The following is a 1,153,433-nucleotide window of genomic DNA, read 5'->3' as shown; positions in this document are numbered from 1 at the left end:
GTCCGGTGAGCCCAGCAGCTTGTCCAGTCCAGTGTGCCCAGCAGAATTTCTGAGCAGAAATCTTGACGGACCAGAATTCCTGACAGTTCTGTTCAAAACATATATAGTGAGTATCCATAGTATAGGACTGTGTCACTAGCATATGTACTATCCATAGTCTATCCCTATCTAAATCGATCCGCTCTTATATTCAGAACCTGCATTGTTAGAAATCTCTTTGAATTGCCTGAACTCTCTATCTTATCCCTACTATCTTCCTTCTGTACTAGTATTGTTAAAAATATCTTTGCGCTGATATATTTCATCTGAAGAAGACAAGTTCCTCGGCAGGCAGTCGCCCTGATCCAGCGGTGCCCTGGTTTAGTGGTTGTGCTTCCGTGTGGTATTTGCTTCTTCATAGTCATTCCCGAGTGTAAAGAAATCCTGTTTGTCTTTTGAAAGCACATCCTGGTTTTCTCATTCATGCGAATATCTGAAAAAAACGACCTCCACGAAAACGTACACAACCTCTTCAATTTTCATGCTAGAAACAAATTTTAAATGTCTGCTTGTAGCTATCATTTTCAGCTTTCTATAGGACCAAAAACATATCAAATCCATATATTTTTCCTGCAATCGCGATTACCGTGCACGGAAAAGTTTGCTGCAAATGTTTGTTTAGGTAAGATTCTATCACGTGTAAAACAGCTTTCAATTGCACCCGATCTCAGTTTTCAGTTTTCACATTGCTTCTTACTATCAAATCCTTGTTAGAGTTTGCCTGCAACTATATAAGGCGGCTCCCATTAGAATCTAAACAATTTCAGCAATTTGGCCCATATTTAGTGTTTTACCCATTCCATTCAAAGTCAACTTTAAATTTGGACAGTTTGCTAATCAATTTGGTTTCTCTCTTGTGTTTGCTGGGGAAAATTGGGATTGGCATTTGTTTGAATTCTGCATTCCTGAAACCTGTTCTCTCTCCTCCTATCTCTCTACATTGCATCTTGGGGAGTTGAGGGGTGTCCAGGGAGAAAGAACACACACCCACAAAAGTATTATTGCTGTGCTGCATTGTTTTTGCTCATTATTAATCCTTGTGATTAAAGAGATTCCTTAGTGTTACCTCACCCCATTGGTGATTATTGTATAACCATTAAACATAGTGTGATTATATTGTGAACTACATAAATAAATATTTTAACTTTGCAAACCAGCCTGGTTCCTGTTTCAGTGTGACCCGGTGGGTTCCAAGAGAGGGGAGTGTTATAAGTGGTACATTGTTCAGAATAAAATAACTTTTAAACACAAATAAATAAGGGTTTCAGTTGTGCATTACACGCTAGGCATTGACTTAGGTGAAGTGCCGGATTGAAATCACTTACATGACATCATCAGTGATGTCATCAATGGCATTTGTGATATCATCTTTGATGTTATGGGTGTTAGTCTTAGCAGTGCAAGGTGGTGGCGTGAGTTATGGCGGCTTAGCTTACCTTAAGTGTCGAATTTCGGGGGTTATCGGTTTTAACCGTAACCATAACGTCCCTGTAACAACGTTTTTCCATAGAATTTCATAGGTTTTTGCTAGTGCATTAATATACATATTCAGTAAAAAAAACTTTGTTAACGGGACGTTATGGCTCCAAGTAAAACCGAAAATCCTTGAAATTCGCCAGTGAAGGTAAGTTAAGCAACCATAACTCGCGCCACCACTGTGCATGGCTAAGACTAACAGCCAAGACATCAAAGATGACATCACTGCTAAGACTAACACCCAGGACATCAAATATGACATCACAAATGTCATTGGTGACATCACCGATGACATCACATGTCTGGCTCCCCCTTTTTTCCTTTACTGACATATCTAGGCCACATGGTTTTCTTCAGTAACAGTCAGGAATTAAAAATTGAAAAGGTACTATATTTGTAGACTTATCCTTCAAGTATGTTCTTACAGTAATTCCCTTAGGGTCCAGTCAAATCATGTGATATGTGATACATATGCATATGGTAATAAGCAGCTTTGAAACCGAGCAATCATTTCTCTGCAGAAAGGTAATCAGTTAGGTTATGAACACTTTCTGCTACTACTGCTGCTTTTTTTTCTTACTTCAATTTCCTTGTATCTACTCATATTTGTATGTGTTGTTGTCTCTGACTGATCACTGATGACATCACATGTGCATTTACCTTTCATGAAAAGTCTGTACAAGGGATTCTTATTGTAATGTTAATAAAAAAAGTGTCAAGGATCATTGGAATAAATATCATGTAGTACGTAGTGCATTAAGCAATGTATTAAACCAAATAGCATTGTATTATGAAGTTTTTTCCAATACACTAAAGTACATATGTAGTAACATAGGCATAGTGTGCAGCAGACAAGATGGAGATGCAATATTAATAATCTTGCCATGTTAAATACTAAAATTATAAAATGCTTTCTTATTAGAGTTTTGAATACTGTGAAACATTTAATAACTACCTAATAAAACCAACTTACTACATTATTGCATTACTGCACACAAAAGACAGACATCAACACATACAAATATGAGCATATACAGGGAAAGTAAAGTAACCCTTACTGATTATCTTCATGCACAGAAATGATTGCTCTGCTTCAAAGCTGCTACTTCCCTATGTATAACTATCACACATTGTGACCTGGCCCTAAGGAAAGTAGTGTAAGTGCAATGTGTACAAATATGAGCATATCCAGGGAAAGTACAGTAATAAAAAAACAACAGAACTATACAACAGTGTTAATAACCGTACTAATCATGTTCATACATAGAAAGCATTGCTGTCTTCCAAGTCTCTGTTTTCCCCTTTGTATATGTTTCATGTGCTGTGAGTGGACCCTAAGTGAATTACTGCAAGAACATATTTGAAGTATAAATCTACAAATATAGTACTTTTTGAATTTTTAGTTCCTGACTGTTTCTGGCCTAGATATATCAGTAAAGGAAAAAAAGAGAGAGCCAGACATGTGATGTCATCAACATGTGATGTCATCAATGATATTTGTGATGTCATCTTTGATGTCCTGTGTGTTAGTCTTAGCAGTGCACGGTGGTGGCACGAGTTATGGTTGCTTAACTTACCATAACTGGCGAATTTCAGGGGGTTTCGGTTTTACTTGGAACCATAACGTCCCTTTAACAAAGTTTTTTTACTGAATTTCATAGGTTTTTAGTAGCGCAACTTAACCATAACGTCCGTGACCTTATATACATGTAACATAGAACAAACTGAACCCCTACCTAGTGATTTTGATGTCCGCGGAGTGATGCGTATGTCCGCAGGCGGAAGCGGACAACAACACTACCCAAAAACTCAGGGGGTATCTTAAATTGTTCTATTAAGTCATATAAACACTGCACAAGTTCAAAAAGCAGCATATAAAAACATTATATGTAATAATAAATAATAAGTAGAACCTATATATATGTAACACATCAACCATCCATTTAAATACCATATGCACTAAAATGGAATATACCAAAACAGAAAAGATATGCCTCCAACATAATTACCCCACAGAAACTACACAGCTAGTAGCAACAGCAGACCTACACAACAGTAAGAAAACAACTTACCAGAAGCTATTAAGTAAACATCATTGTTCTTATATATTTCTAAAGTTCTGTATTAGGTACACTAAAAGTAATATATATTTTTTTTTACACAGAAATGGCCAATACATGAGGAAATTACTGAAGATAATGATACTAATGGTAGACACGTCTCTATATAAGCAAATTAATAATCATCACTTTATGTGTACTTAACATTTTTTTTTCACAGACCATACAAACATTGAGAATAATACACCTAAAGACACCTTAGAACATACTCTGCACCGCATGGAAGAAGAAAATGGACATGCTAATGGAAAATTGCAATCTTTTGAAACATTTTGTGGAGGACCACATAAAAGAAAAAATTAAATATCATTGTCCCACATGTACCTGTTCCCCCTCTCCATGTACCATTCATCTATCCCCAAACCTTCCCCACCAAGAAAAACGTTACAATGAGACTTCCATCCCTTCATCTACTCCCATCCATCCTCTCCAAACCCCTAACTCCCCTGTGTTTATGTCAGTTTCTGCTTACCCCTCTCTTTCATAAATGTTATATCTATATAGAATTAAAAAAAATTACATGTGTTTTAATTCAGTCCTTTGTGTCATATTTTTTTTAAAAAGCAGTTAAGATGTCCGCAGACAGCACGGGTGTCTGGGATGTCCATAATCAACCAAAATGGGGGTTTCCTAAGGACACTATGATTGTTTGTTATGTCCGTAGTCAAGTTGAAACTGTTCTAAGAACATGCGTGGTGTCCGTGTTGTCTGTAATTAACCAAAATGGAGGTGTCCTAAGGACACTATATCCGTCCGTACTGTCCGCAGTCAAGTTGAAACTGTTCTAAGAACATGCTTGGTGTCCGGAATGTGCATAATTAACCAAAAAGGGGGTGTCTTTAGGACACTATCCCTGTCTGTAATGTCCGCAGTCAAGTTGAAACTGTTCTAAGAACATGCGCGGTGTCCGGGTTGTCTGTAATTTACCAAAATGGAGGTGTCCTAAGGACACTATACCCATCCGTACTTTCCGCAGTCAAGTTGAAACTGTTCTAAGAAGACGCTCGGTTTCCAAAAAGTCCGTAATTAACCAAAATGGGGGTGTCCTAAGGACACTATGCCTGTCCGTAATGTCCACAGTCAAGTTGAAACTGTTTTGAGAACACACTCAGTGTCCGGAATGTCCATAATTAACCAAAATGCGGGTGTCCTAAGGACACTATGCATGTCCGTAATGTCCGCAGTCAAGTTGAAACTGTTCTAAGAACATGCGCGGTGTCCAGGTTGTCTGTAATTAACCAAAATGGAGGTGTCCTAAGGACACTATTCCTGTCCGTACTGCCTGTAGAACATCTACGCACATGCGCACCACACCCATAAGTCCTACGAACATCGCGCCAGTCCGTAACAGTTCATCTCACTTGTATCGCACATTTAATTAGTTTCAGGACCCGAACACTGTCCGTAGAACACCCACGCGCATGCGCACAGCCGTTCCCGTACATTTGGTGTCCTGCAGACACCCGTTCCCTTCGCAGATGTGTTTGTGATGTCATCATGTGACCGCACCCACGCTGATTGTGTGTCCTGAATTGCGGACACTGTCCAGGTCCCCTAACATTTTAAAAGTACCTTTTCAAGCAATCCACAGTATTCTATAGTAAATAAACACCATAGCACATGTCCCAGACAATGACCCTGACTTTCTCCATACTTTTTGGAACTTTTTTGAGCCTTTTTGGGGTGTTTGATCTGTCCGCAGACAGCGGGGGTGTCCGCGAAGCACGCACCCGCACCCCTATAAAATGCCATACCCCAGAGCTCATCCTCATTGGGCTTCTGGCTATCTGACAGAACACTGTCTACTTTGCATTGCAATCTTCTAGATTTTGCTGCCTTTGCTGAAACCTGATGGCATCCATGGCTGCTGTTCTACCACCTGGTGCTACATCTGGATCAGCACCACCGCCACCCCCTCCACCACCACCACCTTCCCAAGGGCATGCCAACATCTCTTAGAAAGGCACAAACAGCCTTATTAACATTCCGCCTTGCTGTCTCCATTTGAAGAAGAACGCAGCCACATTTGTCTCTGCGCAATACGAGAAAAAATTATTTTGGAATTTGGAGACATGTCCATGACCTTCCCAAGTCCTTCTTTCATCGCAAATTGCAAAGAAATTCCTGACACATGTCCTAAACTGTTCCCTCCACAATAAATTATAATTATGTCTGGATGAAAATCTGTTTCCGAAGTAGCACAGAGAGGTACCAAGTCCAAGCACTTCATTCCACGCACTCCGTGCCAGTGCACTTCCACTTAAGGGAATCGAAGATCTGCAGCTACTCCACAGCGTTCTTCATGCACCTCCAACCAATGTATCCATGAGTCTTCCAAAATCCAGATAAACTGTTTTCTGAAACACACAGCCATAGCTAACTGTTCTTCTCTCAGGCCCACCCACTTGGTTTGTTACATTAAGTTGTGCAGAATATGCATGGGAAGATTTACATGTTTTCCTACGCATATCAAACAAAAAGGAAACAAACATAGATATACTAACACCTGGAGAACTTTGCTCTCTAGATCCTGTTAATGTTTCAAGATATTTCCATCATTGCTTCATTGCTATGCTACACTTTATTTGTAATAAAACTGTTCCTCCCCTCAGAGAAGTGCAACACTTCTTTTGGAGAAAAGAATACCAAGCCAGAGGAGCACCACATATCCACATGCTTTTATGGATTAAAGATGCTCCTAAGTTTGGTCAAGACACTGATGCCACTGTGTTACAGTTTATAAAAAAATATGTCACTTCTGAAATTCCATCAGAAGCAAAAAATAGTGATCTTCATGCACAGATTTTACAATTTCAAAGACACAAATGTGGCAAATATTGTCATTGCAAATACAAAAACAAAGGGAAATACTACACCAAATGCTGGTTTGGTTTCCATAGACCGGTTACAGAAACAGGTAAGATGAACAACTTCACGTCTTAAGTTAGACATAGTGTTAAAGGTAAATCACCTAAAAATACATATCACATAAAAAGAACAGAAGAAGCAAAAGATATCAAGGATTACAATGCAATCATTGCTCTATTATGGAATGCAAACATAGATGTGCAGTACATTGCAGACAATTCCACTGCGGTTGCACGATATGTTACAGCCTACTTAACCAAAGCAGAAAAAACAGAGCTTCAAGACCTCTGGAATGATCTGTCATCAGACAAAACACTGTCTCAGAAATTGTACAGTTTGGGCATTAAAATGCTCTCTATCGAGAATGTGGCTGCTATGAAGCTGCAGAACGTTTAACCCGTACTGCTTTGTATGGAAAATCTGAAAATCTAGTATGGCTAAGTCTTGGTCCTGCCAAATCTAGAAAAAGAGTTCTCAAATCATCTGACGACATAGAAACAATAGCCAAAAATGATCCCAACAGCCAAGACATTTTGAAAAACAATTTACTAGACACATACTACCCAAACAGAAGTACCACTTTGGAAACCATGTGTCTATTCCACAGAGCCCAAAACTTCACATACAAAAATAATATAAAACCCGATGAAAAAAAGGTAGATACGGAGTGACAAATTGTGAAGGCAGCTTTACACAGTACAAAACAATTTTGCACAATGAACAGCAACACGAAGAAGAACTCCAGGCCCAACTAGATAAGGACACTCCCGACAGTAGTCAACCTTCTGTAACAGGAAGCCAAGAACCACTGGGACAGCCGCTAATAGCAAATGAGGCAGAATTAGCTATGACAGAAGAAGAAAACACCATGGGCCTCATTACGGCTTTGGCGGTAGCATGGCTGCCTCCAAAACCGGGTTCGGGTTCCCTGAATGGGGAATTACCGGGCCATTCCGAGTTAGGAGAGCCTGGTAATTCCTCCCTCAGGGAACCCAGGCCCAGACCTTACCCATTCCCATTCAAGCCCCCATAGAGCTCAATGGGAATGGGTGCAGGGAGCTAAGAACTGGCCAATTACGACCAGCCCGTTGTTAGCTCCCTGGTCCCCTTGCAGGAACCGGTAATGACGCCTGGTTTTACCAGGCATCCTTACCGGGTCCCGCGAGGGGACCACGTAATCAGGCGGAATGGGAATAACGATTCTGCATACAATAGCGGACCCTGTTAACCCATTCCGACTGACTCGTAATGAGGCCCCATGTGTCAGTATGAAGATACAGAAGACTTAACTGTAATACACTCAAAACTAAACAACGAGCAGCGTAGCATTTTTCAAGAAGTAACAAAAGAAATGTACCTGTCAAAATTACAAACTTATACTACTATACGTCAGTGGTGAACGTGGTTCAGGCAAAACATTATTAATCAAAATCATCAGCAAGTTCCTTCAACAATGAACAAACAACAAACTGTCAGCTGTTGTACTGCCCCCACTGGTTTAGCTGCCTACAACATAGGCGGTCTCACTTTACGCTGATTACTACTCCTGCCAGTAGAACACCAAAACAAATTAGAATATTACAAACTTTCTACAGAAGCAGCAATGGAACTATGCAGAGTGTTAAAACAAATGAAAATGCTACTAATAGTTGAAGTAAGCATGGTCTCAAACCTAATGTTGGCTTTGATTCACCTCACATTACAAGAAGTACTTAAAACAAACTACGAAGAGCTCTTTGGAGGAAAACACATTATTGTTTTTGGAGATCTTCTTCAGTTGACACCAGTGAAAGGTGAACCTATTTTTAAAACCTTAGGACACAAACTCTGCCGTAAAACTGTTGGCAGCATAGGAAATGTTAACCTTTGGCAACATTTCCAATACAGAGAATTAACAGTGAAAATGTGACAGTCTGCAGACCTCACCTATGCCAACATTTTTAAAAGTATTAGAGTTGCTGTACTATCTCAAGAAGCACAAGCAATATTAAAAACCCGGCACATCCATGCACTTTATGGCCATAGCTCATGTGCTACTGATGTTATGGAACAATTAGCGCACAAAAATGTCAATTGCATGTCCTTGATACCAACTCTTGCAAGCTGTTGCAAATTCAATGAAACAATATTTAAAAAAAGAAATGCAACCAATAATTGAAATTTCCGCAACAGACAAACTGGACGTACATGGTATGACACTACCCATGTGTCAACAAACCATAACAAGACTAAATACCTTGGAAAATTCAATCTCCAACACAGCTGGTTTGGAGAAAATATTAAAATTATCTTTAAACTGTAGAGTAATGCTTAAACATAATCTTGACATGGAGCAAGGACTAGTTAATGGAGCACTGGGTACAGTTGTTGGCTTTCAAACATACCCACGTGTCAACAACATTCAGTTTGTCAATATTCTCTTTGACAAACTTTCAGAAGTAAAAAGGATCGGGTGCTCAACAGCTCGATTCCATCTGATCAAAGACTGGTATGCACGGAGAGAACAATTTTCTCTAACTCTGGCATACGCAGTCACCATTCACAAATCACAAGGTTTAACCGTAGATAAAGCATTGATAGATATTGGGAACACCAGCTTCAAAGAAGGCATGAGCTTTGTAGCACTATTATGCTTACGTACACTTCATGGTCGATTTCTAATCAACTTTGATGCAAGTAAAGTAAATGCTGATATTCCTTGCATTTAAGAATACAATAGACTACGTTCACTATACACCCCCATCTAAAAACATATCCTGTTCCACAAAAAGCAAAACATTGTAAAAGAAAACTACTTCAAACAGAAATGCAACAGGATGTCACTACAAATCCTCCAAAGAGAGTAAAAGAAACTAATACTTCATTAATTAGTACAACCAAAGAATATTCTATTACTCAAAGTAATTCAGGTATTTCTTCAAAGAAGCAACACACACTCCCAAAAAATGACTTGGACACAGAACTATATGGTCCATTCAAATGTTCAAATGTAACCGGTGTAAGTTGCTACGCAAATGTAGCAATCAATATTCTATTTCAATTGCCATCAAATATTGACAACATGTACTTACACAGTACAGACCAATTGTGTTTGCAAATGTTAGCCCTTCATAGAAATGCAACCAACAATCCTGACAACACCTACAGTGTTCATGGAAAAAGACAAGAATTGGACTACTGTGCTGGAATGGTGAAATTCACTATAAAATCACAAGAAGATCCACAAGAAGTTCTAATGTACTTGCTACAAGTACTGGAAAACAGAAACATACCTATAGATGAAATCGTCCAGATTTCATACATGTGGAAACATACATGATATGATAGTTTATTTACATAGCGCCTATACACAATGTGTTTCAAAGCGCTTCAAGGCAAGGGAGGGAACAAGGGAAAATACAATTACATTCTTACAGGCCATGAACAGTAAGGATGTGAAATTAACTATCGTACTCGGCCTGACGACATTTCAGATAGTGCAAGAGCCAAGACATAGATAAGGAAAGGAGGGGGAAAGTGGGAAGGAAATGGAAACAGACAGGTGACTACCGTACTAGGCCTGATGACATTTCTGGTAGAGCCGGAGAAAAACAAAAGGCGAGAGAGAGGGGTGCAGAAAGGGAGGGGAGAAAAAAAACAAGTGACTATCATACTAGGCCTGACAACATTTCAGATAGTGCTGGAGGAGTGTAGGGAGAAAATAAACAGTAATGGGAGAGTGGAGGGAACAGACGAGGTTGCTATCATATTAGGTCCTGGGACAATTCTGATGGAATAAGTGCATAGAAGAAATTAAGGGGAGGAGATAGGAAAAGGGAGAAGAGAAAAGAGGAGAGAACACAGAGTAAGCAGTCAAAAAGAGTGAAGAAGCAACAGTGGAAAGCGAAAACAATTGCAGAAGTCAGTAGTAACACATAATGTTGCAAGCCAGGATACAAGATGAAGAGTGGAACAGCATGATTCTTTGTTTGCTCCCTGATTAGACAAGGACCCGGTCTGGGACGGTGTAATTGTTTTGTCCCCAGAGGGATTGCCCAGGTTCCCGCCGCTAGTTTTGGTTTCTTTCACTCTGGATTCAACCACCACCCGCTGGGGTACTTGAAAGGACGCTACCATTCCAAGTGTTGTTGTACTCCTTGAACATTGGGTCACCCCCCCCCGGTACACCGAGTGGCAGTTCTTGATCCAACACCCCTTCCAATCTATGGGGGAGGGTGAATTAGCTGGACTTCTGGTCGCCTCTTCTCCCCTCCATGCCTGGTTCTCTCTGGATGCCTTGATAGCTGTGATAAAACCTTCAATGAAAATCATTTTCGAATGAAGCATCACTATTAATGTTGTTTGATCTTTTACATTATCTTTGATGCTTTCATATAGCTTCATGAAGGGAGCCATCGCAATGGTTATCTCTGACAGTTGACTCAGAGGGTCCGTGCTACAATATACAATATGAGCAAATCCCTAATGAAAGTTTTGTGTATGTATCCATACCTAACTGTGAATCCGTTCCATTTCAGCAACTTGTACAAAATGCAAACCAGGTCAGATTATGTACTACCTGCAATTCAGATAATCACTCCACCTTACTAATACAAACATATAGTAAATATGTAATATTAATGCTTCTACATTACAATGCAGATGGTACCAAAAACAACTGCAATCTGACTGGATTCACACTTGGTCAAGTATCGCTTGGTAAGAAAACATACACAACAATAGGTATAATCTACAACGCAGGAGCCACAACCAACGCAGGTCACTACACTGCATATATGAAAAATAAATATGGATGGTTCGAATGTAATGATAATGCCATTACTCTAATGCAGAGATTACCAGCAAATCTTATAAACGCTTATTTAATCTTCTTAAAACCAAAATTTAATAACTAATCTGTACTTAAACATTAACAAAACTTCCATTACAAAACTATAAACAGTTATAATATGCCAATAGGTATCTAAATGCTCCAAGATTTTTCAACAACCAAACAAATAAATCAATACCACTAATAACTAATCTGTGCATAAACATTAATAAAACTTCAATTAAAAAACTATAAACAGTGGACTACGCCAACAGGTATCTAACTGCCCTAAGATTCTATAACAACCAAACAGATAAATCAATACCGCTAAATTATAACAAGAAACAAACAGTTAGAATACACCAAAAGGTATCTAACTGCCCTAAGATTCTATAACAACCAAACTGATAAATCAATACCACTAAATTATAACAAGAAATAAACAGTTAAAATACGCCAACAGGTATCTAACTGCCCCAAGATTTTGCAACAACCCAACAGATAGATTAACAATTTGAGAATATAAATAACAATTATAATATGTTACAATTCAACAAGTATCTAACTATCTGCAACAAGCCAACATTAGCCAGAAACAACAAGTAAACACTGAAAACACAAAAATAAATGTACTATACCAAAAGGGAAAAAAAAGTTTTTTTTTAATCCAACATGGATTTCTTTTTTCCCCATAGACCCAATGATTTAACAACAAACACAGGAACTGAGCAAATTGCACAGTACACCGATTTGTAATCTACTAAATATGAGGGTCGAAATGAATAAAAAATATTTATTATTCAATGTTATAAGTCCTTACAAACTACCAACACTAAAATTATCTTTTCTTTTATCACAGAAATTGACAATGAATATATGTACTCCAGTTATCAAACCAAACATTAAGTATATTATAGTAAGTATACTCATAAATACTGCTCCATAACACAACCATTGAAGCAAACATGTAACCATACACCACAATGCAAAATGTTTACTTCCATGGATATGTTATACTGCAGTGCTAGTTACCAATCTCTACAATCTTAATGGCATGATGTAGCCAAAACTTCACATACAAACTATACAAATCAAACAGTGCATAAACTGTAGATTTGCAAATATTTCATACATATTTGATTCAACCACCGCAGCATATCACACCCATAGATCACACCCATAGAATCAAACTGTTTAACCATGCAGCATGGGCATTTTTTTATGTCCACAGACACCCAGAGTGTTCTAAGAACAGTTTTATTTTGCATGCGGACAGTACGGACAGGAATACTGTCCTTAGGATACGCCCATTTTGGCATGTGCGGACATCCTGGACACCATGCCCGTTCTTAAAACAGTTTAATCTTGCCTGCAAACAGTAGGGACAGGAATAGTGTCCTTAGGATACCCTTTTCACCCAATTACGGACATCCCGGACAGCACAGCTGTCTGTGGACATGACGAACACAACAGGGGTGTCTGCCACTTAAATAAAAACAGCATTTGACCAATCTCTTACTCCCCTACCCTCCCCAAATGCTCTTACACACCAACACATTTTCCAAAGTTGTATTTCTCCACCATTTGTCACCGCGCTGTCCGTATATGTCCGCGGATCCAAGATGGCGGGCACTTCCAAAAATCTGACGAACTTCACGCTCTTCACCATCCAATCAGCGAACACATCACATGCCCACGGACATGACGCAAGTCAATAAGCCAATCAGGACACTGTCTGTGGAGCAAACAGGGAAGTGTGTCCACGGAGCGGACATAGATATCAGACATTTTTTGTGACCTACTTTTTGGTCATTTTAAAAAAAACTACTGTGCGGATTTTCACCAAATGTACAAAAGCACGCATTTGGAACCAAGCCGCTGCTCCTGCTGCAAATTTGGTGAAAATCCGTCCAGCGATTTGGGCTGTAGGCGTGAGCACATTTTTTTCCCCATTCACTCTATGGGAAAAAAATAAGATTTGGGACCCCCCCTATAACTTTGCCCCCCCTGGACCAAACCTCACCAAACTGCAAAATAAATCAGAGTGGACCATATACGTTTCTTGCAAAGTTTGGTGTGGATTCGCCAGAGGAAGCAAAGTTATAAGCCACCCAAAAAGTGCTCTTCCTATGGGAATAGCAACTTAACCATAACTACACAGCCACTAATGTGGCTGTGTAATATATATACATAGCCACACTATAGTTAAGGTGAGTCAGTCTCCCATAGGAACCCCTCAAAATTCTATTGTTAATAACATTCCAAACGAGTGATGGCTTTGAGCAAAAAGTCAAAAGACGTTCAAATCCTGTGGGCCCCCCTAACAGACTGTACAATTTTGTGAGGATTGGTTAAAAAATAAAGAAGTTATTAAGTGCCAATAAAAATCTTCTTTTTTCAAAAAGTGCTGTCTACTTCCCATTAATTTCCCCATTGACAGAAAAGGTCATTTTTTGCCAAAGAGCACAGCCCAAACTGCTGTATGCATTTGGACCAGGTCTGAAACAACTTGTGCACAAAGCATTGACTCGCGATCCACAAGTGGTTTGGGGTTATTCCATGCAGTAGTTATTAAGGAGTGCCACATTCTCAAAAATAGAGATATCTCAAGGATTTACCCAAAACCGGGTGTTTTTAGACATGAAATAGCCTCCATCTTGATATTCTGTCGATGCAAGCGATAACCGCGGTTATAGCCGAGGATAACGGGAAAAAAAAGTAGTTAAAAAAGCTATTTGCAGGTTAAAATAATTCCAAATGACTTTAGTATAGAGGTGGGGAGGTTGGTTTAGGACTGCAAGTAAAATTTGTAAATTATAGTAGATCAGGGGCCGAGTGTGCAAGACAAGGTTTTCTGTAGCCTCGGTTATAGCCACGAATGGCCAACATCTGAAAGCAAACTGCGTCACAGAAACAGTGTGTGTGGTGGGGTCAATGAAGAGGGTAGGGGAGGTGAAGAGGCTATCCGGGGAGTGGGGAGGCAGATGAGTGGGGGGCAGATGAGCAAGACGATTGGATAGGGCTTGGGGGACCAAGAAAGATTTTTTTCATGGCCGTTCTTTCATTATTCGCTGCTATATCCAAGGATACGATAAGACTACAGTTAACCATGAGTATGAGTAGTTCCGTGCCTGTGGCTATATATTTTAGGGTGTCTGTGTTTTACTTATTTTTGAAAGTTATTGTATAGGTATAGTGATGTTTGGGGTGTAAAATCACTGGCCATGGCCAAAGGCCACACAGTAGTTATTTGGGGGTCTTTTTTTATTTTGGCTGTGTATTTTCAGACTTTCGTACTTGTGAGACTTTGGAGAAAAACAGAAGAAAATAGTTCAACAAAATTATTATGAAAAGGAGCAATCGTACTTTAGATGTTTGCCTACCCAGTTTACGCTTATGTATTATTCTCTGCTTTCTTTATCTTCAGCTACTTTAGGTAAGTACATGAGTAGTGTTCTACTGTATTGATCTTTTAAGTTCTATTGTAGTATAAACCTGAAGCGAGCCCCCCCTTTTAATAAGAATGTTTAACTGCAGTTATAATGAAAGTCAATGAACTGTACCCATGGGTATAATAAAGAAAATGTTTGGGTTATTTGATTGTATTTTTGTATTTATATGTGATAAGTAGTCCTTAAAAGGAATATTTTGTGGTACACTGAGTGTAGTATTTTGGAATACTGTTTTGATGTTATGAAGAGACACTGAATGTCCTTCATCAGTTAGGTGTACTCCATCATGTTTATAGAAATTGGCCAAGTAGAACTGTATGTTTTTGTCTGAAATCCATAATTGGTTGTGGTCTCTCGTGAATGCTGAAACTACGTTATTAACATTTCTCAGTGATTTCTCTATTTGACCATTACATCTGGTGGTCCTTCTCCATTTTTGTCTCTGAGTAAAATTGCAAAAGATAAAAGACACACCTTGCACATTCCACAAATCATTGCCAAATCCCACATAAAAGAATTAGCAATGGAGGAAGAGTACATGAGGAGAGAAGGTGGAATGTTTGTATTTATTTTTTGATTGGTTGCTCATTGTCTGTGTGGTGGGTGGCTGCCAATAAGATGTCAAGTACCTCACATGCTGCTGAATTGTTGAACCTATGAGAGAATGTATTTTTTTGAGTGATGTTTTTATATATGCCAATGAAACTGTAGATTAAATTGTATCATTGTATTAGGATTTTTTCTACATAGTACATTTCTATTGCTTGAGACTGAGGGGCACTTTTAGGAGATTGTGATATTATTGGGGTATAGGATATTTTAAACATGCCACCAATTTCAGAACTAGTGGATTTCCATTGTTCAGAAGACTGTGGAGAATTTGAGAATTTTGAGAATGAGTTCATAGTGATCTTGAGGACATAGGTGATGTGTTGTCAAAGCATTGGTTTACACATATTTTTTTAGTTTGAAATGAGAGGTTTATGCTGCAATTGTGGAGACATATTTTTGAAAGGAAGCACAAGTTTATTTCTCTTTGGGAAAAGAAAATGAATTAATCATCTAAGGAAAGAGCACTGAGAAATGTTCCAAGATTGTTTGAATTGTAATAGTGATTGAGTCACAGTGCGTCACCCTTTCTTAACTCTCATGCCGGACTTCCTTTGCATCTTGAACTCATGGTGGCCCTGAATCATGCTGTTCCCATCTTCTTCTTCTATCCTGGCTTGCAAAATTATGTGTTACTACTGCCTTCTCCAATTGTATTCACTCTTCCTTCTCCACTCTTTTTACTGCTAACTCTCAGTTCTCTCCTCCTTTCCCGTCTCCCTTTTCCTATCTCCTCGCCTCCTCCCCTTACTTTCTTCTATGCACTTACTCTATCAGAATTGTCCCTGGACCCATTATGATAGCAACCTCGTCTGTCTCCTCCCCCCTCCCCTTACTGTTTTTTTCCTCCCCACACCCCTCCAGCACTATCTGAAATGTTGCCAGGCCTAGTATGATAGTCGCTTGTTTTGTTCCTCCCTTACCTTTCTGCACCCCTCTCCATAACCTTTTGTTTTTCGCTGGCTTTACCAGAAATGTCGTCAGGCTGAGTGCGATAGTTAATTTCACATCCTTTCTGTTCATGGCCTGTAAGAATGTCACTGTATTTTCCCTTGTTCCCTCCCTTGTCTTGGAGCGCTTTGAAACACATTGTATATAGGCAATATATAAATAAACTATGATATCATAGAGGCGAAGATTATTCCTCTGATTGAAAATATATTTTTGATTATATATTGGTTTTAAGAGCCTCCGAGTGAACTATTTAAGCATATTGGAAAAGGAAATTTAAAAACAGGGATAAAGCTTTGTAGACACATCAATGTAGCTTTTGAAGTGATTGGACCTTCCATAAATACTGCCAAGTGCATGCGCGAATCCTGATAGGGCGATGTGATTGGTCATTCATTTAGGCACAAACATCATTGTGCCTGGGTGTAACCGCATGTACGGAAAACACATTACGCTTGGCTATATCTTCTTATCACGGTTACTCCCATCTACCAAAACTTTTTTCATGTGTTCTGCCATTGCTTTTGGTCTCTTGGTGGGTGAACTTCGTTGTGAGCCTTCAGGAACTTTTAAAAGCAGTACCTTGATTTATCCACTCCTTTTTTACCTTTCTTGTTCCTATGCCTTTGTCCTTTGTCCTATGCTTTGTAGTTTGTCAGTTTTTGTTATTTTAGCTTCTTATATTATTATTATATAATTATATATAATTATAGCCACGGTTATCCGATGTGGGAGCTGCAAGTAGACCCCCCAGTTGTTGCTGCTTTTAGCCGTGCAAGTATTTTGACAGCCCCAGCAGCAACACCAATTAATAATTTTTTAAAAAAAACATATCTACATATATATATATGGGCACTAGTCTTATAAAGATTTATTTTAATATATATTAAATGTAGTCTTTGTACACAGTTACTGTAACACTTTAAAAACTTTCAATTTATCAACTGTACATATAAATGTAAATATTTTAAGAAGTTAAGTACATAAGCAAACAAAGTTTTTAACAACAGGTTTATTTGGGAGGGAATGTGGTTGTACAATTACTTTTTATTTTACTTTCTACACATTATATATTGTTTTCATCAGCCCAATTGTCTGCATTATTAACGTCAATTATGTGTGGCATAACACAGCTTTTGAAATTCAAGGGAAACACTTCAGTTGCAGGGAGGTTACGGTAAGATATACATTGTGAGAAAAAAAAATGGCATTCAAGGAAAAATCTTTAGTTGCAGGGATGTTAAGGTGAGCAATACATTGTAACAAAACCTATGAAATTCCAAGAAAACACTTTAGTGGCAGGGACGTTAAGGTGAGAACTTAACGCAACAAGACCCCGGAAATTCAGCTAAAGCCACCTTAACTTTGCGCCACCCATTGCTCAGCCTATGACCACAATGAGGACATCACAGATCACATCACTGATGACATCAACAATTACATTACTACAGTAACTGGCATTAAGCATGGCCTTCAGCCATTGTCATTGTGCATGGCCAAATATATTTTAACACATGAATGGGTACTAGTTATGGCCTTCAATTACAGACAGTGGTCAGAACCTTCGCCCTTGTGCACTGAATATTTTAAAACACTAACGGGCTACCAACCAAAGATGTTAGCCTTTACCAGTGGAAACAGCTTTCAACCATGTTCACAGTATATTATATACTCTGGTCAGGCATTAGCCATGGGCTTTAGCATAATACTGGCCAGTGGCCATAATCTTTGGATGTGCTCACTTTATATTCTAACATATAAATGGGCCACTAGCCATGGCTTTTGACCTTGAGCAGTTTGTACATCTTTTGGCCACGTCCACTGTATATTTTAAAATAATAAAATGTGATAAGCGATGTTCTTCCGTGTTCCCACTGTGTATTATACAACACTAACCATTCACTCGCTATGGACTTCGGCTGTGCCCACTGTGTGTACACTAACCAGCCACTAGTGATGGTCTTCAACACAATACTAGCCAGTGGCCACAGCCTTTGACTGTGCCGACTGTATATTATAACATATTAGCTATGGCCTTTAACCATGGAGTCTGACTACAGCTTTCAACGTTGCTCACTGTATATTTTAAAAGGATGTATGTAAAAATAGCAAAAGAGAAAAGTACGCGCCGCAAAAAAAGAAATTCATTTGTTGGTAAAGTCCTTTATTTGTGTGCCTGCTCAAAAGCGGGGAACACCCCAGCCACCACTGATCCTATTAAAGCGAACAAGGCAGCAGGAGACACCTCTGCATCCCTGCTCCCCCTGTTTTCTATAACAGCATTGTACGGTGTAATTGTTCGACATTTTTGGCTGTACGAAGTTTAAGTGCATCTGAAATACAAACAATTATACCATACGTTCTTTTTTTGTTACTTTTGTACAGAAACCTTGTACAACAGTGATGGGCTACTAGCCATGGCTTTTAATCATGGCCATTGGTATTTTTGAGCACTAACTGACCACTTGTTAAGGCCTTTGGTGCTGGCCTGTGACCCCAACCTTTGTCATGGCCAAGTCCACGGCCTAAATTGTTATTAAGGTAATTAAAGATTTCATGAGCTAACTTATAAATTATGTTATGTCTAACTCCATTATTGATGTAATCAGTTATATACAATGTAATTATTGTTGTCACCAGTGATGGCATCAGTGTTGTCATACAACATGTATTTAGTGATGTAATCACTGATGTGATCTGTGATGTCAACATTATGGTCATGGGCTGTGCAAAAGGGAATGCAAAGTTAAGGTGGTTTAGCTAAATTTCAGGGATTGTATTGTGCCATGTTCTCACCTTAACGTCTCTGCAGCTAAAGTTGTTTTCCTTGTATGTATATACTTTGATCAAGCACACCAATGTACAAATAACTATGAAAATTATTTTAAAGAAAAACTGTAAGCGAGTATGAAAGAGATAGAAAGAGGCAGCACTCTGGGTAATTAAACAGGAGTAGAAAGTCAATAGGCAACCACAAAGAATTTTAAAGGATATCTCTTTCAATGAAGATGGTGCAGTCTCTAGAGCCCAAAGATGGCCCAGGGCAGTTATAGGTCAATAGTACCTGTCTGCTGTTCTTAGGTGGTTCAACAGCATTGACAGGTTTTGAGATGTGCTGTGGTGCAGGTTCACGTGTGATGAGTCATGGTTGGTTAAGCAGCAAGATAGAGCTTTTTCAGTTCGAATTGGGAGCTTGTTGTGGTTTGATTACGGTATTCGGGCCATGAAGTTCAGATGGTCCAACAGGGTTGTTTCAGGAGTCGAGGCAGATTGAGTCTTTGATAGCTACTGGTTCAGGTTTGGCAACAGACACAATGCACCAGTGGTTCAAGATGAAGTCTGATGCAGTGTCCTTGGAGCTCTGGTGCAGGGTTCTAGGACAGGATGCAACCGATCAGATTCTGCTCTCCCTGTCTAGGGAGGTTTGCTGCATAGTGGCAGGTTCTGGTCCTCAGCAAGAGTCATAACCTTTGGTGCCCTTGGAGGGGGTAGGGAGAAGGGATTGCTTCTGCCTTGGACTTATTCTTCTTCACCTCAATGGATGAGGGATTTCAAAAGGTTAACTTTTCCAAAATAGGTAAAAAAATAATTATTGCTTAACAAAAGTGAATCTTAGAAGGAGTGGAGGACCACCTCTTCAATAAGCAACAGCCCATAGATGATTCGACTAAAACATGCCAGTTTTATTGGGTCCAATCCCAGTCCTTGAGAGTAGTGACTTTTGCCTTCTGACATCATACCCAATGTGCTTTGTGCTAGAGCTCCACTATGCTGAGCTCCCTCTGTCTTCACTAACTCCAACCCCTTAAATTGACAATAGCATCAAAGGCCCTGGTATGAGACTAGTCCTTTTGTAATGGGTGTGCCCTTTGAGGCCTGTTTCATAGGACACCTCCTGGCGAGAGGCTGTCCTGCTAGTGAGAGAAGTTACCAGAATAAAACAATTATCACAAAAGAGTCTAGCCATTTTGTATTATGACCTGCAAGTTTGTAGAGCCAGGCTGCTTAACTAGAATTTACATAACCCTTCCACAGCCGAGTTGGACTCACAGTGCTGACACATGTATAATATCAATTTGATGTGGCTTAAATACGTATGAAATATACTACCCATGATACCCTGAAGTCAGGTATGGCTCTTATTTAAAGTGTACAAATACCCATAGTACCTCTCATAGTTATGTGGTTTGGAAACAGGGGTACAGGTCCTAAATGCAGCCGCTGCGCTGAGGTAACTTGGCTGTCACTGAAGCTGTCAAGAGGGTACCTGTGACCACTGAACCTGATCTGTGTCACTGGAGAGCAGGCACTGCAGATCAGGATACTGATTCAGCAGGGCGCAAGTATACACTATGCTATTGATATGGTGTTGGCTGGAAAGGGGGCCTGGTTAGTAAGCCTCCCTTTCCGAGATAGAATTACCCACATTCTTCTACATCCTTGTCAGATGGCAGGCCTCACAGTATGCTCTCCACTAGATTCACCCTCTGCAAGTACAAAGTATGGAATTATCCCATACTGCACAATGCCCTGAATGCAGTCGTCCACCTGTAACTACTTGACACAAAGGATATCTCGATATTATTGGAGGATGCCTTAGATCACCCACAAACCATCTTTACCAGTGCTTGCTGGATTATGACTTGCATCTTAAATACAAGCATAAAGGAGATTGGTAGAGAAAATCAGCAGTACATATCCCAGAAGAATGCTTGTGTAAAAGCATGGCAGCAACCAGCTATGCTAGCCTATGCCTCCAAGTTGGGTACATCCAACAGAGAATTCTGACGAGAACCTAATGGACACCCAACAAGTTACTGAAGCCCCATCTTGCAAAGAACTCAGTGCTAGAAATGTTGAAAGATAAAGGTGAGGAATGTACACATGCCGGTTGAATGCACTATAGTGGAACACCTGAGCACAAAATCTCTGAATGGATGCAGTTGGTGATTGGCCAAGCAATCACTCTCAAAAGAAAAGCTATGAGTGCAATGGAAAGTAGATGGTTTATTGGTGGATACAGCGCTGATCCTGTGCAGTTGGAAAACATTTCTTCCCTTAGATCCAAATGCAGAATTGAAAAGATGTCTGAATTGGCAACGATGGAAAGAATAATTGACAGCCTACAGAACCAAAGAGAGACATTATCCGTGATTTGAAGGCCTTTCTTGACCTATTCAATGGAGGCCCAGCTTAAAAAGTGGTCCACTGAACTACTGAACTCTGCATCTGTATCCTGGTGTGTGCTAGTTTTCAATACATTGATAGACTCATCTTCTTTGTCCTTCATAATCTCTGTGATCCCCTCTATTTCCATTGCTTTATGTGTTGATGTTGGCAGAGTCGGTGACAAGAATTGTATTACTATTCAAACACGTGAAAACTATTCTTGACCATGGTGCCTGAGAGACAAATATGATAGATATGTAACATAACGCATGTATGGGAGGTAGAATGGTAGCAGGGGGGAAACAATGCATGGGAGGTGGAGTGGTAGCAGGGGGAAACAATGCATGGGAGGTGGAATGGTAGCAGAGGGGAAACAATGCATGGAAGGTGGAATGGTGGCAGGGGGAAACAATGCATGGGTAGTGGAATGGTAGCCGGGGGAAACAATGAATGGGAGGTGGAATGGTAGCAGGGGGGAAACAATGCATGGGAGGTGGAATGGTGGCAGGGGGAAACAATGCATGGGAGGTGGAATGGTAGCAGGGGGAAACAATGCATGGGAGGTGGAATGGTAGCAGGGGGGAAACAATGCATGGGAGGTGGAATGGTAGCAGGGGGGAAACAATGTATGGGTGGCGGGATGGTAGCAGGGGGGGAAACAATGTATGGGAGGTGGAATGGTAGCAGGCGGGAAACAAGGGTGTTTTATTTGTGCCCAGATGTGGAATGTTAGTTACTGTGACGACTATTGGTTTTGTTTGGATTGGCCAAACCATGTTATGGTCAGTGCAATGCTAAAGATGATTTCTGTACACCTGTGAAAGAGTGGAAATAATTATTTTTTTTAAAAGAGACTGTTCCGGATAAACGTGCATAGCCACTGAAATGCTTGATGAGGATCTGGTGGCTAGCGTTTTTAAACTGAAGTCATAATTGCAGGAGAGTTGAGAGCGAGAGATGTTTTTACTTAGGACAATCAGCCAGTGCTCTCGTATCTCTGTCTGGCAGGTCTCAGACCCACTCTCATGTATGACAACAAGCCCAGCACATGTGAACATTCCCTTACCAAAATCATCAACATCCACGTTTAACTGCAATAAGTATTCGCAACGTCAGCAATTTCTTGTATGTGATCTTTGCTCCTTTTATAGTATTCGTATTAAATCCTTCTTCATGCCAGAAGTTGCTTCTTATGCACGTTTGTGGTGTGTTAGGGTGTGGGATCTCCCAATGCAGCAGTGCATTCTGCTCTCTGGCGAAAGAAAGGATAAATAGAATTTGCATTATTGTTCGGTTTGTTTATTCATTGATGACGCCCCGAATTTACCAAGAGCCCAAGGCTCCATGATGATAAGTGGGGGATGGGAGGATTGTGTTTCAGAAAATGCAGTTGACGTGTGCTGGTGTTGAAAAGAGATGTCACAAAGGGAATCCAAAAAGATAAACAATCGTCTTCGCAGGGCATTGTGCCACTCTAGCTATTAAATCATGGTGCATAAATAGTATTTTGCAGAAAAGCAATCAGTTAATAGCCTCGCGTCAGCACGCCACGGCATTACTGCAGGAGTCTCACGCATTCCTAATTGCATGCTTATCTCGACTGTTTGCATCAGTGAGAGGGAGACATGTAATTAGCAAAATGGTCTTGTACTGAAACTGATTATGTATATACTCCTTTTCCTTTTCTTTGTAGCCATTATTTTGACTGCTGAATATATTAATTACCCCTATTTAATAGAAAAGTGTTCCGCCTCAGGCTAAATTAGTTATTACTGAATATCTCCTGGTTTTAATTTCGTTTTCATTTTCGTAGCCTCAATGGCAACAATGGGCTTAATAACTTATTATTTTCTGTTTTTGAGAATACATGGGTAATAACATAATATTTAGATTTCTTCCACCATACGTGGAAATCACAGCCAGTAAAATGCCACATTGTTTACTTAGTGCTAAATCTTACATAACACAGTAAACACTGTCGTTATTCACGTAATCGTTTTGTCGCGTAGCACTATGCCCCCTCCAATCTCCACAGGTTACTCCCCCGGTGACCCAGTGGGTGACTACAGTATCAACTCAAAGGAGACAAATGACTCGAAAGTCTGCGAAATCCGTTCTCATGGGATGTAGCTGCTGTTGGTGCCTGTGTGCAAATCTCTTGCTTAAATTCGGTTTAGAGAGGGATTGTAAAACATGGGGTGAGCAGGGGCACGGGTTCGGAGTGTGAGAGGACCCCCAACCCACTGAAAGGATATTACTTTTTGCCTCTACATCCTCCTTAAATGAGCAAACAATATACACCGCCCTTTTGCCATAATGTGTGTGCCCAATGTTAGCAAAAGAATCGCCTTGCTCAACGTTGGAATGTGGTTAACCCCAAATGGAAAAATGGTACTTTCTCTCTTCTTTCATAGCTTTTCTTATCTAAATGTGATTTAGTGAAGATGAGCGGGGGAGCTGTGCTGATCTGGAAGGGCAATAACGATAAGAACTATTTCAGAAGGATTTAGTGAGCCTAAATGCAATTGTCATCCATCTTGCCACCTTAAGTTTAAATATTCTGAAATTCCAAAACCAATCAGATCAATTACTGACAGATAAAGAAGTAACCGTATCCACATTGGAGCTGTCACAAGATCTATTATTTGTTAGTAAGTGGCATTGGGGATTAACATTACAATCGCCCAAGCTACTAAACATGCACATTTCATGTGGCAGCATTCTTTCTCGCCAGCTAAAATGCCCTCCAGCTGACCAACGTCATGTCTTTTTACTTCCTGTCTTGTACGCATTTTTCGGTGCTGCTATTAAACAACCATCCAAGCGTCTGGCATGTTGCTGAATGGGTTCAACACACGTAGATGTCACAAAGGTGCTTGTGAACGTTATTCTATTTGAGGAAACAAAGTGGATGCATTTATGTGTGAGGGGACTTTTCAATAATGAGATCTCCCGCCCCTCTCCCCTCCCCCTTCCTTTCTGACCAGGGAAGAATGTAGGTGAATACCAGGGGCAGATGATGAGTGTGGTGAATTGACTTATGCTCTGCAGGAGTATAAGGATGAGCAAAGGCTAACGCGCCTACTCAACCCTCACACTTCTACAAAACAAGAGCCAACACCATCATAAAGGTAACACAGGCAAAGTTAAGTCAGATACCTTCTTTGCCTTTTGTGGTAACGTGGGCCGAGGACAGGCTATGCTCTTAAGACGCAGGGGTGGACGGGAAAGGGGGTAAAGGGGCAATTGACCCCCAGGCTTGCAGGGCTGTTGCCCAATGAGCCAGAGCTCCAAAATGTAAAAAGAAAACATCCACAAGTCAAAGTCCTTCAGAATGTAGCCTGCCATGAAGGACCAGAGGGCTGCAAAGCCTGCTCAGGTTCTGTCGAAATGGGACGAAGCACCTGTCTTGATTCAAGCAATGTGGTGGATGTGCCTAGGTGGCCCACACACATGGTCCTTCACAGGGACTGAGAGAGAGAGACAAGTCTAGGCTGCAGGGGCCCGTTCATATCTTCAAGTGGCAATGCATGCATTTAAATAACAGATTCTGTGACCCAGGACGGCAATGTTGGCAGCACTGCTGCCCATACACCATTTGTCTGTTACAATCCACAGCAGCTTATCATGACTCCTACTTGCCAATGAAGTAAGGGTCCTTATCTTACCTCGGTTTAATTCTGTACATATGCTGCCCTTATGTTCGGGTGAATTTCCAGATCACCAGTGTGTTCATGCAAAAAAGAGTTTAACAGTACCCGTGGACGTTACTTATATAGTGGTGGTAGATTACGCTGTTGGACTCTTTGTGGTACCTACTTTTGGACACAGTTGAAAAGCACACATGTAATATTCAGGATTGAATTATTAGAAGACTGCAAACTAAGTGGGTCATTCATAGTTGGATACATTTTTTAATACTGAAGAAAGATACAAGCTTTGACTGTGGTATTTCTGGAAATCTGTCCTACTCAAACTTTACCACCAACAGAAGTGGTAGTTCTGGAATACCTCTAGTGCAATTTCAGAAATGCCATCTCAGATGGCAGCAATGTGAAGGGAGAAATTGATTATGTAGACTAGTGGCTTTTACCATTGCTGTTGATTTTCTTTTTGCACAAAAGCATCAATTCTGGCAATTTGATGCATTATATGGGTAAGGTGGTGAGAGGAGGCCATCAGAGATGCCCACCTTTTTACCCTCTCAACATGGCCATTTGTAAACATTTGTCTCACTTTATTGAACAGAAGCAAATGTAAAATAAATATTTAAAAAATGTGGGTTGAGTTTAGATATGTTCCTCCACCTACAAGGTGGAGGTAAAAGTAGGTGGATTTTCTGCAAAAAGTCTGCCTAAAATACCACTGCCAGTATTCCCATGGAATTGTAGGAATGGCATTTGATCAAACCTTGAATTGGGTGGATGGTAAAATCAATGGTATTCATAAAATACTGATGATTTTATTGTTAGCATCCATCACATTAATGACCCCTAAGTCTGTGATCGTTTTCCAACAAAAGACACACATGCCAATCAACACCAGATTCAGATATATAGATACAAAGTCACATGAACACAGATACATCCTTCCACCTATAATTTACACTGTCACAAATGCACTCAAACACATTTCCCCAGCCACAGAAACTGAAACACACAAACACTCCACCTTATTTGAAAACACACATATTAGGTCACTCTTGTTCACCCTCTATCACACGGCCAGGGTGCATTCCCCTTGCAGTTCTCTCTGTTTCCATGAGTTGACATAGGCAGCCTACTTTCCATGAAAGAACAACTTGGGAGAACAAAAAAGCCACGTCTCCTCAAAGTCTTCTGCTGTGCGTTATCCAAGTGCAGACCCCATAGTCACAATTACCAGCAAAACTCCGACCATGACTTCTTGATGTGTCTGACAGAGGCTGACTGGCAAATCAAGGTTGTCGAACAGTCAAACCGTAAGCCAGGGTAACAGAAAGTGGTCAGGGGCAAGAAATAGCGTTGGTGTGATGGGCAATTAAAGGGAAGGATGAGCGTGAAAGTGAAGGGAAGGGGATGGAATTAATAGTTAAAGGATGGAGCAAAAGGGTAGTAGAGGTCTGAATGTTAATTGTAAGAAACAAGGGGGAATTGAGAATATGGTGCAAGAGAAGGATACCAGAGGATAATGGGTCCTCTGACCTGCATGCCACCGCACCCAGTTGTTGGAGTGGCTTGCCCCCCTTTCAGTTTTGACTAAGTGATGCAAACCTGCTTTATTAACATATATTTCAATTACAACTTCTCTTATATTTTTTCAGGTTGCTTTATCATGTGACTTGGTGCATTGAAAGTCGACATTTTACAGACTAAGATTGACATTATAATACATATTGCATTATAATTATAATCTTAGCCTTTTATCCCAGATGTAGGAATGCAGCTGTGGGTCTTTTGCTCATGTTTGACTCTGAGAGCAAACCCAGACCTCCTGGTTCAGCAATGACTCTAATCTACTAATGAATTCTCTAGCTTTGTCACCTCTTTACATTGGTCTAAAATGAAATGAGATGGGGGAAGCTGTAGCCTGCTGTTAAATTACAATCTGTAACACATTGAAAACTGGGCTCGAATCCCATTTCACCAATTATATTATCCTGGCGGAAATAGTTTTACTATGTTTGCTAAGTGGGATAATTTCCAGGGATCCAGGTCTCTAAGAAACCACACACATAACTGAAACATATGTTGAATGAAACGGAAAGTAATGTCAATAATGATTACTATATTTACTTGAGAATGTATCGGAGGGAGAACAGGTTGGCATTGGGATTACTTGTTCTTTAAATTGGGACCTCTGCACTGTGGGCTTGGGCCATTGTACCATGGGCCAGAAAGGTAAGCCTGCCACCAGGCCAAATGTGGCCAGTGCTAGCCTTTCAAGAGGGGTGAGAATGTGGTTCAGTAGCAACCCAAACAGTGAAGTATTTTGTCCAAAATAAAGGAAGGTCCAATCAAAGTTCTATACAAATATATAATTAAATCAAGCACACCATGTACAATATTAACTAACTAGAAAACACTGAACCCCCCCGTAGAAAGAACACAGAAGATACAAATATAGATTAGATGCAGCACTATGGGTAATCAGACAGGGAGAGAACAGGCAATTAGGACCACACTGGTCAACGGATATGTTTTTGAGTTTGCCAAATCAAAATGACCTAGCCAGTCCCTAGGGCCCAAAGATTAATCAGGTGGGCAGATAGTAGTCAATAACACTTCTGCAAAGGTCTTGGTGGTTCAACTGCATTGAACTAGGCTTTTCAGCGTTGATCGTGGGTTCTTTGCATTTTGAAGATGTGACAGGTGTGGTGGTCCAGCGGCATGCTGCCATTGAGTTGGGGGCAAAGGGAAGGTGGCTGCAGACTCAAATTGTCCACTCACACTTTGCAGAAAGTTTTGGCTCGGTTGATGGCTGATGTTTGACGGCTAGCACCAGGATGTGCAAAGGGAGTCGATTCTATGCACTGCCTTGAAGGTTGCTGTTTTGGAAACACCTAGGTTCGATAGATATACTTACAGGAATGGTGATGACAAGGCTGGTGTTTTGCATGGGGACTTGAGCAATGAAAGGCAGCAGTACTTTGTTGGTTCAAGCTGAAGAAAAAACGCGCTTCGAGAACAATGAACACCAAAGGCAATGTAGAAGGGTCCTGATGGTTCATTTGGTGTTGAACACGGTCGAGGCATGGCTTGCAGCTGGTCAATATTGAATACAGAAGTGTGAGCTGTTCTAGCTTTCATATGCTGTGAGTACCACTCCCGGGTCTCAAGGGCCAAGGTTAGTAATTTCTCAAACATGGGGGAGGCTGGCACACAATTTCAGGGCTTCTGCTAAATGGTGAGGTCTCAGGCAATAGGGTGGCTGACAGAGATGAAGTCTTAGTCCAGCAGCAGAGACCCGCCCCCCAGGGCTCTCTAAGGATGTTTATGGGACAAAGTTTGCCTCTGCCTTGGAACACCTGCCTTCACCTCACAATGGGAGGACTTTGGAAAGGACTGCTCTCCCAGCAGGGTCCAACGAATTTGTTGAGCTACAGGGTGTGGATTGGACATGAAAGAGAAAGAGAGGAAGAGAGAATCAAGTTGTCAGAAGACTCCTGATACTGTATGGTTCTCTCTCTGGTTACACTAACCCTGCCACCTTCCATTCTCAATGGAAACAAAGGTCTTTAAATAGGCAGTACTCTGGTGTGAGACCTAGCCCTTGATGAATGGGTGTGTCCTTTGATTCCTGTTCTCAGGCCAGCTTCTTGTGGAGTGACTGCCTCTGGGGAAAGTGTTACCTGCTCTTACCAAGGAAAAAAGAGAGGCAATCCGCCAAGTGTATAGTCCTGCCGGTGTGAAAGGTTAGCCTTGTCTGGAAAGTCCAAAGCTGAACTGTATCTAAGATGCCTAACTCAGGTATGGCTTATAGTTACAGTTTACCATGCCACCAGGCCAGTATCCCCAGAGTTATGCAGTTTTTAGAACAGGGGTGCATAGCTTAAAAGTAGCCTTAAAAGTGGCTAGCAATTCAGCTGGTAAGAGGGCACCTGTGTCCTTTGAACCTGCTATGGGCCACTGGGAGAGCAGGTGGTGTGAATCAGGATACGGATGCAGCAGGGCACATGGACATTGTATGCTTTTGGCATGGGGACAGAGGAATGTGATCAGCAGATTTCCCTTTCAGAGATGGAATTACCCACATCCTTGTATTATTTAATACTGATAAAAAAGCCAGGGCTCCTATACTTGTATCAGTTGGCTATTCCTCACAACTGGGTCTTCTTAATGGGCTTTGGTGATACCACATGAAACAAGTGGTGTGGTGTCTGGGCATGAACTCCTTCTTATTCTTCTTCCCCAAAATCAAAACATGTTCAAGCACCTAACAGGATGGCTTCTAGTTGGGTTGCTACAAAAGAAAACCGAAAAAAAAGTTATTTATTTAGGTTCCAACAAAACAGAGCAATGAAATATGTCTGGGCTTGCAACGGCATGAAGAACCTGATCACTGACCTACCTATTTTTGGTTGGTTTTCATGCACTCACATCCTGTTGTGCTTAATTGTTCCCTGCACTTATCTCTATGTATCTGATATTAGTTATCCTTCTTCAGCTTCTCTGTAGGGTTCTGTTGCAGGGGTATCCTTTTGATGTCATCCAGATGTGGGCAAGCATGTTTAACAGGCTGGAGTTAGTCCATCATTATTCCTGCTGTTCTTTGTGGATTAACTGGGATGGGGAAAGGTGTTTATAGTTCTGAACTAGTGGGAATTGTGCCAAACATTCTCTTCTGGCCACCCTCCTTATGCCTGTTCAACAATATTGATACTTGTGAACCCTTCTCTGCTCCCCTGTCATGACAACTGTGAGGGGGCACAAGTTGTGCCACAATCAGGCTCCCACCAGGCCTTAAAACCACTGCAAAAGGGCTCCTGGAGCCAGCCCCGGCGCCTTTGGCACCAGGCTCATATGTAGGAAGGAAATGCTGTTCATACTAGGTCCCATTTATGTACATGTGCCTTTAAATCCAACATGGAAGCACCCACACAGTCTAGTTCTAAGAACCAAGCCATGCGGTCTAGTGTTTTGGGTGTGGCAGGCCTGGAACTACTTTCCCTGGTACTACTTTACCTGGCCTATATAAACCACACCCTGACTGCAGAACACACTTTGTGTTATTCTGCAACCAGCAGCGTGACGCTCACCGTGTCCAGCTCCTGGACTTCAGCATCTTCCTGTAATCCTGCAAGAACAAGAACAAGATTATTCTGTTTTACCTGAGAAAACACCATCCAGCACTCATCATCGCAAATGGGCTGCAATCTGTGGAAACTGAGAGAATAAGAAACATCACTCACCTGTGAGTACTAGCTTAAGGACTTCCGGCAAACCGCTAACACAGCTGCTGTTCAAACATTGCGACCTGCAATAATGAGAAAGGGAAAAACAATATTAGAACGCGCGCTCCCAAAACATCGAATTCCAGCAGTCTTACCTGAATTCCATTATGCTACGCCATACTTGCATCCGGAGCACCAGAGCAACATCTGCAAAGGAAAAGAGACATATTCAGGTTCACTTTCAATATTAAACAACTGCACAGTGCTGTACTTACCTTAACAGATTCCGGGGGCCTGTTTTTCATTGCGCTCTCACCCACTCGCAGCACCACAGTGGCCTGTGAGTAGAATAAGAAGAAAACACAGGTTAGCCTTAAAAGAAAATAAAGGCACTGCGCTTCGCGCTTTCTCTTTCCTAGAAAACGTGCCTCTCCATCCGGCACGCCAGCATCAAGACCTTTCCACCTGAAAAGAAGGAGATAAAGACATTAACGAATTCCTACCACAAATAGAACAAAGACTTACAATTAACAAACCTACCTGCCTACCAGCAGATTCAGGGTCACAGCAGGCCTGGGCCCAAGGAAGGTGTGCTATACCAGTGAAGCAACTCGGTCAGCTCGCCAACAAACGTCAAGCGCCCCTGCACAAGAAACACAGGACAGATAGCTCACCCTACAAATAACTAAGATTCATTATTCAGCACTGGGCAACTATGCATCCAGGGTTCCAGATCTCAGCGCCTTTCAGACGCCCCCAGGGATATCAGGTGATCAAACCTCCTCCCATCCTCTACACTGGGCCACCAGTAATATAACATATGTGTGGTACATTCCCTCTCTATCTGAGCCTTTCTAGGATATTGCTCCTCTACCCTGGTTGGAGCAATATTGCCACTACCTCTTCCTTCTGGCCTGTCATCCCTTTTCCCTGATGATGTTACTGTACTTCTGATACCTCCCTATCTTTCACCACCTACTCCTGCTAATAAACCACGTACACCTGACTCCCTACCACCTCCTTCTGTTGTCTAACCACCACCAACCTTTTCAATACCACCTCCTCAAAATCTGCTGTCTCAAAATCTCTACCTATTCATGCTTCCTCCTCTGGACTGACTATCACTTATTCCAATTGTCTCATTAACTCCTCTCCTCTCCTTTGTCTCTAAGTCATTCTTTCCTGTTTTTTTCCACCTCTTCTGCATTCTCTCCAAGTCACATCCTCTCTTCTATGCCAAGGCACTGTCTCTCGTACATTCCATGAAAAAGAAATACGTGCAAAGAATGTGTGAACATGGCTGATTTCATCCCCCAAACCACAGAAGCAGGAAATGCAATCAGAAGTTTGAAAAGCAAGCAAGGTGCCATGTTTTAGCCCCATTGTAAAGGGGGTTCCACTGCACCCCCAGCTTTGACATCTGCAGATTCTGGCACTGGAGACAGGATAAGGATGGAGACGGACGCCGGGATCTTTCGCAGTCATCTTTAATAAAGCTCTGAAGACAGGCAGGAAGGTACAGTGAGCTCCTACAATGATCTCCTTTTATACATTTTTGAGGCTGATGCAACATTTCTTATGATTTCACAATACATAGTGATTGGTCCGGTCAGCCAAGATCCAACCCCTACTTGTATGTGATTGGTTGGCTTAACTGTCACTCACCAAGCCCATATGACTTCATTTTGGCAAGCATAGTGTGACTGACACATAGGCTAATACACTTGTGTGAGATCAGCCAGACCTCATTATAAATACTTAGATGCCAGCCCAAAGCAACCCATATCTGATCGTCGAGACCTGCCAAATGTACTTGGCAGCTCATACTGTGAAAACCCCTCATGCGCTCATCATATTTGTTGCTAGATAAGCAGCTGCTTGCAGTAATTGGAATCTTTCCCAGGCCTTTAGCTGGTCTGCTATTCATCACTGTCTCCTTTTTCTGCCAAGAAATTCTAAATGTATAAAACCCAGCCGTCTGCCAACAAATATTCTACATCAGAATGATTCAGCTATTTTAACATCTGCTTGCAGGACACCATTTTACATTCGGCTGCCTGCTTTTTCTTTCCCAGGCTACCCAGCTCTGTGGTTCATCTCTGCCTTCCACCTCTGTCCTGCATGGAATCTGCTCACCAGAAACTCTGGAAATCTGTGTCTTAGCTCTGTTGCTTAGTTTGCATTATAGTCTTAAGCCAACTTTATCTAAGCCAGATACACTTCTTTGTCAGTCAATCCTGGCTTGTGGATCAGTGTATTAATCTCTAGTTTTAATCTGTAATTCTGACAGGGTTTTTGGCCTTCACAGAGTTTGCATTGGCTTGCAAAAATAAGATTCCAAATGCCAATCATGATCTTTAAACACCTCCAAACATTTACCTATCCCACAGCAAAGCTTGGACTGTCCATTATCAAAACCTAAAACTAAAACCTCACAGGATTTTTGTTTCCCATAGATTATCCATTGATTTCATTTAAAAATGATTGGTCACTTTTCACTCATTTTGGTGTCAGAGACAAATCTAATGGGCCTTCATTATATTACATCTAATGGTTGCAAAATATAGCCACACTTCATTCATGAAAACTAACCCAAAATAAAAGGTGCATTTAGCAATAAAGTGCATGTTGATATTTATTGAAGCATGTACTGATGTGTAGAGCACGTTGGCATGTGTTGCCATGGCGTGATACCTTAGACTTCATGACTGGCCTGTGTGTCTAAATCCCATGCCTTCAGCCTCCTCTCTCGTTATGTCCTTTCCATCTCTTCATATCTATATCTTTTCCCCCCTCTATGGGGCTCCTTATATATTGTTTTATTAGCGGGTATTAAGCCTGAAGCATCTACAGACCTTTGGCAAGTGCCTGTATGTGCAAAAAAGATTGAAGGTGATTTCTAGTCATATGCCTGGCACTTTCATCACAAACCTGCTTATGTAAACAACAGTTAAAGGTGTCCATTACATTCCTGGCAGTGAGGCAGATGCCTTTATTAATGTTCTAGTGTCAGAATATCTGATGGAATGCAGATACAGTGGTCATCACTTTATCTACATTTAAAGCACCCCCACCGAATGTGTAGGGCTAATAAATAAACATGATTCAGCTTTCGTGGTTTATAAATCCATATTAAATGTTTGAAGAATACCAATTACCAGCTAAAGTTGCTCTCTGTGCAGAAGCTGTACTTTGACCTCTTGCAGGTTCCATTTGGGAAAAGGACATGTTTGGGATCCCCCGGATAATAAATGGAGGCACTAAAGACAGGCCTAACTCAGTTAAGCCTGTCTTAATGCTTCCATTCATGCTCAGAGTTTTGTTCATTCTTTCAGAAGGCCGAGGGCAGGAGCGGAACAGGAGTTACGTTCCCACCTGCCTATGTCCTCCACTTTCTAAAACAACTTGGTTTTACACCAGCATGAGATTTTCATCCTGGCATAAAACCAATGATTTCCTATGGAATACGCCTGCTTTTTGCACCAGTAAATAGCAGGCTGATTCCACAGGAAATCATTGTAAACACCACCTGCCACACCTAAGGTGTTTACTCTATTTGCACTGTGGATTGCAAAACAGTGTAAAGAGGCCTCCACCGTCTCTTTACACTTCTCATTTGCACTCCGCAGAGCAAATGATGGAAATTGCCTGGAGGGCACGGGTTTGCACGTGAGTGCAAAGGTAAGCGGTTCACTCTTGGCATTTAAAGAAGAAGTGCTACTTATATTATTCTGTCTTGGCATCTGAGACTTTGCACAGTTTCTGAAACAAAATCTTTCTTTTCATGAAACAACACAAATAACACAGAAGCTCATCCAATTTCAAGTGGTGGTTTAAAAACAGGTACTATGCTCTTCTCTATGTGCTCGACCTCTTATTAACCCCAAAGCCATAAGTGTTCTAAGCATGTTTTTAAAAAGAAAAATCTATCAACTTTAAAGATCCATTAACACTATATTTAAATTAAACAAACATATATAACAAGCCTCTTTTGAAGACGCTTTATGGATACATGTATGTTGTTGAAATTCCATATTCAACAATTCAAAGAATAGTTAGTGCTGACTTCACATGATGTGTGTGTAGATGTCTTATAAAAATATTTTCTAAATTACACCATTCAGTAAAAACTGTATGCATTTAAATCATTTCTGATTCAGTATATGTTCAAATTTAGGTTGTCTGGGGTGTGCATTGATTTTTACTATTCTGCAAAACAAATGTTAGAGTTTGCAAATAACATATTCTTGCAATTGTTCTTGGCCCATAGATACATGGTGCAGATTCAAGCAGTTCACGTGTTTGATCGGTGTCCCCTGCAGCAGGGGTCTTAGGCAAATCACAATTACAATACATTATATCACTGCCTAATGTGGCACAGGGATTTTGACTTAAAATATGTGTAGATAATCCAACAGTCAGGGGCTGTTGTAGGGACTAACGGAACACCACGCCCCTGTGCACCTTTAAGGGTATAAGACTCACTTTGAGGCCACTGCAAAAGTCTCTTTTTTAGATGATCTCGACAATTGTCAGTTGCTTACCTCTAGGATATGATATGATATGGCATTCATAACACGCCTATACACAAGTCTTTCAAGGCGTGATGAGGCAAGGGAGGGGGAACAGAGGAAAGACAGAGACAACGATCCTAGCAGGCCAGGTGACATTGAGATTGCGCAAGTGCAGGGAGGGAGGAAGGGAAAAGTGCGGGCATAAAGGGGGAAGGGGCAGTGCAGTACATAGGATAACAGTAAATTAATTAAAGACAATAAATAAATGTGCGGCCAGCTGGTGGCAAGTGCAAGGGTAAGTGCAAACATCAGGTGTCAAGTGATGGTAGGGGGCTGTAGGGATAAAGAAACAGTCCCTTAGTGGAAGGGTTGCCAGGGGGGCAGTGCAGGAGTGCCCCTGGCAGGGAGAGGACCAGGGCCCGTGATCAGAGGATAGCCAGGTAACCAGTGCAGGATATTTTTAAGCCGGGAGATCAGCACTGGAGAGGAGGAGAGAAAATAGAAGCAAAGAGGAAGGTCTTGAGGTGCTTCCGTAACCGGAGATGGTTCTCCTCAAGTTTCAGAGAGGCAGAGAGGCTGTTCCAGAGGGAGGCCCCAGCAGAAGAAAGAGATCTACCACCAACTTGTTGCTTGGAGAAGCGACTGACACTGAGGGAGTTGGAGACGGATGAGCGACAAGCTCGAGAAGGAAGATAATTATGAAGAGAGAGTTGAAGGTAGGATAGTTAAAATGCTGCACATTGTATCTATAATGAAGTTGTTTGTATAATGCCAGGCTGTACATGGTATTCTGAGGCTGTGTAATGCTTTTATTGTCGCAGCCTTTATGATGACGGATTTTCGCTCAAAATTACTGTCACTGGAAGGTTTTTCACAGCTTTACACATTTTCTGTTGTTGTTTTAATTCTTTTTCTTTTTCAGCTGTATTGGGCTGTGGGTTACAACTTTATGCAGCTTTTGATTGTGCTTCATATAATACAAATTATCCTATAAGTCACTAAGCACCAAAAGTCTTAAGGGGTCTCCCAACACACTGGAGAGTGTTGCTAACAGAACATACATCTCAAAGCCCATACAGAACAAGCCCTCAGAGTCACTGAGCTATCCATGTTAAAGGCAAAGCTAGCAGGAAGGTTTCTTCAATGATGTGTGTAGGCTGTACAGGTAATGTAAGGCTGTGGGCTGTTTTCTTTTTCACAGCCTTCATTCTGCAGCCTTTGCCCCAGCAATAGCTGTCAATGGAACGTTTTTCACAGCTTTTATTATTTAATTATTTTTCTAAAATACCTTTTTCTTGTTAAGTGTGTGCTAGACTGTGAGCTACAGCTTTCTGAAGCTTTTTAGAACCAGTCCCTTGAGAACTGAACAGTGTCTGAATAGATGCACTGCTCACTGAAGAGTGTTGCTAAAAGAACTTAAAAGCGTACAAAAAGCTACAGGATGAAAGTCTATGTGTCGGACCCCACTTCTCTCTGTGACATATCTCATAGCCCACATGGGCCAATCCTTCATAGCCTCTGACCCAGCCATCACCACCTCATGCTTTGGTTGTCCATGGTGTGATGGACACAAAGAGTTGTCCACCTTATGTGTGGTCATCCCTATTCTCTGTGTCAATTTTGTCTGTGGGATGTAACAAGGACATCCTAGACAGGTAAACTGTGTTCACAGTCGCAATACCTGGCCATCGTCAATTAAGTTCATGATGCATAAAATATAGTATGTTCATGAACATTAGTAATGAATCCTTGTTTTTGATGTTTCATTCAATCAAAAAACAATCTAAAGTTTAATTTTTAAATATTAATTTTTGGGAGCTCTATTTTTATGTTTGTTAACCACACAATTCAAGTTAATGTTAAACCAAACTCAAAAGATATGAGCCCTTCTCAAATGCAAATCAAATGCCAAAGGAAAGTTTAAAGAAAGAAATCAAAATGTATGAAATACCATTTCAAGTGAAAGTTGCTCTATTTAAGTAGATTTACTGCATTATCACAACTGAAGGGCAGACATAATGTAATCAATTTTAGGCACCGAATGTTTTAATGAATCAAAATGACTCTCTTTGCTTTTTAATATATGTTTATTTGGACCTATCTAGTACATCATTACCTAGTTGCATTCTGCCAAGTTAACACGTAATTGCCGGTATCCAGCAGCAAGGCCGACATCAAATTGATTGTGATGTCTCCTTATCGCACCACGGTTATTTGCTAAATAAACTCTAACCTACATTAATCCATTCTCTTCCCTCTCAACTATTCCTGGAAACATTTTAGTTCTTTCATAGGTTTTTATTATTAACTAGAACATTTAGTTTTGTTTATTATCATGAACTTGGACTTTTGGAACACTTGCCAGACTTTTGGAACTCTTCTCAGACAGTCAGGGGTTTTGTGTACAATAACTACACAAGGGGCCTCATTACAAGGCAGGCGCTCCCGTAATGAAGGGTGCCGCTACGGGACCGGCACCCTTAATTACGGGACGCCCTATTACGAGGTTCCCTTTGCCGGACCTGCTAAGGATGCCTGGTAAAACCAGGCGTCCTTAGCGGGTCCCGCGAGTGTCCAGGGAGCTAATAACAGGCCCGTTATTAACAGGCCCATTATTAGCTCCCTCCCCATTCCCATTGAGCCCTATGGGTGCTCAAATGGGAATGGGGATGGGTTTTTCCAATGAGGACGTATCGGGTCCTCATAGGTTGGAATAACCCAGTAAATCCTCATTGGAGGAACCCGGTACTGGAACTCGGTATGGAGGCAACCTCCAAACTCGTAATGAGACCCAAGGTGTTCCCAAACAAAGATTAAATTGGCACACAGCCCAGAAAACCAAAGTGAATATAATTCTCTGTTAATTGTGAATTCCGCCCATTGCCTGAATGCATTTTTTTATGCAAATGCACTATGCGCTATCACACATGTCTTGGGATGTGCTGAACCATAGCATTCTGATAAATTACATGTACCAGAAGCTTTACCCTCCAGTTTTTGTGTTTGTTCTGCCCGTTTCATTCGTACTCTCTGGGTGTTTGTGTTCCCTTTACCCACAAGACTGTGTCTCTCACTTATTATGTGTATAGGGTAAGCAGCCATGTGCCAAGCGGCTGAGTGAACATTTCATGTTCGCACAAACATGGGCATGACCCCACTGCAGTTTTCTCACTGCTCTGCTTGCTGATGTTATCACTGATTCCCTTATTCCTACAAGCAAGTCTTACTCATTCTCTTTGGTGTGCTTGCCAGCCTTCAACTTGTGGCTCTAGGCTAGCTTGCATATGTCTTCTCAGTCTTTAATCATCAGCAAGTTTTATTTATTATCCTTGGTGGGCTTGACGGTCCCACCTGATATCATGTCTCTTATTTGTAACCATGTGTTTTCTCTCTTTCTGGCTGCAGGCCAAATATGTTGTTAGTTGTCCTAGCCTGGGTACCTTGTCTGAAATCCAGCTCCGGCCCACTGTTCGTGTCTATTAGCTCAGCACCCTTCTTAACTATTGGCCTTCTTTTCTTGGCTAATTCTCACTTATTGCTCTGGATAGATATTTCGACAACCAGAAACTTCCTTGTCTGTTTTTGCTCCTTCAGCTCAAATAACCTGATCCTTCCTCTGCCTCTTTCTTTCGTCCAACTTCCCCTTCCATGCACTCCTCTGTTCCTTCTCCAACATGTTACTGTCATCCTTTCTCTCCTTTTTTTGATACGTTCTGATCTAAGTCCCTCTTCCTTTACTTCTCCATCTCTCCCTTTACTCTCCCTTTCTCTCTCTTCCTCACTTGATGATCAATGTTCTTTTTCTCCAACCTCATTCTTTTGACTCCACTCTCTCCTGCTTTGAAAACGTTCCTTCCCCTGAACCTTATTCGTTGATGCTCTTTTTCTCTCCGCAACCTCCCGTGCAATGCCAACCTGTCTCCAAACATCCTCTCCCCCCGATTGTTTTCTATCTCCATTTTGAATGGAGACCCTAGAGCCAATTGGGAATATGAGAGTGTGAGGGGGCCACCTTTGTGATTTGCTTGAACTTGTACACAGCTTGACTGTTTGTCTAAAGCCCTGGCTCCCACTTGTGTGTTTGCTGTTCTCACCTAACCATAGCTATATTATTGGAATAGAGTTGGGAAATAAGTGCTACAATGAATCAGTGACCCCCATTCCATCAGTACCTGTCATAATTGGTCTCTTAGGATGCAGTCAAACACGGTTTGAAGATCGACAAAAAACACGTATATGTGAATTCTCTTCAAGACCATGTATTTTTGTAAAACAAGGTACAGGCAAAAACATTGATCGAGAGTGCTTGTCCTGTGTTGGAATCCAGCATAGATGTGAAAAATAAGACTGTTGGAGGTTACCTAACCCTGCAGTTACTTTAGTACCACCTTTGCAAATATTTTCCCAGTGGCTATAATTAATGAAATAGTCCTGTATTACCAGGCTTATCTCTACCGGTATCAATCAGTATCTTATCAGCCCCTGGGGCTGTTTGGGCCTTAAAATTCTAAATTGCATTTTTTGTCTCTACTAAGGTGATAATCATCATAGGTCTATTGCGATCACTCTGCTCTAAACCGTTTACTGGAAGGCCCTTCGTGTTGAGGTCCCTCTGTGTTTTACTGGAGGTCCCTCAGTGGTTAATGCAATATTTAGGGGGATAGGGCAATAGAGCCCATTATCACTTATTCCCTTTTGATCTGCAAACAGGATCCAAAATGCCTTAGCATCCCTCTTAGTTGCTTCCTCGAGGAGATCATTCCATTTCTCTTTATGATATCCCTCTTGTTTCTCCTTTATTCTTTTGTATAGTTGGTTTTCCTTGAGCATAGCTCCTCTTTATTCACCTTCCCTTCAGTGACTGGATCATTAGATCTTTCTTTGCCAGCCTGCAATCATTGTCAAACCAATCAAGCTTCCCTGCCACTATTTGCTTTATCTCATTCACTGGTCTTGTAAAAAAAGGATAAAGGCCAGCTACTAAATAATCAATTTCAGCCAGGTCCTCGTTGTCACTAAGATCCCAATCACATATATTCTCAATATTAGGCAAAGCCATTTGGTAGATGGCATGTTTTAGCCCAGTGTATTTCCCTGGTCTTGTATTATTGGAATTAACTGTGAAATAGCTCAAGCTATGTTTTAAAGAAAATTTATTATGAAATAAAGTTGACAGCAAACATTCAATTGTTCACCATCTTCAGATTTTGCTTCAATAAAATGGCAGACATCGATCTGATCGAGGATGATGTATAGTTCCCTTGCTACTTTATCAAACATGTGAAAAGACACTACTCCTCCAGATCTTGCTGTACAATTAACAAGTGATTCTAAGAAAACAACTCATAAATGAATATCTAAATTATTAATTCATTTAAAAAATATTTTCTCTGCCAAAGTAAATATATATGACAATGTTGATTCGTTTTTATTAAAAAAAAATAATCTTGTATGATGGTAAAATGTATTTACATTTCCTAAGTAAATTGATATATATCAGGATTAGTTTTCATCATGAAAATGATGTTTGTATGATGGCCAACATGTGTTTCACAATTTTCGTTTGCTTTGTCAAGGCCAGTAGATTAATTTTCAGTTTTGCACACAATAATATTGATTTAGCAGATCAACATTGCACACTTTCTATGTTTTTGATATGTATCATAATCATAACGTGATGTTTTTTACAAGTGATTCTCCTAAATGTAATATTAGTTTGACCTTGTGGTTCATTAACTTGATATGATATGATAGTTTATTTATATAGCGCCTATACACAATGTGTTTCAAAGCGATTCGAGGCAAGGGAAGGAACAAGGAAAAATACAATGACAATCTTACAGGCCATGAACAGTAAGGATGTGAAATTAACTATCATACTCGGCCTGACGACATTTCAGATAGTGCAAGAGCTAAGACATAGAGAAGGAAGGGAGGGGGAGAGTGGGAAGGAAATGGAAATAGACAGGTGACTACCGTACTAGGCCTGATGACATATCTGGTAGAGCCGGAGGAAAACAAGAGGTCAGGGAGAGGGGTGCAGAAAGACAGGGGAGGAACAAAACAAGCGACTATCATGCTAGGCCTCATGACATTTCAGATAGTGCTGGAGGCGGGGTTGGGTGGAGACAGACAAAGTTGCTATCATACTAGGTCCAGGGACAATTCTGATAGAGTTAATGCATAGAAGAAAGTAAGGGGAGGAGATAGGAAAAGGGAGAAGGGAAAGGAGGAGATAACAGAGAGTTAGCAGTCAAAAGTGTGGAAAAGCAAGAGGGGAGAGTGAATACAATTGCAGAAGTCCGTAGTAACACATAATGTTGCAAGCCAGGATACAAGATGAAGATGGGAACAGCATGATTCAGGGCCACCATGAGTACAAGATGCAAAGGAAGACCAGCATGAGAGTTGAGAAAGGGTCATGCACCATGAATGAATGAAGTACATAAAAGTCAAATTCAGCATTGGCCACAAGACGGTGATGGTGAAACCAGAATTTATCAGGACAGACTCCTGCAGAAATAGGCTGGAGGGTGGAGGGGGAGCAGGGTAGAAGAATCAAGCAAAACAGGCAACACCTGTGTGTGAGAATGGTGGGTGCACAAGGGACACAAGGGAACATAACGGGGGACCGGGAGGGTGGGGATGGCCTGTGGGGACAGAGGGAGTAACACATGTTTGTGCATGCTTACCTTCTGTCTGAGCAGGGGGTCTGGCCCTGGGTCTTCCTGGTATGAACAGGTCCAAACAGGAATTGCCCTTTTCTTTGACTGCCCTTCACTTTGGACGCCCGGGCGAGAGACACCCTTGATCTAAGAGTTAAGAGCAGGAAGGAAGAGGCAGGGCTAAGAAGGTGGGTGGTGCTTAGGCCAGGTGACCTAGATCCACTTGCACCTGCTCCCCATCTGCAAAGGAAAAGAGGCTGGAGGACTCCTTAAGTAGTGAAAAAGAGCAGCAGGTCAGGAAGGAACCAGGTGAGCGGGACTTGCTAAGTGGTGAAAAAGAGCGGCAAGCAGGAAGGCACCAGGCGGGCGAGGCTTGCTAAGTGGTGAAAAAGAGCAGCAAGCAGGAAGGTACCAGGTAGGCGGGGCTTGCTAAGTGGTGAAAAAGAGCGGCAGGCAGGAAGGCACCAGGTGTGCAGGGCTTAGGCCAGGTGACCTAGATCCACTTGCACTTGCTCCCCATCTGCAAAGGAAAAGAAGCTGCAGGGCTCCTTAAGTAGGGAAAAAGAGTGGCAGGCAGGAAGGTACCAGGTGGGCTGGGCTTGCTAAGTGGTGAAAATGAGCGGCAAGCAGGACGGCACCAGGTGGGCGGGGCTTACTAAGTGGTGAAAAAGATCGGCAGGCAGGAAGGCACCAGGTGGGCGGGGTTTAGGCCAGGTGATCTAGATCAACTTGCACTTGCTCCCCATCTGCCTTCAATTATAATGGTGCACTTTTCTTCCTATCAAATTAAAAACAGTACTTACTTACTTTCAGTAACTTTAAGAGGCCCTCTGCCGATCATTCCTCTCCGCTTAACTATTGCCCGATCTCCATCACTGCTTTCCTGGACAAACTCCTGGAACAGCTGGCCATCTCCCAGCTTAATCTGCACACTGAATCTGTTGGTTGTCTCCATGACCACCAGTCTGGCTTCAGAGCAGCCAGAAGCACAGAAACTGCTCTTCTGAACTTCCGTGAAGACCGGCTCTCTAACCTTGACTCTAACCTTCCTTCTGTCCTCATTCTCCTCAATCTTTCTCTGCTTTTGATATGGTGACCATGCCATCCTGCTCAATCGCCTCTGTGATTACCTTTGTATCACTTATCAGGCCCTGGCCTGGCTGACCTCCTTTCTCACTGATTAACCCTCTCAGGTTCAACTGGGGCCCTTCCGCTCTTATATCTCTCTCTCTATGTGTGTTTTTTTTCTCCCTGGCTGTTCAACCAATACCTGGCACCTATTGCCCACTGCATTGCTGCTCTCTGCTCCAACTTTCATTGTTATGTGGATGATACCCAGCTCTCTTCCATGCTCCTCTCTACCCCTATTCTCCTTCTCTCATTCTAGACTGTCTGTCCTCATTTCAGGAATGGAGTGCCGCCAATGATCTCTGACGTAATGCCAGTAAGACAGAGATCCTCCTCATTGGAACACCAGCTTCCTCCTTGTCTCTCTGACCGCCCACTCCTGGCCCTCTTCCTGCTCCTTCCTGTGAGGCCAAGAATCTTGGGGTAATCTTCGGCTCCACCCTCTAATTTTCTCTTCACATCTCCAACATCTCTAAGAAGTCAAACTATCAGCTGCACCTCCTCAAAGGTATTTTTCCTTTTCTCACTTTCCCCCAGAAGCTCACTCTCTCCAGAGCTCTGGTCATCTCTAGGCTGGACTACTGCAACATCCTCTTTCTAAATCTTCCTGCGTCTACTTTCCGTCCTCTCCAACTTATCCAGAACAGGACTGCAAGATTGTCCTTGACCTCAAGCCCAGTGAATGTATCTCTCCAGCCCTGAAATCTCTTCATTGGCTCCCAGTGGGGGCATGGATCATGTTCAAGACCCTCTGCATTATACACAAGGCTTTCTGGGACCTAGGACCACATTACTTAACTCTTTCTTCCTAAACATCTCCCTTCTTGAGCTCTCCACTCATCCACCTCCAACTCTCCGTGGGTCAGTTGTTTTTCCATGCAGAGAGTTGGGGGCCTCCCTCTGAAACAGCCTCCATGCCTCTCTCAAACTTGAGCAGAACCACCTCCGGTTCTGGAAGTAACTCAAGACCTTCCTCTTCGCTTCTGCTTTCTCTCTTCCTCTCCCCTACTGATGTCCCAACTGCTCCACGCACTGGTCACCTGGCCACCCTTTGAAATTGGTCTCAGGTCCCTGCATGTCCAGTTGCACCTCACACTGCCTCTTGGCTCCCCCAGCATTTGGGGTCTGTATTTGTAACTCTACAGTCCATTCACTCTGAACTTCTGAGCCAACTGGTGGCTGCACTTTCATATTTACCTGCACTGAGCCACCTGCTGGCTGCACTTTTCAGTTACCCGCACTTCTACCTCCCCACCACCCCTTTCCCCCTCGGCACTTCTCCCCTTACACTTCCCTTCACTTGCGTGATCTGAATGACACAAGACCAAGTAAAATCATTGTTTTGTCCTCCCTTTGTTTCCCCCTACATGCCTTGTTGCGCATAGAAACACTTGTGTACATGCGTGTTATAAATGCCATCTCATATCAGTGTAAGACCATGAGCATTTATGAATATATAATTCATTTAACAGGCACTCCCAGTATGCATGTATGTGTCTTTCCACACGTGGAACCTCAAATATGAATTATTTTGATGTACTTTGGAAGCAAATATGTTTTTGGTCATCATACAAACATAATTCCTGTCCCTAAAATTAATCCGCATTCTTATGTGACAGTTATTTTTGTGGTAAGTTGTGAGTACTTAGCAGAAGCGCTGAATTTGGAGACATTCATGGGAGCAGTTTCTGTTTAGTGACAGGAGCAGAAACCGGCTTATCTCGAAGGTTTTGGATGTCCAAGAAATTGGTAAAACGGTTGAACACAACCCTTTTGAGCACTTCAGAGTATTGTGGAAGGAGAGACACAGGGCTAAAGTTAGCCGGTAGGTTTGGGTCACCCCCTTATTCGTTTAGGAGGGGAAGGACCGTAGCTGTTTTGACAAGAGAGGGAAAGCAAGCAGAGTCGAGGGCAGGTTGAAGAGTTCATCGAGGTCAGAGGCCACAACAGGGGCAATAGGCTTGACTAGCTGTGGATGAAGAGGGTCTGATAAGGCAGAAGAGGGGTTAGCCGTCATCAATAGAGATAGCACTTCATCATTACTCGTGTGAATAAAGTAGGAGATGGAGGTAGAGAATTATGGTAGAATAGACAGAGTGTAAAATGTAGGAGGAGGGAGTGTGAGGAAGGTCAGCAAAGAGACTCTAATTTTGGAAATGTTTGCAGCAAAGTATTCAGCTAGGTCATTATCTGTGAGAGTGGAGTTGATAGTCATAGACCTAGGTGTGAGGAGTGAGGTTAGGGTGCCCTGCAGCCAGTGAGGAAGGTTGAAGTGAGTGTCAATGAGGGTTAAGAAGAATTCCCTTTTTGCTCTATCAAGAGTGGACTTGAGAGAGTTCAGGGCACAGAAGAGAGTTGCAGGTCCTTAAGTGAGTGGGTACGCCTCAGTTTGAGCAGCAGCAGATGCATGGCTCTGTGGAGAGGCCATCTGAATGGGGTGGCCCATAGGTGAGGATTCTGAGACTTGGGGGTGAAAGTAAGCAGTGGGAAGTGAGAGGAGAATGAGTCTCAAAGTAGGCATTGGAAGCTGGAGAAGGTAGTGTTGCTGGACGAGGTATTAGGTGTGAAGGAGGAGAGTTAGAGCTGTAGGTCAGAGAGAAAGGGGGAATGGCAGATGTTTTAAATTTCCTTTTAGTAATAGGTGAAGAAAGTGGTGAGGATAGGCCAGAGGGTGGAAAGTAGATGGTGCTGGAAACAATTGAGTGATCAGATAAGGATGGTGTGACAGTAGCATTAGTGGCCGAGAGAGAGGTGGAGATGGATAAGAGATCCAAAGACTCACACACTGTTTTGGTGGGTAGGTTATTGACAAAGTGGGGAACGTGGTCACTAAGAAAAAACTGAAGTTCAGATTTCTGAGAAGTGATTGGAGAGGGAAGGTAAAAGTCACCTAAGAGAATGAGGTGATGTTTAGTGGAAAGAGAATGAAGGAGTTGCCCAAGATTATCAATGGGACGAGGAGGGCGATAGATGGAGATAAAGTGAACTGAGTGACGCAGAGAAATAGTAGACATGGTGGGTTCAAACTAGGTAGGAGAGGATGTGGCATTGGAGATTTATGAGGCATTGAGGCAGGAAGAGAGTAGGTATCCGACGCCTCCACCCTGTAAGTCAGTCGAAAGGGAGTGAATGAAGGATAGTTTGGTGTTGTGTAGTGCTGCCAGAGTGTCAGTGTCAGATGGAGAAATCCCGGTTTCAGTGATAACAAGAAGGTCTAGACGAGGAGCGCTGGAGTCAAAGTAGTGAGTGATTAAGGAAGTTTTGTTGCATACATACTGGCCATTCCAGAGTTCAATGTTCAGTTGATGAGGCAAGGAGGAGTAGAGAAGTTGAGTCCCAGGAAAAGAGGTGAGTTGGATAGGTGTTAGAGAAAGTATGCTCATCAGCTTTGTTTGTTGGAAGGACGTGGAAGAAAAATTGAGTAATTGTAATTGTGAATTTTATAATAGGGATAGGAAACTAGTAAGTTGTAGCGTGACTAGAGAAAGCATAGGGAGAGGTGTGTAGGAAGAGAAGCAGGTGGAGCAGGACTGATTGCATTATAGGTTAGTAGCACAAAGTGGAGAATCAGAACAGTAATTAGGAATCTTCACCCTTCGCTGTTCCACCCCTGGATGGACTCCCCTAGGAAGTTCAGAAGGGATGACACACAATCTTGTAACCTGATTGCCTAGTCTACTTGTGGTTGGTCTCTCTGATATTTTCTCTGCTGTTTTTAGAATGAGGTGATATCTTCCAGATTGGTGTTGCCAGAGGAGCCTCTTGTGTCTTTTGGCTGGAGATCGGGATGGTTCAAGATTGCCACAGGAAATGTTGTCATGGATCCAAGAGGGCCACTGGAAGTGATATCAGTGGCAAATGCAATATGGCCACTAGCAGTCAAGTTCCAGACAGAAAGTGAAGCCAAAAACCAGAACCATTGACACACGCCCTTCCAATGAAATCGCATATGCGTGCTGACGTGCATACGCGCTAAGGGCCTTTCCTCGATTTACACGCAGACGTGCAGGATTTTCACGTGCCAATTCACTCCGTATCAAGCTGGCCACGCGTAAGCACACGGAAGACCACGCTCCTGCCCAGAAGGCCGAATCACTGCCCCCGAGAGCCCCAAGCACACTCCCACCTGCCATCTGCTGCTGCCTGACTGCCTGCTGCCCACGTGCCCTGCCATTTGCTGCCTGCACATCAGCCAGGGGTGCTGTTGCTGTGACCACCCCTGCTGGAACCGAAGACTCCCGACTGGGATTCCATCGCTCCACAGCCCAGCCCCTGGACCCAGTTACCCACCCACTCCTGCCTCTGGGGTTGTCATGTCGGGCACTGCAACATCTGGCACCACTGACAACCCCCGGCCAGAGAGGCAGAGGGGCACCAGCTTCAGTACCAGGGAAGTTGGTGTCCTGGTGGAGCAAGTCCTGGGGCAGTATGATGCCCTCTTCAGAAGTTCCGGCGCCGACAAGGAAGGATGGACTCGGATCTGGACGGACATCGTGACTGCCATCAACGCGGAGGGGGTGGCAGTCCGCGACTTAGAACATGTCAAAAAGCGCTGGGAGGACTTCAGGTCCAGGACCCTCAAGGGGGCCCGGCGCCTCTGGAAGGCAGCGGATGCTAAGGGGCGCCGGGGCCACTTGTCGGAAGATCAGATGAGGGTCCTGGAACGCATATACCCAGCGCTCCATGTCCAAGTCCTTGAGAGGCAGACCCGTCTGGAGTCGAGCGGTAAGTGTACATGCATCGTGATTGTGAGCTGTGCGTGTGGTGATGTTTCAGTAGTGTGCAGGTTGCACATCTGTTTGTATGGGGTCGGGTATGGGTTGGGATGTACAGGGCCGTGAGGCTAACACATGCGAGGGCTGTAATGTGTGAGACATGGATGGTGCTTGTGTGTGTAGGCTTGCATGCCAAATGCAGTTGTGTGGGCACACATGTTTGGATGAATGTGTATGTAAGTAGACATGTTTGTGATGTCACGCATGTATGTTGATTTCAGCTGCATGTATCAGCACTGTGTACATGTGCATTTGTGTGTATTTGACAAGGGTGCAACAGTGATGCATCATGGATGCATGTGACAGCGGGATGTGGAAGCCTGATTGGCAGATGTGACATGGATGCCCATCTGAACACTGCAACACTTGGCAGAGGTGTACACATGCATGCAAGTGTGGTGGTGTGTGTACATGTGCAGTGCACTTCCTGTGGTGCATGTGATGTCTGGCTCAGCTTTGCCTGCTCATGCTGTTGTATGTGTATGGATGGTGCTGGCAGTTGTGATATGGCTGTGGTATGGCTCATGTGTGCGAGTTGAAATGACATGTGTGTTGGGGATTGTGATGGCATGTCTGAGGTTTGCCAATGCAACTCATGTACAACTGTCATGTGTGTATGTGTCCATTGTACAGTGCCCTGATGCCTGTGTTTTATTTCTCCCTGTCTGCAGCGTCAACTGATGAAGAGGGGGGAGAAGGTGCTGTGGAGCACAGCGGCGGGGATCCCACCGCCAGCCGGAGACGCAAGGCCCGGGTCCCCTCCCATGTTGTCATCTCGTCGGGGAGTGAGGAGTCCGGTGCCGCGTCCCAGGCCGCAGCTGCCGGGGGGAGGTCCAAGAGGCGGAGGTTGGAGTTGGACTCCTCGGCAGCAGAAGGGGCCGCTGGGACCCCACAGGGCCCAACGGGGGAGATGGCACGGAGTCATCCAGGTTGGTGGGGGGTTTGGTGGAGGAGGAGGCCGTGCAAGCAACAGAGACGGGGTCTGGAGGTGGGGATCCCACTGGTGCTAGTGGTGCATTGCAGGACCAGGGACAGGAGGCAGCACAGGCCGCCGCGGAGGTGCCTGTGTGCAATCCTGTCCCTGATCCTGTCCCTGCATCATCTTGCACCAGCAGGGATGCCTAAGTCCAGACCCGTTTTCAGGCAGGGGAGGAGCTAACGACAACTGGCCTTCCTCTGCCTGCGGACGTGGCTGTCCGGGTCCGGGTTGAGCCTGTCCTGACTGGTGTGGCGTTGCGTCAATGGGCCATGCGAGGTGACCTGCAGTCTTTTCATGAGGAGACTGCACGTCATCTCGAATGGCTTGTTGACCGCGTCAGCCTGCTGGGACAGGTCACCCAGGCCGGATTCCTCCGTTTGATGGGGCTTGCTCCGACCCCCTCCTCAACTGAACCCCCTACGCGCCAGTCGTCCTCCGTGCCATCTTCCCACCATCAGTCACCTGGGTGCCCTGTGGAGCTGCCTCTGACGGTGCGGCCAGGCTGGTGGAGGAGGCATCCCTGCCACAGTCGGGAGTCGGACGTCCAGCAGGGGTGGCCACATGAACGACTGCACCCCAGCCGGCTGAGGATGTGCAGGCAGCTGGAGGCAGTGCACGGGCAGAGGCACAGCAGCAGCAGCAACGTGGTGGGAGCCATGAAGGCTCGGGGCCTTCAACATCGGAGGGGCAGGCATCGGCCGGTGGGCAGAGGGACCCAGGACAGGGAGTGTCTTCCGTGTGGCAGCGGTTGGGCCACGCCATAGATGCGGAGCGGCAGTGGGCGGAAGAGGCACGGCTCACAATGCTCAGGGCGGAGAACTCCATGCGGAGGGCCCTGAGGCGGGACGAGTGCCTCTTGGCAATCCGCAGGTGGTTGGAGGTGGACACGTCGACGGCCCTGCGGACCCTCGGGGCCATGGAGGAGGACCGCCTCCGGGACATTGAGCAGGAGTTCGATGATGCCCTGGCCCGGGACATCCAAAAGTGAGCCATCAGACTAGCCCGCTGCCCTTGTACATAGTTATGTAGGTAGTGTTAGGTTTCCTTTGTTTTTTGTTTTTTTTTGGACCTTTTGGACATTGGCCACATTTTTGTATATAGTTTATTTTATTAGTTAGTGTTGTTAGATAGGTTTCATTTCTTTTGTTGGGATAATGGACCCTGGCTTGTTCGTCTGTACATAGTTCACTGTTGGATTTTATTTTACTTTCACAATTTACCCATGGAGCAATGGCTTTCAATTATTATTTCCCATTGGATTTTCTTTTGTGGACAGTGACTTTGGACACCATTACTTTGGATTATGATTTTTGGTTTTGCTTTTTTTCACGGACATGCTTCTTTTCATTTCTGTACATTCCCATTTCTGTTTCTTTATTTTTTAATCTATTTATGTTTCCTTTAATACATATTTTTTTATCGAACTTCAATGTGTAGTATCATCTCATTGGTTTCATGCATATCATGATATGGGTTTTGAGATTCACTGACACCCATTGGGTGTATCTGAGGAACATGTGTTTGTTTCGAAACTTGCAATTGGTGTTCTGTCATGTAATTGCCATTTCTGAGTGGGTGGATGCAATACTCAGGTGGGTGTTTTGCATTTGGAGGCTGACCATAGGGACCAGGGATCTAGATTGTGATGACATGTTGGCTGGGGACCATGAGTTGGGGCCTGCTGGCAGGTGCCCCACAGTGCTGGGGGGTGGGGTTGGTGGGGAACATGAGTTGGACATGGGTGGGGGCCTGGTGGAGGGTGCCCCACAGTGCTGGGGGGTGGGGGTGGTGGGGAACATGAGTTGTACATGGGTGGGGGCCTGGTGGAGGGTGCCTCACAGTGCTGGGGGGTGGGAGTGGTGGGGAACATGAGTTGGACATGGGTGGGGGCCTGCTGGCAGGTGCCCCACAGTGCTGGGGGGTGGGGGTGGTGGGAGACATGGGTGGGGGCCTGGTGGAGGGTGCCCCACAGTGCTGGGGGGCGGGGGTGGTGGGGAACATGAGGGCCTGCTGGGGGGTGGGGGTGGTGGGAGAAATTAGTTGGACATGGGTGGGGGCCTGGTGGAGGGTGCACCTGCACTGCTGGGGGGTGGGGGTGGTGGGGACATGAGTTGGACATGGGTGGGGGCCTGCTGGCAGGTGCCCCACAGTGCTGGGGGGTGGGGGTGGTGGGAGACATGGGTGGGGGCCTGGTGGAGGGTGCCCCACAGTGTTGGGGGGTGGGGGTGGTGGGGAACATGAGTTGGACATGGGTGGGGGCCTGCTGGCAGGTGCACCACAGTGCTGGGGGGTGGGGGTGGTGGGGAACATGAGTTGGACATGGGTGGGGGCCTGGTGGAGGGTGCCCCACAGTGCTGGGGGGTGTGGGTGGTGGGGAACATGAGTTGGACATGGGTGGGGGCCTGGTGGAGGGTGCCCCACAGTGCTGGGGGGTGGGGGTGGTGGGCAACATGAGTTGGACATGGGTGGGGGCCTGCTGGCAGGTGCCCCACAGTGCTGGGGGGTGGGGGTGGTGGGAGACATGGGTGAGGGCCTGGTGGAGGGTGCCCCTGCACTGCTGGGGGGTGGGGGTGGTGGGAGACATGGGTGGGGCCTGGTGGAGGGTGCCCCACAGTGCTGGGGGGTGGGGGTGGTGGGGACATGAGTGGGGGCCTGCTGGCAGGTGCCCCACAGTGCTGGGGTGTGGGGGTGGTGGGGGAAATGAGTTGGACATGGGTGGGGGCCTGCTGGCAGGTGCCCCACAGTGCTGGGGGGTGGGGGTGGTGGGGAACATGAGTTGGACATGGGTGGGGGCCTGGTGGAGGGTGCCCCACAGTGCTGGGGGTGGGGGTTGTGGGGAACATGAGTTGGACATGGGTGGGGGCCTGCTGGCAGGTGCCCCACAGTGCTGGGGGGTGGGGGTGGTGGGGAACATGAGTTGGACATGGGTGGGGGCCTGCTGGCAGGTGCCCCACAGTGCTGGGGGGGTGGGGGTGGTGGGGAACATGAGTTGGACATGGGTGGGGGCCTGGTGGAGGGTGCCCCACAGTGCTGGGGGGTGGGGGTGGTGGGGAACATGAGTTGTACATGGGTGGGGGCCTGCTGGCAGGTGCCCCACAGTGCTGGGGGGTGGGGGTGGTGGGAGACATGGGTGGGGGCCTGGTGGAGGGTGCCCCACAGTGCTGGGGGTTGGGGGTGGTGGGGAACATGAGTTGGACATGGGTGGGGGCCTGCTGGCAGGTGCCCCACAGTGCTGGGGGGTGGGGGTGGTGGGAGACATGGGTGGGGCCTGGTGGAGGGTGCCCCTGCACTGCTGGGGGTGGGGGTGGTGGGAGACATGGGTGGGGGCCTGGTGGAGGGTGCCCCACAGTGCTGGGGGGTGGGGGTGGTGGGGAACATGAAATGGACATGGGTGGGGGCCTGCTGGCAGGTGCCCCACAGTGCTGGGGGGTGGGGGTGGTGGGAGACATGGGTGGGGCCTGGTGGAGGGTGCCCCTGCACTGCTGGGGGTGGGGGTGGTGGGAGACATGGGTGGGGGCCTGGTGGAGGGTGCCCCACAGTGCTGGGGGGTGTGGGGGGTGGGGAACATGAGTTGAACATGGGTGGGGGCCTGGTGGAGGGTGCCCACAGTGCTGGGGGGTGGGGGTGGTGGGGAACATGAAATGGACATGGGTGGGGGCCTGCTGGCAGGTGCCCCACAGTGCTGGGGGGGGGGGTGGTGGGAGACATGGGTGGGGCCTGGTGGAGGGTGCCCCTGCACTGCTGGGGGTGGGGGTGGTGGGAGACATGGGTGGGGGCCTGGTGGAGGGTGCCCCACAGTGCTGGGGGGTGTGGGTGGTGGGGAACATGAGTTGGACATGGGTGGGGGCCTGCTGGCAGGTGCCCCACAGTGCTGGGGGGTGGGGTGGTGGGAGACATGGGTGGGGGCCTGGTGTAGGGTGCCCCACAGTGCTGGGAGGTGGGGGTGGTGGGGAACATGAGTTGGACATGGGTGGGGGACTGCTGGCAGGTGCCCCACAGTGCTGGGGGGTGGGTGTGGTGGGGACATGAGTTGGACATGGGTAGGGGGCTGGTGGAGGGTGCCCCTGCACTGCTGGGGGGTGGGGGTGGTGGGGACATGAGTTGGACATGGGTGGGGGCCTGGTGGAGGGTGCCCCTGCACTGCTGGGGGGTGGGGGTGGTGGGAGACATGGGTGGGGGCCTGGTGGAGGGTGCCCCTGCACTGCTAGGGGGTGGGGTGGTGGGAGACATGAGTTGGACACGGGTGGGGGCTTGGTGGAGGGTGACCCTGCACTGCTGGGGGGTGGGGGTGGTGGGAGACATGGGTGGGGGCCTGGTGGAGGGTGCCCCTGCACTGCTGGGGGGTGGGGATGGTGGGGACATGAGTTGGACATGGGTGGGGGCCTGGTGGAGGGTGCCCCTGCACTGCTGGGGGTTGGGGGTGGTGGGAGACATGGGTGGGGGCCTGGTGGAGGGTGCCCCTGCACTGCTGGGGGGTGGGGGTGGTGGGAGACATGGGTGGGGGCCTGGTGGAGGGTGCCCCTGCACTGCTGGGGGGTGGGGGTGGTGGGAGACATGGGTGGGGGCCTGGTGGAGGGTGCCCCTGCACTGCTGGGGGGTGGGGGTGGTGGGGACATGAGTTGGACATGGGTGGGGGCCTGGTGGAGGGTGCCCCTGCACTGCTGGGGGGTGGGGGTGGTGGGGAACATGAGTTGGACATGGGTGGGGGACTGCTGGCAGGTGCCCCACAGTGCTGGGGGGTGGGTGTGGTGGGGACATGAGTTGGACATGGGTAGGGGGCTGGTGGAGGGTGCCCCTGCACTGCTGGGGGGTGGGGGTGGTGGGAGACATGAGTTGGACATGGGTGGGGGCCTGGTGGAGGGTGCCCCTGCACTGCTGGGGTGTGGGGGTGGTGGGAGACATGGGTGGGGGCCTGGTGGAGGGTGCCCCTGCACTGCTGGGGGGTGGGGGTGGTGGGGACATGAGTTGGACATGGGTGGGGGCCTGGTGGAGGGTGCCCCTGCACTGCTGGGGGGTGGGGGTGGTGGGAGACATGGGTGGGGGCCTGGTGGAGGGTGCCCCTGCACTGCTAGGGGGTGGGGTGGTGGGAGACATGAGTTGGACACGGGTGGGGGCTTGGTGGAGGGTGACCCTGCACTGCTGGGGGGTGGGGGTGGTGGGAGACATGGGTGGGGGCCTGGTGGAGGGTGCCCCTGCACTGCTGGGGGGTGGGGATGGTGGGGACATGAGTTGGACATGGGTGGGGGCCTGGTGGAGGGTGCCCCTGCACTGCTGGGGGTTGGGGGTGGTGGGAGACATGGGTGGGGGCCTGGTGGAGGGTGCCCCTGCACTGCTGGGGGGTGGGGGTGGTGGGAGACATGGGTGGGGGCCTGGTGGAGGGTGCCCCTGCACTGCTGGGGGGTGGGGGTGGTGGGGACATGAGTTGGTCATGGGTGGGGGCCTGGTGGAGGGTGCCCCTGCACTGCTGGGGGGTGGGGGTGGTGGGAGACATGGGTGGGGGCCCGGTGGAGGGTGCCCCTGCACTGCTGGGGGGTGGGGGTGGTGGGAGACATGGGTGGGGGCCTGGTGGAGGGTGCCCCTGCACTGCTGGGGGTTGGGGGTGGTGGGGACATGAGTTGGACATGGGTGGGGGCCTGCTGGCAGGTGCCCCACAGTGCTGGGGGGTGGGGGTGGTGGGAGACATGAGTTGGACATGGGTGGGGGCCTGCTGGCAGGTGCCCCACTGTGCTGGGGGGTGGGGGTGGTGGGGAACATGAGTTGTACATGGGTGGGGGCCTGCTGGCAGGTGCCCCACTGTGCTGGGGGGTGGGGGTGGTGGGGAACATGAGTTGGACATGGGTGGGGGCCTGCTGGCAGGTTCCCCACAGTGCTGGGGGGGTGGGGAACATGAGTTGGACATGGGTGGGGCCTGCTGGCAGGTGCCCCACAGTGCTGTGGGGTGGGGGTGGTGGGGAACATGAGTTGGACATGGGTGGGGGCCTGGTGGAGGGTGCCCCACAGTGCTGGGGGGTGGGGGTGGTGGGAGACATGGGTGGGGGCCTGGTGGAGGGTGCCCCTGGTGGCTGGGGTGCATGGGGACATGCGTTGGTGGGCAGTAGTGCAAGTTGACATGTTGGTTGGCTGGGGGGCATGGGCATGGTGGATGGGGTGCCTGCAGGACATGTGCAGGGTAGGCCCCTGTGGTGTGAGCCACCTGCAGGGGCCGTGGAGGGTGTAGAGGGAACACCTGGGAGGACCCACACGTGCAATTCATGTGTGGTGCTCCCCGCGCACCCCTGTAATACACGTACCCTGCTGAAATCGTGTGTGGGACTTCCCGCGCCCCCCTGGAATACACGTACCCTGCTGAATTCACGTGTGAAAATTCCCGCGCACCCCTGATGTACACGTGCCCTGATGGAATCACGTGTGGTGCTCCCCGCGCACCCCGAAATACACGTAGCCAGGACATTCGCGTGTGGAACTTCACACGCACCCCTGATATACACGTACCCTGCTGAATTCACGTGTGAAAATTCCTGTGCACCCCTGATGTACACGTACCGTGATGGAATCGCGTGTGGAACTTCCCGCGCACCCCGAAATACACGTAGCCTGGACATTCGCGTGTGGAAATTCCCGCGCACCACTGGAATACACGTACCCTGCTGATATCGCGTGTGAAACTTCCCGCGCACCCCGAAATACACGTAGCCTGGACATTCGCGTGTGGAACTTCCCGCGCACCCCTGGAATACACGTACCCTGCTGATATCGCCTGTGAAACTTCCCGCGCACCCCGAAATACACGTAGCCAGGACACTCGCGTGTGGAACTTCCCGCGCACCCCTGATATACATGTACCCTGCTGAATTCACGTGTGAAAATTCCCGCGCACCCCTGATGTACACGTACCCTGATGGAATCGCGTGTGGAACTTCGTGCTCACCCCGAAATACACATAGCTTGGACATTCGCGTGTGGAAATTCCCGCGCACCCCTGGAATACACGTACCCTGCTGATATCGCGTGTGAAACTTCCCGCGCACCCCGAAATACACGTAGCCTGGACATTTGCGTGTGAAAATTCCAGCGCACCCCTGATGTACACGTACCCTGATGGAATCGCGTGTGGAACTTCAAGCGCACCCCTGTAATACACGTACCCTGCTGAAGTCGCGTGTGGAACTTCCCGCGCACCCCTGAAATACATGTACACTGCTGAAATCACATGTGGAACTTCCCGCGCACCCCTGAAATACACGTACCCTGATGGAATTGCGTGTGAAACTTCCCGCGCACACCTGAAATGCACGTACCCAGCTGAAATGACGTGAGGTACCCCAGTGATACACGTAGACCGCTTGCCGTGCTGGTACAGGGTTAGCGCAGCCCTTTGCGCTGGATTGGGGATTTTGATGGCTTTTCCCTGCACAAGAGGCGTTCTTGGGGGCGTAATTGGCGCTGCTGCAGGGTCGCTGCGCCACTGTGCGCCACGGCTGGTTTTGGTAGCTGCAATCCATGAATACGCTGTGCGCGGAAATGGGTTTTGGCGCACGCGGCTGGCGCAGGGATTCGCACGCGCACACTGTGCGCCAGCCGCGTGTGCCACTTGTGCACTGAATTCTATGAATTAATATCACAGTGTCAGGAATAGGGAATGTCTGGTTGAAGTGTGAAGGTATCCCGAGTATAGGGATGAGAATTGGTGCTAGGAGCAGTCAAGTAGCAGAATTGGCAGCCATTTATAAAGCAATTGCTACTGCAGTTGATAATAAATTCAGTGAAATTGTCCTGGTGACTGATTCTGATTACGCACGAAATAGCTTTGTGGAATATTTACCTGACTGGAAAGCGAGAGGCATGATTACATACAATAAAAAGCCACTTAAACATGGAAAAATGATACAAGCCATAGACAAATTGGTGTCTATGATGATTTAACAATATACTGGAGGAAAATTCGTGGGCATTTGAAAACTCCAGGAGAGGATAAGGAGGGAAATGATAAGGCAGATCACCTGGCTAAAATTGGGGCTGTGATGGGAGAATTGCTACCTATTGAACATTTACTGGGTGAAATACAAATTGATGCAGTAACACGTTCTAAAGCACCAAAGGAGACAGATCAACCAGTGGTACAGTGGAGTTATGATACACCAGACCAAGATCTGATTGAGGAACAAAAGAATGATCGAATTTTGGGAATCTATCATAATCATTTGATAGATCATGAACAAAATCCTTTAACAGAAAATGATTGCATGGGAAAAGAAGAGTTGAGGGTGCTATTAAAGAATAAAAAACGAATAAGACTACAAGATGGACTCATGATTAGCGAGTCCATAACAGGACAAATACAGTGGATGGTACCCCTTTCATTCAGAGAGTTAATGCTACACCATGCGCATGATGCTATAACTGCAGGCCACAGAGGCTCACAGAAAACAATGGAAATACTAAAAGATTATGCTTATTGGCCACATATGTCCCAAGATGTAGAATTATATACTAGAGGATGTCTAGTATGTGCCCAATTTCAACCTGCTTCACCAATGCATAGAGCTCCATTAATGGAAAGAGGCTTAACCCTTCCATGGACAGATTTGCAAATAGACTATGTAGGGCCTGTGAAGAGGTCAAGCAGGGGGAACCGTTATATTTTAAGTGTGGTGTGTTTGATGTCGAAGTGGATTGAGTGTATTCCTGCACCAGATTGTAGTGCGCAAACAGCAACCACATTGGTAGTGAACCATGTGTTTTCAAGGTTTGGGTTGCCACAAAGAATAGAATCAGACAGAGGAAGTCATTTTACAAGTGCTTTAATGAGTAAGGTATGGCAAATACTGGGTGTGAAGAGAAAGCTACATATCGCATATCGGGCGGCGTCTTCGGGTGGAATTGAACGCAGCAATAGGTCTGTTGTGGACATTTTAAAGAAATGCATGGCAGAAGCAGGTTCCTTCTGGGATTTACGCTTACCTTTGGTTCTGATGGCAATCAGATCAACTCCTGCCAAAGCAACAGGTATTAGCCCTCATGTTTTAACAGGTAGGAAAATGGTGTTACCACAACACCTGCTGTACAGGACACATGAGCAAACACTTGCGAGCGCATCCACAGTTCATGAATACATTGATGAACTGACAAAGCATTTACAACATGCATTTGCTTTTGTACAGAAAAATTTAGAAAGAGCTGCTGACAGTGCAAAGTCATATTATGATGAAAAGACGTCAGTAAAGGAATATTGTGTGGGCGATCAGGTGTATACATTTCATTTTGGAAAAGGTAAACAGAAAAATTCCAAATTTCTAGCAGCCCGGCAGGGGTGATTTCGAATTATAGATAAGGTCTCTCCTGTGGTCTATAAAATTTTGAAGACTGAAGGTGAAACAGCAACCGAACAGTTTGTTCACGTGAATCAAATTAAACCATGTCACCCCGAACATGAGATTAAACAACTTGAGCGTGTAGAATCAGATAAAGTACCTTGAACATAAAAAGGTAAAGTGAATGGGTCTAGTCAATAGTAGTGGCAGAGAAGTTAAATAAAGATGGTTTATTATGATAATGGCACATAAACACTGTAATATATGTAAATATATATATATATAAAAAAAATGGAAGCAAACATTTATGGAATTGGTGTGCAAAATGAAAATGTATTAAATATTGAATGCTGTTTTATGTATGTTTGTTTTCTCTTTAACCTATGTTTAATTTCAGAAAGCAAGAGGAAAAAGGGCGAAATATTTTACAAAGCATGTTTTATTTTTGGCAAAAGGGTGAAGTTAGTATTGTGCTATGTACTTAATTTATTTCTTATCTATTTGATTTAGAATATTAACATATTTGTACTTGGAGGACACGGGACCAGAGGACACGGGAGGTGATGGAGTCTTGGAGTCCCCTGGAATAAGATCAAATGATGCCTGACTCCGGGAGGAGGTGAAGACAAAATAACCGGAATGCCAAAGAAAAGAGGACTTCTATGGAAAAAGTCCAAGAGTGCCAAGGTGGAAGAGCACCCGAATTAACCAAATGATGTGACATCGCCGGTCGGGACATATAAGAGGCAGACAAGTGTCCCGGAGTATGGAGTTCCACGTATTTATTATTTTAATTAATTATTTCAATCTGTTATGTTAATTATTTATTTTAACTATTTGTTTTATTTTATTGTTTTGTGATTAACTTCAAGTATAAAGTTAAAGCACTGGAATATGGACACTTCCATTGGGAAGCGAAATGTACAAAGACGAATTTTGATATTATGATGATTGAACAGTGACTTTTCAGTTTCATTACTTCACATATGAGTATTGATTTTGTTGGATTGCTACATGTTAAAAGAAGAAAGGGGGCAATTTGGATTTCTTCCAATTGTGGCTTGGACCATGGCCAAAATTCTCAGAAAAAGAAGGGGATATGTAGGATTATTTAGCGTGTTTTTGGAGCGCAGCGCCACTACATGGGATCAATATATAGCGTGTTTTTGGAGTGCAGCACCACTGCATGGGATCAATGTATTGCTATAACGTGGTACAGAAAGCTATGTGTTGCCGGTGTAACATATGGATATGTAAATGAAGACAGGCTACTCAGTCAAAAACACAGCATTTTTTCACATTTAAAAACGCACCATATTTTTTTTTCTCACCTGAAATGCCTCTGTTGCAGGAGACACATTAGAGGATTAATGAACTAATATAATTAACAGTACTAACATGATCTTAACTTATTAATATCATAATGTGTTCTCCAAGTGCAAAATGAGGCAGGCTGAAAGTCATTTTAAACGTGCACTTGGATTCATATTTTTCTCTGTTCACTGTATTAGCTGGATGCGAAATCTGCATGCCAGGAAATGAGTAGATACAGTTTCTAAACCGTATAAGCCAAGCCATTGTTGAAAGAGGAGGATAGATTGTTGTGTATTTTGATTGGTGACACGTCACCTTTGGGGCTGTAACGGAGGTTTCCTGAAGAATCTCGGGGAGAGAGAAAGGCAGTGGACATTTTTACACAGCTTCGGTGAGGACTTGGCGGGGGTTGCTGTGGGGCTGCCTGATTGAGGGGCGTCGTTCCAGTGTACTGCTGACCTTCACAGGCTGGAGATTACAGTCAAATGGCACCGGCTTGAGGACCAAAGAGTGCAGATTGGAACTTCATGTCCTCGCCGGGTGCTCTAAAAGAAAGCCCCGAGCCATTTAAAGAAAGCGACCTGTCCAGAGAGTTTGCGTGCTGATCTGCTACAATTTTGCTGGTAATTATCTTACACAAAGCGAGAATGCGGTGTGTGAATGAAAGCTATTTCAGTCAGGCAACGTAGCGATAGCTGCATTCTAATGTTGCTATTCAGAAATGCAGGACAACTGATGCACTGTTCTTTTTATTGTTGCAAAGAATCTAATGAAATGGCATGTATTTTGCAATCGCTTCTCTTATGTTTATTCTAGAAAAGACTGACTCGCAAAACTGGTAATGTATGATTTTTTAAATGAAACTGATGTAAATCACAATCCGTGTAAAGGCTTCTATTTGCTTCTGTTTTTCTCTGGTACAGTTAGCCCATATCACGTGATAAAAGGGGAGGTTATTAGGTAATATATGTCAAGCATCCCATGTGCAAAAAGTTATGTTATGAGTAATTATAAATAGCTGTGTTTGTGGTTCCACTCAGTGTATGTGTATGTGACTTCTGAGTGGGACACGATCTGTTGGACGTACATGAGTCAGCAGAGAAAGAGGCCTCTGGAAATAGTTTCACTAATGTAAATAAATTAGTGATTATACCACATGTTATTGTGAATACTTTATGGAAGCATAGCTCACTGGTGTAGATAAATCAGTGATAACAGCCATATGTGTCACGACCGCTGGGCACTGGCGGCTGTGGGAGAGGTGGAAGCGAGGCCGCCATTGATTGTGCCGCCACGTTTTCTCCTTGACAGTATTATCGGTCTAGTCTTTTTCAACATGGCCGCTGCCTATGCGTATTTACTGCCACACGCTAGGCAGCTCGGCGCGTTGCAACTTCGGATTTCCCTCTGTTGCTCTCGCTCCCTTATTGTTTTCTCCTTGGCGGTGCTGCGCCCTTGCTGTGTTGGGGCTCCCTGGCCCTAGTTGCTCTTTCCCTTGTGCTCTTCCTCTTCCAGCCTTCCCAGTGTTTCTCTTCCCAGTTGGTATCCAGAATTCTCTCCCTTTCCTGGCTGTCTCTTTCTCGGCTCCTTTCTCTTACTCAGCTGGTCCCTCACTCTATCTTGGATATATTTTGGATTGTGCTCCCCGAGTTTCCCTGTTATCTGGTTCCTGTCTGCTCAAGTACTCCAGAGGGGTTTTTATGCCATTCGGGCTTTTCCCCTCTCTCCGTTGTTAGTCCGTCGCGGAGGGGGGTCACCGTGCCTCCTGTTATCGGAGCCGCGGTGGCTTCCTTTCGTGGCCGACCTTACCTGCTACAGAAGAAGAGTCTTCCCACTCTCCACGCCAGAAGAAAAAGGTTTAATTCAAGCTCAGGTGAGGAGGAAAGGGAACGGGAGTACGACCAGTGTCTTACTGATGAGGAAGACTTTATTGAACAATCTGATAATTTGGTTAGTCCACCAGCCCATATTGACAGATTGCAACGCCAAAATATTGAGATGGCAACCCCACAACAACTCCAGGAACTTATCGCTGCCGTACAAGGTTTGAGTCAGGAGGTTCAGACTTTAAAGGCAGACAATGCCGCCCTTCAACAAAGGGTTGCTGCTCGAGAACAGCTTACGGCCGATCTTCCACCCCTACCCTTGGTATCAGGCTAATTTGATGGCACCGAGAGAAAAGTAAAGGAATTCCTTGATGCTTGTGATATTCACTTTACTTTCCGAAGAGGCACCTTTTCCACAGACCATACCAAGGTAGGGTTCATGATAACCCACATGACGGGTAATGCCTTAGCATGGGCCACTCCGTTGGTATCTCGATCTGACCCAGTGCTACAAGATTATTCGGCTTTCAAAGACCTTCTCAAACAGACTTTCCTTCATACGGAAACAGCCTTTTTAGCCAGTGAAGACCTCCTTGACGTGCGTCAAGGAAATTCAGACTTGCTTTCCTATCTGTCCGCTTTCAAACGAATAGCAGCGGAGGCTGGTTGGCAAGAAGAAGCACAGTATACCATATTCCGGAGGGGTTTGCGGGAGGACTTAAAGGACGAACTAGCCAGAATTCCCCGCCCAGACTCTTTCTCCGATCTCATCAAGGCGATAATTAGGATCGATTATCGCATGACCGAAAGAAAGAACGAGAAGAAGAAGACTCGTCCTCCTGGATTTTCCCTTGAAGCTCACACGTCGACCTCCTCACCTGTTACGCGTCCTCGTTCCAGAGATGAACCAATGCAGATTGGTACCACCCGAGCCCCTTTGACAGCGGAAGAAAAGAAGAGAAGGCGAGAAGGCAATCTGTGTCTTTATTGTGGTTCGACAAGACACCTTTTGAGGGACTGCCCTGACGTACCCCCGAGGAGGCCGGGAAACGAACGCCCTCGGTAGTCGGTGGAACAGATTATCGAGGGGCGTCAGCTGGTTCCTATGCTACCCTTTCTGTGACCTCTGCCAAAACCTCCGAAGACCATCGATTGATGGTAGTTGCCGTTCAGCTCCAGTTCAGAGGACAACAGATAGAGACACAAGCCCTGCTTGACTGTGGAGCTGCCGGAAATTTTCTAGACACTGTGTGGGCTGACAAGGTGGGCCTTCTCCGATTACCAAAGAAGGAAGACCAGAAGGTAGAAGGAGTTGATGGTACTCCTTTATGCTCCGGGCCCATAACCCACACCACTGAGGAAGTCCAGGTATCTATTCAACTACATTCCGAGTTCCTTAAGTTCGATATCATTAGGGCCGCCCATTTTCCTGTGATATTGGGAATCGGTTGGCTCCGCAGACACAACCCAACAATAAATTGGACAGACAACCTGCTGAGCTTTCACTCTTCTTTTTGTAAAGAAAGGTGTCTGCCGGAACCTATGTTTGAAAAGGTAAAGACTATATGTGCTACTGAGAATAACTCCATCCACAATTTACCCAGGATATTCGAGGAATTTGCTGACATCTTTAAGGAACAACAACCTTCGGTACTCCCCCCTCATCGGCCGGAGGATTGTAATATAGACCTCATACCTCAGGCCTTGGTTCCTTTTGGAAGAATGTACCCCCTATCCTTGGCTGAAAAGGCAGTTCTCCGGCGCTACCTGGATGACAATCTTGCTAACGGATTGATCCGACCATCAAGATCCCCAGCTGGTGCTTCATTATTCTTTATACCTAAGAGAGACACAAAGGAGTTGAGACCTTGTATTGATTACAGAGGTCTAAATCAAGTCACGATCAAGGACAGATATCCCATGCCCATAATCTCGGAGATACTTGAAGCCGTGCAGGGATCGGTATTGTTTACGAAGCTCGATCTTCGGAATGCATACCACTTGCTTCGGGTTAGATCCGGTGATGAATGGAAGACTGCTTTCACCACCCCATACGGGCTTTTCGAGTACCGAGTTATGCCATTTGGACTGGTAAATGCTCCCTCTATTTTCCAGAGGTTTATGGATCGCATATTTTCCGATCTATTAGGGATCAACACAGTAGTATACCTTGATGACATATTGATATTTTCCCGGAAGAAAGCAGAGCATTTTTCCCAGGTATTGGAGGTGTTACACCGACTCCGTATACATCATCTATTGGTCAAACCAGAGAAATGTGCTTTCGCTAAATCATCCATACCCTATTTAGGATTTATTCTCTCTGAAAAAGGTATAACCATGGATCCCGAGAAGGTGGAAGCCATTCTCTCATGGCCATCTCATTCCTCTGTAAAGGACATCCAGAGGTTTTTAGGTCTGGCAAACTTTTATCGGAAATTTGTTCCTGGGTTTTCAAGACTTATCTTGCCCATCACTTCTCTGCTTAAGAAATCCTCTAAACCTTTTCTTTGGAATGAAGCAGCTGAAGACAGCTTTACCAGTCTCAAGGGAAAATTCTGCACGGCACCCATTCTTCGGCAACCAGATCAATTGAAACCTTTCATTATGGAAACCGACGCTTCTGCTGCTGCAGTAGGTGCCGTACTTCTCCAAATCAACCACGGAATGGAACATCCGATAGCCTATTTTTCCAAGACCTTAACAACCAGCCAACAAAACTACTCAGTCATCGAGAAAGAGCTACTGGCTATGAAATTGGCTTGTCTGGAATGGAGACACTTACTTCAAGGAAGTATGCACCCGTTTCAGATACGTACTGATCATAAAAACCTGCAGATTTTGAGGCAACAGGAATGCTATAACACCCGACAAGCCAGATGGGCACACTTCTTTGCTCAGTTTCATTTCACCATCACGTATATTCCAGGCTCTCAAAACCAAGTGGCTGACGCCTTGTCTCGAAGAAACAAAGTACACCAGTCTGATCACAAAGAACTCATGTTTCCCCGTACTAAGATCGTTCTGGTGGTATTGTCTTTTCTGGAAGAGGTTAAGGGGGCTTATACTCCTTTAGAAGGTCCCACTCCCACTCTAAGAAATTTACCTGTCGAGGAAAAGGATGGACTGTATTTCAACCAAGGAAGACTAATCCTACCCACACATGACCTTCAAGTACGAGCTCTTAAGTGGTGTCATGACTCAAAGGTTGCAGGTCATCGCGGCCTGCGCGGTACTCTTGAACTGCTCCAAAGAACCTTCTTTTGGCCCAAGATGCGAGCAGACACTCAGGCTTATATTCAAAGATGTTTGACTTGTTTACGTACCAAGTATTCCACCCAGAAATCGTTGGGGTTACTTCAATCCAGCCCGATCCCTCCAGGTCCTTGGACTAACATTTCTACGGACTTCATCGTCGACTTACCTAAATCCCAAGGGTGTACATGCATTATGGTAACAGTCGATACCTATTCCAAACTGGCGCATTTCTCCCCACTGTCTGGCATACCTTCTGCTTCACTCACAGCTGAAGTCTTTCTTAAAGACATATTCAGATTGCATGGTCTCCCGCAAAAGATTGTATCCGATCGTGGCAGTCAGTACACCTCTAAGTTTTGGTCAGCTTTATGCAAACTTTTGGGTATTGAGAGGGCTCTTTCTTCTGGATTCCATCCTCAGACTAATGGCCAAACTGAGAGGTTAAACGGAACCCTTGAACAATATCTGAGATGTTTCGTAAACCAGTCTCAAGACAATTGGGTTTCTCTTCTCCCTACTGCCGAGTTCTCGTACAACAATGCTATGCATGCTTCTTTAGGTATGAGCCCTTTTTATTGTACTTATGGATATAACCCCAGATCTATTATACCCACTTTCTGGAAGGAAACTCCTATCCCGTCGATTGAGTCAAGTTTGGCACAGCTGAGAGAAGCTCACTTATCTGCCAAACAGAGTCTTAAAGAGGCAAGCATTCAATACAAAGACCAAGCAGATCGCCACCGGAGACAAGTACCGATGTGGGAGAAAGGTACGAAGGTCATGCTGTCTACTAAGTTTCTACCCCGATGGGTCAGACCTTCCAAGTTATCTCCCCGGTATATTGGTCCTTTTCCCATCCTGACCAAGATCAACCCAGTGGCTTACCGCCTCAAGTTACCTAAGTCACTCAGCCGTGTTCATCCGACTTTTCATTCTTCACAGCTCCGCTCTTATGTGGCTGATGAGAGAAGGCAGAGAGTTCCCAGACTTCACATTCCGCCCGACCCTAACTCTGAAGTATACGAAGTCTCCCACATCAGGGATTCCCGTTACCATAAGGGACGCCTGGAATATCTTATACACTGGAAGGGCTTCCCTTCGTCCGAGGATTCCTGGGAACCCCGATCTTATGTTAACGCACCCCGTTTGCTACACCGGTTCCACAACCTACATCCCGGGAAACCCGGGGGGAATCGCCCTAGAGGGGGGCATACTGTCACGACCGCTGGGCACTGGCGGCTGTGGGAGAGGTGGAAGCGAGGCCGCCATTGATTGTGCCGCCATGTTTTCTCCTTGACAGTATTATCGGTCTAGTCTTTTTCAACATGGCCGCTGCCTATGCGTATTTACTGCCACACGCTAGGCAGCTCGGCGCGTTGCAACTTCGGATTTCCCTCTGTTGCTCTCGCTCCCTTATTGTTTTCTCCTTGGCGGTGCTCCACCCTTGCTGTGTTGGGGCTCCCTGGCCCTAGTTGCTCTTTCCCTTGTGCTCTTCCTCTTCCAGCCTTCCCAGTGTTTCTCTTCCCAGTTGGTATCCAGAATTCTCTCCCTTTCCTGGCTGTCTCTTTCTCGGCTCCTTTCTCTTACTCAGCTGGTCCCTCACTCTATCTTGGATATATTTCGGATTGTGCTCCCCGAGTTTCCCTGTTATCTGGTTCCTGTCTGCTCAAGTACTCCAGAGGGGTTTTTATGCCATTCGGGCTTTTCCCCTCTCTCCGTTGTTAGTCCGTCGCGGAGGGGGGTCACCGTGCCTCCTGTTATCGGAGCCGCGGTGGCTTCCTTTCGAGGCCGACCTTACCTGCTACAGAAGAAGAGTCTTCCCACTCTCCACGCCAGAAGAAAGAGGTTTAATTCAAGCTCAGGTGAGGAGGAAAGGGAACAGGAGTACGACCGGTGTCTTACTGATGAGGAAGACTTTATTGAACAATCTGATAATTTGGTTAGTCCACCAGCCCATATTGACAATATGTGGCACTCCATATGAAAATGTGGTGTTCTTGAATAATGTAGACGCCTGAGGCCTCTAGAGATCACAAGAACAGTCTAAACAAAAGAAAGGGGTTTTGTATGTTGGGGCCACAAATAAAATAAAGAAATTATGCTCATCACTATACCACAGCGAAATGCATACCAAATAAATATATCTGTGTACTGAAATAATGCATAGCCACGATACCACTACAATACCAAACCCAATCTGAATGCAAGGAGTGATTGTTGCTAAATTACTTTTATTCCTGGTGGTAAAAAAATACCGCTAGGCCCCAAATCTACACAAAATACCCTACACTGTGCATATGAGGCTGTTTCCATTAGCCGCCAGTTTTTGTGTCCCTGGCTCCAGGGACACGGAGCAGCAAGACGGGTTGAAGGATGCTCTGGGGCAGCAATTGACAGAAAATCCAAATCCTGGACAGAGCTGAATGTATAGTAATCCTTCCTTTACTCCCTTTGCAAGCCTGCTCCCAGTGGCCTAGTAGCCTCTCCTCTTCCTCCCTCATCCCCATGCCCAGTCCTTCCTCTTCCTCCTTTAAGGATGATCTCTGTTTATGGCAGACCTTCTCTAATCACTTCACAACAGACACCAGGAGACAATCATGTCGCTTAACCATTGCCCCGTACATGGTTAAGGCATTTATTGCATTTCCTTAAGGAGGGGACCTCCCAGAGACAATGATGGGTGACAAAATAGTGGTTTTCCCCAAGAAGGTGAAAGACCCTGCATTGTGTTCTTCATACCGCCTGATTTCTTTATTAAACACAAACGTTAAGATTTTAGCAAAAGTTCTGGGGTCAAGACTTGAGGGAATTAGACCAGGTGGGATTGGTCAGAGGACGGCAGGGGTTGGATAATATCGCAAAATGTATTGATCTAATGCATTTCACACAGGAGTCTGATCTCGATGCATGCCTGGTCTCCCTGTACTTAGAGAAGTCCTTTGACAGGGTTGATGGCAGCATTTGGCCAAACTGCTGGAAAGGATGGGGCTGGGGGCGAACTTCTGAAAATTGGTGGCAGCACTTTACAAAGCACCGATTGTGTGAGTCCAGGATAACAGTAGTTTTACCGATCCATTTCACTTGACTAGAGGAATGAGGCATTGATGCCCTCTATCCCATCTGCTATATGCTCTCACAAAAGAGCCCCTGACAATAGCGATACAGGAACACCAGGGGATTAAGAAGATAAAATGAGGGGAAATGGAATTCAAGAAGTTCCTATTTAGGGATGACATTTTGGGGTATCTGAGAGAGGTCCCCAATTTCCTTCCCACACTATTATCTCTCGTTGAGATATTCGGGTCCTTCTCAGGGTTGAGGATTAACATAACCAAGTCATCCATGAACACGATCCACTCCCTAGGTTCCAGCTAAGATAATAGGAGGCAGGTACTGGGTATGAAGATAGAGAAGACATCGATCAAATTACTTGGGCATTCTCCAACCAGGAGACCTATTGACTATATCAGCTTTAAAATGTGACCCTCACTTAGATGCCATTAGGCTAGACTTAGGAACACAGGGCAGGTTCATATTGTCTTGCTAAGGCAGGGTGATGGCCGTGAAAATGAATATTCTCACTCAACTCTTATTACTATTCACGGTAATACCTACAAGACTAACAGATAGTTATTTCAATTATCTCCATGCGGCAGTGGACAGGTTTGTGTGGCAAAATAATTGTCAGAGGCTTAAGGGCTCCAATCTAACTCTTCCGGGGGACTATAGAGGATTTGGATTGCCCGATTTCTCACAGTATTACAGAGCAGCCCAATTGAGAGTTCTTCTTGAAAACACGGGGGATGACCTGGGAACGTAATGGACGTACCTGGAGGACATGGATGCCACACCCATCCAAAGTAAGAGATCTGCTATGGGCTCCAATCAAAGACATACCTGGCTGAATTAGAGATCAGCCAACCTTGGGGTGTTGTGGTCCTTGTGGATGAAGTGAAAGCTTAATGATAATCTCTCTTAATGACCCTCACCCATGACATCAGTGTGGTGTCCCCCCATAGACCTAGCACGACGGGGCTTCCGGTGCACACAACAGTGATCAGGCAGGGGTCTGAAAATGGTGGGACAATTGTTTAAAGAGGAGGTGTTTCTGGATTATGACTCGATTAGTGAGGTCCTGGGTCAAGAAAAGATTACTGTTTCTGAATATCTACACCTCAAAGGTATATTCACAGCACAGAAATGGGGTAATATGTTGAAATGTCCACTAACCCCCTTTGAGCCAGCTACAGATGCCTCTGCAGATAGAAGGGTGGCCGTTTCTAGGCTCTACAGGGTATTGATCATAGCAGACTTGATGGGCAGACAACATTTTAAAAAGTATTGGGAGGCGATGGGGCAGACGAGAGGTGAGAGAAAATATTTAAAATCATGTTTCACAGGAGCCTGTTCACCGCATCAATGGAGCATAACTTTAAGATGCTGAAGAGTACAAATTGAGGGTAAATCCAACGCGCAAATGCTGGGTAATATCATTGACGTTTGTTCATGTCAGTCTCAAACCAGCCGGTTCTTCACAATATCTGAAACAAATATAAAGACTATACTTGTAATAGTACAAGATCTGATGTGAAAGAATATTTTTTTCGAGACTGACTTGGAGAAACGTCACTTATACTACCCAGGATTTGCGTGTTGGACTTACCTTCAATTTGTACTCTTCAGTTTATGTGCCCTGGTACCTTCTAGGGGGCCCCAGTGGAAGTGTACTGACGCAGAAGATCCTATCTGTATTCATTATTTCTCTTTAACAGCCTTTGACGGTATTAACAAGCGCACTGTCTCTCAACGACCCCTAGGTTTTCCTTCACAGTAACTTTAAGATGCCACATGGTTTGCACCCAGACCCGTTAAAACTCTCCAAAATGTTTGCTAAAGTTCAACGCTCTGCCCAAGGGGATGTTGGCAGGTCGGCGCACTCTCCCACAAGTGGTGGTATTGCCCAAAAATACAGATTTACTGCAGTGAACTCTTGACTTGGATAGAAGTGACAGATAAACGCCTCCCACTCAATCCACTCCAAATGCTTTTAGAAGTACCGCTGGCACACAAGGACTTGTATAGATATCCTAGAATGTGGGAGGCCATGTTCAGGGCTAGAAGGGTGGCGTTGGCCCAGAGATGGAAGGGACTTTGGCTTCCAGATAATTCAGAATGGTTAACCAAACTCAGAGAAATGCTTACAATGGAGAAACTCATGGCTATTGTCAACGACTATATGGGTTCCTTTCTAGATGAATGGGGAATTGCGATGGCGAAATTGGGTTGGGATGTTCATTAGAAGTACATCGGGAATAATTACGCAGGGGACTGGAACTATTTTTCTTCGAAGAAGAAGAACAAAGGCTGAGCATATGGAGGGGTTGAGATCTCCTGGTCCTGGCAAACAAATTTTGCTCTCATATTACTAAAAGAAACTGAGGAGGTGAGACAGAGAAATATTTCTGCATAGCACTGATTGCTGAAATAATTTCCTGCAAACCATTTATTTCCAGGTCAAAACTAAGATAAAGACTAACAAGCCTTGCAGTGAAGGAAGCAAGCTGGCAACATTGTATACCACTTCCACTGTAATTGGTAGCCATTATGTTGGTGCAGCCTTTTTTAATGTGCTTGTGAGTTAGCCACTGCTAGGCCCTTTGGTTTACATTTGAGGAGGATAGAGAGGTCTGAGGCATTCATAATTAAAACTGTGTATTATTTGAAAATCATTAGACGAGGGCGTGGCCAAGATGCAAGAGTTTTCAGATGATCATGGGTGTGATCTAACTCCCCATTCCTTGGTTCACACATGATAACACTTTCTTGAGACCTAAAACTCCCTGAAAGTGTGAGAGATGATATCTGAGGATAAGCAGATAGCACCATTTTAGTATTCAGTGCAGGGGAAAATGTGAGCTGCCCATAGCTGAACTAAAGATGACTGTCTCCTGGGGCTTTTAGATAGTGGTCCCATCCCAATGCACAGGTCCACTCTCCCATGTGTGCACTAGAGAGAGTCCATGCGCGAGTGTGGCTATTGCACATAGGTGCTCCAAGTTTGCAGGATTGCTGACTTAATCTGAGGCAAGGCTCTACGCCCCACAGTGATTGGGGAGTGGATGATGCTGAAGAGATTAGTGAGTTGCTGTGAACAGAGAGCAGGTTTACACCCAAACACAGGTCCAGAATAGTAGCCAATCCTGAATGTGCACGCATGCCTGACCCCACCCACCACACGGTAAGGAGGCATGATCATATGAAATATGATAACCTTCACACAGTTCCAGAAACTGTGAAATACAGACTACAGTGATATGTTAGATGTGGGCCACTGCTAGACCTCATAAGCAGTAGGGGTGGGGCAGTCCTGAGTCTGGTATGTGGTATGCAAAACCTGAACCTACCATGTCCTCTCACCAATGGCGTAATCAGTCCTACCACTCTGAATTGAGGCACATGGTGCAAAACAAAGGAGGTGTTCCAGCATAAAGATGCTGCATATTTTCAATATAACTAGTCTTCTTCAACAGACATGGACTACCAAAAGAGGGACACAATTATGTGCACATAAGTATTCCATGGTCAGGGAGTTTCACACTAACAGGTGCCCTTTTTCCTGAGCACATGGTGGGATTGAAGAGGAAAGTCACCACCAAACAAATGACAGCAAGAAGCTGTACTATGCATTCCTAGAAACAAGGAATTGATTTCTCCAACCAATCAGCACAATATAAATCAAATGGTGGTGCAGGGTACTGCAGCAACACCAGGTGCCTGATGGGCATCCCGCATTAAAGAAAAAACGACTACTACAAACCATACAGAGCTTCAAGGATGACTTGAAAGATGCATTTAAAATTAATGGTCCAGCTTACTAGTCTATCTCATCTCAGCAATCGCAGAGAATAATTGAAACGTACCATTAGTGGGGGAAAAGGGAGACCAAACCGAAACTGCATTAACTATGTTCAAGAGCAAGGCCCCAAGAGTGGTGGTCTGCTTTGCTCCGCAAGAAGTGTAGGGGACAGGAAGGAAAGAGAATCTCACAGAAATCCAAGATGGAGGAACCCTTCTTCCAACCCCTTTGCTCTGTCTGACCCTACATCCTTCCTAAGTCTGCAGCTTTAATGCCCTTTGGTCTACAACACCCTTGGTGTGAGGCTAGTACTTTTGTCTGGGTGTGCCTCTTTGAAGCTTGGTTCCCAGAGGTTCTCCTTCTGGGGGTTTGCTGGGTGGGAGCGGTGGTGACCAATGTCCAAGGGAATCAAAGCAGACACAGCATTCCTTCCTTTTGTCTTACTGGCTGAGCAGAGAGAGGCAGTCTATGTAGAAGTTACATAAGCTTTCCATGGTTCACCTGGCCTCATAGGGTTGACATGTGTATGATACAAATCCGATGTGGCTATAATAATTGTGTGAACTGTCAGCCACCATACCAAAGCTCATGTATGGATGTTTAAATGTTATTGCCCTGCTGTAAGAGAGATGTTTCTCATCATTATTATGGTTTTGGATCAGCAGCGAAGATTTAAATGCAACCTCTGTCTGCAGTGACTTTGCTGTCACAGTAGCTGTCAAACAGTACAAATGCAACCTTTGAACCTGCTCTGTGTCACTGAAGAGCAGGAGCTGCATACCAGGAAACTGATGCAGCAGGGAATAGGTGCACATGATGCTTTTTCCATGGAGCATTCTGAGAGGGGGTTTGCTTAGCAGACCACACAGTCTGAGATGTACTGCACAAAACATTGTATTATTAATAAAAATCTAAACGAGCCAGAGCTTCTACATCCTTGCCTGATGGCAATCCTTCACAATGAGATATTGTCGATCGTTGCACTCTTGTTAGGTTTGAACTATTAGTTTCTGCTAGCTAAAACACTATACAAGTGTTTGGAAAAGAGAACTGTGAATGATTTGATCGTCCCAGGGAATCTATTTCTGATGAAAACCTCAGAAGAGCTGGTCGGGCAAAACCTCAATATATTTGAGTTGTTTACTCCGAATGTTTGAAGGAATGAGACTAGTATTTCTTCTTTAAAAGGGGGGAGGATTGTCATAGAAAAATGTAAGTTGAAATAAGGAGTCACAAGTATGTCCTGGCTGTGGACTGATTTACCCCCTTCCTTTCTGACCGAACTTCCCAGGTTCAACTGGGCCCTTTTCTCTCCTCCATCTCACTCTCCACCTGTGGTGTCCCTCAGAGATTGGCTTTTCAACATCTACCATGCCCCTTCCGCCCATTGGATATCTGCCTTCTCTCCTAACTTACAGTGTTATGCAGATGAAATGCAGCTCTCCTTCAAGCTTCCCTCCTCAGCCACCTCCTCTTCCTCTCTCATTTCTGACTGTCTGTCTGCTATTCAGGCATGGTGCACTGCTAACGATTTAAGACTTAGTGCCGGTAAGAATGAGATCCCTCTCATTCGGACCCCAGCTCCTTCCTTCCCTCCTACACTCTGTCTCCCCTCCATGGGCCCCATCCCATCACCCTCCTGTAAGGCACAAAGCCGTGGTGTCATCTTAGATTCTTCGCTCACCTTCTCTCCACACATCCCAGGCCTTGCCAAGGAGGCCCTCCTTCAGCTGCACCGCCTCAGAGTCATTCTCTCTTTTCTCACCTTCCCCAGAAATGTAATGTCTCCAGAGCCCTAGTCCTCTCCATGCTGGACTATTGCAACAGCCTGTTCCTTAATCTTCCTTACTCCTTCCTGTGCCCCCTTCAACTAATCCAGAATAGGACTGTGAGATTTATCCTTGGCTGCAAGCTCAGGGACCACATCTCTCCAGCCCTAGAATCTCTCCACTGGGTCCCGGTTGCTGCGAGGATCAAGTTCAATACCCTCTGCATCATCCACAAAGCTTTCTGGGGCCTAGGACCCCGCCACATCCAACTCTCTCTCCCTAAATAACTCCCTGCTAGAACCCTTTGGTTTTTAACTCCAACTCTCTGCAGATCAGACGCTTTTCCAAGCAGAGAGTTGTGGGTAGATCTCGCTCCTCCGCAGGTACCTCCCTCTGGAGTGGACTCCCTGCCCCTCTCAGACTTGAGCTGAATCTCCTTAAGTTCCAGTAGCTTCTCAAGACCGTCCTTTTCTCTTACCACTCCCCCTCCCCAGCTAATGACCTCCACTGCATCTTGACTGGCTAACTGGTTCCTTCAGAATCTTACAGGGCACCAGGCCCTCCTCGATCAGCCTTGTCCAGCACTTGGTCTTCCCTGACTCCCCTCAACCCCCAACCGGCACTTGCCCTTCTGGGCTCCCCCCCTGCACTTGCCAAGCTGGGCCTACAACCCTTGAGCCCCTCCAGCCTGCTCCTCGCACTTAGCACGTGGACCTTCTTTCGCCTGCAATCTCTGAATTTCCTGGCTCTGTCCACCTGGCCTTCCCTGGCACTGGCTTAACCCACGGGCCCTTCCACGTGGACTGGCACTTCCCCCTCTCCCTTCTCCCTCAAACTTCTTGTTACAGCACTTGCAGGATCCAAATGTCAGAAGGCCTAGTTGGACCGTTTTTGTTTGTCATCTCTACCCCCCTCTTGTCTTGTTGAAAAACATTGTGTATAGGCGTATTATAAATATCCAATACATGAAATAAATAAATAAATGTTAAGATGCAATGTTTAAAGAACTGTAAACCAAGGAGAAAAAGCAAAAGGTGAATTACCGTACTACTTCCAAACTAAGCCATATAATCTCTTTGTTGGTTTGGTTTAGTTAACAAAATCCATGTTCAAACTATATGCTAGCTAGTAAGATAGATGGACATTTAGGCAGGCACATTTAAACGTGAATGTGCTTTCCAGGTTGTTAACAGTCGCACAAAGCCTGGTTTATGTAATCTTGCTCACACTGTTAATGCTCAGTTCAGTGCAAGCTGACTCTGCTTCAAGCACAGCTCTGATAGAACATGTGCATTAAATTATAATGAAAGCACACAGCTGCACTGATAACATTCAGGATGTTTGGGAGTGTATCCAGGATCCTTGACGGATGACTTACTTGTGAAGACCCCACAGGGATAATTAGAACATCAGAGAAACCCCCTTAAATTAAGACATACATTCTTTAGTATACAAATGGTTTTCAATGTATTATGAAACATGTATAAATGGAGATACATGGTGCAAAAAGCCCATGTTTGGGGCTCTGTCCGGTGCTGTCTCATTCGATGTACGTTCCTGTATCATGCTCTGCTCTGCTGCCTATTAAATATTTATTAAACTACATCATTAAAATCCAAATCTGAGTCTGGTTCTTTTCCTTTCCTTTTCACAGTTCTTCTCATGCGACACTCCGGTCTTCCGCAATTCCATCGCAGTGGCAATCCAGACTGTTCCAAGTCCCCTTCAGTTTAGGAAATGACTGCCTACCAGGCTCTTCCAACAACACGTTGGTGTAAACTAGATTCTAGCTATTTTGCACGCTCCATCATCTGTATATTGTACTGTGATAACCTTTACTGATGTTTACTTGATGACTTAAATTTGCACTACCAATGTTTTTCTTTATTACATGCGCAGTGCTCCATTGCTCCGAGTTAGATGTGTGCTATAAAAATACATAATAATAATAATAATAATAATAATAATAATAATAATAATAATAATAATAACTATTATTCAAAGCTCCGAACTGAACGACATTCGGAAATGTGACCACATCCTCTTCTGGCCTCACATTGACTGCTGCTCCAGCAAAAAAGATAACAATTGAGGGGGCACAGTTGTGGAGTCTTGTGGCACGAAGGGGCAACCTTCAAAAGATATTGTTGATAAGCTATACACTCTGAAGGTATGCATAAAGCGTGCAACACATTTCTTAAGAATAGCACAATTCAAATATACTAGGATCATGCCCCAGCGACTTTTTCAAGATGGTGATTAATTAAGCCTATATTTGAGGAACTGGTATGGAGACAGGTAACATGTTTGAGTTGGATGACAAACTGCACACAGGTCTCATGCCAAAAGTATATATCAGACTTTTGAATTTTCAGTTACCTTCCACTGAAGGCACTAGCAAATCACAGCAGACAAGAAAAGTGGGGAAATATGGAGTGGACTATTTTGGCAAGTTAAGAAACATAGGAAAGAGAGAGCAGCATTGATGGAGGTAACTGCAACTCCATAGTGAAACTACCTTAATGAAGAAGACTTATATATCACAATGGAGCTATGGTAAATTACCAATATAATACAGGTAGTAAACACTCCAGGGAAGACCCAAGAAAAGGGGTTACTTTTTGCTACTGTCTGGGATTGACAGAATATATATGCAAAAAGAAGAGATGGGAAAGAGAACACTGAAACAAAATACTCGAGTTGACTATATTCTATTCATTCTCACAGCTTAGTCCTTAAAAAATTGAGCCAAAAGCATGAACATAAAAACCTAATTCCAATTTTATTACAAAATCATATGAGACTCAAGCATGATACAAATCTAAAACAATTATATATAAAAAAGCTATATGTATATAAACTCACAGAGAAACAAATCAATAAGAAAATCACAAGATATAAAATACGTGACCTTGCTACACACAAGATCCTAGAAACATTTTATGTAACACAATAGGACAAAAATCACATTTTATAATGGTCCAATTTGTGTACCAAATAATCATCAGCCCAACATGTTTCTGTCCCTAACACCAATTTGGTAGGACATTCATCACGGGCTGAGGATCTCTTGTAGAACTTGGGATTCTTGTTTCCTGGGTATAATGCTCTCCACAGTTTTGGAAACAAGAAGCTGGGTTTTTAATACTGCTCTTTATTCATGGTAACATCCGTATATTGGAAAATGTATTTCACAGTCATACTTTAATTCAGCCTTGAGGCTGTAAAAATCTGTCTTCTTAGGAAACCCAAAGGTGTGGGAAGGAACCCAGAACTTGTCCCTCTCCTTAGTGTTCCATTAGCTGCTGCGGGACATGGAAGATTTTGCACTTCCCCAGACAGATCATTCTTTGAGAGGGACCAGTTCTAGGTTCTTCCCCACACCCTTGGGCTTCCTAAGAGGATGGATTTCACAGCCTCAAGGCTGAATTGAAGTGTCTTTGGGGATGTCCCCTTGTGCTAGTGATTGGCAGTGGCCAATGGATGCCGTTATACATCCAATAAATCCTATATAGTAGAACTGTGAAATTAATGTTCCAATGTACAGACACTACCATGCATAAAGAGCAGTGTTAAAAAGCCTGCTCCTTGTTTCCAACACTGTGAAGAGCATTATACCGACGTACCAAGAATCAAAAGTTCTACAAAAGATCCTCAGTCCAAACTCACTCAGTAACACAGTGTTATTCCATGGATCTATTATAACTGGAAATACTCCTTAAGAATCCCACTTGCCCTTAGAAGGTCAAAGCAATGAGGAGCCCAGATGCATTCAATATTTGGAAAAGTAGGCCAAAGTACTGGGAAACCCTAGTGCCTTTTAGAAGCTGAAGGACAGAACAAAGCACTGAGAAACTCGCATGATGGTTGAAGGGAGGGGAGAAGGATTATTTCGTGTGTTTTTGGAGTGCAGCGCCACTACATGGAATCAATGTATAGCGTGTTTTTGGAGTGCAGTGCCACTACATGGGATCACTACATAGCGTGTTTTTGGAGTGCAGCGCCACTGCATGGGATCAATGTATTGCTATAATGCGGTACAGCAAGCCATGTGTTGCCAGTGTAACATGATATGTAAATGAAGACAGGCTACTCAGTCAAAAACATATCGTTTTTTTCACAATTAAAAACACACCATTTTTTTTTCTTTTCTCACCTGAAATGCCTCTGTTGCAGGAGACACATTAAAGGATTAATGAACTAATATAATTAACAGTACTAACTTGATTCTAACTTCTTAATATTATAATGTGTTCTCCATGTGCAAAATGAGGCAGGCTGAAACTCATTTTAAACGGACATTCAGAATTTTTTTCTTTCTCTTTCTCTGTGCTTTTCACGGTCCTTGCTCAGGAAACAAAACTCAAATAAGCAGGAAATTAGTGGATACAGTTTCTTACTGAAAAGTGAGCTATGGTTTGAAGAAGGAGGGTATGACATAGTGGATTCTTATTGGGCAGGCATCACGTTAGGGGCTGTAACAGAGGTCTCTTGAAGCAGCCCGGGGAGAAAGAAAGGGAGTGGACATTTTGCAGAGCTTCGTGAGGACTTGGCGGGAGTTGCTGTGGGTTTGCCTGATTGAGGGGCGTCGTTCGAGTGCACTGCTGACCTTCACAGGCTGGAGATTCCAGTCAATTAGCACCGGCTTGAGGACAAAAGAGTGCAGATTGGAACTGCATGTCCTCGCCGGGTGCTCTAAAAGGAAGCCCTGAGCCATTTAAAGAAAGCGACCAGCCCAGAGAGTTTGCATGCTGAACAGCTACAATTTGCTGGTAATTATCTTATACAAAGTGAGAGTGCGGTGTGTGAATGAAATCTATTTCAGTCAGGCAGCGTAGCGATAGCTGCATTCTAATGTTGCCATTCAGAAATGCAGGTCAACTGATGCACTGTTCTTTTTATTGTTGCAAAGAATCTAATGAAATGCCATGTATTTTGTATTTTGCAATTGTTTCTCTTATGTTTATTCTAGAAAAGACTGCCTCGCAAAACTGGTAATGTATGATTTTTTAAAAGAAACTGATGTAAATCACAATCTGTGTAAAGGCTTCTATTTGCTTCTGTTTTTATCTGGTGCAGTTACCCCATATCACGTGATAAAAGGGGAGGTTATTAGGTAATATAAGCCAAGCATCCCATGTGGAAAAAGTTATGTTATGAGTAATTATAAATAGCTGTGTGCGTGGTTTCACTCAGTGTATATGTGTGTGACTTCTGAGTGGAACACAATCTGATAGTCTGCTGGACGTACATGAGTCAGCAGAGAGAGAGGCCTCTGGAAATAGTTTCACTAATGTAAATAAATTAGTGTTATTGTGAATACTTTATGGAAGCATAGCTCACTGGTGTTGCTAAATCAGTGATAACAGCCATAAGTGGCACTCCATGTGAAAATGTGGTGTTCTTGAATAATGTAGAAGCCTGAGGCCTCTAGAGATCACAAGAACAGTCTAAACAAAAGAAAGGGGTTTTGTATGTTGGGGCCACAAATAAAACAAAGAAATTATGCTCATCACTATACCACAACAAAATGCATACCAACTAAATTTATCTGTGTACTGAAATAATGCATAGCCACGATACCACTATAATACCAAACCCAAACTGAATGCAAGGAGTGATTATTGGTAAATTACTTTTATTTTTGGTGGTAAGAAAATACCGCTAGGCCCCAAATCTACACAAAATACCCTACATATTTATGGTGCGTTGCAGGCCGGGAAAGTGATCATAGAGCACCTACTGGGCGTGGCAAGTGTGTCTCACACCGCCATCTGTACATTAAAGGGAACCCATTTCATAATAGCAGTGTGTCACTAAAAACAAATTTCAGAATGTCTCAAAGGGAAACCACATTCTCAGACCTAGTATAATATTTAGAGGCAGAGTTATTCGCACATGGGACGTGGTCATCAAACAGTACCTCAGAATGGCATGGCAAGAGGAAATGTTCAGAGCAGAATTGGATGTATGCCAAAAAGACATGCAGTTAAAATGCAGAGATTTTGATGTTCAATTGTCCAACAGCAAGAAACAGTTTGAGGACAGTGAACAAGAATTGGCACACTTAAAAGCATTGGTGGACCACATTAGACAAGATAAAGATGAGGTTGTGTCAGAAATGCAGATTTTACAAATATAACATTATGAGAAAAAAAGTGACCTCGAAAATGCGGAACAAGAAATGGTTAAAATGCTTCAAGAAAGAGACAAGAGGAATAAAGAATTTAATGAGTGCCTAATGCAAATGTGCGACATGCAGGAGGTAATTAATAAAATGAGTGATGAAAACGACTATTTGCAAAACGAAGCAAACAGGCTCCTTAAAAAGTGTAAGGACTTAGAACAGCAAATGTGCATTCCCATGTCGCAGGAGAGGTGGCAGGGTACCATATTCAATGGAGTTGAGGTGAATTCTATTTCTACCCAAAGGGCTAGTGCCCCAGTGACTGGGCCGGTGACTGAAATTGGTTGCAGCGCCCTTGGGGGATGTGATACTCCCATTGGGGGCAGCCACCAATCCCATACACCTGAAACCAGGGTTGAGTTACGAAGTAGTGCAATTCCATGCATTGCAGCAAGTAGCCCCATAAAGATAATGAAGTCTATTAAAGCCCTGATCAAACCATTTAAAAAGGGAGGGGAATGCTGCATCAAGGATCACTTAGAAGCGGTTCATGGCATTTTTAAAGCCCTCCAAATACCTAAGGAACAGTACAGGCAATATTCTCATTTAACTTTAGATGCCCCGACGGCCAGTATTATAAGAGGATTGAATGAACAGCAGAATATGACATGGGCGGAGTTCGAAAAAGAGATTAGGCGTCATTTTTCTCCTTTCCAGTCATTGCAGGAGGCAAAGAAAGTCGCTTACACAATCACTGCTGGGCCTAATACATCCCCTCGCCAGTTTCTACAAGACTTAAAAAGAGCATTTTCTCACTTTGATGTATCTTTTGACCCCAATTCCAATGAGTTTAAAACTGCCTACTTCTATGTGCTACAGAAAGACATCATATCCCAAGTGGGCCATGAATTTGACCGTGACAAGTCCCTGGAATGGATTGTACACCAAAGCACAAAACTACATGAGGTACTCTATTGTCAGGGTAGAGAAAGTGATAAAATGAAAGATATTAGCCCTAAATCTAAAGAACCCTCAGCAACAGAAGTGGAAATCAGGTCAGCCAAAATGTCCCTTGAGTCTGTTCAAAGTCCAAGTAAAAATAATTTGGCACCTGAACAGAGGGGTAATCAACAAAGGTCATCACACACTGCACCAAAGTTCCAATCACATGATCCTAGTAATAGGGAGAGCTACATCAGCCCCAGGTACTTAGGAGATAGGCCCCGGGCAGGCTATCGACCTGATATGTCAGGTATGAAAAATAACCAGAGACAAAATCAGGATCAAAGAAATGATGGTCCTTATCAGACATTGGGGACACAAAGCAGATTTGATCCCAATACCATGATATATGGTAATCAGGATAGACCCTGATATGTGGATCGATTTGCTGATAATGGGAATCAACATAGGGGCCAGTACCCACAACCTGAGAGACAAGACATGAGGCAGAACATGAACTACACTTCACATCAGTACAATGATTCCCCACCAGGGGACTACAACCAAAGGATGGGTGCACCCTGCTCCCCTCCGCAAATGAATCAAGAGTTCAGGAACCATCCCAATAGAAATCATTCTCCTGAGAGGTATCAGAATAGATCCAATCAGGGAGAAAACAACCAATATCGATCTAGGCCACAGAGAGAGGATTGTAGAGAGATGGAAAGATTCCAGTGCCTCGTGGCCCAAGTGAAAATGTTGGCTCAGCAAATAGGAAACCTCTGTACAACACAAAAACAGTCATCAAAGGAGGGGGCAGAAGGCCATAGCAATGATCGGGGGGCTTCTGAAAAGTGACTAAGTACTTATGATACCTGCAGCGCCAAAAAGACAGTTTGCTCTGATGTAATTTTGCATAATGACTCTGAGATGCCTAATGATTTAAAAGTGAAAATACCAGTACATGAACATGTAACAGAAAATGCAAATACTTCTAAAAGAGAGTTACGGTTTAACCTAGAACTAAATCAAACATTGGCGATATGTACAAATGAAAGTAAGTGGCGATGCTATACCTCCTTCCCTGGGCAATCAACACAATGACCAAACACAGGCAGGAAAAAGAAATGCTCAAAAGGAGAGTACAGGTCAATCACCTGAAGAATTCTTTAAACCACATATTTTTGAAGAGGTTAAAAGGGCTGGTATCATACTGAATAATCACAAATGCACAGAAGTAGACAATGACAAATTGCCAAGTGATATTGTTACACATGTTCAGTTGGAGGGTTGTAGTGTGACCTCTGATGATACCTGGATGGATGGGCGAACGGTGGCCACACTCCAAAAAACCTCTGAACATGGGGAAATGAATAAAGTCTCTCACACAGGAATGAGCAAAAAGGAGGGAAAAATGTCTTTCCATTTACCAATGTGCTTAGCCAAAAGTGAAAAAGGTCTGAGAAAGGTGAGCCCCGAAATCAGTAAGAATTCACACTTCTTATGTGTGTTAGAGTAAGTTGAAGATAGGTATTATGCTCCCATCACTGTAGAAGAAATATGCCATACATTTACAATGATTGACACTGGCGCACAGGCCACAATTATGTCTAAGGAGCTGGTAAAGAGTATCAATGAAGGGAGATCCCCGCAGAATCAGATCACAGTAAAGGAGAATCAAGGTCCAGTGCATAATTTTAACCAGGAGGAGGTGCCTATTATAGGCACCACCGAGGTTGACATAAAGATAGCTAAACACAGAATGAAACAGGAGGTATTGGTGACATCCATTTGTGATATTCCATTTCTGATGGGAACAGATTGCCTGAAAAGATTATCTCCGCTCATAGATGGGGTGAATGGAGTACTGTGGTCCTTAACCAAAAAACCATTGAGACCTAAGAAACTAAAATCACAAAACAGCAATATAAATGAATGTCACACCGTTGCAAAAACAAATGATGCAGTGGAGGTGTATCTCCAGAATAGTTGCATACCTAGCGTCACTGTTATATTAATGTGTCAAGACAAAATGCAGAGTGAAAATGAAAAATTACCTGTACAACTATACTTAGACCCAAGGAAAGAATGGCAAACTGCCATAGATGAGCACACCTTACGTTTTTATTTAAAAGAGAAGACATGCAAACAGAATACTGCTCCTACAACAGGTTCAGAAAAACACACATTACCACTCTTGCTGAAATACAGATGGAAGATGAACAACCATGGGTTCATGTTGGGATAAATGACTATTCTAAAACAATAAAAGCCACTTTAGCGCTTGAACAGGAAAGGAGCTTCATTAATAAGAAATTGTTGCAAAAAATAATGGAAAGGGAGGAGATCCTCAAATTTAGGATTAAAAACCAGTATGTCTCTGGCTTGGACGGTCCAGACTTTGAAAACCGAATTGCATGTAGATGCATGCTGAAAATTAGCATTGGACAAAAAACAATTTACCATAATGTTTGGATAGTGTGTGGAACACAAAATGACTTTTACATGGGCAATGACATCATGCATAGAATGTGTATGGTGTTAGATTTCCTTAATCAAAAGATATGGTCATGCATAGGTGGGCCGGCACCTGAATTTGAAGACAAAAGAAGGGCTTATCATTGCGCACAGCTGGTCCCTTATGCAATTGAATTACAAATGAGGAAAGATACTGTTATCCCTGAATTCACAAAACAGTTTGCAATAACACTGAAATGCAAAAATGGACAGCAGATGAAAGATTATGATGCATTTGTGTGTCTGAATGAATCCACAAAACAGCAAGGCCTGGATTATGAATACATTCCATTGGTAGATGTGGGTGAAGTGTCTGTAAAAATTATGGTGAATAATAAAGGTTGTCAGGATATTCATTTAGAGGAAAACTCTCTATTAGGAATGGCTATACAAAAATCACATTACACAGCAGATCTAAATAATACAGTGATTTGAAATATCCCTGAAAAGTATGTAGATGCTAAGGGTGAATTGCCAGAATACCTGGACTCGCAGCCCAAAGGAATGTTTAAAATTCATTCTGTATACCCTTATGATTCAAGCGAGACAGTGTGCTGTCATCAAGAGGATTGCATAACATTTAACTTAAATGAAAATGAAATAGAAAATCAGCCCATTGAAGTCGAAGCTGATATGCCGAAACGTTTAAAAGTGGCAGCTTTACAAAGAGACACAGCCACACAATTAGAGGAAAGCGCCGAGATTCCCATGCCAAAACATTTTCCAGAATTCTCCAAAATGGTAGAGGAGCAGATTTTATTAGCGGATGCATGTGACAACGAGGAGGATAGAAATGAATTGAGGAAGATATTTATGGAGTTTAAAGATGTATTTGCAAAAGATGCTTATGATTGCGGTCTAATTGATTTACATGTGGCCACGCTACCGGAAGGGTGTAACAGAAGTCCAATATTTACGCGCCAGTATAGACTACCATTGGCGTGTTTAGAGTCATTGGCAGAGAAGATTAAAAATTTGGAGTTGCGGGGAATCATCAGGCCCATTCATAGCACATCTATTACACCTATTTTAGGTGTGTTAAAGCCAAATGGCCAATGGCGACTGTGTGCAGATTTGAGGGAGTTAAATAAAAGACTGCCAGTATCTAGATGGTCACTGCCATTCATTGATCAGCGATTAGCTCAGATACATGGTTCAAAAGTATTTACCACATTAGATCTCACCTCTGGGTATTGGTGTGTGCCATTGGCAGAGGAGATACATAATTTATTTTCCTTTTCATTTGATAAGACTCAATACGCATCGGTTAGAACTCCATTCGGGTACGTCAATAGTGGGAGTGAATTTGGCATATTTTTGAGAAAAGCTATGCCTGATGCAGCAGAAAGAGGAACCATAGTTTATGTGGATGATGTGCTGATAAAAAATTAAAGCTTGAAAAGCCATTTTGATGAAATAAAACATGTGCTTGGCCAATTGCAGAAAGCAGGCGCCAAAGTGTCTTAACAAAAAGCACAATGGTGCAAGAAAAAAGTGAACTTTCTAGGCCATGAAGTGACTGAACATGGACTAAATCCACACAAAAAAAAAATAGAGGATATACAAAAACTAAAAGACCCTAAAAATGTGAAAGGGGTAAAAAGTTTATTAGGAATGACAGGCTATAACAGAAAGTTCATTGAAAATTATGCGGAAATCACTCAACCATTGACTAAACTGCTTAAACTGAATACACCGTGGAAATGGGAAAAAGAGCAGTCTGAGGCAGTGGCTAAATTAAAGGAATGTCTTGTAAAGGCACCATGTTTAGCATATCCCATAAAGGACAGGGATTTCTTTATAGAAATAGGTTTCTCTGAACATTGTATGTCAGCAGTGTTATCACAAAAACATGATTTGAATCACAAAACCATTGCCTATGCAAGTAAGGCATTTTCCCAAGTTGAAATGAAATTCAATGAATGTGAAAAGGCCCTATTAACCACTGTGTGGGTGCTACAACATTTCTGCCCCATTGTTCAGGGAGAAAAGGTGATTATTGAGACAAATCATCAACCTTTGCAATTTTTAGAGAGTAAAAGAATTAGGTCAGGCAATTTAGCGGAGTCCAGAATCACTTCATGGACGCTAGCATTACAGGGTTTTCCTGTAGAAGTGAGATATGGCCAAAATAAAAAAAGCCCAATTGCTCAAGGTTTAGCAGATTTACATGACTGTGCAGCTGATCCAGTATAAAACGAAATAGAAGTGGAACCTAATTTGCAGGAATTTTAACAATCACCACACAAAGCTTTTGATGAAAAAACATGCAAGGACTTCCAACTGTATATGTTGACGGTTGTGCATTTCACATTGAAAATGACAGTGATAAACAATTAGTGTCAGGAATAGGAAATGTCTGGTTGAAGTGTGAAGGTATCCCGAGTATAGGGATGAGATTTGGTGCTAGGAGCAGTCAGGTAGTGGAATTGGCAGCCATTTATAAAGCAATTGCTACTGCAGTTGATAATAAATTCAGTGATATTGTCCTGGTGACTGATTCTGATTACGCACGAAATAGCTTTGTGGAATATTTACCTGGCTGGAAAACGAGAGGCATGATTACATACAACAAAAAGCCACTTAAACATGGAAAAATGATACAAGCCATAGACAAATTGGTGTCAGAAAATGATTTAACAATATACTGGAGGAAAATTCATGGGCATTTGAAAACTCCAGAAGAGGATAAGGAGGGAAATGATAAGGCAGATCACCTGGCTAAAATTGGGGCTGTGATGGGAGAATTGCTACCTATTGAACATTTACTGGGTGAAATACAAATTGATGCAGTAACATGTTCTAACGCACCAAAGGAGACAGATTAACCAGTGGTACAGTGGAGTTATAATACACCAGACCAAGATCTGATTGAGGGACAAAAGAATGATCGAATTTTGGGAATCTATTATAATCATTTGATAGATCCTGAACAAAACCCTTTAACAGAAAATGAGTGTATGGGAAAAGAAGAATTGAGGGTGCTATTAAAGAATAAAAAACGAATAAGACTACAAGATGGACTCATGATTAGAGAGTCCATAACAGGACAGATACAGTGGGTGGTACCCCTTTCATTCAGAGGGTTAATGCTACACTATGCACATGATGCTGTAACTGCAGGCCACAGAGGTTCACAGAAAACAATGGAAATACTAAAAGATTATGCTTATTGGCCACATATGTCCCAAGATGTAGAATTATATACTAGAGGATGTCTAGTATGTGCCCAATTTAAACCTGCTTCACCAATGCATAGAGCTCCATTAATGAAAAGAGGCCTAACTCTTCCATGGTCAGATTTGCAAATAGACTATGTAGGGCCTGTAAAGAGGTCGAGCAGGGGGAACCGTTATATTTTAAGTGTGGTGTGTTTGATGTCGAAGTGGATTGAGTGTATTCCTGCACCAGATTGTAGTGCGCAAACAGCAGCCACATTGCTGGTGAACCATGTGTTTTCAAGGTTTGGGTTGCCACAAAGAATAGAATCAGACAGAGGAAGTCATTTTACAAGTGCTCTAATGAGTAAGGTATGGCAAATACTGAGTGTGAAGAGAAAGCTACATATTGCATATCGGGCGGCTTCTTCGGGTGGAGTTGAACGCAGCAATAGATCTGTTGTCGACATTTTAAAGAAATTCGTGGCAGTAGCAGGTTCCAGCTGGGATTTACGTTTACCTTTTGTTTTGATGACAATCAGATCAACTCCTGCCAAAGTAACAGGTATTAGCCCTCATGTTTTAACAGGTAGGAAAATGGTGTTACCACAACTCCTGCTATACAGGACACATGAGCAAGCACTTGTGAGGGCATCCACACTTCATGAATACGTTGATGAACTGAGGAAGCATTTATAACATGCATTTGCTTTTGTACAGAAAAATTTAGAAAGAGCTGCTGACAGTGCAAAGTCATATTATGATAAAAAGACGTCAGTAAAGGAATATTGTGTGGGCAATCAGGTGTATAAATTTCATTTTGGAAAAGGTAAACAGAAAAATTCCAAATTTCTAACAGCCTGACAGTGGTCATTTCGAATTATAGATAAGGTCTCTCCTGTGGTCTATAAAACTTTGAAGACTGAAGGTGAAACAGCAACAGAACAGTTTGTTCACGTGAATCAAATTAAACCATGTCACCCCAGACATGAGATTAAACAACTTGAGCGTGTAGAATCAGATAAAGTACCTTGAACATAAAAAAGTAAAGTAAATGGGTCTAGTCGGAAGGTAGTGGTAGAGAAGTTAAATAAAGATGGCTGATTATAATAATGGCACATAAACACTGTAATATATATATATATATATATATATATATATATAATATATATATATATATATATATATATATATATATATATATAAAAATGGAAGCTGAAATTTATGAAGTTGGTGTGCAAAATGAAAATGTATTATATATTGAATCTTGTTTTATGTATGTTTGTTTTCTCTAACCTGTTCTTAATTTCAGAAGGCGAGAGAAAAGGGGCGAAATGTTTTACAAAGCATGTTTTATTTTTGGCAAAAGGGTGAAGTTAGTATTGTGCTATATACTTAATGTGTTTCTTTTCTATTTGATTTAGAATATTAACATATTTGTACTTGGAGGACACGGGAGACGATCGAGTCTTGGAGTCCCCTTGAAGAAGATCAAATGATGCCTGCCTCCGGGTGGAGGTGAAGACAAAATAACCGGAATGCCAATGAAAAGATGACTTCTATGGAAAGAAGAGTGCCAAGATGGAAGAGCACCTGAATGAACCAAATGATGTGACATCGCCGGTCGGGACATATCAGAGGCAGACAAGTGTCCTGGAGTATGGAGTTCCACGTATTTATTATTTTAATTAATTATTTTAATCTGTTATGTTAATTATTTATTTTAGCTATTTGTTTTATTTTATTGTTTTGTGATTAACTTCAAGTATAAAATAAAAAGACTGGACTATGGACACTTCCATTGGGAAGAAAAATGTAAAATATTTTATAAGAACTGATGGACTCAAAGATGAATTTTGATATTATGATGATTGAACAGTGACTTTTCAATTTTCATTTCTTCACATATGAATATTGATTTTTTTGGATTGCTATATGTCAAAAGAAGAAAGGGGGCAAGTTGGATTTCTTCCAATTGTGGCTTGGACCATGGCCAAAATTCTCAGAAAAAGGAGGGGAAACCCTAGTGCCTTTTAGAAGCTGAAGGACAGAACAAAGAACTGAGAAACTCGCATGATGTTTGAAGGGAGGGGAGAAGAGCAAAGCTCTGAGAAACCCATGAACATTAAATAGTCAGAGGAGAAGGCCAACGCACTGAGAACACTAATTGCATTTAGTTGGAGAAGGCCAAATCACTGAGAACCCAATTTACAATTAGTAAGCATAGGAGAAGGCAAAATGCACTGAGATACCCACATGCATTTTATAGGCAAAGAAGAAGGGCAACACATGGAGAACACAACTTGCATTTAGTAGGTTGAGGAGAAAGCCAATACAAAGTTATGCACATCTGCTTTTGTAGGGGGAGGCAAATTCATAAGCACTAAGGTCAAATTGCTGATTGCCTCATGTGCATTTAGAATTAGGAAGAGTTGGCCAAGGCACTAAAAACCCCACATACATTTTTTGTTTTAGGAGAAAGCCAAAGCACTGAAAGCTCCATGTGCATTTAGTAGGCATAGGAACAGGCCAACACACACACATTTCCATGCTGGTGGGGGAGAAAGCCAAACATGCCTTATGTAGGTAGAGGCGAAGGCCATGGCGATAAGAAACCAATGTGCATTTAGTATGCGAAGGCAAAGGCCAACGTTTAGAGAACCCCATGTGTTTTAACTAGTCATAGGAGAAGTTCAAAGCACTGAGATGCCTGTGTGTATCCAGTAGAATGCTATTGCAGTGAGAACACAATATACAATTAGTAGGCATAGGAGAAGACCAAAGCACTGAGAATCCCACGTGCATTTAGAAGACATAGGAGAAGGCCATGGCGATAAGAAACCAATGTGCATTTAGTATGCGAAGGCAAAGGCCAACGTTTAGAGAACCCCATGTGTTTTAACTAGTCATAGGAGAAGTTCAAAGCACTGAGATGCCTGTGTGTATCCAGTAGAATGCTATTGCAGTGAGAACACAATATACAATTAGTAGGCATAGGAGAAGACCAAAGCACTGAGAATCCCACGTGCATTTAGAAGACATAGGAGAAGGGCAAAGTACTAAGAGCATCACATGTATTTTGTAGGCAAAGAAGAAGTCCAACACGCTGAAAAACCTAATGTGCATTAAGTAGTTAAGGGAAGGCCACACCCGTGTTACACATACTTGAATTTGTAGTGGCAGGAGAAATATACAGCATCACTGAAAGTACCAAATGCATTATGTAGGAAGAGGAGAAGGAAAAGATTCTGAGAACCCCAGGTACAATGTGTGGTTAGAGAAGGAGGCCAAAGCACTGGACATCTCATGTTTATTTAATAGGCCTAGGAACAGGCCAAAGCACTGAAAATGATATGTACAACTGTAGGTGGGGGAGAAGGCCAAAGCATTAACAACCCCACATGCCTTTAGCAGGCAGAGGAGAAGGCCAAAGCAATGAGACATCCATGTGCGTTTAGTTTGTCGAGTAGAAGGCCAAAGCTCTCAGAACACTGTGTGCATTTAGAAGGCATATTACAAGACGCAAGCACTGAGAACCCACATGCATTTGGTACGTGTTTGGAGAAGCCAAAGCAATGAGTCCTTACTTGCATTCAGCTTTAGAAGGCAAAAGCATTGAGAACCCAATATATATTTAGTAGACATATGAGAAGTCCAACCACTGCGAGCTGCAAACAGACTTAAACGGCATAGGGTAATGCCATAGCACTGAGAATCCTACAGGCATGTTTTAGGCAGAAAAGAAGGCCAATGCATGGAGAAACTTATTTAGTCGGTGGAGGAGAAGAACCCAATAACTGTGACCTCCATATGCATTTAGTAGGGGGAGGAGAATGCCAAGACACTGAGAACCCACATGCATTTAGCATATGTAGTAGAAGGCCAAAGCACTGATAATCCCATGTGAATGTTATAGGCGTAGGAGAATGTAAAGGCAGTGTAAAGTAGACTTGCATTTTGGAGATGGGGGAAAAAGGCCAAGGAACTGAGAACCCCAAATGTATTTTGTAGGTGTACAAGGAGGCCAAAGTAGTTGAAGGCGATCTTCTAATTGTATGGTGGAAGTTAATACAGTTAACATGTCTGAATCTTCTGCAGGAACTAGAATTGATAGGGGTTTGGGAAAGCACCAGACTTATCTGATTGGCATTTTCACTTTCTGCTGCAGACAATGTATGCATTGGAGAATTCCAGATAGTATGTGGGTCTGTTAGCCGGCCAGAGTGTTTGCAAGCAGTTTATGCACATGCTAAACAGCAGCCGGTGGCCATCAGAATTAATAGAAGTACATGTGGTAGCATTACAAGTAGCAGTAGCACACGTTAGTCGTGGTGTTGTCTCTGGTTTTCTCTCATTTGTAGCAGAAGTTAGCAGCACTTGGAATGCATTTGTTACTGTTATGATGCCTCTCTAACATCCGATAACTTACATTTTTCACTTGTGGGACGGTGCAGTAGCGGGCAACCACTTTCAGACTCCATAGATATATGCATGACTGGCAAAAGAGATATCCAATTCAATACAAATGTCTGTGATTTATTAATCCTTATCATGCTGAACGCTCAACAACACCCCATCATTATGTTCAACATTTCACTCCATCCTGTGTGTTCCAATCCATCTGTCAGCAATGTTTTCTCATTTATTTGCTGTCCTTCATAGAACTGGAACCAAAAATGTGTAATTATTAGCGCACATGTTGGAGTGCAGAGACGACTTTCATCTAGAGAGGATTGAATTAATAATATCCGTCCCGCCAATGGAGTGAATTTGATGCTGGTGTAAACATTCCCAGAAGCCGGAACAATTTTTTTAATGACTAATTGGGCTTGTTGTGAGCTCAGCGGAACATCTTTATTCAATTATTGGCCTTGTTGAAAAACCTCTGCCCTGGAGTGTCTAGACATGCATCTGAAATGCACCACTCAGGAGAAGTAGCTTTCACGATGTGGATTGCAAGTGCTTCACATTCTCTTGAAATAATGTCCATTCCTGTAAGGAACAAATCTGAAAAGAAGAATACAAAGCAGAAATGATTGGAAGGCATGAACTATACATAGAAAGAATGAATAACAATACGTTTTTCACTTGTTCTCATCACAATCATCTCTTATGCATTTCATGTGCTGCCAGTTGGCTTCGTGATGCTGATACTCACACATATATTATCAGGTATAGCTGATCTGCATTGGAAAGTAATCCGATAAGGTAATTTTGGGGGACTTTGACGTGTGTTCGGTGAACTCCATAAAACTTTCTAAAAATAATGTACCGCCAGCTCTGGATATCTTTGAAACACTTACAGGCCGATTCATGGAATAATTAGCGCGGCGCAAGTGGGCAAAAACGTGCGAATCGCAGTGGAATAGCGAAAATCGCAGTGCAAGTGCGAAAATCGCACGAAAAGCAGCGCACGTCGATTCATGGAAGTCCGTGCGCGAGAAAACCAGCGGATGTGCGATAAAAAAGTGCGCCGCACACGTTGGCGCACAGGCCATCTAACAACGTGCGCCAGGTCACAGCGAAAATCGCACAGGCCACAGCGAAATTCGCACATACCGCGGCGCACGCAACAAAAGTAGGCGGAACACGGTGTAACACTTGGAATGGGGAACAACTTGCAAAAACGTGGGCGTCACGGGGGAAGTACAGGGCACAAGTGCGCGAACGCCCACACGCTCACCTACAACACGTATTCATGGAATAGAATAGGGCAAAAAAGCGCACGCTCAAACCAGCGCACAGGCACAAACACGACCGCCACAAGAAAGCAGGCGGTAGCGTCTCTGCGGCTGTAAGAAATGTGCGCCAAAAGGTGCGCCAACAAATAGCACCTATATACTGCCATGATGAATGTCCTATACTGTGGCCCTCCAGGACAAATGACGTGCAAAGGGCTACCCACAAACACGGACACCCGCTGACAAAAAATACGTGTGCGTGTATACCGGGGTGCGCGGGAAGTCTCACACGCGATTTCAGCAGGGTACATGTATTACAGGGGTTCGCGTGAAGTTTTTCACGCGATCGGGCTTGGGGGAGCGGGCTACGTGTATTACAGGGGTTCGCGTGAAGTTTCTCACGCGATCGGGCCTGGGGGAGCGGGCTACGTGTATTACAGGGGTTCGCGTGAAGTTTTTCACGCGATCGGGCCTGGGGGAGCGGGCTACGTGTATTTCAGGGGTTCGCGTGAAGTTTTTCACGCGATCGGGCCTGGGGGAGCGGGCTACGTGTATTACAGGGGTTCGCGTGAAGTTTTTCACACGATCGGGCCTGGGGGAGCGGGCTACGTGTATTTCAGGGGTTCGCGTGAAGTTTTTCACGCGATCGGGCCTGGGGGAGCGGGCTACGTGTATTACAGGGGTTTGCGTGAAGTGTTCACGCGATCGGGACTGGGGGAGCGGGCTACGTGTATTTCAGGGGTTCGCGTGAAGTTTTTCACGCGATCGGGCTTGGGGGAGCGGGCTACGTGTATTACAGGGGTTCGCGTGAAGTTTTTCACGCGATCGGGCCTGGGGGAGCGGGCTACGTGTATTTCAGGGGTTCGCGTGAAGTTTTTCACGCGATTAGCCAGGGTACGTGTATTTCAGGGGTGCGCGGGAAGTTCCACCCGCGAATAGCCTGGGCGCGTGTATTTCAGGGGTGCGCGGGAAGTTCCACACGCGATTAGGCTGGGTGGGTCACAGGTGTTCCCTGTACACCCTCGACGGCCCCTGCAGGCAGCCCACAAAACAGGGGACTACCCTGCACACCTGCTCATGTCCCCCTGCACCCTCACCCTCCAGCAGTGCAGGGGCAGCCTCCACCAGGCCCCCACCCATGTCTCCCACCACCTCCACCCCCCAGCAGTGCAGGGGCACCCTCCACCGGGCCCCCACTCATGTCTCCCACCACCCCCACCCCCCAGCAGTGCAGGGGCTCCCTCCACCAGGTCCCCACCCATGTCTCCCACCACCCCCACCCCCCAGCCACCAGGGGCAGCCTCCACCAGGCCCCCACTCATGTCTCCCACCACCCCCACCCCCCACCATCCAGGGGCACCCTCCACCAGGCCCCCACTCATGTCTCCCACCACCCCCACCCCCCACCATCCAGGGGCACCCTCCACCAGGCCCCCACTCATGTCTCCCACCACCCCCACCCCCCACCATCCAGGGGCACCCTCCACCAGGCCCCCACTCATGTCTCCCACCACCCCCACCCCCCACCATCCAGGGGCACCCTCCACCAGGCCCCCACTCATGTCTCCCAGCGTGCTACGTGTATTTAAGGGGTGCGCGGGAAGTTCCACACGTGAATAGCCTGGGCGTGTGTATTTCAGGGGTGCGCGGGAAGTTCCACACGCGAATAGCCTGGGCGCGTGTATTTCAGGGGTGCGTGGGAAGTTCCACACGCGAATAGCCTGGGCGCGTGTATTTCAGGGGTTCGCGTGAAGTTATTCACGCGATCGGGCCTGGGGGAGCGGGGTACCACTCACCGTCTGCCTTGCGTGTAGAAGAACGCGTAGCCAACACCCGCTGTGAAGTAATAGCGTGTGAACCCCAACGGATGGAAAACACACGCACCGCACGAAAAGCACGTACAGAACATAAAGGCACGCGGGATCACCAAGCCCTGCCAGGGCAACGCCCGTGCGCAAAACGTCACGGACGCGCTTACGCTGTAAGGGCCTTTGGTCCAATGAAATCGCGTACGGGCAACGCCCGTGCGCAAAACGTCACAGACGTGCTTACACTGTAAGGGCCTTTGGTCCAATGAAATTGTGTACGCGTGCTGACGCGCTTATGCGCTAAGGGCCTTTCCTCGATTTTCACGCTGACGTGCAGGATTTTCACGTGCCAAATCACTCCGTATCAGGCTGGCCACACGAAAACACACGGAAGACCACGCTCCTGCCCAGAAGGCCGAATTACTGCCCCCCAGTGCCCCGAGCAGCCTCCCACGTGCCATCTGCTGCTGCCTGCCTGCCTGCTGCCACCGTGCCCTGCCATTTGGTGCCTGCACATCAGCCATCTGCAGGTGGCCAGTTGCTGTGTCCACCCCTGCTGGAACAGAAGACTCCCGACTCGGATAACATCGCTCCACAGCCCAGCCCCAGGACCCAGTTGCCCACCCACTCCTGCCCCTGGGGTTGCCATGTCGGGCACATCAACATCTGGCACCAGTGGCAACCCCCAGCCAGAGGGGCAGAGGGGCACCAGCTTCACTGCCACCGAAGTTGGTGTCCTGGTGGAGCAAGTCCTGGGGCAGTATGATGCCCTCTTCGGATCGTCCCGCGCCAACAAGGAAGGACGGGACAGGATCTGGGCCGACTGTGTGGTTGCCATCAACGCGGAGGGGGTGGCAACCCGCACCATCCAGAAGGTCAAGAAGCGCTGGGAAGACTTGAGGTCCAGGACCCTCATGAAGGCCCGGCTCCTCGTGGAGGGGGGCTGGGGCCGCATGAGTTCCATCCAGTTGAGGGTCCTGGAACGCGCACACCCAGCGCTCCACGCCCAGGTCCTTGAGAGGGAGACCCGTCTGGAGTTGAGCAGTAAGTGGCCAAGCATTGCTGTGTGAGACAGGGCATGTTGCAGTGTGCTGGTTGTCTGATACTTGCCTGCATGTGTGACATAGGCCATGTACGCATGTATGTGTGCAGGGACATCATGGGAATGCATGTGCAACCTGTAATGTGTGAACCGCACGGTTGTTGCATGTGTTTGAATGCGACATGGGGAGCCCTGTGCAGATTGCACACATGAGAGCATGGCAGTCTCTGTTCCTGGACATGGGTGGGGGCGAGGAATGGGTGCTGATGCCAGATACATATGTGGTATCCATGTCTGTGTGCCTGACCTGCGTGTCTGTGACTTGTGAGTGCCATGGATGCATGACACATGTCTGTGACAATGTACAGATTCATTGATGCAGCCTAGTCATCCTTGTATGCACTGTGATTGGGGTGTACGGGGCCAGATGGATGTGACTGAGGTGAAGTGTGTGCATGTGATAGGCATGACCCATGATGCATGTGAGTCCCATTACATTGTATGATTCGAGAGCCCATTGCACATGCATTGAAATGTCCATGGCACGCACCATGACTGTTACTGTGTGTGTTTTGCCTGGACTGACACATGTGTTGTGGTGTGACATGATGGAAGTGTACTTTGACAGTGGCACTCATCTGCTATTGCTTTCTGTCTAGGGGACCATTGTACAGTACCCTGATGCTTGTGTTCTATGTCTCCCTCTACGCAGCGGCTAGTGAAGGAGAGGGCGGAGACGGCGCTGTGGAGCAAGGCGGCGGGGATGCCCCCACGGCTGCAGCGGAAGGGGTGGGTGAGCCCCCACAGGGGCCTGCTACGGCGGTAGACGGCGAGGAGCCATCCAGGTTGGTGGTTTCCACAGAGGAGGAGGAGGCCGCCACTGAGGCGCACATGGGGCCTGGTGGGGGCATCCCTGCTGGTGCAAGTGGTGCAGTCCAGGGGCAGGGGCAGGAGGCAGCACAGGTCACCGTGGAGGGGCCTGTGCATGTCGCTGTCCCTGAACCTGTGGGTGCACCACCTTGCACCAGCAGGGATGCCCTGTCCCAGGCCCGTCCGCAGGTAGAGGGGATGTCCATGTCATCTGACTCCCCTCCACCTGCGGACGAGGGGACACCTGGCCGTGTGGAGAATTTCCTGATTGGGGTCGCGATGCGCACGGCTGTGATTCGTGATGCCGTGCGTGCTTCCCAGGAGGAGCACGCACGTCATCACGAAGAGCACCGTGCCGACGTGGCCCAATTGGGATCGGCCATGTTCGGGGGTTTCCTGCATGTGTCGGTCAATCTGGCGGCCCTCTCCTCCTCTGTGGAGACTATACGCCAGTCGTTCTCCTTGCCGTCTTCCGGCCCAGATGCCACCAGGGCCCCCTGTGGACCTGCCCTGACCAATGCAGCCAGCTCGGTGAGGATCCCATCCCTGCCACAGTCGGGAGTCAGAGGTCCAGCAGGGGTGGACAACACAGCAACTGGACCCCAGCAGATGGAGGATGTGACGGCATCATCGGGCAGGGCACGGGCACAACGGCGTTGGTGGTTTCCATCATCCTGGATGCCGTCGTGCTGGCAGAGGCAGTGGCGTCGGAGGCAGCAGCAGGCTCGACGTGGGAGGCATCATGGCTCGGGGCCATCAAGATCAGAGGGACAGGCATCGGCCGGAGGGCAGGAGAACCCTGGGATGGTAGTGTCTTTCGTGTGGGAGCAGTTGGTCCAGCGGATAGGTGCGGAGCGGCAGCGGACGGAAGAGGAGCGGCTCACCATGGTCAGGGCGGAGTTCTCCATGCGTCGGGCGTTGAGGCGGGCTGAGTGCCTCGAGGAAGCTCGCAGGGAGTTTGAGGTGAACATGGGGTTATCCCTGTGAGACCTCAGGGCCAGGACAGAGTCCCGTCTCCAGGACATCGACATGGAGTTCGATGATGCCCTGGCCGGCAACATCACAGAGTGAGCCGCAGGACTTGCCCGCTGCCATTCAATATAGTTATATAGTTAGTGGTAGGTTTCCTTTAATTTTTTTTTTTTTATTTGGTTGCGATTGGACAATGCGCCACTTTTTTGTATATAGTTCAGTTTTTAGTTAGTTGACATAGTTAGGTTTCATTTGGTTGGGCTCATGGACCCGGGATTGTCTTGTAAATAGTTATTCTATGGATTTTTTGATTTCTTGGATTTTTTTCATGGACATTAATCTTCTTTTTGTTGTTTTGCTTTGTGGTTTTTCTAATTTCATTTCCATTCAAGTTGATTTTCAATACATTTTTATTTTCATCCTTCAATGTGTCGTATCATCTCATTGCTTTCATGCATGTCATGTTGGGTGTTTTAACATTCACTTGCAGCCATTGTGTGTGACAGACATGTGTTCATTTGCATTATTTACATTGGGTGTGTAACATGTAATTGCCTTTGATATGTGGGTGGATGTGATAGTTGGTTGGGCCTTTTGGCAGGGGAGGATGGCCATTACGGACATGATTGGGGATTGTTGGGACCCAGGTGCAGGGGGGCATGGATGGGACATGGGCGAGGGCCTGCTGGCAGGTGCCCCACAGTGCTGGGGTGTGGGGGTGGTGGGGACATGAGTTGGACATGGGCTGGGGCCTGCTGGCAGGTGCCCCACAGTGCTGGGGGGTGGGGGTGGTGGGGGACATGAGTTGGGCATGGGCGGGGGCCTGCTGGCAGGTGCCCCACAGTGCTGGGGGGTGGGGGTGGTGGGGGACATGAGTTGGACATGGGTGGGGGCCTGCTGGCAGGTGCCCCACAGTGCTGGGGGGTGGGGGTGGTGGGAGACATGAGTTGGACATGGGTGGGGGCCTGCTGGCAGGTGCCCCACAGTGCTGGGGGGTGGGGGTGGTGGGGGACATGAGTTGGACATGGGCGAGGGCCTGCTGGCAGGTGCCCCACAGTGCTGGGGGGTGGGGGTGGTGGGGGACATGAGTTGGACATGGGCGGGGGCCTGCTGGCAGGTGCCCCACAGTGCTGGGGGGTGGGTGTGGTGGGGGACATGAGTTGGACATGGGTGGGGGCCTGCTGGCAGGTGCCCCACAGTGCTGGGGGGTGGGGGTGGTGGGAGACATGAGTGGGGGCCTGGTGGAGAGTGCCCCTGGATGCTGGGGGGTGGGGGTGGTGGGAGACATGAGTGGGGGCCTGGTGGAGGGTGCCCCTGCACTGCTGGGGGGTGGGGGTGGTGGGAGACATGGGTGGGGGCCTGGTGGAGGCTGCCCCTGCACTGCTGGGGGGTGCGGGTGCAGGGGGACATGAGCAGGTGTGCAGGGTAGTCCCCTGTTTTGTGGGCTGCCTGCAGGGGCCGTCGAGGGTGTACAGGGAACACCTGTGAGGACCCACCCAGCCTAATCGCGTGTGGAACTTCCCGCGCACCCCTGAAATACACGTACCCTGCTGAAATCGCATGTAAAACTTCCCGCGCACCCCTGAAATACACGCGCCCAGGCTATTCGCGTGTGGAACTTCCCGTGCACCCCTGAAATACACGTACCCTGCTGAAATCGCGTGTAAAACTTCCCGCGCACCCCTGAAATACACGCGCCCAGGCTATTCGTGTGTGGAACTTCCCGCGCACCCCTGAAATACACGTACCCTGGCTAATCGCGTGTATAACTTCACGCGTACCCCTGATATGCACGTTACCCGCTTTGCGTTCCTTGTTTGGCAGCCCTGTAAACTGGTCCAGGGTTAGCGCAGCCCTTTGCGATGATTTAGCGATTTTGATGGCTTTTCCTTGCGCGAGGGCGTTCTTGGGGGCGTTACTGGCGCTGCTGCAGGGTCGCTGCGATACTCTGCGCCACGGCTGGTTTGGGAGCCTAAAATCCATGAATACGCTGTGCGCGGAAATCGGTTTTAGCGCACGTGCCTGGCGCAGACAATCACACGCGGACACTCTGCGCCAGCCGCTTGCGACACTTTTCTGCGAAATTTACCTGTTAATTGCGTCCTTTCCAGAGAATGTCAAAGTTGTAGCGGTTGTCCTAAAAATACACAATGACATTTAGATTTCATGGGGAATGTTGATTCCTTGAACTGATTGACACAATTTAACAAGTTTGGTGAAAATCGGCCCTGTTTAAAAAGAAAACTAAATCAAGTGTGCAATATAATAATGATATAAGATTAATACAGATTATAATCATATCAGATTTAAACAGCTTTCAAGCATTGTGAAAATAGATGTCATCATTACCCAATTTAAGGGAACACAATGCATTGTTCTCAGAAGTAGGGACATAGAAAAACTGACAAAGACGCCGGTGTGAGAAAGACTGAGACTGAGGAGAGAGACCAAAAGAAAAAAAATCAGGGGCCCACGGCCTGATTGACGGGTTGGGAGACTGCAGCAGATGTCAGGTGGGGAAGGAGGGGTTCTGCTCCAGCGGGCAGTGGCTGCCTCAGGCTGGATGGAGAGAGGGACTGCTGGTGTCTTCGAAGGCACGTGCAATGAAAACTGAGTTTCTTGACTGAATTAGGTGAGCATGTGTTTCAAAGTGATTATAATGAAAAAAAGCCATTGAACAGGGTGTTCACTGGCTTGGTTTGGGAGATGTGATTTTGGGTTCAAACTAAACAAGGTGACGTGAGCACATATATTTTCAATGTGTCTTTCCCTTCTATGTGAAAGGGGCAGATTTTCTAAATGCAAACTGGGAGCAATGTAAGCCTGCCAAGATTGCTAATACAGTTCAAGTTTACAGATTGCTATGTGCTTCCAGACAAACTGTGAAGTCTACATAGAACTACTAAGAGAGAAACTAACGTTATCACGGGGAGAGGGGTGGCTTTGAAGCATGTTCTCTTCACTGTCCTGGTCTGAAGAATGGGGGATGAAGCTCAATGTGAAATGTGAGATTAAAACGTATGGTTTTTATTTGTACATATGTCACATTCCGTTTAATACATTGTATTTACTATTTTCATTGAGAACATTATGTGCTGAGATGAGACTTTCAAACTGCATATAAAGTAAATAATGAAGAATTAGCACAGTGCTGGCCTGTTTCTTGTGTGCTCTGTTTATTCTTTGTGATGTATAGAGTAGAACGTTTGGGGGGCATTTGATACGGTTTATGGTAAAATTGGTGTGCACCTCCCTGCATAGATTCAGGCAACTATATACATAGAGGACCCAAAAAAAATCTGTATTACAGCAAGCCATTCCCCAGGTTTTAGATGCATGCTTTAACAAACAAAGGCTAGGCACGTTATTGCATGGTGGTAGCAGCCTGCCACAGGTAATCCTACAGGACATGAGGATAGCAAGGCAATGCAGAGCAATCTGGGTCCTGTACTTAGAAACTGCTCTCTGGTATTAAAAGCCTTATACAAGATTAATTAATTAATTAATTAATTAATTAATTAATTAAGAGAAAGGGAATTATATAAGGCCACCTCTTTGGAGACTGTATATTCTTTCTCCTACAGGCTCTGAAGGATGTGGTGGCATCAGGCCTGGCAGGCTGTTGACAATGCCATTCGAGTATGATATGATATGATATAATATGGCTTTTGTAACGTGCCTATACTCAAGTGGTTCAAGGAAGGGGGGAACAGAGGGAGGACAGAGACAATGATCTTACTGGGCCAAGTGACATTGAGATCGTGCAAGTGCATGGGGGGGACAAAAGTGCCATGGGAAAGGGGAGTGGGCAATGCTGTAAATAGGATCAAAACAATAACCAGAAGTGTGGCCAATAGTTGGCAGGTGCAAAGGTAAGTGCAGACAGCAGGTGTCAAAAAGTGCACGTAGGACGACTGTAGGGTTACAGATATAGATACGGACACAACTGCAAGGGTTGCCGGGAGGCAGTGTGGGTGTGCAACTGGGCGGGCAGGGACCTGGGCCCAAAATCAGAGGATAGCCAGTGCATTATCAGACAGGAAATCAGCAGGGGAGAGGAAGAGAGATGGCAGAAGCAAATAGGATGGTCTTGAGGTGCTTCCGGAAACCGGAGATGGTTCTCCTCAAGTTTCAGAGAAGCAGGGAGGCTGCTCCAGAGGGAGGTCCCAACCGAAGAAAGAGATCTACCACCAACTTGTTGCTTGGAGAAGCGACTGACCCTGAGGGAGTTGGAGGGGAGGAGGGAAGAGCTCGAGAAGGATGGTATTTAGGAAGAGAGAGTTGGAGGTATTGAGGACCCAGGCTCCAGAAGGTCTTATGGACAATGCAGAGGGTCTTGAACCTAATCCTTGCAGCCACTGGGAGCAAATGCAGAGATTTCAGTGCTGGAGAGATACGGTCCCTGGGCTTGAAGCCAAGGACAAGTCTCATAGTCCTCTTCTGGATGAGTTGCAGAGGGCGGAGAATAGAAGCAGGCAGATTTAGAAAGTGGCAGTAGTCCAGCCTAGAGAGAAACAGAGCTCTAGAGCCAGTGAGGTTCTGGTGGAAGGAGAGGAAAGGAAGAATACCTCTGAGGAGGCACAGTTGATAGTTTGACTACTGAGAGACCTCAGATATGTGAGGAGAAAAGGAGAGTGTGGAGTCGTAGATGACTCTGAGGATCTTAGCCTCACAGGTGGGAGCAGGAACAGGGCAAAAGGAGGCCAGCTAGAAAGTGATAGGAAAGGAGGATGCAGGTGTGCTGATGAGGAGAATCTCCATCTTACTGGCATTAAGGCAGATATTGTTGGCGGCACACCACTCCTGGATAGCAGACAGACAATCAGAGATGAGAGAAGGAGAAGAGGTGGCAGAGGGGAGCCTGACAACAAGCTGCGTGTCATCTGCATAGCACTGAAAGTTGGAGCAGAGAGCGGCTATGCTGTGAACGAGAGGTGCCAGGTATTGGCTGAACAGGTATTGGGTGGGGGTCACCGCAGGCGTCTGTCTCTTCTTGAGGTAGAACTCACAACAGTTAACTAACATGTACAGCTAGTTTATTGTTTACAGATATTTTGTGTAGGAATTAGAAGTTAAGAAGGTTAAATAGTTTAGAGTTTTGAATTTGGAGTTTAGCATTTAAAAGTAAGTTAAACGTTAACTGAAAAACAGATTGCTCAACTTACTGCTGCCTTTCGATGCTGTTGCTGGCCTTGCTTTCACAGCCTCCCATAATGGCATGCCTAGGTTTACATGGCACCGGAGGGAGAGAAGTCCAACTGTAAACTGGGAACTGGACAGTCAACGTATACACAAACAGAACGTTTGTTCCCATACAGACCTATTAAACTGAATAAATCACCAGCATATAGGCATTCTGGTCATGCAGCAATGTCAATAAATCACATTATTTCAAGTGTTCGGGCAATCCAAGGCAAATTAGTACTGATACGATTACATCTAGAAATAGATGATTTATTTTATGCAAAGAACAATCAATAAAGTCAAAAAGAACATACAGGACAAAGGTAAATCATACATGATTACATGCATATACAAAAACAACATTGAAGCCAACAGTTAGTTATGAAAACAACTGCATGTTAGTTACCCACTAAGCAAAGGTAGGTACTATAAAACATACCAAGCAATAACCTGGCTTATATTTTTTACCTTTGGAATCTAAGTTGGTGCATAGTAAGACTGAGATGCTTTTTTTTCCATGCTTCACAGGGTCGAATATTGGCTTTTGGTTCTGTAGAAGGCGGTTCTAAGCACCCAACTCTGCGGAAACGCCACCTTGACATACATGTGTCCTACGACTCTACCTCCCTTCACCTCTGGCGTAGCCCCTAGCCACTGTTTACTTAAACTACTTTCCATGTCTATGTATGTTGTTGCCACATTGACATATGTTTTCTAGTACCTACTTTTGATTAATAGGCAACCAACATACAGTTATTTTCATAACTAACTGTTGTTTTCAATGTTGTTTTTGAATATGCATGTAATCATGTAAACATTTTTTGATTTGGGTGTATATGGAAAAAAAAACATCAAGCTTTGTAATGTTTGCATTGGTGTGAAGTTGAGAACATTACAAAATCACGCTGCTGGAAATCTTTGCACATCCCTGGTGATTATCATGTGATTAGGAATAGCACAGCTCCAAACTATATAGCGGCATCCTTGCAATTAGAGGGCAAAACGGTTTGCTCTTGGGGTCAATCCATGTAAATCAATTTGCATTGTGTATTTACAAATAGGACGTACATTACAATTCATGTGAAATTAATGCATTCCCATGGGCTTATTTGGAACAAGTTCGGGGGAAACTCACGTACTTTTCGATTTTCCTATTTATAGAACTATTTTGAACCTCTGCTCTGTCAGTTCAATTGCGATATATATTTCTCAGTGGTGGAGACGCTTTTTTCTCATTTTTACTTACTGAATTTGTTAGGTTTTAAATTCTTTTTATGGAGTCCAAATGCCCTGTGAGTAGCAATGTTATTTCTGCATGCTTCAATAAAATGGTAATACGTTTCATGTTTTTGTTGCTACCCTTGTGAAGGGAAACATTTGATGGGGCATGCTACATTTACCACATGTGGTATTAGAATGATCACATATGCACAATGCATTTGATTTTTTTATAGCAATAGTCACAATGAGACTCTATGTTATTGCGAAGGTGTGATTGAGCGTATTGTCTAGGAAGACACAATGGGCCTCAGTACCCAGTTTGGCGGTAGCCTTGTTGGTAAGACCGGCAGGCTGCCACCAAACGTACACATTTTTCTGGCCTCTGGCAATGGGGAAATACAGGGCCATTACAACTCTGGCAGACCCTGTATTTCCCCATTGCCAGGGGCCGGAAACTTTTACTCCTCATTCCCGGGCTCAATGGGAATGGGGAGGTCGGATGCACCGGCACCATTCAGAATGGTGCTGGTGCATCTGACATGCTCTGCTTGTGGGTGCCGGTACCCGCACCAGATCCGACCTGGCGGGTGAAAAGGCACCCACGAGCAGAACTTGTAGTTTGCCGGTCCTGTGATTATGGTACCGGCAAGCTTACCAGTACTGTAGTTACCGGACTGGCAAATTTGTAATGAGGCCCAATATCCTGGGGCTAATGGCAGATATCATGCTGATAGCCGGTTACCAGACATTTGGTCGAAAAGAATTGGTCGACCAGACAAATGGTCGAACCAATTTGGTCGAAAACCAAATGGTCGAATTTTTTTTTTTTTTTATTTTCACCCCTTTTTTTAATTTTTTTGGGGGGGTCCCCCCCAACCCCCTTTTTTTCTCTAAAAACCCCTTTTTTTAAAAAACGAAAACCCGAAAAATAAATATATAAATAAAAAAAAAATCGACCATTTGGTTTTCAACCAAATTGCGTCGACCAAATGTCATTCGACCAGTTTTCAGTCGACCAAATGACTGGACACCTGATAGCCTATGCTACAGTCATGTTGCCCCATCAGAACTTCACGTTTTACATGGACTGTGTGTTCCGCTATGTTTGTATGGCAGCACTGTTGGCAATATTTGCTCCTAGGGAAGGGTGCACAACCAATCATGTGGCTGGAACAGCTGACGAAAATACACATTCCCTGCCCACTGTTTCCAGACACCTGAGGCCCTTCTCTGGGTGGCGCCATTTTTTTTTCTATGTGGAGCCTCTCCCTGTTGCCTCTGCATCCTGTCAAAACAAACCATACCCCTTGCCCATCCTGTTCCTCCCTCCGCACTTACCTGCTGGACCAGAGCTTTGTGCTCTGGTCTCGGCGTCATTGAAATGGAAAAGGCACGTCCATCTTTTTGTTCTCCTTGGCAGAGTGGCGTATCTTACACAGCCAATCTACAGGTGAAATAAATTAAAAGATTTGCACTTCAGATAAACCCCAGGGTGTGAATGGCTTTCACCCCTGCTTTGGGGCACAGACATAGCCTGTAATGGCCCCCTGCCCTCGCTGGGGGCATCGCAGAGGGCCTACCTAAGCTGGGGCTGATGGGTCAGTACTGGCCATGTCCGCCACCCCACATCAGGGGTGAAAGCCATAATCATACACTGGCAGATGCGGTTGAGGTATTAGTTTTCTCAGCATCCAACACACAATGGCTGCTGGTGAGGTTTTGAATTGAAATGGCGTAAACATTTCCCCTGAATGCAAGTCAGATTCAGGTAGGTTTGTCCCCAAGAAACATTTTTAAATAAGAGGTTCAATGGTGCATGTTACAGCATGCTTTCTGTGAAAAATTGGGTAAAGTACTACACAGTTCAGAATCGATTTTGAAGAGTACCACATGAAAGAATCAAGATTTTGAATAATTATGGACCACTGGTACTGCTCTGGACAACCTTCCACACAACTGTTTTTTAGCCCTTATTCTGCCCCTTCGCAAAAGGGGTCCAGCCGTATGCAAATCAGTCAGGTACTGCCGCCAATGGGAGCAGCCCAGCCCAAACCTCTAGACCAGGTCCCCTCTGCATGGAAACACATGCAACCACAGACATGTTTCGGCCTTGTATGGCCTTGTCAGTGAGGTGCAGCTTGGTTCCCTATGACACAGTGAACAAGGGACCCATGTCCGGGCTTACCCTCTCGCACAAAGGGAGACAAACTATAAAAGTGATGGGTGGAAGGTTTTAAATAAATCTGGACCACTGGCACTACTCTGGGGAACCTTCCATACCACTGTTTTTTACCCCGTCTGACCAAGCAATTTTGGCTGGACTGCCCCTTTTGGGCTGGGACCAAGACTGTTTTGCATATGGCCTTTAACCTTTTGTAATGGCTTGGCAGGTGAAGAACAATGGTCTGGAGGGTTGCCCAGAGCAATGCCAGAGGTTATGATTTATTCTAAACCTTCCACTCATCACCTCTTCTGTTTTGCTACAGTTAACCCGAGTGGGACGGGTATGCTCAGACATGGGTCCCGCACCTTGTGGGCCTTGAGACGCAAGCTACTACTCACCGATGATGCCCAATGAGTCTGAAACATGTCTGGGTGTGATTGTGGTCTCATGCAGAAGGGATCTGACCAGGCAGTTTGGGCTGGACTACCACTTGTGGGGTGGGACCAAACTTGATGTACTTTTGTAATGATTTGGCAGGTGAATAATGATGGTCTAGAGGGTTGCTCAGAGCAATACAAGAGCTTAAGATTAATTCTAAACCTTCCAACCATAACCTCTTTTGTTTTGCTATAATCAAATCGATGTCAGATGACCAACATTCCACAGCAGCTTTTTCCATGCATTTTCATTATGCTTTTTTCTTTTGCCCCCAATATAGGCCTGTATTATGCCAGTATGAAATAAACATTTTCATTCTAGCTGTGCCAAAACATGTCCATGCTAGCTTCACCAATATATGCCTATATCCCCATGTAAGAACATATTCATGCTTGCTTTGCCCATAATGCCATTAACACCAGCTATAAAAAATCATGCTCATTTTGATTGCCAGTCTCTCTAGATAAAAACACTCATCATGTTGTTTGGCCTGCAATGTCATGCCATTGTTGGAAAACATGTCTTTACTGCGTACACTTATGTAGGCAACTATCCACAAGGAAGAACTCTTATCATGTTGGCATTGCCCATATTTCCAATAGAAATCCTATGACGACCGTAAGAAAACATGACCATAATGGCTGCATAAATGTCCCACATGTCCTCTGCCATGAAAACACTCATTATGTTTACTTGGCCATTAAGCCAAAACATAAGCTATGCACACTCTAAGAAAACATGTCCATATATATTTGCTGCTTACATGCCAACATGTCTTGTACCTTTTGTGAAGTGCTAATCAAGTCCTGGTTTGCATTTTATGGGCTTTCAGTCCTCAGTTTAAAATGCAGGCTGCAACTCCCAGAATGCACGGTTAAAATCAGACTAGCATTTCTTAAATATATCGGGCATATTGGCATGTACATGGCTGTACCAGTGCACCTCCACGCCTGTAATAATACTCATCACATTTGTTTGGCTCCTAATGCCAGTACAAATGCTATGCCTGCTGTAAGATAATATGTCTATGCTTTTCACCAGTGTAGGCCAGTGATGACAACATTTCCTTTACTGGTTGCCGCAATGCAGTTGCCTAGTTGTCTTTCTCCACTTCCCCTTAACGTTAATCAGAAATGCCATGTCTCTGGACAAAATATATTGGCTGTACCAATATACCCCCTACCCTCTGGGTAAGAAAACTTACTTTGTCTCAACATATTATGGCAGGAATATATAGCCTCCCTCAGCGCCTCACTCTTAACTTGTCAGTCATCGCTCAAACAAATCCCTACCTCTTGCATAGTCATCTGATTCAACTCGAGCATGTATACACACACACGGTCACACATATATACATGTGCAAATACACACAAATACGCTCACATCATACACATCACACTTTCCAACACCAGGCACCAATGAAAAAATGGCCCACAGTTGCAAATGTCAATTCATTCCTTTTGGGACAGACTATTTCAATAATACCCAAGAGGGAGGTTGTTGATCAAATGTGATGCACACTGTGCATTTTAAAGAATATTTATTATTAACTCTGGTCAAAACTACTAGATGCATGGTGAAGTAACATCAAACTGGCCCACATGGGCCAAAAAAGTGGTCCACTTTAACCATAAAACGTGCCCACACAGGCATTTTGTCTTTTTGGTTCGGGCATTGCTCTATTGCCATATAGGCCAGTCCGAGCCTGTCCAACACTTGGACATAAACAGTCTTTCACATGACACACACACACACACACAAGCCACTGAAATGGACTATTTGTTCTTCAATCTTCTCTCCACTTGCACAAGCTGACCAACAGCAGATGAGGAGTCAGCAGCTTCCCTTCACCTCTTCTTCTCTCTGCTTTGAACCGGGCTCGGGGCGTGGTGAGCATTCTGAGATTGTCCCCAGCAGCGGAAAGTCAGGGAGAGGGAGGGAGGAGAGCCATTTGTTTCCCTGCATGGCCTGGATTTTCAGTGACAAATCATGGAAATAAATGCCACAAGATCAAATAACATCTCTGTCATATCTTTTAGAGGCGTGTTCATAAGACAGTGCAGGATGCAGATAGACTCTTACCCCGGTCCTTGTACAAGGCACTGGAAACACATCAGTCTGATCACGGGCTAAGAATCTTACTATGTTTAGATTCTTTTCAGATGCAAACACTATGTTTGCATTATGAACATATAGCTAACAAAACATATGTTTTGGGTTAGTTTGGTCGAATGGAGTGAAAATGTCCCTTTCGTTTGCACGAAAATAAAAAAAAGAATGATTTAGAAAGACCGCTCTGAGAACACTCTCTATATTGTAAGTGCCATGCCCCTGCCACACACAAGTGCGCGCAGAGGCTGACAGGCAGGAGGGAAGGGAAGGGGAAGACGGTTATGAGGCGTTTGTGTGCCTGTGTGTATGCTAGGAGTTTTTAATAGGGAGGGGGCTAGGGAGAAAGTGTGTGTCTGCGTGTGTTTTGGTGTATTTGTTTGTGAGTTTGATTGCTGGTCAGGGAAGAGTGTTTCATGGGTGGGAGTCAGGGGATGGGTGATCTAGTGTATGTGTGTGTTTGTGTCCCGTGGTGTCCTGGACGAAAAGGGGGTGTAGGAGGAGACACCTCCCTAAATAGCGATTACTCTGTGTTTTAAAGGCTGCACAAAATCTGGAAAAAAATCTCTTTTTTTGTTGTGCAGCATCATGGTTCTAACACGACCTACAACATCTGAAGGCTAAAAAAGTACGTTTTTATGTCTGGAGATTCTCTCAGCAGTTTCCTGATATAAGACTGCAGCTAAAGAGTTTAAGCTAGCAGTATTTTGGAGCTAAAAGTAGCGCATATGATTCCAAGATCAGTAAGGCTAAGTCGAACTCCAAGGACATTTTTAAAATATTAAAGGAGATGGAAGATCCTTGGAAGACTGAAACGGATATCATAGTAAAGGACGCTGCCTGGTGCACCGTGATCCAGGACGCTATGCTTGGAAAACTGTACAAGATAAAAAAAAGTCCATAGAGAATAACCAGAAAAATCGTTCTACGATAGTCAGCCCCCAGGAAGAACATAATCAGTCCACTAACAATCACGACCTTCAATTTAATGTTAGTCCTAAGATCAAAACACTGCTATTTAAATAGGTTGCAGTCGCCTCACGTTTTTTTTTCTGGTTTTAGCTTATCTAGCCATGCTTATGGTCACTGCGCCATGGCCTTATGTTCTATATGTCTTGTCTAGTTTTTTGTTCTATGTAGATCGCATAATCCTCCGGGTCCTTGGTGTGGTACACAAATTAATAAAAGTAAAGTAAAAGCCTTTAAAATGCAGGATAATGACACAAAACCAATTTAGTTCATTGGGACCACAGGCTTCCAGAAATGAGGAGGAAGTGCCCTAGCACACTCTAAGGATGAGTCACTAATGCCCTTACATCTGACTGTTGACATTATTACTTCACAATCATGATCTGTTAACAGTGGATGATGTCATGTTTAACTACACATGGAAGCACAATCACATTCACAAGTAAAGACTTCATGGCTGAAGTCAAGTGTATAAAGTGTAACTTCAGTGGTGTGTTTTTAGTTGTGTGCAACATTTGAACACATGTATAAAGCTTAGTGAGAAGATACATTGAGTGGCTTTTGTAACTTAAATGAAATAGGCCAAATACAATAATTGTTAGAGATAGTGTATTCATTGATATGCTCATGCGTACAACTATGCCTGAGAGTAATCAGTGCTTTGCTTTTTAAGTATATGCAATTCCTGTTTTTTTTTCCTTAAATTACTACACTTACTAACCCCACAACAACAGTACTTAATATTTATTAAAGTAAATGTACAATGAAAATCCAGTATTTGTAAAGAAGATACTACATTTGTTATCTTTTATCACAATATGGCTTGATTTACAGTATATTTTCAAATTAGCAATAGGCTGACTATATCCTGTCAAAATGATTTGACTAAATATTGCTTGTGTCTTCTGGTTTAATATAGAGACCAAAAGTAATGCATGCCTAATTAAGATGCATTGTTCAGATGGTTTGTGTTTCCCAGGCAGTTAGGACTGTATACCAGGTATGGGACATTTTACTTTGTTTACTTTTGGGTTGTGACCAACGTCACCCCGGAAAATTGCCTGGTAAAACTCTGGCCTGCTGACACAATTTAAGCTATGAAATCGAATTTGCCCAACAGTTCCTTTTTGCTAAGAGCAAACTGATGTGATGATTGAAAGCCTATTCCTTGTCTACTGGGCATCTACACATCCTCTCTAAAGTGTCCAGTCCAATAGCTAAGACGATTAGAACTTCTGAGGGGCAATGGTTCCTGTTATGGGTTTGGGGATCAAAGGAGTTTGGCCAATTGCAATTAAAGCTTCAATGGCAACAGACAGCTCTTGGTTGTTCCTTCTCCTGACAAAACTATATGGAAGTAGTGGATCTTTCTTCTGATTCATTCACCTATCCTGCACTATCCACTCCAAGATGGAGCTAAACATTTCAAAGAGCAGGTGACAGACCAGTCCATGGATCTTCATCTGTTGAAGTATATAATATCCTCAAGTTCAAAGAGCAGCAGTTCATTATAAGCTGGAAAAGATATGACTTTATGTAGTGTTTGGCCACAAAGGTGTATTTTCCTGACCTGTGCGCCAATCCAATGGATTTGCCAAAGAAGGTAGACTATGCAAAGCAGTCTTGCATATCTAGCCATCATTCACTGATGATTTGGTTTGTGAATGAAACATAATCTGCATGTACCATCCCACTTCTTTCTTGGGCCTGACTCCCAAAAGTGAGATCATGCATGTTTGCAATGTTTGTCAATTACATATTATATTTCATCAATTCTTGGCCATGTCGGTCCGGTCTAACAAGGGGACATGTTAATTCAACTTCAGTATTTCAGTTTGATGTGTTGTCAAAAAGACAATTATTTTCTTTCTAAGGTTGCGTCTCAATGGGTTTGTGGTTGAGCCAAGAAAAGACCACATATAAGGAAAAACCCAGTATGAGACTGCGCCCAGTTTTACAAAAATGGTTTAATGTATAGAAATGCCCCTTAAAATGACACGTGTTTCGGTCCCTTTATAGACCATTCTCAAATCAGGGCTGGTTAAAGTATATATTCAACAAGTAAGTGCCAACAGTAACATAAAACATTATGTTAAATCACATATTATACATTATAAGAAGTGCACATAAGACAAAGTAACATGTTTGATTCATAGAAATCATAAATCGAAAAAATCATGAATCAAAAAAGCCAAAAAGTAAAAAACAGACAAAAATAGGTTGGGGAGTGGGAGGGACAGAGAGGGTCAAGAACTAGATTAAAAAAACTCGATTAGTTTGTACTTCATAAATGATCTCATTGTTTAGTTTAGGAATGTAAGGTAAATATTACTGTTTTACCTCAGTTTCTCTAATACCCCTTTATTTAGGTTTAGCAGAGATAATCCACTCTTCCAATGACGGGTTAGATCCCTTCAAGAAAATAAATGTATCATTTAGCAATGATGCTGCTTTACATTGCATACCTATTACTCATGTTGCGGTAAGCAGATTCCACCCTCCACCTGAAATAACATTGGTAAAGTTGCATTATACTACCTGTGCATGTTAACACATTCTTAACACCTCCAGTGCACTACAGTGTTTCCAAACGTTATATGAAAAGATCTATATTAGCATTACATTGCTTGCGTGCTCATTCTATATATTCTCCTTCTAGTTTAGTTCAAAGAGTTCGTTCTCGCAAAACAGCCGTCTTAATTCGAGCGTGCAATGTTTAATACAACGCACTCAGGCTTGCGGCATTAAGTTGTAATAGAAGAAAAACCGCCGCACTTCTGAGACGGTCTCTCACCTTAGTCTGCCTGTCTCACGTTCAATCGCGTGCAGCCGAATGTCCGGAGGGGGCTTCTGATGGCGTGCCCTTCGTTGTTAATCTGAAACTAGGTCGCCATGACAACGGACTCCAGAGTAAGTCCGTTTTCTATGGCGAGGGCCAGTGTTTACCTTGTGCAATACGGCGGCCATTTCAGAACGATGTATTGTACAATACTTTTTACTTCCACATGTCCAAATTTCATACTGTTTCGTTTTGATACTTTTAAGGTTTACTGATTACATATAATTATTATTATTATTACTTCCCCACATGTCCAAATTGCAATACTTTTTCATTTTAATACTATTTGGGTTTACCGATTAGGTATTTATTACGAATATAAGGGAAGCACAAATATGAAACCAAATACAGTTAGAGTTCTTCTGAAACGAATTAGAGTTACATTCTTAGGGGTGAGATCTGCCTACTGCAAGAAAAGTATATTAACATATTCATCCGAGTGACATCGTCCCATGGAAGATGCACTAATAGTGATATTATTATGTAATTATATGGTCCCTGATGCCAAGTCAAGATCCCAACAGCTGTCGAGTGTATTTACGCTGCAGGTGGACACCTAAGTGAGGTGGTGTACCATCTTTGCTCCAGGCTCATCATAAATCATAATATTTACTGGAGTGTTAGATTAAGTGGAGCCCAAGAAATTTGGTCCTGTATCCTAGCCAGTCTATGAGTGATTACAGACATAAGTACATTTTGTTCCAGGCTGATGGCCCTGATCATAATATTTACTGAATGTTTAGAATAAGTGGAACCCAAATAATTTGATCCTGTATCCTAGCTAGTCTATGAGTGATTACAGACATAAGAACATTTTGTCATAGTGATTCACTGGGTAATCAGATCACTGAGTGCACCATAGTCCAAAGAGGTCCCTTTTAAAGGAAAGAGACCATTTCATTGTCCGTATTTAAGCCGAGAACTGTAGAATTGAGTTTACAAATTTTTCTCGCTTCTGCTTGTCTCAATTTCTTTTCCTTGTTGCCACCTCTTTTACCCAAAGAAACTTTTTGGATACCAATACATTTTATGTCTGCCTTATTATCCATTTGATGTCTCTCTTACCAGTGGCATGCCAGTGGTAACCTTAGGTATTGACTGCCAATTTTGGCTAAATGTTCTCTGATTCGAAATCTTAATTCCTTAATGGTGCTGCCGATATAGACCAAGTTACATACACATATGATCCCATTTACCACATGTTTTGACCTACAGTTAATGGATTGCAAGATCTTTAACGTTCTATTGTTGGTGCCAGTGAACAAGTCTGTTTTATTGTGTGCATATTTGCACATTGTACATGATCCACATTTCCTTATTCCATTAGTTGGTGCTTTTAACCAGGTCAATGATTCCTCCCTGGGTAGGTCTGGTAAATTTGAGGGACTTAGTTTGTTCTTCAAAGTTTGTGCCTTTCTATAGATAATCCTTAGTTTCTCATCCACATTCTTCACAATGTTTTCGTCAAGCTTCAGAAGATACCAGTGTTTGGCTAAGATTTTCTATAAAGTTCTATGGTTACTACTGTATTTAGTAATGAAGCCAATCATAGGTTGTTGGACATGGTTTACTCCCCAGCTTAGAGTGTATGCAAAGAGAACCGCTCAGCAGAGTCACGCTGGAGAAGTCACCACTCCGACGCCCACAAGGACAGTCTTCTGATAGCCACCCTTAACTATAAAGAAGCTGTGCTTCAGGCAAAAAAAGATTCTTATAATAACCGCATTATGTCAGCCCAGTCCAATACTAAGGAACTCTTTAATATCCTTAAGGAACTCGAGACACCTGCAGCCCGCACTGACTCTTGCTCCAAAGACAACACTTGGTGCACCAATATTCAGTCAGCACTCCTGGGTAAAATTGCTACCCCCAATCTAAAATCAGGGACAAACAGAAATCCCTACAGCTTGACCAACCACCAACCACACCTACACTTAATACACATTTAAACTATCTGCATAAACGTTTCTCCTTCTCCCCACTCACTACTTTCGAAGTAGAAAACATCATAAACAATTTAAAACCTTCCAATTGCCAAGGCGACCCCTGCCCAGCACCTATTATCAAGGAAGCATCTCATGAGCTAGCCCCGTTCATTACAGCATTCATAAATGCTTCTTTCAAGACGGGTATTGTCCCCGACAACCTAAAGGATGCATGGGTTATCCCACTCCTCAAAAAACCCTCCCTTGACCCTAATATCCCAACTAACTTCGGACCTATCACTACAGTCCCATTCCTGCTAAAGATCCTGGACCGCGCAGCCTACCTGCAGATTCAGGATTACCTCGAACTAAACAATCTCCTGGGTTTAAGACAATCAGGGTTCTGCCCTAAACATGGCACGGAGTCAGCTCTGATCGACTTGAAAACTCAGATGGAGTCACTGAAGGACAATGGGAAGCTAGCTCTTCTCCTTCTCCTCGATCTCTCCGCGGCTTTTGATCTGGTAAACCACCAAATACTCTGCCAGCATCTCAAATCCGCAGCCCACTTCTCCGACTCTACCAATGCCTGGATCCACTCATTCCTGAGCAATAGATCCATGAGGGTCTTCTCACCGCTCGCATCAGCGGATCCCTCCCCCATTCACTGTGGCATTCCTCAAGGCTTGTGTGTATCCCCTACGTTGTATAACGTATTCACCAAGCCCCTCTTCGATGTGCTTGACTATCTGGGTGTCTCCTACACTAACTATGCGGACGACACCCAGATACTCATCCCTATCACAGGAGACTACACAGCTGACACCAAAGCCCTTAACAATGTTTACTCGGTCATCCAGGCCTGGATGGCACAGCACAAACTTTGCCTTAACGATGATAAGACTGAGCTCTTACTTTTAGGATCAAATCATCGGCTCAACAAACTAGACCAAACCTACAAGTCCTTCATTATTGACAGCAATTACATTAAAGTCTCCAAAGATACTAAGACGCTAGGGGTCTATCTTGACTCCTCGCTTTCTCTGAACAGACAAATGAATGCAGTTAGGTCAGCTTTGGCCTATACCTGCAAACTTATCACTGCCTGTAGACCCTTCCTAAACTCCACCAACTGTATCACACTCGCCAGAACTCTTGTTATGGCCAAAATCGACTACTGTAGTGCTCTCTACCTAGGGACCAGTCAGTCTAACCTTAATAAATTGCAAACTGTACAAAATAATGCCTTAAGGGCAGCCTTAAACATCCCGAGATGCTCTCATATCTCCTCCGTCAGATTGGACTTACGCTGGCTCCCGGTAAAACAGAGAATTGCCTTGAAAACCCTAGCTTTGACTCACAAATGTCTGAACAACAATGCCCCACCTTACCTGTCCACTCGCTTCTCACGCCACACCTCCACTCGACCTACCAGAGCAGCCCAAACTCACAGCCTCATCGTGCCTAGATGCAAACTCCAAAAAGCTGGTGGGGTGAGCTTCCCCGTCCTGGCCTCCAAACTCTGGAACACCTTTACCACACCTATCAGAAATGAACCATCATTCCACTCCTTCAAGAACAATGCTAAAACATGGCTGCTCTCCCAAGACTCATGAGACCTTGACACAGTCCAGACTCCATGTGGGGTACAGAACTGAATATACATTTTCTCTCTGCTCTGTCCCTGTATTATACGCTGTTAATGGTACCCTTCGGTACATGTATATATGCTGTATATTTTTGTAACTCACTGTAACTACTGCTTTTTGTAACATGTTTAAGAGTATGTACATGTATATATGCTGTATATTTTTGTAACTTCTGTAACTACTGCTTTATGTAATATGTTTAAGAGTATGCGCCCAGTTGCCCCTGGGCCTGGTTTTTTGCGCTTTATAAATAAAATAAAATTAAAAAAAATCAAATTAAAATCAAATGTGGGGAAGCAATAATAATAATAATTACATGTAATCAGTAAACCTTAAAAGTATCAAAACAAACAGTATTGAAATTTGGACATGTGGAAGTAAAAAGTATTGTACAATACATCGTTCTGAAATGGCCGCCGTATTGCACAAGGTAAACACTGGCCCTTGCCATAGAAAATGGACTTACTCTGGAGTCCGTTGTCATGGCGACCTAGATTCAGATTAACAACGAAGGGGACGCCATCAAAAGCCCCCTCCGGACATTCGGCTGCACGCGATTGAACGTGAGACAGACAGACTAAGGTGAGAGACCGTCTCAGAAGTGCAGGGGTTTTTCTTCTATTACAACTTAATGCCGCGAGTCCGAGTGCGTTGTATTAAACATTGCATGCTCGAATTAAGGCGGCGGTTTTGCGAGAACGAACTCTCTAAACTAAACTAGAAGGAGAATATATAGAATGCGCATGCAACCATTGTAATGCTAATATAGATCTTTTCACATAACTTTTGGAAACACTGTAGTGCACTGGAGGTGTTAAGAATGTATTAACATGCACAGTTAGTATAATGCAACTTTACCAATATTATTTTGGGTGGAGGGTGGAACCCCTTACTGCAACATGAGTAATAGGTTTGCAAAGGTAGCGGACGCCCCTCTCTTGATAGAACAAGGCTTGATAACCTCTTTAGTGGTTATTAACCACTTGAGAGTAATAGGTATGCAACGTAAAGCAGCATCATTGCTAAATGATACATTTATTTTCTTGAAGGGATCTAACCCGTCACTGGAAGTGCGGATTATCTCTGCTAAACCTAAATAAAGGGGCATTAGAGAAACTGAGGTAAAACAGTAATATTTACTATACATTCCTAAACTAAACAATGAGATCATTTATGAAGTACAAACTAATCAAGTTTTTTTTTCTATCTATCTCTTGACCCTCTCTGTCCCTCCCACTCCTCAACCTTTTTTTGTCTGGTTTTTAACTTTTTGTTTTTTTTAATTTTTTTATTTTTTTATGATTTCTATGAATCAAACATGTTACTTTGTTTTACGTGGACTTCTTATAACGTATAATCTGTGATTTAAGATAATGTTTTATGTTACTGTTGGCACTTACTTGTTGAATATATACTTTAACCAGCCCTGATTTGAGAAAGGTCTATAAAGGGACCGAAACATTTTAAGGGGCATTTCTATAAATTAAACCATTTTTGTAAAACTGGGCGCAGTCTCATCCTGGGTTTTTCCTTTTTTACATATTATATTTGACTGGGTGGTTTGATTATTCCTGCTTAGAACGTTTGGTGCTCGCGCATTGAAGGAGACAGCCCTGTAGTGTGGAACCCAAGACACTGTGAATACCATGTTACATTCTGCCTTTTCTTTAGATAACGATTTAGCCATTTGGTCATGGTAGCCATGTTCATTGTGGACAGTCCCTTTGGAAAAAGCTGGTTGTTTGCTTCTCTTGAACTTTGATTTGATTGTTTCTTGTACTGTTGGTTTCCGAGTGACCGGCCCCATAGACTTATGTGCACCATGTGCAGTTGTGACCCAATAAGCAAGTCCCTACCATCAAAAGGGCATGGTTGTTCCTTCTGGAACCATTGAGACCATTCTGTTCCACAAAGGATACTTTCTGAAAATCCCACTGATACTTGCAAGCATTATTTTTTTATCATCCATGAGGCTTTGTTTGTTGTGCATGTCATTGAACTTTCACAGCGATTCAAGGCCCATAACATCCCTAGATATATGGAGGTTACAAGTTCAATTCTTGTAAACACCCTATTAAACATTTCCTTAGATTGTGGCTTCGGGAAGCCATGTTCTGGGTACTTGTACGAGAAAATGAGTTATGGATGTATGATGCTTGACTGTACAACAAATCATTTCAATCAATTGGCTGGTTTTTCACTCAACTGTTTTCATTATTTCGATTCTTCAACCTCTGCAGACATTATTTTGATGTCTGTTGTCTGCCTGGCCCATAAATGTCCGCTTTCATACTCGTATTAGCTACTAGCAGCACATGGTATGCAAGGGAATTGGCAAGCAGTGGACTGGGAAGTGATGGAACCTTGTACCATTTGTGCCTTGTGTGCCTGTCTTTGCTGGTTTTGATGGTAAACCCTTTAGGCATGCCATCTGAATATCTTGGTTCTCATTGTTTATCTGCCATTTTCCCTCCCACAGTTGGGACACATGCATATTAGTTTTCTCTACTGCTGTGCAAGACATCATACAGCTCCTAATCTCACTAGACCATAATGTCTGATATTTCCATTTCAGTGATGGTTGCTTGAGCATTCACATTGTCCAGGACTTGCTGGAAAATTGTGGTGGAGATGTTGGTGGAATAACCCTACTAGGTTGGGACCCATTGAGATTTCAGTGGTACAAATGGAACCAGAAGGTCTTGTGAATGTGGTGGGAAATGTCCATAGTAGCTGGACATGCTGCCTCGTTGTTGTCCTTCAACATCATATTACTTACACCTTTGCAAACTGTTTTGTGTGACCTATTGCAGCAGGGTAGTACATTGGAGTCATACTTTTGAAGGCCTTTCCTTACCACTGGCTTGAGCTAATGACAAGTTCAGCCCAGAACTAGTTTGGGGGTTACAGCAGCTTTACCATCCCAGTCTTGTCTGACCACAGGCAGTTGCAACCAGTTTGTCATTCCCTTTGTGAACAATGGCATTGGGAAAGGAAGGCACCATCCAAACTTTAGACTTAGACAAAGGCCTTTTCACTGCATGCCTTCTGTAAGCTATGCTGATGGCAGACACTATGGGCCTCATTACGACCCAGGCGGTAAGTTACCGCCTGGGCCGTGACTTTACCACCATGGCGTAAACTACGTTTATGCCATGGTGGTTGGCGGACTTACCGCCCCATTCCGACCTTGGCGGGGCGGTAAGTCCCCAATCCCCATTTACCCTTCCCCATTCCCATTTTTGCCCCATAGGGCATAATGGGAGTGGGGAAGGCGTTAATTACGCCACCGTAAATTACGGTGGCGTAATTAACTCCATGGTCCCTTAGCGCCATGGATTTTAGCACCTGCTAAAAGCAGGTGTTAAATCCGCCATGGCGCTAAGGGACCTCGTACTCAGGCGGTAAGGGTCGGCGCTGTTTACGCCGTCGTAAAACCCTTACCGCCTGAGTCGTAATGAGGCCCTATGTGTCTCCTTCCAGAAGAGATAACATGACTGTCTAAACTCTTGCCTATCATTTATAAAGGAAACATAAACATAAACAGCATGCAGAAGGTCAGAAGATATTTTATTATGCCATTTGACAATGTAAATAAGGAGTTTACACGTTCTAATGTGACTGAACACCACCTAGTAAGGTAAACATTCTGGTGTATGGTGTGTAGATAGCGGGATGACATTGTGGAATCATAAAAGGCTAGCAGTTGTCCTTAGGCTGCCTGGTCCTTAGGGACAACTGATGCTTTAGAATTACCATTAATGGTGAGGTCTAGTGCTACCATAGGTTGTTGTCAATAGAATGCACTTTAGCCTCACTGTAAGTTCTGTCACCTGGCGCACTTTAGCACCAGCCGTAGATTTGGCTGGTAGGTGGCATTTTAGCTCCACCATTTACTTTGGCTAACGTGGCATATCTGGCATATTAACACAGCCTATTAAGGCAAGTGTGGTTTAGCTTCCAGGTGCAGATTTACCCCACTATTAGTTTGGGATGATATACAATTACATTGTTCCAGTCTTTTAGTCTCCATTCAGTATTGAAAACTACATTACCACTATTGAGAACTACTGAGAAGACAAAATAAAGATGAAAAGAATATCTTCCATTTTGGTGAGGGTATTTAGTAACACCACATAGTTTTCATTCATAGGCAGTGTTATAGAGCTTTAGAGACACCATTTGTTCTGGCTCATAGGTGGTTCAACACCACTAGTTTAAGATTCTGGATGCTGCGTTAGCATCACATAGAGGAAATAAAGGACATTGTCATAGTTTCACAGAATGACTGTTAGTTTTGGGGCTCTTTTAAGGAACTGCTGGATTCTCAACCACCACTAGCTATATTACCCACTCCAAAATCTTCACCAACAAGCAGCTACATCAACATTTCCAATTGATTAGATGTCAATGACCATGGTAGCGACAATGACGGCACAGGGAGCAGGGAAGGCAGATGAGGTTGAGATGTACAGAGATTCTGTACTCATCTTGTGTGGCATCTACCTGCTTTCTCTGTCTGGTAGTTGGGAGATGACCCGTTCCACTGAATTAGTTGCCTTCAGCAACTACCAGTCTGTTGGCTTTGCCAATGCATGTTTATCGTTGTTGCAAATATTTTAGTATGAGCGGGACGGTTGATGAAACCTCAACTCCTATATTTGCAAAGAGTTCAACTGGAAAATATATTTCAGGTTCTTTGTGAGGTTTGACATATAAGGTTTTACTTAGTTTGACCTAGTCTCTATGTTAAGGTAGGTTAGTAGTAAATCGGAAGCATCACTGCTAGATGTGCAAAGAGGAAGACGAGACTCTGGTTAGTTAATGTAAATCTCACCAGGATACTGTAGATTAGAGCAGAATGCAATCAATAATATGGCCTTGGTAGAGTTAGGGAATTAGGTTTGAATTTTGGGGAATGTTGGGGGGCACATGATTTAAGGAAGGTTGGGAATTTCAGCAAATAAGTGAGTACAGCAATGTTAGGTCCACATTTTATTTATTGTACAAGAATGCCAAAGTTATGAGAGCTCAATGACCATTTTGTAGGCACCAAGGCAGTGTTAGGCACATGGGCATTTTGTAGGCAGTGAGAATGCCAATGTAGTGAGAATTACACTGGAATTTTATAGGGTTAGAAGAAGGTAACCCTCCTGTACTTAGTAGGCAGGGAAAAATGCCAGAACACTGAGAACCCCAAATGTCTTTTGTAGACAGAGAAGTCCAAGACACGTTGAACACCAAGGGGATTTAGTAGGTAGTGGAGAAGGCCAAATCACTGAAAACGCCATGTACACATAGAAGGTGGAGTAGAAGGCAAAACAAGAGAACCCGCTTGCGTTTTGGAGGTAGAGGAGAGTGGCAAAACAGTGTTAGGCACACTTAACTTTGTAGGGGAGGCTAAGACAAAAACCACTGAGAAACCCAAATGCATTTAGTAGGCAGAGAGAAGGTCAAATCTCTGAGAACCCCCTGGTGCATCTGGTAGGCATAAAAGCAGAGCAGAGCTTTAGAAAGCATAAGAGAAGGCCAAAGCACTGAGAACTCCACTAGCTTTTATAAGCCAATGCAAAGAGAACCCACTGTGAATTTAGTAGCTGGAGGTGAACGACAAAGCACTGAGACCCCATGTGCATTTAGTAGGTGTGATGCTGGAAATGCATCAGAGGGACAGGGCCTCTGAATCCTTGTCCTTTACTGCTTTTTATCGTGTGTTCTGTCATGTTTTCTGCCCAGGAGTCCATGTGGGACTCCTGGCAGTGCAGCTCTCTCTTTTGGTTTGGTGAACAGACCCATGGGATACCCTTATGGCACCCATGGGTAGGGGTACAACCCTGTGCCCCTAGTGTATGTTTTTGGGCACCTGTGGGTGGCCCACAGAGCAGGGTATGGGCTAGTGGCAGCTCCATGCTGAATTTGACAGGTGCTCTGGGTGTCCTCCATTTTGGGATACCCAGGCCCTGCCATTGGGATCAGATAGGAAACAAGATGGCCCCTGTGGCCTCTTGCTTTCTATTGCCTGTTACCTTGTTTCCCAAAGTCCTGGGAAGCCCTGACTCTGTCCCTTCCCCCTGACTGGCTGTTGGGTGGAAGTTCCATATATGGTGTTGGTGTGAAGGCCCAGCTAGACTGCCTTGAGCCTTCCCAGTGTCTGTATGTTGTGGGTACCTCCTGTGGGTGGGACCTGGGTGAATGGAGTGTGTGACCAATATACACTCCTTGTTGTGGTTGTCTGGTTTCTGGCATGAGAGACAAAGGCTGAGACAGCCCTGCCCGAAACTGGCCTGAATGCAGTGTGTAGTGTTGAATGGCTGGGTACTTGTCCCAATCCACATTCCTTGTTGTGAGTGTCTGAAAGGGAGGAGTGTGGCCTGAATGCACTGTGTGCCTGATTGGCTGACTGACTGCATGAATGCCCTTCTGTATGATTGGCTGCTGAGTGTGTGCCAGCAGTGTGGATGAGAGACAGAATAGTATATCTGGGGACCTCTCACCACTGGTAGGAGGTTCAGGGAACGTTCAGAAGCGTTCAGAAGCGTTGTGGAGCTGAGTCTCCACTCTAAGAGTAACTGGAACTGCTGATACTCGACGTCCAGCTGGAAGAAGAAGACTTGCTGTTGCATTTGCTTCGACCGATCCGAAGGCTGCCGAAATCGTCGAAGACTGACCCGAGAGAGGACCTGGTAAGGCGCCCTCTTCCCGTGCTCTGAGGGACCATCGAGCACCGCTCCATCTTGGCCGAAGCGCCCATGAAGACAGACTCTCGAAAGGCTGCCGACCCGAGACGGGACCGCCGAGGAGATCGAAGTGAAGCACCCGGACATCGCCGCCGTCGAAGTCCATTGCCGTCGACCAGGGTTCGCAGGTTTGTGTAACCGCTGGAGGCCCGTCGAAGTTGTGTTGCCCAGCCGTGGGAACCACTTGACGCCGTGCCGCCGACGACCGGAGCCGTCCGCTCCTTTGCCTAAGAACATTCAAATCGAAGGATTCCCTCGTCCGCACCGTCGACCGCTTTATCCTGCCGGAGAAAGTCGAGAACGACCAACGCGATGAAGAGAAACCTGCCGGTGGGTTTCCCGCCACCCGAAGACCATAAAGACTCGAACGACTCGACGCCCTTGCTGGGCCTCCGTCTCCACAATCTTTGCGGTCCAGAACTATTGTCACCGAGGTGCCCCGCACGCCTCTGCCTTGCAGGACGCCGACGCTCCGACGCCGACGAGCACCGCTCGGACGAAGCTGCCGCCTCATCGACGTCGTTCTACCCTGTTTGTCGACGGACGTTCGACGCCCCGTGTCTCCCGCTTGAAAGGGAAGGCATTCAAGAAGGGCCATCGATTCCCCGTCGCCGAACACCGAGTTCCTCGACGCTTCTCGACGCCTCTCGACGATCCGTGACTCCCACTTGAAAGGGGATCGCTCAAGAAGGATCTGTCGACGCCTCTTCGAAGAACTCGACTCCACCAGGTACATTGGGGGGGTAAAAACATTATAGGAGGGAATAAGACTTGCAGAACAATATATGGACTGGGCTTGTGATATATCTTTATTTTACAGGTTGCCCAGGTGGGGGGATCTCCACACAGAACTGTGTCTAGTGGTAGGGGCCATTATTCTGCCTATTGCTCAACCATCTTATTTTCTCTCCTCTCTCTATTGTTGGTTTCACTCTATTGATCTGTGTGACATTGTTACAGTATTGTTGATGCACTTTAATGAGATCTAATACAAAGGGTGGTACCACTTTAGAATTGTATATATTTGCCATTGTTGATTTTCCTAAGTACAAAGTGAGTTATTATGATAAGTGTACATAACCTTGAATATTGATTATATAAAGACTGTGTTCTAACCAATACAGTGTGTGGACATTCCTTTGTGGGGGCTTGGGGACTACACTGTACTTAAGAACCAGCCTGCATCACCTCCTGAGAAGCTAGGCCTTGATTGCTCGTCCATTGCTACCGTAATAGAGAATCTTGGCTGGGGTCTTCTGTGCCTCTCTTCTACCATATAGAGAGCAGAAGTACAGACACCCCCCACCGGTCTTCTTTACATCTGGTGGCAGCGGTGGGATGCTTATGGTTTTAAGAATCAGTGTATAACCGTGCCACTTACAAAGGATATCCGCACTTTATTAAATTAAGGTTTAGTTGTGTACAAGATAACTGCATTACAAACAATGGAGTCTATTGCAAATGGCAAATTGACTCGGATGAGCTTGGAGGCTCTCCAGAGTGCTTGTGAAGCCAGGGAGTTAGACTTTGTGGATAAGTCTAGGGCTGAGCTGATAGCTGCCCTGGTGGACTACCAGACTGATGGTGAAACTCTTGACGAGGGGGGGAATGCAACCAATGAGGACTCTGCCCCTGGGGTTTCTGCTGAATCTTTTTCTGGGAATGCCGCCATTCCTGCTGCCTCTGTTCCAAACCCCAGCAATTCCTTGGAGCTTGAGTTATTAAGGATGAAATTGGCCTTTGAATACCCCAAGTTGGAAATAGATGCTGAATTTAAGAAAGAGGAGTTGGCTCAACAAGTGGAGCTCAAGAATAGGGATCTTCAACTCAGAAATAAGGACCTTGAACTCAAGAGCCAGGACACTGAATGTCAGAGAATCCAGCTAGAGAAAGCTAGAGTGGAGGCTTCAGTTAAAACCAGTGAGAGTGTCAGGTCCCCAGCCACCAAGTTTATGAAAGATTTGGTTGGTGTATTTGTGGAGGGTTCAGATATCCTCCAATGGATTGAAGCATTTGAAATGGCTTGTGCGATTCATGATGTTGATAAAAGAGATTGGGCTAAGTGTGTGTTAAGCAGAGTAACTCAAACTGGATATGACTGTATTCTGAAGCTGAGTGTGGAAGAAAGGGGTCAGTATGAGTGTATGAAGTCTGCTTTGATTGCCAAGTTTGGCAAGACACCTACCCAATACCTTAGAAGGTTCAGGGATTTTAAGAAAAGAGAGAATGTGTCTTGGGTTGACTGGGTGAGTGCTGCGCACATGAACATGATGGGGTGGATCGATGGATACAAGGTTAAGATTTTTGTTGAATGGTCCCACCTCTTGTTTTTTGAGCATTTTTCTGAAGCCTGTTCACCAGAGCTGCGTCAGTATGTGGCTGACCAGAACATTTTGGACCCCTTTAAGCTGGCTAGGTTGGCTGACAAGTGGGTCTCCCACCGGGAGTCCACTAAGGACTCCAGTGGGAAGGACAAGGACAAAGAAAAGGGGGCCTCTCAGAAAGCTGGGGAGTCCCACAAGCAGTCACAGTCGGGTAAACCTAAACCTTTCTCTCCCAAGATCCAAACATCTAGTGGGGATAAGTCATCTGTGGGTGGGAATAAGAGTAGTGGTCCACCTGCTGCAAAGCAGGCTCCCAGTGGTTCCAGTACCGTACCCCGCACTCCTGGCGCTTGTTGGGACTGTGGGGCTCTTGATCACAAAAGGGGTGACTCCAAGTGTAAAGGTAAGGCACTTGGAGTACAGGCTGTCAGCCTGACCTACCCTTACCCCGTGTCTGAGGTGGAGGCCACTGTCCTCCCCTCCTCTACCGGGATCACATTTGGTGCTCCGGTAGAGATTTCCTTAGTGTCCCTTGGGGCCTGGGACCAGTATGCAGAAGTACTGGCGACTATCCTACAGAACACCCGTAGGTTTTTGAGAAGTGTCCTCTTGAATGGCCAGCCTTCTACTGGTTTGAGAGACACTGGGGCAAGCATGACAGTGGTGGACAGGACCCTGCTCAAGCCAGAGGACTATGTAGGTGCTCCTCTGCAAATCACCAGGTTAGCTGGTGGGCCTCCCAAATTATCACCTGTAGCCTTAGTCACACTCATGATTGGAGACAAGACAGCAAAGCTTCCTGTCCTGGTTCAGGACAATGTCCCTGCTAACATTCTGTTAGGAAATGATCTAGTAGAGTTGGGGTTGATCTCGGATGGTCTTCCCATGACTGCTGCTGCAGTCACTAGGTCACAGGTGACACCGGGTCTGGCTGTGGGTCAGGTTCCCGAGCCAAAGGCGAGGCCGAAGTCAAGAAGAAGGAAGACCAAGAAGGCCACCTCTGTGGAGGGAACACCTTCTCTTCCTGCTGTTCCAACAGCACCCATTGGGATCCATGCTCTGGACGGGCTGGGTCCAATGGAAAACCCAAACTCAACTCCTGTGGGAGAAGAGACAGAAGACTCTCCTGTGGGAGAGGTTCTCAACCCGGAGGATCATCCCAACCTTCAATGCTTGTTAGCTAAAGGGGGACCCTCCCGGGCAGACTTCTGTAAGGGACAGAGAGAGTGCCACTCTCTCGGGGGACTGAGGAAACAGGCCCTGTCCTAGGCACAAGGACAAGTGCCTAGGACATTCCGGATTTATTGGGAGGGTGAGCTCCTTGTTAGTGAGCCCACTAAGCCTGAACCTGGTGCCCTCAAGAGGTTGGTGGTACCCCAGGTTTACAGGCCCTTCCTACTGCAGTTGGCGCATGAGGTGCCCTTGGCTGGTCATCTTGGGACCAAGAAGACTAAGCAGAGGCTCTCTGCTCATTTCTACTGGCCACGGATGGGAGTAGAGGTGGAGTCCCACTGCAGGACCTGCCCAACTTGTCAGTTGTCTGGCAAGACTGGAGGTAGTGTCATTGCCCCACTGCAGCCATTGCCAGTGGTTGGCACACCATTTGAGAGGGTGGGCATCCACATCGTCGGTCCCCTTGACCCTCCCACTTCAGGTGGACATCGGTTCATCCTGGTCTTGGTAGATCATGCCACCAGGTACCCTGAGGCAATACCCCTTCGGACTGTTACTGCCAAGGTGGTTGCCAGGGCTCTCCTGGGCATTTTCACCCATGTTGTATTCCCCAAGGAGGTTGTCTCTGACAGAGGATCCAACTTCATGTCTAGTTACATGAAAACCATGTGGAAAGAGTGCGGGGTAACCTACAAGTTCTCCACCTCTTACCACCCCCAGACCAATGGTCTGGTTGAGAGATTTAATAAAACTCTCAAGGGCATGCTAGGGGCTTTGGAAGAACCCCTAAGGAGGAAATGGGATCTCCTCCTGCCATGCCTGCTGTTTGCTTACAGAGAGGTACCTCAAGAGGGTGTTGGTTTCAGCCCCTTTGAGTTACTCTTTGGACATCCCGTGAGGGGGCCCCTCGCCTTGATCAGAGAAGGCTTGGAAGCCACCCCTCCAGGTCCCGCCAAGCAAGTGGGGGACTATGTGTTAGGCCTCAGACAGAGGATGACACAGATGATGGGTCAGGCAACAGCAAATCTCAAGGCCAGACAGGAATTGAATAAGTACTGGCATGTCCTTAAAGCCTCGCAAGTGGTTTGGACTCCGGGACAGGAAATCCTTGTGATGGAGCCTACCAAGCCTAGAGCTCTGGCAGACAAGTGGACTGGACCCTTCAGGATCATCTCCAAGATGGGCGAAGTTAATTATCTGGTTGACATGGGAGCCTCTGGGGTAGCCCCTCAGATATTCCATGTCAACAGGCTCAAGCCTTTCCACCGGCGAGCAGAAGTCTCATGTCTCTTGCTAGTTTCAGGGCAAGAAGAGGATGAGAGTGAGCCCCTTCCTGATTTGCTGCATAGCAACCCTCAGGATGGCTCAGTGGAGGGAGTACATCTCTCTCCGGATTTGACAACAGAGCAACAGAGGGCCTGCAGGGCTTTACTCCAACAGTATGCCTCTCTGTTTTCACTGACGCCAGGCCTTACACCGTGGTGTAGGCATGAAATTGACACTGGTGACAGTGTTCCTGTCAAAAGCAGGTGCTACCGTATGTCAGATACCGTCAAGAACCACATCCAGGCTGAGGTCGCCAAGATGTTGGATCTGGGTGTTATTGAACCCTCAACCAGACCCTGGTCCAGTCCAGTGGTCCGTGTCCCCAAGGCAAGTTCTCAGGCGGGTACCAAGGATTGGAGATTCTGTGTGGACTACCGAGGAGTCAATGCCGCCACCAAAACTGACGCGCACCCATTGCCCAGGGCTGATGAGCTCATGGACACCATAGGTGCTGCCAAATTTGTGAGCACCTTTGACCTTACCTCAGGCTATTGGCAAATAGCTCTGACGGACCATGCCAATGAAAAGACGGCCTTCTCAACACCTGAGGGACTCTACCAGTTTAGGGTCATGCCTTTTGGGTTGAAGAATGCCCCTGCCACCTTCCAGAGATTGGTCAACCATGCGCTCAGTGGGCTGGAAGCCTTTTGTGTGGCTTACTTAGACGACATTGCCGTCTACAGTTCCACCTGGGAAGAGCATTTGACACATCTGGATAAGGTGTTGCAGGCCTTGAAAAGGGCTAACCTCACTATCAAGGCCACCAAGTGCCAGATAGCTCAGGGGAAAGTTACCTATCTTGGTCGTGAGGTAGGAGGGGGTCAAATCCAACCTCTCTCCAGTAAAGTACAGGATGTACAGAACTGGGAGACTCCCACTACTCAAACCCAGGTGAGAGCCTTTTTGGGCCTCACTGGGTACTATCGCAATTTCATGGCAGACTATGGAACCATAGCTGCACCCCTGACAGCTCTAACTTCACCCAAATAGCCTAGGAAGGTTAATTGGACCGAAGACTGTCAGAGGGCCTTTGATGGCTTGAAAGAAAGTCTGTGTAGGGCACCTGTGTTGTGTGCGCCTGGCTACAGCCGTCCCTTTATCGTCCAGACGGATGCCTGCGACACCGGAATTGGAGCTGTCTTGTCCCAGTTAGATGACAAAGGGAGAGAACATCCTATCATATTCATCAGTAGACAACTCAAGGGTAGAGAAATTAGGTGGGCTACTGTTGAAAAGGAGTGTTTTAGCGTAGTTTGGAGCCTTAGGCGTTTTAGGCCCTACCTTACGGGGTCTACCTTCAAGGTCCAAACAGATCATAAGCCCCTGAAGTGGCTTATGCAAATGAAGGGTGAGAATCCGAAATTGCTCAGGTGGTCCATTAGCCTGCAAGGGCTAGACTTCACCATAGAGCACAGACCAGGGAAGAGTCACGATAATGCAGATGGCCTTTCCAGAAGGTATGTTGACCGTCTGGATGAGGGTGTCTATCCCGTGGGAGATTAGACACCCTCCACCTCAGTCTGGGGGGGGGCGACTGTGATGCTGGAAATGCATCAGAGGGACAGGGCCTCTGAATCCTTGTCCTTTACTGCTTTTTATCGTGTGTTCTGTCATGTTTTCTGCCCAGGAGTCCATGTGGGACTCCTGGCAGTGCAGCTCTCTCTTTTGGTTTGGTGAACAGACCCATGGGATACCCTTATGGCACCCATGGGTAGGGGTACAACCCTGTGCCCCTAGTGTATGTTTTTGGGCACCTGTGGGTGGCCCACAGAGCAGGGTATGGGCTGGTGGCAGCTCCATGCTGAATTTGACAGGTGCTCCGGGTGTCCTCCATTTTGGGATACCCAGGCCCTGCCATTGGGATCAGTTGATTTCTGATAGGAAACAAGATGGCCCCTGTGGCCTCTTGCTTTCTATTGCCTGTTACCTTGTTTCCCAAAGTCCTGGGAAGCCCTGACTCTGTCCCTTCCCCCTGACTGGCTGTTGGGTGGAAGTTCCATATATGGTGTTGTTGTGAAGGCCCAGCTAGACTGACTGGAGCCTTCCCAGTGACTGTATGTTGTGGGTACCTTCTGTGGGTGGGACCTGGGCGAATGGAGTGTGTGACCAATATACACTCCTTGTTGTGGTTGTCTGGTTTCTGGCATGAGAGACAAAGACTGAGACAGCCCTGCCCGAAACTGGCCTGAATGCAGTGTGTAGTGTTGAATGGCTGGGTACTTGTCCCAATCCACATTCCTTGTTGTGAGTGTCTGAAAGGGAGGAGTGTGGCCTGAATGCACTGTGTGCCTGATTGGCTGACTGACTGCATGAATGCCCTTCTGTATGATTGGCTGCTGAGGGTGTGCCAGCAGTGTGGATGAGAGACAGAATAGTATATCTGGGGACCTCTCACCACTGGTAAGAGGTTCAGGGAACGTTCAGAAGCGTTCAGAAGCGTTCTGGAGCTGAGTCTCCACTCTAAGAGTAACTGGAACTGCTGATCCTCGACGTCCAGCTGGAAGAAGAAGACTTGCTGTTGCATTTGCTTCGACCGATCCGAAGGCTGCCGAAATCGTCGAAGACTGACCCGAGAGAGGACCTGGTAAGTCGCCCTCTTCCCTTGCTCTGAGGGACCATCGAGCACTGCTCCATCTTCGCCGAAGCGCCCATGAAGACGGACCCTCGAAAGGCTGCCGACCCGAGACGGGACCGCCGAGGAGATCGAAGTGAAGCACCCGGACATCGCCGCTGTCGAAATCCATTGCCGTCGACCAGGGTTCGCAGGTTTGTGTAACCGCTGTAGGCCCGTCAAAGTTGTGTTGCCCAGCCGTGGGAACCACTTGACTCCGTGCCGCCGACGACCGGAGCCGTCCGCTCCTTTGCCTAAGAACATTCGAATCGAAGGACTCCCTCGTCCGCACCGTCGACCGCTTTATCCTGCCGGAGAAAGTCGAGAACGACCAACGCGCTGAGGAGAAACCTGCCGGTGGGTTTCCCGCCACCCGAAGACCACAAAGACTCGAACGACTCGATGCCCTTGCGGTGCCTCCGTCTCCACAATCTTTGCAGTCCAGAACTATTGTCACCGAGGTGCCCCGCAAGCCTCTGGCTTGCAGGACGCCGACGCTCCGACGCCGACGAGCACCGCTCGGACGAAGCTGCCGCCTCATCGACGCCGTTCTACCCTGTTTGTCGACGGACGTTCAACGCCCCGTGTCTACCGCTTGAAAGGGAAGGCATTCAAGAAGGGCCGTCGATTCCCCGTCGCCGAACACCGAGTTCCTCGACGCTTCTCGACGCCTCTCGACGATCCGTGACTCCCGCTTGAAAGGGGGTCGCTCAAGAAGGATCTGTCGACGCCTCTTCGAAGAACTCGACTCCACCAGGTACATTGGGGGGGTAAAAACATTATAGGAGGGAATAAGACTTGCAGAACAATATATGGACTGGGCTTGTGCTATATCTTTATTTTACAGGTTGCCCAGGTGGGGGGATCTCCACACAGAACTGTGTCTAGTGGTAGGGGCCAGTATTCTGCCTATTGCTCAACCATCTTATTTTCTCTCCTCTCTCTATTGTTGGTTTCACTCTATTGATCTGTGTGACATTGTTACAGTATTGTTGATGCACTTTAATGAGATCTAATACAAAGGGTGGTACCACTTTAGAATTGTATATATTTGCCATTGTTGATTTTCCTAAGTACAAAGTGAGTTATTATGATAAGTGTACATAACCTTGAATATTGATTATATAAAGACTGTGTTCTAACCAATACAGTGTGTGGACATTCCTTTGTGGGGGCTTGGGGACTACACTGTACTTAAGAACCAGCCTGCATCACCTCCTGAGAAGCTAGGCCTTGATTGCTCGTCCATTGCTACCGTAATAGTGAATCTTGGCTGGGGTCTTCTGTGCCTCTCTTCTACCATATAGAGAGCAGAAGTACAGACACCCCCCACCGGTCTTCTTCACAGTAGGCAGTAGAGAAGGCCAAAACGTTGCGAACCCATGTGCACTTAGGCTTAGGAGTTACCCTAATCACTAAGAATCCCATGTGAATTATGAGGTCATCGGCAAGTGTAAAGGTAGTATAAAGGACACTTGCATTTTATAGATGGGTGAAAAGGCCAAATAACTGAAGAACTCAAATACATGTTGTAGGTGAGTGAGAAACCCAAAGCAGTCTTAGGCAGCCTGCCTATTGTAGGATGGAGGTGACTAAAATTAACATTAACAATCTTCTGCACTGTCTAAACCTAAACGGGTTTAGGTGTAATATTGGAGGTTACTGGAAGTCACCAGGAAACATGGATGACACTGGAGGCATATGAGTACAAAAGTAAGTTGGTTTATTATAAGTTACAGGGCAGGTTTGTGAAGGGAGGCAGGAGCTAAACAGTAGACATCCTCTCAGATCAGTTCTCCCATCCTAAATCCCCAAATGACTTTATTGGAGCTCTCATGACCCATGGAGTTCTAACTGACATCACAACATTCCAATTCCTGCAATGGTGTACACTTTGCAGGCAGATGCTACACATCCCCTTTCCTTTCAATGGAAACACACAAGCAGGATACACATAACAGGCCCACCAAAATTCAACACTCATTACAATCCAACCAAAACCATGCCACAAACACAAACCCTCAAAATGTATTCCACAAACCCGTAACTAACATTCAGCACAACCATAATTCACTAATCACCTGTAAGCACATACAGTCATGACCACACTCGACAACCATCAGACCAGGAAACATTACTCCTTCTTCCATCATTGAACGATGCAACACGTTCCCCTCGCTGCCTCTGGTTGGAATGTGGAAAGATACCCCCCAGCCTTCTCTTGGGTCTTTCTTTTCTGGTGTGGAGCGACACCCCGGTTTTCCTTGGGTTTCTCCTTCCGGGTCCTCTGAGATGGTCCTCCTTGGCAATGACGGTGCAATCAATACAAATCTAGAAATGAAGCACCAACGGGTTACTACAATGTTCCCACTAACTGCCCACCAATTGGATTGACAGCAGTGGGATACATAGGCATTCAGTTACAATTAAAATATTCCTATGTTTCAGATGTATACCCCACTGGGCTTACTAGGGACTCCTCTATTTGTTGCAAAGTGTGCCTGGGGTGGCAACGCTTTAGCTGATTGATGTGAACCCACTTCTCATCTGTCAAGTCACCTTTGGGGATGCAGATTCTCTAGGGGAGGCCTGAGATGGTGACCTTTTCTGCATTTTTGAACTTCAATTTCCTACCGTAGCACTGGGGCTGACCGGAAGGCTTTCTTTAGGACTGCCAGGGCCCTGAGATTTACTCTCCAGTTGGGACCGAGCTTGGCAATAACTGGGATCCAAATTAATCTCGAGTCGGTTGAGGATGTGACTGCCCATATAAAAAGTGGAACAAACACCTTGCATGACCCAACAATTGTGTTCTATGCGTTTGTCACCTCTAGACATTTTGATCATACAACTGCTAAGCAGTGGATGTTTGGAATGGGGGATTTCCAGGCCCCATGCCCATTGATAAACTGACTCTACAGCGGGTAGGGTATGGTCTTTTGGGAGTTTCTTGAATAATACTTTGCTGATGAAACCTTCTTCGCTATTTAAGTCAACTCGGGCGAGGACAGACTCCTTCCCGTCATTTAACTGAATCGGGAAGAAGAGATGTTCGTCTTTCTTCTGAATGCCAGCTACACTTGGTGCTGGTTTGTCATCAATTTTGACTATGGAATTGGGATTTTCAGATTGTGGATTGGCATAAAATTTCAAAGTATTTCCTTCCAGTGTGGAATGCCACTTGAGACTGGAAGGAAGGTTGATTTTCAGAAATGGAGAGGAGTTCCCATCACCAGTTTGTTTTCCCAGAGCAATTATTGTAACATCGGGTATTTCATTATTCTGATGATTAAACTTAATTTGATCTGCTTTTTGTTCAACCATGTGGCATGTGCCATTTAGACTAACATGTTTGACACTCTGTTTTAATTTGATTGGCCTGTGAGTCTGGGTCCAGAGTACCTCACACAGTCTATTAGTGGAGACAACCTACGGAGGATGTCATTGCCTAATAGACAGGGGGTTCCCTCTGGAGCCACGACTATGACCGGGTGCTTCATCTTGTGTCAACCTATTTTAATTTCGAGCTCTGCAGACCCCTCGACAGGAATTTCCTTCCTGTCAAAGTTCTGAAGTTGCCCAGGAAGAGGGGTGAGAGGCATCTGGTTTCTCTCCCCGCTTCCTGAATTCAGCTGATCAAAGGCCCTCTTTGACAGAAGAGTGGCTTGGGATCCAGTGTACACCAGTGCTGGAATTGCACATTGCCATTGCACTTGGACGGAGGCATAGAATCTACCTTTTTTCTCCTCCAATGGGCAAAGGTAATGGGCATTCTAGGCAAGTTGTGTAGTCAATTTCCTTATTTTTGACTCGGACACAGGGGTAGTTTGGTCATGATTTGGTGTTGGAGTTTGGGAATCTGACAGAACATTTGGACACACTGCTATTTGGGGATTTTCGGGCTCCCCATTTTCTGATTCTGGACTGCCTCCCCCCCTTTTGGAGGCAGTCAACAGAAGTGGTTGGTGAGGTTTGGTTCCTCTTGTGCTGGTTCTGGGCTGCCCCCCCTTCCAGGAGGCGGTCCCCAAAATGGAATGAGGTAGTTTGGGAATCCTCTTGTTCTGGTTCTGGGCTGCACCCCCTTCTAGAAGGTGGTTCTCAGAATGGAGTTGGGTAGTTGGGAATCCTCTTGTGCTGGTTCAGGGCTGCCCCCCCTTCTAGGAGGCAGTCCCCAGAACCGAGTTGGGTAGTTTGGGATACTGAAAGGAAATTTTCCTACTAAGGGATTCGAGGAGTCTTGGGCTCCTACTTTTCTGATTCTGGGCTACCCCCCTTTTTGGGGAAAGTCACCAGACTGGATTTGGGGAGCTGGGGAATCCCCTTTTTCTGAATCTAGGCCACCCTCCCCCCCTTTTTGGAGGCAGTCACCAGACTTGGTTTGAACAGTGTGGTTTCTTTGATGCTCATTCTGGGGTTCCATGATGGGTGATTCTGACTCAGTCCCCACATTCACCCAGTCTTCATTTGGATCTATTGGGGCCCATTTTCCTTTGGGAGGAGTTCCCTGTCCCTGAAGAAGATTTGTTTTCCCAGAATCCTCTGAGGATTCCTCTCCTTCAACTTGGAGGAAACTAACCTCCTCCGCAAAATGGGTCTTTTTGGGTTCTTTATTTCTCCTACCCACCCTCTGTTCCCTGGGTTGCAGACTTTTGGGGGCAGGAGATTTTTTTCTGGTTCCTGGTTGTTCAGGGGCTTTTCACGGGTGATAAAGGAAGCTTCCTCTAGGGCTTTACACCACCCTTACCCCGTGCCTCCTCCTCCGGAACCAGTGAATTGTCAGGGTGTTCCCCTGTCATCATTCTGGAGCACCTGACCCTTGGTTTGTGGAGTTCTGAGTCGACATTTTCATCTGAGGGTTCTGTTGAGCCCTCAACTTGCAACCCAGCTCCTGGGATAGGTTCTGGACCTGGCACTCCAGTTGTGACACCCGTTCCAGCTGCTACTGGGGTCTCTGGTCAACCCTAGGTGAATCACGGGAAGGGTAACTAGCCTTTCTCCCATACTACCCTGGTATTGAGAATTTTGGTAACCCTCCACCCTGAGCCTCCCCTCTCCCGGATTGGGCTGTCTGGGCTTCTGAAAGCATGGAAAGAAGGGAGGGTTGTCCTGCAGGTTGGGGATTTGTGGGTACCAGGGAAAGAAACTGAACCCGGCATTTGGAGGATTACTGCCCTCCTGGGGAAAGTTAGTAGGGAAGTCTCCTGGGGCACCACTTATCGGGTTGGACCCCCCTGCCCTCCTTGGGCAGGGAAGTCCGTACATACCCCTGAATTGGTCTGTTACCCTTGTATCGGGGGCTGATGTAATCAGGGGAGTTAGGGGTCCCATTTGTGGGATTACCTCCCTGACTGCCACCTGTCTGGGATTGGCCCGAGGGCCTTCTGGGTCTTTGATTGGGTTGATTTGGTACAGGTATATTTTTAGGCCCCCCCATCTCCAGATCTAAAAAGGGGGCAACCTTCACCTCTGCCACATTAGCAGCTGCAGCAGGGGTGTTGGCTGGTTTGGAGCTTTTGTTTGGATTTTTGTTATCTGCAGGTTTCTGTACCTCATAAATGTGGGTCGCCTGCTCTATGACCCAGTCCAGCGATCTTTTCTCATGAAAGTCCCTCACCAGCTGGGTCATTATATATTTTGGGAGTGCATGAAAAAAGGTGCTGATGAACTCCCGACTATCTTTGCGCACCCTCTTGGTGGTCAGTGAAAGGCGCGTTTGAGCTCCTGCACAAATTCTTGGGGGGCTGATCTTCCCCTCACTGCATATTGTAGGCTGCTTTGCGGGCCTCTTGGGGGTTTCTGAGAGGAGAAAAATGTTTTAAGATGGTCGCCCTATAGGTGGACCATCTGGAGTGGTTCTGGTCCTCCAATCCCGCAAAGAAAGTGGAGTATTCAGGGGAGAAGGTCCATTTTACAGACTCTATGCAATTCTGTCTGTCCTTCATATGAAAAGTGTCCATCATTTGCTCATATAGTTCTAAGTGTTTCCAAACAGAATACTTCGCATTTTTATGATATGGAGTTATGACACTCCTAATGGCCTTAATCTACTAAATGGGATCTTTGTTCATAGCTCTCTTAAGTTTGTTTGCCTTCTTTGTTTTAGTCACCCGAGTCCACTCGCCATCAGACTCTGAGGCGCTGCTACTGGAGGTCCCTTCTTGGTCCTCTAGACACTCCCGGATTCTGCAAGCTTGAGAAGGGCTCACACAGTGTTGGGGCCTAGTTTCTCTACTCCTTTGGTACTCAGAAGAGTCTTCTGACTCTCCCCTGCTCCCAGGGTTGGTAGAGTATCCCCCACTGCCCTGACTGGGTAGAGGTCTTCAGGATGCTCTTTTTGGGCCTTATTTCATTTAGTTCCCCATCAAATTTAACCAACTGGTCCCTTGGAAGGTGGTATTTCAGTGGATCTGATTCCCTGACCCTCCCCTCATGGCAGTCTTCCTTGTCAGAGATATCAGCCCTAACACTTGGGTATCTGTACAGGAACGCCTGTCCATCAGTTTCTGGGGGGCACTGATCTGTCAGTCCCATTTTACCAAATCTATTGAATTCTGCCAGCCCCATGGCTCCTGGCTCAAGTTAGCCAGTAGACATGAAGTTGTCAGTGTTCATGGTATTGAAGGGGTTTGAGTCCCTGAGTACAGAGGTCCTGATGCTATGATCAGGGGTTGCCCTGTCCCTCTCTACCTGTTCAGGGTACCTCCAGTTAGGATTTAGTCTAGCACCCTCTTTCTCCAACCTCGCTAGCTTTTCTTTTTCAGCCCTTATTTCTTGGTAATAAGCAAAGATCTGAGCCTTTTGTTCATCTATCAAGGGCTGGTCTCAATGATCCGCTCTTGCGCTGCCACTTGTTGGTGGAGCCCATCACATTTTTTACGGAGGGCCTCATTGTCTCTCTGCACTTCCTGCATGTTTTGGGAATACTGAGACATTTTTTAATGCAGGAGATATATCTGCATTTGTGTATCTTTGGCTTGGGTGTTCTCTTTCAGAGCACCTTCTACCCATTTAGCGTACTCCAGTAGCATCCCATGCTCTGTTCTTAGTTCATTCAGCTCCTGGAGGAGCAACTTACTTTCCTGTAACTCGGTTTTTAACTCGCTTATTTCCTGGCCTAGGACGTCTTTTTCTTGATTTAGGGTGCCCCTCTGCTCCGCCAGGTCATCCCTTTGTTTTTTGATAGTATTGGATTTCTGGCACTCCTGATCAAATTCCTCTTGAGCGTGGAGGCCTCTCATAATTAACTGGTTACTGTCCTCTTGTAGAGTAACTATCTGCTCTGCGCAGACCCTATTATATTTTATCTGTTGATTAAACTTCTGGCTTCTCTCTTGCAGAGAGTCAACCTTTTCACTAAACTCCTCTTTCAATGCCTCTACTTGGGTCTCTTGATCTGCAGTATCCTGCTACTGGCGAGCCAAATCCCCTTTTAATTTGGTGACATAATATCTAGATTCTGCATCCAATTCTTGGCTCCTCTGTAGCCTTTGTTCTGCTGAGTCTAGATCATTCTGGATTTTCTCTAATAATTCAATCTGATTCTGTGCCAGAACTGTGTCTTCAACATGCTTTTCCTGTATCACTCCTATGTGGAGGTATAGGTAGGCTGCAATCCTGGCAATTCTGCTTTGCTCCTCTTTAATTTTTGGGGCCATGCATAATTCACACAGAGCTTGGTGTAATAGGCCATTGTCCTGCCATGTATCTAGGTTCATGGCGGTGACCTTTTGTGTGATTTCCTGTAGCCAGACATTTTCATCCTGTTCTGGCCACTCACCTCTGACAAAAAGCTTGTGCAGGTGGTGCTCCCTAGCCATACTGATTTCTACTGGAACAGCCATCTTGGCAATGTTCTTTCTTTATTAAGTATTTCAGGGTTGATTTAATTTTACTTTACAGACAGGCCTCGTCTTGGAGTATTTGTTTTAGGAGGCGCGTGTACAGTGTAGCACAGTATTCCCACCACACAAAGTATTACTACTCTGTAGGTTAGTCTGCTGTGTTAGACTGTAACGGGCGATAACCAAACTCAAAATCCCAGACGAGCCCCCAAATTTGTTAAGGATTTCAATAAGCCGATGCACAACTTAGTCTCAGCCCATTTTGCAGTGCACAATTCAAATGCTTATGTTAGATTAGATTCAATATTGAGATGATATACCACTCATATCACTACCCCTTTTCAAATGCCCCGGGTCACAATGAACCATGAACAAGGCTGGTTGATAAAATATATTTACTTATTTATTTGAAATTTAAAAGAAATCATACCATTTTTAATATGGGGCAGCAATCACCAATAGGGTGATGAGAACAATAGGAATATAAACAACGCATTAAATGAACCCTTTAGCAACCTCAGATAGAAAACACCCGAGAATAGAAACACTTTTGATTTTGGGAAAGATAGCACTCAAGTTAGGATTTCCTCCTGCAAGGTTCCCTCAACCCAAAAATAATCAAATCTGAATGGATATATAGAAGCAGTAGGTAATCAGGAATAAGGAATAAGAAACAAAATTCAAATCCAACCTTCCCTCCCCAAACAAGAGACAAAAATGGATTTGAAACCTTTGCAATGTTAAAATGGTACTCGGAAAATGGCTGAATAAAACAATGAATGTGTGCAAAAATCCTTAAATAAGTACAATTCTTTACTGGAGCAACATTGGAAAGATTCTAGCATTCATAAGCAATAGATTGAGCAAAAGCATACAATTTGAAATTGAATGGAAGGTTTAAAATAATTTATAATCGAAGTAAAGCTTTTCAAAAATATCAATTCCCGCCTGAAATTAACCAGACAGTTTTTGATAAAAACAGGTGAAATTCAGATTAGAATGTTTTTTGGTAGGGGAATAGCTATGGATCTTAGGTATGATCTGGAAGTGAAATTAAGTCTCTAGCTATTAAACTGAGGGAGATATGCAAGGTAGTATGAGGTGCGTTTTTGAAAAAATTGGGCCGTGAAAAAGGAAAGAAACTCAGTGTGGACAAGAGCAGTTTTAATCTATACTAAAGCATTCAGGCTAGAATACCAAAGAGGGACACAGTAAGCTGTAGAGTTGATTCATGAATTCAACCCTAGTCCCAAAGCGCCGGCCCTGGTGGAACCAGTCCGATCACTCAAAATAGGATTGATAGCTTAGGATTTACACAATGTAGAATTATTACAGAGGTAGCACTAGCAATATAAATCAATGATAGGGTTGCAATAATGATTCTGACAATATTATAAGTTATTAAGGTAAGGATAGGATGGTTTAGAGATTGGTACATGAAAAGGCAAGGCAAGGTATGCTATGGTTTTCTGTGGTTCCTATTGACACTCACAGTCCACTTTAGTTTAGGATATTGGACAGTCAAGGGTTCTGGTCACGACAAGACAAAGCTCCTGGTGAGACAGCTGGGCAGTTCCGTCACCAGAGGGCACTGGACTGGCAATGGACTGACACTTCTGGTTACTGGATACTAGAGATCAGTTGTACGGCAGGGTTGCAGCAGGCATGCATTTAGTGAGCAGCAAGCCAGGTTAAATTCAGGATGCTTTCCCAAAACACCACAGCTTCCCTTTGGTTATTGAGATAATTAAAAATTGAGGCATAGCTGAAGCAGTATCAGTGAGGTTTGGCCTTGTGGTTGGGATCTGGATTCTAGATGGATAATTGCAAGACTACAGGAACAGATAGGACGCCGGGCAGGAAATCAGGAATCAGTCAGGAATCAGTGTGTTCCTGTGTGCTGTCAGGGGCTCTCATTTATAGTGCCAGGTGCATTGTCACAGTATATGACAGGGGCAGGCTTTACTACACACGCCCCTAACAATAGGATTGGGCAAGGGTAGTAATCTCCGCCTTGCTCTCTGCTGGTTGGATTTCTAAAGGGATGATGTCAGGTTTATGAGGTGAAGTTTACAATGTCCCAACAACACTCCCACATTTACTTTACTTAAAATCCGATTTTGCCAAAAATCTACATTTCTTTACTTGCAATCTCTTGGCAAATTATACACACAGGTTACATATGATGTTCAGCAAAGATTAGTCCAAACCTTCAGTCTGTCCAACCTTGTTTCGCCTTTCTGATACATTTTGGTAATTTTATACATAAAAGATTTGGCCTAAAATTCCCCAACTTTGTACACAGATGCGACTTATCCCCAGGGATGTATCTACAAAATGTTATGTTTGCAACACGGATGCTTTTCTTGTAATACAACATATAACACCATTTATGTCCAGAGTGCTTCAAGACATTCTAACAAGTTTTAAAATACAGGCCAAAATTCCACTTTTATGCTGTGAAAATTCCACATTTTTACCAATTTTGGCAGCTGAGAGTCTTTTAAAGTTCTTAATAAAATAGTCTTGAGAACAAATTTGTGTCATTGTCAATCATTTTTTTCTTCCAAGCTGACATCAACTGGCATTTTCTTTCAAGCAGGATAGGTGGTTGCTTCAGCCTGAGTGAAGTTTTATGGTCTTTGACACCTCCGTCTTCCTTTCCTGGGGAGCTGCATTGTCCTGGATTCCAACAGAGACGAAAGTCTGTCCCACCCTATAATTATCAGAGGGTTGGCAGGGTCTGTTGAGAGAGATAGCCCTCCCCCTTGGCAGAACCTGTTTGTCAACTTTGTAACTCAAGCCACCATGGGTTTAACATCTTTCACTTTTGATCCCAAACCCAGAATTAAATAAGCCTGTTACATCAAATAAGATATGTGATATATTCTCCCCAGTAACAAATCCCTTTATATTTCTAAAGACAAGTAAAACTTGTATTTACCAGTGTACTGTTTTAAAACACAGGCATTCATTTTTCCTTATTTTGTAAGCAGCCTATTTTCACACGTGGTGCAAACTGACATTTCTTTCTTTAATTCGGTTTTGGGCAGCTCACTCAGATTTCCACAATGTCCTTGCAGCTAAAGTCATTTTTCTTTGAATGCATGAGTTTTATCTGAACACTGGTATATGAAACTGACCCGGCTCAGATATTTAAAGTTCTTTTGAAGACAGCTGGTGTTTGATGCATTGTGGAGAAATAAAAAATGCACTTTTCCATGAGAGTAAAAGCAGAGTTATTGGTTACCTTTTCAAAGTTACTCCTGACAGAGGCAGTCATCCAGGAATTAGGCCCGGTTTTGCTGAGACACAATGGATGATCCTGGGCATGGCATGGCCTTTTTAATCACAGTGGTTTCCAAGTGAATGGATGGAATTAGCGTCAAAGCAGCTTTTACAAGAGTGAAAAAGTTTCATTTTAAAAGGGAATTTTGGGGTTTTTCAGCAAGGCAATGCTGCCTATTTACTTAATTCCATGTTAAATGTTACAGAGCACACTTCCTGCAGTGTGTACTCTGTTCCCCCCTGCCTGAAATGTTTGTGGCCGGGTGGTGCAGCCATTTTTCTGTTGGTTGCAAAAACGCAATTTTGAGATCCTGGCGTGCACAGGAGTCAGCGCCGCCATTTTGCTGTTTCTTGCACCAATGCAGCAAAGCGATGTGGTGAAGCACAGCTGAGTCGGTCAATATATCCCACAGGTTTCACTGCTCATGTACACTATCACCATGCCCATCACAATATGTAACTGAATATCACTATTTCCCCAAAGAATATTTCACTTATAATATATATCATAACCATGTATCCTTGCTCTATGACCAGTTTCATAAAAGAACAGCCAATAAGAAAATCAGAGCAAAATATTATTTAATACAAAAGAAAAACAGAATAATGGCATAAAATGTCCACAAATGCAGTCCAAAATTGAGAACCTGCTAAACTTGAAAAATGGCTAGACACTAGTAAAAAATGTTTTATTTTGGTGTTGTTTGTTTTGGTATATTATATACATACACATCAACCATGCAACACACTCAACATCATCATATCCACCATGCGCCTTCCCAGCCAGGCACACCAAACATGAATATCATCCTGTCTCATTAATATACCGGCATATACAATGTTATATCATTGCAGTAACCATACTGCTTAAACCAGAACCAAATATAAATACATTACACCCGAAATGCAATCTAACAATTTAAAATATCACTAAAACATATATTGCAAAGTCCATGTATGTAGTAGCCTAAAAGTCTTCCAAAACATCATTCCGTAATGAGAGTGAGACTACATACACAAATATAATTTTGTGGCACTGTCCTTTCATTAGCACCGGAGGAGAAACCAAAGGAATATCTCCTTACAGGTTGCCCTCATCGCGGCACACTGCTGCAATAAATAAAGTTTGTAGACCTCCGCGCCATGGATCACTGGAGTAATATCTTCGGTGGACCCTCATCACAAACCAGATGCAAATCCGACGTTCTGTATTTATCGTAAACTGCATGCACTTACTAATATGGAGGGGAGGTCCTCATTTCCTCATACGTCATTGTGTGAGACCACGCTTTTACAGCCTGTCCTCAAATGTTCTTCCGTCGCGCAGTAGGGCTTGAAAGAAAAAAAACATAACACAGCTTGCCAACGATTCGGAACGCTCGTCCAAAACGTTTGCAGCTTCGCAGTACTGTGACAACATTCCAAACGTCATCATTTGATTTAGATCTGCTGCGCCATGCGGATAAAGGGAAGCTCAATAATAGCAACAGTGAGGCCGTCATCGCACACCGTAAAACTGTCACACAATGGCCCCAATTGCACTCACTTTGGGCGGCGCGCAGAATATAAACAACTTGCCCATAAACCAACGCCGCAATGGGTGCTCAGATAGAGCCCTGATTTACATCCAATGCTGCACACTTGCATCACAGTACCTTGGTGTGGGCAGTCAGCACCACTTTCAGCTGCCTGCTCTCTACTGGCTGCCTGCACAGGGGTTATGCAGGGCTTATACCATATGTAGCTCCCTTGCCTATTCATCTCATGGAGCTTGTGGAACATCTTTATGGGCAGCAGGCTGGCTCACTATTGGTGAATTCATTTCTCATGGACGATTCATAATATCATCTACATCTCTGAGATCAGCAGACCTTCTCCAGTACAACGGTGTCAGCAGGCCTTCTCCAATATATATTCTGGGACCAGCAGGCATTCTCCAGTAAGTTCATCTCATATAAGGGATCAGCAGGCACCTTCTGATCTCATCCTCGTCGCCACTTGTAATATTGGAGGTTACTGGAAGTCACCAGGAAACATGGATGACGCTGGAGGCAAATGAGTACAAAAGTAAGTTGCTTTATTATAAGTTACAGGGCAAGTTGGGTGAAGGGAGTCAGGAGCTAAACAGTAGACATCCTCTCAGATCAGTTCTCCCGTCCTGAATCCCCAACTGACATTATTGGAACTCTGATGACCAATAGAGTTCTAGCTAACATCACAACATTCCACTGCCTGCAATGGCACACACATTGCAGGCAGATACTACATTAGGTTCAGGGCTAGAAGCAGAATAAAGCTGTTTGTCATTTTTCACCTGTTGCCATTTTTCACCTGGGTCTGTGGGCCCACCATACGGAGCAGTCAGTCGCTTCAGATCCCTATTTCTGAAATGAACAGCAGCATTCGTCACAAGGGAGTCTGGTGAATTGGGAATAAATATAACTGTGCATGTACCTCTGTTGCACTTGCATCAGCAAGAGAGTTTGGGGTTCAGATGGAGGAGAAGGTGAAAGAGGAGGCTGTCCTTGATATAACTAGATAAGAAACTGTGAAAAAAATGAATACTGAAGTTGGAGTTTAGAAATGACTTTCCTCTAGACATGGTTTAATTAATAATGTCCAAACGTAGTACCGTCAGTACAGTGGATTTGATGTTGGTGCAAACATTCCCAGAGGCCAGTAGAATCGTTTTTAATGACTAATTGGGCTTGTTCTGAGCTCAGAGGAACATCTTTATTCAATTATTGACCCTGTTGAAACCTCTGCCCCTCAGTGTCTAGACATGCATCTCAAATGCACCTCGCAGTATGAGCAGCTTTCACGATGCATATTACAAGTGCTTCAAATTCTCTTAATCCTGTAATGAACAAATCCGGAAAGGAAACTACAAAGCAGAAATGTTTGAAAGGCACATCATGCATTTATAAAGAATGAATTACAATACGTTTTGCACTTGTTCAAATCACAATAATGTCCTATGCATTCCCAATGCTGCCAGGCAACGTCGTGATAATGATTCACACACATATTATTGGGTATTGCTGGTCTGCAATTATGGTTAAATTGGAATGTAATGGGAAAATGTTATTTTGCGGCTTTTAACTTTTGCTTGTGTTCAACAAACTACCCAAACCTTCCAAAAATAATGTATACCCCGCTTTGAATATCTCTGAAACATGTAATTATGTCCTTTGCAGAGAATGTTCAAGTTGTAGTGGTCATCCTAAAAATACACAATGACATTTCTCATGTGGAATTTTGATCCCTTGAACTGTTCGTTTCCAAATTTAGATGAGAAGTTAAAATTTGGCCCAACACATTATATTTTCTTAGTTTGTTGACAATCTGTTCAGTTTTTTTTTAAATCAAGTGTGCAACATAATATCTATAATATTAATAATAATGATAGTCATTATACAGCACTTCCTGTCGGATTTCTGCAGCTTCCAAGCACTGTAAAAATAGCTGTCATCATTACCCAATTTAATGATACACCCATTATCGACCTCAGAAGAATGAAAGGCTGAGTCAGCACAATAAGAATTTCGAACTTTCGAAGTGCAGGCTTGACCAATCATAGAAAAAAGAGCTTAACCTTTGAACTGCCGACAGGCAAAAAAATAGAAATATCACTAGATGTACTGTTCTGTTTACAAATACTTTGTGGGACCTAATTCAAATCCAAATCACGGAGTGTGATTGTTTTATGCAATGGTAACAAGCATTGGCGATGCCAACCGTTGTGGCTTTTTTGAAGTGTGATGAATCCCAAGAATGTGTTCCTTCTCCCCAAAGTGGAGCTCCTCCCCCCCTCGTGAGGCTAGGGAGGTGAGCCGCTCAGCCATACCTTCCCCTGGGGGAGAGGCAAGTGGGACCTCACCATGAGAGATTCCGCCTTTGAGAACAAGAACTCCCATTCTGCTGAGGAATTCCCAAAAAGCCATCTCAACAATACCTCTGTGAACAATGGAAACATGTATCAAGAAGAAAACTGTATCTGCTACTGTCACTCAGAAACTGTAAATATTTCCGTACATGAAATATCCCGTTCAACTCGGATGAGGAGGTTGATATATGGAGGAAGAGAGAAGCCATGCGATACAGGAAGACTCTGACGTATGTCGGGAAAGTCCCAAGCATACATCACGCATGAGGAAGGAGGAGACTGGCGGAGAGAAAAGCCTGCGAGTTACAAAACAGCACTGCAGCCTGCTGCAAAGAGAGAGTTGGCTGCACAGCGTCCTGCAACCAGAAAGGAACGTGAAGCCACCACAAATATGCAGCATCTTATCTGGAGGAGAGCAAGAGAAGTTGTCAGATGTGGAGTATCCTGGAGTCCAGAGAGAGATATAGAGACACTGAAGGTGGTGGTGCGACCACAAAAGACACATGGTGGACCAGGGGTCCCCCAAACAATACCAAAACCACTCTACAGATGGACACGTGGGACCCAGCGGTATGGGAAGTACCATTCAACCATAAGTAAGAATTACCAAAGCAAGGGGGAAAACACTGATGGCACAGCGAACGGACCGGAGCAGCTAGAAGCCCTGGTGAAATTATCCCTAGGAAGCCCAGGTAACAGTGAGAATGGGGAACCAGGGAAGGGAACAGAGAATCATTGTGGGACCAATCATACTCGTCCTAGTCTAATTAAAGAGACTGTAACACTTAACCTCTGAGGAGTGAATGAGAATTGTTATGGTACCAACCATACTCATTGGAGTCAAAGTAAAGAGACTGTGATACTTAAACCCAGGGGAGTGAATGAGAATCAGTATGGGGCCAATCTTATTCATTTCAGTCCAGATATAACAATCGAAATAGTGAAACCAAATAAGTGAATGAGCATCAATACTGGAATATTCAATCTTGTATCAGTAATGTCCAAGGGAGAAAATAGAAGAAGATATGTGGGATAACTTCACCATGGGAGGTTAGAAAAACAAATCTCTCTAGAGATAATCAAGTGCAGAGCAATAGAACCCAAAAGGGAAATCATCAAATAAAGGCAGAACCAAGTCAAGTCCTGAACACATTGTAGAAACAATTGCCAGATACTCCATGAAAATTAATATTTAAATAGAAGTTTGCAAGAAGCAAATAAACCACAGGAGAAGGGAGTTATTCTCCTGTCTTTAGCTGTTATTATAGTGGTAGTGTCAATTAGGCTTAGTTTGGAAAGTGGACAGATTTTATGAATGCATTTTCTGACGACTGACTAGCAGTTTAGCTGGTTATGTTAGGTAGGTATGCCATTAAGCACAGGGAAAGTTAGGCTTTTTTCCTTTTCTTTAATAAATCTCTTAGTGAAATGGCATAGTCTGTATCCTTTTTCTGACCCGCCACAGTAGGCAAGGGAAAATAATTTTCCAGGCACTGTCATACGGGTATTAAATGGCCATTGATGGTAATAGCTCGGCCTATACTAGCATTGCCTGGAACATTCGTAATATGTTTATGCAAGCTAAAACTGTTGGCTTTGCCAATGCATGTTTTTAACAGGAAGTCAGTGAAGGATAAGCATGCTGCTTATAAATTGAGTGGCCCAAAGTAGGCCATATTAAGTAATTTTCATTACGCTAGTAGCATCTTTACAGCTCCAATTAAGTCACATATTTTTAGAAGACTGCTTTAAAAAAACTTTGTCAGGCACTTCAAGCTCAAATTTTTTTTGGCAGGGAGGGCTAGGGGTTGGTAGGTATGTCCATAGTAATGAACATGGCCATGGACAGTCAATGGGTAGGAACAAATAACCAAACAAGCCTACAAGCTTTGTATCCCTCCTCATGTGCTCTTTTCTCTAGTTGCACTCCAATGCAATCGTTTTGGCTTGTAGGTGCTGCTAAAGCACCACATAATAACCAAAACTGAAAATGATTTATGCAGCCATTTGGAATTCCGGAAAATGAACCTAGGATTTCAAACACTGTGCTGCAAAACAATTTGAAAAGTGGTATATCATGACTGTATAGTGGGAGTGGGAGAGACATTTACCAAAGTGGTGGAATAAGACCAATATCAACAATACTGCTACCTTTGGGTTAGGTGTGCATTACAAATAATAAAAACGAACAAACAAATAAACAATACATGTAGAAACCTAGACATGAGAAACACAAACCTAAGATGCACATCTGCAGATCCAAGGAACAGGGCTATGTGAAATTGTGCGTCGCACCTCACATTTTGAGTGACCTTTGAAGCCCAAGTATCTGTGGAGTAGAAATCGCTTGCACAGACTGATGGGGCAACATTTAAATCCATTGGTTCCTATGGAGCCCAAGACATAGCAATAACAACTACTGGTGACCAGTTGGCAAGCAATATATACTTTAGAGACTGATGAAAGAGACACGGTGCCCAAGGCATAGCTGCAGGTCGCTAAGCAGGCACCACAGGCTAGTTACTTTTGCCCTGAACATCATACCAAGGTTACACAGATGACTGGGCAGGACTACATGAACTGGAGAAAATACAATTAGGGTAACTGAGCTGGTGGATTGACTGCAGGCCATCTAGCAGAGGCAATGGAAGTCAAATTATTTCATTAAACATTCACCAAAAACAAAATTTGTTATGGAAACCTAAGGTTTTGTGGTATGATTATTTTGTCATTTAATCATTTATTTTTTAAAAACCCTCAGAAATTCCCAGGATTCATTTACTTAACGAGGCATTTTGGCTCCAAAGCAAAACAATCTGTGAGAAACCTGAAGGTGTCTCACCCGCTAGTCCCTGGGAATCTGTCATCCAGGTGGTCCGGACATGGCCATCGCTTTTGGATCCAGTTCCTGGGGGTGGACCCGTGTAGATGGATCACTTGGATTAGGGGTCTTTGGGGAGCGGAAGTGGGACATTGGATGGTGAGACGCAGTATCCCCTTCCCTGTAACACCTTTTCCCCATATTTCCCGGTCGGATACCATACTTGTGCTTTGAAACACTTGTGTGTAAGTGCACAATAAATAAACAATCAATCAATCAACCTAGGATTCCAATCCCACCATCCCCTTTTCCGACAGAAACACGTTCTCATGGACAGCTCACCATGTGCAAAAACGGACTAACACCAGAGCCGAATACCTGACATGTCCCAATAGAATGGTCAGGCAACATCAGGTAATTGCTGAACCTTACACACACCTGACTGCCATCAACCTTCCCCACATGGATAAAAGGCAGAGCACGAAAGCGCACTCAGAGTAAGGCAAAGCACACAAGGAAACAGCAGTTCCAAGATGGCAGTTTAATACAAGGAGAAAGAAGGCGAGACCAGAGAAGGTTGCAAGGAGGGAAGTGCCCTGGACCTTTTCAGACCGTTACTTTTGTGAACGTTGGAAAGTAAGAAGCCTAAGACCGGGAACTAAACCTGAACAAAACTGCATTGAGTATCGGAGGTACCCAGGGCTCTATTTTGTTGATAATCAAGGCGAGGAGGCACGTTTGCAGCTGTGGTATTGTCCTTGGCTCCTACAGCAAATCAGCACCAGTAAAGACATCACAGCCGGTGAGTCGGAGAGATTGATACCACACCAGCCTGTGGTAGAACCAAGATTGCAAGCAACAACATTGTATGAAGAAATCTAAAGAGTAAAACGTATGTGATGAGTGACGTTAATATAATTAAAAACCAGAGGAGTGATTGAACTTTGGGAGGCCATGCAAGACACCATAAAAAGAGTGGTCCAGCGCCAGGTGGGTGCTCATCCGAAGGTCTCTTTTAAGTATCCCACTGATTGGCAACTGTGGAAAAGGACATTTTGAGATCGAAGTGGTCCTGCAACAGTTCAAGCTAAATCCTGTGCACATTCGAAAGTCTTTGATAGTTTAATGTGAACTGCAATTGGTCTGAGCCCGGATGAGGGAGAGTAATTGTATAGAAGGAAGGATCTTAGCCCAGCTAAGGGGGATGCGGGGTGAACTGTGAGTCATCCGAGGACGAATTTTCTCTAAGCATTGTAAAAAGGGGAATCTGAGCCCAGAAGAGGGGGACCCACAGTAACAACCATGATAAGGAAAGGGGTCTGAGTCCGGGTGAGTCACCAGAATTTAATATTTATAAGGGGAAGGGAACTCTGTGTTTTGTTTTGTACATCAGAACCAAGAGACTTTTGAGAAGTAAAGAGACTTACACCACAGAAGGCCCTGATGCTGGTAATGGAGCAGTATCCTAAAGCTGAAGAAGTCAGAGTGTGTGCTTTGCTCGAGTGAACCGTCTTGTCCCGTGCTGAAAACATGGACATGGGAGGTGAACGACCTGAATATCTTGACATATCATTTTGTGAACACTTCTTTCTTTTTCATGAACACTACCCCACACAATGTATATTTAGCGGTAAGGATTGGCAATAATTTATTTTTAGTATAGACTCTTTTATTTTGACAAAACTCTACTAGGACTGTATTGTTATGGTCGTAGCTTGCTCCCATCTGTAGATCTAGGATCAGATAGGCATTTATCACACCCTTGTAAACACCTTCGAACTGCGGTCAATCCAAAACCCACAAAAATATGTAATTCTGTTATCAAAGAAACCAAAACGCATTTGCTTGCCATTCACTGATCATTGCATCTTTTATCAAAGGTGGCATCAGAAATATGTAGAAGACCATGCCCCGGACACAGTACCTAAAAGGAATGGCAGAGGGCATGCCTTGAATGTAGTCTGTGATGCAGAGTTTCCATATAGTGTATCCACAGGCATTGTGGCAAATTACGTATGCAAAGTCATGGAATCAGTCCGTTCACAGATGTTGCTGTGTAGAATCTGAGGTATGACCACAGCCAACGACCTGGGAGGACTACCCAAAATATTGCATATGACCATGGTCATTGGGAACAGTGAAGATGGGCATAATACATGACTTGTGAGAAGTATTATAATGACCCAGAAGCAGTAAATAATATAATGCTAAATAATTTGGGATGTACTATAACGACCCAGGAAGAGTACCCAAAGTAATTCCCAAGTCTACTCAAACATGACCTTAAACCCTGGATTTGTTTTATGAAATACCACCATTGGCCGCTACCACTGTTCTGGTAGTATTTCTCAAAATCCACCCAATGCATAGTTTTGCACTAGCAGAGGTGGGTTTTCTGCATGCCTCTAGGACGTCATGTCCAGTGAATCTATGGGTTTTGGTATTGGGCATGTTTGTTGGGCAAGTCCTTTTTATTGTTACAGATGGGCTTGGCAATACTGAGATCTATGAAGATGAGAATGCTTATATTATCATTTATCTATAATTAGTGATGTTATCAATTACATCATTTGTAATGTCATGTACAACTTTATGAGCAAGATAGAAAGGTAAAAAGATAGAGATATATCTATTAGTTGCCAAAACAAAAAATAGTTAGTTATGTTATGTTATGTTATGTTATGTTATGTTATGTTATGTTTTGTTATGTTATGTTATGTTATGTTATGTTATGTTATGTTAAGTTGATTTATACTGTGCACGGCTGCCATTTTCATGGTCTCCAGGCGCTCATGTGGCTCTGCAAGGAAAGGTGGGTAGTGTTGGTTGGTCAGGGAGAGAGGGCTAGGATAGATGTTGTGCTCATCGGTTGATGCATACAGAACTAGGAGCAATTGGCGTGTGTTCATGTGAACTTTCTGCAGAAACACCGTGTGGCACTTTTCCTAAGGCAAGACCTTGGCAATGCCCCAAGCTGAGTGACCCAGGCAGTTGTGGCTACTGGGAATGATATGTAGGCAAGCCCTTTGGGCATTGTACCTGGGGCCCAATTAGCCTGGTGGGTTTGGACAAGACCCAGCCACAATGACTTTGTCTGCAGGGATGTCTGGTCAAGGCCTTTAGCCATGTCCTGCTGTGCAGACACTGAACTGGGGGCCCAGCATTTGGTTACACCAAAGCAAAGGAGCTAACTTACCGTGCGCCCAGGGCAAGTCCGAAACCCTACTACAAAAAATATGATACAGACAGCAGTATCCACCGGACTGTTGGAACTGTGCCCAAACCATTTTCATCTTGGCTTGCATTTGGCCTTTCTACAACAGAATTAGTCCTGTTGCAGTGCTCAATGGGCATCGCCTGCAGCATGTGGAAACTAAGACTGCTGCAGAGTTACCAACAATGTCCCTTGCATAGTTCCAACAGGGCATGAATAGCAACCATGCTGCTGGCACAATGACCTCGGCTACAGTACCTGCTGGCAATGGCCTCTGGATAGGCAGTAAGAAGGCAGTTCTTGTAGGTCCATGCCCCTTGTACAGTGGCCCTATCTACACACAATGCATCAAGTTGATGTGCGTGGGGCTTGACTGAAGGCAGGTCTAAGAGCAAAATGCAACACCTTAAAATATAATGATGCCTGAAAGTGTTCATGGGTCGCACACATGTTATTGAAGAGACAAATATTCAATGTAAAAATGTGAATAGTCATGTGTCAGGATTTCATTGCATGCCTCAGGTTCCTTGTAATGAATTCATAGAGCCTCTGACCTGTGCTATATCTTTGAAGGGATTGAAGGCTGTATCAGTGCAGCCAGGAATAATCAGTGGCTGTCACCACAGTACCCATTATGCCCAACACATGATGTCTGTACTTGGCAGCATACAACCTCTGCATTTCGGAACAAGCCACTCTTCAATGCCGCTTATTTAAAGCACACAAGAAACGCTCTTGTACTCTCGATTTCACCATTTTCTTCCTTGAATCTCCTAACATTGACAACATTGCTTAGCATAATGAACTTCCTCTTGCTCAAACCCTCAGGCATCCCTTGCCTGCATTACAGGGACCACCTTGTTTCTTAACGGTATTTCTCAAACGTCACACTTGAATAGTGATTTGTCCACAGAATCATAACCTCTTTCCTGCCTATTGTTTCTTCTTTGAGTGACAAGTACTGGCTGATCATGTTCTGAGTTCCTGCCTTAAAAACCCTGGGCTCCAGAAAACAATAATACTGTCATTGTTTCTTATCCTGTAGGCTTCTGATCCCCTTTGGACTCTGATTGGCTCTTGTGTTGACCACCCTCATATCCATGATTCTCCTGTGATTAGACTTCCAGACTCCTCCTCTACCTTTCAATGTCCAACTAGTTTCTGGGCTTGAAACTACTGTGTAACTGTTCCATGTAGCAGACCTTGGGAGTACCCTCTGTTAAAGGTGGAGGAGTATTAGTATGACAAACCAGTGCTAGAAACATTGGATGTTGTAGCTGGCGTGGAGTAGGATGCCAAAGCAATCTTAGACGCACATGATTTCTTTAAGAAGATTAGTGTGCCAAACAGTTTTTGGCACACCTGAGTTTTGTAGCTGGAGGAGTATTCGAAATTAGTTGTAAACATTCCTATTTTATGTAGGCAGGCGAGTATACCAAAGTAGTCTTAGGTTCACATGCATTTTCTGGACTTCACAGTGTGCCAATACATTGTTAGGTACAGGTGAATTTTGTAGACATGGGACATTTTAGCAAGGAGCTTAAATCCCTCTCCTTCAAGGATTGCCCCCCATACCATCTAGGAGCACACAGCCTGCACATGTGAATTTTGTAGGTTGGGGAATATACCAAAGCACGCTGAGGCATACATGAATTTTGTAGGGGCTTTTGACATATGCTCAACCCCAGGCTTTCCCCAGGTTGCTTGTAGATCCCATGCTGCTAAATTACCCGCCCCCTCCCCTTTGCTAGCCTCCTCCACTTGTGTATTACTGCTTTGCAATCTGTTTTCCTTACCGTGTAATTTGCACTATTAACTTGTAAAGCTATCAGTTGCTTCCCGAAACTTGCTTCACACTCAATAAATACCCTAATAATATTATTATTAGTATTATGACAATTATGCGTAACAATAATAATAATATGAACATAATAATAATAACACATGGATTTTGCAGGCAGAGGGGTTTGCCAAAGCATTCTTAGGCACACATGGATTTTTTATGAGGGCGGAGGGGAGAGGAGGGAATAAACCAAAGCAGATTTGGGCACAGATTTATTTTCTGCATTTATTTCAGAGCACAAAACCCAGAGGCATCTAGGCGCTAGTTACAGAAAGTGCATGGTACAGGGTACATTTCAAAAAGTGCAACAATACGCATACGGTAACAATATGCCATAATACTTATTGGCTCATCCTCACCTCATGGTGCGGGGGGCTGCTTCATTCGTAGGTGGAGGATGTGTGGATTTTGGAGATGGGCGAGAATGCTGAAGCAGGTTTAGCAACTAATTAATTTTGCAGGCTGGAGAGAATAACAAATTAGACCTAGGCAAATCTGAATTTTAAGGATGGAGTGCACCTAGCAGTCCTACACACTCATGGATTTTGTAGGTAGAGGAGTGTGTAAAAGCGGTCCTACGCATGTGTGAGTTTTGCAGCCGGAAGAGTACTTTAAAGCAATAGAAGGCACATGTGAATTTTGTAGGTTGGGGAATATACCAAAGCACGCTGAGGTATACATGAATTTTGTAGGGGAGCAGTAAACCCAAGTACTCTTAAGCATACCTGGGCTTCAAAGGCAGGGCAGTATGCCAAAGCAGACATATGCACACATGGATGTTATAGGTAGAGGAAAATGCCAAAGACGTCTCAGGCACACAGTTATTTGGTAGGTATGGGAGTATGCCAAAACAGTCCTTTACACACCTGGATTTTATATACCAAACAGGTTTTAGAAACACATGGATTTTGAAGGTGCGGCAGTACAGTGAAGCAGATTGTGTAGGTGGAGGAGTATTCCAGAGATTGTAAAGGGATGTGCACATTTTATTCAGGAGAATATACCAAAGCTGACTTAGTCAAGAAGGGATTTTGAAGGTGAAGGACTACAACAAGACAGCCGTAGGCACATGTGAGGTTTGTAGGTAGGGAAAGTACACCACATCAGTCTTAGGCTTATGTGAATATTTTAAGTGGGTGAGTATGCCAAAGCAGTCATAGACAAACATCAATTTTGTGGACTTCAGAGTGTGACAAAGCATTTTTTCAGCACACATGAATTTATTGGGAGGAGGAATATGCCAAAACAGTATTTGGTCCATGTGTATTTTGTGGGCTGAATAGTACTCTGATTCAGTGTTGCACAGTCTGCTTTCGTTGGGAGGATTTGAAAATAAAGTATCTGACCCTGCAGAAATACCCCAATGTGGTAGGGGATGTTTGGTGTTTTTTTACCTGCTTCAGCTGCGGCTTTAGACAATGAAGCATTCCAGTAATAAAGTGGGTCTATACACTGGCCCTTCCTTTTTTGATCCTCAAAATGCCAAGCCTTCATCAACAACCACCCAGTTAAAACAACCGGTGGATTTTTTCAAATGTAGTAATTGTAATTACTGCCATTATGCTTATCAGAACTGTAATGAATTCTTTGATAATATTGGTACTAAAATTATAATTAAGGGTTTTATAAACTGCAAGACTAGATTTGTGGTCTATGCCCTGATATGTGTCTGTAAACAACTTTATATTAGGAGCACCATTAGACAGTTACATGTTTGTATCAGGAAACATCTCTCCAGTTTGAACAAAGCAAACTCAAATCTACCTCTGGCGATCCATTGGCAGAACATCAACTTGCCCATAAGACTGATATTCGATTTATAGGCCTCATTAAAGCTAAGAGTGGCAAAAGTGGTGGCAATCTCCTGTTGAAACTGAGGCAACTAGAATCCAAGCTCATTTGCCATGTACGATGTACTAGCATTGGTCTTAATACAGACCATGAAATGCATGTGTTTTTATAATTTAATTTGGATTTTGTCCATTTGCTATATGGTTCAAATGGTGGTAACAACAATTACCAAGTGTGCTTGTTCTGATCTTTGTCAAAATGTTGTCACCTATCCATGTGGAGTTTTCGAAACTGTGATTTTTTACTAGTGACAGTGAGGTGTTTCTCATTAGCATTGTGCTACCTACTTCCACAAGGTTATATGCTAAATATGAAATGTGACTAGTTGGAGCACCTCATCAGCCTTTACACTTATGAATTGTGACTATTGCTTTAGATCTTCTCTATAATTGACATTTATCCTGGAGGTATTTCACCTCCATTTTAGAATTTTGGTAATTTATTGATCATACACCACCAACATGTCCAGCAGTACACCATTGGTAATGTATTGACCTTTTGATTCTCAATTAGGCTCAGGTACACCGTACTTTTGTAGCAAACTTTTGTTCAGATATCTCTAAACATACCTCAATTAATTAAAATAGGTTTTGCAAGCTAAAGCATTGTTATTACGTATTATGGCTCATTATAGTCTGGCGAATGATCAATTTTATTCTTGAATATGTCTAGCCACTACATTAGGTCTGTACTAGCTTATTCTCTTTTAACAATTAATTCCAAAAATAATATATGAGTTCTTCATTTCGAGCAGTTGCCTTTCCGATTGAGCCGAAAGGCTTGTTTACATGTATACGTCATGGCCATCTTTTGATGCGTCACGTCATACGCATAACCAATGTGTGACGTCACAATGCCATGACGGTGCAGTTTATCTTAGCACGACCCACATATCTAATACGTTAGCTACGGCGTTCCTCTCGTCTGCAGATGGGGATTGGGCCCCTATACTATTGTTTATGGGAATCAGCCATTTTATGTTAAATTATTATAAATATGACACTGACGCTAGTATAACAATATCCTCAGGCTAATCACATTAGCGACCATTCTGACTCACTTTTGTTGGCCCCGTTTCTAGGCTAATTACTGACCAGCTGATTGTTGACTTCACTTATATGCACGCGCACGTCTTTCTGGATAAGCTTTTAGAGTGAGTTTTCATCATGTTGGTCAACAGCAATTTCTTAAAGCGCCATGACTGTGTGGTGGTATGATTACTTATTGTGCTTATGCTTTACATGTAAGGTGTATGCTCAGCGTGCGCTAATGAGAATTGCCATACTAGATTCTAACGAGCTAACCCTATCCGTCCACACCTACATCTTATTTAAGATTACTTCAGAATTGGAATCCACCTAATTTCCTAGACGGTAGGCCTTACTTTTGCATTACTGTTTTTAGTGCTACAAATCCTGGTTTGATGATCTGGTTCACATGTCTTCAATTCTCTACCACAGTTTATTATTCGCTACACCTTTTGGTGCGTACATATCCATCACCATAAGGGTTGAGAATCTCTCCTTTCTGTACTGCATATCTCTCTCAGTTAGATTTAATTAAACTTTGTTCCCTATTTTCTCTTATTCATCTTTTGCTTGGCTATTTCTTTGCTCATGAGGTGCTCTTACCTGGACAATTCGGTCTGTGTGACACAAATTGATTCCTCACTATCAATTATTTGAAGAATGTTTCGTACTATTTGGCATTTATTTATTTTTGTCTTTTTTCTCCTTATTCTTGATAGTAAATGCCTCCAAACCACCCCCGGAATCATGGTATGATGTTCACTTCATTATTTCTTTTCCAATACTACCTCAAATTTTGTTTTGTCTTATTTTAATATTATGACTTACCTGTTTGTGATTTTTTTAAATAGTATCTACTCAATTTTGGTGACATGTGTATTCTGGTAACTATGCAATTGATATATTTGTTTTCCTGATATGGTTTTTGGAATGTCTTGGTTGGTTTACATTAACCTGCGGATCTTTGTTTCATTATTGTACAGCCTTGATAACGACCTGGGTGGTCGGAACACGTATCGGCTGTTTCTGTGTTTCATCTTCTTTTGGACTGGTCGAATTAAAGACTATATTTGCTATACAATAAAAAAAAGGCTGTTTCTGTTTTTCATCTTCTTTTGGACTGGTCGAATTAAAGGCTATATTTGCTATACAATACTACTCGATGTGGTACTTTTCTAAAAATCACCAACCTACTACAATAACAATCTTCAGGATTTGCGTGTTGGACCTACCTTCCATTTTCAGTGTTCAGTTTATCTTTTCTAGTACTACTAGCAGGTCCCAGTGGAAGTGAACCGACACAGCAGACCCACCTAATCGTATTACATTTTTTATAAATCTTATGATCATCTTTACCTTTTGGCGGTATTAAATAGTGCACTGTCCTTACAACGACCCCTACGCAGTATTTCTTCTCTGATATTCACTGGTGAAGGCATGCTTTTGTAGAAAATGCAATGGTGCATACACTTTTTTTGCACTGCATTTGTGCATCAGAGGATGAAATTTGGGATGAATAATAGGAAGTTGAGCGCACCCCATCTGAGGCAAAAGGGAGAGAAGTGATGACATCACTTCAATATCTACTCAATCAATCCTTCAATCTACAAATGTCTTACCTTATGTCAAAGTAGTCTCATGCCCATGGCCGGGTGAGTAGTGATGTCATGATTGGAGATACATTCTGACCTGCCTTCACTATGACGTGGAAAGCATGAGCATGATTGATGACTGAATGGCAGAATGAATGCACTGTTTACCCGATCTGCATAAGAAAAGCTCTTAATTTATTCAGTAAGCAATTGATGTTATGCCAAGGATACCGTTAAGGGAATGAGCCTCTGACACTCAAAACAAACATGCAGTGCACCAGCTTGTTTTTTCCAGTTTTAACCCTGGGGCCCTGAGATGCTTTGAAGGTTTCTACAAGACTGGCAAGTCCTGCAGATAAAAAATGCCAGCAAAGTTAGTCTTTTCTATTGGCTTGTGCCAGAGAACGGCAAAGATAAGACACAAACACATTGTATTAACAGATGACACATTCACACCGTGAGGCCAATTGATCAGAAAACACCATGCTTCATCTCTGGCAGTGCACTCAGACAGAACACAGAGCCCTCACGTCGAAATAGCAATGCCTCCAAAAGTGCTCTGCATTCACCATTAGTGCGAAGTCCAGGATACCATGACCTGGGGCTCCAGAAAACAATAATACGGGTAAGTTTTAGGGGGTAGTCCTGTGACACACAAGACCTGGAAGTAACATTCAAAATGGTGTTTTAGCCTTATAAGGCTTAGTCTTGAATGCAAATCCCAAAAATAGGACTGCAACACCATTTACAAACAGTCAATCACAGGTCCTCACACATTCAGCGTCACAGGCACAGACCCTCACAAGAAGCCCAACTTGGGGAATAGATTTTGGGGTTATATAAAACCATAACCTCAGAATAGCTATGTGAGTACTTGGAGTAGGAGCTGGAGGCAGGAATTTGGAGGAGGTTGTAGTGTGAGGAAAGGGTTTGGAGTAGGTTGAAGAGAGTTGAAGGAATTTGCAGCAGGTTTTTGAAAGGTGAAGGAGCATGGAGGTGGAGATTAGAGAGCACTAGGAGGATACATCAGGAGGGGGACGTTGAGGAACATCAGGTGGAGGTTGAGAGGGAATTGAAGGATGTGGCAAAAGAACATCAGGAAATAAAGAGTCGAAAGTATCAGGAGGTGGAAGGAGGGGAATATTAGCACCTAAAGTTGAACACCATCAGGAAATGGTAGTGTAACATCAGGGGAATAGTACATAGCCAGTTAGAATAGAAGGTTTGAGAGGGCAAGCTTGGCTCTAGTCCAGGATTAGGGATGAGACCCCTATCTAAAGGTGTTAAGCCTATGGTACAACAAGGTATAAGCATGCATTGTGACACTGAGTAGGAGAAGGACGAGCACAGGAGGAATGAGGTAGTGAAGAGTGTAGAAGTCACAATGTAAACATCACCTTTGCAAAAAAGCAAGGGAGGTAAATCTGAATTAACACAATAGCTAAGTCATAGATGGGAGGATGAGACCTGAGAGGAGCTGAGGGGAAGGAGCCATGAGAAGATCAAAGCCGAACGGTGCAAGAACCCTGTTAAACTCGAGATTGAGACCAAAGCCAAACAGACTGTATACAGACCAGAAAAGAAGGGTATTGGAGCCACTTAAATGCAACACTGAGAAGCCAGGCAATAGAAGATCCCAAAATAACACATGGAAAAAAGGCGTGGAAGTCCTTATTCCCAAAATAAGACTACAGCAAGACCTAATTTAGTAGAAGGGAATCGAACGGTGCACGAACCCCTTTAAGCCTCGATGTGTGTTGTCCTACATGACCGAAAGACTCATTTAGTTTTCCTGAATTGCAAGATAGAGTCCTGCGTGTTGTTTTGGCCACTGTGATATATTCCCAAAATAAGTAATCCTAGTTTTACTTACATTTCTGCCTTGGTTTGGCTTTTTATTCCTGCCACCATCGGGTCAGTTTAAAAGAGAAGATTACAGAGTGGGCCTACAAACAAACATCAACACCACAAACAATTACAGAAAAAAAGGGTTTGAAAGGTGATGCAAAAACACCACAGACAACTAACAAAATCTTCCCCAAATATCAAAATCTCTCCTAAACTCAAAACATGCCTTCCAAAACTCATCTGAGTTTGTGGGCCTCTGCAATCCACTCCTAACTCAACAGTTAAGAAAAAAACACAAAGTAAGCAGGATTCAAGCAGGGCTTTGTAAAGGCTCACAAACATATTTCCAGTGGATCAAGATCTCTCACTGGATTGTCAAAAACTCCCTTATCATTTCACATGCCTCCATTTTGGATGGCAGGACTCAAACCCACCCTTGCGTCCTGAGGCAGTGTTTGACCCTTTGGAATCTCTGCAGTCTGTGGGATGGTTGCCATCCTACATAGCACATTTTGTGAAGTATGATAACCTCTAATTATAATTAGGAACATTTTGTATTGTACTCTTTGAGGTTCATTAAAGTATCATGAGATTTAGAACAACCAGTTTCATTCATGATGCATACATGAAGTATTAGCGCTTATATGGTAAATTATGCCTACAGTGGTAAAATGTTTTCCCGCCAAGAGGATATATACGTATTTGAGATGTTGATAATTTTACAAAATGGCAAACATACCTTTTTTTAGTTGTTTTGGAGCTGATGAAGTATCTCATGCAAAATGAGCACACTATATTCTGATCTTCTTTAAATAAACATTGATGAAATAGTACATTTTGGTATAGAACTATGAACAAAGCATTCACTGAGCATAAGACCTTGCAAGCCATGGTTGCAGAGGCTGAATGTACATTTCCCAGTATACAAAGTCTCCAGAACATAATTAACAGAAGTGTTTTTTGTCATAATGAGCCCTTCAAATGTTCAAGGTGAATTTATTAATTCCTGCATATGTATCCACTAATTATCTCTTGACAGTTAGACTCTGATATACGTTCAGATTTCCAGTTGCATTTCAAGTGAATTGAAGCAAGTGGACAACGTAGCACTGCTGGGTATGCATGTAAATCCTGTCTGCAAGTGATAAAGGTTGAAATAGCAGATTTACAACAACACTGTGATGTTTTCACATTTTGAAAAAACACTTTTTTGTTGATTATATTAGACTGAACAAAGACTTCTTTTATGACTTCTGTACTGACAGTGAGTTTTTGGGAAGGGACATCTTCTTTGTGTGATGAATCAGTATTGGTTCTTCTCAGAAACCTGACCTGGCACCCTCCTAATGTGGCCAGGAAAGGCCAGATACTTCCTGATCCAGACCCTGGGGGTGGTGTACTGCAGGAGGAACACATGAGGGGAACCAGGGCAAAAGACGGGGAAAACACCCTTTTAAACGTCTCCCATAATCCAACAGTTTTGATGGCTGTTTGCCAAACAGCAAAAGTTAAGAGAACTAATTTTGTTGTTGAGGACTACAGATCCCATAATCCCATAATTACTGGGAAGAGAAAGAGGGCTGAAAAATAGGCATGTTTTAGTAGTAGTCTAGCAATTAAGCCTAACAGCCCATACCTGAAGGAAGCAGGAAGCATAAAAGGCTCCCTCAGGAGCAGGGAATTAGAAGCAGCTTGAACTGTGAGTGGAGTGTGTGCAGTAGCAGCAGAGGCAGAGGGAAGAAAGCACAGAGCTAGCAAACCACGCAGAAGTGGAAGAACCAGAGGGACGCCAGAATGAGGATGCAGCATATTTTACCTGCTTGTTCTGAGTGTTCGCCCAAACTCTGAAGTGAAGAAGCTGATTGCTGTGCAGGAACCGTGTCGGAAACCAAAGCGAGAAGCTGTGGGTGAGTCGCTGGTCTCAGGAGCAAGATGGGCTCCTTAATCAAGTAGCTGGACTGGAGACCCCTTCACAGAGGAAGGATGTGGTCCCTGTGAAGCTTAGAAGCAGTAGAATGTGTTCCCAAAATGTGTGGAAGTTGAACAACCCCCAGAACAAGAATCACAGAAGCCGGTGAGTCGAATTTGACATTTTGATTCCTCGCGCGAGCCCTGCCGGCAACAGTATCCAGTCTAATATTCACTTGTGTAGAAGAAGAAGTGAGCTGAAATTGCTTGTTACATTTCTAACAAGGGAACAATGAAGTAGCACTCGCATGTAATTGGAAATGTATTTTACTTGTGTGAAAGCAAAGGTACTGAAAGCCATTGTTGAGCCCTTAAACACTGTGAAGAAGTGGCCGGGTGTCTCTCTTTAAGCAGAACGAAGGTTGGGGAAACCCATGGCTAAAGCCTGTAAAACCTATGAAGTAGTGGTCCTGTGTGCCTAATTTTGGTTTGAGTGTACTTTACCTCTTTATTGAAACAAACAATTATTGTTCCTAAAAGATGTCAAGTGTTTAAAAAATGTATCTGCAGTAGGAGACAGCGCAAGCATTGCCCAAGCCACGATTATTGCCTTATTGAGATTGAAATCAGCCTTCTAAAAGCCAGAAAACGTGTGCCCAGTAGAAGATCAACCTTACCCAAGATATACGTGTGCAAGCATTACCTGTAGCCAAAGGAGTGGCACAATGGCTCCTCAGTAATATATTGGCTAACAGTTGGCAAAGAGGTGAAGGCAAAGCAGGGGAAGAGGAATGTTGCGGCTTATGAATATTATTGAAAGGTGACTAAACCTATATTGCCAGAGGCTGGTGTAGAAGGAACAAGGTTGCTCCAAAAAGGCAATATTGTGCTGTGGCTATGGTGGCAGATAGACAAGAGAGGCAAAGTGACTGCCCCTTTTCAAGAGCTATTCAGAGTTAGAGAGCCTTGCCTACTTGAAAGTGTTGAATCTTGTCAAAACCTGCCTTTAAAATACAAATGACTGAAGCTGTGGTGGTGTATCTCATTGTCAGTAGACTCAAGACTTCAGTAGTCTGAATGAATTGGAATGCTATGGGGCCAAGGAGAATGACTCCTGGTAAACTGTGGTAGAAGTGATGTTGATGAAGAAGCAACAGAACTGAGAAGTCATCCTGACAAATATAACTATTTAAATTCTAATAGGAATGGACACACAATTACTGTTAACCAAGACTTTTGTTCCATTAACATTCTAAAACTTGTATTTCTTTTTGAACTGTGTTCAGTCTTCTTGGATAAATGGAAGTGATATAAAGGGCATTGTGGCTAAGAATATCATTAATGGTCTTCTGAGGAAGTGGAAAGTCTGTATTTCATCAGAAGAACTATTTGGAACTGTGGTTGACAGATCTTTACCTTAGTATTGACTCTTCAAGATCTGAACTGAGACTTTGCTACCTATGTGTAAACAATTATTTACTTTTGAAAAACCTTGACGCTGAAGATACCTTGGATCACGGGGAAGGGAGTTTACCCAGGTTGCTAGAAAGTTGGCAAGACAATGTGAATATTATTATTGATGTTACTTTTACAATGCCATCTATTTTCCTTTGTATTTGATGTTTTGTGTGAGAGACAGAACTTCTGTATTAGAGTCTTTCCCTTTAGTTTTTATTAGGTAGGGAAACACACAGTAGAGTAGGAAAAATTAGGCATTTTGATATCATTTCTATCCTAATAAATATGGCATATTTTGAGCAATTATTAAACTGAGGTCCACCTCACATTGCTGACCCCTCACATGTGTTACTGGATACAGGTCTAAATATGGAGTGTAGAAATAATAAAGCATGTTGTATTCCAGAATGGAAAGTATGTCAGCATTAACCTTCTGTGCATTTAAGTCTAGTCGATAGATATCTGTGAGCATACAAAAATGTTATTGTGCCACATGACATATACCTTTTTAAAAACCTTTTGACTTACACAAGAGCACATTCAAGAATAGGGTAGTGTGACTTATGTATGGTAACTGCACATGTAATAAAAAAAAGAATGGCTCTCTGCTCACACACATATTTTTGAAGAGGAAGAATCATGCAGCTTATCAGTCCATCTTTTTGGTTTCATTGCATTAGTCAAACGTGGCAATGACAAACTACATTTAATTCTGATTGGGATATGGTTGTAAACCAACCACAGAACTCCTTTACCCATTCCCAAAGACTTAGTCTGGTCTAATTTACATCATGGATTTCACTGGACACTGATATTTGCAGTTGATTTAGACATTTTGACTTCTGAAAACAGAACTCTGAAGAAGCTAGACAAAATGATTGACAGTTAAATTAGCGCCATGACTACCTCCAATCTCGTAATGACCCCCTAAGTCTGTGATTAAGCTCTACAACTTGAGTAATTGAAGGTTTCATTTTGGTCAGGATGAGAATGAACACGGTTTTCCTTTATTTGAAATGTCTTATTCTTCAATGCAACTTGGATATTTTCTACATTTGTGTGTATTGCTGGAGCTGTGCTTGTCAGAAGGCTCTTGTTTAGTTTTAAAAGATTGAGAGCTGTTAGCACTGCATATTTTACACATACAATTGTTCCTGTAGAGTGATGTGCAGAAAACATCTTTATGGGATGAACATTCCATATTCAAACATCTTTGATGGACTGAGAAATGGCATTGGCCCTCATTCCGAGTAGGGCAGTAAGGGATACCGGGCACCGGTAAGGAGACCGGTGCCGGTAATCCCTTACCACCCTACAACGAGGTCCCTGATTACATTTGTGCACTGGAAAGTGATGTAATTTGATGGGAAGCATTTGGATCAATGGGGGTCATTAGGAGTGTGACAGAAAGGGGTTAACTAAGGTTATATTTGCCAACATATCCGGACCTGGGGCTCTTGAGTCATTTAAAGCTTTGATGATAGTCACAATGTCATCTGTATCAAAATCCTTTCAGAACTTTCCATTGTGAGTATAAGGAATAGAGATATTGTATGATTCAATCTTGTTATATAAAGCCAAAATAGCTTTGGTTCACAATGCAACGTTGATGGAATGTTTCTCATTTCCACTGGTACCGTGACCAGAACTTCCTGTCATCATTACTATGAAGTAGTTGAAAAAGGCCCTTCCAATTCGCATTATTCCTTGAAAATGTATAATATCTACGCCAGTTCTTGGATTGGGTTGATAAAAGGGCAAGCATCCTATGTTTCTCCCTTGCTCTATGATGTTCAGATTTCCTAATATAATTGCAATGTTAATGGTACAGTTCTTTCGTGTGATAAACCACTATATCAAAATTATTAGAATATAAAGTGGGCTGGGCAATCAACTTCTGAGACAAATGCAACTGGCGGTTTAACAGGTCCATAACATTGGAGACATCCCAACCTTGCTAACAAAAAAAAGCCAACCAGCCAAGGCATGATGATTACCTTTAATAACATTGTTAATAGTCACAACATTGATATCATTCAATATTATGTGGTTACCCTGGGGATTAACAGAGAACGAAATCGGCAAATACTTTGGACGTAGAGCAGATGTAATACTATAAGTCCATCCCAAGGTTGCATGATGGCTAGCAGTATTAAATATAGCGGCAAGTTCCCCAGAATACTCATTTTACCTGTCCCCAAACACACAATCTAAACATCAGTAGCTCGTACCATTAGTCCAGGTATTTTCGAACTCCCATAATTCGGCTTATTAACATTTAGGCAGACAAGATCCTGCATCAAAGCCAAATTTAACCCTGTATGATCCCTGCTCGTACCAGGATACGATACGCTAAATTGCTCCCACCAATACCATAATGGTCACAATGTAGTTCCTGCAACAAGATCAGGGCATTCAAGTCACCAGCGATGATAATCCCTCCTTTAGGGCACAAATCTGACCAAAGTAATAAAGTATCTCCAATATTAGCTATGGTGGCACTTGTCTCAGCCCCCCATGGGGGATCATAAAAATTCATAATAAGCAATTGACGTCCAGTGTTTAACAAAGTAGCGGCCATAACATATGATGAAGGTCTAGCCATAGGGTATTCCCTTCATGTATACTTAACAAGAGCACCAATAGCGAGTCCTCCGCTAGGTGTGTCCTTATTACCACATTTTGCAACCGTGTTTCTTGTAAAAAAATAAATCACAATTTTCTATGCATGTCATACCTACTGGGTGCTCAAGAAAAGATAGAAACCCATGGGTGTTCCAGCTAAGCCATTTCATTTGATTATCCTGCAACTTGAGTCAATTCATGTACTGCACCCCAGCAACATTTTCTTTATGTCTCAATGTCCTTCATTTCGTAGACTGCTGGCACATATCTTGTTTAATGGTATTAATCAATACATTATCAACAGGTGTCATCCCATCTCACAGGAGCATACTGGCCCTAACGGCCTGCAAGGGCCATTGATCTTTTTTTCCATCTGACATATTACAGAGGGTAAGTTTAAGATCCCTTGCATTCAAGTCTTGCGCATAGGACCATAATAGATAACAGCTGGGGAGCAAAATTCAAATATACCCAGTTAAGCAGACTTTTCCATTTGGTTAATTCAAGTCTGAGGATATCATGATTAGTCATGCTGGCTAAACAAGAGATTGAATGAATAAAATAAGCACATTTGTACGATTCATAAATTGCCTCCCCCTTGTCGGAGTAATTTCATCTAATTTAATCATGTAGCCCATATAGCCAAAAAACTTTGCATCCACTTGTTTTTGTACAGAAACCTCCACTTGTGAAAGGAGGACCGGCAAATGAGCTGATCCCACTGTGCGTATGTCGCTAGAGTCCCTGATGGTGTGTTTAATATTAATAGACGAGGTACTAGGAAAAGTCAAAGTTCTGTTGGAATAGAGAGCACCCTTGTTGGTCCTGGAGCCAACCCATGTATCCATAGGTCCATGCGGGATAAGCTGTCATCTAGTGCCATCTCCCTGGATATTAGTAATCTGCCTGGATCCAGCCATGGGTGATGTCAATATCACAGAATCCGCAAGTTAACATGGGGAGCTAGGAGATGAGTTTGAAAAAACTACTTTTTTCTTGTTGCTCTTACCTTCAGTAATGCTACTCATCTGCACTTGGCTATCATCCCCATAAATCTCAGGGCTATCAATCATAGATAGCTCATTACAAAGCACATCAATGGCATCACTCTCAGTAGCAGCCGCGGTATTGATAGTCTCAGCTGGATTCAGTACATTTATATTAAGATTTTCCAATACCACTGGCCTCTTTTTCCTCAAACCAACTAAGGAACCATAGGTTTGGGGAGGAGCCTTAGTTTACAAAGAGGCCCACCACTTTATACAAGACCAATTCCATGTCCATCTGTTCATAAGCAATGCTGGCCCAGAACACCAATATGGCTCCTATTTTGGCTTCAAGTACCTTGTCGGCTCAATGTGAGGAGTTAATCTCTTCAGTGGTCTTTTGTGCAATAGCCAGGGAAAGTTCTTCATCTTTACAACATTCAAAAGCAGCCTGCGTAGGAGACACAAGCGCCTCCGAATCCGGAGTGAAATATATATTTTGATCAGGAACACAAGGTAACAGATCACGAGTTAGAGCTGAGGCTGTACGTTTCAACTCATGGCACAGTTTAAGCACAGAACCCTTGTAATCTAGTGTTGCCAAACAATGTGAAGGACTGATGCTGCCGTCAGCCATAGATACCGCTGTTGAAGGTAGTAAATATAATGGCGGGATAGATGATGAAATTATTGTCATTTGGCCAAGGGATTTAGCTGCTGATAACATAGTGCTAGCAGCAAGCAGTGTGCGATCCCATAGGCCAGTCATTTTCTACTGTAGAGAGGCAACAATGTCAAGATTATTATCCAGTTTGCCTTTCTTGGCCCATGGTGCCCAACTCCGAGCTTTAGGGGCACACATGGGTCTGTGCGGTTGCTTGCCAGATTTGAGAATTTCGCTGCGCAATATATACTTTCTTTTTGGTGGCATGATGAAAAGGGTACCAACACCCAAAGTCATTATTGCTCGCTGTTACACATTCCCAGCAGGGAGACACAGCAATAATGTTGCAATGACACAATGCACAGGTGGTAATCCTCAGGATAAGCAATGCGATGATTCTAGTAAAACGGTAACACAAGGGAGGATGGGCCCGCACTTTCTCCCAGCCGCAGGCCCGTACACACAAACACTGAAACACTCCTCGCACTCCGCCCGCTCTGCTGTCCGAAGGGTTTTTAAAGCTGGCCTCTGGTATGAAACAATGAGCAGCGTACAAAGACTCAGAAATAAAAAAAAACGTGCAGGATGTGTTGCAAAAACCGAAACACTCCTCGTACTCCCACACATTTAAACATTGACTTGTGCATGCCATCTTGAAATTTGAAGAAGTTACTTTTCCTTTTATCGATAGAGATGTTGTTTCGTTCAAATAATACATATTAAATACATTAATGGGACCAGTCTTTCCAAAATGCAGTTTTCACTATTATTATAATTCTGCACAGTTTGAAAGTGTACATGTTTTGTCCTGTAAAGTTAAAAGTATCATTGACATACTTTGGAATGAATTGTGCAAGGTAATTGTATGCTCAGCATTTACAAGGTTGTAAATGGTGAAATCATATATGAAAGTATGGTTCTGTGCATTATCACATACCTTGCACGATGTTATGCAGCTGCTGATTCATTGAGTTGCTGGATCACTGATGATTTGAAACATATTTTATTAAAGCGTGTGGAGGTAGTGCCTCAGCATCACAGTATCAATATTCTCTCAAGGTGAGAGAGGCATATGCACTAATGATCTCAAATGGAGAGGTCAGGTCAAGCAGTTCTTTACATGATTGTTAAATAATATTGTTACTGTTTGAAATCAACCAATGCTAGGGAAGTGGAAAGATTGCATTGAAACAAACAACGAGAAAGTGTTTGTGCTTTGAACATTCCTCCATCCTACTGTGCACTCGGCGTACCTGCAGTACCTGCAAAATCTCTCTCCACTTAGTAATGCCACTAAACATTATCTATTACCTAATGTGCCCTTCCTGGCACTCAGTTAATGTGTGCAAATTTAGTCCAATAGTATTATTTTTGTTAAAATTATAAAATAATTGTTATACTTCATTAAATCAGTTCTTTATGCTGAATGCATTATGGTATTCCTTACTTTGCCCATTTGTACAACATGATTTAAGAGATAAGCTGTCTTTCTTATGTGCTACATTTCAAACAAAATGTACAATAACACATTTTAACATAGCTAGACTGCTACGAAATATATCAAGTAGAAGAAACTAAATGTGTGTGTGGCGTGCAATGTACAATTAAAATACCATTTTAGCATAGCTAGACTGCTACAAAATATCTGAGCGTGTAAACCAGCACTCGGTACCAATACATTGGAAAGCTAAAAGAGGTCACCTAGAACTTCAATTTGTTCATTACTGAAACTCAGTGCCATAATATGAACATCAAAGAAATTCAGGAGCACGGTACATGTACAGCTAAAATGATAAACCCATATACGTGATGTCAGTGTGGACATAAAATCACACGTCACATTTCAAAACCTTTGCCTCCACTTGAACTTCTTTTGCCCAGGATAAGTCACCCCACACATACATTGAAGAAGGAAGGGAGGAATGCAAAACGCTGATTGCTAATGTTTGAACTATATTTGTACTCAAAACACACAAGGAGACTCGAGGGAATGTATCATGCCCAGTTAAACAACCCCTCTGCAGGTTATTAACCTTAAACCTTCAACTACAATGTCATTGGGTCAGGTCATTTCGGAAGCTTATGTGGGGGTCATGCCTTCTTTGTTTCTATTATATTCAGGCATTTCTAAAGAAACACTCAAAACCTTGCTTTACAAAATTATTGTCTTTAATTTATAAGATTCTGTCTTAAAACAAATGCCAAAAAGGGGTAAATATACATAACAATATTGCACAAAGGAAAGCTAAAGTGCTACTTGCTTGACAGTGTGTCAAATGACTTGATGCATAAAGTACATTATACAATTTCGTACAAGAAATTCTAAAAATCAATACACTCATTCATACTCTTCATACCTCATTCACCCAACATGTTTCATTCCTTCTTATATGTTAAAAAACATTGTATAGGAAATTCTTCAGGGGTTTTGTGTCTGTTATTTCTCTCATTTCTACTCTCTTGGTCAAGTTAATATATCCCGGTACAGTTATGTATGTACCTCCCATGTAACCAAGACACCTTCATATGTATCCTCCATGTAACTAAGACACATTCATGTAACAGTGCCTCATTGCCTCTGGGCTGCTAGTGCGCTTTAAAAATTTTAAAAAAACAAAAAATAAAAAACAGTTCATCAATCACTTTTCTTAGTATGATCCGGGTATATTCTGTGGTAGTCCTCCCAACAAAAGTTTCTGAAAAGACATTAATGCATGTATAACTAAATACATCTCTTGCATTATCATTATGCTTTCAAGTTTTCAGTACTTATTGTTTACATACCATTTTAGTTGCAAATCCTTATTCTACTATATTTACTGCTGACAAACAATGTCAACGGCTAGTGCTTTGTACACAAATTTGGTGTTCTCACACTCTACCTCCAGCTCTCACTCTTACCATTGAATGAGTGATATGCTGCCAGTCTCAACAGTAATTTTAGTCATGCAAGTCATATTGTTTTTTTTACTTGGCTATATTCGGCTGCATACCAACTGCTGAACAAATTTGTTTCCTATGTTCTGCTAACACCAGTAAAAAAGACAGTGAAGAAAAGCAGCTCATACCTATGACACTTATGTTGTGGATGGATGCTTAAGTCTTGCAGCTACATCAATTGCACAAAGATATGTGTCAATGTTTTCACATCGTTTGCCTTCCAAGATGATTGGACAAACTTAATGATAAATAAACATTAGAATGGCCATTATAACTCGTTCTGTGTTTAGTGTCACATATCCTCTTTTAAAGGTGAAGTGAAGCAGACAGGCATTTTAGGACAACATATTAGCCTTACCCTATTGGGTATATGGTCGTAGGGTTCCTAGTAGTTGTGGGTGTGCACTGCAATGTCAAGATTATCTCCGGTAGCCCATGTCTCCTAAAACATCTAATCCCAAGGTCTCAGTTTCTGTAAAGAGTGGAACATCACGCTAGGCCTTAGAAACGGTTAAATCAGTACTGGCAAGTTTTGCTCAATGTTTGAGGTCGAGTAACCTCTTGTAAGTGTAAGCCAACGTCTAAGTACAGACTTTGGAAAGCGACTAGCCTTATCCTGTTGTTCTTCTCTGGTTGTGTAATTCTTGGAGGTGCCAATGAGCTCCGCTGTGTCAGAATTCCACCTGTGACACCAGTTCCGTGATGCAGTTCTCCCGGTCTCAATGTGTCGGTTTCTATAGAGCGTAACGCAACGACTGGTCAGCCAAATGCGTTCACAATCTAATTAAGGTGCTTTTGTGGATATTCACTCAAGGTATTCTTAATAACTTATACTATTTATTTATTTATTCAGATTTGTAGAGCGCACGTCAGCCCGGGGGCATTGTGGCGCTTGTTACAGACATATCTTAGTTACAATAATACAATATTAACAAGGAATACCATATTTACAATGGCAATATGATATTTGTACAAATAGCAATGCAGTGTATTTACATGGCATGGCGGGGGTCACAAATTATTGAGCAAGGAAAGAGGTCTTCAGTTTCCTACGAAAAATCGGGAGCGACTGTTCCGCTCTAATGTCTGCAGGAAGAGCGTTCCAGGTCTTGCCAGCAATGTAGGGGAAGCTTAGGCTTTTTTGATGCGTGGGGTGCAGAGTAAGTTGGTGTATTGCGTCCTGGTGGGTCGGGCGGAGGAGGGTTTGGAGATGGTCTCTGATAGATAGGATGGGGGGGGAGAGGCATTTGTGAGTGAGGGTGAGGATTTTGAGTGTAATCCGTTCTTTGACCAGGAGCCATTGGGCTGAAAGTTTGGCATGGGAGATATGCTCTCTTCTTGGGATGCTAAGGGTGGCCCGGAGAGCATTATTCTGAATGACTTGGAGTCTGTTCAGGTTTTTTGCTGAAGTGCCCGCTAGGAGGGCATTGCAGTAGTCCAGTTTGGCTCCAATGGTAGCTCTGGCTATGGAGAGGTAGTTGGCTTTGGACAGGTATGGCTTGATCGCGTTTATGAGTTTAGTGGTATGCGCAGATGAGGAGGTGATTGCGCCGACTTGTCTGTTCATGGATAGAGAGGAGTCTATGTATACTCCCAGTGTCTTTACCGCTGTGGAGATGGGGATGATAGAGTTGTCAATGGAGAAGTTAGCATACAGTGTGTCCAGTTTGTCTAGGGTGCTCTGTTGACCTAATATCATTATTTCAGTCTTGCCTCCGTTAAGGCAGAGGCCATTTGTTGTCATCCAGACCTGGATGATGGCATAGATTGAGTGGAATGCCTTTGCGTCATCGTGGTATGAACCTGATAGGGGTAGAAGTACTTGTGTGTCGTCCGCGTAGTTAGTGTATGTAATGCCGTATGAGTCGAGTTTGTCAAAAAGGGGTTTAGTGAACAGGTTGTAGAGTGTGGTTGCAGTGCAGGATCCTTGAGGGACCCCGCAGTGGATTGTCGTGGGAGTGGCATTAGCTATGTCCTAGAAGACTTTCATGGCTCTACCTTCTACGAAGGAGGAGACCCATCGCGCTGATTCTTTGGAAAAGTTGGCAGAGTGTGTGAGGTGTGAGGTGAGGGTCTTGTGGTCAACTAAATCAAACGCGGCTGAGAGATCTAGAAGGAGCAGGAGAGCTGGCTTGCCCTTGTCCATGATTTGGGTGATCTGATTCTTCAGATCCACCAGAGCTGTTTCTGTGCCGTGTCCTTTCCAGAAGCCTGATTGCCTCGACAAAAGGATGGAGTGGGTTTCCAGAAAGTGCTGGATTTGGCAATGTGCGGCTTTGTCCGGTAGTTTCACGAGGAATGGCACTGTGGTTATTGGGCTGTAGTTGTTAGGTTGTAGGGGGTCGAGGGTGTTTTTTTTAGGAGGGGCCAGACCCAGGCCTCTTTGAGGCTAGCAGTGATAATGCCTGTTTTGAAAAACGCGTTAATGAAAGCCGTAAAGAGCGGCGCAAAGTAGTCTGCACAGTCCTTGACGAGTTTAGGTGGGCAAATATCGCCTTTACAAGGGGAGGGTTTGAAATTTTTTAGTAGATTTACAACTTCTGTCTCAGTGACGTCCCTGAAGGAGAAGTCAGGTATGGTGGGCTTGGAGGTGGACGGTGGGGCGTGAGCAGGCTTGGTACCTGTCTGTTGAGGTAGTGCTTTGCATTGGTCTTTGATTTTCTTTTGGATGAGGTCAATTTTGTGTAGCATGGCAGTTTGAATGCTAGCGCACCACGCTTCATCTTTAATTAATTCATCCAGTGTATTGGGGGGAGATGAGCTTGTTGAAGATGGTAAAGATCTCTTTAGAATGTGATTTGGCATTAGAGTTTCGTGTGTTGAAAGCGTTGGCTTTGGCAGCAGTGATAGCTGTTTTGTATTGCTTGGAGATTAAATTGAAATCATTTTTGGTGCTGCTGCCTGGGTTAGATTGCCAGTTTTTTAAAGCTGCTCTTTTGAGGGATCGCATTGAGTGCAGTTCTTCAGTGAACCAGGAGTTGGTGTGTAGTGATTTCTTTTCTTTTTTCCATTCGAGTGGTGCTATTTCATTGATGGCTTTAGTGACAACATCTTTGTAGATATCTGCCAGAATATTGGGGTCATTAGCGAAAGGTAGTGCACGTTTGGGGGTGTTAAGGAAGGGGCGCAGGTTGTCTTCTTTGAGTTATTTGGAACTTCTGACTTGTGCAGCGACAGCAGGGGTCAGAGTTTTTTTATTTTTGGTGATAGGAATTGAGAATTCGATGCAGTTGTGGTCGGTCCATGGCAGTGATGAGATCGAGGTGATTGTGGAGAGTTAATTATGGTCTGCGATCCAGTCTAGCATACGGCCTTTAGCGTGAGTGGGACTTTCTACTTTTTGGGTGAAGCCTAGGTCACTAAGATCCTTGGAGAGGGCGACTGCAGGTTTGTCTTTGGCATCATTAAATCGCAAGTTGAGGTCTCCTAGAAGAAGGGTTTTGGTGGAGCTTTTGATATTATTGCTCAGGATGTGGATGATGTTTTCCTGAGAGTCAGGGGTGGAGCCTGGGGGGGCCATATAGTAGGTGAATGTTGATAGTGCTGTTGGGTGACAGTGTGAGTTTGGTCGATAAGAGGTCAGAGTTGTTGGTTGAGGAGTGGCTAACAGGTCGGAGCTGGAGGTTCTCCTTGTAGATGCAGGCTACTCCGCCTCCTGTTCATTCAGGTCTGTCTTGTCTGAGTATGGTGAAGCCAGGTGGTAGTGCAAGTGTGACAGCTGGGCCTGATGCTTCGTGTAACCATGTTTCTGTGACGGCTAGTAGGTCAATGTTATTATTGGTTATGAGGTCATGAATGTCAGATGCATGGGCTGGGAAGAAGCGTACATTGAGGAGGGCACATTTGATGTGAGGTGCGTGGGGTTTGTTTGTGGAGGTGAGGGTGGTGGACGTGACTGTTGTATTGTGTGTGGTGATGTTGTGGGGTGTGGTTTGGTTAGTGGGTGGTTGTTTGTGGGTGAATGGGTGTCCAGGGTGGGGGATGTGTTTGGACAGGGTGCAGGAGCTAAGTCTGTAGTTTCTAAATTCAATGGGGGGGTTTGTGTGCTGTGTTTAGTGGTCTGTGTGCGAGCTCTGAGTCTATCCAGTCTGTACATTCTAGCGATACAGGGTGCAAGGGGTGCATCTGTGCGATGTGAGTGGGTTTGTGAGGTATCCGGGGCAGCAGGTTGTGTGGGATAGGGGGTTGGGCTGTGAGGCGTGAGTGTGAGGGGGCGGATTGAAGTGTAGGGTTGGATAGCAGTGAGTGTTGCAATGAGGGTAAGCAGTGTGGTGGTGGTGGTGGAGAGCTTGCAGGTGACTATAGGCATGATTGTGTGCTGTGGATGGCACAGTCAGGTTTTTTTGTAGTTCTATTTTTATGTTCACTGCTCTTAAGTGGGAACAGTTGGTTAGAACTTTGTTGTTATTGTTAGTCCTCTTTCTATGCGCGTCAACAGTCCAATTTTGAGCTCTGTTTAGTCGGCAAACATATTGTGTAGCTAATGCCTCCTATTTCTGAAATTACATATCTGGCCTCTTTATCGATGGTTAGAATTTCCAAATGAAAACCGTGCATAAAGAAACGTGTCGACCTATTTGCATTTGCAATCTCATTCTGCTTAACTCCCTTTCCGAGATGACAAAAAGCAACACGTAAGGATTTCTTATGGCCTTTAATTAGTAAATGCATCTACAGTCCCGCAAGGTGAGTAATGTCTTAAACTAAAGTGTTGGGGTTCCTTTCGTGTCTGTTCTAAGAATTATTCATCCAGGGCAAGCCCAACTCACACTTGAGCTCATCTATAGTGCTAACCAATCGATTTGCTTATTCAAGACTCTATCTACACTTTTGGTTAAAAAGTACATCAGCTTTGCACCATCAATGAATCGTCCGAGAGGCATTTGGGGTGGTTTTTGACAATACCTGATGAATCAGAGTATGGGGGTAGAAAACTAGGTACATGACTGTTAACGTTGATAGAATATCTTTGGTCTATCAATGCTGCCATTGCCTCATTCAGCTGCTACCCTGTGCAAGGTAAATAAAGTGTTAAAAAGAGATCAGTGGCTGTTCTTTCAGTATCAATTTCTTCTTATCATTATGTTTGTCATTACTTGCTTTAAGTTGATATAGTACTGTCCATTTAATTTCCTCTACTGTATATATTGCCTCTATCCAATGTGCCACTAATGGTGGATTTAGCACCCGGTTCTTAATGCAGCTTGTGTGTTCTATAATTCTGGTTTGATTTCTCTTTCTGTTTTTTCTATATATAGTTTCTGGCAGGGACACCAAATGGCATAAATCACCATTTGTGAGTAGCAATTTGTAAACCCAGTTTTTCTGATTCCAATAACAACTTCTGTGGTTTTGATCATTAGATTCTGTCCGATAGCACAGTGAGTAGAGCGCTTGCTTTGACATCCGTGCAGAGCCTGCTGATGCAGGTTTGAATCCAGGCAGGGCCAAACTCAGCCTTTCATCCTTCCAAGTTCGATAAATGAGCACCACACACCATGGGTAATAATAAACAGCGCTCAGATACCCGAGGTTTTTAAAGCTATATAAATGCTAAATTATTATTATTATTGTATTACTAGAACACAACAAACACAATTACCACATGTCAAGTGCCCTTTTACAGGAGGGAGCTCCATGTTTCTGTTATTGTTCTGCATTCTTGTGTTCTTATACATCACATAGTTACGGGTGACCTGGTCTTTAAGGTTCTTGCTTCTCTTTAAAGCTATTAGCGGTTTGTTGACTGCAACTTGTCCTTTCTACATAACTTTACAGTTTGTATTGACAATCTTCTTAATGAAATTAGACAAATGACCAGTTTTTTATCTTCCTTTTTGGTAAAAACATTGTTCTTTTTACTCTAGTAGAGTTTCCCTATTGTTGTTGGATGCTCTTTTCAATGCTTCGGCAGTTAAATTGTTTGGATATCCTCTCTTGTGCAGCTTGGTTCTTAGTGCATTGTCTTCTGTCTTAAAATCAATTTTTTTTTCTGGTGCTATTTCATCTTAAGCGAAGAAATTGTCCCAATGGTAAATTATCACGTACATGCTGAGCATGGAATCTGTCATAATGTAATAGGGAGTTCTGATCAGTTGGTTTATGAAATGGTTTCACAAAGCATTTGTTTGAGGCTTCATCAACTATGATGGTAATGTCGAGGAAGTTCAATTCTTTGCTGTTATAGTTATGAGTAAATTGAAGAAACCTATCTTGATTGTTGATCCATTTACAGAATTCCTCTGCTTTGACCTCACTCCCGATCCAAAGCACTATGACTTCATCTATATATGGTCTCAATACTTGTATGGTCTTCTGGTCTGAGTTATCGATAGTTACAATTTTGTTAATCTAAAATGCTTCCATGTAGAGGTTAGCTACACACGGAGCCAATGTTGCACCCATGGCCGTACCATGTACTTGCCGAAGAAATGATCCATTGAAATGGAAATAATACTCGGTGAATGCCATTTCGGCACACAAGAGCACAAATGAGGTAGGCATTGGGGTTGTATTTTGCTCCAATAGTAACCGTTCTTCGAATATATCATGTGAGGCTCTTTGGGGGATGTTTGTATAAAGAGCAACTACATCTAAGGAGCTTGTTAGTAGAATCAAAACGATATTCTTTCTAGCTGTGTGGTATCCTGTATGTATGATGCCATTTTGCGTACCAATGGTTGAAGAAATGTGTCAGCAAATTGCGATAAGGGTACCAGGACCGAGTTCACTCTGGAGACTATTGGGCAACCTGGTGGATTTCTCAGGGTTTTATGAATCTTAGGGAGTGTGTAAAACTGTGGTGTTCTGGGTTTACTCATTATGAGGAAGTCTGCTTCTTTTTGAGTGAACCACCCTCTTTCTCTAGCCTTTTCAACTTTATGTGCGATCGCTAGTTGTAGTCTATTGATGCAATCACTTGTCAGTATTTCATAGCTGGCAGCATCTGCCAATTGTCTATCACATTCTTGTACATAGCCTGTTCTATCTTGTACAACAATGGCTACACCTTCATCAGCCTTGTGAATTACAATTTTTGCTGTTGGCTAGCAGATTTTTCACTGCCTGTTTTCTTTCTTATTCATATTGTGAAAGTGGATGTTTTAGTGTTTCTTTGTTCTGCCAGTACTCTTTTTTTCAAAGACTTTGGCCTCTGACTATGTACCTGAGAGGGGACACAAAAGGTGGATTTTCTATGTAGATTAGTGTTTGGCACTACCCTTCAACAACTCTTTATCTTGGAAAAATTGTTTAAGGTGGACTTTCCTCATGACCCAAAGAATTCTTGTCAAAATAGGAACCAGTTATGGAGATCAGTTGTCACAAAACCCATCCCTTTTTCGAGGGCATTATTTTCTTCAACAGTGGGCATGTCAGCAGAAAGATTCACCACCTATATTTGTATACACGACTTTAGATTGGTTTTATGATATTTACTTTAGTAGCTATGGGCTTTTCATTGGATTTAGCCTTTCATCTTATCATTTTAACAGTTTTGCAGTGGCTGATGCAGGAAGAACATATCACTAAATTCTCGCTTTTCCTGACAACCCTTCACTCAGTATATCCTCAGTTTTACCATTTCATATTTTAGATGGCTTTGCACATTGCTCATTGGCTGTAGCCTTTAGATTCCTCCCAGGAAAATAGGAGAAAAGTAGAATGATAGGTTTTTATTTAAGCACAGTTTTGCTTATATAGAGTATTGTTTATTTTCTGAATGTGTAATGCTCATGTATCATCTCTGCAAGATAATAAATATACATTCATGATAAATAAAAAGCGCCTGGCCCTGACATCTATGAATCTTAAACCTGGATAATGTACTATTACTTAAGAACTGGTAATCGTTATTTTATATTTCATATTATATTTACAGCACATAAGGAAATCTCACTGAGATGTTTATTATTGACCTGGTGTGTTGCTGAATGAAAGTTCACCGTGCTCACATACTCATTTAATCCAGTCAGCAACTCAGTCCAAAATATGTTTTTAGTAGCTGTATTTCACAATCCTATCTTATCACATGTTGATATTCCAGTTCTAGTATTTGCCCTCAAAGTTATTCGACTGAATGGTGTACTTTAAAAAACATGTACAATGCATTGCATAATGGTTTGATTGGGTATACCACTCTTGTGTTATATTATTGTGTTTTAAAAGGTTCTCTTTGTCTTATATTTAAACCATGCCACAAAAGTATTTCAGATCATACACACCATTGCAACCTGCTGGATCATTTTGAAATCGAATATCCTGTTCTGTTAGGAATTATATAGTGTGTCATTGGATTGTAAGTGTACAAGTCATTCATAAGTGGAAATGTTTCTTTCTTCTCTGTAGTAAATTAACTCTAGGTATCCTACATTGTAACTGCTCATATCATATTGCTTGATAAATTACTCATTTGTTTATACCAGAACCTTGGTAATTATATGAAAAATGCTTGGCAATTGATGTCTGTTTAAAAAAAAAGTCTAATGTTTTTTAAATATATTTGGACTTGAACATTGTGAGCGAGATGCAAAACGCAATTAACATCTGTCTATTAGTTAGTTTTTTCTTCAATTATTCTTTTTTAAAGTGCCTCAAAGTAAACCTACTGTAAAGAAGGCTGTATCATTTTGTTTACTATGCTTCAAATGATGTGGGGTCACGTATGATACATTTTATCTGTAGTAGTTGAGAGTATGGTACATATTCAATTACAATGAATGGACGATGCATTGATCAAGAAAGATAAAGTAAGTTTCTGCCTGCATGCTTTTATGTTGACCTGTTTGTTACAATGTCAATCACTCTGTCCAAATAACTCACTTCACTGGGTACACTGTTAAAAGTGAGCTTTAGTGATGCATGTGCTTCATTTAGATACTGAAAACATCCTGTTTGTTAATCAAACTAAATTCCCATTTAAAATATTGTCTATAAAGTGTGTCCACAGACTACTCCCTGTTGTTGCCTCTGAAGTGAGTTCACAATTATTGTATCTTTCTGATATTTCATAAATAGTTTTAAAGATTTCAGTTCAAATTCTGTTTACGTTGCTGTTCCCTTATTTTATTTATAGTTGTTATAAAAGCTAAAATAATCATTGTGTACTGTAAATTTAAATGTGCAAATAAAAATGCATGGTGCACAACTTGAACATTTTTCTTTGTGAATGCTGCTTTGGGTACCACAATGCTTTTATTATATATGATGTTGGAATATAATTGTGTGACCTCTATCAGTTTGTTTCTGGTTTGAGGTGTCCAATTGTATAATGCATCAACTTTTCTTTTCTTTAATATGATGATCTCCTGGTCTCACAGCTTGTTTTAAGAAAATTTCAATTTAGCTAATTTATGATTCCGAAAATTCCACAACATGGGTAAGCTGTATGTCTTCCCTGGGATTTTTATAATTCTTTTTTGGTTTATATATGTATCATTTAATTGGCTGAGTATTTTAGTGTTTCATTGACTCGTTTTCATTACAACGAATGCACCTCCATTTCCAGTTAGCTTAATAGTTATTTGAGCCATCTGTGCATTTTGAGATGAGTGCATTCCATACACCTTTTGTCAAATGAGTTTAACTTCTGCTGTGGCAAACCTTTTTTTGTTTAACGTCATGTTTTACTGTTTGAATTAAACTAAATAATGTGGCATTCTGTGCTGACGGTGTAAAAACGCTCTCTGGTGATTTTAATTATTATTCATTTGAAGGTTACATAGTTTCTCTGTTCAGTGAGAGATGCATTCGTACTTTCATCAATGTTATAAAAATGCTGTGATCCTACTTGTTTTCAAACTCTATATTCCATTTGGTGGGAACAAGCCCAATATTTTAATTTCATATGGGCATTTACTCTTCTTTAGAGATATTAACTTGTATTTTTGAATTGTATTCCTGCATTTATATTGGGGAAATTCAGGACTACAACTCCCAGATTGCAAAATTAAAACCAAGACTGGATTAGCATCTCCCAAATGGAATGGATGATGTTGGCATGTATTCAAATGACGTTTCCTCTTCCCAGCCAGGATGGATGGGCTTAGTATGTTCTACAAAGGTTACCTGTGAGTGGATGTATGACCTGAGTCTCTTTGCCAGGTGTTGCTAGACAATGCTTCTAAAGTACCACCTTCTAGTTGTGCTGGAAGTAAACAAAACACACCCACTGGCAGGTCAGCGTATGGGTCTCTAGACCCTGAAGTGACTGTTAATAGTCTAGTTGGTTTCAGCAACCCTAAATTGAAGGTGTATGTTAAGTTTCTTAACATTTCAGAGAAAAGCCAGGTCAGCGACCCCTTGAGGTGAATTGTGGGTGATGGGGCATGTCAGTAAGGTAAAACAAATGGCATCATCCATGTCATCACTATTATCAGCTGTATGTGCATAAGTCTGATACTTATGGTAACAATATATATGGTGTCATGGCTAGGTATAGTTGGCTTCCAGCAATGGCCAATCTGATGGCCATGATCATGGCCCCAAATGATGGCCAGTTCCCACTTTGAGTGAATGTGAGAGCATGAGGCAAAGTGTCATCTGCCCATAGCAGCGCTATTTGGAAATATCGCAAGGTAAGATGGTCGAGATCCTCGATCTTGTCTATAAGTGATATCAATTCCACTATTTGAGTTCGTAGCTAGCTGGACCATATGCTTTTCATGACTGAAAGTCTATAGCATAGATTTCAAAGCACGTTTAATTGCCTGGATAGACGCAGAACCTGCAATTCAGTCTAGTCGTCCATTTATGGAAAAGGGAAATTATCCTTCCCGTTGTTCCCAACTCGGTATGATTCTCCAGGAAACGGAAGGCTTGGACATATTTTACCATCATTGTGCCGTGATTAAGTACCTTAAGGTTTTCCCAGCACATAAATGTGCGTGAAATATATGTTGCCATAATCCCCAGCAAATCAAACTCTTAAGTGTGGGAATTCAATTGATAGGGATGATGGCATACAAAACTATTTTCACAATATTTTAGCCTCAAACCTAACAAGCTCAGGACCATAAACCTGGCCCCATATTTGGATCCCATACATCAACATCGGTAATATTTTAGCGGTTTATAGCAATAACACTGTTTGAACTGAGACTCCCCCATTCTTACCTATAAATGCACTTATTATGTTATCCATTGCCATAAATTTGTTTTTTAGTTTCTTGCCAATGTATATTCAATTTAAGGAAGTTGTTAATATAAAGGCCGAGATACTTGGAGCTATAGACAATCTCTAGGTCTGCTCCATCTAGTGACCAGGCGGGATACGAACTCAAACATTTTTTAGCAGGGAAAATCACAATCTTACTTTTTGCTAAGCTAACCAATGATGCATAGTCACCAAGAGCCTCAATCATCGACTGAAGCCCCCGTCGGCATAAGCTAACCACCCAATAAACCCTGTTGACTTTAACAGGACAGTGAGCATTTACATTATATTACAAATGAGAAAGAAACTCTCATAGGACGAGCCCGCGAGTCTAAAGTCACTCCTAATAAACACATAATGTTCCCGTGGGGAACTGCAAGGGAATGATCAGATGTATGTTTTTGTAAATTCAGTCCTGCGATAAGGAAGTCATTTTGGAGCAAAATGTTTATGAGCACTTAGTAGAAAAGATGTTGCACCATATGGTGTTTATCATGGAACGTGACTGCCAGCATCTATGTGTCTGGCCATCTCATTAGAAAACTGGACCTCCGCCGAGGCGGGCACAGCATTACATTGGAATGTTTTACATGGACGCTCGCCGTGTAGCTCTAACATCCAGCAAACCGCTAGCTTTGCAAGCATGGCTTAACCCCTTAAGTGCCAGGCTATTATGCAAGTCTATGCAAAACTTTGGATTTGGTCAGCTCGACTGTTCAACAGATGTCGAACATGCATCTATATGCTCTTAAATCTTGACCATGATGCTTTGACGTGAACGATCCGGTTGACGTGCATGATTGCGCACTGGGCAGCACGGGAAGCCTGCTTGCACATAGAGACTCTCGTTAGATTTTGTGTTGAGAAGCGCATGGCATTTATTTCAACTTTGGCTGCAAACCTTGGTGAATCACAAATAATTTGCGTTCAGCAAATCATCATGTAGCCCTATCGCTTATCAGAGTGGGTCCATAGTATGTAAAAAAAAAAAAATAGAGCAAATGAATTTACCGCCAAAGTTGCTGGTCAGATAATACGGATTGGCGCAAACAGGTTTAGCCCAACTCATTTTTATCTAAAAATGTTTTCACTATGGCAAAACAAATCTGTTTGTCTGCTATGCTTACTAACATGAAAATCGTAATAAACATATTTATTTTTATAGCACACAGCAAACGTATGAAAAACACTGATTACATTTTGCAACTAGTGCACTTGTTTTTAGATAATACGGACAGTGACAACACATGATTTCTCAATCTTTTGCACTGGCGAAAATGTTGGAAAATTTGCCAATGCTAAATGAATTCTCGAAATTTTCAGCAACAGTGAAACGTTAGATAATGTTGATTGTCAACTAAAAAAACTCAAAAACCGTTTTCAGCAACTACTTCTGACTGGAGAGACGAAACATTTGAATACACAATGAATCCAATTTTAAAAAGAAAAAAAGGTATTTGCTTCAGAGATCAGGGGCCTAATTGATGGCATACGTGCTTTGCCATAGTATGACTAGCAATACATATGTTTTAATGCTGTTGCTTTTCAGACTAAGGTGAATATGGAGATATTTTGGAAGGAGTGCTTAAGTGGTCTGGTAATGTGAGAATTGCAAATTGTGTGATTATGTAATTGCCAACAGAATTCAGCGCACAAGTGGCGGACGTGGCTGGAACACAGTGTGCGCGTGCGACTTTCTGCGCCAGCCGCGTGCTCTGAAATCCATTTCCGCGCACAGCTTATTCATGGATTTTAACATCCAAAACCAGCCGTGGCGCAGAGTGGTGTAGCGACCCTGCAGCAGCGCCAGATATGCCCCCAACCCCTTCCCGTGCGCCATGTACAGCGCACAAATCCCATACATGGTGCACAGGCCCACAACCACAAAAACACCAGTATAACTCCCCGCGCACCCATCCGAATACACGTACCCCGCTGCGCGGGTAGTCTCACACGCGATTGGGCCTGTGTGAGCGGGTAAGTGGATTACTGGGGTGCGCGTGAAGTTTAACAAGCGATTGGCCCAGTGCGAGCGGGGTACGTGTATTACTGGGGTGCACGGGAAGTTTCACACGCGATTGGCCCTGTGCGTGCGGGGTACGTGGATTTGGGGGGTGGGCGTGAAGTTTCACACGCGGCAGGCCCTATGCGTGCGGGCTATGTGGATTACTGGGGAGTGTGGGAAGTTTCACACGCGATTGGGCCTGTGCGAGCGGGGTATGTGGATTACTGGGGTGCGCAGGAAGTTTCACACGTGATTGGCCCAGTGCGTGCGGGGTACGTGGATTTGGGGGGTGCGCATGAAGTTTCACACGCGGCAGGCCCTGTGCGTGCAGGTTATTTGGATTACTGGGGTGCGCGGGAAGTTTCTCACGTGATTGGGCCTGTGTGAGCAGGGTACGTGGATTACTGGGGTGCACTGGAAGTTTCATATGCGATTGGCCCTCTGCGTGCGGGGTGCGTGGATTTGGGGGGTGCACGGGAAGTTCCACATGCGGCAGTCCCTGTGCGTGCGTGCTACGTAGATTACTGGGGTGCGTGGGAAGTTTCACACGCGATTGGGCCTGTGCGAGTGGGGTACATGGATTACTGGGGTGCGCGGGAAGTTTCACACGCGAGTGGGCCTGTGCGAGCGGGGTACGTCGATAACGCGGTACGGGGGAAGTTCCACACGTGCTTTCGCTGTCAGAGCGGGGTACGTGTATCCAGGGGGGTGCGCGGGGATTCCCAGCAGTGAGGGGCACCTGCCAGCAGGCCCCCACTCATGCCCCCCAGCACCCCCACCCCCCATCAGTGAGGGGCACCTGCCAGCAGGCCCCCACTCATGTCCCCCAGCATCCCCACCCCCCCAGCAGTGAGGGGCACCTGCCAGCAGGTCCCCACTGTAAGCGACTTCAATTCAACACTACAGCTAAGTCAATGCCTAGTCTGGGGTGCTGATGGAAGCCCTTATTGATGTATTTTTATGTCCAGTTCATTTACTCTGGATGACAACCCTTATATAACACCCCTCTCTCAGAATACCCCTGACCCCGCTGAGCCAAGAAGTAGGTTTGTTTTGCAAATTTAAAAGGTTTATTTGAAAATTAAACAATATATATCTATCACACTTTTATAGTAAATTAATATTTGATAGCGCACTTGTGAAGGTGATAGTGATCAACAATGGATAATGTGACAGTGGTACACTCTTTTTGATGGCTTAGAAGTGATATAGAGAGGATAAAGTAGCTGAGAATGCTTTTATGGCTTCAAAGACAATGCAATGATGAATGAAATGCAGTACAGAAAATAAACTTGATATGATTTCAACCAAAACAATGTAATCACTTTTCTTTGACAATTCACCCCCCCACCCCCTTTATGCAAGGTAAATAGATGGAAGGAAAGCACACAGTTCTCAGGAATGCAATCAAATATAATTCAGTCCCCCCCTAGCAAGCTTAGAGGAAAACAGGTAGGAGTTTTAAACCCAGGCAAAATCCTTTTAAATGTGGTGGCAATGAAGTGAAAAATATACTCAAATTGCTTTTAATTCCCCATAGGAGGTTCAGGGTAGGTGATAGATACTTTGAATCAGTTCAGGCCAGCCCTATCAATGATTCAGGGATGGTTATTAGGTTGAAAACAGATTTCAGGGATGGAGGCAAAGACAAATATTTTTACACATGGCTGAAATTAAGCAAAATGTCAAATCGTGGCAATTTAGTCACCTGCGTCAAGCACAATTATGGAGGCAGTATGAGGAGTAACTTGGTGGGAAGCTTAGAATCTCAGCTTCAAAATAAAAGTTAAATCTCGCTTCTATCACAAACGGTTCCGGCGATATGGCCGATTTAGTAAAGGTAGTTTTTCGGATTTGAAATTTTAAAGCTCAGATTGACAGATGACAGTTTTCAGGTTTAAAGATGACAGAATTACACGATTCTAGGAGGCAGTTCTAATAGGCCAAAATAGTTTGGATTAGATTATTTTAAACTAAGAGATTGGTTTTGGCACAGTGAGTACTCACACTATATTTTTGAAATAAGCCGTCACGGTCTGGTCAGGTTGGACGGGACTATCGGCGGGTGGTTCTGAAGTCCCGGCTATCTGGGTCAGCTCTGCTCTCTGGGTCTGTCAGGCACCGGTTCTGCTCACAACGGTCTGGTCTGTGGTTCTCTCTGGTTCCGGATACAGCACTGCTTTCTGGATACTGCTACAGGTTCTTTCAAAAGTTCTTGGCAAAGATTTCAAATAGCTCGCCCGGCTGTTCAATAGTTTGGTTGGTTTTGAGGCCTGCTGAAGAGAACTCAGCTTGTGGTTTAGGCCTTTGCTCTAAATTGTGGAGTCAGAGTTCTAAGTTCTGGTCTCTGTCATGCTGGAGTCAGTCTAGGTTTCTGGAGTTCTGGATGTGAATTCGTCGGTCAACGTGCTCCGCAGAAAATGGGAATTGAGTGTCTCTACCTGTCCCAGCAGTCTCTTTTTATGCGTTTTGAAAGAGGGTGGGTCGGCTAATTCTGCATGCCCAACCCTCTCAACTTATCATTGGCCAGTTCCTCCTCTCTTCCTTGATTGGGGAGCTGGGTTGTGTGTCATCTTTATGGCGTACAGAAAGACACTCCCCTTGTCAATGTGCACACAAATCTATTTCTGATCCAAATACATATTTCCCAGATACACAATTTGTTGAAATTACATGTACATATTACAGATTCCTTATGGTCCATGCTTGTCCGACTCTGATCTTCCATGGGGCTTGCATCAAAAAATGACAACTTAATTTCATGTTTAATTGGTTTACCAATGTTAAATCTGTATAAAGAATTACACCAATGTACACCCTCCTTCTACACACATTCCAGTAATTTACTAGGTTTCTAGCATAAACCCGGTGTCTGTAATATCAATAAATAGCGGGGTTTTGCCTCAGAACATGGTAAAAAGTTGAATCAAGTCTTGAATTGTGGGTACATTTCTTAGATTGAGGTTCTCCAAATTGCACATTTTTGTAAGCTTAATACAATATTTTAGAAGCATCTAACTTAAACATATATTTGCTGCAATATGATTCCACAAAAGTGTCTGGGTCCCTTCCCCCAGAAACTTGGGAGTGCCACATGTCTCTCCTCTCCCAGGCAGGGCTCTGTTTACAGTCCACACTGAAAATCAACATACCCCATTCAAGTGCAAGGGTCTATTGTGTCGGCTGAGGTCAGCAGGCCAGGGGGCCACTCTGCATTTGGCTAGCATGTCCATGTGTTCTCCTGGGCTGTTGTGTGGGTCTCTGAGGTGAGAAGGTTTCCCAGCCTCTTGGCTTTTTAATGCAATCAGATTGTCTCTGGGAACAGCAGGTGGTTAAGAGTTTTAATTAACCAGCGGGCCTTTGAAGGTTTCCAGTTGTCTCAGGATGCTGATTAGCTTCTGAAGTAGCAGTTCTCCTGTCAGAGTTTAGACCGCTAGCGCAAGTTTGTGGACAAAGCTGGTACTGCACCCATTTTTGGGATCTGTCTTGAATTAATGCATTTCAATAGACTGGTCTTTTGCTTGATATTATAGGATCCTTGCTTAACATTGTTTTGATGGCATCCTTACAGTAGAGTGGTGATGTGGAACCCCCCACAAGAAGGTTGTATCTTTGGAGTGGTCTTGTGCCCATGATTTTAGCAAATTTCCACATTAATAAAACGGATTTTGAACACAACCATCTTTCTTTGCACTGGTGGGTGGCAGATCAGGGGACCATTTTGGTGTGCGCACTGCACGGTTCTCCTGGATTCTGGCGTGAATGTGGGTGGCGACAGATCATCCCCACGTCTACCCTGTCTATTTATTTAGTTTTATTCCGGGATAGAATAATGGGTGGCGACAGCTCATCCCCACATCTACCCCGACTAATAATTCAACATGGGTCAAAACCCTTGACAAGCCCCCCTGCACAACTGCGCTTTGATTTCGAGTCGAGGGGGAGTCGGGTGCAAAGAATGTTTTGATCCACTCGCTGGTATGTCCGCAACATCTTCTTCCAATTCTGTAGATGGCACAGTTCAGCATCTTTTCCTCCATCCAGTTGGATCGATCGGTTCTCCTCGCCGGTCCTGAAGGGAATATTGGCGGTACCCCGGGCCCCTCGGATCTTTGCTCCCGGGCCCCGGTCGTCCTCCTTGGTCAGTCTCCATGGTTTCATCTCTCCTAGGATGATAAAGCAAAAGCGGCAATACCTATTTGTGGACATTTCTCCCCCACTATTGATATAGTGGGGCGGCATGTACATTTTATAAATCAAGAGACATAGCATTCTTATTTTGAAAAACAAGATATAATTAAAAGACTGTTGCCTACAAGGATCATAAGATTTTAGAGACCATATGGGGGATATTTTAGGGTTGGAAACAAACTAATCTGGAGCGGTCCCCTTTGGTATTGCACAGGACTCCTCCAGTTGTTGCAGAGTGTGCCTGGGATGGCAACACTTTAGCTGATTAATATGGACCCACTTGTCTTCCCCTTCCGCCGAACTACCTTTGGGGATGCGGATCTTGTAGGCTACTGGGGAGACCTTGTCTATAATTTCAAAGGGTCCCTTCCATGTAGGCAAACATTTTCGCTGTTTGGCCTGGTTCCTTTGGAAATTGTATAGATAGACCCGGTCTCCCACAGTATATTCCTTCCTGGTGGTCTTCAGGTCTTAGTGGGTTTTCATGATATCAGCTGATCTTTCTAGATTCCGCTGAGCATAGGCAAAAGCATGCTGAAGGTGTTTCCTTAAATTCTCCACATACTCGTGAGTTGTGGAGGCATTTATCAGTGTCTGCTCTTGGGTCCTGTAGAGCAGATGCTGGGGAAGCACCATCTTGCATCCGGTCATCAACTCAAATGGTGACATTTTAGTTGCAGATGAAGCGGTAGATCTGATGGCCATTAGAACCAGAGGTAATCGGATATCCCAACTTGGCCCAGAATCTGCCACAAACCTTTTTAAGATGCTCACAATGGTTCGGTTGTACCTCTATGCTGCTCCAGAAGAAGCTGGCCTGTAAGCATTATGTAGCTTCCTTTTGACCCCCAGTATCTCCCACATCTTTGTCATTACTTCACTGGTGAAGTGGCTACCCCTGTCTGACTCAATCCTTTGAGGTAGACCAAAACATGAAAAGATGTGGTTAATCATCAGGGCAGCTGCTGTTTCTGCCTTGCAGTTTGGGGCCGGGAGACATTACACCCACTTGGTAAACAAGCATGTGACGGTCAACATGTACTTGTTTCCTATAGACGAGAGAATTACAGGGCCTACGAAGTCGATTTGCTATCCTGACCATGGCAGTGTGATCCCCCTCTTTTGGAGAGGCGCACGGTGTGTGAGGGATGATGGCTGAAATTGTGCACACACAGGACACCCCTTCAAGTATTGGTCGAGGTCCTGACCCATGTGTGGCCAGTAAGCAACCTCTCTTAAGATCTCAAGTGTTGTATGAAACCCCCTATGACCGGCGGTGGCCGCATCATGGGCGTGACTTAACATCTGGCTTCGGAATGAGGTAGGGACCACCCACTGATCATGGCCAGCTTGGGATTTCCTTACCAACAAACCGTCTTGGATCCGGAACATCTTTGGACATTTCATCAACACGCTTAGGTCCTCTTTCCCAATGTAATCGGTATCCGTCAGGGGAAAGTTCTCAGGGTCCTCAATGTGTTGGTAAAACTTACCAATTATTGGGTCCCCCTTCTGAGCTGTAATCAAATCAGCATCAGGGGTCTCCTTACTCCATTGTGCAGTTGAAAGATCATTGTGAGCATTTGTCTGGGACCTAGTGATAGCAGTGACCTGGATTTCCCCCAAAAGGGACTCTATTTCTATTAGATCCCCTTGGATGGCCCCGGTTTTGGCCAGCTGATCAGCTAAGTCATTTCCAGTTTTGTCTGGTCCCTCTACTTTGGAATGACCCTTGATCTTTTTCCAGTAGATAGTTATCCCATTCGATGTGACCAGATCATCAATATTTTGGATTAACTTCCCATGTTTCAGGGGTTTGTTATTAGCACATAACATGCCTCTGGTTTTCCAATTGACCAGGTGCTCCACGAACCCGTTCCGTACATAATCCGAATCTGTGATTATGACCAGTTCGTGGAGTTGATGTTGGACAGCAGTGAGGATGGCCTGATGCACAGCCATCAATTCTGCCACCTGACTAATTCGGGGACCAATTTTGTATCCAGCGGAGGGTTCTGGTGACTCACCCATTCACCAGTTCTTTCTCCCCGTGGTTGTCAACATGGTAAGAGCATCCATGCACATAGACGGTGGGCATTCCCTCACACTTGTCTTCTTCAAAGACTTTGTGTGGGGAATTAAGGTATGCCTTCATGTTGTCCTTGATTTTTAGACTTTCGTCCTCGAGACAGTTTTCTCTGCCACAATCATGCAAGTCAGCCAGACCTTGCGCGAGGGGACTCTTCTTGTTTTGGCCATATCTGACCTCCAGAGGAAAGCCTTGCATTGACAGAATCCAGGAAGTAATTCGGGAATTACTCACATTTCCGGCCCGGATTCTGTCACTTTGGAGATATTGCAGAGGCTGGTGTGGAGTCTCCACTATGATGTGTTTCCTCTGGATGAACGGGCGGTAATTCTTCAATGCCCACACCGTTGCCAGGAGTGCCTTCTCACAATCGTTGAATTTTTCCTCCACAGAGGATAAAGTTTGCTCGCATAGGAGATTACTTTATTGACCTTGTCATGCTTTTGGTATAATACTGCCGTCAAGCACGTATTAGAGAACCCTGTCTCCAGGAAGAACTCCTTGTTTCTGACAGGGTAAGCTAGGCAAGGCGCTTGTGAGAGGCTTCTTTTGAGTTGTCTTACTGCCTCGGATTGTTCTGGACCCCATTCCCACTTGACCCCCCCTTCAATAGATGAATCAGGGGTCTGGTGATCTCTGCGTAGCCCTCAATGAACTTTCTGCTGTAATTAGTCAGTCCAAGGAGGCTCCTTAGTTCCCGCAGAGTTGTGGGATCCTTCAGTTTCTGGAGTGCTTCCACTTTCTTTTCTTGGGGACAGAGACCCTGAGGAGTAATCTCATGCCCCAAGAAATTAACACGGGTTCTACACCACTGTGCTTTCTGAAAGGAAAGTTTTGCTCCGGCGGCCCTCAACTGCGTCAGAACATAACGGATCTCCGCTATGTGTTCCTCCACAGATGAACTTTTGATGAGGACATCATCTACATAAGCCAGGTTACCCCTCGCACCCAGGTCGGGCATGGCCTTATGATGGAAAATGTTGAATTCATTGCCGGAGTTGAGGTTTCCGAAGGGAGTCCGGGTCCATGTGTACTGCTGGCCCCCAAAGGTAAAATCCAGTTTGTATTGGTCCTCCCTACTGACAGGCACGGTCCAGTATCCATTGGTCAGGTCTATTGCGGTGAATACCTGTGACCCCTGAATCTGGGCCAGCTCTTGGTCAATGTAGGGCAGAGGCCATCGGGAAGTATGGACCCATTTGTTGAGCTCCCTAAGGTCGGCACAGAGTCTCCACTGGCCGTTTGGCTTCAATATTCCCAGCACCAGATTATTGAAGGTGCTGTGTACTGGACGGATTATTTCCCGGGACTCAAGGTTCTTAATTATTTCAGTAAGGGACTCCATAGATGCGAGAGGCAAACGATATTGCTTCACAAACACTAGAGTCATTCCAGGGTCCGTGGAAATTGTTGTTGTGTGGATGCCGGTGCAACCACAGTCATATGAGTCTATATATATAGGAGTGGGAGTGTCTGATTGTGGATTGGTAAAGAATTTCAGAGTATTTCCTTCAATCAATCTGAAAGAAAAGGTTTGCAACTGGATATTGATGCGGTTTTTGGTCCCCCTGTTTCCGGTTCTGGGCCGCCTCCCCTTTTTGGAGGCAGTCACCTGGATGGGTTTGAACCAGGGGTTTTTGGTATTGTTGGTTCTGGGATAGAATGATGGGCGGTGGCAGTTCAATCCCCACATCTACCCAGTCTATTGATTCGGTTTTAGGTTCCCCTGGTTCCGGTTCTGGGCCGCCCCTGCCTTTTGGGAGGCAGTCACCAGGACGGGTTTGAACCAGGGGTTTTTGTTTTTGTTGGTTCTGGGATAGGATGATGGGCGGCGACAGCTCAATCCCCACATCCACCCAGTTTAGATTGGAATCTCTTGGGACCCATTTTTCCTTGGGAGGAGTTCCCCCATCTCTGAAGGAGAAGATCCTTTCCCCAGGATCCTCTTGGGATCCTTCTCCCTCAAATTGGAAGACCTTTACCTCCTCCACAAAGTGGGTCTGTTTGGGTACTTTGTTTCTCCTACCCCCTCTCTGCTCCTTGGGTGGCAGACTTTCAGGGGTAGGAGATTTTGTTTCCGGTTCCTGGTTTTCCAGGGGCTGTTTATACGTTGGGAAGGAAGCTTCCTCCAAGGCTTTACACCCCTCTTCCCCTCGTGCCTCCTCCCTGGGAACCGGTGGGTTATCGGGGTGCTGCCCCGCCATTGTTCTGGAGCACCAGGTCCAGAGTTTGGGGCATTCTGTGCCGGCATGCCCATCTGAGGGTTCTGTTGGGCCCTCAGCATGCGGCCCAAATCCTGTGCCATGTTCTGAACCTGGCGCTCTAACTGGGAAACTCGCTCAGGCTGATACGGGGTCCGGTTTTCTCCCCTGGTCTGATCCCGGGAAGGGTAGCTATCCCTTCTCTGGTAATACCCTGGGTTGGGAAGATTTGGGTACCCCTCCACCCTTGGCCTCCCCTCTCCCGGATTGGGTTGTCTGGGCTCAGGGAATTGGGGAAAGAAGGATGGATGGTTTTGGGGTTGGAAATTGGGTGGATACCTGGGGAAAAAGTTCTGCCCCGGATTTGGTGAATTTCTGCCCTCCTGGGGGAAGTTTGGAGGGAAGTTCTCTGGGTTAGGTGCTTGACTGGATCCCTCCCTTTGGGCTGGAGGAATCCACACATAACCCAGGATGGGTCGGTTTCCCTTGTAGGGGGGACTTACATAATCAGGGGAGCGAGGGACCCCATTTGTGGGACTACCTCCTCGACTCCCTGTCTGTGACTGGCCTGAGTGCCTTCTGGGCTGTGAATTATTTGGCGCATGCAGGTTTTTAGGCCCCCCCATCTCCAATTCTAAAACGGGGGCAACCTTTACCTCTGCCACCTTGGCAGCAGTAGGGGTGCTGTTGGTTTTGGGGTTTTTCTGCGCATGACTTTTATTTTCTATGGGCTTCTGCCCTCATAGATCCGGGTGGCTTGCTCAATGACCCAGTCTAAAGATCTTTTCTCGTGAAAATCTCTCACGAGCTGGGTCATTATGTACTTGGGAAGAGCATGGAAAAATGTGTTGATGAATTCTCTGCTGTCCGTGCGCACCCTTCTGGTGGTCTGCGCAAAGGCACGCTTCAATTCTTGCACAAATTCTTGTGGGGCCTGATCCTCCCCACATTGCAAATTGTAGGCTGCCTTGCGGGCCTCTTGGGGATTTCTATGTACAGAAAAATGTTTCAAGTTGGCCGCCCTATATGTGGACCAACATGAATGGTTGTGGTCCGCAAGCCCCGAAAAAAAACTGGAGTATTCAGGGGAGAATGTCCATTTGACGTACTGGATGCAGCTACTGCTGTCCTTCAAATGGAAAGTCTCCATCATTTGCTCATAGAGCTCCAAGTGTTCCCAAACAGAATACTTGGCGTTCTTATGATAAGGCGTGATTACACTCCTGATTGCCTTAATCTGTTTTAAGGGGTCCTTAAGCAAGGCCCTTTTCACCATATTGGCCTTTTTGGTTCAGGTAACCCTGGTCCATTCATCCTCTGATTCAGAAGCACTGCTCCCAGAGGTGCCCGTCTGATCTTCCAGGTTTTCCCGGATTCTGCGAGCCTGGGAATAGCTGGCAGAATATGGGGACCTGGCCTCCTGTGTCCTGTGACGCTCAGAGGAGTCTTCAGATCCCTCCTTGCTACCAGGATTTGATGGGTACCCCCACACAGACCTAACTGGGCAGAGGTTTTCAGGATGCCCTTAGTGGGCCTACTCTCCTGGGGTTCCCCACTAAATTGCACTGTACTTAGGTGCCCATACCCAGATGCCCACCCATCCATTCCTGGGTGGTACTGGCCTATGAGCCCCATACTTTTGGCTGGATAGTAATCTGCCATCCCTGTGGCCCTGTGCTCATGTGCGCCAGGGGACATGGGGATTGCAGAGTCCAGGACTGGGAGAGATGAAGGCCTCTGGTACTAGGGCTCCTGAGGTTATGCTCAGGCGTTTCCCTTTCCCAGCGAACCTCATCTCTATCAGCCCCTGCTCCCTGTTGCAACGCAAGAGTCTGCGCTTTCAGTTCCTCAGTTAAGGCCTTACTAGACTCTATCAGTCTCTCCTGCATGGCTACCTGTTGCTGGAGCCTATTATTGTGCTGGCAGAGAGCCTCATTCTCTCTCTGTGCCTCCTGATTGGTCCTGGAGTACTGGGCTAGTCTTTGCTGCAGGAGGGTTACCTCCTGAGTCCCATCCCTACTGGCCTGCTCCTTTCTTGCCAGAGCCTCTTCCACCCTCCTGGTGTGCTCTAACAAGTTTTTATGCTCTCTTTGGAGGTCACCCAGCCGCTGGAGGGCCAAGTGATTTTCTTCAGTTTTTCTTTTTAAATGGCAGACTTCCTGGCCTAAGGTGTCCCTTTCCTGACTAAGAGCCTGCATCTGTGCCGCCAGGTCATCCCTTTCCCTTTGAAATGTACCAGCTTTCTGGCGCTCCTGATCAAATTCTGCCTGGATATCCAGGTCTTTCAGGATCAGTTTATTGCTCTCTGCCTTTTCCCTATCTAGGTGGCTTTGCAGGGTAACTACCTGCTCAGCACATCCCCTATTGAAATCTAATTGTTGCTCCAGCTTTTTCTGGCTCTGCAGTAGGGAGTCCAAACCTTCTTGGTACTCCTTCTGCAAGGCCTGAAATCAAGTATCCTGGTCAGACTTTTCCTGTTGCAGGATACACATGTCCTCTTTGATTTTAATGAGATACTGTCTGCTCTCATTTTCTGACTCCTGGCTTCTGTGCATCCTCTGCTCAGAAGATCCCAAGTCAGATTGGGCCTTCTCTAACGCGATCTGTTGCCTATTTGTCAGATATTGGCCTTCAGCACATTTGTCCTGCATGGCTCCCATATATAGATACAAATATGCCGCTATCCTAACCATCTTGTCGTGTTCATCTTTAGCTTTAGGAGCCATGTATAGTTCACTCAGGGCCACATGTAAGGGACCCTGATCTCTCCAGATATCTAACCCAGTTGCAGTGAGCTGTTGTGTGATTGCCTGCAACCACGCATCCTGGCCCTGCTCAGTCCATTCACCTCTCACAAATAGCTTATGTAAGAAGTGCTCTCTGGCTATTTTGATGTCTACCAGTGTCGTCATTCTGGAATTTGAGTTCCTTCCTGATTTACAGAAGTTTGTATTTTATTTTGCAAAACAGACCGTTTCCTTAGTGCGTTCCTTTGAGGGGTGCTTTCACAGTGTAAAACAGCGTGGTGATCTAACCGGATATGTGTATCCAGTCAGTTGGCACACTGTATTAAGCTGCACAAGTGGTAAACTAACCCAGAATGTCCCGGCTCCGAGCCACCACTTTGTAAGCGACTTCAATTCAACACTACAGCTAAGTCAATGCCTAGTCTGGGATGCTGATGGAAGCCCTTATTGATGTATTTTTATGTCCAGTTCCTTTACTCTGGATGACAACCCTTAAATAACACCCCTCTCTCAGAATCCCCCCGACCCCGCTGAGCCAAGAAGTAGGTTTGTTTTGCAAATTTAAAAGGTTTATTTGAAAATTAAACAATATATATCTATCACACTTTTATAGTAAATTAATATTTGATAGCACACTTGTGAAGATGATAGTGATCAACAATGGATAATGTGACAGTGGTACACTCTTTTTGATGGCTTAGAAGTGATATAGAGAGGATAAAGTAGCTGAGAATGCTTTTATTGTTTCAAAGACAATGCAATGATGAATGAAATGCAGTACAGAAAATAAACTTGATATGATTTCAACCAAAAAAATGTAATCACTTTTCTTTGACAATTCACCCCCCCCCCGCCCTTTATGCAAGGTAAAGAGATGGAAGAAAAGCACATAGTTCTCAGGAATGCAATCAAATATAATTCAGTCCCCCCCAGCAAGCTTAGAGGAAAACAGGTAGGAGTTTTAAACACAGGCAAAATCCTTTTAAATGTGGTGGCAATGAAGTGAAAAATATACTCAAATTGCTTTTAATTCCCTATAGGAGGTTCAGGGTAGGTGATAGATACTTTGAATCAGTTCAGGCCAGCCCTATCAATGATTCAGGGATGGTTATTAGGTTGAAAACAGATTTCAGTGATGGAGGCAAAGACAAATATTTTTACACGTGTCTGAAATTAAGCAAAATGTCAAATCGCGGCAATTTAGTCGCGTGCGTCGAGTGAAATTACGGAGGCAGTATGAGGAGTAGCAAGTCGGTTTAGAGCTTGTTGGAAAGCTTAGAATCTCAGCTTCAAAATAAAATTCTATCACAAACGGTTCCGGAGATACGGCCAATTTAGTAAAGGTAGTTTTTCGGATTTGAAATTTTAAAGCTCAGAATGACAGATGACAGTTTTCAGGTTTAAAGATGACAGAATGACACGATTCCAGGAGGCAGTTCTAATAGGCTAAAATAGTTTGGATTATATTATTTTAAACTAAGAGATTGGTTTTGGCACAGTGAGTACTCACACTATATTTTTGAAATAAGCCGTCACGGTCTGGTCAGGTTGGACGGGACTTCCGGCGGGTGGTTCTGAAGTCCCGGCTATTTGGGTCAGCTCTGCTCTCTGGGTCTGTCAGGCACCGCTTCTGCTCACAACGGTCTGGTCTGTGGTTCTCTCTGGTTCCGGATACAACACTGCTTTCTGGATACTGCTACAGGTTCTTTCAAAAGTTCTTGGCAAAGATTTCAAATAGCTCGCCCGGCTGTTGAATAGTTTGGTTGGTTTTGAGGCCTGCTGAAGAGAACTCAGCTTGTGGTTTAGGCCTTTGCTTTAAATTGTGGAGTCAGAGTTCTAAGTTCTGGTCTCTGTCTAGCTGGAGTCAGTCTAGGTCTCTGGAGTTCTGGATGTGAATTCGTCCGTCAGCGTGCTCCGCAGAAAATGGGAATTGAGTGTCTCTACCTGTCCCAGCATTCTCTTTTTATGTGTTTAGAAAGTGAGTGGGTCGGCTAATTCTGCATGCCCAACCCTCACAACTTATCATTGGCCAGTTCCTCCCCTCTTCCTTGATTGGGGAGCTGGGTTGTGTGTCATCTTTATGGCTTACAGAAAGACACTCCCCTTGTCAACGTGCACACAAATCTATTTCTGATCCAAATACATATTTCCCAGATACACAATTTGTTGAAATTACATGTACATATAACAGATTCCTTATGGTCCATGCTTGTCCGACTCTCATCTTCGTGGGGGCTTGCATTAAAAAATGACAACTTAATTTCATTTTTAATTGGTTTACCAATGTTAAATCTGTATCAAAAATTACACCAATGTACACCCTCCTTCTACACACATTCCAGTAATTTACTAGGTTTCTAGCATAAACCCGGTATCTGTAATATCAATAAACAGCGGGGTTTTGCCTCAGAACATGGTACAAAGTTGAATCAAGTCTTGAATTGTGGGTACATTTCTTAGATTGAGGTTCTCCAAATTGCACATTTTTGTAAGCTTAATACAATATTTTCGAAGCATGTAACTTAAACATATATTTGCTGCAATATGATTCCACAAAGGTGTCTGGGTCCCTTCCCCCAGAAACTTGGGAGTGCCACATGTCTCTCCTCTCCCAGGCAGGGCTCTGTTTACAGTCCACACTGAAAATCAAAATACCCCATTCAAGTGCAAGGGTCTATTGTGTCAGCTGAGGTCAGCAGGCCAGGGGGCCACTCTGCATTTGGTTAGCATGTCCATGTGATCTCCTGGGCTGTTGTGTGGGTCTCTGAGGTGAGAAGGTTTCCCAGCCTCTTGGCCTGTTAATGCAATCAGATTGTCTCTGGGAACAGAAGGTGGTTAAGAGTTTTAATTAACCAGCGGGCCTTTGAAGGTTTCCAGCTGTCTCAGGAGGCTGATTAGCTTCTGAAGTAGCAGTTCTCCTGTCAGAGTTTAGACCACTAGCACCGGTTTGTGGACAAAGCTGATACTGCACCCATTTTTGGGATCTCTCTTGAATTAATACATTTCAATAGAGTGGTCTTTTGCTTGATATTATAGGATCCTTGCTTAACATTGTTTTGATGGCATCCTTACAGTAGAGTGGTGATGTGGAACCCCCCACAAGAAGGTTGTATCTTTAGAGTGGTCTTGTGGCCATGATTTTAGCAAATTTTCACATTAATAAAACGGATTTTGAACAGAACCATCTTTCTTTGCACTGGTGGGTGGCAGATCAGGGGACCATTTTGGTGTGCGCACTGCACGGTTCTCCTGGATTCTGGCGCGAATGTGGGCAGCGACAGCTCATCCCCACGTCTACCCTGTCTATTGATTTAGTTTTATTCTGGGATAGAATGATGGGCGGCGACAGCTCATCCCCACATCTACCCCGTCTAATAATTCAACATGGGTCAAAACCCTTTAAGCCCCCACTCATGTCCCACTCATGTCCCACTCATGTCCCCCAGTACCCCCACCCCCCAGCAGTGAGGGGCACCTGCCAGCAGGCCCCCACTCATGTCCCCCAGCACCCCCACCCCCCAGCAGTGAGGGGTACCTGCCAGCAGGCCCTCACCCATGTCCCACTCTTGTCCCCCAGCACCCCCACCCTCCAGCAGTGAGGGGCACCTGCCAGAAGGCCCCCACTCATGTCCCCCAGCACCCCCACCCCCCAGCAGTGAGGGGCACCTGCCAGCAGGCCCGCACTCATGTCCCCCAGTACCCCCACCCCCCAGCAGTGAGGGGCACCTGCCAGCAGGCCCGCACCATTGTCCCACTCATGTCCCCCAGCACCCCCACCCCCCAGCAGTGAGGGGCACCTGCCAGAAGGCTCCCACTCATGTCCCCCAGCACCCCCACCCCCCAGCAGTGAGGGGCACCTGCCAGCTGGCCCGCACTCATGTCCCCCAGCACACCCACCCCCCAGCAGTGAGCGGCACCTGCCAGCAGGCCCCACTCATGTCCCCCAGCACCCCCACCCCCCAGCAGTGAAAGGCACCTGCCAGCAGGCCCCCACTCATGTCCCCCAGCAACCCCACCCCCCAGCAGTGAGCGGGACCTGCCAGCAGGCCCCCACTCATGTCCCCCAGCACCCCCACCCCCCAGCAGTGAAGAGCACCTGCCAGCAGGCCCCCACTCATGTCCCACTCATGTCCCCCAGCACCCCCACCCCCGAGCAATGAGGGGCACCTGCCAGCAGGCCCCACTCATGTCCCCCAGCACCCCCACCCCCAGGCAGTGAAAGGCACCTGCCAGCAGGCCCCCATTCATGTCCCCCAGCACCCCCACCCCCCAGCAGTGAGTGGCACCTGCCATCAGGCCCCCACTCATGTCCCCCAGCACCCCCACCCCCCAGCAGTGAGGGGCACCTGCCAGCAGGCCCCCACTCATGTTCCACTCATGTCCCCCAGCACCCCCACCCCCAGCAGTGAGGGACACCTGCCAGCAGGCCCCCACTCATGTCCCACCCATGTCCCCCCAGCACCTCCACCCCCCAGCAGTGAGGCGCACCTTCCAGCAGGCCCCCACCATGTCTCCCAGCACCCCCACCCCCCAGCAGTGAGGGGCACCTGCCAGCAGGCCCTCACCCACCTCCCACTCATGTCCCCCAGCACCCCCACCCCCCAGCAGTGAGGGGCACCTGCCAGAAGGCCCCACTCATGTCCCCCAGCACCCCCACCCCCCAGCAGTGAGGGGCACCTGCCAGCAGGCCCGCACTCATGTCCCACTCATGTCCCCCCAGCACCTCCACCCCCCAGCAGTGAGGCGCACCTTCCAGCAGGCCCCCACCATGTCTCCCAGCACCCCCACCCCCCAGCAGTGAGGGGCACCTTCCAGCAGGCCCCCACCATGTCTCCCAGCACCCCCCAGCAGTGAGGGGCACCTGCCAGCAGGCACTCACCCACCTCCCACTCATGTCCCCCAGCACCCCCACCCCCCAGCAGTGAGGGGCACCTGCCAGAAGGCCCCACTCATGTCCCCCAGCACCCCCACCCCCCAGCAGTGAGGGGCACCTGCCAGCAGGCCCCCACTCATGTCCCACTCATGTCCCCCCAGCACCTCCACCCCCCAGCAGTGAGGCGCACCTTCCAGCAGGCCCCCACCATGTCTCCCAGCACCCCCACCCCCCAGCAGTGAGGGGCACCTGCCAGCAGGCCCTCACCCACCTCCAACTCATGTCCCCCAGCACCCCCACCCCCCAGCAGTGAGGGGCACCTGCCAGAAGGCCCCATTCATGTCCCCCAGGACCCCCACCCCGCAGCAGTGAGGGGCACCTGCCAGCAGGCCCGCACTCATGTCCCCCAGCACCCCCACCCCCCAGCAGTGAGCGGCACCTGCCAGCAGGCCCCCACTGATGTCCCCCAGCACACCCACCCCCCAGCAGTGAAGGGCACCTGCCAGCAGGCCCCCACTCATGTCCCACTCATGTCCCCCAGCACCCCCACCCCACAGCAGTGAGGGGCACCTTCCAGCTGGCCCCCACTCATGTCCCACTCATGTCCCCCAGCACCCCCACCCCCCAGCAGTGAGGGGCACCTTCCAACAGGCCCCCACTCATGTCCCCAAGCTCCCCCACCCCCCAGCAGTGAGGGGCACCTTCCAGCAGGCCCCCACTCATGTCCCCCAGCACCCCCACCCCCCAGCAGTGAGGGGCGCCTGCCAGCAGGCCCCCACTCATGTTCCACTCATGTCCCCCAGCACCCCCACTCCCAGCAGTGAGGGACACCTGCCAGCAGGCCCCCACTCATGTCCCACCCATGTCCCCCAGGACCCCCACCCCCCAGCAGTGAGGGGCACCTTCCAGCAGGCCCCCACTCATGTCCCACTCATGTCCCCCCAGCACCTCCACTCCCCAGCAGTGAGGCGCACCTTCCAGCAGGCCCCCACCATGTCCCCCAGCACCCCCACGCCCAGCAGTGAGGGGCACCTGCCAGCAGGCCCTCACCCACCTCCCACTCATGTCCCCCAGCACCCCCACCCCCCAGCAGTGAGTGGCACCTGCCAGAAGGCCCCACTCATGTCCCCCAGCACCCCCACCCCCCAGCAGTGAGGGGCACCTGCCAGCAGGCCCGCACTCATGTCCCCCAGCACCCCCACCCCCCAGCAGTGAGCGGCACCTGGCAGCAGGCCCCCACTGATGTCCCCCAGCACACCCACCCCCCAGCAGTGAAGGGAACCTGCCAGCAGGCCCCCACTCATGTCCCCCAGCACCCCCACCCGCCAGCAGTGAGGGGCACCTGCCAGCAGGCCCCCACTCATGTCCCACTCATGTCCCCCAGCACCCCCACCCCCCAGCAGTGAGGGGCACCTTCCAGCTGCCCCCCACTCATGTCCCACTCATGTCCCCCAGCACCCCCCACCCCCCAGCAGTGAGGGGCACCTTCCAGCAGGCCCCCACTCATGTCCCCCAGCTCCCCCACCCCCCAGCAGTGAGGGGCACCTGCCAGCAGGTCCCCTCTCATGTCCCACTCATGTCCCCCAGCACCCCCACCCCCAGCAGTGAGGGACACCTGCCAGCAGGCCCCCACTCATGTCCCACTCATGTCCCCCAGCACCCCCACCCCCAGCAGTGAGGGGCACCTTCCAGCAGGCCCCCACTCATGTCCCACTCATGTCCCCCAGCACCCCCACCCCCAGCAGTGAGGGGCACCTTCCAGCAGGCCCCCACTCATGTCCCACTCATGTCCCCCAGCACCCCCACCCCCCAGCAGTGAGGGGCACCTGCCAGCAGGCCCCCACTCATGCCCCACTCATGTCCCACAGCACCCCCACCCCCCAGCAGTGAGGGGCACCTGCCAGCAGGCCCCCACTCATGTCCCACTCATGTCCCCCAGCACCCCCACACCCCAGCAGTGAGGGGCACCTACCAGCAGGCCCCCACCCATGTCCCCCAGCACCCCCACCCCCCAGAAGTGAGGGGCACCTGCCAGCAGGCCCCCACTCATGTCCCACTCATGTCCCCCAGCACCCCCAACCCCCAGCAGTGAGGGGCACCTGCCAGCAGGCCCCCACTCATGTCCCCCAGCACCCCCACCCCCCAGCAGTGAGGGGCACCTGCCAGCAGGCCCCCACTCATGTCCCCCAGCACCCCCACACCCAGCAGTGAGGGGCACCTGCCAGCAGGCCCCCACACATGTCCCACTCATGTCCCCCCACCCACTCACCCACCCAGCAGTGACATGCCCATCTCATGACACCAACCAAAAGTCAACTATGTACATCAACACATGTCCGTCACAAACACACACACACACTGGTTGCCATTGATTGAGTAAACCCACATGTCGACATGCATGAACCCAATGAGCGAATCCCACACATTGAATTAAAACATCAAAATGTATTAAAATGAAAATCAATTTAAAGTAATTAAAGCATCAAATAATGGCAAACATGAAATGAAATGCATGTCCAAATAAAAATAAAAATATTCCTCAAAAACTCCCAAGTAATCCAAAAGGAAAATGGCCAAAACTCTCTGTCCACCAAACCAAATCCAAATGAAACGCAAAAAGGTAAATCCATTGATCCATGGTGACATTAAATTAAAATGTCCAAATAAATCCAACATCCAACTATGTACAATCCAATTTTCAAGGGTCCATGAGCCCAACGAAATAAATGAAACCTATCTAATAACCTACCTAATAAAAAAACTATATACAAAAGTGTGGGGCATAGTCCAAAAGCCTCAACAAAAAAAAAATGAAAATGAAACCTAACACTATAAACTATTTACAATGGCAGCGGGCAAGTCCTGTGGCTCACTCAGTGATGTTTTCGGCCAGGGCATCATCGAACTCCATGTCTATTTGCTGGAGGTGGGCCTCTGTCCTGGCCCCGAGTTCTCGCAAGGAGGCACTCATGGCCTGTTCCAACTCCCTGCAAGTCGCCTGGAGGCACTCTGCCCACCTCAACGCCCAACACATGGAGAACTCCACTCTGACCATGGTGAGCCGCGCCACTTCCGCCCACCGCCGTTCCGCACCTATACGCTGGCCCAACCGCAGCCACGCGGAAGACACACCTATTCCAGGGTCCTCCTGCCCTCTGGCTGATGCCTGCCCCCCTGATGTCGATGGCCCGAGCCATCATTGCTCCCACCTACAGCCTGCTCCTGCTGCTTCTGTCCATGTGCCCTGTCCGATGATGCCTGCACATCCTCCATCAGCCGGTCTCCAGTTGTGGTGTCCACCCCTGCTGGACCGCCGACTCCCGACTGTGGCAGGGATGCGATCTCCACCAAGCTGGCTGTGTTGGTCAGGCCAGGTCCACAGGGGGCCCTGGTGGAATCTGGGCCGGAAGACGGCATGGAGAACGACTGGCGCATAGTCTCCACAGAGGAGGAGAGGTCCGCCAGAGTGCGCGTCACATGTAGGAACCCACCGACCAGGGCTCCTCCCAACAGTGCCACGTCGCGACGCTGCTGTTCGTGATGGCGTGCGTTCTCCGCCCAGGAAGAATGCACGTCATCACGAATGTCATGGATTTGTGAGGTGCACAGCTGATGATTGCTACAAGCGGTGGAATTACCTGAAACGCAGAGCAAAGAACAAGCTGGCCTCAAATCATGCATCTACTCTGGTCACTGGCGGTGGGTCTCCACCAGAGGACAACCAACTCACTGAACATGAGTCTGTTGCTGGAACCTTCGTCACAGAGGAACAGATCCAAGGCGTGGGAGACCTACCAGATTACGACGCATTGTCCGGTGAGTGCCCATGCATGTGTGTGTAATCCATGTGTATGTTGTTTGGGTGACGGGTTCTGATTGAGTGCCAGGTGAGGGTGTGTACTCCAGAGTGGTATGGGTCACCTATATGCTTACTCCAATACATTCACGTGCCTTGGATTTGGGTATGACAGTATCCCTTCTGCCCACAGTAGCCAATTAGCGCCACATTACTGCAGTTGCCCTTGACCTGTCATCTTGCAACAACATTGTTCAGATTTTTTCAGTGTTCATTCTGGCTGATTGTTTCAATTCTCCCATTTTTGCTATGCATTTTTCAGCCCTAATGCCACATATGTGACATGCTTCTGTCATTGATTACACCCCACATTGGCCCACATTTGTTGCCTTGTTATGTGAATGACTAGACTATTCAGGCTGATTGAGTATTGGTCTGCTCACATTAATTTTTGGGGCCTGTTTGAATGTGGAACATGATAGTTGTTTGCTGTCATGTTAAAGTGACCAACCATTTATGTGTACATCTGCCTACAATCACTGTATTATTGTACACTGGATGTGTTTCAGTGTGTGGCACATGCATCTTTTGCCACTATTTAGCATTTTTATCTCATCATGTCCATCTCACATGGATGGGTGACAGTACTCATTCACTGACATATCGCTGTAGTTGTCTAATGTACCATGGCTATGCTACATGCCATCTGTGTGCTGGCATGTGTCATGTATGTGTATTGGACATGCCACTCACAGGCTAATGTGTGATGCCAGTTCTACCCACCATGCAGCAAGTGTGTTGCTTTTCCCTCTTGGTGTCCTCAGTGTCTGCTTTTTCCCTGCCCTTCCAACTCATTGACAGTGCATGCATGCCAGGGTTATAGTCATGTGGGACATGTGTAAATCATGTACAGGTTCTCTGTCTTGTCAGGCCTATGTGTGTGCTATGGTGCTCATGCCTGTTTGTATTTGTTGTATTTCATGTTTTTGCAGGTGATGACGCACTTGATGCTGGTGAGGTTGAGGAGATGGTGCAGACCCAGGAGGGATCTCAGCCACGACCGAGCACCAGTGGAGGACGTGGTGTGGTGGTGGGTGAAAACCCTTTGTTACTGCAGACCATACTGTCCAGGGGTGCCTCTGGGTGCACCTCCCCAGACCTCTATTCAGGTGCTGAATCGGATGATGAGACTTATGTGCTGTCGCAGGTGAGTGCTTCTGGCAGGGATTCTGTTCTGTCCAACCCACCTGCACCAGGGGTAGAACCCTCTTTGGGGATGTCAGTGTTAGTAGGTCCGCCTTTGGCAGTTACGGATGCAGGGTCACACTCCACAACATCTGATCATGTTCCTGGGCCAGCAGATCAGAGGGGGAATGCAGTCCTGCAGCCTCAGGCAGTGCCAGCACAGCAAGGTGCAGATCGCTTTGCCCCAAACAGGTGTGGTGCCCGCCGACGCGGTGGCCACGTGCCACCAGGCAATACTGTATGGGAAAACTCCATGTACGGTATGGCAACCCAACAGGCAGCATCAGTTGAAATGATGGCTCAGGCAATGGAGAGGGTGGCCACTTCCATTATCCCCCCTGAAAGGCAGATGGAGCAACAGACTCCATTTGCCAATCACACAGGGAAGACATGTTGGCGTCCAACAGGGACCGACGGGCGGCAGAGGAGACTCTGCGTGAAGCCATATCAATAGAGTCACAGGGCCACAGGGAAGCCCTGAGGGTAGAACTCCATAACATCAGGGAGACTCTGCTTGAACTTGAGGCTTCCCGACATTTTAGGGCAGAACAGCAGCTGGAGCAGCTCACACGTTCGCTCTCAGCTGAGCTGCAGGCAACCCGTGAGGAGATCCGGGCATCCCGTGAGGTGCTGTATGGGGATCTCCGCACTATCATCCTCCAGAATCAGACCTTCCAGGCCTGCATGCTTGCTGCCATGGAGGACCATAGCAGGGCTTTGCGTGGGCTGCCTCCCATTGCACCACCACCTCCTGATGCAGCAGCAGAGGGTGAAGAGACCGACAGCATTTCTCCCACAATGGCATAGCCGTGCAGGCCATGAGCCCCTGGAGGTATTTTTTTTCCCAACATCCACGCAGGTGAGTGTTGGTGTGCACCCTGTCCATGTACCTCCTGGGTGGCCTCCTCCCCCTCCCCCTCACATGGCCATTTTTTTTTTACAGTGTGTTGCCTTGTGTGGCTCCCGTGGGCATCCACTGTGTATTCTGGCTGGGCACATGCAGGCTTGTCCTGAGTTTGGGTTAGATGCTTGGGTTTGTGACACACAAACCCCTCCTGGTTCCCGTTTCCATGGGCTTGCAAAGGGTGTGACCAAGTGACAGTGACTTACACAGTGACATTGGGCTACCATGAGCTGTGTGGGCAGTCTGTAGTCAATACTGTGTGAACATCCCTAGTGGGTATTGTTGTTGTATTGAACACTGCATGGTGTATTGATATGTGCTTGTGCATCCATGTCTTCCTCAAAATTTGCAGGTACCTTCTTCATGTCTTCACAAGGCCATCTCCTTTGCAGATGGAGTTCATGTTGTATGCAGTACACTGACACATTTGTGTGGCTGCAAAACTCTGCAGTTGGAAGGGGTCGATGTGCTGGCTTATTCAGGTTGTAAGACTACCACTACTTTGACTTTGTACTGTCATGTTTTTGCAATGTTTCATGCTGTGTTGATGTATTGTGTTGGTGGTATTTGGTCATGTGTGCTGTTTGTTATTGATTACTGGGAGCATATTGTCTGTGGGCTGTTTCCATTTGGGACAGTGCACTTTGTGACACTTGTGTCAGGTCTTGTGCATTGCTTTGTTTGCTTTCACATTGCATGACATGCCATGGTGTGTTGGGTGTCAGAGATGGGGAGGGGTTGGGTGACATGGCCCTATTTTCATGTTGTATTTTGCTAGGGGGTAGTCACACATGCAGCATGATTGTATGTCTTTTAATGACACAGCATTGGTTGTCTTTGGGTAGGTAGGGATGCACACAATGTAACACTTGCAGGTGACCAATCTCAGGCTGGTATGGTTGTGACAGTTGACTGTCCCTTATGTCATCATCATTGATTGTCAGCTGGTATGTGCCAGGGCTGTGTGCACTCCACAGGGGTGTGATTTTATGTGAAGTAATTTGCCACCAGCTGCGTACAGGCTGCCTCACCACGTGCCCTTTACCCTCCCATGCGCAGCGGCCGTGCATGTGGTTGGGGATGTGGGGGCACCACCATGTCCACCGGCAGGCCCTGGCGTGTTGCAACGTTGTGCAGGACACATGCTGCCACTATGATCCTGCACACTACTGGGGGAGCGTATAGCAGCTGCCCACCAGAACGGTCAAGGGAGCGAAAGCGTGACTTGAGCACTCCAAATGTGCGCTCCACTATGCCACGGGTTGCAATGTGGGCTGTGTTGTATCTTACCTCAGGTGGTGTGGTGGTTCCGAATTGGCGTCATCATGTGGGTGCTCAGAGGGTAGGCACTGTCCCCTGGGGAGGTGATGATGGGTATCATTAGTGGGGTTGTGACATGCATGCATGTGCAGTGACATTTATACTCACCAAGCAGCCATGTATCGCCATGCCACCCAGCTTCTAGGTCCCGGTTTAGGGTTGACATTCTGTATATGAAACTGTCATGGGTGGACCCTGGATAGTTGGCATATACTGAGGTGATGATTCCCTTGGCATCACATACTACCTGCACGTGGTGGAATGCCAGTGCTTGCGGTTTCTATAGATGTGCTCTGATGCCCTGGGAGGACGTAGAGCCACATGGGTGCAATCAATGGCACCTAGCACTTTGGGGAAGTGTGCGACCCCGTAAAAATCCTGGACAACAGCCTGCCTTTCTGCAGGTGTTCTGGGCAGGTATATGTGCCTGTGGACTGAGGGGCATGCAGTCATGATGGCCAAGACCTGGTGTAGGCAGCGTGACTGCGTGGCCTGTGACACCCCCCCACTATGACACTTGTCCGCTGAAATGAACCAGTAGCCAAGAAGTGCAGTACATTGAGCACCTTTTCCAAGGGGCTCAGTGCTTGGGAGCACAGGGTGGGTGATGTGAGGTCATCCTCCCACTCACTCACCAGGTCGAGTATTATGTGAGGTGGAAACCTGTACCTCCCATACACCTGGTCATCAGGCATCCCAAAAAGGCTGGTTCTGGGAGTAAAAATTCTAGCCCTGACCATCCTCCTCCTGCGGTATCCCACGACCACTGCTGCGAGGAACGGTATATTCATCGTTGCGTCTGAGCTTGTTTGTTGTTTGCGCGCACTTTTATGCTGCGCAGGTCCACGTATGCCTGCTTCCTGCTGCCGTACGTGTTTCCGGATTAGCGCATCTTTTTTGGGGCACATGTTAGCCCCGTTCGATTCATGAATATGTGTTGAAGGCGTACGTGTGTCCGTTCCGCGCATTTGCCTCCTGTACTTCCCCCGTAACGCCCACATTTTCACGCGCTGTTCCCCATTCCGCGTGTTGCGCCCTGTGTTCCGCCTACTTTCGTTGTGTGCGCTGCGCTAAGTGCGCTTTCGCTGTGCGCGTAGCGCATGCTGCTTGATGACGTGTGCGCCCGCATGCGCCACGCAGGATTTTAGCGCACATCCATGGATTTACACGTGCACAGACTTCCATGAATCACTGTGCGTGGGTTTTGCTGCAATTTTCGCACTTGCGCTGTGATTCGCATGCTTTCGCACACTTGCGCAGACATTTTCAGCGCACATTATTTCCATGTATCGGCCTGAAAGACTACATGGTCCACCAGATTCTGTAACACTTGAAAAATGCATTTAGCACCAGTTTTGATACATGAGTAACATGGAATGGAACAAGAAGGTTTCAACCCAATGGGCCTGATTTACAAAAACACATTTGAATAGGAAAATCCCATTGGAAAAGGCTTTGTAAATCATGCCAAATCTAAAACAAAATTCAACAGGGCAAAAATGACTGTTTTTGTGCTGTGAACTATGCCTGAAAAAGGCTTTTTAAATCATGCCCAATCTAAAACAAAATTCACCATGGCAAAACTGACTGTTTTTGTGCTGTGTACTATGCCTGATGCCTAACATGAAAAGAAATGTATTCAGTTGATAAATCACACTGTTTCTCTGCATACTAGTCGTACATAGAAGGCAACATCCACTCCTCTCTGCCCCTGCATGTCATAAAGTATGGATCGCTTCTAAATTCAAGTAAGCCAGGTGTTTGTGAGCTAAACCCTTCCCAGTAAATTCCGTTGGTTACCACTTAATAGACAATGCCCCTTGGTCTTGGAAAAACACTTGACCGTCTATATTTCAAAGAATAAAACATGCATGTTATCACCCCTCGCATCTTACTCTCCTCTTTCTCTCCCATAACACCTCATGAGGTTTCTAGTCAAGTCTCCTCTATGAAAGTCCCTTCCAAACAGGTGCTCTCCTGCTCCTCCAGAATTTTTAAGGACAACATTGTCTCCATCGCTCCAGTCTTGGCTGATTTCTGCAATCACTCCTGTGCCACTGGATCCTTCCCCTCACTCCTCAAGCACTCCCTTGTGCACCCTCTCCTCAAAAAGCCTTCTGCCAACCCATCCTGTCCGGCTAACTACTGTCCTATCCCCTTTGCTGGCCAAACTCTTGGAGAAGCTGGCCATCTCCCAGCTTAACCACCACACTGAATCCGTTGGTTGTCTCCACAACCAGAATTCTGGCTTCAGAGCTGCCAGAGGCAATGCAACTGCTCTTCAGAACACCCGTGAAGACTTGCTCTTTAATCTCGACACCAGCTTTCCTTCCATTCTCCTCCTTCCTGAACTTTCCTCTGTCTTTGATACAGTCAATTATGCCACCCTTATAAATCATCTCTGTGATACCCCTTGGCATCACAGACCTGGCTCTGCACTGGTCAACCTCCTTCCTCTTGGACCAACCTTCCCAGTTTCAACTGGGCCCTTTTCTCTACTCCATCTCACTTTCCACCTCCGGTGTACTTCAGGGCTCTATAATCTTGTCTGGGGTTTTTGACATCTACCTGGCCCCTCTAGCCCATTTAATCTCCACCTTCTTTCACAATTTACAGTGTTATGCGGATGACATGCAGCTCTCATTCAAGCTTCCCTCCTCGGACTCCTCCTCTTCCTCTCTCATTACTGACTGTCTGTCTGCTATTCTGGCATGGTGAACTGCTAACGACCGCTGCCTTAATGCCATTGAGACAGAGATCCTTCTCATTGGGACCCCTGCTCCCTCTTTCCTTCCCAAACTCTGGCCCCCCTTCAAACTCTGGCCACCCTCAATGGGCCACCTTCTCACACCCTCTTGTGAGGCAAAAAACCTTGGCATCATCTTTGACTCCTCTCCCTCCTTCTCTCCTTACATCACAGACCTCTCCACCTCCTCAAAGGTATTCCCCCTTTCCTCACCTTTCCCCAGAAACTCAATGTCCTCCCTTTGTCCCCTTCAGCTAATCCAGAACAGGACTGCGAGATCCTTGGCATCAAGCCCAGGGAACGCATCTATCCAGCCCTAACATCTCTTCACTGACTCCCAGCTGCTGTGAGGATCAAGTTCAAGATCCTCTGCATCATCCACAAGGCTTTCTGGGGATTGGAATCCAACTACATCCAACTCTCTCTCCCTAACTACCTTCCTGCTCTCACTCTTTGCAGATCGGATGCTTTTCCAAGGAGAGAGTGGGGGTAGATCTCTCTGCTCTGCAGATGTCTCCCTCTGGAATGGCCTCCCTGACCCTCTCAGACTTGAGTCGGATCTCCTTAAGTTCTGGATGCTACACAAGACCTTCCTTTTCTCTTCCTCCTTCCCTCCCCCCCTCCCCTGCTAATGTCCCCATCTGCCACTTAACTGGCTGCCTGGTTGCTTCAGAGACTTACAGAACACCAGGCCCCCCTTCGTCCAGTCCTCCCCTGCACTTGGTCACCCCTGAACCCACCTCCTTATTCTGCTATTACCCTTCTGGGCTGCTTCCCCTGCACTATCTGGGACAGGCCTGCTCCCTTGAGCCCTTCTAGCCCCTACCCCACACGTAGCGTGTGGACCTTCCTTCCCCTCAGTGCTTAAAGTGGGCCGGGGCCTGCCGGGGCTGGGCCCCGGCAGTCTCCAAAAAGTGGGACTGAGCCGGGGCCCTGCCGGGGCCCCCGCCCAACCGCAACATTGGCGGAATGCATTATCCCGTCGCGGCCGCAGCCGCGACGGGAGATGCGCCTGCCATGAAGTCAGGCGAGCCGACAGAAGTGGCAGCCATCCACAGCGACGCTGTGACTGGCTGCCACTTCTGTCAGTCATAGTAACTGCCTTTGGTGACCCCTCACGCGAGAGGTCACCAGAGGCAGTTACTGTCCCTTTGTTTCCCCAGGTCGCCGAGGCGTCTTAAACCCTCGGCGAACCTGGGGATTCCTCGACGTTTATAAAAGATGGCTTTGAAAGTACACATTTCAAGCCATCTTTTATAAAGCTTTGTCGACGGACAATTTTGTCCGTAGTCAAAGCTTTATAAAAGATGGCTTGAATTGTGTACTTTCAAAGCCATCTTTTATAAACCCGAAATCTTTAAAAAAAAAAAAGATGGCCTGAAAACTAGGCAAACCGTAGGGTATGCACACATATATATTTTAATGTTATATATTTGTGTGCGTACCTTACTATGTCTGTGTACTTTGCAAGCCATCTTTTATAAACGTAGAAATATGTTACATATCTCTATGTTTAGAAAAGATGGCTTGCATAGTACACAAACCATAGTAAGGTGCGCACACAAATATATAACATTTATATATATTTGTGTGCATACCCTACGATTTGCCTACTTTTTAGGCCACGCCCCTCCCACAAGCCACGCCCCCAAATGAGGGCCCCCCCTCGATTTCTTACCCCACTTAAAGCCCTGCTTCCCCTGATCTCTCTGCATCCCCCTGGATCTGTCCAGGCACTCGACTTTTTTTGCTTGCTGTGATGAGTTTTATTTTGTCTGTATTGTTTGATATAGCATTTGCACTTTTATTGGCCTCAGCCCAAAATGAAGTGCTTTTTGACATTGATATTTCTTGTCTAATTAACACAAGTGTGCCTGCACTTTTCCACCCACTTGTCACAAGCATCTCCGCTGTTTTTCACCCACTTGAACCCCACTAATAATTAATACCCTGATATTTCAGGAGCTGGGACAGCTAGACTGTAAGACCCTGTGGTGTCGCTTACCATAATATGGAACACCCCCATGTGACTGAAAACGCAGAACATAATGCTTTGTTAATGCACGGTTGCTGTTTTTGAATGTCCCAAAGAGGCTCTGATCAAGGGTTTCGACAAAATGTTAAGGCGATGTTCCGGCTGGGATTCACAGACAGTGTGACTGAAATGAGTCTATTGGGTGAGGAACGGGTGCAGGGTTTTTCTCTGCATTGCTTGCTTTGGTGGGCTTTAGAACTTTGTTGAAAGTCGAATGGAAAGACTCGTTTTGCACCTTTTACTATTCCCCTGGAATACCTTATGCCAACAGCGCATAGTGCGGAGACAGAGAGCAGGCCAGGAAGGGCCGACACAATCTTTAGTTTCCACTGACAGGAATAAGCATATGTTTCCTTTCTGCGATGCCAAAAATCGAACTTTTGTCAAGAAAAGAAAAAGAATATTGGAGACTACGTGGTGACAGCCTGCATTCTCAAGCCTGTGTGTAGTGTAATGGATTTGTCCAACTCCTTGGTTTCGGATATAAGAGGGGTTAAAATGAATCTCAAAAAAGGAAACAGAGTGCTTTTAAAAAATGAGGATGAGCTTGGGTACTACTTTAGAGGGCCCCCCTTGGCTTAAGGCCACAGTACTAAGCTCTGCTTCAGGTTTGCCTATGCTGGCCCTGTGGTGCTAGGTTTGGGAATCCCATTTTCTAGCGCAGGGCCCCTCCCTACATGAGACCATTTATTCAGGGCCTCACACTATTAGGCTGTCCCCTCAATTTGCTCAAGTGACTCTACCGTCCCAGACACTCAATGACATGACGGAAGTCTCTGAACGATTGTGGCCTACATAAGGGGCATCATGATTGAAGCTCCTCTGATATCTTGCTGTGGGCAATAGCAAATACACGTGCCTACCTGCTCCAGCCCTAAGCCCCAATTTTCCCAGGCCACAATACACAGATGCCTGGCCTGCCTTTTGCCTCTCATTTCTGGTTGGAGAAAAAGTTACAATCATACACAGTTTCAAACAATGATTTATATTTTGGCACATTCATTTATTATGTGATTTGCATAGGTTTTAAAGTCATCTTTGAAACGAAAAATATTATGTTAGCCCTGGGAAGCCAAACCTTCACAGCTATCAGTACCAACCAGAAATGGTTATGCAAATTATCAAGTGACTAAAGTGCAGACTCAGATCAAATCCTGCTTTCATCACTTATCGAAAACTGTATGATGCTGGCCACTCATTTAATCACGCTGTGCTTATCTTACACAATTAGGCAGTTGAAATTAAAGTGTACGTTATTAAAAACAATTCTCTCATTTACTTAACTTTAGTGTAGCACTGGCAAAGCCTAAAACGATGGCTTGTGAAGTGTGAAAATAGAATGCGGTTACCACTAACAATAGAGCATTATGGTTGTTAGCAACCCATGACAAACACACATCTAAGGGAAGGGAAAAACGCAGGCTGCAGCAAGTTCAGGACTCGTGGATTCGGTTCATGTGAAGAACAAAAAGAAGGCTCCGATGCAAATGGAAGCCAGTGTCTCAAAAGTAATCATATCTTCTATTACCATAGCATCGGCATCAATGTTATGGCGAGATGCAGAAGGCTGGACACTGAAAACGTGACCTCAGGAGTGAGGCGTTGTGAATGCATAAAAAATGCAGAGGGAAAAGGCGGGAGCATGGAAAGGGTGGTGGGGTCCTAGGGCAGGCCGATAGATATGGCAGTGGCAGTGGGAGTTAAGCTACCGCTCAGCATCTTCAAACATGGACTTGCACCTGTGAATAAAGCCTGCGTTCAGGCTCAGTTGCTTAATTGGCTTGTGTGGATTACAATGGTTTGTGAGGTTTCAAACAAGGGAAGTGTCTCTATGGTCTGCACCAGCACAGGCAACGGACCCGGAAAATCCACATTGACTGTTTTGCATACCAAAATAAAAGTAGTTTGGACGGTCCGTGCCTGCATGGTCAACAGACCCATTAAACATACCTCTTTTGACACAACTTGAGCCGGTCATGCCAGCAGAATCCTGACCAGGGACGTCATTTGGGGGTCGCCAGGGGTCGCAACTGCGACCTCTGTGGTGTCCCTTGCGACCTCTGTGGTGTCCCTTGCGACCTCTACTAAAAAAAAAAAATATATATATTTTTTTTTTTTTTTAAGTTATGCAAGCTCCTGGGCTGTGGCTCTTTACTTCTGGGGTGGCTGGCTTTCTTGTTCAGGCCCCTTAAAAAAAAAGACTTGAGGCACTTGTTCTTATTTTTCTTCTAACACTTTCAGCACTGACCCTAAATAAGAAAGAATAGGTATACCAAATAATGTGTCTTTCTGGAATTCTATACAGTAATTGCTGGCCTCATTAAATGTTTATTTCAGACACACTTCAGGGGGTGAGTCACTGATTTAGTCTGTTCTTAAACGCCTCACTAAGCCTAAGCCGTTCATCCTTCTGAGGTCGATAAATGAGTACCAACACAGGTTGGGTGATATTGGGTGTATATTTTTTCTATATAAAGCGCTTAATGATGTGTTATTATATAGCACTTACGCTTATCATTTGGTCATGGACGTCTGCTTGCATACACAGTCATTTGGTAATACGGGCCAATAAACACTGAACTTAATGATACATATGGCGATCCATTCTTGTATGAATGTACATCATATAGTGATATCATAACTATATTTTTCATAGTTTACAATGCTATGTGATGCCACTTCCTGTTTTTTCAACGGGTGAAATGTCGTGTACCATCGCTACCCGCTATATCACTTTGGGGCGGGGTCTAATGACATCACTTCCTGTGATGTCATCAGAGGGTCAAGGGTCGGGTGATGTCACTTCCGCTACCCCTGGCATTTTGGTGAAATGACGTCCCTGATCCTGACGTGTCGAATAATAGAGCAGAGTGCTCAGAAGAGGGTAAAGAGCACCCGGCTCCTTGCCAAGGCAACGTAGAAGGCCAGGCTAATTCCCGGTTGAATGTAACAAACAAAGATTACATGAGAAGGAAGGCCGCAGGGGTTTTCTACACCGGGGAATGGACAACATTAACAAGAGCGAGAAGGCATCAGCATTTTCAAAATAGAACAGATAAGTTGATGAACGGGATGTGCAAATGCAACGTGCACAAAGGCAACAACCCGCGACCCACCAATTCAAAAGGGGGGCCCCGGGGAGCGTGCGGTACGCGTTGCTCCCCGGGGAGGTTTTGGTCACTGCACCTGACCAGCGAGTCCAATGAGGATAGATTGGCCCCCTTAGGTGATATATACGGGTGCCGGTGAAGGTTCAGGATCTTTTGACGGTTAACATCCTTCGTGTTCATGGACCTTCGCTGGCACCACTGCTAAGGTAGCCTTCGGCCTGGGGGGCACACAGTGCCAGTGGGGGACATGGTGGGGAGCAGCGGATAGGAGATTGGTGGTGCGGAGAGGCCCGAAAATATATATGTATTAAATAAGAAGGGGCTAAGGGAGTTGTGTTGTTTTTGCACCAACTTTACCTGCTCGTTTTTCCAGGTATGCAGGGTGCTCCGTGCCACGGCCGCACTGGGTTTTAAAGTCCCTTGGCAGGGGGAGCGGGCGGGGAGTGCTCTCCCCTTGGTCTTCTTGGCCTGTTAAGATCACAGCCAGGAGGTGTGGGAGGGAGCTTGGTGGGGCTGTGGCCGTGTTTCTCCGATCCTTGTCTGGAACTGGAGCAGTGAACTGGGACAATGAGCCTGCCTGTGGTTCCGTAGAAGAGGCCAGACTGTGGTGCGCTTCGCACACCACCAGGGGGAAGTGCGGTGCGTGACTTTCTGGGCCCCTGCGGCAGCTATGCGTTTGAAGTCAAGGTGGTTTTGGGAGCTTTAGGGATGGGGTGGGTTTTTCAACAACCAAAAAAAATGGATTACAATATAAACAGATATTGGTAAATGGGGAGAGATAAATGCAGTGCAGGGGAGCTATATTGCGGGGCGCTACTTTGTCCTGCATTTCAGTTCCAGGGCCCCCAGTGTGGAACAGGGCTTTTAGGTGGCGTGTGCTCCCCGGTGGATGTATCAGGGTGGGCACGGGGGAAATAGCTGTGCTGCATGTGTACTCAATATGCAAACAGGGGCACTACCCATCATTATATGGATGGATGCACCGTTGGGGCTGGTTGCAGGGGGTACAGGTGGGGGTCAGCCAGCGGGGAATCAAAGGGGGGATGGGCCAGAGTTGGTAGGGTGAGAGGGGTTAGGTAGTGCGGTGCTGGGGGAGGCGCCTCCTAAGAGGGTCCCCAGAGAAATAGTGGTTGCCACGGTTTGCCCACCAAGGGTCAGGGAATGCCTGGTACCTGCCCTGGCTTTTGTTGGGGGCGCAATGGGTGCCAGGATGCATGGTTCAAAAGGAGGGGCGGATAACGGGAGTTAAAGGGGAAGGTGGGCTTTTCAGGATCAGGAAGGGGTGCAGGGAGTGTAAGTGATTTCAGTTCGGCACTTCACCTAAGTCAACGCCTAGAATGTAATGCACAACTGAAACCCTTATTTATTTGTGTCTAAAAGCTCTTTTATTCTGAACGATGTACCACTTATATCACACCCCCTCTCTTGGACCCTCCCCCCGCCCCGCCCGGTCACACTGAACCAGGAATCAGGAATCAGGCTGGTTTGCAAAGTTATAATATTTATTTATGTAGTTCACAATATAATCACACTATGTTTAATGGTTATACAACAATCACCAATGGGGTGATGTAACACTAATCAATCTCTTTAATTACAAGGAGTAATAATGAGCAAAAACATTCAGCACAGAAATAATACTTTGTGTGTTCAGACCAAATAGCAGTGTGGTTGCTAGTTCCCCCTGCACACCCCTCAACCCCCCAACAAGCAATGTAAAGAGATAGGAGGAGAGAGAACATGTTTCAGGAATGCAGAATTCAAACAAAAAGTCAATCCCAATTTCCCCCCAGCAAACACAAGAGAGAAACCGAACTGATTGGCAAACTGTCAAAATGGTTTTAAAGTTATCTGAGAATGGATTGGGTAAAACACTAAATATGGTTTAAATGACTGATATTGTTTAAATTCTAATGGGAGCCACTTTAGATAGTTGCAGACAAATACTAGCAATGATTTGACACTAATAAGCAATGTGAAAACTTAAAATTGAGGTCGGTGCAATGAAAAGCTGTTTTACACGTTATAGAAATTTCCTAAAACTTTTTCGTGCACAGTAATCGCAATCGCAGAGAACTATATGGATTTGGAAAGCTGTGGATGTTAGCCACAAGCAGAAGTTGATTTTGTGTTTCTAGCATAACAATTGAGAAAGTTATGGACGTTTTAGTGGAGGTCGTTTTTCTGAGATAGGCGCAAGAATGAGAAAACAGGGATCCGCTTTCAAAAGACAAACAGGATTTCTTTACACTAGGGGATGACTATGAAGAAGCAAATACCACACTGAAGCACAGCCACTGGACCAGGGCGCCACTGGATATAGGCGACTGCCTGCCGAGGAGCTTGCCTTCTTCAGATGAAATGCATGAGCGCAAAGATATTTAACAATACTAGTACCAAAGGAAGATAGTAGGGATAAGAAAGAGGGTTCAGGCAATTCAAAAAGATTTCTAACAATGCAGGTTCTGAAGACAATATAGGATGGATTTGGATAGGGATAGACTATGGATAGTACATATGCTAGTGACACAGTCCTATTCTATGGATACTCACTGTATATGTTTGAACAGAACCATCAGGAATTCTGGTCCGTCAAGATTTATGGACAGGAATTCTGCTGGGCACACCGTACTGGACAGGCTGCTGGGCACACGGGACTGGAATGGGTCTGCAATGTCTCTGGTCACAGCTATCTGGTCACAGCACAGCACAACTGGATTGGGTCTTTTGATTCTGGTAATAATTCTTTAGCAGGAAAGCAGTTACAGCACAGCCCGGCTGTTTCTTTTGTTTCCCTTTAGTTTTGGGGAATTCTTTCTGGTTCTGGAAACTCAAGGCCTAGTTGAAAATGGTTCAACTAATGGAATGAGCCTTTCTGCTTGCCAAGTTTCTGGAATCTGGAGCAAGGGATATGGATGGATCTGCTTCAGGGTTCTTCGCCAGGATCAGGATAGTGGGTGGATCTGTGTGTCTTTCAAAGTCCTCAGCAGTCTCTTTCTATGAATATGATAAGGGGGTGTGTATGCTGGATTATCCTAAGCGCACCCCCTTTCCAGGCTATTGGCTAGAGTCTCCTCTCTCCCTTGATTGGGGGAGAAAACAGGGTGTCACCATGATGATGTGGGTTTATGGGTCAGAGAATCCTCCCCTTGGCTTTTGAACATAAAATCTACTTTTAGTACAATACATATTTACAAATGTGCAACCTTTCCAACAATAACATATATAGATTGCATATTTTGTGGTGCAGATACTCTTCCAAGCCCCATCGCTGTAGGATTGTGGGTCTGCTTTAGACAGAAATCCACCCTTTTTGTCTGGAACACATGGTCCAATTTCGGAGCAAATTTCCACAAATGTGTGCATTGTATATGGGCATAAGCGTGTGAAGTTTCATGGTGTTAACATAAATACATTTGGTATAAAAACATAATTTCCACTGTTACTTCCCAGGACATATCACCGAGTTCTGGCGCCTCTTAAAATGTGCAGCCAAAAATTAAATTCACAATTCTGGGATTTACATATTTTTTCACAATTTTACAAAGTAAATTATCAGTCTTTTTAAAATGTGCTTTTTATCCTTGTGAATCAACAAATGGTTGTCTGTCCCCACCTCCTTCTCCTTCTGGCAGCTCAGAAGCAATCTCCGCCACCTTCCTTCTGGGAGAGGCCGTTTATAACTGTTCACACTCTGCATATCCTTTCAACCAGAGGAAGTCCATTGTCCTCTTCCCCTGCAGCCCGAGATCTCCTCCCCTGATCTAATCCTCACAGAAGTGTGATTTCCTGGCCTTCATGGGGGAAGCTATCATACTGGTTGGGTGGCTTTTAGGCAGTTTAAATTGAATGTCATTTTGTTACATTTTTTTTTCTTGGTTCAAAACAAACTTGCAATTTTCAAAACAAGCAGCTAGAACACTTATTTCAGCTTCTAAACCATGGAATTTGAATAGTTACAACCTAGGTCACTCTTACAGGTCACTTAGTTTTCAGACATTTGATTTCAGTTGCACAAGTTTAAATCTTCTGATGCAAGCTACTGACAGCTGTCCACATGCGGCCATTGGTACTGCGCCCAGATTTTGACAGATTTCACAAGCAGGCACATTTGCTGTGAATGTTTTGATGATAAATTCTGCTTTTCATGACATTGGGCCTCATTACGAGTAGGGCGATAAGGGATACCGGGCACTGGTAAGGAGACCGGTGCCGGTAATCCCTTACCGCCCTACTACGAGTTCCCTTAGTGGGTCCCTCCTTTAACGCCTGGTTTGACCAGGCATTATGGACGGGAGCCGTTAAGGGAAATCACAGCAAATAATGGTACCGCATTTTGCGGTACGGTTATTAGTGCCTTCCCCATTCCCATTGAGCCCTATAGGGGCTCACTTGGGAATGGGAATGGTTTGGTGAATGGGGACTTACCGGTCCCGCTAAGGTCGGACTGGACCGGTAATTCCCCATCTCACAAAACCGGACACGGTACCGTTATTTGTGGTAGTCATGGCGCAAATAGCACCATGACTACCACCAACCTCGTAATGAGGCCCATTGTATGTTCATAATGATTTCTTGAATGAAGTGACTAGTAACACCCAGCAAGAATATTGGATGTTTGATGGTGTTTTGGACTGGCATTCTGTATTTTCAGCAACCAAGGAAAAGATTTTAAAACAAGAATCTGGATTCCTTTCAGCAAAACACGGCCTTTCATGCAGTCTCTATTTTTACTTGTTGGGCAGCCCAGTGACATGTTTTAGGAGTGTGCTCTCTGTTCCACCACTGACAACATGCATGGTAGATTTGGCAGCCATCTTTTCGTGTTTCAAAGCACGATTTCCATAGGTTTTGGCTCGCATAGGGGTTTTGCAGCCATTTTGATAATTCTGGCACCATCAGTACACCGTGATGCCACATGGCAGAGCATAAGTGGGTTAATACATCCCACAGGAGCCATGGGGGCAATATGCCAGGGTGGGGTCACCACCCAAGGAGGACCACAGTGTCACCTTAGGGGGCAGTGTTAGGAGGGGTCAGTACGGCCCCAGTTTTGTCCACAAGTGTGAAGGGAGTTGGGGAACACCATCATCCCTGGGTGCAGCAGTTGGGGCAGGGGCTAGGGTGCCCCCTTACAACAGGAGCAGAAGGGAATAGGTTGTCCCTGGGATAGATATCTTGGTGTAGAGAGATGGCCAGAATGCCATCGCCTGCACTGAGAGTGTGGAGAGATTTGAATGCCTCCCCGCCCAGCGGCTGTGCAGTGGTGATGAGGTGTACGCTCCACACTACAATGGTTTGGACCAAGAGATGAGCAGGATTTGAACTGAATGTGCGTTGGTGTTTGGGAAGGGTAAGGTTGGTGGTGTGAAGGTGATGTTGGAGGTGTATTTTGTGGGTAAAGGATGTGATTAAATAAATGTAATGCATGTTAAAAGAATAAAGGAAAATAAAGAATAATTATGAAGAAAGAGTGGATATCCCAGGTTGGAACAGGATTGGGCGGGTAATATTAATAAAAAGAAATGGCATTGGAGAACTGGAGGGCCTGGAAGGGTGGTTTGTATGGGATGATGAGGATGATGAGAGTAACTGGTGGTATGAGCCGGGGGCGCGGGAATAGGATAGGATATGATAAGTCATTTATAACGCGCCTGTACACAAGTGTTTCCAAGAGGGACAAGATGACGGAGGGAACTCAGGTTTGGTCTGGTTCAAGTTTGAGAGGGAGAGGCAGGTCATTCAGAGGAAGGTACCTGCAGGTGGGAGAGATCTACACCCCACTCTCGACTGGCAAAGAGTCTAAACATCAGAGATTTGGAGGTGTCTAAGGAAAGGGCTTGAGAAGGAAGGAGCGAGAGAATGGAAGGTGAAGATAGTTTGATTCTATTTTAAAGTGAGGACAGGGATTGGGCGATAAGGTAACGGGTGATCGGTTAAGTGAGAGAAGGGGCAGTAGTTAAGGTGAAATAGGGGTGGTCTACTCTAGGGTTAGGGGGCATGAAGTATTGGGCCCAGGCCCAGCATAGAGCAAGAATGGGGATGTTGTGGTTGTAGTACCCCTCTGGGCCTCATGGTTTAAGAGCTTGTTGAAACCGCATCCCAACCCGGGGTCTTTGTGCGGCCTGTTATTGGTTACCCCCACCCAGAACAGGGCTTGGAGGGGACAGGAGGCAGAAGGCAGCCAGCAATCTCTGGGAGAGGGGTTGCAGCGGGAGGGGTAGTGGTGACAATGTGGAAATGTTTCCTACAAGAAGGAATAGTGGGGATAAGCATATCGGGTCAACAAGTTGTTGGGGTTGCGTGAATGGTAACAAAGACATAATTTTATCATGCATCTGCTAGTTTTGTTGGCTTAAAGGGATGTTGGTTGGGTGACAGTTCATTTTGGTGACAGTTAAGATGGGTGAGTACAGGTCACCAAAGCAGTTTAGGCTAATCGGCAAGTTGGATGATCAAAGAAGGGGAGAATGTCAATTTACTGGGAGAATGGGGATGGGGAGAGGTCAGGTTTTAAGGGGAGGGGATGAGCATTGTAGCAGTGTGGAGTTAGACTATAGGTCAACAAAGCAGTTTAGATTCATGGGGAACTCGGAGGATCAAGGAGGGAGAGAATGTTAATTTACTGGAAATTTTGGATAGGGAGAAGGAGAGTTTAATGGGAGAGGACAAACAGCGCAGCAGTGTGGAGATATACATTCTTCGCACAGGAATGGAAAGGATGGCTTAAAAAAGAGGAGAAAATGTAAACTGATAACAAAGGACAAGTTTCAAGAATTTATGAAAGAAATAAAAATGGTGGGGTGCAAAGAGTGGGCTATATCAGAAGATGGGCACTCTGGTGAAGGAGCGAAGCAGAGCGGCATACCAGGTGATAAAATGGCAGTGTTGCTACATGAAGTAGCAGGCGGTGTTGATTGAACTGCATGGACGAGGGTGCACAGACGCCCCCTGGTGCAGTGGAGGAAAAAATTATGATATGGAACATTTGCAAGGATGAGCATGGAGGCACAGTGGCCTAGATGGAGGGATGTGGTGTCACGGCATGCAGTGCACATAGGGAATTGAGCTACATGGACAGAAGACGGGTGGCAAATTGGCAAAGGGGGAAGCATCTGAGGTGAATAGCAGAGTGCAGGGGAGCAAGTATTGACAAAGTTGAACACAGGGGTACATTGACAAATGAGGAAGGGGGAGTTACTGCGTGTGGGGGTAATTGAACTGTATGGACGGAGGGAGCAGGTATGGCCCCCGGTGTAGACGGGGAGCAATAAGAAAGGGTGCTGGGTAAGGACCAGTAAGCAAATGGGTATGGTCGGGGTGAGTACAGATGAGCACCCATCCAAAGGTGCATTGGTTGGTAGATGGCTATGAGGTGCTGTTCAATATACTGGCCCTAACAAAATGAGGTTGGGTTTGGCCTCGGGTTGCAAGATATTACATGGATTGGCAGAGGAGAGGAGAGGAGACAGTGCAGTGAACGTGATGAAAATGGGAAAGAAAAAGGTTAGTTGAGGCAATAGTTGGGGATACTTGAATGGAGAGCATATGCTGGTTAGAGGGGAACGGGGCGATGTCCGCATTAATACCTAATGCATTGCCACCACACAGGCCAGGGCTCTTAGTTGGTAGGGAAGTAAATAAATAAATAAAGCGAAATAATAACAAAAAGGGGATCATCGGAGGAGGTTCAGGTTTTCAGAACAAAATTATTGGTGGCAGCAGTGGGCCTCATCTATAAGTAGCATTTTCATTTGTTTAAAAACTCTGCATAGTTCCATTGCAGCTTCTGTAGAAAGTTGGTAATAGTCTAATTTGTTTTGGTGTTCTACTGGAAGGAGTTGTAATCAGTGTAAAGTGACACCGCCTATGTTGTAGGCAGCTAAACCTGTGGGGGCAGTTACAACAGCTGACAGTTTGTTGTTTGTCAATTGTTGGAGGAACTAGCTGATGATTTTGATTAAGAATGTTTTGCCTGAACCAGCTTGACCACTGACGTATAGCAGTATAGGTTTGTAGTTTTGGCAGGTACAGTTTTTATTTTCATGTTACACACCACGTTCAATTTGTTTTGTTACTTCTTGGAAAATGTGATTTCAGTACAGCAAAGTCTTCTGTTCATACTGACACATGGTTTTTTCTACTTCTGTCATGGCTAATTCTACCTCATTTGCTATTAGTTGCTGTCCAAGTGGTTCTTGGCTTCCTGTTACAGAAGGTTGACTACTGTCGGGAGTGTCAACAAATGAAACGAAATGAAGATCGTCTAAGTGCAGTCCCTGAAGAAGCCAAGAAGGTCTTAATGGAAGACGAATGGTGACGTCACGAGAACCCGGACTGACTCACATATAGAAGAGATGACGATCAGAGAATGATGTAAAGAAATGAAACGCCATGAACAAGGGGCATCGTGAACCTAAAGTGAAAGGACAATATCAAATATAAGATGATGAAGATATTCAACCAGTTTACGCATGTACATATACTTGGAACAGCAGAAAGGTAAGAAAATCGTGCGGCTTGCTATGCTTAGTAGAAAGATAGTGCGGCATGTGTAACCTATACATATCTACCTCAAACGAAGCACGTTATATATGTATACTTCCACTTTGCACAAGAAGCAGAATTAACCAAAGGTTACTAAAGGCCACACAAGGAAAGCTTCATATTTAGCAAAATCGAGAATAAGCGAAAAAAACGAAACTCAGCAGATGCAAATTGTGCCAGAAAAGCCAAGGTCGTATCAGTAGAAGAGACAAACAGTAGCTACAATTAATTGAAAAGAACAGAATATCCTGCTTCAGGAAGGCCAAGATAAGAAATTGGAGGCAGGTGGTGGGTGAAACGAAAATCAAATACACGAATGACATGAAGAAGAGGCAAATTCACGGTGTCTGAATCATGTGACCAGCTGAGCAAGAGGAAGTGAGACTTTCACACCTGCGCATGGCAGCAGGCCAGACAAAGATATCAGAACTTTTCCAGACAGGAGATGCAGTATCGAGGCCAACCTCAGTGAAATAATTGACACATGGCCACTAAAGTGATGATTGATTGTAACAATAATTGGAGGAAGGACGAGGGAGCTAAGGGGCACCCTGCACCTGGCCGACCATTCTGCGTGCTGCTACACATAGTGGAAACGTATGAGTGAGGTTGGTGCCAACCCAATCACAATGGACCAAGTAATCTAGGGTCCTACAGTTAGTGGAACCAATGGGACGTCGTACTTTTAGTGACGTCTACAGTAGCCATTTTGAAGGTAGGGCTTAGACTTCCCACCTGACAGTGTTTATCCAATCCCCTTACTCTGTTACCATATACAGATATAGTACCTATATTAAAGTTACCTTTCCTGAACTAATAGAATTGTACGCCAACGTTTAAGCGTTAAACGTCAATGATGACGAGGCTTCAGTATAAATGTTATGTTTTTTATGAAGTTCGTTGGAGTTGTGAAGAGAGAGAGAAGATCACACATCCGCTGATATTCATGAAACTCCCCGTTTTTTGTACTTGTCATTAAACGGACTCCCTTTGCCAAACCTTTGAGTTGTTATTATTGATTTGGTGTTGGAGTATTAATGTGCACCCCCCATCCATCTCAAAGGTTCTGCTATTTTGTCTTAACGTACTTCTGAGCAAACCCCGACTCTCTGGGCCGGTTGGGGGTCCCAGAGTACACTTGGTAGCAGAGGATGGTTATCGATTATCAGTTAGATAAGATACCCATTGACCATCGACATAAAGTAACTCTGGGTCCTTGGCAATATCATCTGACTGAGTTGACCGTGAAGCTCTCCATAGACAGTGGTTAGAGTAAAAAGTAGAATCTGCAGACAGAGGTCTGAAGCAACCTGTGTTTCCCCACATAACCCCTTCCCACTCCTACGGGCAGCAGAGCGGGCGAACGGCAGGAGAGGCAGTGACGAAGGCGGTGATCCCGAGCATCCAGAGAGGAAACATGCGAACAGTGAGTGAAAAAGACTAAATGCTTTGGCAAAAAGTGCATGCCTTAGAACAAGTAAGGGAAAAGTAACAAAGGGAGGTGGGAAAACAAAGTATAGTCAGAAATAGAGTAGGATGTATATATATATATATGGGGAAGGAAATAGTGACTCAAAGGGTGACTAAAGTAATAAAAGAGCATACCGGGAAGGAGACCCGAGAAGGGAAGGGATACTGGGCAGGACACCCGGGAAGAGAGTATGCCGGGGGGACAACCGAGAAGAGAGAGGATTCACCTAATTCCTACGCTTTACTATAGCGGCTAGAAGAAACGTGCATCCATAGTCCTGAATGAAAAAGGAACAAATAGGTCACCACGGCGGTTAAAGACGCTCGTGAAAGGGATAAGTTTAAACTCCATGTCGGGGTAATTTTAGAGGCAGAGGTCTATGTAACCAGCTGGAGTTTGTCTAGTCTGTGAACGTCTGTCTTATGTGTTATTTGTTATGATGTCATAGGACGAAATGTTTTCCATCGAGAAACTAGCATAAAAATTACAAAATTGGATATTTGAAACATTGTAGAATACAACCTGATGTTTATTGATTAAAATAGAAGATATACAATTTTGTGGAAAAACAGGATTGGAGCTTGCGACGATTGGTGCTCGCTCATATTGTCGGAATTGTTTAAGTAACAAAAGAGAATTAACAAGTGTTATAAAGAGAAAGTGAACAGATTTAAATATGGAAGACATGACTCCATTAGTGCACCTGTGCAAACAGTTGCCAAAACATGCACCTAGACTAAAAAAGTACAGTGCAGAATGGGTTAAAGGAACTACAAACAAAATGTTTATGCTGTGGCCCCAAGGTGGAGCGGTATCTAAAATGGTCCTACAGCACATGACGACATATTTGCATGCCACATACATGGGCAAAAAGTTAGACAACGGCTAGCTAGTCTAGAGTTATGGAAAATATACCAACAGGATAAGGAGAAGGAGACACCAGTAGATTGGATACTTAATGTATGCACAGAGGGGGGTGAGAGGCCCTCAGCGCCACCCGCCCCATCTGAAACAAAAATTGAAGACAGTAAGGATGAAGGGTTATATCCGCAAAGAGAACTTAAAGCAGTCACAGGGTACAGCAACCCGGCATATGAGTCACCTATGCAAAGTACTGATGAAAGCCCAGACAAAGACAGAGATAGAGATATCACAAAGACGCGAGAATGAGAGAAAAGACCAGGCACAAGCAAGTACATCTCTCGACACAGAGAGAGAAGGCAAAAGATGGAAAGGAAATGAGGATAGAACGGATGAGATAGCATTCACACAAAACGAATGGATGGGATGCAGATTTTATTGAAACTCGATGGTAAACACATAGATGATGTGAAACAAAAAGAGAAGTTATATGACTTACAGCCAAAAGAGAAGGACAAAGAAAAAGGATTGAGAGACGAAAGATAAAGGAAAAAAGATAGGCAGAGACGAGCACAATTATATCGCGAAGAGCAAGAAAGGCAACACGATCGCAAACAGAGAGCAGCCAATGATCAAGACAGACAAGAGCAACGAAGGATAGAAGAAGAACAAACAATACGGGAGAAAAGAATAACGAGATGAAGGGATGAGGAAATCCAAAGGGCAAATGAACATGGAGACGCAAAGAAAGAGGAGGAAGATACAGTCAGAGAAGAAGCGAGGAAGCACAGAGAATTCGATGACGATGTAGAACGTAAGCGAAGGCAAAGAGCATGCAATCTTGAATATCTGGAAAGGGAGGTTAAAAAACCTGAGCCAGTAGTAGACTGGGAAGATATCGAAGAATTCTTTCTTGAGTAAGATTCAGTACCAGGCACGTCTAGGGCGAATATCAAGGATGACTTCAACACCAGAAGCATCGGAGAGACGATCGATAGAATATATGATGAAATGGGGCTAGAACAAGTACCCCAAGGAGATGGGGAAGATGAGCGCCTGGAAAGCATGCAGCTTTACGAAACTTAGGATGTCTCCCGAGGTAGTCGAAATAGAGACGAGTTGGGTGCAGACAATGTCTGACACTGAAAGAGAAGAGCATGAAGAAAAGGAGGAAGAGAGGAGATGCGAAAAATTATTCTCAGGAGGGAAAGGGATAAAATGGTTAGATTCTAGTGGGTCTGCACTGAGGGCATCAGCCCTACAATCAGACCGACACAAAGAAGTATCTCATGGTCAGAGGGGGGGTCTCCACCACCCTATGTGAGCAGATAAGGACATTGCCAGGTAGGCGGCGATGCAGGAAAATTACACCTGCAATAATAATAATAATAATAATAATAATAATAATAATAATAATAATTTGGCATTTATATAATAATAATAATAATAATAATAATAATAATAATAATAATAATTTGGCGTTTGTATAGCGCTACGAACCCTCAGGTATCTGAGCGCTGCTTATTATTACCAACGGTGTGTGGTGTGGTGCCCATTTATCGCGCTCGGAAGGATGAAAGGCTGAGTTTGGCATTGCCGGGATTCGAACCTGCGTTAGCAAGCTCTGCATGGGTGTCAAAGCGAGCGCTCTACTGCTGTGCCACTTGACCACTTGCAATAGATAGAAGAACAATGAGAGAAGAGAAAGAGGGCTATGTATCCCAATTTCTGTTGCTCAAGAAAGGGGGAATGAGACCACAGTATATTCCATGGCCACAAGTGGATCGGGAAAACCTGAAAAATAAGCTTCCAGTGTTGACATCGGGAGCCGGAAAATTGATACACGAGCTAGAAAAAATGGGGGGATGGAACACGTTAGCTATAGGGGATATCAAAGGTCTCTTAATCACCATACTTGGTGATATAGCAGAGGATGTGTGGACACGGGCAGGTTACCCTGGTGTGACCACATGTAATGCCGCGCATGACGGAGCTTCATTTAACAATTGCAGAGCCGCGTTACGGAAAGTATTACTATATCCGGATACTTCCAACAGGGGAGCTATAATGACACATAAAATGAAGGAGTCAGAGGACCCGTTAATTTACATCCAGAATTTCCAAGACACGTGGGTACTCGAGACTCATGAATCTTGGGGGAAATCTACACCTGTGTTTTACCATATATTATGCCAAGGGCTGCCAGATCCGGTATAGAAACAACTCAAGAAATTGGTTGGAATCGAGGCCAAACCGTGGTCTGAGATACAGTTGACCATCGCACACTATTGCAGGCAGCTGCAAGAAAAGAATCACAAAAAAGAAGCTGCACAAAAGGGTGAAGAGGCAAAATTAGTGCAGAAGAAATTGTCAAAATATTCCCTTGAAGGGGCAATGATAACTAGCACAGATGGGTCGAGCGTGCAGCAGGCCAATAATCCACAGCAGAATAATAAGGGCAATACTGGGTTTTATCCCAGGGGAAGAGGATTTAGAGGAAGAGGATGGCAGATTAATCAGGGAGGTTTTCAGAGTAATCAAGGAGGCTTTCAAAACATGCAAAATGGGAATCAAAATATGTCAAATGGTCAAATAATCAGACCACCACCAATTTGTTGGTTGTGTGGGATGACAGGGCATCTAGCACGCACATGCAGAAGTCAAGGCATGATGCAAAATGACCAAGGAACAAGAGCAGGTATGGTGAATCCACCTGTGTTTTTACAGCAGGGAGGAAATGGAGTTGCACAGAATCACACGTTGCAACAACAAACACCAGGAGCGCAGCAAAGCTCGCAACCTCAGAATTTGATGAGTTTCCAACAAGGGCAGTCTCAACAGTCACCAATGCAACTGTCACAGACAGTAAGTGCAGGAAAGGCTACGAACCCTGGAATGAGGAGTAACACTGGTGATGGGGGAAGTCCATTTGCACAAGGTGGGACAAAACTATATATGGACTTGGACAGCTCACTGGGAACCCTGATGTGTTCTATCCTATCAGTGACACCAGACCCTCACCAGGAATTTAGGGTTGATGTTGATATAGGGGATAAAGAATATCCCTTCTTAGTTGACACAGGTGCAACACGCTTGTGCATATGTGAAGGCAAGTTTTCCTTGTCCGGCGATGCTATAAATACTGAGAGTTTCACAGGAGGTACAAGTTGTGATCCTTTTACAGACACACTTCCAGTCTCTATAGGAGAATGTAATATGAATGTACCTCTACTATATTCGTGACAAACCCCAGTAAACATCTTGGGACGAGATCTAATGACGAAGTTAAACATGACAATCTCATTCACGGAGGAGGGCATAGTATGTGGAACTCCAGGAATGCACTATTTGAACGTATGCAAAATGATTAGAGCATACGCGGGACACACAGCTATGAGGGCTGTACCATTGGAGCCCGAAATATTCGCGTATGGAATATGTGTGCTAAAGGCAGGGCTGCCAGACCTTGCTGAGAAAACCATGAGAACCCCAGATGAATTTCTATTTAGGCCAAGAATGCTTATGCACGAGGAAAAGGGACAAGTATTTACCTTGGTGATACACACAGCTGCAATATGAGAGAAAATGGCTTTGATTGATGGTTGTGATGATGAAGGCTGGCAATGGTGCACAGTAATCGCCATTAAAGAAGGGTACAGATTGACTGATGTCACTGATGACAATCTTTTTGACGAGCAGGCAGATGGGGGAGAAACAGCAGTTGAGGTGAACCTCACTTTTTGGGTTAAAATGATCAAAAGAGAAGTGCATCAGAGAATAATGTTGGCACTGGACCGTCCTGAATATTTCGAGGACGACATGGCCCAGGTGCCTGTTTCAGTAAGGACCACAGGCACCTATAATGTAGGTTTATTAAAAGGAGTCGTAGAAGTGAAAATTAAACTGAAGCCAGGAGCAACTTTTCCAAAAGCACGACAATATCCCATGTCCAGGGAGGCAGATGAAGGAATTTTTAAGACAATTTCGGCTATGATGGAGCAGGGCATCTAAGTGACGTCAGAGTCGTCATGCAATACTACAGTTTACCCTATCAAAAAATCAAAGGGAGGGTCTTGGCATTTAATTCAGGATGATTTACACCCACTAAATGATATTGTTGAGACTGAGTTCCCATTAGTCCCTAACCTGGCTACAATTCTATGTAATATACTCGTTGAGGCAAAATATTTTACAGTGATTGACTTGAAAAATGCCTTTTTATCAATCCCATTGCACCGAGACTCGCAAGATCTGACGTCATTTACGTTCAGACAAATGCATCTGAAAATCACGAGGCTACCCCAGGGAGTCTCTTCCTATTTTCAACAGTCCTGCAGATTAACCTAAGCAATATTGCATTAGAAAGTGTTGTCTTACAATTTGTGGATGACATCTTCATTTCAGCAGGACAGAAGAAAGATGCAGACACAATTCTGTTCAGCTATTAACTATATTGGCTGAATCAGGATATAAGGTTGACAAAGAGAAGTTACAAGAGTGTCAACAAGAAGTGCTATACAAAGGTCAGCTGATCTCACATGAGGGGAAAAGGGTTACCCCAGAAAGGGCTGAAGCCATACTGAACATGGCTAAGCCACACACGATAAAACAGATGCAGATCTTTTTAGGTCTTTGCAATTATGTCAGGGCATGGGTCTTTGACTACAGCTCCTATACCAAGCCCTTGTTACAGGCCCTAAAGAAGGCACAAGTGATGAAAGAAAAGATTGAATGGTCTGAGACCATGGAGAAAGGCTTTGCTGAACTCAGAAGAGCCATTAGCACAACACCAGTATTAGGGATTCCCAATTATGCAGAGGAATTTTACCTGTTTTCACACACAAATGGCAGCGTTATGACAGCATTGCTTACACAGAGAACCACATTGGGGTACAAGCCCCTGGCATATTATAGTCGAAATTTGGACCCAGTGATGAGAGGTCATTTCCCTTGCGGACAAAGTTTAGCTGCCGCAGCGGTCGCCATCGAGAAGGCAACAACCATTGTAATGGGATGCTCAAAGACGTTGTACATTGAGCAGTCACTATTTGCTATTTTAGAGAAACCGAAGGGCACATTGACATCTCAGAGAGCTTCTGCTTATGAAGTGATCATATTGAATCCTTTGATTAAAATAGTCTGATGCAAAATAGTGAACCCAGCTATGTTCATATTTCAAAAAAGGTAGCAGGCGCTCCTCTCCAGAAAGAACATGGCATGATAACCTGTTCTGAGATGAGAGTTTGCAGCACATGCTTTTTGCTCACTGTGCCTTTCACGGATGGGAAATATCCATTTGCATATCAGTCTTTGTCCCACCCACATCGGCAGTCCAGCACCAAAATGCATTGGCAATTACTCTCTGAACAAGAGTACCAACAGCAACCCCATACACGTGTTTCAGCCTTGTTGGGCTTCATCAGTGAGGTGAAGCAGTGCCTCTCTGAGCACAGTGAGCAGGGAGTCCACATCTTGTTGCCCCCAGGTAACTCAGGGTGACCAACCCCAAGTTCCTTGCAATTATTTCAAAAAAGGTAGCAGGTACTCCTCTCCAGAAAGAACATGGAAAGATAACCTGTTCTGAGAGGAGAGTTTGTAGCACATGCTTTTTGCTCACTGTGCCTTTCACAGATGGGAAATATCCATTTGCATATCAGTCTTTGTCCCGCCCACAGCAGAACCAGTCACTGAATGAGAGCCAATACATGACTGTACAAATTATGAAGAATTCTATGATGAAATTCCCACAGTAAAAGAAAATGCATTGGCAGAAGGAGAAATTGTCTTCGTTGACGGTTCCTCGAGAATCGATCAAAGTGATGGGCAAAGATATACAGGCGCTGATGTAATGAAACACCCAGCAAATGGAGAATTTTGAGTGCTTCTTAGTGCACGATTACCATCTCATTATTCAGCAAAGGCTACAGAATTATTAGCGTTGATACTCGCGATTGAGAATCACGCAAACCAGGTAGTAACGGTGTACAGTGACTCTGCCTATGTGACATCAAAAGTACACTCAGGCTTAGCACGCTGGAAAAGGAGGGGCTACCTCTGAGCGGATGGCATGCCAGAACAGCAAGCAGCCCTATTGGATAGGGTGATTAAAGCACTACAGCTCACGATGGGCATAGTGGTCGTGAAATGCGGCGCCCACACAAAGGGGACAGATTTTATCTCACGTGGACATCAAGCAGAAGACACAGAAGCCCAGCATATGGCATCCAAGAGTGAGACGATCATGAATGTGGAAGTCACAAATGTAAATGAAAAATTATTGACATACAGAGTGAACCTGAGAGCTACAATAATATGGGACAAACACAGTTAAAGGAACTCCAAGGGGAGGCACCACAGGAGGAGAAAAACCTTTGGAAACGGTGAGGGTGTTCTTTAATTCCTTCTGAAAGCTTGTGGCAACAAGACAGCACTGGTAAATCAGTAATGCCTATAGCCCTGTTAAAAATAGCACTGGAACAGTTACACTATCCAGTACATATGACAAAAGAGAATCTAGCGGCAACACTCGCTGAAGACTGGTTCATGCCGGACTTAACAGAACACGTTGCATTTTTTATGGTGAACTGTATATTTTGCCAACAGTTCACGGCTGGGCATACACTAAGAGTAATTAGAGGAGTCACCCCAAGTCCCAATGGACCTTTTCAGCACTTGCATGTCGATTATTTCAATATGATTCAAGTATGTAACGGGTACAAGTATTTAATTGTTGTGGTGTGTCCATTCTCTAGATGGATAGAAGAAGGTCCATGTATACACCCAGACTCTACCTGTGCGGCCAAATTTCTAGTAAGAGAAATATTTCCCAGGTAGGGAGTATGTGAAGTCATGAGATCAGATAATGGGACTCACGTTGTAAATGACGTTTTTGAACAGATTAGCCTGTTGCTTGGTATCAAGCACAATTTCTCATCGACTCATCACCCGCAAGGTAACTGGATATGTGAGAAGCTCAACGGCTTATTAAAGGAAAGGATAGCCAAGTTGAAGCTTACTCTAAGAAAGGGATGGTTACACTAACTTCCTTTGGCACTGTCGCACTCAGAAAACAACCAGGTTCTGACCATCATTTTATCCCGCATGAGATAGCCACAGGAAGAAGAATGCACACTCCCCTGACACCCTGAGACAGAGTTAGATGTGATGCCCAGCCGACAAGAGAAAACTTAGGGTCTGAAATGTTAAATTACTTGAATTACATGACATCTTGCCTTACTGTAATTTCAGGCCAGCTGCAGCGATGGCGAAAAGGGTGCAGGGCAGCATTGAACACAGAATGAGATACTACTGCAGCCCCAGCTCAAGGATTACGTATACCATCAATATTCCCTGGAGACACCATCGTGGTGAAGAACCACACAAGGAAAAAGTGGGACGAGCCAAAGTTTAACGGTCCCTTTACAGTGGAAGACTGCACTCCCTCTGTAGTGAAGCTGCAAGGAAGAAGAGCTTGGATCTTTTTGGGTGACATCAAGCCATATATCGGAGAAGGCCCCCTGCCCCACCGTGAAGAGACTACGGACAACAGGGAAGAACCACAGCATGTGCAGACGAGATCCATGACAAGGAAGAAGGACGCATGACCAGCAGCAAAGAAAAGACAAAGAACTTTTGTGCAAAAGTTGTGGCTTCATTTTGGGCATTCCTATGAGCAAAAAAGGGAATAAGGACATAAAAAACAGACACTCTGTGCATCATAGTTACAGGGTGAAGAAGAAAATTGCACGTGTAAGCCCTGGGCGCCATGGAGACATCAGAAATGGACCAATTGGCCCAATTACTAGGAGAGCTTTGTTCTGAGGTTCATTCTGCCCGAAAAGAGACTAATGCCCTCCGGAGAGACCTAATAGTAACCAAAGAACGCACTGAAGAATGAAAGACAACGTGCCCCTGCAAAGAAGGCAGGACGGAGAGCACGTCTAATTCTAGCACAAGGCAGAGCCTTCCCCGCAGACCACATCAGGGCAAAACTGAGAAGCATAGATTAGCAGTCAATACTTGCAATCACAGACAGGACAGACGCCTCTACCTGGAAGCAATCCAATAATGCAAAACCCTGCCATACCACCCACTCCGGTACAGACCACGTTACCTGGAACAGTGCCCCTGGCACCACCAGAAAGGTTCTCAGGGGACCCACGAAAGTATGTAGCATTCATCAATCAGTGCTGCCTTCATTTTCTTCGTAGGCCTGGAGCATTTCCAAACGACCAAGCTCGGGTAGCTTTTGTCTTATCATACCTGAGTGGTAGTGCAGCAGATTGGTAGGTGCCATTGGTAACCCATGACGATCCTCTATTACATGACTTTGGGGGGTTCCAGAGAGAAATGGAAAAACGTTTTGCCCGCCATACCCAGGAACAAGCAGTAGACAATGAACTCTTGTCCCTCCGACAGGGGAATCAGGACCTGTTAACGTACATTGCTACCTTCAACAGACTGGTTGCCGAAGCTAGGTGGCCAGAAAACAAAAGAACCACGTTATTCCATCAAGGCTTACGAGGCAAATTAAAGGACGTCTTAGCCCAGGTGGTTGATCCACCCAGAGACTGTGCAGAATTCATAAATCTGGTCGTGCAGCTAGACCACCAGTTGCAGGACCGAAAGGCAGACCGGTCTAAAACGGACCCTCGGACCGTGTATGTTCGACCAAGGGAAAACACACCCCGTGTACCTGAAAATGCTGTAGAACCCATGTAGATTGGAGGGATATGGCCTCCATTAACAAAACAAGAGCGGGACAAAAGAAGACAACAACAGCTTTGTTTGTATTGTGGGAAACAAGGACATTTCCTGAAGGACTGTCCAGTAAAACCCCCAAGAAGAACAGTCGGGCCACAGAGAAGAATGAAGCTAAGGAATCGGAAAACTACCAAGCTCGACAAACGTAGAGGTCAGTTTGTCAAGTGGTAAGACAGAGTTGTTGACCTCGCACTTTGCAATACCAGTGATCTTAATTAACCACCAACAGTCATCAAGAATGCATGCCATTGAAGCATACATTGATAGCGGAGCAGTTGGAAATTATATTGATCAAGAACTGGCAGCAGAGATGGGGCTTCCTTTGTGTTCTAAGCCAACTATGGACAAAGTAACCACTGTGGATGGGACAGAAATCACTTCTGGACCAGTAACCCAGTGCACAGCCAGGGTAACCTTGTTGTGCCAGGACGGACATCGGGAGTCTATTTCATTCGATCTCATCAAGGCACCTCAGTTCAGGCTAATACTAGGGATGCCATGGTTGGTTGCTCACAACCATTTGATAGACTGGCAGGCACGAAAATTAACCTTCCCCAGTGACTGCTCCCCTTCGTGCTATTACCAAGAGGAGAAACCGGACGTCTGTATCCCCATGACTCCCGGAGCGACAGTATCAACCCTGGGAGCAACTAATACCTTGCCAAGAGAATACCATGATTTCCAGGATGTTTTCCGAAAGGACCAAGCCAATACATTGCTGCCGCACAGGCCCTATGACTGTCAGATCGACCTTGTTCCTGGTGCACAAATCCCTTGCGACAGGAACTAAGCTCTCACAGAACCAGATAACCTTCATTTGAAATCCTATTTAGACCAATACCTTGCAAACGGATTTATCCGTCCGTCGAAGTCCCCCGCAGCCAGTCCTTTGTTCTTCGTGCCGAAAAAGGAAGGAGACTTGAGAACCTATATTGACTACCGTGCATTGAACCAGATCACCGTGAAGAACTGCTACCCCTGGCCACTTATCCCTGAGATGCTAGACCAAGTTAAAGATGCCCAGATTTATACCAAATTGGACCTTCGAGGAGCATACCACCTGGTCCGAGTCAGAAAAGGAGATGAATGGAAAACCGCCTTCCGTACGGCTTGTTTGAATATCAAGTCATGCCCTTTGGGTTATGCAACGCTGCTGCGGCATTCCAATATTTCGTGAATGACGTCTTAAGGGATTAATTGATGTGTGGGCCTTAGTGTACATAGATGACATCTTAGTATGCTCTGCCTCGGAACAAGATCATGTCAGGTACGTTCGTTCAGTCCTCACCAAGCTCCGTCAACATCGCTTGTTTGCAAAGCTTGAAAAATGCTTTTTTCACATCACCGAAGTAGGATTTCTTGGTTTTATCCTTACTCCAGGAGGCATCAGAATGGACGTGCACAAGGTAGATGCCATTCTGAAATGGCCTTCACCAATGTCTCTGAAAGGGGTACAAAGCATGCTGGACTTTGCAAACTTCTACCGCCTATTCATCCCAGATTTCTCTCAGGTTGTGCACCCAATCACAGTACTATTACGAATAAACAATACAAAGTTTGCTTGGACCGAAGAAGCAGAAGAAGCCTTTCAGGAACTTAAACAAAGGTTTACCTCCGCTCCAATCCTGCGACATCCTCGTCCAGACCTCCCTTATGTCGTTGAAACTGATGCGTCCAGTCTCCCAATAGGGGCTGTCCTTTCACAGAGAGACCCGGAAACTGGCCAGCTACATCCTGTGGCCTTCTGGTCGAAAAGGTTCTCACCTCGAGAGATTAATTATGCCATCACGGACAAGGAACTCCTGGCTATCAAATCTGCCTTTAAAGCCTGGAGGCACTACCTTCTGGGGGCCAGACACACCATTACAGTCATCACAGACCACTGAAACCTGCAATATCTCAAAACAGCCAAGGCCCAGTCCTTGCACCAATTACAGTGGGCCCATTTCTTCACCGAATATGATTATGTAATCACATTTTGACCAGGAGTCAGAAACGGAAAGGCGGATGACTTATCTTGCATGGGCATAGATGAAATAGTATATACAACTCCAGACCCAGTACCTATAATACCTGAAGACAAACTCTTGGGTATTACGACAGCCTTAACACAAGCAGAACTACGAAAAGAAATCCAACGGACAACGAATCCTGATGCCTACCTCGCATGGCAAACTCAAGGAGAACAATATACCATCAAGGACCATCTACCCTTTTTTAGGGATCGCCTATATGTACCCAAGAAGGAATTACAACAGCATATTATTTCAAACTATCACAATTCACTGATCGAAGGGCATCCTGGGATTGCCAAAACCCTAGCTAAGGTGAACGAGAACTTTTGGTGGCCTACCTGGCGTAAGGACATCATTCAGTATATTCAGTCCGCGGTGTCTGCGCACAAAATAAATCACAGAAACAAAAAACATCTGGTCTCCTACAACCATTGGACATTCCTCCAGTTCCATGGCACACTCTTTCCCTTGACTTCATCACTGATCTACCTCCAAGCCAAGGGTTCAACACCATCCTTGTAGTTGTGGACTTATTCTCGAAGATGGCCCTTTTTATTCCTCTCAAAGGCCTCCCAGAGGCAGCCACTTTAGCAAAAGTGTTCCTGGAGGGCGTGGTTAAGCTACATGGCTTCCCTTCAGTTCTGGTCTCTGATCGAGGCAGTCAGTCTGTTTCAAACTTCTGGAAAAAATGTTGTGCAATGGTGCAGATCGACGTTCGGCTATCTACAAGTCACCACCCGCAAACGGACAGCCAAACTGAGAGAACCAATCTGACACTCGAGCAATATTTACGGTGCATGCTGCACCACGGACAAAGGAATTGGAAATACCTACTATGGATAGCCGAATATGCATATAACAATTCTTTGCATTCAAGCACGCGACAAACACTCTTCTATACCCTTTATGGCAGACATCACGTACCTCTGAACTAGACCTTCCAGCCAGCTTGGAAATGCCAGCGGTAAAGACTCTAAACACAACCATTACTCAGGCTTTCAAAAGAGCAAAGGAACACCTTATTCATGCCAAAGAAAAACAAAAGAGATTTGCCGACCAACACCAGAAAAAGGCCCCTGATTATCAAGTAGGAGACAAAGTTTGGTTAGCCGCTAAATTCGTACCCATCAAGGGAACCCAGACCTTTCATCCCAGATTCTTAGGACCCTATACAATTAAGGCAATTATCAACCCAGCAGCCGTGAAACTGGATTTACCACCTAATCTACACATCCACCCGGTATTCCATGTGTCCCTCCTGAAACCAATACAACCCGGCACATGGATTGGGACACCACCTAAGCCCATACTTGTTGACGGAGAACCAGAATTCGAAGTCAAAGATATCTTGGACTCTAAACACTCTAGGACCAAGCTATATTATCTCATCGATTGGAAAGGATTTGGACCACAAGATAGATCCTGGGAGCGCAGTGAGAATATCCACGCACCACGTATAATCAGGAAATTCCATCGGAACTTCCCAACCAAACCTGGGCCAGACAGAAGGAACACCATGGGAGGGGCCTTAGGGGGAAGTGCTGTCACGACCCTCGCCCAAAACCACCTCTGGCAAACCCATTGGCCAGGTGGAGTCAGGACTTGGGCCTCTAGAGCATGGCATCCTCTTCAAAAGCCCTCATGGGGCCAGTCCTGGAGCCTATGGCGCCAGGCTCATACACCATGAAAAACAATGTGCTTGGGAACTACTTTATTGTATTGTCAGCCAACATGGAGGCATACACATAGCTTGGTTCCTAAGAACCAAGCTATGCAGCCTAGTGTTTTGGGAGTGGTAGCCTAGGGACTACTTTACCTGGACTATTTTGTTGGGGCTATTTAAACCACACCCGAGCAAGACAACACGCTTTGCATTACTCTGCAGCTTGCAACGTGACGCTCACCGTGTCCAGCTATTCCCTCGAACCTCGGAGAAGCAGAACCTGCAAGGAGACAAAAGGAACATCATTAGCAGCAGCATCTTACCTGCAGTCTTCATCTTTAAACACTTGCAGCTACTGAGAACAGCTTCCTCGAACCTGCACGCCTCCTGGACAGAACGACCTGAAAGAGGAAGATAGAGGCAACATTAAAGAAAGCAGTAGAGACATTTACAAATTACGAACTGCTCAAAAGGCTTACCTGGCTAGTCGCCACTCGGCTGGCACCACTCCGGACGTTCCACTCATGCTGAAGAACACTGCGACCTACAAGGAAGGAAAACACAGGTTAGCAAAGGCAAGACTTTGCAGTCCTGTGCATAGCGCTTACTTACCGCATCATAGCGCTCTTAATGTGCCATCATTTACCAGCGGGGCTCAACCAAGCTAGTTTGCCGCGCTGAAGCTCTGCATACCTAAGGGAGAAAAAAGAGACATTTTAAACAAAGAAAGGCATGCAGGATAGCAACAAAATTAAAGAACAGCAATAAGACCTACCTGAACAATATCAAACAGGCCGACGTCAGTGAAGGAACTGTACCGCACTCGCCCATGAAAGACAACGCGCCCCTGCAAAGAAGGCAGGACGTAGAGCACGCCTAATTCTACCACAAGGCAGAACCTTCCCCGCAGACCACATCAGGGCAAAGCTGAGAAGCATACCAGCGAGTAACCCGGCTGGGTGGCGTCCCTGTGGATACCAGGTGAGCGTAACACCAATATAAATCAGTTGCCTGAAGATGTAGAAGGGTCTAAGGGACCAACAATGTCGATTCCTACCCTCGTAAAAGGAACTCACATCACTGGGAGGGGCACCAAATGTGCCATTTTGTTGGCTACACTCTTGCCAGAATCCTGACAAGTGTGATAGCTCCTACAGAATTTATCTACATCAGACCCCAATTTAGGCCAGTAGAAATATAGAGAAATACTTTCCTTCGTCTTCTTAAAACTTAAGTGACCGTGTAAAGGAAGCTCATGAGCTAACTGTAGGAACTGAGTCTCACCCCCTGGGGCACTACAAGTCTCCTGTAGTCTCTGGGGGTAGACTCAGTAGGTTCACTGTAGAGGCGGCCATCCTCCCAGTATAACCTGTGCTTCCCTGGCTCTTGAGCTTCCAGCTGGGAAGCTGCCTGTTGGCGAAGTCCTTCAAGAGTAGGACACTCTCTTTGACCTCTGCTGAAGTCTGCCCTACAGGGCCCACATTCTGCCAGTAAAGACTGCAGCTCAGGATGGTCTTTAGGATCAAGATCTCCAACAGAGGGAAGGTTTTCTTCCAGCTTTGAATCTTAAGCCGCTGACTCAACCTCTCCTGGTTGGTTTTCACACTGAGCCTCGGCTGGTCGAGTAGTCACAGGTGTGGTTTTGGTATGTCCTTTCGGGGATGTCCTTATTAGATGCACAGGAGTGCTATCTTTCTTGTTTCCTGAGACCTTGGGTTTCCCCTTTGTCTCCTTCTTCTTGGAAATAGAAGATGGCTTTTCCTGCGGATTGGGTGTGATAGGTTCTTCTGTAACAACCCACTGAGAGTCATTTAAAGTGAGCTCTCTGGCCTTCCTTGTCTGCTCCTGCTTCCTTTTACTGGGAGGCCCGGGAGTGCTTAATACAACTCCAAGAGTGTTTAAGTCATTCCCCAGCAGGACTCTCCCAGGCACCTCACTTGGTACACTAACAGGTATTCTTACAGTCATGTTGTTGCACTGGATGAGAGCTGGTAGTATTGGACCCATCTGGATAGGGCCTCCAGCAAGCTTAGTGGGACCTTTGGGTGCCTTAGGAACATCCACAGGTTTGAAGAAGTTTTCATCCACTACTGTGATTCTGGTTCCAGTGTATCTAATGGCAGGGGTCTCCTGACCATTTACAAGTACACTGTCCGTGAAGTATTCTTTGGAATTGTCAGGTATAGAGTTATACACATCTATATTCTGCTGTTCCCACAGACCAAGGGACACTAAAGAAACACTGGCAGAGACTCTAATGGGGTCTTCAGCCAACAGTTGAAAGTTGTCACTTGCCACATGTACTTCTCCCTCAGGGATGAAGTCTAAGGAGCCAGTGTGGACCCTTGAAGGTTTACCCTTGCATCTGGGATCCCCTTTCACACGGTTGACCCACAAGCATAACATTTTCCAAATGTTTTGACAAATGGGGCTTCTACTGAGCTCCCTCTGGTTTGGCACCAGAGGTCTCACTAGACTGACCTGGTTTCCCATGTGGCTTACCCTTCTTCTGTTTGTGGCTCTCTTTTGGATGGAAGGTTTTATAATTCTCTTTGTCGTCTTTCTTGTGCTGCTTCCCCTCATCCTTTTTATGAGTGGCCCCAGAATCCTTGTGAGTAGCCCTGTGTCATGACCACTGTGAGAGGGCACAAGTTGTGCCACAAGCAGGCTCCCACCAGAACCCTGAGGGTCTTAAAACCACTGCAAAAGGGCTCCTGGAGCCAGTCCTGGTGCCTTTGGCACCAGGCTCATATGTAGGAAGGGAGGGCTGTTCAAACTAGGTCCCATTTGTGTACATGGGCCTTTAAATCCAACATGGAAGCACCCACACAGTCTAGTTCTAAGAACCAAGCCATGCGGTCTAGTGTTTTGGATGTGGCAGGCCTGGAACTACTTTCCCTGGTACTACTTTATCTGGGCTATATAAACCACACCCTGACTGCAGAACACGCTTTGTGTTATTCTGCAACCCGCAGTGTGACGCTCACTGTGTCCAGCTCCTGGTCTTTAGCATCTTCCTGTAATCCTGCAAGAACAAGAACAAGATTATTCTGTTTTACCTGAGAAAACACCATCCAGCACTCAGCATCTCAACTGGGCTGCAATCTGTGGAAACCGAGAGAAGAAGAAACATCACTCACCTGTGAGTACTAGCTTAAGGACTTCCGGCGAACCGCTACCACAGCTGCTGTTCAAACATTGCAACCTGCAATAACGAGAAAGGGAAAAACAATATTAGAAGGCGCTCTTCCAAAACATCGAATTCATCAGTCTTACCTGAATTCCATCGCGATACGCCACGCTTCCATCCAGAGCACCACAGCAACATCTGCAAAGGAAAAGAGACATATTCAGGTTCGCTTTCAATATTAAACAACCACACAGCGCTGTACTTAACTTAACGGATTCCGGGGGCCTGTTTTTCCTCGCGCTCTCATCCACTCGCAGCACCACAGCGGCCTGTGAGGAGAAGAAGAAGAAAACACAGGTTAGCTTTCAAAGACAATAAAGGCGCTGCGCTTCGCGCTTTCTCTTTCCTAGAAAACGTGCCTCTCCATCCGGCACGCCAGCATCAAGACCTTTCCACCTGAAAAGAAGGAGATAAAGACATTAACGAATCCCACCATAAACAGAACAAAGACTTACAATTAACAAACCTACCTGCCTACCAGCAGATTATGGGTCACAGCAGGGCTGGGCCCAAGGACGGCGTACTGCACCAGTGAAGCAACTCGGGCAGCTTCCCAACAAACGTCAAGCGCCCCTGCACAAGAAACGCCGGTCAGAGGTACGTGGGAGATTCACCCATTAGAGACAGTTATCACAAATCCTCCCTTCTGTAATTGCAGATTCATTATTCAGCACTGGGCAACTACGCATCCAGTGTTCCAGATCTCAGAGCCTTCCAGATGCCCCCGGGGATATCAGGTGAGCATAACAACCTGTTGGCAACCAACAAGTCATCAGCCTTTGCTAGCTTCTTGGGATCAATCTCTTTAGAGTCAGACAAGTGCTGTCTCAGCTCAGGAGAGCAGGCATCAAAAATAGATTCCAACAAAAACAGATTTCTCATTCCTTCAAAGGATTTCACTCTGTAACCCTTAACCCAATCATCTAGGTTTTTCAAACATTCACACACCCAGGTAGCCCAAGGGGTACCATCAGTCTTTTTGAGGGTCCTAACCTCTGAAGGTACTGGGAAGGACTTTTCCCAAATCTAGCTATCAAAGCTAGCTTCACATTTTCATATTCCACTCTTTCAAGTTCCCCCTCCTCCATTACAGCATCAGTTTCAGTCTGGGGGAGCCTAGACACAAGCCAACGAATCAACTGATTCCCTGTGAAATCCTGAATCCCATAGTTATATTCAAAAGCAGCCAACCAATCCAGAATATCAAGTTTCATCTCATACACACTCACAGCTTCCTTAGACATGCAAGGTCTCTTAGGACTGGAAGACCTAGAAGACTCTGGGCTAGAAACATTTTCAAGAGCCAATTTCTTAATTTCAAGAGCATGTTGTAATTCCATTTCCCTTAGTTTGAGATCCTGATGTTTGGCTTCAGCTAATACTTGTAACTTTTTCAACTCTAACTCAAATCTCATTTTTTCAAGAGAGACGAATTCTGGACTCAGTGCTGGACCTGGTAGGGTCCCTATGGCTAATGGTTGAGGCAGAAGGACCTTTTGAGGTAAAGAAGGGCTATCTTCATGAGACTCCTCTAACTCTTCTAACTCTTCAACAATATTAGAGTTAGACTCTGAAATATCATCATCCTCATCATTTTCTACATTTTCTGGTATAGTGGGTGTGACAGGCCTACTACCCAGACTTTGATTACTTAACAATCTTGCAATTAGTTCATTTTTCTTTCCTTTAACAGGGAGAGACCTGACTTTACACATTTCTTTCAGTTGCTGTACTGTCAAAATGATCAGGGCTTCCTGTCTGAAGTTATCCATATCTGGCATGTTACAACTGCTTTTTTAGTGGAGCTTACCCTTGTGAAGGTTTTTAGTTGAACAAAAGTAAAGCAAACTCTCAATGTAACAACTCTACAATATATCTTCACCGCCTTCCACCAGTGTTAGGCAAAGTTTGAATGCAGTACCCTCAGGTAACACTACAAAAAACTATGACTACAGGTAAAGGCAACCCAACCTTTGGTATAAGCTTGTACTAAACAGTTTTGGTAGCGTGTTGAGCAGCCAGGCCTATCTCAAGAGGGGAAATGCGAGCTGTAGTGGAGTTACACAAAGATTCACAATTACAGATATTCAAATAAACTCTTACGCTCAAGGTTTCTTGCATAAACAACTAATAATGTATTTATCGGTCAGTTATAAAGCCTTCTTCAGAAGGAAGCAATAGAATACTAACACACAAATATACTTCAGTACTGTACACTTTGAGTTTCTGAATCAGACAAGGCCCTTTTGGGATGGCCCACAGACACAACCTACACCCACAGGTGACTTCAGTAACAAGGGTGCTGGGGACATTAATACCTTACTGTTGGAGTTCAGAACACTCTTAAAAAGTTGGTAAAAGGCAAAGGTTATTAGAACACAAGAAATTAGAAATATTCATAAGCAGGGTAAATACTTTCAGATAGAACTTAGAACAGTCATTCAGTTCAAATAGGCTAAGCCAAAGTCAATGGGCAAAAGTCTTTGTATAAAATGCAGCACTTCAGGCAAGTAAATGGAAAAGTCTTTGCACAAGTTCTTTGGAGTCTTTGATAAAAAAGAAGAATCAAACGTAGGGCCACAAGCTGAATAGACTTGTGAGCTGCAGAAGTTACAAGCACTTCCACATTAAGAGGTAAGTTCTCTTAGACTTGTTTTACAGTACCTTGGTAAAGAAGAAAAGATGCAGTTGATGACTCGTGTTCCTTTAAAGCTCTGCAGATCTCACTGTTCCTGGGCCTCAGTCATGGGGACAAGAGGGAGGACGTCGGGGGACTCCCCCTACTGCACTGGTACTGTCAAAACTGGCAACCGTCAAAATTTACTTTCAGTGACTGTTTCGCGTTTCAGCTTCTTGCGAAACAGCAAATAGCAATAAACGCGGTTCCTGGCTGTCATGGTGGACTTTCCTTGTTTCTGGGGTCCTGCACTCTGCTGAGGGGGCTTAGGCTTGGTCAGTCCTGTTTTGTGGGAGTCCGGAGGATCTTCCAAAAGTTGTATGCCAGCTTTAATGTAATGCACACAATCTAGTGTCCTTCTCCCTGGCTATACGGTTCCTGCAGAAACTCTGAGGAAATTCAACCAGCTCCGAGATGGGTGTCCAGGTGGCTTCCTTTGGAGTTGATTGGTCACACCAACTCAAAGGGAGAAGTCATCCTTGCAGGGGCTTCTCTGTCGATGCGAACTTGGCGATTCGGACATGCAGCAGGGGTTCACCGGGCAAACCAACAGTCCAGTAGTTGCAGTAGCCGTCCTCTTCAAACTCTTCTTCGGTCCCTTCGTCCAGTGGTCGACTCTGCCTTCCAAGCCAAAAGACTTGCCTTTTAATCAGTTCTCTCCCATTCATTCCAGCCTAGCTGTCACTCACCCAGCAGGATGGCTGTCCTTGCTGGAGAGTCAACCAGCCAATCATCACAGAGTGCATTTGGGTCTTCTAGGAGACTAAGCACAGAGAGTTTTGGGCACCTCCCTCACTTCCTGCCTACCACAGACACTCGGGCGCCAGAGGCAGGTTTCTCTCAGAAACCCTGCCAAAGGCAAAATGAACAAAGAGACCAAACCTGGTTTGGCATGCAGAGAAACTCTCTAGAAGGACCTTTCCACAAAGACTTGGTGAAAAAAGAAGACCAGGAACCATTTTAGCAAAGATGGCTGGATGCCATTTTGAAAAAGATGGCTCCCCGGTTACTTTACCGGAGCCGCGAACGGTCGCGGTAAATAAAAACCAAGGTAGTTCAAAACGAAACAACTGCCACCAGCCAGTCAATTGAGGAAAGGGTAACATAACTAATGTTACATGAGCATTTAGACACAGGGGATACTAAGTAACCCTTCCAGCACTCTATGTAAGATAGGCTGTGCTGGGTCTAGCAAGTACAGTGCTAAGTAAAGTCAATTTCACTTTACTACTCTTGGAAACAGTAGTTGATCCCAGAGAAGGTATTTAATCCTTGGGAAATCTGGAAGATTTCCCTGTGTCACTGCACTGAAGGTGCTTTGTGACACAACTGTAAATGGTATGGAGTTGGTTAGACTCCACAACCAAAAAGAAACACAGTGTATAAAATCGCATTTAAATACATGAGAGAGTGGGAAAAAAAGGTCTCACTCTCTCCAGGAAAAAAATCAAGTCCTCAAGATCCAGCAAAGTTGCTGGCGGTCGCTAAGGTGGATGGAATTAACAGATTTTTTAGACTTCTCCCTAACAGCCTCTGAGTGGTGATTCTGGTTACTACTTTTCTTGAGTCTAAGTCTAAGTATAAGTTGGTGCCTTATGGGTCTCACTTTTCCTCAGCTTATGAGCGCACCCTGAACCAGTGCTGAATGTTGGCACCCACGTGCACAGTGCCTTCCGAAGCTCCACCCGTAGCCCACGGTGCTCAGGCTCCACAGTCACATGAATATGTGTCTGCCACCCACCTCAAGCCATACTCCCTGGTGTCTTCCTCTAAATGAAATCCTTCTTGTGTTTCCATCCTGTCATTAGTTCTCATTCCCCTTCTGGTGCATAAATCGTCCCTGGTGAACTATGAACTGAGCGAGTCTGATGGCATAGCTCTCAACTCACACGCTTTTGGCGGGTGTCACCCGCCTTCTAAACAGCTGACTCACCCGCCAAGCCTCCTGCATGCCCATTCATTTATTTCAATGGGCCTCTCACCTGCCAAAAATAAAATCGGGTGTTTTCACCCGCCTTTGTGACACAAATGGTTGAGAGCTATGTGATGGAGTGCGTTGACAGGGTGCCATTTCAGGGGGCGGTAATTAACAGGGTCCGGGGAGAGAGAATTCTGCTCCAGTGCTTTAAATTGAAATAAATGTATCGGGAGCTGTCACCTCTTTGGAGGGCTGTTGGAAGGAGGAGGCGTCTCCAAGGGGTTGTGCAACAAAGTATCTCTTCATAGAACCCAATCCTACCGATTTGCATAAAAGCAAAGAGCATTATGGGAGCATTATAATGTCAAGAATGTTAAATGTTTCACCCCGTTTCGCACCTGTTAATCCGGGTACAGTAGCCCTTTCCTGTGGGACTCCCGTGCGGTGCCTTTAACTGAATCGCAATCCGCGGACGGACATAAGCCTTTCGTTTCCCTCTAGTTTGTTGTGGTCCCTATTGCTTTGATCGGCTGCAGAATGGTAAACGCAGCCCTTATCCCTCACATAAACATCCTCCCTTCTCCCCTCCTCCTGACAGGTTACAGCTGATTTCGACCCAATGACGGGCGTTTGGGAGCGCTGTCAGCGCCGTCTGCTGAGATGTGATCTGGGGGACCTCAGCTGGAGGCAGGAGTTCACTGCCTGCCTATTGAGGTAACACGCAGGCTCTGTCTGCCACGATAAGGGCGTCCCAGCTCTTCGCTCCTCTCCCGCCGCGTTTGGCGCTTCTTGCAAGCTGTGTTTATCGCTGCAATTAAACACAGACCCGACCGCTCCACGAGTGCGGTGGATGGCTAGAATGCATATTGAAATATGACCTACAAGTGTCTAAAGTGCACTTATCGATATTAAATTAAAATTGGCAAGTGTATAGAGTACGTGAAGGTGCAGCAATCGATCGGGGAAGCAAAACACGATTTTTATGGTATCATTTGCATTAGACACTGTATACCACCATGCCATTAGACTGTATCACACACATGGGGATTGGGTGTCCCTTTTACCTTTTCTTATTAGTAATTGGCCTGATGCCATGCGGGGGTGCATGCCAGAGGCTGGAGCGGGGGACAGAGCGCGCAGCACATCCAGCTGTTCACAGGGTTTCGGAGGCATGATCGGAATAGAGATGTATGTGTGTGTCTAGCAGGGAACTATTGCATTTTATAATCTGGAGGGCTCTAGGACCCAGCGACCGCCACGGGAGACGGCTGTGTGTGTGGATATGACTAGGAGCCTAAAGAGGGTCCCGCTGGATGCTGTCTCCAGTCTCCGGCACTGCAGCAGCGACTTCCCGCCGGAACTCCAGCTCTCTCCCGCTTCCCGGAGCCCCGCACCGGCCGCCCGTCCGCACACAATGGAGGGAGCGAGGGGCAGGGAGCGGCCAGCGGCTTGAGTCTGAGGAGCCCACAGAGAGGGCACACAATGAAGAAGCCCCCGGTGGTGAGTGAGGGATTAGCGACTCTTAGGACAGGGATAGACACCCGGGGGTTTATATGGAGCTCTTAAAAGTCATTTCAGGGTAGCATTGGTGATATACCATGGGCGGACAAGACACTCCTAGAATAAATTCGGCCAGCGCAAACCCCACCACAGACAATGTGAAGCCAGCGCGAACCACAGCACCGATCCTATCCTGGGTCTGAGTTGTGCAAATTCTATACGACCAGGGAACACCCCACTACAGACTATATGCAACCTGAATAAATCCTCACTCCAGACCATGCGAAGCCAGAACAAACCTCCCCAGTGACTATGTGCACCCACAGAAAACCTCTATGCACACCCTGGGCGGCCAGGGCAAACTTCACTACAGGCCCTGTGCAGCCAGAGTCAACCTCACGTAAGGCCATGTGCAGCCAGAGCCAAACACGCCACAGATTATCTGCAACAACAGGAAAATGCAGTGACAACCCGGTGTAGCCAGGGCAAACCACACTACAGACTATGCACCCACAGAAAGCCTCTGTCCAGACCCAAACGGCCAGGGCAAACTTCACTACAGACCCTGTGCAGCCAGAGCAAACCACCCCACAGATCATATGCAGCAACAGGAACATACATTGACGAGCCTGTGTAGCCAGTGCAGACCACACTATAGACCATGTGCAGACAGAACAAACCGCACCACAGATCATATGCAGCAACAGGAACATACAGTGAAGACACTTTGTAGACTAGGCCAACCACACTACAAATTATGCATCCAGAACTAACCTCACTCCGGGCCCAATGCACTGAGTCAAAGCCGAGCGCAGACCCTGTCCAGGCAGAGCAAACCACTCTACCGATCCGATGCAGCCACCGTGCAATCCTCCGTGCAGCCAGAACCGACCCCACTACAGAACATTTGCAGCCAGAGCAAACTTTACTACATGCTCGGCTCTCCGCGAAACTAACTGTGCATTCAGCCCGTTCTTCATCGGAATGCACGTGGGTCCCGAAGACAGGCACGCTCGAGCTCGCGCGCAGCCAGAGCGGAGCTTACCTTCAAGCGTGGGCAGGCACAGGTCAGCACTGCAGACCATGGACAGCGGCTGGGGTTCTGCCAGCCCCAGCATCGGCGCTAGAGATCCCGTAGAGACAGGCGCTCGCCACATGCCACGCAAACAAGCAGACACAGGTCAGCACTGCAAACCATGGACAGCGCCTGGGGTTCTGCCAGCCCCAGTCTCGGTGCTAGAGATCCCGTAGAGACAGGCGCTCGCCACATGCCACGCAAACAAGCAGACACAGGTCAGCACTGCAAACCATGGACAGCGGCTGGGGTTCTGCCAGCCCCAGCCTCGGCGCTAGAGATCCCGTAGAGACAGGCGCTCGCCACATGCCACGCAAACAAGCAGACACAGGTCAGCACTGCAAACCATGGACAGCGGCTGGGGTTCTTCCAGCCCCAGCCTCGGCGCTAGATATCCCGTAGAGACAGGCGCTCGCCACAAGACCCGCAAGCAAACAGATCCCGCAGGTGGGGAGTTGTTTCATAGCAACACACGACTGGTTAAGGGGGTTATCCAAATAGTAGCGGAAGCCTTTGCGCGAGTTGTCTGAGTTGCATGCTGCACTAGTCTACACAGAGTGTTGCCTATTGTTTGGAAGTACTCGCTGTGTACTGGGCACTGGGTACTGGTTGGGATACGTTATTTCCAGTGAGATGAAAGTGCAGTAGATAGGGTAATGTTTGGGGGTGTTGTGTTGCTTGGTAGGAAGTCCGCTCCGATGGGTTCCATTGTTGGGGTTGGTGTCACAACTTAAATCACAGGAACAACAGAGGACATCTTGAACATCTACGTATGCGTTGTGTAAGTTGTGTGGTGTGTGCATAGCATTGATTTCCGCTTGTGTTAGCAGGTGGGTTTGGGGATTCGGGCGCTTCTCTTGTCAGTGCGAGCTGTGGCTACATCGGCTGGTATGTGCCAGAGCGAGGGTCGGGTGTGCATTGCCCTCTTTCTAGAATGGTCTCAAAACATGCTGCCGCTGAATACCTGTGGTTTAGAGAGAGCAGAGCACCCCGAAGCTCGGTCACTGCCGGGGGATTCTGGGGGAGTGACGAACAACAGACAGCTCCTAGAGTAGGGCACTCCTGAGGGCTGAACAATAGACAGCTCCTAGAGTAGAGCACTCGTGAGGGCTGAACAATAGGCAGCTCCTAGAGTAGGGCACTCGTGAGGGCTGTACAATAGATAACTCCTAGAGTAGGGCACTCGTGAGGGCTGAACAATAGATAACTCCTAGAGTTGGGCACTCGTGAGGGCTGAACAATAGACAGCTCCTAGAGCAGAGCACTCGTGAGGACTGAACAATAGACAGCTCCGAGAGTAGAGCAGCCGTGAGGGCTGAACAACAGACAGCTCCTGGAGCAGAGCACTCGTGAGGACTGAACAATAGACAGCTCCTAGAGCAGAGCAGCCGTGAGGGCTGAACAATAGACAGCTCCCAGAGTAGAGCACTCCTGAGGGCTGAACAATAGACAGCTCCGAGAGTAGAACACTCATGAGGACTGAACAATAGACAGCTCCGAGAGTAGAGCACTCGTGAGGACTGAACAATAGATAGCTCCTAGAGCAGAGCAGCCGTGAGGGCTGAACAATAGACAGCTCCTAGAGTAGGGCACTCGTGAGGGCTGAACAATAGACAGCTCCGAGAGTAGAGCACTCGTGAGGACTGAACAATAGACAGCTCCGAGAGTAGAGCAGCCGTGAGGGCTGAACAATAGACAGCTCCTAGAGTAGAGCACTCTTGAGGGCTGAACAACAGACAGATCCTGGAGCAGAGCACTCTTGAGGGCTGAACAATAGACAGCAGGGCACTCGTGAGGGCTGAACAATAGACAGCTCCGAGAGTAGAGCACTCGTGAGGACTGAACAATAGACAGCTCCGAGAGTAGAGCACTCCTGAGGGCTGAACAATAGACAGCTCCGAGAGTAGAGCACTCGTGAGGACTGAACAATAGATAGCTCCTAGAGCAGAGCAGCCGTGAGGGCTGAACAATAGATAGCTCCTAGAGTAGGGCACTCGTGAGGGCTGAACAATAGACAGCTCCGAGAGTAGAGCACTCGTGAGGGCTGAACAAAAGACAGCTCCGAGAGTAGAGCACTCGTGAGGACTGAACAATAGACAGCTCCGAGAGTAGAGCAGCCGTGAGGGCTGAACAATAGACAGCTCCTAGAGTAGAGCACTCTTGAGGGCTGAACAACAGACAGATCCTGGAGCAGAGCACTCTTGGGGGCTGAACAATAGACAGCAGGGCACTCGTGAGGGCTTAACAATAGACAGCTCCTAGAGTAGGGCACACTCGTGAGGGCTTAACAATAGACAGCTCCTAGAGTAGGGCATTCGCGAGGCTGAACAATAGACAGTTCCTAGAGTAGGGCACTCGTGAGGGCTGAACAATAGCTCCTAGAGTAGGGCACTCGTGAGGGCTGTACAATAGACAGCTCCTATAGTAGGGCAGTCGTGGTCTGAACAACAGACAGCTCCTAGAGTAGGGCACTCGTGAGGGCTGAACAATAGACAGCTCCTAGAGTAGGGCACTCGTGAGGACTGAACAATAGATAGCTCCTAGAGCAGAGCAGCCGTGAGGGCTGAACAATAGATAGCTCCTAGAGTAGGGCAATTGTGAGGGCTGAACAATAGACAGCTCCTATAGTAGGGCAGTCGTGGTCTGAACAACAGACAGTTCCTGGAGCAGAGCACTCGTGAGGGCTGAACAATAGACAGCATGATTGAGCACTGTATAGGTTGAAGGAATGTACTGCCCTAGGGGGCTCTAAAGAAAACATTGCATTTTGGAATACACTTCACATGGTGGCCCTGGGACTTGCTTATGAAGACACTGCGCTGAAGAAGCCAGTCTGGGATTAGCCCGCTCTAGGCACTATCAGCTCTGGTTAATGAACAGGTCAGATAGCAAGGCCTTGAAGAGCACGGCAGTGGCAACCCTGCCCTGGTGATTAGACAGCTCAGAGGTAGACCAGCCTGGTGCACGGACCGCTCTGGGCAATAAAGCGCTTTTAAGATATTGGCCACATATAGCGCTGTAGGGGACGTTGCGCGCACTGCCTCGCCCGCATGGAGGGGCAGCGCCTCAGCAAGCAGCGCTCTCCCGCCGGGACCGGTGTGCCTCACCGCCTGCCTCTCTCTCCACAGCGCCAGGGGCTGGCCGTCTTCCTGGCTCTCAGCACGGTGGGCGCCAGCCTGTTGCTCATGTACGGCGGAGTCGGCGTGCGGTTGCAGAAGGGGCTGAGGCAGCAGCGGGCAGAGGCGGCGGACGGCGAAGACAGCGGTGGCGAGGCCCTACCCCGGCCCCCGGGCGGCAGCCAGGCTCCGGCCGCACGGGTCCTGCAGGGCTACGTGAGCGTCAACGACCACCGCAAGGTAGGCACCGGGGCCCACGCCCCGCGAGGGGGCTGGGTGGCGGCACAGAGTGCGTGCGTGGCACTGTGCCGCCGGGTGATGCAGACGACCACCACATCGCTGCCTTTTCCATGTTCGCTTCCCACTGATTATGTGCAATTCAGAGACATAAGTGCATGTCACCAGCAGAACAACGTGTAAAATATTGAGATCGTACTGGGGACCCCGTCCGCGCAGTCCCGTCCTCAGTCTGTTATGAAGTCCCGAGCCGCCCGCGCCTGCGTCCTCATCCGTTCAGAGTGCTGTGTTACTGCGAACCCCACAACCCTGCCCGCCACCCCCATACCTGAGCATGCATCTCCCACTTTTGCGAGTGTTGCTTAACTGTAAGCCGGACCCCCTCTTGCACCGCCCCCAGCCGCACCTGACACTCTTAGACGGTGACGTGTCTTTAATCCTGACCCCCACCCTGTGCCAGTGCCACACCACCATCACGGACGCCTTCCCCTCGCTTCACTTCTGTTCCCACCCATCACCTGTCCCCCTACATCACACTTTCATGTTTTTCTGACGCTAATCTCTCCCTCACCCTGCACTGCCCTCTTCCCTCGCCCCTGCCCTTCACCCTTACAATAATATGTGTGCGTGGCGAGGCTTGGCATCACCCACAGCTACCACCTCCACAAACATCTTCCATATTTAAAGTTGGCAGTAACCCTTGCTCTGCCTCCCTCCGACACTCCACTTAAACCTGTCACCTCCCCCACCCCCGTCAGCTGCCCATCATCTCGACTGTTCACACTCACACACCTGTGACTGATGTGCAGTCACCATGCACTGCCTGATGCCGTCATCTCTGCATGTTGTGGCGCCACGGCCTGCACTCCTCGTGCCCACTCTGTGTGAGGAATGGGGCTGTTGGTGTTGGGGGACAGGGGTGCTCGTTATTGCTTAGCCCCTGCATGCATTTTTGCACCGTGTTTGGGGGACTTCCGTGTTGTGACACATGCTTCCGGGATGTTACACACATCACTGTCCGGTTTGTCTGTGATTCCCAACAGGGACCAGTGAGCGAGTGCAGCTACCTGGCGTGTGGGCTGATAGCAGCGCGCAGAGGACCCGCCACCTCATGCTTTACTATCCTAACGGTTCATGAGGCGTCAGGCAGTTGTTGGCCTCCCTGCTGCCCATCCCTCTCCCCTCCGCTCTATCTACAACTACGCTATAAGTCTTCTTTTTTCTTCATCCTCCCGTGACTCTTGCCTCACTTCCCATTTAATCACGTACACTCCTTAACACCCTCTGTCTTTAAATGTCTTCCTAATCTTGCCCCTCCTTATCTTTCTGCTCTTATTTCTTTCTACATCCCATCGTGCTCTCTCCGCTGTGACACTCTCTTTCTTCTTCCTGTCACCGCCCCCCCCCCTTGTGCTAACTCCTGCTTCCCTTCCTCCTCTCCCCCAAACACCGGAACGCGCACTTCCCCCCTGCCCCCTCGTCCACCTCTCTCTTCTTTACCTGTTTTCCGATCACGTCTAAAAACTCAATTGCTTTCCAGTGAAATTGTGTTTCTCGGTTTTCTTCCCTTGAATTAATTGTACCATTTATTTTGTATTCCTGTAAAGCGCTTTGGCGTTAAGCGCTATGTAAATGAAAATAAATTCAAATATATAAATCAAGTGTCTGAAGGCCCACTTGGATAACACATTTTCATTAAACAAGTAGCCCATTTACAGCTGTCATTAAGCCATTCACACTCAGCAGCTGGCTCAAAGATATCCCAGGAGAATGTGTTTTGGACAGGGATGGGCAGACAGTGGGTGGGAATGGCCATACGTTTTAACATGGGCAGGGGAAGTGAATGGGCGTTAAATAACCAAACATCACCCTGAAGCTGTTTGTCCCTTCTCAGGTGCCATCTCCCTCCTAATGGTACTCCAGTGCAATGGCCTTGGTTTAATTGTCACCTGGTATCCAACATTGACAAGCACTGGCAAAGCCAATCGTTTTGGTGTTTTATGCTGTTCTTTGCATTTTGCAATTATAGGCACCAGAGTGCAAAGAGTATAGTGCAAAGTTTAAAAGGAGGATGTGATAAGAGTCTTGGGTGTGCAAGAGAATGAGAAGGAAGGAGAATAGAGCAAGAAAGGACATTATTGAGACAGGGTGCCATTGATGAAGAGCAAGAGGAAATATGAGCGAGAAATATAGATTGTGAGGGGAAGGAGGAGAGAGGGTATAGAGTGGGGGTGGGGTTAGTGTATTCTAGAGAGAGTTGGGTGGGTGGGGGTAGAGAGAGTAGGAGTTGGTGGGTTGGTTGGTTAGAGAGTAGGGTTTGGGTGGGTTGGTTGGTGTAGAGAGTGGGAGTAGGGTGTGTGGGAAGGGGTAGAGAGAGTGGTGATAGGGTGGGTGGATTTGTTTGAGAGATGGGGTAGGTTCAGTGGATGTGTAAAAGAGGAGTGAGCATAGGTAGTGAGAGTGGAGGTATGTAGTTGGGTGAGTGGGAGTAGAGAAAGTGTGGGTACGGTGGGAAGATGGAGAGAGCGTGGGGTGAGAGGTTGTGCTAGGGTGGGTGGGGTAGAGAGGGTGGGGTAGGGTGGGTGCATGGAGGTAGAGAGGGTGGGTTTAGGATGGCTGGGGTTAGAGAGAGTATGGCTAGGCTAGGGTGAGGGAGAGAAAGTGGCTTTAAGGTGGGTGGCGTTAGAGAGAGTGGGGGTAGGGTGGGGTAGTAGAGATAGTGGGGAAGGGTGGGTTAGAGAGGGTGGGGGTAGGGTGGGTGGGTTAAGGTGAGAGAGTGGCTGTAGGGTGGGTGGCGTTCGAGAGAGTGGGGGTAGGGTGGGAGAGTAGAGATAGTGGGGTAGGGTGGGTAAAGTTAGGGAGATTGGGGTAGGGTGGGAGTAGAGAGAGTGGAGGTATTGTAGAGAGACTGGGGTAGAGAGCATGGGGTTAGGGTGCATGGGGCTCGAGAGAGTGGGGGTTTGGTTGGGGTAGAGAGAGTGGGGATAGGATGGGTGGGGGTAGTGTGGGTGGTGGTAGACAGGATGGGCATATGGGTAGGGAAAGTGGGGATTGGGTGGCGGCAGGTAGAGAGAGTGGGAGTGGGTGGGAGGATGAAACCATGAAGAACAAAGTATCCTCAGGAGGAAAGTAGCCCACAATAGCTCAAACAAAACCCAGCCAGCACACGTGACAGGGTGGAGTGGGTGGGTGGAGATAGACAGAGTGGTAGTGGGGTGACCAGGTGAATGTAGAAAGGCAGCCATCAAAACAAATCTGCCATCAAAAGATTCCTGAAAATACCAAATTGGCCATGGAAAATAGACCAAAATAGCCCAATATGAAATCATTGCGCAGCTGGGCAATGGAATGCCCTGCACCCGACTTGCTTCTTACAAAGCTGCTGATTGGAGCAAATATTGTTAGGGAACCTCGTATTGGGTAGTACGGCAGAGGAGTTTCTGAAAGAGATTTTAGTGATTTGGCAGTTTTGCCATGGCATTGCCAGTTGCTATGCCAACCAGATATTCGCAGTCCAGAACCCCCTTCCCTCTCTCTCTTCTGTAACAATGGTTTCTAAAATGTTGTGAGTCAGCAGCGAAACCAAACGTAAGGTGTTGCTTTCTAAAGTGCACTTTGTAAGCCCAAAAGTCCCATGCTTACATGCTGTGTCCATGCAACCAAATTTGGCAGTGATTGGCGAAAGATATAGGACCTGTGAGCAATTGCCATCTGGTAAGGGTGCAAAGCTCTGGCTTTTTTTTGATTTTTTATTAACAAATAGAATGATGAGGGTAATTCTGTCTTAAATTTCCTGTCAACTCTACACCAAAAGCATAGTGCACTCCTGCCCTGCCCCATCAGTAGTCTGATCCGTGGCACCAGCTCTACTCGTGGCACAGAGCAGGTTTGAGGGTCCTGAGATGTCCACTTGATAGCCGCAGAGACAGACAAGTCCCTGCTGCACAGAGGCAGCATTTAAGATGATCATCATGCTTCGCCCATGCTGGTAGCAGGTTAAACTCTAAATAAAAGCTAGGCTTATGTTTTGGAAACAAAGGGCCTCATTACACGGAAGGCGGTGAGCCCTGACGCTATTAGCGTCATGGCTCATGCCGGTAAAATACCGGCACCGCCTTGGCGGAAAGGGGATTTACCGCCACATTCCAAGGTTGGTGGGGCGGTAAATACCCCTTCCGCCATTGCCCTTCCCCATTCCCATTTCTGCCCCATAGGGCTCTATGGGAATGCGGGAGGCGCTAATTACGGCACCGCAATTTTGCGGTGCCGTAATTAGCTCCGAGGTCCCTTAGCGGGTTGGTTTTTAACGCCTGCAAAAAGCATGCGTTAAAGCACCAACCCGCTAAGGGACCTCGTAGTAAGGCGGTACTGGTTAACGGTCACCGTTACCATTAACGCTGGCCGTTAACCATTACCGCCTTCCGTGTAATGAGGCCCAAAGATTTACATGCTTAAATGTGGGTGATTAGTGGGTAGCACAACATGTGGTGTTTATTGAGGATTATACCCTTTGTTTGTTCATTACTATACTTATATGTTGATTGATAGGATGTTCCATATTTCAAGAAAAACCAAAGTTGAACACAATCAACATGCCATGTACAATGCTTGATTCATGGGAATACATGTCTAAAGGTAAATGAGTGCCTGCATTAAATAATTGGTGAAAATTAAAAAAATATGAAACTATTAAATAAGAAAAGAAGAATACCAATAAAATAGATACATTGGTTGACAATATTTAGTTCCAAGAAATGTATTTACATTTATTGTGGTTAAAAGTGATAGAAATTGATATTGACTGCGCAAAATGTTGGGCACATCTTGGTGAAAAAATGTCAGATTGAACCCATTTTACACAACTGAAGGGGTTTCCTTTATGTATTGATATATTTTGGCACAGTGCATGGTGCGACTTATGATCACAACCGCCACATTCTAGTTGATATCGCACATATGCCAGCTCCACTATGAAGATGATGTGTATTCTGGTCAGCCAGGTGTAGCCCGCCAAATGGCTGGGTCTCCTCTTTGTTCTCTTTGTGAGGCAAGGTAACACCCTCCACCTGAGACAGCCACACAGCAGGTAGCTGTCCTGGCCACATGGAAGACAAGCCTTACACCAGAGTGTTGCATCTCTAAAGGTCTTTGTTCCCAAGAATGGAAGGGGGCAGGATTATGATAGGCAAGAGGGTTCTGGTCAATGGGAGATGTTTTCCACCATTTTTATTCTCGCTGTCCCTCTCTCTCTTTCCTGTCCCCTCCATTTCCTCTGTAGTAAAGCACTTTGGGTGTGACATCAACATGGCAAAGTCCACTCCCTCTTTAAGCAGGGATCGGACCACTAAGGCAGGCTAACATTTGTCCAATAACCTGAGGATCTTTGCCCTTAAAAAAAGGAATCTTCCACCCCTTCAGCAGATTTGCTGAGGTTGTCTTGCACCATTTAAGGCCACAGATTAATTCTGAAAATCTCACTAGACTTCCTTTGAGAGAGTTGTACTCTCCAAAGCCCTCTGCCTGAGGTGAAGAAGGAATTCTCCAAGAAAGAAGGAAGATTTGTCCCCTACTGCTCCCAGGGCACATTGGGAGTAACCTCTGCAGTGGGTCAGGACCTACCACTCTGCACCAGAAATCGCCTGATATGGGAGAGCAGACCCTGAACAGAATCAACCTATCCTTAAGTTCCCCTTAAAGGGCCTAACAGCAACTAGTGGATCAGACCAGCCATAGCTCCCTGTTCACCGCACTGACCGGTTGCTCCATGTTACCCGCTCCTGGAACAAGAGGGATGTCGGTGGTGCTGATTGCTGTGCTCCTTTATGCATCAAACACTTGCTTGCACCTTCGACCAGCTCAACACAGTATCCTGCCAAAGCTCGCTACCTGGTAGGCCCGAAGCAACTGGTTAATACCGGGACCTGAACTGAATCACTGGAGAGTCACGCGCCTTCTCTAACCAGCGGTTACAACCGTTACTCAGCCCAACTAGCCCATGAACCTCTGCCTCATTGTTCGCACATCATTGCACCCAAGATCAACACTTCTAAGACCGTCGCACACTGACTCAAACTGCTGGAGCATCACTTATTGACCCTTCCCAGTGGCTAAAGCCTGGCTCGGCCTGGCCAACTGCAAAGCATTCCTGTCACCGTCCCCATCTGCTTCCTTGAGGAGACGCCATTCTACCACACAGAGCACCTGCATTCACCCCTACTCAATGCCTGCCTGCTGCCGAAGCCTCCATAATCCTCTGTGCTCGAACTGAGACTGATCAGCTCGCATCTACGTTCAACCCCGGGTCCGACTGTGTCCGTCCACCAAGAAATGAATGCCGCTACTGTTGACTCTGAACTGCCCCCTCGGTCCACTTGGACCCTAGAGACTGGTTAGGTCATGACCACTCTTGTTTTCTACCAAGATATCCCGTTTATGGTAGTACCTTACCTACCACCCCTGGAACTATGCTCAGAATGCTACTTTCTCCAGTTTTGCTGTATATTCTCTGCTTTTGGGGTGCATTTTTGTACAGTATTGTTTTATTTATTCTATGTGCAGATGGTGTTGATTACAGTGGTCAAAGTGAGCGGGAGCGGCTGGGAGCGGTGCTCCTCCACTTTTTAAAATTACGTTTTACAGCTCCTATACTTTTATTTTAAAAAGAAACCATTCCGGAACAGTTTCGTTTTAAAATATCAGTGTAGGAAGAAGTTGAGACTTGCACTTTCAGTGCACTACACTGAACGTTCCCTTAAACAACAGGTGCATGTGTTTGGGGGTTTGTATTGTGTGTGGGAGGCGGTGTGATGATGGGGTTTCTGGGGAGTGGGTGCAGGCTGGCAGGGAACATAGCTCCACTACTTCTTTTCGTGCACTTCGACCACTGGTTGATTAAAGTTTTTTCATTTGTATAGAACCTTGACAGGATATTCCCTTAATTTTGGACTGTCTTACTGTGTTGTTGGGTCATTACTGGTTAATCTTCACACCCCTCTTAAGAGCATAGCCTTCCCTCACCTCACGTTACCACAAAAGGAAGTACATCTCTTAACTGTTGTTGTTTTATCTTTATGACTGCATTGTGTTTTGGTTTGTAGAAGTGTGAGGTCTAAGTGGGCCGTTTTACGCCTACTCACCCTTGTACTCCTGCAAAGCAGAATCCTCTTCATCACAGTAACAATAAGGACTTCAAAATCATCCTACCTCCCACCTTCACAGACAGTATTACAGTGTGACACAAAATCTGTCCACCGAAACCCCGATTAAACAATGGAACACACACCATCTTTATTTCCTTAAATACCAAACTAACCCACCACAGATACACCAACTCCTTAAGCGCTTCTCTGACAACCTACAGACAAACAAACAGACAATACCTTAGCAACCTGGAGAACACAATAACCACTGCTCCGGACGCTTTCAAAATATCTAAAACTTGCGCCACAAAGAGATCCCTATCTTTTCTGATCTGGAAATTTCAGCATTGCAAAAAATAAAATAAACAGTGCCACATTGACCTTCCCCTCCTCCTATGCATTAGTTCCCTACCCTACCTCTAGCAGATCCTGCAGCTTTGAAATTGTGAAAACGGCAGAAGGCGTGCTACAGAAGACAAAATAACATAGACAACCAAAGCATAACATGGTGTTTGACACATTTTCCTGTAGGGCAGTACTCTGGATGGCCCCAGCAACCTCTGTGAATAGCATCAACAAGGAAGGAAACTAATGTTGGTTCTGCCGCAGTTAGCCTGTTAGATTAGAATCTATGGTGCATTGACTGGATGATGAGACTATACACATCTGCTTTTCAAATCAAGTGTTATTGGACTGTCTCAGGGCCAGTGCAACAATATCACACTTCTAGGTGATGGCCTTGGGGACCACTAATAGAGGAGTAGGAAGGTACAACATGTTGTCCCTAAGGCCATTAAATGTGCCCCTTTGTAAGGGTGTGTTTTTAGTTTGTGCTATTAGGCGTCACTTTCGACACCTATAATCAAAATTATTACATTAAAGTACAGATAGAGAGAAATGGCATATGAGGAGGCACACACAGCTTGTAGGTGTTTTTTGGTCATTTGCCCACCCATTGACTGCCCATGGCAATTCTTATCGCTACACCCAGTTCCTGCCCCTCCCTGCCCAAAATACCTCCTATGGGAACTCTTTGAGCTTGCTTTAACCAAGCCTTACTATCAAACTTTGCTCTCAAAGTGCCTGCCAGTGCTTTTCATAGCAGTCTTCAGAGAGTTAATGACATAATTGGAGTTATAAACGTGCTGCAGATGTAATAAAAATGTCTTAACTAGGTCTGCCTTCAGTCACTCAATTTATAAGCACTCTGCATGTTCTTCACTGAAGGCCTGTTAAAAACATGCATTGGCAAAGCCAACACTTTTCGCTTGGGGACAAGTATTAGGCATTTGCCAGTCACTGCTAATAGATGCTCAGGTACTCGCACCATTTTGCATCGTCTACCATCAATGGCCAGATAATACCACTGTGGCTGTGCCTGGCAAGTGTCTTTGACATGCCTACTCAAAAGCCCAAACTGTTGGCATTGCCAATGCTTGTTTCCAATAGTGTGAACTTAATCCCTTATAAGGACTCCCATTTTCACTTACAAATCATAGTGAGACTAAATTATTTGCCCAGTTTCACACACTTTGGCTAACCAGTGAAGCTGGGATTTTAACACATTTTGCAATTTAGGCCCGTGACCACATACATTCCGTACTTCACTCTGTACAAATATTTACATTTTGGATTGCAAAGCCTATGATAAAACAGTCTTAGAGAGTTCACTTGCCAAATACACAAGTTGTTATGTTGCATTGTAAAGCAACATAACAACATGTAAGTCCTCACAGAAAAATGTTTAGCCCAAAGCATAGCATTGTAGCTTTAGTTCGACATTCTCATTGGCAAACTACAAGTCTCAGAATGCAAAATAATACAAGCCTGAAAAATCTTTTTAACCCCACTCTATATGTTTAGTACTTCAAGAAACACACTAAACAACGCTGTATAATAAACACAGTTAGGTGTGGTGATTCTTTGTCACAAATGACAAGCTCATTGTTATGCATGATGGTAAAACCATTTGTCTATGGACATAAAAAACCTGTAATTTTGTGCATGGCAAGTAGACATGTATATGAACCAAAAGGGGTCTTTATGTGTTTCTGTCACAGATTTGCAAAGTAACTGGTGCTAAGTTGGATATTTCAGTTGGAAATGTCCCATCGCGCATAACAACGGCTCTGCTGCTGATAGCAAAAGACATGTGAGCAGGATGTTAAGTTGCTGTCTGCAGAGTCATGGAGTGTGTGTGCCAGTGTCACTGCCAGGTGTAACTTGGGAAATGGAAAGTCATCGACCCAAGCAGAGTTGATTCCATACTTGGCTCGTGAGAAAGAAAATGCGCCCAGGATGCTTTTTGTGACTGTTTGAACTATAGGTACTCACTCTAAAATAAAATGCAGTAGTGGTACGCCTTACATATTTTCATATTGCACTTCCTGCTCTGTATATACCAATGAATTGAATTGAATTGATGTTTTATTTCTATCGCGCTCATACACAAGTGTTTCAGAGCGTGGATGTGGACAGTTTGAGCACAGGATGTGAGGCTGGGTCTACTTCTGCACACAGTCTTGCTCGTGGGAGTCTTCCGAAGCCTGCTTCTGGGTGCCAGCTCCTGAGACCCAGAGCAGATCATGGAGACTGCCCCGGGGATTTGGGCCTCTTGGCGGAGCTGCAACCTGAACCCCCAGGTGGAGGGGTGCTTGGGCAAGACAGACATTGCAGGGGAGCGCAGCTCTCTCTTACATAACCCTCAGAGAGCGCAGGTCCCTTGTGTTCCCTCCCTATTTCCGACCCCGGCAAACGATTCTCTGCATAGCCCCGTGTCTTTAGGAAGGCACCCAAAATCGGGGCGGTGTTGTATCGAATGCACGCCCGCCAGTGCCCAGGGTTTTTGACGAACTTTTATGATTGTGCTCTTCATGTAGGTATTTCCAATTGGGTTTAGGGAGAGTGGATCCTTTTGAAAGAGAAGGTGCTGAATGTGGAGCTCCTTACCAAACTCTGATAGATAAATACATGATTACAATGATAACAGATTATAGTGGATCCAAGGGCACGTGCACATGTACATGGAATACAGTGATGCCCTTAGCGGCCCTCCACCCTGTACCCATACCTGCTTTACCACCATGTCGAACAATCTGACACTGCTCTTACCTAGCAGTCTGCAGAGTTTAATGTGATGCCCTATATTCCCCTAAACTTGATCACATAGGAAATTGGGTATATGCAAAAAGTGAATTTCAGTGACTAGTGATACCTCTACGAACATACTTCACGATTTGTGGAAACTAATGGAAACATTAATGAATGTCGTATGTGCATCGACAGCACAACGCATTGCTAACACCCACATAATGGTAACGAATTAGACAAAAGGGTACATGTCAAGTTGAAACCGAGTTTGGCTTTTAAATGAAGACATTTCTTATATTTTCACATGAACTTTTATAGCGTGTAAATCAACTGTAACATATCCGAAATGTTCGTATTTGTTTAAGTCCTATTATTGCGCAATATATCAATCTTTGAGTGGTCATCATTTTGAATTATAACCCATGTGAAACTATGCCGCATAAATTACCAAGCCCTACCACCTCCCCCTGCCTTCAAACATGGACTACAACATGAAGGTCATTTAGGAATAATGCACGAACAATAAAGATGTACATATATTTTTGTGTATCTTATTGTGACATATATGTACTTGTAGCATCGACAAAAGTAACATCACAGAAATGAAAATTACACATAGCTTCTCCAAGGATAATTACCACTTCCTTAGTTCCACAACTTCCTTAATTCCACTACGTACATCCTTTGTTATAAGTCAATAGCTCATTAGTGTTCATAGCAATCTGTCACTTAATGATACCACAAATTAATCTCAGACTACACGTGTTTCACCACATAGAATATGAAAGTTAACTATCCTATGGCGAGCTCCTTCAGGGCTATTTCCTTATTTACAATATCTGTCTGTACTACATGATAATCCTGTGTCTATTGTATATTTCATGCAGTCTCCCAATATCTCTCATATTTGTGTGTCTTGAATCTATAGTCAAACTATTCTTTGGATTCATGATCCATTTCTTGCACTCTGAGTAACGTGTTAGGTCTTAGCTTGCTCAAATTCTTTCAAAGTATAAACATCTAGTTCGAGGCTGGGGATCTCATCTCTCCAAGATAACGGCGTGTGTCCCCGCTGCTTGGTGTTCTATGCGCGAAATCAACTGTGGAATGTTTTTAATGGTAGACAACACAATGAAATGAAATAAGTAATTTATGTTATGATGCAAGTGGTCGGGATAAAGTGAAGATACGCCTATGCGCATGCATCACACACCGTCCCGTTTATGGCAGGCTCAGCAGGTAGGCGATATCCGGAATTGCAATGGATTCTGAATAACCTGCGATGCAGGGAGGTCAGTGTGAGGAACACTGCACATGCACTGCCTTAGAGGGCTTCATTGCAAGTGATCGCTGTCTAGTGCCTTACAGAGAAAGTGAATCCACGCAAGGCCTTAGTGGTAACGTAGTGCTTCCAATGGGAAAGAATACGTGTATGTGACCACTGTCATGTAGGGTGTGATAAGAGCCCAGATAGTTTGGAGTCTTTGTATTGTTCATTCTCTGAGCAACTCAATACAAATACTCTACAAAGGATTTATGAAGCAAACATAAATCCTCTTTGCAGTGCGCAGCAGCCAATCAGAAAGCTGGGAATGCAGGCTGCACCTGCAGCTAGATGGACACATTCTGTTAACACAACCCCATACATCACCCTCTCCCCATGCTGTTCAATGCCTAAACCTATTGTGTGGCAGTTTTTGGTCCAGTGTGTTGCTGCTGGGCTGCAGCTTGCTCCTCAACGTATTGGCCTCCATGGTAAAAGGTAGCAGTTGGTGTACTCGCTTTCCCCTTTCCATGGCGACTATCTTTTGTTGTAGTTTTTGTTTTTCATTTTCGATAAGTGGCTCTGCATGCCTATCAAGCACCAATGAAGTTCCCTAATGAAACATTTAACAATAACTAAACTATTTTGTAAACAACTAAAACGCAACATGTGTAGAATACACAGTTATTCAAAGTACTAGGACAGAGACAACATAATACATGTAAACCTATTGAAGCAAAGAGATATTCCAAATTGGTGGTTCTGGTATCAACAAGGAAAACCATTTTTACATTTTAAAACATATATATTCGCACTTAAAACACCAAATGTGTCCCATACAAGCAAATGACAGAGATGATCTTTAAAAAGACATAGGGCCTCATTACATGCTAGGCGGTAAGGGTTTACTGGTACCGGTAAGGGCAACGGTACCGGTAAACCCTTACCACCTTACTACGAGTTCCCTTTGCGGGACCCGACCTTAACAGCTGGTTTTACCAGCTGTTAAAGTAGGGTGCCGCAAAGGGACCTCAGTGCTAATTACGGTACCGCAATTTGCGGTACCGTAATTAGCTCCTTCCCCATTCCCATTATGCCCTATGGGGGCAAAAATGGGAATGGGGAAGTGTCTTGGTGAATGGGGAATTACCGCCCCCGCTCACCTTGGAGTAGGGCGGTAATTTCGCCATCCACCAAGGCGGACACGGTAAAATACCGACGGCAACCATGGCGCTAATAGCACCATGGTTACCGCCTACCGTGTAATGAGGCCCATATAGATACAAAAAGAACATTTCAAACGTAAATAATATTGTTCAGATTTATTTTTAGAACATATACAATTATGCAAATGATATGGCAAATGCTTTGCACTATTTGTACATGAAAACGATCCTTAATCAGCATATATTTGATTATTCAAGCACCAATTTCTTGTATTTTACAAATCCACACAATCAATTTTGGGTTCATGGGGTTGATTTAAGTTTGGCTATCTGGCCTATGGCTTATGGTCCAGCCTTCTTCAGCAGCAATTGAGATATCTGGCACATCCACAATTAAATAGTTTCTGAATTTACGTTCAAGTTAATCATTTTGATGAAAAATGTTTAAAAAAAGTTAGTATCCAATATTGCAGGTAAGCTGGAGTCCAGTTAATAGAGACATATTCGTAATGAGCAACAGGCTCCACATTCAGAGTAATTTAGTTTGGTAACGAAACAGAAATAGGTAAATATATGCAAAAACATTGCTTTAAGGGAGTAACTATAATGTTAACTTACAAAGTGAGGCACACCTTGAATGGGTGAGCAAATCAGCCTACACTTCAAGAACTATTATGATACAGTAGGCATTATTTTGCAGCTCAGATATAAAATGTCTTCCCTGACCTTGGACAATAAGTGCATGTGTAAATTAATAAATAACTGTATAAGATAATAGACTAATGTCAGCACTTTGTGAAGTAGGGTCATAGCTTAGGACAGGGCGCAGGAATGACCACATCCATTACCTGAGTGAACCATTGCATCAGCGCTGCTATGAACTCAATGTGATTTGGTGTGAAGAGCGGGAGACCACTCATTTAGTCCCTGACCGGTGCCCGGCTCGTACACCTGGTGGCAATGCCGAGGTGCAGCGTCCAGGAATCAACACTGCTGTCAGCATGTTCTCTCCCCTCTCCAAAACCTCAAGGCCCACTTTTGGTTGTGCTAGTAATCCTACTCCACAATGTGACGTATAGCATAGGCTAGGCTACACCCAGCTGTGCAGTCTGTATCCTGCAGAACATTGCACCATGTCCTTGTGTGTATGGTAGTTACTTCGGCACTTCCAAGGGCGTCACCTGCTCTCTTGCGTGCTGGAGGAAGTGCTGGTGGGCGGTGGTTAACACATGTATAGCAAATTCAGGGAGATGTAGATTCCATGCTGAACTGTTAAACCATGAAACTGCCCCACGCCGGTGTGTAATGCCTACATCCTACAGTTTAGCTCAAGCTTGGAGGGTTAGTTGAATGCACTCAATTGCTTGGGTATATCTATGTGCGTCCTTCCTCAGTCATCACTTCTCCAACCCATCTGAAGCAGCTGAGATAATAGGGAAGACATCACACAGCGCGTAGAAAGCTTCGGCCTCTTTAACATGGAAATCCGTGTTGTCTGATGCTGCCGGGAATTGAAGCATTGACGAGCGTTAGGTTTCCAATTCCGCACATGACAGCTGATTTAATAGGGAAACTGTTGCGGAAATTCTGTAAGTAATAAGAAACCTAGAGGAACAGAACTCCACGGCTTAAGGTCAAGGTTTGCGAAATGATCACTCCTTCAGGCTAGTTATTAAGCAAAGCTGCGATGGCATTGGTTCTAGTACATACCAACACGCATTGTAAAGTGTAAATAAATTTAAGGCCTTTGCGAGGGAGGACTTTGTTGCCAATGCTATTTAATGCTGCTACTCAGTAAGTGACAAACATGTGCACTGCTGCAAGTGTGGGGAAAAATGGGAAATACTCGGAAAAAATGTACAGGCTTTCTGTTGAAAACGATATGTCTCTTGTTCCCCAAAACATATTTGCCTTTCAAAATCATTGAAAATTAACATTTAATTTTGAATATGCCAGTAAGACAGAAAAGCTGTCTTTTTTTCTTGGCCATAGGCTGTCCTGACCTAAAATCCATTCATATGTCAGTGAAGTAATACATCTACTGTAGAGATGAGCGTGTAACCTGAAGGTGACATGATTCATTCCAGGCAAGCCCACATGACCATATATCCATGTATCCTCTCCATTGATATCTCAGTGGAGTAATGCATCTACTGTAGAGATGAGTGTGTTACCCGAAGGTAACCGGATTCATTTCTGGCAAGCCCACATGACCATAAATCCATGTATCCTCTACATTGATATCTCAGTGGAGTAATGCATCTACTGTAGAGATGAGCGTGTAACCTGAAGGTACCATGATTCATTTCAGGCAAGCTCACATGACCATGAATCCATGAATCCTCTCCATCGATATCTCAGTGGAGTAATGCATCTACTGTAGAGATGAGCGTGTAACCTGAAGGTAACATGATTCATTTCAGGCAAGCCCACATGACCATATATCCATGTATCCTCTCCATCGATATCTCAGTGGAGTAATGCATCTACTGTAGAGATGAGTGTGTTACCCGAAGGTAACCGGATTCATTTCTGGCAAGCCCACATGACCATAAATCCATGTATCCTCTCCATTGATATCTCAGTGGAGTAATGCACCTACTGTAGAGATGAGTGTGTTACCCGAAGGTAACCGGATTCATTTCTGGCAAGCCCACATGACCATAAATCCATGTATCCTCTCCATTGATATCTCAGTGGAGTAATGCATCTACTGTAGAGATGAGCGTGTAACCTGAAGGTAACATGATTCATTTCAGGCAAGCCCACATGACCATATATCCATGTATCCTCTCCATTGATATCTCAGTGGAGTAATGCCTCTACTGTAGAGATGATCGTGTAACCTGAAGGTAACATGATTCATTTCTGGCAAGCCCACATGACCATACATCCATGTATCCTCTCCATTCATATGTCAGTGGAGTAATACATCTACTGTAGAGATGAGTGTGTAACCTGAAGGTAACATGATTAATTTCAGGCAATCCCACATGACCATGAATCCATGAATCCTCTCCATCGATATCTCAGTGGAGTAATGCATCTACTGTAGAGATGAGTGTGTTACCCGAAGGTAACCGGATTCATTTCTGGCAAACACATATGACCATGAATCCATTTATCCTCTCCATCGATATCTCAGTGGAGTAATGCATCTACTGTAGAGATGAGTGTGTAACCTGAATTTAACGGGATTCATTTCAAGCAAGCCCACATGAGCACGTCTCCTTCTGAGGACTTAAAACACACTGGAGGGCCAACTAAGTTCCCGTACCTGGGCCCTCAACCACTACCACGGGAGAAAGTTAGAATTTAAACTGGAAAAAGGTACTCGTCTTGGAGGAAACCTAAACAGTAGCTTTGGGGGATTATGCACATATTCCCAATAAGAGCTGGTAGTTATTAACAGAACATATATTGGGATCTAAACTGAGAGAAGACGAGGGTTTAGAGAATACCTTTAGACATATTATTTTAGATACTATATCAAGAACAGGTTTCAGCTGCAAAACAGAAATCTGATACTGATGGAGAGCAAATATACTCGGAGTGTCGTTTATTAGTAGCTGATATGGGCCTGTACCGCCAAATTGCATTGTGAAACTTAGGCCTTTCTCCCACTTACAGGACTCTCAGGCCTAGGTGTATTATTATTTAATTGCATTGTGAAAATATTTAAATTGCATTGTGAAACCTAGGCCGTTCTCCCACTTACATGGCTCTCAGACCTAGGTGTGTTTTTATGTAATTGCATTGTGAATGCATTTAACTTGCATTGTGAAACCTAGGCCTTTCTCCCACTTTACATGACTCTGAGATCTTGGTGTGATTTTATTTAATTGCATTGTGAAAGTATTTAAATTGCATTGTGAAACCTAGGCCTTTCTCCCACTTACAGGACTCTCAGACCTAGGTGTTATGTCTCAGTTTAAACTACATTGTCAAAGTAGTGCTGTCATAGGTTCTTAGCAAAGTGTTCACCTAGCAAACTGTTCTACTAACGTCTGAGCCCTTGTTGTTTTGTTCAATTGTCTACTATTGTCTCGTCTCTCCTCGTCTCGTCTGCTTGCACCCCTCCCTGCGTCCTTCCCTAGTGTTCTTCCTGCCCCTACCACCCCCTCCCTACCCCCTCCTCTTCTCTCCTCTCCCTACCTTATCTATGGTGCTCTCTGTCCCTCCTATCTTTTCTAACTGCTTCTCTATCGACTATCCTGCTCTCCTCACTAAATCTGGTAGGAAGAAGTCAAAAAGGACATCCTGACCTCCAACCCAGGCCTCCCTATTGCTGACACCTATACCAGTGCTTCCTCTAGGCAAACCCTCACCAATATCCTCTTTGTCATTCCCTCGCCAGACCTACGGACTCTTCATATGGTCTCTGTGCTTTCTCCTTTCTCTTCTTCTCCCATTAATGGTGGGACCCGGCGGGAGGCCCTCCTTGCCTTCTACGACCCCTCTAAGGTCATCATTAATGTTTACCTGAATGGTACCTTCTTGGTCCAAGGCCATCAGGCCAATCTTCTCCTCTTTGATAGACGCTTCCCGCGCCTCATCAATTTCCTTCCGTCCCCTGCTTTCCCCTTTCTTCCCTCCACAGCTTCCTTGCCTTCCCCTGTTGTCTCCTCCTTGGCTACTGTGCCCTCTCGTCCCTCTTCTTCTGCCCCCCCCTCGGGCTTCTTCTACACCTCTGCAGGGCGTACCTCTGATTTGTACCCCTCCCCAGAAGTCTTTCAAGAACGGCAACCTTCTCCATATTGCCATTCTAAACTCTTGCTCAGCTGTCAAACACTCCTCTGACATCTGCCGCCTCCTTGAAGAACTTGACCTCAATGTCCTCGGTCTCTCTGAGACATGGATCAAGGCCAGGTTTATCACAAGCTTTGACACTCTCCTACCTGACGGCTACAAGATCCTCTCCATTCCCAGGTCCAACAGTTCCAGAGGGAGTGTAGCCCTGATCTTCCCTGAGTGGGTTCCTGCCTCTGTCATTCCTACACAGGCCTACTCTTCTTTTGAATGTCTCCTCTGCAGGATCTCTCTCTCTCCTAGCAGCCATTCCCTTACTGTGGCTACCACATATCGGCCACCTGGTCAGATAACCTCCTTCCTCTCTGAGTGGGCAGACCTCTCCTCTTCCCTCCTGGTCTCAACTACTCAACTCCTCCTTCTTGGAGACTTTAACATTCACCTGGATGCTTCCTGTCCTTCCTCTGGACTCCTTTGTGACCTTTGCGACTCTCTCTCACTCTCTATCCTCCCTTTTGCCTAACTCACTCTGCGGGGCACACTCTGGATGTTTTGATCTCTACTGACCTTCCCCCTCTATCCTGCTTACCTCTCCTCTCTCCTAGAGTGATCACTTTCTCCTTTCCTCCCAGCTGACTCTCTCCACCCCCCAGGCCAAGCCAACTCCAAAACTGCCATGTACCTTCTCGATTATCCGACCAATGAAGTGTGTGGCCCTCATTACAACCCAGGCGTTAAGGGGTTAAGGGCGCCGTAAAAGGTGGCGGCGCCGTTAAACACTTAACGCCTGATTACGAGGTCCCTTTGCGGGTTGGAGACTTTAAGGCCTGCTTTTTGCAGGCGTTAAAAACCAACCCGCAAAGGGACCTTGGTGCTAAGTACGGTGCCGCAATTTGCGGCACCGTACTTAGTGCCTTCCCCATTCCCATTGAGCCCTATGGGGCAAAAATGGGAATGGGGAAGGGCCATGGCGGCATGGGGAATTACCGCCCCGCCAACCTCGGAATGGGCCGGTAATTCCCCATTCCGCCATGGTGGAGTCGGTAAGTTACTGGCATGGACCATGGTGCTATTAGCACCATGGTCCAACGCCAGGGTCTTAATGAGGGCTAGTGTCAGTTGAGGCTTTTGCCGCCACTTTCTCACCCCCTCCTCGGGCTGACTCACACCCTGATAAAGCCCTCTCCATGCTCCAGTCTGCTATCTCTGATACTCTTGATGTTCTTGACCCTGTCATGAGGATCCACTTGAAGGCCAAATCCAAGGTAAGACTTAGACCTCGCCACCCTTAAACGCAAGTGCAGGGTGGCTGAGAGGAAATGGCGTGCTTCTGGTACATCCTCTGACAAACTGGTCTGCCGTGTGCTCCAAAGGCAATACCGGCTCTCTGTCTGCGCCAAGAAGAAAGCCCACATCCAAGTCTGTGTCTCTGCGGCATCTAACAACTCGGCCAAACTCTCTGAAAACTGCAAGGGGCTGGCCAATCCTGCTGCAGTCTCTACCTCTGCTGTCCCCTCCCAGGTCCTACTCACGGCCCTGGCTTCTCATTTCATCTCTAAAACTCAGAACATCCTGTCCTCCCTCTCTTCCTCTCCCCATGCCCCCTCTACTCCCTGCTCTTTCTCAACCCCTTCGGCCACCTCTCCTCCTTCCTTCTCTTCCTTTTCCCTGTTCTCCCCAGACAAGGTTATTAGACAAGTCCAATCTATGAAAATCTTGTCAAAACAGGTTCACCCCTGTTCCTCCAAAACCCATCAAGGACCACATTGACACCTTGTCCACTGCTCTTGCTGACTTCCGCAACCACTCCTTCACCACCGGGGTCTTCCCCTCCCTCTGACGCACTTCCTTGTGCACCCTCTTCTTAAGCAACCCTTTGCCGACCCGTCCTGCCCGGCTAACTATCGCCCAATCTCCATCACTCCTTTCCTGGGCAAACTCAAGTAGAAGCTGGCCATCTTCCAGCTTAATCTTCACACTGAATCTGTTGGTTGTCTCCATGACCGTCAGTCTGTCTTCAGAGCTGCCAGAAGCACGGAAACTGCTCTCCTGAACATCTGTGAAGACCTGCTCTCCAACCTTGATTCGAACACCCGCTGTGCCCTCATCTTACTTGATCTCTCTTCTGCCTTTGACACGGTCAACCATGCCATCCTGCTCAAGCGTCTCCGTTATAATCTCGGTATCACTGATCAGGCCCTGGCTTGGCTGACCTCTTTCCTCTCGGATCGACCCTCCCAGGTCCAACTTGGTTCCTTCCTCTCCTCTCTCTCTATCTCTACCTATGATGTTCCGGGGCTGTGGCTCAGTGGACTAATGCGTCCACTACAGGGACCTGTGTTTGACCTCATGGTCACAGGTTTCGAATCCTGGCAGGTCTACTCAGCTCTTCATCCTTGCGAGGCCGATAAAATAAGTACCATTAAGTTGGGTAACAATAAACATCTGTTATTAGCGCCAAAGATGCCCCATCGGGGAGGAACCTGCGCTTTACAAATACGCCTGTTCTGTTATGTTATGTTCCCCAGGGGTCTAACCTCTCTCCCTGGCTGTTCAACAATACCCGGAACTTCTTGCCCACCGCATTGCTGCTCATTGCTCCAACATTCAGTGTTACGCGGATGACATTCAACTCATTTTCAGGCTCTCTTCTGTCACTTCTTCTCCTTCTCTCATCTCTGACTTCTGCTATCCAGGAGTGGTGTGTCGCCAATTATCTCTGCCTTAATGCCAGCAAGACTGAGATTCTCCTCATCGGCACACCTGCTCCCTCCTTTCCTGTCGCTCTCTGGCCCGGCCTCTCTTGGCCGTCTTACTGCTCCCACCTGTGAGGCTAAAAACCATGGGGTCATCTTCAACTCCACATTCCCCTTCTCTCCTCACATCTCTGATGTCTCTAAGAAGACACACTACCAGCTGCACCTCCTCAGAGGTATTCTTCCTTTCCTCTCCTTCCCCCAGAAGCTCACTGTCTCCAGAGCTCTGATTCTCTCTATGCTGGACTACTGCAACAGCCTCTTTCTAAATCTGGCTGCTTCTACTCTCCGCCCTCTGCAACTCATCCAGAACCGGACTGCTAGACTTTTCCTTGGCCTCAAGCACAGGGATCGCATCTTTCCAGGACTGAAATCTCTTCACTGGCTCTCAGTGGCTGCGAGGATTAAGTTCAAAACCCTCTGCATTGTTCACAAGGCCTTCTGGGGCCTGGGGACTCAATACCTTCAACTCCCTCTTGCTTAATATCTTGCTTCTCAAGATCTTCGCTCATCTGCCTCCACCTCCTTCAGGGTCAGCCGCTTCTCAAGCAACGAGTTGGTGGTAGATCTCTTTCCCTGGCTGGGGCCTCCCTCTGGAACAGCCTCCCTGCCTCCCTGAAACTTGAGGAGAACCATTGCTTCTGCCTTCTCTCTTCCTCTCCCCTGCTGAACTCATGGCTGAAACTGAAACTGCACTGGTTACCTGGCTACCCTCTGATCTTAGGGCCAGGTCCCCTCCCCCACCAGTTGCACTACTGCACTGCCTCCCTGGCAATGCCCGCACTTGGGGACCGTTTACTGTATCCCTACAGTCCCCTTCCAGCACTTTACACCTGGTGTCTGCACTTACCCTTACACTTGCCACCATTTGGCTGCACCTTTTACTCATTGCTTTTATTTATTCTATTTTTTTTTACTGTTGATCCCATGTATTGCACTGCCCCTCACACACTTTTCCCCTTCCCCCTTTCCCTGCCTTTGTGCGATCGCAATGTCAACTGGCTTAGCAAGATTGTTGTCTCCGTCTTCCCTCTGTTCCCCCTCCCTTGCCTTGTCACGCCTTGAAACACTTGTGTATAGGCGCTTTATAAATGCAATATCATATCATATCAAATACCGGGTCCACACTATAATCCCATACAAAGTTGCACATGATGCTATGAACACAAGAGCTAGGCCGACTCTCGGCAGTTACACCATTGTTATCTTCTTAATACCCAGGTAAAAGTCACAGCAGTAAGAAAACCTTTGAGTGGCAGAATTATGGTTCGGGCATAATGAGGGAAACCAATTACATTTTGTCCACAATAGTTAAAGTCCCGCCAATACATAACCACATAACTAATAGTTACTTCTCCCTCTTTGCCACAGATTATAAAACCACATCTAAAGGAATGCACAAAAGTTAATGTTTTGATATTTGATATGAACCAACATGTACCATGTATATATATATATATATATATATATATATATATATATATATATATATATATATATATATATATATATATATATGCTTTAAATGTCAGGGAAATAAATGAGCAAACATTAAGAGAAGAAACTGATACGCTTTTCAAGCATTAGAACCTGTGAGCATTTCGACCATGTAGAGAAGCTAAAGTCGAATCACATGTGCATTAAAATTCAGAAGGATCAACAGATTCCATTGATAAAGGAAGCTATTTGGTGTGTACAGTACATGTGACTGCCAACCCCAACAAACTGCTAGCAAGAGATATCTAGCGCTCATCCTCGCAGGTCTCTCAGAATTTAGCATAGACATTGTTAAGGAACTGTGAATTAACCTGCTCATTTGTATTGCATACAACAATTAATAAAACGGTACATGATTTTTAGAACCTTAATGGGCATTCATACACCTAATATTAACCATTTGACTGGAGATGTGTTTGTTGCATGCTAGTGAGTCATGTGGCTGCACCTATCGTAAGATAATGATTAAATTGATTAAATGCCTGGAAGGTATGTGGATGTATTGGATTGCATGCAATGGAGGGGGGGGGGGGGAGTGTGTGTGTGTGTGTGTGTGTGTGTGTGTTGTAATTGATCACAGCCAAAGTTAATGAAACTGAATGACCGTTAAAGATAATTTACCACATTTGATCTACAGTCAGAACTCTTTGATCCATAAAATATCTGTACAAAAATTGCCCTTTTGCATTAGTAGGTTAGGATAAATCACTATAATATGTTTTATGGTCTCTAATTCATTCGAATCTTCACAAACTCTACATGAACTATGTTCATTTGTCCAATTTGAGTAAGTTCCAAAGACTACTCAAGTCAAGCATACATTAAAACATAATCTTAAAAATAGATGTGCATGTGCAGAGTTAGGGAATTTTTGCAAGTACATTGGGATTAGATCAAGAGCTTTTATTGTAAACATTCCAATACTAAATAATGTATAATTATTACTTTCTTCCCTAGGTCTTTCTCCAAACATATTAGAACAGTTTTTATTTTGCCCAATCCGGATCATATAATAAAAGATCAAGGTCAATATCTGCCCTTAGCATTGTCTCCAGACACTCCCTTTTCCAGGTTTCTAGTGAGCAATCCATCTTTATAGTTAGTATTTCTGCTAGTGTGGATATTGTGATGCTGGAAATGCATCGGAGGGACAGGGCCTCCGTATCCTTGTCCTTTACTGCTTTTTATCATGTGTTCTGTCATGTTTTCCACGCAGGAGTTCATGTGGGACTCCTGGCGGTGCAGCTCTCTCTCTTTTGGTTTGGTGAACGGACCTGTGGGATACCCTTATGGCACCCATGGGTGGGGGTACAACCCTGTGCCCCTAGTGTATGTTTTTGGGCACCTGTTGATGGCCCGCAGAGCAGGGTATGGGCTGGTGGCAGCTCCATGCTGAATTGGACAGGTGCACGGAGTATCCTCCATTTTGGGGATACCCCGGCCCTGCCATTGGGATCAGTTGATTCCTGATGGAAAACAAGATCGCCCCTGTGGCCTCTTACTTTCTATTACCCATTACCTTGTTTTCCTAAAGTCCTGGGAAGCCCTGACTCTGTCCCTTCCCCCTGACTTGCTGTTGGGTGGAAATGCCATATATGGTGTTGTTGTGAAGGCCCGGCCAGACTAGCTGGAGCCTTCCCGGTGATGTATGTTGTGGGTACCTCCTGTGGGTGGGACCTGGGTGAATAGAGTGTGTGACGAATATGCATTCTGTGTTGTGGATGTCTAGTATCTGGTGGTTGACACAATGACGGAGACAGCCCTGCCCGAAATCGGTATGAATGCAGTTTGGAGTGTTGAATGGCTCGGTACTTGTCCCAATACACATAACTTGTTGTGAGTGTCTGGAGAGAAGTGAATGGCCTGAATACCTTGTGTGCTTGATTGGCTGCCTGCCTGCATGAATGCCCTTAGTCGTGATTGGATGCTTGAGTGTGACCCAGCGGAATGAATGGGAGATCAACAGTATATCTGGGGACCTCTCACTGCTAGGAATCGTGTTCAGAAGCTGAAGTCCACTACGACGAGTAACTGGAGTAACTGAAGCTTGACCTTGAAGCCCTGCAGGACGAGAAGAATTGCTGTTGCTCTCCTTCACAATCTGAAAGCTGCTGTGCCTCCAAGGACTGACCCAGAGAGGACCTGGTAAGGCGCCCTCTTACCGAGCTACGAGGGACCATCGTGCACAGTTGATCTTTGTCAAAGCTCCCTGGTAGACAGACCTTTGACAGGCTGCCGACCCGAGACGGGGACTGCCATGGAATCTCAAAGAGAAGCACTCAGACTGTTGTCTGCTGCTGTCGACGACTGCCATCGCCGACCGGAGCCGCTGTGCTCCCGTTTGCCTAAGAACTTCATTTTGATCCTCGGACGCTCTCGTCTGCATCGTCGCCCGCTTTATCCTGTTGGGGAAGGCCCGACCGTCGATGCGCTGAGGAGCAGCCGCCGGTGGGTTTACCGCCACCTAAGGACCACAGAGACACTGACAACTCGACGCCCTTGCTGGGCCACAGTTCTTCATCATCGCTTTGCCGTCCAGAACTATCATCACTGAGGTGCCCTGCACGCCTCTTCCTTGCAGGTCGCCAACGCTCTGTCGTCGATGAGCACCGCTAGGAACGAAGCTGCCACTTCTCTGCCGTAGTTCAACCTGTTTGCCGTCGGACGTTCGACGACCCGTGACTCCTGCCTTAAAGGGAGGGCACTCAAGAAGGGCCGTCAATTCCCCAACACCGAACGCCGAGTCCCTCGACACCTCTCGACGATCCGTGGCTCCTGCTTTAAAGGGAGTCACTCAAGAAGGATCGGTCGACGCATCTTTGGAGAACTCTACTCCACCAGGTACATTGGGGGGGTAAAACCTTAATAGGAGGAAGTAAGACTATTGAACAATATATGGACTGGGCTTGTGCTATATATCTTTATGTACAGGTTGCCCAGGTGGGGGGATCTCCACACAGAACTGTGCCTAGTGGTAGGGGTCAGAATTCTGCCTATTGTTCCAACCATCTTGCGTTCCTTCCTATCTCTATTGCTGGTTTCCTCGTTATTGATCTGTGTGACATTTTAACCATACAGTTGATGCACTTTAATGAGATTTGATAACATTGGTGGTACCACTTTAGAATTGTATATATTTATCATTGTTGACTCCCGAGTACAAAGTGCGTTATTGTGATCGTGTACATACCTTTGAATATTAATTATATAAAAACTGTGTTTTCAGTAATACAGTGTGTGGACATTCCTTTGTGGGGGTTTGGGGACTACACTGTACTTAAGAACCAGCCTGCATCACCTCCTGAGAAGCTAGGCCTTGATTGCTCGACTACGTTACAAATAATAGAGAATCTTTGCTGGGGTCCTCTGTGCCTCTCCTCTACCATATAGAGAGCGGAAGTACAGACACCCCCTACCAGTCTTTACACTGGTGGCAGCGGTGGGATGCTTATGGTTTTAAGAATCAGTGTATAACCGTGCCACTTACAAAATATCTGCACTTTATTAAATTAAGGTTTGGTTGTGTACAAAATAACTGCATTACAAGCAATGGAGTCTATTGCAAATGGTAAATTGACTCGGATGAGCTTGGAGGCTCTCCAGAGTGCTTGCGAAGCCAGGGAGTTAGACTTTGTGGATAAGTCTAGGGCTGAGCTGATAGCTGTCCTGGTGGACTACCAGACCGATGGTGAAACTCTTGATGAGGGGGGAATGCAACCAATGAGGAATCTGCCCCTGGGGTTTCTACTGAATCTGTTTCTGGGAATGCCGACATTCCTGCTGCCTCTATTCTGAACCCCAGCAATTCCTTGGAGCTTGAGTTATTAAGGATGAAATTGGCCTTTGAATATCGCAAGTTGGAAATAGATGCTGAGCTTAAGAAGGAGGAGCTGGCTCAACAAGTTGAACTCAAGAATAGGGATCTTGAACTCAAAGACAAGGACACTGAATGTCTGAGAATCCAGCTAGAGAAAGCTAGAGTGGAGACTTCAGGGAAACCCAGTGAGAGTGTCAGGTCCCCAGCAACTAAATTCATGAAAGAATTTAGATGCTGGGGACCTGTTTGTGGAGGGTTCAGATATCCTCCAATGGATTGAAACGTTTGAAATGGCTTGTGCAATTCATGATGTTGACAAAAGAGATTGGGCTAAGTGTTTGCTAAGCAGAGTGCCTCAGACTGGGTATGACTGCATTCTGAAGCTGAGTGTGGAAGAAAGGGGTCAGTATGAGTGTATGAAATCTGCTTTGATTGCCAAGTTTGGCAAGACACCTACCCAATACCTCAAAAGGTTCAGGGATTTTAAGAAAAGAGAGAATGTGTCTTGGGTTGACTGGGTGAGTGCTGCGCACATGAATATGATGCGGTGGATTGATGGTTACAAGGTGAAAACTTTTGTTGAATTGTCCCACCTGTTGTTTTTTGAGCATTTTTCTGAAGCCTGTTCACCGGAGCTGCGTCAGTATATTGCTGACCAGAACATTTTGGATCCCTTTAAGCTGGCTAGGTTGGCTGACAAGTGGGTCTCCCACCGGGTGTCCCCTAAGGACTCCAGTGGGAAGGACAAGGACAAAGAAAAGGGGGCCTCTCAGAAAGCTGAGGAGTACCAAAAGCAGTCACAGTCGCATAAACCTAAACCCTCCTCTCCGAAGACCCACAAATCTAGTGGGGATAAGTCATCTGTGGGTGGGAAAAAGAGTAGTAGTCCCCTGCTGCAAAGCAGGCTCCTGGTGGTTCCAGTACCGTACCCCGCAATCCCGGCACTTGTTGGGACTGTGGGGCTCTGTATCACAAAAGGGATGACTCCAAGTGTAAAGGTAAGGCACTTGGAGTACAGGCTGTCAGTCTGACCTACCCTTACCCCATGTCTGAGGTGGAGGCCACTGCCCTCCCCTCCTCTACAGGGATCACATTTGGTGCTCCCGTAGAGATTTCCTTAGTGTCCCTTGGGGCCTGGGACCAGTACGCGGAAGTACTGGCGACTATTCCACAGAACACCCGTAGATTTTTGAGAAGTTTCCTCCTGAATGGCCAGCCCTCTGCTGGTTTGAGAGACACTGGGGCAAGCATGACAGTGGTGGACAGGACCCTGCTCAAGCCAGAGGACTATGTAGGTGCTCCTCTGAGAACCACCAGGTTAGCTGGTGGGCCTCCCAAATTATCGCCTGTAGCCTTAGTCACACTCATAATTGGAGACAAGACAGCAAAGCTTCCTGTCCTGGATGAGGACAATGCCCCTGCTAGCATTCTGTTAGGTAATGATCTAGTGGAGTTGGGATTGATCGCGGATGGTCTTCCCATGACTGCTGCTGCGGTCACTAGGTCACAGGTGAAACCGGGTCTGGCTGTGAGTCAGGTACCCGAGCCGAAGGTGCGGCCTAAGGCAAGACGAAGGAAGAACAAGAAGGCCACCTCTGTGGAGGGAGCTCCTTCTCTGCCTGCTGTTCCTACAGCACCCATTGGGATCCATGCTCCGGACGGGCTGGGTCCAGTGGTAAATCCTGTCGCAACTCCTGTGGGAGAAGAGCCAGAAGACTCTCCTGTGGGAGAGGTTCTCAACCCAGAGGATCATCCCGATCTTCAATGCTTGTTAGCTGAAGGGGGACCCTCCAGGGCAGACTTCTGTAAAGGACAGAGAGAGTGTCACTCTCTCGAGGAAACAGGCCCTCTCCCAGGCACAAGGAGAAGTGCCTAGGACATTCCTGATTTATTGGGAGGGTGAGCTCCTTGTTAGTGAGCCCACTAAGCCTGAACCTGGTGCCCTCAAGAGGTTGGTGGTACCCCAGGTTTACCGGCCCTTCCTACTGCAGTTGGCGCATGAGGTGCCCTTAGCTGGTCATCTTGGTACCAAGAAGACTAAGCAGAGGCTCTCTGCCTATTTCTACTGGCCCCGGATGGGAGTAGAAGTGGAGTCCCACTGCAGGACCTGCCCAACTTGTCAGTTGTCTGGCAAGACTGGAGGCAGTGTCATTGCCCCACTGCAGCCATTGCCAGTGGAGGGCACACCATTTGAGAGGGTGGGCATTGACATTGTCGGTCCCCTTGACCCTCCCACGTCCGGTGGACATCGGTTCATCCTGGTTTTGGTAGATCATGCCACCAGGTACCCTGAGGCTATACCCCTTCGGACTGTTACTGCCAAGGTGGTTGCCAGGGCTCTCATGAGCATTTTCACCAGTGTTGGATTCCCCAAGGAGGTTGTCTCTGACAGAGGATCCAACTTCATGTCTAGTTACATGAAAACCATGTGGAAAGAGTGCGGGGTAACCTACAAGTTCTCAAACTCTTACCACCCCAGACCAATGGTATGGTCGAGAGATTTAACAAAACTCTCAAGGGCATGCTAGGTGCTTTGGAAGAGCCCCTAAGGAGGAAATGGGATCTCCTCCTGCCATGCCTGCTGTTTGCTTACAGAGAAGTACCAGCCCCTTGGTTGGTTTCAGCCCCTTTGAGTTACTCTTTGGACATCCCGTGAGGGGGCCCCTTGCCTTGATCAGAGAAGGTTTGGAAGCCACCCCTCCCGGTCCCGCCAAGCAAGTCGGGGACTATGTGTTAGGCCTCAGACAGAGGATGACACAGATGATTGGTCAGGCAACAGCGAATCTCAAGGCCAGCCAGGAATTGAACAAATACTGTCATGACCTTAAAGCATCGCAAGTGGATTGGACTCCGGGACAGGAGGTCCTCGTGATGGAGCCTATCAAGCCTCGGGCATTGGCAGATAAATGGACTGGACCCTTCAGGATAATCTCCAAGATGGGCGAGGTCAATTATCTGGTTGACATGGGAATCCCAGGGGTAGCCCCTCAGGTATTCCATGTTAATAGGCTCAAGCCTTTCCACAGGCGAGCCAAAGTCTCATGTCTCTTGCTGGCTTCAGAGCAAGAAGAGGATGAGAGTGAGCCCCTTCCTGATTTGCTGCATAGCAACCATCAGGATGGCTCAGTGGAGGGAGTGCATCTCTCTCCAGATTTGACAACCGAGCAGCAGAGGGCCTGCAGGACTTTGCTCCAACAGTATGCCTCTCTGTTTTCGCTGACGCCCGGCCTTACACTGTGGTGTAAGCACGAGATTGACACTGGTGACAGCGTGCCTGTCAAGAGCAGGAGCTACCGAATGTCAGATATGGTTAAGAACCACATCTAGGCTGAGGTCGCTAAGATGTTGGATCTGGGTGTTATTGAACCCTCAACCAGTCCCTGGTCCAGTCCCGTGGTCCTTGTCCCCAAGGCAAGTTCCCAGGCAGGTACCAAGGATTGGAGGTTCTGTGTGGACTACCGAGGAGTCAATGCCGTCACCAAAACTGACTCGCACCCATTGCCCCGAGCTGATGAGCTTGTGGACACCATAGGTGCTGCCAAATTTGTGAGCACCTTTGACCTCACTTCAGGCTATTGGCAAATAGCTCTGACGGACCATGCCAAGGAAAAGACGGCTTTCTCAACACCAGAGGGATTCTACCAGTTTAGGGTCATGCCTTTTGGGTTGAAGAATGCCCCTGCCACCTTTCAGAGATTGGTCAATGATGCTCTCAGTGGGCTGGAAGCCTTTTGTGCGGCTTATTTAGATGACATTGCCGTCTACAGTTCCACTTGGGAAGAGAACTTGACACATCTGGGTAGAGTGATGCGGGCCTTGAAAAGGGCTAACCTCACTATCAAGGCCACCAAGTGCCAGATAGCTCAGGGGAAAGTCACATATCTTGGTCATGAGATAGGAGGGGGTCAAATCCAACCTCTCCCCAGTAAGGTACAGGATGTACAGGACTGGGAGACTCCCACTACTCAAACCCAGGTGAGAGCCTTTTTGGGCCTCACCGGGTATTATCGCAATTTCATGGCAGACTATGGAACCATAGCTGCACCCCTGACAGCTCTGACTTCACCCAAACAGACTAGGAAGGTTAATTGGTCTGAAGACGGTCAGAGGGCCTTTGATGGCTTGAAAGAAAGTCTGTGTAGGGCACCCGTGTTGTGTGCTCCTGACTACAGCTGACCCTTTATCGTCCAGACGGATGCCTGTAACACCGGAATTGGAGCTGTCTTGTCCCAGTTAGATGACAAAGGTAGAGAACATCCTATCATATTCATCAGTAGACAACTCAAGGGTAGAGAATTTAGGTGGGCTACAGTTGAAAAGGTGTGTTTTAGTATAGTTTGGAGCCTTAGGCGTTTTAGCCCCTACCTTACAGGGTCTACCTTCGAGGTCCAAACAGATCATAAGCCCCTGAAGTGGCTTATGCAGATGAAGGGTGAGACCCGAAACTGCTCAGGTGGTCCATTAGCCTGCAAGGGCTAGACTTCACCATAGAGCACAGACCAGGGAAGAGTCACGATAATGAAGATGGCATTTCCAGAAGGTATATTGACAGTCTGGGTGAGGGTGTCTATCCCGTGGGAGATTAGGCACCCTCCACCTCAGTCTGGGGGGGGGCGACTGTGATGCTGGAAATGCATCGGAGGGACAGGGCCTCCGTATCCTTGTCCTTTACTGCTTTTTATCGTGTGTTCTGTCGTGTTTTCCGTGCAGGAGTTCATGTGGGACTCCTGGTGGTGCAGCTCTCTCTCTTTTGGTTTGGTGAACAGACCCGTGGGATACCCTTATGGCACCCATGGGTGGGGGTACAATCCTGTGCCCCTTGTGTATGTTTTTGGGCACCTGTGGGTGGCCCGCAGAGCAGGGTATGGGCTGGTGGCAGCTCCATGCTAAATTTGACAAATGCGCGGAGTATCCTCCATTTTGGGGATACCCCGGCCCTGCCATTGGGATCAGTTGATTCCTGATGGAAAACAAAATGGCCCCAGTGGCCTCTTCCTTTTTATTACCCATTACCTTGTTTTCTCACAGTCCTGGGAAGCCCTGACTCTGTCCCTTCCCCCTGACTGGCTGTTGGGTGGAAATGCCATATATGGTGTTGGTGTGAAGGCCCGCCCAGACTAGCTGGAGCCTTCCCGGTGATGTATATTGTGGGTACCTCCTGTGGGTGGGACCTGGGTGAATAGAGTGTGTGACGAATATGCATTCTGTGTTGTGGATGTCTAGTATCTGGTGGCTGACACAATGACTGAGACAGCCCTGCCCGAAACTGGTATGAATGCAGTTTGGAGTGTTGAATGGCTCGGTTCTTGTCCCAATACACATAACTTGTTGTGAGTGTCTGAGAGAAGTGAAGGGCCTGAATACCTTGTGTGCCTGATTGGCTGCCTGCCTGCCTGAATGCCCTTAGTCGTGATTGGATGTTTGAGTGTGACCCAGCGGAATGAATGGGAGACCAACAGTATATCTGGGGACCTCTCACTGCTAGGAATCGTGTTCAGAAGCCGAAGTCCACTACGACGAGTAACTGGAGTAACTGAAGCTTGACCTTGAAGCCCTGCTGGACGAGAAGAATTGCTGTTGCTCTCCTTCACAATCTGAAAGTTGCTGTGCCTCCAAGGACTGACCCAGAGAGGACCTGGTAAGGCACCCTCTTCCCGAGCTACGAGGGACCATCGTGCACAGCTGATCTTTGCCAAAGCTCCCTGGTAGACAGACCTTCGACAGGCTGCCGACCCAAGACAGGGACTGCCATGGAATCTCAAAGAGAAGCACTCAGACTGTTGTCCGCCACTGTCGACGACCTCCGTCGCCGACCGGAGCCACCGTGCTCCCGTTTGCCTAAGAACTTCATTTTGATCATCGGACACTCTCGTTTGCATCGTCGCCCGCTTTGGAGAAGGCCCGACCGTCGACGCGCCGAGGAGCATCCGCCGGTGGGTTTCCCACCACCTAAGAACCACAGAGACGCTGACGTCGATGCCCTTGCTGGGCCACAGTTCTTCATCATCTCTTTGCAGTCCAGAACTATCGTCACCGAGGTACCCCGCATGCCTCTTCCTTGCAGGACGGCAACGCTCTGTCGTCGATGAGCACCGCTAGGAACGAAGCTGCCACTTCTCTGCCGTAGTTCAACCTGTTCGCCGTTGGACGTTCAACGACACGTGACTCCTGCCTTAAAGGGAGGGCACTCAAGAAAGCCCGTCGATTCCGCAACACCAAACGCCGAGTCTCTCGACGCCTCTCGTCGATCCGTGGCTCCTGCTTTAAAGGGAGTCACTCAATAAGGATCGGCCGACACATCTTCGGAGAACTCTACTCCACCAGGTACATTGGGGGATAAAACCTTAATAGGAGGAAGTAAGACTATTGAACATTATATGGACTGGGCTTGTGCTATATATCTTTATTTACAGGTTGCCCAGGTGAGGGGATCTCCACACAGAACTGTGCCTAGTGGTAGGGGTCAGAATTCTGCCTATTGTTCCAACCATCTTGCGTTCCTTCCTATCTCTATTGCTGGTTTCCTCGTTATTGATCTTTGTGACATTTTAACCGTAGAGTTGATGCACTTTAATGAGATTCGATAACATTGGTGGTACCACTTTAGAATTGTATATATTTATCATTTTTGACTTCCGAGTACAAAGTGCGTTATTGTGATCGTGTACATACCTTTGAATATTAATTATATAAAGACTGTGTTTTCAGTAATACAGTGTGTGGACTATCCTTTGTGGGGGTTCAGGGACTACACTATACTTAAGAACCAGCCTGCATCACCTCCTGAGAAGCTAGGCCTTGATTGCCCGACTACGTTACCAATAATAGAGAATCTTGGTTGGGGTCCTCTGTGACTCTCCTCTACCATATAGAGAGCGGAAGAACAGACACCCCCTACCAGTCTTTACAGATAGCAAGGAGGTATTGGAGAGACGATTTATAAAACATTTCCTATATAGTACCAGTATATGCCATTCCACCATCCCTCTCAATGACGGTAGTCCTAACTCAAATCAAAGTATTTGTATGGGAAAGCATTTAGGAAATAGCAATAATCTTTTCCAATAAAAGCCTTCTAGTCGCTCCCAGTTTGGTCTGTGTTCTGCTAGCTTTGTCTCCGCCCCATATATTACTCTGGGCACAACTTTTTGTTTATAAAAGGCGATCACTGGGATAGTTGGAAACTTAACATATTTGATTATGGACAATGGTTGCTTGTACAGCCATTGTCTCTATTTTATGCCTTGCCACCAATTTTAGGTATTTTCATTAGGGTTAGTATTGATATTTAATCCCATGTATGTATATTCTTGAACTATCTGCAAAGACTGCTTGCACATGTGCCAGTGAAATTAGTGCTTCTTATGATTTTTTGGTGGTGCAAACATTATATTTTAGATTTCACTACATTAATATTTAGAGAAATTTCCACAGCATATTGTTCTAAAGCCTGCAGCTTTCTTTGAAGCCCCATCAGGGTTTATGCAACAGGACTAGTACGCGTAGGATTACCATGATGTTCTTACTGTCCCTAATTTGGGTGGGAAGGAATTTGTTCGTTCAAATAGTTCCCTATATGTCTAATAAAGTGCTGATGCTAAAATACAGCCTTGTTTTAAGCCTCAAGAGGTTGGCATCAGCACCGTTAGTAAGCCTTGTCTATTTAGTTTAATTTGCATATAGGATTCAGAGTACAGTGTATAATCAGTTTCAAGATGTAATTTGGGCAACCTGCCCCCTTCATTTTAGTTCACAATAGCTCTCTTGGAATTGAGTCAAACATCATCTTAAAATCTATGAATGCTGCATACACTGGCTGTCCTGTTTGCATTGCTGTCTTTTTTATAGATGTCAATATTATCAGATGTTGGGCTGTTCCAATACCTACTACAAAGCCTGATTGACAGATATCAAAATTGGAGTTCGAAGTACTTTTAATTTCATATATATTTTATTGCATGATGGGGAAGCATGTTGTGATGAAATGACTATGGCTAGGCAGGAGGAGAAAGATCAGAAGTGGCTAAATCACATACTTAACCACATACTACTATTATTCCAGAAGTGATCCCATTCAAAAAGGCAAAACCTGCACTGCTGAACATGTTTACTGTTTTAACCTCTTAGCGAAGGCCAAGGGCAGGCTATACCTTCAAGAGGTGTATGAGCTGATAATAGTAGCAGCCAAAACAATGTAATTACATTGGTTCCAAAATAAAAGAATTTCAGATCAATGTTCTATAAAAATATAGAATGTTATAAAACAATCAGTGCAACAAATTAACTAAAACACTACAACCACAACCTTGTAAAAGAAGCACAGAGAATGCAAATCTTGGTGTGAATGGCACTCAGGGTTGATCGACAGAAGGGTTCAGGCAATGGACCTGGCTACAATTTCAATAGTTCAAGGATTTCTTTGTAGAAAAAAGGTAGAAAAGGGAGGCTTAAAAGTTTCAATTGCGCCAAAAAGTGGACCGAGGGGAAGGGCATCTACAGAGTACATTTTTGGTTTCTTCTCTTTATTGGCTCAACATAGTTGAGCCAGGCTTCTAGGAGCTTCATGTGGCAGTGATGCAGCATCAGTTTGATGAGCAGGTCAACTGTGTCCAATTCGCAGTGCTGTCCAAGCAGCAACGGCACATGCTACGAAGAAGCTTGGGTGAGGCAGGCGATGTCTGAGTTGGCGTAACACAAAAGTGGTTCAATGCAGGAATCAGGACCCAGAGCTTTTCCTTGACTTCTGGGTTGCTGAAAGGTCCATACCAGAGACTCTAGCGACAAGCTGAGTCCTTAGTTCTGCACTTCAAATTCAGGACTTTTTCTGCTAAAAACAGGGGCTCCTCGTTCCCTTGCAGTTAACAGGATACAGGTTCCAGTGCACAGCCAACAGAGAAGTGTAGGAAGAAATAGCCTGACACTTCTTTTCTATCACTTTTGTTATACCTCAGGGCCTTAACTAGGCATCTTCAGGCTTCGTACTGTGCCTTTCATTTATAATGCTAATTTACCTCTAGATTCAAGAAAAAGGACAAGCTCTAGACGCAAGGAAAACCACGACACACTTCTAAAGTAAGACACTAAATATTCAACTTCATCAGTAAGAAACAAGCACTGTCATTATATCATTTGCATGCATGAGTATAATCACAAATAAAGAACACCTTTAACATAGGGTACATGCGCAAAGCACACCTTAGATTATTATGACAACTTAACGTATGTTTTTCTTAGTTTGAAGAACCCCAAATATTCAGCTGCTAAAGCCCTGTAAAATCATTATGCACTAAAGAGACAGACTTCCCTTCAAAGTTTTGAAAACGGCTACTCTGTTAATCTTTCGATACCTTAAAAAATTAAGAAAGTTATGCCCTTCCCTGGAGAAGGGGCACAGCTCTCCCCTGTCTTGGAAGTAACTCTCTTCACCTCTGTGGCAGAAGACATAGGAACCGACTGGACCCCCCAACAAAGTTCCAGATGATCCTTCTTCTTTCAGAGTCCAGAGATGGATAAAATAATAGGAGGCTGCCCCTCTCCTTATAAATTCAAAGTTTCACAGGGGATTTGTTCAAAGCAGGCCTCTTGTAAGGGGTTCAATCCAGATTGTTGTAAGAAGTGTTCTTTGCCTCATGACATCATTCCCAGAGTAACCTGCCATCAGGAAATGAAGGGGACAGGAAAAGGAAGAGAGCCCTAACAGAAACCAAGATGGTGTGACCCTTCTCTCACCCCATTCTGGATAATCTAACTATGTCCCTTTCTCATGGCTGTTGACATCTAGTGGTCAGCACACTGATGTAAAAGTAGTGGCTTTGTTATGTCAGTGCTGCTTTTGAGCCACTTGTTTCCAGAATGTCTCCTGGGGAGTGTTTCCATGCCCTGTAGCACTCATTGGCAGGAGGTCTCCCGTTCAGTGTTTCTGTGCTCTGTGGGAAGATGTTAGCCTTTATGAAGGAGAATTAAAGATGCAGCTTTCTAGCCATTGTTCCACATGGCTGTAGTTGAGACAGTCACATGGACACTAATCCTCATCAATGCTGTTATAGCTGGGCCCTTCCCACAGAGCTGACACTAGTGTAATTCCAAATTGCTATGCCTATATAATTGTGTGCTCTTAGTAGTCACCATGCCACTACCAGGCCTCGATTATATTTATCAATATACATGCCTCCGGACTGACTAAAGCATGCAATTTCTATAATTTAGATCAGAGGTGTAGACAATTATAAAGTCACTTCCGACAGCAGGAACATTGTGTTCCAGCAGCAGTCAGGAATCCATATGTGACCTTTAAACCTTCCCGGTGCCACTGCAGCGCTGATGCTGAGTGCACCAGGATGCTGTCCCAGCAAAGGCACATGTGTGTACTATAATTTTGCCATGGAACATTTATGAAAGTGGAATCTGATTTTCAGACCTCCCTTTCAGGAACTGAATTCATTGCATCATATTATATATCTTTATATATTTGAATGACTGTATGCCGAATAGGAATGTGGATTCAATTCTAATTGCTCTTTTGTGGAAACAAAAACATTATGTTGGCCATCGCATCATGGTTTATGATTTGGTTGTTTTAGTGATCACTGAGTGGTACTTGTTAGGACAGTTTTTCTGAAGTTAAGGGCCTAGTAAAACCATTCAACTGAGGCAGTACAAGACTCCACTCTTAGTATAAGACTGTACCACCTGAGTACATGGTAGCGTAAGGCAGAGCAGCCAGGCTTATCTTAGGAGGGAGAGAGGGCAATAGATACAGTACAAGTGAAAATTTTAATACAAATGATCCAAAGAAACACTGAAACACTATGTATTATAAAAATAAAGGATGTATTTAAATACAAGTAGGCCCAGATTAATCTAGGGGTTAAGTAAATACTGAAACATTATATGAAATCAGAATATAAAACACAACACTAAACTTGAAAGTACACAGACCCAAGTATAGACCTTATTTGGAACACCTAACAGTAGTTCTAGGGAAGTCAAAACCTTGTTATACATACACATTTAGTATACGCCAAGCCTATTCTTTGGGAGTAAAAGACCAATGGTTACTTTTAGATTACTTTTGGTAATACAAGGACAGTAGGCCCTTCCAGTTGTATAGTGACTCTTGGAACAAATCACATAAACAGTCAACTGGACAATATACTTTTGGTGAATAGTGAAACACTTATTCTAGGTGCAGTAAAAACCTATAACTACTTTTGTCATAACACACAGTTATACCAGGTGAGTAAAACCTAATGGATGTAATATACAATTACAGATGCTTTGGAAATCAGGGAACCCCAGATTGAGGTAAGCAATAACTCTTGTAACTTGTTTTGGATGGCACACAGCTAACACAAGGTAAGTAAAACCCACTTACTTTAACTTCACAATGAAGGGGAAAGTAAAACCCAATGTCACACTTTACTGAATAGATATTCTAGGTAGGCAACAACCTAATGTAGACTTATTAAAGACAGGCTAGCAGCAAGTCAGGGGAAGCAAGACCCAGTTGGGGGACACTCATACAGTTATCCTTACAGGACTAACCTGGTGATACCAACAGTTGGAGGACACTCATACAATTACCCTTTAGGAATAATCTGGTGAAACCAACACATTACTTTTGTAAAGAGGCACAACCTAATCACAGGAGAGTAAAATACCTTCACATCTACTTTCTTTTAGACTGGCAAAACAGTGGCTAAGGAAGGAAAGATGTTAACCATACTTTTAAGAATATTGCATCACACATCCAAGATCAGTAAGAACTTTTGTAACTGTTCACTCTTAGGATTACAGTTACCAACCAACTCTTTACAAGTAAGTAAAAACACTTGATTTCTTTTCTAGGCAGAAGTCCCAATCCCTTCAAAGTCTTTTCCCTTAGAGCATGAGTGTTCTCAGTGGCAGAAGGGGGGTCACTAGGACTAGTGACCAACAGGCAGTGTTAGAATAAGTTCTTTAGTAGCAAAAGTCAGAGTTTCCTGAGGAAAACTGGCAAACAAGTGAGTACTTTTACTTCTAGGGTTAGAAGAGGGTCCAGGGGCTTCACAGAAGACACCCCAGCAGGATTCTAGCAGTGGGACTGGGTGTACTGGACGAGGGACCTTCCAATCACAGAAAACACCACAGGACTATACAGAAATCTCAACAGGCTTAAGGTAAGTATATACCCAAGCCAACACAGTACCTCAGCAATGAAGAAGAGATTGCAGCAGGAGAACTTCAGGGACTGCAGCCAAATACCCGGTCACTGGATTCCGTGTCCTGGAGACTGAACACAAGACCTCAGAAGGGACTTTGCAGCAGGAATCGATGAAGAAGGCTCTAGGAAAGATTTCTCTCACAGCTGAATGCGGTTCTGCGGGTTTGGCGCCTTTTCAAGGAGCACAGAAGAAGACAGAAAATTGCGGTTGAATTCTCATCATTTAAAAGGTCCAGCAATCTTGTGAGGGGACTTTTTGGACTTGATTCGTGTCTCTGGAGATAGACCAGGATGCTCACGAAGTTTCAGCGAGATTCGGAATTCGGAAGACCATGCACCGCACAGTGGCTGGAGGTCCCAGGGTATTGGGGTATTGCAAGAACGCAAGGTCGCAGCAACCCGTGGGATAGCTCAAAATGCAGGTGGTCTTGAGTCTAGTGGGTCTCACTAGGCTCTGGGTTTGGGTCCTCGTTTTCGGAGACCCCAGTTCAATCGGAAGGAAGGGCTGCAGCAGGCTCTGGTTACATAGCAGGCTCTCCGGCTGCTGGAAATCATTCCCGCTGCTTTTCCTTCATCATCCTCTTCGGTTTTTGGTTCCAGTGGTCGACATGACTTCAGCTTCCAGGTTTCCAGTATTTATCAGGAACTGCAACACAATCTCTGCATACTCTCCCCGCATTTTACAAGAAAGGGGCGTTTGGCTGTCCAATCAGGACTGCCAACCCCCCACTGGGATTTGGCCCAGTTGAAGGAAGACCTAAGACAAAGGAGGGGGAAGTTTGGGACCCCTCCCCCACTTCCTGTGCTTACAGACTGACTGAAGCCTGGGCGGGGTGTCCAGGGGACCTTCGCCAAAGACAAAACTCAAACAAAGGATTTTCCCACCCTGGATGTCAGGGGAAGGAACAAGAAACGACAAGAAACACTAAAATGGCAGACAAAGAAGACAGGGGCCATTTTGGTAAAAATGAGCACCCTTAGGTGCCTTTACTGCAGCTGTGATTACAGCACGCGGTAAAGGTGCACCAAATTAGTAAAAGGTATCACTGCCACCAGCCATTAAAGGTAAGCTTGTCACTGTAACAGAATTGTTACAGTTTAAATGTGAAAGGGGATACATTGTATCTCCCCAGCACTCCACATAAGGTGGGGTGTGCTGGTTTCACAGAATAAAATGTAAAAGGGATCCAAAGATCCTTTCTACCCTTGGGAACTGTAGTTCACTCAAGGTTAGCACAAGAAAGTTAAAGGGGGAGCCCCTAGGGCAACCCAGCAACAACAGGCACTTATTGCCAATAAGTTGTTAGACATGATAACTTTAAAAAGACACTATGGAGAGTCTTAAAAATGACACCCATAAAAAGAGTTAAAGACAGGTGAGTGTGGAAAAAGGTTCCCACTCACTGAGGTATTAATGGAAAATATCTCACTAGAAAAGCAAAAAGTTCTGGAGTTGAACCAGGCAAGGAAGATTTACCAGCCCTGTGGAAATTTTACCTAGCAGTACTTAAAGGTGTGTATCAGTGCTATTGTCAGAAGGCCTCTAGAGTAGGAATGTGAGGATATAGGACATTTTATCTTGTGGCAATTCTTCTGTTATTTATGGATCTATATTTCTCTAGTTGGGTCCTTAAGGGTGGTGATGTGACTCAGTGTTTATATGATTGCTCTAGGGAGTGGGTTTAAGAGTAGAACATGTCATGCTTGAAGATACTGGGCCTCATTAAGGGTCTGGCGTTAACCCTGCCTGTGCTACCTTATATTTTGCAAGGTTGGGGGATGTCCCATCTGAAGCAAATGAAGTATGGGTTTAATCTGAAAGTCATCAATAATATTCTTCAAATTGAGTCATGCAACAAAGAATTCAGGGTACTTTTTGGCAATACAATAATTTCTTCAGTAATGAATTCTCATTAGTTCCCAATTTTGAGGCCTTATAACCCCGAATCTCCACGCCATACCTTGTTGCAGCCTTGGCTTGTAGTTTGCTTATTTACAAAGAAGATGCCAGGGCCCTGTTACGATGCTTATAAGCTAATCTAACTAGTATAGAAGTATAAGTATTGGTCCTTTCTAATATCAGGCTACACTTTTCTAGCTGCTCTGCCGATTCACAATTAATTGAACATCGCAGGACCAGATAATCATAATTGCTCTCCTGTTCCTGTCTCCTGAAAGTATAGTACATGATGCATCCTCAACAGGCTGCATCAACAGTCAATGTGCACGTTTTTCAACAGCCTAGTGATATGCTAGGATAGACATTTTAAAACAATGACATACCCTACTCTCAGCACATTCAACTAGGGAGCATGGTGAATGAGCTTCCCCTAGTCATCCACTTCCTTACATTCCCTCGCCACTTATCTGCTGCTCATTGTCCGTGGCATCATCCGATCTTCCTATCCTATAGACATGTTCAATTTACCAGGGCTACCTGGAACAGGTACACTATTCAGACTATTATCTAGAGTCGTTTTTGTTTATAATTTGCCCATTTTAGTATTAATATAGTGAAGAGGAAATTCTCTGAGTGAAATGTTCGAACCCAATGGTGGATATGATCTATACTCCATATATAACAAATCTTGGGCCACCCAATGATCTCTCACTTCTAAGCAGACTTAATATCCCTTAACACGATAAGGTGTGGGCATTCTAGTACACCTCAGCAAATCATCCCTGATCACAGAGCATCATCCCCTGGTAATATTAATAATATTAATAATAACGCAATTGGCAATTGTATAGTACCTTTCACCATTGGAATGGTCCCAATGCACTGTACATTGAACACCTTTGGGGGAGAGAGGTCTAGGTATGGAAAAGTTGTCAAAGAAGTTTAGAATGTGTGTGTGCATTTTAGCCAATACTAAGGTAGGCGGGGTCGCCATGTCACTGCTAGTCACCCATGTCGAGCTGGCATGTGGCTGGGTGTTGAGAGCTAGTTTGGGGAGTATCTGAGACATGAGAGACATTATGTGTGCAGCTAGTCCAGATCTTCATCATAGGGTGCAGTTACATTCCTATGGCAGATATGTTGTACAATGTGTCTTAGAGTAGTGCATGTAGTAAATGGGTGCTGAGAGGTAGTCTGGAGAGTGTGTGATCATTCCATCCTGGCGGACAGGTTCATGTCGGTAGCTAATTGCTCAATGGCTTCTCTCCTTCTTATCTAACAGATCTAGTAGGGTGTGTGCCAACGAGGCGGTTGTAGGTCATTTGGTCGAAAACCAAATGATCGAATGCCATTTGATCGAGTCAAATGGTCGAAAAAATTGTCAATTTTTTTTTTTTTATTTTTTTATGGGGGGTTCCCCCAACCCCCCTTTTTCTATATTAATTTTTTTTTTTACCAAACAAAACTAAAAAAATATGTAAATAAATAAATACAAAAATTCGACCATTTTTTTCGACCATTAGACTTTCGATCAAATGGTCATTCGATCTTTTATTTTCGACCATTTGACCGGACACCCAACGAGGCGAAGGCACCGGCTATTCAGGTACTCTTTGGAGTCCCGCAAGGAGCCAGTCTTTCACCTTGCATCTACAATATCTTCATGGCTCCCTTCTTCTCTCATCTCGCTCAAGAGGGTATACTCTTCTCTAACTACGCGGATGACACACAATGTGTCATCCCCCTCACAGGTCAGCACAACCGGGATGAGAGTGAACTCAATCGCGCATTCTCCATTATTGAAAAATGGATGAGGCTAAATAATTTAGCACTTAATCGTAGTAAGACTGAACTCATGGTGGTGGGATCAGAGGGCACCCTAGCCAAACTTGATTCAGTTTATAAGCACTTCCAGCTGGGGGAAGTTCAAATCCCCACCCTCCCCAAAGTAAAGATCTTGGGAGTGGTCCTGGATCAGTCGCTTAATATGAATCCCTACGTAGCTAGTACAGTGGCATCCACCACCTACTATATTAAACTACTGGCCCACCTGAGACCATTAATCTCTAAACAGAATGCCGAGTCTATTGCCAGAGCTATTGTAGGAGCCAATCTTGATTATTGCTGCAGTTTGCTGGCAGGCTCTAGCATAGCTACCATTAATCATCTTCAGGTGGTTCAGAATGGTGCGGTTAGAGTCGCAGTTGGCCTCTCTAATAGGGCCCATGTTTCGGAAGCACGTTGAGCCCTGCACTGGCTCCCTGTGGAGGCTTGGATGTCCTTCAGACCTTCGGTTATTATCTTCAAATGCCTCATGGGCACTATGCCACCTTACTTACAAAGGTACATAGTAAAAAAACATGCCTTAGAAATCTTCTCTCTAACAATCAAAATCTTCTTTGTCAGCCAAGATTTAAAACCAAAAAAGCGCAACTGGGTGCCTTTGCGTTCATGGCCCTGGCATTTTGGAATGCTCTGCCCAGCCACTTGAGAAGCTCTGCAGTTTTGAGTATTTTCAAAAAGGGTCTCAAAACCTTTCTCTTTAATTAGCTCTCCATCTGATAGCCTCCCTCAGGCCATCTTCTTGTCCCAGGACAGCTTTTGCTTGTTCTTTGTTATAATCGTCTTTTTGTCCACGCCCTCACACCCATGGGTCTATGAATGCACACTATAAATGCAATAAAGTAAAGTAAAGTGAGAGCAGGGGAATCTTATGTTTCGCGCCTTGAAACACTTGTGTATAGGCGCGTTACAAATGCCATATCATATCATGTGTGCAGCTAGACAGAATTGTTAAATACATTCTAATGTCAGAGGTGTTGTGCAATGTGTCTCATTGTGTAATACAATTGATTGAATGTCCTCGCTGCTTTTCTGAACTGGCAACACAATGTATGTCCTCAGGTTTTTGAATATCCATCACCTCATTGTTACATGCTCTATCAGAAATTGTCAGCCTGTGAAAGAATGTGTTGCTTTGCTGAAGATGATTTGCTCCCATTTCAGCCGTGCTTTGCTTTCCATTCCAAAAATCCACTGGACCAATCACAGGTGTGCTACAAGTTGCCACTGTACAACCTGAAGACCTCATTGGCCACCCGTTGGATGTCTACCTTTTGCATGGACAGGCTACATGAGGAGTGCACAGCCATCACATATTATTTAAACACACACAACTCTAGATTGGGCATTCTTTACAGCACGCCAGTGACACCTGCTGTATAATGTCTGGTCTGTACCTTTGAGTAGGCCCTTACGTTGGGTAGTTAACCCAATGTGTTCTTCTGTAAGGGTCTCCTTCTGGTGTGCTTGCTTGAGGTGAACCTTTCAAACATAGTGAGGGATCATGCTTTGGCAGGTCACGTGAACACAATACAGATGGTGAGGGACCTGATTTCAAACCTGCTTGGTTATATGCAGGTTATTGAATTGAAAAGTAACATTGAGTACCTGGTGGCTTCCTTTAGTGACTCATTTTTCAGGGTAGAAAGGGCTACTTCTCATCTGCATGTTTTGGGGGAGGAAGTACATCAAACATCTCATAGATGTGGAACAGTCAGTGGCGCAGCTCAAAATTTGGGGGGCCCTCTGCAAGCCATGGCCCCTCCCCCAGCTCGGGAACAAATCACAGGTTGCGCCACACTCTGGGCCGCCTAGATAATCACGCTTGCTTGATAGGCATGAACGTGCTGCTGCAGGGGTACGCCGCACACTGCTGTAGGAGAAAGATATATATATATATATATATATATATATATATATATATATATATATATATATATATATATATGTGTGTTCTAAAGCATTATAGAGCACACTTTCTGAGAAAAACGGACTAAAATGCCACAGAAATTTACGTTGTTTTGTTGGGTAACACCAATACAAAAAGTCCAATAGATGCAAGTCACCAACAGTCCACAGGAAGATGAGGGCTTTAATTATTTGAATGCCTGACTGACCTACAGAGCCGTTTCCGGACAGTACAAGACACAGATGTTAAACGGCACCTGGGTTTCGCTGTTAAAAAAGGCCTGGTAATTACTAAAGTAAAGCATTTCACTGTTAGTACTTGCATTCAAATGCAGACTTTTTTAGGCAATTGAAATCTTGATGTGGATTCAGAACTTACATGCCAAGGGAGTGACTGAAAGGGTAGGGAGGGGAAAGGAGACTGCTCATTCTCACAGCCGTCCATAAATGGGTGCTTTCAAACTTAAAGTGAAGAGTTAACTACTTGTAACATTAAAGCTGCACTAGAATAGTCTCATTAGAATGCGTAAAGAAGTTAGATGCCCCCACACAAATACGTGTGTCCCTTCCCCACCACCCGTGAAGTTAGCTCCTCTCACAACATTTGAAAGGTTAGCCCCCCTAAAATGCAGGTTTCGTTGCGACCCTGACCACAAGCACACACACCATTCACCACACACACACACGCACACCCAGCCACCCGTACATTTAAGTGTGGGCCATTTCACCATACAGGCACACCCAGGCAGCCACCCATATATCATGCACTCACTCATTCATGCAGATTTCATTATATAGATATATAGATATATGCACACACTTGTATGCACACACACACAATTAAAGAAAATACATGTTCTAACCTTTAATCCATTGGTCCAGGGAACAAGGCCTTCAGCTCCCAGCAGCAGCCAGGAACGCTTATTCCCATCATCTGCAGAGGATCTAGAGGCCTCCATGTGATGAGGTCAGGGGGGGGCTATTACTTCAAAACTACATTTTTTTCTTTTTGGAGTCACTCTGTCTTCATAAAGAAATTATTTCTGTTGCACAGTGACTTCAAAAAGAAACAATTTCTTTTTTTTTTTAAAGTGTACTTATTTTTTCTATGAGGGAGAGCTCTCCCTGGACATGGGGTGCCCCCATTACGCCAGTGGACACGGCGTAAACATTCAAGGATGCATTGCTGCAGAAGTTTTTAAAATCAATTGGAGAAGGGGCACAGAGAGTAGGAAGAACATCAACTAGCCCAAATCTGGCCAATTATCTTGGGAATCTCAAGCACAAGATTGGCCAAATCAATAGACAGTACATCACTGATGCTTGTTCAAAGTTTTCTGGGCAGTGCAGGCCCAGCCTACAGGGAGGAAATACTGTGGGGCACCCGCCTCAATGGCTCAGACTCGATGCCTGTCTACTGGACACTTCACCTGTGGGAGCAATCATGACCCGGCAGAATGTGTGTGCAGCAAGGAATCCATCTGGCCAGCAGCACTTGTGTGAGTTGATATTGAATCAATAAGCTGGAGCCCAAGTGCATTTGGCAAGAAATTTAGTGAAGCTGGGGCTATAGACTGTAACCCCAATAGAAACCTCTCAGTAATGCATACAGAACAATTGACATTTATAAAAAAAAGGAACAACCTCTTAATTGCCTCACACTGTAACATGACTTCAGCAACAGCCAACACATCAGCTCAGTTGATGATGAGAATCTGGTATAACTAACTGTGGTTGCCATTTCATCACATTTATATGGCACCTTGTAATTTGGAAAACATCCCATGGCCTCCTTCTATGGCACCCACCATGCCCTCACCCATCCACTACCATATATTCTTATATTCTAATTAAAAATATACCTTTATCCAATAATCCCTAAACAATACAGTGACAAATTGAGGTAAAGGGGACATTCACCAAATGTGGTACATTGACGGCAGTGTGTGGGCTGGTACCAATGATGATGACTTATTACCCTGTACATTTGAGACACTGGAGTGAGATTGTTTCATGTAGTGCTGTTTGGCAAACATATAGCTATAGTAGTGAGTGACAGGCTCTGACCAGTTGCTGACATGATGATGACAACATGCCATTGTCGTTTGTGCTAATACTATTTTGGGTCCCAATATTGCCATGACCAGCTACACAAGTTCTTGGTCCAACCCCTAAAGATTTCTGACTTTCTCATGCACTACAGCCAGCCCATACATGTCTCTTAATCTCCCCCAAGGGGAATAGCCACCCCTAACGTTCACTGGTTACCCCACAAAGTCCAGTCACCCCTTAAAGATCAGAGGCTCTCCCCTGATTGCATTCACCCCTAAGGTTTGCAGGCTCTCCCACAGAAAACTACGACTCTCTCTGTGTGGAGTCTCCCTAGAAGGACAGTTGCTCACCCATATTTGCCTTTTTCCCTGCCCAGCACATCTACTTTCAGGAAGGAAGGAAGGGGCTGCAGCACACGCCTCTCCACAGCAGGGTCAATAATATATTGTCCAACCACCCCTGGCTGATAGGCGCCAGACAATGCAAGCAGTATATACCTGCATGTGTCATCAGCCAGTCCTGTGGACTCTTCCTAAATGCAGGTGCCACCAGTAGCATGCTGTCTCCAGCCAGTTGTTGTAGCTGCATTTGCAACATGAGCCTGCTAGTGCCCACAGCTGGTGCCACTGGCACTAATTGGGTAGGCTTTATGAGTGTCCGCTGCTTGTCAAAGCATGCCCAAAGATATGCACAGACAGAAGTGTGGTGCTTAACCAGGCCCAGGGTGGTGCTAGTTCCCTTATACTCACCAAACATTTAGGTAGGTTGGGTGGCAGCTCTGTCACTGGTGGGATTAGTGGTGTCAGGGGACACATTTAGCATGTAAATCTCTTGGTGTCACTGGAAAATGTGAGTCACCATGTCTACCATCCCCATGGTGTGGCCCTTGCTTGCCTGTCTCCATATCACCACCTTGCTGCAGCCTTCTACCGTGCATAAGACTTTGCATTACTAATCCTTGATGATCTTCTGTGGTGGGAGGTCAAAGTGCTGTCAAACCTTGGACCATGACGGCTGTGGGAAGGGAGACAGTTTGCTGCTCCCTGCTCCGATCCCACCAGGGATTCATGTGCACGCCTTTCCCACTCTGCAGTTGCAGGTGAAGGGTGATGCTCCTTGACATCCTCATCCTCCACCCCCCTCCCCCACCTCACGTAGATCCACCAACTACTGAGACACCACCACAGGCTGGTCTTCCTCCTCACACCCCTCACTGACACAAGGCTCTTCAAGGACCTTCCCCTCATTTTCCCCCTAATTCTGCTGGGTTAAGAACACGTTCTTCTTTTTCCTTCAGTGACCCCTTCCAAGGCAGCAATCATCTCTAAACCCCCCTCTCCAGGTTGCTTGCAACAACATCCTACTCCAGCCACATGAGCCGCATGGCTGTCTCCTCCACGTACATTGCAACCTGTATCATGCCCTCCTCCTCCACCACAAGGCCTGCCTCCCCTGCGTTCATGCTCAAGGGTGGTCCCCAGATATGCTCTGCCCCCCAGCTCAGTGCTAAAGGGGGCTTTCACTACATACTCTTCCTCCCATGCCTCTGATGTTTGTCTCCACCACATGCCCTGTCTCCGCTGCATCCATTGTTATGGCCTTCGCTGATGACCTTGCCTCCACTTCTCCTCCTTTTCATGTGGCCAATCCCAATGCCTCATCCCCCCACTGACTCCGAAAGACGGGCAATGTTGTGAGCTAGCACCAACAAATGACACATGGTTGCCACCCTCCTCAATCAATTGGATATGCTCCTCCTGCAGTGAGGAGAAACAACACTCCTCTTCCTCCCTTTTCAGATTCTTCTCTTCCCCAGGTCTGCAATCGTGTCATTCCCCTCCTTATTCCTACCTTAGATTAGAACTAAAAACTTGAAGAGAACTGGAAAGCTAGAGAACTAGAGCATGCAAACTACAAAACACCCACAGAATGATTGAAACACTGGAAGAACCACACGAAAAAAAAAACACAACACAAAACAGCACTACAGTACTACCATGCTCACACTACAAGAAATACAAACCAACACAGCAACTACACGGGGCAACAACAACAACAAAGGTGCTGGGAGAATCTGGGAGAGGGCAGACAACTTTTAGAGGGTTGTGGTTCTTTTTGCAAAAGAAAAAGGAACTTTTCCTAGTCTTTTGAAATTTGTTCAAGGTAAACTAAAAGAAAAAAATAAGACACTAAACACTGTGAAGAAACAAAGGGGTTCAAAATTGACCATACATACAGCGACAAAACAACACATAAACAAACATTGAAGATACCAAAAATTTAGAAAATGCTAGCCAAATCATCTAATTGTGTATCCCCTCTGTCATTCCCTCTCCCACTTCTTAACAAAACCCAAAATGGACCAGGAAGGTGAGCTGGGCCTTTTATAGAGACTTGAACATCCTTCTGGAGAATCAAGGCCTCTGATGGGCTGAACAAACCCAATTCAACTCGTAACTTCACCTGAGATTTGAGGCTCTTTATAGGTGCCCTGAATCAGTGCAGGATTCTGGAATTGGCAGAGGAATTTGACCCGGGATACGACCTTCATGAAAAACCTGCTGGTATATTTACAAAATAGGATGAATCTCCCTTAAGGAAGTTGATGGTCTCGTGAGGCCTATTTTAGAAAGATTTTCCAGCACTATTTATTTGGGCAACCCAACCTCGATTCCTTGTTCCACTTAAAGCACTGGTAGATCACATATCCTTCCTTATATAATTAATATCGACATTCAGTTGTTGCTGGCATATTTGTAACCTTCTGAGAAACATAGAAAGAGGAGAATGGTTTGCAGAATATCGAGACAGTGGCGCTTCAAATCTGCTCATCACAGCCCACTTTTTATTTTCGCAGGGGAACATTGAAAACTGCCTGTGTGCCCTGTTTGTCGGTTAATGTTTGGCAGGACATTTTGACCGTACCTCTATTTGCTGCTGTCCCCATTTCTGTTGTCGCCCCTCAGTCTAGCTTGTTCTGCTGGAGGCAGTGAAAATGCCATGCATTATGCAAATCAACATCCTCTGAATCAAGCTAGCCAGCAGAATGATCAGATGTACAGTAGAGAAATTCCAGGAAGGTTCCCGGTGGAGCCTTTTTAAAACTCTGATTAGCTCTTATTTCCTCCTTCTCGCCCTGCTTCCTCAAGATGATCTCAGTAGCCACCCACTCACCTTAATCAGCTTCAGCTGGCAGCTTCTGTAAGAAAGGGTGGTGAAAGCTCGAATTGATTACACATTCTAGTGGGATTCTCATTTAAGAGGAAACATATAGTCTGTTCAAGCTTCGGAGTCAGAAACTCTTTCTTAATAGGTGAAGTTACAGGATGACTTCAGATTGAAATGCTGCCTGTTTTGTTAAGTGTACATCACTTGTGCATACATGCCAACATCCCTCATTCCAGCCTGGAAATGCTTGTCCAGTCAATATTTTTTAATTTTGAATTCTGGGACTTGTACTGCTGTGTTTGTAATAGGAGAAATCTAAAACCTGGACTGGACTAGAATCTTTCGGCTGGATGGGGTATGTTGGCAAACATGTTTGTGAAATGCAGCTCAATGACCGATTTCTTGCCATTGGATGTCAATTAAGAGGAAGGACAGTGCTGTTGCATGTTAGCTGATTTCCTGTGGAAAATGCCTAATCTTAAAATGCTTTCTGAAGTTAAATCTAAATTGAATGTCACTAGTGAACAGAGGTGGTATGGACCATGGCTTTGGGACAGTGGCTTGTTTCCTATAATGAATGATATTCTGAAACCAATGGTTTCTAACACCTAGATACACACTCCATCCGCTCCGCACCTAACCTGTGACTGGGGATCTTCTCCCCGCTATTTCCTCCTGTGGTTGCTTGTAGATACCTGGTTGCCAAATTACCTGCCCTCCCTGTTCCCCGTTGTTAGCTTCCCCATCCCTTGTATCTCTGCTTCCCTCACTGTGTGCTGACCCCTGTCGCCTGTAAAGCACTACTTCCCGCAGCTAGGCCCACGCTCAATAAATAATAATAATGTTGGTTTGTGCAACATCATGGGGGATGAAGCATTTGCCTCTGAATTTTCATAGCAATTATTGAGATGCAGTGTTGCAAAATAGAATGATGACACTGGATGTGGAATGACACTGGATTTGCAAGAATATTTTAGCAAGGTTTTTTTAATGTATTTGTCATTTGTGCACAGGAATTTCTCTATTTCTTCTGCCACAGCGGAAGTGACATTTGGCCACTCACACCAGGGCAATATTAGGGAGCCTAGATGTAGAAATTGATCTGTTGTTCATTCCATGTAAGATTTTGCATTATACATAAGAAGTGTTACCCGTTATTAAACCAGGGTGAATACATTCAGCCGAACCCTCAATCAACAAATGTTCACTGTATTCAGGTGAATCGGGTTCAGCCAACTTTTAGATTAGGGTGACAGATTCAGGTTAAGTTCATGACAGTTCATGCTTGAAATGCTGCTGTAAACATTGGGTTTAAAAGACCAAACCTTTAACTGCCAGCATATGTTTAAACCACACCAAGAATACAGTTAATAGGTAAAGTTCAAAACCTTGCCTGTCAGGAATGCTCAAAGAAAACAAAGTGTCTAAATGACTAATGGCTTTAATATAGAAAGCAAAATTAATGCTTTGGTTGCAGCTGACAAACATTACAATCTTTTTTAAAAAGCATACACCCAAATTCTCAAAAAGGTATGGAAATAAACAATGCAGAGAGGACGCATTTTTTTATGTGCATTACTTTGAGAAATGTGCAGGTCACTTTATTGACAATTTTGGATGTCACGCTTCTGAGGGGCTGTGCTGCAGCGCAAATGATGCGCTGGTCTGCAACCTGCATACATTAGTGTGGGTCCAGGGAATGTATGGCACTGGGAAGCAGGGCATACGTATCATCATGACTGGCCCTTGAAGGGCATGCCATTGGGATATGTGCGACAAAAAAAAGCATTTCTATCCCTGTTTGATGGATAGCAATGTGATTGGGACCACATCGGTTAATGTCGCTGCTGGATCCATGCTTAAAGGAAATGCATGAACAGGTCAAAAAATACCCCACATGCATTGCTCTTCCCCTGTGCCTGTTCAATAGAGACACATGGAAATGTATTTGTGTTCTCCCATTTTAATGTCCATCCATTTCCTGAATTCAGGATGCAAATTAAAATATTCAGCTATGCCCCCTTTTTTGTTCCAAGGAATATGAATGTGCACTTGGATAATGCACACATTCAAAGGCACTTTGAGAATAGGGCACATCTTTGTTGATGCACAAGCTGAGACTGTGCATCTCATTACTTGCACCACAACATTTATTAGAACAGGCCTCTTACTGCAGATATATTGTATGCAGTTCCTTCAAGAAACATCAGAATCTACATCATGAATGCTTCACGTGTGACTCAATCTGGCTCATCCCTACTGGCCTTTCTCAGGCCATTGACCTGCAGTCATGGACTCTCCTTTTTATTAAATAAATAACCTCAGTAGTCCTCATGGAACCACAATCGACAATATGAAAGTGCGTTCGCCCCTAATGCATGGCTGTCTCTTCCTCAGCCGTAATGGCTTTTCAGAGTTCCATGTCTGTTATACTTTAATATTATAAACCTTAATAATATTCAATGGGCCTCATTACGAGTTTTGCGTAATGGGTTAACGGGCTCCGGTAAAGGAGGCAGACCCGTTAATCCCAATACGCAAAATTATGAGGTCCCCTCGCGGGACCCGGTAAGGACGCCTGGTAAAACCAGGCGTCCTTACCGGGTCCCGTGAGGGGAAGAGGGAGCAAACAACGGGCCGCTCGTAATCGGCCCGCTTTTTGCTCCCTCTCCCATTCCCATTGAGCCCTATGGGGGCTCAGATGGGAATGGGGAAGGTCCGGGCCAGGTTCCCAGAGGGAGGAATTACCGGGCCCTCCGTACTCGGAATGGCCCGGTAATTCCCCATTCTGGGAACCCGGTAAAGGAGCCCGGTTTGGCGGCAGCCATGGAGCTAGTAGCTCCGTGGCTGCCGCCAAACTCGTAATGAGGCCCAATGTGTTGACCTTTGGGTGATGAAAAGCAGATCCATGCATGTTTGACGTATGACTAGCCCTGCAAGTCTGTTGTCCAATCTTACAATTCCACACCGCAACTTTACTAATTTGATCAACTTTAAAAGGATGAAAGGCTGAGATTCAAATCTAGGACCTGCAGATTACACATACATTTCCGCAGAAGATTAATTCTTCTACGATAGCTTACTGCAGAGTTCTGTGTGCTGTCCTACTTGGATTACATGAACAGATGCACAGGACTTAATTACCTCTTGCTAACTCCCCAACCTAGACTCACCCAACCCCCTCCCTTTCCCCTAACATTTCATTCCTTACCTGAAGCCTTCAAAGTTATTTTATGTGTGCTTTTTTCTAAGAATCAGACAGAACCTGCCTGAACTTCACCTGAGCTTCCCTTAAGATACATGGCTCTTAAAGGAGATTCAGACTGGAAGAAAAATCTGCTGGAACCTATAAACTTAACTGAATCACACTAGGAAATTAGCAGGAACTCGTGTATCACTTTTGAGGAAGTTTGCCCAGTCTTATTTGTTATGCCAAATAGAGGGGTTGAAGTCTGGATGGATGGAATGTCATAGCCCTGAGCTACAACAGTGTGGCCTATGTGTGGATTTCTAGTGGTAACATAGTCAACAGACATGGTGCAGTTAATGAAAAAAAGATTTTCCCTGCCTACCCCCCTATCTCTTGCATTTCATTGTTGGAACCTCCAGTAGTTTGGCCGAGCAAAGTACAAGGAAAAATTTGACAGGCAGCACATTTTCTTTATTTATAGGCTCATCCTCTGCTCGTGCTAAGCTACCCTCATCCTACACATTCTTTCACATTAAAGATACCCCCATTCCGGTCATAAGCAAGGTTAAAAGCATCGTTGGGTGCGGCCGCCCAAGTACAGTTCATCAAAAAAAACTGTGCCTACCACCTCCGTCTAATAAAAGCCATCAGACCTTTCATATCCGAGGAAAATTGTGCGACCATAGCAAGAGCCACCATCTTATCGCGCCTTGACTATGGCAACGCTCTAGTCCTGGGTGCCTCCAAGCAATGCCTACAAAGCTACCAAATTGTACAGAACAACGCGGTAAGAATTGTCAAGCTCAAAACTAAAACAGAACATATCAGCAACTCCAGAAGGGAGCTTCATTGGCTGAAAATCGAAGATAGGGTGCATTTCAAAACCTTAATCATCGTTCACAGATGCATCTACGGAAAGGCACCAACCTACTTAAAAACTAGGATCAAACCATACGTTCCTAATAGAACACTGAGATCATCCCAACTTGTTAAAATTGCTACGTCACCTCACAAACTCAAAAGTGGCTTAGGTAGAGCCTTTCCAACCCTTGCAGCCAACCTTTGGAACAACCTACCAGACCACCTTAGACTGGAAACCAACTACTTGCGTTTTCGCAAACAGGTAAAAACCCATATCTTCAAATAAACGGCCATCACGGCATATACCTCAGTTAGCTTAATTCTATGTGACTGTCCCGTCTGCTCTGTCTAATCACTATCTGTTCCGTCCGTTCTCGTATCCTTGTTTCTGCGCCCCGAGGCTCGCGAGCTACCGGCGCAATATAAATATTAAAAAAAAAAATAAAAATGATATGATAGGTTATTTATAACACACTTAATACCAAGAGCGGACCCGGGGATCGAACTTGTGTTGCTTTGTGTCATCTTGTTTCCAAGGCAAGCACGTTGCCACTGAGCTATCCTCCCCAGACAAGAACAATGCATTTCAAATGTGTATGTGGGGCAATGCCATCTATCCATCGGTAGGTCAAGTGTTATACTTTATATGTGATTCTAATTGTGCTTTATGCTGGTGTGTTGAACATTCCAAGACACAGGCACTCCCATCTGTTGGGCCTCTGGCTGTCGGGTGTCAACCATAGTAACAGCTCTACATCGTCCCAGCAACCCAGGCAAACAAGTTGGCTCACATTGGAGGAGCAGGCATCCATTGAAGCCGGTGAGGAACAAAAGTTGTTCCCATCTCCTCTTTTGTCCCATGTCCACTGGCCAGTGGAGGGCCTGGCCTCTCCATCCGCCATCTCATCTGCCTCTCTGCTCCATCTAATTATAATTATAATCTGCCAGGCACCCCACCCAACCCCTCTTGACCATCGAGCACTAGATGGACCTTGCCATAACAACCCCTGCAAGGAAGTCCATTATCTTAATGGGGGCGGTAACTCAAGTGACCAGCGCTTACTGGGATGTTGACTGTTGATGCGTCGGCTAATTCTGTCAAATGGCAATGGCAAAGAATGCCACCTATTTATCTTTTGCCGTCTCTCTCACACCTACACTTCATCCAGAATTTCAATTGGAGTAACAAAATGATGGTGGCAGCCACATACTGGTAAGCCCTTATTGCAGACGGCTGAAGCTATTTGGCTCAATGTATCACACGTCTACCCACCAGCAAGACTTCTGGCTGACCCACAGTCAGCATACACCTTAGGCAGTCATTAGGTTAACAAGAGATGGGGGAACATGGAACAGCCCATGTTTTAATCTAAGTTAACATTCCCCTTCTACCTAACAAATAGCCTCCCAAAGCATTTAATGCTTTGTGCGTCCATATTACATGGCCTGTGGTAGTGGCTGTGCAGTTATGGTTAAGTTGCTCAACTCATAGGAAGAGCACTGTCAGGAATTCAACCATCCACAGGGTGGCTGCACGGTCGCCTGGCTTTTTAAAAATGTAATATGAAATTGAATGATGGTAGATCTGCCTCTGGAAAATGTGTGGGTCTAATCCAAACACATGTTCCTATGCTCACCACATGACATACACATAGACCCGTGTACTCTGGGTGGACACAGTCTACAGGCGCCCCCCCCATCATATTTATTTGGGAAATGACAGCCAAGAGTACACCATGTCCTCTCAGAAGGGGAGAGCAACACCGTCCTCCTGCAATGGCCAACTTAACTAACTATCAAAGGCTCCATGGATCCGCCCTGTCTTTTTGTTGAGCCCTGCAGAATGGTGGCAGCGGTTAATATAATTAGCATAATAATAGGGCATACTTCAAACAGGCCTGAATGGGGCCTGGCTGCAGAGGTTAACAAAGGAAGCAGGAAAGTCCTCAACAACCTTGTATATGCATCTGTGGCAACCCAAAGCCAGCTCCCACTTCTTAGTATCAAGGGCAGTGAACTGTCATTTCTGGAACAGCTGTTTACTGTAGTCATTCCCGCAGGGGGACCCCATTCAGGAGGTACGAGAATGTGGTTAGCAGAAGCCGGGAAGTCTAGTCACACCGCAGCTTCAAGGGAGACCTGCCGCTTTAATCAGGAACAACAGAGAGCTCAATTAACCAGAGAAACCCTTTAATCCACAACTAACAGTAAGATGGTTGGGACTTAGTATTACATGTTTTCACTCCTTTACATTTTCTGTTGCAAAGCACTCTGGTTATGACCTCATGCATACTGGCGATTGTTGGTGGGCACCCAGGATTGGTTCATTAAGGTAGGCTTAGAATACACCAATCACTGTGGCCCATTTGGCTTTAAAAGAGGGCTGAACCCCTATGTTGGGCAGATCATCTAAAGGCTTTGCAAGGAGTAACAAGAAGAACTCAGCATTGGCCCTGAAGGTCCCATCTGCAATACATCTTCTTGCCAGTGAAGGAAGGCCAGGACATCCAAGAGGGAAGCAAGAACCCTCCCCTAAACATCTCCCAGGGAAAAGAGGGAGAGGCTGAATCTAGAGGACCCTCCAAGCAGCCCCAGAATTGGTAACCAGCCAGCACACAGCGTGCCCTGCTAAGCTCTGCAGCAAGCTTCCCAGGTGGGAAGTGCCAGAGAGTTTCTGAACAAAACAAGGATAAGGCAACTGTCTGAAACACTCTCCTCAGCTTTGGGCCATCTGCCTTAAAGGACAACACAAGCCCAGTGAAGAAGCTTGAAGGAGTGCATCGACAAGCATCTACCGATGTCTGCCAGAAAATAAATCTTTTAGCCAGTCGAGCCCCTCGAGATGCAACCAACTGCATTGCTGACTGTTATTCCGCAGTCACTAAAGCTTTCTGAGACACCTCGACCAGTGCTTCTGAACTGCTGACCAGCACTGAGACAACAATTCCTGACCTGGAGCAGCCGTGTAGGCTAGCTTGTAGCTATCCATCCAGCCTTACTCGTCGAACTGCCTGCTGCCTGATACCCACAGCTTTCTCCCGTATTGACCCTGTTGAGTACCAAGAACATCTACAAGCACAAGGTTCTGTCCCCATGCTCCTTCTTCGAAGGCCCCCAGTGACATGTTACGACCCATTGCTCCCTTTGTGTTGAAACCAAGTATCCTTGAACTATTGTGATTAATTATATACTGACTACCCTCCTGTCAGTAACCAGAGTGCATCCCTTTTGCTTCTTTGAAACTTTCTGTCCTCTGCATTCCTTTACAGGCTGGGTTGTATTTCGTAGTGTGCTAGAACTCTCTGTTGTGATAATAATAAATTAGATATGTTTTTTAAAACCTTTACTGGACAGTCCCTTTTATCATTGGGTAATAATTGTATTTTTGCTGTGTTGTGACTAACCAATGATCCCTGACCTTGCAGAGATAAGCCAGCCATTCCGTCCACATTACCAAAATTGGACAATGAGGTATATAATTTACATGTGTTTCCAATCTGTTTGGATCCCTTCTGGTGTGGGGCTGCTTAATGGCTTAGAAACTGATATTCAACCCTGGACCACTGGTGCTCTGGAAGTTGATTCACAAGCACTTTTTGGGTGGCTTATAACTTTGGCACCATTTGACAAATCCTCACCAAGCTTTGCAAAAAAGTATACATCCAATGCTGAATAATTATGCAAAGTTTTTTGCAGTTTCGTCAAGGGGGGGAAAGTTATAAGGGGGTCCCAAAACCTTAGAAATCCTCAGAAACATAATGGTAAAAAGTTTTTGCTCATGACTACAACCCAAACCGCCGGACGGATTTTGCGCCATACTTGTGCGAGGAGTGGCGGCTTGGTCCCAAGTGCAAATTTGGTGTAAATCCATCAGGGATTCATTTTTAAATGGCCAAAAAGTTGGTAAAGAAAAATGTGTGATATATGCACCCAGTCCCCGGACTTAGTTCCTGAATTGGTGTCCGCAGACACTTTTGGACCAATCGGAGAGCTGCATGACATTTGTGAACATTGTACATGCCTGCTGATTGGTAAATTAAAAACGTGAGGTGTGTCAAAACGTTTTAAACGGACGCCATGTTGGATTTGTGAACTGCACCCGTATTCCCTGAACAACACGGCAAAAACATGTAAAAAACAAAACATTACACTTGTCAAACTAATTAAACAATGTCTGCCGAGGTCAGAGGTGATGACATAAAAAGCCAAAAATCAGATGTTTGGGGACATTGCTATGATGTTCGCAAACTTGCCAAATGTTTGAGGACATCCATGTATATTTTTGCATTATAGAGTCAGTGAAAACCGTCTTTGGATGGCTTATAACCTTGGTGCCACTCAATGAAACCTCCTGAAAATGTGCAATATCGTTTTAGACCCAACCCTGCATGGCTCTGCAACGTTTGGTACAGTTTTGCCAAAAGGGTGCAACATTTGAGAGGGGTCTCAAAATGTTTGAATGGCTTATAAATGTAGTGCTGTTTGACAGATCTGCGTACAGGTTTGCAAAAGATTTTAGACACAACTTTGAATGTTTTTTGCAAAGTTTGGTGGGATTTTGTCAAGAGGAGCAAAATTAGATTTTTAGATTGCTTATAAATTTGGTTTGACAAATCTGCACAAACATTTCCAAAAGGATGATGTACTGAACCTTGAATGTTTGCGCAAAGATTGAACGGATTTTGCCATGCAGGGGCTAATTTATATTACTATTTTTTGCATGTATATTTTGATACTATTGCAAAAATAAAACATGGACGGATTTGCAGCAAACATGTGCAAGGAACATTGGCAAGGACACAAAAGCATGGTTTTGCAAATGTATCTGTGTTTTATTTTTTGAAAAGTGTCATAATGTAGGTACAATAAATAGTGATATATCTTTGGTGACTGAGGTATATAGTCATGAAATCTGGCCACTGGCCATGACCACGAGGGACCAGCAATGCGATTAAAATGGCCATGGCCACCAGGTACCGACTATGTGGTAAAGTATTTCTAAATCGGAATAGGTTTAAATGGGAAAACAATTCGCTCATGGATATTGCCCAAAGTGCTGGATAGGACTGAAACAAACCTGCGTAAGGAGCATCAGCAAGGGCCTGAAAGCATTGTTTTACAAATCTGTCCTGTGTTTTATTTTTTCTAAAGTGTCAAAATGTAAGTACAAAAACTAGTCATATAACTTTGCTACCTGTGCAGTGGGTCTAGCTCTCGGCAAGGAGAAATGTCTACTCTGATTTGGTTATTGGGGAATGCGGCATGGCCGAAGTCCTAGATTTGAATGGGAAAAATAATTCTGCTTGTGGCTGCAGCTTAAAGAGCTGGATGGGATTCCAGAAAACATGCACGGGAGCATCAGTAAGGACCTAAAAGCATGCTTTTGCAAATCTGTCCTAGGTTTTACTTTTTCAAAAGTGTCAAAATGTAAGTACACAACATAGTGAAATAACTTTGGTGGCTGGGCAGTGGGCCTGGCCCTCGCCAAGGACACATTTTTTCTGAAGTGTCAAAATGTTAGTACACAAACTAGTGACATAACTTTAGTTTCTGGGCTGTGGGCCTGGCCCTCGGCAAGGAGAAATGTCTATTCTGATTTGCGTATTGGGGCATGCTGCATGGCTGAAGCCCTAGCTTTGAATGGGAAATAAATGTCTGCTCACGTTTAAAGCCTGAAGTGCTGGGTGGGATTGCAGCAAACGTGCCCGCGGAGCATCAACAAGGACCTGAAAGAATGCATTTGCAAATGTGTCCTGTGTTTTTTTTTTCTAAAGTGTCAAAATGTAAGTATACAAAATAGTGATATAACTTTGGTGCATGCACAGTGGGCCTGGACCGTGGCAAGGACAAATGTCTACTCTGATTTACTTATTGTGGCATGCGGCATGGCCGAAGCCCTAGGTTTGAATGGGAAAAAAACAAATATGCTTGCGGATGCAGCCCAAAGTGCTAGACAGGATGGTAAACTTACACGAAGAGCATCAGCAAGGACCTGAAAGCAGGCTTTTGCAAATCTGTCCTGTGTTTGACTTTTTCAAAAGTTTAAAAATGTAAGTTAAAGAAATAGTGATATAACTTTGGTGCCTGGGCAGTGGTCCTGGCCCTCGGCAAGGAAAAATGTCTACTCTGATTTGCTTATTTTGACATGCAGTATGCCACGTGGTTTTCGGAGACTGGACCATGGCTGCAAGCCATGAGCACTGGCCTTTGGTCACATTATTACGGTAGAGTGGACACTGTACTAGGATGCAGGGAAGGTGCAATGGATAACAGGGGTGATTTGGTGGGGTTGGGGTCATGTCCTAGGCAATTCACCCATGAGTTTCATCCTCAGCATGTACTGCTTATAACGACACACAACAGTATGTGTTGCAAAACATACATTTGTTAAAGGAGGTTTATAGTTCTTTCATAAATGTTAAAAGAGGAATTGTTAGTAATCTATATTCAGTGATGTAACATCATGAAACATTTTCACTAATTAAAACCTATAACGTTCACTGAGAAAACATTGTTAAAGGGATGTTATGGTTAAGCTGCACTAATAAAAACATGAAATTCAGTGAAAAAACTTTGTTAAAAGGAAGTTATGGTTAAGTTGCACTAAGAAAACTGATCAGATTTAGTGAAGCAACTTTGTTAAAGAGACATTATGCTTACGTTGAACTAATAAAAACCTAATAAAGTCAGTGACAAAACATTGTTTAAGGGACATTATGTTTAAGTTGTACTAATGAAAACATATCAAATGACTTGAAACATTTTTATAAACGGGGCGGGGGTTATGGTTACTAGTAAAATCGATAAACCCAAGACATTCATCAGTTACAGTAAGCTATGCAACCATAACTTGTGCCACTGCCATGCACTGCCAGCACTAACATCCATGACATCAAAGATGACATCACAAATGACATCATCGATGACATCACTGATTAGATATCACTATTTTGTAATAAGGGGTACCACTTGGTGTCATATACAACATATCAAAGTTGTCTTGTAATAAACTACTGCATGTCACATAAATGGTGCTTATTAAAAAAGAAACTTTGTACTGAAGTTTTTTATGAATAAAGCAATCAAATTATGCATAAAGAGAAACAATGAATGCGGTATCAATCCCAGAACTAAAGTATTCTTAAGACGGTATGTTTAGGTAGTACAATGATAAGTCCAAGCATATCACATTCTTGAGAAATGTATTATCTGTGTGAGATCTGTGTCTTGTGTTATGTTGTGCATTATGAGATCAGGGCAAACCTGAGGGAAAAGAACTTCACATGGTCAAGCCCTACATGCACAGTACATTTATAGTATGTGTTATATGGTTTCAATGCAGTATAACCACATATAGTCCATAGTTTAAAATAAATACTGTCTGAACAAAAACAACCACCAGAGATATGTAATGATGTCATTTGTGATCTTAATTGATATGCTGGGTCTTAGTGTTAGCACTGCATGGCAGTGGTCTCAGTTATGGTTGCATAGCTTACCATAACCAGAGAATTTCTTGTTTTTTTCAGATTTGACTAGTAACCTTAACGTCCCTTTAACAACGTTTTTTCAATGAATTTGATAAATGTTTACTAGCACAACTTAACCATAATGTCCCTTTAACAAAATAGTTTTAACTGTAAATATATCACAAGGCCTGCGTTAGCGGCCCTGTAGTTATGGTTAAGTTGGTCATCTCACAGAAAGAGCACTTTTTGGGCAGCTTATAACTTTGCCCCCCTGGACGAATCCTCACCAAACTTTGCAAAAAAAGTATATGGCCCCTCTGAATGTTATTGTGAAGTTTGGCATGGTTTTGTCCAAGGGGGCAAAGTTATAGGGGGGGGGGTCCCAACATTTTTTAAATCCTCCTGGACACAATAGAAAAAAATATGTTGCTTGCGCCTACAGCCCAAACCGCTGGTTGGATTTTCACCAAACTTACGCAAGGAGTTGCGGCTTGGTCCCGAGAGCATGCTTTTGCAAATTTGGTGTAAATCTGCTCAGTAGTTTTTTTTTTAAAATTTACAATAAGTAGGTACAAAAATATGTGTGTTATCTTGGTCTGTCCCGTGGACTCATTTCCTTATTCATAGTCCGTGAACACCTCTGGATCATTCAGAGAAACGTGTGATGTTCGCGGACATCATATGAGCTCACTGATTGGTCAATTTAAGACATGAGGTGCGTCAGATTTTTTTAAACAGTTGCATACTGAGGCATACTGAGGCATACTGAGGAAAATGCCTGGAAAAAACATTTGAGGTTAGTTGGTGGCTGAAAGAGGGCCTAGAAAGGGAGGGTGAGTGGAAAAAGTTGATAGGGAGCTGGACGGATTTTCACCAAACTTGCACAAGGTGCAGCAGCTTGGTCCCGAAAGTGTTTTTTTTTTTAAATTTGGTCTAAATCCAGCCAGCAGTTTTTTGAAAAATGGCCAAAAATACATTTGTGATGTCTGGATCCGGTGTGCTGACTCATTTGCTTATTCACAGTTCGTGGACACCTCTGGACAAATCAGAGAACTGAGTAATGTTCACGGACATTATACATGCTCACTGATTGCTCAATTAAAGACGTGAGGTGCGTCAGATTTTTTTGAAATGGTCACCATGTTGATTCCGCAGGCCACCGCTGTTCTCCACAAACAGCATGTGAAGAAAAAGTCTGGAAAAAACATTTGGGGTTATTTGGTGGCCGAAAGAAGGTCTGGAAAGGGTGGGGGAGTGGAAAAATGTTGATAGGGAGCTATTTTTATAGGTGTATAAAATGTTGCAGGTGATGCGTGGGTCCGCGGGTGCCTCGGTAGCCTGCAGACCAGCACGTGCCATCCGGGTCTTTTAAGGATGTCTGGCATGGAAAGAGTATATTTGAGTACTACCCAATCAGGTTTTGTCGGTCTGGAGGAGGAGTTGAAGTGTACAGGATTACACGGTAGGAAGTGTTTTCTTTGTTGTGTGTAGAGAAGATGGTTATGGTAATGGCATTGAAGAAACAGAGTGTGTGTATGGTGGGATATTCTTGAATTTGTTCAGTAAAGTTTATTCTGCATCTCGTGGCATCTCTGCTACTATTGGATTGGGCGAAGTAGAGGTTTCGTGGCATGCAGATTGTGGTTTAAACCTGGTAACTTTATCACCATTCTGTGAGAGTATGGCTCAATTTAAACATCCAGATATTATTATTGTGCATTGTGGAGGCAACAGTGTGGGCTATGTGACTGCAGGACCTTTGCAGTTTTCCATGAAGGATATGCTCAGAAGCCTAATGGAACTGTTTCCATCTGTGAAGATATTTGTTTCTCAAATCAAAGACAAATATGGAGACGCCCAAACTTTTTTCTCCTCAAATGGAAGAAGCTAGACAGCATGTCAATAAACATGTATGTGCTTTTTTATATGCTTTAAGAATTACATCTTTTGACAATGAAAACATCAAGTTGGATGATGTAAATATTTTTCAGGGCGATGGAGTGCATTGGACTGATGTCGGAAATCAGATTTTCTTTTGAATATCCAAAATGCACTGAAACAGTTTTTGTGAACTCTTGAAATATGTTTTGAAGTATTTTTTAGTAGTTGTAGTAGATAAAAAACAAAAACAGAAAACATTAGAAGCAGTGTTAGTGAAAGTTAGAAAAAATGATTAAGTTCTGTACAACATTTGTTAGTTCAGTATATAAAAAACCCAATTTATTTTTATAAAAAAAGGTTCTTTTAAGAGCCACCATTTTTGAACAAAAAACAAGATTTTAATTCCCCCACCCCACGCCTGGAATTTTCCAGGTGTCCACAGGCTTTCGTAAAGTCCGTGGATTATGCAGAATGCAAAAGTTCCTGTGATTTTTATTCTTAGTTCTAATTTTTAACTGTTAAAGGTGGGTCCTAAAGGAACCTTATTTTTGTCTTTCTGGCTTTTATATATTGTTGAGATTTTGTTTTTCTGTAGGAGAGGTGAGTAGGTAAGGTGGGAGAGGGAAGCGAGAGAAGGGGCAGCATCCACAGGATAGGTGGACAGGGGAAGATGTTGGATGCGCCTTAAATCTAAGGTCAGTGGCAGTGTTTCTCATGCTCCTTGACCGCAGACTTGAAAGGACTCTGAAACTGCTCGCCCTGCAGAGCACTTTGTCACAAGACAAACAGTGTTGTGACCCTCGAAAAGGCGACGGTCAACAGAATTCTGTATGGCCTACGAGGCAGCAGGTGAGATGCTCTGACCCACCAGAGTAGCCTGTGTGGTGGCAGGAGCGATTGGGGAAGATGGGGTAGAGGAAGATAACCTACTTCTCCCCGAGGAAGGAACAGCCTTTCTCAGAGCACCCGGGTGTTTGCAATGAGTGTGGCGTTGCATGGAGGTGGTCCCAAAAGAGTACTGCCTAGGTTGTCTGTGACTGAGTACGACCCCACGCTCAATGCATTGAACCTTGGTAGCCCAAGCTTTTGGTACACCCCCAGTGGTTTCAACGAGCCACACCCATGACTCTGTCTGGGTACTGGAGGTCGGAACTTCCTCTACTTCATCTTTCTGTTCCTCATCATCCTCCCCATATCTACGTCTGTTCCCCTGTCCATGCGATCCATGTGGTGATGGTGGTTGTGGCCACTGGGAAGGTGGAATGACCATGACAGATGCCATTTGTAAACTACCGGAAATCTCCTGGATTTAGCTGTGAAAAAACGCTCTCTCCTGGTGTGCCAGATTGAAAATGATTAAATATAATGGGTGGGTCCCTTCAGAGAAACTGTCTGCGGCTACCGTCCCAAAAATAGGCCTTGTAAACACACTAGATTGGCTGAAAATTAATTTTCAAACTTTCTGCAGTGATGGACACCGTCTGCGGACACGCTGTCCTTCCGCATGGGTGTGGTCACATGATGATATATGGGAGCATCCACGGCAGGGGCTGGTTTCCGCAGACCTCATTGAGTGGGAGACGCAGGGCGCACGTGCCTGGTTGTCCTCAAACTGGTGCGTTGTCTGCAGAGTAATTAAAAGTGCGTCCCACCGACCCTCCAAACACTTATGATGCCCACAGACTATTCAATAAAAATATGAATTTATTACACAATAATGTACAAGGTATTTATAGTAGAAAAATAGTAAAGGGATAGGGTATTAGAATGAGCCAATAAATGGGAGAGTTTAGAATTTCAATAAAGTCATCATCTTGGTAGGGAGGGAGAGAATTGTTATCAAAGCGTCTTTGATTTATGCTTTGTGAATTTGATTGGGTGAATTACTGGGGTAAGGGGTACATGCAGATAGGAGAGTGATAATCAACTTTTCTAATAACAGACTAAGGACTTTGCAGAGAGGTCCATGCTGATTGGATGTTTGAAAACGTGAGGTTCGTCATAATTTTAGAAACGCTCATCATATTGGATGGGCAGATAATAACCTTTGCCGCAGACAGCGCAATGAGGAAAAGAAGTCTGGAAAATAGCTTTGGGGTTATTTTGTGAATGAAAGAGGGCTTGGAAAGGGTGGGGGACTGGAAATAATTTGATGTAGAGCTATTTTTATAGGTGATAAAAAGCTGTACAGGGGCTGCCGTGTGTGTCGTACATCTTTCTGCCCGTGCATGTAATTGTATTGCGGTGGTTGTGGCCACTGGCCACATACACTATAGTAAATAGTAATATGTGTATAGTTATTATAGGTACCATAGGGGGAGTATACCATATTTGTAACATGGTGGAATTATATAATTGAAGTGTATATGGTATTTATGATTGTAGGACAATTGAGGATAGTGCTCCCCAATCTCTCCTCCGCCTTTGACATGGTCAACCATTCAATCCTTATTAAATGGCTACATAATACCTTCGGCAACATGGACCGGGCACTGGACTGGCTGACCTGTATCCTCACTAAACACCCTTTTCAGCTGCAACTGGGCCGTTTCTTCTCCACCACCTCACTCTCTACCTATAGTGACCCCCAGGATTATCCTATTGCTGTGGCTCTTCAATATCTATTTTGTTCTGCAGGCTCATCTGATCTCCTCCTTCTCTCCTCATTTCCAGTGTTATGCCGATGACACACAGCATTCCTTGAAAGTTCCCAGTACTACCTTTTGCTCCCTGTCATTTATCCCTGATTGTCTGACCTCTATCTAGGCATTGTGTGCGTCAAATGATCTGTGTTTCAATGCCAGTAAGTTGGAGATAATTCTTATTGGGACACCTGTGCTCTGTTTCCCTCCTACCCTCTGGCCGCCCTCCTTGGGCCCTCTACCCTCACCATCCTGTGATGCCAAAAACCTTGGGGCCATCTTTGACTCCTCTCTATCCTTCACTCCTAACATCTTGGACTTTGCCAAGGAGGCCCACTTTCAGCTTCATGAAAACTCTTCCTCTTTCCCTCTGTCCCTTCCCTGTAAACACATACCACTGCCACTGAGAGTGATGGCCTGGGCCCTCATGAACCTCACAGGTTCCACGCCCTATACCTAGTGGAAACCAGTCTTCCCGCCCCCTACAGCACTGTCCTTGCGGGTGTACCGCCTGGCGACTGTGCACTCCACCCTTGGGACTCCTCTGCCCCAGCACTTAGCCAGTGGCCTCACACTTTGGCATCCCTTGCCACTTCCCTCCTCGGCTCCCATCAGCACTTGTGTATCCCTACTCCCCCTTCCGCTCATGCACTTGTTTCGCTGCACAATGCATATGTGCATTTATAGCAGCACTGTGCTCCATTTTGTTGTATAAGTAAGGGAAATGCAGATACAAAAGATTTCTAGAATATTGTTAAGTGGCCGTGGTGTGTGGAAGTTGAATATGTTGATAGGGTTACATGTAGAGATTTTGGAAGTGATAGGTAGATGGACGTGTTACAAACAAAAAGTAAAACGGTAAAGGGGCTGCGCTGTGTGATGGTGTGCATGTGCCATCTGAGTATTTTCATGATGCCTGGCCTGGAAAGGGGACTGCCGAGAAAGTGGATATCCATGAAGGTACATGGATTATGGTGCTTATTGTATGGTAGAGAAAAGTATTTGTGACTGAAAATTGTTTCTGTACTTTTTCTCTAGTATACAATTATCCATTACTTCCACTAGTCCATTAGCATAGTACAAAATGCTAATGGATTTGTTGAAGAATCTCATTGAGTCTAAATATTTGAGAAATGCAAAGTAGATGGAATCTATAAGACAATTTTGTTTTATTTCTATTTTTAACTGTGAAGGGTGGCTCCAAAAGGAACCTTTTTTTGTGTTTTTTGATTTTGTATTTTTTGTAAAATAAAATGTGCAGAAGAAGCCAGGTAGTAAGGTGCGGGAGGGAAATCAGGGGCACCAATCACAGATACAGAGCGGCAGGTGGTCAGGGGAATATGTTGGGCGTGCTTTAAATTTAAGGTAGACGCTTGTGTTTCTCATGCTCTTGGATTACAGCCTCAAAAGCACTTCAAAACTGCTCCCCCTGCAGAATGGTGTATTGCAATAAATACAGATTACTGTTTTCTTGGAAAGATATGGACCAACAGCCTCCTTTATGGCCCACAAGGTAGCTGTTGGGAACGTCTGCCTCACAGGAGTAGCCTGTGTGGTGGCATTAGCGGTTGAGGACGATGAGGAAGAGGAAGTCACCCTTTTACTTCTTGAGAAAGGAACAGCCTTTGGTATGAGCATGTTTGGCGGTGCATGGACGTGGATCCAAAAGAGTACTGCCTGTGTTTTCTGCGACTGAGTGTGATTCCACACTCAATCCATTCAACATGGGTAGCCCAATACTTTGGTATCCCATGTACGGTCTTAAAGAACCGCCACACCCATGATTCTCTCTGGGTGCTGGAGGTAGCCTTTTCCTCTATCCCATCTTCCTGGTCCTCTTGATCCTCCTCTGCATCATTGCTCCTTTTCCCTTGTCCCAGCCCCCCAGATGGTGGTGGTGTTGGTGGTGGTGGTTCCTGGGCAGAAGGTATGGCCATGGCTGGTGCCTTTTTTGAAGTTAAATTGCAGATGTGCTAATGCTCCTCCAAGCAGGTGCTTTCTCCTGGATTCTAGATGATAAATGAGTAAGAATGGGTCTAGGAGCTGTGCAAGGGTGAGCTTTCAGCTGGAAACTTCCTAGACTGGCTGAAATTCAGTTTTGAAATGTCCACAAAGCATGGACCTGTTCGCAAAGTGCAGACGCGTTCACAAAACACGTCATCACAGCACTCGCACGTGCATGGTCACATGCACTGTCCAGAAAGTCTGCGGTGTGGTCAGACATTCATAGATGTTACTGATCAAAAAACTGTGTAAAAAGTTGTAGAAAGTTGATAGAAGTGTTAAGAATGTTGGTAGAAGCTGGGAAATGGCACAGTTTACACTTGAAACGTCCTAGACTGGCTAAAAATGCTGTTGTATTGGGATGAGTATAATATTAGAAGTTATCAATCTTCAGCCAGTGTGATGACACAGGTAGACTCCAGTCCCACTCCAGGTTCGATCAAATTCCAAAAGTTATCGCAGTCACTAGAGTCCAAAGAAGTATCAAAATATCTTTATTATTCAAATGTTATAAAATCCATAATCCCAAAAAATCCAAAAGGTGTGGCGGCATGATGACGCATTTCACAATGATCCTGCAGCTTGTTCACATAACTTGCCCACTGAATAAGATGCATTATATAGAGAAAAGGCATGCTGGTCACTAAACTTGTATCATTTGTGTCTACTATTTTCACAACCAATGTGTAATCTTGTAGACTTCCACGGGCTTTGTCCTGGTATAACTCGCAATGGGGGCCGTATTCGCACATCTTTTTTAATACATAGATATAATTAATATAAACATTTTTATATGCAGCTTTTTCTTAAGTAAATACAGAGGGGCTGATAATATGGCAACACCTAAATCTTTGCCACTGTAATATAAATTCATAGTTTTTTAATATTATTTGAAATTGTGTTAATAAAATAAACAATAGTGTGCCTTGTAGACTGCCATGTGGTTCCGGATATGCAACAACATAATGACAAAAATTGACCTGATCTTTTTAAGTCTTTGAAACACTTTCTGCCACGTACTTTCAACCAACATGGAGCATGATATATATATTCGCCTTAGTTAAGGCACAGTTAAGTCGCGCATATTTAACGCAATGAACCACTTGAAATTCAGTAGATGTGGGAAATCATGGTCAGCTTAACTCGGCACACTGCTGTTGAAATCTCCCATAATGCCATGTCCCCATAATGCCATTTTGTATGTTATTATGAATCTCTTCTCTTATAATATGTATGTGGCCATTGGGTTTGCAACGAGAACGCACTGAGTTAAACTGGTCATGACTTCCCACATCCGCATAATTTGAAGGGTTTTGTTGCAGTAAATCTGTATAACATAACTGCACCTTAACTACAGGTTTGTCAGTGAATTTCAAGGGTTTTGTTATACCATTGTTTTTTAATGTGCCAGTAGCCATGGTCTTTGGCCATGTCCACTGTACATGGTCCCCCAATATATTATTTTTAGACCCAATAGCTGGCCGCAGCCTTTGGCCGTGTCTGCTATAAATGTCTTTTGGGCCCACTAGCCAAGGCCGAAGGCCTTCAGCCATGCCACTGTATATTTTAAACCACTACCGGCCATGGTCAGTGGCCAGCGCCTTTGACCGTGACCACTGTACACGTTCCACCAATCTGTTTCTTTTGGATCCATTAGGCTGCGATGGCCAATGTCTTTCGGGCCCACTAGCCAAGTTTAGAATGATGCACTAGTTTAAAATTAGAGAAAAGGTAACTGTAAAATATCTGAATGTGATCAGATTTTTTACTTGTTTTGTCTTGCTCTCAGTCAGTACTTCTGTACTTTGCAGTGAAAAGACCTCAACATTTTTGTAATATTCATGTGAACAGATTATATGCACACAAAGAATTGTCTCCCTTCTTAACACTTGGGAATCGCATTAAACGATGATCATACATCTGGAAAGGGCTGCACGAGGTACACTGAAAGTGACCAGTGGATATTTGCCTGTCCCTCTCTAAAAATTGAGTGAGTCGTAAATATGTGCACTTTATATGTGAGGCAGCAACACCTGCAATCAACTTCACCACTCATCTGGGGAGCTCCGACCTGCCCCCAAATGTTTTCTTCTTTGAGGACCCTCTTTGAGGTTGGCCATCATATGCACACTACTAATCAACTTTGGTAGAATGATGAGACATATTTCTTTCACATGTGGGTTGACTTCGCTATAAACTCAAAAGTACATTTCTATGTGTGGTGTGAGCAACACACTTGCCTGAAATATATTTTCAGGCCAGGGTGAAAAGTGTTTCTTTAAATTTCTAGGGCAAGTACCCACCCTGATGGACGTTTTTTTTAATTATTTTTTTTTATTTCTAGTATAGACAGCATCTCTGTAAACAAGTATGAAATTGAACCAATTGGCGGTCATTGAGCTCTTGAAGGGAATGTCAAGTTTTGCTTAATCATCGAAACACTAATATTAAAATTGGATAGACATATCTGGTATTGTTTGTGTTCGACCTAACCATACATCAGAGTAATAATCTATGTTTTTTGCAGATGGGAAAGTATACGTGGATGTTGATATTGTATTGGAGTACCTTGGTCTGGAGTGTGGCAAGGGCAAACACACTGAGATTGTGTTGGCGAAGAACAGGAAGGCTAGGCTTCTCACTTCATTGATTAAAAGGTTCAAGTCCAATACGGTAAGCTATAGATATGAGGGGCTAGTTATGTTGTACAAACATAGCTTTTGTCAGGCAATAGTTTACGGTCTAGTTTACGGTCTAGTTTACAGTCAGTCCAAATTTGCTGCCTAGACTGTAAGCACATGTGGTATTGTAAACACATAAACTATTGCCCTTTGAGGTTTCCTAATGTACTTTGAAGAGTGTACACTGCTTTGACAGTGAGAGTAGAGTATAATGTAAAGTGAGGAATCTGAGTCCTAACCCATAGTTGGGGGATGATTTACAACGTATTACATAGAGAGTGCAGTATTGTAACTGGCTCAGGGAGATGCTGGATGAATGTCAGGCAGCCTAACATGGTAGCTACTTGCTCTACTGATATTGGTTGGGTAAAAAGACATTTGAAGTAACCATACCCCTTAATGTTGGCACAGATTTGAGATCTGAGTATGGATTGAACAAGTCATCCGGTAGTAGATCCATTGCATGCTGACCCTCCAATGTTGCCAGTTAATCAACTACTATAGAGAAGAGCCAGAGCGGAAGCCCTTTAGATTCATATAAATATGTCTAGCTGCGGCTGATCTTTGCCACTGCTGCCCTAACCCACAGATGATATACTACTCCTGAGCACAAGCCTACATGTCAGCTCGTGGCAGCTGTATGTGTTCAAATCATTACCTGGTAACCACCTTTCTGGTGTCCTTCATTTCTCCTAGATGGATTAGTGGGCATTAGCTTCTGTTCTCAGAAGAATAATTCATTTAATTTCAACAAGATAACATCATGTTTTGCACACACCCACATTTTCACCAAAATATGTTCACAGAATTGCATATCACTCAGACGGTAAACTTCCCTGTGGTGTCTTAACCAGACACCTGGCAGTGTCTAGAGAGGATCACACAGAACCTTGATGTGGCGAATGCCCTGAAATTCGGCCTTGATCAAGCTAAACAGTCCTCCTACTCCACCAGAGCCTTCATGACCCATGGTGTCACTTCCTCTGGCAAACACACTTCCATAGTTTTAGTCACTATGTTCCTTTTCTCCTGCTTTTTGGAGTTAAGAAAACATCCTTCTCCCAAAACCTATGCACGCACACTTTGTCAGAGACATGCCCCATGTTGTGGTCTTCCACCACCCTGTTCCTCTGGAAGACATCTGCAAAGTGCCTATCTTGTCCACTCTGTTTGCCTTCTACAGACACTACTTTCTCAACTCTGTTTCTAGAGCAGATGCTTCATGCTTGTTAGTCTCCATTAGGTATGGAGCCATGGTGATGAGATGTAGAAGTAAGTTAAGGTTACTCACGTTTGTGACTTGTGTACTTTTCGTTCATAGTTGCTGTTACTCCATAAGGCTTTCCTCAACCCATGTTAATAAGTCAACTTCCTTTGTTAACACTCATTGAAAAAGGTACTGGTTGTTCTGAGCTAGGAGTGTGCGAGTGGGATATGCCAGATCACTAGTGTAGTCTGCACATACATTCCAACTCTTCCTAAATTGCTGCTCTGCTATCCACTCAGGTCTCATCCCTGTAGGGAGGACATCCTACAAGTATGGCATGGAGGAAAGCAAACTTGGAAACCTGTATTTTGAAACATCATGGAAACACGTAAATTGAAGTGGCTTTAACAAAGAAGGTGTTAATATTCTTAATACGCACATAGTTTGAAGGGAAAGAAGACACAGCTCCTCCAACACGTTAATGCTGGTGCAAAGCTCTACTGTATAATGCATCAGACCTTAGAACAAATGTGCTTTTTTAGTGAGTGGTCTCAACTAATGTGCTGACTTTACCCGGACTTTGCACGGCGGAAATACACTTTGCACAGTTCCATGGATCAGGGGTTGTGTCTGCCGCAGGAAGTCACTTTTCAGCAGTGCAAATTCATTTTGAACCGGGCAAATATTCCATGAATTGGGCCCTATATGCCTGCTCTGGGGGCTGGAAGTAAAGACAATAAGATTGTGGAGTTTGGGGGGGAGCTATGCCCCTCCACCCACAGTGGGGAAGGGTCTAAAACAAAATGGGAGAAAGCACAAGCTACTGTCTGAAGGGCAGGTCCACTCAGAGTTGACTAAAGGAAAAAGAAGAGTGACGTGGGGGTCTCTAGTAAGGAAAGCAGGAGCTATTTCCTACTACTAGCAAGAGGGCATAAGCTGTACCCCCGCAGTCCGTAAAGATCTGTTAGGGCACCCTGAAAGTAAGGCATATCAAAACTATTGTGCTTCTCCAATAACAGCGTTTTTTGTAGCACTCAATTAGCATGCGACTTGGATAGCAGTGAGGAAGCTAAGGGTATGCCAGGCTGTTTCAAAATGTCTCTGAGTGTGTCACTGTTTACATTCATTAATCATGTTCTTTTGAAAGTATGGGTTGAAATCATCTGCAAGGAGATGGTTGAAAGAGAGGGGTCGGCTGCTTCACGCAGGGATGTGTGTAATTAGAGATACCACGCTTCCCGCTGTGGATGTCAATTTGTCAGACATACCCATCCCTACGGCACGTGAAATGATGGTCTAGTGAGAGTTTGGGAAGCCTGCGGTGTTTGTTGTGCCACAGTCTGCCAGATTAAACTGTTTGCCTGCAGTCTTGACTTTAACAGGCATAAACAAACCACCTCTGAGCATTGCAAATTCGTGCAGCAGGGCTGCACGCGGAAGACCGGCGGCAAGGCGGCGTGCGCACCTGCCAGTCGAGCACACAGGTAATTGGTTTCATTTGCATGAAGGATTCCTAGCTCATGCACAATAAGAGGAATTGCAAGCTAAGAAGCTGACCCCCGCGTTACATTTGGTGAAGAGTGAATTCACTGGAATCAGCGAAAAAAATAAGTTAATTACAAAAAAAAGGAGAATTCCTCCTTTACAAACTTCTGCTTGTGTAGTTGTATATTTTAAAATAATAAAGAATGTACACATGCAAAAGAAGGCAAAGGGAAAAATCATGTGAATGATGAGAGGTTTATTATTTTTCAAATAGTATTTTAACATTTAATACATGAAGCTAATCTTTCATTAGAAGTTGACTGGAGTGAGTAATTGTCCTACTTTTACAATGCCCCTGCCAGTATCGCATGTTCATCTTTTTGTATTCTTTCATGTATTTGAGGGATGTCTCATTATCTGCAGCGCCATGAACACTTCATAATCGAGGACTCGGATGTCCACTTTAGGCTAATGTTTGGAAGAGAAGCTGTTTGGCAGGAAATTGGTGTACACCGAGGGCCTTATTACAAGTTAGGTGGTATCCAGCGGTAAATCCACCAGAATACTGCCCAGCTGAATTACCGTTACCGCCAAATGGTCTAGCAGAATTACTGCCGGATTACACGTGGCAGTGCCAGTGTAATTCCCCTTTTTTTATGTCCATTGGACTCAATTGGGGCTTTTTTGGGAGAATTACCACAGCAGAATTTCCGACCCAGTAATTCCACCGAATCTGCCGATTTTTCCCTGGTGAACGGCAGCATTACCGTCCAGGATTTTCCACGTCATGGCCACACCTCATAATTTGGCGTTACGGTAAAATTGGCGGTAACTCTTTTACTGCCAATGTTATTGCTTTCTGTTATACTCGTAATGAGGACAGTGTTGCAAATCCTCCCAAAAACAGGACTATGAATATTTGCCATTCAGATTCAAAAGTTCAGTCACCGTCAAATATTTTGACGTTGATTTGGGCCGACAAATCTCTACTTCCCCTTTTCACCATTCCCCCAACACCACCCCTGGATATGTAAAAATAAAATACTCTTTCCAGAGCAAGAGGGCTGAAACTAAATAAAGGCAGGCCCCAGTAGGGTGGTGGGACATGTCGGGGCCCCACAGGAAATGGCAGCAGCTCTCCCCCCTTTGCAGGGTCGCTGTATCTGTTGATACAAGCAGTGAACCTAAATCATAGAAGTTTTAAAGTTTGCCGGGCCTCGGACTGCCTGAAAATAGTGTGTCTAACGGTATCGATGAACTAGTTAACCCAAGACTGTTGCACACCAACGTACCTCTAAATTAAATTTTTCTTTGTTTATCTAAATTTCTCTTGCACATTTGACATTGGGGCACCTGTGCTGTTTAGTCTCATAAATTGTCTGATCAACTCCACATTTTAAAATGATAATGACAATGTGTATATTGTGTGCGCAACGTGCCACACTTGAGTCGCTGGTGCTCTTCTGCATACAAAGTTGCATGCTACATGGCTGGTGTCTCTAACACTGCTAGTAGTGAACACTTCAAATACATCTGGGCGTGATTCACAGAGCGTTTTTTAATGGGATTGTGCAGTGGTCAAGGTGGGCAGGAGCGTTTGGGAGCGGTGGTCCTCTACTTTTTGAAATTAGGTTTTACTGTTCCTATACTTTAAAAAAAAAAAAAGAAAAAAAGAAAAGCGTTCTTGAATGGTTTTGTTTTAAAATAAAAGTGAAGAAGCAATTGAAACTTTCACGTCGGTGCACTGCAGTGAATGTTCTCTTAAACAGCAGGTGCATTAGATTAGGGGTATTGTATGGTGCGTGGGAGGTGGTGTGGTGATGGGGTGTTGGCAATGGGGCTTTTGGGCGTGAGGACAGACCAGCAGGGAACATAGTTCCACTACTTCTTTTTGTACACTTTGACTACTGGGATTGCACCATTATAAAAGGCTTCTGTGAATTAGGCCCATTGTGTTTCAGGGTTTAACCAGGGGTCAAGTCCTAAAAATTCAAGTTGTGGGACTCATCAACCAACGCAATGGGAAGTGGCATCGCCAGAAATTAGCATACCAAGGTGAAATGTGCAAATTTCATTATATTGGCTTTGCATAACCACCCAAATTCGAATGGCATTTGCCTTTCATAAAATCAACACACACAAACCCAAGTGAGGGTAAGTTCTTGTCATAGTTTTTTTGAAAATGCTAAACGGTGTGCATGTTTTAAATTCCAAGAACCAACACCAATGTTTTCCCTGGAACTTGCAGTACTGAAATGGGGCATTCCACCTTTAGTTGTCTCTTATTTTGCATCAGGTTATATAGTGCAGTGGTGAAGTGTCAGGCCTCCAAACCTGACAGCAGTGGTTCAATCTGCAAGATCGGCTTGAATTCGAAGAGGAAATTCATTGTTTCTCGTTTTTGCTGGGGGCGGGGGTGAACTGAGTCCGCCCTCTAAAAAATTGTTTTTAAAACTAGATGTACCCACGTCTGCCCTCGACTTGAGCCCTGGGTTTAACTGTGGCTCTTGGCCCCAGACCCGCAGTGAGGCCATTAGCCAGGTGGCGCGGGATAACACATAATTTACGATATGGTTGCGGTTCCGCCTTACGCTGTCCTACGTTCACGTGTTCTCACTATACACGCAGCACATTTATTGCTCCAACTAACGATACATTTGTTTTGCTCACACGTTATTGATGACCCCTTATGCAGGGGGAAATGAAGCTACAAGTGAGTTGTGAGAGGTCATCAATAATGGCTGCGCTGAATAATGGATCCTGAGTCATCAGCCCATTAGATTTCTTTGATGATTTATTTCGGGTGTTTGTGTGTGTGTTGGGTTTCTGCTGGAGCAGGGCTTTCTATTTTTAAATGAACCTTTTCTCTCTACAATGGAGGGCTTGGCATGGATCGGGCGCTTCTGTCGATACTCCACGCGTGTGTAATAAAAGCTGCTTTGCCTTCATTAATGTGCGCGCGCATTCCGCGTGATGATGACGTGCGAAGAACTGCCGTCTCTTTCTGCAGTGCTCGGGTACATGGCGTGGGGGCAGGCTTTGGCTGTCTACACGTTACTAATGGTTCCCACTGCCGAATCAGCAATGCTGACTGACACGCATAGAAGGAATGCCAGTGTTTTTGTGTTTTAGTTGATGTGTTGAAAGTACCTCCATTGCACTATTTCCTGGTTTTGCCTCAAACCTGCGTGTAAACCCACCGTTTGCCACGCACCTACTGTTGTCATGTGCCTTCCTGCTCTTCTTGCAAAGTGTGCTCCAATTGGTCCCTTGAAATAGGCCTCCTCCTCCTTCATCCACAGATTGTGTGCAGTAAGTTAAAAGATTGGCTGTGTGGGTACGTTATTTAACAGCTCCCTTTAAAATGCAGGTACCACTGAGTGGATTAGAGATTTTTGGAACACTTGGGTGCCGCTTGAGGTCAGTGGTTGCCAGACGTCTGTGCATCCTCTTATCTCCTCAATACTCTGCACTGGATTGAGCCTCCGGGCTTGCACTATTTGCAGTACTAATGCAGTACTGATGTCGCTCCATTACCCAGCAGCAAGTCAGCTAGCAGTGGGTGTCATGGAAAGGTGCACATGACACCAGAGGCCACTGCACAGATGTAGTCAACACAGAGTTGGATTGTGTGCATGCCCCTGGCCCAGGCACCCAATCTTTCAGCTTGACTCATCGAGCCATGCCAGACATATACTATATAATATTATAAATAGTATATGTGTTTCTCTTTGCAGACCACGTTTTAATGCTTGATTAGAATATTAACTCCATTAATTCACAGTTACTCTGGAAACTTTAAACAATAGTGTCCCTGGGAATAGCACTAACTATTGTTTAAATAGACTGAGCAATGACCCAATCTCTTCAGCTGTCAATGTACTATCGACAAATATATACAGTAGTGTGAAGACAATGACCAGGGCAGCATGTACGAGACTCCTGTTGCTCTCTGCTGGACACCACTCAATTAAACCTTATGGAAGAGAGAAGGGTTCAGGTGTATTCCCATACTGAGATAGTGAAGCATGAGTAGTCCCTCAAGACAGTCGGATATCAATCAGGGACAAGAACCCTGTACTTAGGAGACACCGGGCGATTCACAGCAGTATGAATCAATAAGCAGTGATAGAGGCATTGAGCTCCCCTCTGACAAGGGTGTGAGAGAGCCGCAAAGGGCAGTGTGCAAGCTAACTCGACTCAGATGAATACAATGGCACAAGTGTAAAGACTCCTTTATGAGACAGAGTGAGCCTGATGTTTTCTTCTGCTTTCCATCCTATCACCGCGTTTCTGTCCTATTTGGTGAAGCATTCTGAAGTCATGTCGTCTGCCTCAACAGATGCTTCAGGGACTAAAGAAAAATACTGCAATGTTTCCTTTGCAACTAGATGCACTGGTACTTACAATGAGTAAACACACTAACGGTTTCGACATGATTTACAAAACTCTTCAGCCCACATAAAACAAACCAGCAAGAATCAAATAATTAATCTGGCAGTTTTACACTGCAGTTTGAACCTTCTTCCTCGATGATATCACCTCCCTAGAATATGCCAATTGAAGGTGGCGTAAAGTTTCCTCCTACTATACTGAGTAACCCAACCCAAGTGTAAATGCCCCAGCACTAAAAGAGTTAAAATAGCTAAATGCTTAGATAACATTTCTTTTGGAACAAAGGAAAGAGGTCTGGACTGAAGTGTGTCTTCAATTAACCATCTTTTCTGGTATGAAATCCCAGTTGTAAACAGGCCTCCCTATGGCTGTGGAAACAACAGTAGAAAGCATGGATATTTCTAGTTTGTTCTTTCAGATTTCCACACAGATTGCTTCTGGGCAACATACAATTCTGAGTGAAAGAGAAAACAGAAAAGAACATTGCATCTTTCCAGTTCAAAGTAGAGGGCCTTTGGGCAAAGAGATCCTCCATGAGTGTCGCGAGATAGCTTTAGAAATCGCACCAAGTCAGGTCTACGACTTTACTACTCAAAGTCAAGTGGAGGTTAATCAGCTGAAATAGACAGGACCATGCACATAGGGACACAGTGACTGACCTGAAGGTCTGTGGCATAGCCAGAAGATCATATTGGATCGCCACCTGTCATTTATGACTAACCTATCAGGCAAAGCCCTCTCAGAACTCAATACATGAGACTTACAGTATGAGATTCAGTGGGTACTCAGGATCTCTTTCAACCAAAATGTCAAAACAGCCAAATTCATGCTGTATTATTCTTCATGTAGCATATATCTCTTCCAAAAAGTGGAGTAATGGGTGCAAGGTTGCTCTGGCAAACCCTCAATGTGTAGTCTTCAGCCTGCCATGCCATTAGAAACAGGAAAATCCATATGCAAATGAAGCTTGGTCCCACCCCAAAAGGGGCAGTTCAGCCTAAACTGCTAGGTCACAACAGTGGGGTGAAAAGGCCTATTTTGTTTTTGTAGAAGTGAACACTGGTTTCCTATGTTAAGTGTGGCCTATATGTGTGCTTAAGTTTAATAATGAATCTACCTCTGTTCTTATATAGTAGTATAGTATATAGTGTATTTTAAACCGCATGCCCATATATAATGCTAAAATGTTACATGTAAGCACATTTTGTCGATTTAAAGATGTACTTCCTGAAGCATGGATGCAGCTGGTGTTTTCCCCACTGAACTGAAATGTCTGTGCCTTTGAAAATCTGAACTCAAGACCTTAGGCTGAGGTTCTACAGGAGAAGAAGGTCTGGTTTTCAGTTATAAATACAAAGCATATACAGAGAGTTAGATAAATATTTTGGGATTTGCAGATACCACAGCCAGTAGAAATTTCCTTTATTGTCAGGTCTCCCCATTAACTGTGCATTAGTTGCCAACAGAAATGATCTTTTCAGGGCTAACTCGTCCTCAAGAAATGGCTTCAGAGCCACTAATGGATGATCACACATTGTGTATGAAACAGATTGCTGATAAACAGATGTTCTTGTCAAGTCATAAAAACAGGCATTTATCTTAAAATTGGGGGTGCCTATGCGAACTTGAGGGACACATGGGATGCCTTGCCATTGACTAACATTGAATACATTTTCTTGAATAAAAAGTGCATTGTACTGTGTTGTTAAAGACTCCAATCAAGCAGTCCGACTAAGTCAGTGCCTTGTCTGGGATTGCTCAAGGGAAGCCCTTATGTATATATTTTTATGTCCAGTTCGTGTACTCTGGATGACAACTCTTATATAACACCCCTCTATTAGAATCCCCCTGACCCCACTGAGCCAAGAAGTAAGTTTGTCTTGCAAATTTAAAAGGTTTACTTGGGAATTAAACAATATATATATATATATATATATGTATCACACTTTTATAATAAATTAATAATTGATATCACACTTAGACATATGACAGTGAGTGATCAACAATGGATGATGTGATACTAGCACACTGGGTAATTACTTAGGACTAGTATAGAGGATAAGGTAGCTGAGAATGCTTTATATGGTACAAGGAAATGTAAGGTGGAAAAGAAGCAACACAGGAATAAACTTGATATGATTTCAGCAAAACATAATATAATCACTTTTCCCCTTTTGGCAATTCACCCCCCTCTATGCAATGTAAGGAGGTGGAAGTGGCACACACAGTCTTCAGGAATATAATCACAGTACAATCCCAATTGAGCTCCCCCCTAACAAGCTTAGATCAACAGGGATGATTTTAAACACAGGCAAAGTACTTTAAAGGTGGTATGCAAAGAAGTGAAAAATATGCTAAAATGATTTTAATTCCCTCCAGAGGTTCAGGGTGGGTGACAGCTACCTTGTATTAGTTCAGGATCACTTTAGCAATGCTCTACGAATGATTGTCAGGTGGCAAACGAATTACAGCAAAGGAAAGCAAGGAGCTGCTATTTTGACAAGTGAAGAAATTGAGCCAAATCGCAATTCGCGGAAATGTTTCCGAGTGCGTTGAGAGCGATTACGGAAAGAGTATAATGAATAGAAAGTCGTTGGAAAGCCCAGAATCTTAGCTTTAAGATAAAATTTCGTTCCTAGGACAAACGGTTCCGGAGATACGGACGATTTCGTGAAGGTAGATTCTCAAAAGAAAAGTCAAGCTCAGAATGACAGATGACAGTTTTCAGGTTTGAGATCACAGAAGGAACACACGATTTCTAGGATGCAGTTCTCAATAGGTTAAAATAGTTTGAATTAGATTATTTTAAACTAAGAGATTGGGTTTTGCACAGTTCTGGCGGTACTCACACTATATTTTGGACAGGAATGCGACTTCGCCACAGATCGGGTCAGGATTGGACTGCGGTTCCCCTGCCACGGACGGTCTCTGCCTGGTTCTGCTCACAGCGATCTGGGTCAGCTCTGCTAGCGGCACTGCTCAGCGGTCTGGATCTCTGGTTCTGGCAAAAGTTCTTGGCACTGCACAGCGGTCTGGTCTCTGGTTCCAGGTGCAGCTCTGCTTTCTGGGTGTTTCTGGCACAGGGTTTTAGGCCAGAATCAAACAGCTCAGCCCGGCTGTTTTACTCTGATGTGCCCCTTGGAAGTCTGGGGTGATTCAGTTTGCAAAAGATTTTTAGGCCTGCTGACAAATTCTGAAGTCTGAATTCAAAGTTCTGGTCTCTGTCTGGATTTGAAGTCTAAGTACTGGATCTGGTGTCTTCTGGCAAAACGCTCCGCAAGAAATCAGCTTGAAGTGGGAAGTGAATGTCCCTGTCTGGCTTCCAGTGGCTCTTTTTATGTCTTTAGAAAGTGGGTGTGTGCGTAGCATTACTGAGCCGGCCCCTCTCAACTTATCATTGGCCAGTTCCTCCTCTCTCCCTTGATTGGGGGAACGGGGTTGTGAGTCAGAGTGATGAGGTAGGTTTATGGTCAGAAGATCCTCCCCTTGTCAAATTGCACACAAATCTATTTCAAATACATATTTATCTATGTACCATTTTTCTAATATTATACGTCCAGTTCACATATTTTCTGTAGCACCAAACCATCCGATCCCTGTCTTTGTAACATGTTGTGTCCACTTATGACAGAATTCTGCCATTTTCACCCAGATAACGACCTCTAAACCTTTCCAGATTTTACACAAATGTGCACCAGGGATATGGGGTTCAGGTGATAAAGTGTCAGATTTTTAACATGCATACATTTGGACTAACAACCTTTTTTCCGCTACTATCCCCAAGAACATACCACAGGGTCCTAACACCTCTTAAAATGTGCACAGAAAAATCACAAGAATGATGATCCGCAATATGAATTATCCATCTTTTTTAAAATTATGCTCTGGCCCCAAAGGGGTGTGGTTTTCCAAAGCACATGGTGGAACTTCTGGTTTATCCACTTCCCCCAAGCTCAGCTTGCTCACATGCAGTGCCCCTCCCCGTTTCCTTCCAAGAAGAAGCCATTTACGAGCCCCCTAATTTAACATTTGCCTGGGCCAAGGACAGTGCTTTGTTTAGTTTCCTGCAGTCCCCAGGTGCTCCTCCCCTGATTCAATCAGGGAGGTGTCATCTCCTTTTGGTGGGGACAGCAGAATGCAGCCAGGCCTGGGAAGAGTGGCTGAGCAAGTTTCACTCCTGTCGGGGGTAGTTGCCAGGCAGAATTCACTCTCTTCAAGCCAGGCTTCAGCTAAATGTCACTTTAGTTCCCAGTCTTCTACATTCAAACCAAACTGACAATTTTTACATATGCAGCTAGAACACTGATTCTAAGTTCAAAACTATGAAATTTCAACAGTTGCAAACTATGTGACACTCAACACTAGGTCATTCATTTATTTTAAACATTTAGATTTTAGTGTCTTTCAGTCCAATTTCACTTCAGCTGCTGACATCCACAGCTCAGCCAGTTTTGTTGTAAACATTGTTTTGGGCTCTTTCTCTTTCCAGATTTTGTATGCACACAAGACTACATTCTGCCAAATGTCTGCTGGTGTTCATTGAGATTTTTGAATATCTTGCAATGTTTAAAATAGGCATTTTTAGCTTGCATTTCAGAGAAACAAAGGTGATTTTAACGCGCTTTTTTATTTTAGCCATCGGCACTGCTGTTTTTCCTTTGGCACACATTTCACTCATGGCACTCCTGGCCCCTCACGCTCGCACTGGTGGGTGGCAGGTCAGGGGACCATTTTGCTGTGCACAAAACTGTGCGGTTCTCCAAGATTCTGGCGCAAATGTGGGCTTTTCCGCCCTCTTGGATTTCCTAAGCCCACAGCACCAAGTGTTGCAGCATAATAACTTGAATGTGGGCCAAGACACCCAACAAGCCATCCTGCCCGAATGCGCTTTCATTTCGAGTCGTGGATGAGTCGGGTGCAAAGGATGTTTTGATCCACGCGTTGGTATATCCGCATCCTCTTCTTCCAATTCCGCAGATGGCACAGTTCAGCATCTTTTCCTCCCTCCAGTGGGATCGATCGGTTCTCCTCGACGGTCCTGATGGGAATATTGGGCGGTACCCTGGGCCCCTCGGATCTTTGCTCCCGGTCCCTGGGTCATTCTCCTTGGTCAGTCTCCGGGTTTCATCTCTCCTAGGATGATAAAGCAAAGCGGCAATACACATTCCTAGACATTTCTCCCCCACTATTGATATAGTGGGGCGGCAAATACATTTTATACTCAAAAACATGAGCTATATACATTTTATTTAACTCAGGAGGCAAGAACATATTTAAGAATCATACAATTTTATAGGCTATATCTGGAATATTTTAGGGTGGAACTGAATTAATCTGGAGCGGTCCCCTCTGGTATTGCAGAGGACTCCTCCAGTTGCTGCAGAGTGTGCCTGGGATGGCAACACTTTAGCTGATTTATATGGACCTACTTGTCTTCCCCTTCCGCCAGACTACCTTTGGGGATGCGGATCTTATTAGCTACTGGGGAGATCTTGTCTATAATTTCAAACGGTCCCTTCCATGTAGGCAAAAACTTTCGCTGTTTGGCCTGGTTCCTTTGGAAATTGTATAGATAGACCCGGTCTTCCACATTATATACTTCCTGGAAGTTTTCAAATCGTAATGGGTCTTCATGCTATCAGCTGATCTTTCTAGATTCCGCTGAGCATAGGCAAAAGCATGTTGAAGGTGTTTCCTTAAATTCTCCACATACTCATGAGTTGTGGAGGCATTTATCAATGTCTGCTCCTGGGTCCTGTACAGCAAATGCTGGGGAAGCACCATCTTGCGTCCAGTCATCAGCTCAAACGGTGACATGTTGGTTGCAGATGACGGGGTAGATCTGATGGCCATTAGGACCAGAGGTAATCGGATATCCCAACTTGACCCAGAATCTGCCACAAACTTTAAGATGCTCACAATGGTCCGGTTGTAGCGTTCTACTGCCCCAGAAGAAGCTGGCCGGTAAGCAATATGTAACTTCCTTTTGACCCCCAGTATCTCCCACATCTGAAAAGAGGTGAAAAGGCTACCTCTATCTGACTCAATCCTTTGAGGTAGACCAAAACGGGAAAAGATGTGGTTAATCATCAGGGCAGCTGCTGTTTCTGCCTTGCAGTTTGGGGCCGGGAGACATTCCACCCACTTGGTAAACAAGCATGTGACGGTCAACATGTACTTGTTTCCTCTAGATGAGCAAATTACAGGGCCTACGAAGTCGATTTGCAAATCTGACCATGGCAGTGTCATCCCCCTCTTTTGGAGAGGTGCACGGTGTGTGAGGGATGATGGCTGAAATTGTGCACACACCAGACACCCCTTAAAGTATTGGTCGAGGTCCTGCCCCATGTGTGGCCAGTATGCAACCTCTCTTAAGATCTCAAGTGTTGTGTGAAACCCCCTATGACTGGCTGTGGCTGCATCATGGGCGTGACTTAACATCAGGCTTCGGAATGAGGTAGGGACCACCCACTGATCATGGCCAGCTTGGGATTTCCTTACCAACAAACCGTCTTGGATTCGGAACATCTTTGGACATTTCATCAACACTCTAAGGTCCTCCTTCCCAATGTAATCGGTATCCGTCAGGGGAAAGTTCTCAGGGTCCTCAATGTGTTGGTAAAACTTACCAATTATTGGATCCCCCTTTTGAGCCGTAATTAAATCAGCATCAGGGGTCTCCTTACTCCGTTGTGCAGTTGAAAGATCATTGTGAGCATTTGTCTGGGACCTAGTGATAGCAGTGACCTGGATTTCCCCCAACAGGGACTCTATTTCTATTAGATCCCCTTGGATGGCCGCGGTTTTGGCCAGCTGATCAGCTAAATCATTTCCAGTTTTGTCTGGTCCCTCTATTTTGGAATGACCCTTGATCTTCTTCCAGTAGATGGTCATCCCATTCGATGTGACCAGATCATCGATATATTGGATTAACTTCCCATGTTTCAGGGGTTTGTTATTAGCACATAACATACCTCTGGTTTTCCAATTGACCAGGTGCTCCACGAACCCGTTCCGTACATAATCCGAATCTGTGATTATGACGAGTTTGTGGAGTTGATGTTGGACAGCAGTTAGGATGGCCTGATGCACAGCCATCAACTCTGCCACCTGACTACTTCGGGGACCAATTTTGTACCCAGCGGAGGGTTCTGGAAACTCCTTCACCCATGCATTCCCTACGCCGGCCACCAGTTCTTTCTCCCCGTTGTTGTCATCATGGTAAGAGCATCCATCCACATAGACAGTGGGCATTCCCTCACACTTGTCTTCTTCAAAGACTTTGTGTGGGGAATTAAGGTATGCCTCCATGTTGTCCTTGATTTTAGACTTTCGTCCTCAAGACAGTTTTCTCTGGCACAATCATGCAAGTCAGCCATACCTTGCGCGAGGGGACTCTTCTTGTTTTGGCCATATCTGACCTCAACAGGAAAACCTTGCATTGACAGAATCCAGGAAGTAATTAGGGAATTACTCACATTTCCAGCCCGGATCCTGTCACTTTGGAAATATTGCAGAGGCTGGTGTGGAGTCTCCACTATGATGTGTTCCCCCTGGATGAACGGGCGGTAATTCTTCAATGCCTACACCGTTTCCAGGAGTGCCTTCTCACAATCGTTGAATTTTTCCTCCACAGAGGATAAAGTTTTGCTCGCATAGGAGATTACTTTATTGACCTTGTCATGCTTTTGGTATAATACTGCCGTCAAGCACGTATTAGAGAACGCTGTCTCCAGGAAGAACTCCTTGTTTCTGACAGGGTAAGCTAGGCAAGGTGCTTGTGAGAGGCTTCTTTTGAGTTGTCTTACTGCTTTGGATTGTTCTGGACCCCATTCCCACTTGACCCCATCTTCAAAAGATGAATCAGGGGTCTAGTGATCTCTGCGTAGCCCTCAATGAACTTTCTGCTGTAATTAGTCAGTCCAAGGAGGCTCCTTAGTTCCCGCAGAGTTGTGGGGTCTTTTAGTTTCTGAAGTGCTTCCACTTTCTTTTCCTGGTGACAGAGACCCTGAGGAGTAATCTCATGCCCCAAGAAATTAACACGGGTTCTACACCACTGTGCTTTCTGAAAGGAAAGTTTTGCTCCGTCGGCCCTCAACTGTGTCAGAACATAAAGGATCTCCGCTATGTGTTCCTCCACAGATGAACTTTTGATGAGGACATCATCTACATAAGCCAGGTTACCCCTCGCACCCAGGTCGGGCATGGCCTTGTGTAGGAAAATGTTGAATTCATTGCCGGAGTTGAGGTGTCCGAAGGGAGTCCGGGTCCATGTGTACTGCTGGCCCCCAAAGGTAAAAGCCAGTTTGTATTGGTCCTCCCTACTGATAGGCACGGTCCAGTATCCATTGGTCAGGTCTATTGCAGTGAATACCTGTGACCCCTGAATCTGGGCCAGCCCTTGGTCAATGTAGGGCAGAGGCCATCGGGAAGTATGGACCCGTTTGTTGAGCTCCCTAAGGTCGGCACAGAGTCTCCACTGGCCGTTTGGATTCAATATTCCCAGCACCGGATTATTGAAGGTGCTGTGTACTGGACGGATTATTCCCCGGGACTCAAGGTTCTTAATTATTTCAGTAAGGGACTCCCTGGATGCGAGAGGCAAGCGATATTGCTTCACAAACACTGGAGTCATGCCAGGGTCCGTAGGAATTGTTGTTGTGTGGATGTCGGTGCGGCCACAGTCATATGAGTCTACCGCAAAGAGATCTTGGAAATCCAAGAAAACTTGTTTCAACTTTTGCTTCTCTTCCAGAGTCACACAGGCATCAGCTAGGTTGAATCTTTCTTCCACCATCTGCCTGAAGCCTGGAAAGACTTCTGGTTTTGCTATCTCAGCGGCCTCCTCCAGCTGGGCGGAGAAGTCCCTGGTCAGAGTGCTGATATGGACTGGAGGCTTCAGGTGGGAAAGGCAGCCCTCATGGACCTGGAAAATCAACTCATCCCTTCTAAAGTCACAAGTCACGTCTTCCTTACCATAAGGGCAAGAGGTGTACACCAGGAAGTTCCCCCCATGCCGGCTAAAGATCCTGTCTGGTGTTGTATTGTCATCACTGTCACTGTCAAAACAGTCCTTGGGGATTGGTCCAGCAGTTCATTTCCTAAATCAATGGAAAAATGTCGGTCATCAACCGCCATTCCAATAATGGTGTCTGTGGCTAGAGTAATGCTCTTTAAGTCACTGTTATCCACCTCTATTGGAATGGTGTCATGTTCTATGTTGACTAATGGTGTTGGGTTAACCCCTAACCCTTGCTGTTGGAGAGAAGCATTTAGATGAATATAAGCATCAGGGTTTTTCAATTTTTGTCCTCTTTTAACTTTCACTTCCAGGGAGAATTGTCGGGTCCTTTCTGGGATGGTGACTTCCTCTTTAATCTGAATTTCAACTGCATAAGGAAGCAATTGAGCTGACCTAAATGCTTTCTCTGGATCATCAAAGCCCATGGGATTATCCGCTAATCGGGACCAAGCTTTGAAGTTTATTAGGTCCAAACTAATGGCAAAGCGATTGAGAATGTCACTGCCTAAGTAAAAGGCGGCAGTTACATCTTGCTCGACCCAACAATTATGGACTATGCTCTTGTTGCCAATGGAGATTTTGAGCATACACCTGCTTGGCAGTAGATTTTTCGAATTGGGTGTTTCTAGATCCATTTCCCATTTGTCTGTCAGTTTGAATGTGGGAATGGCTGGATCTTTTGGGAGTTGGCGGAACATGGCTTCGCTGATGAAGCTCTTACCGTTGTTCACACACACTCGAGCGAGAACAGAGTCCTTCCCATCATTTAACTGAACAGGGATGAACAACTGCTCTCCAATTTGCTGAATATCAGCCAGGCTCTGAGCTGATTTCACATCTTTCTGGACTATAGAAGTGGGAGTGTCTGATTGTGGATTGGTAAAGAATTTCAGAGTGTTTCCTTCCAGTGTGGAATACCACCTTAAACTGGAAGGAAGGTTGATTTTCAGAAATAGAGAGGACCCCCCATCACCAGTCTGTTGCCCTACTGCTATTACTGTCACGTCTGGAATTTGGTTGTTCTGGAAGTGAAATTCTACTTGGTGAGATTTTTGTTCAACCATGTGGCAGGTGCCGTTTAAACTAACATGGTTGACACTCTGTTTTAATTTTATTGGTCGGCTAGTCTTGGTCCAGAGGACCTTGTTTATGCAATCTATTAGGGGTGACAGCCTTCTCAGGAGGTCATTCCCTAGTAAACAAGGGGTGCCCTCTGGAGTCACTACTATGACAGGGTGTTTCACCTTGTGTCGCCCAATTTGTATGTCCAAATCTGCATTCCCCTCGTTGGGAATTTCCTTCCCGTCAAAGTTCTGCAGTTGTCCAGGAAGAGAGGTGAGAGGAATACGGTAATTCTCCCCCCTTACTACATTTAGTTCATCAAAGGCCCTTTTGGACAGAAGGGTAGCTTGGGATCCAGTGTTCACCAGTGCCAGAATTGTACCCTGCCCCTGTACTAGTACCGGGGCATAGTATCTTCCCTCCTTCTCCTCAAGGGGGCACAGATAATGCACATTTTTGGACAACTGGTGGGCTAACTTTCTGGTTTTGGACATGGCGAGAGAAGAGATTTGGGCAGAATTCTGTGGAGAGCCTGGGGAATCTGAAAGAAAAAGTTGGCAACTGGAAATGGTATCGGGTCCTGGGCCACCCCCCCTTTTTGGAGGCAGTCATCAGGATGGGTTTGACCCATGGGATTTTGGTATTGTTGGTTCTGGGATAGAATGATGGGCGGCGACAGCTCAATCCCCACATTTACCCAGTCTAGATTGGAATCCCTTGGGACCCATTTTTCCTTGGAAGGAGTTCCCCCATCTCCGAAGGAGAAGATCCTTTTCCCAGGATCCTCTGAGGATCCCTCTCCCTCAAATTGGAAGACCTGTACCTCCTCCACAAAATTGGTCTGTGTGGGTACTTTGTTTCTCCTACCTCCTCTCTTCTCCTTGGGCGGCAGACTTCCAGGGGTAGGAGATTTTGTTTCCGGTTCCTGGTTTTCCAGGGGCTGTTTACAAGTTGGGAAGGAAGCTTCCTCCAAGGCTTTACACCCCCCTTCCCCTTGTGCCTCCTCCCTGGGAACTGGTGGGTTATCGGGGTGCTGCCCCCGTCATTGTTCTGGAGCACCAGGCCCAGAGTTTGGGGCATTCTGTGGTGGCATGCTCATCTGAGGGTTCTGTTGAGCCCTCAATATGTGACCCAGATCCCGTGCCATGTTTTGGACCTGGCGCTCAAGTTGTGAAACCCGCTCAGGCTGATACGGGGTCCTGTTTTCTCCCCTGGGCTGATCCCGGGAAGGGTAGCTATCCCTTCTCTGGTAATACCCTGGGTTGGGAAGATTTGGGTACCCCTCCACCTATGGCCTCCGCTCTCCCGGATTAGGTGGTCTGGGCTCAGGGCAGTGGGGAAAGAAGGATGGATGATTTTGGGGCTGGACGTTGGGTGGATACCTGGGGAAAAAGTTCTGCCCCGGGTTTGGTGAATTTCTGCCCTCCTGGGGGAAGTTAGGAGGGAAGTTCCCTGCGTTAGGTGCTTGGCTGGACCCCCCCGCTTGGGCTGGGGGAGTCCACACATAACCCAGAATGGGTTTGTTTCCTTTGTAGCGGGGAAGTACATAGTCAGGGGAGCGAGGGACCCCATTGGTGGGACTACCTCCTCGACTCCCTGTCTGTGACTGGCCCGAGGGCCATCTGGGCTTAGAATTATTTTGTGCAGGCAGGTTTTTAGGCCCCCCCATCTCCAAATCTAAAACGGGGGCAACCTTTACCTCTGCCACCTTGGCAGCAGCAGGGGTGCTGTTGGTATTGTTTTTATTTTGGCTGATTCTTGTTTTCCACTGGTTTCTGCACCTCATAGATGTGGGTGGCTTGCTCAATGACCCAGTCTAAAGATCTTTTCTCGTGAACATCTCTCACGAGCTTGGTCATTATGTATTTGGGGAGAGCATGGAAAAATGTGTTGACAAATTCTCTGCTGTCCGTGCGCACCCTTCTGGTGGCCTGCGCAAAGGCACGCTTCAATTCTTGGACAAATTCTTGTGGGGCCTGATCCTCCCCACATTACAAATTGTAGGCTGCCTTGCGAGCCTCTTGGGGATTTCTATGCACAGAAAAGTGTTTCAAGATGGCCGCCCTATAGGTGGACCATCTTGAATGATTTTGGTCCTCCAGCCCCGCAAAGAAACTGGAGTATTCTGGGGAGAATGTCCATTTGACGTACTGGATGCAGCTACTGCTGTCCTTCAAATGGAAGTTCTCCATCATTTGCTCAAAGAGCTCCAAGTGTTCCCACACAGAATACTTGGAGTTCTTGTGATAAGGCGTGATGACACTCCTGATTGCCTTAATCTGTTTTAAGGGGTCCTTAAGCAAGGCCCTTTTTGCCTTATTGGCCTTTTTGGTTCGGGTCACCCTGGTCCATTCATCCTCCGACTCAGAAGCACTGCTCACAGAGGTGCCCATCTGATCTTCCAGGTTTTTCCGGATTCTGCGAGCCTGGGAATAGCTGGCAGAATGTGGGGACCTGGTCTCCTGTGTCCTGTGATGCTCAGAGGAGTCTTCAGATCCCTCCTTGCTACCAGGATTTGCTGGGTACCCCCCCACTGACCAAACTGGGCAGAGGTTTTCAGGATGCCCTTAGTGGGCCTACTCTCTTGGGGTTCCCCACTAAATTGCACTGTGCTTGGGTGCCCATACCCGGATGCCCGCCCATCCATTCCTGGGTGGTACTGGCCTATGAGCCCCATCCTTTTGGCTGGATAGTAATCTGCCATCCCTGTGGCCCTGTGCTCATGTGTGCCAGGGGACATGAGGGTGGCAGAGTCCAGGGACTGGGAGAGATGAAGGCCTCTGGTACTAGGGCTCCTGAAGTTATGCTTAGGTGTTTCCCTTTCCCAGCGAACTTCATCCCTATCAGCTCCTGCTCCTGGTTGCAATGCAAGAGCCTGGGCTTTCAGTTCCTCAACCAAGGCCTTACTAGACTCTATCAGTCTCTCCTGCATGGCTACCTGTTGTTGGAGCCTATCATTGTGCTGACAGAGAGCCTCCTTCTCTCTCTGTTGCTCCTGATTGGTCCTGGAGTACTGGGCCAGTCTTTGCTGCAGGAGGGCTACCTCCTGAGTCCCATCCCTACTGGCCTGCTCCTTTCTTGCCAGAGCATCTTCCACCCTCCTGTTGTGCTCTAGCAAGTCGTGATGCTCTTTTTGGAGGTCACCCAGCCCCTGGAGGGCCAGGTGATTTTCTTCAATTTTTTCTTTTAATTGGCAGACTTCCTGGCCTAAGGTGTCCTTTTCCTGACTAAGAGACTGCCTCTGTGCCGCCAGGTCGTCCCTCTGACGTTGAAGGGCACCAGCTTTCTGGCGCTCTTCATCAAATTCTGCCTGGGTATCCAGGTCTTTCAAAATCATTTTATTGTTTTCCTCTTTCTCTCTGTCTAGTTGGATTTGCAGGGTGGCTACCTGCTCTGTGCATGCCCTGTTGAAATTGATCTGTTGCTCCAGATTTTTCTGGCACTGCAGTAAGGAGTCCAAACTGTCTTGGTACTCCTTCTCAAAGCCAGGAATCTGGTATCCTGGTCAGCCTTTTCCTGTTGCAGGATATCCATATCCTCCTTCATTTTAATGATGTATTGTCTACTCTCGTTTTCTGACTCCTGGCTTCTGTGCAGCCTCTGCTCAGAAGAGACCAGGTCAGATTGGGCCTTTTCTAATGCCATCTGTTGCCTATTTGCCAGATCTTGGCCTTCAGCACATTTGTCCTGCATGGCTCCCATAGATAGATACAAATATGCCGCTATCCTGGCAATCTTATTGTGTTCATCTTTGGCTTTAGGAGCCATATATAGTTCACTCAGGGCCACATTTAAGGGACCCTGATCTCTCCACATATCTGACCCAGTTGTAGTGACCTGTTGTGTGATCGCCTGCAACCATACATTTTGGTCCTGTTCAGACCATTCACCTCTCACGAACAGTTTATGTAAGAGGTGCTCCCTAGCTATCTTCATATGTACCAAGGTCGTCATTCTGGAACTTGATTTCCTTCCTGACTTACAGAAGTTTGTATTTTATTTTGCAAAACAGACCGTTTCCTTAGATCGTTCCTTAGAGGAGTGCTTTACAGCGTAACACAGCGTGGTGATCTAACCGGATATGTATCCTGTCAGTTGGCATACTGTATTAATCCGCACAACTGATAGACCTAATCCAGAATCCCCGGCTACGAGCCCCCACTTTGTTAAAGACTCCAATCAAGCAGTCCCACTAAGTCTGTGCCTTGTCTGGGATTGCTCAAGGGAAGCCCTTATTTATATATGTTTATGTCCAGTTCGTGTACTCTGGATGACAACCCTTATATAACACCCCTCTCTTAGAATCCCCCTGGCCCCACTGAGCCAAGAAGTAAGTTTGTCTTGCAAATTTAAAAGGTTTATTTGAGAATTAAACAATATATATATATCGCACTTTTATAATAAATTAATAATTGATATCACACTTAGACATATGACAGTGAGTGATCAACAATGGATGATGTGATACTAGCACACTGGGTAATTACTTAGGAGTAGTATAGAGGATAAGGTAGCTGAGAATGCTTTATATGGTACAAGGAAATGCAAGGTGGAAAAGAAGCAACACAGGAATAAACTTGATATGATTTCAGCAAAACATAATATAATCATTTTTCCCCTTTTGGCAATTCACCCCCACTCTATGCAATGAAAGGAGGTGGAAGTGACACACACAGTCTTCAGGAATATAATCACAGTACAATCCCAATTCAGTTCCCCCCTAGCAAGCTTAGATCAACAGGGATGATTTTAAACACAGGCTAAGTACTTTAAAGGTGGTATGCAAAGAAGTGAAAAATATGCTAAAATGATTTTAATTCCCTCTAGAGTTTCAGGGTGGGTGACAGCTACTTTGTATTAGTTCAGGATCACTTTAGCAATGCTCAGTGAATGATTGTCAGGTGTCAAACGAATTACAGCAAAGGAAAGCAAGGAGCTGCTATTTTGCCAAGTGAAGAATTTGCGGCAATTGTTCCGAGTGCGTCGAGTGAGATTAGGAAAAAGTATAAAGAATAGAAAGTCGGTTCTGGGTTTGTTGGAAAGCCCAGAATCTTAGCTTTAAGATGAAATTTAGTTCCTAGGACAAACGGTTCCAGAGATACAGACTATTTCGTGAAGGTAGATTCTCAAAAGAAAAGTCAAGCTCAGAATGACAGATGACAGTTTTCAGGTTTGAGATCATAGAAGGAACACAAGATTTCTAGGATGCAGTTCTCAATAGGTCAAAATAGTTTGAATTAGATTATTTTAAACTAAGAGATTGGGTTTTGCACAGTTCTGGCGGTACTCACACTATATATTGGACAGGAATGCAACTTCGCCACGGATCGGGTCAGGATTGGACTGCGGTTCCCTCGCCATGGACGGTCTCTGCCAGGTTCTGCTCACATCGATCTGGGTCAGCTCTGCTAGCGGCACTGCACAGCGGTCTGGATCTCTGGTTCTGGCAAAAGTTCTTGGCACTGCACGGCGGTCTGGTCTCTAGTTCCGGGTACAGCTCTGCTTTCTGGGTGTTTCTGGCACAGAGTTTTAGGCCAGAATCAAACAGCTCAGCCCGGCTGTTTTACTCTGATGTGCCCCTTGGAAGTCTGGGGTGAATCAGTTTGCAAAAGATTTTTAGGCCTGATGACAAATTCTGAAGTCTGAATTCAAAGTTCTGGTCTCTGGATTTGAAGTCTAAGTACTGGATCTGCTGTCTTCTGGCAAAACGCTCTGCAAGAAATCAGCTTGAAGTGGGAAGTGAATGTCCCTGTCTGGCTTCCAGTGGCTATTTTTATGTCTTTAGAAAGTGGGTGTGTGCGTAGCATAACTGAGCCGGCCCCTCTCAATTTATCATTGGCCAGTTCCTCCTGTCTCCCTTGATTGGGGGAACTGGGTTGTGAGTCAGAGTGATGAGGTAGGTCTATGGTCAGAGGATCCTCCCCTTGTCAAATTGCACACAAATCTATTTCTGATCCAAATACATATTTATCTATGTACCATTTTTCTAATATTATACGTCCAGTTAACATATTTTCTGTTGCACCAAACCATCCGATCCATGTCTTTGTAAGATGTCATGTCCACTTATGACAGAATTCTGCCCTTTTCATCCAGATAACGACCTCTAAACCTTTCCAGATTTTACACAAATGTGCACCAGGGATATGGGTTTCAGATGATAAAGTGTCAGATTTTTAACATGCATACATTTGGAGTAACAACCTTTTTCCGCTACTATCCCCAAGAACATACCACAGGGTCCTAACTCCTCTTAAAATGTGCACAGAAAAATCACAAGAATGATGATGTTATTTATATAATTTTTACAAGTACGCACTATGAATTATCCATCTTTTTAAAATTATGCTCTGGCCCCAAAGGGGTGTGGTTTTCCAAAGCACATGGTGGAATTTCTGGTTTATTCACTTCCCCCAAGTTCAGCTTGCTCACATGCAGTGCCCCTCCCCATTTCTTTCCAAGAGGAAGCCATTTACAACCCCCCTAATTTAACATTTGCCTGGCCCAAGGACAGTGCTTTGTTTAGTTTCCTGCAGTCCCCAGGTGCTCCTCCCCTGATTCAATCAGGGAGGTGTCATCTCCTTTTGGTGGGGGCAGCAGGATGCAGCCAGGCCTGGGAAGAGTGGCTGAGTAAGTTTCATTCCTGTCGGGTGTAGTTGCCGGGCAGAATTCACTCTCTTCAAGCCAGGCTTCAGCTAAATGTCACTTTAGTTCCCAGTTTTCTACATTCAAACCAAACTGACAATTTTTACACATGCAGCTAGAACGCTGATTCTAAGTTCAAAACTATGACATTTCAACAGTTGCAAACTATGTGACACTCAACAGTAGGTCACTCATTTATTTTAAACATTTAGATTTTAGTGTCTTTCAGTCCAATTTCACTTCAGCCGCTGACATCCACAGCTCAGCCAGTTTTGTTATAAACATTGTTTTGGGCTCTTTCTCTTTCCAGATTTTGTATGCACACAAGACTACATTCTGCCAAATGTCTGCTGGTGTTCATTGGGATTTTCAAATATCTTGCAATGTTTAAAATAGGCATTTTTAGCTTGCATTTCAGAGAAACAAAGGTGATTTCAACGCGCTTTTTTATTTTAGCCACCGGCACTGCTGTTTTTCCTTTGGCACACATTTCACTCATGGCACTCCTGGCCCCTCACGCTCGCGCTGGTGGGTGGCAGGTCAGGGGACCATTTTGCTGTGCACAAAACTGCGCGGTTCTCCAGGATTCTGGCGCAAATGTGGGCTTTTCCGCCCTCTTGGATTTCCTAAGCCCACAGCACCAAGTGTTGCAGCATAATAACTTGAACGTGGGCCAAGACACCCAACAGTGTGATTGATACAACTGGAGTTATGAAAAAAATTATGATTGCAGCCTGTTCATAATTCTGAGGGAATATAAAGTTATGTTGATAGGTTATGGAAGTAAGGTTTGAATCAGGAAGGGGTAAATGTGTGGCTATTTCGGCTCAGGAGTAAATCAATAAAAAAACTGTAGCTCCTAGGAAGGGCGTGCCAAGATATGATTAGTATTTTACGAGTCGCCATAAAATATAGAAAATAAAAATATGCCTGTAGTTATTTGAATGATTAGGGTAGCTGCCATATTATTAGATTTTAGGACAATGAAAAAGTTAAACCCACTTGTCATTTTGGGATGAAGAATCATTCTCCTACCTCAGCCTTCATCATTCACATCCCCAGACTCTGTGTCCTATCAGCACCCAGTGGGCGTCTTGGTGGGAGGTGAAGGGAGAGAGCTGGCCAATCTGTGTTGTGGGATTTATGATAATATGTAGGTGTCATCACCCTTATATCTTGGCATTTTCCAATCTAAGAGGTGACTTGCAAGAAAACCACTAGAGGGAGAGACCAGTAGAGCTGCCTAATGCATCGGGGCACCACCTTGCCAGGGGAACAAAGCTAAACCAAGGACTACCTAGAAGGTGGGAAAAAAGTAGACCCAGGGACTTTGCATGGAAATCTGGGAGCCCTATCTGAGAGAGGCCTGTGGTTGAAGAGACCTGGCTGGTGGATGGAGGCTTGAGGTGTGAGCTGCCTGCCTGAAAGAGGGTCCTAGGATCTGGCAGGCCTCCTGAGCTAAGAACAGAGATTTCCCATATACGTAGATATATCCAAAAGCTATGAATTGTGTGGAGAGATACCTGCCTTAATACCTGTCCCTTAGTGGGGGAGCGGGTGGATGCAAAACTGGGTAAACCCTGTCCATATTGAACTAACAATTTAACTCAATCAATTCTCTATAGAAGAACACTCTATCCAGTTTCATTGGATCGTATTGCATTCTGTCTGTTTAACCCTTACCTTTGCATTGGTGGGTGCTCTCCATAAGTTGGATGGGGGGTGAAAGCATGTATACCCTTAGCACAATTAACTAACAATATAATTGAATTAATTCCCATAGGGTAATTTATCATGGGGTGATTTTTTCATCAAAATTCGAAATTGACAAAGGATTATCACAGTGCACTGTAAATGACCCTAGTCTGTAATTCAATTGGGTAACCCTGCTGTTCAATTGAATGTGCTATTGTCCCCAAAACGAAAATTATGATACCTCGCATTTCCTTTGAAAACAAATTGTGCAAAAGAAATGTTCCCTTTCAGTCCAAACCAGAATCCCAAAGCCTTGCATTTTCATTGTAGCAGTGGCACAAAACAAAATTCCCCATTTATTCCCTTGTATCCCAAATCAGAATTTCAAAACATTGAATTTTAACTAAATAAAAAGCCGAAAATGATTTCCCATTGTGTTCCCACTTCCTATACCTTGCCTTCAGATCATAGGGGTCATACCTAATTGATGCCTGGGAGAAAGCAGTATTGTGCCAAACTACGGAATCACTGTCTGTTTTGCTTTTTTCCTATTGGTTAATTTGCAAGAAATCTGATGTAAATTGTGACTTCAAGCTTTACCTTTTTACCTGTGTCTTTTAGCAACTGAAGGTCCTTTAAACCTATGTTAGCCAATTGGTGCAAAAAATCTGAATTTGTGATATTGTGTAGTTCCACAGCATTGGTGGTTGATGTTTTGGTTGCTATTCTTCTTTGTCAAACCTTAAATTCTTACAATACACCAGCCTGGTTCCTAGCTAATTGCTGGTACAGAGGGGCATTTGTTGGGGGTGGTGCGCAATGGGTTGAAGGCCTCATTAAAGTTGAATCTGTATAAGCGCTTTGGGGTTTGTGAAAGGAACTCCCTGCGTTGAGAGTGACTACCTAGTATATTGTAGGACATCCCTCCTGCAATGACACAATCAATTGCTTCCAAAGCTGCTGAACAGGTCTTGTTCACCCTTGTGTGTGGCTCCAGGCTGAATTACTTGCTTTCCCAGTGATGTAGCATGCTGGTAGTAGAAAATAATTAAAATATGTAGTAAAGCTAGTCCACATGTGTGCAAGAGCTGTGGTGCTTGCACTGGCTATGCAACGGGAGCCTCTACACCTGACTTTACTTGAGACTGTTTAGGGAGGTCCCTTTCTGGCAGATAGGCAGAAATCTATGCTGCAAGCAACTGTGCAGTTGTGGTGAGACCTGCCATAGATAGTGTTTGAATGTGCGTGTGGATGGAGCCGAGAGGTTATCCAAACTCACAGCTTGTTTCTGATGTTGAGTTGACACTGACACAGTTATATTTTGTCTCGTTTTTGGGACGTTAGTCAGGAAGGATTATTGCAACTTCCTCTCAGTGGAGGGATTGTTTTAGATGAAAGCTGAGGATTGATGCATGCCTTACAAATACAAACTGCTAATTTTGAGGGTGTCTTTCTGCCTCTATTTGTGACTTGAGGTACTTCATGTTTGATGTGCTCCTGCTGGTCTCTCTATTTGTAGATTGTGTGATGCACAGGAATAGTGATCGTGGCATTAGCATCTATCGTATGTTTCTTGTGTGTGAGGTTTTTCATTTTTCTGTTGACAGGTACAGATTAATGATGGACGTGTTATTTCACATTATTTTCCACTAAGAGATAACAAGGTCTCCTAATTTATTATGTCGATCATTGTATTGTGGTAGTCTGTTGTTAGCTACATTTTAGTTATCTCTAAATGCATAATGCAAATGTCTCTTAAAAAAAAAGGAGTCACTTTAAATGATTGTTTAATTTGTCCATATCAACTTTGATGTCTGCGGTTTCCAGTCCAGTTGTCCTGCTTTTTGGGCCGATCTGTGATTCACACAGGGAAACAACAGATGCTCAGGTCAGTCATCTTGAATTCAGATTGATCGAATATCTTACATAGTATATGGTGTTTCACAGGGGCAATTTTTCAGCACCACCATATGGATGGTAGAAGTGGCATCATATGACCAATTACTCCCCCTAGTCATATCACAAGAATTAACAGCAAATGTTTTTTGATCCCAATGGCCACCCACAGCATATTTAAATCTGAAATATGTTCGTAAAAAATGTTTTAAAAAAATATTGATTCATACTGGGTACTGGCAACCTACAATTAAAATTTATGAAGGGTGATGGCAATGTAATTTTTAACATACCAACAATCAGATTTATTAAATAACAGGGGTTACAAAACAGCCATCACAGATCGCATTAAGTAACTTGGGGGTAATGATTGCCAAGTCACTCTACCCAAAAACATTGCAATGGAAATTTATTGAAGTGGAATATTGGCAGTTCTATGCTAACAGTCCTCTTTGGTGTCCTGGTGTTGAGGTTTTAACCTGATAACTCGTTAGCAAAAGGAGAAATAAGTGTATGTGTGAATATGTCTTTTTAAAAATTAAAATAATGACGCTGTTGCCTCCAGTGTTTATCTCATTGTTAAGTTGAATGAATATATCAAATAGTCTGCAAATAGTCTGCTAGTTTTGAAGCTTTATAATAAAACGCTTGTACATTGTGCCCTGTTGGTTATCCACATTACCAGCAGAGGTGTCAAGGCATTGGTAAGTGCATTTCAATTGAATGAAGATTGATTTCAAAGAGGGGTGTGGATTTTGGTTTTGGCCTTTGATTGTGAACTACAGATAGGTAAAAATGGTATGTAACAGTTTAGTGAGAGGCCACCCTCAACACAGGGAGTTCCTTCCCTCCCCAAGCTAAGTGTCACACAATAAACGGCTAATGTCAGTTCTTGTATTCAGCCCTATCGCCAAATCATCTAATACCCCTTCAATTCTTCCTCCTGAGCTACCAATGAGCCAAGAACGATACATAAAATATATTTATGTTTATTTGAATTAGATGTTAAGAAAATCACACTAAAATGTCAAACACCACTTTATCTATGGCACAAACCCATAAACATTTCTCAACATGAAAAAATCACACAAGTGGTTTGAAAAGAACACAAATCACAATTCTTTACTTTCTACAAATTTCACTTAAAAAATAATGACACTGATCACTAAACACAAACAATTACATATCTAATGCTGTGCAATTTTGATTTTCCTGCTCAGTTTACCGATTGGTACAATGCATATGGCAATTATGAGTTCATCTATGCCCTTTTCTTTAAACTAACACATGGTGATTTAGCTCTTGGTTTTTTAGACTTCCCTACTTTCGTTTGTGTTGGGGATGTCTGACAGAAAGATTGGGATTGGGATGATCGAAGAATTCTCGATGTCAGACCCCCCTCCACTTAAAGGCCTGGGTTGGCGAAGCTGCATACCAAAAATTCGGATGATTTGAGAATTTGGGATTTCAGACCCTCTTCCACTTAAAGGCCCAGGTTGAGGAAGCTGGACTCATAGGATTACCCAATTAAGTTACAGTATATAGTTTTCAGCGCACACCAGGATGGAACTTTGTTAATTTCAAATTTTAACAAAAATCACCCATGGTGTTCTGCCAAGGGGGATTAATAACATTATTTATTTTTGTTAAATAGGCAAAGGATCTACACAGTTCCACCCTCCCACTCACTATAAAGGGAAATGATATAAGGCCAGCATATCCCCCCATCTTTTGGAAGGACAGCACAGGCGTCTGGTCACTCCACTCCCAAGCTCTTCACCATAGAGAACAGCCAGCTTTTCTTAGTCCTCCCTAGCAATAGACTGCTCAACCCAGATGCAATCTCCTTTGGAGAATTATTGCAACAGTCAAATGCTAAGTTTCAGCAGCTCTCCCCTTCCTCATAGTGCATCCACTTTAAATGGCAGTGATGACACCATCAAGTCTACTATCTTGGGGAGTACCCTGCAAGAGTTCTCACAAATAAGATTGGACAGTTAGCCTTCTCTCTCCTCCCAATTCCAGCCTGTCTCTAAGGATTGACTTAGGAGCCTGGAGCACACATATGGAGCTTCCATTTGCAATCTCCATTTTTTGTCATGTCAAATTTTGGGAAACAACTAATCATGTGGCCAAACCTCTGAATTTTACTAGTAACTGTCATAATATATACATATATTATCCGATTCAGCTATTCAGGTGGAATTCACTAAAACAGCCAGGTCTGCATGATGTTGCTTGGCCGATTGGCAATTTCCCACAATTTTTACAAAAAGCATAATCGTTAGGAACATGCAATGTATTCCCCACATTCCTAATTTTACACTCCACCAGTTCGCCAAACTCTCCAATTTGGAACATTTTCAGATCAGACTGAAACCCATTTTTTGATGGCCATTACAGCTCCCAGAGTGGCAGTTGGATACATGTTATATTACCAAAATTGTCTGTAAATTACCTACAAAATGACACACCATTCAAGAAAGTATGACTTTTGTTTTTTGAGAAAAAGGACTAAGTTATAATAGTCCTTTTAAATTAATAGTACATCATCATGTTGGGCAAATGGGAGCCATGCTTCCTTCAGGCCGTTTGTCTCTTTGTTATTTGAAGTTGGGCTTTTGCAGATAGTAGATACCTGGGATGCACCAGCTAGAGCCATTTGCTCTGCATAGAACTGCCTTCAGAGACTGCAAGTCTTGTGGACAGTTGCTTTTCGACACCCTTAGCAGGACACAATATTTGGCATTTGTAAATAGCTGTGGGGATTAAAAGCCAGGCTTGCAGTGGTTTTTGTGTTGTTTTCCCACCAACAAGCCAACAGGGTCTACCTTGGGCCCAAATTAAATCTTCATGTGACCCATGGAACAAATTTCTTTTCCCTTGTTGCTGGTATTTTGCATGTGAAGCATAATGTACATTACATCTTGTTTACACACACCATGGCCCTCATTACGACCCAGGCGTTGGACCATGGTGCTAATAGCACCATGGTCCATGCCGGTAACTTACCGACTCCGCCATGGCAGAATGGGGAATTACCGTCCCATTCCGAGGTTGGCGGGGCGGTAATTCCCCATGCTGCCATGGCCCTTCCCCATTCCCATTTTTGCCCCATAGGGCTCAATGGGAATGGGGAAGGCGCTAAGTACGGTGCCGCAAATTGCAGCACCGTACTTAGCACCAAGGTCCCTTTGCAGGTTGGTTTTTTAACGCCTGCTAAAAGCAGGCATTAAAGTGCCACCCGCAAAGGGACCTCGTAATCAGGCGTTAAGGGTTTAACGGCGCCGCCACCTTTTACGGCGTCATTAACCCCTTAACGCCTGGGTTGTAATGAGGGCCCGTGGCCCCCATTACAAGTCAGGCATTAAGGGGCCGTCGGCGCCGTTAACCCTTAACGCCCGATTCACACTTTAACGCCTGCTTTTTGCAGGCGTTAAAGTCCAAGGCGCTAAGCGACCTTGGTGCTAATTATGGCACCGTAATTTACGGTGCCATAATTAGCACCTTCCCCATCCCCATTATGCCCTATGGGGCAAAAATGGGAATGGGGAAGGGCAAATGGTGAATGGGGAATTACCGCCCCACTCACCTTGGAATGGGGCGGTAATTCCGCCATCCACCATGGCGGAATCAGGCATGGACCATGGTGCTAATAGCACCATGGTCCACCGCCTGACTTGTAATGAGGGCCCATGTCTTTTCCCTGACTTCTTTATGTTGGCTGGTGAACATTTTCCTCTAGCTTTAAACTGCAAACACACATGCAAATCCATTTTGTTGTCAGTGTTTAAAAATCCTGTTTTTCATGTGAAAGGGACCTTTGAATTTCATCTGCCTTTGTGAATTAAAATACTGTTTTTCCTTTGTAAATGCCAGGTAGGCAGGCCTTTTTCACATGGCCCTTCAGTTCTGTAGGTTTGGGATCTTTGATTACACTTCACAGATAGGACTTGGGGAAGGAGCTGCATTGTTGGGTCAAATCTGATTGCCTATAGACTGGGTAACAGTTCTCTTGTCATTAGTTCTGGACAGAGTGCAAATCTCATGATTTACATACTCGTTGGTGTTGATGTGTCAATATTGTCCGAGATTTATACTCTAGCATTTGAGTGGTGAGATGGCATTGGCCACTGTACAATTGATTGAGGTCTGTTCAATCATATTTTGTGTATGGCATTGTGTTGTGATTATTAATGATCAGTTAGGATTAAATGATCTCTAAATTGTAAGTTATGTGGGCCAAGGTAGCATGTGTACTGCTTTAATCATAGAGAAGATAATCATAAGTGGGGACAACAGTGGCTAGGGGGCTATTTTACAATGGATGAAAGTGTATAGGGCACGCAATTCAACTTTAAACACTATACAATTCTAATCACATAGAACAAAAGCAAATAGCTGAACAATGTGATCACACTTCTCTGGCATAAAAAGCAAACATATTATATCTCCAGTATTAGTATGCCTCTTAAAATGCTCGCTAACATGGTCGTGGAGGTTTCAATTCATTGACATGGGCACAATTCAAGCAACAGGGTTTTCAGCATGGTGTTCGTATGCACGCAGAGCTACAGCTCAAGGCAGAGTTAATTTAATGAGAGCCATTTTTCAATATGTAGCTTTTTGTTAAAGCAGTATGATCACCAGAACAGACACAGACAGAAAAGTGGGGACTGGGCCGAGGGAATGAGAGAAGGAGGGGCGAAATAGAGCTAGAGGGAGAAAGAGAGATAGAGGGAGGGAGAGAGAGATAGCCGAGAGAGACAGAGAGAGATAGAGAGAGAGAGAGAGAGAGAGAGAGAGAGAGAGAGAGAGATAGGGAGTGAAAGAGACAGAGAGAGATATAGGGAGAGGCAGAGAGAGAGATTGGGAGAAAGAGAGAGGGAGAGAGAGAGAAAGGCGTTAGCAAAGGCAGACACTGATGGGTGATGCAATTTGCACTTGCTTAAGGAGTCCTGCCAGGATGCCATGAAAGATGGTGTGAAGGAAGGCCGGGGGCTCTAACCTTTCTAACTGAAGCTATAAACCAATCTGCAGGAATTTAATTCCAGCTAAACATTGTTACCAGAGATTGGGGACAACCCCCTGCGGCTCAGGAATAAAGAACAAGATATTTAGTCCATATACTCAGGGAGGATAAGGACCACTAAATAAATGTCTTAATAAACAGTACCTGAAATATGTGATGATATCACGTTGCTATTGAAAAACGTTACCAGTTTTATTTTTTTTTTATAGCATACAGCAATCACGTTATGTCGCACTACTGAACTTTTCAATGGCTTTAGTATTTATGCAAAAGAATGGTATTTACCAGATGAAAATAGGTGCGAGAAAGTATCTCACTTTTTTGCGATGCCACAAATACGATGCAAACAAAGATGAAAGTAGGTAAAGCCTGGGAGTCAAGGGTACCAACACCTTGCTGCCATTGGGTCGTGGCATGATGATTCATTCTGATCAATTTGATGTTTATTTGAAATTATAGTTTTATGTAATGAGCTACCATGATGATTTAAATAAAGAAGTACAAATGAATAACAATTACAAATTATACCTGCTCACATAAAAGACAAAACATTCAAATATCCTCCATTCCCATTACAGTTTATTACTCAGTTTGTCTGTGTGTAAGTACTGATTTTTGTAATAGTGTTCTTCATTTCCGTCCGGGGAACAAATAACCATGTGTTAACATTGAGGCTATCAAAGTGCGAGTTTCCAAACATCTGACTTTTCTAATGCCAATGGCAAGTCTCTCGGCCAGCATCAGCAATCATCTCCCTGGCCTTCTTCAAAGTTGCTCCTCTTGTCCAATCCAAGAACACCACAAAGACACCAAATAATTAAGCAGTTCCTTCAACATACCCCCTTTCATATGCCAACAGAATGATTTGTCACATATAGAGTTTTGAAAAATCAAAACATACACAAGTGACATGATGAAACAGACAGCCCCAAACATTTGACAACTATACTAAAACACTCCCTCTCTAAAAAAAAAAAACTAAGTCTATCAGTAAAATAATTTTTAAGTATAAAAACACTTTTTTTAAAACGTATTTAAAATGTATTCTGTTACTGTGCTAAAGCACCTCTCGCATTTCAAACACTGAGTATTAAAATCAATGCCTGTAAGAGTACTTTTATGTTCCAAGAAAAGTACATTGGGGCAATGGAAAACTGTGAAAGATGGATTGCGATGATTAGAAACCAATTAGGCCAATAGCTCATCTAGTCATAGAGAGCACGCACCAACAATGGAGGCCTGACCAAATATGCTGATAAATAAACATTCCCCGCTTGATATAATGTCTTCCCAAAATTCAAAAACCGTTTCCTGCAGTCCATTGTTACTTTAAAATTCTTCTATGACTTACATCTGAAATGTACATTTTTTATGCTGAAAACCTGAGGGGCCTTATTCACGAAGTGTGTTTCAAAGGGAATGTTGCATAAAAAAATGCTTTCTGAGTCAGGACCAATTTGTTAATCAAGTCATTTTCTCTACGGTTCAAAGCAGAGCTGTTTTGAGACATCTCACAATTTCTTTCACTACTCCATTTCTCTTGTTAAGGTGGGCAAGCGTTCTGGTTTACATTTCGCCTGCTCCAAATAATGTGCGATTTTCATCGTAGGAAACATACATATTTGTTGATTTCAGGCAGATATGAACTTCCATGAGTCTGTAGTCGCATAAGAATGCACTTTAACCTCGCCCAAAGGGAGAACTACATCAACAGAAACTTGTGTCTCCTGCCCTAAGCATATCTGGGCAAACGTTTTAATGATTTGAGTGGTGGGTGGACCCTCCGACACCTGACATCATAAACACTTAAAACACATTCACAATAATGTTGACTCTATTAAACAGTACTTTCTAATCAATGACAGGGGGTGCATTTAGCCACTGGCTATGAACAAGAAGACTAGAAGAAAGGTGAGCATGATAGAAATGCCTGCACATGTGGCACAGATATGTGGCCCTCATTATTAGTTGGCTGATGTGGAATAAACGTGCTGGTATTACCGTATACCGGCATGTTTTTGCAGTGGCCAATTACAAGTTTGCCGGTAATGTGCCAGGAATGACCTTTAGCTAACAGCTGGAGGTAATTCCGACACCTTACCGTCAAGAATCGCTGGTATTATCTGTGCCGGTAATACTGACAAATCCCCCCACGGAGTGCAATGGGGACTCCATGGAATGGGAATTTACCACCATCACCTGCACTCATAATCCTGTAATCCGGTAATACTGCCAGAATGAGTGCCAGTGTTGTATTACTATTTGCCAGACAGAATTACGTCCAGGATGCCAGCACACTCGTAATGAGGGCCAATGGCATAGATCTCTACAGCACATGTGGTAAGGTGCAGCAGTGCTTTAACCTGTGTTTTAAAAAAGGGGAACAGGAAAGAAACGAGGTTGTTCATTAATGAGATAAAAGGTAAAAGTCTACCTCAGGGCATCTCAATGTTTTTATGACCTGCCCAGGGTTTGGGGTGCACTTGTAACTTATGATTATGGAACCAACTGTCTGTGCCAAATGAAGATTTTTTTGGTAAATAAATGGGACCCGATATTTACCATCATAACAATGTTAAATTAATCTTAGAAGTACATAAAAAGATTGTCAATATAAAACACCGTTTGCAAGATGGAGATCTGTTTCCATTGAACTCAGACTTGTTAGATAGAAGACTGAATGGGCACCTAGATATTCGTGCAAGGCATGCATAATTCCAAGGAGAATGTTGATTTAAATGGTGTTTAGAAGCACAGCCAATGTACTGCACTTTATGTGTTCACTGTGCAGAATGGTCTGGCAGTAACTAAACGTAATGAAGCAAGGTTATTTTTATAAATGGCTATAATGATCCTGTCACTTGGAACACCCGGCCCACTCTTTCCAAACAGGTAAGCTTGCATGTGAAAGCGTTATGGTATAAAGGAAGAGATCACTAGACCTTATCAAACTGCAAGCTGCACAATACATTGATGAGTGTATTGATCGATGTACTCCGGATCTCCACATGCATTTTAATCTGGTTGTTGTCCCTCTATCAAAGCGAATAATTCCTACTGTGACGGTGCTGTGGATGTCCGCCTGTTATTCCCTTAAGAGTAACAATTGCAGCTCACATTTATAGAAATGTGGGTACTAAAATGCATCTAATTTCTGATAGAAGTCCCTTGTGAGTAGAACTCTTTCATTTACAAAGTCATACCTTCCTTCACAATTATATGTGTGTCTATGATTTACACTCTCCAACACTGGTAAAAAATATGTATTTGCTTAAGTACCATGAGCCTGAAATGCCATATTCAATCTTTTTGAAAAACGGTAATCATAGATGGTTGTGAAAAACAGCTGTGACATCTTGAAGCTCATAAACATTCTTACTTTCTTCAGGTGCTTGTCCAACTAGTAACTTTGCTGTGTATAAGCATCTAAACCTATAGTGCCTTTCCTAAAATCAAGCAGGAGTTAGGGTGGCAAACGATGATTGCTGTCAGCAATCACTTTATTCCATTGTGTACCTATTTGCATATTTATTTAATGACTAATGAGGTTTGTACTGCACTAGCATGTCTTCTTGCAGCCACTTCAAATCACTTGGATGCCACATGGTTCGGGTGGCAAAGACAGTCTGTTATTCAAAGTGTACTTTTCAGTGTTTTATGCTGGTTGTTTTCATTATGCCCGAGTTAACGAAAGATCCGGAGATGGCGCCCCATCTGACATTTGGATTCGGTTACAAGTCTGGGGATTAGACATGTGGTTGAATCATCTAAATAAGGGGCTCAGTCACATGTGGATGGAGAAGACCACTTCATGGATAGTTATGATTCTAAGGATCTGTTTGTGGAGTACCTGTTCTTTTGGCTTGCGGGAAAAGTGAGATATTTGGGACTTTCTCACCCAGCAAAGTGTTGTAGAGCTTTCAGCAAAGATTTGGTGAGATCTGTAGATGGGCCTTTGAAATTCCAGGCGCTGACCCATGCATTTCACTCAAAAGAATGTGTGTTCTTTGGTGAACCGGGAATGGCTTTCTTTACAATGCCAATGTATTTAAACTGTGGCAGCAGTGGATTACCTTCACCAGGGATAGAAGTGAATGTTAAAAAAAAGGTAGAATGGATAAGGATGAACTTTGGGACACAATCTAGGATATCCTCCTCATTGGTGAGAGAAATGAGCCTATATTGGTTAGCTACAGCTGGTGTAAAAAGGGTAAATCAACTCTATTGTGCAGTCTGGGTCACTAACAGAGGTCATTTAGAGTTCTGAGTGGTCTAGCCTATCATGAGCTGCTGACATATAAGGATTCAATGTTAACTCCCTATGTGACCATGCCCAGTAGAGCCTCCACGACCAGCCTACGGGAACTCTCTCGACATTACCTTTCTCTCTAATGCTTTCTCCTTCTCTGACCTCTCCATTTAACTTGCTCCCCCTGATTACTAAATTGATCACTTTGACATCTCGGTTCCTCCACTTTCCACTCTTCATTGCCCCTCTTCAGTGACTAAGAGAAAAGTCAGACAGGACTTTCTTGCCCCTTACCTTGAAGATGTGAAGTCCTCTATTCATGGCTCTTCCACTGACTGTTCTTCCTCTGACTTTCAATATGCACTTATGACTTTGACCATCACTTTCGTGCTCGCACATTCACATCCTCCCGTCCCTGTCCTCATCCTTGGATCACCTCTAAAATTCAGACCCTCAAAACAAACATGCGCTGATAGCTACGCCACTGGTGCAAATTACACCTACCCTACTCCTATCCTACAAAATATCCTCATGCTGCCCTAATCTTTGAATAGTTCTCTTAATCCTGTTTCGGTGGTAGCTTTCTTTTCTTGTGTCCTGTTTTTTGTATTTTGTCTTGAGTGTTTATGTGTGCCCTAATGCCTGCGGGCTACGGGGCAAATAAACAAATAAATACATCTCTGCAATGGACCCTAACATATTCCCCTACTTCAAAAACCTAATCTTCTCCCTTTGAATTCACCCTTGCAAACTTTTATCTACCGTCTAATCTTTGCTCACACCTCGCAAGCCAATATCCATCGCCTCCTTCTGTTAATGCGCACTACTTTTCTTCAGAAATCCTTAAAATTCATGATATTCTCACAGCCTTCCCACCATAGTGATACCCCCTATTCTAGCTGTCAATAACTGTCCTGTGTTTACATTCTGCTGTATCTGCATAGGGGCGTGCTGCAACTGCCCTTGTGGAGGATTCATTTGTACTTGCTGTAATTTCTGTGGTTGCTGTGTCTGTTGTATTTGCGGCATTTGTGGCTGCTACAATGTCTGATCTTAGGCAAACCCTTCCCAAGAATGTGAGCTATATGCTGGAGGATAAACTGTCCCCAGTCTCAAGAATTGTCCATTTTATACATACCCTTGGCTTCTGCATATGCATGGAATGTGCCCTATCATCCCACAGGTCCAACATACGGGGCAGCCATTTTAACTGGTCCCCCTTGGTTGAACCCTCCTTGCATATTCTGTTTCTCATTCTGCGCATTCTGAAACCCACCATGATTATTTTGGAATCCACCCCTTCCTCTGTATTCCATGCCTCTACCTCGTGGTACAAACCCATTTTATACATGGTCCATCATGTGCTGATTATTCACCTGTGTTGTACCTGCTGCTTGCTGTACTCCCAGTCCATCTCCGCTTGTCAATACCGCCCTTCTATGGCATATTTTGACAATTTCTTCTGGACTAACTTGGCTTCCTCAAGTTTTCTAACCTCTTCTCTCTTCTTATTTTTCTGCTGTAACAGCCGACAGAGATGCACTATTGTCAACTGTATTTCTGCCCATGGTCTTGCTTCCATTCCCACTTGCTTTTTCATTTGCCTCTGCAATTGCTTGGGCAACCTTTGACATAGAATGTGGTAAAATAATGCCACTGTTTTTCCCACGGCTCTCTCGTTTCACGAGTCCAGCGCTCTTGAATGTCCTGAATGTAAGGCGTCATGATTGTACCCATATCTGATGTGTCAGGAAACTGTAGCCTCAGAGTCGTCCAGACATATGCTCTGCAATTATTAAACAGTGCTCCATAATGCCCAGTGTTCTGTGCTTTCACACTCATAAAACCTGCTCTCTTCCATATGTCATCAGCTCTTTCCCCAAGAATAGCTGCCAAGAGACCCTTAATATCCCCTATGGCTAGCATATTTCCTCCTGTCATGTTTCCGATTCATAAATCAATTTTCCCACACTGATGTCAAACTCTGACGTTTTCATCTTAAATTGTCCTTGTCCATCTGTGGCCATGGAATATACTGTGGTCTTGATCCTCCTTTTTCCAATAAGGGAAACTGCGTAAACCCTGACCCGCAATTGGCTCCCATCGTCTGTCTATCTGTAGTAGGGACAATGGTTCCTGACTGTCTTCTCCCTGGCAACAACCTTAACCGGCTCACATATGGCAGCCATTCTCCCTTCTCGCTATACAATCGTCCATTGGGACGCTATGGGTATGCTATGGTATCTGGTGTTCTATCCATTGGTTGTTCTAGGTCAGACCATCTTACTTTCTTGTCCACCTGCAGGCTTCCCTCGGGGGCACCTGCACCTCCTCCCTCCTCCCCAGGGAAAGATTCACTTTCTTCTTCTGACACTTCTAGGCCCCAATTAGTGTGACGTCCATCCCCTTCACCCTTATCTAAGGTCAGTCTGCTTAAAGACAAGGCTCTATGCTCAACACTGAATGGACTTTCCTCTTTGCATCATGATTGCAAGACCAACGTGTGATCTCTCTTCCCTCAGCTTCCCGATTTACTACCTTCCCTTAACTCTTGATAGGCTTTATCAAGCCTATCTCTAATGCTTCCTATATTAAATTCTTCTTCTAAGGCTACTATAGATGGCCCTGATGTTGCTTCTTGTAACGGGGGGCACTCCTCTGTACACATTGTATCACTGGGATTGGCTGCATTAGCTCCTTTTCAATGAGGTTAATGTCACACTCCCGCTGTCTTCTCTTTCGTTATAATTCTTTATCTAATTCTCTTTGCTTCCTTGCTTTCTATCTAACTCTTTCCTGATCCTGTCTTTTCTCCTCTCTCCTGGCCCCTGCTCTCCTTTCTTCCTCTTCTTTTCATCTTTGTAATCTTCTAACCTTTAATTCTTGTGCTTCCTCCTCTTCTCTTTTTCTTGTCTATCCCATTCTTCTATTGCTCTCTCCCTGTTGTCATGCTCCCTTTGCTCCTGTCCTTTCTTCTTTCTTTTGTTGTTCCTTCTGATACATCTGTTCTCGCTGCTGTCTGTTCTTTCTTTAATGATCTTCTTCCTTTAATCTCTTTTCTTGTTCCAAGTCTTTTTTATCCTGTTCGTCCTGATCTTCTCTTTGCCTTACTTCATCGATGCTCTTTCCATCTAGCTTGGCAATATCTGTCCTCCCATCCACTCATTCTGTATGAGCGTTACCTTGTCAGATTTATCCTTCTCTCCTTTACATCTCTTTATCTCTTGTTCTATCTTTGTCGATATATTCAATTGATTGCTTTTCCCGTCTTCGTCCTGTAAGGTCTTAAATATCTCTTCTTTTCTCTTACCCTCCTCTGGACTGTCGTGACTGTTATAAACAGGCGGCTGGTATATCAGATTACTATACCCTGTTGCAGCTTTCAGTTATTTTAATGGATACAATCCTACATCTTCTGTATTATCACCATTTACTTCCGGCGAGGTAAGAGGAGCTGAGGGCTCAACACCTTACTCCGATTGAGCATCCACTCTTTAAGTGGTGGATCCTCCCCCTGTTCCTAGTACATTTTACCAAGCTCTAAAATAGCTAACCTTTTTTCTAACTTTTTTCCCATGTACGCAGCGTGCAGGTATATTGTCATGTATAGCAATACTGCTTTCGACAGTGATCCCCCTTGTGTGCATGGCATGAACATCTTATCTGCCGTGCCTTTCACACATTCCGCACTATACTGTATGAGCTTGGGTATGTGCTTTGGCAATGTCTTACATAAATGCATCAGAGTAGTAATGTCTCCCATTGTGACAAGTCTCAATTGAATGTCAATACTTACCAGTGTTTACAAGATACCTTTATAAAAACCACAAATATGAGCATGCTCCAACAATCGCTGCTCAAATCCTTCATCTCACCAATTTGTTCTCTGTCTACCTCTGAATTGGCACTGATTGCTTCCCTAGATATACAATATAGCTTTTTTTTAACCTTGTCTCAATTCTCATACAACAGTTTGTGTCGCTCCTCGACACATTAATTTATCACAAATACATAAAGAGACAGACAAGTCAACTCTTTACATAAAAACCTTAGTGATCACTCTTAATCTCTGTCTCTAATAATACCTTGATCGCAGAGTTTAGTGTGTCATCTTATGCAGACCTGTCCTGCATGTAGCCTACATTACTCTGACTGGAGTGTAAGACAATCTCTTCTAAAACCCCTTGGGTTAGGACTCTTGGGCCTTCTCTTCCATATCTCTCTTCAAACACCAAAAAATCTTCTGTTCCCCTGTGACTTTTTCTTGTTACTTTCAGTACTTTTTAAATTACCACAACCCCATACCCTCAATTTGCCAGTCCCCTTAGTCTACTCCCATTCACTCAATCGGCTCGGGGCCTATGGTATCGTCTCCTCCTCCAATCAACCACTTTTGCCTTCTGTCTGCAAAGTGCTTGTGGAAAGCAGGTAGGGATTTTGTCAAACAGGGACCTTGCCCACGCCTCGATTCTACTTGCCAGCTTTTTAATCAGCCGCTGTCCACAAGATCCCCTGTAATCTTACGGCTAGATGACAAAGGATGTACAATCATCCAAAGCTCGGGAATCAACAGGTCGATCTGTCTTCCGTGCAACCATCCAACAATGCTACCACGTGAACCCACGTATGGGCCCTTTTAAATCAGTAACACGTCATACAAAGGTGGGGATGCAGATTAACTCATACACAAGGACCTACTCAGGATGTTGGCAAAATGTCTCCTTCGACTGTTTTATTTTCAATTGTCTAAAACAGGGAGTTACAACAGACTTTAACGGACGTTCAATCATGCTCTCAATCATTGTGCATAAAAACAAATTTGTATAGCAAAAAATTGTCATTCATGATGTCATACTGCATGGCAAACTAAGAAAAACCTACGGGTGATTGTGATAGTCTCAAGGGGAACATCTAAATATACTTTCTTTAAGGGATCAGGTTGTGATTGGGTCTCTACAGTCAGGTGGACAACCTATGCCCATCCCTAGTGCAAGTCATCCTCATCAGCTACTAGATACACAGTACACCATTGGCTATCAAACTATAGGCCCTTTGTTATCTGGCCTTCTACAATTGGTTGGCATGCTTTTACCCTTCTGGAACATTCAATTCACTAGTAGTACGTAAGCTGGTACCCTAGGTTCCAGTGGGTGGACTTGACCGTGTCTCCCAACTCAATTAGCCCAACATCTCTCATCGTTCATGCCTTCTGCCATTCAGATTGTCTTTGAACTTGTCCTTGCAAAGTAGCACTGCTCCCTTCAATAAAAGGGAGTATAGGCACACTCTTATCGCAGTTTTGGTCAGTACGCCCAAATCCTATTTTCATCCTTAACTCACTGTTTTGAAGCATTTAATTGTCTTGAATTAATAAACTTGCCACTCACAATTTTCTTTCTTGCACCTTAACAAGCGTTGATTCAACTTCTCACATTCACTGTTCTTCAAGGATAGATAACCAGTTCTTGGCTGCTCAATCCTTTGGCACCAGGCCAGACAGCTATTCCAGGCCCTTTCTCGATCTTCAGCTACTTTTTTTACTGTGACACAGCCCTACGATCCTTCTTTTTTCACGGGTTTTAGCTTACTAAATATGTGACACTGATGTCCAGAATTCTATATTATGGCGGCACCACCTGCAGTCTACTCACTACGTATAGCCAGCCTTTATGATCATTTAGTCTACTTGCGTTGCTGCAGCTGTACAGTTATAAAACGGCTTGTATTTTCTGCAGTGCTCTTCACACATGTAATCTTCTTTCCGCATATGAAAGTTTATTTGATTCTTTACTTCGTCATCAGATTCTATAAGGTCCATGCAGCTTCTTCTTTGACTATCCTTCTCAGTGCATCACACTCATTTCTTGTGACATCACCAGCCTCTTTTCCTCTCATCTTCATATTCCTTCGGGGATCTCCTCCAAGATATTATCATCTCTGTGAGGGTACATCATAGGGTTTTCGTAATGGATACCTTTTCTCAAAGACTCTCCCTGGAATAGGCACCATAACTGACGTTGCGCATGTCGCAATTTCTAGTTTCCAGCATATAGGCAAGATGGGGGCGGGCCTTCCTGTAGAAGCATTCAGCTGCTCCTCTACACTAATATTTCTATAATTATTCATTCACAAACGGGGCACAATTCATACAAAAAGTGAGGGGGAGTATATGTTATGGCAAAGGACGTTAACAGATGTTAAAGTGAAATATGCACAGTTCATTCGATTGCTCTTTCTCAGTTGAAGCAAGTGAATTACGATGAATAAATAGTTGCCCCCCTGACAGCGCTGGTCATTGGGCTGGATTTTCATAGATCCAAGACAAAATGTCTTGGATCCAGGAAATGTACTTGCAGCCATTAATGTAAATGATCTGATTTTGTTGCCTGGCCTGGGATTCCACCTTAGGTCTAGTGAAGCAAAGTCAATTGACTTAGCCGCTGGACTATTGGAAGATCTGGTCAAAAGTCTGGTGAATATTCCTGTCTGGATAATATACTCTGCAGAACATATTTAAGTACAGCTTGTAAAGATGTTCACCTTTTCTCATTTGCTTGCAGCATTATAGGAAACACTACTCCTTTAATAATGTATTAATTCATCTCCTGAAGTGTAAATGTATATTTATGGGGGTTGGGGGTGCTGAGAACATTCTCCTGAGTTTCCCCTCGCCCTAATTTACTACCCCTGACCATCCAATTGACTCCACCAGTAGTACCCCGCCCCCCACCCATTGCTAGTGGGATTCCACAGTTAATTATTTCCATTTCCAGCTCTGCTCCCAGAAGATTAATCATGACTAGCTAAAAATTACCCCAAGAGATTAGCATTCCCTATAATGTTGCTGTTAAGGTATACAATGTGTGCACCTAACTTTTAGACTTAACATTCTTAACATTCTGTAGTTAAATATTCCATGTATAATTAAATCCTAATCAGATATTTCACAGGTATTGTGAGCAAATCTTCATCATGTTTCTTTGTGGGTGTCTCTCCCCTAATCCTGATGGTCTTGGCTTGAATCCACGTTTCGGCACCAGTGTGTAGTAGGATAAAGGCACTAATCCAATTAGGGGGAAAAGTATTGTTTTAATTGTTCTGACAGTGGGGTATTGATGCAGGTAACGTCGTCTGCTCTCAGATAAAAGTGGGCGGATGCCGACCACTCGGTGTCCCTCGATTTGAGCCCTGTTTCCGATCTACTCATAACAACAGCCGCCCAATTTTAAGAATATCTTGACCTACTTACATCTGTGCTCCAGTTCATTACTGAGCGTTACAGTACCATCCATGGGAATACATATATATATATATATATATATATATATATATATATATATATATATATATATATATATATGCATGTTTGTCTTTAAAAGGGCAAATGATTTCTGTTTCCATTTCACACAGATGTCCTCTTTCTGGCTGTGTTTAAACACCACTTAGAAAATGTGTCAAACAGTCCCTGAACCAGTACAGGCTTTTCTTACTTGATATTTTTTAAATCCACAAGTACATGCTCATTTTACTTGATATTTTAAAAATCCAGTCTGCAAATTGTTGTTTAGTGAATAAACACAGGCTAGTCCTCAATAGGCTAGTTACCTTTTCCACCATTTCGCGGCATCAGGAAAAGTGGCGCGTTGAATCAGAACAGACTACACAGTCAAAATGCTGTGTAATGCTGCACTGTCAGTAATTCAATGGGCCCCTTTCAGAAAATATTGTAGCTAGCATTTTTTTAAATACAATGTATTGTACATTGTTTTTTACAAACCTTACACATAAAAAAGTAACATCATTAAACACAGATACAATCAACTCAGCCATGTTACAATGTTCACTTTCTTCAAATATTGCACAATACCTATTAAAAGCAAGGTAAGTCTCCCTTGCAACATGTATAACCACACATTTTCACTATTCAGATGTTTAATATCATACATAAATTGACTAAAATATTGGTCCCTTAATTCCTAAAGCACTGGGCATAGAATCATTATATGTTTCAGGGATTTCAAAGGATTGTGACAAAATCTGCATATTGCACTTTCCCATTTTTCCCTTAAAAACAAGACTTCCCCCCTATGTAACAAGTTAAAATGAATTCTCATAAATGTATCACTAAAACGTCTGTCTGTTCATTGCTTCAAGTAGTGTGGTAGGTGTCCTCTCTTTTTACACTCACGACTAATGTCATGGTACATCTGCCCCCCATCAATGCATACAAAGAGTCTCGGCGATTCACTACCAATTTCCTAAATAATCGCAGCATCTTCAGTTGAACCAACGATAAAAATGAATTTAACCCCAGTTCAAAATGAAGGATGTTTACTAATAAGAAGGAGGGCTGACCTCCAAATCATTCCTTGCAGTTTCGCTAATTCCAGGTTTTCATACAAGCTAAGGAGTTCTAGGCCATAGAATAGAGAAGGAACTATTTTTCCCATATAGAATAGTATCAAGGGCTGTAAGGTAAAACGACAGAACTTTGTTTTGTTATATACTTCATCTGGCCTATGTACCGATTGCCTCTGACCCATAAAGCCGACTTTCTAGCTCGCATTCATATTCAGTGCGTTTTTTGTATCCTTAGGCATTCTTATGATGTTAATTTTAATGAACAGCAAATTATTTGTTTCGTAAACAGTCTTTATAAAATTAGTTTATTTTGCCTTTGGCTACGGGTGGCCAGGAGGTAACCTGGGTTGCGTTAATTCTGGGCGGAAGTTGGCAAAGTGTAGCATTGTAAGCAATGGCGCATGCCAGTTTATTGTGCTCTCATAACTGCGACCTATCACGGTGTCCTGTTTGGACCCCAGCATTTGCCATGCGCTCCGCTGTGAATCATCGTTTCCCCATGCATCAGCCACACAGCAGCATTGTGTGTCTTCATTCCTGCTGATCTCGCTTACTATCCACCGGGCAGATGCAAAGCTTGAAAAAGGCACCTTTTAAAGAACCTTCCAGCGATTTCTTGGCACGTGTCGACACCTTACAGACTGCTCTGATCGTTATAAAGTGCCTGTGATCTTCTTTCGTAATAGCTGCCACCCTACAAAGGTAATTGCCACATTCAGCTCACCACCCTTTTGAACTGCCAAGATGTATTATCATATACATCTGTCATTATATTTTTATAATTTGCATTTTTTTTACAGTGATTGGACAGATGGCAAAAAAAATAAAGAGAAACTGCATAATGTAATACCAATTCAAGGGCATCCTTCTGCGAGCCTGGAAGTGTAAAATCACATTTACATCTTCTAACAGAATGAATATCTAAGATGGCTTCAGGCGGATGGCAATTTGCACATGCTTCCCGTCAGCTCAGACACACCGGCAGGCATGTACATGCCTACACAAGAACTACTTATGTATGCCACCGCACACGCATCGTCTGACTGCAATCCCACACAGTCTAACACACATTAACCTGCCAACCTGTGTAGCTTGAAGTGCCAGTTGCTTATCCGGAAGGTACGACGTGTACATTTCTTGTCTAGTAGTAGAGTTGTGTTTTCAAGGCAATGGTTACAGCATTGGAAGACCAGAGAGTGAAGAATGGATACATAAATACACAAAATTGTGGAGCGATCAGCTGTGGTAGGCTATTTTCACTTAAACAACTGTGTTTTAATAGCAATACTGATATCATGATTCCCTATCGCACTTCAAACCAGATTCCTATCTAAGCAGCGTAATAATGAGGTAATATGCCCTTAGGTGGTGGGGCCACCCTGTAAGTAACAGCCCGTGGTGGGCCGTTACCTACAGGTTGGGCCCAGCCACTGAGGGCACCCATGTAGATCACTACACAGGTGCTAATGTTTTTGTTTTTTATTTTGAAAAAAATAAGAAAAATGTACCTTTATCGCAGCACAGTACCTTCAGCCAGGAAGTTGGTCTTCAATGGGACTGCCTGTCTGAATAACTGGGATGAATGAGAAGGACTAGGATGACGGCGAAGGGCTAATATGAAAGAGAAGGCGAAGGACTGGAACAAAGGAGAAGTACAGTGCTGATGGAGAAGAAGATACATGTTGGCAGGAGAGAGAATTTTGAGCGGTAGGACTCAAACAAGCTGATTGGATGCTTACACGTGCCAAAGCAAATGGCAAGTGAGGATGCAGCCACTAAACCTGGATACAGCAGAAGGAAGAAGAGAGACCGAATTACAACGTATCCATAATCCAATCTGAAATCCCACATACACAGGAACACTTGGGCAAAGATGTTTTCACCATCTTTCATCCAAAACTGAAAATGACAATTATCAGAATCAGATTTGTTATCTAAAGCACTTGCTATCAAAAAGATGTGATGTCATAACAATGTTTCTGTTACCCAACACAACAGTACTCAATTTATCAACCTATGAAGAAAGAAAGTCTTATGCTCGCAAGGTCAGGGATCAAACCTTTGAGCTTCAATCTACGCATAGATCTCAACAGCCATTACTTTTAGTGTATTAATTTAGCTTTAAACATGTGTAATAAGCTACAACGCAGCAAAGTGGCTACACAGCATAAGGGTGGGGATTTCAGTTGTGGGATTGCATTGATAGACAGTTATGCGGCAATATCGGCGATCCAAAACAGACGTGATTTCAGTTACTTCCGGAATCTCCGGACATCTGACATAATCATTTTACCAGCAAGTCTATCAACTATAAAGCATTCTATCACCTGTTGTACATAAATAAAACAACACAGGTCCATTAAAATATAATGTTGCCCTTCTTTTACCAAAGGACTTCAACAATATACATTCGTGCACGCATTCTTAAATAACTATGATTACATATGAAAGTATCTTTTCTTAGTTTCTAAACCTTTGAAGGACTGCAAAAAGTGAGGCTATGAAAGTGTGGATTTCTTAATCCATTAGTAAACAATGCCTCCCTGCAAACATGTTTTGTTAGAAGTTTTTTGTAAAGCACAATTATCGCCTTGCATAGGTTTTGGTTTGCCCATGTGCATTTTCCCCAATGGCTACTTCCCTGAAATGTCCCCGGCCATGTCATCTTTCTTAACACCCACTGCATATTAGTTACATAATGTTTTTCTAGTTCAGCCACCTCCATTGATACCAGAGTGTGATTCGTTCTTTTTTGTTTTATTGTGGTTTTGTTTCTGGGAAATGTTACCAACATAAATTTGACTGTATTCGGCGCATTATGGGAACCAGACACTTTCCTTGCAGGTGTTAAAACCTACACTTCCTCGCAATGAAGTCATTCTGCTTTACACCTAATTAAGGGAAAGCGTAATGCTACATTGACCCTCATTACAATCAAAATCTGGTTCACCAAGTTAGCTGGTATTTCTTCCCAACTCGCCTTCATAAAAAAATGTCTAAAACTTAGGAGGAGAATACATGCAATATTAATACCTCCTAAAATAATCCATTATAAATACAAGAGTATTTGAGCAAGTCTGAGGAATTGCTATCTGACAAGGGTGTAGAAGCCCTGGCTATTTCGATTTGGATTTATGCAAGTCATTCCATCTCTGGAAGGGAAACCTGCTGATCAGGACCCCCTTTCTTAAGCTCCATGCCTAAAGCATAGTGTGTACCTGTGCCCTACTGCGCCACTTTCCTGATTTGCAGCACCTGGTCTACCAGTGGCACAAAGCAGGTTCATAGGTTACAGGTGGCCTCTTGACAGCTGCAGTGACAGCCAAGTATTTGCAGCGCATAGGCAACATTTACTATATGTACCTCTTTTCCAAAAATGATCTAACCCTGAAGATCCTGTCCTGGTAGCCCAGTAATCTGTAAACTTAAGCCATACTTGGGTTGAAGTATGGTGTCCAGCATCTGCCATAGTTATCCCAGCCACATTAAATTAATATCACACGTGTCAGCCATGTGAGCCCAGTTAGCTGTGGAAGGGTTATGTGTATTCATTCCAGACAAGGCACCCCCTGAATTGGGAGATTGCTTCTCAGTGTTGCTTTCTAAGGGCAGTCAACCCCCTTTCCCCAGAGACAGCCATTCAACCGGAAGCCGGCCTGGGAACAGGAATCAAAGGGCACATGCACTCATAAAGGGCTAGGACTCACACCAGGGTGCTGCATTTCTAAATGCCTTTGATTCTATTGAGAAGGGAAGGGGGTGGGTTAGTGTAGCCAGGGATAGATCTGTACTGTCTGGGAAAGCTTTTCAATCGTGTTTCTCTCTGCCTCTCTTTCTCTTTCCTGTCCCCTCCATTCCAGTAGCACAAAGCACATTGGGTGTGATGTCAGAAGTCCACTCATTCCAGAGCAGGGATAGGACCCCTAAAGTAGGCTTGCTTTAGTCTCATCCCCAGTGGACAGTTACCTTTAAAATAAGGGCTGCCCACCACTTCTTTGAATCATCCTTTGGACTCCAATCCTGAAAGAACATTTTGTTGGACCCTGCTGGGAGAGCTGTCCTTTCCAGAGTTCGCCAGTTGTGAGATGACGGCAGTTGATATGAGGCAGAGGGAGCTCTGTCCCCTATCCATCCCCAGGGACCATTAGGGGTGAACTCTGCTGCTGGACCAAGACCACATTTCCACCAGCCACCTGGTTGCAAGGGACCGCACCATGTTGAAGTATCTCTGAAGGCGTGTGCCAGTCTCCCCCATGTTTGGGAGCCAGAGGAATTACAAACGTTGGCCCTTGAGACACTGGAGTGGAACCTGGTATCCAGGACAGCTGAGATCGCAGTGTTCAACATTGACACACTGTGAGCAATGATTCGAGTGTGTTCAACACCAAGCAAGCTATCAGGGCCCTTTGAAGCTGCCTTTTGCATTAATTATTCTTCAAAGCGCAGTTTGCTTGTTCGAAGTTTGCTGCCGCACCTCGCCATGTAAAGTGTTTCGTAAACCGAAAGAAAGAAGTACTGCTGTCTTGCATTCCTCCAGTCCTTGCCCGAAGCACCAGCCTCTTCATCGCCGCTCCTGTAAGTCGATTGACCCAACCCTGGAGTATCACAAACTGCAACCTCCAAGCCCCTGCATAGAATCGACTCGCCTGCTCATCCTGGTGCCAGGTCAACCGCCGTGGATCCTCCACTGCCAAACCGAATGTGGTGACCGCCCAATCTGCAAAGCTCGAGTAGACGACTGGAGACGGCAGTCACCTTCCATTACACCCCAGCTTGCTGCTGGACCACCCCGACTGCTGGATCTTCAAACTGAAGAGAACCTGTGATCGATACAGAGAATCCTGGTTTGACTCCAAAGATATTATTGACTAATATCTGCCCTCTTGGTCCATCTTTGGGCCCTAGAGACGTAATAGGTAATCCCTTTGCAACCCCAAGATTGAACATTTGAACATTGTGGTCTTTTTTGTCAACCTGTTGCTTTAACCAGAGTGCTCGTCTATTCCGTCTTTTAATATTCTGTGTTCCTTCTACAGGTGTGGGTTTTTACAGTGTTTTCTAGTTAGTTATTATTGTACATGTTCTATTTCATTAAAGTAAATATTTTTATAGAATCTTGATAAAACATTCCTTTATTTTGGACTGTTAAACTACGGTGTTTGGGTTGCTACTAAAGCATGTTCATATTGCTCCTGAGAGTACATCCGTCCCTCGGCTCACTTTAACACAAACGGCGAAGGAGGAATAGCTCTTAACTGTGCCAGTTTTACCTTTATGATTGTGCTGGCTCTTAGTTTGTAGAAGTGCTAGGGCTGAGTGGTTGCTTTAGCCTCTTCTCATCTTTGTACTCCTGCAGGGCAGAAGTCAATTAGTCACAGCAAGTGTGCTAATCGGCTCTGCCAATGGAATGACCCCATGCAAATGTAGTTCGCACCTCCTGACAGATCCAAGCATAGGGCTCCTGCACTGCATTTGGACTACCTATTGTATTGAATATTCATTTGTAATGCATATGTATTACCTGCTGTATTCGTACCAATCTGCATTTTTGCCTTTGTAACCTATGTAACTATAAGCAACTTGTAAGCCTAAAGTATTCTTGTTCCCACGCCCTGATACCTTCGGGTCTGGTGCATGCTACAAATAAATAAACAAACAAACAAACACACACACATCCGAGAGTTCCAGTCAATGCAGACCTCTCAATGGCAGAGTCCAATATTTTGAAACTGATGAAGTTTTCTGCTTTGAAGCAACAATGGTTACAGTGAGGGTCAGATTCACAGGAAAGCTTTTTTTTCTATGATCTTTGCCTTGCACATGCTCACATTCTCAAGTGGACAAAACCTCTGCATTCTGCATGTGGCCTGATTCACAAAAGTTAATGTACCTCACAACATGCTTTCTGCATGTGTGGGCTCACTTTAATGAATCAGCCCACATGCATGTGGGCCAGGGCAGGTCTGCCACAGACCAACATGCATTGTGATTAACACTGGGATGCATTTTGAGCTGCTCCTGGTCTCCCCTGTCATAGGTAAGGTGCAGGGGAAACTCCAATGGAGCCAGGTACCTAATAACATGTTTGGCAGTATTGAGCTGGCAAATTACCATTTCTATATATACTGTTTTACTCACCGACCTCCCAAGTAGAGGTGGACATGTAAAAGATGCATTTTCGCAGTGACCTGCCCTTTAATGCCTCAACACTGCAAATGAACTTTGTTAAACAAATGCATGTTCATTTTTCAGCAACATTCTTAACATACAAATATGCATGGAAGTCCTGCACCCCACCTCTTATTCACCCAGTGAGTCACCTACACAATTGAGGAGCAAGCAAGGTGAGATCTGTTTGCAGAGATGTGAGGGTGAAGTACCCTTGTATCTCTTTTGCTCATGGTTTTTTGAGAATCTGTACTCCCCCACCCCCAAGGAAGTAACTAAGGTAACACTTTGCAGTAATCTACCCACTTCTGCTCAATCATGTAATATGAGCTGACAGCTATGGACATGCAACAGCCTTTGACCAGGCAGGCCAAAATGGGAAGAGCATTGGCTTGGAATATCGTTAACATGGCAGCGTGCCAATCTGTTCTGTCACATATTCTCCCAGGGGAAAAGAACCAGAAGAGACATTTAGAAGGAAGTGTGTTCTGTGCACTCCATAGATCCATAAAGATCTAGGAATCTGAGTTCATGACCACAGTGGCTGAATTTTAAGCCAAAACACATAATCATGTTTTTTTTACTAGCAGCAGTACAAGGGCAACTAATAAATGATGCTTTAAATACACTATTGCAGCCAGGCCTGGCTTTTTGTACTGTCAAACGCAGACAGAACAGAGAAAATGTAAAAAAAAAACAAAGCTGTGTATATCTATTTCTTAATATGTGCCCACAGAATAGGACAGAAACATAAGACGGGTATTGGCTAGACATTAATTCCGTCAGAAGAATTCCCAGAGATCACATATTTATCAGCCTTGAAATGCCTTCTACTTTGCTGCTTTGAAAATGGCAATGAAGCGAAAAAGAAAAAATAAAGTTTCACATTTTCAAGTCCATTAAAATTAGAATGTGCATTTGGAGACATCTTATTCAGAAGAGGACAGAAGGCGGAAATACAGCAGCATTGCTAATTAAAATTCCACACAGTTGTGTCTGATGCGTTCACATTTCATTACAGCAGTAATTATTCTGACTTCTTTCATGTGAATAACAACTTACAAATAACAGAAATAATGTTCGGCATTTCCAGAGCATGTTGACAAGGAAATGAAAGAAAGAAGCACACATATCGAGATCTTATATCTTATGTTAAAAGCATGTTTAGGCAAATGATTAATGGACTTACTGGTGTGATGGTGGAGATAAAGATGATGATGAGCAAGGGCCCACCCCCACCTGTGCCCAAACAAGAGTGAACATACAGAATAAGGATATTGGAATAAAGTGACATTTTATGTATGCTACCGCCATGTAGAATGCAACACAAGTAAGATAGAGTTAGTTGATCAGACTCTAGGGAACTAGATTGTTATAATTAAGGGAGGGGTAGGTTGCTGAATACACAGAGAAGAAATTTGCGGTACCGTAATTAGCACCTTCATCATTCCCATTATGCCCTATGGGGGCAAAAATGGGAATGGGGAAGTGCCTTGGTGAATGGGGAATTACCGCCCCCGCTCACCTTGGAGTAGGGCGGTAATTCCGCCATCCACCAAGGTGGACACGGTAAAATACCGGCGGAAACCATAGTGCTAATAGCGCCATGGTTACCGCCTACCATGTAATGAGGCTCAATATATTTTAATAGGTAACAACAATCACCAATGGGGTGATAGAACACTGAATAATATATTTAATGCACTAGGAATCAAGTTATAAGCATACAAACAAATGCAGCACAGAAAAGGAAACTTTTGGGTTGGTTTAGAACAGATAGCACTATGGTTAGGGTTTCCCCATGCAACACCCCTCAACCCACCAATAGGTAAATAAAATAGATGTGAGTAGAGAGCAGGTACTCATGAATAACACAGATCAAACCGAATATCACTCCCACCTTACCCCTTTAAACACAAGAGAGAAACATAACTTTTCAAATGTCAGAATGGCTTTGAAATTGGCTGAGCAAAAACACCAAATGTGGTCAAATTATTATACATTTCTATGGGAGCTGCTTTGAACAGATGCAAGCAAACAAAAGCAATGATTTAATCAAAAGAAAACAATTGGAATCTCAAAGTCAAAGCAGGAAATAATTTAAAGCTAATTCACACTTGTAAAACCTTTCAAAATGTCATTCTTGGCAAACTTTTCCTTATGCAGTTTTTGATATAATGGGTCAATCGCACTGTGTTTCGGGTTCTAGAGATAGCTAAGGATATTAGGTACAAGTGGGAGTTGAAATGTCACTTCTATCTTAAAAATTGAGGGAGTTATTGAGGTTTTAGTGTGAGGTGTTTTTCAAAAATAAAGACACAAATTTGGACAAAGACTTCAGTTTAGAATCGGAAAATATGGCTTCTGCTTTTACTCAAGGCTAGAACGTTTAGGCTCGGCAACCAAGTCAGGGCCAAGTAAGCTCTGAGACTGATTCATGACTTCAGTAACAGATCCCCATCTCTTTCCCCGGCAGCACCAATCCAAAGACTCAAAGTGGGATTTATGGATCAGAGTTACACAATAAAGATGACTATGAAAATGGCGCTTTAGCAATTAGACAGAAGAAGGTAGCATTACCGATTTTGACACTGTTACAGGTTATGAAAGAAAGGATAGTTTAGAGATTAGAGTGGAACAAGATAATGGAAGGCATAAGATAGTTCTGTAGCGTCCTATTAATACTCACAATCCACTGGGATTTAAGGTTTTGGACAGTCATGGTTCTGGTCAATGGATTGGGTCTATCAAGGAAAGACAGCACATCAGGTGTGGGACTGGATCAGCTTGGCTCTTCACTGGGCTACACAGGATCTGTCCTTATTGTTTCTGGGTATTTCAAATCAGCGGGATAGCGAGTTCATCCCGCAAGCCTTAGGGTAGCAAGCCAGATAGTTTCAGGGTGCTAGTTTCAGGATGCTTTCCCACACCATAGCGCTCCACCGTGTTGTGAGAATAAGTTTGAGGATTGAGGCCTTGCTGAAAATGGTTCAGCTACTGCTTGGCAAGATTCTGGGCATCTGGATCTGGAAGAATGTTAAAGGCTGGATGTTGAATGCAGGAACAATTTGCTTTGCTGGAATCAGAAGAGTCAGTCAGACAGTCAGTCAGTCCCTATGTGTTGTCAGCTATATCTATTTATCCTTTCAAATGACATCACAAAAATGGGTGTATGGGCCGTCTTAACTAAACTTACCCCGTGAACTGGGATTGAATCAGGACCTTATCTCAGCCTTGCAACTGAGTGATTGCATCAAGGACGGATGATGTCACAATTATGGTTTGGCTTTTACAGTCCTTAGAAACCTCCCCTAGCCACTAGTATCAAAATCAAATTTTGTCCTAAATACATACTTATACATAGGTAACCTCCACAAAAATCACACACAAAGATTCCATATTTTATGTAGTATCTGTTCATCGAAATCCTGCAGCTGTGAGACCTTGTTTCACCTTTCTGCAGAATGTTATCCATTTTGCCATGAACACATTTTTCAAACTTTCTGCGAATTTCCACAAATGTGTGTGTTTACCATAGGGATGCGTGTGTAAAGTTGAACAATTCTAGCATTAATACAGTTCACATAAAACCACATATATCACCATTCCTGTACAGAATATGTTACACAGTTCCACTGCCTCTTGAAACGTAAAGCCAAAAATCAGACTAAGAAATCTGTCCTTTTTATATTTTTTACCACCTTGGATAACAAGTTATGAGTCTCTCAAAATTTTTCATTATTTATTCTTAGCAGCAAATGGCCCACCTTTTGTCTCTCCCTGGAGCTGAAGGAGTAGCCCCCTCCTTTGGGGAATTCCTTCAAGGGGCAGTTTACGACCCTTTCACATGTCCATTTCCTGGCCTGGGGAATCTGCCATTGTTCATTCCTTGGTTGTAGACAAAAGTCTAGCCTAACCCACAATTATCATATGTCAGTCAGTTTCTGCTGAGAGGATTTCCCTCCCCCAGGGAGAAACCTGTTTTTCCACTCCTTGCAGGCCCAGCCAGGCTAATTTATTCTTAATTTCTTGACTCAAATCCAGCAGAAATCAAACTTGTTCCATCAAATGACATAGATCAATTACTTTCTTAGCTTTGAATCTGTTGGATGAAAAACACAACTGAGATCTGTATTCCGTTTAGCAACAATCCTTTTATGTTTGCTAATCCGGCAGACTTTTAGTTTAGAAAACTTTGAAGTTTCATCAGGAGAGCCCATCTGACAGGGCTGTCATTCACAAGTAGCCCAGTGTGCTGCACACAGATTTTGACAGGGACTGTCACCCGCAGGTAATTCAGTTTTTCTGAGAAAATGTTTTACTCTTTACATTTTAGGACTTTGTATATTTACAATGATTCCTTGGATTAAATGAATTTTAGCGCCTAGCAAGATTTTGAGTGTTGAGAAGTGTTGTGTACAGGCATTTTGGAGTTTTTGGCAACAAAGTAAATGTCATTTACAGGCAAATCTTTGAGTTTCACTTGCAAAGTGCTGCTTTTCCCTCTGCACTCCATGTTTGCTTGTCATGGAGCCCAAAGGCACATTTTCTGCATTGTGTGCTCTATTCCACCACACATGCACCATGGGTGGCAGGTTGTGCATCCATCTTTTTGTGTGTTGAAGAACACGGTTTTGGAGGTTTTGGCACGCACACGAGTTTTGCCGCCATTGTTGCTGTTTCTTGCACCATAATTGCAGAGTGATGCTGCATAGTACAGCATAGTGGGTCAATACATCCCACAAATGACTGACATCACACTATAATGAATAGGCTATGCACGGCATGTCCCAATTAGATTGAGCACCTGCAGGCAGTAGGATGTATCAAAAAAAAGTTTTGATACATCCTTTCCTATCAGACGTTAGTTGGGCTATTGTTGATAAGTGCAACATCCAAGGCCACAGCAGAAACAGACACCAGAATTGTAATACTGTCAGCAGGTTGTAGTGCGAGACAATCGGAACACGGTCTGATGATGCTAGGTATATGAGGTCTTGAACAAAGGGACGGACCCTCAGTATTGTTAAGGATAAGGATTGTCCAATTAAGAGTTGAAATGTATAGGGTAATATATGTAATTTAGTGTATCAGCCAATGGTAGCTTGTGAATTTTGCTTTTTATGATTATGATGATGCGATTTGTTTTTGTTCATAAACTTTCAGCTAACAAAAAATAAATTGAGAACATCTGTTGATCGTCTTCTGGCCGAATATATCAATAAGGCTGGTTTCTTCGTGCACCGTGGTTTGCTCTCTTATTTTGGTAAGTGTGGATTATTGGGAGCAAGTTTACACTGTGATGGAGAATCTGAGTAATACCCCCACAAATGGTTAGAGGTGCCTTGTGTAGGTGTTCTTAGGTGACTGAATAGAGCACCACCCCCAAGGGCACCAAGCAGAGCTTACCGTTGGAGATCTTTTTTCTCGGGTTCCCATTATTCCAAAAGCCCTCATGCCCAACACACTCTCTTACATCTCTTACAACCATGTATTACAATCTTTAGTGCGTTGGAGGGATCCCAACCCTACCTCCTCCTTTATGCTTCCCTCCCTCACCCTACCCATGCCTGACTTTCTCTCACCCGCCCTCTCACCCACTTTGTGACTCCATTTACTGTGCTGCAAACCCAGGGAATGTTGACCTTCTCACTTCTCCCACACATTTCAGGAATCATTTGGGTCTATATATGACATAAACTGAAGTTCCGAAGAGGGCAGAGTACTCACAAAAACGACACTGAAAATAAGGAAAATGATGGCTACTGCTAGACTAAATATGGAGATATTCTACGACTAGGTGGGTAGACGCAGCTAGAAATTCTTACTGTCCTGCAGAAAACAGCCAGTCTTCAGTGCAGTTCAACTGCTACCCCAGCTGCACTGTACTTTCTGCTTGTGCTTCTCTTCCACCTTCACACCTGGTTGGATTTCTATTTTCAGCCCATACAACTGGTTTTATACAATGGTCATTTGTGTTTCTGATATGGACAGCCACAAATTTACAAACAAAATAAATGTCTGCACTCAACATAATGAATGAGTATACAGTTGTTAATTGATATGTGTTTATACATAACATGAGTGCACAATATAGGAGAGGTCAAGGAAACAACTAATCCTTCTGCTAGTATTAAAAACATCAATTGGCAAAACAAATATGTCTGGCTTTGTAAACAGCACTACTTCAGCCATTCAAGCCTCCTCCCAGATCATACAATACAAATCAGGCATCCTACATCACAGAAAGAACACAGAAGAAGAGTGACGCACCAACCTTAAGCCAGACCTACAAATGTAAAGAAACAAAAGAGTAAAATACAAGGACAGAGAGGAGGTGTGGCCTACCCTTCACACAAATCTGTGATCTGTTGTTGCTGTTCTACTGGTCAGCCCCTTCTTCTTCTGGGACACCCATTGACTCCCTGAGGTTAGCATTCAACAGGCTAGGCTTGGGGGTTCTCCTTGCTGCCAGTGCCACTATTTGTATTCCATGGAGGTAAGTAAATATGATGGTGCCTAAGACCCCTGATATAATGATGATGGCCGGCTCTCCGTCCGCACAAAGAAGAGAGCCCTCATCCAAGCCCGCATCTCTGCGGCATCTAACAACTCAGCCAAACTCTTTAAAATCTGAAAGGAGCTGGCCAATCCTGCTGCACTCTTTACCTCTCCTGTCCCTTCCCAGGCCCTCTGCATGGCCCTGGCTTCTCATTTCATCTCTAAAACTCAGGACATCCTGACCTCTCTCTCTTCCTCTCCCCCTCCTCCCTCTTTTCCCTGCTCTTCCTATGGCTCTTCTTTGGCCACCTCTCCTCCCTCCTTCTCTGCCTTTCCCCTGTTCTCCTCTGATGAGGTTTCTAGACAAGTCTGATCTATGAAAGTCTTGTCAAAAAAGGTTCACCCCAATTCCTCCAAAACCATCAAGGACCACATTGACACCTTGGCTCCTGCTCTAGCTGATATCTGCAACCACTCATTCACCACTGGAGTCTTCCCCTACGCCCTGAAACACTCCCTTGTGCACCCTCTTCTTAAGAAACCCTCTGCTGACCCTTCCTGCCTGTCTATCATCCAATCTCCATCACTAATTTCCTGGGAAAACTCCTGGAAAAGCTGGCCATCTGCCAGCTTAATCTTCACTCTGAATTTGTTGGTTGTCTCCATGATCATCAGTCTGGCTTCAGAGCTGCTGCCAGAAGCATGGAAACTGTTCTCTTGAACATCTGTGAATACCTGCTCTCCAACCTCGATTCCAACACTCCCTGTATCCTCATTTTACTTGATCTGTCTTCTGCCTTTGACATGGTCAACCATGCCATCCCGCTCAACCGACTCCATGATAACCTGGGTATCACTGATCAGGTCCTGGCTTGGCTGACCTCCTTCTTCTCTGATCGTGGCACTTCCTACCAACTGCATTGCCGCTCTCTGCCCCAACTTTCAGTGCAATGCAGATGACACTCAACTCATTTTCAGGCTCCCTTCTGCCACCTTTCTCCTTCTCTCATCTCTCACTTTCTGACCACCATCAGGAGTGGAGTGCCACCAATGATCTCTGCCTTAATGCCAGTAAGACCGAGATTATCCTCATTGGCACACCTGCTCCCTCCTTTCCTGTCACTCTCTGGCCCGCATCTCTTGGCCCTCTTCCTGCTCCCACCTGTGAGGCTAAAAACATCAGGGTCATCTTTGACTCCACACTTTCCTTCCTTCCTCAAATCTCTGATGTCTCTAAGAAGTCATACTACCAGCTGCACCCCCTCAGAGGTATTCTTCCCTTCGTCTCCCTCCCCCAGAAGCTCACCTTCTCCAGAGCTCTGATTCTCTCTAGGCTGGACTAATGCAACAGCCTCTTTCTAAATATGCCTGCCTCTGCACTCCACCCTCTGTAACTTATCCGAAACAGGACTGTGGGACTTGTCCGTGGCCTCAAGCCCAGGGATCATATCTCTCCAGGACTGACATCTCTGCACTAGCTCCCAGTGGCAACGAGGATTAAGTTCAAACCCCTCTGCATTGACCACAAGGCCTTCTGGGGCCTAAGACCTCAATACCTTCAACTCTACTTCCTAAATATGTTCCTCCTCAAGCTCTTCACTCATCCGCCTCCAACTCCCTCAGGGTTAGTCGCTTCTCCAAGCAGTGAGTTGGTGGCAGATCTCTTTCTTCTGATGGGGCCTCCCTCTGGAACAGCCTCCCTGCCTCTCTGAAACATGAGGAGAACCATCTCCGGTTCTGAAAGCACTTCAAGACTTTCCTCTTTGCTTCTGATTTCTCTCCTCCTCTCCCCTGCTGATCTCTTTGCTGAATCTGAAATTGCACTGGTTACCTGGCTACCCTCTGATCTCGGGCCCAGAGCCCCTCCCTGTTGGGGGTCGGTCGGGGCCCCCATGCGGTCCCGTAAGCCCCCGCACTGCACAGACACACACACACACGTCTTAGCAGTTCGGGCTTCCCGGTCGCTCTGTCGCGGCCGGGAACGCCCCGTTTATTTATGCAGCACGCGGTGGTGTGCAACGTCACGCCGCCGCATGCGTGTTACATCACGGGGCAGAGCCACACTCCTCCTTTTTCGGGAGAACACAGAAACACTTTTAATACACACTGCAAGCCACACAAACACATGAACTGTTTTACTTAACAACACAATTTGCCCAAACCCCTTTATTGTCAACCACCCGGACCCCTTACTCAGGTTGATTAACCAACTGTCCCAAAACATAATCGCTGAGGTAAGCAGGTTTCCCTCGCCCCGCCCTCTGGGTGTACCTCCCGCTCACCTCCGGCACATGAAGTCTTTCAGCAGACTTCTCCCGGGCAGGGGATGCAGGTGTGCTGGAGGGACCTCCTCCGTCCTCCGGTATCTCCATCAAGTCCGGTTCCAGCGGCGGTTCAGTTCTTGAATCACCCAGTTTCTGGAAGAAGCTGACATTCTGGGTGACAGCAGACCTTCCGTCGGATGCCGTTACCATGGATCCCTTTACGGCCACCAGATCCAACAGCTCCGGCTCGTAGGAGAGCGACAGCTTTCCGTGGGGGTGTCGATTAGGGATGAGGACTTCGTCCCCCGGTTCCAGCCGCTGGGGCCAGAGCCCTCTTCGCAGGTTTTCTTGCTCAATCCTTACTCGCCGGTCTGCCTCGACCTGTTGACTGTCAATCACCCCGGGTTCCTTCTCCCCGACCTCGGGTAGTAGACCCCGGGGGCATCGCTTGAACAGGGCCTCTGCTGGAGCGACCCCGTGGATGCATGAGGGGTGTTGCGGTACACCCTTAGAAACTGAAACAAGGCTCGCTGGAGTGGCTGTCCTTATCCCTGTGCGATCCTGAAAGTCTTGTTAAGTGTCCGTATCAGTCTCTCAGCATCTCCGTTTGCCCTGGGCCACAATGGGGATATCTTTCGGTGCTGGACCCCGCAGCTCTCCATGAGTTCCGCAGCTGCCGCCTCCAGCTCTGAGATAGGCATGGCGTTTGGAGTGGCTGCCTCCACCACCATTCGGACGTGATCGTTGGCCTCCTCCTCGCAGGTGTCATACTCCTCTCCCCCACGCACTCCCGGATGTCGGGAGAGATAGTCCGCTGCGTTGTTGGCCCCTGGCCGATACAACAGTGTCACTCCGTATGCGAGAAGGGCGAGCATCCACCTCTCAATTCTGGCCCGTGGCTTGGAGGATGACCCTGCCAGAATGGGCAGCAGGGGCTTGTGGTCCATCACCACCGTCACTGGACGCCCCAAGACATAGAGCCGAAAGTGTCTGCAGCCCCAGAGGACTGCCAGAGCCTCACGCTCAATCTGCGAGTATCTTTGTCCAGTTTCAGAGAGCGCTTTGCTGGCATAGGCCACTGGCAGGATGCTCCCGTCCTGGTCCAGCTGTGTTAAGACAGCCCCTAGACCAAATGGACTGGCGTCCACAACGATCTCCAATGTTAGCGCCGGATCGAAGAACGCCATGGTGTCCTCCGCTGCCAGGGCGCTTTTGATCTCTTCAAAGGCCGCCTGCTCAAGCGGGCCCCAGTGACAGACTGACTCCTTCTTCGTCAGAGCCCTGAGTGGTTCCGACCTTGAGGCAAGGTTCTGGATGAAACGCCCACAGTATGTCACCATGCCAAGGAAACTCCTAATGTCAGATGCCGACTCTATAGGCTGTGCCTTCTTAAGGTCCTGGACTTTCCTTGGGTCTGGTGACACATCCCCTTCTTTAAAAACAAATCCGAAGAATTCGATGGAAGGGTGCATGAATTCACACTTGTCCCTGTGGAGGGTGAGACCTAGCGATTGCAGTCTCTCAAAGGTCTTCCCCAGCTTTCTCAGATGGTCCACCTCGGTCTTCGCGAACACCAGAATATCATTGCTGATGTTTAAGACACCCTCCAGATCCGCAAGGGCACCCCGAATAATGTTCCGAAAAACCTCTGCAGCCGATGATACTCCGAAGCTGAGTCTCGTGTATCGGTAGAGCCCCCGGTGAGTGGTGAAAGTGGTGATATACCGAGACTCTGGATGGAGAACGACCTGGTGATATCCTGCTCTGAGATCTAATTTGGAAAAGAACCGAGCCCCTTGCACCTCCGCAATAATGTCATCGATGGTGGGGGTGAGATGCAGCTCCCTCTTAATGGCCCTGTTGGGGAGTCTCATATCTACACAGATGCGGACAGAGTCAGGTTGCTTGGGCTTCCTAGCCACAACAATTGGGGACACCCAGGGAGTGGGTCCCTCCACCTTTTCAATAATGTCCAAATTCACCAGGTTGTCCAGCTCCTTCTCCACCTGCTCCCTGAGATGGAACGGTACCCTCCGGTGTTTCAGGGCAACAGGCTGCACAGACTCATCGATGTGTAACCGCACCGGGTCACCAGTCATTATTCCAATGCCATTGAAGAGGGCGGCATATTTATCGAGCAAGTCATTGATGTCTTCGAGATACACAGAGTACGCGAAGCTGACAATCCGAGGGCCTCAGCAGCAGCACAGCTTATCAGAGTGTTATTGCTCACGGGCGTCACATAGAAGCGGGCTTTGATCTGCGAGCCCTCATGCTCCACCTTCGATACGAAGGCACGTCCAGTGGTGTTGGTTCCAGTCCTCCAAATGCAAATATGCGGGCCCTCTGTGTGATCAGCTTCGGGAGGAACTCAAGGGCATCATAGTGCCCCCTAGCCATCACATTGACCGAGGCTCCCGTGTCCACCAGCACCGGGACAGGCGAATGATTGATCTCAACCACACACCTCGGCTGCCTTCTGTTCTTTCCTTTTAGGACCTCCACACTGAAGACAAAGAAAATGTTCTCTTCATCCTCCTCTGCCTCTTCCTCCTGGGCATCCCCCCGCCCTGGTCCACCTGGGCCACATTCGGTGGGCGGTTCTGGCGCAGGACCCAAACTCGAGCCTGTCCTCTCGGTACCAACACAGGCAGGGCCGCCCTGCATACTCTTGAAAAATGGTCAGGCAGGCCACACCTACCACATGTCTTTCCAGCTGCCGGACTATCTGTCGGGTGAGGGAGGTCGTATCCACACTTCTGGCACAATTCTCCCGCTCTCCCTGCTCTGTCCCGGGGTCCCACCCCAGGTCTTCTCACTCCTCTACCCCCACGCCACATAGCACACACCTCCTCAGACTTTACTGAGCAGGACCCCGCCTCCATCTTGGTTGCTCGAGCTTCCGCCACCTCATGGCAGCGGCCCAGTTCCAGGATGCGGGGCAGAGTGATACCCGGCTCTCTAAGGATCTGCCTCCTGAGTTTGCCTGAAGAGCACGCCTGAATTAGCATTGTGCGAATCATGTCCTCCTCGTCTCCCCACGCACAGCCCTGGGAGAGGCGACGCAGGCATCTATAAAAAGTGTCCAATGTTTCATCGTCCTTTTGCTTGGCCGACAGCATGACAAACCTCTCATAGTCCACGTTGGCAAGGGGTAGGAAGTGGGCCAGGAGTGCCGCCTTGGCTGCATCATAGCTGATATCCCCGCAGGAAGCGACTCAAAAATGTCCTGGACTGACAGCCCAGCGGAGTACAGCATCGTAGCCACCCTGCTGTTGTCATCCGTCACCTGGGCGGCCCGGAAGTACATGTCGAGACGACCAACCCACCTCCTCCACCTAGGCCCCATGCTGGACGGCGGGCCCGATGCGTCAAATTCTGGGATGGGCTGCAGGGCTGCATGGGCTTGCGCTTGGGCCATGATAGGATGTCCTGGCTGGGCAACTGGTTGCACCACCGGTGGCCCCTGAGGCACAGGAGCTTGACCGCCTACTTGGGGTTGAAGGGGTAGCTGTGGAGCGGCCACTGGCTGTAGAACTGGAATCACTGGAGCCTGAGGAGCTTGCTGTTGACCTCCCGCTTGGCCGCCGTCCTGTGGAAGAGGTGCGGCCGCAGGGCGCCCACCGTCCTGCCCACCAGCGCCACTCATGGGCCTGAGCGCACAGGCACCCCCACACTAGGACCTGGGGGCCGCAACTCAGTCACCCAACACCACCACACACCTGGATACCCCTTCCACAGGCACAGCAACAGTCCAACCTGGGGAGGGGATGGTGGAATCTTGCCTCCAGCTTTGAAGAAGTAGAAAGAAGATGTCTGCCAACTTGAGGATTCGCCACTGCAGTACTCCGCCCTGATGATGAAGAGGACGAAGAAGAGGCCACAGCAGCCTGATGATGAAGAGGATGAAGAAGCACAGTGCCCCTCCACTGTAGCAACACCAGGGGGTGTAAAAGTTCCAAAAATTGGCTGAAGAAGAGAAGAAGAAAGAAGAAAAAAAATTCTGGGCTAGGCAGGCCCTGCCATTTTAGCCCTTCTCCTTGCTCTCACTCGATGTAGGAGGCCCAAATGTGAAGTAAAAATCAAAAGTTGGTCATGTGTATGCAGGTTAGACTGCCTGCAAGCAGTGTGTCCAAAAATTAGACCTGGATCACCTTCCCCATCCAAACCAGAGCTTGTAGAAGTTCCACGGCCTTGTTTACAAAATGGCCGCCAGCCGCGTGTGCGATCCGCAGCCACGGCGTTAAACGAAATGTCGTCCGTTTCGTTTCCATATAAAAAAATTATGACATTCATCACCGCCGGGCCCGGGCATCCGCATCCACTCGTCGCCACTGTTGGGGGTCGGTCGGGGCTTCCATGCGGTCCCGTAAGCCCCCGCACTGCACAGACACACACGCACACGTCTTAGCAGTTCCGGCTTCCCGGTCGCTCTGTCGCGGCCGGGAACGCCCCGTTTATTTATGCAGCACGCAGCGGCGTGCAACGGCACGCCGCCGCGTGCGTGTTACATCACGGGGCAGCGCCACACTCCCCACCAGTTGCACACCTGCACTGCCCTCCTGGCAACCTTTGCACTCAGGGACTTTTTCTGTATACCTACAGCCCCGACTAGCACTTGACACCTGATGTCTACACTTACCCTTGCACTGGCCACCATCTGGCCGCACTTTTATTTATTGTATTTATTTAATTACTGTTAACCTATGTACTGCACTTCCCCCTCCCTCCTTTCCCCCTCCCCTGCACTTGCGCGATCTCAATATCACCTGGCCTAGTAGAATCATTGTCTCTGTCTTCCCTCTGTTTCCCCTGCCTTGCCTCGTCGCTCCTTGAAACATTTGTCTGTAGGCGTGTTATAAATGCCATATCATATCATATCATGAACTGCTATGTGCCTAGGACAAAGAATAGAGATCTGAACCATCCACAGTAGGATTGAGCTCTCTTCCTTTCCCAATTTTCCCCCACCCTTGTGTACATTAAGATTATTTCTTTCTCATAAAGTGTGGTCTGTGTTTGTGACTTAATTTAGTCCCAGAATGCATGAGCATCAGCCTAAGTTTGCTCTGGGTCCTGGGGGCGTATAACAAATTAAATAAATCAATAAATAAAAATAGTACGATGAGACTGTCTTGCACTCCACTTGCAAACTGTCATTGGCATGAGCCCTAGGACACCCAACAGTTACTCAACCCTTTCCCCTCCTTATTGATCCCAGGAAGCTCTATTCCTCTGCACACTCCTCCACTCTAAGACGTCACCCTACTTCCTACATGTAGCACTGACCATATGCATTCCCTTTCATTAGGCCCTTCACCTCGTTTTCCACTGATCCACTGGACATAGTCAGCCCAATGCCAAGCACTTACCACAATGATCCCAGGTGGGCTGTCGCTGGTCGGAAGAAGCAGCTGCAAATTAATCATAGCACTGAACTTCCCTTCCGTCTTCTTGATGGCATCATTAGTGATCCCCTTCTTCCACAGTCTCAACATTGACCCACTTAATTATTTCCCCTCTATATCCACATACTACCCTCCAGATCCCAGAACTGAGACATTGCCCCCACCTTCTGTGTAAGCACCAGCTACTCTCTTCATCCAAACATTACGCCTGGACTGACACTCTTACTGCTTGAACCCTTGCTGTCCACCTAACGTAGCTCTGAGCCCACTTCTTACCCTTGATTTTAAGACAGAACCCCTGCCGGCAGACATTCCCATCCACACTCTGGCTGTGAACCTGCAGATACCAGCCCCCCCGCCCCCATCTGTTTCCCCTTTCCACTGATGACCTTTTATCTCCTCCAATACCCAGGCTTCTTAGCCCATGCCTCACCTTTGCAGAAATGACCCTTGCTTTTAATGTTTTCAGCGCTCCCACCCACATTCCCCAATGAATGAAAACATTGATCCCACTGCTCCTCTGGCCAATTCTGGCTTTATTGTACAACTGTACCCAGCCCCTTCGCCATTCCTTTAATGGGTCCTACACTCACATCCACGTGCCTCTTCATGCATTAATTGATACACTGGGCCTCCTTACCATCCTCACGCATGGATCCTGATGTTTACATGATTAGCTTGCTGCCTGAAAACTATAATGACCTCTTGCCCATCCCGTTCTACAGCTTTCCCATCCTTTAACCCCCTCCTATCACGGACTTGATTTATTTAATTTTCAGAAGCTCTAGGAAAATGGATTCTGCGTGAAGCAGACACACTTTCCTGATACAATCTGTGCCTAGAAAGTGGTGTCAGCAGGTCCATCTGGGCTATGTATAACACGAAAGTCCATGTCGCAGACACACATGTACATGTTCTGCTCTGCACAGTCTAATTACAAACCAGCAGCTCTTAGGCAAGATGCCCTCCTTAAAGAAATAACATTACATGCAGCAGTAAAAAACATTACTTGATCACAGCTTTATTGTACTTTCATCTAAGAGTCAATTGGCATTAGGAAAGTATTTCTTATTATACACTTTTCAATTGACACCTTTGACCTTATCAACACACATTGTATTAAAGAACGTACTATGACAGCTAATACCACCACTTCATAGTTTGGATAGCTAGTACTCATAGATATAAAGCAATATAATGCCTAAAGTTATACAAATGTAGAATTGTTAAAAAGCATGCCTGTGATGGTCTTCATGGCAGTGTGCAGTTAGGATGTTATAATACTAGGATGGGAATCATTTATTCTGCAGCCCGCCTTTACAAGAAACTGAAACCAACTGCATTCAGGTGAACCCACAAAGGCCTTTTGTTATGCAGAATTATTTTCACACCAAGGTGCGTAGGTGGCAATTCAAAAGGATGGGGCTGGAGTGCAGCAGACAGTGAGACGTTGTGCACCAGTGGCGATAAAGGCCTGGAATTTAGAAACTGCCACCAGGGGCATTGTTTTGGAGGTGGCAGGAGATGGGTGGAGGTAGGGCTGACAAGAGACACTGCAGCGACGACCATGACTTTTACCATTCTGGATAACCCTGCCTAGTGGATGCCCGCCGCTCAGAATATTTGCTAAGAGCAAAGTCTTCTTCGGATGAGCAGAATATGCGACACAAAAATAACAGACAGCATGGGCTTTACAACCCAAGTAGACACATTAGGGATTTGTGTACTGCAATAGCAGGAAGGCATTTCATGTGGGAGGTATCCCAATTGGATCCTAAGGGGAGGCTTAGAATGAAACCCCCCCATCCACAGGCATTTCTGGATAAATGAGGTAAGCAAGGGTAACTCTGGTTATTCACTTGATGGATAATGAAAGGCTCAAAGCCTTCTTGCAAATAACCGAAGGCAGGGGAAACCAAGAAGTGAAACATACCCTTACCTTACAACCCTTTGGAATACTAGGGCTACTCGCTGGAGCTTGAATGGGTATGAGGACCAGAACACCTGGAAAGCAGAGGTCTGAAAAGTAAATTGTTGTGGAGTAGGCACAGCCAGAAATTCAGAAGAGAGTTTCAGCTTCCAAGGTTGTTAAGAAAAATCCCAGTATTGTACCTGAACAACGAGGCACACATCTGTTTGTTGCTGAGCCCCAGGAGACCCTAGAAATTGGAATATCCATTCAAACATTGGTGGAGAGGTGGCGTATATATGTGCAATGTGTCCTGAAGGAAGGACACAATCTATCATGAGTACACATAAGTGAAAGAATGGTTCATCATCTGATGGGTGTTGATTTTCTGAAGACAGGAGTTACTTAGATCTTAATGAATTAATTACTCTTTTAAAACACATGTAATACCGGTAACCAGTGGGATCAGGATTCCAACCTGTGTAACTCTGCGTTGTCTTGTTGCACCTTAGCTATCCTTCTGGCCCTACACATTTTGTTCTGGCGCAAGTTCTCCATTCTCTGTGAAAGTATAGCATAGCTTTCTTCTGAGGTGAACATAGCACCTTGGAAACTTGTTTTATTTCAAATTGTCTGGAGACAAGTGCAGGGCTCATATGTATCATTCTTCTGAATGGAACAAATCTTCATATTTGGACTATGTAAAAATGTAAATGTCTTTGCTTAGAAATTTCTTTGGTGATTCACTGTATGTTTGTCCCGCTAGTTGTTCATGAAAACTGAGTGCACCAATATATGCTATATATATATATATATATATATATATATTTTTTTTTTAGCATTTTGGCTTATTACAAACATTTTACCATTGTATTACTACAATCCATTACATATTAATTCCTCTCCATTTGACAAAATCCAAAAGACAAAGTGTGCAAATATAATTAATGGTCATCCAACAATATAAACTTTCCCACATTAAAAACTGTCTTAAGATTTCATATCAAATACAATTCCTAAAAATGTTATTTCTGCTAAAACCATTGATGTCATTTTTTCCACTGAGTTAGAAGGTTAACCAGTGACTGGGCGATACACTGCTTAGGTTTTTCAAAAATGACTCAAAGTGTTTAGTTCCTACCATTGTTAGTGACGTGCAAAATAACAATATATGGTACAAATGTTCAACCATTCCTTCTTGGTTACAAAATCTACATTGCACGTATCTAGGTCCTGTATGGATTCTGACAGACAACACTTATAGGTTTAAGCGAATCCTCATGAACTGAGATTTGTAAAAACTATTAGGGAATTTGTTCAAGTATTTTCAAATAGTACCCAATGACCTATATTCATGGCTTAAATGATAAAATAGTTTATATGTATTTGCCTCTTTTGATGTCAGTATCCAATCTGATCGCCAAAGGTTCAGCTTTACCCTATTTGGGTTTGCTCTTAAGTCATCTTCAGAGGCAAACACTCTCTGCAATAGGATTGCCATTTCCACAAAGTTCAGTCCATGCCCGTTTTTTTAAATGGCAAAAAGCAGCATGGGTGTTTCCAAAACACATTTTCTGTACAGGGCCAACAACTTCCATTCAACCATTGCTAGGTCAGCCCCAGCTCATGCCTAATCACCTGAACTGGGGTAGATCTCGGCAGCCCCAGCACCCTCTTCCATAGCAGTCCTTCAGCTACAGACCACAGAGAGTGTGGAATAAAAAACAAGGATCCAGTGCCGGATGTCAGAACCGCCGTAGTTTTTAACTTGCAGAAATCTAACACCGGTAAAATTGAAAAGCCACAGAATTTTTTTATTAAGAAGCCTTGCCTGATTTGCTAACATTTTCCCCTAGTTTTGAACTATTTACTCTGTTTTAGCATCTACCATGCTCGTATTTATGCACACTCTCAGGTATTTAAAAGACCCCACCTGCTCAATCTGCGTTGACCCAAAAAGCCAAGAGAACTGCTGTCTTGATCTTTTTTTGTTTTTTCCAAGACTATGATCTTTGTTTTAGCTGTATTTATTGCTAACTTGTTTTCTTAACGTATTCTTCCAATTCATTTAACTGCCACTGGAGGCAAATCACTGTTTGGTTCATCAGAACGAACCAAGTTGTCTGCATATCGCAGCCAACTGATTGGACGCCTCCAGATCTCAGCAGAAAACATTTTGCATGGGTTAACTTCTCACCTATATCTGAGATGTAGAGGTTGATACATGTTGCTGTTTGGGGGTAACCCTGTGTAGGAACCCTGAATGTGTTTATCTAGTCTGATAAAAACCCAGCAGCATTCCATTCACCCTCACCCTCAGACTAGTCCCTGTGTGCAAGGCCTTCCACTGCTTCAGGAGATCATCTAAACAATTCCACTTTGCCAGGTTGTCCCACAACCTGGAACTATTAACACTATCAAAAGCCTGTACCAAAACTACAAAAGCAACGTAGTTCCAAGTTCTTCCTTCCAAGGCTATTCCCTTTAACAGGGTGATCAATTTAATATTTGGACTGGTTCCCAGGCCTTGGGCAAATCATGTTTTGAAAATATCAAGGTGATTTTCCCTTGCAGACCACTCATTCAATCTTACCAACAGAAGGGACTGTGAGGTTGGCATCATGGAAGGAGACACAGACAACAGATTCAAAGTTGAACAATCCTTTATTAAAAAAAATGTCAGGATGGAGTAAGGACTAACTTGCCCTATTCTAAGATGGGATTTCCCTATCTAAATAAACTAAGGAATGTCAGTGTCCGTAAGTTCAACGTACACGTCTGTCTGTGTCTAAATCCTATTATTCCCCTTACAACTAATACAAAACAATGTGTAGGGACATTAACCATACCTCAAATAGTGTTCCAAACATAAAGTCTGAGCTACTTCCATCTCCAGCTTATTTGCTAGCTTTCTTTTCCAAATGTTAATAAGTTCACCACAAAGTTCGGCCTCTCCTCTTTTGAGCATTACATGAAATGCAGTTCTACAAAGGTCAGGATGCCCTTCCCCAAGTTCTAAACAGTTCCAAGATAACACAGTTCCAGGACACCAATGCTTAGGGTCTCTTCGTTTAGCTTGATATTAATATTAAAAGAAAGCATCTTGAAGCTTTAGTCTTTAAACTGAACTTGTATAACTCAGGGTTCCCTTCCCCAAGTCTGAGGTTTATCAATAGTTGGATTCCTGCTTTCACTTCAGCAAGCTTCCTTCTTAACATAAAGAAGTTCTCTGGTAAAGGCGCAGTTTCAGACTACACGGTCCACCCATTACAGGTCACGCAACCAGGATATTGACATTCGCTTTTCCATTAATCTTTGTTTCACCTTTAGTAGTTCTCTGGTCTTGGAGTAGTTTTAGACCACATGGTCCACCTGTTACAGGTCACGCAACCAGCGACTGACAGGTTTCTTTCAAAGTTCAAGATTGGATTTCTTAAAGTGTAGCTTCACAACTTTATCACCTTTATTTCTTTCCTTCAGTTTACCATATGTGCTGCTTTCATAAAATTCTATACCTCTTTGCTTCTGTATTCCAATAAAGACCAGCTTACCTATTTCAATCAAGGCAGTATTCAAATAGTTGCTTTTGTTCAGTCCATTCAGTCTGGTGTTCACCGTAAGTTTCTTTCACTTATTTCATTCAATTAGATATTCATTAGAAGTAATGTAGTTAGTTTAATTCCATACATTGTTACTTTCACTTGATTCATTCAGTTCGGTATTCATTGTTCATTTCATTTAATGCACTAAGTTACTTTCTTTCCTTTCATTAAGTTCAGCATTCAATATAAGTAATGTAGCTTGCTTCATTCAATTGACTTTACAGCTTGTTTTGTATCCTTCGAGTGTCCCAGGTATTTAAGTGTCTCAGACACCCAGTATCAGTGGATCCTTCTTTGTTCTTTTTTCTTCGAAGGTACAGCCAGATAGCTGGGTGCTCCACTTTGCACTCGCCGGCTGTTATGCGGAGCTGCACCTTTGCCTGCGGGCAGAGCCTTCTGCTCGCCTACCTCATTTTCGGTCTTGCGATCAGTGTTCACCATACAACGGGCTTCCCAGAGATTCTTGTGGCATACTGGCATCTCGGCTTCGCTTCCCGCACAGCTTCCAATCTGGTCCTTCTGCTCTCCAGGTTTCCCCGGTCTCACTGACTGCTGCTGATGACTCCACCTTTTATACACCGGTGCCTGTCTAACAGGCTGCAGGTGGGAATTAAGGGTTTGCCTTGGCTGACTTTCCCGACCATAATTAAGCAAATCAACCGGACATGCCTGACCTTCAGGTCTCTTCTTCGTCCAGTTCATGAATAGGCAATGGAGGTAATCTTCACAGCTCATAGTGGTTTCTTCCTCGCCTCGGTATTGTTCTGCATCTTAAAGGGAAAGTGAAGTGGAACACTTTTATAATAGCCCATACAGGTTGGGGGAAGATCAGGTTGATTATCCTGATGATAAGGGGGATACCTTGTCTTGCCAAAGGTACCTCACTCCCAATCTCCAAGGATTCTCCACCCAGGTGATCCTCCCTCGCTTGTCAACCACCAGGGGCATGATCCAATAGTGATGGCCTTTCCCTGGCCACCTGCATGGAGGGTCCAAGGGGAGTAGGAGTGAGAATACCCTCAGGTTTTTCACAGGACCCAAACATCTTTCTGATAACATCCAAGAGGTCAATAGGGTGATAGTTTTAGGGTCGCCCCTATTGCCCCTTTTGAAAATCGAATCAAAAATTGCTCATCTCCAAAAATTGGGTATATTATAGGAACCTGCTTGAATAAAGTATTTAAGATGTGGGCCTATGCCTCTGGTTCTTGCTTTAGTAGGGTGTTAGGAAGGCTATCGGGGCTTGGAGCATGAGCAGCACTTGCTTTCGTAATAAGTGCCAATGTATGCTCAATTTAAGAAAAGTGTGTCGCAAGCTAAAGTCATATTTCTTCTAATCAAAAAATCAGCTGCTAGAAGATCTATCATACAAAGCAGAGAGGGTTATTGGACTGACAGACGACTCAGGGATATAGAAAGATCCATCAGCATCATGGAACGAAGGACTACTGGAGGTAAAGAAACTGATCCCGGATCCCCTAAACTGTCATCTATAAACAGAATCTAAGGAAGACAATCTACGACATACCCACTTATCAACTGAGAGACAGATATGATAGGTTGAAACACAGCTAGATTGGGACGGAAGGACAAGGACGATTTATCAATAGCACCCTGCCCTCCAAATTACACAAAAGCGCAGATAGACCACCAACGGAAATAGATAGCAAGGGAGTAGGTGACTACTAACTTACAACACCAATACTAGAGGGGGGGACTAGACACACCCCACCCCATTACACCAAGTTCAAATACAATCAGATTATGGCTTTGTAACCCAGTCTGTCAAGGCAACAAATGTGGGTTATGGGTACAATTGATCAGAAATAAAAGAATCAAGTCTATGTCGCGTCTAATCTGAGTTGTGGTTAAAAAAGCCACTTAAACCACAGGTAAAAGTTATATGTTTCAAAGGACTCAGATGAAAGACAGCACCAAATCCAGTTTGCAATGAAAAAGGTTTTAATTAATCATGCCCTTGTATGACACGTGTTTCGGCTATATCCACTAGCCTTTTTCAAATCAGGGCTTTATTACAGTATAATCTCAAGTTTTTGTATCAAATCAAGTTCTCAAATACATGGGTTCAATCCCCGCTCTGTTCTTTCCATGCGCTTTCGGTCTAATCTCTGAGATTATACAGTAATAAGGCCCTAATTTGAAAAAGGCTAGTGGATATAGTCGAAACACGTGTCATCAATGTTCCCTCTAAGGTGCGCGGCTGTGCGGCCACGCACCTTTGATTCTGATGCCGTGCATATTGTTTTATTTACCGCGCACATGCACATCACTTTGCACATCCATTTGCCTGCCCTGCCCTCCCTTCATCATTAGTATAATATATTATGCGCGTGGTTATCCAATCGGGACAGAGAAGTGACAGACCATGCTTTATTATGATTGGCTGCAGCAACAGTTGGCTTGCTACTACAGCCAATCAAACACGGCTGTTTTCTTCGCTCCGACCCCATGCGTAAGGCGTGTTAGTGGCATCTTGCTAGCTCTCCACTTCAGTGTGGCTGTTATCGTTCGTGCTCCAGGCCCCAGATTGTGTTTCAGGACCATGTGCTGCCTGCCAGTGCCACTGCCTACATTTACTGGACTGGAGTGGGACAAGCCCTGTGATTGTTGGCAGCGTGAGGGTGACCCTCTCCTCGATGATTGACGGACAGATTAAAAAGGTATGCAGCATAGTAGCAATTGAGCGCCTGGGAGCAGCTGCGGCGCTCGTTTGCAAAACAAAATGTTCTACCATTCCTGTAATTTTATATTAAAATTAATCCGTTCCGGAACGGTTTCATTTCAATATAAAATTGTAGGAATGGTAAAACATTTGATTTTGTTTTACAAAGTAAAGGCGCGTTTACTTTGTAAAACAAAACAAAGGTTTTACCATTCCTGCAGTTTTATATTGAAATGAAACCGTTCCAGAACGGATTCCTTTTAATTTAAAAGTGAGGAATGGTACTGGGAGGAGCTGTCATGCACGAGCCTGCCACTCCTGTTGTGTTGCTCTTGGTGGCAAGTTGGCAACTAGTCGACCACACCAGTCCTTTTGCAATCTGGTGGTCGGACTCATTGTCACCGAAGAGTCTCGTACGTGACAAGAGCTCCCAGTTCCATTCCTTGAAAGGGCCCATGCTTTTTTTGAGCATGTCCCTGGAATTGCTACAAACACTCACAGGCTCACAGGTGAGCCATGTAACAAGTTGGCACTCTAATTATTAAACCCTATATAAAGCATGGCATTCATAATAACCTCCAAACATTCATTTTAAACAGCCCTACCTGCTATCACCCATATGTATGTGTGGGGGCGCACAATGCTTTGTATGCTTGAACAAGAACGCTTTTATTAAACTGATTGAATTTGTCAGAGATCTCAAACTGAAGACTGAGCAATAACTAGACGGCTACCCAGACTAGAGCAAGAGTGAACCACAGAGAACGTGGGATCAAAACCACAGAGAGCGGGGAACAAAACCACAGACAGCAGGGGAACAAAACCACAGAGCGTGGGGGAACAAAACCACAGAGTGCAGGGAAGAACGAGAGGGAGAGAGAGAGTTAAGCGGTGGGGAGAGTGAGAGAGGACCACACAGGAAAAGATCCAGAAAGAGAGAAAAGGCGACCATGTGCTTCAATCAAGCACTCCACTCACAGCCAACATCTTCCCCAGTGTGCACTGCAGTCTTCAGGCTTCTCTTTGGTGCAGTGTCTCTCCATGATGCAGTGTCAAGGGACACCTTCGTAGACGAATCAGGGAAGCTTAGAGCAGCTGATACCTGGTTGTCATGGTGTGTGTGCACGAGATCTGGTGTTCCTTTGCACAGCAGGAGCGATTGATTATGGTCAAGTAAAGCAGGGCTTCACTTCTAGGAAGATGCTCAGATGAGCTCCAGTCTATTTTTAACCTGTGGCTTACACATTTGAGCACCCAAAGAATATGAAGCTGTGAGACTCGGAGGCCCAAAGGTCTTTTAGTAGGTCCCTTGTTAACATACTTTCAGGCTGCTAAACCCACAGCTTGGAAGATTGAAATGCACCTAGGTCCGAGAAATTCCAGGTCTATTTCAAACCGAGAAACACTAGTGTGGTTAACCAATGAAATAAGCTTTGAAAATTGGTGTCGATTCAATTTGCAAGTTTAACTTTTATGCTGTCAGGTTAAAATTATCAAACAAGTGGCTTGGGTGTGTGTGTATAGCATGTTCCCATGTCAATCTGACCCCAGGCTCCCCCAACCCCCTTAGGCAGCGATGACGGGACATGTTTGCCAGCACAGGTTTACTAAAATCGGCGATGGATGGCCCAGCTAATGACGGGCTGCATAAACAGCCCACTTTATCATGTCAGCTATGCAGTCTGTGCACAACATTCTTGACAGCACAGCAGCACCCAAGGAAAAGCATTACATTTGCAGAACCAATCTATTCTACATCTTTTTTGAGCTCTCATTTCACACTTACCTTTGTGCGAGTGTACATGCATTGACAGCCAGATGACATACTTTTGGTGCACTACTTCCATGGAAGTGGGATTGATGTACATTGTGGAGTTTGGAAAGAAGCAGCTGTAGTATTGGGTGGCTCATAAGGGTAATAACAGCCGGACTCTTCTTGGCTGCAAAATCCTGCAACTTTGGATGGCCTGTCAGGATTGCAGGATGCTGCTGTGCCAGGCCAGGCTTGCAGTATTTAGTGGCTTATTGGAGATGCAGAGCACTGCTGGCCTGCAGTTGAAGCTTTGATATTGTGGTTGCAGGCTGCAGAATTGTTGGTGGGCCATCTTTTTAGGGATGTCTAACAATGATAATGTTGGGTTATTTAAAAATAGCACCTATACCTGAACACTTCACACAGAACATATATAAATGATGATGAATCAAACAATATCACCCGCTGGCAGTTGGTACTCATTTATTGACCTCATAAGTATGAAAGGCTGACTGTTGTCGGGATTCGAACCTGCTACCTGCAGATCACACAAAGATCACAGCAGCAAGTGAGAGCTCATTCCACTGAGCTATTTTAATAATGCTTGACTACCTCCATGGCTGCAGGCTTGCAGCACATTGTAGGGTTGCAGTGCAGGCAGTATTGGACTGCTTACCTGGGTTGTTGAACACTCCTGGTCTTGAGGACTGCAGTCATCATTGTTGTCCTATCAGGATTGCAGGGACCTGGGGCTGCAGTATTGACTGACTGACTGTCTACCAACTCCCTCTGCTTGGGCCCACACATGTCAGGGTGGTTAACAGCATTAGAAATTAAACACAGCAAACCTTCAGCCCTTTATGGCCATACTAATGTCAGCAGGCGTTATGCAAATGCCACATAGCATAACATTTGCAGAAATCTATAACTGCCTTTCATTAACAGGGGTGATGCTCTACCAACCCATCCATTGCTGTGAACTTACCATTTTTTTCAATGTAATATATTGTGTTTTTGCACACTTTAAATGCCCTTTCAGCAAACGTGCACCACCTGAGTTACTTGGAAATTTGGATAAATGCTTGTGAGCTTGTATGCTGCATAGAATCTATTGTTAACACTAACAATACTCCTTTGCTGTATCCAAGAGTGTTAGTGGAGGGTTTATATTCATAGATGCGTTGAGTATGCTGCTGGAAGGTATCTTTCCAATTGTTGCTTGCCACATGCTGTCTATGTCCATCCTTTATGGGAGATTTCACCTTGCTGATTTACTTTTCTGTCCCTAGAGGAGACACTTCTGAGGCTGTCGGTTTGACTTCCAGTACAAACTGATATAACATGATTTACTTGAATTTATTTAACCGTCCATCCATACCCCCTCTCTTTAGTCATCTTTGTCATTAATCATGTTCATGTATTGCTTATTTCGTTCAACCAATACAAAGCATTTCCTTTATATTCCATAGGTTTACTGAAATGAGAATGCAGGAGCTACTGTTGCTAGTACGATTCTAAATATTAATTTGTGAGGCAGAATCTGTGTTCCATCAGAAGAACCAGACTCCCTTCTTGTACCAATCCATCATAAAACAAAAGATCTTGCTAATGTTTTGAGATTTAAAAAGACACAACTTCAGATGAGTTTTAGTCTTAGGAGGAGAATAGAACACCCAAATACCCTTTGGAGTAGAGCATGCTGTGCCGCAAATTTGCATTCCTCGCTTCCACAGTAGATCACTAAACACTTGCTGTGACGGCCCAGCACGCCGGCGCCGACTGCCACCGGCACTGCATCACTCAGTTGCGCACAGGGCAAAAAATCTACCCGCACACAAAATTTCTTTGGCACACACAGCCAAAAATAATTAGAGGGAACATTGCGTGTCATACAAGGGCATGATTAATTAAAACTTTTTTCATTGCAAAACTGGATTTGACGCTGCCTTTCATCTGAGTCCTTTGAATCAAGTTCAAATACAACATAGTCTGAGAGAATGTGCCACCCCATCACTCATAACAATTAGATGGACAAGAAAGAAAAGTGGAAATCAAGCCTACCGACAAGACAACTGAATACATAGAACAAGATATATAAAAACTAGGATATATAACCCTTTAACCCTAAGCTTACATCTCTGCATACCTAACACACCCGAAAATCCACACAACCATCTTCTCGCTCAGCAAACCGCACGCACTTCACCACACCGAAATAACAAACAAACACATAAACAGCACACAAGTTCTTGCATCTTTCGGATACTCACACCAAAGCTCAGCGCACGGTGAAAAGTGAACTGAGGTTGCCAACAGCACACCACTTCTGTCACTTTCCTACTCCCTCTTTACCCAACTAACCTAACGCACCTTCTTGTTTACAGATCCACCTGAGCGCCTGGGGACCAATTCCATTAGTGACAGTGCGCGGTATAAATACTTTTAACATTTAACATTTAACTATTCTGTTCTGTAATTGCAATTTAGTGCTCCAAATTTTACTTTTTTTTCTCATTTCCCATGTAATGTTATGTTATAGCTAGATAAAGCAATACAGTTTTTCTATACACATTTTACTTTTTTTTCATTTACCATGTAATTTGATGTTATAGCTAGATAAAGCAATACAGTTTTTCTAATTAAATATTCATTTTTTCTTCAAGGTACCTGTTTATTTACTGAAATGGTCACTTGTGTTACTTAAATAAACTCCACTGTTCTGTTTCACTCTCGCCTCCAATTGTGAATATCATAAACAATTATTTCATGAATGTGATAACACATTGCACACAACACCGTTTATAACTTACTTTAATTATAACTGTAAATGTATGTACATTCAGTATACCAAATGTTAAAAAACCTAAAAAAAAGAACGTGCCACAGTTCATACATACTTAGTCATGTTGTCGCAGCACAGTGCATGTACATACATACATTCAGTGTGCCAAATGAAAAAAGAAAAAAAAAACTTGTCAGCAAGGCAAACATACTTTGCCATGCTGTCACATTACAGTGCATGTACATACATTCAGTGTGCCAAATGAAAAGAAAAAAAAAACTTGTCAGCAAGGCAAACATACTTTGCCATGCTGTCACATTACAGTGCATGTACATACATTCAGTGTGCCAAATGAAAAGAAAAAAAACGTGACAGCAAAGCAAACATACTTTGCCATGCTGTCACATTACAGTGCACCACCATGTTTTACCTCAATATGGCTGCTATTCTTCCTGGTCTACGAGAACGTACAGTGCATTCCATTCATTGGAAGCACCTTATACGCCTCGCAAACGTCACCATACTGTTAACAGCGATCCGCGGAAGACGACACACGGAGACAACACGAAAAGGTAAGAAACGACAAAAATAAATTATTATATTGCTATTAATATTCCAGGTCTGTAGCCCAGAATACTAATAGCAATATGCCCCTCACGTCGGGGGCATTACGACTCAGGTAATACCAGGGCCTTACCTATGGGCCCTGGGGCCGACGCTCGGGGCATATTGCTTAAGTAGACCACTTCATCGTATCTGAATACATATTGCTATTGGGTAGTCTGTGTTTGGCAACGTTGCAGTGATAGAATGTAGGGTGTTAGCCAAGATAGGTTCAGAATTAGTGCTAAGCTGCCCTAAAATGTTAAAAGGTCACAGGGCAGGGGTGCCACTCGTACCTCTGTAATTTAGGAGCACATTTCTTAAAGGGAAAATAACATTTGCTACACCGCGTTGTGGGAGAGACTTTTACTGTGAACATTTTTCAGCATTAAAGGAATGAATGAGGGAGATGGGAGGAGACAGATGGAAAGGCCTGCAATCTACAGTAAACGCTGTGCATAGATTGCTGGTAAGATAGCTCGACACAGGTCGATCCATGATCTGTGTTCTGCCACAGGATCCAACTTCAACTCCTGGCAGGACTGTCTGAACCCGTCCTCCTTCTGGGGTGCATCAATTGAGTGCCATTAAATGGTGTCAAAATAGAACCTTATATACTACAGGACTTAGAACCCCGAGAAATATGACATAAAACACTATATAATATTCTCATTACATTGAAACTACGGTTAGATGTGTGAATTATGTTTTACAGTGTTTCCGGACAATCTGTGAGCTCCTACAAATAAATGCTCAAGGAATATGACCTGTTGATAAAAACTACTGAAAAGTGTACAAACATCAGCCATAGATGCTTTTAGCAGGGCAGCTGGGTACAGAGGCATTTTACAGAAGTGGATTGCAATGCTTGAACAAATCTGGTAGCCCCATCAGTATGGATAGTACGGACGTTAGTGAGACGACTGCGCTCAAAGGCTCAGTGGACTGTAAACGTTCTAACGAACAGCGGGCAGACATATTAGAGGCTCTGATTATAGATATTTTTAGAAGGAAATCATCAAAAATGTATGAAATCTTCTTACACAACCCAATGATCCTCCCTTTAAGCAGCATAGATTAGAGAGATTTGGAATGACAGCTCATAAGCCATGGCAAGGAGTAGCTGAATGCTTCACATTAGATGAAAAATGTAAAGCTTCTGCATGGGCTTTTATATTGAATTATTTTGTTGTACAGAAAAGAAAATGTGACTATGAGTGTTGTACCTCTTTGACCTTTGCAGTTCTGGGCCTACGGATCTTCTGGTTTTTACTCTACCATAGCCAGTAAAATTGGTGTTGGCAAAGAATGTTTACAGTCGGACAAAAAAGTCCATATCAGTTGGCATTACTTGCATATTTCTTGAGCGTTTTCTTATTGATCACTCCATTTTGTCAACATATTCATCCTTGCACTGAGCACTGAGTTCAGACAAGCATGTATGCGCTAATGTACTATTGATGCTAATGCCACAGTGCATTGGGACTCCAGGTCTGTGGAATGGCCCTACTAGTATTGTTAAAAGGGCCAAATTGAGCCTGTGCACAAGGCTTTCTAACTGGCAAGTAAATCAATGCGACGTCTATGGAAAACTGGGAAAAATCCTCAGACATGCTGCCCAATGTAGGCAGTCCCACAATAATGGAGACGGTAATATGTAGTACAAGCTCCAGATAAGCAGTTTACTTGACTTATATGATTAGCATATCATCGTTTTTATGTTTCCTGAGCATGCAATGTGCCTCTCATAATGCTCCTAACGTGTCTACCTTTGACCTTTTTTGTTGCGTTTATATACAAACAGAGAATGGATGTGGCGCGTTAGGATGCATTTTATATTATTCTTGCTAGGTAGATACCATATGTTCTTCGTTTTGTTTCATTGGCAAACAATGTACACAGGGGGAGGCAAAATGTTTACCAATGTTAAAATGTATATGTTTTGAACTTTTCTTCTCTGACCCGAAATAAAAACAAAAAAAAATAGTTTGCAAGGTGAAAGGAAGTGTATTTATTTATTTATTTAATATTTATATGCGACAAAAACAAGCCCAGAGGCATCAGGGTGCTCGCAAAACGAGAAACACAAACAAATCAAAAACAAAAATAGGATAATTTAGAGAAGTATCAGTTGATTGTTTCAACGAATGATCACCTGTTCCCACTGATCATCTACAGCCGGGATCTACAACTACGGGCATTCACGGCTGCAAACATGTCATGTTTTCGGGCTATTCAACATGAATGTTCATGAGATAAATGTACATGCAATGGCTACAATTGGGAAATGATTTACCTATTTAGCAGTTACCCCGAAACCCCATTAGGCTTGTGGGGTGCAGGGCCAGAGTTCTGCGCTACTGATCTAGAACAACCAATGTAAATCATAAATATGAGGATATTACTTTAAAGTTGTATTTAAAAGAGCCTGCTGTGTCTGTATACTATAGTGTAATAATGTCCTCTATGGCACAGTATTAGTTGACATATGTTCCCTGCCGAAAAACCTATCAAAAGAAAGTGTATGATATTTTATTAGGAACTTAAATGGAATTAACTGTGAATGTAGTCACTTTGTAGTGCCCCAAGGGGAAAAGAGAAAATCTGGGTAAGAGATGGGCAGAGAAAGAATAGATCCAATAATTCATAGTGTTGGAGCAATGCAGATAAGATAGGTGTTGAAAGTAAGGGGTAACAATTAAGTACTAGCGGTATAAAGTAGTAAATAAAGCAAAAATAAGTTTGGTAGAGTTGAACGCATCAGGAAGGTATGTCAAATGCATCAACGAGGGTGCAACTGTGTGCAGCATCCATGGTATGAGTAACTGTGACAGTCGATATAACAACGGTCAAGCTTTATGAAGAAATGTGATTAACAAGTCAGAGTAGCTGGCTTAGGATTCAAATGTCTTTTATAAAAGGGGGGTCTTAAAGCTTTTCCAAAACAGCCAGCTGTTTTCTTCTGCAGTGAGGATAATCGGGAGGTCATTCTTTAGAGCAGATTTTACAGTGCACAGAGATTGCCACCAATCATATTTTTCTTTAAGGTGTCAATGGTGAGTGTCTTAGTGCTTAAGATCTTAACATTTGGTTTGGGTAATACATTTTGATTTTTCTGTTCCGAGTAGCCTGCACCAGAGTCTCAATTGCACAGTGGATGATGCAAAGAGATGTTCACACAATGCAAGTTGTAACTAGTAGCCAGTCTATGGCTTTCCAGGCCGTTGTGATCCCTAGGCCTGAGCCCTAAGAGCAACATTGAAGCCGTGTTTTGGATTAGTCGCATATAGTGGATAATGCATTTATTAAGTAATGGAGCCTTGACAAAACCGTTGCTTCTGTCACTTCCTCTTTGTGGAACAATATGGCATGGAAGTGTACACACATGAGGATATTTAAATGCTAGTTTGTTTATTTTGCAAGATCCCAAATTTGAGGGGAGCAAGTGATGTAATTAAATACATATTTAAGGACTGTGTATTTACTTTTATAACGGATTCTTTGCTTTTGGAGAACGATTCCAATAACCCCACTGCAACAATACTACACTAGAATCTGAGACAAGAAACAGGCCTTTTTAATCATAATATTCTTGTTTTATTCAAAGTAATACATTGAGAATATGCAGGTGACCTTTGCACACACATCCATACACAGAAAAACAAAATATGAATGACTTTTCTAGACATTGTGCTGAGATGCTTTATTATATGTAAATACACAGATTTACATGGATCTTTTCACAACATTAAATCAAGTAATCTACAGAGAACTATGTCTACTTTAAACCCACCTATCTATGAAATCATAAGTAGAAGCAGTCCTCAGAATGAAGTTTAAACAAAAAAGTGTGCTTATGTTTTTCTCAAACCATTAACAAATATTGGCATCATAGAAATGTGCTTACTTTACAATATAGTTCTCAAATTCAAGGGATGCATTGCATCTAAAATGTTGGATACGATCTACGAAAAGCTATTGATTCCTGGCTCATCTTCTATAATGCTGTTTTTGGTAAATCGTGGTAAAGGCTTGGTTTTCTCAGTATTCGTGTTGCTTTTGAAATACTGGGACATAAGAGCCTAACTCCCTATTTTTAAGGAATCAATTTCACCCTCACAAACCCGAGTTCCATGTGTTCATTAAGTAACAATTACTTTATTGACTATGGCGGATACCAATTAAAGGACTTGGAATTCTACATTTCAGTTTCTGATGTATCCAACATCGGTAGATCCCAAATTGTAGGCAAAAGGATCTACTCCAATGATGCTACCTAGGGTTTCAGTTGTAATCATAAATCACAAAACACAAACACCTTGTAATATAGTCCCTTTTTTGGTAACACAACTTTTAAACTAGGTTACCAAATAATGCTTATTGCGTTCTGGGATTTCATTACTTTTTAGGAAAATTATCTACCTAATCTGGGGTTTTAGGTACACATGTTCTTTCAAAAGCCAAGGACAAGTGGGGGCACTGACAGGTCTCAGGCTGCTTTGTCAGATAAACTTCAACTTCTGTCTGTGCACTTTGCCAAATCCCTCTGAGGTAATCTCTTCCTACTTTTGGAAACAACCCCTGCATTCAGTCCAGTCTCCCAGAGGAACATTTAAACAGATTTTCACACCAGCTACATCCAGTTGGAATCCAAACCTGCTTCTCTTTCGCTTCTTAGTTTTCCCAAAACTCTCTCTTCTTCCTCTGTGTTTGAGCTAAAAATGCAACAAATGCCACCTGCATAGCATCATTTGACAGCAGTGCTTTGGATTGGACAGACCTTCAGTAGGTTCCCTTAACTTCCTCAAAACTTCCACCTTGCTTCTACTGGCCGATTGCATTTTGATATGTCATAAGGGATATACCAGTTACAAACTACCACACTGTGGAGCAAAAACTGATAATGCAGTGGAATAATAGTTTTCTAATTAATTCTCTAAATCGGCATGTGTTATTGCTGAATATTACATATTCAGATTTGTATGGCTATTATGACTCCATATAGACTTTATGATTCTGCCACTTCCTGCTTGCTGGCATTATTACAATAGACAAATCAGCTGAGAATCATCTTTGTGGACCAGCTCATTTTCCAATGAAATCATGTGATGTTTTAAAATGGCGAAGGCCTAATTTTCTCGATGTGCATTAATTATTGAACCTAACGTATTGCACGGTAATAGGTGCATGGACCTCTTAAGCAATCAGTTTCTGGAAACACATTAAATGGTCGACCCTGGCACCCATTAATCACTGGAATGGTTGTTTTCCTGATTAGCTTACAAACATGATTTGGGCTATTTATACAATATGTTTCTTGCATTTAATGTTATTTTTGAAGTTTAAGACCATGACCTATTGTTTTAGGTAAGCACATCTGCTCTGCTCATATTGATGCTTTGTTTAACTGTTTTGCTAAAGGGTTCTGGAGATTCATATGTACAAAGAGCTTAACTAATGGTTGTTTTGCATGACATTTTAGGTCGAGTTCACAGAATTTCAAGGCTACATGTAAACACAAAGAAGGTCTAAAATTAACCATGGTTACTTCCAATAGCAATCGAATAACAGGTTGTTCTATCAACATGTATTGTGTGATTTATAATAGTTATTCTAAACTTGTAAATAAATTTGCAATGTGTTATTTCCTTGTGTAATGACTCCTGAACAGTGAAGGCCTTGCCTTCCATGTCAAAACATATGACTCAAATTGTTTTTATGTTGTTTAAACACTGAAGCGAGATGCCCCTTAAAGATGACTCTGAGGTTTTTAGCTCAGGAGATGGGAATAGGCATGAGGTCCATAACTGCAGGCCAAGAGACTGGGAGGGTAGTGGGACATGAAGAGCCCATGTAGTTGCTTCTGAGACTGACTGATGACTTTAAACTGCCAGATCTGTATTTTCTGTAGGACTTTGCCTAATTTAGAGGTACTCATGATTTGCCAATTGTTACCAACAATGGCTGGTTATCGCAGGGTTTCTTTAGATGAGGGAAGATTGGAGTCTTTTTTCCATGTATGAAGGAAGTAACCATGTCAAAGCGCATTGTGGACCAGAACCACAAAAAATGGTGGTGGGTGGGGTCAATGTTGTCAAATATGGTGGATGTTGGGCATGGTAGGGCTTGATCAGATGAGGTCCTCATTTTGGAAACTGTTTTTCTATTCCTGATGGAGCAACTTCCCTGAAAGAAAAGAGAAAGGTTGTAGGCTTTTGTTCTTGAAGTTGTGAGGGCCAGCAGAAGGTCACAAGTGGCCTGCAATGATGGATTCTATGGACTTTGCTTGGTTTTCAAAGAAGCTGGCATAGTTGTTTGCTTATTTATGTGAGTTCATTGGGGCAGAAGTGCTTTCAAATGGGGTTCACAGTTTCTTACAGCTCCAGAAGAGTTCAGCTGCAGTATTAGTAGCTTGAACAATTTGATCATAAAAGAAGGATTTTTCTTACACTTTATTGCAGCATAGTAGCCTCTTTGATATTTTAGGCAGTTCAGTTTATCTTCAGGGATTGAGGATTGGCAACATCAATACTCCATAGCTCTGTCATTTTTTATCAAAAGGGTGAGTTCAGTAGGATTTTTTAAAGTGTTTTTTTTCAATGGTGTGAGGCAGGGCATCAACTGCTCTTATTTAGATTTTCAAGTAAAACAACTGTGGGCCTATTGAGAGGGTGGGGGCCTGAAGATTTCAATAAAGTGGCCAACCATGACTTCTCATAGGTTGAACCTGACTGCACCACCAATTTGAGCTCATGAGAGAGAGAATGCAGTTTGTGTGTTTATGCCAAACTGAATATGCGACGGTGGTGACCAGATAAGAGGTATGACCTGGGTGTTGGCATCCAGGTTTATATTATGCCCAGAAAGTCAATATACAGGTTTTAGAAGATCATGTTTTTGGCAGCCTTCATGTTTAACGTTCTTATGTTTATGGTACCAATGATTTCTTTTAAACTCAGTTTTTCTGGTCTTTTCTGATGTTAGAATAGTTGTGAGGGTAGAAGAGGGTGCCTTTTCAGAAGACAGGTGCTCGTAACTAAGAGACATTGTGTTGATGGTGAGGAGAAGTATGTCCAAGTGGACTACAGATACACATATCCTTACTGATAAGAGGGCCACCAAGGGGTTGGATGGAGAGGATGGGAAGAAAGGGGTTGAATGCAAAAGGATTTTAATTGCCCCTTTGGCCCATACTAGTTACATTAGAAAAGATGAGTAGGACCAATTTAATTTTGGGTGGCATGTAATTTCATATTTATGGGGGCTTTAGAAGTACTTCTTAGTGGGTATACAAGCGAGAAGCAATTGGAAATATGGGTAAACTTATTGTAGTCATGGTGGGGATGTAGTTTGTGTGTTTGTTTTATTTTCTTATATAGCGCGCTGAACCCTGAGGAAGCTACAAACAAACAAACAATCCCTAGCAACACATATTGAGATACATGGTGCATGAGTGGCAACTAGCAATACCCCATTGTGAAAACTCAGCATTAATGGTACTATTATGAAGTAAGAAAATATATTCACAGTCGTGTAGCTCAGTTACATAGATGGAAAGTAGTCAACAAATGTTGAGTCAAGTTAAGTACCAGGCCATTATGGAAGTCTATGCAAAAAGGGCGAGCGTGCTCGTCCTTGGCACTTAAGGGGTTAAGTCACCGAACAGCATATTGCATTGGGCACTTATTAAGAACTGAAAGTAGACCCACGCTGTAAAATCTTAGGCACCGGGTCATGTAGGGTGAGCATACAAGCAGATTGAGAAAGGTTTCATTGTGGAATACAATTACATAGGAATTGAAACACCACTCTTTCTTTAAAATGTTGGTGGTTGGTGGCATGAAGGTATGACTGGTGGGCAATATGAAATATTCATACTAGAAACTGGAATTGGTCATAAGCAATCCATCCAGTTATGTGTTCATTGCTATGTGTACAAAGACAATCTAAATATTTAGCTTACATACTCACCTACTCTGAGTAGCTCCAGCACAGATGCACAAAAGCAATACTGTGCATTGGTGCATCCAAAGTGTGAAACTCTGTGCCAGCCATCAAGTACACCTTTAGGTTTCCGACTTTTAGGGATGCTATGCAACACAAGCACAAGCAGTAGCAGTCTCATAGACTATAGATACAAAATATCATGTAAAGCTTTCAAGCCTCAACATGTGCCTTCTTTAGTCCTAATCAGGTTCTCTCTCCATCAAGCCATATTAGTTTAACAAAAGTGGGTATTCTCTGTTGTACGTAGCTTGGTATCTCATTTAATTTCATGGCCAACGCTGAAAATAATTGTATTACTTCGGTTTCGTTTTTAACAATTCCACGCCTGTACTATGATCATATACATTGTCCATTGAATACAGATTATTTAATTAGTGTAGTCTCTTAACGCAGGATATTCTTCTGTATCCTAAGCAGTGATGTGCCTCTTAAATTTAGGCTGTAGTTACTTGCTTTGTATCTCGTGCGGTGAGGACCTGAAAACCTCACAAAAAACGGAATATTTAAAGTGGCTTTGTTTAACAATGTATCAATATGCATACATCTGCATGTTTAGTCTAAAACACTTTTGTAATTGTTTGTTGAAAGACCACCCACAATAGAGGGAGTTCCTTCCCTCCCCAAACAAGGAATCACCCAAAAAACGATTTAATGACCTTTCTTTATTCAGCTCGATTTCCAATTTATCACATGCCCCTTGGATCCCTCCCCCTGAGCTACTAAGGAGCCAAGACCAGGCCGGTGTAGAGGAAGTATATTTGTTTTATTTGAATTATCGATAATGCAGATCACACTAAAATGACACACTCCACCTTCATTGTGGCTCACTATTAAACTTATTGTTACATAAATAAATCACATATGCTGGTTGGGAAAAACACAAATCACAATTCTTTACTTTCTACAGATTTCACTTCAAGAAATAATCAACACTGAACATTGACCAAAATCAATGTACATATGCCGTGCAGTGCAATTGATTTTCCTGCGTGCTTAAAAGGCGAGCAGTTTGGTTTACAGATTTGTATAAATGAATATGGCAATTATTATTTCACCCACACTTTTGCTTTTTAAAGTAAACACAGGGTGATTTGGAAATAAAGTAATCGATAGGTGCACACCAAATTGAAGAATCAAAGTTAGTAGTTAAACCAAAAACTTAAATTGGTCCGGGTGCTGGGGAGGAATACAAGCCCTGACACAGGGTTTGTGAAGAACATTAAACAGAAAAAAGTGTCTAAATCTAAAGACACTCCCGTCCCCTGCACACCATTAAAGCTGATACAAAAAGACAAATATTTCTCTTTTTTCAACAGTATTCTTGTTTCATTAATGGCCTTATTCAGTTACTTGGATGTTTATATATCCATTTGTTAACCAGAAGTGTTTTGGTAATGACATTGTTAATACTGTTTGCTTTGACTAAGTTTCATTTTCACTAGTAAAAACTATAATTACATTTGACTGATTTTGTATCAGCTTTAATGGTGTGCAGGGGACGGGAGTGTCTTTAGATTTAGACACTTTTTTCGGTTTAACACAGGGTGATTTAGCAGTTGGTTTTTCAGACCAACCCCAATGTATATCTTGGGGAAGTCGGTCAACGGTCAAAAAAAATTGAATGATTTGGGAATTTAGGATTTCAGACCGCCCTGGCCCCCCGTGTTGGGGAAGCTGAACAGAAATATTGGGAGGATTTATAGGATTTTTGGATTGCAGACCCCCCCTCCAATTAAAGGCCTGTTTTGGGAAAGCTGGACTAATAGGATAATGCAATTAAATGACAGGCTATAGTTTTCAGCGTACACTGGGAATGAGCTTTGTTAATTTCATATTTTAATAAAATCACCATCTGGTGTTCTGCCAAGGAGTATTAATTAAATTCATATTTTTAGTTAATTAGGCTAAGGATCTATTTCCCCCCCCGCCAGACTATAAAGTTAAAAGATTTGAGGCAAGCAGACTCCCCCACCTTCAGTTTTAAATGGCCCAATTCCACTTACATTTAAAACCTCTGTTTAAAGTTCAGGAAAGCCAGTTGCATTTCAGGAAGCTCTTTGAGGACAGGGCAGGAGTCTGATGACACCACTCACAAGGATGGTCCCCAGCTCTTCACCAGAGGGCCCAGCTACCTTTTAGGCCTTCCCAGCAATAGACAGCACCACCCAGATGCCATTTCACAATTTACTTTGGTGTTTCCTTGCAGCTGTCAGGTGGTAATTTTGAGCAGTTCTCCCCCTCTCTCATAGTGCATCCACATTACATACCAGTGAGGACACCATCAAAATTTCAATATTGGGCAGTGCCCTGAAAGAATTCTTGCAAACAGGATTGGACAGTTAGCCTTCTCTCTCCCCCAAAGTCCAGCCTATCTCTAAGGATTGGTTTCTGAATATAGATTATAAATATGGCAACTCCCATTTGAAATCCCTTTGTTTGTATCTCATCTTTTTGGCAAAAAGTAGTTATGTGGCAAAACGTCCTACCTTACTAGCAACTGCCATTATATATATATATATATATATATATATATATATATATATATATATATATATATATATATATATATATATATATTTGATAGGAAATTTAATAAAACGACACCCAGGTCAGCATCATGTTGCACAGGCGTGTGGCAATTTCCTGCTGTTTATACAGAAATTATAATAGTTAGGAACATGCAATGTACACTCCACATACCTAATTTTACCCTCCACCAGTCCACCAAGAGTCACATTTGGGACATGTTCAAAGCAGCCAGGAACACATTTTAGCTTGCTATTACAGTTCCTTAAGTCACAGGTGGATGAATTGTATTTCAACACAATCACCTGGAAGTTATATTAAATATGACATATAAATGAATGCAGTATGATTTGTGGCGGTTGAGAAAAATGCATATGTTCTAATTGTCCTTTTAAACTGATGGGAAATATTCATGTTATGCAAATGTGAGCTCCCCTTTCTCCAGGCCATTTTTCACTCCTGGCCAGCACGTGACCAGAGATTTCTGGACTGTGTTTTTAGTATCCTCTCCCTTGTTTGAAGTTGGCAGGCACAGAGATCTCGCACTGCAGATAATGAGTTAGGCCAGCCCTGTGATGTCATGGGGCCCTGTTGCCATCTGGCATCCTGTCGTGTTATCTGAGGTGGACCACCGTTTCAATCTGAAAAACCCTCCTATTTTCTTGTATTTTTTCTAGAGTACAGATTCTCTTGATTACAGATCCTCCCACATTCCAGTCATGCACTGCCTAGGCCCTTTGCTATTCACAGAAATGAGCCTTTAGAGACCACAGGTCTGGAGAAAGTTTGTTTTCAACACCCTTAGCAGGCCATACTTTATTGCAGTTGTAAATAGCTAGGCGGATGCAAGTGCCAGGCTTGCAGTGGGGGAATCCTTTGTAAAATCTGCCCAACAGCAAGCAAAAGGGTCTAAATTACATTTTCTTGTGACCCTTAGAAACAAAGTGGCCTTTTCTTTTCCATTGCCAGTGTTTTGCATGTGAAGCATAATAGACATTACATCTTGTCAACACACACTACGTTTTCTCTCTGATAGCATATGTTAGCAGGGGGACATTGTCATGCCTTGCTTTCAAACTGCAAATGCACAAGCAAAGCCATTTTGGTGTCAGTGTTTGCAAATCCTGCTTTTCATGTGAAAGAGGCCTTTGAATATCTTCTTCCAATGTGAAATAAAATGCTGCTTTTCTTTTCATAATGACAGATAGACCTTTTTCCCATAGCACTTTCATATGTTTCTTGCAGAAACCCCCAAAGTCTGCCTTAATAAGCCTGTTTTCAGTGTGAAGGGATTTTTATGAATGCTGGCTGGTCATTGTTCCAGTGGGCCCTTCAGTTCTGTTTGTCGGCGCCTTGGACTAAACCCCACACTTTGCATTAAGCAGCTATTAAACAGTATAAGCAAAATGCATGCATAGGAAGACAACAGAAAGGCATCACATGTCAGTAACAAAAAGATTGTGACAGTGACATGGAATAAAAGGGATAAGTGCTGATGACACCTCTTTGTAGATGATGATAGGCACATGTACCTGTTTACTCGCATTGCGTGGATGACTCTGTGAACTGTTTGCAAAACATTGATGTTAGTAGAAGTGCAAGTATCTTATTCACCAGAACATCTATAGCTGAATTTATGGATCTGTTTGCATGTGAGGTCTGTTGACTCAGAACCAGAGTCATAAACAGGGTAGGGCCTGAGCAACGCTCACCCAAAATCTGTAAATGCCCCACTCAGCAGTGCTGTGTGGGCATTTGCAAATATTAATGCCACTGCGTGGATCCAATTACATTAGCTTCAGGCCCCACTTGCTAGACAATCCCGGCTACACCTCTGCATCATCAGTTCACTCCAGGAATCCGAATCTCTTTCTGTGACTGCCAACCTTTCTCTTCAGTGGATGAGTCTTCTCACAAATTAGAGGGTGCTATGGCATTGCTTGGTATATAATGTATATGTGTTTACACCACCAAAATGCATCCATGGTGTTTTTTGAAGCACCTCGTTTGAGTAACCTTCCTGCACTGTTGTTACCTGGAGCCCATGTTCTAAACTGTCTGGCTTTCATAGCTGCTTTTGTGCCTTCCCAGAATGGCTGATGAGGCGTCTGTGTGACAGCATTGCTGTGGTCCATGCCACAATGTTAAACTTGCTGGAGCTAGGTTCCTGCACCTGCCTCATAAGTAATTTCTTGGGTATAACTGTCAGTGTATGCCGGTTTACTAATGGGCATCACCACAGCTCTTAGCGTGTGTCTTCAGGATTTAACTCACTAGCATGGTGCCTCGTATAGTTGCATATATTCATGTCTAACTGTGGATGCAGTGTTTTGTGGTGCGTTGTGGTGATGTCTACACTCTGTTAAGGTTTTCTTCCTGCTTGGCCGTATGTCGCTAGAGCTACCATCATTGTCCAAGTTGGACAAGTAAGTGGGTCTGGTTTCAGATTCTCTATGTTTGCTATGCTTGTTACCAGAATCTGTGGAATATGGCATGTGTTCTTGTAGAGTGTCAATGTTGGTACTGTTCGAGTAGTTTGTGGGTAGTTGTGGCCCAATATGGTAATGGTGAACCTTTATTGACAGGGTCACCTTTGTGGAGCCTGCATGCATTTGTGGCTGGATAAACAATCCATACTCAAAATAGTGCAGGAGTCGCATGGGCTTAATTTGTGGTAGTTTATGATGCGTCTGATGCAATTCAATGATGACGTTCCTTTCGGATGCATTACAGGTAACTAGTGTCTGCCACCATGTGTTTCCCATGCCAGCTTGTTAGTGCTGATTTCGCAGGGAGTCTGTGATTATTATTGTGTCCAAGTAGGTTAGTGCAGCAATGATAACTGCCTGCAGTAAATCAGCCTTCCTTGCACCAGGGGGAGTTAGGAATAGAGATTTTGAATCACCATTAAATGTTATTGCTCTGTTGTCTGCGGTGGAGGCGTCCATCGAATGCGAGAACCCGTAGTGCTGGCAATCTCCCTTGAGAGCCGTCAGGGAGCCTTCATGCAAGCCAGCATCAGTGACTCTAAAATAAAGGGCCCGCCATTGTGCGGGAGTGGGGGGGAAAAAAGGGGTGCAAACTAATACTGTCTCCCTTTTTCAACGTCTGTTAATCTCCCGGTGGGATGCCCGGAAATCTGCTGTATATGGACAGGTCCTGGAACGCCAACTGTGCTCTGTCTAACGGATGGCCGCCTTCCTTTGTTCTTTTTCTTTGGTTGTCATTCAGTGTGTAAATGTCTCTTTTTTCAGATCTCTTCGGCATGCCTACAATTGTGTACAGACTCCATCGACTTGCCTCTCTGTCGCATATGTGCATTTAACTCATATGTTCTATTTGTGAAATTGATCAACATATTTGTGTATATTATTGTTTGCAATGTTTCCAATGTGCATGAGCGATGTTATTTGGGAAGTGCCAGGCGCAAGTATTGGTGGGATTTTGTATCCGGTTACCTATTTAGTTCTGTTTATTGTGGTGGGAGCCAGTGTGGTGTGTTGATGTTGGTGTACGCACTGTGCTGTGTCTGCATACTTGTGCATTGTATGTCCATGGTGCGCTGTGCTTGTGTGCAAGAGAGAAAACGGCTTGATGGTGCACTTGTGCCAACATTTGGTTGTCTCTTTAGGTGGGTCAACTTCATAAAGTATCCATGGAGGTGTGATGGGTGGGCAATAGCGCCTCTCATAATCCGCGCTGTGTGGGTAGTTCTGAGACGGTCAGTTCTGCGACTCAAGTGCAGTATAACAGCTTGCACTTCCTCTGCACTCTTCATGCTGACCATGCTCCCCATTCTTTGGTGTTCATCAGGTTGTTAAATCCATCGTTTCCCTCCATTTTGTTGTCTTCTTGCAAGGATTTTACTTATTTGATCAGTTGATTCTGTATAGTACGAAAATCCTTTTTCACAACTTTCATTAAAAAGGCATGGTATACTTTTTGGCATGTTTATGGGACAGGTCAACGGAAAACTACAAACATCGCATGTGATTATTAGCCCAGCAGCATAAAATTGGTCTGGGCATCTTCCAAATGAAAACATAAATGGGGCTTTATTTTTTTTATTTTATTTTTTGCTTGAAGATATAAGGACTCAAGCGCTTGGGATTGGTGGTTGAGAAGGGAAAACACTTAGCGACTGATTCACTGGGTGTTTTCGTACGGGATTGTGACATTATAAAACCCTTCTGTGAATCAGACCCAGAGTACCTTAAATTCGCTTATGAAAACCGTACTGCATGTTCTGTACTGCCCTCTCCCCTCCCCTGCACTTGCGCAATCTCAATTTCACATGGCCCAGTAGGATTGTTGTCTGTCTTCCCTTTGTTCCCCCCCCTCCCTTGCCTCATCACACCTTGAAACACTTGTGTATAGACATGCTATAAATGCCATATCATATCAAAACTACTGAATAGAATAATGTTTCAAACTGAAAGATGCTCCAAACTGTAAAGATAAGAGTCGTTTAGCATGTACTGTACCGGGAAATATACACATTGTACAGGGTTAATACCACTCAGTGCATCCTGTTCCCTGTCAGCCATATTGACTGATATACAACAATGTAGGAGCACATTATCGATTTCTCGGGCATACACCTACTCCAGTACACACAGCCTGATATAGATGGGCACCAGGGCATACACCTACTGCAGTACACACAGCCTGCTCTAGATGGGCACCAGGGCATACACCTACTGCAGTACACACAGCCTGATCGAGATGGGCACCAGGGCATACACCTACTGCAGTACACACAGCCTGATCGAGATGGGCACCAGGGCATACACCTACTGCAGTACACACAGCCTGATCGAGATGGGCACCAGGGCATACACCTACTGCAGTACACACAGCCTGATCGAGATGGGCACCAGGGCATACACCTACTGCAGTACACACAGACTGCTCTAGATGGGCACCAGGGCATACACCTACTGCAGTACACACACACTGCTCTAGACGGGCACCAGGGCATACAGCTACTGCAGTACACACAGCCGCATGCTCTAGATGGGCACCAGGGCATACACCTACTGCAGTACACACAGCCTGATCGAGATGGGCACCAGGGCATACACCTACTGCAGTACACACAGACTGCTCTAGATGGGCACCAGGGCATACACCTACTGCAGTACACACAGACTGCTCTAGATGGGCACCAGGGCATACACCTACTGCAGTACACACACACTGCTCTAGACGGGCACCAGGGCATACAGCTACTGCAGTACACACAGCCACATGCTCTAGATGGGCACCAGGGCATACACCTACTGCAGTACACACAGTCTGATCGAGATGGGCACCAGGGCATACACCTACTGCAGTACACACAGACTGCTCTAGATGGGCACCAGGGCATACACCTACTGCAGTACACACAGCCGCATGCTCTAGATGGGCACCAGGGCATACACCTACTGCAGTACACACAGACTGCTCTAGACGGGCACCAGGGCATACAGCTACTGCAGTACACACAGCCGCATGCTCTAGATGGGCACCAGGGCATACACCTACTGCAGTACACACAGCCGCATGCTCTAGATGGACACCAGGGCATACACCTACTGCAGTACACACAGACTGCTTTAGATGGGCACCAGGGCATACAGCTACTGCAGTACACACAGCCGCATGCTCTAGATGGGCACCAGGGCATACACCTACTGCAGTACACACAGCCTGATCGAGATGGGCACCAGGGCATACACCTACTGCAGTACACACAGCCGCATGCTCTAGATGGGCACCAGGGCATACACCTACTGCAGTACACACAGACTGCTCTAGACGGGCACCAGGGCATACAGCTACTGCAGTACACACAGACTGCTCTAGACGGGCACCAGGGCATACACCTACTGCAGTACACACAGCCGGCTCTAGATGGGCACCAGGGCATACACCTACTGCAGTACAAACAGACTGCACTAGATGGGCACCAGGGCATACACCTACTGCAGTACACACAGACTGCTCTAGATGGGCACCAGGGCATACACCTACGGCAGTAAACACAGCCTGCTCTAGATGGGCACCAGGGCATACACCTACTGCAGTAAACACAGCCTGCTCTAGATGGGCACCAGGGCATACACCTACTGCAGTACACACAGCTGCATGCTCTAGATGGGCACCAGGGCATACACCTACTGCAGTACACACAGCCTGCTCTAAATGGGCACCAGGGCATACACCTACTGCAGGACACACACACTGCTCTAGATGGGCACCAGGGCATACACCTACTGCAGTACACACACACTGCTCTAGACGGGCACCAGGGCATACACCTACTGCAGTACACACAGACTGCTCTAGATGGGCACCAGGGCATACACCTACTGCAGTACACACAGACTGCTCTAGATGGGCACCAGGGCATACACCTACTGCAGTACACACAGCCGCATGCTCTAGATGGGCACCAGGGCATACACCTACGGCAGTACAAACAGCCTGCTCTAGATGTGCACCAGGGCATACACCTACTCCAGTACACAGAGCCTGCTCTAGATGGGCACCAGGGCATACACCTACTGCAGTACACACAGCCTGATCGAGATGGGCACCAGGGCATACACCTACTGCAGTACACACAGACTGCTCTAGATGGGCACCAGGGCATACACCTACTGCAGTACACACAGCCGGCTCTAGATGGGCACCAGGGCATACACCTACTGCAGTACACACAGCCGCATGCTCTAGATGGGCACCAGGGCATACACCTACTGCAGTACACACAGACTGCTCTAGATGGGCACCAGGGCATACACCTACTGCAGTACACACAGACTGCTCTAGATGGGCACGAGGGAATACACCTACTGCAGTACACACACACTGCTCTAGATGGGCACCAGGGCAGACACCTACTGCAGTACACAAAGCCGCATGCTCTAGATGGGCACCAGGGCATACACCTACTGCAGTACACACACACTGCTCTAGATGGGCACCAGGGCAGACACCTACTGCAGTACACACAGCCGCATGCTCTAGATGGGCACCAGGGCATACACCTACTGCAGTACACACAGACTGCTCTAGACGGGCACCAGGGCATACACCTACTGCAGTACACACAGCCGCATGCTCTAGATGGGCACCAGGGCATACACCTACTGCAGTACACACAGACTGCTCTAGATGGGCACCAGGGCATACACCTACTGCAGTACACACAGACTGCTCTAGATGGGCACGAGGGAATACACCTACTGCAGTACACACACACTGCTCTAGATGGGCACCAGGGCAGACACCTACTGCAGTACACACAGCCGCATGCTCTAGATGGGCACCAGGGCATACACCTACTGCAGTACACACACACTGCTCTAGATGGGCACCAGGGCAGACACCTACTGCAGTACACACAGCCGCATGCTCTAGATGGGCACCAGGGCATACACCTACTGCAGTACACACACACTGCTCTAGACGGGCACCAGGGCATACACCTACTGCAGTACACACACACTGCTCTAGACGGGCACCAGGGCATACAGCTACTGCAGTACACACAGCCGCATGCTCTAGATGGGCACCAGGGCATACACCTACTGCAGTACACACAGCCTGATCGAGATGGGCACCAGGGCATACACCTAATGCAGTACACACAGACTGCTCTAGATGGGCACCAGGGCATACACCTACTGCAGTACACACAGCCGCATGCTCTAGATGGGCACCAGGGCATACACCTACTGCAGTACACACAGCCGCATGCTCTAGATGGGCACCAGGGCATACACCTACTGCAGTACACACACACTGCTCTAGACGGGCACCAGGGCATACACCTACTGCAGTACACACAGCCGCATGCTCTAGATGGGCACCAGGGCATACACCTACTGCAGTACACACAGCCGCATGCTCTAGATGGGCACCAGGGCATACACCTACTGCAGTACACACAGCCGCATGCTCTAGATGGGCACCAGGGCATACACCTACTGCAGTACACACAGCCTGCTCTAGACGGGCACCAGGGCATACACATACTGCAGTACACACAGACTGCTCTAGACGGGCACCAGGGCAAAACGCACCGTTACAGAGATGGAACGCTGTCTAAAGTATGCAATACCATGCCCATGCTAAAACTTAAAGTGCAACGCCTGCAAATGAAAGAACACCCACTTTCCAGTGTGTGCGCCCGCTGGGCGTATGTTCGATATCAAAACACGGCCTTGCGGTACTAACGATAATGCCAATATGCATCCTGTACAGGGCAATGGTCACGATGTGTGTTTGCACCTAAGCCACCCTGCGACGTCCTTTTTTAATACTGTTTAGAAACATACGGTAGCCATGGGGCTATGGGGAGTCTGGCATTGACACTGCACGACCCAATGAGACTAATACTGAACAAGAATGGCATACGCTAAGTACATGTGTATGCAACTTTGCACGTGTCATGGTTAGAGCGCCCTTGTTCTCCAATGTTGCACTGGGTATTTGATACAGTATTGTTCTACTCTGCTTTGGCTTTTTGCAACTGCAGACAGAGACGCGCCTTCTCTCGGTAGCTGACGCGCAGCCATTTACCATTGCTGTCTGACATTCTGTCTCAGCTCTGCTTTAGTTATTTCTCTGTGGGAATGCCAGCGCTTGACAAGTCATCCATCGAGCGAAGCCTGGCCCATATCAGGGGCTTTGCTGTCAGGCCACAGTGTGTTCTCGGTAATCAATCATTGTATCATTATGAGGGCTGTGACACTGTTATATCTGTAAAGCACAGATTCCCAACACCGTCGGTTTGTCTTCTTGTCTGCCATCGTCCAACCTCCTCCTATTTTCCTCTATCTTATACTCACATTTTCCCTCCTTCTGCCCCTTTTTCGTGTTGACATGCCTGCTGATCTGACTTTCGGGTTTATCTGACTTGCCTCCCACACTTTCATCTCGGTTCTCCCCTCTTGCAGGCGCGGCTGAATGGAGAAGCCAGATTGTCATGAACTCCTCATTGCTGAAAATAGAATAAAACATAAAACTGGATAAAGGCATGGAACCATTTACTACAATATTGAAGCAATATGACCAGAAGCGGGCGGCCGACCCTTTCTGTAATAGCCCGTCACACAAGTTATGGGCCCAAGCCATGCCGTTGCTTCCAGTTAAACCCAGTGATAGTCTGTTCCTCATGATGTCATTCCTGTGTAAGATATGTTATCTCCCCCTATACTTGAAACCCATCCCCGTTTCTGCTTGGTCGTAAAAAAATTGATTCCTCACCACATGAATTATTAACCTAAACCCACCCCCACATATATATGCAGCAGAAATCGTTTAAGAAAATGTGATTAACTCCCCCTCGACCAGTTCTGCTGCGGCAAAGCCTCTCACCCTCCTGCTCATATTACGGTAACACACTCTACCCAGATGTTCCAAATTCCTTAAATGCGCCCTTTCAATGGAGACAGAATTGATCTGCACTGCACTTTGCTCGCCACCCACACCTCTCTGTATTTGGGCACACCTTATTGACTACTGGTCAAATGCAGATTTCCATCACTGCTGCTGTGCATGAAAGGCAGAGTCTTCGGCACCTTGTTCTTGTTAAGCAAACCTTGGCACTATGTTCACACACAGATCCTGCAATCTTGGAACTAGATTCAATTGGTAGTACCATGATTTTCGTTTCAACACAAGAACAGTGGGCAATGTCCTCCCTTGCTCCAAAATTGTAGACACCGCTCTTCTCGTGTTTCCACCTGCTCGGGATACCCTTGCATTCAGTTGCTCCCTGTAAACCACCCCGTTATGCCACGGTATGCCTTTCTGGTGCTGTCACCAGCTTGCTACTTCAATTCAGCACAATAAGAGAGGTGAACATGCACTTTGGAAATGGGTACTCATAGTTATACTTGGCAAGACACAGCCAATTCTACCTCCCATTTGGAAGTGCAAAATTGGGAGATCAAGATAGATTGTGCACTCAAAGATAGACTGGTCCTCCTTCTCCCAAGTGATATATCAATGGACAGACTGGGATACTAGCCTCCAGGTACCCACCTGTAAGCCTTGATGCCATGAAGAACACCAATCACCATACGCATGGAGGAGAAATTGGCCAGAAGCTATGATTTCTGATTCCCATTGCATTGACAGCAATCTAACAACATGTCATAAAGTAAGATTGGGCTGGGAAGACTAGCATGCTTCCATGTTAGCTGTGCTGAACAGGATGTTTTTTTAGTTTTTCAAAAAATGATGAACTCTCCCCAAGGTGATCTCTTTTTAGCCTAATATACATTGTGTGTTTTTTTTGACCTGAGAAGTAATGAGGGTTGTGAATCTCAAAACCTGCTACGTATATCCTTTATCTATTGCATTATTTGCAGTACCACTCTCTCTTTCCATCTAGGTTTCTTTTGGCTATGTGTTCTACTTTGTTTCTGTTTCATTACTCCCTAACTTTCTTATCTCTTTCTGTGCCTGTAAGTGATTTCAATCCGGCACACACCCAAGCCAAGTCCGGCATGTAGTGCACAATTGGAACCCTTATTTATTTTTGTCTATAAGGTCAATATTCATAACGATATACCACTCATATAACACCCTTCTTCTGAGACCCCCCCCCCCCCCGGTCACACTAAACCAGGAATCAGGCTAGTTTGCAAAGGTAAATATGTATGTATTTAAAATGTAATCACAATATGTTTTAATAGATAAACAACAATCACAAATGGAGTGACAGAACACAGAACAATATATTTTAATACACTAGGAATCAAGTAATGACAACCAAAAACATATGCAGCACAGAAAAGAATACCTTTGTGTTGCTTTGGACAGATGGCACTATGGTTAGAGGTTCCCCCTGCAACCCTCTCAACACCCCAATAGGCAATTAAATAGATGTGAGGAGAGAGCAGGTATTCAGGAATAGCACAAGTCAAACAGAATATCAGTCCTACCTTCCCCTTTCAAACACAAGAGAAAAGCGGAATTCACTTTTCAGCTGTCAGCATGGCTTTAAAATTGTCTTTAGAATTGACTGGGCAAAAACACCAAGAGGTCGATTCATGGAATAATTAGCGCGACGCAAGTGGCCAAAAATGTGCGAATCGCAGTGGAATAGCGAAAATCGCAGTGCAAGTGCGAAAATCGCACGAAAAGCAGCGCACATCGATTCATGGAAGTCCGTGCGCGAGAAAACCAGCGGATGTGCGATAAAAAAGTGCGCGGCGCACGTTGGCGCACAGGCCATCTAACAGCGTGCGCCAGGTCACAGCGAAAATCGCACAGGCCACAGCGAAAATCGCACATAGCGCGGCGCACGCAACAAAAGTAGGCGGAACATGGGCGTAACACTCGGAATGGGGAACAACTTGCCAAAACGTGGGCGTCACGGGGGAAGTACAGGGCACAACTGCGCGGAACGCCCACACGCTAGCCTACAACAGGTATTCATGGAATAGAATAGGGCAAAAAAGCGCACGCTCAAACCAGCGCACAGGCACAAACACGACCGCCACAAGAAAGCAGGCGGTAGCGTCTCTGCGGCTGTAAGAAATGTGCGCCAAAAGGTGCGCCAACAAATAGCACCTATATACTGCCATGATGAATGTCCCATACTGTGGCCCTCCAGGACAAATGACGTGCAAAGGGGTACCCACAAACACGGACCCGCTGACAAAAATACGTGTGCGTGTATACCGGGGTGCGCGGGAATTTCCACACACGATTTGGCCGGGTACGTGGATTTCAGGGGTGCGCGGGAAGTTCCACACGCGAATGGGCCAGTGCGAGCAGGGTACGTGTATTTCAGGGGTGCGCGGGAAGTACCACACGCGATTGGCCCAGTGCGAGCAGGGTACATGTATTTCAGGGGTGCGCGGGAAGTTCCACACGCGATTCCATCAGGGTACGTGTATTTCAGGGGTGCGCGAGAAGTTACACACGCGATAGTCCCAGTGCGAGCAGGGTACGTGTATTTCAGGGGTGCGCGGGAAGTTCCACACGCGATAGTCCCAGTGCGAGCAGGGTACGTGTATTTCAGGGGTGCGCGGGAAGTTCCACACGCGAATTCTGCAGGGTACGTGCATTTCAGGGGTGCGCGGGAAGTTCCACACGCGATTCCATCAGGGTACGTGTATTTCAGGGGTGCGCGGGAAGTTACACACGCGATAGTCCCAGTGCGAGCAGGGTACGTGTATTTCAGGGGTGCGCGGGAAGTTCCACACGCGATTGGCCCAGTGCGAGCAGGGTACGTGTATTTCAGGGGTGCGCGGGAAGTTCCACACGCGAATTCTGCAGGGTACGTGCATTTCAGGGGTGCGCGGGAAGTTCCACACGCGAATTCTGCAGGGTACGTGCATTTCAGGGGTGCGCGGGAAGTTCCACACGCGAATGGGCCAGTGCGAGCAGGGTACGTGTATTTCAGGGGTGCGCGGGAAGTTCCACACGCGATTGGCCCAGTGCGAGCAGGGTACGTGTATTCAGGGGTGCGCGGGAAGTTCCACACGCAAATTCTGCAGGATACGTGCATTTAAGGGGTGCGCGGGAAGTTCCACACGCGAATGGGCCAGTGCGAGCAGGGTACGTGCATTTCAGGGGTGCGCGGGAAGTTCCACACGCGAATGGGCCAGTGCGAGCAGGGTACGTGTATTTCAGGGGTGCGCGGGAAGTTCCACATGCGATTGGCCCAGTGCGAGCAGGGTACGTGTATTTCAGGGGTGCACGGGAAGTTCCACACGCGAATTCTGCAGGGTACGTGCATTTCAGGGGTGCGCGGGAAGTTCCACACGCGAATGGGCCAGTGCGAGCAGGGTACGTGTATTACATGGGTGCGCGGGAAGTTGCACACGCTATTCCATCAGGGTACGTGTATTTCAGGGGTTCTGGGGAGTACTACACGTGAATTGGCCTTGTGGGTCCTCCCAGGTGTCCGCTCCACAACCTCCACGGCCCCTGCAGGCAGACCACACCACGGGGGACTACCCTGCACCCCTGCTCATGTCCCGCAGGCAGCCCATCCACCATGGGCATGCCCCCAGCCAACCCACATGTCACCTTGCACTACTGATCAACAATGCATGTCTCCCACCACCCCCAGCCCCCAGCACTGCAGGGGCAGCCTCCAGCAGGCCCCCATTCATGTCTACCACCCCCCCCACCCCCCAGCCACCAGGGGCAGCCTCCACCAGGCCCCCACTCATGTGTCCCACCACCCCCACCCCCCAGCCACGAGGGGAAGCCTCCAGCAGGCCCCCACTCATGTCTCCCACCACCCCCACCCCCCAGCAGTGCAGGGGCAGCCTCCACCAGGCCCCCACTCATGTGTACCACCACCCCCACCCCTCAGCCACCAGGGGCAGCCTCCAGCAGGCCCCCACTCATGTCTCCCACCACCCCCACCCACCAGCAGTGCAGGGGCAGCCTCCACCAGGCCCCCACTCATGTCTCCCACCCCCCCACCCCCCAGCAGTGCAGGGGCAGCCTCCAGCAGGCCCCCACTCATGTCTCCCACCACCCCCACCCCCCAGCAGTGCAGGGGCAGCCTCCACCAGGCCCTCACTCATGTCTCCCACAACCCCCACCCCCCAGCAGTGCAGGGGCAGCCTCCACCAGGCCCCCACTCATGTCTCCCACCACCCCCACCCCCCAGCAGTGCAGGGGCAGCCTCCACCAGGCCCCCACTCATGTCTCCCACCACCCCCACCCCCCAGCAGTGCAGGGGCAGCCTCCACCAGGCCCCCACTCATGTCTCCCACCACCCCCACCCCCCAGCCACCAGGGGCAGCCTCCAGCAGGCCCCCACTCATGTCTCCCACCACCCCCACCCCCCAGCAGTGCAGGGGCAGCCTCCAGCAGGCCCCCACTCATGTGTCGCACCACCCCACCCCCGGCAGTGCAGGGGCAGCCTCCACCGGGCCCCCACTCATGTCTCCCACCACCCGCACCCCCCGGCAGTGCAGGGGCAGCCTCCACCAGGCCCCCACTCATGTCTCCCACCACCCCCACACCCCATCCACCATGGCCAGCCCCCACCAGGCCTCCACTCATGTCTCCCACCACCCCCACCCCCCAGCAGTGCAGGGGCAGCCTCCAGCAGGCCCCCACTCATGTCTCCCACCACCCCCACCCCCCAGCAGTGAAGGGGCAGCCTCCACCAGGCCCCCACACATGTGTCCCACCACCCCCACCCCCCAGCCACCAGGGGCAGCCTCCACCAGGCCCCCACTCATGTGTCCCACCACCCCCACCCCCCAGCCACCAGGTGCAGCCTCCACCAGGCCCCCACTCATGTCTCCCACCACCCCCACGCCCCAGCAGTGCAGGGGCAGCCTCCACCAGGCCCCCACTCATGTGTACCACCACCCCCAACCCCCAGCCACCAAGAGCAGCCTCCAGCAGGCCCCCACTCATGTCTCCCACCACCCCCACCCCCCAGCAGTGCAGGGGCAGCCTCCACCAGGCCCCCACTCATGTCTCCCACCACCCCCACCCCCCAGCAGTGCAGGGGCAGCCTCAACCAGGCCCCCACTCATTTATTTTCAAATTTCTTTATTGGCATTTATATACGAGACAGTTGCATCGTAACATTGTGCGATCACATTGGTATAAGTCAGGATTAAACAAGATAGGCCAAATAGAAATTAACAATTAAACAGAAACAACAAAACGTGAACAACATTAACAAGTCTCCGTATGGTCAGTGGCGTAAGCAACGTGGGGAGATCAGGCAACAAATAAGTTCAGGTTAGGGACTGCGCAAATATTCCGTGTCAGATAGCATGTATCAATAGGGGCAAGTTACTCAAGGGGGTTTATCGTCATTGGGGGGGTTAAGTAAGGCCCAGGTGAGAGTTTTCCAGGCAGAAAGTGCCAAGCTCGTGTCTTCGGGGGATGTGGTAACACCATCCTCCCAAGCAGAGGTTTCTGCCCCTATCCAGCGCTCCATTTCGTTACGCCATACCTGGTATCGTGGGCCTCCGGGTCGCTTCCAGGCCATAGCAATGGTCCTTTTGACCAGAATGCATACTAGGTCCATGAGCTTAACTGAGTGTTTGAACTTGGCCAGTCTGGGATACGTTCCGAGAAGGCACTCCTTTGGGGTCCACTCATATCTGGTCATGCCTGCCTCGCTACAGAGGAGTTCCACTCTCGCCCAGAGTTGCCGGACCTGGACGCATCCCCAGAACATGTGTAAAAGATTTGCTTCATCTCTGCCGCACCAAGGGCAGTTATGTTGGGGTAGCTCATATATTTTGGCTATTCTAAGTGGTGTCAGGTACGAGCGATATAACATATTAAGCTGAATCAATTTAAATCTAGAGTTTCTAGATACCACGTTGGGAAACGCTAGTGCTCTGCCCCATTCTGCTTCAGACAATTCATGCCCCAAGTCTCCTTCCCATTTGAGTTTGAGATCCTGACTGCGGGGATTGGGCCTATCGATTAGGTGGCTGTATATACGGGACACAGGCCTCCATCCATCTCCCAAACTATATAGGAGTGTTATGAAGGGGTCAGTTTCAGGTTCTTCTGGCCACGCGTCCCATTTGGTCCGAGCAAATTTACGGATCTTTAAGTACCAAAGGAATTGGCCAGCCGGGACGCCATCGACTGACTGCAAGGAGGAGAAATCCCGGAAGGAGCCCTCGTTATATAGATCCCCCCAAGTGTACACTCCCAGCCTTTCCCAGTATCTAATGGAAGCAAGGTCTACAGAGTTCTGACACAGGTCGGCAAGGAGCGGTGTGTCCGGAGTATATCTATGTTTCAAGTGGAGAAGAATTTTAACCCTTTGCCATATCTGACGACCCAGGGTAGCTAAATATGGGATCCCATTCACAAGACATTGAGGGGCCCAGATGAGTTCGTTTAGCCGGATCGGAGCAATTGAGCGTTGTAAAAGCATTGTTTCGGGGGTGTCATCATCGGCTAGCCATTTAGCCACGAAGTTAGTTGGGCAGCCAGGTAGTATCGTTCCAGATCAGGGAGCCGAATGCCTCCCTGCTCATAGGGTAGGGTCAGCGTGGATAATGCAAATTTGTGCCTACTAATTCCCCACAGGAAGTCTTTAAGTATCTTCCCCAAAAGGCGAAAGAAGGGTGTCCTAATATAATAAAAAATGTTTTGGAAACCATAAAGAAATCTGGGGAGAACAATCATCTTGATGATGGAAGCCCTGCCCATCATGGATAGGGGGAGGCGAGCCCAAAACCTAATCGACTTGCGCAAGGGAGGCAGCGCCGCTGCCGTGTTATTGACGTGCATAAGTTCGGGCGTGTGATAGATATTAATGCCCAGATAGCGGAACGTGATGGGGCGCCAACTTATACCCAGCAAGGGGAGGTCATCGACGTGTGTGTTTTGGAGGGCACCCAACGGAAACAGACAAGACTTATGTCTGCTGAAGTGTATGCCTGATACCTTGGTAAAGTTGCCGAGGACCTCCAGCATGGTCGGGACATTCAACTGCGGGTCCCTCACATAAAGGAGGACATCATCTGCATACAGGGAAATTATGTGGTCCACCCCGTCTAGCCTTATACCAGCATCGAAGAACTGTTTCCTAAAAAAAATGGCGATGGGTTCGAGCCCAAGTATATATAACATAGGGGATAGCGGGCAGCCCTGCCTCGTGCCCCTTTGTATGTCCCATGCCGTGGAGATGAGCCGGCCAGATTTTACTCGTGCTCGTGGTTTAGTGTAGAGAACTGTGATCCATCTAACGAATCGTTCTCCAAAGCCAAACTCCCGAAGCACCGCAATTAGCCATTCCCAGAAAATAGAATCGAACGCCTTGATGGCGTCCAAAGAGAGCAGAGCATAAGATTCCCCTACATGAGTGGAATGTGATAATACATGTTGTAGCCTACGAAGATTGGCGGTGGTGTTGCGGCCCGGCACAAAGCCGCTCTGGTCGGGGTGCACCACTCCTCCGATCACCCTGGACAGCCGCTTAGCCAGAATGGTTGTAAGAATTATGACATCATAATTGAGCATCGCGAGAGGGCGATAGGAGTCACAGTCATCTGCAGGTTTACCTGGCTTGAGGAGCGGAACCACCAAAGTCTCACGCATGCTCCCAGGCAGGATACCCGACTCATAGGCTTCTAGGAACACCTCGTGCAGCAGCGGAGTCAATTCCGGCTCGTAGGTTTTGTAAAATTCGGCAGGTAGCCCATCACTGCCCGGGGCCTTACAAGTGGCCAGAGACTTGATGGCATCGGTTATATCATCTATGGTGATATCAGCATCCAAAGCCTCCTTATGTGACAGCGGGAGTAGGGGCAGGCCAATTTCATCCAAGGTGTTTGAAATTTCCTCAGGGGGCACCACGTCATTATGGGAGTATAGTTGGGCATAAAACTGCCCAAAAGTGTCGTTAATCCCATGTTGGGTCCGATGTAGCGAGCCATCAGCATCTCTTAAGGCTGTAGTCGAATGTTTAGAGTGTTCTTTCCTACACAGCCAGGCGAGCAGTCTACCAGGTTAATCAGCGTGGGCGTGTGCTTTATTGGTTCTGGTGATGTAATCAAATTTGGCCAGTCTGTCCCAAGCTTCCTTGCAGGTGGCCCTAGTACTGGCAAGCCTGTCTTCCTGCGGTTGGGGGTCCAGGGTGTTGGATTCTAGCTGTTCTATTTCAGTTTCTAGTAATTCAAGTTCAGTTCTTAGGCGTTTCCTCATTCCTCCAGCCTTTGCTATGACCTCTCCCCTTACAACCACTTTGAGAGCATCCCAGACTGTGCTTAGGTGGTCAACACTGTCTTTATTCTCACGAATGTAGTTCTCTAGGGATTCCCTGAGATCTTCCCTGAACTCCGAATCTTTAAGTGCCTCGGTGGGCATCCTCCATGTAGGTATAGGAGGTCTGGGGCCAGTGATGTTCCATTCAATTACCAGGGGCGAGTGATCAGAGATGGTGCGGCCCAAATAATTGGAAGAAGCAATCTGGGGAAAGCTTTCTCTGCCGGTAAAGAGGTAGTCAATTCTGGTGTGAAGATTATGTGGCGAGGAGTAGAAGGAATAGCCTCGATCCCCTGGGTGTTGCTCCCGCCAGATGTCTACCAGGTCTAGGCGGTTCAGCATGACATTCATAGCGGTGGTAGCGGTCGACGGGCCCCCCAAGGGAGGAGCAGATCTGTCAAGCACTGAGTCACTGACGCAATTAAAATCGCCTCCCCAGATAAAGAATGTGTCTCTATACAGTGTAATCTTTGTGTACAACATAGCGAGGTGCGCAGGGATATTGTTGTTGGGGAGGTATGAATTGACAATGCATATCTCTGTTTGTTCGATGTGGCCCCAGAGTATCACGTACCTTCCTTCCGGGTCCTGTTCGGCTTTTTTAAGCTGGAAGGGGATGTGAGGGCTGATCCAAGTGAACACCCCTCTTGCGAATTTAGAATAGGCGGACCCGAACCCCTGTCCACCCCAGTATGATTGGAGCATCGCGGTGGATTCCTTGGTTAAGTGGGTTTCTTGTAATAGGGCCAGCCCTATCTTCTTCCTGTGTAGATAGGATTTAACTCTGTTGCGGCGTAAGTAGGTACCCAAACCCCTCACATTCCAAGTGGCGATCTTAAGGCGTGTAGACATGATGGTGGCAGAGGAGTTGGAGCGCTGAACTCATGGCACTCTCGTCCGTCTTCAAGCCGGCTTCGTGTGCTGAACAAATGCCCCCTGGGTCGGCCGTCAGCAATGCGCATTGTAATCTTCCTGTTGCCCATGATTGTTGTGTTGATATATTAAACGGAGACTTATGAACAAATTTAACTTCCACTCGAACAGGTGGATCGAATATGAAAGATAACTGTGTGTTGCCCCCAGCAGCCGTTCTGGGAGGACAACGCTCGGGGGCTTCCGCTACCCATTGGCCGATCAGGGTCATGAGGTGCGGATGTGGTGTTGGCCATAGGCCAGCCATGCTTGGGGTGGGGTGGGTTGTGACAATGTCCGTGGGTAGTCCATATAGCTCCCGTCCTTGAAAGAACTAATTGATCATTACAGCAAAGCGATCTGTTTGTGATCAGCCGTTGGGCGTCAGGGCGTGATCTTCTCCCTCAGCCAAATTATTGTGCTCCATCCACATAGTGGCTGCTGCCGGAGTCTCCATGAAGACAGCTTTGCCTTTGTATAGTATCTTAAGGCGCGAGGGGTACAGGAGCATGTATTTAAGATCCAGATAGGTATAAATGAGTTCCTGGCGCGCTGCACTTGCGGGGTATAATCTGGGTAGATAACGATCTTGGAGCCATTGCGTCTGATCTCGCCTCCGTCCCTCGAGAATTTGAGGATCGTCTCTCTATCGCGAAAGTTTAAGATCTTGGCTATCATCGGGCGTGGGTGTGATCCCGGTGGGGGTCGTTTCTGTAGGGAGCGGTGGGCTCTCTCGACGGAGAATCCCTGTGTAAGCTTGCCAGCTCCAACCTCTTGCATTAATAGGGACTCAATAAATTCCGTGGGGTCAGTACCTTCCATCCCTTCCGGAACGCCAAGGACTCGGATGTTACTGCGGCGGGCCCTTCCCTCTGCTTCCTCAGACCTCGCCTCGAGATGAGCCACTTGTTTCTCAAGTGCGATAACTTTGTGCTTTAAGTCCTTGGCAGTGTCTGTGGTGTCCTGCAGTTTTATTTCCACCGTGTTTATTCTTTCCGCTAGGTTGCGGGCATCTTGGCGGATGAGCTGCATGTCCACCTTAAGTTCATCTATCCTGGTCTCCATGCACGTTTGGAGTGTAGCAATGGCCTGCAGCACTTGGGCGTTGCTGGGGTCATCAACTGTTGCAGGGGGTTCCGTCTGTGTGGGGATCTCATATTGGCTGGGCTGTTTAGGTTTAGCCCCTGAGAACGAGTCCATGATTGTTGCACCCCTGTTTTTGTTTCGTAAAGTAGACATTAGTCCCTCCTAGTGTTGTGGAGGCAGATATGAGCCCCTAGACAGTGAGTAACAAGGCGAGCGTTATGCAGTGATGCACAGTGATAGTCAGTGATGGCACCGGAGAACACAGGGGGGTGCAATTAAGTATACGCTCCTGCGCAGGGTATTCTCCCGGTTGGGCAATGGAGTGCTCTGCGATCTCTCAGCACGCTGGGCCACTGTCCTGTAACCCTGCTAGGCCCTGCTGTCTGCGGCACGGGCGAGTTCCTGCTACCCGGTGTTGGGTTAGGGTCTACAAGTCTTCCGGTTCGTCTGAGCGTGGACCGTTCCCTCTTCAACCGCGCGGTTGCCTGTTCAGGGAGGGAGGAGGGCCCCGTGCAGTACGCTGTAACGACAGCGGCAAGGGTCTGCTAACTCTGCTGCCTCTCTGGCCCACGGAGCACCACCGCACTTGCGGCTGGCAGTTCACCGACGGGTCTCCCTCGAAATGGCAGCGGTCCGCTCACCCCCTGTGTCTCCTCTGGTAATGCGGAGGCTCTCCTGTGCGCTCGGGGGCTTCTGGGGGGGAGGGAGATCCAAGGGCGGCCGGTCCTGCGCTTGGTTTCCACTGGGGTCTTTCCGCTCTACTCACAGGGACTCCTTCGACGCGACGAAGGAGGCAGCGCCCGTTGGACCTTCTCCCCGCTGCCTCGCTGCCGGCTTAAACTGCTCTTCCGTCAGGCCTCGGCGCCGTCCGCCATCTTGTTTCTCCCGGGGGTATCAGTTCGGATGCTGCGTTTTCAGGGACGCCGGCTCCGTTTCTCTTCGTTCCTGCGCCGAGCAGGGCCAGAATCGCTTCCCCCACCGGAGTATGGGCTTGGATCTTGTTCAGGTCAAAAATATCGATCGAATTAAGGATCTAGGCCAGGATCGAGACGGGAGCTCCTCACAGACACGTCTTTACACCATCGGCGCTGGCCACGCCCAAGACCACCAGGCCCCCACTCATGTCTCCCACCACCCCCACCCCCCAGCCACCAGGGGCAGCCTCCAGCAGGCCCCCACTCATGTCTCCCACCACCCCCACCCCCCAGCAGTGCAGGGGCAGCCTCCAGCAGGCCCCCACTCATGTGTCCCACCACCCCCACCCCCCGGCAGTGCAGGGGCAGCCTCCACCAGGCCCCCACTCATGTCTCCCACCACCCCCACCCCCCAGCAGTGCAGGGGCAGCCTCCACCAGGCCCCCACTCATGTCTCCCACCACCCCCACCCCCCAGCAGTGCAGGGACAGCCTCCACCAGGCCCCCACTCATGTCTCCCACCAACCCCAACCCCCAGCAGTGCAGGGGCAGCCTCCACCAGGCCCCCACTCATGTCTCCCACCACCCCCACCCCCCAGCAGTACAGGGGCAGCCTCCACCAGGTGCTCACAATCCCCAATCATGTGCGTAATGGACAGCCTCCACATCCAAAAAGCCCTACCAAGTAACCCATTCACCCACATGGAAATGGAAATCACATGTTACACCCCCAATGTTCATGAAGCTAATGAACCCATGTCCGTCACACACAATGGTTGCAATATAATGGGAAAACACACAACATGACATGCATGAAACCAATGAGATGATACCACACAGTGAAGTATGCTAACAAAATTGTATTAAAAAAAATTAAGAATGCAAAAGAAAGAAAACTAACTACAATGTGAATGAGAACAAAAAACATGCATGTCCGTATAAAAAACTACCAAGTGTCCATGAGCCCAACTGAACAAAGGAAACCTACTAAAAAAACCTACCTAAAAATCAACTATATACAAAAAGTGGAGCAGTGTCCGTCGACTCCAAATCATAATTTGAAAGAAAGGAAACCTAAAACTAAATAACTATATACAAAGGCGGCGGGCTAGTCCAGCGGCTCACTCCGTGGTGTCCCAGGCCAGGGCATCATCGAACTCCTGTTCGATGTCCCGGAGGCGGTCCAGTTCCATGGCCCCGAGGGTCCGCAGGGACGACGCTGTGTCCTCCTCCAACCCCCTGCGGATTGCCTCGAGGCACTCTGCCCGCCTCAGGGCCCTCCGCATGGAGTTCTCCGCCCTGACCATTGTGAGCCGCGCCTCTTCCGCCCGCCGCCGCTCCGCACCTATGGCGTGGCCCAACCGCTGCCACACGGAAGACACTCTCTGTCCTGGGTCCCCCTGCCCTCCGGCCGATGGCCGCCCCTCCGATGGCGAAAGCCCCGAGCCTTCATGGCTCCCAACATGTTGCTGCTGCTGCTGCTCTGCCTCTGCCCGTGCACTGCCTCCTGCTGCCTGCACATCCTCAGCCGGCTGGGGTGCACTTGTTGATGTGGCCACCCCTGCTGGACCTCCGACTCCCGACTGTGGCAGGGATGCCTCCTCCACCAGCCTGGCCGCACCGTCAGAGGCAGCTCCACAGGGCACCCAGGTGACTGATGGGTGGGAAGATGGCACAGAAGACGACTGGCGGTAGGGGGTCCAGTTGAGGAGGGGGTCGGAGCAAGCCCCATCAGACGGAGGAATCCGGCCTGGGTGACCTGTCCCAGCAGGCTGACTTGGTCAACGAGCTATTCGAGATGACGTGCAGTCTCTCCATGAAAAGACTGCAGGTCACCTCGCATGGCCCGTTGACGCAACGCCACACCAGCCAGGACAGGCTCAACCCGGACCTGGATGGCCACGTCCGCAGGCAGAGGAAGGCCAGTTGACGTCAGCTCATCCCCTGCCTGAAAACGGGTCTGGACGTAGGCATCCCTGCTGGTGCAAGTTGATGCAGGGACAGGATCGGGGACAGGATTGCACACAGGCACCTCCGCGGCCGCCTGTGCTGCCTCCTGTCCCTGGTCCTGCACTGCACCACTAGCACCAGTGGGATCCCCACCTCCAGACCCCGTCTCTGTTGCTTGCGCGGCCCCCTCCTCCACCAAACCCCCCACCAACCTGGATGACTCTGTGCCATCTTCCCCTGTTGGGCCCTGTGGGGTCCCAGCTGCCCCTTCTGCTGCCGAGGAGTCCAACTGCAACCTCCGCCTCTTGGACCTCCCCCCGGCAGCTGCGGCCTGGGATGCGGCACCGGACTCCTCACTGCCCGACGAGATGACAACACGGGAGGGGAGCCGGGCCTTGCGTCTCCGGCTGGCTGTCGGATCCCCGCCGCTGTGCTCCACAGCACCTTCTCCGCCCTCTTCATCAGTTGACGCTGCAGACAGGGAGAAACAAAACACAGGCATCAGGGCACTGTACAATGGACACATACACGCATGACAGTTGCACATGAGTGGCATTGGCAAACCTCAGACATGTCATCACAATCCCCAACACACATGTCATTGCAACTGGCACACATGAGCCATACCACAGCCATTTTTCAACTGCCACCCCTATCCCTACACATACAACAGCATCAGCAGCCAAAGGGGAGCCAGACATCACATGCAACACAGGAAGTGCACCACACATGTACACACACCACCACACTTGCATGCATGTCTACACCTCTGCCAAGTGTGGCACTGTTCAGACGGGCATCCATGTCACATCTGCCAATCAGGCTTCCACATACCGCTGTCACATGCATCCATGTAGCATCACTGTTGCACCCTTGACAAATACACACACATGCACATGTACACAGTGCTCATACATGCAGCCGAAAACAACATACATGCCTGACATCACGGACATGTCTACTTACATACACATTCATCCAAACATGTGTGCACGCACAACTGCATTTGCCATGCAAGCCCACACACACAAGCACCATCCATGTCTCACACATTACAGCCCTCGCATGTGTCAGCCCCACGCCCCTATACACCCCCACCCATACTCCACCCAATACAAACAGATCTGCAACCGGCACAATGGCGAATGATCACCACACGCCCTGCTCACAACCAGGATGCATGTACACTCACCGCTCGACTCCAGACGGCTCTGCTTCTCTAGGACCTCGACGTGGAGCGCTGGGGATATGCGTTCCAGGACCCCCATCTGTTCTTCCGACAAGTGGCCCCGGCGCCCCTTGGCATCCGCTGCCTTCAAGAGGCGCCGGGCCTTGTTCAGGGTCCTGGACCTGAAGTCCTCCCAGCGCTTCCTGACATGTTGTAAGTCCCGGACTGCCACCCCCTCCGCGTTGATGGCAGTCACAATGTCAGTCCAGATCCGAGTCCGTCCTTCCTTGTCGGCGCGGGAACTTCCAAAGAGGGCATCATACTGCCCCAGGACTTGCTCCACCAGGACACCAACTTCGGTGGCACTGAAGCTGGTGCCCCTCTGCCTCTCTGGCCGGGGGTTGTCAGTGGTCCCAGATGTTGTATGCCCCGACATGACAACCCCAGAGGCAGGAGTGGGTGGGCAACTGGGTCCTGGGGCTGGGCTGTGGAGCGATGGAATTCCAGTCGGGAGTCTTCGGTTCCAGCAGGGGTGGTCACAGCAACAGCACCCCTGGCTGATGTGCAGGCAGCAAATGGCAGTGCACGTGGGCAGCAGGCAGTCAGGCAGCAGCAGATGGCAGGTGGGAGCGTGCTCGGGGCTCTGGGAGGCAGTAGTTCGGCCTTCTGGGCAGGAGCGTGGTCTTCCGTGTGCTTACGCGTGGCCAGCTTGGTACGGAGTGATTTGGCACGTGAAAATCCTGCACGTCAGCGTGAAAACCGAGGAAAGGCCCTTAGCGCGTAAGCGCGTCAGCACGCATACGCGAATCCATTGGACCAAAGGCCCTCAGCGCGTAAGCGCGTCTGTGACGTCACCCGCACGGGTGTTTCCCACAGACCACGTGATGACAGAGCACACGTCGAAAGACTGCACGTCAGAGTCACATCGCGTGTAATTGGACAGCACGTCAGAGTCTCATCGCGTGTAATTGGACAGCACGTCAGAGTCTCATCGCGTGTAATTGGACAAAAGTGCGTGTACACGCGATTGGCCTATGTACGTGTATATCAGGTGTGCGCGGACACTTACCCACGCAAGTACGTCAGCGCACCTGTATCCCGGTGTGCGCGCCAATTTCCACACGCTATTGTACTGGGCACTGAATTGGAGGGGTGCGCGGGTCACACGCTCGCCTACAACAAGCGCAACGCATTAATTTGCGCACTAACAAAATAACTAGCTCAGACCCAGGATGAAAATACCGTTCCTAGCAGCAGTGGGTGTGGCCTACCAAAGAAGGAGGAGGAGGATAGTCAGGGCCAGAATATTCACACCCAGAACCAGCCTTTTCGGGATGCCTGATGACCAGGTGCATGGGAGGTACAGGTTTCCACCACACATCATACTGGACCTGGTGAGTGAGTGGGAGGACGACCTCACATCACCCACCCTGTGCTCCCAAGCACTCAGCCCCCTGGAGAAGGTCCTCAATGTACTGCACTTCTTAGCCACTGGATCATTTCAGCGGACAAGTGCCATTGTGGGTGGTGTATCACAGGCCACCCAGTCACGGTGCCTACACCAGGTCTTGAACATCATCACTGCACGCACATCAGTCTGCAGGCACATTTACCTGCCCAGAACACCTGCAGAAAGGCATGCTGCCGCCCTGGATTTCTACGCTGTGGCACGATTCCCCAAAGTGCTAGGTGCCATTGACTGCACCCATGTGGCTCTACGTCCCCCCAGGGCATCTGAGCACATCTATAGGAACCGCAAGCACTGGCATTCCATCAACGTGCAGGTAGTATGTAATGCCAAGGGAATCATCACCACACTATATGCCAACTATCCTGGGTCAACTCACGACAGCTTCATTTACCGAATGTCCACCCTAAGCCGGGACCTAGAAGCTGGCCGGCATGGGGATACATGGCTGCTTGGTGAGTATGAATGCCACTGCACATGCATGCATGTCAGATACTGAGCAAGGTCACAACCCCACCAATGATACCAATCACCACCTCCACAGGGGACAGTGCCTACCCTCTCAGCCCCCACATGATGACGCCAATTCGGAACCCCACCACGCCACCCCAGGTAAGATATAACGCGGCCCACATTACAACCCGGGGCATAGTGGAGCGCACATTTGGAGTGCTGAAGTCACGCTTTCGCTCCCTTGACCGTTCTGGCGGGCAGCTGTTGTACGCTCCCCCAGTAGTGTGCAGGATCATAGTGGCAGCATGTGTCCTGCACAACGTTGCAACACGCCGGGGCCTGGCCGTGGACATGGTGGTGCCCCCCCCATCCCCAACCACATGCACAGCCGCTGCGCATGGGAGGGGAAAGGGCACGGCGGGAGGCAGCCCATACACAGCTAGTGGCTAATTACTTCACATAGAAATCACACCCCTGTGGAGTGCACACTGCCCTGGCACATTCCATCTGACAATCAATGATGACTCAACCTGACACTGATCCTGAATGTCTGGAGAAAGAACCGTGAAAACCATATCAGCCTGAGATTGTTCACCTGGAAGTGTCACAATGTGTGCATCCCTACCCACACTGACACCACCAATGCAGTTTTGTGAAGTTACAAATTCAAGCAGCTGAAATGAATACCCACTTGCAAAATGCAACAAGAGGACAGTGCCATGTCAGCCAACCCAACCCCTGCACCGCCACACGACACACCGTGCCATGTCATGCTATTTGCACGTAAACAAAGTAATCCCCACAACATGACACTAGTGTCACAATGTACGGTGTCCCTATTAGAAACTTGCAACACCTGAAATGCTCACAGTAATGCCGGACCAACAACAAACTTGAGCACGTACTACCATTAACATGACATCACTAATGTATAATATTAGGAGTCTCACCACCTGGAAATGCCTGCACTCCCACCACTACCAACTGTGCAGTGTTGGCGCCTGTAGAGTTGTAGGTGCACTGCTGCCAACATGGACCACATCTCCAGACTAGAGGTCCTTGTGTAGACATGAGGAAGGGACCTGCAAATTTGGAGGTAGACACAGAAGATGAGTTACACATCAATGCAACATGCAGTGTACAACACAACAGCAGTATGCACTAGGAATGTATACACAGTATTGACTACAGACTGCCCACACAGCTCATGGGAGTCCAACGTCACTGTGTAATTCACTGTCACTCAGGCACACCCTTTGCAAGCCCATGGAAACGGGAAGCAGGAGGGGTGTGTGTGACTCAAACCCAAGCATCTGAACCAAATACATTACAAGCCTGCATGTGCCCAGCCACAATGCAGCGTATGCCCACAGGAACCACGGAAGCCAACAAATTGTCCCAAAAAATAGGGAATAAAATAAATAAAAATAAAAAAAAAATAATAAAAATAAAAATCAAAAATGGCCATTGAAGGGCCCGGGGGGGTTGGGGAGGCCACCCAGGAGGTCCGAGGACAGGATGCACACCAGAACCCACCTGCGTGGATCCTGGGAAAATAAAACACCTCCATGGGCTCATGGCCCACACGGCTACCCTATTGTGGGAGTATCACTGCTGTCGCTATTATCACCCTGTGCAGCTGCATCCGGAGGTGGTTGCACTATGGGAGGCAGCCCACGCAAGGCCCTAGTCTGCTCCTCCATGGCTGCAAGCATGCGGGTGTGGTAGGTCTGGTTCTGGAGGATGAGTGTGCGGAGGTCCCCATGCAACAACTCACGGGATGCCCGGACCTCCGCCCTCGTTGCCTGCATCTCAGCTGAGAGCGTACGGGTGAGACGATCCAGCTGCTGTTCTGTCCTTTGGTTGTAGAAGCCTCAAGCTCAACAAGAGTCGTCCTGAGGTGAAGGAGCTCCTGCCTCAGGGCTTCCCTGTGGCCCTGGGACTCAATGGAGATGGCCTCCTGCAGAGTCGCCAGTGCCGCCCGCCTGTCCCTGTTGGACCCCAACATGTCCTCCCTGTGTGACTGGCAGATGGTGTCGGTTGCCTGCTCTAGTCGCTCCATCAGCCTTTCAGGGGGGACAATGGAAGTGGCCACCCTATCCATGGCCTGAGCCATCATCTCGGATGATGCTGCCTGTTGGGTTGCCATACCGTAAATGGATTGCTCCCATGCAGTATTGCCAGGTGCCGTACGGCCACCACGTCGGCGGGCACCACACCTGTCTGGGGCAAGGCGAACTGCGCCTTGCTGTGCCGACACTGCCTCAGGCTGCAGGACTGCATTCCCCCTCTGATCTGCTGGCCCAGGAACAGGATCAGATGTCGCGGAGTGTGACCCTGCATCCGTAACCACCAAAGGGGTAGCTGCCAACACTGACATCCCCATTGAGGGTTCTGACCCTGGTGCAGGTGGGTGAGACAGAACAGAATCCCTCCCTGGAACACTCACCTGCGACGGCACGTAGGTCTCATCCGAATCAACACCTGAGTACAGCTCGGGGGAGGTGCAGCCAGAGACACCCCTTGAGAGCAGGACCTGCAGCACTTGTGGGTTCTCACCCACCACCACACCACGTCCCTCACTGGTGATTGGTCGGCCCTCGGGCCCCTCCTGGGTCAGCACCATCTCCACAACCCCAGCAGTATCAGGTGCGTCTTCCCCTGCAAAGACATAAAAACAAAGAAATGGAAACAGGCATTAGCACCATGGCACACAATGAGGGCTGAGAAGCAAGAGAAACAGTACTTGTTTGACACATGTCCCACATGACTTAAACCCTCCCATGCATGCAGCCTCACTGCGTATGAAGGGCAGGCAAATGGCACACACTGATGACACCAAGATTGAAGATGAACACATTTTCTGCATGCTGCCTGGCAGTGGCATCACACATTGGCCTGTGATTGGCAGGTGAAACACACATGCCATCACACAGATGGCATGTACCATTGCTATTGAGTGAAGATGGAGAGGAGGGCAGCACCTATGCATACTGTCCAGTTCCCGCATGTAATAGCTTTTCTAATTCTAACAGGTCAGATTCTTCACCTGGAGCTGCCAGTCCGAAATGGTGCAATTGCACAGGGACATGTTTGAACAAATGATATCCAGGTAACTAAGTCACTCAACTTTACCATAGCCATGTCAGACATGTGACTAGAGGACTGCGACATGCCTAGTAAAAGTGGTGGAATGGTAAATATCTGACTAAATGAACAGTGCTAAATTTTGCTACAATGTTGTGGCAAGGTGACACTTCAAGGGCAACTGGCGTGCAGTCGGACTACATGTCTACTGTTGGCAGAAGGGATACAGCTATGGCCAAATGCAGCTGCGCAGGATGTATTGCATGAAGCACATGGCTGACCCATACGACTCAGGCGCACACACTCTCACCTGGCACACAAACAGAAGCCCTCACACACACCATGCACATGGATGACACACACATGCATGTGCACTCACCGGACAATGCCTCGTAATCAGGGAGATCTCCCACGCCTTGGATCTGTTCCTCCGTGACGTAGGTCCCAGCGACTGACTCATGTGGAGTGAGTTCCATGTCTACTACTGGAGACCCACCTCCAGTCACTAGAGTTGCGGCATGACTTGAGGCCAGCTTACTCTTTGCCCTGCGCTTTAGGTCATTCCAGCGCTTATAGCAATCATTGGCTGTGCGCCTCACGATTCCAAGGGCACTTACGATGATCGCAGCGGTCTGCCAGTGTGCCTGGCGTTGTGCGGGTGTGGTCTTGGATCCTGCAACAATGACCATCTCGTTGTCATGTGTGGACACATACTGGACAAGTGCATTCAGTTCGTCATCCGTGAAGCTGGGCTTCCTGGACAGGCCGGACTGTGTAGCCGTGTCTGGGGCATCAGCCTGTGCCGGACGAGCACTCTTCCTCTTCCGCTTGGAAGGTGGTGGTGATCCTGAGTGTCCTGCGCCGCTCTGGACACTAGGGGCAGGAGCCCTGGTGGACTCTGTATCAGGAGTGTGGGATTGCACACTCAGCATGGGAGTTGGTGCAGGCATTGGCTCTAGTGTGATGGTGTCAGGGGGAATATCAGCAGCATGGACTAGGACCGACACTGTCCTGGCTGGGTGTGTGAGGGCTGGGGTGGATGGAGCCGCAGCTGCCCCTGCAGCCTCTCCGCCCTGCCTACTTGGTGCAGCAGATGACCTTGCTGCCCCAGATGCACGTGGCATGGTGACATCAACGTGCACCAGCGCACGTGTCATAGGCCTGCTGACCTGGAAGTCAGCCAAGGAGTCAGTCAGGTCTGGTGCCACAATGGGCTGGTCCAACAAGGGCTGAGCATGGATGGTGTCAGCCACATCAGCCTCAACGGGAGGGGGGGGGATTATGGGTGCCCTTGACTGGTCCTCCACACATGGGGGGACAGGCTCACCCTGCAAGTAACAACCACGTCCCCTACCGGATCCACCACGGCCACCACTTGTGGCTCTTCCACCTTTGCCATCCTCACGGAATCCTCGCCTCCCAACCATGGCACTGATGTTGATGTGCGTATGGGAGTGGCTGTCTAATATTGTCCTGGGCAATTGGGGGTCAAAGGGGTTGGGTACCAGATGGTAATTGTACCCTAGTGCTCTTGCAAGGCTGATTGTAACCCCTGGGGAAAGATGACGGGTCACGCTACGCACAGGAGCCCCAAAAAAGGGAGATGACGTGCACGCAACCCCTCCTAGACCACGTGTGCAGAAAGAAAAACCTGCACTACGCTGTGGCACCCAGTAACACAAGAATGAACGTATACGTGTCACACGCAGCCTAGAATGACCTCTGAAGGGGTAGGCTACACACGGGGCAAGCACAGATGTTAGATACGTGCGTGACTCACCGTCTGCCAGGTAAAAGAGCGTGAAAAAGGAGCGTGTTTGGTTGGCAACACCCCCGCCAAAAGAAGATTTGTACGCTGTCTGAGGAGACAGGACAACAGTAGAAGGGAACACTGTTTGAGGGAACAGGCCCAGGTAAACCAGTAAAAGAGAAAAAAGAGAAAAATCTGTCAGAGGTAACAGGGAATACGAACTTGAAACGCCGTGAAGTAAATCGCGTGTGAACCGACAAGAAGTACAGAATTCACCCACTCGCTCTCCACGAAAAGCACGTACAAGGAAATGGTGTTCTACGCATACCTTTTATACAGGCCCACACTTTCAACGTCACTTACGCGGCGTGTACGCGCTAGGGCCATTTCCACCAATTACACGCTTTGTGACTTATGCGTGTACGGCCATTTCCACCAATTACACGCTTTGTGACTTATGCGTGTACGGCCATTTCCACCAATTACACGCTTTGTGACTTATGCGTGTATGGCCATTTCCACCAATCACACGCGATGAGACTCTGACGTGCAGTCTTTCCACGTGTGCTCTGTCATCACGTGCTGTGTGGGAAACACCCGTGCCGGTCACGCCACAGACGCGCTTACGCGCTGAGGGCCTTTGGTCCAATAGAATCGCGTATGCGTGCTGACGCGCTTACGCGCTAAGGGCCTTTCCTCGGTTTTCACGCTGACGTGCAGGATTTTCACGTGCAAAATCACTCCGTACCAAGCTGGCCACGCGTAAGCACACGGAAGACCACGCTCCTGCCCAGAAGGCCGAACTACTGCCCCCCAGAGCCCCGAGCACGCTCCCACCTGCCATCTGCTGCTGCCTGACTGCCTGCTGCCCACGTGCACTGCCATTTGCTGCCTGCACATCAGCCAGGGGTGCTGTTGCTGTGACCACCCCTGCTGGAACAGAAGACTCCCGACTGGAATTCCATCACTCCACAGCCCAGCCCCAGGACCCAGTTGCCCACCCACTCCTGCCTCTGGGGTTGTCATGTCGGGGCAAACACCATCTGTGACCACTGACAACCCTGGCCAGAGAGGCAGAGGGGCACCAGCTTTAGTGCCACCGAAGTTGGTGTCCTGGTGGAGCAAGTCCTGGGGCAGTATGATGCCCTCTTTGGAAGTTCCCGCGCCGACAAGGAAGGACGGACTCGGATCTGCACTGACATCGTGACTGCCATCAACGCGGAGGGAGTGGCAGTCCGGGACTTACAACATGTCAGGAAGCGCTGGGAGGACTTCAGGTCCAGGACCCTGAACAAGGCCCGGCGCCTCTTGAAGGCAGCGGATGCCAAGGGGCGCCGGGGCCACTTGTCGGAAGAACAGATGGGGGTCCTGGAACGCATATCCCCAGCGCTCCACGTCCAGGTCCTAGAGAAGCAGAGCCGTCTGGAGTCGAGCGGTGAGTGTACATGCATCCTGGTTGTGAGCAGGGCGTGTGGTGATCATTCGCCATTGTGCCGGTTGCAGATCTGTTTGTATTGGGTGGAGTATGGGTGGGGGTGTACAGGGCCGTGGGGCTGACACATGCGAGGGCTGTAATGTGTGAGACATGGATGGTGCTTGTGTGTGTGGGCTTGCATGGCAAATGCAGTTGTGCGTGCACACATGTTTGGATGATTGTGTATGTAAGTAGACATGTCCGTGATGTCAGACATGTATGTTGTTTTCTACTGCATGTATGAGCACTGTGTACATGTGCATGTGTGTGTATTTGACAAGGGTGCAACAGTGATGCAACATGGATGCATGTGACAGCGGTATGTGGAAGCCTGATTGGCAGATGTGACATGGATGCCTGTCTGAACAGTGCGACACTTGGCAGAGGTGTAGACATGCATGCAAGTGTGGTGGTGTGTGTACATGTGTGGTGCACTTCCTGTGTTGCATGTGATGTCTGGCTCCCCTTTGGCTGCTGATGCTGTTGTATCTGTAGGGATGGTGCTGGCAGTTGCGATATGGCTGTGGTATGGCTCATGTGTGCCATTTGCAATGACATGTGTGCTGGGGATTGTGATGACATGTCTGAGGTTTGCCAATGCCACTCATGTGCAACTGTCATGCGTGTATGTGTCCATTGTACAGTGCCCTGATGCCTGTGTTTTGTTTCTCCCTGTCTGCAGCGTCAACTGATGAAGAGGGCGGAGACGGTGCTGTGGAGCACAGCGGCGGGGATCCGACCGCCAGCCGGAGACGCAAGGCCCGGCTCCCCTCCCGTGTTGTCATCTCGTCGGGGAGTGAGGAGTCCGGTGCCGCGTCCCAGGCCGCAGCTGCCGGAGGGAGGTCCAAGAGGCGGAGGTTGCAGTTGGACTCCTCGGCAGCAGAAGGGGCAGCTGGGACCCCACAGGGCCCAACAGCGGAAGATGGCACGGAGTCATCCAGGTTGGTGGGGGGTTTGGTGGAGGAGGGGGCCGCACAAGCACCAGAGACGGGGTCTGGAGGTGGAGATCCCACTGGTGCTAGTGGTGCAGTGCAGGACCAGGGACAGGAGGCAGCACAGGCGGCCGCGGAGGTGCCTGTGTGCAATCCTGTCCCCGATCCTGTCCCTGCATCATCTTGCACCAGCAGGGATGCCTACGTCCAGACCCGTTTTCAGGCAGGGGATGAGCTGACGTCAACTGGCCTTCCTCTGCCTGCGGACGTGGCCATCCAGGTCCGGGTTGAGCCTGTCCTGGCTGTTGTGGCGTTGCGTCAACGGGCCATGCGAGGTGACCTGCAGTCTTTTCATGGAGAGACTGCACGTCATCTCGAATGGCTCGTTGACCACGTCAGCCTGCTGGGACAGGTCACCCAGGCCGGATTCCGCTGTCTGATGGGGCTTGCTCCGACCCCCTCCTCAACTGGACCCCCTACGCGCCAGTTGTCCTCTGTGCCATCTTCCCACCCATCAGTCACCTGGATGCCCTGTGGAGCTGCCTCTGATGGTGCGGCCAGGCTGGTGAAGGAGGCATCCCTGCCACAGTCGGGAGTCGGAGGTCCAGCAGGGGGGGCCACATCAACAAGTGCACCCCAGCCGGCGGAGGATGTGCAGGCAGCAGGAGGCAGTGCACGGGCAGAGGCAGAGCAGCAGCAGCAGCAACATGGTGGGAGACATGAAGGCTCGGGGCTTTCGACATTGGAGGGGCAGGCATCGGCCGGAGGGCAGGGGGACCCAGGACAGAGAGTGTCTTCCGTGTGGCAGCGGTTGGGCCACGCCATAGGTGCGGAGCGGCGGCGGGCGGAAGAGGCGCGGCTCACAATGGTCAGGGCGGAGAACTCCATGCGGAGGGCCCTGAGGCGGGCCGAGTGCCTCGAGGCAATCCGCAGGGGGTTGGAGGAGGACACAGCGTCGTCCCTGCGGACCCTCGGGGCCATGGAACTGGACCGCCTCCGGGACATCGAACAGGATTTCGATGATGCCCTGGTCCGGGACACCACAGAGTGAGCCGCTGGACTTGCCCGCCGCCTTTGTATATAGTTATTTAGTTTTAGGTTTCCTTTCGTTCTTTTTATGATTTGGAGTCGACGGACACTGCTCCACTTTTTGTATATAGTTGATATTTAGGTAGGTTTTTTAGGAGGTTTCCTTAGTTCAGTTGGGATCATGGACCCTTGTTATTTTTGTACATAGTTCTTTGTTGCATGGAGAATTTTTTACATTTCACTTTGGACAAAATTTTTTAGGATTTGGATTTCCAGTTTTGTGTTTTTTTGCGGACATGCAGCTTATTTTTTCACATTTACATTGTAGTTAGTTTTCTTTCTTTAGCATTCTTAATTTTTTTCAATACATTTTTGTTGCCATTGTTCACTGTGTGGTTTCATCTCATTGGTTTCATGCATGTCATGTTGTGTGTTTTCCCATTCAATTGCAAAAAATGTGTGTGACGGACATGGGTTCATTAGCTTCATGAACATTGGGGGTGTAACATGTGATTTCCATTTCCATGTGGGTGAATGGGTTACTTGGTAGGGCTTTTTGGCTGTGGAGGCTGACCATTACGCACATGATTGGGGATTGTGAGGACCTGGTGGGGGCTGCACATGGTGGCAGGGGGGTGGGGGTGGTGGGAGACATGAGTGGGGCCTGGTGGAGGGTGACCCTGCACTGCCGGGGGGTGGGGGTGCAGGGGGACATGAGTGGGGGCCTGGTGGAGGGTGACCCTGCACTGCCGGGGGGTGGGGGTGGTGGGAGACATGAGTGGGGGCCTGGTGGAGGGTGACCCTGCACTGCCGGGGGGTGGGGGTGCAGGGGGACATGAGTGGGGGCCTGGTGGAGGGTGACCCTGCACTGCCGGGTGGTGGGGGTGCAGGGGGACATGAGTGGGGGCCTGGTGGAGGGTGACCCTGCACTGCCGGGGGGTGGGGGTGGTGGGAGACATGAGTGGGGGCCTGGTGGAGGGTGACCCTGCACTGCCGGGGGTGGGGGTGCAGGGGGACATGAGTGGGGGCCTGGTGGAGGGTGACCCTGCACTGCCGGGGGTGGGGGTGGTGGGAGACATGAGTGGGGGCCTGGTGGGGGCTGGCCATGGTGGCAGGGGGGTGGGGGTGGTGGGAGACATGAGTGGGGGCCTGGTGGAGGGTGACCCTGGATGCTGGGGCTGGGGGAGCAGGGGAACATGAGTGGGGGCCTGCTGGAGGCTGCCCCTTCACTGCTGGGGGGTGGGGGTGCAGGGGGACATGAGTGGGGGCCTGGTGGAGGGTGACCCTGCACTGCCAGGGGGTGGGGGTGGTGGGAGACATGAGTGGGGGCCTGGTGGAGGGTGACCCTGGATGCTGGGGGGTGGGGGTGCAGGGGGACATGAGTGGGGGCCTGCTGGAGGCTGCCCCTGCACTGCGGGGGGTGGGGGTGCAGGGGGACATGAGTGGGGGCCTGGTGGAGGGTGACCCTGCACTGCCAGGTGGTGGGGGTGGTGGGAGACATGAGTGGGGGCCTGGTGGAGGGTGACCCTGCACTGCCGGGGGGTGGGGGTGCAGGGGGACATGAGTGGGGGCCTGGTGGAGGCTGCCCCTGCACTGCTGGGGGGTGGTGGGAGACATGAGTGGGGGCCTGGTGGAGGCTGCCCCTGCACTGCTGGGGGGTGGGGGTGGTGGGAGACATGAGTGGGGGCCTGGTGGGGGCTGGCCATGGTGGCAGGGGGGTGGGGGTGGTGGGAGACATGAGTGGGGGCCTGGTGGAGGGTGGCCCTGCACTGTCATGGGGTGGGGGTGGTGGGAGACATGAGTGGGGACCTGGTGGGGGCTGGCCATGGTGGCAGGGGGGTGGGGGAGGTGGGAGACATGAGTGGGGGCCTGGTGGAGGGTGACCCTGGATGCTGGGGGGTGGGGGTGCAGGGGGACATGAGTGGGGGCCTGGTGGAGGGTGACCCTGCACTGCCAAGGGGTGGGGGTGGTGGGAGACATGAGTGGGGGCCTGGTGGAGGATGACCCTGCACTGCCGGGGGGTGGGGGTGGTGGGAGACATGAGTGGGGGCCTGGTGGAGGGTGACCCTGCACTGCCGGGGGTGGGGGTGGTGGGAGACATGAGTGGGGGCCTGGTGGAGGGTGACCCTGGATGCTGGGGGGTGGGGGTGCAGGGGGGACATGAGTGGGGGCCTGCTGGAGGCTGCCCCTGCACTGCTGGGGGGTGGGGGTAGTGGGAGACATGCATTGTTGATCAGTAGTGCAAGGTGACATGTGGGTTGGCTGGGGGGCATGCCCATGGTGAATGGGCTGCCTGCGGGACATGAGCAGGGGTGCAGGGTAGTCCCCCGTGGTGTGGGCTGCCTGCAGGGGCCGTGGAGGTTGTGGAGCGTACACCTGGGAGGACCCACACGGCCAATTCACGTGTAGTACTCCCCAGAACCCCTGAAATACACATTCCCTGCTGGTATCGCTTGTGGAACTTCCCGCGCACCCCTGAAATACACGTACCCTGCTCGCACTGGGACTATCGCGTGTGGAACTTCCCGCGCACCCCTGAAATACACGTACCCTGCTCGCACTGGGACTATCGCGTGTGGAACTTCCCGCGCACCCCTGAAATACACGTACCCTGCTCGCACTGGGACAATCGCGTGTGCAACTTCACGCGAACCCCTGTAATACACGTAGCACGCTCCCCCAGGCCCGATCGCGTGAGAAAGTTCACGCGAACCCCTGAAATACACGTAGCCCGCTCCCCCAGGCTCGATCGCATGAGGAAGTTCACGCAAACCCCTGTAATACACATAGCCCGCTCCCCCAGGCCTGATCGCGTGAATAAATTCACGCGAACCCCTGAAATACACGTAGCCCGCTCCCCCAGGCCCGATCGCGTGAGTAAGTTCACGCGAACCCCTGTAATACACATAGCCCGCTCCCCCAGGCCCGATCGCGTGAATAAATTCACGCGAACCCCTGAAATACACGTAGCCCGCTCCCCCAGGCCCGATCGCGTGAGTAAGTTCACGCGAACCCCTGTAATACACGTAGCACGCTCCCCCAGGCCCGATCGCGTGAGAAACTTCACGCGAACCCCTGAAATACACGTTCCCCGCTTGGCGTTTGCTGTTTGCCAGCCCGGTGAACTGGTCCAGGGTTAGCGCAGCCCTTTGCGATGATTTAGCGATTTTGATGGCTTTTCCTTGCGCGAGGGCGTTCTTCGGGGCGTTACTGGCGCTGCTGCAGGGTCGCTGCGATTCTCTGCGCCACGGCTGAGCCTAAAATCCATGAATACGCTGTGCGCGGAAATCGGTTTTAGCGCACGTGCCTGGCGCAGACAATCGCACGCGAACACTCTGCGCCAGCCGCTTGCGACACTTTTCTGCGAAATTCTATGAATTACCCTCCAAATATGGTCAAAAATACTTAAATTGTTGTAAATTCCTATGGAAGCCAATTTGAACGGTTGCACACAGTCACAAACAATGATTTAATCCAAAGAAAGCATTTGAAATCTCAAAGTTCAAGTAAGAAACAATTTAAAGCTATTTCACACGTGTAGAATTCTTTCAGAATTGTAATTTGCGGCAAACTTTTCCTTGCGTGATATTCGTGATAATGGCAGAATTGCACTGTTTTGGGTTATATGGATAGCTATGGATGTTAGGTACAAGTAGGAATTGAAATTTTGTTTCTATCATAAAAACTGTGGGAGTTATAAAGGTTTTAGTAAAGGTTGTTTATGTAATTTAGGTGCAAGAATGGAAAACGGAAATGCACTTTGAAAATGAAAGATGGTTTTGATTCCACTAGATTATGACTATGAAAAAGAAAATGTCACCCATGAATTTCCACAGTAACGTGGTCAGGGTAACCCTTCACGTGTGAAACTCTAGTTTCCGTTCTAGGATTTACTTGTCTTACTCAAAATCACTAATGACTTATGATTTTATAAAACAAATGAGAAAAATCAGCGCAAGAAAGGTACTGACAATACTTTGATTCTGAATTTACAGATAGGATGAATTGAGATTGGGATAAGTCTATGTAGAGATATTAGGGTCACTTTTCTTCCTATTAATACTTACAAAATAAGTTATTACATGGACCGTCAGTTCTGGTCAGGGATTGGATCTGGTCTAGGAAGATCAGCACATCAGGCACAGCACTGGATCAGCTAGGCCGATCATCGGTTTTGCACAGGATCTATCCTTCTTGTTGATGGATATTTCAATCAGCTGGATAGAGAGTTCCTCAGGCAAGCCTAGTGGTGGCAAGCCAGATAATTTCAGGATACTGGTTCAAAAGGTCTTCTCACACCACACAGCGCTTCACTGGGTGGAGAGAATAAATTGGAGAATTTGGGCCTTGCTGAAATCAATAGTTCTCTATTGCTGGCAAGAGTTTTGGCATCTGGATCTGGAAGAATATGAAATCTGGATGTGGAATGCTGGATCAGAGTGCTTTGCCGGAATCAGGAAGGTGACTGGATTGTAAGAGGATTCAATTCAACACTACAGCTAAGTCAACGCCTAGTCTATAATACTGAATGAAAACCCTTATTGATATATCTTTAGGTCCAGTTCATGCGTTCTGGATGACTACCCCTATATAACACCCCTCTCTTGGAATCCCCCTGACCCCACTGAGCCAAGAAGTAGTTCTGTTTTGCAAGTTTAAAGGTTTAATTGATAATTTAAACAATATATATATATCACGCTTTATAATAAATTAATAGTTGAATATCACACTTAATCTAATATGATAAATATTAACAACGGAGAATCTGGCACTAACACGCTTCTTGATAATCACTAAGGAGTTGACATGAAATGGATAAGGTAGCACACTGGTAAATAGGAACAAAAGTATAAGGTGGTAGAGGATGCTTTATGTAAGCTCAGGTGGATGCAATATTCAATGAATGCCGTACAGAAAATACTCAATATGATTTCAACCAAACAATGTAATCACTTTTCTCTGGCAATCCCCTCCCCCCCTTGATGCAATGCAAGGAAATGGAAGGAAGCACACAGTTCTCAGAAATGCAATCAAATGTGATTCAGTTCAATCCCAGCAAGCTTACAGAAAACAGATAGGAGTTTTGAAAACACAGGCCCAAATGCTTTGATATGTGCTAGCAATGGAGAAAAAAATATGCTAAAATGCTTTTAATTCCCTTTAGAGGTTCAGGGTGAGTGAAATCAAGTTAATATTAGTCCAGGCTCACACTAGCAATGATGCAGGGATAGTTAGCAGGTTAAACGAATTTCTGGCAAATGGAAGGCAAGCAGCAGCAGTTTTTACATGTGAAGAAATTTGCAAATCGCGGTAAAATTCGCGGATGCGCCGAGCGCTATTACAGAGGAACCACAAGGACTATCTCTATCGGAAAGCCTAGGATCTCAGCTTCAAAATGAAAGTTACTGCAAGTCTCTAGCACAAACGGTTGCGGAGATATGAACGATTGAATAAAGGTCGTTTTTCAGATTTGAAATTTTAAACGCACACTTTTTCAGCTTTAAAAATGATGGCAGGATAACACAATTGCTAAGCTGCAGTTCTACTTAGGTTAAAATGGATTGAATTATATTATTTTAACTAAGAGATGGGTTCTACACAGTTTTACTATGTACTCACACTATATTCTTGAGGGAAATGGGCCTCATGACGGATCTGGTCAGGGTTTTAAACTCGCCTCTGGTCTCTGCACTTCACAGTGATCTGGGTCAGCTCTCTCTGGTTCTCTGGTCTGGGTCTCTAGTTCTGGATAGATTGAAGTCTCTAGTTTGGCTCTCTGGAGGTTTGATGGAGGTAAAGTATGGATTTTTCCGGCAGAGCGTCCCGCTGCAGATGGATTTGGAAGGTCCCTATCTGTCCTGTCTGTCTGCTTTTATGTGTTTAGAATGTGGGTGTGTTCTAGCATCACTGACCCTACCTCTCTCTCAGCTTCTAATTGGTCAAACTTCCATTTATCATTTGATTGGGGAATGAACTGTGAGTCAGAGGGATGTCATTTTATGGCTTGCAGATAGGACACTCCTCTGTCAGATTGCACATATTCTATATTTGATAATAAAAGACATATTTCACAGTTACACAGTTGCTTGAAATTAAATATACATGGTGTGGCTGAATTTAGCCATGTCTCTGTCCAAATCTGCTGTTTCTAAGAGCTTGCATTCAGAAATGGCACATATTTCACTTTTTAACTGTTTTTTTTTTTGTTTTTTTTTTTTTTTTGATGCTGCAGTTTATTTGAAAACTTTTTCATCATTTACTTGATTTAGAATCGCTTTTTAACTTTTGTTTGTTTAGTTCGAGTATAGAAGATAGGAAGAGAGCAATTGTGTAAGTGTACTTGTTGTTGTGGCCGCTTAGGAGAGCGGTCCATCTTTCTTGCGTACACATTTGTGTCGATGAGAGTTGAAAGAATGCACCGAATTCTTTGCGTTGTGTGGCGAGTTCATTGCATTCCATTACGAGGTGAAATATGGTTTCCTCGATTTTTTGGTCTTTGCAGAACCTGCAGTAGTTGTCTTCGGGCTTGATCTGTCTTTTTGTGTATAGGTATGCTTTTGTAGGAAGAATGTTTAGGCGAATTTTTAGGAATATTGCTCGAATGGTTTGGTCTGGGAAGGTTTGCAGGTACGCCGGTGGTTCGTGGATTCTCCTATTATCTTTTGTGCATTGTAGGTTCTGTTTGTAGGTATTTTTTTGTTGGATGGTCTTTATCCAGTCGTTGTGCAGCAGTTTTGTTTTTGCGTGTTGTGGACGAAATGTGAGCAGTTCTTCTGTGATATTTTCACTATCCATTTCTTTTCTCATTGTATCTTTCCATTTTTCCAATATTGTCGTGTTGAAGGTGTTTTCTTTGTGTCGAAGTATTTGAATTGCTGGAGTTTTCCCATCTGTCAATATTTTCTGAAAAATGTCTAGTCTTTTCCATTGTACGACTGATTCGATTGATTGAGTTGCCAGTTCGTAGCGTATTCTTGGCATTGGAAATGTTTGCGGGAGTCGAAGGACTTTGCGCCAGAAAGTCGCTTCATATTTTGTCCAGTTGACTCTCTGAGCGTTCAACATTGCTTCGGTACCGTAGGTGAGAATCGGAATGTACTTGTGTCTGTAGTAGGAGATAATTGGCTTAAAGGAGAACTTGCCGTATTTTCTGTGAAGGAGGCAGCCTTGTCTTGATAGAGTTTGAGATGTTTGTTCGATTTTGTCTATCCACTGCTCTTCTGATTTTGACTGGTTTATTGTGATCCCTAGGTATTTGAACGATGTAACATTTTCTATTTCTGAGTTGTCGATCGTAAAGATATATTGGTTTGTTCTTTTTTTTTGATGGTTTGGTGAGGGTCATTGTCTTTGTTTTTTCCGTGTTGATCGTTAGTTCGTTTTTTTTCATGTAATGGCTTAGATCTGCTAGTGTCGTTTGTAGCCCAGTCGGTGTTTTGTCTAGTAGCACAATGGCATCAGCGTATGCCATGATTGGGACTGGGATCGAGTTGATTTTGGGGGGATTGGTTTTATGTGATTTTAGATGTTCTTCGATATCGGCAGTGAACAAGTTGTAGAGTGTCGCTGCAAGAGGACAGCCTTGTTTAAGTCCGTTTTCTGTTGGTATGGCAGATGTTGTAGCTCCTTGTCTCGATAGTCTGACTTTTATCGTGGTTTTTGAATACAGCAGGATAATTGGTTCTAGGATATCAGATGGACAGTTCCATGTTCTAAGTTTCGACCATAGTTTTTCGCGTGAGATTGCGTCAAAAGCCATTTTTAGGTCAATAAATGCTGCGTAGATTGTCGAGTTGGAGTTGATGGCTTCATGTTTGATTGCTTGTAGTAATATCAGGTTGAGGTTTGTTCCAACATTGGCCGTGAATCCTGTTTGTCTGGTCGAGAATGTATTGTTTTTTATGGCCCACGCGGTGAGTTGGTTTAGAAGTACTGCTGCAAATAGTTTTCCTAGCGGATCGAGCAAAGCGATCGGTCGGAAGTTTTGGGGGTCTTCTCTAGGGCCTTGTTTGTGGATTGGTACGATTACTGCTGTTCTCCAGGAGTTTGGTATTCTGTGCAGTTTATTGATCAGTTTTGTGATGTGGCACAGGAGGGTTGCCCAAGCGTTAGGATCTTCTTTGATTATGGCATTGGATAGTCCATCAGGGCCTGGGGCTCTGGAAGTGTTGAGTTTGTTAATCAGGAGGATGTAATCTTCAAATTCTGCGTGTACTTTCCATGTTGGGTCTGTTATGGGTTGTGTGTTCTGTTGAACCGTTTCTCGTGATGCATAGATGGTAGTGAAGTGCGTTATCCATTTTTCTTGGGTTACATTAGCTGTAAGCTTCTGCTGTTTTTGTTGATTGTCATTGAGTAAGTTCCAGAGTTCTTTTGTATTGTGGGATTTGTGGATTTTCAATATGTTCTCTGCATCTGCCTGCTGGATGAGGCTTTTTTGTGATTTAGTCCAGTTTCGATGGTTGTTTTTCAGAGTTTTGATCTGGTTTGGGATATCGAGAGCTGGGGTTTTCTTTATCTGTCTTATTGTTCGATTTAAGGCTTTTTTCCTTTCGGCAATTTCTTGGTTGTAGAAATGTCGATGGTCTTTCTGCGGGCGATTTTTACTGGTTTGTCGGAATGGAATTAGGATCCATTCGTAGTCAATTTTTAGAGCATTTGTCAGACTTGTCTGTAGGAATTTTTCCGGTAATGAAGCTAAGGATGCTTGTGGGATTCTCAGTCTTGTTGTTGTTCCGTTTAATTCTAATAGAGGAGATGGTAGCCCCGGCTCTATTTTTTCCAGTGCCGCTTCAGAGTGGGCGGTAAGTTGATTATGGTCGCTCCTATCTGTTAGTATCGTCTGCACGTTTGTGACTGATCGGTGAAGTTTTTCAGATAGGAATATATAATCGATGATCGCATGGGATGAACCTCTGCTCCATGTTGGTGTATAGGGTTTCGAAGTGTTCCCTTGACTCAGAAGGAGTAGGTTGCGTATCGTGGTTTCTTTCATCCATCTCTTTGCGTTTGCCGATAGGTCTGAGTGCTTTAAGAGGCCACTGTTCTTATCGTATAGTTTGATGTTCAGATCGCCACATATTATTACTTCCGATGACGGATGTTTAGTTGTGGCCTCATCGACTGAGATGAAAACTCCATCTAGGAACGTATCTGTTGATATTGCTAATGGGTTCCAATAGAGATTTAGGATTAGGATTGTTGAGTTGTCTTTCTCTTCTCGTTTTTGCTGGTTTTTTGTATATATTATTGTGGTCAGTTGAATCCAAGGGTTTATGTTTTCGGAGAGTATTACTGTGCTGTGAGGGTTTATCTTGATTAGGGTGAGTAAGCCTGAAGCGGGTCTTCCTTGTTTTTGTACGATAGCTGGGTTTAGGAGTGTGATAAAACCATCACATGCTGGTGGGTCGCTGAGCCAGGTTTCTTGGAGGCATATGAATTGGTATTGCTCTAGCTCAGCAGCTGAGTCCGTAAATAGATGGAGATTTCCTCTGGTGTTCCATGAGCACAGTGACCACGTAAATCCATTGTTCGTTAATTGTTATGAGTTAGAGTTCATTGAGTATTCTGTAGATTCTGTTTCTGAGAAGGTGGTTTCGAAGTCATAGATTCTTCTAATTGCATGGGCATCTTTGTCTGGTTGTTGGCTTCTTATTGAGTCTTCTATAGATTCAATGTCTGATGAAGGAGTTTCAAAGCTTGTTCTGTTAGATTTGTTATTTCTGTTTAGGTATGCTTCTTCTGAGGCACGATTTGAGTTTCTGTCGTCAGTTGCCTGTTTTTGTTTCCTTTGGTCGTTGTTTTTTCTTTCGGATCTTGCTGTTGTTTTATATTTTGGTTGGCTTGGTATTCTTGTGGATGTTGAGGCCCAGCATGAGAAGCCCAAATTGTGCAATTGTCTTCGTGTTGATATGATGAGTTCTTGGTTATTGGGGTCCGAAAGCTCTATGACGATTTTATCCAAGTTTCGATCGTCTTTAAAGGTTATCAGATCAAGGTCTTTTGTTGTGAGTTTATTCAAGCAAGGTATTACGCCAAAGAGGCGTAGTAGATTTGTTCTATTTAGGATTACCGGTTCCAGGTTTTTATTTGCATTTTCAATGTGGATTTCATATATTTCATTTTGTCGTAGTGGATTAACAAATGTTGGTCGCATCTGGGTTTGTTGACTGGAGTCTTGTGGTGTTGTTGTTATTGAGATCGACGAGATGGGGTCGTAAGCTTCGTCTCTGGTTGTGGATGTTGAGATGTTTTCCATTGATAGCATCGAAATTTCTTCTAGGGAGAGTTCAGTAGAATTGTCTTGATTTTGTTTCGCATGTTGATCAAGGATTGTGGTATATTCATCGATTATTATGTAACTCGTCTGGATTATTGATTGCGAAGCCTGTTGATTGTTTTCTGATGGTTGTTCTTCGTGGGTGGTCATGTTGAGCAATTCCTCATCGATCGGCGAGTGTGGCAGGATAGGTCCCGCTAATTTGGGTTTGGTCTGGGCTAGATGAACTTGAATGCTTTGTGTGTTGGCAGCTGATATTTTCTTCTTTGGTTGTTGAACAGTTTGGGCGTTCTGGTTTATATTTCGTAGAAATGCTCGAGAGCCCGTTTGTCGTTTTTTGTTATTTTTCTGTTGGGTGGGTTTTGTTTCATTTGTTATTTTTTCTTTTTCGAAAATCTGAAAGCTTTCATTTGGGTTCTTTGTTATGTTACTTGGGGTGATGGTTTTTGTTTTTTTGTTAATAATATTTTGACTCGGTTCTTTTGGTACTTGTTGGGCGAGGTCCGAGGTGGTTTCAGATAGTTGTTGTGTCTGAATTGGACATTGTGACGATTTTAGAGACGGCGGGGTTTGTAGTCGTTGATCGTTTGGTCTGGTTGCTTGCTGGTGATGGTGTTCTTTGAGCATCTGTACTAGTTCTCCTGTAAGTTTTGTTTTCTCTTGTCGGTCTCCTCTCGCAATCTCGGCTAGTCTTTGTTGCCACCGGTGTGTCTCCTCTGCTTCTATTGTGAGTCTTGATTCCACTGTCGAGACAAAGTGTTCGATGTGTATCTGTTTTGAATGAATTAGCGCTAGAAGGGTCGCCTGATCTTTTATTGCATCTTTCATATCTTCATGTAATTTCAAGAAGGGGATCATCGACTGGGAAAGTGTTGCGATGAGCATGTTTTGCAAATCTAGCATTGTTGTTGGGATTCTTGGGTGTGTGTCTTCTTCGGCTTGTTCGTGGTTGTCGTTTTTCTGTTGGGGGTCTTTTGATTTTTGATTCTTGATTACTGGATCTGGGGTATAGTAAGATTCATCCGTGTCGTAGTTGAATCGGGATGGGGCAGTTTTACGTTCATCCAATTCTGGTTGACGTTCTTTTTTCATCAGCTTGTTTTGGTTGCCCTGGGGGATACATGGTGTTGATGTTAGTTGCATTGGGTTTGCTTCCGTTAAGTCTCCAAATACTTCTTTTCCTTTTTCTGCAGTAGTCATGATTGACTCAATTTCGGTGATGTCCAGTGATAATTTTTCCGGTCTATTTCTTGTTTTTGATGTTGTTGGTTCCACTGGGCTGGTGGATTTGACGGAGTTGTGGGTTTTAAGCCACGCAAGTCGTGCTAATCTTGCTTTTTCTTTTTGCTTCTGTTGTTCTGGTGTTGGGACTGCTGGTTTTGTAATTTGGTCTTGTGTTCGTTCAATTTGTTGGCAGTTTGAGGTAGGCTTGAAGCCGATATGTTGAGCTGTGCGTTTTGGTTCTTGGTTGTTAGCAATTTCCTGAGGATTGCTGACTATTTCGTGTGGTTTCTTCAGTTCCATGGATTGTTGATTTCGGATTTGTTTGTCCGGTGTTAGATCCTGTTTTGTCGGTGTCTGCAACTGTTTGTTTGTAAGTTCCATGGGTTCTTTATTGCTGATTATAAGATTTGTCAGGGTGTCTTGTGTCCTGTTGTTTGGAGGGTCTTGTTTTGTGGACTGGTGGTTTGTGTTCAGAGCAATTGGAGGATTGATCAGTTGCTGTTCAGGTTCGAGTTGAAGAGCCGGTGATGATGATACGGACATGGTGGTTTGTCCAGTTGTTGTGATTGGATTCTGAGCTTGAGTTTTAATGTCAGGACTCATCATCTCGGTTGAGGTAAGTTGCTGATTTTCAACTGGGCTGTGTGATTCCGCTAATAGTCGAGGGGATCTCACAATGGGATTAGCAAATTCAAGGTTTCTTTCTTTGAAGTCTTCTGAGTTCTGTTTAGAGTGTGAATTCTGTGTCAGGGACTTTGGAATTTCTTTATACAATGTCACTTTCTTGAAGGATTGCTCCAGTGTAAGCTGCAGTAAATTTTCGTCCGTTGTGTTAGCGCTCGCGGTCTTGGCTGTTTGTCTTGTTTTTGGACGTTGAGTTGGGTGTTGTTTGTTGGTGCGAATTATTGTCATTGTTTCCAGTTTGTAGATTGCAAAGTTTAGGTTTTGGGGGGTTCCTATTTGGTTTCTTAGAATACTGGCCCCCTGGTTGCGGCTTGCTACTGTTGTCTATTTTGGTGAGGTCAGGATCCAAGGGTCGAACCCTTTCGGTCTCCTGATCAGCGGGGCTGCGCAGGTTTGTCTTCGTTCTGCTTTTCTGTAGAGGATCAAGTTGCGCTTTCAGGATCCAAGGGTCGAACCCTTTCGGTCTCCTGATCAGTGAGGCTGCGCAGGTTTATCTTCGTTCCGCTTTTCTGTAGAGGATCAAGTTGCGCTTTCAGGATCCAATGGGGGGACCCTTTCGGTTTCCTGATCGATCAATGGTACGGGGATGTGCGATCGTTTTGTTCCTGTGGGGCGGTTAGAGCTAAGTTTTCGGGATCCAAGGGACGAACCCTTTCGGTCTCCTGATCAGCGAAGATAAGCAGATGTTGGAGTCAGAGTCCTGACGGGTCTGGTATAGGGCGTTGAGGGGGCTGCTGTACAGCTGCGGGTGTCGGGAGTCAGCACGTTGAGTGGCAGGGGCGGGGCTGCGAAGGCACACGCGGCAGAGGACCCTGTTCGGTGTTAGGTGGATGGAGCACGAGTACGCCAGGCACAGGCAGGCTCCGGTGTCAGAGGAGAGTCAGAGGGGAATCGTTCAGAGGAGTCGTTCAGCTCCGGGCCAGCCGATACGGACACACGAGGGGACAGCGTAGCTGTCTGCGGCGAGAGGCAGGTCACTTGCAAGGTTTTGAATGTCTTCGAGTGACTCGGTGGGAGGATTTTTCTGGGGGGGCGCCGCGGAGCCTGCAGAGCCTAAAGACCAAAAGACTCTGCAGCAGACTCCGCGGCCGCTCCGCGGTCTTCTGGGTATTTTAAAGGCACCAGGTGAAAGCAGGTGAAACAAAAAAAGGACAAGAAGCAGGTCCTCACAGGGTTCAGGAGCAAAAGCTGCAGAGTCCTCTCGCAACCGCAACCAAAAGACTCTGCAGCAGACTCCGCCATATTTAACTGGTTTTGCAATTTCTGACATTGACCCAACTTTACATACATGTGCGCAGGGAGTAGGGACATTAACTGATGAAGTTTCAGATTTTTAACATGCGTACATTTAGAGTAATATCCACTTTTCCGCTAAAACCCCCCTGAACACGCCACCGGGTCGAAAAACCTCTTAAACTGTGGGCAGAAAAATCACAAGAATTATGGTATCATTTATAAAATTTTCACATGTCCGCTCTATGAGTTATTCATCTTTTTAAAGTTATGTTCTGGCTCCAAAGGGGTGTGGTTTACCCTCAGCACAAGGTTGAATTTCTGGTTTTTCCAGTTCTGCCAAGCCAGCTTGCTCTCACAGGCAGTGCCCCTCCCCTTTCCTCAGGAGGAAGCCACTTTTTACGACCATTTACGACTCCTGCCAATAAAACCTTTGCCTGAGCCAGGACAGGGCTTTGTTCACTTTCCTGCAGAGCACAGGTAATTCAATTATCAGATAGATGGCATATCCTTAGTGTGAGCAGCAAAAGGGCAGCTAGGCCTGGGAACACAACTGTGACTCAAGTTTCACTCCTGATGGGGGTAGTTGCCAGGCAGAATTCAGTTCCTTAAGCCAGGTTTCAGATAAAATGTCACTTTTTGTTCCCCAGTTTCTGCCTTCAAATAAAACTCAACATTTTCACAGATGCAGCTAGAAGGCTGATTCTAAGTGCAAAACTATGACATTTCAACAGTTACAAAGGCATGTGACACCAAACATAGGTCACTTATTTAATCTAAACATTTTCGATTTTAGTGTCTTTAAATCCAGTGCAACTTAAACTGCTGACTCCATAGCTCAGCCAGTTTTGTTATAAGCATTGTTCTGGGCTCTTCCTTTCCCAGATTTTGTAGGCACACAAAACTCCATTCTACCAAATGTCTGCTGGTGTTCAGTGAATATTTTGCACATATTGCAATGTTTGAAATAGGCACTTTGGCTTGCCTTCAGAGAAACACAGGGTGGTTTTAAACTGCCGGCTTTTGGATAGTGGTGAGTACTGGTACTGCACCCCTTTTTGGGATTCAAGAAAATGAATTCCCAACAGTTATGGGTTTGCTTTTGGCAATCAGCATTGCCATTCCCAATGATTTCAGACTACTGTGTGGGTAGTCCAATGGTGGTTTTAGGCAGTGTCCTTCTGTGCCCATAACATCGGCAAAAATGAATGGCAGCCTATTCTTCATGCATTTCCCTGTGCATTTTCTGGGAAGCTCTGGCCATCATGAGGTTTTCCATGTCAGTACTGCACAGTTTTGAGGTAGGGCTCGGATGCATGGGTAAATACATCCCACAAGCCCCCCTCTTGCGATGGCCATTCTATTTCACGAATGGGACTCGCAAGACCTGGGATGTTTCCTCATCTTCTTCCAATAGATGGCACAGTTCAGCATCTTCTTCTCCATCCGGTACTGATCGATCGGTTCTCCTCGCCGGTCCTGATGGGAAGATTGGGCGGTCCACTGGGCCCATTGGATCTTCGTTCCCGGCCTCCGGATCGCCCTTCTTGGCCCGTCTTCAGGTTTTCTTTCTCCTAGGACGACAAAGGAAGAGCGGCAATACCTACTCATAGACTTTTTCCACCACTGTTGAGATAGTGGGGCAGCATATGCATTTCATCATAACAAAACATTACATTCTTATTTTGAAAAAAAAAACAATATAACTAAGAGACAGTTTCATGCAAATCACAATATTTTAGAGACTAGATGTGGTATGTTTTATGGTTGGAACTGAATTAGTCTGAGACAGTACCCGCTAGGATTCCAGAGGATTCCTCCAGTTGTTGCAGAGTGTGCCTGGGATGGCAACATTTCAACTGGTTTATGTGGACCCACTTGTCTTCCCCCGCTGCCAAAGGACCTTTGGGGATGTGGATTTTGTAGGCCACAGGGGAGATCTTGTCGATGATCTCAAAGGGTCCTTTCCATGTAGGCAAAAATTTGCGCTGCTTGGCCTGGTTCCTTTGGAAGTTGTATAGATAGACCTGGTCTCCCACCTGATATTCCTTCCTGGAAGTTTTCAGGTCATAATGGGTCTTCATGCTATCAGCCGATCTTTCTAGATTCCGCTGAGCGTAAGCAAAAGCATGTTGGAGGTGTTTCCTTAAATTCTCCACATACTCATGAGTAGTGGAGGCATTTATCAGTGTCTGCTCTTGGGTCCTGTAGAGCAAATGCTGAGGAAGCACCATCTTGCGTCCAGTCATCAACTCAAATGGTGACATTTTGGTTGCAGATGAAGGGGTAGATCTGATGGCCATTAGGACCAGAGGTAATCGGATATCCCAACTTGGCCCAGAATCTGCCACAAACTTTTTTAAGATGCTCACAATGGTTCGGTTATATCTCTCTACTGCCCCAGAAGAAGCTGGTCTATAAGCAATATGCAGCTTTCTCTTGATCCCCAATATCTCCCACATCTTTGTCATTACTTCACTGGTGAAGTGGCTACCTCTGTCTGACTCAATCCTTTGAGGTAGACCAAAACGGGAAAAGATGTGGTTAATCATCAAGGCAGCTGCAGTTTCTGCCTTGCAATTTGGGGCTGGGAGACATTCCACCCACTTGGTAAACAAGCATGTCACAGTCAACATGTACTTATTCCCCCTAGCCGAGCGAATCACAGGGCCTACAAAGTCGATTTGTAAATCTGACCATGGCAGTGTCATCCCCCTCTTTTGGAGAGGCGCACGGTGCGTGAGGGATGATGGCTGAAACTGTGCACACACAAGGCACCCCTTCAAGTATTGGTCGAGGTCCTGCCCCATGTGTGGCCAGTATGCAACCTCTCTTAAGATTTCCAATGTTGTGTGAAACCCCCTATGACCGGCGGTGGCCGCATCATGGGCGTGACTTAACATCAGGGCCTACAAAGTCGATTTGTAAATCTGACCATGGCAGTGTCATCCCCCTCTTTTGGAGAGGCGCACGGTGCGTGAGGGATGATGGCTGAAACTGTGCACACACAAGACACCCCTTCAAGTATTGGTCGAGGTCCTGCCCCATGTGTGGCCAGTATGCAACCTCTCTTAAGATTTCCAATGTTGTGTGAAACCCCCTATGACCGGCGGTGGCCGCATCATGGGCGTGACTTAACATCAGGCTTCGGAATGAGGTAGGAACCACCCACTGATCGTGGCCAGCTTTGGATTTCCTTACCAGCAAACCGTCTTGGATCCGGAACATTTTTGGACATTTCATCAACACTCTTAGGTCCTCTTTCCCAATGTAATCGGTATCCGTCAGGGGAAAGTTCTCGGGGTCCTCAAGGTGCCGGTAAAATTTACCAATTATTGGATCCCCCTTCTGAGCGGTAATCAAATCAGCATCAGGGGTCTCCTTGCTCCATTGTGCAATTGAAAGGTCGTTGTGAGCATTTGTCTGGGACCTAGTGATAGCAGTGACCTGGATTTCCCCCAACAGGGACTCAATCTCAATTAGATCCCCTTGGATGGCCCCGGTTTTGGCCAGCTGATCAGCTAAGTCGTTTCCAGTTTTGTCTGGTCCCTCTACTTTGGAATGACCCTTGATCTTTTTCCAATAGATGGTCATTCCTTTCGAGGTGACCAGATCATCAATGTTTTGGATCAACTTCCCATGTTTCAAGGGTTTGTTGTTAGCACATAACATGCCTCTGGTTTTCCAATTAACCAGGTGCTCCACGAACCCGTTCCGTACATAATCCGAATCTGTGATTATGACCAGTTCGTGGAGTTGATGCTGGACAGCAGTGAGGATGGCCTGATGCACAGCCATCAATTCTGCCACCTGACTACTTCGGGGACCAATTTTGTATCCAGCGGAGGGTTCTGGGGACTCATTCACCCATGCATTCCCTACGCCAGCCACCAGTTCTTTCTCCCCGTTGTTGTCAACATGGTAAGAGCATCCATCCACATAGACAGTGGGCATTCCCTCACACTTGTCCTCTTCAAAGACTTTGTGTGGGGAATTAAGGTATGCCTCCGTGTTGTCCTTGATTTTTAGACTTTCGTCCTCGAGACAGTTTTCTCTGGCACAATCATGCAAGTCAGCCAGACCTTGCGCGAGGGGACTCTTCTTGTTTTGGCCATATCTGACCTCCACAGGAAAGCCTTGCATTGACAGAATCCAGGAAGTAATTCGGGAATTACTCACATTTCCGGCCCGGATTCTGTCACTTTGGAGATATTGCAGAGGCTGGTGTGGAGTCTCCACTATGATGTGTTCCCCCTGGATAAACGGGCGGTAATTCTTCAATGCCCACACCGTTGCCAGGAGTGCCTTCTCACAATCGTTGAATTTTTCCTCCACAGAGGATAAAGTTTTGCTCGCATAGGAGATTACTTTATTGACCTTGTCATGCTTTTGATATAATACTGCCGTCAAGCACGTATTAGAGAACCCTGTCTCCAGGAAGAACTCCTTGTTTCTGACCGGGTAAGCTAGGCAAGGCGCTTGTGAGAGGCTTCTTTTGAGTTGTTTTACTGCCTCGGCTTGTTCTGGACCCCATTCCCACTTGACCCCCCCCTTTAGGAGATGAATCAGGGGTCTGGTGATCTCTGCGTAGCCCTCAATGAACTTTCTGCTGTAATTAGTCAGTCCAAGGAGGCTCCTTAGTTCCCGCAGAGTTGTGGGGTCTTTCAGTTTCTGAAGTGCTTCCACTTTCTTTTCCTGGGGACAAAGACCCTGAGGAGTAATCTCATGCCCCAAGAAGTTAACACGGGTTTTACACCACTGTGCTTTCTGAAAGGAAAGTTTTGCTCCGGCGGCCCTCAACTGTGTCAGAACATAACGGATCTCCGCTATGTGTTCCTCAACAGTTGAGCTTTTGATGAGGACATCATCTACATAAGCCAGGTTACCCCTCGCACCCAGGTCGGGCATGGCCTTATGTAGGAAAATGTTGAATTCATTGCCGGAGTTGAGGTATCCGAAGGGAGTCCGGGTCCATGTGTACTGCTGGCCCCCAAAGGTAAAAGCCAGCTTGTATTGGTCCTCCCTACTGACAGGCACGGTCCAGTATCCATTGGTCAGGTCTATTGCAGTGAATACCTGTGACCCCTGAATCTGGGCCAGACCTTGGTCAATGTAGGGCAGAGGCCATCGGGAAGTATGGACCCGTTTGTTGAGCTCCCTGAGGTCAGCGCAGAGTCTACACTGGCCGTTTGGCTTCAATATTCCCAGCACCGGATTATTGAAGGTGCTGTGGACTGGACGGATTATTCCCCGGGACTCAAGGTTCTTAATTATTTCAGTAAGGGACTCCATTGATGCGAGAGGCAAGCGATATTGCTTCACAAACACAGGAGTCATGCCAGGGTCCGTGGGGATTGTTGTTGTGTGGATGTCAGTGCGACCACAGTCATATGAGTCTACCGCAAAGAGATCTTGGAAATCCAAGAAAACTTGTTTCAACTTTTGCTTTTGTTCCAGAGTCACACAGGCATCAGCTAGGTTGACTCTCTCTTCCACCATCTGCCTGAAGCCTGGAAAGACTTCTGGTTTGGCTATTTCAGCGGCCTCCTCCAGCTGGGTGGAGAAGTCCCTGGTTAGAGTGCTGATTTGGACCGGAGGCTTCAGGTGGGAAAGGCAGCCCTCATGGACCTGGAAAATCACCTCATCCCTCCTGAATTCACAAGTCATATCTTCCTTACCATAAGGGCAGGAAGTGTACACCAGGAAGTTCCCCCCATGCCGGGTAAAAATCCTGTCTGGTGTTGTGTTGTCCTCACTGTCACTGTCAAAACAGTCCTTGGGGATTGGTCCTAACAGTTCATTACCTAAATCAATGGAAAAATGTCGGTCATCAACCGCCATTCCAATAATGGTGCCTGCGGCTAGAGTAATACTCTTTAAGTCGCTGTTATCCACCTCTATTGGAATGGTGTCATGTTCTATGTTGACTAATGGAGTTGGGTTTACCCCCAACCCTTGCTGTTGGAGAGAAGCATTTAGATGTATGTAAGCATCAGGGTTTTGCAAATATTGTCCTCTTTTAACTTTCACTTCCAGGGAGAATTGTCGGGTCCTTTCTGGGATGGTGACTTCCTCTTTGATCTGAATTTCAACTGCATAAGGTAGCAATTGAGCTGACCTAAATGCTTTTTCTGGATCATCAAAGCCCATGAGATTATCCGCTAATCGGGACCAAGCTTTGAAGTTTATTAGGTCCAAACTAATGGCAAAGCGATTGAGAATGTCACTGCCTAAGTAAAAGGCGGCAGGGACGTCTCGCACGACCCAACAATTGTGGACTATGCTCTTGTTGCCAATGGAGATTTTGAGCATACACCTGCTTGGCAGGAGATGTTTTGAATTGGGTGCTTCCAGGTCCATTTCCCATTTGTCTATCAGTTTGAAGGTGGGAATGGCTGGATCTTTTGGAAGTTGGCGGAACATGGCTTCGCTGATGAAGCTCTTACCGTTGTTCACACACACTCGAGCGAGAACAGAGTCCTTCCCATCATTTAACTGAACAGGGATGAACAACTGCTCTCCAATTTGCTGAATATCAGCCAGGCTCTGAGCTGATTTCACATCTTTCTGGACTATAGGAGTGGGAGTTTCAGATTGTGGATTGGTATAGAATTTCAGAGTGTTTCCTTCCAGCGTGGAATACCACCTTAAACTGGAAGGAAGGTTGATTTTCAGAAATAGAGAGGACCCCCCATCACTAGTCTGATGTCCTACTGCTATTACTGTCACGTCTGGAATCTGGTTGTTCTGGAAGTGAAATTCTACTTGGTCAGATTTTTGTTCAACCATGTGGCATGTGCCGTTTAAACTAACATGGTTGACACTCTGTTTTAATTTTATTGGTCGGCTAGTCTGGGTCCAGAGGACCTTGTTTACACAATCTATTAGGGGTGACAACCTTCTCAGGAGGTCATTCCCTAGTAAACAAGGGGTGCCCTCTGGGGTCACAACTATGACCGGGTGTTTCAACTTATGTCGCCCAATTTTAATGTCCAAATCTGCCGTCCCCTCGACGGGAATTTCCTTCCCGTCAAAGTTCTGCAGTTGTCCAGGAAGAGAGGTGAGAGGAATTTGGTAATTCTCTCCCCTTCCTGCATTCAGTTCGTCAAAGGCCCTTCTGGACAGAAGGGTAGCTTGAGATCCAGTGTCCACCAGTGCCGAGATTGTACCCTGCCCCTGTACTTGTACCGGGGCATAATATCTTCCCTCCTTCTCCTCAAGGGGGCACAGGTAATGTACATTTTTGGACAACTGGTGGGCTAACTTTCCGGTTTTGGACATTGCTAGCGAAGAGATTTGGGCAGAATTCTGTGGAGAGTCTTGGGAATCTGAAAGAAAAATTTGGCAACTGGAGATCAGAGCCATTGTGGGTTCCCCTGGTTCCAGTTCTGGGCCGCCCGCCCCTTTTTGGAGGCAGTCCCCAGTATGGGTTTGAACCCGGGGATTTTCTTGCTGTTGGTTCTGGGATGAGATGGTGGGCGGCGGTAGCTCAGTCTCCACATCTCCCCAGTCTGGATTTGCATCCCTAGGGACCCATTTTTCTTTGGGGGGAGTTCCCCCCTCTCTGAAGGAGAAGATCCTTTTCCCAGGATCCTCTGAGGATCCCTCTCCCTCAAATTGGAAGATCTGTACCTCCTCCTCAAACTGAGTCTGTTTGGGTCTTTTTTTTCTCCTACCCCCCCTCTGTTCCTTAGGAGGCAGACTTTCAGGGGCAAGAGATTTTGTTTCCGGTTCCTGGGTTTCCAGGGGCTGTTTACAAGTGAGGAAGGAAGCTTCCTCCAAGGCTTTACACCCCCCTCCCCTTTGTGCCTCCTCCCTGGGAACCGGTGAGTTATCGGGGTGCTGCCCCCGTCATTGTTCTGGAGCACCAGGTCCAGAGTTGGGTGCGTTCTGCGCCGGCACGCCCATCTGAGGGTTCTGCTGAGCCCTCAGTATGTGACCCAGATCCCGCGCCATGTTTTGAACCTGGCGCTCTAACTGGGAAACCCGCTCAGGCTGATACGGGGCTCTGTTTTCTCCCCTGGGCTGATCCCGGGAAGGGTAGCTGTCCCTCCTCTGGTAATACCCCGTGTTGGGAAGATTTGGGTACCCCTCCACCCTTGGCCTCCCCTCTCCCGGATTCAGTGGTCTGGGCTCAGGGAATTGGGGAAAGAAGGATGGATGGTTTTGGGGCTGAAAGTTGGGTGGATACCTGGGGAAAAAGTTCTGCCCAGGATTTGGAGAGTTTCTGCCCTCCGGTGGGAAGTTAGGAGGGAAGTTCCCTGGGTTAGGTGCTTGGCTGGATCCCCCCCCTTGGGCTGGAGGAGTCCACACATAACCCAGGATGGGTCTGTTTCCCTTGTAACGGGGACTTACATAATCAGGAGAGCGAGGGACCCCATTTGTGGGGCTGTCTCCCTGGCTCCCTGTCTGTGACTGGCCCGAGGACCTCCTGGGCCTAGCATTATTAGGTGCAGGTAGGTTTTTAGGCCCCCCCATCTCCAAATCCAAAACGGGGGTGACCTTTACCTCTGCCACCTTGGCAGCAGCAGGGGTGCTGTTGGCTTTGGGGTTTTTCTGGGCATTACTTTTGCTATCTATCGGTTTCTGCACCTCATAGATCCGGGTAGCCTGTTCAATGACCCAGTCTAAAGATCTTTTCTCGTGAAAATCCCTCACGAGCTGGGTCATGATATATTTGGGCAAGGCATGGAAAAACGTATTAATAAATTCCCTGCTATCCGTGCGCACCCTTCTTGTGGTCTGTGCAAAAGCCCGCTTTAACTCCTGCACAAATTCTTGTGGGGCCTGATCCTCCCCACATTGCAAATTGTAGGCTGCCTTGCGAGCCTCTTGAGGATTTCTGTGAACAGAAAAATGTTTCAAGATGGCCGCCTTATAGGTGGACCATCTTAAATGATTTTGGTCCTCCAGCCCCGCAAAGAAACTGGAGTATTCCGGGGAGAAGGTCCACTTTACATATTGAATACAGCTTTGGCTGTCCTTCAAATGGAAAGTCTCCATCATTTGTTCAAACAACTCTAAGTGCTCCCAAACAGAATACTTAGCGTTCTTATGGTAAGGCGTGATGACGCTCCTGATCGCCTTAATCTGCTTTAAGGGGTCCTTAAGCAAGGCCCTTTTTGCCTTATTGGCCTTTTTGGTTCGGGTAACCCTTGTCCATTCTTCCTCGGACTCAGAGGCACTGCTCCCAGAGGTTCCCGTCTGTTCTTCCAGGTTTTCCCGGATTCTGCGAGCCTGGGAGTGGCTGGCAGAATGTGGGGACCTGGTCTCCTGTGTCCTGCGCAGTTCAGAGGAGTCTTCAGATTCCTCCTTGCTGCCAGGATTTGATGGGTACCCCCTCCACTGACCTAACTGGGCAGAGGTTTTCAGGATGCCCTTAATGGGCCTACTCTCCTGGGGTTCCCCATTGAACTGTACTGTACTTGGGTGCCCATACCCGGATGCCCACTCCTCCATTCCTGAGTGGTACTGGCCTATGAGCCCCATACTCTAAGCTGGATAGTAATCTGCCATCCCTGTGGCCCTGTGCTCATGTGCGCCAGGGGACATGGGGGTGGTAGAGTCCAGGGACTGGGGGAGATGAAGGCCCCTGGTGTTAGGGCTCCTGCGGTTATGGTCAGGAATCTCTCTTTCCCAGCGGACCTCATCTCTATCCGCCCCTGCTCCCTGTTGCAATGCAAGAGCCTGCATTTGTGCTTTCAGTTCCTCTGTTAAGGCCTTACTCGACTCTATCAGTCTCTCCTGCATCGCTACCTGTTGCTGGAGCCTCTCATTGTGCTGGCAGAGAGCCTCATTTTCCCTCTGTGCTTCCTGGTTGGTCCTGGAGAACTGGGCCAGTCTTTGCTGCAGGAGGGTTACCTCCTGAGCTGTGTCCCTATTGGCCTGCTCCTTTCTTGCTAGAGCATCCTCCACCCTCCTGGTGTGCTCTAACAAGTTCTTGTGTTCTTTTTGGAGGTCACCCAGTCCCTGGTGGGTCAGGTGATTTTCTTCCATTTTTCTTTTTAAATGGCAGACTTCCTGGCCTAAGGTATCCCTTTCCTGACTGAGAGCCTGCATCTGTGCTGCCAGGTCGTCCCTTTGCCTTTGGAAGGCACCAGCATTCTGGCGCTCCTGATCAAACTCTGCCTGGGTATCCAGGTCTTTCAGAATTAGTTTGTTGCTCTCTGCCTTCACTCTATCTAGGTGGCCTTGCAGGGTGACTACCTGCTCAGCACATACCCTGTTGAAGTCCAGTTGTTGCTCCAGCTTTTTCTGGCTTTGCAGTAGGGAGTCCAAACCTTCTTGGTGTTCCTTCTGCAAGGCCAGAAATCTGGTATCCTGTTCTGACTTTTCCTTTTGCAGCACATCCATATCCTCCTTTATTTTAGTGATGTACAGTCTGCTGTCATTTTCTGACTCCTGGCTCCTCTGCAGCCTCTGCTCAGAAGAGACCAGGTCAGATTGGACCTTCTCTAACACCATCTGTTGCCTATTTGCCAGATTTTGGCTTTCAGCACATCTATCCTGCATGTCTCCCATATATAGGTACAGGTATGCTGCTATCCTGGCAATCTTATTGTGTTCCTCTTTGGCTTTAGGAGCCATATATAGTTCACTCAGGGCCACATGTAAGGGACCCTGATCTCTATATATATCTGACCCTGTTTCAGTGACCTGTTGTGTGATGGCCTGCAACCACGCATCCTGGCCCTGTTCGGTCCATTCACCTCTCACAAATAGCTTATGCAAGAGGTGCTCTCTGGCTATTTTCATGTCTACTAAGGTCGTCATTCTAGAGATTGGTCTCTGTCCTGACTTACAGAAGTTTGTATTTTATTTTTGCAGAACAGAACTTTTCTTGGAGTGTCCCTTTTGAGGAATGCTTCACAGCGTAATGCAGCGTGGTGATCCGACTGGATGTATGTATCCCGTCAGTTAGCACACTGTATTAAGCTGCACAAGTGGTATTCTAACCCAACGTCTCGGCTCGAGCCCCCAATTTGTAAGAGGATTCAATTCAACACTACAGCTAAGTCAACGCCTAGTCTATAATACTGAATGAAAACCCTTATTGATATATCTTTAGGTCCAGTTCATGCGTTCTGGATGACTACCCCTATATAACACCCCTCTCTTGGAATCCCCCTGACCCCACTGAGCCAAGAAGTAGTTCTGTTTTGCAAGTTTAAAGGTTTAATTGATAATTTAAACAATATATATATATCACGCTTTATAATAAATTAATAGTTGAATATCACACTTAATCTAATATGATAAATATTAACAACGGAGAATCTGGCACTAACACGCTTCTTGATAATCACTAAGGAGTTGACATGAAATGGATAAGGTAGCACACTGGTAAATAGGAACAAAAGTATAAGGTGGTAGAGGATGCTTTATGTAAGCTCAGGTGGATGCAATATTCAATGAATGCCGTACAGAAAATACTCAATATGATTTCAACCAAACAATGTAATCACTTTTCTCTGGCAATCCCCTCCCCCCCTTGATGCAATGCAAGGAAATGGAAGGAAGCACACAGTTCTCAGAAATGCAATCAAATGTGATTCAGTTCAATCCCAGCAAGCTTACAGAAAACAGATAGGAGTTTTGAAAACACAGGCCCAAATGCTTTGATATGTGCTAGCAATGGAGAAAAAAATATGCTAAAATGCTTTTAATTCCCTTTAGAGGTTCAGGGTGAGTGAAATCAAGTTAATATTAGTCCAGGCTCACACTAGCAATGATGCAGGGATAGTTAGCAGGTTAAACGAATTTCTGGCAAATGGAAGGCAAGCAGCAGCAGTTTTTACATGTGAAGAAATTTGCAAATCGCGGTAAAATTCGCGGATGCGCCGAGCGCTATTACAGAGGAACCACAAGGACTATCTCTATCGGAAAGCCTAGGATCTCAGCTTCAAAATGAAAGTTACTGCAAGTCTCTAGCACAAACGGTTGCGGAGATATGAACGATTGAATAAAGGTCGTTTTTCAGATTTGAAATTTTAAACGCACACTTTTTCAGCTTTAAAAATGATGGCAGGATAACACAATTGCTAAGCTGCAGTTCTACTTAGGTTAAAATGGATTGAATTATATTATTTTAACTAAGAGATGGGTTCTACACAGTTTTACTATGTACTCACACTATATTCTTGAGGGAAATGGGCCTCATGACGGATCTGGTCAGGGTTTTAAACTCGCCTCTGGTCTCTGCACTTCACAGTGATCTGGGTCAGCTCTCTCTGGTTCTCTGGTCTGGGTCTCTAGTTCTGGATAGATTGAAGTCTCTAGTTTGGCTCTCTGGAGGTTTGATGGAGGTAAAGTATGGATTTTTCCGGCAGAGCGTCCCGCTGCAGATGGATTTGGAAGGTCCCTATCTGTCCTGTCTGTCTGCTTTTATGTGTTTAGAATGTGGGTGTGTTCTAGCATCACTGACCCTACCTCTCTCTCAGCTTCTAATTGGTCAAACTTCCATTTATCATTTGATTGGGGAATGAACTGTGAGTCAGAGGGATGTCATTTTATGGCTTGCAGATAGGACACTCCTCTGTCAGATTGCACATATTCTATATTTGATAATAAAAGACATATTTCACAGTTACACAGTTGCTTGAAATTACATATACATGGTGTGGCTGAATTTAGCCATGTCTCTGTCCAAATCTGCTGTTTCTAAGAGCTTGCATTCAGAAATGGCACATATTTCACTTTTTAACTGGTTTTGCAATGTCTGACATTGACCCAACTTTACATACATGTGCGCAGGGAGTAGGGACATTAACTGATGAAGTTTCAGATTTTTAACATGCATACATTTAGAGTAATATCCACTTTTCCGCTAAAACCCCCCTGAACACGCCACCGGGTCGAAAAACCTCTTAAACTGTGGGCAGAAAAATCACAAGAATTATGGTATCATTTATAAAATGTTCACATGTCCGCTCTATGAGTTATTCATCTTTTTAAAGTTATGTTCTGGCTCCAAAGGGGTGTGGTTTACCCTCAGCACAAGGTTGAATTTCTGGTTTTTCCAGTTCTGCCAAGCCAGCTTGCTCTCACAGGCAGTGCCCCTCCCCTTTCCTCAGGAGGAAGCCACTTTTTACGACCATTTACGACTCCTGCCAATAAAACCTTTGCCTGAGCCAGGACAGGGCTTTGTTCACTTTCCTGCAGAGCACAGGTAATTCAATTATCAGATAGATGGCATATCCTTAGTGTGAGCAGCAAAAGGGCAGCTAGGCCTGGGAACACAGCTGTGACTCAAGTTTCACTCCTGATGGGGGTAGTTGCCAGGCAGAATTCAGTTCCTTAAGCCAGGTTTCAGATAAAATATCACTTTTTGTTCCCCAGTTTCTGCCTTCAAATAAAACTCAACATTTTCACAGATGCAGCTAGAAGGCTGATTCTAAGTGCAAAACTATGACATTTCAACAGTTACAAAGGCATGTGACACCAAACATAGGTCACTTATTTAATCTAAACATTTTCGATTTTAGTGTCTTTAAATCCAGTGCAACTTAAACTGCTGACTCCATAGCTCAGCCAGTTTTGTTATAAGCATTGTTCTGGGCTCTTCCTTTCCCAGATTTTGTAGGCACACAAAACTCCATTCTACCAAATGTCTGCTGGTGTTCAGTGAATATTTTGCACATATTGCAATGTTTGAAATAGGCACTTTGGCTTGCCTTCAGAGAAACACAGGGTGGTTTTAAACTGCCGGCTTTTGGATAGTGGTGAGTACTGGTACTGCACCCCTTTTTGGGATTTAAGAAAATGAATTCCCAACAGTTATGGGTTTGCTTTTGGCAATCAGCATTGCCATTCCCAATGGTTTCAGACTACTGTGTGGGTAGTCCAATGGTGGTTTTAGGCAGTGTCCTTCTGTGCCCATAACATCGGCAAAAATGAATGGCAGCCTATTCTTCATGCATTTCCCTGTGCATTTTCTGGGAAGCTCTGGCCATCATGAGGTTTTCCATGTCAGTACTGCACAGTTTTGAGGTAGGGCTCGGATGCATGGGTAAATACATCCCACAGGATCAATGAGTCTATATGTGCTGTCAGCTGTCTCTATTTATGCTTTAAAATGACATCACAAATGGGTGTATGGGCCGGCTTACCTAAGCCTGCCCCAGTGAGTTGGGATTGGCCCAAAATTTCATCTCAGCCTTGCAATTTGAGTGATTGGATCAAGGCCAGATGATGTCACATTTTATGGTTTACTTTACAGTCCTGAGAAACCTCTCTTTACCACTGGTCTCAAAATTGGATTTGATACTAGATGTACATTTCTACATGGGTCACCTTTATACGAATCACACACAAAGATGCCATATTTATGTAGCAGCTATTCCTCAAAACCCTGCAGAGGTTTGATCTTGTCTCAACCTTCTACAGAATTTTGGCCTTTTTTTCGCTATGAACCCAATTTCCAAATTTTATGCAAATTTCCACAAATTTGTGTGTTTAACATAGGGATGTGCATGTACATTTTCACTATTCTAACATTAATATATTTTGCATAAAACCACATATATTGCCATTCCTGTCCAGAACATGTCACACAGTTCTACCACCTCTTCACACATGCAGCCAAAAATTCAATTAACCACTCTGTCCTTTTTATATTTTTCACCACTTTGAATGACAAGTTATGAGTTTTTTAAAAATTGTTCATTGTTCATTGTTAACAGCAGATGGTCACTTGGCTCCACCCCGTTGTCTCTCCTGTGAGTCTAGTGCATCCCCCTCCTTGGGGGAAGCTCCTTCTAGGAGAGTTTATGATCATCTTCACACCTCCGCTTCCAGTGCTGAAAGGCTTGTCATTGTTCCTTCTCTTTCTGTAGACTAGAGTCTGTTCCACCCCGTATTTAACATCTCCCAGTGAGTTTCTGCTGCGAGGAAGGCACTCCTCCTAGGACAAAAACCTGATTTTCCAGTTCTTGCAGCTCAACCAGGCTAATTATCTTCTTAAATCCAGCAAAACCACATTTGTTGCATCAAACATAAATACATTACTTTCTTAGCCTTAAAATCTGTGGGATCAAAAACACAACTAAAATCTGTATTCCTTTTTGGCAACAATCCTTTTTATGTTTGCTAATCCAGCAGAATTTTGGTTTTAGCTCACTTTAAAGTTTCATCAGTAACTCATCCAACAGGTGTCATTCAGGTAGCCCAGGGTACTGCACCCTGATTTTGGCATGGGCTGTCAGTTTTCAGACAATCCAGTTTGTCTGAAGAATGTTTTGTTCTTCACATTAGGACTTTGTATGTTCACAATACTTCATTAGATAGCATGAATTTTAGAACCAGGCAAGATTGTGAATGTTGAGGAGTGTTGTGTTATAGGCATTTTGGAGTTTTTAGCAACAAAGCAGATGTCATTTGTATGCACATTTTGGGGTTTCACCTGCAAAGTTCTGCTTATCTCTCTGCACTCTGTTTGCTGGTCATGGAGCCCACTGGCACATTTCTGCAGGGTGTACTCTATTCCACCACACATGCGCCATGGGTGGCAGGTTGTGCATCCCTCTTTTCGTTGTGCTGAAGCACACAGGTTTTGTAGGTTTTTGTAAGTTTTTGGCGCTCACAATGGTTTTGCCACCATTGTTGCCATTTCTTTCTCCATAACTGGCAGGGTGATGCCACATAGCATAGCGGAGTGGGTCAATACATCCCACATGTCTAATTACTATCTCTTTTCTCATGTTCATGCCATTCATCTACCACGTGGACCTCTGATTTACTCTCTGTATCAAATTCTATACCAACTTTCCCTCTCTGGCTCTCTCCCGTTTCCCATTTACTTCCCTCTTTCATATTTCTCTGTCTCCCTCTGCCACTTTGTCACTACTTTTATTTTTTACCTGTTCCTTGCAGTCAACAAAAATACCCTAATAAAGATTTATACCATTTACAGTTTCTATTTTTCATCTAACCAAAAGAAGATAACTCAGAAAGCCTCTTAGTTATATGTATAATATGCTGCTTGCTAGACATGCTTCACCAGTAAAATAATGGACGTGGGCATTCACATTTGAATGTATACCTTGGAGGAGACAAGAAGCAGGATGGCACTGAAATGGCGTTAATGACAATTGAGGTCCCAACAACTGTCCTAATGTAGTGTCAATAGCAATGCTAGGTTATGTTTTATGATATGATATGATATGATATGGCATTTGTAACGCGCCTATACACAAGTGTTTCAAGGCGCGACGAGGCAGGGAGGGGGGGAACAAGGGGAGACAGACAACAATCCTACTAAGCCAGGTGTCATTCAGATCGCGTGGGTAGGGGGGCGGGAAAAGTGCGAGGGGGAAAGGGAGAGAGGAAAGTGCAGTACAGGGTTAGTAACAAACAAGATAAGTAATAAGGGCCAGCTGGTGGCAAGTGCAAGATAAGTGCAGACAAGTGCTGGGAAGGGGGGCTGTAGGGATACAGAGACAGTCCCGCAGTGCAGGGGTTGCCAGGAAGGCAGTGCAGGGGAGAGTGGCTGGGCCAAGGACCGAGAATGATGAGTGGCCCAGTTGCTGATTCAGTACAGTTTCAGTGATTTAGCAGGGAAGAGGGGGAGAGAAAGCAGAAGCAAAGAGGAAGGTTTTGAGGTGCTTCCAGAACCGGAGATGGTTCTCCTCACGTTTCAGGGAGGCAGGAAGGCAGTTCCAGAGGGAGACCCTTGCTGCAGAGAGAGATCTCCCCCCAACTCGTTGCTTGGAGAAGCGGCTGACTCTGAGGGAGTTGGAGGCGGATGAGCGAAGTGCTTGAGAAGGAAGATATTTAGGAAGGGAGAGTTGAAGGTATTTTGGCTCCAGGCCCCAGAAGTCCATGTGGACAATGCTGAGGGTTTTGAACTTAATCCTCGCAGCCACAGGGAGCCAGTGTAGCAATTTCAGTCCTGGAGAGATACGGTCCCTGGGCTTGAGGCCAAGGACAAGTCTCGCAGTCCTGTTCTGGATGAGTTGCAGAGGGCGGAGAGTAGAGGCAGGAAGATTTAGATAGAGGCTGTTACAGTAGTCCAGCTTCGAGGGAACCAGGGCTCTGGAGACAGTGAGTTTCTGGGGGACGGAGAGGAAAGGAAGGATACCTCTGAGGAGGTGCAGCTGGTAGTGTGACTTCCTAGAAACGTCAGAAATGTGAGGAGAGAAGGAGAGTGTGGAGTCGAAGATGACCCCAAGGTTTTTTGCCTTGCAGGTAGTAGCAGGAAGAGGACCAAGAGAGGCTGGCCAGAGAGCTGCAGGGAAGGAGGGAGTGGGTGTGCCGATGAGTAGAATCTCGGTCTTACTGGCATTAAGGTAGAGATTGTTGGCGGCACATCATTTCTGGATAGCAGAAAGACAGTCAGAGATGAGGGAAGGAGAAGAGGAGGGTAGCCTGAAAATGAGCTGGGTATCATCCGCATAGCACTGAAAGTTGGGGCAGAGAGCAGCGATGCTGTGGGCGAGAAGTGCCAGATACTGGTTGAACAGCCAGGGAGAGAGGTTAGAACCCTGGGGAACACCACAGGTAGAGAAAAAGATGTCAGACAGGAAAGACCCCAGTTTGAGAGGAAAGAGGTCAGCCAAGCCAGAACCTGACCAGTGATACCCAGGTTATCACGGAGACGGTTCAGCAGGATGGTATGGTTGACAGTATCAAAGGCAGAAGAGAGATCAAGCAAAATGAGAACACATGGAATGTTAGAGTCAAGGTTCGAGAGCAGGTCCTCACAGATGTCCAGGAGGGCAGTTTCCGTGCTTCTGGCAGCTCTGAAGCCTGACTGATGGTCATGAAGGCTGCCAACAGATTCGGCATGGAGATTTAGCTGGGAGATGGCAAGTTTCTCCAGGAGCTTGCCCAGGAAAGGAGTGATAGAGATAGGGTGATAGTTAGCTGGGCAGGACGGGTCGGAAGAGGGTTTCTTAAGAAGGGGGTGCACAAGGGAGTGCTTGAGAGGGGATGGGAAGACTCCAGAGGTGAAGGAGTGATTGCAGAAGTCAGCAAAGCAGGAGCCAAGGAGTCAATGTGGTCCTTAATAGTTTTGGAGGAGCAGGGGTGGACCTGTGTTGACGAGACTTTCATAGATCGGACTTGTCTCGAAACCTCATCAGCAGAAAAAAGGGGAAAGGCAGAGAAGGAGGGAGGAGGGATGGCTGCAGAAGGGCCAGAGGATGGGCAGGGAATAGAGGGGGGGAGGTGATGGGAGGAGAGTGAGGACAGGATGTCCTTTGTTTTTGAAATAAAGCGAGAGGCCAATGCCGTACAGAGGGCCTGGGAGGGGACAGGAGATGAAGAGACTGCAGCAGGGTTGGCCAGCTCCTTGCAGATTTTAAAGAGTTCAGCCGAATTGTTAGATGCCGCAGTGATGCATGCTTGGATAAGGGCTTTCTTCTTGGTGAGAACAGAGAGCCGGTATTGCCTTTGTAATGCCATGACACATCTACTTTTATTTGAGCAGCGTGCAACCCATACAGCTTCAGGGTGTGACTGTGTAGGTACAAAGCTTTCCAAGAAATAAACACAAACCGAGGAAGCGAGAACAGAGAAATATAACACACTAGAGAAACAAGGGAGCAGAAGTAAACTTTGGGAACAGTAAGCCACCAAGTAACGTGAAGGAGTCCAACCAGGCTATAAAGCGATTAAAGTACATTAAATTAAATTAAGTTTATTTTCGGATTATAAAATGTTATCCATTAAACTTGTACAGCAAAACTAAAACCAGTAAAAGAAAACAATGCAACAAAATGCATTCCATACACATACATCCAAAAGCTAGGTAAAATGTCATAAAATCAGATGGATATGATGAATGCATGGAAAAAGACAACAAACCCACCAAGGGGGTAAAGTAATTGAAGAAACGTCCCATTCTTCAGCGACCACTGGCCCACTGGTCGTGTATCATGTCATCAGATATTTTCAACATGCACTTGTTTTCGTGTCATAAATTGACAATTGTGGCTGTTGGGACTGGTTCTCCAGCCTTCATAAATAGATCACCACATCCTTATAATTAGCACATCTACCTGTTGAATTGCCAAATAAGAGGAAATGGGAACCACCCTCAACCAGGCCCATCTCACAGGGACACCCATGCGCATGTACTCGTGGTTGGAAGCAAAGGTAATTAAGTCGTAGCTGTGTTAACTGCCTCCTACGGGCACTTTCAATCACTTAGTTTAGTTTATTTTAGTTTATTTGTTTGTAGAGCGCTCCAAGCCCTGAGGCATCTGGGCGCTTGGCTTACAAGTTGCATAATTACATTTTACAAAGTTACATAAATGCAATAGAATTTACAGGATAATAACAAATTACATATATACAGTAAATTTAACATAAGCATAATAGTTAGGAAGTACGAAAACCAAGGAGAGCTTGAAACCACTATTTCAAATTTACAGTGGTTAGGTTGAGGTATATACGGTATATACATATAATATTTATGATGGTCACAAAAATTCAATTCAAGTAAGACAGGGGTCTACCCAGCACTGGGTAGGCTTCAAGCTTGCCTCATAGCCACTGGGCATTTCACCTCTCGGAGATAATCCTGGGTTTTAACATATGTTTTACCGGCACTGGAAGTCTCGTGGGATTCAGAAACCAATTCTCTTTCCTAACTGCAAGATTAATATGTCTGATGTCTCTAAGCCAACTATTCCCATCATTTATCAGGAGTCAATACATTTCTTCCATTACATCCATTCGTTGTTACCACCCTGGCAAATGCCACATTTTGACCCAAGCCATTTTCCCGTTAAAAATGTGTTTATCTTTGATGATCCACTCTACGTGAGTGTGTTATGCACTACTATATCAGTGTTTGATTGTTCTAAAAAATATCTGAGTCACAAGAGCATTGCACATTAGAGCCAATAGCTGTTGCCCAATAGACATTAGAGGCTGTTTTATATGAGATGCCACCCAACTTTCTAAAAAGGAACATAATGGCTATGAAGGCTAGTTTTAATTTTGGTTTGAACATTTGCAATCTGAGGGGATCATGAGAGAATATCTCCAAAACAGAAAACGGAAAGTAGTCACATGTTTTAACCAAATGAAGGATTTGTAATTTTTTACAGACCTTAATTTGGGATGTTTTCCCGCCGTCGCCAACATAACAACGCATTTTTCGGAATTGATCATTAAACCAGGATCCTCCGACAATTTAAAGAAAGCACCCAACAGCATTTGATTGCTCCCTTCAGTTGTTGCCATAACCCCTGCATCTCTGCAAAGAGTAATAGTGAGGACTGCTACCCTATAGTGAGGATCCCATGCATCTCTACTGTGAAGTTTTGTATGAAAGTGTTTATTACATTTATATAAAGAAGAAGAATGTGGCAAATGACGCAACCTTGGTGCTCATCTGGTTGATGTGATGCAGGCTGTGTTAACATGTTACAATGCCGTAATACAAATACACAGGGCCTCAGTACGAGTTTGGAGGAAGCCATGCCCGTCAGACCAGATGTCCAGAGGGGGTCCCGCGAGGGAACCTCGTAATAGGGCGGAATGGGTTTAACGGCGCTGGCACCATTACTGGTGCCATTAAAACCATTCCGCCAGGGTTATAATGAGACCCATAAACCCATTAGAAGACTAAGGTTGAGGAGCATGTCCCACAGTTTCCCTCTTCGACCAGATCAAATGCAGTACAACTTTTCTATCCTCGATGAAGTTGTGTTAAGCATAATTAGAAGCATACCCCAGCTGGGACAGGGCAATAACCTCATTGTCTGCAGCCTAGATGGCCAATCCACCCCAACTAAATAACTTGCCAGGTGTATCAATCAGGTAGATTGGATGAAAGTACTTTGGGTTGCTTCTAGACGCCTTCTTAATGACAGGGATTATTTTGGCATTCTACCATGGGGGCAGACATGCCCAAATCCGTATAATTGATCGAATTTATAAAACCGAATGGGAAATTTGATAGAATTTTTACTATAGTCGAAAATGTCGATCAATTGTCCGATTTGGTGCCTTTACAATGAACAAGGGGAGTGGGAGTTGTGGGATGTCCCCCGCACCCTTGATCAGTTTAATGGCTTAGGGGATTGCGGGGGTGTCCCGCACTTTTCAAAAAATAAAGTTGTTAAAAAAAAGCCAACCCTGCAGCGCCCATTTTCGATCACAGAAGTGAAGGGAACAGGCGTTGCAGGGACACAGGGAGTTGGCGGCACACAGCGAGGTGGGAACGAGTTGTCTGAAATGTCAGTGGAAGGAAAAACGAAAGTTATTTCCGAAAAAAATAACTTTAATTTTTTTTCTCTTAATCATTTCGGATTCGAATATATCATGGACCTCTGACTTGCCCACTCCTCTAAAGTGGATTTGTTAACCTTTTTAACGTCTTGAGATGAATAGCTCTCATGTAATCAAATCTGGTGGTATTTATTTGGCTCCATACTATATAGGAAGGGCCTTCAACTTTAGGCTCTCCAGAAATATTGCATTACAACCCATCATCATAACTGCATAGTTAATGGTGAGGTATCATGGGAGTCACAGTTCCAAACATCTGGAGGGCTGCAAGTTGCAGACCCCTGCTTTATAGTGAATTCACTAGTATTATGTATATAGTAATTATTATAAGTATTACAGTACAGGCTGAAAAACACATTGTTTTTCAAGCAGCACGTAGTCTCTTACTGGGATGCACTTTCCTGAAAATTCAGATAAGCAGTATGCTGCAATTAGAAGGAGGATTTTTTTACGTTATGCCAATCAATTAAAGTGTGTTTATCGGAGACCTACAGCCCATAAAACATGTAAACACAATGCACTAAATATGCATAATACAATAAGAGAGCCTTGGGATGGGACTTGTAAAACACCACATTAAAACATTACCATAAAACATATTCTTAATGAATGCAGATGCACATGATTGATATCCTACTGGCAGCTACAATGCATTGCTATGAGGGATCAGTCTTGCATAATGCATGCACCCTACGGCTGCATGCTCTACAAAGTTTCTGCCAACTGCTGAATGCCATGCCAGAGGTGATGGGCAGAGAACATCAGGGTCAGGGCCTGTACAACTGTGCAGATGTCCCGATCTTGCAATACGGGCTTCCACCAGATAGATCAGGGCGCAAACAAACAGGACACGCACGACTATCTCTGCTTTGCTCAATTCTCATTGGCACAGGCAGCTGGATCCGCCAGATTATTCCATTGGCCTATCCGTGCCATTACTTGCAATTAGCCAAGCCAGACTCCCGAGAAGACTGGCTTGGACTACCTCCTAAAATTAGAGTAAAGAATGGGCCTCATTACAGAGCTGGAGGTAGCCATGCCCTTAATAAGGGCATGGCTACACCCAAACTCGGGTCCAGCTCTGGGTCCCGCGAAAGGGTAATTACCGGGCCATTCCGACCTTGGAGGCCCCAGTAATTTCCCTTTCGCGGGACCCGGGGCTGTTATGTCCCCATACCCATTTGAGCCCTCATAGGGCTCAATGGGAATGGGGAGGAGGGTAGCAGCGGTACCGTTCATAACTGCCGCTCTGCACGCCTGGTCTGATCAGGCACAGGCGAGAAAACTCGTAATGTTGCGGCATGGCAACAACGGCACCAGTAGGACTACTGGCGCCATTGTTAGCTTACCACAACAGTCATAATGAGGCCAAATGTGTCTACAATCATCATCTACGTTCTTTATTTCGGCTTGTAAACTGTAATTGGTTATTTATAACACGCTTAATACCCAGAGGTTTCTAAGCACAGGCACAGGGATCGAACCTTGCATCTGCGTCGTCTTGCTTCCAAGGAAAGCACGTTGCCCCTGAGCTATCCTCCCGAGACATACAAGTCACATGTAATAATATACAAAACATACCAAAAACTATGGAAAAATTGATAGAATCGTACATGTCTCTTAAATGCCAAGATTCTTTTAGAGTAAAATATGCATTCCACATCTGTCACTGCACCTGTTCTAATCTCTGAGCTCAACAAATGTATTCAGCTTCGGGATTGCATTTCTGTTGAGAGACTCAGGATTAAGCACACATTTAGATAGGGCTAGGTGACATACGTAAGCTAGGGCACTTTACATCAGCCCGGTGCCCTCAGAGGTGCTATGTTAAAGGCCTGCTTTCTTGTTGGCTCATGTTTGCACCAACATCACAAGTGATTTTAGGTGGGTCTGGTCTTCCATAGCAATAATTACCAGCACCCTGGGAAAAACCCAGGCAAGGATTTAATTCAACTACTGTGCCCGAGCGGTTACCTATAACAGTTTGCGCTCATTCTAGGGCATGGAATTGACAAAGTGCAATACAAGGTAATCATGGAACTGAACCTTTAGCATTTACGCCCAGCCAAACTGAATGTCTCTGCTTTCTGTGTCACTAGATGCATTGTCATCACTCTAGATATACTTCCATTTGTCACTGAATTCCTCTGTTAAAGTACTTTTGCAGCCCTCCTTGCAGTTCCGATATGTTAACGCCTGTCCTTGCCAGCAGGACCTAATTGGCTGTACACAGAGAGTCCGGAAAGACCCTACACTTTATCATTGTTACACTAAACCTTGCTTCCAAGTGCTGGGGGTGAGTACACCCCCGCCTTATCCCCTCACCGACCTTGAATTTTACATAGGTTTAGCCCATCTGCTGAATCTCACAACTGCATGATTGTTTATTTGCAGGCCTTGAAAGGTTCAAGCAATAATCTCTCGGGACCTTCCACTGCAAAGATGTACCTAGCATGTGGAAGGTCTGGAGAAGATCTATGTAGCCCAGCACATTTGTTGGTTTTAATATTTGAAGAGAACGAGTTGCAAAGGTGTACTGTGCTTCGCTATCCCAGTGCTCCTCCTGAACCCAGCCTGCATAGATCACGCAACATCCATCTCCACCCACAGCCGTAGAGAATTTGGAAATGCTGGACCAGATTGCCAGGCCAGCTTCAACAGCCCTGCACTACATACAGCCTGGTGCAGAACATGTACACTGGGCACAGACTTTCCCTGTTAGTAATGCCAAACTGTGGCACTCAACAACTTCTGGTGACATAACCGAACACAGTCCTTACAATCCACTGTAAGCCCTGCAAACAAACTGAAAACAAACACAGTTCCTCCTGGTATGCCCAGAATCTCAAACTGTGAGCCTAATTGACCCCAATTCCAGAGTGAAACTCGGAAGTGAAAGACAAGGGGATAGACATGAGAAGTGAGTAAAAGAGTGGAGAATGAGGGTTAGAGTAGATACTGGAGAGGCCCCATCAAAGAGAGGAGGCGATCGGAAGACTGGCGCAGGGAAAGGAGGACTGATTCTTGTGCTGGAACAGTAGGAATCAGTCAGGTGAGAGGGTTACAACAGAAATCGGACAGGCATGAGAGTGTGATGGGGAAACGAAATGGAGAAATGGCTAAAGTGGGAATTAAAGTGGATATGAAAGTTAATGAAGAGGCAAGAAGAAAGGACATGCAGGACACTCGTTTGCAGAGACTGCAGTATTGGGAGAGAAAAACATGAGAGCTCTTGAGAGACAGAGCGTTGATGCACGATGGTGGCTAACAGAGAGATCAGTAGGCTTCAAGTAGATGAGTTAGTATACGTAACAAGGAAATGATTTTAAAAAAATAATGTTTTTATCAATCATAAAACACATGTTTATATTCAAATGATTTTTAATGAACACGTATCTAATCACAAAGCCACCAAGATGTTCATCCTCAGTCATCTCAAACCTCGGTAAAAGAGTCACTTATTGATAGGTGGTAAACGTACAATGACTTTTTTAAATAATAAAGGTGAGAGAGACATACCTAAAATAATCCAGGGTTTACAATCTCTTGATCTATACTGTGCTAAAGCAAAAGAGCATACAGTCAAACCTAGTCGACCTACTATCTTACATGCTAAGAAGAGGCAACCTGAAGGCTTGATTAGGCCTTTTCATGGCACACAAATACAGACAGGGCTTGGGGCAGGATGCTGGTAAAAGAGAGAGTGTGCCCTTGGGATAAACCCCCTCTAGACACTCTTACTCCTTTCTTATTTTTTTTTCCATCTTTTTAGATCTGCATGCCTTGTATTTCTAAAAGCCTGCCCCTGTGCGGCTGGTCTGAGTATAACAGTGGGCCTAATGCAGTATTGCAGTGCGTAAAGCTGTGGGATGCTCTGATTCTTAATGCATGCTGGTCATCTAAGAAAACGGACCCCATCTTAATAGGAGAAATGGCTTACAGGCAACTTTCCTTGTGTGGTCAGTTAGGCATTTTGTAAAGGTAAGGGTGGATTATGAAACCCACCGCCTTTGATATTATAATTGTTGAAAAAATGCTCATGTTAAATTGTGTCCCTCGAATCTACACATCCATCTAACCATAGAAGAAAACCTAATTGCAGTTCCTTCCGTTCTCGCCTTCAGCAACCACTTGGCCTGCTATTGCCACCTGCCTGATGTGCTCTGCTTCCTCGCCCTCTCCTGACCGTGGTCATCCAAAAGACTCATGGAGGGAATGAAACTCAGCCCCTGCAAACCAGAAACTCTTCAGCCTAAGGCTCTAACTATGAAAAGACTGCAATCTCCGAGAAGGCTTTATGTTAAGATGGCAGAACTCTTGATTCCGTGGTACTCTTAACTACATATTTATCCTAAGTCATTTTAAGTCCCCATGTATCCCTTTCACAAGCTTACAGCGTCCCCCTACAGTCACTTTCTTTACCGAAAAACCCTTTCCTTGCAAACACAGAGCTCCTCGCAACTCAATTCTACGCACCACAAAGTTGAACCTCACATGACGACATTGGTGCTCGTTATGTTGCTACATGATGCAAACTAAAAATTATTCAAAACTAGATATAAAGTAACATATACACCGGATCTCCAAACACACACTATTTGCAACATTACTGCGTTTAACCAAGCCGCACTGTGGAATAATACAACTTCCGTAGCATAAACCTCTTTTCCTTATTGCAACGCTGTACGTGCATCTCAACAATAGCTAAGGCCATTGATGAAAAAAGCACCATAAGGGCTAGACTTCCATCACTTATATGTTATCCTGGAATACCATTAAATGACAATGAGGATGTGTGAAACTTCCTTTGATGCGGGCTCCCCTCACTGGGATCATGCATTACAGTTCAAAAAAAAAAATAAAGCAATGTGTGGATACTGCAGGAGAAGGTGGTTTTATACATATACCCATACCCCGTCTCACCAGTATTCAGACTTCATGTGACTTTTTCAGTCCATCCTTTCCTAGCAGGTAAAGGAAACATTCGCAAAGGCCAGATTCACAGAGTGCATTCAATGGGAAAAAACAATTGAAAAACACTTTGTGAATGAGGACCACAGCCTCATAACTGTTTGCCAACCTTGCTTTTTATTCTTAGGTTGTCTGTGTCTTGTCTTTGTCTTCCATTTCAGTTCCATCTACTGGGGCCCATCCTGCGTGTTATCCTCTCCACACATCTGTCCCTGGTTGGTGTCGGTATTTTTACTCCATGTCTGCCTTCTTTGGGATATTTTACCTGGTCTTGTAGATTCTAAATACCAGCAGAGTGTGGCCTGCAGACGGGATCTCAGCCTCAGAAAGGGTCCAACGTTTTGGCTACTGCTTTTCAGCTAAAATGGCTGCTAGAGCGCTTTTGGTTTTTTTTACATTAATCATCGTCTAAAGTTAACACATATTCGTATAATGTGAATCTGAACTCGACTGTCAGCTGAATCTTTAAAGAAACGTACCACACTCCCATTTGCGCTCACTCCATGTAAGCACCACCAGTCGCTAACACCTGTTTGTACATATTTAGTCTAAAGCCTTGCAAAAAGATTGGCCATGCTCAGGAGCAGAATGTGATCTGGATCATGCTCCAAGACTAGAAATGTGTTCACAATGCTGTTTCTTTTGGAGAATTTGCGATCTCTCATTATTTCTAATGCATGCCACCTTTCAATGCTACCCCTCCATTTATAAATAACTTGTTTTGTTTCACTGAAGGTCCTGGCGCTTCTGTCCGGGTACTTTTCTCCGACAATGCCTGCAGTCCAGCAAGTCTTTATTGTCTCTATAGTTAGATTTCCCATTATAGAGCCCCTTAACACACCCTGGTCTCATGTCGTTACACCCCCATCCCCGTGGAACCAGGCTATCCTGCTGATGTACCTCCTGAACTCCTAACAGTTGATCTCTAATTAACAGGCTATCTTCTCCTCGCCATTGACATCGAGCCAAAGTAGTCTATGCATTAACCTTCAGGAAGTGCTGTATTCAAATCAGCCTAATTCAGAAACGGAATCTGTTCGACTGAAGATGTCCCCAACGTAAAGGCGAGACCCACAAAGCAGCAGGCATGCAAAGTGGCACAGTTTGCCCGGCCAGAGGACGCGCTGTTTGAAATAATCCCTCTGTTGCTCGCTTCTTTCAGCCTGTCACTTCTGAAACACTTGAATCATGTGCCCCACGGGACTATTTAGGAACCTTCAGGAAATAGAACAATCAGTGCCTTCACCTAAGTAGACATTTACCAGCCTAATCGCAAGTACCCATTTTCCTGTCTTAACCAATTTGGGAAAGCGTTCCTCTGAACTGTCACCGGGGACACGTAAGGAGACATAGGGCATTGTAAGGACATTGCTGCGCATACAGTAATATTATCCGCATGGAAACATTTAGGCCAAGCTTTTCGTGCTGCGCGTGCTACATTTTAATTAGTGCTCAGACTCTGATGTGCTGATGCATTGCAGGTGCCTTCTTAACCAGAGACCAGCTTCTCAATCATACGCTTCTTGTCTGTACACGCCAATATACCGTCTGACGCTCCAGACTACTCGGCGACGCCCCAACACTATGTACGGAGACACTCCAGGATACACCCTAGCGTTCACTATACTATTTGCCGCACCTGTATACCCCGTGGCATGCCGGTATACTGTCTAACGCTTCAGTATTCTCCTTCACACTGCCGTGCAGTGCATAACAAATCAGTATACTGGGTGACACTCCACAATCCTGCATAACAGTCCAATAGGCTCTATGAAACACCAATGCATTGTATTACACTCCTGTACTATCGGTGGCACTCCAATATATTGGTGTGATACCCCAGTATACCCTTTCACACACCCGTATACATAAACTGCACTCCATATCACCACAGTATGCTGCATAACGCTTCCGTATTTTACGTGACACTCCAGGATATACCATGATGCTCCAGTATACTTTTTGCAGGCTTGGACTGGCCTATAGGGCAATAGGCCCATGGCCGAACCAGAAACACAAAATGCTTGTGTAGGCCAGTTTTGCTGGTCAAAATGGGTCACTTTTTTGGACAATTTGATGAGTTAATTCACTCTGCAGCCAGTAGTTTTGACCAGTGTTGCTAAATAAATGTTCTTTAAAATGCACAATTTGCACCACACTTCATCAAACACCTCCCCCTTGATTAATATTCAAACAGTGTCACAAAAGAAATAATTTCCATTTGCAACAGTGGGCCACTTTTTTATTGGTGCCCGAGATAATTCTATGATCCAGTCCGATCCCTGACTCCTTGATACACCTGTACACTCAATGGCCGCCCCCAAGTATACGGTGCAACGCTTCAGTATTCTCACGCTCCAGTGTAGTGCATGACATTTCAGTATACTTTTTGATAGTCCAATTTACTGCATACAGCTCCAGTATATTCTATGACATGCCAGTGTACTATATGATGCCCCAGTACACCCTTCTTACTCCTAAATGCTGCACTCTATATCACTCCACTACAGTATACGCCGTGACTCTCTGGCATGCTGTGTGACAGACACTAGAGTGTACTGTCGACAGACACAAATTACCCAAAGTTCAAAATGAGTTACAGAATGTATGAGCACATGCCATTTCTTAAAGGTCATTCATTAGTGTTTAATATTTTAGTCAATATCATATATGTGACAGTAGTTTAAACAGGCCTGGTATCTGAATACCTAGTGAGATCATATAAGTTCCCCCCTCGATAGAATTCCATAGAAGATCAAGAGACATAACAATCGCAAGCACAGCTGTTTGCTACAACACCCGAATATGGATAAAAACCAAGCTATTTGACCTCAGTGTGGGCCAAAACATGCATGAGAAAAGGAAAAGAGCCAGACAGAAGTCCAATAAATGCAAAGCACACTTTTGTTGCTAATTCTTTCAACCAATGCAGATTTTAGACAACCAGCCACAAATTCATAATTGCTGCAAAGTTATTGATTTAAATAGGATATGTCATAACAATGGTATCCAGTGATAATGTCAACTGAGAAATGTCCACCAGGGGGAGACATTTCCCCAAAAATGCACCCTCAGTAAAATAACAATTTCCCCAACTATTCTAGGATTGTAGTTTATAATGAAAATTGCTCATGCTGAGAGCACTGGGCAGTCTTGATTCTATTAAATACAAGGAGGCAAGCATTATGCGTACCTCCCTTTATTACTGCATGCACAGCAATTTCAAATCAAAACATTTTAACACATTTTAACACAATAAACTGACCAACACATTTTTGTTCACTTTGCGATTGTCCTTAAAAAGGGGTTGTTAGTTTTGTCCCACTGTTCAACTGTAAAATGGTTTCCATTTTACAGTTGAACAGTTCGCCTCCTGTCTCAACAGAGAATATGAAATGATACTCCTCCTAGAGAACTTGTGGAAAGTATGTTAGGGGTCAGAAAATAAAGACACCTACCTGGTGACGTTTTCCAGGCAACATTATCACATGCAACCCATAACAATGACTTCCACACAACGGTGTCATTGACAGAAATGGTAACGTAAAGAATATTAAAGAATTAATTTGGCATGGGGTTAACAGAGAGCTATAGTCCTGATAAAAGCCCTGATATAAGCCCTAGTACAGAAACAATACCAGCCCAGAGAAGAAGCATGTAACCCCTTATGGCTGAATGCCCTGGGCGTGAGGGAATGCCAGCAGCACCTCTATGGGCTAGTGGGTGGCAGTGCAGCTAGTCCCAAGGCTAGGAGATTACAGATCCTCACGCCTTGGGACTGGGGTGCGTAGCACTGCCCAGAGTGGGATTAACCTTTGACTGGTCCTGTTTCTGGTGGTGGTGCTTAGGGACATATCAAGCAGAGTTCTCCATGCAAGATGGCTTGCCCAAGCTGCACCCACAGAGTACATTTCTGGTACAGGAGTGCAGGAACCCAGAACCCATCTCACCTCTGCTATTACTATGAAGGGAGGTACTTCACTCTGGGTGGCAGCTCCACACCACCAGCTGTAGCATTATTTGTAGTGTGAACCCCATCACTTGCTGTCATAGTGGAAGTAGAAACATATGTAAAACAGTTTATGAAAATTCATAAATAAACTACAACACTCGACAAAACATTACACTGGTGACCAATCACACGTTCTCCCTCTCTCTAAGAAACCCACAAACACCATGTTGACATGTTTCTCTAGCTTAAAGATGTATACACAACAAAGGAGAGGAAATAAATGTAAATGGTCATAAAGAAAAGGCAGCCTCTCTAAACCATTAACATAGCCAGTCCTGAAAAAATTGATTACACCAGGTTCATGAATTATCCAAAAATATACACGCATTTGTATTAAATGTTCACACAAATAATTCCAACACTTTGTGGTTACTTGGGTAAGCAAACCCACATATTTAATGAAAGCAAAAGTCCCAACATTCACATTGCAATGATACGGCACTCATTGGTACACACAAAAAGTAAATGACGCCACATGTAATAACACACACAAGGGTACATATATGTCCAACTGCCCTACATGGCCCTACATGTTTCTGTCCCTCTAACACAAGCTAAATGTTTTGGACATTCCTCAGGGGCTAAAAGCTGGAATCAACGTGGTGTAGAACACTTATATGGATATTGCAACACGACTTCCAAACACACTTTTAAAGGGTTTCCATAATCTAAATAAAGAAAAAAGAAGAAAAGAGAGAGGCACCTAATTAGTTGAAAGTAACTGATACAGAAGTGTAGAGAAACAAATGAAGAGCAAATGCTACATCTGCTTGTACAAGCTTATTGTGAACGGAGTACCTGCATCCTACGCATTATAACTTCTGATTTCATCAATATCCAATATCATGTCTTAACCAATAAGACAATAATCAAACAACACCAATAACTGGCAGGTCTGCAAAACAAAAAATCGTAGGAAAGAGATTAGGGAGCGCTAGGCAAGTGCCAAAAAACACACACATTCTGGTCCTCATGAAAGCCATCAAAAGCCTATAGGCGCCATGTTACTACAACACAATTACCAAATACCTGGTTTCATGCCTTCCCAAACGCGGCAACAAAAAGTCAAGAAATGAAACCTCCACACCCCATTTCACATGTCATTTCCATGCCTGCTGCTCGAACATTTTACTGTTGAATAAGCAAAAACAGGGGGATAATGAAATTGGATGTCAGTGAATAAATTGACAAAATAATTCCAAGTAAAAAAGACTGAGGTTTTTTTGGCTGAATTTCACAAATTTCTTTTGCCCTTTTCCATTTTAAAAAAAAAATTCTTTCACCCTGTACACTATTCTCTACTGAAATTTATATCCTTACCCCACCCCCATATTTCGAACAAATTTGGCCAAAAAAACTCAGTCATTTCTACCTCTAAATGTTTGGATTTGTTTTTGCCTACGGATACCAATGAATTTATGTGAACAAACGCCAGTACAAGCCCACTGTAATTCCAAAAATGGCTGATGCAGTGTAATAAATAAACCAGTGCCTCAAAACAACACCACACAAGCTACTGTAGTTAATTTAAATTATGTATGGAAAACCTCCACAGAGCTAGCCAGCAGAGCAGCATTTAGCCAGGCCATCGCCAGATGTTTTCACGTGTCAATTTGTAGAGAAGGAGCTAAGTACCCCCACCTCAACCGCAACACCCATATTGCCTATATGGTGGGAACCAGAGTATGAGACACGTGAGGTACCAGTGAAAATACTGATACCGAGGAGAATCCTGGAGGCAAAGTTGCCATTGAGGAAACCATACTTGCATACAAGACAGTATGATGGCCATTTGAATTAAATCCTGGAAGAAGCAGGACTAATGAATGGCAAAGAAGATTGGTGACGTCATGCAGATTAAGAGACTAGAGGATGCAGATATTCTATAAGACATCGAGAAAAGTGACATCTTGGGATCAAGATGAAGAAAATTATGCTACAGAACTGATGAAGTTATCAAGTCAATTTTTCACGTGTACAGATTCAAAGAAATGCAAACTGATGAAGTATTCTTGAGGATAGCTAAATAGTGATTATATTGCGGCATGCGCCAATATATACATACATATAGAAGTGAGTAAAGATGGGATGTTGTCACTACGTTCTATAGCAGAACTGGGCTAAATAAGTAAGGCCTCTTTTCCAGTGTGTCGCAGTTAGAAAACAAGTGAATTACAAAGCGAATCTCAGAAAGGCGAGACTGGATGAGCCAAGAAGCTAAGGTCTTATCAGGCTGGAGTGAGCAGATATTGGATACAAATCTTGTGAAACAACAGAGCTCCTGTTCAGAAGACATGGACAAAAACAAGAAAGACGTCAGAGGTCTATTAGAAAACAGTATTTTAAATACACTAGGGCTCGAATTTTGTGGTCTTAAGTCATATGGAGGGATGAAGTTGGATGAACATGATGGTCACACCTACTCATGAGGGCAGAGAGTGCCTCCACTCCCCTGAATTCTACAGAGCTAAGAACACTCCCAAGGACAAGTTCAAAGCCCTAATTGACAGCAGACCACTGAGTTGATGATAGATGAATATGCTAATTGGTGGGAAGCTATGGCTGGAGACTAGCTCACCAGCACCTGGAAGCCCAGTCTGCGTGCTGCTAACGTAGGTGGAAAAGTACTGACAGAGGTTAGAGTGCCAACCAATGGTAGGGGGCTGCGTGATTAAGGGTCCTATAGTTTGTGTAGCCAATGGGACATTGTGTATTTATAGTGACCTGTTTAAGGGTAGGATTTAGTTGCCCCACCTGATGTTAAGAAGCCTATCACTATTCTTCACTCCTGTAAATGAGTATGGATCATATACTTAGAGGTTCCTTAAGAATCAATCATTGTATTCACTGGGTTATTGTAGTTTGCCACATAGGATGACGTTAGTAATATTAGTAATACATAGGTTGACATCACCTATAACGACTTTTTTGATATAAAAGAATGCTTTTTTTAAGGTGCATTGAGAGATCTTACGCTGAGACGTCCGTTGATGTCTGTTGTGCTCCCTGTTTTAGATAATTGATATTAAAACAGTTATCCTTTTGCAAACTACCCGAGTCGTTTCGATTATTGATGTTTGAGAAACTGCTGCATCCCCATCCATCTCAAGGGTATTGCTACCTCATGTTAAAGAGCTGGAAGAACACTAGAAAACACTAGAGGGCCAGGTTTGCCTGTCACAATGGCAGAGAGATATGTCACAACATGTCAGGACCAGCACTGAAAAATAAAATTTTACAGACATCTTAAACGTTAAATGTGCTGTTTGTAAGTAGACTTACAGTGAGGAAGTAACATCGTCATAACAGTTTTACCAATCTTTGACAATTTCACCTTAGAAAATAGAACATGTTCTCTACGTTTTTGTCTGTTATTGTTGCGAACACTAGTGTAATTGCTATAAAGTCACATGCAAATGGTTAAAGGGGCGTTTACTTTTCCAATTGTTCACAATGTTTGGCTTGCTATTGGGATTCACAAATGTATTTTCTTTCATTATAAAAAATAATAGTGCAACCAGACTAATTAGGACTAATTCTATCCAGTTCATGAAGTTTATATCTGATAGTTTGTCCCAGGTCATTGTACATTGGATTTGGGTAATTGGATAGTGTAGTCCAGCACGAGTTGATGTTGCATTGAATACACAAACGTGCCCCAAATTCGCAATCTCAAACATACACGACCTAAACAAGACCCACACCTATGTAGGGGTGACCAGCCCTGCTCTCTCCTACATCCTATTACTAAGAACCAAGGCCTCCTAATCAGTATGCATGAATAGTGACGCAGTGTAAGATCATACATAATTGAATAGAACATGATTTGTTTACCAAAGTCATTGCTTCTTCTTATTGGATAAGCGCACCATGCTTGATCCCCGCAGGAGTGACATGTGCACGTGGAATTACATTGTATGCCTCCATGCATATGTTATGCTTATCCTTCCAATTGCAATCATTTGATAATTGCCAGGAGCAAATTCATGCACATGAATTGTCACCCACAGCCTGATTCACCAACTCCTGAGCTTTATTGACCTCACAGTAAAACTGACTAATAAAATGTTAGAAATAAAAACATGGTTTACATGTATGCTTCATCCCTTAAGGAGGGCGTGTAGGCAGTCTGTATTTTTATTGTTGTAAACTCTGCCTGCACCTACAAACAATACCACTTTCTAAAAGTACATTTTAAACATAATATGAGCACCCTAATGTGTTTCAAAGTCCTGCTGCATGCATGCATCCCTCCATGTTGTACCGTCTGTCTATTAGCTGAGTTGAAGTAGAAGTCGCATTTAGCTAAACAGGGTTTGGGCCTGATTTACAAATTTATTTTACAATGGTGCAATCCCGTTGAAAAACCTTTTTTGTAAATCATACCCGATGTGTTTAGAATTCATTGCCCTGTTGACAGCAAACAAACCCGACCTCCCACTAGCAAGAAGGAGGGGTCTGGTGTTTGGTTCTGGCCCCCAAGGCATTGAATCATGCAAACAAACAAACACACACACAGTACAAAATTGACGCATGCAAAGTTTAAGAAAGCGATTGCGGCGCTTATTAAGTTGCTCATTTCACATTTGAAAATGACTTCTAACGAGTGGTAATATTTTATTTAGGTGTAGCCACAGTTATCAGGTCTCATGGTCAGAATATTTTGGCACATGATTTTAAGAAGTCTCTAGTAATAACACAAGCTGCCGATATGTGCATGCCAACTATGCTCTCAACATAAGTATAATGTTATTTTGGACATCTTGACTAGGTAGTTGGGAAGCCTCTAGAAACACCATCTGTGTTACATTCTTGGAAAAGATGCACAATCTTCCTCTTTGCCCAGGCTCCATGCCTAATGAATTAGCCTAGGAGACAAACATTTATAAAAAAAAAAATGTTCGTCCCTTATAGTTTTCTACATTTCTATAAGCAGATAACTGCCCAAAATATAAGGCCACTATCATTTGGAATATAAGTGCATATGTGTGATACATATGTGTTGGGTGTCCTGACCCACGTTTGAGCTATCATGCTGCAACATTTGGTGCTGTGGGCTTAGAAAATCCAAGATGGCCAAAAAGCCCACAAGTGCGCCAGAATCCAGGAGAACCACGCAGTTTGTGCGCACACCCAAAATGGTTACCTAACTTGCCACCCACCAGTGTAAAGAAAGATCTTTGTTAAGAAAATCCACTGTTACTGATGTCAAAAAGTTGCTGAAATCGTGACTCATTGGACCACTTTAAAGATTCAACCCTTTTGTGGGGTTCCACATAACCATCTTACTGTAAGGAGCCCCATCAAAACAATGTTAAGCAAGGATTTACTACCATGTAAGAACCATTCCTGCTTGGAATGCATTAATCCAAGAAAAATCCCCAAAATGGTTGCAGTACCAGTCCTCACCACTATCAGAAAGCCGGCGGTTTAAAACAACACCAGACATTTGTGTAAAACTGAATAAATGAACCCAAAGCATGCTAAAGAAAGACTTACTGAGGGGTGGATACAATGTAAGGTTATATTTTGAAGTGACTTGAAGGTTTATAACAAGACTGGCTGAGCTGTGGATTTCAGCAGTTTAAGTAAATTTGGACTGAAAGACACTAAAAATCTAAATGTTTAAAGAAATGAGTAACCTACTTTTGAGTGTCACATAGGTTGCAGGTTGTGATTTTTCTGCCCACATTTTAAGAGGTTTTTAGAACCGGTGGCATGATCTGGGGTCAAACTAGCAGTTAAGAGGGTATTACTTAAAATGTATGCATGTTAAAAATCTGACACTTCATCAAGTAATGTCCATACTCCTTGCGCATATGTGTATAAATTTGGGGTAATGTCCGATATTGCGAAACCAGTTAAAAAGTGCAAATGTTGCCATTTCTGAATGCAAGCTCCCAGGAAGAACAGATTTGGACAGGGTATACCTCCTGTGATACATGATGGGTGCATGTAATTTTAAACAAATGTGTACCTGTGTAAATATGTCTTTTGGGTCAAAATATAGATTGGTTGTAATTTGACAGGGGTGGGTTCTCTGTACCATAAACAGACCTCATCATGATGACACTTCATTTCATTCCCCCAATCAAGGGGAAGATGAGGAAGTGGCCAATGACAAGTGGAGAGGGGTAAGGCCTAGGAAGCTAGCCTCTCCACCCATTTTCAAAACAAATAAAAGCAGACAGTCAGGACAGTTAGGGACATTCTATTCCATCTGCTGCGGGACCTCTGCCGGGAAAATCCATACCTTACCTCCATCAACCTCCAGAGAGCCAACATAGAGACTTCAATCTATCCACCTTCAGAGACCAAGACTTTACTTCAGAATTTGTAGCAGAGAGGTCAACTACAAGCTAAATCCCTCTTTAGCAGGCCTCAAATCATTGCCATTATCACAGCCAGGCGAGCTGTTTGAATTCTTTGCAAGAACTCTTGCCATTTGCCAGAGAGCAGTGTTGTATCCAGCTAGAGACCAGCTGCACCGGAGTCCGCTGTATCCGGACCCACAGACCTGATCAGAACCAGAGACCCAGACCAGACCAGCAGAGTAGAGCTGACCCAGACGCTGTGCGCAGAGACCGTCCGTGGAGAGTGAAGAAAACCTGACCAGATCCGTGGCGAGGCCCATTTATTTCAAAAATGTATTGTGTGTACCTAGCAGAACTGTGCAGAACCAATCTCTTAGTTAAAATAATATAATTCAATCTATTTTAATCTAAGTAGAACTGCCTCCTAACTGTCACCTGTCATTTTTAGTTGCTAGCTGTCACTTGTCACTTTGAACTTTAAAATTTCAAATCTGAAAAACAACCTTTACCATATCTCTCATATCTCCGTGACCGTTTGTCTTAGATACTTGCAGTAACTTTCCTCTGAAAGCTGGGAATCTTGGCTTTTCAGGGAACCTAGAACCGCATTCCAATTCTCTATACTTTCGCCGCAATCGCGAAAAACACACTTGTGAATTTGCTGCGATTTGCAAATTTCTCCACGTGTGAAAACAGCAGCTTCCTTGCCTTCCTTGCTAAAAATTTGTTTGCCTCTTAAGAACCATCCCTGAATCATTGCTAGAGTGAGCCTGGACTAATATTAACTTGACACCACTCACCCTGAACCTCTAGAGGGAATTAACAGCATTTTAGCATATTTTTCACTTCATTGCTAGCACATATAAAAGCATTTTGGGCCTGTGTTTCAAACTTCTGTAGTCTAAGCTTGCTGGGGTGAACGGAATTACATTTGATTGCATTTCTGAGAACTGTGTGCTTTCCTTCCATTTCCTTGCATTGCATAAAAGGGGGGGTGAATTGTCCAAGAAAGTGATTACATTGTCTTTTGCTGAAATCCTATCAAGTTATTTTCTGTACTGCATTTCATTCCACATTGCATCCATTTGAACCCATCAAAGTATTGTTGCTATCTTATCCATCCTATAACCACTTATCATTGATTATAAAGAAGTGTGCTAGTGCCAGACTATCCATTATTGATTACTGCTCAGATTAAGCGTGATATTCAATTATTAATTTATTATAAAGTGTGATATATATATATATATTGTTTAAATTATCAAATAAACCCTTAAACTTGCAAAACAGAACTACTTCTTGGCTCAGTGGTGTCAGGGGGATTCCAAGAGAGGGGTGTTATATAGGGGTAGTCATCCAGAACGCATGAACTGGACATAAAGATATATCAATAAGGGTTTCCATTCAGTATCCCAGACTAGGCATTGACTTAGCTGTAGTGTTGAATTGAATCCTCTTACAAATTGGGGGCTCGTGCCGGACGTTTGGATTAGATCTATCACTTGTGCAGATTAATACAGCGTGCCAGCTGACCAGATACACATATCCGGTCGGATCACCACGCTGTGTTACGATGTAAAGCACTCCTCAAAGGAACGCTCTAAGGAAAAGGTCTGTTTTGCAAAAATAAAATGCAAACTTCTGTAAGTCAGGAAGGAACTCAAATCTCTAGAATGACGACCTTAGTAGACATGAAAATAGCCAGAGAGCACTTCTTACATAAGTTATTTGTGAGAGGTGAGTGGACTCACCAGGACCGCATGGTCTGGTTGCAGGCCATCACGCAACAGGTCACGGAAACAGGGTCAGATATATGGAGAGATCAGGGTCCCTTACATGTGGCCCTGAGTGAACTATACATGGCTCCTAAAGCTAAGGATGAACAAGACAAGATGGTTAGGATAGCGGCATACCTGTACCTATATATGGGAGACATGCAGGATAAATGTACTGAAAGCCAAGATCTGGTGAATAAGCGACAGATGGCGTTAGAGAAGGTCCAATCTGACCTGGTCTCTTCTGAGCAGAGGCTGCAGGGGAGCCAGGAGTCAGAAAATGAGAGTAGACAGCACATCATTGAAATAAAGAGGGATATGAACATCCTGAAACAGGAAAAGGCTGACCAGGATACCAGATTTCTGGCCTTGCAGAAGGAGTACCAAGAAGGTTTGGACTCCCTACTGCAGAGCCAGAAAAAGCTGGAGCAACAGTTTGACTTCAATAGGGTATGTGCTGAGCAGGTAGTCACCCTGCAAAGCCACCTAGATAGGGAGAAGGCAGAGAGCAATAAACTGATTCTGAAAGACCTGGATACCCAGGCAGAGTTTGATCGGGAGCGCCAGAAAGCTGGTGCCTTCCAAAGGCAAAGGGACGACTTGACGGTACAGATGCAGACTCTTAGTCAGGAAAGGGACACCTTAGGCCAGGAAGTCTGCCACTTAAAAAGAAAAATGGAAGAAAATCACCTGGCCCACCAGGGACTGGGTGACCTCCAAAAAGAACACCAGAACTTGTTAGAGCACACCAGGAGGGTGGAGGATGCTCTAGCAAGAAAGGAGCAGGCCAATAGGGACACAGCTCAGGAGGTAACCCTCCTGCAGCAGAGACTGGCCCAGTACTCCAGGACCAGTCAGGAGGCACAGAGAGAAAACAAGGCTCTCTGCCAGCACAATGATAGGCTCCAACAACAGGTAGCGATGCAGGAGAGACTGATAGAGTCTTGTAAGGCCTTAACTGAGGAACTGAAGGCGCAGGCTCTTGCATTGCAACAGGGAGCAGGGGCGGATAAAGACCAGGTTCGCTGGGAAAGGGAAACTCCTGAGCATAACCTCAGGAGCCCTAGTACCAGAGGCCTTTATCTCTCTCAGTCCCTGGACTCTGCCACCCCCATGTCCCCTGGTGCACATGAGCACCGGGCCACAGGGATGGCAGATTACTATCCAGCCAGAAGCATGGGGCTCATAGGCCAGTACCTCCGAGGAATGGATGGGCGGGCATCCGGGTATGGGCACCCAAGCACAGTGCAATTTGATGGGGAACCCCATGAGAGTAGGCCCATTAAGGGCATCCTGAAAACCTCTGCCCAGTTAGGTCAGTGGGGGGGTACCCATCAAATCCTGGCAGCAAGGAGGGATCAGAAGACTCCTCTGAGCGGTACAGGACACAGGAGACCAGGTCCCCACATTCTGCCAGCCATTCCCAGGCTCGCAGAATCCGGGAAAACCTGGAAGAACAGACGGGAACCTCTGGGAGCAGTGCCTCTGAGTCAGAAGATGAATGGACCAGGGTTATCCGGACCAAAAGGGCCAATAAGACAAAAAGGGCCTTGCTTAAGGACCCCTTAAAGCAGATTAAGGCAATCAGGAGCTTCATCACGCCTTATCATAAGAACGCCAAGTATTCTGTTTGGGAGCACTTAGAGTTGTTTGAGCAAATGATGGAGACTTTCCATTTGAAGGGCAGCCAAAGCTGTATTCAATATGTAAAGTGGACCTTCTCCCCGGAATACTCCAGTTTCTTTGCGGGGCTGGAGGACCAAAATCATTTAAGGTGGTCCACCTATAAGGCGGCCATCTTGAAACATTTTTCTACTCATAGAAATCCTCAAGAGGCTCGCAAGGCAGCCTACAATTTACAATGTGGGGAGGATCATGCCCCACAAGAATGTGTGCAGGAGTTAAAGCGTGCTTTTGCACAGACCACAAGAAGGGTGCGCACGGATAGCAGAGAATTTATTAATACGTTTTTCCATGCCTTGCCCAAATATATAATGACCCAGCTCGTGAGGGATTTTCATGAGAAAAGATCTTTAGACTGGGTCATTGAACAGGCGACCCGGATCTATGAGGTGCAGAAGCCAATAGTAAATAAAAATAATGCGCCCAAAAACCCCAAAGCCAACAACACCCCTGCTGCTGCCAAGGTGGCAGAGGTAAAGGTCACCCCCGTTTTAGATTTGGAGATGGGGGGCCTAAAAACCTACTAGCACCTAATAATGCTAGGCCCAGAAGGTCCTCGAGCCAGTCACAGACAGGGAGCCAAGGAGGCAGCCCCACAAATGGGGTCCCTCGCTCTCCTGATTATGTAAGCCCCCGTTACAAGGGAAACAGACCCATCCTGGGTTATGTGTGGACTCCTCCAGCCCAAGGGGGGGGGGATCCAGCCAAGCACCTAACCCAGAGAACTTCCCTCCCAACTTCTCACAGGAGGGCAGAAACTCACCAAACCCTGGGCAGAACTTCTTCCCCAGATATCCACCCAACTACCAGCCACAAAATCCTCCACCCTTCTTTCCCCAATTCCCTGAGCCCAGACAACCGAATCCGGGAGAGGGGAGGCCAAGGGTGGAGGGGTATCCAAATCTTCCCAACCAGGGGTACTACCAAAGAAGGGACAGCTACCCTTCCCGGTATCAGCCCAGGGGAGAAAACAGGGCCCCGTATCAGCCTGAGCGGGTTTCCCAGTTAGAGCGCCAGGTTCAAAACATGGCGCGGGATCTGGGTCACATACTGAGGGCTCAGCAGAAGCCTCAGATCGGCATGCCGGCACAGAACACACCCAATTCTGGACCTGGTGCCCCAGAACAATGACGGGGCAGCACCCCGATAACTCACCGGTTCCCAGGGAGGAGGCACAAAGGGAAGGGGGGTGTAAAGCTTCCTTCCTCACTTGTAAACAGCCCCTGGAAACCCAGGAACCGGAAACAAAATCTCCTGCCCCTGAAAGCCTGCCTCCCAAGGAGCAGAGGGGGGGTAGGAGAAACAAAAGACCCAAACAGACTCAGTTTGAGGAGGAGGTACAGATCTTCCAATTTGAGGGAGAGGGATCCTCAGAGGATCCTGGGAAAAGGAACTTCTCCTTCAGAGAGGGGGGAACTCCTCCCAAAGAAAAATGCGTCCCTAGGGATGCAAATCCAGACTGGGGAGATGGGGAGACTGAGCCACCGCCGCCCACCATCTCATCCCAGAACCAACAGCAAGAAAATCCCCTGGTTCAAACCCATCCTGGTGACTGCCTCCAAAAAGGGGGGGGGCGGCCCAGAACCGGAGCCAGGGGAACCCACAATGGCTCTGATCTCCAGTTGCCAACTTTTTCTTTCAGATTCCCAAGGCTCTCCACAGAATTCTGCCCAAATCTCTTCGCTAGCGATGTCCAAAACCAGAAAGTTAGCCCACCAGTTGTCCAAAAATGCGCATTATCTGTGCCCCCTTGAGGAGATGGAGGGAAGATATTATGCCCCGGTACAAGTACAGGGGCAGGGTACGATTTCAGCGCTGGTGGACACGGGATCTCAAGCTACCCTTCTGTCCAGAAGGGCCTTTGATGAACTGAATGCAGGAAGGGGAGGGAATTATCAAATTCCTCTCACTTCCTGGACAACTCCAGAACTTTGACGGGAAGGAAATTCCCATCGAGGGGACGGCAGATTTGGACATTAAAATTGGGCGACACAAGGTGAAACACCCGGTCATAGTAGTGACTCCAGAGGGCACCCCTTGTTTACTGGGGAATGACCTCCTGAGGAGGTTGTCACCCTTAATAGATTGCGTAAACAAGGTCCTCTGGACCCAGCCTAGCCGACCAATAAAATTAAAACAGAGTATCAACCATGTTAGTTTAAACGGCACATGCCACATGGTTGAACAAAAATCTGACCAAGTAGAATTCCCCTTCCAGAATAACCAGATTCCAGACGTGACAGTAATAGCAGTAGGACAACAGACTGGTGATGGAGGGTCCTCTCTATTTCTGAAAATCAACCTTCCTTCCAGTCTAAAGTGGTACTCCACGCTGGAAGGAAACACTCTGAGATTCTATACTAATCCACAATCAGAAACTCCCACTCCTATAGTCCAGAAAGATGTGAAATCAGCTCAGAGCCTGGCTGATATTCAGCAAATTGGAGAGCAGTTGTTCATCCCTGTCCAATTAAATGATGGGAAGGACTCTTTTCTCGCTCGAGTGTGTGTGAACAACGGTAAGAGCTTCATCAGCGAAGCCATGTCCGCCAACTCCCAAAAGATCCAGCCATTCCCACATTCAAACTGATAGACAAATGGGAAATGGATCTGGAAGCGCCTAATTCCAAACATCTCCTGCCAAGCAGGTGTATGCTCAAAATCTCCATTGGCAACAAGAGCATAGTCCATAATTGTTGGGTCGGGCGAGACGTCACTGCCGCCTTTTACTTAGGCAGTGACATTCTCAATCACTTTGCCATTAGTTTGGACCTAATAAACTTCAAAGCTTGGTCCCGATTAGCGGATAATCCCATGGGCTTTGATGATCCAGAAAAAGCATTTAGGTCAGCTCAATTGCTACCTTATGCAGTTGAAATTCAGATCAAAGAGGAAGTCACCATCCCAGAAAGGACCCGACAATTCTCCCTGGAAGTGAAAGCTAAAAGAGGACAATATTTGCAAAACCCTGATGCTTACATACATCTAAATGCTTCTCTCCAACAGCAAGGGTTAGGGGTAAACCCAACACCATTAGTCAACATAGAACATGACACCATTCCAATAGAGGTGGATAACAGCGACTTAAAGAGTATTACTCTAGCCGCAGGCACCATTATTGGAATGGCGGTTGATGACCGACATTTTTCCATAGATTTAGGTAATGAACTGTTAGGGCCAATCCCCAAGGACTGCTTTGACAGTGACAGTGATGACAATACAACACCAGACAGGATTTTTACCCGGCATGGGGGGAACTTCCTGGTGTACACTTCTTGCCCTTATGGTAAGGAAGGTGTGACTTGTGACTTCAGGAGGGATGAGGTGATTTTCCAAGTCCATGAGGGCTGCCTTTCCCACCTGAAGCCCCCAGTCCAAATCAGCACTCTGACCAGGGACTTCTCCACCCAGCTGGAGGAAGCCGCTGAAATAGCCAAACCAGAAGTCTTTCCAGGCTTCAGGCAGATGGTGGAAGAGAGAGTCAACCTAGCTGATGCCTGTGTGACTCTGGAACAAAAGCAAAAGTTGAAACAAGTTTTCTTGGATTTCCAAGATCTCTTTGCGGTAGACTCGTATGACTGTGGTCGCACTGACATCCACACAACAACAATCCCCACGGACCCTGGCATGACTCCTGTGTTTGTGAAGCAATATCGCTTGCCTCTCGCATCAATGGAGTCCCTTACTGAAATAATTAAGAACCTTGAGTACCGGGGAATAATCCGTCCAGTCCACAGCACCTTCAATAATCCGGTGCTGGGAATATTGAAGCCAAACGGCCAGTGGAGACTCTGCGCCGACCTCAGGGAGCTCAACAAACGGGTCCATACTTCCCGATGGCCTCTTCCTTACATTGACCAAGGGCTGGCCCAGATTCAGGGGTCACAGGTATTCACTGCAATAGACCTGACCAATTGATACTGGACCGTGCCTGTCAGCAGGGAGGACCAATACAAACTGGCTTTTACCTTTGGGGGCAGCAATACACATGGACCCGGACTCCCTTCGGATACCTCAACTCCGGCAATGAATTCAACATTTTCCTACATAAGGCCATGCCCGACCTGGGTGCGAGGGGTAACCTGGCTTATGTAGATGATGTCCTCATCAAAAGTTCATCTGTGGAGGAACACATAGCAGAGATCCGTTATGTTCTGACGCAGTTGAGGGCCGCCAGAGCAAAACTTTCCTTTCAGAAAGCACAGTGGTGTAGAACCCGTGTTAATTTCTTGGGGCATGAGATTACTCCTCACGGTCTCTGTCCCCAGGAAAAGAAAGTGGTAGCACTTCAAAAACTGAAAGACCCCACAACTCTGTGGGAACTAAGGAGCCTCCTTGGACTGACGAATTACAGCAGAAAGTTCATTGAGGGCTACGCAGAGATCATCAGACCCCTGATTCATCTCCTGAAGGGGGGGTCAAGTGGGAATGGGGTCCAGAACAAGTCGAGGCAGTAAGACAACTCAAAAGAAGCCTCGCACAAGCGCCCTGCCTAGCTTACCCTGTCAGAAACAAGGAGTTCTTCCTGGAGACGGGGTTCTCTAATACATGCTTGACGGCAGTATTATACCAAAAGCATGACAAGGTCAATAAAGTAATCTCCTATGCGAGCAAAACGTTATCCTCTGTGGAGGAAAAATTCAACGATTGTGAGAAGGCACTCCTGGCAACGGTGTGGGCATTGAAGAATTACCGCCCGTTTATCCAGGGGGAACACATCATAGTGGAGACTCCACACCAGCCTCTGCAATATCTCCAAAGTGACAGAATCCGGGCCGGAAATGTGAGTAATTCCCAAATTACTTCCTGGATTCTATCAATGCAAGGCTTTCATGTGGAGGTCAGATATGGCCAAAACAAGAAGAGTCCCCTCGCGCAAGGTCTGGCTGACTTGCATGATTGTGCCAGAGAAAACTGTCTCGAGGACGAAAGTCTAAAAATAAAGGACAACATGGAGGCATACCTTAATTCCCCCCACAAAGTCTTTGAAGAAGACAAGTGTGAGGGAATGCCCACTGTATATGTGGATGGATGCTCTTACCATGTTGACAACGACGGGGAGAAAGAACTGGTGGCCGGCGTAGGGAATGCATTGGTGAATGAGTCCCCAGAACCCTCCGCTGGATACAAAATTGGTCCCCGAAGTAATCAGGTGGCAGAGTTTGATGGCTGTGCATCAGGCCATCCTCACTGCTGTCCAGCATCAACTCCACGATCTGGTCATAATCACAGATTTGGATTATGTACGGAACGGGTTCGTGGAGCACCTGGTTAATTGGAAAACCAGAGGCATGTTATGTGCTAACAACAAACCCTTGAAACATGGGAAGTTGATCCAAAACATTGATGATCTGGTCACCTCGAATGAGATGACCATCTATTGGAAAAATATCAAGGGTCATTCCAAAGTAGAGGGGCCAGACAAAACTGGAAATGACTTAGCTAATCAGCTGGCCAAAACCGGGGCCATCCAAGGGGATCTAATTGAGATTGAGTCCCTTTTGGGGGAAATCCATGTCACTGCTATCACTAGGTCCCAGACAAATGCTCACAACGACCTTTCAATTGCACAATGGAGTAAGGAGACCCCTGATGCTGATTTTATTACAGCTCAGAAGGGGGATCCAATGATTGGTAAGTTTTACCAACACATTGAGGACCCTGAGAACTTTCCCCTGACAGATACCGATTACATTGGGAAAGAGGACCTAAGAGTGTTGATGAAATGCCCAAAAATGTTCCGAATCCAAGACGGTTTGCTGGTAAGGAAATCCAAAGCTGGCCACGATCAGTGGGTGGTTCCTACCTCATTCCGAAGCCTGATGTTAAGTCACGCCCATGATGCGGCCACCGCCGGTCATAGGGGGTTTCACACAACATTGGAAATCTTAAGAGAGGTTGCATACTGGCCACACATGGGCCAGGACCTCAACCAATATTTGAAGGGTTGTCTTGTGTGTGCACAATTTCAGCCAACATCCCTCACACACTGTGCGCCTCTCCAAAAGAGGGGGATGACACTGCCATGGTCAGATTTACAAATCGACTTTGTAGGCCCCGTGATTCGCTCTGCTAGGGGGAATAAGTACATGTTGACTGTGACATGCTTGTTTACCAAGTGGGTGGAATGTCTCCCAGCCCCAAATTGCAAGGCAGAAACCGCAGCTGCCCTGATGATTAACCACATCTTTTCCCGTTTTGGTCTACCTCAAAGGATTGAGTCAGACAGGGGTAGCCACTTCAACAGTGAAGTAATGACAAAGATGTGGGAGATACTGGGGGTCAAAAGGAAGTTGCATATTGCTTACCGGCCAGCTTCTTCTGGGGCAGTAGAGAGATATAACCGAACCATTGTGAGCATATTAAAGAAGTTTGTGGCAGATTCTGGGCCAAGTTGGGATATCCGATTACCTCTGGTCCTATTGGCCATCAGATCTACCCCTTCATCTGCAACCAAAATGTCACCATTCGAGTTGATGACTGGGCGCAAGATGGTGCTTCCTCAGCATCTGCTCTACAGGACCCAAGAGCAGACACTGATAAATGCCTCCACAACTCATGAGTATGTGGAGAATTTAGGGAAACACCTTCAACATGCTTTTGCTTATGCTCAGCGGAATCTAGAAAGATCAGCTGATAGCATGAAGACCCACTATGACCTGAAGACTTCCAGGAAGGAATATCAGGTGGGGGACCGGGTCTATCTATACAATTTCCAAAGGAACCAGGCCAAACAGCGAAAGTTTTTGCCTACATGGAAGGGACCCTTTGAGATTATAGACAAAATCTCCCCTGTGGCCTACAAGATCCGCATCCCCAAAGGCGGTTTGGCAGAGGGGAAGACAAGTGGGTCCACATAAACCAGTTGAAGTGTTGCCATCCCAGGCACACTCTGCAACAACTGGAGGAATCCTCTGGAATCCTAGAGGGTACTGTCTCAGATTAATTCAGTTCTAACTTAAAATATCCTACATATCAGCTATCATATTCTGAGTTTCTCAATGTGGGTGTTTTCGTTGTTGAATGCAAAAAGAAATGTGCATGTCCATATGTTTTGACTATAAATTTATATACCACCCGACTATATCAATGGTGGGGGAAAAATGTCTATGAATAGGTATTGCCGCTCTTCCTTTGTCGTCCTAGAAGAAAGAAAACCTTGAGACTGGCCAAGGAGGACGATCCGGAGACCGGGAGCAGAGACGCGGGGGGCCCAGGGTACCGCCCAATATTCCCATCAGGACCGGCGAGGAGAACCGATCGATCAGTACCGGATGGAGGAAAAGATGCTGAACTGTGCCATTTGCAGAATTGGAAGAAGATTAGGCGGACAGACCAGTGCGTGGGTCAAAACCCTTGTGCACCCGACTCCCCATCCCCACCCTTGTGCACCCGACTCCCCATTTGGTGCTGTGGGCTTAGAAAATCCAAGATGGCCAAAAAGCCCACAAGTGCGCCAGAATCCAGGAGAACCACGCAGTTTGTGCGCACACCCAAAATGGTTACCTAACTTGCCACCCACCAGTGTAAATAAAGATCTTTGTTAACAAAATCCACTGTTACTGATGTCAAAAAGTTGCTAAAATCGTGACTCATTGGACCACTTTAAAGATTCAACCCTTTTGTGGGGTTCCACATAACCATCTTACTGTAAGGAGCCCCATCAAAACAATGTTAAGCAAGGATTTACTACCATGTAAGAACCATTCCTGTTTGGAATGCATTAATCCAAGAAAAATCCCCAAAATCGTTGCAGTACCAGTACTCACCACTATCAGAAAGCCGGCGGTTTAAAACAACACCAGACATTTGTGTAAAACTGAATAAATGAACCCAAAGCATGCCAAAGAAAGACTTACTGAGGGGTGGATACAATGTAAGGTTATATTCTGAAGTGACTTGAAGGTTTATAACAAGACTGGCTGAGCTGTGGATTTCAGCAGTTTAAATAAATTTGGACTGAAAGACACTAAAAATCTAAATGTTTAAAATAAATGAGTGACCTACTTTTGAGTGTCACATAGGTTGCAATTGTTTCAATGTCATAGTTTAAACTTAGAATCAGCATTTTAGCTGCATATGTAAAAATTGGTAGTTTTATTTGAATGCAGAAAACTGGGTAACTAAAAGTGACATTAGCTGGGGCCTGGCTTAAGGAACTGAATTCTGCCCACCAGCTACCCCCGACAGGAGTTGAGACTTGCACAACTCTGTGTTCCCAGGCCTAGCTGCCTTTTGCTGTTCCCACCAAAAGGGATATGACACTTCTCTTATTGAATTACCAAGGGACTGCTAGAGACTAACCATAGGACCCAGGCAGAGGGTTTAGTGAAGTGGCCATAAATGGCTTCCTCTTGAACAATGGGCCTTTCAGGGCCCAGGCAAATGTTTTATTATGGGGGCCGTAAAAGTGGCTTCCTCCTGGAAGGAAAGGGGAGGAGCACTGCCTGTGAGAGCAAGCTGGCTTGGCAGAACTGGAAAAACCAGAAATTCAACCTTGTGCTGGGGGGAAACCACACCCCTTTGGAGCCAGAATATGGTTTTAGAAAAAGATGATTAACTCATAGTACGGACTTGTCATAATTATTTAAATGATACCATAATTCTTGCGATTTTTCTGCCCACATTTTAAGAGGTTTTTAGAACCGGTGGCATGATCTGGGGGCAAACTAGCAGTTAAGAGGGTATTACTTAAAATGTATGCATGTTAAAAATCTGACACTTCATCAAGTAATGTCCATTCTCCTTGCGCACATGTGTAAAAATTTGGGGTAATGTCCGATATTACGAAACCAGTTAAAAAGTGCAAATGTTGCCATTTCTGAATGCAAGCTCCCAGGAAGAACAGATTTGGACAGGGTATACCTCCTGTGATACATGATGGGTGCATGTAATTTTAAACAAATGTGTACCTGTGTAAATATGTTTTTTGGGTCAAAATATAGATTGTGTGTAATTTGACAGGGGTGGGTTCTCTGTACCATAAACAGACCTCATCAGGATGACACTTCATTTCATTCCCACAATCAAGGGGAAGAGGAGGAAGTGGCCAATGACAAGTGGAGAGGGGTAGGGCCTAGGAAGCTAGCCTCTCCACCCATTTTCAAAACAAATAAAAGCAGACAGTCAGGACAGATAGGGACATTCTATTCCATCTGCTGCGGGACGCTCTGCCGGGAAAATCCATACTTTACCTCCATCAACCTCCAGAGAGCCAACATAGATACTTCAATCTATCCACCTTCAGAGACCAAGACTTTACTTCAGAATTTGTAGCAGAGAGGTCAACTACAAGCTAAATCCCTCTTTAGCAGGCCTCAAATCATTGCCATTATCACAGCCAGGCGAGCTGTTTGAATTCTTTGCAAGAACTCTTGCCATTTGCCAGAGAGCAGTGTTGTATCCAGAGAGAGACCAGCTGAACCGGAGACCGCTGTATCCGGACCCACAGACCTGATCAGAACCAGAGACCCAGACCAGACCAGCAGAGTAGAGCTGACCCAGACGCTGTGCGCAGAGACCGTCCGTGGCGAGTGAAGAAAACCTGACCAGATCCGTGGCGAGGCCCATTTATTTCAAAAATATATTGTGTGTACCTAGCAGAACTGTGCAGAACCAATCTCTTAGTTAAAATAATATAATTCAATCTATTTTAATCTAAGTAGAACTGCCTCCTAACTGTCACCTGTCATTTTTAGTTGCTAGCTGTCACTTGTCACTTTGAACTTTAAAATTTCAAATCTGAAAAACGACCTTTACCATATCGCTCATATCTCCGTGACCGTTTGTCTTAGAGACTTGCAGTAACGTTCCTCTGAAAGCTGGGAATCTTGGCTTTTCAACGAACCTAGACCCGCATTCCAATTCTCTATACTTTCGCCGCAATCGCGAAAAACGCACTCGCGAATTTGCCGCGATTTGCAAATTTCTCCACGTGTGAAAACAGCAGCTTCCTTGCCTTCCTTGCTAAAAATTCGTTTGCCTCTTAAGAACCATCCCTGAATCATTGCTAGAGTGAGCCTGGACTAATATTAACTTGACACCACTCACCCTGAACCTCTAGAGGGAATTAACAGCATTTTAGCATATTTTTCACTTCATTGCCAGCACATATAAAAGCATTTTGGGCCTGTCTTTCAAACTTCTGTAGTCTAAGTTGCTGGGGTGAACTGAATTACATTTGATTGTGTGCTTTCCTTCCATTTCCTTGCATTGCATAAAAGGGGGGGTGAATTGTCCAAGAAAGTGATTACATTGTCTTTTGCTGAAATCCTATCAAGTTATTTTCTGTACTGCATTTCATTCCACATTGCATCCATTTGAACCCATCAAAGTATTGTTGCTATCTTATCCATCCTATAACCACTTATCATTGATTATAAAGAAGTGTGCTAGTGCCAGACTATCTATTATTGATTACTGCTCAGATTAAGCGTGATATTCAATTATTAATTTATTATAAATGTGATATATATATATATATATATATATATATATATTGTTTAAATTATCAAATAAACCCTTAAACTTGCAAAACAGAACTACTTCTTGGCTCAGTGGGGACAGGGGGATTCCAAGAGAGGGGTGTTATATAGGGGTAGTCATCCAGAACGCATGAACTGGACATAAAGATATATCAATAAGGGTTTCCATTCAGTATCCCAGAGTAGGCATTGTCTTAGCTGTAGTGTTGAATTGAATCCTCTTACATATGATAATGAACAGCTCACTGAGCAGAGGTCCGATTGCTAACCTTCAGTACATGTTTATAATATCGAATTCATTATCAGTATGTCAACAACAAATTCTCTAGCGCCACAACTGGAAGCTGTATTTCAAACCCTCTGCAATCTATGCCATTCTTTGACTTCCTGGTTTCTGTTTCATGAAAGTTAATTGGCTTTTTCTGGCATTAAAACTCCTAAGCTTTGGTGTGTTCTTAAAACATCCTCCGTTTGGCCAAAACTCCTTACACATTCAGGTCTCAGTAAGAGGAAAAATCAGTGCCCAGAGGCAAAATATTTTGCAAACGTGTTATAGAAGTATTAATGGACATTTTCCTTTCAATATGTAACACTACATTTTCAGGACCAAATAATAGTATTACTACTAAAAAGGGAGACAATGTGTTCTCCAATGTTTTCAGAGCATCTCTGTTTGTGAACCAAAAAGTAAACAGTTATAATGAATAGGCATTTATACTTCTGCAGGGCGAACCTTTCATTAGCAGGACCCCTCTCAGGATGACTGCCCTTTCACAAGGAGATGGGTGACCTCTTTGGATTCTATTCTCCTTAACAGATGGCATTAAGGGGATTGGCGTTCCTTTTTGTAAACGGAAGTCTATCTAAACATCAATATCAGAACTAAGCCAATAGGACACAACTCAGCAATAGATTTTTTTAATCGATCCTTGTCAGGCAAATGTGTTATTTTTTTCCAGATACCAATCTTAAACCTCCTATCAGTGGTCTCATAAATATAAAACATTATGATTAAATAGATCACTGACAGATGAACATATATCGGGGGTTTACAAACCTCCTTTGTCTGCATACATACCTTAGGGCGGTGGCTTATTATTTCAGATGTCTTCTAATTTGGTGTTACAGCTGGATCAGCAACTGGAAGGGATTAATGGATTCATCTACTTTCACATTTCAGGTGAAAGGGTTTTTTCAAGCCTTCTTAACCCACCATATCTTTGTTGGTGTTTTGCATCCATAAGGCTGTCAAAGCTATACTGCCCTGATGAGCCCTAATACCGGTGAAAAACCAGTATATTGTTCTCTGGCAGCCTTGAGAGAAATGTCTTCGGTTTATAAATGTATGTATAAAGCAGCAATGCCCTGCAAGATAAAGATAGTTTTCTGGCGCAAAACACTTGCATTCGGACTGATTTGCATGAAGGATTCCTTCTTTTTGGGGTATTTCTTTCCAAAAGATTTCAATAGTCATTTAAATTGGCATACTGATCTTGGATGGAAATGGACAAACTAAACAACCTCTCATCCCACTTGAAAGGTATCACTGTATTAGAATGTTTCTTGTAAAATAACTATAGTTTCCACTGGTCAAAGTTTAAGCAACCTACTACAGAACTGTGGATGTGTTGTACACCATTCCACAGATCCAGTCTCAAAATATACCTGTGAAAACACATAGTTTAATTTACTTGCCCACTGTCACAGTACATGGTGCATTTCACACTGTAAAGGTGATAGCATTCTATTTTAAATAATGTTCCGAATTATTATAATTATTAGTATTATTATGGTTGTATTGAACGCGGTCCTAGTTTCGGAGCGCTTTACTGAGATATACATAATACAGATACACAAAAGAGTGCTTTACAGATGTATACAACAGTTCAGATATACAGCAGGGGATAGGATATAGTGGGGCAGAGTGGAGCGCTACAGCAGTACAGGGTGGTGTGGAGAAGAGGGGCAGACAGCGTTAAGCGAGTCAGGTGGTGCGTGGGGTGACATGATGGCCTAGGTGTTGATGAGGAGAAACTCCTTGAAGAGGTGGATCTTGAGTTCTTTTCTCATTTGTAGGAGTGTGGGGGCGAGTCTGATGCTGACAGGGACGTGGTTCCATAGTCTTTGCGCATAGGCAGAGAAGGCTTGCTTTCTGGTCCTTTCCTTTTTTCAGTGGTGGATTGTCTGCCAGAGATGCTGAGTTTCTCTGTGAGGAGACGGGGTGACTTGAGGGTGACTGCCTTATAGATCATGCAGCAAGAATTTAAGGTGATTTGTGCATGCAGTGTGAGCCAGTGAAGGTCGATGAGTGCTGTGGTGATGTGGTTCTAGCTGCAAAGACCCCATAACGAGGCCTGCTGCCACATTTATGGCACTTCTCAGGGGCACAAGGGAGGATGATGGGAGGTCTTCGAGGAGGGCAGTACACCTATCCAGTTGGGACAGGATCAGTGCTTGAACGGTGGATCTAAAGATATCCGTAGGGAGGAAGGGCTTGATTTTCTACACAAGGGAGAGCTGATACCAAGCTGTCTGAGTTTTCTTAGCTAAGTTGGTCTTGAAGGAGAGGTGTTTGTCGATGTGGAACCTGAGGGACTTGGCGCAGGAGGTGAGCACGGGTGTGAAACTCTCAGGTTTCATGGTTGATAGCCAGGTCTGTATGTCTGGGTGTTCAGTGTTGTTGGTGAAGAGTAAGAATTCAGTCTTGGAGGGGATGAGCTTCAAGAATGCACTGGACATCCACGACTGGATCAACGAGAGGCAGGTTTTGAGCATGTGAATGGCCCTCATTACGACCCTGGCGGAGATCGTGGTGCAATATGCACCATGGAGCACGGCGGAAAGCTGCCGATACCGCCATGGGGGTTGGCGGATTTACCGCCCCATGCCGACCTTGGTGGGGCGGTAAATCCCCATTCCCCATTTTACCCTTCCCCATTCCCATTTTTGCCCCATAGGGTATAATGGGAGTGGGGAAGGCGTTAATTACGCCACCGTAAAATACGGTGGCGTAATTAACAACAAGGTCCCGTAGCGCCATGGATTTCTCCGCCCGGAAAAACCAGGCGGAAAACGTCTCCATGGCGCTCCGGGAACTCGTAGTAGGGCGGACGGGTCCGCCGCGAATACCGCTGGCGTAAACCCACTCCGCCAGGGTCCTAATGAGGGCCAATGTCCTTTATTGAGTCATTCTTGAGGATCAGCTGTGTCTCCTCAGCAGATTGTTGTATGTGGATGTTGTGTGTGGCTAGGAGGGCTCCCAGTGGCTCATCTATATATTGAAGATCACTGGGCAGAGGATGCAACCCTGCAGGACTCCACATGTGAGAGGTTTGCATTGTCGATCTAGAGAAGTCCATCTGAACAAACTGCTGGTGGTTGGCTAGGTAGAACTTGAATCAGTGTAGGAAAATCTGCTAATCCCATGCATCGATGTAGGGTGTCCGTGAGTGCCTGGTGTTCTACAGTGTCAAAAGTGGCTAAGTGGTCATGTAGAACCAAGAGGCATGGGTGGGCACTATCAAGGATGTTGATGGTGTTGTCAACCACCTGTATGGTTGCCATCTCCTTGATGCATCTGGGTCTGAACCCGGATTGGTAGGTTTGGAGGAGATTGTTGGTGTCAATGTATTGCTGCATTTGCCCGGCTACAGCTTTCTCAATGATCTTACCTAGGAAGGGGAGATGTGTGATGTGGTGATTGTTACCAAGGCTGTCAGGAATCAGGGTGTGTTTCTTTAGTAGAGGGAGGATTTGTAATGTCTTTGGGGGTTGATGGGAAGGTACCGTGAGTGAGAGATCTGGTTCTGATCTCCAGGTAGGGATGGAGAGCTTCTGCGATGAGGGTCTTGTGGATGGATGCTGGGAAGATGTTGTCTGTATACAATGTGGCTTTGAGAGCAGACAGGGTTTCTACGAGGGCCTCTTTAGAGAGTGTCTTTAATGTTGTCCAGGCTGTGGAGGAGGAACGTGAGGTGGGCTGTGGATGCAGAGCTGGTGTCTATGTGCTGGCAGATCTTGCTGATTTTGTCGATGAAGAAGGTGTTGATGGCTGTGGAATTTTAGATGGAGTGTGTTATGGCTGGGTCAGGTAGTGGGTTGATGCAGTGCTTCACCACTTTGAAGAGGGCTTTGCTTTTGTTGCTGGCTTCTTATATGGTGTTCTGGTAGTAGGAGGCCTCTACTGTTTTGATTAGTTGTCGGCGGGTTTGCTCTGAGTTCCTTGAGTAGAGCCAGGTCAGCTGCAGTCCTGGAGCAGCTGTTTCCTGATGACTCTTTTGCTGAGGTTGAGTTCTTGCGTTTACTAGGGTACTGACAGTTTTGGTTTGCAGGTACATTTTTCAGAGGCACGTGTCGGCTGATGGAGGTTGAGAGGGTGGCATTGAGTGCTTCCATTAAAGAGTTGCAGTTTGGTTGGGGGTGTTCGGTCCATGTGAGGTGATGGTTGGCAAGGTCTTCCGTGAGGACTTCACTGGGAAGTTCTTGAAGGACCTGAAGGTTTGTCTGATGGGTTTCTGCTAGGTGTGTTTAGCTGGGGTGGAGTGCAGGATGTTGAAAGGCATGGCCGGTTGGTCAGATGTGTCAAGCAGGAGAGAAGATATGTAGTGCAAGCAAGGCAGTGCAGTGATGATTAGGTTGATGATGTTACATTTCTTGTGCATTGGGTCTTTTGTGTGCTGTGTGAGGCTGTGGGTGTTGAGAAGGCAGAAGAGCGCTTCCTTCATTGGTTTGGTGGCCTTGTTGCCAATGCTTTAGATATTGCATTTCACATGTAAATCAATTAATTCGCTTTCAGCCCACCCCATTCAGTGGCTCAGCTGGTAAAATATTTGAAAGGAAGCTTCCACCACTGCAGTGGTTGCAGGTGGAAGGTTTTAGATATGATCAGTTTAATGCGGAAGAGTAGGGATTGTCATCGGGTTGTATTGTCAAAAGAGCGATTGCACAATGAAATCGGTCTCAGCTTGATTGCTAGATGCGTGCAGTCCCATATTCGATTAGAGATCTGAAATGCAATCTGTTGTGTTTTGAAAATTACTGATTGTAGTACGATTTCTTTGTCATCATCAATGAATGCAGAATGATGGTCAGCGCTCGGCAAACCCCCTTTGCCGAGTGGTGACCAACATACTGCATTAGAAGCAGAGGACTGCACGCACAAATCATTCAAGCTGAGACCAATTTCATTGATTATGACAAAGAAATCATACTACAATCAGTAATGTTCAAAACACAACAGTTTGCATTTCAGATCTCTAATCGAATAGGGGACTGCATGCATTTAGCAATCAAGCAGAGACCGATTTCATTGCGCAATCGCTCCTTTGACAATACAACCTGGCGACAATCCATACTCTTCCGCATTAAACTGATCGTATCTAAAACCTTCCGCCTGCAACCATTGCAAGCTCGAATGAGGCTTCCTTTCAAATACTCTGAGCAAACCAGAACTCATTAGAAAGCAGAACAAACACAAAACCTATGAAAACTCAGTCAAACGTCCTAATTGCCAGGTCACTAATTTTTCTAGGAGTGGGAATTAATATTTTCCCTTAGCGGGTTGAAACAGTTGGAGCCCCTCTTCCATTTCCATGGCTTCAACAGGAAGTTGTCTGGCCCGGGTGGAGGAGTCCTTAAGAGGTAAAGAGATTTGTGGATTGGATTCAGGGGGATGAATGGTGTCAGAGTGGCAGAGGGCCTGGATTTGGGGGCCGGAGGCAAGGGAAGAGGGAAAACAGCAGCACCAGGGGCGATGACTACTCAGGTAGCTCTGGACCTGGACTTGCATTAGTAGATTGAGCCCAGGTTTGGAGCAACCTGATTTTTCTGCCGCACCCACCGAGGGTGCTAATATTGAACTCAATTACATGTAGTAGTTCTGCAATTAATGACTTGGGACTGTTGACAAAAATCAAGGGGTTGCCTCTATACATTCAATCGTGAAATTCTTTACAGTGTATCGAATGCCTTTCATTTTCACAATTTCTTTCTCTAAACGTAAAGGAGAATTGAACATTTGTGTATATTTGATTCTGTATCAGTATGATCGGTTCCTATTAGGCTGCAATACCTGATGAACTTTAAATGGGCTTAGGTATTGAAAGGAAGCGCCCCCAATTCAGCACGATCCTCCCCGCAATGAGAGACAAGAAAGGACTCTCCCGTAGTGGGAATAAGACCAAGACAGAGTGCGGGTGAGCGTAAGTGGGAGTTTATCCAAAAATAAGGCATGCAAAGGACTCTGCAACCTACGAGAGCGCTCTGTCTGACAATCGCAAAGACAGGCGTATATCTAATACAAGAAACGTCATCAACACCTAAACACTATAGGGGGCACAAGTTAATTGGGATTGGGTGGCGTCGACTAACTATAGGTGTTGCTGCAGCGTGGTTGGTCTTGGCGTGACGACGTCACTGGTCACCCTCGTGGGTTGGGTTGGGCCTGGCAGGCCAGCTTGAGGTCATCCGAGCGGTGTTGGTATGGTGGGGCAGCCTGTGACAATGACGAATACCTTCCCTGTCTCGTCTGCCCTAGGCTATGCACATTGCAGTTATTCAAAAAACGACATTTACTTCATCAATAAATCGCTCGGTGGTTCAGCTTATAAAATAAACGCAACACATGAGGAATGCACCTCGTGAGAGGTCTGGTGGTTGGAGTGAGATTTACCTGTGTCCTATTGACCGGTATTTCAGGTCACGGAACTGGGCTCTGGGCCTGGGTCGAGCGATACATATCTGCCTGCCGCGTTAGGAGTTATTACAAACATGGGTCTCTGTGTCTTGTCCCAATGATGGGGATCGTCCTTGCACGGGGTCAGGACTCTTGGGGGGTCTGGGGAGGGTTTGTGGGATTTATGAGAGGGTGCTGGTAGATCAGTGGGTTCAACCGTGGGTTTATTACTGTGCTGTAAATAACACAGGTGGCGGCCTGTGGCCTTGGTTGCGGTGCCGGGGCCTCTGACTCTCTGAAGTAACGCCAGCTTGGTTGGGGGGAGGTGAGGGAGCGCAGCACAAGTCTTAGCTGTTTTTATCTGGCATACTTGGTAGGGTGGGAGTGGGAATGGCCTTGCATATATCCACAAAGGTATTTTCCTCGTGCGTTGCTGATCAGTGAATGCAGAAGTTTTACACTGTTCTGTTTTGTTTCGACATCACGTTAGACACACACGTATATCAATATATATATATCAATTTCACTATACGTTTGTTTAATACAGTCGGTTTCAGTACCTTTTCATTGCCTAACATTACATTCACTACATTGTGCGCGTATAGTATATACATTAGACGTTATACGAGGGATATCTAGGTTATGGCCTACAGAGGTTGATGCTCGCCGCTTTGGGTGATTAGGAAAACATATATGAGTTCAAGTTTCTACATAATATTGAAAAAACACTTTTACAGATAGAGGTTACATGTTTGGTTAACATCTTTCTCCGTGGTTATAGCAGCACTAGTCCAGACCTGGAGGGATATCATATAACGTTACATTTTAATAGTGTATTCACATTCTAAACAGAGGTAGTTCATTAATACCAGTACTTGAATTATTTTCTACTTTCTTCAGATAGTGATGCTTCAGCTTTTTTCTCCGTTACCCCGGCCTCGCGGTCTGGGTCATACGGGGTGCAATATTACATTGTGACTGATAGAATGTTGCCGTGTTGGCATCTCGGGTTTAGCTCATCTCCGACTTTCTCATGGGAACGCGCTCGCAGCGGATCTGCCAGGGCTGCTGAGGCGGCAGAGATGCATGAAAGGCCCTCCAAAGGTGGGGGCCTCGTTACAGTGTGCTGAACTCACGCCATGTTCGCTGAGCAAGATGGCTTCTAGGCCTGTCTGAATTTTGGGTAAATGCAAGGAAGGGATAGGTGTGGGCAATGTCGTCGGCGGGTGAGCCCTCCTCCACCTGGGCCCGGGTGGCATGAGGGGACGCCCACCGAGTCATGGTCCTCACCTGGGGAGAAGGCTGAAGGTGAGGAGGGCCGTGTGGCCGGTCCTCCCCTACAGTATTTACTTGAATAAAATGGTATCTGGTTAGGATAACGTATAGTTTAGTAACTCTATGAGTGGTTTCACCACTTTTGTTGTGAATATTTGTACAACTTTTTTAATTAAGTCGATGTTATGGTCATTTGTCATTGCCATTCTTCATTTCATGTTTATTTTGAAACAGGGCAACATTTCCATAAAATCACATAAATACAAACAGACCAAAAGCATGCAAAAGGAATGCAAAACAACATGTAATTCCACATTTGAATAACTTTAGAAAAAAACTTTTTTAAATCAGCTAAAGATAAATTGGTTAAGCTGTGTACGGGATAATACAAAGGGGAGAGTGCCGAATATCGAGAAATATTGTGTAATAGTTAAAATGACATTGAAAAATCTAATAAGGGACACAGTTCTGACTCCAATATTATTCTACTGCCGTAGAAGCTATACATGGCATAGTACAATATTGTGTTAAATTAGTGAAATTTGGGACTGAATTGGCATTAGTTTACATCTTGTGATCAGGGCAGATTTTAAAAAGTACAATATGGCCTAGCTAGATCTTGGGGGTTATAGGTCAAAAGTTTGAATCAAAAGGTTTGAATTACAATTGGTTCGAATCAAAAGGACCGAAAACAAAAGGTTCGAAATGTATTTATTTTTTATTATTATTTTTTTGGGGGGGGTCCCCGCCAACCGCCGTTTTTGTGGTGAAAACCACTTTTTTTACCTACAAGGAAACCCAAAAAAATATATATAATTAAAAAAACAAATTGAACCTTTGGTTTTCGATCCTATTGACTCTCACCTTTTGCATTCAAACCTTTTGTAATCGATCCTATAACTGGACACCGATCTTGGGGAGTTAACCCAGAATAGACAAAGTAAGTCAGCGCTGGGCAACATACCTTCAAGTCCTGCTCGCGTAATACTGGATGTAAAGTCCTGGCTCTAACTGAAGAATACACCGGGCAAAAAAAGAATACAATGTAGTAAGTCTACCCTTGGAGCTTGGCATAGCATACAGTGACTCATATTGGGGTCACTCTTCAATAAGAGAAGCCTTCACATAACAGAGCCAGGGTATTGTCATTGTTCTGGAGCATTTTAGAATTCCAGATATGATTAATTGGGATGGTCCAGCCTTAGGATTGCTCCATATTCTTAACCAATGTAAAGATTCTTGGGTCATCTTCCAGGAAGGACCTCCCTAATTCCGTGTGGATACTAACATTGGGAGCCAAAAAAGCCTAACAAGCCCTAGAGTGTTGCCCTGTACTTAGCAACTGACACCACTTTGCTATTATTTACCTTCATTATCAGGTCCGGCAGTTGGCATTTAGAAATTCTGCTGAAGCGAGTTACCCCCTATAAGGCCTGTTTAAATCTAGCTATCTGTTTTTTTAGATGCAGTTTCCCAGACAGTTTGGAAGTGAATTTAATGCCCAAATAATCAAATTTGCTTCTAAACTAGCTGAATGATTTGATTGTTAGAGTACATTTGGGACATGCACAACTGGCGCCTTCCCTCTTGACATATCATCACCTAAGATTTCCAAGAATCAATAACATTCATGAAATTGCAATAGTGATTTTTACCACATTTTATCCTGCTGATGAATAAGTGCTGCTAGAACTAGATTACATGTTGTCAAACCTAACAGACAGAATCGCAGGACTGAGATATGATCACATCGCTGACTTGACACCCGCTTCAAGTTCTGATCTTTCAGTTTCTTTACAATGTATATTTATGTTCACATATAATAGCTTGGGGTAATTAAACCATTTCGAAATTACTCTCACTTGCCCTGAACTTCATGCATTTTAGTTTAATATAAAAGTACTTACAGGTTTAAGTGATCTGATGTGTGGAGAAATCCTTTACATGCCTCCATGTATTTATTAGCTGGCAGTGGCACCTAGTCTCCATTTTGCAGTGAGGATGGCTTTGTGTTATTCTTCATTCTTTGGGGGTGTTTTCTTATTTTTTTTATTGTGCATATTGTGGGGTGAATAGTGCCCATACATAGGCTGATTGTGGTGTCTGCACCTGTTGCATTTCTTGTTGTTGGGAACTTTACAGAGGGTATGGCCATATATGCACATTTAAGGAGGGTCCTGTTACATTTCATAGGGCGGTCTTGGTCATGTTAACTTTAAAACCTAAGAGTATACATCTGGATTTCTTTGATGACTGCCGGCACAGATGTTTTAAGGATTTATCAGAGCCAGCGGGACAAAGCATATTTTGTTCTCCAGCATTCCACACTTAACCTCTTGCATAGTATATTGTTGCCTAGTGAGTTTCCCGAACCACTTAATTATTAGTTGGAACAATAGGCATCACATTGTTGTATCCTTTTGAAGGCTAAATGGTTCAGAAAATAGGCTGTTTACTCCAAACTGTCACATTGGTGACTTGTAATAGGCCTGTATCATTCTGAGCATATTTTCATTAAATCCGAATTGTCTAAGGACCTTTCTGGGAACTCTCAAGCCACCCAGTTTAATGCCTTCTTGGCATCAAATGCACGAAGCCCTGACTTCTGCTTGGACCTGTGGGCTTTATTTACAATGTGGAGTATCTTCCGAGTGCTACCTGTTGAATTCCTGCTGGGGATGAAACTCCTCTGATCTAGGTCAATGGGAATTGTGAGAAGTAGTTCGATGCGATTCCCTAACTCTCCCGTCCAAGCTTTTGCATCCAAATGTATGAGGGCGACTGGTTTCTAGAAGGAGAATCAAGCCTGCCCCGCTCTACTGTAGCAGCCCTTGCAAGGTTACTCTTCTCAGTGGTGTGTCCACAGTGTACTTTGACAATAATATTGGGAAAAAGGCTTCTGATTGGAATAGGACAAAATGACCAAGGTCTGACACCCCAAAAATCTGACACCCATTTTTCCACAGATATATATGTGGGGGGTAAAGTTAATAAAAGTGTATAGGGGTAAGGTGGGTGGGCTGTGGGGGGTCTCCCCCCACATATATATTTGCGGACAAATGGGGGAAAAAAAGTTCCGACTTTTGGTAGTCAGACTTTTGCATTCAGTCATTTCACACAGATCCTTCAGATTCTAGTCCCAGGGCAACAAGGCTGGATTATGCTTCACTAAATATCACTAGGGAATCACGTGCAAAGGTTTCACTGGGTATCTGGAAGGAGTCTGAAGAGGCAGCCATTGTCCCTCTTGCTACATTCAGGAGGTGGAAGCATTGATTCCTGTTTCACTCCTTTGCCCTTATTATACAAAGCAATGGTTATGATGGCAACAGCCAGTAATGCAGTTTCAGTGCTCACAACTTATTGCCTCCCAGGCCAAGTAAATGCATGCTCCTTGTGACCTAACAAATTCTGCACGGAATCTTGAGCCACAGGAAAGGCACTTTTGTCAAAATAATCTCTGTAAGGCATCAGTGCATTCCTATTCCCTGCAATGTGCTTGCTTTTGTATACACTGTTTTAATGTGCCCTACATTTTATGCGACTTTTCTTAGTTATTGTTGGTAAATTACTAAACACATTTGGTATTGATTTATATGTCTTTCCATTTCCCATGGGCTTATTTTACGTAGTCATTCCTCATCCGTTTTCAATATTGTTAGAATCTGGGACATTTGATATCTTTCTGGTATGTTATCAAATTACTGTTCATAGTCTGTTCCTTTTAAGCTCCTGTGGTGTGTAAGTAATTGCAGTATTAATTAATAATTCATCGTTCCCTTTCTTCCATCAGCTTCTACACTGCGTTCATTAATTTTAAGTGTTAAGAATCTGGGTTGTTATACTTGAGTGTAAACCAATATACGTAGTACATGAGACTGGGATTTATGAATCAACGGGATTTTCTGTACTGTCTACGAACAGCTCGAAGAAACATTTGTTTAACTACACACAGTAAGGTTGCGACCCACAAGTAATGGAATTCAACAGTAGCAGAGTGCAAGGTCACTGCTGCAGAGAATGGGCTGTGGTTTTCCGGCACGCAGCACTAAAGCTTTATACATCAATTACATCAAATAATATGTCCCTCAGGTATTACACTGTTCCAATCTAAAAGCCCTTTAGGTTTGCGTCACGTGATGCAGTGTGTTTATTTGCATACTTATTTCAACACTGTTGGCCAAGAGTCACATACCATCTCCCCACCAGTTCAACATTCATCCATCGGCCATTTTTTTGTCGCAGCGTGTTATTGCCGCAAATATTTAGCAGAAAGAATCATCAAAGAATATGGAGGCGGGCGGGCATGTAAGAGGTAGGGTAGGATGGGGTATAGGGAATAAATAATGGTGGAGAGGGGATGTGGGAGGGACCCCCCAAATAAAAAATAAATAAAACGTTTGATGCATTTTTTCAGCCAAAAAATGTCTACAGAAAATGCTGCGAAAACAAACTGGGGATGAATGAACATAGAACCCTCCCCACCATAGCCCCATACTTCTTTTACCTGGCACAACAGGAGGAGCTTAAAAACGCGCTACTGCATGGTATGCCACTCAATCTATGAATATGGCCCTCTGTCCTTCTTCTCCCACAGTGTTATTAAAGGCACATTTACCTCTAATATTGTATAATTTCTATTACTCAACAGACATGCATACTAAAAGCATACATATGACTGGTGAGAAATTCCTAATGCATAAAATGGTACCAGAATCCAATTGGTTGGGATGCAACGAATCCATAATATTGAAGGGTGAGAACCTGTGACCTGGGGAGCAAGTTTACTTTTCTGGCCCATAATGAATCGTCAAGCCCAGAGTACAGCGGCCCAAACTTCCAGGACACGTAATCTCAATTCCAGCCCCTACCACTCCCACACATTTTCAAGTAAATATAGTAGACATTATCGACATTATTTCCCTTTTTTATATGCAACATATTGTTCAGTTATGTTTGCAGTTTCTTAGAGACTGGAACCTCTGGAAATTCTCCCACCTACCAAAGATAGTACAATTATTTCACTAGGCTAATATAATTGGTGGAATGGGAGAGCTGGGATTTGAGCCCAGTTTTCAATGCGTTACAGTTTGTAATATAGCAGCAAGCAACAGCTCCTCACATCTCATCTCATTTTTAGTTTTAGAACAATGTAAAAAGGTGACAAAACTAGAGAATTGATTGGAAGAGCATAGCCATTGCTGAACCAGGAGGTCTGGGCTTGCCCTCAAAGTCATACATTAGATGGCATGGAAAAAGACCCATAAAAGGCTTCCTTCCCCCTAAGTCGGCAACACAAAACCCATACCTGCACCCTGTGTACCCACCCTGCACAACATAAGGAACTCACTTGTCATACTGCCTCCTTACCAGCATGATTAATATAAATTGTTACACTTATATTTATAGTAACACTATAGAGTATAGACCCATATGCTCAGGATCCCATACTGTATGAAGTGTGGAAGGCGAGGATTTGAGCCCTGTCTTCCTGGTTCCACAGTTGCCAATTCAGTGTGCAGGGCAGACTACATCTTCTCCTATTTTATCTTCCATACTCGAAACAAAAAATGCTTTCTGCAAAGTTGTTATTCAAAGGCTAAACTAGTTTACTGTTAAGTAATCTGCTTTTACAAAGCACCAGTGTGTCTATCGTCTGTTATCCGTAGGCCAATTAATCTGAGATATAGGGCCTCATTACACGGTAGGCGGTAAGGGTTTACCGGTACCGGTATTTTACCGGTACCCGTAAATCCTTACCGCCTTACTACGAGGTCCCATTGCGGGTTGGGGTATTTAACCCCTGCTTTTTGCAGGCGTTAAAAACCAACCCGCAAAGGGACCCAGGGAGCTAATTACGGTACCGCAATTTGCGGTACCGTAATTAGCACCTTCCGCATTCCCATTATGCCCTATGGGGCAAAAATGGGAATGGGGAAGGGCAATGGTGGAAGGGTGAATTACCGCCCCACCATCCTTGGAATGGGGCGGTAATTCCCCTTTCCACCAAGGCGGTGCTGGTATTTTACCGGCATGAATCATGGCGCTAAAAGCGCCATGGTTCTCCGCCTACCGTGTGATGAGGCCCATAGACTAAGATTATAATTATAATGAAAACATACTATAATTATTGTCTTAGTCTGTACAATTGTGTGCACTTTCAAAGCAGAAATGTGCATGATTAAGCTACATAAACAAATATAAGAGAAGTAGTATCTGAAACATCTGTTCTTGAAACAAGTATCCAGTCAGAAAAAGAAAGGGGGCAAAACCAGCCTGACAATCTGGGGCAGTGGCATCTGTGTGTGTGTGTATGTGTGTGTTTTACTTTCTGTGACTGGGATAATCTGTTTCAGTGCATTTGTGATAGGGGAAAGTAGTGTGGACGTATGTATCTGTGTTCATGTGACTTTGTATATATGGGCCTCATTATGAGTACGGCGGTAGGAGGTTAATGCCACCGGTAAGGATTCCGGTGCCGTTACCCCCTACCGCCGCATTCCGAGGTCCCTTAGAGGGTCCCACTAGACCCGGCTGGTTTTGCCAGCCGCTCTTAGCGGGACCCACTAAGGGACCAGGGAGATAATAACGGACATGCTATTTGCGGGCCCGTTATTAGCTCCTTCCGCATTCCCATTGAGCCCTATGGGGGCTCGAATGGGAATGGGGATTGGTTTTCAGAATGGGGATTTACCGGGTTCTCCAAGGTCGGAATCACCCGGTATGTTCCCATACCGACTACACGGACCCAGACACGGGTTTCGAGGCATCCGTGGCGCTAATAGCACCATGGCTACCTCCAAACTCATAATGTGGCCCAATATATCTGAATCTGGTGTTGATTTGCAGGTGTGTCTTTTGTTGGTCACTTAAGAGAGCGTTCTGGACAATACAATGAAAAATGATCACAGACTTAGCGGGTCATTCATAGTTGGGTGGTAATGGTGACATCCTCAGTATTTGGCAAATAGCCTTGATTTTCCCGTTCACCTAAATCAGGGTATGATCAAATATCATCAGTCGTATTCCATAGAAATAAAGACAGTGATATTTTAGGCAGAATCTTTTCAAACAATCCACCTGATTTTAAAATCCAAACTGGCCCCACATTTTTAAAATCTTTCTTTTTACTATACAGAATGGAAGCACAGATGTTTCCCTTCAATAGAGTGAAAAAGGTGTTTACAAATGGCAATGTTGAGGGGGTAAAAAGTTGGCCATCTGTGATTGCCTCCTCACACCACCTTACACATATGATGCATAAGAGGACTAGAATGTTCCCTTTTGTGACTAGAGAAAATCAACAGTAGTGATCTGAGCAACTACTTTACATAATCCATTTCTCCTTTCAGATTGATGCTGAAAATGACTTAAACAAAATGTAAAAAAAAAAGGTTTTACTTTACCGCCATCGGTGCTGGTATTCCTGATATAGCATTGGAGGTGTTCCATGAATACCACATCTGCTGGTGGTAAATGTTGATTAGGGTAGATTTCCACAAAACCCACGGTCGGAGCTGTAAACATTCTTCAGAGCTATTAAAAAATATGCCCAAATCTGAATGACCCCCTTACTCTCTAGTCTAATAACTAATGCCTGCAAATAACGTCTTTCTATGTGTGCGTTTCAGCTGTGTCCACAAGGAAGTAGCACAAAAAGTCCAACAGCAATTTCTAAAACCACTATACAGGTAACATCCATGGGTGCTATTGAGGGTGCTATTAAACTTGTTGTTTGAACACAATGGTGATCAAGGCATAGGGGAAGCATTTGTACAGAATCAAACAGAGGACACACTCTAATAAGATCCTTGGCAAGTAAGAGTCATGATAAGCTGCTGTGGATTTTATCTGGCCAATGGTGTATGGGGAGCAGTGGTGCCAACATTAACATCCAGGGTCACAGAATCTGTTATGTAAATGCATACATTGTCACTCGGTGGTATGCACATGCTCAAGCAGCCTACACTCCTCTCCCTCTCTCTCACTGTAGAGGCTCATGTATGTGGGCCATTCAGGCATGTCTACAGCATTGCTGAAATCAAGGCAGATGCCTCACCCTTTTTACATAGATTCTGAGAAGGCGTTGCAGCACACTGTTCCTTAGTGGCAGCCTAAATTCTGAAGGGTTATTTCTTTTTAGATTTTCTTTTTTTTTTAAATTTTGGAGCTCTGGCAATGGAGCACCAGCTCAGCCAGCCGGACCGGCAATTGCTTGTTTGCCCCCCTTACAGTATGACTCTGAGCCCTACATATTGTGATAGCATTGTTACCTCCTTTGGGCACAGGGATACATCAGGTGTGCTGCTCCATCTAAGTGAGTAGGATGTCTATCTGAATAAAAAGTGTTACCTTTGGACTCCACATTTCCATGTTTTGGTAATGGTCGGATCTGGAATTGGCACTTTACTCCACCAAAGGTACACAACTCTTTACAAACAAAAAAAGGGTGGGACACAATTAATACATTTTTGCACTATATGTCTTCACAAACAATACTGTTATTTTAGAACTCATACTGTTACAAATGCTGTAAGGAATGTTGTTTTTGTGCTTTTTCATTTATTTTCTCTCTCCCTGTGCTATGAGGGATGATGAACTCTATGTTAAACATCTTGGGAATGATTGAGGAAACATGCAACTTGAGTCAAGTGCAACTGTAGAGGTGAACATCCTCATCACCAACACTGTGAAAGTTATGACAACTCAACTTCCACCAAACTAGGAAAAAGCTCACAGACGGCAGAATGCAAACACCCCGACAAGATGTGACTTAGTATCAAGAAACAAGACGTTTATAAAATGTTGGTACATTGTCCAGCACACCTCCACTAATATATCAGGAAATGAAACACCACTGCACCAAAACTCCTATATTAACAATGGCACTCCTGCATTACCACTTCTGTCAGCTGAGGGACTGTCACATGCATGGAGCAAAAGCACAATACACATGTGTGCAAACGTATATATGCTTCAGTGGAAAGCATGGCTTGCAGAACACTCCTACACATGCACAGAGGACTTCGAAGCTCCAAGGCCCCATCTACCAATGTGTCCACATCAAAAGCGTTGTCAAAAACAGAACAGAATGTGGCCCATTTACACCATCATGTGCAGATGCCACCCTCAGCAAAACAAAAGAGGTGATGGCTGAAAGGTTTAGAATTAATCGTAACCTGCCAACCCATTACAAAAGGGGAAAGACCATATGCAAAACAGGCCTGGTGCCACCCTCAGACATGACCAACAGAATGCCATGATTACATTCAAGTAAAGAAACACAATGTACTGTGAGAAACCAGAAGGTGTTTCACCCACTAGTCCCCGCGGATCTCACACTCAGGTGGCCAGGGCACTGCCATCACCTTTGGATCCAGACCCTGGGGGTTGGCCAGTGTGTGAGGATCACCTGGGTGAGGGGACTTCGGTGAGTGGGAGTTGGAAGCCGGATGGAGAGATATAGTACCCCTCTCTTTCTGGTAACACTTTTACCCCATCCCATCAGATAGGATACGTAGGAACTCAACCACCCCCACCAACTTTCCTGCAAAAACACTTTCACATGGACAGCCCACTCTGGGAGAAAATATACCAACACCGGAGCAGTATACCTGACGTGTCCCAATACAATGGTCAGGAGAGGTAAGGCAATTAGTATCACTCACACCTGACTTCCATTAAGCTTCCCCACATGGATAAAAGGCAGAGCACGAAAGCACAGTCTGAGCGAGGCAAGTACACGAGCAATCAGCACTTTCAAGATGGCAGCTGAACGAGAGAAGAAAGATGGCAAAACAGGAGGGGATCGCAGGGAGGGCAATTCCCTTGACCTTTCCAACAAGAGGCTGTTACTTTCATGAGCCCACCAGATTACAAAGCGTAAGACCAAGAACCCAGGCTGAAGAGTACTGTATTGTGTGTCAGAGATACCTAGGGCCCTCCCGCATCACTAATCAAGGCAGTGCAAAGTAACAGCTGCCACAGTACCGTCCTTGGCTCCAAGAACAAAGCAGCATCAGCGAAATCGACAAACACGGTGAGTTGGGGTGGCCGATACAAGACCGGTCTGTGTTGAAACTAAGGTTGCAAGCAGCACCATTGTATGGTGAGCACTGGAACATACATTGTTAAAACATGTGTGAGATAAGACACGAGTAAAAGTAGAACTGCTGATGAGTGTTTGAACTTTGAAGAGACTTTGATACAATACCTTTGACAGAGTGGTCCGGCATTGCATGGGTGCTCAATTGAAGGTCTCTGTAAGAAACCCTGCTGAGAAGTGGCAGAAATGAAAGTTACAAGGTTACATTAGGAAAAGAAAAAAGAAATGTGAACCGAAATAGTCTTGCGATGGGTCAGTAAAATCCTGTGCACAGTCCAAAGTCTTCGATTTTGATATAGTAAAGAAAGTTTGGAAAAAAAGATACATTTCGTCCGAGCCCGACGGAGGGAGACCAATTGAAGGTTTTATGTTAAAGTGGGTCTGAGCCTGGTGGAACGGGCCCGGGTTGAACAGTTAATCACCAGAGAGGTTGTGCATATAAGAATCCTGAAGAGAAAGGAACTTTGAATGGTTGCTTGTCACATCAGGTCCTCTGAAATAAAAGACTTTGAATGGCATAGAGACTTTGGAACAGAAGGTCCTGATATTTAGATTTTTCACTGCATCCTTGTGCTAGAAAAGCCAGAGTACGTGCTAAGCTCAAGCGTGCCGCTTTGTCCCATGCTGAAAACGTGGGTAAGGAAAGCTAACGGCTCAACTTTCCTGACATATCATTTCTTGAACACTTTTCTTTTGTATAACATTGTTTACCACACCATTTGCATTTCACAGTTAGGATTGGCAATAGGTTTATTAGCATAGGACCTTTTATTTTGACCAGAATCTAGTAGGTCTGCATTATTATTATGTGATGGTCATAGCTTGCTCCCATCTTTAGATTTAGGATTAGATGAGGCGTTTTTCAACCCCAATTGAAGTTCAATAAACATCCCTGAATTGTGATCACTTGTGTCTGTCTTCACTGTTTGATACCATGCCTTCCTTACAATACCCACACATGGGCAAGCCCCCTAGACAAACGTGATAATACTACCAATAATACTGGAAATATGACTCAGGTGGATAGCTCAGCAGCAACGTGCTTGCCTTGGAAGCAAGACGACACGGAGCAACATGGGTTCGATCTCCGGGTCCTCGCATAGAAACTTCTTGGTATTAAGCGCGTTATAAATAACCTATCATATCATATCATATCATATCATATCATATCATGACACATACACAAAAGCAATGCTTTCAGGACTGAATGAGCATATCTTGTAACACCACATAATGGTACCATGGCCAGCCATGCAGGGCAAGTAGCTGCCTCAAGCCCTCCTCACGGACAACCATGTAAGTCAGTATCAATATACACATAACTCACAATGAACCAGAGCCTGTGACAACAGGGTAGGGGTACCAATACTTGTGTGCAGCTTACACAATACACCAGTGTCACCTCCCTGTGTCCGTAGATGAAAGGCACACAGGGTAGGCTACCTAGATCAAAATATTGCATTATCATATTCCTCACCTCTGCAGTAGTCAGGATCGAACCAGGCCCTCCTCCCAACTGGCACTATCTTCCTGGACCCTCAAAGGGCACTAAATCATGGACACACAACTCTTCACCTGTGCCATCCTTCCCACTACATCCTTGCAATCATGCATTATCATATGCACCTGCAACTGGCAGTCATCAATGGGATTAATCTATTAACCAACCCCCAACATGCAGGCTCCTACATAAATGATGAGGCGATCCATCTGCAACCCCTGGCAGATCTGCACAATACCTCCAGAACTCTCCCCCTCCACACACTCTCTAAGCATAGGAGCCAACAGCATCTGTTGAACAATGTGATTAGTTATAATGCATAGCACAGTTCCTAAAACCTTAAATAGTGACACCTGACATGCCAATCGAAACCAGCATTTTAAACAGCAACTGAGATGGTGTGCTACCAGCATCTCCAAAGTGCAGTGGAGGACCTTTTTGACATGACACTCACAGTGAGAAGGGCACCCCTTCGGCATTCATTGGGAGAGCGAAGCAGCAGCAGGGCATAAAACATCCACAAGTGGCACAGACAACACCCCCCACCGCAGGGCCCCCTCGGGATGTGAGGTGGATCCACCTAACAGAGCAAAGTCGGTCTATTGAGCTTTCCATGAGCACGTGGACATCCAACTGACCTCCAAGATGCCACAATCCAGATAATCATTTGGAGTTGAATGTCCACTGCAGATGTGCATCACTCACAGCAGTGTGCTGAGGCTGGTGTAGCCTTTCCAGTCATAGTATGTGAATGCCCTGCTGACCTTTTATTATATGGCTAGGTGTGTACCATCAATATCCCCTGTGCCTATGGGGAATGTGGCAATTTCACTGAAAGCCTCCTTGGTGGCTTCTACATTCACTGAGGATGTAGATAGCATGATACATGCCGCGTTAGCCCCTCTGTGACTTCCCATGCTACCTTTACGACCAAGGTTTTGAAAATGCCCAGACTATCTTCTGCAAAGTGTTTAAATGACCCTGGCATTGAGCCTGGCAGGGCATGTATAGGGCAGGGGGCAGTTTCAGCTCCACGTGCATAGCATTCAATGACTCTCTGTCTTCATGTGATGTTATCCTCTGTCATGTGCTGGAGGTTTTGTACATGGTCCCTTTTGAGCAGGTATATCTGTATGCATTGTTGGTCTGTATAGCATGAACATGTTGTGTGATTGTGGAATGTTATTCCTGTTCAATCTGTGTCTACGTGTTCCAGGGTATTTTGGAGCATCAGATCCACCAGTCTATTCTCGTGATGCAGCATGAGTGTTTGCATACATATCTTGGTAGTATTAGCTCCACAGTGGTTTGGGGTTGTTCGGCGGTTGGTCTTCCTATATTTGGTGGGTGGGCATTGCTACGGTGCATGTGTTTCTTTGTGAAGTGGGGCAGTTTAGAGGATCATTGATGCCATGAATATACCTGTCTATGGAATTTGGGTGTTGCTGTATATTTTGTATATTTCCTGTGTGCTGGGTTTATTGAGATGTATCTGCAGGAGTCTTTTTCATTTGCACCATGAAATGCCCAGAAAGGACCACCTACATTTACACTCAAGTACAAAATGTCCCCTTTATGCAATTTTAACTTTTGCACCACCTGTAAAAAAAAGTCAACAGTAAAACACAGGCAAAATCACCTTTACACTTCACATTTCCACTACGTGTGTGGAAAAGTGTAAATGTCTCCTACAAGAAGCAATTATGGGAGGCATTTACAATGGACTCCTGTGGAATCTACCTGCTTTTTACAAGGTGGTAAATTAAAGACAATTCCATAGGTAGAACATGCTGGTGGTAATGCCCCACATTTGTCAGGTGGAGAGGAAAAAGTAGTGGGACATGTTACATGTGTCCTACTTCCTAAGTATGCCTGACAAACTGTAGAAAGTCACTAATCTTCATAAAAAAACAAGTTAAAAGTTTACTGCCACATATTTACTGTTCCACGTCAACCTGAAAGAAAACAGCTTGTTGCATCACATTTTGGGTGTTAATGTCTGTGGATGGTAAATCTACTATGAGCACAAGTATAGTTTAGGGCCTAGGTTTGTGTTAAGTGTCTGGAGTGGTGTTCGGTGATTGCCATCTTCGAGGTCAGTTATGATATGATATGGCATTTATAACGCGCCTATAAACAAGTGTTTCAAGGCGCAACAAGGCAAGGGTGGGGGACAGAGGGAGGTCAAAGACAACGATCTTACTAGGCCAAGTGACATTGAGATCACACAAGTGCTGGGGAGTGAGATTGCGCAAGTGCAGGGGAAGTTGTTTTTGCTCTATTGGCATACTCAATTTGGGCTGTGTAGGTAATGAAGTTGATGAGCTAGTAATCACTGGAGGCTGGGCCTGTAGTTGTGTGGCGACTACAGCATATAACCATCTGAATTTCTTTTCCTTGATTCAGTAATCATTCAGGCAGGCTTGCATTTCCTGGACTTAGTTCTGCCATCTGCACACCAATTCAGTAGTCGGATATTTTGGTAACTTTAGGTTTCCACGATGGTCCCATTTTGGTATGTTAATAGATCCTACAATAAACAAAAAACTGCAAGCAAAGTGTTGCATCAGGCAAATGTGCACATATGTAAATACATTGTTCTTTTCATCATAAAATATATGCAAAGATGTTGGTCTTCCATTGCAACACTTCATGTATTAAGCCCATGGATTGCACAGCACAATTGATTCTATTAGAACGCTATAGAACTGCAGTTTAAGAAATATGTGATGATTTGAAATGAGATAAAGAGACTGATGAAATGGCAGGTTGGGACTTAATGGGGCAAAGAACCCTTACCATTACTTCCCTGCATGTAAAGTGTGCTTCTTATTACTGGCAACGAGATGGAGAGGGTCATGCAATAATGAATTGCACCTCATCAGGTCAAGGGAGTTTCACCATTTGAAACATTGAGAAGGAGATTACCAAACACTAGGTTGAAACCAGGATGGATGGGAAAAATTGGTTGGGATCGCAACATAGTGGCTCAAGAGGTTATACGATAGAGGGTGATACATGCGCAAATAAACTCTAAAAGGAGGCATGATGATAAAAACTCTGCAAGGGAACGTTTGATGCGAGAGGGTGATGTGGTGAAGAGTGGGAGGAGAGTGCAGAAAGGCTATATGAAGTATTCCAGTCCCTCGAACGTGCTGAGAGACCTTGGAAATACGGTGCTGTTGACCAATGGTGAGACGTGGAGTATGGAGAGGGTGGCGACATATCGACATGTGGAATGAGGGAAGCATATTAAGGGAATGTCCTCTTGCATGCCATTCTGTAAAGGGAAGGAGACTGATGAAATGGCAGGTTGGGGCTGCTTACATTGTTACTTGAGGATAACTGAATGGGAGTCATAAACCCTTACCATTACTTCCCTGCATGTTGAAGCGTGCTTCTTATTACAGAGCATACCTCATGTGATCACTATCTGTGTCAGGAATGCAGTGCGCTTCTTTTGGCTGGCATTGAGATGTGTCTGCAGGAGTCATTTTCATTGGCACCATGAAATGCCCAGAAGGGCCACCTACATTTACACTCAGGTTCAAAATGTCCCCTCTGTGCAATTTTAACTTTTCCACCACATGTGAAAAAGAAGGGGGCTTTGATCTATAAGCGCCGTACAAATGCACAATAAATACATAATTATGAGAGTAGGAACTGGAGGTAATTTCCCAAGCAGGGAGATTGGTAAAAATTGCCAGTAAAAGTGGTAGTATAATCACTGCCAATTTTACCTGCACTTTTCCCAATCTCTGGGACTTTGTAGGATTTCACAAATGGAGTTCGGGTACAGGGCCATTACATATCCACACACATTCCTGCTCCGCATTATAAATGTGCCTAGTTTACTGTGGCATGCAATTGTCATGCTGGTCGTAAACCAATGTATTCCTGTGGGATCCGTCAGAATTTTCCACCGGCAAAAAGAGGAGGATTCCATAGGAATCCATTGTAAATGCCTTCTATAATTGTAAATTGTGGGGGAGGCCTCTGCACTTTTTCAAATGTGTAGAGGAAAAGTGAAGCGTGAAAGACTATTTTGCGTGTTTTGCTCTTTATTTGTCCACTACACGGTGGAAGGGATTATAATTAGATAGAGGGAGCCTTTTTGCGCAAAAGTGCAAATGGAGCAAGTCCGCTCTGTGCAATAACTTTGGGGAACATGACCCGCACTATTTCGCTTTTACAAGGACCTTCATAAAAGAGAATCCCTGCAATTCTGAGCATTATGAGGCGTAAGTGTCGTGTTGTTCTCATACTTTGGAAATGTTATTTAACTCAATCATTACGGAAAGTAATCCTGTGTCCCACTTCGAAGCTCGATGCTTTCAATGGAAGCAGAGCAAACCTTTTAAATTTGCAGAGTCCTGGAGAATAATAGCCTTTGGGTCTTAATGCAGTGCCTGCCTTTAATCCAGTTCTGCGTTTAATCACATCCCATTAGCTCGAAAAGGCCATGTTAACCCCCGTGTGCAGCACAGGGATGGCGGCAGAGGCTGCGTCATCTTTCTGGAGGCGCTGGGCTCTGATGGGGATTAAAAGGGCACACAGAGCCGGCCCTCAAAACCCACAGTAGAGTCGCAACCTTATTTATAAACTGACCGTTTATTAGACACCCTTACTACGCCTTTCGGCCTCTCTGACAGCGAGTAGCCTCAGGAAACATGTGTGGGATGATGGCCTTACAAAGGACAATTACTGCTGCCGGATTTCAATCAACGCTGTTAGAGCAGTGCAGTCAGGTTTTACGAGAAGCTGGTCTTGCGTCAAGATAAAGCGCTATGTGGGTTTCCTGGCGCTGTCACATAAAGCAATCTATTCTGAGGTGTGCGTTATTTTTATAAATTTCTTTATATTTCTATTTGAATCTGTATGATCCCTGCACTGGCTGCTGGTGTTTTATTAGTTAGCCCAACAGCATTGTTAGATTACAAAGAAAATGGAAGCCTTGTCTAAACACAGATTTCCAATGAGAAAACTGAGTATGTCTTATTCCGAGAAGCCCTTTTAAAAGGGGTGGAACACAAGGAAAACAACTTCTGTGCACCTATGAAATAACATTATAAATTCATTGTAAGTGTTTATACATATGCAACTTTAGTGCAAGCAGACACGTAGGATTTGTGTTATCATCTTCAGCCCGAGGATTACATAAACGCCTTACCAAATACCCGAGAGCATAGGGAAATGCATAATGCATGTACGTAAGTGCTGTTACAATCCACATTGTTTGCTGCAGGCGAGCACAGGCAGCTAATGGGCAGAAGCCACACGCCTCCAGAAGAGTGACGCACCAGGCAGTGCAAATCAGAAAGAATGCCTCGGAAAATAGGCAACGAGTACACGTCTATAGGAAGCAATCCGAAGGTGAGCGGCACACAAAGTAGTTAAACGAGAGAAGCCATGACGCAGGGGCGTTGCTAAGGGGGGCTAAGGGGTCTATAGCCCCTGATCTTTTGGTTGTAGCCCTGGATAGAATCTCAGGAGCTACAGCCAAAAGACTAGGTAGCCCCCAGTCCCAACAGTTCCGACATCAGCGTAGCCCCAGGTCTTTTCCAGACCTAGCAACTCCCCTCCCATGACGTAAGGAGTGGGTGAGCGATAGAGATGCAGTGAGGACAGTCGACTGCACCGAGGGAAGAAAACTGCCGCCATGAGGCACCTCTCCCGGAAGTTCCTCGATATACCCATTGCACTCTCCAAATGGATGGCAATGGCACATACTTCAGAAGACAAAGACGCGAGATGTGACAAGTATTAACCCCACCCAGAGATCTGCATCAATGCAAATGGCATTCCCAAAATGAACCATCTTTAACCAAAGGTGTGGAGGCACAGCTAGGAGGAAGCCACACAACATTAATACAACACGTTTTGGTAGCCTGCAGAGCTCTGACGAAATGTCATTTCATAAAAGGAAGTACTTATGGCATTAGGTGTGTGCGCCTCGCATGTGCTAGTTGGATGTGCAGTTCTTCAGGTATTCGCAGCTCCTTTCTCAGAGACAGAAGATCTTTTCCTGCGGGCCTCGTGGCAGCTTGACCTTTAGAGTGCAATACTTTCATGGACTGTCAGTAGCATGGTTAAAAGAAAGATAATGCAGATTCCATGGGTTTCCTTATTGTGTTATGAGATATTTAAAACTAAGAAAACACACTGCACCCATGGCTGAGGACTCTCTCCCATCTGTGCAGTAACCGGCACCCACATGGCTGGGCTTCAAAGTGAGGAAGGGGTTTGGTTCCCTCAGGCCATGTTCCTCTATGTGGTTCTGTGACTTGTGCTCATTTATTAAGCTACATGGCCTGAGGGGGCCGGCCTCTTCTCGGTTTGAAGCTAAGCACAGTCAGTCCCATTTACTGCATGGTTGAGAGTCCCGGATGCCTATCGTGTCACTAGCCATGTCCTTCTGCTATGGCCAGTGATTTGGCACCCCCCAACATCACCGTAGCTGTAAATATATAAACATATTTTTGTTCTCCACTTGTTTCCATAACTATGAACGATGATAAATATCCTTGGTTATGATTTTCTAGGCCTTATGCCTTCGGTGAGATGCTTCCCTGCCCTCCCAGACCTTAACCAAGTGCCCCCTCATGTGTGCCTGCTGCCACCAATCCCCTGACAGCCTCCTCACCTCCCCTGCCCTCAACTATTCCCCCTTCAGCACTCACAGTTTCTGTGATGTACTTTGCCATAAAAAGTCGGCTATCTGTCTGATAGCCGAAGTTACAGAAGAGGGTTGTGTTGCAAACACAGTCCCTACACGTTCAGCAACTCCCAAATTTTACTTGGTGTCCAATTACCCCTGCACCCCTACACACCGCTACTCTGAAGGCATTTTCCTGATTTTTCACCTGGAAATGGTATTTTCCGGCTTTTTTGTTTTTGTCTCAACTGCAACGGTTTATTGAGAGGGCACCCTCAACACAGGGAGTTCCTTCCTTCCCAATCTAGGTGTCACACAATAAACAGTTTAATTACAGTTCTTTATTCAGCCCCACTTTTTAATGCATATCATAACCCTTGGATCCCTCCCCCTGAGCTACCAATGAGCCAAAAACCAGGCCGGTGAACAGGAAATATATTTGTATTTATTTGGATGACAGGTAATAGAAAATCGCACTAAAATGTCACACACTACTTTATCCATGGCACCGCACAAAAATCTTCACTTTACATAACTCACACAATGTGACTGGGAAAACCCAAATCACAGTATTTTACTTTATACACATTTAACAATGAATGATCATCAACACTGGTGCCTGAATAACATCATTTTACATTTGCAATGCTGTACAATTGTGTTTCTCTTGCACGCTTAAAAGGCTAGCAGTAAATTGGTGATTTAGCAGTGGGTTTTTCAGACCCCCCCCACTTTGGTCTGTGTTGGGGAAGTCAGACAGAAAAATTGGGATGATTTAAGAATTTGGGATTTCAGACCCCCTTCCCCTTAAAGGCCTGTGTTGTGGAAGCTGAACAGAAGGTTTGCCAAATTAAATGACAGATTATAGCGAAGACAAGTCCCTGAATGCTCACTTCAGAGAGAATACAACCCGCTAAGGAAAAAAGGGCCAAGTCGATCATGCAAGGATAACAAGTTTTAATCTCACACACAGATGAGAGCAACAGCAAAGAACTCTGCTGCTAAGAACTTTCTGCTGAAAAATGGTACAAGCAGAATGTTTTAAGGAAACACATTGTCATCAATGATATAAGCATATACAGTAAAATTCTGCATGGCTGGTTGTGCAGTGTGCCTATACAGGATCTGCCTACCCCATAAGGGATGCCAGGTCATTGCTTCCAGCCCAGTCCATCCGTCTTCCATCACGTGGGTGCCACAGAGATCATCTTCTTCTCACCGGCTAAGGTCAAAGAACAAATTAACTACACTCCTAGCACACTGCTACTTTATGATATGATATGATATGATATGGCATTTATAGCACCATATAGCCTTATACTGTTCACCTGGCAGGCTTTAAGACTGGCTCAAAGGAGGTTCTGGGGCACTCTAACCTCCACACACACATTTCATTCACTCCCTTCTGTGCCATCCGGCTCCAAGGTCTCCACCCTCGTTATGAACTATAATGTATCCCTTCCAGCATCTCACAATACAAATCATATGATTGTCTCTCAATGATGTGCACTGTCCATCCTCTTGCAACTTTCCAGCACGTGTTACTTTTGGGTTGGTGGTCAAAAGGCAGCTGGTTCCATGGAATTCAGGGATCTTGAGGTTTTAGTCAGTTATATGGGCTATGGGCTGGGTCATGCTTTGGCCAGTGTAAGATAACATGCACCGCAGCGCCGATCTACGATTGTGTCCTTGTAGGGCCGATTCCTTGCGAATATAAAAACATATTTGCAACACTGTTAGACCAATTAATGAGTTTTATGGCAGTTGGGGGTGTGGGTTGTCCTCAGGTGAACTCGGGCATGGCTGGAGATTCCACTTGTCTCACAATTAGGGCCTAGTGCATGAAATGTCACATTCACCGCACAGGCTTTGTCTCCAAACTATGGTTACTGACATTTACACAGAATGCACTAACATCTATACAAAATGGCAGTCTTGCTCGCACCTTCGACTATAATATGTGGGTTAATTATATTGGGATGGGGTTCTCCCACCGTTCCCTCTCGCTCCTGGCCGATAATAATGCTTCGACTGCCTCTCACCTTACACTAAAGCATTTAGGGGGTGGGGCAGGGTCACCCCCTTCCCAATAATAGTCTTCAGCACACACCTGTAATGAGCTTTGTTAATTTTTAATTTTAACAGAAATCACCCTGTGGTGTTCCACCAAGGGGGATTAATTAGATTCATATTTTCAGTTAAATAGGCTAAGGATCTGCAGGATTTAAGACAAGAAGATTCCCCCACCTTTGGTTTCAATTGGCTCAATTCTAATCACATTGAAAGCCTACATTTAAAAGTTCAGGAAAACCAGCTGCATTTCAGGACCCTCTTGGAGGATAGAGCAGGAGTCCGGACATTTCACTCGCAAGGATGTTATCCCACTCTTCACCATAAGGCCCAGTCAGCGTTTTTAGGCCTGCCCAGCAATAGACAGCTCCACCCTTTGGTGTTCCCTTGCGGCTGTCACTTGGTAAGTTTCAGCAGCTCTTTTGAAGATGTGTTCTTGTGTAGAGCAACCCATTTTGACATTTGGGCCATTGGTTATTCCATTTGCAGTGGTCCATAAATTAGCATGGTTGTTTCCCACAAGGGTTTGCAGTATTGCCTGATTGGATGCGATTTGGGCCTCCAATTTAATTGACTTAACGTACCACTTACAGCAGGCTTGAGTTTTACTTTTTGCTAGAACATAATCTGGAAATGGCTATGAAAGTAGCCTCAGGTTTCTCAGGTCTTTCTTTTTCTTTTTCTTTTTTTTTTTTTTTTTTTTTTACAACTCTGTTTATTGAGTTTAAACAACACAACTTAAAGGAACAAACATGGATGAGACATGAATCATCGGTATGCATAGGATGAAGACAGCATGGCAATAATAACAACTATCATGAGCCCCCCGGGTCATGGGCCGCGGACGTCAATAGGTCGAGGCCGGCAAACAGTGTCAACAGTACTACCAGTGTACCCCCACCCGCTGGTCTCAGTGGAGATCAAGCCATTTTCCCCATATTTTTTCAAATTTACGGGGGCAGCCCCGTGCGTTATAAATCCGGCGCTCTGTGGCTGCGCACCTGTCCAGTTCGTTGCTCCAGCGGTTTAGACTCAGTGGGTCGGCGGATCCCCAATTGGCTGCGATAAGTCTTTTGCTTGCCCCCAACGCAATTGCCAGAAACAGTTTCTCATATTTAGATAGATCTACTTCCCCCCCAATGCCCAAGAGTATCATCTTGGGATCTCTAGGGATTGGTGTCGCCAGAGCGGCTGAGATTGTGTTAATACAGTCCACCCAGAAGACCTGTATCACCCGGCAGTCCCATATCATATGGTAGAAGGTGGCGAGTTCGTTTTTGCATCGAATGCAAGTCCCGTCTTCTATTCCACCCCATCTGGCCATTACGGCGCGTGAGTGGTATGAGCGATGGAGGATCCTCAACTGTATTAGTCTGAGCTTGGATTCTATGCCAATTTCCCTGGGGAACATTAGTGCCTCCACCCAATCCTCAGGTTCCAGGGGTCCTACGTCCCTTTCCCACTTTGCTTTGAGCTCGTCAAGCTGTGCCGCCCCGAATGAGTTAAGGGCCTGATAGAGGGTGGAGGTGACCTTAGAGGAGATGCGCTGTGGGAGAACATTGGTCTCAATGGGAGAGCAGGGGGGTATGATCGACATGTTGGGGAATTGGGCGCGGATGGCGTGGGTCAGTTGCGCATGCCGAAACCGGTCCATGGGTGCAAGGTCGAATTGCTCTCGCATAGTTTCAAATCCCAGGATGCGCCCCCCTTGTATCACATGTGCTAGTGTGTGTATTCCCTTCGCTTGCCAGTGATCAAAGGAGCCCATTTTCACTATTTCCGGGAGGAGCGCGTTGTGCCATATGGGTTGTGTCAATGTTGGCTGTCCTTTCCAGCCGATTAGCTTGTGCGCATCCCGCCAGGCGCGCCGGATGTGGTGGGTCATTTTGGGCAGCGCTGGGAGTTGATCGTGGGTGGCATAGAGGATTTGCAGCGGTGTTAATGGGGCCATGGTCTCCAGTTCAATGCGGGTGTGCGGTAGTGTGTGGTCTGCATGCATCCAATCATTCACTACCCCTACCTGTGTGGCCAGGTAATAAGTGCGTATGCAGGGTAACCCGATGCCTCCCTCCCATACTGATCTCTGGAGCCTTTTTCTTTTTCTTAGCGAAGGCTATTTTGCTACCATATGTATGTCAGTGATTTTTGGTGCAAGTATACTTTCCCGTTTTCACCAAGAGCCAGAGGCAGGCGTTGAATGTAGAATTGAAACCCTCTACAGAGAAGCTTCCCAACAAGAATCCCTCGCCCCTCACTGCTTGATCTAATATGTTTGCAAAATTTCTACACGCTGCTGCATTCCAATTCACCATCAATCCACCACTGGCGGGCATAATGAAGGCTATAACTGGATTGATTGAACAAAGCAGCAGGGTCAAGCGCAGCACACGTAACAGGGCTAGGTGATCACTACCTGAGAGTGGGCCCCGATCAAGCAGTACACACCAAGATCTCAAGGTAGAGAAGACATAAAAGTGATTGATCCACAATCTCTTAGTTCCCCTGTACCAGGTGAAGAACGCTCCGCCCATGACAACCTCCCATGGCAGACAAATTTCCAGGTCCCAGTTTTTTAAGTCATCAACCCACACAGTGGCGGGAGCTCCATTCATCAAAGGAGGATTAAACAACCACACATCCTGGTCTCTGTGCTTATGGCCATCTGCATAACTAGCATTGAAGTCTCGCTGCATGATGACAGAGAGTGTTTTGCTCACTTCTAGCCACCCTGCCAATACACCATCCAAAGCCTCATGAAAGGCTGTCAAGGTGTATTTGGTGGAGTTCCAGTATACGTTAACAAAAAGAAACTGTTCAACCCTACCTGCAAAGGTCAAGCTTAATGCCAGAATATCATTAAGTAGCACTGTAACCTCATGATGACAGGACACCACTTTCAAATCAATTGCAATGGCCAGACCCCCCCTTAGGGCGACCCCTGCTATCTCCAGTTGCGTTTTTACAGTAGGTGTGAAAATCCTCCAACTCAAAAGGGCTCATGGCCATGGATCCCTGAATTAAAAGTATGCTAGCATCTCTAATACATCTTTCTGCATCCTTAATTAGGTTAGTATAACCACACACATTCCATTAGACGATTTTGGGCACCCCATCCTACAGAATGTTTTTGGAAAGCCTAATCTTGGAAAATATATTGACTGCTGCTTCCAACCGAGACCCGTTTTCCAAAGATGAATTAGCCAACCTCAACGGTGTGTTTAATTCAAAGGACAAAACATCCATCTTAGGGACTGATGTTATAGGGACCAGGAAGTCTGAGATTGCTGTTGGTGAATGCAAGTCAAATAATTTGTATCCCAGAGTCCTCAACAGTTCTCTTTCTTGCCAGACAATTTGGGCAATTAGATTGGATGTAAACTGACACACATATCTTCTAGTCCGCAGTTTTGGAAAAACAACCCAAACAATATCATCAGAATGTACGGCACGTAATGTCGGGATTGCTTGAAACCCTTCAGCATCTGGGTTCAGTTCATGGATGACTGACCGTTCCCCAGCATCTCAAGCTCTCATCCCATAGCAGTGCCCTGAAATGTAGCTTCCCTGCTTTGATCATGAATATGAGTGGCACTAGACTTCTGAAGCAGGGGTCATGTTGACGACACTGCTACAGGCGGTTGAACAACAATCGGAGCTGAAACAGATGAGCCCTGAAGAGCCAGAGCCGTCGCTATCACAACATCCTAGGACTTGTTAAATGAGATAGCATTGTTGAAACTGAATTTCCCAAAAACATTTTGATCTTGCTTTGTTTGCTTAATGCCTTTTTCTTCTCTCTCACAATCTGGGACGCAGTGCTGTTTCCCAAAGTAGTAACATGAGAAGAACATTGCGGCTGTTGGTCAAATGCTAAATCCTTGACTCAGTCACTGTCAGATAATGTACTTATAAACATATGAACACTTATGAACACTTTTCCGCTTGTTGATGTTCGGGGCCGTAACGTTTTTACTTTTCTTCTTATCTTGATCCTTCCTTCTTTTCCGTTGTCTTCTAGAAATAAGTTGGTAGAAAAGCTTGTTGTTATTTTAAAAAGATCTTTCAGTAGCAACCAATGGATCTGCAACACCGTCCTCTTGTGGTGCATCATTTTCCACAGGAGCTTGTTCAGCTTCCATAGAGTGGAAGTCCAATAGAACCGTCAGGGTGTTTGGTTGCTCACTTTGTTTTCGGGAGGTGGTGAAAGATGGAACCAGCACCAACCCCACTGTATCTTCCAAGATGGCCTCCATGACAGTGCCACAGTCTAGGAGAAGGTTATCCAGAACCATACCCTTGTATTTAGAATCAAAGTGCAAACTTTTTTATTCCTCCACTAGTAAGGCAACATTGATGTCAAGAGTTCCCAATTTTTTAGCCTTGTCTTGTACAACGTCTTTGATGTTGTTGTACAATCTAAGCAGGAACACTAAAACAAGGTGTAATAGGTGTAATGCTGAGATAGAAGCCAACCCAAAAGATTCTATCTGTGACAAGACCAAGGAATTGCGTCCCACTGCTGTGTTGCTGGGGGTAAAAAAGTCTTCCCTTAACGGTTGTTTGAGAATGGATTTCTACTTAGCTGGGGATGTATCCACTTGATTGTCTTGTAGAGGACTCAAAAACAAACCCATTGTTTCCAGGCAAGGTCTCACCCCAGTCGTACTAGTTCTGGAACCTCTGTTCGTGATTCCCTCCATATGATCACACAAACGTACAAAGGAATGGTCCAATATCATGGAATCATCCCGGGTTGTTGTTGAAACTGGCTGAGGAGTACATAGCTCTCTTTCCTTCACTTCCACACCCACTTCCTGTGTGCGCGTCCACTCATTCGTCAGAGACCTTAACACACCAGCAGGAAAGTGTGAACTTATGTTCTCTAACTCCACCAGCAATGTAGATTGATGTTTTGACCCAGTGCCCACAATGTTAGCCATGGGAGGCTTTGTGTCGTAGTTTTTAGATTGTGTAGTTCCAGAGTCCTGTTTGGAACCGGTAGAGGGTACCCTGCCCACTACTTATGAGAATTGGGGGGGGGGCCTCATTAAGGTGTAAATGACCTCCCTTTTCTCCCTCACCTTGTGCAAGCTGGATAATTGCCATGTTTTTCAATGCTGTTGACACTGAGAAGACGGACGTTATCTCTTTCTTTGAGAGCCGCCAAGCCATTTCGGTGTCTCCCACTGCAAGGTTTTACTGCAGACATGACCCAACATGTATAGTTTTGGTCTGAGAACAAACAGAGCTAGCTGACTCAATCCACACAAAGCTTACTGTCAGAAGTCGAAAGCTGTACAGGGAGGTAAGCCTTCCGTCTCTTGCTTCTCAGCGGCTCTCGAGCCAATGGACCAAAGGACCACTTTTCAACCACTGACCCGCGCGGTGTTCCACGCTGTTATGGTATTTAAGACTGCTAGGCAGAGATGCCTGCAGTGAATGCTCTTCCCAATAGAGCGGTACATGAAGAAAGAGTCTGGAGACTGGACAACCTAGAACAAGGATTGCAACCAAAAGACCACTTTTCGACCACTTGTCGACCTGTGTGGCGCTGAGTGCTGTTCTGTGGTTTAAGACTGCTAGGCAGAGATGCTGGCAGCGAATGCTCCTCCCAATAGAGTGGTAAGTAAAGAAATACTCTGGAGACTGGATAGCGTACAACAAGGATTGTTACCAAAAGACCACTTTTCAACCACCTGTTGACCCGCGTGGCTCTCACTGCTGTTCTGGGGTTTAAGACTGCTAGGCAAAGATACCAGCAGTGAATGCTCCTCCCAGTAGAGTGGTCAGTGAAGAAAGACTTTGGAGACTGAATAATGTAGAACAAGGATTGCAACCAAAAGACCACTTGTTGACTACTTGGGGTTATTCCATCCAGTAGTTTTTTAAATATTTGATGGCGAATGGGATGCAGCAAGGGAAAATCTCATATCCAATATTACTACCTGGCGCACTGCAAATTCAAAGAAAGCTTTCCTCTGATTGGAGCTTTTACAAGCCTTGCCCTGCAGTCAGCCCAATCACTTTGCAGCGTACTTCTGGAGCTTGTCTCCAGCCCGCCATGGAAAGGGAGAAGGGACTCCCTTCTCCCCGTACAATGGTGGACATTTTTTTCTCCATTTGTTCTAAGGCTGCCATGGAAAGGGAGAAGGGACTACCCAATCCATGGTGGCCATTTTCTTTGGTTATCATGGCCGCCATGGAAAGGTAAAATTTACTATGTTTCCCAGTCCGCATTTCGCAACTGAAAAAAAACACCATTAGTACCCCAGTCTAACGGGCCGGGGTACTAATTACTATAAGCCCCTCACCAGGGGGCCATTACTGCATCCAGTTGTGGTCATGCGATGTATCACAGCAGTCACAAAGAGACCAGCCATAAAACAAGGGGCTTGTAGCACGATGCTTAACCAAAGTGTGTGATCCTTGGCAAATAGTGTAATTTTACTGCGCATTGCCCAACAAAATATGAGTTCTCAAAGCCTGCCATCTTTTATACATAGCAATATCACTGTCAAAACAGATGAAAATCAGTCTGTGATTGATGAACATGTTTAAGAGATGGGTTGCAAGTGTTCTAAATATACATTGGCCATGGTCAAAGGCCATGGCCACTGGCCATGTCAAAGGCCATGGCTAGTGGTCTGGTAGCGTTCTAAAATGGACAGTGGTCATGGCCCAAGGCCATGTTAGTGACCAGGTAGTGATTTAAACAATACAGTGAGCATGGCCAGATGCTGTGACCACTGCCCATAGCCAAAGGCTATGGCTAGTAGTCTGGTAGTTTTCTAAAATGGGCAGTGGGCATGACCGAAGGCCATCGCTAGTGGTCTGGTAGTGATTTAAAAATACAGTGTACACAGCCAGTCATGGCCAAAGGCCATGTCTAGTGGTTTGGTAGTGTTCTAAAATTGACACTGGCACAGCCAAAGGCTGTGGCTAATGTTCTGGGAGTGATTTAAAAAAGAAAGTGTTGTACCTAGAAACACTTGTTTACAGGCGCGTTATTAATACCATATCGTATCATATCATATCATGGCCTTAGGCCATGCCCACTGGCCATGGGTGACAGCCATGGCTAGCTATCTGATAGTGTTATAAAATATATACTGGACACAGTGAATGGCCATGGCCAGTGGTGCGGACAAAACTATGGTATAAAAAAACTTGGAAATTCAAGGAAAAAACTTTAGTTGCTGGGACGTTAAGGTGATAACCTAATGGACCAAAACCCCTGGAATTCAGCTAAAGCCACCTTAACTTTGTTCCCCCTGTTGTGCAGCCTATAACCACAATGATGACATCACAGATTAAATCCCTGATGACATCATTGATTACATCACATTAGCCCTCTACTCACCAGCAGCCAGAGTCAAACTCCTTTACACAAACAGTTTTCTTCCAGTTTATGGATGTTCCTTCAATCGCAGACCCAGACCTTGGGCAGCCGATATATTTAAACCATATAACAAGTACGTACATTACACATTCAAATAACAAGACCCACCCAGAACCCCCTGCAACCCAAGTGATGTCCACGGACAGACAGATTGACTGTGGACTGCACACCTTTTTTCACCTATACAAACAGCTACATAACAACTTTATTGCACTCCCCCACCCTTTTGAGGCCCTCTTGCAGTCACTTTATAACCCCAAATGTGTTTTCCAGACTTTTTGCTCACTTCTGTGCCTGCGGTCAGCGGCGGCTGTCTTCGGATCCAACATGGTGACCGTTTAAAAAAACATGACGCACCTCACTTTTTTCATCATCCAATGAGCGTGTGTTTTGGGTGTCTGTGGACATCAAGCTACCCCCTGATTGGCCAGGAGGTGTCCCCGGTCCCCGAATTAGGAAAGGAGGCCACAGACCAGACCCAGACATGACTCATTTTTATTTACCTACTTGTTAGCCTTGTTTTAAACGTCCTGGACGGTTACACGCTTTCGGGACCAAGCCATGGCTCCTAGCGCAAGTTTTGTGAAATCTGTCCAACGGTTTGGGCTGTAGGCACGAGCAAAAATGTGATCCCACTGTGTCTACGAGGGTTTGAACAAATTTGCAACCCTCCCCCCTATAACATTGCCCCCCTCAACGAAACCACACCAAACATTGGAGAATCCCTGAGATGGACATATACTTTTTTTTTAAATGTCCTGTGAGGATTCGTCCTGGGCACAGTTATACGTCGCCCAAAAAGTGCTCTTTCTGTGAGTTGAGGAAGAAAGGAGTATGATGCTTAAGATTAATAACAGCTGTTACTAAGAAGAGTCAAAGTTAAAAAGTGGAGTGATGAAATCCAAAGCCACAGGGAAACTAACTGCAAGGGAGGAAATTCTCAACAAGGAATCATCGAACAGTCTGGATTGTTTTAACAAAGAATGGGAATAGAGCGGTTGGTAAATGCAGACAGTCAGTGCATGACCTTGAATATAATAAAGAACAGAGCATCAGATCTCGAAGCATGATTTCATGCTGCCAAATTGAATGTGTACAAAGCTACAAGTCCAATTAATTGGAAAAGGATTAGATGGACCGTGGAGAGTTTTAAGAAATGAATCTTTTAAACAATTCAGAGTAAGAAAATCATGACAGTAGCAAAGTTTATGCCGGTCACTCTTAGCAAGGCAATGAAGGGCTTCAGTGCCCAAAGATTAGAAGACGACTCAACTGGAACTCTAGTCTTCACCCAAACTGAACCGCAACAGATTAACATGCCTAGCATGGGAAACCAGCAGATACTGCAGAGGATGCTAAAAGGGTAAAACTATGAGGCAACATGAGAGTAGAATGCATCATGCTGTCAAAGGCAGATACAGTCTGTATCTGACATGTCATTAACAACTGACACATTTAAGAAAGGACAGGATATAATTACTCTTTAACGATGTTGAAAACTGCCAAAGAGAGGGCCAGAAGGTACCCTGAAAATCACAGTGTTGTATTTGGCTGAAGGATGAAGTAGGTCCAGGCCGTGTAAAATCAAAAGGAAAGAGTAGACTGGAAAGGGCTTGGATTAAAGTCTGCCCATTGAATGTTGGAGCACGACTTGAAAATAACTCTGCTAAAGTGTGCATATTAATGGCATTTAAAATGAAAAAAACGTGATCTAAACAGTGCTACAGTCAGTCTCGTTGTTGAAGAGCCTGCATTTACAAAAAGGATGACAAATCCGAAATATGAAACATACTCTTGTGCAAGAGACACGCATACCTCAGCCTTTCAGTCAAAAGGCCAATCAGATTCCACCAAATATATCTTGCGAACATATAATACAACATATGGACCATTATCCCTGGTAGTACGTATGAGTGACAGCTAGGCTATTGAATGAGGGTTTTTCTGCATAAAAGCAGGGCTTTTGGGACTGGAACTTCAGAAGTCGCCACAGGACCTAAGAAATCCAAAGAGGGGAGAAGCTGAGCCATATGCAATGACGACACCACCGGTGGAGCCCTGCTGCAACGACCTCACCACTTTCCCGACGACAAGAGAAGATCTTCTGCTGTAAGAGTCTTCTCCCTTTGAGCTGGTGGGGACAACCAGTTCGCCATTCGCCTTCCAGGACGTCCCTTGGTCGAATCGCCCGTGCCAAGCACCCCGGCTGCCGGATACCCAAGCTTCACCACTGTGACCACGAATAAAAGGAACGTACTTTTAACCGACGAACTCCGCGGCTGGTCTCTTCCCTGGGCAGTGCAACGACTCCAAGTTTCCTCTTCGACGAGATCATCTCTTCCCCTGGTCGAAACCATGAACTGCACCCGCTGCCAGGAACAACTGCCACCGCTGGAGCTTCCTCAATCTTTAAGGTTCTGTGTTCCGCCGGGCCTCCCTTTCTGCGGATTGCTAAAGGTGACCCTTAAACCCTGGCTTTCCAACTGGGATGGGCCCCAGACCTTCTAACTTTATCTTTTGCATCAAACCAACCTCCTTTGAACATTTCGGCAAAGACTTGAGTGCTTTTTAAACTGTGTGATCTTGGGCACATTTCGCCTTGCTCCATTTAAAGTGGGCCTGGCCTATAAACTTTGGCTCTACAGTAGACTCTGCCTTCATTAACTTGCTGTGGTCTTAGAAAAGTGTTGGGAACTGTTTTATTTTCATGACCTGCCTTTTTATCTCCCTTTAACTTAATTATTGGAGTGCCATCTACGTTACACGCTCACATCTGTTTTTACAAATAGGAGTGTTTTGACCTAGACTTGTCTAATAATTATTAAGGGAAGTGTGTATACTTTATCTGACTGTGTTTGAACTTGCTTTGATTTAGAGTGCTTAGTGTATTTCCTAAAGTGTGGTTTAAAATAAATAATTATATACTTTTGATACCAAGCTTTGGTCAGTGTTTGCTTGCTCTACTGTGTTTTTAGCCCTATTGTGTATCCTCTGTATACTGCCCTACTCATCTTGAGAGAAGTCTAACTGTTCAGCCACAGCTACCAGGTAAATCTGTGTGGTGCCGACTGCTACCAATTGGGTTTACTGCTTAATCTTGTAGTCATAATCTCCTTGCAGTGTTCCCCAAGGGTACTGCACAGGATTCTGCCTAACAAAGTGTTAGAGCCTACATCAGTGGGTTCTATTCATTGGTAGGTGATGACTGCACCGAAACTTGGATCCGCTAACGAGTGGTCTGGAGCCGAAACTTGGATCCGCTAACGAGGGTGAAGACCACCTAGTACACAATAAAGCTCGATGGTATGGGCTATAAAGCTGTTAGGTCATGTGCAAGGGGGAAAAGGCAGCATCAACTGAGGCTTCCTGTGACTCAGCTTGTCCAAGCCTCCTTGACCGGTTCCCAATTTTTACAAATATCAAAGGGAAACATGGAAGGCCACCTTTATAGGTGGTTAGAGCCAATTCCAAGATTGCTGATTGGATCGAAAGCTGGAAGCTGTGAAGAAGAACATAGGAGAAACAAAGAATATGGCTTTCACCCCCAAGGTAGGGGGAAGACAAGTCCAGTAGCGGCCTGTGCAAAGGCCTCGGCGAGGGCTGCTGGCTGTTACTGGCCATGTCAGCACCCCTGCTGCGGGAGTGAAAGTCATTTGGGGTGCAAATGTATTTTTTCCCCCTCTGGCAATTCACGCTGCTTGTGCAGCCAAGCTCCCAAGAAAAGACAAATAAAAGATGGCTAAGTCCCTTTTCATTTCTATGCTGGCGGCCAGGATCAGGAGGAGCGCAGGCACGGAGCTCAAATCATTGGTCTTTCAGGTAAATTGAGATGGGAGAACGGATGGGGAACAGGGTTTGTTGGTTTTGGGGGTGGGGAGGCAACAGCGGGAGGCTACCTGTTGCCAGCCCACATAAAAAATATTAAAAATGGCACCACCCGGGGAAGGGTCTCGGGTTGCTCGAGCAGCGTGCAGAGAGTGTATATCTCGCTTGCAGTTCCAGCCATCGGATTGGCCAATAGCCCTACTCTGGGTATGAATGCAGATTTCTACTGTGGTTAGAGCCTGGATTCCACACTTTCCGATGATCTAAGTAGAAGAAAACACACTCTAATGAAGTATTACCCGGTTGAATGTGTGAATATGGATGATCCAAGAAATAAAATCAATAATTTGCTTCCGGTCAGATATTCAAAAGTATTGGTACCCGGCGGGGGCATGCATGGCTTAGGCCTCTCAGCTAATGAGGAGGCTCAGAACGGGGGCTTTTCCAAGGCTCCTCAGAGTAGGGGGCTGCCATCTTGCCCTGCCGGGTGCTCAGGTAAGTGCTCTCATGCACTGTGCTTCCCCATCCCCCCACACACCTTTTTTTGCATATTCTTCCCCCTCCCATCCCTCCACTTACCTTGTTCAGCCTGGTCCCATGCAGGTTCCCGGCACGTTCCCACAGCTCTACCAATGGCCGCCAAGGAAAGGGAAAAGAGACAATGGCCCTGATTCACAGAGCGTTTTCAAATGGGGTTTTGCCATTATAAAACACTTGTGAATTAGGCCCTATGTGTAGTCCCTGCTCCCAGTTCCATGGCAGGCATTTTTTTTTCTTTTTTTTCAGTAGCGTTTCACAATTTCTATTAGCACCCCGGGCCAACGGGCCGGGTCACGAATAGTAATAAGCCCCTTGCTGGGGGTGGGGGGGCATTACTGCTTCAGGCAATGACCCAGGGGCCTGCGTTAAATGTGTAACTATGGGCCCCGGGCATCAATTGAATCAGTAATGCCCCCCCACCTCCCAGTTCAGGGCGTATTGCTTAAATAGTGCACTACTACAAATAACTTTTTTTTCATATGTTATATTTTGTGTCCCCATCTAAACTAGGCCGACAAAACCTTTCTAGTGTTAACTAGGAGTTTCAAAGTGTCTCCAAGTAAAATCATTACCTTAACATAATGTGCTTTTGTTCTGTTTAGAGGCATTAACGATAAATTGTTCCTAATTCCAGGACATACATTAATCACTTATGCAAAAAAAAAGTTTTTCAGTTTTAATGAAAACAGAGTTCAATAAAGAGCTAAATATGTTTTGTTTGTTTTATTTTTAGAACTCAATATTTAAGAATCTATGGTTGTAAAACCATGATAATATTGATAATACAATAAAGATGCGTCCACCGAAACTGTTTGTGTATATATAGCCTTATAGATTGAAGGAATGGTCACAGTCATGGGTTACTGCCACAGCCCTAAGGTATGTCCCGAGGTGAAGCCGTTGGTTATAAGTAGGGAAGGGTAATTATTCCTCCTCAGAGCATGAAGCAGCCATCTTCTCCCTGAGCTAAGACACTATGGCAACTGGATACCTGTCTCCTCTTCCTCCCCCGTCCCCGCTTGTTACTCGCTGCATGTAAAGCTCTGTGAACCAAGACTTTAAGACATCATGAAACCCCTCCCTCCCTGGGGTTTTTGCGTTTTTTTCTTGTATTTTCTGTATTTTGTATTTTCCGTCTCATGATTTTATTAGTGGCTAGATACCCAACAGTTCAGTGTGGTGCAACAAATGCTAAAATGAATAAATAAATAAATAAATAAATACCAAATGATAAGCACCCCTCCCGAGGTCTTTTAGGCTATCAAAACATAGTGGCAATATCAATGTAGGTTCTGGAGTTGTGATCGTGAATTAATACAAAACAACTTTAATCGCGAGTAACATACATGGACTAAATAAATGTTATAACTGAATGTGGTTTTATCTCATAATATTTAAACACGTCTTTCTAACTTATGCATTTTATATATAAGGTTGAATTAAACTTAATAGTTTAACCCCTAACACATTGGGTGTAATTTAAAGGTAAATGGTTGCTCTATACGAAAGTAAAAGATTTTTCCTGTGTTTTACCTTCCACTTTGGTGCATCAAATTGCATGTTGTCTGTCATGTTGAAGCTGCAGTGAAAAAAAGGATACTTTAAAGTACTCTTGTCCGGAAATTGCTTTGCTATTTCTCGAGTGCAGTGTAATGTTTTCTGCTTTTTGCCTGTGTATGTCTGAAATCAAAACGATAGAAATGCAGTCAATAACTGGAGTCATTGACTGCAATATGATTGGTTCAGAAGAGTGCAGTAATGCCTTCCATGTTGTATTTGCTTGTAGTGCATGTATAAACAGTGCGAGTTAAACTGTACAGATAGTCCGAGCACCGCTGGCTTCAACATCTTGCCAGGGTGCTGTAAATAAGAGTCAGAAAAGGGACAGAATGCGTTATTAACTAGCTCTACAACAGCAACAGAAAACACATAACACATTTCAAGCTTACTGGAATGTGGTAAGGCACGCTGCACATTTCAATATCACCTAGAGAAAGTCAATCCCTGTTTAAATCAGGTTGCAGACACCTAATTGACCTGGCCATAGAGTATTTACTTACTAGCCCCCCCCCCACACAAAATTCTCGCCACCACTGGAGTGATAGTGCTGCTTGTCTATGTTCTCTTTGTCTTAGCCCTCATGCATCATTTCTACTCATCTTTCAGTAGCACTGCGGGTGTAACGTACAGTCTGCAGAGGCATCCTCACCTCTATCTTAGAGAAGATTTTAGAGCACGCTGATACCCCCAAATATGCACAATGTAACAGGACAGTGCCCTCATGGGGTTGGGTTCAGTCAAAGCATGCTGCTTAAGGTGAGGCTCATTGCACTTTAAATCAGGCTAAGAGTTCTCCATAGTTCATTGCCGTTATTGCTATTGAGACTTCGCTGTGTGTATGGAAGACATTCAATGGAAACAGGGACGTGCTGTGAGCTTGTTGGTTTCGCTTATGAATCTCAGACCTGGCTCCAATGGCTTTCATATTAGCACAGGGCTCGCGATATTCAAGTTCACCATCTCTTGCATCTGTGTCACCCGTTGCAGCCAAGGCATGGACCCTTTCTGTGCACTTCCCCAACCTGAAAGAATGAGCATTACTAGCTGATGGTTGGGGCATTATACAGAAAAGCAGATACAAAGAGGAACACTGGGATCTCGAACACATGATTTAGCGTTTGAAGGACACAGCACATTATGCTTCCAATAAGCAAACACTCAAGGAGACGCCTAGAAAGACAAATGACAACTGACCAAGTTAAAAGAATAGACATAGTACACGTTAGGAAGAAATTAAATGGCATATTTATACAGCGAGATTGAAAGAAGTCCAAGTACAATTTAGTGGGCATTGTCAACGGAAAAGTAGCAATGTGTACTACGGGTGGATTGTGAGGATGAACCAACACACAACTATAACAATACCTGTCTCCACTTCCTCCCATGTCCAAACTTGTTACTCGCTGCATGTAAAGCTCTGCGAACCAAGGCTTTAAGACATCATGAAACCCCTCTCTCCCTGGAGTTTTTTACGTTTTTTTTTTTTTATTTCGTATGTTCTGTCTCATGATGTAATTAGTGGCTAGATACCCAACAGTTAGGTGTGGTGCAACAAGTGCTAAAATAAATAAATAAATAAATAGATACATAAATAAATAAATACCAAATGATAAACACCCCTGCCGAGGTTTTTTAGGCTATCAAAACAATTTTAAAGTAAAGCTGCCAACAAAAGAAATGATTCACCACCATACACACACAATTTGAATCTGTGTGCGTTGAGAAACATGGCTACAGGACGAAAATTGCTGAAAAATGATTTGTATGGTGCTATGGACCCTAGAGCCATTCACATAGACAACAGACCTATTAAAGATGTGAGTGGCTGGGATTCTCAGCCCGGCTAAGCACAGCATTATTGCACACATCCTTGCTATCATAGGTGCAAGCCCCCGGCCCTCGCATAGCATGATCATGACAAGGATCTGCTTGCTGCATTACTCGTTATCCATTGATAACCAAGCAGTTTAAGAGGGCTCTCAATATTTGTCCTAGTTCCTCTCTCTGAAGAACTGAAGCCATGAGTCACACACCAGTACTTCAGAGACTTGTACTACTACAGAATATAAAATGGTGCACTCTTCGGGATAAACAAACATATTAAGACAGTAGGAACCTTTGTGTATTAGTTTGATTGTTTGTATCACTGAACCATCCAATTCAATCGTCTTCTATTCACCACTCCGTTTTACGCAGAACTCGCACTCACGCTCTGAAACACTTGTGTATGAGCACGATACAAATAAAATATCATATCATATCTAGCGTACCTTAAAGAGAATTACAGAAATGTAGGGTCTCCTCCCTTAACACCTGGCGTGTGGAGCTCCTTCCCTGTGTTGACAGTACTGCATCACAATGATTATTTGCGTACGTTAATGGATGACGTCACACTCTAAATTCCAATCATGTAGATACAGGCTTCAACCACAATAGTTCGGACACTGACCAATTATCAACTACGAAGTAGTGCCTCTGAAAAGTCGAAACAAACTTGGATGAAGGACATGAAATCAAATTGAAGTCTTGTCCTTAAAGTTACACTCAAGACTTACAAGCTGGCTATTGAGGCTAAAATGACAGTGGCAATGTATTCCCAATAAATTACCTTGATAAAAAACTCTACAAGGAATTTCTTAAAATGTATGGCAAACTAAACAAATCTGTGTGTTGATCATGCCGTTTCAAACCTCTCAAGTTTCATGTAACCAACTAAATGCTTTTTCTGGCAAATACACCATTTGCCCTGCTTGCTAAGGGTACACCTCTTTTTTTCTGGTCTTCATCTGGCTGTGTCTTCTGTATGAGAAAATAAACCTCACCACACATGCAGTTCCTGACCACCCTTTGTTAAACCATTTGATTTTAAAGTCATCTAGCAGAAGCCCTGAAAATTATCAAGGGCTTCAAACCCACTTTTTGTCCATTGGAACCATACACCTCATCTGTTGAAAACGAGTATGCTATGGCCATTTTAGCTTATGAGCAGCGGAGCTCTGTACAGAGTGTGGGTAGCCAATAGTTTGGCTGCCATCTTTTAACAGTAGTGCAGTGCAGTGCTGTGATGTCTCTGCATTGGTCTATGCGTTCATTGGAATTAGCCCTTGATCAGGTGTTGTTGAAAGGGTCATGTTTTGAGAGATTTGCTAAATTGCAGACTTGTGGGGGCTTTCCGAGCCAACACCTGGATCGAGTTCGTGAGGGTGGGTGCATGACAAGAGAAGGATTGTTTGTGGGTCCTCTCTCTGCGGCTGTGATTCAAGCTGGTTGGTCAATTTGATGCATGAGGAACATGTGTTATCAGATATGGGGATCTTAGCGGGCAGGTACGCTGCTGTGCTACTCATGATTGCTTTGTGGATGATATATGCGGTCTTGAAGAGTATCCTGGCTTGGAGTGGAAGCCAATGTAGTTTGTGTAGGATAGGAGTAATTCAGTCAAATTTCTGTGCTCCTGTAATAAGACGTGCTGCAGCATGGTGGACTGCTTTTATGGGAGCCAAGTGAGCAGTTGGCAGCCTTGTCAGGAGAGCATTTCCCCCATCAACGTGCGAGAACTCGGCCTGCACAAGGGTCCAAATGTCCTGAAGCGGGGTGAAGGGTTTCATTTTTCGAAGGGTAGAGATTCTGAGCCAGGCTATTTGGGTTGCCTTCGCTATGTGTTTATGGAAAGACAGGCTGAGCATTGGTGGATAGCTATATTGGGATCTTTGAGGAGAGTGCCCAAAGGTTCCATGTAAAGATTAAAAGGATTGGGAAGAGGATAGTGCCTTGGGGAATGCAGCAGCAGACCTGGCGTCAGTTAGAACACAACAGGTTAATTTAAACAGCCTGGTGTCTGCCTGAGAGGTAGGAGGTAAACCAATTCAGGACACTGCTAGGACTCCCATTCTGTCAGCAAGGAGGGTGAGAAGGATGCCATACAGCTGAGAGGTCAAGGAGGATGAGGAGGCATGAGTCACCCTTATCTATGATTTGGAGGGATCATGCACTGCCCGGTTGGTGGGTGTTACGATGCTACACTTGGGGCAGAACCCTGACTGGTAGTCATTTAGGAGCTGGATTTGTTCGAGTATGATGAGTAGTTGTGTAGCAACTAATTTTTTCAAGATTCTACCAATAAACGGGAGGTTCGTAATGGACTGGTCGTTGACTAGGTCATCTGGATCTAGGTTTTTTTTTTTTCAAAAGAGGTAGTATGAGACCAGTTCTGAGATTGTGTGGGAATGATCCTTCTGCAAGGGAGGCATGGATGGTGCAGAGGAGTGCATTGAATGCCAGGCCCGTCAATTGTTTAATGATGGAGGCTGGAATTATATAATCAGAGTAAGAAATAGGTTTGAGGGAAGCAATACTTTTTAGGAGGTCTGTGGGAAAGAGAGGAAATAATTCAGTCTAGATAGGCAGTGTGTATGCCGGTGTACAGGAGATGCTAATTCTGTGAGAGGTTGATTCTATGGTCTCTCTGGATTTGTCTATTTTGTCTATAAAAAATGTCTTGATTCCATCACATTTTTCCTAAATTGCTGGTACCTCGGTATCGGGTGATGGTTTGGTAAAATATTTTACCACTTCTAAGATGGCTTTGCTCCTATTGGAGGCTGCTGCAATGGTGGTGGAGTGGTAAGCAGCTTTGGTCTCAGTAATCAGAACCCTACCGCTGGTGCCGAGAGATTTGAAGTTGGTGAGGTCTCCCTAGTTATGGTTTTTGCACCACCTTTTTTCTAGGGGGCTCTGATTGTTGGAGGCTAGCTCGGGGGTGTACCATGGGGTGGATGGTTTGGTCTTTGACCAGCTGGATTTTGGGGGTGGGCATGAATGTCCACCATTTTCATAGCAGAATTGCTGATTAATTCCTCAAGGCCCAAGGCATTCCTTATGGTGGGGAAGTCTGCAAAAACAAATTCCAGCTCATTGACTGGGAATGTTTTGCGTGAGTAGCATTCAGTGAGGGGGTATTTAGCTAGACCTTTGTTAGCCGTAGTCGAGTGGGTGACTGATAATGGGATGGCGGTGTGGTCAGACCAATCAAGTGAGTTAGGGACTGCACAGGTGATGCATGGGAATGCATGGGAATGATGTGAAGACTAAGTGTTGCCTATGTTGTGTGTGGGGAGAGCACAATTTGTGAAGGTCCACGGAAGTGGTATGCGTGAAAAGCGTGCTTTGAGTGTGGTTGTCAGCCTGTGACTCGGAGACGATAAAATCATCAAAAAAAACACATTACTAGATTGTGGTAATTTGCAGAGAAGAGATATCTGCAATGAAAGAGTCATTCATGTGAGGTGGACTGTATATGAAGTGGAAGGTGATGGATTCCTCGTGGGATAGATAGAACCAGCAGGTGAGTGATTCAACTGAGCTTGTTCTAGGAGAGGGGATGATGGAGCATGGCCAGTCGCTCCTGGGGATGATTGCCATTCTGCCTCCTGCCTTACCTGGCCGGTTGGCATGTTGGATGCAGTAGCCTTGGAGTAGGAGGACGTCGAAAACAAGTGGGGAGGATGGGGTAAACCATGAACCCATTCATAACTGACTTTGTTAATGCTTCAATGTGGGATCAATAGTCGTGGATTTTCATAAATGATGCTGTTTACTTCTCTACTGTTCAACCCGGGCCCTGACTTAACTTTCTGCTAAAACTATAGATTTTTCCTCCCAAAGTTTTGTGATAAAGGCACACAAGCAGAGGAGACAGGTGACTAAACAAGTGCTGGGTTTCAGGTGGAGCATCTCCTGCTAAAAGTCATGGTTCCACCCCAACAAAAGCACAGAACTATCTCTCATAGACATGAACGAGAGAGACCATATTATCTTTTGGGTGGGGCACAGGATTCTTGATGCTTCTAGATCTCCCGGCTGTGTTCCACACCCTCAAACATCCCCTCTTACTCCATCACATTAGGGAGGTTGTGGGTGTGACAGAGGGAGCAGTAGCATGGATGCATTCCTTTTATAATTGTGCAGTATATTAAGTTAGGATTGAATTCCATGACTCTGTATCAGCAATGGTGGACTATGGAATTATACAGGGTTCCTGTCCTTTGTCCCCCTTTGAAGCATTTGCATCAAGTCCTTCCATGATCTGCTCCTGGACAAGACAGAGATGTTTCAAAACTATGCCTGTGATACTAAGATTGTCTCACACTTGGGGGGGCAGTATAGAATCTGGGAACACAAATGTCCAATGTTCTTCCGCTACATAAACGTGTGGATGGAAAACAATTGGTTTAGTTAAAATGGGTCTAAAATGGAGCTTCTATTCATTTCCACCAGACATTCTGCTTTCACGGACAATAATCTAGACTCTCATTCCTCCATCTCTGGCTATACCTTTCCTGGTAAAAAATGGGCAACATCATTGATTGTCTTTCTGGTCTCCTTTCGGTCCATGGACTCTCTCGTCAACATCATTAATAGTTTGACTAATTACTGTCTGTAGATTCTTAGACAACTCTGTCTAAATCTCATTGTGCCACCCTTGCACGTGTCATTGTTGCCATTGTCAGCAACATTTTAGACTATTATAAAGTGATCTGTCCTGTGCCTTGCATCAGTCCTTTCATTGTCTCCATGTGATAAAGAATGTGGTTGTCAGATTGGTAATGTGGACACTTAGGCACCGTGTGATGGACTGTGTGATGGATAGCCATTGTGCAATGACATAGAAACATTGGCTTATTTTATTTGTATTAATATAATCTATGAAAGGGTAATCTGTTGATCAAAGTCCCCTTTCATAAGCTCCATGCCAAATGCATAGTTAACACCTGTGGACAGCTGCATCAGTAGCCTGATTGCACTGCCTACCCTACAGTGGCGCAGAGCAAGTTCAGGTCACAGGTGCCCTCTTCACAGTTTAAGTAACAGCCAAAGTCACTGGAGCACAGAGATGGCATGTACGATATGCACCCCTGTTCCAAAATATCCTGATTATGAAGTGTTATGCTGGTGGCAGGGTACACTCTAAATATAAGTCATAGCTGAGATAGGGCATGGTGCATGACACTTCTCATAATCATTGCAGTCACCTCCAATTTAATATCAGATGTGTCAGCTCCTGGGAGCCAGCTCATCTCTGGCAGGTGATGTATATTCTAGCCAGACAGGCTGGTCCTGCCAGGTATCTGAATGGCAATGCCTCTTCTTTGATCTCAATTCAAAATAGTAGCCTCACACCAGATTGCTGCATATCAACAGAGCCTTTGATCCTATTAAGAAGGCAATGGGTGGGGTTAGTGCAGAGAGGGGAGCTCTGTACAGTTGGAAGAAAGTTCCACCATGTTGTTTTTCTCTGCCTCTCTCTCTCCTCTCTGTCCCCTCCACTTCAACTAAGTACTTTTGGTGTGGTGTCAGAAGGCAAAGTCCACATCATTCAAGAATAGGGATTGGACCCTATTGGGGTAGCAGGCACGCTCTAGTCCAATGACCTGTGGGGCTTTGACTTTTTCAAAGAAGGTGTCCCACATCACTTCTTTAAATCTTCTGTGGACCCCTACCATTCAAAATCTCATTAGACCTCTTTTGGGAGAGTTGATCTCGCTAAACACCTCCACCAGTGAGTGTCCTAGGCAGATATGACCTCTGCCCTCTAACCAACCCCAGGGACCATTAGGGATGATCTGGGGTATGATCTGCTGCTGGGACAAGGCCTGCCTCTCTGCCAGCCACAATGGTACCTAGAACCGCACTGTGTTGTAGAGCACATGCAGATGTGGACCAGCCTCCCTAGTGCTCGGGTGAACAAAACATATCCTTGAGCCCCTGGATTGTGACTCACAAACACCAGAGGTTCAAGCCAGCCAGGAATCCTGTGTTATCCAGTTAAACAAATTTAAACCATGATTTGAGCCCAATTCGACACATTAAAACTGCCAGGCAGAGCTGCCTTTAGCTCTCTTCCATCTTGAACTGGTTTGCCATTTGATCTCCATTGCTTTCAAACACCAGTCGAACCACCAGCCCCCTCATTCCTGAATTTCATCAACACTCGACCAGGGCCTGGAAGACTACTTTGAATGGCAATCTTCAAACGCTGCCTTGAACCACTCACACCTATCTGAGCATCAAGTCACCAGCATTCTCACTGTCACCTGGATGGTCAAACCGACACTGGTTGGTTCTCACAATCTGCACCTCTACAAGCAACATTTCGAGCTGCAATGTACTTCTGCCTCGACCCAGCTTGACACCTACTCACCTCCTGGAAACAATGTAGCGGCTGGGCGCAAACTCTTTGACCCAACGTGCTTTCATCAATATAACAACCTCAACACCGCCTCATATCTCACTGGGCCCTTCACCTTCCTTGCTTGAATGAACTTCTCCTTGCCTGCTGTTACCAAATGATCCCATGCTGCTTGACCTCGAACCACTGCCTTGCTGAACTGCATAGTGGAATATCTAAGTCATTGGTCTGAACCCATACCATACCTCATCGTTCACTGCTGGAGCATCACTCATCGATCCTAACAAGCAGATAGACCAGTCTATAATTGGTTTGACTTACTGGTACACATTCTGACCTGCATCGCTCGAGTTTCGCCTTTGAAATTCTGAGCTTCCATACCTGTCCTGGCTTAACTCCCTGTTTGATCTCGCTTGTATCAAATATAACACACAATCCTCAAACTTGGTTTGACCCACTTGCACAACAGCTTGAAACCTGGTTCGACACTGTCGAGCCACCAAGAACTGCAAAAAGATGGTATTGACTGTGAACTGCCCCCTTGGTCCAGTTGTAGGCCCTATAGATCTGTTACGTTATTAAATCCCTTTTTGCATCCAAGAAACATGTAATCATTTTTAAAGAACATTGCGGTTTTTACTTGTTTACACCCATAATTCAGTAGTGCTGCATTGTGCTTCCTCTGCTTATTCGCTATTCTTTCCACAAGGGTGGGTTGTTGAGTATTGGTTTTTCTATTTAGTTATTTTGCAGATCTGTTTTATTACATTATATCTATATTTACAGAACCTTTACTAAACATTCCCTGCATTATGGACTAATATATTTTATTATTTTGGGTCGCTACTGAATCCCAGTCACACCCCTCTTGAGAATATAGCTTCCTCAGCCCACGTTACCACAAAAGGCAAAGGAGGTATATATCTTTACTATTCCTGTTTTACCTTTATGATTGTGTTGGCTCTTGGTTCATAGCAGTATGAGGGCTAAATTGGCACTTTAGTCTCTACTCTTCCTTGTACTTCTGCAGGGTAGTGTCTAATTTTTCATAGAAGGTCATATTTCTCCAGGGTAGAAGAAGCTCCACGTGTTCCTGTTGTGCCTGTGAAAGCTTATTTTCCCTTTATGACCCTGACTATGTCCTGCCAGTCCTTTTATGGCCTAGCCCTTCCTTTAGTCACAAGTGCTTTAAATGACACGTCCCATCTACATCAAGGGCTTTGGGCAGCCTGTTCTTTGCACTTTCAGCCAAATGCTTGAACTCCCTGCCAGAGGAGAGTTGGCATATCCGTAGTCAGACAATGGGCCTCCATACCGGGCTCCAATACCGGGTTCCTTCAATGGGGAATAACCGGGTCATTCCAACATTGGAGGACCCGGTAATTCCTCCTTGAAGGAACCATTCCCCATTCCCATTTGAGCCCCCAAAGGGCTCAATGGGAATGGGGAGGGAGCTATTTACGGGCATGTAAATAACGGATCGTTATTAGCTCCCTGTTCCCCTCGCGGGACCCGGAATAGGCGCTCTCGTAATGAAGGGTGCTGGTACGGGACCGGCACCCTTCATTACGGGACCGCAAGGGTCGTAATGAGGCCCTATGTTCCAACTCAAGACTCTTCTTTTCTAGGATTTGCTAGTCTCCTCACTTCACCTGGGTCCTCTGCTTGTGTGCCTTTGAGCCAGTTATCATGTAGTAAAAGAACCCAAATCGAATCCAGTCAAATCATGTGGGCCATTAATACACAAACAATTTGACATGTTATCTGTTCAGGAGTGTTAACACATCCCACTTTTCACCCACACAATCTCTCTGTTTCCATAAACCACCCCTGCAACATGATCTTCCATGTTGAGGCAGTTGAACAAGAGTGCCTGGTCTATGAAGGCCACTCACAGAAGAGGTCTATTAAAATGAGCATCCTTCATTGGACTGGATATCCACAGCATCTGTTTTCTCGCATGTTTTTGAAAATAACTTGATTCCTGGCTGTCAAAAGACTCTCCTTTTTCACAAAGTATTGCACTTGGTTCATCACAACCTTCTTGAGGATTGCTGAGGCCAATGGGACCACTGTTAACTAAGAGCGCTGCTTTCCTATGCCAGATCTAGTAGTGACTACTTTAAGCCGTTCTTGAGTGCACTTGTGGCCAAATAAGGCTTATTAGCATGATTAGCAATAGGTCTAGTGTCTCTGTATGCACCTTTGCTGCCTTCATCCCTCACTAAGTGTAGAGGCATGAAACAAGTACTTTGGCAATATTTTGTTATAGGCAAAACATAAATGACAAAACGTGCACTCATAAAGTTTAGCACTCCCTGGTGTCAGGATTAAAACAAAAGAGGTGATGGCTGGAAGGTTTACAATACATTTTAACATCAGGTATTGCTCTGGGCAACCCTCCAAGCATGAACTGCTTGGTCACATCCCTTCTGCAGGAGACCATAAGCATCCCACACATGGTTCAGCCTCATTGGGCGTCTTCAGTGAGGAGTAGTTTGGGTCTGTAGGCCCAGCAGGCACGGGACCCGCATATGGGCCTACCCGTCCTACTTGTGGTGACAATAGCAAAACAATAGAGGGGATGGCTGGAAGGTTTAGGATAACTCTTAACCTCTGTAATTGCTCTGGGCAACCCTCCACACAATCGTACTTTGTTTGCCAAGCCATTACAAAAGGGGAAATACCATATACAAATATGGCTTGGCCCTAGCCCCAAAAAGGCAGTCCAGCCCGAAATGCTTGACCAGATCCCTTCTGCATGAGACCACAAGCATCCCCAGAAATATTTCATCCTCATTGGGCATCATCAGTGAGGAGTAACTTGGGTCTCTAGGCCCAGCAGGCATGAGACCCAAGTCTGGGCATACCCGTCCTACTAGGGGTGACAATAGCAAAACAATAGAGGTGATGACTAGAAGGTTTAGCACAAGTCTTAACCACTGCCATTGCTCTGGGCAACCCTACAGACCATCGTTCTTCGTCTGCCAAGCCATTGCAAAAGGGAAAAGACCATATGCAAATCAGGCTTGGTCCCACCCCCCAAAGCGGCATTCAGCCCAAACTGCTTGTTCACATCCCTTGTGCACGAGACCAAAGCATCCCCGGACATGTTTCAGCATCATTGGGCATCACCACTTGTTTCCAAATAAGGTTTAGTAGCATGATTAGAAATGGGTCTGGGGTCTTTGTATGCACCTTTGCTGCCTTCATCCCTGACTGTGTGGAGGCATGAAACATGTACTTTGATTGCTCTGTTATAGTAAAAAAAACCTAAATGACAAGACAAGCACTCATAAAGTATAGCACTCCATGGTTTCAGGATTATAACTTCTTCTTTAATAATAGGATGTTATAATAATTATATAATAATAATATCTTTGTTGCTGATAGGTTAGTAGGCACTAAAGGCAATAAACTATGGTGATAAAGGTTGTGGTGGTGCCATCCTAGCAGGTAATGACCCACCAACCCAAATTAATGAGCTGAGCAAAGCTAATGGCCATTGCCCACTGGCACAGGTCTCCACCACGGGGCTATGCCATCTTTTGCAATGAGGTCACATAACCAGGGGTCTAATGGTGGATTTCCTAAAGTTTGTCTTTGATAAAAGCCACTCACAGTGAAGTAGTGTTGCATAGAAAACCGGCACCCAACACTGCGTAGAGTAGAAAAGAGCTCCCTTTCTATTTCTCTTGGGGCCAGTGTGTTAAAGTAGGAGGTAGAGTAAATCAGGTGCCGGAGGTCAAAGGTACATTTTGCACAAAAAGACCCTGGAACTAAGGAAAGCAAGGGATGTACCTGCCATGCGGTAAAAGGCAGTTTGCAGAGAGGTGGACATAGATGGGCACAATTCTAGTGAGTGATGACAATATTCGGATTGTGGGTTTGCACCAGCATTTACAGCCAGCGATCCCAACAATTCCATTGGCCAATTGACTGGTGCTAAATTCTAATGAAATGTAGATAAGTGCACTGCTCTAGTAGTTGGCACTTATTGTATAATCATTTCAGAACTTACCATGATTTACCTCTCTGGACACATGTTGAGAAGTTAATTGATCATGCACAAGATGCACATAAACAGAATGGCCAAATGGCTGGGGGTGCCCGCACATAGCTGCACGCTACCGAGTGGGCAGAATGGCTGGGTGTGCCTGCACATAACAGCATGCTACAGAGTGGCTGAATGAATGGGAGTGCCCGCACGTAGCTGCACGTTACAGAGTGGCTGAATGGCTCAGTATGCCTGCACATAGCTGCACGTTACAGAGTAGCCGAATGGCTGGGTGTCCCTGCACGTAGCTGCATGCTACAGAGTGGGGAGAATGACTGGGTTGCCCACACGTAGCTGCATGCTACAGAGTGGCAGAATGGCTGGGTGTGCCCGCACATAGCTGCACGCTATAGAGTGGCTGAATGGCTGGGTGTGCCTGCACGTAGCTGCACGCTACAGAGTGGCCGAATGGCTGGTATCGCCGCACATAGCTGCATGCTACAGAGTGGGCAGAATGACTGGGTATGCCCGCATGTAGCTGCATGCTACAGAGTGGCCAAATGGCTGGGTATGCCTGCGCATAGCTGCATGCTACAGAGTGGCCGAATGGCTGGGTGTCCCCACACATAGCTGTGATGTAAGCACGGATGCGGGCGTGAGTACTTGTATTTAAAGTCTTTATTGTCACCTATAACAACTGGCGTCCCGCACTGCGTCTGCCTCCATTAAACGCTAACCCCTCTCTAACTGACTCGAACTCTAAGGTCCTTCTAACCTAAACATTCTGAGGCCGACGAGTGCGGGAAGTAAACATTCTAACAAAGAACACTACACCATCCCCCCCTTATAATATTATATAACAACATATTATATCAACATTGTAAAACCAACCTAAGTAAAATACTTAGACAATAGGCAATTATAACATATAAATATGTAACACATGTGAATATCTTAAAAACTAAAAAACCTATGGGCTATACATAAATTTAACTTTACATGAAATCTGTGTACCAACCTGGCAACTCCACAGGCTGTGGACTATACAGTTTAACTTTGCATAACATAATCTCTGGACCAATATGGTAATCTCCTTTCTCTTGAACTGCGCAGAAAGTTACGTCCAGAATCATCATTACCTTGTCTCACATTCATTTCCTCATCTTGTCTGGCTATGTCCCTATTAACGTTCTCTATTTCATTGACATTCTCCACTCCAAACAGAATATCATCTCCAAACACTCCAGTCGCTCTTCTCTCCTTACCAGAATGCCTACATTCTTCATGTTTACCTCCCCATCTCCATTTACTTACCCTATCCAAATTCCATACTGCTCCTCCAGTAACTCTAACTGCTCTTCTGAACACCTGTATAACTTTAACCGGACTGCTGTATTTAGCGTACCCCTTCCTCACACTACGACCGATCTTAATCACACGTAATCTCCTGGCGAGATTCTCAACTTGGGCTCTTCAATAGACATTCTATCCTTAGTCTGATATTCAACCAAACTATGTTTTTCATTATGTACCACTCTCCTACGATTAACCCATTCTGGATTAAGCAGAGTATTGGGAGCCCTTCCCCTCATCAATTCAAAAGGTGAAACATTCATTCCTCTCTTAACAGACATCCTACTACACCACACTCTCTCCTTGAGAACTTCATCCACGGACAAATTATTACTCAACGCCAACTCCACAGCTTCTACTATCACACGATTGTATCTCTCTACTAGTCCATTAGTTTGAGGATGATATAAATCTGAAAACCTCCACTCAATTCCCGATCTCTTGGAGAACGCTCTTATCTCTCTACTTTTGAATTGAACTCCATTATCACTCATTATGACTTAAGGAAATCCTTCCCTTCTACATATTTGCATTATGAATTTCATAATCTCATGGCTATCACTCCTACTCACCGCCTTAACTTCAAGCCACCCTGAATAGTAATCTACTAGGACTATCAAGAATGTCTTCTCACCAATTAATTTTACATATGGCCCAACAATATCTATACCTACCATTTCCCATGGTGCTTCACCTTTATAAATGTCGATAGGTTTTGACTTTACAATTTTGCAACTATTATCACTGTTCTGACAAGGCCAACAATTCCTAACCATTCTTTCTATCATCAGGTCCATACCTGGCCATCAGTACTTCAATCTTACATTATTCTACGTGCCCGTAATGCCAGGATGACCCTGGTGTGCTTTCTCAATAAGTTCATAATACAACTTACATGGGGGAATCAATTTGTCCCCCCTTACCAAGAATCCATCCTCCACTGACAATTCATCCCTTACCTCTCAGAATCTCAAACATGCTTCCTTTACTGCTTTCTTTTCAGGCCATCCTGATTTCATGTATTCACCGATTTGTTGTATCTCATCATCCTTGCCCAACTCCTCAATCCAAACATCCTTGGACGTAACTTCAAATACAACAGCTACCATTTCGTCATCCACTTCCACAGTCATCTGCTTATTCCCTAATGGTAATCTCGATAGAAAGTCAGTCACAACATTCCTTTTTCCAGGCACATATTTCACTGTACAATTATAATCCTGCAGTTTAAGACTAAGTATTGCCAACCTCGGTGAGGCTCTGCACATTCCTTTGACCGTAAGAACTTCAATCAAAGGCTTATGGTCTGTCTGAACTACAAATTTTGTTCCCCACAAATATTTCCTGAAATAATTCACCGCCCAAGAACAAGCCAACAACTCTTTTTCAATTACTGAGTATCTACTCTCTGTATCCGAAATGGCTCTCGAGGCATGACTGATTTGATTATCCTCTCATTTGCATCTTCATCTATCTGTGACAAAACTGCCCCCAAACTATTTCCACTGGCATCCACTGTGATTTTAGTCATCCTACCAAACTCAAACCCTCCTAATTCCAAAGAATGATTTCACCTTTTATGCAATGTACCGCCTTGTTGCAATCATCATTCCATACAAACTTAGCATCCTTTCTCAACAATTTCCTCAAAGGTTCTGTGACACTCGCAAAATTTCTAACAAACCTATTATAATACTCACATAACCCCAAAATGATCTCAACTCATCTTTGGTCTTGGGATTCAGTGACTCCTTAATTGCCTCCATGGCGTCCCTTTTTGGCTTATACCCTTTGCCATTTACAGTATGTCCTAAATATTCCACTTCCTCTACTCCAATTTTACACTTGCTCTGTTCAATTTTCAAACCAACATCTTCTAATCTTTTTAGCACATTTTTCAGCCTGTTATCATGTTCCTCAATTCCTTTTCCAAATACAATAATATCATCTTGATATACAAAGATCCCACTTAAACCTTTAAGAACATGCATCATAACCCTTTGAAATACAGCCGCCGCAGAAGCTAAACCAAACGGCATGAGTTTATACCTATACAGACCCTGTGGTGTAGTAAAAGCTGTAATGTCTCTGCAATCTTCAGTGAGTGAAATCTGATGATAGGCTTTTGAGAGATCTAATGTAGAAAACACATCTGCATCACCAATATAATTCAACATTTCAGAAATAATTGGAAGGGGAAATATATCAGTTATTATGTTCTTGTTGACATCCCTCAAGTCCACACAAATCCTGGGTTTGCCATTTTTCTTCAATGCTACAACGATGGGGCTCACCCACTCAGAATATTCAATTTTTTCTATGACCCCTTCAAATTCCAACAGTGTCAACTCTTGTTCAACTTTGTCAGCAATGGCAAATGGAACTGGTCTCGACTTTGTGTGTCTAACTGGTACAGCTCCTTTCTTGAGACGAATTCTGTGTGCAAAATCCTTTAATAAACCCAAATCTGATTTGACTTCTTTTCTTTTTTCCACTGACACTTTGTTTCTCTGTTGACTACTATTGACCAACAGAATCTGTTCTTCCGTACATGGATCTAACCTGATTCTCAAACCAGCTCGGTCTCTCCATCCTATTATGTTTACACCCTTTTCTGCTACATTGACTTTAACCTGGGCTCGTTTGTCTTTAAATTGGATGATACAAGGAAACCGCCCAATCATGTTTATCTTTGATCCTTCAAATCCACCCGGATTTCTAATGTCCAGTGAATTCAATTCACTTTTGAGACCACGTGTTATAAGGTTCTGCCATGTTTTCTTGGTAATAATTGTCAAGGGCAAACAACTATCCACCTTCACCCTAAGTTTCCAATTATCTAGAACCACCTCGCAACTCGGGCACTTAAATTCTCCTTCTGGAGGTTCCTGTATAAAAAACACTCTTTCTTCCTCCAACTCTTCCTCTTCATCCACGATGACAGAAACTCTTTTCTTTTTCCTACATACAACTGCAAAATGACCTTTTATGCCACAATTTCCACATTTCTGTCCCAGTGCTGGACACTGTTTTGCATTAGCATAGTGACCAATTCTGCCACAGTTATAACACCTGTTCCCATCCCTTGTTTGGGCATTCTGAAATCTTTGATCATATTGTGCACGAGGTTCATTCTTTGTCCAGCTCCTCCCATGAACCTTATTAGAACCTCCTTTGTACTCTGGATTTTTAGCTTTATTGTTCTTTCCTGGAGTGGCTTCAGCCTTGTCTTTAGACCGCAGTACATTAACCTGGCCTTGTTCCTCCTGTTCCTGTACTACCTTAGTAGTGGTTTGTTGCATGCTCTGTACTGCTTCTTCTTTCTTGTTTTTCATCTCTTTGGAGCATAATTGACTATGTTCCACCCTCTTAGCAATGGCTATAGTTTCCGGTAGTGATGGATTGCCAATCATCCATAGCCTGTCAGTGGTATATTATCCTTTGAGTGAATAATTATCTGATCTCGTATCAGTTCATCCAGGGTGATGCCGTTGCCAAATTGACAGGGCCGTGATAGGACCCTTAATGCTGAAACATATTCCTCAATACTCTCATTTTCCTTATGCACTCTGGTGTAAAATTTATATCTATTTATTGCCACATTAGTTTCCGGAGCAAAGTACTTGTCCAATTGTCTTACGGCTCTGTCATGTTCATCAGCATCACCAGCTTCATCTCTTGTCAATTCTGGAAGTTCTCTAAACTTCCTCTGGCCTTCCAATCCAAGTGCATGTAACAATAATAGTTTCTTCTTCCGGGATGTGAGCTTTTCTTGATCCACAGCTTGAATATAATTCAGCCAAAATTCCTTCCACTCTGACCAGACAACCGCTGGTTGTCCTGGAGTTGGCAAGAAACTTGCAGGAGGCTGAATGCTGATGCCCTGCATTTCTGTATATAAAAATAGTCACTGCACAACTGTCAGAGTTGTGATTTCAAATGTCCATCTGGTAGAGGTATTGTACTTCTTCAACATGTATATGTCTAATGTAATATTAGGTTTCAGTATGGCCATGCAAATAAAGGAAAGAAGAAGAGAAAAAAAAATATATATATATTTTTTTTTTAGAAAGTACTGGAACGAGGATGAAGATGCCTAATCTTCACCCTCCCCAGATTTCCTGTTTCGACCGTGCAAGATCACATGACTGCAATCTGTTTGAGGGTCCTTTCTCTACTACACACGATGATGCGATGATGCGTGTGCACTCCCGGCAATGATCGTCAAACCTAGCATTGTGGAACTGTGCAAAGGGTCGCTCTCCCTCGATATATGGCCAATCCACCAGAATATAGTGTCACGTGTGGCCCACCAGGACTTCCCGGACTGGCAGGGAGATGCGTTAACTTCTGCACAAACCAACGTGTCAACAAACGTCAGTTCGGAACATCCGCTCTTCACCCCAGTCCTTCAGAGACCAGAAACAGCAGCACAAACCGACACAAATGTGTGCTGGGTCAGAGCGTCCACTCTTCGTATTTGTGGCAAAACACCAGCACAAGCCTGCGCAGGATTACGCATCGGCTCAGAGCGGCTGCTCTTCGCTTTTCCTCACCCCGTGGGTCCTGGGACGCCGGTATTCTCGTCGTCAATTGATGTAAGCTCGGATGCGGGCGTGAGTACTTGTATTTAAAGTCTTTATTGTCACTTATAACAACCGACGCCCCGCACTGCGTCTGCCTCCATTAAACGTGAACCCCTCTCTAACTGACTCGAACTCTAAAGTCCTTCTAACCTAAACATTCCAAGGCCGATGCAGTGCGGGAAGAAAACATTCTAACAAAGAATAGTACAAGCTGCACGCTACAGAGTGGCTGAATGACTGGGTATGCCTGCACGTAGCTGCATGCTACAGAGTGGCTGAATGACTTGGTATGCCTGCATGTAGCTGCACGCTACAGAGTGGCCGAATGGCTGGGTGTCTCTGCATGTAGCTGCACACTACAGAGTTTGCCGAATGGCTTTGTGTGCCCGCACGTAGCTGCACGCTACAGAGTGGGCCAAATGGCTGGGTGTGCCCATACGTAGCTGCATGCTTCTAGTTTTCTCTACGCCGCTTTGATGCAAGAGTTTTAAATACAACCATTTTAGATGCTGCAGTAATCAAACAAACCAACTTCAGAAAGTAATCTCAAGTTAAAGTGCACAACTGAACTCAGGTTGAAACGCAATGTGTATTGCTAGGACCGAGCATACGCGTGTCACACATTTTAAACACTGACATGTTCAGCACTTAAATTGAGTACTTTGCAGGTTGTGAGGAGTTCACTACCGTTAATCAGAGTCCTGTCAGTGACTTTCCAGGCTTGGCAGGGCTTGGAAGGCACCTTAGGGTTTTCTTTATTTTTTTTCTTATCTTTTTATAGCATTCTGTCTATTTCATCATACTATTTATTGAAGAAAGAAAACAACAGCAGGCAGCGGGTCTGAATAAACTGTGATGTAAATGCAATTATCACCCACACATTTCTTTCAGAATAGACACAGCATTTTACCATAAGTACAGGATGCAATCAGAAGAAAGTAGCTGCACAATTTCCCTCGCAGTTGGGTTGGCAAGCCTGATTCTACAGTCAGAAGCAGTGCACATTGATCACACATCGGCCCACTTCACACTGCTCATGAATAGGCTTTGACAAAACTAATCGGTATGGCTTATTTTAAGTACATGTGTTCTGTAGAGGCGTGTACGTGTACAGTGGCTGCATGTGTTCGTGATGGTTCTTGCAGATCAGTGGTTTATTACATTTGTTGCTGTATTGTGTATGCATTTGTGGGGGTTGCACGAATGGAAGTAAGCAAGGTGTCAGTGTTGTGTGACGTCAGGCATCTGTGTAGCATAGTTTGGTTGTGGCTTCATCTGTCCAGGTCCTGAGACCGAATGATGACCATATGCATCTGTAGGTGCCTTTCCCCGGCTTACTACGTGTGAGAGAAAATAGAATAACCACCCCTGTCGGGGAAGGAGGCACTGAGACCCGGCTGCAAGAGTTCAAAGGATGGTTTATTTCTCCAGCTAGGAAATAACCCAAAAAACTCCCACTAACATTTACATCAGTGCTTGTATTTATATCAATTAAAGTAACTCTAACAAAAAATGCTAAATGGACCCGATTGGCCAGGCGGTGTGGTGCTGTAGGTGTGGGTGGCATCTCTTCCTTCTGGTTGGCTGAGTGGCTGACGAGATGATGGACGTCAAATATCTTGTGCTCCACGCAGGTCAGGGTCCGGTCACTGTGGTCACTACCTAAGCTAATATGTTGCATTCGAAAAACACTAAATAACAAATTATCTAAAACATTTTATGCTACTTTTCATCATTCTACACAAGTTACACATAACAATTATTGTCAGTACAATTGGGTCATTCGTGGCTTTAATTGGAGGCCTTGACCTTATTGTGCATGTAAAAGAATCAAGCTGAGTTTCACATATCTGCTAAGTTTTTAGACCTATTAGTATAAGTAAAAACATATATTGTGGTAAGATGCTTAAGGTCAGTAGTGGGTGTGATGGGTGGGTTTCGCAGCATAGGCGAGGGTCTGGCACTTGAAATAAAAATACCTTACAGGGAGCGCAGGGTCATGATGGCAATAAATTGTTCTTAATGGGGATGGGTGGCTGGCAGGTTTATGGGAATGAATCGAGCAGAAAGTGCTTAGCTCATTCTGGTTCACATGCTGGTTCTCAGGCGAGCAGTGATCTCAGAGGAAGAAAACTGTATCATATTGGTTGTTGCAACTTTCTCTGGCTTCTGCGTGAGAATGGAAGCGCATAGCTTTCCTTCGCAGGGGGAGTGCAAGGGTGGGGGCCAGCCAGCTGCCTGCGCGCCTTGTGTGTGTGTCTCTGTCCTTGGCTGCTGCGGTGGAAGGGGAGCTGAGCATTGCTGTACTATCGCAGTGATGCGTGTTTACCCAAGATGGAGTCGAAAGGGGGCACAAAAGATGGATGCCCCGTGTCCTGCTCAGTATTCCCATCTATGTAGCAGTCAACCGTAGTTAACTTTACATAAGGGCAAGGGGCAATCCCACTACCGGAGGCACATGGTCCAAGCCTTGTACTGAGGAGCGTACGACGCGAGGGTGCCTGAGGACCCCTCGCTCCCATACACATCCTATGCCTATGGGCTGCAGGTACTCATACTCAATGACATATTCATTATTACTATTATATGCCTAGATTGTGCCATATTATGTTGGTAATTTCTTGTCTTATGCCTAGGCATGGCTGCATGTCCTGGGATGGACTTTGCCCTGCTCATGTACCCCAAGCATTGTGTCTGCAGGGTGGTGCATCGTGGTACCTGTGGTTCATCGTGTCCGATGTAGTGCAAGGTGCATGTGATGGGGTGGGTGCTGTATTTGTTGCTTACATTTATGCACAGCTGTGTATGCATGCCACATCTGCATATATGTTTATTTAGGCAACGACACACACATGCCCTTGTACCCCATGACACACCCATGCACTGTCACAAAGACATACATGTAGACATTCATGCAAAAAAATGCACACACGCCCTGGCACACACACGGTCATGCATATACTGCCATCATATGATCAGATATTCACCATATGCAACTGTCCCTTCACATGTCCTGGCGCCCTGCTTTTCCACCACAAGGGCCTACATTCCCACCATATTTACTCACGTACTCCCACTATATGCAAATGCTCACTTACACCCAGATACATGCATACAATCAGACATGAAGTCACATGCAGACAACATTCGGAACTCTTGCAAGCTCCCATCCATAATAGCAATACCCCTTAATCACAAACCTTCCAAAATGCATACACACAGAGATACAAGCAGCTATTCACATGTGCATATGTACACTTCATATGATATCAGACACCCCACACACATAGACACACATGCAGTCAAGCAACTTTACACATGAACACACATATGCCATTGTTCCTTTAGACACGCAAAGACATAAAAGCATACACTCATTTTAAACAATGCACTGGCACACACAGTCATACAGCATCATTTAACTGATAGTGATACAAATGCATCCATTTGCAATGGTGAATGCACATTCGTTCACATGGAATCACATGCACACAGCAAGAGATGTAGAGCTGATAAACCGTTCATTACTGACTGGTTCTGATAGCTGGTGTATAAACACTTTCCACAAAAGCTACCCAGTTGTTACATTCTAGACTAGGGAGAAAAACAGGAACAATTAAGTACTGTTACCATGATCTTAATTAAATTCAAAAATGGTAATGGGTCAGTAGTACATCAATGTCACATTTTATTGAAAAATCATAAAACAGACGTAAATAGCAACGTCAAAGACAGAAATAGTTAAAACATATACATGACTAAATGAATCTCTGTGAGGGCTTATGTTTCTGTATACAAAATATTGTGGAGAACTGGTCACTCACTAAAGGTTACTAACCCCACCTATGAATGCTGTGACAATTTGATTGAAACACATAGGGCCTCATTCCGAGTATGGCGGTAGGGTACTAACGACACTGGTAAGGATGCCGATGCTGTTAACCCCCTACCGTCATATTCCCAGTTCCCTTAGCGGGTCCCACCAGGAATGGCTGGTCTAACCAGCCGTTCTTAGCGGGACCCGTTAAGGGACCATGGAGCAAATAACGGGCCCATCATTAGCTACTAGCCCTATGAGGGCTGAAATGGGAATGGGGAATGGTTTTCTGAATGGGGACTTACCGGGTCCTCCAAGGTTGGAATGACCCGGTAAGTCCCTATTCACAGACACCGGACTCGGATCCGGGTTTAGAGGCAGCCATGGTGCTAATAGCTGAAATTTCCATGTGTGGTAGATGGATTTGCCCTAGGCATGGCTGCATGTCCTGGGATGGACTTTGCTCCGCTCATGTACCCCAAGCATTGTGTCTGCAGGGTGGTGCATCGTGGTACCCGTGGTTCATCGTGTCCGATGTTGTGCAAGATGCATGTGATGGGGTGGGTGCTGTATTTGTTGCTTGCATTTATGCACAGCTGTGTAGGCATGCCACTTCTGCATCCATTGGCTGTGTCGAACATTCTGTCGAGGTGATTGAGGTCATAGTTTTGCCACACAAGTCGCTGTGCCTCTCCCCCCGGCAACACCCCTCATACTCCAGCCAGCAGACAGCTTGCATATGCTTGTGCCCCCTGCGGCAACACCCCTCATACCTCACCAGGAGACAGGTTGCCAATGCTTGTGGTCCCCCCTGGCAAAACCCCTCATTTCCCTGTTGTTGAACTTACCCAGCAGCCAGGTACATTGTGCAGCGCATCATGCCATTTAGCGGGGAAGCGTGGAGTTGCGCAGCACCATGGCATCATGTGTGGATCCCAGGAATCTTGCACAGCAATGCATGATTAATTGCCTTGCATTGCACACCATCTGGAGATTCAGGGAATGGTATAGCTTCCTGTTGCGGTACACTACCTCCTCGGCATGCCGGACTACCAGCTCCACATGGGTGCAGTCAATGGCACCAATTATGTTAAGCATGCCTGCCAGTGCATAGAATGCTATTTTGGTATTATTCACCTCCTCCACAGTCCGTGGTAAGTATATGTGGTCCCTTCCATGTTTCAGGAGGGCATCTAGCACCTGGTTGAGCACACGGGAGAAACATGGTTGTGAGATGCCATGCAGCTGCCCCACAGTGTAATGGTAGGTGCCTGTGGCAAGGAAGTGCAGCACAGACACTACCTTCAGCAAAGGGGGGATGCCTGTCCAGATGTTGATGAGGCTTACCAGGTCGTCATGTATGAGGTCCACTATTGTTGGCAGTACAGGCTGTGGATCAGTGCAGGGGTTAAGTCAAATGAACTGGCCCTTAGGTGAGGTATTGGTGGCTGCCTGCGGGGTACAACTGCTTGTCCTGGTGGCATGTGCAGGCCCTGTTTTACCCTCCTTCTCCTCCTGCGCCTCCACTGCATTCCCTGGTTCAATGCCTGCGGGAGTAGTAGCAGTGCAGCCATGTCCTCCAGCCCCATTATTGCAACTGCTAATGGTAGCATTTTGTGTTTGGAAGGGGTGTGGTGTGTAGGTGAGCACCTTATGTGCTGTGCCAGACTCCATTGCCTCCACCTGTGCTGATTGTGTGCACCTTTGGCAGGTTTCAACACAGGAGATTCCTATTAACGGCTGCCCTCCGATGCCGGTGTTAACGGCATCATGGTAACCGTTCTCATTGGCATCTGGATTCCGGTAAGTGCATGTCCGTGAACCTCGTAATGTACACTTACTTACTGCATGCCAATGTTACTGGCATGGCTGCCGCATGCCTGCGCCCATTCCGGGTAGGTGCTACCCGGCAGCACCGGCATCGCGGGTCGTAATGCACCGGTCCGGTAAATGATGCCGTATTCCCTTACCGGTATCGTTATTACCGGACCGCCAACCTTGTAACGAGGCCCATTGTCTTTAATTCAGGTTCCTGAGAACTGGCAGAATGGTCCATCTCCTCACATCCTAATATACTGGAGAAACAGGTACAACCTGTAACACTGACTAACAGTAGGGAAGAACGAGTAGCAATATTCAAAACATTTTCCCTGCACGTATCCCTGTTGCTGCTTCTGTATTGAGCAAATCAGACCTATGCATTTACAGATCAACTTTTGCTTTTGAAAAATATTTTTTCTTTTTAGGATCACAACATTCAGCGGAGCGCCGCCATCAGGATATCCCACGTCTGGAGCCCTGTACATCCTAACAAGCAGTTGACATAGTTTGAATACTTGCACAGCGAAGGACTTCCTGAAGGCCCCAGGCACCAAGATATAATCCAAAGAACCAACAAGATAACAGCATCGTGAAGTAGACCAAGGGACTAACCGAATCTTGTTCACAAAATAGTGATCCTAAAAAGGAAAATTATTTTTCAAAAGCAAAAGATCATCTGTAAATGTATATTTAGATATGTATGTAACTATGCAACACTGTACCAAAGTGTAACACAATACATTACTGGCATAAAAAGGTATTATTTGTGACTTAAAAATGCTTGTGACAATTTGAAGAAATAAGGCACTGTATGCTACTAACCCACCACCACCTGTGATTACAACCAGGGGTCTTGAGAGACACCATGGAAGGTTTTTAAAAATTATTGAGACCTCTTGGCCTTGAGAAAGCCCTTAATTGGGTAAAACAGCAGCACGTGCCAACACCTGGTTAATGTTGGCTTGACTAGGAACTCATCTTAAATCACATCTTTGTAACTTAATACCATTATCATCTTTGACATTTCTGATCTACTATCGCATCTATCGCATCTGTCTTGGCGCAGTTCCCAACTACACAACTTTCTTATAATTGCACAAAACCTTCTTTTCTTGCACTGACAAAGCCAACAAATCAGAGGAGGAGTGACCTGCAGCTTCCAAGCTGGAATCAGAGCCTAGTGTAATGTCACGTTTCCTTTACCTCATCAGAAAATTCCCCATTTAGCATAGGTAACTCTGATGGGGTACAATAAGTGCCATTTACAAGGGCTCCCACCCTGCTTTAAACAACAGGTCCTTTTTGGATTATATCCCACATCCTCCTAACTCCATGCTGAAATATTTGGCATCAGAACCTTAACAAAGCCCCCACTCAAACAATTTATAGTGAAGCCATTCCATCCAAACAACATTCCTGTCACCTGTGGGTGTTAATGACGTTTAGGCATAGCACCCAGCAAATGAGAGACTGAGGGAATGTACAGGTGTGGGAGAGGCGAGAAAGAGATTGAGAGACAAAGTTGGAAAAAATAGTGAGCAGCGAAGACGGAAAAACGGATTGAGGCAGAAAGAGAAAGTGGCTAAAGTGTTGCGAACATCGCAACAGATTTGTGTGAGCCATTTGTGGGGGTCACCTATTGGTGCCGTGCCTTGTGTTGCCGGGGGCGTGGTTCAAATTCCAGGCGTACCTGCAGGGAGACCGAGTGGGTGACATGAGCAGTCAGTGCATGTCCTTGAGTTGAATATGGTGTCCAGTGTGCCAAGGTTCCGGGCTTGACCGTTGATGACAGTTGGAAGAAGGGTCTGCCTGGGTGGTGGCTGCGGGCTACTGGGCTGGAACAGTGATGCCAGATCTGGGCAGTCTCATTTAAAGGTACCCTGTGTGGTACATTAATAAAGCAAAGCTACACTTACCTTCGGCTACCTGTCATCTGTGAGCCCGAGTCAGAAGAGAGAGAACACAACACTATTCGGTTTAGTCCCGAAAGTGAGCATTTGTAAATTGGGTGTTAATCCATCCAGCAGTTTGTTTAAACATTGCCATATGGTCAATCATACTGCTGGGTGTTCAGAGTCCACAGATATTTTGATTAATCAGATGAGGCTATTGTGTCCGCAGACATTATGATATGATATGATATGGCAAGTGTATGAAAGGAAATGATTGGTCAATAGAGAAAGGTGAGGGTATGTAAACAAATTTTAAATGGGTGCCATGTTTATTCTCAGATAGTTGCCGAACTCGGCAGACAGGGCTCTGAACATATTTTCAAAAATAGAACATTGCTCTAGTATTACACATAGGATCACACCAGAGAAGGTAAGGGTGGTTAATATATCCTCAAAAGGGCCGACAAGCTACAATGATTCCACTCTATTCGAAGACTTTATCATGCTCATCGTTGTGCAAGACTTCTTTATTGTTTTATGTGTGTGGAGTTTTCATTGTAGGGGTAATGGTGGAATGAAAGGTTGATACTTCTGAGTAGCAATCACTGACTATACTTGATTGCTATGACTATACGGATATTTTGAAACGAGTTAGTGGTCAGTGTTGGAGTATCCCATGTCTTGCTATACTTATGTAAGGCCCATTATTCCGTTTTTCTGATCCCATTCCTGGTCTGTTTTCAATGATTTGTTGGGGTCACTACGCCAAATTTGTGCTATGCATTCTTCGCCTGGATAATCACCTATGTATTTCTCTGATTGAGAAACTTAAGTCATGTTGCAGTCATCTTTGAGGAATGTGAGTATGTAAGAAAGATTATTGGTAACTACTAGTACCCACCCAGCGTTGCAGAGGTCTGTAGCTGGCATGCACGTGGCGGTCTGTTATAGCCTTGTGTATGTTATTTTGTGTCTTAATCTCCTATATTTGAAAAATCAGAAAATCTGCAATATCCTGAAATCACCTTTACTGATTGCACAGGGCTGGAGCCAACAATCACAAAATCGGCAATATATATACCCATGGAACTTCTGAAAATGCTTTAAAACTGGATGTAGTGATATTGGGACTTGGCACTGAAAATTAACTGCTGTGCTCACACAGTTTATTTTATTTTAAAATATTCACGAGAATGCAGATGATATAGCAATCTAAATATGGGCAAAATCCAGTAAACAATCAGAAGCAAAATATTACTGTTAATTATGGCAAAATCTGTTAATAAATAGGTTGTAACAGTTTATTGAGAAGCCACCCTCAACACAGGGAGTTCATTCTCTCCCCAATCAAGTGGTTACACAACACACTGTTTAACAGATTATTTTCTTGAACCCTATATCAGACACATATGATACCTTTCCCCAGAGCTAATAATGAGCCAAAAACCAGGCCAGTGTACAGGAAATATATTGGTATTTATTTAAATTAAAAGTAATAGTAATTAGCAGAAAAATGTCAAACACCACTTTGTCTGTGGCACAACACAATCAACTTCTACATAAATCATAAAAGTGAGTTAAAAAGAACACAATCAGAATTCTTCACTTTCTGCAAATTTCACTTCATGAAACAATTACACTGATCAATAATGAAGACACTTATCATGTAATGTTGTGCCATTTTGATTTTCCTGCAAGCTTAAAGGCTAGAAGGAGGATTTAAGGATTGGTAACGATGATGTGATTGGCTTCTTATGGCCAAATCCCATCCCATCCTCATCACCCCCACCTACTCAGAGATTGTTTGTTGGGTTTGACAAGTGCAATGTTGCATTTTTATGGTTAGGTTTCTACCACGGTGTTAGCGGACACGGGCAATAGTCTGTGAATCCAACATCACTGGCGTTTCAAGAAAACTGACACATTTTGCGCTTTTCCCCATCCAATCAGCGGGCGTGCCCGATGTCTGCATACTTCACGTCACCCAATAGGCCAATCAGATGACTGTCCGCAGACAGAACAGGGAAATTAGTCTGCGGACTGAACCCAGACATCACACATTTTTTTAACCTACTTTTTGGTCGTTTTAAAAAAACTACTGGACATATTTACACCAAATTTACAAAAGCACGATTTCAGGACCAAGCCATCGCTCCTGCCATGAATTTGGTGAAAATCCATCCAGCGGTTTGGGTTATAGGTGTGAGCAAAGTATTTTTCATTATGGAAGAAAAAAAATGTGGGACCCCCTATGACTTTGCCCCCCCCCCTTGACGAAACCAAAAAGTGTTCTTCCTATGGGTTTAGAAACTTAACCATAACTACACTGCCACTACCGCAGGTTGTGTAATATCAAAATATCAGCGGATTAATAGCAAAGGACACAATTTGAATTCCCTTGAAAGAGGCACAGGCAGGATGAGCTCTTAAACACCAAGAAAATACATGTCAGCAAGAAAACCTCCCCCCTTTATGCTTAGCAGAGTTGCAGGCGAGACGATAATGCCTTTAGTGTTATTTTCTCAGGTCAGTGCCATGGAGCAAAAATAGGCACACCTTTCATGGTTAATCTCTATTTTCAGTGATCAACAGTACATTTAGAACATGTGGTGGGTTAAGACTAAACTCAGGATGGAGGTCTGCTCAAAACTTACGTTTTCCTTGACTTCAACCAGCAAGAACAAAAAGGCTTGTATGTTTTTTTTCTGAATGTCACATGGGAACCTAATTTTCCATATTGTCAGTTCCTTATGCTGGATCTGTGAATTATGCTACTTGACTGGATGACTTTGGGGCCTAGTCTATGAAAAAGAGAGAGTGATCTGCCCTACGTATAGCCCGTTCTGCACATGCACAGCCTTTTAAATCTAAATTGTGTGACTCTCAGACAGAGGCGTCGCTAGGGGGGTGCTATAGCCCCTGATCTTTTGGTTGTAGCCCCGGATAGAATCTCAGGAGCTACAACCAAAAGGCTAGCTAGCCCTCAGTCCTGACAGTTCCGACATCAGCGTAGCCCCGGGTCTTTTCCAGACCTAGCAACATCCCTGCTCTCAGAACCACCAGCACTGGTCCAATGTGTGTCAATGTCCTAAACTATTTCTGTTTTCTACTGTCTGACTTTCAGTAACTTGACAAAGAGTCCGAACCAAGGGCCAACCATAGATGTCACACAACGTTGGCATTGAAAAGTATCTGCATGAAGTGACAATGCTTTTTTATTTGAGCATATTAGTAACATTTATTGGCACCCTTGGCAGGTGATCCAAACTTCGGCTGAATGTAATGAGCCCATATACAGAGCAAACTGTGTGCTGCACACAATGCTAGACATCTTCCCTCCCTTTGCCTGCCACTTACTTTCCACTCCTGCTTCCTCCAAGGGTCACACTTGCTTGTCAGTGATCTTCTCTGTGGGGTTCATTTACAGGCACCAAACAGACATCCCTTTCACCTGAACAGCAGCATCTAAACACTGCAACCAAAAATGGCCCTGCTTTGATTTTCCTGTCATATGAGTGGCAAGCATTTAAACATTGCAACCATAAAAACAGCCCTGCTTTGCTTTCCCTTTCACATGAACAGCAACATTTAAACACGGGAACTAAAAACGACCCTGCTTTGCTTTCCCTGCCACATGAATGGCAAGAAGTTATACACTGCAACCAAACACGGACTGGCTGTTGCTTTTATTTCACATGAGTGGCAAGAATTTAAACACTGCAACCAGAAACGGCATGGCTTTTTCTTTTTGTTCATGTCAAACTAAAGAACCATGTGGAAAGTGGCCTACCCATCATCATCTATGTACATGCAGCAATGTAAACACACCCAAGAAAGAGAAAGCAAAGAATCATGTGATCTGCAAGACAGAATTTTAAACATTAACAGCAGAAACGGCCTGCACATGTGTTGCAAATAAAAACTGCTTTATAAAGACACAATGGGAAAACATATCACTGCTCACACAGAAAATGTCAGGGAAACATAATGTGGGGGTTACCAAAGCAAATGTATATGAGGTTTCACCCAAATAACTTGTGTAACCTGTGAAGATTGACTACTTCAGGAAAAACCAGTTCTGGCTGAGGCAGGAACTTCACAATGGCAAGCCACACATCAGCTGGATATCACACCTATCCTCTAACTATCCTGTAATAAAATGTGAAGCTGCGGGAGGCGTCATAATTCCCTGTTCTGCAGACATGATGGCAAGAATGCAGGGATTTCAAAGGAGGCATTTCTTGGCTAAAACATGATGAAAATGTGTGAGTTCTTGTTGCACCTACTTCAATGTGCAAACTGTCAATTTCAAAGAGACTCATAAAAACCCTCAGATCACAGGCTGACCGGGGAACAGGTGGCTGTGGGGGATGATGCGGCTAGCCCATTTGCTAACAGAAACACTCATCATTCATATTAAATGACTATTTTGTTTTAGGCATTTTGTGCAGCCATCAGACAGAGAGAGGATGGACCTCAATTTTATGCCATTGTTCATTTAATTTCCAGGTGGTTTTAAGGATATAAATTGCATTTACCTGGGCATTTGATGACTGTAATGGCCTGTTAGACTAGTTTTCTGGCTAATTTGAACATGTGACAAATGTGTAAGTTGGCAAAAAGATGAAAAATGAAATCAGGAACAAGCTTGATCATTTGCAGATTCATAACTGTTGTACATTGTATGAAAACGACAAAAAGGTGGCACGTGGCAATGCTACATCGCACAGATTTGGCGGTCAGTTTATCTAACTCCCCATGATCAACTTAAACAGAATATATGTTGCATATGGCAGTTGCTAGTACAATTATGAAGTTATGATACATAACTATTTTTTTTTCAAAAATTTGAGCTGACAACAAAGCAGGGTAATAAAGGAAGCGGAAAGACAGATGGTGCTCCAAAATCCCTGATCCAATCCTGACTAGGGGTAGAGAGAGAGAGAGAAACTGTCCAATCCTGGCGGAAGGGATTATTACAGGGTACTCCACCAAGATTGTAAAATTAGTGATGTAATTTCTGCTATATAAGGTGGACTGTACTAAAACTCCACAAAAACCGGGGAGACAGAAAAGGAGGATGGAGAGACGTCTGCTGAACCATACCATCTTTGAGAGTGCAGCGACTAGACCCTTGCCCTTTCTTTCCAGAGTGGCCTGTGATGCAGCTGGCTTTCCTGAATCTAAAACCAAGGCTTGCTAGTTCAGTAGCATATAACCCCAGCCCTAAATTGCATAAACCTTTCATTTTTGTAGCAGTGCATCCAATAGTCCATTGAAAACCCCAGATTTCCAGTGTAATTCAGTCATCTCCCCATAGAAGAATGTCTTGTTTGCCTGTGTATGTTAGTATCTCTCCTTTGAAAAACCTCTCAGTTGTCTGTGTTAAACACCTACTGCCGCATTACGAGGTTTGCTCGTGGGACCCGCAAAGGGCACCTGGTACAATCCGCTAGCAGGCCGGGGAGCTAACAGGGAGCTAACAACGGGCCTGTTATTAATGGGCCCGTTATTAGCTCCCTCCCCATTCCCATTGAGCCCTATGGGGGCTCGAATGGGAATGGGGATGGACCGGGTCCGGGTTCCTCGAATGAGGAATTACCGGGTCCTCCAAGGTTGGAATGGCCCTGTAATTCCTCATTTAAGGAACCCAGACCCGGTACCCAGTAAGGGGGTAACCATGCCGCAAATTGCAGCATGGTTACCTCCAACCTTGTGATGACCCCCTTGGTATTATTTCAAGTAAATCAATGAATTCCCCCATTGAAATTCACGGTTCAAGATTGCTGCAATTCGAAATCAACCATCTTGTTCCTAGACTTTTTATGTAATTGTTATAGTCAAAAGAATTATTCTCCTTGTAACTAAAAACCAAATTTGCCCTTGGTTTGTGTGCATTACCAAACAAATTCCTATTTTCATCTGTTCTATTAAACCCAAACCGTTGTTCCCATTGTGAGCAAACCCTTTTGCCTACAAGTCTACCATTTATGAGCCTCTGTCCTTGTCACTGAAAACCGATTTTCCTATTGTAAGCTAAACCCCTTCCCTGAGCTGCCTGTCATTGTAAACCCCAGTATAAATGAAATTCCATTTGCCATCGTATTTTCCCTTTGCATTTGCTTTTTCTCAAAAACGATTTTCCTACTTAATTTCTGTTTTTCCCTGGTGTGCTGATTAGTATTCTTTAAAACGTTGCCTATCTCCTAAGTGTAAGCAATACAAATGTTCTTCTATTCTGTCCCCTAGCAGTTGTGAGTAATAATCAAAATCCCATTCTGTCATTTTGTTCCCTCTCTTTGCTGGCTTCCCATCTCATGGTCGTGGACTTCACCCCAATCCCCCCCCCTTATATTCCAACTCCTTGCCATTGCCTTCAATTCAAAGGAATCAAGTTTAATTGATATTTGGGGGAAGTGTTGCAGGGGGAAGTGCTTGGTCCCTCTAGATAGGATATTGCATTTGTGTTGCCACAATTCTGGTGACTTGGTGAAATTGTTTGATTTTCCTTTTTCATTAAATAATAAATTAATAAATATCTTATTGATACACACCGGCCACGTTCCTAGTCCATTGTAACACGGGGTGTTTGTGGAGGTTGGGTGCGAGATGGGTTGGAAGCCTACGCAAAAGAATCTGCAGGATATTAAAAATAAAAAGCGTTTTATTTTGCGTCACAGTCATTGTAGGGGAAGTAGTTCACTGGCTGGAGTGTGCCGTGTAATAAACCGTGACATCTCAGCAGCCACCAGGGCACCATGGTAAACTAAAAGGGGCTGTTCAAGGAGCACCCAACTTAATTTCCCAAGTAGCCATGTTGAGTGAGTATTTGTTTGAAACAAAGAGTCACATGTTCCATGTGACCTGCTAAGTCATACACATTTATTGCTGCCAGCATCCCGGTTAGAGAGCAATAATTTCACATCCTGCAAGTTTCACCAGCCAACGTTAAGACCCCTGCTTTACTCAGGTCTTTAACTTGGGCCTCAGGACATTACCAGATAGTGAGGCGTGATATGGGCTATTTTTCCTTAATTATCACATATAGAACCATATGATCATGCCTCAACAAATCAGAATGCTACGAAGGCGATATAGACAGCATTAAAAGAATTCCAATCTCTGCCTGCTGTCTCTCTGCTGCACCAAAAAAGCCATCTGTGTGTATAACTTCACCAAAGGGAAAGCATTGGTTGATTCACATGTTACTAGTCTTTTCCATATCCTTGTTGTGATGTAGTAGGTGCGTGCCGGGGTTCACCAGGCCCCACGGCACTGAGGCACGCAATAAGGCACAGACACTCAAGTATGGGTAGAGACGTACTGTCCCGTTGGCAGGCTTTTGCCATCTTTTAGTTACTCTCATTTCACCTACAGGATATGTAGACAACTGACATGAAGTTCCACCCGCTCCATGTCAACCAGTGGTGGATTCCAGGTATGGTGCTCGGGGTGCCCGACTTGGATCTCACTGTATTGGTGAATGTGAGGTCTGGTGGTATGAGCGGAGGAACCAATACAGCTCCCAGAGCCACGGTCTGTTCTTAATTTGCACCACTTTTTCTTTATGGAGGCCATGAACATTTTTAGCATCCCCATTAGCTTGTGGCCAGTATGGCGTGATCCGGTGGTGTGGAATTCCTATGTCATTAAGAAAGTATTGCAGTTGACAGACTTTGACCGGGGGTCCATTGCCGCTTTTGATTGTGGATGGTATGGCGTGGACGGCAAACATCTTCTCCAGGGCCGTGACTACGGATGTTGCGTCAGTGCAGTGTATTGGCTCGACCTCTGGGTATTGGGTAAATGCATCTACTGCTACGAGGAGGTAGGTTTCATTAGCAATGGTTCAGAAATCCATGTTGACGGCTTATCTTCTATGTTGGCTGTGAGTAGGGCTAGCAATGGGTGCTGGGGTTCCCAGGGGACGGGAAGCCTGACACAATGCACATGCTTTTACCAGCGCTATCACTTTTCATTGTATCTGCTGCATCCATAGCCTGGACTTTAGGGAAGTCTGTGTTTTCACCACCGCTTGGTGTCCTTCATGGGCGAGACATAATGCTCTTTCTTCTACGTTTGTTGGGACAACAATCCGGTGTCCTTTTAGTACCAGTCCTTCCGGAGAACTGACAGTTTGTGGTGTATGCTGAAAAGTTTTTGCAACATCTCCTGAGTTTGGACTGTGCAGTGCATGACAGCCATCAAGTAGTTCCTCCATTATCCTGTTAGGATGGCTTCTTTGGTGAGCTGGAGGGTGTCCAGTCAACTGGTCGACAACAAACTGGTCGACTGCAATTTGGTCGACACCATTTGGTCGAATGCCAAATGGTCGAATTTTTTTTTTTTATATATATATATATATGTGTTTTGTGGGTTTTCGTGTGGGGAAAAAAAAAAAAGAAAAAAAGGGGGTTGGGGGGGGGGACCCCCCCAAAAAAAACCAAAAAATGGGTAAAAAAAAAAAAAAAAAAATCCGACCATTTCGCATTCGACCAAATGGTGTCGACCAATTGTCCTGTCGACCAAATGTTTTCGACCATTTGACTGGTAACCGAGCTGGAGGCAGGTGTCTTTGTTTATTTATTCCACAATGTCTTGGAGCCACATTGTTTTCAGCTGGGCACACGCCATGCTGCTTCAAGGGCTGTTTCGCAATCTCTCTGGTTCGCCGGTGTCTTGATAGGAAGTCAACGGGGTTGTCTACTCCTGCTCAGTGCTGGACTTCCATGTCAAATTGTTGCAGTTAGAGCATCCAGAGCTCGATTCGCACAGCAGGATGTGAGGCAGATCCTTTGAATATTGGTCCTAGTGGCTTGTTGTCAGTGAAGAGTTTGGGCCTCATTACGAGTCTGGCGGTAACCGTGGTGGTAAAACCGCCTGATTACCGCCGGACTCGTATTACCATTCCGCCTCCGTGATTCCCGGAATTACTGGGGCAGTACAACCCCGGTTTTCCGGGAATCACGGAGGCGGAATGGTGTTAATCCCCATTCCCATTGAGTCCTGTGGGACTCGATGGGAATGGGGATCATGGAAACACCGGCAGCATCTCGTAATGCTGCCGGTGTTTACTCGTACGCCTGTAGGTGGGCGGTGTTAAACCCGCCAGGTCAGACCTGGCGGGAACATCACCTCCCACCTGCAGGAGTCGGGATCAGGCGGTCCGGAAACAACGGTGGCGGTGGGTTTACCGCCACCGTTATTTCCGGACTGCCTGATCTGTAATGAGGCTCATTGACTTGGTTGCCGACAAAATACACATGGAAGTGTCTGCATCGCCACATGATGGCTAATGCTTCTTTTTCAATGTGTGCATAGTTTTTCTCAGTGGGGCTCAGGGCCCTGCTAGCAAATGCTATGGGGTGCATGGTCCCTTCTCCGTCTTTCTGGGTTAGGACTGCTCCCAAACCCACTGGGCTGGCATCAACAAGTGGTTCTGTCTCACGGGTGGTGTCAAAAAAGGCCATGGTTGCGTTGATGGGCATGGAGTCTTTTATCTGTTGGAATGCAGTCTCGTGGGTGTCTTCCTACTTCCAGCCAGCATTTGTTTTGGTAAGTTCTCGCAACAGCATTGCAGTGGTGCTACGTCAGGAATGAACCTTCCACAATAAGTGGCTATCCCGAGGAAGCTGCAGAATTCAGTGGCACTGGTGGGTGATTTAGCATTCTTGATGTCAGCCCCTTTGCTCGGGTCTGAAGATATCTGTAAAAACATACCCAAAGAAGCTAAGTGTCTTCTTCCCAACCTCACACTTCTCCGTGTAAAGGATTAGCTCAGAGTCTATGAGGCGTTGGAGTACTGATGCAAGTCAGGAGTCATGTTCTTCATCTGTTTTCCCATAGATGAGAATGTTGTTGCTGACATTTGTCTTGTAACACCTTCCTGATCTCATGCTGGAATACCTAAGATGCAGAGAAGATTCCACAGTTCAGCTGCCAGTATCGCCTCCATGGTAGAATGAGAAGGTGGTAATGTATCAGGACTATTTAGCTAGTTTGATCTGGTGGTACCGAGAGCGTTAGTCTAGTTTACTGAGCGTGGTGGGTCCGGTGAGATCTACAATGAGTTTGTCTATGATTGTGGTGATATGCCTTTCTCTCCCAATGGCTAAGTTTGGTAGCGGCATGTCTATGCAGATCCGCACGGCTTGAGACGGTTTGGGCTTTGCAGTGACCACCATGGGTGAGACCCAGTGAATCGTACCGGTCATTTTCTCTATGATGTTGAGGTCTTCAAGTTTCTAGGGTTCTGCCTCCACTGCAGCCCTCATGTGGAAAGGGACCCATGTGTGTTGGGCAGCCTCGGTTCTAATGTGGGGTCTATGTGCAGCTTGACTGTGCAGTTCTTCATGCATCGCATGTTTGTCTAGTAGACAATCGATTCTGCCGGTACGCACTGCAAAGGTGAACTGAATTAGTTTTAGTTGTTCTGTAGCTGAGGAGTGTCTCAATGCCTACGTTGACACATAGATGCGAGACAGGCATCTCTGCCCTTCGTATGCTAACTCTGTCTTGAAGGACCCTTTCATGGGTAAGGGCTTCTTGCACCCATATGGAAATAGCTGTACTGGTTTGTGCTGCAGCGTTGAGCGTAGCCAGAGTTTTTCATATCTGATGACGGGCAATATGTTGACAGTTGCCCCTGTGTCGATCATAATTTTCGTGGCCGCGCCATCAGTGAGGATGAAATACGTGGGATAGGTGCCCATACCTCATTTCTTCTGGCTGTAGCGTGGTCATATGGCTGAGATCATGTGCACTCTTTCTCTCCTAGGCCTCTAGCAGCGTGATGACCTGTCAGGGGATGATCCCTCTTCCGAGCAGGTTTCCTCAGCACTGTTGCTGTCATCATCATTTGCGTCAACAGCACGTGCCCGTCCTTTGGTCTTTCGTTGGTGCTGGTTGGAGGGGTGCCTGCTGCTGGGGCTGCCATCTTGCTTGTTTCTCTGGTGGGAATCATGGCACCAGTTTTTTGGCAGTCCTTTGGTTTTGTTGTCCTGCTGGCTCTGGGTGCTTGAACTCAAACATACTGCTGCAAAGTGGTTCAGTTTTCCGCATTTGTGACACATGACTTCTAGCATAGGGTATGGCTCGTCTTTGTGCCAGGGCCCTCTGCACCATTTGCATGCTTCCAGTCATTTTTGCTTGTGGCCTGGTTTGTCTCTCCCTTGTCAAAGTGTGTTTAGTGCCCCTGTGTTGTTCTCCGAATGTTCTGTGTCCAGGGGCAGCCGACTGATCATGGACTCACTCTCAGCTACATGAGCATCAGTCTGTGCTCGTTGTCGCCCCATGGTGAGGATCCATTCCAATGGTAAGTTTATTTCTGACAGAATTATCCTGCGGAGCTTCCCCAATGAAAGACCATGAATGACTTGTTGGTGAACCGCAAATTCTTTTCCCGGGAAGTCACACCGCCAGGGCATTGAAGAGTCTTAGCGTGTTCATTTTTCTTCAGGTTCTGTAACCATTCGTGACTTTGTGTTTAGCTCAAATAGTTGGATCCACAACTCCCATCTGAGTGCGACTCTGGGTCCATATGGTTAGAAAAGCTTCATAAATCACCCTTGTGCTCTGCCTAACTTTGTGCTGTTATCGCGCCTCAAAACACTTGTGTATATGCGCGTTATAAATGACATATCATATCATATCATATCTGGGGGCTGTCCTGGTCCTTCTACTCTCACGGGCGATGCTGAAGGGTCTGCTTGCATGCTGGTTGAGTGAGTGCACGGCTCTGTAGTTAGTGAATGATTTCAGTGCAGCCTTGTGATGGTGGCACTGTAGTTTTCCTGCTCAGGTACCTATTCCTCTGTTTCTGAGCATCTCAGGGTTGTTTTCTGTGCTAGCATGGTGATTGTGGCGTAGTCGGAGCAGGGTTATGCCCCATTCTTGCATAGGATGCTGGGCTGTCCTTGCATAGGATGCTGACCTTATCTGTGCCCCGGGCATCTGTCAGTCTTGCCGGCACGGTTGGTGGTTCACCGTAGGTTGGGGAGTGGTCCAGAGTACACCAGTGATCACTCCTGTGGAGGCGAGAATGCCGTGACTGGCCTTCACTACACTTGGAGCTCTGTTTCTGTGTTGCCAATCCTTCATGCCTCTGCTGTTGCTGTGGGTGGCAGCCACAGAAATGCAGCCTGCAGCCAAGTATTACTCTCGGCGGTCGCCGGGCCTCTGGATCCGCCCAAGTCTGTGTGCTTTTTCCTCGGTTACAAAGTTGAAGCTGTTGGAGTGTGCATGATGGATGATGATATAAGCGGTGTCCGGGACCACACCTTATTGCCAATGTGATGTAGTAGGTGCAGGGCCAGGGGTCACCATGCCCCACGACACTGAGGCACACAATAAGGCACAGACATTCAAGTATGGGTAGACACGTACTGTCTTTTGCCACCCTTTATTTACTCGCTTTTCATCTACGGCATGACGTGACACATCCCGATGTCCCCTCTGGTCACATGACTACCTCACACTCGTCTATAATTCCACGCTTGCCTTTCTCTCATGGGAGTTCTTGCCTAATCTACAGAAACCATTCCCAGGTAACCTCTGTGGCTTCCTAAGTTGTTCATCTCCATAGGTTCTCTCCCGCACATTTCTAGCTCCCCTCAGCGTGCCCTATAGACTCTGCCTCCATGTAGCACATTGCAGCTAAAGGTGAATATGCGTCGATGAAACTTTATCACACTGGCTGAATGAGCAAATTTAAACTGGCACATCTCCCTGACCTTCCCACAGAAGTAAATCTCTTGCCCCATTTTACCAGTCCTACTTACTGAAATCAAAATTAAGAGTATATAACTATATAGTTATTCTCTTTAAAGTAACTCCGGATTTATTTTGTCTAAACACTGTACATTTGGTTTAATTTAACACCTTTTTTATCGCCAAAAAGAGTCGAATGCTTTTTAAAAAAAAGATCTGCATATTCTAACAATGATGACCCCTCCCTCAGTCCCTCAGTCAATAAGGTATAATTAAGGTAGGAAATTGCTTTGTAACATGGTATCAGCCTCTCAAGCTTCTCAGTGTTCAGGTAGGTAAACTCTGTTAAACTAAGTCAATTGGTAATCTAGCTCCAACACTGATCGTGGAATAGTCCAGCCTTTCTGGTCCTAGCGCTCAGATTCATGAACTCAGCACAATTGCTACAAGTCTCAAAAGGTTATTTATGTAACTCCTTGTGTAATGCTCACATTTACTATTATCCATACCCGGTGCTCACAGCCTGTATTTTTTGCTCCCTCTACCATCATGCATGACTTCCCAGAGGAACTAATCCGACATAAACTGTAGCCTGTATACCTCCTAGCAAAGCCCCCCAACCGGTAGCATCAGCCCCTTCTCCTTTAGCTCTGGCTAAAACAGTGTACGTGAAAAGCTTTTACAGACTTTTTTGAAATCTGTTCGCCTCATGCAGCGTTTGGTATCTCTCGAGAAGCCGGTTCCTTTGTAATGCCAGAGGTGGTCGCTACTGCTGCACTTTCTCTGCCCACTCTTTCTCCAGGCTGTGCATGGCCTCCTCAGAGGGCTAGCTGTTTCCTCCTTAAACAATAAACTCTTTTGGAGCTGTCCCAGTTGCCTTGCTGCTTTCCTTCTTTTTCTTGGGCATATGTGGTTCCAGCCGCTCCCACCAATATTTGCTGTGGTCTTCTTGTTTTCTGCTTCCTATCAACAGAGCATGGATTTTCCTAGGTCTGGGGGTGATCTAGTACCATGTCACAATCGTTCTTAAAGCTGCTTATGTATGGGATCTTTCAGAATTGCCCTAAAAGACATAACAGGGAAGCAGGAAAGTGCTGCGGAGCAAACACAGTTTGTATCTCAGTGCCTTCACTTTTCCCCAGGACTCAAGGAAGAAGAAAGACTTTTGTCTCGGGAGGATATCACAAGCTCGCCTTGGAAGCAAGACGAAATGGAGCACCACAGGTTCGATCCCTGTGTCCACGCTTAGAAACCTCTGGGTATTAAGCGTGTTATAAATAACCTATCATATCATATCCCTTCCTCCATGTTGTTAGTCACACACTAAGGGATTCAACGGTCTGTTTTAGGCTTTTCGGCTCACTCCAATATGCCCCCTATCTTTGCAGCTCACTTCACAGTAAGTACGGGCTTCATTGCCCCAGTGATCACTATTTGTACTGGGAATCAGGAGCTCACTTCATCATAAAGTAGAAATATGATAGTTGCCAGACCCCTCAGTGTGGACATTTGAGCTGGTATGCTTTCTTTATTGCCTTTTCCCATATCTTCTTTGCCAAAACACCTCACAACTCCACGTGTATCCTCATATGGTTCTGGTTAGCTGCACACTCCTCTTTTTCTCTGCTGCCATGCAAGGCACTGCGGATATCAGAGAAGGAGGCAGAGTCACTAATGACAAAAGATTGCAGAATTTCACAGAAAAGAACCGGCTCCATCCCAGATGAGGCACGAGTTATGGGAGCACATTTTTCTTCAATATCACCTTGGTATCCAACAGCACGGGAGTCTCCCATATCTCAGGGATGGGATGGGCATCTGAGCCACCGGAGTTCTCCAATGTTTCTGACACATTTAGCCTGGCCCCATGTGATTTTAACCTGTACATTTGGAAAACGTGCTGCAAAAAGCACCATTTGGTAGCATTTAAAAAGAAATATGTTCTGGGTTCTACTTAAATGTGCAAAGCTACAATCCTTCATTGTCCAAATGTCCCATTCAAGAGACATCTTCAGGTGCCCAAGAGTAAAAAGCAGCTCCAGTAGTTCTAATACCAACCAGCTAATGCTGTGCTGGACTGTCCAGCAAAGTGCCTCAAATTCTAAAATGGAAGTCTCATAAGCTATTTCATATCTGCAACAGAATCAGGGTTTCTTATTTAAGCAATATGCCCCCGCCACAAGGGGCATATAGCTATTAGTACCGGAGTCCGCAAAAATGGCGTGATCGGGAGACTAAAAGCTTTTTTTTTTGTTCTGAAACACAGCAGCGTTTCGGGAGAAAAAAAAAATAAGACGTCAAAGAAAATGGCCGCCATGGAAAGGGAAACAGAAGCGTTTCCAGCGCGTCCGCTCCCGAAAAAATAAGAAAGTAACTGCGTTTGGGAGGGCTAGATGGAGACTAAGGAAAGAAAGAAAAACAAAAAAAAATGTACCTGGGTCCCCGGCGGGGGATGATAGAAGCCTCCAGCCGTATGGAGGCTCAGAGCGGGGATGGCCCCGCTCCGAGTCTCCACACGGCAGGAGGCTGCCATCGTCCCCCACCGGGGACAAAGGGTAGAAGGTAAGTGGGATGGGGAGGGCAGGGAGGTCAGAGGAGGGAGGGAGGAAAACAAAAAAAAGCCAAATCTTTACCTGAGTCCCCGGCGGGGGGCGAAGGCAGCCTCTCAGCCGTGAGGAGGCTCGAGCAGGGATGGCCCCGCTTTGAGCATCCTCATTGACTGAGGGGCTGCCACACCCCCCGCCCGGGACAAAGGCTGTGGAATCCGACAGAGGGATTCCCGGCCTGGTAATGACTCGGTGAGGGCCAAACAGAATGGCTCTTTCATTCTGATTACGCCCTCGCCTGGTACTAATAATGATAACGATATTTATAGTCTGCATACACGAAAATGACCATCAGCAAGGAAATATTCTGAAAGAACACTAGGAGGTACAAATCACACATAGGATACAGAGTAACAAAACAATGTAAACGGGCAGCCACATTTCCAGTGTTTGGGTGGGCTGATACACATCAACCAATCAATCATTGGTACACTGGGTCACAACATCTTGCTTTCTACCTGGCATAGGAAGAAAAGACACTTCCTTGTGTAATTGAGAATCCTTTCTGGTGCTGTGTGAGTGGTGATAGATACTCTTAGGTAATGGGCCTTGAATCAGCTGATTCCCGAAGAACTTTACTCTGTCCTGTGATTTAACTCTCTCTTTGGGCTTTCAGCGTTTTCCTTTTGATATGTCCGGGTTGTCTGTAGTTTAGCAACTTCAGTTGTCACCTTATCGTATTCCAGGCAGACAGGCATTCATTTCATGGTCTCCTTCCTTTTGCAAAGGGCAGTTTGTGGAAAACTAAAGCTACAAAAACCTGTTGTTGCCAACAAGAATCCCTGGTGCACTCTATCCAGGGAAACCACCCCTTACTCTATATTTCAAAGTAATTAAAAATAATCAAATTAATACACTCACACCAGCAGTTTAGCAGTACCGATTTAGATTTTTACTGCACAAAATACCCTATTAAATTCCAAAAACAAGATTCTAGATATAGCATTCATTCTATATCAATTTCTAAAACAAAAAGAAGTTCTCAATTTTGGAGCACAACAACTGTCTCTCTTCTTCAGAGGCTAAGTCACTGTCCGTTTCAATGTGGCGTTATTAATCACAGTATCACAACGTCCTCCAAGACAAAATAACAATCTTTCAATTTTCCTATTCATCACTTCCTCTTTGTCTGAAAATAAACACTGAAATCATTCCATGTCATGTCCTAATGTGTTGAGCAGAGTGCAACTGTGTAGCCCAAAAACGAATCTTACCTGAATCTGCTGTCAGTTAGGGAACTGCTCCTAGTGTCCTGGTACCCACGAGACCAAGCACTGCAACCACGGTGACCTGTGTAATAAAGCAACTCAGTGTAATCAAGCAACTCCATCAATGCAGTCCCGACTGCACATGGGCAGGTACTAAGGTAATAAGCTTTCCACGGCTCCAATATTGGGGTACTCACTTCTTTTTGATGTATAGTGTACAAGGACAGCGGGGCATCAGATGGTAAACTGGTCGGGATCTGCACATCCGTAATAAGATGCCGCCTTTGCCATAGCAACAGCTCATCAAGAAAGAGACTGTTGCACCTCGTGCATGGCGGCCATCTTTGTCTAGTTTCGATAAACAATCTTTCCTATGTTAAATACTCCGTCGTGCTCGCTCATATGCCTCCCTTGATCTTTAAACATTGTTCCACAGCTAGCCCAGTCTCCATTTATACCCGTATCCCCCTCCATGCTATAAATACCACAACCTAATTTTCACTTTAAATGGCCCTCATCTTGAGATACAGACTAGAAACTTATTTAAGTGTTATGTGTTGAAATATCCCTGTTATTGTGGCCCATGCGGGTTGCCAAGCATCTAGTGTGCTGACTAATGTAATCTTTTTGCGTGTCAACAGGGTGACACCGTTGCTGCTACCATGGCAACAATCTGTTGCCAGTGGGGCTGCTACTCTTTGCACTAAGCAGCCACTACAGCAGTACTTTCAATATGCATCTCCACATCCAGGACGTAAATACGCTCTGCCTGCCTGCTAGCCTGCCACTGCAGTAACAGGATCTCTAATTTAACCAATATGCTATGTCTGTCGTAGTGAAATAGCCCATACATGACATACTCCCATATGCCTAGCAGTCTGCCTCATGCTGTAACTATTCACTTTGTTCTTGCCTTCACTTTGTAGAAGATACATATATACACACATTCAAATGGCCTGTGAGATTGAATGAAACAGACTAAGCGTCCTACTCTTCAACGCTCCCAGCATACAAAGCTGTTCACAATCTCTTCCAGTTTGTGTAACACATTGTCAAAATCATTGTTTCATGTTTCACATCCTAGTGCATCTAATAACATCCTCCTGCCAGAGTATGTTCACAATCTAAAATCAAAGATGTATGACCAATTGACATCATGTTTCCACAGTAAATCCCTGGGTATTGGGTCTCCTCAATGACACCTTTTTAGACAAACTTACAAGAAACATGAGAGATCCCATTCAGAATCCATCCCTTTGGGGGTTAGAGATTCTAATCTCTCAATCCAGGCTATTGCATTTTGGAAGAGTTTGTGGAAAACGACATTCCTTAGCAATGACTGGTTCTTGCACTGAAGTTCTGATGTTCATCCAATCCCTGCTCTCTCACACACACAGGTGTAAGTATTGCAAATGTTTTTCTTTCTTTGGAGGATGCTGGTGGAGTGCCCCTCTGGAATATTCCGCACCACCATGTTTAGTTTTGGCTATTAGGTGGCATGCCACCTATAAGCCAAAACTATTGCATTTGTATAAAGATAGGGAGAAATGGCATATGAGGAGGGATGGAAAGCTTGTAGGCGATGTTTGGTTATTTACTCACCCCTTGACTGCCCATCGGCCTGCTGATCCCTATGGCCAATCCACCCCGTACCCTCCAGGCTCAAAACACATCCTCCTGGGTTCTCTTTGAGCTACCGTAATCGAGCCTTACCATCATGCTTTGTGCCTGCCCGTTTTTTCAAAGCAATTTTCTGAGAGCTAATGACTTAATTTTAGCTGTAAACGTGACACTGGTGTCATAAAAATGTCTCAGCCAGGTTTGCATTCAGCCACTCGATGTATGAGCACTATGTGTGTCCTGCACTGAAGTCTTGTTAAAAAGTAATAATTGGCAAGGCAAATAGTTTTGGCTTTTGTATAAGTAGTTGGCCTCTGCAAGGCATTGCTATTTTATGCCTAGGTATTTGCACCATTTTGTAGCTGCTACCATGATGGCCAATTAATACCACTATGGCAGTGCCTGGCAAATGCCTTTCCTATGCCTACACAAAGCCAAAACTGTTGACATTTCCAATGCCTGTTTGATGTGCTCTGTAGTTGGTTGAATTTCAAAGATGGAAGCTTAACCTACCAGAGTTCTTTTCCCAAACCATCCCAAAGCCTCCTCGGGTGGTAGGGTAGGATACAGGGTAGGGTTTGTGTCTGTGGCATGCTAAAGAGAAACGTAATGCATTATTACAATGCACGGTTGTTGACTCGGAAGGGCTTACTAAAAAGGCACTTAATTTTCCTTCGAGGAAAGCATTTGAGTCTAGGTGAACGGAGGGTATAGGTTTTCCTCTGTTGTATGGAAACCCTAAAGTCACTGGACCGCTATATGCAATTGTGTCGACTCTTCAAGATGCTGGTCTGTAAATAATAAATACTTGACTGTACCCTTCGGATCCTAACGTTGCAGTCTACCTGGAGAAAGTATTTTCTCCAAAGAAATATATAATATGGATAGCAAATTGGCTCAGTAGTGTTTGTCCTGAGTATACCACACACAAACACACACACACACACACACGCCCGGACACAGATAGAAAGGGAGAGACCCCCACTCCTCCTCTCTCCACGCATCCCCATGAACACAAAGGGAAAACACAATAGTAGAGGTGGGTGGGAAAACGCAGTCAAACCAATGTGAACGTATAGGTAGGAACTGCCAATAGGCCACACCCAGGAGCCATATCTTTTTCAGTTGCATGTCAGGGAAGAGCCTCAAGAGTCAAAGGAGTGTATGAACACTTACTAAGGGGGTGGTTGACCCAAATGCCACACTCTGGCAGGCTTCAGCTGTCTGCCAACAATTTTCTTTTTCATAGCCTGGGGCGTGGTGAATGAGAAGGAGCCCCCGGTCTCATGACCCCCGTTATGCATCTCATAATTGAAAATACATGTGCTGTTCTTTGCAGATTGATGTAATTAGAATGAAGGACCCACTGACACATAGCTGGAAGTGAGGATTTAAATTAGTAGGGCTACAGCATTAAATTAAAACATGCATTTATGGTATGGCAAATGGAATAATAGCAGATGGGTTGAAACGCTGCCATATTCGCCATAGAACAGCCGAGATTTCCTTTTTGCTTTAGAATGTACAACTCTGTGTTTGATAACTTTAAAGGACCTGCATTTTGAAAGTAGACTTTATTTCATTGCAAGATTGATTTAGGCAATTCCTTTGGGAGGATAAGATGAAATAAATTGATAAAAGTCATGCTTTAGTGCAGAAACAGAGGAAGACATAATCCAATCAAAAAAGAATGCCTTAAACTAAGCAAATAAACCTTGCAGGCAATTTTAAAGCAAGAGGATGGGGAAAATAAATCCAATCCCTATGAGGTACACATGGCACGCCATTTTATGTCATTTTCTATTTTCTTTTAAATGCAATCTGAAATGTTTCAATGTGAACTGTTGGGTAACATGGGACAAGGGTTCTACTGAGAAAGTGAAGTTCATGCTTTAGTTTAGAGTTTTAAAACAGGGTTCTAGAAAGTATACACACCTGGTGACCACTGGACTGAGCAAGCAGCTGTGCTTTGGGTGCCCTCGGCATTTCCACATTAGTATCTTGAAACCCTCAGTCCTCAACACAACTACAAACAGCTTTGGCATTTGGCATTTGTATATTGTCGATTATCAATTTAAATATGATGGCCATGTCTGTGTTACTTGTATCATTACATAGTCCAAGGCATTAATTGTTCTATGTAAGTAATTATCGTATTGTGCGTTCGATTAACTCTGCACACCTCGTAGGCTGTTTTATGGGGACGTTTAGCTTTATGTTTAAGCAAAGTCATTAACATTGATATCACGCTCCCTGCAATAGGTAGACATACAGAATATCTGTGAGTATACATATAGTAGATTTTTAAATTTGAAATAATATAAAAGTTCCCCATCAACAAACACATAGATGCCGATTCATGGAATTACATGCAGAAATCACGCAATGGTCACATGCCGAAAAAGCTACTGCGCAAGCCTGTGCGATTAAGAAAATCTGTGCGCAACGCATATTCATGGATTTGTTTGCACAAAGTAACCGTATTCGCAAGTCCCAGCTGGAATGCCCACAACACGCCCACACGCAAAGCAGGAAACTGCCAGATCATGTTGGGGTCCTGACCCACGTTTGAGCTATCATGCTGCAACATTTGGTGCTGTGGGCTTAGAAAATCCAAGATGGCCAAAAAGCCCACATGTGCGCCAAAATCCAGGAGAACCACGCAGTTTGTGCACACTAAAATGGTTGCCTAACTTGCCACCCACCAGTGCGAGCAGGATGGGCCGGGGTGCCATGAGTGAAATGTGTGCCAAAGGAAAAACCGCACTTTAAAATCACCTTTTGTTTCTCTGAATGCCAGCTCAAAATGCCTATTTTCAAACATTGCAACACATCCAAAAATCTCACTGAACACCAGCGGACATCTGGCAGAATGAAGTATGTGTGCATACTAAATCTGGGAAGATGAAGAGCCCAAAACAATGTTCATAACAAAACTGGCTGAGCTATGCATGTCAGCAGCCTAACTGAAGCTGGATTAAAACCACCAAAATCGAAATGTTTAAATTAACTGAGTGACCTACTTTTGAGTGTCACATAGTTTGTAACTGTTAAAATGTCATAGTTTTGAACTTAGAATCAGCATTCTAGCTGCATGTGTAAAAATTGTTAGTTTATTTGAATGCAGAAAACTGGGTAACTAGAAGTGACATTAGCTGGGGGCTGGCTTAAAGAACTGAATTCTGCCTGACATCTACCCCCACAGGAGTTAAAACCTGCTCAGCCACCCTTCCCCTTGCCAAAAGGAGTTGTCACCTCTCTGATTAGATTAGGGGTGGAGCAGCTACAGGGAGTTGAACAAAGGCCTGTCCTGGGCCCAGGCAGAGGGTTTATTGGGGGGAGGCCATAAATGGCTTCCTCTTGAACAATGGGCCTTCCAGGGCCCAGGCAGATGGTTTATTAGGGGGACCGTAAAATAGCTTCCTCTTGGCAGAAGCTGGGAGGGGCAGGGTCTCTGAGCTTGGCAGAAACTGGATAAACTGGTTTCTCCACCATGTGACCTGCAAAGACACACCCCTGTTGGCCAGAATATGATTTTAAGAAAGATGTATAACTCATGGTGCGGACTTGTCAAAATTATTTAAATGATACCATTATTCTTGTGATTTTTCTGTGCACGTTTTAAGGCGCGTTGGGAATTTGTGTGATGTTCTGGGGCAAAACCCTGCTATTTATGTATACTACAGACTCTGTGTTTAAGCTAGAGACATGGGAGTTTACTGGAGTATGTCTGGACAGGCGTGTACATGTGTATAAATCTGGAGAAAAATCTGATGTTGCAAAACCCACTAAAAAGCACCAAATGTTGCCATTTCTGAATGCAAGCCCCCAGGAAGAGCAGAGTTTGAACAGGGTATACCTCATGTGATATGTGATGGGTGCATGTAATTTCAAACCACTGTGTATCTATGAAATATGTCTTTAGGTCAAATATAGATTGTGTGTAATTTGACAGGGGAGTGTCCTTTCTGCAAGCCATTAAATGACATCATTCTGACACACAATCCTGCTCTCCAGTGAGAACACAAAGAATTCTCCAACCTATCAGAACTCTGAAGGGGTTGGGCCTAGAAAGCTAGCCTCTCCACCCACTTTCAAAGCACATAAAAAGAGATTGCTGGGACAGGTAGGGAGATTCAATTCCATTTGCTGCGGAGCATGCTGACATACGACTTCACATCCAGAGATCCTACACTTAGACTTCCAAGCTGAACAGAGACTACCAAACCTTGAACCAAGAAGGCCCACTGCAAGCAAAAGTATTTGTCAGCAGGCCCAAAAATCATTTGCAGACTATTCACAGCCGGACCCAGGTGTTGATTCTGGCCTGAAACCCTGTGCCAGAAAAATCCAGAAGCAGTGCTGTACCCAGAGAAAGCAGAGCAGTATCCAGAACCAGAGGCCAGAGATCCAGAGTGACCCAGACCGCTGTTAGCAGAACCAGAGAGCTGACCCAGATCACTGTGAAGTGCCGAGACCAGAACCGGAGTCCAGTCCAAAACCTGACCAGATCCGTGGGGAGGCCTATTTCAAAATATATTGTGAGTACCTAGCAGAACTGTGCAGAACCAATCTCTTAGTTAAAATAATATAATTCAATCTATTTTAATCTAACCAGAACTGCCTCCTAACTGTCACCTGTCATTTGTAAAGCTGTCACCTGTCATTTTCTAGCTGCAAGCTGTAACATGTCGCTTTGAACTTTAAAAATTTCAAATCCGAAAAACTACCTTTATTTAATCGTCCGTATCTCTGGAACCGTTTGTGCTAGGAACTTGGTTTAACTTTCCTCTGAAAGCTTAGAATCGTAGCTTTTCAACGAACCTAGAACCGACTTGCTTACTTTTGCCGTAATCGCATTCGCGAATTTTACAGCGATTTGCGATTTGGTTAAAAATCCAGCCACGTGTAACCATCAGCAGTCATCTCTTTCCTTGCTAAAAATTCGTTTGCCTCTTAAGAACCATCCTAGAATCATTGCTAGAGTGAGCCTGAACTCATATTAACTATATACCACTCACCCTGAACCTCCTGAAGGGAATTAAAACCATTTTCCGCATATTCCTCACTTCATTGCCAGCACATATAAAAGCATTTTGGGCCTGTGTTTCAAACTTCTGTAGTCTAAGCTTGCTGGGGTGAACTGAATTACATTTGATTGCATTTCTGAGAACTGTGTGCTTTCCTTCCATTTCCTTGCATTGCATAAAGAGGGGGAGTGGATTGCCAGAGAAAAGTGATTACATTGTTTTGTTGAAACCCTATCAAGTTATTTTCTGTATTGCATTTTCATTCCACCTTGCATCCATTTGAAACCATAAAAGTATTGTTGCTATCTTATCCATCCTATAACCACTCATCATTGATTATAAAGAAGTGTGCTAGTGCCAGACTATCCATTATTGATTACTGCTCAGATTAAGTGTGATATTCAATTATTAATTTATTATAAAGTGTGATATATATGTATATTGTTTAAATTCTCAAATAAACCTTTTAACTTGCAAAACAGAACTACTTCTTGGCTCAGTGGGGTCAGGGGGATTCCAAGAGAGGGGTTTTATATAGGGGTAGTCATCCAGAACTCATGAACTGGACATAAAGACATATCAATAAGGGTTTCCATTCAGTATCCCAGACTAGGCATTGACTTAGCTGTAGTGTTGAATTGAATCCTCTTACAATCAGCTACTTTTGCACGTTCCTCCAGGCACGAATACATGCACCCTTCAAACAGTGCAGGGTGTCCCCCGTAAGCAGGCCTGCGACTCAGGGAGCATGCACAGGGTCTCCTGTGACTGTATCTGGCACGCTGACAACATGCGTATGAAAAATCGTAACTCTGCAATAACTCAGGAAAGGTGCATGCAAACCAACGTAAAATGTTCCTGCACCCTGCTACACAGACTACGCGCACCCCTAGGTTACCTCAGAACCCCGATTGAGTACACTCACCCTGAAATTGATGTACGATCCCACCTGCGTGTTGAAAATCCTATGCGCAAATGTACTAACGTCAGCCTTCGGGTGGCGGATGCTTTGAAGGACTTGCGTAGGAGTACGTCTCTTGCCACGCAATAGGGCCGTCCCTCGAAATGGCCACTTCTTCGCAAGTTATTCCTGATTTCTGGTGTTCATCGCCCTTGCCAGCCATCTGCGCAGGCCATGCCCACCCACTGATTGGAGTCTCGCGCAAGGCCCTCGACAGCTCGCAGAGGCGTGCCAGAACAGCACAAACTCCACGCAAGTCCAGGAAAAGTCACGTGCTTTCAATTCAATGAATCAACAGAGTTTGCGTGCACAAATTGGGCACAAGTAGTCTATTTTCTGGGTGAAAAATTCCATGATTCAGCCCCTCAGCATTTTCCAAACATTGGCTCTCAAAAGCATAGAGCATTAACAGCTGGTTATCAGTGCCTGGTTTTCAAGGGATGAGATGGATTTTATAGGATGCCCCCAGGTATAACATCCAGAAATGAGTACCTTTTGAAGCCCTCATTCGGATGGGGACCCCAATGCAAAGGCTTGTTTTAATCCAAAATGCCTGTTAATCGGAAATACACATTTTTTCATTCTGCGTCATATTCTGACGTAATACGTAAGGGAGTGCCTATTGGAATTTTGCATGCCTTTTACGTTTTGCCATATACAATATTTTCTCCTGGAAACAGGGGCTGTGCTACCCTAGCTACCACTTTTGTACCGATTGGCCCAGAATTAGCATAGAGGCCCTAATCTGTTAGAGAATTTCACTTGTTTTTATTAGTCAATGTTTGCAGTTTTATACCAGTCTTAAGGTGCTTTAGAGAGGTTTTCAGAAGATGTGTGATATTGTTGCGCAGGGATGTCTTTTGGGGGTCTCAGCTGCGACCCCTGAGTTCTCTCTTGCTACCCCTGCGGTCGCGCAGCTACCACTAAAAAAATTATTTTAAAAAACATTTTTTTCTTTTTTTTACAATTGCAAGCTCCTAGGCTGTGACCAGCACCATGTGGCTCTTTGTTTCTGGAGTGGCTGGTTTCTTGATCAGGCCTCTTAGAAAAAACAAGGGGTTCAACAAGCGTAACACTTTGATCGGTGACCCTAAACAAGAAAGAATAGGAATAACAAATAATTTGTCTTTCTGGAATTTTATACAATAATTGGCAGACTCATTAAAGGTTTATTTCAGGCAGACTTCATGGGGTGAGTCACTGATGTAGTCTGTTCTTAAACATCTCAAACTCACAATACAGACAAACACCTCCAAAAAGCATTTAGAGTACAATAAGCATCCATTTCGGACTGTATATTTTGCTTTTAGCAAGTTGTAGTTATAGCATTTTTTTTCTGCCGTTGTCTCTGTTACAATCATCACAAGACATTCCTTCTAGGTGTGCTCGGTCCCTTAACCAAATCCTTGTGCCTAAAAGCTTGTGTACAGGGTAGACATGTTTGACCATAGCACATAAAGTGGCCGTTGATTTCATTGTGCTGCATTTAATGCTTTGTTGTAATGTGTCTATCTCTCCTATCTCCCTGACATGCTGGTCTGGAGTTTGTTTTCATGTATCAGGTAAGGAGTGCCCAGAGTACGGGATTCAGTGTGAGTGTGCTGCATTCGCTGCGCTAATTTAAATTCTTTAATACAGTGTTATGAATCCTCCCAATGGTATGTATTTTGTCAACCGCTGAATCCTGAAAATTAGATCCATGCTGGCTTGACATGTGGCCAAATTTGCAGATGAACTGGCCTGCTGTTAAATCTCAGTTAGCAGTTTAATGGTATCCAGTACAGAGTGTAATTTGCTTTCTGATTTTGAGAACATTCGGACGTGTAATTTCTCATTTTACTATAGCCAGTAAGATAGCTATAGCCAGTAAGATAGCTCAGTGGGTTTAACGCTCACTGCTTCAATGTGTGTGTGATATGCATGTTGCAGGTTCGAATCCCGGCAAGGCCAACTCACCCTTTCATCCTTCTTAGGGTGATATTGTATTTATAGTTGTTCTATATAAAGCGTTTAAGCGTAAGTGCTATATGATAACACATCATTATCATTTGGCCCTGGACGTCTGCTTGCATTCACAGTAATTTGGTAATATGGCCATGTACACACTGATATTAACGATACATATGGTGATACATTCTTGTATGAAATGTATATCACATTACAGTGATATTGTAACCATATTTTTCGCACTGTACTTAGGAACAATGGTATGTGGTGCCACTTTGTATTTTGTCAAGGGGTGAAAGGTTGTGTTCCATCGAGTCCCATGATGCTACTTCGGGGTGTGGTGAAATGACAGCACTTCCTATGACGTCATCAGAGGTCATGGGTCGTGTGATGTCACTTCTGCTACCTCTGGCATTTTGGTGAAATGACCTCCCTGTTGTTGCGGTCTTGGATACTCATTAAAAGTGGTTATAAGTGCTTCCCATCGTGAACAGTACAGGTGAATTGTAAATAATTAACTTTGTAGCTCTTAAGATTTGTTTAACAAGTGGCATAATCAATTAGATAGCCAAAGTGGAACAGAGAAGAGAAAGGATAAGAAACTCAAGTCTTACTTCAGCAAAGTATTTCCCTCTTTTAAATTATACACCGCTTCCCTGCATAGGTACAAGCAAGTGCTATTGTACTTGTTTGGCTTGAACCGCAGCACCCGTGCAAAACAACTGCAGACACAAAAATTAGGGCAAAGTGCAAATTCATCTCTTCATTTTTCAAATTCACTTTGGGAGTGTGTGCACCGCCCTTCCCGGGCCCATCAGAACATGACGGAATTTGCACAGACTGTGAAAACCTAGTGCAAAGGAGGTGCAGGGCAAATATAACAGTAACATTGCCATTGCATGAGGAATTCAAATTGAATGAGCATAAGAGTCCTCTTTTTTGTATAGGAGGCTATGCGGACGAGGACAAAGAAAGTTCAACCAACATACAGATTCCACCAATAGCTACCCTACTTTTGCACACTTAGGTCGTAGGAGCCCACCAGTCACACTGTGCCAATCTGCATGGTATTCATTAGGCAGTAGTACAACAGGGCAGTGAAAAAGTACACATATTTTGATTGATATACAAATATAGAAATGAGAGAGGAGTCAAAGTAAATGCCTAAGTTGTGAGCAAAAGTTAGGGGGGAGAAAGTTAGATTAGAGGGGGGAAAATGAATAAATGGAGGAGGATTGGGAGGGGGAAGGGAGTTGGAGGGGAAGAAAACTACTTCACTTTTGTCAGTTCAGTTCAGTTAAGGGAAAGGAAGCGAGAAGACATACAGTTTTTAATGGCAGTAAGACAGGAAGAGAGTTTAAGGTGGAGGTAAGGAGAGAAGGAAGAGAAGGAAAGAAAGAGCTGCGTGTCATCGGCATAGAAATGGTGAGAGATGCCAAATGAGGAGATAACAGGGGCAAGGAGGGAGGTGTAGAGTGAGAATAGGAAAGGGCTAAGCACGGCCCGTGGGGAACTCTGTATTCCAGAGGCTGGGAAGGAGAGGCGCGGCCTACCCAGGAAACAGTAAAAGAGCGGGAGGAGAGGTAAGAGGATAGGCAGTTGAGTACAGAGCCTTTGAAACCAAAGGAAGAGAGAGTGTTGAGAAGAAGGGGGTGATCGACAGTGTCGAAGGCAGCAGAAAGATCAAGAAGAATAAGGACAGAGGATTGCTTAGAGTGTCGAGCCGTGAGGAGGGAGTTAAGGATGTAAGTGAGGGCTGTTTCAGGAGAATGTTTAGGGCGGAAGCCAGATTGAGAAGGGGGAAGGAGAGAGAGAGTAATCACAAAGGATGAGAGCTGAAAGTAGGAGAGGCGCTCGAGAAGTTTAGAAAGGAATGGGAGGAGTGAGATGGGACGGAAGTTAGAGGTGATCAGGGGATCTGCAGAAGGTTTCTTCAGAATCGGAATGATAGTGGCATGCTTGAAAGCAGAGGGGAAGGTGGCAGAGGAAAGGCAGGTGTTGAAGAAGGAAGTTAGGTAGGGGATAAGAAGAGGGTAGATCTTAGGAATAAGAATTGAGGGAAAGGGTAAGTTGGAGCAGACAAGGGGTCAGCTTTGGAGAGGAGGTTGATGGAGACGTCAGAAAGGGAGACAGGGGAGAAGTCAGTCATGCAGGTTGTGGGGGAGAAGGGAGATGGGGCAGGGGGAAGTAAGAGGAGGAATTGATCTTTGGCCGAAGGGCAAGAATCTTGGAGGAGAAGAAGTTTGCAAAGTCAGAGGGAGAAAGGGTGGAGGAGGTTGAGGGATCAGGGGTTGGGGGAGAGACAAGATGACAGAGAGTTTGGAAGACACGGTGGGGGTGGGAGGGTTGGGATTGAAGAAGGTTAGAGTAGTAGGAGTGTTTTGCCGAGGAGAGACAAGAGTCATAAAGGGAGTGGTAAGAGAAGTAGGAGGTCTGGTTGGAAAGCGAGGGAGATTTGAGCCAGAGTCTCTCATGATGTCGGAGGAGACGTCACATGGAGAGGAGATGAGTTGAGGAGAGAGCCATGGTTGAGAGGGTTTCCGGGTTGGACGGAAGAAGGAAAGGGGTGGAGCAGATCGAGTGAGGAGGAGATAGAAGAGGAGAGAGTAGAAAGTGCGTCATTGGCCGATAGTAAAGAGAAATCTTGAAGAAAGGGGAGAGAAGAAGAGCAAGTTTCGAGAAAGAGGGAGGGATCAAAGCTACGAAGGTCACGTCGTGAAAAGATAGAAGGGGAAGGCTTAGGAGAAGACGGAAGGGGAAGGGGAGTAAGGGAGAAGGAGAGTAGAGCATGATCAGAGAGATAGAGAGGAAGTGTAGAGACAGTAGAAGATGGGTAGGAAGAGTTGAAGATGAGGTCAAGAGTGGAGTCAGAGGAGGAGAGGAAGGAAGAGGGGAAAGAAGGTAGGAGTCAAGGATGGATAAAGGGGAGAGGAGTGAGGGGGAGAATGGGAGTGAAGATTAAAGTCACTGAGTACAGTTAGAGGAGAGGGAGAGGGAGAGATGAGAGAAAGAAGGTGATCGAGGTCATCATAGAAGGAAGAGAGAGGGCCAGGGGGTCGATATATGAATAGGAAGGAGATGGGGTGAGGAGAGGAGAAGGATTTGTAAAGATACTTAAAAGAGGGGAAAGAAGGAAGTGATGGAGAGAAGGGAATGCATTTGTGTTCCATATATGGTTTCATGAATGCATTTGTGACCATAATTACCTGCAAGGGTATATATTTTCACTTGCAGATTGAAATACAGATGGTCTGATATGTTGAATTCTGTCTCATCTGTAAAATGGTACGTAACATCACACAACGTGACTTTTACTGGCGTCCAGACACTGCAAGGAAGAGATTGCACACAATGGGTTCACGCTATATTTCGCCTTATAGAAACTTGTATATAAAGATGTCACACGATGTGGTACCCCTCTAGTGTACACCACTGTTTATGTATCGATATCTTATGGCAGCGTTTTTTGAGCATCAAGTAAAGAGTTTATCTTCCAAGAACGAAGTGCAGTCGGCTGTTCGAAATGCTGTGGAGTTCATATTCAAGATGTTGATTTTACTTGTCTCACTTGCCTTTCTAGACCTTGAGATATACAGGTCCACAAACAATAAACTGGGCACCACTCTGTTTAAGAAACCAACGGATAAAAATACTCTCTTGTTGTTCAGTAGTTTTCACCAACAAAGACTCTGGGAAAACCTACCTTATGGACAATGACTTCGTATCAGATGGAACTGTAGCAAAACAGAGGACTATGAGGCTAACAGCAAAGAACTCGGTCTAAGATTAAAATACCGTGGGTGTTCCCCATACATCTTCCAATGGTCACTGAAACATGCTCGCCATACCAACAGGCAGACGTGCCTGACTAAACAAAATAAGATTCAGATGGAAAAAAATATGGAACACAAATGTGATGAACTGACGTGGTATATTGTGTACATTGTACCAAAATGTGCGATATTAAGGTTGGTCACAGTACTAGTTAGTAGCACTGAAAAAACATTAGTATATGTACTTTTAATAGAATTTAACGCTAGTAAATGAAGGAAGAGGGACTTTACCACTCCTCTATAAATCAGTGAATAAGTTGATCGTTACAAGAGGAAGGAGCAAACTTGCTTCTCCCTCCTGTGTATCATTTTATCTTTTTTTAATATGATTTGTATATTTGTATATTATTTAAAATATGTGTACTTTTTCACTGCCCTGTTGTACTACTGCCTAATCAATACTATGCAGATTTGTACAGTGTGGCCGGTGGGCTCCTACGTGTGCAAAAGGAGAGCATCACAATGAGGGCCATACAGAGTGGAGAGGTGGGAACAAGTGCATCAAAGAGATAGAATAGAGGCAGATATGAAGCAAGAAGAAGATGGCAGAGTCCAGCTCACACACCCTATGAGGTCTTCTCTGAGTAGAAACTTCAGGATGCTACAGAAAAGTAAGCACCTCGAACTCACCTAAGCATGAGATGTTCCACCCACCTTTTATTATGGGGAACCCAATGTAGAGCAATATAGGTCAACACGCCGCAAGCCAAGAACATGATCAGCAATCTGTTCACCGGGGCCATACCAGTTAGCTGAGCCACGTGTCGATGCTGCACATGGCCTGTGCTGGGGGCGGGGGGTAGGGGCTTCTGTAACTGCAGATTCTGTTCCTGCCATTACAGATCCAGGAGAGCAGATGGATAGATAGGGAATAACAGTATGGATCAGCACTGTTTCCCATAGTTATCCTACCAAACCCTACACAAACGTGATAGCTCTGGCCAGATTTGGGATTGGCCTGCAGGTTTCATGGGTGGGACCTTCCTACCCTAAAATAGATTGCTAAATTGTATCACGCCAAGATCTGCACAAAAGTGATAGATCTGGCCAGATCCAGGACTGGTCTGCAGGTTTCAGGGGCAAGAGCTTACTGCATGGAGAGTTATGGCTAATATTTAAAATACAAGAAACATGTCTCTATAACATAATCACAAGACAATCCACCAAAGGTCACCAAAGGTCACTGTTAAACTACAGTGACCTCAGCTGGTAAGCTTCGTGATAATGTGCTATGTTTTCAGGTTTTTTCTGTATTTATAATGTTAGAGAGATAGCTCAGTTAGGCAAGCTGTCATTCCAGAATCATGAAGTGGAGGTCTGGATCCCTCTCTGTGGCTATAGGTTTTCTGAGACCAAAGTAAGTTCCGTTATTCTTTCAACATTTTTGTTTGTGCAGCATCTATACCAAAATACAGGTGCTGTGTATACATGGTAAAGAGACAATGCTGTGGCCCACTATTAGGCAATTCTGCGGTGCAATACAAAGGGCTATGCTTTTCCATCACTTTTAAAAACAATGTTTCTAAGTACCAAATTTGATCACAAATACAAAACTTTAGTTTAAAGTTGTAACTCTGGACACAGCATCCCTACTGCAGAAAAATCTTACCCTGGGCCTCATTAGGACCCTGGCGGTAAGGGGTTTGCGCCAGCGTTAGCTGCGCCGACCCCTTACCGCCAACTACGAGTTTCCAGAGCGCCATGGTCACTTTTCCGCCCGCTTTTTGCGGGCGTAAAAATCCATGGCGCTATGGGTCCTCGCTGTTAATTACGCCACCGTAGTGTACGGTGGCGTAATTAACACCTTCCCCACTCCCATTGAGCCCTATGGGGCCGAAATGGGAATGGGGAAGGGTAAATGGGTCAATGGGGACTTACCGCCCCGCCGACCTCGGAATGGGGCGGTAAGTCCGCCATCCGCCATGGCGTAAAGGGACTTTGCGCCATGGCGGAAAAGTCCGCCGATGGCGGAAAAAATCCGCCTGGGTCGTAATGAGGGCCCCTGAGTGTGATTGCTGGTGAGTAGATCAAGAGCCTGGGGGTGGATCTGTTACAAACCTAACCACTCCTTTATCATCTGCAGAGAGAGAGGGTGGTCCATTTTAAATGCTATCTATAACAGTGGGTTTCCTAAACTTGCTAATAGAGCCGAGCCCAACCCCAAGTAATTCCAGGGAAAAGTAACCAAACAGTGCCCAGCCCCAGGTGATACCTGGGAAAAGTGACCAGCCAAACTTTTGTAGTCCACATTTTTCTCGGCTACGGAGGGATAATTCTAAAACCCAGTTCGCAGGAGAGCCCCTACCCCCTCTTAGGGAGTTGCTATGGTTACCGTGTTGGTGATTGCAAAGCATGGGACAGTAAGTCGTCTGCTGGCAGACTCTGTGCCCCCAGCTACCTATAAGCATGGAAAGAGAGGGCAGACAACAAACCCCTCGTCAAAGTAAAATAACCAAAGAATGTTGTTTAGATGAATGAGGCAAGGTGTAGCCAGGATTGTCCAACAGTAGAGCCGGGCGCTAATGTAGTTGGGCCCACTGCAGTGACATTAACATCTGTAAATGCTCACACAGCATTGCTGACTGGGCATTTACAGAATATGGGTGGGCCTTGCCCACTCAGGCCCTACCCTGTCTACGCCTCTGTCGTGTGCCATTTAAACACATGAATGCATTGACGTTTGTTTTCCAATGACCTTATTTTGACAGAAATAGGTTTATATCTCTTTGATGAATGTCCTCTCATGTGTTTGCTTTGCTGGCTTTCTCGAATATTTTGTTGATGCCCTTTTTTTAAACAGGCTTTTTTAAAGTTTCGTCAGTTGTCGAACACCGCTTTCCTGGAGGATTACGTATGCCTTCATCCCATCAGATAGGACCTACAGTCCAATTGTCATGGCAACAGGTATTTTCTTCTAATGTGAGTTTCGCTGTGTACCTCTGTTTCTTCTTGCCTTTGCCTTGCTTCCTTTCCTTCCTCCATGTATTTTGGTTCATACACACCAAACAACAGACCCCCGGAAAGGAGTACAGATTAATGGGGTATTAGGTAAAAAATGTTATTCAAAGTAGGCACTCCTAAACCTGGTCACATAGAACGTAAAAACAGCAATCAATAATTTGTTGAAGTAAGAATTCGAAAGGGATATGTGGAGCAGTTGGCTATCACAAAAGCATTTCATAATACAAAAGTTGGTAAATCTCAGTGGACTAGTGATGCAATAATGCATCAGATCAGCAGAGATATATTTGGATAAGAGTGCACAAGACAGTGGAAAAGCTTAATTGTTGAAAATGGTAGAAACAGTTGTCGGTGGATGTGAACATGTTCTCCTACAAAATACTGGACTGTGCACCTGTAACAGAAATAATGTAAAACACTCAGGTCCTCATCACGAGTTGGGCAGTAGCCCTTAAATGCAGCAGTATCCGTATTACCACCACATTTAAGGGGTAAACGTGCAGAAAATTCCCCATTGGGACCAATGGTTAGAATGGGGAATTACAGTTACCGGCCAACCCTTGATCGGCTCTAATAGCACCTGACTGAATGTGGTAACACTATTAGTGCGGGCATTAACACAGCGGTGATATCGCCTGGGTACCAACTTGTGATGAGGCCCTCATACTAGTGCAGCGTATGTTCGAATAAGGAGTAGTTAAAAAAGTTGTAGATATGGCAGAACAATTATGAATGGAACACATGCATGAATAATAAAGTGAACACGGAGACAGGCTTTGTTGATATGTATTGCACGTTTCAGTATCTTCCACTTTCCCATGGTGACACTTAATTGCATGAATGCATCAAGAGAACATTTTGCTGCAGGGGCCTCATACATCCCAGGCAGGGGTGTATGCTCTGGTATAATGCTGCCAGGGCAATCGACCTTAACAAAGATTCAAGATGATGTTTACATCAAAGGTCATGATTCAATTTTTGGATTCATGATTATTCTGCTGTTCTTTAGTCTTGAGGAGAAATGAATGGGGGAACAAGAGCGGCTCTCTTTCCCGACCGACAGTAGAATCATCATGAATACAAAAAAGGAATCATGTATGTATGATATAAGCATTGTCTAGAATTAAACAAGATTAAGATAAATATCATTACTCCTGATGACCTACGCATAGTGGCAAAACACATGTAGAAGATGAGGATGAGATGATAAGGATATAATTATCAAACTGACCATATGTATGAAACACAATGTTGATATCATATGATATTAAAAATGAGATCAAACAATTGTAAACAGCAGATCTATAAATAACAATATCCAACTCCAAATTAAAGGACATTGGGCCTCATTACGGCCCTGCCGATCCGGAAAGAACGGTGGTGGTAAAACTGCCACCACCGTTCTTTCTGGACCGGCTGATTAAGAGTCCTGCATGCGGGAGGTGTCACTCCCGCCAGGTCTGACCTGGCGGGTTTAACACCACCCGCCTGCAGGCAGACATGGAAACACCGGCTCTGTCATAGACGGAACCAGTGTTTCCATGGTCCCCATCCGCATGGAGTCCTATGGGGCTCCATGGGAATGGGGACTTACACAATTCCGCCTGCGGAATTCCCGGGTCACCGGGGTCATAATGCCCCGGTAATTCCAGGAATCACGGATGCGGAATGGTAATACGAGTCCGGCGGTAACCTGGCTGTTTATCCGGCTCGTTTACCGCCGGACTCGTATTGAGGCCCATTGTGATTGTTGCATTGGATTTGTTGCTCCAGAAAATTGTCGTTGTCTTGCAGGCCGTACTACTTTATACCTAGGTCTTGGATATATATCTTGGTGATTGTCATTGCCCTCCAGTTAAGGCAAAATCTAAGATACATTCACTTTGTATGTCTAGGCAACAATGCAAAACGAAAAACGAAAGAAATACTGTCAAGTATCATTAGCACCACAATCATGAGTCGGTTTCAACAGATCTGGGATGACATCTGGGCCTTGTCCTGCCACATCAACAAAGCTCCCACTAACTGCAATGCAAAGTGGGCATGGCCTACGGCAATGTTCATGGCACAGTTGCCCTAACTGTAGTGCCTGCTGATCTCCGCCTCCAGCCCCATGCACACTCTCCACACGTGTTTTCGGCAAGGTGTATTGCAATAGAACCAAGCATTATGGCTAAGCCGCTCATGCACTGTACCCAGGACACGGGTTATGGCAATGGCCTGAATCGAACTTCCCTGCCTGCTGGAGCCTTGCCTTGTGTGCTCTGTGCGAAATGGCCAAACCCAAAACCCAGGGAAGCAACCCCGGCATTTGTATTTTGTTTCCAGTTAGCCAGTTAAGATTGTTTAGAAAAATATACAGGGTAATTCATAGAATTTCGCACAAAAGTGGCGCACGCGGTTGGCGCACAGTGTTCCCGTGCGATACACTGCGCCAGCTGCGTGAGAAAAAATCCATTTCATCGCACAGCGTATTCATGGATTTTAGCCTCCAAAACCAGCCGTGGCGCAGAGTGGCGCACCGACCCTGCAGCAGTGCCAGTTATGCCCCCAAGAACGCCCTTGCGCAAGGAAAAGCCATCAAAATTCTCAATTCATCGCAAATGTCTGCGCTGACCCTGGACCAGTCCACAGGGCTGCCAAACAGCAGACGCCAAGCGGGGAACGTGTATTTCAGTGGTTCGCGGGAAGTTTCACACGCAAATGTCCTGGGTACGTGTACATCAGGGGTGCGCGTGAAGTAATACACGTGAATCCATCAGGGCACATGTATTCCAGGGGTGCGCGGTAAGTATCACACGCAAATTCAGCAATATACGTGTATTTCCGGGGTGCGCGGGAAGTATCACACGTGATTCCATCAGGGCACGTGTATTTCAGGGGTGCGCGCGGAGTACTACACGTGAATTGTCCGTGTGGGTCCTCCCAGGTGTTCCCTCTACACCCTCCACGGCCCTTGCAGGCAGCCCACACCACAGGGGACTACCCTGCACCCCTGCTCATGTCCCGCAGGCAGCCCATCCACCATGGGCATGCCCCCCAGCCAACCCACAAGTCACCTTGCACCACTGATCAACAACGCATGTCTCCCAGCACCCTCACCCCCCAGCACTGTGGGGCACCCTCCACCAGGCCCCCACTCCTGTCTCCCTGCACCCCCACCCCTCTGCATCCAGGGGCACCCTCCACCAGGCCCCCACTCATGTCTCCCAGCACCCCCACCCCCCGCAGTGCAGGGCACCCTCCACCAGGCCCCACTCATGTCCAACTCATGTCCCCCTGCACCCCCACCCCCCCCCAGCATCCAGGGGCACCCTCCACCAGGCCCCCACTCCTGTCTCCCTGCACCCCTACCCCCCAGCATCCAGGGGCACCCTCCACCAGGCCCCCACTCCTGTCTACCACCCCCCCCACCCCCCAGCAGTGCGATCCGCCTGGGTACGTGTATTTCAGGGGTGCGCGTGTAGTCTGACACGCAAATTCATCAGGGTACGTGTATTAAGGTTTCGCGTGAACTTCCACACGCGATATCAGCAGGGTACGTGTATTACGGGGTTTGCGTGAAGTTCCACATACAATTGCCCTGGGTATGTGTATTCCGGGTTGCGCGGGAAGTTCCACACGCGATTGCCCTGGTTACATGTATTTTGGGGTGCGTGGGAAGTTCCACACGCGATTGCCCTGGTTACGTGTATTTCGGGGTGCGCAGGAAGTTCCACACGCGATTGCCCTGTGTACGTGTATTTCGGGGTGCGCGGGAAGTTCCACACGCGATTTCAGCAGGGTACGTTTATTCCAAGGTGCACGGGAAATTCCACACGCGATTGTCCGTGGTGCGTGTATTTCTGGTTGCGCGTGAAGTTTCACACACGATTTCAGCAGGGAACGTGTATTCCAAGGTGCGCGGGAAATTCCACATGCGAATCCAGCAGCCTGCGTGTATTCCGGGGGTGCCGTGGAGTCCTACACGTGAATTGGCCGTGTGGGTCCTCCCAGTTGTTCACTCTACACCCTCCACGGCCCCTGCAGGCGGCCCACACCACAGGGGACTACCCTGCACATGTCCCACAGGCAGCCCATCCACCATGGCCATGCCCCCCAGCCAACCCACATGTCACCTTGCACCACTGCCCACCAACGCAAGTTTCCCAGCACCCCCACCCGCCAGCACTGTGGAGCACCCTCCACCAGGCCCCCACACCTGTCTACCACCCCCACCACTGCCCAGCAGTGCGATCCGCCTGGGTACGTGTAGTTCAGGGGTGCACGTCTGACACGCGAATTCATCAGGGTACGTGTATTATGGTTCCGCGTGAACTTCCACACACGATATCAGCAGGGTACGTGTATTACGGGGTTCGCGTGAAGTTCCACACGCGATTGCCCTGGGTACGTGTATTCCGGGGTGCGCGGGAAGTTCCACACACGATTGCCCTGGTTACGTGTATTTTGGGGTGCACCGGAAGTTCCACACGCGATTGCCCTGGTTACGTGTATTTCGGGGTGCGCGGGAAGTTCCACGCGCGATTGCCCTGTGTACGTGTATTTCTGGTTGCGCGTCAAGTTTCACACGCGATTTCAGCAGGGTACGTGTATTCCAAGGTGCGCGGGAAATTCCACATGTGAATCCAGCAGCCTACGTGTATTCCGGGGGTGCCGTGGAGGTCCTCCCAGCTGTTCACTCTACACGCTCCACGGCCCCTGCAGGCGGCACACACCACAGGGGACTACCCTGCACATGTCCCGCAGGCAGCCCATCCACCATGGCCATGGCCCCCAGCCAACCCACATGTCACCTTGCACCACTGCCCACCAACGCATGTCTCCCAGCACCCCCACCCCTCAGCACTGTGGGGCACCCTCCACCAGGCCCCACTCATGTCCAACTCATGTCCCCATGCACCCCCACACCCCAGCACTGTGGGGCACCCTCCACCAGGCCCCCATTCCTGTCCCCCTGCACCCCCACCCCCCTTCATCCAGGGGCACCCTCCACCAGGCCCCCACTCCTGTCTCCCTGCACCCCCACCCCCCAGCAGTGCAGGGCACCCTCCACCAGGCCCCCTCTCCTGTCTCCCTGCACCCCCACCCCCCACCAGTCAGGGGCACCTGCCAGCAGGCCCCCACTCAGGTCCAACTCATGTCTCCCTGCACCCCCACCCCCCACCAGTCAGGGGCACCTGCCAGCAGGCCCCCACTCCTGTCTCCCTGCACCCCCAACCCCCAGCAGGGCAGGGCACCCTCCACCAGGCCCCCACTCCTGTCTCCCTGCACCCACATCCCCCACCAGTCAGGGGCACCTGCCAGCAGGCCCCCACTCCTCTCTCCCTGCACCCCCACCCCCCAGCAGTGCAGGGCACCCTCCACCAGGCCCCCACTCCTGTCTCCCTGCACCCCCACCTCCCAGCAATGCAGGGCACCCTCCACCAGGCCCCACTCATGTCCAACTCATGTCCCCCTACACCCCCACCCCCCAGCACTGTGGGGCACCCTCCACCAGGCCCCCACTCATGTCCAAATCATGTCTCCCAGCACCCCCACCCCCCACCAGTCAGGGTCACCTGCCAGCAGGCCCCCACTCCTGTCTCCCTGCACCCCCACCCCCCAGCAGTTCAGGGCACCCTTCACCAGGCCCCCACTCCTGTGCCCCTGCACCCCCACCCCCCAGCACTGTGGGGCACCCTCCACCAGGCCCCCACTCATGTCCAACTCATGTCTCCCAGCACCCCCACCAGTCAGGGGCACCTGCCAGCAGGCCCCCACTCCTGTCTCCCTGCACCCCCACCGCCCAGCAGTGCAGGGCACCCTCCACCAGGCCCCACTCATGTCCAACTCATGTCCCCCTGCACCCCCACCCCCCAGCACTGTGGGGCACCCTCTACCAGGCCCCCACTCATGTCCAACTCATGTCTCCCAGCATCCCCACCCCCCACCAGTCAGGGGCACCTGCCAGCAGGCCCCCACTCCTGTCTCCCTGCACCTCCACCCCCAGCAGTGCAGGCACCCTCCACCAGGCCCCCACTCCTGTCTCCCTGCACCCCCACCCCCCACCAGTCAGGGGCACCTGCCAGCAGGCCCCCACTCCTGTCTCCCTGCACCCCCACCCCTCAGGAGTGCAGGGCACCCTCCATCAGGCCCCCACTCCTGTCTCCCTGCACCCCCACCCCCCACCAGTCAGGGGCACCTGCCAGCAGGCCCCCACTCAGGTCCAACTCATGTCTCCCTGCACCCCCACCCCCCAGCAGTGCAGGGCACCCTCCACCAGGCCCCACTCATGTCCAACTCATGTCCCCCTGCACCCCCACCCCCCAGCACTGTGGTGCACCCTCCACCAGGCCCCCACTCCTGTCCCCCTGCACCCCCACCCCCTGCATCCAGGGGCACCCTCCACCAGGCCCCCACTCCTGTCTCCCTGCACCCCCACACCCCAGCAGTGCAGGACACCCTCCGCCAGGCCCCCATTCCTATCTCCCTACACCCCCACCCCCCACCAGTCAGGGGCACCTGCCAGCAGGCCCCCACTCAGGTCCAACTCATGTCTCCCAGCACCCCCAGCCCCCAGCATTCAGGGGCACCTGCCAGCAGGCCCCCACACATGTCCCCCAGCCAACACGTCATCACAATCTAGATCCCTGGCCCTTATGGGCAGCCTCCACATGCCAAACACCCACCCAAGTATTGCATCCACCCACTTAGATATGCCGATTACATGATACAACCCCAATGGCAAGTATGTAAATGAACACATCTCCCTCACATACACACAATGGGTGTCAGGGAATGTCAAAACCCATATCATGACATGCATGAAACCAATGAGACGATACTACACATTGAAGTATGATGAAAAAATATGTACTAAAAGCAACATAAATGGAATCAAAAAGAAACAAACGAAAATGTGAATTAAAAACAAAAAGCAGCATGTCCATAAAATAATGTAAAACGACAAATCATAATCCAAAGGAAAGCTGTCCAAAGTCACAGTTCACAAAAGTAAATCCAATGGAAAATTAAAACCAAAAACCATTGCTCCATGGGTAAAATCAAAATGAAAAAAAAAATCCCAGTCAACTATATACAGATAAACAATCCAGGGTCCATGATCCCAACAGAAGAAATGAAACCTATCTAATGAGACTACCTAATGAAAAATAACTATATACAAAAATGTGGCCCATTGTCCAAAAGGTCCAAAAAATGTAAAAAAGCAAAGGAAACCTAACACTAACTTCAGAACTATTTACAAGGGCAGCGGGCTAGTCCGACGGCTCATTTCGGGATGTTCCGGGCCAGGGCATCATCAAACTCCTGCTCAATGTCCCGGAGGCAGTCTTCCTCCATGGCCCCAAGGGTCCGCAGGGCTGACGACATGTTCACCTCCAACTCCCTGTGGATTGCCTCGAGGCACTCGGCCCGCCTCAGGGCCCTCCGCATGGAGTTCTCCGCCCTGACCATCGTGAGCCATGCCTCTTCCGCCCGCTGCCGCTCCGCATCTATGGTGTGGCCCAACCGCTGCCACACAGAAGACACTTCCTGCCCTGGGTCCTCCTGCCCTCTAGCCGATGCCTGCCCCTCCGATGTCGAAGGCCCCAAGCCATCATGGCTCCCACCTCGTTGCTGCTGCTGCTGTGCCTCTGTCCGTGCCATGGCTCCTGCTGCCTGCACATCCTCCACTGGCTGGGGTGCAGTCCTGCTGGACGTCCGACTCCCGACTGTGGCAGGGATGCCTCCTCCACCAGCCTGCCCGCACCGTCAGAAGCAGCTCCACAGGGCACCCAGGTGACAAATGGGTAGGAAGATGGCACGGAGGACGACTGGCGCATAGAGTGTTCAGTTGACGAGGGGGTCGGAGCAAGCTGCAGAAAACAGAGGAATCCGGCCTGGGTGACCTGTCCGAGTAGGCCGACGCGGTCAACAAACCATTCGAGATGACGTGCAGTCTCCTTATGAAAAGACTGCAGGTCACCTCGCATGGCCTGTTGACGCAATGCCAAACCAGTCAGGACAGGCTCAACCCGTACCTGGATAGCCACGTCCGCAGGCAGAGGAAGGCCAGTTGTTGTGAGCTCATCCCCTGCCTGAAAACGGGTCTGGACGTAGGCATCCCTGCTGGCGCAAGATGATGCAGCGACAGGATCAGGGACAGGATTGCACACAGGCACCGATGCGGCGGCCTGTGCTGCCTCCTGTCCTTGGTCCTGCACTGCACCACTAGCACCAGTGGAATCCCCACCTCCAGACCCCGTCTCTGTCACTTGCACGGCCTCCTCCTCCACCAAACCCCCCACCAACCTGGATGACTCCGTGCCATCTTCCCCTGTTGGGCCCTGTGGGGTCCCAGCTGCCCCTTCTGCTGCCGAGGAGTCCAACTCCGACCTCTGCCTCTTGCACCTCCCCCCGGCAGCTGCGGCCTGGGACGTGGCACCGGACTCCTCACTCCCCGACGAGATCACAACCTGGGAGGGGAGCTGGGCCTTGCGTCTCCGGCTGGCGGTGCGATCCCCGCCGCTGTGCTCCACAGCACCTTCTCCGCCCTCTTCATCAGTTGACGCTGCAGACAGGGAGAAATAAAACACAGGCATCAGGGCACTGTACAATGGACACATACACACATGACAGTTGTACATGAGTGGCATTGGCAAACCTCAGACATGGCATCACAATCGCCAACACACATGTCATTTCAACTCGCACACATGAGCCATACCACAGCCATATCGCAACAGCCAGCACCATCCATACACATACAACAGCATGAGCAGGCAAAGGTGAGCCAGACATCACATGCAACACAGGGAGTGCACTACACATGCACACACACCACCACACTTGCATGCATGTGTACACCTCTGCCAACTGTGGCAGTGTTCAGATTGGCATCCATGTCACATCTGCCAATCAGGCTTCCACATCCCGCTGTCACATGCATCCATGTTGCATCACTGTTGCACCCTTGTCAAATACACACACATGTACACAGTGCTGATACATGCAGCTGAAAACAACATCCATGTGTGACATCACGAACATGCCTACTTACATACACATTCATCCAAACATGTGTGCCCACCCAACTGCATTTGCCATGCAAGCCTACACACACAAGCACCATCCATGTCTCACACATGACTGCCCTCGCATGTGTTAGCCTCACGGCCCTGTACACCCCTCCATACTTGGCCCCATAAAAACACATGTGCAAAATGCACACTACTGGCACATCACCACACGCACAGCACACAATCATGATGCATGTACACAGTTACCGCTCGACTCCAGACGGGTCTGCCTCTTAAGGACCTGGACGTGGAGCGCTGGGGATATGCGTTCCAGGACCCTCATCTGATCGTCCGACAAGTGGCCCCGGCGCCCCTTAGCATCCGCTGCCTTCAAGAGGCGCTGGGCCTTGTTGAGGGTCCTGGACCTGAAGTCCTCCCAGCGCTTCTTGACATGATGGAATAGTCGGACTGCCACCCCCTCCGCGTTGATGGCAGTCACGATGTCCGTCCAGATCCGAATCCGTCCTTCCTTGTCGGCGCGCAAACTTCCGAAGAGGGCATCATACTGCCCCAGGACTACTGGCCGGGGGTTGTAAGTGGTGCCAGATGTTGCAGTGCCTGACATGACAACCCCAGAGGCACGAGTGGGTGGGCAACTGGGTCCTGGGGCTGGTCTGTGGAGCGAAGGAATCCCAGTCGGGAGTCTTCGGTTCCAGCAGGGGTGGTCACAGCAACAGCACCCCTGGCTGATGTGCAGGCAGCAAATGGCAGGGCACGTGGGCAGCAGGCAATCAGGCAGCAGCAGATGGCAGGTGGGAGCGTGCTCGGAGCACTGGGGGGCAGTAATTCGGCCTTCTGGGCATGAGCGTGGTCTTCCGTGTGCTTACGCGTGGCCAGCTTGATACGGAGTGATTTGGCACGTGAAAATCCAGCACGACTGCGTGTAATTCGAGGAAAGGGCTTTAGCGCGTAAGCGCGTCAGCACACATACGCGAATTCATTGGCCCAAAGGCCACCAGCGCGTATGCGCATCTGTGACGTGCGTGCACGGGCATTTCCCTGTACACGGGTGCATGTTACACATCCAATGACAGCACGTCAGAGTGTCAGCTCGTGTAATTGGAGGATGGGGACTTAGCGCATACACGCGGAAGTGACGCTGGATGTGTGGGCATCTTTAAAAGGTACGTGTAGAACGGCATTTCCTTTTACGTGCTTTTCGTGGAGAGCGAGTGGGTGAAATCTGTACTTTTTGTCGGTTCACACGCGATTTACTTCACGGCATTCCAAGTTCGTACTCCCTGTTACCTCTGACAGCTTTTTCTCTTCTTGTCTTTTTCCTGGGCCTGTTTCTTCAAACAGCGTTCACTTCTCCTGTTGTCCTGTCTCCTCAGACAGCGTACAATTCTTCTTTTGGCAGGGGTGTTGCCAACACGCACACACGCGTATTTTTCAAGTGATATTTCCTGGCAGACGGTGAGTCGCGCACGTATTTCACATCTGTGCTTGCCCCGTGTGTTGCCTACCCCTTCAGAGGTCAGTCTAGGCTGCGTGTGACACGCATACGTTCATTTTTGTGTTTCTGGGTGCCACAGCGTAGTGCAGGTTTTTTTTTCCATGCACGTGGTCTAGGAGGGGTTGCGTGCACATTATCTCCCTTTTTCGGGTGCCTGTATGTTGCGTGACCCGTAATCTTTCCCCCAGGGGTCACATACAGCTTTGCTAGAGCACTAGGGTACAAATTCCATCTAGTACCCTACCACTTTGACCCCGAATTGCCCAGGACAATAGTTTACTGCAACTCCCATATGCACAACAACATCAGTGCCATGGTTGGGAGGCGAGCACGCGGTAAGGGTGGCAAAGGTGGGCGAGCCACAAGAGGTGGCCGTGGTGGATACGGTAGGGGACGTGGCCAGGACTTGCAGGGTGCCCCTAGCCCCCCATGTGTGGGTGACCAGTCAGGGACACCCATCCCCCCCCCGGTTGAGGGTAACGTGGCTGACACCATCCCTGCTCAGCCCTTGTTGGACCAGCCCATTGTGGCACCAGACCTGACACAGGGTGACTCCATGGATGACTTCCAGGTCAGCAGGTATAGGCCACGTGTGGCGGTGCACATTGGTGTCAGCTATGTCATCTGCTGCCCCGAGTAGGCAGGGTGGGAGGCTGCAGGGGCAGCTGCGGCTCCATCCCCACAGCTCTGAGTCTCCCAGCCAGGACAGTGTCGGTCCTAGTCCATCCTGCTGACGTTCAACCTGACTACATCACACTTCAGCTAATGCCTGCACCAAGTCCCATGGTGAGTGTTCATTCCCACACTCCTAGTCCACAGTCCACCGGGGCTCCTGCCCCTAGTGTCCAGAGCGGCGTAGGACACTCAGTATCACCACCATCTTCCAAGCGGAAGAGGAAGAGTGCTCGTTCAGTACAGGCTGATGCCCCAGGCACGACTACACAGTCCGGCCCACCAAGGAAGCCCAGCTTCAATCAGGCCGAACTTGATGCACTTGTGGAGTATGTGTCCACACATGACAGCGAAATGGTGATTACTGCAGGATGCAAGACCACACCTGCACAACGTCAGGCACACTGGCAGACCATTGCGGAACTCATAAGTGCCCTTGGATTCGTGAGGCGCACAGCTAATGATTGCTACAAGCGCTGGAATGACCTTAAGCGCAGGGCAAAGAAAAAGCTGGCCTCAAGTCATGCCGCAACTCTAGTGACTGGAGGTGGGTCTCCGGCAGAGGACATAGAACTCACTCCACATGAGTATGTTGCTGGGACCTACGTCACGGAGGAACAGATCCAAGGCGTGGGAGACCTGCCAGATTACGAGGCATTGTCCGGTGAGTGCACATGCATGTGTGTGTCATCCATGTGCATGGTGTGTGTGTGAGTGCTTCTGATTGAGTGCCAGGTGAGGGGGTGTGTGCCTGAGTGGTTTGGGTCACCCATGTGCTTCATCCAATACATTCTGCGTACCAGGATTTGGGTGTTGCAGTATCCCTTCTGGCAACAGTAGACATTCAGCCCAACCTCACGTCAGTTGCCCTTGAAGTGTCATCTTGCCACAACATAGTTGCATGTTATTCTGTGTTCATTCAGGATGATTGTCTGCATTCCACCACTTTCACTAGGCATTTCTCAGTCCTATTGTCACATGTGTGACATGGCTAGGGTACATGCCATCTGTGTGATGGCATGTGTCATGTATGTGTATTGGACATGCCAATCACAGGCCAATGTGTGATGGCACTGCTAGGCAGCATGCAGCAAATTTGTTGGTCTTCCATCTTGGTGTCATCAATGTGTGCCATTTGCCTCCCCTTCATACGCAGTGACAGTGCATGCATGGGAGGGTTATAGTCATGTGGGACATGTGTCAATGAAGTACTGTTTCTGTTGCTTCTCAGCCCTAATTGTGTTCCATGGTGCTAATGCCTGTTCCCATTTCTTTTCTTTCATGTCTTTGCAGGGGATGACGCACTTGATACTGCTGGGGTTGTGGAGATGGTGCAGACCCAGGAGGGGTCTCAGGCCCGACCGGGCACCAGTGAGGGACGTGGTGTGGTGGTGGGTTTGAACCCACACTTGCTGCAGACCGTCATCTCAAGGGGTGTCTCTGGGTGCACCTCCCCCGAGCTCTATTCAGATGTCGATTCGGATGATGAGACCTATGTGCCGTCGGAGGTAAATGTTTCTGGGAGGGATTCTGTACTGTCCAACCCACCTGCACCAGGGGTAGAACCCTCAATGGGGATGTCAGTGTTGGTAGGTCCGCCTTTGGTGGTTACGGATGCAGGGTCAAACTCTGCTACATCTGATCCTGTTCCTGGGCCAGCAGATCAGAGGGGGAATGCAGTCCTGCAGCCTCAGGCAGTGCCGGCACAGCAAGGCGCAGTTCGCCTTGCCCCAGACAGGTGTGGTGCCCGCCGACGCGGTGGCCGTACGCCACCTAGCAATACCGCATGGGAGCAATCCATATACGGTATGGCAAACCAACAGGCAGCATCAACTGAGATGATGGCTCAGGCCATGGATAGGGTGGCCACTTCCATTGTCCCCCAAGAAAGGCTAATTGAACAACTGCAGCAGGCAACAGACTACATTAGCCAGTCACACAGGGAGGACATGTTGGCGTCCAACAGGGACAGGCGGGTGGCACTGGAGACTCTGCGGGAAGCCATTTCTATTGAGTCCCAGGGCCACAAGGAAGCCCTGAGGGTGGAACTCCGTCAGCTCAGGGCAACTCTGGTTGAGCTTGAGGCTTCAGCTAACACGAGGACAGAACAGCAGCTGGAGCGGCTCACACGTACGCTCTCAGCTGAGATGCAGGCAACTAGGGAGGAGGTCCGGGCATCCCGTGAGTTGTTGCATGGGGACCTCTGCACAATTATCCTCCAGAACCAGACCTTCCACACCCGCATGCTTGCTGCCATGGAGGACCAGACTAGGGCTTTGCGTGGGCTTCCTTCCATAGTGCCACCACCTCCTGATGCAGCTGCAGAGGGTGAGAAGAGAAGACAGCAGCGATTCTCCCACAATAGGGTAGCCGTGCAGGCCATGAGCCCAGGGAGGTGTTTTTTTTCGCAAGATCCACACAGGTGGGTTTTGGTGTGCACCCTGTCCTCGGACCTCCTGGGTGGCCTCCCCCGCCCCCCAGGCCCATTCATGGCCATTTTTGATTTTGATTATTATTTTATTTTTATTTTTTATTCTTGATTTTTTGGACAGTGTGTTGCCATGCGTGGCTCCCGTGGGCATACGCTGTATTGTGGCTGGGCACATGCAGGCTTGTCCTGAATTTGGGTCAGATGCATGGGTTTGTGTGACACACACCCCTCCTGCTTCCCGTTTCCATGGGCTTGCAAAGGGTGTGCCCAAGTGACATTGACTTACACGGTGACGTTGGACTCCCATTTGATGTGTGGGCAGTCTGTAGTCAATACTGTGTATACATTCGTAGTGCATATTGTTGTTGTATTGTACACTGCATGGTGTATTGATATGTGCCTCTGCATCCATCTCATCCTCCTAATTTGCAGGTCCATTTCTCATGTCTTCACAAGGCGGTCTACTTTGGAACTGGAGTCCATGTTGTAAGCAGTGCACCTACACTTTTGCGTGGCGCTAACACTGTATAGTTGGAAGTGTTCGAAGTGCTGGCATTATCAGGTAGTGAGGCTACAAATGTTTTAAGTCCGTACTGTCATGTTTATGGTAGGTTGGAGGTTGTGTAGGTGATTGGTAATATTGGTAAGTATTTGGTAATGTGTGTTGTTGGTCCTGCATTACTGTGAGCATTTCATGTGTGGCCAGTTTCCATTAGGGACACTGTAGTTGGTGACACTTGGGTCATGTTGTGGGGATTAATTTGTTTGCTCTCACATTGCATGACATGCCATGGTGTGTTGTGTGGCCGTACCGGGGAGCGATTGGGTGACATGGCACTGTTCTCATGTTGTATTTTGCAAGTGGGTATTCATTTTTGCTGCATTCAAGTGTGTCTTTTGATGACACTGCATTGGTGGTGTTTGTGTAGGTAGGGATGCACACATTGTGACACTTCCAGATGAACAATCTCAGGCTGCTATGGTTCTGACAGTTGACTGTCCCTTAATTCATCAGAATTGTCAGATTGAGTCATCATTGATTGTCAGATGGTATGTGCCAGGGCTGTGTGCACTCCACAGGGGTGTGCTTTCTATGTGAAGTAATTAGCCAAAAGCTGCGTACGGGCTGCCTCACCCCGTGCCCTTTCCCCTCCCATGCGCAGCAGGCGTGCATGTGGTTGGGGATGTGGGGGCACCACCATGTCCACAGCCAGGCCCCGGCGTGTTGCTACATTGTGCAGGACACATGCTGTCACTATGATCCTGCACACTACTGGGGGAGCGTATAACAGCTGCCCACCAGAACGGTCAAGGGAGCGAAAGCGTGACTTGAGCACTCCGAATGTGCGCTCCACTATGCCCCGTGTTGCAATATGGGCTGTGTTGTATCTTACCTCGGGAGGCGTGATGGGGTTCCGAATTGGCGTCATCATGTGTGTGCTCAGACGGTAGGCACTGTCCACTGGGGAGGTGGTGATGGGGATCATTAGTGGGGTATTAGCATTACTCTGTATCTGTCATGCATGCGTGTGCTGTGGCATTTCTACTCACCAAGCAGCCATGCATCGCCATGCCGCCAAGCTTCCATGTCCCGGTTTAGGGTTGACATCCTGTAAATGAAGCTGTCATGGGTGGACCCTGGATAGTTGGCATATACTGAGGTGATGATTCCCTTGGCATCACATACTACCTGGACGTTGATGGAATGCCAGTACTTGCTGGTTTCTATAGATGTGCTCAGATGCCCTGGGGGGACGTAGAGCCACATGGGTGCAATCAATGGCACCTAGCACTTTGGGGAATTGTGCCACCCTGTAGAAATCCTGGCTGACAGCCTGCCTTTCTGCAGGTGTTCTGGGCAGGTATATGTGCCTGCGGACTGATGGGCGTGCAGTGATGATGGCCAACACCTGGTGTAGGCACCATGACTGCGTGGCCTGTGACACCCCCCCCACTATGGCACTTGTCCGCTGAAATGATCCGGTAGCCAAGAAGTGCAGTACATTGAGGACCTTCTCCAGGGGGCTGAGTGCTTGGGAGCACAGGGTGGGTGATGTGAGGTCATCCTCCCACTCACTGACCAGGTCGAGTATTATGTGTGGTGGAAACCTGTACCTCCCATACACCTGGTCATCAGGCATACCAAATAGGCTGGTTCTGGGTGTGAAGATTCTGGCCCTGACTATCCTTCTCCTCCTCCTGCGGTATCCCACAGCCACTGCTGCTAGGAACGGTATATTCATCCTGGCGTCTGAGCTTGTTTGTTGTTTGCGCACTCTTTTATGCTGCGCGGGAAGTGCGCCTGCTTCATGCTGGCGTACGTGTTTCAGGATTGGACCTTTTATTTTTTGGCGCGTTGTAGGCGACCGTGTAAATCTTCCTGCCCATCCCAGGAATACACGTAACATGCTCTCCGAGGCCCAGTCGCGAGTAAATATTCCCGCCCACCCCTGGAATACACGTACCCCACTCTAACAGGCCCAGTCGCGTGTGGAACTTCACACGCACACCGAAATACACGTACCCTGCAAATTCGCCTGTGAAACTTCCCACGCACCCCGAAATACACATACCCAGAGCAATCGTGTGTGGAACTTCCCACGAACCCCGTAATACACATACCCTGCTGGTATCGCGTGTGGAAGTTCACGCGGACCCATAATACACGTACCCACCCTGATGGAATCGCGTGTGAGACTACCCGCGCACCCCTGGAATACACGCACCCAGGCAAATCGCAGGGCTGGGGGGTGGGGGTGCTGGGAGACAGGAGTGGGGGCCTGGTGGAGGGTGCCCTACAGTGCTGGGGGGGTGGGGGTCCAGGGGGACATGAGTGGGGGCCTGGTGGAGGGTGCCCCTGGATGCAGGGGGGTGGGGGTGCAGGGGGACATGAGCGGGGGCCTGGTGGAGGGTGCCCCTGGATGCAGGGGGGTGGAGGGGGACATGAGTGGGGGCCTGGTGGAGGGAGCCCTGCACTGCTGGGGGGTTGGGGTGCAGGGGGACAGGAGTTGGGGCCTGGTAGAGGGTGCCCTACAGTGCTGGGGGGTGGGGGTGCTGGGAGACAGGATTGGGGGCCTGGTGGAGGGTGCCCCTGGATGCAGGGGGGTGGGGGTGCAGGGGGACATGAGTGGGGGCCTGGTGGAGGGTGGCCTGCACTGCTGGGGGGTGGGGGTGCAGAGGGACAGGAGTGGGGGCCTGGTGGAGGGTGCCCCTGGATGCAGGGGGGTGGGGGTGCAGGGGGACATGAGTGGGGCCTGGTGGAGGGTGCCCCTGAATGCAGGGGGGTGGGGTGAAGGGGGACATGAGTGGGGGCCTGGTGGAGGGTGTCCTGCACTGCTGGGGGGTGGAGGTGCAGGGGGAAAGGAGTGGGGGCCTGGTGGCGGGTGCCCTACAGTGCTGGGGGGTGGGGGTGCTGGGAGACAGGAGTGGGGGCCTGGTGGAAGGTGCCCCTGGATGCGGGGGGGGTGGGGGTGCAGGGGGACATGAGTGGGGGCCTGGTGGAGGGTGCCCTACAGTGCTTGGGGGTGGGGGTGCAGCAAGACATGAGTGGGGGCCTGGTGGAGGGAGCCCTACAGTGCTGGGGGGTGCAGGGAGACAGGAGTGGGGGCCTGGTGGAGGGTGCCCTGCACTGCTGGGGGGAGGGGGTGCTGGGACACAGGAGTGGGGGCCTGGTGGAGGGTGCCCTACAGTGCTGGGGGGTGGGGGTGCTGGGAGACAGGAGTGGGGGCCTGGTGGAGGGTGCCCCTGGATGCAGGGGGGTGGGGTGCAGGGGGACATGAGTGGGGGCCTGGTGGAGGGTGCCCTACAGTGCTAGGGGGTGGGGGTGCAGGGAGACAGGAGTGGGGGCCTGGTGGAGGGTGCCCTACAGTGCTGCGGGGTGGGGGTGCAGGGAGACATGAGTGGGGGCCTGGTGGAGGGTGCCCTACCGTGCTGGGGGGTGGGGGTGCTGGGAGACTGGAGTGGGGGCCTGGTGGAGTGTGCCCCTGGATGCAGGGAGGTTGGGGTGCAGGGGGACATGAGTGGGGCCTGGTGGAGGGTGCCCCTGGATGTAGGGGTGTGGGGGTGCAGGGAGACATGAGTGGGGGCCTGGTGGAGGGTGCCCTGCACTGCTCGGGGGTGGGGGTGCAGGAGGACAGGAGTGGGGGCCTGGTGGAGGGTGCCCCTGGATGCAGCGGGGTGGGGGTGCAGGGGGACATGAGTGGGGGTCTGGTGGAGGGTGCCCCTGGATGCAGGGGGTGGGGATGCAGGGGGACATGAGTTGGGGCCTTGTGGAGGGTGCCCTACAGTGCTGGGGGGTGGGGGTGCAGGCAGACATGAGTGGGGGCCTGGTGGAGGGTCCCCTACAGTGCTGGGGGGTGGGGGTGCAGGGAGACAGGAGTGGTGGCCTGGTGGAGGGTGCCCTACAGTGCTGGGGGGTGGGGGTGCAGGGAAACAGGAGTGGGGGCCTGGTGGAGGGTGCCCTACAGTGCTGGGGTGTGGGTGTGCAGGGAGACATGAGTGGGGGCCTGGTGGAGGGTGCCCCTGGATGCTGGGGGGTGGGGTGGGGTGGCTGGGAGACATGCGTTGGTGGGCAGTAGTGCAAGGTGACATGTGGGTTGGCTGGGGGGCATGGCCATGGTGGATGGGCTGCCTGCGGGACATGTGCAGGGGTGCAGGGTAGTCCCCTGTGGTGTGGGCCGCCTGCAGGGGCCGTGGAGGGTGTAGAGGGAACAGCTGGGAGAACCCACACGGCCAATTCACGTGTGGGACTCCCCGGCACCCCTGAAATACACGTAGGCTGCTGGATTTGCGTGTGGAATTTGCCGCGCACCCGGAGTACACATACCCTGCTGACATTGCGTGTGGAACTTCACGCGCACACCGAAATACACGTACCCTGCTAATTCGCGTGGGAAACTTCACGCGCACCCCGGAATACAAGTGCCCAGGCCAATCGCATGTGGAACTTCCCGCAAACCCCTTAATACACGCACACGCTATTTTTCACACAGCGGGTGTCCGTGTTTGTCGGTACCCCTTTGCACCTCATTTGTCCTAGAGGGCCACTGTATGGATCATTCATCATAGCTGTATATGGGTGCTTTTTGTTAGCGCACATTTTGGCGCACATTTATTTCAGGTGCAGGGACGCTACCGCCTGCTTTCTTGTGGCGTACTTGTTTGGCCCTGTGCGCATCTTTGACCGTGCGCTGGTTTGCCCTATTCGATTCCATGAATACGAGTTGTAGGCGAGCGTGTGGGCGTTCCGCGCACTTGCCTCCTGTACTTCCCCCGTGATGCCCATATTTTCACACGTTGTTCCCCATTCCGAGTGTTACGCCCCGTGTTCCGCCTACTTTTGTAATGTGCGCCGGGCTATGTGCGATTTCGCAGCGGCCATGGTGCACGCCGTTGGATGACCTGTGCACCGGCGTGCGCCACACACTTTTTCAGCGTACATCCAATATTTTTCTCGCACAGACTTCCATGAATCGATATGCGCTGGTTTCCCTGAGATTTTCGCAGTTGCACTGCGATTTTCGCACTTTTACTGCGAATCGCACGTTTTGGCACCTCTGCGCCGGAATTTTCGGCGCACACTAATTCCATGAATCGGCCTAATAATCATTCAGTTTCTGTACAGTTGTCTTTTCAGCAAAACTATGTATTCCAAACATCAGAGCTTGCCCTTGCCCCGGTAGGTTCAGGACATCACACGGGGGCTTCCATGTGCCCACTCGAAATAATGTCATGTTTGCAAATGTCCAACAACCCAAGATGCCTAATGCAGAAGTGTCAGATGGCTTCTCCTTCCCAGATTTGGAGTGAATTAACCAGCAGTTCTCGCAGTATGTGAGTGCAATATGCAAATGGGAATTTCACTGCAAAAGAGTATTTTTTTACCTTGAAAAACATTTGACTCCACTCCACAAACTACACAGAGTACACATATCTCTCCCCGAGGAAATGCATCCAAGAATCATTTTGCAAAGTTCCACACAGAGGACAAAGTTACAGGTGTCCCACAGACAATGTTTGCTATGACCTAGAGCAAAGGCCACTGGCTGGATTTACACTGGCGTGCATGAGAATGCGGTGTCGCGTCAACTTCACTTGCTTTCAAGAAATTCCATCCAGAGGGTTTTTATTTCTTATTTAAAAGTGGCTAAAAATCCTCAAAGCGATATTATGCTCTTGGTCCATGGATAATCTACATATCAAATTCAAAAATAAGTTTAGGAATGTAAGTAGCTGATATAGCATTACAATATTTTTGTTTTACTGTCATCTTGGATCCTTGGATCCAAATCTGGGTTCAAAGGCTCTAAACTGCAAAACGCTTGGAAAAGGTAAAATAGCAACCCCAGAATGCCTGTATTGATCCTGCTGGGTGCATGTGAGTGTCCCAAAGTTGTGTAAAATTCTGAGTTGAAGAAAAATGAAATGCGGCCAAATGTGGCAATGGGATCCACAGACCCAGTGGCTTGGTAAACTGGACCTGTGCTAAAAATCGTTTTAGGGGGGTCTATAGCGACCACCCAGGGTGAAGAAGTGAATGACCCAGAGTTATGAAATAGCCCCATTGCAAACAAAAAGGTGGTCACATGTTCCCAGATCTAAGGGTCATGGCTGAAATTCTAGGGTGTGCATTTGTCGGTGTCCTTCCAAACGTACAGGCCTATTCTAATGAAGTCAGAAGGTGCTGGAGTTAATGCCTGACTGAAATTGCATCTCTTGGTCAGAAATTGTGAGTCACACAGCGATTGTTGTTTTGCCTGAGCTGCTATTTCCACTGTATTCCCTGTTGCAGCCAGTGCTTTTTCCTCTGCCCCTCCTGATGCTGCCCCTCCGTGTGATGGTGTGTCTGCATCAGTTTCTGTTGCCAGAGCTTGGTGTCTATCGTACTGATGCTGCTGCATAGGCTGGTGAACAGGCATCTCTTTCTGCTGCCTTTGCTGGCGTCCTGGCATCCCTGCATCCGCTCCTGCTGCATTTACTGGTAACTTCAAAGTCCTCCTCTCTGTGCTGGTGTCCATGCGGCTATTTCTGGGAGCATACCAAGCTAGAGTCGTGTACACTCCCACCCTCTCCTCGCCCAACCATGTCTCAACATTCTCCCCAATGCAGGCACCATCTCCCTAGCCAAGTATGAAATGCAGTACCACCTGTTGTTACACATGCATGCTACACATTCAGGACTATACCTCCTACTCCTATAGCTGAGCACTTGAGGCCAACTACTGGACTATTTTTTTTTTGTTGAAATATTTATTTTCAAAATTACAGTATTGAGAAAAGACAAACAACAAAAGTGCAACATACAAAAATCAATTCAATGAACACCCAACTATATACAAACCCCCACCCACAGAGTCACATCCCATTCAATATCAGGCCTAATACAATGAAAGAAAATTACCCCAAATCTTGTTGAATAATGCACTTTTCTTATGCCTTAGATACAAAACCCTGGACTGTCTTAATGTTACTCTCCACAGCACCATGTCCATTTCAGGGACAGATATCAAGACACGTTTTCTGATGAGGAGCTGACAGTTTTGGGGTACGGCCTTTTGGAGGAGGAGATATATCAAGTAAAAGTGACCAAGGCTTTTATGTCACATAATCATAACTTCAGTATATTTCTGGTGCTTAACTTTTCAATTTGTTCCACACAATATATTTGTTATCATAGAATAAAACATTTTTCTTTAAAACAGTTCAAATATACACATTCTGTGACCCATCTTTAAGACTTCATACAAATTTATATAACAAAAAATAACATCTAATTTAATTATCAGACTGACAAAACAAGCTGGTTGTGCTAAATTGGGATCTATGGACAACATATGTCTACCCTCTCAGTGAAATTTGTGAAAATCCCTGACTGAGTCCAGGATAACTTTGCATTCTTGCTTTTGATAGACCTGCCCCTTGTTTGCTGTGTCAATTGTTGCTGCATTTACCATCTTCCAAGAGTGTCTTACACTGTGTGGCAGAATAGGTGGTTGGTGCCAATGAGGAATATATGCTATCAATTGCCACTTTTACTAGGCTAATTGAGCACCAGGTCCAATTCCTCACCCTCCCTACCACCTACAGCTCCTTTGAATGTCTCCGGCTCCTTAGAAGTCCCCTCTTGCTATCCAGGTCTTGTTTCCTGGTGTCTCCATTGAGGAGGAACCTATTCCCCCTACCCCTTGAAATAAATGACATATAGAGATGTTGGTGTAGTGTGGACTCTACGGACCTCATGGAATAACAAAGGTGTATGTAGGTTTTTGTTTAGACACTTGGGAGTTTTGCTTTTTGAGAGGGGGAGGTAGAATTTATCTTGAACAAGTGTTGTTTTTTGGATTTCGGGAGGTGATGGCCAGGGTTTGGTTTGGGCTCCGGGGAAGTTTGCTATGAGGGAAGTGTTGGGCAGGAATTTCTTTGAAACTCTGGAACTTTTGGGCATACGGAGAGTATTGGTGGGGTTTGGTTTCAACACTGAGCAGATTTGTTGTTAGAAAGGCGGCAAAATAAATGCATCAACACAATTATTTGTAAAAAGTGATTTATGGAAAGCAATGGAGCATCGTATCCTCTCCCCTTGCTACACCATGTATGCCACCCAAAACCCCTGGTGGTGATGTCCAAACACTTTTTTTCTGATCCATCACTGAATCTTTCTCTGAGGGTGGCATTGACCCTTTCTACTGACTTTCAATGTTGTGTAACATGTTACACTTTACAGTACACTTTACAGTGATTTGTTACACTTTATTGGTTAAATAGGTGGTGGTGGCTGTTTCATGGCGAGGCACCTTCAGTTGCTTTTTGAGTCCTAATGTATTTGGTGTTATATGTTATTGGGTTGCCTTCTCATGGTTCCAGAAAAGAGAATTCAGCCAGGATGTCTGTGGTTACCCAGAGTCCCCTGCATTAGGATTGTGTGAAATATTAGACAAAACTCATATATGTTTTTATTGATTGGGTAGTGTTAGATCACCTGTCCAAATCAATGTCATTGGCAAAGGGCCGCCTGTTTCCCTCTAATCTATCTATTTAGGGTAACCTGATGTTAAAGAGCACCATGGTTTGTAGAGGGCATTCTCAATTACTGATGTGGAAGGTACTTATCAGTATATAATATGTAGGGGGTGCATAACGTAATGTTGTTTGTCTATGTTGTAGAAGCAGGTGTACATATCACTCATGGAGCCCACCCCTTCATCTGCGTCATATTCGACGAGCAGTAAAAAAGCACTGTGCATGACTCCTGGTATCATGCAAATACTGCTTCGAAGATATGAATGACGTTATGTGCTCAGACAACCATACCGAATGTACCGTCAAACTGATGTGGAAGTAGGAAGTCTGCAGACACCACTGGACATAGAAGAGCTATAAGTAATGTCTGACAGGCCTAAAGTGACATCATGAAGAAAAGAGACAAGGACGTACTGAAATATTATAAGAATATTCAAAGAATGAAGATTTGACTTAAGTAATAAAGTAACTGAACATGCAAATGCAAAGTAATCATATAAACTGAGAAGATAAGTGAGAAGAGATGCAGTAGATTTATATACGGAGGAACGCAAAGGTAAATGAGAAATATAGAAACATGCTACCGTAGAAAATGTAACACGGGTAAAGCAACCATGTTGAGAAAATGGATGTCGGTTTCGTATGATATTAAGCTAAAAATTCCAAGGAAAGAAACCAAAGGCCTCATTATAAGTCTGGTGATCCAGAAACAAGGATGCCGGTATGCTTACCGGCACCCTTATTTCAGGACTGCCACACTATGAGCCTGCCTGCCGGGGCCGCTGCACCCAACAGGTCTGTCCCTGCCGGGCGCAGCGGCCCCAGTAGGCAGAATCCTCACGGAAGCACCGGCACCATTAGCAACAGTGCCTGCGCTTCCCATCGGAATGGGGAGTTAAAGAATCCGGCACCTGACTTCTCTCACTGCCGGGACATGTAAAGTCCCAGTGGCGCTGGGAAGTCAGGTGCCAGATTCAGTGTTACAGGGCTGGCAGCACCCACCGGTCACATTGGTGGGTTACCACCAATCTCGGAATGAGGCCTCAAGGCTGCAGAGCTGACAGGCACAGAAATAAAGATTCATATAAGAACAAATAATATTTGTTTGCCCAAGGATCAATGAAGCTGCAGCAAGAAGCAACTGCAAGGTACAAAAGGAGTCGAAGAGGATAAGCCATGTACGTAAGGCATATTTCTCTTAGATTAAGTAAAAGGAGTAAACATTTGTGAGTGTCAAATAGTGGACAGTTCAAGATGCCAAAAGCATATGCAAGATGGAGCAACCAAATCTCCAGAGGCCAAGACGAGTACTAGCACCTACTATAATTTAATCAAATAGCACTACGTAGAAGGATAAGATGGACAAAATCATGGTCTCCTCACACGTGGTGCAAGACCATAAAACAAGAGCTATTCATAATGCTCCAGATGAAGATAGCAATGTACCTTGACACCCTATATGGTTCTGAGGAAGAGAACAGTCAGCAAAGCCAACTACAAAGAAGAAGCCTTAGCTTAGGTCCTAACTGATGAGAGATGGTTGGCTAATTAGCCAAGTGGGCAGTGGTCTGACCTTGTTCTCAGCACCTGGGTTTCATTTTGCTTACTTACTGCCAATGAGCCAAATGTCCAAGGTTGGAAGACAGTGCCAACCAATCAGGATGGCTTTTGTGATGCTGGAACATACACTGTTGCAGAATCTAATCTGCTGCTATTATTTTACTATTATCTGTATTATATGTAGTTAGAGGTAGCTTCAGGCGTGCCTATTTGATAAGGGGCAGCCAATAATTTTACTAACACCTAAATAAGCTATAGGTATATATGCTCCCATTAAGCTATGCCTCCACCCGATAGGTTTTTACTATTCGCCACGTAGAATGAGGTCATATCTGACGTACATTGAGATATAAAGTCTTTGTGTAACTGAAATGTATTTGAGAGTGTGTGCACTATGACTTGTAATGCTTGCCAGAATTCCCTACTTTATTGAATTGATAATATGGTAGTACTTTACCATATTCTTTGAGTCTTTCCGATTATTTGGGCCTAAAATCACTTATTGTGGTAATCCCTTTCAGCACTTGATAGGCTCCAGGTGCTACTGCACATTTGTGTACATTCAGGGCTCACCCACATGGTTTAATAGTAGATGCATAGCATTATTGTTTGTCATGCAAGGGCACTTACAAAGTAGCCAAGTCCTACTAGTCATCTTTCCTCCTTGATGGCAGGCAGGTAGCTTGGTTCGTCATCAACAGACTTTTACTTCTTTAGCCTGTGCTTCATATGCTGATTTCAGAAAGCCTGTTCCTGGGCATCCCTTGGCAGGAACAAGGGTCATGTTGGTGCAGTCCAGTGGCCCTAACACATTGTGGAAACCTACAATAGCTTATATTATTAAAGATGTGCTACTACCATTAGAACGTTATGTAATCCTTAACCAGTTTCAGTGTTAAGTCTATCAGCTGCCCTAATATTTTGGACCATGACACTCTTTTATTTATTTATTTATTTATTTTATTATATTGTACCAAAGCTCACAGGCATCAGGGTGCAGAATTAGATACAGAATGGAACATGAAGCACAAGACACAGCCAGGGGTGGTGTAGGCCTCTTGAATCTATGTCAACAGGAAGGTCTTTAGTTGTTTACGAAAGCGCAACAAGTTTACCTCCTGTCGTAGAATCAAGGGAAAGGTGTTCCATGCCTTGGGGGCTGTTGTTACAAAATATCTTCTGTTGCCCAAGGCACATCTTGCTTTTGTACATGCAAGTCGCTTGGACCCAGAGGACCTCACAGTTCGGCTGGGTTTGTATTTGGTTATTCTCTCTGCAAAATAACTAGGTGCTCAGCCATACAGTATCCACCAGGGTGAGTATGTTGAACTATATGCAGGATGTCACAGGTAACCAGGGTAGTTCTCTTCATAGTTCAGAAACATGAGAGTAGCGTGGCACTTTCTTTGCGGTGTGTATAACATCATTTCGAAGCACTTGTAGTCATTGGAGGCTGGTTTATCTGCGCTCCCAGAAAGACATTGCAATAATATATCCTTGGGAGGATGGTGGCTTGAGTAAGAGAGATACAGTTCTTTCAGAGAGGAATGGTCTTATTTGTCTCTGTAATTTTAGGTGATAGCAGGTGTTTTTCATTATGAGGTTGACGTTGGCTTCAGCACCTAGGTATGCTTCTAAGATTACTCCTAGCGTGTGTACTTTACTGAAAACTGAAATCTTGCACTTCTCTATTTAAAAGGTGATTTTAACATTATGCAACATTAGACCAGGAGAACCTCTGGTCATTATTGAACAACGGGAACAATAAGAGATGCGTGATAGGCGTAAGCTTGTTTCTTAAATCACTGAATTTACAATGAGGGAAAATTGTAAGGATGGCCATGCCGCCCTCAAACGGTGAACTACGTTTGGATTCTACGATTCTATGTATGGATAGAGCCCTGCGATCACTTCCATTACCAAAAAAGAAACCTGGTGAAGGGAAAACATGATTGGATCCAATATACATAGCTAAACGGAGCCGAGGCCACTCTACTCTACAAACTTCATAAACTGTAAATAGGAGTTCACATGAGTTCCTGTTTTGTAAAAATTGTAATACAATTAAACCAAAACAATAAAAAAAAAAAAAAAAAAAAAAAAAAAAAAGGTGATTTAATTGGGTGAGAGCATACACCTGGATAGATGCAAGCCAAATATCAACAATTCAGTCTAGTTGTTGTTGAGGCACAATCAGTTGACCGACATCCATTCCTTGATAGTACCATATATTGACCGGAGTTTGTTAGAATCTGTCTCATGTATCCTGTCGAGCTCCCACAGTAACTGGGTGTCATCAGCATAGTTTGTAAATGTCACACCATTGTAGGCTAGGATGTCACAGAGTGGTTTAATATAACTATTAAACAGCACCGGAGACAAGCTTGCACCCTGTGGCACTCGGGGGGCAGTGAGGGCTGAGGTGGAGAAAGTGCTACCCCATTGCAATGCCTTCTATTGCTCTGTAAAGATTTTATCCAAGAGGTAGCATTCGCTGAGCAGTAACCTGATGGGGAAGATTAGCTAGTACGAGATCATGGTCCAGAATGTTCAATAATGAATGGGAATCCAGTAAGACCTTTAGTCCTGTTTTCCCCTGGTCCATAATACTTAGCATCTTCGATTGCAAAGCACTTTCTGTCCCATGATGTGGGTGGAAGCCTATTTGCTTGGACTAAGCCCTGTTTTTTCCCAAGTGGTGTCACTGTGACCTATTTAATTCCATCTCTCACCAGTGGCGTTCACAAATATTGTAAGGAAGGGGGAGAAGATTTTTTTATATTCTCCAGAATTAGATTGGTTGGAATGACGTCTCCAAAGCATGAGGTTGGGTGGAATTTCCTTAACATCTCTTCCATCTCAAATATTGTAATTGAGTGGAAGCTGAAATTAGGGATATCTGGTGGTTGCCTGGTGCTTAAGGCTTTCTCACCCTTCGATCATATTTCTTGGCTGTTGTGTACAGTTGATTTGGGGATTTCTGCCCTTTTAATTTTCTCTCTGGCCTTATTCACTCTGTCTGCAAAGGTTTGTGGGGCCTTAAAACAGTCTGTTGTTTCAGGTACAAATGACCCTCAAAAAGTTTTTTTTTAATCATTTGTAGCATTTAAAATGTGGGTATTCAAAAAATGTCCTTTGGCTTTGCTAATGGCCAGTTCTATGTTTTTGCAAGGCCTTTCCATTTGAGCCTGACGTTTACATTTTTTGATGGCCTCTAACTTAGTAGTGAACCAGTTTTGGTAGTTCGGGCTGTCTCTCACAGTTTTCCATCTTAGGAGTACCAACTGTTCTCAGTTGTCTGTCAACATTGTTCGGTAAGAGACAGCCAACTTATCTGGAGGATCTTTGTCTTTGGTGCATTTAATACTTTTTCCATACAGTTAATAAGGTCGGTGGTTTTCAATTCTTCAGTTTCTGCTGAAGATTCTTTTAGTCTGATTGACTTTATTTCCATTTTACTTGGAAGATGATGTGTAGTTTCACAAATGAGTGTTCTGACCAAATACAATATTTTGTTTCAGTTACAATGATGTTTGAGTTTCAGGATGCCACCCAGTCCAATATTTTTCCCTTAGTATGCATGGCTTTGCAGTTGTGGATGCTAAACTCGATGTTGTTGAGATATATTTTGAGGGAGAGTGCCTCTTTGTCTAAGGTCTCTCCCGCCAATGGTTTAGGTCACCCATTAGAATTGTGGAAGGGTTGGGTTTGTTCAAGAGACTCAAGATTTGGATGAGTTTGTCGTTAAAGGTGATGATATTTTTGGGTGGACAGTACACAAAGATGATGTTTATGCACATGTTGTGATTGGGGTTGAATCTGAGATGTATACATATGCATCCAGTGTATTTGCAAAGGACCTCATATAACGCAAGCTCCTTTTTGGTTATTACTGTGACTCCTCCCCTGTTGTCCGCGATATGATTCTGAGTGAAGAAGGCATAACCTGGAGGTGTGGCTAGGTCAATGGCGGGACCGTTGACATTTTTAAGCCAGGTTTCTCTAGTCAAAAATATGTCAACGTCATTTTCTAGGATGTATTTGTATATTTGCAATGCGTGTTTGTTTAGGGATCTGTGTTTAGTAGAGATAATTTGATGCTACTGTTCCTAGATTTAATCAGTGTTGCTGATGAGCTGCAAATGTGATAGTGGTTGTGATGTGCAGTAAGGTTTTTCTTATTGGCTGTGGTGTTCTCTATCAGTACTTTAGGTAAGAGTTCTAGAACTGGATGGCTATGCCTGGCTAATGCATCTGTCAATGCCATTGTAGTGGTGCGACGGTACAAGCTGGTGGAGAAAGGTGCCATTTGCACCTGAGTGTACCCCATATTTGTGCTGCTAGGCCTAACTGCTATTGAACTATTAGAAAGAGCAGGTTTTTTGGGCGGGTCTCTCCTGATGTCAGCAATTAGGTTTATCTATGTCTTTGTGGCTGCTACCAGTGCCTTACTGTAAGGGAAGCCGATCAGTGTGGGTCTGTTCTTGTTGGTATTTATTTGATTTTATGTCAAACAGGTTACAGTTTATTCAATAGGAATTAACAAGCTCTGCAAACAATAAAAAACAAAAAATTGTGCCAAAGACAGTCATAATCCAATTTTTACATTTTGGCAATGCGTATGTGAACTTCCCATTTGCATTTCACTTCCGTTTAGAATAACAGTAAATACTAACAGTAATCCCTGCTTTCCCCTCCCTCCACTCCCTCCCCCCACCCTACAAGACGTGGTCGACTTCTGCTGAGGAATGTGTTTTGGTATTTTTGTCTGTGGGTAGCTGATTGGGAGTGTAGAAGGCAATAGAGCTTTGAAATAAGACTATGGGCCTCATTATAAATCAGGCGGTCCGGAAATAACAGTGGCGGTAAACCCGCCGCCACCGTTGTTTCCGGACCGCCTGATCCCGACTCCTGCAGGCAGGAGGTGATGTTCCTGCCAGGTTTGACCTGGCGGGTTTAACACCGCCCGCCTGCAGGCGGACGAGGAAACACTGGCAGCATTACGAGATGCTGCCGGTGTTTCCATGATCCCCATTCCCAATGAGTCCCGTAGGACTCAATGGGAATGGGGATTAAAACCATTCCGCCTCTGTGATTCCTGGGAAACCGGGGTTGTAATGCCCCGGTAATTCCGGGAATCACGGAGGCGGAATGGTAATACGAGTCCGGCGGTAACCAGGCGGTTTTACCGCTTCAGTTACCGCCGGACTCGTAATGAGGCCCTATGACACAGAAGTAGTGCACCAGTAAAACATTTCAGAAGCAATTGTACAGTAGCATGTAAGCATGTACAATGTGGTTTGCTTCAAGATCCCATATTGATGTCTTGATGAAAATGGCATGTCATGGAGGCCTAAAGAATTCAGCCTGCGCCTAACCACATTTGGACACTTTATTATCCTTGTGGTCTGCTGTACTTGCTGCCTTGCTTGCACTCCCTATTAATAGACTTGCGTGATTGCTATCACAGGAATATGGCACACAGCGACGAATACGTCTCCTCGGCCCTCCATGTTGTTGCCTAGAATGCGTGATGTGCCTTTCATTGGCTGGCTATCACGGCAGATTCTGCCAATTGGCAGGTTGTGCAAACATGCTCATTACTCATGTTTTCACAGATTCCCCCGTGCTCTGGGTTGTGTGGATGTGATAGGGCTAATGCAAATTCACTGTAGAATGTCTGCACATTTTAGCTGCACCTTATATTTGTGTGTTTTATCCGCTTGAGTTATCTGTTTTAATGGAATGTTCGGAAGCGTGAACAATGTATGGAAATGAGCCATGTTTTTGCAGCTTCAGTCTGCCGTCACATGGGGCTGTTAGAGTGATATTGGACTGTAGATAAAAGCAATGTTGGGAGTTGTATATACATATGAAGCCAACTGTGAAGGTTTTTAGTAAATGTACTGGTGTTCCACATAGGGGTTCTGGGGGAGTCGACGAGGGTTAGTTATGTGCCTATATGCATTTCAGTGATGGATTGTTCCCAAGCATTTGACCTCATTAATCACAGTCTTTTGTGGAAATAACTAAGGGGATGGCAGATTACTCTTGCCCTTCTTCCTATATTAATCAACCTCTATGACTCTACCTTCCTTCAGGTCCAGTTGAATGGGCAGGGTGCCCTGATGGAACGCTTTATAACTCTAAGGGGACTCTGTCAGGGCTGTGTGTTGGCTCCCTGCCTGTTCAACCTTTATCTGTCAGATCTGGACACATTTTTGTGAATATCTTTTTTTTCACTGCCTAGGTTATCCACCCTGACTGTACGTTATCTTACCTATGTGGATGACGTGATTCTCTTTAATAGAGCCCCCGTGGGCTTATAGAGTCAGTTAGACCTGATACTGGAATATTCCTTTAAAAATGAACCTAATGTTAACAAGAATAAAACCTGTATGATAAGGTTTAACAACAACATCAAAAAGCATGAGGACTATACTTGGACCATGGAAAGATCGAGGGTGACTCCATCAAAAGGTTTTACTTATTTGGGTTTTGGGTTGGACACAGTTGATAATGTTGTTATTCTAATGTCACGTATCATGTCTACGGCTAAGCTATTATCAGCCCAAATGAAAAAAACGAAGACAATGCTCTGTCGCTTCTCGATATGTCCTCTGCTAAACTATTATAAAATTAAAGTATTGTCAAAACTACCCTATGGTATAGAAATAGGACAAAATACCAGGATTCTGAACTATGATAAGGTGGAGTCTAGAGTGTGGAATTGGGCCTTACAGTGCAGCTCTACAGTTTGAGTTGGGTTTGACATTGTTAAGTTCCCAGTTGGAGTGGAGGATCTTGATATTTTATAGGAAACTATTAGTCTCTCAAGCGGGCTCTTTATATTATAACCTCACTGAGATCATGAAATAGTTTTCAGCCCGTTGATCAACTTTAGAAAACAAGTTGACCTGGTGCTGGGTAGTTGTGACATGACAGTGGAGGACCTCATCTACAATCCAATTGCTGTTCTATTAAAAAACGACTGTTTGATTATGATCGGATGCGTACAATATCAAAAATGAGGTCCACCAAATTGTATAAGAGCCTGACTCCTCATGATAAACCCTTAGGGGTAATCCCGAAGTACCTAAAAAAAAATCGAATGGGTACAGGCGTCAGCAGTTTTTGAGATATCGATGAAACTTGCTCCCCACAGGTGAAATTTGTTTAGTTAGGTTGCCACTTGATGGTATCCTGGCCGGGTGCAGTCTTTGTAACAATAATGAGGTGTTGCAGAGTTGTCCTTGACTGGAAAATCAGAGAATGCTCTGGTTGGGTCAATTCGTGCATCACTCAGATTACCTAGCTCCAGAGAATTTTTTTACTTGAATTTTGAGTGGGTAGGAAACTGCAGTGACTATCTCAGTGGTTAATATTTTGCAATAAGCAGGCCTGGTTCCAATTGGGTGGTGATTATGGGGATGCTCTTCATTGTTAATGATTATACATGCACTAATGTTAAAACTGTATTGATTGTGTTTTATATATTTTCTTCATAATTCATGAGTATGATTTGAGTGTTTTTCTTTTCTTTTTTCTTTTGTATTGATTTTAATTCTGAGATGTAAATATCGTATTCCTTTTGTATGTGTATGACTGAGTGTGTACAACCAATATCACAAATCAAAACTAAAAAAAATAGGGGGTGGGGGAGTTCTAAGGGGTCGCAAATAAACCTTTCCCATTTAACATTGCCACCGTAGACATAACTAGAAGAAATGTTTATAAAAACATACACCCTACTTCGAATGTTATTTTCCATCGAGTGCGAGCAAACTTACAAGGTGACTTCCATTATATCAATATATAAATCCAAATAATGTTTTTGACATTTTATGTTTGGTACACTTTTGTGACTTGTATGGGGGGGGTCAAGTTGTTGGGGGAGCAAACAAAACATTTCACATTGAAATGTCCATATGCATAATTTGTGAAGTACAGTGCAAAAACACACAAAGTATTAACACTGAACTATGTCACCTGTTACTGCAATGTCATGTTTGAGTTGTTTGGCAGAAGCGACATATAGTTGTGTTGATAACTATAACGTGCTGCTATCCTTTAACTTAAGTTGATTTCTTCCTCCTTTAGTCTATAATCTGCACTCTTTTCTTCACTCCTCAATTTTGCCATCCTCCCACTCCCCTTTTCCAATCTAGTTTTCACCTGCTAGACTGGTTTCACTGACAGTGGGCCTCATTACCACCCAGGCGCTAATGGGTTAACAGCGCCGTAAAAGGCTGGGGCGCCGTTAACCTATTAGCGCCTAATTACGAGGTCCCCTTGCGGGACCCGACCTTAACGGCTGGTGTAGACCAGCCGTTAAAGTAGGGACCCGCAAAGGGACCTTGGTGCAAATTAAGGTGCCGCAATTTGCGGCACCGTACTTAGCGCCTTCCCCATTCCCATTGAGCCCTATGGGGCAAAAATGGGAATGGGGAAGGGCCATGGAGGAAGGGGGAATTACCGCCCTGCAAACCTTGTAATGGGGTTGTAATTCCCCCTTTCTCCATGGCGGCGTCGGTAATTTACCGGCATGGACCATGGTGCTAATAGCACCATGGTCTTCCGCCTGGGTCGTAATGAGGCCCAGTGACACAGAAAATCTTAAGAATGGCTTTATTATCACCATTTTACCAAGTGTATATGTTCCTCTCATCCATTGTTAATTTCAGCTGCCTTTGCTATCCTAGATCCTTAAAATGTGATGGTGTCATCGACAGTTATCACCTTTCATGTCTTCCTATAAGAGTGGAAATAATCTTTTTGCAACCTTTTTCACTAGACTTGAATGTTGCCCTTATGGTATGCAGTCAGCACTTGAGTGTCCCCTTAGTCTTTACAATGTAGGCGAACTGTCTATGCAGATTTCAATAAACACCATGTATTCATGGAACGTGCATTTACTAGAAGTCACCTTTATTTTGTTTCCCTGCGACTTTCGGTCTATGTCTTATATAAATATGGTAGGCCATTGTAGCAGCATTGTTTTATGGAGAATTTGAGGTAACTATTCTCTCCAAGAATTTTACATTATATATCCACTGGCTCCTTTTTCTAAAATATATGCTGTCCAGCAGGAATTGCACCATCTTCTTACAACTAAATTGCAGCTCGAGGTTTCCTCCTTTGCTGTGCTCTTCCACAACGCTCAAGATTGTCCCTATTTACATGACATGTTCTGCCTCCTCCACCCACCAGCCAATCAGGAGCCACCTGCACGTCCTCATATCCAGCCTTCCCTAGGCATCCTCATCGTCAGAGTCCTCAGCCAAGTACAAAGACACGAATATTGCCTGTTTCTGACTAATGACAAGGACATTGCACGTTTTAATCTGTTAGGGCCTGAACTGAGCTAAGGGCCAGAACCCTTGCCTTGTTTTAAAATCAGAGAGACATTACAATGTGTCTACTACAGTCACATTCCTTTTCGATACTCTCAAGGGCCAAGTCCATCAACACTCATAGATCCCCTGCACTACTAAACTTCTGAACCTCATTCACATCCTTTCGTTGCCACACCACCCCCAACGTGACTGCTCTTGTGCAGACTGATGCTAATAAACACTCACTTGGCTGTCCTTCACACCACCGAAATCCCTGCCCTCATTCAACACACATGCTTAATGGCATCTTTATTACTGAATCATGTTCTTTGCCCACCTTGTCCATGCCATTGAAATACTCATCTAAGCTAGGCACAGTATCCAACAAGCTTACTACACTGAACCTGCACATATCTCAAAGTTCTGGACATCAGAAAGACACTCTTAACTATTCTGTTTATGTAGTCACTCATAGGGGAACACTGATTTTTTTGGAATGACATCGCTTAGATGGCCTGGCCGTAGGTGCTATATAAATACCAATAGCACTAGCAATCACATCAGGCTAGAGGTGAGGAGTGGGAAAGAAGACACCATGTGAAGTTGAGAAGTTGGAGGTGGGCTTGGGAGCCAGTTACAGGTAGAACATTTTCAGTTTATCAGGAAAAGAATGCATAGATCACACGAGATTACAGCGGCAACGCTGCAAGATGCTCTCAGAAAAAAATGTGCACCCCACAAAGCGATGAGTGATAGACCGGTTATGGGATAGGAAGGGAAAAAGTAATTGAGTGGAGTTAGGGAACCTGGAAAAAAGAATGGGGATACATGTTGAGTGCCTGTGCGGACGTGGAAGACTTTTTAATTGTGAGCAAACTTTCCAATTATAGCATGAATCAGCCAAACAGCCATTCTACCGCAGACATTTCTCTTATTAGAAATGATTCCTGTGAAATTATAACAGGAAAAGCAAGTTAGGAAAAAAGTTTAACATCTACAGTTCCTACATCTACTTGCCAGGGGGCAATGGGTGTTTGGTAACAAATTAATGGTGTGACATGGCCAGTGGCCCTTGGGTAGTATGCCCAAAAGAAAAATAATGGTGCAACACGTACTGAGGCTACGGCCGAAGGCCATAGCTAGTGAGACCTCATGAAACTATGCAACATGTTTGGCCGTGGCCACTGGTCAAGGCTGAAGGCCTTGGCTAGTGGACCCAAAAGAAAACTATTGGTACAACATGCGTAGTGGCCAGAGCAGAAGGCCTGAGGAAGCTAAGGTCTAGAAAAACCCTTGAAATTCAGTGAAACCCCATTTATTAAGAGAGTAAGATGATCAGATTTAATGCAACAACCCCCCTTGATGTTCAGCACTCGCATTTCATTCAAGTCCACCTCAGAGAAGAAAAGGCGTCACACTAACCAAACGTTGATAGACAGTTATGACAAGGAGAGCGCCAGGGAGGGAAAAGGCAATTGAAGGGAGTGGGGACCATGGAAAGAGGAGGGGACACTTGGTGAGTGCCTGTGAATTCAGGGAAGAGTTTTGTATTTTCAAGCTTTATCGGGGGAATACCAGGGGATCACACAGGCATAGGTAGTTCACTGCCATTGTATGTGTCGTTTGTTGCCATTTTTGGGGGAATCCCACAGGAATGGGGAGAGAGTGAAATAAAAAATGTAATCTTACTCCTGCAGTGATCATATCTCCTATGCAGGGGGCAATGGGTCATTGCTAGTGGGTTGCAAAGAAACCTATTGGTGCAGAATGTACAGTGTCCACGTCCAAAGGCCATGGCTATAGGGCCACAAAGAAAGCTATTGACGCAACATGTACAGTGACCATGGCCGAAGGCCTTGAATAGTTGGCCCCGAAAAGTGAAAAAAAACATTAGTTAGGAGAGCATTAAGGTGATCAGATTTAACACAAAATATTCACAGCAACGAAACCTTTAAATGTCAGTGAAAAAACCTTGGTTCAGAGAGAGTTAAGATAATCAGATTTAATGCAACAAAAACCCTGAAATTCAGAAATTGCATTTTGAGCAAGTCCACCTTAACTATGTGCAGCCTGTTGTGCAGCATATGACCACAATGATGACATCACAGATGACATCCCTGGTGACATGACATCACCTATTAAATCTTATATAACATCACTGATGGCATCACTAATTACATCATGCATGACATCACTGATTTCATTGGTTTGATTAATTACATTTTGAAATATGACAATTTCGTTTTTTAGCACAGCATATGTGTACATATTTCATACTTACACATTATCAGGTATTCTGACCTTGTTTCTTGAAATGTAATGCACAGTTTACAATTATGTTGCATAAGTAACAGTTTTTTTGTTCATATTAACCAGACTTCGAATTATTAGATTATATATTATCAAAATGCACACATTCACTTTTTTTAAAATAAAAAATGTTGTTTTAGAAAATAATGTGTTCATGTACTGTTTTTACAGTGAGGAGAATTGTAAATTTTAATGTGAACATTGACTATTTTCATACGAAATTAATTGTGTGACATGGCCAGAAGCCATGGCTAGTGGGCCCAAAACAAAGATATTGCTGCAACACATACAGAGGCCACAGCCGAAGGCCATAACTAGTAAGACCTCAGGATACTATGCAACATTTTCAGCCATGACAAACTAGCCATGGTTGAAGTTCAATAAATAACATGATAAAATCACAGGGCTAGTGGGCCCCTAAGAAAAAACCCCTGAAATTCAGCAATCACGTTTCGAGCAAGTACACCTTAACTATGCACCCGCTGTACTTACTTTACTCTCTCTTGACCTATGTTTTATTCACTGAATATATATATTTGGGAGGCTTGTGGAATCTGCTTAGATCACATGCTATGCATAGGCCAACATCTAGTGGAAGCAGAAGAGAATTACAGTTGTTTTCGAAACTCGAAAAGAGTTGTCGACAGGACGTGCCAGTAATACTATCACTAGTGTGATGTCCACTATACCCATGGTCCTTCATGTGTCAAGGTCCCTCGGATCATTTTTTTCCACCATCATCGTCGGATGCTATAATGTGGAGTTCCGTTTTGGCTAACACCATTAATTAATAATGTTATTAGAGCTACTTACTCTTTCGGTCCTTTGTATTGCCAATCTTTGACGAACATCTTCAACGGCGGTGCCAATGACGAACGCCGTCGGACAAAGAATTTGACTCGACGGCACCCCTTTGGCCGTGGAAGGCCGCATCGGGCCTCGGCCCAGACAGTAGGGAGAGTAGGGCATGGACATTTCTTAGGCCACTAAGATAATGCATATTCCCCTTTTTCCTCTCTATTTTCGCCTAGCTGCCCTTCCATCCAATTATGGAAAACATACCATTTACATTTTGCCCCATTTGCAAAAAAAAAATTCCCCTGGAAGGACAAGCACTGGGTGTTCAAACTCCGTCTCCCAAGGGGCCACGACAAGGGCCACTGTAGAGCTTGTCTGCTCTTCAAACCAAAGACCCTAAAGGACCGAAAGACCAAACGTTGCACCCACCATGCCATGCAGGCCGAGGCTGCCATGGACTTGGAGGGTGCATCCAGCGACGGCAGCATCAGTGTCTTTTCAGGCGACTAAGACGATAGGGAACCTACCGATTTGATGTGCTAGTCCCCAATCCCATCAGACAGGCCGGCAGCACTGTTAGAGGGATGACACCCGGAGGCAATAGCACACACAAGTCAGCCGACACAAAGCACATACCCCAAGGCCGAAAGTCGATGACAACATCATCTACATGGCCTCACACAGCATCGAGGGGTAGGTCCACTAGTTCCCTTTCGTCTGGGCACTCTAGATCACAATCGCTGCACGACAGGCCCCCATAATCGTGAGGCAAAGGCGACGCGGATGAGATGTCCAATACAGCAGCTGAAAGCCGAGTATCGGAAGACGCAGCTTCGCACCTCCAGTCTGCCGGAATTCAACATTCCTCATTAACGTCAAAATCACCAAAAAGCACCAAGACTTCAAAAATATCCCATCTGGTGCAAAAGCATGTCCTGTAGACTCTCCTTAAAGGGAGAACTTCAAAAAAATACTCTTCAAAAAGTCACTATTCCAATAGAGAGAAAGTGAGTACATCACACAAGGAGAAAGAGAGTGTTTCCCAAGGGGAGGATACTATAGCAGCAGCCATGAAAAACAAGGGGCAGCCTGCCCCAATAATACCACCCACTTCCTCTCAATTGTCCTCTGAAGACATTGCTAGAGTGATGAGACGCATGTCCTTTATGGTAGACTTTTTGAGAACAATCCGCAGGCTATGCAAAGCTTACAGAACACGCCACCCACAAGTGGCGCCATGACTTCGCAACCCCCAGCAAAAACACCATGTCCAGATACCCTTCTAGTTACCCCTCAACAAGACCCAGTCCAAATTGATCTCCATGATCGAAATACTGACTCTGTGGAGATTGGTACCCTAGGAGCGGTGGATCAATACTATGATGAGGATGAAGAAGATGTTTATATTTTACCCTCTCCTAATCACCTAGACCTGCCAGTGGCACTCACCGGTGGACAACCAACTTCACTTTAATGATATGCTCATAAAAGCAGCAGAACATGCCCAGGATCCAAACCCAGGAAACGCAATTGGGCAAAGATTTTGTAGAGGACATATTGGGGGACAAAAGAGCTGTTACCCAATTTATACCCTTTCTACAGTCAATACATAGAAGAATTGACCCCTCTCTAGAAACTCCAAGACAAACACGGGCGATGAACCCACGTATTAAGAAAATGTTCCACCCTGCGCCCACAAACCCAATGTAAATCAGGGGCCAATTGAAACCAGATTCACTAGTAGTCACCACAACACGGAAAAGGGTTGGAAAACCTCTAGCTTCATCGGAAGCACCACCCAATAAAGACAGTAAGAAGCTTTACACTGTCGGGAGGAAAGTGGCCACCTCCGTGGCTTTTCAAACAAGGATTGCCAACAATACCACTTTGCTGGAAAGTTACAACTGTCACAAGTGGGAGGAGATTGTAACTTTAATGGCCTCAGCCCCAGAACCTCCAAAGTCGCAATTGTCTCTCGCAGTAGCCGAAGGAAAGGCAGTGTCTAACTGCATCCTAAAATAAACCTATGATGCGGCAGACAATGCTGGTAGGATCATCGCGAAAGGGATACTTATAAAACGCCAGGCATAGCTACGCCAATCAGGGTTTAAATTAGAGACACAGGCAACGCTCTTAAATATGCCTATCGAACCTAATGTCTTGTTCAGCAAAACGGTTGAGGATGCATTAAAGAGTGCTAAGGAAGTATATGGCGCTCTTAAGTCTTTAGGCCAGTTCACTAATAAACCATCAGGCCAACGAGGCAAGAACAATTTGTGTCACTTTCAAGGACAAAACTCACAGACAGGTTCTGGATATCCATCCCCATGTGGGGCTCCTAGTATTGAGAATCACAAACACCTTCCAGTGGCTATTTTCATCAGGGCAATTTCCCCCCTATGCACGTGCTCACATGGGGGTATGAAACCGCCCTTCACCTTTGCAAAGATTCAAATTTAAACATCTGCCATTTTAGAAGTTTCTTAATCTGCACTTCGTTTACGTTCACATTTGAACACAAAGTAAACATTTCATTCAGGTTAAGATGAGTTGTTCCACATACGTAGCACAGCACTGTGCACCCCTACGCAGCAACTGTTTTTGCGTTACCCTAAACATGTTGGCCTTGCCCAGTCAGTTTGGAATGCTAATGTGGGAGCTGACATGTATTTCCGCTCTCCAGTGTGGCCTAAATCTGGTCATCCATCACCCTATGGACAGTATGCTTGTCCACCTATAGCCACTTCTCACCTACTGACCCAAATAACGTATTAGGAAATTGTGACAGAGGGCCAGATGTGCATGATGGTGCGCTGGAACATTGAATGCAAGGAGTTCTTCTATTCATAACCACATCAGATACTTTGTATTACACAGCACTGTCTAGGCACCAGCGCCACGATATGGAGCCAAAATTCTTGAATATGAGTTTGTGTCAGCTGTGTAGTACTGGTAATAGCACCCTTTTACACACGTTTACTTATTCTCCCGTGGCTCACTCCTCTTCAATGAAATGAGAAGCATTTTGATTATGCTTTGACCCATTCTTTTTTCGTGGTATCTAATAAATGCCAGTATGTATCATCATCTTACATTATTGTATTGCACTGTCTGTGTCCTAACAGTGTTACTGATTTTTCAATAAAAATATTTGAAGAAAACACAAATATGTCTAAGTGATTAAGTGATGAACGCATTAGTGGGATGCAACACAAAATGTCCCTTATATTATGATGGACTCCACTGAATATGATGAAGAACATGCTTGGCAGAGGCAAATAACCATTGGGGATTGTAGCTCCTCTTTTGGGCCACATGGCTTTGTTATGCACAAATGTTTCTCACATATAGAAGGAGGGACTGAGAGTGTCTCCAATTAGGCATGCAAACACATATTTATGAAAATAATATTTGCCTACCATGCGCTTCCTTACTTGATTTTCATTTGATAAATTTGATAAATTGCATGACACCCTCTTTTGTCCTTCTTTCTGGGGTTCCTGGTGTACTCACCAGACTCCCCTTTCGCCAACAGGCTGGAAGTGAATGGAGTTAATGATCTAACAATAGAAAGAAAAGGAGGTTCAGTACTTTTTACACACATATTTCACCAAATTATTTACACAGAATTGACAAAAACAACAACAGCATACAATTATAACACAAGGGGCCTCATTCTGAGTTTGGAGGTAATCATGGCGCTACTGGCGCCATGACTATCTCCAATACCGGTACCGAGTCCGCCCTCATTCAATGGGGACTTACCGGTCTATTCTGACCTTTGTGGGACCGGTAAGTCCCCATTGAAAAAGCCATTCCCCATTCCCATTTGAGCCCCCATACAGCTCAATGGGAAGGGGGAAGGCACTAATAACGGTACCGCAAATTGGGGTACCGTTTTTAGCTCTAAAGTCCATTAACAGGTCCCGTCCTTAACGCCTGGAAGGAAGGGACTCGCTAAGGGAACTCGGGATAGGGCGCAAAGGGATTAATGGCACCGGTGTCCTTACCGGTGCCTGGTATCCCTTTGCGCCCAACTCGTAATGAGGCCCAAGGCATTTTAACCATTTCACAAAACCATATTTATTTTCTTTCTCTTTACAATGAGCACTAAGTAAATTAAGTCCCTGTATATACATATCTTAGTTTCCATCCAATTTCTTTTTTATCCTTCCTTTTCATTCCTCCGTGGATCCTCTACTCGACTTTCATGTGGGAATAGTCTGATCTTTTGGGAGTTTCCTGAATAATCTTTCGCTGATGAAGCTCCTTCCATTATTCAGGCATACTCTGGAAAGCACCGGCTCCTCCCCATCATTTAACAGAATGGTGAAAAACAACTGTTTGCCCTTTTTCTGAATGTCAGACTTTGAGCGGGTTCTTCCTTGTCTGGTCTCCTGATTTTGGAATGGTGTAAAGTTTTAGGATGTTCACTTCCAGCGTGAATTGCCACTTAAAACTGTGAAGAACGCTCATTTTCAAGAATGGAGAAGAGTTCCCATCACCAGTTTGTTCTCCTACAGAGATGACAGTGATGTCTGGGACTTAGTTTTTCTTGAAATGGAATTCTACATTCTCAGAACATTGATCAATTAAATGTCAAGTACCATTCATGCTTACATAATTGGTACTCATTTTGAATTTTATTTGCTAGTTAGTCTGGGTCCAGAGGACCTTGAGTTGATTAGAGGATGATAACCTCCTCAGGAGATCGTTCCCCAGTAAACAAGGTGTGCACTCTGGAGTCACAACTATGTTTCAGTCGATGTTGCCCAATTTTTATTTCCAGCTCTGCAATCCCTTTGACGGAAATGTCATTCCAGCTAAAATTTTGGAGTTGTCTGGGAAGTGGTGAGAGGGGATTTTGGTTGCCCTGCCCCCGTCCTGAGTTTTGTTGGTCCAAGGATTTTTTGGACAGCAGGGTAGCTTGCGATCCAGTTTCCACCACAGCTGATAATTCACACTGACCCTGCACCTTACCGGTGCATAAAATCTGCTTTTTTTCTCCTGCAGGGTGCAGAGAAAGTATGAGTTATTTGCCAGCCTGGTGGGTATTATTGAACTCCGACACTGTGTGATGTTGGGCAATTTTCTGCGTCAGAGATTGGGAATCTGTAAAGAAAATGTTACAACTTGCAGTGGATGCATTTAAGGAATGCTCTTTCTCTTCCGATTCTTTTCTGTCCCCCTTTTCCTTTGGGCAGTTCTCAGAACGTGTTTTGTCTATTCTAACCAGCACACATTTTGGGGTTGAATAGGACTCAGTAGGAATGGGAATGACGGTAGCACTGGCGCCATTTATAACAGTGCCGGTGCAACCGTGAAAGTCTGCGAGCGGTTGCCATTCCACCCGTCAGGTCAGATCTGGTCGGCGGGAGGGCATCCGGCCCGCAAATTGCACTGTACTGGTCTGGTAACAACGGTGCCAGTAAGCCTACCGACACCATTGTTACCGGACTGGCAGGGTCGTAATGACCCCGCAGGTCATGGGAAAGACTGTTTTCAACACCTCTTAGCAGCCGCCACACTTGTTTGCAGTTGTAAACAGCTGGGATGCCAGCCAGGCTTTCACTGTGGGAGTCCTTTGTGAAGTTTGCTTCACAGCAAGCAAACGGGTTTGCCACAGGCCTACAGGAATGTATCTCCATGAAAACAAAGTGGGCCTTTCTTTCCAAATGTTTGCCGGTATTTTGCATGTAAAGCATGATATACATTTCTTTTTGTCAACATGCACCATGCCTTTTCCCTGACATCTTTATGTTGGCTGGAGAAAATGTTTTTCTTGTCTTGCTTTAAACTGCAAACACACATGCAAAGCCATTTTGGTGTCAGTGTTTAAAAATTGTATTCCTCATGAAAAAGGGACCTTTGGATTTCTTCTGCCACTGTGAATCAAAGCGTCTGCTTTTCCTTTTGTAATAACAGCTAAGCCTTTTCACAAAGTGCATCCTTGTGTTACATGCAGAAACCCCCACAATCTTCCTTAAAAGGCCAATTTTCTGCCTAAAGATGTTTCCTATTTTCTTTGATAAAAGCTGCCAGGCCAGTTTCTCCAGGGGCCTTCAGCTCTGTTTATTTGAGGCCTTTGATTAATCCCCACAATGCAATTCAGATGAGGTTTCCTTTGTTTGCATCACATTTCTCCTTATGCAGAAAAAAGCAGAAAGAAAGACTATTTTAATTACCGACCAAATTGTAAATTGATTGGTTCATGACATAAAAGGGGTAAACTCAGAAACAAAATAGCCAAAGATCACGGTCTTCAAATGCCATTTATAGTGCCACATGTGAAGTATAGTCATCAAATGCTAATCACAGATCTAAAATCCTAGGTTCTGCAAAGATATGCCAAAAGCAACCCCCTGCCATCAAACACTTGTTATACTCCCATGTACCAGGTAAAGTACTTATTTGGAAAGTATATACAGCCTGACAAATCCAGAAGCTTCCTTGCATGCCTAAGAAATGCCATCTAATCAGAGATAATGTATCAAATGCACGGTAGTAGTCAACATAGGTAATAAGCCGACTCACATGCTCTGTTGCTAGCATCATAGGCAACCTGTAACTTCAAATGTCCCAGTAATGGCACCCTTTGCCTCAGATGCAAAATATAGTCACCCCTACAAGGTTCAACCTCACATGTGTGGATGCTTTCATCATATGCCCAGTGCAGTCTCAAATGCCCTAGTCATTCTAGACATTCTTCCCAGGTGCAGAGGCTGCCATCATATCTCATGTTAATCCTCATATGCATGAGTAATGACACCCAAGCCCAGGTAATGCCTCACATGTCCAGTTGTTGGCAACATATGCCAAGCATATCCTTTAATGCCCCAGCGTATTCACAAAGGTCCAAGTAAGTCCATGCAAGTCCAGTTAATGCCTGTCCAGTACGAACGCTCTGCATCACGCACAAGTTCCTTCATGGCAAGAGCCCCAGGTACCTAGCAAGTAGATTTACCTGGCTTCCGGATCGTAGAGTACTCAGGTCCAGTAATTCTCATCTATTAAAAATTCCAAAATCTAAATTGACCATAGTAACTCAGGGGTCCTTTCCCTATTCCTCTGTTGTTGGAATGCCCTGCCGCCCAATCTTAGAGCCTGCCCCACCTTTGCTAACTTTAATTGGGAACTGAAAACTGTGCTCTTTCTATGACTGATAGTGCTTCTCTCTGAATATATTCTAATTGTTCTTTGACTTGTCTTAGCGGGAATATGCCTATGGGCCCTTGTCTAAGCGCTATACAAATAAAATAAATAAACATATCCGGTTGCTGCCGCCAAATAGCAGACACAGATTAACTGCCCCGGTAATGTCAATGAATGCCAGTTTAAAGTGTATATATGGCAGAAACATGTTGCATGCACCTCATATGCCCAGTTTCTGCTATCACATGTCAAGCCCATATGCTCAGGCCACCCACTGGCACCCAAATGACTGATTACAATATTCCCACTCCTCATCAGCCCCTTGCTCAGCCCCATTGTGACAAATTGGATTCCCTTCTGCATGAATACAGGGGTGAGTAGGGATAAAATGGCACACTCAGCCCTCACACTTCTACAAATGAAAACACAACGCAATCACAATGGTAAAACAGAGACAGTTTAGAGATGCACCTCCTTTGCCTGTTGTGGTAACGTGGGCTGAGGGAAGGCTGTGCTGTTTAGAGGGGTGTGAAATTGAACTAGTAGTGACACAAACAGCACAGTATCCGAATTTAAAATAAAAGGAATGTTCATTCAAGGTTCCATAAAAATGTATACACGCTAATGAGCATACCATTTGCACATACAACAAATCGAAAATACTGTTCAAAATCTGACCCCAAAGGAAGAACTGAGAAGATGAAACAGATTGGAGAAAGCAGCACTATCAGCTTAGTTCCAAGGGTGGTAGTTAATTCACTAGCCTCAAAAAGGATATTTGGTTGAAAACAGGATCCATTGTGACCCAAACAGTCTCTAGGGTCAAAGTGGACCGAGAGGGTAGTTCACAGTGAACAGTATCGGGATTCATTTCTCGATGGCCTGACAAAGTCAGACCTGGTGTTGTACGTAGATGTGAGCGGATCAAGCTCAGTTCAGGGGCACCTTGGTTCATGGAGGCCCCAGCAGCAAACAGGCATTGAGTAGCTGCAAATGTGGGTGCTTGGTGTGGTAGAAGGGTGGCTCTCAAAGATACAGGTTAGGTCAGTACCAGTTGGCTAGCCCGAGTTAGGCTTTAGCCGCTGAGAGGAGTCGATGAGTGACTCTCCGGTGGTTTGAGTCGGCAGAAAACAATTGTCAAAGTGATCTTGGGTGAATCAATGTGTGATCAATGAGGTGGCAGCTCAAGGGCTAGCTTGGTCGAGCTGTGGGTTTAACCCCTGGTTACAGTCAGTGTGTGACTCTCCAGTGATTCATTTTGGGTCCCAGCACTGAGCAGTCGCTTTGGGCTGGTGATGAGCTTTAGCTAAGACACAATGCATTGTCAAGCTGGTTAAAAGTGCCAGCAAGTTTGAAGTGGTGGAGGAGCTCAGCAAGCAGCACCAGTGACTTCCCTATTGTTCCAGGTGCAGTGAACACAGGGCGATGGGTTTGGTGCAGTGGGGCAGGGAGCTTCATCTGGTCTGGGCCTTTGGCAGGCCACTTTTTGCCTTAATGCCTCGTGCCAGGGTATAACCGACTCCCTCTAAGCTCGAGCCCCCATCCTCAAAACTATGATCCCTCTTCTATTTCAATGAATATACATGCATACTTAAATACATATATAACTGTAAATACATAAACATATACACATAAAAGATCACCAAATGATATACATTTCAAACTATATACAATGTTTACATGGTTGTGATGGCTACAGTCAGCCACATGCTTCTCAATGCCTTTATTCGGAGTGCATTTATATGGATGGTTGATGAAATGAGATTGTGTATGCCCTCACTGCTCTTTACTATGATTTGCCTGCCCCTCAGGCAATGTATTCTATTCCCAGCTGTGTTCCATCCATCATGTGGGGCACCTACACATCACTGAGCCCAGGTAGGGAGGTTATTTGATTTCTGCAGTGCCCTGTTCACCATGTGGGATTCTGCTGGTACCGCCACATAGCCTGCACCTCCTAAGTCCAACTACTGCCCCATGCCGATGGGGAGGCGCTACCATAATGACGACCGCACATCCCGCCCATTCAAGTCATCAAGTGGCAACCCATTGCCATGGGTGGGCCCTTCATTGCTGCTCCCAGGCTGCATATAGGGGCAGGGCCCGCGTGGTCCATTACTGCCCCTGGGGCCACAGGCGGGCTAGCCTGGCACAAGCTCTCTAGTGTTACAGTGAGGCTGATGGAGCTCTTCACCTAGCCCACTTTGCTCTCGGCAGCCTGGGACTTTGATGTATTCACCAATCCGCCCGCCTGACTCCTGATGGTGTGGACTTGGATGTTGCACTCTCTCATACTCCCTGGCAGCTCCTGGCATATGCAGCCATTTAAGACTTTTCTCCAGGCCCCACCGAGTCAGGGCCCTGAAGCAGGCCAACAGGGACATGGCCGCGTTGCCTGGTTCCGGACCCCCTCACACATGACAGTCCGACTGGGTGGGCCTAAGGCTGCTATGCACATGCATTCCAGGTGAGCCGATATGGAGGCAGGCCCTCTGGGTGCCCATGCCACACCAGAAATGCATACTGGGTCTCACGGTTTATGCCGGGCCACTGCCCCTCTGGGAGCCTGTTGTTATAGCCTCCTGCTGTCTTCTTCCTTTTTTTCTCAACCGTTGCTCCCAACATTTTATTTGTGTTCTCCTTCCAACATCATCTCCCCTTCCCAGTCCACTCCTAAGGCATGGGAGATTGTGTCCATTATCTTTCTTTTGTTTAACATTCCATCCAGCCCCATGGTAGGCTGCATGGTTCAGTCCACTCTAACACAAAAGGTGCATTCAATAAATAAAGTAAACACCCGAGCAAGTTACATAAACAAGAAATAAAATATGTCCCCTACCCTGGTGCCTGTGTCTTTATGTATTAATTTCCCTCAGTGGACAAGCTATGTAGCCCATCTAGCCGGGTGCCAAATTTGACACATGCTTTGCATGTTAGTGCGAACGGTGAAATTATGGCCTGATCTCCAGTATGCGACTGATATCACTAATTACGATGTTTTTTTATGTACCATGGTGTTTACCTGGAATCAGGTTTCAAGTGAAACGATACATTGTGGTGTTGGTAGTCTAAGGTAAAGAATAATTTGATAATCATTAATTGTGGTAAGGTAATACTAAACAGCGAAGATGGGCAGCAATGTGCTGACTAGTCCTTTTTATAGGAGAGTGCTAGTATAAACGTCAGGCCTTGGTGTAGTGTCCTTCCCATCACATCACTGGCAATGGCAGGCGACTAAAATATGCAGCTAAGTAATGGTGGGACATGGCTGCACAAAAAATGGTTCATTCTGTCATAGGTAATCTCAATGAAGATTGCTTGCAGCAAAGATTAAACATCAAAAATCAAGCCCGGCACACTTCATTCTGGTACATTGGAAAATCACACTTATATATGCATGCTTCACGATAACCTGCTTTCATCAATATTCTGGGAATGCAAGAACAAATCATCTTGAGTTATTTACTGCATAATATTAAGGGGAAGCATACGTTCCCCCTCATTTCTGCAACACTTGGTGAGATTTATTTTAAGCTGTCTCATTAATGTTTTCAGGGTGCCATATTGCTTCTCGTTTCTATTTATTAGGGAAAGTTAAGATTTCAGCCTCCATCACCACCAGCAAAATGGTGTTCACGATCCCCATCATCACAAATAACGATAACTGAACTGTAAGCCTGAACTGCTGTGAAATGGTGCTATTAAGGTACCAATGAAACCATAAGTCCCACTGATGCCTGTTAATTCAGTACATAGTCAATGCATGTTAAGTATGAACACATTACATTCATATGTCTGCCACATTTTAATCCATGCATCATACATGCAGGTGTACGCTTGTATTCATAGAGCTAGCATCCCCATTAAGCAGCCATTGTCATCATGGGTATGCGGCTAATGTCTAATCTTTCTCAAGTCAACTTCGGCATAGTATATTTCATAGCACATATAATGCAGGCGGTATTGCTAATACGAGGATTTATTCCTTCTATAGCTTCAAATTATTTGGCATTACTTCCATTATTAACAATGACTCGTTCATTGACGTTTGCAAACATTCAAGTGTAAAGATGTGGACGATGTCATCAATGACAATGCTTGTTTGTTAGCTGCTGTTTATAATAACATATACGTTGCGACCTTTGTTGCGGGGAATATTTGACCCATAATTCCTTACATTGTCGCAAAATGTATGTTATTAGAGATATATATTCTCGTACTTGTGATGAAATCGCTGATCTTGTCGTCTGACACACTTTTACACATATTATTTAAGAATGGTTCTAAAGCATATTTCACGTATGCCATAATACCAGCAGTTCACGACTTTGGAGAATGGAGATTTAATGTGGATTGTGTTCAGTTATGTAGCAGAGGAATCACAAAATACACCGCTGGTGATCACATTCATAACAAACAAATCTATCTATATCCTGGTCCTTGCATTGGCAAAGAGCGTGTCACCACTCAACACTATAAAGAACCTGCAAACATGGTGAAACTTCGAGAATGTCCTTTTTTTATGGATAAAAGAAAGTGCTATTAGAGGCACAGCCTTTAAAAACACGGTCAGTTTTAACAGGTGACTGCCACAAGATACCAATAACACAGGTGGACAAACGTGCAGTGCAAGGTCAGTACAAGAGTGTTTAGATCACGAATAGCACTAGAGCAAATATTTACCTTGGTGGAGAAATGCATTGAAAATCTATGCTTTTTGCAATAGGTGCTTATACCATAATAAATTGATCAACAACAACACATTTGATGTACTGGCTGTTGACAATCTCAAGATGAAGCTACAGGCTCTAATTTCACAAGCCAAAGTGATATTATGCAAATTTGGCAAATATACCTGCAGTCCCGTTCTTGTGTTCTATTCTTCAAAGGTGATTCCCATTCTCACCTGTGGTTCCGAATCCAGAATCCCAAAAAATCGTCCCTTTTGGGACAGGATGGAGGGGAAGTTCTGGCGATCTGTATTCAAATTGCCCAACTCTGTCCCAGTATCAATGATTCGTTTTGAACTAGGAGCTCTATCATTGTTTAGTATGTACGCTTGGAAAATGATCCAGTTTTTAAGAAAATGTCAAATTTCATCTCATTTCGAGGACATCTCATATGTTTTAGCAATGCATTTGTTACAATCAGCTTTACATTTTCCAACTAATTGGAGAACATTCACAATAGACCTTCTCATTGTTGCCGATATCACAATTGAAATCCTACTTACCAATCCAAGGCGCGTCCAGCACAAATTATACCAATGAGACTGGATCCACACATTAGAACGCTGCCAATCCTACAAAGATTGGGACGTGGCCCGCTTTGGGTACAAAAGATTCAGGTACAATGAACCATTTCTATCCAAATATCCTTCTCCCAAATTCAGACAACTTTTTTTGAAGCTTCGGCTGACTAATGATATCCTATGTAGACGATGTGCTTTGGCTAAAGATGAGAATGAATGTCTGTCGGTTTTGTTACATGGAAAAGCACCCTGAAACTTTACAGCATATTATTGCCTTTTGTACTGGAGTTGTAATTCAACATCATAAATACGTTGGTCAATGATTTCAGACCCAGAGTTCTGTAGATAATGAGGAGTTTTGGACACAAATATTGGGTACCAGACTGATGACAATAAGAATTGCTGTCATTGGATTTTTAATGGAGCTGGGATTGAATGTGGTGGTAGATGATTTCATATCTAGCTAATCTATACGCATTGCGGAGGGTGTTAAATTCCTTTTATATCTCTGTATATATTTCTCTCTATTAACTTGTGTATTACAGTTTAGGACGCAAACTAGGTGAATCATGTTATTCAATTATTTTTAAACTGTATTTCTAAAAGAGTATATATTGTTATCACACATTTGAGCCGATTATGAAAGTTATGTATTGAAAAAGATAACCCTTTTTACTGTTCTGCACATACTCTATGTATTTTTTATAATTGTAAATGACTGTTTTAAAATTGGAAGGTTGATTTATCAGCCAACCAATTAATAAAAAATAAAAATAAAAATAATTAATTGCACTTTTCATGGTGAAAATATTTTGTAACATGGCCCCATATGGGCCCCACTAGGGCAAACGTTGCCCTGTTGCAAATACGGTGCAACATTGCGCTAGCGCTGGTGCAAAGTTTCTGTAATCTTGCCTTATTTGTGGTTTGCAAATGTTGCCATGCTTTTATCTTCTCCTGCATTATAAGACAATGCTCTGTTCCGATTTTCTGATACACAGAAAACAAGTGTAATTTCCCACAGAGCAGTATCTCTGAAAGACGGGTTAGGCTGAAAAGAGGGGCAGTCACGTGCAAGTTACCTGGAATGTGATTGACCCGATCCCATCCCCATCAGCCTTTAAAACGCAGTCAGCTGTTGGTAATCTTTCTCACTGGGTCAAGGCCTGGCGCCATGACACCTCTCACTGCATGCCTCCCCCTCTCCTCTCTACCACAGCTTTCTGCCAGCCAATATGTCCTCAAAGTTTTTAATGCAGTTTTCTCACCATCCAGCATTCGATCTGCTCTGCTATTTGTCATGCATTTGAAGAAATGTTGTATCATATTCATATCCGCATGTGTTTGTGTCTGCGCTCCTTCCGCTCTGCTTCCTTAATCATATTTGCATGTGAAAACGTATCCATCTGAGGCTGTATGTTTATTTTTTGGGAGAACTTCGATTTAGCTAATCATATATGCATGTGTTTATGATAACTTGGCTATACCGGGCATGCCGAAAATAAATACCCATTTGGAAACATGTTAAAAAGTGAATATCTCAAGTTTACCTAATCAGATTTTTTAAATTGGTTCATTTTCCAGACAGCTTCTAAGTGTTTGCCACAAATGGCAAACATCTTGTTGCACCATTTCGAGATATTTTTCCCAAAACATCTTTTTCACTATGGAAAATGCTATGTAAGAACCTCACGTTTGTCTAAAACAGCAGTCATTAAATGTCTCTAAATTTGTCATGTGTACTGGGTAGTGGCAAAACCTTTGTATGCCATATTTGGTGAGTGTTGATTCAGGGATTCAGATGATATGGATAAAAGATTGTAATCGTAACTAAAATATATGTGTAGAATTGTAGGAAACCCTCAACCAAAATATAAACAAAAGCAAACATACGTAGCTCTCAAGTTTTCCCTGGCCTTCGTGTGAATACCATTCAGTCTTGTTTTTACTTTGAATTCTGGGACTTGAAGTTATCTGAAATTTCAAATGGAAATAAAAAACTGCAAGTCCCAGAATGCAAACCAAAAAAACCGAGAACTGGATGACCTTCTCACCCATGGCGACGGGAAACCTCAGTGCTCTGTAAATAGCTTCTTGTTTGGGCTATGGGCCACTCACAGGGTCTCAGTCACATATGTGTATAAGAAAGGCAAAAGAAGCCACTCCATTGCAGCACCCTGCCCTAGATTTGATCAGTTGGTACCTCTGACACAAACAAAGCACCTTACTCTAAGGATGTGAAACAGTATTTTCAGGAACAAAATCCTGAGAATGCGCAAGATGGTTTATTAAGCAAATGCAGGTTACATAGATTGCAGATTCTATGGCCCAGTGATTCCATAAAGCCCCACCCAGATGCCTGCGGACTTGAAGCACGGACTAAAAACTAGATATATAATGTGCCATAGTGGTATTTAATGGTCATTGATGGTATCAGGTACAAACTGGCGTGAGTACCCTGGTATCTAATAGCAGTGCCTGGCAAATGCCTTATATAAATACAAGCTGAAACCGTTGGCTTTGCCCATGCTTGTTTTTAACAGGACTTCAGTGAAGGACACACATCGTGCTTACAAATCGAGTGGCCAAAGGAAGTCCTGATTTAGGCATTTTTATTACAGCAGTAGCAGGTTTATACCTACAATTCAGGCATTAACTCTCAGAAGACTACTTTAAAAAAAACACTGGCAGGCACTTTGAGTGCAAAACTTGATGGCAAGACTTAATTAAAGCAAGCTGAAAGAGTTCCTATGAGGAGGTGTTTGGGGCAGGGAGGGGCATTAACTGGGTGGGACTGGCCATAGGGATTAGCCTGGATGTGGGCAGTCAATGGGTGGGCAAATAGTCGAACAACACCTTGAAGCTTTGTGTCTCTCCTCATATACCATTTCTCCCTATCTTTACTCTAAAGCAATAGTTGTGCTTTTAGGTGGCTATGCCACCTAATAACCCAAACTAATACATTCTTAGCAGGAAAATATATGGCAAATGGAAAACTACAATTGATATTCTTAATGGCTCTGTAATGTTGGGGCATGTGCATTTTTTGACATGTGAATGGTGGAGGCCATGTACCTGACATTAAATGTAATGCCTTGAGATCAGGAAAGGTATGTGATGTTTTATCTGATACTAGCTGGGGTACCCAGCATTGCCCGTGTCCTGATCGAGTGGTGTCTCATGTGCGCTGAAGCATGTTGCTCTTGTCCTCTTGTCGGCAAGTCTTGCTTCAGTTTGCACTGGTGTCTCATGTGCCCTAGAGGATGTTGCTCTTGTCCTCATGTCAGCAAGTCCTGCTTCAGTTTGCTCTGATGTCTCATTTGCCCTGGAGACAGTTGCTCTTGTCCTCTGGTCGGCAAGTCTTGCTGCTGTCTTGCTGCTGTTTGTTGTTGTGTTTCAGAAGCTCTTAATATTGATTTTCACTTTGCATCAGATGGAGTTTTTCCAAGTGATGTTTGTTTTGTGTGCAGCATGTTTCAGTCACTCAATAGCTTCAAGAAATTTGAGAAAATGTCCAAGAAAGATTGATCGATTGTGCTCTCTAATCGTGAATGAATTTAAGGAAACAGTAAGCTTGCCATTTCCCATATTTGGAGTGGCGTGAAAAAAACATTTAACATTTTGTTTTTTTTATTCCCTTTAAATACTTAGATAAACACGTTCCCCTAATCAATACCCTACGGCATAGGTTTTTGTAACCAAGATTGTAATGTGACGTCAATGATGATGTATTTCTGTTTTTAAACCATTGTCATGCTCGAGAAGAGTTGAGAACTCACAACTATTTGTTTGTATGCTTTCCCAGATTTATGATGATTGTTTATTATTTGCCATTTTCCTGGACTATTTCCATTATTGAGTCTGGGATTTCCCGGCCTAGCATTTCCCCATATAGTGGGGTTCCCAGACCATTATTATACTATCACAGTGACTTCATGTAGGAAATCTATGTTTCTATTGCTGTAATATTTAGCACATAGAAATTCAATGTAGGGATGCTCAATTATAGGGTGCTGTTCTCTACTTGTGCCATTGAGAAGGGAGTTCACATGCATGGACTTGTGGTACAATTTGTAGAACATACCAATGTCAGTGATTTGATGTTTAATGTCTAGAAAATATATTGCAAGTATACTATTACATTATATTACAGATGTACTAGTGTAGTACTTCTTAAGGCATAACTCATCATCTCCAAACTATGCTGAGGGGTAAAAAGGTACAAAAAGAAGGGTAAAAAGGTAGTGTACAGGCTTGTATGCTGCCCTTTTGCATTCTATAATCGGGGCCAGCCTTAGGGCAGGCCAGGACGCCATGCCCCCCAGGGCACCATTAGCCCCCCCTGCCACGCCAGCTTGAGGGAGTCTTTCAAGGGCTCCCCCTCGCTGGCATACTGGGAGAAGGCGTGGCAGGTTCCCTGTTGTAATCAAATGCGCCTGCGGCGGAGGGGCTCATTTAATAACAATAAGGTGCTGATGCAAAGCATTTCAGCATATTCAGATGATTACCTCCCCGCTCTGATCCGGGAGCGAGGCGGTTTTCATTGGAATAGGGCATTCATGCATTAGCATGAGTGCCCTATTCCAGTGATTAAGTCCCTGCCAGGTGCCGGAGCAGGGAGTTAGAAAATAAATGTGCCACCCCCTCCTTCCCTCCACCCCCCCCCATTGACCAGAGGGAAGGGGGGACATTTTGTTTAAATCACCCAGGGTGCTGCCGCCATTAAGGCCCTGTCTTTAATGGAAAGTGACTAAACGCTGACTGCCATGTACGCTTGGCAGGTGGCTTTTACAATGGATTTCTATGAAGTCAGTCTACTTTTTGCTGGTGTGGAAGGCCGGCATACTCCATAGGAATCCAAAGTATCTTTGCCAGCATGAAAATCCATGCCGGAACAAATGCTGCATCATTTATATGGAAGAGAGGAAGAGGGCAGTTGAACCGTAAATTATGATCAACCGCTCCTGTCCGCCATAGAAAAATGCACGAAAATGCAGTGTGACGTGACTGAAAGGCTTACAAGTCTTACACAAGGCTTTTACACGTTTCATTTACGTTAAAGCTCATTCGGAAATTATCTTCTATGTATGTTCATGATTAAAAGCAAATAAATCTTATTCACTCCAGATGGACGAGCCAAATCTCCTGAGAAATTTCTCCCATTTCAATCTTTAAGCAAGTCCAAGGTGATGTTTTAACTTGTAGTCAGGTCAGCAAGAGAAACAACAAAACAGGCATTGGCTAAGCCATCTCAAGACACCATATAATGTTGTATGCATTGAAGGCGTATTCGCTTCTATTGTATTGATGGAGTATAAGCCATTCTTATCAAAAACTTCACAATGACTTCACTCCTTGTCCTTATTCTACCCAAAAGACATATTGTAATTTAAAACAAAAAGTAACATTTTCACTTTTTCATGATTAGCTACTCACGTGCTCCATTTTGAACACTTTACATGTGAGTTTATCAAATTAAAAATGGTTTGTTTTCCTGGTTGACTACATACAATGCACATTCCAAAAATGCAAACTCATTTTTCATCTGTGTTTATCAGCATTTCTCACATTTGTATTTTCAGTATGAAGTCTTAATGTTCTGATCTGCATTTTCTTTTCTTCATGTCTATCAGGGAGACACACCATTCAAAACACATGACCATCCTCCTGATAAATGTTGTTATTGAGATATTGACAATTATGGAGATCCAATTTCAGGGGCTCATGGTGCATTATTGCCTTCAAATGTAGTATTGTTTCGGATGTGTGGCAAAATCTTCACCATTTGTCAGGTGCAGTCTCTCACGGAAGCAAGTAGCTACATGCATCCCACTGCTGCACTCTTTTCGTGGTTACTTGTGAAAACATTAATTAATGATATAATGCATTATTCTGTGTCTGAATTAGGTGGATTGTTGGGGGTAGGAAATGTACCACACTAATGTTGGGGGTGGGAAATGTGTCACACTTAGGTGGATTGTTGGAGGAAGGAAATGTATCACACTCGGATTGTTAGGGGTAGAAAATATATCACACTTAGATGGATTGTTGGGGATAGGAAATGTGTCACACTTAGCTGGATTGTTGGGGGTAGGACATATATCACACTTATGTTGAGGGTGGGAAATGTATTGCACTTAGATGGATTGTTGGGGTGGAAATGTCTGCACTTGGATGGATTGTTGGATGTGGGAATTGTGTTGCGATTAAATGGATTGTTGCGGGTAGGAAATGTACCGCACTTAGATGGATTTTTGGAGGTAGGAAATTTGTGACACTTAGATGGACTGTTGGTGGTGGTAAATGTACCATATTTGGTTGGAATGTTGGAGGTGGGAAATGTGTCCCACTTAGATGGACTTTTTGGGGTCGGTAATGTGTCGCACTTAGGTGGATATTTGAGGGTAGGCAATGTATCACATTTATGTTGAGGGTGGGAAATGTACTGCACTTAGATGGATTGCTGGGGTTGGAAATGTCTGCGCTTGGATGGATTGTTGGAGGTGGGAAATGTGTCGCGCTTACATTGATTGTTGGGGGTAGGACATACATTGCACTTAGATGGATTATGTGGGGGTAGGAAACGTATTGCGCTTAGACAAAGTGTTCGAGGTAAGAGCTGGCAGCCTTCTACAACTCAACCTGGTTGGTAGCATCAACCATCTTTGGGTATCATCCACATCAGAGTGACACCGCAGACATAGGAGTCAATGAGCAAAAACAGGGTGAGGATGTAAATATTGAAAATGGTCAGGGACAACATAGATCAATAAAATATAAACATCTGGAGGTCACCTAGGTGGAATGACAGGCTCCAAGGACAATGGCAGATATCAAATTATCCAACACAGAAGAAAACCACTGAAGGTCCTAAGAATAGGCTCCCAAAACCTCAACTATGACAACAATAAGTCAAAGGTGCTGAATGCCATGGAAAGATCAAATTGTTTTAATAGCATATGCTGTCCACTATCCTCTGTATAGAGGATATTAACTCCAACCTCTGAAAGGGCAGTCTCAATCCTGGGCAGGAGGTGAAAACTAAACATAATAGACCCATGAATTGTCCTTGAATGCAGATGGGTCTGAGGTTGGACAGCATCTTCCCACCCCAGTAATTTTTGTTCAAGGTGAAAAGATGATAATGGTGTTGACAAAATACCAAGATCGAAGGAAGGCTACTTCAGGAGAGGCCCCTCTCAAATTAAGCTGGCACTCATCCCTCTGACAGAAACCCATGTATCAATGGTGTCAATCAGAGAGCAAGCTTCTGCAGAGAATGTAGAGAACATGATTCAGAAAGGTTTGGAACACTTGAGGGAACATCAGGTTTATCCATTCGTCCAGTATGAATACTAAATTACTCATGGACCATGCTGGATTGTAAATCCATATGTAATGACAACAGTGGGGGAAAAATTCCAGTCACTGTTGCCAATTTGAAGTTTGTCAATATGGGGGTCTAGATTATTATAAATAAAAATGATTTAGCAAATGTTATACAATGTCTCCAATGTCATAACAGGAATAAGTTAAGGTGCCAATGTAACCTAGCTTGTTACCTAATTATACAATCACTTGACATGAACCTTATAAGTCTTCTGCAGATTAGGAATCGATACAACCCCTAATGTATTTGCTCATTTGGCCCAGTGCCACCTCTCCCCCTTGATACATCCATCTGTCGTTCGTGATCACTTCCATGTGGTTTATTTTCTTGACACTGATGTTCACTAATGCTTCTCCAGCGCCAAAGGCGAGTTATTGCCACACTAGTGCCTAAAATGCATATATAGGTTCAATTATTTCTCACTTAGTCACTGCATAGTTAGTTGTGCACAAGAGAGTCTGTGTTCTTGCCCCCATTCTCCTGTCAGATTTTCCTAAACTCCCATTCTGAAGAACACATGGGCCAGATGCGTGTGACACCAGATGTATTGGCACCCCTCCCAGGTGTAGATTGTTTGTTTGATTGGCTTGTTATGCTTTGAAGATTGCACATGTTTACAAGCTGTCCCTGTAGTCAAAATGCATGCCACAAGAGAAAAGTACGCAATATGGTTGGCCGTCTGGCAAATTGCAGATGTAGTAAGTGTTTAGACCTCTCATTCTAGCTGCTATTCCCAGCAGTGATTTAGATGTGGTCTTCAATAAATACTTCATCATTGCATGAGTAGCCTCTTTTTGAACCACCTTTGCAAGCACCATACCTCCTCTACCTTCCTTTGCCTTTTCCCTATTCATCAGAATTCTGGGGAAGGAGGAATGCCTTGCATAATGCATATGGAAGCTGAATACCTAGAGCACCATGGAATCACTGATGTAACTGACAGTAGAGTCAGTGGCGCGTTGGCTGTGGCCCTGACTGAGCTTGGGGATCATGTGTGTGTCCCATCTCCCTATATGCCAGCAAGTGAATGGTACAGTAAGCCCATTCTTACCCCTATATAAAGTCTGCATATTCGGCCTTATTGAGCATGTGGGACATACGGGCCACAGTGCAAGTTCATTGAATCCATGTCATACTGCCTGAACTCCCTTTACGCTGTATTGCCCAAATATTTAATTACAAGGATTCCATGAATGGAGCGTCACACCTACAGGATGGTAGCTCACAGTTATGATTGGCTTGGAACCTCTATGTCAATGGGAATTTAAAAAAGGCCCAGCTTCCCAAAGCATCTTATTGACCATTACAATTCACACTTTTAACCAGATCTTCTTACTACTGGCCCGCTACCTGGGATGAACAGGTCCTAGCAGTACATTGACCAAAAGGTGAAGAACTTCTTCATCAGACAGCTTAAGATGGTTCTCCTTCTATGGGCATAAGAGTGAATTGATATTGTATGCAAATGTCACATTAATACATCGTGGGCGTGGTTATCACCACACACTTGCTGCTCTTCGCTGTTTTGTCATTCAAGCTTTCTGATGCTGGATCACTGTGTTTAGCTTATTACTTTTGAAAATTGCAAACCATACCAATGTAAGCACACCTCAAGACAACTGGATGAAAAGTAAAAAAAATGTTGCTAGCAAAAGAGACGTACATCTTAACCAGGATAGTGTTTAGGGGTTACTGACATTAAGACCCAGTGCGTGTGCTGTGCTGGATATACCAATCTTCCAATTCTCTTGAAACAGGAATTAGATTTTGTCTAAAATGTACACCTTTGAAAATTGGGTCAGCCATTCACTGTTAAAGCGGATTGACATAATTATTCTGCAGAAAATGTCATTGGCCAGCCTTCTTTCCGCCGTATAAATGGAAATGCGATGCTCTTGCTACCAGCAGTGAGATGTATTTAGCTTGGATTACAGAAATGCTGCCAGGCGATTACTTGTGCTAGCGGTGAAATTGTTAGTGACCTCCATTAATGGTGTTGTCATTTAGTTTAATGGCTGTTTTCTTCAATCTAAATTCAGGGATGTGTACCAGCAGAGAGGGCCACAATCCGAGTGGCACAGAGAAACAAGAAAAGCGAAAAACAGAAATCTGGAATGCAAACTCTTGAATTATGCAATTTCCGTTCGCGACCTAGCACACGCAGTTACGCACAGGCTTCAAATATCTGTGTAAAATGTTCAGTTCAAGTTGTTTGATAAATTATCAAGGGAAACAAGCCTGCTGCTTGAAAATGCATGTATCATACAGTTTCATCGAATTAACCAGAAATCATGTGAATATATTAAGACAGTCTGGACTTAAGTCCTGCATGAGCCCCAACAATTGCACATACATGCATGCAAGTACAAATATAGTTGTTGAATACAGCAGAATAAATGTAATTAAACTATAACATAAATTATACATTTCCTGAATTAACCAAATTCAAAAATACAATAAAGGCATCAAAGCGTGCGCGCGCACACACACACACACACACACACACACACTGCCTTGTGTGAGTAACGCATGAGTGAAATACATATATACGGAGAAAGCACAACATGAACTTGAACAACAAAAGAAACCTATTTGCATAACTAAAAAGAAACATTCAAAAGAATCCAAACAGTACAGAAAAAAACATAAAATGTAACCATCTAAACAGAGACAAATATGTAAGATATACACTAAAAGGCACAGTGTAACTACATTGCAAACTAGAATCAATCACATATAGTTAAAAAAAAATGAATTGAAGCACAAATCTCTGTCAACACGGAGTGGGTAATACAATCCACAGAAATGTCTGTAGTGGGCTCAGTTTCAGGCCTATATCAGGGTCCACATTCTAACCCAGAAAATGGGCTCAGCCCTCTTCAGGACGTGTAAAGAGCGACTTGGGACAAGGTACAACAGTGCATGGGTGGGTAATTTTCATCTATGATTGCCAGCAACAACGGATGCTGAAAAAGACAGCTTCAATAAACAGTGTATGAAAGGAGGGCTCAGTCCAATTACAAAATATAAAATGGGCCAAAAGGCCATTTAAATCTAAAATCAGGTACCTGCAAAAGGAGGTCTTCAACCCTTATGGTCATGTATACGAGAAAGTGGTAACAAAGTGATTCTGGATCCTGTCCCAGCATTGTAAGGATAGAATGAAAGAATGCTAGCACTGCATTTAAGGATATGTCAGGTGAGGGGGGAGGGGAGGGGGGAGGTTTGCGTGGGGGGGGGGATCCAGAAAAACGCTGTCAGGGTATTAACTCTATGCCGCGTACGTGAAAAACCATGCCTCTGTCCAATCTAAAAATGCTAACCACTGGTAGAGATGGAAGGCATTCTCATAACGTGTCATGCATAAAGCTTTGGGGCGGCATGTAGTGTGCTGAAGGACACGACTGGACAGGACAATCCCAGTGTATCATGTGTCCTAAAAAGGGGGTCCTGTACATATAGCTATGCACGTGGGTAAGCCCTATGCCTGGAGCTAACTGACGTGCATCTGGGTGCCATATCAGGAGAGAAGAAAAAGTGTGTGTGCCAGAGGTCGGACCTGTCCCCACATGCATCCGACACCATGCGTGTCCCAAAAGATGAAAACAAACTGCACGCAGCTGCAGTTCGGAAAAACCAGAACGGAATGCCTCATGGTCCTCTGCATTGGAAAATATCCCAAGCGAGGTGAGGAGAGATAGAAAGAGGAGTGAACAAGCCTAGCCCTGCATGACTGTCAGATGGACAATTGGAATGCTGTAATAGCGGTGGCCATCTTAGAACACAGTCTACAATAGAGACCTGTCAACGAAATACCATTAAGCAGGGAAATTATGTGACTGTGTGCATAATGTATAGAAAGGAAAAACGCATCTGGCTCTAACTAGGTGAGCTAACATATACTTCCACACAGCCTCCGAAGAAAAATATATGGATGCATGCATATGCTGGTGCCCCCGACAGACTGCACGGGGCACAAGGTCATACACAGCTGAATATGGCCAACAAAGGTGTGGCTATTGAAGTAAAATGGACCAATATAGGGACTCATTCAGGCCAGAATTGTGTGTATCTAATATTTGGATACAATGTTGTTCCAACTTGTGTAGCCTGCGAATAATGGAATAGTTGTTCATGTCAGGATGAATGGCTTCCAATATAAACCAGCGGAAGTCATTTGCTGTGTGCCCTTTTTCCAGAAAATGTTTTACCAAGGGCGTTTGCATCTGGGCTGTTCAAATCGTGGACCGATGATCATCGATGCAGGTAGAAGCGTGCCGTGTGATCATGACAATGTACCACAGATCACAGGAGCAGACGATCATATATATGGAGTGTTTGGTCTAGCTGGTCGTGAACTGTTGCATGGTCCGTGAAAAGTTTTTATAAGTCACTTAATCTGTTTTTTTGGTAAACCGACATGCAGTGCAGTGTCTACATGGATAATGACCAATGGGTAATGAGGTAAGATTGTCAAACAGCCTGACGAGGTTGGTTGACCTTATAGGTGTATCAACAGTTGAATGAACTAATTTATTGTGCAGGTTGTTATCTCCTTTGAGTGTGAACAGTAGTCCCTTGCTTATATATTTTGTAGTGTCTACTGCTTAAACAGCTTTGGTATTCTCCTTTGGCTTCGTTTGCATTCTTCACTTATGTGATCTGACCTTGGATGGTTAGCCTCTTTGCACCTTTTACCCAGCACATGCTTCTTGAGATATAGTTAGGCTCATTGGTCACCCAGAGTGACCCCCGATTCTTGTTTTACATTTTTTTGTTTGTGCTCTCTATGACTGAACAGGACACTCTCAGTTTTATGGAACATCAACATTTGGACATCCTTGCGGGTCCATCCTTTTTTGCAAATGTACCTACACATATTACAGTTCAACCAAAAATCACACCTGACTATTGGATTAGATTGAAAAAAAAGAATTGGATTTGGATTTGGATGACCTACAGTAACAAGTGGAGTTTAGCCAGATCGCAAACAAATGTAGATGTGATCTGATGCTACATATGATAACTATACCTTCTCGTAAAGCCCATGAGATTGGTAAGGAACTGGAGACCCTCACCAAACAATTTCTAAAGAGTCCCCTTATAACCGACGCTAGACCCAAACTGAAAAAGCCAACAAACTTAAGAAAGATATTACAGCATTTGCTAAAGAGAAGGTCTATCCCTACTTGGCAGCTGACTATATTTCTAATCCTCTGTATTTTCCCTTTTCTTCTCAGTACTATCCAGATCCCAGAAATAGGAGACACTGGGTGAAATTTTCCAACTCTAGTTCAGGGAGTAACGGGTCAAACACAACCCCTACTATATCAGGTTCAGTCAGGCAGCCCTCTTTTTTAGTAAGAGGACAAAGCAGGGAGCGAAGACCCCCCCAGATACCCCCAAACATAGGGATCATTCAGGACATTCGACACAAGGAGGTGGGCATATCCACGATGAAAACATCCCTCTTCAATCTCTCCAATGTGGAACTTTATGCCTATCATACCTCACTTCTACACAGAGGATTATCCTTTCTACTCACACAATGTTACCCTCGAACAAACAAAACTGGGGTTCGAGCATTCTTTGCCTGAACATTTTTTTTCTGGACACTAACATTGAATTCCGACAAGGCCTTTACCAACTTTAGGGATAAGTCCAACTTCACTCCTCAAGACTCTGACATGCACCTGACATCTTAAAGTTTGAGTGTTGTATTACACATGATTTAAATAAATTATTTCGAGATCCGACTTCCTTTGTCTTTGATTACCTATATAAAGAGGAGAGAACAGCATTAAACACACTCAAAAACAATCATGACTTAGAGATTAAGCCTGCAGACAAGGGTGGAGGCATGGTAGTATAGCACTGATCCCAGTATGAACTGATGGTCAATTAACTGTTGTCTAATGAGTCACATTATAAATTACTATCAGAAGACCCGATGGACATTATAATGATAATGATGTGTTATTCATATAGCGCCTTAATCCAAAGCACTTTACAGAGCACATATTTACATACAATATCACCCAACCGAAATTGGTACTCATTTATTGACCTTGGAAGAATGAAAGGCTGAGTTGGCCTTGCCGGAATTCGAACCTGCGACCTGCAGATCACGCTCAGATTGCAGCAGCGAGCGCTCAACCCGGTGAGCAATCTTACCGGCCTAAAGTCCTCCTTACAAGGCATCTGCGAGACGGCCATTGAAGCCGGTTTTCTAACCAAACCAGAAGCTAGGTACGTTACCCCAAAGGATGTTAGAACCCCCACCCTCCCGCCTTACACTCTACCTAATGATCATAAAAACAGTTCAAAACCACCAAGTAGGCCAATAATATCCCTATGCGGGTCCATATTACACCCGGTGGGACAGTTTGTGTATTATTTTTGCAAACCACTTACCTTTACCACATGTGCATTCTTGAAAGACACAATTTATTTATTTATTTGTTTATTTATTTATTGCATTTGATTATACGCCCAGACCCTGAGGTATCACAGCATAGATACAAGGGATGTTATCAACCGGATCAAAGACTTTGAGTTCGATATCAGAACAGCCTCTTTGGTAACTCTGGCCATCACAGCTCTTTACACCAATATTCCACAGGATGATTGGTGGCAGAAATAAAGCTTAACACACAGGAGATTCCACACACTGTGCCGACGGAATTTCTAAAACAGCTCTTGAAAATTGCCCTGAACTGTAATTTGTTCATGTTCGGTACAAAAAGATAACTGCAGATCAAGGATACAGCAATGGGGGCAGCTTTTGCCCCCAGTATCACCAACCAATACATGCCAGCATTCAAAGACAAGTACATCTTTCCCACTGTAAGAAACCTGAGGTTATTCTCCCAGTAAGACTCTGGAATTCCCTTATTGAGGTGGCCAGGACACAGCCATCGCTGTTGTATCAAGTTCCTGGGGGTGGACCAGTGGGGAGGATCACCTGGGTAGGAGAACCCGTGGTTATGCTAGGGGCAATGCACAAAGGGAGATGTAGTATATCAAAGGGGAAACAGACCAGGAGGGTGAGATCCCTGAGCTCTTTATGGGCTTTGTCACAGATGGCCCCCTGTCTCCCATAAAATATCCCATATCCAAATCCACCAACCTCCCTTCATCTGGTAAATCATCTAGAAGTACGAGCCCTGTTAAACCGGAAAACTACAACTCCCCGAAGCAGCTTTCCCTCTGGCTACTCTCAAACATTCTTCTCCATATCCTTCCGATTATTCCCTTTCAAACACCCAGTTTATCCTGACAAAACACAATGCGAGTTCTTCTAGCAAGTTTCGCCAACTCCATTCCTCTGATTGTTATTTTCTGATGTTCCAGTCGAAAGTAATTCCCATACTCCTTAAAAGTTCTCACAGAGCACAGAGCAGACTCAAGGCCAAACTACAAAGCAGTAATTGACACATGAGTATTGAGGTGATGATTGATTGTAGCATTCTTGGTGGGAAGCTGGGTGTAGACGAGTTTCTCTGCACCTGGATGTTCTTTGTGCCTACTGCTAGACGTAGGTGGAAAAGTATGAGTGGGGTTGATGCCCACCCAATCATAGTGGACCATGTAATCTAGGGTCCTATAGTGAGTAGAGCCAATGAGACGTCATACTTTTAGTGATGTTCTTAGTGGCCATTTTGAAGGGAGGGCTTAGTTGCCCCACCTGACAGTGATTATCCAATCCCCTCTACAGATATAGTACCTATATTAAGTTACCGTCCTTTAACAAATTACATTGTTAGGTTTTTAAGGTTGCCATGTAGAATGACGTTAGTACGTGCACAGGTTGTACGTCAGCAATGACGAGTTTTTGCTATAAATAGTGTGTTTTTTTCTGAAAGTAAATAGAGCGAGAAGATAGAGTGATTGCTGATGTTCGTTGTACTCCCCATTTTATGAGCCTCTCATTAAGCGGGCTCACTTTGCCAAACTATTCAGTTGTCTTGATTATTTGATGCATGAGTATGAATCTGCATCCCCATCTATCTCGAGGGTACTGTTACTCATTTTAAAGGGCTGTTTGGAGATCATCCAGTTCACCTTATTTCTCATGTGATGGTGGACACCTGTCTCCATCTTAGATATAGGTTTAGATTAGGCATTTTTCCAACCCGTATGGCATTTTTCATTGTTAAATAAACACCCTTGAACTGTGATCATTTGTGTCTGTCTTACTTGTGTAACCATGAGTGTCTCACATATGGTGTCAGAGTGGGATTTGGTCCGATTGATAATAGTTGAAAAACCCTGTTGCATGTAGAAAGTCCAAAAGGAGAATTCCAGGCCGTATCCCGAGGGATTTTGGTGCCAAGAACAGGAACTCCCTTTTCCCTCAAGGGTGAGAAATCCATACAGAGCATGACACCTCCCTTCCAGCCGGTAGAGCAGAGAATGGGAGTTCAGTTTATTTCCTTGACCCCTCAAGCCATTCCACCCATCTGAAAGGATGTTGCGGGAAACACCTATTATCTTCTTTGCCCACAGGATTATTTTCTACCTGGAAGAGACAAGACCCTAATCTCCTTACAAATAAGGATAGAGTACCCCCTAGTTTGGTCTTTTTTTATTTTACATTATAAAGAATGTTGGGGAAAATGGTTTCCTCTTATCTCCCACAAAGATAAATTAACCTTTGTTTTCCTAAACTTGTCATCTAACCCAGTAAATGTCTGTTGGGGAGACCGTGTAGGGATCTTAGCATAGAAGACTCCTTGGAGAACGCCTAGGAAGACCCTCATACATGAGACCTTAAAGGAAATATCATCTTAGAAAACCTCACGAGGGACACTAAAGAATGGTGCTGAAAAAGGAAAAATAAGAAAATACCAATTAGGATATACAAGAAGAACTATATATTAACCAGGAGAGACAACATTTTGAGATTCCAAACACCCAAAAAAATGTGTTTATCCCCCTGAATAAGAATAAGGGAGGATCAATGTCTACAACCTCTCTAAACCCTCTGGTTTAATCAGAGTCCTCGCCGTTAGACGCATGCCTGTTTTGTGGCGAGACGGCCCATACTATGGAAATCTGCCCTGAAAGGATAGAGGAGGAATTAAGGGACACAAAAAATGAGGGAAAGGAGATTAGAGAGGGAAAGGGAAGCACAATAACTTTTTAGATCATCTCATATGAAAGCGATGTTCAACCAGGAAGGGCTCAAGAGTCCTGACCACACCAATTATGGTAATATGCTGGAAACTTTGGAACCACTATCAAGGTGTTCCATGGGGAGATGCCCACATGAGAACCTCTGGCCCAACCAAGATAGGGGAAGGGCATGTAAGAAACCTGTGGGTATTCTCCAAGTAAGACCCTGGAATTCCCTTTTTCAGGTGAATAGAATACAGCCATTGTGTTGGATCCAGTTCCTGGATGTGGACATGTGGGGGAGGTTCACCTGGGTAGCGGAACCCAGGTTTATGCTAGGGGGAATGCCCAAGGTGAAACACAGTATGTCAAAGAGGAAACAGACCAGGAGAGTGAGATCCATGAGATCTTTATGGGCTGCATCACAGTTGGCCCCCTGTCTCTCATAAAACCTCCCATATCCAAATCCGCCAACCTCCCTTCATCTGGTAAATCATCTAGAAGTGCGAGCCCTGTTATACTAGAAAAATACATCTCCCAGAAGCCCGGCATTTTGTCTACTTTCCTTCAAAAACTCTCAATCACTCTTCTCCACATCCTCCCGATTATTCACTTTCAAACACCCAGTTCATCCTGACAAAGCACAATGCCAGTTATTCCCACGTGTTTCACCAACCCCATTCCTCTTATTGTTATTCACCGACGTTCCAGTCGAAAGTAATTTACCCTTCCGAAAACACTAAGACAAGGGGTTTTGTTCCATGTAACACCTCTGAAGTGGGAGAATGGAATAAAAGGCTCCCACCAATCCCCTCACACCCCTGGCCTAGAGGATCGTGGCCCAGACACCCGCCACGAGAGGAGTTTGCCCATCTACCAGACGACCAAATACCCTGGTACAGGAACATACGGATGTGCCCACCAGCCTGCCCACCAGCCTGCCCTGCCCATACCGACACCTGCGGCATGGATGAACTCAACTGAACCATTCAACAGTAAATGAACACATCGTTAGAGATGCCATGACGACCCAGCCAACGGTCAGCACACCCGTGCAAACATGCACACTGGACACTCCCACATCAATCCACACGAAGACCTATTCAGTGCTATGACGTAGGTAACGGACACACCCACTGACGCGCATCTTTATTATTTTTCACATAGGTTTTTCAAAATGCAGAAACGCAAGACAAACAATGAACTCATCTAAAATGCTTGCTCACGCTTCTCCTAAACCCATGCATTGCAATGAGAAATATAACGAAGATATGATACTGGGGATAAAGCAATATGATACCATAACCTAAAGCGCCGTGCATTAAACGTCTCCACCTATGCACCAGGCCCAAGTAGGCTGCAAGCAAGAGCTTCCATGAACATTGAACGAGCAAGAGTACAGTTGCTGACCCTGCAGAGTAAGCCCGGCGAGAGCAGACAGTCAAGGGCACAATGTTGCAAACTCGCATGCCGCAAGGTCACACCTGCAAATTAAGCCAGGCACACAGCAGAAAATGCAATATTAAATGTGCAGAATTCTGCCTCAACGACGGTCTCTCCTCACGTGACCAAGCCGAACCTGACAGGGTGCCAGGCCCAGGAGGAGGGAGGCGCCTGGATCCCACGTTTCAAGACACAGGCAGATACAATTAAGCGACTCAATGGGCATCTGCGGCGGTGGGAGTAGTCTACCTTCCAGCATATGAATAAATCCTCACATTGTCTGCACATACCCATAGTGATACATTGTTGCAAATGACAGGTGCACCGCAAGCTGGGAACAGCGATGGTCCCAGACTGGGGGGCTCGCGAGTGGACCAATCAGAACATGGGGCTCTTATCACTGACGCCATTAACATTAGCCAATCCTCAGGGGTCTTCGTGTAACAATTTTCATGTATCAAATTGAAGGGACAACCCAAGTATACCACCTGACTGACCCTCGACCACTAACAACGCTCTCTATACGTATGCTATACTAACCCTACCACTCGAGGACCCAATCCAGAGTGGCGATAGGTTTTTTACTAACTTTTCCCAGGTGACGCAAGTAGCGCGTCAGACTAAGGTAAAAAGGGCCTGCGAGCCCCATGATTGTAGAGAGTGTGTCAGGACGGACGCGTACGATCCTTGACCCATCCCTGCCGTTTGTTTAATAAACAGCAGAATCACCTTGCTTCTTGTGTGTGCCTCATACTCATTTTTAGGATACGCGGGAGGAGTTGGGGCCTCCCTGCCCGGAGGTCCGCGGACGGCACAGCCGGCCCCGGGAGAATTTCCCCCCGACACCTCCTTCCCTTTTGACCCTGTAGAATACTTAGAAAAGCTACCCCCTTCTTTTCCCAGACACAACCCTAGAACTCTTTACTTGACATGTCCTGACACAAATGTCAACCAAGGTCAGGCAATTGACTCCCATCACACACACCTGATGGCCCTTTCCCTTCCCCACAGGGATAAAAGGTGGAGCTGATGAGCAACATGGATACGACAGGCAGCACAAGGAGACGGTCAACAGAAGGCAACAGTTCAAGAAAAGGAGAGGAAGCTGAGACCGTGTACGATAGAGCAAGTGTCCTGCTGTAGATGTCAATGGTATACGAGGCAGGCCTATGCTGATAAGGCGGAGCTTAGGAGACTCCTGTGCCTGTGGTTCAGGCCTTGACTCCAGAGAAGCCAAAAGCCAAGCGGTTCAACACAGCCGGTCAGTGAGAGGAGAATCGATAAGCACTGGGCTGTGTAGAGTGAGATCACAAAGTGGCAAGTTTTTGAACTAAGACTAATGAACTTTAAAAGGAACTGGTAAAAGTGTGAGGGGAAGACCAGCTGTAGAAGGAAAGTGGAATCACGTGGGTGTCAACTCAAGAGACTCTGGTCGAGCCCCATATTGAGAAACTACAGAAACCAGAAGGCCATAGAAAGGCCACCAAAGAAATGCAAAGTGGTCCTACGTGAAGGTCGAACAAAAGCCCAGTACATTCGAAAGACTTTGATTCATGAATTGGTGTGAAAGCAAAGGAAGTGAATCCCAAGATCTATGAACTGTATAAAAGTGAAAATTGAAAGTAAAGAGGGGTCAGCCAAAAAAGGGGGGGGTGCTGGTGTGAGCCACTATCACCGAGCACGACAGGTATCAGAGCCCAGGGGAGGGTGATCAAAGGGTGAAAAGGCATCACCCCAAAGTATAGAGATTTGAAAAGGCAATAGTGAACCCGGAGGAGGGATGCTGAAGTAGAGGGACAAAGTCTAAAGGTCCTGTAAAAACAGAGTGTTAAAGTGAAGCCAGAAAAGGGAGGTACACTGAACTGTTTGTCAACGACATTACGAAACTAAGAAAGGTCTGAGCCCGGACGAGGGAGATCCGGGGTGAAGCTAATACTCCCAAAACTGTCAGTTGAGAGAGGTCCGAGCCCGAAGGAGAGGGATCCAGGGGTGAAGTCATCACCCAAGTGCTGGCAGTTGAGAGAGGTCGGAGCCTGAGTGAGGGAGATTCAAGGAGTGAAGCTATCACCCAAATGTGAAGAGAAAGGAACAAGAGATGCAAAGAAATAGGGATGAGAAAGGGTCAGCCCAGGGGTGAAACCATGACCCTCCCTGAACTCTTGGAAATTGGATTACAGTCGACCAGGGTCAGCCCAGAAGAGGGGGACCCAGGGGTGAACCCGTCATCCAGTGAATATTTTGAAAATGAACATGCATTTGTTAAAGGAACTTTTGTTTTGTTGTTTAAGCACATCAGGCCCCAAAGGCAAGAGAATTTCTAAGGAATCAAGTCTTAAATATTGACAATCATAATAAACTGTCTGCCTTGGAACTGTAGTCTCATGCTAAAAAAGCCTGATACTGTTGGGCTTGGAACTTTTGTCTTGTGCTGGAGAAGCCCAAGGCTGTTTGCCATTCAACCTGTGGTCTTGTGCTAGAAAAGCCCAAGACTGTACCATGCTCCACCAACTTCCATCCTACCCCGTGCTGAAATGTGGGGAAGGGAGACCCAAACCACTGCATCCTGATTTATTATTTGAGAACACTTCTTTTTTTTCTTGAGAACTATTCCACACCCCTTTTCTGTAATAGTTGTAAGGTTTAACAATAGGTTTCTTAGTCTAGGTCCTTTTATTTTGACAGCTGTAAGTGATTTCAATCCGGCATACACCCAAGTCACACCCAGCATGTAGTGCGCACTTGAAACCCTTATTTATTTGTATCTATAAGTTCAATATTCTGAATTATATACCACTCGTATCACACCCTTCTCCTGGAACCCCCCCTCCGGTCACACTGAACCAGGAATCAGGCTAGTTTGCAAAGTTAAATATTTATTTATGTATTCAAAATGTAATCACACTATATTTTAATAGGTAAACAACAATCACCAATGGGGTGACAGAACACTGGCTAGTATCTTTAATATGCAGCACAGTAAAAAATACTTTTGAATTAGTATAGAACAGATGGCACTATGGTTAGGTGTTCCCCCTGCAACACCCCTCAACCCCCCAATAGGCAATGTAAAGATATGGGAGGAGAGAGCAGGTATTCAGGAATAGCACAAATCAAACAGAATATCAGTCCCACCTTCTCCCTTCAAACACAAGAGAAAAACGGAATTGACTTTGCAGCTGTCAGTAGGCTTTGAAATTGTCTTTGGAATTGACTGAGCAAAAACACCAAATGTGGTCAAAAATACCATAGTTCCTATGGGAGCCGCATTGAACAGTTGCACACAATCACAAGCAATGGTTTAGTCAAAAGAAAACAATGGAAATCTCAAAGTCCAAGTCGGAAACAGTGTAAAGCTATTTCACACGTGTAAAATTTCTCAGAATGTAAAATCACGGCAAACTGTTCCTTACGCGATATTCGCTATAACGGGAGAATCACACTGTCTTGCAATGGGTTCTATGGATAGCTATGGATGTTAGGTACAAGTAGGAGTTGAGATTTTGTTTCTATCACAAACACTGAGGGAGTTATAGAGGTTTTAGTAAAGGTCATTTTTGTAAAGTAAGCGCGAGAATGGAAAACAGAAATGCACTTTGAAAATGACAGATGGGTTGAGTACAATAGATTATAACTATGAACAAGCGAATGCCACAGATGGATCTTACAGTCACGTGATCAGCTTAACCCGCATGTTGTGGATACTCTACTTCTTCAGATGAGAAATGAGTCAGCGCAAAGATAGTTCTAGCAACACTATGGTTCTGAATGAAAGATATGATGGGTTTGAGATTGGGATAAGACAATGCAAATGTATCATGGGTCAGAGATCTTCCTATTAATACTCACAGGATAAGTTATTGAATGGGACCGTCAGTTTTGGTCATGGATTGGATCTGGTCTAGGAAGAACAGCACATCAGGCATGGGATCGCATCAGCTAGGTCGGTCAACGAATTTGCGCAGGATCAGCTCTCCTAGTCTGTGGGTAGTTCAATCAGCTGGATAGCGGGTTCCTCAGGCAAGCCTAGTGGTAGCAAGCAAGAGAATTTCAGGATAATAGTTCAAAAGGCCTTCTCACACCACAGCGCTTCACAGGGTTGCAAGAATCATTTTGAGGATTAGGCCTTGCAGAAAGTCAATAGTTCTCTATTGTTTGCAAGAGTCTTGGCATCTGGATCTGGAAGGATGTTAAAGCTGGATGCAGAATGCTGGATCAGAGTGCTTCGCCGGAATCAGGAAAGTAAATGATTCAGTGAGTCCCTATGTGTTGTCAGCTGTCTCTATTTATGTCCTTTAAAATGACATCACAAAATGGGTGTATGGGCCGGTTTACCTAAGCTTGCGGCTGTGAGCTGGGATTGGGTCAAAACTTCATCTCCGCCTTGCATTTGAGTGATTGGATCAAGGCCGGAAGATGTTGCATTTTGTGGTTTGCTTTAGAGTTCTTATAAACCTCCCTCTAGCCACTGGTCTCAAAATCGGATTTTATACTAAATACACATTTCTACATTGGTCACTTTTACACAAATCACACACAAAGATCCCACATTTTATGTAGCATTTGTTCCACAAAATCCCGTAGCTGTGGGGTCTTGTCTCAACTTTCTACGGAATGTTGTCCTTTTTGCTATGAACACAATTTCCAAACTTTATGCAAGTTTCCAGAAATGTGTGTGTTTAACATAGGAATGTGTGTGTACATTTTCACAATTCTAGGATTAATACATTTCACATAAAACCACATATATTGCCATTCCTGTCCAGAACATGTTACACGGTTCTGCCGCCTTTTAAAACGTGCAGCCAAAAATTAGACTAACAGATATGTCCTTGATATATTTTTCACCATTTTGAATCAAAGTTATGGAGTCTTTAAAAATTGTTCTTTGTTCATGCTTAACAGCAAATAGTACTCAGATTTTTCTCTCCCTGGAGTCTAGGAGCATCCCCCTCCCTGTTTGTTCCTTCCAGAAATGTGTGTGTTTAACATAGGAATGTGTGTGTACATTTTCACAATTCTAGGATTAATACATTTCACATAAAACCACATATATTGCCATTCCTGTCCAGAACATGTTACACGGTTCTGCCGCCTCTTAAAACGTGCAGCCAAAAATTAGACTAACAGATATGTCCTTGATATATTTTTCACCATTTTGAATCAAAGTTATGAGTCTTTAAAAATTGTTCTTTGTTCATGCTTAACAGCAAATAGTACTCAGATTGTTCTCTCCCTGGAGTCTAGGAGCATCCCCCTCCTTGTTTGTTCCTTCCAGGAGCCATTTATGACCCTCTCACACCTCCGTTTCCTGGGCTGAAGGGCCTGCTATTATTTATTCTCTCTCTGTAGACAAGAGTCTGGGCTAACCCGCAATTAGAACCTCCCAGTGAGTTTATGCTGAGAGGAAATCCCCCCCGCCTGGGAGAAACCTGTTTGTCCACTTCCAAAGGGTTGCAGCTCAGCCAAGCTAATTTATTCTTAATTAAAATCCAGGAAAAACCAAACTTGTTGCATCAAACATAAATACATTTTTTCTAAGCTTTATCTCTGTGGGACAAAAAGCTGCTGAGATCTGTATTCTTTTTAGCCACAATCCTTTTATGTTTGCTGATTGGGCAGACTTTTTAGTTTAGATCACTTTAAAGTTTCATCAGTAACTCACCTGACAGCTGTCATTCAGGTAGCCCAGGGTACTGCACCCAGATTCTGACAGGGGCTGTCAGTTTACAGAAGGTTAAGAAGGTTTTGCTCTTCACATTAGGACTTTGTATGTTTGAATGATTCATTAAATTACATGAACTTTAGAGCCAGGCAAGATTTTGGATGTTAAGAAGTGTTGTATTATAGGAATTTTGGAGTTTTTAGCACCAAAGCAAATGCCATTTGTAGGCACATTTTGGAGTTTTATTTACAAAGTGCTGCTTCTCTCTCTGCACTCTGTTTTCTGGTCATGGAGCCCACTGGCACATATTCTGCAGTGTGTGCTCTATTGCACCACACATGCCCCATGGGGGGCAGGTTGTGCATCCATCTTTTTGTGTGCTTGAGAACACAGATTTTTTTCTAGGTTTCTTGTAGGTTTTAGGCATGCACAAGAGTTTTGCCGCCATTGTTGCAGTTCCTTGCACCATAAGTATTAGAGTGATACCACATAGCACAGCAAAGTGGGTCAATACATCCCACACACAACACCGCTAGAAATGCCTTATTTTTCATTTGATGGTTGACACCTGTCTCCATCTTAGATACAGGTTTAGATTAGGCATTTTTCCAACCGGTATACCATTTTTCATTGTTCAATAAACATCCATGAACTGTGATCATTTGTGTCTGCCTTACTTGTGTCACCATGAGTTTCTCACACCACACATCAGTTTAGCCGCAACATTTGTCTAGGGCATTGGTAGATTGATGATATTCTATGTATCTGGCATGACAACAGTGAGGATTTGCATACATTCATAGCATGGCTTAACCACACTACGCCCAGTTTACAGTACACTGCATATTGGACCATTCCTTGATCTAACCATTAAAATACACTGCTAACAGGTTGTTAACCACATTGTATACCAAACCCACAGACTGAAACACCTTGCTACAATATTCTAGTCAACATACCCAACACCTCCAGGACAGCCTTCCATACAAATAGTTGTTTAATAAGCAATATTAGATCCAGTATTATGCAATATATGTATATTATTACTTGAGTATTTATATATTTAGCTTCTTCTTTCTAACTTGAGCATGTCATGTGTATGTTGTTGACTAAGGATGTTTCCTGCTGATCTACTGGATATTTCTGGCAGCAGTGCTTTTTGGGGTCAGAATTTGCACCAACAACACTGTTTCTGAGGACAATAATGGTCATTACAACTCTGCCGCTCTGGAAATAACCTGTTGATAATTCTGTTTCTGTTTACTGTCACGTTTCCAGACTGACAGAGTACAAGTTTGCCGGTGTGGTTGCCTGATTTACCTCCAGCCAAGAGCTGGCAGAAAACAGCCACTGGCAAAAAACAGCCAGTATTACCAGCACCAGTAACGGTAATACAGGCAGTCCCCCATTCCACGGAATGGGGATTTGCCTACCGTTACCAGAACCTGTCATATGCCAGAATTACCTGCATATCAGGCACTAGTAGCTATAGGTTCATTTGCTGGTGTACCGATACACGTATAATGACCCCCAATGTCTTTTATGTCTAAAAAAAACATTTAAAGCAAAGCTTTTTCTTGGTTAAACAGCATTGAAAATGGTGGAAGACCACTGCTGGAACGTGACTTAGAACTAAGTAACATTACCACTGTCGTCATCTAATTCCTCCATGAAGAAAGTCTAGCAATCTTCCGAAAAAGAAAATGATAGTGCAAAAACACTTAAAACATAGTTGGTTTTGGCATAGTAAAAAAAGAAAGAAAAAAAGGGATTGTGTACGACATATTTTTTAGATGTTCTGAGCTATACCCAACACATCATGTGCCATTCTATCTATCTTTTGCTCTCTCTGTGTTAAATGATCGAAAGTAAAATGAAAGCAGCAGAGAAAGATGCATCCTGTAAGGACGGGATCCGTTTGATATTTGGAGACATAGGGCCTCATTACGAGGTGGGCGGTAAGGGATACCAGGCACTGGTAAGGAGACCGGTGCCGGTAATCCCTTACTACCCTACTACAAGGTCCCTTAGTTGGTCCCTTCCTTAACGCCTGATCTGACCAGGTGTTAAGGACGGGACCCATTAAGGGACCTGGGAGCAAATAAGGGCTTGGCATACGCCGGCCCGTTATTTGCGCCCTCCCCATTGAGCCCTATGGGGGCTCAAATGGGAATGGGGAATGGTTTTGTAAATGGGGACCTACCGGTCCCTCCAAAGTCGGAACGGACCGGTAAGTCCCCATTGAACCAAACCGGGGTCGGTACCGGTATGGGAGGCAGTCATGGCGCAAATAGCACCATGATTACCACCATACTCGGAATGAGGGCCATACATTTCCATTGGTTGTGTCTTGTTGGGATGTTGGCATCTCAATTAGGGTGCAATTTCCATGCAGGGGGATGACATGGCACACTGGTTTTCAGGGGGTGCTGGTGTTCTCATAAGTCTTGCAAGGGGCCAGAGGAATAGGCTGTATGGGTTACTATTGTGCTAGTTATTTTCTACTTTTTTATATTTTAATTATTGAACTTGTGTAGCAATTAAGCAGGTTCAGCAACAATACCCACCCATCAGTGGCCAGAAAATACAATTATACAATTACACATTGCCTTGGTGCACACAGAAGACACTGACCATTGGAATTCATCTGAATGTGACCCTTTCTAAGAAGGAAGAATATTTTGAGAGACAAAATGCTGTGTGTTCTCAGCAAAAGAAGCTATTAATTAAAACTATTAATTGATTTAATTGTACTATTATTGTAAACTGTATCATTTTTAATATTGTGCAATATTTGTTTCTAATAATCATGTCCAATACATAATGTATTCATAATGAGAATGTTGCTCTTGTTTTACTGAGCAAAGCACATTTTCAAAACCTAGAATAAACATATACATTATGTTCTGATGCAAGATTGTCATTCCAAGATAGGCAGTCTGGTACACTTCTATTGTACCCTTTTGAACTACCCCTATGCAACAGAGGCAGAGGACAAACAGCACATTGAAGGTTCCTGGCTGCTTTACATTAAATCAGCCTTTGAATACAGATATGGTGTACTTTGTTATGGTATATTGCATTTGTATAGCACCTACTGCCATTGGTATGGCCTCAAAGTGCTGGGGGTGTTAACACCATTGGAGAACCGAAGTCTGAGGTATGATAAATAAAAGGAGGATTGTAGAATGCATGTATGCATTTAGGCTGTATGCGGTAGGTAGGGTTGGCTAAGTCTCTGTTAGCGACCCATGTAGATATGGATGGGTACTCTGATAGGCTATCCGGATAGTATGCAAGTCTAGGAGACTGATTATGTGCCCAGCTGGACCTATTTGTTTCAAGTACTCAGATGCATTCTAGAGGCAAAGGTGATGTGCGTTATGAGGTTGAGTAGTGTCATTTTGCAGATGTATGCATGTGGGTGGCTGTGCCCTGGGAGGGAATGCAGCTCTGTTCCATTCAGATGGAGTGCTATACGTACCAGAGAGTCATGGCTGATATCTAGTTGCGATGAGGGTATGCAGATCATATCATATGGATCGAATGCATGCTAAATGCTGACTTCTTGTCTCCTCAAGTGACTCATTGGTGCCTCCACCTCCCTGTCTGGGGGTAATAGTTCACCCGGAGGTGGACGAGGTCATTCAAGCTGCAGAAGGAAAGAGCAAGGTCTTGAATGCCTTCCGAAACCCCAGGTGATCTTCTATATGGCAGATGCTGCAAGGGATTACATTCCAGATGGTGGGAGATTGCATGTAGAAAGAGGATCCCCTTTCTCTGGTCGATTTAGTGACTGGAATGATGAGCAGAGATGTGACTGATCTGGGGTTTCTAGTGGGTCTGTAGGGTGTGAGCTTGTGTTGTAGATATTCTGGATCTGTGTTGTGCAGAGCACGGTGGGTGATGCATATTGCCTTGATGGCAGATTGATGCACCATCAGAAGCCAGTAAAGGACACGGTTGGTGGGAGTGATGTCTTCACTAGGGCATAGGGCAAGAAAGAGACTTGCTGCAGTGTTTTGAACCTGTTGTAGTTTTCTAAGTTGTAATGCAGGGTATTAGCATAGTCTAGGTGAGAGAGGACGATGGCTGTGATTGCAGCAATTCTGTGTGAGAAGGTCAGGTAGGGTATGATGCGTCAGAGAATGCGTAGGTGTAGATAGCAGGAGTATGACACTGAGTTTATATGATTTGATGTGATAGTGTCAGGTCTGAGTCCATGGTGCATCCAAGGTTCTTCACCAATAGGTGGGTTAGGTGAAGAGAGTAGTCTTCCTGCAGATCATGATTTCAGATTTTTCAGGGCTGATAAGGAGTTGGTTAGCAGTCATCCAGTGGTTGATTTCTGTGAGTCTTGATGCAAGGTTGGGGGTGGTGATGGAAGCATCCTTTGGGATCTTGAAGATGATTTGGGTGTCATCTGGGTAGTTGTCGCAAGACAAGCCATGTGATCGGATGATAGCAGGGAGGGGTCTCAGGTAGAGGTTAAAGAGCAGAGGAGAGAGAGAAAGGTGCCCTGTGGTACTCTGTGAGTAACAGGGCAGGGAGTCAAGGAGAAGAAAGGCATCTGTATTATTTGAGATCTCATTGGAGAGGAAGGAGCAGATCCACGTCAAGGCTGAATCCCTAATGCTGAGAGGGTGGAGTCTGTCCATGATGGTGAGGTTGTCAATGGTGTCGAAAGCCACCGAGAGGTTGAGACGGATTAGTGCAGCGCAACCTTCTGAGTCTGTGGTTCTTTTGAAATACTCCCAAATGGAGACTGGGCACAATTCAATTCCTTGTACGGGACTGAAGCTGGATTGGTCTGGGTCGAGGCGGATGTTGGTTTCAGTGGAAAGTCATAGCTGGGAGTAGTCTGTTTGGTCAGAGAGTTTAGCTATGAATTGATTGTTACCGATAGGTCTATAGTTGACCAGTAGATGGGGATTAGTCGGTTTTTGAGCATGGATTTGATGTATTAGGTCTTGAAAACTGCTGGGAAAATGCCCTAGGTGAGATAAGAGCTAATGATCGATCTTGCAATGTTGCTGGCACAGGATGAGGATAGGATTTATTTTAGAAGTGAGAAAGGGTCGGGATCTCCAGGGGATCCTGAGGGATGACTGTTAGCTAGTAGCTTTAAAAATTCTGTATGGGGAGAGGGGAGGAAGAAGAGATAAGCTAGCGGGTGGGGGTGAGTCTGAGAGCCCAGATGTGGATGCAGGGTGTGGGGTGTGGGGTGGGAGTGACGCTATAATTGTGGCGATGGTGATTTTTCTTTACAGGGCTATGTTGTGGAAGTGGTCAGAGAGAGAGTCACAGAGTACTTGGGTGTGGTCTGTGGGGAAGTAGGTAGTGGACCCTTACATTCAGAGATAATCTTGTGGAGTTACCTGCATGTGTTTGGTCCATTGGTGATTCTATTCCAGTAAAAAGGATTATTTGGCCTTTCTTTTAGCTTTGAGCTGATGTAAGATGTTATATTCTGCAGGGATGCATCTTCGTTCAAAGACCTGGTTCTAACTTTTGAGAGATTTGAGAGCTGAGGTGAACCATCTGGGGGAGAGTCCCAGTCTGTTGGAGATGGGTCTGAAAGGGGTGAGTGGGCTAAGAGCTTCAGAGAGAAAAATATGGTTGCAGCACCTGTCACTATATTGGGGCTGGACTGTCCTACTTCTCATTTCCAGGGATAATTTTTCTTCTGTTCTTGCAGAATTTTAGAAGAGGATGGGCTAAGAGGGGAAGCCAGGTCTCAGGGTATCAATATATATGTACATGGGACTCTGTGCATGCCCATTCCACAATGCACAGAGATCCTAACAGATGTTATATTGCGTTCAACCCTTCTCTGCATTTCTGTGTATCATGGTAACAGCTGATTATCACACTAAAATAGACGTGAAACACTCAGATTACCAAATCATCTTTCCCATGCATTTACAACGAATGTGCATGGATTTTAAGACTGTTGAAAATTAATAAGAACATAATTTGTGGCAAGAAGTAATATGTGAAAAATAGAGGTTGAAGAGGAGGAAGCCGGTGTCCACAAAAACAACTCCTACATCTGACTAATGAATTTCTATGGTGCTAAAAACTGGCCCAATTTGTTTGTGGGATTAGAGAGTGTTGCTCAATCCCGCAAACACCCATGTATTGTTGTGTCTTCATGTTCCTTTGCTTTCTTTTGTGTGTTTTAAAATTGTTTTATTTTGGTCATTTGGATGTTGATTGCATAACAAAATCACTTACACGCTCATTCATGCTAGTGCAGACACAGGAATTAATCAGAGGAATGGGCCATCTATGCTTTTTCCTTGCATCCACATATTCCATTCCTGATAATGCTGGTGCTCCCCTACCTTCTCTCCATCATCTCTACCTGAGCCCATCATTCACTCCGATGCTGCATAATAATGTAGTAATGTAATGTTGGAGATGTGTAAAGTACATTTCTTTAGTTTGAATCACTTTCCCCCCAATGAGTTAATGTAATCTTTGTATGTGGCCCATTTCGGATATGTTTGCTTGTTTTGCTTTGAGTCTTGTCTATGTCCCACTTGGTAGGTTCTGCATCACCATAAATATCTTGTATTACTAAGATCTCAGATGGAGATCTAGTAAAAAAAAGATCAGTAAATCTAGAAAAGCATTTTTTTGACAAGGGAATTGAGGAAGCCATTGATACCTCCAAAAAGAGATTTTCACTCATATGAGAACATTTGAATCTCCTCTTTGTATTATTCCTTCTCAGCATGTCCATGATATCCTTTATGAATACATTCTCACTAAAATTGAGAAAAGTAGATCTGCTTTTCGAAATCATTTTGCTGAACCAGAAGTCATAACTGAAATTTTTAGTGCGACTTCTGCTTTGACGAGTTTCTCTAAACTCACTTTTGACCAAAGAGAGAATCTATTGATGTCAGCCAAATGCTCAGGGTCCGTTTGTGATCTTATACCACCTAAAAGAGCTAAGAAGACCTCCTCTTTCTTCTCCAGAGCTATTTATCCATCCTTAGATCTTTGGATTCTGTCTGATACAAGGAAGAGTGTCATCATCAGCTGTCTACAGAAGAAGTCCTTGTTCAGTCTGCTTGATCCTGCTAGCTAAACCCCTATATCTCAAATTCCATTTTTGGCAAAACAGCTGGAATCGGGACTGACAGTGCAAATTCAAAACTACGTAGAAAAGTGCTATCTCCTGGACGAAGTCAAGAAGGCTTTAGACCAGGCAGAAGTACTTAACTGTCCACCACTGCCATCATGGATAAGGAAACAGTAGAGGTAGAGGGTGGCTTCGCTGTGGGCCTGATCCTTTTGGATCTCTCTATTGGCTTCAACACTCTTAATCATCATACCCTTTTGTACAGACTCACATCCACTGTACTTAACAGTACAGCACTGAATTGGATCAAATCTGTACTCATTGGAAGGACTCAGGAGCCTCAATTGGCGCCTTTTTTTCCTCTCCCAAATGTTCTACATTTGTGGACTTGTATTGTCCACACTTGATTTCAATCTTTATATTCGTCCATTGGCTAAATTGAACTGGCAAAGTTTATTATTTTGTTTTTTTTTATAAACTCTGCAGTGAGATTTTTGTCAAGCTAACTGGTCGCACAGAGCTCACTGCTTCTAAGGTCTGTGATCGTTTATGCTATATAAAGTTTTTGATGGACTGCAACTATTTATAGATCAATTCAGTTAAAACTGAGGTTTTAGCAGTGAAAGCAAGACTTAGTCCTCTTTCTCCTGACCATTTATGTTTGGTGCATGACAAACACCCTCCCCTGTTGGCAAAAACTAATGTATCTTTTTGAATGCCAATCCATCACAAATACAACAGATATCACACAAAGAAGTGTTTTCAAAGAAGAAACCTGACCTACGTCTACGATAATTTCACCCATGAAATTGTGTTTGAGAATGCCTTTATTTCTTCACACCTATATTTTGTAAATGCTATGTATATCCTGGACGTCCCACAACCAACTTGCTTGTTGAGACTGCAGAGGATACAAAATATTGTGTAATGAATTTTGCTGAAAGTTCATAAATGGCAACATATATAGCCTTCACCGAGAGGCCTTCCATGACTTTCAGTGACACATAGCATCACCTGTACTGCAATGCAAGGCTTTACACCCAAGCTACCCTTCGCTTCTTTCTCAATAAAGTGAGTGACATATTCCTGCAAGAAGATTACTCTCCACTTGTTCTCATTTACTACTCATTCCTAAACATCAAGAATCTACCTTCGGTGGAAGATCTTTTTCAGTGACACTGTGTAAAATGTGGAATTCCCTGTCTAATACCTTCGAGAAGATACTAATCATCTTGTCTTTACAGGAAACTTAACATGTGGCTTTTTTACTCAAAACCTTTAAATTCTTCCCTTCCTGTCGTTCTTGATGCAGCCTTTTATATACATTGTGTTGGTTGTTCCAATCTCACTCAGTGCTATGATGTCCCTGTTGGAATAACTTAGTCACGCTTTGCAAAGCTCAAAACTCAAACTCATACTTAAACAATATCAACAGGAAGTTTCCACAACGTGAAAGCCAGGTGCACATTTTCTGTGACACAGGAAGTCTGTGCAACTGCGTTTTTGGTCTGCCACATGCCGACTGGTATCAGATTTGTACAGAAAATTCCCGCCATCGCAGATGCGTTATCAGTCAGGCATTTTTAGGCAGCCATCAGAACGGGGCTGTGAGTAGGACACCTCTTCTAGCTATTTAGCTGGTACCCATGAGCAGACTAAAATAACTTTCAGCCAACTGAACAGACCAACTACTGAATCCTTGTGTGATACCAGAGAACTGTTTATGTGTAAAAACATTGATGAGCCATTGGTGCACTGCTACTTTTTACTCAACTCTTCCATGTTTGATCTGAATAGTCGAACATCCTGGTTTACTGTGGCTACTCTCTATCGGTCACCTGGTCAGATCACCTTCTTCCTCTCTGAGAGGGTTGACCTCTCATCCTCCCTCTTGGCCTCAACCACTCAACTCCTTCTATCCTCTATCCTGAACTCTATCTTCAGGATAGAGATGCCAACTAACCAATTGCACTAACAATTTCCCCCTCTGCATACATCTCTCAAACTCCAAACCAAACACAAGCACAAACCTACAGCACAAAAAAGCGCACAAACTTCACCACATTGCAACAACAAAATATAACACACATAGACTCGCAAAACAGTACACGATGACTACCGGCCGCAAACACCACAGGCCCAGCCAACGGACCCACCGGGTTGAGGCCGCAAACAGCACATCACTGCTCTCTTGCACTTTTCCAGCTTCCTCCCACTAACCCCCCTCCCATCCTCTTTCATAGCCGCCAGAGCACCAGGGGACCACTCCGGTGGTGACAGTGCACGGTACAAATGTCTGTTAACATTAACATTAACATTAACATTCTTGGAGACTTTAACATCCACCTGGATGCTTTCTGTCCCTCCTCTGTACTCTTTTGTGACCTTTGCGACTCTCTCTTTCTAGTCTCTCCTCTGGCCTGACTCACTCTGCAGGGCACACTCTGGATGTTCTGATCCCCTCAGACCTTCCCCTCTCTATCCCCTCACCGCTCCTCTCTCCTGGCCTGGAGTGATCACTTTCTCCTTTACCCCCATCTCTCTCTCTCTACTCCTCAGGCCAAGCCAATTCCAGCACTGCCACCTACCTTCTAGGTCATCTGACCCATGAAACGTGTGTCAGTTTAGGCTTTCGCCACCACTTTCTCTCCCCCCCTCCTCCTCTGGCTGACTCACATCCTGACACAGCCCTTTCCATGCTCCAGTCTTCTATCTCTGATACTCTTGATTTTCTTGCCCGTCATGAGGATCCGATTGAAGACCAAAGCCAAGTGCAACTCCTAGTATTACTCTGACCTCATCACCCTTAAACGCAAGTGCAGCGTGGCTGAGAGGAAATGGCCAGCTTATTGTGCATCCTCTGACAAACTGGACTGCCACCTGTTCCAAAAGCAATACAGACTCTCTGCCGCACTAAGAAGAAAGCCCACATCCAAGCCTGCATCTCTGCGGAATCTAACAACTAGGCCAAACCCTTTATAATCTGCAAGGAACTGGCCAATCCTGCTGCAGTCTGTACCCATCTTGTCCCCTGCCAGGCACTCTGAACGGCCCTGGCTTCTCATATCAGCTCTAAAACCCAGGACATCTTGTCCACCCTCTCATCCTTTCCTCGTCCTCCCTCTACTCTCTCCTCTACCTGTGGCCCCCCTGTGGCCACCTCTCCTCCCTCTTTCTCTTCCTTTCCTCCCCTGATGAGTTTTCTAGACAAGTCCGATCTATGAAAGTCTGAAAGATCTATGAAAGTCTTGTCAAAACAGGTTCCTCTCTGTCCTTTCAAAACCATCAAGGACCACATTGACCCACTTTCTCTTGCCCTGGCTGACTTCTGCAACCACCCCTTCACCACTGGAGTCTTCCCTTCCACCCTGAAGCACTCTCTTGTGCACCCTCTTCTCAAGAACCCCTCAGCCAACCCCTCCTGCCAGGGCAACAATCCCCCGATCTCCATCACTCTTTGTCTGGGCAAGCTCCTTGACAATGAATCTGTTGGTTGTCTCAATGACCATCAGTCTGGCTTCAGAGCAGCTAGAAGCACAGAAACTGCTCTCCTCGACATCTGTGAAGACCTGCTCTCTAACCTTGATTCTAATCTCCCCTCTATCCTCATCTTACTCAATCTCTCTTCTTCCTTTGACACGGTCAACCATGCCACCATGCTCAATCATCTCCATGATAACCTGGGTATCAATAATCTGGCCCTAGCCTGGCTGACCTTGTTCCTCTTTGATCGACCCTCCCAGGTCCAATTTGGGTCGTTCCTTTCCTCTATCTCACTTTCTACCTGTGGTGTTCCCCAGGGGTCTAACCACGCTCCCTGGCTGTTCCACCAATTTTTGGCACCCACCGCATTGTCGCTCTCTGCTCCAACTTTCAGTGCTATGCTCGTTTTCATTCTCCCCTCTGCCACTCTTCTCCTTCTCTCATCTCTGACTGTCTGCTATCCAGGAGTGGTGTGCCACCAAAAATCTCTGCTTTAATGCCAGTAAAATGGAGAATCTCCTCATCGGCACACCTGCACCCTCCTTTCCTGTCACTCTCTGGCCGGCCTCCCTTGGCCCTCTTCTTGCTCCCACCTGTGAGGCTAAGAACCTTGGGGTCATCTTTGACTTCACACTCTTCTTTTCTCCTCACATCTCTGATGTCTCTAAGAAGTCAAGCTACCAACTGCACCTCCTCAGAGGTATTCTTCTTTTCCTCTGCTTCCCCCAGAAGCTCTCTGTCTCTAGAGCTCTGGTTGTCTCTAGGCTGAACTACTGCAACAGCCCCTTTCTAAATCTGCTTGCTTCTACTCTCCCCCCTCTGCAACTAATCTAGAACAGGACTGCAAGACTTGTCCCTGGGCCTGTGGCCAAGGACAAGTCTCGCAGTCCTGTCATTGGCCTCAGTCTTGTCCTTGGCCTCAGGCCCAGGGATCATATCTCTCCATCACTGAAATCTCTGCATTAGCTCCCAGTGGCTGAAACGATTAAGTTCAAGACCCTCTGCATTGGCCAAAATGCCTTCTGGGGCCTGGGTCCTCAATACCTCCAACTCTCTCTTCGTAAATAACTTCCTACTCAAGCTCTTTGCTCTTCCACCTCCAACTCCCTCAGGGTCAGTCGCTTCTCCAAGCAACGGGTTGGTGGTAGATCTCTTTCGTCAGCTGGGGCCCCCCTCTGGAACAGTCTCCCGCCCCTCTGAAACTTGAGGAGAACCATCTCCGGATCCTGAAGCACCTCAAGACCTTCCTCTTCGCTTCTGCCTTCTCTCTTCCTCTCCACTGCTGATTTCCTGTCTGATATGGTCACCTGGCTACCCTCTGATTTTAGGCCCAGGTCCCTGCCCGCCCAGTTGCACATCCGCACTGCCTCCCAGCAGCCCTTGCACTTGGGTCTGTATCTGTTACCCTACAGTCCCCCTACTTGCACTTTTGGACACCTGCTGTTTTCACTTACCCTTGCACCTGCCAACTGCTGGCTGCACTTCTTGTTATTGTGTTGATCCCATGTACAGCACTGCCCCCTTCCCCTTTCCCCTGGCACTTTTTCCCTCCCGCTCCCCTGCATTTGCGCAATATCAATGTCACTTGTCCTAGTAGGATTGTTGTCTCTGCCCTCCCTCTGTTCCCCCTCCCTTACCTTGTTGCATCTTGAAACACTTGTTTGTAGGCACGTTACAAATGCCATGTCATATCATAACATGACAGATCAGAGAAGCGGGAGCACCTTCTGAGGATCGGCTTCTTAAAAACTAGGCCTACATGTTTCTGCACTGAGCATGCTGCAGAGAAGTTGCATGCATGGAGCAAATAGCAGCGGTGGAAATTATTTCCTGCAGCCCTCCAGCCAAACACAACAAGCACTTCTGCACCTTATGAACAACGTAACCACCACAATGTGAACTTGCTGGCCACACCAACTCCACTCTATGCCCATTCCCTGAACCAATCATCCAGCCTGAGAGAGTACTCAGCACATGCCCAGGATAAAAGGCAGCAAGTAGGAAATGAATAACACCTTCCTGCACTCCTCCACCTTCCACCTAGGAGCACCTGACTGCCACCCTCTTCTGGCGTTTGTCTACCACGATTGCTGCCACTAGTCATCTTCAGGTCCCTTTCTCCCACCTGACATAGAATGGACTTACACCCCTGTAGCAGCAACTTAGCAACGTCTGGATTCAGTAGAGACCTGATAGACTTAGCTGTTGAGTGTTGTGTGTTATTGCACTATTGCCTTTATCAGCTGGATTTTTCTTGTTTTTCTGCCTTGTATTGCATGGTAGTTTTGTTTTTTTCCAAAAGAAGCATAATACGTTGCTCTTTAGATAGCTGTACACCTCTAACCAGTTGACAATGCCTGCCTGATGTGTTCCAGTTGTGACCTGTTTATTGTCTTTGTTCGTTCTGCGTCTGTATGCCTCCGGGCCACTTGGTGCGCAATATAAATGTTTTAAAGTAAAGTAAAGGTGGAGGGGCCCGTATGGACAGTCTGATGTTGAGTTGAGTAGAATATTATTGTTGCTTTTAGGGAAATGGCATGATTCTTTGGGAATAGTTTCATGTGTAATGGATGTCCTCGTATTTTTTTAGACCGGCCCATGCTTTCTTATGCGGTCTTCTGCCGAATGTTGTGCATATGCGGCTACAATAACTGAGATATTTCTACCTGGCATCTGATGTTACTTCAGATACTTTCTGGTTTACATTTTGGTGATGACTCTTGTTAGTTGGGGGAAATCTGATATTACTTGTTGAGACACCATTCGGCTTATTTGGACTCTCTCATTTTATCTTGTGGGTCGTTTGCATTGTTATTTATTAATAAATTATTATCTATTTTTTTTTAGATTTGCCATGTTTATTAACACGCAATATTTTGTATGTTTTCATAGACATCTGAAAACTGCATTCTCGTGTTTATTTTAAAAGCAGTTGCATACTACTGAGAGAAATCTCATGGCTTGCCCGGGTCCTATGTAGGTACAATATCATGCATGTATACGAGTACTACTTTACTGGGCCAAAGAGGTTCATTCATGCAGCATTCTGTTTCCTGTTTGAGGAATGTGTGTGTGGGAGAATGCCATCCTGCAGCGCATGGCGTATCTAAAATCACGTACTCGGCAAAAATACAAAAGCATAGACAAGTTTAACAGTCTCTTTTTAATTTGATGTGAACATTCATTGTTATGGAGCCCCCCAATTTCCCCTTTATAATGCAGTCTTTCTTCAGTGGAGTCCTTTAGAACTTTGCACGGAACCACCTAATGTGGACACTCCCTCCCTTATCCCCTATAATAACAAGAAATTCAAGGACAATAGACCCAACAGTCAATATCCTTGGTTACAATGTTAACCACGAGTAGGCAAAAAAAGGAGATTGTGCAAACATTACTCCAATAAACTCTTCAGGGGGCAATAGCTGTTCTAGATATAATGTATTGCTCTACATTAGTATGGGACATCACCCCTGCCTAATAGAGTACAGTGGAAGCTTTGTGTAGGCATCCCCAAAACAGTACACAACCAGGCGCACACATTCAAAATGCAGTTCTCCACAATGAGGTCATAGGAATCATGCAATTGTTTACCGCTGGGACCTTATACGTGAACTATAAATATATAGATATATCAATAGATATTCCAGGACCCGCCAAGCTCAATAAACTAAATGAACCCTCAGTGCCTGCGAGATTGGCATACAGCATATTAGCATCTGTCCGCAACAGCCTATAAACGAATGCTTCATCTTTTACACTTGATAAAATTCCATCCCGCCAATATCTCAACAAACTCTTCTCGATGATAAGGATCCATTCATATACTGAATGCCCTCCAATTCAATGGATCCACCATCAGGGTGCCGGGTCCGGGTGTGGGGGGCAAGAGGTTCTTCAACATAGGATTGATCTGATGGAACCCAAATCCCAGCAGGCCTCCCCAATGAGAGATAGCTGCTCATCTCTTGAAAGGAACTTGCCTCCTATTCTATCAAAACCTCCAATGATGCCAGTCTCTCGGTGCCACATCTTCTAAACCTGTCCCAGAAATCCAGCGCTTGAATACAGCTGGGCTTCTGCACTATACAAAAAACAAAGCAGCAACACTTTTTGGCTTATACTATTTAAGTGTTCCTGGAAAGACAGACACGTTTTAAATTGAAATCTATACTCTTTCATTTGCAGTCCTCTCTGGATAACAATGCTGAGAAATATAGCTTGAACTGCAGAAGGCGTGTCTTCCCATTAGACCTCTATTGATGCAAGGAATATGCATTATTAAAGATACATTATATAGAAGATGGCCACATGGAACAGAACCAGTCAATCATTATTTAAGGAAAAGGATCATGAAGCACATGACGTTTGGCAGGAATGCACATTGCTTTAATGTGAACTCTCTAGTTTAAAGACAGCCAATGCCCAGAAGCCAACATAAAATGTGCAAGGGGGTCTAGGACACATGACCTAAGCCTCACCCACGTGCCAATCACTGCTAATCCCTCAAGGTCTCATTGTATGAAGACAACATCCTCCATGCCTCTGTACTCAAGACCCTTCCGATGGATGCACTCCTCCCTTACCTTATTAACAGCTCCCTAACTCAAGGCACATTCTCCACGACCCTCAAGACTGGACAAATCCTCAGCTTCATAAGAAACCAACACTGGACCCTGACAATCTCAGTAACTACCACCCCATCACCCATATTCCCTTCCTAGCTTATATTCTTGAGAAAGCATTAGCCACGCAACTCCTCCAACACATCAAAGCCAATAAACTCCTTCACAGTCCTACCAACTTGGCTTTAGACGCAGATGCAGCACAGAAATGGCTACCGTGAAGGTGATTGGCAATGCCCTTAAAATCCTTGATGATTGCCATACTTGCCTCCTAGTTCTCCTTGTCCTCTTAGCAGCATTTGGCACAGTAGACCACCAGACACTCAACAACCATCTACATTGCTGCATGGGGATCAGCGGGATCGTTCTCAGCTGGTTTAAAAGCTACCTTGCTAATCGTTAGCAGCTCGTACAAATGTATTCTTACAGATAACTCAACTTGACCCATCACCTGTAGAGTCCTATCCTGTCCCCCATGATCTTCAATTTGTATTTGGATCCTCTCAGAATCCTCCTCGCTCAACACAACATCCACATGCACTAATACGCAGATGACACACAGATCTTCCTCGAGATATCTTTCATCCAAGGCATCCACAGGCTCAACATCTACCTCACATTGATCCAGTGCTGGATGTCCAGTGCTTACCTGAAGCTCAACCCCTCCAAGACTGAATTCCTACTGCTGGCCAACAACACCAAACACACTGATATCCAGACCTGACTCTCTGCTATGAACCTCAAGGGCTTCACACCCCAACGGGCCACCTGCGCCAAGTACCTGGGGTTCAACATTGACAGACAACTCACATTCATACAGCGCTTACCAAAAAAGACACAAACGGCTTAGTACCAACTTTCTCTCCTGTGAAAAATCAACACCTTCATCCCAGAAAACAACTTCAAGCCTTTGTCCTTGCCCACCTGAATGTTGGCAATGCCTTTTTGGAAACCTTGCAGCGACTACCGTGGCAGCCCTGAGATGTGTCCTGCATGCTGCAGCAAGACTCATCAAAGTACTCCGCAAATTCGACCACATGACCCAACTCTCAGCAAACTACACTGGCACCCACTGCAACCCTGTATCATCTTGAAATCCTTGTGCATTATCTACAAGGCTGTCACTCAGAAGTCTCCAAGCTACTTCACCCAGAAACTCAGCATCTCCGGAAGCCAGTGTTATACCAGAATTAAGAAAATGTTCAAACATAAACTCCAACAATGCAGGAAGGAACAAACCAGAAGACAGCCCTTCTCTGTCTACTCTGCAAGGCTCTGGAACCTCCTCCTCATCAACACTAGACGTGCTCCGATCGATTCTACAGTTCAGGAAAGCGCTGAAGACATTTCTCTTCTAAGAATGTCTCCTCCTGAACACCTAGGTCCACACACCCTGCACTCCCCACCCTGACTGAGACTTGGTGATCTGCTCCCCATTGTCTCCTCCCCTGGTTGCTTGTAGATCTCTGGCTGCCAATTGCCCACCCTACCCCTTTCCTGCTAACTCCCTGTTCCCTGTGTACATCACTGTGATCTTCGCCCTATAATTGTAAAGCACTCTGTTGCTTCTTGAAGCTTGGTCTGCACCCAAGAAATACATAATAATAATAATAATAATAATAATAATAATAATAATAATAATAATAATAATTATAATAATAATTATAATAATAATGATATAAAAGAGACAGGCTCCCATTACAATTCCTTGAAAATAGCTTGGCAGCTGCATTATGACATATGTACATCCATTGTATAAGGTATGATATGCGAGAGGAAACAATGAATTTGAATAGACCAAGTGAGACTGTAGGTAGGAGGTGGCTGCATGCAATTTATACAGAAAAAAGGCCATGGCAAATTATCTTTAAATCCACAAAATAATATACTTGTATGTTATAATTGGGTGAGTCCTACAGTGCTTCACACAAGCACATTACTTTTAAGTGCTAGTTTAATCAGTGATAGTATTGCTCTTTCGTGGCACTCAATGTATTGGCCTTGGAAGGATGAAGGGCTGAGGCAGCTTTGGCCAGCGTGTCACACTCTTTGTGCACAGTATTGTACGGCTTCTGGTGCAGTGATAGTATTGCTCTTTCGTGGCACTCAATGTATTGGCCTTGGAAGGATGAAGGGCTGAGGCAGCTTTGGCCAGCGTGTCACACTCTTTGTGCACAGTATTGTACGGCTTCTGGTGCAGCATGCTATGCTGGAGCTATCTGCCAGGGCATTACCAAGTGTGTCGTGCGTGGGGGCAAGTGTAAGTCATTATACAGCAAGATAATCAGGTCTAGCACCGATTATGATACTTGTGGATGTGGCTACTGTTCCATGGCTCAGAGGGGCTGAATATTGCTGATGGATGTTTTACCAACAGTACGGATGTCAGTATTTTGGGGGCTTCATTTTAGCAGATTCCGATCCCAACCCGTTTTCATCATGGTTAGGCCACCTAAGAAGGGCCCATTTAGCACATTATCAGCATAGAGGTGCCATAGCAATGTCTCTGTAGCGTGTGTGTCTGTCTGTGTGCGTGTTTGTGTGTGTATGCACATGCATGTTGTGTTTATGAGCAGATTCTACTCTTGCTTAGAACTGGGTTCAAATAGAACATTAGTTAGCAATGTGCATGCCCCTCCCCTCCTCCCCCCATCACCTCCTCTCTCGCCTGCAACAGCATCAGCAATTTGCACCGTGCTCAGGACACCTTCAATGAATTTGAGCGTGCAACTGTGGTACTGTCATGAGAATAAGAATCACTGCAAAGCGGTGCAGTTTAATATCTGCACTTTATAAAGTGCTCTGAATTTGTCACATGAAGCGCTCCATAGATTTTGATATCGTCTAAGAATAAGCCTTAGTGTATAGACTGACATCTCTGGTAGTTCTGCATCGCTCAGGCACACATGTCGTTTTTGGAAAGTTATACATCTATAGAAAGGACAACTCGCATATGCGGTATTTGCTAGCAGAGCAGTGGTGAGACATCATATTACGCTCATGTAATATGCACATGTTGTACTGTACATAGCTACTGGGTGCTGGCACGGTTTTGCATCCAGCAACTGACTGACCTCTGCCTCAGAATAAAACTCCCTAGACATCATCCTATTGAGATCACGATAGACGAGGCGTTTACGAATGCCTTCATGTTCTTTCACATATGGGCATTGTAGTTGGACTGGGCACTGGCACAGTGCGCAAGATGCCATCTTTTGATGCAGGGCTCCGAAAACCACGAGTATACGAGTAGGAGAACAGAGGTGATTGGAAACAGATGGGGTTTTCTCTCCTTTTTGGATATTGCTGTGGTTATGATTATCCTGGTAAACCAGCAGAAGCAAGTGCAGAGTGTGGCAGTCCACACACAATGCTCTACACAAAGGAAGCACGTGCCTACTGCAGACTCGAGAATATAAGGGATCGGGGGCCGTTCCATTCCTTCAGAGGGAAGAAAGGCATTATCTAAATGTGTGGGTGAAGAGGCACAGCTCCATAGTGTGCAGGGTCTTCAGTTGGCACACTGTGAAAAATGAAGACTACTGAAGACAAAGAGGTAAAACAACTTTTGTAAAAATAACTACGGTTAAAATGAAGAAAGCTAAAACACTGCATCCTTCTTATTGAATTAAAAATATCATAAAATAGACCACAACTAAAAGGAAAACACTCCTCCCTCGGATGGTCAAGGCTCAAAGCAGGTGAGGAGAGCTGAAGAGGGCTCACATGGTGTTTGGGGGGCTTTGAGGGAGTTTGGCCATTTTGTAAAGTGTACCTTCTTCAGTGCTGGAAAATGTTAAGTTGAAATAAGAGAGGGGTGGGACGATCTGGGGTCGATATGGTAAATTTCTTTGGTGCTTCTTAATCAACAAGAATTAAAAAATGCAATTTTAAAATGAATACATATATTTGCACATGAGTTGGTTTTTTCATAAAACATGTATAATAATATGGGTATGTTGTGTCTCTCCATTGAATATTTCTTTATTTTCATTGTATACATTACATTCATTGTAAAAAGGTTTTCCTTTACCTGTTCATTATTACCGATTTATTTGACACTCTGGGATGGAACTCCTGGGATATTATAAGATAGAACCCTTATGGGTATGAGCGCAGTCATATGGGTTACTTTCAAAGTCTAGTCGGGGCGCCAAGTGTGTAGTTCTCCCCAAGATGAAGGAATGCGGGAAAAGAAACCATGCAGACTGTTACTTGAAGACATATGAAAGGCCCTACCTGTGTCGCCCTCTCCTGACGAACAGGATAGCAATGCATTAACACAAAATGCCAAGGCCCCTTCCTCTGCTACAGGACCAGGCTTGGGGGCAAAGGGGAGCAGAGCGAAATCGAGAACGGACACCAACACTGGCAACCGCCATCTTTAAGTGGCTAAGCTTTAGCTAATTAGTTCTCGGACACATATTGGTACCTCACGCAACAGGTGATATAAGAGTAATAGGTTCTAATAGGAAAACCAAGATCTGACACCCTGCTTCACTACTTGTACAGCTCAGAACTCGTCCATTGAAGGTGCATTTTAAATCTAGAACTCGTAGAGCTTTGTGGGAATCTGTGTATGCATACATTTGCCAAATGTACTTCCAAAATATTATTACAGCTGTGAAGGGTAAGCTGGCAGCGTTTGTTTATATCTGTGCATGTATGTATCTATGCAGTTGGATCGGTTCATTTGCATAGTTTATTTTAAAAATAAAACACTTTATTCACATCTGTTCTCCATGTTCTGTGCAAAACCAATGTAAGTGCATATAAACAGAGGGAGTACATGCATATGCATAGCGATGTAAAAGTATGGCTATGAAGATATGTCACCTCTTACTGCAAGTAATTCTTCATTCTGTATACCAGACTACTCTGCTTCAAATAAGCAACTGACTGCTGCAATAGGCCACTCTATCGCCCCAGTGATATTGTTTATTTGTATTTGCTATTATCAAAAATGCCAATGAATGTGCTTGATCATTAGAAATCCGGTACAGTAGCATGATTTTTGTGAATGACAATGTGAGCTGAGGAGGTGACATATATTATTTCGAAATGTTTTACATTTGCAGCGACTGCTGCTTCAGAAAAATAACACCACGATGTTTGTAATCAAGCAAGCATTGTTAATGCAAAATGAGGCCCTCCTGTATGATCTAATGCAGGCTATAATGGCATGCAATCAGGCATGCATTTATCTTGAGTGACCTTAGTTCGCCGCATAATTACTGTCTTTGCCCTTTGCGGGAATACATGTACACTACCTCTTAGTTAATGTCGGTGTGTAGTGCGTCTGTTGGTCTAATTCGCTAATGCTGTGAAAACAAAATCAAAATATCGAGGCTGAGTACCCCAAAAGGAAATACACTGAACACGGGTTACAAAGGAACAAACAAAGTACTTTATTTTATACTGACTCCAGTTACAAAAACAGAGCAAAATCAGATAGCTATCGGCCCTCAGTACAACACAACGAACTCCAGCGTGGTTCAGTGTGTTCAGTGAGAGACGTTGTACATTAGAATGCATTCGCTTTTTATACACTTGGTGGGCACGATGTCCAGCCCCACTTCGGGTTAATATTCCACTTAATACATCACTGATCTAGGGTTCGTGTCAAGTCGCGAACAACCGCATATAACTGGTTTGCCTTTAATACATGTATAACAAGCCTATGCAATAACTGTGTATTTTCAGATTTTCCATGCAGGCCTTCAAACATTAATACAAAAAAGGAATACTATTTTATTGGAGTGACTTGTTCTTTTAAAACGAACGTTCTGCTATTGGGAATCCGGCACTGCGAGCTGCTTGGGGGCTCTTGTCGGCGGCAGCAGGCTTCCTGGAGGAGGCGAAGCTGCTTTGGACATGTGCCCAATCATGTGACTTTTTTGTGCCTTCAAAACACTGAGACTACCACCCTTGTGGCGCTAAGCCCAACAGGAGCAAAGGGCGCCGACTGTTTTGCGGCTGTTTGGCGCTGGTGGCATGACTATTGGACGGGAGACTACGGAGGTGTTCCCTCTTTGATCCCGGCAGTGAAGCAAGTGCGGTGGTACCATCTAGCTGTCTAGCGTGCTAGCCTACAGCGTAAGCAACTGTTTTGAATTATAACAGTTAATTAATTAATTGTACTCATATCATAGTCTTTTCAACCTTTTAGGAGCACTTAAGCTCTCTTTTAGCTGGAAAATTATAAATATAATTTATTTAACTTATATATTCTTGCTAAATTAACGTACGCAAAATCATGACAGCAAAGAAATTCACGTTGAAATCTGGTATTCCTATGATGGCGGGGTTGTTATCTGTACCAACTAAGGTCCAATCTGATGCAATGAAGCGCTCTCTAACCAAATCAGCTTTACTATGACCGGGCATCGCAGGTGCTAAATTACGCCATGCCCTATCGTTGTCAACTGATATTCGCTCCTACTATGATTCTGATACTCAAATAGGAGCAAATGCTCTTACTGAAACAAAACAAGCGCAAGGCGACAAGACAACCCTGCCGACACAGTGATTGGTCGCTAGCTCTTCTAACTCTGTCGTCCAAACTCTTGTCCACACAAACTCAGAATGGACATCCGGGAGAAACGAAAACCCAGATTCTGATCAAGTGAATATTAAAATACAAACGTTACCAGTGAAGACTTTGCTTGATCTCAACCTGCAGTCAACTAATGGTCGGGTAACTCCGCCTGAAACAGCTTTTAGACCAGCTAGCCAGGAAGCTAATGAGCTGAGGACTTCGACAGAATTAACCGATACCACGATAGAATCAGCCGCAATTGCGACTGAATTGTTTCCAGTCGAAAAGCAGCAGAGATCAACAACCATGAGCAGAACAGAAAATGTCTTCATGAACAAGAGAGAATCCCCAATAAATGAGAACATTATTGGGTTAGGGACATTGACTGAAGTCACTGACACCACTCTAGTATCAGTCGCCATCTCAAGAGAACTACTTCCAATTGAAATGCAGCAAAGCTCAACAACTCCGAGCGAAGCAAACATAGAGTGCACAAACGAGAGACGGAAGTCTGGCGAGGGTGTTGTAGCTGAATCCGCAGAAATAATTCCTCAAATTATGGAGCCTATTATATGCTCAGTTGAAGCCCAAGTAAAACTGCGAAAAGCCTATGAATGTTTAACTTTAACAGGTGACATCGACCATGAGGCTCTTGATTTTATGGATACATCATCCAGCTCTGAAATCCAAGAGGCTGACATATTTTACATTTGCTCGAATGCAGGAGATCTTATACAATTACAGGAAGGGCACACGCAGAGTATACTTGAACAATCTGAACAAACCGTGGCAATTCCTCAAGACCCTGTGTCCCGTTGTAATCATGAAAATTATCCTCATCAGTCAAACCACTCAACGCAATCAGACACCCAAATGGTTGATGAATCACCTTCTTTTATAGCCTCCACACCACGGCGGACGAGATTCCAAGAAGTAACCCGTGAATCTGATTTCTTCATTCAAAAGGCCCAATCAAAGCGTTTCTCGTTTCCTGAGGCTCCAGCCCTGAACAATACGCTGAGTGCAATGAACACGGCTTTATTGTCAATAGCAAAGTTATATGAAGTTTTAGACAACAAGGTGACCCAGCAATCGAAGCTGTTTGGAAAGATTCTAGAGAAGGGACTGATGTTTGAACACAAAACAAAGGAGCAGAATAGAGCTGATACTAGTCGGAACATTACAGAAACAACAAAATATATTACAGAAAAACCGGCCTACACACCAGCGGGAAATGGCAATGAGCTGGTAAAAGAACCTGAAATACACAGTGAAGAATCGGAAAAATCTTCTCCGCCACAAATTGCTATGAATGTTTTGAGGCTTATCGATCAACCGCCTGAAAATCAACAAACGGCTGGGCAAGCACAGACCGTCCTGATATCAGGAGTTCCATCAGATACAATTGACCTACCTCAGGCGAAGAAAAATATATTTGATCTCTTCGGACCGAATAATAATGAACAAACAGATGGTTCTAACAAACTCACACTTCCTAAAGGTAGCAGAATGAATCAAGTCAAATCAATTGATCAAGGTGACTCTGAAAAACAAAGATCTAAAAGACGTAAATATGCAAGAATTCAGTCAAAAACTGTAAAGAAAATAGATGCGTCCAATACAACAGATATGACACCTCAATTAATGCCACCATATGAACCATTAGATGCTTTGTTGGCTTTATCTAAACAAACAAATGATCTAAGTGAAATATCGTCCTTTCGGGATGTGAATAAAATCATAGTGCCAGCGTCAACGACGACCATGTTCAAGGATAAAAACACGTCGGCTGCTATTGACCTAACTGGTCCCTCTAATCTTGGACCTCCAATAACCCAAATATCCATCGAAAATCTAAGAGAAGAAATTAGAGAATCCATTAAGGCATATCAGGCTCAACAAACTGGAAGTGTTCAAACAAATGATTTCTTCATGAACCCCATTCCCAAAAATGATAACTTGATGACTACTGTAAAAAATGCTGATTTTACGAAGATACCAAACCCGACTTCCGAGAGACAGAGCGAACAAAGGGAATATAACTGGACTAAAGACCAGGCATCACCGATGACATCCAATCTAACACAAATCTCACAACGACAAATCCAGACCATATTTGATAAACCTAAAACTCAGTCAACAAAAGCAGAACTGCTTCCTCCAAGTACTTCATCTCAGCAAGATCTACGAGAGTGGATTAAATCATCAATTGAATCTTATATAGCTGATACACGTGCTCATCGCTCCAACATACTAATGCAATCTAGTGTCACCTTTCCTGAAGTTGGCCCACTACTTCATGGACCAAGTGTAACAGCCAGACCAAAAGAGCAGCAACTGAGTAATCTACCGAATATCCCTACTCAGATTCAGCAATCTTTACAGGCCTTAGCAACTACAAACCAGTTGGCTTCGAACAAACGACTAGGATCTCCCTGTCTGAATTTGAAATGCCGGGCTCAACCCTTTCAAAACTATGTACTCAATCGCACAAGTATATTGAACATATGCACAGAAATTCCAATTCTGAAAGAATTGACCTCGACTGACCTTGAGCTGATTGAATTTGCAAGCCAGGGAAACACCTTCGAAGCTAACATCTATGTCAAATCTGCCTTAATCTATAATCTAATATGGCAAGCTAGAATGGACCTATTTGATATGGGATTTATATTGTCACAGGTCAATCCTCTTTCTGGGATGCAAATAGATAAACCACACCTAAATATCTATCAGTCCAGAAATTCCAAACCAAGTCAGAAGTCTAAGCTACAGAACTACGTGAGCAGGTCATAACAGACTTTTTCCCAGGCCACAATCAAACTAGTCTCTTGGAATACGAGAGGTAACAGTCATTTTATAAACTCCAAGCAAAGCAAACTTGAGGAATATGACATCATTGCCTTCCAAGCGACGTGGCTTATCGAAACTCCTACATGGGATACCTATATCATTTTCGATACCTTGGCAATAAAAAAATTAAAAGGTAGACCATCAGGTGGACTATTACTAGCAGTCAAGAAAACCTGTGGATTCACTGGAGAGCAGTATCCAGTATCCATCCCCCTCCCTGTAGGTTAAATCGTACATCAGACCAATTTTTCACCATCTTACTATGGCATCTTGATAAAATAGCCCAGATCATTGACCCTGTGACTACATTCATCGTAGGTGATCTAAACCTGCATTTGCTTTCAGACCAAAACACACTCCAGACAAGTGATGAAAACACATGGCACGAAATTATGAAAGATAGAGGTCGGGTTATGCTTAATAATGTGTGTAACGGTGATGCTCCGATATGTAACCGCTGGCAAAGGGGCACCTCCGGTGCAGTGTTAGATTACATCTATGTGAGCCAGGAGTTTCTCCCACAGATTGAAACAATGAATGTAATTCCAGCTTATGAAAGTGATCACAACAAATTGTTTTGTGTTTTAAATCCCCAACTGCATGGTTATCCCAGGAGAGAAGTCCTAAAATGGAATTCCCAAAATCTTCTTCAAATGAAGAATATACCCCATAAAATGTATAATGGTAACTCTCCCAGTACCTCACACTGCTATGTGGAGAAAATGCAGATATTTAAGCACACCCTCTCTCGAGACCTATCCATAAAAATTAATCATCGACATCCCTTTGACATTAAAATTCAGCAAGTTAATTTGAGGAGGGCCATACGTAATTTAATACATTAGCCCATCAATCTATGAAATAATATGCAAAAACAATTAAAGAAGGATTATGCTCATTGGCTGAGAGGACAAAAAATACAATTGCATCAAGAAAACAGTGAACAAATGTTAATGTATCTGGTAAAGAAATCAAGCAGTGGCATTTGGGCATGTATAAATGGAATATCCACGAGATATCAGGTGGCTGTACTAACCAATTCAGTACAGAATAAAACCTGGGAAACATATTTTGAAACTCTTTACCAATCTCCTTTTCAGAACATAGATGGGTGGTTTCAACTTACTTTAATGTCATGTTCGTTCCCGATACATCTTGATGGCATTTTAACTTGCATCAAAGCCCTGAGTCATTCCAGAGCTAGTGGGCCGGATGGATTGCATAATGGCATGCTTAAAAGCCATCCCCGTGAATGGGCCTGCATCCTAATGCAAATCTTCCAGAATGCCTTTGACTCCAAGTGAATTCCGGGAACATGGAACCAATCCATTATAGTGCCCATATTTAAAAAGGGCAACAGAGCGGACCGAAAGGCTTAACGACCTATAGCTCTTTTGGATTGTCCGGGTAAGATTTTTGGACGTCTTGTTCTGGTTGGACACTCGTTGCCTGCGTGACACTTTGCAAACTGGCTTTATCCCTGAGGTGGGCACATGTATAAACATTATTACCTTAAATAGTATCATTTTTCGAGCTCATGAAAGAAAGGAAGCATTATACATCGCCTTCATCAACTTCCGCATGGCTTTCGATGCAGTACCTCGTGAGTTGCTGTATATGAAACTGATGAACAATGGTTGCCCATGGTCTATTCTAAAATGGGTGATTGAATTTCACACAAGCACCACTATTCAGATCAGATTGGATACCACTGGTCTCCTTTCTGACCCGATTAATACTGCTTGCGGGTTGAAGCAAGGATGCCTTTTAGCGTCCGCTTTATTCAATTTTTTTATAGCAGACATCAAATCCCGATTTGCATTAACAGTGACGGACTCTCTAAAAATAGATGGCATCCCGATTCAACACCTGTTATATGCAGATGGCATGGTTTTACTCTCTAAAACCCCCAATGGTCTATGTGCCCTATTGAAATCCTTGGAAATCTATTGCTTAGAAAATTATATTTCAATAAATGTTGCGAAAACCAAGGTGATTCAATTTGGCACTCACAGACAGGGATCTAAAACCCATCAATGGCCATTGCAATGAACAGATTTGGATCCAGTCCCCTCATATGTCTACTTGGGAACTTTTATAACCCAGCAAGTGAGTTCAGCGGGATATGAGAATTATATAAAGCAAAAAGCGATCATGACACTGGCTCAGGCTCGATTGATCAAGGCCAAGTACTGCAAATTTTCAATAAAGCCCATTATTATTTATTATAAACAAAAGTTCGTACCTGTGGTCACATATGGTAGTGAAGCCTTTAAAATAAAAACTTACGAATATTGGTCTGCTTTGGAAGGTCATTTTTGGAAACGTGTGTTAAACTTACCAATGTCGATACCCATAGCCATTCTGAGGTACGAGTTAGGCTTATTGTCGCTATATGCAACCTACAAATGAAAACTTTGTTCCTTATATAGGAAATGTTTAATGGCAATTGATAGAAACTCTGAGGGGTTAATGTATATTGTGGCAAATTACTTGTTAAAATCAAAAGATAATTTCCCTACAGTGTGGCGAACGAAGGCGCAGGGAATCCTCATACAATTGAATCTTCCTGATCTCTCTTTGATCAAAAATCCTAATGCGGCCAAGAAGCAATTATGGAAACTTGACTGGATCAAGACTAGGAATGCCTGTACCTCGTATCAGGCATTCACAGACAACCCATTCAATTTAAAGCGTTATGATACGGTGGAGCCTTATTTAATGTTGTTTCCAAATTCTCGTCAACGAGATGATTTCCTGCACTTTCGTTTAAACATATGGCCTATCCACGAAATATTATGCAGAAGAAAAATCTTACCACTAAAAGCACTGCCTTGTCAATACTGTCAATCCGCTCCTGAAACGTTGAGACACTTATGTGCAGAATGTGTAATATTACTTCCACAGAGGATCTTGTTTTTTAAACCTTTGAGGGATCATACATTGAGTCTACTACAGAACTATGGAACTTGCTATTTCACACTGTAAGGAACATTGTTAGATATGCTATTTTGAACTTCTTGTACGGTTTAAAAATTAAAAAGCTAGAAAAGAAATTGAGCTAATCAGGCTAACTTTCATGTTTTCATACATATCTGTTAAACATATCAATTTGTAACAAACAATTGTGTATGTATAAATGTTGTATTTTACCAGAATTTCTTTTGCTAATATTGTAATGTTGAAAAAATCAAGATTTTCTTTTCTTGATTAAAACAAATATAAATACATTTTAAAAAAAAATACAATGTAGTTAAACAGATGTTCTACGTTCAGTATTTGAATAAATTGTTTCAGCATATGCTTGTGGATTAGTTTCATTGCACGAGTAATCCTTCTACACACAGGTCAACGAAGGACAAGGTCTCAGTTCACGACCTCAACAAGTTACATATTAGCTATGTACAGAGGTCAAGACGGCCATGTTGTATTCTGGAATGACATCGTCCACCATTTTAACTCACAGGGTGACTTTTATAAAGCAAATCCTAAAATGGCGGTTTGACCTAAAATGGCGGCTTACATTGATTTAAGGTCAGGACCTTGCAACACGGATTCTTTCGCAAGCGACTTTCGAGCAGCTTGGCGTAGGCCAATATTCATATATTCATTGCAATAGGAGGCACGATATGATTTCTCTTTTGACAATGCTACGGCAGAATCTGGCTTGAGCGTTCGCGAAAATGGAGGTTATGACCCTCAAAAGATCATTGCGACACTCTATAGGATTGTATCAATGAGGTCAATGTTTCCATGAATTATTTCTACCTCCCTTTTCAAACATGGGAATAATCTCAACTCTACCCGAAGTAGCATTCCCAGACCAATGACCACCCGAAACAACCCAACGTCTGGAGAAATGGTGTCCCCAAGAACTAGTGTGGATACGTGTCTGTGGAGTTGGTGTAAAGGATGTAAAGGATTTACTATAGATTCTCAAGTCGCTAATTGTTAAAAGGATCATGAGTCCCCTTTCCACACTATGAGATTGCCTCTGATTTCTTCAGCTGAATATGTTTTATTATTTTGATAACAGAATCAATGGCTTTCTCCAAGTGCCCTTATTAGCTTTGCAATCTTGTACAAATCAGGAATCTGGGGCATAACTAGGCTCTATAAGGCACTTTATTGGGACCTTGAATGAAATGTATCGACCTCCTGAGTATCTGACTTTGTTCAACTGCTCATAAAATGGTGATGTATATTTTCCAATTGGCTTTCTCTTTGTGTTTTTCCAGCCTCTTTTCTTTGTCCCTCGTTCTATGCAACTTAAAAAGGACTGGTACAAATATTCTATATGAATACCCAACAGTCTTTAACCATATAATTTTGTATTTTTATTTGCGGTTTTATGTATCACACACCTGGAGAAGAAGCAATGGAATGCTGTACATGGCTTTGAGGGTAACATATGAGGTAACGAAAGAGGGTTATAATATATAGTATGGGATGTTCTTGACATGGGGTAGCATATCGTGCAAAAAAAACCAAGTCCTCATTGGCACCAAGGTATTGACTGAAGAGGAAAGTCTTCAGTTCCTTTCTGAACAGCAAGAGCATTGGTGTGGTCAGGATTGCCTCTGGGATGGTGTTCCAATAGAATACCTGTTTCCTGTTTTTTCCTTGTGCACAAGCTTCCTCTCGAGCCAAATGATGACATAACTCCTGGACGGGTGTGATCCATTTGTGGTACAGAGCTTGTAGCTAAGTAGGCAGGTGTGGTAGTGGCAGTAGTCTTATAGGCAATGTGAGTAGTCAAAGAGTTGTCTGGCTTAGAAGGGAAGTCAGCACTACTCCATTAGGTTGGGAGAAATTAAGTTTAATTTCTTGTTTCTGATTATGAGTCATCGTGCCACAGCATAGGACCAAGGGCATAGCCAGAATTCTGCTCAGGAAGGCACCTCACTCATCAATGGGGTACTTGGCCTGAACTATAGTTGCCAAGTCTTTGGGTGGAAGGAAGGGTTTTATCTTCCAGAGGAGGGTTAGCTGATTCCCTGCAGTTTGGACCTATTTGTTGATATGCTGTTGGAGGAAAAGAGGGATATCTATAGTGAACCCAACTGATCTGCCAAACAGGGCCAGGTGAGGTGTGAAGCCATCAAGGTGCATGCCATTTAGCCACTCTTATCTGGTGCCATACTTCGATGGGTGACTGAGTGTGATGCTTTCTGTCGTTGTGGGAATTGAGCATCAAGTATGTGCTTGTCATCCAGGCTCGGATTGGGTTGAGGCCATTCCTGAGGCATGAAAAGCCCTGTGTATCACTGACCTTGAGGTATAAATGGTAGGTGTAAATGGTCATTGTCCACCGATTGGTGGAATGAGATATCATGGTGGTCATTGGAAAGTGATCCCCACAACACCATGTATAGTTTAAAGATCAATGGGCAGAGTATCCTCATGGAACACTCCAGGTGATCAGTCAATGATATGACCTGAAGTTGCCCAGCGCGTCATGCCTGTCCAAGAGGTAAAATGTGAACCAGTTGAGAATTGTGCCCAAGAAACCCATTCTGTTTGCAACCAGTCTGGTCAGTGTTTTGGTCCAACATGTCGAATGAGGCAAAGAGGTTGAGGCAGGCCAGGAGGCATAATAAGTCACTACAAGTCACCTTTATCCATGATTTGAAGAGTGTCATCTATGGCCTAGCTATGTGCTGTTTCAGTGCTTCATTTTGGTCTGAATTGATTGGTAATCAAGGAACAGGCTGTGTTGGTTAATCTGATCCTGGGGTTGGCTGGAAACTGCCCTTTCAATCATTTTTCCAATGAATGTGAGGGTAGTAATTGGTTGGTTTGGAAGATAATCTGGGTCCATGGTGGGAGCAGGTGGATTAGTTTTGTTTTTAGGGTGCTTGGGAAGATGCTTTCTGTGATTGAGTCATTTACTATTTCTAGTATGTGGGGTTAGGGGGCTTCCTTGATCTGATTAAGGGTGACACCAGGGGAGGTGTTCTCTTTGTTGAGGTTTGTGGTATGTGCTGTGCAAGGGGACAACGGATTTTGCACTATCCATCTGTTGTCGAATGTTTTGTTCATGGAAAAGTTGCTAATCACAATGCACATTTTTTGTAGACTCAGGAATTACCAAGAGGTGCCGTTGGTTTGAACAGTGTTTTACTGTCACGAATAAAGCTGGTTGCTGCTGAGTTAGTTGATGATTTATATGTAGTTTTGGTTTCAATGATGAGGGACCAGCATGTACTGCGTGTGGCCTTAGGGTGAGCAGCCCTTTTGTATAATGCGTTTTATGCCAGAATTATTTGCGTGACTGGTTGGTGTGCTTATTGTTGATTTGTTCTTCTGTGTACAAAGGGGTGGAGTATTTAACCCTGATGCAACATAGTTTCACGGGGGCATGAGTATCAGCCAGGTCTGTTATGGGGTGGTTGAAAGTTTATAAGAAAGCGTCAACATTTTGGGGGGGGTACAGTTAGTTAGAGATGACAGTTTGTGTTCTAGTTCTTCCAAGGAGAAGTCCTTAAAGGAGTGACCTGAGGATATAATGGTTTTAACCTTTGGTGGATGGAAGTGTATGTTTAAAGAGGATCGGGATGGCGGCATGGTCTTTCCAGTCAAATGAGATAGGGTTCAGATTGCAGGGGATGCTGAGTAGATGAGGTTGAGTACATAACGGATTATATCAGACATTGCATGCACGAGTCATATTTACTGAAAATGGTGAATCAATAAGTGTCAGGTACTTCAAAACTCAAAGGAGATATACAAGATGAGAAAACAGTGCATAATGCATCAAAATGTATGCATCCGTAGTGTTATGTCATCTTCAACAATTAAACACAAAAATAGAGGGAAACAAAGGTTGAAGGCACAGTTTGCATTCAGCCTGGTATAAAAGATCGAATCCCATAATACCAAACAAGGGGAGTGTGGGTTGCGGGGGTGTCCCCCACTCCCGTAGTTTGGTATTATGGGCTGCAGGTTTTGCGGGCGTGTTACCCGCATACATTAGATGCCAAGCTGGGGACAAACAACCGAAATCCAAAAAGCTTGAATTACAAAATGCGAACAAGTAATGCTTGTAACTCGAGCTTTTTGTATTTGGGTTTCTAATGTAGATCCGAAATAAAAGCAGGTAATTCTAACACGCAGTACGTCATAACCGATGACCATCTATGATTGATTTTACTGACAATTGATATCAAGTGAAGAATGCATGTTATTTTCAAATGAATACCATCTTATCTAAATGAAGAGTTGCAAAGCGCCAAATCTCTTTTAATTGCCAAATTAGATGGCCGGCATTAGATGGAAGATGCAGACTGTAGATTATCAGTACAGTGTGTAAGAAAGGACATGGTTTTTGGTTTAAGAAACCCCATTGCGCTCATTTAAGATTCAAATTAGGCGATAGTTTTTTATTAAGTTCCTATAGGTTAAAAGTATTATGGCCTGCGTACTCGATATATGAGGGATACAGGATAGTATACGTGTATGCTAAATTTTGGAAGAACAGTACTTTAAGTTTTTTGGTTTTGCAAATGTTTTCACATGGGAGTTTTCTTTAATTACGTTATGTATTATTTGCTTGGTGGCACCAACACTGAGATTGTTTCAAATGGAAGCAGAGACCAAACTGTAAACACCCTCTGTGAGCATCGAACAGTATTACAGTTTAATGCTGTAACAATGAGCATGCAATAAATATATATTTAGCAAAATAACATGGACAGAAGAACCACATCCTCGTACAGCAAGAAAAAAAATGGAGGCAAGAGATGGGCGTCCAACTATTCTAGGGTTATTTGCTTATTAAATCTGCGTATGCACCGTGTGGGTTTCTGGCAGCCCTACAGTACGAGATCCTGTTAAAAATTGGCTTTCAATTCAGTTCTTCAGATGCTACAGAAAAACGGCATTTGTGCCCTAACCTGCTGAAAGTCTGTTTTGCTCAAATTTGTAGACTCCGTTCTTCTATTTTTGTGGTAACTAGTCTTCAGTGAAAGATTTTCGAACGTGTTCTTCCCATTGAAGTTACTTTCTGTTTGACTAACGTGAATCTCTTCGATACTACACCTGTCCTTTATCAGTTTTGTTTGTTTCCTGCCCATAACTCCCTGTTCTATTTCTATCAGGTGCAACAGTGATTGCTTGTTTCTAACGGGACAGCTATAATCTCCCGAGTATTGGCAATATGCCTTGGAAATAAGAGAACAGCAGAAACAATTTCTATTTTAAACATCTGCCTCAAGCACGCTCATTGACTTTAAAAGGTATAGGATGTAAAAATGTTTTTTCAATCCCCGCACCCTCTTACACTATGAAACATTTACCCTCCAAGTTCAAAAACCTAGTGTTGACTTGACTCTCACTTTCTCATTCCACGTTAAGTTACTTACGATTTCTAGCGCTCACTTTTGGGATTTATATGACCTCATGGCACTGGTCAGTCACTGATGTATCCATACAACTTTGATAAAGAAATCAGTCAAGTCAATGTAAATCGACTAGGTGACATTAAAGTTCCTGCCAAGGTGGTTGGGTATCAATCCACCTTCTACATCTACTAGTTGTTGCTGATTGCTGGTGTGATGTATGTGCTTCTGATTGGATGCTGTTCAAGACTAGAAGGCAGGGCAGCTAGGGGAGCCATACCTATTAGTCCCCCATATTGCCTACCTATTTTAATGTACTAGGGATAGCCTGTGGGGTTGGTGAGGTAAGTGGTCCAGGAAGAGATGTTAGATACAAATGAGAAGATTAAGGAGCCCATAGGCTCCTTCCTATCTCGTTCTATAAGGCGGTCTGTGTGATCACAGACTAGCCCCATCTCCTCCTGTAAGAGATTCATGTTATGGATGTGTATGCTCTGTGAAGTGGGAAGTGCTTGCCCCTGGTGGGAATAACTCTGGACTCTCCCCATCTTCTGCCTACAAAGGTAGGCAGAGTTGATGCTTGAGCATCTACCTGATTCCTGTTTGGTGCTGTAAGGCAGAAAGATTGGGTTTGTGTAGGCCATCCCCATCTCCGACCAATAGGAATGTAAACGTGTTGGTCCCTCCGGATAGCTTTAGATCAACCACTCAAGCACTGGTCCTATCCCACCTGGATCCGGGCAGTGCAGTCCTTGAAGGCCTCCCGTCGTCCTCCCTTGTGCCCCTGAGAAGTCTTCTACACGTGGCCGCATGCCTCATGAAGAGTCTACGCAGATACAACCACATCACCCGAGCCATCATCGACCTTCCCTGTCTCCTGCTGTATGTCTTGCTGCAGCATCTATAAGGCAGTCGCTCTCAAGTCACCCAGCTACCTCGCAGAGAAACTCAGCATCTCCAGCAGATAGTGTACTAGAAGCCAGGACATGTGCATACTTGAAATCCAATGCTGCAAAAAGGAAAGGACCAGAAAAAAAGCCTTCTCCGCCTATGCCGCAAGACTATGCAAACTCTTCTCTGACAACATTAGACTTGCCTCCATGCTCCTACAATGCAGAAAAGACCTCAAGACCCAAATCTTCAAGGAATCTCTCCTCCTCACCACCTAGGCCTTCATTTCGCCCCTTTTGCGCCACCTGACTTGCTAGACGCCGTCTGCACCTCTCTTCCCCGCCACCTGGTACAGCTGTACCACTCCTCTGTGCCCCTTTGTATCCTACCCACCGCTGTATATCGGTTCTGTTGTTACCTCTGGAAAGCGCTCTGTTATATATCTGTACTGTTGTATACCTCTGTAAAGCATTCCGTTATGTATCTGTGTTGTTGTATACCTCTGTAAATCGCACTGTTGCTTCTTGAAGCTAGGTCCACCCTCAAAAAATACCATAATAATAATAATAAAGTTGGTCTGGTAATGGGGCCAATAACACCATAAGCATCCTGTCATAAGGTATGTCATTGCATAGAGGAGAGTGCATGTTTAGGATGCTGATCTGGGGTGGAAGATGGCAAGATGGTCCTCTGTGCTTCCATTCCACTGTAAAAGGACACATATAGCCACATGACATTTGCCATTTTGCCTGCAGGCATCCTGCTTTTGTAGACTGTGACATCAATTTTATCTCAATGAACTTCTCAGAGTTTACTACAAAAAAAATGCGTGTAATCATTGCTCAAGCTGCTTTACAATGTGTGAACATCAGCCGTGGCTCGTTGAATAATGGGTGACAGGACGTCAATCTGCCACCCCCTGAGGAGGAGCCAAAGCCAGCACAGTGAAAACCCTGAGTGCTCCATCAGCTACAGCAAGCAGCTGAGGAAGTGCAGCTTGGCCAGCATGTTGAAGGGGAAGCCAGGATCCCCAGTGGTTTTGAGTGCCACAGCTGCAGGGACCCGTGCGCACTGTGCTAAGTGAAAGATGTTAATATGTTTTTTTTTTAAATCAAAGCTGACACCCAAATGTACCAGCCACCAGTGGCAGCTTGTGATTTTTTTAAATGTGGAGGCGTAAATATTTACCAAAGTTATGCAAGAGTGACCAAGCCCAGCGAGGGCGACAGAACCAACAAAGGGGAGATTGTGGGTGTTCTTCCCCCGAGAAATCTTTTGAACAGTGGGTTAAAATGGTGCATTTTACAGCACACGTTTGGTGAAAAAGTGGGTAAAAAGCCAAACAGTTTCCAATCAATTGTGTAGGATAACTCTTGAGGAAATCCAATAGATGCAAGTTACCAACACGACATAGGAGCATTTCTCAATGCATTTTCATGCCTTTTTCCCACAATATATGCCAGTATAAAAACATATTCACGATGGTTGTGCCCATACATTTCATACTTATGTTTGTTTTGTGCATAATTGCAGTAATGGTACTATAAGAAGACATGTCCAAGCTGGCTCTGCCACTATATGACAGTACCCAAAGATAAGAATATACTCCTTTTGGCTTTACAATTAAAGATGCCATGCCCAAATAAGAAAACATTTCCAAGCTGGTTCCAATGTAGGCCAGTTTTGACACATAGGCACACTAGCATTCTTGCTTTATCAGCAAAATGTGATGATGGCTAAACTGGTGGCACCAAAATGCCAGTCGAGTCACTTAATCAATTTTTCATGCTTTATCATAGATGCCCAGTAAAATATACCATGCCATAGTAAGAAATGGATAGACTGGCTGCACCAATATGCCACTCTAGTCGTGTAATTACACTTATCATGCTTGCTTTATCATAGACAACTAGTAATAAATCTCATGCTACAGAAAGAAATGGCTAGACTAGCTGCACCAAAACACCAGCCGAGCCATGCAATAACTCATCAAGTTGGCTTTGCCCACACATGGCAGTAGAACATGCCATGTCTCTTTAAGGAAATGTCAACAAGGATCTTGTGCTCCCTGGGGCCCCCCAGCACCTCACACACACAAGCATAATCACATTCATGCCCATTCTCCCACCAGTCACTCATCCATACACCTTCTCTCATGTTTACTCACACACTTCATTCTACACATGAACATCCGCCCAGAACATTCACACAATCACATTCATACCTATTCACCCACCAGTCACTCACCCATACACCTTGTCTCACATTTGCTCACACTGCACTCTTCATCACAGATGCTGACTGTGAATATTGACACACACACAAACACACATAATCACATTCATACTCATTCTCCCAACAGTCATTCATACATACACCGTCTTTCATATTCACTCACACTGCATTCTCCACACGGGCCCCTACCCAGAATATGAACACAGTCACATTCATACCCATGCACCCACCAGTCACTCACCTGTACACCTTTTCTCACATTCACTCATACTGCATTCTTCACACAGGCACACAGGCGTACACACCCAAGACATTCACACATCTACATAATCTCATTCATATCCATTCACTCACCCATACACCATCAAACACATTCACTCACACTGTGTTCTGCACATGGGCGTCGACCCAGAACATTCACCAATCACTTCCATACCCATGCACCCACCAGTCACTCATCCATGCACCTTCTCTCACATTCACTCACACTATATTCGACACATGGGCACCCACGAATAACATTCACACAATCACATTCATACCCATTCTCCCACCAGTCATTCACCATACACCTTGTCTAACATTCACACACTGCATTCTCATTCACAGCATGACATACACACCATTCACATGCATGCAGCTAAATATACATACATGCACATCTGACATGCACCCCAAACACACATAATACACACACTAAAAATAAAAAAGGCTTTCTCACTTGTTTGCCAAGGCACCTTCCATTTGCCTATCTGCTCTGTCACGCCAAGCCTCCGGCTCCATCACTCCATGTTGACAGGAGCCAGTAAACTGGGATAGCTTCCTGTTTCGAGTCTGGCATGGCACAGGGGAGCCATAGACAGAGCGTCCCATTCCTGCGTCGCCAGCCACAGTCTGCCCCGGCCCAGCTTCACCCTGATGTTGGGCAGAGTGGTGTATCTGAGGCCAAAAAAAAATGATCATGGTGGAAGCTGAGTCGCCCCCGAAGACCTTTTGCGGTATGGCCCCCGATACAGCGGGGGGCACCATTATGCAACTGGTACCTACTTTAGTGTAGTAAGAGGTTTGTTTTTAAACGCATCATAAGGACAAGCCTGACAAAACTCTTACGTGTATATATATTTTTCTTTCCGAAATATAGTACTACGTTGTGTAACTACTGAAGCAGTGTCACGTTAACATTTTTTGATTTGCTCATAGTAAACATGCTTATTTTGTCTTCTTAAGAAATTAAACTAGAATCTTGAATACACATATTTAAATTAATGGAACCTTCTGTGCACAGTGTCTCTGACATACCCCGGGGATAAGATGACATCCACTAGTAAAGCTTAGAGGGAAAAAATCTGTACAGCCGAGAGGATGCTTAGGAAATCTAATTACGGAAGATAGACATATTCAGTGTGGTGAGTGGCAGTGTGTGTTCCTATTTCTAACAATATACCGCTGCTGTGACCGGGGTCAGTGTAGAAGGGCACTCCACTCAGATGTAAGTGATGCGTGATGGCCTGAGGTGAGAACACTGCTGTCAGTCAAAGAGCAGCAGCACAATGGCTTACCCTGATGCAGTGATTGCAAAGGCCTTGGATGCTTTCCTCACATCTTTCAAGCAAACAAAAAACGCATGAATCAGCTAGGCTGCGAGATATGATCACATTGTAACGATTTGCTGCCAAATAATTTCAAAGATCAGACAAAACCTTGGCTATTTTCGTAAAGGTACAGCATTCAGATAGGGCCCAATTCACAAGGAGCTTGAAAGCAGAGAGAACTGTGCCAGGTACAATGTGCACTTGTGACAAGCCACATATTGCTTGTGCATGAGGAAAATGGTCTCTGTCCGGTTGTGCCTGAAGCATGTTGCACGAAGGGAGTTTGAGAAACAGGAAAAAGTAGCATGTGGCAGCCATTCATATATGCAAAACCCTGTATGATTTAATACAAAATGGTGAATGTGGAATTGATAAATATGAGACCAACACGTGCACTTAAAAAAGTAACATTAAACTCTGGAGAACGTGAAATCGATTAGCCCAAAAGTGAATGGAAAGTCACATTTAGTTCCTGCAGTATTTTCCTAAACTCCACATCTGGCTGACACAAGGGTTGAGTACGTGATTTGATTGTTGACACTTTTGAGAAAAAGGCCAACTTAATTTTTCATGGGTTTCTTTCTCTACATGCAAATGTGTTCCTAATTTGTATTGCCTCTTTTCTTTGCCACTCCCTGGTTACTCGCATTTTCCATATATAAATTAAGGGAAATTGTGGGTTGAGGGGAGCTGCTGTGCAGAGATCAGAAGGCTGCCTGGTCGGATGCTCCACAGTCTAGCAGACATTCCTCTGTTGTACATACGTTAACAGCGTTGCTGCACCCTCCAAAGAGTGATGTAGGGCTTCTGTAGGGAGCCTCTGCACCGAAGTGTAATTTTCAGTGTCCCTACTGTGGATTTGCCTGTTGTCTGGGCTTGCAGCCTTGCCTCGATTCGCTGCCAAGGCCTGCTGTATTATCTCTGCAGCCACTGCATATGAAGTTCCCTGCCTTTTTCGGTGGCAGTGTTGTGGTGGCATTTTTCTTGCAGAATACTGGGAATCGTGATCATCATCTGAGTTCCTGCCTTCCCGTCCAGTGTTCTTCTGAACAATAACAGGGATATTCCCGAGTGTGCACCTCATTGTGCTATTGTAGCTGAGCCTGCATTGTGTTCAGATCTAACCTTTTTCTGGATGTGCGCCACTCTTCAATCCAAGGGTTACCGGCCATTCTGTTTCTGGAGCAACCCGGATATGGCGAGTGCCAACTGAAACCCCCTGGTTCCATATTGCCTTTGTACTTGCCTGGTGTTTTGCTCTTTGAACAATGAGCGGCAGTGTACCCTGCAGGTTGGTCTGATTGCTGCTGGGTAGAGCTGGGTCACCACAATAATCTTGTCATCTAGAGTAAGTAGATCTTAAGCACTATCTGTTGATTTAAGCAATAAACCCCGAGCTGTGGGGGCATTACTGAGTCAGGTAATGCTCTGGGGCCAATAGTTACAGATAGGCCCCAAGGCATTACCTGACTCTGTAAAAAAAAAGAAATTCCAAAGAAATGGCAGCCAGGGAAGGGAAAACTGAGTCTTTTTTCCCTTTCCATTGCAGCCATCGGGAGCAGATATGCTGGGGACAGACGTGTTCCCAGCACGTTTGCTCTCCAAAACAGAGCAAAGAGAAGGTAAGTGGGGTTGGGAGGGTGGGAAGGGTATTGCTTGCAGGGGTGGGGGTGGGGGTGGGGGAGAAAACACCTGAATCCCCGGCGTGGGAGCATGGCAGCCTCCAGCCTTGTGGTGTCTCGGAGTGGGGAATTACCCTGTTCCAAGCCTCCTCATTGGCCGAGGGGCTGCCACACACCCCTGCCGGAGAGGTGAAGGAAGCTTAAGCTTCGAGGGATTCTGCTTCGGGTAAAGCCCGGTGAGAGCCAATCAGATTGTGTGTAACAATCCGATTGTCTCTCGCCGGGTACTAATGGAATATATTACTTTATCATCACACTTTAATGCATTTGGTGCAATCCACCTTTCTGCCTCTATATACACGACTGCAGAAATATTCAATTGTGTTATCCCACCTCTGACTGCAAGGTGTTGTCCATTTTCAGATCATATTCCCTTGTATCAGAAATATTCGTGCATGATACCTGAGGATGTGGAAATAATTTCCTATAGAGAGCAACACTAAACCATGCCCCTTCTGCCTTGGAGTAGGTGGACGGAATTAGGCGAGTACTTAACTGGAGCCGGCCACAAGATGTTCTGAGTTGGTCCTAGTCTTGAGAAGTACACCTGAGGGTTTTTCTGTTATGAAGGCCAAACTTGGAGATCTGCTGCTAATGTTAATTCTCTCCAGAATGGACAAGATGAACAAGGAAAGCAGCTGTGTTACTGATACTGAACATGGCATTCCGGAGATGGAGGATGTTATCAGCAACCTAACTACTGCCTAATCTGCCGTAAGTAATGATTTACACTCAATCAATTAGACGTGTGAAGACTTAAAGCTCAAGTCAAAAAACCAAAGTAGTCACATAATTGGTACAGTAGAGAATGCTGTTGAGGGATCCAAGAACCTTCTGCTGAGGAACTTCTGTGTAAGGTGCTAGGTACGTCTATCGTTTCTCAACCATTTGTTGTTGATAGGGTACATGGCTCCCTTCAACCCAAGCCTAGGCCAGGTGTTTAATTGAATTACAGAGACAGGGACCTGGCCAGGGAACACGGGAAGCGACCTTGTGAACTTTCTCTCCAATGTTGCAGTCTGCTTGCAAAACATGTACGGCTGTGAAGTAGCATTCTAAGACTGGCAGCTTCCTTGAACATTGCTTTTTTCCTGCAAAGCTCTGAATCCAATTTAAAGGCTTTTTCACTTCTCCATCTGCTGGTGTGTATTACATTGAGGCCAACATTCCTATGCATTCTCCATCACATCTCTGCTACCTCATTCTATTTAGCTGCACTGCCCTGGGATGTTGTGGGCTGGAAACACATTTCTTTCTCTAGCTCGTTTAGAAGGAACCTAGCTTCTACATAAGCTGTGATATTGTAATATGCTGCTCCTGCTGCACTTGCAAACTTTCATGAGCAGTTGAAGGTTTGAATACTTTCCCTCAAAATAATCTCCTCGGACACCAGGGACTATGTAGACGAAGGCTGATATCTGTTGAGTCTCCTACCAATGGTAGGAGCCTGGTTACGATGGTTTCCAGAGCAAGCCGTTGCAGCAAAACATTATCGGGCTTAGCAATCACTTGCTTGTCTCTGATTCCTTACATGATTTGTTAAATGCACACTTTGAGTGTCTTTGACGTACTTAAAATATGAAGTTATTTGCAGGATCGCTTTTCAACCCCTACTCTTTCCTTCAATGAACATATCTAGAAGAGTATTTTCAAGGAATTGTCAGTCAATCATAGGGGATATTATGCCGTCTAATAGTAAAGACCCGTCTAATAACTGAGGGACACCTTTCTCTGGTGCCGCCAACCGTGAGTCAGCCGGCGCATGTTCCAGATCCAACTGGGTAAAAAGGAGCTCTGTATATTACACAAACACTCTGCACGCGTCTTATCTTCAACCTGTAATCTATATTGCAGCATTGAAACATTGAAATGTATAATGGATTCTCTGCGGGCTGTGAAATCTATTATCAGTTAGTTTCTGAAGTTACTCGTTTGGCCACCGTGAGAGAGTCACGCCAACGCTGCACAGAGTCAATCACTGCATCCGGTTTCTCCTAAGATTTCTGGTTTCGGGAGTGTGTAGTCACTGCATGCACTATTGCCTTCACCTCGATATAGGAACTACTCTACAGTTCACAAGCCTGCCTTTCATTGGAGCCATTCCCAAATCATTCATGTTGATTCAGACGGTCGTGAGGTTGAGAAGGTTGAGGTACCCCAGACCATTGCTGCCCTGCCCGGCATTAATTACATGTAATAGTAGAAAAGAAGGCCTTTTTGTTTACATAATAATGTTATTGACGCTCTTACTGAATATAAGACGTCAACAGGTATTGAAGGATTGGAAAGCTCATTGTGATGAATGAAGCACAATTACTATTATGGTAATGTTATTGTTAAAGTGTTTATTGAGCGTGGACCTAGCTTCGAGAAGCAATGGAGTACTTTACAGATGTATACAACAGTACAGATACACCAAACGGAGCGCTTTGCAGAGGTGTACAATGGTACAGATGCTCAACCGTGTGCTTTTCAGAGGTAGCAACAGAACAGATATATAGCAAGGGTAGGCTGCAGAGGGGCACAAAGGTGGGGTACAGCTGTACGGGGAGGAGGAGGATAGGGTCAGACGGCATCTAGCGAGTCAGGGGGCAACGTGATGGTCTAGTAACCTACTAGTGGTGCCTATCCAAAGTGACAGTTAACCTTGAGTCGTACAGCACTTTAACACCCAAATATTGCCATGAAGTGCTGCACAAAGAACAGAATAGGAGAGATCTCAGTTTGACAACTCTTTCGCAGTTGTGGACTAATGTTCTATTTTGACATCACTCCAATATTAGATTTCAATTGAAAGCTACAAGAACAGTTTAAAACGTGATATTGCCAGAGGTAGATGTCACTTTTAGCATAATGCTATCTAAGACCAATACATTAGTAATTATGCCCCATGCCATTGTTTTAAAATGTTAAGTGACAGTAGAGAGTACCATTGGAGAGGTGGACTTACATATGTTCAGCATACACTAAGCCCCTCACATAGAATCCAACTATCCCAGACCCTGGTGTGGCCATTGCTGCCAATCCCAACCACTTTCTCAATCACTAATATTCCCATTCTAGATCTGTCCGAACAGAGCATGCAACTATAGAACCAAAGAGTCCCCACACGCAATAGCCAAGCACAACTATTATCTATGCATGGGGATTTTTAAAGGCATGACTGTTTGATGTCAAGGACTGGAACCCAGATTTAACATTGCTCTTTACTGAGTTGTCTAGTTGTATATGTGTTAGGAGAGGGCACAATTCCTGTGTTGCCACTCAATATTCTGAAATGATTACAGAAAATGGAATGAGTGCATTATTATTATCTTTGCAGGTCTGCTTATCTACCTTAAAATGGGAAGCTAAGAATGCAAATCAGATAGAGTATGTTTGATTTACACAGTGCCAGTTATTTTCTGATCATTTTCATATTCTCTGGCGACACTGCTAGATGGCAGATAGTTTATGCACAGTAGTTGCAAACTACTTCACCCTACTTCACCCCAGTAGGTGGCCAGGTCAGTGACTAAAAGTTGAATAACTGTTGGGAAGGTTTTCTCTAAGTTGGACATTCATTATTAGAATTTGACTAAATACATACATTTTAATGTAATCTGTACATTCATAGTGAGTTATAAATGGTCTCAAGACAAAACTGCTGTGATAAGTCTGCAGGCTCCAATCTCTTTTTACATTTTTAAAAATGTTTGGCGTTGGTTTTGATGCCAATAAAGCCCCTCCTCCCATTTAAAAGAAGTTGATTTTTACATTGGGATAATCCTAGGCTTGCTGATGTGGAGGTCTGGCTACTTATGTGAACATTTTGTAATTGAATGTAAGTACACCTTTGTACTGAAAGTAGAGTTAGCCCACTTCGTTCGTCAGTGCATTTTTGTGATTCTGTGGGGATAGTATCTGCATCGAATTCTTCAGACGTGAGGGGGCTCACCCGTCCTCACCCTCCAATTCCTCACACCAGCCCTATGTTGCACCCCCTTTTGCACGCAGTCCATTCTCACTTTGTTCCTCTGAAGTGAGGCTGTTTGGAGTTTTGAAGCCAGGGCATTTCAGTGGGACATTGCAGTTTTAGTTCCTCTCCATTTCCCGCTCCCCATGTCTTTATTTCAAGCTTCTTCTATCCGCTCCTTGACATTTTGCCTCAGCAGGGAGGAATATGGTGGACCTCATATTGGTGCATTAAGAGGCAAAAGGAATATACCAATTCCATTTCCTTATTTCCCTGTAAGATCATGTAGTTTGAGCAAGCTTACCAAGTCTGCTGGAATTAGCAAGAGAGCTAAATGGAAGCTCCAGTGAAGCTTGCTTAGAAGGATGAGGACCTTCTGTATATTGCCCATGAAGGAACAAGGACGCAAACTACAGCTGCTCTGGATCGAAGGACCAACTTTCAACTCTTGGGGTCTCATTACACGGATGGCGGAGAACCATGGTGCTATTAGCGCCATGGTTCATGCCGGTAAAATACCGGCACTGCCTTGGCGGAAAGGGGAATTACCGCCCCATTCCAAGGTTGGCGGGGCGGTAATTACCCCTTCCACCATTGCCCTTCCCCATTCCCATTTTTGCCCCATAGGGCTCAATGGGAATGGGGAAGGCGCTAATTACGGTACCGCAAATTGCGGTACCGTAATTAGCTCCCTGGGTCCCTTTGCGGGTTGGTTTTTAACGCCTGCAAAAAGCAGGCGTTAAATCCCCCAACCCGCAAAGGGACCTTGTAGTAAGGCGGTAAGGATTTACCAGTACCGGTATTTTACCGGTACCGGTAAATCCTTACCGCCATCCGTGTAATGAGGCCCTTGGTCTGGATATCTCTAGTAGAAGTGTGAGGGGGTCATTTCTGGGCAAAGGTTTCTTGTATCCCTGCTGACCAGTTAAATTAGGTTTTTCAACTACTTTTCCAAACCAGGGTTATTATTTACAAGTGGTTTGCATGCTTTCATTTTATAATGCCAGGTATGAATTAGCCTACATGATATGTAACAATAAATGGAGCTGTGTGGCATTTGAGGACAATGGGTCTCATTACAAGTACGGCAGTGCGGGTAAAAATGGTGTTAACGGAGCAGTAATTCCATTACCGCCACAATACCAGTGCATCTTCCTCTTTACTGCCATAAATCACAAAAAATGAGCAGAATTGCTGCAGCTGAATTACTGCTGAAATCCCCATGGGATTCAAAGGAAACTACAAATGGGGATTACAAGCAATCAATTTCAAAGCTTTATTGGAAATAGTCCTGCAGCATAACATCACAATATAAATGAATACATTAAAATTTGCAAGACGGGTCAATCAATCTAGTGCAGTAGTTTTCCTTTTTAAAACACAGAGTTAACACAATATGAATCAGGAACCACCTAAAATAGGACAAAGAAGAAGAAAAAGAATACAAAGTAAAAACACATCTTTAGGATAAGATTTTAACCCCAAGAGGAGAGCAAAGCTCACTGCCTCACAGTTATTTTACAATTGTGGTAACATATTACCCATCAACTTGTTTCTTAAAAGCCATGCACGATGAACATAACTAGCCAAACCAAGTAAAGCTTTCCACTCCAGCGTATTAATAAAAAGCTGCATTGCTTTCCTTGAGCTTCTGGTCCCCATATCAAGTAAAAGGGGTCTTAAATACCTTGGCCTGAGCACAAGTAAAATTGGAACATATCAACGTAAAGTGGATCAAGGTTTCATCAGTTTGTTTGCAAAGTTGGCATATCCCAGAGTTGCGTGGTGACCATTCACGAGTATACAGGAAACCCAATCTAAAGCTGACATATAGGGAGTGCTCATAGGGGGGATGGATTCCATCTAAAAAGGATTAACAATTCCCCAGCAAATTAGATAAAAGGATTTCGGGGCCATTCTTCATCCTTTGGGCTTCTAAAATCTGGAGCATGTTTTGCCTTGCAATTATTTTAAGATCAATCTTCAGCGAGGGGCAGCACTCACTAGGGTTATCCCAAGAACATCTGGCTCCCATCCCACATAACATTGTTATTATATGGAAAACCCAACCATGTTTTTCAGCGCCTTACAGTTGTAAAAAATCCTGCAGGGCATCTCTATATGGAGCCATGCCCGGGGAAGACAAAAGCCTCACCTAATACAGGACTGGCTTTAGGGCAATCAAGTCAGCTATAGGCCAGATTTGAAGGTCCAATTGAATCAATGAGCTTGATGCATTCTTAGGCAGGAGCAATAACTTCTTTAAGAAGTTAATCTTACTGGGCGATAACATTTCGTATTCGCAAAGCCCCAAATCTCACCACCATAAAGTGATACTGGCAATGCTTGCTTGTCGAATAGCGCTATAGCCGGTGAAATTGGCTCACTACCAAGACTTGCAAAAGGAAGAGCAAATAGCCCTGCTATATGTATTTAAGTTTGACTAAGTTTTGACCAGTTGGTCGGACCACCGCTCTGCCACCACATGTAATGTTGCAGTAAATCTGCGGGACCAAGTGGCATTCGTGAAATTAGGTTTGGCAGTAATTCAGCGGATTAACCACCAAAATAACGCCAGACTCGGAATCAGGCCCAATGTAACCCCATGAGCATTTGCTGTGATCCTTTTGTGCTCCCACTGTTGGAGTTATATCTTAAGGTAATCCAGTAAAATATGCCAAATGTGGTTATCAGCAGTAGCACCTTCCTGAATGCTCAGTTGTTGGTGAGGTCTGATATGCCAGAGGTCTGGGGGTTACTACGAGCTCACCCGTTCAGCTCCCAGGTCCCAACAACACTTCCCCCAGAAAAGATGAGGACTCAGCCAAGGGCAAGTTAGACTGTTGTTTATTACAAAAAACCAACAGGGAACAACAGGACATTCAAAAATCTCCAGAGTCACCGCCCCCATTGCCGTGACAAGCATTTTTGTTGCAGAGTGTCGTCAACATAGGGGTCCTTCCCCAAAAAACCTATCCCACTTTTGGTTGAGTGATCGGATGGTGGTATACAGTATCGATTTCCCCTATAGGTCTGGTTTGATTGGCCCTCTCATGTTGGTGGTGTAAGAGGATTCAATTCAACACTACAGCTAAGTCAATGCCTAGTCTGGGATACTGAATGGAAACCCTTATTGATATATCTTTACGTCCAGTTAATGAGTTCTGGATGACTACCCCTATATCACACCCCTCTCTTGGAATCCCTTTGACCCCACTGAGCCAAGAAGTAGTTCTGTTTTGCAAGTTTAAAAGGTTTATTTGATAATTTAAACAATATATATATATATATATCACACTTTATAATAAATTAATAATTGAATATCACACTTAATCTGAGCAGTAATCAATAATGGATAGTCCGGCACTAGCACACTTCTTTATAATCAATGATGAGTGGTTATAGGATGGATACGATAGCAACAATACTTTTATGGTTTCAAATGGATGCAATGTGGAATGAAATGCAGTACAGAAAATAACTTGATAGGATTTCAGCAAAAGACAATGTAATCACTTTCTTGGACAATTCATCCCCCCCCTTAATGCAATGTAAGGAGATGAATAGAATGGGACTCAGTTCTTAGGAATGCAATCAAATAGAATTCAGTTCAATTCCCCCCCAGCAGCTTATACAACAGATAGGAGTTTTGAAACACAGACCCAAGTGCTTTGAATATAGTGACAATGCAGTGAGAAATATGCTGAAAATGCTTTTAATTCCCTTCAGGAGGTTCAGGGTGAGTGTTATCTAGTTAATATTAGTCCAGGCTCACTCTAGCAATGATTCAGGGATGGTTCTTAAGAGGCAAACGAAATTTACTAGTTCAGGAAAAAGCAGCTATCTTTTTACAAATAAAGAAATCGGGCCAAATCGCAAATCGCGGCAAAATTCGCGGGTGCGAGAATCGTGATTACGGATAAATATACGGAGTAGGAAGTCAGTTCTAGGCTTGTTGAAAAGCTGAGATTCTAAGCTTTCAGAGGAAAGTTTCTAGCACAAACGGTTACGGAGTTATGAACGATTTTGTGAAGGTTGTTTTTCGGATTTGAAATTTTAAAAGTTCAAATCGACAGGTTACAGCTTGCAGCTAGAAAATGACAGGTGACAGCTTTGCAGCTAGAATTGACAAGTGACAGGAGGCAGTTCTACTTAGATTAAAATAGTTTGGATTAGATTATTTTAACTAAGTGATTGGTTCTGCACAGTTCTGCTAGGTACTCACAATATATTTAGAAATAGGCCTCGCCACGGATCTGGTCAGGTTTTGGACTGGACTCCGGTTCTGGTCTCGGCACTTCACAGTGATCTGGGTCAGCTCTCTGGTTCTGCTAACAGCGGTCTGGGTCACTCTGGATCTCTGGACTCTGGTTCTGGATCCTGGATGTAACACTGCTTTCTGGGTACTGCTACAGGTTCTGGAGATTGATGGATTTGAAGTCTGGATCTCTGGATGTGAAGTTGTCGGTCAGCATGCTCCGCGGCAAATGGAATTGAATGTCCTCTCTAGCTTCAAGTGGCTCTTTTTATGTCTTTTGAAAGTGGGTGTGTGTGCAGCATCACTAGCCAGCCCCTCTTTCAACTTGTCATTGGCACAATTCTCCCCTCTCCCATGATTGGGGAAGGAACTGTGAGTCAGAGTGATGCTGTAGGTTTTATGGGTCAGAGGATCCTCCCCTGGTCAGTTTGCCCACAAATCTATATTTGATCAAAATACACATTTCTCAAATACATAGTGGTTTGTCATTGCATGTACATATTACCTATCACATGAGGTAGTCTCTGTCCCAAATCTGCTCTTCCTGAGGGCTTGCATTCAGAAACGGCAACATTTTCGATTTTAGTGGGTTATGCAACCTTGGTTCTTCATTAAAAATTATACACATATACACGGCCTGTCCATACATACTCCAGTAAATTCCCATGTCTCTAGCTTAAACACAGAGCCTGTAGTATCCATAAATAGCTGGGTTTTGCCCCAGAACATCACACAAATTCCCAACGCGTCTTAAAACGTGCACAGAAAATCACAAGAATTATGGTATCATTTAAATAATTTTGACAAGTCTGCACCATGAGTTATACATCTTTCTTAGAATCATATTCTGGCCAACAGGGGTGTGTCTTTTCAGGTCACATGGTGTAGAAACCAGTTTATCCAGTTTCCGCCAAGCTCAGAGACCCTGCCCCTCCCAGCTTCTGCCAAGAGGAAGCTATTTTACGGCCACCCTAATAAACCATCTGCCTGGGCCCAGGACAGGCCTTTGTTCAACTCCCTGTAGCTGCTCCACCCCTAATCTAATCAGAGAGGTGACAACTCCTTTTGGCAAGGGGAAGAGTGGCTAAGCAGGTTTTAACTCCTGTGGTGGTAGATGTCAGGCAGAATTCAGTTTCACTAAGCCAGGTTTCAGATAAAATGTCACTTTTTGGTCCCCAGTTTAAGTCAAGACAATTTTTACATATGCAGCTAGAATGCTGATTCTAAGTTCAAAACTATGACATTTCAACAGTGACAAACTATGTGACACTCAAAAGTAGGTCACTCAGTTAATTTAAACATTTTTGATTTTTGGTAGTTTTAAATCCAGTTTCAGTTAGGCTGCTGCAGACCTGCAGAGCTCAGCCAGTCTTGTTATGAACATTGTTTTGGGGCTCTTCAACTTCCCAGATTTAGTATGCACACATACTTCATTCTGCCAGATGTCCGCTGGTGTTCAGTGAGATTTTTGGATATGTTGCAATGTTTGAAAATAGGCATTTTGAGCTGGCATTCAGGGAAACAAAAGGTGATTTTAAAGTGCGGTTTTTCCTTTGGCACACATTTCACTCATGGCACCCCGGCCCCTCCTGCTCGCACTGGTGGGTGGCAAGTTAGGCAACCATTTTAGTGTGCACAAACTGCGTGGTTCTCCTGGATTCTGGCGCACTTGTGGGCTTTTTGGCCATCTTGGATTTTCTAAGCCCACAGCACCAAATGTTGCAGCATGATAGCTCAAACGTGAGTCAGGACACCCAACAGTGGCTGGCCTGCCCCTTTCCCAAGGAACTATCTTTTACATTGTGCAGGGTCGCAGGAATACTATTGGCCCTTGTCCCCTGCCATCCTCCTCTGAATTTCTGTCCCCTGATTGGCTGGAACTGGTCTCCCCAGTCCTGGGACCTAGCTCTGTTCTCAGCAGTGTGTGCAACTCTTCAAAGTGATGAGAATGACTGTGTGTTCCCAATGTATCTGCTAGTAGTTTGCCTGTGAGTGTGCTCTCCAATGTTAACTTGTCCATGTTTCACTTCATGTCTGTAGTTCTGAGAACTGTTCGTCTTCCCACCGCGAGTGAATGACCATTGTCTAGCACGGTCGCATCATGTGGTTGAGGACCACAAAATCGAGCTCTTCTGATCTGCAATTTAGGGGAATTTATTATGTTTTTTCTGCAGATGGCCCCTTGTCATTTTAGGTTTAGAATGTGCTGCTCGTCTCTGACATTGGCTGTGAGCCCTGGTCTTCCTGTTCTGTGAACCCTGGTTCTGCTTTCCCTCGTCTCTCGTCCTGCAGCTTGTGGCCTTATGTGATCCTCATTATACTTAAACTATGATCTCTACACATCTATATTGTGCTATGTTTCCTATAGGTTAGTCCTATTTGATCCTGTCAGGCTACTTGTTTGATCCTGCAGTTCCATAGGGATAGTTGCCATAAGCATCTGCAAGCTTGCTCTGCATCTCTTCGTTGCCTTGCGTTCAGCGTTTCTGCACTTGGCTAATGAGGCCAATAATACATGTTTTTGACATTATGTATATGTATATGTATCTTTCCTCTATCTACAGAACTGTGTAAGCATGTTCTTTGTGAATACAAGTGTGTGCTTGTGTAACATTGTGCATGGTTATGATATGATATGATATGATATGACATTTATAACAGGCCTATACACATGACTAACTTGGCTGTGTCATGGTGTCTCTGATGGCGTCAGCACAGTGGTTTCTCTGCACTAGTCAATGTCATCCATCTAAGCATTTGGATCCTTGACCACTTTTGAAGCACTTTTTTCCATAAAGACATTTACTGGATAACGTTTGAATGACTGTCTGAGAAAGTATCTTTCTGCATATGTGTCAGTCACTGTCCGCTTGAGGCCTGTCTGAATAGTGAGTAACTTTGTGCATTTTTGACTCTTTTCCAGCCATCATGTTCATTGGGGCAAGGAGGGGCATTCCATGGTCCCGCTCTTCATAGTGAAGTACTGATGATTCAAAACCTTGGTTCTGGTGTTCTAGTTCTGTTTTCTGTTCTGAGAGCAGTGGATAGCCCTGCAGAAAAGCAGCAAATGAGTCACCTTTGCTCTCCAAAAACAAACATGTATTCCCAATAATGTAGGAGGTAACAATAACCCCCACAAAAAATATTAGACAACCAATAAATAAGTACTTGCCCCCTACCTCCATCCACACATCTCCACAGATGTGTTTGAATGTGTGGCACAAGCAAAGCAGTAGTACCTGAAGGAGATCCACCACCATTGCTGCCTGATGTGAAGAGGATCTTTCAGGTAAACAGGAACATTTGATTTGCATGAACACTAGGTGGAAACAAGGATGTATATGTATCAGAATCAAAATGCGTCACCTAAAATATCACCAAAATAAGGGAACCCTTTGTGAAAGCCTTCATTTGTTGATATTGGATTGGTTGCTGTTGAGTTCAGCCTACATTAAGTGCCTCAAACTGTAAACCTGAAAGGGGGTGCGGCACACTGAGTACATGCAGAACGTCCTTTCATTTTTCATGTTAATAAATATGTTTATGAATGGGGATTACCTACTACCCAAAAGCTGTAGCAGCAGAGAAGTGAACACATGCATGTGCATGGTTTATAAATGGTGCTCAGTAATCTTGTCTTTATATTGTCTAATGTGTATACAACACCTTGTGGAATTCTGTGTAGCAAGCGCACTCTGAGAAGCTGTTTTCAATGCAACACTGAATAGCAATGTGCTACTGTGCAGAGCATTTTTTTCTGAGATATCTGAGCTGTTGCTAGGATGAACTGGTACACATGAAAATTATTAGTGACATCACCAATGTTGACCTCTGTATCCCTCCACCCCAACCCTTAAAGAGTGGTTGCTCTGCTTGGGCTTAGGCAAATGCCCCTTTGCTTGATTCAAAGCTGCCAGAAACCCTAAGTGGTGTCCGATTGGAGAACTGACCTCCTCTGTTCTAACCTTAACCCTCACTTGTTTTTGTGACACAGTCTATGCAAAAAAGACTCTCTACAGGAGCTCCGGTCAATGTGCCTAACTTTAATGCATCATATGCGGGCCAGCGCAAGCAGCGGCACCATGGAACTCTGTCTCTTCAAACACCTGAAACTATTTCCTCCCAAAGTGATGCTCCTGTGTAACCTTTTGTATCCTATACGCATGGGTGCATGATCAGACTCCACCTGGAGACTGGTCGCATCCGTTCTTGTCAGCTTGCCACTGCAGGTGATGTTTGATGGGCCTTCTCAATCATGCTTCATTTGTTTTCTTTTCTGAAACTGACCAAATCCCTTCTGAAATGAATCCTTTCCCTGTTGCCAATATTCTGAGCCTTGCAGACACAAAGTAAAGCTCGCCCTTTTGCACGGCTGCCAGAGTCTGATTTAGGTGGTAGCCTTATTTGTCAGTAGAACTAACCATAGTCTAGAACTGTTCAAAATCTGCTTTATTTTAAGAAACGGCTAGACCTTTATGACTATTAACCACAATAAACAGGAAAAAGCAAATATATCCCTAATATGATCAACTTTAGACCAACTCTTTGGTAGACTGTATTCTGCTACCCTGCCAGTGTTGGCCCTGCTCATGTTCTCTACAGGGACCATGTGCCAAGCATCAGGCATTCCTCATTTCAAGGAAGGGACGGGGTTGGGGGGAGATTTTAGGGGGAGACCTGGTGCAAATGATGGAACTCTGTTATTTGAATGTGTATGCCAGAATTATTTCTTTGATTTATGGAGTGATGTCAACGTTTTACAAATAGGTCAGACTGTTTTATAAATGATAATTGGTTGCTCATATTGGATGTCTGGTATTAAATTAGTCAAGACATCGTTTTTGAGAATGGCAACAGGTCTCCATTATGAAAGGATATTCGTATTTCTTAAATATCAGAGTTATTTGCACCCCAACTCTTTTAAAAACATACATATATGAATATAATTCAGATTCTGTCAAATCAAAAGTCTTGTCCAAGGGACCAGCTACGTCAATGATCTTGATGATATTTTAATGACTAAACAAGTCCTTACATTACACTTATTTTTCAGATCGATTGATGCAAAAAATATCATGAGGCCAAACTGTGGACTGAGAAATCTTCGCCATCCTAAGGATTCATTTTATTATTTGATTTGCTGGATTGCTCCTGCTGTTCATATGTCTAGCATTCATTTTATGGAATTTCCCTTCAACTACACAGCGTGTTCATACAGAGTTTTTGTTGAAAATAATACGAATTTACACAAATATTATTTATTGTAGTTCCAATCACACATCTACTCGAATGATCAATAGTTATGTTTAGTGTCATTGTTGCATTTAGCAATGTGTCCTCTGATATGGCATTATATAGCTTATTGGGCAGCAGTCACAAGAAACACAACTGTGATGGTGCACATAGAGGATACGGACAATGCAAAATTGTCAGAGCAGAGATTACGAGGTTGGTGATAGGAAACTATGGGCCATCAGACAGGCAGCAGCACAACAGCGCAGACATTGAAATGTAACACATTCAAAATGAAACTGAAAATCATTTATGGTTGGACTCCATCAAAGTCAAGTATGATGGTGGGAGGGGCTACTTATAGAGACATTCAGACCAAATGGTAAATGAACATCAGAGTGTACAACAGACTCAGAAGGAAGAAGACCATAGTCAGGCAGGACAACACTAAGGAAACAGCATTCATTTAATTGAGAACACACAGTCTCAAAGGATAGTTTAGCAGATGAAAGCATTGACAAGTGTCTGGGGTTCCTGATGTTATCCTGCCCAGTTTATAGTCTCACAGGACAGAGATGATTCCTCTCATCAGGTCAGATAACTCTGGGTCTCCCTGGAAAACATGATTGTTTGGGATGGACGGTCAAGGTGGAACCACTGGAAAAAGGGTGGGAGCTGGAATTTAACATTTGGTACAACACCACTCAGACAATGCTGGAGACATAAGCTAAGGAATTTAAGGTAAGGAGAGATAACTAAATCAAATGTACAAACTCAAGAGGATCCCCTGGCCACCTCTCCGGTTCTTCTTCCTGTGTTAGGTGATTCTGTCGACAGCTTCACTGGGAGTGGCATTGATAACGAAATGGAGAAGACAGGGTTCAGGATACCACAAGAGCAGGGATGAAAACAAATCTGGATTTACATATATATGTTGAGCGATCTTTGGATGGCAGCTCTGGGGAGGAACGAATATTGAGCATGTAAAACCCAAACACTCACTTACAGGTGATGAAACTATGATGGAGCAAGCATTGGAGTACTGGATAGAGTAACAAGGCAAGGCTCACTTGCACCAAAAACCTTATATAGAGAAAACCTTAGCACAGCTGTTGCTGATTAATAATTGTGAGCTTGTTTCATGCTGTTGCTCAGCAGCTGTCAATTCTATTGATTGCAAGTTTAGAGTAATTCTTGCTGTTCCTCTACATAGCACCATAATCATTGGAACCAACACCTTGTTGCAATACATGAGGTCTTTGACAATAGAATGGAAATTGCAATACAGGAGTAGCTGGTCGAATTCGGTCTTTGAAAGACTGGCGAGTACTAAGCATGTAACTGAGATAGGTTTTAAACATAACACCTACTTTCTGATCAGAGGTACCAGGCAGAATCAAGGTTAGAGGGAAAGAAACGGATGCAGGAATGGAAAAAGAAAAGATGGTTTCGCACCCAGAATTCAATAGCCAACGAACAAGTGGATAAGCATAGGTGTGAAAGCAAAGTTAATGAAGGCAAAGAAAAGAATAATCATTCACAAGTACCATGTGAAATTAGTAAATGGTAAAAAAAAAACCTGAGCGCAATACATTGTGGAATCCCATAGGGCAGAGAAAAAGATGAAGATGATCATTTTCAAGAGATATTAAAAGAGCACATTACTATATAGGCACAGAACAGGACAATGCAGATCCACTAGATATACACATAGACCATAGAGAACACTGAAGAGAGGTGTACATGACAGCGATAAGGCAGCACATAGTGCTGAAGAGTCTCACAGGCATCACGAGTTGTAGTTTCTGTAGGGTGACCCTGGTGGAACCCTGGTCTCAATGAGTTCCACAATTACAAGTATAAAGAAAAGCTTCAACCTGCGAATTGTACATTCTCTCAATAGATTTGGAGTAGCAAGGCTGAAGTAAGATAGGGCAGACCATACATATTTGGGAAACACCAGCAGATTGACGTCTTTAAAGATGATTAACAGTTTGCCAATGTATGTCCACCGGGAAGCGATCGGTCAGAAGAAGCATAATGAACAGAATGTACACATGATATAAGCATAGAGAATATGAAGATTAACTAGCAAAGTAGACATAAGGCCATGTGTGGGATTCACCTGCGAGATGAACTGGACCATTGCAGAGTCAGAAAAACAGGGAATGTAAACAAGAAAATGTGGATGAAGCAACTAAAGACAGCATAGATAGTGAGACAGAAGAATACATGTATACATGTGCCTCTTGGAAAGAGGGAAGAAGTATGGATGGGGTCACTTTCAGAAGTAAAGTATGAGATGATGCCATGAGCATATGAGTAGAAAGAAACTAAAAAGTAAAATGATTGCTCCTATGTATTAGAGATAGAGGAAAGTGATTCTACCAGCATCACTGTGTACTTTTTAGATGAAATCTGGGATACACAATCAACTAGCAGTTATTTATGAGGGAGTTAGGGCATGGTGCCAAAAGGGTGCATTTGGTTTGAATTTCTTCTGTCATGGGTGTTGGGGAAAATACGTTTTCATCCCACCATTCTATTGGAATTATGTTATTCCACAGCTGACTTGTTTGGAATAATTTGACAGTAGTTACAACACCAATACCTTGGTTCAATAATTGCAACTCATTTGGAGATATAGAGTCAGTGATAGTAACTGTGTGATTCTCAACTTTTTGTTGCTGCAATCCCAGATTGTGGTTGCCTCTTCCATTGGGTTCTGTCTCCTCTTCTGAGCACTGAGAATCCCTTGTTCATGGATATTGTGTGCCTGCAGACATTCTTGCTCCTCAATCATAATTCCATTCAGACGACAGATCTCTGCCTCATATGCATATACAGGTCATTCAGATTAGGATTTGGATGTGTTTGTAGTGCGGCCTTTTATTCAAATAGTTGTAGCGTCATAGAACCTGTATCTTCAACCATGGATAGACATTGCCGCCGCTGTAATCAAAGTGTCTCTGTCTTTTGAAAGCAATTAGTTCTGTTTTCTATGTTTGTAAAATAGTTTGAGGTTTTCCAGTATTTCCTTGCAGTTATTTGGTTCTGAAACATTTTGTAACATTGCGTCTACAATGTGGATCGCTAATCTGAAGGTGGTCAAGCAATTAACAATTTCTACCATGGCAAATTCCCTCCAGTTTGGAAACCAATTATTTAGGATGAGAAAGCTTTTGCAACAGCGTTTAATATTTTGTCTTCAAATTGCTTTTCATTAGTCAAAGCCGTATTTATGGTCCCTGTGTGATAATATTGGCCTAAAATTGCCCCATGTTTCTATAAATGGATCACATGTTTCTTTAGGTTTTGTAACTAGTTTGAGATTTTTGGGATGTGTCCAGTTGCAACCAATAACTAGAATCCTTTTAGAGTCTGCTGCCCCCAAGGATAGTGGGCATCGACTGAGGTAAGTCCAATAAATGAATGGTCCTTAATGAAAAGAAGTGGTGTGTACAAATGACAGAATTTCCGCACAAGAGTAAAGTTGTGTGCGGTATACTAATCATATCATAATCATGATCGTTCTTTTATAATGCGCTTAATACCATCGAGTGGTTTCTAAGCTCAGGATTCGAACATGTGTTGCGCAGCGTTGTCTTGCTTCCCAGACAAACGCGTTGCTCCTGAGCTATCCTATCCTTCTATTCTACAAATAGAATATATGAGGATATTCTATGCAATGTGAAATAAATTACTATTTGACCTTTTAGAAAAACATGGTGATTTATAGGTCCACGAACAATTATTCTACTTGAAACAGGGTGCATAATACATAAGGTAGAGGCTGTCACTTTAGACGTGACTAGTTTGCACACCTGCATACCCCATGAAGGTGGTCTTTAAGCAACTAAAACAGTCTTTACAGCTTTCCAAGACAACTGTTCCAATCCACGTGGATTTATTGGATAATTCATGCACATTTTGCTACGCAAACCTTCTTTAAATTTACATAGCAAATCTATTTACAACTTTAAGGCACAGCTATGGACAGCGGCATAGTGCCTGCATGTGCCACCAGATATGTGGGACAATTTGAAAAAGAACACATCTTCTGTAACAACCCATATGTACACTACATAAAACAGTGAGTGTCATACCTATGACATATGGACGTATGGCATTATCTATATGAGGCTATTATAAAAAATATCAGGGGCCATATTGGAAAGTAGGTGGTAAATGTCTGCCAGGGAGAGTGAGAGTACCACTGGGTTGACCCATTAACTCAATATAGAAGTCCAGCACTACTGGATGGCACCACACCAGCAGGTAAAATCCTGCTGCTGGCATGATCTACCAGCTTGTGCCACTAGCATAAGCCCAGGCGATCAAGCTGAGTGCGAAGGGGGTTGTGCCCCATGGCAATGCAGCCCAACCCCCATGAGCTGTCACCGCTGAATGTGAAATTTGTAATGTGAAGCAGACAGGGCAGATGGGTCTTAAATTAGACATACTCCACATGGCCGCCCAACTCCCAGCAGAGAAATGTATGCTAAGCTGTCCACTGGCCGCCCACACTGGAATGGACAAGTGCGTGGTCAAACTCACTACTCAGCCATATCTTCTGCCTCCACAGGCAGAGAGAGGTTGTTTCATGTAATCCCTCTCCACTCTAGCATTACGTCTAGGTAGGTCAAATATTGTCAGATGAGGTAGCTATTCATATAACGTCCTTTTTGTTGTTGTTCAGATCTTTATTAACACATGAACAAAAACTATTTCAGCCATAAAGCATTTGCATCGTTTTTCTCTAATGAACTCTCAATCAACCAATGTTTTCAATGATTACTGCATCAACCCACCCATATAACAACCCCCCAGTGTAGTCTAGGTATTCTAGTTTCTATATACCATCCTGCCATGGTTTAGTCTTCTTCCTACGGTAGTATGCCAAGTGTATTTAGTCACTTATATATATATACATATACAAGCGAGCACAGTCTTTAAGTGCAGAGGTACGAAAGAGTGACCAAACTTTACCAAACCTCCCCATCGTACCCATCGTACCCTGTATTATTGCCGTCATTTATTCCACACTGATAGTGTCCCCGATTGCATAGTACCATTGTATAATGGATGGCTTTTAGCTTTGCTTCCATTGCTTCACTGTGTAGTGTCTGGCAATCATTAACAGGTTTGCACAAAATCTTCCTGTACACCCTCCCAACCAGTGATTCCCATCTGTTGTACTGTTCAGGAGCGCCAAAGTTCTATCCACCTCTACGTCAAATCCCAGCATCCCGCCTACCTTCCACTTCACCTCTTGCCAGAAATGCTTGAGCTGCGGGTATCCAATATTCTCTGTCGTTCCTTCCCCCCCTACATTCCTTCCAACATAGTGAAGAGTGCGAAGTGTACATTTTATGGAGCTTCTCCAGCGTGTAATGTCTCCTATGTAGCATCTTATATTGCAGCTCTCAGTGCTGTACCGAGGTGTATGGGATGTACCACTCTTTTAGAGCCTGTCCCCATTCCCTGTCTGTGATCACCCTCCCCAGGGCAGTCTCCCATTTATTCCACACTTCCAAATGCTTATGTCCCTCTTGATCTGAAAGGATCCTAAAGATGGCCGAAATGAGTCCCTTGTTATTCTCACTGAATGATAGCAGCCTCTTCCACTCTGTCCGACCCCGTTGCCCCTTCCATTATCATTGGAGTACCCACCCAGTGCTTTCATTGCTGGTAAGCGTAGAAATCCTCCTTTCCTAGACCATATGTTATGTTATTTTGCATTTATATAGCGCCTTATGTACCAATGGTATGATCTCAAGGCGCTGGTAGGTTGAACGCCCCTGCTACACTCCTCGAAGGGTTGAAGACGAGCTGCCTCATAGAGATCATCGATTTCCCTTACCCCTCCCACAATTACCAACCCGAATGTGCAACTTATAAAACATACTGAGGATATATTTTCCTCCGGAGAAGCAAAGTGGATCCCCTTAGTAGGTTTTATGAAAGCCACAATAATTTTGAAACACCACTGAAATTTCTAGTAAACCACAACTCCACATAGACCGCATATTTGGGAGGTCTGGTCACCAGCGTGATTGGAGAAACGAGCACCCCTGCCTTCCGTAAACGACCGATAGGAGCACATTACGACATGCATCTAGCCAGCAACCACATGCCCTTTGAGTGAGATTACTCTTCTAAAGGTTCTTTTGCACATCACCCCTCACACACCTGCTTAATTGTGCAACTCCATTTCATAAATGAGCAGCACCTGTCCCATAGAGCAGAGCCTGAGCATATTTCTGTAGCACCCCAACACAAATGTGCAGCACTCTGGCACTTTGAGACACACCCTAATGTGGCTGGAGACGCCCTGACACATATGGTTCATTTCTCCATTGTTTTTCCTTTGATGCATTGAGTGTGTTTTCCTTAAGTGGTATGCCAACTAGCCATATTGCTGTGCAGGGGTGGAAAACAAAGGGATGTTGTGCTGCAGTTTGAGGTCTGTGGACCAGCCCACCTGAAAACCTCCTCTACTTTTTACACTTGCTTGCCCACTTGCCCCAATGTGGACCTTCATGCTAAAAGTAAAATAGATCACGTGATCTATTGTTTCATTCACATTGAATTGTTTAATGTTGAGTTTCCATTCACTTTAAAAAACGATCTAAATGGTCTACTTGATAACTCACTCGGTAATACTCGATATTGCACACGTGAATGTACAGTATGAAAAGATACCTTTAAAATATGTCTTTTGCCATATCAGGTTTGAGGTCCAATATGGCGATGGCGGGAGTAATCTTCCCCAAAATGCAGCGGCTGCAGTTACAGTCCAGTCAACTCCCGTGAACTCCTTATGATATTAAGCATTTGGCAGGTCACCCAGTGGCAGGCAGTGTGATGTCAATTGAAATGAATCACTATGCATTCCCTATTGATTTCTGAGCCAAACCAGGACACAAATGTGAGTTGGGAGCAGTGCCAGTCCTTCCTGGCGGGCGTCTGGACGCGCCTCTACGCGGAGAGCCCTTGGGAGAGATCAATACATTAGAGTGCCTTTTGACATCAGAGAGCGGAGCAGTCCTCGTTCTGTGTCGCTTCCGACCCGAGGGGCAGTGGTGTTCCTGGAGGAATACGTCTTTTTATGGCATTCTATATGAAGCCCAGCCTTCACCCTTAAGTGGCGATTTTCTCAGAATAAATTGCCAGCGGGCTCACACAATGCACTTGCAAATAACTCGCTCCAGTGGAACGGAACACCTACGTCCCCATACGCGGATGTGCTGTACGCCGTGCCTCCTTTGCAGTGGGTTGTCATATCAGTCGTAATTTCAGCTACCTTCTCATTAAACATGTTCTAGAGCTTTTTCAAATATAATCTCTAGAAAAATATTCAAGATTCGAAATGAGTAACAATACAGCAATACAGAATTGATTTTAAGGCTCACTGTGTCAATCTTTCCCATGTGTAATTGCTCCATCCGTTTGGTTCACTGCTTGTGCAGATATGGTTTATCATTTATTCAGTTTTAGTCTTGCAAAATAAAAATAAAAAGATTCTTCAAGATTCTTACACATTTCAGATGAGATTAATGAAATGGCATGTTCTTTTTCCAACATGTTTAAAGGTGTGTAGCGGAAAGCCATGCCATCATCCGAAGACCCAGCAATGCAATTTGCAAGAGCCGCAACCAAACCCTGATCAGCCTTTAATACATAGGTCTGCAACCTATGGATCTGCAGATGTTTTGGACTATAACTCTCATCAGCCCGTGCAATCAATGGTGACGGACCACGGTAGTCTTAATTCGGCAATTGGACAATGGCCAAAGGGTCGACCCAATAGAGTGGTTTTGTTGGAGAATGTGGGAGAGTGTGATCTCTGTCTAGTTAATATTGTCTATCTAGGTTGCTAACCGGTGTGCTTCAAAATTCAAAAGATGCTGCAATCAGCGCAAATATTGTTTCCCTGGGTACTCTTTGAACAGTGTGTGAAGAAGAGTCACGAGCTATAAAGGTGGGTCAATTGTTTTCATTGTTTGTGTCAATTGTGTGCCCGAGCCTGAAACTGGTCCCAACTACAAGTGGAAAAAGTGTAAACATATATCAATTGTAACACTCCACATACCGTGAAATGAGCAGGACCAAAGATTCAATTTCATGGAGAAAACAGTGTGCATAACTTTCTCCAAAATGCCATAATAACCTAGGGGCACTATTGACCTCATATTCTTGCTAAATTATGTTGCTTGTATGTCTCACCCACACTCCTTCCAATGGTATGGCTATCATCATGGGGCCTGAGATGTGCTCACATTGTGATGTTTGTTTCTTGCTGCCCTGCCTTTTAGTGTGTGTGGGACAGCAGAGCTGCATGCATCAATACAGTGCAAGTGGTATTCATTCATGCCAAATGCGATCATTCAAGCGAGTAGTTGTGTGGTGTTGCGACTTAGCTCTAAATAGGAAATGCATTCCATTTCTTTATGCATGATGGATCCAAATGGTGGAGACAAAATCTGATTGCCTCTTGGCAAGCACACAATGGGGGCCCATGCACCACCTTGATGTTGGCTGAGAAACAATACAATCATTGAATTAATTCTACAATACGGTGTACCATAAAATAAATACATACCTGTGAAATAGCTGTAACATTTATTTTATTCTGGTAGTGAGGAATGCATGAGAACAATTATGGATAATTTTGATCAAATGCTGTATTTCCCAAAAGAGATATTCACAATCTATCCTTGTGACAGGATGCCATCTGGTGAGGGTGTGGAAGCCCTGGCTTTTTTGATTTGTATTAATAAATACATTATTTTTCTGATAAGGAGATCTGCTACTTAAACCTTGTGCTCATAAAAATCTCCAGGCCAAAGCATAATGCATCCATGTACCTTTGATGCACCAGCCTTCTGACATCTGCAGCCCCTACTATGCAGTGGTGCAGGACACCTTCAAGGGTCACCTGCGCATTGTCGCAGGTTCAAAGGTCACATGTGCATTCCTGTACAGCTCCTGGGGCACTCAGTCTTCAATCCCAAATCAGACTCAACTAAAAAGAAACAGAGTCCCTTTTTTAAGAAAGTGGACTAATTTCTCTGCCCTAATTGCATTAACAATCCGGTTTTACCCTCCCAAAGCAAATTCAATGATTTTAATTCTTCCTTTTTTGAAAATGACAACAAGAGATCTTGTCCACCAGATAGGACCCTCTGGCTTGGCCTATCCCAGGGCTTGTCCTTTCTGGTGTTGTGTCCCCTTCATGTTCCATCTTGTCCAAGGTAACAAGGTTATTCCTTTTCTCTCCTCCTGGATCCCTTCATGTGAGTCCTATGATGCCCACACCTCAGGCTGATATCATTGCCTCTTATGTCTCTAACTTTATTAATCTTTCAATTCTTAAGGGGTTGGTCCATGCTGTCCTAAGTGAAGTTTGCATAAACCCTGTTTTGAAATTCGGACTCATTCTGCTCTCAAGAACGTTCACCTTATTGCTGGTCTCTTTTGGCTTTGCAACATGTAAAAAAAGATCCTTGCCTGTCAACTCCAATCTTATGTCGAATCTCATTGACTTATTGATCCTCGTCAATCAGATTTCTATCTACTTCATGGAAATGAGTCTGTGTGTGTATCAGTATGGGATGATATTCTGTCAAATGTCAATTAAGGTCACCTAACCCTCCTCATTATGTTGAATCTATCAGTAGCCTGTGATGCCATTAATCATGGCAATCTCTCCTTCCGTCTCTCGGAGGTAGTTGGTGTAACTGGGAATGTCATTACCTAGTTCTGATTTTCAAATCGAGCACAGCATGTAAACTTGGGCCATTTTCCCTCCAGGTTACACCCTGTCTTCTGTGAAGTTCCACAAGGTTCCCTTAATTTGCTGCTCCTTTTTACTTAGATTCTTGGCAGCTCTTTTACTTTTAAAGGCTGGGGGCATTCAGTCCCATTCATATGCTGATGATGCTCAGCCAAATGTAAACATTAGCTACTTCTCAGAAGACCTGTCCTTTTTAACAAATGGTCTTCTTCTAATTCAACATTGGAAGTTAACTATTATCTGCTTGGAACTCGCTTAAAACCAACTTTATTCTCGTCTATCCTTCACATCTTCAGAATCATCCAATCAAATATTCTTCTTCCCTTGATCTTTGGATAAGTAATTTCGTTTTTTTGGAGTCAGTGAAAAATGTGAGGTTATCTGGGAGGCCAATATGAGCGTTCATAGACACATTGATGAGATTGCCAAGACTTTGTTTTAGGTAGCGACAATTACGACAACTTGGGGCCTTTTTTCCCCAAACTGACTTGGTTCATTGTTACTAGTGATCTCATTAATTCCAAAATCGAATATGCTAGCTAACTCTTTCTTGACTTACCCGAATATATACTTTATATCATCTTCAACTGATTCAATATGCATCAGTCTTCCTCATGTATCATCTTCCCAAGTTCAATGCTGTTTCGTCTGCATGCCAAACATTATATTGGCACCTTGTTATTAGTTAAATCTTGAAATGTGCTATTTCTCAGACAAGATCTCTTTCCACTCGCCCCCTCGCACCCTCACTCCTGCTTACAGTTCCTAAATTTAAATTCAGTACAAGAGGGGATAGACTTTTTTGTTTAGAGAACCTACTTTTCAGAATGTTCTCCCTCTTTACATTAGAGGATAACCATACCTATTTAGTTTCTGGAAAACATTGAAAACCTGGCTTTTCTGTAAATTTCACCTACAGCTGATTTAGGATAACGTACTGTGCCCAGATGGAGTTAATTCTCCTTGGTTCCTTCTTAGGATATGCACATTACAAATCGATTAAAATACATTAAAATTAAAATGCCCTGCAGACTGAGATAGCAGTTTAGCTTTTACACCTCTGAACTAAAATGTAATAATTATTTCCTCATCAGTCAGGTAGCAGGGTAATCTCTAAGAATAAGCCATACCCGGAATGGTCTGGAGACTGATAAGGGCACCGAATTATTAAAGCATATTATCAATTACATCCCATTTCAACATCATATTATTGTCAGCCCTGTGAGCCCAGGTCGGTGATGCCAAGGTGATGAATATGCATGGGATATAGAATGGCTGTCTCCACTGCTCCAAGTGAAACAGAAGCAAGGTTGCTGCATCCCTTTAATGTACCGTGAGTAGGGGTAACAACTCTCCTCAGGGCACACAATCTTTCTCCAGGAGATTTCCTGGGCACTCTGCTTCAAGGGACACTCACTTATGAGGGTGTTGCCCACAAAAGGGCATTTGAAAACAGCAGGCTTGGGAAGGGGTTAGAATTAGAGTAGCCAGAGAAGGATGGTGGCCCTGAGAAGCGTTTCCAGCAGCTTGGTGTTCTGTTAAGTCTCTCTTTCTTCATGTCCCCTCCATTTCCTGCAGAACCAGGAACTCTGGGTACCATGTAAGAAGTCAAGCAACATTAATGTGCGTACTTAAAGCTTGTTTGCTTGCTTTGAACCAATACCATGTGACAATTTTCCTTTATAAGAAGAGAGTCTCTCAACCATTCCTGGTTTTCAACTTTGGGTATCAGAAGACGAAGAATACACTTTTAGACCTTTACTGGGCATGTATTACATTCCAAAGTCCTCGGACATAGTGAAGATCTCTAGCCTGTGTTCCCTAAACATCTCTAGGGTGCAATGGGAATGAATTGCTGTAGGCCAAGACCTGCCGGTCTGCCAGCTGCGCTGGAACCAGGATCCTGAATGGAGGGGAAGAAACCCCTGTAGGCAACAGCCAAACTCCCTGGACTGGGAGTTCAGAGAAAAAGACCCTAAATCCCTGGATTGTGACACACAGCAACCTCAGAAGCCACAGAACCTGTAGTGCTGCTTTTGTCACTCTTTTGCATCTTTGAACCACTGAATGCCACTTTGAACCAATTCAATGCCATGTCCAACCAGTAGCACTCATCATCTCGTCCACTCAAATATTAGCTCACTACCATGGAATCCCCCTTCTCACTGTATCACTGAGCATGGCTTTCATCCAACAGGAACTCATCTCACCATGAATCAACTACCAACTTGAACCACCCAAAGCCATCATATCACATTTCGACTTGACCCAGCGAAACCATTGTCTTGACCCTACTGGACCGCCGACTCAAGCATGTTGGACCCACCAAACTGCATCATCTCGAGTGTCAATTGCAACCACACGAAGCCCCAACTCAACGCTGACTAATCGATGAAGCAACATTATTCACATAATCTCAAACCCAGTTCGACAGCTGATAAGAGCCAAGAAGTCAGCTTGACACTTTTCTGCCTCTCAAGATAAGAAGCGACTCCAGTTAAAAGGGCCTGACCCCCTGATTTACTTTCTGGGGCCATAGTGATGTGTAAGCTCTATTGTTCAGTTTAGTCTTCAAGAACATAGCCTTTGAAGCGTGACATTGATGTGATTTCTTGCCCGACCACTCCAGCTCATTCACATAGCGTTCCATAGTATACCAGTCTGCATTTGTTGTGTTCTCTTTACTTCCTCATGGCTGAAGTTTTTAGTTAGTTGATTGCCTTTTTATTGTTTGATTAAAGAATATATATTTTTATAGAACCTTTATTGGACATTCTTTTATTTTGGAGTCTTTATACTACTGCTATTTTGGTCACTACCATTATCATCTCACAATTTTCCTGAGAGTGTAGTCTGCTCTCCGCCCACATTACCACAAAAGGCGAAGGAGGCATACCCGTTGTGCTGTGTTTGTTTTACCTTTACAATTAGGATCACTGCTGGTTTAGTAGCAGTATGAGGCTGAGTAGACAGTTTAGCCACTACGCTTTCCTGTGCTGCTGCAGAGCAGTAGTCATTGCATCACAATCCCACCTACATGGACATATTCTCTGGTGACATAACAATGGACTCCAATACGGTCTGACGGGTCTTTATTAATGCCCTTGTTGGCACCAGTTCTATTACTTTTAGGGAAGCTTCTCCATAACCATGCAGCCTCTGACATGCACTCGAATGTTGCACCCACTGAGCAACCCACTCACACGCAATACTAGCATTTCTTGCCTCTCCTTTGTAAATCGGTTACATTTTTCAAAGATATAAACTGTGTATCTTTTAAACTCAAATACATTTACACTCACCAAAACATTTAGAAAAGTGGGCGCACAGTATGCAAGAAAGCAGCAGACGTTTCTGGACATCATGAAAAGGGGATCAGTGTTTGGAAAAATGCCGCCACCGCTGACGCCTCAATGTTAGACACAATTGAACCAGGTATAACCAGTTAACCAGTACAGTATAATAATAAAAATAATAATAATAATAATAATAATAATAATGTATTTCTTATATAGAACTACACACCCATATGTCTCACAGCGCTCAAATAAAAGAGGATATTATTATCCCACTGAGTGGTACTCAATTTATCGACCTCAGAAGGATGAAAGGCTGAGTTGACCCTGCCGGGATTCTAACCTGCCACAGCTGGCTGCACACAACTATCAGGGGCCAGCGCATAGCTCGCTGTGCAATCTGAACAGCTCAGAAGTCAATGCAGGCCTGCACAAAAAAGGCGGAAGCGATCTGAGACCAACAAGCGCCTTCGCATGTTGCACCACTCATCTTAGACCACATAATGTGACATGGGACTTTTAGTGAAAGTTAGCATGCCCTCTTTAACCACTGGCAGAAGATTCATAGATGATGCCTTGGTATGGAAGCTGGCCTTAGTTTGGTAAGCTGAAGAAGGTCCGCGGACTGACAGTTGCACACCACGTACCCCACCTCTGATTCTCCGTGTCCACCTGTGTGCTTCATTAACGTAGTATGCCTGTGCTTCCACCCCTTTCTGTACAACAATCTATATATGTGTGGTACTACAGAATGTCAGAGGTGTGTTCCCTGTCTTTGGGAGGCGTGTGTTGATGCCATGTTTCAAGAGAGGGTCGTCTCAGCAATGTCAGCAAAGCATAGCAGTTTCATGTAATTTACGGTTTGTGGTAAACATACTGGGTGTGACATTGCCTACCACTGAAATACAAACTCATTCACAGTGCACTGCTGCAAAACTACTCATCCTCATCAAATGTCGAAGAAACAAGAGCAAGTAGCTCTATGTAGGGATATAGAAAAAAGCAATACTGCTGTGCGCTACAACTGTATATGCTGGATGTTGTCACACCTCACGCAATTAGTGCACCATTACAACAGGGTGAATGAATGGCAGGTTACATCAGTTGTCCCTGTGTCAGAATACATATATCCATTGGTGGGTTTGGCTTGTTTTGGATCTATGTGGGATAGAAGAGGCGTATTGGGGCCACTGAGAATGGGGTTGTGTGCATCTGTGGCTATGCGTGCACCTTCATTTCGCCGAGGGTGTGTGTGTGTGAGTGTTTGTGTACAGGCATTGGTGTGTAGCTGTGTGTGGGTGTGGGGGTTGTGTTTAAGTGGATGTGTGTGTGAGCACGCATGCATGTGTGTATGCATATCGGTCTCCGCATGCGGATGTGTTTTGTGAGATTGTCTTTCATTATGCACATGGCTGTTGTTTCAAGAATGCAATTATGCGTGCGTGCAGCATAACCTTGGCAGCACTTCTACCTACAAGTCCATGAAATTACTTTATATCAGCCCCAATATCTGGATAGTCTGGGTTACTATTATTGAATTTAGAAGCAGATGATAAGCCTGCTGGACCAAGGTAATGCATCCAGTTGTGATATGGTTGTTTGAATCCCTAACATTTAATAAGAACAATAGATAATACCAGTTGTTTCCTACCATGCCTGTTTTCGTGGAATTGGCTGTATACCAGCTCATTTTGATCAAGGTGGTGCATTTCTCCTCGACGTCCTGGTTCTCTCTTAAGCTGTGGACCCTCTTTCTCTCCTCTGATTATTTTCTGCTTCTCGGGTTCCTTGCTGCAGGTTATCCTCCCGTCCTATCTCCCTCTCCAATAAGGCCATGATTGATAATAATCTTCCACACAAGACACATTTATTGAATGCAGGTCGGAAGCTATTCAGTAAATCTTTAAAGCTTTATTTGTCCGAACAATTTACGAGATTGTCCCTATGTTTACCTCATGTGGCTCAAGGAAAAAGGCATTCACTTGGTAATCAGATCTTCCAGTATAAGGCACAGTGCCGCACAGCCAGACTTCAGCATCTAATGAAAACAGCCCAACCACTGAAAACCACTGAAAATGCTTCTATGCTTGCAGATTAAAATGTGATGATTAGATTTCATTACTTACCATAATATTACAATATGTGAAGAAATATATATACATATATATATCGCCACCCTATAGTTAAGGTGAGTCGGATCTCCCATAGGAAACCCCAAAAAAATGAATTGCAAATAATCTTTGACTTGTGCAACCGATTTGGTCGAAATTGTGAAGACAACTAAGTTACGGCTTAGTTCCCATTCATTTTCCCATAGACAAAAAAGGGCAATTTTTGCAATTTTGCCAGACCACCTAGCCAAAACAACTGGGTCAAGAAGCATTGACTCGAGGCCCTTTTGTGGTTTGGGGTTATTTTGTCTAGTAGTTTTTTAAATATTTGAAGGAGTAGGGGGTGTCAAAATACATAGCTATATTTCGGGTAAATTATAAATGAAAAAGGTGCCATTTCTTCTTTTTTCGATGCAAGAGACATCCACAGTTATAGCCAAGTGTATCAGAAACTGAAACGCAGAAAAAAGCTAGAGGTGGGGGAGAGGCAAGAGGACCCCAAGTGATATTTGGGAGTTGGAGGGCGTCTAGGGACTGAGTTTGATTTTCTGTAATCTCGGCTATCGGAAAGAACAGCCACTGCTACCTGACATCTCAACTGAAAGTGCATCACAGAAACATGAGTGTTATAGGGAGAATGGGAGAGGGTAGGGGAGGGGAGGAGACCATCAAGGGAGTGGGGGTAGCTGGTATAGATGCTGTGGGCACTTGGTGAGGGATTGGGAGAGCAAGAAAGCATTTTTTTCTGCAGTTTTTCCCTATAGCTGTGGCTACGACAGACAGAAGCAAGTACTTTTATTGGCTGTTGTCATACGCCCGGGTATAGAACATCAAACTGACTTTACCTGAGTTATACCCGCAGCTAGCTGAAATTTTTACCAAAACAGCATCACAGAAATGATGAATATTATAGGGGGAATGGGAAAGGGCAAGGGAGAGAGGGGGACATCAGGGGAGCAGGGAGAGGTGGCATAGATGTTGGGGGCATCTGGTGAGGGCTGGGAGAGCGAGAAAGCAATTTGTGTTTTGCCATTTATCGGGAAAGCCGCAGCTATGACAAAGAAAAACAAACAATTTAATTGGACGTTTGCATACCCACGGGTATCCAGGATGACGCCAGGCATACATAGCTGTGTAAACTTATCACATTAGTTGATTGGTTGCTGCTGTAGACATGGCTAAGTGAATAGCTGCGTGTATTAAGCCATACATTTATATTATTCTGTGGATGTTAGATCACACAATTTTACATGTATTCATGATTCCATTCTCTCATGTCTACTCTTGTCTCATTTAAACATTTATAGGTTGTCAATTAGTGTTTTTGAGTTAGTTAAAATTGTAAGTGTATCCTTGGCTGCAAGAGGGTATATATAGCCGTGGGTGGAATAGCCACAGTTATATAAAGATGTTTGTGAAAAAAAACATGTGTATGCATTTGGTGTTTGCCATTGGTTGTTGTTACTGTTGTAATTGTGTACTTGTCTTTGATAGGTTCTTTACTATAGTCCTCTCATTGTGCCTTGGATTTTGGAACGTATAATAGACACCATTTTGTAGAGTTGTGCCATTTTGAGTCTGTGGCTGATGTAAAAGTAAGTGTCAGTAAATATTTTCATATGAAAAGGTTTATATGCAGTGTATATGAATTAATTATTTCGTGGTGGAGATGGTGTTGGGACACAAATGGCGTTGCCATCACTGCTGTCACTTCTCCCAGACATGATGGTAATATTCTGTCAAGGGAGGAAAATATCAAAATAGAAAAAAAAGGACAATGCCACAACATTGAAAATGTTTTCTTTTTTTTTAATGAAACCAAAGAATTGATCAAAACAACAGATAACAAGACAAGGGATAGGGGTCTAGGGAAAATGTGGGTAACAAAATGATAGGAATGTAAAGGTACAAACAGCTAAAAGTACTTTGATTATCAGAGAGCACCTAAATACTGCAATGACTAAAAGCAATAACTTAAATGAAGTCCTTTTCCATGAGGCACTCACTGATATTCGTGGCTACAATACAAGCCAATAACGCATTGTGATTTGTAGTCAGATCAATGAAACCCATAGCTCTGCGTACGCAAGTGCAAATTCTGTTATAGGGTCTTGCCGTAACCAAAACTTTGCAATTTCAAAACTTGCAATCTTCATTTTCCCAATCCCTCGTTACCCCCCACCCCCCTTACTCCTAAAGGTCTTTCCTTATTTTTCTGTATTGTGGTTTGCCTACATTTATTATTTTACTTTCTTATTTTCTTTTTTTTAAACCTTTTTTATTTTAAGTGGCAAAGACTTTTTTGTGCGATTGCTCATACATTACCCGTATGATCGGCGTTTTGCATGCTTGTTGTTTCCTATGGGCCTTTGCACTTTACATCTGCTATCGCATGGCATATGGGTCTTGGGGATTGCGTGTGATTTTTCGCGGCACGGCATTCCGAATTCAAATCCATGAATAAGGTTGTATTTGCGTTGGTATGGGCGTGTGATTGCTTGGGCATGGACCGTCCCTCAACACACCCACATTTTCGCGTGTTCTTCCTCATTCTGCATGTTCTGCCCCCTATTTGGGTTGCTTCATAGACCCTGGCCACACTCTGCTTGGAGTCTTGCGCAAGGTGCTCCTCCACTCACAGAGATGTACCAGGCCTGTGTTTAATCCAGGCATTCCCAGAAAAGTCCCACTCATTCGGTTCCATGAATCGCCGAACAGGGATTTGTGCACACATTGGTATGCAAATCCCTAATTTTCCATCCGTATATTTCCATGAATTAGAACCATAGTCTTTATACCACCTTCTCGCCTCTAGCCTAAGTTAATTTGAGCATTTATAGCTGTACATATACCAGTTTTGCAGTGTATATAACTAGTTTGGGTACCAATGGCTACCACATAGCTGTGTATGATTAACTGCGGCTATGCCTTCCATTCGTTGCTGTGAATCTCCACCCTTCCACAGCTCGCCATCTCGTTGGATGCTGTTGTAGCCATGCGTACAATGACAGTAATGAGAGTAGCCACGGTTACAATATATAGTATGTTATGCTATCTTATGCAATGTTACGTCTCATAGCCACGGCTATGAAATAAATATGCGTTACACCTCTGCCAAGTTGAGCCCTACAGTTTCACCACATGCCCAAAACCAGTGTACCCATTTGTTCCTTAACATTGCCATGGGCTGAGTTCCTAAGAATACATAATCATTTGGGCTGTTCATTGGAACCTCCTGTGTCGCATCATATTACCTAGCCCCCATTCTCCTATGTCTTTAAGACGTGCACAAGTGTGGGCGTCTGTTTCCAAATTCTGTTTACATATGCCTCAAAGATGATCACTGTTTTCTAAACCCACCCATGTGCCCTCAGTTTCCGATAGATGGAGAAGGCGTAATAGAACATTCAGATATCAAGTTATCATGTTTTGATTAGCTATTTCAAAAACATGATTTTGGGGGACTCCTACACCATGATGCATTTGAGATTCTGTTTTTGCTCATTATATTTTATTCAAGTGTAGTTTGATTTTTGTTTTGTGATAATTCTCCATTGCTCCAAACATAAAAACTAGGTAAGGGTTATCCTCATAGACATTTCTTGAAACCACTTAAAAGAAATTACTGCCATGGTGATCTTGGGCTGCAAAACTTCACCAACTGCGCTGTGTATTTTGGCTAGTGAGCAATAGGTTTTGTCAAAGATATAGATGCATTTTAAATTACAAACCAACATATTAGGATATGACCAACTGAGAAGCCCAGGCTCTTCTTGGATACTCTCAATGAAATGGAACCAATTCCTTTCTACTGCTGATTAATGGACCTCCAGTCAGCGATTGCACCATGAGTGATTCCTGTGGGACACAAGACTGATGAGTTGGTTTTGAAGCCTGTGATGGTCTAGTCTGTAGGTTAGAGAGGTTGGTTTCATAAGTGGAAGCAGTACTATGATCCCGCAGGTGCTGCACGAATATAAGCACCCCACTCACAGTCTTACTATACATGAAACACAGGACCCTACCACTGCATGCACTGGATGGCAGAACAATGTCAGTAGCTATGGAAGGCTAGGAGAATATCTTCCTGCCTGCACAGATTCTTGATCATTGTGTCAAACTAAAATAGTGACGTATAGCTCTAAAATACAAAGATGGCTACATTGGTGTGATTGTGGTAGTGAGCACTTCAAATACCATATAGCGACTAAACAAAACAGGGTATCGCTCATCTTCGAAATCTAGAAGGATGTCACAGCGTTCTGCTGGAAAAGCGAATGTGCCACACATTCTGCGTTGCTTTGGAAGTATTAGTCTACACGGAAGAGGATACACAGCTCTGGAAATATGCAGTGGTATCACGCAAGGTACTATGTGGATGCAGTTGTAATCCCCATTGTTCTCCACCTATGTGTGGGAATACAGAGACTCTCCGCATTCAAATTATCCATCACACATGCCTCTAAGCCTCAGCGAAGCAAAGAGGTGTACAGATGCGTGCCGCACAACTGTCTACGGGAAATAGTAACGAATTGAGGTGCACAATACCTGAGGATGCAGCGTCTTTTAGGTGGCACAATTGAAACCTTTAGGCCTCCTGATAATACTGGTAGCAATCAATCTGTCACATGGAGCTGCATCTTAGAGCAGTGTATTAGTCCCCTGATAATCATTGCACCCTGGCAACGATACTGGGATTTATAGTGTAATTTCATTTTCTGACAGATATCTACTTGTGAGGCATTCTGTAACACATGCCCGGATGAGAAGTAAACGTTTGCTTTATAATTGAAGGGGAGGATATGATATGATATTTTATTTATAGCGCGCCTATACACATGTCTTTCCAGGCGCGACAAGGCAGTGGTGGGGAACAAAGGGGGACAAGACAATGATCTTACTAGGCCCAGTGACATGGAGATCTCGCAAGTGCAGGGTAGAGGAAAGGGGAGAAGTGCCGGGGGAACGAGAGGAGGAGCAAGCGCAAGACATAGGATCGAAAACATTGAAAAACACGAAGTGCAGCCAGCAGGTGGCAGTGCAGGGGTTAAGTGCAGAAAACAAGTGTTAGATAGTGCAGGTGGGGGGACTGTAGGGTTGCAGATACAGCCTCAAGTGCAGGGATTCCAGGCGGCAGTGCAGGTATGCAACTGGGGTGGCAGGGTCCTGGGCCTGTGGTTCACAGGGTAGCGAGGTAACCAGTGCAGTATCAGACAGGAGATCATCAGGGAAGAGGAAGAGAGAAAGCAGAAGCAAAGAGGAAGGTCTTGAGCTGCTTCCAAACCAGAGATGGTTCTGCTCAAGTTTCAGAGAGGCTGCAAAGCTTTTTGAGAGGGAGGCGCCTGCCGAAGAGAGAGATCTGCCACCAACTCCTTGCTTGGAAAAGCGATAGTATGTCAGTGACATGACACATTCGTTGATAGGAATCCAAGTAAAGTGGTTGGCTCAACCAATCTTCAATATTGGCTCAATAATTCCAAATAATGTACAGACGATGTATATTAGTGTCTGTCATATTTGAATTTTCAATGTAATTATCAATAATAGTGTTTTACAAGATAAAATGTTTTGAAGAATTTTGTTTTAGTTAGGAGCTTTAGACGAGGTGTTTCCCCCTCTGTATCTGCGTGGGCCTTCAGCGTGAAGTTGCCATGGCACCAAGTGCTGATATTCTAGATGTTCTGAAGCACAGATACGAACAATAGATGTTACACCGATGAAGCATGGTGTAGGGCAGAGGTGTGCAACCTTGGACACTACAGCCCGGGCCAACACAAACAATGGGGAGGGATCATAGGAGTCCTAGTTCCAAATATCTGGAGGGCCGCAGGTTTCAGACACTTGGTGTAGGGTTTGAAAGGATATTTGTCAACATGGCGGTAGGAATGATGAACACTGTCAGGAACATCAGATGGATTTAAGAGGCACTAAGCCTGTTATTATTGGTTTCATTTTCAATAAATATTGTAGTTAAGGTTCTTAAAAGTCTATCCACTGGTGGATTATGTTCTGTATGACCGTAAAGTCTGTCCCCTCGTGAAGGCAGGGCCAGTCCCCGAAAACGCGTTGAGTACTTAACTATCTCTACCTCTATGCGGGTTTGATTTGTAATAAACAGATGAATGGATGCAATAATTCATATTTACAGACAGTCTGTACTTGGGATTTCAGTTGATGAAAGATAATGAAGTTAGGATGTGTTATGCCAGCCAAACTACGCTGAATTCCAACGAAATTTCTCAATTACATGTCACGTGCTTCCACGCTGCTGAAGCAGCGAATCAGAATGCTCCAGTCTTTTTTTTTTTTGTTTTATTTTGTTTTGTTCTTGTTACAAACTACTGTATGTTCCTGCTACACGCGATTTATGTTGGACATGTTTTTCATCATTGGGCACCAGACAATCTTTTTTTCCTGCTGTGGCACAAACTGCTGTTCATTCAGAGTATGTACTGTGTGCACACTTTTCTGGTGCACGCATACAGACAGTTCTGTAGACGTATTTGCTGCTGTGGAGTAATACAGCTCGAGTGGTGAGGGCAAGTGGCATTGGAACTAATGTCTAAGGCTCTTTAGGTCATTTATGTGGGTGGGGGTGATTTACAGTATAGCTCCTGGTCAATTTGGCAGGGGTAAGGATGCGGGTACACACACGAACATCTCCTATACGTAGTGTTATGTGTGCACGAGGAGCTCCTGAAACCCACGTGTTCAAAGCATTGTCTCGCTCACTAAGATGGCCGGCTCAGTGGCTGGAGCTATTCACGAGCACAGGCCCTACCATTTCGGTCAAAAGACAGCAGTGGGAACTTGTAAATAGAAAACGAACAGCCTGTGTGTATACCTGGACTGTGTGCGTTAAAGGATTACTTTGCTTTGTTTGTGCTTGCACAGCCGGCGAGTCTTACGACCAGAAAGTCGGGCTCAGCCTCTTCAGGGATCTTGAAGGCGGGTTAGTAATTCGCCCTGTGCATTACGCTCCCTGCGCGACGCAGAAAATCTTTTTCTGTTCCGAATTCAATTAGTATTAATCCGCTGCATCCGCTCCTTAACCAGTGAGCCCCGGCGTTCAGCACATCTGCATGTTTACTTAAGAGGGTTTATGGAGCACCCAGAGGCCGACTCCCTTCGCGGGGTGTGGTTGTGAGGCCTCCCACAGAAATATTTATGAATTGTGACATTTCTCTTTAAGCAGAATTGCCCTGGTTTCCTCAAGGAAAAAAACAATATGTTGTAGCTCAGTAGGCAGGGGACCTGTAGGAATTGTTTTCTGTAAACGTGCCTTGCGGCGTGATATGATATGATAGTTTATTTATATAGCACCTATACACAATGTGTTTCAAAGCGCTTCAAGGCAAGGGAGGAAACAAGGGAAAATACAATGACATTCTTACAGGCCATGAACAGTAAGCATGGGATATTAACTATGGTACTCGGCCTGATGGCATTTCAGATAGTGCAAGAGCTAAGACATAGATAAGGAAGGGAGGAGGAGAGTGGAAAGGAAATGGAAATAGACAGGCGACTACCGTACTAGGCCTGACGACATTTCTGGTAGAGCCGTAGAAAAACAAAAGGTGAGGGCGAGGGGTGCAGAAAGGGAGGGGAGGAACAAAACAAGCGACTACCGTACTAGGCCTGACGACATTTCTGGTAGAGCCGGAGAAAAACAAAAGGTGAGGGCGGGGGGTGCAGAAAGGGAGGGGAGGAACAAAACAAGCGACTATCGTACTAGGCCTGATAACATTTCAGATAGTGCTGGACGGGGGGGTGGGGAGGAAAAAAACAATAATGTGAGGGTGGAGGAAATAGACGAGGTTGCTTTCATATTAGGTCCAGGGACAATGCTGATAGAGAAAGTGCATAGAAGAAAGTAAGGGGAGGAGATAGGAAAAGGGAGAAGGGAAAGGAGGAGAGAACAGAGAGTAAGTAGTCAAAAAGAGTGGAGAAGCAAGAGTGGAGAGCAAATACAATTGCAGAAGTCAGTAGTAGCACATAACGTTGCAAGCCAGGATACAAGATGAAGATGGGAACAGCATGATTCAGGGCCACCGTGAGTACAAGATGGAAAGGAAGTCCAGCATGAGAGTTAAGAAAGGGTGACGCACCGTGAATCGATAGCTTGGGGCAGCAGTTGAGTGAGCAGCGTGCTGACGCCATTCCGCTAACCTCATTAGCACTCCATCTTGCCTGCCCAATCGCGCAGCCTGAGCCACTGGTTCACCTTACTGCGCCCTGCTCGGTGATTCATCAAAGTGGCATAGAAGTGCTGGAAGGGAATACGCATGCAAATAGTGCATTAAGAACCCGAGCTCGGCAAGCATGAACATTTCTACCCATATCATTAGGCGCCTGAAGAATATTGTGAGCGCTGCACGTGGAAGTGGATAGGGGGCAGAGGGGAGCTATTTATACACTGTTATTTCTGCTATTTAACCTCAATGGTGTCATCTGTGGAGAATGTTATGGAATGTGTATACCATACACTATAACAATTCAGTGGTTTTGTTCTTCAGCCATGGGGAAGTAATTTGGGGCCCCGATGCTGGAAAATGTGACAAGAGAAAAAGAGGTTATGCTGTGTAGGTCTGTGTTAGCACAGTAAGTCACACGTTTGCTTCCTGGTATGGTCCAGCGCATCCTTTCACCTTTCTGATGTTGATAAATTGAGTACAGTTAAAGTGGGTAATAGTAGCACGTTATTTACAGGCGCTACAAAGAATAAAACCCTTGGATTTTAGGAGCCATGTTAACAACAAGCTGTTTATTAAACAGCCAGTTCTCTTCCGGTTGCAGGCCTAGTAGGGATTGCTGAGAGGAATGCAGAGACTCACGTAGCTGCTGTTGTATCTTGTGGACTGCCAATGTGCCACATAATAGGTGTGCCCTCATTTGCAATCCCATGCACTAAGACAAAGCCCCCAGCCTCATCCATGTGCCCTACTCTCCCACTCGACAACAGCTGGGACCCAGGGTTAGGCTACGTTGTGCCACTTCTGGTTAAATAGAGAGCTGTGAAATACCTGCCCTGTGATCAGAACTGCCAAAAGAAGACTTGGACAGACCAGAGGGTACCATTCGTCCCTCAATTACACCGTACTAAAGGATATTTCACAGCCATTCTTGCTACAAACAGAGTCACAGTATATATGATCAAGTGTCTCAGGAGGAAAGCTCAGGGGCAATGCACTCGCCTTGGAAGCAAAATGATGCAGAGCAACGCAGGTTCGCTCTGCGGGTCTGCGCTTAGAAACCTCTGGGTATTAAGTGCATTATAAATAACCAATTACAAAAAATTACAATTGAAATACACCACCAGGCATACATGATCCAAGTTACTTTGGAACCAGGAAATGAGGATGTAGCAAGTGTCTTATCTGGAAAGAGAGAGCATGCGCGTGTGCGTGTGTCTCAACTAAAAATATGGAAGCAAATGGCATATCACCTGTGATAGTGAATATGATCTTTGAAAGTGAAGATATAGCAGCGCAGTCAAGTACATGGTCAAGGTCAAGACCAGTGTAAACTGAAAACACTCCATTTTGAACAGAAGCAAATTATGAAAGGAGGAATGCTAATAACTCTAGTCCAACCTTGTGTAACCTTGAATCACCCAACATACTTCCTGATTTTTTGAGAACATGTTAAATTTCTTCCTAGAGGAGATGATGGGGGTCTCATAGGATTCAGTGGAGATGCCTTTCGGCTCCCTAAACGGGGAACCCGAAAACCAGGTTGACACAATGATGAGTCAAGTTTGAATGCATTTAGTAGATCATTTATACTGACACATAGACCATTCTCTGTTCCTGTTCTTTTTATTTTTCATTCTTCATATTTATAGCCCAAGTATGTCCTGATGGTGCACAAGCAATATTTTTAAAAGTGACAACAGGATAGAAACAAGTAAATCAAGTGTGAAATGGAAGGTGTCTTGCAATAACCCCATCGTTCCTGAGTCTGCACACAGTTGTGGAATTATTGCTTGCTTTAAGTTTCACCACAAAAAACTGGCCAGTTGGAGAGTCGTAAGCTGTAAAGGTGGGAGTGATGAAAAAAGCAAAACAACCCCCATATCAGCAAATGCACCTGCAAGGACTCTGGTGAGTATTTGCTTGAGTAGCATCAATACATGCTATCTGGCCCACCTTAAGAAGAGCAGACGCTTACACTGAAACATGTGTGCAAAACATCGTGAATTTTATTTGTGTAGTTTACAGATTGTTGTGTGAAGAGAAAGATGCCTAGTACACCAATTACTAGTTTAAACTAAATACAATGTGAAGAATAGTCGATCCTTACACTTAAATCTTACCACAAAAAATGTGTGATAAATATTTGTATGTGAAAAGAGAGATGATTGGAATGCTGATCAGTAGTTTCAACCTGTGGGTGGTAGCATTATTAGGTTATCTTCTCATCTGTTCACAATGTCCTGGTCTTCTTCCTCTAAAACAAGGGGCTGCAACACTTGGCTCGCTAGATCCTTTGAACTATAAATCCCATTAACCCTAGCCAGTATACTCAATGGTGAGGAATCATGGGAGTCGTAGTCCAAAACTCTAAAGATTCACAGGTTGCAGACCCCTGCACAAACTCTGGAGACCGCAGACTTGTTGGTATACGGCCAATAACAAGGTCTTAGCAACATTTTGTCATTTCCCAGAATGTGGCTGTCTCTTTCAAGGAAGATTTTTGTAGTCTGGAGAATTTTTCTTTTAGAGTTTCGGCTCTTGGTTTCGTCACGTGTGTGGCACTGTCTCTTGGGAAGCAGTATGCGCTGATTCTGTTTATCATGGTAAGATGTCATATTTTTGACCGTTAGGCAACAGTTTGCAAAGAGCTAGTGCAATAGCGATACGTTTTTTCTTCTTCCCTTATTGGATAGCGGATGCTTTTTCTGCGCAGTGTCAGTCATTGGTGGTATGAAATGGAATGTCTGCTGCAAAGTGGTGTATAAGTGCGTGCAGGTGTTTCTGCTAACAGCTGACACATAATGAACAAGAATAGAGACTTTCACTTAACTTTCCGATATTAGTAGTTACAACATGTGGTTGAAGGCGTTGTTACGCTTATCTGCCCTTCTTACATCTGAACATGTAGCAATTAAAACGTAAGAATGTGGAGTGATGTATGGATTAATCATTAAGATGAGTATCTGCGACTAACCTCTAATTTTTCTTGTCTTTAATGTCCTTTTGTTTCATAAAGATGATTGTTCCTTTGATCGGTTTAATGCATGCCTACATTTCATTAGTAGATTACTTGTTAGTGTGGAACTTGGTTGGCTGCACACATCTCATTGTGGTGTTGCTTCATGTGTTCTCTCTATTTTTCCGAAAAAGGAGGTGTTGATGCTCTTTGTGTTCCCTATAGGCATGAGTTGTTCTTCATTTGCAGTCAGTGCACTTCAGAATTGCAAAGTGCTAGAATGACATTTTAATGGCGTCATTAGTACTTGCCTATGCGATGACTAGGAAATGCACAAGCAAGTTACAATATAAACAGGAGGACAGTCAGATATAGACTCTTCCCAGTTGCAATCGGCTTAGTCCTAAAGACTTGGCTATAGCCCGAAACCATGGCCCGTACAACAGTGGCCTTACCCCCCCTGTCACCACACTTCCCATGCATCTAGGTATTTGGCTGTGACATGCACTACAGGAGTATCACGCATTCTTCCCTAATGCACGTATCAAAATAATTTTTGTCTGAGTGAAGTGCTTTTTAGCTTTAATGCTCATTGTTATTTAAGTTTGTGTCCAGAGACTTTTTAGCGCAGTAAAAAGTATTATTGCCTTAAAAGATGCGCAATAATCCAAAACATCATTAAACATATTTTTAATGAAAGTTCCTATGTAAACATTTGAGCAAACGAGGCTCAAAGCGTTTACATAGGCGCATCCGTTTTGCCATTTCAAGCAGCCTCCTGGGCTCATGTTAAGCTCTGCCCTGGCAGCACTAAACAAGCAGCAAAAACCCCCTACTGGGAACTTCTTTTTTACTGCAGCCAGAGCATAGCTCAACATGAGCTGAGGAGGCTGCCTTCACTTTAATTGTACATTTTCTGTGCTCCCCAAGCCCAGGGAAACACAGAAAACGTAAAATGAAGGCAAAAAGCAAAGGTGCAGCAATTACAAATACAACATTGTTGCATTTGTGATTGCCGTGGTTGGAAAACCACGGAAATCATAAATACAAGAACGTTGAATGACAATGTTGTTGTATTTGTAAATACTGCAGCATATCAAAATAAAATAACATTGTATTTCTCACTGCAGCGGCTTTTGCTTGGAGTCTCCTGGGCTCCCTCAGGGTTGGGGCAGCCCAGGAGACTCCAAGCGAAAGCCGCTGCAGGCAGAAATATGATGTAGTTGTATTTAAAAACACTGCGGTTTTCTTGCTAAGTTTCTCGGCCTCCTCTGGCTTCTTAGGAGCACGAGAAACTTATAACAACGTTGTATTTATGTTTGTGGTAGCTTCAGCTTGGAGCACAGGGGACCCAAAGCTGAAGCCACTTCAAACATAAATACAATGTTTTAAAAGCATTGGTTTTCTTTCTAAGTTTTCCAGGCTCCTGCAGCCCGGAAAACTTAGAAAGAAAACTGCAGCATTTATATTTGGAATGCTTATTTAAAAAAGAAATAAGCACTTATCTAGATGCAGCTGTCCTGCCTGCATTCTCTGGTCTCCGGCACCAATGAAGCAAAAGCCACCCAGTGGTAACTTTTGTTTATTACAGCTGGCTGGTTTTTGCTTCATTAGTGCCGAAAGGACAGAGCTTAACAGACGCACAGGAGGCTCATCCATTTCACAAAGAGTTTGAGCTTCATTTGCTCAAAACTTTACAAAGGGACTTTGTTTAAAAATATTTTTTATATATTTTTTTGATTATGGGCTATCTTTTTAGCCAATAATATTTTTGAGATCACTACCCCTTTAACCATACATAAATCAAATATATTTCACAATCTAACTTAATCACAATATCCTTTGCAATGGATGGCAATTTAATAAGCTTTTTCTGAGTCTATACCCACAACCTCACAGATTTCATAGTGCTTTTCTCTACAATTCAACGACATCAACCCCCAAAATAGAATCTGCTCTTTTGTTCTAGCTCTAACATATGTTTCCATACTATATAGCTAAGAAGGCTCTGTCCGGGAATACCTATCTCTTTCATATTTCCCCTGCCAGTCTCTTTTATTCAGAACACACCTGTGATCAGTGTGTAAGAGCAGTGACATACTCTGCAATCTTAATCAATGTTCTCTTCTTATTCATGGCATCCTGTTGGTCCTAAAGGCACTTGATCTTTATCATCTAGTCAAATGGTGGGACTTTTACAGCAATAACAATTAATTATAGAAAACTAGATGTGGAAGGCAGATCGCCTGCTGGCAGTGCCATCATCTCTGCCCTGTCTCACACTACCTCCTAGGTGCCGAAGCCTCCTTCTGCCCACCCAAACAGAACCATCTAATTTAGAGGTAGATCAGCCAGCTGGCAGTGTCATCATATTTACCCTACCTCACACTACTTCATAGGTACTAAAGCCTCCTTCTGCCAACCCCACCAAAACGCTATAATTTAGAGGAACATCCACCTGTTGGCAGTGGCATCATCTCTGCCCTACCCCACCCTACCTCCTAGGTGCTAATGCCTCCTTCTGCCAAACCCACCAGAACCATATCATTTTGGGGCAGATCTGCCAGCTGGCAATGGCATCATATTTACCCTGTGCCATACTACTTCCTATCCATTCCCACTAAATCTACTGGTGGAAACCACTTCTTGATTTAGACTGGCGAAGCTAGCAGGATGCAGCAGATTGCCTTCCACCACTGCCATTTCAGAGCTGGTGGTATCCCCTCCTCCTCCTGGCCTCTAGATCTGCCATCAAAGACCCCAAGGTGGTTCACCAACCCTGTAGCACATGCCTAGATGAGCAGGAGAATCCCTTTGGAATGTCTGAGGGATGGGGTTTGAAACAGATTGGCCTCCCAGCTCCCTGTTGGAGGTCACCATCCAAGGCACCACAAGTTGGTACTAATAATGCATCTTTCAGAAATATTACTCAGACTGATTACTTGCCTCTGGAAACTGGTGGTAGTCTGATTGCTTAGTCGAGCTGTGCCTCCTATTCCCAGCTACTTCCACCAGTTCTCCGAGATTGTGGTCTCATTATGGTAATTCAGTTTGTGGTTTCTCCCCCATTTGTATGAGTGAACATTGATCTTATCTGTATTCACTGATGCTCTCTCCCCTTTGTAAACACTCGATTGCTTAGCATGTATATAAAATGGTTTAAAGCAACGCAGGTAAAAGCATTATATTTAAGATCAGTCCTGTTCTAACTGGCATAACCTGGTGTACTCATCCCTTACTAACAATACCAAGGAGATTTGGAGAAATATTAATGGAAATAACTCACACAGAATTGACATTAATGGTGTCTCTGAGAAGTACTGGACCATCATATACATCAAACGTTGGGGGTGAATGCTCTGAGAGTCATGGGTTTGATTGATCTCTTCATGTGTGAGAATTAGGTATGGGCCCAACTGATATTGCCAACTTAATCTCAGGTAGTAAATCCTCCCAAGCACCCAGCCATGATAGCCTCTGCAAATATTTAATTAAAACTGACCTTAAAATATGGGCAGATGCACTTTACTGGTTGTTTCAATGGATCAGTGTGATACAGCGTATTCCATCATCTTGGAATGACAGCATTATTGTCCCTGTTTTTAAAAAAGGCTGCCGCACCGACCCACTACACTACAGGTTACTGAAGTGTTACTAAAGAGTTCTTCAGGGTGCTTCTTGCAGAGCTTAACCAGCTTAACCAATGGACAGAGGCCTAGAACATGATCCCATTAAATCAAACATGATTTAGGAAGGGTCAGAATACCACCATCAACGGCCTTGCTTTGGTTACAACCATCTAGCAGGCCTGGTTGATCTATAAAATCCCAGTATATGTGGCCTTTATAGATTTGAGTGCAGCATTCAACACATTCAATAGAGAAAGTCTGTGGATGAAGCTGTGCAGTTGGAACATCTCCTTGGGCTTACTGAAAATGATAATTCGCTTACATGTTCAAACTAGAGTCAGGGTCAGCTTGGATCAACATAGGGCAATGTCGAGCTGGATTTTTACTTGGAAGGGTCTTAAGCAAGGATGCATTTTTGCACCTACACCATTTAACCTGTACTTATCTGACCCGGGTGACACAATTGTAGACTCTAACATTATTCCTCCTAAATTGAGTACATTCCCCCTGCAGTGGCTGGCCTATGCAGATGACCTGGCTTTGTTAGATCTCACGCTGAGGGGCTTGCAGGTGACTTTGAACCGATTGAATTCATATTGTAATACCATCTTCTTAAAAGTTACATCTCAAAAACCAAAATAATGGTCCTTAGTCAACATGGAACTAAAGAGAAAAAACTAAAATGGACCTTGGAGGTGGAAGACATTGAGGTAGTCACCGAATACAAATACTTGGGGATTACTATAGACCAGCAGTCTTCAAACTGTGGGTGTACCCTACCAGGAGGGCTCGGCCGCATCTGAGGGAGGAGATGAGAGCCCAGCATGAAATGTAATTTTTTTTTTTAACGTTTCTTTTTTTTTTAGATTGGAGGAAATGGCCAGGGTGGCTCACATGGTCGGACTGGACCATACAACTGTCTCAGGCATCAATTAAAAAGTGGTCCGCAGTTGCAAATGGATATTCATTCCTTTGGTCACAGACTGTATGAATAGTTTAGTTTAGTTTAGTTTCTTTATTTGTACCGCGCACCAAACCCTCAGGTAACTGGGCACCCAAGGCTTATGCAAGAGTTACAGACAGTTTAGACAACCACAAAAATAATAATAACAGTAGCAGAAATAAGTGCAGGTCGACCATGGTTACATGGGGGTCGAGATATGGAAAAGTCAGTTACAATACCAGGCTGCTTGTGTAACAGAAGACATAAAGAGACTAAGCAGGCCGATGGATGCAGGGTGAATGCAAGGTGAGAAAGCTGGTGACTCCTGTTTTTTACCAAAGAGCTAGCCCTTTACTTTGGCTCTGAAGTTCCAGAATGAGGGTTCCATTCTAAGGCTGAGGGGAGGGCATTCCGCTGTTTGGCTGGTAATACAGGGAAGCTCGCTCCCCCCGCTCATTTTAGGCAGAAACTAGGAGCGGCAATGCAATGTGAGTACACGGCTCTAGTTGGTTTAGTTGGTTGGCGTTTGTTGACTTTGTGTGCCAGGTATTTGGGGAGGAATTTGAGAGGCACTTGTGGGTGATGACGAGCATGCGGAGGGCAATTCTATGCTGTACTGGTAGCCAGTGGGCGTCGTGTCTAAAGCTAGTGATGTGCGTAGATCTCGGTATGCTTAATACAGATCTTAAGGCATTATTTTGAAGGACCTGGAGTTTGTTGAGGATCCTTTCTGAGGTGCCTAGGTATAGGGTATTACAGTAGTCAATCTTGGATAACACTAGTGCCCTGGCTAAGGTAATGCAACTACTCGGCAAAAGGTATGACTTGCAGGCATTAACTACTTTGTTAGTGTAGGCCGTGGAGAAGGCAGTGGCATTCACTTGCTTCTTGAGAGAGAGGGTAGAGTCTAAGTGTACCCCCAATGTTTTGATTTCTTTGGCCACTTTGATCGGGTTTCCATCGATGTTGATGGATGCATAGCGAGCGTCTAGTTTGTTAAGCCGTGTTTGGATGCTGATGATCAAGAGCTCGTTTTTTTCGTCATGGAGGCACAGGCTGTGTGGTCTGCCATCCATGCTTCGATTTCCAAGTATATCTTGTTAATCCGTTTGGAATCATCTTCATAGCTCCCTGAGAGTGTAATGAGAACCTGGGTGTCATCGGCGTAATTCTTGTATGTGACACCCAAGTTATCAAGACGGTCAAAGAGGAGCTTAGTAAAGATGTTGTAGAGCGTTGGCGAGACACATGAGCCTTCCGGTACGCTGCAGTAGATAGGATTGGGTCCGCTGAGGCAGATGGTGCGAAGACCTAGTAGTGCGAATGGACAGGAATGATTGTATCCAGGTAGAGGCGTTGCTAAAGAAGGCAGGTGCTGTGGACAAGTGAACAGTGAGGATCTGATGATCGACAAGAGCGAATACTGCCGTTAAGTCTAACAGAAATAGCATGGCATGCTTACCATTGTCTTTCGCCTCATCCAATTGGATTTTAAGGTCCCGGAGGGCTGTTTCCATTCCATGTCTTGGCCTAAAGCCCGATTGTCTAAGGCCCAGTAAGTTTTAATCCTCCAGGTGTTTCTGGATTTGAAGGTAGGCCACTCTGTCTAGAATCTTTAGGATGTAGGGAACGGTGGTGATGGGCCTATAGTTAGTAGGAGTATTAGGGTCTAGGTTGGGCTTTTTCAAGAGAGGCATGACCCATGCCTCCTTAAGGTTGCTAGGTACAGTACTGGTCTGAAAGGAAGAGTTGATTAATGCCGAGATGAAAGGGGCCAAGTCCTTGGCATCTTCCTGAATGATTGCTGCTGGGCAAAGATCTCCTTGGCATCTGGAGGGTCTGAGGCTTTTTATGATCTTTTCCACTGTTAGGGAGATTTCTCACCAAAGTGCAAAATTCCTTCTAGCATAGAGCCCTGCAGCTCTTTTGCTATATTTTGGGGCTTTGAACTTTTCATTTTGATGTGTGTTTTACTTTTGTGTTCTTTGGTTATGGAGTTTTAAAACAACTCCATGGGCATAATATTTTTCTGTGTGTCACACAGCACCTTCAGTGCAGTGGCACATGGATGTCTTTCAGACTTCCCAAGATTTAAATACATTGTCTGTGTTAAGGATTTCAATCAGGTGACGCACACATTAGTCTCGGCCTCTATGCAGCGTGCAATTTAAATGCTTATGTTTGATGTTAGATTCAATATTGAGCTGATACACCACTCATATCACAAACTCTTTTCAAATACCACGGATAACAATGGACCAGGAAAAAGGCTGGTTGGTAAAGGTAATATTTATTTATTTATTTAGAAATTCAAGAAAATCACAAACTTTTAATATATGGGGCAGCAATCACCGATGGGGTGACAAGAATATGAATGTAAGCAATGCAATGAGTGCAACGTTCTATTGACACAACTACAAAACACAAGGGAATAGGAGCACTTTTTGATTTTAGGTAAGATAGCACTTGAGTTAGAATTTCCCCTTGCAAGGTTCCCTCAACCCACAAATAATCAATTTTAAGTGGATAAGCAGAATCAGCGGGTAATCAGGAATGACGGACAAGAAACAGAATTTGAATCCCACCTTCCCTCCCCAAACAAGAGAGAAAAACGGATTTCAAACCCTGGCAATGCTAAAATGACACTCGGAAATGGATGAATAAACAATGAATGTGTCCAAAACTCTTGAAACAAAAACAATTCTTTACTGTAGCAACACTGGAAAGATACTAGCAATCACAAGCAATGGATTGAGCAAAAGCATACAATTCGAAATTGAATGGAAGATTGAAAACAGTTTATAATCAAAATGACACATTGTAAAATTAAAACACTTTTGCAAATCCCGCCTGAATTTACCAACCGGTTTTTAATAAAAATTGATGTAAAATTGTAATTCATATCTTACGTACAATATGAAAGTGAAATGAGATCTCTAGCTGTTAAATCAAGTGAGTTATGCAAGATCTAGTGAGGTGCGCTTTTGAGAAAATGAAGGCGCGAAAAAGGAACAGAAATCAATTTTGACAAGGACAGTTTTACTCTACACTAGGGCATTCAGGCTAGGCTACCAGATTGAGACACAGCAAGGCCCGGGGTTGCCTTGCGAGTACAACCCTAGCACCTGGCGGACCCAGTCTGATCACTCCAAACAGAATTAATAGCTCAGGATTTTACAAGACAAAATTATTAAAGATGTTGGCGCTAGCACAAGGAATCAATGATCCGGATAAGGATAGGAGGACTTAGAGATTGGAACTAAGAACAAGGCAAGGTAGACTATGATTTTCTATGGTTCCTATTGAAACTTACAGTCCACTTTTAGTTTAGATTTTGAACAGTCAGCGGTTCTGGATCACCACACGGATCTGGTCAGCGGGCATGGACTGGATACCAAAGGATATTTCTTCTGGACTGGCAATTCTGGTTACTGGATACTATAGGGCATCATGGGAGCAGTAAAGCAGCAGCATGCAGTGAGTGACAAGCCAGGTTAGTTCAGGATGCTTCCCAAAACACTGCAGCATTTCCCTTGGTTATTGGGATTAATTTAGAATTGATGCCTAGCTGAAGCAAGATCAGCAATGCTTGGCCTTGTGTTTGGGATCTGGAGCTTAGATGGATAGATGCAAGATGAAGACAGTAACAGAGAGGAACAGACAGGACACTGGCGTAGGAAATCAGGAATCAGTCAGGAATCAGTGTGTTCCTATGTGTTGTCAGGGGTGTCATGGTCATGGGGGCACAGACATACAGGGGTCACATGCATAGGAGACACCAGGCTCATGAACAAAAGTAAACAATAACATCCATTTAACACCGAAAAGCTTTTATTATGGACATAGCACTTCATATGCATTAACCTTGAACATTCTATCCATAAGCAGGATGCATTAACCTTGAACATTCCATCCTTTAAGCAGCCACAAGTGTATTCTTGGGTGTGGCTGCTAATGGATTGCCTTTGCACGTGCTCACTCTCGAGGAGTAGCAGGTTGTGGCTGGTAAGCCGGCCCTAATGGGTGTGCCCACGATCTCAGCTATATAAGCTGCTCCTATCCTCATGACAGACGCTTTGTGTTATTGTGCACTTGCAAGCAGCGTAACGCTCACCATTGCCTGAGGTCAGACTTACCTTTGAAGATCCTGCTTTCTGGACATCCTGCTTCCTGCCAGCATACTTACCAACTGGGGGAAGCTGTTCTTACCAGTACATCTCTTCGGCCAACCAAGTATTCATCTTTACACTTTCTGGAATGCCGTAATCTTCATCTTGGCACCACAGCACGTCACGCTCCATCGTTGACAGCAGCACCTGAAAGGAAAAACAGAAGACCAGGTTAGAAATAAAAAAAATAGTCAGTTTAAGGTTGCACGTCACCATACTTTGTGCTTTCCTTAAACCATCACTTACCTGCTGTCGAACATTGCGTTAGCATCCATCTTCCATCTGGCCGCGTCTCACGTCTCACAGCTGCATTAAGGCTGCATTTCCATCTAAGGGAAGAAAATAGAAGAGCAACAGTATTGCGGGCATAAGTAGGAGCAACGTGTAAAGACATGAAACAGAACGAACAGCATCACAAGAGCTCTAGAAAGACTTACCAATCATAAGGAGAATCATAGTCGCAGCTGGTCTGGACTAATCCTTATCAGGGATTAGTGAAGGAAGTAAATCCCATTAGACGCACCCCTGCCAGAAGTAGCAGGATGGAGAGCTTATCTTCCATAATTCACAGGAGCAGTATCGCCAGGTACCACGGTTCAAAGCTTTTCTACTGAGGGAGAGGACTGAAGGGGGTGATTCAAGTTTAGGGAGGGCTGCAACTGTGCCCCAACACCTATTCAGAGACCAGGTGAGCGTAACAGGGGCTCTTATTTATAATGCCAGGTGAAATCATCACAGTATATGACAGGGGCAGTCTTTACTACACATGTCCCTAACAATAGGATTGAGCCAGAGTAGCAATCTCTGCCTTGCTCTCTGCTGGTTGGATTTCTAAGGGGATGGTGTCAGGTTTATGAGGTGAAGTTTACAGTGTCCCGACACTCCCACATTTACTTTACTTAAAATCCGATTTTGCCAAAAAACGACATTTCTTCACTTGGCAAATTATACCCACAGGTTACATATGATGTGCAGCACAGATTAGTCCAAACTTCCAGTCTGTGCGACCTTGTTGCGCCTTTCTGACACATTTTGGTAAATTTACACATTAAAGATTCGGCATAAAATTCCACAATTTTATACACAAATGTGAATTGTCCCCATGGATGTATGTGTATGTACAAAATCTTATGTTTGCTACAATAATACTTTCCTGGGAATCTGTCATATTTCATAACTTCTGTTCCCCATGCAGCAATGAGTTTTACCAAGTTTTAAACGATGGCCCATAAAATTAGATTGAACACTGCAAACCTTTACATTTCTGCTAATTCTTGCTACAGAAATAAGAGTCTTTAAACTTTCTTTATAACCTAGTCTCTGGCACCAAAAGGCAGTCCCTTTGTTACTTGATCCTGTTTTTTTTTGCTTCCTTCAACTGCAAGCAGTTGTCATTTCCTTCCAGGCAAGGGGGTTTCCAGTCTTAATTGAAGGTTTTGTTGCCCCTTCACTCTTGACAGGTGAGTGTCCCATGACTGCTATTGTCCCAGTCTGGAGCACAGACGAATGTCTGACGAGCTTCTGAACTCTTGTTGTCCTGTCCCATACAAAGTTTCTTAAGTTGGCACTTCGCACCTAGTTGTCCTGGATTTAGGGTGCATCTCCCTTCCTTTGGGAAATTACATGGCTGGCAACTGGAATCACAGGTTTTTCTGAGATCTTGCAACTCCAGCCTATGTGTTTTAAACTGTTTAATTTCTTACTTTGAGTCTGGAATTAAACAAAACTTGTGACAGAAGATAGCCTATGTGTGTATTATCACCAATAACATAATCCCTTTATATTGCTAAGTAAACAGGCTTTCATTAACAATTTAGTTTTAAACAGGCCATTGTTTTCTCTTCAGTCAGAACAGCCCATTTTTCCACGTGTTGAAAACTGCGAGCATTCTTTTTTTAATTCGGTTTGCAGCTCCTCAGATTGCCACTGTCTTGGCAGCTGTAGTCATTTTCCTTGCAGCAGGATTCTTATTTAAAGTATAGATACATTTATCCTTGACCTCGCTCAGAGCGTAAAAAGTCTCTTTGAACTGCTGCACCTGGATACATTTTGTCAAGAAATAAACGTGTTCCTGTGCGAGAGAAAAATGAAGTTGCTTTTGATTTCTCTGAGAGTTGGTTTGACTGGGCCTTTTTACTCACAGTGGCTTGAGAATGACAGGTGGAATTGGCACCAAAGCAGCGTTTTGAAAGGGTGACAATGTTTCATTCTGAAGGGGAATTTTTGGCTTTTTCAGCAATGCAGTGCTGCCAGTTCACTTGATTCCATATGTATGTTTCAGAACACACTGGCATGCTCCTGCAGTGTGTCCCCGGTTCCACCCCGCCTGAAATGTTGGTGCCATGATGATGCAGCCATTTTTCTGTTACTGCCAAAACGCAGTTTTGAGGTCCTGGCACGCACAGGAGCCAGCCCAGCCAGGTTGCTGCCTCTAGCGCAAATGTAGCTCAGTGATGTGGGGCAATGCATTGAGTGGGTAAATATATCCCACATCTGGAACTCATTACTGTCTCCCAGAGCATGTCAAATTAAATTAACTTTACTAGTCTCTTTAAAGTTACTGACCCTGCACACACTATATTACTATAGAGTGCTGGAGGGGTTGCCTAGCTTCCCCCGAGTCAAAGTCACAACACTCATGTAGTAGTCAAATGTTACCCTTTCCTACTTAAAATTGCTGGTGGCAATGGTTTAGATCAAACTACCATGATAGTTCCCGACCGCTAACAATGGTAGCTAAAAATCAGGTCAGCCATGTTTTTCAATATGGCGCCCAAGACCTATCTGTAAAAGACCTGACTCATGTCGACAATCTTCCCCATTTCTTTTAGGTAAGGTCCTTCTTGTGTTTGTCTCTGTGCGCAAAACCAGGTTTGGTCCCTTTGTTCATTGGCCTTTGGCAGGCTTCAGTGCTGAAGCCCTCCTCTGGCGCCAAGGTGTCTGAAGTGGACAGGATGTGAGGGAAGTGCCCGAAATTCCCTGTGCTTAGTCTTATTTGCCAGGAACAACTGCCTCAGCTACAGCTCTTCTTCATTAACAAGGTACTGTGCATATGTGGTGCGGAAATCTTTTCGGCCATCGAGAAAGTGTGTGAAACTTTCCTCAACTACGAAGGCTTGTCCTTCCCTTAACATTCATCAAACTTTTCACCTAGCCAAATTCTTCTAATCTCTGTGGCAAAGACTTAACCGTTATCTACCAGAACTGTGCTATCCTATACAAAGTCTCTGAACCATTGACTTTGACCCAGGCCTATTGAGAAGAATTGCTGGTTGTATTTAACTAAAACCCTTTGCCCTGCCTATGAATGTATTTGGGCTGTCTATTCTTATAACCTTGTCTTTTTACCCCTTTATTAAGTATTTGTAGTGCCATTTTGCTCCCACTTCAGGGGAGCTAAACTTGTTCATTTACTTAGCGGTTGTCTATTTGTGGTTTATTAGTGTGTGATATTGAGCTGCTCTTGCTAGTGTAATGTTTTGGAACTGACTGAGTAAATAAATGTATATTCTTTTACCAAGAAACCGTGAGTAAGTGTATATTTGAATGAAATGATATGATGTGATATTTTATTTGTATCGCGCTCGTGCACGAGTGTTTCACTTCACTGTAATTGTTGGTCCTTTGTGTAACTTGTTCTACTGCTCACTTAAACTCTTGAGATAAGTCTGGCTGCTCAGCCACTGCTACCACATAACTGTGTAGTACAGGCTTGTACCAAAGGTGAAATTGTACTGACACTTGTAGTCTTAATTGCATGGACTGTTCCCAAAGGGTACTGCATGTGATTCTGCCTAACATCGACTTCTTTGGTCGATACCGGAGAGAAGGAGAAAGGTGGTCAGTCAGGGGTGCTAAGAGTTGGTGGTGGTGTGGGTTTGGCGTTTTTGGCCAGGCTGTTCTTTTTTTGCTCAATTTTCGATTGAAGCATAGCAAATTTGTCTGCATGTGCTTTCTGTATATTAGTGCACCAAGGTGCATCTTTCACACAGGTATCCGATGGTGGTGCTGGGGACTGAAGTTCCCTGAGAATACTGAAGAGCTCTTTAGTTTTGGATTTGGCATTGAGAATTCGGTTGTCATAAGTTACCTTTTTTGCATTGCGAATAGCGGATTTGTAAGAAGAGGCAATTGAGGTGAATAATGCCTAGTAAGTGGGGTTATCCGACTTTCTCCAGGTGGATTCTGCTGCTCTGTTGTTGTTCCAGAAGATTTTTATTTCGAGGGTAAACCATTTGTTAAGGTGGGCTAGTGGTTTGGCTTTGGAAAGTTTAATGGGGGCCATGCTATTCACAGCAGCCTCAATTGTGTTGTTGTAAAAGTCAACTAGCTTGTTTGAGTCCAAGTCGTTGTAGTTGGCTGGTTCTAGGATATTCTAAATTAGAGGACGTAGGTTTTGGAGCGTTAAGTTTTGGTGGTTTCTAGCAAGTACTTGCAGGGAAATGTGGGGAGTATGTGTGTAGGTGCATCCCCTGGATGGTGAAGGATATTAAATGATGGTCTGACCAGGCAGTGGGTTAATTTTGAAGGATGGTGGTAGAGCAGTTGAAGTCTGCCAACCAATCCAATGTTGTCCTTTGTTATGCATCGGGTTGGGATGCGATGGTTAAAGCCGAGTTGAGAAATTTAATTTTCCAAGGATGAGGCATTGAGGTCGTTAGTATCAAGGAGGCCTAAATTAAAGTCACCAAGCAGGATTATTTGGGATCCTGGTTTCGTGTTATTAGTCGGTAAGTCATAGATATCTTCCTCGAAAGATGAGATATGTCCTGGGGGGTGGTACATGAGGTGCATGAGGATAGTTTGGGATGCTGATAGGGGGAGCTTGACTGACAGTAGTTCAGTTGAGGGCAGGCTGGCAGCACGGGTGGCTCTGAGGCCTAAGGACGTTTTAGCAATGAATGCTACTCGGCCTCCTTTGCTGTCCTCTCTATCTTTTCTTATTATTGAATAGCCATCTGGGATGGCTAGTGATAATGCTGGGCCTGCTGCCTGGTGCAACCAGCTCTCAGGGATTGCAAGGAAGTGGAGGTCATTGCTAGAAAATAGGTCTGCAATCTCTAGCACATGGGCGACCAGAGATCGGGCATCAATGAGTGTGCCTTTAATGATAGGTTGTTTGAGTTGTTCAGCTCAGCTGGATGTTTCAGGTACTTTGGGCCTATTGGGTGGTCGGGGAGTTGGGCTGGTGAGTGTAGGCTTGGGTAGGTGGATTTGGTGATCTCTCCTGTGAGGTGTCTTATGTTGGGGGATCTGAGAACATAGTCTTAGGTTCCTTGCCTTCACTGGACAGGGTGTGCACTGTGTGGGTGGTGATGCAAAGAGATTGATCCATTCAGCTGGGCTGAGAGAGGGGTTGGGTGAGGGGACTATTCTGCCATTGTTGCGGTCTGTGGACTCTCCATAGGTATCTGGTGATTGCAGCGAGGAAGTGGTTGTAATGGAGGAAGGACGTCAGGTGGAAAGAGTGCATGAATAATAGTACCCAAGGGGGTGTTTTTTGTTAAAATGTAGGCAATTTGTGATATTTAAAGAATATTTATTCAGCAACAATGGTCACAACTACTAGCTGCATAGTGAAGTAACTCATCAAATAGGCCCACATTGGCCATAAAAGTGGCCCATTTTGACTAGCCTACATTAGCATTTTGCATTTTCCGTACGGGCATGCCTCTATTGCCCTATAGGCCAGCCACAGCCTGGCTGCTCATCCATAATGGCCAAGGGGGCATCCACGCAGTGGCCCCCTCACACAGTACGGAGGAGCAGAGGAGCCCGCTCAGTGATACACTGAGCACTTCCTCAGCTGCTTTTTCCAGCTGAGGGAGTGCTCCTGGGCTGGCTGGACTGTCAAAGGGAAACACTGTTTCCATTTGACTGTTCAGTTCCCCAGTCGCACATGCTCACTGAGCCATGCAGCGCTGGAGGCGTTTTGCTTCTCCAGCCTTGCATAGCTCATTGGAAATGGTGGCTGGGGCACTGGATGTCTGTATGTGTGAGGGGAGCTCCTTGGTCGCCTAGCACATACGGACTGAGCAACCTGGAGCGGGGTATTTCAGCACCACGTGCAGGCCCCTGCAGAAGGTACATTTATATTAATTAATTTTTTTATTTAAATATGTGTATGGATGCGTGTATGCTTGTGTTATGAGTGAGTGTATGGGGATGGGTACTCGTATGAATGGTAGAGTGATTGCTGTGTGAATGTGTGTGTGTATTTGTTTTGGTCCGTTGAGCTGATTTTGGTGAGTGGGGTGTACAGCGGGGAAGGAGGGTTGTACAACAAAGGCATTTTAAAAATGCCTTTGTTGCACAATCCACTCACCCACCTGCCAAAATCAACTCTCCTTCTGAGTTGCTGTGGAGGCCAGGGGACAGGGACGGTATTTTATTTTTTTTACAGGATAACTATCATCATAGCTGTCCAGTCAAAAATGCCTTTGTTGCCCCCTTGGACCCGCAGCGCCAATTGCAAACTGTTTGGCTTTTTACCCATTTTCTTTTTAAGTATCTCCTAAAATGCAACATTTTAACCCATTATTTAAGAAAAATTCATGGGGGGAAAAACTCCCAGAACCCCCTTGATTGGTTTGGGCTCCCTCGCTGTGCATGGTCACAATGGCATTTTTGTGGGAAACCTTTATGCCCCTCCACTTCCAAAATTCACCAGCTCCCCCTGGCCCTCGGACTTTGTTGGCAATGCGGTGGGGAGAACCCATGGATTGTGGTGGGAACCCAGGGATTGTAGTGGGAGCAGGATGGGCAGGAGGACTGGGATAGTGGTGGGAGCAGGGTGGGGAGAGGCCAGGGTCAGTGATGGGCTGGGGAGAGCACAGGGACTGGATAGGAGTGGGATGAGGGAGCTAGTTCACAGCCTTTTGTACATACTGTCCATTTTGCATTTTTGGGGGGGGCCGGCCTGCCCAATTTTTGATCAGGTGCGGGCCTAGGCCAAAAAAGTTTGAAGACCACTACTTTAGACTCAAAACTTTGAGGGCCATTTCAGCTGTACATATAAAAATCAGGACAACACTTTTAGTGGGCACACTACGCTCTTTTTATTATAAGGGAGGGGGTTACTAGTAGGTGCTTTGATTAAGCTGTTCCAAGTTTAAATATTACCTATCATTTTGTACAGGGCTGAAAGTTGGGCTTTGAGAAAGCTATTAGAGGTAGCAACATGGGAACAAGTTGCCTTAAAGCCAAAGGTTAGTTGGTAATGAATCGCATAATCACCTGCGCTGAAAAACAACCTTATCTGCTGGTACTCACATGGAGAACCGGCTCTCGTAGAATGAAGAGCCTGCACTTGGGCAGCAAAGATTACAAGCTGTTTAAACAAACCACAGAAGTAGACCATTGATGAACCTGACCTTCAGTTTGACTGCATCTGCTGTGAGCCACTAAAAATAAAGCACAGATTCCTGCACCTATCTAAACCATTCAACTACCAGTTCTACAACAGAGGTTTGCACATCTACTCTATGTGCAAAACCATGAACCCAAGATCCATGTCACCAACCCTAAGTACTGGACCACATATTGAAACTACCTTGCCTTGATAAAGACCCTTAGGTTGAACACGTGTTGGCTGTTCTGTTCCTTCACAAATGCAGCACTGTTTCAATGATTATAATTGCAACCTGTCGCAAGAACAAGTCTAACACTGACGCATTGCTACTTGTGTTTACTAAATGTGCCTGCACATTGCTGACTAATCAAACACAGGAGAGAACTCCTTCACAAACACTGCAAGCGCAAAGTTGCCTTTGGTCCCTCTTTTCTCCAAGTTACCTTAAAGAGCCTGCTGAGATTATCTCCTTAAACTTCAATTGAGACACGTCATCTAGAATTCAATCTTCGACAGATTTTGGTGAAATTGGCTCTGAGCTGTTAGATCACATACCGGAAGTTGGTTAACACTCCAGCAAACTCACTAAATCGGTTCATGCATGACACCTTACTTTCTAGGCATGGTCTTATGTCTGGCAGTGCCCTAATACAGATTAAGCTCTTGGCTGATTAATGGCTTGATATGACCCCCATGCATGTAGTCCTTGTGCCAATTCCTCACTACAAATCAACTATGAAGACCTATTTGTATTCATAGAGCAAGCAGCAACAGATAGTAAATTTAGCTTCGAAATCGAATGCAGCCTTGTTTAGTGAATAGATTTCTGAACGAGTGTCCATTTCAAGCTACATTAGCAATTTCATGGGCAAAACGCTAATTTGGGAGTACTTGAAATGCAAATACAATTGCGTGCGGATGGTTGAAATTACTGGTGCCTGATTAAACATTCTGAGAGAAGGTAGACTATGTTGCCTGTGTGGGGAGGACTGCTTGTGGTCTGTTCAACAACTATGATCGTCTGTCCATCGCTACTAAAGTTGCGGCTTTAGGCGCTAAAATCAGCTGGGATGGAGGTGGATTACTCGCCTGACAATCTCTGGAATGCTTTCATGGGTGGCAACCATGACATGAAGCCTGTATTCTATATTTTACACATTTTTAGAAAAGGATTGTTACTATTCATGCAAGTTTAGAAGAAGCTGGAAGACATCTGCCAATTTATAGCAAGTTTGCAATAGGTGCAAGAAGGATGCTGCAGTTTGTAATCAGTTAAATTAGAAATGGACTGATATTAACATTGTTCTCTTTTTATTATTGGATTTGCTACTGTAGGCCAGCTGTATTTTAAGGTATTTCATGAAGCTTGTGAGTTTTATTTTATGTGAAATTGTTTTATTATTTTATTATTGCTGAATTTTTAGGCACTTCATGAAGTTTGCACAAGACCTTCTGATTTGAAATTCTTTTGGTGCTCGGATTGGTGAAGGAGGAGAGATCTGCACTCATAGGTGAATAAGGCCTCCTCCTATATAGTGAAGTCCGGGGGGCGTGGCCTGAGCACGCAATGTGAGGACGTGTGGGGACCGAGCGCCCGTCCTGATCCTCATAAGATCCTTGAAATCTACGGCATAATTATAACATACAAAGAAATAAACGAACGCTCCTGTGGGAGAACCGATCCTGTGCACCCAACACCAAGAACGAGCGGAACTGTTACCTCCAGACCCCCTCAGAAAGCTTCCGAAGTTGAGCCCCTCGGACCATCCAAAATGGCGGACGGCGCCGGGACCCAAGACCTCCTGTGACTCGCAGTCCAAAAATATCATCTGGAAGCTGGGCGGAGTGGCGGCTACAAACAACAGCGTAGCGAGGCTACTGCAGGAGAGTGGAGGACTGCTGCCTTGGAAGCCGGGACTGACTGTAAGGAGCCAGGCGAAGTGAGAGGAAGCGGAGGAGAGATGTGGTGGAGGTGACGTGTGGCTGGGCCCGTCTGAGGTGCCTCTACGAGGACACCCGAGAGCGGCTGCTCACGCAGCAGCCAAGTGCCAGAGGGAATGAGAGAGGACTGCGACGGAGCCAGAGCGAGCTGCCGGGCCCCGATGCGAACAATCATCAGTGTGCGGTGAGCCGGGGAGAGCAAGGGACAGGCCCCCAGAAAGCATGCGACACAGCTCCCTAGTGGCGGACCGGAGCTCTCCGCGCTGGGAGGGAGAGCGGCCAGCCCGGCCTTGCATTGGACCTGGCACCCCCCACCCGCATAATACCACAGGAGAGGGGGGCACTCAACAAGGGTGCAACACCTGATAAGATCCCCGCTGGGAACAAAGTGACACCTTTTGGTACACACGCAGAGGCACTTCGCATTTTGAGCACAAATAGCAGTCATCAACATACTACAATGACTGTGATGCAACACAAGCTATAAAGCACAATCACAGCGTGAGGACCAGCAACCAGAGTGCAACCCTAATTGCTATTTGGGCATAAACAGCAGTCATCAACACACTACAATGGTTGTGATGCGACGCAAGCTCTAAAGTACAATCACGGCGTGAGGACCAGCAACGAGAGCGCAACCCTCATAACAGAACGGGGGAGCCAGACCGCGCCTGAATATTCAGGTGTCTTGGCGACCAATAAGCACTAAACCTGATTAAGCCCTCACCAAGTGGCCTGAGACACACACAAACTACCCATCCCCAGAGCGGCGCAGACTGCACCGGAGGCTGAGGATCACACAGCCCTAGCTAACAGTAAGCTAGCACTTGGTGCCCACCTTGCAGACTCAACAGAACAGAGACCCAACAGACAATACGAGAGGTAATGCCGCACAAGAGCACACTCCCACGAGTCTCAAAAGCTATTCACCCCCAGGACAAACACTAACTATCGCACCATATAACAGCAACAACCAGCTTAACCAAATCATTTCCTGGAGGACACCGCCTAATTGAGAAATCCACTATAACCCGGGAAAACAGGAAGGTCTTAAACCGGATGCACTCTGGGTGACAATCACAGAAGCATACATACACACAGAACCGATCCACAAGAGGACTGGTGTGACCTGGTAACCCCCACGCAGCCCCGGTCCTTGGGACAAGTGATGTCCCCCCCTATAGGAAAGTGCAAAACTAACATCATGGAATCGTTCGCGGCAGCTCGCCCAAAGGAACAGAGACAAGAGGCCAAGCTGACCGAACCAGCCCAGAATGCCCCCGAGGGACACACGAAAGAGGAGCAGATACTAGTGGCAATATCGGGACTCCACACGTTCATAGACACCAAGATAGAAGAAGTGAAGTCGGACGTGCAACTAATGCGTCAAGACATGCGCAACCTTGCAGAACGAGTGATAACCACGGAGTCGGAACAACAAGAGATATCGGCAGTGCTGAATGAGGTCCGCACCAAAGTAGAGGAGCTGGAAAAGCGTAACAGAATCCTCGAAGAAAGGGCCGAGGACGCTGAGGGGAGATCTAGGTGTAACAACGTTTGCCTACTTGGTGTTCTGGAGGGACTGGAGGGACATGCCCCCACGAACTTCGTGGAGACCCTGATACAACAGGAGGTAGGTGCTGGTAGACTCTCCCAGGGGTTTGTCGTCGAGAGGGCACACAGAGCACTCCAGAGAAAACCGCCACCCGGCTCGTATCCTCGCCCGATTATAGCTTGGATCCTAAACTTCAAGATAGGGAGGTAATATTGCGGCACTCGCGATAGGAGGGTGCAATCTGCAGAGACAATGCTAAAATCACAATATATTTGGATTACACCCCAACCGTCCAAAAGGCGAGAAACTCATTCATCATGATCAAGGCCAGATTGCGGCAGCTGAATCTAAAATACATGCTACTCTACCCCTCTAGGCTCAAGATCATATACAAAGGGCGAGCTATCTTTGTAGAGACCCCAGCAGCAGCAAACATGTGGCTCGAACACAACAACATGGGCGATGACGAGGAGACGGCGGCAAGACAGCAACACTGAAACAGTGAGGCCCCGCGGGGCGGTTCACCCATGGCAAACGACCACCTTCACCAAAAACCCTTGCCATTATGGACGGGAACGCACCACACCTTCTGACCCGTGCAAATGACACAACCCCATAAAAAGACTGATGCAGGCCTGTTGCCATCGCATCACAACCCACCAAGGATGGCTTGGAAAGGCCAAGAGATGGCGGGCGCACCTGAGCACCGCCCACAAGGCATGACTGCTGGGCGCAGGTGGTTGAGTTCACCAAGTTACTGTTTTAAAAGTTTATTAGTCTTTGCCACAACACATATGCGGAAACAGTGGACATCGGAGGAGCTGGTCAAGAAAGAACACCACGATGATGGCTGCGGATGTCAGGGTAATGACGTGGAATGACATGGAATGTCAGAGGGATGGGCTCCTATGCGCGAAGAAATAGGATCAAACCATATTTGAACAGGAAACATGTTTCCATCACCCTAATGCAAGAAACGCATCTAAAAGCTGAACACACTGACAAAATGACAAATTGGTGGGCGGACAAGGATTTGGTGCACCCTCCTCCAAATATGCACGTGGAGTTTACACCTGGATCAATAACACAGTGCCCTTCAAGCTACAGTCGAAAGAAGTGGACATGGAAAGTAGATACCTGATATTGAAAGGCAGCATTGAACAGCAGGAAGTATGCATCGTCAACACATACCTCCCCAACAATGGCATCCGGGCATACTTATCCAAGATAAGTGTCACAAGTCTCTCCCCTTCTCACCTGTTTCTGTTGTGTACTTGCAACCTTCTGGGATTTCTTCTTCTTTACGGTCCGGGATTTGTATAGTCCCGAACGCCGGTCTTCAGCGTCCAACGTGAGAGTAGCGGTTCAGTTTCCAGGAGCGTTCTACAAGTCCAGGGTAATTCCAGGAAGTAATTAAGGTACGCTCGGAGGCAGGGAAGACCGTGAATCGAGCGCAGAAGAGGAGATTCCAGGAGATTGGGGAGGAAAGGGAACAGGAGGGAATTCAAGGGACTGGGAACAAGGAATCAAGCGAGAGCCCCGATCGAACTCCAGCTAAGCACGTCCGACTACAGGTAGCGGTAGCATTGAGACGCGCAGAGCCGCAGGGGCGTGTCTCTTTTGTAGGATGAGCAGCGTGGAACGCATAGACTGATCCGGAGTATTCTGTTCCGGGTGGCCATTTTGGAAGGATAACTGCATGCAATCCCCTGCGAGTCAGGGACCATGAGGTCGAGAAAGGACGTAGACGACGGTTCATGACAGTATGCCTCCTCTGGAAACCAGCTCCTCCGGGTTTGCCCAGATGGATCAGATGAAATCGTCGAACCAATCTGGGAGCATTCATGTTTGACACGGGTTCCCAGGTACGCTCACTGGAAGGGTACCCTTTCCACTCAACCAGATATTGTAGTTGACCCCGTCGATAACTTGAGTCACAAATCCTGGAAACCTCATATTCCAGTTGATCATTTACAATAACAGGGGTAGATCTAGGAGCTGTTTGGGATGACTGAATGTATGGTTTTAACAGAGACGTGTGAAAGACTGGATGGATTCTTTTCCAAGATTCAGGTAACTGAAGTCGAAAGGTCACTGGGTTGATGATTTCTTGTATGGAAAAGGGACCGTAGTATCTGTGAGACAGTTTATTGGGGCGCAGGTGTCGAGGAAGAAGCTTCGAGGATAACCAAACCTTATCCCCTACTGAATAGGAACGTCCAGGTCTTCTTTTAGAGTCAGCATAATGTTTGACATCTTCTCGGGCCCGTTCTAGGTATTCCTTAACCGCCTTATGTACTGTGATGAGGTTTTCGATCCAGGAGTCTACTGCAGGTACTGGAGTGGGATGTGGGAGTACGGAGGGTAGGACTGGTGGATGGAATCCTTGGCTACAGAAGAAAGGACTGGTCTTGAAAGCTGAATGATCTGACTTGTTATAGGCAAATTCAGCCATATGTATTAGGAGTGACCAATCGTCCTCAACTTTGGTGGCAAAACATCATAGATATTGTTCGAGAGTCTGGTTCACATGCTCCGTGGCTCCATTGGTTTGTGGATGGTAGCCAGAGGATAGGGCACGTTGGATCCCCAGAATACAACATAATTGCTTCCAAAACTGAGATATGTACTGAGGTCCTCGGTCTGAAATGATCTTGGAAGGCAACCCATGAAGTCGGAATATGTGTTCCAGGAAAATTCTGGCAAGGTCTGATGAGGAAGGTAGTTTGGATAAGGGTGTAAAATGAGCCATATGAGTAAACAAATCAATAGTGACCATGATTGTTGTGTAGCCTCTAGCGGGTGGTAATTCCATGATAAAATCAGTGACGATGACTTCCCAGGGTCTTGTTGGTATTGCTGGTTGGAGTAGGAGTTCGGCTGGCTTCTTATTATCGTGTTTGTTCTGATTGCAAACTGCGCATGTTTGGACATGGATCCTAATATCATCCTTCATCTTGGGCCACCAAAACTGTCTTTGTACAAGATGGAGAGTGTTGGTTATCCCACGATGTATCGAATGTAAGGTATCATGACATAGACTTGTGATCCTTTATCTCAGTCCAGGAGTGGGAATGACTAGGCGATTATCTTTGAATAGATACCCATCCTTAGCTGTGGGATTCCATCTGTTATTTCTCTTGTGCTCCTTCCAGAGGTCCGAAAGTCGAGTTTGGCCTTGGATATTCTCCAGGAGAGTGAGTGCTTGGGCAACAAAGATCGTGTGAGGAAACATCTTTGGAAAGGTCCGATCCTCATAGTTTCATAGTCAGATCATCTGGAAAGGGCATCAGCAATTATGTTTTGTGATCCAGGGACATGATGGATGTGGAACTGGTACTGGGCAAAGAAGAAGGCCCAACGGGCCTGACGACTGTTCCTACACTCCAAAGATTGTAGAACTTGAAGATTTCGATGGTCCGTACGGACCTGGACTGGATGCCTAGCTCCCAGGAGTAGGTGTCGCCATTCTGTGAAGGCTTGGCGGATGGCTAGCAGTTCCTTTTCCAAGACGGAATAATGAGTCTCACTGGGCGTCAGGGTTCATGAAAGGTAAGCAATGGGGTTCTCCAATTTGTCCTCAAATTCCTGTTTAAGTACTGCTCCTGTGGCGTACTTGGATGCATCCGTCTCCACTAGGAATGGTCGGTTAATATCGGGTTGAGCCAGGATGGGGGCTTGAGTAAACTCTGTCTTTAAACGTTGGAATGCCTTGTCTTGACCTGTAGACCAGAGAAATGGAGCATCTTTCTTCAAGAGAGCAATGATTGGATGAACAATTTCAGAGAAGGACGGAATGAACTTTCGGTAAAAATTGGCAAGTCCCAGGAAAGATTGAATCTGTTTAACGGATGCGGGAGCCGGCCAAGATATTATGGCTTTTACCTTTGAAGGATCCATTCCAATTCCTTCTGGACTAAGGACAAATCCTAGGTAATGAACAGAAGTGACGTGAAACAGGCATTTCTCGGGTTTAGCTAGGAGTTTTTGTTCACGTAATCGCTGTAAGACTGCCTTAACATGCTCTTCATGCCTTAGAAGTTCCTTGGACTAGATCAAGATGTCACCCAGGTAGACGATAACGAAGAGGAACAGCATGTCCGAGTACACCCTATCCATGAAATGTTGAAAAACTGCTGGGGCATTAGCAAGTCCAAAGGGCATGACCAGATATTCAAAATGGCTGAAGGGAGTTCTAAAGGCTGTTTTCCATTCGTCACCTTCTTTTATACGAATGAGATGGTAAGCACCCCTTAGGTCTAATTTTGTGAAGATTACTGCACCTCTGACTGCTTCCAAGATATCCGAGATGAGGGGTAGAGGATAACGGTCCTTGAGAGTGCACTGATTTAGACCACGGTAGTCCAGACATGGTCGGAGTTCTTTGGTATCTTTCTTTGGAACGAAGAACAATGAAGCACCCTCTGGAGATTTGGACGGGCGTATGGTGCCATTTTCCAGGTTAGTATCCAGGTATTCTCTGAGAGCCTTCTTTTCAGGTTCAGATAATATAAAAATTCTGCTGAAAGGAATCACAGCTGTGGGTTCGGTATCGATGGCACAATCCTCTGGCCTATGAGGAGGGAGAGCTTGGACTATCACAGTCGAAAAAACATCAGAAAAGGCTTGGTAGGCCCTGGGAATCTGGATGATGTTAGAAATGGTGTCTGGACTTTGTTGGTTCTCTTGAAAGTCTCTAGAAGGCTTTGGTAAGGTATCCAGGGATAGGCACTGAGCCATACAAAATTCAGATCCAAGAAACAGTGAGCCGGCTGCCCAGTTGATGTAAGGATTGTGCCTCTGCAGCCAGGGCATCCAAAGAACCATCAGATAATGGGCTGATTTAATGAGGTCAAATTTGATTCTCTCTTGAAGGTGATTAATAGAAAGTAGAATCTCTTTAGTCTGAAGGGTAATGGGTCCTGAGGAAAGAGGCCTTCCATCAATTGCCTTTACTAGTTGCATTGTAACTCAGCTTTCATGTGGAATGTTATGAGCAGTGACCCAATCTTGATCTAGAAATACGCCCATAGCTCTGCAGTCAACTAATGCCAGGATGGGGTAGGATTCTGTCTTGGAAGGCGATAGTAGGGCCTGCAGAACCACAAGGTTATTTTGTCTAGGAGAGTTCAAGGATGGAATTGATGTGGAGCAAACATCTCTCTCCCGACAGTGTGTTCCATCTAGGACTGGGAGCTGGCGTTTCCCGAACGCCATGGAGGAGCAATGGGACATTCTCTCACAAGATGTATATCGGAGGCGCAATACATGCATAGACCAGTATGGATTCGACGCATCCTTTCCTGAGGGGTAATGGGTCCACGAAAGGCTCCTAGTTGCATAGGTTCTGGGTCTGGGGTAGAAGGAACAGTTGACTCTGCTCGAGGGGCATGTTCCATGATGGTCTTTGGGAGACTTGCCCTAGACTTCCTCTTCTCTGCTCTTCTTTCTTGGATTTGGAAATCTATCTGTAAGGATAGATCCATAAGAGCCTGGAAGGAGCTTGGGCGGGCCACCCTAGCGAGCTTCTCTTTTATTTCTTCGTTCAGCCCCCTTCGGAAGAGTGTAAAACTAGCTCCTGGAGACCAGTCTGCTTCTTTCACAAGTTGTTTGAAATGAGTAACATAGGTGAGCATATCCTGGGACCCTTGTTGAAACTCGAGTAGTCTCTCTTGAGCACTATACACCTGCTCTGGGCGATCAAATATTTCCTTAAGGGCTCTCACAAAGCCATCATAGTCATCCAGGAGAGCATCGCTTGTATTGACTAGGGGGGTTGCCCAAGTCAATGCATTTCCAGTGAGGTGTGAAATCGTAAAACCCACCTTTGCTCTAGGAGTGGAGAAGTAGTAGGGCTTGAGCGTGAAGTGAACTAAACACGAATCAAGGAAGGCGCAGAGAGTCTTGGAAGAACCGTCATACTTGTACACTATTCCACCCAATATTACATTTTCTTTGGTTGCGGAATCACGTGATAGAACTAGCTGCTTTAATGCTGCGTTCTCTGCCTTGAGGTTCTGTATCTCCATTGTTAATTCCTGCATGCCTCACATGAGGTCTTGAATGGCGGCTTCCATCTCTGAATCTGTATCATTTTTAAGGCGTCTCAATCTGTCACAAGTCTCTCCTCCCTTCTCACCTGTTTCTGTTGTGTACTTGCGACTTTCTGGGATTTCTTCTTCTTTACGGTCCGGGATTTGTATAGTCCCGAACGTCGGTCTTCGGCGTCCAGCGTGAGAGTAGCGGTTCAGTTTCCAGGAGCGTTCTACAAGTCCAGGGTAATTCCAGGAAGTAATTAAGGTACGCTCGGAGGCACGGAAGACCGTGAATCGAGCGTGGAAGGTTTTCCAAGAGATTGGGGAGGAAAGGGAACAGGAGGGAATTCAAGGGACTGGGAACAAGGAATCAAGCGAGAGCTCCGATCGAACTCCGGCTAAGCACGTCCGACTACAGGTAGCGGTAGCGTTGAGACGCGTAGAGCCGCAGGGGCGTGTCTCTTTTGTAGAATGAGCAGCGTGGAACGCATAGACTGATCCAGAGTATTCTGTTCCGGGCCACCATGTTGGAAGGATAACTGCATGCAATCCCCTGTGAGTCAGGGACCAGGAGGTCCAGAAAGGACGTAGACGACAGTTCATGACAATAAATGCCAAATTGATTTCTTACCGTGCGGGCCTCTTCATATGGGGGGGCAATTTTAACAGCACATGTGATTGCACACTAGACAGATCTAAACCCCTACCACTACCTACTGCTCCCGCCCAGTCCCCACTTAACAAAGTACTTGAAAACCTAGACCTTGCTGAGTTATGGAGAGAACGTCACCCGAACGAAAGGGAATACTCATATTTCTCATCACCCCACATGCTTTATACCAGGATTGACTACCTGCTCGTAGACAGACAGCACCTGCCTCAAATGGAATCAATAAACTACCTAGGTAGATCCATATCAGATCACTCCCCACTCCTCATGGAATGGAGGGCTTGAGGGCCCAGACCACCCATACCAATGTGGTGTATGCCGACAGAAGCCCTCACAGACGGGGCCTTTAAGGAAGACCTCCAAGATAAATTACAGGAATATCTTGACAACAATATAGGCTCCGTTAAAGGATGGGATACAGTATGGGAAGCACTGAAAGTGGTGACAAGGGGTAGGTCATCGCCAGTGCGGGGGGAATAAGGAAAACCCTACGCAAAGAACTAGAAGACTGCGAAGTGAGACTCACTCAGCTCGAATTTACCGAGCTGAAGACACGGGCGGCAGAAGACAAACTTGTCACAGTCAGGAATGACTGTCAAAAGTCATGGGCAAGATTAGCCATGTTGAACTACATAGCCAGAACCACTAGAGCACACGCATAAGGCAATACACCAGGCAAGCTCCTATCGTGGCTATGCAAAAAAGAACACCCGATCACTGAAATTAGAGCCCACAACGGCGAGATTCACAAATCACAGCTACAAATTAACGAGACATTTAGTAGATTCTACTCTAAGCTCTATAGCCACACAGCAGTTATACAAAGTGACATCTTAGACACCCTGGAAGAAATAGGCCTCCCGACACTAAATGAAGCACAGAGAGCCACCTTAAATGAAGACCTGTCGTTAGAGGACATAACTGAGGCAATTAAATCACTCTCCACGAATAAGACCCCGGGGGGTGATGGCCTGCCCCCCGAATTTTATAAAGCATACGACACGACATTGGCCCCATCCTCCTAGACGTCTTTAGGGAATCCTATGAGAAAGGGACACTGCCTAAAATAAAAGGGAGACACTGATAGTGCCGATCCCCAAACCTGGGAAACCGAGAGAAGAATGTGGGTCGTATAGACCACTAGCTATGCTTAATTGTGATATAAAAATACTAACCACTATCCTAGCCCAAAGGCTCTCGAAGGTGATAGGCACATTGGTACATGAGGACCAGAATGGGTTCATACCAGGCCGGAACACGGCAGTAAACCTACGACGCCTACAACACATAGTGGCACAAAGTGGAGACCTGTGCAAACCATATGCGGTGGTCTCTCTGGACGCCACAAAAGCTTTTGATTCCATATATTGGGAGTGGTTGCTGGAGGTCCTGAAACAATTAGGGCTGGGAACATCCTTCATTAGGTGGATAAAAATATTGTACCAGGCACCGGTAGCTAGAGTCGAGACTGGGAAGGTGGTGTCGGGACTATGGCACATCCAGAGTGGCACCAGACAGGGCTGCCCACTGTCACCTATGTTATACATACTGGGACTGAAACCGCTGGCTATATTCATGAGGAAACAATTCTTTGATGCCGGCATTAGAATAGGGGGCGAATACCACATTATTTCGCTATACTCAGATGATGTTCTATTATACCTGAGAGACCCCCACCTTAACCTACCAACAATCCTAGAGGTCCTAAAGAACTTTGCCCGGGTGTCCGAGATCTCCTTCAACAAGGAGAAGTCCAGCATATTCCCCTTGGCCAACTTAACTGCACTGACCGAAACCGATCTTCTGACGGTGGGAATCCAATGGAAACTCCACACCTTCAGATACCTGGGAATCAACATATGGCACACGCCCGAACAAACACACGGGGGCAACACCCAGGTTGCGATACACAGGCTCAGAAAGTCAATGAAATTCTGGTCAAAACTACCACTATCACTGATGGGCAGAGCAGCAATTACCAAAATGATAGTCCTTCCAAGATTCCTCTATTTCTTCCACACCATACATTACCTCATCCCATCTCCTTCTTCCGGGTGTTAGAAAAATTACTAAGGGAGCTACTGTGGAACAACTCCAGACACAAAATATCCCTAGATATAGTGATACTGCCATATACAACAGGCGACAGGCGGAATCCAGCTCCCAAACCTAAGCAAATGCTACCTAGCTGCACAGCTAAGTCACATAGCCAAATGGATGGCTGATGAAGATACTTCGGAAACCAGCCTACTCAGGCAACATATAACCTCGCGAATTTGAAGAAAATATTATGGGTCCCAGAGGGATGCCTGGGGGAAACCCCGATGTTAGTGGAGCTAGGAAAGAAAGTATAGGCTAGAGCCCAGAAGCACACAGAAGGGACACACCCCTACTCTGCAGACATACCAATCGCGGCAGGGGTATGTAAGGGAAGGGCGGACCTAACCCGAATGAGACAATGGGAGAGACACAGTATTTATACCTGGGGCGACCCATACGCAGATGGAACTTTTAGAGAATTTGAGACAATGATGGCCGACGAAGGCCTACCCAGTGGCCAATTTCTATGATATAGAAGAGTCAGGGAAGGTGCCAAAGCACAATGGAAAGAGTGGCCAGGCGAGCGAGAACCAGACCCATTGATCATGCTACTATACAACCTAGGGGACGGCTGGAAACCAATGTCCAGGCTCTACGCCCAACTGTCAGATAGACCCAACCCCAAGAGTGAGACCCTGAAATCCAGATGGGAGGCAGACCTGGGAGAATAAATCACTGAAAAGGAATGGCAAAGGATCTTGGCACACCCTAGAGAAGTGTTGAGAAATGCACGGTTCAGGCTGATCCAATTGCAGATCCTTTACAGAACGTACATGACGCCAGGAAGGATAGCCAAGATCAATAAGACCAACGCCCCGCTATGCCCCCGATGCAACTCAGAAAAGGCGGGAATGATGCATATGTTTTGGGGATGCCCGAAGATTCAAAACTTCTGGTCCAGAGTGGGGCAAGCTTACAGAACTGCAGGAGTAACAAGATACAAATGGTCCCCGAAAGAATGCTTACTCGGCGCATATCCAAGAATAAGCAAAATACGCCATGTAGTGAAACTTATGGACATGACATGTGTGCTGGCCAAAAGAGCCATAGCCATGACATGGAAGTCTCCCAAAGGCCCGCACTTTGAGAAATGGTACAGAGAGCTAGAACATTGGACAGGGGCCGAAACCAAGTTATGGGGAGAGGGAATAGACAGAGGGGGAGGAGAGGCTAGCTCAACATACGAAGCCTGGAAAGCACTAATACAAGATATGTTTCACCCGTCAGACGACAAACCCCCCTGAACTACCCTCTGATCAACAAGACGACGTTGAACTGCACTTACAACCAAACATCCAATGACTACACCCCCTGAACTATTAAACCTGGTACTGCTCTGCCAGTTTGATACCTGGAAAACTTTAATGTTGTGGCAAGAAGACTAGTTGTTTAATTAATTTGTTAGTTTGAGTTTATATTTTCCCCCTTCCCCTTATTGACAAGGAGTTTGTTAATCGATTACTGTGCAAATGTAAATAAGGAAAATGCCAATAAATTACTTTGAAAATAAAAATAGTGAAGGTCAGAAAGACCACGCCAATTATTCAAGGTCCTGCATGCTAGAGGTGAGTGGATGATGAATGTTTGGAATGACTGGTAGAGAGCCAGGATCAGTATCAGAGGGGTTGGGGGTAGCGAGAGGGGCGGTGTCTATAGATGGAGTATACATACTAGAACTCAAAGGGAATCAGTCAGAATTTTGAGGGCATTGCTTCAATGCACGTCTGCTGGGAGAATACGTTCTCAGTCACTATAGAGTACATTGGCGACCTGCACCTCTGTGAGCCCCTGTACTTTTGAGACCATATAATTTGTTATTTTATTAGTATAGAATTGAAGAGTGTACCTTGAGGTGATACCATTTCACTGTTCAGTGCGTCTGTGTACCATGTATGAGAAAAGATTGGTGAACCTGTAGGTGGAGCACATTTACGCCTATTCAGAGAGAACTTCCAGATCTGATAGGACAGATCTCACCCCTTCGTTCCTTGGTGGTGTGAGTCCTGCACATATTCCAGAAGGTGATAAAGGGAGCTACATGAACAAGTTGCTGACAGACATTTTAGATTCTGGGCAACAGTGACAGCCATAATGTGCATTAAAGGGAACAGTAATGTTACAAATAAAACAAAGGTTTATCTAACTAAATAGTGCCTCCTCAATCCATTAAACAAAAGGAATTTCCACCTGCTGTCACTCTAAGGCAGCAGCAGAAATAATTAATATTGTCTGTGCCCTCAAGAAGGCAATATGTAAGCAATACGCCCCAATCTGGGGGGGCATTACCGTTTCAGGTAATGCCCTGGGGCTCATAGTTAAAGGTCCGAGCAAAGCGAGGGCCTTAACGTAGGCCCCAGGGCACTACCTGAGGTGATAATGTCCACCCCCGAGTGAGGAGCTTATTGCTATTATTACTCCAACCGTTGGGCTAGGGTACTAACAGAATCTTTTCAGAAGTTGTGAAATGCTCTCAGTGTTTCACAAATGAAAAGAAAAAGAGGAAAAAAAGATGGCCACCATGTAATGGGGAGACGGAACTGGCAGCCATTCAAAAAAGAAGATAAAAGTAAATACAAAAGATGGCCGCCATGGAATGGGGATAAAGGACTACACATAGTCCGTTTTCCCTTTCCCTGGCAGCCATTCAAAAGTAATTTAAAAAGATTAAACACAGAAAAGGGCTGCCATGGGAAGGGAGAATGGACTACATGTAGTCCCTTCTCCCTTTCCATGGCAGCCAGACGCGAACATCGAGGGACGCGGAAGAAGTGCAGGTAAGGCTTTGTCAGGCTGGTAACTACCCGGCGAGGGCCAATGAGATTGCATGTTACAATCTCATTGTCCTTTGTCGGGTTCTAATAAGGATTGTGAGCTGCCAAAAGAAGTTTGTGTTGAAACAGTTGTATGAATGTTTCGAACTCAAACACCTATATTAAAGATTAACTGGTGTTTTTTTTCTCTGACATATTATTTTTAAAACATCTGATATGATCAATTTACTTGCAATATCCTGGTGAGTGTTTTCTCTGACCTGATTTCATTTTGAAAATAGCTTTCAATTTTGGTAATTTGTGTCCCTTTACTTGCATTTGAATGCTGAGTGGTTTCTCTTATCTGATTTCATTAGAAAAGTGTTAAGTTAGACACATTCTGACAATTTTCTTGTATTGGTTTGATGAATGCTTTACATCACCCAATTACATATGCAGGGGGCATTTCCCTTATTAACCAGTTTGCCACAATTTCCTATTTTCTGGAAAATGCTTTTTTTCTACTTGCCATCTTTGATTAAATAATTGTACTTCTCAGTTTAAAAATGTGACTTTTCTCTATTGATTGTTAAGGAATGACTGTAGGATCAGGTTGGGTGTTCACAGGTCAACTGCGATCACATTACCCTGTCATTACCCTGGCATGGTCACATACTACCAAGATATCCCATGACGACGTTCAGCCAGTCCTCGTTTATTTTTTCTCCACATCCTCCCTCTCAAATGCCAACGCAACCTACGACTCACATCTAAAGGTGGTCCTCTTTATTCCTCTCAAAATCACCCGAACCTCTACATTATCTAATCATGCCCTCATTTCCTGAACCTTTGTCTTGCAATCCTCTTGACATGCTTTCCCCTTGGAAAACATTTACTGAGAAGAACATGCACACAAAATGATTCACTTTGAGTGTAACATGCTCATGGTCATCAATCATGCTCTCTAACGCAAGCGTGAGAGTATTGTGATGCACAGAGACTGTTGAATTTCAGCATCAGCTCAAATTCTACTAAGTAATGGTATCAGGAGCTAAAAAGCATATTATTCTAACAGGATTGCAACTACGACTCCCATCATGCCATCTTTTGCATCCACCTCATGTGCTGCTCTTGCTTGATTCATGCTCCTTTGGATCCTGTGGCAAACCCCACATGTGCATCCTCTACTTAAAAAAATGCTCCTGAGACCTAGTAGTTAAGAACCATCCTATATGGGCTATCAGAAGATTGTAGTAACAATCCCAGAGCATGCCACCTATCATCAACCCGTACATGTGCTAAATTGGGAACCCCAAAGGCGGGGGCACTCGTTCAGCCCTGATCCCTCACTTAGGTGATGTGTCAAGTTACAGTGCAATTTCTCTGTGGCAAGCAAAGAGGGCACATCTAGGGCAGGCTAAGCAGCCTAGAGACACAATGTGGCAAAGAAAGAACTTGACAAAAGAGCATGCAGGGAGCTGGGGAAAGGGATTGGCATAGAGGATGGAGAGGAAAGGGCTGCATGGTTGGCCTTGGTATTTTCTTTGTTGCAGAGGAGAAAGGTCAACAGTGGAACTTTGGAAACATATCTGCTGCAGAAAGAAATGCAGAAAATGTATCATGCATGGTGAAATCAGCCCAGTGAACCTACTGCATCCTGCATGCAGGCTATGCCAATTGGTAAAGTAAGATATGGCGTGCTGCCGTCAATCACCTGGTTCTTCTCTACCTGCTTTCTTCTCCCATCGCAGACCCTCCCTAACTTTGGTTTTCCCTCAGGGCTGAAGTCTCTCACCATTATTATTTAACATTTGCATTTAACCCCTAACCTCTTTAATCATCTCCTTTGACATGACATGCTACATTCATACCAATGATACCCAAATCGCCATAAAAATCAACAGACTATTTCTAATTGTGATAGCCCAAGCAGATGTCTCCTTGAAGTAGATCACTAAATAATGTTCAATTGTGATAAGCTAAACCCAGAACTTCTGATTCACCTACCTTTTGTAAGACCTCTTTTCTACCCGAGAATCTTAACTGGCCTCCTCATCTAGACTTCTCCCAGCCCCTTCTAAGACAATGAAAAAAGGTAGCCACCTTTCTTGAAGAAAACCTAACCCAGATTTCCCAAGTCACTGCAACATCTCTTTTTTACCTTAAAACACTGGAGTAAATACTATCCTTCCTTCTCTTTTCTGCATCCATCCACACACTCCTGGCACATATACACTCACACCTGGATCATACAGTTGGAACTCAGGTATGCCTAATATGAAGACCCCTGCACATTCTAAACACTGTGGTAAATTCACCCAGTTGCTCTTGATCCTTCGCTGAATCCTGCTCTTTCCAAATAACTTTGAAAGCACTTTGCCTCTCCCACTGAAACTTGCATGGCATAGAGCCAGAATGTACACAACCCAGACTGGGCCAATATCAACCTTACCTGTCATTTGGGCTCATGTGTTTCTCTCTGATGTTTCTCAACATCTACACTTGGGCTCCTTCCCTCTCTTTACCTCAATCTAAAATCACCTCTCCTAAGTGTCCCCTCTCTTGCCTATTCTTTGCGATCTGGATCGTTGACATCTCTTCCCCAATAGAAATAGGTTGGTGTCCTATGAATTCGGTGCTGACGACCCCTAGCTCTAGATCCATATCATGGATTCCAAAACACACTCATATGACCTTGCAAATTATTTGATAGCCATTGAGAACTGGGTGGCAGCATCTGGTTATGGCTTATTAAAGAGTGAACGGAAATCCTCCTTTTTGACTCCACCAGAATCTTGAATTCTATCTCCCCTTAGCTTGGCATCCTTGACTTCAGACCGCACATAACTTGTGTTTTTGGCATATGTCTTTAATTGGTGGTAGGTTACTGGTGGTGGTAGCACACAAGCCACATCCCAATGAAGGGACACTGAAAGTTCATTTTCAATGGGGCATAACGTTAGTAGAAGGTGTAAAAGCCACAAATGCTGGGGATCCCTATGGAGCCTGCATGCTTTATGCACCAGCATAAAACCGGGGTACAATTTACAGATCCATTGTAAATGCTTCTTGCCTGCCATGGAAGGCAGCGTTTACCATTTCACCCGGCCTACCATGCATGCATGGCAGGTAGCATTCAATTGTAATTTTAAGCGCTGCCTGTAATGCAAGTATGGTAGGTAACGTTTACTCATTTGCACTGCTGGGTGCATATGTGCAGGATAAAAGGTAGCATACATGCAGGTATGCTGCCTTCTGCCCCCCTCATTGAATTCCGCCGTGCAAATGACCAAAATGTATGGACTGGAACAACATGAGCTCTCATGTGTTTGAAAAATGACCATCTACCATTCTATGATAGATTTGGTAGAGCCTCCCCTGTGACAGTTATAGCGCAAAGTTACACGACCAGAAAGTCTTGTGATTGTAATAAATCTTATAAGCAAGTTGGACTTTGAGGTGTGGTGAACTTGCACTAGGCCCTCAGCTCCAAACGTATGTGGTGATAGGGGACACTACGAATAGGCAATCACGTGATATGTGGGGTTCCAGGAGGAGCTATAGTCGATAGAATAAATAGACATTAATGTACATAGCCACTCTAGCTTTGATTAACTACAAGCAATCGGGCAGAATAACTAAACAAACATTCAAAGTGCACATCCCATAATTGAAAGACTATCATACAATACCGACACTTCCAACTGAACAGTGTGTTCTAGCAAAAGAGATGGTAGTCTAGCAATTATGAAGGTGACCAGGACATGTGACAATAGACAAAGCAGACATAGCTCTGTTTTGGCATTTTGTGTTTTTTTAATTTTTATTTATGGAGAACCATTGCTCTAAAATTCCACCTTTCAAATGTATCACTTGTAAAAAAAAAAAAAGAAAAAAAAATGACGCCTGTAACGTTCTCTGTGTGATTTAGCGTCGTGTGCTCAAGCCTGTGCTTTTCCTTCTCAGCCCCTGAAAATGCACTGCAAGACTTGTGCTCTGGTAACAAGCTCCGGACACCTGCTAGGAAGCCAGCAGGGGGATACGATTGACCAGACGGAGTGCGTCATACGGATGAATGATGCGCCTACACGAGGCTACGGGAAGGACGTTGGCAACAAGACCAGCCTCCGCGTCATCGCGCACTCCAGCATCCAGCGGATTTTGAGAAACCGCAATGAACTGCTAAACACGAGCCAAGGGACAGTGTTCATATTTTGGGGCCCCAGCACCTACATGCGGAGAGACGGGAAGGGCCTGGTGTACAACAATCTACAGCTTATGAACAAGTTACTACCTCAATTAAAAGTGCACATAATCACACGTCATAAGATGCTCCAATTCGATGACCTCTTTAAAAGGGAAACAGGAAAAGACAGGTAAGATATCAGCGATCCATACCATGTGATACGTTCTCACCTTGTTCACGGCAGCAATGTTTTCAAATCTATTGTTTGAAAGGAAAGGCTGACATGTGCATTTCTGGAATTATTGAAGCACGTGGAATACATTTGTGACAGATCTTTATCAGAAAATTCTTTAAAATGCAGTGCACTAAATGTGACCTACATCTGAGATACTCAATGTATCGGGTGCTCTTGCGCAGGGGTGTTGCTAAGACTGGAAAAGATCCGGGGCTACGCTAATTTTGGGACTGTCGGGGCTGGTGGCTAGCTAGACTTTTTGGTTGTAACCCCTGAGCTTCGATCCGGGGCTACAACCAAAAGACCCAGGGCTATAGCCCCCGCAGCTCCCTCCTAACAACGCCTCTGCAGTCTTGCCTGACTATTGGTCACTGCAGAGTCTCTACAGGCTCTCACAGTGTAAATCTGGAACTTGTGGGGCATGATTTGAGGGTGGTGCAGGGCTCAAGTAGAGGGTATACACGGGTGGATGAAGTCCACCCACTTTTTTCAGAGGGCATCTTGATATGCTAATTTCCGGTGATACCACATTGAATTGATATGTTAAAGAGCCCCCTCTCACTTTTATATAGCACTTGACCCCTGGGGTGTTGAAATCATGGGCTTTTCTTTTGGGCCACTCCCCGGTACTGGGGCTTCTTGGGGGGATCTTTGGTTGAATAGCACTGGTTACAGGCACCTGCATAGCCTGAACATCAGCTGGAGCTGACCTCAAAGATTTACCATGGCCTCTGCAAATACCTTCCCATGTTTGGTGCTGGATATACAGGGCACTTCCCTCTGCTGCAAAAGAATTTTTGAAACTGTGGACATGTCCAGCAGACTTAATATCGAAGACTGGGTAACGTGGATGGCTCTCCTAGCCAGTTATTAGAGGACTATGTGTGCTATGCCTCGGAGACCTAATGGTTATGAGGAGATGTGGGGCATGGCTGCTTAATGTCCCCTTGCTGTCCTGCTTGGCACCCTTTGGAATGCTCTTACTCCAGCTTTATCTCCCTGTCTCTGTGTGTATGTTACCCTGGACCAGATGTTGAAGGGATTTAGGTGCCTTGTTGAAGGTATGATAGGTTCAGCTTGAAGGACTTTCGATATTAACAAAAGGACGTTTACACCAATTCATTGTGTAGTTGTACACCTCTAGTATGTCCCGTTCTTGCTATAGGTCCACTATGTGATACTTAAATATACTTATGAAAGTGTCAAGTCTATTTTCCTTAAAAATTGGTTGTGGATGCCTTACTGAAACACTTCATGTTATGTACATAACCTGCTTTTGGAGTACTGTTATCAGTTTTACCTATAATTCTCAACGAAAACAAAATAAAAATAAAATGCAGAGACACACTAATATATGTTAGAACATCATATGTCACTTTAATATAGATAAATAAAATGTGCTACTGTGCATTTTATCTGTTTTCTGTGAGACATAAAAAACATATTTTGATTTTGGACATATTTTCAACTGGCCACATTTGTATTTTTAGCGCATATCACAGGGTGCAACATAGAGACCGTATCCTTCTAATGAAAGGAGAATAAATTGGCCGAACCCCAAAAGTATTACCCAACAGGGCACATTAGAAGAAATGTAACAATTTCCCCCAATTAGAGCCCATTTACTTGGTGGACAGCAGGGATACGTAACCTTTTGCTCGACAAGTGTTTTGCACAGCAGCTCCCATCAGTCCTGTCAATGATGGATGGTTATGGGAGATGCAGTCCAAAACATCTGGGGAGCCAGAGGTTTCAGGCCACTGCTGTAAAGCCCTATATAAATGAACTCCACACTCTGGCGTTGTCATTGCACAATATGCATTGGCAGACACCTCAAAGGAGATCAACGTTTAATTCTGATCTCCTCCTTGGATGATCTAACCATTCTGAAATCTCTGTGAACGTTTTCCAGGGAAGCAGAAGGGTCGCAAGGCCACTGCAAGTCTTTCTGCAGCAATGGGTTAATTGCTGCATACAACTTGTGGACCCGCCTTCTCCCGCCTATGAAATATGGGGCCTGCAGGCACACATTGTTAGAGCTGATGCTAAGTCTGCAGATCAAAGCATGTACTCTTCACTGGCTCATCCAAACAGTGGGCCTGCGCCCAATGCAGAGGCTGGAATTGCATGGAATGGTACTGCTGGCGCATAATAGTCCCACGCCTGGCATGACTATTCACCAGCAATACTTTACGCCATATGTCCCAGCTCTTTTAAAGATCAAGAATACCTTATTACAGTGCGGAGGCATCTGGATCAAGGTTTTTCCCTTTAGTTTCTGTCTCCTTACAGGGTCTGAGATGTATCCCAGAGCGGGTGTGCAGCATTCCTTACCCCTCTTACTCTGGACCATGCCAGTGCATGAGGTATAGCCATCAGCATGCTACTAGCTTCTCTTCCTTCATGATCAGTAGTCTGGACTCACACTTTCCCAGCCACTGGTTTTTATTTTTTTATTTATTCTGAATAGCAGAGTTGGTTGGCTATTGAAAGATTAGGCTCCTGAATGGTCTTGGTTTTTCCACCCCCAACCCTGCCTTGCCATTGGTTATAATCTGGTTCAAGGTGGACCTTGCCCGGTGTATCCCCCTCCTCTATATTTTGCAGCTGGTACTTGTTATATTTCCCCTCTCATAATGCTTTTGGATGATCCTCTTCTAGTGGTGTCTGAGGGATGGAGTAGCCCTTTTGCCAACGTGCAATCATCCGTGCCACGGCAGCCCAGCAGTTGTGTGGAGGGAGCACAATCCCTTCTGTGTGAGTGTTAAAGTCAGGGACTGATTCCGTGGTTTGTATGCAGGGGACGTATAAAGTGCAAACCTAGCTGAGAATTACAAAAGTGCTTCCTATAGGGGACACACCCAGATGTAATAGGAAAGGTGTGGGGTTGTCAGAGGTAGTTGGAATACATGGGGGAGTTTCAGAAGAGGAGAAGGCACATTGAGTGGAGTGACCAGTGTTTACCAAGTTATTCTTTGAAGAGTGGGGTCTTCAGATCCATCCCGAAGTACAGGATGGAGGGGGGGTCAGTCTTCCCTGCCTTGCTAATCTGTTACAGAAACAGGGTGTCTAGCATGTACAGTCCTCCTTCTGACATGTTTACCCTTTGCAGTTCTTTGTTTCCAGTCTGGGAATGTTGTAGCCTCTAGTGGTGCATTGTGCTCTGGACATGGCATGTTGAGTAGAGTTTTGATTGTGACTGCTTGGCTGTCCTGAACAGAACACATGCATGATGTGGTTACCAATGCAGCTCCTTTAGAATGGGGTGATTCGGTTGAATGTTCCTAGTCCTTGGTTTAGGCAGGCGGAAGCATGCTGCATGGACTTCAGAGAGAGCAGGTGGGAAACTTGTACGGCTGTAAGTAGCGTATTGCTGGTGAGTGCTGCTCTGAGGGCAGAGCAGCGGGGAAGAACAGGTACTGACTCATGAATGCACACCAGGGATGCCGTTACTGTGCTCCTATGGTCCCTTACCAGTTCTGCTCTGATTTCCCACCGGCTGATCTGGATGCTCAGGGGTCACATAGCTTGCATTACCACGCACTTGGGAAGATCGGGTTCTGAAGACTGCCTGCACTGGATGCCTAGTTACTAAGGTGAATAGGGGGCACCTGTCACCCTTATCTCAGACTTAGACCTGTGTGATTGGAGTGGTATGTAATTATTCCACAGCAGGCCTTTTCAATGTGATGTCATCACACAGAACAGTGTTGGTGTTAGTTCAGCCCCAGCTGAGTATAAAACAACATATCCTCGCAATCCTGAACACCACCATAAATATCAGTCACTCATAGTTGCTCGCACAACCACCCAAATTCACATTGATTATGGCAACTTTGTCTAGAAGAACCTACTGTACTAGAACCTGAAAAGTCGAAACATTGCACCTTTGAGACCTGAAGCCCAAAAAAGGAGAGCGTGTGAGACCAATCTAAAACATTGACACCAGATGTGCATAAATTAGAGAGCAACATTTAGAACACAGTGCAGCCTTCACAAAGCTTAAGGGGCATTGGGGGTCATTATAAGTGAGGCGGTAAGGGGTTAACAGCACCGGTAAAGGTGCCGGAGCCATCAACCCCTTACCGCCTCATTACGAGTCTGCTCGGGGGAACCCGCTAAGGGCACCTGGTTTTACCAGGTGCACTTAGCGGGTCCCGCGAGCAGACACGGGTGCTAACAATGGGCCCGTTATTAACGGGCCCTTTGTTAGCACCCTCCCCATTCCCATTGAGCCCTATGGGGCCTCGAATGGGAATGGGGATGTACCGGGTCCAGGTTCCTTGAATGAGGAATTACCGGGCCCTCCAAGTTTGGAATGGCCCGGTAATTTCTCATTTAAGGAACCCGGACCCGGTACCCGGTAAGGGGGTAGCCATGCCGCTATTAGCGGCATGGTTACCTCCTACCGTGTAATGGCCCCCATTGTCTCACATTACCTCAAAACACCCGACACCCCACTTGCCTAAGACCCCTCTCACATCTGAAACTACCACACAAACCTGTGAAGTGAAACTTCTGGAACGCCAACCCAATCCTCCCACGCCACGGTACCACTAGACAAAATATGCTGATCCACCTTAAGTACAAAGAAATAATATTAATTCGTTTGTTTATGGATGCATAACCACCCACCTCCCCCCACCCCAGACAGGAAATGGAGGCCACTAACAAGGTGTTTGTAAATCATATTCTCAAACAGAAACCCCTGTACTGTTTAAAATCAATGCTCATGACCCCTTCAAGAAATAGAAAAAAAAAAAAAATGGCTGTGCATACTAATTTGTATTTTTCTATTTATGAGTTATGTCTTCTCATTCTGTGGCTCACACTATCTACAATCTATATACGTCTGTTCTGCATGTACCCTTTGTGGCAATGCTGCTCAGGATTTATTCTACTCTAATGATAATGAAGATTACCAAGACTTACACAGCTCAGGGTTTCTTGATTCGATTAAATCAAAAAATGAGTCATGGGCGCCCCTCGATAAGAAAAAACACAGCAAAAATTGCCTGTTCTATGGGATGGTTCCCACTCTAGAGTATGCAGGCACATTTTAGCTCACTGTACCTGTCAGAGATGGGAAATACCTATTTGCATATCAGTCTTTGACCCTCCCACATGGGCAGTCCAGCACCGAAATGCTATAGCAATTCCCTTCTGAACAAGAGTACCAACAGCAACCCAGTACACTTGTTTCAGCCTTGTTAGGCATCATCAGTGAGTTGGAGCTGTGCCTCTCTGAGCACAGTGTGCAAGGGGTCCACGTCTGGATGACCCTAGGACACTTAGGATGACTAAACCTAAGGCCCTTGAACAAATCAAAACATTAGTCATGGAAACCCCTCTATGAGAACGAACACAGCAAAAATGGCCTATTCTATGGGATGGTACCCACTCTAGAGTCCACAGCCACATTTTAGCTCACCGTACCTTTGTGGCTGCAGCCTCTAGAGTGGGTACCATCCCATAGAACAGGCCATTTCTGCCTTGTTTGTTCTTATAGAGGGGCGCCCATGACTAATTTTTTGATTGATTCTATTAAAGACACAGAGGAGAGGATTATGGTACTTTTCCTGTAATTCCACTCTTCAACAGCATTTAAAAACTTGAACTTTTCTTCTTTTTAAACTAGAAAACATTACTAACTAAAACTACCCTTTCCCAATAATCCCTTTTTTTAGTAGTTTTCCTGTTAAAACAATCCAACCAGTGAGGGTCCACTCTTCCTCACAAGTCTCTTTTGGGTGCTCCCAACGGCCCCCTACTCGGACACTCATAAGGAATCCGATGAAAACAAGCTGAAGAATCCCAACACTTGTCTGCACTTCGATTGACCCCATGCCAGCTATCCTCATCCATTCTTCTGCTCCTCACCTGTCATAAGAGGACAACAACAATTAGGATAGGCAATGTGCCACTCACACCGTCATCACAAATCAACTGTGCAACAGTGAATCATATTCAGGAAGGGATAATACTCACCTCCATGTCTTTAATAGAATCAAGACGCCCTGAGCCGTAATCCTGGATATACCAGTGGCAAAAGCCTTGGAGGCCATGGCTCCCCTTACTGAATGAGCTACAAACCCACCAACAGCCATGCCTGCCAAAGACATCAACTCTCACACCCATCTGGCTATGGTAGCAGAAGCTACTGCATGAAAACGCTTCCTGCATGCAATTAACAATTGAGAAACACCCTTCGGCCTCACTTCTGCTGTCCTGACCTCATACTGGTTGATACATCTCACCACAAACAGCTTTGTGTTCCTGGGGAAATACAGATAGGATACCACTGAGGAATTGCTCTTTGTGTGCTTCGCAAATGGGAAATGAAACACCGTGCTGGAAGGAAACCTTTCTGTCCATCTCCAGAGCTTTCACATCCAATACCCTTCGACATGAAACCAGACACAGCCACATCACTAGCTTTCCGGACAACTGGCTGTCCGTAAACATCTTGTTGCCTGGCCATTGGCTCAACAACTTAAACACCATTGAATCATCCACCATCTCATGCCCTGCTGAAATGGCTGACCCGTATACCCCTATTGTTCTAAAAGCGTTGCCGTCAATCATGAGAGATGCTAAGAAATTCAGCACTTGCACTACAGGGTCAGAAACGGGATGAACACACTTCTGTCCACGCCATGCTTCCCAAACTGGCCATGCAGAATTATAGCTCCTTACCTTAGATGGGGCCCAAGATACTTTGATGAACTCTGCATTGCTTTCTGAAATTCCTGGCATACTCCATCTATGCCGGAAACCCTGCTGCTAGCAAACTGAAGTTGCCTGACTCCACTAACGGATACCTGGCTCCCACCGGGTACGTCAGGTGGTCCGCTCTTCTCGGAATCATCCTCAGGAAATCCAAAGAAAGTTCCATCAGAACTGGAAATCACATCTGCGATCTCCAGTCTTGAGCAATCACTTCTACCTCTGCTCTTTCTCTGCAAATCTTTGCTTATGACTTCACTAGCATTGCGAATGAGGGAAATGCCTAATGCAATGCTCACGTCCATTCTTGCAGGAAAGCATCTGTCCTCAGTGCCCCGGGGTCTAACCTCAAACTGAAATACTGTTCTCTCTGTGTGGTTAGTCTGGCTGTAAACAGATCTCTGTCCATCTGTCCCCACTCTCAGCAAAAGCTCAAACACTTCCCTGCTCAGCCTCCAATTGCAAGAGACCCTCAGATATCGGGAATTCCAGTCCGCTACACTGTTCTGCTGCCCTGGAAGGTACACCGCCATGATGGAGATCTTTCTTTGAAGACAGTTATGCCAGAAATCCTTCATCAGCTCCACCAGCATCCTCGACCGAGTGCCCCCCATTTTGTTTATATATCGCACCACTGATGTATTGCCCATCCTGAGGAATATACATACTGAGTTCTGTCTTTCGTGAATGCTCTTACTGCGAAGAAGCCTGCCAATAACTTGAGGCAGTTGATGAGCAGATCAAGCTCTTCCTGTGACCATTTTCCTCCTGTCTGCAGCTGACCACATCTGGCCCCCCAACCAGACCTGCTTGCGCCTGACTCTATAACTAGATCTGGAATGTCTACGAACACTGCTCGGCCATTTCAAGCCCCCATATTCTGCTGCCACCATTTGAGGTCTTTCTCGCTATCTTTGTCTAAAGATATGAACTGATGATAATGCACTCCCCCTTGAAGATACTTTATTTTCAGCCTCTTGAGTGCTTGGTTATGCAGTGGACAAGGAAAGATCGCCTGAATAGACAGCGCTAGGAATCCCACTACTCTGGCTAGAGCCTGAAGCAAGATAACCTTCTTCCTGATCACTACTCTCAATTCCTTCGTTATTGCTCTCATCTTCCAATCCGGAAGCTTTAATGTTGCCTTCCTCCTATCTATGAGAAACCCCGGGAATTCTGCCCCCCTTATAGGTGAAAGCACTGATCTTTCCTTTTTGACTAGAAACCCTGGCAAGGCCAAAAGTTTGCACAACCAAGTCACTTGTTCTCCCAATTGCCGATGGTCCTGAGCAATCATAAGGATGTCGTCCAGATATATTATCATTCCCATCCCCTGCTGTCTCATCGTAGCTGCCACCGGTCTTATCACTTGAAATCCCAAGGTGCTGCTGATAGGCTTAATGGGTGCCACGACTGCTCCCACCAAATAAACCTTAAATACAGATGATGCTCCCGTACCACTGAAATGTTAAGATTTGCGTCCTTCAGATCTATCCTCACTTACCAGTTTCCCTTCCTGAGGATATCCCAACAGATGGATGGCATCCATCTTGAAGTGTCTGTATACCAGATGATTCTTCAAACGCTTGAGGTTTATTACCGGCCTCACTTTGTTCTTTTGGTGCACTAAACATATATTGCTTACCTGGAAAATGTAAATCCGCCATTTCGATGGCACCTTTCCTTAGCAAACACTATATTTCTGAATCTAAGAGATCCCTCTCCACATGAGAGTTCTGAATATAAGGGGGGATTCAATGTTGCCTGGGCCTTGATGCAATTTCCAACTGAAGCCCCTCTATGGCCCGAATGAACCATGCATCACTTAAAAGCCTGTGCCAATTGAGCAAAAACTGTGCAGTCTTGCCCACTACTGGTGGGTATTGCAGAGCTTCTTGTCTCACCTGAAGGGGTGCTTTGGAATCTTTATGAGCCTCTGCACCTGCGCTTTCTGTAACCTCTGCCTCTGATTGGGAAGAAGGTGTCTTGCTGTTGAGTTTCCCAATACTGGGCCCTCGGCCCCTGAGGTATTCTCTATAAACTGAGGCTACCAGAAGATCAATCCCTGTATCCTCTGGTCCCTGTAATAATCCTACCTGGGAAAATGTTCTCAATTGAGACTTGAACCTTCTCAAAAGCTCTGTAGGTGGCAATGAATTTGTTTTTTTTCATTGGCGGAAGTGTCCCAAACGAGTAGACTATTCACCGCCTCGCCTGCTTCATAAGAGGCGAGATGGCCTTGTTCGCTGTCTATCTTCAGGAGAAATCCTCTTCTCCTCTCCAAAGTTGGTGCACAATTGGCCTTGCAATGATCCTAGATCGATATTACAATCTGGCAATACTCTGGAGTCATTGAGACCACAATTTCTCAGAGAAAGGTTGAACCTTGCGATGGTACAAGCTGGCCAATGCAGCCTTCTCCCTGGAATTAACCACAGGTTTGCAAGTTAATTTCACTCTAGTGCTGCTCTGGGCCATCCGGCAGCTCAGAGTAAGCATTCCATGGTCACTTACCAGGGAGGACACCATTTCCAACTCTGGGCTATATCCAGCAAAACATTCACTCGTAAAAATAAAATCAAAATGACTGCTATGTTGGCAGTTAGACCAGTTCATTTTGTCCACCCCCTCTTTCGAACGCAATGGACTGAGTTCAAACTCAGACATTGCACCCAGCCACCCTAGTACTCAACCCTCCTTATCAATCCCCTCCTTCGCTGAAGGTTTGCCTACACAATCAACATTAAAATCACCAGCAGTATAACACAGCGCACTTCAGAGTACCTGTTCAGTTCAGACTGCTTCCTGCTTGTCCTGCTGCACCTCACGCCTGACCTCCTGTGGATTCAACTCGCCTTGTGAAATGTTTCATACAGCTACTGGGAACATTTAGCCACGCTGACCTCTCCCTTGATCCTCCTCAAATACAGGTGGCCACGCGCTACTGTGCACGCACACTGTGGAGTGCCTGTTGAGTGCAGACTGCTTCCTGCTTGTCCTGGCCTCCTGTGCATTCAACTCGCCTTGTGGAACGTTTCATACAGCTACTGGGAACATTTGGGTACTTGTACACCCTTTCAACATTCCACAGATCCCTACTATAATTTTTCCAATTTACATCTCATTAGTTTCCCTTATTTTAGTTTTCTCATTTAGCCACGCCCAGCTCTCCCGTGATCCTCCTCAAATACAGGTGGCTGCACTCACTGCAGAGTGCCTAGTGAGTGCAGACTGCAGACCACAGTGCTGCGCGCTGGGTTCCGCCCCCCATAATAGTTCTACTTCAAATTCCCTCTGACCATTAATTCAGTGGAAGCTGCTTTTAAGTGCTAAGATTTTGCAAGCATCTATGGCGTCATATCGCCTCACAACTGGCATGGCAGTTACTGCTGTTCCTGATCCGACTTTGGCAAACTTCCCACCAAGTCACCCACCGACCATCCCTTCTAATCCTATTAGCACTGTGTTAGATGCCACAATGGAATCATGTGCAACTTCAATTGTGGTAGATCAAGAAGCCGATCTCTACCATACTCCCACTGCGATACTACCTCAAATACCCTATCGAGAAGCACATGATAGCATACATGTGCTTGATTTCATCTTCAATTCCGCTACTGTATTCACAAACCCTAAAATCCAAATGCATCTCTGATCAGTCTGCCTATCACCTCTCCACATGTACGTCCAGTGACTCCTTTGTTTTTCCACTTGAGAACCAATAAACTCAACTTCCTCGTACTTCGGCTCAAGTCATTCCATCAGTTTTTTCACTCCAAACTGATCATGAGCAAACAACCAGGCTTTCAACTTCTTCGAACTTATACACCAATGAGGAATCTGCCACCAATCAAACTCAATCGTATTCTGAATCTTCTTTAGTGGCCTCATTTACCAATCCAGCTCAGAGACACTTGTTTGGATTTCCTGCAACTACCACTATTGACACTGCCCTTACTGCTGTGAACTCAAGCGTCTTTGCTTTGACTAAATTGTATGAACTTCTTGATCAAAAAACCACCCATCAGACCACACTTGTTCAATCCTTAATAGATAAAGTGGACTGGATTGCAAGCAAATTGATGATGAATTGTGATTCACAGTTTAAAAGTGATGTACCTCACATGCCCAAATCTCTCCAATCTGACATATCTATGCCTATTATTGGAGCAGAGATCAGCATTTTGCATAATCCTGTTATATCGCAATCTATTATATTGGTGCCCTCTTTGCCGTCACTTTCATTAGTTAAAAGAAAAAGTCAGTCGAACTCTCCAGAAATTCAAGAAACATCTAATATTCCAATTCCATTATATGATGTTTTCGAACCCAAACAGCAAACCAAAAAAAAGAGAAATAAACTAAAAATAGTAATTGTCAGGCTGTTTGAAGAGGTTTCTAAAACAACAAAGAACCTGACCCTGCCTAATAAAAAATACTGCAATCAGAAGACTAAGAAATGTATAAGTAATCTCTCAATTCTAAATCAGACTTCTCCCTTAGTTGACATAGAGGAGATTGACGATGTAGTTCCCTCGAATAATCAATCTCAGGATTCACCAACTGCTGCTCTCCCTCCTGTGCCTCAACTTTCTCGATCTAGTGACATTACACAAGATTCTGTTGTGACTCCAGATATGAATAGTTCTGGCTTAGCATCTGCATCCAAAGGGCCAGCTGAAGTGCTTATCACTGGCGGTGACTTAATGAAACTGTTGGTTTATAGCACATTGTCTCTACCAATTATAGAAATAGTTCACCCAAGTCTTCACTCTCTACAACCTCCAACGACCAAACCTAAGCAAAGGTTCTGTATAAATCTGGATATAGAACCCACCTCCTTTAAAACACTGTTCCAAAAACATGCTGATAGCATGGGTTTAATTGCAAAGGAAGATTGTGCAATACTGATTGCAGAACAATCTGATGTTCAGGATCATTTCACACCTCACTCTACTGATAAACAGACTCACTCCTCAGCAGAAAACGCTTCTTCAAAACCAAATATTGCAAGTCCAAAGAAGAGTACTATTCTAATTATTCTAGGTACTGACACCCTGATGATATCCATATTGGATAGATTGCTAACAAATCCATATCCAACAGATCAACCATCCTAACCATTGTTCATACCATCCAGGGGTTTGAACATATTAGATCACAAGATATTGAATCAATCAGATATTTGGATCTATATAAATTGGACATGGTAGAACTTAACATACCATCTACGATCATAAAAAACCAAGTCTGGCAATCCCGCCATGATCTAATTGAACATGGATTACATATAGAAATCCATCACAATCCACCATCTGCTCCTCAAGGAGAGATTCACCAATCTGGATCTCAGGTTCCATCATCTTTGGACTCCAGATGTGGAGAACACCCTCTACAGCAACCATGTTGCCGATGCAAGGGGCCCATTCCGTCCTCCCTCTTGCAACATAATAATACCATAGTGTCACAACCTAAATCCAGATGGACACGGATAAATGAGGGTGCAAAAACCCAGGTAAACTCCTCCAACAACTAGCATGATGTTCCAGTTCAACTTCATCACACCTCATTAGCGGTGTGGAACACACAAGGATTCTCTCATCTTGTATCACTTAAAGCTAATTTCCTCAATAACTATGATGTAGTAATGTTGCAAGAAACCTAGTTAACATCGGAACCTACATGGGCGAACCATCACTTAGCTTGGGTGCTGGGTATTAAAGCACCCCGAGGGAGACCAGCCTCAGGCTTGCTTACTGCAATTACACTGCAGTCTAAACTACACCTAGAGAAATCTCTATCACCTCACCCAGCTATGCAACTTGCAATTGCATCAACCACAAATATTCATCATCCTTTCTTTCCCAAACAGCCTTCATAAATATTTACTGGAATCCCCTGACGATCCATGAATTTCCTATTTTTAGAAAAGGGAATAGGAATAATCTTATTAACTAAAGACCAATCACACTCCTTGATGTGCCAGGAAAGAATTTTGGAAGACTCATTCTTTGTCCATTTATCAAATGCCACCAACCTTTTAGACAGACATCAATAGGGATTCATAAAGGGTGTAGGAACTGTCTTAAATTTAACATTTTTATCAACAATTCAAAGGCAAGTGATTGCAAACAAGGAACCTGTTTTTTTAGCCTTAATACATTTTAGACAAGCTTTTGATACAGTTTCTCACAAAGTTCTGTGGAGCAAGCTACTTAAAGCAAACTGTTCTTCCTATATTATATATTGTATCCGCCAATTTTATACAGACACTACTATCAAAATCAAACATACTACTGATGGCTTACTATACCAAACCAATATTGACAAGCATAGGTTTAAAGCAGGGGTGCATTTTTGCATCAATCCTATTTAACTCTTATATTAATGATATTGAAGGAGCTTTTAAATCAGTTTGATCATTTTGTACACAAATTGTGGGGCTCTTATTCGCAGATGATTTGGTGATTTTAGATAAGACTCCTATAAGACTCCAAAGGATGTTATCTGCTTGAGACACCTATGCTCATTCTAATCAATTGTCTATTAATACCGCAAAATCTAATATCTTAGTTTTCCATCATCGTTTATCAAACTAGGGATTAAGTCCAGTTGGAAATTAGCTGAAGCCTCAATTGCACACGTACCAAATTATAACTACCTTGGAGTGAATCTCAACAGTCATCCTTCAGAACAACCTTATAAAGACGAACTAAAAAATAGAATGAAAATACTTTCGACCCAGGGGAAAGCTCTTCAGCTAAAATATGTCAAATGTTCCTACAGACCAGCAATCATTTTCTACAAGCTTAAAGTTGTGCCTATAATTACATACAGAGCTCAGTCAAAACCACCAACTAATTCTCCAAGATGGGATACTCTTGAAGGAATATACTGGAAGAAGATATTAGCCCTCCCTCAGAACATACCTATCGCCATTGTCAGGTATGAGCTTGGTCTTTTTTCGATGTCAGCCATCATATCTTGGCGTTGCCTGGCAGCATATTGAACATTTCTTAACTCCACTTCAACTACACTGAATCTTTTACCAGCTTTAAAATCAGATCTATTGTCTGCAACACCTGGCACTCTCCATATATGGAAAACTTGTTGTCATACTATACTTGAGGAGACTGACATCTTCATAGAGTTATTATTAGAAGACCCCGACAAAGCTAAATAAAAGCTGTGGAGGTGGGACTGGTGACATACTTGGGAAACATGTAATACATATGCTATCTTCAAATCTGCAGCTTTTCTACACAAACCACTGCACCAACTCCCTTCTTACCTCACCAAGTTTCCGGATCCAGTTTATGCCACTGCAATCTTTAAATTGAGGTTCAAACTGTGATCAACAAAGACTAGATTAGCAACTTTTAAACAATACAGAGATATTGACACTAGTTGAAGATTCTGCAAAAAGTGGAACATCAAGAGACACTGCAGCATTTATTCACAGAATGCTCATCTTTGATAGAAGTAAGAAAGTCATCCTTTTTCAAATATTTCAGAGTTTTTAATCTACTAACTAAAGAGCAGATGTAGATCTACTTACTTAATGCAAACAACACCTCTCTGAATATTGCAACAGTACAGTTTCTCTTAGCTCTAGTTCATCTAGCTTATCTGTGAGACTGTCGATCTATAAAAGCATGCTCCTATTAGCACATGACGTAATGTTCACATCTGTAAATATTTGTATGTACGAGATTCTTAGTCACTATACGCATGTATTACAATGAATTAATCAAACTCAAAATCCATCTAGTTGTTGAGCATACATGCGCACCTGGTTATGAATTTCCAAAAACAGATGATAATCCAGATTTTTGCCAAATGGTATAAATGTAAACATGTGAATAATGTGATGTAATAATTCTATTGAAAAAGTTGATTTATCCACTAAACCAATTTCTAATAAAAAATATAAATAGAAAAGATAATAATACATCGTCCAGGAAAGTGCACCAGCCAGTCTCTAAATATCTCCACAGTAATAGTATTTATTTCTGCTGTCAATGCACCCCCTGGATGGTCATAAAGGATCACCAGCAAAATTGGCACTGTTCCATCTCCCAAGTTCTTTATGTGGCCTGCTACAAAATTGTGGTGAGGCATGCCAGAGCAGTACTCAGATAAATTGGTTGTTACTCTGTCACCTATACAGAGGCCGCCTTTTGGGTGGCCCGTTAGGATACCCCAGCCAGATGAAAATTCAGCGAGTAGCCGCCCAGATCGAATGCACACAGCCAGGACTCATGTAAACAAAAGCACACTGTGCTCCTCAGGGTCTTCATTGTTTGAACATTACCAAGAAAAGAGCTATGGCCCCTCCAGCTCTAGGATGGCACATGGAACGCACCTGTTTCTTCAACTGCAGACTGTCGCTGCATGGCCAGAGGAACCCTGGACCATTGCCCACTCTGTCTCGGCCACTCCTGGATTTTCTTATTTGCCTTGAGGCCCCTCAGTGCCACCCAAGGTTACACCTCCACATTTCTTGGCATGTCCGAAGTCATTGGTAGGAAGACCAAGACTTGGAAGCACAGCTGCATTAGGGTACTGGCATTATTACATATCTGCTCAATCACTAAAGGTGAGACAAACTTTACCACTACCGGATTGTCAATAGTGTTGAATTTGGGTAGCTTCAGCTTCACAAAGTCCTTTCAAGAAATGATTGCCAGATCCAGTATCAAATGTAATAGTTCAAGGAGCCAAGATCAGTTGAGAAAAGGGCTATGCACTGAAGTGTTTGTTTCAACAAACGTAATGTGCAAAAGGTCTGAGAACCATGCTGGATTGAGCGACTCCCTACCTGACCCGAGGTCTTGGGTCTTAATTGGTCTACCCAGTCAAGCCAGGAGACCTGTTTACCATTAATCACTTTAGGACAACTACAGGGGGCAGTAGTTGTGACTCCAGCAGATTGAGCCCTCTGAGTGCCAGCCGCCAAAGGGGACCAGGGTTACTGGTGGCACCTTTCCAGAATCACGTGCCTGCCAATTTAGGAACAAGGGGGTTAAATTAATCACTCATGACTTTTCCATCCACAGCCCTAAGCAGCACTGGACCATTATGTCCACCATTGTTCGAAGCGCTGGTTGCTTATATTAGTTTTTGCATCAAAGGAATGGGGAGAGACCTCACTGGGGAGGCTTGCGAGGTGGCGGGTTTAGCAAGGGTTCTGGCTATCCAGCCGTCAGTGGGGCCTCAGAGGTATACCTGCCTTGTTTCCCCAGACACACACGTTTTAGAAACTAAATGTTCACCCTTGCTTGACCCTTGTTGTTTAGCAGGCCCAGTCTTGGCCATCTTACTCTTCTGTTTTCTCAGCTGAGGTCCCCCTTTCTTCATTACATTTTTCTTAAGTATCCTTAATTTGTAGGAAGAAAGGGCAGCATTTAGAAGGAAAAGTTTGGCACAGATAGCCTCCTTAGCCCCACTGTCCGAATAGGCCACCACATAGGCCCTGTCTTCACAAGTGTCCACCTGTCTAGGTGAGGATGTAGCTCTGATGCAGCTGGGGGCCATTAATTGCCCAACTTCCTTACCATGGACACCCCTTATGTTTCTTAAAATGTTGTGTAAGGAAGACACCACCTCCTTTAAGGACTGCTGCTCCACAGCCATGTTTGAGCGTAATTTAAATAAATCCTCAATCGTAGCCTCCACTGCCCGCAATAAATTCTTCTCAGCCAGAGGGCTATGGTGATTGGGTTTAGCAAATACTCCCTTGTCCTACTCCGGGCACTCCTCTGAGTCGCTCTTTCCTGGTGATGACTCAGAAGACGTCATAAAGTTTTCCAAGTCAGGGGAGCGAGAGAGGTTAGATACCATTATATTATCCTGCTCAAAATGTGCCGGTACCATTGGGTTTCTTTTGATCACCTGGCATCATTTCAAAAGATAGCCGTTATTGTCCAAGGAGGTTACAGAGTTTGAATAGGAGTCTTCCAGCGTCTGCAATTTGGTAGCCATATTGGGAAACTCCATGGGATCCACAATCAAGGTCACAGCTAACTTAAAACACATCTCTATCTTTTGTTGTGCGGGGTGAGCATTATGCACTGGCAATGCCGAAACCTTCTTCCTACAAGGGGCCGATCTTGAATCGGATTTATTCATTTGTGGACTTCTGTCACGCTTCCCTCTCGTCCTCATGCCACTTCCCGCACTTCCACAGTAAATAAGCTAGCCGAATGATAGATCAAGTGCGTGTGGTAGGTATAAATTCGATCACTGAAGGTTACACAAATTCAAGGGTGGTTACAGACTACCAACGTTCGCTCAGGTCTTTTCCACTTAACAAGTACAGTTTGTTTGCGAGTGCTATCGGTTCAAAGAAAAGTACCCACAGTCACTGACGTTCGGCTCTGCACACTTGAACAGGTCGTTAGACACAAACAGTTTTTATAAAGCAACAGGCACAATCAGCCCTAATTACGAATAACAAGCCACAAAGGCAGCCCCCGGAAATGTGCTTATATACAGCCCAACAGTTAGTTTCCAGAAATCTGTCAGATTCCAGTGATGAAGCACATAAGTAGAGCAGGCATACCATTCCGCTACTGCAGACAGCAGGGGCTTAAGGAAAGCATAGTAAGCATCAGTCCCAATCGGCAAACTCCTCAGTCCCCGCGGAAGCCCCGCTGAACACTGCAGAACACTTTACGCCTCACTTTTGCTTCGCTTTCACCGGAAGACGATCTTATGAAGCCCCCAGGTGCCTCGCAAATGTCTCTGGGTGAACAGTTAAAGTTGCAGTAGCACAGTTGTCCGCATAGACCGCGGAACACTTTACGCCTCACTTTCGCTTAGCATTCGCTGTATGCCTGCTATGTTGCCATGGATGGCCACCATGCTCCTGCTCATTTCACATGATGATTTGCATCTTGCTGAGTATAGACAGTTTGGAGAAGAGAGATGCTGGTACCTGAAAGGATGAGTCACGCTAAGCCAAATTAAGGTGATCAATAACTGGGTCCCTTCTATAGTCTAGATACAGGTAAGAGCAATATGGGGCATCATTAGGTTTTCCAGGAACATTGTGGATCACTATTGTACCCAAAGGGACCGAGTGACATCAATAGCATAACCCAAAAAGCCTAAAATGGCTGCATGGACAAAGCAGTGTTGGTAAGAGCTCCAGAAGCTAAAGATAGTCTCTGTGAAACTCGTTTTCTCCAAGTACCAGATTTCACCAAACAATTTATTTTTCAGACACAGAAAGGGATGTGTACCCTCCTAGCTCAAATAAAACCGAGGATACACAATTGTTTCGGCCGTCACTTGCTTCAGACCTCTACCTTCATTTTCTTAACACACCTTAAGTGACTTATTGTGATACAAAGAGATAATCCCAAACTTCTCCACTGATCCATATCTACCCATGCACTAGACTTTGCTGTGGAGCTTTAACAGTGACTTGGCATGTGAATGACCATGTAATTAGATTTGTTCAACCTGTTAGAGTGTAGAAATAAATCTGATGAAGGGTAGCCTCAATCTTATTCTAACCTTGGAAGTTCATCCTATTACATTGAAAGCCCCATTCTGTGGTATTGCGGCTATGGCCTTGTATCAAATTTTCAGCATTCTGTTATGGTAGTTTCCTTATTGTCCTCTAATCCCAAGAGATTGACACAGAGTACTTTACCTGCTAGGGATGGGCTGAAAGCTCCAAAAGGCATGGCGACCACCAAATAACACATTTTACAAAGGCACGTATGTCTCCCCGTCAGCTCTGGGTGACCCACCTTGCTGGTGGCAGTCTCAATAATGTTACAGGATAGAGCTCATCTGTTTCCCAGGGTTACGAATACAGTGGAGACTTCTAAAACCTTAGTTTTGAGGTCCAGCAGCCGGACATTTCATCAATGAGCATGTGAGTGTGCATATGTGTGTGGGGATAAATATAATCACGGTTCACCTGCCTGTGCTTTCAGAGGGAAGGTCATTTGGGACCAGTTCTGGCAAATCTGATGAGGAAGCCAGGAATCTTGAGTGAATCTGCATTCTGAGAGTTTGCTCACAATGAAGAGCATCAATTCCTTGATATATGTCAACATATTTAAATCTTTCCAACCTTGTGGCTGGAGTGCAGGGTCTTTACTTGCTCCAAACTATATTTGAGCCTGTGAAGCCACTACAACATGGCGACCTCAGTTCTGATGCAATCTTAAGAACTGTGTCATTCCACGTACGCCTCCCATTTGTATGATTACACTCCTTGCGAAACACCTTCATTCCTACTCTCCAGCATTGAGAACAGTTTGCATTTCTGTCTGATAGTATTACTACTGCTGCCATTTCAAAACATTTACACTGTACTGCAGGAATGTTGTGCAGAACTCTTTGGCCCCACAATTGTACCAATGTCTGTCAGCATCTTCTTGCAAACTCCAAGGTGGTCTTGAGTTTGAAAGACAACCTCAGCAATGACACCTGTAAGAATGTGTGTATCGTCTACACTTTTATTCCGGGATCCTTGGCTGTGTCCTAGTAGGCTTTGTACCGCAATGGGCATACCAGATTTTCAACACTATATTTTTTAAACTGAGAAAGCCAATCAATACCAAACCACCACATAGGCTTTCATAATTATGCCCTCAGGCACACATATACATGCAGCAGCGAAACATTGATGTTACATTTCCATTGAACATATGCAAGAAACAGGAAAAAAACACTTTGCATTGGAAAAAAAGAATACTGTTTATCGACTAGCACAATCTCAAATCCACATCTAATACCTTGGCCCTGGAAGAGATCTGACCTCAAATCCTGTTTACCCCCATCCTCAGCTAAGGTCAAAGCAAATGAATAGATTCAACCATGCATATTATTAGAGAAAATAAATCAGAACATGCAATATCACATTGACCATTTTCTTTGGCTTTTAAGAGCTATTTAGTGAGATTCTGATAATGCATGAGCAATAGACTACCATCCCTTACCACTTCTCCCCTGTATCCTATTAGTAGAACGAGGATGAGATTGAGACAAGCCTTGGCATGCAGTTCAGTGGTTATAAAAGCAGTTACCCTTTAGGAATCAGCCCAACCTACTTTCTACCCTTTGACCTTTCAGTCAAATGTCAAGTAAGTCTGATGTTAGAAATAATGAGATTTCTTGCTAAATGTAATTATTCCCATAACCAATTTAGATTAAGAAAGCTTCTGTGTCTTTCAGGTACCGTAAAAAACAAGGAAATTCCCTTCCAGGTCATTTTCACCTGGCCAAAGCAAGATTCCATTGCAAGACATTCCAAAAACAACTCTTTAGTGATCCCAAGTTATACTTACTTACTGGACTTGAAACTTTATATCACCTGCTGGCTTCGGAACACTACCTTGGAATCCTGACGCGGAGCCAAGCACACAGATCCAGTCCACCCATAGCCATCACTGCAACCTCATCCGGGCTTGGCAGAATGCCTCGATGTTCGATGTTCGATGAAAGTAAAACAACCCTAGTTTTCTGTGAGATTTAAACTCTGTTTTCCTTTGAAGTAAATCTCAGTAATGCAATGGACAAAGCAGGCTCTGTCAAAAAAAAAAAAAAAACTCAGGCCACATATGTGGGCAGTCGGAAACCAAAGCGTCCCATATAGAATTCACCAGCCCACAAGCCTTGTGGAATCAGCAACAGGCAAACAGCAAGGAAGTCAAAAGCATTGTGGCAGCAGCAACAGGCCAAAAGACCTGTGCACTCATCAAGTGGCAAAAAGCCCAGCCTCACGGGTTGCTGTTCCTTATATGGGGCCTCATTACGAGGAAGGCGGTATGGGGTTAATGGGGCTGGTAGAGCTGCCGGCCCCAATAACCCCCCTACCGCCTCATTACAAGGTCCTCTCGTGGGACCCGCTAAGGACGCCTGGTTTTACCAGACGTCCTTAGCGGGTCCCGCGAGCGGTTCAGCATGCTAACAACGGGCCCGTCATTAACGGGCCCGTTGTTAACATGCTCCCCATTCCCATTGAGCCCTATCGGAGCTCAGTGGGAATGGGGATGGTCCGGGTTCCTTGAATGGGGAAATACCGGGCCCTCCAAGGTCGGAATGGCCTGGTATTTCCCCATTCAGGGAACCCGGACCTGGTACCCAGTATAGGGGTAGCCATGCCGCAAAAAGCAGCATGGCTACCTCCTTCCTCGTAATGAGGCCCTAGTCTTTCCCAGGACTCATCCTAGTACCTATAGATTATATGGAAGCTGCACATATTTTGCTGATGTAATTTCCTTACCCCAGCCTTCTTGTGTCACTAAACATGTGACAAAACCTTTGTGAAAATTTCAGTGCCTTCTCACATTTGCCGGTTTACGCCTCTGGCTTTTGGACCGCACTCAGAACACAACACCCGATAATTTAACTTATTCTTTCTTCCTCTTTTCCTGTTCAGAACAATGAATGTATATACTCAAGGTCTTTTCAGCTGTGCCCTAAATCTCAACTGCAAATCCAACTTTACTTTTTTGCTTTATGTTCTGTACACTGGCATCCCTCAGTCAGCATGTTTGTTCATGCACCTTTTGCGGTGCTGGTGCACATAGGGCCTATTACCTGCAACTTTAGCCCCCACAATGATTCATATATTAACTGTTAGTGCCCCCTCTCATTTCCTACTGCTACTTTTATTCCCCTACACACAGCATTCTCTGCAATGTTAGCTTGTACACGTTAGTATTGTTGTGTTTTTTAATAAAGCCTAAAGCACACAGTACATGGCATGTTCTGCAATGTTAGCTTCATGTAACTGGTGCACACCGTCTCTGTTGAAATCAGTGCCACCTCGAAATTAGTGCACTGTTTACCTTAAACACCCAAAACCATCAGAGCCCCAGGCAATTGTACAGCACTCACATGAATGTCTCTGACCATACACAAATAATACATTGATATCTCATGAGACTCGGCCATGGTTAATCAGCTATGACCTGAAAACATCTGTGGGGACATAACCACAAATAACTGTCTGTGATGAAGTGCTACGATTGACCCAAACTCAGCATTCTTTTTCCCAGATTTTGATTTTGTGAATGATTCCTTTGGAAGGGGACAATAAGAACCACCCCAAAGAGACCAAGTTTCCCAGAGCAACCTGAGAGCTAAAAGGCTTGACCATGTACCTTACCATTAATTCCCATGTGAAGTTACCTCATCATCAGGACCACCTCCTGCTTAGCCCATGGGCCCCTGAATGACTTAAGGCCTTAACTTGAGACCTGGACCCGCGCTAGCCCAACATTACAGTTGGCCAATACTGTTTAATGAACTTTAGGAAGGATCCTTTGATTAAGAACTAGACATGTTGAGTCTTGGTGGGCCGTTAAGGGCCACCGTGACCTGAAAGTTGACATTATCCCTAATGGTAAGTGATTCCTTAATGCCTGGACTATCCTGGACATTTGTTTCAGCCACTGTGATATCATGCTATAATGTATCTCGGACCATCTTAGCCTAGATTGCTCCACCACTAATAGGTAGTAAAAAACGGTTTCTTCTCTTTGCATGTTTCTGTTAAAGTGCACAGCTTCTATTCTAATTCCTGGCTACTCTGAATAGCTGCAATTCTAGCAAGCAGATTTTGAAAACAGATCTGCTTTTTAATTGTCCATTTTTACATTTTATGTCCCTGCTGCATTTCTAATGTGAACACATATTTGCCAACATGCAATTACCATAAATTAAATTGGAAACGAAAATTAAACCCACCTGATTATGTAACATTAGTGAGCATGTTATCTAATCTAACAATATAATAAAAGGCCCGATGTATGTTTTTCCCTGTATGTTTGTCAGATGCAGTAGCTTTGTCTGTTGTCACTGCTAGAGGGAGCTGTTGCCGTAGAATACCTAGCAACAATGCTGATTCCCATAGCTTCATCTGTTACAGTTGTCCAATTCCTATAACTTCGCCTGTTACAGTGGTCCAATTCCCATAGCTTTCCCTGTTACAGTGGTCCAATTCGCATAGCTTTGCGTCTTGTCGCGCTAGAGGTAGCTGTAGGCTCAGGATTGATAGTGGTCCTACTGTGCCTGTACACTTGTAACAAATAGTGAAGAAATCCTCTACTGAATGCAAAATATGATACTTTTCTGAGCCTGCCAGCAGAAATCAATTAAGAATACTCAACCTTCTTGAAGAATGTAACAGTCCAAATATGCATCAAATAAAATAACAGCCACAATTTCTATGAAAGGATGTGTAATTGACAATCAAATCTATTTCCCATGAGGAAAGTTAAGAAAATATATATATTTGCTGAAACCTTTCCCAACAACATCATTATCGCTAAATATTTATCCTACCCCCATATGTTACATGTGGACTTATTGGGCCTATTGTTTATGTGTATGAATATGTGTATTTTTTATATATATTGATCCAAGTGTCCGGGATGGATGTTGGAATATTTATAATGTGGTTATGAATTGTTTCCAATAATCAGTTAAATAACGTGAAATACCCTGTACATATCCTTTTGGGCAGTCATATAGGTTAAGCCTAAACGTATGCAATTACCAGCTATAATAAAGCCATCCGTTAAGAATAGTATATATTTTTATGTTTAAAGAACGTTATTTTTTTCTTTGCCTCTATTCCCATTGTTTTGAATTCATATAATTGGCACTCAATATAAATCATTAAATGGATGAGTTTACCTTTGGGAATAGATTTTAGATAACGGTAAAATGCTTCAATACATACAGATTTTTTCCAGTGGCAGCCCATTTAGAAAGGTTTATTCTGATCCTAAGCACATGGCTCAAGTCTTTCTATAGAGTTCTGCCTTGGAACAGAGATATGTATCTTCATCTCATTGCAAATATTCAGCAACTAATCTCTCTGGCACTCCTCCAACATGCAGTCAGCTCCCCTTAGCCGTACCCTAAAATTACTAAAATGTCCAATCCAACTTATCTTTTCAATCACAGACCACAATGGGCAGCATGAGTTGGGGGACTCTAGGGGTATCATTCCAGGGCTCAGAGAATTGTGGGGTCTTAAGAAACAAGATTTCTGGGATGTTTTCAAGTCCCTGACAAGTAGTGCTCTCAGATTGTATTTTTTCTTTTTTGCCCCAGCCACTGTGCCCCAGCCACTGTGCCCCGATAGCTGGCTGCCTGGCTGGCAGCAGTGCACTGAGTTGATGTTCCAGTTTACTGTTTTCATAATGATGGTGAACTTGTGCCTACTTGGATTTTAAATACCCTGTTACAGTCAGGTTTGAAATAACATATAAATCATGAATCTAGTACTGTCTTAAAACACGACTAAACTAATTATGTGGGTATTTACCTATGATTTTTTATTTTGTATTGATGGGCTTGCAGCTGTCAGTTTATTTGTGAAACAGGTATTATGAGTGTCTCAGTAGTGGTCACGTCTCATTATTATAAGTAGCTTTGCATTATCAGAAGCTCAATATGATCTGGCTCAGTAGTAAAGTATGGATTGGTAAATTCAGTAGAGTAGTATTATGGGATGCCCCGCATTATCCAAGTCTTGGTTTTATTAAGCAGTGAATATTGGCACTAGCTCAATGTAATCAGTGCCTCATTGTCATCAATTGCTCAGTATCAACAATGGGTGATCAGTGGGGTACTCACAAGACTGGAGGTGTGCTTTTCTTAAAACATCACTTAGGTGAGATAAATGCACAATCGTTCTCAGTAATTCTCAACAACCATAGCTCTCAGTTTCTAAATCATCATTACTTAGTTAATGTACATTTACAAATGTAACCTAAATGTATCCTATGGGAGCGATTCAGAACATTGGTAGAAAGAAAAGAGTCCTGACAGCATTCAGTCTCAGATTTCAAAGTTTGGGAGGATTTCAGTAAGAAATTGAGCAGTTGTTTTGGGATGATTATTAGCACATCCCTTGTGGTCCAGGGTAGATATATTAAGAAATAGTGTGACCCATGCCTGTTTAAGGACTTCTGGGACTGATCACTCCCGAAAAGAGACATTGATACATTTAGTTGTCAGTGGATCCGAGAAATTAACAGTGTTTTATGACTGTAGATGGACAGGGGTTATCTCTAAATTTTGTCGGTTTGCAGACCCAAAATAACAGATTTGGTATCATCGGGTGAATTCAAATGTTGCTCAAAGGGTCAAAACAGAAGGGGGCAACTGTGCTAACCTTTGCTGTAAATATGGGTTACTATAAACTTTAACTAGAGCTTGTGTATTAATGTTATTAATGTTAGTTCTAATTGTTGTGACTTCATCAGAGAAATTAGTCTGTACAAGCTGCAGTGGGAGATGGCTGCATAACATTGGAATATTGATTGTGCAACACGTCTAAGATATTAAATAATATATGGATAGTGTTGGTTAAAGAATCTATTAATTGCATGAACAGGAGTTTTTTGGCTTCAGTGATAGCAAGCTTATACTTATGTCTTTCCAATTTCAGAAGGAAACATTTTTCAGCATTTGGAGTTCTTCTCCAGTTGCATTCTTATTTACAGAGGTTCTTTTTTGAGATAGGCGATTGTCAGTATAACATCTGTGTCCCGATGGTTTAGCCGTCAACCTCTTTAGTCTGGATGATTGGTATGGTGTCAGGAGTTTGAAAAATAAATGAGTTATATGTCTCCACAATAGTGTCTACTAAGGAATCTTCATTTATCTCAAAGTCACTACACCTTAAATGAGGGCCAGGATAGTTGGAGGATATCATATGTGTATTTCTATAAGAGATGGCAATCATGTTATCCGGGTCATGAGTACATGAATCCCTCCACTGGCTCCCTGTGGTTACAAGGATCGAGTACAAGACCCTCTGCATCATCCACAAGACTTTCTGGAGCCTGGGCCCACACTATACCCAACTCTCTCTTCCAAAATACCTTCCTTCACGAGTCCTTCGCTCAACTACCTCCAACTCTCTGAGCATCAGATACATTGCTAGGCACAGAGTGGGGGGTAGATCTCTCTCTTCTGCAGGTGCCTCCATCTGGAATGGCCTCCCCAGCCCTTGCAAACTTCAGTCGGACCACCTGAAGTTCTGGAAGCAGCTGAAGACCTTCCTATTCTCCTCTGTTTTCTCTCTCTTCCTCCCCTGCTGACCTACCTGTCTGCCGCACTGACTGGTTGCCTGGCTATCCTCTGAGCACAAGGGGTATCAGGCTCCTCCATGATCAGTCTCCCCTGCACTGCCACCCTGCACTTACGAGCTGTAACTGCAACCTCTACAGTCCCCCACCTCCCTTCACTTACCCAAAGCTGCGCTGCCCTGGTTGCACCTGCTCAGAGCATTGCTGCCGTGATCTCACTTCCCTTCTCTCTCCCTGGCAATTTCCCCCTCTCCCTCCCCTCTGCACTTTGGCGCTTTTGCACTTCCATGATCTGAATGTCACAAGGCGTAGTAAGATCGATTGTATCCTCCTCCTTCTGTCTTCCCTCCTTTGTCACACCTAGAAACACTTGTGTAGAGGTGCGTTGTAAATGACTTATGACTTGGTTTATTTTGTTTTATGGATGAACGAAAAAGATTAACATTTTGTATTAAATTGTAAAGGTCTGTTCTGTTTCTATTGTATATATATTGCAAACCAAATACAATAAAAAAAGAAAAAAACATATCATATCACAGCATATATTTAAGTGAATGAACCACAGTTATATAGCATTGGGGAACATTTTTGCTGTGCAGATTTCCTTTGTGCTATAACTGTGTCATGTAATGGCAATATGAATTTATAGCAAATAAATCTCTGAAATATATGTTAAGAATACATGTTTTCTTACAGATTAGTGTTTTTGCATGACAGTCTAATTGTTTCCATGAGGTTTTACAAAGCTGCTTGGATGGGGGCTCTGGTGTGCATTACTTTTGTGAAGCAGCCTGTAATATTCCTTGAAAGTGAATTGTACTGAACAAACGTTTCCAAAGTTGAAGAAACTGGTATGTACAGAAATACTTCTGAAAAACCCTGAAGTTAAGGGCCCATGTTTCTTCTCGCATTACTCTCTGTCCATTGTCTCAGCTGCCCCCTCAAACATTTGTAATCCACCATGTGTTTAAATATAATAACATTGACACTAATTAAGCCACAGAGTATGACCCAAACATCAAAGCTTCATGGTTATGCAAATGAGACCAACCTGATTTCCAGATCCATGCCTGATAAGTGGAGGTCATATAAAATAAAACCCAAGAAAGTCTGCAATGATATGATATGATATGATATGATATGATATGGCATTTATAACTCGCCTATACACAAGTGTTTCAAGGCGCGACAAGGCAAGGGAGGGGGAACAGAAGGAAGACAGACAACGATCTTACTAGGCCAGGTATCTTTCAGATCGTGCAAGTGCATGGGAAGGGGGAAAGGAAAAAGTGCAGGGGGAAGGGAGAGGGGAAAGTGCAGAACATGGGATAATATAACAAATAAGATAAATAAGAACCGGCCAGCTGGTGGCAAGTGCAAGGTAAGTGCAGGCATACGTGCTGGTAGGGGAACTGTAGGGATACAGGAAACAGTCCCCAGGTGCAGGGGTTGCCAGGGAGGCAGTGCTGGTGTGCAACTGGCAAGGCCTGGGCCCGAGATCAGAAGGGTGGCCAGGTTACCAGTGCAGTTTCAGTATCAGCCAGGAATTCAGCAGGGGAGAGGGGGCGAGAAAGCAGAAGCAAAGAGGAAGGTTTTAAGGTGCTTCGGGAAATGGAGATGGTTCTCCTCAAGTTTTAGGGAGGCAGCGAGGCTGTTCCAGAGGGAGGCCCCAGCCGAAGAGCAAGATCTACCACCAACTCGCAGCTTGGAGAAGCAACAGACCCTGAGTGAGTTGGAGGCGGATAAGAGAAGAGCTCGAGAAGGAAGATATTTAGGAAGAGAGAGTTGAAGGTATTGAGGCCCCAGGCCCCAGAAGGCCTTCTGGACAATGCAGAGGGTTTCGAACTTAATCCTCACAGCCAATGGGAGCCAGTGCAGAGATTTCAGTCCTGAGAGATGCAATCCCTGGGCTTGAGGCCAAAGACAAGACTTGCAGTCCTGTTTTGGATGAGTTACAGAGGGCGGAGAGTAGAAGCAGGCAGATTTAGAAAGAGGCGGTTGCAATAATCCAGACTAGAGAGAACCAGTGCTCTGGAAACTGAGCTTCTGGGGGAAAAAGAGGAAAGGTAAAATACCTCTGAGGAGGCACAGCTGGTAGTGTGACTTATTAGAGAAATCAGAGAAGTGAGGAGAAAAGGAGGGTGTGGAGTCGAAGATGACCCCAAGGTTTTTAGCCTCACAGGTGGGAGCAGGAAAAGGGCCAAGAGAGGCTGGCCAGAGAGTGGCAAATGCAAATAGGAAGCTTGGCCGTCTGTCAGATATCATGAAGTGGACATATTGGAAATTCTATGCATTGACAAATCTTCAATAGCAAGCTTTAACAAAGTCAATAGGTTTGGCTTTGAAATGTAGAGGAACATCTTTTTTTTGTCATGTCAAGGCTTTACAAAAATATAATTTGCCTTTATATTTACAAAGTCAGACACATTGGCTTTGAACATTCTTGCTTAATTCATGGATCCGCCCTCCTGACGTGACCAAGTCGCATATTTTGCTATCATAACTTTTGGAGCCTGATGAAATTATGTTTATTCTCCATACCAACCATTCAGAAGCATTGTCACGTTTTGTAAGATGAAGTTGGTATAATTACCATGAATGTGTGACTTCACAATCTACTTTTTATAAGTCTAGAACTGGCATCAGCACTATGCTATAGAGGTCGGTAACAGTCTGCATTAACAGAATAATAACCAAGTGTTCATAGAAGCGATCATACCCGCCTAACCTTACTAAAAACTCTCTAAAACTCTGCATACCCACCACCCAACACTGAAGAAACAAGACACATACCTTGGCCACAAAACACCCAAAACTACAGACACTCACCAACTCTCCACAACGCCCAAGATGCACATAAAATATGGGCATACAGCCACCCACCAACACCACACAAGTGTCGATCAACCCAAAAACATACCAGCACACACTGACCAGATGTTCCGATCGGAAGCCTCCAACCGCACACCAAAGCTCTCTTGCGCTTGTCTCTTCTCGATCCTACTGACCGACCCATCCCAACCTCCTTTCTTTTCAGATCTGCCAGGGCGCCTTCAGAGCATGAAAATGGCAGCAGTGCACGGTATAAATCACAATAACATAACATAACCAGGCTGGGGCTGGCCTGTAGGGCAATAAGGCAATGCCTAAGGTAGTAGTTTTGCCAGTATTACTGAACAGTATTCTTTAAAGTTCTCAATTAGCATCATATTTCGTCAAAATCCTCCCCCTTTCGTGCTCCCCAAACAGTCTGTCACAAAGGGAATTCATTGCTATTTGCATCTGTGCGACACGTTTTAATTGGTGCCCGAGACAATGTTGTGCCCCAGTCCGACCCTGAACATAACATGTGGCATGCTGTGCTGTTTTGTGGAATTCACATGTCTGTAATAAACCTTTGAGAATCCTCTCTCATCAAAAGGCTTATTGTTGCCCTCTTCCACTGCAGTAACACAAAAAAACATGTTCTGAAGGGGCGAGTAAAGGATCTGTGACCGCTAATGAGACATGCCTATGTATTGTTCATACGTACATGGGGGACGAGACTTAAAACACGGATCCTCGAGTACCATTCTTGTCATTCACCCCACAAGCTTGTACAGAAACGGTTAAAAGAAATCTGCACAATTCATGACATCACCAGGTTGGCCTAGGCCCTTGAAAAACATCGGTGTAATTTAATAAGGGCACATTAAGAAAATATGATTCTGAACCAACGGTATAATAATTGGATAAAGGAACATAAATTAAATAACTGCAGGAAGATTCATTCCTCAGAGACTTTAAACGAGATTCTGGTGGAGCAGAAAGGCCTTTAATTATAATTTAGTGTGCACTACAGACCTGACAGCACAGTCGGTAAGCTCGCCCTACAGGAAGGAAAGAAATCTGATAATTTGCTTTAATAAGCAGATGATAAGCCTTCCTCTGAGCCAGAGTTGCTTCGTTACAGCTAACGAGTTATGAGAATAATATATATTATTTTGCTGGCTGTTGTGATAGTATGTGGTTTCTCTTGAGGTACTTCCCGTCCATACTCCACACTAATTAAAAAATATAAGTAGGGGGCTTCCTTTTAATCGATTCTTTGGTTCATCTTGACTCCATGGCATTAGTAGTCTCTACAAACACGCGTATGGTCAAAACACGCTGTAGCACCTACACATGTATGGGTTTAGTTGTCACACTTATGCTGCAGGCAGTACCAATCAATCAAAAAGAGGTTAACATACCAGAAGTAACACTAAAGAAAAACGCAAGCATCATTTCACGTCTATCTCACCTTGGACCAATCCTTTCATAGACTGTCATACTCTTGAATCAGGTCATTGCAATAACATTTGTGCAAAATAATACGCCGACTAAAAAGGAGGAATACATTTGTGGATGAATTAAATCCAAGCAGACTGGTTGGGTGGAATACACGGAAATGAACAATAAATCGTATCTATGCTATACCTTTGTATGTTATCACGTTCACTTGCATTTTCAGCTATTTGCGTCTTAATCTTGCCCTGGATATCAGAACCCCGTCTTGCAGTGGAGGTACCTCACGCTGTCCTCTCTGCAGTGTAGCATAACATTATCTACGTAACTGAGCTTTATTGCTGTCTCCATGCTCAGCTGTGAGCAGGCTATGATTGCAGTAATGAGACCCTGCCAGGGTAGTAGTGCTACACATCAATAAAATGGCTAGGGTCAAGAAAGGAGATTTAAATAGAACTATTTTGCTGCATTCGTTCCATTAACCACCCCCAAAATAAATTGACAAGACGGCCAAGTACAGCAACCATGTTTGTAAGGGTTCTCAGGTTTCATCAGTGGAAATGCACTCAACTGCCAGCTTCATTGATCAAGCCTTTTAGCCGGAGCAAGGGTGAGGCTGAGCAGTTTTCTCATATTTGCTCATAACAAGGGAAGAGTGGAATCTATTATTTTCTGTTTGTGGCAGCAGGGAGAATCCTTGAGTCTCACTGTGGAATGCTGAAAGATGCCTCACTATAGAAGGTACATCAATACTGGCGAAAGGTCTGCCATGACTGCAGCATCACACACATTCCTATACTAAGCATCTGCAATACCGTTCATGGAAAATACTATAGGGACTCATTACGAGATTGGAGATAGCCTTACCGGTTTTACCGGCAAGGCTACCTCCAAACTCCCATCCGGGTCCGGCACCCGTGAATGGGCAATTACCGGGCTAGTCCGGCCCAGCCGGACCCGGTAATTGCCCTTTTGCGGGTGCCAGGCCCGGTACATCCCCATTCCCATTTGAGCCCCATAGGACTCAATGGGAATGGGGAGGGTGGTAGCACCGGTACCGTTAATAACGGTACCGGTGCTACCATCATGTTCTGGTCGCGGGTGCCGGTACGGCCATCAGGTCATACCTGTGAGAAGTCTTTCATGAGGTGTCGATTAGTTGTTTTAAACCCCATGGTTGGCAAGGATTCAGTGTGTCACGTTGGAACCTTTTGAAACATGTGCATTCTTCTGTAATGCCACCACAAAGACATGAAAAGAGTTGTCTGTAGATCATCATTTATATTAGGATTAGTCCAATGAAAATTGAGAAATGTTTCACCTTACCACCAAATCGAAATGAAAACTAAAAACCCAAGTGCAGACACATTTGCTTTACTGACGCCCTGGGCGTTTATCACAATATGGTTGTGAAGAATGGCTGCGACTCGCTTTACAGAAGCTCTGTTAACACTGTTACCTGGACCTGGACCTTGAAATTCTGCTATAACTGAAAAGGATGCACTGCGCGCGACGCGCTCTTGTTTCTTTAAGGAAGGCTAAGCTTCCTTGGGTCACATGTCTCTGGAGGAAGGTAAAATCCTCACACAGCCGCCCTTGCGGTGCTGGGACTCGCTTTACAGAAGCTCTGTTAATGATGCTACCTGGACCTGGACCTTGAAATTCTGCTATAACTGAAAAGGGAACACTGCGAGTGATGCACTCTTGTTTCTTTAAGGAAGGCTGGGCTTCCGTGGGTCATGTGTCTCTGGAGGAAGGTCAAATCCTCGTACAGTCACCCTTGCGGTGCTAAGCCCTGGAGCTGTAAGGGTTGGAGCCACTGTTTTGCTGTTTGGCTGTGAGCTGTGGAAACAGCATATTGCACCAGCCTTGCGACTGATTCGACACAAACCAGCTGAGTGGCTCACTTCTGGGAGCCAACCCGTGAGTAATCCGACATTATTATACTAGTCACAGTGATTTCTCAAGGTTTGTGGCAGGAACCCTGAGTCTGTAAGGGTGTAACGCTGCTTCCGGACCTTTTGCTCTGCGGCTCGTTACTTTGGAGTTTGAATACTCCACTACAACCTTGTTGACTTTGGAAATTCTGCCGTTCAGTCTATTTCTTTAGGTCGAACGGCTTGTGGCCTTCCTACTATCATCTACTTAATATAGGTTTACAGGGTGAGGGAGGAGAGATGGACTCTGGCAGCTCCTCAAGCTGTCAGGCATGCCTTACCCTGTTACCCTGGGACATATTTTCTTTGTGAAAGGGGGCAGTGTAAATCAGGAAAAGTGGTGTTGAAACTCTGCTCTGTTGTTGAATTCTAGTGCAATTAGGGAAGCTGCGGGATTTTCTCTTCCCTTAGGTCTAATTGATATGTAGATACATCTACTATATGGTTTTGCGGTTGCAATTATTCCCCCCCTGTCTATGTCTTCTTTTTTTAGTGCAATTGTATGAGGTTTTAAATCCTATTTTTATATTACGTTTTTTATTACTAATGCTATATATCTGTGAGTAATTCACTGTATATTTAAAATTAACTGCATATTTAATCCACTCTTCTACTTCGCCTCTATGATTCTGCAAAACCTAACTTGCTTTTGCCCGAAGCTTTAGTCCTTGGGGTGCACTTATTTTCTGGTCCTTCAAAAATGTCTTGCAAAGGCCTTAGAAGTCAGTCAGTCATGGAGGCTTCCTCTGATCCTCTCACGTGTGCAGAAGAGTTTAATACTCCTGCTATCAAAGAGGAGAGTTTTTACCAATTGCCAAATTCTGCCCCGACTGGCAAAGATGACACCCTCCTGGAAGAAATGACCAGGGATCCTAGCCTATGCCCATTAATTCCTATCAAATTAACAAATGTTGTGCAAGCCCAAATACACCCCCAGGACAAGATGGATGTCTATAACACCTTGGGGATGTGTGACAACAGATGTATTTTTAATGGGAAAGACAATATCTCTGTTGATGCTCAGGAAGAGCGACTAGCGGCTACCTTAGCCCTTAATTTGGGTGATGGTGGCAGCATTATGAGGGGAGACTCTTTTAATGGGGATGTTGATAAGGAAATTGAGATAGCCACACAATTTAGGCCTTACTGTCTTCCGTCTAAAACTACTTTGCCTTTTCTATTGACGGGTGACAATGGTTTCAACCCCAAAAAAAACTGATGTTAAGAGTTCTGTATCATATGTCTCTATTGCTGAGCATCCTTCATGCATCAGAGGTACTGTTAATCAGACTACCTCTCCCTAAAAGTCGATTATGGAGGACTCCACTCTTAAATAAAAGGCCATAATTGCATATGAATTTATCCTCCACTAAAGAAGGGAATTTGGATAGATGCATGTCGGGAGCCCATTTGTTTAAAACTCCCCTGATGAAACCTGCTCAGTGCCTTTAAATCCAAATTTCAAACGGGAAACTTGGGGGAACCAACTCATGGATAAAAGATATCCAATTACTTTGGCAAAAGAACTGCCACTTGCACCCAAATTAAGCAATTAAGCCAGCCTCCTTGGCTTTATCAGTTGTTAGCCTAGACCACTTGCACTTGGCGGAAGTGGTGAAAAAAACTAGATACCGAGGAGGCTCCACATAATGATATAGATGACATCAGTATCATTGAGTGTGCAGATAAAGCAATTGCAGAGAGTAACTTGGAACCTAGATACCCGGATACTAACAGCGTCACCCAACAGACATGTTATGCTTCCTATATGGGTTGTCCATCTGAACTCACGGATTTCATTGATGAATATACAGAGAAGCAAAACTGGTTAAGAGAAAGGGGTCTACTGCCGGAACCTACTGAGGAAAATCCAAGTGACTCAATGTTACACCATACTCTTAAGGAAGTGGATGAAAGGATTAGGCTTACTCAGCCCACAGTTTCCGCCTTAAATATGGTGTTGAGCTCCTTCCTCAATCTATATGATAACATTCAGGCTGAAGTAAGATCTCATTCCCAATTACTTACAGAAATCTATGCCAGGTTGGATGGTCTAGATAGATTTGAGGAACTAGTGAGGATTATTAGGGAGGTAAACTCTTGACATCTAATCCGTCACTCCCCTTGCCCTCTCTACTTCTGCTGCAACAGGCGAAGCAGGAGGGGGGTTCTCCCCTGATGGCCTATGGCCCTATAGCGAAAAATGATTCTGTTTCTGCTTCAGACAAGATGCATCTACTCACCTCTTACCCACCTGCACCTACGGATGCATCTGATTCTGTACCAACGAAAGAAGATCTGTTGGATAAGGGAGTTGTTCTTGCTCCTACTTCAGGGGAAAAGGCTCTGCCTAATCTAGTGAAGGTTCCCATAACCATAGATCTAACTAAAGAGGACCTCACAGTAAAAAGTAATGTTTTAGTAGGGAAAATATTCTTACAACAAATAAAGAAAACTAAAAACCAGAAAAGTATTTAAAAAATGAATTTGTTAACAAATACATTCTTTAAAAATGTGGTTCGGTTGTGCTTTCTAAGGGGGCAGTGGCCACCAATTTTGTGGGGGGGCCCATTGCTTCGGTTCAAGGTAATATGATTCTTGGTATGGGATGCGACGGGTCAAGGTAATATGATTCCTGGTATGGGATGCAAGGAAAACAAAGGACTCCCCTCGTCCTCTAATCCTGGTACCACAGCTGACAGGGCAAATTTAACTCCTTCGAAAACAGCTATAGGCATTCAGACTGACCTACTTCTAAACTCTGGTGTTGGGGAAAGTAACAGTCATTTCCCAACTGTCCCCGCCACTGAACACTTAGGTCTTCCTGTATCCAATACTCTGATAGATAAAATAGAGGTGACTGACACTGAAGAGAGAGGGTCACCCCCACAAAATATTCAAAAAGAACAGTCAATAGATAATGCTCTAATTGAGAACCTGTCAACCAATCCTAAGTCACCGGACATTCAGATTCCGACAACTACGAATATTCCGACCCTTGTCAATATTGCCTCGGCTAAACAACTTCTACTGGATTTATACAGAGTGAAGTCCACTCCAGTAGAAGGTGCTATCACTATTCGAGGTACTGATAGGGTTAACACTGATGATACCCGAAATCCCCAGAAAGTTGGTCAGGTAAAACATGTTTCAAGGGTACTTATGAGTATCCCCCAACCAGCCTCGGGTGACCCCTTAACTGGCTTTAAGACAGTGGGAGATCTCAATGTCCCAAAGAGCTTGGACCCTACTCTAATGGGGCCTATTAATCCAGGTCCCTATGGTAACCAGGATAGACTACCTATAGGTTCATATACTTTACATAGGGGGACAATTTTACAGGTGCAAAGGGTCCAGAAACTCAAGAGGATCAGTTAAATCAATTTAGTAGGGATATTTCTGATACCCTGCCACAAACTCTGGGAAATAAAGAACCTCTTGAGACTCTACAATTTACTAGTCTCTGGGATGATGATATGCTCATATGCCTCAATCAAGGGAATATTCTGAAAATGTTTTGCCAAATATCTATTTTCCATCCACGGAACGAGCTGATCTGAGCATTATTATCCTTAAATCAAGAGTGGTTTTGGATATGATACTGGGAGAAATTGGTGGTCTGCGGGAATTAGGCTTTGAAATTAAGTCTGTGAAACCTACTCAAATTCCCATGAAACCTGGAAGAACAGAGGAGTACAGGGGAAATCTGACAATGGTTTACCATCCAGAAAGATTTTCCCAACCCCAGCAGAGTCACTTTCCCACAAGGAACTATGGAGATGTACGAGACTGGACCCAGGTTACCTCTGTCCTGTGGAACTGACCAATGCAAGATAAGGTCGGCCACTCTGATGAAGCTAGCTGATTCTAGCACCTTGCGATGCCTCTCCTGGAATACTAGGGGGAATGTACACCTTCTTACAAACGTAGATACAGTTTCTATGCTAAAATCGACTGAATGCTTCTTTCTGCGGGAAACTTGCATGCTTTTCACCCCTTCTATTGATGGCTATGAAATGTGTTCCCACGTCGCTAAACCTAGTCTGGGGGGTAGAGCGTCTGGGGGTCTACTTATTGGTTTGAAGTCTAACCTTGGTCTCTTGACCACGGTTATCCCTGATATGCCTCTAGGTATACTAGCGGTTGTGGCCTCTTCAAAAGAGGATCTGTTGGATATCTTACTGATTAACATTTACTGGCATCAAGGGCAAGCACCTCTAGAGCCCTTTTGGAAAGGTTAATGGAATTGATCTTAACATGGAAAACCATGAACATAAGTGGGAAAGTGATTCTCGCTGGGGATTTGAATTCAGACTGTTCTATCACTCCCGATGACGATTGTGGAGATTTGGGTGAGGACATGGGGGACCTTTCCTGTAGGGGCCAGAAATATTTTTGGGGAAGATTATGGAATCTTTCCTTGGAATCTGTGGTTCTTGTATGTCTCAATGGAACTTCGGATACCGCCCGTCCGCTTCTTCCAACTTGGCAGAGGGGTCTTTCTATTTCTACTATAGATTACTTCTTTGTAGATCAATCCTTGGTCCCATTATCCTCTGAGGTCCAGGTGAATCTCACTGATTGGAGTGACCACGGGACCCTGATTGTCGATTTTCATCTGCCATCTAAAAAATTGCCCACAGGTGGCCCATGTAACTTGAGAACTGTGGGACAAGGTTCAGGTGTCCGTTGGTCCCCACTCAATATAAAACTCTTTAACGACCAACTCATGTCCAACCTCAATAACAAATCCCTTTTATGGAAACAAGCGGTCTTTAACGTTCCAAACCACGACACATTTCTGAAAGCCCTTCATGTTAGGGCCCATGGTAGCTTGAGAAAGGGCCACTCTAAAAGAGAACATGTGCATATGTTTGACAAAGAGGTGGCCAAGGAAAAGTCCCTTATGATGAAGTTGCTCAGAGAAACCTGTTATCTCGATATCAATCAGTCGGACAAAAATGCTAAGATTAGATCAATCCGACAGAGATATAAAAATGTTTGCATTGCAAAAAAAAGCAGTTTGCTCCAAAAAGATGCTGAGCTGATGCTACATGTCTTGGTGAAAAGGGATCTCAGGGCTTTCTGGGATCTCTTCTCTTTCCAAGACCCTGTTTTAGTAACTGACCAACTGAACAGCATTTCAGAGGTCCAATGGGTAGAATTATTCTCTGAGCTATTTGGTCAAGAGGAAGAGGGACTCCTAGAACCAGCTGTTGGGGAGGGCAGAAATACTATCTCATGGGACCCGATCATTGACTATGAGAATGTATTAAATCTAATTGTTAAAGCTAAGAACTCAAGGGCTCCCAGTCCGAATGGACTGACTAACAATACATTGAAAGCGCTACCAGAAATTTGGGCCAATATACTAACCATGCTTTTCCAAAATGTAGTGAGGAGCGGCACAATTCCCATTAGTTGGCAGACTGTACACATAATTCCTATCTTTAAGAGAGGTCAGCGAAATCTCATTAAAAACTATAGACCGATTGCACTGATCGATGCGGACTGTAAGCTATTTGCCTCTCTGCTACTTTCCCATGTTAGTGAGGGGATTACGAAGAACCATATCTTAGATAAATATCAGATGGGGTTTAGGGTTGGTCACTCTACCAACCTAAATGGTTTTCTTTTAACTGTTCTCCAAGACTCAGCATGGAGTAAATGTGGGGGTCCACTATATGTTGCCTCTATTGACCTGTCAGATGTGTTAGACTTAGTTATTAGATCTCGACTCTGGGCCCAACTTTCCAAATGGGACCTCCCTGCAGGTTTACTGAAACTTATTATGGCTCTGTACGAGAACTCAGGGATACATATACGCCTGAATATGGAAGGGAATCCCTCCAGAAGAATAATAGGTGTGAGACAGGGTTGCTCTCTGGCTCCCTGCCTCTTCATCCTATATCTGTCATGTTCCGAGTCGGTAGACGTCTCTGGAACCGCTGGCATTTGTACAAACATGGCAGTACGGCTTACTTCCCTGAATCACGTCGAGCGGTCTAGTTGTTCCGACGCTGTCCGCTGGCAGGTTTATTTTCCCCCCCCCTTCCGGCGGACAGCGCGTTGCAACCCTTGGCTCGGCGTTTCTACTTTCCTCTGTGGGAGGCATCTCTTAGTTTTTATCCACTTCTGTACACACGGAACTCTACTTTGTGTCCCCTCTACCCCTTTCTCCCGCTTTGGCGGCTTTTTCTTTTCTGTCCGTTCCTCTTCTTCTCTTTTTGCCTTCAGCTTATCCGTTCCGGGTTACTGTTATCCTTTGTTTACTGCCTTTCCCTGGCGCTCCGGCCACCCCTCTCCGCTTTCACTCTTTCTTACCCTTTGTTTTATCTCCTTCCTGTTTTGCGTCTACTTCTGTTCATCCCATGCTCCTTACTCTGCCACCGGCTACTCTGTACACGGCGTCTTCCAGTGAACCGGTCTTTCCGGTTGTTTCATCCGAGATCGATCTACATTCCACTAAGGGGTTTTTTGTGCCTAAGGGCTTTTTCCCCTGTTCCGGCTGTTCCGGAAGGGGGCCCCTGGGTCATTGTCCTCAACTCCCACGGTGGCTTCATTCGTGACAAGCCACATCTGCAAATAAAAAAAAGCAGCATATGGGAAGGAAGATTACAGAAGTTACAGCAGGAGGACTCGGATTCAGGTGAGGAGGAGGGTTATTCTGTTCAAACCATCAATAAGGGCGGCAACGTTGACAATATCTGGCAGATGCTGGTGAGTTTCTCAGGGATGCTGGGCTGGTGAGTGCTAAACTGGGGGATCTCAGGTTTTCGTGGTTGGCATATGCCAATGATTTCCTCCTGTTTGACCACACCAAAGTCGGATTACAAAGATTGATATATAAGTTTGAACAGTATGCTGTAACTAATGGGTAAAAAATGAACCCAAGTAAAACCCATATAATGGTATTCTCTAAGGGAAAAAAGGGTTAAAAATTTGATTGGAAAATTGGAGGGGAACCGATTGTAAGAGCCCAAAAAATGGTGTTTTTGGGTTTTTTGATCTTAGCCCAACCGTCGGTCTCTGAACGTAGACGGTTTATCAGACATAAGGCCATACCTCTTATATCCCAGACCATTAAGCTGGACAAAAAATATGGCAGATTCTCCCTAAAACCAGCTGTATACTTTTTTGAAGGTAAGGTCGTCTCAAAGCTGACATATGGTATGGAGCTCCATTATATGGATTGCCATACCTTCTGGGACACTCTAGAGGGCATCATCTGGAGAAAGGTGTTGAAATTGCCTAACGGTATTCCAACTGAGGCCGTAAGGGTCGAATTTGGACTTGTGTCATTGTGGGACTTTGGCGGGTCTTGGCTTTATTTCGTTCTTTGCTTTGCCCTAAAGAGGTTTCCCTCTATGTCGATGTGGGCAAAATTCTTTTCTCCCAGGGATGTTTTGTCCGGAATGCATATCTCACTAAGTTCAAAAAACTTTGTGATAGGACTCTGTTGGATTTTCCATGGACAGGGCAACATTAATGACTAATCCGGACAAGGTAAAAAACCTCCTCTATACCCTCGATTGGTAGAGTACTGTCGAAAAATTCCACTCCTATCTCCCCTTAGTGATTTAAAATTTGACCATAAGAAAAGAGGAACTTTATTTTTCATTATGACACAATTCCCAAATTGGTACTTTCATTCCCTCCTCTTAAAACTTAGATGGAATATTCTTCCCACTAAAGAAGTCTTGAATAGAAGGAATCTGATTAAAGAGTCCAACACCCTTTGTCGATTCTGTCGTAGGGCAGGGGTTATAGAAACTGCTCACCATCTGTTTCTAGATTGTGGTGCTCCAGGGCTCTATACCTAGGGAAATTTAATACTCTAGGACTTCTGGGGGCAGATGACTATATTTGGTTAAGATGTCTTTCTATCTCTAATGTTGTGGAAGGCTTGGCAGTTGCAGGATTTATTACATCTTTGGACCTTTATGCTCCCCTGAATTGACCAGGGCCAAACCCCACTTAAGGGCTTATCTTGTTTCTACTCCGTCTGCATCTTCCCTTCACTTGCAGCTTCTCTAGTTAACTGGTTTACACTTTAAGCTGCCATTGTAGACTATGGGTGGTGGCATTGATTCTTGCTATGTATGAAATCTGGAATTATTATTTTAATCTGATATTATGAATTTGTCTACTTTCACCCCGGTGCATTACTAAGAGTGCTGCATCTACTATCTTTGCTTATTCCATGTTCTTTCCTCAGGGAGGGTGGGTTTTGTGTACTGCGTTTCTAGTTAGTTATCATTGTTCATGGTGTGTTTAATTAAAATGTATATATTTATAAAGAATTTTGTTTGGGCTTTCCTTTATTTTGGGCTGTTATATTTTGTTGTTTGATTCGTTTGTGCACCACATTCCCACCCCTGTTAAGAGTATAGATTTCTCTTGGCCCATTTTATCACAAAAGGCAAAGGAGGTTTATCTCTTGACTGTGTCTGTTTTACCTTTATAATTGTGTTGGCTCTTGGTTTGTTGAAGTGTGGGGTCTGAGTGGGTGTTCTAGCCTCTTCTCATCCTTGTACTCCGGCAGGGCAGAAGTAAATTCATCAAATTAGTGGCAGCTGTGGGATCGCCCCCCTAGTCAAAAAAGGTTGAGACACACCCTTTTAAGGGGATGATAAACAACATATGGACTCAGTCCAGTCCAATTCCAGTTTTACTGGTGACTGCCTGGCTTTTATTTCACTGCTCATTGTTTGAGAGTTCTATAACTGGGACCCTGATTAAGCAACCTTTCCAGTGCTAGATTTACTGTGGTGTCCACACAGCCAGAGAGATGACATGGGGTCACCTGTCATTTATGAAATATTGGGGGGAAACCATAGGATAGAAGTTACTTTTCTTCTAACATGACCACCCAATCAGAGGTAGTGGATTTAAAGGGGTCTGGTGTGCCTCTCCTGTGCTGTCAGTACCTAGGTAGGACCAGAGTGAAGGCACAGTTTCCATCTCTGAATCCATACAGGGATTACATAAATGATCTGACAAGCTGAGTGGCCAGCGGGTGTATCTGGAACCAAGTCTGGTCGGAAAATCCTGGAGCCTGAGCGAACAACCAACTCCTGGCTATGACGTGCCCCAGAATTCTTGGGTACTGTGTCTGTGAACTGGTCAGTGCTTCTGCTTTGCATAGGTTCTGGTTTTTAGAATAGGATAGATCCTTCGCTCTGTGCCTGTTCCCCTTTTAAGAGTGGTACAGGACCTCCGCCATGCACCTGCTCCTGTGACTACCTCAACAGACTCGTCAGAGTGGGACAGTCCCTCTGTTCCTGGCAAAAGTCAACCTGGCCTGGGCCTCCAGCTGAAGGCAACTCCTCCAGCTTGGGTATGGCATTCAGGTCTGAAGCTGTCATCTCTGCCATCTCAGGAATCTCCTCTACATCCGTAGGCAACCCTGAGAGCACTGAATCCTGTGTTAACACCATAGTCACCTCAGTGGCTGCTGTGTCCTCTCTCGCAAGAGTAGGAGTCTAAGGGCACTTCAGGCTTGGACTGGGAGGTACCGGTGAAACCGGTGCCTTGCACTGTCCAGCTGAAGAAGCCTCTGGCCTCAGACCTCAAACACTTCTTCCTGTGCTAATCTTCAAGCTCGCATTCCAAGTACTGCCTCAAATTGTTTTGGTCTTGGAACTGCCCTTCCTTCACCTATTGTCACCTGATAGCTGTGATACTCGCAGCAGCATGTTGAGAGGCAGATGAATATGTCATCCATTGCTTTGGCCCCTCCCCCAGTTTAATACTGCACAGTTAAGAAACGTTACACACTAAGACAACTGTACCACCCGTATCCCATGCAGGTACATCAGGAGATTAACACAATCTAAGATGAAGATGGTATGAGTAACCACACTAACGTTATGCCAATACATGTGCTTGCATTAGACACAAAGCAAATGTGCACTCAACATGAAGAGTATGCACACTAGGTAATATATGCATTTATACATGAAGAATATTAACATGGCATCCATACGACATGAGGAATACGAACATAAGCAATGTTTAAGCTGAATGTAACATGAATGACATGCAAATATAGCTCACTAACATAGAAAGGCAACAACATTGGGCAGCCATATTTTCCAAAACGGAAGCTAAAAACACTTCTAAAGAAACGAAAGGCCTCAAGGCTTCATGAGAACGCAAAATGCTGAAGTAACAAAATACAGATCTGTGCAGAGCTCAGACAGTATCTATCAAGGTTACCATGAATAAAGGAGGATAGCAACGGAAGAGAGAAAGCACAACACAACAATTCCCAATAAACAAGCCATATATTCTCAGATTAATTAAGAATACAACCAGCATTTGTAAGGCAGGTGCAGGACAAGTATATGCCAAAAGACTCCCTGAAGAATAGCTCAAGAGTTTCTCCAGGTGCAAGAAAAGACATAGCACTCGCATCAATATTAGCTAAATTCTCTGTAAATTAAGGGTGAAATAATTCCAAACACGATCCTAACACACGTGACCCATAATTGGAGACCACTGTCTAGTCATTAGCAACAAACACAGATAGGACAGCTGTTTTACTCCTCACATGAATCCCCAGACAGGAGACTACACACAAGGCAAATACAAAGATATCACCCTACCACATGGCCTAGAAATGACAGATGGTATCTTGTTTAATTGAAAGTAAAGCAGTGCATGGACCTCTCTCCCCCTACTCCTGTCTGGATCATGTCTTAACAACTTGTGATGTGTCCAAGGTTGGTTAGTAAGAAGCCAACTAATAAAAAGACCCAATGTTGTGCCGCCCATGAAGTATGTGCCAGCCAATTACATGTCGCCTAAATGATATCTTTTTACTGTTATCAATGTATACGTGGTTTCAGGAGGATCCATAAGATAAGCGTTACCCAATCAGAAATGTAACCCTTATAGAATGTATATGTAGTCACCACTATTAAGCAATCCCTGTACCCCGTAGATTTTGGAAACTAAGATTACATTATGATGTCAGTTATATCAAATGTTGAATATATAAACCATTGTTTTTGATAAGCATGTTGAGAGTGCCAAGAATTCTATGCTTGTATGCTGTCCCTGCTTTTTTAATGGTACTAAATCTGGATTTTGCCTTACACATGGTCTATTTCCGTTATTGAGCCTGGTTTGAATTGGCCCCGAAACCTCTGTGTAATCTTAACAAGCATCTGGCAAAGCAGGAGACGTTCCCTATTTATGAACACACTGTCCAGAAATATCTCAGTATCAGCGAAAACTGGAGCCCCCTCAAAGGACCTGGTACCATTTCCACTCAAAATTAGGGAATATTTGGCCACTCCCGGCCTAGTGGGACTTCATCTGCTAAGATACCTACATAAACTATGGCCTCGCATCCAGGGGTCCAACAGTTAAGATTGTTTGCTCTACCCTTGCAAGTAGGATCTCCCTTTCTATGTGTCATATCCACAGACAAAAAACAACATATGGGGGTTGAGGGTGCAGGTGCCTCAGTGCTAGAGGGGCCCTCACTCTTCTCTTATTTGCTGGCTGACAAACCATGGAACTGGGATTTCCTGTGACCTTTTTGGGGGGATTTCTTTGAGGAAGGGTCAGAAACTATCCTTTCTCGCCCTGTCTTTGTTATCATTTCCCTTGTCACCTGACTAAAATGAATTGTTCTTGGACTTTTTCTTGACTTGAGTACTCACATTCCAGTTAGCCACCTTGGCAAGCTTCTTAGGGTCTGTGATATTCTTGTCCACTAAATGATGGCGTAACGCCATCTCATATTTTTCAAGGATGCTCTCACATGGGTTGTATACTAATTGATCTTTTCACAATTGACCCTGGGAGAATTGATCTCGGGAGAATTGACCTAATTTAGAAGGTGAATTAGGACATATATGAGGGGGAAACCCCCCGCAGGCCCCCATCCAATCCAAAAATCCCTGTAACCCCCACCCAATCCCCTTATATTATTTATAATCCAAAACCAACCCAATACATATATAAAATAACTAAAATAATATAAAGGTCAATTGTGCAGAAGGTCAATTAGGACCACTATAGATAGGTCAATTGTGCAAAAGGTCAATTGTAAAAGGTCAATGTGGTTAATACCCTCACATGCAATCAAAATGAACATGCCCTTGAATGTGCCAACTTTGCTATATCCAACCCATCCATTCAGATATTTAAGAGATGGTTGCTCAAAGGCCTCAATGGGTTGTCCTCCATTCTTGGTGAGCTCTCTAATGCTCCTGAGGTATTGCTCGGGGGTCTTACAGAACTTTCTTATGATGCCAGCCTTCATTTTCTCATACATGGGCCAACTGAATAATAACATCAGTATCAGCCGTCTGTAGACAGCTCATAAGGGCTCACCCCAAAACTCTTCTTTCAGATCCTGCATGCGGAAGGCAAACTCCAATCCCTCAAACTAATCTATTATGTCCTTCCCCAACTCATAAGGTGCTTTCTACTGGCACATTCCAGCACTCTGTGGGCATGCTGCATGACATGTCCCAGCCCACATTTTCAATTGTGTATCTGCATGTTCTGAAAGCACTACTGTGCCATGCCTTCCAGCACATCTCCCGGCACTGCTAAATGCAACAAAGGCATATTTTCTACGCAGCAGCCCACCTACCCAATGTAATTGGCACTCTGGACTGCACCCATGAGGTGTTGGTTGCCTCCCGCCCCCGGCATCCAAAGAGGTATACAACAACAGAAAGCAGTATCACTCATCGAAGGTCCAGGACACTTGTGATGCTGACCTTGTGATCACACACTGCTGTACCCGCTTCCCCGGTTCCACGGCACTCTGCCTGAATACATGAAGAGACACAGAGATCAACGGGCATGGATACTGGGTGAGTACAAGTGCTGTCAAACAAATTGATTTTGCAGCAACAGTGAGATGGTATGTGAAGGCAGGGCATTACCACAACTGAACAATGCATTCCCTGTTAATGCCCTGTACATGCAGGACTTGCCCTCTCAACCTGCAGAAGAAAGCCACCAACCCACAGAACTAGGACATGCTGGACAATGCAGTAGTATGTTGGCAATGCATATTGCCCCAGCAGGCAAGCAATACACACACAAGACTGCAGGAACCACAATGCAATTGAACACACCCCTACACCTCGAACGGCACAGTTCAACACTGCATGAAGACAATGTAAAACTGGCAGAAAGTAATGGCATGTACTCTGGTAATCAGGTATGTGAAACCATAATAGAATGAATGCAGATACCACAAACCTGCACTATTACAACTAACCACTGATCAGGGCACGTGCATGATAGCAACACACAGGCCCAAGACAGGCAACATGCATTCTGCCGTGCCAATCACAGGGCCTTAAAGTGACGAGCGCTGGCCATGAGCTGTGTGCATGGTGTAAAACAATAATGCATATGTTTCCCATAGTGAATGACTCTACTTTCAAGTACTGTGATAGCAAATCATGTTGTACGATTCTTGAAAGATGCATACACAAAGTGTCCATCCAAATGCTGTTAAAAGTGCAACAAATCCGCAATGCACTATGAGTGACACCTGTGACCTTTGCCCTTGCAGATGACCCTGGATACCCCGAGCTACCATGGCTAATGCCACCTGTGTGTAATCCATGTATGTCACAGGAGATGGCCTACAATGAGGCCCATGGTAATACCAGAATGTGCATACAGCAGACCTTTGGCCTGCTGAAGGGTCATTTTCAGTGTCTACAACAGACTGGAGAGTCCTTGAGGTACAGGCCAGAGAATGTTCATCAAATACATCTTGCCTGTTCCATGCTGCACAACTTCTGCCTCAGGCGAAATGTCCCACTGCCCCGTGAGGAGGACATTCCACTCCGAGAAGACACAGGGCCTCATTAGGAGGCTGGCGGCCGTCGGAATGAACGGTGCCGTTAAGGGACTGGCACCGTTCATTCCGGGCTGCCACATTACGGGTTTCCTCGCGGGTGGTGCAATACACATCTGGTCCAGACCAGACATGCATACCGCAACCCGCAAGCAAACCAAGATGCTAACAACGGACCCATCATTAATGGGTCCGTTGTTAGCATCCTCCCCATTCCCATTGAGCCCTATAGGGGCTAAAAATGGGAATAGGGATGTACTGGGTCCAGGTCCCGAGAATGGGAATTACCGGGCCTGCTAAAGTCGGCATGGCCCGGTAATTCCCTAATACCCGGTTTGGGGGTAGCCATGCTGGTAAGAACGGCATGGCTACCTCCAAACTCCTTATGAGGCCCATAGACTACCTGCAGGTGCAGTGCTGCCACACAGTGAGCTGGAGGAGGGAAGGGATGGTCATCTGATGTGGCAAGAACTAATAGACAAATATTTCTAATCACATCGATTATCACATGCTGTGAACCATTGTATAAAGCCACGTATTGAATAAATCACATTCACACAATGATGAATGTCCTAGTATCGCTTCAAGGGAGCTAGAATGTAATGCTTAAATGTGAAAGAAGACATACCCAACACCCCGCCCCATCCTCAACACATCAATCACGAACATACCCTCCCCACTCACAACACACTCCCCAACTCACTATCCCCAATACAACCTTCCCACCCACCTCCCCCCTCCCCAACACACAATCCCCCACACACCGTTCTCACCCTTTAGCCCCTCCCCAACACATCATCCCCAATATGCTTTCCCCACCCACACCCCATCCTGTATACACACCCTCCCACCCACCTCCTCCTTCCAAAACACACCATTCCCAACACAGCCTCTCCACCCACCTCCCCCTCCCAAACACATCATCCCCAACATAACCTCCTCACTTACCTACCCAACACACCATCTCCACCCACCTACCCCCTCCTCAACACACCATCCCCTACATTGGTGATGACAGCGGTGGTCTGTGAGAGCTGCAGGGACTGGTGGTCTAGAGACTGGGATACCCTCCTGGAGGATCCCTGGACACTGTCCCTGATAGCCTGCAGATGCTGCACCTGTTACCCTGCCAGTTGTTCTCTGGAGACCCGGTCCTGCTCCATGGCATCGGCCTCACCCATATAGCTGCCAGTGTATCCTGTGTGAAAACAAAGAGAAAATATTGAGGCTGAGTACCCCAAAAGGAAATACACCGAACATGGGTTACAAAGGAACATACAAAGATCTTTATTTATACTGAACAGTTTCAAAGGACAGAAAGTAATGGATAGCTATGGGCCCTCAGTACAACACAGTGAACTCCAGCGTGGTTCGGTGTGCTCAGTGAGTGGGACTGTACATTAGAATAGTCGCACCTTTTATACCTTTGAAAACATGATGTCCACCCCTACTGTGGGTTAATATTCATTAATACATTACAGATCTAGGGTTCGTGCCAAGTTCACACATCTATACTTTTAGGGTTTACTTTTAATGTATTCACCAACAAGCCTCAATGGCTACAGTGTACTTTAGGATTTCTTATACAGACCTTCTCAAACATCTATACAATGTAATTTAAACAAATGTCTCAGTTCAGTATTTGAATAGATTAGTCATAACATATGCTCGCGGTTTAGCTTCATTGACACAAGTAATCCTTTACACACAGGTCAACGAAGGACAAGGGGCCTCATTACACGGAAGGCGGTGAGCCATGGCGCTATTAGCGCCATGGCTCATGCTGGTAAAATACCGGCACCGCCTTGGCGGAAAGGGGATTTACCGCCCCATTCCAAGGTTGGAGGGGCGGTAAATCCCCCTTCCGCCATTGCCCTTCCCCATTCCCATTTCTGCCCCATAGGGCTCTATGGGAATGGGGAAGGCGCTAATTACGGCACCGCAATTTTGCGGTGCCGTAATTAGCTCCGAGGTCCCTTAGCGGGTTAGTTTTTAACGCCTGCAAAAAGCAGGCGTTAAAGCACCAACCCGCTAAGGGACCTCGTAGTAAGACGGTAATGGTTAACGGTTACCGTTACCATTAACGGTGGCCGTTAACCATTACCGCCTTCCGTGTAATGAGGCCCAAGGTCTCAGTTCATGACCCTAACAAGTGGCCTGCAGGCAAGTTACGCATTAGTTTACACATAGAGGTCAAGACGGCCATGTTACATTTTCGGAATGACACCGTCCACCATTTTAGCTCACAGGGTGACTTTGCAGAGAGGGAACCTAAAATGGCGGTTTACATTGATTCTAAGGTCGGGACCTTGCAACACGGATTTCTTCGCAAGTGGCTTTCAAGCAGCTTGGCATAGGCCAATATACATATATTCATCACAATAGGAGGCACGATATAATGTCCCGTTTGGCAGCACGATATAATGTCCCGTTTGGCAGCTGTGGCACTGGGTGTTGTCCCTGGGGAGGAATAGGGCTGAAGCAGGGTGACTTGAACCTGTGTCCACCTCCTCCTCCTCATCTGGTGAGCCGTCACTTCCTATATCTACGCCATACTGGCACTGGTGATCACTGTTGGACTGAAGTGATGAGTGAGGGTCAGATGGCAGACGGGTGGTTACAGACGCCACCATGTGGAACCTTGGGAATCTCTGCAGGGGCTGACTGTGGTGTGTATGTCACATAGCCTGCATCAGCACGTGCTGTGCCTTCTGTTCCATTCGTATAGCTGGTGGAGGGGCCACTGAGCACCACTGTGGGGACAGTGGGTATCTCCATGCCTAGCACAGCTGACACTGTGCTGGTGTCCTGTGGCCTTGCTGCCTCCCTCCTGCTCTTCCTCCCACTGCTCCCACCACCAGCCTGTTCAGGGGTAGAGGTGGATGTACTACCAACAGTGGAGGTGTTCTGGGCAGTGGAGGGTCCGGCCTCTTCAGCCTCAGTCGACTGTGTAACTGTTGGGTGGATAATGACAAGCAGTCAGTCATCATACATACAAGTGAATGGGCTAGCAAGACTCCAGCAACATGAGGTTTGTTCCTCCTGCACACATTTTGTATGATGGGCATCAATGGTTTCAGACCAAAGAGTACAGCTCCTGCTAAGTGGGAGTAGTGCCTGCTGAGGGTGTACACAGTACATGCATGTGCACATTGCCTGTTGGCCTTCCTTGTGCATTACTACATTATACCACCTTACCTGACACCTGAGTGTAGTCACTATGCCATTGCACTGATTGCCATGTGGTTGCCCATTCCCATGCTCATTGTGCTCATCTATGCAGGGGCATGCATGCTTTTGGCCATTGCATTCACATGGGAGTGGGGACTGATAGACTCATTACCATCACCTTGGCTTGCTGCCCCAACTTCTGCATTGCCAATCCCCTCAAATCCCTCCATGTGGAGGATGGTGCTAACCTTCTCCTCCCACAAGGTCAGGACAAGGGGGTCCACGTGCTGCCTGCTGTGGCTAAGGTCTCCCGCCAGTGTTTGGAAAAGAGGTGGTGGACACTAGCCTTGAGGTCATTCCAGTGTTTTCTGCAGTCCTCACTGACCAGTGACACTGTGCCCACTGCTGTGACTTAGTCAGGGATGCTGGCCCAGATAGCTGCTTTCCTCTGGCCAGATGTTTTTCAATGTCAAAAGCGATAGAGCTCTTCTGCCTGGGCCACTACCTCATGAGGGAGGACCTGCAGCTCTGCCTCACTGTATTTTTGTTTACGGACATGTTTGCACTCTCTTCTGGGTCTGAGTGGCAACAGAATATGAGTGGATTTGGTTTTTCAAAATGGCCAACACCAGGCTTCCCGTTCCAGTGATGATGCTATTTCTGCTGGTGGTATTTCTGCCAGCGGTATTCCCGCCAGCTAAGTAAGCGCCAGATGTATCGATGGTAATGGTCATTCCACTTATTCTTGGTGGAATTACCATCTGACACTCAAGTTCAGTAGTAATTCTGCCAGACAGAACTACTGTTACCACCAATGGTGTATGCATCCTCCCGCACAGTTAAAATATGGTGGTAATTCCACCAGACACCACAGCATTAACAGTACCACCATACTACCACCAAACTCATAAAGAGGTCCATACTCTTGTTGTAGATGTATTGCTAACATTTCACATTTCGTCGCAAATGGATGCAGTTCACATATGTATTTCAATATTCAGTGGTTTTTTTTGCATCATTTTTTTAATAAAGATTTCCCTACAAATACACCCCCATGTTCTTGCTCCTTGCCACAGCAAAATGGTGAGGACAAGACAATTTGTCTGGTTTTTTTCTGGTCAACTTTGAATGAATAGATCTCCTTTTAGGATGTGTCTTTTATAGGCAACTTCAAAAATAGTATCAATGATTGCAAAAACACCTCGCCAAGAAGGTCAAAACTCCTCCTTTGCTTTGTTCCCGTGAAAATAATGCAGATAACCCTACCACCTATTGCGTACTGCAGTTTTGATTTTTTGAGGTTATAACATACCCTGATCCCTTCAGCAGACTTCTCCAGGTTGCGTTGGGCGTATGCAAAAGCAAGCTGCAGGTGTTTCCTCAAATTCTCAATGTATTTATGAGCAGTTGAGGCATTTATCAATGTCTTCTCCTGAGTTCAGTAAAGCTGGTGTTGAGGTAATACCATTTTTCGTCCAATCATTAATTCAAATAGAGCACTAACAAGGAGGTGACCCTGCTCACCAATGTGTCATGATGTGGCCCAATTAATGAATTCAAATGTAGACATCTTGGTGGCAGAAGAACATGTAGATCTGAGGGCTATGAGGAAAAACAGCAATCTGATCTCCCAACTTGGTCCTGAATCTACCACAAACTTCTTAATGATGCTTCTAATTGTAATTCTTTATTTATCTCTGACTACCCCTGCTCGCTCCTGGCCAGTAGGCAATGTGGAGTTTTCTTTTCACTACTAAGATATCCCACATCTTGGCCATCAGCTCACTGGTAAAATAGATACCTCTGTTGGAATCAATTGTTTGAGGAAGACCGAAGCAAGACAAGATGTGGTTGCTCATCACATTGGTGGCTGTCTCTTCCTTACAATTTGGGGCAGGAATGCCCAATCCACTGTGTGGAGAGGCATGTCACCATCAACATGTATTTGTTTCTTCTGGAAGAATGAGTTACTGGTCCAATGAAGGTTCGTTGGAAATCAGACCATGCTAATGTCATTCCTCTTTTCTGTAGAGGAGCAGAGGAGCTCTGTGGGTGAACTTTCTTGGAACAGGGCACTCCCTGGCACACCTTTAAATGTCCAGAGTCTTTTGAAATCCCCTATGACCTGCGGCAACCACGTCAGGAGCAAGGTTTAACATCAGAATTTGGAATGAGGTTGGTATAGCCCACTGGTCATACCCAGATTGAGGTTTCCTCACCAATAGAGCATCTTGAATCAAGAACATTTTCTGAAATTTCATCACAACTCAGAGGTCATCCTTTCCTTGATAATCTGATTCTATCAGAGGAAAACTGATAGGGTGTTCTAAATAATGATAGAATTTCCCAATAATGGGATCCTCCTTTTAGCAGTGATCAAGACTGCATCAGGAGCACCTATACGCCACTGAGCAGATAAAAGTTCACTGTCAGTGCAGGTTTGTGATCTGGTCGCTACTAACTGCAACTTAGATTTCTTCCAGGAAGTGTTCAATATCTATGACAACCCTCTGTAGAGCTCCAATTGGACAGACACATCATTTCCAGTTTATCAGGACCCTTTGTCGTACAATGACCTTTGATATTTTTCCAATAGATGGTAATTTCATTGGACATCACAAGATCAATGTCTGAATCAATCTACTTTGTTTTAAAGCTTATTTTTTCACAAAGCATGCCTTTGTTTTTCCAATAAATCTGGTGTTCCACAAAACCATTTTGCCCATAATCAGAATCAGTGAAAATCGCCAGTTCTGTGAGTTGATTGCTTATGGCAGTGAAGACAGCTTGATAGATTGCCATCAGCTCTGCCACCTGAATGCTTTAAGGACCTATTTTGTAACCAGCAGAGGGTTCACGAAGATCATTCACCCACAGGTTTCCAATGCCAGCAAACAGTTATTTCTCCCACCTTTAGCAATATAGTAAGAACATCCATCTACATTAACTGAGAGCTTTGTTTGACACGTGGTTGCTTCATATATCTTGTGCAGGGATGGCAGGTATGCCTCCATATTATCAGTGGTTATTAGACTTTTGTCCTCAAGACAGCGTTCTTTGGCACAGTCATGTAAGTCCACCAATCCTAGGGCTCTTCTTATTGTGGCCGTACCTGACCTCCAAGGAAAGCCCTGCATAGACACAATCCAAGAAGTAATTCTTGAATTAGAGACAGTCCCAACCCATAATCTATCACTTTTTAGTTATTACAACAGTTGGTAGGAGGTCTCTACTGTGATGTTCTGAAATTGGATAAACGGGCAGCATTTTTCAATGCCCACACAGTTGCCAGGAGTGCTTTTTTGTCATCATTGAATGTTTCTTCCTCAGGGGATAAGGTTTTGCTTGCAAAGGAGATTACATTGTTAACTGTGAAGAAGGTGTCTTGAGAAACCAGTCTCTATGCAAAACTCTTTATTCTTGATGGGGAAACCCCAACAAGAAGCTTGGTAGAGGCTTCTCTTCAATTGCTTTACTGCCTTGGATTGCGCTTCACCACACTCACACTTCATCCCATCCTTCAATAAGTGGCTTAAAGATCGATTGATCTCTGCAAACTCCTCAATAAATGTTGAATATAATTTGTCAGTTGAAGGAGGCTTTGCAACTCATGCAGAGCCGTGCGGCTATTTAACTTAAGTAGTGCTTCAATCTTCTTTTTCTGAGGATTGAGACCCTAAACTGTGATTTCAAGTACCAACAAGTTCACTCTAGTTTTGCACCATTGTGCTTTCTGTAAAAATCTTTTCAAACCAGCTTTTTGCAAATGGGCAAGAACATATCTGATTTCCACCAGATGTTCTTCCAAAGTTGAGGTTTTAAACAACAGATCGCCAAAATTAGGCATACCGTTATGAAGGAAAATTTGAACTAATTTCCTGACTCAATGTATTCAAAGGGGGTACTGATCAAAGTATATTGTTGCCTCCCGAAGGTGAAGGCAATCTTATACTGATCTTCCCTATTCACGGCTGCTGTCCAATAATCGTTTGTCAGGTCAAGGAATGAATACACCTTTGATCTTGGATCTGGGCCAGTCCTTGGTCAATATAGGGAAGAGACAAACTTAGCATGTGGACCTGTTTATTCAACTCCCTCAGGTTGGCAAAACATCTCCATTGTCCCTTTGGTTTTAAGATTTCCAGTTCTGAATTGTTAAAGGTATTATCAAAAGGAACTGTTCCGCAGGATGCCAGATTCCTGATCATTTCGATGAGTGAGTCCATGGACGCTAGAAGCAACAGGTATTATCTTACAAAATGGGTACCATTTTATGGTTCATAAGTATCGTTGTTGAATTAATAGTTATATGCCTACAATTATGCGTCAACTGAGAAGATACTCTGGACATCTAGAAATACCCATCTCAGCTGTTGTCATTGTTCTCCGGTCTCACAGGCATCGGCCAGACTGATCTGTTCTTCAGCCAACTGGCAGAAATCCAGCCATACCTCTGGTTTTGATATTTCCGGAGTATCCTCCTGTTGGGGGGGGGGGGAATTTCTCTTTTAATGTTGTTTACCTAGACTCAGGTTTCCATGGATTTCAGATAGTTATTGATTACTCTAAATACTACCTCATCTTCCAAGATTTCACAGGAAACATCTTCTAACTGTAAGGGCATAAAGTATACACCACGACATGTCTTACTCTCGGATTGGATAGTGTCGGTTTTATCATAGCGATTTTCAGGAATTGACCTATAATTTCAATCTCCTAAATCAACAACATAGTATTGGGAGACAACCACCATTTGAGTAGAGGTGTCTCCACCTAAAGTAATGCTTTGAGGGTTTCTGTTATCTACCAATCTTTGAATGGAGTTGTCATTGAGATCAGCTAGTGGCGTTTTATGTAGGGACAATCTTTGTTGTTGGAGGGTATGATTCAAATTTATAAATGCTTTCTGATCTTTCAGGGCTTGTATTATCTTTATTTTATTTGGTACAGTAAATTCACACCTGTCCTGGGATAGTAAACTCTTCTTTTGCTTGGACTTCAACAGCGTAAGGCAACAGTTGAGCTGACTGAAATGCTTTCTCAACATTGTTAAAGCCCTTTGAGTTACCACCAAGTCTCCATCAAACTTTATAACTAATGTTAAAATCGAAATTAATAGCAAATTGATGAAGAATATCACTATCCATACAAAATTCAGAAGTGACATCTCTAACGATTCAACAATTAACGTCAATAGTTTTATCCGCAATTGAAATTCTTAACATACACCTACTAGGTATTATATGTTTTAAATTTTGGGTTTCCAGACCAACATCCCAAGTAGTTGTAAAATTAAAAGAGGGAATCATGTGATCTTTTTGGGGTCGCTTATGAAGCTTTTTATATTGCTTAGACAGACCGGTGATCACAGGATCTTTCCCTCCATTTATCTGAATGGGAACAAATGTGTGTTTGCCCATTCTCTGAATGTTGCTGAAATTATTAATATGTTTTTTTAAAATTCTTTTCACGAGAATTCTTGCATTTCTCTGGGGTCTTCCTGAGTGCAGGAATGCAGGGTACTCCCCGGGACTTCAAGGTATCCCCTTCCAATCTGGTGATGGGAGGGATATTAATCTTTATGGGTTGGGATGAGGGCAGCACTTTCCTCCTACTGATAAAATGGTGATCTTGAGAACCTGATTATTCTGAAAATGAAATTCAATTTGGTTGGGGTATGATTAAATCAAGTGACATGTGCCATTCAGGCTGACATAATTGGCAGTACTCTTCAGTTTGATGGAATGGTGTCTTTGGGTTCAGAGAACCTGGTTCACTAAAACATTTGGAGGGGATAGCCTCTGAAAGAAATTGTTCCCCAGTAAACAGGGTGTTCTCTCTGGAGCCACGACGATTACCGGATGTTTCAGACGGTGTCATCCCATTTCTATCTCCATATCTGCGATCTCATTGACAAATAAATCCTTTCTGTCAAACATTTTGAAGACCTCCTAGAAGAGGTTTGAGAAAGGTTTTATCAATCTGTCCCCTTACTAGGCGGAGTTGGTCAAAGGCTTGTTTGGAAATCAAGGTTGCCAGTGACCCTTTGTCTACCAGAGCTGACAAATCACACTGACCTTGAATCTGAAGAGGATCACAGAATTTGCCTTCTTTAAATTCTAGTTTAGAATGAAAGTGTGAGTTATTAGACAGCATGGCATGAATTGTCTTTATGTCATTTATTTCTTAAATGTGACCTTGGGTCACCACCATGCATGGACTGCCTTTTTTGAAATCAAGTTCATGTAAGTTAGCTTGTGAACTTGTCCGAAAAAACACAGATTGGAAATTAAATATCGATTTGGTGTGTCTCGCCTTTCCGCAGACTCTTTGCTGTCTTCTCTTTTCAAAGGACAATCTTCAGAATCTTTTTGGAGGAGGGCAACTCTAATGATTTGGGACTTTCTGGGTTTATAGTTTTTCTTTTATCGGTTTGGCAATTGTGTGTAGGAGTTTCTTTGCACTTCTCAGTCTCTTTTTTTTACACTATTGGATTCAGCATCTTCTATTTTGACCCCCCCTTTTCTTTAGGTGGTGTCACACTATCTCTGAAAGAGAAGACTTTCATTTCTGTGTTTTCTGGGTTCTCTTTTCTTTCAATGGTGACTATTTTATTTTTATTTTCTTGGAATTTCACTTTCTTTCTCGGTTCTTTTGGTTCTAGTTCCCAGTAGAAAGAGTTGTCACTTGTAGTTTCTGACATTTCTCTATATTATTCAGGAATCTTTTTATGGGTCAGAAAGGAAGCTTCCTCAAAGGCTTGCCATATCGTTTCCTCCATATCTCCTTTTTTCCCTTTTCCACTAGGACACTGTAATTGAGATGGTTTGCCTCTTGTCATTGTCCCCTGGGGCACCTGAACAAGAGGTTGGGTCATTTTGGGGAAAACTGGCAATCTGAGGGTCCTCAACATCTGTCCAATGTTCTCTGTCAAATGCTTGACCTGTCACTCAAGCTGAGAGTTCCTTTCTCCTCCCTCATAACCATAGGGAGATCTTTGGTCATACCTCTGTTGCTCCCTGGAAGTGTAACTATGCCTCCTAGCAAGGTAACTCTTATATTGGTGAACATTACTGCTGCAACCTTCATTCCTGGGTCTCTGCCCTCCTTGAATCAGGGCTATATTGTTGTGGAATCTAGGAGGAGAAAGAGGGAATTTGATTTGGAAATTTGGATTACAAGGGTTAATATTTTGAAAATGTTGATTTGGAGGGAGTCTTAGATTTCTTTCCCGTGAGAAATTCTATTTAGGATTTCCCGGGTGAACTTCCGCTTGATTTTGATTCCCCATTTTTTGTGGGGAACTGTATCTGAGCACACAATGGGTGTGGAAGCCATGTACCGTGGAGTTTTGTATGTACTGGTGTCAGAGGGATCTGTATTTCGGAACACAGATTGAGCACTGCTTGGGACTCTGTTGATAATTCTGTTTGGTAGAATACAAGCATTTCTTTGCCCATCTACCTCTAGATCAAAAGGAGGAGCACACTCCACCTCTTCCATTTTCGCAGTGGTCGTGATTGTGGGTGGCTTGGGAATTTTAGGGATGTTTCTGTTTTCTATAGGCATCTGGACATCATAAATGCTTGGAGCTTCAGAAATCAGACATTTGAGACTTTGCAAATAATAAAATTCCCTCACTAATTGGATGACTATATATGACTATATATTTTGGAGAGTGTGAACAACCAGGCAATGAAATCCCTACTGATGGTGTTTACCTGCTGAGAAGTGTGTGTGCAAATGCACGCTTTAACTCTTGGGCAAATTGTTGTACTCTTACGGGCTTCGTGGGGTTTCTGTACGTAGAAAAGTCTTTTCAAATGGCCACCTTAGAAGTAGACCAAATATGGTGTTTTTTGTACCACAGCTCTGCAAAGAAGCTGAAAAACTCAAGAGAGAACGCCCATTTTGCATACTTCATGTGACTGATATTTTTCTTTATTCCAAATGAGGAGTTTATTTGTTCATACAATTCTACATGTGCCCACTCAGAATATTTTGCATTTTTATGATAAGGATTCATACACATTTGATGGCCTTTGTTTGTTTTATGGGGTCCTTGATAAAAAACTTATTTGGGATTATTTGGGATGTACAACTGCTGGAACTCCATTTCCTTTTTTCAGCTGGCCCCGCCCTGATCTTGGGAATGCCTTCTAGGTGCATGGGACACAGTAATGGGTTTTTGTCTTCAGAGGTTTGAAAATAAACAATTAAAATGATATTATTGTGCTGAAGATATTGGGCCTCATTCCGAGTTTGGCACAAAGGGATACCGGGCACCGGTAAGGACACCGGTGCCGGTAATCCCTTTGCGCCCTATTCCGAGTTCCCTTAGCGGGTCCCTTCCTTAACGCCTGGTTTTACCAGGCGCTAAGGACGGGACCCGTTAAGGGACTTTAGAGCTAATAACGGTACTGCAATTTGCGGTACCGTTATTAGCGCCTTCCCCTTTCCCATTGAGCCCTATGGGGGCCCAAATGAGAATGGGAATGGCTTTTTCAATGGGGACTTACCGGTCCCGCAAAGGTCGGAATAGACCGGTAAGTCCCCACTGAACGAGGGCGTACTCGGTACCGGTATTGGAGGTAGTCATGGTGCTAATAGCGCCATGATTACCTCCAAACTCGGAATGAGGCCCATTGTCTTTCGGTCTCAGATAAGTAGGCTAGATAATTTCTCTGCAAAATCATTTTCTACACTTTTATTTCTCTGAATCCTTCTTTATATTTTTTCTTCAGGTCCAGGTATATTTTCTTTTATACTCCTGTCCCCTCCTGACATGATTAATGGGGTTCCCTCCTCCCTTCTTGCTGGTAAGGCTGAGAAGGCATCTATGTCTGATAAGGATTGCTCTCCTTCCTATCAGAAATATTTGGGAGAGGGGATGCTTGACAACTCGCAGCACCTTGTTCTCTAGAGGGTCAGGCATATTACATATCTTACCATGCATATGTAAGATGTAGGTAGGTGCAATAAGGCCATTGGCTGAAGGCATTTATCCCCTCTGTCCAAAGCCCCTGCCTCTTGTGGTTGTCAGCTATATGTTTGAAAGGCCTTTTTATCGTCCCTTGATTCCTAGCCTAATTATTCATTTTTTCCATTGCAGTAATCATTTTTTGCATATAATAGAACACATATTCTCTGAAATCGCACATACTAGCCTGCTTAGCTTCCAGCGTTTGTCAGTGCAAAGTTAACAAGCACTTTATAGCTTGCTGTTCCTGTTGTAAATTTATGTTCATTAAATTAAATTCATTCATGCACTGAAAAGTTTGAATTACACTAGAATGTTCCTCTTTTGTTCTCTTGCCAGTGCAGAATTTCCTTTTTCAAAGGACTGTATTTGTTTGACTGCCACTTCCAGGTCAGTCCTTATTTGCTTCAATTCATCTAGTAAGTGCAGATTGTCATCTTTCAGGAGGATAGCTCAGGAGCAATGCCCTCACCTTGGAAGCAAGACGACGCAGAGCAACACAGGTTTGATCCCCGGGTCCGCGCTTAGAAACCTCTGGGTATTAAGCATGCTATAAATAACCAATCACAATTACAATTACAATTTCACCACACCTAGTTCTTGGAAATAGACTAGGATCAGACCCTCATCTACATGTACCGTATATACTTTTAGGATTAGTTGCTGCTTCTCATTAATTAGGATATCGCATTCGTTTGTGAGCTGATCTCTGTTGTTTTAGGACACTAAAAGGATGATCAATTTGACCAAACTCAGATTAGGACTCAACTTCATTGAGAATTAGTTTTTTATTTTCTTGTTTTAATTCTACAATGTGCTGTTTCTGTGTCATGATGTTATTTAACATGCTATTATTGCATGCAGATTGGTGATACTATTTCCCCTGAAGTTTCCTTTGGGCCAACATACACTGCTTTTAAGTGTCCATGAAACTCAAACACTGTGTCACTTGGTCCTGCGAATCATTCTGAAATGTCTTGATTTACATTGCATTTGATAAAAGACATTTTGCTGTTGCAATAGAGAAACCAGACTTTTTTCAGTGTTTCTTGCAACCTAAAAACGTCATCCAGTTTATCATTACACAATTGATCAGCACTCAGCAGCTCCTCTGAATGTTTTATTGGGATGCTTCTTGACACTGTTTAATCTGAACATCCCTGTCTGAAAACCTCTCCTAAACCAATTGGAGGTGGAAATGCAGGTCTGCAGTGAGGCATATCAGCTTAAAATGCTCTTCTTTGACTGTTAAAGTCACACATAGCCTCTTTAGGGATTGTTGTTTAAGGGCCTTTTTCCTCCCATTTATTGAAATCTGCAGACACCACTCTTTCCATAATTTTTGACTTCTATATTTCAATATATGTGGCTGCCAAATGCCCTTTCAAATATGATTTTGAAAGAGCATGGACTTTAAGCATAGACATTGCTATGTCAGACATCTCTTTCTTTAAAATGTAGCAAACTACCTCCACAATTCTCGCTAAACAGAAAAATGAAAATGTTTCTTGCTCCTATTTTGCCACTGTCACTCAGTCACTTATAACTCCAAATTGGAACCACAATATATTCTACACAATATTACATATCTGTGCACTCATTAGTATCTCCTTATGAGGCTCTGGTATCAACACCATGTAATTCAGTTGCAACACAAAGCTTCCACGCACATTTGTGAATTTTTCACAACTTGAGTTAAAAAGGTTTCTGTTGCAATGACACTAGTATTCCAATAAATCATATTTGGGTGGGACATCCAGCTTGTAGGATGTTTAAATCGGGTCACATTTAGATTGGGGGAATATTCCACCCATCCCCATATCAGGCACTCGCAATTTTTATCTAGTGAATACATTTATTTTTATGAATTTGGGACCCCAATTTAACAATTTAACAATATGTATTCTCTATAGCCTCTCTCCACTTTTGGGACAAGAAACAGGCAAGGTTGTACAAAAGGTATTTTTTCTTAATAATGAAAATAAATACATCAATGTAATTATAAACACACTATAAACTACACTACACTCTATACATGTATGCAATCCCAATGTCAATGGTTACTACAATGATGAATGATCATATACTGGTCAATTGTTACATTTTTACTGGTTGAATGTACACTTTTATTTTAAATGCACACATCACCATATATACATTTGGTTTACCATGAGCGCACATCCACAATGTGCTCGAAAAGTGTAATGAGATTCCAGCATGAAGCTTCAATTTGATTGAAAACAAATTAAATCAAAACATGTTCTAACTGCAGTTACTCTTACAGCAACTTAGATGAACGGAGTTGAGGAACCACTTTTCTCCGGTGTTACCGGGTTCATGCGACTCGAACAAGCTTGCAACAATAAGGAGGGCGCTGAGGTCCAATTTTAGTATCCCTGTGAAAGGTTCCTAAAGGAGTATTTGTTTTAAATCAACAGTCTGCATATCTAAATCTCTTTAAATTGTAAGAATAAACAGCCCCTCTCTACCCATCCCTAGACATGTGAGCATCTAAAACAAACATCATGTCTAAAGTCACTTGATATTCCGGCATGTAAGTTGCTTGTAAAAAGAGAATGTATGTTTAACTTGTATGTTTTCTAGATTATCTACAATGGTGTTTCTATTGAATGAATGTGTAAAAGTGTGCATTTGACATTTGGAATGGGCAAGTTAAAGGTGGGAAAATAGTGAGCAGTTAATAACCCTTTCCCCTAATTCTTGAGTGATTCTGCACCAGTAACAGAACTCTGTTTGGTCATGTACCCAGGGAATGGCCTTGTTCTATTATTTTTCTATTAATGTACAAAGTGAGATATACTTTAGGTTACATACTCACCATTTGAATCTATTTTATAAAATCTATCAAATCTATAATAGCAGAAGCACGTAAGCTTCTGAAAAATGTTCTACTTTCCCAGGATGTACAGTCAATGTATGTACCCCTCTCAATACTTTCAATAGGGCTGATATTTAATGTAATATTTATATAGAAATGTGTTTTTGTCTGTCTCTCAGACAGATGGGCACCCTCTCAAGGACTGGTCCCTCTGGTAATAGTGGGGGGGGCATCAGTCAGCAAGATGGGAGCAGCTTCCATTCGTAGCCCGATTTCTCTTAAAGTGCACTGCAAGTAATCTGAAATGGGTCCGAAGGAAAGCAATCTATTCAATTGTGCTTTCTGATGTTGTCAATTCTCTGTTCCCTCCTTCTTCCCATCAGTGAGTCAGTCATTCAGTCAGCAAGTGAACAAGTCCCCTAAATCGATGGCTTTGGACATTTATAGATTAGAAGCTCCTTCTTTTAGAGGTGTGTATCATTTCTCTAATCTAATTGGTCGGTGTACCTGATTGGACAATGTTCCAAAAGTTGCATCACGCAGAACCATCCACTTCATTCTCATTGGGCATATTAATGAAGGGGGCAGTCTAACGACAGTAACCTCTAAAGCCAGTTTCCCTTCCATTTAATGTGATGTCATCTTGGAAATTTCTCCATTAAATAATTATGATTTTCTGAGTCTGTTTATTCCTCATATGTGATCATGTTACTAATCAGTTCACTAATTGCCCTCACTCGGGTAAATCCAATGATGCTAGTATGATTTCAACATTGTTTTCTCAACTCAGAATAACAGCTGCACAGGCACTAGGATTTATGTATCAATGGCGTGCAATGTTTCTGCTAAAAAATGTCTACATTGGTCTAATTTCATCTGATTTGGTGTGATTTGATCATTAAACAAACATCAGAAAATAGTGTTTTACATTCTGCTGATAGCGCTTTACACCCTGAACAATTTAAATAAAAATTAAGCTTCTACTACGTTCCTTCAAATATTATAAACAAAACTGTGATTCCATATGTAAAATTGGCATAGTGCATTTTCTCTTACATGTAAAGGGAAGAATAACAATATGAAATAGCATACTATCCCTTGCCTCACAACAGAACATCTGGTGTCATTGTCTTTGAAGCTCAGAGCTGGCCATGTATGACTCCTAAGAATGTGGCTGTAATGGGACCCGTGTTGGAAAGCTCTTTGAAATTAGCCTGCTCAAGGCCATTTATTGACCCATTCCTTCCCCCTTGATTACAACTATGTTCAGTCTCTAGAGCCAGACTCTTAGGGCCTCATTACAAGTCAGGCGGAATGGGTTAATGGGCTACGCTAATGGTGGCAGGCCCGTTAACACCATTCCGCCTGATTACGACATCCCCTCGCGGGACCCGGTAAGGACGCTTGGTAAAACCAGGCGTCCTTACCATTTCCTGCGAGAGGAAGAGGGAGCTAACAACAGGCCGGTCGTAATCGGCCCGTTGTTAGCTCCCTCCCCCATTCACATTGAGCCCTATGGGGGCTCGAATGGGAATGGGGAAGGTCGGGGTACCTGGAAGGAGGAATTACCGGGCCCTCCAAATTCAGAATTGCCCGGTAATTCCCCATTCAGGGAACCCGGACCCGGTTTTGGTGGCAGACATGCCGCCAATAGCGGCATGGCTACCGCCAAAGCCGTAATGAGGCCCATAGTCTCTGAAAGTGTGAATCACATTCCTGAAAGGATGTGGGTGATGGGAAGATCTAATTACTTGGACAGCAGACTACTGCTCTGAATCTATTCTTTGTTTTATAAGGCATTTTATTTCCTCTGGAAGGTCTGAATAAAAGCAAAAGATGTGGTCCCTTGATCCAGGTAGCATTAAAGTATTATAGCCCATATTCAAGGTCAATGAGTTAAATTTCCTTCGAGCAAGACATCCCCACCTATATCTATTGTGCAATGGACATTTGATATGCAGGCCAGGTGTCTAGCTTTATTCACTAATGTAGCATGGAAAGTCATATGTGTTCCAACACTTTCACGCTGCAGTTGTCAGTTTAAACAGGGTAACATTATAACATTTTTGCAATCTCCTATCAGAGACTTTTATTTCATGCCTCTGAATGTTTATGTATACAAAGCTGATTCTCAATTCAAATGAAAACAGAAACAATGCAGGCCCCAATTTGGTTGTTTACTTTTCTATACAATGCGGTGCCTTTCATTCCAAATTGGACTGTTCTGCCTTTAATAATAAGTTGCTGGATACTTTCTGTTAACTGATAAGATTTATTTCAGGCCATGTCAGCTACCTTGAACATATTCTTTTGTTGTAGATGGGTTTTTAACATCACACATTTCCTCACACATGTATTTTAGGATGCGGTACACATATTTGTTTTTCAATTCTGCATTTTCCTTTGCATCTTTTTCTTTGATATAGATTTCCCTACACTGTTCATTGGTGCAGGTGCTGTTAGCACTAGGGTAAAAGATGGCGTAGTGCCAAAACTTATTCTTTCAATGTATGTTTGTATCAGAACCATTGTGTTTTTTTATACTAGAACAATAATGCTTTAGTGCTAATTACACTTGCACCAATGCCAAATGTATTTGTTATGGCTTGTGATTTTCCAATGATTAATCCTTTACTGTGCCTCTCTTCTCAGTTAGAAACTTTGAATTTGAAGACCTCTGAGTTCAGTGGAAGTTATCAAAATGTGTTTTTCAAGATGAGAAATGTGGTTGTGACAACGTTTGAATGGACACTGAGACAACATTCAAAAAGTTCCCATGTCTGACAGAATATTGGGAGTGTGAGTTGGGAAAAGTGGGTGAATGGTGCTATGTGAAACGTAAATGGATTGCTGTTAGGAAGCATTACTCTTTTGGCAGCTTTCCCTATGTGTTCTATTAACCCCCCAAACGTGTTGCTTTTGTTCTTAAACCTGTCCTGACTTTTTACTGGGACCTGAACCCTTCAGCTTCACTCTCCTAGACATTTGCTCATTTTGTTATGCAGAAACTGATCAGTCCTTCAGACTATCAGTACCCAGAAACTATGTTTCCCTTTTGACTTTTGCACTGTTGTAACTTTTTAACATTGCACACATCATCCTACAATGCAGTGCAATATTGATTTGTTTGTATCACCCTAGTCTTCACACTTTGGATTTTTGGTTACTTGTATATGTGCCTAAAGACAAGTAGGTGGCAGCAATTATATTTTTACCATTTTTGTGTTATTTCTAGTGTGCACATTCCCATTTACTGCATATGGCTGCTAAACGTGACTAGTGTTCTCTTTGGCCATATTGTTGTTTGGCCCTCTTCCTGCTTGCCAGTTCAGGAAATCCCATATAAGGTTGTGAACTTATCCGGGAAAGCTGCTGCATTTTCGGGTTAGAGATGCCTTTGTGTTTGCATGGCTCAGGAAGTGGGAGGGACTGTCTGGTCTCATTTCACATTCCTGGAGCCAGAGAGGCTATGTGTGGGCATATGCATAACCAATAGTTAATAGAAAGCTACTGGCTGTTTGAATGCTGCAGATCCTTACCATTGATAGACTTGGACTGGCTTCCAGGCTGGATTTTGGATAAGAAGCCATTTTTTTAGATCACTGTTAGAGTCAAGAATCCTATGTAGAAGATCAGCTGACTGAAGATCAGAAGAAGACCCCTGAAGAGGCCCAGCATCTCTTCCTGTGTCTGGCCTGGTAAAGCCATGTTGGACTACCTGATCTGCCAAGCCCCTGTGCGGTATACTTCAACCCCTGGACTAGTGAGACCAACCAGTTTCAAAATGTTCTTGAAGATCCAGCCATCCTGAGCCTTTTGTCAGATTTGCTCCCTGAATTAACGGATTCCTTTCCAACCACGGTGTCCCTTATGCCCTCCTGCTCACCTGCTGACTCTTCTTTAGTCTGGAGTCCAAATCTCCTCCTTCTCAAAGCTTCTTCTCTGGAAAGCAGATGGGGTCTGCCTCGAGAGGAAGCCACCCTGCTCCTCTGACTCGGGGCCTAAGGGGGGCCCCCGAACCGGGGCAGACCAATGCAGGGGAAAAAGCCAACCGGCATAAAAAACCCCCTTTTGATGGAGTACGCAGGCTGGATACCGGATTGAAATGATATGCAGGCCAAGACCATCCGACCAGGAAGGGAAGACCAGGGGAATGGCTGAGGACAATCTGAAGCGGAATACAAGGAAAGAAGAGAAGCTTGGAGGATTAAGAGGGTAAGGGAAAGAGAGGGAGTAGAATACCACGAGGAGAAGTTCTAGACTGCAAGCAGAGCAGAGCCAAGGCTAGTAGAGAAGAGCCAAGACTAAGGGATAAAAGGGGAGAGGTAAGTGGAACACGGAGGACAGAGACAGGAGCGTACTAACCCGGAAGCCTAACGCGAATGGGTTGCAACGCGCGGACTTCCGGGTTGGCGCTCCTGATAAAGTGCGCCGTTGGAAAGACGTCCGAACGCTAGAACGCTGCCGGAGAACGTGCGGCAGCGTAGCGGCCATGTCAATGGCCGCTCCAGCGCCAGCGTCTCCATAAGCACCAGCGATCGCGGCCGCGGTCGCCGAGCGTGACACCTTTTGAAGTGTCCCTGGACCAACTTGGGAACTGACCAGCTCTCCTGTGGGCTACCTCGCTAGAACGGTCACTGTTCTGCATGTGCAGTGGGATCTTCAGTGGTCTGAACAGCTCTCAAGTGGGCTACCTCTCTAGAACCAACACTGTTCTGCATTTCCAGCTGGATCTTTGGTGGCCACCAGCTTGTGGACTAGATCGCCTTCCCTCCGAATTTTAGCCTCCCAGCTTAAAGAGATCTTGATCGGGAAGGTCTTCTACAACTGCGACTCGATGGACAACTGCCATCACTTGTGGGCACTATCCATCGCTGGAACTTGCCTTTTTCCTGTCCTGTGAAGTGTCCTGAAGAGGTCTATATTGGTGCTTCCTAAATTTCTCCATCGCAAAGAGCACCTCTCACCGGAAGCAACAGCGGGAAATCTGACCTCCATCAACCCCAGTATCCCATCCATCGCTCTGGAAAAATCTGAGTTAAGTAGGTAAGTAAGTGCAAAGCATTTGCCTCCCCCTACCGGCAATAGGGTAACATTGATAATAAGTATCTTTGTATATTGTCATTCCACTACGTTTTGGTCATATCACCTGAGCAGTGTAACCTGAAAGATAATAACAAATGTTTACTTACTGTTAACTTTGTTGCATCTCTTCTCTTGAACAATCAGCAACACAAGCAGTTTATCTGCATCAGATACATTCTAAGGGGGAGTATTGAGACTTTTGGGCACAAAGCTACTCTCTTCATAGGGATTGGACTTCTGAAGCTAGCACATTTCTATTGTCACTTGGTTCCATTTTACTGCATCACTTCCTTACCTTCTTCTATTGTTTTAAGTCACTGAATGCATTTTAGGAACCCATGGTCAGTGTATATATGTTTATTATTCAGTGTTATTGAGTGATATTATCACCTCCTGGTTTCATTTCTTTGTGTGTGTTTTGGGCCTAGAATAAATATGGTATTTGTGTACAGTCCTGCTGTCTAAACTGAATTATTGTGTGCTTCACTATGTGGACTCATTGTGGACTCCTGACCCGATTCACACTCTCCTGAAAGTAACCTTGTGTCATGAACCATCGGATGCCTCCTTTCTGGACTTCCTGGTCCCTGGCCGATAGGGGCTTGCACTCAGCAGTACTCCCAACATGGCCGCCGAACACGGAATACTGTTTACCAGTTTCCGCGCCGTACGCATTACGTTCTATAAAGCGAAAACGCCCCTGCGGCCCTGCGTGTCTCAACGCTACCGCTTGCCGTGGCTAGACGTGTGCTGCCGTAGTTCGCTTGTGTTTTTCCTTTGATTCTTTGTTCCCGGTACCCCTAAATTCATCCTCCTTCATTCCCCCTCCTTTTTGTCCTCCTGGCATCCCGGATCTCCGTGCACTCGTCTTCCGTGTGCACTCTTTGCTGTTTCCTGGATTTCCTCAGACTTCCCAGACATCTGAACGTTCCCAGGACTCGGAACGCTGAACGCATGCTGGATCCCGAGGACCTGCACATTGGGTTATACAAGACCCGAACTCTACGAAAGAAGACTCCATCGAAGAACTCCAACAAACAAAAAAGACAGGTGAGAAGGGGGGAAACCTGTGACAGATTGAGACGCCAACAAACTGATACAGATACGGACATGGAGGCTGCAGTTCAAGACCTCATGCGCGGCATGCAAGAGTTAACCACAGAAGTTCAGAATCTCAAAGCTGAGAATGCCACATTAAAACAACTAGTCCTGTCACGTGATTCCATGACCAAGGAAAGTGTATTGCTGGGCGGAGTAGTGGATAAATATGATGACTCCTCAAAGAACCTTCGTGGCTTCCTTGATTCATGCTTAGTGCACTTTACCTTTAAGCCCTACTACTTTTCCATCCCCAGGGCAAAGGTGGGCTTTATGATTTTGCATCTCTCTGGGAATGCGTTAACCTGGGCTAATTCTGGAGATGCCCTCCTCGATGATTATGATGGGTTTGTACGGGCTCTAAAGACCATGTTTGACCGGCCAGAACAGGTTTACAGTGCCCAAGAACGTCCATTGGATTTCCAACAAGGGTCCCAGGACATGCTTACCTATGTAACACGCTTTAAGCAACTGGCCAAGGAAGCAGATTGGTCCCCGGAGTCCTGTTTTACTCTATTCTGGAGAGGACTAAACAAAGAAATAAAAGACAAGCTAGCCAGGGTAGCTCGCCCAGGTTGCTTCCAGGCACTTATGGACCTCTCTTTACAAATAGACTTTCGAATCCAGGACAGGAAGGCAGAAAAGAAGAAAACAAAGATGCCCTACCAAAAGACCTCTATAGAATCTCCCTCTAAACCCGAGCCCACTCCTGACCTGACCACAGACCCTGAACCCATGCAAATGGGGGCCTTTCGCGGACCCATATCCCTGCAAAAAGGATTGCAACGGATCCACACTGGGCTGTGTATGTACTGTGCCTCAGATAAACATCTTGTGAGAGAATGTCCTTTGGCCCCTCCACGGCGTTCAGGAAACGCCAGCTCCCGATCCTAGATGAACACAGCTTCGGGAGAGAGATGTTTGCTCCACATCTATTCCATCCTTGAACTCTCCTGGACAAAACAACCTTGTGATCTTGCAGGCCTTTCTATCGCCGTCCAAGAAAGAAACTTATCCCATTCTGTCATTAGTGGATTGTGGAGCCATGGGGATTTTTATAGATCAGGATTGGGTCACTACCCACCACATTCCATATGAAACTCGAGACATCATGCAACCTGTAGAGGCCATCGATGGACGAGCTCTCTCTTCAGGACCAATCACATTGCAAACCAAAGAGATCTAGCTCTCGATAAACCATCATCAAGAGATGATCAAGTTTGACATCATAAAGTCTGCCGATTATCCAATGGTACTGGGTATGCCCTGGTTACAGAAGCACAACCCATACATCAACTGGGCAGCAGGATCCTTGTTTCTTGGCTCTGAACATTGCATGTCTCACTGCCTATCCCTGGATTCCTCGTCAAGATCCTCTGAAGGTACGCTGACAGACCAGCAAGGCCCACTCACGGTCTCAAATATTATCCAGGTCCCAAGAGCCTATCAGGACTACACTGATGTGTTTTCAACTGCCATAGTTCAAGCCCTACCCCCTCACAAACCTGAAGACTGCGCTATCGATACTGAACCCTCGGCAGTGATTCGGTTTGGAAGGATGTTCATCCTATCAGAACCAGAGAAAAGGGCCCTCCGAGAATACTTGGATACCAACCTAGAAAATGACACCATACGACCATCCAAATCCCCAGCGGGAGCTTCGTTGTTTTTCGTTCCCAAGAAAGATACTAAGGAGCTTAGGCCTTGTCTTGATTATCGTGGTCTTAATCAATGCACCCTCAAGGACCGCTACCCATTGCCCTAAATCTCGGATATCCTGGAAGCGGTAAGAGGAGTCGTAATCTTCACGAAATTGGATCTCAGAGGTGCCTACCATCTGATCCTTATAAAGGAAGGTGACAAATGGAAAACGGCCTTTATTGTGGACCCTTTGGTCACTTTGAATACCTGGTCATGCCCTTCGGACTCGCCAATGCCCCAGCGGTCATCCAACGTTTTATGGAACGGGTGTTCTCCGATATGCTGTTCCTCTTCATCATAGTTTACCTGGACGACATACTGATATACTCAAAGGACCATCTTAAGCATGAGGAACATGTCAAGGCAGTCTTAAAACAGCTACGTGAACATAAACTCCTGGCTAAACCCGAGAAATGCCTTTTTCATGTCTCTACTGTTCACTATCTCGTATTTGTCCTTAGTCCAGAAGGAATTGGAATGGACCACTCAAAAGTAAATTCCATACTATCCTGGCCTGTTCCAACTACTGTGAAACAGATTCAATCCTTCCTGGGGCTTGCCAACTTCTACCGGAAATAAATACCTTCCTTTTCAGAGATAGTTCAACCGATCATTACATTGTTGAAGAAGGATACTCCCTTCCTCTGGACCGCAGCCCAAGATGAAGCGTTCCAACGTTTGAAGTTGGAGTTTACACAAGCCCCCATCTTGGCTCAACCTGACATTGATCGACCTTTCCTAGTGGAGACTGATGCCTCTAACTACGCCATCGGAGCAGTCTTAAAGCAGGAATTCGAGGACAAGTAAGAACACCCCATCGCTTATCTCTCGCGAACCCTAACTCCCAGCGAGACCCATTATTCTGTTCTGGAAAAGGAACTGTTGCCCATCCATCAAGCCTTCACAGAGTGGCGTCATCTAGTCCTGGGAGCTAAACATCCTGTTCAGGTCCATACGGATCATCATAATCTCCAAGTCCTACAATCCATGGAATGTAGGAATAGTTGTCAAGCCAGTTGGGCCTTCTTCTTTACCCAGTGCCAGTTCCAAATCCATCATGTACCTGGAACACACAACATAATTGCTGATGCCTTATCCCGACATCCCGACTCTGAAACTCTTGAAGATCGATCCTTCCCAAAGGTGTTTCCCCATACAATTTTCGTAGCTCAAGCAATCACTCTCCTGGAAGACATTTGCATTCAAACCCAGTCCTCTGAGATCTGGAAGGAATTTACTGGGAAGAATCGATGAAATCTTAAAACCAAGGACGGGTATTTGTTCAAGGACAATGGCCTGGTCATTCCCACACAGAGACTGCGACAAAGGATTACAAGCCTCTGTCATGATACCCTTCATTCAGGACATTGTGGCATTACCAACACTCTCCGTTTAATACAAAGACAGTTTTGGTGGCCAAAAATGAAACATGACGTCCAGCAGTACATCCAAGCCTGTGCAGTTTGCAATCAAAACAAGCATGATAACAAGAGGCCAGCGAGTCTCCTACTCCAACCAACACTACCAACAAGGCCCAGGGAATTTATTGCTACAGACTTTATTGTGGAACTACCACCTTCCAGGGGATACACAACTATCATGGTTACCATTGATTTATTCACTCACATGGCTCATTGTACACCCTTGTATAAATTACCATCTTCCTCAGAACTTTGCGGAATCTTCCTGGAACACTTAATCTGACTTCATGGACTTCCTTCCAAGATCATATCAGATAGAGGTCCTCAATACATATCTCAATTCTGGAAACACTTATGCCGTATACTAGGAATCCAACGTGCCCTCTCCTCAGGTTATCATCCACAGACCAACGGAGCTACAGAACATGTGAACCAAACCCTGGAGCAGTATCTTCGTTGTTTCACCACCAAGGTCCAGGATAGTTGGTCTCTTTTAATACCTGTGGCTGAATTCGCCTAGAACAATTCGGATCACTCGGCTGTCAAGATCTGCCCCTTCTTCTGCAGCCAAGGATTCCACCCTTCGGTTCTACCATCCCTTCACCCACATCCTACACCAGTTCCTACAGACGACTCCTGGATTGAAACCCTCATCAACGTACACAAGGAAGCCAAAGAACACCTAGAAAGGGCACGAGCTAACATCAAGCACTATGCGGACTCCAAAAGAAGACCAGGACCTTCCTATGCAGTGGGTGAAAAAGTCTGGCTATCCTCGAAACTACAGCCTCGACACTTACAACCTAATAAGTTGGCTCCTCGGTACTATGGCCCTTTTTCCATAAAGGAAATAATTAACCCAGTGGCCTTCCGACTCAAATTACCAGACTTCTGGAAGAGGATCCACCCAGTGTTTCACACATCTCTAATGAAACCATACGTCCAGACCTCCCGGTCTGCTCCAAGATCTACCCCTGTGGTTATCGACAACCAGCTAGAATACGAATTGTCCCGAATATGTGACTCCAGGTACAGACGTGGTCAGCTACAGTATCTGGTGGAGTGGAAAGGCTATCCACCCAGTGAACGCACCTGGGTACCGGTCTCAATCCTAAAAGCCCCAGGCTACTTCAAAGGTACCACCTTATACACCCAGGCAAACCCGGAGGAACAGGCCTTCGGAGGAGGCATGCTGTCATGAACCATCGGACGCGTCCTTTCTGGACTTCCTGCTCCCTGACCTACAGGGGCTTGCACTCAGCAGTACTCCCAACATGGCCGCCGAATGCGGAATACTGTTTACCAGTTTCCGCGCCGTACGCATTACGTTCTATAAAGCGGACACGACCCCGCGGCTCTGCGCGTCTCAACGCTACCGTTTGCCTTGGCTAGACGTGTGCCGCCGTAGTTCGTTTGTGTTTTTCCTTTGATTCTTGGTTCCCGGTACCCCTAAATTCATCCTCCTTCTCTCCCCCTCCTTTTTGTCCTCCTTGCATCCCAGATCTCCGTGCACTCGTCTTCCGTGTGCACTCTTTGCTGTTTCCTGGATTTCCTTGGACTTCCCGGACATCTCAACGTTCCCAGGACTCAGAACGCTGAACGCACGCTGGAACCCGAGGACCTGCACGTTGGTTTATACAAGACCTGAACTGTACGAAAGAAGACTCCATCGAAGAACTCCAACAAACAACAAAGACAGGTGAGAAGGGGGGAAACTTGTGACACCTTGACTGCTCTCCTCTGCTAACGTGATTGGATTTTGGCTAACCTCTCAGAGTTCCCCTGTTCACTATAACTAGTGTGGCCTCTTAAAATGTGTCCACCAGGTCAGATTCTGGAAACCCATTTTAATAATTTCTCAGATCAGAATGCTAACAAAGCTTCTGCACTTTTTTGGTGCTCTTATTGCATTAATATTATATATGCATTTATATCAGCACTCATGGATTACTCCTACTCGGCCAATCTGGGTCTTTCTAAAACCTAAGAAATCCATAAACAAATTGCAGCAGATCCGAAATGCTGCAACCAGAATTCTGTGTGATTGTGGCACAAAGCTCATAAAAATGATTGCAGTGCATATCTGTGGCAGAGAGACTACAATTAAAGGCATTATTCATGAACTTCTAGGCTCTACACTAAAGAGTATCATTAATGTTTCTAATGGAACGTAACAAATAGGTGCCCTTTCGAAATCTGCAACCTTTGACTCAAAGTCTAGCTAGTGTACCATTGTTATGGTCTTCCAAATAGGGACAAGTTGCTTTATTTGCCAAGCTGCAGCACACTGGAATTCACTGCCTCGTGGTTGCGTGAGATGGATAATCTGCTGTAATTCCACATGTTTCTTACGACAAATGTGTTTCCCCAATTGACTATTCCTCTTATTCTAATGCATGCTGCTGCCTTTGTTAGTTCTCCATGGTGCTCCTGGGGGCATAAAGGAAGCTCCAGAAGTCTTCATATAACATAACATTATATTGAAGCGTGGGAACAGGATTGACACTTCTGTTATGTTATTGGGTCTTATACATCAATACTTTAATGTAAGTCATCACAGTTCCATTTCGGCATGCCATATTAACAGTGAGTCGATTTGAATAGCCATTTTTGTATGGCTGGCTAATGAATGGTCGGTGTGGGGTATTAGTAGGATTAGTGGGAGGAAAGCAAGAAAGATGTTGCTACAGTGCTGATGCCTACAGATCAGAAGAACATATGCTGTGCGCAGGTAAGCTTATAGATATTTTGGAGGCACAGTATCCAGTGTGACCCATCCCGGGCATAATTTGAAGTGAGTATGTTTGTTTGTGTGCTGAACCAATTGAGCTCATATATGCATATTGTGTGCCTCACAATTGTGGTACATGGTATCATCATGCCGTGGTCCACCGTTATGCTGGTGTTTTGGAATTTGGTGCTAGTTAGGTAGGGAGGCTGAATGATTATTTGGTCATTTGCATTGGCTTTGCGTGAAGCAATGTAAAGGATCACTGCCATGGATGCTTTCCATCCACCTAGGCCCACAATGCATAATACATGGCATTGCGTAAGGCAACTGCAGAATAATAAATGCTTGCCATTTGCATAACTTGCAAATGGGCATCAAGATAACATGTCAAGCAAAAAGAACAACAAATCAGCAATCTTTGTCAGACTACCCCTGACAGTCATCGCAGTTATAAGGCGTCTATCCCCCCTTGCTTGCTAGAAAGGACAGGGAGTGCCACAGAAGCAAGTGGATTGAACAGCTGCCCAGAAAATTCGTAACTCCGATGACCACAAATCCGAATGTAATTCTCAGGACAGTTCAGATAGCAGGCCACGTCCCACAGTGTGAGGGTGCATCATGTAGCCTTCTTATTCTATGCGAGTAATATTAATTTCTGCTCCCCCATCCTTTCCCTCTCTCTTCACTCACACGCTCTGAATGCTCACAAGGCCTAGCAGGACCGCCTCTCACAAGGCCTAGCAGGACCGCCACCATCTTTCATTGTTACATTTGCCTTTCATTCTCATGTTCCCTCCCCTTGACCTGTGGGTGCTTAGAAACACAAATCACTTGATGTATAAGCACCTTACAAATGCACAATAAAATAGACTATTATTCCTGCATCCTATGTAGGGGTTTATGTGATATGGATGTTGGCATACATGACATGGCTCTGCTTGTGAATTTGTGGTGGAGCCAAATGTCTTTACTGAATCAGCCCAAGTGAGTAAACACAATTGCGTGTTAATCAGGGGTGTCCACTCTAAAGAAAATATTTAAAATAATGGTTTTGGTTACAGATGTTATGCTCTGTTGTGTACTAATGAGATTCACTGTACAAGCCTTGGTAGGCATGGGGATGTAATATGGTTAGATCACAGAAAATGCAAAGCACGGTGAGAGTGTTGTGGGGGATATGATATGATAGGTTATTTATAACGCGCTTAATACCTAGAGGTTTCTAACCACGGACCTGGGGATCGAACCTGCATTGCTCTCTGTCGTCTTGCTTCCAAGACAAGCACATTGCCCCTGAGCTATCCTCCCAAGACAAATATATGCAAAGTTGAGATTTCTCTGGGTGTGTCTTAGAAGTTCTGATGCATGGATGTGCAAGGTCCAAGAGAGAATGCAATGTGATATTGATTAATTAGTGGGTGGAAAGGTTGCTTATGTGAGTTTGTTTTTGGGGTAGTAGGTTCAGTATGCCATGGCATGGGTAGTATAGCTCAGTGGCAACATGCTCGTCTTGGAAGCAGGACCGCACAGAGCAACACAGGTTCTAAACCTCTTCCGTATTAAGCGTAAACAATGTATATAATTATAATCTCTTATTCCTTCTTGCAGTGACTGTGAATTGTTGCATCTGGTTGTGTAGGTGCAGGTGTGTGCTCTTTGTTGTAGTTTTTGATGGAAACAGTCAGTACCATTGTATTTAGACTGTTTCACCACTTCTCCCTTCTGATAAGGAGTGAAGTCTCCAGAATGACTTCAACCCTGACCTGCCTTTGTTACACATGGGATACAATATATCAATCTTTGAGAGAGATGGACAGATAGAGAGAGAGAGAGAGAGAGAGAGAGAGAGAGAGAGAGAGAGAGAGAGAGAGAGAGAGAGAGAGAGAGAGAGAGAGAGAGAGAGAGAGAGAGATGGTGAGACAAGGTTTGACAGTAGCAAAGCAAGAACTACAGAGTAGCAAAGCGTGAAATGAGAGCTATCTAAAAAGGCCAGTGGTAAACATATGGGGAGGGTGCAAGATTGTTTTGCTGTATAAGGCCTGTTTCATGCCTTGCTATGCTATGTTATGATCTGCTATGCGTGGCTTCAAAATAGTCTATTCGCCTCCCCAAACCTGCCCATCGAGGTCTCTGACTGCAAACTAGCATGATCACATTCTTCAGTACCGTCCAAAACACAAAACCAGCTAAGCCACTCACACCTGACAATTCAGTCACCCTTCCAACAGTTATCAAACATCAGATGTACATACAAGGCTCTCCTTCGGACACACATGCCTCAATGCCATCTTTGCAGAACACCTAGAAACTGACCCACATACAGAAGCCCAATACCCCTCTTTCAGATCCAACAGAGCACTTGGAGATTAGCAAATGGCTGTAGATTACCTTATCCATCCCAGAAGTATAACATTACTCTTGGGCAGATGCAGTTCTTGGTATTGGTGTGGGCTGGTTTGGTCATCGGGTTCACCATGGTGTTTGAACCATTGGTAGGATGAACTGGGCTGCTATGCAAGGAACACAGTGATTTCTTTTGCCCTGTTGACCCAAGTGTAACAATGGGCCTCAATGTAAGTTTGCCGGTCCGGTAACAACGGTACTGGTAACCTTGCCGGTACCGTTGTTACCGGACCGGCAAACTACAAGTTCTGCTCGCAGTTGCCTTCTCGTCCGCCAGGTCTGACCCGGTGGGCGTAACGGAAACCGCGAGCAGAGCATGTCGGATGCACCGGCACCATTCACGAATGGTGCCGGTGCATCTGACCTCCCATTCCCATTGAGCCCTATGGGCTGAGAATAAGTATAGGAGTTTGGGGAATATGTTCATTTTAACTTCTGTCATTCGACCGTACCATGACAATATAAGCAGGGACCATCTTCGCAAGTCCAGTCTAAGGGTCTCAAGAGTCGGGTCAAAACTGATAGTTGATACGTTTGATAAATCTCTCAGTAGGTGAATGCCAAGATATTGTATTGCAGTCTTCTCTACTCTCATGCCAAGAATCCTACTCCTGTTATCTGACACTTGGTATTTTGTATTTATTGGCTCTCATTACGACCCTGGCGTTGGACCATGGTGCTAATTGCACCATGGTCCATGCCGGTAACTTACCGACTCCGCCATGGCGAAATGGGGAATTACCGCCCATTCCGAGGTTGGCGGGGCGGTAATTCCCCATGCCGCCATGGCCCTTCCCCATTCCCATTTTTGCCCCATAGGGCTCAATGGGAATGGGGAAGGCGCTAATTACGCACAAAAAGCAAAAAGCAGGGGTTAAAGTCTCCAACCCGCAAAGGGACCTCGTAATCAGGCGTTAAGGGTTTAACGGCGCCGCCACCTTTTACGGCGCCGTTAACCCCTTAACGCCTGGGTTGTAATGAGGGCCATTGTGTTTTATGTAGCGCCTTTATCCAAAGCGCTTTACATAGAACAGTCAACAATATAATGAATCAGAATGCAAATCAGCATTCATAAACAGTAACATTCAAACTGTGTTCATAAATAGCAACAATCACTAGTCCACTGAGTCCTCAGAGACTCATTTTGAGAGCTTCCTTCCATCTTCTATGAGGTTAGATGTCCTTTGGCATTGGTAAACTGAACGTGCTGAGGGGAGAACGTGGCATTAGAGATGATTGAGCGGGTTCCCCCTAAAGGGGTAATTGCAGCCCACTGGCTGGTTGAAAGTACTAGTGACCTTACACTAGACACACAAGCTCTACCTCAAGATCCTCCACCTTGGGGCTTGAGCCAGAATATGCTTGCATTAGATACTGTCTGGCCTGTAATCGCTATTGGATTTCCTCAACCTCAAAAACTATTAGTGTAGTGATGCCACATTAGATTGCGGCAGTCTTCCCCTTTGCTTCCTGCAGACTCCTATCACTTGGTTTTCCACATAGGGGCAATAATATTAAACAGGTTGGATTGACCAAACTGCAGATTTGGATCTCCTTTGATGTCCTGGAAAGGGAGACTTCAAAGATTTCAATATCCTGGGCTCCCCTACTTGAGAGCAAACTAGGGTTCTCCTCTATGGTAGAGATGGCTGACAACACTATGTCCATCAAGAACATTGTGGCACTGTTGGAGGAAATTAGGGGCATCAGTCAGACATTGGGCACTGATTGGATAAGTTAGACAAGAGAGTGGACACTATGGATGATAGGCTCCGGGGCCTGGAGTCTAAATAAACATCAGTGGATATTATGGAAATACAAATAGAGATGTGGCTCTCCAAGTTAGAAAAGACGAAGAAGAAATAACCCTCAACATGTATCAGTTCGAAAACATGCAGCAGAGTAATAATCTCAAGATTTGGGGTTTCCCGAGAAAGACGGAGAGATGGAGAGAAATATTGTGAGGGCAGTACATGAGGCCAGCATCCTCCTGTTTGATCTTGATGACACTAACAAACTCACTATTGACAGGGCTCACAGGGCTTGAGGGAAGACCAGTTGTACTGGCTTGATCCTACTCTACTTTCACTACTACCCAGAAAAGGCAAAGATTCGGGGGGGGGAGCCAGAAGAGAAGATCCTATAGTTTACAATAATGCCATTATGACAGTCTTTCTGGATCATTCCAAGTTCACTTTGGCTAGATGCAGACTGTGTGCATCTCTCACGCATTGGCGTAAAAGGCAAGGGGTCAGATACCACTTGGATTTCCATGTTTCATTTTCTTTGAATATGAAAGACAAAAGTACTGATTGATGACAGACGGTGATGAATCCGAATGGCAGTAGCAGAGAAGGACCGAGAAGAGGGAAGACGGGAGAGAGGAGACAAATTTGAGGGTGTTGCAAATTCAAGAAACTGAATACCCCCCCATCAGGGAAGCTGAGACAGAGCCCCTTTGGTGGAGTATAGAACATCTTCAGTGATTGAGGGGACAATGATTCTATCAGTTGGGTTGGTGATAAGGGTGTCATGCCTTTGGCGTACAGTGGGTTGGGGGACCTGCAGTCAGGAGGGGTTGAGGTAGAGAGAAGCTGACCTGGGGTCCTTCAGGCATGTGTCTGGCGAAGCGGTGTAGGAGGCTCTGGTTGATGGGCATTGTGCCTAGATAGCCCAGGTGCTTATAATCTAATGGTGGTCCATTCCGATGCTGAATATGGCAGTAGTTCATGACTGGAGGCTGGGGTTTGGCGAGAGGGCACAGGAGTTGGGAGTGGGATTATTTGGGGTTTCTTATTTCATTTGTTTTTACAAGTGTTTTGACAAGAATGGAGGGGGAGGTGGCGGGACTACATAGCCGCATGGTCTGATATCTCACTGACACTGGTGATGAATGGAGGGGTTTAATTGAGATTTTCTCGTGGATCTTATGGCTGAACTTATTTTATTATTTGTCGATACGCTCTCTCAATGCTAGGGGCATTAACTTGACCACAAAAAGGTAATTGGTGGTGTGAGAATTTACACGCTCCAAGTTGGACCTGGTATTTCTTCAGGAGACTCATTGGTGTAGGGGAAATAAACTCAGTGGTGCTCAGAGCGAAGGCCACAATGGCCCTATTTCATGCCTCGGCTCCCACAATAAAAGGTGTGTGGTGATAGTGGTATCAAATCACCTGGGATTGGTAGTGGAAAACGAGTTCAGAGGCCCTGAGGGCCTTGCTTATTCCTCAAAGGGAAACAACAAGGGAGCATTTTGACAATGGGGTCAGTCTATTGCCTAAATAGGGGACACATTTTATTCTGGGAACCAGTGATGGAGAAGATTACATTGTCATGGAGGACCTGCTCATAGTGGGAGGTGACTTCAATATGGTTCTTGACCCAGCCAGGAACAGACAGTGGTTGGGGCCTCAAGGATAATAGAGCCGAAGGAAGGAGATTCCTGAGGATTCAATCAGATAAACCAGGAGCTGAGTATTACAGACTTCCTTTACCTCCCTGACAGTGGGGACCCTCGATTTACATACTACTCCCAAGTCCATGACTCCTTTTCAAGGATAGACTTGTGGATGTTACTCTGAAATGCTACATAGCTGAATCTCAGGTGCAACCGGTTCCATGATCGGATCCTGATTCGGTGTGGGTGGTTTTGGGAAATTGGGTGGTTACATCTTACTTTATGGGGAGTAATATCTTTTTTATACTTCTTTTCATGAATGAATGTGCTGACATACATGCACTAGTATCACAAAACAGCAGAGTCAATGGGCCCCATTACATGTTTGGTAGTATCCTGCCGCTAAATCCAGTGGTATACTAGAAAACGGAATTACGGCTACCGGCACTGGGTCTGCCAAAATTACCGGCAGATTGCAATCTGCCGGCAAGTGTTGTTATTTCCCATTCCATGGAGTCCATAGGAGGACTTCATGGGGTATTGCTGGTATTACTGATTCTGGTAATACCAGATGTGTTTTGCCAGTAGGGTGCCCCAGCTCTTGCCTGGAGGTAAATCAGGCACACCACCAAACGTGCTGATATACGGAAATACTGGCACGTTCTTTCCGCACCAGCAAACTCGTAATGAGGCCCTACACCAAAATGCCAGTAGCAGAAATGACATCACACACCTGAGGACATCACAGGAAGTTTTGCCATATTTACCTTGATAACAAGGAACTGATATCATATGACCTTGCATTCACAACTATAAATCATCCCCACTTAGTGTACATTTAATAAAGTAGCAAATAGTACTAAAGCTGACAAAAAGTTACTTTAGTTTCCAACCATATTATATCTCTGGTGCTGTCTCTATATGCCATGTGTGCAGTAATAAAATGCCAGGAGGGCACCAAGAAAAACTAGCACTTATAAGTGGCAATGCTTCCTACGTCAGTACAGCTTCTTATGGCCAGTTACACTCATCTTCTGCCAGTTAAAGCCTCACATGCCAGACACAGTCCTACTTTGCTAAATGTCAGTTTACATGCCCAGAGACTAATTTAATATCCTTACTGTAGTAGTTCCATACTATACCAGGCTACGCCTCATATGTCATGCATGATAGTCATATTAAGGTAACGCTTCACAAGCCCAAGTGCTGTTTTGATATGCCAAGAGCCACAACAGCCACTCAATGTACTGCCATATTTTGATAAATTAAGCAGTAAATGCCACGCATAGTGCTCACATGCATGTATGCTGTTGTCAAATGGCAAATGCAGACTCAATCATCCACCTTCTGTAGTTGTATGTCAAGTGAAGCCTGATTATGCCATAGTAATCATATGTACGGTTCAGCCTAAAATGTTGTTTTGTTGCCACCGTCCGCTAGACATCGTAGACCTCATCTCTGCCAACAACCTCCACCTCTTGGCTATCACTGAAACATGGCTGCACCAGGCTGCTGGCTCTGATCTATCCCTCGCCATCCCAGAAGGCTACTCAATACTCAGGAATGACAGGGACTCAGGTAAAGGAGGTGGAGTAGCCTTTATCGCCAAAACATTCCTTGGCCTCAGAATAACCCCACCTTTCAGCTTCCGGTCCGCAGAACTATTGTCAGCCAAACTTAAACTCTCTGCCACACAAACCGTACTTCTGCACCTCTTATACAGACCCCCAGGCCCCATCTCCTCATTCGAGGAAGAGATTTCCGAGCTCCTGACCACTAACACCAAAATAGGATCTCAAATCATCCTACTAGGAGACCTTAACCTTGGCCTCAGTGATCCTAATGACGTCAATGCACTCTCCTTAGAAAATACAATCTCCCAACTAGGGTTTAAGATCAGAATTACAGCCCGAACACACAACAAAGGCAGAACCCCGGACTGATTAGCAGATCTCAACTGTTCCACAACCATCCTTAAAAACGAGCCTATTGCATGGTCAGACCATCATGCCATTTCCTTCTCCATCCAAGGGAAGTCACAACCAGCCACCCCCCCAGCCACCGTCCTGCAAACATTCACCAGGAACAATCGCAACATCACCTTGCAGAACCTTCGCCCTCTTATCCACAACATCCTCACCCCCGCAAACTACGCCAACCTAGATGCGGATAAAATCGCTGACCTCTACAATAAAACTCTTGAATCAGCAGTAGATATCATTGCCCCCATCAAACTCACCAAAGCTAAACCAGCAGCCCACTTGAACAAATGGTTCACCTCGGAGCTAAGAATCCTTCGGAATACTAAACGAGTTGCAGAAGCCACCTGGAGAAAAACTCCTAACCAAGCCAACAAAACACAACTCATAATAGCAGCTACTACCAACAAAACTTCCATTCTCAGGGCCAAAAAAGAGACCTACGACAATAGAATTGAGAGCCCCAAATCTAAAACCAAGGAGCTCTTCACCATCCTCAGAGAACTCGAGTCGTCATCCGCACCCTCAGAAACCTGCGTGAAAGATGCAGACTGGTGTGAGAGGATCCAAAAAGCCCTGGCAGACAAAATTGCCATGCTACAAACCAAAATCGAACAGGAAAAGCTCAGCCTAGCCAAAAAAGCTAACAATCCACCACCGGCCACCGCTGAAGCACCATCTTGCCCCCCCTTCTCCTTCTGCTCGGTATCTACCGAAGAAGTGGCAAGCATCATCAAAGGCATCAAGCCCTCCAGATGCCAAGGGGACTCATGCCCAGCCCCCATTATCCAGGAAGGTGCCAACAATCTGGCCCCCTTCATAACCACCCTAATCAACGCATCCTTCAAATCAAGCTCAGTCCCTAGCAGCCTCAAGGAGACCTGGTTCATGCCTCTTCTAAAAAAAAACAACCTAGACCCCAACAACCCCACCAAGTACAGGCCTACCACCACCGTTCCCTACATCCTAAAGATCCTAGACAGAGTGGCCTACCTGCAAATCCAGAAGCATCTGGAAGAGAACAACCTCCTGGGCCTTAGACAATCAGGTTTTAGACCAAGGCACGGAACAGAGACAGCACTCCTGGACCTAGAAATCCATATGGACGAGGCAAAGGATAAGGGCAAGCTAGCCATCCTCCTGCTGCTTGATCTCTCAGCAGCCTTTGACCTTGTCGAACATCAGATCCTCACGGAACATCTGACAGCCTCAGTGGCTTTCTCTAACTAGGCGACTGCCTGGATCCAATCCTTCCTAGCCAACCGAACCACCCGGATATTCTCCCCAGGGGCCTCAGTCCACCCACCCCACCCCTATCCTCTGTGGCGCTACACAAGGTTTGTGCGTTTCGCCAACCTTATACAATATTTTCACCAAGCTACTGTTCAACCGCCTTGACAACCTGGGCGTCACTTATACAAACTACGCTGATGACACCCAGGTTCTCATCTCCCTTTCAGGTTGCCATGAGGAGGACTCCACTAAGATCAACAATCTTTACCTGGAGATCCAAGCCTGGATGGCAGAGCACGGCCTGTACCTCAACGACGAGAAAACAGAGCTCCTTCTTGTCAGCTCTCAACCACGTCTAAACAAACTGGACCCCCGTTATGCATCCATCAACATACATGGTAACCAAATCTCTGTGACCAAAGAAATTAAAACTCTCGGGGTCTACTTAGACTCCATTCTCTCACTCAAAAGACAGATGAACGCCACAGCCTCAGCCACGGCTTATACAAATAAGCTCATCAACGCCTACAAACCCTTCCTCTCTCCATCCAGCTGCATTACCCTAGCCAGTGCGCTAGTGCTCTCAAAAATGGACTACTGTAAAACTCTCTTTCACGGCACCTCAGAACGCAATCTGAACAAACTGCAGGAGCTACAGAGCAATGCCCTCAGAGCCGCCCTGAGTATCCCAAAACATGCTCAGATCTCCAGCATCAGACAAGAAGCTCACTGGCTCCCTGTACGAGACAGAATCACTCTCAGATCCCTTGTTATCGTCCATAAATGCCTCTCCAATGACGCTCCAAATACTTGGCAGCCAGGTTCTCTAAACACACCTTAACCAGGCCAACCAGAACGCCATACTCACACTGCATCTCCATCCCCAAATTCTCTCTAAAAAAAGCAGGCGGCTCCAGTTTCCCGATCCTGGCCGCCAAAGCTTGGAACGCCACACCACTGACCCTCAGAGCAGAACCCTCCTTTTGGACTTTTTAGAGCCAAAACTAAATCTTGGCTCGCCGACAAGAATTCCACCGCCATCTGATTCTCTTCTTAAATGTACTCTTCCACTGTCGACCATCATGTAACCTGGTCAATCGTTATTTTTACTGTATGTATATACTATGCTGTAACTTCTTGTAAGTTTCCGGTGCCCAGTTACTCCAGGGTTCGGTGCACGGTATAAATAAAGAAACTAAACTAAACTAAACTAAACTAAACCGTATATCAAAATGTAGACCCATTTTCCCAGGCCCAGCTTTGTGCACCTCGTCATATCATGCTCCCAATGTAGCAGATTCAAGACTAAGGGCCCTGTAGCCCAGAATGACAAAGAAGGCCAATAATCTATACAGTGATGAGGTGGGGCAGGTGAGAGCGCGCGGTTTGGGGTGGACAGATCTTGGGCTTGAGAATGGTGCCTTTCAGACATAAATAATCCAACTTGGTGGTTGGCAAACCGAACTGAATGATTTGTAGTTGATCTCAAATTGAGCAGTTAAGACACGTGAATTGCCCTAGAGCACACAATTGGACAAGTGGATTTGAGACTTGTGTCCTTATTTCGTAGTCTCCAATGAAGGCTACATTCTATGCCATTTTAACTTTAGTTATACATGAACATACTAGGATTTCGGCGTTGTTTTGGTTATGAACAGAGCACATTTGTTTGTGGTTATTGAAATGGATTTGCAAAACACCAAATCACATTCTATATCAACCTGAACACATTAAACAATCTTTATAGGAAAATGTTGAGAAAAAAAATTATGAGGCATTATCTCGTTTTCTATAAAGTGCTTGCCAAATGCCAGATTAAAGTGCTTTAATCTTTTAGTTTTTAGCAAAATAATTAACAGATAGAATCATATCATTTTAAGACCCATTGCTCACTTTGTGCTTAAGCCAAGTATCCTTGAATGGTTGCAATTATTTACTATACCGATCACCCCCCTGTCAGTATCCAGAGTGCATCCCTTTTCCTTCTTTGAATCTTTCTGTAGACTATTTTGGAATAGATTGTTCTGGCTCTGCATTGCTGCTATTGCCCTGTCAGCGTTGTGCATACTCCCATAGTTCTTATTCTTTCCCTGATAAGCGTCTAAATGGTTGTGCCTCTCCCTCAAGAGTTTAAACTTTCTGTGTGAAAATCAATCATATCCATTAACATTAAAAACTGGCAGTGATTTAGGTCTATCTCAGTTCCTTTATGTTTATGATCTCGAGTCTCTCTTTCTCAATCGTGCCTTTTGTTTATATTGGCGTCCTTATATCAAGCACAAGCGTACCAACTTTGTTAAATGTTGTATAGCGGTTTGGTTACAGGTGCTATAGGAGCAGCGTATATGCTACATTAATGTCAGTGCTTGTGGCATATGGCTCGGCAGCTTATTTGATACATGTAATCTGTGTTGTTTTTCAGTTTGATGACCTGAAGGAAGTTGGGTACTTCATCTTACACCATATATGTTCAGTCAACTGTGATATAATAATGGCTCTTGGTTTCCATACATGCCGTTGACTTCTGAGCCACTTTGGCTCATTTGCTGGGATTTTCAGCTAGGAGGTTTGACCATTGTTACTGTCCCAATGTGCTTAAAATGCTTAATTTACAATACAATTCCCCATGAATGTACCCCTGGGTGCTACCCCAATAAGACCCTGTTACGTAAAGTCATGCATTCACTTCAGAAGTGGGACACTTGTTTTTGGTGCCCATGGATATATTCTTCCCTACTCTGACCATGTCTGTTAGCCTTCAGTACAGGTGCCTATGTGAGCCATGTTTCACTGAATTATTTGGCACAGATCATCTTACGAATTTTAATAACTCATTCTGAAATATATTTCCTGTCTTAGATGCATTCCAAGGATCAGTCTGGGTATTGAACAGGGATCTGGAGGAAAACAGTCTTGGAGAAAAGCCTCACAAGTTCAAGAATACTTCTCCAAGCCATCAAGTGGGATTTTAAATGCCACTTGAGCTCATAGAACAAGTCCAGCGGGACAGAATCACAGATATGTATATGCGTGACTTCTTTCAGGGTCACGGCAGTAACAAGACAGATTTCTGGGGACGTTCCTTTGTGTCAAGTTAGGTTCGAATTGGTGAGGTAGCTCTATAGGATTCAACAAAGTGATGCAGTTCAACAATAGGCAAAGTCTCAGGGCTCAAATACATTTGGGGCAGATAGTGTTGTCAAGTTAGCATAGTTAAAAACTTGTCAGGGTCTTGGTATGAGGAAAGTGGAGATTCAGCTTCAGTGATGGCTGAAGGCTCAAGGTTCAACTGAAACTTACAATGCAGTGGGGTTCAACAAGCAGCAAAGAGGCTTGGAAAAGACAGTGAGATTCAAGTCCGTGTAGCTCAAAGCCACTCTGAGAGGCTTGAAGTTGTGAGAGTGGCAAATACAACTCCACTGGGTCTTTGTAGCAGGTTGAAGTGGCTTGAAATTGTAGAAAAAGCCAATGGCAAATTGTTTTTGGTCTTCAGAGTGCTATGGAGCCCTTCACTGGGTCCCTGAGGAAGAGTGAGTCTGACGTCTTCTCTTCCCAGCCAGGAATATTGCTGGGGACACTTCCACCTCTTTGTACTTCAGCAGGCAGAGTCCTGGGTGCCCATGTCCAGCAGGAGACAGACTTTTTCTCGAGCAGTTTGATTTATATGTTAACCAGAAGTGGATAGGGAGGGATCTGTCGTCAGCCAATGGATAGAAACTGTGGGCAGCCTCCACCCCAACAAGGTTCCAGTGAAATCCTCTTCTAGTTTGTTCTAAAATGGCTCCATTATAATTCGTTAAGTGGATACACGAAGATCATTCTTAAAGATGCTTCTACAGAGGAGTTCCAAAGATGGTTAAATTAAGGGGGGTTATTATCCACTTATAATGCCACTTTGACACATCGGATTGGTGCTTTCTAAGGCTTCTGCAAGGAGCCAATCCTTGCTGCTATAACAAGAGTTATTCCTTGTGATATCAGCTGTGAGAGTGCCTTGGCTGCAGAAAGTAGAAGGGTCTTGGGACAGAAGTGCGGGCATATCCGACATAGCTGCCCCCTTCCCCAGTGTGTAAGTCCTCTTCCATCTACTAGTCCTTCCTCCTATTCCATGTCTATCTCAGATCAAAATCACTCCAGTATATATCTTCTTGTGCCCTTTGTCATGCAGCAGGCAGTTCACCTTTTCCAAGAGAAAGTGCAAAAACAGGGATTGGTGGTGATTCTGCCTGTTGTTTTTGCCCTTTTCTGGGACATTTTGTAAATATTTATAGAGCACCCAACAGCATGTACGTGATAACATTGTTTGTAGCCTCCATGACATTATCACTTCTTGTAAAATGACCCCTAAAGCCTAAATGAAAAAAGTGGGGTTTCAAAAGAAAATACTTATAATGATGAAGTACATTGTTGGATTCAAATTGTCCTTGAATACTCTGTAAGAACATGCACCCCATTGAAGACGGCGTAACATTATTTGAGCACGTGCTGATTTTCTGCCACCTAAGTGGTCATCAATACAACCTTTAGGTAACAGCAGATTGTGACACTGTACACAGAACAGCATTGTATTTGAAGAAAACACATAATCGTCCAACTTGCTTGTCTGAAATACAGAATAATCAGCAATCATAATGCACTGAATATTTTTGGGTAGAACAATTCTAGTGTTGTTCACTTCTTATTGACGTACATTTTTATGAAAAGCAATAACCTAACACCTGCTCTAAATGTGGGTTAATTAAAGCTGCATAACACCACAAGATTTGGCCCCTCATCACAGGTTTTCAGGTCTGGAAAAAAGTGCCCGTAACAACAGTTACCAACACCCTTTCCAGACAGGCAAACTACAAGTCTGCCGTTAGGGGCTCTGAGGTGTTGGCAGGACTGACCTGCCAGTAGTTCTGTCCCCTACCAGCAGATGTTTCCTTAAAGCACTGACACCGTTACTAACAGTGCCAGTGCTTTGACCTTCCCACTCCTATGGATTCGTATGGCTTTCCATTGCGTAAGGCTTTCCATTGCCTGTAATATCCCAGTATTACCGGGATATCAGGCAGCAAAAACGATAAGGAGAGTTTGCCAGTCTGGAAACAACGGTTCCGGCAAGTTTCTCGGTACCATTGTTTCCGGACCAGCAACCTTGTAATGAGCCCCATTGTGCACTTGAACAAACAATGAACCCTTGTTGTGCTTTTAAGGCGAGGGTGTGGTCATGCCACACACAGGTGTTCAGAGCATGGCAGGATTGGGTGCGTTTGAAGTATTAGGGGAGGGCATCGTTTTGAGAATTATTTTCAGTGTTGGTAAGGGGTGTGAGGATGGCGAATCGGATGCTGGGGCATGAGGCAGACAGGGTTTGGTGCAGAGTTAAGAGCAGGGGCTTCAGGGGGCAAAGTGTTGGAGCTCCGGTTCTGTGTCCAACCTGAGTCTGGAAGATAAGATGTACTTTTAAATACAATGCGGCATGCGAGAAGCATTCATGGTGAAACCTAAAAGAATGTCTCCTATGAAAGCAAGCTAACTACTGGCCTTGCAATGTAATTATGTCTTTCTTTTAGGAAGATCTCCAATACATGGCTGAGCACAGGATGGTTCACAATGACGATTGCATTAGAGCTCTGTGACAAGATAAATGTGTATGGCATGGTGCCAGCAGATTTCTGCAGGTAGGACTCATTCATCACTGTCTTACAAACTTCATTTTGTAAATATCACTAAACAATATCCATTTAAAATGTATTCCATCCATTTGTAGCAATCAATAGAAGTGTACCGAGATGTCATGCTCAATAGGAAATGTTAATGCGCGTTTGTACAGCATAACATGTTAATTATTTGGGATTCTACCGCTGGAGAAACAACCGGAGCAACCGGGCGTCATCGTTCCTGGTCATCTATCACCACTGAACTACAAAAAGCAATTTCAAACTCGAAACGAAGTCGGGACATAAAGACACAAATCACTGTAAAGCAAGAATCCTAGCTTTGTGCGTGGCTTAAACGCATTATTTTCCAGGAGTATATGAATAGGGATTTGAAGGTTAAAATAAGTGCAACATTTGTATTAGACGTACATATAATTAATCTCTTTTCCACTGACTTTCTATAGTCAGCATGCAATAAAATGTACTAGGGAATAAATTGATGCCACCTATTGTGACATTGAATACAAAGGGTACATAAATAACAGAGAAAAAGACAATGGCCCTCATTATGATCATCCCAGTCCGGAAAATACTGTCGGTAACAACAGTTACCGGCACCTTTTCCAGAACCGGCATACTCTGAGTCTGCCGGTAGCGGCAGTGAACTACCGGCAGGCCTAACCTGCCGGTATTTCAAGCCTGTGCCGGCAGATTTTTCACTGAAGGACCAGCACCGTCGTGTTCCCATTCCCGTGGAGTCCTATAGGACTCCACGGGAATGGGAACTTACAGTTCCGTCGCTATCAGTGATGTAGCAGTATTATCGGGATATTGGATGGTGGAAATGGTAAGCCGAGTTTGCCGGTAGGCCACCGGTACTACCTGCAGCCTACAGGCAACCTCAGAATGATGGTCAATGTTTAGGTCTGGTTGAAGTAATTGTATTAGAAAACAAAAAAGAAAAAAAGTTCACATTATGTCAGCAGAAGGTGCTTCTGTTTTTTTATTGCTCTATTCAGTGTGTCTCCTTCCATGAAACAGTTCCCGTGCAGAGATGGGAAGGCATGGGCTGGCCACCCCTCACTGCTTCCTCTGAAAGAGTCTGCTCTTTTGCAACCATCCCATATAAACCCATAAACCCACTCCCTCACCCTCAAGCAATGGATGCCGGAGTGAGTAGGTGTATGCCGAGGACTGAAAAGTTCACTGTTCGATCTGTAGCTCACCATCCTCCACTATGATCCAGGTGCATTATTTGAGCGTTAGTCATATGCAATATGTCAACTGAGTGAAGCACAGTGAATTCTGGGATAACTAGGCATGTGAATTAGGATCTGTGTATGTGGTTAGAAGATGGCAGAATCGTTCAGGACTGTAAATTGAAGGTCATGTCTTTTTTTTTTTAGTTTAAAGGTTTTCTATGGAAAAACATATCATACAAGGTCTGAAAGAATCAAGTTATATCTAATATCCACTTAGATCAAAAAGAAGTAACAATAAACATTTACCTGTTAAGACATGAGAGAGCCTTTTATGCAAGCATGTTCATTAGTCATTAAAATGTTTCGGTTTTTGAAGGAGGGAAGGGGAAATACACATATACATTTACAAACAAAACAAAACATAACATATAGGAGAGGGAGGGGGAAGAAGGTGCACAATAAGTATTAGATATGTGACTATTAGACCTATGAGTGTGCAAGAGATTCAATAAAGGGCTTCCATTTTAGTTCATGCTTACGTAAAAGGGATACGGTTGAGGCATTACACCTTTCTAGTCTATGAGTGTTGCATATTGAATTCCACCATATTTTGTATTGAAGTTAATCTAGACTTTTTCAGTTGGATGAAATTGTTCTTATAGCCAGCATGATAAATAAATCAAACAAAAAGTGTTCACGGCTCCTAGTAACATCTTGATTCAAATCAAGGATGCCACCATTTCTGTGGCTTCTAAAGTGAAAACTCTGGCTATGATGGTTAACTCTGCGGTTAACTCGGACGCCCAGACTAGCTATCTCCAAAAAAATACAGCGTACTATTTGAGGCTAATGAAATCAATCAAGCCGTTCCTCAATGAATGCAATCTGGCTACCATAGCCAGAGCCATTATTCTATCACGGCTCGACTATGGTAATGCTCTGTTGTTAGGGGCCTCATCTAAGGACCTAACCAGATGCCAGGTGATTCAGAATAATGCAGTCAGGCTAGTCAAAAACCTGAAGAAGAAAGATCATGTCACAGCTGATAGGGTGTCTCTTCATTGGCTCAGAGTTGAGGAACGTATAAAGTTCAAGGCTCTATCTCTGGTACACAAATGCCTCTACGGCAAAGCACTGGATGACTTGAAAAATAGCTTAGTGCTCTATTCACCCACGGGACGACTACGCTCGGAAGGAAAGTGCCTTCTGGTTGTGCCCAAGTTTAAGTTGAAATCTGGGCTGGGCAGATCCTTTCTAGTGCTGGGTCCCCAATTGTGGAATAGCCTTCCTAAAACCCTGAGGTCAGAATTCAGCCACCTTGCTTTTAGGAAACGGTTGAAGACGCATCTTTTTAGATAAGAATCCGGGAGTACGCCGTTAGTGGATTGTTCGATTCCAAGGTTTCTGACTTACTATGCCCGCCCATGTAGCTCTTTTTGTGTGTATTGTCTCAAGCGCCCTGATGCCCTCGGGCTATCGGCGCTATATAAAAATAAATGTATACAAATACATACATACTTGAACAATAGAACTTCCAGCAAAAAGAATCTGAGGACAAAAGTCAATTTAAAAATAAATTATTTATTATTATTTAAATAAAGGTTCAAATTACTTTTAATGGTTTTCCAGATGTCTAGCCAGAAGGATGAGACAAATCTACAATTAAGAACCATATGCTTAAAGGATCCAAAGGACTGATGGCAGCTCCAACAATTGTTGTTTTGCGATAGACCACATTTAAAAAGATGTGAGGGAGTAATGTAAATTCTATGATGAAAACAGTACTTCGCCAGCATGGGGTCTGGCATGGATTCACATGCTCATGAATATTCCCCGTCGGCAGGCTGGGAATCCTCGGTAAAGAAAAAACCAGTATCAGTTTCGTTTCTGATCTGTCTTTCGTAGTAGTAACCAATCACTGATCTCTGCGTCATACTGACCACAGCCAATGACTGCCCTCTACCTAAACCCCGCCTCTGGCAGCCATCTTCAGATTTTTACCGCACGTTCAAGTTTTGGGATCCTCGTGCTATTGCTCTCAAGCGTTAGTGCTATTTTTTCACGTATTTTTTTCTCAAAAACTTCGATTTTTCGGTCAAAAGAGCCTCAAGCTCCACCGTTTCTTCATCCGATCAATGGGGACCCGTGTCGGATTCGTCTACGCCCCTCAAGGGTGAAGATTTCGTCGAGCCACGCTTTTGGAGGACTCCAGAAGTTTCTCAGGCCCATCTCGGACATGGCCCAGGAGAAGGGAAGCTCGACGCCCGGAAAGCTGTTCAGGGTCTGCCCTGGATGCCAGCTTCAGAATGTCTTTAAGGAGGACGAACACTCCTTTTGTCTGTACTGCCTACATGAGGACAAGACACACGTGGAGAAGGACTGTGCGTTTTGCGGCAATATGTCGGAGCGGACCATGACGGACCGCCATCAACGTCTCGCCAACTGGCTGGAAGGGAAGAGCCCGTCAGGCGAGAAGAAGAAATCCGAGCGGTCTTCTAAGACCTTTGAGGACGCCCCGGCGACGGGGGTCCAACACAAGGCCAAGCACCGCGAGTTCGCTGGCACCGGGAGCGCCGAACGGTCGGGCTCTACGGGCGTCAGGCAGGGCGCATCCTCCCCGGCACCACAAGCCAACGCTCTGGTTCGGGTAAGAGGAAGGCCGAGCACCCGGCGAAGCTCCTGGAGAGGCCCCGGTCGAGCTCGAAGGCCCCATCGGAGGGAGAGCGAGGCAGTGACCCTCCCCCCAAGGAGAAGGCGGTGAGCGCACCTAAGGTGGTGAAAGCCTTAATCCATCCGGCCAAGGCCTCTATCGAGACAGTCGCGGCGGCCCTGGCTCAGCCTGTGGAGGCTACACCAGTGGTGGCGACCTCGGGGCTCAGAGTCTCCCTGCCACCTCGGAGGGAGTCCTCTTTTATGCCCATCGACAGGACCCCCGTGAAACCTTCGACGGAGAAGAAAAAGGGGGGGGCAGGAGGTCGTCGTGGATTCGGCCTCAACCTCTGAGGAAGAGCTGATCGAAGTCTTAAGCCACGGCGTTGGCTTGGAAGAAGACCAGCCCGTCGGGAGGGATCCCGATGTGGGAGACGACGATAACGTCGAGGGTGCCGACGGGGCCCCCTACCGCCCGTCGGAATCCCCTCAACCAGTGCCACAAGACAACTCGGCGGCCATTTTGTTGGCTATACAGTCCTTATGCTCGGAGATAAGGACGAGACTGCCGTTACCACCAGCGGAGGAACCGCTCCCGACGGGGGACCCGGAGCCAGGCCCTTCTGGGAGCCCTCCCCTTAAGAGAAGAAGGATTCATCCTCCACCTTCTTTTCAGCCATCGCGCCCTGTTCAGCCCTCCTCCCTGTCCACGACTCGTGGGGATGATACGGGGACTGACACGGCCGCGACGGATACGGACGACGAGGTTTACGACGAGGATCTGCCGTCGTCACCTCCCACCCGGGCTTCCCCGCCCGACGAGATTGGATCGTTTCACTCCATGATCACCAGGGCATCCGAGCTTTTCCAGCTCTGCCCGGAAGAGAAGAAGAAGGAAGGTTTCCTTTATCAACGGCGTGAGGCCAAGAGGAAGACGGTCCTCTCCGTACCTCTACTGGACGATATTTGGGATGAGGGCCTCGCCCTCCTCATGAACCCATCCACGACGCCGGCTAGAAGGGATCGGTACGAGAAGAAGTACCGGGTCCCGGACGCGGCCCCCTTGTGCCTTCGGGCACAGCCGACCCCGGACTCGGTCGTCTCCGTGGCGGCCAGGAAGAAAGCGGGGGGGGGCACGGCCTCTACGTCGACCTCCCCGCCGGACGGCGAGGGAAAGAAATTGGATACGATGGGACGCAGGGTCAGCTCTTCTGCAGCGACGACGATTAAGGCGGCCAACACTTTGGCTATCGTAGCCCGCTACGACAGGGAGTTGTGGTACAAACTGGCCCCCCTGCTGGACTTCCTACCGGACGACAAGAGGGCGGATGCCCTAGAGATCTTGCAGGAAGGAGAGGTGGCGTCGGACCACGCCATTACGATTGCGACGGACATCGCTGACACTGGATTTCGCCAGTTGGGCAACGGCGTATGCCTTAGGCGGCGTGGATGGCTCAAGGCTACTGACTTCCGTCAGGACGTGCAGACCAAAGTCTTGGACATGCCGTTCGACGGAAACAACCTGTTTGGGAAAACAGTGGACGATTCCCTTCAAGCCATCAAGGCAGACACGGAGACGGCCCGGGCTCTTGGGGTTCTCCAGCAACGGCGACCGCCCTTTCGGAGCGGCGGAGGCAAACAGGGTGCCTCCAAAGGTTCCGGCAGCGGATTTTCCACCTACCGTCAAGCGGCCCGTTGGTCGTCGCAGGAAGCTTACAGGGGACGAGACAAGTCAGGCGGACCCCGCCGTCGTCGCCAAGGAGGTCAAGGCGGCAAAGCCTCGTCGAAGCAGGACTGAACCGGCCGTGGGGTCGGGCCCCCACCAAAGCACCACGGTGGGAGGCCGGCTGGCGAGCTTCGTCAGCGTGTGGGAGTCCATCTCCACCGACCGTTGGGTGCTGGACGCCCTAGCCCAGGGTCACGCGCTCGAGTTTCTAAAGAGGTGCCCGCGCGTCCCCCCTGTGGCCAGGAAAGAACATCACGTCCCTCAACTTCTCTTGGAGGTAAAGGCGATGCTAAGGAAGGGCGCCATCGAGCTTGTCCCAAAGAGGCTTCGGGGCTCCGGTGTTTACTCAAGATACTTCCTCGTGAAGAAGAAGACGGGAGGATGGCGTCCCATCCTGGACCTACGACGACTGAACAAATTCATCAAGGCACAGAAGTTCCGGATGGTCACCCTCCAACACGTCCTGGGTCAGCTGGAGGAGGGCGATTTCCTGTCGTCGTTGGATTTGGAGGATGCCTACTTCCATATTCCCATCCTAAAGGGACACTGAAAGTTTCTCAGGTTCGTGGTCCAAGGGCGTCACTATCAGTTCAGAGCCCTTCCCTTCAGACTGAGGTCGGCACCCAGGGTGTTCACCAAGTGCCTCGCACCGGTGGCGGCGCAGCTGCGCCGAGAGGGGATCCACGTCTACCCCTACCTGGACGACTGGCTCATCCGAGCAAAGACGAAGGAGCTCGCCGTGGAGCACACGGCAAGGACCGTCCAACTTCTCACGGACCTGGGATTCTCCATAAACTACGCCAAGTCCCACCTGGTGCCCGTGCAAGACGCACAGTTTCTGGGAGCGAAGCTCGACACAGTGTCGCTTCTGGCCTATCCGTCGGAGGAAAGGACAAGGGCCATTTTGGTCAAGGTGCAGCAGATGCTGGTTGCGGACGCGGCCAGAGTGAGGTCCATCAAGTCCCTCCTCGGAATGATGTCTTCTTGCATTTACCTCATCCCCCTGTGCAGGCTCCGGATGCGCTCGTTGCAGGAGTTCCTGGACGCGCGCTGGATCCAGACGACGGGCAGCTTCGAGGAGAGAATCACACTCGACGAGAGTTTCCGACGAGCGATCCGGTGGTGGGGCACCCGCGCGCATCTGACGGCGGTCATGGACTTCCAGACCCCCGGCCACCAGGAGACAGTGACCACGGATGCCTCCCTGGAAGGGTGGGGAGCGCACACCGAAAATCTGCACGCGAGAGGCCTTTGGCTCCCGACGGAGAAGTCCCTCCATATCAACGTCCTGGAGCTCCGTGCAGTGTTTTGGGCCCTCAGGTCCTTCCTTCCGTCCCTCAAGGGCAAAGTGGTGAGGATCTTCACCGACAACACCACCACCATGTTCTACATCAGGAAACAGGGCGGAACCAGGTCCCCAGCCCTGTCCAGGGAGGCACAGGATCTGTGGCATTGGGCCGTCGCCCAAGGGATGTTTCTGGTGCCGTTTCATCTGGCAGGGATAAAAAACACCATCACCGACTCACTCAGCAGGGAGCTGCGCTCGTGCCACGAGTGGGAACTATGACAGGATCTAGTGGACCGCCTCTTCCAAAGGTGGGGCACACCCCAGATCAATCTGTTCGCGACGGCGACGAACTCCAAGTGCCGGAGGTTCGCCAGCAGGTTTCCCCAGCCGAGGAGCATGGGCGATGCTTTCTTGTTCCCCTGGGAGGGCCTGTTTCTATACGCGTTCCCTCCATTGCCATTGCTGATCCGGCTCATCAATCAGCTCGAGAGGTCACGGTGCAGGATGATCCTCGTTGCACCTGCGTGGCCGAGGCAGATATGGTTCCCGGACCTTCTGGACTTGTCAGCGTCCCCGTCAATCAAGCTGCCAGTGGACGCGGATCTTCTCTCCAGGGAAGGAGGCGCCATCCTCCATCACGACCCGAAGTCGCTGAACTTGCAGGCCTGGCTCCTGCAGCATTAGAGTTTGGAGGATACGACATACCGGCCGACTGCAGAGAGGTTCTTGCAAAGGCCAGGGCATCCTCAACTCTTAAATGCTACGGACACAAATGGAAGAGGTTGAAAGGACTTTGCACTCGCTGGATGTGGCTAGAGCGCTGAAGTTCTACGTGGACCGCACAAAGTGTTTTCGGAAGACGTCACAACTCTTTGTGAACTTTGGATCTGTCAATCAGGGGAAGGCTCTCTCGAAGGCTTCCATTTCCAGATGGCTCTCCGGCTGTATCATGTACTGTCATCGGTTGGCAAACCGACCGCTGCCTGGCCGTCCGAGAGCCCATTCCACCAGAGCGATCGCAGCTACCACAGCGTTCCTATCTGGTGTGCCCTTGCTGGACATCTGCAGGGCTGCTACGTGGAGGTCGACGCACACCTTCACGAAATTCTACTGCGTCGATGGGGATTCCAGGGAGGAGTCCAGGGTCGGCCAAGCAGTGCTGCGCAACCTGTTCGCCTAAGGTGAGCCTTGTGAGGAGGTAAGATTTGCTTAATGTTGAGTTTGATGAAATGCTTAATGTTGAGCCTTTGCCACCTCCCGTGGTTGTGCATGTGTGTACTGCTATGTATTCTTTATTCATGAGCATGTTAATCCATGCCAGACGTCATGCTGGAAAAGGAACAAGTTACTTACCTGTAACTGTTGTTCTCCAGCATGGGTCTGGCATGGATTCACATGCGAACCCTCCCGCCTACCCCTCTGCGGCACTTCACTTGGTCATACTGCCACTTCACGTGCTACCAAATCTGAAGATGGCTGCCAGAGGCGGGGTTTAGTTAGAGGGCAGTCATTGGCTGTGGTCAGTATGACGCAGAGATCAGTGATTGGTTATTACTACGAAATACAGATCATAAACAAAACTGATACTGGTTTTTTCTTTACTGAGGATTCCCAGCCTGACGACGGGGAATATTCATGAGCATGTGATTCCATGCCAGACCCATGCTGGAGAACAACAGTTACAGGTAAGTAACTTGTTCCGTAGTTTGTAGTATATTTACCAAAGCTGTGACCTTAGATGTGGTTCCAAAGTTTGGGCCATTCCAGTTGATTATCCATTAGTGTACAGTCTTGCTGCCAGGCAATAAAACAGCCATGCAAGATGTGTGTAGAAGAGTCTTGCCGAAAAGTTGTGTAATATAAAGAGGCAGACATAACCGATTTGTAGAGAGATTGTAACCTTTCAGAATTTTGAGTGATGGTCTTATTGATAAGAAAGTCATAATTTTCAACAATTGCATCAATAATGCATAAGAATTGCTACAGAAATCACAGTGGGACATTGAATCCATCAACATGTACATTCAAATTAACTGGAACACCATGAATGAATAGTTAGTTGATCAAGATATTTAATGCCCAGACAGAGCCATGGCCTCCAAAAAATTGATTTTTTATTGATTCTTATCAAGGGATTAAACACGATAAATGATGAGATTTAGTGACGGGACTTGGAAGTAGGGAATAAGTACATTCTGAGGTAGCGGACAAATAGACTGATACTTGTACATTTAATAAATCCAGTTTTAGCTTTAATGAAAAAGCAGTCCGTGAGATTTAGGGGAGATATCATCGCTCTCTCTAAGCGTAGCCATTGGGGTACATCATTAGAACTCTCATGGTTAAACCATAACTGAACTTTGTTGAGAGATAATCTATGTTTCTTTTTCCCCCATTGAAATGCAGCCAAACATGTATCAATGCATTTAAAGAAAGAAGAAGGAAGAGAAACAGGTAACATACATAGATGATACAAAATAATTGGTGAAATCATCATTTTGATGGATTCTAATCTACCCCACCATGACAAGTAAAGAGGGGACCTGGAGTTTGTGAGTTCTTTTATTCTAGAAAGAAGAGAGGCCGTTTTGAGTTAATGATGTCTCTAATAGAAGAGAAGAAATGTATACCAAGATACGTAAAGCCATTCGGACACCATTTCATGCCTGAGTTTAATATTTGGTGTTTGGTACAATTCACATTAAGTGGTAACATTTCGGGCTTGTCAGTATATTTATTTATTTATTATTTAATGTGACTTAGTTTAAGAAACTCAAACTTTACACATATCATACAAATAAACAGGTATACAGAAAAAGAAGCATAAAATACAGTAATATAATACACATCAAACCATAGCCATTGAAAATTAAAATTAAAATAAACCTAAAATGTACAATAGTACCTTCTCAAGATCTCTTTCATCTTTATCTCTTAGTGTAAGGATCGTTAATCCCGTTATGTTCTACATACATTCAGTTTGTATCCAGAGACAACAGTGAATTGTGAGATGATATCTAAAATATGAGGCAGGGAAGTATTAGGGCCTTTAAGAAGCAATAAGACATCATCGGCGTACGCTGCTAATTTGATTTGTAGATCACCACATCTTATACCTTTTTTATATTTTTATTTTGTCTTATTTTGTCAAAGAGGGGCTCGAGGGCTAAGAAGAACAGGAGAGGGGACAGAGGTCACCCTTGAGGAGTACATCTAAATAATGGGAAATAAGGGGATATATGACCATTAATGAAAATGGAGGTAGTCGGATTAGAGTAAAGAACTTTGACCATTGTTAGGAATGGGGACTCAAGACCATGCCATTTAAGAGCTTCGAACATATAGTTCCACTCAACCCGGTTGTTAGCTTTCTCAGCGTCAAGGGCAAACACAGCGTATGGATCTTTGGAGCCATGAATAAAATCTAAAGAGTCTAGAACTAATCTAATATTAGAGGAGTATAATCTATTCTTAATGTAGCCTACTTGATCCTGTTTAACTAGTTTACTTAGTACCAGTAGAAGTCTATTGGCTAAAATGTTTGCAAAGATTTTGCAAATCTGTTTTTATAAGGGAGATGGGTCTGTAGCTTTCGGGAAGTTCGGGATCTTTACCAGGTTTGGGGAAAACAATGAGCATGGCTTCCAAAAAGGATTCTCAAGCTCCACCATCGTGGATAAATTGGGAAAAAAGTACATTAAGTTTAGGTAATAAAATATCTTTGAAATGTGCATAGAAGTCGATTGAATATCCATTGGGGCCAGGAGCTTTGCCCTTTTTGAGGTCCCTGATGGCTTTATGAATTTCACAAATGGATATAGGAACATTTAGTGACTGAAAGTTGGCAGATGGATAGGAGAAGTGAGGTGTATTATGAAGAAACCTCAGAATAAGGTCGCTATTAGGAGATGATTCGGAAGTGTATAGTTTCTTATAAAAATCAGGGAAGACCCTGATAATTTCTTTATCAGAAAACTTTCTATTAGCTATGTAGTCTTTAATGACAGGAATTGTGATTTTTCCCTTTTTTAAACTTTAAGTAAGAGGCTAGGGACCTACTCAATCTGTTAGAGAGTTAGAGAGTTGGTAGATTTTGTTTTTGTAATTTAAAAGGTTATCACAAGAGCATTGGGTTATGATTTTATTGTATTGAATTCTTGGTCTGAGGATGGAATGTTAGATTATTTCAGAGTTGGTATGTGAATATTGAGATTCTAGGGCGTCAAGTTCTTTTAAAACTCCTGTTTGAGCACTTTATTTTTTTTGCCAGGAAGGAGATAATGGGCCCCATTACAACCCTGGCGGTAGCCGTGCCTGTAAAAAAGGCACGGCTGGCGCCGGAGTTGCATTTTTTCCAGCACCCGTGAATGAGCAAGAACCGGGTCATGCCCAGTTAGGCGGACCTGGTAATTGCCCATTTTCGGGTGCCGGAATCAAGTGCCTCCTCATCCCCATTCTGCCCCATAGGACTGAATGGGGATGGAGACGTCAGGTGCACCGGCACATTCTGAGTTGCGCCGGTGCATCCAATGTGCTGTGCTCGCAGGTGCCTGTCAGCCGCGACCGCAACATGTAGTATGGCGGTCCGGGAACTGCGGTACCGGCATGCTTACCGGTACCGTAGTTCCCAGACCGCCATCTGTTCAAGTTTCTAAACTTTTGCAGAGAGGATAGTCGCCTATGAACAGGCGCGTGATCAGATAAATGTATGCAGTCGATTTTGGCATCTAGAAGGCAGCTCATGAAGGGTTTGGATATAAATATATAGTCTAATCTGGATAGGGTTTTGTGAGGGCTGGATAAGAACAAAAATTCAGAGTCAGAGGGATGAGTGATACGCTAGGTGTCCATAAGGCCTAGTTCTGAAATACATTTGATGAATTGCTTATGGGATTTGGTAGGTTTATAGCAAACACAAGATTTCCTATCTAAGTACGGTTACATAATCTCATTGTAGTCTCCACAACCAATCAGGTTATTAGGATTAAAGAGGAAGACGTGATTTTTAAGTTGCACCAAGAAGGAGGGATCTGGTGATGTAGCTCCATAGATGTTAAGGACAGTAAATTCTGTGGAGTCACCTAAAAGCCGATGTAGCATTAGATACATCTTGAGTTATGAACTTGTTTCTACCATTCCATACAAGTTGTCCTATTGCTTGGGTTTTCGCCAGGATTAGAAGCATATGAGTGTAGTCAAGTAAAGCAAATATGACGGTTCTAGAAAAGTTGTTACTAGTACTGCTAGAGGGCTGCATTGAATTCATAGGTCCAATCCGGTGAGCTCTCTGAATGTTTATTTGAATTGACGATGGGAGTTCAAGGAGCTTTGTTAAGAGAGTATTGGGGGTCAAAATTGGATTATCTCCATCAATGCCCTCCGGCAGGCCAACAAGTCGAAGGTTGTTCTTTCTGTTGCGATTTTACAAATTCTCAGTATGCCACTGCAAGGATTTCACAGTGTTCTCCAGCACTTGAACTCTTCCTATGACGTCTTCAGCATTACTAACTCTCTGCTCAACTTCTGTAATAGTTGTTTCAAAGGCAGACTATTTGTCATCAATGTGTTGTAATTTAGCATTGGTTGCCTCCATAAAGGGTTTCAAGGCTTTTATTTCCATAAGAATGGCTTGCATGGTAGAGTCCGGAGCGTCTTCTTTAGGCATTGGTGATTTACTTTTCTGTCTCTTGTTAGATGTGAGATAGGTATTTCTTTGACTTAGGACTTCTTTGATGCCATATTGAAAAGGTAGAACTGCACTCTACTACTTTTTAGTAAAAATTCCTACACAGGCAGGTATCTCTGACACAGATATGTTGCCTAATGATAATGGTAAATCATGAAAGAAACTCAACAAGGAGATAATGGCATCCAATTTAAACAATTACACCCATTTCTTTTAATAGTAATAAACGGAGCCTAGATGGATGTGTCAACTTGCTAATGTTCAACCAAATGTTCAAGGCAAAACTTAACCACTATACTTCACAGAGGTAGCAGTACTTTTATCTAAGCGAATGATGTTCCGTCAATTGCATAGAAATGTTTAACGATACCCATGTATCAAGTATGGTTTCAACTCTTAAGGTGGTTTTGCTGATTATCCCCAGTAATAAGAGAGAGTATGCCACTTCTATTCATTAATCAAGCTTCCATATGGACTCATCATTGTTCACTAGTTGCACATTGGAGGAATGAGAAATTTTGATGACAGACAAGAATTAAATTCTTCATATTGCCTCAGTGCCAGCGCAGTAATTAAAACAAAAAGGCCAGGAAGAGAAGTGCCAAGTATGCTGAGTAGTGTTTAAGTGCTGCGAGTTAGAGTGGCAACTGCATTTCAGAATAAAGCATCAAAAATCCATAAATTAATAAAATGTGCCTTTGAAAGGTGTATGTACCTTTAAATCCAGTGAGAAAAGAAGGAAGTCGAGTAACGTTGAAGAGCCGGGCCTGTGTTGTGAGGGAAAAGAGCTTCCCCCTCTATCAGCATGTCACGTTCCACACGCAAACTCAAACAGCTGAGTGGAACATCCTCCAGAGTCACTGGACTCTGCGGTTGATAGGTCTGGCCCACTACGGAGGGCTTGAAACACAGGCATCACACGGCAGCAAGAGACTCCACAGACCATCAGGGATATGAGCAAGGTGTTTAAGGCATTGCATACTGAAAATGATGCGCCGGGAGGAAGAAGAAAGTGTGATAATTGAGTAATGGAGCGGGAGCCCATGGATTAAGCGGCCATCCCGCTCGGCACTTAGCCACGCCCCCCCGAAGATCATTTCTAACAAGAAGTCATGATGAATCATTTTTTTGCCATGGCCAAAATAAATACACTGCATATACCACAACGCACCATACGGCATGTGAAGGATGGGGGCATTTCAGGTTTTGGAGTATTTCACCTCAATATGGCAGCTGCCTACAGAAAATGTTTTCAGCAAGTGGAGAAGGTACATTTTGAGCTTGATGTACATGTAGAGAGATGTAGCGAGGAAGTCGACTTCTTAGATGGGAGGGTGCTAGGTTACTCAAGAATTTCAAGGCAAGGCATGCCAATCTGGATTGTTCAATTTTAGCCAGTGGAGTGATCACCTATGCTTAGCTTTGTGATGATGTCTGTAGAGCCCACAAGCTGGCTGTATAGCCACATTCTGTAACCTCTAATGCCTATCCATTTTACTTGTGCAGGGGACTGCATACAACAAATTGTCAAAGTCAACCTGGGATTTGAATGCAGCTCCTTTTACATGGCCCCAGTGTTTTCAGCAACAGAGAAGGCATCAGGTTTTTCAGAGGTTTCAAATGGTGAAATCCTCTATTCAGAACTGAGTTTACCTACAGGGTGAGGATTATTTGGGCATCAGAAATCACTCCCAGATTTGTAATATTGGCATTGAATGTGAAGAGATGACCAAATAAGTGTGGAATACTAATTTTCCATACTAGCGTTATAGAAAGTCAAGATTCTACTAAAGAGACAGAGGCGAAGGATTATACGGTCTTCCTTTACTGAAATCTCGAGCAGCATACAAAATATGTTTAACAGTATCAAACATGAAAGAAAACAACACAACCAAAACTACATTTCCCACAAAAACATCCCACGGGTGTAGTTTGTTCTCTTTATGTCCATGAATTCCAAGGTCACATGACTCCATCCACCAATACCATCAGACACAGCCCCTTATCCTCTGCTGTCCTACTGTGTCCGTCCTCTTTCTTTGTCTGCAAGTTGCTCAACCTTCATCTTCCGATCCTCAAGATCCTGCATTTTTCCCTTCAGTACCTGCAATGCAATCCAAACACACAAAGTCTTAATTATACTGCCTTAGGTTGGTTAATCGTTGACATATTTCAATATCATTCTCAGTAAGCAACTATAAGAAATGTTCTGACAATATTCCTCCATTCATCTCAACCCTTCACAGAAATACATTTCATCAACGATTACATGGGTGAGATAATCCTTCGCCTCCATATCTTTAATAGAATCTTGACTTCTATAACGCTAGTATAGAAAATCAGTATTCTATGTCAAGACCGGAGGCTCGGATTATGCTTGTTCAAAGCTCACGTACCACCAACGTAGACATCCCTTCAATGGGTCTGAAGTAAAATTGTTTAAACGTCGACTCCCTCGACCAGTCAGCTGCCTTGAGAATGTCCTCCAATCTAACCCCTCCATTGAATGCCTTAGATGCCATGGCCCCTGTAATGAAATGAGCCCTGTACACTTCTGTATCAATGCCTGCCTGGGTCATGCACCATCTAAAACATCTGGCTAAGGTTGGCCCCGCAACTCACTTAAATGGTTCCCTCAAAGCTATAAACAACTGTGAAACATTTGCGTGTCTAAGAGAGATTGTCACATCCTCGTATTTCTTTAAACACCTGACCGGACATAACTTAGGTTGGTCTGGGAAAGCTGCATATGACACCAAATATAAGCCTATTTTTGTTTTCCTGCTAACCCGAAAGGTTACCCCCCTGGATTAAATGACTTCCTGTCTATGTCTAGAGCCCTGACATCTGACACCCTCTTACATGATATAAGGCATAGTAGAGCCGTCAGTTTTGCAGATAATGCTTTTATAGTTAATTTATCATTATCCGGCCAGCTCAAGAACATATTCAATACTAAATTCACATCCCACGTCTGTGTGTATCTAGGCAATGAGGGTTTCAACATCCTCACCCCTATGAAGAGTCTGCATACCATAGGATGTTCTCCTACTGCTACATTATCAATCTTCGGGTTCACTGCAGAAATGGCCGATCTACAGGTATTCATAGTTCTATACGCCCTGCCTTGCGCTGCTAGCGCTGCCAAAAAGTTCACAATCTGAGTGACATCTGCCCCATTTGGATGTATCTGCCGTGCCACACACCAGCTAGCCCACCTTGACCATGCCAGTCTATTTGCTTTCCTGGTGTCTGTTTCCCATGTTTCCTCAATAAACCTTGCACCCTCTCCCGGTAGGCCTGGCCTCTGCCAGGCATTCCCGAAATTGTCCATGCAATCAATTTCAACTATCCTGATTGATTCAGTGGGTGACACTCTCCCACTGGATTCAGAATCAGTTCCCTGAACTGTGGTAACACTAACGGGTCTTCGCAAGACATCTCCATCAGATCTGGAAACCACACCTGGCTCCTCCAGGCTGGCATTATCAAAATTAATGTTGCTTGTTGCCTCCTGGCCTGCGCTATCGTTCTCAGGATGATAGCGAAAGGAGGAAATGCGTACTCCTTCTCCAGACCATATGTCTGCAAAAACGCATCTGTCGCCACTGCTGCCGGATCTGGTCTCCAACTGAAAAACCTCTCCAACTGCCTGCTCAGCCAGGACACAAAGAGATCTGTATTGCACGGTCCCCTCAACACCAAAGACCGACGTGGCCAATTTTCAGTCACTGGCATCCCTCAGGTTCCTCGAGTTCCAGTCCTCAACTACATTCTGTAGTCCTGGGAGATATTCCACTGTGACGCTGACCTTGTTCCTTAAGCACATGTGCCAGAAATCTATTGCCATCTCCGCCAACCTCGTCCCTCCTAACCTGTTTATGTACCGTACTGCTGAGATGTTGTCCATCTTCAGCAGTACACAACAGTTCGCCCTGTCTTGGGTCCAGCACTTCACTGCAAAGGAACCCGCTAGAAGTTCCAAGCAATTGATGTGGAGCTCTAGTTCCTCTCCCGACCATCTTCCTCCCGTTGTTAGTTCTCTACACCAAGCTACCCAGCCCCAGCGGCTGGCATCCAACTCTATGACCAGGTCCGGGGCAGAGCCAAATATTGCTCTCCCGTTCCAAGCCTCCATGTGTCGAACCACCACCACAGCTCCATTCTCACCTCCATGGAGATTGGCACCTTCTGTTCGTAAGATAGCCCCTTCCTCAGGTGTTGAATCTTGAAGCGCTGCAGTGCCCTGTAATGTAACGGGTCGGAAAGATCACTTGGATGGACGCTGCTAGTCTCGCCATTAGTCTTGCTAATTCCCTGAGCGATATTTCCTCTTTCGCAATCATCGAACTGATCTCCTTCTTGATTGTATTCACCTTGTCCTTTGGCAGGTTGAGTGTTGCTGCTTTCATGTCCACGACAAACCCCAGGAATTTGATCGTCTGTACCAGAACCAACACTGACTTCTCCCAGTCTATCAGACAAACCTAAATCCTGCAATAAGCGGGTTGTCTGCTCTGATTGCTCTGTTAACCACTGCTTGTCCTGCCCAACAGGCAAAAGTCGTCTAAGTAAATTATTAACCTGATGACTTGCTCCCTGAGATGAGCTACCACCACTCACATCAGTTTTGTGAAGGCCCAAGGGGCCGCTGCAAGACCAAATTGTAGGCAACTGAACTGCCACCTCTGCTCTCTCCACCAGAACTGCAAGAATCTCTGGTCTTCTTGTGCTACTGGAATCGTCAGATACGCGTCCTTGAGATCTATCCTGACTAACCAGTCTTCCCTCTGTAACACATCCCTGAGAAGATGGATGCCCTCCATCTTGAAGTGCCTGTATACCAGAAACCCGTTCAGGTTCCTCAGATTGATCGCGGGTCTCTGTTTCTTCTTGCCCTTGACCAGGAACATGTTGCCGGGGATCCAGCACTTTTTCGATCGCTCTTTTCCTCTTTAGCTCTGCGATCTCTCTGTCTAACAGAACCTCGTCCTCTCGTGATACTCTGGAATGGCTCCCGCCAGAAATCTAGCTTGAAGCCTCCGACAGTTTCTTCGACCCATGTATCTCCTGACAATTCTGACCATTTCTCTAAATACTGGGCTGTTCTCCCCCTTACTAGTGGGGCCCCCTCTGCTTCCTCATGTGTGTGTGTGTTTCTGCATTTCTGCTCACCTGTGTCAGCCTGTTCGCCTCTGTTGTTTCCTCTCCAGCCTCTACCCCTGCCCCTTCCTCTCGATTGAAAGAAGGGGTTAGGTCGGCGTTCCTGCTGATTTTTCCACTCGCCTCTATTGCTGACGTATGGCTTGAAGGAAGAGAAACAGCTGGCAGAGTGGCCCCTACCTCTACCAGCCTTCCCAAAAACCCTCTTGAGCGAGGCCTGCACCTTGTCTATAGCTGCATTCGTGCTGGCAAATCTTGCCATCTCCTTAATAAAGGTGTCTACAAACAGCTTCCCTTTACTGTTGGAGGTCGACTCTCCTGTGGCCAACTCCCCCATCTTTGGGTCAATCTTTACCAGGATGGAATTCCTTCTCTCCATCGTAACCGTGTTGTTGGCATTGGCAAGCAGGCATAAAGCCCTCTGAGCCCAGCCTGCCAATATCTCAGGGTCCACCCTTTTCTCAGGTTTCTTGGCCTCTTCCGCCATCTGTCAGATCTTGGTCAATGTCCCCAGGACATCCAGGAGCTTGTCCTGGCAGGACCTCTAGCATCTATCAATTCCTTTCCTGATGTCCCTGCCATAATGCACCATGAAGGACATCATTTTTTTGTCAATCTCTGGCGTCTCGGCCATGTTATCTGGGACCCAGGGCCTGGGGCACTCTGCCCTTAACTTGCTTCTGGCTTCCTTGGATAGGGAGTACCTTATTCTCTTCTTTATGTAATTGCCAATCTTGGCGGGCGGCTCCTACTCCGCTGACCTGGGGTGAATGAGAGAGTCAGGTTGAACACTTCCCCCTTTTCATCCCTTCTTTTCCTTTTCTTCGCAGCCTTGTTGCTTACAGGGGGGGGGCTTGAAGAGGATGTGTCTGCTCCTTGTGAGCTACATTCAGATGAAACATCCCATTCATCCATTTCTGTGTCCTCTGAATAGGACATGTGTTCCATATATACGATGCCCCTCCTCTCCCAAGACCTCACTCTCTTTTTTCCACCTTTGATCCTGCGTGGTGAGCCCAGGGGGGGGGGGGTCAGGTTGCTGCAGACCTTTTGGGCCTTCTTTCTTCCCCCATGCCCCTCGCTAAACCTCTTGGGGGCCTCACCTATCAGGGTTTCCATCCCCTGAGAAAATGAAATGAGATCCTCCACAAGGCTCCTGCCGTGTATTACGCCCCCCACACCTGACCCCAGTACACATTGTACTGCTCTAGCCTTATTGGCTGCAGACTACCTTCTGCTGGTGTGGGGTTCCTCGGCTTCACTGGAGCTATGCATATTTACAATTGGTGGGTTAACTGTAGGTGCCTCGGGCCTATTCCCGTATATTAATGCAGCTCAGTGGGTCTGGGTGAACCAATAGCAGGTTTTCCTGGGTCTGTGCCGGTTAATTGGTGCTCAGCACTTACTGTTCCCTTTGGCTGCTACTTCGGTATCTGCACCAAGCAGATTCGCCTCATGAATTCAATTGGCCACTAGGTGTCCCAACTCAGCAAAGATCTGTTGCTTCTCTGTCTTGGCCGTATGCAAATCAACTTCAACTGCGCAGCCGTGATATGCCTTTGATCACTGCTTCCTAAACACGTCTGTCCAAACACTCTGCGCTGCAACTACTGAACTCCAGAACCTCTGAGGTCCCATCGCGTTCCATTGTCGTCGCGTGTCACAGTGCTCCCTCGGTTACGATAACAGAGTTGCGCCGCCAGAGCCACAATGAGCCCCATCGCAGTCGAGACCTGTTAATCTCTAACCGTGCAGATAGGCTCCTTCCAATACTAATTATACCCTGCGTGCGATCGGCCACCATGTGCACTTATAGTTAAATCCTGAAAACCCACAATAATAAATCATTCACACCGAACATATGTAAATGAGAAGGCACTTATCTGGCAGCCCAAGCAACAAAAAAAGAGGAAGGACACAGTAGGACAGCAGAGTATAAAGGGGTTGTGCCTGATGGTATTGGTTGATGGAGTCATGTGACGTTGGAATTCATGGACATAAAGAGAACGATCTACACCCGTGGGATGTTTTTGTGGGAAATGTAGTTTTCATTCTGTTGTTCTCTTTCATGTTTTATACTGTTAAACATATGTTTTATGCTGCTCGAGATTTCAGTAACGGAAGAACGCATAATCCGAGCCTCCGGTCTTGACAGAATCAAATGCTTTGAAGAGGTTTATGAGTTCAAACAAGTATCATCTCAGTTTTGCCTCATTTAGAACATCCTGTGTTCTCTGCTCATCTCTGGACAAAACAGAAGTCATGCTGAGACAATACTGGTGGGGCTGGAAGTCATCTTCTATTCCAGACAACTCCCCATAAATCTGGGTATCCTCAGCGTAATATTGTACAAACACATGAAAGGAGATACAGATGCCAAAAGGAGGCACCAGATATCTGTTAACGAGGGATGGGATAAAGTGTGCTCCAATGGACCATAGCTAAAAGTAGAGCTTGAAGAACAAACTGAACACATGTGCATGTTTTGGGTCCTATTTTTAAGGGAAAACTGGAAGACTGTATGAGTTATGATTATGATGACTTGTTATTTATATAGTGTTTTTGCCAAAGCACTGTACATAGACCATATTTACATACAATTACCACGAACGCGAAGTTGGTACTCATCTATCGACCTCGTAAGGATGAAAGGCTGAGATGGCCTTTCTCGGATTTGATTCTGCGACCTGCAGATCACACACAGAATGCAGCAGCGAGTGCTCAACCCGCTGAGCTCTCTTACCAGCTATCAAAAGAGTACCGCTGAGCTAGCTTACCAAGTTATCATATGGGTGGATTACCAATGTGACACTGTGGAGAAAGATAGCTTGGTTCACTGGATCAAATGCTGCTGATAGGTCTTGCATTAAAAAGATGAGACACTGGGTGACATAGCTCAATGAGCTATCTTGCTGACCTAGTTGTGCTTCTGTTTATTTATTGAACTGCCTGGGTCATAAAGAGCATTGTTCTTTGTCACTCTTCCTTGTCCCAGCCCTATATGTATGTTTCAAGCTTTTCCACTTAGTGGGATATTCTTTAAAGCCGATTAATTCCTGGTTTGTTGTCTATCTGCAACAGAGGCCTGTGCATAAGCATGTATAATACCCGAAGGTCTGTCCTTATCATTTTCATGGGCCATGTTTGATGGACAATTTGGGCCACTTTTGAAGGGTGAGTTAGAGTGTAATTCGATAACGACTTGGTCCCTCATAGAGCTACCATGTAAAGATACAACAGTAGGTTTAGTGGATGTATCCGATTCAGGTAGCACACTTGAAATAGGTAAAGGTACAGATGTGACTGAGCCTAATCCAGTAGTGAGTTTACTAGAGAAGCCCAGTTTCTGAGCCTGAGGCGTTTTCGCAGTCAATTGTGAAAGTGGTGGGTTATTATTAGCACAAGAAATTATATCTAGGTTAATAGAAGGAGCTGACTTGGTGGCTAATAACCGGGGGCTTCTTTTCGGTAGAAATGATATCTCACTACCTTTTAACATTGTAACATCAGAGACAAAACATAATGGGTTATAAGTTGTCGAGGGGATAAAATTATTAGTAGTAACACAATTAGAGGACAAAATGCTATTAGGTACCTGTACGTCTTTGGGTAAAGGGCAAAACATATGTTGAATATCACGGGAAACAACTTTCGGCTTAGTTCTATCAATTTTAGAACGACGTGGGTGCGAGGAAGAACGTGGTCATGGAGTACTTCCCATTTGCTTACGTTTCTGATTTACTGTAGGTGGAGAGGACAGGGCCAAATCCGACATGTTTGATCTCAGGAAGTAAACACGACGTTGCATTTATATCCCAACTATTAAACAATCATATTCGTACACAATAGAAAAATAGAAATCTATTATTGGTTAAAAAGGTAGTAAAGTTAAAAAACACAAGGTACGCAGATTAAAAATCAAGCGTAGAGGCAATGCCCACTACACGCTGCACAGCTAACAGCCAACAGTCACTTAGGAATCACTTGTGAAGCGCGCGCTGAAGCGCGTTCACGAGGTAGTTGAAGGATTGCCGGGAGAAAACGGGCAGGTGTAGGTGGAGCCAAAACACTCTAAAACCGAAATACAAATAAATTAGCCGTAAGCGGCACACAGACGAAAAGTTCAAAAAGTTCAAAAATTCATTGTGAAAGTTCGTCACAGGTGGGGGTGGTCAGGCGTACCTTATGGTCCAATAGCAATCTCGTAGGCACGGTCGCAGTCGCTGAAGCGAAGACCATGGAAAAGAAGCCGGCAGCACCACAGCCCAACACAGCCAACAGTCACTTAGGAATCACTTGTGAAGTACGCGCTGAAGCGCGTTCACGAGGTAGTTGAAGGATTGCCGGGAGAAAATGGGCGGGTGTAGGTGGAGCCAAAACACTCTAAAACCGAAATACAAATAAATTAGCCGTAAGCGGCACACAGACGAAAAGTTCAAAAAGTTCAAAATTCATTGTGAAAGTTCGTCACAGGTGGGGGTGGTCAGGCGTACCATATGGTCCAATAGCAATCTCGCAGGCACCGTCGCAGTCGCTGAAGCGAAGACCATGGGAAAGAAACCGGCAGCACCACAGCCCAACACAGCCAACAGTCACTTAGGAATCACTTGTGAAGCGCCATTACTATGAGGAACAACCACCCTACATAGTGTACATAGAACTCTTCCCAGCCTTCTTGCTCGTTCAGCCTGGACTGGATGACTTCTGCGGAATTGCTCGTGAGCCCTCCAGCTGTACTTATGGAAACCGTATCCGAGCCGCAGTCTCTTCACATTATTATTATTATTATTGACATGATTTTCATTGTATCGAATATATATTGACTCCACTTGCGCCCTGAGAAATAGAATTTAAAAAAATCTGTGAAGCATTTTTTTAATTCATTGTGTATGTCTGTCTGTTTTTACTCAGATTCATTTTTACCGAGCCAATTAAATAATTTGTTATATCTCTCCCTGATATTGAGCAACTTGATGGATTGGTCATGATTTTTTTTAGTAGATGGAGGTGATTTTTATTAATCACACGCTAAGCATTATCCACATATTTGTGCATTTATTGTACTTATTTGGTGATTTGCATTTTATAGATTGATGATTAACTTTTTCATAGAGGAGATGTGTTGAGAATTGTTCATATATCTGGGTATTTGTTGTATTTATTTGAATTACTTTTATGATTCTTTGAATCCAAAATAAAGTTTTATTGAATTGAATTGAACCCTTTTAGACATAACCTATAAGACTGGCATAGGGTCATAACTAACGGTATGTGACCCAGATCTGAAACACTTGTCTACGAGCGTGATATAAATACATTATCATATCATATCATATCATATCTTGAACACCAAGCAGAAAATGTACCCCAAATTCTTCCAATAGGATTTCCTTGTTGAGGGCTGCACGTATTTTTGAATTATCGCAGCTACTCTTTCTAGAATTCATTTTCACACTAAATCACGACTTTCAGTCGCCGGATTGTAACATGCAATCTGATCAAGTGGGACCCAGAAAAGTAGAGTAGAAAATTGGAGGTGGAGGGGAACAGAGAAAGAACCCATTTATTAGAGGCTACCTTTGACAACATAAGGGAAAATCCAGGCAGTCTCGACCATGTCTCTACAACCAAGATCACCAATGACTTGTCCCTCATGATTTTGGCCAGAAATGTCAGAAGTATCAGAATGTGGCGAAACAAGAACAACAAACCCTCCTGCCAAAAGTGTGTCTTGGCATCCACTGCCCAAGCATGAGAGCCCCTGTTCCATGAGCTGTATGATGGAAGTTCTCTGCTTTCCCGAGAAGCAATCATATTAATCCAACGCTGATACAGAAAACAACACAGCTGAAGAAAAATGCCCTGGTTAGGAAAATCCTAGGATGAAGGGAAGATAGGACAGAGCATGCCTGCTTGAACTTTCTCCAAACTTGGGATATAAGCAACTATCAGGGAAAGTGGTCTGACCTCCTGCAAGTGAACAGATTCCTGAGCAAGATTGACCACAATCATGCGTTTGTCTCCATCTGATGGTCGACATATGATTTGGCCACTTGATTATCCCTCCTGACCAAAACATGATGGTTGGGAATATGAGACTAGATGTTTTGCAGGGCCAGGAAAATTGAACACATCTTCCTCAAATGTGTTCTTTCTTTCCTGGAGGTGTCTGAAGACCTTAACAGATAAAAACCCCACAGTCACACACCAACCCTTGATCCTGATATCTGGTGTAACTACCAACAGCTTTGGAGGTCATAGAGTGATGCTCCTAAGAAGACCTACTTCCAACAGTGACCTTAGCAGACTGCATCACAGAGCGCGAAGCACCTGAACTGATTCCTTGCAGTTTCCATAGGCCAAGCAACACAGACTCAGGAAATGTGAAACATATGGTTTCAGATAAAGTTTCATTCAAGGAACCATGAAAGCACATTTTGCAATCTCCCTGTGAACTTTTATTGTCATTATTATTATTATGGAATTTATTGAATGCGGACCTAGCTTTGAGAAGCAAAGGAGCACTTTACAAAGGTATTCACCAATACAGATATATACCGGAGTGCTTTACCGAGGTGTACAACATTACAGATGCATACCAGAGTGTTATTCAGTGGTAATAACAGAAAAAATAACCAGGGGGGGGTGGAGGGGTAGGATACACAGTGGCACATAGGAGGGGTACAGATGTATTGGGTCCCTGGGAGGAGAGGGGTGGGTGGCATCTAGTGAGCCAGGTGGCACGAGGGGCGACGTGATGGCCTTGGTGTTTAGGAGGAGAGACTCCTTGAAGAGGTAGTCTTGAGTTATTTTTTGAATTGTAAGAGTGTGGCGACAAGTCTGATGCTGACAGGGAGGAGTTTCCATAGTCTTGGGGTGCAGGCAGGGAAGACTTGTTTTCTGGTCCTTTCCTTTTTGCATTGGCAGATTTCAAGTCTGCATTTATTTATTTATTTCATTTTATTTGGATTTGTTAAGCGCCCCACGGCCCTGGGGCATCGTGGCGCTGTTACAGAATATTTGACTTCGTAACAAGCTGACGACAATGATTACAGGCATAGACCATGTCTATTTGCGATAAGTGTATGGAGTTCCATGGTTACAGTGGAACAATGTGAGAACAATTGTTGTTAACAATAACAGACAGAGATGGTGTTCCGTGGTTACAGTGGAACTGCTAACTTATTGTAAGGGTTAATATTGGAGCATAGTTTAGTTGAATAGTTTGGTTTTTAGTGCTTTGCTGAATGTGAGTAGGGATTCTTCTTTTCTGAGATTAGGTGGCAGTGAGTTCCAGGCTTTAGGAGCTAGGACTTCAGAGTTGGTACCACCAGCCTTGGTTCTGTTGAAAGTTGGGACTGAGAGTTGGTTAGAGTATTTGTCGCGTTTAGGTCTGTGGGATGGAGCTTGGTGTATTCTTTCCACTAGATAGGCTGGTGCTGTCTCGGCGAGGCATCTGTGTGTGATCGTGAGGGCTTTGAACATTATGCGATCTTTGATCGGGAGCCAGTGGGCCTCTTTCCTAGCCTGGGAGATGTGTTCTCTCCTAGGTATGTTGAGGGCTGCTCTGAGGGCATTGTTTTGCACGATTTGCAGTCTGTTAATGTTGTTTGTGGAAGTGCCAAGGAGTAGGATATTGCAATAGTCCAGTTTTGCTCCGATTGTGGCTCTAGCGATGTTTAGACAGTTCTTTGGCGATAGATGAGGTCTTACTGCGTTTATAATTTTTGATGTGAGGGCTGCTGAGGAGGAAATGGCACTGACTTGCTTATCCATGAACAGTGTGGAGTCCAGGTAGACGCCTAAGGTTTTTACCGCAGAGGAGGTGGTGATGACTGTGTCTTCGATGATGAAGGAGTTGTAAGAGTCATCTAGTTTTTTTAGGGCTTCTGTGTATGGCAGGGTTGGTTGACACACTGCTTGACCCCTCTGAAGAGGGCTCTGATTTTGTTGCCAGCTTCTGCTATGGTATTCTGATAGTACAAGGCCTTGGCTTTGTGGATTAGTTGTCAGCGGGTTGCTTGGCATTCCTTGAGCAGAGCCAGGTCGAATGCAGTCCTGGAGCGGTGTCAGGTTTTCTCTTGTTGCCTGATTACTCTTTTGTAGAGGTTGAGCTCTTGCATGTACCAGGGTGCTGACGGTTTCAGTTTGAGGTGCTTTGTTTCAGAGGCATGTGATGGTCGATGGAGTCTGAGAGGGTGGCGTTGAGTGCCTCCAGTAGAGAGTAGCAGTACAGTTGGGGGTGTTCGGTCCATTTATGGTGTAGATGGTGAGGGCTTCTGTGATGGCTTCCACTGGGAAATTCTTGATGGACCTGAAGGTTTACCGCTGGGTTTCTTCTGGGAGTGCTTGACTGGGGTGATATGATATGATATGATAGTTTATTTATATAGCGCCTATACACAATGTGTTTCAAAGCGCTTTAAGGTAAGGCAGTGAACAAGGGAAAATACAATGACATTCTTACAGGCCATGAACAGTAAGGATGTGTAATTAACTATCTTACTTGGCCTGACGATATTTCAGATAGTGCAAGAGCTAAGATATAGGTTAGGAAGGGAGGGGAAGAGTGCAGGATGTTGAAAGGCATTGCTAGGTGGTCAGACCAGTCAATCGGGAGCAGAGAGCTGTAGTGGTGGGAAGACAGTGCAGTGATGATTAGGTCGAGGATGGTGAAGCCATTAGACAGCCAGAGCAGGATGAAGAGTGAGTATGGAGATGAGATGGGTCTGTAGTTTCTGAGCTTAATGGGTGGAATACAGATTATCACTATTACTGAATATGGCTATTATACTTTCCAGTGACTGGACAATTGTAAAGTGGGACTTTTTCATGTTGATCAGTTACCTTTGGTGTGTGAGGATAATTTGGAATCTATGAATTACCCGAAGTTTCTCTCATCTATTCGGATGATGAGAAATCAAGGTCAGTTTCTTCTTACACAACTCCTACTCCGCGGAGGCCTCAAATCACCCCTATTCTTGATGCTCAACCTGAGCCTCTCCCTCTTTCTCAGCTACCCTCCTCCACTGTTTCACTTTCTTCGTCAATATTAGTTTAAACCACCCTGCATGCGATGAATTTAGCAATATCTTCCTTATTTAAACTATATGAAACTCTAAATGACAAACTCCAAAAACAAGATAAACAACTTATGAAGCTAACCAGATGGCAATCTCGGTTACTTTTACAACGCCAAAAAACAAACATAGGACCTACTCCTAACCTGTCTGAAAAAGTACAGTCTCCTACTGTAACCCTGGCGCCTTTGGGCATTTCAGGCCTCCCCTTTTTTCCGCAAATAATACAGGAAATCTGCTCCCCCGCTAAGAATGCTGTTCCTGAATGCCCGTTATCGACTTCTGGTCCAGCAAACAACATTGGAGCCAACCTTCAGCCTCTTAGAGAACCATTTACAATTTTTTCGGGTCCATTCCAACCCAAACCTATTGAGGCTTTTGATAAGAAGCCCATGGGGAAAAAAACTAAAAACCGCTCCAAACAACATATCCCCTCATCTATTGCAAAATCTTTTTTTAAGGGGCTGAAGTTACCTACAAAACGCAAAACAAAATAATAAAATCATTACGGCGGCTAAAGCAGTTCAAAATAAATATGCCAAACTTACTGCTGAAAATAAATCAAAAGAGCTCTCTGCTGAGAAAGAACTGGCAGAATATTCTCCCTTAAATAATATTGTGGCATTGATAGAGAATAAGCCCAAGATTCTACCTAACTCACAGAGTCAAATTAATACTGTACAAACAAAAGTATTAGAGGCTACTGAACTGTGTATAAAACGAGCTGAGCTACGCAAAGAGATAGATCTCTACTTGAATACTAAATCTACCAACCCGCCTCCCATCGAAATGAACACCACTGATGTTAATAACTTGAAAGATGGTTCTATTATGTTACCACAAAAAGCTACGTTACCCCAACTGTTTCACCCATTCATTACGAAGACAGCACCTCAAGATTTGCCCCCTGCACTCATGATGTCTGAGAATAAATCAGGCCCTTGTAATCTCCCATCGAAGACAGTACCTCAAGATTTTCCCCCTCCACTTATGATGTCTGAAAATAAATCAGGCCCCTGTATTCTTCCATCGGGGACAGTACTTCAAGATTCGTCTCCTCCACTTATGATGTCTGAGAATAAATCAGGCCTCTGTAATTTTACAACGATGCCCCCCACTTTGGATTATATTATATCCTCAACTATAGAGCAATATATGCTGAAACAGCTACCAGCTGAGAATAGAAGTGTTGCCCTATGTAATGAAAGACCAACAAAGCAGCATTTATCTACTACTATTCCCAATGAAAAGCAAATGCAGACTTCTGTGATGGAACGGGCTCTGCCTTTAACTGCACCCGTTATTAATACTGTTAAAAAACAGTCTGGCCAGAAAAAAACGGATACAAAAAGTAATCTTCACTCACTAGTAATTAAATGCAGATCTACACCGTTCCCAGCCTATGATTTAAATCGTTCTTGTGTATTGGCTATCTTTAGTGATATTTATGCTCTTGAGGATATCAACTCAAGTGATATCGAACAAGTGGAATTTCCATCAAGTCATGATCTTTCCACAGCACGAATCTGGATGCGCTCAAGAGTAGTGCTAAACACCATATGGGCCGCCCGATCCACGCTGTGGGACATGGGTTTTGAACTCTTGTTTGATAATATAAGAGACACGTCAAAGATCATCCCGTATGTTAATGAACAACAATTAATTAGAGAATCTTCTAAAATGAATTTTAATGCCCAACAGATTAAGCAGCCGTGCAAATGCCAATGTTCCACTTCTCAAAGATAAAACAACTTCCTGCAAACAGATCTCGTTTCTGAGTTGGAATACTAGAGGTTTTCGCCATCTTTTTTCTACATCCTCTACTAAACTTAGAAAATATGATATTATCCTGCTACAGGAAACATGGCTTCTGCATTGTCCGTCTTGGGATGGTTATCATTCTATTTTAAATCCCGCAATTTCCGCTTTGAAAGGTCGACCCATGTCAGGGTTACTGTTTCTGATGAAAACCTCTCTGACTATGTCGATCATATCATATGAAGCTCCGACTCCATATATTCAATTTGTGCAATTAACCATCGCAGAAGTTCATTATTTCATAATTAATACATATTGGAATCCTGCAGCCTTTTCAATGGATTCATATTTGAGAGCTTAAGAAAATATATGGGAGAAAATATATTGACATCCCAAGCAGTGCCATGTTATCTTAGCAGGAGATTTGAATTTGCATTGTTTAAATAAACCAAAAACATCTTTGGATGATCGTTTGCGGTGTTGGAATATGTTTATTCAATCGAAAGATATGCTTATGGTGAATGGGTCTTTTCCGGAAGACTGTCCCCCTCATCCTACTTGGAAAAGAGGTAATTCTATGGCAATCATTGATTTTATATATGTTAGCCATGACTTATTCAATATATTAAAAGGGTACGAGGTCCTGGTAACCTCTGACAGTGACCACAACATGTTGAACCTAAACTGGCTACATAGTGATGAGATTATCTATTCCCCTAAGTATATCACTATGAAGGGTACATTTGAGGCTAACTCTGCTCGGAACCGACTACGGTGGTCTAGACCTAAGCTACTGCATTTTACAGAGTTACTTAAAACCTCTTGTATGATCTCTCGAAATCAAAATAATGGTGATTGTGACTATTCAAAACTAATACACCAGTTTGCTACAACACAAAAGCTACCGAGATCTTCAACTGCTCTACATTGTTTTGATATAAATATGCAGATGGGAAAAACTCTATTTAGGAAAAAAAAAACTGGCTATGTCCTTACCCGTTGACCAGCGGTGGGCTGCGTGTAAAATTATTAAGACTCAATATAGGAACTGGAGAAGATCTTATCGATCGAATCTGTTCCAAAAAGATGTTGGCTAAAGTACTAACAAAAAATTCTGCAGGGTGTTGGTCCCTAATAACTGGAACCTATAAAACCTCACAGTGTCAAATGCAGATTAATGATGTTGCTCCTGCAGCATGGCGAGCCCACTTTTCCCGTCTTTACGCGCCACCACCGTCTGCCAAATATATATCACCTGTTAATCTAGAGGGCCCCTTTTCGATTGCTTTTACTATTGATGACATCCTTTATTACATCCACAAGGCCAGTAGATTGCGTGCCCTTGGCCCGGATGGGCTCTCTAATGCTATGTTGAAACAGTTTCCGGACCTATGGGCACCGATCCTATTTGAAATCTTCTTGCAAATTATAACCACTCAAAAGATCCCTAGCTCATGGTGTACTTCACTGATTGTCCCTATTTACAAAAAGGGCGATAGACATGATCCTGCCAATTATAGGCCTATCGCCCTGCTGGACGTCCCGGGCAAAATATTTGCCTCCTTAATTCTAAGAGACCTTAATCAATGGATCAAATCATCAAATATGCGAGATAGGTTCCAAACAGGCTTTTTTGCAGGTAAGGGAACTGCCATTAATATTGATACCTTAACATCAATTAAAGCCCTCTGCCATCAACAAAAGCAGCCCCTTTATATATCCTTTGTGGACTTTAAGGAGGCTTTTGATTCTATAGATCGCAATTTGATGCTACATAAATTGTTATCAATGGGTTGCCCGCAATCATTGATCAAACTCATTGCTCTTCTGCATGAACATACGTCAGTTTGTATTCGCTTAACCCTTGATGGTTTATTGACACCTCCCCTCCTAACATTCCGGGGACTGAAGCAAGGGTGCATTCTGGCGGCTACAATATTCAACCTATTTATCCTAGACATGGTTGATAAATTTAAGAACATTAACTCTGATGCTCCCAAACTAGGCCCTGAGCAGATACCCTGGATTTTTTACGCAGATGATCTCATCTTGCTTTCAAAAACTCCAGCTGGATTGCAAAGGTTGATCAATGGGTTGACTGAGTATACTGTAGAAAATGCCATGACCATCAATCTAACTAAAACCCAAATTATGATGTGTCATAATTTCAAAATGACTAAATATTCTCAATTCAATGGGTCTATTAATTGTGACCCAATTTTGATTACATCATCATACCGATATTTGGGCACGATGATTGGTTGCAACGAAAATGATGAAGTGTTCCAATTGGATCTTGAATCAAAGCTAAATGCTCTGATTTCTCAATCTAAGGTTATACTATATAAATTTGGAAAATTTACATGTAATCATATATTAGCATTTTATACTATGAAGGTTCAACCTATCATTACATACGGATCTGAATCTGCCCCAATGCTACCACGATCTTTTTGGGACAAAATGGAAGGCAGATATTGGCGCTCACTTTTTAATCTCTCTGCATGTGTCTCTATTGCTATTCTCAGATTCGAACTAGGGTTACTGTCTTTATTTAGTGCTGTTGCGTGGAAGCTGATAGATTTTTTGAGAAAGTGCATAATATCTTCGCAACATACGGACATCTCTTATATTTTGGGACAATATCTAACATCCTCTGATCATCGGTACCCAAAGAAAGGGATTAATACTGCATTAAATATTCTCATTGATGCTGATATTTCCCTTGATACTCTGATCCATAATCCAAACCGGGCTAAAATAAAATTGTACCAAAGAGATTGGATATATACTCTGGACAAATGCTATCATCTTAAAGATTGGAATATAGCTCAGTTTGGCCAAAAGAGGTTCAGAGCCACTGAATTATATATTATCAAATATCCATCTCCTAAATTTAGAGACGATTATATGCGCTTTCGCCTTAATCTTTGGCATACCAAAGATATATTAGTCAGACGGAAATTATTAGACATCAATGAGAATGTTTGCCGATTGCCTGGTTTGACCAGGTGTTACCTACCGGGTCCCACGAGGGGAGCTTGTAATGAGGCGGAACGGGTTTAAGGGGTCCGCCTCCTTTAGCGGAGCCCGTTAATCCGTTCCACCTCAGTCGTAATGAGGCCCATTCTGTTAGTACATGCCAAGCAGATTCTATATTAGTTGCAATTTTGCATATTCTACATTATGTGGCTTCTAGGGCCAGCTTCAATTGTGGGCCTCTGACCGTCAATATTGGTAATTGATTAATCCTAAACTTCAGTCTAAATTTGAGCATGAGTGGATCTGGGCATAACAGTAGATACTGTTATGGGTTCATAAAACGGTAAACCACATTTGCCATGCTCGTGTGGCTCTTTAATTTAGATAGATGTTCAAAGTCTCAAAGCCAGTCCCACTTAATCACCTGAGGAGTAAATGCTCCTTTAAGTGTAACAAAATTTTTACACCTGTCAAAATCGGGGAACCAATCGATCATTTTGCATAGTTCTTGGAATAATGTCACCTGGGAGGAAGTACTTTTTCCCTGACTTGCCGAGGACATAGCTCTTGCCCAACCTTGCTAGCAAAGGGCAGGCAGGATTTGTCTTACCCTTCCACATCAGGGAACCCCTGCAAATCATAAGTTGGATTCTCAAGGATGTCGAACCAAACTCACGACAGACATATTCAATCGAAGTAGAGCTAGCCAATCCCAACATAACTTTCCAGAAACGGGATTCCACTCCATCTAACCATTTGAGATTTTCCATATCAAGAGCATCCAAGCTAATAACAGACTGTTGGGCATAGCCATTGTTTGTATAGTAACAATGCTCCTTTTAGTGAAAACCTGGCATCTTCCAACACACATTTTCTGGCCATATAGGTCATCTGTTTGGCCCGTCTCACCTTGGACTCTATTATGACCCCATAACCACGGGCTATTGTCACCTCAAGACCCAGGTATTTATAAATGTCAGTGTACTCCACCACACCCACTTGAGTCACCAGTTTAGTCCTCGGAATGCTTATGGAGGAAACCAACATTACCTTGGTTTTGGAAAGGTTGATAGAGAGCTGGTTCTAAATTGCATACCGTCCCAGTTCATTCAGCTTACTTTTTATCCCTGTAAACAGGTGATCAAATATTGCCAAATTATCAGCATAAAGCATCTCACTGATATGCTTTTTGCCGATCCTGGGAAGGCAGCCTGCACATATCCCCAGCCTATTTATTAGGTCTGCTACGTAGATGTTAAAAAGCAGGAGGGACAACATACAACACTGACGCAGCCCCCTGTTGATTCTCATCTCATCTGACAGTTGGCCATGATCTCCAAGGCGAATCTGAGTAGACGTATCTGTATGCATAGCTATAATTATCTCCAAAAGCCAAATATGGCATCCCCACTGTCGCATTTCCCCCCACAACATGTGTCCGTCAACCTGACCGCAAGCCAACTTAAAAATTGACAAAAGCAATGTAAACGGAGGGCAAATTGGGCTGTGTGGCTTGATTTATGATGTTATATAGTACTCATATATTATGGATAGTACTCAAGCCTGGGCAAAAGGTCGTCTGAAAGGGGTGTAGTATATTATTATCCATAAAACCAGCTCTGTAAATGCTCCAAGATATATAATGCAAAATCACATCAATAGATTTGGAAGACATGCATAGATCTTCTGCTGCATGAAGACTATGAACACGATGATTAAGCAGACAGGGGTTTACATTTCTACAATGATCAGCTGCATATTTTCGGCTGGAATAAAAAGTGTATGTGGATTTGATTATTCTATAGCAAAAGGGGAAAACACTTTATAAAGATTTATTTGATCATTTTAAATGAACTAATAGGTAGGGTTTCCAATCTTAATTGTACATATGGAATCTTCTGAAAGGGTTTATTAAATAATAGCATATGTGTGTCCGATTCAGTCATAGTGTCACCGGTTGTGACCGCTAGAGGGAGCTGTTGCCTTAGGATATTCAGTGGTCCAATTTGCATAGCTTTGCCTGTTGTCAACGCTAGAGGACGCTGTTGGCTTATGATATATAGTGGTCCTACTGCATGGGTGCACAACATACGCCCCGCGGGCCAGTTGCGGCCCGCCATGCTCTTTTGTCCGGCCCGCGGCCGCCCTCCATTAGGAAAGTCTTTGTTGTCTTCCGGGCCGGACAAAACACTGGCCCTCATTGGCTCAGCACACACACGCACCACGCCGCTCCTACGAGCCACGTAATGCGTGTGTACTGCACCAATGGAGGGCCAGCACTACGACTGGCGTGGTCCATAAGGCTTGATGCCGGAAGGCATTTCAGCCTTGGACCACGCCAGCCGTAGTACGATTCCAGCGTTCAGGCTTACCTGCCGCTTACCTGCCTGCCTTCCACCACGTCTCCGGTAAGTGGTCTGTTTGTGTTTGTGTGTCGGGTCTGTTTTGCTTTGTTTGTGTGTGTATGTTGCGAGGGGGGGTCGGATGTGTGTCGGATGTTTGGATTTTAATGTTTTTTGTGTGTATGTTGAGATGCGGGGGTGGGGGGGTGTCGGATGTGTGTCGGATGTGTGTCGGATGTTTGGATTTGAATGTATTTTGTGTGTATGTTGAGATGCGGGGGTGGGGGGGTGTTGGATGTGTGTCGTATGTTTGGATTTTAATGTTTTTTGTGTGTATGTTGAGATGTGGGGGTGGGGGGGTGTTGGATGTGTGTCGGATGTTTGGATTTTAATGTTTTTTGTGTGTATGTTGAGATGTGGGGGTGGGGTGGGTGTCGGATGTGTGTCGGATGTGTATGAATGTTTGGATTGTAATATTTTTTGTGTGTATGTTGAGATGCGGGGGTGGGGGGGTGTCAGATGTGTATGAATGTTTGGATTTGAATGTTTTTTGTGTGTATGTTGAGATGCGGGGGTGGGGGAATTCTCGGATGTGTATGAATGTTTTGATTTGAATGTTTTTTGTTTGGGGGGTGGGGGGGTTCGGGTCTGTATGCGTGCATGTTTGTGTGTGTACTGAGTTGGGGGTGGGGGTTCGGGTCTGTGTGTGTGCTGATTTGGGGTGGGGGGTCGGGTCTGTATGGGTGCATGTTTGTGTGTGTGCTGAGTTGGGGGTGGGGATTTGGGTCTGTATGTTTGCATGTTTGAGAGTGTGCTGAGTTGGGGGGTGGGGGTTCGGGTCTGGTTGGGTGCTTGTGTGTGTGTGTGTGCTGATTTGGGGGGTGGGGTTTTGGAGTTGGGGGATTGGGGGGTTTGGGTCTGTATGGGTGCATGTTTGTGTGTGTGCTGAGTTGGGGGGTGGGGGTTTGGGTCTGTATGTTTGCATGTTTGCATGTTTGAGAGTGTGCCGAGTTGGGGGGTGGGGGTTCGGGTCTGGTTGGGTGCTTGTGTGTGTGTGTGCTGATTTGGGGGGTGGGGGGTTCGGGTCTGTATGGGTGCATGTTTGTGTGTGTGCTGATTTGGGGGGTGGGGGGTTCGGGTCTGGTTGGGTGCTTGTGTGTGTGTGTGCTGATTTGGGGGGTGGGGGGTTCAGGCCTGTATGGGTGCATGTTTGTGTGTGTGCTGATTTGGGGGGTGGGGGGTTCGGGTCTTTATGGGTGCATGGGTGCATGTTTGGGGCCATAGTGTTTGGTTGGAGGTGAGGGACATGGGGCATAGTGTTTGGTTGGGGGTGAGGGTGCCATGGGGCATAATGTTTGGTTGGATGTGAGGGGGCCATGGGGCATAATGTTTGGTTGGGGGTGAGGGACATGGGGCATAGTGTTTGGTTGCATGTGAGGGGGCCATGGGGCATAGTGTTGGGTTGGGGGTGAGGGACACGGGGCATAGTGTTTGGTTGGGGGTGAGGGTGCCATAAAGCTAAAACAGGCACAGTTGGGAGATGTTCATCTTTGGCTTTTTGAGGAAACCTGACTCAATGAAGGCCATACTCCTCTTGGGCAACCCAAATAGCAAACTGTAGCAGTCCAAAATAACGGCATGTCCAATCTAGGGTCAATAAAATATATATAAGTTAACTAAACATGCGAGATACAATAACTAAATAGAAATAAATTATAACAATGGAAAATGTGTAGTACAAAATGTAAGTTTGAAATGCAAATAAAAATTGTTACCCCTCAAAAACATTCTTTAGTACAAATAGGGGGTTTAAAAAGCTTCCAGCCACGCCCCGCCTACCGCCCCGCCCACATTTACTTTTCGGCCCACTATAGCCCTCATGTAAGGTACTTTCGGCCCTCTGTCAAAATCAGTTGTGCACCCCTGTCCTACTGTGTCAATGGAAACCTGCATTTGGCCTGTGTACATGGGTCTCTACACTAGATATCATATAATTCAATTATTGCTGTGAGCAGCGACAGAGGGACGTTTTTCTTTATCAGGGCTTTCCACAGCTCTTTCTCGAGATCCCATCAAAGGCAGACTTCAGGTAAATGAAAAAATATATAAATCCCCTTTCATGATTAAAGTGAGCATTAAGAGCTGATTAATGGTACTGATATCCTTGGAAAAGCCATCTTGAAGGTGACTAATGGGATGGATTGATGTATGCAATCCTCCAGTCTAGTAACAAGGAGTTTGCCATTGATTTTACTGCAAGCGACCAGCAGGGAAATGAGCCTGTATTTACCCGGATTATTACAGCCTCCCTTTCTATATATGGGAACGATCAGAGCACTATACCAGGACGCTCAGAGATTATCAAGTTCTGTAATTGCATTTAAAAGCAGCAAGAAATAAGGTGCCCAAACTAAAGGATCATGCTTTGTCAGGGCCTGGGGCCTTCCCTGCTGTTTGACTATTTATAGCAGCTTGAACCTCCATAAGGGAGAATTTTAAGGGTACTTGTTGAGTGAGGATCCCAGCAATATGTAACACCACCGTGGAGTTGAAAACAAAACATGTTTGATCCTCTCTCTAAAGCAATCACAAATTATTATACCATGTACTTTTTGTAATAGCGGTTTAGAAAGGATTCCTCTAAGTGATAGCACTGCGATATATACTAATTGCCAAGAGGACTTAGAGTCTTTCGATTTGGAAGCCTGTATCAAAGCTTTCCAGGTCCGGTCCACCTTAGCAATCATTTTCACCAGTTTCATCTTTTTCTCTCCCCTTTCTTTGCTGAATGAGCTATACTTTTCTAACTGTATTGCTGCTACTGATTTGCCAGGTTTAGTGAAAAGGGGCATTACAATTGTAGAAATGCTATTGAGAGAGTCCCATACAACAGGAGGACTTAACTCATGTTAGGCTGAAACCATTTCAAAGGTGGGAATCAGATTTGAGTATGCTACGGGAAGAATGTTCACAAGATCACATTGTTCCCATCTCAATCTCCTTCTGTTCTTTACAGGGCAAAGAAACAAACTCTTCCCGATTCCTTTGGGGGAGCATGAAAACCATCTAGACTTAAGATGACTGCTCTGTGGTTGCTCTCTCCTCTAGGAATATATGGATCAATCTGGGGCATTGGTTAAGATGTATTCTATATGACTACATTTGGCACTGTTGTGATACGTGGAGGTTGGTGGTACATCGCAAGCCGTTACATGCCTGGGCTTCCATTTTATGAAAGATTTGGGCTGTTTCGAGGACATATTTATAGTGTCTTGTATGAAGCAGTCAGAGACGGGATGCCCCAAAAAGGATCTTCCTTTTCAATTATGTCAATTATTGCTTGCAGCATCTCAAATAGTAGATGTATGTCACTCCTTATTATTAGAGTGGGTTTACTCGCATGGGTATTAGCCCACGATTCTACTATCCCATCAAGTTTTCTTTTTGAATGTCCATTCCATTGGAACCATAGGGTCGATTATAAATAGTAAACACTAGTAGAACCCCCCAGTAAATTCAATATGTAAACCTTGTGGGTCTGGTGAATTAATATCCAAGAATCTGAGGGAAGCATTTAAATTGGAATTTACCCACACACATAATCCCCCGCTTGGGCAACCAATGTGACTGGAAGAACTTGTAGCAATAATAGTAAACCAAGTATAGACCTCCAAAAACAGTGTATTACAAGCCAATCAAGGTCTGCTAAATGTTTAGCTAAGCTTGAAATGTTCCAAGATAACCCAGCAATTTCCCTGTAGAGTTGCCTCTCGCTGGAGATAAAATAGTATCTACACAAGGGACATTCAGGCAGGGAGAAAGATGTCAGTGAGTAGCTTTACCTGTAGTACTCTCGGGTTGGGTTCATTAGCCCTTACTGGGTTCAACACACCCAAATGGGGTCTACTTCTCAGGCGAACTGGTAGCACTAAGGGCGGAAAGGTTCTGAAATATCGTGGCCACCGCGAAGTAATAAGACTAGACTGTTCAATTACATAGAAGGACAGCTAGTGTTCGGCAGCCATGTTGGGACAGTGGGAGTTGCCTAAAGCACAGACAAGTAATAGATTTGAACCAAGGACATTTTAATGAATAGTTTGCACAATAATGTCACATACATGCTATACATTTAAAAACATAACTTTAACAGCAAAGATGTGTACATAAATTAGGAGACATTTGGAACTATGCCTTTGAAAAAGAACTTCTGCACATAGTCAATGTTCACAAAATGCATAGCTGAAAAACAAAGGTGCATTGGTAGAAGATTTGCAGTGACTAACAAAAATGTAGGTTGTTACTTAAAATTGAATAGGACATTACCCAGAAACGTGAAGAGCAGATAGCAAATTGTGGAGTGAGATCATTTCCAGAGAAAGTATTAGAAAAGATGCCAAAAGAAGAAGGGTTTGTTCAAGGGAGATGGTTTAATGTGGAAGGTGAAGAGTGTTCAATGGGATCCTTAGATTGAGTGATGGGAATGCCCTGTTTTAGGTTTCTGTGATGGAGGATTGATGGGCATTCACTGTGTTCAGATGGTTGAGATTGCCAATATCTATTGATAGAGGATGCATTGCAGCAACCAGTGACGGTCATTATGTGTCTGGTTTCCAGTCTGGCATTCAAAAGAAATTCAATTGCAGTGGCACAAATGGAGTTATTAGTGTAGATAATGCTTAGGTATGCATGCTTACTGATTTCTGGCACGAAAGATCAAAGAGTATATTTGCATAAAGGTCACTTTGAGTACCAGATTTTTTTTCACTTGACCCGTCATGTTTTTTCTTAGTTTAAGAGGTGCTACAAAGAAGCAGGTGCATCATTTTGGAGCTTTCAGATATATCAGAGAAGGGAATACGCAGGACAATCAGCATCATTGGGGATACAATACCTTCTGCCAGGCAAATCACTGCAGTGCCTTTCAAGTAAGGAGAGGAGATATTTGGTTAGTACGTTGAAAGTTAGGCTGGCATACTGTTTACCATTTTCATCTGAAATTACTTGGAAAGCATTACCATTTAATAACCAGAGTCCTTCTTAGCCACCTGTGGCAAAAGGGATTTGAATATCAAACCGCACTTTTAATTGAAGTGTTTCAGGAAAGTTAGTGTTGAAAACTCCAGAGGTACGCAGCTTCAGGAGGTCAGTGCATGAAATCGGAGCCTTGTGCACAAGGAGATGGCACGATGAAGACGTTTGAGTATGCTGAAAAAAACATTGATGGCTCTTAGGAATTGCTAATTGTGCATGATGTTAAGCTTTCAGCTATAAGGAGGATTAATTAGGTGACGGGTGATAACGGAGTGAAGATAAATCAAACTTTGAGGCTGGTATTCTGTACCAGACACTGTGCTCCGCATAAAATTGCTGCAAATGAAAGGCTAAAACAGGAAGTGGTTCAAGTTCAAAGGAAGGTGAATTCGTTTTTTGAACTAGTCAACATTTGACGGTATCCACAGCCCATTTGGTGGCACATTGAGTGTTTCCTTGTGATTTGTTTTGTTCAATGGTGTCTAAATCCATGTGGCACACAGTAGCATGTCTGCCAGTATTTCCATGGGTAGTGTTACCTTGATTATCAGTATTTACGTCTGTCTACGCTTTCCATGGAGCTCCCTCCCAGCCATTCATTGAAGCACAGTTGACCCGTAAGGCTTAAGGAAATATTAAAGGCAGCACTGACAGAATATGAATGTTCATAATATGAGGACTTGTTCATCATGGTGGATCCGACACTTCAGAAATGTGCAGATTAGGATGAAGAAGATCGCATTGTGAGGAAGCGCAAGGAAGTATTGCGAAAAAGAAACTGCAGAGTGAAAATGGCGATGGCAGAGGCAAGGGCCGAACGCTGAAAAATGGAAGAGGAAGGAACAGTAGCAGGGACGATGTGCCAGGAATGGGAGAAGGTGATGGATTCTAGGGGTGCTAACACCCGCAAAGCGGCCGATCGGCAGAGCAAGGTGGTTCACAAAAATGGTGCTGGGTGCTAAATTATAATAGAAGTGGCTAGTACTATGGAATGGCTAGAGCTGTATTCCCCAAAAGAAGACATAAATAAAGAACAACCTACTAATAGTAAATTATTTTATATATAACAAACCAATACCATTCTGTTACATACACATAAACTATTAAACTGTATCTATTACACATCTCTTATGCTTCACAATCATGATCATTTGTTTACTCCCTTTTTCAGGTTTGTTCTCAGCTGAATGTTTATTAAAAAACAAAAAAATAAAACTTTTATGTGTCTATTTTTCTAACTATTTTCTTACATCCTACATCCGCTCCCTCCCCCTGCCATCCACTCTTTAACCCCACAATGGTTAATATCAGAGCCATGCAAAATGTTTTTAAAAAGACATGACCTTTGGTGATGTGGGCACCACGACAATGGGCTAACCCTACCAGTAACCGCCTGCCACATAATTTAAAGGCCCAAATGAAATAAGGATCCCTTAACTCAAGCAGATGTACTGTTACCGGCAGGCTGACCCTATCACCGCAGATTAATTAAATCGCCATTAACATCTGCGTAGCTTCCTACACAGGTGCAAAGGAACTTTCTTTTTTTTTTAAACACAACATGTGGTGCACTTCGGCTCCACGCCCTAGGTACTGTTGGTCGTTTTTTTGTTGATAGCTATGACATCATCAACAGAGAAATGGACTTCGGAAAGTACAGACAGCACAGCGCCACACCACAAGGCAATTTTTGGGTTGTTTAATTAAAAAATAAACACACTTGCCTTGTGGTGCACTTCGGTGCCACACCCTAGATCCTGATATCCATTTCCTCCGTTGATGACCGTGACATCATTAACAAAGAAACAGACTTCATAAACAACGGCACAGAAAAACACCACTGTGCAAGGTCATTTTTTTATTGACCACCCTTACCACCATGCAGGTGCTAAGGGTGTTTACATTTTTTTTAAAAGCACAATTACCCTACGGCATACCTCAGCACCCAGCACAGTTCTTGAAATTCATTTTCTCTGTTCATGAACATGACATCATCAACAAGGAAACAAACTTATAAACCTATAGCACAGAACAGTTCCACACCACAAGATCACATTGTGTATATTTAGTTATTAAACACCCACATAGGATACAACATGGGTGCTTAGAGTCGAGGGAGTAGTGGGAAGGGGAAGGATGCGCAGGGAAAAAAGGTACTGGCCAACAGCACTCAGGGTGCAAAGGGTGTTTAATTAAAAAAATATATATGATCTTCTGGTTTGGAACTGGTCAGTGCAATACTTTTAAAAATGTCTTTCCCTGTCGGTGATGTCACATTCATCAACAATGAAAAGGGACTTCAGGAAGTAGGGTGTGGCACTGAGGAGTGCCACAATGTAAGTATGTTTTTGCATTTTTTCAATTAAACCTTCAGAAGTCTGTTTGCCTGTTGATGACATCACGGTTATCAACAGAGAATATGGATTTCAGAGACTAGGGTGTGGCTCTAAGGTGCGCCATAAGATAAGTGTTTTTTTTTCCAATTAAACAACCTTTTCATGAGCAGACTGCATGCTGTTGGCCAGTGCCTTCTTCCGTTGCGTGTCCTTCACCTCCCAACTCCTCTCTCAACTCTTAGCGTCCGTGCAGTTTCCTATACAGGAACTAAGGATGTTTAAGTGAAAAAAACCACACTTATCATCAGGCGCACCTAAGCGCCTAGTTCCTGAAATTCATTTTCTCTGATTATAACCATTGTGAAAACAGAACAATAATATGAGGGCGGGAAGCCCCGAAAAGAAACACACCAACACAGGTTACAAAGAAACATACAAGTGCTTTATTTAAAAAGCTACAACAGTTACCAAGTCAATTGACAAACGGATAGCTATTCGGCTCTCAGAATAACATAACGAACTTCAACGAGGGTTCGATGTGTTAGTGAGAGAGGCCGCACATCGGAATACCCAGGCTTTTTATACAATTTGTCTAGCTCTGAGCCAACCCTCTTGTGGGTTAACCATTCTGCGAAACAGGTCTTTGGTTTCCTTGCCAGGTCAATCCTTTAATATATACATTTCGATTAGTTTCACTGATATAGTTGTACATTTACATATAGGTCAACGGTAGGACAAGGTCTCAGTTCGCGACCCCGACAAGTGGCCTGCAGGCATATTAATAATTCAGTTGCACGGAGGTCACAACGGCCAGAGTTTTACTCAGAATGTCATTTGGCCTCCATTTTGATGTTCAGGGTGACTTCTACATAACAAGAGAACCTAAAATGGCTGCTCAATCCAAGATGGAGACTTACATTACTTTCTCTAAGGTCAAGACCTTGCCGTGGAGTTTGTTCGCACATGATGTTTAGACAACTTGGCGTAGGCCAATACACATACAATTGTTACAATGGGAGACACAATATTGTTTCTAGTCTGACACCATGACGTCATCAACAGGGACACAAACATCTAAAAGTATGGCATGGCACAGATCCACACTACAAGATATTTTTTTTTGTTATTAGACATACTTGTCACCCACATAGGAAACAGCATGGAAATTAAGAGGCGAGGGAGGAGCAGGGATGGTAAGGATGTGAGGAAGAAAGGAGACGCTGGCCAGCCACACTTAGGCTGCTCATAAAGCGGGCTTATACTGGAGAATATAGCCCACATTCCAAGCATCTGATTGTTTAGCGCCCTCTTCCAGGAATGTAATGAAAAAAATTCAAAACTTCCCTTTAACTTATGCTACACCACTGCCCAATCCTCCTGCACTCTTTTCCATATAAATGTAAACATAACAATTACTTTCTCTAAGGTCAAGACCTTGCCGTGGAGTTTGTTCGCACATGATGTTTAGACAACTTGCCGTAGGCCAATACACATACAATTGTTACAATAGGAGGCACAATATTGTTTCTATTCTGAAAAACCCTCCTTTTGGCCTATGCCAAGTGCTAATATCATTTCTAATGTCTTTGTGGATAACTCCATGCATTGTCGTCCACACATCCTGAATCGTTATCGGTAATATCTATAGCCATTAGGTCGTTCACCAGAACCTCTTGTAACATAAACTCTTTAGATGCTGTATCTGGGGCATACATTTTGTGCCCTATCGTGCTCACTGCCTGAGCGCAACATCCCCCTAGCATTGCACATATACTGGGTAGACATTGGATACAGCAACAAAGTAATAGCAGGATTCCCAAAATAACCAGTACAACAGAAAGCACCTTCCAACCCCAGGATCGTAGAGAATCCCAGAACCAAGCACTAATACTCCAATCTCCCACAGGAACATGCACTTCTGAACTAAGGATGTGCAAGTTCTGTATTGCTTTGAAAATTGTCGGTGAGGAATCTGGTACGAAAACACAGCAAGCGGACCCCACTAATTTACATACTCCACCACGTTCTGCCAGAATGACATCTAATGCCATCCGGTTTTGGAGCGCTACCAATCTTATTGCTTTCTGTTCCAGTGTCATATTGTAGAGTATATCCGTGGTCCGGTTGATGGTTCTCTCCAATACTTTTGCTAGCCCCCTAATATTTTCAGAATTTGCGATCTGTCCCCAAAATAGCACAACTGATTTTGTTATATCTTCCAATATTTGCCCAGGGGTATCTCCATTCTCGTCCCGCCGTGGGCGAGCCTTTTGAAACTTCCAATGTGCTAGCTATGAATACCCCAGGTAACAGGATTCCTAAATAACAGGTTCCCTGCCAATCCTTGGGCAACCAGGGAAATGCTGAACTACCACAAACGAAATAGACAGGCCCCCCTACATATAGAGGCCTGTTCTCCCCGGTCAAATTTACAATGTTCACACAACCTTCAAAATCTCCCATTGACCGAGTGCCATTTCTTTGTATACAAAAGGGGACTGAATCGGGGCTATGGTTAATAGAGTAGGAAGGAGGCACAGCGTCCTTATTGCCTATCGGAGCCATTTTAAAGGAAATTAGAGTTTGGAAGGGAAGAGACAGTTTATCAGATGGCCTACTAGATGCAACATTAGGTTTACTTCTATTTGCAAAAAGCGAGCATCCCAGGGGAATCAATTCACGTTTCTCAAAATCATTTAAATTAGTTCCATCAAAGTTACCTGAGATGCTGTCATTCCAACGGCCAAAGAATAGTGCTCTAAGAGAGGCATAGCAAGCAGTCGTTAAAGGTAAAGGGTGAATATACCACCTAGCCCCTTATTGCCATGTTGCGGTAAATGGGTGCAAATCCAGCAATTACTCTTATTAAAAATGGCATGCGTTGAATTCATTATTATCATTAAAGCGTTATTATGGTACTTTCGTCTATGCTGGGAGTCCCTAGGCTCTTAGGAATTGCTAATTGTGCATGATGTTAAGCTTTCAGCTATAAGGAGGATTAATTAGGTGACGGGTGATAACGGAGTGAAGATAAATCAAACTTTGAGGCTGGTATTCTGTACCAGACACTGTGCTCCGCATAAAATTGCTGCAAATGAAAGGCTAAAACAGGAAGTGGTTCAAGTTCAAAGGAAGGTGAATTCGTTTTTTGAACTAGTCAACATTTGACGGTATCCACAGCCCATTTGGTGGCACATTGAGTGTTTCCTTGTGATTTGTTTTGTTCAATGGTGTCTAAATCCATGTGGCACACAGTAGCATGTCTGCCAGTATTTCCATGGGTAGTGTTACCTTGATTATCAGTATTTACGTCTGTCTACGCTTTCCATGGAGCTCCCTCCCAGCCATTCATTGAAGCACAGTTGACCCGTAAGGCTTAAGGAAATATTAAAGGCAGCACTGACAGAATATGAATGTTCATAATATGAGGACTTGTTCATCATGGTGGATCCGACACTTCAGAAATGTGCAGATTAGGATGAAGAAGATCGCATTGTGAGGAAGCGCAAGGAAGTATTGCGAAAAAGAAACTGCAGAGTGAAAATGGCGATGGCAGAGGCAAGGGCCGAACGCTGAAAAATGGAAGAGGAAGGAACAGTAGCAGGGACGATGTGCCAGGAATGGGAGAAGGTGATGGATTCTAGGGGTGCTAACACCCGCAAAGCGGCCGATCGGCAGAGCAAGGTGGTTCACAAAAATGGTGCTGGGTGCTAAATTATAATAGAAGTGGCTAGTACTATGGAATGGCTAGAGCTGTATTCCCCAAAAGAAGACATAAATAAAGAACAACCTACTAATAGTAAATTATTTTATATATAACAAACCAATACCATTCTGTTACATACACATAAACTATTAAACTGTATCTATTACACATCTCTTATGCTTCACAATCATGATCATTTGTTTACTCCCTTTTTCAGGTTTGTTCTCAGCTGAATGTTTATTAAAAAACAAAAAAATAAAACTTTTATGTGTCTATTTTTCTAACTATTTTCTTACATCCTACATCCGCTCCCTCCCCCTGCCATCCACTCTTTAACCCCACAATGGTTAATATCAGAGCCATGCAAAATGTTTTTAAAAAGACATGACCTTTGGTGATGTGGGCACCACGACAATGGGCTAACCCTACCAGTAACCGCCTGCCACATAATTTAAAGGCCCAAATGAAATAAGGATCCCTTAACTCAAGCAGATGTACTGTTACCGGCAGGCTGACCCTATCACCGCAGATTAATTAAATCGCCATTAACATCTGCGTAGCTTCCTACACAGGTGCAAAGGAACTTTCTTTTTTTTTTAAACACAACATGTGGTGCACTTCGGCTCCACGCCCTAGGTACTGTTGGTCGTTTTTTTGTTGATAGCTATGACATCATCAACAGAGAAATGGACTTCGGAAAGTACAGACAGCACAGCGCCACACCACAAGGCAATTTTTGGGTTGTTTAATTAAAAAATAAACACACTTGCCTTGTGGTGCACTTCGGTGCCACACCCTAGATCCTGATATCCATTTCCTCCGTTGATGACCGTGACATCATTAACAAAGAAACAGACTTCATAAACAACGGCACAGAAAAACACCACTGTGCAAGGTCATTTTTTTATTGACCACCCTTACCACCATGCAGGTGCTAAGGGTGTTTACATTTTTTTTAAAAGCACAATTACCCTACGGCATACCTCAGCACCCAGCACAGTTCTTGAAATTCATTTTCTCTGTTCATGAACATGACATCATCAACAAGGAAACAAACTTATAAACCTATAGCACAGAACAGTTCCACACCACAAGATCACATTGTGTATATTTAGTTATTAAACACCCACATAGGATACAACATGGGTGCTTAGAGTCGAGGGAGTAGTGGGAAGGGGAAGGATGCGCAGGGAAAAAAGGTACTGGCCAACAGCACTCAGGGTGCAAAGGGTGTTTAATTAAAAAAATATATATGATCTTCTGGTTTGGAACTGGTCAGTGCAATACTTTTAAAAATGTCTTTCCCTGTCGGTGATGTCACATTCATCAACAATGAAAAGGGACTTCAGGAAGTAGGGTGTGGCACTGAGGAGTGCCACAATGTAAGTATGTTTTTGCATTTTTTCAATTAAACCTTCAGAAGTCTGTTTGCCTGTTGATGACATCACGGTTATCAACAGAGAATATGGATTTCAGAGACTAGGGTGTGGCTCTAAGGTGCGCCATAAGATAAGTGTTTTTTTTTCCAATTAAACAACCTTTTCATGAGCAGACTGCATGCTGTTGGCCAGTGCCTTCTTCCGTTGCGTGTCCTTCACCTCCCAACTCCTCTCTCAACTCTTAGCGTCCGTGCAGTTTCCTATACAGGAACTAAGGATGTTTAAGTGAAAAAAACCACACTTATCATCAGGCGCACCTAAGCGCCTAGTTCCTGAAATTCATTTTCTCTGATTATAACCATTGTGAAAACAGAACAATAATATGAGGGCGGGAAGCCCCGAAAAGAAACACACCAACACAGGTTACAAAGAAACATACAAGTGCTTTATTTAAAAAGCTACAACAGTTACCAAGTCAATTGACAAACGGATAGCTATTCGGCTCTCAGAATAACATAACGAACTTCAACGAGGGTTCGATGTGTTAGTGAGAGAGGCCGCACATCGGAATACCCAGGCTTTTTATACAATTTGTCTAGCTCTGAGCCAACCCTCTTGTGGGTTAACCATTCTGCGAAACAGGTCTTTGGTTTCCTTGCCAGGTCAATCCTTTAATATATACATTTCGATTAGTTTCACTGATATAGTTGTACATTTACATATAGGTCAACGGTAGGACAAGGTCTCAGTTCGCGACCCCGACAAGTGGCCTGCAGGCATATTAATAATTCAGTTGCACGGAGGTCACAACGGCCAGAGTTTTACTCAGAATGTCATTTGGCCTCCATTTTGATGTTCAGGGTGACTTCTACATAACAAGAGAACCTAAAATGGCTGCTCAATCCAAGATGGAGACTTACATTACTTTCTCTAAGGTCAAGACCTTGCCGTGGAGTTTGTTCGCACATGATGTTTAGACAACTTGGCGTAGGCCAATACACATACAATTGTTACAATGGGAGACACAATATTGTTTCTAGTCTGACACCATGACGTCATCAACAGGGACACAAACATCTAAAAGTATGGCATGGCACAGATCCACACTACAAGATATTTTTTTTTGTTATTAGACATACTTGTCACCCACATAGGAAACAGCATGGAAATTAAGAGGCGAGGGAGGAGCAGGGATGGTAAGGATGTGAGGAAGAAAGGAGACGCTGGCCAGCCACACTTAGGCTGCTCATAAAGCGGGCTTATACTGGAGAATATAGCCCACATTCCAAGCATCTGATTGTTTAGCGCCCTCTTCCAGGAATGTAATGAAAAAAATTCAAAACTTCCCTTTAACTTATGCTACACCACTGCCCAATCCTCCTGCACTCTTTTCCATATAAATGTAAACATAACAATTACTTTCTCTAAGGTCAAGACCTTGCCGTGGAGTTTGTTCGCACATGATGTTTAGACAACTTGCCGTAGGCCAATACACATACAATTGTTACAATAGGAGGCACAATATTGTTTCTATTCTGAAAAACCCTCCTTTTGGCCTATGCCAAGTGCTAATATCATTTCTAATGTCTTTGTGGATAACTCCATGCATTGTCGTCCACACATCCTGAATCGTTATCGGTAATATCTATAGCCATTAGGTCGTTCACCAGAACCTCTTGTAACATAAACTCTTTAGATGCTGTATCTGGGGCATACATTTTGTGCCCTATCGTGCTCACTGCCTGAGCGCAACATCCCCCTAGCATTGCACATATACTGGGTAGACATTGGATACAGCAACAAAGTAATAGCAGGATTCCCAAAATAACCAGTACAACAGAAAGCACCTTCCAACCCCAGGATCGTAGAGAATCCCAGAACCAAGCACTAATACTCCAATCTCCCACAGGAACATGCACTTCTGAACTAAGGATGTGCAAGTTCTGTATTGCTTTGAAAATTGTCGGTGAGGAATCTGGTACGAAAACACAGCAAGCGGACCCCACTAATTTACATACTCCACCACGTTCTGCCAGAATGACATCTAATGCCATCCGGTTTTGGAGCGCTACCAATCTTATTGCTTTCTGTTCCAGTGTCATATTGTAGAGTATATCCGTGGTCCGGTTGATGGTTCTCTCCAATACTTTTGCTAGCCCCCTAATATTTTCAGAATTTGCGATCTGTCCCCAAAATAGCACAACTGATTTTGTTATATCTTCCAATATTTGCCCAGGGGTATCTCCATTCTCGTCCCGCCGTGGGCGAGCCTTTTGAAACTTCCAATGTGCTAGCTATGAATACCCCAGGTAACAGGATTCCTAAATAACAGGTTCCCTGCCAATCCTTGGGCAACCAGGGAAATGCTGAACTACCACAAACGAAATAGACAGGCCCCCCTACATATAGAGGCCTGTTCTCCCCGGTCAAATTTACAATGTTCACACAACCTTCAAAATCTCCCATTGACCGAGTGCCATTTCTTTGTATACAAAAGGGGACTGAATCGGGGCTATGGTTAATAGAGTAGGAAGGAGGCACAGCGTCCTTATTGCCTATCGGAGCCATTTTAAAGGAAATTAGAGTTTGGAAGGGAAGAGACAGTTTATCAGATGGCCTACTAGATGCAACATTAGGTTTACTTCTATTTGCAAAAAGCGAGCATCCCAGGGGAATCAATTCACGTTTCTCAAAATCATTTAAATTAGTTCCATCAAAGTTACCTGAGATGCTGTCATTCCAACGGCCAAAGAATAGTGCTCTAAGAGAGGCATAGCAAGCAGTCGTTAAAGGTAAAGGGTGAATATACCACCTAGCCCCTTATTGCCATGTTGCGGTAAATGGGTGCAAATCCAGCAATTACTCTTATTAAAAATGGCATGCGTTGGATTCATTATTATCATTAAAGCGTTATTATGGTACTTTCGTCTATGCTGGGAGTCCCTAGGTGACAAAGTATGAAGGTGTACAGAGGGAGTCAAAGCAGTAGGTACAATTTCAATTGGCAGAAGATGCTCTAGAGGATAAATTTCTTCGAAGTACCAGAGTCCCACGGCAGTAACTATACAAATTCCAATTACTATTAACACAATGCGTTTTCGGGGCCCAGGCACATTGTTCATTGTCTGAGTTGGTCACCCCCTTATTCACAAGTCCAATGCGAGCAGCAGCAGTGGAGGTGGCAGGCATTGTAGTTTTTTCAATCGACGACCCCAATGTTCGTTGCTGGCGACACTACGGTCGCGCGACTTCTTAGTCCTTCCCCAACCCTAGCCTGCAGAATCCCCTTTTTCTTTTTCAAAAACTTTATTTTGCAAGAACAAAACTCTCAATGACTCTTTCTTTCCAGATGCACAGGAAAAACCCGTGCCGTAGTTCTATTTTCTTTGTCGAAGGTCGTACCTGGTGGTTCCCGGTACTGTTTGATCCAGAAATAAGGTAACGTCACTTCCTGAGGGAAGCAACGTATCGAAAACGCGACGGAAGTCGCAGAACTTGAAACAACGTTTTCCGGAAGCGACCTTTCCAAAGAGTGTGGAGACGAAATGGACTGTTCCCCAAGCTCCACAGGCTCAGAGAGATTCTCCGACACACTCACAGCGCTATTTGCTACTCCAGGATCTGAGATTGTAGCATCAGCAAGGGGTTCTGCTTCTTCTGTAACGTGTGGCGTCGGGTGAGGAAGTTTCTTGACATGCGTCGCGTGGATCCAATGCTTCTTTCCAGCCACCCACACTGCTGTCTGGGTGACCAGCAGCACCTGATAGGGTCCCCGCCAGCGAGGCGCGAGGCAGGAAGACCTTTCGTAGGCCTTCACCAGGACCCAACTTCCAGGCTGAATATTGTGTCCTGGGCCAGTAAACCGTATAGGTAAAGCTGATTGAACCTGATGATAACTAAAATACAGATTTTTAGTCAACTGATTACAGTAGTCTACAAGCAACACATTTTCAACCTCCCTCAGAGCTTTGGGCTTCGGAAGACCCCAAATATTAGCAGGTCTCCCCATCACTACCTCAAATGGAGAGAGCCCAGTCTTAGTTTGAGGTGTGGCACGCATAGCTAACAATACAATAGGTAAGGCATCCGGCCATTTTAGTTTGGTGCCGGCGCATGTTTTAGCAAGTTTATTCTTCAGGATACCGTTATGTCTCTCTACCAACCCAGCACTTTGAGGATGTCTAGCCAAGTGAAATCGCTTTTCAATGTGTAACGCTGTGCATATCTGCAAAATTACTGCTGCAACAAAATGGGGACCGTTGTCCGACCAAATTACCCTTGGCAGCCCAAATCGTGGAAAGAATTCCTTTACCATAGTCTTTGCAGTGGTCATGGCAGTAGCATCCTTAACGGGGAAAGCCTCAACCCATTTACTAAAAGCACAAATGATCACAAGAACATATTTTAGATTGTTACACCGTTCCATCTCAATAAAATCAAAGTGGATGACCTCGAAGGGAACAGAAGGAGGCCCAAAACTACCCCTTGGAGTTAATGTCCCCTTCCCCACATTGTGCTGTAAGCAAATCATACAACTATGAACATAGCGCTGTGCGATCTTCAAAATTTTATCATTCACCCAGACTTGTTCTAACATTTTCGTGATCTGCTGAGCACACACATGCGTAGGACTGTGTGCCATCGTAACCATCGCCAGCACATATGAATCAGGGAGCAACCATTTCCCTTCAGATGTATCCACCCAACACCCATTGTCATCTAGTTTCCCCATCCCTTCGGCCCACCTTTTAGATTCTTCTATTGTGGCATCAGCTTGGATATCTCGCACATGCCCAGTACCCTCATCCATTACATAGGCATCTTTTGTTTCTCTTAGAGCATACATGTCTGCGCTAAGGTCTGTGGCCGTTTGCCTGGCTATCTGGTCAGCAAAAGCGTTCCCTTTTCCCACATCATCTATGACCTTACGATGTGCTGCACATTTCATGATCGCTAACTGACTAGGGAGTGAGAATGCCGAGAGCAATTGCACTATCAGGGGGCCATGCTGAATCTTGGTCCCATGTGAGGTTAGGAACCCTCTTTCCGGCCAGAGCCTCTCAAAGTTGTGAGCCACCCCAAAGGCGTCCTGGCTATCAGTATATATGTTTACTGTATGCCCTTCGGAGAGTTCACAAGCTCGGGTCAACGCTATAATCTCTGCGGCCTTCGCGGCGTTATGCGGAATTCTCTTAGTTTCAACAACCATACTCAATGTAGTAACTGCATAGGCAGCTGTAGATGTACCATCTGGGAGTTTGAAGCAGGAGCCATCACAAAACAGCTCCCCTTCCGCATTGCCCAAAGGAGTATCTATAAGGTCTATCCTGCCCTTTGTTTCCTGTTCAGTAGTATAGAGGCAGTCATGTGATTCTTTGTCACCGCAAACAGTATTTTGCGGGAAAGGTAGGAGTTCAGCCGGATTAAGAACACAACACCTCTTAATTTGAATGTGAGGGGCAAACAGAGTTAATTCATACCTCTTCAGCCGTGCAGAGGTGAGGTGTTGCGTTTGGGTTTTATTCAATAGGACATCTACAGAGTGAGGTACCATCAGGATTAAATCATGGCCTAGGACCATTCCCTCACTCTGTTTTACAGACGCGGCAGCAGCAGCGACAGCTCGCAAACATCTTGGCAAAGTGCATGCGACAGGATCAAGGGCGGAAGAGTAGTAGCCGCACGGTCTATTCTTCCCTCCGTGTTCCTGTGTTAACACAGCCAAAGCACATCCATCACATTCATGCACAAACAAAACAAAGGCCTTATTGTAATTTGGAGTACCCAGAACCGGTGCAGAGCATAACGCAGTTTTGAGAAGCTCAAATGATCGTTGATGTTCCGATTTGCATGGCAGCGGCGAAGAAATGCCCTTGTTCGTCAAGGCCAACATCGGTTTTATCACTAGTGAGAAGTTCAGGATCCATGGCCTACAGTAAGAAGCCATACCTATTAAGGCTCTGACTTCCTTCTGTGTATTTGGAACAGACATGCCAGAAATGTGTTTTATTCTTTCAGGTGTCAGTCTTCTCCCCTCCTTTGACAGGAGATAGCCTAAATAGGTGACCTCCTGACAACAATATTGACATTTTTTAAGCAAAGCTTTATGACCGTTTTCAGCCAAATTAATAAGCAACAATACAGTTCCTTCTTTACAAGCACTTTCAGAATCTGCAGCTAAAAGCAAGTCATCAACATACTGAAGCAGTGTACAAGTAGGTGGCAATTCAAGGGTATCAAGCTGCTCTTTCAAAGCCCTACTATAAATGCTTGGACTTTCAGTATAACCCTGAGGTGCACGAGTAAATGTGAACGAACGTCCCCCCAAGGTGAACGCGAACAAATATCTACTCTCCTTGTGTATAGGAATACTGAAGAAAGCATTCTTCAGAACCACAACACTAAAGTGCGTAGCTGTAGCAGCGATCATCGTTAGTATTGGTATGCCAGAAAACCCTAAAGAAACATTAGTTTGTCCTGACAGTGGAATGTTTGGAACCCGGGAATGATCAATGGAGCACTTCTGTGCTCCAGTGTCTTTCAAAAACTGATGTTTCCTATTCCCCACTAACAATTCAACGTAGGGACCTTTCTGATTAACGGGAATAGGTGAAGGTTCCAAACCCTGCTTCGGGCAATCCTAACGAAATAAAATGTCGTCGGAAGGAAGCTCTTCAGAAAGGTAGGCAGCAGAAGGGTGATCAAATATATTTCTCGTGTCCACACTCGAAATTTGATTTTCCCGTGAAAAAGGTTGCTGAGGATCTTGCGATAACTGACCTCTATCAGGGCCCCCCACTCCGGGGTGACCTCTAGGTCATCTACCCATACTCCCAAATGTGTTGTTTGACCTTTGACGAAGGACGGGGCACTGTGCACGCCAATGACCTTCCTTGCAGCAATAGGCACATTGATTAACATTCACAGGACCCAAGGGAACGTTCCCTTTTGGAACATACTGACCTCTGGTCTGTGAATTACCTCCTCTGGGATTTCTAACAATTTGTTGTAACAATACTTTAGTCTTCAAATCTCCTTTCCTCTTCTCTATTTTCTCTTTTTCATTATTAACACGGTTCTCATAATACTGAGCCATGTGTAAAACTTCAGATTGGGATTTCGCCTGCCAAGCGCTCTCAGAGGACATAATCTGTGACTGGATGTCGGGCAACAATCCACGTACAAATTTGTCCACAAACAACCTTTTCCCAGACTCTGTGCCCAAGTCCTGTCCACTGAAGTCAGAGAATACCTGTTCGAATCTATTAAAGAATTCGGTGGCACCTTCAGTTTTTCCTTGAACACAGGCCGTAAGCTTGTCCCAAATAATTATTTTCTCAGGAATTATGGTTTTCAATTTTGCAACAATTCTATCAGGCAAAGTGAGTATTACCTGAGGTGGTTTCTCACCAGCTGGTCTTTCCCCATCAAACCTAGTCATGTTAGCCCACGTATCTCCCAACCCTGGTACATTGTCTATTGTTCGAACCTGCTTCCATAAATCTACGGGCAGGAGTACAGGGAATAGCAAGTCAATATCACTTAAGGTGAACACAGAGGACTGCAAAACGGACTCTATCTCTTTGTAGAATCCTGTCGGATTTTTCCTAATATCGGGAATTGATTGTCTGATAGTGTTCACTTCCTGTCGCGAAAACGGGACGTGAACAAATTGTGATACATAATGTGCAGGGATGTCCACAGCGGGTGCACCTGTCCCAGCGTTAGCGGGAATCTCAACCTTTGGGACAAATGTCGGAGGAACCTCTCTCATTGGCAACTGAGATATAGGTAACTCCGACCGCTTACTGAGCAACAGAGCCAGGTCGAGCGCTAAAGCAGTCAAAGAAGTGTCGGGCTAAAAAGCCCTTTTACAAATACCCAATAACTCTATAGGACAACTAACCTTTTTTCTTATACATTCATCCTGTAGATACGGTACCATTACCTGAATCACCTTCCTCTGCATTTCTACTGTATACTGACTATACGTGTCATATACTTCTTCCGGCGGTATCGATGAATCCGAGATCCATCGAATCGCATCTTTGGTACAAATTTGTACTTCCTCAGATGCCGATCTACGACACGGAAGGAACAGTTTCTGTACATACATACTGTTGTCTTCACCATCCTCATCCCGTAATCTTTCTAAGTCCCTCCTATACTCAAACAACCTCTCAACATGACCATGTACTTTCTCTTCTGTGTCCCTCAAAAGCGCTAAAGTGTTTAGATCCCTCAACCCTTGTGGGAGATCCATATTATGTAATCTACCCCACATTACACATAAATGAGACCCCAAACCTTCAATGAAAACATTTTTCTTGGGAAAATTGCCCATATTTGATAATGTGGAGAGAACGTCAGCTTGATCACCTCTCTCCATACAATGCTTAGCCCATGCAAATAATTCCCGCTTCTTTTCTGCAGAGACAGTATTTCGAGTAACAATCTTTGACCCCGCACCCTGATCAACTTCAGTCAGTACAGAACCACTCGGGAGCGGAGGTGTGGGCAAATTCAATGGAGGTGCGACTATCAGCGCAAGGGGAAGGGGTGGTAGAGTAGGTAGAGGAACAACAACTAGAGGAATAGGAACAATAGGTTGTACAGGGGGAACAGGACTAACAGCAGGAATAACAGCAGGAATGACAGCAGGAATGGGCAGAGCACCAGGGAGAGGATCATACGGAGGTGGCGCAGAAGCACCAGGCCTGCGTTCGTTTAACTATTTTTCAATAAATTCTTCAGAAACATGGAAATCTTTAGAGGGATAGATTTCCTGGATAACGAGTGAGAAAGCCCTATCCATATTTTTGACTGACTCTGAATGTTTTTCCTTATCATATAACAACGCCTTTTCGGCATTTGTTTTATGACGGCGTGCATGTTTATCCCTACTTTTAAGCTGCTGCAACGCTTCTTTTTTCCAATTCTGCAAAACATCAAATGCTGCAGGTCTGGCCTTCTTCTTTAGCAAGACCGATTCTAGGTATTCAATACGGGGGATCTCGAAACTACCATTGATTGGCCACTGAAATTCGGAGGCATGTCTGGTTTGTCTGTGCCAAATATCATTAAATACTATACTTCCAATGCCATGCTTACAGTACATAGTACACGCCATCGACCCCTCCTGTGGTGCCGGGCGGCTAAATTCCAAAGATTGTCGATCGCTGCGGAACAGAGCCCTAAAGCAGCTAGACAATTTCCCAGGCATTTCACAAAAAATTGGTGTTACCTGGTCAATAATTGTGTCGGCAGATACAATACGCCAAATTCAAATTGTCAGGGTTAAATTAAGAGTCGGGTCATGACTACACCTGACCAAACCTAAGGAGGACCGTACGGTTTACCAAAGAACTTACCTAACGAATTTTACCTTGTGTTTGGTGGTTTCGACAAATCTGCCTGCCTGCCTCAAAAATGGACCCTCGTCAAGATGCCATGTCATACCACATGACTATCGTCCAAGGATCGGATCGTGCAGTGCTGCCGAGTTATTGCGTCTCGTTCGGTCGGGCCCGCAGTATCACACCGTCCGATCCCGGTTCGATAGTCTGCGTCAATCCTTCAATGATCCGGCATCAATCTTGAGGGTCCCTATTCGGGCGCCAACTGTGAAAACAGAACAATAATATGAGGCCGGGAAGCCCGAAAAGAAACACACCAACACAGGTTACAAAGAAACATACAAGTGCTTTATTTTAAAAGCTACAACAGTTACCAAGTCCATTGACAAACAGATAGCTATTCGGCTCTCAGAATGACATAACGAACTTCAACGAGGGTTCGATGTGTTAGTGAGAGAGACCGAACATCGGAATACCCGGGCTTTTTATACAATTTGTCTAGCCTTGAGCCAACCCTCTTGTGGGTTAACCATTCTGCGAAACAGGTCTTTGGGTTCCTTGCCAGGTCAATCCTTTAATATATACATTTCGATTAGTTTCACTGATATAGTTGTACATTTACATATAGGTCAACGGTAGGACAAGGTCTCAGTTCGCGACCCCGACAAGTGGCCTGCAGGCATATTAATTATTCAGTTGCACGGAGGTCACAACGGCCAGAGTTTTACTCAGAATGTCATTTGGCCTCCATTTTGATGTTCAGGGTGACTTCTACATAACAAGAGAACCGAAAATGGCGGCTCAATCCAAGATGGCGACTTACATTACTTTCTCTAAGGTCAAGACCTTGCCGTGGAGTTTGTTCGCACATGATGTTTAGACAACTTGGCGTAGGCCAATACACATACAATTGTTACAATGGGAGACACAATATTGTTTCTAGTCTGACACCATGACGTCATCAACAGGGACAGAAACATCTAAAAGTATGGCATGGCACAGATCCACACTGCAAGATATTTTTTTTTGTTATTAGACATACTTGTCACCCACATAGGAAACAGCATGGAAATTAAGAGGCGAGGGAGGAGCAGGGATGGTAAGGATGTGAGGAAGAAAGGAGACGCTGGCCAGCCACACTTAGGCTGCTCATAAAGCGGGCTTATACTGGAGAATATAGCCCACATTCCAAGCATCTGATTGTTTAGCGCCCTCTTCCAGGAATGTAATGAAAAAAATTCAAAACTTCCCTTTAACTTATGCTACACCACTGCCCAATCCTCCTGCACTCTTTTCCATATAAATGTAAACATAACAAAGTAAACACAACACCATCAACTTCTAACATACAAATATACAATTTCAATGGAGACTCACTGTTCTCAAACCTATACTCATACATCTTTTACTTTTGGAAAATAAATTTCATCTTTTTTACATTGATATACTCTTCAGTAGTCACGTCATATGAATCGAGAAATCATGCCAAATAGTGCCCACTTCCTCTTTCCCAAAACTAACAACCCTACTCAAGCTTCTTTTTACCCCTCACATCCACCCTTCAAACAAATCATGCATTAAACAATCAGTTCGGCCATTAACCTGTCTCAGTGATGCACTTAATATAAACCAACCTACCAAACCAACCAACACTTGAGAAAGGAAGAACACTAGACTGGTTGGCCGACGTCAACTGTGCTACCTCTATCACGGCCATCGAACCCCAGATATGGACTGAAAACTCCCTCATCACCTTTACCATATGCGCCAATCGGCCACCTATTAAATCAAATAATATCGCACCACCCCTCCTCACTAGAAACAATTGCACCATCACCATTGATAAGTTGATGCATATCCTGATCCCTACCTTGAACTCTACTAAATGAAAAGACCCAGAAGAACTGATATACCTATTCAACAACACCATGACCCAAACATTAGACTCCATTGCCCCTCTCAAACTTCGAAAGAGTAAGCCCAAAGCTCACCTCAACACTTGGTACACCCCTCAGTTGAAGGCCCTTAGGCTAGAAAAAAGAAAAATGGAAACCAATTGGAAGAATTTACTTCCAAAAGAAAATAAAGATAAAAAAAGTAGTTGAAATACTCGCTAATTACAAATCTGAAATCATTAGCACTAAACAAGAAATAGTCAACGAAAGGATTCAGAATGTCAGTTCTAGTACAAAGGAACTATTTGCAATTCTGAGGGAACTAGAATCACCCATAATCCCTGATGACTCCCACCTAAACAACAAAGAATGGTGTACTGACATCCAAAATGCGCTAGCCACCAAAATTGCCACCTTACAAAACAAAATAGCAACTAAATGGCTCAATATCGGTAACTTAGAGACAGCTCAGAAGCCACATAAAAACCCAGCCCTTAATATGCTTCAAGAATTCAAATTTGCCCCAGTTACCACATCAGAGGTCGGAAAAATCATTGCTTCCTTGAAACCTTCGAGATGCTAAGGCGACATATGCCCGGCACAAATAATTAAAGAAGCAGCCAGAGACTTTGCCCCATTTATCACTAAATTAATAAACACCTCTTTTAGGACATGCCAGGTACCGACAAACCTTAAAGACGCTTGGGTACTACCGTTATTGAAGAAAGCTTCACTTAACCCCACCATTCCAACTAATTATAGGCCCATAACAACTATACCCTTCTTACTTAAAATAATTGATAAAGCAGCATCCATCCAAATACAGCAGTACGTAGAGGTGAATAATATCTTAGGGCTCATACAATCAGGCTTCAGGCCTCTCCACGGAACGGAAACAGCACTAATTGATTTGAAAATGCAAATAGTAGACAATGTGCTCTACTCCTCTTGTTATACCTTTCCGCCGCTTTTGATTTGGTGGACCACAACATACTCTGTGAGCACTTATCATCAGTGGCAATCTTCTCACAAGAGGCTGCAGACTGAATCAAATATTTTCTAACTAATAGATTGATGAGGGTCTTCTCACCATCTGCCACTGCGGACCCAGTCCCCATTACATGCGGAGTGCCGCAGGGCTCTTGTGTCTCACCAACTATCTACAATGTATTTACCAAGCCTCTTTTTGACAAACTGGATCAATTTGGTAACATCAACAAACTAGATACTCAGTACTCGTCATTTAACATAGACAGCAACATCATCAAAACTGCCAACAAAACCAAAACTTTAGGTTTCTACCTGGATTCCACCATGAACCTCAGATAACAAGTAAATACCACGGCATCAGTTACTCCTTACACATGTAAGCTTATACATGCCTGCAAACCATACCTGTCTACTAACAGCTGCATCATACTAGCAAGAGCATTAATCTTGTCGAAACTTGATTATGTAACGCAATGTATGCAGCAGCAAATAACAAACTCCAAACTCTACAAAATGATGCTCTTAGAACATCCTTGAGCATCCCCAGGAGAGACCATATCTCTGAAATTAGAAGGAACCACAAATGGCTCTCCATCAAGGACAGGATCTACTACAAATTAGTTTCCATTACTTATAAATGCCTCAATAATGCTGCACCACAGTATCTGAATGATAAAATCACAATGAAAACCTCATCTAGACCGACAAGATCAACCAACTCCTTCTGTATTTCAGTTCTACGATTCAACCTGAAACGAGCTGGTGGCAACAGTTTCCCTGTGCAAACAGCCCTAGCTTGGAACAAGCTCCCCCTACATCTGCGCACCAATCAGACCTTCCAAAGTTTCAGGTCTAACACCAAAAAATTGCTTGCCATGAATGACACTGCATACCCGATCGCTTCGAGTACCCAAATCCTTCTACCTTCCTCTCTCCTTAAAATGCACTTATCTCATGAACGCTTTACATCCCAGATTGTATCTGCCTCCTACTTTTGCCACACTGACGCTGTTAACCTGCCTTGCCTAACCCTCTTCTGCATTGCATGCTTATATTCATATATTTGATGTACTCATTTTGTTCTGCCATTTATACTATGTATGTAACTACCACCACTACTATTGTCTATGTAACCAATGTGATACTAAGTTGTCTTGTAATGCGCCCAGATACCCCAGGGTGTGGTGCGCTCTATAAATTAATAAAACAAATATTCACAAAACAATGTTAAATAAAACAATTTCCAATCTCAATATGCAAACGGGGGACATTAAGTCACCTTAATACAACAACCTTGCACATTTTAAGTTAATATAGAAAGCATTATTTTCAATATAACTTGAAATACTTAATTTCCCTAAAAGGCAACCACACTGATTACCACATCTAAATGCATCATAGTTTTTGAGCATTTACTCTTTTTTTTCCCATTCGCTCTGCTTCTTGATCTCAGCAAAACGCTCCAGAAAATAAACTACGCTTTCCCCAAGCCCCAAACCTTCACCAATCATCCTTCCTCACCCTGCCCACATGCTACCTACCATCAAAACTCCCTAATGTACACCCTTTTATCATTTTAGGGCACTGTACAATGTTGATTATGAACTTCATTTGCAATTTGTGTAATGGCTGACTTTCAGAACTGAAAAAGCTTGGTATCAGCAATGCAGCATGTGAGATATGAATAACCTGTTGCCCACATAAGCATACATACTCAGTGGCAAATTAAAAACAAAACAAAAAAACACTGGATGGATTTGTGCCAAAAGAAGGAAGGAGTTTATTTGAGCGCTTTCTGCCTGGCTTGTTTCTTATTTGGTGCAAATCCGTCCAGCGGTTTGGGCTGTGCACCTCAGCAAAAATTTGACATTTTCCCTATGGGAAAATTAATAGAAAAGTGAAAAACATCACCTTTTTTGACCTTTTATATCTTTTCAACCCTAACACGGATGCGCACAAAACTTTCCAGACTTGGGGAGCCATGGTCATAATCTTGGAATCTCAAACAGTGTGCAGATCCATCCTACGGCTCAAAAGGTATTAACTATTAGAATCTTCGCTTTTCCTATGGATGAAAGGTTTCACCTTAGCTATCCGGCGGGAGATCGGATTGGGATGACGAGGAATTAATAAGAGGTAAAGCTAAAATTACTTACCAGTAATCGTTACTCTGACTCTCCTTCATCACAGGGCTCTTTCCTTCTGCTCCTTTCATGCTGGGCCCATTCTTTTTGGTTGAGATTTGCTTTCTAATAGGAGTTTAGGGAGCCAGGGCGGGCCCTAGATAACATCCCACTAAAGAAAGATGCTTGAAAGCCTTCCCACCACAAAAGAAAATGCGTGTCACGATGACTGTTATCTTACGTACAGTTCGCCCTCATGCATATAGGGCTTTGTCAAGTAAGAGCTAGACTTGCAGTAATGAAGATTACTGGTATTTAATTTGGGCATTCCCCTACTGTCCACAGAACATTGCATCCACGGTGATCAGCAGATGCGAGCGCTGGAACGCTACGTTCCAAGCATAATAGAGCGCTGCAAGCACAGGTGTGTTTTTGTAATGAGGGGTGACTATGGTTTGTGGCATTTCCTTAAGAAGGTGTGCATGGTGGGTGATGAGAAAGGGGCAAGCTGTATAAAGCTGCATGCGCGGGAACAGTAACAGGTCTTTGTATGATGCATTTTATTTCACTATATTTCATTATTGAAAGTACGGTTTTAAAACTGAAATGGTTTAAGCTCACATTACTATAAAGGGGTGAAGAAGTGGAGTAAAATGGAGGCAGGACTCCAGTTGGGGTGTGGGGGTGTGTGGTGGGGGTTGGTGTTGAAGAGAAGTAATGAACTAAGTAGTATTTGGTGATCGTTTCAGGGGGTTTGTGATCGTTTCACATTGGGGGAGGTGACCATAGTGCATACGGGATGAGGGTGCACAGATAGGCAGAGAGGCCACTACATTTGTTTACACTTCGAGCACTGGATTTTGCATCAGTTAGCACATTAGCTTCGAGATGTTTCTGGTGGTAATATATCTGCCTACACTTTTTGTGCTCTTGGCACAAAACTATATCTGGGTTGCACATGCATTATGAGAGTGAATTGTTAATTGACAGGTTATGCTACACATATAAAAAGACACCAGGGTTTAAACTATAGAAGCTGCTGCACCAATTGTACTAAGCCCATTATTGGCATTTTTGTGGGAGGGACACCATGGATCCCTGGTGGCTTCACCTTCCATGAGTGATTACATGATGGCCCATCCCCAGTCAATAGTGACATTGAATATCATATTGCAGCTTGTTCATCTCCATAAAAACACTGGGCGTGTTTCAAGGAAGCTTTTCACTAGATCAAGTCGACCATCTCAGATTTGCACCTGCAACCATATACCTTATTTATAAAGCCTGAAACTGAAGCAGATCTGAAGATGCATTGAACTTCCCTGAGGTGACCTTAATCAAATCGTTGGGAATCACTTTTGCACCTTAGCATGTCAAGGTTGCTCTTGGCATCACCCGATTGTTTCCAGTTGTGGGCGTTGTGATTTAGGTATAAGGTAACTGGGAGCAGATGCAATTCTAATATGTTTATGGGAATCTTTTTCTCTCCAGTGCAGAGCTTTGTGAATAAGTCCAATGCATTTGCTTCAGGCAGGTGTTTGTGTAAACAAAAGGTACATGTAGTCCGGATTTATTCATCTGTTTGATTGAACAATGCTATGACTACCTCTGTGTCTTGCAAGCACATCCGCCATTTCTTTCCTATAAAATGATTGACGAGATGCATTCGTTTCTCCCATATGAGTCAGAAAAGCACATGATCCATTCCCACAACGCACAGCCCCTTTAGAACATATTTCGTTTTCCCAAATCTCATTGCATAAATATTATAAGAACATCCTCTTTTTTTATTAATATACTGACAAGCTCCATCAACTAATCATTAAAATGTGAGTGGGATTTCACCTCCAAATCCTCTAAAAAAATCAATATAGTTACTTTGCAGCAATCAACAAACAACATTGAGGCGTACACATATTTGTGTTTCCACCTTCCATCGAGGCGGGTTGCCAAATAATTCAGAAAACTGTCTGAAAAATGATTTGTCATCATTCTAAAAGGTTATGAAAATGTAAAGTGAATTTTTGTAATATGGGCTGACAGCTGAAATAAGATTTAACTTTCAGTAAACAAAAATAAGCTGGGTGTGCAGTACTTTTAAATCAATAATGGTTGGCTCAATGCAGCAAAAATCCCGGCAATAGCTAAACTACTAGGAAGTCTTATTGGGTGAAAGTACTGTATGTTTCCATACTTTCAGGCATGTGAAAACGGATTGAATATAGATCTTTACAAAAACAAAGCTGTATGCATAAAATAGAAAAAAATAATAAAAAAGACATTTCTCAACAGAAGTTATGAGTAATTGTGAGTAATTCCCCCTTCCTCAATTGATTGCTCTTGTACGTTTTTGGACTCTGCCTGGACTTTTGAATAGCCGTTGGAGCCCGACTTGTGTGTGGTCAATGACGACAATGTCGTTGGCATAGGCCAGCCAATTTACTTTGATATTTCCAACTTTTGGAGTAATCAGACTAATCAGTCGGACATTCTCCAACCATTGATATAAATCCGCTAGAAATAATCTAAAAAAGAAAGGCGCAATCAAGCAACCTTGACGGACTCCCATTTTAATATTAATCGGTTTTGAAAGATTTCACAGTCTAGACATTCTCATGCTCTCATAGAGGAGTTTTGGTGAAGTTATATTATGATTACGAGTAAGTTGTCCGGAACTCCCCAACTTTTTATTTTTTTCCAGAGCAAATTTCTGTTAATCGTATCGAAGGCCATGGATAAATCTATCCAGGCCCCGAAAAGAGGACAACCACCTTTTGTATGAGACTCAGCGGTAATGAAGCTTAATATTAGACCATTTGGAGAGGTCGATAGTTCCCTCCTAAAACCAGTTTGCTATTTCATGATAATTCCCTGTTGCTTTGCCCAATTCTCAAGCTCGCCTAATACGAGTCCCGTGAACATTTTTCCATCAGCATCCCCTGGCGCTCTGGCGGCTCTGAAAAAGGGAGAGGGGGGTGAGTTAGTGGGAATGAGCTGGAAAAGTGCAAGATAGCAGTGATGTGCTGTTGGCAGCCTCAGCCCGATGGGTCCGGTGTCTGGGCTTGGGTGTTTAATGGTTGGTAGTCGTTGTGTGGTGTTGTGCAAGTCTATGTGTGGTTTGTTTTGTTGTTGCAATGTAGTGAAGCTTGTGCGGTTTGCTGCATTAAGGCTTGTGGTTGTGTTTGGTTTGAGTTTGAGAGATGTATGTAGAGGAGTGAAATTGTTAGTGGGTTGGTTATTGATTCATGCTTTCACGCTTGGTCCAGGCTTGGCAGGAGAGTCATATATCAAACATTGAATTACTTTTCTATCTAAATGCGACCCAGGCTAGGTTGAGGATTCCATCTAAGTGCTGCATATGCTAATATGTACAATTCCACCTGGATGTGGCGCAGGCTAGGTTTAAGAATTCCCTCTATGTGTGCACATGCTTACATTTACAATTCTGTCTAGATGCGACACAGGATTGGTTGAGGATTCCAACTAAGTCTGACACATGCTGACATTCACAGTTCTATCTAGGTGCGACACATGCTAGGTTGAGGAATACAACTAAATGTGGCACATGCTGACATTCACAGTTCTATCTAGACACGACACAGGGTAGGTTGAGGAATCCAACTAAGTGTGGCACATGCTAACATTCACAGTTCTATCTAGGTGCGACGCAGGCTAGGTTGAGGATTTCATCTAAGTGTGGCACATGCTAACATTCACAATTCCATCTAGATGTGGCGTGTGCTAAGCTAAGGAATTCCCTCTATATGTGCACATACTAGTATTCACAGTTCTATCTAGATGTGGCGCCTGCTAGGTTTAAGAATTCCCTCTATGTGTGCACATGCTTACATTTATAATTCTGTCCAGATGCGACGCAGGCTAGGTTGAGGATTCCATCTAGGTGTGGCACATGCTAACATTTACAATTGTATCTAGATGCGACGCAGGCTAGGTTGAGGAATCCAACTAAGTGTGGCACATGCTGATATTCACAGTTCTATCTAGGTGCGACACAGGCTAGGTTGAGGAATCCAACTAAGTGTGGCACATGCTAACATTCACAGTTCTATCTAGGTGCGACACAGGCTAGGTTGAGGATTCCATCTATGTGTGCACATGTTAAGAATTCTCTGTGTGTGGTGCATGCCAACAATCTTGATCCCATCTAGATGCGACGCAGGCTAATCTTCACAGTTCCATCCAGGTATGGCACTAGCTGACATTGGCAGGTAAGTTGGTATGTATTGCAGAGCAACATTTGCAGTCCATTTGCAGTGGTAACAAGTCTTTCTAAGTATGCATTATGTAAGTCTATGGCAGTCTCTGCTATGGAAAGGTAAGGTAGAGTGGCAGAGGTTTTCTGGAATAGAGTAATTGCTCTACACCCCACCCATGCCACACTCACAGTTTTTGTTGGTGTCTGATGACTACTGGCTTCGTTGGCTTCCCCTGCGACACCTGCATACACTACTGGAGCCGCCTCTGTTGGAGCCGCCCTTTGCCTCGGGCCCCTAGCCGAGGGGGATGCCGGGCAGAGGGCTGCCCTGGGGTGTCATTATGAGGGTGTAATGGGCCAATCACGTCGGGAGGGATGTCGGGCAGGCGGGGAAAGGACACCAGGAAGTGGGGAGCCATGGAGGGGGAATCCACGATAAGAGCGTGCATTACGTGCATTTTAAGCACAAAAAAATGCTTTTGGGGTCAGACTATGGTGGAAGGGCCCAGGGCGATCTTACCTCCCAGAGGGGTTTGCCAGCAATGGCGTTGGTGTGGCACGGGCAGCAGGTCCTTAGGCCTATGTTTGCCCTGGTTTCAATGGGCCAATCACGTCGTGGGGAGGTCGGGAAGGCAGGGAAAAGGACACCAGGAAGCGGCGAGCCATGGAGGGGGAATCCACGCTAAGAGCGTGCATTACGTGCATTTTAAGCACAAAAAAATGCTTTTGGGGGCAGACTATGGAGGATGGGCCCAGGGCGATCTTACCTCCCAGCGGGGTTTGCCAGCAATGGCGCTGGTGCGGCACGGGCATCAGGTCTTTAGGCCTCTGTTTGCCCTGGTTTCAATGGGCCAATCACATCGGGTAGGAGGTCGGGAAGGTGGGGAAAAGAACGCCAGGAAGCGGGGAGCCATGAAGGGGGAATCCACGCTAAGAGCAATAATAATTGGATGCTAATAAACAATCTCCTCTTTTGTAGATTGGAATTACTATAAAGGATTTGTCTTAATTATATGATCAAACAAATGTTTTGGAACCCTGGCCCATATGGCTGGGTTTATCTTTAAAATTGCATTGCTGAGTCCATTTGTACCCACATTGGTATTTTCCTTGACTCCCCTTTCCTTCTCACCATCTGCACAAAATCTGGATGTCATCTTCAAGCCCTCTCTTTCCTTCTCTACCATCCAGTGTTCATTGGGTCTGTCATTTCCATCTCTATAATATTTGTCAAGCTCAACCCTTTCTATCATTTTGTGCCACCAAACTTCTTATTGTATCTCTCATTTTTTCTTGCATCAACTATTCTGCATTGTTGATTGGCCCTCCAATCAACAATGCAGAATCTAGCTTCTATCTCACACCTCTGTGCTCCATTTATAATGTTGCTATTCACCTCCTCTTCTCTCCCCTGTGTACTTCAATCACCCCATCCCTTCTAGCCATCCCCTGTCTGTGTTTCACTTTCTTGTTATTGTTAATGTTAATGTTAAAGGATATTTGTACCGCTCACTATCACCACCGGAGTGGTCCCCTTGTGCTCTGGCGGCTCTGAAAAGGGGAAACGGGGGTGGGGGGTGAGTTAGTGGGAATAAGGTGGAAAAATGCAAGAGAGCAGTGATGTTCTGTTGGCAGCCTCAGCCCGGTTGGTCCGTTGGCTGGGCTCCGGGTGTTTTACTGTTGGTAGGCGTTGTGTGCTGTTGTGCAAGTCTATGTGTGGTTTATTTTGTTGTTGCAGTGTAGTGAAGTTTGTGTGGATTGCTGTGTTTAGGTGTGTGTTTAGTTAGAGTTGGAGAGGTGTATGCAGAAGGAGGAAATTGTTAGTGGATTGGTTAGTTGGTGTTGCTTTCCTGGCAATTGTGTCTAGGTGTGATGCTTGCTATCATACACTATTCCATCTGAGTGTGGCACTTGCTAATCTTCAACTATGTGGTATGAGAATCGATAACTCTGCCACACTATACCTGGGGTTCCATTTGCCCAACGACCTATCATGACGAGGAGGTAAATTCCCCCGAAACCCCAATGGAAAAAATAAGATTGGACCTGGTTATGGTGGGCCCTCACTTACGCTGTCATAGTTCGGACATATGGTGACTGTGAAAATTAATGTCCTCCCCCGCCTGCTCTACCTGTCTACTGTACTTCCTGTACCCCTTCCTCAATCTTTCTTCGATAAACTAAAGTCCATGACCGTCAGGTTTGTATGGCCGGGTAAAAGACAGGATTAGATACACAACCTTAACCCTCCCTAGAGACCAGGGCGGATTCGGCTTCCCAGATTTCTACCTTTATTACAAAACGGCCCAGCTACATATCCTTCTGGAGCATCTGAGAGACGATCAAGGTACGTATTGGACTACATGGTCTCAATCCCCTTTACCTCTTATCTCATTACTAGCAGTTGTACCCGTGCTTCACAAGGTAATTCCTACAAAAAAATAAACAGACAAAGGTATATTTATATTTTATATTTTTTACATGCTCTACACCACAGAATCTACTTAGTAGCCAGATTTCAGGTTTGTAGCATGTTGGGAAGTATGCTGAACATTTCTGAACAGACACACGCCCATATCCACAGATTTCCCTCCCCCAAAAGATAAATTAGACAAAGGTATATTTACATTACATTTTTTGTACATTGTCTACACCATGGAACCTACCAACACGCCGAATTACAGGTGTTTAGCATGTTGGGATGTATGCTGAACATTTAAAACAAACACACACAGATCCACAAATGTCCCCCAGAAATAAATTAGACAAAGCTATATTTACATATTATACTTTTTCCATTGTCTACACCATGGCACCTACCCACATGCAAAATTTCAGGTCTGTGGCAGGTTGGAATGTATGCTGAACATTTAGAACAGACACACACACATATCCACAAATGTCCCTTTTATATATATACTAGCAGTTGTACCCGTGCTTCGCACAGGAATTCCTACTAAAAAAAATGAGACAAAGTTATATTGATATTTTTACCTATTTTACATTGTCTCCACCATGGAACATACCCACATGCCACATTTCAGGTTTGTAACATGTTGGGAAGTATGCTGAACCTTTCGAACAGACACACATACACATCCCCACACGTCCCCCAAAGAAGACAATAGACAAAGTTATATTTACATGTTATACTTTTTAAATTGTCTACACCATGGAACCTACCAACATGCCAAATTCCAGGTCTGTAGCATGTTGGGAGGTATACTGAACATTTCAAACAGACACACCAGACAAACACACACATCCAAGCATGGCAGACCTCTTAAAAAACACTTAAAAAATCAAATTTGAAACATTTATATTTTATACTTTTTACATTATCTTCACCATGGAACCTACCCACATGCCAAATATCAGGTGTGCAGCATGTTGGAAAGTATGCTGAACATTTTGAACAGACACACACATATCCACAAATCTCCTTTTAAATATATAGAGAGATAGATGGATAGATAGACAGACAGGCGGATAGACAGACAGACAGACAGACAGACAGACAGATAGATAGATAGATAGATAGATAGATAGATAGATAGATAGATAGATAGATAGATAGATAGATAGATAGATAGATAGATAGATAGATAGATAGATAGATAGATGCTTCTTCATTCACTGGGTTCACAATCGCAATTTCTACTTACTGTCACACCTCTTCCTGGTGCCTCATCTCGTTTCCACTTCTTTTCACTTCTTGCACTTAAACTCTGGAATTATCTCTCTGTGGAGTCAGACACAGATAACAGATTATGAATTAGAAATACAACTTTATTAACTTAACAAAGAGGATGGTAAAAATTGCAATCTTTCCCTACAATATGGTGAGAATTCCCAACCAAAACAAGACTAAGGAAAGTCAGAGTCAAAGAATTCAATTTAGGAATCTATCTCTGTACAACAAGGTAAACATGCCCTCACAACTAATCTATACAATGTGTAGGGGTGTCAGCAACCAACAAAACACTGTTCAACACAAAGTTCAGAGCTCCGTCCAGCTCACAGCTTTCTTTCAGCTCCCTTCCCCAAGTATAAAACAGTTCCAACAAAAGTCTTAGTATTGCCTTAAATTCATCCCCAAAGTTCCACTCACCCTGGAGGTCAACATATATTGGGTTCACTTGTATTGTTAAAGTTCACCAGGTGTTGGTTTCATTTCAATTCAAAGTTTTTATTCACTTGTAGGTTCAGCACTTATGAATTTCACTAGCATTACAGTTTCATTCACCTTTAGGCGCGGCATGATGGTTTTATTTTACTTATGATATGATATGATATGATATGACATTTGTAACGCGCCTATACACAGGTGTTTCAAGGCGCGACAAGGCAGGGAGGGGAGGTTCAAGGGGAGACAGACAGCGATCCTACTAGGCCAGGTGTCAATCAGATCGCGCAAGTGCAGGGGTGGGGGAGGGGGAAAAGTGCAAGGGGAAAGGGAGGGGGGAAAGTGCAGTACAAGGTAAGTGGCGTAAAGTAATAAATAAATAGGGCCAGCTGGTGGCAAGTGCAAGGTAAGTGCAGAACAAGTGCTGGAAAGGGGGGGGCTGTAGGGATACAGAGACAGTCCCGCAGTGCAGAGGGGATTCCAGGGCATCAGTGCAAGTGGAGAGTGGCTGGGCCCAGGACCGAGGCCGTTAAGAGTGGTCCAGTTGCAGAATCAGTGCAGTTTCAGTGAAGAATATTAGCTGTTCAGCAGGGGAGAGGGAGAGAGAAAGCAGAAGCAAAGAGGAAGGTTTTGAGGTGCTTCCGGAACCGGAGATGGTTCTCCTCAAGTTTCAGGGAGGCAGGAAGGCTGTTCCAGAGGGAGGCCCCTGCCGTGGAGAGAGATCTACCCCCAGCTCGTTGCTTCGAGAAGCGGCTGACCCTGAGGGAGTTGGAGGCGGATGAGCGAAGGGCTCGGGAAGGAAGATAGTTGGGAAGAGAGAGTTGAAGGTATTTAGGACCAAGGCCCCAGAAGGCCTTGTGGACAATGCAGAGGGTTTTGAACTTTATCCTCTCAGCCACTGGGAGCCAGTGTAGAGATTTCAGTCCTGGAGAGATACGGTCCCTGGGCTTGAGGCCAAGGACAAGTCTCGCAGTTCTGTTCTGGATGAGTTGCAGAGGGCGGAGAGTGGAGGCAGGCAGATTAAGATAGAGGCTGTTACAGTAATCCAGCTTCGAGAGAACCAGGGCTCGGGAGACAGTGAGCTTCTGGGGGAAGGAGAGGAAGGGAAGAATACGTCTGAGGAGGTGCAGCTGGTAGTGTGACTTCTTAGCGACGTCAGAAATATGAGGAGAGAAGGAGAGTGTGGAGTCGAAGATGACCCCAAGGTTTTTTGCATTGCAGGTAGGAGCAGGGAGGGGGCCAAGGGAGGCAGGCCAGAGAGCTGCAGGGAAGGAGGGACTGGGTGTACCGATGAGTAGAATCTCAGTCTTACTGGCATTAAGGCAGAGGTCATTGGCGGCACACCATTCCTGGATAGCAGACAGACAGTCAGAGATGAGGGAAGGAGAGGAGGAGGAGGCCGAGGGTAGCCTGAAAATGAGCTGGGTATCGTCCGCATAGCACTGGAAATTAGGGCAGAGAGCGGCGATGCGGTGGGCAAGGAGTGCCAGATACTGGTTGAACAGCCAGGGAGAGAGATTAGATCCCTGGGGGACACCACAGGTGGAGAAAAAGATGTCGGAGAGGAAGGACCCCAGTTGGACCTGGGAGGGTCGATTTGAAAGGAAAGAGGTCAGCCACGCCAGAGCCTGACCAGTGATACCCAGGTTTTCACGGAGACGGTTGAGCAGGATGGCATGGTTGACAGTGTCAAAGGCAGAGGAGAGATCGAGCAGAATGAGAACACACGGAGTGTTGGAATCGAGGTTCAAGAGTAGGTCTTCACGGATGTTCAGGAGAGCAGTTTCCATGCTTCTGGCAGCTCTGAAACCAGATTGATGGTCATGAAGACTACCAACAGATTCAGCATGGAGGTTAAGCTGGGAGATGGCCAGTTTCTCCAGGAGCTTGCCCAGGAAGGGAGTGATGGAGATAGGGCGATAGTTAGCCGGGCAGGAGTGGTCCGAAGAGGGTTTCTTGAGAAGAGGGTGCACAAGTGGGTGCTTGAGGGGGGAAGGGAAGACTCCAGAGGCGAAGGAGTGGTTGCAAAAGTCAGCCAGGGCAGGAGCCAGGGAGTTGATGTGGTCCTTGATAGTTTTGGAGGAACAGGGGTGAACCTGTTTAGACGAGACTTTCATAGATCGGACTTGTCTGGAAACCTCGTCAGCAGAGAAAAGTGGAAAGGCAGAGAAAGAGGGAGGAGGGGTGTGACTGCAGAAGGGCCAGAGGAAGAGCCGGGAAGGGAGGGAGGGAGGTGAAAGGAGGAGAGCGAGGACAGGATGTCCTGAGTTTTAGAGATGAAGTGAGAGGCCAATGCAGTGCAGAGGGTCTGGGAGGGGACAGGAGAGGTAGAGACTGCAGCAGGGTTGGCCAGCTCCTTGCAGATTTTAAAGAGTTCGGCGGAGTTGTTAGATGCCGCAGAGATGCGGGCTTGGATAAGGGCTCTCTTCTTGGTGAGAACGGAGAGCCGATACTGCCTTTGGAGCAGGCGGCAGGCCAGTTTGTCTGAGGATGAACATGAAGCACGCCATTTCCTCTCTGCAACCCTGCACTTGCGTTTTAGGGTGGCGAGATCCGAGTCATACCAGGAGTTACATTTGGCTTTGGGCTTCAGGCGGATTCTCATGACGGGGGCAAGGATATCAAGAGTAACAGATATAGCAGAGTGGAGCATGGAGAGGGCTGTGTCAGGGTGGGAGTCAGCCGAAGGGGCAGGGGGGGCGAGAAGGTAGCAGCGAAAGCCTCAACTGACACACGCTTCATGGGTCGGATGACCGAGAAGGTGGGTGGCAGTGAAGAGGGTGGCTTTGCCTGTGGGGTAGGGAGGGTGAGGTGGGAGGATAGGAGAAAGTGATCACTCCAGGAGAGAGGAGTGGAGAGAGGGACGGAGAGGGGAAGGTCAGAAGAGATCAGAGCATCAAGAGTGTGCCCAGCAGAGTGAGTAGGCCCAGACGGGAGAATAGAGAGAGAGAGAGAGTCGCAGAGGTCACGAAAGAGAGCAGTGGGGGGACTGGAGGCATCAAGGTGGATGTTGAAGTCGCCAAGAAAGAGGAGTTGAGTGGTTGAGGACAGGAGTGAGGAGGAGAGATCAGCCCACTCAGAGAGGAAGGAGGAAATTTGACCAGGTGGCCGATAGATAGTAGCCACGGTAAGGGAATGGCTAGGAGAGAGAGAGAGTCGGCAGACAAGACATTCAAAAGAGGAGTAGGTCTGCGTAGGAGTGACAGTGGCAGGAATCCACTCAGGGAAGATAAGGGCAACACCACCCCCTGCACGGTTAGGCCTGGGCATGGAGAGGATCTTGTAACCGTCAGGTAGGAGTGTGTCAAAGCTGGTGGCAGAGCTGGCTGTGAACCATGTCTCAGTGAGACAGAGGACGTCGAGGTCCAGTTCCTCAAGAAGGTGACAGATATCAGAGGAGTGCTTGATGGCAGAGCGAGAATTTAGAGTGGCAATGTGGAGAAGGTTGCCCTCCTTGAAGAACTTCCGGGGAGGGGTACAGATCAGAGGTACGCCCTGCGGAGGTGTTGAAGAAGGAGGTGAAGAAGGAGCACGAGAGGGGGCAGGGAGGGAGGGTAGAGGCAAGGTAGCCAAGGATAGAGGAGGGGGGACAGCAGGAGAGGAGAGGAAGTTGATGAGGTGTGGGAAGCGTCTATCAAAGAGGAGAAGGTTGGCCTGAGGGCCTTGGACCAAGATGGTCCAATTAGCGTAGACATTGATGATGGCCTTAGAGGAGTGGAAGGGGGCCAAGAGGACATCCCAACGGGTGCCACCATTAATGGGAGAGGAGGAGAAAGGAGAGAGCACAGAGACCATATGAAGGGTCCATAGGTCAGGTGAAGGCACGAAAAAGAGGATGTCAGTGAGAGTTTCCTTAGAGCAGGCACTAGTGTAGGTGTCAGCGATAGGGAGGCCTGGGTTGGAGACCAGGATGTCCTTTTTAAACTTTTTCCTACCAGATTTAGTGAGGAGAGCAGGATAGTCAATGGAGAAGCAGTTAGAGAAGATAGGCGAGACAGAGAGCACCATGGAGTAGGAGGGAGGGGGGGGACAGACAAAACGAGAGCACGCAGACAGGAAGTGAGCGGCAAGCACAAGTTACCACAATTAGAGCAAACAAACAGTAATGCGTATTAGGTACCGGGCCACCTAAGTTTGAGAATCCTGCGAGGGGAGAAAACACCCTAGTTTACCACAGTTCAGAGCAAACAGTAATGCGTATTAGGTACCGGGCCACCTAAGTTTGAGAATCCTGCGAGGGGAGAAAACACCCTAGTTTACCACAGTTCAGGGCAAACAGTAATGCGTATTAGGTACCGGGCCACCTAAGTTTGAGAATCCTGCGAGGGGAGAAAACACCCTAGTTTACCACAGTTCAGAGCAAACAGTAATGCGTATTAGGTACCGGGCCACCTAAGTTTGAGAATCCTGCGAGGGGAGAAAACACCCTAGTTTACCACAGTTCAGAGCAAACAGTAATGCGTATTAGGTACCGGGCCACCTAAGTTTGAGAATCCTGCGAGGGGAGGATAACACCCTAGTTTACCTCAACTGTGAATACAGTGAGGCAAGGCCCCATGCGGATGTAACCAGGAGTAGGAGGGGTGGGCCGGGGAACAGAGAACAGGTGGAACTGGCGCCTGGCGTCCCCTGCGGACACCTGCAGACACACAGGGAGCCGCACTGTAGGAGTCGCCCTTGGCCTGGGGCCCTTAGCCGCGGGGGCTGCCGGGCAGAGGGCTGCCCAGGAAGGGGGAGGTTATAGGCAGAGGGAGAGGAAGGGGGGGGTGGGCGGGCAGGGAGGCGGGGAGGGAGAGGAGGACCAGGAAGTGGGAGGGGGAGCAGGAGCAGGCCAAACACTGCGCTAAGAGCGCGAAAAGCAAATTAAACAAAATTATTTTAAAAGCACTCACGGAGGCCCAGGCAGGGCTTCCCAGGCCTGCTGTTCCCCTAGGGCCACCGGCGACCGCTCTCCACGCTCAGCTGAAGAAAGAAGCGAGCGGGGAGAACGGCCGTCGAGTAGGCCAGAGGGGAAGCAGGCACACAGCCAATCAGAGGGGGGGGTGGGCGGGCAGGGAGGCGGGGAGGGAGAGGAGGACCAGGAAGTGGGAGGGGGGAGCAGGAGCAGGCCAAACACCGCGCTCAGAGCGCGAAAAGCAAATTAAACAAAATTATTTTAAAAGCACTCACGGAGGCCCAGGCAGGGCTTCCCAGGCCTGCTGTTCCCCTAGGGCCACCGGCGACCGCTCTCCACGCTCAGCTGAAGAAAGAAGCGAGCGGGGAGAACGGCCGTCGAGTAGGCCAGAGGGGAAGCAGGCACACAGCCAATCAGAGGGGGGGTGGGCGGGCAGGGAGGCGGGGAGGGAGAGGAGGACCAGGAAGTGGGAGGGGGAGCAGGAGCAGGCCAAACACCACGCTCAGAGCGCGAAAAGCAAATTAAACAAAAATTATTTTAAAAGCACTCACGGAGGCCCAGGCAGGGCTTCCCAGGCCTGCTGTTCCCCTAGGGCCTCCGGCGACCGCTCTCCACGCTCAGCTGAAGAAAAACTTTTAAAGCTCTGTTCATTTGTAATCTTCGTAGGTAACAGTTTTGATCGTTTATTAGGTTTTCTTTCAATTCGGTATTCAAAAAGCACGAAGATACGTTTGTTAAGCTTTTCCGATATTCAATAAGCATGAATATATGTTTGTTAATCTTTTCATTCGGTCCAGAATTCAATAATTGTTAAAGGTTTAATTCCCTTCATCCTGTTGTTTTATTTCTTTGTAGATTTCTTTTTTATAACATGCTCAGCACTCTGAGACTTTCTAAAATGTGCTTTCATGTACATGCAACCACTCCACTATAAAGTTATTCTCAATTGTTCAATAATTAACAAGGATTAGGATTCGAAAACCTGTCTAATAATGCACGCGACCACTGCAATACAAAGTAACCCTCCGCGTAAAATTCAAACACTCGCATACCGGGTTTCCGCTTTCATAGAAATTCACTGGTTGCTTCTTTGGGAGTTCCCGCAGCACAGATCTCTCGGCCTTCTGTTTTCCACCTTCTGGCCCCACGAGAACAAGCACTTCGAACACCAGAAAAAGCGGCAACTTCCCTGCACGGCTCCCCTTTTCAGCATTCGTTCGGTTACATGGATCCCAGCTGCTGTGTCTCTCTCCCATGAACGGTCTTCATGCTGCACATTTACTGCTGCTTCACCATCACCACCACTGCCTCGCCTAACACCATGTGATTGGTACTTTATTTGTACACCTGCAGCCCTTTAACAGGGTGCAGGTATGAAGTTACAATCAGCTCTGCCTGACAATCATTAAGGGGACATGCCTGACCTCTACAAATCTAAGCAGGCCATTTCTTTGTCAAGTACCAGAGTGGTTAAATCACCTAGTCTTCATTACTCCTGGTTGCCTCTTCTTTGTCCCGGTACTCTCCGTAGTCACATATAGAGAAGTCTCGGGAGTTGACTCACAATAGCCCATAGAGGCAGGTGAAGGATGGGTTTGGTCATTTGTAGGAAAAGGGGGATACCATGTCTCTCCCAATGGCATCCCACTCCCAGTCCCCAAAACCCCTCCACCCAGGTAATCCTCCCACATGTGTCCACCGCCAGGGTCAGGATGCAAGAATGGTGCTCTTTCCCTGGCCACCTGCACAGAGGACCCATGGGTAATAGGAGTGAGAATACCCTCAGGTTTCACACAATGCTTTGCTTCTTCTCTGCATCTCTTCCAGGGCTGTCCCTCTCTTCACTTTCTTCTTTAACCTTGGACTATATAATTTGTGATCACCACTTTAATTCTTGTACCGTCTTGCATAAATTGTGCAGTACTTTGGTGAAAGTGCTTTATAAGTTAAAATAAATACAAACACAATTCCAGTAACTCTATCCATCATCTCTGAAGCCTGGAAAGGATTTAGCCTCTCCCCCTTGATCTTCAACCTTTATATGGAACCACTTAGAACCCTCCTGGATCCACACAACATCCACATCCACCAATACGCAGATCACACGCAGCTCTACTTCAAGATTTCCTCCATTGAAGACAGCTACCGGCTTACGGCCTGCCTCACAAACAGCCCTACAGATAAGGTGTGTATTGGCCACTTTTACTCCCTAAAAATAGGCAAATACTCCCAAAAAATAAAAATAAGGAGTAAAAATACTGTCAACAAACAATAGGAAACAGACACAAATAACCGTGTGCCCCTGTCTTCACTCATGCAGATCCGCTCTATGGATATGGTTTTACCAGTAGTGCACATGCTACACAGGAAGAAACTACTACTATTGATCAAAAGAAGTAAACGTGTATCTTTTAATGTGCATGAATAACTAGGTGCAAAGAAATAATTATTAAAGAAAACTTTCTGTTTTCCAGTTAAAGCATTTTTACACGCTTATATAAAATACTCCAATTGGGAATCCAATATACATTTTCACTCCCTAAAATATCATTTTATTCCCAACTTTTTAAAAAATGGAGTAAAATACTCCCACTTCCATATCTTTTCTGGAGCACTGCTCACATTGGTCCATTCCTGGATGTCGAGAACATAACAACACTGAAAACCCTGAATTCCAAAACTGACTGTCACCAATGAGGGACTCACGTCCAATCTAACACCATGCACCACGTTCCCTCGGCTCTACATTGATTAACACATCTCCTTCAAGGAGAACATACCATGGAAGACACAAATATTCATACCAACTTTTCCTCCTACACAACATCAAGCCCTTGATCACAGCGTGCAACTTCAGATCTTCACACTAAGCCTTGGTTTTCTCCCATCTGGATGGTGGTAATGCCCCTTTTGAAGGCTTTCCGCTGACCATATTGGCATCCCTGATATGTCCCCTACATGCCGCAGCAGGACTCATCATTCAAGTGAGACCACATTACCCCAACCCTCATATAACTGCACAGACGCCCACTGCAAGCATGCATCATCTTCAAATGCAGCTGTATCCTCTATAAGGCTATCGCCCTCAAGTCTGCAAGCTGCGTAGCCTTCGGAGGCCTACGATCTACCAGAATAAATAGTAGGTGCAGACCTGAACTCTGCTGGTGCAGGGAGGAAATAACCATAAAACAGGCCTTCTATGTCTATGGCCCCAGACTATGCAACCTCCTCCCAGTCCATGCCTGATTTTCCACTTCACTTCTACATTTCAGGAAGGAGCTCAAAACCCTAATTTTCAAGGAATTGCTCTTCCTTGACACATAGGTCAACACCTACTCCACTCCCCTCTTAACCTGAGATTGGGTGATCTGCTTGTGCCTGGCTGCTTGTAATCCCTTGCTGGTAAAATTGCCCCCAATCGTAGCTCCCCGCTCCCTTCTATTGAATACATCTGATCTGGTTCCCTCAGTGTGCACTTCTGCCTATGACTTGTAAAGCGCTATGTGGATTCCCAAAGCTATGTTTGCACTCAAAATATATATCCCAGTAATAATAATAACAACAATAAAAGTGGGTTGACTACTGACAACCCACCCCAAACTTATTATTGGTATTAGCCCACTGGCAAAACGTCCGGGGAACTAATGTTTCTTTTAAAAATAAGCAGTTTCTTTCATGAAATATGAGTGTGAGCAAACAGTTTTTCAGTAAAGAAAACAGAGCTTAATCCTAGATGCCCACCAAGGAAAAATAATCAGGGAACACAAAGAGAACCCACTTTTCACTCTCCTAAATTGGGCACTTGGGTGTTTGGGGAAACAGTTGAAGGGAGCGGTATTTGTGGGAGCTGTAGAAGCAGAGTAATGGGAAAGGAGCACCATTATGTTGGGGAAGTTGGGGAGGGCATGATGTAGGTCTGCCGCTGCATCTATTGTTGCTCTTCCGGCTCTCTAATGGCAACATGGCATTGTGAGAATAAAATTGGGTGACACAGCTTGATGATGGATGACACACGGCTAGAATGTTAAATGTTAAATGTTAAAGGTATTTGTACAGCGCACCGTCACCAACGGAATTGGTCCCCAGGCACCCAGGTGGATCTGTAAACGGTAAAGGTCGGATGGGTTAGTAAGGTAAAGAAGGGAGTAGGATAGTGAGAAAAGTGGTGTTCTGTTGGCAGCTTCAACCCAGTTTACACCGGGTGCTGAGCTTTGGTGTGGGTATCTGATCGGAGTCAGTCTGCGTGTGCTGTTGTTCCGGCTTATGTGTTGTTGCATTGTTGTGAAGTGCGTGCGGCTTGTTATGCGAGAGATTTGTGAGTTTTTTGAGAGAGATAAGTATGCAGAGTTTGAGCTTATATTGGTTAGTGGGTTACCTGACCTTTACCATGCTAACATTCATAGTTCTGTCTGAGTGTGACACCTGTTGGCCCTCACATTCCCATCTAGACGCAACACAGGCCAATGTTTAGGACTTCATCCAGGTGTGGTCGTGCCAACCCTCACACCCCCATCCAGATGCGGCGCAGGCTAGTGTCTAGAGACCAGTCCAGGTCTGGGCATGCTAGCATTCACAACTCCATCTGAGCGCCACACAGGCTGGTGTTCACAATTCTAGGCGTGGCACATGTTAGCATTCACGTTTTTCGGGGCGCGGACATGGTATCCTTCAAACGATCCTATCCAGATGCGACGCAGGCCAACGTCTATCTAGATGTGTCTGCCGGTCTGGATATGTTCGTCCGGTACGTATGAGTGGGGGAGTCACTTGGGGCCTTTGTCTGGGTCTAGGTATGTGGTCAGTCTCTGCAGCCTTCCTTATTGGCTATTTTCCATGATGTCTCATGCTCTGTCGACTGGTTGGTTATTTGGTTTGAGTGTTTGTCCAATTTGAGAGTGGTCAAGGTTGGAGTTATTTCGTCATTGTTTTAATGTCTGGGCATTCTAGTGCATCTACGTTGTGGTTACGCTTTGAAGAGCCATGATTTGAGGAGTTTCCTGAATGCTAGGTAGTTTGTTGTATTCCGTATATTCTTGGGTAGGTCATTCCATGGTTTGGGTGCCTGGTGAGAGAAAGACGATCCTCCAAGTTTTTTTCTGTTGTAGGGTTTTGGTTCCAGGCGTATGTCGGTGCTTGATCTTAGTGTTCTTGTCGGTTGGTGTAGGCGTAGTTTGTTTCTTAGGAATTGTGCGCCTTGTTTGTGTATTGATCTGTGCGTGATGCACATGGCTTGAACTTTATTCGTTGTTTCAGTGGTAGCCAGTTTAGTATTTTTAGCGCGGGTGTTATGTGTTCTCTTCTGGGTAGCTTGAGGAGGAGTCTGACTCCTGCATTTTGTATGCGTTGCAGTTTTTTTAGAGGTTGTTCGGGCATGCCCAGGTATAGGCTATTGGCATAGTCTACTCTGGACATGATCAGAGCGATGATGGTAAGTGTTTTGTTGGCGAATGACAGGAACGGTAGGATCCTTTTTGCTGCTCGCAGGAGGAAGAAACATTTTTTGATTACCGAGTTTACTTGTGGCTCCAGAGTGAGGTTGTTATCCATCAGGACCCCTAGGTTTTTTACAGTTGATGATGGTTCTGGTGTGGTGCCGAGCTCTCTTGGCCAGGGGATGTAGTTGATGTCTACTCCCTTTTTTGAGACAATCATTATCTCTGTTTTGCCCGGGTTGATTTTGAGATGGTTGAGGTTCATCCAGTTGGATATGTCACGAAGGCAATTCTCTAGTGTGGTGTTTTTCTTCTCGGGTGCCTTGTATTTTGAAGATTATTTGAGTATCGTCGGCGTAGTTATAGCATGTGAGGCCGTGTTTTTTGATGAGATTGATTAATAGGTACATGTAGATGTTGAATAGAAGCGGGGAGAAGGATGATCCTTGTGGTACTCCGCACGTGGAGACTCTGAGTTTGGATTTACAAGGTTTCATTCATATTGTTTCTGTTCTGTTTGTTAGGAAGGATTTGATCCATAGTAGGGCAGTGTCTGTTATCCCTAGTCCTCCTAATCTCTTTATGAGGATGGCGTGGTTGACAGTGTCGAAGGCTGCAGACAGGTCAAGGAGAATCAGGGCGGTGATGTTGTCGTTTGTTTTTAGGTCGTCCCATATTGAGAGGAGAGGCGATTCTGTTCCTCTCATAGGTCTGAAACCAACTTGTGCCTGGTCTAGTAGGCAATGCTCTTCTATGAATTCTTGGGTTATTTGGTAGACGTACGTTTCTAGTAGTGTGGCTATGTAGGTTATGTTGGAGATGGGTCTGTAGTTAGATAAGTCCTCTATGTTTCCTGTTGTGTCTTTGAGTAGCGGCTTGTTGTAAGCCGATTTGAAGGCCTGCGGTACTTTACCGGTTGAGATTGAGTGGTTGAGGAAGTTTCTGTGGTATTCCATGGGGGTTCCCTTGTTTGAGAATTGTTTTGTATATGTCCGGGGGCCAAGGGTCTTCAGGAGAGCCCGATTTGTTGCTTTGGTTTACCAGTCTGACGAAAGCCTCAACTTATATTTCTGGGAAGTTTCGTAGTTTGTTTGCGTGTTCCTCTTCTGTGTCGGTGGGGTTTGAGCTGTGTACGCTTGGTCTGTTTTGTATGGTGTGTTGGATGGAGGTTATTTTGTTTTTGAAGTGGCTCCGAGGTCCTCGCAAAGTTTTGTCGATGGTATTGGCGTGTTGTTGCAGGCCGGTGGGTTTTTTATTTCGTTTATGATTTTGAATTGTTCTTTTTGAACGTTTGGTGCTCTGAAGATACGGTTGTCGTAATGTTTCCTCTTCGCTTTTTGTATTTCCTTTTTATATGCGCGGATCTGTTGTAGGAATTTCAATTTGTGGTGTTGTTGTTCCTCCATTCAGATTCTAGGTTTCGGTTTTTACTTTTCCTGGTTTTGAGTAGTGGGGTGAACCATTTTGCTGTAGTTTTCTTGCGTGACGGGGTGAAGGGCTTTTCTTTGGCGATGTCGTCAAGGGTTGTTGCGATCCAGGTATGAAGTGTGGAAACTTTTTTGTCTAGGTCTGCTTCTTCCATGGTTGATGCTTGCGGTTTTCTGAGTTCTAGGAGCTCGGTTAGGTTGGAGTTGTTTATGGTTCTCCAATTTCTTTTCATCATGATGGGTTGTTTTCTTTGTTGCTTTTTTGTGGGAGCGACCGTTGTGATTATGAACTGAATAATGAGGTGGTCGCTCCAAAGTATTTGAATTGGGGGTGCCGTCGTGATGAGATCCTTGTTGGCAAAGATTTAGTCAAGTGTGTGCCCTGCTGAGTGGGTTGCTCCTTTGACTAGTTGTTGTAGGTTCATGGCTGCTAGTTGGGCGGTTAAGGATTTTTGTGTGGTTGTGGTTTCTTCGTCGAACCAGATGTTGAAATCTCCGAGGATGATCAGATGATTGTACTTGATGGCTAGGGTGGTGATTGCTTCCGTGAAAGCGTCTACGAAAGTCGCATTGTAGGTTGGTGGTCTGTGTATCAGCATGAATTTCAGGTGGGTTTTGGGATTTACTGAAAGTCGTAGTATTAAGGATTCGCATTTATCGATGTTTAGTGGATCTTCCATTTTGATGGCCAGTTGTTCCTTGTGGATGATCGCTAGTCCCCCCGTCTTTTGGATTTTCTGTTTGTTTGGATGTGTTGGGTGTCCTGACCCACGTTTGAGCTATCATGCTGGAAAATTTGGTGCTGTGGGCTTAGAAAATCCAAGATGGCCAAAAAGCCCACATGTACGCCAGAATAGGAAAACTGTGCAGTACTGGCATGGAAAACATCATGATGGCCAGAACTTCCCAGAAAATGCACAGGGAAATGCATGAAGAATAGGCTGCCACCCATTTTTGCATATGTTGTAAGCACAGGAGGGCACTGCCTAAAACCACCATTGGGCTACCCACACAGTAGCCTGAAACCATTGCAAAAGGGGCAATGCTGATTGCCAAAAGCAGCCCACAACTATTGGGAATTCATTCCTTCAACGGGCACAAAATTATTTTACTGCAGAACCACACCAGTGCCATGTGCTGAACCTGGATAATATACTTCCATGTAAAATCTCTTGTTTGGAATGCATTCATTCAAGACTGATCCAAAAAATGGACGCAGTACCGATAAATACCTCAAGGCGGCGCTAGCGGTCTAAACTCTGACAGGGAAACTGCATGTCAGGAGTTGCAGGAGAGGCCTTTACATCAAAGGCTGGGAGTTAATTAAAATCTTAACCACATGCTGTTCCCAGAAGACAATCTGATTTGATTAACAGGCCAAAAGGCTGGGAAACCTCTCACCTCCAGAGATTCACACCAGGAGTTAGAATCTCACATGACCTCTTGATTGATAGAAGGCAGACTGGCTGGCAGCCTCCTGGAGACCACACAATAGGCTCTTGCACTTGAATAGAATATGTTGATTTTGACTGTTTCCTGTCAACAAAGGCCTGCCTGCCAGCAGAGGCATGGTTTCTGACCCACCCAAGTTTCTAGGAGGAGGAGACTAACACTCTGAGAGCTGAATTGCAGTAAAAATACAGTTTATAAAAATACTGATAACTCTTTGTAATCAAATGACAGGAATGTATAACTTTGAGAACCTTAATTTAAAAAATGTACCTTCGATTCAAGCCCAAACTCCAATTTGTGTGATGTTCTGGGGCAAAACCCCGCTATTTATTGACACCACAGACACAGTATTTAAGCTGGAGATATGGGAATTTACTGGAGTAGGTATGGACAGCCTGTGTATATGTGTATAACTTTTAATGAAGAACCAAGGTTGCATAACCCACTAAAATCGAAAATAAGTTGCCATTTTTGAATGCAAGCCCTCAGGAAGAGCAGATTTGGGACAGAGACTACCTCATGTGATATGTAATATGTACATGCAATGACAAACCACTATGTATTTGAGAAATGTGTATTTTGATCAAATATAGATTTGTGTGCAATTTGACAGGGGAGTGTCCTTTCTGCAGGCCATATAATGACATCGCTCTGACACTCCACTTCTTTCCCCCAATCAAGAGAGAAAGGAAAGCTTGGCCAATGATAAATTGAGAGAGGGGCTGGATTAGTGATGTTGTGCACACACCCACTTTCAAAACATATAAAAGGAACATTGAAACCCAGGTGGGGGGATTGAAATCCATTTGCTGCAACGCGCTCTGCCGGACCACACAACATCCAGAAGGCACCAGATCCAACACTTAAACTTTAAAACTCCAAAGAACTTGATCCAGAACTCAAAGTAAGGGCCTAAACCCACAGACTGAGAACTCTTCTCAGCAGGCCTCAGCATCCATCAAACCTAACCAACTATCAACAGCCGGGCGAGCTGTTTGAATTCCCTGCCTAGAACATTGCCGGGACCGGTAGCAGTGTCCAGGAGCCGTGCAGATCAACGCTGTGTCCGGAGAAAGCGGGACCAGGAGCCGTGCAGACCAGTGCTAGACCATACCAGCAGAACCCAAGATCCAGGAGCAGTGCCGGTGACCCAGAAAGCAGAGCTGTACTCGGAACCGGAGACCAGATCGCTGTGAAGTGCTGTGCGCAGTGACCGGATCCATGACAAAGTCGCCTTCCTGTCCAAAATCTCTTGTGAGTACTCAGCAAAACTCAGAACATATCCCTTAGTTTAATATAATATAATTCAATCTATTTAACCTAAGTAGAAGTGTCACCTGTCATTTTCTAGCTGCAAGCTGTAACCTGTCGCTTTGAACTTTTAAAATTTTGAATCCGAAAAACAACCTTCACAAAATCGTTCATAACTCCGTAACTCCGGGGAGAGGAAAGCACCCTGCGGCACCCCACTTGATTTAACTTTCCTCTGAAAGCTTAGAATCTAGGCTTTCCAAAGAACCTGCAACCAACTCCTTATAGTGCCTCCGTAATCACGATTCACGCACTCGCGAATTTTACCGCGATTTGCGATTTGGCCTGATTTCAGCCACCTGTAAAAATCAGCAGCTTTTGCCTGAACTGCTAAAATTTCGTTTGCCTCCTAAGAACCATCCCTGAATCATTGCTAGAGTGAGCCTGAACTAATATTAACTAGATACCACTCACCCTGAACCTCCTGAAGAGAATTAAAAGCATTTTCAGCATATTTCTCACTGCATTGTCACCATATTCAAAGCATTTTGCCTGTGTTTCAAAACTCCTATCTGTTGTATAAGCTGCTGGGGGGGAATTGAACTGAATTCTATTTGATTGCATTCCTAAGAACTGTGTGCTCCCATCTTCATCTCCTTACATTGCATAAAGGGGGGGGGGGTGAATTGTCCAAGAAAGTGATTACATTGTCTTTTGCTAAAATCCTATCAAGTTATTTTCTGTACTGCATTTTCATTCCACATTGCATCTATTTGAAACCATAAAAGTATTGTTGCTATCTTATCCATCCTATACCCACTCATCATTGATTGTAAAGAAGTGTGCTAGTGCCAGACTATCCATTATTGATTACTGCTCAGATTAAGTTTGATATTCAATTATTAATTCATTATAAAAGTGTGATATATATATATACTGTTTAATTTTTTTTTTTTAAATAAACCTTTTAAACTTGCAAAACAGATCTACTTCTTGGCTCAGTGGGGTCAGGGGGATTCTAAGAGAGGGGTGTTATACAGGGGTTGTCATCCAGAATATGAACCTGGACATAAAGATATATCAATAAGGGTTTTTCATTCAGTATCCCAGGCTAGGCATTGACTTGGCTATAGTGCTGGATTGAATCTTCTTACAGATGCATTTGAAGACTTCGGGCAGGCAGTTGTTGAGGGTGATCTTGTAGTTGTCATCTAGCCATGTTTCAGTTACAAATAGGATGTCTATGCCTCCTTCTGACACAAGGTCGTATATTTCCGTTGAGCGTTTGGACATTGACCTTGCGTTTATTAGATTACAGTGCATTCTCTGGGTGAGATTTTGTTTTAAGGTTATTTGTTGCTCGAGTTTGTAATTGTCTGCTCGTGGTGTTTCCGCATTGATGTCGGTAGGATGAAGAACAGCGACAGCTGCTTCTTCATTGAAGCGGTCTATTAAGTTGACAACAGGGCTGATTAGTCTTGGTGTTTCTGCTGTGATGCTACTCGGATGACGATCAGCTGTGATTTCTTCATTGGGTCTGATTGTTGGGTGGGAGGTGGCGTTGCTGGTTGTTGGTACTTCGCTGTGTTGTGCGGGATGTAGTGGAAATCGATGTTGCCCCTCTGTTCTTGTAATGTAAGGGGTAATTGGGTCGGAGCCCTCCCACTCTCTTGTTGAGTGTCCCCGTCTTTTTTCCGCATGTATCAGGAAACTCTTTGCATGTTTAGAGGTTTCCGTGTTGGGGTGTCAGTGTACCGTGGTTGTTGCGAGGTAAGGTGTGAGGTATAAGGATTTTTCTCTTGTGGATTTTGCTCCGGTTGTGGCTGTTTTAGGTGTGTTTTCTTCCAGTGGGGCTGTTTCTTGTGGGTTCTGTCGGTGTTGTGTGTTCGCGTCTCTTGTTGCATGATCTTGTTCTCTTTCTCGGTGTCCTTTTCTGGTACGGGCCATTTTCCAGTCTAGGTGCAGTTTATCCTTCTCTGGATATGCTGGGGTGTTTACTGGCTCAGTGTTGTTTCCTGTCGGTGGGTAGGGTATGTTTCCTAAGGGTGCACTGTCGGTGGGGGGGGTGGTTAGGGTGTTAACAGTCTGCTGGTATGGGATTTAGTTGGGTTAGGTAGTGGAGGGTTTCCGGGATTGGTAGTGTACTGAACTAAGCGCAGTCAGATTATTTGAGAGATCTGTATAGTGGGCGAGAGTCCTGTCAGTGCAATCTAAACATCACACAGAGCCGTTCGGAGACAAGGCCCCTACTAAGTTTGAGAGACCTGCACAGTGGGGAGAGACTTCCACCAGTGTAATCTAAACACCAAACAGTGCAGTTTGGAGACAGAGCCCCTGTTAAACTTTGAGAGACCCGCGCAGTGGGAGAGAGGCCTATCAGTGCAGTCTAAACATCCTACACAGTAATTTGGGGGGAGAGCCCCTGCTAGATTTGAGAGACCTGTATTGTAGGAGAGAGGCCTATCAGTGCAACCTAAACATCATGCAATGCAATTAGGAGATATAACCCCTGCTAAATATGAGAGACCCGCACAGTGGGAGAGAGGCCTATCAGTGCAATCTAAACATCATATGATGCAGTTTGGGGACAGAGCCCCTGCTAAACTTGAGACCTGTATAGTGGGAGAGAGGCCTATCAGTGCAATCTAAACATCCTACACAGTAATTTAGGGGGAGAGCCCCTGCTAGATTTGAGAGACCTGTATAGTTGGAGAGGGGCCTATCAGTGCAGTCTAAACCTCATACAATGCAATCAGGAGACAGAACCCCTGCTACATTTGAGAGACCTGTATGGTGGGGGAGAGGCCTCTCAGTGCAACCTAAACATCATACAATGCAATCAGGAGACAGAACCCCTGCAAATTTGAGAAACCTGTATAGTGGGAGAGAGGCATATCAGTGCAACCTAAACATCATGCAATGCAATTAGGAGACATAACCCCTGCTAAATTTGACAGACCTGTATAGTGGGAGAGAGGCCTATCAGTGCAACCTGAACATCATACAATGCAATCAGAAGACAGAACCCCTGCTAAATTTGAGAGACCTGTATAGTGGGAGAGAGGCCTACCAGTGCAAGCTAAACGTCATACAATGCAATTAGGAGACAGAACCCCTGCTAAGTTTCAGAGACCTGTATAGTGGGAGAGAGGCCTATCAGTGCAACCTAAACGTCATACAATGCAATTAGGAGACAGAACCCTGCTAAATTTGAGAGACCTGTATAGTGGAAGAGGGGGCTATCAGTGCAATCCAACCCTCAAAAAATGCAATAAAAAAGAACGTTTTTTTTTTCTTTGGGTTTGGTAAGTGCCTCGGAGTCTGGGGTAGAGTAGCTGCTCTAATCCTGACCCAGGCCACTCCTACCTTACAGGTCATTGTAGTTGCTGGTTGACGGCTGGCCACTGGCTTCCCCTGCGGACACCTGCTGACACCTCCTGGAGCCGCCTCTGTTGGAGCCGCCCTTGGCTTTGGGGCCCTTAGCCGCAGGGGGCTGCCGGGCAGAGGGCTGCCCTGGGAGGACCAGTGATGAAGTGTGGATGGACCAATCAGAGCGTGCCTGGGAGGGTCGGGAGGCGGGAGGGAAGGGGGAAAGCAGGAGGGGCGAGCGGGTGGACGTGGGCTGCAGGGGGCACAGAGAGGCCTCGGGGGCCTTAAATTAATACCAAAAGGGAGAAAGCTGGTGCTCCTGCAAGGGCCTGCTTATTCACCGAGCTCCTGTGCAAATGGAGCCGGTGAGCGAGCACGTTGCTGGCCTACTGTGGCTTTGGTCCGGTGGACCAATCTGAGCGGGCCTGGGCGGGAGGGAAGGGGGAAAGCAGGAGGAGCGAGCGAGTGGACACAGGCTGCAGGGGGCACAGAGAGGCCTCGGGGGCCTTAAATTAATACCAAAAGGGAGAAAGCTGGTGTTCCTGGAGGGGCCTGCTTATTCACCGAGCTCCGTGTTCTGCATTCTAGAAGTAGGGACAGAGTGAGGCGTCTAGCTTTTGTCTACCATTTTCAAACAGGGTTGCGGTTACATTTTGCAGCCAAACAAGTGCACCAGTTACATTTTAGGGTGAAGCTACAAAGGCGGCCTACCTGCTTGCATTTACATTTTGCTCATGTGTATTATTTACCTATTTATGTGTTTTGTACAGTGCTACATACATTGTGACTTCCAACTGCTTCAAAACACTGATCTTCCTTGTACACAGCAAAATATATTAATTTGAAACAACATGATAGCACATGACATAATATACATGACATACCATGACCTTAGCAGTAACAATATCATATCCAGCAATATGTTCAAAAAACAATGAATGGGTGGAGGGGTCGGGCGGAGCAATAATTATATTATGCACCGAATATAATTGAAAAGACGAAAACCTTGTTAAAAAGAAAAATGCACTTCAGTGACAAGAATAATATTGGGAAGAAAGAATGTAAAAACGAGAACATCAGGGTGGAAGAGGATTAGGTATAGATGTGGAATGTATGGGGAGGAACACACCATGAAAGCAAATCGGAAGGGTTACAGCATTAGCATTACTTCACAATATAATTTCTAGCAATCGTGCATTTAGAACGCATAGCACTTACTTAAAAGTTTGGCAGTATTCTGTTATGTTACATTATATGGCATTTTATAGCACCTACTTTCATTAGTATGGCCTTGGAGCGCTGTGGAGATGAACATCCTTTTGAAGACCGTAGTCCGAGATTTGAGATGTGAAGGAAGGATTTCTAAAATGTGTGTCTGCATTTCTAGCCAGCAAGAAGGTGGGTAGAGAGTGGCTGGGTGGTTACCAGTCATTTGGTCGAAAAAAATTGGTCGACTGGACAAATGGTCGAACCAATTTGGTCGAAAACCAAATGGTCGAATTTGTATTTTTTTTGTTTTCACCCCTTTTTTTGGGGGGGGGTCCCTCCCAAACCCCCTGTTTTTTTCTAAAAAACCCTTTTTTTAAAAAACGAAAACCCGAAATATAAATAAATAATAAAAAAATTAAAAAATTGACCATTTGGTTTTCGACCAAATTGCGTCGACCAAATGCCATTCGACCAGTTTTCAGTCGACCAAATGACTGGACACCTGGCTAGGTCCGTAATGGCAGATGGTGACTGCTGCCATGACAGATTGTCAGATGAGTAGGAGAGTCAAGGAGACGGATTAAGTGCACAGCTGAAGCGATTTTCTTTCGTGGCACTCAGCTGTTTTCTATTGGTGGTGGTGATGTGCGTTTGGGTAGGTGAAGTCAAGCTGTGCTTATTGCTGATGTATGGAGGTGGGTATGCCATTCCCCAGGTAGGGTACAGCTATGTTATGTACCCTTTCTACCCCTTCCTCCCACATCTCTGGATTATGTCTTGACCTTATTTTTGTCTCATCCTTGTCCGCTTCATCGGTCTTGTCACTTCCTGTTTATCTCTCTGACCACCACCTTCTTACTGTATCAATTTGTCCTCAAGTCTCATCACACCCTCTGGCTTCCTCTCTTAAATCACCTTTTTACCTGTGTAATTTACGTAATTTCAATACACCATTGTTTGTTTCTTGCATTTCTGCCCTACCTTCACACTCTCCTTTTGCAGATCTCTCTGCTGATGATGCTGATGTGACTCTTTCCTCCTCTCTATCTTCCTCCTTGGATATACTCTATCCTGCTTCCCCTTTCTATCCTACCTGTATATCGCCCCAACCTTAGCTCTCCCCTCAACTGTGTTCTATGTGACGCTTCCTGCACTAGCTTGAAAGACACTGGCTTAAGTCCAAGTCTTCGGCTGACTTTTCTTCATACTTTGCCTACCATGCTCCTTATGATGGCTGCTTACTCTCAGCTAAACACTCTTATTTTTCACATCTTCTAAACATGCAATCAACCTATGCTAGGCGTCTCTTTCAAATTCCTTCACGCCTTCTTTCAGCCCGTATCCCTGACTATGCAGCTAGCTCCACTCTCTTAGCTTCTGATCTTGCTCAATTCTTCTGAATCGCTTTTCTCAGATATTAAAGCCTCTGTCTTTTCTTCACCACCTACTTCTTTCATTACTGGCTCCTTGGTTTCGATCTCTTGTTGCACACCTATCACTAATGAACAGACCTGTCTCTTACTCGCTAAAGCTCGTCCTACTGCTTCACCCACTGATTCCATTTTCTCAGCACTGATTCCCAAAGTGTATCCATCCCTGGTTTCCTATCTTACTTCTTTCTTTAATGTTTGCCTTTTGACATCAACCTTTCCTCTATCCTTTAAGCACTCATCCATTCTTCCTTTTCTAAAGAAACTGAATGCTGATCCCTTACTTCTTTGAAATGTCAATCCCATCTCCTTATTGCCCTATCTCTCTAAATTACTCGGGCATTCGGTGTATTCCCAAGTCTCTACTTTTGGCTCTAATTCTTTGATTCTTCCCTGTTTTCAGTCAGTCTTTTGCCCTTCTCATTCTACTGAAACTGCTCTCCTCTCTGTTCTAAATTCTTTACTTACTGCACGGCACTCTAAACATTCATCTCTTCTAGTTCTGTTGGATCTTTCTGCTGCCTTTGACATGATTGATCACTCTCTTCTATTGGCTTCTCTCTCATCTTTTGTTTTTTCTGGTTCAGTTCTTGCCTTGTTCTCATCATACCTGACCCAAAGGACCTTCTCAGTGTCCTGGGCCGATAAAACATCTGACAGCGTTCTGCTAGATCACGGTGTCCCACAAGTTCTTGGTCCTTTGATATGATACTCGGCTTTTCTTGTCTTTCTCTTTTTTTTCCGCTGGCATTAACCTCCGTCTCTCAGCCTGTTTGCTAGCTATTAAATCCTGGATGTCTTCTCACTACCTTACTCTCAATGCTTCTAAAACTGAGTTACTCCTTTCTCCGGCTAACACTTTTCCTCCCCCATTTCCCCTTCTTTTCTCTTATTTCCCCATCCCAGCTTTCTATTCCCCCCACTACTCATAATCTGAGTCTTCATTTTGACTCTACCTTATTTTTGCTCATCATATCTCTCTGTCCTCACGTACCTGTCGCTTCCATTTATACAACATCTGTAAAGCTCAATCCCCTCTTGCATTTTATGCTACAAAATTGCTTATATTGTCTTGATTTTCTCTAGACTCATTTACTGTTCCACTGCTCTCTTCGGTCTTCGGCTTTCTCATCTTGTTCCTCTGAAATCTGTTTTTACTGCTTCCATTCGCCTTCTCTCTTTTTGTGATTCTATTTCCTCCTTCTTTCTAACTCTTGGCTGGTTACCTTTTCATTCTCATTTCAAATTTAATTGTGTATGTCTTGTTTTCAAATCCCTCTACAGTCTTGCACCTGATAGTGTTTCCTCTTTGGTTTGATTTTATATACCTTCACAATCTCTTTCGATCTTCTTCTCAATGTGTCTTGTTGTCCCACGCCTTTCTTGTGCTCAGTTTTGTTTCCGATCTTTTTCTCTCCTATCTCAGTCCCACTGGAATGTTGTTCCTTATTCTTTTTGCTGTATTTCAATCTATTCTATATTCTGTAAGTCGTTGAAGTCCCACTTGGTCTGTTCTGGCTAATATGGCAGTCTGTTGTTATCATAATTATTGCTATTCATGTTATTGTACTGCTTTTCTCTGTACAGCGTCTTAGCTTAAGGTGCTATGCACAAATTAAATAAATATATAATATAAAATACAAATGTTCTGTTGTGATGAAGTTCTATATGTTGCCGCAAAGATAGTCTGACACCTAACTAGGTGCACTCTTCCAGAGCTTAACATAAAGCCTGACTGAGATGCAATCCATGGGGGACTATACTCACCCTAGTTGACTCCTTAGGTGCCCCCACATTCCTGTCAGGGGTGGTGAGGGGGTGGGTAATAGATCACTGTGGATATATGATAAGTCTGTGAGGATACTGAAAGGAAGAGTCAGGTTTTGAGAGCTTTCCTGAAGGTGAGGTGATTTTATAAGTGGTGAATGGTAAATGGGATTCAGTGCCAGATGGTGGGCACTTGGACTGAGAAAGAGTGCCCTATTGTGATTGATTTTGCCACTGGAATGATGAGCAGAAGTGCTTTGCCGATCTGACATTTCTGGTAAGCCTGCAGTGTGTAACTTTATGCTGCAGATTTTCTGGTCCTATGTTGTGGAGAGCATGGTGGGTGATGCACATTTCCTTGAAGGTGGATCATCACCTGATTGGAAGCCAGTGAAGGACACGCAGGGTTGGTTTGATGTGTTGTCTAGGGACTAGGGGTTGGAAGACCCTCGGAGTGGTGTTTTGTACCCATTGGAGTTTTCTTAGTTGTGATGCGGGGGCCCTTCAGTATAGGACATTAGCATAGTTGAAACGTGAAAGGATGATAGCAACGATCACAGAGAATCTGTGTGGGAAGTTCAGGTAGGGAAAAATATGCCGGAGTATGTGCATGGGTAGGTAGTAGCTTTTTGTCACAGGGTTGATGTGATTTGATAGGGTCAAGTCTGCATCCATGATGCTTCCAAGATTTTTTACTGTGTTGTAGGTGGTGGGGGAGGGGGCCTTGTGAAAGTGGCAATGGGGTGGGTAGGGAGAAGTAGGCAGTCTTCTCACAGAGCATGATCTCGGTTTTTCCTGGGTTTAACAGTAGGTGGTTGGCAGTCATCCAGTGTTTAATTTCTGAGAAACATGCACAAGGTCAGAGGAGGTGGAGGGGGGGCCTTTGGGATTTTGAAGATGATTTGGGTGTCATCAGCGTCGTTATAACAAAAAAGGCAGTGGGATCAAATGAGTGTGGGCAAGGGGCTCAGATAGATGTTAAAGAGCAGAGGGGAGAGGAAAGCACCCTGCGGCACCCCATGGGCAACTGGGCGGTGAGTCAGGGAGAAAGGAGGCATGTGTAACATTTGGTATCTGTTAAAGAGAAAGGAGGATATCTGAGTATCTTTTAAGATCATCCCAGATGGAGACTAGGCATGATTCGTTTTCATTGTGTGGGTCTGAAGCTGGATTTGGTGGGGATGAGAATCTGGTTGGATTCTGTGGAAAGACATAGGGCCTCATTAGGACCCAGGCGGAGTGGGTTTCCGCCAGCGCTAATCGCGGCGGACCCGTCCGCCGTACTACGAGTTCCCTTAGCGCCATGGAGGTTTTCTCCGCCTGGTTTTACCAGGCGGAGAAAACCATGGCGCTACGGGACCTCGTTGTTAATTACGCCACCGTATTTTACGGTGGCGTAATTAACTCCTTCCCCACTCCCATTATACCCTATGGGGCAAGAATGGGAATGGGGAAGGGCAGAATGGGGATTGGGGATTTACCGCTCCGCCGAGGTCGGAATGGGGCGGTAAATCCGCCAACCCCCATGGCGCTATCGACGGCTTTCCGCCGTGCTTCGCGGTGCATTTAGCACCGCGAAATCCGCCTGGGTCCTAATGAGGCCCATAGTTGAGAGTAAGCTGTTCAGTCGATTCGTTTAGCTATAAGTCGGTTGTTTGAGATGGATCTGTTGGTCATGACAATGGGGTCGAGTGAGGGCTTTTTGTGCAGATTGCTGATGTAGCAGTTTTGAATTCTGCTGGGAAGGTGCCAGAAATGAGAGATGTTTTAAGGATATATATTGCGATGTCACTGTACAGGTGGAAGTTAGGATTTCTTTTAATAGAGTAGGGGGGCAGGGTTCTCCAGGGGATCCTTGAGGCCTAGCTGTTAGATAGTAGCTTTAGAAATTCAGGGTAGGAGAGTGGAGTGAAGGTCGGCAGAACAGAAGTCCGTTTTGATGTCCTGGTCAAGGTTTCAGGGGAGGTAGAGGTGAGCGATGCTATTTTAGTGATGATGGAGATGTTTCTTTCTAGGGTATGTTGTGGATGGCGGTAGAGGCTGTGCCTGCTTGGGCATTGAATTCAGAGATAAGCTTGAGTAGTTCCCTTTAAGGTTTTGAAACCTTGGAGATTCTATTTCAGTAAAAGGATTTGTTTGGCCTTGCATATTTCTACCTTGCAGCAATGGGTCTGCATGCCATCTGCGTTCTAGGATGTGATTATGGGATTTAATAATTTTGAGGGCTGAGGTGAATCATCTGGGAGAAAGGCCTTGTCAGCTCGATAAGGATCTGAAAGGGGTGAGTGGGCTGAGTGCTCTCGAGAGCCAAATATCAAAGTAGCGTATGGAGATCGGATCTGAATGGAGAGGTGTGGAGGTCAGGGAAGTAAGTAGGGAATCGGCCAGGTCAGGAATTACTTTGACTTTCTTCCAAAGGCAAGAGTGAGTAAGTGGCCCTTGGGCAGCATATGACGAGGGAGCATCTACAGTGGAAATAGTGAAGAAAATAGTTGAGTAGTCTGTCCAGATGAGTGGGAGAGGTGTCATTGTAGTGATGAGGTCTGGTGAGCTGGAGATTGTGTCCAGCACAGTAAAACATTGCAGTCATTCTCTTACCACCACTTCTTTGACAGTAATGGAATGATGGCAATTTGTACCATGCTGCCAAACAACTTGCTTGACCTTTGAATTGAGGATTTACATCCAGCAATGTGCTGCAGATAAATCTTTTCACTTTAACACTAAAAAGTGATGGATTTACTGCAAGAAGAATGAATGCCACTGTTAATCTGCCAAATCCCCAGTATGTTCCTAAGGAGTCCAAAAATGTGGATTACCATTGTCATGCTGTCGTACTGAGTGGCATTAACAGTAACAGAGATTGTCAGCATTTCCATGGAATTTCCTCATGAATGCTACCACATCATAATCAGACCCATAGACCTTAGCAGGATAATATTGCATGATATACCACAGTTACTTAAATCAACATGTTTGCAGCACACAATATCATAGAGTAGCATTCCAAAGTTAAGAAACTACAGAATTTCAAGGACAGGTAGACTATAGCACAGCTATTACAGGTCAGCACAGCACAACCACATAGCAAAGGCATAGCCGAGTGTAGCGTACCAGAGACAGTAATGTAACCCAGCATAACAACAATACAAATGCAGTATGTCATACATAACATATTAGTGTGGGTGCAGAGGGGAGTAGGTGTAAGGGAACCATGGATAAACCCAGCAAGTCATGGGGACATATACCCCTTTCCCAACCACCCTTCACACCTACACAAACACAGACACACACAGAAAAACACATACACCATAGTTCCTTATCCAAATATTTGGAACAAGCAGCATTTGCTACCTTTCTTGTTCTTTGCATGAAACAGTAGAGCTTAGAAGCCTGGAACCAAGTCACACTCCCACCTTGGGTGAAAGTGGAACACCCCCTTTCACTCACACTTAGTAACAGAACCAGTAATAGCTAAAGACTTTGAGGGAATCAGCCTGGAAAAAGGCTCTGCTTAAGTGACAGCTGTGACGCACTGCCATTTGGCAAGGGTGTAAACGCTCTGGCTTTTTTGATTTTTATTAATTTCATAAAATGATGTAGGTAATTCCATCTCGGACAGAGTAATCTGCTGATCAGATTCCCCTTTCATAGGCTCAATGCCAAAGCATAGTGTTTATCTATGTCTTGCTGCATCAGTATCCTGATTGGCAGTACCTGCTCTACCAGTGGCACAGAGCAGTATCAAGGTCAGAGCCTCCCATTTGACAGCTGCAGTGACAGCCAAGTCCCTGAAGCGGTGAGGCTGTCCACCCGTACGTAAACTATGATGATAAATAGCCCATGATGGTGGCAGCATAAACACTAAAATAAAGCTATGCCTGAGTTTAGGCATGGTTCATGACACTATGATCATGACAACCACATCCAATTTGATATCACATGTCATCTCATGTGAGTCAGCTCTGCTGTGACAGGTAATGTGTTTTCTGGCCAGGCTGGCTGAGCCTGCCACATGACAGGACAGGAACCTGAATGGCCATGCCTCTTTGATCTCTTTGTGAGAATAGGTAACACCCTCAGCAAGAGACAACCGCCCACCAGGAAGCTGCACTGGACCCAGGCATCAAAGGAGCACACCCATTCAAAGGGAGTAGCCTCACACCAGGGTGCTGCATTTCTAAAGGCCTTTGATTATAGTGAAAATGCAAGGGGACGGGGTTAGAGTAGTTAGGAGAGCTGGTTCAACATTGTTTCCCTGCAGGCCTATTTGATCAAGAGTAAAAAAGTCTCTGTGGATTTTTGGTGGGAGTTGTAGGTTTGTGGCTTCGCGCAGTGTTGTTCCTTATACATTTCCATACCATTTCACCAATCTGCACCACATTTTGAAATCTTACCTGTTAGGACCCCACAGCCATTGCTGGCTACATGACATTTGGACACCCCTCTCCTTACCTTGGATTTCACCAAACGTTAAAATGTGTTTGCAGGTGTGTGGCTTGATGAAGCATTGTTCCTTAAACAAGTCTGCACTGTTTCATCAATCTGCACCAAATTTTGCATTGTTACCTTTTTGGACCATTTGGACATTACTAGCTACATGATATGATATGATGTGATATGATATGATATGATGTGATGTGATGTGATGTGATGTGATGTGATGTGATGTGATGTGAAATGATATGATATGATATGATAAGTCATTTATAATGTGCCTGTACACAAGTGTTTCTAGGTGCGACAAGGCAAGGAAGGGGAAGACAAAGGGAAACAAAACAAACAATCTTACTAGGCCTTGTGTCATTCAGATTGTGCAAGCCCAGGGGAAAGGGAGAGGAGAAGTGCCAGGGGGAAGCAAAGGGATGGTGCAATAAGCAAAGCTCAAGTATGTGCCGCCGAGGTGACCGGTTCTAAGTGCAAGGAGGCATGGGACTGTAGGGTTGCAGATACAGTCCCAATTGAATGATAGGTCCAGAGGCAGTGCATGGGGCTACTGGTCTTCAAGGAGCCAGGACCCCAAAAGCTTCAGGAGGAGGCCAGGTAACCAGAAATTGCAGCAGACAAGAACATCAGCAGGGGAGAGAGAGAGAGAGAGAGAGAAAGCAGAAGTGAAAAGGAAGGTCTTGAGTTGGTTCCGGAACCTGAGGTGGTCCTGCTCAAGTTTTTTTTTTTTTTTTAAACTTTATTTTTGCATTTTTGTGAAACATGTGTACAAACAAGCCCAAACAGTGGGATGCAAACATGCCGTTGTTGCCCCCCCTACGACCGCCCCCACCCACCGACAGTCCCAATACGCAACAAGCTTCTATTGCTTTAGTTTACTCGGGTGTAGTTTGCGGTGGCTAATCATGTGGCTCAGTTGGCGCAGTGCTGGAGAGGAGGTGTGAGATGTACGGGCCCTAAATATCCGGAGGTCTCGCATGGAGGGGTAGTGTCTTTATGAATTCCATTTCTGTTTCTTGGCAATAGATAATGTCTCTCCTCCAGTTCGCTAGTGTGGGGGGCGCACCGCGTCCCCACGTCATGGCCACTCTCCTTCGCGCCAGTACCAATAGCATGCTTGCCAGTTTTCTACCGTGCGAGGATAGGGGTCTCGTTAGCCCTAGGAGTGCCACTAGTGGGGAGTGCTCCACCCTCCCGCCGATTATTGCATCAGTTTCATCGAGCACATCTGACCAGAATTTGGTCACTGTTGGGCAGCTCCATGCCTGGTGCAGGAAGTCAGCATCAGGAGTCCCACATCTGTCGCAAGATGCGTTCAACTCAGGGTGATGTCTGTTTCTCTTTTTGGGGGTATAATAAGTTTGGTGCAGAAAGTTGAAGTGGATTTGTTTGAAGCGGGAGTTGAGTGCCACTTTTTGGGTCTGTTGTAAGATATAGTCCCAGTCTTCATCTAGGATGGGTGTTTGTTGCATGGTTTCCCATCTTGCTTTCGTTTTGGGGTTTAATGGTAGAGTGTCCATGAGCAGGGCTTTGTAGATAGATTAGACCAATTTGCCCTCCCCTTGTGCCTGAATCACTCCGGGCAGCAGCTGCCAAGTGGGTGGCTGTTGTGGGAATGATGGTATGAGGGCCTGAAGGGTGTACCGAACTCTGAAGTACATAAAAATGTCAAGGGAGGAGGTGCCACCTTTCTCCTTTGCTTGGTGTGATGTTATGAAGGTGTCTTGTATGAAAAGGTCACCTAGTGTGTTTATTTTGCACTTGTCCGCCCAGTTTAGAAACACTTTTTCAACGGTGAGTGACCCTGGGGATGAATTTAACGGGTAGTAGAGGAGAGTATCTGAACTGTATCTTGTACTTTTGGGACATTTTCCGCCATATTGTGTAAGTAGATTGCACTATGTTCAGCGTTGTGTGTGGCACAGCCTGTTTGCTGATGATCACGGCCCTCAGCAGGTTGGGTGAGGCTGGTGCCCGTTCGACCTGTACGTGTGGTTTTACGAACTGGGGCTTATACCAGTGACTGAGGAACTGGGCTTGCGCTGCCCAGTAGTACCGTTCTACATCGGGTAGAGCTAGGCCTCCCTTAGTGACAGGGAGTACGAGGGACGAGTATACCACCCTTGCAGGTTTACCCGACCAAATGAGGTCTAGAACCAGACTTCTCAGATTACCCAGGAAGTGCCAAGTCAACAGGATGGGGATGTTGGAAAATAGGTACAGGAGTTTGGGGAGAATTACCGTTTTTACCAGTGAGGCTCTTCCCCAGAGGGTGAGTGGTAGAGTTTTCCACCTCTTCACCTTATCCCTTAGTGTTTTCAGTGTGCTTTCGTAGTTGTCTTTGAATATGTCGTGGTGGTTCAGGGACATTAGGATTCCTAGGTATCGGACGTGAGCTGTTTCCCAATTGAAGTTGAAATTGTCTTTAAATATTTTGGTATTTGTGTTTAAGGGAAAAACGATTGATTTAGATTGATTGATTTTCAACCCTGATACCAACCCAAACTTTATTATTTCTCGCATGATCGGGTTAAGGTTTTCGCTGGGGTTTTGCATGTACAGGACTATGTCGTCAGCATAGAGGGATGATATCAGACGGTGAGGTCCTATTTAGAGCCCTCTCTGAATTTGGCGTTCCCTGAGGCCCGCTGCTAGGGGCTCCATCACACCATCACAAGGGCGAATATCATGGCAGATAGTGGGCATCCCTGCCTGGTGCCGCGTTGGAGATTGATATATGCCGAGCGAGTCAACCCAAGAGTGATTGTTGATAGGGGCGGATTGTAGAGAAGTGAGACCAGCTTAATAAACTGTTTCCCAAGTCCGAGCTGCTGCAGCACAGCAAACAGGAAGGGCCACTCGACGGAGTCGAACGCCTTTTCGGCACCCAGCAGCACCGCCACCGCCTGCTGTTCGGGGTCGAGGGTAGCCAGAACCCTGAACATTCGACGTATCCCAAATGTAGTTTTTCAGCCAGGCACGAATCCTGCCTGGTCAGCGAGTACCAATGCAGGCATTAGCGGGAGAAGTCTGTTTGCGAGGATCTTTGCCAGGATTTTATTATCGATATTAATTAATGATATTGGCCGATATGATTTACATTCTTCGGGAGGTTTGTCTTTTTTGTGTAGAAGGATTACGTTAGCTTCCCTTAGTGTTTGTGGGAGAATGCCAGATTCGATCACTTCTTCAAAGACATTTAGCAGAAGGGGGGCTATGAGAGGGGCGAAGTGTTTATAAAACTCGCCAGTTAACCCATCCGGCCCTGGGGCTTTGGATAGCGGTAGACTTTTAATGGCTTCTTGGATCTCATCTAGAGTTATGGGATTGTTCAGCGGCTCACGGAGTTCTCTCTCCACCCAGTACAGTTCTGTGTCGTTGAGGTAGTTCCAGATCGCCTCGGTATCTGCTGGGCACCCGGTACTGTATAGGTCTTGGTAGAATTCCCTGAATACTTCGACTATGTCTTCTTCTTTGTGCAGCATATTTCCCTGCGGTGTTCCGATACTGTCCACCCTTGTTGGTTTCCTGTCTGCAGCTATAAGACGTGCAAGAAGCCAGGCTTCTGGCCTTCGGCATATTGTCTAATTCTATTATTGCCGCCTAGACATTTTAACTCCCGCTCTGCTAGGTTTCTGAAGTTGATAAGTTCTTCTTTCAACATTGCCTGGATGTGGTCTGAGTTGTTAGCGGCCTGCTGCGTTTCCAGTTCCTTCAGGTGGGTTTCGCTGGTCCCTAGATCATGTCTGATAAGTTTCAGGATTCCGTTTTCTTTGGCTAGACAGACGCTCCTTACATAGCATTTGAGTGATGCCCACAGCACTCCGGCGGAGTTGACGGTGCCATGGTTGATTTCAAGAAAGGTGCTGATTTCCTGGCTTAGTTCAGTGGCAAATATTTCATCTGCAAGAGATCTGGGTTTGAAGCGCCATTGGGGAGGCCGTGGTCTGGTAGTCGGTAAGCAGCATTTGAGTATCACTGTGGCGTGGTCCGAGAAGGTTTTGGGGAGTATTTGGCAGCTGCCCCATTGCCAGTTGCTGTGTGCAGAGACTAGCAGATAATCAATGCGGGAGTTCGTATTATGTACACTTGATTGGTATGTGTAGTCTCAGATTTCCCAATTCTGGATCCTCCATATATCTGATAGGTCGAATGCTTTGCAGATCTCCTGCACTTGTAGGCTGGCCTTGGACGGGTGCGTGGTTTTTGGCTGTGATTTATCTTTCTGTGGGTCGAGATGAGTATTCAGGTCGCCTCCCCAGATTATGGTTGCGTTGCGCAATTGCGCGAGGCGGGACAGCACCCAGTCAAAGTTGTTTGCGCCATCTGTGTTGGGGGTGTAGGAGTTGACGAAAACCACCTCCTCTCCCTCCACCATGCCCCAAACCAAAAGTGCCCTTTCATCGTTATCTCTTTCCATGTTGATCAAGCGAAACCCTAGCGAAGTGTGAAGAAGAATTGCGACTCCCCTGGCGTAGGATGAATATGAAGAGAAGTAGCGGTGGCATCCCCAGCTGCAGGCCCACAGGTGTTCATTTTGAGGTAGAAGGTGGGTCTCTTGGATCATTGCCACCTCAATCTTGTGACGTCTGAGTTATTGCAGGATCTTTCACGTCTTGGCTGGGATGTTGCCCCCTCTAATGTTCCAGTTTGCTACTCTGAATTGGAACGATGATGTTTTACATGGACCCCGTTCGAGGGAGAAGCAGTGGGCCACTCCTCGGTGGTGTCCCGATATTTTGGGAGGCTGGATTGCATGGGAGCTGCATCAGGTGGGAGGGCGTGCGGAGGGCGGCGGCGGAGCCTGGGGCTAGGCCCACAGCTGGGCGATGGCGCATGGCGCGCGTTTCGAACAACAACAACAGTAAAACGATTTTCCTTACACGGACAATCCCCAACTCGTCCGTTTGGAACCCCCCAAACTAGAACACAAGACGTGCTGTGCATGGGGCGCAGGTGGCCTTCCTAGGCTTAGGCCCCAATCTCCCGTTTGCGAAGATTGACCTGATGGCTTGTGTCCTTCTTGCTTTGGGTCAGTGGCGCAGGTGTTCATCAAGGCGGGACTCTCCCCGCTCTTTCTCTGTTTATGGCTCCGGACATTTGGTTTGCGGCTTTATATCCCTGCCTGTCGAGGAACAGTGTGGCTTCTTCGGGGGAGGTGAAGAAGTGGGTATTTCCCTCGAGTTGAATGCACAGCCTCGCAGGGAAGAGCATCGAATATGTGATTTGGTTGGCGCGCAGTCTGTGTTTAACATGTGTGAACAACCTCCTTTGAGCTTGGACTGACGGCGAGAAGTCCGGGTAAAACTGGATGTCGTCCCCATCGAAGTGGAGTTTGCCCTTTTCTCTTGCCATTCTTAGGATCGCGTCCCTGCCCTTGTAGCTTAAGAGCTTGGCGATGATCGGGCGGGGAGGAGTTCCCGGGGCAGGTCTTGTTGCAGGGATTCTGTGGGCTCTTTCCACCATGAATAATTGCGACAGAACTGCGGGGCGAAATAGCTCAGTGCATAGTTTTTCGACATGCTCCTCCATTCTGTTCGGTAGTTGTTGTTCTCTGACTCTGATTATCCTTATATTATTCCGTCTGGAGCGGCCTTCCAAGTCCTCATTTTTGGCCAGTACGGTTTTCATTTGGACCTTGAGCGTGGAGACGGGTGGTGAGTGCTGATGTGCTGTCGTCCAGATCTGATACCCTCTGTTCGACGGAGTCCAGCCTGTCACTGTGTTTGTCCAGGCGGTGCTGCAGCAGGTCCACCTTGGGCGAGAGCAAGTCTATCTTGCTGTCCAGGCCACCTATCCCAGCTTTTAGTTCCATCAGGATTTCCCTAATGTCCGTTTGTTGCAGTTGCTCTTCCTCTTCTGGATTATTCAGGGATTCGGGGCGGTGGTCCGGCCTGGGCGTTTTAGGTGCTGGGCCCGCGCCAAAATTGAGTCTTCTCTGGGACTTGTCAGTCTTCCCGATCTTGGTCTTGGTGGGTAAATGGGCGCAGCACGGTTGGTTGTCCCGTGCTGTGCTCGGCAGTGTTGGAGCGTCCGATTTTTGGGTTTTATAAGAGGTGATATTGAAGCATGCACGGATGAAGGGTCACAGTATAGTCGTGCCGGGGTTTAGAATCTATCCCTCTTTGGCTCAAGTTCTGATTTAGCCGCTATGTACCGCACAAGGGTCTGGGACCCACCCGCGCGGAAAGTCGTTATGGGCTAAGATGGCGGGGGTGCCATAGAGTGACCCTTACTTGCTAGCGAAGCATGGGCTTGCCATCCTGCTTGTTTTGCGTGCTTCTGTGTACCTTCGTGCCTCCCGCGTCTCACCTGCGGGTGTCCGCTCTGACACTGTCTTTCTGCTGGATGTGAGCCGTGTAGCTGCTCCGCAGGGCCGGTGAAGCTGCGCCACCGTCCCGAGCGATTCTTGCAGTGCTGCTCTCCAGGGTCACCTTCACGGTGTTTCTAGTCTCGGCAGGTCCTCCGCCACTCCTATCCATCTACGGAGGATTAATGCCGGGCAGGCTGGTGTTCCAGGGGCCCACGCGGTTCGCGGTTGTGCAGCCCGTACCACGCTGTGGGTATCTCGTGGAAGGCAAGACTGATTTTCTACGGATTTTCGACAGGGATGAGGTGATGCGCAAGAGTAGTGTATTTCTTGGGATTTTGGTGATTTCGCCTGAGGATTGCCGCGATTAAACAGGATTCATGCGGGAGGTAGCCGTGAGTTTACAGGGGAGCAGCCATCTTGGTCGGCCCTCTAGCGCCCTCAGTCCTGCTCAAGTTTGAGAGAAGCGGGGAGGCTGTTCCAGCCCAGGAGAGAGATCTAACCCCCACTCTCAGCCTGGAGAAGCGCCTTACCCTTAGAGAGTTGGAGGTGGATGAGCAGAGAGCTTGAAAAGGAAAGTGCTTTGGAAGAGAGAGTTGGATGTAGTGTACAGCCTACATCACCATCAAGGGATGGTGCAGGTAAAGGGCCCAAGAAGGGCCAGCAGAGTGAAAGAGGAAAAGCGGGAGCAAGGGTACCAATGAGAAGGATCTCTGTCTTACTGGCATTCAGCCAGAGATTGTTGGAGGCACACCATACCTGAATCGCGGATAGAAAATCAGGAATGAGCGAGAGAGGGGTGGAGGTTGAGGTGAGCCTGAAGGGGGGCTTAGTGTCATCCGCTTAACACTGAAAATTAGGAGAGAAGATAGAAATGAGATGGGCCAGAGGTGCCAAGTAAAGATTGAAGAGCCAGGGTGAGTGGTTAGAGCCCTGGGGAACACCACATGTGGAGAGAGAGGTGGTGGAGAGAAAGGACTCCTGTGGACTTGGGGGGGGTAAACCAGAGAGGAAGTAGGTCAAGTAAGCTAGTGCCTGATCCGTTATGCCCAGGTTGTCAAGGATATGATTGATCAGGATGGCGTGGTTGACTGTGTCGAAAGCAGAGGAAACATCAGGATTTGAGAGCAGGTCTTCTCAGGTGTTTGGGAGAGCAGTTTCCGCCCTTCTGGCTGCTCTATAGCCAGACTGATGGTCATGGAGACAACCAGCAGATTTGGTGTGGAGAGTAAACTGGGAGATGACCATCTTTTCCAGGAGTTTGCCCAGGAAAAGAGTGATAGCGATTGGGTGGCAGTTTGCTGGAGAGGAAGGATCGGCAGAAGGCTTCTTCAGGAGGGCCTGCACAAGGGAGAGCTCTAGGGGGAGGGGACATTTCGACACCTCACCCCTTTCACCGGATTTCAGCAAAAGTTAAAATGTGTTTGTGGTTTTGTGGTCTGCCGACAAAGTCATAAACCATGTTCACTGGGAAGGGAAACAAAACATGTATGGGAGACGAATGGACCTGAGAGGCGAAAGTGAAAGCAGGGAGCATTCCAGACGTTTCCAAATTTTTGCTGCATCAGCTGAAATTACTTTTCCAGAGGATTTTTGCAAGATGGTGCCTGCCGACAAAGCCGTAAACCATGTACACCAGGAAGGGAAACAAGCATTTTTGTTTCTCAACCGGTCCCGTCACGAGGAACAAAACTCAAGATCCCCCAGGGACCTTGAAAGCCATGTTTCAAGGGACTAGAATGCACGGTTTTCAAGATATTTGCATCAAAATGCACTGCAACAAACTGCACCACGCCAGGGCGAGGCTAAACAGTGACTTACAGTATAATTGATTCTCAACAATTGATGAGAATGTTATCATGTTTGTCTACAGAACCCTCTCGAAGAACGGGTGCTACTGCTAGTCGGAAATAAAAGTCAAAATAACCCATGGTTCTGCCTTTAAAGGCCCATTCGTGCAAGAGTAACCCTGCAAGCATTTCAAGATCCCAGCATGCACTGTGGTGGCTGCCACCAATTAGGGCTATGAGTAAATCCTCAGCCTCGAACACGCCGTAATTACAGATGAGTTCCCCGCAAACAAATCAGCCAGAACGAGGATAGCTCTGTACCATGGAAGAAGACTTCCTCCATTTTGTTTCTCTCTCCTTGTCCTCTCCACTTCTTCTAGAGCAAAGCACTTTGGGTGTGATGTCATAAGGGCAAAGCCCACTTCTTTCAAGAACGGGGATTGGTCCACTAAGGCAGGCTAGCATTAGTCCAATCACCTGTGGGATTTTACCTTTAAAAGAAGGGGTCTCCAACCACTTCTTTGATTCACTCTGGAACAACACCCGTGAAGGATTTACTGGACCTCTTTTGGGAGAGTTGTACTTTCTGAAGCCCTTCACCACTGAGGTAAAGAAGGAGGAGCCGAAGGCAGAGGAGAGCTCTGCACCCTACCCACTGCCAGGGCATGATGGATGTGATATTTTCTGTGGTCCAGGACCTGCCATTCTGCATCAGAATCTCCCTGGGTTGGGAGAGCAGACCCTGAAAGGACTCACCCTGTCCAGGGGTCCCTAAATCTGGTCTCACAACACATAGAGGACTAGATTTGCTATGGCTCCCCATTCTGCTGCCTCAGAACTGGTCAGATAGACATCAACACTGAGAGATCCCTCTGGTGTTGCTTTCTGGCATTCCTCCGAACCTTTGAACAATTGCTTGCTCATAGAGCCCACTCAACGCTGCATCGTTCCCTCATTGAGCCCGTCACCTGTTAGGCTCAAATCAACCATTTGCCACCGAGACCTGACTCGAACCTCTAGAGAGTCACTTGCTGACTCAGACCAGGGGTTACACTGCAACTCGACTTGACTTGCCCCTAGAACTGCTGAACATCGGAGCAACAAGATCACCATATCAACAAATGACGACCATCAACTCGTGCCATGCGTGACTCATCGACCCTTCCCAGAGGTTACAACCTGACTCAACTCAACCCAAAATCAAAGAGATCCCGGTCAGCGCCCGACCTGTATTGTCAAAAGCCACCTACGAGCCGCACAGAGCGACCGCATTTGAAGCTGCTCAATGTCCACTTGCTGCTTGGGCCCACACAATCCATTGCGACCGCATTTGAAGCTGCTCAATATCCACTTACTGCTTGGGCCCACACAATCCATTGTCCCCAAACTGAGCTTGATCTGCTCGCATCACTGCTGGACGTCAATCCGCCAAAGACCTGATACGAGTTAATGTCAACCCCCTCGCTTGGTCCATTTGGGCCCATCTGTTGCATCTTCTGTCTTTCCACAGAGGTGGGTTTTGTAAACTGTTTTCTAGATGGTTATATTGCAGATGTGTGCTTGAAGTATATATATTAAATCTATAGAACATTGATTGGACATTCCCTTTATTTTGGACTGTATTTCTGTGTTGTGTGGGTCACTACTGGATCACATTGACACCCATAGTAAGAGCATAGCATTCCCTCAACCCATGTTACCACAAAAGGAAAAGGAGGTATATCGCTTATCTGTGCCTGTATTACTTTTTTGATTGCATTGGTTCTTAGTTTGCAGAAGTGTGAGGGATGAGTGGCCATTTGCAACTCTAGTCATCATCCTAGTCATGCAGAATCTGATTTGTCACAGCAGCCTTTATGTTAGTTGTGCTGAGAAGTGCTTCCTAAAGTGTCCAGAAGCACACACTCGCATGCACGCACATGGGGGAAAGATCTGGTGCCAATAGGGGATTGTCACTAGTTCACAGTTAGAAAGGCTCAGTACTGTGCCCTTCCCAGACCCCAACCACCTACCCCAATTTCTTGGGGAAAAAGGGAAAATCCAGAAACTGTTACTATGTAAAAACGAGATAAAATCCATTTAAGTTCAAAGAAGTGTGATACTTTGAGCGAAGTTAATAGGAACACAGGGTGGAAGAAAGAGCAAGGGTTGTGTTAATTCAAGGAAGGAATGTTAAATAGAACTGACATGTGTTACGTTAGGTAATCATTAGTGGTGCATAATAGAATAAAAATAGTTAACTGCAAGGTCACAGGTTCATTAAAGGTAATGGTACAGTGTGGGAAGGTGGAAAGAGAGGAATCACCAGCGATGGTGGCAGGGGAAGTAAGATAACTAGAAAGGGAGGTATCAGGAATAGATGAGGGTGACACGTTTTGCTGGAGCCAGGATGTGCCAGGATAGAAGACCACAAAGAGCGATCAGAGAAATGAGGCTGCCAGTAGCTGTGGATGGGGCCCTTGCTGTATTAGGCAATGGCTGTCCTTATTTCTCGAGTTTCATGACAGGCATTGAAGAGCATTTGAATGTCAAAGAATCTGAGACAGTGATTTGTGTACAGCAGTAAAAGACTGTCATGCACTGAAATCCACTTCACCATCTTCCTGAGTACCAGTTTTCCTTAAGGATCGGGGAGGATGCAATACAGAGGAAGAGGAGAGTTCTGAAGAGCACAGTTTTAAAGGGTCCACAAGCAAGGGGTGTCATTGGAAGGTTATACATATATAGTTTAAGGGATAAGAAAGCAGTGGCTGGATCATTGCTTGCTTTTGATATGGTGGTGGTAGTACAAGTTGGATTCATTAAATATGAGCACTGTATAGACTCGTCAGTCTAGATGCAGAAATTGATGTGCTAGATGTAGCAGTGTGTCAAATACACTTTCATATGGAGCACAGCTGATCATATAGAATGAAAATATGACTGATTTTCAGGCATGCAAAATCTGCTACTTGGGGAGCAATGGGTCAAGGCCTGAGCAGCGACTGAGTTTCAGCCGTGCAATGGGGATATCATTAGCCGACTTGAATGACTCATTCCACAAATTATTAAAGTTTCGCTCTATTGAAGTCTATGGTGCCGGTGGATGGTAAATGTGGCCTTGTCCATTCCTCAGTTGCTCACATCTACATACAATGTTTGAGAAAAGTAGAGCAAGTGTTGGCAAACAAAGTTTCATATGTGGCACCCTACTTAGGCTTCCACAGCCAGGATGTCAGTATTTGGATGCCTTTCTTGCAGATTGCGTGCTTGCCTAATCGTTTACTATTCGGAGGGCTAGGGCATCTGAGGACGACACTGTGCAGTGCTGTTTGGGAGAGGTAGGGCTATCTGGTGGTTGACTATGCTGCCAATTTCAGTATGAACAATGCACTGCTATATTGTGTGGGCTCCCAGGATGTCAAAAGTGATAGTGTGCGTAGCACCATCCAGCAGATGTAGCACAACCAATTAGATTGTTTGAATCCGGGCAATAACCACCTCTAGTGCTCTAATTTTGAGCCATGCGAGACGCTTTCTGCCCCTCAAGTCTGTTTTAGTTACTGATGTGTTGGCAGTACTTGGTGTCTCCTTCCCTGATTAGCCTCTCTTCTCCCAGTCTCTTCTTTCATGATGGAAATAGAAAGGGGGCTCATTCATGTGCACAGAGACCCATTTATATTTGAATGGCTGTCATTGTAGTCCTAGTTTGGGAAACGTGTTCTTATCCCGAGCACATTGCTAGCATGTGCAAAGTTCCTTCATTGAAGCCATTGTTAACAGAGCCTTATAGGACCACGGCACTGGGTAGTAACGGACGTTCAAGGCACCGGGCTTCTTTGAGGGTCTTCATGAAGAGTGTGGGACATGGCTACTCACAGGGAGCTAAGATTGGTTGGTTGGTTTGGTCTTTAGGACCACATTGAGCACTGGCCAATTGCAAAAACACCAACCTGCGCACATTGAGCAGGAAATATTGGTAAAACATGAAATGATTTTTAAAAAGAAATCATGAAGGGTTTGGGGGGTTCTACTCAGGAACGTTGGTGCTACTTGTGTCACATTGTGCACTTTAAAGAAAGTAACACTATTGATATATGAAAGGCTGCACATTTCATTTTGAACAGAAGGTTTGGGAATCATTTTGAAAAAGTTAGTGTGCTAAAGTATAAAGAACCTTGAGTCATTAATACCATTTTCGCAGAAAATGAGCAACTTTATAAAGACATTTTTAGAAAAGCATTGTTATTATATGCATTTTATGGTAACTTGGGCCACTACCGTTCACATGAGGAATTGAGTTTCAACTTAGCAGACAATATAACACATATACATGTGAAGCTGTACAGTATTCCACGCATAGCAACGATTTGAGCTGTCCTTGTTGATAGCTCTCATGCAAAGTGCTTTCCTCTTACATGAGTCCAGCCTGGTCTCTGCAAGTTTTTAATACCATGGCAGCGACAACTTAGCCCTTCATCTTTTCAAGGTTGATACATTGAATATCAAAACAACACATGTTATAGCCTTTCACCCTGTGAGGTTGATAAACTGAGGTCCGGAAAATGGGTGAATGTAACACCACCTGCTTTACTTGCACTTAGAAGTGGAAGGGATCTGTGATTAAGCATTATTTAACACCCATTAGAATACCGTGCAGGCAAGGAATGAACTGGAATTTGATGGTGTTATTGAGGCATTTGAGGCTGCACTTGACCTATGAATAGAGCATCTAAGCAAGTGACAGCTGCACTTTACATTTGCTTACTGTACCATGCTTAACTCATTAACTGGGACTAGCTGTACCTGGTGTATTATATAGCTTGATCAAGCAATCTGACTTTCTCTCTCACACCCTCTCCAATCTCTCTTTCTCTCTCTTGCTCTGTCTCAGTTTCTCTGTCTCTCATTCTCTCATTATAGGGTCTCATTAGGAGGGACACGGTTAGCAAAAAAGTGCCAGTAACAACGATTACTGGGACCTTTTCTGGACCGGGTCACTCCAAGTCTCCCGCTAGGGGCTGTGAACTATCGGCAGGACTGACCTGCCGTTGGTTCAGGCCCCTACCGACCGATTTTTCCCTGCAGCACCAGCAGCCTATCAGCAACCTTGTCTTGAGGCCCTATGTCTCTATCTCTTTCTATTTAAGTGAGTGTTGCATTGTCTGGATTGTCTGGAGCGCATTAGCTGGAACCGCCCCAGCCATTGCTGACAATTGCCCAAACAGTGTAAAAAAACAGATATCGTGAGAGTAGGGGACAAAGCAACAAAAAAATTACATTATTTAATTGTACTAACATTGTCAACTGCGTCATTTTAAAATGTTACAATGTTTATTCCTAGTGATCACTTATAGCATGTATTTTAGTCACGATAAGAACATTGCACACGTCATACTGAGAAAAACATAGAATTTACAATAAACATATACATTATTTTTTTAATTAAAGTTATCATCCCAAGATGGACAGTCTGGTACAGCTCTATTGTGCTCAAAATACATTAGACCACTCCATCCTCTGGCGATTGATGGTCCTGCAATAATGTAATCTCAAATTTACTGGAAAACTGCATAGCCAGGATGAAATGCAGTAACTTCAAATACAAGACAATCCCCCGCCCATAGGGCTACTTACTCTGTTCTTGACTAGTCAGTGCACACAGCGTTCCACTGACTTAACTGTCGACCACTCTCATATTGCCTTTAATAGGTATGCCGGTGATATGCAGATAAGCTTTAACCCGGATGCCTACACCTTTACTAATACGCAGCACATCACACCCTACCCAGCAGTGGTCCAGAATCAGATGTCAGAGAGTCAGCTGTGTCTCATCTCCAGTAAGATAGACATTCTTACCTGTGGCTCATTCCCTAATAATGCAGTATCCAATGTTTTGCCCCACAACCTGAAAGAAACTCCTCCAACCATTGCAAAGGTTCTCCTCTCCTACTCAGAACACCTCAACCACGGTCGGCCAATGCCACTTTTTCCTTATCTGCTACACAAAATCCACACGGCTCTTGACAGGAAATTCAAGATCTAGAGTATCCAGGCCTTGGTGAGCTCAAAGTTAGACTTTTTCAATACTTGGCTTACCCAAGAAGTACATTGCTAGCTTGCAAGCTGTTCAGAACGGATGTCCATGATTTCACCGAATCTTCGAATTTTTATTTCTTCGAATTTCTTTTTTATTATGTGGGAGGAGACCACCTGCTCCCCCCACTTCCCCCTGCCTTATCCTATCCCCTGACCCCACCCACATCTATATCTTAAAATGTACCCACTTACCTAACCAAATTTGAAGAAAAATACATTTGAAGATTTCTCATTAGGTGACATTGGATTCAGTGTAATGTAGGTATCCCGTTCAGAACAGCGCAGGCCACCAATCATAGACCTTAGGCCATATGACCACATCATTGGTGCACTCTTTAAGCTCTAGTAGCTACCATTCATTTTCTGAATCAAGTTTAAGTTACTGTGCATTAACAGAAAGCATTCTGGGATACTGGGCCCTAATAACCGTCTAAATAGTCTGCTCGTACATTGTTAATAGGTTGCATTGCTCACCGTCGAATATTCGACAGTCCAATGCAGAGTGCAAGGGCATATTCCCCAGTTGTGCAGAGGAAGAGGCTGGCTGCTGCATATGTTATGCTCATGCCCCAGGTTGTGTAAGTACTGGGATGAGGTAACCCGTATTTTACTTGAAGTCATTGATCTGCAGACAGAACAGTCTCCGATAGTGTGTATATCAGGGTATGTGGTATATTAGGGTATGTTGGCAAAATGACTGAGGTTAAATGAGGGTTTTTAAACTTGCGGCTATTGCTAGCGAGAAGACGCATTTTACTCAAATGGACACGGAGCAACCCGCCAACTATCCATGAGTGGCTTAATGATGTAAACTGGGCAATGACACTGAAGAGGTTTATGCGACATAAGGGCATTCCATTAGGGGCCTGCACTACGCCCAACACTTGACACAAGGCCTAGTAAAATGGTTTCCCTTGTCCTCCCTCTGTCTTCCCTCCTTTGTCTTGTCGAGCCTAGAAACACTTGAGTATCATATCATTGTTTGGGTGGACTTTCGGCAATGCCGCAGAGATCAAGCAGAACAGGATTGCTTAAACTTAGATGCACCCAGTGTGAATGTAGTGACTGAGAACACAGAATGTAATTATATTTGAATTGAGCTACTTATGCACCGAGGTGCTGATTGTAAGGTTTCATGATTTTGTGCTGTTGCCAAGTGTTAATAAACAAGATGTGAACAAAAAAAAAAACAACAATTCTGCTCTAAGACCCTTGCATTCCCAAGCGTCCAGTATCGTGACAGCAAGCACATATAGACTTAAGGAACCTGGATAAAGAAGATTGACAGTCACAGGACCTGATCTGAGTAACTATCTCCTTCACCCATGAATGCAACAATAGCCCAACCATTTAAAGTTCAAGCAATCACTTAAAGCTTAAAGCTTCATGCCTTCACTTAGCAGTTCTAGCCAGCATATCATTATTGCTTATAACAACTGTGAATAACACGTATTGGTATCATCTTCTAAACACTCATATACATTCACACTGTAAAAGGCTATTGAAATTGTCCTCTTTTAATGTCAGGGTGGTGCTTTCCTCCATGGACTAGTCTCTGTGCTTCCAGCATGTCTTTGCCACACCCTCCTTTCCCTGCTGTTGTCACTGTCATGCCCTGCCCTATACCGCCCTCCCCTACTTATGCTTGTGGGCTCTGGAGTATTGAGTGTATGCGTGACTGGTGGGTGAAGGAGAATGAATGTGATAGTGTGTTCAGTGTTCTGGATGGGTATGTGTCTGTGAGGAGAATGCAGTATGAGTGTATGCGAGAGAATGTATATGAGTGAGTGACTGGTGGGTGAACGGGTATAAATGTGATTGTGTGTGTGAATGTTCAGGGTGCGTGGGTGCATGCCTGGGTGAATGCACTTTGAATCAAAGTGAGAGATATATATGGGTGGGGGGGCAGTGGGGGGGTGTGTGTGTGTGTGTGTGTGTGTGTGTGTGTGTGTGTGTGTGTGTGTGTGTGTGTGTGTGTGTGTGTGTGTGTGTGTGTGTGTGTGTGTGTGTGTGTGTGTGTGTGTGTGTGTGTGTGTGTGTGTGTGTGTGTGTGTGTGTGTGTGTGTGTGTGTGTGTGTGTGTGTGTGTGTGTGTGAAGCGTGTGAAGCGTGTGAAGCGTGTGAAGCCCTGGGAGATTTTTGACACATCCTTTATTGACTTTGGCTCTATTACTGGTATTTTCAGGCAAAGCCAAGTTCCTGTGTGGTATTACCTGGCTAGACTGGTAATTTGGAACAGCCAATCTACCCATGGCTTACTGTGGCATGAAATGTATTACTCTGCATCTTTGATAAAGCAAGCATGATAAGTAGTATTACCTCGCTAGACTGACGTTTTGGTGTAGTGGCCTGTATATTTCTTGTATTAACTGAGCATCTATTTTTTTTATTCTTAAATGTATTGAAGTTTACAGAAAACTTACAGGACATCAAGCTTATTAGCATTGTAACTGTAGAATTCACCGCAAATAATCTACACCCCACCACCATCCCCAGCCCTCACAGAATCAAAAATGTACAACATACCAACTCATTATTACATGCCATCCAAAAATCCACCCCACATTTGATCAAACATTTAAAAAATGTTGTTTCTCACCAATAAACGAATGCAGGTGTCTCAAAAAATATCCGATGCTTCAAGGTAATGCAATTGGTCTTGCGTAGCACCATTCTACCACGTTTGCCGGCTTTGCAGCTCAGGGGTCTGCAAGAAAAAAGGGGGTTGTTAGGGGTACATTGTGAGAGGCAGATTCGAATCCTGTGGTGTTAATGGGTTCAGGTTGGAAGTACCATGTTCCTGTGTGCCAATCTGATTCCTTTTGGTTTGGCACAGACACAGGGAGTATGCTATCCATAGGGAAGAGCCCATGATCTGAAAGACTACTTTGGGTCTTATTAGGCGATAATGTAAGATGTAGGAGAATGTGTTACGGATAGAGAGGAGAGCTTAGTTGTGGTTCAGTTAATGTTGATTTGCTGATGGATAGGCCTGTGGCAACCATCTGTGGGGATAGTGCACTTAGTGTAAGGTGGTAGGAGATCTTACAGGGGAGTCGGTTTGTCAGGGGAACAAAAAGTAGGCTGTACAAGGAGAGGCAACCTGCAAACCAGCACTCCTACCACTGATATGTTACAGACAGTCCCCACTTCTCTAGCTAACAATGCCACCTGTCAATTACACTCTCTCTCATGTAAATACATTGTATCCCATGAAGAAAAAAAACAAGAATTTGCAAGGTGGCAGATATGGGGCAATCTGGATACTCCAGACACTACAATGGGCTACCTGCAAATGGTTATGGGAAGCACGAAACTTTGGTTAAGCGGAAGTACTGCCTAAAATGTGAGGATCGTAGTCATCCATTTCACCTTCTTGGTATGTTTGTTCGCAGGCTGAAAGATCCCTCAAAACTCACTCTAGCATTCTCAGGGGCTGTGCTCAGTGGACTGCTGGGACTTTTGCCCGTCGAGGCTAGGGCCCATCGAGGCAGAGCAAGGCATTTACCTGGCATTGGTCAGGTCAGGGTCAGGTGCTGCAATCCCTGCTCTGTTTTGTAGGTCAACACTGCTATCTCCCACAAGCCCCAAACTCTTCTCACACAGTTTAAAATGAAATCCTCCATCCGCCCAACATTCACACATCACCAGGTGTTGATGAGGCACAAGGACTTTGGTGTATGTGTGATACTGCAAACCTGCAGTGTGTTCTTCGTAATGAACTGAGTAGTGGAAAAGATAGAAGGTGGAGTATGGATTCCTCAAAAAAGTGCAGCACCTTGACCTGAAAGGTAGGGAGATGGCGCTGGAGGGTGGTGAAGAACAGTATGTTGGCAGTGAGAGAAAAGGGTTGTAAGAGGATTCAATTCAACACTACAGCTAAGTCAATGCCTAGTCTGGGATACTGAATGGAAACCCTTATTGATATATCTTTATGTCCAGTTCATGCGTTCTGGATGACTACCCCTATATAACACCCCTCTCTTTGAATAACCCTGACCCCACTGAGCCAAGAAGTAGTTCTGTTTTGCAAGTTAAAAGGTTTATTTGATAATTTAAACAATAGATATATATATCACACTTTATACTAATTTAATAATTGAATATCACACCTAATCTGAGCAGTAATCAATAAGGGATAGTCTGGCACTAGCACACTTGTGAATAGGAACAGAAGAATAAGGTGGTAGAGAATGCCTTATATAAGTTCAGATGGATGTAATGTTGAATGAAATGCAATACAGAAAATACTCAATATGATTTCAACAAAACAATGTAATCACTTTTCTCTGGCAATCCACTCCCCCCTTTATGCAATGCAAGGAAATGGAAGGAAAGCACACAGTTCTCAGAAATGCAATCAAATGTAATCCAGTTCACCCCAGCAAGCTTAGACCACAGAAGTTGGAACACAGGCCCAAAATGCTTTTACATGTGCTGGCAATGAAGTGAAAAATATGCTAAAATGCTTTTAATTCCCTCTTGAGGTTCAGGGTGAGTGGTATCAAGTTAATATTAGTCCAGGCTCACTCTAGCAATGATTCAGGGACGGTTCTTAAGAGGCAAACAAATCTTTAGCAAGGAAACTAAGGAAGCTTCTGTTTTCACACGTGGAGAAATTTGCAAATCGCGGTAAATTCGCGAGTGTGTTTTTCGCGATTGCGGCAAAACTATCAGAGGAAAGTTACTGCAAGTCTCTAGGACAAACGGTTACGGAGATATGAGCGATTAAATAAAGGTAGTTTTTCGGATTTGGAATGTTAAAATTCAAAGTGACAAGTGCAGCTTGCAACTAGAAAATGACAGGTGACAGCTTTACAAATGACAGGTGACAGTTAGGAGGCAGTTCTACTTAGATTAAAATAGCTTGGATTAGATTATTTTAACTAAGAGATTGGTTCTGCACAGTTCTGCTAGGCACTCACACTATATTCTTGAATTAAATGGGCCTCGCCACGGATCTGGTCAGGTTTTAGACTGGACTCTGGTCTGGTCTCTGCACTTCACAGTGATCTGGGTCAGCTCTCTGGTTCTGCTAACAGTGGTCTGGGTCAGCTCTGCTCTCTCTCTGGGTACAGCACTGCTTCTGGATCTTTCTGCACAGCTTTCTCTGGAGATTGATGGATTTGAAGTCTGGATCTCTGGATGTGGTATGGTCCGGCAGAGCGCGTTGCAGAAAATGGAATTGAAGGTCCCTATCTGTCCTGACTGTCTGCTTTTATGTGTTTTGAAAGTGGGTGTGTGTGCAGCATCACTAAGCTCTACCCCTCTCCACTTGTCATTGGCCACTTCATCCTCTTCCCCTTGATTGGGGGAATGAAATGAAGTGTCATCATGATGAGGTCTGTTTATGATACAGAGAACCCATCCCTGTCAACTTTACACACAATCTATATTTGATCCAAAAGACATATTTGCACAGGTACACATTTGTTTAAAATTACATGCCCCCATCACATATCACAGGAGGTATACCCTGTCCAAATCTGCTCTTCCTGGGAGCTTGCATTCAGAAATGGCGACATTTGCACTTTTTAACTGATTTCGTAATATCGGACATTACCCCAAATTTACACACATGTGCGCAAGGAGTATGGACATTAATTGATGAAGTGTCAGATTTTTAACATGCATACATTTTAAGTAATACCCTCTTAACTGCTAGCTTGCCCCCAGATCATGCCACCGGTTCTAAAAACCTCTTAAAATGTGAGCAGAAAAATCACAAGAATTATGGTATCATTTAAATAATTATGACAAGTCCGTACTATGAGTTATTCATCTTTTTCTAAAACCATATTCTGGCTACAGGGGTGTGGTTTCCCCCCAGCACAAGGTTGAATTTCTGGTGTTTCCAGTTCTGCCAAGCCAGCTTGCTCTCATAGGCAGTGCTCCTCCCCTTTACTTCCAGGAGGAAGCCACTTTTTACGGTCCCCATAATAAAACATTTGCCTGAGTCAGGACAGGGCTTTGTTCAATTTCCTGCAGAGCCCAGGTAATTCAATCAGGGAAGTGTCATATGCCTTTTGGTGGGAGCAGCAAAAGGGCAGCTAGGCCTGGGAACAGAGCTGTTGTGCAAGTCTCATCTCCTGTCGGGGGTAGCTGGTGGGCAGAATTCAGTTCCTTAAGCCAGGCCCCAGCTAATGTCACTTTTAGTTACCCAGTCTTCTGCATTCAAATAAAATTAACCATTTTTACATATGCAGCTAGAATGCTGATTCTAAGTTTAAAACTATGACATTTAAACAATTGCAACCTATGTGACACTCAAAAGTAGGTCACTCATTTCTTTTAAACATTTAGATTTTTAGTGTCTTTCAGTCCAAATTTACTTAAACTGCTGAAATCCACAACTCAGCCAGTCGTGTTATAAACCTTCAAGTCACTTCAGAATATAACTTTAGATTGTATCCACCTCTCAGTAAGTCTTTCTTTGGCATGCTCTGGGTTCATTTATTCAGTTTTACACAAAGTCTGGTGGTTTTAAAACGCCGGCTTTCTGATAGTGGTGAGTACTGGTACTGCAACCATTTTTGGGATTTAAGAAAATGAATTCCCCACAATTCTAGGTTGCTTTTGGCAATCAGCATTGCCATTCCCAATGGTTTCAGACTACTGTGTGGGTAGTCCAATGGTGGTTTTAGGCAGTGCCCTTCTGTGCCCATAACATCGGCAAAAATGAGTGGCAGCCTATTCTTCATGCATTTCCCTGTGCATTTTCTGGGAAGCTCTGGCCATCATGATGTTTTCCATGTCAGTACTGCACAGTTTTGAGGTAGGGCTTGGATGCATGGATAAAATCATCCCACAGGGTTTTGGTGGGGGCATAGGATAGACTTCTCAATAACACTGCAATTTTGAGTTAGCAGTCTCTTTGACCCCTTGCTAGGTAAGGGTCTCAGGGGGATTTCCTTTACAAAGTTGTTTGTCACAGCTAAATGATGGAATCAGAGAAGAAAACAGCCAGGATGTATCAACCATATTTTAAGGGCTATCCATGCAAAGGTAAGGAGGGTCTATCAGGGATTAGCATACAGACAAGATGTTAGCTGTTACTCATAAGGTGTCTGCTGGACCCAGAGGTGGGGGGAAGGTACCATGTCACCCATAAACAGCTACTTACACCACAGAAGAGGGGATGAAGGAGAGAGTCTTCCTCTCTGAAGTGGGGTATTGATTCAATTGTGCTCTTGTATTTACAACTGTTACACAAGTTAGTAGGATGTCTGAGGAAAAGTGTAGAGAATGCAGCTCAAGTACCCCACACTTGCCACTAAACTGTCCAAGTTGCTGTATGTGCTATCTGTAACCACAAAATCAATGCATCACTGCCCTTCCACTGTCTCATGCTAAACTAGCTGTTACATTTAAACAGGAGATGACGTTTGTAACTTCCTGAAAAAATTGCAGAATTGCCTCTGTGTGGAGAGGATAAAGCATTCTGTAAAAGTCTGGGCTATTCTGTAAACTGGGGCTAAGGGGGTAGAATGCTGCCTGTAGGAGCTCCCTAAGTTTTCCTTGCCTAGTATATAGACATATGCATATAGGCCTAGTGCATATGCGTGTATACTGTGAGAATCCTGAGGGTATCCTAACACCTACTCCCCGGGATCCTCTTCTCAGGTGGCCAGGGAAAGGCCATCGCTTTTGGATCCTGACTCTGGGGGTAGAGATGCAAGGGAGGATCACCTCAGTGGAGGGTCCTTTGGACATGGGGAGAGGATATCCACAGGCGAGTCATGGTATCCTCCCTTTTCTGGTGAGAACCAAACGTACCCTCCCCCTGACTTTAATGGCTGTAGTAAACTATCCCCCATCATTTCCCTCATTCATACCATTATAGTACTTTGGCAAGGAAGAGGCAACTAAGACTAGTGCACAGTAACAAGTCATGTCACCACTCGGTAACTGAGATGAGGAAGAGGCCTGAGAAGTGTTGTGCGAGTCAGGCATGTCCAATAATTATGATAAGGCACTTGAAACTGAGTGTTCATGCCTGCAACTTGTTGAATGGCTGCAGGTGTGTAAAAGGAGTCAGAAGCAGCAGCAAAGGGAACCAGCTGGGCCATCTGAGTAGGAGCAGGCAGAATATGGGCAGTTGAAAAGGAGGCTGATAGTAGAGAAGCCAGGAAGACACTGGGGACATTGCGGGCCACTGGATGGTCTGGAGGTGTGCAACGCCTGCTGCCTTGTGTTCCCTGTTGGGAGTGGGGAACACAAAGACGCTGCTGAACATTGCAGGAAAATCTGGAGAGAGCGAGCACTGCTTGGCAGAGCTCTTCGTGAGTGAGAGAGGAGCGAGCGGGAACCCCAGAGCGAAGCCAGAGCACCCAGACGAGGGGCCGCACACCGGTGAGTGACAGGGAAGGTTCACTCAGAATGGGAAACCCCAGAGCCATGGTATGGGTAACAGGGAATGACGGGCAAGCAAGAACACATGATAAAAGGATCTGGAGACCACAGCGTGAACTATTGAATACCAAACACATTGCCAAGCGCATAATTCGTTTTTGAATACTGATAAATGGGTTAGGAGACCAGAACATGTACTATTGAATGCCAAACAAGTTGACAAGCACTTAATACGTTTTGCATGTGGCACTGAAGAAAAAGATATGAGAAAATCACATGAAGCAGATAGTGATGAACAATTGCAAACAAAATGAATTTAAAGATTCAGCATTTGCAAACCAAGTGAAAAGAGTAAAAACAAAGCACTATTGGATAGTGTGAAAGCAAGGTGGTAACCAGGTTATATACCACAAAGGAAAGTGTGTGAGAGTTACATGTTGATGAAGGCAAGAATCCATTAAAGTGAATCGGAAGAATACGTACACTTAAAACATAGATGCAAAAAGGAAGCCTGTGTTGTCAAGGAAGTCCTATGAGAAAGAATGAACTGTTGTAAAGTGCCAAAGGTTATCGGTTGTGTGACCTGTGATGGGTGGACCATGTGGTCCGACAACTACGCCTAGACCAAGGAACCCTTCCTTGAGGTAAACCAAGAGACTTCAAGATGCTGAGACTGGTCGGCCTAAAGTTGTTCAAGTGATAGAAAGAAAAGGCATAGTGCATGAGTTGATTTGACTGTGAATTTGAAGCCTGAAGAACTGTGTTGAACTTGGGGAAGAGCACCCCAAGACCATTTAGTGGAATTGTGTTGAACTTGGCAAAGGAAACACCTAAGGAGATTGCTGAAATTGCATCGGGGTGGAGCTGCCTATTGCTGGGAGGCTTGAGAGAGGAGTGACCACACCCCTGCCCTGTCCTCCAAGAGGGTCCTGAAATGAAGCTGGCTTTCCTGAACTTTAAACAGAGGATTGAGCCTTTTGAAACCAAAAGGTGGGATAATCTGCCTGCCTTAAATCTGTTCCCTTTATAGTGGGTGGGGGGGCAAAACTGTGTAGATACTCATGGACTAGTCTCTGTGCTTCCAGCATGTCTTTGCCACACCCTCCTTTCCCTGCTGTTGTCACTGTCATGCCCTGCCCTATACCGCCCTCCCCTACTTATGCTTGTGGGCTCTGGAGTATTGAGTGTATGCGTGACTGGTGGGTGAAGGAGAATGAATGTGATAGTGTGTTCAGTGTTCTGGATGGGTATGTGTCTGTGAGGAGAATGCAGTATGAGTGTATGCGAGAGAATGTATATGAGTGAGTGACTGGTGGGTGAACGGGTATAAATGTGATTGTGTGTGTGAATGTTCAGGGTGCGTGGGTGCATGCCTGGGTGAATGCACTTTGAATCAAAGTGAGAGATATATATGGGTGGGGGGGCAGTGGGGGGGGGGTGTGTGTGTGTGTGTGTGTGTGTGTGTGTGTGTGTGTGTGTGTGTGTGTGTGTGTGTGTGTGTGTGTGTGTGTGTGTGTGTGTGTGTGTGTGTGTGTGTGTGTGTGTGTGTGTGTGTGTGTGTGTGTGTGTGTGTGTGTGTGTGTGAAGCGTGTGAAGCGTGTGAAGCGTGTGAAGCCCTGGGAGATTTTTGACACATCCTTTATTGACTTTGGCTCTATTACTGGTATTTTCAGGCAAAGCCAAGTTCCTGTGTGGTATTACCTGGCTAGACTGGTAATTTGGAACAGCCAATCTACCCATGGCTTACTGTGGCATGAAATGTATTACTCTGCATCTTTGATAAAGCAAGCATGATAAGTAGTATTACCTCGCTAGACTGACGTTTTGGTGTAGTGGCCTGTATATTTCTTGTATTAACTGAGCATCTATTTTTTTTATTCTTAAATGTATTGAAGTTTACAGAAAACTTACAGGACATCAAGCTTATTAGCATTGTAACTGTAGAATTCACCGCAAATAATCTACACCCCACCACCATCCCCAGCCCTCACAGAATCAAAAATGTACAACATACCAACTCATTATTACATGCCATCCAAAAATCCACCCCACATTTGATCAAACATTTAAAAAATGTTGTTTCTCACCAATAAACGAATGCAGGTGTCTCAAAAAATATCCGATGCTTCAAGGTAATGCAATTGGTCTTGCGTAGCACCATTCTACCACGTTTGCCGGCTTTGCAGCTCAGGGGTCTGCAAGAAAAAAGGGGGTTTTTAGGGGTACATTGTGAGAGGCAGATTCGAATCCTGTGGTGTTAATGGGTTCAGGTTGGAAGTACCATGTTCCTGTGTGCCAATCTGATTCCTTTTGGTTTGGCACAGACACAGGGAGTATGCTATCCATAGGGAAGAGCCCATGATCTGAAAGACTACTTTGGGTCTTATTAGGCGATAATGTAAGATGTAGGAGAATGTGTTACGGATAGAGAGGAGAGCTTAGTTGTGGTTCAGTTAATGTTGATTTGCTGATGGATAGGCCTGTGGCAACCATCTGTGGGGATAGTGCACTTAGTGTAAGGTGGTAGGAGATCTTACAGGGGAGTCGGTTTGTCAGGGGAACAGAAAGTAGGCTGTACAAGGAGAGGCAACCTGCAAACCAGCACTCCTACCACTGATATGTTACAGACAGTCCCCACTTCTCTAGCTAACAATGCCACCTGTCAATTACACTCTCTCTCATGTAAATACATTGTATCCCATGAAGAAAAAAAACAAGAATTTGCAAGGTGGCAGATATGGGGCAATCTGGATACTCCAGACACTACAATGGGCTACCTGCAAATGGTTATGGGAAGCACGAAACTTTGGTTAAGCGGAAGTACTGCCTAAAATGTGAGGATCGTAGTCATCCATTTCACCTTCTTGGTATGTTTGTTCGCAGGCTGAAAGATCCCTCAAAACTCACTCTAGCATTCTCAGGGGCTGTGCTCAGTGGACTGCTGGGACTTTTGCCCGTCGAGGCTAGGGCCCATCGAGGCAGAGCAAGGCATTTACCTGGCATTGGTCAGGTCAGGGTCAGGTGCTGCAATCCCTGCTCTGTTTTGTAGGTCAACACTGCTATCTCCCACAAGCCCCAAACTCTTCTCACACAGTTTAAAATGAAATCCTCCATCCGCCCAACATTCACACATCACCAGGTGTTGATGAGGCACAAGGACTTTGGTGTATGTGTGATACTGCAAACCTGCAGTGTGTTCTTCGTAATGAACTGAGTAGTGGAAAAGATAGAAGGTGGAGTATGGATTCCTCAAAAAAGTGCAGCACCTTGACCTGAAAGGTAGGGAGATGGCGCTGGAGGGTGGTGAAGAACAGTATGTTGGCAGTGAGAGAAAAGGGTTGTAAGAGGATTCAATTCAACACTACAGCTAAGTCAATGCCTAGTCTGGGATACTGAATGGAAACCCTTATTGATATATCTTTATGTCCAGTTCATGCGTTCTGGATGACTACCCCTATATAACACCCCTCTCTTTGAATAACCCTGACCCCACTGAGCCAAGAAGTAGTTCTGTTTTGCAAGTTAAAAGGTTTATTTGATAATTTAAACAATAGATATATATATCACACTTTATACTAATTTAATAATTGAATATCACACCTAATCTGAGCAGTAATCAATAAGGGATAGTCTGGCACTAGCACACTTGTGAATAGGAACAGAAGAATAAGGTGGTAGAGAATGCCTTATATAAGTTCAGATGGATGTAATGTTGAATGAAATGCAATACAGAAAATACTCAATATGATTTCAACAAAACAATGTAATCACTTTTCTCTGGCAATCCACTCCCCCCTTTATGCAATGCAAGGAAATGGAAGGAAAGCACACAGTTCTCAGAAATGCAATCAAATGTAATCCAGTTCACCCCAGCAAGCTTAGACCACAGAAGTTGGAACACAGGCCCAAAATGCTTTTACATGTGCTGGCAATGAAGTGAAAAATATGCTAAAATGCTTTTAATTCCCTCTTGAGGTTCAGGGTGAGTGGTATCAAGTTAATATTAGTCCAGGCTCACTCTAGCAATGATTCAGGGACGGTTCTTAAGAGGCAAACAAATCTTTAGCAAGGAAACTAAGGAAGCTTCTGTTTTCACACGTGGAGAAATTTGCAAATCGCGGTAAATTCGCGAGTGTGTTTTTCGCGATTGCGGCAAAACTATCAGAGGAAAGTTACTGCAAGTCTCTAGGACAAACGGTTACGGAGATATGAGCGATTAAATAAAGGTAGTTTTTCGGATTTGGAATGTTAAAATTCAAAGTGACAAGTGCAGCTTGCAACTAGAAAATGACAGGTGACAGCTTTACAAATGACAGGTGACAGTTAGGAGGCAGTTCTACTTAGATTAAAATAGCTTGGATTAGATTATTTTAACTAAGAGATTGGTTCTGCACAGTTCTGCTAGGCACTCACACTATATTCTTGAATTAAATGGGCCTCGCCACGGATCTGGTCAGGTTTTAGACTGGACTCTGGTCTGGTCTCTGCACTTCACAGTGATCTGGGTCAGCTCTCTGGTTCTGCTAACAGTGGTCTGGGTCAGCTCTGCTCTCTCTCTGGGTACAGCACTGCTTCTGGATCTTTCTGCACAGCTTTCTCTGGAGATTGATGGATTTGAAGTCTGGATCTCTGGATGTGGTATGGTCCGGCAGAGCGTGTTGCAGAAAATGAAATTGAAGGTCCCTATCTGTCCTGACTGTCTGCTTTTATGTGTTTTGAAAGTGGGTGTGTGTGCAGCATCACTAAGCTCTACCCCTCTCCACTTGTCATTGGCCACTTCATCCTCTTCCCCTTGATTGGGGGAATGAAATGAAGTGTCATCATGATGAGGTCTGTTTATGATACAGAGAACCCATCCCTGTCAACTTTACACACAATCTATATTTGATCCAAAAGACATATTTGCACAGGTACACATTTGTTTAAAATTACATGCCCCCATCACATATCACAGGAGGTATACCCTGTCCAAATCTGCTCTTCCTGGGAGCTTGCATTCAGAAATGGCGACATTTGCACTTTTTAACTGATTTCGTAATATCGGACATTACCCCAAATTTACACACATGTGCGCAAGGAGTATGGACATTAATTGATGAAGTGTCAGATTTTTAACATGCATACATTTTAAGTAATACCCTCTTAACTGCTAGCTTGCCCCCAGATCATGCCACCGGTTCTAAAAACCTCTTAAAATGTGAGCAGAAAAATCACAAGAATTATGGTATCATTTAAATAATTATGACAAGTCCGTACTATGAGTTATTCATCTTTTTCTAAAACCATATTCTGGCTACAGGGGTGTGGTTTCCCCCCAGCACAAGGTTGAATTTCTGGTGTTTCCAGTTCTGCCAAGCCAGCTTGCTCTCACAGGCAGTGCTCCTCCCCTTTACTTCCAGGAGGAAGCCACTTTTTACGGTCCCCATAATAAAACATTTGCCTGAGTCAGGACAGGGCTTTGTTCAATTTCCTGCAGAGCCCAGGTAATTCAATCAGGGAAGTGTCATATGCCTTTTGGTGGGAGCAGCAAAAGGGCAGCTAGGCCTGGGAACAGAGCTGTTGTGCAAGTCTCATCTCCTGTCGGGGGTAGCTGGTGGGCAGAATTCAGTTCCTTAAGCCAGGCCCCAGCTAATGTCACTTTTAGTTACCCAGTCTTCTGCATTCAAATAAAATTAACCATTTTTACATATGCAGCTAGAATGCTGATTCTAAGTTTAAAACTATGACATTTAAACAATTGCAACCTATGTGACACTCAAAAGTAGGTCACTCATTTCTTTTAAACATTTAGATTTTTAGTGTCTTTCAGTCCAAATTTACTTAAACTGCTGAAATCCACAACTCAGCCAGTCGTGTTATAAACCTTCAAGTCACTTCAGAATATAACTTTAGATTGTATCCACCTCTCAGTAAGTCTTTCTTTGGCATGCTCTGGGTTCATTTATTCAGTTTTACACAAAGTCTGGTGGTTTTAAAACGCCGGCTTTCTGATAGTGGTGAGTACTGGTACTGCAACCATTTTTGGGATTTAAGAAAATGAATTCCCCACTATTCTAGGTTGCTTTTGGCAATCAGCATTGCCATTCCCAATGGTTTCAGACTACTGTGTGGGTAGTCCAATGGTGGTTTTAGGCAGTGCCCTTCTGTGCCCATAACATCGGCAAAAATGAGTGGCAGCCTATTCTTCATGCATTTCCCTGTGCATTTTCTGGGAAGCTCTGGCCATCATGATGTTTTCCATGTCAGTACTGCACAGTTTTGAGGTAGGGCTTGGATGCATGGATAAAATCATCCCACAGGGTTTTGGTGGGGGCATAGGATAGACTTCTCAATAACACTGCAATTTTGAGTTAGCAGTCTCTTTGACCCCTTGCTAGGTAAGGGTCTCAGGGGGATTTCCTTTACAAAGTTGTTTGTCACAGCTAAATGATGGAATCAGAGAAGAAAACAGCCAGGATGTATCAACCATATTTTAAGGGCTATCCATGCAAAGGTAAGGAGGGTCTATCAGGGATTAGCATACAGACAAGATGTTAGCTGTTACTCATAAGGTGTCTGCTGGACCCAGAGGTGGGGGGAAGGTACCATGTCACCCATAAACAGCTACTTACACCACAGAAGAGGGGATGAAGGAGAGAGTCTTCCTCTCTGAAGTGGGGTATTGATTCAATTGTGCTCTTGTATTTACAACTGTTACACAAGTTAGTAGGATGTCTGAGGAAAAGTGTAGAGAATGCAGCCCAAGTACCCCACACTTGCCACTAAACTGTCCAAGTTGCTGTATGTGCTATCTGTAACCACAAAATCAATGCATCACTGCCCTTCCACTGTCTCATGCTAAACTAGCTGTTACATTTAAACAGGAGATGACGTTTGTAACTTCCTGAAAAAATTGCAGAATTGCCTCTGTGTGGAGAGGATAAAGCATTCTGTAAAAGTCTGGGCTATTCTGTAAACTGGGGCTAAGGGGGTAGAATGCTGCCTGTAGGAGCTCCCTAAGTTTTCCTTGCCTAGTATATAGACATATGCATATAGGCCTAGTGCATATGCGTGTATACTGTGAGAATCCTGAGGGTATCCTAACACCTACTCCCCGGGATCCTCTTCTCAGGTGGCCAGGGAAAGGCCATCGCTTTTGGATCCTGACTCTGGGGGTGGAGATGCAAGGGAGGATCACCTCAGTGGAGGGTCCTTTGGACATGGGGAGAGGATATCCACAGGCGAGTCATGGTATCCTCCCTTTTCTGGTGAGAACCAAACGTACCCTCCCCCTGACTTTAATGGCTGTAGTAAACTATCCCCCATCATTTCCCTCATTCATACCATTATAGTACTTTGGCAAGGAAGAGGCAACTAAGACTAGTGCACAGTAACAAGTCATGTCACCACTCGGTAACTGAGATGAGGAAGAGGCCTGAGAAGTGTTGTGCGAGTCAGGCATGTCCAATAATTATGATAAGGCACTTGAAACTGAGTGTTCATGCCTGCAACTTGTTGAATGGCTGCAGGTGTGTAAAAGGAGTCAGAAGCAGCAGCAAAGGGAACCAGCTGGGCCATCTGAGTAGGAGCAGGCAGAATATGGGCAGTTGAAAAGGAGGCTGATAGTAGAGAAGCCAGGAAGACACTGGGGACATTGCGGGCCACTGGATGGTCTGGAGGTGTGCAACGCCTGCTGCCTTGTGTTCCCTGTTGGGAGTGGGGAACACAAAGACGCTGCTGAACATTGCAGGAAAATCTGGAGAGAGCGAGCACTGCTTGGCAGAGCTCTTCGTGAGTGAGAGAGGAGCGAGCGGGAACCCCAGAGCGAAGCCAGAGCACCCAGACGAGGGGCCGCACACCGGTGAGTGACAGGGAAGGTTCACTCAGAATGGGAAACCCCAGAGCCATGGTATGGGTAACAGGGAATGACGGGCAAGCAAGAACACATGATAAAAGGATCTGGAGACCACAGCGTGAACTATTGAATACCAAACACATTGCCAAGCGCATAATTCGTTTTTGAATACTGATAAATGGGTTAGGAGACCAGAACATGTACTATTGAATGCCAAACAAGTTGACAAGCACTTAATACGTTTTGCATGTGGCACTGAAGAAAAAGATATGAGAAAATCACATGAAGCAGATAGTGATGAACAATTGCAAACAAAATGAATTTAAAGATTCAGCATTTGCAAACCAAGTGAAAAGAGTAAAAACAAAGCACTATTGGATAGTGTGAAAGCAAGGTGGTAACCAGGTTATATACCACAAAGGAAAGTGTGTGAGAGTTACATGTTGATGAAGGCAAGAATCCATTAAAGTGAATCGGAAGAATACGTACACTTAAAACATAGATGCAAAAAGGAAGCCTGTGTTGTCAAGGAAGTCCTATGAGAAAGAATGAACTGTTGTAAAGTGCCAAAGGTTATCGGTTGTGTGACCTGTGATGGGTGGACCATGTGGTCCGACAACTACGCCTAGACCAAGGAACCCTTCCTTGAGGTAAACCAAGAGACTTCAAGATGCTGAGACTGGTCGGCCTAAAGTTGTTCAAGTGATAGAAAGAAAAGGCATAGTGCATGAGTTGATTTGACTGTGAATTTGAAGCCTGAAGAACTGTGTTGAACTTGGGGAAGAGCACCCCAAGACCATTTAGTGGAATTGTGTTGAACTTGGCAAAGGAAACACCTAAGGAGATTGCTGAAATTGCATCGGGGTGGAGCTGCCTATTGCTGGGAGGCTTGAGAGAGGAGTGACCACACCCCTGCCCTGTCCTCCAAGAGGGTCCTGAAATGAAGCTGGCTTTCCTGAACTTTAAACAGAGGATTGAGCCTTTTGAAACCAAAAGGTGGGATAATCTGCCTGCCTTAAATCTGTTCCCTTTATAGTGGGTGGGGGGGCAAAACTGTGTAGATACTCAGCCTATTTAACTACAAATAATAATGTAATTAAATCCCCTTTGCAGCCACAACAAAGCTCATGCCCAGTGTGTGCTAAAAATGATAGACTGTAATTTAATTGAGTAAACCTATTTGTCGTGGAACCCCGACTTCTTTAAGACAGAGCGGTGTGCTGGTCCATAAACTAAAACTCAATTTTTCTGTCCAGCTTTCCAAACACAAGCCTTTAAGTGGAGGGGGTCTGAAATCCCAAATACTCAAATCATTCCAATTCTTCTATCCAACTTCCCGACACAGACCAACGTGGGGGGGTATGAAAAACCAACTGCTAAATCACCCTCTCTTTATTATAAAGCTAAACTGTGGGTGCAATAATAATTGCCATACACATTTGTATAAATCTGAAAACCAAACTGCTAGCCTTTTAAGCACGCAGGAAAATCAAAATTGCACAGCATTGCATATGTAAATTGATTTTGTTCATTAACCAGTGTTGATTAGTTCTTGAAGTGAAATCTATAGACAGTAAAGTATTGTGATTTGTGTTTTCCCAACCAGTTTGTGTGATACCAGCTTGTGTGATTTAGTTATGTAACAAGAAGTTTAATTGTGAGCCACAAAGAAGGTGGCAGGTGTAGTTTAGTGTGATCTATATTACCTATAATTTCAATAAATGCAAGTATATTTCCTGTACACTGGCTTGGTTCTTGGTTCATTGATAGCTGAAGGGGAGGAATCCAAGGGGCATCAGGTGAATTGGAAATAGGGCTGAATAAAGTTTGTTGTGTGACACCTTGATAGGGGAGGGAATGAACTTCCTGTGTTGAAGGAGGCCTCTCAATAAACCGTTAACTTGTGCTTTAAAAGGTTTTTATTTTTTTATATCTATATATGCATATAATGATTTGCATATATGCACACATCATAAATACTCTCCTTTGTTCTTATAGAGCCAAGCGCAGCAAGGCCATCAATTGTGGCAGACGTCCGGTACACAAGATCACTTACATTACATATTACCTATACAAATAACAACACTTTTACTTTTGTTACTACTTGTTTTTAACAGGACTTAAGTGTAAAGGCACACATCTTTCTTATTTTATTTAAAATAGGAACTACCTTACATGGACAGTTGAGGCATTCAATCTCAGAAGACTGCTTAAAAACAACACTGGTAAGCGCTACCGAAAACAAACTTTGATGTTACTACATGTTAGATGCAGCTAGAAATCAAGGAAAAGACACTCCCGAAGCAGAGAGAGAGAGAGAGAGAGAGAGAGAGAGAGAGAGTGTGTGTGTGTGTGTGTGTGTGAGAACACAAAAATGCCATTATGTTCAATTTTCAGTGAGCTGCGGGCTTCTTCTCCGTGTTGCTCATCCCATGTTTAAAATCTATTAGCCCTTTTAACATGAGACCAAGGCAGAGCAATGCACCATTGCTCTTGTAGTCCTAGAGGGCACACACACAGCAGCTTCACAGCTTAGGAGGAGTGTGGGGGTGCTTCTGCTGCCTTCTCTGGCATTTTCGCAAGACATCTCACCAACATTTGTAAAAGTTGTAAATGTAAGAGCACAGTGCATTCAACACTCCAAGTACTTCAATGAGACAGCCCAACAACCCCTCTCCTCCTTTCCTCTCTTCTGTAGTGTAAATAGCTCTTAAAGGGTGAGGCAGAAACTTCCCAGGCTCCAAGAGACCCCCCTTTGCAGAACAGCTCACACCGTGTGCATATGATAATCCCTGAAAGCCCTCCCTACCCTGGAAAGGACAGCCCTTAGAATCTGGATGAATAAAGTATGGCTGTCTTTACACGTTCCCATCAGTTTAGCTATGGCACAAGTGAGGAAACGAGCCAAAGAGACTGCAAACTCAAGATTAGAGCTTTATCGGAAAGTCCATTGTATCCCCCAACCCCATAACCCCTGTATATCACTGCCAAGACACTGCTCTTCATCCTGTGGCTGCCACACATCTCCATCCCCTTGTTTTGTGCCAGGATGCATCACAATTTTGAGGAATCCACACCCCACCCTCCATCTTTTCTGTGTTGTATTTCATCATGAAGAATCCCCTGCTGGGTTGCAGCATCACTGATATAGAAGTCCTGGTGCCACGTCAAAACATGGTGAGTTTGTGTCTATTGGTGGCATTGGAGCAAAGATGTTCACTGTGGGCTAAGAAGAGTTTGAGGTTTGAGGGAGACAACAAGGTTAACCTCTGGGTGAAAAGAGCTGGAATTGTAGCCCCTGCCCAGACCAATGCCCGACAAATGCCTGGCAAACACCTTCTTGCCATGCCCAAGATGGGCCTGGCCCTGACGGGAAGAATACCCAGCAGGCCACTGAGCATGTAGAGTGAGCTTGAAGCATCTCTCAGCCTGTCAACCAATAATGTGGCCCCAAATTTCATGGAGCCCTTTGTCTGAAACAAGGTTTCTTGCCTCTGTGGGGGCAGACGCCTAATGACCTCAGCCCAAAACGGGTCCACCACCTGATGAACAAGTGCATGTTTTGTACATAAAGCAAGGTGTATTGTACAATTATGCGAGGAGCAACAGTTACAACACTACCACATACTGTATTCAAATCCACCCACCACATATGATTGTACAAAAACCTCTTCAAAGAAACCCCATCTATTCCAACTTCCTACGTTTCAATTGGCTAGTTTTATATTAACTAATTATTATAATTATAATTATAATTATAATTTGCACATGGTTCACGCAAATACTTCAAGTGATATGAGGAATGCTAGGAAAATAATTTCTCTTTGAGTTAGCAAAAAAATCTTATTCCCCAGATCCCCCTTCCATTGAAACTTTCCAATCTACAATACTGCCACTTTATTGCACAATTGAAACTCCTGGGCATCCGTGGGCATTAACTTACCCTGCGATTTCCTGTTGACCAAAACAAAATAATGAAACTCCTTCTGTCACACTTTCAGGCATCAGGAGATGACATCTACTATCAGACCATAAAATGCATGACTAGTTCCTGCACCTGCTGACCGCGAAGGTTGTGAAGTTACTTATTCACCTATCCCCTGGCTTCTAAAACCTCACAAACCAGTTTCAAAGTTCACTTTGCAAACCAAGTCCTGACTACCGTGGTTTGGATTTATGTGTAAAAGCCCACTATATTGAGATTCCTGAATTCCACATGTATTTGTATTAATGTGCATTTTGGTGTGTTTAACATTTTAGCTTTCTGCACGCATGCAAGCTAATATGTATCAATTTTAGACAACAGTAACACTAAAGTTACATATCCCATCCATAATTAACTATGCTTCCATACATATGAATTGCAACATCACGCCCAGTTTGCAGCCACCCCCAGTTATCGATACTGCACATGCAGCATGAACCCCTTTCCTGACCACCCCATCACCTCCCATAATGCTCAGATGTTGCCTTTGGTAATTGACTGGAGCTTGCAGACTGCCTAACTCGCCCCCCTTATCTCCCAATTCACAGAGGATAGTTTTGCTGCACATGGGATTCCATTTATCAATGTAAGAGGGAGAGGGGGAGGAATTGGCAGGTGCAGTGTGAGCTCAATGCAGTAGGCCAGTGGTGGGAGTGAAGAGTTGCAGGTTGTTTTGCCTTGACTGCATGTTATTCAGTGTGCATGCCTTCTACACGTGTAGTATAACAGAGCCCTCAACTGCAGAACTTTGCCCGAGGGGTTGATAGACTATTTATAATACTCATTCCCCCTCCTGCACTGCAACTCATAGAATACAGCTGTGACTAACAAAATATGTGGTCCAACTGTCAAATATTCACTGATAGCGCAGCCATCCCTGTGCCTGAACACAATGCTATGCATGATTTTTATATTTGTTTTACACTAGTCTTCTCTACAAGTCATTGAATAGCCATCTAATTCTATTTACTATCCGCTGGCAATGTAATGCTCTTTTATTTCTATGCTTGCACAGACAGTGGCCTACCGAAGGGCCTTCACCCCCACAGTGCTTCGAAGCCATTAAAGAGGTGGTAGGCGCTATGCAAATATCAAATAACATAGCAAAAATAGATACACACACACACCTATGCATACACATTTAAACATGCACACATATAAACACATACACATCCTGCAGCACGTGGATTTTCCAATATAAACACGATTGGTTAAGCATCATGCAGAGAATATTAACATAACACCAACCCAGCTTCTGTTCTTTGGTACGTTTTGGGATGACTTTCAAATGTGCATTGCTGTCACAGTCCAGGTCAATTCGGTCCGTGCAGCACACTTCACTCTGTATCTAGCCCTCGTTTCTGAACAGCCCGGTAACGTACCAAGATGCCATCACCCTCTCCGTTAACAACCATTTTGGTATTAATTAGTGGAGTAATGGATCACGGCGATCACTGTCATGGAACTAAATGAATATCTCGTCTGTTACTTAGAGGACATCTCAGGGGTCCCGGAATACCAAACAGTGAACTCAGGGGAAATGACGCGGTTCGGCTCATTTAGCAGCTCTGCCTGTGTAGGAAGAAACGAGCTGCGTGAAGTGACCCCGTCTCCAAGATGGCAGTGCTCTCTATCATTCTGAAGGCTGCTGTCCCTTGCAAAGTCGTGCATATTCATCCTCTGGCTCAGCAACATCCAAGGCAGCAATTAAAACATAAAACGACAACCTTTTTATGAAATGATGGGAACAGTCGCAATTAGGCATGAAAAAGATCTCGTTAAAAATCAGGCTAATTACCAAAATGGTAGGTTTGTATTCACTTGCCTGCTGCCTACACCCGAGTAGATGGGCAGGAGAAGTAGCATGCGTACAGGGTCGTGCCTAGATGGCTGCACCCATGTTTCATGTATGTAGGGTAGACTTTGCACGTGAGGTGCCAGTTCCTATTATTCAACTGGCAGGAATGTTGCCCAATTTTGCTCAAAATCAGTATATGTTCTAGTCAATGATGTCTTTGGTTTGACTGATGAAATAAAAACAATACATCATTGTATTATCTGTATAAAACCTGTAATCATAGCATTTTCGTTTGTATTTTCCTGATGACTAGCATTCGTATATTATGGGTTTTTTGTGTCAGTGTTCTTACTTTTCAACGTTGTATTGCTATTGCTTTTTAGTATGGGCTATTAGGTGCCTCTTGCGACACCTAGAAGCCATAACTATTGCATTAGAGTACAGATAGGGAGGAATGGCATATGAAGAGGGACACACAGCCTATAGGTGTTGTTTAGTTATGTGCCTCTGCATTCACTACCCATGGCCATGCTAATCCCTATGGTCATTCCCACCCAGTTCTTGCTCCTCCCCACTCAAAACACCTCCTCATGTGAACTTGTTGAGCTTGCTGTATTCAAGCCTTACCATCAAACTTTGCGCTGAAGTGCCTGCCAGTGTTTTTTCAAAGCAGTCTACTGAGAGTTAATGACTTCATTGGAATTGTAAACCCGCTACTTGTCTAATCAAAATGTCTTACCAGTCCTGTCTTCAGCCACTCAGTTTAAAAGCACTCTGTGGGCCTGATTCATGGAATTCTTTGCAGGGTTCGAAATGGCGTCCTTTGTGACAGTGACTTCAATTTTGGTCACTTTATCACCCATACAGCCACTGCAGCAAGAATGAACATCCTTAACATCAGAACAATCTGCATTCACCTTCCAACTAAATTAAAACCATTATTGTAAAGTTGGTACTTAGCTCCTTGGACTTTAATAACAGCATCTTTGTTGGCCTCCCTCTCTACTTCTTCACTCCACTAAGTTTTCATCTGTACCTCCGTACTCTATACAATCATCAGCACACTATGCCCACTCTGAACACTATCTTCATGCTTGTTGACTCTAAATGAGAAATTGACATTGCTTTACATGTCTACGTTTCGTGTTTAAATACCTGCACAGACTGACTGCCTTCTTCATAGCAAACACTGTACACTCCTCCTGCACTCTCTACTGTTTTACACTCCCTAACCTCTCGGTCCCATCCCCTCTTTACGTCCTCCCTCTTCACTAAAGCTCCCTTCCCCTTCATGTCAACATCTCTCCTACTATCTCCTACTATCCACTCATTCCATTTCTAAACATAAATGGTGCTCCCTCCATATATTACCACATGCCTTGTCACGGACCATCCGTCACATTATAATTTGTTCATAACCAGGTCTGCATTGTGAGTCGGTCTTGCTACAGAACTTTGTATAATGTTCCCTCTATCATCGACTGGCCAGAAACCATCTTTGCCCCCCACATTCTAGGGCACAGGTCTCTTGATTGCCCCAACCACAGTTTATTGATTTTGTACAAACACCTGCATTCTCAATAAATCATTCCACAAACAAACGCAATGTTAGGGGAGGGAATGCCACCAACAACTGTGTTTGTGCTGCAAATTATTTGTGTGAATGCAGATTCATAGTCTTTTCTGGCTCTTGTTAAGCAGCACCATGTTATCATGGTGAGACTTTAAATGCTAGTGTGAGGCAAGGCATTGTGGGTATGCAAATAAACCAGTGAGGTATACTGCTACTACCCGCCACCTCACGTTTTACTTATCCCAGAGAACCAGTAGTGGAGGTCAGCACCGAAGTGTGGAGGGAGTGGTGTTGGACAGGGGAGTTAGGGATGCACAGGAAAACATTTCCTGGGGGTTTAGCACACATAAGTCATGTTCCAAATCCAATTCAGGCATTTCAGTAGTACAGTACAGTGATGGACATGTGCTGATGGTTGCCACTGTAGAACAGCAACCTCTAGTGAAGACTCAGAAAATACACGTTTGTGTGGTGCTCAGATGCTGGTGGATTTTGAATATAATTGTGGATTTTGTGTTTGCAACTGCTAACATTGCTTTCATCTTGCGTAAAGGTTACCATTGAATTCCAGAAGAATAGCCCCTAGTTACAGGTTAGTTCCCTGCATCTGTTATACCTCTGAGCAGTGCTGTGGTACCCTGTGGGACTTCAGTGAGGCTCTTATTAGTTTAGAACTGGAATGAGGAAGTCTGGGCATAAAAGCTACAGGCCAGATTCTGTGTCCAGTTAGAAGCATGGCCACAGTTACGATTTTCAGCAGGTTGGCAGAAAAATGATTTTGCAAGAGAGTGGAAAGTCTTTCGCTTTGCCAATGATGATACTTTTTAGGTGAGTGGAAATATATCTTCACAGTTAGTGCGTTTTAGATGCAGATAGATGATTGGTAAAGAGTTGCAATGGTTAAGGATGGTGAAATCCGGATCTGCGTTGTTTTCCTGTGGGACGTTTTTGATGAAGCCCGATTTCAGTAGACCTGGTGTCAGTTATTCTGGCATTTCTTTGCGTTAGGGGCCTGATCTACCTTCAGGTCAGGCATGCCGGTAGATCAGAGAACCAACAAACTCGGGTTTCCCCGGTCTGGTAAAACTGCTGGTGCCGGTATTACTGTCAACTGTTCCGGCATTTTTACAGGACCGGGACCACGTAATGAGGCCTATATCTCAATAGGTATACAGACTCACAAGTTTGCTCGATATTCAGTTTTGCATATGTAAAATATTGTGCACAAGAAAGCTAACAATTTCCACATTCCGGGAAAAATAATTAGAGGAAACATTGCCTGGGCCAGCACACCCTTTCTGCCATCCCTGGCATAATGTCGCTATTGTATGCTGCTGTAGAATAGTTTGCCTTTACATGCAGCATCCTATTTTTCATGTCTCAAAGGGCACGCGCCTTTGTCAAATGTAAGTGAATGTAAGTGCTTCAGTGTCCAAGAAGTTTTCAATGGCTGTGGACATATGCAATGAATTAGTGGCCTCAATTTGGGAACATACCAATCTGATATAGCAATCTTGCAGGCATCGAGTGGTATTCTGACATGCTGCAGAGTGGTATTTAGAGTGTCTTGTAAAAACGGCCTGGTCTCTGCCTGGCATGGGCTGTGAATTTCCAATGAAGATGCCAATGGTGCTGGGGTAATATGTCTTTACATGAGCAAGTATGACATGGGAGTTGGTGTAGTTTCTACCAGCTATTACCTGAGCATGTAATTTATGGGCAATTGTGGAATTCTTCTCTCTTAATACACCGTCCAAAACACAGTCGTTCTCAGAAAATAGCCTTTGATATGATATGATAGGTTAATTATAATGTGCTTAATACCCAGAGGTTTCTAAGCGCTGACCCGGGGATCGGACCTGTGGTACTCCATGTGATCTTGCTTCCAAGGCGAGCATGTTGCCCCTGAGCTATCCTCCCGAGACTTTGCATACTGATGTAAGTGAATGATTTGGATGGAAACCTATGGGTTTGTTTGTAGGTATACTGATGATTTACTGACCATTTTCTTTACAACAAGGCCAGATGCGTCCTGATCATTGAGTACGCTGTTGCCCAGGAGACAAACACCCATTCATGCCCTTTTACAATAGTGTATCGCATAAACATACATGTACTTTTATAACGGTTCCAAATCCAATCCTTCATCCAGGACAATAGCAGATATGTTCGCATCTAAGTCATTGTCTTTGGTTCTCAAGCCGGTCGTCAATTCCTCAAAGACAGAGAGGAGAGAGCGAAAGCTAGGATGGCCAGAACGATAACTTTGACCTAGTGTAATAAGCATTACCAATAAGTAATGAACACATTTCCTTCCCATCCTTTCAGTCTCTATACAGTGCTAATAATTCAAAGATTTACCATAACAGTACAGATCTTACATTTTACCATTGCAAAAAGTCTACATGTTTGAGCAAGATGTTGTTACATCATAAACATGATGTAACTAGATACCACTAAAGGAAAATAAACTTAAGTGTAACAGTTCAGTAAGAATTCATTATGGAGCCTAACAAATGAGGGTATGCTGTAAGCTCTTTGCAGAATACAAATATATGTAAAAATGCAGGACCGAGAGTAGGGATGTGGGCCTGACATAAGAAGACCAGGCCAGTGTCCCCTCGAATGATTAGTCACTGAAAAGGTTACTGTTGAGGAAGATTTCTTGAGTTCACGTCGTTCAATTCTGAACTGGTCACATATGGCATCCAAAGAGAATTCCATGACCTCAGATTGGCACGATGGGTGTTGGAGGTGGAGAGATACTGAGGTGAAGACAGCGACGTGGCTGGAGCAGGCGTTGGAAAAGGCCTTTGCAGGATGCAATGGCCTCAGACAGACATGTCAGTCTCTCCTGACTCGTTCCATAGAATATGGTTTTCAAAGCATGTTGTGCAAAATTCTCACAACAGGGTACTGATTGCAGATGAAGCGTGAGGATGGCTTGATTATCTAGAAGGGCACAAGAGATGTTCATGGTACGGCAAATCCTAAGTTTATTTCTAAGAAAGTTGTCCTGTCACCTGGAAAAGGTCACAGACTGATCTAAAGAATAACTGGATATCATCAACACGCTTTAGGGCTGCTCACTGTAAGAACATGAGTATGAATAGTCCTTTCAGAACTATTAAGGACAATATTGGCTGCCTTACCCCTGCACTCACAGACTTCTGTAATCACTCTCTTGCCACTGGATCTTTCCTCTCTTCCCTCAAGCACTCCCTTGTGTCCCCCCCCTCCTGAAAAAGCCTTCCGCAACCCTTCATGTCTGGCTAACTATCACCCTGTCTCTCTTATTTATTTATTTATTTATTTATTCGCATTTGTTAAGCGCACATACAGCCCATAGGGCATCGTGGCGCTTGTTACAGAGATGACTTGTTATACATACAAAGAAGTCATTACTTAGTTACAAGAGAGTAGTAAGGAGAAGATAGGAAAGGAAGAGGAGATGATGTTGTACGACGAGCTAGTTGAACAAGGTGGTTTTCAGTTTTTTTCGGAAGGCAAAGAGAGATGTTTCTGCTCTGAGTGTGCTAGGAAGTGCGTTCCATAGCTTCGGTGCAATGTAAGGGAAGCTTATTCCACCTGCTCTGGCTCGTTTGATGCGTGGGACCCTAAACTGGTTGGTGTGGCATTGTCTGGTTGGTCTAGTGGAGTGCGATCTGACTAGCGTGTCAGACAGGTAGGAAGGTGCAGATAGGTGAATACATTTATGTGCAGTGGTAAGTATTTTGAATGTGATGCGCTCTTTGACAGGTAGCCAGTGTGCTGCCTTTCTGGCTTGCGCGATGTGGTCCCGTTTAGGTATATTGAGGGCTGCTCTTAGTGCATTATTTTGTGTAGTTTGGAGTTTATTGAGATTAGTGATGGAAGTACCAGCCAGTAGTGCATTACAATAATCTATCTTGGCTCCTATGGTGGCTCTTGCAATAGATAAGCAATTATCTTTGGTTAGGAATGGTTTAATGGCATAAATGAGCTTAGTGCTCAGAGCGGAGGCAGAGACAATGGAGTTGACTTGCTTGTCCATGGATAGTGATGCGTCAATGTGGACTCCTAGTGTTTTTACAGAAGGTAGAACTGGGATGACACAATTGTCTATGCAGAAGTTTGTGTAGAGAGGGTCGAGATTCTTGAGAGTGGATTTTTGGCCAAGGATGAGAATTTCGGTCTTGTCACCGTTAAGACATAGGCCATTCGTGGCCATCCATGCTTGGATGGTGGCGTATATATTCTGGAGGGTGGTTGCGTCCTGGAGGTAGTGTCCTGTGAGCGGGAGGAGTACTTGGGTATCGTCAGCGTAGTTGGTGTATGTGATCCCAAGTGCGTCCAATTTGTCAAAGAGAGGTTTGGTGAAAAGATTATAGAGAGTGGGAGCTGTACATGAACCCTGGGGGACTCCATACCTGATGGTGGTAGGCTCTGCGTTGGCTATATTGGAGAACACTTTCATCACTCTGCCTTTGAGGAAAGAGGTAATCCAATTTGTGGCTTGTTTGGAGAAATGAGCGGCCTGAGTTAGGTGGTTCGTGAGAATGGCATGATCGACTAAATCAAAAGCCGCTGAAAGGTCTAGGAGGACCAGGAGGGCCGGCTTACCTTTATCTAGGATTAGGGTGATTTGATTCTTCAGATCTAGTAACGCAGTTTCAGTTCCATGACCTTTACGGAATCCGCACTGCCTTTTGCCTAGGACAGAGTTGTTTTCCAGGTAGGCCTGTATCTGCATATGTGCAGCTTTATCTAGGATTTTTAAGAGAAATGGAACCGTTGTAATGGGCCGGTAATTGTTAGGTTGGGCGGGGTCCAAGGTTGGTTTCTTTAAGAGCGGGCGTACCCACGCCTCTTTAAGGCTGTCCGGGACTTTACCAGTCTTGAATGAGGCATTAATGAAAGCTGTGATGATCGGTGCGAGGGGTGCAGCACACTCTTTGATTATGTTGGGGGGGCAGATGTCGCCTTTGCATTGAGATGGTTTGAGCTGTTTAAGGATGTGGAGAGTGTCCGACTCGGTGATTGGCGAAAAATTGAATTTTGAGGTGTGCTTATCTTTGGCGGTATTGACGGAGAGGGTCTGTTGGGGGTGTAGAGCCCTATAGTGTTCTGCTATTTTAGTTTGGAGAAGGTCTATTTTATTTAACATCGCTGTTTGGATGCTATTGCACCAGGCTTCATCCTTAACGATCTCATCTGTGCAGATAGGGGGGATAGTGAGCTCTTTAAAGATGGTGAAGAGCTCTTTTGAGTGGGAGTTGGCTTCCAGGATACGTTTATTGTAGGTTTCTGACTTTGCCTTGAATATGGCATTTTTGTATTTTTTAGAGATACAAAGGAAGTCTACTTTGGTGGCCTCACAGGGATTTGCCTGCCATGTTTTGAGGGCTTGGCGCTTACGTTGGCGCAGATTTAGTAACTCATCCGTGAACCATGAGTTAGAATGAAACGATTTTTTTTCTTTTTTGTTTTCAAGAGGGGCTGCGGTATTGATGGCCATGGTGAGCGTGTTTTTGAAGATCTCTGCTAGAGTGTTGGGGTTGGAGGAAAACGGGGGTGCTAGGCATGGGGTGTTAAGGAAGGGACGTATATTGTCTGCTGTGAGTTTTTTGGCACTTCTGGTTAGCGTGGCCGGTGCAGGTTTTAGAGGTTTGGAGTAAGATGATATGGGGATGCAGAATTGGAGGCAGTTGTGATCAGACCATGGGAGGGCTGTGTTAGAGTTGAGAGTGGATCCACAGTTGTGATCTGCCACCCAGTCTAAGATGCGGCCTTTTTTATGGGTCGGGGCAGTGATTATTTGTGTGAATCCTAAATCTGTGAGGTTTCTTGCGAGGGTGGCAGCTTCTTTGTCGAGTTTATCATTAAATCCAAGATTGAGGTCTCCTAGAAACAGTGTTTTGGAAGTTTGTTTGAGGTTTTTTCCAAGAAGATGGTTGACTATGCTTTTGAAGTTATTAGCCGGGCCTGGAGGTCTATATATGACGTGAATGTTTACCGTATTTTTGGGAGAGAGGGTAAGTTTGGCTGAGAGGATGTCAGTGGTGTCTTCCTCGGGGGTGGGAGTCTGTCTTAAGGCTAAGGTGTCTTTAAAAATCAGTGCAACTCCGCCTCCTATTTTAGTTAATCTATCCTGTCTTAGGATCGAATATCCTGATGGTACAGCTAAGCTGATGGTCGGTCCAGCGGCAGAGTGCAGCCAAGTTTCTGTTATGGCTAACATATCTAGGTCCTGATTGGTAATAATGTCATTAACTTCTATAGCGTGGGCGTTGAGTGAGCGAACATTTAATAACGCACATCTGAGGTGTTGGATCTTTTTTGGTTGTGGTGGCTTGAGGAGTGTGCTAGTGATGGACATTTTGGTAATGTGTGTAGGCTTGCTAGTCAAGTGGTGTCCGACTTGACGCTGGTCATGTGGGGTTTGATCGAACGTTGGAGCACTGTTAGGGCGTTGGGTCGCTGTGCTGGTGTGTGGTGGCCAGGTCTTGGTGTGGGTGCGAGAGCTTATGCGTAAGTTCCTGTCTGTTGCCTGCATTGGTGTAGAGGGGAGTGCTAAAGGGAATGTCCGTGTTCTGAGTCTGTACTGTCTGAGTATGATATCGGAGGGAGTAGCATGCGTGGTGGTGTGTCTAGGTTCCATGATATGGTTGTCGGGTTGCCCTGCGGGCATAGAGAAGTCAGTACTACTGGTCAGTAAGGTGTGGACTAGGCCTATGAGGAGGTACAGTGTATGTGTGGCGTACATATTGAGGTGGGTAAGCGAGAGTGGGATAGAATTATCAGTTGGGCAAAACAGTATCCCCGTAGTCTCTGGTGACCATGGGGCACAACACTATGTCACAGTGGTCTCTAAGCGACCATAAGGCACAACACAATGTCACAGTGGTCTCTAAGCGACCATAAGGCACAACACAATGTCACAGTGGTCTCTAGGTGACCATAAGGCATAGCACGCTGTCACAGTGGTCTCTAAGCGACCATAAGGCACAACACAATGTCACAGTGGTCTCTAAGCGACCATAAGGCATAGCACACTGTCACAGTGGTCTCTAAGCGACCATAAGGCACAACACAATGTCACAGTGGTCTCTAAGCGACCATAAGGCATAGCACACTGTCACAGTGGTCTCTAAGCGACCATAAGGCACACATAATGTCACAGTGGTCTCTAAACCACCATAAGGCACAACACAGTGTAATAGTAGTCTATGTTAGACCGTACTGCAAAAACAGTTGTCAGGGGCAGCATACGGTAGGGCATGGCAAAAGCAGAATGCAGGTGATGATACATGTAACTAGTATGAAGCCGGGGAGGCTTGGATCAAAATGCTAATGCAGTGCTAAGACGATTACTAATGGCTACACAGGACTGTTGGTCTGTAATTGGTTGAGTGTGTACAAGTAGGGCAGAGAAGCATTTTGTGGCAGTTCAAGTGCACCATTGTGATGAGGAGACCTTGGAGGTAGCAATGATGAGAGGTTCTTGTATACTGGGTCAGCGAAGACTTGAAGCAGATCAGGTCGCTGGGTAATGCAGTGGGAAAAAGGTTGCTGTAAAGGGCAATATGCTTACCCCAGAGGAGGTGGGCAGGGGTTCTAGCCCTATGCTCGACGGCGTAGACAGGCTAGAGACAGGCACAGTGCCTTCGTGGTGGGCCGGCTCGAAGCCTGCTGGCTTGTGGTTGGCTCCCAAGTAGAGGAGAGGGGCCAATCACGATGCTTGCAGGGCTGCGGGGCCGAGTGGAGGGCTGAAGATGCGACGGTCGGCCATTTAAGAATGGTGCAGACCTCGTGGGTTCAAATGGTGGCTGGATGCAATCTGAGTGCAATAAGGGGGCAAATCCTGGCTGGAAAAGGCCACTGGGCAACGCTGGAGCGGCGCGGATATTATTAAATAATCCGCCGCGTGTTGTCTCAAAAACGCACGCTCGTGCTGCAAGCTTCCAATATGCAGCTAAGGGCTCATGACATACCTGGAGTCAGGCAGGGCTCGGGGGCGTCGATGCAGGGCTGGCTACTGCTCCTGCAGTAGATGGAAGGAGCTCCTGCTCCTCCTGGCTCTGGAGCGGTAGGGGCAGAGTTCCTGGTCCCTGGCTCCTAAGGCTCCGAACAGGCACCCAACAGGCCTTAGTGTGGCCTTTGTGAGGGCCGGCGTATCCGCCTGCCGGCGGATGCTCGTCCGAAGAAAGAGGCGGTCTCAGCCTCGTTTTGGCGCTGCGCTGCCCCCAGCATGAAGAGGTCAGGCAGGCCTCGAAGACCTAATCAGGCAGGTCTCTAGGGACCTCGTCGATGCTGCTGGCGGCTTCAGGGAGGGGAAGAGGGCTCCTGCCCTCTTCCCTGGGCAGATGATGAGAGGTGGGGAGACACGGGCACCCAACAGGCCTTAGTGTGGCCTTTGTGAGGGCCGGCGTATCCGCCTGCCGGCGGATGCTCGTCCGAAGAAAGAGGCGGTCTCAGCCTCGTTTTGGCGTCGCGCTGCGCCCGGCATGAAGAGGTCAGGCAGGCCTCGAAGACCTAATCAGGCAGGTCTCTAGGGACCTCGTCGATGCTGCTGGCGGCTTCAGGGAGGGGGAGAGGGCTCCTGCCCTCTTCCCTGGGCAGATGATGAGAGGTGGGGAGACACGGGCACCCAACAGGCCTTAGTGTGGCCTTTGTGAGGGCCGGCGTATCCGCCTGCCGGCGGATGCTCGTCCGAAGAAAGAGGCGGTCTCAGCCTCGTTTTGGCGCCGCGCTGCGCCCGGCATGAAGAGGTCAGGCAGGCCTCGAAGACCTAATCAGGCAGGTCTCTAGGGACCTCGTCGATGCTGCTGGCGGCTTCAGGGAGGGGTAGAGGGCTCCTGCCCTCTTCCCTGGGCAGATGAAAAGTCTGGAGAAATTGGTCTTCCACCAACTGACCCAGCATACAGTGCTTGTTGGTTGCCTAAACGGCCATCACTCTGGATTCCGGGCATCCAGAGGCACGGAAACTGGTCTCCTGAATACCCGTGAAGGATTGCTTGCATTTCTTAATTCCAACTTAGCTGCTGTTCTCATTCTACTCGACCTCTACTCTGCTTTTTCCATGGTTACCCACTCCATCCTCATAAAATGGATCCAGGATACCTTGGTAACTCAGAGCATGCACAGGACTGGCTGACCTCCTTCCTCACTGACCATCCCTCCCATGTTATACTGGGCTCTTACTCATCACCCCTTTATACCTCCACTTGTGGTGTTCTTCCAGGCTCTATCCCTTCACAGTGGCTCTTTAACATCTACCTCACCCCTCTTGCTCACTTTTTCTCCACATTCCCCCCACACTGCCAGTGTTATGCAGACAACAATCAACTCTTCTTCAGACCACCTTCTGTATCTATTCGGACTTCCTCTGTCATTCCTGACTGCCTGTGCGCTATCCAGTCTTGGTGTACCTCCAATGATCTCTGTCTCAATGCCAGCAAGACTGAAATTCTTCCTATAGGGACTCCTGCTCCCTCATTTCTCTCCCTCTCCTTCCTCTGAAACCAGAAACCTGCGAATTATCTTCAACTCCTCTCTCTAATTCTTCACATCTTGGACCTTGCCAAGAAGGCCCATTTCTAGCTTTACCTCCTCATGGGCATCCTCCCGTTCCTCATGTTTTCCCAGAAGCTTAATGTCTCCAGAGTTCTGGTACTCTCCAGGCTGGACTATTGTAATAGCCTCTTCCTTAATCTACCTTTTTCTTCTCTTTGCTCCCTCCATCTTATCCAGAATAGGGCTGTGAGACATATCCTTGGACTTAAGCCAAGGGACTGTATCTCTAGCCCTAAAATCTCTCCAATGGCTCCCGGTTGCTGCATAGATCACATTTCAATCTCTCTGCATTATCCATAAGGCTGTCTGGGGACAGGGATCACACTACCTGCAACTTGCTCTCACCAAATACTCTCCTTCCAGATCCCTCTGATCCTCGGCTCCAACTCTCTGCTTGTCAAGCATTTCTCTAAGCAGAGAGCAGATAACCGCTGCCTTTCCTTGGTTGGCTCCCTCCTCTGGAACAGCCTCCCCTTTTTTCTCTGTCTTGAGATGGATCTCTTCAAATTCTGCAAGCACCTCAAGACCTTCCTCTTCCTCTTCTTCTCCTCCTTCCCTCTGTCCCTCCCGTGCTAAACCCCACAGTTGCTGTGAATGGTGGCCTGGGCCCTTATGTGTCCTTCTGGGTCCTGTCCTTCTGTCCGTTCACCCACAGCATCTGCCCTGCCCTGCACTTGCCTTCGGCCACCGCCTGGCCCGCTGTGTCATAGGCCTGCACTTATTGTATGGGCTGGTGACCCCTCATCCATCTAGTGGTCACTGCCTGGCACTTACCTGGTGACTTTATGATTGTCTTTCTGGCACTTAGCTGTTGCTTTTGCAATTTGCTCCCTGGCACTTCACTCCTTTGTGGGAACCTCTAGCACTTACACCCTTTTACTTGTCCCTTCTCTCTCTCCCTGCACTTGCACAATCCAAAGGTTCACAAGGCCTAATAGGACCGCTGTTGTATTTGTATTTTTCTCACCACTGTTATCACATTCCATTGTCTTGCTGTATCCCTTGTTCTCTCCCCTTACCCTGTGGGCGCTTTGAAACACAATGTGTCGATGTATAAGTGCCATACAAGTGCCCAATAAATACATTTGTCGGAGGGTATTTCCAAATTACAAAGGCCTGAAGATTAAGTTAGTTGATCACAACCTGGGGATGCCTCAGCACATCCAACACAACTCGTCAAGGTAGCAGCTCAGGGCTTCTTAGACCCCTGCTGCGAAACTTCCTGGAGGTTTTGGGGCACAGCATTTACACATTTTCAGGGCATCTAGACACTTGGCTTTTAGTGGACAGATCAGTGGCATAGCTCCAGTGTCATGTTGGTGCAACAGAATTTCACAGTTCCTGTGACATATTGTGATCAAGCACAGACATTCTGATAGTTCTTGCTAGCTCTGAACAAGATGCAATGTCGAGGATAGTGTAAGTGATTTCAATCCAGCACACACCCAAGTCAACGCCTAGCGTATAATGCACAACTGAAATCCTTATTTATTTTTGTCTAAAAGTTCTTTATTCTGAACGATATACCACTCATATCACGCCCCTCTTCAGGAACCCCCCTCCCCTCGGTCCCACTGAACCAGGAATCAGGCTGGTTTGCAAAGTTAAAATATTTATTTATGTATTTACAATTTAATCACACTATGTTTTTATGGGTACATAATAATCACCAATGGGGTGATGTAACAGTTAATAATCTCTTTAATACACAAGGAGTAATAATGAGCAAAACAATTCAGCACAGAAATAATACTTTTGTGTGTGTGCAGATCAGATAGCACTGTGATTAAAGGTTCCCCCTGAACACCCCTCAAAACCCCAATTGGCAATGTAAAGAGTTAGGAGGAGAGAGCAGGTATATGGGAATGGCAGAATTCAAACAAAATAACAATCCCACTTTCCCTCAGCAAAAACAAGAGAAATCAGAATTGACTGTCAAGCTGTCTGAATGTCTTTTAAAGTTATCTTGAGAATGGATTGGGCAAAAACACTAATATGGTCTAAATTGCTGAAATTGCTATCAATTCTTATGGGAGCCACTTTGGATGGTTGCACACGAACACAAGCAATGATTCAATACCAATAAACAATTTGAAATCCTAAAATTCAAGTCAAGAGCAATCAAAAGCTGTTTTACACGTGTCAGAATTTCCCAAAAATGAAATTTGCGGCAAACTTTTCACTGCGCGATAATCAGGATAACGGGAAAACTGTATAGATTTGGAATGCGGTTTTAGATGTGATTTAAAGCTGTGGATGTTAGCTTCAAGCAGAAGTTGTTTCTAGCACATAAACTGAGGAAGTTATGGACATTTTAGTGGCAGTCGCTTTTTCGAGATAGGCATAAGAATGGAAAACGGAAATGCGCTTTTAAAATTACAAATGGGATTTCTAACACTAGAGGATGACTATGAACAAAACGAATACCCCACAAGAACACAGCCAGTTGATCAGAATGACAGCCTGCCGGGACTCACCTTCTTCAGATGAGAAAAGATCAGCGCAAAGATAGTTTTAGCAATACTCATACAGGAAGAAGATAGGAGGGATAGGATAGAGAGTTTAGACAATTCAAAGATACTCCTAACAATACGGGTTCTGAATACAAGATAGGATGGGTTTAAGATAGGGATTAACTAGACAAGGTACATATGCTAGTGACACAGTTAGATACTCACTAGATATGTTTTTAAACAGAACTGTCAGGATTCTGGTCCGTCAAAATTCTGGTCAGGGATTTGGATCTGGTTCTAAGGTAGACAGCTTGGCACATCGGATTGGATCTGCAATCAGCAAGGTGCTCTGGTCACAGCACGGCACAGGACTGGACTGGATCTGCCCTTCTTGGTTCTGATGATAATTATTTCAGCTGGCAAGGAGTACAGCACAGCCCGGCTGTATTTTGATGCTCCCCTTAGGTCTGTGGGGTTCTGGTTCTGGAATTTGAGGCCTAGCTGAAAATGATTCAGCTATGCAATGGGTTTCTGCTTTGCCAAGTTTCTGGAGTCTGGAGCAAGGAAGATAGAGAGTTCTGCAATAGGGTGCTCCGCCAGCGACGGGATAGTGGGTGAATCTGTCTGTCCTTTTGAGTGGTGAGCTGTCTCTATTTATGGTATGAAAAAGGGGTGTGTGGGCTGGTTTATCCTAAACTCGCCCCTTTGACAGAGGATTGGGTCAGAGTCTCCTCTCTGCCTTGATAGGAGGAGAGAAACAGTGTGTCACCTTTATGGTGTGATTTTAAGAGGCTGAGGATCCACCCTAGACCCTTGAACACAAAATCTACTTTTGGCACTATCCATATTTACACATGTGCAACCTCTATAACAATCACATATACAGATTACAGATTTTATATAGCAGCTATCCCTCCGAACCCCGTAGCCGTGGGATCTTGGCTCTGCTTTTCACAGAAATATGTCCTTTTCATCCGGAACACAATGTCCAATTTATGAGCACATTTCTACAAGGGTGCGTGTTTACCATGGGCATACGTGTATAAAGTTTCATATTTCTAGTAGCAATACCTTTTGTGTAATATCACATTTTTTTGCTGTTTCTTTCCAGAACATGTCACAGAGTTCTGGCATCTTTTCTCCCATGCATCCAGAAATTACATTAACAATGCTGTTATTTTTCTATTTTTCACAATTTTACATAGTGAGTTATCAGTCTTTTTTTAAATGTGTCCTTTGTCCTTGTTAAGCAACAAATGGTTGTTTAGCTCCACCCCTTTGCACTCTCCCTGGTACCCAGGAGCCATCCCCCTTTGTTTTCTCCTGGCAGAGGCCATTTACAACTGTCTTCGCACTTTGCATTTCCTTAGGAGCAGCTGTTCATTGTTCCTCATGCCTCTGTAGCCCAGGTTCTTTCCAAACCCTATAATTACCGCTTAGGTGTGATTTCCTGTTGGAGAGGAAAAGGCCTCTGTGAAGAAACCTGTTTTTCCAGTTTGGTTGCTTTAGCCAGGCTTAAATTTAAATGTTAATTCTGTTGCATTTTTCCTTCGCTTAAAACAAACTTGTGATTTCAAAATAGCAGCAAGTATTCTCATTCTAAATGGAAGCAAAATAATTATAATATGGGTTATCATCAACATCAGGCCTCTTAGATAGCAAACATTTGATTTCAGTTTATACATGTTTAAAGTTTAATCAGGCAGGCTTCCTAACAGCTGTCATCCCTGCAGTCCACTGCTGCACAGAGATTTTGACATCCACAGTCAGGCCACTTTTGCTGTGAAAATCCCTTTATGCTTTCAGCTTTTCAGGACCCTGTAAGTTCACAATGATTTCTTAAACTAATTGAATTGTAGGATCCAGCAAGAATTTTGGATGTTTAAGGGTGTTTTGTACCGGCATTCTGCAGTTTCAGCAACAAAGAAAAAGGGTTTAAAGCAAGATTTTGGGGTTTCAGTTAGCAAAGCACTGCTTTTTCCTTCTGTACTCAATTTTTACTGGTTGTAGAGCTCAGTGACATATTCCAGGAATGAGATCTCTTTTCCACCACTGACAACCTGTGTGACAGATTGGGCAGCTATCTTTTTGTGCTTTGAAAAGCGCGATTTTCAGAGGTTTTGTCGCACACAAGGGTTTTGCGGCCATTTTGATGTTTGTGGCACCATCATAACATAGTGCTGCAGCATAGCAGAGCAGAAGTGGGTTGAAACATCCCACAGAGCCCCACTTCATGATTTGAGATTGACCGCTCATCAAGGGCAAGTCGGAAGATCGGGATGTTCTTTCTTTCTTTGGTCCAGGTGGAGAAAGTCGTCTGCTTCTCCCATCAATGCTGGATCGACATGCTCTGCTCGCCGGTCCTGGATGGGACTATGGAGCGATACTCCGGGCCCCTTGGGTCTTTCCTCCTGGTCCCCAAGTGGTCCTCTTTGGTAATTCAAAATTCTTGGTTTCAATGCTATGAGACAGAACAGAGCAATGTTAGGGAAATTTCCCCACTACTACTCATGTAGTGGGGCAGATGCATACATTTTGGCTCCTCTGTTTGCCGCAGAGTATGCCTGTGATGGCAACTCTTCAGCTGGTTTATGTGGACCCACTTGTCTTCCCCTTTTGCCAAACTGCCCTTGGGGATGCGGATTCTGGAGGCGACTAGTGAGATTCTGTCTACAATTTCAAAAGGACCCCGCCAAGTTGGGAGGAATTTGCGCTGTTTGGCTTGGTTCCTTTGGAAATTGTACAAGTAAACCCAGTCTCCTACTTGGTATTCTTTTTTAGTTTCATTAAAACTCTGAGGTCCTCTTTCCCAATGTAATCGGTATCCATCAGGGGAAAGTTCTCAGGGTCCTCAATGTGTTGATAAAATTTACCAATTATTGGATCCCCCTTTTGAGCCGTAATGAAATCAGCATCTGGCATCTCCTAACGACATTGTGCAGTTGAGAGTTCATTGTGAAGATTTGTCTGGGACCTAGTGATATTATTGACCTGGATTTCCCCCAACAGGGACTCGATCTCAAGTAGATCCCCTTGGATGGCTCCTGTTTTGGCCAGCTGATAAGCTAGGTCATTTCCAGTTTTGTCTGGTCCCTATACTTTAGAATTTTTCCAGTAGATGGTCATCCCATTCATGGTGACCAGATCGTCAATATTTCGTATTAATTTCCCATTTTTCAATGGTTTGTTATTAGCACATAGCATGCCTCTGGTTTTCCAATTAACCAGGTGCTCCACAAACCCGTTCCGTACATAATCTGAATCAGTGATTTTGACCAGAGTTGGTGTTGGACAGCAGTGAGGATGGCTTGATACACAGCCATCAGCTCTGCCACTTGACTACTTCAGGGACCGATTTTGTACCCAGCGGAGGGTTCTTGGGCATCACTCACCTATGTATTCTCTATGCCGGCCACAAGTTATTTTTCCCCATTGTTGTCAACATAGTAGGAGCACCCATCCACATAGACAGTGGGCATTCCCTCACACTGGTCTTCTTCATAGACTTTGTGTGGGGAATTAAGGTATGCCTCAATGTTGTCCTTGATTTTAAGACTTTAGTCCTCGAGACAGTTTTCTCTGGCACAATCATGCAAGTCAGCCAGACCTTGCGCGAGGGGACCCTTCTTGTTTTGGCCATATCTGACCTCCACAGGAAAGCCTTGCATTGACAGAATCCAGGAAGTAATTTGGTAATTACTCACATTTCCGGCCCGGATTCTGTCACTTTGAAGATATTGCAAAGGTTGGTGTGGAGTTTCCACTATGATGTGTTCCCCTTGGATAAACGGGCGGTAATTCTTCAATGCCCACACCGTTGCCAGGAGTGCCATCTCACAATCGGTGAATTTTTCCTCCACAGAGGATAAAGTCTTACTAGCATAGGAGATTACTTTATTGACCTCGCCATGCTTTTGATATAATACTGCAGTCAAGCATGTATTTGAGAACCCTGTCTTCAAGAAGAACTCCTTGTTTTTGACAGGGTAAGCTAGGCAAGGCGCTTGTGAGAGGCTTCTTTTGAACTGGCTTACTGCCTCGGCTTGTTCTGGACCCCACTCACACTTGACCCCCCCTTCAAAAGATGGATCAGGGGTCTTGTGATCTCTGTGTAATCCTCAATGAACTTTCTACTGTAGTTAGTTAGTCCAAGGAGGCTCCTTAATTCCCTCAGAGTTGTGGGGTCTTTTATTTTCTGGAGTGCTTCCACTTTCTTTTCCTATGGACAGAGACCCTGAGGAGGTGTCTCATGACCCAAGAAATTGACACAGGTTCTGCACCACTGTGCCTTTTGAAAGGAGAGTTTTGCTCCGGCAGCCCTCAACTGTGTCAGGACATAACGGATCTCCAATATGTGTTCCTTCACAGTTGAGCTTTTGACTAGAACATCATCTACATAGGCCAGGTTACCCTTCTCACCCACGTCGGGCATGGCCTTATGTAGAAAGATGTTAAATTCATTGCCGGAGTTGATGTATCCAAAGGGAGTCCGGGTCCACGTGTACTGCTGCCCCCCAAAGGTAAAGGCCAGCTTGTATTGGCCCTCCCTACTGACAGGTACAGACCAGTACCCATTGGTCAGGTCAATTGCAGTGAATACCTGTGACCCTGGATCTGGGCCATCCCTTGGTCAATGTAGGGAAGAGGCCATTGGGAAGTATGGACACGTTTGTTGAGCTCCCTTAGGTCAGCACAGAGTCTTCACTGGGCATTAGGTTTCAAAATCACCGGATTATTGAAGGTGCTGTGGACTGGATGAATTATCCCATGGGACTCAAGGTTCTTAATTATTTCAGTAAGGTCTCCATTGATGCGAGAGGCAAGCGATATTGCTTCACAAATGCTGAAGTCATGCCGGGGTCCGTGGGAATTGTTATTGTGTGGATGTTGGTGAGGCCACAGTCATATGAGTCCACCACAAATAGATCTCGAAAATCTAAGAAAACTTGTTTCAATTTTTGACAGAGACCCTGAGGAGTTGTCTCATGACCCAAGAAATTCACACAGGTTCTGCAGCACTCTGCCTTTTGAAAGGAGAGTTTTGCTCCGGCAGCCCTCACCTGTGTCAGGACATAACGGATCTCCACTATGTGTTCCTCCACAGTTGAGCTTTTGACTAGAACATCATCTACATAGGCCAGGTTACCCTTCTCACCCACGTCGGGCATGGCCTTATGTAGAAAGATGTTAAATTCATTGCCGGAGTTGATGTATCCAAAGGGAGTCTGGGTCCACGTGTACTGCTGCCCCCCAAAGGTAAAGGCCAGCTTGTATTGGCCCTCCCTACTGACAGGTACAGTCCAGTACCCATTGGTCAGGTCAATTGCAGTGAATACCTGTGACCCTGGATCTGGGCCATCCCTTGGTCAATGTAGGGAAGAGGCCATCGCGAAGTATGGACACATTTGTTGAGCTCCCTTAGGTCAGCACAGAGTCTCCACTGGGCATTAGGTTTCAAAATCACCGGATTATTGAAGGTGCCGTGGACTGGACGAATTATCCCACGGGACTCAAGGTTCTTAATTATTTCAGTAAGGGACTCCATTGATGCGAGAGGCAAGCGATATTGCTTCACAAATTCTGAAGTCATGCCGGGGTCCGTGGGAATTGTTATTGTGTGGATGTTGGTGAGGCCACAGTCATATGAGTGCACCGCAAATAGATCTCGAAAATCTAAGAAAACTTGTTTCAATTTTTGCTTTTGCTCCAGAGTCTCACAGGCATCAGCTAGGTTGACTCTCTCTTCAACCATCTGCCTGAAGCCTGGAAAGACTTCCGGTTTGGTTATCTCAGCGGCCTCCTCCAGCTGGGCGGAGAATTCCCTGGTCACAGTGCTGATTTGGACTGATGGCTTCAGGTGGGGAAGGTAGTCCTTGTGGACTTGAAATATCACCTCATCCCTCCTGAAGTCACAGGTCACATCTTCATTACCGTAAGGGCAGGAAGAGTACACCAGGAAATTCCCCCCATGCCGGGTGAAGATCCTGTCTGGTGTGTTGCCATCGTCGCTATCACGGTCAAAACAACCTTGGGGGATTGGTCCTAACAGTTTGTTACCTAAATCTATGGAAAAATGTCAGTCATCAACCGCCATTCCAATAATGGTGCCTGCGCCCAGTGTGATACTCTTTAGGTCGCTGTTATCCACCTCTGTGGGAATGGTGTCATGTTCTATGTTGACCAGTGGTGTTGGGTGTACCCCCAACACTTGCTTTTGGAAATGAGCATTAAGATGGACATAGGCATCAGGGTTTTTCAGTTTCTGTCCTCTTTTAATTTTTACTTCCAGTGAGAATTGTCGGGTCCGTTCTGGGATGGTGACTTCCTCTCCAATCTGAATGTCAACTGCATATGGCAGCAGTTGTGCTGACTGAAATGCATTCTCTGGGTCATCAAAGTCCATGGGATTACCCGCTAATCGGGGCCAAGCTTTGAAGTTTATTAGGTCCAAACTAATGGCAAAGTGATTGAGAATGTGACTGTCTAAGTAAAATGCAGCAGGGACATCTCACATGTTGCCTATGGACATTTTGAGCATACACCTGCTAGGCAGGAGATGTTTGGAATTGGGTGTTTCCAGGTCCATTTCCCATTTGTCTACCAGTTTGAATGTGGGAATGGCTGGATCTTTTGGGAGTGTGTGGAACATGGCCTTGCTGATGAAGCTCTTACCGTTGTTCACACACTCGGCAAGAACAGAGTCCTACCCCTCATTTAACTGAATAGGGATGAACAACTGCTCTCTAATTTTCTGAATATCAGCCAAGCTTTGTGCTGATTTCTCATCTTTTTGGACTATAGGAATGGGATTTTCTGATTGTGAATTTGTATAGAATTTCAGAGTGTTTCCTTCCAGTGTGGAATGCCACCTTAGACTGGAAGGTAGGTTGATTTTCAGAAATAGAGAGAACTCCCCATCACCAGTTTGTTGTCCTACTGCAATTACTGTCACGTCTGGGATTTGATTATTCTGGAAGTGAAATTCTATTTGGTCAGGTTTTTGTTCAACCATGTGGCATGTGCCATTTAAACTAACATGGTTGACACTCTGTTTCAATTTTATTGGACGGTTTGTCTGGGTCCAGAGGACCATGTTTACACAATCTATGAGGGGAGACAACCTACGCAGGATGTCATTTCCTAGTATACAAGGTGTGCCCTCTGCAGTCACAACTATAGCCGGGTGCTTCACCTTGTGTCGCCCACTTTTTTCGTCTAAATCCGCAGTCCCCTTGACAGGAATTTCCTTCCCATCAAAGTTCTGAAGTTGTCCAGGAAGAGGGGTGAGAGGGATTTGGTACTTCTCCCCCCTTCCCGAATTCACTTGATAAAAGGCCCTTTTTGACAGAAAGGTAACTTGGGATCCAGTGTCCACCAGTGCCAAAATTGTACATTGCCCTTGTATTTGGACCAGGGCATAACATCGTCCCTCCTTTTCCTCAAGGGGGCAAAGATAATGCACATTTTTGTACAACTGATGGGCTAATTTCCTTGCTTTGGATACTGACAGAGAGGTGATTTGGGCAGATTTCTGTTTGGGATCTTTGGAACCTGTAAGAAAGAGGTGACGGCTAGATATGGGGGAAGTTTTGGGCTCCCTGGTTCTGATTCTGGGTTGCCCGCCCCCCTTTTGGACGCAGTCACCAGGATGGGTTTGAACCAGGACATTTTCGTGCTGGTCATTCTGGGGTTTGATGATGGGCGGTTTTAACTCGGTCCCCACATCTACCCAGTCTGGATTTGGATCCTTTGGGGCCCATTTTTCTTTGGGAGGAGTTCCCTGTCCCTGAAGGAGAAGATCCTTTTCCCAGAATCCTCTGAGGATCCCTCTCCTTCAAACTGGAAGATTTGCACCTCCTCCCCAAAATGGGCCTTTTTAGGCTCTTTATTTCTCTTACTCACCCTCTGTTCCTTAGGTTGCAGATTTTCAGGGGCAGGAGATTTTGGTTCCGGTTCCTGGGTTTCCAGGGGCTTTTCACAAGTGGGGAAGGAAGCTTCCTCTAAGGCTTTACACCCCCTTTCCCCTTGTGCCTCCTCCTCTGGAACCGGTGGGTTGTCGGGGTTCTTCCCCCGTCTTTGTTCTGGAGCACCAGACCCTGGATTTGAGGAATTCTGAGCCGCCAAGCTCATCTGAGGGTTCTGTTGAGCCCTCACCATGCGACCCAGATACTGTGCCATGTTCTGGTCCTGTCGCTCTAGTTGGAACACCCGCTCTGGCTGGTACGGGGTCATCAAGTCTACCCTGGGTTGATCCCAGGAAGGGTAACTACCCCTCCAACCTTGGCCTCCCCTCTCCCGGATTGGGCTGTCTGGGCTCAGGGAAGTGGGGAAAGAAGGATGGGTTGTTTTGGGGGTTGAAGTTTGGCAGGTACCAGGGAAAGAAATTTGTTCCCGCATTGGGGGATTACTGCCCTCCTGGGGAAAGTGAGGAGGGAAGTTTCCTGGGTTTCCTGTTGTCTGGTTGGATCCCCCCCTTGGGCTGGAGGACTCCACACAATGCCCAGGATGGGTCTATCTCCCTTGACACATGGGCTGATGTAGTCAGGGGAGTTAGGGGTCCCATTTGTGGGGTTACCTCCCCGGCTCCCTGTTTGGGATTGGCCCGAGGGCCTTCTGGGTTTGGGGTTGGTCAGATCTAAAATGGGGGCAACCTTCACCTCCGCCACCTTAGCAGCAAGCAGGGGTGTTGGTTGGTTTGGAGCTTTTGCTCATATTTTTATTTTCCAACAGCTTCTGTACTTCATAGATACGTGTGACTTGTTCAATGACCCAGTCTAGTGATCTTTTCTCATGAACGTCCCTCACTAGCTGGGTCATAATGTACTTAGGGAGAGCCTGAAAGAAGGTGTTCACAAATTCCTTACTGTCATTGCGCACCCTTCTAGTGGTCTGCGCAAAGGCGCGTTTCAATTCCTGAACAAATTCTTGTGGGGCCTGGTCTTCCCCACATTGCAGGTTGTAGGCTGCCTTGCGGGCCTCTTGAGGGTTCCTATGAATAGAAAAATGTTTCAGGATGGCCGCACAATAGGTGGACCATCTGGAATGGTTCTGATCCTCCAGCCACACAAAGAAGCTGGAGTACTCAGGAGAAAACGTCCACTTTAAATACTGAATACAGCTTTGGCTGTCCTTCAGCTGGAAAGTCTCCATCATCTGCTCAAATAATTCAAAGTGCTCCCAAACCGAATATTTGACATTTTTGTGGTAGGGCGTGATGACGCTCCTAATAGCTTTTAATTGTTTCAGAGGGTCCTTGAGTAACGCTCTCTTGACCTTGTTAGCCTTTTTAGTTCTCATCACCCTGGTCCACTTATTCTCTGACTCAGAGGCACTACTACCAGAGGTGGCTGTATTGTCTTCTAGACTCTCCCGGATTCTGCGAGCTTGGGAATGGCTGGCAGAATGTGGGGGCCTAGTCTCTTGGGACCTGTAGCGCTCAGAAGAGTCTGCTGACTCTTCCTTGCTCCCAGGAGTGGCTGAGTACCCTCCCCCCCCACTGTCCTAGCTGGGAAAAGGATTTTAATATGCTCTTAGTAGGCCTAGTCTCATGGAATACCCCACCAAATTTCACTGCCTGATCTCTTGGTAAATTATATTTCTGAGGATTCATTTCTCTGATTCTCCCCTCACTGGAGTCTCCCTGATCAGAGAAGATGGCCCTAGCACTTGGGAACCTGTACATAGATGCCCGCCCATCCATTTCTGGGAGGCGCTGACCTATTAGCCCCATATTTCCCATTGGGTTGAACTCTACCATATCCGTGGCCCTTGGTTCATGTGAGCCAGTGGACATGGGGGTGGCAGAGTCCATGGAATTGAATGGATTAAAGTCTCTGGCGAGAACAGAGTTCCTGAGGTTACGCTCAGGGGTTTCCCTCTCCCATCTGACCTCATCTCTGTCAGCCCCTACTCCCTGATGGCATGCAAGAATCGGACCCTTTTGTTCTTCTATTAAGGCCTTACTGGTCTCTATTAGTTGTTCCTGCATGGCTATCTTGCTATGGAGCCTGTCATTATTTTCACAGAGAGCCTCATTGTCTCTCTGTGCTTCCTGTCTGATTTGGGAGTATTTGTGCAATATTTGCTGCAGGAGGCCCACCTCCTGGGTCTGATCCTTACTAGCCTGATCATTCTTTGCCAGAGTATCTTCCACCCTCCTGGTATGTTCTAACAGCTTTTCATAGTCCCTTTTGAGATCACCCAGTCCCTGAAGGGGCAGGTGATTTTCTTTTATTTCGGTCTTTAAATGGCTGACTTCCTGGCCTAGGGAGTCCCTCTCTTGCCACAGAGTTCCCCTCTGCTCAGCCAGGTCGTCCCTTTGTTTCCTAATGGCATGTAATTTCTGGCGCTCCTCATCAAAATCTGTTTGATTGTGGAGATCCTTCACTATTAATTTATTGTTTTCCTCCTTTAAGGATTCTAGGTGACTTTGTTATTAAAAATGTAATTGCTGCTCCACCTTTTGTTGGCTCTGTTGCAGAGAATCCAACCTTTCCTGACACTCTTTTTGCAGTGTCAGTAATGTGGTATCTTGCTCTGCCTTCTCTTGCTGGACGAGATCCAGATCTTCCTTTAATTTTGTCAGGTACTGTTTGGCTTCTCTCTCTGAATCTTGCCTCTTTTGTAGCCTTTGCTCTGCAGAGTTCAGATCAGTTTGGGTTTTCTCTAGGGATTGTACTTGCCTCTTTGCCAGATCTAGATTTACGGTATATTTTTCCTGTATTACTCCAATGTGGAGGTACAGGTAAGCCGCTATTTTGGCAATTTTACATTGCTCTTCTTTTAGTTTTGGGGCCATATACAATTCACTAAGTGGCTGGTGTAAAGGACCCTTGTCCTGCCATGTATCTAATTCTATGGCAGTGATTTGTTGTTTGATTTCCTGAAACCAAACATTCTCATCCTGCTCTACCCTTTGACCCCTGACAAACAATTTGTGCAGTAGGTGTTCCTTTGCAATATCGATTTCCACTGGGGTCGCCATTCCGCAAACATTAATTTCCTTCTGACTTATCTCAGGGTTATTTTACTTTTCAAAACAGGCCCAACTCCTTTGAGTATTTCTATTGAAGGGTGTTTTTACAGTGTAGCACAGTATGCTAGCCCAACAGGGTGTATGTATCCTGTCAGTTAGCATGCTGTGTTAGACTATCACAAGTGGTATGTCTAATTCAGGATCTAGTGACGAGCCCCCAAGCTGTAAGTGATTTCAATCCGGCACACACCCAAGTCAACGCCTAGCGTGTAATGCACAACTGAAATCCTTATTTATTTTTGTCTAAAATGTCTTTTTTCTTTATTCTGAATGATATACCACTCATATCACGCCCCTCTCTTCGAACCCCCCCAGTCAGGTGTCCGGTCAAAGTTTCGACTCAAAAGGGTCGAATGACAAAAGGGTCGAGTCAATTCGACCGAAAACAAAAGGATCACATTTTTTTTCAAATGTATCTTTTTTTTGCATTAGCATAGGTTAAAAAAAGGTGTTTTTACACCAAAAAAATAATGAAAAATTCGACCCTTTTTTTCGTTCGAATTGACTCGACGCTTTTGTCATTCGAACATTTTGAGACGAAACTTTGGCCTATAACCCACCGGTCACACTGAACCAGGAATCAGGCTGGTTTGCAAAGTTAAAATATTTATTCACGTATTTACAACGTAATCACACTATGGCCCTCATTACAAGTCAGGCGTTAAGGGTTTAACGGCGCCGTCAGCGCCATTAACCCTTAACGCCTGATTCACACTTTAACGCCTGCTTTTTGCAGGCGTTAAAGTCCAAGGCGCTAAGCGACCTTGGTGCTAATTACGGCACCGTCATTTACGTTGGCGTAATTAGCGCCTTCCCCATCCCCATTATGCCCTATGGGGCAAAAATGGGAATGGGGAAGGGCAAATGGTGAATGGGGAGTTACCGCCCCACTCATCTTGGAATGGGGCGGTAATTCCGCCATCCACCATGGTGGAATCCGGCATGGACCATGGTGCTAATAGCACCATGGTCCACTGCCGGACTTGTAATGAGGGCCTATATATGGGTACACAATAATCACCAATGGGGTGATGTAACAGTGAATAATCTCTTTAATTCACAAGGAGCAAAACAATTCCGCACAGAAATAATACGTGTGTGTGTGTGTGGGTGTGTGTGTGTGCACTGTGCTTAAAGGTTCCACCTGCACACCCCTCAACCCCCCAATAGGCAATGTAAAGAGATAGGAGGAGAACGCAGATATTTAGGAATGGCAGAATTTAAACAAAATAACAATCCCACTTTCCCCCAGCAAACATAAGAGAAAACAGAATTGTCTGTCAAGCTGTCTGAATGGTTTGTAAAGTTATCTTGAGAATGGATTGGGCAAAAACACTAATATGGTCAAAATTGCTGAAATTGCTATCAATTCTTATGGGAGCCGCTTTGGATGGTTGCACACAAACACAAGCAATGATTCAATACCAAGAAACAATTTGAAATCCTAAAATTCAAGTTGGGAGCAATCAAAAGCTGTTTTATACATGTCAGAATTTCCCAAAAACAAAGTTTGCGGCAAACATTAACTGCGCGATAATCAGGATAACGGGGAAACTGTATGGATTTGGAATGCGGTTTTAGATGCGATTTAAAGCTGTGGATGTTAGCTTCAAGCAGAAGTTGTTTCTAGCACATAAACTGAGGAAGTTATGGACATTTTAGTGGAGGTCACTTTTTCGAGATAAGCGCAAGAATGGAAAACGGGAATGCACTTTTAAAATGACAAATGGGATGTCTAACAATAGAGGATGACTATGAACAAAACAAATACCCCACAAGAACACAGCCACTTGATCAGAATGACTGCCTTCCCGGGACTCCTCTTCTTCAGATGAGAAAAGTTTAGCGCAAAGATAGTTTTAGCAATACTCGTACAGGAACAAGATAGGAGGGATAGGATAGAGAGTTTAGACAATTCAACAATACTCTTCACAATACAGGTTCTGAATTCAAGATATGATGGGTTTAAGATAAGGATTAACTAGACAAGGTACATATGCTAGTGACACAGTTCTATCTATAGATACTCACTAGATATGTTTTCAAACTGAACCGTCAGGATTCTGGTCTGTCAAAATTCTAGTCAGGGAATTGGATCTGGTTCTAAGGTAGACAGCTTGGCAGATCGGATTGGATCTGCAATCAGCAAGGCGCTCTGGTCACAGCACGGCACAGGATTCGAATGGATCTGCCCTTCTTGGTTCTGATGATATTTATTTCAGCAGGCAAGCAGTACAGCGCAGCTCGGCTGTATTTTGATGCTCCCCTTATTTGTGGGGTTCTGGTTCTGGAATTTGAGGCCTAGCTGAAAATGGTTCAGCTATGCAATGGGTTTCTGCTTTGCCAAGTTTCTGGAGTCTGGAGCAAGGAAGATGGAGAGTTCTGCAACAGGGTGCTCTGCCAGCGTCGGGATAGTGGGTGAATCTGTCTGTCCTTTTGAGTGGTGAGCTGTCTCTATTTATGCTATGATAAAGGGGTGTGTGGGCTGGTTTAACCTAAGCTCGCCCCTTTGACAGGCGATTGGGTCAGAGTCTCCTCTCTGCCTTGATAGGAGGAGAGAAACAGTGTGTCACCTTTATGCTATGATTTTTTGCGGCTGAGGATCCACCCCTAGCCCCTTGAACACAAAATCTACTTTTGGCACCATCCATATTTACACATGTGCAACCTCTATAACAATCACATATACAGATTACAGATTTTATATAACAGCTATCCCTCCAAACCCCATATCTGTGGGATCTTGGCTCTCTTTTTCACTGAATTTTGCTCTTTTCATTTGGAACACAATATCCAATTTATGAGCAAATTTCTACACGTGTGTGTGTTTACCATGGGCATAAGTGTATAAAGTTTCATACTTCTAGCAGCAATACCTTTTGTGTTATATCACATTTTCTGCCGTTTCTTTCCAGAACATGTCACAGACTTCTGGCGCCTTTTCACCCGTGCATCCAGAAATTACATTAACAATGCTGTTATTTTTCTATTTTTCACAATTTTACATACTGAGTTATCAGTCTTTTTTAAAATGTGTCCTTTGTCCTTGTTAAGCAACAAATGGTTGTTTAGCTCCACCCCTTTGGTCTCTCCCTGGGACCCAGGAGCCATCCCCCTTTGTTTTCTCCTGGCAGAGGCCATTTACAACTGTCTTTGCACTTTGCATTTCCTTAGGAGCAGCTGTTCATTGTTCCTCATGCCTCTATAGCCCAGGTTCTTTCCAAACCCTATAATTACTGCTTAGGTGTGATTTTCTGCTGGAGAGGAAAAGGCCTCTGTGAGGAAACCTGTTATTCCAGTTTGGTTGCTTTAGCCAGGCTTAAATTAAAATGTTAATTCTGTTGCATATTTCCTTAGTTTAAAACAAACTTGTGATTTCAAAGTAGCAGCTAGAATTCTCATCCTAGATTTTAAACCATGGAAGCAAAACAATTACAATGTGGGTTATCATCAACATCAGTCCTCTTAGATAGCAAACACTTGATTTCAGTTTATACATGTTTAAAGTTTAATCAGGCAGACTTCCTGACAGCTGTCAACCCTTGCATTCCACTGCTGCACAGAGATTTTGACATCCACAGTCAGGCCACTTTTGCTGTGGAAATCCCTTTATGCTTTCAGCTTTTCAGGACCTTGCAAGTTCACAAAAATTTCTCAAACTAAATGAATTATAGCACCCAACAAGAATTTTGGATGTTTGAGGGTGTTTTGTACCGGCATTCTGCAGTTTCAGCAACAAAGAAAAAGGGTTTAAAACAAGATTTTGGGGTTTCAGTTAGAAAGCACTGCTTTTTCCTTCTGTACTCCATTTTCACTGGTTGTAGAGCTCAGTGTCATATTCCAGGAATGAGATCTCTTTTCCACCACTGACAACCTGTGTGGCAGATTGGGCAGACATCTTTGTGTGCTTTGCAAAGCACGATTTTCAGAAGTTTTGGTGCACACAAGGGTTTTGCGGCCATTTTGATGTTTCTGGCACCATTATAACGCAGTGCTGCAGGCTGCAGCATAGTAGAGCAGAAGTGGGTTGAAACATCCCACAATAGTTCTTGGCTAGCAAATGGGGGTTACATGTCTTTCCATCAAATTTATTCCATCAAAGGTAAGTACCATCACATTTTTTCCAATGAAAAAATGTGCATCAAATGTGTTTTATTGGGGGCTCTCCCCCAAACCCCTGCTTTTAACGATTAAAAACTCACCCCAAACAAAATTAGCCCTTTACCCCACAAAAATATGCATTTGATGCAAATTTTTCTGTTGGAAAATATTCTATGGAAAAACCCTCGATGGAACCTTTTCTCGATGGAAAGTCAGGGAATAGATGATTTAAAGTTGTAAGGACTCAAGCTGTGCATGAATATTCCCATAGGAAGCAATTGCAGTGCAATGCGTTCTTTTCTTAAGCTTTTAAGGGATCCAATATCTGGCGTTCCCTGAAAGAACCAAGCTGATTGTGGGGTACAGAGTGTGCCTCCCATAATTGTTTGTCAAAGGCTCCATAACTTCACACTGTGTGTAAAACTAGCAGAATAACAACTCTGGTGGGAGGCTCGCATTGATAATTAGGTAGCCTGCTGTGTGCTGTGCACTGTGAATGTCAACTCCCATTACTGCACAGCAACAGCCCAAAAGCACAATGGCTAACCCCACGCAGCATCCACGTGACTAGCTAAACCAGAGATGTCTGTTAAAACTGAAAAAGATCTTTCCGCTAACACGACTAGGACTAAACATTTTGAATGAGGAGTAGTAATGTGGTCACACAGAAATCCAAAGTGAGGTCCGGCAATCTAACAGGTTCCACACTTTATTTTACATGGCCCAAACTCGTTTCATTAAGCAGCAACTCTTAGGCCTTTATAACAATATCGGCATACATGGACCACAGAAGTGCAGCGGGGCTACTGCCAGGTAGTCCACTTCCACGCTTTGCCAAATGCCAGCAGTGTCAGGCGGACGTTTCCACCGACATAATAGGAGTGGGCGTGGCCTCATTAGCATGGGGAAGTCCACTCTGCATCACCAGCAAGAGCATTAGCATGGGCACATTGGCATTTGTTAATAGGCAGTATAGGCCCATGGGGCAGTCGTCCCGCTACTGCTGAGTGGTCCACTAGCACCCATTTTGTAATGAGGTTTTGTAATAACCAGCTTTGAATTTCACATTTGTGTTATGTAGCTAGAAGTGCTGAGAGTAAATTGGGCCACTTCAAACAAGGGGTTGGTGTCAGGCTCCAGGGGGCAGACTCCACCTGCTGGGGAAGGAGCAGAAAAGGTCCCATGTCAGGGGAGAGGCTCTGCATGGCCCATTCCCCAAGCAGCAGAATGCCCATCTAGCAGTTCATGTGAAAGATGATAGACGATAGAACGGAGGTCAGTAAAATGGGCTGCCCTGCATTTTTTACCACATATTCGGTTGAAAGGGGGGTCTACAGTGTAGCCCATGGGCAGCAATTCATGAGTGGGGAGGGCAGAATGGTTTCGTTTATTGCTCAAGGAAAAGCGTGGGTGCCTGTCTGTCAGCATTGACTAACTCAGGGTACAAGACTGTGAAGAAGACGAGAGGTGAAACAGTGATGCTCCTCATTTAAACAGAATACAATTAGTCTTTAAAAATGCACTGTTTATTTTTCTATTGTAAACTAGAAATAACTGAACCCAAGAGATTTGATAATCCAAGTTAAAGTAATAATGATCCAATGGAAACTGTAAAACATATTTTTGGTCTAAATATTAAAAGCACCCTCATCATGATAAACTTTTGAAAATCCTTCTTTGGTTATTACAGATAAAATAAAAACAATAAGTCTGGAGTCAATGCAAATCTTGTAACAAGGTTGTTCCAAAAATACTGTTTTTCAGTAGTGTGTGTGTGTGTGTGGCTGCTAAAACTACAATACTCTGAGGTCCAACTCACTGAAAATGAGCTTGTCTATTTATTTATTTAATTGATTGTTCTTATTTATACAGAGCTTATACACAGGTGGAGTGCTTCAAAGTGCTTCAAGGTGGGAAGGGAACACGGGAATACAGTAATCATTCTTGGGACTGGAAGTTTCCGAATGATCTAACCTAAAAACTAACATACTCTGCCTGACAGCATTTCTTCTGGTGCAAGTGTGTGAAATATTACAGTAGCCACCAGGCTAGGGAGTGGGGACAAAAGGAGTGTGCGCGGGGCGGGTGGGCGTTGGGTTCAGGAAAGACGACTAACTAGTCCCAGTACATTTAAGGTCATGTTTGCGTACAGACAGAGGTGCGAGGAAGGGGGAGGGGGGAACATGAAACTTTGCATAACAAGAATAATGTAGTAACATTTCTAGGTCACTGCTGCAGAACGAAACATAAAACACTATGTTCATTTAATTAAAGTGTTAATATGGCGGTTTCATGTATTTAGATGTTCTGTTTTCTAGTCATTTAGCGACAGGACAGCATATGCTTGCCATTAAAACACTTATAAAAGGGCAAATCGGCGCCAAGGCTAAATCATGGCACAAACCAAATCCTCTTCTCTGGATTCCGTCGTTTTGGAATAGCCCAAAACTGTGGCCATCTCCTCCTGTGGTTCAGGGCCGATGGGTTTCCTTCAGCAGACGACCAGAACCACTGTATATCTGGCGACGTGTAAATGTAATCTGGCGGCTCAGGGATGCTATAAAGGAACCCAATTGCTTTCACCTTTGTGGGGTTTTTATTTTGGCTGTAGCCAGGGGTTCAGAGTCGAGGTACTGAAATTGTGTGTTACAGGAGTTTGGGTATATCATTTTGAAGAGATTTTGTGATAAGTGTCAGATTTTAGTGCTTTTTAATGTTTACCCCATTTGTCTGTTTGTGCTGTCTTTGCCTTCATTGTCATCGTTACTTTTGTATTCTTACTTTTCCCTCATGAAAAATAAAGAAGGGGTTCCCAGCCTTTTCCACTGCTCCGTTTTCCCCTTCCCCAAAAAGTGCCAACAAATAAAAATAAAAACCTTTTTTTATCGTAATTCAATTTTCCCGGGATTTTCTCCTGCTAGACTCTGGGTGACGACGTTTCCCTTGCAGTGTCTTTAACCCCGAGTGAAAAAAATGAAAGATAAAAACAGAACTGTTGCATTTTGTATTCCTATATGTTTGTGAAACTTTAAAAAACCTTTCCATTTTGTGTGCGCATGAGAGAATCCATCTTATCTTTTAGTCACTTTCCTGAATTTACGAAAAACCCTCAATTTCTTTGCATTAGTCAGTCACTTGTCTTTGTTTTTTCTGCCTAGTTTGGTGATTTAAATTCCTTTCTAAGAAAAGACTCAAACAGAGATCGGGTTTGTATTTCGATGGAGAGATGAAAGAGGAAGAGGCGGTTCAAATATCTGAAGACGATCATGTTAATTGTCAGGTCTCTTAGGAACATTTGTGTGCCTGTTAAGATGTTGGTGTAGCCGCCATGTTTTGGCTCAGCTGGGAGATTTGCGTAATGGCTGAAAAGGCACGGATGACAATGTATGTCGTGCCACTTCCACACAGGGAGCAAGTAGAAGATGAGGTGGAAGTGGCAGGGTTGGTTAAAAGGTGATGCACTCAGTTGGAGCCACAACCATGATTAGCACTTATGTGCAGTGGGATACTGCATGCAATGCTGAAGTCACTTGTGCTCTCCCATTTTCCACTCACTCGCGTGGAACAGTAAACGCTGTCGCCAAATACTCTTTGCAGGTGGTGTTCACTAATGAATTGCTATGAAATCCCTCTAGTTTTAACCTCGTGCAAAACCAAGACGGACTCCATAGGAATCCATTAATTGTATGTCTGGATGAAAATCTCACATAAGCGTAAAAGAAAGTACTCACAGGAGACAGTGGTGGTGAGCACAGAGGACATCTTACTTCCGCTCCTTACCCCTCCTCTAACTTGTGTCACAAGGAAATGGGACAGTTTGGGAAATGATGGTGTTTATGTATTACACCTCATAACTACTTCTCCATGAAAATGAGGGTGAAAGATTGTTTCTATACAAGCGGCAAATATGTTATATGACCACAAATATATGGTGCACCCAGTTACAGGCACTGAATGTGCTCTTCTGCCCACCTCCAAACATTACTGGGGTGTTTGTCATATCACTCTGAAAACAAAAGCGGACCTGTGTTAATGTCATGAAAGGTGGTCACAGAAATGTAATAAAAGTTGGTCAAAAAATGTGGCCTATCCAATTTCAAGATTTACATTTTCTACATCTTCCTCTACTAAATCCTTTTTAATGAATGTAGCAGCGCCCTGATGCCTGAGGGTTTGGTGCACTATATAAATGCTGAATAAATAAATAAATAAATAAATACATGTTTCTGCCACTTCAACTCAAGTCTATGGCCCTCATTCCGAGGTTGGTGCTAGTCATGGCGCCATTAGTGTGGTGGTATGGGGATTTACCGGTCCATTCCGCCCTTTGTGGGACAGGTAAGTCCCCATTTGAAGTGTCATTCCCCATTCCCATTTGAGCCCCCATAGGGCTCAATGGGAAGGGGGAAGGCAGCAATAACGGTACTGCAAATTGCGGTACCGTTATTGACCCTGGTATCCCTTTGCGGGTCCCATCCTTAACGCCTGCTAAAACCAGGAAGAAAGGACAAGCAAAGGGACCTGGAATAGGGCGCAAAGGGATAACCAGCACCGGTGTCATTACTGGTGCCCGGTATCCCTTTGCGCCCGGGTCGTAATGACCCCCAATGTCCTCAATTGCTCTAGCAACATCCTGCCTCTATCTAGCAAGAAAATCGAACAATGCATAACTTTGCATATTATTTTATCCCAAACCACCGAAAACATTTTGCCAGAATCATAGACAATGGGCCTCATTAAGAGTCTGGCGGTAGCCGTGCCGGTAAAACCGGCAGGCTGCCGCCGGACTCGAAATACCATTCTGCCTCTGTGATTGCCAGAATCACCGAGGCATTACAACCCTGTTGACTCTGTAATTCCAGAGGCCGGAATTCCGTAAATTCCCATGGGACTCCATGGGGATGGGGACAATGGAAACACTGGTTCCTTCTATGACGGAGCCAGTGTTTCCATTTCCGCCTGCAGGCGGGTGGCGTTACTCCTACATCTCCCGGCTGCAGAACTCAGAATCAGCTGGTCCGTAAACAACGGTGGTGAAGGATTTACCGCCACCTTTGTTTGCAGGATCATAATGAGGCCAATGTTTGGAAAAGCTTGATTCAGCAAAGCGTAACATTTTTTGAAGTTTCGGGTTACTGCTGAATAAGTTCCCCCAGGAATGGGGAACCATAACAAGTTCCAACAGTTCAGGTTTGGGAGGCATGTATCTTTGCATCCTGTGGTATTCTGGGGAAATACTGCTGAAAGTAAATCAGGTGGATTATCATCCTGGAAATCCATCTATTTTTTTTTACCTGCACCTCAAAAGAGGACATAAAGGACATAAAGGGACCGATTCTTGGAATATTTGCCCGGTTCAATGTGACTTTGCACTGCTGAAAAGTGACTTTGCACCGCCGACACAAACCCTGATTCATCGAACCGTGCAAAGTGAAATATCTGGTGGGCAAAGTCATTTTGTACTGTAAAAATGACTATGCACTGACTTTGCTCTGCAAAAATACACTTTGCACGGTTCCATGAATAAGGGTTTGTGTCGGCAGTGCAAAGTCACTTTTCAGCAGTTCAAATTCACTTTGAACCGGGCAAATATTCCATGAATCGGGCCCAAAATGTCCAATGCACAGCAGGAATGCTCAAGCGCCTTTTTCTCTTTGATGGGGTAAAAGCATTTTTTAGAATGGGTCATGGCAAGGCAGTGAAAAGGCGGCCATTTCTGATGCCCCTCACACCCACTACAGAATTGCAGTACTATCCCTTTTCTGTTTAAAAAAAAATCCTACAGTCGTGGCACTGCCCCTGCATTATCCATTTCCATCCTCAAATTGAAGCTGCAAAGGGACCATACATCAAAAAGAAATGCCTCCGAGGTGCCCAATTACAGAATTACGAGGGGTGGAGGTGGTATTTACAGCCAATGGTATTTCTTGTAAAAAGTCCTGTCCGCTCCTAATGAGGCCTTCAATGGTAAGGGAAGCTAGATTCGGTCATCACAGGGCTTGCAAGGAAGAGAAAGCAGAATTACATGAATGAGAGCTTGACCTTTGAGATGCACAGGTTCCCTGGTGGTGGTGGGTTACAAAGAAATGTGGCACATGCTAGAAATAGAAGCTGCTGGATATAAAAACCCAGATCTGCAAAACTGTCATCACATTTTCAGTAGCTTCCCTGAAGAATTTCTAAAGAAGTTGGAAACAGGCTATCTAGCAGGGGATAGAGGGAAGCGAAATTCATGCAAACTCTGAAACCATTTCATATTTTTCCCTGAATATAAGTAATTAAGCAGCATTCATCCACGCGTTTAATATTATAGGCACATTATGCTATGTATTCCATTGCCATTGTTGTTTTTCTAAAAGGTGCTAATTTCTGTGCTCTAAAAGCATTAGTTGAATAATATGAAGGTTTCTCCAGAAATGTAAGGGCAAAGGATGTGCACGGCCACATCAACACGACGGTGGTGTGCTAGGCTCAGCTCTGATGCATCTTATGCAAACATTGTATTGTTGCTCGTTAGACGAATGATACAACTTTTGCATAATAAGCAGCACGATGGATGTATGAGAAGAACAGGTCCGCTAAAGAATTTCTTCAAGTGAGCGCTAATAAATGATAACTTTAACGTACAAATAAGACATAGTGCACTGCAGTAATTTGTAATGCCATTGCTTCTAATAGTTTCAACCAGTACACTCAGGGATGTCGATTCAGCAAAATGCCAGGGGTAGCGGAAGTGGCATCATTGACGTGATAACATCACAGGAAGTGGTGTCACTTGACCTTTGACCAAGATGGCATCAGTTCCTCTTTAACCCTGGTGACATTACCAAAAGTGGCTCTGAGGAAAAACACTAAAACACCAAAGTGCAGCTGGCCCTTGGAAGGTTATAACTGATAACATCTTGAGAAGTTCCCCCAGTAACATCGTGGCAGTGCCTAACTTAACAACCGTTAACAAGCCCTGGTCGGGGGGGGGGGGTTCTAAAGAGCCCAGTGAAAATAACGGTGTGCCCGTGAGCTCCTGTCTAGCCCTATATTATCTGCCCTTTATCCTGTCCAAGCAGAGCTGCATTGAGCTGCAGAGCGCTCTGTAGCTGTGTGAATGTCTGAAGCACACTGTGTAGAAATCTGGACACATGCGGTGCTCGTAGAATGGAGATCAGAGGCGCAGGAGGAGCCCGAGGTGAGGGACGGCACACCTGCAAGGCGAGCATGAACGTGACCGCAAGATCTGGAGGCATAGTGGGGGCAGGGCGCTTACGTCCCCCCTGCAATGCTGGAACGAGTCCTGTGTATGAGGTGCCCATACCCGTAGGACTCATAGCCGCATAGTGCTAACTGCACTTACTGCACCTGCCTACAACAACTCAGGAACCCGAAGGAGCTCCCAGGAGGTAGCCAGACGGGAGTGGTCGACGCCGCTGCCTGGAGAGGCGTAGCAACAAGGCCTGCCCTGGGGGAAAAAGGATGCCTGCTCTGCAAACAGAAAGGAATAAACCAGTGGCAATGACTAGACCCGCAGGAGGCCCCCAGTCGAGGTACACTCATGCTGTCCCCGGCGCAGAGCACATTTAATGACATCACTGTTGATCTTCTGCAGGCAGGGGATTCTCAGAGCTGGCATCCAAGTAGGTGGAAGATTGGAGGGAACGTGGGACTCGCCCCTGCAGCTCCATGGATCCAGAGCCCACCCGGGAGCGAAGGAGTGCGGAGCTGCAGTGCCACATGCTGGAGGTATGTGGTGAAAGGGGTGGACAAGATGAGCCATGCTTGAGGAGTGTATCCTGGGAGAAGGGAGTGGCCTCCACTGTGAGCTCTAACTGGCGGCTACTAGTTGTGACACTCTGGCCGAAAGTGACATGGGACCCAGCTCAAACCATTAACCGAGGAAGCACAGGGTGCATGTGCCCAAACCTAGGAATCAATAGAGGCTCCCATCTAACCCAGTGAGACCCTGTGGGGTACTGTGGCCCACAACTACTCGGTTGGGTGAGGAACTGGTGGCACTTACTGACAAGCTTGGAACTGGAAAGACCGTGCCATATTCTGAACATGGCGGTCCGCCCGGGGCCCCAAACCGCACCATGTCAAAGGCACAGAAGTGAAATAAGCAGCAATCCAATCTGCATTTTGAGGCCACAGCTCTGCCCAGATTTTCTGGAATTGAAGAGGGACTCCGGGAGAGATCATCGCAAGCCTCTCTATCGGACCCTGTTGAAATGCTCTATAATATCAAATTGATGCTTGGCCAGGTATAAGCAAGTATCCAAATGTTAGATGGCAAAATGGATACCTTGACATGTAAGGTGGATCACATGTAAGTTCGCCTGGATAGACATGGGGAACGGCTGGATGAGGCTGAAGGCAGAATATCCACTGTTGAAGATGGGACTAGCACTGCAGTAACAAACCTAGCAGAGCTCAGGCGGGTGGTGAAAGCACTGACGGATAAACAGGATGTTCTTGAATCCCGGTCCCGGCTAAACAATATAAGGATAATAGGAGTACCGGAGGCAGCAGACCAGCGCAATATGGAAGCAATGGTGGAGAACTTACTGAAGGAGGTCCTAGGCGATGAATATTTCTCTGCGGTATTCATCGTGGAAAGAGCCCACCATGAACCTAGCGGTGGGAACCTGTACCCAGGGCACCTGCTCGCCTGCTGATAACTCGACTTTTGAATTACCATTACAGGGATGCGGCACTCCAGAAGGCTAGAGAAAAGGGCACCCTGAGATACCAGGACGCGCAGACGTGCCTCTTTCTAGACTTTTCGGATAAAGTACAATCGTCCAGGAAGACTTTTATTGATGTGAAAAAAAAAGACTCTGGGAAAAAGGCATCTAAACTTAAAATTGAATATTACGGAAGGGCGTGGTTCTGCTCCCTCCTTGAGTCCCTACCAAGAGCACCACACAACAGAGGCAACAATGACTGAGTGGGAATCTTTCCAAGGGGTTCATATGGTGCACCGTCAGAACAAGAAATGGATCGAACTGTTATATCTCATGACAGCTGAGACATTATCCATGGACTGGGTTGCCGGGATGACTGCGTCCTGGTGAGCCTCCCCCCCACTCTTTTTTTTCTCACTGGCCCTCTGCCCTAACCAGCACTCCCCTCCCTTCCCTCCCTTCCCTCTGCACTGCACTTTTCTTTACTGGACTTGCATGGTCCGAATGTTGCATGGCCTAATAGCATCATTTTATTTGTCCTCCCTGTTCCCCAACCCTCTTGCCTTGTTGCATCTCAAAACACATTGGGCCTCATTACGAGTTTGGAGGTAGCCATGGCGGTTTTATTGGCTTCCCGAAAGTAGGGAATTACCGGGCCATGCTGACTTTGGCGGGCCCTGTAATTCCCATTCTCGAGACCGGGACCCGGTACATCCCCATTCCCATTGAGCCCCTATAGGGCTCAATGGGGAGGATGCTAACAACGGGCCAGTTAATGACCTGCCCGTTGTTAGCATCCTGGTCTGCTCGAGGGTGCCACTAAGGACGTCTGGTCTCACCAGATGTCCTTAGCGGCACCTGCGAGCAGACCTCGTAATGAGGCGGCCCGTAATGAACGGTGCCGGTCCCTTACCGGCACCGTTCATTTTGCGGATGCCAGGGTCGTAATGACCCCCATTGTGTATTGCAGTATCATCTGTGGCCAAACTCAAGGGCTATTGCTCTGCACATTCTGAATGGTGTAATGAAAAGGTGCAATGTTCGTCCCAGGGACATAGGTCCCACATAACCCTAGAATTTGGATAGCGCATATCTGTTTCAAAAAACCGTTTTCCAGACTTATCTAATCATTAGTCATATGGACCTACACAGTGAAATATAAGTCGATAATAGTGTACACCTTGAGAGGGCTTGTTTCTCCAGCACCATACCCTCAATAATCACTGCCAGCTGCCAGATATGAAGCCAATCATTGATACAGTACAAACACGACAGAGACTTCCATTTTGATGTGTGGTCTGCTTGGATGGAGTCCATTGATTTTGCGGTCTCCGCTCACTGAATTTCAACGAGGCAATAGAATTTTCAAATGGGTTTCATTTTGCATTCATAAAATACGTTTTATTTGCACTCCTGGATGTTGTGTTAGAGAGGTAGGCTGAGTGAATTAAAACATTAACTCTAGATGATATATTAAAATATTTGCTCAATCTCCGCTCTGCAAGCAGGAGTATGGTCTAGCAAGGAGGATTAGGCAATGAAATACGGCAGGTGTGGTACGGGTTCTAAAGACAGATCCGGCTAGTACATTACAATTAAATCTATCACTTCATATGTGGCCTAATTTACAAAAACACCTTTGAATCGGAAATCCCCATTCAAAAATACGGTGTAAATCAGGCCCATGAGGTGTAGTGCCATTTACCTCCATGTTCAAAAATGTATTTGATCAGTTAACAGTTCTACCATAAGAAACAATACTGCAAGTCATATTATCTCACATGTGAGCTTTCTTTTTTTTAATGAAGATGGCTCACCAGTCATTAACACTCACATAATCGATAGCACTACCCACATTTGACTGACTTTGCATTAAAAGTTGCCATTGGGTCTGATTCACAGAGCCTATCCCAATGGGCTTGAGCAATTATAAAATGCTTCCGTGAATCAGGCCCATTGTGTCGTGCAGATGCATTACTCACATAAACATTGAATATAGAGAAACCTGCAATATTCTGAAGGAGGCCAGCCGCAAAGTGGAACACATTATACTGATTAATGTTCAAAGAGGTATCGCAAAGGGTGGATAGCACATGGGCAACGCGCTTGCCTTTGAAGGAAAACAACACAGGTTCGATCCCAGGGTCCGTGCTTAGAAATCTCAGGGTATTAAGCACATTATAAATAACAATTATAATTTTAAAAAAGGGTACGACGTCCATTCATTTACATGCATTTTTCGAGGGGTTTGTTGCTGAAAAAAAATAGGGAACTGTAGGGAAAGGTATGGGCTTCAGGAATGGAGTTAGATTCATAGAAAATTCAGCAAAAGAAACTGGTAAAAAAGAATTCCTTCTATCACTAACAATTCAGTTTTTAGATTTCGTTTTTAACTTAATTCATTGTGACCTAGGAAGTGTGCCCATAGTCTTAGAAAAATGTTCAGGCCATTTCTCTACTTTTGTGTATAGTTCTACAAGTCTTCCTGTTCAGGTGTTGGAACTTTAGCGTTGCAAAGGGGCAACTAGAATATTCTGAACTGGTAAAATAGGTGTAAAAACATGCGTAAAAGTCTTTACAACTTTGTTGCACCTTGTTTACCACTCCAGGAGATGTGCCCATTTTTACAAGGAAGAACGGGGCAAAAAGGTTGAACTGTATGTTTCTTTTCCCCATCTTCTCTGCCCGCCAAAAAAAGGAATGTATTCACGCCAGTATGTCACCTGGTGTTAATGCATTGGATTGTTAGGTAAACCCCAGCTTGTACTACTAAAGGCGAATGAATTCCATTGGAATCCATGTTACATGCCTCCCTCAAGCGTACATGGACGGAGACATGTAATTCACATTAACCCGTGTCAGCCCAGATTTGGATTCGTGAATTTGGACTTTATAGTGCAAATGAGGAACATTTCACAGAGGCAACTACAGTGCAGGCCCAAAGAAAGAAAGTGGTCTTCATGAAGACTTGAAAAGGATGATCGGATGGGAGAATGAGTACCATAATGTGTGTAGTTTAGTGGTTTCATTGGGTCATGGTTGAGTCTTGGCAACGCAATAGGAACCACTTACCTTTACATTCTGGGTAGACAGTAAATACCCATCTGAAAGTGTAAATCAACACCCTACAAGAGCCAAGAGGCCAGAGGCAATACAACCTGAATGCACTTCTGTATACCTGATCCCAAAGCTCCATATAAATGGGGTTCCAGAGGCGGTATTACAATAGCATATGGGGAAAAACTCACTTCAAGGCCACCTAACCCTGAGACAATACACACCACAACACACCAAATGTGCCTGACATAGGTGCTGGCTTAGTGAAGAAAAAAAACAAAAAATAGAGCGCTGGCAGAGAGGTTTGAACTCCGCACCCATCAATGCTCCCTTTTGGCCCCTCCTGTAATGGACACCACTTAATCCTGGTGTCAGGTTGGAATTCCTGAACGGTAACTCTGGGGAGACCGACCTATGCTTTTTTGTTTTGCTCTCACTGGTTTAACAACTCTTCCCTTATTGCTCTGTGTCCGCACTCTTAAAAGTGATGTTACTCTGTCACATGCCCTGCAGAAGCCTCCTAAGCCTCACAGAGTCATGGTGTTCTAAAGGCACGCTATTCCTTGCAGGGAGCACTTTTTACTCTATCTGTTGGTGTCAGTCTACAGTGCATCAGTTGATTTTTCAAGGGGAACAGACTGCTATACTGCAGAAGCATGCACCTAACAGGAATCCGCAAATGAAATTCAGTAAAGGTCCTAGGAATGTTTAGGTGACTTGGATGTTGACATATACGGTTATAATATCTATCTTTCTCCGAAGAGTGAGGCTGCAGGGTCATGAACAGATTTGTCTGGAAACCTAAATATAACCAGGTTTCCTTGCCAGAACCCACATCTTAGCAAAATCTCTAAAAAACCTGCAAAAATTGGAATGTGCTGACCCCTGTGACTGGGTGACCTCTAAATGTTGAGTGCATGCAGCCCTCCCTATATAAATGTAGCATCTGTTTCTATAGCCACATGGCGAATCAGCAGAAGCTGAGCCTAGAGCCAAGTCTATGTGATAGATGAAGCAGGCCGTAAGACGCCTGCGCCAAAGTGCGGCCTGAATTCTTCTTGCTAAGTATCATGTGACAAGGAGGCATTGCCATTGTCTGTGGACACTGGAATTCTCACCAACCAGAGTGGACTAAACAACTGTTACTCGCTCCTGTATATCTGGTCCTGGAGGCCCTGGATTGTGCCAGCAACCCAGACGTCCAGAAGGCTCTTTGACCCTCCCCATTGCCTCGAGACATCTTCAAACTAAATTGACTGTGCTTGATGCCCTTCGAGCTGCCACAGGACATGCAGTTCTGCTTTTGGAACTGTACCCAACTTCAATGATCTTGCTGTACTTCTAGCCATCTAGATGCTAACTTGACCCATTGAAGCGGACCATCTTGCGTTGTCGCAAGCTCGACATTGTGGTAGCAACAAACTCAAGCATTAACTCAACTTCTGTAAGCCATAAACTGACCTGTCTTTAACACCACCAGAACCCAAAAATTCTCAACCCAGCAGAACATCATCTCACCACAGACTTGAATGTCTCCTTGAACCCTTCAAAGCCATTCTCCTGACATCTCAAATGACAACTCTCCCCAACGGGAGCCCGCACCTTTAAACTGACTCAACGCCGAGCGCCAGTGGGACCTCATTGACTCGAGCATCTCAGAATCGGCTTTTCCACAGCAAAAGCACCTAGAATCCCTGCTTGATGCTGGTGAGTACCAAATACAAGAATTAAAGGTACTGTGATGAGCATGGTCCACTTTCTGGCACCACAATTGCTTATAAACCCCCCTTCTTTACCATTTTTCGCCAGAACACATCCCTCAACATTGACATTGTTGCCCAATTTGATTGCGAGAACACCCCTGCTTATCACAACAAAGTGCCCTTTCTCAACAGTTCTGTGTTTCTTTTACAGGGTTGGGTTTATAGTGTTTTCATTAGTTGATTGCATGGTATTGTTTGATTAAAAGATTTGTATAGAGCCTTGAGTGTACATTCATTTATTCTGGAACCATTGTACTAAAGTTGTATGGATTGCTACTGCTATCAGCTCATAACCCTCATGAAGATATAGGGCCTCATTAGGAGTTCAGAGGTAGCCATGCCGCTATTTGCGGCATGGCTGGCTCCAAACTCGGGTCCGGGTTCCTTGAATGTGGAATTACCGGGCCATTCCAACCTTGGAGGACCCAGTAATTCCTCATTCAATTTACCCATCCCCATTCCCATTTCAGCCCCCATAGGGCTCAATGGGAATGGGGAGGGAGCTAACAACGGGCCTGTTAATAACGGGCCCGTTGTTATCTCCCCGGTCGCCACGCGGGACACGGGAAGGACGTCTGGTCTGACCAGACGTCCAAAGCGGGTCCCGCGAGGGAACCTCGTAATAGGGCAGAATGGGTTTAACGGCACTGTTTTTTTTTAAAAACAGTCGCTATGTAAACCACAAATTTCAGGATTGCAAGCAGTGCACAAAACCATAGAGCAAGTATTTTAACTATAAATAGTAACAGAACGTTTTAAGAGAAATATCCGACAGTTTTTTGTATCTCGCAGCCCAAATGGCCCCTGTCAATTAAGGGGGGTTATGTATATATATATATTTATATTCAGTGAAACAACAATGTTAAAGGGACATTATGGTTAAGTTGCACTACTAAAGCCCTACCAAATTCAGTGAAAAAACTTTGTTTAAGGGACGTTATGGTTTAGTTGCCCTACTAAAAAAACTATCAAATTCTGTTAAAAAACGTTGTCAAAGGGACGTTATGGTTCAGTTGCCCTAAGAAAAACCTATGAAACTCAGTGCAAAAAGTTTTTTAAAGGGACATTGCAGTTACTCTGTAGTAATACCAACCTATCCATATTATGGTTTTGGGCCAGGCGCGCTATACAAATAAACAAATACATGCAGTACAGTAGTCAGCACTCCGCGCAATGGACAGTACCCAAGCCGATAAAATATGCAGTCAACCCTATCCACTTCTATGCACACAGTACTTCAACACTGCACCCACTGGACACACTGCAGAACTGTTCACTCTCTTCAGGTCTAGCCAGGGACTACACACTGTAGGATGTGCTAACAATCCCCAACCTGGGCGGGCCAGAATGAATAAAAGTTCTGGGTAAACATAACGCCCCAGTCCAGAGCCACGCTTGGCGGCGACCTGAACCGCAGTGTCACTTGATGGCTATATGCCACCCAGGAGCCAGTCCGGGTGGCCCGGAGGCGCGAGAAGTCCCGGGCCACGTGCATTGTGGGGCCCAGCTGAAGATGATGGCCATGCAGCAACTCCGCCCACCCCGTGGCCAAGTGGGGCAGGCGGTGAAAATGAAGAAAACCCTGATGGTGCGTGGGTAGAGAGCGAGACCACCAGCACTGCCGGGGGGCCTGCGTGCTACCCGCTCTCCCTGGGCCAGATGGGGAGGGCAGTGTCAGACTTAGCTGGAGCCTTGCTGCATAACGTCTGGTGAGGTTGGGGCTTTAGGCACAGGCTGCCGCCAATGAAAGAAGGGCCCCTCCCAGGTGGGCAGGACCTGGGTGGGGCTGAGTTGGATTTCCCTGGTGAAGCAAACCACCGCCACAGAGGACACTTTAACCTCTACACTGTGGGCAGGGAGCATGGGTTTATAAGCCCTAATGAACATTTAGCGCTGCCAGAGCCCCAACAAAATAAAACCACAGCCACAAAAGAAAAATAAACAATGGGCTTCTGAAGTCCTTCAGCACCACCTCGGAGGAAATAATCAATAGGCTACCAGAGCCCTATTGAAAGCCTAATAATGAAGAGCTCCCCGAAGCCCCGAAACCATGCCAGCATTGCAGCAAGCTGCAGAGGAAAAAAGGGGCTTCCGAAGCCCCACTAATGCACAGGGCTGCCAAAGCCCAGGAAGCACAGCATGTGTACCCGTTGTAGCCATCTGTGGCAGAGCGGGGGTTTCAACTGACTTGAACTGGGGCAAGTTGCAGGGATGCTGCATGCAATAAGTAACAGTGTGACAATTACTTTTGCACAACTGACAAGCAGACACTTTATTAAGAGTCTTTATTACTAAGGGCCGACTGCCGCTGCCAAGGTTATTTTGAAATAGTACAACTATGAGTTGATGTAGCAAGAGGTTGTGATGTGAGCATATAACGAGCGGAGTGGGGAAATGGTATACCTGTTCAAGGTTAATGGGAAGCGGGGTTGTCTGAGGGGGATCCCCTACTCCTATCAATGCAGTGTCAACCATGGAAGGCAGATTGGTTGGATTAGAATGAAGGGTATGTGTTCCCAAGTTTCATATAAAAGCCTGTAAAGTCATCAACACTCCCCATCTGGTGTACTCTCCCTTATTTAGAACTGGAACTCAGTATTGTGGCCCCTCTCCTGAACTAACATCTGTTTTATTGGCAGGTTGCTCAGCGCCTCACCAGAACTGGTGGGCTGGGATTTGGGGTGGTGTCAGTGTGGTGGTCCATTCCTGGCTCAGATTATTTTTAATACTGTGGTCTCCCGGGCCAGGAAGGGGGGTACATGGGCTACTTTTGTTTTACATAAATGTGCTAAAATGCGCAGTATAAAGTAAAAGCTTTCGATCGCCGCTTAAAACCACAGAGAACGTGTTTTGCCAAAAGTGAGACTAGATCGTTTACAAAGAAATTCCAAATTCAAAATCATATTTTCTGTAAATGTGCTAAACTACAAACAAGGAGACGCCCAGTGCTGGTTAAAATCAGGGACCTGCTGGTGCCTGGGCAGAAGCAGGATGGGAAGGAGAGGAGACATACCTTGTCACAAACTGTGATGAGCTACACACTAAACATCACAAGTTGGCAGGTATGATATGATATGATATGGCATTTATAACGCACCTATACACAAGTGTTTCAAGGCTGTATGAGCCAAGGGAGGGGAACAAAGGGAGGGCGGACAACGATCCTACTAGGCCAGGTGTAATTCAGATTGAGCAGGCGCGTGGGAAGGGGGCAGGGACAGTGCAGTACATGGCAAGATGATGACAATAAGTAAGTAATGGCAGCATATGGCATGTGCATGGGTAAGTGCAGACATCAGGTGTCAAGGGCTGGTAAATGGACTAGGGATACAGAAAGAGTGACTAATATTGATTTACACCAATTCTAATGTTGAACACATGGAATGTTTTACCAAAGTCCTGATACGGCTGAGATCTCAAGGTCTGTTTCTGAATGAAGCAAAAAGGGAGGTAGTGCACAACCTCAAAGAGCACGTCCCCAGCCTGATTTGTATGAGAATATTTGGGGATTATTAAGCCCACAATAATAAAGTTTACAAATATGTCATGAACTGCACCCCGGAAATCACAAGGTGGGCGAAACTGCTCCGAGAAGACAGCAAATTCTACACTAGGAGTTTTCCAAAAGGTTTTAGAGAGAAATATTTCCAAAAAAGCACTGACAAAACCTGGCAAGGTTGGTCAAAGACCAAAGCAATCCCCAAAAATCAGAGTTCTATGAGTAATGTTCATTTATCTTACTTTGTTATTCTAGGGTTACCTGTTTGCTGCCATAAAGGAAAATCACTTAGAGCCAAAAAGCCCCCGCCCACCAAGCCAAATCTACGAAATGAATGCACATTTTCTGTTTTTCGCTACCCTTTTGTATCCATTTAGGAAACGTAAACAATAGGAAAAAAATGCAAAATGTTGTCTTCTTCATATTCAAATGTCTGTGAATATTGAAGTGTTTTCTGGGCCTCCGAAGAGTGACTATAAAACTCCCAAAGTGCTTCTTTCAACTTTTCTGTGCATCATTATCCAAAATCAATAGTCAATCTGATCTGTCAATTATATTTTTATTAAGCAATAATTGTATAGACACAACAAGCTGTGCAAACTGTGTGTGGCAATAAGTTTGGTAGGAGCAAATTGCAATACCACTTTCTGTGTATTTTCATAATAAATAATGGATACTCTAGCACCAAAGGTAGCTCATTCAGATAAAGTCAGCAACACGTTTGACGACAAATTACATGCTTGGGAGGATACGTAATGCCACATAGCCTTCAATTCAAAATATATCACATGTTGCCTCTCCACATTAACAAACTACCTGCATATCATGCCTGGCTGCATAATGCTAAAGTGGAAGGGAGCACATTGTACAAGGGTGCAAGAGAGAACAAGATTACAAGAGGGTGGGAGGGAGATGACAATGCATATGTGCGCATGAATGGTTATGAGTAAAGACCTGCTAATGTGAGTAGTGACAAAAATGATGCCTCCTTTGCCCAAGCTATTTATCCTTAATATTGAAACTCACACACCGGCCAACCTCTTTCTCACAGTTGTCAAAAACGTTGCCAAAGCTGTGTATTACTTTATCAGTGATTCGTGAAACATCTATCTCCCAAGTGTTGTGTTTGTATTGTTACGAAGCTGGAGGTAGTTTCCCACTGCATGTCTCCTCAGAACAGCACTATCTTGGGATCCAAGGCCGAAAACGTCTCCCTTTACTCACCATCATTCACTTTGGTGCTGGCAGCGGCCGATGGAAGTTGAATGAAAATGAAGCATTGGGCACGTTGGCGGTGGTGGGTTGACATACTGGGTTGACAGCCTCAGTTTGCTGACCGAGGATGCTGAGTAAAGCAAGTCACTCTGCAGACCAAAAAGGAAAGTCAGGCACGCACCTTCCAGCACTCCTAATTGGAGCACATTTTAGAAGTACTCATTGGTTAGCGTAGTAGGGCACAACTAAAAAAACGATTAGGGCTTTGGCAAATACGTGCCACGGACATAGTCGGTTGCCATGCCAACAAGGGGCCAGATTACAGAAACTTTGCACGGAGGCAAGTGCACAGTATTAGCTATAGGCTAATCTATTAGATCTTGAAGAGAGTGGGCGGTTTTGGTTAGTTGGCAGGAGAAGGAAACGCCCGATTACAGTGCTTTTTGTTGAGGTTTCTATTTGAAAGTAACTTGAGCACTGTGTGCATGTGAGCTTTGTAGGTATGACATGTAGGAAGTATTGAGGGGTTTGAGTCCAGAGGGGCATCCCTGTGACCTGTACCTGAGTATGTTAGTCATTAGTCATAGTTAAAAGTGTTAGTTTGTGATGTCCAGAACAAGAGTCTTTTTTTAAAAGCCACGTGAGAGTGGCTAGTTTGTCTGTGGTGTGTAAGGTGGAGCAATTGAGGGTTAGTCAAAAGGGGGGGGGGGCATTTTGGGGTTTTCTGAAGTGCTTTCAAATTATTGATCTTGCATTGGTTGCATTATGGTGAGAGATGTTTGACTTAGCTGGTTTATGCAGGAAGATGTTCCATGTTGAGGATTAGATATTCTGAGAAACAGCGGCAGGGAAGCCATTCTCGTAGGGGTTTGCCAGTGCCTTCTTGTGATGTCTTCTAGTCATGATAGTTTTCTGAGTGGTGTGCATTGTGTTCTCGGTGGACAGTATGGGATTCCATTAGTTTGTGCCTAAGCATGAAAGGTGCATTATTGAGAAGTGTTGTTTCGATGGCTTAATGGGTCTAAGTTAAACTTTCTATCTGTGTAGCATTGCAGAGACAGGTTTTTAGAAGTTACCTGAATTGCAGGAGGTCCTGTGGGAGTCACATTTCTCTTGATAGTGCATTCAAGTCTTTGGCCACCCTTGTGGAAAACGCAGAACCTCTGTACATTTCCCTGCCAAACCTTCTGCTTTCTAATAGAGCATTGTTTCTTGATCTTAGATTAATTGGTAGAGTGAGATATTGTTTTGAATTAATTCTGCTTCATGAACTTCAAGTGCTCTGTGTGCGATGCAGAGGGTCTACATCTGGACCTTTTTTTTATTGTTAGCCAATAGAGTGCTCTGAGAGCCGGTGTTATGTGTTCCCTCCTGTTGAAATAGAAGTCTAGCTGCTGTGCCTTTGCTTCCATTGAGGTTTTTTAGAGAAGTAGCCTGTCACACCTATGTAAACACTATTTGTATAGTCAATTCTGGAAAGAATCAGGGAGATGACGGCCAGAAATCTATGTGAAAAGAAGAGGTAGGGATAATCTGGTGGATAGAGCGTAGATGGTATAAGCACTCTTTGACTTATGCCTTGACCTGGGGTTCCAGTGTGAGTCTGTGTCCCTTGGTGTGCCTAAATTCCTTATCACTTTAGAAGGTTTGGGGCAATTAGTAATTCACAAAAGTCAGAGTATTGATGTTTTAGGTGTTGAGCTAGGTGAGACCATAATTATTTCCATTTTGTAGGGGTTGAGTTTTAGGTAGTTGCCTGTCATCCATTTGTTTATTTGTGTGAGGTAATTGCTGAGGGTTGTGCTTGAGTATCCGTCATCTGCCATTTTGTAGATATGATTTGGTTTCTGTCGCTCGACACTTTGTATATGATTTGGATGTCATCAGCCTAGTTGTAACAAGGGAGCCTAATGAGATTTTATGATCTTTATCAAAAGGGTCATAAATATTTTGAATAGGAGCATTAAGAAGCATGATCCCTAACTGAAACAAGGGAACTACAGGATTTCTGTTCTATTTGTATTTATATGCATTGTTATTGTTATCGCGTTGTACGCCAAAGCTCTAAACAGACTCAAATCAGTACATCAGGTATAGAATGAGCAAAAACAACATGAGCCAATTAGATAGAAAGAAGGTTAAGTTTAAGGTGAGAAAGGAAGAGAGGGTAAGAAGAAATAGAGCAAAGATAGAACGGAAGCATGTTCCAGTGCAGTGGGGTCAATAAGGCGAAATAATGGAATTGGGATTTGGTACAGAGAGGCTGAGAGACAGTAAGAAAAAACTGAGAGTGAGATTGAAGAGGTCGAGGAGGAGAATCAAAACACACAAGAGAAGACAGATATGGTACAGAAAGATTATATAGAGCTTAAAAGACTAGACAAAGAAAATTAAATTTAAGGTTAGAGTAAAAAGGAATCCAATGTAAGGAAGAAAGAGTAGGGGCAATAGAGTCACAAGAAGACAGAGAGAATAGTAAATGAATAAATTAATTATAAGTAGATATGAGACAACTTCAATGTGAGACAGGAATACCGAACAAAAGACAAGAACCGTAGAAAAGGCAAGACAAGATTAGTGAGGATAACAGTAATTTAGAAGCATGAAAATAAAGGGGCTAGCTTTACGGATATTAAAGAGATCAAGATGAGAGGACTGGTATATAGAAGAAATACGTGAAAAAGTGAGTGAAGAGTCTAGATAGACTCCAAGATCTCGAGCCATATGGAAGATTGGTAGCGAAGATGTTGGAAAAGAAATATAGGCAAGTAAAAGCAGAGGAGGAACCTTGAAAGGAGGAAAGAAGAGGACCTCAGTTTTAGAGGAATTTAGTGCTAGAAAGTGTTCAGCCATCCATGATTGGGTGGCCAGCAAGCAGAGGTTAATTCTCATGGATCAGAGGTTAAAAAGATGAAAGGATAGAAAAAGTTGTGTCATCAACATAAAAGTGGTGTAAAAGCCCAAAAGAAAAAACAATATACGCACGAGAAGTGAAAAGAGAGAAGAGAAGAGGGATGAGTGCAGATGTCTGAGGCACACCATGGTGAAGGGGCAAAGTAGGTGAAGTATTGCCAGCCCAGGAAACAGGGTACATGCGAGTAGATCGATAAGATTTAAACCATTCGAGGACAGACCCAGAAACATCAAGAGAAGAAAGTGTAGAAAGCCAAACAGATTTGTCAACAGTGTCAAACGTTGCTGACAAGTCAAGAAGTATTAAAATGGAAGAATGCATAGCGTAGCAAGTAGATAGTAAAGAGTTACATACAGAAACTGCAGTTTCTATGGAATGGTGAGGACAAAAACCAGATTGGAAACAGGGGAGCCCTTCCAAAAACAAAATAATATCCTTAGAACAAATGTTCTGTACCCGCTCAACCTCCACCCACCTGGACAACATATCTATGAGAACTATGGAAAATTTCAAAGTACCCTGACTTCTTACTGGACCCACAACATCCAGTCCATCCAGATGTTTTGATGACTTTATCTGGCTCTAATTCTTGTACTGGGCCCACCATATCCAGTCCAACACAATCCCATGGTATGTTGGGCATGGATGAGATAGTCATGGGTTCCTTTCTTGCAAGATACCCGTTGGCAGAATCTTCACAATTACAACAATCCATAATAAGCCTTTCAATTTGTAAATCTACTTGAGACCAACAAAATTCTTGCTTGACCACTTGCTTTGTCTTGGTCATACCTAAATGACCCTCATGCACTATTTGCAGAATTTCCTTCCTTACACCAGCAGGTGGATATCATTTTCCAGTCCTCAAAACTAAACCTTTATTGATATGCAGTTCATCACATACATGTCTCACAGCATCAGAAAGCTCACCTTTCTTAATCTCATTACCTTTTGCTCCACTTTCCAAACGGTCCTTCACTTTTTTGCGGACTTCATCTGACTCTAATGCTTGTAGCCAATCATTTTCAGAAACTATCTCCTGGTACACACTCAATATCTGTTCTTCATCGTCCACATTTTTAACAAAATTGATTAATCTTGACAAACAATCAGCAGATTTATTCCTCACACCAGGAACAAACTCCACATCCCAATTATACTCCTGCAGACTTGCCACCCATTTCCTAATTCTCAATGATACCCTGTCGAGACTTTTTGCTCTAAGTATCTCCTTGAGCGGCTTGTGATCAGATATAACCACAAATCAGGTACCCCAAATAAAAGAGCAACATTTTTCAATCGCTCATTTACCAGCCATTAATTCTTTTTCAATAGTAGAATAATTACATTCTGCTTCTTTCAGTACTCTTGAAGCAAATGCAATCTGTACTCTAGTCCACCTTCTAACTGCAATAACACTGCCCCCAAACCATGATTGCTGGCGTCTGTGGTGAGTATGCTCCTTTTGTTGGGATCAAACGATTTCAATATGGGCACTCTATTCAAATCCATTTTTACATTATTAAACTCACATTCACAATGATCATCCCACACAAAATTCACATTCTTCTTTACTAGTTTCCTCATGTAAAACGTTTTACTTGCCAATTTGGGAATACATTTTGCATAATACTCAGCCATACCTAAAAATGAAATTAACTTTTCCTTACTATCTGGACTTGGAAAATTTACAATGGTATTAAATAACTCCTCTTTAGGTTTAATGCCTTTGTCTGAAATCTCGTGACCCAGATATTGTATGCTATATCTGTTAAATTTACATTTATCCTAAGTGTCAGGCCAGCTTCTTTAAAAATATTCAACACTCTATGTATCCTACTGTCATGTTCCTTCTGATCCTTCCCATAAACTAATACATCATCTTGAAAACATAGTACACCTTGCATTTGATGAAATAAATGATACATTATGCGCTGGAACACAGCCGCAGCAGACACAAGCCCAAATGGCATCCTTTTACAATGAAATAAACCCTCTGTGGTAATATATTTTAGCATCTTTGATTGTTCCCAGCATTTCAGTTATATTAGGCAGGGGATGCCTATAGGGAATCTCACATTTGTTCACACTCCTGAGATTGATGCACAATCTTAACTTTCCATTTGGCTTATGTACTATCACCAAAGGTAAAACCCATTCTGATGATTCCACTCTTTCAATGACACCTTCTTCTTCCATTCTTTCCAGTTCTTGTTTCACCGCCGATTTTATTGCCAAGGGTAATGGTCTTACTTTCTGCAGCACAGGAATAGCATCATGTTTTAATTTAATGTTGTGATGAAAATTCTTCAATACTCCTAGTTCTTCCCTGAACACTGAACGTTGTGTGATGGTTCCATGAATTATTTCCCGGTCCACGGCATACACGGCTTCTTCTGCATTTGGATCCAACTTTTTTGCAGTTGCATCAAGGAAAAACAAGCAATTGACTTTATGTGCATCATTTCCCAGTAATCTACATTCCACATTACAAACTCTACTACACACCTACCATCTACAATATAAGATTCCATATCCCTACATTTATAACAAAATGAAATACTAGAACAATAGATGTAACCAAACATGTGTCGAATGAGTGGAGATTCTGATGAAGCAAGGGCCTGTCAGAGGGGGAGTAAAGCTGAGTAGGGGCAAAAATGATTGAGAAGGAAAGCAGATGATGGTCAGAAGAGTAAATAAGCAGTGCAGACACAGAGGTCATAGAGAAAGTGGAAGAAAACATACAATCAATTGAAGAACCAAAGATCTGAGAATGTGGTGAAGAAACATCAGAGAGATGATAAGAGTCGAGAAAAGAAATGAAAGTGACAGCCAAGTGGGTAGAAGAAAGATGGAGATTAAAATCTCCAATAAGAATAAGAGGGATATCTAAAGGAAAAAGTACTGGGAGGAGAGTGTCAAGGGTGTTGCAGAATGAATCAATAGAGCCAGGGGATCGTTAGAAAAGAAGGAAGGCTAGGGAGAAAGGTCCCATAAAGGAAGGTAGTTAATAGAGAGAAACAGAGTGGTAGAGGCTGCCAACTGCCACAACCTTTTGGGTGGGGGAGGTATGTGTAAAGCCAGTAGACATAGAGGGAAAAGCAGCAGGAGTAATGCTATTATGAGAAGAAATCCAGGTTTCAGTAATGTATAATAAATGTAAATTAAGACGAAGATACAGGGCAAGAACAGAGTTGGCCTTGCTGCAAAGAGAATGCACATTCCATAGAGCAAGGTTGACAGTGGATGAATGGTGGTACATAGGAAGGGTAAATGAGATTGACCGGATTGTGAAGGGAGGAATGTCGGAGGGTGGATGGGATGAGTAATGAGGAAGAATAGGTGAAGACAAAGAAAATAGAAAAGAAAATCAGAAAACAGGAAAAACTGCAAGAAAAATTAATAAGCAGGAACACAGATGATCTCATATAGTATAGCAGTCCAATCGATTTGAGGCTCCATTAGAAATGGAAGTATAGGCCTGACAGTTTGTAAAGTAGGACAATTACAGAAGGGATAAAACTTAGAGGATCACATGATAGGTATCTAAAAACGATTGTATAGGAAAATAGAGATAAAGGACAGCGGTCACCCACGGACTGCCGTAGACAGCAGCGCTGCAACGTAGCCAAACTACCCCCAGCTTGGCCCAGGAATTTGATCTTATCCCTTCAGCCTGATGTCACAGGGTAGAGGGACCAGAGGAAAGTGGACCCAAACACATCTTCAGCCCCTACACCAAGCACACGGGGGAACCTGGGAGGGGAAGCCCTCAGATGAGGCATAGATCGGGTCACAGGGCAGGAAGCAGTAAACATCAGCAATTTTGAGCCGAGCATGGCACTCCCAAGCGCTCCAGGCAGTCTGTTGGAGGCAGGCGGCAGGGCAAGACAGCATCCAAGTGGGAGATGGTGAGTCTGGAGATGGTGAGACTGGCCTCAGACAGCAGCAGACTGCCTATCTGTTAGGAACAATCTCATCCATTGTTGCGTTGTGTAACGGAGCAACTGAGATGTTAAAGAGTATGAGCGTCAAGGTGATGTTGTCTGCTGTGATTGGAGGTTCTACCAAACAGAAACTGGTGCCAATTCAGTGCCTCTAATAGGTATTAAACCTACATGTAACTGATCTAGTGTGTTATTAGACCTTTAGTACTCCAGTTGCATCAACCACATACCTATAATGCCATTGTGTCCATAAATGCTTTATTTCACAGTTCTGCCAACTACTCTTAAAGTACTTCAGAGTATTACTGAATTCTACGGGGGTTGCTTTCCTGCTGACAGCGGATGCACATGGCGATTTTCATAGATTTACAACATGGAGTCGGGGCATGGATCGGAAAGTCACATTCCGCCACTCCATCCACTCTTGGTTACAAAGCTTACAGCTGATTGTATTGAATTTCCATGTATGGGTTCCCAATGGAAACCAGCCTACTTTGCAGATACCAGGTGGAACCAAGAAATGTTCTCCCTAGAGATGGGTATGTCGAGCGGCATTTACAATTGGTTTTAGGAATGGGTTGTAAAATCAATCAATATTACACGGCAAGGACTGCTTACTCGTTAGTCCACCCACAAGCAGTCCTCTTCAGGCAATATACGAGATATGAAAAAGACCCGGGCATGTCCATGGCCACGGACACCCTGATTGTCACCTTGGACAAACGGCACTCATGTGAAAATGTACTCATGTGTAACATGTTCCGTTTCATGTGCAAATTACGAAGGGAGTCACTAAAATGACTCCTCATTATTAGAAAATGGTGATGTGGGCCAGTTTATCTTTCCCACCTCTACCTGTTCTACCCCCTTCACCCTATACCCGTTTCCCTTCTCCTTTACTCTGTGCCTTTCGTAAATATTGTGCTGGTACTTGTCACCAATATTAAACAATTCTAATGTACTTCTAAGCTCCCCAAATCCTTGAAAAATCACTCGCGTGAAACGGGTTGTCACTCTGTCTTGTGCAGCCACTATGGAACCGTTTCCTTTCCATGGAATCCGTACAGTCATAGTGCAATGCCACAACGGTCAAAGCAGCTTCATGTGCACACAGACAAAAATAAAATACTGAACTCAACTACCAAATAAAAGTACTGCACTGAGGCGGTAAACACAAACCACGGGATGACGTCATACAGTTAAGACGCATTCCTTGGCTGAGTGTTCTTAGGTGATGTCTGCATCATGTATGGGTTAATGGCTGAAGAGCGTCAGAGGAAGTAGAAATGAACACAACGCCTAAAAGCGGAATCTGAGCAGAAAGGAGTCTTAAGACTTAAAAGAAGGAATGCCAGTGGCATAGACAGAGGAAAGAAGGGGACCAGGAATCGAGTCCCAACTGACACCAAATGAAGAGGAAGTCAGGGGGCTGGAAATAAACTCACTTGGAATACATCATTAATTGTACAATTATAAAAAACCTGCAGAACAACTCCATGCCACATTTTGGATCTCCCCCTCACATGCATTATGTTTTTATCAATCAATGAAGTTGAAACCAGTTTTAGAATGTATCATTCGGGTTTACTAAAAATATCTTGGTGTGATAATGCCTTGGTTCAGCTGTTTTGCTTTAGGAACCATAGCAATCTGGGTTTTCAGGTAAGGCAAAAGTTGTTGACGAAATATGCCCATTGAAAGACCGCCTACCAAAGCGGCCACATTAGGTTTCGGCATAATGAATCCCTATGGAATGGGTCCTTTCCTTTCTATGCTGGAACATATCTACTTGTTTATCAATTTAACATATCAACTTTATTTACAAAATTAAAATGAAATGATATTGTGATTTAATGCACTAGTTTTGTATTAATAAATTACAGTGCACAAATGGTGCCCCATCACAGAACAAACCACTTTGAAGTAACAGAGAAGGGTATTATACTGTGTGGTGCTGGGTGTCACCGGTCATGGAAAGCAGAAAGTATTCCCTCTCAACCGACCATGATGTTAAAATGGGCCGGTGTTATGGGTGTGCTCTGGGGATAATCCTCCTCCTGACACGCTAACAATGAGGCAAGGCTGCACCCAGAAAATGAGGACGCCCAGAGGAAGCCCTTGTATCTTAATGAGGATACGTGTTCCCACTAGCAAACACTTCCAGAAATGAACTCAACCCATGTATGACACATCAATGTCACCAGCGTTGTCCTACTACTCTTAATGTAATATGCTTCATAACATAGTTTAACATAGTTTAACAATGAACTCACAACTTGAGTACTTTTCTATGAACTGTCAGTGATCTCAAATGTATTGAATGCATATACGTTGGGTGGTGCTTTCGCACACTGTCTCAATTTGTATTGCATTTTAAATGCATTAATAGATGCTTGAATATAAAAACAAAATGAAGGGCTCGATTCATGGAACGTTTAGCGCAGTGCAAAGTGAATTGATAAGCAACATTTCAGGGGAAGAATGACAGACATACCTAGTCAAAATGTTATTATTGACCAGCTATGGCTATGCAGCCAAACATGATCAACTGGTTTCAAATGTCACTTTTCACACATGAGGAGATAAACAGACAATCCAGACATTTTCATGCGATCAGAGGAAATGGTAATCTGGACGGTGAAGTTTGGGTGGAATGGTCCGTGGAACCTGCATGCTCTGATGCGAGCTTGAAAACCCCTTTAATCAGTGTCATAGGTTGTCACATAATCCTCTTGCTCACAGTTCTTGAAGATCCATGGGTGGTGGGTGCCATGAGAAGTCGAGCAGCAGCGATCAAATGAGGAACCTGGAACTTCTGCTATTGCTCTTTCATGCCCGTGACTGCAGCCAAATTGGTGGTAATGGCAGGAAGGCAGCATTGCAGGTGAGGTTGGTCTGGAAAGAAAGAGAGTGTTAGGACACAGAAAAGGAGAACAGTCATAACACCACACCACAGGATAGAGGATCACCCTCCTGCAGGTGATAATTATAGAGCCTGAAGTTACTGGCTGCATTTTGAAGCTTCCCGCTCCAATTCCTTCCTAGCCGACTTATTATCTTAAGAGAGACCCTTTTGGAGTGTGGCAATCCTTTGCTTCCGGGATTGAAAGGAACAAGCTCAGAACATAATCAAAGTGTGTACACAGTTGCAAATAGGAATGAACCTCCAGAATGGAAGAATTGGAAGTTCTTATGTCCAATTTGCCAGCTCAAGTGAATGCCATCAGGATTAAATAATGGGTTCAAGCTACCTCAATAATCCTTAATGTGATACCTCTGCTCCCTCTATCCCTTTTGTCAAAAGTACAAACAAAAATGGTTGGGAATTGAATATCCTTTTCGAAAAGCCCTGTGAAGAGTTGATTGGTCCTGTGGTGGAAAAAAGAAAGAGAATCAAAGTCTAAAAGTGGAATTGTGAAAAAGGATGAGAAGTCCATCTCCCCCAACTAATACAATGGGAGTGTGAGTCATTTTACACAAACACTTCTATCACAGGCCTGTGCAAATAAAAATGCAAAACCCTTGGTGGCTTCATGCAAAGGGTGCTTAAAAAAACAAGAATCCTCCTTCTACTAAACGTCATTCCCCTGCAACACCAAAGGTCAATCTGCTAGTAAAAACCACCACTCATGAGTTCCATAACAACACACAGCAAGTGGACTCTCGATCAGTAATCTACTAAGAGCAACAGCACCCATCGTCCACTCTTCCCCCACTCCCAAAGACATGGCGAATTTGAAAAGACTGATTCTATTGATAAAGAACAAGAAAACGAGGAACTTAATGGAAGATATGCAAACCAATATCTTTGCAAAAGTGCTTAGAGTGACACGATATGGACCTTGGGAGGTCTTGAGAAATAAAAAGTGCTCTTGTATAAGGGGGCACTGACCTCTGGAATAATGCGCCAGCATGATTTGACGAGGTAAAATTGTGTTAATTTACCTGCATAGGGCTCAGAAACTGATTGCAGCCTTATTGGTTGAGGCAAGGTAACGTTTACAGAGCTCCTGCAAAGAACCGAAGATCTAAGTGAATTATTCTCTACTTTGAACATCATGTTGGGATACTTCTTCGTCTCTGTGTCAATGCCCTAAAATTCTTCTTTTCCTACCTGGAAGCAGCATGGGTGACTAACTCCAACTAATCAGCTTTCCTCGCCTTTTCTTGAGTTACCTTCAAATACAAAATCAGAAATGCTCTGCTTTTCTGGGAGTGTTGTTGGTTAACTAGCCCTTTTCTTCCCCTGCGTTGCATTTCCTTAATGAAGCAAACGAAAGGCATGCTTAGTTTGATAGCATTTCCTGACAAATCTGACCAACTTCATTAGGTTTTGACACACTCGTCCCAACTTATTGTCTATCAAGAACACTAACCCTAAGGTTATTATTTTCACGTCCTCGTCCCCATCGTCCTACTCTATAACTGAGCGTAGTTGTGGTTTATTTCTCTTCAGTGATGCTAGCGTTCTTTCAATCATCAAACAATCAATGGGTTATTGCAAGGCGCAAAATTTAACAAGTGCATTAGTGTGATGAGAAAGACGACCATGCAGGCGCTTAGAAAGATTCATTAAACAGAAAGATTTTAAGATGTTGCCTAAATTTTCTGAAATCCTGAATCTGGCGAAGTGCCACCGGGAATGAATTCACCAACCTCAGGCCTACCACAGAAAAAGTCTGCCCTGTACAGCATTCCAGGCGATAACGCAGAACTACCAGCTGGGCCAAAGAAGCCGATTGCAAGGACCTGGAAGGATAAAGCGCCTTGATCTTCTCCTAGAGAGCTTTGCAACCTTTACCCTGCTTGGCTCGATGGATAAGGCACAGGATTTGAAGTGGACACCTGCCACAACCAGTAGCCAGTGCAATTTGGCTGAGCCATTGACACAGGCTGTCCATGGGAGATACCTGTAACAAATCGAACCACTGCATTCTGTAAAACCTATAGACGTTTCAGCAGGTAGCCTGGCTGAGAGAGCAACGAAGCAATGTAGTAGTCTAGACTGCCATTCAGGACCACTGCTACAATTTGAGCATGAAACCTGGTGGGGATGAAAGGCATCACTTTCTCAAATCTCTTTAGCTACCAAAACCCACTACTATCAGTAACTGCAACTTGAGCCTTCATGAATAGTGAGGAAGAGAATACCCCCTCCCACACAGGTGTACAAAGATGGCCAATGGAGTGAGGCTTAGGGGGGAAATGAAGAAACAGGGCCCACTGCTAGTTTCTCGTTTTCTTTCCCATTTAGCTTATGCCAGTTTTGGTTCATCCAACCTCTGATGGTTTTAAGAAAGGCTCTAAGGCGGACAGATGTAGCAGCTTACTCCAAATCCAGCCTAAGAATAATCACCCGTATAACAGAAAAAACGAAAACCAAAAGAGCAGATAAGACAGGCCAAGGGGCTGTACGCATACATTAAAAAGAAATGGAGACAGTGTTGACCATTGGGGCACATGACACGTCACAGCCACAGGTGATGAGTTCAAAGGAGACAAGGAAATGGTTTGTTTCCGACAATCAAAGAATGATACAAACCAGTCCTACGTCTTGCCAGAAACACATGTGCTTTGCACTCTAGATAGTAGGAGTGCATGATCGATAGTGTTCAAAGGCAGGGGCCAGGTCCAATAAAATCAGACCAGCCTTGCCTCCCTTGTCCCGGTTCTTTATGTACATATCTATGACTTTTAAATTCACATTCTCCCTTTCGATTCCCTCTTTCTAAATTGCTAAACAATGTCGCATTTGATTGGTTTTTTTTATACACCAGAGGACAGATGGGCAAAGTGTGCAAAGAAACATGATAATACGGGCCTCACCTAGATATGGGCACCCATGGTATTTCTGAAAACCTGCCCAATTCAGAATTTGCTACAGTGGAGGTAGCATTTTTGACAGTATTTCAAAAATAGCACCTGGATTAGTGGTAACCTCTGAATGTATTTTTAAACCCTTTTTTCTACCCATTTCCACCTTCAGTATGAAGCTGGAAATAGACCATGTATAGTATTGGTTCATACCACTACTGTATATTCTTAATTAACAAAATGGTAAATTCTGACCTTTTTCATTCATAAGAGTAAGGTGGTTACAGGGGCATCATAGATGCCCACCGGTGCAACCCTTTAAAATGGCCTAGTCTGCAAACGTTTTTCACATAATTGAAGGAAAGCAACTGCACTCTACTTCTGTATGTTAAAGAAAATTGAGACTTTCACGAGAAACTTTGTTTGGAATACCTTGGAAAGTCTCATTATTCCCAAGGAATACCACTGGCAGCATTTTAAGCAACCTTGAATTGGGCAGACATTAAATGCGGCAATATTTCACGATTACCACCAGATGGACCTATTGTGAACCTTCCTTGAGATAGAATCTTGTATCACAGGCATAATAGACTTCAACGTGCCGCAATAGATGGAAGTTTTCTCAGAAGTTAAATAACAGTTGTAAATGTTTGGGTGATTGTGCTGGCATATTCTGTTCTCATTTGGGCAGAATGTCCTAATACCAATATAGCCCTCTTCATTCCAGTTCTATGCCAATAATTGCTGACTGAGCCATATACTCCCTTCCTCTTCACTTGGGTGTTCCAGCACTTCCCGGCCATGACAATAGGAGAAATGCTCTTCCTCTTAAGAATTGTTCCTCTACCTGTACTCTGAGGTTGCTTTTTGCACTGGATTCTTTGTTTGTCCTCACCTCCCCTTTAAAGTTCCCTCACTATACCGATGAGTTCCCATCAGGTAGTGATTGTGATGCCCACACAGTTCTTGAGCGCTCAACCTCAGTTAAACTGCTCCTTTCTGTATATTGGCCATTTGCCAGAGTTTCATATCCAGCACTGCTCTCTGCTGTGGTTTTGCCCGTATATGTTAACTTACAACACCAATCATTGATATCTTTCACAGGACTAATTGAAAATAATACAGCATGGTGGTAAAGGTCAAATGGATTACTTTCCTAAGCCACATGTCCCTCCTCCTCTGATAAAAAAAAATGCACTAGATTAATGATGTACACGCAACAAAGATTGTTTTCAAATGGTACATTTATCATTGAGATAAATGTCTAAGCAAAGCTGTGGGTTTTGTAACAGATACGATAATGTCTTTCAATCTTTTTTAAACTTCTTCCACTCTATGCCTTTAGTCCCTTATTATTTGAAAAATGAATTATATGTGCAAATTACTCTTATACTGGCAATTTTTCCTAAGCTTTTTCTCTGCAGAGCAAGTTTAAGAGATTGCCAAGATATCCTTATTATGTTGAAATTAAAATATCAATTATAAAAACAGGGTCTCTTGAAATGTGTATAGCTTTAGTTTCGGTGGAGAAACATCAGCTCTGCCTTCTGTGCCCGCCACCTGCTCCTTTAATCCCCTTTGACAGTAAAACTTGTCCCATTCAATTATTGCTTAAGAAATGAAACACCTAAGGCTGTGAATTTTGTACGGCAAGTGGAAAATGTAAATGTGAAAAGGGAGAATGATAATAGAAAAATGAATAACGCATGTCAGTTTATTAAAGATAGCATCTTTTTTCAATAAAAAGGAAATTGCTCCATCCCATCATGTTTTTTCTTTTACTCTTCCCACAGGGATCCTCACCACCCGTCCGTTCCTTATCATTATTACGAGCCCTCGGGACCGGATGAGTGTACAATGTACCTATCGCACGAGCGGGGGCGAAAGGGCAGCCATCACCGTTTCATCACTGAGAAACGAGTATTTGAGAAGTGGGCACGGACATTCAATATTCACTTTTTTCAACCGGACTGGGAACCAGAAGAACTTACTATGAATCATCCTGAGATAAAACCAGCCTTCTGAGGAACTAACATGCCATCCAGTACTGTACTGGCGAGTGGCGAGCGCTGATCCGGCTGGAGAGCAGCAAACCTTGTTTCTCAGCCAACCCACCTAGGAGCAAGTGGTTGAACGGATATGCAGCGGAAAACTGCTACTATATCCTGCAAAGAAAGGATCCACCTGGAAATGTTTTGTGTCAAACTGTAGCTTCAGCTATCCTTTAATTTATTCTGCCCCAACCCCAATATCATTTTTGTTAGAGTTTAAGAATGTATGCAGTGTTTCTATACTAAAATGAACAGTCTGTGATATTACCCTGAAAAAGTTCTTTTAGGCACAGAATACTTTTTTATTTCGCATTCAGACATATTTTATTTGGTGTGATTGTGTTTGGTTTTCCTTTCAGTTGTACATATGGTATTAATTCCTTGCAAGAACACTTTCCTAATACAAGCGTACTGTAAAAAGAGAATTTGTTACGGTAAATGTACTGATTTGCAGTCTTAAATTATTAAACAAGATTTCAACTATACATTTTCCAATTCTGCAATCGTGATTCCCCCTCAAGGGGAGGAAATACCTTGCAAGCTTCATAATTTCTCTTTCAGTAAGAAACCCTCTGGGGAATCAAGAAATGGTAAGTGTTGATTTTTTTTTCAGAGTGAATTCATTAGCAAAAGACCTTTCCTTCGAGGGGCGGAGAAATGAAAGAGATTTGACAAAAATGTTGCAGCATTGCAGTGTGATTTTCCCAGTATTTGCACCTGTGCAAACATTGCCCTGGTACAAAAAGGCATTCAACCAATGAATATTTGCACCAGTGCTATTTTTGCCCCAGTCATCGAAAATTGCACTGGCCATGTTAAGAAGATTCTTGTATTTGTAACTACTTGCTTTCAATAGTGATTACACATAGTAAGTGCCCTTTATGTGGGCTGTAGGGTAAATGGTTTATTTTAAAATGCAATGTATACACAAGCCCAAGCATGGTCACCTTTGCTTGTGCATCAATGATATGGGAGAACTCAATGCAAGGTTCCTTCATTGCATCACAACATTGTTTTAAATAAAGAGGTTTCATTTACATTTCGGAATAATAATCATTCTCACTCAGTCCTCTTGTAATAGGCAGTTGGGCAGTTCATGCCAGCCTCAGCAGCTAATTCCCCATTCTCAGCTGTTGCACCTTGGCTTTGGAGGTCCGGTGACGTTCATGCACATTGCATGCCACGGTGAGTTTGAGAAAGGGATGAAAGCACATATGGTCTGTCTAGGGGGACATTTACAAAAATATAACAGTACCCATTGCCTTTGCTTGGTGTTGGCTCACTCCATGGGGTGTTTTGCAAATTGTCATTGTCTAGTTTGAGGATAATATGTTTCGGCTAGCTGTGAGCTTGTGACGCATTTCTTCAAACCGCCAATACAGTTTAAGGATAGTAGACCAGATTAAGCACAGGCAAAGGCACGATATGCACAGTATATAGAATTAAAGATGTGTGGCTATCAACTACAGAAATACCCTCCACAGAAAGCGAAGCTCGAGTCGTCTATGATGTCACCAGGAACACTGCAGTTGAATAAACCCCATAGTTGAATGCTACGAAACTAACATTTTAGATGTGTATAAGTCCCCCTTCCTTACCTTTTCCACTCCCTCTACTGTTCAGATGGGCCAGCATTGGTTGTAGAGGCCAGCCATTAGGGAACATACACATGTCATCTTCACTCCCCTCACCGCACAGCAACCCGAAAAGAAGAAAAGAGGCACCCTGCAGAGAAAATGCTGTACCCTTCTGCTGTGATGTCACGACATTTGATTAGGAACTCCGTATTCCTCTGTCTTGGCATCACAGTACTAGGGAAATAGTTGTTAATGTCTTTCTCTGGAAGAAATACACAGCAATATTATCCCCGGATCCTTTTGGAGGTTTACGAAAATATGTTAACACCCAGCACAAACAGAAGCCTTTCTTTGTTTAGGATGGCAACTTAACAAGCTTTGTGACAAGAAATGAATCAAAGAAACATCTGGGCCGAATAGTGCTAGGCTGTGCTTGCTTCCGACCATATGGCTAAACATACATTAACACGATTACCCAAAGAGATGAAGTGCATTCCTGGGAATTCATGTCATGTTAATTCTTTCAGCATCGCTTCAGTCATTACGGATAAGGCGAGTAAGATTCAAGGAATTAGTCAATCCTTGTGGACTATATAATGTTCTAGAGAGAAGCACGTAATGATGATACTTTAATGTATTTCGAATGTATATCACATGCCATGAGGAGTAAATAAACTAAGGCTACATTTATAGAGAGGAGAGAATTAAGAAAAGAGATCATACACAGAAAACCACAGATCCTTTGCCTTCATTGGTTTCTATTTTCTTGTCATTGCTTAAATGGGATTCACAATTATTGAAGGATGTGGCCTATGTGGTGGTGCAGCACAGTGATTGCACTGACATGCACTACCTAAGGTATTATTGTTTAACCCGGTCTGATTGTATGACGTCAGCAGTGGCAGTTCCACTTCAACCATGTAAAGTAGGAGGAGTGGTAATCTAGTGGCTAAAGCTTTCTGTGGAACCAGAACACCTAGTTGCCAGGGACGTCATTTCACCAAAATGCCAGGGGTAGCAGAAGTGACACCACACGACCCTTGACCTCTGATGACATCACATGGAGTAATGAGATTTGACCCCACCCAGAAGTGACATCATGGGAATTGATGGAACATAACCTTTTGTGGAAACAGAAAAATAATATGAGGACGGGAAGCCCAAAAAAAACACACCAACACAGGTTACAAAGTAACATACAAGTGCTTTATTTAAAAGCTACAACAGTTACCAAGTCAATTGACAAACGGATAGCTATTCGGCTCTCAGAATAACATAACAAACTTCAACGAGGGTTCGATGTGTTAGTGAGAGACCGCATATTAGAATACCAGGGCCTTTTATACAGTTTGTCCAGCCCTGGGCCATCCCTCTTGCAGGTTAACCATTCTGCGAAATAGGTCTTAGGGTTCCTTGCCAGGTCAATCCCTTAATATATGCATTTCGATTAGTTTCGCTGATATAAGTAGTACATTTACATATAGGTCAACGGTAGGACAAGGTCTCTGTTCGCGACCCCGACAAGTGGCCTGCAGGCATATTAATTATTCAGTTGTACGGAGGTCACAACGGCCAGAATCTTACTCAGAATGTCATTCGGCCTCCATTTTGATGGTCAGGGTGACTTTTACATAACAAGAGAACCTAAAATGGCGGCTCAATCCAAGATGGCGACTTACATTACTTTCTCTAAGGTCAAGACCTTGCCGTGGAGTTTAGTCGCACATGATGTTTAGACAACTTGGCGTAGGCCAATACACATACAATTGTTACAATAGGAGGCATTACATTTTTTTTCTATTCTGACACTTTCACCCCTTGACAAAACAGGAAGTGGAATCACATAGCATTGTTCCCAAGTACACTATAAAAATATATGTCTACGATATTACTATAATGTGATATACATTTCACACATGAATGTATCACCATATGTATCATTAATATCAGTGTGTATAGGCCCATATTACCAAATTACTGTGAATGCAAGCAGACGTCCAAGGTCAAATGATAATTATGTGTTATTATATAGCACTTATGCTGAAGTGTTTTATATAGAACAAATATACATACATTATCACCCAACCTGTGTTGGTACTCATTTATCGACCTCTGATGGATAAAAGGCTGAGTTGAGATATTTAAGAACGGACTAAATCAGTGACTCAACCCCTGAAGTGTGCCTGAAATAAGCCTTTAATGAGTCTAGCAATTATTGTATAGAATTTCAGAAAGACAAATTCATTGGTATTGTTAATATCAGTGTGTATAGGCCCATATTACGAAATTACTGTGAATGCAAGCAGACGTCCAAGGTCAAATGATAACGATGTGTTATTATATAGCACTTATGCTGAAGCGTTTTATACAGAGCAAATACACATACATTACCACCCAACCTGTGTTGGTACTCATGTATCGACCTCTGATGGATAAAAGGCTGAGTTGAGGTATTTAAGAACAGACTAAATCAGTGACTCAACCCCTGAAGTGTGCCTGAAATAAGCCTTTAATGAGTCTAGCAATTATTGTATAAAATTTCAGAAAGACAAATTAATTGGTATTGATATGATATATGATATATGATATGATATGATATTTTATTTGTATCACGCTCTTACACAAGTGTTTTAGAGCACGGCTAGGCAAGGGAGGGGAACAAGGGAGAACACAGCACAACATAAAAACGATCTTACTAGGCCCAGTGACATTGAGCACGCGCAAGTGCATGGGAAAGGGAAAAGGGAAAAAGTGCATGGTTGGGGGAGAGTGGAAAGTGCAGAAGCCGAGGAGCGCAGATAAATAAAATAAATAGAAAATTGAGGCAAACTGTGGTAGTGCAGCCAGCAAGTGGCAAGTGCTGTGTTTAAGGCAGCAGACTGGGTAAGTCTCAATAAGTGCAGAAAAAGAAGAAAAATGGGGGGAGGGCTGTATTGCTATTCTTTCTTGTTTAGGGTCACTGCTGAAAGTGCTACACTTGTGGAACCCCCTGTTTTTAAGAGGCCTGAGCAAGGAAGCCAGCCACTCCAGAAACAATGAGCCACATGGCGCTGGCCACAGCCCATGAGCTTACATTAAAAAAAAAAGAATTTGTTTAGAGGTATCAAGTGAGAACTCAGGGGTCGCATCTGTGACCCCTGGTGACCCCCAAATGACGTCCCTGCTAGCTGCTAAACAAATTTGCTTGATCTTGGCCATATTATATGTTACGCTTGTGCTCCTTTTCTGCTATTCGTTAAAACTGTCAACAATAAGGGGGCCATCAAAGGGTGCGATGATTTTGGCATCATAAATGTAAAAGAAACGTAATTTTTTTTTTATATTGTGCTTCATGCTAAGCGTGGGACTGTGTATTAAACATGTGCTGTTCTGCATTGTCTTTCAAGACAAGTATGTTGCCCCTGAGCTTTCCATCAGCATCATAGATGTCACAGGGCCTCATCACAAGTTGGACGGTAGCCCTTAAATGTGGTGGTAACGCTATTACCACTGCATTTAAGGGTCTGCCCAATCATGAGCTGGGCAGAAAATGTGACCAGCTTTTAGCTGCAGGTAAAAAACAGCATGTACCGCCCATTTGTGGCGCTATCAGTGCAGCACTAATTGCACCAGTGATAATAGCACCACCTCAAACTCATTGGGTCCATGGGGGACTTACCACCCCCTGTAACTCAGGATCTGTTGAAAATTGCACCTGACCGAGTTGCAGTAACGCTAATTGTGTTGGGCGGTATCCCGGCCCTACTGCACAAATTGTGATGAGGCCCACAGTGTCTCCCCTTATACTGCATAATGTAGGGAAGGTTCATTAATGACTCATCTGATCACATTTGCTTGGAGGACAGTAGTGGTGTGTATCTCTACTGAATCACAGGCATTCTCTTCCCCTCAAACAGGAATGGAAATACATGTTTTAAAACATGTGTGTTATTTTGAAAATACCACATCAGTTATTTCCAGAATTCGGTATGTTTGCCATGGGGTTAATGCTATTGTGATGGGGAAATCACAATAAGGCAGAAACATTGCAATTTTGGTAACAGCAATGACTGCATGCTGAAATCTAATGTGGAATACCACTGAGACTATTATGAGGCCCTTAAGAGTCGTACTGTCTACAGTGATAGGAGTCAATTGTGAAATGGGGCAATGATGTGACACGTAGTGTTAGAGGCAGGTCAAAAGTTGTCTTTGCTTCCCTAACCCCTGCCCTGTGCCACATGGCTAGTCTTAGCATTACCCCTTGTAGGTTCCATCAGACATGCTTTTGGTGCCAAAACCCACACCACACAATTCATTCCAGATAGACCCTATCCTTCTCACCGTTCTCTTGCACAGGAACTCCCTGTACATTAGCTGTCTCTCTGACTCCTACATCTGTACGCTCCTGTTGGGTCCACACTCTAAGAAGCACATTTTGACACTGACCTGGCAGCTTTTAGTTTCCAGATAAGCCACAAAAGTCAATGCAAAGTGGTAGCCAAGTTTAGACGTGCAGTCTGAAGTCTCCACATTCTTTTTCCTTTGAATTGAACATTTTCAGGGTTCGTGGAAGCATAAGGCAGACGTGCACCTTGTGTGCTGTGAATTGGAGTTGATACGCTGCACTTTTAAGGAGATCATCAGGGGATGCTGTGAGAGCGTGATGGGCTCCACCACCCTTCACCGCAGCTACCTTAAAATCTTGCGGGAGAGCGAAGCGGTAGCAAAGTGATGTAGTCTGCAGTCCGCAGTAAGCAGCTGAAGCAGTGGAAAAATGCTGGTGGTGGTATACGGACGCACTAACTTAAGAAATGCGGTTCACGTGAGTACCTTTGAGCCTAAACACTATATCACTTGCTTTAAAGCCCATTGGAAGACCGGGGCATTCGGGGACTGCGGGGCTAAGACCCTTTGACCCAATTATCTATCGATCCTGCCTAGGGCTGTGGTGACTTACTTGGCCGCTGTCTTTCTCCATTCCTTTTTGTAACCACATGCCTAAACTGAACGCCGGAACCTGCGAGTAAAGGGGTTATGTATAAGCCCGGGCCGAATGAGACTGGGGATTTGGGGCAGACCCCCAGTGAGACAACTGGACAATCAAGATGAAGCATTGCAAATGGAGGAGGCTGAGCGACCAAAAAGAGGGGCTCCCCACTAGAGGTTTCAAAACAAATAGGTTTATTTACAGCTTCCTCATTGAATCAGATGGCTCACGAGCCTTCGAGCACATCTGGGGATCTTGGGGTCTCCGTCTTTAGTGACACATCTACTGGGTAACTCCAGTCAAACAGAGAAGCCTTTGAATCCCTGGATTTGCCATTGGTTGTGGGCAGTGACACCCTGACGACACCGGAATCTTCACTTTTGAATAGTGCTTCCGATGTGACGAAGGGTATTGTAACCGATCTGGGGAAAGAACTGAACTGGAGACTTCCAGCCCTTTAAAATAAGGTAGCAATACCCTTGTAATGGATGGGGATGCAGAAATTATTCAAACATCAATAATCGAAATGACTCAGGTAGTTGGCAAAAGGATAACTGTTTTAATATTAATTATCTAAAACAGGGAGTACAACGGACATCAATGGATAAATATTCTTTTATAGCAAAACATCGTCATTGATGACGTCAATCCACATATTACTAACATCATCCTACGTGGCAAACTACAACAACTTATTGAAGAAAGTGATAGAGTCTAAGAGAACATCTAAATATATGATCCACACAAGTCTGAGACATTGAGAGAAAGTGGCAGGTTTCTTAACATCAGGTGGGGCAGCTAAGCCCTCCCCTAAAACAGGTCACTATGAACGTCACTAAATACACAACATCCCATTGGTTACACAAACTATGGGACCCTTATTACGCGGCCCCTGCCATTGGTTGGCACTCTATACTCTGTCAGTACTTTTACACCTACGTTAACAGCACGCAGACTGGCCTTCCAGGTGCTGGTGAGCTCCTCTTCAACCATAGCTCCCACCAATTAGCATATCATCTATCATCACCTCAGGTGCTGTCATTTAGGACTTTGAACTCGTCCTTGGGAGTGTTCTTTGCTCTGGAGAATTCAGGGGAGTGAAGGCACGCTCTGCCTTCATGCGTAGGTGTGGTCGTCATGTTCGTGCAACTTCATCCTTCCACGTGACTGAAGACCACAAAATTGAGTTTCTAGTATATTAAAATACTATTTTCTAATAGACCTCTGATGTCTTCCTTGTTTTTGGCCATGCCTCCTGAACAGGAGTTTCATTCTTTCACACAATTTGTATCCAATGTCTGCTCACCCCAGCCTGATACGGCCTTGGCTTCTTGGCTCATCCAGCCTCTCCTTTTTGAGTTTCACTCCTGTTAATTCAATTGTTTTTAACTGTGACACACTGGAAAAGAGGCCTTCCTTCCTTAGCCAAGCTATGCTGTAATACATAGAGGAAACATCTATTCTTTACTCACTCCTATTATATATATATGTATATGTTGGTGCATGCTGCAATCTATTCACTATAAAACTAGCCGCAAGAATACTTTGTCTGCTTGCGTTTCTTTGCATAAGTACACGTATAAAATGACTTGATTTCTTGATTTCTTCATCAGTTCTATAACATAAGTTTCTTCATCTTGCCCCCAAGATGCCACTTTGATACTTTCTTGATGCCTTATAGAATATCTGCATTCTGTTATCTCTGCATCTCTTCTATGTACGTCAGCTCAGCTCTGTGTGACGTCACCATTCTCCTTTGCCATTCATTTGCTCTGCTTCTTCCAGGATTCTATTCTAATGGCCATCATTCTGTCTCATATGCAGGTATGGTTTCTCAATGGGAACCTTGCTTTCAGGATTCTCCTTGGTATCTGTATCTGCAATAGTTTTGCTCCTGTCTCACACTCTGGTTCCCAAAATATAGGCAATATGGGCAAAGTGGTTGGGGTGGGGGTACTTGGCTCCTTCTCTACAGAACGGGCCACCCCCTTCAGGTGTTTACATTTAGACACCAAAGAACCACCAAATCTCCCCATAAAAACAAATTGTGGCAACCTTCGTTGAAGAAAGTGGGCAACCTAGCGGACTGTTGACAGCTGCGTTATCTAAACAAACGTTTTTTATACAAAACCTGAAACACAGGGGGAAGTCAACATATTTACAAAAGCAAAATTAAACATGGCCCAGTCAGCAGTAGCCGTTAACTTGCCAAATCTCAATAGGTCAGAGAGTGGGGGTCCTAATCAAAAGACAGATCACAAAGCACTGGATACTGAACCTCGGGACACCTTGCCATCGATAGAGATATGCAGTACCTCAGAAATGTGCCCTGTAACAGGCTTGAAGCACACAATAGGGACTGGGTCTCCTTAAGGGGGACAGGGTACTCAAGTATGGTTAAAAGGAATACTTTCCCTACCGCCAGCCCTAAAAGCCTGGGCAAAAGATTTAGACTCCTCAAGAAAGAGACTTTGTTCTACGAATCTGGAAACAACTATACAAGAGGGCAAGAGGGCAAAAACATGCAGAAATATTTCTGTGAACTATACATCACCTGCAAACCAGGGGGAGACGATTGACAAGGGACTAAACACCTTTGATGACTTTGAGCCCGTAATGGGGGGCACCATCTCGGCTGAGGATTTATTGCTGGACATGGCAGCAACCCAAGTAGAGGCACTGCCCTGTAATGATCCATCTGCAAACATTGGCACAGATGCCCCAGACATTCAGTTCTGTAACAACCCATCTACAAATACAGGTATAGACGCCAGCACGGTTGCCGCACTCACAATCTAAATGTCCTCATTCATAAAGCTGTGTGAATCTTTAAATGATGCCTTGAAGGACCAGACAACAGTCTTAGACATGCTCCACACAAAAATGATTTTTGTGGAGGGATTCATAATGGCTTTGTAATCCAACTTGGATAAGAACACTGCACAGATTACAGAGATCTTGCACTCAGTGATAGACCCAATTATTATGGACCGAACAAAACAAAGAAAGCAACGAGCCAACAATATTCAGGAGACAATTAACATAGAAGAAGAAGAACAACCCACAGTTGATGTCCAGGAGAGTGGCACAGGTGAGCCAAAGGATACAGAGGTCCTAGAACGGAAGATGAGGTGTACAGTTGTCAGAGGGCAATCTCATCACTCTAAGGCCACTCACATACTCCCAACTCCCAACTCTCAACTCAATGGGAGTTCTCAATTAATCTTCTTCGATGTAACAGACAAAACCAGCGGTGGCTCTATCCAGGAGGTTTCAATTGATTTGATAGACACTAGTGAGAAAACAGTTTAACATCTTTGCAAAATCAAGAGAAAGGACTACTGTTTCACCCCCACAAACACATACACAAACACAAAGAAAGGAGCTATGGTCAAACTTAAAATTGGTAAAAAGAAAAAAGAGAAAAAACTTTCAACCGGTCGAAAATCTAAGACACCACCTCGATTGCCTCTAGCAATTCGAAGAAAGAAAAGCTTGTTAAAGAACCTTGTAGTGCCTACCCTTGGCATTGGAGCTCAGGAATTTGAGCCCCCGATAGTGAATCTTTCTACGTACTTGCTTTCAGAGGGAGAACTCCAGGCCAATATTCGGTGGCCAGAAACAGACTCATTGCCCCAGTCAGTTTTCTCTAGTAATCCCTGTGATGACAATGAACAGCATGGACTTTCTGAAGGAAATACATCTAGCAGTGAAGAGGATGAAGAATCATTGAGTGAGACCAAGGAGATACCTAAATAGAAGGATGGAGCAACAATTCAATCTCAAAAACAGATAATTGAGGGGAGAAGAGAAATTGCAGAAGAATATGATTATAAAGAGACCCCTCTTCTTTCTGAAACAAACATGCCTAAAGTTAAAGTCTCAAGGAGTGAGGTTTCACCTTTTAAAACCTTAGAAGACAGAATGAAGGCCCTTGTGAACAAACAATGGGAAGGTAAAAAAGACAATAGAACACTCACAGCGACAACGATCACTAGGAAAAGAAACTTATGTTTCAATATAGATAAAAACAGTTTGGAGAAAGGATCGGAAATGTATAGATTCCTTTTACAGAGAGAGGTACTGATAAAAGATGACCTAATACTGAACAGGGCAAATGTCCTGAGACTTTTCAACTCCATTACTACCTTAAAATACATTCTGGGGAAATATTTTTGATAGAGTTCCCATCAGATAAGGTTAAAAACCTTCTTTTGAAAGAGCCCCTAAATTGTTACACATGGGTTTCTCGTTAACCACGCACATGCCAAGTGCACAGGCCCAGTTAACACCTACGAAGCGACAGACTCAGTCTATAAAACCAGAAAGCCCCCTGAATTATGCAAAGAAATCCAGGAAAACATGACAGAGTATATAACCAAGTCAGTGGCTAGGGGAAAACCAGATCTGAGCATCACAATTAAAGGATATGATCAAGATCAGAACAAAAGGAATCCACCTGCAGCCGGAACACGGGGGGTCCTGGGAAAAGACTGGAGATGGCTCGCAGGGGCACTAGCATCAAAACCAGCTAAGCTATAATGCCGAAAGAACCAGGAAACTGCTGCTGTCCTGCCCCTGATATTGGGATGTTGGAATACCAGGGGTTTTGTCATTTATTTAGGGCTGGGGACATGGACTTTGTACAATTTGACTTGGTCTTCTTACAGGAGACATGGATGAGGGAACTGCCACTTCTAGAAGGATTTGCTGTATACCTTAATCCTGCCATTAGAGGCCCTAAGGGCAGGCCCATGCAGGTCTCCTGATGGTAATCAAACGCACGAGAGGCCTGAAAGTTCTGGAAATTATGCACACCACCCCGCTTATTCAGGTTTTGATACTACAATTGAATGATCTATATGAGCAGCCACTGCAAACTATTATGGCCATGAATCTCTACTGGAACCCACCATCGATCATGGCCCATCATTTCAAAGAACAAGTATTGCAATGAATAGACGATGTGTTGGGAAATTGGTACAATCTTGAAAGTATTGTTTGCAGTGACCTCAACATTCAATGCTTTGACGCATCTGGAGATCTTATATCTGCTCTCCCATTGAAGGCTTTGCCTGCTATGGTTAGATGCTCGCGTTTGAGAGAAGTACTGGACACTTGCAAGGGACATACCACCTCTGTCAACATGGAAGAGGGGTCCAGAGGAAAAAAGATTCTTGGCGATTGAAAACAGTATTTGTGAAGCAACAATATTTATTTATTTATTTATTTATTTATTTATTTATTTATTCACATTTGTTACGCACACAGCAGCCCGTGGGCATTGTTTAGTTTGTTTATTTATAAAGCGCGTCCGAACCCTCAGGTAGCTGGGCGCATAATCATGTGCATAGCAGAGTTACATATCGTTACACGAGCATCATAATACAGCAGACAGAGCAAACATTAGTCCAGACTCTGAATGTTTACATGCAAGAGTAGAATATACCGAGGAGAGTATGTACAGAGAATAGACACAAAACAAAAGTTACAGTGGCTCATGTGGACCGGGTTACAGGTTGGTCCTGAATAGGCTGTAGATAGAGTAAACAATACTACAGGTAGAGAGATGCGGCTGGCCGGTCTTGTCGGTGAGAATCTAGATGTTTAGGCTAGTAGCCATGATTTTACCATGGCTCTGAATGGCCACAATGCGGCTTCCGATCTAATTGTAGTGGGGAGGGTGTTCCAACATTGTGCTGCGAGCACTGGAAAACTGGAGCCTCCTGCTGTTTTTAGGTTATAATTAGGGATCTTTAGTTGGTGCAGGTAAGGTGTTCTGGTGGGTCTAATGGGGCAGTGTCTAGAGAATTTGTCAGAGAGGTAACGTGGGGCAGTACGTGATTGTGGCGCTGGTTACAGAAGAAGTTCATATCTTAGTTACAGTAGTCACGTGAACACATACAGTATAGGTGGCATTGTGGCGCTTGTACAATAGGTGCAGAGGGCATGGCTGTGAGCAAGTACATACGGTGAGCTAACAGCTAATTGAAAAGTGTCGTTTTTAGATTTTTGCGGAAGGTATGGAGAGAGGTTTCAGCTCTGAGGGCTGTGGGTAGCGTGTTCCATAGTTTAGGTGCCAGATAGAGGAATCCTATTCCTCCTGCTTTGGCCCTTGACATTCGTGGCACAGTGAGTTGGTTGGTGTACTCTGGTCTGGTGGGTCTGGTGGATTGTGTTCTGACTAGGGTGTCTGATAAGTAAGGGGGTGCGGTAAGGTTGATGTATTTGTGTGTGGTGGAGAGAATCTTGAAAGTGATTCGGTCTTTAACTGGTAGCCAGTGAGCATTTCTTCTTGCTTGAGAAATGTGATCTCTTTTAGGAATACTGAGAGCTGCTCTGAAGGAGTTGTTTTGAGTGGTTTGGAGTCTGGCTAGGTTCTTTTTTGATGTACCAGCTAGGAGTTTGTTGCAGTAATCCAGCTTGGCTCCTATGGTGGCTCTCACAAAGGAGAGGCAGTTATCTTTTGTTAGAAACGGTTTTATGGCATTGATCAGTTTGGTATTCAAGGCTGATGCCGATACAATGGCGCTAACTTGTTTACCCATAGATAGAGTAGCATCAATGTGGACTCTGAGCGTTTTAACTGAGGATAGGACTGGGATGACACAGTTGTCCACGCAGAAGTTTTGATAAGTCAGACTCAATTTGGCTAGTGTGGATTTTTGAACGAGGATGAGGATTTCAGTTTTATCCCCGTTGAGGCATAGGCCATTGGTGGCCATTCAGGCTTGGATTGTGGAGTAAATTTGTTGAAGGGTAGAAGCGTCTTGGAGATAGCTCCCGGTGAGGGGAAGGAGCACCTGGGTATCATCAGCATAGTTTGTGTATGTGATCCCAAGTGCATCCAGTTTATCAAAGAGTGGCTTTGTGAATAGATTGTAAAGCATTGGGGCAGTGCAGGATCCCTGGGGAACACCACAGTGTATGATAGTGGGTTCAGCGTTTGCTATACTGGAGAACACTTTCATGGCTCTGCCTTCTAGGAAGGAAGGAATCCAGGTTGCTGCGTGATTGTAGAAGTGAGCTGCATGCGTGAGGTGGTTGGTGAGGGTGTTATGGTCGACGAGATCAAACGCTGCTGAGAGGTCTAGGAGCAGGAGTAAGGCAGGTTTACCCGTGTCAAGGATGGAGGTGATTTGGTTTTTAAGATCTAGTAAGGCGGTTTCCGTTCCGTGTCCTTTGCAGAACCCTGATTGTCTCTTTCCAAGGATTGAGTAGGTTTCGAGATACAGTTGGATTTGCCTGTGGGCAGCCTTATCTAATATTTTAAGAAGAAATGGGACGGTTGTAATTGGTCTGTAGTTATTATGTTGAGAAGGGTCTAATGTAGGTTTTTTTAGAAGTGGACGTACCCAGGCCTCTTTGAGCCAGTTGGGGACTATACCTGTTTTGAACCAGGCGTTTATGAAGGCGGTAATTATCGGAGCGAGTTGCTCAGCGGATTCTTTGATGATTTTAGGGGTGCATACATCGCCCTTGCATAGCGATGGTTTGAGATGTTTTAGGATGTCTAAGACATCTATCTCAGATATTTCAGTGAAGGAGAATTTAGGAGGGTTATTACCTGTGCGCTTAAGGTGTGTTTGCTCTGGAACTTCTGATGATTACGATGCTGAAGTTTCTACCAGGAAAAAACATCTATGCAAACAAGTGAGGCAATTGGGAAAAGATGACACACCTGTCGGGGTAATTTCCCGGGGGTCAGCAGGGCCGTCCGCGAACCTCCGGGGTTCAATCGCCAAGCAAACATTGAAAGAACAGCAGTGTAATCATCTGGCATGCTCAGTAATTCTTTCTGATTCACAACCCTTTTTTCCTTCATGGCTTGAGTCATTTTAGATATACTCTGGAGCAATTCTCAACCTTGTGAGTCCTGTATTTATTTCGATGTTCTGAAGCATTTGTGTATAAGTGAGCATAGACCAGTGACTGGAAGTGATTTTTATGATGTTATGGTCATTATTCGTGGTGTTCATGACCTCCATGGTATCTCAGCAGTGCCTCCAACTTGTCGGGGTAATTTCCTGTCAATGGTTCCCCTTGTCTTTTTACTCTGGATATGTGTGCACTGTTGCTCTGTGACTTGTTTCCTACCATCTTCAGTGATCTTTTCTTGTTTCTGTTCCCTTCATCCATTTTAGGGAAGTTCTCCATGTTGACATGCTTTTGTGGTACTACTAGTGATGGTACGTTGATGCATACCATACTACACACTCCATTCCATAGCTGTGGCAGGCTGTTGTATGCTTTGACTCCGCAGGCCCAATGGTGGTCCATCAATACTGCTGTTACCACACCCCCCCTCATGAAGCTTGATCATTCTCTTGCATCCTTCATTCATTCCAACATCAATCTCCCCATCATGCTGGTAACATAGTGTGGGTGCCGTAAGGGGAATTATTGTTATGGATTCTTCCTCTTTATCTAACCATATTACCAATGCTGCACCTTTTGTCCATTCCTTGTAGCATTTGTCATTTTCTTCTTGTACTGTCACCCCTGAGGATTTTGGCAACGTCAAAGGTTTACTTCCCACAACTCCATCTGCCCATCCGTTCTTCGTGTATACCTTGCCATATATAAGTATCAGTGGCCTTTCCCAGCACCCTGGTTCACCTCCAAACTCTCTCGCATTCCATTTGCATGGCAGGTAGTTCAATGTCACTTCTTTTGTTTCTCCCTTGTCGGTTCCGTCGGTTATGTATTGAAGTCCTTCAGTCAGCTGCCTGGAATTGTCATACATCGGTAGTGTCTTGATGAAGTTGTCTTCGTAGGGGTATGTTGATCTTGTCTTCCACCTTAGTGTTGCTTGTTTACCTTGAAATGGCCCTCGTGTTTGAAATAATGCTAAATATAACATTCTGCAGTTGTTGCAGGTACTTCAGTTGCCACAAATGTTCTGGAGGCACTCATGGCTAATGGGATCAACGAGCACACATAGCAGTTGTCCATTGTCGTGCCCTTACCAATTTTGAACATGTTTGTACCACATGTTGTTGGATACGTGTGTGAATTCTGTGAGGTATGTGTCCACCCCATGTACATCAATAGAAACACTACTTTTATCCCTCTTTATGATGGACCCCGTGCTACTTGTACCACCTGACACCGTGCTCCTTGCAGCCATGGTGAGGGAGATGTTAGTAGTGGGAGATGCCGTCACATAAAAAGAATACTAGGCCTGCCAGACAGCGGCAGTAACCAGACCAGTGGTGAAAAATATCCCTAACACCTTTATTACAGTTGCTATTACCACTGGAATGTTTCTCTTACCTTTGCTGTGGTCCTGCAGCTACTTTACTTTAGATGATATAGGTACCCGCCTGAAAATCTCTCAAAATGTGCGTTATTACTGTTAGTACTTTTATTCAAGCCCCGCGTATCAAGTGGTCGTTCAATGCCCAGGCGAAAAGCTCTTCCCACGCTTTCCTTACCATCCTATCTCTTAAGGCAGGAATGCTGCGTGGAGGTGTGGAAACGAGCGTACAATTAGCATGAGGAATGCGTTACAATAGATGTGTATTCTCTGTGGTCTTTAATATTTTGGCCTTTTTATAATATATACAAATTGGTGTGACAAAGCTTCTGGGATATCATCTGTGGGCAGCATTTGCCCCTAGGCAATGGCGTATGTTCTATGTCATCCACGTACATATACAATAACAGTGCATAATACCTGCATGTGCGAAACAAAAAAGAGAAGAGAGCATGCACGTGTTTACACATTATGGTGACTATTGCAGATTCCTTTGAAAATGTTATTCTTGCGCTGGTGGCTGGTTCGTGTTAATTTTATGTTCTTTTACTGGAAGATCTTAATTAATTGTTCTGGTGTGGTGGCGTACTTTATCTGATCATGGGATGAGCTATTGGTGGCTGATCGTTTGTGTCTTTTGGGGTATGTGGCGCCTGTGCTCTGTCATTGTTGTCAGTTGTCATTGTTGAAGCGTTGGCCCCTTCTCTGAGATGAGGGTAGGTCTGTGCTTTGTAGGGCTTGATGTTGTGAATGTGTGTCAAAACGTCCTTTTCGTGGAGTTTTACTGCTCTAGGGGCCACTTTCTGCACTGTATGGGGCCCTGTGAATCTAGAGGCATTCCACTTTTTCTGATAGTTCTTTAGGAGCACTTCATCTCCTTCTTTCACTGTCCACTGTGCAGCCCTTTCCTGTTCCTTGTTGGTTGCTTTTCCTGTTGGTTGTTCTTTGACCAGCCCTGTGTCCGTTGAATCTGTTGAGAGATAAAAGCGGCACTAGTAACAAAGGAAGACACATACTTGTGCATTTCTTCACCAAAAAGAGTACTTGCATTACTACAATCACTCATTGCCCTTGACGGTGGAGTGAGGGGAAGCTACATCTGGCGTCCGGTCACCACCTCATGGGGTGTGAGGTGGTGGTCCGAACCTGGTCTATTTCTTAACTCAAACAGGGCCAGGGGGAGGCAGTACAGCCAACTCTTTTTGGTTGTTTGCTGGATCTTTGCTATTTCCTCTTTTAGGAGACTGTTGAGGCGTTCACAGACGCCATTAGCTTGTGGGTGATATGCACAGGCAAATGTATGCTTTATTCCTAGAAGGGCAGTTACGTGTTGGAATAATTCATTTGCAAAGTGGGAACCATTGTCTGACCACAGTACTTCACAAACTCCCCACCTCGGAAACACCTCCCTTACCAAGAATTTAGCTGCTTTGAATGAGTCTGGATGAGAGCACGGACTGGCCTCGATCCATCTTGAAAATGGGCATACTACTACAATCATGTATCTGTATCCTTGACATACGTTGATCGTGTCGACGTAGTCAATGTGTAGGTGAAAAAAGGGTCCTTCAGGCCGGGATATTGTACCTTTGATCACTTGCAGCGTGTAACCGGCTGTGTATTGTTGATATGTGAGCCAATTGCTAATGAAATTTGCAACGTGTGAGTTTAGCTCTGGGCAGAACCATGATTCTTTTATTCGTGCTGCAATTACTTCTTTCCCTGTGTGTGTGGGATGGTGTAGTTGGGTCAGAGCTGTTTTCAGTCAGGCCAGGGGCATCACAACTTTCCCTGTGTTATTCTGTCACCATAGTTCCTCTGTGGGAGACATGGTGCACCCTCTTTTGACCCACAGTTCCTTTTCTGCCATTGGTGCTGCTGCCTGCAGCTCCATAATCTGTGACTCTGGGATGTATGTATATCCATCCTTCATTAACATCTGCCTTACACCCCTTTTTGTTTTTCTTGGAGGCCCCATGTCTCGCCAAAGTATATTCTGCATGTGCATCTGATGTTTCGTTGCCTCTTGATATTGGATCATCACCATTAATTTGTGCCTGACACTTCACCAGGGCTACCTCTGCTGGGTAGGCAATTACTTCTATTAGCTCACCCAGTATGAGAGAATGTTGTACCGGTGTACCATCTGCTCTTCTGAATCCTCTTCTTTGCCACTTTATTAATCCTGAATGTACTGTTGATGTAACATATGCACTGTCAGAGTATATAGTTACTCGTTTCTCATTGTTTTCTTCTAAGGCCAGAATGAGTGCTACTAGTTCTGCTGCTTGCGCTGAATAGTGCTGAGGTAGTTTGACACATTTTACTGGTATGTAAGTCCAGTCTTCCCTCTTCGCACTAATGCTGCTCCTTTCCTTCTTATTCCATCACTTTGATCAATAGTTGATGACCCATCGATGTACATTATCGCATCCCCCTCTAGGGCATTCTCTTCTACTTTTCTGGTACATGAGTAAAATTCAATCGCATGTGCACAGTCGTGTGCATGTTCTCCATTTTCTGCTTCCTCTGCTATAAACCGTGCTGGATTGACATTACTGCACCTTACCATTTTCAGCTCAGTTCTAGACAGGATAATCTCGTACACTGTTGCTCTTTGGGTAGTCAGTGTGGATTGTGGCTTGTTTAATATTGCAAATAGGGCATGTTCCACGTACAGTGTGGTGGAGCATCCCATTGTGATTGAGGGGGATTATTCTACTGCAAATTCTGCTGCAGCTAGGCTTTGTTCGCACGGGAAGTGCCCCACCATTACAGGATCCAAATGACCACTGTAAAATACCACTGGTTTGTGTCCCAGGCTTGACTTTTGTGTTAGCAGTGCTTTCATTACTACACCATCGTAATGTGAGAATATGTAGAATTCTGCCTCATAATTAGGAGTACCTAGTACTGGTGCCATATAAATGGTGTGTTTAAGCTCATTGTATGCATCTGTCATTTCTCTTGTTCACCCCAGCTTCCTTGCCCCCCTCTGTGCCTCCCTGAGGGTCTCTAGCAGTGGTCCTATGTATGAGCTGTAATCAAAGACCCATGCTCTACAGTAGTTGCATAGGCCAAGAAATTGCTGCAGCTCCCTGACCGTCTGCGACTGTGGTGTATTCTTTATTGCTTGTGCCCTTTGTGCTGCAATGTTCCTTCCCATTTGTGAAATGATCTGTCCGATATAAAGTATTTGTTCTTGACAGTACTGCAGTTTCCCATTGTCAACCGTGTATCTTTCTCAGCCAGCACTGTGAGCATCTTGACAGAGTCCCTTCTGCACTTTTCCTCAGTGGTGCTGCAGATGATGATATCATCTACATACTGCAGCGCTGTGCTTTCCATCTCTATGTTTCCTAGGTCCATTTGTTTTACTCTGTTAAAGATAGATGGTGACTAACAGTACCCTTGGGGTAGTCAAGTGTATTTCCACTTTGTGTTGCGGTATGTGAAACTTGCTAAATCTTGTGAGTCAGGGTGCAGTGGTATTGAGAAAAATGCATTTTTGAGGTGGATCACTGTGAATCGTGACGCCTCTGCTGGTATTCCGTACAGTATGGTGAATGGGTTAGCTGCTATCGGGTACTCTGCCTCAACAATGTGGTTAAGAAGCCTCAAATCATGTATGAAACGCCAAAACCCTCACTTTGCCTTGCGCACAGGGTACACTGCAGTGTTACACGGGGATTCTGATGATACCAATATTCCTCTATCCACTAGGGCACTTATTGTCTCGTAGATCCCCTCATCAGCTTCCATAGACAGTGGGTACTGTTTCACCGTGGGCAGCATTGTACCTTTCTTTAATTTTATTTGTACTCCTCTGATGCTTTTTATGCAACCCACGTCATAGGGACTAGTAGTCCTTAGAGAGGCAGGTACAGCTGCTAAGTCTTCCTCGTAGAAGGGTACTTGGGTGGGGATGGGTGCTTCTAGTGCCATTGCCATTTTCTGTGCTACCTCCTTGTAGGTCACCCTCAACCAAACATAGACGCTCATCTGGAACACCATCTCCCCATCACCTGCTTCATCTGAGAACAGCTCCTCATCTGAAACCTCGGTCAGCCTGCATCCTTCAGCTAATGCTATTACTGCTCTCCATGCTTTCCCTTCCCCATCCTGGGCGTGAACTGCAATGTAGTCTCTGGTTGCTACAATACTCTCGATGTCCGCTGATATTATTGCCCCTTTCTCCTTACTAGTGGGTGTTTCGGCCTGAAAAGGTATGCTGTTGGCCTCCTCCACACCTTGCCTTCAATTCCCGGTAGCCATGCTATTGGTTCTGCCCTTGCTACTGTCTTGCCACAGTAGGCCTGGAGTATGTGTCGTGCAGTCAGCATGTGTCAGTGAAGGAAATAGTCATGTTCAGTCTGCTCATGATGTCTCTCCCAAGTATATTTACAGGTGATTGTTTTGAGTATAACAGTGGCAGAGATATGTCATGGTCACAGACAGATAAGGAGATGTTATCAGTAAAAGGAACCAGCCTTCGAGCCCCAGAGAATCCTTGAGTGTGCATGGCTTTGCCTGACAAGTTGAACTTCCCTTCCCTAATACAGGATCTAGTGGCCCCTGTATCAACTAAGAAAGAAAATGTTTTGTCACCTATCACCATCTTTATGCATGGTTCCTCCGCAGGGTTAGGTATTACCGACAGGATGGGACACAACAAGGACGTCTGTGGGCTGTCCTGTTGGGGGTATAGTGATTGCCTGTTCCCTGTGTATGGGTTTTGACCCAGTATCATCACCTTTCCTAGTTGCGTCTGTTGTATTGGCGTGTCCGTGGGTAGTTGTTTATTGTCCTGCATTTGTGTGAGTTGTTGTACTGTCTGGGCGTGCTGTTGTTGTGCTGTCTCCATTTGCTGTTGTGCCTGTTGCTGTGCTGGTTGGTACTGTATTTGTTGTGCCGGGGGCGTTGTGTATGTTTGCTGCTGCAGTTGTGGTGGCACTTGTTGTTGCGCGTGTGTTTCTGTCATCTGTTGTAGCTGTGGTTGTTGATAGTAGTGTTGTCCCCCGTTGTAACCCTGTTGCCCTTGCTCTCCCCATCCTGCTTGTGCCGGCCTTGCCCTGAATGTGCGTAATACGTGCCCTACATGTACAGCACATTGGCGGCTCTTGGGCTTGCCACGGGTATCCTCCAGTGTTGTCTGAGTACCCCTGCTGTCCATATTGTTTGTAATCTCTGAACCCTCCCCCTTGCTGGGGTGCTGCCGTTCCAAATCCCCTCCCTCTTGCTAACCCACCCCAACCCCTGTAGTTGTTTGTTTAGCCATTTCACACTTGCGTGTATCCACCCCTCATCGGAGGAGCATGTGTGTGTTGTGTATGGAGGTGGTGGTGGCAGTTGCTGTGTCGTAGAGTGTGCTTGCTGTGGTGGTGCTACTTGTTGTTGCGGCTGCTGTGTAGTGGCTGGTGTTTGTGTGGCTGGTACTTGTGTTACTTGGGTGGGGCTTGTTATTAGCGCACCTTCCATGGCATATTTTGACAGTTTCTTTTGGACCAGTTTTGCCTCATCTGCCTTTTTGTCTTCCTCTTTCTGTTTCATCTTTTCGTGCCATAGCCTACAATGGTGTACTATTGTTAGCTGTATTTCTGGCCATGCTTTTGCTTCCATTCCTACCAATTTTTTTAACTTCCTTTGTACTGGTTCTGGGAGCCCCTGTACCCGTATGTGGTAAAAAAAATTACTAGTGTTTTGTCCCACAGTTCCCGCGTTTCCAGGCGCCACTTCTCCTGAATTTCCTGGATGTAATCATCAGGGTCCTCATTCTCACGCATTTTGCGTGATGTTATTGCCCCTATGTCTGAAGTGTCTGGATATTGTACCCTCAGCGCTTGCCATAATACGTGTCTGCAATTTGCAAATGGCGCCCCATCATGCGACATGTCACTTGATTGTCACCCCGGGAATCCCGCCCTATTCCAAATGTCATCTGCTGCGTCACCCAATATGGAAATTAGTAACCCCTTGACATCGCCCACTGCTAGCTTGTGTCCTGCAGTTTGCTTTTCCATTTCATATATCCATTTCCCCACCCCACCGCTCACGGATGGTAGTCTACATTTAATGTTTTCCTTGTCTGCATGCTTCCATGGGACATATTGTGATATTGTGGCCTTGCCCCCCTCGCTCCAGTAATGACATTTGTGTGTATTCTTTTACCCCCCCTGGCGTGCGTCTGCGTGGTGATGTATGCGTGTATTCGCTCTCCTCTTCCATGTCAGAAAATTCTTCGAGAAAGTCAGTAAGGTGTTGGGTAAGCCGAGTATCTCCTATGCCTTTACGTCCTCTCCGTTGACCCATCTGATCCTTGTTGTGTGGAGTGGCTGATCCCTCCATTCTGCGTCCTGGGAGGTCTCTAAGCCTATTAACATATGGTGTCTGTTGTGCTGGTGGTGTCAGTGGTCGTTGTGTCCCTTCTCTTTGTTGTCTTTTGCCCTCACGTCATGTCTTTCCTTCTTCTTGTGTCTTACACTCCCATGACGACCCTCAGTCTGTGCGTGTTATGTATAATTTCCTTAGCCCCTCCCCACTTCCACAACTCCGGCCTCCACAAGATCCCTCTTCTTCCTCACAACAAAATCATTCTGAGAATATCAACTTTGTACTTGGGCGTTTTCCCCCCAATCTTACAGTTTCTAAGTCTAAGGGCCTCATTACGACTTTGGAGGCAGCCATGGCGCTATTAGCGCCATGGCTGCCTCCAAAACCGTGTCCGGGTAGGCGGAGTGGGGACTTACCAGGGCATTCTGACCTAGGTGGACCCGGTAAGTCCCCATTCCAAATGCCATTCCCCATTCCCATTTGAACCTCTATAGGGCTCAATGGGAAGGGGAAAGGCGCTAATAACGGGCCCGCTAATAGCGGGCCCGTTATTAGCTCCAGGTTCCTTATTGGGTCCAGTAAAGAACGTGTGGTCAAACCACACGTCCTTTGCGGTTCCCGCTAAGGGACCTCGGAATTGGGCGGTAAGGGATTATCGGCACCGGTGTCCTTAACGGTGCCCGGTCTCCCTTACCGCCCACCTCATAATGAGGTCCTATGTCTGCATACTCACCTGTCTTCTCCGTGTCTCCCTGTACTTGTGTCATAATTACCTCCTTATTGTCACACGCATGTGTCTTAACCTCATGTGCTTGGCTTGTTCCTCTTAGCCCTGTATTGCTTTCTTTGTTTCCTTCATCCTCTAACTCCATTCTTGCCCTACAGAGTTCGTTCATTATCGCGTCACTTACCTGTTCTAGTACCCTTGCATCTCTATCCTTATCGCTCCATATCCCGCCCTCCTTTGCCAATATACTCTCTATTATTCTCCCTTCCTCGTACTTTCGTGCGCTTTCTGATATAATCTTCCTCTTCCATAGTGTCATCTCTCTGTCGTTCTCTTCTCATTCCTCTTCTTTCCTCCTGATCTCCCGCTGCTCAGTGTGTGCTACTCTTTCTGCAATCCCCCTTATGCGGTCCTTTTCCTGTTTCCTTCTTTCTTCCTCTTGCTGGTTTAACCCTGCTTGCGCCTCCCCACCTTCTTTCCTCTTCACCTTTCTCTCTCGCTCCTCCTGCTCGAGCTGTCTAATCAACACGCTCTGCGCCTCCCTCAGCTCTGCTAACTTCGCCTCCAACACTTCTTCTTCTTCCCTTGTCATGCTTCCCTCTTCCTGTGTACTTACCTCGCTCCCTCTGTGTGTGTGTCCTATCCCCTCCTTACCTACCCTTTTTACCACTTCTTCCTCTTCTCCTGTTAGAGTCCCCCGAAACTTCAGTAACACCTGCGCTGCTATCCATTCGTCTGGCCCTATACTTGCCAAATCTATTTGTGTCTTTTTTATGCTCCCGGAGCTTACCTCTGCCGGTTTTGTGTTTACCACACTCCCCGCACCCAGCCCCTTTGGTAGTTATCTGCTGGTGCGTTTGGCGGTGGGCTGTATGCAGGGATTGAGTACCCTTCAGAAACTGTTAACTGCTGTTGTGTCGCCTCTCTTAATTACCTTACTGGATACAAACCTTCTGTTTCTTTCTTCACCTCTTTAATTGTGTGTGTCTCTCCCTCACTTTCCTTTCTTACCTCTGCAACTGGGTATGATCCTTCTCCCTCTTCCTCACTCTCCTCAGCGCTAGGAGGAGCTGCCCTCCTCGCTCACCTTCTCCTTTTTTACCTCGTGCATGCTAAACATCCCTGTTACATTCCCCTGAAACATTCTCCACAGATCGAAAACTTCTAGGTGGCCTGCTAACTTCTTCCCCTTGTATGTGTTATGTAAGTATGCTAGCAATGAATGTTGAGTGGACATGTCAAAGCTGGCGTTGGGTGACATTCAACACTGTACTTTACTATTTTATCTCTGTGCGGTGTTAGTGTTGCACAGATGTGCTGGAGTGGTGTTGTTAAGGTGCTGGACCTGTACCCTGCCCCTATCCCGTAATACATAGACATTTTGAAATGTTCAACTTTTCAATACCGCCATTACCTGGCCCTGCAGCTTGGTGACTTCAGGCTTTCTGCTGCAAGGAAAAGCAAGGATAGTATTACAATACTTGCTGGGCGCCACCGCACCCTTGTTCTTCACAACACTATCACCTAACTCTTCACCCATCCTTTTAGAGCTAGGGCCCCCTTAGACCCTTAGCACACGAGGCCCCCTGCGTCCTCGTGCCCAGTGCGGCATGCTTTTGAGCTGCCCCGCCCTTTGCAGCACTGCAGCTATTGGGCGCACCTGCAACATACTTTTAATCCCTCCTCCTGCCTCTCTGTTCTCAATGACTGCGCTAAATTGAATAAGGATTCAAACTGCCCGCATATTTTTGTTTTCAAAAGGGCCCTTGAGTGGCCGAAACACGTGTTAACAATTAAAGGGCATAGTAAACTAATTGCTGTTTTGCTGGAACTATTTTTTACAAAGGAAAAAGGAAGAATCTTTTTTGCAACTAAACTGATCCTTTTGGGGCGCAGTCACTGCGTGGTTCACTCTTAAGTTGTTTATCCTAACCAAGGAGGTTGGGGCTTTGGTTCCTCCTAAAAGCACCACACCAACGTGACCTTTTCTCATTTCTGGTTGAACTTGGTCGCAATCAGAAGAAGTTGTACCCTGAGCAAACCCCGAATTTAACTTTGTGGGATACTTCTGAAGTTGGCTCCTGACGGCCATTCTCCAGAGTGCGCTGTCCGGTCGTCTCGCAGTTCCGCGGTGGTCCTGCAGTCCTCCAAAGGAGGCAACGGCAGAGGGGGCCGTGTTGGCGGGCCACATTGACGCAAGCGGCCTCGCTGTGGTCTATCTCACAATCTCAGCAGTGCCTCCAACTTGTCTGGGTAATTTCCCGGGGGTCGGCAGGGCCGTCCGTGGACCTCTGGGGTTGGGGAGGCCCCAACTCCTCCCGCATCCCAAAGGAGTATGAGGAAAACACAAGAGCAAAGATGTACTTCTGTTTATTGCACAAAACAGACAGGGACAGGTTCTAGGAGTACAGGTACCCAGGAAAACGTCTCATCTGTGGTGGGCTTGCAGGCCCTTTTTCTAGCTGGATGACGCAACTACGTGCATCACTTGGGAGAACTAGCCCCTAAACCTAACGATATCTCGGGTTGGCTCCTCGAGTGGTAGGGTCAGTATAGACCCGTATAGAAGAAAAGCTTATTGGTAGAGAAGGGGTCAGGTGGTACGCTTGGGTTGTCCCTAAAATGTGCTACATAAGAATTGTTACAAGGGGAAAGTTAGTGATTGGTTAAACTATAGTGACGTCAGTGGTTAGCCTCTCATCTTCTGATTGGTTCACCCACGAGTCCCCAAGCCTGGGACCATCGCTGATCCCAGCTTGCGGTGTACCTGGTGCTGGCAACAATGTATGACTATGTGTCAGTGGCGGACAATGGACAGGTCTGACTACTGGCTGTTGGGTGTCCCTTTCCCATCACTGTCAGTGTCCAACTTGTCACTTCGTTGTTGCAGTCTGTGTCACAGATGTGAGACCCCAGAGCTTCTCTGGTCCTTGGGACTTGTCATGGTATCAGGTCGGCCTGGTCACGTGTTGGGAGACCGTGGCTGGAGCAGAATTACGGGTATTTGATTTGTATTTCGGCTCTGGGGAGTGTTCAGCAGTAGCAGGTGTAACCTTGGCGTGGGGAGTGCGGCGTGTAAATTGCAACTTCATGGCCTTGGCTGTGGGGCTCTCGTCAGGGTTTGTTCTGTATGATCAGCATCTTGCAGCTTCGTCTGAGCTGCTTTAGGCTGGGAACTCTGGTTTGCGGCCTACCGTGGCCTAGCTCATTGGTGGCGGCATTAAGTCCATAATACAGGGGTTGCGAGGGGCAACATGGGTTCTTATGCAATAGTTCATATACAGGGCTACATCTTCATGGTTTTAGTAGCATGGAAGCATCTGCAAGCATATACATGAGCTCTTCTGGCATCTTGCGTTTCAGCTGTGTTTTAGTTGGCCTGTGTGAAAAATAGCAACGATGCATATGTGAGTGTGAGTGGTCCTCAACGTCATAGCACTGAGCATGTTCTTCGTGTGGGTTGGTGTGTGTCTCATCCATGTGCTTGGTGGCACGTGTGTTCTTGTCCGCTGGCTATGCCATCTTGGCATCTCTAACAATGGCAATATTTGTGGGTGATGTCTAATCGAGTTGGTCCATATGGTCGGTGTCAGCTCCACCCAAGGTCCCAGCACGTGGTTGGGATGACGCGCAGCTTGCCTGGGTGTGCGGGGCGTGGCAGCGGTGGATCTTGACGTCCGAAGCGGCAGTGAGCGGGGCGAACTCCTCCTGCAGTGGATGCTTAGGTTGTGATGTCATAGGCCATGGTCTGGATGAGAATCAAGGGAAGGGATCGTCCCATTTTCCCTCTTCACACCCAATACTAGACTTGAAATTAAAAAAACTTAAACAGAAATTATTAAATATCTAATGATACAAAGAGATGATGAGAACATTTGAAAGATTATAGCCGCCAAAAATACTGCGGAAACATGGAAAACATTTAACAACTTGAATTTCCCCCAGAAATCTGTACTATCTAACGCTGTTGTGGCCGAAGTCTGGGCTACCCACTTTAAAGCATTATATGGAAATCCTGGTTCAAGGGACCACTCTCCAGAGAAATGGTCAACTAACACAGACAAAGATACAATTCTATCACTGATCCATCTCGCTAATACATCCAGGGCTGTGGGGCTAGATGGCATTTCTAATCAAATGTTAAAGAACAATCCAGATGAGTGGGCTTCCTTTATCGAGGAACTCTTCCAGTTCATAAAAACAACGAAGAGGATACCAAAGTCATTCACCCATTCCTTCATTTTGCCAATTTTTAAAAAGGGCGATAGGTCTGATCCTACAAACTACAGGCCTATTGCCCTATTGGATGTCATAGGAAAGTTATGTGCAGCACTCATTTTGAAAGATCTTACAGACTGGAGTGAAACCACAAACCATTGTGACATCTAGCAAGCAGGTTTCGGGAAGGGTATAGGTACGGCACTAAACCTGTTCCTTAATGCCCTGATAAAAATGAAGACCAAGTCAAAGAAAAGAAGCCAAATTTACTTGGCCTCGATTGATCTTGCCCAAGCCTTTGCTCTAGTCAACAGAGGTATCCTCTGGTCAAAGATGGTCTGTTGGAAATGGCCGAATGACATACTTGAACAACTATGTCTGTCAGACTGGACAGCTTGGGCAATCTTACACAACCAATTGACACTGAGAATGGTCTTAAACAGGGGTACAGGTTAGCATCGGCAATATTCAACCTATTTATCTACTACATTTGAAAATATGAGATGTTTTCCCCCAATGCTGGCGGGGTGTGCCTTTAAATCGACTGCGTCACGCAGACAATCTTATATTGATGGACAAGACACAAATCGGGCAGCAACGTCAATTACATGCCTTGCAATATTATATTGAAGATAACGATGTGAAGATTAATGTGACTAAGTCTAGGGTTTTGACCCTGGGCGGAATGCAAGGAAGGAATAACAGATGTTATAGCTGGTATTTGAAAGAGGAAAACGTTCTAGAGGGCGCCTCACTGAAATATCTTGGTGCAGATATTGGAAACAGTGAGATGGATGTGCATTATGAGAACACGCTACACAGTAGGGTGAAGTGTTTGGCAGCCCAGGCAAAACTGATATTAACAAGGTATTGCAAATTTACATTAATACCGCTCATATACTTCTACCGGAAAACAATAACTCATATTTTGGCCTATGGGACAGAAGCAATGGTGGCACTACCTTGCAATTTATGACTAAAACTCGAAGGGCTTTTTTGGAGGAAGGTACTCGGCCTTGTTAAGGATTTCAATCAGGCAATACACCCTGGTCTCAGCCTAGTATGCAGCGCACAACCAAAATGCTTATTTTGTTATATATGTAGGTTCAATATTTGAGAGATACACCACTTATATCACACCTCTTTTCAAATACCCCGTGTCACAATGGACCAGGAATCAGGCTGGTTGGTAAAGGTAATATTTATTTATTTATTTCAAATTCAAATCAAACGTATATTTTATGATACATGGGGTAGGATTTATTTTTAGAATTTGAGGCCTAGCTGAAAATGGAGTCAGCCAAGCATAGGCATAGGCCTTGGCTTTGTAATGAAAATCTGGAATCAGGATCAAACAAGATGAATAAACCAGGAACCAGATGCCACGCAGGAATTCAGGAAGAAAGTCAGGAAATAGCGTGTGTGTGCTATCAGGGGCCCTTATTTATCATGCCAGATGACATCACTACAGTATATGGCAGGGGCAGGATTACTACCCCAGCCCCTAACACTAGGATTGGACAAGAGCCTAGTTTCTGCCTTGCCCACAGCTGATTGGATCACAGAAAAAAAGATGTCATGTTTATGGAGTTATTCTTACAGTGTTTAGAAACCTCCTCTAGCTACTGAAACCAAAATCTAATTTTGCCACAAATCAGAAAATCAGATACACAGGTTACATATTTTGTGTGTCATATTTCAATTGAAACCACAAGTCTGTGGGACCTGGTTTCTCCTTGCTGACACATTTTGGTAATTTTAAACATGAAATATTTGGCCTAAAATTCACCAGCTTCGTACACAGAGGCGCATTTACCCCAGGGATGTATATACAACATTTTATGTTCGCTACATCAATACTTACCCAGTAATCTGTAACTTTTGTTCCTTATGCAGTGATGAGTTATACCAAGTTTTTAAAAGAAAGAGCATAACATTAGATTTAGAACTATGAACTTTTCATATTTTTCCTAATTCTTGCTGCAAAGTTAAATGCCTTTAAAATTCAGTTACAAAATAGCCTTTAAAGCCAAAATGAAGTCCATTGTCACTTGATCAGTTTTTTTTCTTTCCCTCAACTGCTGTCAATTGTCACTTCCTGCAAGGCAAAGTGGAATTTCCAGTCTTAATTGAAGTTTTTATTGCCCCTCTGGTGAGTGTCCCAGCCTGCTATTGTCCCAGCCTCGAGCAAAGACAAATGTCTGATGAGCTTGTGAAGTTTCTTTGTCCTGATGCATTCAAGGTCTTTCAAGCTGGCAATTAGCGCTTTCCTGTGCCAGAAGTTTATGAGGTGGCACCCTTTCTCAAGGCTAGCAACTGGCAGAGCAAGTTTTTTTTTATAGCTTGCCAACTTAGCCTATGTGTTTTAACCATCATTCTCTCATTTTAAAACTTTACTTAAACAAAACTTGTGGAATCAAAACAGTTTATAGGTGTACTTTTACCAGCAACAGATCCATTACATTGCTAAGTAAGCAGGCCTTCACACAACAATTTACTTTTAAATAAGCGATTTTCTCTCTTCAGTCAGAAAAAGCACATTTTACTATTTCTTTAAATTCAGTTTACATCTCCAGCAAATACACACTTTATGCAGCTATAGTTCTTTTCTTGTGCTGGAGTTGTTTTGCAGCATGGATACATTTAAACAGGCATCTATTTAGAGTCTTTCTCTGAACAGCTGATTTTTAGATACTTTTGCAAAGAAATAGACGTGTTTCCCGTGTAAAATGAAAACAAAGCCCCTGGTTGATTTTTCAAAGATACTTTTGACAGGAGCTGTCATTCAAGAACTATTTCGGGTTCTGCTGAGCCACAAAGGATGGTCCTGGACATTGCAGGGCCTTTTTAATCACAGTGGTTCATCAAGACTGGATGAGTTTAGCACCAAGCAGCACTTTTAAAGGTTGAAAAAGGTGTCATTTTTAAGAGGCATATTGGGTTTTCAGCAAAGTAATGCTGCCTCTTTACTTCACTCCATGTTAAATGTTGCAGAGCACACTGGCACATTACTGCAGTGAGTACTCTGTTCCACCCCACCTGAAATGTGTGTGGCAGGGTGGTGCAGCCATTTTCTGGTTGTTGCAAAAACGCAGTTTAGAGATCCTGGTGTGTGCAGGAGTCAGCGCGGCCATTTTGCTGTTTCTTGCACCACTGAAGCAAAGTGATGTAGTAAAGCAAAGCTGAGTGGGTTATTTTATCCCACAGCCTTCCAAACGCGACACCAATTCAGACGATTAGAGTAGAGCTTAGACTAAAATTCGCTGTAGACAGTGCTCATTTGGAAGTCCCTAGCATTATTTAGTAAATGCCTGAGTGCCCAAGAAGAAGGAGGCCTGGCGGTGTTGCAAAAAGCCTTGCTGGGGAACACTGAGCCCCTTCTAGATCAATGGAGCAAGATTTGTATTTCACAATTGGCGAGTGTTAACGCTACCCAAGAGGACCTTTTGAGAAATCCGACATTAGAAAAAAAAAAAAAATGGATGGACCTAGACTGGATTAATTCTGTGGAGTCAAAGTACAAATGTAAACTATATGGCAGGCCCATTACAGATGTTAGGGCAAGGGGGAGCCTCCCTACTTACCTGTCTAAATTCCCAAGCAATCAGCAACAGTCATCAGTTTATGCGCTTTTGACTAAATCTATACCCCACGAAGGAGATTACAGAGGTAAGAACATCAAAGGCAGAGAGGAACTTCTCATGCAGGTTATGTGCAGGTTATGTGATTGCTCCAATGAAAATCTTCAACATTTAGTTCTATTTTGCCCTGCACTAAAGGACCAACATACTCAACTTTTTGGGAACTTCCGGGCACAGCACAGAACATTGGATGCAGAAGAATGGTGGACTATGTTGCCTTTGGGGGTGAAAGTATCCCTGGCTTTGGCGTTCCTGGCATTCCTGAATACTATTTTTGAATTGTTAGCTAAAAGCTGAGAATATTCAGGTTCACACTGATGACCTTGTGAGCTAAGGCCTGAGGTATTTGTGACATTAAGGGATGTATCTCTACTGATGATTCAAGAAACACATGGAACATTCTTACTTCTTTGCCAAGTCTATGGATAAAAACATTAAGAGTTATGTGCAAAAACAAAGAAGGGTGTGGCGCGCACTCCCGGTCCTGGTCAATTGAACCTGTTACAAAAATTAAATAAATAGCTGGGTCAAATCCCAAAATGGACAAGTATTCATGGGGTTAGATCCCTTCTGCTGCAAAACAGGTACTCAGTGTTCACAGGGTTAGATCCCATCAGCTGCAGTGTGTGGTCTGTAGTTGTTCTCCCCCAAGCGCTTTCTTATCTCAAATAATCATCAGGGAGGGTGTGTTTTCTATGGCAGGTGTAACTAATTAGACTCTAAGGATTGCGGTAGCTGTAGTGAAAAGTTGCAGAAGAATGGTGAACTATGTTGACTTTGGGGGTGAAAGTATCCCTGGCTTTGGCGTTACTGGCATTCCTGAATACTATTTTTGAATTGTTAGCTAAAAGCTGAGAATATTCAGGTTCACACTGATGACCTTGTGAGCTAAGGCCTGAGGTATTTGTGACATTAAGGGATGTATCTCTACTGATGATTCAAGAAACAAATGGAACATTCTTACTTCTTTGCCGAGTCTATGGATAAAAACATTGTTAAGAATTGTTCTGTTTTGTGCTCTGAATTGCTTTTGTAATTTACTTGATGTGACTGATGAAATGTAATATTTTTGTTGATATGGTAAAGGTTTGGTTTTGAAACCATGTACTTATAAAAAATAAAAGTCATTACTTATTCTACTGTCTATGCGTCAGTTCTCCATTCCAAAATGGCTTGTGGGACAAAGGGCACTCTCCCAGCATTGGTTCTGTTAGGCCTATCAAGCCTAGAGAAATACATGGAAGCTCTGCATTAAACCTGGACCTAATCCCAGATGCAAACTGTTGACAACTGCCCGTAGAAGGGGGGCTACAGTAGATAGTTCTATGTCATTGCCACTTGTTACAAAGTCGATATGCACACCATAGTACCCATTACGACTGGAGTCTATGCTCCACTCGCTTGTAAGACTAATGGGGTAATTCATAGAATTCAGCGCACAAGTGGTGGCACATTTCCTGCCCTCAAAATACATCTAGGTGCACCCAATTGTCTCCCCCAAAATACATCCAAGTGCTACAGAATGTCATGCCCCCAAAGTACATCCAAGTGCAGCAAACCTTATACCCCCAAAATACATCTAAGTGGGACACATGTCCTGCCCTCAACAACCATCCAAGTGTGACACATTCCCTTCCCCCAAATTACATCTGAGTGCAACACATTTCCTACCCTCAAAATACATCTCAGTTCAACACATTTCCTGTTCCCAAAATACATCTAAGTGTGACACATTTCCTGCCCCCAGAATACATATAAGTGCCACACATTTCCTGCCCCCAAAATACATCTAGGTGTGACAGATAGTTAACTCCCAATTCATCTAACTGCCTATCTAGGGTGTGCAGTAGGCAATCTACACAGTGTTATAATTTGATGGTGGTAGTAATGAAGTAGTGGCAGGGTTGTAAGAAACCATATGTATTACTAACTACACACATCCATATCACACGAGACAAATACAGTGTAGAACTAGCATCATTTATAGAGGGAGTACCAGGAAGGACATACCAGAGAACTGATCACTGTGCGGAGGTGATGTGTGGGTGTGTGGGTTTGTGGTTTTGGGGGGAAGCTAAGGACAAATTCTTCTGAGCACTTTCTAGTGTCCAAATGCTTTCATTCGTGACTGCCATAATCTCAGGTCTAAAAGAAAGGTTTAAATCCATTGTGGCAATGAGATAATTTAGCACGGGTGATGGGTTAAGAGCACAGCAGGCGATCAGATGCCAGCATTTGCTATGGAGGTGGTACAGAAACTGGCAGCACATCACCAAATAGTCCAATAGGTAGGCACACATCATAGGCAGAGGCAAGGTCTGTTTCTATAGAGCTGTGCAGAAATAGTTTGGGAAATTAGCATAGAATTGGCATACCAGAAAAGTTGCCCCTCACCTCAAAAAAGTTGGGGTTTACATACAGTTTTACACAATGAATCGCATACAGAAAGGTCAGTATGATACATGTCGGCAGTTACATTAACAAATGTCTTCTTAATGGTACCTCCTGAGGACAGGGATTTACAGGACTACATCTTGATGTAATATTGCTCATCCTACCCACTTGTCATAGACAACCTTGCTTGCAGGAGCTTTCCATTATTCCTTGTGGTACAAAACTGTGAGCTCAACATTCACATCATCAGCATTGCAGTTCTCAAGGGGATAAACCCACCTTCAAGATCTAATTCAGGGCATGTAGGTAGGGGTACCTGCACCTCAGATGGTGCCTTACTTCATCCTGACACAACCTTATGGGCATACACGTGCTTGCTAACCAATCTCTATACAATTTGTGCTACTTTCCCTAAAATGGTTCTGGCTTTAATGTCATTGGGCCTCATTATGAGTTTGGCGGTCGCCATGGAGCTATTAGCTCTATGGCTGCCACCAAACCGGGCTCCTTTACCGGGTTCCCAGAATGAGGAATTACCGGGCCATTCCGAGTTCGGAGGGCCCAGTAATTCCTCCCTCTGGGAACCCGGGCCCGGACCTTCCCCATTCCCATTTGAGCCCTCATAGGGCTCAATGGGAATGGTAGAGGGAGCTAACAGCGGGCCGATTACGACCGGCCCGTTGTTTGCTCCCTCTTCCCCTCGTGGGACCCGGTAATGATGCCTGGTTTTACCAGGCGCCCTTACCAGGTCCCGCGAGGGGACCTCGTAATTTCGCGGGATGGGTTTAACGGTTCCACCGCCATTAGCGGAGCCCGTTAACCCGTTCCGCGAAAGTTATAATGAGGCCCATTGCCTTAATGATGCCTGCCATTCAGCATCATGTGAGCCTCATGTAAATTTTTATATGTATTTTGTATTTTATTTATTTATTTATATAGCGCACCAGGCCCAAGGGCATCTGGGCGCATCATTTAGGTTACAACATAGTATAAGCATGCAGAGTAGGAAAGTAAGCAATACAAGAAACAAGAGAACATTTACAAAATATATGCAGATTCAAATTATAAGGACAGCAAATTACATATTTACACCCAGAGTTAGGCCGTGGGCAGGAGCATGAGAGGTAGCTAGCGAGCAGTCTGATTCAAGGGCCAGTCTTGGGCAGACAACCAGGCTTTGGCCTTACTCTTGAATGCCAGGAAGGAGGATTCCACTCTAAGAGGATTTGGTAGCGAGTTCCAGAGTTTTGCTGCCATGACTGGGAAACTGATCCCACCATATCTCTGACGGTTGAAGCGGGGTATGGAGACTCAATTCGTTTGGGCACCTCTGAGGGGTCTTTTGGTAGTGTGGACAGTGAATCTACTGGCCAGATAACTAGGCGCTTAGTTGGCGAGGCATTTATGTGTTAGAGCGAGAGCTTTTAGAGAGACTCTTTGTGTTACTGAGAGCCATCGGATGCTCTGTCTATTGTCAGAAATGTGATGGTTCCTGGGGATGTTCAGTGCAGCTCTAATGACATTGTTCTGGATGACCTGTAACTTATTGATATTGAATTAGTTAGTGCCAAGATAGAGGGCACTGCAATAGTCAATGTTGGACATAACCAGGGTCCTAGATAGTGTGATGCAGTTGGCTGGTGATAGGAAAAGATGACATTATGTAATGAGCTTACATGTATATGCAGCAGCGGAAGATACTGTGTTAGTTTGTCTGGCAAGAGAGAGGGTGGAGTCAATATAGATGCCTAACGTTTTAGTATCCTTAGTGACCTTAATGATGTTACCATCAATGACAAAGGATTTAAACGAAGGGTGTAGTTTATTGAGTCTTTGGTGAGAGGCTAGGATGAGAAGCTTTGTATTTTCGTCATTCAGACAAAGTTCATGTTGTGCCATCCAGGCCTGGATGACTTGGTAGATGGAAATGACAGCAAGAGTATCAGTTATGTGATCACCTGTAATGGGGATGAGTATCTGGGTGTCATCCGCATAATTGGTGTAGGTGACACCCAGATAGTGCAGGATATCGATAAGTAGCTTTGTAAACACATTGTAGAGTGTATGGGAAACACACAATCCTTGTGGTACCTAGCAGGTGACTGGTGAGGGTTCAGCAGCCACAGAAGGAGAGAAGACGCTCATGGATCTGTTATCCAAGAATGAACTGATCCAGGCCGCTGCTTTAGCAGAAAAGTGGGCAGTTAGTTTAAGGTGTCGACAAAGGATTTCATGATTTACAAGGTTGAACGCCACAGATAAGTCTAGTAGCAGTAGGAGTGCCAGTTTACCTTTATCTTTTAGGTCTTAAATCTGTGTTTTGAGATCAATAAGGGCGGTTTCATTAACGTGCCGAGGACGGAACCCTGATTGCATCAGTCCCAGGAGATTGTTAGTTTCCAGGTAATCTTGGATCTGCAAATAGGCAGCATGATCAAGAATATTTTAGCAAGACTGGGACTGATGGGCCTGTAATTGGTTGGTATGTTTGCATCCAATTGTTTTTTAAGGAGTGGGATAGCCCAGGCATCCTTCAGGTTGTCTGGGATAATCCCAGAGCTAAATGAGGAATTTATGAGCATGGTAATGAAGGGGGCTAGATTATGAGATGCCTACTTAATAATAGGAGCATCGATGATGGAAAGGGGCGAGAAGCTGAATGGTTTCAGAGAGTCGAAGTTGGTGTTATTTCTGACCTGAGGGGTTGTAGGTTGCGGGTCAATCTGCAGACAGGTGTTTTGTCATTGATTTTAGTTTGGAGAGTAGCTATTTTACCAAGGAGCGCCTTTTGAATATTGGCGCACCATGTACTGTCTTTGGTGCAGGTGTCCGGTGGGGTGACAGGGGATTCAGTATTTGAGTTAGCTTGTTCAATACGCATCTTGTTATATGTGTCTTTTTTAGCCTGAAGTATAGCTTCCTTGTAGTTCAGAGTGGCTAAGGCAATGCTTGGAGTGTGTAGGCTCGTTGATCTGTTGCGTAAAGCCTAGATTAGATAGCAGGTTGTTAATATCATGGGCTGAGGCATCATTAGTGTCTTGGAGACCCAAATTGAAATTGCCTAGTACGATGATTTGAGTTTTGGTCTTAGTATTATCGGCAAGAATGTAAGATAGGTCTTCTGCAAACTTAGATATGGACCCAGTGGGCCTATAGATAAGGTGGAATGTAATAGTCTGATTTGGGGTTAGAGGTAATTGTGCTGTAAATATTTCAGCTGAGGTGATTTGATGAGCAGGTGAAATGCTGAAATTAATAGAATGTTTATGTATAATGGCAATGCCACCTCCTTTAGTTTGACTAGTATTGCGGTCACTGCTAATGATGGTATGGCCTGTGGGAATGGCTAATTAAAGTAGCAGTCCTGAGGCATCGTGAAGCCAAGTTTCTGTAATGGCAATGAAGTCAAGGTCATGTGTTGTGATAAGAACAGCCATATCAAGTGCATGTGCTGTAAGGGATCTGGCATTGATCAATGCCCCCTTGATTAAAGTTTTGTGAGCAGATAGGGTGCTCTCATCGAGATAGTGTAGGTGGAAAGGTGGCGTGAGCTGTTACCGCTGGAGGTGATGGGTTAGTATGCTGGATATTGTTCGTATGGTGGTAGGAAGCATAAGGGAGTCTAGAACCAAGTCTGAGGTTCCTCAAGGGTACAGTGCATGGTTGGTTGGGTGTGGGTTTAGTGGCAAAGTGTTCAATCCAGAGGGCTGGGGAATTGAGGTATGGATTAGTGGAATGTGCAAGGGTGGCCATAGCTGAGGTAGGATGGTGCTGCCGGTTGATGTGCAGAGTAGTGCTAAGGCTTTGTGCATGTAAGGTGGGAGACGTGTTGAGGGTTAGTTGAGGAGCGCAGGGGAGCTAAGGATGAGAGTACATCCAAGTATGTGATAGGGCTGCAGGTAAGGAGTTGAGATAAAATGGGGATACCCCACTCAATGCTAATAACTTGAGGAGGAGACATAGTGTGAGGTGATCAGCAACAGAGGATGTGCGCTGCCAATGCATACTGACTGTAGCAGCAAGTGTGCCCAGGGGTTAGGTAGGACGAGGTAAAGTTTGCAAGGTTTATAAAAGGAACTGCTGTTGATAGTTGGTATGGGTCAGCAAAATGTCTGGGGATTGTAGGGTACACATTTTGCCAGCTTCCACATTCACCCATTTTGTGCTTTTGAAGCACCACCTTAATTTTGCTTTCTTTAATTCATGCCCAGCTCATTTTCATTTCCATCATTTATCTTTATTACACTCCTTTGTTTCCTCCTTTAAAAACTCAACCCAGCTCTCATTTGTATCTCTCCTACTATCCAACTTTATTGCTGTAGTCTTAACACGTTCAGCGTTTTTTTGGTTTTTGAACATCACAATTGCATTAGACTAGAGACAAATTAGTACATTATGTATATTCTATTTGCATCATCTATGAAATGTCTCCCTCCATCACAATTAAGTCAGTTTTACAGTCATCCAGGGAATCACCATATGTCAACTCAATACTACTAAGTGGCATGATACATTCATTGTAAATATAAATGGCTCTTTCTTGACAGTTCATAAGCAGGCACCAGAAACAAAATGAAAACATAATTATTAAAACAGCAATGGATATTATGATGCAATTAGAAGGGCAGATCGACTTTCCCCACTCAGTGACATGACCAACAACACACAGGATTGTGTATATTGTCCACCTAGACAATGCAAAGGCCATTTCTCTTTTTTATATATCTTGCTTCCACAATATACCGTTTTCTTTTAACATCGGCTACTACGTGGGTTTCTGGTAATACCTTTTTTCAAGTCCTCAAAGCAGTAAGAGATCCTAATAATTGAATCATCATTCCTTTTATATCTCAGTTGAATGTTATATCATGTCTCCGAAGGCCTGGTTATGACATGAAGCTCAGTTAGTTTGCTGAAAGATAATGTCAAATCATGTTTGAGATTCTCTTTAGAATGTATGTAAGAGTCATTAAAGAAACCTTCAGTGCCATTCAGTGACAAACCTCTTCTGGGAACTTCCCAGAACACTCTGCCTGCAATATTCATTATATGCCAGTCTTTACCTTCTCCATACATTGAATTTGTGTGGATTTTCTAAGCCAAAGAGTCAAATCGCTACCCGGGTAATTCCACAGGTCTGGCTTCAGTTCAGGAATGCTCAGTACACAATGATTTACCTCTCCTGGGACTTGTACTTCCCATACATCCTGGTGAACAACCCAGTCTCAGTAGAGCCTTCCCAAATTACATAGGTGGGTTTATATGTTGGGGCCCATACACCTCAGACAAGCCTATATGCACATAATGAGCATGCTCTTTCCTTGACATTGCACTGCCAACTGGTTTGCTTCCATGTGTGTCTCCATCGCTACAGATGGGTTGGGACTCCTAGATCTATCATTAGTACCTCTCACCAGGACTGTTGAAAGACATCAGGCCTCATTATGAGGTGGGCAGTAAGGGATTACCGGCACCGGTAAGGGCACCAGTGCCGGTAATCCCTTACTGCCCTACTACGAGTTCCCTTTGTGGGTCCTTCCTTAATTCCTGGTTTTACCAGGCATTAAGGACGGGACCCGCAAAGGGATACCGGGGTCAATAACGATACCACAATTTGCAGTACCGTTATTGCCGCCTTCCCCCTTCCCATTGAGCCCTATGGGGGCTCAAATGGGAATGGGGAATGGCTCTGGTGAATGGGGAATTACCGGTCCCACCGACTTCGAAATGGACCGGTAATTGCTCCATCCACCAGACCGGAGTTGGAACGATTTTGGAGGCAGCCATGGCGCTAATAGCACCATGGCTACCTGCAACCTCATAATGAGGCCCATCATCTTAAAGAGATCTGACTTGGTTGTAATCTCATACTTCTTAACCAGCGATGGCCCACTACATTTTCTGTCCTGCATCTGTTATGTTGAAAACAAGATTCAGTCACACAGTCAGTTTACTTGCCTGATCCTCTATTATCTTCTAGTCCCCTAGGATTGCATATATGTGGGATAGAAATCGGTTGCTAAACCTAGTATCTTCCCTAATGCAAAGCTTTTCCTGATTTTCCATTCCCTGGAAAATTGGCCATGCAGAGGCCACTAAGTTAAGACCATCGTAAGCACAGCCCTCCAGGTTCCTTCAATTCTGTCTTTTACTTGACAGATTATCCTTCTACTGGGCTGGTCTGATCGCTGCAGCTGTTAAGCAAATGGCAAAGTGAGAAGCCACTTGGAAGTGCAAAATTGTCCATGTTTCCAGACCGATTCCACTGTGCACATTTTGATACAATGGCATTTGTGAGTGCACAACAGTTGCTTTGATACAGACTCTTGGTTTAGAAACACAGAACAGTATTTTTGTACAACTTTGCAAATAAGGGTTTTCTTAAAGGGTTTCCTATTCAGACAGTCTATAAATATTTTTTGCAAACAATCACTCTCATGGTGTAACTGTATGTATCCTCTTTAATAAAATTCTAACATTAGTTTCCTGGTATTTGGGCTTCTCAGGCAAGAAACAGATTCCAGGCACAACTGCTGTGTCTACTCTATCTGGTAAAGTCAACCTCTGAATCACTCATTCAACCAAACCCTGCTTTCCACTAGTTGTCCTCGCTCTGTTAGCCATCCATTGTACAATTCTGAAGAACAATTGTCAAAGTATTTCCTGGAAAATAGACATTTTGAACACAGTACTCTTATAGATTAGTGCTGTGACTAGGTCTTGGCATCTGTACATTTTCTATATTCATCACTGATTGTGCAGGTATAGTCTTAGGCTTGTGAATTATTTTTATTATTTTTGGAGTGGCTTTGGCTTCATCACATTTTTAATCTGTTATTCTCTTAAACAGTGCCCCAGTCTTCAGGGACGTATTCAGGCAAGGCAGTACACACAGAGTGTACTTGCCCAAAGGAATAACCTTTTGCTCTCGGGATACACCTCGGATAGTAATCAATACGACACTCTCATGAATGGGAAATACAGGTTCTGCACAGCCAGGTGATTATGTATCTATGCTTCCACAATGGTCATCCCTTGACCAGCACCAGGGTCACCTGTTGCTGAAGGACCCTGTTTCCCCGACATAAACGTTTTAAAGTATCTTTCGACCCCAGTGACCCAGACAAGCAAGAGCAATACCGTGACCCTGAACAGCAGAAACATCATAGTTAGAGTCACCATCTGCGGCATTGTCCAGCAATGTGTCAGGTGTGCCTGTTACAGGCTTGTCCTGCTCCCCACGATACCAGTGCTCAGCCAGCTACCTCACACCATCTCAGGCATTTCAGGCACTCAGCACTCAGACACATATAATAGACATAACACCTGAAGTGGGGTGAAAAGCACTGTAATGCTAACACACACCATTGCTTGGGAGGGCTATGATATGAAATGATATGATATTTTATTTATATCGCGCTCGTACACATGTGTTTCAGAGCGCGATATAAATAAAATTGTTGCATTCGACTCTGCCCCTCCCAGGCCTGGCTCATCCTTATGTACAATGCAGAAGCTACATCTTATTCTCCGCCCATTAATCAGCATGTATAATAACAAAACAGGTAATTTCGCCGGAAAAGGGGACAGAAAGTACATTTTGTAACAGCAGACTGTCTCTGTAAGGCAGTCTCTAGCAGCCTTGGGACTTCAGCCAACAGCATCAGAACTGTGTACTTCTCAGGTGGGGCTGTTATCATGCCCGGCACTCTGAGGCCTCAAAGCATTCCACAGACCAGCTGTACTCTGCGACATTGCTTCCAGTGATGTTCAGTTGTTAGGCCAGTTCTTAGGCAAGTCTTTAGGCCAGTCCATTTGTATCCGATGAATCTCAAAGAAACCAAAAGAAAGGGCAGAATCAGAAATGTAACATGTAACAGTGTCCAGGTGGGTACATCTCTCCGGTGCTCATCCACGCAGTTCTTCCTTTTTAACTTCATTACATAAACCCAATTCTCAGTAAGGTGTGAGGGGTATAGGATTTTAGTCAAGGCTTCCTGTAAGTGCTAATAGATATAATGTACAGGTTTCACTAAACCTTTATAGTATTTTAGTACTGTGTCACCTGCTAAATGTACCATGTCGCCATCCCATGGTACTAGTGGAGTTTTCAGGATAGTCATTGGTCTACCGGTGTATATTTTGCAGGGACTTATTCCTGTTATTCTATTTGTGGTTCACCTCATGTTAATCAGAGCAAGCGGCAGCATATTAGGCCCCTTAAAGCTGGTTTCTATACATCTCTTAGGTACCTTCTCTCCGAGGATCACATTTTAGCATTTCACCAACATGGTAGATTGTGGCTTATAAGGACAGTGGCGCTTCTGTTATATATTCACCATGCAGAACTCCTGTATCAGTTTTCCCATGAAATGTGTACCTAGATATAAACTGTTCTTTAAGACCTCCAGAAATGTGTGTGTGCCTTATGAGTAGGGGAATACATCACCCATAACAAGTACTTACTCTAGGCATGCTGATTTCAGTATTTGGATAAAATCACACTGGACCTCCTCAAATGGGGACCACATAGCAGGAAGCGCCCCTTGCTATGCTTTGGTTTGTTTGCTATATTTTGGTGCCTGTATATCAAGCACCTCTGAATTAACTATTCCAAAATGTGCAAAGTCCCTAAGGCTTACCCTTCCCATTTAACCCTGTTTTCCAGATCCCTTTAAACATGCATGCCACACCATGCAGCATTCATGAGAAATACACTTGGAATCCTTTAGAAACAACTAAACACCCTTTGAAAGAATGCCACTGTTTGTCACTTTAAAGAGAACATCCTCCCTTTCGCCATGCATTCTTTTCTGTAGTTGCTGCATAAAATGTTCAAGTGTTTCATCTGATGTTTTTTCTCACATTACCTCTGTGGCATCATTCTTTCTACTAAAGTTTCAAGGGAAAGGGCAGTCCTCCTTGTGGCGCTGCCCGATGACTGGGCGTGCACGTGGCGGCGTGACGTTGCATGCCGCCGCGTGCAACATAAATAAACGGGGCGTTCCCGGCCGCGTCAGAGCGACCGGGAAGCACGAACCTAGAAGGACGTGTCTGTCTGAGTCCTTCGGTGCCGGGGCTTACGGCGATGCGCAGGGGGGCGCCAGCAACCCCCAACAGTGGCGATGAGTGGGGGAGACGATGGCCAGGCCCGGCGGTGACTATGAATACAATTTTTTCACCGAAGCGAGGTCAGATTGAAAACTTTGTTTCACGCCGCGGGTAGTGCGTTACCCACGCGGCTGGCGGCCATTTTGTCAAACGGCTGTGGGACTTCACGAAGCTCCGGTTTGGGCTCTGAAGCGGCCCCAGGCCTAATTTTTGAACTCTTAATTGCAGGCAGGCATACCTGCATGCACATGTGCCTGAAGAGGATTTTGTCATTTCCTTGGGTCTTCTACGTAGAGTGAAAGCGAGAAGGAGAGCTATAATGTCTGAGTTTGTATAGCCCACACATTTTCTTCTTCCAATTTTTGGAGCAGCTGAAGGCTGGGGGCCGTCTTCATCCTCTTCATCATCAGACTGGTGGCCCCACTGATCTTCATCCTCTTCATCATCACAGAGGTGTGGTGCAGCAGCTGTTTTCTCCAATGGTGGTGGCTGGAGGTATTTGGACTGGGTGTTTGAGTTGCGGCCCCTGTCTTCCACGCTGGGGGTGCCTGTGCGCTCGAACTGATGAGTGATACTGAGGACCAGGATGGAGCGGCGGTGCAGCAGCCTCCACGTTCGCCAGCAGCACCTCAAGGTTTGCTGCCTCCAGTGCAGCTGGCACAGCAGCCTCCAGTTGGTCAGGCAGGCCTTCAGGGTCCTCTACTTCCAGCGCAGCCTGTGGCAGCACCTGTTGTTCAGCAGATTCTCCCCGTTATGGCTCAGGTACGTGCACAGGCGGCTCTGCAGCCCATCCCGGAGTTTGATTTATCGGGCCCAGCTTCCAGTTTGGGGCCTAGATGGAGGAGGTGGGTGGACCGCCTGGGCATGTACTTTCGGGCTGCCCAGGTGGTGGAGGATGATACCCGGCTGGCAACCATGCTGTACTCGGCAGGTCATCTGTCCAAGAGACTTTTGAATCGCTTCCGCCAGGGGATGGATCCTATGATCAGGCAAAGGCCGCTCTGCAAGCCTGCTTCCTGCCTCTCGCCAATGCGGATTATGAACGTTTTGTCATGCTCTCTGCCAAACAGAAAGACAATGAGACTCTGGACACTTTCTATGGGCGCCTAAGGCGTCTCTCGCTGGCCTGCGCTTGGGGTGATGCGGAGGACATGATCAGGACGATGCTGATCCAGGCTTGTTCATCAGGCAAACTAAGGCGCCAGGTGCTAAGGGAGCCTGGAATTACGCTTCAGCGCATCCATGAACTGGGGAGGTGCCATGAGGTGTCGGAGGCGAGGGCAGCTAGAATGGAGGCCGGGTCGCGCCCCATCAAGACCGAAGAGGTATGTGCGATGTGGCGAGGTGGCAGGGGCACCCGGAGACCTGGCAGCAGTCCCCGGGATCGAGCCGGGAGGGCAGGAGAAATCTGCCAAAAATGTGGGTATGACCTGCCCCACCCTGCTGAATGCCCTGCGGCTGGAAAGACCTGTGGACAGTGTGGGCTACCGGATCTTTTCTCGAGAGTATGCAAAGCAGCAATGCTGGTATTGGTACCGAGTGGCCTGGGGCAGTCCAGTCTCAATCGCCAGGGTCGACCATCCAAAGTCGCTCAGGTGGATCAGCCTGAGGAGGATGCCCAGGTGGAGGAAGCAGAAGAAGAGGACAAAGAGAACGTCTTCTTTGTCACGAGTGTGGGGATCCTGAAAAGTAAGAACAGGAGACAGCCAAGGTGCGTGGTCGAGGTGAACCGATCTCCAGTCCCCGTCCTCGTGGACACTGGGGCGTCGGTGAATGTAATGGCCTGTGGACACTATGATGCCATGGACCAGCCCCCCAAGCTGGCTGCTCCCAAGGCCCGCATCTTTGCCTTCGGTGGTGTTGACCCCATCCCTCTGGACTGTGTGTTTGTGGCAAAAGTAGAACATGAGGGCTCTCAAATCACTGCATGATTCTTCGTGACACCGGTGAGCACCAACACGCTGTTAAGTTGTGCTGCAGCAGAGGCCCTCGGCATCGTCAGCTTCGCATACTCTGTCTATTTAGAGGAAATTAATGACTTGCTCAAGAAGTATGCCGCACTGTTCAAAGGGATCGGGTAGATGGCCGGTGACCCAGTGAGGTTACACATTGATGAGTGGGTGCAGCCCATTGCCCTGAAACATCGAAGGGTGCCGTTGCACCTCCGTGACCTTGTCGACAAGGAGCTGGACAATTTGGTCAATCTTGACATTATAGAAAAGGTGGAAGGCCCGACGCCCTGGGTGTCCCCGATAGTGGTGGCACGGAAGCCTAAACAACCCGATGCTGTGAGAATCTGCGTCGACATGAGGCTCCCGTACAAGGCCATTAAGAGAGAGAGATACCTCACCCCGACGATCGATGACATCATTGCGGAGGTACAGGGTGCTCGTTTCTTTTTTCGAAACTGGACCTTCGAGCGGGCTATCACCAGGTTGTCCTCCACCCCGAGTTGAGGTACATTACCACCTTCACGACACACCGAGGGCTATACCGCTATAAGAGACTGAGTTTTGGTGTGTCCTCGGCAGCGGAGGTGTTCCAGAACATTATTCGGGGCGCAGTGGCTGATCAGGGCGTTCTGAACATAAGCGACGACATCCTGGTGTTTGCAAGAACAGAGGTAGACCATCTGAGGCGGTTAGCGAAGACGTTCGGAAGACTACAATCCTTGGGAATCGCCCTCCACAAAGAGAAGTGTGCATTTCTCCGACCATCGATAGAATTCTTTGGATTTGTATTCAAAGAAGGGGGGGTGTCTCCTGATCCCCGGAAGGTGCAGGACATAAAGAAGGCGCAGCCTCCAGAGTCCGTGTCTGAGGTGCGAAGTTTCCTAGACATGGTTACATACTGTGGACGGTTCATTAAAAATCTGGCCTCCAGATCGGAACTGACTAGGAAGGATGTCATCTGGAATTGGGGCCCGTTAGAACAGGTGGCTTTTGAGGACATAAAGGGTGCCCTGGCTGCTGAAGACACCATGTCGTTCTTCCGCATTGAGAGGTGGATGCTCGCCCTTTTGGAGTATGGAGTCACCTTGGTATACCGGCCAGGGGCGAACAACGCTGCAGACTATCTCTCCAGACCCCCTGGGGCGTCCGCAGGCGAAGTCCAGGACGCCTGTGCAGAAGAAGCAGAAGAGCACATCCGTGTGGTGGTGGAGGCAGCCACGCCAAATGCCATGCCTCTCCAGGAGCTGGAGGCAGCTGCAACACAAGATGAGTGCTTCCAGATCCTAAGGCACTCGATGCAACAGGGCTCCTGGAAGTCGGTGCTGGAGGCTCTGGCGGGGCGCACCCAGGAGGCCAGAACCGAACTTGAGCAACTCTGGAAAGTCCGGGAGGAATTATCGTTCTCAACATCTGGCCTTCTGCTCCGTGGAGATCAGATTGTGGTGCCCCAATCGAAGGTGGACGAGGTGATCGCCTTGGCTCACCGTGGTCATCAGGGTGCCGCCAAGACCAAGGCATGCCTACGGCTGAAGGTGTGGTTCCCTTAGCTGGAACGCAAGGTGGATGACTTTGTGCCGGCCTGTGTGTGGTGCCAGGCAGCATCTCCCCTGCAGCGGGAACCTGCAATAGAGGCAATGCCTCGGGGGACGCGCCCTTGGGAAACTGTTCATGCGGACTTTGGATCCACCACCATGGGCACCCACTTCCTAGTTCTGGTCGACGAGTACTCTAGATACCCCGAGGTGGAGTTTGTGGACTCTGTGGCGTTCGAGCACGTTGTGTTGGCTGTGGAAAAGGTGTTTGTGGCCCATGGTTTCCCACGGACACTGTGCTCGGGCAATGGGGCACCATTCCAGAGCGAACGCTTCTCGGAGCTGATGGAGAGCTATGGGGTGGTGCACAGGAAGATGATGCCCCTCTGACCCCGGGCCAATGGTGAAGCAGAACGGCTTATGAGGACTCTAAATAAGACCTTTAGAATTGCTCAGGGACAGGGGCAGTCGCTCCAGAGAGCCCTGTACCAGTTTCTGAGGGTGTATCGCACCACGCCACATGCATCCACTGGAGTGGCCCCGGCGGAGGCATTTTTCAAGCGGTGTCCTCGGGGTTTGCTACCAGAGGTAGGAGAGAAAGAACCTGGGGTGATCAATGACCAACAGGTCGAGATGGACCGGCGGCTGAGGATCGAGCAAGAGAACATTCGGAGAGGGTTTCGCCCGCAGCGGCTGGAGCCTGCCGATGAGGTCCTCATTCGGAATAGGCATCCCCACGGGAAGCTCTCCCTACCCTATGAGCCGGAACCGCTGGATGTCGTCGCAGTCCGGGGATCCATGGTGACTGCATCGGACGGACGGTCGGCGGTAACTCGCAATGTGAGTTTCTTCAAGAAACTGCCTGGATCCAAGAACTGATCCACCTCCTGATCCAGACCCAGGAGAAATCCCTGGGGTCGAAGGGGAAACAACATGTCTTCCTGAGTCCCCGGCCCGGGGCATGCCCGTGGACAGATCACCCGTGCCGGAGGTGAGCAGGAGGTACCCCCAGAGGGCTGGGCGAGGGAAACCTGCTCACCTCAGCGACTACGCGTTGGGTCACCTGGCTGATTGTCCTGACGATGAGTACTGTTAAGTAAGGGGACCCGGGTAGATGTCAATGAAGGGCTGTTTTGAACATGGGGTCTCTTGAAATGTTAAGTATTAGTTTTGGTGTGGTTTGCAGTGTCTAGTATTAGTATTGTTATTGTTCTCCCGGAAAAAGGAGGAGTGTGGCGCTGCCCGATGACTGGGCGCGCACGCGGCGGCGTGACGTTGCACGCCGCCGCATGCAACATAAATAAACGGGCGTTCCCGGCCGCATCAGAGCGACCGGGTAGCCCGAACCTAGAAGGACCTGTCTGTCTGAGTCCTTCGGTGCCGGGGCTTACGGCGATGCGCAGGGGGGCGCCAGCAACCCCCAACACTCCTCACTGTTCAGCGAGTCCATTTCCTTTGCTGCCTTTATCTAGTGGGGTTTGGTGTGCTGAATTATTTCCTTTGGGAGATCTATCAATTCTAGGAGTGTATTTACATACTATGTATTTTAATGGGGTTCCTGCTATTAAATACCCTGGCTTCTTCCATAGACTACCATAATTGTAAACGATCCCAAAGGCATAGTGAGAGTCATTGTAAATACTTAATCACTTGCCTAATGCTATGATGCATGCACGAGTGAGTGCAACCAGTTTAGCCATATGTGTTGAATTTGCAACTTCTATTTGTTTGCTTTCTTTTGCTTCATTGGCTATATGGGCAGGGAAAGTGTTGTAGGCCTGTAGCTACTGCTTTGTGCCACTACCTTGCATCTTTTTCCACAGGGATACTGCTGTAGGGCTTCCTTTCGAATGTAGCTGCTTGTTGAATTTAGCTACTGTTTGTGCCACTACCCTGCATCTTATTCCACAGAGATAGTGGCATAGACATGTATTTAGAAACTAGCTGCTTGTTGAATTTAGCTTCTGTTTGTGCCACTACCCTGCATCATCTTCCACAGCGGTAGTACTGTAGGCCTGTATTTCAAAACTAGCTACTCTTTTGTGCCAATACCGTGCATCATTTTCCACAGGGATAGTGGCATAGGCCTGTATTCAAAATCTAGCTGCTTGTTGAATTTAGCTACGGTTTTGTGCCACTATCTTGCATCTTTTTCCACAGGGATAGTGCTATAGGCCTGTATTTCGAATCTAGCTACTGTTTTGTGCCACTGTGCAGGAGGGACCCCAGTCAGCCCATAGGACTGGGGATTTCCCAAACAGCACTTTAAGATGGAATAGCAGCACCCATGAGATGGATGGGGATGCAGATTCATACTCAAGCATCAAATCAATAATGACAACTCAATGGTTTGGCAAAGGGAGTCCGTTTAATGACAAGTACAAAAAACGGGGAGTTACGAATATCAGCTGTTGCTCAATCTTCCTTCTTGCTTTAACTCTGATGAACTTCACAAAAATCACATCCTTTATACTAAAAACTCATCATCGCTGACGTGAAACGCTAAAATGTTGCATGCGATTCTATTAGTTATAGGAAGGTAACTTTACTATAGGTACTATATCTGTATATGGTAACGGGGAGAGGGGATTGGATAGACAACGTCAGGTGTGGCAACTAAGCCCTTCCTTCAAAATGGCTACTGTAAACATCACTAAAAGTAGACGTCTCATTAGTTCTACTAACTATAGGATCCTAGATTAGTTAGTACACTGTGATCGGGTTGATACCACATCATCTTGTAATTTTCCTGTTCAATTAGCAGCTTGCAAAATGGTCGGCCAGGTTGCAGGGTGCCCGTCAGCTCCCCTAGCCTCCCACCAACCAGTACCACCATCCATCAATGACCCACTGGCCATGTGTCAATTAGTTTCTAATTTGTAGGCCTCGATGCTGCCTCTCTGTCTGGGAGAACTCGGATATATGTGCATGGCTCAAGGCTGCGCGTTGTTGTGAAGGCCCCAACTCTTCTTGCTTGGCAGGTCACGTGTTTTAAGTACCGTGAAATAATCTGCGTCTCCATGTAATTTGTGTATTTTATTTTAGCTTTCTGTCCACCAAATGCCTTCTCCTTATTATCTCGACTTCCTTGAACCGGATACTCCGCTCTTGGCATCATAAATTGTATTAGCCTGTGTCAGCTTAGATGACCTTGGTTTCTTTGCATGGGTTTGATAGATCTGAGTTTCGTTTCTGTCTTTGGCTTTCGGTTCCCGTGTTTGAGGGCCTTCTCTCGTGGGGCTTCTAGTAACTTTGCGGTTGGTTCTGCCCTTTTGCAAAGTGGACATATGCGTCATATAAAGTGCTCCTTTTGAGGTAGATATGTGTATGTGGCGCTTGCCGCAAACTAATTTTCTACTAAGCATAGCAAGCTGCACGATTTCCTCAGCTTTCTTGCGTTTCCAAGCATATCATCGCTCTTATGGCATAAGCTTCTTATACTTGACATCGTCCTTTTAACTTCAACTCAGGATGTCACTTATCCATGGTGTTTTGTCTCTTTTCGTCATTCACAGGTTGTCGTTTTCTTTATCTGAGAGTCAGTCCGAGTTCTTGTGACGTCACCATTTTCTTCTTTTAGGACTTTCTTGTCCTCTTCAGGGACTGTATCCAGATGATCTTCATTCTGTTTTATTTTTTGATATGGTTTCCTCAATTGGTACTTTACTGTCCATGTTTTCTTTGGTGTCGGTTTTTCAATAGGTGCTGTTTTTCTGATAGGTATAGGACAGAGCCCCACTGCTGGTTTATTTGCTCATCGTACATTACATATTTTGGCGTGAACGTTCCTGGCACTTCAAAATGGACGGTTGGAGTGTGGCCCTTCCTTGGGACCTCCTCTATACTCCCCCTCTGGGCGATTCATGGACCACTTTCACTTTTCCCTTGGTATCCACCTTTTCTGCGTCTTCTGCATTCAATTTCACTTCATCGTCTGGGTTCATACATGATGGCCTGAAGAAATGTCTCTTTGGGGTCCATATTTTTATCACTCCCTTCACGCTTCCTGCTGTTCTCACGTGCTTCCTTTGTTCCATGTCATAAGTTGAAATTGTCGATTTGGGCTGCAATAAATCCATTTCCCCACAAAATTTCTGTGTCTACTTGAATACCAAAACGAATCCTTCTGTTGCGTGAATGCTAGCTTTCACAAAGTCTCTTATTTCTTCACAAGTCAGGTCTTTTGGTTTCCATTCTAACTCAAGATCAATCATGATCTTCATCCCTATGGCTTTTTTTGCAGTTTTCTGGCATTGAGAGATTATTATCTTGATAACACAAAATCGGAGCAATATCATCATCAGCAGGGCTCCTAGGAATTTGAATGCGTCTGCCATCCATTGTGGAACCCAAACAAACAGTGACCAAACCAACTGTCATCGTCTACTTCATTGGTTTCCTCAATCATTTGATTCTGTAGTCAGGGATATCATTTAGGGGTTGCCAGAGGTCGCAACTGCGACTGCTAAGGTCTCCCCTGCGACCTCTGTGGTCTCCCCGGTGACCTCTAAAAAACAGAAAAAAAAATATTTTTTTTTTCTTCTTTTTTTTGTTTGTAATGCAAGCACCTGGGCTGTGGCCAGCACCATGTGGCTCTTTACTTCTGGATTGGCTGTCTTTCTTGTTCAGGCCCCTTAAAAAAGAAGAAAATTAAGAACAGGAGTGCCACAAGTCTAACACTTTCAGAACTGACCCTAAATAAGAATAGGAATACCAAATAATGTGTCTTTCTGGAATTCTATAAAATAATTGCTAGACTTATTAAAGGTTTATTTCAGGCACACTTCAGGGGGTGAGTAACTGATTTAGTCTGTTCTTAAAATCCTCAACACAGCTTTTCATCCTTATGAGGTCGATAAATGAGTACCAACACAGGTTGGGCTATATTGGGTGTATATTTTTTCTATTTAAAGCGCTTAAGAGTAAGTGCTATTTAATAACACATAATTATCATTTGGTCATGTACGTCTGCTTGCATTCACAGTAATTTGGTAATATGGGCCTATACACACTGATCTTAATGATACATATGGCGATCCATTCTTGTATGAAATGTACATCACATTATAGTGATATCGTAACCATATTTTTCGTAGTGTACAGTTCTATGTGATGCCACTTCCTGTTTTGTCAATGGGTGAAAGGTTGTGTTCCATCACTTCCCGCAATATCACTTTGGGGTGGGGTCAAATTACATCACTTCCTGTGATGTCATCAAGGGGTCAAGGGCCGTGTGATGTCACTTCCGCTACCCCTGGAATTTTGGTGAAATGACGTCCCTGTCTGTAGTTTCATCAGCATACATATGGCTTCTGTTAAAGTTCCATTTTCTTCTTCATGAGAAGGTGTAAATGTGCAACATGATTCTCCGATTTTTGCACAAACTCCTCCATCGATGGCTGTGATCATGTCAAGGACGTATTGGTTCTGGAGAGTCATTAGTCGAATCGCCCCTTTACTCTTCCTTAATCGTGTTGAATCCCATTATGGTTGTATTGATTGACTGTAGTAATTCCCATCTGGTTATCTGTAACCATTTAGTATTTGCTCCAATTTGGATTCTCGGCATGAAGATTGTCGTGAACACTGATGAGGTCTGACTGAACAGCCACACGGAATTGCATCAAAAGCTTCTATTAATTTGGCAGAGAAATTATTTTCTCTTTTCATTCTGCTTCTTACTCCTACAGATCTCTTCTTCCTCAGGTGAGCATTTGCTTTCGGGAAACTGTCAATATTCAAATCATTTTTTTGAATCACCAGCGCTGGAACATGGGCATTTACTAATGTGCATATACCTCGCCAGTTTTTCGGCAGTCTGATATATGCTTTGGATCCACATGACCAATGGTCACTGCAGTACCATGTACCATTCCTTGAGCGTCAAAGATTCATCCACAGTTCTGATTTTCTCCCATTTTTCTTGTACCATTGTTTCTGACGCACAGTTTTGGATTCTCCAATGACACTATCTGTAGGGATCCTCCTCTGTCCTCGACCCATATCAATAGCTTTGCAAGTATTAGCCATAATGGCTTGCATATCTTCTGCACATTTTCAATTGCTTCTTTGCAGTCTGCGGTGACCATCCATGCTCTGCAGATCACTACTCCTTTCTCCCATCCGTCTGGTGAAAGCACTGTTCCCCATATTTGCATTTGGCCTCCGTTCTTCCATTTTCTGCAGGTTGTCCTTTGACATCAAGTTTTTCATTTACTTCCCATATAATGATAGCTCCTTTCACTTCTGGCTTCTCAAATCTGATCACATGATTTCTCGTATGGGCTCTGTTTCTTGTCTTTATATCTTGTATGTAGTCATCTCCATCTGGATCAGTTGCCCATTTCAGTGAGGCATCATTTCCCATGAACTGGCCTCTTGTTGTGCACATTGCTACGTGTGATAGAGACTGTGCTGTCTGGACGTCAATTTCTACGGCTACAAAGATCTTTGATTTCCCCATGCTGTAGGGTAGGAGTGCGCAAACAAAGCATTCCCCTCTGAGCTCTGTCTTCCAACGTCTTTCATATGTTGGTACCATTTGTTGTTTCCCAAATGTGCTGTGCTGTCCAGGTAATCATTTAGCTCACTGTCATGTCCTTGTATGCTTCTCTTGATTCTCAAGGTTTTCATGTAGTTTGCTATCATCACATCCTTAATAACATCCATGTAGCTTCTTCTCACTGGGGGATTCACAGGCACTTCCATCCATGGTTCAGGCCTCTTCATCTGTACAAATGACGTAGGCAAAAGTCTTGCAAGTCTTTCTCTGATCTCCTGTCTTTCCCTGGCTCTTGTTATGAATGGCCAAATTGCTTCTGCCACTATATCTGCACGGGATAGTTTTGCGGGACTTGTGATTGTTCTTTTCCGTGGATCAGGTGTGCTTGTCAATGCTGTCTCTTTTGGCTCATTCTTCAGCTATTTTTGTCTTTGTAAAAGTTCAGCTTTTCCCCTTTGTCTTTTCGATTCACTTGTGGGCTATATAAAAGAGAACAAAAGCACCACTAGCTACCCAACTTCCCTACACAGTGGTGGTGGGGTGGATACTTCTATAAGTGATTATTAATTTCACTTACCTGTATTGATCACACTTACATCAGTATCAAAAAAGACATTTTTTAATTAATATACACATGATTAAAATGAACATCTGTAAGCCAGGCATTTCAATGGTCTGACTAAAACACAAAATGGAATATCAGCGTTGATACGTTGTTTTGGGGTACTTCAGAGTACAAATCATAACATCAACATCACGTGCGTCACAGAAGCATTTTTGAATAGATAGATCTCTCATTATTTCTATTCCAACAATTGTGATGTTAGTACAAAGGTGACATTTGGTTAACATGACATCATGACTTTTTGTCATGACACATCTACACCGACTTGTTTTTCTATCCCGGGAAACACAACACAAACATACAAAACAAACAGTTAGGCAGTGAATCCTGTACTCAGCATGTTCTGCCTGCAAATAAGACCAATAAAAACTACATTTAGAAAAAAAAGATACCTATGATGGTTGCGACCATGATTATTTTAACAGACAGCGTAGCTTCTTTCACCTGTCAGAGTCAAATCGCACTGTTTGGCATCATATTTCTGCCTCTGGAATCATTCCTGACTGCAAGACAACAAAAGGGAGAGAACTGTATTGGCTCTCTCCTTGTTTCATCTCTCATCTCTTCTTTGTTATAAATCATGTCTGTGCATGTGTTTAGAAATGTACCTTCTCATAGGTTGGAGCGTAGAATGCTTCCTGATGCAATGTCACTGTATGCTGTGTTGACAAGGCACGGTCGATACTGTGTATTCTCAGGCCACCTTCTGAACTGTGCTGTGACTGAGACATAAAGGAGGATGGGGGAGGAAAGAGTAAGAAAAAGCTTGATCAGAAACTAAATAGCAATATGTGCTTGGTGAAAAAATATGTATTTATCCCCCTAGCCTAACACTTACTGGATAGGTGCCAGGTGCGTGGATGTAACGCCGCCTGTAAGTGTTTTCTCACTGGGCAATCGCGGTTTGAGATTTCTTTATCTGCCGAAAAATCATGGTAGGCGCTGTCTATGGGATGGTCCTCCCAGTACCAAACCATGTCCTAGGGGCCAGAAGGTAAATCAAAGTCACCCTAAGCAGAGAATTCTCTAGTCGATGTCCCCCATATGTCCGTTCATTCCCCATACACTTACTGATTTGTTGTAGATCGCGGTGACTATACGAGCTTGTGTCGATGCAGCGATCCAACTATGACCTAATTTGTCCGGCCACCATCTTGGATAGGTGTGCTCTTTAGCGTCTACCTCACGTAGACACACGTGTAAATAATCACGTTGCCGCCATTTTTATTAGGGACTCTTCTGAGAAAGTATGTTCATGTTAATTGTATTCGAATATTTGTACGTCTATTTCCGCATGTGTGATAACATAGTGATGCGCGGCCTGATGTTTAAGATTTCTCGCTTTTGCGATGGCCACATCAAAAGTGCGCGGTCAACTTCGAATGAGAAAATACATGCCAATTCACAACTAGTGGTGAAAGGCACTGAATATTTTCATATTTAAATGTATATAATCGATAACTGATTGTGTAAAAATCAAAATCTATCACTGAGATTATATCACTTTCAGTAAGGAGAAAACAAATCTATGGGGGCAGCTACTAGTGGAGGTTGTGTGCCAGTTCATATTTAATGGCTTAAGCATTTGGGTGATGTATCTTAAAGGCTTGTTGAGATAGGTGTTATCTCAGATTGAGGTTTGATGACATCCTCCACCTTTTGACATTTCGGAATGGTTGCAACAGAACCATCTGTCTCCTGAAGAAGGTCGCTTATATTTACCGGCTTGAATTAGGGGCCTATTGTGAGGACCGAAACATATGTTGAGTTACAGCAAATAAGCAATATTCTATTTGTTTTTGTATTAACACTTACTGTAATCACCAAGAGGTGTTGAAATTTATGTTAACATATTGGTTCAAGTGTGGAATATTGACATGTATAGTGAGATTGTGAATGAATGGTGGTGTTTAAATGTGGATGTTGAGAACAATAAATAATTGTGTAAATTGCCTATAAATAAATATATATATATTTTTTGACAAGACTTGGTATTGTTTAAATGTGTACAGATGTTCTGATTTCGCCTAGGTTCATTTTTGTTGTTCCATTATATTTAGCCTGGCTGTAAGGCAATCCCTATTTTCGAAACTCTATTTTTCTAAGGGCCAGGTATCTGTCACCCCCACGTGGATGGGCTCTTACTGCTTGGATCACAAACCAGTATATACATCATATGAGTGTTTTGCTGTCTCAAAGTATGCTACCAATGGTTTATCTGCAGTGCGATTCATTATAGCTGATCGGTTTTCGCATACACGTTTCTTGACTGTTCTTTTTGTCTTGCCAATGTACAGAAGGCCACCTGGGCATTTGATGCCATAAATCACCCACTTAGTTAGGCAATTTGAAAAGGTGTTAAGCCTCCAGATGCGTCCATTCAAATCAATCTGTTTAATGTTGCTCATCAAATGGCATACAGGGCAATGGCCACATTTAAAATGGCCGCTTACTGGGGGCAAATGCCAGAGTTGGTTCTGATCCGGAGTGGGATTTTTTTCCACCGGGTATGTGTGTACCAATTTATCACGCAAGTTGGGCATTCGTTTGAATGCGAAGCTTGGTGTAATAGGTTTGAAATCGTCAGAATGTATAGTTTTCCAATTTTTGAGAATAATCTTTCTAAAGTCATTACTCAAAGGAGAAAAGGTTGAGGTGCATGTCATTCTGTCATCTACAGACTTAGCTTGTTTTGTCAAGCAAGTGTCTCTCTTGGTACTACTTGCTCACTTCATTGATTGTTTAACGGTTCTAGCAGGATATTGGCAACTTTTACATTTTTTGCATAATTGATTGCTGTTAGTTTTAAAGTCGTCAATGTCACTGCAGTTACGCCGAATCCTAAGGAGCTGCCCGTATGGTAGATTATGTTGCATACTTAAGGGTAGGAAGCTACTATATAATAAGAGTGTATTCTTATTTGTAGGCTTTCTGTACAGTGTAGTCCCCAAGATGTTATTTGTTTTTTTAAAGATGACTAAGTCAAGGAAGGGTATTTTTTCTTTATTATAAGACATGGTGAATTTAATAGTAGGGGCTTGTTGATTTAGCCAGGTGAGGAAATCAATCAATTTGTCCTCTTGTCCCTTCCATTCCATGAAAATATCATCTATGTAGCGATGCCAAGAAGCAATCTTATCCCGAAAGGGATTAGTAGCAGCATAGACGATGGATTCCTGATAGAGATCCATGAACAGATTTGCCAAGTCGGGGAGAAAGTCGCCCCCATGCTGGTTCCTTGAATTTGTTGGTAATATGTTTTTTCATACAAGAAAAAATTATTTCTCCAAACCAATCGGATACATTTGATGATAAAATCAGAGGGTACCAAATGGTCTTCTCTTTTTTCAAGGTATAGGTTCATGACTTCTAAGCATTTGGTCTGTGGAATATTGGTATATAGTGGGGTAGCTTCTCACAGTTGGTTGCCCTAACTTCTCCCCTTCTTTGGTCTGTGGTTATTTAGCTATTGAAATTAGGTCTGGTGTATTTGTACTCATCGTTTGCATGCGCGTGGTTGTCAGTAACTTGTTATCATTCACATTTTGCCGACCCTGTCTCAGGCTTGTTAATGTGCTTGTTACTGAAACTATGTATGTGTCATTGCTAATCACATCTATCTCAAGTTCACTTACTCCATTGTCAGACCTTCTAGGGACTGGAATGACTACATAGGGTGTGGGTGTCTTTGTGGGCTTCATATGTGCATCGTTAGGTGGTTGCACTGGACTCTGTACACTTTGTCTCCCAATAAAAAATGCAGTTCTAATCGTCAGTGATAATAAAACAATGATGAATATAATGCATAAGTACATGATACCCTTATAGGTTAACCTGCAACATTTACTTCTGGAAAAATAAGGGTGTCTCTCCTCCTGGGGGAGAACCCGGTTGCTATTTCGATTTCCCATTTTGAAGATTTTAAGAGGAAAGGCTAACGCTTTAATACAATCTTAGACAATATTATTTCTGGATTCTGCTCGTTCCTCTTGCGGGTTGCATGTATGGGAACCATTGTCCCTCTTGCCTGGACACTGGATTTTCTGTTATCTCAGGATACAGTTCTCTTTTTCGACGTATGAGGAAATGTCAAAATCAGGTAATGCGGTCAGCACCTCTCTTTACTGTGTATGTTCAAAGTACATGAGTTCCCAGTTGATGCCTCTTAGTATCTTCACTCCAGATGACATGTCGCATCCTTGTCAGTGTAACAAGAGTGAAGTCTCTGGCAATATTTTCTCGATCTGTCCCTCGGTGGGAAGCTTCAAGGTCTCTTTCGGAAACTCAGGTGGAGATTAGAGAGTTTAATTTGTACTACAATACCATGCAGGAGCATGCTTAGCTGGGTAGATTTTGCTGGGTCTCTGATGAACGTGAGAACGTCAACACCGGCAGGTTTCCCTACAAGTTCTGGAAATTCCTCAATTATGCAAAAGAAGACATTGTTCGCCAATCTGCTATCTTCTGGTGACATGGACATTTGTCTAGTCCTTGCAAATTCTGAAACAGTTCGGTACTCACTGTGAGTAGCTTCTACGATCTTGGTTGATGTGGAGAGTGACCTGGATGATGATGCCGTTCAAAATCATGCTCGAGCATTCTGTGTTTGCCGGATCTGGCAGAAATGTTAATACATCAGTGTGTCTTCCGACAAAGTTTGGGTGCTCTTCAATTAGATGAAAAAATATCATGTTGATGAGTGCATTTGCTTCTTCTTCTGCTTGGGACATTTGTTTTTTCCTCTATGTACTCTGGAAGTAGGAACACCTGTCTTGTTGTTTTCAGAATCTTGCAGAAATTCGGGCATGCTAGTGAGCCTTCCCAGTAGTGATGGGTGTGACCTCAAGACTAGGTCAAAGTAGTTCAAAACTTCTTTAGTGATGTCACGACTGTGGGACGCCATTTGTGAGTCCAAATAATGTTCCTGTCTTGAACGAGTATGGATACTGTACTTTCTTCCAACTAGTGTGTCTGCGATTGAAATTTGACATATTCTTTTCTTATAAAGGCTTCAGTGTGCCTCAGTCTAAAGTTTGAAGCCAATAAGCCACGTTGTGACTTACGTATGCACTTCTCTTCTTCACCCTGCAACTAGGATGCACAGAGTGTCTGTATTTTTTATGTCCTTATCCTCTTCTCTTTTTGTTCAGAGGAATATCAATTTTTAAGCCACAAATTTGCACAAATATTCTTTGTCTTTGCTTTGTTACTGATCATGCGTCCTTCTTCCTCATCATGGATCTCGTCTGCACGTGCTGTGGTTCTTCCCCATTGTCTGTAGTCTCTTCGCAGTGGGGTGCAGGCAGGGGGATTTCTCCGACGTATGTCTTGATATCGCCCAGGAAGATCCAAGCTCTTCTTCCTTGTAACTTGACAGCAGATGGAGTGACGTCTTCAACTGTGAACGGTCCATTGAACCTTGGCTCGTCCCACTTTTTCCTTGTGTGATTCCTCACCAGGACGGTGTCTCCAGAGAAGATTGAAGGAACACATAGACTCTGAGCTGTGTCTGCAGTAGCATCTCCTTCTGTGCTCTGTGCTGCCCTGCACCCTTTTCGCTTTTCGTCGTCGCTGCAGCTGGCCTACACTTACAGTAAGACAAGATGTCATGCAGTTCAAGTAATTTTGCATTTCAGACCCTAAGATTTCACTTGTCAGCTGGGCATCACACCTAGCTCTGCCTCGGGGTGTCAGTGGAGTGTGTAACCTTCTTCCTCTTGCTATTTTGTGCGGCGTAAGGAGTTGGTCAGAACTAGGTTGGTTTCTGAGTGCATACAGTGCCAGTGGAAGGCAGTGCAGCCATCCTTTCTTTAGAGTAAGCTCCAACTTGGCTATCCTTTCCTTTAACAAGCCATTGAGCTTCTCACAGAACCCATTACCTTGCGGATGATACGCCAACGAGAACTTGTGCTTTATACCAAGCAACAAACTAATCTGTTCAAAAACTTTGTTGACAAAGTGAGCCCTATTATCTGATCTCATGACTTCACATACCCCCGACCAGGGAAATACCTCTCTCACCAGAAATGTGGCCGCACGGGTAGAGTCTGGGTATGTACATGGACCTGCTTCTATCCATCTAGAGAATGGACACACCACAACAATTAGATACCTGTTCCCGTTACATAACTTAATCATATCAACATAATCAACATGCAAGTGCTGAAAAGGTCCATTGGGCCTTGGGATGACTCGTCTAATTACCTTTAGTGTGTGCCCAGTCGTGAACTGCTGGCAGATTATACAGTTCATCATAAAAAATGCAATGTGCTCTGCTAAGTTTGGTATAAACCAGTCTTCAGCGAGTGTTGCCGCAAGATTCTTTTTTGTCATGTGTGCTGGATAGTATAACTGCTCCAGCAGTGCTAATTTTAACAGGGCTATAGGCATTATTGGTTTACCAGTGCTGTCTTGTCACCACAAGCTTTCAGAGGGGTTTAAAGAACACCCTTGCCACTTCCAGAGATTCTTTTCTTCCTGTGGTGCCTCCTCTTGGAGTACCATTAACTGGGTTTTCCCCATGTTATTATAGCTCTCAGATTCACTTCGTGCAACAATCATCTTCTCATTTACATCAGTTATTTCTACGTCCATTATGGGTTCACCCTTGGATGCCATACGCTTGGCCTCTGTGTCTGCTGCTTGATTTCCTTGTGAGATAAAATCTGTCCCCTTTGTGTGGGCGGTGCATTTCATGACCGCTACGTCCACTGAGAGCTGTAGTGCCTTAATCAGCCTGTACAATAAGGATGTGTGCTGCACCGGCGTGCCATATGCTCGCAGGTAGCCCCTCCTCTTCCAACGCGCTAGGCCTGCCTGCACTGTTGATGTCGCATAGGCGGAATCACTGTACACCGTCACTTCCTGGTCTGCATGATTCTCAATCGCGAGTATCAATGCCAATAATTCTGCAGCCTGTGCTGAATAGTGAGATGGTAATCGTGCACTAAGGAGTTCTCGAAACTCTCCATTTGCCGTGTGCTTCATCACAGCAGTGCCTGTATAACTTTGCCCATCATTTTGATCCATTCTTGAGGAACCGTCAACAAAGACAATTTATCCTCCTGCTAATGCATTTCCTTTGACTCCGGGAATCTCATCATAAAATTCTTCATAGTTCGCGCAGTCATGCATTGGCTCTCCTTCAGTAACTGGCTCTGCTATAAGCATAGCTGGATTCACTATTTTGCATTGAACGATCTTAATCAACGGATTCAATATGATCACTTCATAAGCAGAAGCTCTCTGAGATGTCAACGTGCCCTTTGGCTTCTCTAAAATGGCAAATAGCGTGTGCTCGACGTACAACGTCATTGAGCATACCATCACAATGGTGGTTGCTTTGCCTATGGCAAACGCTGCGGCAGCTAAACTTTATTTGCAAGGGAAGTGGCCTCTCATCACTGGGTCCAACTTCCCACTGTAATATGCCAGTGTACCCCAATGTGGTTTTCTGTGTGAGTACTGACGTCATGATGCTGCCATTCGTGTGTGAGAACAGGTAGAATTCCTCTGCATAGTTGGGAATCCCTAAAACTGGTGCCATGCAAATGGCTTTCTTTAGCTCAGTAAACTCTTCCTCTATGGTCTCGGACCACACGATTTTTTCTTTCGTCACCTGCGCCTTGTTTAGGGCCTGTAACAAGGGCTTGGTATACGAGATGTAGTCAAAGACCCAAGCTCTGACATCATTGCTTAGACTTAGAAAGCTCTACATTTGTTTTATCGTATGTGGCTTGGCTGTGTTCAGTATGGCTTCAGCCCTTTCCGGGGTAACTCTTTTCCCCTCATGTGAGATCAGCTGGGCTATATACAACAATTCTTGCTGACAATATTGTAACTTTTCTATGTCCACTTTATATCCTTTCTCAGCCAGTATAGTCAACAGCTGAATAGAACCATGTCTGCACTTTTCCTCTGTGGTGCTGCAAATTAAGATGTCATCCACATATTGCAAGACAACACTTTCTAATGCGATATTGCTTAAGTCCATCTGTAGGACTATATTGAAAATTGAGGGAGACTCACAGTACCCCTGGGGTAACCTCGTGCTTTTCAGATGCACTGTCTGAAGGTAAATGACATCAGATCTTGTGAGTCTTGATGAAATGGGATTGAGAAAAACACATTTTTCAAGTCATTCACTGTGAAATATTTTGCCTCAACAGCTATATTACATAGGATTATGGCCGGGTTTGGGAATAAAGGGAACTCGGCCTCAACAATATCGTTTATCGAGCATAGATTTTGAACTAGCCTCCAAGACCCTCCCTTCGATTTCTTGACAGGATAAAATGCAGTATTGCATGACGACTCTGACGTCACTAAGATGCCCTGTTCCATCATAGCCTAAATTGTCTTGAAAATTCCCTCATCTGCCTCCCTAGACATGGGATACTGCCAAGCCTTTGGTAAATAGCTCCTGGCTTCAGTTTAATTTTGACTTCTCCTACTCCATTCAATAAACCTACCTCATAGGGGCCTATGGTCCATACTGAGACAGGCACCTGGGCCATGTTGACCTCAAAATATTCAGGACAGTTCTGTGCCAACATCATTCTCTGGGGCACTTCTCTTTTGATCATCTTCGCCCAAAAAGTGAGATTCACTTCAACTGTTATTTCCTCAGCGTCTGATCATTCGTCAAACAGATCCTCATCTGTGACGTCAGTCAGCCTGTACCCTTCTTCAATGACGATCACTGTCGGCCTTCATCATCACACCCATCGATCAAAGCCATTTTCCCTCGTATTATGGCTGTGTGCATCATCAAGGTAAATACTTGTCTCTTCTCCTCGTACATATGTATTCTTGGCCTAAATAGAAACTCATCTGGGGTCCTCATGGTTTTGTCTGCAAGGCCTGGTAGCCATGCAATCAACACCTGTACTCTGTATGCAAACATTTCTGCTCCAATGGGATAGCTCTCATGGCTGTGTGTCCTGTGTATGCTGTAATCAACTCGCCTATGTTCAAATAGTGCATTCCTGGAGTCAAGCATACTATGCCCTTCTCCGTGAACGAGATTGTCATGTTTAACTTTGTCATTAAGTCTCGTCCCAATATATTTACTGTGGTTTGCCTTGTATATAACAGTGGCACATTCATGTCACATTCTCCTATAGAGACTGGAAGTGTGTCTGTAAAAGGAACACAACTTGTTGCTCCTGTGAAGCCCTGAGTGTTTATGGCATCTCCGGACAAGGAAAACTTGTCTTCATGTATGCACGAGCATCAGGGTCGGATTGGCCCCTCAGCTTTTCAGCTCGTGGCTGGGCCGAAATAGTCCCTGGAGAGTGGGGGCCAGTTTCTGGCCATGCCTGGGCCGTTTTGAAAAAATAAAATTTGAAAAAAATAATATTTTTTTTCCAATTTTATTTTTTTCTTCAAAAAGCCTTTCATCCTTCTTAGGTCTATAAATGAGTACCAACACAGGTTGGGTAATATTGTATGCATATTTGTTCTATGAAAAAGAGCTTAAGCGTAAGTGCTATACAATAACATGTTATCATTTGGCCTTGGACATCTGCTTGGATTCACAGTAATTTAATGTATTTAGGAACAATGCTATTTTATGCCACTTGCTGTTTTGTCAAGGGGTGAAAGGACATGTTTCATCGCTTCCCGGGATGTCACTTTGGGGTGGGGTCAAATGACAACACTTCCGGTGATGCCATCAGAGGTCAAGGGTCGTGAGGTGAGGGGTGGGCCCCTTTTTTGAGGCGAGGGGATGGACACTTTTTTTTGGGTGACCGGGCCTATTTTGTGTCCCAGTCTGACCCTGACGAGAGTGTCGCACCCGTGTCGACTAGGAAGGAATATTCTTTATCCCCTATAACGCATCCACCTTAGTTCCTGGTGAGGGTCCGGTGTCACTGATAGGATAGAACACATCAGGTTTCCCAGTGAGCTGCCCTAGGTCATATACAATCTTGTCCCATTTTGCATGAATGGTCTTCCCCCATCACCAGTGTTAACTCTTATCCCATCGTTCACAGCCTGACCTAGACTTGTTGTTTGTGACATTTGCATCAGTGACTGTTTGGACTGTCCCTGTGGACAATTTATCAAATACTGAGGTTGCGAGCTTTGCTGTGCTCCTAGCCTTTGCGGTTGCACTGTGTGATTTTGCGCAACTCCATTTCCTCCCTTTTGCAATAACACAGGTGGATTCACCATACCTCCTCTGCTTCCTTGGTGATTTTGCATCATGCATTGACTTCTGCAGGTGCGTGCTAGGTGCCCTGTCATCCCACACACCCAACATATTGGCGGTGGGCTGATTGTTTGCCCATTTGACATATCTTGACTTCCATTTTGCATGTTTTGGAAACCTCCCTGATTACTCGGTCATCCTCTTTCTCGGTAGCCTCTCCCTCTAGGGTAAAACCAATTAATGCCCTGATTGCACAGGTGTTGAGTATTGACCCTTATGCATGTTTGATCCACCTGTATTACTTATCATTGCCCCTTCAATGGCATATTTTTACAATTTCTTCTGCACTAATTTCGCTTCCTCACCTTTTCGTGCAGCCTCTTTTTTGCGATTCTTCTCTTGCAGCAGCCTCCAATAGTGAGCTATGGTTAACTGTTTTTCAGACCACGGTTTGGCCTTGATTCCTACTAATTTCTTGAGCTTGAACCTGATCTGGCAGCCCTTGGGCATCGTATATGGTAGAACACGGGTATAGATTTCCCCCAAGATTCCCGTGTTTGAAGTACCCATGCATCTTGGAAATTCTGAATGTAAAGCAAAGGGTCTTCTGACTCCTTCATTTTCCATGACATTATAGCTCCCATGTTGGAAGTATCCGGATATAGCGATCGTAATGCTTTCCATACTGCAGCTCTGCAATTGTTAAACAGTACTCCGTCATGCGCAGTATTAACTGTAGTCACACCAGGGTAACGTGCGTGTGTCGACACATCATCAGCTCTATCACCAAGTATGGCAATTAAAACACCCTTGATATCCCCTATAGCTAACGTGTTTCCTCCCGTCATTTTTTCTAACTTATGTATCCATTTTCTGGCTCCCGAAGTCAGCATTGGAAGCTTGTTTTTCAGGTTTTCCTGATCCATGTGTGGCCATGGAATATACTGTGGTCTCGCTCCTCCTTTCTCAAGCAACGGAAATTGGGATGCATAGTCCTCTCTCTCTTCTCTCATTGTTTTCTGATCTACTACAGGAGTGATATTATCGCATCAACGCCTACCTGGTAATGTTCTCAGTCGGCTCACATAGGGTGGTGGAGACACCACCCTCTGACCGCACAATATTTCTTCGCGTCAGCCTGACTGTGTGGCTGATTCCGATGCCCTCAGTGCAGACACACTAGAATCTGACCATCTTATTTCCTTTCCCCTTGAGAAGCGTCTTTCGCGTCTTCTCTCTTCTTCTTTTTCCTCATATTCCTCTCTTTCTGCGTCTGACATTATCTGTGCCCAACTTGTGCAACTTCTCGCATCCTCCTTGTTCTTACTGATTTCCAATCTATCTAGGGATAGCTCTCTATTCTTACTATTTAGGGAGACGTCCTCAGCATCATAAAGCGGAGTGCTCTCCAGGGGCTCGCCCTCCCCTTGAGGTACTTGTTCTAGCCCCATCTCATCGTATATTCTATCGATCGTCTCTCTGATGCTTCTGGTGTCGAAGTCATCTTCGATATTTGCCCTAGACATACCTGGTACTGAATCGTACTCTGGCAAGAATTATTCGATGTCTTCCCACTCTACTACTGGATCAGGTATTTTAACCTCTCTTTCCAGATGTTGAAGATCGTGTGCCCTCTGTCTCCGCTTACGTTCTATGTAGTCATTGAATTCTCTGCACCTCCTCGCTTCCTTTCTGACCCTATCTTCTTCCTCTTTCTTTGCATGTCTACGTTAATTTGCCCTACGTATTTCCTCATCCCTTCTTCTCTTTATTCTTTTCTCCTGTATCTTTTACTCATCTTCAATTTGCCTTCGTTCCTGCCTGTATTGATCATTAGCTGCCCACTGTTTATGATCTTGTTGTCTTCCTTGCTCTTTGCGATATAACTGCTCTCGTCTCTGCCTAACTTTTTTCATTTTTCCAAATTTTTTCATCTCTCAATCCTTTTTCCTGTTCTTTCTCCGTTCTCTGTACATTGTCTAACTTCTCTTTTCGATTTGCGTCATCAATGCGTCTACCATCAAGTTTCAAGAGAATCTGACCTCCCATTCATTCGTTCTGTGTGAATGCTATCTCATCAGTTCTATCCTCATTTCCCTTCCATCTATTGCCTTCTCTTTCTGTATCAAGAGATGGACTTGCTTGTACCTGGTCTTTCCTCTCGTTTTCCCATCTCTCCTTGTCCCTTGGGACCTTGGAGGTGATATCTCTATCTCTGTCTTTGTCTAGGCTTTTGTCACTACTTTGCATAGGTGACTCATATTCCGGGTTGCTGTAACCCGTGGTTGCTTTGAGCTCTCTTAGCAGGTATACTTCTTCGTCCTTACTGACTTCAATTTTTGTTTCAGACAAGGCGGGTGGCGTGGAAGGCGTCTCACCCCCCTCTGTACATGCGTTAAGTATCCAATCTAATGGCGGCTCTTCCTCCTTATCCTCTTGCTACATCTTCCAAATCTCTAAACTAGCTAGGCGTTTATCTAACTTTTTACCTTTGTATGTGGTGTGCAAATATGTCATCATGTGCTGTAGGACCCCTTTAGACAGCGATCCACCCTGGGCCCATGGCATAAACATTTTGTTTGTGGTGCCTTTAATCCATTCTGCACTGTACTTTTTCAGCTTGGATGCATGTTTTGGCAACTGTTTGCACAGGTGTACTAGGGGAGTCACATGCTCCATGCTTAAATCTGTTCCCTTTTCCTTCATATAACACTTGTTATGCCCTTCTGTTTCTTTAAACAAATCCAACAATATGAGCGAGCACCAATCGTCGCAAGCTCTAATCCCGTTTTTTCCACAAAAATTATACATCCTTTTTCAACCAACAAATATCAATTCGTATTCTACAATATCTCAGTTACTCAATCGCGTAATATTTTACACTTCTTCCTTAAAGGAAAAATGTCATCCTAGGACGTCACAACATAAAACACATAAGACAAATGTTAACAGACTACACCAACTCCAGCTGGCTACACAGATTTCTGCCCCTAATTTTACCCCGACAAAGGGTGCAAGCCCATCCCTTTCACAAGTGTCTTTAACCGCAGTGTTTTCTATTTATTCCCATTTTGTTCAGGACTATGGATGCAGGCTTCTTCTAACCACTATATTAAGAGTAAGAATTTGGGCGTATCCTTTCTATTCTCGGGTGTCCTTCCCAGTATTCCCCTCTTTTCTCAGGTATCCTCCTGGTATCCCCCTCTTCTCTCAGGAATCCTCCTGGTATCCCCCTCTTCTCGGGTGTCTTCCCCGGTATTCTTATCCACTACTTGGTCACCCCTTGAGTCTTTATATCCATATATATATATATATATATATATATATATATATATATATATATATATATATATATATATATATATATATATATATATATATATATATTACACAGCCACAGTAGTGGCTGTGTAGTTATGGTTAAGTTGCTGTTTCCATAGGAAGAGCACTTTTTGGGTGGCTTATAACTTCGCTCCCCCTGGACAAATCCTCACCAAACTTTGCAAAAAAAAGTATATGGGCTGCTGTGAATTTTGTCGCAAAGTTTGATGATGTTTGGTCCGGGGGAGGGGAAAAGTTATGGGGGGGCCCAAAACATCTTTTTTTCCCATGGACTGAATGGGGGAAAAACTTTGCGCATGCCTACAGCCCAAACCGCTGGATGGATTTTCACCAAATGTGTGGAAGGAGCTTGGTCCCGAAAGCGTGCTTTCGTAAATTTGGTGCCAATCTATCCAGTAGTTTTCTTTAAAACGACCAAAAAGTAGGTCTCAAAAAATAGTGATATCTATGTCCGCTCCGCGGTCGAACTTCCCTGTTCGCTCCGTGGACCAGATACCGATTGGCTAATCCGTAGCATCATGTGCGTGGACATGTGACGCGTTCACTGATTTGATGTTGAACAGCGTGAAGTGCGTTAGATTGTTTCACTGCTCCCGCCATCTTTCATTTGTGTTTTGGTGTACGCGGACATCACCGCTAACACATATAAAACAACACAACATTGCATTTGTTAAACTTATGAAATACTGTCTCGGAAGGTGAGGGTTAATGAGGCTGGGATGAGATGTGGCAGCATGAAGTCAAAAAGTGGTGTTTTCCTGTCACCAAAGTCATACAGCAAATTGGAAGTTGCTGCTCAATATAGTGTCCGTTAAGTACAGGCGAAGAATTACTGTGTCTGGGTTACAATGTATTTAAAATAATATTGCAGTCAGACTGGCGTCCTAGAGCTTGAAATCTGAGGCAGCCACCTGCACTGTTTGTTGGAAACAGCGGGTCTGCAAGTGTATGGGAGTACTAGTTCTCATTAATGCATTGAGACATGTTGTTGTAAAGTCAGAATGTATTTGCATTCTGAGTAAAGGTCACTTGCTTTGCTTTTTTGGTTGCAAGCTCAGTAGGCCCACGCATCCGACTGAACCTATAAGGGTCAATTGTTTTTTGACCTTGAGCGAAAGGGAAAATTCAGTAAGAATGCAGGGAGTGAAAGTTTGCAAAAAATACCATTTGATAAGGTTATGTATTCAAAACGTTTGTAAGGCACATGTAATATCAGTTCAAGAAGATTCTTTGGTGCAAGTACATTGCTGTCTGAGTTTCACAAAGACAATGGAGACCGTGAATATCGTGTAAGTTTACTTTTGACGACTCTACACCGGAACGAGATTGAATTTTTTATTAACAGAACATTAGTTTTGGCAATGTAACTGAGGTACTATCTTTCTGTGTAGTTGTCATTTTTTTTTTGTAATGGAGAGTGCAGATTCTCGCCGTTTGTAGGCTATCACTAGATTCCCCCATGTTCAATGCTAATATTTCTTTAAATTGTGATGTATGACCACAACAATTTGTGTATCAGTGTCCACGTTCTTTTTGTCTTTTTTTAAATTGTTTACTAAAGGTTGGGTATTGAAACGTATTTTCTGTTATGTTTTCCGAACAGCTACATCCTGCCTTACTGTGATTGCCATGGATTCCAGATGCCAAGTGATGGATTTTTTGCACGCCAGATGCACGTACTCGTGACCGGCTGCCTAACCGTCACTGTTTGTGGGACGATCTCGCAGGACCCATTTGTCCGTACGCTGCAGTGGCCATTAGGAGTAACATAACATCTTTTATGGTGGTCTAGGCCGAAGTTCACGCCGACGTCTTAGAAATCACTGTGCGACCGAAGCGGTTGCTTTATCGAAAACAAATACTTGCCTCACGATTAATATTTTGGATGACGACCGAAGAAACAAAGTTACCATTTGATTGAAAATGGGAATAGTGCGATGGTCTCGGACAGTTTATTGTGAAATAAAAGTACTTTACAAATTCTAAAATGTTACTGTTTTCTTTTAAAAACCAGTTTATTATTTCAAAATGTGATCTGTTACGTTGTACGTTGATGTGTGTTCATTTTCAGGTTCTGCGTCACTGCACATAGGTGCTTATGGGCGCATTTGGCTACGCTGGAGAGGAACGTCATCCAAAAAGATGTAGAATATCATTAGGGTTGGTTATGTGACGAGATGTGGGAGTGTTTTCGAATTAGGCAAGTGTCGTAATGTAGTTAAAAAACATAGCGGTATATGTTTACTGACTGAGGGGTAGGCTGTAGCCATGGGGAGTGGGCAGAATGTCAGGGTCATGGTATAAGGTCATGATCCGCACAATATGGCTACTGGCCATGCCCAGAAGGGAAAAAAGATAGGATTACAGTGGCCATGTCCACCTGGGTCTGGCTTTGTGGTAAAGTTGTTCGACATTAGGATACATTTGAAAGGGAAGAAAAAGTGCTTGTGGTAATATGTTAACAGGGTTTCCTTTTTGCTTTTTGCAGGCTGCCATGGAAAGCGAAGAGGGGCCCTGTATGGAACAACCGCCTTCCCTTTCTATGATAGCCATCTTGGAAAAGGATTTTGTTTTCTAATCAGACGAAAAATTCTTTTTTTTAGTAGTACGGGTTACTGCTTTGGAAATCTAGATTGTTAATGGCATTCATCCCCCATTTTAGGGGCGGAAGGGGGGGTAATGATTGAAAGATCGCGTTATGCACTCTCACTTCGATTGGGCTGATAACTTGGCCTGCTGGCCCTTTATTCACCGTTCCAGTCCATGGAACAGAGGACGAACGCTACAATATTTCCATTAGTATAACACAAACTGCAAATGGAAATGTTGGAAAATCTTATTGCGTCTATGTACTTTACTGAGAAATATAAAGTAGATGGAGTCTATGAATTTTTTTTTAATTTATATTTTTAAACTGTGAAAGGTGGTTTTTAAAGGAACATTTAATTGGTTTCCGGATGGCTTTTTTTTGGAAGGACTGCTAAGAAGGAAAGTTGCGGACGGAAATGAGCAAAGAGGCACTAAACAGTAATATGGAGGGGTAGGTGGACGGGGGAAAATGTTGTGCGTGTGTTATTTGTAAGGTATGGGCAGTGTTTCTCATGTTCCCTCATTACAGCAGTGGTGCTGTTTCTTGGGGAGGAGGGATGGCCTTAGCTCATGTCGTTTTCAGATAAATAGTACTTTTTCTAAAAGTATGTACTGTGTACTACATTGTTAATGGCTGAGTATGAATAGGTGTTGGAGCTGTGCAAGTGAAATGTTGAAGTTGCAAGTTCCTACATCAGTAAAAAATGTACTTCCACACTGTCCACGAGGCATAGATCTTATTGTTAAGTGTGTACGGATTCTCGGACTCGTCACCGTGCTGTGCGCCAGCATATGGTCATGTGGCATTCTCCGGAAGGTGTGCAATGAAGTCAGATGTTAGTTTACATTATGGTTACGTGCCACTACTAGAAACCTATGAACTTCAGTAAAAAAACTTCATTAAATGGACGTTATGGTTAAGTTGCGCTACTAAAAACCTATCAAATTCAGTAAAAAAAAAACTTTGTTAAAGGGACGTTATGGTTAAGTTGCGCTACTAAAAACCTATGAAATTCACTAAAAAAAACTTGGTTAACGGGACATTATGGTTCGAAGTAAAACCGAAAAACCCTTGAAATTCGCCAGTTATGGTAAACTAAGCAACCATAACTTGCGCCACCACTGCGCACTGTTAAGGCTAACACCCAGGACATCAAAGATGACATCATAAATATCTTTGATGACATCACTGATGACATCACATGTCTGGCTCCCCCTTTTTTCCTTTACTGACATATCTAGGCCACATAGGTTTTTTTCAGTAACAGTCAGGAATACCTGACTACCGTGGCCGTGTAAAAAAAAAAAATATATATATATATATATATATATATATGCAACTGCAATTACTATTGTACTTAAAAAGTCTGCATTTGTGGCCCAATCCCACATGTGAGCCTTCCTTCTCATCCACCATTCATCATCTGCTGGAAAGCTTTGGGATTAGTTGGGTGTAGATTGTGTAATTGTAGCATAAGAATAACATATCTGAAGAAGGATTGGAGAAGTTCAAAATTATGTATTTAAACCTTTCATGAGAGAATATTTCAAAATGTATATGCAAGTAAAATATAAATATAAAGTTGTTAAAATGAAACCGATTCTCCCAATCATGGCATTCTAAAATAAGAAGGCACTCTACTCCTTATAGTACACCATAGGGCCATTTACCAAGGTATTTAGAGTACAATTCCATACCATGAGAGTAAATAACCTGAAATCAGACATGAGGCCACCAAGAAACTATAGGCAATGAACCCTGCTAGGAGAGAAAAACAGTAATCTGTGCTCGGTCATTGGCGCTCGCTTCCCAGCCTTCATACATCCTCTGTCAGTATACTAAAAAATGTGTTTACATATAACGATCTCAGGCGTGCCTTTAACATCCCTCTTGCGCCCAGGGGGCTCCGTGCTTATAGTCTCACTGCCTGTGCATGGGTTTTCCATGCTGCCTTTAGAAACCCAGCCACGATTCTTGTAATAATCTGTGTGAGGTCCCCCTGGAGAATAGACATTACAGACAGGGTCGGACTGGGGCAACAAAATGGCTCGGACACCAATGAAAAAGTGTCCCACAGTTACAAATGGCAATTCTTTCCTTTTTTGACAGACTGTTTGAATAGTACACAAGGGGGAGTTTTTTGATAAAATGTGATGCAAATTTTGCATTTTAAAGAATATGTATCCAGCAACATGGTCAAAACTACTAGCCACATGGTGAAGTAACTCATCAAACTGGCCCACATTGGCACAAAAAGTGTCCCACTTTGACCAAAAAACTGTCCAACACAAGCATTTTGCGTTTTTGGTTCACGCATTGCTCTATTTCCCTATAGGCCAGTCTGAGTCTGATCGCAGATTCATGATTTTCCAATCCTTCCCCAGGCTGACGGGGAACATTTTTGGGGATATCGCTGTTGATTATACTTAGTACAGTTTAAATGAAAGTGGCCCTCATTACGACCCTGGCGGAAATCGAAAAACGATGGCGGAAATGCAATACCGCCATCGAATAGCGCTCGGTGCGATTATGACCCGTCACCGTAAAGTACGATGCCATTAGCGACACCGTAGTGAACGCCAACGCTAACTGCACCAAGTACGCGCACGCGCGCCATGGGAAACCGTAATTACCACCATGGCGCAACGGTACGCGAATTCTGACCCTAGCGGACATGTACCTAACGCCATCAAGCATGGCGGAAAGTACCATTCCGCCATGGTGAGAAGAACGGCAACGCGAACCAACCGTAAATGGCCCTACTGAGTGCCTGTACACCACTCCCTGGCCACATTGCACAACTCCTCGTAGGTGCAATGAAGTCACACAATGCAACCAGTGAAATGTACACATCACCCATGCATGCCAACGAACAAATGAATGTAGGGGCTCCAAGTGCCTTCTGAGTGGCCATCCATATTTGCCATGTCACCATTGCCGTACTGATGCAGCACAGGCACGTGAAGGGTCAAGTACAGCAATATGAACTGAAATATGAGACAAAACAACAACAGGCCCCCATCGCTTGACACCAGTGTAAGGCAACATTCAGAGCAGTAACCTGAGGGAGACTGCACCAGCCCTGTACCCTTGCCAGTAAACAAACCAACCATCAGCATAAGCATGTACCACACAAGTTGGCAGAGTGACTGAGCAGCCAGGCCCATCTCAAGAGGGGCCAATGGGAGCTGCAGGGCACAGATGGCACGAATACAGAAGCTATTCCAATGGACATGACCTCAGTCTCCCTCCAAGAAACGCACGCAAACACAGGCACCTGTGACCAGCCATATTCTGATAATCACATCATTCCACCAATCCACCTGGCTGACCGGCATCTGTTACACAAAAGCTAATCCCCCGCCCCTGAGCATGACATCATTAAAACAGTCATAATGGCAGCCCCTATCCCTGACCTCACTGGGCTTCGTAGGCAAACGCGCACAGTACAGTACCACGCAACTATAACCAGAAGCCGGAACCCAATGCAGATCTACTCACAATACATCGCTCCACAAATAGGAATATGCTACATTACTTGCAAAGAATAACGCTACACGGTTAATATCAAAATAGAAATTTAATGCACTACAAAATCACCAAGCCCATACAGCCATTAGGTCATGAACTCCAAAATACATTTCAGTATTGTGGGCAGCATCCGCAATAAATGACCAGCTTCTGCTTGTGTGACGCCCTGTTCCTTCATGGTACACAGGGGCTACATACACGTTCAAAAAGGCAACATGGAAGCGCCTAGAACCGCAGGGCCGTCCCATTAGGTAGGCACTAGTCCAGCTGAAAGGTTGATATGTTGCTCCTAGCCACTAGTACTGCGTAAGGGCATGTGGCCCATTGGCGATCGTCCCATAAGATCGTAATGGTGCTCCACTGATTAACACGAAGCAGCAGGTGTCGGGAGTAAAAGCCATCTGCAGGAGTGGCATACAGATGGCAGCGGCAAAAGGGGAGGAGATACCTGTCACCCAAATGAAATGAAAAAGAATGGTATGGGCATCAGAACTTAATTTGAATTACTCACTTCAATGATCACACTAAATCTACAGCCATATGCATGTTAGCCCACTCAAAAGGATTATTTCCACCCAAAATTCACTTGCGAATCATAACCATATAAATCGAGGTGAAAACACTATTACAAATGAGTGTTTGTGTGCATGCGTCTGTTAAGACAGAATCCATTAGATGGGACTATTAACGTGCATAGACACAAGTGTTTGAAGGCGCGTCGAGACAGGGAGGGTCCAACAAGGGCAGATAGACGATGGTCCCACTATGGCAGCTCTGCATCACATAGCGCAGGGGAAGGGGATAGATACCAAAAAGCCATGTACATGGCAAACTCTCAATTAAATCCTCTGTCCATGCATGCATACATCATTCCCTCATCCCGGTATAAAAACGCCTGATTATTTACTCACATAACATTTGAAATCTCCATTGAGTCTGTGCGTAATGCAGTCTGCAAAATCCACTGTGCCCCCGGCCGGAATAATAGTGTTGTGAAGTAACATGTATGTGGGAACGTCCTGCCTATTCGTCCACTACGCTATTGCGCATCCCATACTATTCATATCAATCATTGCATTCTCGCCATGGCCCCTGTCCCAAGGACATTAAACAATAGAACGTTATATTTGCAGTCAGACCTGTGGGCGTCTCCTCGCCGCTAGCTGAAAACCGAAAGCGCTGTCCTTCGAATTCCTCATTTGCAACATCACGTCGAAAAGGCATCTGTGACCGCTCGAAATCACAAATTCATCCATGTAGTGCGGCAGTGTGTGAAAATGGCAACTGGCTTCACTCACAAATGGGACGCCCCGCCCGTCGGTGAACCTCGGTACAGTGCTGCATGAGGGTCCACCGTTAATCGAGTACTACATTCCACTGACCCCTCACAAGTTTGTTCGCGACTGCAAAGATTGTATGTGAAACAATGGGACCATAGCAGAATGAACATATACACCAATATTACACTGCCATCGGGATTAAATACATGATTGTAATAGCAAGATGCCATGCGTCACATTGCAGCGTTGCGTGCGGGACGTGCTCGCCCAAAGGGGATTGCAGCTGGCACAGGTGGAATGAATCACCACAGGTGGAGGCTATACAGCGTGAAAACACATAAATTGCACACCCAACCCCCTCCCACAACCACACCCACTCCAAAATGCTACCGGCAGGACTAGCGATGTTGGGCCTGGGGGACCTGATAGCACTGCAAGTACTCCAACTTCAAGAAGAAGACGAACACCAACTACTACAACAACCGGCCGCACAGAGGAGACGCAGGAGGAGGAGGAGGGCAAGGCAGGGCCAGCAAGGCCCACCAGCACAGCCACTACCACCACGCAGGCAGCCCGCAATCCCACGCCTCCGAGCTCATCCGTTCAACCTCACTGATGAGCAGATCCACACCCTCTACCGTTTGGACCGGGACACCATAACCGCCATTGTGGACATGACACACGCTGACCTTGCCAGCATGATAGATAGCCCAACCGCCATCCCACCCCTACTGAAGGTGGTGTCTGTACTACACTTCCTGGCCACAGGCACCTACCAGCACACAGTCGGACAGTTGCATGGCATTTCACAGCCACTGTTGTCACGGACACTATCGCAAGTGCTCGATGCCCTCCTGAAGCACGCAGACGACTACATCTCTCTACCACGCTCGGAGCAGGAAATTACGAACACGAAAGTGGGATTCCATGCACTTGCCGGCATACCGGGTTGCATTGGTGCCATCGACTGCACCCATGTGGAATTGGTTGTGCCACATGCCATGGAGGCCCAGTACCGCAACCGAAAACAATATCATTCTCTAATTGTACAAATGGTGTGTGACTCCAACAGGATCATTACACATTGTTGTGCCCGATTTCCTGGATCAACCCATGATTCTATGGTCTTGAGGAACTCTACAATACCACGCTACATGGAGCGACACGCAGGGAACAGATCCTGGCTACTCGGTGAGTCTCATTTCATGCATGATAATGTGGGGTATGTGATGCGGCAATGACCTGGCAGGAAGGGGGGGGGGGATGCGTACGTAGCTATGTCATTCCACAAACATCCTTTATTGTCCACATACAGATGATGCCGGGTATCCACTGAAGAGATGGCTCCTTACACCACTCCGGAACCCACAGAACCAGCATGAGGAGGACTACAACCATGCCCACTCACGTACCCATGTAGTCATAGAACAGGCATTCGGCCTACTGAAGACTCGTTTCCGCTGCCTCAGCAGGTCTGGCGGGGCACTCCTGTACCGCCATGAGAAGGTTGCAAAGATGGTCATGGCATGTGTCATGCTACACAACATGTGCGTACGTAGAAATGTGCCCATGCCCCCTGACGCAGGACTGCAAGCACCTGATGATGGTCATGATGAGGGTGGGGATGTGGCAGCACCTCAAGGAGTCCGCGAGGCACAGGAGGGCCGTGAAATTCGTCAGATTCTCATAGATTCATGCTTCTAGCACTCACGCCTGGTGGCTGATACATGGACACGGGACTTGTGGCACTGTGTGTGTCTGGAACATGCACAATATGGACTGTACGCCTATAAAGGCCTCGTACACAAAGATCAATGTCCACACATCTCATTGGATGATTGTGAATTGTTTATAGCATATGTGAAATTATGTTACACACCCCATCGACCCGCCACCCAAGAAAGCCCAACACACCCCCTCCACCCTCCTACCTCCCCCCCGAACACCAGTGTCCAAAGATGCTCATTGTTAGTGGGCAGACGCTATTGCATGCCCCCTCTCCGGGTATCAGGGGCACCCCTGCCTGTGGAGCGCAGGTTCCTCCCCGATCTACGTTGGGGGCTGCCCTGGACGGAACTTGCAACGGATGATGTCTCTGCCTGCTCACGTCCATGCATGTCCCTAATGGTTTGTGAGAGCTCAGTGAGCACACGGCGCACAGCGGCAAGTTCAGCACATACGTCTTTGGACGTCGCATGCAGTTCCCCCCTCAGGCTCTCGGTGCTTCTCTCCATTTGTACCCTCAGGCTCTCGGTGCTTCTCTCCATTTGTGCCCTTAGTGTCTCTGTGCTTCTCTCCATTTCTGACCTAAGTGTCTCAGTTGATGTTTCTATGGCTGCCTTAGTACCCCCACATTCATCAGCATGCTCCTTGAGGAGCGTGGCCAGTTGCTGCTGTTGCACGATCACCTGGTTGAGGGACTGTTGCCTCTGCTGGGCCATGGCCATTTGCGGTGGTGTCACAGAGGGGCTGATCACCTCATGTTGCCTTGCCACAGGGCTTGTGGGGGATGGCCAGTCGTCGTCTTGTGGGTGCCCCTGCGTGGTATCCTCATGGTGTACGGGATGAAACAAACAGGGGGATTGAGACAGGTCATGGATGGATCCTACATCGACTGCACCGTTTTCTGTGTCGGAGCATGCTGCCATTAATGCAGTGTCACCTATGGTGCTGCTGCCACCAGAAGCAGTGCCTTCTGTGGCATCCTTTGGGGGGACCTGTGGTGCTGCTGTTGTGGGCATGCTGGCTGCTGGGGTGCCTGTTGGAGTCCCCTCCTGTGTGCTGCCACTTGATTTGTGCTGCTGCCGTGTCTTGATCCGTGCAGCTGAGGTGGAGGGTCTTTGGCCGTTGGTCTTGGCCCTCTTTGCAGGTGTGCTGGTAGGGGTGTCCTGGAGCTCGTCGTTTGAATCGGACCCTGTGGTGGAGTAAAGGAGGGCGAGCGTTATTTATGGGTCTGTGGAAATTGGAATGGCAATGTATCACATGCATTGGGGTGGTACCTGAGGGTGATTTGGGTCAGGGCCTTGGAGGTGGTTTCATTTTTGTGTGGATTGAGGATGCAGTTGTTTTGCAGCCTGCAGTTAGGGTGTGCATGCTGCACGTGTAGAGGGTGTTTTTAGGATTTTTAGTTATTTATGTATTTAATGTGACTTTTAAAGTGCGCTATCAGGCCAATGTATGTGGACGTTCTCCTGGACATGTGTTTCTGTTGCACTATGTGGACACATGGTACTTCACATGATTGGACATTGTGGATTTAGCTTTGTTTTATTTGGCCCACCTACCTGATTCTTCGGATGTCTGCACTCCTTTCTCCATCCCTCCGACTCCCTCTATACTCTCCATTCCAATGGTGGAGGCACAGATTTCTTCCCAGGGGGTCAACTTGATGGGTGATTCCGATCCTCCCCCGGTTGCTGTGGCAATGTTACGGTTGGCAGATAGTATGCTCCGTACGCGTATCCGCAAGTCGTCCCATCGCTTTCTGCATTGCTGTGGGTTGCGGGGTGCGGTCCCCACCGCACTTACCCGCTGTGCCACCAGGGCCCATATGGCCTTCTTGTTCGCAAGTGCCGTCCTGGTCATTTGCGTCGAGAAGACGACGCCAGCATTCTCCTGGAAGGTCTCTGTGAGCACGGTGAGTTCCTCATGGGAGAAGTGGACCTGCCGCTTGCGGTCGCACGCTTTTTTCGCAACTTTTCCCATTTTTATTGTTTTCAATAGGGTGGCTAACGGGTTGGGATGTGTCTCAGGGTAGGATTGTTGATGGTTGTGTTGGGATTCTGATTTTATAGGTGTACGGCGTGCTGTTTCCCGTTCCGGGACCATGTTTTTACTTCCGTTTCCGTATGTTTACGGTCACCATATTTTGCGATTAGTGCTCATTACGGTGACCGCTATGATGGGTGGCGGAATTGCACCTAGGGCGCCGTACGACGGCGGTGAGGGGCGTTTTGGGGACATTTCCGCCATCGCGGACTTTGCACTTCCGCCATGGCGTAGTGCTCGTGTCCGATGGGTCAGAATTAGCCGCACTTTACTCCGTCGTGCAATGGCGGAAACGCTATTTACGCTATGGCGGTCCGGTCAGTTACTTTCCGCCAGGGTCGTAATGAGGGCCAGTGTGTCTTTCTTGTTCTTCACAGAATATGCAAGCATCGTTGTCTGTGAGCTAGGCCGAAAATATGCCTCTAATGCAGTTTCTCTGGGTTGTCCTATCTTATTATTGAAACTTGAGTTGTTTGAGATTGGATAGGATGAAGTACTGGTATACTAGGGGTCTGAGATTTCCTCCATCCACAGTATCTGGAGTTCTTTCTTTAGATCCTATTAACATTTTGAAACCGGGTGACTCTCAAAAGTATTCCAGTCAAACTTTACCCACCAAATTGTAATTTACTAACACTATTCTTTTCACAGCATTTCACGCTGGACCATATACCATACTTTAAACAAAGTAAATTACTTCAAGGTGATTTACTTTGTCAGAAATACTTCATGGAAAAGCTTCTGTCATGAGAGTCTGACTGAAGCCCTCCAAAATGTGCAACTCTGATTTGGCTGCCCTCAAACGCAAGTGCAGGGCAGCTGAGCGGAAATGGAATGTATCTGGTGGACCCTCTGACAAACTGGCCTGCCGCCTCCATCAAAGGCAATATCAACTCTGCATTCGCACTAAGAAAAGAGCCTTTATTCAAGTCCACTTCTCTGCAGCATCAAACAACATGGCTGAAATGTTCAAAGTCTGTAAAGAACTGGCCAATCCTGCAGCATTCTCCTCTTCTGTCACACCCACCCAGGACCTCTGCCCAGCACTGGCTTCTGACTTCACTGCAAAAACCCATGACATCCTTTCCTCTCTCACTTCCACACCACATAATACACCAACAGCTCTGAAGCCTCCCTTGGCCCCTCCACCACTTCTCCTCTCGTATCTCATTCCCATCACAACTAAAAAGGTCACCAGCCAAGTCCAGTCTATGAAGGCCTTATCC

General features: G+C 44.9%; 1 protein-coding gene across 4 annotated transcripts; it reads left to right on the top strand.

Moving 5' to 3' along the window:
* The first annotated feature begins 245,029 nt into the window (after positions 1-245,029).
* Positions 245,030-1,075,188, top strand: ST6GALNAC5 (ST6 N-acetylgalactosaminide alpha-2,6-sialyltransferase 5). 4 transcript variants are annotated; one of them, XM_069641675.1, is made up of 6 exons: positions 245,030-245,359; positions 249,563-249,790; positions 606,143-606,246; positions 793,200-793,609; positions 881,105-881,212; positions 1,074,446-1,075,188. In XM_069641675.1, the coding sequence occupies exons 1-6, from the start codon at positions 245,173-245,175 to the stop codon at positions 1,074,675-1,074,677; spliced, it is 1,269 nt and encodes a 422-aa protein (XP_069497776.1). In that variant the 5' UTR covers positions 245,030-245,172; the 3' UTR covers positions 1,074,678-1,075,188. The 4 variants fall into 4 exon arrangements, with proteins under 4 accessions (XP_069497776.1, XP_069497778.1, XP_069497777.1 ...); XM_069641676.1 differs by lacking the exon at positions 245,030-245,359 and adding an exon at positions 246,613-246,765; XM_069641677.1 differs by lacking the exon at positions 606,143-606,246 and having other exon boundaries at positions 245,190-245,359.
* The last annotated feature ends 78,245 nt before the right edge of the window (positions 1,075,189-1,153,433 follow it).

Source organism: Ambystoma mexicanum, chromosome 1q (assembly GCF_040938575.1).
Source record: "Ambystoma mexicanum isolate Mex_15411 chromosome 1q, UKY_AmexF1_1, whole genome shotgun sequence".
Lineage (NCBI taxonomy): Eukaryota > Metazoa > Chordata > Amphibia > Caudata > Ambystomatidae > Ambystoma > Ambystoma mexicanum.
The sequence above is the reverse complement of the archived record's forward strand: the minus strand, read 5'-3'. Positions and strand labels throughout refer to the sequence as shown.

Excerpts from the sequence above, each read along its gene's own strand:
- ST6GALNAC5 (XM_069641675.1), top strand. The coding sequence starts at position 245,173 with ATGCTGTCTCCAGTCTCCGGCACTGCAGCAGCGACTTCCCGCCGGAAC. Across the intron at positions 793,610-881,104 it reads AGGGAAACAGGAAAAGACAG|GAAGATCTCCAATACATGGC; the intron begins GTAAGATATCAG and ends TCTTTCTTTTAG. Across the intron at positions 881,213-1,074,445 it reads GTGCCAGCAGATTTCTGCAG|GGATCCTCACCACCCGTCCG; the intron begins GTAGGACTCATT and ends CTCTTCCCACAG.